The 1,096,222-nt window shown below is 45.4% G+C and overlaps 18 protein-coding genes, 3 long non-coding RNA genes and 1 other non-coding gene across 42 annotated transcripts; 12 read left to right on the top strand and 10 right to left on the bottom strand.

Annotated features, from left to right (window-relative positions):
- Window positions 1–59,780: 59,780 nt before the first annotated feature.
- Window positions 59,781–64,001, bottom strand: TYW3 (tRNA-yW synthesizing protein 3 homolog). The gene is made up of 6 exons (XM_051798589.1): window positions 63,785–64,001; window positions 63,410–63,490; window positions 62,316–62,414; window positions 61,456–61,527; window positions 61,055–61,188; window positions 59,781–60,874 (listed from the first exon to the last, which is right to left on the bottom strand). The coding sequence occupies exons 1-6, from the start codon at window positions 63,941–63,943 to the stop codon at window positions 60,670–60,672; spliced, it is 750 nt and encodes a 249-aa protein (XP_051654549.1). The 5' UTR covers window positions 63,944–64,001; the 3' UTR covers window positions 59,781–60,669.
- Window positions 64,002–71,077, top strand: CRYZ (crystallin zeta). The gene is made up of 9 exons (XM_051798390.1): window positions 64,002–64,076; window positions 64,666–64,790; window positions 65,133–65,285; window positions 66,501–66,664; window positions 67,315–67,366; window positions 68,596–68,745; window positions 69,131–69,232; window positions 69,376–69,471; window positions 69,733–71,077. The coding sequence occupies exons 2-9, from the start codon at window positions 64,680–64,682 to the stop codon at window positions 69,892–69,894; spliced, it is 990 nt and encodes a 329-aa protein (XP_051654350.1). The 5' UTR covers window positions 64,002–64,076; window positions 64,666–64,679; the 3' UTR covers window positions 69,895–71,077.
- Window positions 71,078–71,631: 554 nt separating this feature from the next.
- Window positions 71,632–72,944, bottom strand: LOC127476190 (uncharacterized). Its single transcript, XR_007906503.1, has 3 exons — window positions 72,910–72,944; window positions 72,400–72,547; window positions 71,632–72,000 (listed from the first exon to the last, which is right to left on the bottom strand). It is a non-coding gene; the product is annotated as an uncharacterized LOC127476190 (long non-coding RNA).
- On the top strand, window positions 72,579–98,702 carry ERICH3 (glutamate rich 3). Of its 2 annotated transcripts, none has more exons than XM_051797756.1 (16): window positions 72,579–73,176; window positions 76,242–76,335; window positions 76,932–77,057; window positions 77,679–77,750; window positions 79,502–79,630; window positions 80,234–80,317; window positions 80,798–80,947; window positions 82,145–82,363; window positions 82,950–83,124; window positions 83,878–84,064; window positions 86,435–86,730; window positions 88,349–88,570; window positions 89,852–90,313; window positions 90,624–90,770; window positions 91,589–93,777; window positions 94,223–98,702. In XM_051797756.1, the coding sequence occupies exons 1-16, from the start codon at window positions 73,157–73,159 to the stop codon at window positions 94,292–94,294; spliced, it is 4,644 nt and encodes a 1,547-aa protein (XP_051653716.1). In that variant the 5' UTR covers window positions 72,579–73,156; the 3' UTR covers window positions 94,295–98,702. The 2 variants fall into 2 exon arrangements, with proteins under 2 accessions (XP_051653716.1, XP_051653707.1); XM_051797747.1 differs by lacking the exon at window positions 72,579–73,176 and adding an exon at window positions 73,665–75,894.
- A 193-nt stretch (window positions 98,703–98,895) lies between these two features.
- On the bottom strand, window positions 98,896–132,120 carry TNNI3K (TNNI3 interacting kinase). Its single transcript, XM_051798722.1, has 25 exons — window positions 132,033–132,120; window positions 131,330–131,438; window positions 129,284–129,369; window positions 127,701–127,798; window positions 127,099–127,209; window positions 121,159–121,257; window positions 119,588–119,726; window positions 115,143–115,287; window positions 114,950–115,054; window positions 114,214–114,308; window positions 113,446–113,595; window positions 112,673–112,759; window positions 111,599–111,655; window positions 110,495–110,587; window positions 110,352–110,409; window positions 110,032–110,226; window positions 109,582–109,686; window positions 104,974–105,026; window positions 104,756–104,808; window positions 103,325–103,457; window positions 102,504–102,613; window positions 100,984–101,043; window positions 100,598–100,767; window positions 99,942–100,021; window positions 98,896–99,817 (listed from the first exon to the last, which is right to left on the bottom strand). Exons 1-25 carry the CDS (start codon window positions 132,070–132,072, stop codon window positions 99,741–99,743), a joined length of 2,508 nt encoding a protein of 835 aa, XP_051654682.1. The 5' UTR covers window positions 132,073–132,120; the 3' UTR covers window positions 98,896–99,740.
- Window positions 132,121–138,111: 5,991 nt separating this feature from the next.
- Window positions 138,112–144,956, bottom strand: FPGT (fucose-1-phosphate guanylyltransferase). Its single transcript, XM_051797580.1, has 5 exons — window positions 144,912–144,956; window positions 141,942–142,377; window positions 141,665–141,832; window positions 140,527–140,619; window positions 138,112–139,681 (listed from the first exon to the last, which is right to left on the bottom strand). The coding sequence occupies exons 1-5, from the start codon at window positions 144,954–144,956 to the stop codon at window positions 138,231–138,233; spliced, it is 2,193 nt and encodes a 730-aa protein (XP_051653540.1). The 3' UTR covers window positions 138,112–138,230.
- Window positions 144,957–401,880: 256,924 nt separating this feature from the next.
- Window positions 401,881–633,951, top strand: NEGR1 (neuronal growth regulator 1). The gene is given in 9 exon segments (XM_051798485.1): window positions 401,881–402,204; window positions 499,961–500,151; window positions 500,154–500,192; window positions 523,503–523,628; window positions 538,449–538,580; window positions 561,408–561,528; window positions 566,624–566,775; window positions 586,602–586,643; window positions 612,446–633,951. Coding segments are annotated over 9 exon segments (1,098 nt in total). The 5' UTR covers window positions 401,881–402,034; the 3' UTR covers window positions 612,571–633,951.
- LOC127476208 (uncharacterized) lies at window positions 589,599–591,566 on the bottom strand. Its single transcript, XR_007906516.1, has 3 exons — window positions 591,479–591,566; window positions 590,408–590,569; window positions 589,599–589,978 (listed from the first exon to the last, which is right to left on the bottom strand). It is a non-coding gene; the product is annotated as an uncharacterized LOC127476208 (long non-coding RNA).
- On the bottom strand, window positions 597,863–970,675 carry LRRC7 (leucine rich repeat containing 7). 13 transcript variants are annotated; one of them, XR_007906308.1, is made up of 26 exons: window positions 914,701–914,740; window positions 859,069–859,271; window positions 855,803–855,920; window positions 854,886–854,964; window positions 854,027–854,116; window positions 852,555–852,611; window positions 841,902–841,965; window positions 839,005–839,079; window positions 838,183–838,327; window positions 837,200–837,272; window positions 834,508–834,637; window positions 834,021–834,136; window positions 827,633–827,702; window positions 825,931–826,030; window positions 825,147–825,271; window positions 822,846–823,046; window positions 817,392–817,503; window positions 816,967–817,147; window positions 813,749–815,426; window positions 812,004–812,153; window positions 808,251–808,370; window positions 805,221–805,439; window positions 803,854–803,946; window positions 801,369–801,443; window positions 797,702–800,155; window positions 597,863–597,913 (listed from the first exon to the last, which is right to left on the bottom strand). XR_007906308.1 is itself a non-coding variant. In XM_051797788.1 (26 exons), exons 3-26 carry the CDS (start codon window positions 859,255–859,257, stop codon window positions 800,048–800,050), a joined length of 4,368 nt encoding a protein of 1,455 aa, XP_051653748.1. In that variant the 5' UTR covers window positions 859,258–859,271; window positions 947,968–948,945; window positions 970,582–970,675; the 3' UTR covers window positions 795,564–800,047. The 13 variants fall into 13 exon arrangements, 8 of the variants coding, with proteins under 8 accessions (XP_051653748.1, XP_051653757.1, XP_051653741.1 ...); XR_007906304.1 differs by lacking the exon at window positions 597,863–597,913 and adding an exon at window positions 603,499–603,611; XR_007906305.1 differs by lacking the exon at window positions 597,863–597,913 and adding an exon at window positions 640,554–640,611.
- Window positions 659,670–671,015, top strand: ZRANB2 (zinc finger RANBP2-type containing 2). Its single transcript, XM_051798531.1, has 10 exons — window positions 659,670–659,802; window positions 660,329–660,381; window positions 660,498–660,606; window positions 661,963–662,045; window positions 663,479–663,555; window positions 663,894–664,031; window positions 665,000–665,172; window positions 666,965–667,051; window positions 668,652–668,816; window positions 669,330–671,015. The coding sequence occupies exons 1-10, from the start codon at window positions 659,747–659,749 to the stop codon at window positions 669,391–669,393; spliced, it is 1,005 nt and encodes a 334-aa protein (XP_051654491.1). The 5' UTR covers window positions 659,670–659,746; the 3' UTR covers window positions 669,394–671,015.
- Window positions 671,905–680,755, top strand: PTGER3 (prostaglandin E receptor 3). Its single transcript, XM_051798473.1, has 2 exons — window positions 671,905–673,053; window positions 677,586–680,755. Exons 1-2 carry the CDS (start codon window positions 672,220–672,222, stop codon window positions 677,868–677,870), a joined length of 1,119 nt encoding a protein of 372 aa, XP_051654433.1. The 5' UTR covers window positions 671,905–672,219; the 3' UTR covers window positions 677,871–680,755.
- TRNAL-AAG (transfer RNA leucine (anticodon AAG)) lies at window positions 711,782–711,863 on the bottom strand. Its single transcript has one exon. It is a non-coding gene; the product is annotated as a tRNA-Leu (tRNA).
- Window positions 721,329–734,116, bottom strand: CTH (cystathionine gamma-lyase). The gene is made up of 12 exons (XM_051798458.1): window positions 733,881–734,116; window positions 732,131–732,212; window positions 731,515–731,610; window positions 729,780–729,889; window positions 729,091–729,222; window positions 727,279–727,336; window positions 726,543–726,620; window positions 725,719–725,871; window positions 725,289–725,410; window positions 723,824–723,876; window positions 722,606–722,744; window positions 721,329–721,948 (listed from the first exon to the last, which is right to left on the bottom strand). Exons 1-12 carry the CDS (start codon window positions 734,028–734,030, stop codon window positions 721,940–721,942), a joined length of 1,182 nt encoding a protein of 393 aa, XP_051654418.1. The 5' UTR covers window positions 734,031–734,116; the 3' UTR covers window positions 721,329–721,939.
- On the top strand, window positions 738,865–762,379 carry ANKRD13C (ankyrin repeat domain 13C). Of its 2 annotated transcripts, XM_051798157.1 has the most exons (14): window positions 738,865–739,301; window positions 743,401–743,442; window positions 745,481–745,585; window positions 746,644–746,729; window positions 747,778–747,823; window positions 749,540–749,606; window positions 750,881–751,025; window positions 751,695–751,826; window positions 752,592–752,753; window positions 753,442–753,521; window positions 755,365–755,463; window positions 756,081–756,181; window positions 757,144–757,292; window positions 761,350–762,379. In XM_051798157.1, exons 1-13 carry the CDS (start codon window positions 738,995–738,997, stop codon window positions 757,272–757,274), a joined length of 1,503 nt encoding a protein of 500 aa, XP_051654117.1. In that variant the 5' UTR covers window positions 738,865–738,994; the 3' UTR covers window positions 757,275–757,292; window positions 761,350–762,379. The 2 variants fall into 2 exon arrangements, with proteins under 2 accessions (XP_051654117.1, XP_051654114.1); XM_051798154.1 differs by lacking the exon at window positions 761,350–762,379 and having other exon boundaries at window positions 757,144–761,348.
- SRSF11 (serine and arginine rich splicing factor 11) lies at window positions 762,515–780,194 on the bottom strand. 5 transcript variants are annotated; one of them, XM_051798340.1, is made up of 13 exons: window positions 780,146–780,194; window positions 779,869–780,021; window positions 775,177–775,310; window positions 771,195–771,304; window positions 769,642–769,734; window positions 768,363–768,412; window positions 767,663–767,790; window positions 766,637–766,718; window positions 766,171–766,302; window positions 765,141–765,230; window positions 764,504–764,599; window positions 763,741–763,879; window positions 762,515–763,638 (listed from the first exon to the last, which is right to left on the bottom strand). In XM_051798340.1, exons 2-13 carry the CDS (start codon window positions 779,994–779,996, stop codon window positions 763,441–763,443), a joined length of 1,380 nt encoding a protein of 459 aa, XP_051654300.1. In that variant the 5' UTR covers window positions 779,997–780,021; window positions 780,146–780,194; the 3' UTR covers window positions 762,515–763,440. The 5 variants fall into 5 exon arrangements, with proteins under 5 accessions (XP_051654300.1, XP_051654309.1, XP_051654318.1 ...); XM_051798349.1 differs by lacking the exon at window positions 780,146–780,194 and having other exon boundaries at window positions 762,515–763,635; window positions 779,869–780,103; XM_051798358.1 differs by lacking the exons at window positions 779,869–780,021; window positions 780,146–780,194 and having other exon boundaries at window positions 771,195–774,343; window positions 775,177–775,263.
- On the top strand, window positions 782,050–794,341 carry LRRC40 (leucine rich repeat containing 40). Its single transcript, XM_051798188.1, has 15 exons — window positions 782,050–782,203; window positions 782,739–782,920; window positions 783,855–783,928; window positions 784,632–784,761; window positions 785,133–785,256; window positions 785,519–785,661; window positions 786,679–786,851; window positions 787,601–787,691; window positions 788,006–788,051; window positions 789,341–789,449; window positions 790,432–790,539; window positions 791,740–791,850; window positions 792,637–792,714; window positions 792,909–793,094; window positions 793,759–794,341. Exons 1-15 carry the CDS (start codon window positions 782,050–782,052, stop codon window positions 793,862–793,864), a joined length of 1,815 nt encoding a protein of 604 aa, XP_051654148.1. The 3' UTR covers window positions 793,865–794,341.
- A 31,539-nt stretch (window positions 970,676–1,002,214) lies between the features above and the next one.
- DEPDC1 (DEP domain containing 1) lies at window positions 1,002,215–1,012,014 on the top strand. The gene is made up of 12 exons (XM_051797980.1): window positions 1,002,215–1,002,250; window positions 1,002,747–1,003,012; window positions 1,003,727–1,003,871; window positions 1,004,478–1,004,596; window positions 1,004,989–1,005,119; window positions 1,005,751–1,005,798; window positions 1,005,930–1,006,070; window positions 1,006,542–1,007,408; window positions 1,008,007–1,008,179; window positions 1,008,913–1,009,089; window positions 1,009,307–1,009,492; window positions 1,011,190–1,012,014. The coding sequence occupies exons 1-12, from the start codon at window positions 1,002,215–1,002,217 to the stop codon at window positions 1,011,328–1,011,330; spliced, it is 2,430 nt and encodes an 809-aa protein (XP_051653940.1). The 3' UTR covers window positions 1,011,331–1,012,014.
- A 1,543-nt stretch (window positions 1,012,015–1,013,557) lies between these two features.
- On the top strand, window positions 1,013,558–1,021,212 carry RPE65 (retinoid isomerohydrolase RPE65). Of its 2 annotated transcripts, XM_051798235.1 has the most exons (14): window positions 1,013,558–1,014,283; window positions 1,014,982–1,015,064; window positions 1,015,416–1,015,566; window positions 1,015,859–1,015,966; window positions 1,016,056–1,016,197; window positions 1,016,856–1,017,003; window positions 1,017,265–1,017,346; window positions 1,017,534–1,017,666; window positions 1,017,789–1,017,928; window positions 1,018,820–1,018,949; window positions 1,019,802–1,019,916; window positions 1,020,013–1,020,107; window positions 1,020,196–1,020,307; window positions 1,020,994–1,021,212. In XM_051798235.1, exons 1-14 carry the CDS (start codon window positions 1,014,273–1,014,275, stop codon window positions 1,021,143–1,021,145), a joined length of 1,602 nt encoding a protein of 533 aa, XP_051654195.1. In that variant the 5' UTR covers window positions 1,013,558–1,014,272; the 3' UTR covers window positions 1,021,146–1,021,212. The 2 variants fall into 2 exon arrangements, with proteins under 2 accessions (XP_051654195.1, XP_051654187.1); XM_051798227.1 differs by having other exon boundaries at window positions 1,019,802–1,020,107; window positions 1,020,994–1,021,145.
- LOC127475914 (biotin-dependent 3-methylcrotonyl-coenzyme A carboxylase beta1 subunit-like) lies at window positions 1,020,694–1,033,541 on the bottom strand. Its single transcript, XM_051798109.1, has 13 exons — window positions 1,033,223–1,033,541; window positions 1,032,377–1,032,656; window positions 1,030,176–1,030,372; window positions 1,029,116–1,029,294; window positions 1,028,332–1,028,412; window positions 1,027,204–1,027,382; window positions 1,026,285–1,026,477; window positions 1,025,197–1,025,288; window positions 1,024,853–1,025,009; window positions 1,024,001–1,024,123; window positions 1,023,450–1,023,595; window positions 1,023,080–1,023,161; window positions 1,020,694–1,022,150 (listed from the first exon to the last, which is right to left on the bottom strand). The coding sequence occupies exons 1-13, from the start codon at window positions 1,033,524–1,033,526 to the stop codon at window positions 1,022,067–1,022,069; spliced, it is 2,097 nt and encodes a 698-aa protein (XP_051654069.1). The 5' UTR covers window positions 1,033,527–1,033,541; the 3' UTR covers window positions 1,020,694–1,022,066.
- On the top strand, window positions 1,032,704–1,043,521 carry LOC127476176 (uncharacterized). The gene is made up of 6 exons (XR_007906500.1): window positions 1,032,704–1,032,942; window positions 1,036,738–1,036,829; window positions 1,037,403–1,037,470; window positions 1,038,497–1,038,709; window positions 1,041,494–1,041,757; window positions 1,043,192–1,043,521. It is a non-coding gene; the product is annotated as an uncharacterized LOC127476176 (long non-coding RNA).
- Window positions 1,043,522–1,056,496: 12,975 nt separating this feature from the next.
- Window positions 1,056,497–1,084,389, top strand: WLS (Wnt ligand secretion mediator). The gene is made up of 12 exons (XM_051798248.1): window positions 1,056,497–1,056,705; window positions 1,068,028–1,068,300; window positions 1,074,804–1,074,928; window positions 1,075,422–1,075,583; window positions 1,076,257–1,076,393; window positions 1,076,743–1,076,911; window positions 1,077,089–1,077,186; window positions 1,077,687–1,077,750; window positions 1,078,038–1,078,181; window positions 1,079,473–1,079,556; window positions 1,080,966–1,081,119; window positions 1,082,199–1,084,389. The coding sequence occupies exons 1-12, from the start codon at window positions 1,056,600–1,056,602 to the stop codon at window positions 1,082,306–1,082,308; spliced, it is 1,626 nt and encodes a 541-aa protein (XP_051654208.1). The 5' UTR covers window positions 1,056,497–1,056,599; the 3' UTR covers window positions 1,082,309–1,084,389.
- Window positions 1,084,390–1,088,853: 4,464 nt separating this feature from the next.
- On the top strand, window positions 1,088,854–1,091,363 carry DIRAS3 (DIRAS family GTPase 3). 2 transcript variants are annotated; one of them, XM_051798629.1, is made up of 2 exons: window positions 1,088,854–1,089,795; window positions 1,090,247–1,091,363. In XM_051798629.1, the coding sequence occupies exon 2, from the start codon at window positions 1,090,332–1,090,334 to the stop codon at window positions 1,090,926–1,090,928; it is 597 nt and encodes a 198-aa protein (XP_051654589.1). In that variant the 5' UTR covers window positions 1,088,854–1,089,795; window positions 1,090,247–1,090,331; the 3' UTR covers window positions 1,090,929–1,091,363. The 2 variants fall into 2 exon arrangements, with proteins under 2 accessions (XP_051654589.1, XP_051654598.1); XM_051798638.1 differs by having other exon boundaries at window positions 1,088,854–1,090,007.
- The last annotated feature ends 4,859 nt before the right edge of the window (window positions 1,091,364–1,096,222 follow it).

Genomic DNA, 1,096,222 nt, shown 5'->3' with positions numbered 1-1,096,222 from the left:
ACTAAAGCAGCAGCTTGTCCGTCACAAATGAGGTAAATAACCGGGTGTCTGCTCCTCGGCACGTATTTAACAAGCCAGCTGCTTTTAATTAAACTTATCGTTATGTTTCCATCTTCCCCCTTACCTCTTTGTTTCAGCCCCGCCTGACCATGGATGCAGAAACGCGTCGTTGAGTCTCGGTAAAGCGATCTGAGAGAATTGCCCGTACGTTTACAAACACGATGGGCTTGATAAAAGGGAATTCTCCTTTTGAGGAGCTGTGTGAAAGGAGAAGTCCCCTATTTTTCTCCCTCTAAAAAAGATGATCGTTGTTTGAAATCCCCGGGCTCGATCCTGCAGGACCATAAGTGAACGAGCAGCTGTGCCGAGTCACGGTAATGCCAGGATGTCCCGTCAATCACTCGTTTGTCCAGCGCTTTTAACCGATCGAACCCTGGCAGAATCTCACAGACATTCGCTCTCGCTGTCCCCGACACCGCTACCTCAGCGAGGCAAGTAGGGCTCTGGAGTTTGTTCTGGCCGCGACGTGGCTTAGTGCACGGCGACCGACGCTCGGCGCGGCGGCCGGAGCCCCGAGTGGCGGCGGGGAATATGGACACTGCCGGCCCCTGGGAGTCCCGGCCCGGCCCCGGCCCGCCCCCATGCTGGCCCGGAGCCGGTTTTCGGGCGTCTCCCCGGATGGCCCGGGGCTGCTCGCGCAATCCTCAGCTCGGACCTGGTCGAGCGAACTCGCGGGGTCAGGTCCCGCGGCCCCCAGGCCCGGCCCGACCACCCGCTCCGCAGGCGATGGGCTGCGGCCCCGCAGAGCGCCCGGAATCCGCCCCTCGCGGCGCGTTCTGGGGCCCCCACGCAGCGGGGTTCCCCTCGGGCTCTGCTCCCCGTCCGCGGCGGGGCTGGTCGGGGCGCCACCAGCCGAGTGCTCGGGCAGCCCCGCGGGTCGCGGCGGGGCGGAGCGCTCGGCTCGGAGCCGCTCCAGCGCGGATCCCACCGGGCTCCCATCCTGCCCTCCGCGCGGATCTCCCCGTCCGTGAATGAGAGAGGCACGACAGCAACCGCTATCGTCTGTCGCGGACGGCACGACAGAAAATGAGCACCTGACGGGGAGCTCCGAGGGATGCATCGTGCAGGAGCCGGGCCACCGTGATGAGAGCCTGTGGTGAGCCCGGGCGCGGCGGGACGGGCACGGCCGGGAGCAGAGTCGAAGTTATTGCTTGTCGGTCGTTTTCCTGCGCCGTCAACGAGTTAATTCACGAGGTTGGTGTGCGCTCCGCGGAGAGCTGAGGGTTAGATTTCTATGAAATAACTCCCTTCCTGTGTACCTTTTCTCTCTGGAAATACTGCGGTAGGAGCCTACAAAGTCAGTCTCCGCGTTGTGCCCCGCGACGATCGTGACATTACGAGCAGCGGTAATTCATACTGCGGTGTTGGAGGAAAAGCAGTGTGCGGGAAATCTCCGTGTTTTGTACCGTGTCCGGCGCCGGCTCCACCAGGAGACGAGCGGGTGCGGCTCCACTGGCCGCCCCGGTCTCCTCGTCCGCCCCCAGGCTCCGGGGCAGCCCCGCACAGTGCGAGGGTCTCCGCGGAGGCGGGGCAGTGGGACGCGCTGCGGGGGTGCGGTGCTTGTCGGGGCTCACCTGGGGCCTCCCCAAGGGCTGCGCAGGCTGGGTCAGCGGCCCCGGGGCGCGGGAGGTGCGAGGAGTCGAGAGGAAAACGCGTCCAGAGAACAGTCCGGCAGCAGAGCCGGGTTATTGCTATGGCCGGAGGGGCTTCGCGAGAGGCTAGCGGTTTTGCCGAGCTAATTAAGGAGAGGCGTTATTTCCGAGAAGAAACGCGATAACGTCTACAAGGTGGACGTGGAAAGTGCATGGGCTTACTTATCCAGGATTCACCCGTGCATCGCCCGTGCACTTATATCACCCATCTCTCCGAAGACCAATCTAAACTTCATCGCTTAAATTACACGCCCTCGATATTTTAGTGAATATTTCCTGCATCGTTTTCTGAAGAGATGTAAACAGGCGGACACGCAGTCTTTAGGGAATTCCCGACTCTGCGATCCCTGCTCTCCCGCTGCCGTCTCCATGCACATCGGAGGGATGTGCCCCCTTTTGGGGCGCCGGGTAAGACCCCGCGGGGAGTCGTCGCAGTCTCGGAAGAGGAACCTGCCGAGGGACGGGCAGGGTGGCCCCGGTCTGGTCCTGCCGAGGCCGAGAGCGGAGCGAGAGACTCCAGCGGGACCCTCCGACGGGGACTGCGTCTGGTTCAAATACCTCCCTCTCAACAGTAAAGCCAAGGATGTGTGTGGGTGGGAGCGCTCGCCACTCACACACAGGAGAGATCTTTTAAATGTTTGACGGTGCACACAGCACGACGAAAATACCGAACGCGGAGAATTAGGGCTGTTTTAACGAGAGAGTGTTGGCATACGGACTCCTTCATCAGAGACTGCACCGAACGCAAGTGCATGTGGCTGGGTGCTTCTCTCTGGAGTCTGTTCTCCCGCTAAAACAAGTCCTGTGAGACATTAATACTGCCACTGTGGTCAGCTTGTGATAAACGGGCACCGAGACCAGGGCCGCGGTGAGCCGGCCGCCCACTCCCGGCCGGTCCCGCCGGGCACGGCGCGGTCGGTGCTCGGGCGGCGCATCCTAGCGCGGCGGGTCCCTCCGCGCTGCCCGCGGGACGCGGCGGGGCGGGCGCGGCGCTGCGGGACCTCGCAGGGCCGTGGGGACAGCGGGGATGCGCGATTCCCGCAGCACGCTGCCCCGCGCCCGCTCACACTCCCTCCCTCCCCCCCCAGCTGCTGGCAGGAGAGAGCAGGAGGGAGGGACGGCTGGGAGAGGGAAGCCCCGCACCCGTACGGGACGAGGTTCACTTCCTAGCAAGACCTCCTGTCTTGTCTCAGTCATCTCCTTACACTACTTGGGTGTCTGCACACCTGCAAGTATCCAGAGATTTTCCATCTGTAGATCTCCGTTGTCTTGGGCTGTGGGGCCTGTGTGGGTTGGGGAAGAAGGAACCGAATCAGTGCCCTCAGGCTTGCTCTCTCTTGAGTTTGCATCCCCAGAGGCTCCAGCCACTGGGAAAAGTTGCAGGGTTTGGACTAGCCCTGAATTCTTGGTCCTGAGCTGGTTTAACGAAAACCAAACGAATTTAGTCTCTTACCAATTACTTGTTTTCCAAATCAATGCAATGCACTTTCCTTGGGCCAGGCTGTCTGTCTCCGGTTTGTGGGTCCAGGATCTTCCAGAGCTACAGACATGCGGCTTTTGTTCACGGCTTTTCCAGTGTGGAGCTCTGTGTTGCTTAATCTTGAGCGACGAGATCAGTCTAAGGGCAAAATTTCTCTTTCTTAACTGGATTCCTGAGCCAGTGGTTCCTGTACCAACACCCAGAACTTGATGCATTTTGTTGGTTCTTTTTTAGTCTTTTGTTTGTTTTGTTTTGTTGTTTTGTTTTTTTTTCTTTTGTTCGTGTTTTTTTTTCTTTTTCTTTTTTTTTTTTTAAATTATTTCTTCCCTTCAGAAAGAAAACCTAGGGGACAGGGAGCACAGAAAGCAAGAAAGGAGTCAGTGGGATGCAGCCCTACATCTTTTTACAGCGCTGGCTCTTGCACTGCGGGGGGAAGCGCAGGGAGTAATTGTGGCATCCCAGTGTGTAACTGCAATATTTTTTTCTTCATTTATTCAAATCTACTTATTTCCCCTTTTGGTCGCTGTACTCTGAACACGTTATCTGGATGAAACCCGTATGTGTTCAAATCAAGTGTTGCATGTCTGCGTTCCTGAAATCGCGGTGAACACTTCGTCTAGAAGTTGACTTTTTAGGCGTCTGCTAATTATGTCACGCTGTCACTCAGGGAAAGTGCTGGGGACAGAGGAAATTAGAACAGTGATCATATTATGTAAAAGAGCATTTGCCTTAATGGAAGGCAAAGTCAAGCTGGAAACCATGGCGAGTTGTTTATAAATAGTCACAACGTTGTAAGGATGTCCTGGTTTCGGTGAGCACGGTAACTCCATGCTGGAGGACCCGTAAGGTTCCCCCGAGCTATTGGATCTGCCCACCTGATTCCTTTCGCTTCTGTTTATGCGATGAATAAACACTTTCTGACAGGAGACCCGGGACCGCCTGTGCCGGGGGAGTCGGGGGGCCGCGGGGTCGCAGTAGGCTCGGAAGGTTTTCAGCTCCTTCGCCCACCGTCGATGGGGACAAGGGACCTCGCGAGCGGGTTGGGGGCACTGCAGGAACTCCCGCCCTGGACGGGCTTCGCAAAACACCGGAGTGCGGCAGCAGGAGGGCTTCCCCGGGACTGATCTCTGAGCCCAGTGGGCTATCCAGCTGCTCCGATCCCTGCTCCGCCCGGGCCGGGCCTGGTTGGGGTCGGTGCCACCGACGGCCGGGCGCACCGGTGGCTCCCCGCAGCTCGCTCCACAGGACGCAGCGCGGCCCTTAGCAGGGGGTGCTGCGCCGGGACCCGAGCAGGTTTATTATGAGAACCCTCTATCCTCCCAGCTCCCCCGTGGAGGCCGTTTTCGGTGGGTTCGGGGTCCCGCCCGGCGGCGGCGCGGACACCCTGTCCGCGGGGCTGGGCGTGCGCTCCTCCCGGCACCGTGAGCGGCACACACCGCCCACTCCCCGGGGCTCACAGGGCCCCGCTCCGGTCCCGCCCCGGCTCTCGTACAAGCCTGCTCCGGCCCCGCGGGCCGCGATCGCTGCCGGGGCTGCAGCGCTGGAAGGACGGAGGCTGCGGGAAACAACGCACAGAAGAGGGGGTGGCTTGAGGCGCGACAGCGGCCGGCGACAGAGAGTGGCCGGCGGGCGGTGCTGGGCGGGATGGGCCGGGTCGGCCCGGGATCCTCCGTGGCCCCGGGAACGGCTCGACGGGCGCCCGGTCCGGGCAGAGCCGGGGCTGCAGCCTGTTCCTGGCCGCACTGGCGATTGCCCCGCATAGGGCAAAGGCGAGTGGCAGCCGAGCAGCGCCACCGGCTGCGGGTCCCCTCGGAGGAGGCTGCCTCGGGCTCCACGGTATTCTCCCGGGTGTGAGCCGTGCTCCAAGGGCCGGACACAGCCCGCCGTGGGGGCCCAGGCAGTCACCGCTTGTGAGGAACTACAGCTCCCCTCCTCACAGAACGGCAAATGCTTTTCAGAGAAAAATAGTATTTTCTACCTCGGGATCAAATCCCGCCTCTTTCTCGCGTCCAGGGTTGTGCGCTGCTAAGCCGGTTGCAGGATGCAGTCCTACGTCTTCTCCCCTCACGCAAACACCGTGCACTGAGCGTGCCACAGCCTTTGAAATGTGCTTTGCTTTTGCTTTACACTTATCCAGGGATTTCTAAGTCGTTGGATTTCAGTTTTTCAGAGCCTAGTTGCAGACGAGTTCAAGGGACTTCTCCTCAAGTAGTGCTTAGCTTGGTAAAAACGGGGAATCGAGGTGGTTTGCTACCCCTGATACTTGAATGTTACTGTCTCCCTAAGCACGGGCCACCGTTGGAAATTTGGGCTGTTCCACAGCGATATGAACGGCTTTGGTTGTTTTACGACAGTGACACTGCGCAGAGCATGTTGCAATGAGCACCTCACTGCACCCTCAGTGCACCTTTCGGCGTATCAGTATGACTGACTGTTCTTGGCAATGTGAGTTCAAGGGCAGATTCAACTTTCAAAGTCTTCCCAGCTAATTTATGACTTTACATGTTGATAAAGTGTTCAGTGTGTGTATGAAAATGAAAATGTCTGTTAAAAACCGAGTGCATTTGGGACTAACTAGCTAGAGATGTTTTGTTTAGTAAGTGAGCAAATTGGGAAGGGAGCTCATGAAAAAAGGTGATTCATTCATACCAGGTCTGAAAAACACAGTGAGCCTCCAGAAACAAGATCCCGGTTTGCTGCCCACAGGTTACAATTGCTGAAATGTTTGCATGTGGCTACAAGTAAATCAAGATTTACAGTTTCATGACTGGCGTGTACAAAGTGCTACTGTAATGCTCTGAAATAAAATACATTTCTTTGGAAAGTGCAGAGGCTGCAGGTGTTTAGTGCAGTGTTTTAAGTAGAAACAAGAAATCTTATTCCTCTTGGTGTTTATAATTTTTACACTGACATGGTTACATTAACTCTTGACTGACACTCACAAAACTATCTGGGAGAATTTTACCTGGTACCAGAGTGATGTTGCTCTGGAGGAGAATGAAGTGCCTGAACAGCATGTGTTTCTGCCCAGACATATTTTATCTTTTTTTTTTTTTTTTTTTTTGATTTTAGTGTTTGAAAGCAGTCCAGTGCTTCTGGGCAGGGGAAAGATGGGAGAAATGTCATGTTAAGTTTAACACAACTCTCTTCGTTAACCTGCTTGTTTTGAGCTGTTTTCTGAGTTTAACTAACCTGTTCACACAGGAAAACACACTGGTCATGATTTAAGATGCATCTGTGAGCACATGCTGGCTTTAGGAAAAATCATTTTTCTGTGGTACCTTGGTTATAATTGTTGGACATCTGGATCCAGTGTTGCTGCCATCAGCAGCTATCATGCCTTTGCTTTTGAAGGACAGCAAGGAAATATTTCACTAGGCCCATGTTAAAAAAAGAAATAAAAAAGTAACAGAAGAGGCTGATTACTTGAGGAGCATATTAAATTTCCTGGTTGCACATATAGGAGCAATCTTGTTCACCTCACTGCTCTCCGCGAAACTACTCATCCCTTTTGTGGGGCCCAGGTGCCTCCATGCTCTCAGTATGAACTCTCAGTACCTTTTGTACTCCACAACAAAAGTCTGACAGAAAATGAATTTTTTTTACTGGTGATCTAAGATAATATTCTGTTCATTGCTTCAGGTTGAGATTGCAGAAGGAGAAGAGAGTGATAGAGGGAATCACTGGAGGTTTTAAAGGCAACTGCTTGTTTTAATATGTGCAAACACTGAAAGATGAGTCAGCTCTGGCTGATTACCTGGAAAAAGCCTTACATAAAGAAGCACTTCATCATTTAATGTTTTGCTGTGCCTTGGTACTATCTGAATGTCGGTGCTTGAGCAAGAGAAGAATTATTTCTCTAACTCTCTGGGAGAGAAGGTCTGATGGATGAAAGAAAACTTAGAATTCAGCAAAGCACTGACTTGCCATCAGGGTTATACAGACTATAATATTGGCGGTATTCTACCTCTCCGTTATAAATATCCAAATATTCACATCCTCATCAATCAGCCCCTGATGGCTTTGAGAGGCAGGTTTACAAAACAAAGTATGCAGTGGTCCCATGCTTGGCTTGCTGAGCCAGAGCACCATAAAAATGCAGCCCTTGCACTTCCCTGTCCTGCTCACTGAAAGGCTCACAATGTGTGGAGCCCTCTTGGGCTAGAGCCCAGGATTTTGGCAAACGGAAAGACAACTTTCTGAATGCCTGCCTGCCTTGAGCCTGCCACAGCAGCAGCTGTGAGGTCATCAGAGTCTGTCTCGTTTTGCCTTCTATGTGGCTGCAAGCAGAGTGGGAGACAGGGCCCCTCTCTGCCTTATTTCCTGCTTATATACACTGCAGTAATTTTTGTTGTTTCTACTGTGGGAATCTTTACTTTCTTGTGAGACAAAATCATAGAGAGTTCAGAAATGGAAATTATGTTAATCCCACCTTCACTGCATTCCACTTGGTGTATCTGCAGTTCATACCAGTGTTTTGGGGTATTTTCATACTGATGGTTGATCACACCCTGTGTTCCCATGATGCTGCTTCACGTCTGAATATTGGTGTAAAATAGGATATGCATAGCAAGTATGGGAATCCTATAGCAAGTATTTCAGACAGCTAAATCTCTGCAGGGGGACAAGAGGAGAACATATGGATTCTATTCAGAGCTAGAAGCTTTAAGTGTGCTATTCAGTTATCATTCGTATGAGTAGATGAGATATGCAAGAAGAATGGAGTCTGACCAGACAGCTGTTACATCTAAAGACCAAGGAAGGTGTTGGTAAAACAGACCCCTTCCTATATCAAATGAAAGTGAATGTAGGTTCAGAATGTTTATTGGTGCATCAGAGACATGAAATTATCAAATGTGCAGTGCCTGTCTAACCACAAATGAATCTTGTACAGCAGGCAAAGGCACTAGCTAGGACTCATCCCTGCAGTAAGATGGTGACTGGTCTGTTCTGTGATGACACTTTTTGACAGGACATAGTTCGCTGATATGCTTGCCAAACTGACAGACAAGGTACCTTTCTCACTGCCTGCTGCCCTGGGAGTAGGTAAGAGCTCTCTCTGCAATTTTTCATTTATGCTGTTGTTTGCCATCTGGAGAATTTGTGGCTAACATTGTGGCTAATATCTTTGGTGCATTCCAGGGGAGCAACGCTTTTTCTCTGGTGCTCAGACTGGCTGAACATTAACAGCTATGTGGCAGACCCCCTTTCTTGGACTTCTTGTTTGTGCTGCATGCAGCCTCAGGCTCTGGCTCCAGTCAAGCTCCAGAAGCAACCTGGCAGTGCAAGTTCACATTTGCCTTCTGGTAGAGGCTCGTCCGCCCATGCAGAGAGAGAAGTCTGGACACCACTTGTAGAAAAAGGAGATGAGAGACTCATGAACTGCATTAAGGTGGTGGGAGAGCATCTAGACCATCGAGAAAATCACTGGCTTCCTGTTATGTTTCTTTTCTGCTTTGTGGCAGGGTTACGACTTCTAGGCCAGGACTTATGTCTTGACTCTCAATGGGTACAGGTGGAACATATACATCAGTGGGCAGGGAGTTACAGTGTCTGCGTGTGTGTGAAGGTGGGCTAATTTGGAAGACCTAAAAGGGATTAATAACTCCTGGACCTCTAGTTGTCACGTTCACGTGATATGGCGTGTGATGGGAAGAGATGTGCCAAAGCTCAGCCCTCTGGTGCTGTCACATTGTGGGCAGCTCAGCGCGTCCCTCCTGTGTGTCCACGCGCGGTGCAGTCCCGGCCCCCCCTGCACGGCCAGAGCCCCTCCCTGCCGCTGTGCTGGGCACCAGCCCCGGCCCCGCAGCACAGCCGCTGCTCTGATCACAGCAGTGCTCATGTCTGGCTTTGGCTGGTGTCTTCCGAGTGAGTGCTTTGACCCTCAAATGGGATCTGTGGGCCCCGTGTCTGATTGCTGCCGGGGCATGTGCAATGCCTTAGATAGAGATGTAAGTCTGGGTTCCATGTGGGTGCTTAAAAATGAACAAAGTAGACTGCCTGGGGGTGAGGTGCCTTGCAGAAGTGTCAACACCAAACACGAGGGAGGTGTCAGGTCAACAGAACATTTCTGTCTTTCTCTTTTTTTAGCAAATGTCAGACCTTCCCCATCCTTAGGCTAATGTCTTTCTGTATATTGTACGTTGTAGTTAAAGCTTTCTTGCACTAATTATTCTAAGTAGCATATCTTGTGTAATCATCTTTGCACAGTCCTGAAATTACTGAGCAGGTTCCTAGCCAGAAATCCTAAGAAGCAGTGGAAGAATTTACCTTGGAATCAGTGGGGACCGTGCACCCTACACCTTTCTCAGCTCATACAAAATAAAAATAACCTTTGTTTTGTTTTGATTTTATCTAGACTTAGCAATTTATGATTAGGATTTAAAGAGAGGACTTAAAATTACTTAATTGTGTTTTGTGTACTTATTTAACACTGCAAGCAAAATAAATTAGAACGGGATTAATTCATTTTAATTTGCTGTTGTTACTAATTATATAATTAAGACCTCAAATCCAGTAACACTTTTATTTAAGTAGAAAAAATATGTTTTAAAATAGGTATGTAAGAGAAATAGAATTTATTTTCAGGGTCAGTCTTAAGAAATCACACTACCTATATTCTGGATCCTGCTTTCTCTGCAGTTCATATCACTAAAGAAGTTCTGCTCAGTGCAGCAGGAGCATCCCTTCTTTCTAGCTCTGCTGTCTTTTCTTAGGGTTTGTAGAGACTGTATTTTTACTATAAATGAAAATTAAGAACCAAGTATGTTTTCACCAGTTTGGTTTGGCAAATGGACTTGTTTTTGCCCACTGCATTTTGATACCAAGAGTTGTTAGTGTAGTGCAACCTGCTCTGCAAGTGCATCTTTGCTGTTTCATTGGCCACAACATCTCTCACTTTGTCACAGGGCATGAGGCAAGTCATTCCTTCTGCCTCACTTTCAGAGAATAGTTATACAGTTTCTGACAACAGAAAGTTCATAATTCATTTCAGATCAGTTGAGATCAGCTGCTCCCACAAAGTGTATTTATCAGGGTTTGTGCCAGTCTTTAGCCAGGTGCACATTAAGGCCAGGAGGCTCCTTCTAGCTTGGTCCAGCAGACAGAAGAACTCTCACTTTTTCCAGGGTCACCTGAAGCGCTGTCCTCCTATGCTGAGAGCCTGTGGGTCACAGTGGTGCAGGATTTGTCTGTTTATGACCCTCTTTCTGTTGTTTTAGATGTGAGGTAATATCTGGGCAAAAGGACAGGCTCTGGATCTGATGCAAAGGACTTGAAAGTCCGTGGTCAGGAATGAAGAAGGAAACAGAATTAGACCAACTCAGTGCACAGAAGTGATGGTATAAATATGTTCTGGGCTACATACCTATGCTTCTTTCCATTTAAGTTCCCAAATAAACCCAGTTATTTTAGGGAAGCCTTGAAAGACTAATGGATGCAGTTATAGGTGTAATATCTTCCTCTGCAATTGGCATGCTGGAGGCAGGGGTTATTTTAAGGTTATAGACGTGCAGTTTGCAACACTAATAAACAGTCATGGGGATAGATGATATAAAGACACGTGCATTGAAGAGCAGGTTTGGCACTCCATTTCTCACTGTCTGTTCAGAGCTCTGCCCTGCAATCTGAAACCACGAGGCCCAGCAATAGTGTCTGTATACCTTGTGCAAGAGTTCAGCAATCTGCCATGCGCATCTGAAAAAGGATAATCTAGTCCCTGCTGGCCCCACATGTGGCTTGTCTTGCTCAGGGTGAAGACAATGAGCCTATTTGACAGGGATGGGCTGGGCATGCTGCCATCAGCACAGGACATCATCTATGCGTGGGCAGCTCATGGTGCTTCTAATGAAGGTTTCTGCCGTGTCAGTCACTTACCTGCTAGGTGGGTATTTGAAGATGGGATGTTTAGCACAATATCCTGTTCCACAGTTCTGAATGGAAAATGTGCTCTAATACCCAGGGCATGTTGCAGTGGCCTGGCTGAGGTGATCCACACTGTCCTGCCTGTGTGCTGGTGAGATCCACGCCTATGCCCATGGCAGGCTGGGACAGGACGGGGTGGGAGGGGGCCTGGGGGAGGCTGGAGCTGAGGGTGCCAGCCCCCAGGGGCTACTTGTGTGCACAGAGCAGCACGAGCCATCGTGTGGCCTGGGGGAGCGGCTCCATTCATGGAGAGAAAGGGGGGTGTGACACTGCACCACAGGGCTGCATAGCTGCTGCCCTCAGTGTGTGTTAGTCCTGTTCTGCAGAGAAACCATCACTGGTTTAGTTGGCTGTGCAGAACTTGTCCTCTGGGATACTTCGAGGCTTTTTGACTTTCTCTGCACAGAGCAGACCAATTTTGGGTAAAACCACCCCTCCCAGACTGGAGGCACAGTCATTCAATTTATTGCATTTTCAGATAGTTCAGACTCCTCTTAATTTCATTTCTGAGAAAGGCCTCAGACAAATGGTTTAGTTCATATAATGTGTTACAGTTTTGGATGCAAAAGCTACTTTTGTGTTTAGTGATGACAAGTGTAGAAGGTCTGTGTTTAAAAAGCAGATTCCAGCCCTGTTCCTGTAACAATCCCATGATCCTCACTGTGTCAAAGTGCCTGCTGCCTTCAGCCTGAGTAATGACCGCAGGATTGGGTTTCTCTCTGCAGATTTCAGGTTTCTCGTGGAAGTATGCATGTACTCAGATGAAATACATATGTTTGTCTGCTAAGATATGGTTATGCTGACATTTTAGATATGCTGAGTGAAAGAGTATAAGAGCACAGCCCGAACTGGGTGGCTCTTGGCAGCCAATCAGGCGAGCAAGGGGTGTTGCCAGGACCATTTGTGGGTGATTTAAACAGCTCTAGGGAGCGTGAGTGACCCAGAGCTCAACGAACAAGGGCATTGGCACAGCACTTTGTGCAGGAAGGGCACAGCCACTCTCCCAGCTCCTGGTGGTGGGTTATGTGTTAGATGTGGCTGTGGTGGGGTTTTTTTGTGTTTTTTTCCCCCCCAATTTGACTAGATCCTCAATGGTTTACAAATGCTCAAAAGGCATTGCTGCTGCTGCTAGCAGGAGTGTGGTGACCCAGACAGAACTCCCCAAGAAGCATGAAACTGTCCAGGTCACTGGCTGCAGGGAGTGTCTGAGCCTCGTGTTAGTACCCGTGTCGTGGTGCCCCCTCCTGCCTGTGCCACAAGGGACTTACTCCAGACCTGTGGATTCATGAGGAGAGCTGTGTGCTAAAATCTGTGCTGCCTCAGGTGCCTTGCAAGGGATGTGTCTCAGTGCTTGTTTTTGTCAGATGCTGCTGCCCTTCAGTCTCAGCTTCAAGGCATTATCAGTCTTGATTCAAATCCTTAACGGCCTCTGGAGCAAGTACTTATGGAAATATAGGATCATGCTTGACACAAGAGTGCCAATGAAGAGAAGTTGTTCAAATGCCTCTAAATTACTAGCTTTCGAGCATCAATCTGCCATCTCCCTTTGGTTGTTTTTGTTTTCCCTTAGGGGGCTGCTTTTTGGAAGGAGGGGTGAGTTTTGACTCAAAAGTGAAAACCTAGGCTTTAAGGCTGACACATCGCAAAGAGGGGTATTTGAAATCCCCAAGAGCTTTCCATCTGTGTGCTATGAGAGATGCTCCCCCACTCAGACAAACCCAGCCTATGGTCCTCTGTTCTGCAGAAAGAGCCCCTCACCATGTTCCCCGCAGACCTTAATGAGTTTAGTCTGCAGGATTTCCTCTTCCGGTGACATTATCAGAAGAAATTGCCCTGTACCATTACCTGTGGCCAATGAAGGCTGACAGGCCTCTCCCGGACTGTGTTCCACCCCTGAGACAGGAGAGTATTGTGTGGACTTAACCCTTTGAAGCTTCCCTCACCTCCACCTAGCAGCTGCTGCCGTGGCAGTGCTGGGGTCCCTGCCCTGCGTGCTTGGGAGCTGTGGGTGCTGATGGCTTCACTTTACATCTTTTGGCTATGTCCGCAGCCAGGTGCTGTCCAGCCTATGCTGTGTGACTCAGAATAGTGTTGGTTTACACACACTGACTCATTTTGTATCTCCAGTATAATTACTACACACAGAAGTTCAGGCCACTGTTGGTACCACTAGAGAAAGCAATAAACCTCTGTGCATGAGCTCCAAGGGTACTGTGAGTGCCACAGCCTTGACTAAAACCAAAACTACCTAGCAAAAGATGAGGAAACCTTTTTGCAAGGTGGTGTGCTTCAGTTCTTGTCTGATAATTCTGGGTAACAAAAAATGATGTTCTGCGGCATCAGCCTAGGGAGGGTGAAACAAGGTTCAGGAAAGCATTCACATTTTGTACCCCATGGCTTCAGTGATGGGTTCACAGGGTCTGCAGGGAGGACACCCAAGAAAAAGGAATTGTTGGTCTGCTTGGAGGGTACCGAGGAGAAACAATGTTCTTCCCCATCTCAACTTCACCCCACTTTGCTCACCCTCTGAGGGGATGCATTCTGCAGAGAAGGATTTATCATGGGTGTCAGCAGCAGTAAGTTCTGCTGCTGATTTCCTTTCTGGCCAAAACACTGGATTGCCGGGCAGCTTTCTGTGCCCTGTTGGGAAAGCACCACATCCTCTGAACCCCTCCGCAGGGAGGTAACCTGGCACATCTCCTGAGCTGTAATGGGGACAGGGGAGGATGCAAGGGGGATTACTGCTTCTTGTGGAGCATTTCTGTCTGTGGCTGCCGTCTCTCCTGGGGAACAAAGGGCCTTTCCTGCTCCCAGGTGAGGCAGCAAGTGTTAAACCCTGCCTGGGGGCCCCGCTAAGTGTTTGCATTTCTATCGCTGCTTCTGGGGTTTCATTAGCCCCGTCATTTGATTCACTGCTTGGAGAATTAGTCCGGTTTTCTGTAACTGCGAGGCCTTCATGTAAAGCTTGCTCTTGGTGTAATTCTCAGCCAGTTTGGTAATATTATTGGGCCTCAAAGTATTCAGTGGCTGGAGGAAATGCTCTGTGTAAAACTCACAGCTTCATCTGGTAGTGATTTGTCATTTACCAGGCTTTGGGCTTGGTGCCAGCTCAGCTGTTGCCAAATAAAAGGAAGACAAGGGAATAAAATGATTATCAGGAAAGGGCTTAGAAATATTGTACATGAAACAAACTAAGAATAGCTTAAAACTAAGATGAGGATATATATAATCAATCACGGAAATCACAGGGGCAGGGAGCAAGGGAGTTCAGGTTTCCCCTAGACTAGAGTCCTTTCACACCAAGAACATTTCACTGTTATCCCTCAAATATATGAGATCTAGTGGACCACCCAAAACAAAATTTCCTGTGAACCTGTGAAAACGGGCTTGTCTCTACTTTGTGTCCCTCACCTACAGAACATGTGGAAGTCCGTGTACAAATGGACTGCCTAAATCCATAACCACTTTGAAAGAGAGTCCTGAGTTTTAGTTAATGAAAGTTTTGGGTTGAAGGATGGAGCACAACAGGTGAAAAATTAGTGTTACATATATCAATTTCAATGATCATATTTAATTTGTATAAGGAGTTGTTCCTTTACACTCCCATTACTGGATTTTGATTTAATATGCACATTTAGGCAGAAGTTGTAACTTTGATGTTGGGAAAAAATAAAAGGTCAAAAGATAGGGGTCATTCAACAAATACTTTATCCAAATAACAGCACTTCTAGAGCTTATAAATTTTTTAAGAGACAGCTCTGGCAGAAAACAGCTGTGAAAGGAATTCCCCACAACTTTTAATATACTCTTAATTTAATAATTTTTCTTCCCAGCTCTGCGAGGTCAGTCAGTAAAATTTAATGGAGGAAGAAACAGAGATGTAGGGTGATTAAAGACTTGCCTAAGGTCCTACAGGACTGGGATCTACTAGCATGGTGCCGCCCCAGCAGCATGTGATGCTGTGGGTGCACACGGGTGGGATGGGGTGAGGATGCTCTTGGTAGCTGGGAACCATGGTGCTGAACTCAGGTGAGGCAGGAAGGGGGTGGGGCTGTGTGGAAGGGGCTGTGCCAAGCATGGGTGAGAGAGGCAGAGGGACAGCCAGGAAAACATCCTCACCTGGGCTGGGTTCAGGGACAGGCATGCTGGGGCAGAAGCAGCTCCTGTTTATTTCCACTCATGCAGCACTCAGAGTTGGGTGATGAAGTTGGTGCACAGCAAGAGCAGCAGCACTGCAATCCTACTGCAAGGTACCTGACATGCAGATGTTGGCTTCTTACAGGCTTTTCACCTATTGGTAGAAAACCACTGAACAAAGCAGAAGCTGTTCTGGTAAACTTGCACTTCTCCAGGCTCCAATTCTGCTTGTCATGTCCCAGTTTTCTCAGTCCAGATATCCTATACACTAACAAACTGCAAGGACTGAATCGGCTCCTCTTTAGCCACTGCCCTTGTCATGGTTATCCTTTCCATGGTTACTGCTGCTGCTTTCATCTGCTACTCTCCCTTCCAAAGCCACTCTTCCTCTTCCTGCCTTTAATTTTTCTCCTGCTTTGAGATGCATATTGCCTGAGCTACTTTTCCCCTGCTGTGCTAAATTGGCCCTTGAGGAAGGCAGTGCCTTCCATCATCACGTATCATTGCTGATTTTCCCTTACAGAGAGAAATGGCTGCTGTCGAGGGGGTCCTGGCCGTAACGATAGGTGGCTTGATGTCTGTTATGGTTGTAGTCTTCAAATACATGAGCAGCAGAAATTTCCTTCTCTTGTTGTCTTTTTGTTCTTTCTTGAAGGTGCATTGAGAATAAGGAACTTAAATTGAGCTGGCAGTGTGTTCTTTGTGATAGCAGCACACTGGAATACATTGCTGTCTAGTTCAGAGGGCAGAATGCTGCTGCTCTTGATGTGGGATGCACCCCTGCCTGTCATGTGCTCCCGCCCAGAGCATCAGCTGATGTTCGCTACTTGTGTGATTTTAATGATGCTGAACAAGTGAGGCTCTATCTCCTTGATAGAGCTAAAGAAGCTATTAAATAGTGAGCCGAATGGAGGACTAAGATCAAGGAAATGTTGTTTTATTCCAACCTTTCAGGTGGATTTCCTTGGTACTGTTAGCAGAGCTATGTACAAACCTAACTTCAGAAGTGTTAATGTGAACTGATACCTGCAGGGACACCACACTTAAACAAATATCTATTTATTGTGCCTCAGCTGTTGCTTAGTGAAAGACAGGATCCATTTAGAGAAGGAGATGGGTAAAGGAAGACTGCTGAATAGCCATAAATAGCCTAAATAGCCATAGGAAGGCAACGATAATTTAGACATGGATTTATATTCTGTGTCTGTAGAATAGTGACATATATAGTTTTTGGTATTTGCGAAACGTGAATTTCTTTTTCATGCCGTCTTCTAATAAAAGCATGGATCCAGTTTTCCTGCCATGAAAATATAGATGGTCATCATGGTGAAAATTCTTACAAGATTTGGTCACCTGTTATCCTATTTCCAGTTATTTGAGATAATTTGAATTAAGAGAAGTCTGGAAATGTGATACACTTGTAGCAACAGTTTGAGCAATTTGGAAGATGTGGATTTTGGTCTCTGAAAAGAATTTTGGTAGGTCTTAATGCATTTTTTGAGGCTGTATAAGAAGCAAAAAAATTATTACGGCCCATCCTGATTTGTTCTACACTGGGGTCCATCATGATTGCTGTGGTTTAATCTCTGTAGCAGCCAAGCCCCCACAGCCGCTTGCTCATCCCCTGCAGAGGGGGAGAGAATCCAAAGGGTGAAGGTATGAAAACATGTGAGCTGAGATAAAGACAGTTTAATAGGTAAAGGAAGGCCACGTGCACAAGCAAAGCAAAACAAAGAACTCATTCCCCATTTCCCATGGGCAGGCAGGCATTCAACAACCCCCAGGACAACAGGGCTTCATCATGCATAGCAGTTACTTGGGAAGACAAACTCCATAACTCCAAATGTCTCCTTCCTCCTTCTGCCAGCTATTACTGCTGAGCATGACACCGTATGGTGTGAGATACCCCTGGGGTCAGCTGGGGTCAGCCATCCTGGCCATGTCCCCTCCCAGCTCCTCAAGTATCCCCAGCCTGCTCGCTGGCATGGCAGGGTGAGGAACAGAACAGCCCTTGGTGCTGTGCAAGTGCTGCTCAGCAGGAGCTACAACATGGCTGTGTTATCTGCACTGTCTTGCTCACAAATCCAAAATATAGGACAGCACAAGCTTCTCTGAAGAAAACTAACTCTAGTCCATCCAAAACCAGTACAATGATGCACCAAAGGTCAAAGTTGAAGAGTTGATAGGAAGTCAAGAGACCAGAAGGAAAAGATATGTAGTGATCAGGTCCATAAATACTGTCTGCACCTTACTGAGAACCTGAGGTGTTCTCACTGTGCCCCCACAGGGGCTGGCTAGTCAGCAGCTGATACTAGTTGTTAATGGGAATGTGTATTTACCTCTTGTTAGGTTTATTACTGACATTTTGTGTAGATGTGAGTCACAGAGGTTCAGGTAGCAGCTTTGTGAGGACGATTGAGCAGTGCAGGTAAATGATGTGATGGCTGCTGCAATCCTTGGAGACAGTCAAACCTGCTTTGAAGTGTCCCTGCTTTGAGTATAGGTCACTAGATCACCTTCTAAGGTTCCTTCCAATCAAAATTATTTTATGATTTGTGATAAGAGGAATTTAAAAAAAAAATCTGACATTAATTTATCCTGTCTAGGTATTTCTTCAGCATATCCTTGCTTCCTACTGCATTTCTCTGAGAATACCCCCTTTTGGTTAACTGTCTGGAAATTAAATTTAATGACATGCTTATTATCACTAACTCATGGTCTCTCCAGATGAGTGAGTCAAATTCCAGGCTGGGCGACTGGCTATGAGTTATGCAGCCAATCTGAAAATTGAGTTGCATTCATTTTCTTAATCTGAACCACAGGTTCTATCTAATATTTTTGTTTTCTCAAAACCAACGATAATGCCATTTCTAAGTCTGCTAATATGCCTTGGAAACAGGAAAACCAGAAAGAAAATATTTACATTTCTAAACAAAATATCTATCCAAGCAGGTAATCGCTCTGAGAAGGCTGGAGAGAATGTCTCGAGTCTGGCAGCAGCAGGAGACAACACCAGCATAAGAACAGCAGGGGAGGGTGACAGCTGTGTGTCTGTATCCAAACTGAGAGTGTATAGCGTAATGTTCTTCACTGCACTGTAAGTAGTTAATAGAATAAGTGCAAATTAAATGGGAATCCAGAAAGACTTCCTAGGCACATCAGAGTTTTTTTACACTAATGAACAATCTTGCTGCTATTTTCACAGAATCAGAGGATAGCTGTGGTTGAGAGGGGCATGGGGACTGCCCCTCTCATTGAGAAACAGTCCGCTCTGATCAGTCAGCTGCACCAGGCTGAGGTTTGAGCATCTCCACAGGCCTCTCCAGGCAATGTACCCCAATGCAGAAGATGCAACAAACTTTCTCCTTTAAGATGACTTCCAGTGGTTCCTCAGATGTGTCAACCTCATTGAAATTGGGTTTGTGAGGGCCCAGGGCAGTTTTAGAAGGCCCACAGTGCCCAGCTACGTCCACTGCCATCAGCTAACCCGCTCACCTGTGCTCCAGCTGCAGGGCAGGAGCTGGGGTTCTGGCACAGCCCTGGCAGGGGCAAGTGGCTGGGGGGGATCTCCACTTTGGGGATATTTCTGGACAGAGCTCTTTGCCAAGCTCCAGCTGGTCTGGTTTCTCCACTGCTGCCAGCCAGCAGAATTGCCCAGTTCAGCTGCCTTGGATGTGTTCAGCATACATGAGGTTTGAAACTTCAGATTTCTAAGTTTGATAGTCCCAGGGATGCTGTTCCAGACTGCAGCCCAGGATATGATCCCCTTGGTATAGTGAACTGGAAGGGGAGTTGGCTGAGATCAATCAGTACATGGGGCATCTGTGGACATATGGGTTATCTCTGTGGATAAAACCACTTTCAAATTAAAACTGATTAGAAAAAAGAAGAGCCACAAAAATGAAGCTGTTTCTGGTGACAGGATCAACTTCTATTAAGCTATCTGCAGTTTAGAGTTCACTACCTTAAGATGCAAAAAGCAATCTTGATTTAAAACAAACAAATAAATCTCCCTTTTTTCCTGTTTTCTTATGCCACTATTCTCACTATGTAGTCTAAGCATAAAGAAAAGTCCACTGCTGAACTTTCTGAAGCCTTCATTTAGCATTTACATGAAAAACTTTAAAAGAAATAATACAAACAAGTTGAATGTATATAAGGAGCCTTGGAAGATTGTATCATAGATAAGGAAAATGCTTAGGATTTTCTTTTTGTGTGTGTAATGCCTTTGCAACCTACTCGCAACATTATTCCCTGCATGAGGGCCCCCTAATTATTTCATCATGCAGCAGGAAATTCTGGTAGGTCATATATAAACAGCCCGAGGCAGAGACCTCTTCATCAGATAGAGCATGACATCTGACATGTGTGCAGGCTGCTGCTCGCATGACACAACCAGCCAGGCAGCCCCGAACGCAGGGGCAACTGGGAGCATGGGGCTGCCTGGAGGTGGCAAAGGGCTCCTCTAATTCAAAACTGAACCTTCACCCTGTCCCTTTCCGATGGCCACGTCCCACCTCTCACCTGGCTGAGCCTGCAGCAGGCGCGGTCAGGGTGCGGTGCCAGGCGGTTCGGGGGTGGGATCCTGACCCTGCTGTGCACAGAGCTTCTCCCTGAGGATGGGGTAGTGCATGTGCCCCTTGTCCCAGCGTGTCCCTGGGCGTGAGCCGGGTCCCGCAGTGGCAGTGGCACCGCCAGGCTGCACGTCCCGGCTTCAGCTGGGGCTTCATCCGTCTCGGAGCACCTCTGGCACCAGTGCACCAAGGAACGGCACCAGCTCCCGATGCTGCCTCTGAGAGCCTGAGATGCCATGGTGAGGAGTGGCTGGAGCTTGGAGACAGCTCAACCCCAGGTGACTGTGACAGATTGGGGCTCTGTGTCAGACATGGTACGTGACTGCCTTCCCCCCCCCCCCCCCCCAATTGCCCTTATTTTTATGGTTACCAACAAAAAGGCAGATTATTTTCCCTTAAATAAGTAATGGTCAGTGGTGTTTCCTTGCTACAGAAAACGGTTTCTTAGGGAAATTGTTGGAAGTAGCAGGCTGGGGAGGAGTTTGAACAGTGTAGGGAAAGCACGTGCCAGCAGTCCCCACACCACCCTGCAGGATTTCTGATCTGAAATTCCTTGTGGCCCCACACTGGATTGCCCAGGCCATGCTTTGTGTGCAGAACAGCACTGCTTGCTCTGACACTTTGTGAGCTTGTCTCTGTCTTGGATGAGAGAAATAGACCACGTGAAAAGCAAAGGGAAATTCTCCGAAGGAATGTTTTAGAGAAGCAGAAGCTCCCTATTGTGACATGTATTTTCCCCTCCAGTGTATATTTCCACTGTCTTAAAATACACAACTCTACTTCATTAATATTGTTATTGTTTAGACTATTGGATTCTACTCTTATGTGTCTTGGCTGTTTTGAATCAAATAAGAAAATTTTTAATGTATTTTTTTACTTTGACTTTAACCTTAAGCCCAGTCCCAGAAAACCCTGTGTTCAGCAGTTTTCCAAACTCTGTCCAAATCCGTTTACACAGGAAAATGTTCCTTCCATTGCTGCATCTAAGGCCATGATAAATTCCACAAGTTTTAAGAAACTGAGGACAGTGACAGAATTTGAAGACAGACTTTTGATCTTAATACCAGACTACTGAGGCTTGAGCTCTGCTCAATCTCCCACTACAAAATCTCCTTCAGACAAACAGTTCATAATCATTTTTTTCAAATATCAGTCATTCAGTAATGCTACGTATTTCCTGAAAAATCGAGCTTTTTCCCTTGGGTAAGTGACTGAATCAGGTAGTTTGCAGGAATCAGCTATTTTTAAATCAAAGCGTGCCACAGACTGAAATTGTTCCCTGTTTTCTTCTGATGTATTTTTTACATTACTTACATTTGTAATTAGATAATTCCTCATTAACCCTTTTTTCTAATCTACCGTTGCATCATCGTACACCTCAGCATGCACCCATTCACTTTAAATTTGAAGACTAACATTTAACATTTTTTTGCAGTTAGTAGAAGTTTAAAATTTAATCTCTGAAATGGACTTTCTACAACCTCCATGTACCTCCTTAAGATTCTTGGGTTAGGGACCTTGTGTACCTGCGTTCATTCCTACCTCGGGTGATACTTCTTAGCATCTCTTTGTTTCAGGGTGAATAAAATGAAGTGTCTACCCTTAAGACTTTCAGTATTTCTGACAAATATAAATGCTGTTTAAAACTGCCTTTGTCCTTATGGGTGATTTTAATTTCCCAGATGTCAAGCCTGATTTGTTAGAAAACAGAGCTGAATCTAGGTTGATTTTTTTCTGAGTAACTCTGCAGAGAGAACACTTTCCATTTCATGGTGTGGGAGAAATTCAGGAGAGATGACCAATGCTAAAAATATTTTTCTGTGCCTGATGTTTCAGGTTCTGCCAGGTGCCTTTAAAAAAACAGGTCATACATTTGTACCTGCTTGGTACCTGAGAGACTTCCCCACAAAATGGAACAGACTTTTGGTGGTCTGGAGGGAGAAACAGACCTCTGGCTATAGCTAAGCAAAAACATGCAACTTGATGTAAGGGAAATGCAGACCTGGGCTAGATGTGAACACAGCAAACTTTGAGGGTGAGGCTGTTGCTGGTCTGAGGTATCAGTGGAGAAGAAAAGGATACCAAGGTAGATGATGAAGAGTGCAGGGAGACTGGTGCCTTTGACCTGACATGCTGAGAGAATCTCTGTGTGCAGCTGCCCTTGCTGGGTGGGATGTTTGAGACCCTGGAGGTGCGCATCACCGTGTCTGAATTAGCCGCACTGTCAGTGCTGAACACAGCTCCCAGAAGATGTTATAAAGCCAGAGCGAGTGTGTTTGCTGTGTGACAGCAGTGTAAGCAGGTCCACACAGCTGTGCAGGATATCCTTGTCAGCCATAGAATCATAGAATCAACCTGGTTGTAAAAGACCTCCGAGATCATCAAGTCCAACCCTTTATACAGACTCATGACTCTCACAGTCATCAGATCAGTGGTCTTCCTCAAAGCAGAACATTTTTTGCAATTTTTTGCCTTCTTTTACCTCACTTGATATACAGCTTGGTGTCTGAAATCTGCTGTGTAAGTCTCTTGTATTAATGTGCTGCCAATGTTGAAGTGTCAGGCACAGGTAGCTTGGTCTCCTTGTTTCCCTGTTAGTAACGTTTGGTTCTGGTTGTGAAACAAGAGAGAAGCACATGGCTTAAATGAAGCCTTGGCTGATGTTATAACACACATGGACAGTACATTTTTTGGCAGTGATATGATGGAGTAAAAGTATGATTATTTGTCACTCTGTCTCTGATCTCTATGAACCTCTTAAATCCAGCATTCTATGAAACCTATGACACCCAGTGTCAAAGCAGTGGAGTGGGTGGAGGTGAAATTCAGTGTCACAGCATCTGGGTCGTGAAGATCTCACTCTGGATCTGATGCTGCTTACCTGTGCCTTTAAAAATCTTTCACTAATAAATGTTAAAATTTAATCATTAGTAATTATGTCATCAGCTCCATCTGTTGGAAATAGCTGAGACTCAAGATACTGAAGATTTTTATGTAATTTTGCCCTTCTGCACCAGAAAGTGTGTGCAATGAATACCTCCTGTTGTCTTAAAGATCTTTATGTTCTCTTAATATTTCTTCTCCATCTCTGCACCAAAGTCCTATAAGTATTGCTACAGAGGAATGAGAATTGTCTGCTCTTTAATAGACTTTACCTGAATTTATGCATAGAGACAACTGTATTCCTATTTAAAAGATCTAAAGAAACATAAGTTGAAAGTAAATCCTAAAATAAAAATCCTTGATATGGATGGAAATTTCATGAATGAATTTCTTTTCCTTTTTCCCTCTTCTTTAATGAAGAACACAAGTAAAATTGCAGATTCAAACACTTTTGAGTACTGAGGCAGGCAGGGGGTTGATTAGGGTTCTCTAATTATAACTAATGACAGAAATAACATAGGCTCCTGTTTTGCCTGGATGATATAGGAATTGAGCCACTCATACAAATACAGCATATCTCCCCTTATTTTCTTATGGCAGATGACACAAAACTGGCTCAGTAAACAACGCTGCTGTTTGAGGTTCTCAGGAACCAGGACCTCAGTCTGCTCCCAGCTCTGTTCACTGGGTTCCTGGTGGAATGGCATCCAACAGGGATGGAACAGCAGGTACTGCACATCACAGCTCTTCTGCTGTACTTGCTCTCATTCCAGCTACAGCCTCTTACTGGGCTGAGACCAACATCTTGTTTAGGGCTCCAGTTACTCTGACTTGGGCATTGTGGTGCTTCCATATGTTGGGCTGTGTTAGCAGTGGAATTCCTCTGACTGGAATTGGAAGTGATGCTGCTGTGGTGTTATGTTGAGAATCCTGGTGTGTGTTTCAATATTTACTCAAACACCAGTCTGTGTGCAATTCCCTAGGAAGGACAGGCCAGGAAAAATTGCCTTTTGCTTAAACATAATCAGAATAAGATACTTAGAAATGCATTCATTGCCCCTCACCTGCCTCAATAAGCTCTTGCCAAGGTTCATTTGGTCCTCCTGTGCAGGACACCAGTGGTACTGGGAGCAGGAAGCCAGGCACTGCCTCCACTTTCCCCTGAGCAGGGATGGTGTTCTGCTCAGAGAATCCTTGTGCCTGGGTGTCAGCATGATGCAGGGACAGTTTCTAAATCAGGGCATGCATCACAGATCCTTTTTAAAAACATATCTTCTAATCCTGTTTGTTTTGTCTACTAATGAGCAGATTCACTGAAACAGGCACCTCATGCCCTGAAGCAAAATACCAGTGCTGGGGGAAACAAAAATGACAAATATTTTTTTTAGGTATCTTTCTCTGTCAATATTTATACAATCCAATTCCCCAGGTAGCTGTGGGTGAAATTACAGAGGAGAAAAAGAATTTTTGAGCCTCTACCTGACTCCAAGGACACCAGCTCATGTACCCTTGCAGCAAGAGGCAGAGAAGGATGAAGCCGAGCAGTGAGAGCAGCTGAGAAGACATGAGAGTGGAGGGCTCAAGTGCTCTGCCTGTCGTGGCTGTTCCTGCACTGTTATCAAACCCTGCCTGGTGTGGAGGGGCTGCTGGGGCAGAGCTCACCCTGGCTCCCACCCTGGCCCACTGCCCCGCCAAGCCGTGGGGGCACAGTCCTGGGCAGGAGGGCTGGGGCTCCTGCTCCTCTCTGTGCCCTTGGCTGTGCTGGCTGGGTGTGGGGCACTCCGTGGGGCACCCGTGGGGCACGGCTGCTGAGCAGTGCCCAGCCTTCTCCCCATGTTACCCTGTGGTGCTGCCTCTGTGGGAGCTGCTGAGGCCACTGGGAGCCATGGCCCTGCAGCTGCAGAGAGGTGCAGAGGGGCTGCAGGTTTATCTGAGTAAACATTGTGGGAATGGTGAGGTGGAGTAACAGGGCAGAAGTACAGAAACAATCTGGCATGCAGACCACAATGACTCCTCTCTTTTTTAATTTTTAATTTCCCCAGGGAATCATATGTTTATTAAAATGTTAGAATCTATTGTCTCACACTTCCTTCAGGCTAATCCCAGAATTTGCTAGAAAAATCCCTTCTTGTAGAGCATACATTGTAAATCTGTTTTGTTTAAATAGAGTTCATAGAAGAACTTTGTGAAAGTCAACATTTGAGCTTAGCATTTGTGTGTCTGTATAAATAGCATGGCTTTGCTCAAAATGAGAGTATCCATGCACACACGCTGCGTAGTTCCTTAAAGCTCAAGAGAGAATGAGCATGTGCAATACATGTGGTTAAGTGTAACTGTGGAAGTAGCCCATAAAATTGTTTTACAAAACATGGATTTATATATGTTTTACTCTGGGACACAAAGAGGCAGAATCAATGTTTTGCTTGGCATTGCTGCAAAAGAACAATTAGAATCTCCTCACATAACTGAAATATGTGCCATGCAAGTGTTTTTCTTGTTTTCAGACTTCTACACTTTGAAGTCCAGTCTGACCTTTGCTGTCTGTAGAGCTCTGGGCTCCAAGGTATGGGGTCTGGGCACCAGGAGGGCCCTTGTTGTGGTTCTGCCCAAGGCACAGCAGCCTCTGGGCACAGGAGCAGAAGTGAACTCTTGGAATGTCTCCTGCCAGCAGGACCCTATTGCCTGAAGAGCACAGGTTTTTGGCCAGGAAAGCACAGGGAAAGAAAAGTATGGGAGGATGTGTCCGGTCGGTGTGGGTCCTGTGCTAAGTGCTTTTCCAGGAATAATTGTGTATACCTCTCCTTCATTGACAGTGATTGCTACTTAATCTTGCCATTTGGCAGAGTAAATTACAGGGCATAGAAGTTATGGTGTGGCCTGATGGCTGGTTAAAGATGACATCCTGTAAAAAACTGTAGTTACTGGAGTGGTCTCATTTAAGAGGGTATTAAAGCAACAGTGAGGGCAGTCCAGGTAGAGGACATACTGACAGTAGAGAGGGCAACTGAATTTTAGAAGAGTTTGATTCCTGCATGAAGCTTAGAACATGAAATATGCCTTCAATTTAATTCTTCAATCTCTTTCACATTAAGACAACACAGAATCAGCTCACTCATTATAGTCAAAGCATTTGAACTCCATACCCTTCCTGGGCTTGTCTTCCTTATGCTGGAAGTCCATATGATTTAGATAATAAGGGCTGTGAAATGGCTCTTGTATTCTGTGAAATAGTTGTTTTTTTAAAATATCCTGGTTAGAGTCTCAAGATGGGATAAACTGCATTTCTGCTTCTGTGGTCAGAGGAACCTCAAATGCATGCATCTTCATTAAAAATTATGTATTTATTACCTCTTTATCAAACAGGAATCTATTTGTTTACAAATTATATTTATAATTTTTATTTATTTATTTATATGACATTTATGACTTAATTATAATAGACCAGTCTATCAAATAGACTAGCGTTCCTTTGAGTTTTCTTGCAGTGTAAAATATACATCAGTGATGCTGGAGATGTGACACATTTCACTCCTGATGCAATCCCTGCAATTTAAATAAATGATGCAGTGGATGCATCTGGTCCAAAATATTTCTATTTGCTGCCAATGAAACAATGCATATCTTCAATGCTTTCACCATCAGCATTTTCTTTCATTTCCATATTATAATTCTTTCATGGCTCCTGTCTGCGCATGTCAAAACACAGTAGAATATTTCCTGAACAGGGGAACTTTGTAAAGAGAGATGACCCAGGCAAAAAACCTCTGCTAAACACTGAAGAGATCCCAGTCCTGCTCACAGGTCCCCTATGTAGGGCCCTTGAGTGTTTTCCATAGCTGAGATTCGGCCAGCAGTGGCATTGCAGTGCCAGCGGGTGGAAAGCACCAGCTTGGGCATGGGACCCTCTTGTTCTTTCACTCCTTGTGTTCTCTCCTGGACCGTGGTCTTGGAGTCAGTGGTTTCCAGTGGTTGGGAGAGCAGCAGATGGACGCAGGAGCTGTTGGCATGGGGTGATGTGGTAGCAGGTTCTCATCCCAGGGAGTGTGTGTGCATTCGCTTATGGGGACAGACTGCACACAAATGGCCTGGTCACGAGGGCTCATGTGGACAGAAACCAGGGCCAATCTGAGCCAAAATCATTTGGAGAAAGGATGGTACGAGGGGCTTCAGTGGGGTAGTGCCAAGTGTCTACTGTAGACACTTAGATCCGGATTTGGAAGTGGAGAGAGATCAAATTTTTGGGTTTTTTTGGGAAATATCTTTCTTCCAATTTTTTCCCTGCTGAATTGCAAATTTGCACAGGGAATAGTCACAATTAAGTTCTGGGGATGTTATCACTGAGTGGAAAACGATTTCTCAAATGGTTGAAAGATGGAGTGTCTTTTAACCTTAGGTATTTAAAAGAAAATCCTAAAACTATTGAAGAAAAATGGTCAAAAACAATGAAAACATTGTCACTTTTGTCATTCCACCCCCCCACCCGGGAATGCAAACAGCCCCTGGGTAGCAATGGGACCCTGCTCTGGCACAAAGTTGCCAGCTCTTCCGGGGAGCGCAGCCTTGAGCAGCACATTGTCCAAACTGTCCAAAACCAGATGGTGGCATTGGAGCTGAAATGACTCACAACTGAAACACTTTAGTCCTAAATTCCTCCCTGATGTTGCTCCATCAAAGCCAATTACTCTGGCCTCCTGAGCCAGCGTTCTAAACTTTGCCAAACCTCTTCGGCTTGTTCCTGTTGCTTGCAAATGGTTTTTAAACAAGTTGTCTTCCCATCCCATGGTCAGAGAGCGTGGTCAGTGGGCAAAGGCATGTTATTAGGAAAAGAGCTGTCCCTGCCTACAGATTTGCACTTGACCTGAAGATATTTTGTATTATGTATTAACAGTGGGTCTGATAAAGCTGGAAAGTTTTTAGATTTTGCTATTTATTGCTTGCATCAAATTATGCTACCTGTTATGAATGCTCTCTTCTCTGGAGACTGTGAAATAATGCAATGTAAAAAACTAAATATCACACTCACATCCACAAACACTTAGCAGCAAAGCTGCTGCTCAGCTTAAGAAGCACATGGTTGACTCAGCAGACAACAGCCTGACAAGGTCCCTTCTTTCCCAGTCACTAGTTCAGATCCAGAGCAAGTCAGTAACCCCCAGCTGCCCTCCCTGGAGAATGTGGTGGAGCTGCCCAATGTGAGCCAAGGGCTGCTGGAGAATGTGTGGCCCTCCCACTCCAGCCTCCCCTGCTGCTATGCTGGTCTTCAGCCTCCAAGGTTAGGCTGTGGGCTGGAAAGCAAGTGGGCTGAGAAAAACGTGGGGAGGGTGAGGCACTGTCAGAGGGGCTGGAAGCTCTCCCAGCCAGTATCACACTTTGAGTTTGTTATTTACTTGTAGATGTTTGCTAAGGGCCAGTGTCCCATGGACAGTGTGCTGTGCTGTCTTACAGGCAAGGGCAGGTACACAGAAACTGGTTTTCCCCTCTTTCTTACTTCCCACCCAGAAGTAAGTCAAGAGAATTTCCTGGAGTTACTCCAGCTAAAAAAATAAAAAAATAAGAGAGTGTGTTTAACACAGTTCTTCAGAAATGACATTTCCCGTGGCTTGTGTAGCTTCACAGTGCCACATGGATCGCGGTGCAATGCTGTATCACTGCAATGGTTGGGAATGTTTCTAGCATTGCAGTGCTAAAATCACAGTGAAGTGGAAGAGAACATGAATGGCTGGACATTCAGTGTGGTCAGGTATGTGTGGGGTGGGGGTGTTTGTCCTTGAGCCTAAAGCTTCTTTCCACAGGCTTCACTTTGATTGTATTTAGGATTTAAAGGGCTGCAGTTCCCTGCCAGGCGTTTCAGGTGCTTTTTCCCTGTGTTCCATGAAGGAATACAAACTCACAGCACCAGTGCTGAAGCAAATAGTGGACCAAAATGTTTTGGCAGTGTTTTTCCCTTGGGAGAGCCAGGGCTCCCGGTGGGGGGCCAGGTCTCTGCTGGCCGTGGTGCCCCTCATGCTGATCTGTAATGCAATGCTGCATTTCCCCTGCGGAGGGAGGAAAGCTGCTACATCTGGTAATGATGTTATTCTTATTGCATTCGTGTGTTGCACTGCTGTACCGACCTTGGAAACACAGCCAGCCATCTGATCCAGCTTTTGCTTGACTCTACGCATTCACTTACTCCTCAGCTCTGAGGCATATTGACTTAATTCCCTCTGTTTTCTAATGCTGTGTGTGGTTTAATCACATCCCCAGGAAGAGGTGTAATTATTAAACCACAGGAAAGTTAATGACTGGTATTTGCTCTTCAGCATAACCCATTTTGGTGTCTGGAGTTTGGCATGTCATCCAATGGGAAAACCAGCTCAGAGACATAATCCTCAAAGCACACATGATTTTCCAGTGATTTATACATCTTTTTTCACATAACAGTTAGAACAATAGTTTTGCTGGTTATTTTAGAAACCTGTGTTTTCTCGATCAAGCTGTGCAGTGCTTAGTGTGCTGAAAATTCTTCCCTGGAATTAAATGGGGGATGGGTATTGCACTATATGCAAACTATATTTTACATGAAATTTGCATACATGTATAAATGTTGCCTACAGTACTTGTCCTTATACAAATGCATAATTCAGGGTTTTTTGTTAAATCAAGAGCTCCTAATGTACTTTGCTTATTATGTATAAAATCCCTAGGAAATTGGCTAACAGTTGCTCAACATTTTCTTTACTGGAGGGATTTCCTAGCAATCTCTCAATAGCAGTTGGTTATTAGTAGCTCTTCATATGTCTAATGAATTCTGTTTATCTAATGATCCTCTAAACTATATCAAATTTTATATTAGTCAGAAGGAAGGGAATAGAACCCATTAGAAAACAGCATTTCTACATTTGGTTGGCATTTTATTTAGGAAATTATGATCTGGAATCAAATCTCTGCTTTTTTTTTTTGTCTATGAAGTTCATTAAAAGATAAAAATAATAAAAAAAGTTTAGAAACAGGGCCAGTTTAATCATCTTTGTTAGTCTCTAGACAAAGTTTGCAAACCAAACAAGAAATTTGTCAGCCCATGGCAGTGGTGGAGTTCTCAACCCTGGAGGGATTTAAAAGCTGTGTAGATGTGGCACTTGAGGACACGGATTAGTGGTGGCCTTGGCAGTGCTGGGGAATGGCTAGACTTCATCTTAGAGTCCTTTTCCAAACCAAATGATTCTGTGATTACCTTCAGAGCTGCTACACACATCCCATACCCCTGCCTTTGCTCTGTTATCCAGCCACATCTATAAATCAGACACCAGAGAGACTTTATTATGGACTTTATTAGGGAACAGTTGGAGTTTGGTCTAGGGATGAAGGAGACTGGTGCAGTGGTTGTGCTTTGTTTATTATGTTTGAAGTTCTAAGGTGAAGTGGGAAGGGCATATCAGTGATGGATAGCTAGTTCAGGGGATAATTGTGTGATATTGGGGAAAACACCCATGGAATAGAGTGCTATTTTGTGTGAGCAGAGGTATCAGAACTGCAATGAGTAAATGTGAAATAACCTTGTCTGCTTAAAGAGAGATTGGTTAATAGCTCTGGAAATGAAGGACCAGCAATATTTTCTGGAGTGGAGATAACCATGATTTGCTTTCTGTTTCACAGAGCTGAACAAACCAGAATTGAAACTTACTCAATTGCACATTGATAGTTCTGCTTTCTGAGCATTTGAGAGACTTCTGCTCTTACCATGCAGGAAATTCACTTTCCCCCCTTTTTAGATGTTTAGTCTGAACTTTATTTGGGACTGCTTTTAAAAACTGCTGAAACCCTAGAGGGCTGGCTCTGGGTTCATGCACAAACTCAACGCTAGTGGTATTTTACTACATTCGTTGTAAAGACTGTTTCTGATTTTATATATTTCAAGTTCAAGAATGTCAGGATTCTTGATTTAAACTATCCTTGAGGTTAAAACCAGACTTTAATGTTTTGCTTAGGAATTCATGGTGATTTTGTGCACTGAAGGGACGTAAAGCCCTTCACAGCACAGCAGCACACTCTGCATGGGTGTAAGGGTTGTGCATGGTCTACACCTGAAAATCAAGCTTTGGGGTAGAAATTCATCCTCCCTCAGCCCGAATGCTTTGTCCATGTCCTCATCCTGACAGCTTATTGAGGACAGGCAGAGTGTCTCCTTCATCAACAAAATTTCCCTACCCTGTAGGTGCAGGTGAGTTGCACCAGTGAAGGTGACCCTCAGAGAAGGTCCTTCTGCACATCCTTGTTGGGACTGGTGTGGCAGGCACTGGCTGAGAGGGCTGGCACATGGGGAGGCTGCCTGCCTGCTGCCAGAGCTATGAGGCTATGCAGAATCATAACTGGAGAAAATGACATGATTTCTTGATGAAAATGCCCATGGCATGAGAATTACTTTCATGCCATGGAAAAAGCAGAAATCTAAGAACATGCTTTGGTTCTTTTGTTTTTGTGCAAGTGAGTCTCAAAACAAAACAATGTCACTGGGGAGCAGGGAGGCAGTTTTTCAGTTAGAAAGTTTGAAACTTGTTTTTGAAGCAAGAGAACATATTGCATTTTTTTCCCCACTCTATAAATAACTCTTGGCAGGCAGAAACAACCTTGATTGCATGAGATGAAGTAGAGCAACCAGCAGGCTCTACAGCAGAATAAATGGCACTGTGCCAAGAGCTTCATCAAATGAATAATAGCTTCCACTTGACAATCAGTAAAGTGCCTCTTCTCCTGTGGATTTAGTTTTTAATGATGATTAGAGAGGATGGGCCCCTAAAATTTCTCTGGTAGAAATGACCTCCTATTAATTTCTGTTACTTGAAATGCTGAATTTCAAAGCTATTTTACAGCTGCAAAACCAAAGGCACTGACATAAAGGAACTATTATCTTTGTAATTGTAGCAACAAGTACTAAATTTGTCATTGATTAAGAGTGACTTTTTAACTTTTACGATCCTTCTGTAGGCAATGTCCCTTACATGATATTCTGGGCTTTCCAGATTGCTGTCCTTTGGAAGTAAAATGTTTGTTAGAGCGTGGAAGTGTATCTTCTGGACTGGGAACCCTTTCAATAGTACTGCCTTTGTCTAATTTATTTTGTTCACATGGTTTTTTCTAGCATTTGTTACCGATGGTTGTGGGAAGCCAAGGATGTGTTTCAGTATGTGGAGTATGGGAGAGCCCTTCCCAGGTGTGTGGTTGGGGCGGGAGGAGTGCTTTGGCAGTGGGGTGCCTCACAGACACCAAGAACAAATAAGTAAATCCCATTTGTCATTTTCCCCATGAACAGGGGGATTTTTCCTGCTGTGCTGAGCAAAGAAACCTGGGGATTTTAATGCAGAAGGAGTTTAATTGTCTTGAAAACCTGGACCTGCAACACATATCCCATGTGTCCTTCACTTGTTTGGATTTTTTTTGTTTGGGTTTGGTATTTTGCTTGTTTCTTTTGATATTATTTAAAATAAAATTGTAGAAAGAAACTTTCATGAATGCTGTTAGACCCTCCATGGTGCTGTTTTAGTGGGGAGTTACAAGAAAGTCTGGTTAGGACTGACTGACTTCTTGATTAAAATTTAGAAGTAAATGACAGTATAGTCTAGGCTTCTGTACTTGGGCTGCTGCTGCTGGTGGCTTGGGACAACACACATCACAGAGTGTTTTATAACGCAGTGTAATTTTATGAAGCTGTAATGGCTTTGTATGATCAGCTCCGTGATGAATGTCCGGGAGGTGCCCTCTCCCTGCTGGTGAGCCCGGACGGGCTCTGTGCTGACGGGTGCCGGGTGCCCACTGCCTTTGCCCCGGGGAGTACTGCGGTGGCACAGAGCCCCTTCCCAGCCTGCTACCGGCTCTCAGTGGCCACAGCCACTGCAGGAGCCACCCCAGGAGGGACAGGCTTCCTGGGCAGCCTGGCTGGTCCTCTGTGCTCCCTGCATGAAGGAGGGAAAGGATAGAGGATAGGAATAGAGACAGAATTCATTGGCACGAGGCTGCTACTGAGCGAACAAAGTGAGTGCCTGAGGGAGGTAAAATAAACTCATTTTAAGATCCAAAGGAGGTTTCAGAGGTCTGTGTGCCATGCTGTGATGGAGCATTAGCAGAGGACGAGTTAAGGAGAGTTGTAATGGGAAATGTGTGTCCGTGCAGGTCCTCAGCCCTCTTACAGGGCTGTGGCTGCCTCGGTGTGTTGGGCTCGACCCTCTGCACTGTGAACCCTCTGCACCGGTTTGAATCATGCTGGTAGGAAGCTCTGGCAGCCATGGACAATACTCAGAGGGGTGCTGTAGGGAAAAAATAATTAGGAAAAGACTTAAGACCACTATCCATAGTATTAGATATACTGTTAGGATGTGAGGCAGAATTGAAAATAAAAAAATTAAGGCAGTCAGTTGTAACTTCTTGCTTAGAATATTTTAAAATATTTTGTTCTGAATTTAATTTTTTTGGCTTCGTATTAAATTTTTTTAAATTTATGAAAAAGTGATCACTTTTCTTAGTGAAAAACTGACTTTGAATAAAGAGTTGGAACATTTAATTTAGAATATTGAAACTGGATTTTGAATTGGATATTGAAAGTGGCAATTTCTCATAACTGACCTTTTTCCCTACATATAAAATCACTGTTGATGAATCAGCACATTTTTTAGTATAAACATTTCTGTGAAAAGAATTGGCAGGCCATATAAGTATAGAGAGCATGCACACAGAGATAGAAATTTGTTTCTGGACCTAGTCGCTCTCTATGTGCACCATGGGAGTTGGGATTTTCTTCAGTTTAACCATGAGTGAAAATTATTTTGCAAATATTTTCTGTAGATACTTGTTTTGGCTGCCTTACTGTGTTGCGTGATATTGTGGTTTCTTTGCTATGCGAACAAAAACTGAAATGAGCATTTTGGAGTAAGACCTTTGTGTGTGCAGGTTCAGGTGTTGGGTGCTGTGACCCTCCAATGCTGGCACAGGAGTTGCTGTGTCTGTGCTCCTGGCTGATGTGGAATTACACAGTGTGTTGGTGGAACTTTGGCTGGAGAGCACAGCAAGAGAAGGGTGAGGTGCTGGTCCCCCTGCAAGGGGAGCCTCTGGGGGATTCTGGCCCTTGCTGGTTTTTCTCCTTTAGCTATGGGAATCTGCACTAAACACTTGCACAGTCATATTTTATGATTATTGGCAGGAGTTGGCTGTCATTTAGCAAGGAGTGCCCTATCACTTAATCTAGGGTTCTTTTACAAATGATGTGTGATCAGCTAGCAGTGTTTAAATTACATTTCTCTGCTATCAGACTGAAACTCTTGGAGCTATTTTCAAGGTTTGAAGGATAAAATAGAGTATCCAATGCTGACAACACTGAATTGCTTTTCTGAGATGCCACAACACTTCAAAAATTGTTTCCTGATTTAAGTGTGGGGGACTGTGGCACTGTTTTGGACACTGCTGTGTAGTAATTGTTAGAGAATACTTCTACCACAATGACCTGTGTGTGACCAGGATAACACCAGACAGCACTGAGCCAGGAATGTAACCTTGGCTTGTGGTTTAGGGACTGGGGAGGCAAAGGGGTGTCCAAAACATCAACTAATACTGCAAGAAGGACTCATTTTCTTCTGAGGCAGAGACTGTGGACTATACCCTATAGACCTACAAAGTTCATACTCACACAAGATGGTAGTGAGAAGGGTGCTTTTGCAAGATCTCTCTTACTGCCTTTTCATAGTCACACATCTTCCAGAAAATCCAGCGTTTAGCAATTCATGACGCATTTACCCTTTCTTTTTGCACCTTTCTCCATCACACAAGGACATCCTAGTGTTTACTGTGGGGTTTCAGTGTAAGTGCTGACACTGTTGGGATGCTCTTGGTAAGGCTGTGGCAGCCTAATGTTTGTACTTCAGTGTAAAATTAAATATATCTGGACTATCTCAAGGGCACAAGAGTTGTCTATGAAGCTCTAAGTCATTGTATGTCTGTGAAAGCCAAAAAGGGTTGTGGAAAACAGCCTACCTTGGTAATACCCTACCTGGGTAATTCCCTACCGGGGATGCTGCCAGGACTCTGATTCAGATTCAACCCAAATATGTTAAATTTTATTGTTTCAAGTTAATGGGTATAGCTTTAACTCAAGACAAAGACAAGAGCTGAAACCAGGTGAATGTGCCTTTAAACCACACAAGAATTTCCCTGGTGATTTTTTTTTCTCTTTAAACTTAGATGAATAAAATAATCAAAATACTTCATAAGAATGTTTAACTGTAAGGTGTTTTATTCCAGTAGTGTGGCTTGGATAGTTTGTGGCAGCTTGGAACATAGAAAGTGGTAAAAATTATTTATTGAAAGAAATAAGAAATAAAAATGAGCTTTAGAAGCCAACCCCTTGAGAAATTCTTCTGATCTAATCTTGTAGAAACTAATCGGACTCCTCTGGAAGGCTTTGTCACAAACACAGATGTATTTTGTAGGTGATCAAGTTTTAGCAGGAATTAATACTCTTCTGAGGCTTCCCATGACAATCCTCTGACAGTTGCCACAGCTGGGAGCAGTGATGCTCACAAGTCTTGTACTGCTACGAGCAGTGAGCTGCTACCTGTGCTGCAAAAAAAGAATTCTAGTCCTGAGGTTCATTCATTTCTTAGCCATAGCTGATTTTCCTGTTCTCTCATACAGATGTCATGGTCCTCTTTTATTAACTGGAAGTCAGACCACAGAAATTTCAGAAAATCTGAATGGAAGTGGAATCAAATCTACTGCTTTATTATTTTGGACTTAGCATATTTTGTACAGGTTTTATATGTCTGAGCTATATTTAGCCACCAAAGTGAGTGACTTTCTTCTCAGGGAATGAAATATTTGTTAATGAATCACAAGAAAATGCTCCAGTAGAGTCTCTGTGAGGTGCTGATAGACTGCTTGATAATTTCCAAAGCTGGACATTGGTCTACCCTTAATAGGCAGATTTTTGCCTTTGCAATAGGCACAAGATCTTGAAATTAAGACAAATTCAACCAAGTAAACCTAAAGACAGAAATGTAAAGGGAGGGCCAGATTTTTGGATGATGTTAACTAGCTTATTTCACTGACCTTGGGGCAGCTCTTGAGCTGAAGGAGGTGGGCTTTAGTGTACCTACAGCCCAGAGTGCCCACATGTGCCCAGGAATTAGTCAGCAATCTTAACAGAAATGAAAGCCAAATTATTTATGCATCTGCTTTGGCATAGCACCTCCATATCACTGTGCCAGAAGCATTTCCAATGTGAACTAGAACCCTGGAGCACTGCCTTAGTGCCTGAGGTGGATGTGCCCTAAATTCACAGTGTCTGCTCCCCCCGAGTAGCTGGAGGTGAATCCTGCTCTTGCTGCTGCAAAAATGATGAAGATTTGGCTCCATTAACTAAATGGCAGCAAAGTCTTTATTCACTTCCAATAGGCTTTTACTGGTGATGCAAATGCTTCTTTTACAACATTGCTCACGAATCTTGGCTTCTCCAACATGATGTTCCTGTAAAAGTGCCTAAAAAGACGCTTAGACCCCATTGAAGATGGAGTTTAATCCTTGCTGTTCACAAGTGATTACTTCTTGCTAGAGGAAAATTGACTGAAATATCCTAATAGTTTCCTGAAGTCAGTATGAATTTGGCGTGAGCTGGTGAACTGCAGAGCTGTAGTATCTAGCAAGTGGGATGGAACAATAGCTATTCCAATATTCCCATGGAGCTCGGGGTAACAAATGAACATGTTCAGGGATCTGCTTTGTTAATATGGGATTAATAATAGATGTGCATTGTGAAATTTAAGATCAGAATTTGCTGCCCTTGCTCTTGCTGTGGTAATCAAAATTGTTATATTTCCCTGGTATCATCATACTGATCTTCCAAAATGCGAAGGCAGAACATGATGCAGCTCAGTGACTCATCCCAAAGAAAACAATGCTTAATTATCTTTAATAAAAGCTTCATTTTCCAAGAAATTTAAGCCCCAGAACAGCCATATTGAGGCAATCTGGTATTTATCAGTGAACACGGCCCCTCATGGGGTGTGTAAGCCTTGCCACAATGTATGGGGAAGAACTGATTGATCCTTGAGTGTCTGCAGAGGTGGGTGGATTTGTCTCTGGAGGGTGCTCAGCCCTGGCCCACCCCAGTGCTGTAGGTCCCTGGTTTATTCCCTGTTCTCGCCCATGTTTCATTACACGTCAGTGAGAGGACAGCAACGAGCTGTTAGAAACTCCTGCTCACTGCAGAAAGCTGCAACCACTTAAGACCTACCAAAATTTAGGCTAATTATTTGCTAACCAGTTAGATGGCAGAGGTATATTTGAGGAAAAAATGCCCAACCACAACCAGCAGGGCAGTAATGAGATGAATTCAGCTGGTTGTGCCTGTGATGTGCAAGCATCTCTCTGAAATGCTGGTATGAGACCTGCCTGTCACTGTAACCAGTTCTACAGATGCCCAGACCTCTCAGAGAGCCCAGCTCAGTCACACCTGGGATTTGTTTGGTAGCAGCAATACTTTACCTCTTTCTGCTACAAAGCTGGTGTCTCCTGCTCACCAGACACAGCCAACCCCTCTTGCTCTTTGGGCTGCCTTTTGCCCCTTCCCGTGTGGCACCGTCACCTTGCTCAGTAATGAGCTCCCTGAGTGAAAGATACAGTAAAAACATAGTTTTTACAATTAACAGAGAAGAAACTCCAATCATAGAAATATAGAGTTGTTAAGGTTGGAAAAGACCTCTAGAAGGTCACCAAGTCCAACAATCAACTCAGCACTGCCTCCATGTTCACCACTGAATCATGTCCTCAAGTGCCACATCCACATATTTTTTGAACCCTTCCAGGAATGGTGACTCCACCAGTGCCCCAGGCATCTTGTGCCAGGGCTTTACAACCCTCTCCATGAAGAACTTTTTCCCAGTATCTAATTGAAACATCCTCTGGTACAACTTGAGGTCATTTCCTCTCATCTTAATGGTTCTTGCAGGTTAAGTTCACTGGGAATAATATGTCCCCAGTCATCAAGCAGCATGTGGTCCTTGTCCCTGAGCATTTTCAAGCTCCACCCAAGGCTTCCTGGGCTGATGCATTTTGTGATAAAAGCACAAAACCAGCAATGAGGCACTGAGGTGATGCCAATGGTGCTGCTCACAAAGGACGGTTAGGTGGGTTCTAGTTCCCCCTTTGTGCTGGCAGCGGCACGTACCCTTGCTGTCCCAGAGGGTGGCCAGGTACTACCTCTGGGGCTCCTGGGATGAGAGCACAGAGCTTGGAGCATGTTCCCTTCCCTTCTGGGGAGTCAGCCAGTGCTCGTGTCTCTGTGCAAGGGAGGGAAGAGCAAAACCACAACATTGTTTCCCAAACCACTGAAATCATTCTCCTTGCTTTGGCAGTGATTCCTAAGCTTCTCTCTTTGCTATGGGGCTTTAGTATGTGTTTAAGGTTAAGCACATTCTTAAGTTGTTTCCTGGATTAGGAACCATTGAAAACAGATAAAGTGTCTTGTGTAAGGGTGTGCAAGACAAAAGGATGGTTGGCATGGCAACGGCTGAAAGATTTCCCTGGTGCAAGAAGCCAGAGTACAGTGAGCAGAGGAATGTTTGTCCCCCCTTGTCTGTCTATCTGATGGCTGCCAGGAGGCCTAGCCAGCCTCTGGATCCTCCCAGCCACTCAAAGGTGGTCGGCCTTCACACCTTGCTCAGGGCTGGGTAATGGGTAGAAATATCTTCTTTTTGGTCAGTTTGCTCATCACTACACTGTATTTATGTAATCTCCAAATGTAGCCTTCACTCAGGATATTTTTGTGTAATTGTTCCTGACTCTTAAGTTAAAAATATGTATTTGACCATGGCTTTATCTCCAGCCATAGAAATATCCAGTGCAGCCCCCACAGGTTCTGAAGACCCTGTATGTCCTTCTAAACTAACACGTTTGCATGACTTTTAAACATATTGCCATGGATACTTTTGTCTTTACCCAACAATATGCATACAATCATGGAATATCCTGAGCTGGAAGGTACCCGTGAGGACCCTTGTGTTCAACTCCTGACTCCATACGGGACAACTGGGAAGTTAAACCATATATCTAAGAACATTGTCCAAAGAGTTCTTAAATATTGTCAGGCTTGGGGCCAACTAATAAAATTATTACTTTTTGTTACTGTAAGTAGCCAGTACACAATGTTCCATGTTGGTATTTAGGCAACTATGTTATATGCAAGGTTGCAGCACTCAGGAGTGTATGGCCTAATTCCAGGGTGCTAGAACCTCTGTAATTAGTGGTGATGAGGATGACTCTTTTGTTCAGCTGTTAGCATTAACTTTTAATAGTGAAAAGCAAATAGTGGCCTGGTAGTCAAAAATGCTGAATAAATTGAATTTTACAGGAGATGCCATGATGAACAATGCTATTGTGACCTTGCTGTTTACTGGGCTGGGTTTGCAATACCACAGTGTTTTGAAAAAATCATTTCCATATGAGCAGTGGTGTGAGATTTTTGTTTCTGAACATACCTTCCTCAGCTTGTCATGGTTTTCACTGCCATGGAGCTGTGAGCAGGAACCTATCTGTTTTCAATTGGTTGCCAGAACACTCACATACTTAGACTGTACAGTTAAAACTGATTTATTTTGTGGATATGAAGTTGCAGTTACAAACTTTTATTGAATAGTCATCATTGGTAAAGAAAAAGCTCAGACATGATGCAGAGAGATGAAATACCTCTGAACCCATGGGCTTTCATCTGAGTGGTGAAGTAGAGGGCCATCTGCTATCATTCCGAGGGATGAGAAGGGCCTGGGACACTCCATTGTCAGGCTGCTGGGAGATCTCAATTTGATACTGAGTGTTATGTTCTATGTGGTAATAGATATTGGAAGGAAAATCCAGAATAAGGTCAAACTTCCCTTTGCTTTTCTTGCCGTAGTCCTGCTTCAGAGGGAGCTCTGTTCACTGGGCTGACACCACCACACTGGGCACCAGGGCAGCCTGAGCTGGGCTACGGGTGGTTACAGCTGGAGCGGGACTTTAAACATCTCACGCCTCTGCTTTTCTGCTGTTTCTTGCTGGACAGCACTTGCCTTTGGGCACGGACTGGGTGTGGAGAGAGCGCTCGTGTTTGGCATAGAAGCCAAAGACGCTGGACATCAAAGTTTGGTCTCCTGCTGTGGCGTGACATCTGTGTGCATTCAGGTCAGTTGTTCAGTCACTTGCTAGGCCTCAATTCATTTTCTGCAAAACGGTGCACAGCCACATTTCTTAGGGGTTTTACAAGGAAAAACATACCAGAGATGGGGAGTTGAGCAACTTCTGCCTGAGTCTTGGAACTACATCAGGTATCCCTGGGTTCCCTGAGCATTCCACTTCTGCTGATCATGATGGGAGTCCATGGTCCCTCAGCACAGAGGAAAGGTTCAGATTAACAACTATATATTCCTTATGCTCACATTCATCTGTCAGCTTTGCTCAGTCTCCCAGCATGATTAAGTCATCCAGGAGTGAGTTGAAAGGGCTGGGTTTGTAATTAAAATGGGAACACATGGCTGAGTTTCCTTTTACCTGTTGCAGAACATGGAGCTGGGGCACGTAAGACATGAGCTGGATGTAAACTTCCAAGAGGAACTGGGTAATCATCTCGGCAATACTGCCTGGGGCTCACTGGTTGCTTTTGATGCAGCTATAGGGTTACCAGAGGATTGCTCACATCTCTGTGACTATTGGAATCCTGGGATTTTGATGACATTTCCTTTCACTGTCTATATCTCTTCTATTCATTTGTAAGAGAGCATAAGTTTTTAATTTGGTTAAAGGAGTCCTAGTCATGTTTTTCCCTCAGATTCTTTCTCAAGGAATCAAAACTGAAAAGAACAGTCTTGACAAAATTTTGGCTCTAGTCTTTGGCAGGTATTGAGTCAAAATGCAGTGTGAAAAGTATAAGCTCACACTGTTTCCATTTGCAGTGAGTCACTATAATAATGGATCGCAGTGTTCGGTTTAAGTGTCGGCTGCCTTTGCAGCTCAAACCCCAGAGTTTACAAGTGTCTGGCTGGGAGTTTCTCTGGGGTTGGTTCTGCCCACAGATGCATAGGTCTGTGTCAAGGGGCTCCCAGCTGGCACCCATGGGGCTCCATCACACCGCTGACACCCAGGCACCCGCGGCACAGGCTGAGACAAGACTGTAATTTGGACAGGCTTTGGAAGAGCTCAGCCTTTCTCAAAGACCCTCTTGAGAAGCTTCAGTGGCTGGTGCTTGCAGAGCAGCCACTCAAGGCTCTGCTCTGGATTCACCTTCCCAGAGCATTGGGCAGCGAGAAAACCAGATGAGGCAAATGTGTCTGGTGCTGTTAGTTATCAGCAAGTGCTTTACCTGCTGCTTTGGGCATATCACAGTCACCTTCTGAGGTTAAAGCTCATGTCAAACTGTGGTTTACTGGTTGAAAGATGGGCAAAATACAGCACCCAAAACTGGGCTATATATTTAAGTCACACAGACAATCTACAGGAAATCGAAAGATAGAAATTAATTCTCCCAAGTCTGGGGCCTCAGCTACAATCACAAAGTTTTTTACTTTCATTTACTTATACTATCATCAGGAACTGATTTTGTTAAATCTCTAAAGGTCGCAGTGCTTCCTATAGCAAGAATGAGACAGCGCAGTGGCCCATTGCCTGCTACACTTACCATGATAAAACCACTTGTGTTAATTTATATACCCAGGAAACTCTTCTTGGAGTTTACTTTTGCTTGCTCCAGTTGTACATTCTCCACCAAATAACTAAATCTTTATATCCCACTGAAAACCATGATGTATCCTCAATTTGCTTGGAGACTGACCTAAACAGGAGTGTTTTGATGCCAGACCCTGACTCATGGAAGAGTACTTCACTCTGGATTTAGGACTGCAACTCTGTAAACCAGGCAAGTATGCTGTGTCATGGTTGTGTGTTGGTTGTTTGTGGTATACAAGTTTAAGCTGCTAATGTGATGGAAGAATTCAGAGCCATCCTTGTAACTGTCAGACGAAAGGTCACTAAAGTTTGGGAACAAAAGGAATACTTGTTTGTGAAATTTTCTCTTTTGGTTTTGCTCTTAATCCTTTTTCTGACCCAGGTCCAGGGGTGGCATCAGCCAGTGCTGGGAGGTCTGAGGTCCCCGGGTCTCCTCAGCAGCCACTTTGCACAGGTGGGAGCTCTCCTGTGTCACGGGTGGAGATTGATGTGATGCTCCTTGGGACACCCTGGGCCTTCACTGTCTGACACCATTGTCACCTTGGCTGGGGCCAACACTGGAGGAGCAGGAAGGGGACAGAAGGGCTTGTGCTCTGAAATGAAGAGAACTGAAATTATTTGGCTGAGCACTTTTCACTCAGCTCCAATTTTAATATTTTAAAATTGTATTAAAATGCAAACTGATGAACAAACACTTCTGGAGTGCCTCATGCACAGCTATGAAGAAGATTTTCATCTTTTCCACAGAGAGGTAGTATTGTTGTGCCTGTCACTTTAGATTTGACTTCTGGTCTTTTAAAATGCATTTTTCCAGTTGATTTGTGTGTTATTTTAATTTTCTATTCTCTGCAAACAAACAAGTAATGACAATTCCAAACAATTATTATAGTAATGGCATGAAAAGCTGATGGGTACTATCAGTTGTAGGAAGAATCTGAGGTATGTCTGATAGGAAACTCACTGAAAATAACATGACTTTATATGATAACCAAGTGGCAACTTGGGATTCAGGTATTTGAGTAAGAACCTATGTTCAATTTCTTGTAATTTTTAATTTTCATACACCTCATTTTACATTTACTTTGTGAAAAATTAATTTCCTAATTTTATTTTCATCCTTGCTACTTGTTTTTTGCTATTTGACTCTGCAGGAGACCAGCTTTTCACTTGACTGTTCCTCCAGACTGTGCTGCCAGTGGAGGGAAGGGTCCAAGGAGGGGTCTGAGTCTGCCTGGGGACTGCTCAGGTTGCTATTTTTCATTCACTCCAACCTTCAAGGACAGTGATTTTTTTTTTTGTTTGTTCTGTTTTATAATTGTTTTCTCCCTAACAGGGCTGAGCATCAGTTCATCATGACAGTTTCCCTGCCCATTCCTGTGTCTCTTGCTGCTGTTCCAAGCACAGGAGAAGCACTGTGGGGTTGGGAACAGTGCTTCCAGCCCTGGGAAGCTCTCAGACTCTGCCTCTCCCTTCTCATTTTTTTAATGTGGAATAGTTATACTTCCCAGAGTCACTGTGCTGCTGCCAGGATCACTGATTTCCTTGACATCATTTCTACCCAGCGTTAATAATATTGCACTTTTTTTGTTGACAACTACTAAAAGCATTCTCAGAGTGCACTGTGACTTTGATATCTGAATTACAATGTTAGCTGCAGATAGCGAAGACAGAGAATTATAATCATCAAGCTGATTTTCTTTCTTTCCAACCACTAATTTCTGTCAATATTAAGAATTTTGGGGATGGCGCTGAGACCCCTTTGCTGTGCAGTGGTAGAGCTGCCTGGCATGTTTCAGGCACAGCTGGGATGTTTGCTCTTCTTTAGCGCAGTTTTGGAGACAGGTTTTATATCTTCATATGCCACTGTGACTGATTTATGTTTATTATTTTTCTCTAAATTTTTTAAAAAACTTTTCAACTTAACCACTTTCTGACCATGATAAAAACATGTGCTAGAAATTGTGTATGACAGAAAGGTCAAGCTCAGTCCAAAGATTTCTTGGAAAGTGGCTGAGGAAGCAGGTTTTACCATGTGCTCTGAGGATCAGCAGACCTGGATCCCCATCAGTCAGTGACAGAAGGTAACTCCAGAGCCAGGGGGCTGAAACCTTCATCTTCTTTCCCAGAATACTTAAATTAAATGGCAATGAACAATTGGATGGTGTGGAAATCCTAGAATCTCTCAATGCTTGCACTACGTAACCCCCTAATTAGATTAAAATGAAGGGAGGGATGAAGGAAGATGTGTAGGAAATCAGGCTGCCATGAGCCTGCTATTGACAGACTTATTCAAAGAATCTGTGCTGTTTGGCTTCAGTGAATTATAACCTTAGCTGAGAGATTTATAAAGATATATAAGAACATGTTTGGCACTTTAGGCTGTTTGAAATTTCTACCCTGAATTTTTTATTGGTTCCAGCTCTAAAATAGTGCAAGCCATTTCTGTAACTCTCTGAACACTCTTGATATGGACTAGTTATATATCCTATCCCTGAATAACTGTGCATGAATAATGTTTTCTATTTGATTCTGCACAGGTTGGAGGACTCCACAATGACCCTTGAAAATTAACAAAACTGGGAAAAGAAAGGCAATGCAAAAGTAAATCACAGATTTAAGGGGAGTGAACTCAAGTAGTAAATCCAGAATTATTGAATGAGGGTTCATTACTGTGTGCTGTGAGCGCTGTGTGATTAAAGAATTGGGCCAGATTTCCTGTGGGACACTGGTAAAATCACAGGGGTTTTGTCACAGCCACATCAATATACTGCAAAGAAAAATGTGAAGCTAGAGATGTTTATGATTAGGCATCAGCAACTCAAAGGAAACAATCAAATTATGTGGTTGCCAATGACACAATGCTCCCTGTGAAGTCAGCAATTAAAGCTGGTGTGTCACTCCCAGGAATAATTTCTGTGGATGGAGTGTCAGGACCGGTGAGGGCTGCTCAAGGTGCCTTGTTCTGTCATGCTGCTCAGGCATCAGGTCCCTGCTCCCACCCTGACAGAGTGTTACCTGATAACAGCTCGGGATTCGGTCCTTCAGGTGCTGCTGAAGAGTGAACATCCAAGCAAGTTATTCCCAGTGGTTCTCCAAGTTCTTGGCAGCATCCAAGCAGCTTTCCTGGCAGTCACAAGTCCTGAGAACTCAGTTCTCAGCCATGTCTGTGCTCTTCTATCAGAGTACAAACTTGCAACAGACTGACCAGCACTTCAGCAAATTTTTACATTAAATTGGATGATAATGAACTACAGAATTTTACGACATGGCCATGTGCATGCCCTGTTTTTCTAGCAACATGCCTCCATATTTCCCGTTCCACTAGTTTTACTGGAATTTTATCAGTGGGCTTTTAGTGATACTGGTAAATCCCTGTGACTGTAGGAAGCCGGGTGAACAATAACATGATATGCAGTTGTAGACCCCTGTGACTGATCACTGATGTCACAAGGACATGGTCCTTTACTATATTACTTTCTCAGCCCTAAGTAGGCTATAGGGGCACTTGGGCAGTGTTTTTGGGAGTTGGCTTTAGTTAGCACTGTAAAGGTTTGCTCACAAAGTAATCTGTGACCATTACAAGGAGTTTTCAGTCTTAGTTGCTGCCTGTTCTTTTGCTTTCACCTATTTCTGGCTTGACACTTTATTGGCTATTTGGAGACCTGTTTACCAACAGGAATTGTGGATGCTACCAAAAGAGTTGGAGTATTTGAAGGCACATGCCAACAGTCTCATGCTTTGCCAGCTCTGGGCAGTGCCAAAGTCAAGATTTCACATCAAAGGGAAACACACTCTGGGCTGTTTTCACATCTTACTTATTAATAGAAACTAGAAATGATCAATACATTCAGTGGTACAAAATATGGGACTAAACTCTGTTCTTGTTTAAGACTGGTTGAAAACAGCTCAAGGACAAACCAAGAGAGGACCACTGTCCTGATTCTCTGGGGGGCTGGAGGTGATGTTCTGGTATGAGGACTGGCTGGGGTCACTTGGTCTGTTCAACCTGGAGAAGAGGAGACTGAGGGGAGACTCATTGCACTTACAACTTCCTTGGGAGGGGCAGAGGAGGGGGAGGCACTGATCTCTGCTCTGTGGGGACCAGGGACAGGTCCCAAAGGAATGGGATCTGCTGTGTAAAGGGAGGTTTAGGTTGGATATTAAAAAGAGCTTCTTCCCCCATAGGGTGGTTGGGCACTGAACAGGCTCCCCAGGGCAGTGGTCACAGCACCAAGGCTGACAGAGCTCAAGGAGTGTTTGGATGATCCTCTGGGGCACCTGGTGTGACTCTTGGGGATGGGCCTGGGCAGGACTAAGGATTGGACTCGATGATCCCTGTGGGTCCCTTCCAACTTGACATATTCTGTGATTCTTGTTGCAGTCAGGTCTTTAAATCCCACAGCTTCACTTAACTTGCTTAAACCACGGAAAACACTGATAAAAATCAGATAATATATAAATAATACTTTTAATAGGGTGATTTTTTCTCCCCTCCTCTGGGCTGGATTGATGCAAACAGAATCCCCTCTGATGGGCACCTTTCTGGGTATCTCCTTTGGGAGTAGAAAGCTGTCTAGGGATCTGTTTCCAGTGTCCCATATATGCTATATGCTGCCTCCTGCAGAATATAAAAGTTTTCTTGAAGCCAGACCCATGAAGCAAAGATGTGGGGTTTTCCCTGAAGTCAGAGTTTGCTGGACCTGCCTTGTCCTCTTACCTGGGGCTGTGTCCAGCACAGTGTCAGCAGTGTGTTGTGCATTAAATAGAGGTTTGTACTCTATGCCAGGCTGTAAAATATCTGTGTGATGTGAGTCATCCCACCAGAAACAGACCCCAAATGATCAACAGCTTGTTGCATTGTGTCAGAAACAGTTTGGACAGGAAACGGGGTTTTTTGGCTTCAGTACACAAAGTGAACCCCTTGTGAAAAGAATTTGAAATTTCAAGTGGAAAATGTGGAAGGAGGGAAGAATGTATGAACACTGCCAAGAAACAGACTCACTTCTTTGGCACAAAATGTGAAGAAGTTTTTCCAGCTGGTGGGGGGGGGACCCAAAAGCAATGTGGTGGTAAAAAGTGAATAAACTAAGTTGTCTTTTTATTCTCATTAGTATGAGTCATTTTCAAGTAAGTTGATAATATACAGTATGTTGAAAAATCCCTTTTGGGTGACAAGAGCAAGAACAAAAAGCAGATTCTGTGTTTGTCAGACCCATACATCCATGTTTCACTGGTGAAAACAAGCAGAGCAGGCAGTGCCTTTGAAAGGGGCTATAGGTGTATACAATGAGCTCATCTGGGTCCAGGTGCAGCCGGCAAGGAAACATCTGATATTGCCGAGTTCCTTAAACTTCAAATGCTGGTACTTCTAAAAAGTGAGTTATTTAATGTAAGTGTTAATACCAGACAAGAAAGAGAACTGTTTTTTATAGCCTAAGAAGTCATGTGCTTTCTCAATAAAAATACAATTAACTATTTCATACCTTTGCACACCAGAAGAGGATTCTGATGATGTAGAACCTGTGACATTATCCCTCTATACTCTGCTGAAACAAGAAACTATGACAACATTGCCTGCCTGTAGTTTTACCAAAAACCGCACTGAGCTGTCCTCTGACTGCAAAACAGGCCCTCCCACACACAGTTTGGAGGCTGTTCCCAGCTGCTCTTTGTAGAACTTATCTCGATTTTCCTGACTTCATATCTCTAGGCTCTCTTGTAGAGCCAACCTAAAGGGTGTCCAGCCCATGCCATGTTGGAGCAGAACTGGAGCTGCCCTCCTGCCCAGGGTGGATGGGTCCTGACCACTGTGGGGGCTGGGAACAGCTTGTTTCCACCAGCTGGTGGGTGTCTGTGTGTGCACCTGGTGTAAGAAAAGGTGACGGTTTGTGTTCATGGATGTGTTGAGAACTGGTCTTGGGAAAGGAAATTGATTCAGGCTAAGCAAAACATTAATTGAGTATTAATAAGGGAGAATAGGACTCCTACTGCACTCCAAATTAATTTTTTTCTACATTGTAAAGCAGGAATTAATTTTTTTTTCCACTGTTTTACCTCCTTTTAAAAATTGTTTACAATTTTAAGCAGCCTTTAAAGTTGGTAAAGAATTAAGGCAGTAAATGATCTCCTTTCTAGTGCTGTTAAGTTTTGGGGGCATCAGCGTAGTTTAACACATTTGGGAGGGAATTAAATAACAGTTTGTTGACAAAACTTTAGACCAAGTTCCACTGTCTGCACATGTTTATCTTCTTTAATGCAGACACCAAATCTCTTCAGATTTTAAAGGCTGTTTTACACTTGTTTCTCAGTTTCCAGTGCTAAAGAAAACTCCTCACAAATATCGTCTAAAATTCTTACATTCCGGCCTTTGCTGGCGTATTTAGATCCTGAAATGCATCGTTCGTCCCTCTTGAGTCCCTTTGTGCAGGACTAGAAATAAATTACCCTGGGTCAAGTTCTGTTTATACAGTGGACTGCTCTTGCAGAATTACCTTCTTGACTTAATAGCTTCCTTTTGGATGACATTTCTGCCAGAAAGAAGACAAATTGGCTGAGGTCAGCACGCGGATCAGCTCAGTGTGTAGGAGGAAATTGTAGTGGATCAGCTAAATTGCAGCGGGTCTGGGGCAGCACTGGGCAGCGTCGGCCTGCGCCGGCACCGTGAGCTCTGCACCAGGGTCGTGCTGTAGTGTGGCCAATTCCAGCCATTCCAGAGTCTGAGGAATTCAGCTGGTGCAGTGACTATGAATTAGACCAGCAGAGTGATTCTTCTGGCCTAACGCTGACGTGTGCAGTGGTCCTCCAGACTCCTTGTGTTAAACCCAGCATTACCTGGCCATATCCAAAGTGCTCGCAGGTCTCTGCAGATGTCGCACAGTGTGATGTTACTGCACCTTCCTCTCACCCATTCCTGTGATCTTCTTTGAAATCGTTGTCTTACAAGTAGCTGGGAGCTGAAATCTCACAGCTGGGCTTGTTCTCATCATCCACAATGGCGAGGGGGGGATGCTGAATTTGCTTCCTGATGTGTGACATCAGGGCACAGGACTGAAGGCCCTGTAAGATCCCATAATACTACTCCTGATGACCTTGGTCCTGTTCTGTGTACATCTGTATGTTCTACAGAACACATTGTGTTATGTTATACAGAACACATTATATATTTATTACATATTTAGCATATTTCTTTTACTTATATGTATAAACTCAAGAAAATCTGAATTGCTGGGGAATAGTTCTGCTGAAGTCACTGGCTTTATATTTTATGGAACTGGTGGCAAGAGAGCAGTTGGGGCTATAGGCACTGGTCAGAGTGGCACCAGAACTTTTGCAGAGCCGTTGCAGAGGAGCTTGGAAAGCTGAGCTGCCCCTCAGCACCGTGCCCATCTCACATGGTACCCCATTCCCTGTGGCAGGGGCAGCCTTGGCCACTGTTGCAGTGATGTTGCTGCACCTCAGCCCCATGCAAAGTGCACCCCCACAGCCTGTGCACGAGGAGAAAAGCCTAAAGCCCAAATGCATCATGTTTAAAATGATGGAGTTACCTTTTCCCTTTGCAAATTCTTCTATTTATTCTGTGTTCGACAACAGAAGAAATATAGAAGTCTCCTTTTAATTAAGCTCTTTATCCTTTGAAGTTATTTTGGATTTTTTTTCCATGTTGGTGATGTAATTTATGTAAATAATCATCTATCTATGAAAGGAGTGTGTCTGTCAAAAGCTAAAATAAAAAACATCCGTCATTTTGAAGTGATTAACATTCTCCAGATGTTTAAATCATCAGATTTCAGGAGTTTCCCTTTGTTGTGATAATGATATAGTATCCAGAACAAGAATGTTTACTTTTTTGTAGAGGTCAAACACAGATTTTTCACAATCCTATTAAAGCATGCAGTTTATTGTAATTGTATGTGTAGATGAAAGCATATGCAGTTATTATTATTTCCCTTAATTGTAAACTGCTGCTGGTAATTTTACTGTAAAGCTGAAACAAAAGGAGCATAGTTGAAAGGACCACCACTGCCCACTTATGTAATCAATTTATAGATGTCAAGTTTGTACCAAGATGGTTATCCCTTTCCCTCAAAGCCCCGGTGACAGGCTACCACCCTGCAGCACACCCGGGGCTACAGAAGATGTAGCTGATAATGTTAAGTGACAGCTCTGAACGACTGCAGTCCAACGTGCTCAGCTTCAGGCTGCAGGGAAGAAGGAGACACACATTCCTCCCTGCTGCTGGACCTGTGGCTGACCAAGAAAACTTTACCTGTCCTCCACTGGCCAGCTTGCCGTAGTCCTTGCAGAGCAACACCCTTCAAATCATAAAACTGGACAATGCACAAGACATGTGTGGATCCAGCAAGTCACCCCATTGGCAAACTGCTCAGAGCTGACAAAATACACCCAGAGAGGGTTTGAGGGGGCTCATGGGTGATGGCAACTGGCTAACCATTTTCAGTGTTTGTTTTTAACAAAACCTCTCCTGAAATACGAATTTAGAGAACAATTCTCTAGAAAAGTACTAGATAGTTGTACCAGCCAAATAACCACTGTTTCTGCCCCAAGATTTCATTTGAGCTGAGATGTTACCTAAGGATTAGTAATGTAACATTAGAGATGTAACAGTTTTTCAGTTGATGGAAGGTTCTTGTCAGATGAACGCATACACCCTGTGGGAACATACCAAAGGCAGGGGCGGGCTGGGGCTGTGACCATCACTGTTCCCTGTCCCCAGTTCCCCCTCAGGGCTGGTTTTGGCACCTGTGCCCCCTGTGGCTCCAAATGAATGTTCTTAGAAAGAGTCACAACCTACTGGAGCAATTTCTTCCCTGTCCCACCCAGAACTCTTTTCTCTAAAGCTGCCTTTGGATGGAGTCAACAAGGGGAAATTCCAGCAGTGTGCCAGGCTCCAGTGCATGCTGGGAGGAATGTGCCTCTTCCCAAATGTTGCCTCATCCCCTTGCTGTCCTTTCCACCATGGGAAAAAGGCAGGTAAGTGAAAACTGTGTTTTGTGGAAGAAGAGAATTTCACTCCTCTCCAGGGATCCTTACAATACCACACATGATTAGGTCTCTAAAATGTTAGTCTATTTTTTTTTTCTGGCTTCTTGAATGTCATCTTGCCTCAGGAAATATGAATGAGAAAGCTCGCTGCAGTAAAGCTTTGTGAGTCTAAGCCGTCCTGAAGTAAGTTTTCTGTGGCAAGCAACCTTTACAGCATCATATATGGACTTATTTAGGATGACCAAAATAACTAATTAAGAACTTTTAAGATTTATGTGCAAATAAACCAGCAAATTCCACCAGAGACTTGCTGGATCTGAGCCAGACCAGCTGAGGGGCTGGGGTGCATGGGGAGAGAGAAAATACACATGTGGGTGCAGCTCTGAGTGCTGATCCCATGGTGGCTGGGGAGGCAAAGGGGCACGGCAGGTACATGGGCACAGGGCACAGGACATGGGAGTGGGACATGGTATGGGAGGGTAGGGGGATGGTGCAGATGGAAGGGTTGTTGGTGGCTACATGTCAATATTTTGATTGCTCTTGTGAGACTTTTGTCACACCAAACTTGCTTGTACTTTTCCTTACCTCAGACAGGAGAGATGGACAAGGACAACTATGCGGGGTCACGTTTTGTATAATTTTGCATCTTTTTCTCTTCTGCAGTTCCATTGGCCTGATTGTAATAGATACATTAGCACAACTTACAAAGCTGGTAATAAGTGGTCAGAGCTCATTGCAGGTTTCCTGAGCCCTCACCCATAGACGTGATGAGCTGTGTGGGGTCTGGTTCTCCATTTCTAGAGCTTCTGTGGCACTCAGCTGCTCCACCAGCTTTGTGGGCACAAATACCTCACTGGTAAGTGTGGACATGAGGATGGGGTCAAACGCCTCACTCCATCCTCCCTAGAAACCAGTGCACCTCAGAATAGATGTAATTAATTATGCAAATGCTCCCATTACAGATGAGGCGAGCTGCTCGGATGGGCAAGTGCAACGAGGCACATTTGTTTAAGTAGAAGGAAAGTAGTGGATGGGTTTGGTTTCTCAGCCCTGGGATCAATGGGAATAAAATGGTTCTCAGCTGAAAAGTGATGTTAGTAATATCCAGTGTAAGTGATGAATTAAAGTCAAAGGCTCTCTTCTGTCTTTGTCCCACCTCAGCATTGCACAACAGCCTTGTGCAGTTCCTTTGGACTCTTTGTGCTTATTGAAGAGGTAGATACAGTGCAGCACAGCTTTCTGAGTTTGTGCTTTGGGTTTAGGGCTGGTTTCTTAATTGCTTGTGATGTCCTGGCAGAAATGTGCCTTTTATCATCACCCCGAGTGCCTTTCGCAGAGCTGGTTCTCCCATTTGTTCCCGAGGGCATGTAGCACTGTGTCCTGGTGCTGCCTTCAGAGAACAGTCCATGTAGGTGCTCTGTAAGAACATACCACAAATACAGGTTTAAGAAAGCAAATAATATTTGCAAACATTTTGGCTTTGCTGTGCATTCTCTCTGAGCCTGCCTAAAGTGGGGTTTTCCTGGTTAATGCTGAAACAGATTCTTCCCTTTTCTGAAGTAATTTCTCTTTGAGAGTCTTCCATTCCCTCATTCACACTGGCTTGCTAATTGGCCTAGGAGACGAGCTGGTGGTATGGCTGATGTTCTCCTTGATGTACTAGACCCTCCAAACTGATGCTTCGAAAAACAAATGGCTGCAAAACAGGTGAGTTACAGACCTGTACTAAATACCTGTTCTGCTGCATTTGCAGTCTCCAGCACCAGGAAATATTAGTTCTGTTATTTTTACACCTCCTGTTTTTGCACACAGTTGTCAGCATCGCCTTACATCACGTTATATGGCATTACATGGTATTACATCACTTTACCTGGCATTACATGGCACAACCCGGTCCCTGCACTCCCAGGGCCTGTCACACCATTGCAGTTGAGGATTTGGTGCATTTCCACTCACCATGGTTTTAGGGATGTTCCAGTGGCCCATGGAGGTGTGCTTTATTGGATTAGCTGACACAGTTCCTGCCTGCAGATGGAGTATGAGGCAAAACTCAGCTATTTCAGAGCAGAAGTGATTAAAGAAATGAGATTGATGTCTGTGGCTTCCTGCAGATGTGCTGATGTGCTCCTGACCCTGAGGTGCTGGCAGGGTCTGTGGTTGGACTGGAGCAGAGTGGCCTACTGTAGCTCTGTTGCCTTTTCTACACTGGCCTCACTGGCCGCTCCTGGGTGTGGGCTGGGGGCCGGGGTGAGCCCCATGGTCTGCCAGGCACCAGGCCCTCAGCTGTGCTGCTAGAGCCAATTTGGGAGGAGCTCTAAAGTAGAATATGCCAGCTAAACAGATGAGTTCTGGAAAGAAATGATATAAATACAAGTTCTTGGCTCGAATCTGGTTTTCAGGCAAACAAAACTCTAAACTCCAGCGCCCAGAAACCCATCAGAGCTTCTGGCTGACTTCAGCCCTTTGAACAAGTCACTTCATCCCTGTTTCTCAAGTAACTACAGATCTGATATGTGTGTGGAGCCAGATGACAACCTGCCAGCCTCAGCTGCCTTCTTTCAACTTCATACTTGGAACTAAACTTCACACAATATTTTCACAGACATTCATCCCCCCCACTCTGAAAGAATAAAAAAAAAGCAAAAGGAGAAAAAAAAGGAAAGAAAAAGCATGAGGAAGGAAAGGCGTGGGAGGAGAAAAGACAAACACAAAATGCAGTTCACTTAAAAATATCTCTGCTTGATGGAGGCTAAAAGGTGGCAGCTGTGCCAAAGTAGTGGACCCTAAATCGCTGAGCAAAAAAGAGCAGGGAAAGCTCTGATTGCTCCCAGTACTGTGGTGAATGTGTGCTCTCAGCCGCAAATCAAGCAAGCTTAAAAAAAAAAAGAGAAAAAAAAAAGACTCAATCAAGGCAATAATGGCCTCCACTTCACAATCAGACAAGTGCTTCTACTTCAGAAATCCTACCATTTAAGGCTGATTGCTAACCCTGGCCTCATTTCTAATCTAAAGGGCGAGTAATAATTTGGAAAAGGAATTATAACAACTTCCCAACCATTTGGTAAATCGTCATTATTTTAAAGGGGTGTTGGAAGGCTGTTGCTGTTTGTCAGGTATTTTTTTCCTGCTGCTGCTCTCCCACTTTCACCACCCCTTTTCTCCCCGATCTTGTACTGGAAGGGAAGTGATATATGATGAAAATATGTAAGAAAGAAAAGTCCAAAGGGGTCCTCTAACCGCAGGGCTATGGTGTGTAGAAGATTACATGAAGCAGAGAGATGAAATGGCCCTTCCCTTTGCTACTGTAGAGTGCCCAGAGCTTTGTGCTGGGATCAGCAGCTGTGCTGAGCAGGGACGCCGTTCTCAGCCCAGGGGCTTCTACGTGATCTCTCCCTGGAGTGGGAAATCTTCTGCTTTAGGAACTTCCCAAAGGAAAGGATAAGGAGTACCCATGCAGGTGGATGGGTGATGTTGGGATGCTGGTGCAGTGAAGGGCTGCTGCCCACCCAGCCCCACAACTGAGCCACTATGGCCCTTGGCCTCTCCTCGTCAGGGGCCACCCAGCCAATGGAATGAACTGGTGCTCTGCTGCCCAAATCCTGCCTGGACTGCCTGGGGTAGGCAGAGAAACATTAACCATTTAACCCATAAGTTTTCCTGATAGGAAGTGCCAAGTGTATTAGTCTGGAACCCTGGTAGCTGAGCTGTGTTTATTGTACTTGCTTTCCTGGTTCAAGCAGGGAGAACTGCATCTATAAATATTTCAGTATTTATGTGAATATTTATTCCATCATCTTCTGTAAGTTTGTTGTGATTTTCACACACACATCACAGTCAATCTTAGAGGTCTTTCCAACCAAAATGATTCTATGATTCTAGGGTTTTCTACTGAGAAAACTGAAACAAGAGGACTCAGACAATGTGCCTTCCAGCCGTGACCTGAGAGGACCACAGCTGCCCTGGGCAGAACCCAGGGCTTTGTCTGGTGCTGCTGTTCTCAATGACAGAGCATTTAAAAACAGATGCAACATGACACAGAGCAAAAGAGCCAGGGGGGACCTGTGCTGGGGGGACCTGTGCACAGCTTCACCTGGGTTATCTAATCCTGTGGAAATCTTGATGGTATTTTGATAATAGCAGATATTAGTGATCAAAATACCTCTTATTTCAGTGATTCAAGGACAAAATGGGATGCCATTGTCTCCCTGGATGAATGTGAGGTGTTTTGTGAAAGGGACGATCACTGTGTTTGGAGGATGACAAAATTTCCTTCTCTGCCTCTGGAGGTAATGGCAGCATCGGCTGTAATGCAGCACTGTGTCCCTTACTCCTGCTTTGTGCTGTGAAGGGATCTGTGCCACAGTTATTTACATCTGTATTTTAAATATGATTTGAAAAGAGACTGATTCAAAAATTTTCAATGACCCAGTGAAATCTGAACTACTTATTGCAAGACAAGAAGTATAATGCTTCAATCAAAATAGCAACTTGGAATGTGTTTTATTAAACAGAGTTCATTTAATATTACCCCAGAGTGCTGTGGATGTGAAAACACATTCTTGAATTTGGACTTTCATATTTAGGTAATAGGAACAAGGAAAAAATGGTAATTTCTAATATTGCACATTTTGGGCCAAATTCTGATCCCATATAGAACTACCCATGGCATTCCTGCATGTTTTCCAAAAGCAGCGTGTCCCTGGGTCCTGTCTGTCACTACGAGGTAAAAATGTTACAGAAAAAACAAGTAGACCCTGCACAGAGCTCTGCATAAAATCCTGCTGGATTTTACTTTCCCATCACTGTCTGCAGAATTTCTGAGGTGAGTGTTTGCAGTGAGAGAAAACAAAACCAAGCTCAGGCTCTGTGCAATCGAAGAAAATTCTGAAATAATTTGCATGGAGAGATGCAAAATAATGGAAAAACGTGGATTATATGCATAAATTCTGTGTGCATTTCACTTCTAAATATTCCTTGATTTTTGTCAGCAATGTTATGCAAAAATATTTAAATGAGCAGATTATATGCTGCCCGTGTAATATCGATGCAGAATCGATCGGGGACGGGCAGCTGGGAAGCGATGGGGCCATTTATATCTCCATTAGCGGAGAATTGCTGGTCATCTCAAGGAAAACGGGTTTTTGCTTGCCGGCAGTTCGATATTTCGGGTTGGCTCCTGCTGCCAACCCGAGTGTGACTGCGGAGAGCCGCTGATCTCTCGCACGGACCCTGGGGTGAGCTCACCGGCCCCGAGCGCACCGGGGCGGGGAGCGGGACCGGCGGCCGCGGGGGCCCCGCCGCTCGCTCGGTTCCATCGCTCGGTGTCCCCGCTGGCCCCGTCCCCCGCTCCGGGTCCCGCCGCTGCCCGACACCCACCAGGGGGTCAAGCTCCGGAGGGACCGGCGGGCCGGGGCAGGCGCGGACAGCTGCAGTCCCCGTGCGGTGTTAAAATACGGTAAAACGGAATTTATTAGGTGCTTATTTAGAGAAACGAAAAATCCTACTCTGTTACAGACGGAGCGAACTCCGGTGCCTGTATTAATTGTCGCCCGCCGTCAGCACGGGTTGTGCCGACACCTTCCTCCCCTGCCCGAATCCCTGAGGCAGAGCGGGGATGTCACCTGCGCACGGAGGGGATGTACCGAGCGGCGCTGCGCCCGCCGCCCGGTGCGGCTGCGGGAGAGCCCGGCGGTGCCGCCGGGACGGAGCGGGTGTCTGCTCCTGCGCGGGTATCTGCTCCATGCAACCACCGGGCTCTGAGCTGTCAGAATTCCTTTGCAAAAAACCCAATTACGGTGACTATAAAACTTGGTTTTGAGAAAAAAATATTTCTCTTTTCACGGGATCCTGCAGAAAATGAAAACAAAATAAGATTTTTTTCCTTTCAGTATAAAATTGACCAAAATAGTGTATCTGCTCAGATACCATAAATACACTGCACCCAGAAAGCAAAATAAAAGCTTTTGTGTAATTTGGGTGGTGTTTTCTGATTTAAAAAAAGAGCTGAGGATTCTCTGACCTTGACACCAGGTAGCTGCCTGCTGCCACACCACAGCTGGCATGTTTGACAGCAATTCTTACAGGCTTTACTTTCTCTTGATATGAAGAAATTAAGTGGGCAGCTCAGGAAATTTAGGCATGTGATTATCTAATTTTTTTGGAGGCACAATTTTTTTTTCAAAGGCTCTTTCACAAAACCCCCAACATGCTGCACCGAGGCAATTTCAGCTATGGGTAGAGCAGAATTAAAACATTTCCCCTAATATCCCATTACGTAAAATCGAATTGACAGCGTGTTGCAAAGTAGTTGTGTATTTTCAGTAACCAAAAGTACCAAAGAGCTGCTAAGCCCCCAGTGCACAGTACCTTTAACACGATAAAGCAATTTTAAAAACTTGAAACCGAATTTCATACAATTGTATGTTGTTGTTAAATGTGTGAACTTGGGCAAATTCAAATCAAGCCCTGGTAGGAGTGGAGGATGAGAGCTGAGAAGCTGCCCCGTCCACAGAGGTTTAACCCCACATGAAAACACCGATTTCAGTGCACTCTGTAGCTGTTACTGTCATCCTCTTGTAAACTGATTTAAGTACTTGAGTTTCAGAGGAAGAAGCTATTTCAAGCGAATACTTGTGTGTATGACATCTGTGATTTGCATGTACAGAATTATCCTGGTGAATCAGTCAAGTGACTTTGTGCCCAAGTGCCTGGATGCACTGGGGAGCACAACGGGCATGGAACCTGCGGATCAACCAGCTGGGAACACTGTGGCTCTGATTTGAGTGGTTTCCTGGTGTGGATGCAAAATGCTATGGATGAGAAAAGACTAGCAGTTGCTGGAGTGAATGAACCCATCTACCTCCCTCGAAACAACTGAGTGCACAGGGAATGAAATTGTAATTTTAAAAAATTTAACACAGCAAGAGCAAATATGAAAATTGAGATGAAAATACCTTTTAGGTTAATTAAGTGGCTAAGCACACTTACAAATGGTAAAGATTTGCCAGTTTTAGAAGTCTTGTTGCTTATCAGTGGATTTTCCTTTGGCCGTGACCCCCAGAGTCACCTTTTCAGTGGTGCTGCCTCCCACTGCCTGTGGCTGCTCTGCCTGCTGGCTGCCTGCACTCTGCAGCTGCAGATGGCATTTACAGCCCAACAGAATTGCTTAGAGCAGCTGGAAACGAAATACAACTTGACAAAATTAACTTCAAAAAGAACAGGTGTAACTTGGGTGAGCCTGGGATAAGGTGTGGTGATCCCCAGTGTACGGGCAGGGAAGGGCTGGGAAGGGCAGTGGTGCACAGAGGAGGTGGTGCTGGGGCTGTGCTCCTTCCTGGAGTGGCTGCAGGGTGTTGAAACCACCTCAGCATTGCCCTCTGCAACCCTGGATGCAGTGTAAAAAAATCAGACAATCCTTGTAAAAACTGTTCTACATTTTAAGCAGTGAAGTAATGAAATTCCCTGATCTTTCCCTGAGAATCATGAGACTGTTTATTTTTCTTGTTGTGGAGTCTTGTTTTGGATTTTTTGTATGAGGTCGCCACCGTCTTCAACCGTTGGAGATGATGGGAATAAAGTAACAAGATGTCAACAGTTAGGGTAACATTTCTAGGTTAAGACTGCCAAAAACATCTTCATGAATTTTGTATCATTTTTCAGAGGAATGTGGGATTGTATCACATGTCAGTTTCTGACAAACTGTATTTCTAAGAATGTAAATCCTGTGCTGCTATTACACAGTGCAAGGGTTTGGGATGTTATTGTAGTGTTGGGAAGAAAAAGCTAAAAAGAAGCTTCCCAAAAAATTTACTTGCACTGAATACCCTTTCCTACCAATACACAACCCTACTCTGCCCTCAAAGGCACACCAAGGTCCTGGTTTACACACACTATTAGCATCTGTGATCCCTCTCCCACCTTGCACAGGTGACTGTACACATTGGGAATTAACCTGCTCTGGATTCGGGAACAGGCCTCTCTATCCCAGGAATGTGGGTTCTGTGGGCTGGGCTTGAAGTCTGATATGGTTTCTTTGCACTTCTGCTTTTTCAGTGTTGAATTTTCCCTTCCCCTGTGTGATGAGACCTGACAGCTTGGCAACGTCTGTGGGCACTGCTTGTGGTTGGTGCTGGTGCTGCCAGTCCCTTGAGCCACGTCCAACAGACCAGAGCCAGGCCTTTAGGAAACGTCACATGCAGAGGAGGGTTCAGACTGTTCCGAACAAACTCCTTAAAATCCACAAGCAACAGCCTCCTCCTCTGTGCACAGGAGCTGCCCCCGGGTAGTGAGGAGGGACCTGCCAGAATGGTGGGATCCCCACCAGTGGCGATGGGGACAGGGACAGCCTGTGGCTTCACAGCACTTGGCTGAGGCAGCAGGCTGGGAAGGCCCCTCTGCACAGAGGCAGATGTTGCTGAAACCCTGGGGCTTCAGTTCAGCCCAGAGGCGGCTGAGCCTCAGAACGGAGAGAGGAAGGTCTGTAAGCATGGTGACTGCAAAGGTCTGACACGAGCCTCCGCCCTAACACCGCTCCAGCAACACCTGTGGCAGAAGCCATGTCACCACACTTGAGGAGCTGTTGTCCCTTGCCCTGCTGTGGGACCCATGCCTGCTCTCACCATCTGGCTGCTGCCCCACAGGCTAAGGGACTTGGGCTTTGCTCACCCACCTCCTGGCCAGCAGCTCTGCAATGTCAGAAATGCCCCCCCCGTGTTCAGTCAGAATGGAACCATGGTTACTTCTCCCAAATGCACATGAGGTCTGAGACCAGTGCACACAGTGATGCTTTGGAAGGCTTCTGTCGAATTTCCACCTCACATATTGGCTATCTCACAAGCCAATGGCCTTCAGTATTTGTCGCCAGCATCTCTCCTTCTCTGAAGGAGAAACCAGCAGCACCCGTGTGTTCTGTGACATGCTGTTCGTGCTGGCAAGCACCTCAACTGGACGTAGCAGCAAACTTACAAGGACAGAAGGGCACTGGCCTTTCCCCTTCCCATGCCCCAGCCACATGCTGAGGTGTTTCAAGTGCCCAGAAGGAGAATATCTGAGCTTGAAGTCAGCAAGACAAATACACAAGAGGCTCCAGTTCCTTTCTTCTGGTGCACCTGTGACTGGAAACAGCCCAACGGGTCTTTCAGAATCTACTCAGTGCCCCAATTACTCTTCCCTGAGGCTGCCACGGAGTATGTTCAGTTTTTGCAGTGGAGTTAAAATGCCCCCAAAGACAGAAGTTCATGTAATAGAAACAGTGACGTCCCTCTCTGCATGGCCTGGGAGTTCCTGCACAAATAAACCACCTCCTTCAGTAAGGGTCTGGCTCTGCAGTGTAAGCTATTACTCAGTCAACAAGACAGCTTGGAAGGTTTACAAATTCAGCATTTTTCTAAAAAATACACGAGCATGGAGTGCCTTTACCAGTGGCACAACAAGGAATGCACACAGTGCTGCACTGTTTGTATATAACAGTTCCTGTAGTCAGTGGTTCTCAGCCCAGTCCAGCCCAGCCCTTGGGGTGACTTTGGCCGGGTGCTGGCTGCAGAGTGCAGGGGCTCTGTGAGGGGAAGGGGCCATCAGCACACAGAGCTGGCTAAAGGGGCAAGGAAAAATGGTACTGAGTGGCCAGTGGTTATGGGAATTGGAGTGCACACAGTAGGGCTGGAGCCCGAGACACAGCAAAGAGCAGGGAAACAGCAGCTGCTAGTGCAGCAGCCAGGAGGGATCTGGATGCACCTGGCTGAGGCTGGTACAGAGCAGTACCCAACTCATGCTTTTCTGTCCTAACCTCTGCCCCAGGTATACTCTGCAGGTGACTAACAGCTGGCCCTGTGCTGCCAGGAAGGGCCAGCCATGCTGGTGCATGCTGCTCTGCAGAGGTCCTGCAGGGAGTAACAACCTTTGGGGAAAACAACTCAGTTTTTAGAGTTTCTCTGCTCTGCAAAAACAAAGTTGGAAGTGAAATGCTGCCACAGAGAACATGGCCAAAGGCTGCAGCAAACCTGTTATTCTGGGATAACTGGCAAATGGAGTAGAAGTCTGTTAATTCAACAGTACAGTTAAAAAAACCCCAACACATTCTAAGGCTTTGTTCTCTGTGCCCAGTAGCATTACACCTGCTCGCCATTCTGTTAATTACCTTTTTTCTGGTCAATGTCCATGGGAGTGTTACTACTGAGAGCACAACAGTATATAAACCTCTTACAAAGAGCATACAGCCAGTTTGCCATTTGCTTTCGAATGCCTTAGTCTATATCATGATTTCGGCAAACAGATCCAGACTGCTTTCAGTATCATCCTGGGGCTCCAGCTCTCTGCTGGGATCGGCCTGTTCCCGAATGGTCTGTCTCTTTCTCCTGTGCACATACACAGAGCGGCTCTTCTCTGGCCCCTTGGGAGCCAAGGTGTCTGTAGGGACAGCAGTCTCCAGAGCCAACTCCAAGCCCTTGTAGAATCTAGAAAGAAAAAATTTTGTATTTACTATTTTGTAGGTTTGCTACAAAACTCCTCTGAGAAACTAATGCTTTTGGAATGTAATCAAGATGTGCAAGGAGAAGAAAAGTAGTTTTAGCTGATACTGAAGAAAAACTCAAGGTCATGATCATTACATCATTACATGGTATAATCTTACAAACCTCTCAATCCTCCTTATGTTTTCTTCCATTTTCTGATTGGCTACATGTACCAGAAATTCAATATATTCGTCAGAGACCATCAATCTCCCCTTGTGGCTCAATGGAACTTCTAAGCAGTGAGTGCTCCGGACAGCCTGAAAAAGCACACAGGACTTATCTGGAACAAAGTTTTTTTACTTTATGAAGGTTATTTAAATAATATAGGGAGTTCGTTGCAGGAAAAAAACCTGCTTATCCATAAAATTGGTTAGTTTGCTCTCACCTAAAGCAGAAAGCTATTTCTTTGCTACAGCATGCCCTGTGACAGCTGTTCAGCACAAGTCAGATCTCGTCTGGTAAAAAGCCAAGGTTAACATAATGATATGACTTTGTTACATCCCTTACAGTAGCAGAGTCCTTACCATAGTAATTTTTCCTCCTCTGCCAACTGTAATACCAGAGTTCCTGAATCCAGAATCAACAGCCACTGAATGCTGCAGAACAAATAAGTGTTTAAACAGGTCTTGTACACTTTCACAGCAAAAAATAATTATGAATGGGTTGCAATGCAACTTGCAATCTTGGTTTTGCAAAACACTTACTCAAAACCATCTCCACAGACTGACAAAAAATAGTTAAATTAAAATGTTTTAAGATCAAGCCCATAAACTGTGGGTGATTTTCAGAGACCCATGGTGCATCCTGTTTGTCTGAATTCATCAGTGCAGATGGGACACAATGTCTCTCTGAGCACTGAGTTGCTTTATCCCAACGAGCTGGAAGCACACACAGTTGTGCCACATGTCTATAGCTGTGAGGGCAGCAGCACTGTACACTGAGCTCATCAGCTCTCCTGTGCTAATGAGGGAATGAGCCTGGCACAGCACACACTGCTCTTTGGTCATGCTGGAGAAGCAGAACACAAAGGTGCCACTCAATTCATTGCAAATGGAGACAAATGGCCTGGATGGTAGCAAAGTAATGCCTAAAATCCATCCCTTTCAGCCAGTGAGAGAATCTCAGGCTCCCTGAGAAATGTTTTATGGGCGGCCCTCTTCAGCTCAAAGGTGAGTCATTTTGCTTTCTATGCACAGCAAAATCTCCACCAAGTTTAAAGATCTGTTTTCCTCATCAGCTTATTTTACTATCTCAGTTGTTAAACACACAGCACATCTGGGACTATTCCTAAGTGTTACAGCTTAACCAGGAGCCAATCCTTTTACTTTTACAGGCAGGAATGTAACAGAGCAACAATGTCACATTGTGCTTGACGTGGTTTTACCAGCAGCTGTGCATCCTGCAGCTCCCGACACAGCACGTGAAGAACAAATGGTTCAAACTTGAACACAACGTCTCCAGTGGACTTCTCTAGTGCTGTCATCTGGAAAATACACCAAAACATTTATATTAACACTGCAAGTGTGTACTGTTATTGCAAAAAAAAAAAAAAAGGCAAAAAAGAAAAAGCTAGTCTGTGTATGAAACAAGCACCAAAAATGCAGCAAATGAGTCCCAAGCAGTCAGCTTTGATCAGCTGCTTTTAAGTTTTCATTGCTCACAATACACAGAAACTCCATGGATTTCCCTGATTCTGTTTGCTAAACTTACCAGGTTTGATAGAAATTCATGGCAAAACAGACATTAAAAACTGTGCTTCATCCTTCTTGTTTTTCCTTTGTACATCCAAACATCGACACCATCAGTCCAGCAAGGGACAATGACTGTTCTGCTGCAATCAGGTGATTGAGCAGGGATTTTTTTTAACTGATTTAGATGCTGAAGTACATTCCTCAACATTCTGGGTTTCAGCAGACTAAATCCATGGCCTAACATACTCAACCACACTTTAATCCTTTCTCAAATACCAGTGTGTAGCCTAATATATGAGAGTTATAAAGACAAATTCAGAGGTTGAAATTAGAGGCATAAATCCACAAGACTAGAAAAAAAAGAAGTAACTTTATAATCATAAATTGAAGATATCCCCTTCAGACCCCTCAGTTCTGCCAGAAGACAGAGATGCTAGTGGCAGATTTTCCTGGATCTGTGGGTGTGCAGACAGCTCTCTGACATCCTGCACAGCTCACAAAGACAGTTCATCTGCTTTTCTCTGCTGTGCAGAGAAACCTTGAGGGCTGGTAATATTTTCTTCTATTCAGAAATGTCACTTTGAGACAGAAAAGCTTGAGCTTAAAAACATTCTCTTCAAAACGGGTCTGAAGAATTTATTAAGCAACACCCCTAAAGAAAATTTAATTTTGAAAGAGTGGCAATTCATCTCAGCATTAGGAATAAAAACTCTTTCACGTGTTTTCCATGACACCACGAGCACTGCAAATGAATAAATACAAAAGCTGTATCCTACTCTGCTCTTACCACATCGCCTTTGGCACATGGGTCATGTGTTACCAGGAGCCAAGTGCAGTTCTTCTTCTGGATCCCGCCGCCGTCCGTGTCCTGATGGACAGAAACCAGGGAATGGGCTCTGCGGGTCGGTGATGTTTCATCCGGCTCTTCCGAGCCAGGAGCGTCGCTTTGCCCGCAGAGCCCATTCACAGGAACACTGCTCGGGCTGGCTGTGCCCGGGCACCGGCCGGGTTTCTGTGTCCCGGCCACTGATACTCAGCTGAGCACGGACAGGGAAGCACCGGCAACAGCGGGACCCGATCTCGCGGCATGCCGGCCCCGCCCCATCATCCCGGCCCGCCCCCCCGGTACCCCTGCCGGTATCCCGGTATCCCGGTATCCCACCGCCAGCAGGACCCTCCCGTCGCACGAGCTGGTGGTGCAGAACCGCTCGTGCGCGTTCAGGAGCCGCGCGAGCTCCGCGGCGCGCGCGTCCAGCGCGCGCTTCCGGCTAGGGTCGGGCCGCGCGAGCCGCTGCGCCTTGCGCCGCGCGAACGCCGCCATGGCGCGGGGACGGCGGCCCGCGGGGGACAAACTTCTGCGCGCGGCCGACTGCCGGGGCGGGGCGCGGGATGGCCCCGCCCCCCGCCCTCCGCCCGGGCCCACGCTTCGGCGCGGGGGCTGCGGCGCTCCGCAGGTAGGCGGGGGGCGCGGAGCTCCCGGTGCTCCCCGGGGGGACGGGACGGGGCGGCGGCGGCCCCCCGCTGCCCGCGTCGGGCTCCGCAGCCGCGGCGGCCACGCCCGGGCCTCTAGCGGCGACGGCCGTGGGGCGGCTCAAAGGGGCGGGGCCTGACCGCGAGAGGCCTCGGGGGGCGGGGCTTGGAGGCGAGAGGCGCGCCAGGGGCGGGGCCCGGCAGAGGGGGCGTGTCGGGGGCGGGCCCGGAGCGGGAGGGGGCGGGGCCGCGATGCCGCCCGGGTCGGGTCGGGCCTGGGCCAGCGGTCCCTGTTCCGCGGCTGTGCCCCGCGGGAGACGGACTCGTGCTGTGCTTCCCGTCCGCACCATGCCCGGCTCCCGGAAGCTGCTCTGAGCGGGAGACCCTGGGCACCTCGGGCCCCTCCCCTCCTCCCCCTCCCTCTGGATCGGTTCATTATCACGAGGCCGAGCCGCCCTTTGGCCCGTGGGCTGTGCCGTGTCCCGGGCGGTGTCCGCAGGGCACGTCCTGGGGACTCAGGCTCTCCCTGACCTGAGCACGAACCAGGGATATTACTGTCGTGTTTTTCCCCAGATCCTCTAGTTGCCATGGCAGCCACCAGCAGAGTGATGAGAGCGATCAGAGTGTTTGAATTTGGTGGCCCTGAAGTACTTAAACTCCAGTCGGATGTGTTAATTCCTGTTCCAAAAGAAAACCAGGTATATGTGTGCTCTGTGAAGGGAAATAAATAGCAGTAATGAATGGTAACAGGTGCCCGCAGGACAGAATGAGGGATGCAACCCAGAACTCTTCATCTGGAGTACATGGGGTTAGATCAGTTTGTTCGTACTCCCTGAGACATCATGCTTGACAAATGTGGGCTCTTTACTGTTCTGTGGGCTACATATTCCACACCAAGGGTTTCCTGAAAGTAGCTCCAGTTCGACACTGGGTTGTCGCAGAGGCTGTTTGAGAATTCAGTTAAAGTGCCATGATGCTGTGCTGTGAATTAAACGGCTAAATCTTTCTGCTTGCTGCTTAAGAAGCATCTTTTCTTGTAGGTGTTAATTAAAGTCCATGCCTGTGGGGTAAATCCTGTTGAGACATATATTCGTTCTGGGACTTACGCCAGGAAACCGGCTTTGCCCTACACCCCAGGCTCGGATGTGTCTGGGGTGATCGAGAGTGTTGGGGAACACGTGACTGCATTCAAGGTATTTACACACTGAGCTTTAATTCCCTATTGTTTATTGTATCCTCTTTGGGTGATTGCTGTGCTACTGTGCCTGGTTCTTTTGCTTATGATCATGTAATCTCTTCAAGGGGGGAATCCCCTTCATGGACTGGTAAAAGCACGCAGTGGGATCCCATTGGCAAGCCAGTCTGCAGGTGGGACTGTGAGGAATGCTGTGACCTCTGGGAGCTCAAAGGTCTCAGAAGAGGCAGCTGCTGTCTGTCTCCTTAAAGGAGTGACATCAGGTGTACAAAAGTTGGGTTTCTGCACTGCAGAAGTAGTTGAGATTGGATGCTTCCTGCTGGGGATAATAATTTCATGCAGAACTGAAAAATTTTCTGTGAAGTTTTTTGGGAAATGGAAATTGCTTACTTGTAAAGCCCCATTAAGTATTTGTTGTTAAAACTGTTCAAATACTGCATTGCTCCAGTGTAGTAATTTTACTTGGATTTCTATGGAGGAAAGTCTTGTGACAGGAGAAGGCAAATATCAGTTTGCTAAAAGGTATCTATGACATTTGTATAGTTTCCAAATCTGTTCTCCTGTTCAAGTCACTAGATGGTTGATCCCAACCAAACATAATCGTAGTTAGAATTGTGCTGGAATTTCCTGATTTGGGATGTATGTAACAATTTTGGGAGACCTCGGTGATTTGGTTATCTAGAGAGAAGGATCATCTTTATTCATATTTTCTTATCAACAGTCTGCTGTATCTGCTATGTGTGTTTTTTGCTTCCTATGGCAGTCGTGATGCTCCTGGCTTGAATGAGAGAGAAATGTCTTTGGGTATATTAAGAATATATGTTTTTCCACATTAAAATTAAATAATTTAGAAACATTTCTTTTATGTTCATGAAGGCTTTTGAGGTTTTGCATTTGAAATCTGTGGATGGAATTCCTGAGTGTTCAAGTTCATTAAGGTTCATATTAATGAGACTGTAGGTTTGTGTGTTACACTGCAGAGCAGGGTTATAATTATGACACTTTAAATTAAGTATATGGAATTATATGGTTTGTGTTGCATTGATGGTATGTATCAGCATTTATAAAAATTTCTATGACAAATATAACTGGTTATTTTTAATAGGAGAGCTGTTAGTAATAGCCTAAAACTCTGTGAATTGGTTCATAATGTTTGTTAAGGAAAGAGGAAGGGAAATGATTGATTTCTCTATATTCTCTCCCTCTGTTCTAGAAAGGGGACAGGGTTTTCACCCTTGAAACGGTTTCTGGAGGATATGCAGAGTATGCAGTTGCTACAGCCAACAGAGTCTTTCCTTTGCCAGACAAGCTGGACTTCAGGCAGGGAGCAGCGCTCGGAGTCCCCTACTTCACTGCCTACCGGGCCCTCTTCCAGAAGTAAGGCACCAAATCCAAGTTTGTGCACTTTAATTTTTAATATTTAAAATACCAAAATTCATATTTTCATTGTCCTGTAAAATGGGGAAATTGATGAGTGGGAAATGTTCAAGACACTTGAATTCATTACGCTGATGGAATTGTCAGATGATTGTGACCTAGAAGCCTGTGACTGTCTTTTCCTGTTAAGTGTTTCTTCTTAAGAAAACAGACTTGGAAAGGCTTCATGTAATAAAACATATGGCTGCTTTTCAGTACTCACTGGTATTTTAGCCAGGGAAGAAAAGCAGGAATAGTTCTAATTTCCTAATAAAGCAGCCAGGTACTGTGGAGCAGAACCACCACTTTCCTGGGACAGAGGAAGGTTCCAGGCTGAGGCTCAGTACTGGGCTGTCACTGGCTGCTGGCTGCATGTTGCTTCATGTCATCAATCACAGGGTTTATTTTGCCTCCTTGTTCTCCTTAAAAGGCTTATGATACCTGTTTAGCCATAAATTGGAGCATAGTTTGGAATATAAATTGGAACATAAATTGGAAATGCTGTGTGAACGATGAGGTTTGATCAGTGTCTGCATTGGTCAGAATCTGCACCCTGGTACTCAGTGTGTACTGCACTCACAACACCAATATGTCCTGTGTTCTTCACCCAGAGGCTGTGCCAAAGCTGGGGAAAGTGTGCTGGTGCATGGGGCCAGTGGCGGGGTAAGTGTTGCAAGGAGGCAGGTGATAGGGAATGCTGCTCTCTGTCCTTGCATCTGCTTGGGGTATGAGTTATGGTCACATTTAGATCAATAAAGGGATTAGCAGATTAGGTGTTTATTTCAGACACTCTGGGATACACTTGCTTAGAGCAAACTCTGTTATTCACAATAACTGTGAAACTGTACAAGTGCTGGTGTGAGGTCCCCAATCAGAGGGTCACACGCTGAACAGATGGAAGTTGATGTGGAAGCTTTGTAGTAGGTCTAACTCAGGCAAAACTGATAGCAGAAAGCTGTAATTTTCCAAAATGTACCAGTTGTTCTGAGTCCTCTGAGAGGGAATCAGCGGTGCAGGGCAACTGTGCATTTCTAGGATGTTTCTACCTGTGAGCTGACAGCCAACTGCACAGGGAGAGGCACTGGAATGGATAAAGCTGTGACTGAATACTATGTGAAATTGCACTTCTAATTTTCTTTAGTTTTACATGACAGGCTAATTTTAGATCTTTCTCACATAACATTCTAGTTTAATTTATCTCCCACACTGTGCCCTTTCTTGCTTGGTTTCTCCTGATGCACCAAACAGCTGCTATGAATGGGCAAAGTTTCAAAGTTTCTTTAAATATTTGTTAGACAACAAAAAGATAAATTCAGATCCTATTCTGAGATACTAGAATGGCATTCAGCATCATTGCCTCTTTTTATTTTCATGAACTAAATGTGGTGCTTCTGTTCTTACTGGAGTGCAAAGCTGGTAGAAGACACTGAGAATTTGCTTTAGAAAGAGATAATTTGTTTGTGAAAAGTGCAGAAGTGGTTTTAATAAAATTTGTGCCTGCAGATTTTCTTTGCAATGTATAATGCTGGTATCAATAGCAGATGATTCTGTGAAGAGAAGAATTTCCCTGGCTTTGTATCAAAAATGTATGGCCCAGCTTTGACAGATAGACAACATTCTACATTGATTTATATCAAATGCTGATAACTGTTAAAAAGGATCAAAACTTTACCATGCTTCTGTAAATCTTTGTCATTTTTAAAAGACTATTTTTCTGTCTTTAAGATCCAAATTACTTATTATGGTTAAAACACATGTTACCAAACCAACTTTTTAAATGGGGAAGTTCCAATTTGCTGGTAGAATAATTAAAATTTAAACTGCTAAATGGGTAAAATAGTTTTCTTTTTTAGTTTTCTTTTTGTCTCTTTTGTTTTTTTCTCTCTCCTCAGGTGGGACTAGCAGCATGTCAGATTGCCAGAGCTTGTGGTTTGAAGGTTTTGGGTACAGCAGGAACTGAGGAGGGCATGAACGTGATCCTGAGAAACGGCGCTCACCAAGCCTTTAATCACAGAGACCCTAATTACATTGAGAGAATTAAGGTAGGCGTGATGTCAAGGCTAGAGGATGCAGGTACTAACAAACAAGCAGTTGTTTGCTGAAGATTTTAAAGGGGATTTATGTAGGAGCAATAGTGTACTGCCTTTTCAATTTCTACACAAGATAAAACTTTCCCAGACTGGAAAAGCTGGGAGCTTTCCTCACAGGCAGTGTCATTTAGAACTAACATTCAGCAAATTCCAGTGTGGGAGCACACCATAAGTCAGCACAGCAAAATGTGCTACAGTTCAGCTCATTAGCTGTCAGCTGTAGAACAGAGGCTGTATTGAAAATTTAAACAATAGCCTGTAAAATGGATGTTTCCTGTAGTGTATGAAATAAACAGTGGTACCTGAGCACTAAAATAACATCCTGTGTCTTGTACAGGAGTGCACAGGGCCGGGGGGAGTGGATATCATCATAGAAATGCTCTCCAATGTCAACCTGGATGCCGACTTGCAGCTGCTGGCCCATGCAGGGAGGGTGATGGTGAGTGTGTCCCTGCCCAGAGGGTGATGGTGAGTGTTTGTGTCCCTGAGCAGGGAGGTGATGGTGGGTGTTGGAGTCACTGCCTTAGTCTGTGCATTCTGCATCACAATTGTACAGCTCTTATTTTGGACTCGTTTGGGCAGGTTGTGGGCTGCAGAGGACGCATTGAGATAAACCCAAGAGACACTATGAGCAAGGAGTCAAGCATAATTGGAGTGAGTCTGTTTCTTGCAACTGAGGTGAGAAACATTTCTGTTTTAAAGTATGCTTTGTTGGCTTGTTCCAGCACTCCTCTATTTCAAGTTAAAATCCTTTGTAGGGATGAAAGCATAATTTCACTTTAACTAACTTGTTCGTTCATTTCTTTATGTTTTGATTCAATCTCAGAACATAGTAAAATATTTTTGGGTTGTGGAATTTGGTTTAACGCTTGAATAAATTGTCAATGCAACTCTAAAATGCAAAGACTTTGTTGTGAATGCTGTGTTTATTACATGCAGGAGGAGAGGCATGAATGTGCCACGGCACTCCTTGATGGCATAGAAGCTGGCTGGCTGAAACCCGTTGTGGGCTCGGAATATCCCCTGGAGAAAGTAGCCAAGGCTCATGAAGACATTATTTGTAGCAGTGGTGCCCGAGGGAAGATGGTGCTCCTTCTATAAAGGAGAACCTTTTTCCATTTATTTTGTAGCTGCTTTAACTGCACCTTTGCTTACATGGTTCATTGAATGTATGTTATAAGCATACTTTTGATCAGGTTTGACAGTAGAAAATGCTCACTTACATGAATTAATTAACAAGCTGATTCTTTTTGTAATGAGCAGAGTTTCATTTACTGTAAAGTAATTTTGGTAGCTTTTTTGACTGATGTGTAAATAATAAATTTTCCCTGCTGGCATGGCATGGTGCTGCAAGGGAAGGCAGAGTTTGGTATCATGTTCTGTGTGAAGGCAGAGTTAGGCCACTCTAAGTAGTGCAGAATGAAACTGCTTTTTACAGATACACAAAATTAAATAACTTGCTGTGTGTGTTAATTAGAACTGTAAATTCTTTTAACCACAAAATCGGTCTTAAATTTTGTCACACAATTTACTTGAAATAAAAGCTTTTACTGACAAAATAGTTCATTTTCCAGCTCAAAAGATGGGTAGAATCTCTCAAACATGAACTGTTTGGAGCAGAGGTACTTTCACTTGGCTGTGCCTGCCTCAGGGTCTGAGGTGACAGTGTCCTGGCTCATCCACAGGGACTGTCACTCTGCAGATCCATATTGGTATTCCTCTCTGGAACTGATGATAGTTATTCCTGGATGGTAAATGGCTGGTTGTGAGGATTTCAGTTCTTGCTGTGACCATTATTAAAGTCTCCTGGGTCCCTGGCTGCATGGAGAGCAGGGCTGCATGGCTCTTGTGGCATGGAGACTTCCTGTGAAATTCCTGAGCCTCATTCTCTGGAGTGGGCAGACTGTGCCATTACACTGAGTCATTGTCTCTTGTTCTCACAAACCTTAAATCCATTGCCTGGGTGCAGTGGGATCCTTCCTCCCTCCAGGCTGCCCCAGGGGAACAGAGTTAGTTTCCTTGTTTGTTGCACTTCCCCACAGGAGTAGGGAGCTGCCTTTCTATGTGAAGGTTTAAGAGTGATTCACGTGGTGTAAGTGATGTGAGTAGGTAGTTTCTCAGCTGCTTACCCAGGTGAAAGGTGCTGACTGTTCCTGTTCCTGTTCACTGGGGCAGAATGCAGCCTGAGCAGTGATGATGTGTTGGGAACCTGCTTGATAATGTTGTTAGAGAAAATAAAACATCTTTTAATATCGAAATACTAAATAGAGGTTAAAAATAATGGTTAATGATTGATCATGTGCATGTAAAAGTATATATTTTCCTTATACTCTGTATGTGTTTGTTTAAATATTATTTTTGATTCAGCTTTTTAATTTAGTCGAGGTATTACATGAGTGGGAGGTGATGGTTTTGCCCAAAACAAATGCTGCCTACGCTTTCTAGTCGTTAAAAATGCCATCCCTTCTCCCTTGTAATTTTCCCCTGTATCTGTTCCTGCAAAGATGTTTAGTGCTGCTTCTGCATTGTGGCTGACGTTTAGAAGTGAAATTCAGAACAGTTCTCAGGTCTGTCCTCATTGCTGCTGTCTCCAAGGGCTGTGTTTGTCACAGGGTTTGTCACCAGAAGGTGTCAGAGCAGTTCTGTGTTATCACATTGCTGCTGCTCTTTGCCAGGTGATCTGGCAGAATGGCACAGTAGGACTGAGACAGACTTGTGAAGGAACGTCATGTAATGTTTATTCTTCTGTCCATTTGTGATGTACTGTACCAATGGAAGGGGTTGTTTTAATTTTGGGAAAAGTAGTGTGAATAGAACTAATGAAGTAGGACTGAGGTGTGTCTGATCTGTGCAAGCCACCCATCTAGAGAATGTCAGCCTGGAGAGTGCTTGGTTTGGCTCTCTTTTTGGGACATACTGCCCCTTGGCAATGCAGAAAAGGATGGAGGAAGAGGATGGGGATCTCAGACAATTGAATTGGGCAGAATAATTCAGTCAGGTTGTTGAGTAGCTTCTCCTGTTTGATTGGATGGATTTTGGAGGCAGTGGTTCCCAGTGGCAGGCTGCTTGGTGCTGCTGTGGGTGGTTGGAAAGGTTGCACAGGCTCTTCTGTTTGTGCTGGCCTTGGCATCTGTAGGAGAGGTTTGGGGTTCAAAGCAAGGAGTTGCATACAATGCCAGAGTCTGGAAACTGCTGTTCTATGTGTTTCTGAAACAGAAAAGAGTGGAATTGTTCTGAAAAGCAGCTGCTCTTGGTTAATCTCAATGTACCCAAAACAAATGCTGCCTATGCTTTCTAGTCGTTAAAAATGCCATCCCCTCTCCCTTGTAATTTTCCCCTGTATCTGTTCCTGACTTCTTCCTGTGGTGCAGGATGGTACAAAAAATTAATGAGACTTCAATTATAGGGCTGGAAAGATAAAATATGAAAAGAATATTGATGTTCTTAATAGTTGCTCCCTTTACAGAAGGCAGATCAATATTGAGTGTGGGTGGATCATGCCACAGAAGGCCTGAGGGTGCATCATAAGGGAAGGTTGTCCCTGGTCTTCCTCATCATGGGGATCTCCACTCAGATCAGTTGCTCTGTGGCCCCTGGAAACATCACCTGTGAGTTTGTGCTTCAGCTGGGATTCATCCCCCTTGCCAGCCTGGGTCTGTGCCAGGGCCTGTGCCCGGCGGTGTCTTGTGTCCCCGAGGCGGTGACAGAGTGGCACATCGGCCACATCTGGAGTGCTGTGTCCAGTTCTGGGCTCCTCAGGACAAGAAAGACAACAGTTATTGGAGAGGGTCCAGTGGAGGCCACAAAGATGATGAGGGGTCTGGAGCATCTCTAATGAGGAGAGACTGCGGGAGCTGGGCCTGGGAAGGCTGAGAAGGGATTTCATCGACCTCTACGAATACATCCAAGGTGGGTGCGAAGAGGATGGTGCCAGACTCTTCTCAGCAACAGGATGCAGAGGAGCAATGGCCATAAACCAAAACACAAGAAGTTCTACCTCAACACGAGGAAAAACTTTCCATGGAGGTGGCAGACCCTGGAACAGCTGCTCAGGGTGGGTGTGGAGTCTCCCTCTCTAGAGACATTCCAACCCCCCTGGACATGTTCCTGTGTTACCTGCTCCAGGTGACCCTTCCTGGGTAGGGGGGTTGGACTGGGTGATCTCCAGAGGTCCCTTCCACGCCCAACTATTCTGTGATTCTGTGACGCCAAGGGGCAGCGGGGGTGGCGGGCGGAGCGCCGGCTCCCTTCTTCCCTCCCTCCTTCTCCCTGTCTCCCTCCCTCTCCTTGTCTCCCTCCCGCCCTCCCTCCCGCCGTCTCCTGGCGACGCCCGGGACGCGGCGGCAGCGCCGGTCCGCCCGCCATGAGCGCCCCGCAGCCCCGGTGAGTGGGGCGGGGGCGCGGGGGGCGCGGGGTCCGCGGGTCCGTGCCGTCCCGGTGCCCGGGCAGCTCCGGGTGCGCCCGCAGTCGCTCTCGGCCTGTCAGCTCTGCGGGGATAGTGACAGGGCCGGGGCCACCAGCGGCGCATCCCTGCAGCCCGCGCCGGCCGTGGGCTGGGGGTAAGGGGGTGTGGATGCCCCGACCTGCCCCACACACCCTGGGGTCCCGGAGCGAGCGCCCGGGCCCCCGACTCTGCCGTCCAGGTAACGCCTCCCCCAGCGCAGGGGTGATGGAGCCGCGGGAGCCGCGCCGGGGGCTGCAGGTCATTCCCTCGTTGGCCGTCTCCAGACCTGCAGGTCGTGAGTTCAGAGAATCCAGACTTGCCCGAGCTGATATCAAGGACAAATAGTGAGAAATGGAGAATCTCTGCAGGTCTCCATGACAAAATTTGGCACATCCTGGTGTATTGGGCAATGCTCTGAGTGAAGAAGCAATGATAGAACTTGCTCATGTCCACACGAGAAATCAGTAGCAGGACAGGTGTCCCTTTGCTCCGAGTTCCATGTCTGGTTGTGTGGCTGGGCTTCCTTAGGGAGGGAATGGCAGACAGGTGCCAGGTAGAGAGCACAGGGGCCACGATCCCCTGTGACTCTGCCAATCAATAACTGATGCCTTGGTCCTCTCTCAGATCATTTATTTGGTGATTTAATTGCACTGTGAAATATTAACTGTGAAGATGTGCTTTGCAAAACATGTAGGATGCCTGCTGTGGCTTTGCCTTCTTATCCTTCCAACCAAGGAATAGTGGTCTTAAAAATTGTTGTGATACACAGTGCTTCGGGTAAGATGCCAGGTGAGAACAAAGATACTGTTAATAATAATAATAATGGCAATGATCATAGCATCATAGAATTCTAAATAACTGTAAATATAAAATTACTGACCTGACAGTGACACGTTGTCACTGGCTGTGATGCCAGACAAACAAACGTGACACTCATCTTGAGAAGAGCTTCAGATCTACTCATGGAAACTACAGATCAGTCAGTCTAGGTTCTGTGCCAGGAAAATTGCCTGTAATTCTAATAAAACCCCAGCATTTTGGAGAGAAGAATGGACTGGATAAACGGGCAGAGAAAAAGGAGTCTCAGGAGTACCCAGAAAAGGGATGTGATGACTGTGACACACAGGCTATATAGAGCTGGCTAAGGCTGGTGCTTTCCCTTTGCTGTGTGTTTTCTTAAAATGGATTTTGTCAGTTCTGCACTTCTGCCTGCTGGAGAGGTTTTAGAGGTGACATTTTTGTGTGGTTCTTAAATATTGGAGTCTGGGAGAAAACTTCTCAGACAAGAACTTTTGTTCCCCTTTTGTTGATACCACATGCAGAAGCAGAGACCAAATGGGACAAGTGTTCACTTTGCTGGAGTGTCCCTGCCTGTTCCCGAGGCGCTGTCTGTGACGGTGTTTGTGGCCACAGAGGGTTCTGGGGCTGGTGCGAAGGCTCCTCCAGGCAGCATGGCATGGCCAAACCCTTGTGAATTCACTTGCTTTCTTTCCAGTGCTTCAATTGGCTTTGGTTCAGGCCCAACATATTTCCTTATTTCTCCAGTGTCCCTTTTGAACTCTGAATTTAATTCAGCATTTTTGAGGACCAGCCTGTTTATAATTCAAATGAGAAAATACCTGTACAGAGACATCCGTGCAACAGAAGCTGCCACATCACTGTGCTCACGTGGGAGCTGCATTTTAACTTAGTTGTATGGTCCAGGGATTCTTAGATGCAAGGCAGTGAATGAAAAGGAATTGGACTGAGTTTCTCTTCTGCCTTGACATGCAGTTGCTGGGTGATACCACAAATCGGTACTTATCACAATTGGTGGAATCTGGTGGTTTCAAATGCAAACTCTGGATTAAAAAAGTAACATAGAACAGTTGCTATAGTACCAGTGCTTAATCAACAGGCATAACAGGATAAGCTACATTGCTTGTTTGTTTAAAGTTTAATTTATTGTTGGCAGCTACCTGCGAGGTTGTTGTGAAACCCCACATAAAGTTCCTATAAATGCATGATCTCTTTAAAAAAAAAATTGTTCTTTCTTTCCTTGAGTATGTTTTTGTGTGTGGCAGCTCAGCCTGGCAATAGACATTTGACTGAATTATCCAACTGAAAGGGATATAATAGAGGTACAGTGGCATTTAAATCTACAGCTAAAGAAAACAAAAGATATTAGTCTCTTGTTGTGTAACTAAAGCACAACCTGCCCAGAGAGCCCAAAGGTCAGGCTGAATGTATTATGCAAGATAAACCTGAGTGTGTAAATTGTACAAATGTAAATGGACTTAGAGTATTATGAACTGCAGCCTACTGTCACTGACTTCGTTATTTGTCCTGTTTTACTGAGGGGAAAGTAAGATACAGTTGTGTTAAGAACTGTTTAAAAATATATCTGTTAATTATGGATGCTTCAGTTTCTGTGTTCAGCTCTCACATCTGACGTTCAGTTTTTGGAAAGTTTGATCTTTGGTAGCTGTGATGATTGTGGTGAGGCCCTGGCACAGGTTGCCCAGAGAAGCTGTGGCTGCCCCATCCCTGGAAGTGTCCAAGGCCAGGTTGGAAGGAGCTTGGAGCAACTTGGTCTATGGAAAGTGTCCCTGCCACCAACAGGGCATCAGGCAGAGTGGCTGGGGAGCTGGGTCTGTGCAGCTGGAATCCAGCTCCAGGTACTGTGTGGAACTGCCATGCCCAAGGTCAGGGTGTATCATCCCAGGGGGCTGCTGTGGGAGCTGGGGGTGGTGGAGGCTCTCTGGGCTGGGCCTGTCAGCCTGTGAGTGGTTCCACACTGAGCTTCTTGGCCTTACGTAAAACTCACTTGTTTCTGACACGAATTTTCTGGAGACCAAAAAATGTTGCTTTCACATAATCTAATGGACATATATCTTACCAAATAGGGCATAATTCGCCAAGGCAGGATTTTGTGCAGCAAATTATTGACTAGTTCTGTTTAACTTAAACTGTAATAATTTGTCAGCCAAGGGGATTATAAATATCTGTATTGATTTTATTGCAGATTTCTTGCAACCTACAACAGCCTTACAGACAAACACCTGGTTGGATATTTCAGCAATGCCAGGATAAGACAACACCTTCAGAGATCAGGACTGGTGAGACTGAAAATTTTCCCTGAATTCAACATTTAATTCAGAATGTTTTAATCCTTTTGTTCCGTATTTATTTTTGCTCATTGGAGTTTCCCTCTGCAAAATCTTTCAGTTTGCAAAAATACAGCATCATGTTGATTCACTCAGGGCTTTCACACTGAAATATCTTTGACTTGACTGGTTGTTTAAATAGCTTCAGTGTTATTTTTCAAAAGTGTTTAATGGAAAACTGAAGGATTTGCTAAAGATGAATGTGCTGAACATTTTAAAAAACGCCAGTGCACTCCTAGGTGAGACTGCTTCACGCAGAAAGGCAGGTGCAGCCCTTAGCAGTAGGAAGGTGAGTGTTTAACTCCCTGTACCCCCTTGGGCAGTGGCCCATGAGAAGTAAGGCTGAGCCCTTGTCTATTAGAAATGTGGCTGCTGCTCCCTCCGTTTGGCTACTGGGGCCCATGGGATCAAAGTCCTGTGACCATGCCAGGGGCAGAGGTGGTAGCTAAGCAGGAGGAGAAAGTGGTCTTCCTGGGAAATTGCACTGTTTCAAAACATACTTTATTCCATCTTCTCCTTTTCAGTAACATTACATTTGTGTATGGCAGATCTCAAGAAGTGGAAGAATAATACCTGAGAAAGAATACCGGCTCAATGCCATGAGGAGGGACCACCAGAGATACGTCCAGGAGTGCCTGGCTCATGCCATATTTCATAAGGTCCTTGACATGGAGGTATGCCCTTACTGGGGGTGTGTGAGCCTTCTCAGGTGCTTCCCCGCTGACAGCCAGGGTCTGTTAACTTGTACTGAACTGTTTTCCGTATGTGCCCTCATGCTCCCCTGGAAGGCTCTCTTCTGCTGGGAAAAGGGACAGTCTCTGCTTGACATTCTCTACAGAATTACCTACACAGGCCTCTCATTGTCAAACCCTGCTGTCACGAGAGCAGGCACTGTCTTGGCTCCCTCACTGCTCTTTGGCAGCCCTCAGATTATGGGATGATATTCACGGGACTAGTTTGCTTAAAAAAATCCTAATAAAACCAAAACTGTTTGAATACATTTATATTTATCATCTGAGTACAAAGTTTGGGCACATTTCTGCGGCATATCAAGAGTGGAGTTGGTCCCTACAACTTTACCAACTTTAGCAGTGCTCAGTTGTTCCCTTGGCTGTGTGTATATACACAGGTGAAATGCAAATGGATTCAATCCATAGTAGTTTTACTACCAGGCTCAACGAGAGTAACAGCCAGGGAGAAGGCACAGGACAAGCAGGATAGAACCAAATGTTGTTGCATTCACTGACATCTCATAATGCCCATTAATGTGATTTCTCTTCCTCTTACATTGATAGCGTCATCATCAGCTGGAAATAAAACGGAAACTTGAATATTCTGCAAAGAAGGAGAGGGTGCGGAAAATCAAGGTAAGGCTTGAGTGCTGCTGGGTGCTGATGGCTCCTGGCAGCTTAGCCTGGCAAGTAACAGCCACAAGCCTGGCTAGAGATTCTTTGAGCCAAGTGCTCTTTCTCTGACATTTATGGAAAAGATAAGAAACAGGCAAGTAGAGGGTGATCCTGCCCCAGGTTACGTCTACTTCTTCCTCTGTCTAGAAGTTCAGGAACTTCCATTCATGCATCTAATTCCTTCTGAATCTAGTTATTCTTCTGGTTCTACAGTGTTCTTCTTCATGGGGGGATTTAATAATGAGTTGTGTGATATGGTACCTCCTTGCATTTCTGCACAGTAATTAATGCTGTCTGATATCTCAGTTTGATGCTCCATTGGTATTGGTATGAAAAAGTTAATAACTGTTCTCTATTTCCAAAGCATCTGTAGTTTTACACACCTTCTTTGTATTTCTTCTCAGTTTTCCAAGCTGAAGACCCTCAGTCTGAATCTTTCTTAGCTGAGCCATTCCAAGCTTCTCACTACCGTTGCTATTGTTTTACTTTTTCTAGTTCTACTATTTCTGTTTTGAAATAGGGAACCAGAACAGGATGAATAATTCAAGACCTGTTCTCCTCACAGTAATTCTAGACCCTCTGTGCTTTTGGCTGCTGCTGAGCACTGAGCTCATGTGTTCAGTCGTTTGCCTCTCCACAGGATTTGGGCAGAACTGGCATCTAAGTAATGAAAAGAGGTTTCAGGAGCCCTCACTTTGCTGTCATGTAGGTTGAGCTTGATTCTGTAGTTAGAGTCATGGAAATCCCACAGAAGTCAATGGTCCTCCCCATGAAGTCACTTGGATTCATATGGGAAAAGTTGTTCGGCAGAAACTTGCTCTGCCTTTTTTTTTTCTGTATTAGGAGCCAGAATGCTTTGAGGAGAGTGCCATGAGAAGCTGGCTGCTGCTTTGAGCAGCTGGGGAACATTGTCATATCTGTTAAATTGTAAATAATACATCTATAGGCAGCTCTTCAGGTAAAGAAAGGAGATTTTCCTAAAAGATACTGGTCACTATGGGAATTGAAGAGGCGTTGTTTGCTGACAAAACTCCTGTGGTAGGAAGTCACTCTGTGAAAGCAGCAACTTCAGCACCCTATGAGGGATCCTGGGCTTGGGTAATTTTGAAACATATACCAGAACTGCTTCCTTCAGCAAGACACCTGCAGATACCTGATCTGTATGTGCTGTGCTGGGCTGCAGGAGCCTGGCTGGAGCCAGTGGTGTAACTTAATTCTCACCTCATATGTTCAGTGAATTCGACCAAGTTGCTCATCTGAAAGGAAAGGAGGAAGGCAGATTCCTGAGCGAGGGAGGCTGAGATACAGAGCTGTCTGTTTCCAGTGGGACAGTTATCCCCAGTGGAGGGTTGGTGAGGAGAGAAAGGGGAGATGGGCCGCAGTCAGAGCAGGGAAGAGGCAGGTGCACTCAAATTTAAAGAGACCTTCAAAAAACCAGGAACTGGGAGATACACAGAAATAGGCAGATGAATTGAATCTGGGGGGGTGAGCAGCTGGAGACAGCTGCAGGAGAATGAATCAGAGCTGGTGACAAGTCTTTTCACTTGTCTTTTCACATTCTCCCATGATTTCCTTTCCTTCCTTAACTAGGTGTTCCATCAGGTCCAGATGAGCTGATAATCACAGCTGTCCAGTGAAAGAGATGTAATGAGGCTCAGGCATCACCATTGGAATATTTGGTGCCTCAGAGACATATATTTCTGTTCTTTTAGGAGGAACAATTCAGAAGATCAGTGGAAGATGCGATCCCCATGCATTCTCCACATCCACCACTTTGTCCAAGGAACCATGATGGGCTTCATCCTTTAGTGACTGGAGATCGAGCTGGTCGCTCACAATGGGTGAGTTTTGACAACTTCTCCATTGCCTATCATGGAAGCATGGATAGCTGGAAGTGTGCACATGGACCTGTGACATCTGTACTTAGGACAGAGCACTGACTACCTGGATCATTCTGGATTAGGGCCTCATCCTGTTTGCAGAGTCCTGTCATTAAAGAGGAATCTTCAGAAGACAGTGTTGCAGCAATGGCACGTCAGAACTTAGAAAAAAACCAAACAAAACCTTTGCTCTCTGATAAATCTGCTTCAGTCTTTCCCTTTTAGCTGCCTCATGAGATGAGTTGGTATCAGTGCTTTGAGCATTGTCAGTGAATGCCAGAGCTGTAGAAGGGGTTACACATGTTGTGAAGTCCTGAAAGCAGTGGAGGTCTTTTAGAAAACAGAGTTGAAAGAGAGCTCTGAAATGAGTTCTGGAGCTCTGGCTCTTACTCTCTGTTAACAGCAAAGAAACAATGTTATACCCTGGAAATATAATGATAGTAAAGCCTAAGGTCAAAGGCCAAATATATAGTTCAGTTTTAATTAGTTCTCTACAACAATAATGATAATTGGTACAGATGGAAGAGAGACTTTCAAGTCCTGAATGACCTTCTCTCCATACAGAGGGCACCTGGTCTTGTAGTTGATTATGGTGGTGGGCATTCTTCCCATCAGCATCGACCCAAGGAGCCTGCACGCTGTGAGGTGGTGAGTTACCTCAGTTAAACAGTGCTGTTAGGCTGTAACTTTTTAACTTGGTATTCTGAAGGGTATACAAGGACAAGAGGAAATAAAAAAGTCAGAAAAAAAGCTGAGTATTGAAGAAAAATAGGCATGTTTTTGTTGCGCATTCTCTCAATGTCCATGTGCTGAAGTCCATAGTGCACTGCTGCAGTTCCTGTGAGTTCATCATGTTTGCTTCAAGGCTGCACGGTGAAGAGACCGTAGCAAAACCTGTATTTATGGCCAAGAGTTGTCTTGGATGATGAAGTTTTGCATGTTCAGTTAGAGGTGCCTAAAGGGGGCTGACTCTTTGGAGAACTAGAAAATGTCCTGTCCTGGAGGTACCTGAAATCACTCGCTGCTTCCAGATATTTTCATCAGTGCTATTTTTTTCCTTTATGGTGCTGCTCTGCTCTGGAAGTTATGCACTGAGATTTTGTTGCTGTTTTCTTTTCCCTTTTGTAGAGTTCCTGGCGACCAAATACAGCTCCAGGAAATGTGCAGCAACCGTTTCGCCTCCAGCCCCTTCGCGGCCGGGCTGCAGCAGGGTCGCTACCAAAGGGTTCCCAACAGAAGTGCCATGTACTGGAATGGAATCAGCAGTTTGCCCGTGGGGTGAGGCTGTATTTCATTCTGAAAATAATAGCATTTTAGGGACAGTTTTATAATACTGCTTTAGTACTGTAGTTCCCAGAACTGTGTAGTGCAGGGACAATGCCTTTCAAATGGCATCAGCTTTTATTTGAACTCTCCTTTTTCACTTCCCCTTAATTTTCAAGATGTTGTCTTACTGGTCCAGTTCTTGAGGAAAAATGTGGTGACTAATCTTTCTTAGTATAAAATCTCTCTGCATACAAAATTTCCTCCCTCTATGTAAATTTTCTGTTATGCAGAGAGGGAAGCAAACATCTGGTTAAGACCAGTGGGTTCAGAGAATGAGAGTCAAACATGATCTCAATATGTTCACCATCACTTTCAAGTGATATTTGGAGTTGTCTTCTGTTCTAGAAAAATATAATGTAATTGGCTTTGTGATATGAGTTCCATGGAAGATTTTGGAGTGGGACTGTGACCTGCTACTGCTGTATGAATACAGACACTGAATGAATAGCTCCCTTCTGCTCTGCATTTGCTCTGTGTTGGGATGATCACAATCCTTTGTCCAAGAATTTACTGGTATTGTTTATGTATATTCAAATTATGGGTGACTTAATGGTTTCTTCAATGCTCTCAACTGACGAAACAGCTAAATCAGGTGTCAGGTATGAGAACGTGATGCAGAGCTCAGAGCCAGAGCATGCAGCATTTACAGGACTGGCTGTGTCTTGCTCTTCAGGACCCTGGTCCTCTGTTTGCATTTCATTCTGAAAGAGGACTAAACCTCCACTCAGGTGGGGAAGCAGCATTTTGAACCTCATTTTGTGTAACAGATACCAAGTGATGTTCCTGTTGGACAACTCTGGCTGCTTTGGAATGTGTTTTCCAGCTGTGAGAGCAGCACTGCTGCGGGGCTTTGCAGCGTTCTGTCTGAGATCAGAGTTCTGCTGGGCTGCAGGCAGGGCTTGGTTTGCAGTGCTGTCTGTATCTCTGAGGGTGACATTTTCAAGCAATCCGCATGTTGTCTTGCTAATTAAAAGAAAGGGATTTAGCACAGAAATGTTTTAATGAACAAATTACAGGCCCCATGTTAAGGAACTGTTCCAGAAGGATGTGTGCTGCTAAATGTACCAAACAGTCAGACCATGGCCAGTTCCGTATGCTCAGGAGCTGGTTCTGCAAAACCTATGTCACCTGGTTAAAATGTTTTTGCAGGGGGAGAGAAGTGAGTTAAGGCTTCTGAATTCAGTGGAGTACGTGACTGGTGTATCCCCATATCAGCTGCCTGTCATTAACCCTTGTGTGGTGCCAGTGCCACCACCTCGCCGGCACAGAGGGGACAGGGGTGTCCCTGCAGGGAGAAGTGGGATGCCCACAGGGAGACGGTTTCGTCCCACCACTGCATCGAATGACACAAGGCAACTTTTAACAAAGGTAAGTTATCTCTGTCTGTGTACAACTGTATTACCTTCCTCATTGGTCTATTTGCCTAATGCTGAAAGGTTTGCATAAAGAAAATATATAACTATTAAAATATATAACTGCTGTACGTGCCTCTGTAAACTAAAGCATTTGGTGTTTTTCATCAACTGGGGAGAAAACAGGTGCTGAACAAAAACTCATAGGACCTTCCACTTCAGTTAATCTGATCCCGTCTCTGGCCATAGCTGGCACCAGAGCTCCAGGGATTTTTGAAATGCCTGAAGTGTATGAACACTGCATGGGTTATACTCTGTCTCCAGCCAGGTTTGACTCCTGTAAATAAAACTGTAGGAACCCAGGATTGGGAGGGACAATATGGGTCATGAGACATGGTCCCTGCAACTTGGTGCTATTCAATTAAATGGGTTTTCAGTTTGAAATATTTCCCTGCCGCCTGCATGTTACAAACATTTCCCAATTTAATCAGCCCAGCACCTGTCGTAAAAACCTCAAGCGTGTGCTGCACAGCCATGAGCTTTTTGTTCCCCTCCTGTTGGAGCTGGAAACTGAAGGCATTTCTGTGTGTTTCCTGCTGCAGAATTCTGGAGGGTTCCCCAAATCCCCATTATGCAGCAATGCTGTTGTCACCATGGCCTACATAGGAAAGAGTTTGCCTTTGTCTCATGATGATTACAGGGATGAAATCAAAGTCTATCAGCAGCACTGTGGAGGAGAAAACCTTTGTGTCTACAGCGGCAAGCTTTTGGAAGGAGGTAAGGATAGAGTCAAAGAGCTCGTATTGATTCTGGCAACATCTTTTTTGGTTAAAGCTTTGCTGTGACACCAATGATTTCAGCTGAACTCAGTCGAGATACCTGCATTCAGGGATTTTTATACCATCTGCCTCCACACTAAATCTGGATCTACTGTTCCGTGATTGAAAGTGAAGTTAGAATTACTTTTTCAAATTATGGTAGAGGGAATTTAGAGAGCTAATTTAACAAAATACTGTAGCTTAGATTAATTTTCTATAGAGATGTATGGTTAATGGAGTGGTTGTAGCAGTAAGCTGGACTTAAATAGGATTTATCTGAGTAGCTAAAATACATCAATGCGTGTTGCTTATTATTCCAGAAGGAAAAGTACATAGTGGGAGCCCAGTTCTCATCTCTTTTATGTGAGTGCAATTCCATCACACCAGTAAAAGGTGAATTGTGTTCTGGGAAGCTGGGCACATGAAATGGCTGGGAGGCTCTTGCCTCTCTTCTGCTGTGGCCATGAGTGGCCAAACTGACAGTGTGCTCACCTGTCCTAGCTGTGCCCACCTTGGATCCTGGGGATGGCGAGAGCCAGGGCTGTGTGTGTGTAGGGGTAGAGTGTGGCCAACTGATGAACAGAGCTGAGAACCCCAGTGGCTGGCACAGAGGGCTGAGTGCTGTGCTGATGCCGGTGAGATACAGCAATTGCCCCAGGCTGACAGGGAACTGTAATGTTTTTCTTTGAACCTTTTCTTTCTATGATTGCAGAGACCTTCCAGTTCATCTCCAAGAGGCACCATGGCTTCCCGTTCAGCCTCACCTTTTTTCTCAACGGGATGCAAGTCCACAGGCTGAGCTGTTGCTGTGAGTACAAACATCAGAGGCGCTCCCGGCTGCGAAGCAGAAACAGATACTTCAGGTTTCTCAATGTGGAGGGAGCATCTCCTTGCTACAGGTACGGAGACGAGTACACTTTGCTCACAGATACTTGGTTTTTAGGGAGTTTCTCACTTGTTCCTGTTTCATCTCTCTGGCTCCCCACAGCTCTGTAGAACCTGCTCTGTTTCTCAGTGCCCCTTGGACTGCAGTTACCTGTCAGGGTCTCACCTCCAAGGGTGCCAGCACAGCCGTTTTCCTGTGCCTGCTCAGTCTCCCTGTGTTGTGTGCATGGCACGGACAGTGTTGGTGCTGGCTCTGTCGGAGTGTTAGAGGTGGCTGAGCATGGGGTAGTGGCTGTGGGGTGTGGTTCATGTGCCATCCATGTGTCTCTGGCCCAAGTGGCAGTGAAACAAATATCAGGCTGTGGTTTTCAGAGGCTTTTTTGTGTATAATTTATTTTTAAACAGCTCTACCTCTGAGGTGGGATTCTGCTGTGATACCCCTGACTGCAGAATAAGGCAGCACTGAATGTTGGCCATGGTTCAGAAAGCAAATCTGTGCAGAAGGGTCTCGGGTTTGGGTGAAAGTCAGTGCTGTGACCAACAACTGTGGTTCTGCCAAAACGCTTTATTTGTCATAAACCTTCCTTTTCTGTGATTGTTAATTCAGGCCAGACAAGTAAACTTCTGGATATGTGGATAATTAAAAAACTTTCATGTTCTTTTAAGAAATAATTTTTAAAAGAGCAGCAAGCAGTTGGAACAAGAGACTGTCCACAAAGCTGTACCCGGTTCCTTCAGATAAGGACTGAATTCTAAGAAATATTGTACCATATTTTTTTATTCCAGTCTAACAATGAACATGATTTATGTAAATGTGTTATCTAGCATGTTCAAAGAATTGAATAGCTTCTGAATTCAGAATGGATATATTGGCTATAGAATTTAGGAAGTGCTCAAATCTCGGCTTTGTGTGATTTCTAGAAAGATTTGAAGTGAATTTTCTGAATTTAATACAGTATTCAAAAATTGGTTAATTCCTTCCTGAATCAGCCCTGCTTTCTGTCCCCCTTCCCCTCTTATTCATAGTGATTTCCGTTTTCCTGCCTCTTGTCAGTCCAGCTGACCTTATCTGGTGACTTAAAGCCCATCTCTATTGACCTGATTTTCCCCGTAAATGACAATTAGTTTCACATCCCTTCAAGTCAGGTGCAATTGTGTTTGTTTCCTGCTCTGTGACACACATTGAATACCTACTCTGGTTCCCAACATGGTAGGTCAGGGCTTTGGCTCACGATGAGGTGATGCAGTGATTTCTGTACCATGTCTGAGCCTTGCTCTGAGAGTTTTCTGCTGTCTGAGATTCAGCATTTCTGTACAGCAGAAGTGCTTCAATATCCCGAAGGTCCCTGAAGAAAACACAAGGAACAAAGCATTAAGGGGTAGGACTCTTCAGAAATGGTCATGTTTATTTTTTATGCCCACAAAATGAAAAGATTTCTGGCCTGAATGACTGTGGGATACTTCACAGTAGTTTGGAGACAGTTGAAATGTGAGGGGAATTGCAATCAAGCCTTACATTAAAAGAACGGTTTGGGGGGAAGAAGACATTTTAAGACATGGTTGTCCTTGAAGAAAAAATGTTTTTCCAGAGGGATTTAGGAGTAGTTAAAGTGAAAGTTCCAGTTTCAGTTTCACCCTCTACTTGCAGATTTGACCCCACGTACTATCCACAGCATGGTGTCCTGGCCCTTGTGGTGGGTGCAGGGTGGTGTAGGGTGGCTCTTGGTGTCAGTTAATGTTACATCAGAAGTAGGAACTCTGGTCTCTTGTGTGGGCCTCCTGACCACATGTCACTCCATTTTATACAAGAGGAGCCATCTCAACAACTCATTCAAAATGCTTTGTTTTCCAACTACTTGGGTTTCTTTTAGATAGGAAAACAGAACAGAAGATGAAAATGATTCACTTTCAATCTCCCTCATCCCCCACAGTTATGAGATCCAGCAGACAAATTCAGAAACCCCCAGTCTTATGCACAAACCCTGAGTTACCACTTTACTGGATTTTACAGCAGGATCTGGATCCAGCCCACGTGTGACTTGGAGCTTGTCCGCCTTTCTCAGAGGTTCTGTCTTCAAAGCCAATGCAGGCCGTGCAGGTTCTAATGAAGTGTCACTTGTAATAATTTTGTTTTTAATTTGTTTATATGTCAATTGTCACCTGTAAGTGCAGACAGCGTTACTCTCCTTCAAGGAAGAACTTCTTCTGTGTTAGGGGACCTCTCTGGGGTTTTGGGGTGCTTCTCAGCGTAAGTCACTGTGACAGTGCAGAGACAGATGGGTACCTGGTTTCCCTGCTGATAATGAGCTGAACTTGCTGTCTGCTGCCTTCCATTGTTCACAGGAAGAAAAATGTGATATTTCCTAATCTGTGTTATTTTATAGGTGCATTATTGCGATGGGCCTGGACAAAAAGCTATCCCCTCCCAAGAGGAAGATAGAGTACCGTGTGGAGAAGCATGTGGATTCCTGGGAATGTGCTCTGCACAGTGAGCCAAGTAACAGCAGTGTTGAGCAGAAATCAGTGAAAAATTCAATGTTAGTCGTCTTACCATCTCATGAAGCAAGTGTGGAAACTGTTGAGGAAAAAGCGGAGACTGCAGAGGAGTACGGAGAAGAAGAAATGACAAACCAATCTAGTCATGAGAGTGAAGATAGTCAGGAAGACATCAGTAAAAATGGTACAGTATTCCCAAACATGAGTGGGGGATGAGAAATGGGAGAGGATGATTCTGGAGAAGGTATGGGATTATGGACCTCTCACTTTGCCTGGGTCTTGAGAAATATGGTGATGCCTGTGGCCGGGCAATAGAATTAGTGGGGCTCCTTTCAGCCATCCAACAGGATGAGATGGTTTGCAAGAGCCAAGAAAGTGAGTAAGGAAGGGTGGTGAGGCTCTGGCACAGGTTGCCCAGAGAAACTGTGGCTGTCCCATCCTTGGAAGCATCCAAGGTCAGGTTGGAGGGGGCTTGGGGCAACCCGATCTTGTGGAAGATGTTCTCTTCCATGGAGGAGGCATTGAGCTCAGCCTCTCCCTTTACTTCCTTATTGTAGTCTTCTTCAGAGGCAGTCACATTTAGAGAGAGATTTTGACTCCTACTTCTTATTCCTATTTTTCCTTTCACAGTTCTGCGGTGTGACTGCTCAGATGCCTTGTTAGTCCCTCCAGATGTGTGTTTGGGATTAATCAGGCCTTTTTCCTTCAGGAGGAGCTGCCCTTCTGAGAGTTACCTGAGTCCTCACTGCCAACACTGCAATTGGAATATCGATTGATTTTTAATACAGAAAATAAATCTCCTTATTCCCTTAGTTGTCATTGTCTGGGTAATTGTTTATTTGCCTAATTAGTTCTGCATCAGGAACTCTTCATTTCTGCCCTTGGCATTCTGTCCCTTCAGTATATGAAAAGCCCTGATGTAAAGAAAGGAGGTGAGGAATGACGAGCATGAGGGACAGCTAGTGTGGCAGCAGTGGCAGTCACCTGCACAGGGCAGGTGTCTTCCCTCGCTGCTGCGGGTGCAGGGAGCCTCTGATAGCAGCGGAATGACTGGATTTTAGGTGGGAATCACCGACATCTCTTGTGCTGGTACCTGGGATGTGCACAGTGCAGCTTTGGCATGGAAGGGGAGTGTTCTTTAATGCATCTTTATGTACAGATCTGAGCAAAGTTATCTGTCAAATGTCACAGCTTGTCGGGCGAGTGTCTGGCTGAAATTCAGACTTGTGGATGTAAGAGTGGTAATTCTGTGCAATCTTCATTTGTACTGGGATTTCCCCTGGGCCTGAAGGAGCATTTCAGAGCAGTGTTATAAAAGTGTGCCTCTGCAGTGCCCTTTGGCTGGGTTTAATTAGATTCATTGAGTTTGTAAGACACTTCTTAGCTATTTATCATACTTTGCACTTTTCTCCAGCTTTCTTGATCACTTGTAGTTTTTTTCGTCACAACCAGTTTTTCTCCTGTAATAAGAGACTTTTGCATTTAATTTCTGAGTTTGCCCACCTTTTAATTTTTCTAGTCCTTTCCATGGCTAATGATTTTGTTTGGTTTTGTTTTAATATATTAATCATGCTCGGTGCATCAGTCAGTAGTTTTGCTGCATTTTTGCAACTCTATGAGGAACATGATGCTTTTTTATGATAATGTGCTCTTACGATTCCTATCTGTGGTCTTAGATTCTCTCATGGCTTTAAATATAAGGGCAAAAGGAGATTAATGAAGTTAACGTCTGTCTGCTTAAAAAGAATGTTATTAGTTGTGAATTCTGTTTTCTGTGTCACAGTGCCATTCTTCTATTTTAGGGTATGATGAAGATTTTGAAGCAGATGAAGAAGTTAATGAAGAGGGACAGACTGCTGATCAAACAAATGGAATGTCAGAGTCATCCTCAGATGATAAAAACCATAATTTAGACTATGGAAAGGAGAGTGGAACCTCATCACAGAAGGCACGCCAGGCCTCTGAGAGTGAGAAAGATGAAAGTGATGGATATTCTGACAGGGACTCTGAGAATAATCAACAAGGTTAGTTTTGTTTGTAATGAGGCTTAGAGAAGCTGACCTGGTGCATGTTTTACAGTTTGTGTGTCCAGTATGTATGGTGAGTCTGCATGGAGAAACCCATGCCATTCCTACTGACAAAGTAAAAGACAGCTGTTTTATTTGTTATTAATTTTACATCTGCCACTGAACCGCAGGCAGCCCCCTGGAAGTGGGAGCGTGGGCTTTTTGCTGAGCTGTTTAGGTGCTGGAATGGAGATGGAGGCAGGCAGCAGGTTTGCAGGGCAGCCCTCCATGTCAGTGGGACTCACACCTCAAGAAGCTGTGACCCCTTTCACCTTATGAAGGGTCCCAGGAAACCTGACAGACCAGCCTGGGTTTTATAAATACTGTCTTTAGTGGCCCTGAATATGGCCCTAATGTATCTGTCTGTGCCAAAGATCCAGAAACCAATAGATTGTCTGAGGGGAAAGGTCTGGAGAGGAACAACCTTGGATTTTCTCATGGTAGAGGAGTAGTATTCTGAGTGGGAGTCTTTAAACTGTGGCTGTAAGGTTTCTTGGTACAATATGTTTTTCTGAGCATGCAGTTCTGCATGGATGACAGTTCTGGCACTTCTACTTATTCAGCCTGACTGGATTTTTCTGCCTTGAGTTTCACCAATCTCTTCTTGAACCTGTGTGGACTATGGGCAGCAGCAAGGCTGTGCAGCGGTCAGCTCTGCTGGTCAGCTCAGTGTTAGATGAAGGATTACTGCCTTTTTTCCCCTCAAACTTTCCATTTTTGAATTTAAATGATGATGTGATGTCTGTATGTTTTTCTAGAGAAGACAGTGAACTTCATCTCCAGTTTGACCTGAATAGTTTACACATGGTTTTGGAGATCTTTCTAATATTCAGTGAGTTAACAGGAGTGCACTAAAGGATTGTTGCTATGGTTGAAGTATTTTATCAAACAGAGCTCAAGAATCTATGCTAAACCCTGTCTGAGTGACACTTAAAGGTGCATTTGGAGGTATATTTCTGTGTGACTGATAGAAGTTAATTTCCATTATCAGAGGGCTAATTTCCATTAGAGGTTAATTTTCATTATCAGAAAAAAACCCCAAAAACATTAAATGGATTTAAACATTGATACATCTGGCCAATATTCTTTTGTTTACACTCACTGGAATTTTGTCATGATATCCTCAGATGGTGTAATTCAGAGATTGCTGTTGGTTGAAATTCTGTCCTTTGTGAGTGCCCAGTGAATGCAGATGCTTAGTGATAAATACTAAACCAAAGTACTGTTTGCTGTTTCCAGAGAGGAGACCTGCAGACTCTCTCTCATCCCTCAGCACTCAGTGCAGCACTGAGGGTGACTCTCATGCTGAAACAGTGATGGACGATGGCAAAGAGGAGTGTGATATCAAAAAGGCATCTGATAGCACAGCACATGCACAGTATGGAAATGGGAATGGGGAGAATAAACTGCTCAGAAGGGAGGAGAATCAGGAGACTTCTGCACTGGAAAACAAAGGAATAGACGAAGCAGGAAAGGCAAAACCAGAAGATCTAGCAGCAAGGGAAGATACTGGAATTTTTCATGAAAATATAATGGCAATGCAGCATCAAAGTCCTGAAGTTAACGGGGAACTCAGACAGGCTGGGTCAGGAGAAAGTAGCATGAATGATGATGATGAATATCTTCCAGTGCCTTGGGAAACCGGGATGTTGAATGTGGAGGATGGCAATGAAGAGTCTCCTCAGAGTGAGGAAGGAGGGGGTGAGTACAGCCCTCTGCATAGCTCTGAGTGACTGGTGCATGTCACCATGCTCTCAGTCATGGTGCAGCACAGGGAGTTGCTGGACTGTTTTCAGGGTGCTGGAACACTCTGTGCTGCTGTGAGCCCAATAACCACTCAGAACGTAACCTTGTCTTGGTGTTTCTCTGCTAGTATTTCCAGTATTTCCAGGCTCTGCCCAAACATGGATTTTAAACCATTTTAAACCAGGCTGAGGGGGCTGGATGGCTTCTACTCCCCTTTTGCTCTTTAATGGTTTCTCTTTCTTACTTCCTGTTTTCTTTGTGATAGTTTTTGAAGATTGCAAACCAGATGAGGAGGAAATGGCAAAGGCAACTGGAAATGATCATCCTGTGAATTCTGACCCTGAACCTGGTGATTTCCGTGCTGGTGAGGAAGCAGAGAATGCAGCAAGTATAGAGCATAATGCCAGTGAAGGTGAGGTTGACTGCCAGTCAGGGAGAAGGATTAAATCTTATTAATCTGAAGTCTTTTTACATAAGTGTTTGCCGTTTCCCTTTCCTTTGGCTGTTAACTCTCCTTGTGCTTTTTTCTTTCCTAACTTGTATAGAACTGGGTGATGACTAGCTGGTTTCTGTAGTTATGTATAATTAATGCTTTTTTGGCATTTAAGTGGTTCTAGGCAAAGACCCCAGACCATGGTAAACTGGCTGTGAGTCAGGAAAATAGCCATGGAAAGCAGAAACATAGTGAGGTTTCCTGTGCTTCCAGGTAGTGTGGGGCATCCTCGGGAAGCACTTTGGTTCCCAGGGGCAGGAATCAACCCTGTGTTATTCCCCAGTGTAATTAAAGAATCCACGGGAAGCAATTACCCATTTTATACAGCTGAGTGTTCTTCCTCCCGTGTGTGCGTATTTTACATGAGCAATTTGCCACCTATTTCTGACTTTCTGAGTGTCACTGTCAAGGTTACGGGTGTTTCACATGCACACCTGAGCTCCCTGCAGGCAGGAAGGGAGGGAGGCAGAGCAGGCAGGGCAGGCAAGATTGGCAGAGATGAAAGCTGGCCTTGCATCAACATTTTTTCTTACATTCATTATGCCAGATGCTAGGACAGCAGCACTAGAGATGTAGTCAGAGCCCAGGGGTGTGATGAGAAGAAGCACAGCAAGTTTTCTTCTGGTCCCCATGTCCCTCATTGCTGGGCAGAGACGGTACCTTTAACACCAACTCTGTAAAACATGTAACATTGACCCAGTGCTGAGTAAAACCAATGTTTTATTTTTCCCTAACAGCACCAGATGGAAGTTTCTCGGCAGAAGGGAGGAGAAGCCTTGATGTGCAGGAGGCAGCAGGACAAGAAGTACAAGAAGGGCAGGTGGCAGGGCAGAGACAAACCCTGGAGCAGGATGGTGCTGCCACGGGAAGAGATGCTGGCAGCAAAGAGTCTGGAGGAGAAGGGATACGGGAGAGGGATTTACTGCCCCAGGAAGAGACAAGGTCTGCACTGGAGGAATCCACACCTGAGGAAGGCACTGTGGCAGAGGAACAGCCAAAAGGGAAGGGGACAGAAGAGAGAGTGGAGTCGAGCACAGAGGTGTCACCTGGGGAGCAGGAGGTGCTGGTGGAGGGGACGGAGATCAAGGCAGCACTAGGAGAGCCGGCACCTGGGGGAGAGGGGCCAGCTGGGGAACTGCCAGGCTGGGAGGCAGACAGAGCCGTGTCTGAGGGGCAGGAGGGGGATGGAGGGGTCACTGAGGAGGAGGCTGTGGAGAAAGGCCCCGAGGGAGTGGCAGGGCCACCAGCAGAGGAGGAGGTAGGTGAGGCAGTGCCAGAGGCAGGGGAGTCGCTGTGGGAGGGAGGGTCCACAGGGAAAGGTGCTGTGGTCGGTGCTGTGGCAGATGGAGAGGAGGCTGTGGAGGATGCCGACCTGGCAGGAAAAGGTATTGCCGGGGTTGTTTGCCCTGAAGGAGAAGGGGCTGTTGAGGAAGAGAGTTCTGAAGGGCAGGAGGCAGTGGAGAAGCCTGGGGCTCTCCTGGAAGCATTAGGGGATATGGAAACAGGAGAAGCAATGCCTGGAGGGGAAGGGTTTGTAAAGCCAAATAAGTTTTCCCAGCTGAAAGCATTAGAGGAAGAGTGGATGGAGATGGGGAAGGCTGCCACAGGAGCAGCAGCATCTGAACGTGGCCAGGTATGCAGGGTAGGAGGGAACGTTCTCCAAAGAGTGGAGGACATGATGGAGGTGTCAGTGGAGCCTGGCAAAGGTACTGTGCTGGAAGTGGCACCTGGGTTAGGGCCACTGGGGGGTGCTGGGGACGATCCCATCAGTGAAGGGTCATCTCAGGTAGAGGAGACCCCGGCAGTGCAGGAGGAGGAGGGTGCAGTGGAAGCACTTTGGAGTGGAAACCCATCTGTGGGCAGCAAAGCAGAGACAGAGAGAGTCATGGAAGGAAAACCCAATGGAGGGGTGGCGGGAGGGTCTGCAGAGGCGTCCACCCAGGGGTTGGGAGGTGGAGAGGAGCCCACAGGTGGAGCAGCAGGTCCAAGGGAGCCAACAACTGGGATGGAGGGGTGGCTGAGGTATGGAAAAGAGAGAGGAAAGGGGAGGCCTTCTGGGGAGGGGGTGGTGGGTGATGCAGCAGTGCCAGCCCTGGGGTTGGACATGAGCCGGGCAGGGGAGCCCGGGCTGGTGGCCATCGCTGTGATGGGTGGCCAAGCTGGGCGAGGGGCTCTGGCCGAGGAACTGGCAAGGGAGCCGGTGCTGGCCGAGGGGGTAGCAGTGGCTGGGGATGGCAGGGTGGGCAGAGGGACAGTGGCACAGGAGGGGGTGACAGGAGGAGTGCTGGGGGCACAGAGTGGGACAGGGGTGGCAGTGGCAAAGGGGATGTCAGCCAAGGGAAGGTGGGCAGCCAGAGAGTCTGGGAGGGACAGGGCAGGGGTGGCTGATGGAGCTGTGGCTGGTGAGCGAGGGATGAACCAGGAGGCAGCACTGGGGTGCGAGGCAAGTGGGCCAGAGCCAGTGGGGGCCGAGGGCCAGGGGGAGGCAGAGTGGGAGTGGGTCACAATGCATATGGTGTCCTCAGGGCATGAAGAAGCCCGTAGAGCAACATCCCCTGGGGAACAGCTGACTGCGGAAACCTCCCCAAGCACCCCTGCCCATGGGGATGGGGGAATGGAGCTGATGGGAAGAGAGTCTGCAGGCGGCGAGGGGCTGTGCTTGGGCACCCAGCCACAGCTGGCAGTTCCTGGGACAGGGGCAGTGGAGGGCAAGGACGGGCAGCAGGAGGGGATGGAGCAGGCGGGAGTGAAAACAGAGGGAGAACAGCAGGGTCCTTGTGAAAACACGAGAGAGAGTGAGGTAGTGGCTGTCTTGGCAAGTGCAGAGAACTCTGCTGGGGCCGGGCAACAGAGGAAGGACAGTCCCGTCGTCGGAGGGAGCCCAGGAGCTGCTGATGTGGGTGAGAGGAGCCCCAAACCCCGTCAGGTGAGTCCTGCGTGGATTGGTCACTGCCCCCAGGCTGATCCCTGTCAGAGGCAGAAGATGCACCATTCCTTAATGCACCATTGCTTAATTATCTGCTGCTGGTAGCTGGAACAAGGGATGATAAATCCTTTTGGGTGGCGGCTGCCTGCGTTCTTTCCTGTTCCCAAAATCCTGAGTAAATCCCTTTGCTGTGGCATTAATTTTCACAGCCCCTCCGCCCTCTCTCCCCTCTAGCCATGTAGAGCAGCTAACCCCACCCAGCTTGCCGCAGCTCTGGTGGCACTGGGTGAGCCCTGGCAGCATCTGGGGGCTCTGGAACACCAGGTCAGCATCAGCACTTGGTTTCGCTGTTACTCTGGCCTCTGCTTGTTGGAGATGTCACAGCAATACCTCAGTAGCTCCAAGTTCAGAACGTTTTCTGTAACATTTACTCATTGTTCCGTAGGACAGTGTAAACCCAGACCCAGTCATCGTATCCGCAGAACAGTCCCATGATGGGGAAGAAACTCTGCTCTGAGCTTTTTCAGCAGCTCCTCAATGCTGTGTCCTGTAACATTCACACAATTAGCTGTGGGTTTGTGCCAGCTGGGATGTCACTCCTCTGTTGACTGCGCGAGTACCACAACCACCTGTCACATTTCACCATAGCAGCTCCTCAGTGTGCAGCAGACAACTGAAACGAGCCTGTGTTTGCCAGCCCAGGAAACAGTGCTGCTTCAGAATTATGAAGACAGTAATCACCAGGATTGTTCCACAGCTGTCATGCTTGTTTTTCCCAAAACCAGAGGAATACTGGACTGGCTGAACTTTCCCTCCTCCCCCATGCATCGCTCCTGCAGGCAGGCAGGAGGATGAGGGCAGATGTGCTGTGTGTGTTTGTCTGTACAGGGTGCCCATGTCTGAGTGTATCTGTCATTTTTTGGGGTGTCTTTGCCTTTCTGAGCTGCAGCCTTTTGTCAGTCAGGCTGTGTCCTCACTGCTGTGCATGGGGCACTTGTGCATGCCATTGTTTGATTCTGGTAAGATCATCCAGGGACGTTCAGCAGAGATGCAATGGCAGGATCGGGGGTGAAGGAGGCCTCACACGAGGGTTTTAGCCTGGGGACTTCCCCACCCCAAATTAGGGGAGGATAGCTCTCCTGCATGCAGAGTGCCTCCTGTGCTGGGGGGCATGAGGGGCTTCTGTCTCAGGGATCCACACTTGCTGTTGGCCACAGTTCAGGGCATGCTTGGCACTTTGAAATGTTGAGAGTTGTTAAATCAGAACAATTCTAACAAGTATTTGTAAATGCATAAAGCCTGGCCTTTTGCTTTTGCTAGTGTCAGTCAGAAGTGACTTCCTGGCCCATGGAGCCTGGGCTGAGGCTGCAAGAGGGTGGTCAGTGTAGAGCTGTCTCAGCCTGGCAGTGGCTGCCCTTCTCTACTGCCTGAGGCTCTTCTCAGCTCTCCTGCACCTCTATGGGCCCACCAAGACCTTTCTGAGCTGGGCACCTGGGGCTGGGTGTGCAGCAGCCTCTGGGCACTGTTTGGTAGGCACAGGAGACTCAGCCCCACACAGAAGGGACTGTAATTGCATTTCAAGTAGGAAAATGAGGCTGAAATGAGTAGGATTTTGAGTGGATTGGTTCTCTGAGTCACTTCAGATCAATATACATGGGAGTGGAAACTCAAATGTGATCAAGTGGTTGCTGTGTTCCCTCTATTAGAGGCAGTTGCATTTGTACGTGCAGTCTGTGCACATTCCTGCTAAGGACCATCTCAGAAGGTTGTGTTTTCTGTATACATATCAGACCTGCACATTCACTTGGGTCTATTAAACACCTGTACCAGTCTGTGCAGCTCCTTCAATTTTTGCCAGCGGTTTAACTGTAGGAATAACCCCTGCCTGTGCAGCAGGGCCAGCACTGTGGTGTCTGTCTCAGTTTGCCAAGGACTGACTGATGTTGTGCTGAGTGTTTGTGCTGCTAAAGCTGCCTTGGGCAGGTACTCACACAAAGCTCATGCCTGGGGCTGTGGCATGGCTGCACCTGAGCGTTTGGACACATGGGTGGCAATTCAAGGTGAGCAAATGCAGATGGGGGTGCAGGGATTCCTGGGAGCCCCTTTGAGGCTGCAGGAGACCCAGGGCATCTGAGAAGGCCTTGGTGAACAGAGCAGTGTGATTGTAAGGAACTGGAATGCTGACAGTTCATTATTTAACATTCTTGAAATACTTATAAATGGCACTTGTGCATGTGGTTGTAACAACTGGGGGAAGGAATCCTGTGGTTACGAACATGTATGTGTGTATGTGGACTTTCAAAACATTAGTGTCCCTGTCATCTGAGCAGGCAGAAATTTGGTAATAAGCGAAACCGTGGAAAAGGATAATTGTATAGGTTTGGAAGTGTTTCCCTTGGTCCTTTCTGTTCTCCTATCTGGTGCAAATTAGTAATTAACTTCTAAGTGAAAAGTAGGTGGTACTTGGGGCAAAACAAGATGTGCAGCAGAAAAAACCCTCCGATTAATTATTAAAGTGAGCATATGTGAGCAAAGCAAACTATCAAACAGTTGCCACTGGCATAACTCATTCTTGGCTCATCAGGAAGGCTTTTGGAACTCCCTGAACTGTCAGATGTCCTCAATTGCCTGTCACTGGCTGCTGATGGTTGTGCCTCAGATGTGTCTCGCACAGCTGGAGCCTGGTGACATCCCACAGACCGAAGAGATGCATTTCACCAGTTCAAACCCACGCCAGCTGTGCAATGTGGATACAGCATGGGAAGGTTTGAAGTCCCACTCCTGGAACTGGGCACCAAGCCCTGGCATCGCTGAAAGGGATGTGGGATGGTGGCTCACAGACACTGCCTGGGATGCTGGTGGTGGGCAGCACCTGGTGGGCAGCACCGTATGGGCGGTGCATCTGTCTGTCTGAAACAAGGGCTGCAAGGTAACTTTCCTGGCTGGGAATTGCCTGAGGGGTTTTGGGGTTCAGCCGTGCAAACCAGGCATGACCAATCCCTTGGCCTGCCTGGTAGGGCTGTGCCAGCCCAGCCTCTGAGGGAGCCAGCCATGCCATGCTGGCTGTCCTGTGCCATGCTGTGCTGGCTGTCCTGTGCCATGCTGTGTTGGCTGTCCTGTGCCATGCCGTGCTGCCTGTCCTGTCCTGTGCTGTGTTGGCTGTCCTGTCCTGTCCTGTGCCGTGCTGGTGGACATGTGCTGCAGGAATGCCAGGTTCACTCCTGCCTGCAGTCCAAGCCCTTGTCTGGTTGGACTCCATATTATTTTAATTATTTTAATCTAGATCATCTATTTTAATCTATTGCTGATGTGTTAATTTAAAATATCACTACAGTTGCCAGGCACTGGCAGGTCTCCAAAGCAGGGTAAGAATCCTCGGACTGTCTCATTCTTGGTAAATATTTTGATGTGCTGGGGTCCTTGGGCTTCTCTGGGAACAGCACAGACTACTTGCAGTCCCACAAACAGCTTCAGAGCATGTTCTACTCAGTAATTAACATTTTTCAGAGTTTTTGTTTGTATTACTGATCACTCCTATGAAACATGTTTTTCCCCTAAGCCTGATGTTTCTTCTATAGAGACCAATTATCTACGACATTGTTTTCTTCAAGGAACCAGTAATTTTAATTACTAGTAAAATTATTTGCAAGCAGGTGGCTTTGTAAAGGGCTTGTTAAACTATAGAAGGTTTGCTTTCTGGAATTTTTTTGTTGTTTTCATGTGACATGTTCCGAGGAGGTACTCAGGGATGACACAGTAGCTCAGGTATCTGTGAGTACACTGAGGTATTAGTGCACATGAAGTGAGGTATTAGTGCACATGAAGTCTGCTCCCTTGCTCCATTTTTAGTTCTCTAACACAGTTTAGTTTCTGATTTTCAGGCCCAGTTGCCAAGTCACTAAATGCAGAGTCACTGCATGGTTGCTTTAAGCAAGGGAAAAAGACAGAGTGCAGAGATATTTGGAAGAAAAAAAATTCCTGTTAAAAAAGAGACTTAGAGCTGGAACTGAGATTTCAGATATGACAATGGATTCTTTCTGCCCTGTTGGTGTTTCTGGCCAGTATGAAAACCAAGGACTGAGACCTAATGTCTGTTCACCCTCCTTCATCAGCTTGTGCTTCTGTGGCTTTGCCATATAGAACATCTGGGCAATTAGGGTCAGGTAGGGAATATTTATCAGCATCCTAGATGCACCTTCTCCCTTCTGCTCTGCACCTCTTCCCTCACAGAATGCCAACTGCTAACACTGCTTGTACTTCTAGAGAGAATACAGCAGATTTCCTCCAGCTGCAGACAAATCTGGATGTTGTTTTGTTGTGGTTTACTGAGAGGGACCTTTAAAGCTCCTCTTGTTCCAACCCCCTCCATGGAAATATCCCAACTTATGGGGGCTGGGAAGATTGCAGACAGGGTCCAGCAGGTCCCCTTGTGAGCCCCATCCCAGGCTTTGCTGTGTGTTTATCCTGACACTTCATTATCCCAGCAGCTGGTGGTGTAAATGGAACTGCACCTGGGACATGAGCCCAGCGGAGCAGAGGTTACCACTGGCTGGTACCAGGGGCCAGTGGTGGGAGAGCTGTAACAGAGCTGCACTTAGAGCTTGGTTTTCCTTTCCCCCCATTCAAGTTTTCAGCAAGTGAAACACAACAAATGAAAAACCACCTCTTCCCCAGTTTTATTGCTTCAGGACTGTGGAAATAATGGCAGGCATGGCAGCAGAGCATTAGCAGAGCCCACCATGCAGTCACAGCTCGTGTCTGTCGCACTGCTCGAGGCCTCATCGCAGACCTGCATTGGGGATCGTGGTTGTAGGAACACAACATCCTCAATAACACCCACAGAGCTCTGCCCAGCAATGGTGAGTTCTGACTCCCACTCTGCCTTGGCATACATACAGGACTACAGATACAGTTTGCTAATTTTAAAAAAGACTCCAGAAAATAACAGCACAATTAACTCTGTAATTGCTTGTAGAGGAATAGTTTAATTTCTCCTGCCCTACCTCTATTCTCTTTTTTAATTCCCTGTGCTCAGTCACTGCTGCAGGGCCTTTTTGTGGCACTGGCTGCCCATTGCAATGGCACCTGACACAGGTTTGCTTCAAGTCAAAAATGCCACTTTGTACTGTGTTAATGTTATCAAGTTTGTGACACAATTTTACACAACTTCCTTCTCATTTAAAGTTTGTTTTGGAGTTCCTATGTTGCTTTTTGTAAGCAAACAACTGAAGGAAAGCTTACACTTCTCAGGGAAAAACAATCCCTCAAACCAAACCAAGTGGATAACAAAACATGGATGTCTGGAGGAGTTGATGGAAGATGGACACCCAGATATGTCCATGTTCTCAGCATGCAGGAGAGCACCCAAGGGTCAGAGCCCTGACAAACTGCAGCTGGGGCTGCTGTGCTGGGGAGTTGGGCCAACCTATGGAGTGGGGAATGGGACACGGGATGTGTCTGGGGCTGTGGAGAAATCTAAACCAGGTCTGGTTCAGAAGCCGGGACCAGGAACAACCAAGCTTCCATGGTGGGTGGAGGGAGGTGAGGGTGACAGGCTGCTCCTTATCTAGATGGGGATGGGGATGGCGATTCCTGGGCACCTCCCAGCCAGGGTGGGCTGACAGCCCCCTGCCTCAGGACCATCCAAGCTGAGAGCAATCTGCCTCAAAGCTCTGGAATATAACTGATGTTTCTTTACTTTCATCTCATCGTGTTATCAGTGCCCAAGATGAAAGTGCAGCATTCCTTGTGGGCATTCCTGTGTTATAGAACAGCATCACACCACCAAAACCCAGCCCTCGGGCAGGTCAGCAGAGGGGGATGCTAAAGCAGAACGCAGGATGGGGATATTTGCCATCAACACTAAAGCTGTTCAGGGATCTCGGTGTGACACTTGGGGTTTGGTGGTGCAGCGAGAGCTGCGGGTCGATGGCCAGGCTGGCAGCAGGCGAACGGTCCCTCCCTCAGCTGCTCTCCTCGAAGCTGCCGCTGCTGCCGCAGGAGTGGAACCTCATGGTGCTTAAGGGGTCTGACACGTACCCTGCAAGGTGCAGAGAGAGGGTCAACTGTAGCTCTGCACAGCAGTGGTGCTCCCGTCCCCCCTCCCTGCAGTGCCGATGGCAGCAGAACAACTTGTGGCAGAGAACCCCTCAGCATTAACTCACCGTTTTTGTCAACTGGGGGGTACTGGAAGTTCCTTCTCATGTCATCCAGAGACAGGCCCTGAGAAGGGGGTTGCCCAGTGCTGCAAATTAAACAAGAGATGTCAGTTTAGGTGAGACTGATGAAGGCTACAGGAGCTTTTCTCCAGAGTGGGAGGAAAGGACAGTACTACAAGACATCAGTGTGGGGGTGGACCACAGCAGTTCAAGTAAACAAAAAGCAAGAAGAAGTCATGAAGCAAGAGCAGGACCCACAGGCACACTGCCACTCAGTTACCATTCTCAGAGTAACTGCCCTCAAATACCCCATTTGGGGCTTCACAATTATATCTGCATTGTCATCTTGGAAGCAATTCCAGGCATCAATCCAGGATCATTGCCATGTATTTTATGTGTCACTGCTAAAAGGGTCCTGCAAATAAGTTTCTCTGGTGAGGAAGATGGTGGAATTATCTTCCAGTCATGAACCAAAACCCACTGTCCTGCTGGCAGGTAGTTTATCCCTGATCTCTGTAATGGGCACAGGTGACAGCACAGGTCTGGCAGAGCTCTCTCCTGGTCCTGCCACACCACCTTGCAGGAGCATGGCCTCCTTCCCTTAGTCACCTCAGCCTAAGCCTTTCAGAGGCTCTCTCCCTCCCCGGGTGGCTCATACGCACCCCTGTGACCAGACAGCGTAGGCTCGAGCGTTCAGGGCGTATTCCAACTCGAACCGACTGCGCAGCGCGGCGACGTGGCTGCGGCCGGGACCTCCCCGGGCCACGAGGCAGTCCGAGGAGGAGGAGGGAGACAGGGACCCGCTGCTGTTGCTGGAGGCTGGAGACATTAACTGGATTTTAAAAAAAAAGGTACTGTTATTGCATATTTACAAGTCCTTCCTCATGTCTCTCATAAGTTGTCCCGCACTTTTCCTTGGACTTTTCCAGCAGCTCCAAAGCCACTGCTGTCCTCAGCTGCTGGCACTGTCCCTGTCCCCACTTGTACTCCTATCTGCTTGTACACACACAGAACCAGGTCCTTACCATGCTGGGAACCAGGTCCTTACCTCAATATTGCACAGACACTCCTCTAACTTTGTGACAACTTCTGAGAACTCTGGTCTCCCCTGGGAACACAATAAAAAAAGCAGAGCTGGGTTAAAAATGGAAAGGGGCAGATCTGCTGTGAATAGACTGACACACAAGGATAGGATTTCTCTGAATTTCATGGCATTGCTGTCAGTCTGTTTGGGAATCTGATGAGAACTGCAAGTTCAGTGCTGAGTTACGAAACGAAGAGGTGTGTGTAGAACAACTTCAACTGCAATTAATCTCTTTTTCTGTAACAATTACATTTGAGCTAATAATGACTAGATCATAAGATTACAAAAATGCTATTAATAAATGCTTGGCTCTGCTCTTTAGGTTGGCTTCCACTTTGCCCATGAACAGGACTTTGGACACAGTAACAGCAGTGACGAGCAGCAGATAAGCTGCCTTTGTGGCTGTCCTCCTCCTCCCCTTGTCCCTGTACCTGCACCCCCCCACAGCTGCTTCCCACTGCCTGCCCAACCCATTCCTGGACAAGTGTGTCCATCTTTGTGTGCTTCAAGCGGCACAGAGGTTTGTGGAGGCCACACTCGGGACAGGATCAGGCAAGTGAGGGGAATGACAAGTAGCCCTCCATTATTGCCTATCCGTGTTCTGTCCCAGCTCACAGCTCAGCCTTCCCGGGAAGTTCAGGCGTGACTGAAGCAGTACCTGAGCACTGTTTAACAATGGAGGGCTGGGAATACTTTAATGAGGTAACTGCTAAATAAGCTACTCATTCCCATCACCACCCTGTCCTCAATAGAACCACCTGCAAGAGGTAGGCTCTACTTAAGGGCTTTGGGCCAAAGCCCTGCAGCCCTCCTAGCAGCCCTCCAGTTCAGGACTGACAGCAGCCCTGCTATCCATGAAGGAAAGTTTAATAAAGAACAGAAGCAAAACACCTTGCAAGATAATTTTAACAACTTTTTGCTCACATCTTGTGCAAAGTACTGACCATCCATGGGGTGACTGTGCTATCAATTTCTTTATAATTCTGTCATGAAACTCTAAAACACTGGCAAGATGAAGTGATGTTGGAGTGTCACTGATGGGTAACAAAGTGCACTGGGACTCTGAAAAGATGGTTTTGGGGCTAAGTGGGCTGTGGAAATGCTGACAAGACACAGGGACTGCATCCATCTCTGTGTTTGCTTAGGTCAACACTTTAATATGACATCTTATTAATAAATTTAAACTTAATGTGTGTTACATGCTGTCATTAGCAGTTATATACAGAAGTCTGAGAGCAGCAAGGAGTTTTCTACTCACACTATAACTCAAGTCATAATCAAAACTACATGATTAATTAGGTTTCATTGAATGGCTAAATGTCAGTTTACTTTCCTCCTCAATTCACCAACTCTCCTGTATTTCCTGACACACCCCGTTATCTGTCTGGGGGCTTTCTGCAGTGACCCTTCCCATGGAAACCGGTATTCTGGGGAGGGTCAGCCAGAGCAGACATGCCTGTTTTCCCACTGCCAGGGGCACTCACCTCGGGACAGGCGTTCCAGCCCCTCATCAGCAGGGCAGAGATGGGCTTGGGGATGGAGTAGCCGATGGGTGGGCGGATGTGGTGATAGGCCATGTCTGCTGCTGCTGCCGCTGCAAGGGACAGCCCACAGAGACCCGTTAGTGCCCGCACTCACACAGATCCTGGGAACACACCTGCTCACTGCTGAGACACCGGGCAGGCACAGGAACACTGAGCCATCCAACCTGCGGATAAAGGCACGGAGGTTAAAGGAGGCTTTTCCAGTCAGACTGAGAGCAGAGTGAGCTGCCCATCCCCATGGCCTTGGGCCCACCTCCAGCCACAGGACAGATGGCAGTGGGGGTCTCATTGGCAGAAGGGTCTGAGCCCTCCCTCCTTACCTGTGCTGGCTCTGACCACGTCCTACAGCACTCTTGACCTCTAATACTTCCTTTCAGACATCTGGGGGTCAGAATATCAGGAGTGCCAAGTGCAGCCCTGGAAAGGCCACCCCCCCATAGTTTTTGGGTGTTCTCTTGAGACACATGAGGACAAGTACCAAGGAATGGCTTTGAAATCCCAACACCCATGTGAGAGAGACAAAAAAGCCTGCAGTCAGAATGACTTGTTCCTAATTCTAGACCTGGATAAGGAATTGTAGGTTATGCAGATCTGCAGGGAGTAATATACATGATTTTAATGGGATATTTCTGTGCTTTTCACCAAATGCTGTATCTCAGCACTTAATAACATACTTCAGTAAACTACTGGTTAAAATTACACAGTGTAGCTACTTCTCCAGTCCAGAAAAATTTAAAATACTAATTCATTGAGCATCTTACCTGGTTTCAGGTGAGCAAATGGAATTTCTCCTGTTAACAGCTCCCAGAGGCACAGAGCGTAGCTGAAGACGTCAGCTTTGATGGTGTACCTCGTGCACTGGGTGAACACCTCGGGGGCCATCCAGCGCAGGTTCTGCGCACCAGGGAACAGCAGTCACACATTAGCAGTGTTTGCCTCCTCACACATGCACCTATTCCTGCCTTCGTATGTTTGTTTTCCTTTGTTTTCTTATTTCCTGCCTCCGTCACTCCATAAAATAACTGGTAATTTGCCAGGAAAAATTTTCACCTGGCTTGCAAAAGCTAATCAATGTTTGTTACTGCACATGATATGTAACTGCATTAGCTTGGTGCTGTCTCAGCCCTGTACAGCCAGGCTGAGCAGACTTTAAACATGAGAGTAGGGTGAGAATAAAAGAAGAAACCCAGCCTCCAGGCCTGCAGATCACATCATCAGGTCTGATATATATATATATATATATGAATATATGCCATATGATAGGAATTATATGATTCAGCTGGGAGAAGTAAAAGCTGATCACAGCTGTACTGGGCTGGGCCTGCTCTCTAGGGGTCTTGCCACTGCCTGCAGACCCCTAATTCTGAGGCTGCTTCACAAGGAACTGGCCTCTCCCTGGGGTGATTTTCAGATTCCTTGTGCCTTGGTTCCTTTACTCTGCATCCTTTACAGGACAGGACAGTCCTCCTTAGGTCAGCCTTTCTCAGGACAGCCCTTCTCAGGACAGCCCTTCTCAGGACAGCCCTTCTCAAGACAGATCTTCTCAGTGGGATGTCACCAAGGCCTGGCAGGACCTGGGTCTAAACAGCAACCTTTACTCCTCACACAGTGAGTGCCATTACAGGGATTTAAAGTGCTGATTAAAAGCCCTGGTGTAGTTATTACCCATCCTTTGGCATCACCCGTCCCACCTCACATTAGTAGTTAGGATGATGTGAATATTCCTGGCCATGGAGTGACACATGGGATGCATCTGGACTCAAAGACAACAACAACTGTCTTGTAAATCTGACTGTGAGCAACAGGCTATTATGGAGAAAAGAACTGTGAAATAAGGGAATCAGTGTCGAGGAACTGATTTTCTGCTAGGAAAAAGAATCACCCGCCAACAAATGTGTGTGTGAGTCAGGAAGAGTGGATTAAAATTCACTCTTTAGAAAGGAATTTGGGCAATAGAGCTCCCAAGACAACCTTATAAAACATTGTTTTCTATTGAAGATGTTATATATTTCCTCATCTCTGCTAGTAAAGACACTTCAAGGAAAAAAAATAAGCCAAAACAGAGAAACATTGAAGAGATGAAATACTACAGCAGTCCACCTTTTACAATAAACATATTTCTAATGTCAATTTCTCCTAAACAGGGTTTGCCTGTATATTTGATATTATGTGGAACAAAACAAGAAACAAACCCCAGGTTGTTTTGTCATGTTGTCTTCATCCAGGGATTGCAGAAATCGAGATTCTGAAACAGAACAAGAAAAATAATTACTGTCAGGACAATACTGACATGCACCTTGTTATACAAAAGCCCTGTATTCAGTGCAATCCTACAGGATTGTCTCAGCCAGCACGTTTAGTTTTAGAGAATTTGGGGTTAATTTATAAATGTTTCACAAAAACTCCTTACCTCCAAAATCAGCAACTACAGCATGACCATCCTCATACAGGAGAATATTGTGACTGGGGAAAAAAAAAATAGGTAATTGTTTGATAGTGTCTTAAAAATGGTGAAAATGTTACAGTTTTTGGGTCATAGATACACTCTCGAGGAGTTCAAATTACCTGCATAGGTAGTCAAATGTCTATAGCTACATCTTCTATTTATTGTTAGAAAGTGCACGTTAACTCTGAAAGGCAAACCCAAAGCTTCAGCTTTTAATCAATACCAGAGCAAAACAGCTTCTGTAATTAGTTACAGACCAAGTCTAATAGTTTTATTAAATAAGTGCACTTAATCTCAGTGATGAAGATGATATTTGAATATAAGCACAGTGATGGCCTTCAAATAAAACTACATGGACTGATTCTTTTCTCTTCTAAGGCTTAGGTAGGTGTAAATTCATGGTGGTAATCCCAAATTTATGACGGTGTATAGAAGGGAAGGAGCAGATCCAAAGAGTCCATAAAGAATGGACCATGCACACAAAATATCTTCTGCCTATTGCAAAACATCATTTAGCAGGGAAAGTGTATATAGAATCTATTGCAAATTGATTTACTGATTCAAGAACGTTACAGCAACTTATTTAATTTTCAGCAAAGAACACACATGAGGAAGTAGAAAAAAGCCTATTTCATAAAACCATAGAATAATAGAATCATTAAGATTGGAGAAGACCTCCAAGATCACAGAGCCAAACTTTCGACCAAATAATCCAACATTTGACCAAGGCTTTTAGAAATCAGCAACACAAACACAGGTTTTCAGACAAAGTGGGAACATGAGGAAAGACTCACAAGATGCCTTAGCTAGGTCACAAGCTTCCAGTACCTCTTGGGATGAAGGTTTCCCTACCCCAGTCACTACACCTTCAGGGCCTAGGGCATTGGTCACAGTACCAAGCCTGACAGTTCAAGAAGCGTTTGGATGATACTCTAAGGCACATGGTGAGACTCTTGAGGATGGTCCTGTGCAGGGCCAGGAGCTGGACTTGATGATCCTTGTGGGTCCCTTCCAACTCAGCATATTCTGTGATTCTGCTTTGGAAGGGCTGAGCAAATCACAACATAAAAGTGCAGGAATGTGGACACAATGCTGCTGACAGGATATTTATCAAATGCTGACTGATTCAAGTAAATTCAGAAGCGTGAAAAGTGTATGTAAAAACAAATGAAAAATCTGGCCAGGGCTTACATGGGGAGAAAAAAATGAAAGTGATATTGATGGTCTCAACAAAAAGCACAACTTGCTCATATTAGAGCTGCAGACAGACACAAGAACAGTCAAGTGAGGAACACAAATTTCACCAGATAACAGTTTTAGGACAGAAAAAATTTAAGCTCTCCCAAGCAGGACTTCACAAATCACTGTCTTTAAGATTTCTAGTTTCACCTAAAACCAACACGTGGGATGATAAATTTAATCATAAAAATGTAATTGTGACTCTTTTGATTTATATTCAATCTAATTTTAGCTCCCATACATACTCTCCATCAACATAGTGAAGTGATTTGAGTATGACATGGGGAATTGTTTTTGAGATCCCCACCAGATGCCAAATGAAAATATGAATCAAACACAAAGCTGAACTAGAGAGACTCTTGAAGGCTGCACCCTGGGCTGAGTGTAGGTACACAAGACATAGAAAGCTACAGACTTTGCTGTGGTCTTCAATCAAATTTGGCCTCTGTCAGTAGGGACAAAAAATATCCCAAGTCTCAATGTGAATAAACTGCATTGAGCCCTAGTTTCAACTTCAGTCTTCTCCAGGATTGTGTAGACCTTGAATAAATACGACTTGACAAGTCAAGGCATAATCAAGACCTGGACTGAAAGTTTTTATTGAGAAGCTGAGAAATCAATTGACAGGCCCTTTCTCCTCATGGCATGCAACAGCCTTTCATAGACTCACAGAATCATTAAGGTTGGAAAAGATGGCCAGGACCATCAAGTCCAACCTGTGACCCACCACCACCTCATCAACTAGACTAGAGCACTGAGTGCCACATCCAGTCATTCCTTGAACACTTCCAGGGATGGGGACTCCACCACCTCCTTGGGCAGCCCATTCCAGTACTTGACAGTTATTTCCATGAAGAAATTCTCCCTGATGTCCAACCTGAACCTCCCCTGGCCTAGAATATGACAAACAATGCTGAAAGGCTCATTCTGGTGTTGAGCACATGGATGGACATATCTGAGGGCAGGACACAGGCTCTGGAGGGTTTTGTCAGTCTGTTACTTCCAGTGAATGCTATAGTTACTGATTTTTCTTTTCTATAGTAAAAAATACAGCTCACAGAAACAGGGCTTGGAAGGTACAGCTCAAAAATGCTGTTATTGCCTCAATGGCACTTGCAAATTTGAAAATCTTGGATGAGAAAGGAACTCTTAAGCCTCTGTTTTGAGAAATACAGAAGACAAAACTGAGCTGAGCTGAGCAGGCAGAAGGTTAATAATGAGTTCAGCAGAATCAGAAATTAATTGTCTTCTGTTAAGATCACACAGAGATTGCAATGGTGAGAGCAAGCATCATTCTCTTCACGAAACCATGGAAGGAAGAAAATGAGAGAAGAATGAGTAATGTGCAATCATCCTGCCTTTGTGAAAGGATGTGGTTCTTGGGTCTGCCAGCCATGGAGGCTTCTCCCTCCCATGGCAAGTGACAGGCACAGCATGTCCTTTTCCCAGAGATCAGGGCCATGAAAAGATCCTTCTGCCTTTAACATGCTGTGGGTTTAATGAAAAGCAACAGCTATTTTAAGATTTCACAAGGGATGTTTGAACAAAGAGGAGTCGCAGACTATCCCCATTACCACCAGGCTGCCATCCTCTCTTTCATCTCTCTCACCAAGCAGCTCTCAGAACTGTTCATGGATAGTTAGAGCCATCAAATGCAGGTCAGTTGCTCAAAGGCTTGCTCCAGCCATGTTCAGCTGTTATGGCTTAAATTAAATTGATACTAAAATGGTCTCTTTTTTATTAAAGTGCTATAATCATTGTGGCTGTCATCCCTCACCATGGTGTAAGTAGTAATAAGCTGATACGTGTCACCATTGCGGATAGCTGTCAGAAGTGAAAAGCAAAATAAAACTCCCAATTATTCTCCAAATGGAAGGATAACCCCTTTTCCAGGGTACAGTACATGAAAGATTCATTTCTTTCTCTATTCTGTCAAGCCATATTGCCGATTTATTTAATGCATTATGTGTGGTGCATTAGATTTCAGAACTCACAAAGGGGGTTACAAGCTATGTGAAAATTTAAGGTAAAAAATATGAGACTCCTGTGAAGCCAGTGGCAAAACTTAACACAATTTCACTCTTGGTCTTTCTCTTAAATTGTTGCAAAGATTTTCATCTGGTAATTGTGCCTGTGGGCTGGCTGGGACTCATGCTGCAAACACAACTCCTGCTTTTGCACTGAAGTTGAGCTGCTCTCATCAGCACACATCAATGACAGCAGTGTCCCTACAGCAAATTATCTTCTGACCCTCACAAATATGATCTGTAAAAATTCTGTGGGGCAATTACATGCTTTCCAACTTTCTAGGAAGATACTGGTTTGGGTTTTCGTTTGTGGAAAATGTTATTTAAAATCCTCCTTCTAAGAGCCACCACAGCCTGGAGCTGAGCTGTGAGGCCCGAGCCATGGAGCTGAGCTAAGTCTTGGCTGCCCTAGTCTGAGCCTTGGCTGCCCCAGAGCAGTCCCACAGGCTGCAGTGGTCAGGCACAGGGCTCTCGGCTTGCATCACAGCCAAGGCAAGAGCTGCAGCCTTGAAAACAAGGCTCTCCCTCGGAGACCATGGGTTGTGGCCCGAAAGGAACCTGTGCAGTGATGCAGGGATGTGAAGGAGACTCAGAGGGAAAGTGGGGGATGCCACCCCAGTGTGCCTGTTGCTCTCAAGGGCTGACAGAGCTTTTGCCACAGCAAAAGGATCATTTTCATCTCCAATCTTGCAGTCAATGCAGTTTAGGTATTTCACCCCCTGTTGCTGAAACATGCACATCACGAGACTGTTCTCATAACTAGAACAGCAAGAATGGGCTTCTTCCTGTAGACACCGAGGACTCAGTGCTCCTACTCAGATACCACCAAAGAGAGGGATGAGTGCCTGGTCCTGTGTGAGACCTCAGCTCTCGGAGGAGAGCAGTCAGAGCTGCTTTTAGCTGTAACAAACCAGCCAAGCAAATCAAGAAACACATGAACTTGTAACTACAGGGAAATACTTAGAGTAAAAGAGACAAAACAAAGGAAGAAGATGAAGTGACAAGGGAAAGTAACAAAGTTCTCTTTGACAGCAGGTGCTGGGCTAAAATACATGGAGAATTCAGAAATGGAAATTCAGAAAAACCCAAACAAACAGATGCAAGAAAATGCTCTTTTTCAGCGACTGCCGCCTTCAAGGACAATGACAGTTTGGCAATTGCAACTTGTAGGGGTTTGTGTAACACTTCTGAGATTACTTCAGCTCAGAGCTAATGAGACCTGATGTGGTTACAGGAGTCTGTGGAGGTCCCTGTGTCTTTGAGCCGTCATGTTCTCTGAATATTTAGGTTAAAGACAGAAACTGACCTGTTCAAATCCCGATGTATGATGGGCTGTGTGAGATTGTGGAGGTACTCCATGCCTTTGGCCACATCTACAGCAATGATTAATTTAGACTGCAGATCAAGAGTTCTGTATTTTGGGGGAAAAAAAAAATTACTCAAAGTTAATAAACAGTCAAAAACTGTCTGTAAATTATTCTTATGTGTAAATCATGCAACCTTCAAAATTGTTTTACATACAAAATAATGTTATATAATCTATGTAATGTAAATCTATATATTGTAAAATAATGACAATAACAATTTTGTGATTACCAGTTTCCCTTGTACACCAAATTAACTGAACCAAAGATCAGCTTTTTCTAGTGTGCTCCTTTTTCTGTTCCTTATACTGAAATGCATATTTACATCAGCATAGATTCCCTACTCTTCCAAATTCTGTGCAGAAAGTCTGAGTGGAGGACAAGGGGAATACCTCTTCTGTTCATGGAGCAGGGAAAAGAGCGATCCCCCGGAGATGTACTGGGTGACGATGGCAAACTGGCTGGGGTCATCCAGGCACGCTCCCACAAACTGGATGACACACGGATGGTTCAGTCGGCAGAGAATGGAAACCTCCCGGCAGAACATGTCCACGTCAGACTTGGAGCAGTAGGTGTTGGCTCGATAGCTTAGGATTGACACGAGAGAAAACAGAAAGGCAAAAAAATTATAAAATACCATAAAATATGGGCTTTCTTAATACTTCAAACTAGGCCATTGTCCAAACAGGATGGAAAAGCCTGACAAACGTACCGTTTGATTGCAACGATTTTATTTCTGCATCGTCCCTTGTAGACTTTTCCAAAAGACCCTAAAATGATTTAAAATAAATGAGCACAGAGATGTTTGTTATGAACATCACACATTTCACGAGGATGCACTTTCCATTCTGGTACCTGAGCCAATAATCTCATGAAACTCTATCTCGGAGAGCTGAAGGTGGAAGTGCGATGGCAAACCAGCGCGGAGGAGGAGAACGTCAGCCTTCTCTGCAAAAGAAACACTCATCCTGTTTGCAAAACATGGGTCAGGGGAGGACAGAACATAAAGCACTGAACTTCAGAACCCTTGCACTGAGAAAGTTGACTTTCCCCTGTTAATTGAGTGCTAATCCTGTTCCCTTTCTTCCATTACCAAAGCAAACCCCAGTGACAGACAAATCCTTGCAATGCCACAGTTGCCTTGGCATTCCTGGCTTTAGCACCACATCAGCCATGAGCACTTTCCCTCATCCCCAAACTCTGCCTGTGCCATGGCATGGTTGCACAAAATTCCTTACATGGAGAATCAGTTTCTTTTTTTCTCTGCATGCAGTGATGATTGCTGTTGCTGGAGATGCTATTCCAGAGCCAGATCCTAGTGACATGTGGAATCTAAATTTTGCAACTAAATTTAGTTGTCAAATCTCTCTATCTTGTTGACTTTTTTGGTTTATTGCTATGAAGTTTATCATAATATTTCTAAATGGAACAATTGGATGGTGCTGTGTACAGGATGTAAGGATCTGAATATATACAGTGAACATTTAAAGAGGAAAATTGAAAGCACCACAAAATAAAAAATGAGGAAATATTTCAAAATACAAGTATTTCTCTGAATATTTTATCTGTGTTTGTTTAGAGCAACATCAGATATTTTTGAACAGAATTTTTCTTGTAAAGATAATCCAGTCATTTTATAGTGGGATTCAACATGGTATTTATTTTCATTCATGGATAAGTGGGTATTTCATTAATGCTAATTCACAAAACAGTCTTTTCTCAAAGAAATAAAAATAAATACATTCTTCAAAGTAAATGAAAATAACATAAATACAAGAATTGTCATTATGCTGAGTAGTAAAGCTAAGTATGCTGTTTCATAAAATTATCCCAGGGAAATGGAACGATGAACAATGAAAATTTCAGGAATAATGAATCTTGTGCAAGATATTCAGGCTGACAAACATGGTGGGTAAAATGACCACAAAAGTTCAAGTTTTCCCTCGCCATTGCAAATACCTTTTGTCATGCTTTTAATCTTCCCCAGAGGGGACGGCACTGACACGTAGGAACCATCTGAAATAAAGAACAGAGTGAAATCTATGGAGTTAAATGACAGCATAAGTGTCTGTGCTGATAAATTAATGAGGCAATGATGGCTGAAAGAATGACTAATAAAGGATGAGAATTCAAATAAATACACAAACGCATCTGATATGAGCTGGTTTGGGCTGGGATACAGTTAATTTTCTCCACAGTGAGGGGTACAGCACATCGGGGTGTTGTATTGCTTTGTTGTTGTCCTTTTAATAATCAGCATTACAAAATCTCCCTGGGTGTGCTTATTGCTTGCCAAAATAATTTCCAATGTACACATAACCTTAGTCTAATAAAGAGTTACGTACACTTGAGCTATGCTACACCTAAACCTGGAACAGGCCAAACGATGCAGGGAGCAGGTTGATGCTGCTGCTGGTTGTAGGTTTCTCCTGTTTACATACCTGGAGCACTACATGACCCAGTCAAACCCCAGGGTACAGCATCCTCATCTTCCCTGAGGCAGTGCTCCAACACACAGCCAAAGGTTTTGTTTAATTCCTCTTCCTGGCTTTTGTCATTTAGGTACCAATGCAAATGAGTCTTTTTGTAGTAAAAAGGGTAATTAATTATTTCCAAGGGGGAAACAGATATCAAAAAATATTAAAAAATATGAGGGGGGCTGAGTACAGAAGGAAAAAATATCAACCACCAAAGAAACATCAGAACTAAATAGCACAAAGAGAACAGCTACGCAAGGCATTCAGGATGAGGAAAGGTGTGAGCAGTGGTTGACAGGGACTGATCTTCAGCTCACAGCTTTGGGCTCCTCTTTCCAGGAGTAACATGAGCTGACAACTCCAATTCAAGATAACGGAAGACTTCTGACATAAATTAAGGGTACCTGGAAAATGGCAAGTCCCATAACACTGATTTTATTTGTGCCAGGCAGAACTGACCCAGAGCTCCCTGACATGGGTGGATCATTTCCAGAGACTTCAGCATTCTCTGGATCAGGCCTTTGGTTAGAGAATAAAGTGATTGCTCAGCCCATACCTCCTCCAGGCTGGGAGTATTCATTGCAGGGGGATTCATCCTGAGGTCTCTTGTAATGTTTCAGGAGGGTCACAATGGCATCATGACCTAGGAAAGAAGGAGGAAATATAAGGACTTGCAGGTATCTCAGTAGTCTTTTTTGGTTTTGTTGTTTCTGTTTTGTTTTGTTTTTTTGTTTTTAATTGATTGATTTATACAAAATCAAGGGATTTTTTTTTTAAAAATGTACAACATGCCTATAAAATATGCAAACAAAGACATGGTGGTGCTAATCTGAAACCTACTGTGATTCTTAACTGCAGAAATATGGGAAATTCCTGCCAGTAAAAACAAGCATGTTATCTTCATGAGTCCACCTACTCCTAAAATGTGAGATATGGCAAAGGAAAAACCTGCTGCAGAAATCCTGCAATGGAAGTTGACAACAGTCTTCAGCAGACCTGACAGGGAAACCAGTGCCTGAAAAATTTGTTTTGGAATCCTAACCCGGACAAATTTTGTCACTTATTGCTGCAGACAACTGTTTTAGCACCACAGAAACACACTTCTCCTGAAGTTTGTGCTGGATTAAGCTGACATTTAACAGAGATCTGAGAAGAATCAAAGGGCTGAGGTTTATAGTGCTTTGTGCCAGGACCTGGAGAGCAGGTGGTGAGAACTCCGTCTGCAGGCACTGAAGAGTTATTCTGCAGGGTTATCTCCTTCCCATGCTGCCCTCTCCTTGCTGCACGGCTCCTATGGATTTTGTAGCAGAAATTAGAAAGTTGAAATACCTTTCTCATAAGCCCACATCAAACAGGTCTGCTCATCCTTTTCTCCACTGGACCTGCTGGGATCACATGCTACCAGATTCATATCAGCTCCGTTATCCAGCAGGAACTGCACAAGGCGAATGTGGCCATGGTAGCAAGCGCAGTGCAATCCTGGAACACCAGAGAAGCGTGGGGAGCACAAGTCTCACAACATGGCAATATCACTGCAGCAATAACTGTAAAGTACAGATTGATTTCCTCGATAAAGGAATATATTGTCAAAAAATACCCGAGGCAAGAGGTGGAAATTAAACATTAAGGCTACAAGAACCAATCTATTGCCTCTGCATGATGTGTCAGCATTTCCTCTGCCACCTGCAAACCACATTTAATGACTCTGCACGTGGGAAAAGCAAGTAGAAATAAAGGCAGCTCTTTGTAGTAGGGACAGGGGTGTGTGCAGCTCTTCAGACACTATACCCTAGAAGCCTAGCTCCTTGCAGAATAATTCCTAACACTACTTAGAAGCCTCGCTATAGGATGAACAGTTCAGGCCAGGTTTTGTTACTCATATACATGCTAACAAGCCTGACACATCCTCACTGCAGTCTTATCACTTTTATGCCTGCCTGCAAAAATATTTCAAAAACTTGTGCTTTGTCTGAAAGGTACTCGGATGCTGGTCATCCAATTACCTTGGGATTACCCTGGAAATCCTGATGGTGTATGGCTTCCTGATATTTTAGTGCTGGTATATGCCCTCATACACAATCAGGATGGTGATGTTACCTGTGTGCCCATCTCTTCCCTGGTGATTGATGCTTACAACATTCTGGTCAAGAAGAAACTTGACAAGTTCTATGTTCTTTCCATAGGTGCAAGCGCTGCAGAAGTAAAGGGAGTGGTGAATGCTATAGTCTATAAAAGAAGTGCCTTGGGTAGCAAAAAATTTACAAAGAATAACAGGGAGATAAAAATGCAGTAATAAAGGATCTTTAGAAATGTGCAAATGCACGATTAATCCACCAAAGCATGTTCCTTTTTATTGTTTCAGAAACATTCTAATTATTGCTGAATAAATTAATTTTGCACAGCTGTGCAAACAGTCTGTGTTGCAAAGTGTCTCTTAAATAGCCCTTTACAAAGTTCCAGCATCCTGACCAAACTGTGCTCTGCCACCTGGTTTCTCATTCCGAGTACTTGCCTCCAGCAGGCATACAGGTGGAACAGGGGCTGGGCTCAGCTCCCAGACTGGACAAGGAGAGGAATCATTGTCCATCCAGGTGTTGGTGAACCTGGTGCCTTTCCTACCTTCCTCGCTCTCACTTGCTCTCTCCTCACTCTGGTTCTGTCTCTCACTTCATGCCCTCTCCTGTATCTCACGACAGAAACTCACCCTCCCCGTTGAGCTCTCTGCTTGCTCTGTCCCTCACCTGGCAGCTGCTGAGACATTGGTAATTTTGGACGCTGTGTTGCAGGTGTGTGTTAGTGGAGCTCTATTGATAATGGCATTTGAACACCTCACCTGTGAAAAGCTGTTTCACTGAATATATTTTCTTTAGTGAGACTTTCTGTTCCTGAGAGCTGAATTATTTCTTTGACAACTTCAAACTTCCCATTGTAACAGGCACTGAAGAGGAAGCCAGTACAGAGCTGTTAGCAATGCCAGCCTTCCCACTAGCCCCAAACCCACTCAACAGCTGCTCTGGGGCACTCACAGGTGTAGGGGTGTGTCTCCGTAGATATTCACCACGTGAGGCTGCACTTCGAAGCTGCTCTGCAGTAAGAACTTCACAATTTCATGGTGCCCAAATCGAGAGCAGAAGTGCAGAGGAACATGATCTTCATTGTCTTGAGCATTCACTGCCAGTTGACCCAGAAAGAGACCACAGAAAGGATTTTATACTTAACACACAATATTTAGTAAAGCTTTATGTGTTGTGCTTATACATATAGCTGCTGCTAAAATATTTATGGACCTATTTGTTTAAAATTGAAATTTCTGTGGTCTTTCATACTGCTCTGTGCCATCTGCAGTGCAGTGTCAAGGCGACCTTCTGGACTTGAAACATAATTGCTTTCTTCCAGCAGCAGACTTATTGAATGCTTTGAGGAAGTTTTCCATGAATGAATCACAAGTTATAAATGACCCTTACAAAGAGCAATTGTGAAGTAAAAGGACGATAACAACATCAACATGACTGGGAACCTCCAGGCAGCACAGAACCACTGGCATAGCAAATATTAGCAAACTATTCTCAGTGTGGTTGCATGGAGCGGCCCCAGAGGATCCTTGATCTGCAGGTGGGAATTGTGCGAGACTTCCAGCTATCTTTGGCTACATCCATGCCAGGGAGCCTTCTGCCTGTTTATGGGGTGGGCAATTGCATTCCAGCACCAGAAATGGGTATCGAGGTACATTACATGGCTCTTCCTTCATCTATCCTGTAGAGAGTGAAGAAGAGACTGGACAAGGCTCTAGGTAGAGTTCTCCATTGTTACAGACACCTACAAATACTGTTTTCATTATCTGAAAAAGGTCTTTACTCAGCTTGAAAGACAGCATGTATTTCTGTGATTCTCAGTGTATTCTTCCTGTGTTTAAAGACAGAACAACCATAACTAGTTGATTTTGTAACTGATAGAAATGACAAACCCAGTCTACTTTGTGTGACTTTTAGTTCAGCCTTTGCACCAAAGGCATCAGGTCTTTTAGGCAGTTTACAAAAAATGAAGAGACTACTGTCCATTAGAGGTGTTCTAACCTGCACTCCCAGGCTTTTACACTGACAAACTTATAACTCTGACAAACATCCCTCAGGAACATCTTTCCTACAGCTAAGCCTCCTCGGTACAGAGATGAAACCAACCACATTCTGAGAGTTTGTCTTCTCTTTGATTTTCTGTGAGCATTAAGAGCAATGAAAATTAAAATAAATCACCGTTTTAAAACCTTTCTGAAATAATGATGAATGCTCACAGTTCAGTCCCTTGAAATGCTGGATTCTGTTTCAGGCCAAAAAAAAGAAAAAGTAATGCCTATAACTGTAATTAATCTTGTGGCCCACAAACATCATTAACTGCTCCTGCTAAACTTCCTAGCAGTCTTGTATATAAGAAGTAAAGAAAAGCAAACACTTTTTCTTCTCTATTCTAAAATAATTCTTCACTTTATAGATTCATGTGACATGCTGGTCTTTATTTTTTATTATGATGTGGTACCAGGCATTCTGGTACCATTTTGCCAGATACATTCCGAAGTGCAATAAATAAGAGGGGAATAAATATCAAAATTTTATAATGATAAATGCCAGCATTTTACAGTATGTCCCCACAGAATGTCCTGAAGGACATCAAGGGCTTCAGTCTACAACACAACAAGGTGCAAGGTGGAACAAGAATATATATCTCCTTTATATATCCAGTTGGAACTGATGTCAAATGCCTGCAAACCATTTCCTTTGGCTCTAGAAGGATCTGTAACTACACAGTGGGATGACTGGTTTTGTTTCAATTGATAGTTTTTTGATTTCTAAATGAAGCACACCAGGTACACTGGAATAGTTTAAAAGGAGAAGTTTACATTCAAAACAAAAGATAATTGGTCAAAAACACCTTTGAAGAGTATTATGGAGAAAAAGTACATCATATTGATTCAGGAATTACTAAAGAAGAGTATAGGAGAGTTCTTAAAATTGAGATTTTTTTATTAAATTGAGGATGGAGAGTATAACTATCATGGCAGTCAGGGACTGAAAACTGAGGTTGCCTTACAAGTAAATAGTAAAACTGAGCAAATGCCAAGTTCTTGCCTGTGAAAAAAAAAGGAATTCTGTAGAAATTATTCTTAGCACTGAGACATGACATTGGTAGAAAGTAACAGGTGAAACCATGACCATAAGTGAAAGGATGAAAAACGGACAGTGCAAGAAATGTGCTTGAAAGAGCTTATGGGATTTCTGAAAATACAGAGTTTCTTAGTCCTTCCCCAGAGTGTTTATGCTAAAACAAATGATGGGATTGGCATGTGGAGAACTGGCAGCACTTGTAACATTGGCTTATATGTGGGCCATGTGTAAAACATGGACATTTGCCATGACACACATAGGCAGCACTTTTCTTTTATATTTTTTTCTCCTAATTTGTGGTTGTTCTGAAGAAGAACTTTGGCCATTGTTAGGCTGCAAATGTTCTTTATTTCAGCAGCATTCTGACCTTTTCAGCCTGATTTGGTGGTCACTGCTTGTCTTCAGTCACAGTGGTTTTGGAGCTGACTAACGAGTCAGGTTATGTTAAAAGAGATAGTTCAAGTTTGTGACCCCAATTACTGGTCTGCACTGAACACTGTCAAATTTATTCAGGTTCTTTCCCCAGTTCCTTTCATTCCTAAGCATTGAAGACTTGTTCCTCTGCTGCTGCATTTATAGCAAGTTTCAAAGTGTGCTGCTTTGAGAGCAAAAGACTTCCCGCTTCCAGTCTCCCTTTTCTTTTTCCTGTGCTGAAGATTCTGATTTTAAAGAAAAGGACCTGAAATAGTGCCCCAGATTCTTTCCTTTTGGAATAAACTCTCTAGCAGAGAGCAAACCTCCCACTGCCTTGTTATGGTGGGTGAATGTCTCTTCTTTCCCCTCTTTTTTATAATTATATCAGCTCAGTGCACACACATTGAGGCAGCAACACCCTGAGCTCGTACTGACAACAGCTCGTACAGACCTGACTGTGCTGCTTCCCTCCATGTTTTTTACTGCGTGAGGAGGACGTGTGACTGCAGGCAGGATGCACAGAGAACATCATAAATTGATGTACTATAGAGCAGTACTTTTCTGAGTAATGTACTGTTCCTTTCAAAAAAAATTTCTGTCTCTTGCTCTGAGGATAAGAAATTAGTTTCCAAATATTTTTAATATTGCTCAGTATTTCACAGAATCATAGAATGGCCTGGGTTGGAAAAGACCATAAAGACCATCCAGTTCCAACCCCATGCCATGGGCAAGGACACGTTCCACTCAACGAGGCTGCTCAGAGCTTCATCCACCCTGGCCTTGAACACTTCCAGGGATGGGGCAGCCACAGCTTCTCTGGGCAACCTGTGCCAAGGCCTCACCATCCTCACATACCACAGGATATTTTTTCCTAATATCCAATCTAAACCTACTCTCTGTTAGGTTGAAGCCATTCTTCCTCGTTCTATCACTCCAGGCCCTTGTAAATAGTCTCTCTCCATCCTTCTTGCAGGCTCCCTTCAGGTACAGATTAGAATCTCCACAGTAATAATCATAATATGCATAAAATGCGACCTCTAAGTTTTAACATTTATATGGCTTTGTAGAATATGTCACCACTGTGTGTGACACAGATGTCACAGGAATAGAAGAGCAAGACTGGAGTGTGGCACATTTTGTGCCTTCAATGCTACTGAAACAGCAAAAGCAGAGGGCACCAGCTGCACACTGACATCAGTCACAAGTGAAAATATTTCAGATTGCAACACACGCAAAATATACAGCAATGAGATGTAATGTCACAGACTGACATCGCTGTGAGGCCACCTGGACAAAGAACATGCAGACTCCTGACCCTCACAGAACACCCAAGATGGGCTGAAAGACTTTTGTATCTGTCCAGCCCATCACGTCTCCACATAGGCACTCTCTCTGACAGCAAATACCCCACAGTGAAGAGTATGAAATTTGTGCAGCATAATAAAGCATGTGCTAAAAAGATCTCATTTTCTGTGGAACTTCAACTTCCATATGAATTATTTTACATTACTTGCTTCATAATTTTGACTTAAACCCCTCCATCTGTATCTCATTCACTAGTTCCCTGTGCACTGAAGTCACTTTGACTGCAGATCCCCACTCCATGGCCACATGTTCCCTGCTTGATGATTGCCTCAGGAGTGAGCCATCTCTGTATATTAATCTTAATTTTTTTTTTCTGCTCCTCTTTTTCACCTCTAACTTATTACTGGAAACAGAGTACATGTGAGATGACAAACAAACAAAATTAAATGAGAAAAACTCTCCAACCGCTGGTTTTTTTTTCAGTTGCCCAAAGATGATACACACACACACACACACATACACAGAGCAAGTGTTAGGAAATGAAGACTGTCTATAAAACACAATGTTAGAGCTGATTTTTAAATATCTTTTCTTACCATCAGCTTTACTTCCCTCTTCCATCAAGAGCTTTGTGATGTTGAGAAAGCCTTTGGCAGCAGCCAGATGGAGAGGTCTGTCCCCAACTTCACCACTTGCATTCACATCAGCTCCGAACTTCAGTAAGAGGTGGGTTACCTAAATATTTGATAAAGGTTACTTAAAATATCACATGAAAATAAAACTTTGAGAAAATTAGATACAGTATTGTGTTGGGTAATACTGCATGTGGGCATCTCTATAAAGTTAAAACAAGGAGAGGAGATTCAATAGAAGATTAGTATTTAAGTTACACATTTATAAAAATATTAAAATTCTCAAAAGCAAGCGCTCATTCATTCTCTAAAATGTCCTCTATGGTGAATGGACACCAAACACATTTGTTTGAATGACTCGTCAGCATAATAAAGGAAATGCCCTCAAAGTCCCCAGAAGCCAGAGCTGTGGTTCCTGCCTGATTGGTCTCTTATCCCAGAGCCCCTTGAGCTTTCAGGATAATCTCACAGGACTGTGACTGTTCTGCAGTGGCTTGTGGCACACAAGCAAACTAATCTCAGCCCACACAGGAGGAGTTTCTTCTGGATCATGAGATACACAGATATGAAAGCAGCACCTTGGGAACATGCCCATGGCTCACTCACACCCCTGTCTCACCCAGCACAGAGCAGAGTGTTCCAAACATCAGTGCATCTGCACCCTCTGCTTTCAAAAGCTTTTCCTAGACAACTCCTCAATGCACTCAAAGTAACACCTCACTGGAATGGAAAAGATGCTCTGCCTAGAGGTCATCCATTGAAACTTTAGAACACCCCAGAACACAAGGTTTTTAGCCAAAGCAAGGCACAGGGAATGACTTGTATAAGCCAAACAGACCCATTACCACAGTTCATATGAAAAAGCTGTTCAGGGTTGTGGATTAGCCATGTGTCAATTGTACTGCCCAAATATACAGAAGAAAGAGAGCTGAGGGTGTCAATGCCAGATTTGGTCAGAACTCTAGACTGTGTTTCAGTAAGTCTGTCATCTGTGTGAATGGAGCAAGCTCAGCTGCACTGATCATGTGCACAGCACCTCAGGGAAAATCATGCTCTCTAATGACTATTTTTTTCCACTAATTTAACAGTTTGTGAGTTCCAAGGAAAATTGATAGAATTGCCATTTAATTATTTCAGGGAAGTGATATTCACTTCCTTGGAGAGGTTCAGAAAGCACAGTCAAGATTCCTTAAGCAATCTCTGATACACGGGGTGAATGAACAGCAGATGAAAAGTGCCACCGGGCACAAGCCTGCCCATCAAAGCTTGCTAGAGAATGCTCTGTTTCGAGGTCTCAGGGGCAAAACACCAGTTTTTGCTGGGGTCCGGAACAGAAGATGGACGTGCAGAAATTTCTTGTTGATATTCAGACTTGCAGGGCAACCAGAAATGTTTACTTATGCAGAGTGCAACTTCAGTGTCTGAGGTCTTTGCATGGAACGACCCTCTGGAATGTAAAGCAGAAACATCTAGCACTAAACCTATGGATGCCTCGGTGTTCCCCTGCTCAAGTGTCCGAATCCCGCCTTAGTTACCTGCTCGTGGCCATAATAAGCAGCAATGTGCAGGGGGGTGAAGAACACAGCATCCTGCACATTCACATAGGCCCCGTGCTGCAGGAGAATATCCACAGCCTGCAAGGAGACAAATAGAAAATTCCAATTAGAACAAATATATACATATATATATATATACACACACACACACACACACACACACACACACACACACACGTGTGGTCAGCTGGTAAAACAGGACTTTGAAACCTCATGTCACCAGTTTAAAAAAAGTCAAAAAGCTCCAAACAAGCATATATAAAGGTGCAGGGCTGCATACTGCATGTAAAAGTGATTAACTTACAGTACTTCAACTGAACACTGAATGTCACTGATGCTTTACAAATAAACCTGAAAATCGGTGTGCCAGTAAAAATACTGATTTATGAAGTAAGAGACACAGAAATGACTGTCTGGATTTTCAATGTTTAATTTTCTTTTAACCATTATGAACAAAGAGCTGTAAACACATCAGAGTTTTTAGACGTGAAAATGTCCCACAAAATGAAACATCCTTTTAAATTTAAGTGTGTGAAAGTAAATCCTCAAACATAATTCCCTAAGCGTGTAAAGATTACTTTGTATTTTAGAAGAAAATAGCTCTTTGGCTTCAATAAATAACCCTAAGTGTTTTCTTTCAAATTTCTCCCTTTCTGGTCCTTCAGGAGGCCCATGTTTTCCTAGACATCTATGAACTCTCAAGTATTGCCTTGCTGCACAGCTGCCAAAATAGAAGCCCGAGTGAAACCACTTTGGGCTCTTCACTGAAGCCTGAATGAAACCACTTTGGGCTCTTCACTGGAGCCTGAGGACTGTTCGTTTTAATGAAGCATGAGGGAGTCTTTGGGCACACGAAGGGCTTGTGCCAGGGATTATTTCAAAAGTTCTACATATCGTTTTGAAGAATGCTAAGTTTTGAGTCTAATGATTATGAAAAATGCTGGACCACGAGTCACCCACAGTACAGCGAGGAATTGGGATCCACCTCTGCCCTGATAGGAAGGACTGACAAGGATGGGGAAGTGGCTAACTCCTGTGTCACACTGTGTGTAGCTGTACCTGTCCACAGAGACCCCCCTGAAGATGCCCAGAAATGCCAGCTGTGGTGATGCACAGGTCTGTCACCTGCTCTCTAGATTGAGACCCCCAAACCATGTCACACATGCAGCAACAGGGCTAGTAATTTCAATCCACATCACTCCCAAGTGCTCAGAGAACACAAACTGTTTCCAAGCAACATCAGTGTACAGGGATTGTTCCTTTGCACAATTTAAATCAAAATAATTTTTTCCATGTGACTGTCTGAATACATTTGCTGCATAAGGTCTGTCCCCCAACATATTTAAATATGTCCATTTCCCATTAGTTTTAATCATCTCTCCACAGCATCAGCTGTAACCCTCCCTGGAGACAGCACTGCAGGGCCAGGTCTGATTATTCCCAAGGACGGAGGTTCTGCATCCTCCTAGGAATGCTCTCCGTGTTGCACCACTCTCATTGTGATCCCCTTGCCCCTTTTATATACAGTCAGAATTTCCCTTGCTAAATCTCATGTGCATTGACATCCTCTTGCCGTGGATCTTAAAGAGGAGTGTAACTGCGTAATGAAAATCTTACGAAAGATCCATGGAGATCTTTGGAGAAGCTGCTGGCCCTTCTCTCAGCTGAAGGACAGCTCAGCAACAGGCACTCACTGGATGGGTGTGAGTGTGTTCAGGTAGTAAATAAAGAACACCCTCAGTTATTTGGTTAACACAAGTGGTCAGTTAACACAAGTAACTTCCCCTACTGGGCTTCCCATGGGCAGTCAATTTTCAATATCCTGGTAGCTTGGTGGGCCAGAGGTGGGAACATAGACCCAGTTAGCCTAGAATTTAATGGTTTAGTGGCTTTCAAGTGATTAATTTCAGACATTTTTCAGAAAATTAACATCATAAAACTGAAGTTGTAGCTGTTGGCTCTGAAAAGAGACGTTTGGACCTGTAGCTTTTACATGAATATGGTTGAAACTTCTTTGGATGAGTTTGATTTTAATTTAGCCATGAACTGTGAGGCTCTAACACACACACGGATGTGATCACAACTCCAGTTCTCCTTATTCGCTTTGGAAGTTGGAATTCAAAATTTAGATTCCTCTACGAGCTTCAAGGTGGATCTTTAAGATGAAAAAACTGTGTTGAGTGATGTGAATCCACCTCTGATGATGAACATAAAACCAGATGAATTTTGACACATTTTCCAGGCTGTAGCAATGGCAGCCGTGCTTGCTGCTTTGTGATCTCCTGAGAAATGGAATTTTGTGTGCTGCATTAAGCAAACTCCACTCAAGTGTAAATGATGAGAGGGGTACAGAGGCAGGCTTGATAGTCTCTCAGACAAGATATCTTTCTAGGAAAGAAAAAAGGAGTCTTAGAAAGCACTGAAAGCTGTCATAGGCATCACAGGTAGGGGGGGATGATGGGGGATGTGCAAGGATAGAAATACTTCAGAAACTAAGGGGAAAATTTCTGATGCAAAAAAAGCTTTGAATTCTTGCAGAAGGACCAAAAAAAAAAAAAAAGATTTTTCTCCTCAGGAGACAGACTGTGAGTGAAGGTGCAGCTCATAAACCAGGGGACATTCCCAAGCTGCATAGAAAGAAGCTGGATGGGCTGGTCATGAAGGCAGCTGGCAGTGTCCTGGTTGGATTCACTGCGGCACAGGTTGAAGAACCAGGGGAACAAGCACTCCCCTTTCCCTCGCACAATTAATCTTCAATTCAAAATGATACTTTGACTTTTACTTCATAATTTTTCTTAAAGTTCTCTTATGAAAGGTTTATTCAGATGCTTTTTGAACGTTCAAGTCAATGACGTTCACTTCAAAGACAGTTAATTAAGCCACTCTGAAGGTTAGAAGGAGTCAACATATTAAAACATGAGACAGACATAAGGACTTTGTGTTTTGGACAAGGGCAAGGGATAAGAACTCCTCTAAGAAAACAAGAACAGTGATGACTGACTTTTTAGAAGACAATTTCAGCAATTAAGGCCTTTGCACAGTGCTAGCCTCTGTACAGCCATACACTGAAATATCTACAGAAACCCTGAGAAGGGATTCACTCCCTTTTCCCCAACAGGTCCTTGGCACACACACACTCACAGCCCAGGTCCTCAGGTGTGCAGATACAGAAATGGAGTGGCACTAGTTCATCCTGCCTGTGACCCTTCGTTCAGCCCCCACATCTGCAGGTCTTGCAGTCTCAGAATGACAACTGTGATTTACAACATGCAATAGGCAGTGGCCTTGGCTTTCCAAGGTGCTAACATTGGACAACACATAAATGTGGATGAGGCACATGCATTATTTATTTAGCAGTGACCTCACTGGGCTTGAAACATTTAATATTTTCAAAATAACAGACTTAATGAGAGATTTATGGAACTTATTTGCCAACGTTTCTAATATGGTCACCCATTTCTTTTCTAATTTTTCATTAATTTTTAATTCTTCCCATTGAGAACTGCAATTTTCATTAACAGGTAAAATCAGCAGACAACATATTTTTGGTGAAGTAAAATACAGCCCTAAGTCAAAGAACATGAAATATTTAATACACCACACTGGCTCAAATGAGATACAACATCCCATTGACACCAATGCCTTGTCCCAGAGAACTGATCCCTTCAGTGGTTTCAAGTCTGGTGATGAAGCAGAAGCTATAGACTGACTCTTCAAGGAAATGGGGAAAAAAGAAGTTTTTTACTCAGTTTTCTTTATTTTTGTCCTAAATATAAGTCAGTTGTCTCCTGTAGTAAAAATCTATGTTGCATGGATTGAGGCATATACCTCTGCTATTTATTTAATGGTATAAATAATGATTTACCTTATTTAAATTAAGAAGACAACCAAAAATTGATTCCCTTTTTCTTAAATTTATTCTAGTTATTAGGGGGGGTTGAAATAATTATTCCATATTTCCATGAATATTAATGAAATTGTGAACAAAACAAGCTACTTAATCTAGCAGAGGAGCTTCTAAACTGAGTGGAAATTTCACAGCTATATAAAGAAGGAAAGCAAGAGCTTGCACTTGGACCATAAATCCTCAGTCCTCAGAGCAGCAGATGAACCAAATGAGTTATACAGAGTCCCACTTCATTTATGGAGATGCTTCTGATACAGGTCTGATCATTCCCAAGGAAGAAGTAAGGGACATTTCAAAACCACTCATACTTTATTTCTTATGAATTTAATGAGCTTATCCTTGTAAGGTTCTGAGCACCCTTATTTCTCCATAACCTCAGCAGAAACTCAGGACATGGGATCAATAGCAGACCTGCCTTTGGCATTTGCAGGAAAAAGCCCAAACATTTTAAAAATTACTTGAAACCGTGGATCAGAGAAGAGCACGTTGTACTGCCCACAGAGGAGACAGTAAATACCCGTGAACAAGACCATCCCAGAGTTAACAGCTCCACCATCATTCCACACAGAACTATTAGAATCAAAGAATCATTAAGGTTGGAAAAGACCTCCAAGATCATCAAGTCCAGCCTCTGATGTGGTGGCTATGGAGGTTCCTTACCTGTGTTTTAGTAAGGGGACACAGAAGGAAGGATGTGCGTTAGGCCAACAAGAGCTGTGTGTGCACTGGAAGGGAATGGTGGGATGTCCATGGGCTTGGGGGTGTGATGCTACAGCACAACCCCACTGTTCCACTCTCTCCCCAGCCTCACTGGTGGGCCAACATACCATCAGCCTCCCCCCTGTGTCTGGGGAGCTGACCTTCCCAACATGAGTGGTAACCCTGCCCTGCCAGCACATTCCCTCATCACCAGCTGGAACTGATGCTACAGATTGATTTGTTCGATCCAAAAGTTACTGGCTTTTTAATGGAGTTCCTCACCATGACCACTCATAAATTGTCCTGGCCTTCCTTCAGCTTGACCTTCCTCAGACACACAGACTCCTGGCTAACCAGGACCATCACTGACGGTGACTCTGCTCACCCCTGTGAGCTGGGAAGCGCAAAAAGACCTACTGGATTTAAATAATTTTGGAACTGCTTTGAAGGCTGCAAGGTTAAGCCAAATTTACCAGTATCCTCAGTTCCAGTACTTAAAAATAAATTCTCAGTATTTATTTTTAAAAATGAATAAATTATACTGAGGGAGCTGTCGCTAGAGTGACAGAAATGAGATGGTGTGTGAAATGCCTGAACTGAGGTGGTAAATGATAAGAGAACTGATACATGACTGACAGCATGTCTAGAAAGGGAAGGGCCTGATTACAGGCACCTGGGGAACCTCATCCTCTCTTCCTTTCTCTGCTCCTCATAGTGAGAAGTCTCCAACCCATAGAAGACTTATCAATATGGATGTCTAAGATTCATGCCATACTCACCCTGGCAACAGCTTTCTCTGCACTAATCCAAAGCATAAAATAGATCTAAAACAAGAACCTCACCCCTTTCTGAAGTGGCAATCACAGAGCTGTGAAGCAGAGCCTGTGACACCTGGAAGAGAGAGTAAAACTCTTTTACTCTGATTCCTTCACACTCAGAAAGACAGTATTTGGAAGACTCTCTCCATATCCAGGTTCAGAAACCCTGACATGTATGAGTGAGTGTTTCATCACGTATCTCTTGGTTAACACTTCTGATATTTAGAAAACAGCACTATCTATTCCCAAGACTTTAAAGACATTTATCAAAAGGCAAGAGATGTACAAACAGATCTGTGTTCTTTGTACGTGTTTGTTCAATGCAAAAATATACACACAGATGTGGTTTTCCCAAAATGCAGAAAAAGTTAAATAAAATCCATCTGTACTTAAACAGCTCTGAGTTTTGTTTTGAAAGGCATCAGTGTAAAACAGAATGACCTGCTAATATTAGCACTCACCTGTATAAGTCCTGTACAGCAAAGAGAGACGTACCTTGTGGTGGCCGGCGATGGTGGCAACGTGCAGGGCCGTGAGCGCTCCGTACCCGACCTGCTGGATGTCAGCCCCGCCGTGCAGCAGTGCTGTGAGCAGCTCCACGTTGTCCTAAACGCCACAGATTTAACCCACATCATTTCTGGGGCACAGCTCTCACAGCTGAATTGAGCAGGACCAACCTCGGCTTCCCTGGCTGTGACACTGCTGGCCGTGATGGCCAGGGGGCCAGGGGCTTGGGGAGCATGGAGAGGGGGAGAAGGTTTGTCCCACCACCAGACGTCTCTCCTGCTATACTAAAACCTGTATCTTAAAAATGCCTTGATCCTGATTTTATGGTGGCACTGGACAACTCCTCTATCCCGAGTTGCATTGCATGATTGAATCAGTAATTCCAAAGCAGTTTCCCACCCCATGGATGACATTGCAAAAGCACATGCTAATTCCTGTGCACGGGCTCTTTATAGGGCATTTTCCTATGCACCATAAATGTGAAATTTATATTTTCACCAGAAGTAAACAACTACTGAGCTCAGACAGTTCAGACAAATCAGCTGCTCAGTTCTGATTTCCTGTCATCAATTTCACTCAAAATAATTAACCTTATAAGCTGCCAAGTGCAGAGCTGTAAATCCATTTCTTGTCAGCCTGGATGGGCGCAGCCCTTTCAGCATCAGAGTTCTGATATGCGATTTGTTGCCTTTAGAGAGAAAAGTGGAAAACAAAGCCAGTTACAGGAAAGAAAGTGCAGATGAGGTAAGAAGCTCCTGTGTGAGTTTGAAAGCAGAGAATCGAGTAGTGTGACTTTTGACCTGAGGCAAGTCATAAAATATATCCTGTGAATCCTTGAAATGAGGTTGATGGAAACATTTCCCTGTTGTCCAGGACAGCTGTGGGTCTGGCCATGTAGTGGCTGCTTGTTCACACTTTAACAAGGATTTGGTAAGGGTAGTTGAACTTCTAGAGAAACAGTTCCTCCTCTAATGTCTAGACCATGCTTCAAAAAGCTCCATGGACCAGGAGGTGCTTCCAGAATCTCTAGTTCCTCAGACACTGAGCTCCTTTGCCCTCTCAGAATCAGAGCACTGCTGTCCCTACACACCATCCTTACAGGGACAGTCATTTTGGGTCAACATGGCAAGTAGCTTTGCTCTGACCTCTTGGATGCACAGTGATCATTTCAATAAATGCATCTGCCTTCTGAATCCTTGAAACAGTAACCAAAGACAATGTTGGATCTAGTAGCTCCTCACCCTCCTCCAAGTGCTCATACAACTAATTAATACTGTGTGTTTTCCTAAACTTCCTCTCAGCAACCCCACCAACTGATGTGATCCTTGGACAGGATCTTGTACTCTGAAATGATGAGTAAAGACCCACTCAGTTTTCAGCGGTGCAAAATCAAGTTTATCCTCATGGTAAAATCTAACTAAGACTGAGTAAATCACTTATACATGTCGTTAGTCAGTACTTTGCAGCGCTGAAACCTCAGGGTTAAATTCTCTTTGCCTCTCTCAGACAATTTCTGCTAAAAATGGTATAACAGGAGTAAAGTATGTGCATGAACTAATGACTCGCTGTGGATAACAGAGCAGCTGTGTGGATCCAAGAGGAAAATCCCACCATTAGTGTGTTTTTATGAACATCCCAGAAGAAATCTTGCCCTCTTTTCTTATGTACTCTGATCTTCTATCTGCCAAAGCCCTATAAGCTGATATTTGTCACTAAAGCATTTGAGTTATTCTTCTTTTAATCTTTGTGAAATAAAATACAGGTATTTTCATTACACTAGAAAAACTGGTGGTGTAAGTATGGCATAGTGTTGCTACAACAAGGTCACTGTCCTGGAGTTTGTGCCATGCACAGAACCCAGAAAGGGGAGCCATGCTCTGTGATGGGTGTGGATTAACAAATGCATTTAGAAGCAGTTTTGACTGAGGTGAACACCTGTAGTAAAACATGCTGCATCATCAACCAGAACTTTCCTTAGACTGAAGAATCAGCTGTAACAGGGCTCAGTGTAACTCAATTCAACCCCCTGGCAATGCAGCTCAGAGTGATGCTGAGAGATTCTCCTCCAGCTGAGAAATTCTCATAAAATACAGTCCTCCTGACAGCTATCAGCCATAAAAAAATCAGTAATCATCCAAATAAACTATTTAACCATCCTGTTTCAGATACCTACCCCCACATCCACAGCACAGATGGAGCAGCGAGAGCCCGTTCTCAGTGCGGTAATTTAAATTGACTTTGCAGAAGGCTTCATCAGAGCTGAAAAAGGGATTTTACAGATGATTACTGCTCTCATCCTTCACCACAGCTTCTTGCATTTAAGAAACATTTAAAAGATAAATCTCAAAATAATTTTTTTGAGACACAAGCCTGAATTTATGCCCAGTTCACAGTTGTTTCAGTTTGTTTTCTTAATGATATTCAATTTTAATCATTAGAGTTCCTACAAACCGGTAACATTTTCATGTTTTTGTGGGAAAATATGGCAATGAAAGTTTTATATATTCAAAGCTGCAATTAAAAGGCCTGTATTGAAAATAAGAACTAGTTCGAATGACTGTGATGAGGGCCCAGCTTTATCCAGGTCTCCTCCTAAATCCTTCCTTTAGACTGCATTGCTTCATTGTGTTTTAAGGAAAAGAAATTCTGATAGTTTATTATTAGGGTGGCCTTAGTGAACCGTTGCACGAACAGCTGTGAGACACAGGCACAGAGTAGGGACACCTTTTACCCAACAAGTGCCAGTGCCATGCTACTGATGTGTTGACTCTCCACTATTTGAACTGTTTTATTTCTGTGGCACTGGACAATTCCCTCTGACCTGTACATGTGTCCCCTGAGTACAAATGGGAAGCTGACAACTTGTTCTTTGGCCAGGGTTTGTCACTTCTGTAAGGTTTGCCTTCAGAGCAGGGACTTTACCAGCAACTTGTTTCATTTCTATCAGGGAAATGACCTTCCTTGACTCATTGCCCAACTACCATCCAGTTTCTCAGTCCTGAATTTTTTAAATATAAGGATTAATGAGAAGTTTTCCAAAATCAACCACTGCTGCTGTAGAAGAGTTTTTCCTATAGACAAGAGGCCATATTTGGATTTTAGATATTCAGAAGACCGGAGTGACCTCATTCCCCATGGGTGAGGGCAGCTTTTGGAAATTAAATCACTGACTGATTCCTCAAACCTGACTTAAAAAGAAAAGCCTTTCCACTACAATGTCATCAGGATCATTAATTCTCACTCCTTTGGTGAGAGGAGCAGGGCTCTGTAGCTAAGGAGAAGAGTTTGGCTGACACTGAGACTTACCTGGGCCCGACTGAGCTGAGCTACCAGAGCTCTCCTAACCTTGAAAGGAGTTTTTAATTTATTCTTATGCCTAATTCAGTATTTAGCATTTCCACCATATACTCCCTTGTCTTGCTTATCTAAAATAAAGAGTACTCTGATTCCAGTTTGTTAAAATGATCACTTTTACTACTAAACAGGGGTAAAACGAGGTAACTATTTAACTAGAGCATAGCCAAAGTGGTCAGCACACTGCAGAGAAAGCCCAGTGGTTCAAACTGTGATAGCTGTGGCAGCTGAAACTGAGCACAAGGAATAATTTATATTGCTAGGTTGGTTTTTTGAGCTTATGATTTATTTCTGATTAGAATCCCCTGTTTTCTCAGCTGGTTTTGATGTCTGAAATGATTTGTCTGATCATTTTCTCAACTTATTCCCAGTCTGTGAGCTGGATGTTTGTTGCACTGGAGCTCTGCAGATAATGAACACACCAGTGTGTTACTTGGTTGGGTGAACCTGGTTGTGAGCACGTCTATCCTGAGAAAACCATTCCAATTCTGAATTTGAATCCACTGGTTTTGTACTTGTTTACAGAGTGAAACTTCAGCAATATTCCTGGCTGCAGAAACACATTAGCAAAACTGAAAAGTGCACAGCAAAGTCAGACATCCCACTAAAGCTAACTAATTTCAAAAGCATATAGGTGTTTATTGTAAAACACTGGCATTAACAGTCAGTAGCCACTAATTTTGGTACTCTGCTGTGGGGCTCTGCCCAGCATTGTGATGATGTATTCCCAAAAATAGAAATAAGGAGCATGCATTCCATACATGAGAAACTCCGTCCATAAAAAAACACCTGAAACCGAAAATACTGTTTGATAGCAAATACTTATTTGAAAGAAATTAATAAACAGGTTCACAGAATATTTTACCTAAAAACATGCTTCAACTCTGCCAACTCCTTTTCTTTGATTTGCAGGTCGTCCTCCAACCTCTCTGTGACTGTGACATAGGATTCACTGACTTTCTTCTTCCATTCATCTACAACAAAAACTCCGGATTGACAAAACACTTCAAAACACACAAAACCCAGAAACTCATATCATAACGTTCCAGTAACCAAACCACTTGATTTTTAAGCATCCAGTTGCACAGTTTCATATATATTTCTATTAAATTTGAAATATTACAGCTATTAAACTGTTCCTGCTGAGCCAATGCAGACACATACACACGGATTTCAGAGACAGCTCATATGTATGAATCCTTACAAGAAATATTTTAATATTAAATAATATTTAAGAGAAAACTTAAAGCTCAGGTTGCATTTGTTAGCTTTTATTTCCTAAATAGACACACAGCAGAAAATAATTGGAAATGTAAAGGTTTTCTTAATGAAGCATGAGTTAAATCAACATAATAATCTAAGTTAATATGATCTTATATAATTTCTCAAAGAAATTTAGTTTAGTAGCTTTTTTCCTTCTTTCATAGTCTGTATCTGAGTTAAGTCAAGAACAATACCTGAGCCTTGAACTCAAGAGTAAAGCAGCAATGAGTTATCTCCTGAAATACTATTTGCTCCTTGCCGAGGGATGGGTGGCACATTGCCTGTAAAAAAGTGACATTAGTTACCCGTGCAAGTCTGGGTTGGTCTAGATTTATAATTTCCCATTTGTCCAATATATCTTCTTTGTTTCAGCAAAGTTCTTGCAGTAATATGATTCCTTGTTCAGGAGCAGTGACAGTCCTGCTGAAAAATACTTGTGATAGTCTCTGGCTAAAAATAAACCCTGTGCCAAGAGGAATGTCATGCAACAATGGCACAGAGTGATACAGCCCATGCTGTCCACTGGGCTAAAATAATAGAAACACCTACTCAGCTTGCTTAAAAATCTCTTGTCTATTCCCACACAAACACCTGCCTTCATTTGTTGAATGGATGAAATTAACAGTTAAAACTGGTGGGAAGTGGTAATTTGGTAGCTTGTAACTCATTTTGTGGAGAAAAGGGAATTTAGGCAGCTAATCCCAGGTGTGCTGTGAGGATATCCAAGGAGTGCTGGGGGTCCCCAGCTCAGAGAGGCCAGGGATGATCTCAGCTCACAATGTATCCTGACACAAGGGGTGGCATTGGAGTATCTGGGTATGGTCTTTAGGAATGCAATATATAAGAAAAGTGAAATGTAAATATACACACCTATATTTATATATTTTAATATATATTTATATATATACATTTAAAGTGTTTTGATTGACTTTGGCAGCTGTTCTGTGTGTGATTTTTCAGTTTTCTCTGAACGATTTCAGGCATGCAGGTATGTTAATAGAACACACATCTATAAAACCTCCTGTGCGCTGCATCCCACTGTAACAACCTCAACAGCTCCTGGCACTACCAGCTCATCCCTTTACTCACACAAATTTGCACATGAATCCAAAGATCTATTTCAGAAGAGTCTGAACTGCTGTGACAATGTGCTCTGTGACATTTGACCAAATATTTACAGAAAGGCACCAGCCTGGCAACTGATCCCCACATACAGTTGCCAAACAACTGGGAGAGCTGGGGATATGTTCCCAGGCTCTCAGGGTGTCCCCTTTCCCACGGTGTCCCCTCTGCCATGGGATCCCCTCTTCCCTGGGACCCCTCTCCTGAAGGACTTTCCTCCCATCCAGACCAAGCCAGCTGTGACAGGAGCAGGACAAACCCCAGAGCCCCAGAAATGCCCTGTTCATTCTGCACAGAAAACGCAGTTTAACACAACAATTTTATAAAGTGTGAAATTTCCATGAAGAGACAGATGAAATGATTTTTTTTACAAGAAGTAAATACCTTGCATAGCACTTGTATTCTTATACCATTTCATTTATGAAAATATACCAAAAAACAGTCATCAGTTTCCATATCATATTTTTACTCACTCTTTGCAGACCTTTGTGTGGGTGAAGATTCATTCGTGGGGACGCTTGGGGAAGGACCCTGGGAAGGGCTGATCCCATCAGTTGGCCCTGCCAACACAGCAGCTTTGCTCACACTGGCAGCAGGTGAATTCCTGGAGCATTCAGATCCTCGGCTGTGTGAAGCAGCTGCAGAATAATTGAAACTGGGGGTGTGGGGGGAATAAAAAAGAATAGTAATTGCAGAGCCTGTTTGCAAACAGAGAAGATTGAGAAACTGTGCTGTTTGTGAGGGCAGTTTGAATAAACATCTCCACAAGAAGCACTAAAACATCATGAGCAATGTTTGTAAGCAAGTAAATTCTTCAGATGTGATGTTTACAGAATACTGAGCTGTACAAATTTCTTTGATTAATTTTTATAAGTTTTATTGCAGTTTCATGTTTGGAATGTGTAGCTGTCATGGCCAATCTTACAGCAGAAATGTGTACATAATTCTTTTCCTGTTTCTGGTTTTAAATGTCCTTCCCAGGGAGGCTTTACAGAACAAGTCTTTTGAAATGATCTTTATTTCAAATCAGTTAGAACATATCCACAATTAGAACATTTCCATACCTATCCTTTACTTGGAGAGGCTCTACATTGCTCCCATAAATTTCAATGCCATACTGGTGACATTCAGATACATCACAGGAAATGAAAAGGGCACTAAAAGAAAATACATATTTATAATTCATATTTCCATTATGAAGGAACACTGTAGCCCTTGTAAGGGAGCAGGTGTTTGCAGTGGCTCCTCCATGGCAGCAGATGAACAGAGTGTACAGCATAACAGCTCTGCTATTTTTGCTCTCACAACACCACAGAGGCCTTTGCACGGGGACTCATGTTCCACATGTGCAGAGAGCAGAAAATGAAGCTCTTGCATTCGAGACATAGGAACGAGAAGAGGCTGGAAGCACTGAACTCCAGCACAAACACCCTGACAAGGCATGAACATTGTCTGCAGATCCAGCTGATCCTTGGAGCTTACTTCCTTTCGTCAGCTCCCCAAATCCTTCTGGCACAGATTCCTTTCAGCTGTTCATTTTTATTTCAGCTGCCTTCCCTTATGCCCTTTTTTAAGTGCCCAGTTTCTCAGATTTCAGTTTCCTGCCCCAAAGGTCACTGAAATAACCCTTCAGATTTCAGACAGCAGGGCCAAATCTTTGCTCACCACGGCGCGTGCTCAAAGCATTCAGGGAAATTACTGCAACATTGTTCATTATGAGCCCTATTATTGCACTACACAGAAAATCTAATTAAATAAAGCAAGCTGACATGAATAAAATCATTAACAACTCATCTTGCTTTGTTTGAGACTGTAGAAGGCTGAGCTGAATTTCGGGATAGATGGAGCCAGGCAATGATCTAGGGGATATAACAACACTGCATCCATCTGGGAAACTCAATGAGGCTTAATCAAAATCAAGCTCCAGGTTTCAGTAGATGAATCCTGTCCTCAGAAGGTCCTGCCTACCTAGCACTGTCAGCGCTGCATCCTTCATTACTCAGACTGGAGGAAAATCATGGGCCAGGATGCCGTTATGGTCTTGTTTCCAAAACCCAGTAGTGGAAAACAGCAACCAAAAATTACTGTGATCTTGCTGTCAAGGTTTACTGGGTGGCCTTGCACAAGTCTCTCAATTTCCTTGGGACATGTTTATCCCAGTTGGTCGCATGAGAAAATTGTTGTCATCTACATTAACAGCAGACTGTGGAATACAAACATTACCTGGAGTTGTAAATACAATATGGATAAAATACATATATGGATTTAGTACGTCAGACACAGATTATTATTGTCAGGAAGGGTCTGGTCTGCAAGCTTTTTGACTTTAATAAGAGTTTGATCACACTACAACACAGTCCTTGCTGTAAGTACTGCAATTTGTTACATGTAAAAACGTACGCACTTCATAGAGAGCTACAAAGAATCGCAGGATCACAGAATCATTTGGGCTGGAAAAGCCCTCTGAGACCACCGAGTCCAACCATTCCCCCAGCACTACCAAGGCCATCACTAACCCATGTCCCCAAGTGTCACATCCAAATGGCTTTTAAATCCCTCCAGGAATGGGGACATACAGGAAAGAGTTCCATTAAGCAGGGGATTCATTCAGGCTCTTGGATTTTGGTATGAGGCTGATACAGGAAACTCAACAGAACCAGCTGCTCTCCGTAGCATTTCCTCCAAATAGTTCCATAAATTTTCTAATCTCCAACTCCACAATGATCATTTTATTGGGAATAAGAAAGACCACCAAGGATGACAGATGCATTAGAAATGTAATGGGCAAATATACGCTACCTGTGGCTCAGTAGAAATTACTGGAAGCTGATATATGTAAAAGTGTTTTATTGTCAAGTGTGGAGTCCAAGAATGTGTGTGAACATGCACAGACAGAGCCCTGTGTGAGACAAAAACACATGGAAAAATAATTAATATAGCTCTGTATAAATAAAATATAATTTGTAATGATTTTCATATTTTATGTTACACTTAATTGCAGTTTAAAAATGAAAAATGGTACAAATTCAGATATTTCAATACCTGTGGAGTAAATCCATTAAGCCTGCTGACATTATCCAGGTCTAATATTGATCAAAATGCACCTTCTAAATTTCAGGCAAAAATATTCACTGTAAGAGGAAAGTATGAGGTGGCATAAAGACTTAAAGCAGTGCAACATTTCTTACCTGGTAAATTTTTAAAACCTTTGCCTTGAGATCTGAATGTTTCATTTCCCAACAGGTGATTCCCGATACCCTGCTCTGAGCTGTTCTTGGGGCTGGACATCACTTGCTTCACAGCTTTGCACAAAAAGCTCAGCTCACCAGGAGAGGAGACCTGAAACAATCCGAGTGGTGCCTCTCCCCTGTGCCCTCAGTGGGCTGGCAGAGCCTGGGACACCCACTGGCCCCAGGGCCAGCTGTGCTAGTCGACAGCTACCACCAGGAGAAGATTCCTGTGCTTTTTTTTATCTTGGAATGCACACTGCTCCCTAAACCACAGCAGCTGCTGCTGGCCCAACCTAACTCAACCTTTTCCAAAAGCTGTTCAGTCACTGTGATTTTCCTCATTCGCTTTTCCCAATGCTTATGTGCCAGAAGCAAATCCATTTCCTATTTATATCCAGATTGCTTTCGCTAATGAAATCAATGCACGGTGCTTAGGGAATTCAGAACAAATGCAGCTGTAACAGTTAAAGTGGATAATAGCGTTAAAAGGATGCATTTTGCTGTTACTAAAAACCCAGAGAGCTCTCCTGGCAGCGCAGCACAACCCTCAGGGAAGCCTGTGCAGAGCAAAGTTGTTCTCCAACTCAAGGTGCAATGTCTGTGTCAAACATTTGTTTCTCCTAAAATGTTTTGTGTAACAACAGATGAATAGATCATGCAAACAGATGACATGCAAACCACAATTCCATGCTCTATGACTATTTTTACTTTGTGACTTTATGCATTTATCTTAGACCCGAGTGTTCCCAAGCCTACTGCTGTTTCCATTGTTTCCATATTTCATAATGACTTTTAGAACCTCTGTTTGCTCAAAAGTTCTCCTTATTTCTTTGAAGTCAACCCCAGCAGTTCCCAACCTCTACATCTAGCTCCTTTGCCCATCTAGCTTCTTGCCCAGAAGAAATCCTCAGGAAAAATACTGTGTCTCTTGGGAGGTTTCTTTATCAACGTGGAAGAAACCTGGTGCAGGTTAAAGCAGGGTGGGTAATGCTCAGGAGATGTTAACACTGCTGCCTTGTAGATGGCATAAAAAAGGTGCCATTTGGGAATTCAGTCAGCAGGGACATAAACACTGACATCATGAAACATTAAATAAAATATGAAAACCCACAGATAAATGCAAGAGAAAAAGATGCATCGTGTTTGCAGTCAAATCACACTTATACCGCACAGCATATTTTTAAAAATAGCAGATTTATCTGTTTGGAGCTGGATCTTGGGCACCTAAACTAGAAACAAAAGGACTTTATTACTATCTTTATTAGCAGAGAGTGGAGAAGGGGAAGAGGGAACAGACACTGTGTGTTTCTCTGAGGACACAATGCTCACAAATGTGAACCTGTCCCATGTCTGCTCCACCGCCCTGCAGGAGGGTCAACCCTCACTCCAAGGCCTCTCACAGTTCAGTCTAGAGAAATATAAAACCCAGGTTTTCATGTGGCACACATCAGTCAATCTGTGGTAACAAAAAGCTGGCAGCTGTCCAACCCCACTGCCAGCATCCAAACAACTACCAGTAAAAAAAATAAATCAGTATGTCTTGATGACAGGTGCTGACCCAGTAATATGAGTCAGTAGAGAGAGAATGATCTCTCATGCCAATCTTTTTCCTCTGATGAAAAACAGGAAAAGATAAAAAAAATTACAAAATAAAAGAGAAAAAAATATTAATACTTAAGACGAGATGTCTTGAACTAAAAGCATTTTTAATAATTTTTATCTCTACCTAATTGAAATTGTATTGCAAAAAGGCAGCACAAAAAGAGAGAAACATAAGTTATTGTTGTATTATTCCATTTTGCTGGAGCTAATATTCTACCCTTTAAAAGCTTTTAAAGCAGCTTTCAGTCAAATTTCTAATTAATTTGTTCTGTATCATATTCCTACTGACAAAAACTACAAGACATAGTAACATGTACTCCACAAAAGTCACCAATTAGTGCTTTCAGATCTGAAATATTTCACTACTTTCATCAAAAGAACACTTTATCTGCGTTTGCTGCATTATTAATGTTATGCTACAACACCACCGTTAATGTAATTTCTTTATTATTACTTCAATGAGATCAGAGAAAAGATCTGTGTACTTTTTCCTCAGGATTCTTATAAGCTGTGAAGTAATCAATCACCCACAAATGAAAACAGATTTGTTCAAGTACAGTTCATTCTACAATCAGACTTCTCTTTTTGCCTTTGTAGACAGACTTCATCATAAATTTGCTTCCTAAACTTCAGCATGCCTTCTACATCTTTGTAGGCAAGCATTTCTTCAATAGACAAGAGCCGAAAGCCACTCAGTTTGAAAGGTGACATGTGCTGCACAGAATTCAACATCTTCAGCGACATCCTAACAGATTCACTTAGAGTAGAACAAACAGGAAAAATCCTCACAGTCCACAGCCCCAAACGCGTGTTCCCACTGGAGAAGAGCTGGTCCGAAGCCTCTACGCTCCAGAGGTCCAGGCATTTTGCTAAGCTGGCTCCAAAAAACTGGAGCGAGCGTATATCCGACAGCAATTTCACAGTCTTCTTCAAGTCGTCTCCTACACCAAACACCATGGTGACATACTCAATTTGATCATTAATTTTCACAGTTACTGAACTCAGGAAGCAGCGTGAGGGTATGTCTACACTGAAACTTATGTAGGACCCACTAACAATGCTGCTCTTCCCTACCGAGACCTCAGGCCCAATCCTGGAGTATTCAATGACAGACCCAGGCCCTATCACACATCTGGGCTCAAGGATGCTCTGGATGATGCTTGACTGATCTGAGGTCTTGGCTGTGTCAGGAAAGATGCTAAAAGCCACAGGCAGCAAGTCAAGCTCAAATCTCAGTTTGCTCTCAGCAGTAAAATGAAATAAATACTCCTGAGTAGTTCCAATGTGGTAGAACTGGGAGTTGTTGAGGACTATGACATTGAGGGCAGTTCCTTGCAGGAGGGAGTATAACTGCTGACGCACTTCCACCAACCCCAAGTCCTCCTTGGTGACATTACTCATGTTTTTGGTATAATCTGGAGTGGCTCCGGGTCCCAGGGCCTGGAGGAAGTCACCATATGCATCTATTTCATAGCAAAGTGTGCCCATCTGCTTATAGAACATCAGTAGCTGCTTTGCAGTGAGGTGATCCATGTAGAATATGCTGTCTGTGTACACACACTCCGAGGCCATTCCTGAGTCACCGTGGTTCCCAGAGGAGCAATGCCCCCTCACGCACACTGCACCGCTCTGACGCATCATCTCCATGTCAGGCTTGTGCAGGAAACGATGGCAAGATGCATATTCCACTCCTCCTTTTCCTGAAAAACTGGACGGATCTAAGACAAACACCCCGTGAGTGGTCCCGACTGCCAAATCTGAGGGGTGAGCCAATGCGGTAAACCCAGGTTTGTCCAACGCGATGGTTTCTGTCACTTCAGTGCTGTACAGCTCTATGTCATCCGAACACGTGACGAGGATTCCTGGTTTCATGTGACGGGGGAAGTCGATGTACATGGCCAGCTTCAGCTCCAGCATCTGGTAAACGGGATCGCCGAACGGCAGGGCCGTGAAGATCTTCCCCAGGGCACTTGCACTTGGCAAACGCTGGCTGTAACCACCTGGAAGAGAAAGAGAATTTTAGCTACACAGAGACACTGTATGCAAGTAAGCAAAAAAAAAACCTAAACCTATACAGCTATTTCACAGGTACACATAGGCATTAAAAAACCCTCTGCTTGGTCACATACCAAGTATTCCTTAAAGAATGACAGATGTGAAGAAATCAATCATTCTTCTTCAAACGTTTCCCAAAGCAGATTTGACCTTATGTCCAAAACCCAGCCTGCCTTAAATAGCTCATATTAAAATTGTTGTTGATTTTGTTATCTTTAGTTTGTTTCAGAGCTGCCTGTTGCTGAAGTGTTGAAAGCAAATGACACTCATTTTTTGGTTGGAAAAGAGGAGGACCCCAACACTTCTGATGGGAATTTTAGTCCATCTCAACTCAGTTGAGTCAAACAAGTAGAGTTTTGGTCAGGAAACTTATCACCTGGTTTCTTTCTCCTCTAAGAACTGATGTTCTTCCACTTCTGGAAGTGTCCTGACTCACTGGATAAGAAGGCAAGTACTCAGCCTGGCCAAAGCTATAAGGAGCCTGAGGTCCCCTCCACCCTGAGAGGGCCACATTCCTTAAACGGGTATTTCAAGGCAGGAACTTAAATCACACTCCGAAATACACCTCCTTCTCACTGTCTGATTGAACAACTTGAGTGCTGAGAAAAAATGCTGAAGTGACAGTAACATCTCCTAAGCACCAACCTAACTTCAAATGATCACACGCATTGGGGTGACTTTTCTGAGGGAACTATATTTCGGAACTCTGACTCCTCTGTCATCATATCGTTTTAAGGAAGGGAAAAAAAAGGGTACAGTTTTAGAGTGAGAAATGTAAAACTGAATTTACCAGAATGGATTAGCAGCACAGTGAAGGAAGCCCACTGATCACCATACAGATCTTCCAAGTACTGAAGAACATGAAGAGCTGATCCACCATTTCCTAAAGAAAAAGTATTTTAGTATCTGTAAGAAGAGCTTCAATAACACCTGCTCTGACAGGTGAGGTGTACTGGTGTCCAGCTGAAAAAACCTCCCACACCAGCACCGATGGGACAGTCTTTCTACCCTATTGTGGTTGTTAAGATCATGCACAGAAGCTGATGGACAGTTCCTCCAGAAGCCTGTGCTCTCCCAGGGCAGAGCATCCTGAGCAGACAGCTCTTGGGAAAACTGTTTTTCTCTCCCAGTCACCTCTGCACAGGCCAAACATTTGAAACATTTAATCAATTGAACAGGACATAACCCGGCCATAAAAACCAGCTCCTGTAGGAAACAGGTCACACAAAAGCTCATTAGTGGCTTCAAGGCAGTGTTCAGAAGTACTTCTGACATTTACAGTAAGGAAGTAAGGAAGGTGTGCGATACGAGGAAATGGTTTGGGATATTTCTTATGCTCTTACAAGTTAAAGCTGCCAGATTTCTGAGAATTAATCTCTGCCTATTACTCTACACTGCAAATAATACTGATATTAGTTACTTTGTACATCAAAGGGAACAGGAACGAAGAATTACAGGATGGCATTACGGGCAGTCAGGCTAGTTTCTTCTAGAGTTTTGCTGCCCACTGGGTAATATATTAAAATATAATCAAACCGTTTAAGCAATCAGATTAAGTACGAATTTCTAAAACACACGAGACAGTGCTATTCTGTATTCATCGGACACACTTTGAGGAGCTGTACAGTATCACCAACACGCCCATTCACAAGCACCACGATGGAGCCCCAGGTTGGCTCCTGCCACGGCCCCTCCTGCCCGTTACGGCCGCACCGAACCCTGCCCGAGCCCCCCGAGCCCTGCCCGGACCCCCCGAGCCCTGCCCGAGCACCCCGAGCCCTGCCCGAGCACCCCGAGCTCTTCCCGGACCCGATCCCTTTCCCTGCCCGCCCCCCCGCGAGGCGGAGCCGCGGGGAGATGAGGAGCGGCGCGGCCGGCGCTCGGAGCCCTCTCCCCCGCGGCCCCGGCCCCGGGCCAGCCGCACGCACCGATCCTGGGCCCCGGCGGGTCGGGGCACACGTGGTATCGGACGCCCCTGGGCAGCTCCCCCCGGCGCAGCTTCTCCGCCAGCTGTTCCCGGAACGCGCCCGCCTGCGCCGCGTCCGCCGCCGTCAGCACCACCACGTCCCAGAGCTCGCCGGGCCGGGCGGCCGCGCCTGCGGGAGCGGCCCCGCTCAGACAGCGCCGGGGCACGGCCGCGCCCCGGCCCCGAGCGCTCGGCAGCCCCGCGGGCCGGACCCGCCGCCCCCCGCCCGCCCATCCCACCTCGCAGCGCCGCGAACCGCGCCAGCCGCCGGCCCGTGTCCTCCCGCCGCGCCGCGCTGCGCCCGCCCATCGCCGGCACTGCCGGGCCGGGAACCAGCGCTGCCGCCGCCGCAACGCGACCCGGATGCGCCGGCGGGGCGGGGGCGGCGCGGAGCCCTCGGGCCCGCCCGGCCGGGCGGGGAGAGGCGGCTCTGCCGCGCTCCGGGCGGGGGTTGCGGCGCTGCGGCCCCGGGAGCGCTCCGAGCGCTCTCGAGGAGCAGGAGGAGGTGGATGCCTGGGTTGTTAATCTAAGTAGGAGCAGAATCCTAATCGCGCACGAACCCGTCCGCTTAACTCTGTCCTGCCCGCTTAACTCTGCCCTGCCCGCAGCCGCTGGTTGGTGCCTCCTCGGCCCCACCTGGAGCACCCGGGGCGCACTGGTGAGCGCGGAGCAGGGCTACGATTTGGTAAACGGACCTCAGCCGCACTGATCGCAGGCATCACCGTGTGTTTTATCTGCTAGCAGCTTGTAGGAGTCACGCAGCTGATGGTTTTTCCGGCTGCGGTTCCTTGCCCTGGATATTGTGGGTTTTTTATCTGCGGATTCCATCTGAATTCAGAGTTTGCTGGGATTACAGATACCAAATACAAAGAGATGGGAATGAAAGGAGGGTTCGCCTTTATAAGATCTCATTATACACAAATCTTACAATAAAAAGTAAAAGCGCTATAGAAGCTAGCGGAGGAAAGAAAAAGAGTTTATGAAGTTAGAAAAAAAGTTACAACAAATCCGTAGTTTTTCATGATTGTAAACTGCTGACAGAGAAGATTAAGAAAAAAAAAGTTGAAAGCTTAGCTGTGCTTTCTCGGTGTGAGACTTTGCTGTGATGCAGGTGATAATAGCCCTAATCAGAGCAATGCACACCACAAAGATCTGTTTTATCCTTACTTGCACTCTTGACTCACTCCAATAAGGACTATGATCTGTTCTGTTGAAACTACACCTGTGCTCTTTTGCACTGAGTTTTCATTGCTTACAGCATCTGAGATATGTTAAATAAGCTTTGAAGAGTTTAAGTAGGGATTTCTTAAATTTTCTAAAATTTCAGACTAGATATTTCAGTAATGTTAAACGTTTGCACATGGCGGTTCACTTAGTTACAGCTGCAACAAAAAGATTTAACTCCCTTCATTACTATTCTGCGCACTGCCTACTTCTGTTATCCTGTGCAATAGTCACAGAGGCAGTGGTTACAGCAGAATTCCTTTACCTGAACGTGAAGATGTTATGTCAGAGACGAGGATAAAGGAATTAACAGTCAAAGCACAGCTCTAATCTGTGATAGGAAATACTCCCTGTGCCATACTGTTAAACCGGAACATGACACCAAGGGGGAGCACCACTCGGCTGAAACCAGGGAGTGCACCAGGCAGAACAATCCTTTCTAAGAAAAAAGAACTCTGTAAACAGAGGAACGAACCCTTCTGAGAATTCTGGGAAAGTCTGATAAAAACAGAGACTACATGTAGGAGATTGTCACAGAGGTACAGACTGATTGAGGTTGGAGGGGACTGCTGGAGGTCACCTGGACCAGTCCCCTGCTCAGGTAGGGCCACCCAGAGCCATGTCCAGGTGGGTTTTGAGTATCTCTGAGGGCAGAGACTCCATCACCTCCCTGTGGTACTCGGTCACCTCACAGTGAAAAAGTGTCTCCTGGTGTTGAAGGGAACCCTCCTGTGTGCCCGTGTGTACTTGTGGCCTCTGCTCCTGGCCCTGGGCACCACTGGAAGAGCTTGGCTCCGTCTCCTTGGCTCTCTCCTGCCGGTACCTGTACACGTCGGTGAGATCCCCTGAGCCTGCTCTGCTCCAGCACAGCAGTCCTGGCTCTCCCAGCCTCTCTTCAGAGCAGAGGTGCTCCAGTCCCTTCATCTTCGGGGCCCCTTGCTGGGTTGTGCAGTATGTCCCTCTCTCTCTTTACTGGGGAGCTGGACCAAGCACCCCCAGGGCCCCCCCCTCCACCCACTGTCAGTGCTGCTCCCAACACAGCCCTCACAGCACTGGCACCTCATTGTTGTGATCACACAGGACACAATCCAAGCTAGATTTATCCCTAAGCAGGTATCCCTTCACTCCCTGCTTTACTAGATTAATGCAGTAATAAAACAAGCACAGGTATTTGTTTCTGAGCACAGTTATTCCATCAAATCCCATCAAATTGTGTGTCTCTCCCAGGAAGAGGTTTCCCACACCTGGGGTATGAGCAGCAGTGACCTGTGCTGCCAGTGGAGAGCCTGAGTTCTGGCACCTCAGATGGAGCATGCTCAGGCTCTGAATATTTATGGAAGTGCTGAGATTTGATGTCACTTTTGTAATCTGAACTGAGCTCTCACAGAGGAGCAATGAGAAACCACTTGTTCTCAGCAGTGATGGATCTGTAACACCAGACGTGCTGCTCAGCTTAGCCTGGCTAAAACAGCAACAAAAAACAATTACTGTAGCGTAGTCTCTGGTTTAGCTCAGATTTTCCATAATCCCACACAGAACAGTAAATATCTGGTATTTCAGGATGAATCAAATGCGTTGATGAGTACTGCAAATCTGTACCCTTACTGGGCCTTTTTCTTAGAACTGGATTTTAAATGCTTAATAAAAGTGGGAGGACATGCCTACATGGTTTAGTTTGCAAAATATGAATAGGTGTTGTTCTGGGCTGCACCGTGCAGGAAGAATTTCTTCATGGAAGGAGTTGTCAATCATTGGACAGGGCTGCCCAGGGAGGTGGGTGGAGTCCCCATTCCTAGAGGTGTTCAAAGAATAACTGGATGTACTTTGGTCTAGTTGACAAGTAGTGATGGGTCAAAGGTAGGACTCAATGGTCCTGGGGAACTTTTTCAACCTAAATGATTCTGGGATTCTGTGCCCAGGATTGGCAGTGCCTGGCCCTGCCCCATTCCCACGGATGTGTTCTCCCCTCCCCTCTGTCCCCACACCTGGCACAGCCGTTGTTCCTGGCTGCCAACCCTCATTAGCGCCATCTCTACTTAATTAGTTTTCTGGTTCTCACACATGCTTTGGGTGTATTTTGCATAAATTATCTGTGTATCTGTGTCACTGCATGCTGGTGGCAAGGACACAGGAACCCTCCTCCAGGCCCCAGGTCAGCTCAGGGAAAGATAACTTATATGTGTTGTTATTAGTATAGTACCAGATATTGGTATATATATTGTTATACAGGTGGTATTATAAAAAAAGGGAATACAGCTCAGAATATTTGCCTGTAAACAGCCTCCCCCCCCCTCCCCTAAAATTAGTCTTTCTGAATGGAATAAATTAATTTTTTTAGCAATACACAATTTGGTAAAAAAGCTTTCACAAAAATAGAGATAAAACATTTTCTAAAAAAATAAGACAAATGTTAAGTATTTTCCAGGCACATCAGCTGTGCCTGGAGCTCCTGCGCTGGTCTTAGTTATCCATCGAAGGTAATATCTGCAATTTATTGGAGATAAAGCAATTGAAATGCTCAGCACAAGATAAATGGTCTTTTTAGCTAGAGTATAGAGTCCATAATTACAGTGGGAACAGATTAGGAAAAATAGCATTCCATCATTTCTCCTGTTCGACATTTACAGAAGTTCTGAGTATTTATTTAATATTTAAACAGCCCATCTCAGGAATGTTTTCATTGTTTGATGTGGTCGAGCACTTCCCTGACACCCTTCATCATTCACCCAGACTATTTTTGTAGGCATACATACAATATTTAAAAATTCTGTCTTTTTATCTGCCATGTGTTTATACCCATGCAGTTTGTTAAACTGCTAATGAGTCCCATGGGACAGTATGTTTGAATTAAACAGACATTGATACCTGCTAGAAATATATAAAATAAGCCCAGGAAAAAAAGTGTACATATATATATTTATTTATTTATATAAAACAGCCTGAAGATAAGCTGAGCTGTTTTATCATAGGTTGGGTGTCAGGCTCCCTTCCCCCTTCTTTGGGGTGGGTGAGCTGGCCAGGGGGTCAGCCTGGTGGGGTTTAGGGAGTGAAACTGGCTGAGGGGTCAGTTCTAGGGGGCTCGGAGAGTGGAGCTGGGTGGGGGCTATGGTGGGTTGGTCTGATGGGCTTCGGGAAGTGGAGCACCAGCTCTTAGGGGATTTTGTGGCTTTTGGAGGGGCAGGGTGCAGCTGGGTGGGCACATCTACTACCTCTGTACCCCTAAGTCCACAGCCTGACCTGCTGCCTGTGGGAACTGGACTGGGCTAGAATCCCCCTGAGCAGCTATATCTGTGAGTATGAATTCACTTACAGCTTCCCGAAGGACAGGCTCAGCTAATTTTCAGTGAAAAACAGTCATAACCATAAGTTGGCTTTTTCACTCCTACAGTTTGATCGTGTCAGCCACTAAAGCCTTTCCCTGTGCATACTGCATCTGGCCCCTTGGCATGTTGGGGCTGGTCCTTAGCTTGGACTTCTCACTGATGACAGACACAGGGTGGTGACAAACATGGGGTCCTGCCAGCACAGCAGGCAAGAGATGGCGATTCTGGTGAGTGCCATGGTTCCGTCGGAACAGCTGGAGACTGTGCTCCCCTCAGAGGGGAGGTTTGGGCAGTGAGGGATGGTCCTCCAGGGCAGCACTCTCATGGATATATGGGAGGATTTGGGTTGTCCTTCCCATTGCCAGTGAAGGGCCAGGACAGCACAGCGTGCTGAGGGCTGAGCTATCCAGAACCCTTCGTGCTCAGAGGTAATCAATCTCTGTACTTTGCCTTTTAATAGCTACTTGCTCATGATGGTTTTCTTCGTCATATTTTTCCTTGAATTGTCCAGACCAGAGTTTATCTTCATCTTCCCAGTAAATCAAGTTACCTGGTAATGATATTTTAAAGCTAAATCATGTCTAGTGTGTCCCAGCTGTCCAATGCTGCAGAGATAATTCCCTTTTTAAAGAGCATTCGGCCAAATATTTGTCCAGACCTTTCTCTCATCAGTCCATATTCTCTCTCTGCATGTTGCTCTTCTGCAGCATAAGAGGATTTGTTCCTAAAGCTTGCTTTGGAATTCCCTTGCTTCTAGTCCCAGTCTCCATGTGGAATTGAACGGGGTGGTGCTTTCCCACTGTGCACCTCATGGTGAGACCCCCTTGGCATTCTTCCTGCTGGGCATTGCCATTACTTTACCACGTACTGGTCTCTTGGTGCCCCTTCTGCTGTCATGCTGGTCTGGACACTGAACATTCCTAGATTCTGCCAAAGCAAATCTTTCACAGATACTTTGACCTGAATTCTCTTTGTAACCACCTGGCTGTGGTTGCCAACAATGAATATTCCAGTCAAGGACTCCTTTTACTTCCCTTTGTACTTTTCCATCTTTGTGCCTCAACCTCTACTGTTTCCTTCCTCAATTTCTATGACAGAGAGGATTATTTCTCCCCCAGTGCTGTCCTTTCAGACATGTTGAGCTTGCAGAGGCAGCTGTAGGCAACTCTGCTTTCTGTAAGCACTTTTTACTACATCAAACCTTGTGCTTTTATTAGTGCTGGTCAGTTCTAGACCCTGTTGGCACGTCTGTCATGTGCTCCATGTAGTCTCTAGTTGTAGTAAACAGAGTTTTTTTCCAGTGTGAAAAAGCTGCATTTTTTCAACTGGAAAGGCTGGGTGGGTGCTCCAGGTCTGGGCACCCTTCTGGCACTGCAGGGCTGCTGGAGCACTGTGCCCAAGTCTGGGATCCACAGCACAGGAAGGACGTGGAGCTGCTGCAGCAGGAGGCCAAGGCGATGCTCCAAGGGTTCAAACACCTCTGCTCTGGAGGCAACCTGGGAGAGCCGGGAGAGCTGGGGGTCTTAAGCCTGGAGAAGAGAAAGCTCTGGGGAGACCTTAGAGCCCCTTACAGTGCCTAAAGAGAAGGAGAGTGAATTTTTAGATTTACAGATAGTGATAGAACAAGGGGGAATGGTTTTAAACTGAAAGGGAAGTAATTTACATGGAATGTTAGGAAAAAATTCTTCCTTATGAGGGCAGTGAGGCCCTGGCTCTGGTTGCCCAGAGAAGCTGTGGCTGCCCCATCCCTGGAAGTGTTCAAGGCCAGGTTGGATGGGGCTTGGAGCAACCTGGGATAGTGGAAGGTGTCCCTGCCCGTGGCAGGGGTGGAACGAGATGAGCTTTAAGATCTCTTCCAACTCAGCCTAGTCTGGGATTCCATGAACTGTAAGAAAGTAAAGTCAATCCCCTCTCCAGGTTTTTTGGGAAGAACACTTAACTATTGGTGGATTAAATTGTACTGTCCAGGAGATGGCACCATACATTCAGTCTTTCTTAAAAAGCCCAATCAAACCCCAACCAAAGTAGAATCTTCAGAAAGTATTAAGGAAACGCTTGCAGAAGACCAGCGTATGATCCTTAAAAGGTTGTGTACCTTGTTTCTATTTTTTTTATAATCACCAAATATTTGATAACTGTTAGTCCTAATGTTAGTCAGTCCTTCAAAAAATGGACGGTGAGAAGCAGAATCGAGGAGTTCAGTAGAAAGACTCCAGTGGAGTGTGCAGTGAGTGGGAGAAAATCTCTGTTTCTGACCGTAGGGTATTTTTTGGGCCTGAAACACAAAAGAGCAAGACAGGGATGTGGGGCTGGTTCGTTCCCACAGGAACTTGAAGGTTTGTGACCCAGGATTTACTCTAAAAATGATGATACAGATAGGATTGGATCTAAGTTCCTTGGAAGCAAATGCATCTGAGAAACATTTGGTTTTTGTTGTTGTTTGTTTGTTTGTGTGGTTTTCTTCTCTTGTTATTTTTTTTTAAAATGTTTGGGATTTTTTTGGTGGCTATTTAAAGCCACCTGAGGATCCCCCCTTGGGTTGCTGTGCCGAGTGCAGGGGGTTCAGGCTGTGGCTCAGCCCCAGGGCTCACCTTGGCCCTGACCTGCAGGGACCCTGACACTGACTCCTGGCACCCACTAAGGCCTGACCTTGTAGCTTTGTACTTGTATGGAAACAAGAGATTTGTAACAAAACTGGTGTGCTTTGCATTCTCCAGGTGTGCTCCCTGAACAGTGATGAAGATGCAGGAAGACAGGGATGATTATTTTGTACTGCTCTTGGCAGCAGCTTCAATATTCTTATTTTCTGTTCATTGCCAGCACTTTCCCTTTTCAATACTGCACTTCTTTTCTTTAATATGCCACTTTTGTTTCTGTTGCACTTATTTGTTATAAATATATTATTGTCTACTGGTTGCACAAATGTCTTTGGGGAATTCTTTCCTTCAAAGACAGAGAAGGAAAAAGGGAAAGAAGAGAGTTTTTCTGCTGCTTTTGGGGCTCTTTGGTGCTCCCAGTTAACCAGGGAGCCAATTGCTGCCCCTTCATGCTGTTTACACAGAGAGTGGCTTGGAGACACCTCGGGGCAGCCTGAATACCAGGTGATGCTTGTGCTCTTCACCAGTGCTGTTTTCCTGAGAATCTCTCATGGATAAGGTGAGGTGTATTTCACGTCTGCTTAGAGGGGATGTCGGTCTGGTGCTGCCATGGCTCCCACTGTTGGTCCATAGCCGTGGGGCTCCTTCAGCTGGCAGGGCCCACGTGCAGCATCCTGAACGGGATAGATAAGCCCAGGGCTCGCTGAGCCCTTCTCGAGCAATTTCCCTAATGCATTAGGCATAAGCGATCTTTCTTTCAGAATCAGGCATGCATGTCTCATCCTAATTGTGTTTTCTCCCCTCTAACCCGTTTTTGTTCAAGTTGTTGCCACAAGCGGTGGTGATAATGTTCTCCTTCCATTGTTACTGTAGAGAGGGGACCTGCTATAATTATTGCCTAAACTGAGTTTTTCTTAATTGAAAATATTAAAATATCTATGGTTGCATGATAATGGGTTCATACAGTGACCAAATGTACCGTTTTCAGGACAGGCTGAGAGGCTCCTTCTGTCCTCTGGTCATCCTGGTGTTGAAGGTGTGCAGGACAGGCTCCAGGGGTGCAGGCAGGAGGGAGACACGAGGCACAGAGCTGCCCATTTCAAACTTTTTGCTGAATCTCTTATTTATTTGAAAAAAAAAATTAATCTTACTTTTGTATGACCAACAGAGATGAGTAAGGTCCATGTTGGTGGGCAGATAGGTGGAAATACTTTCACGGCATCTACTTTTCCCTTTAAAATTAGGAAAAAGTAAAAAGAATTATGAATAATTCTCTCTTTTCCCAGTCCTGTCCTTAATAGAAGTCTAATAAAGTTGTGTTGAAATGGGTGAATAAGTGTTAGATATCTAATTAAACCTCCTTGTGTAATCCAGGACACTGCAAGTTTGAATGAACGATGAGGTTTCCCTTCTGGATATATGACCTTACCAAAAGCTGTCAATATTTTTTACCAAGAAAGAATAAAGGATGTGTGTTTTTCAAAGAATGGGAAGTTGTAGGCTAAAAATCTGCCTAATATTGGCTCTGAAAGAAAAAAAGCAAAGTCTACAAAAAGCTATTGTTGGTTTATGGACACCCGGGAGCTGACGAGGCCGGGAGCTGCCAGGGTACAGAGCAGCTTCAGTGCTGTGTTGCTGTTCTGAGACCCTTGTTTACAAGTTCATTGCCAAGATTTTGTCCTGTAATGTTTTCTGGTTAATAAAAAGATGAAGAACGTGATCAATTACATTTTAGATGCAAACAATGGATGCTTGATTTTTCTTCTTTATCACATCCTTAAGGGAAGAAGAAAGAGGCATGAGGAGCCCTTGGCAGCCAGGGAAGGAAATGAGCCTCCAGGAAGGCTTTTTAATGTGGCTCTAAAGAGAGTCCAGACACTGCAAAAGAGCAAAGCACCTTTTAAAGTGCAGGGGAAAATAAATATTTTTAAAGGACTTTATCATATTTAACATAAAAAGTGTCGATTTATAAGAGTCTAATTATTACAATCATTAAAAGACCATGATTATCATTAAAAGGCTATTATCAGAAATGAAATGCTAAAAACAAATGGTATATATTAAATAAGATCATACATATTTCATAGAATATATTATACTGCAAAATAAGTTGTCATGTAGCCATGGCAATGACTTTTAAGTTACCCTTTTTGATGCCTTAATGCACTGCTCTGCATGTTTTAGTGTCAAGCCTCTGAACATGCCCAGCACTCAAAAGCTCCAGCTGAGAGTGAATATAAAGTGGCAGTTACATAGCTAACCGGTCACTTGTGTGGATAAATGGGGTTTGCAGGCACAGGCCATGTCCCTGGGAGCTGGAGGTGTTGGACAGGAGCTGGCAGGTGACACTCTGGCCCTGTGCCTGCACTGGTGTGTGCTGGGGAAGGCAGTGCTGAACTCACGCTCAGAGTTAACTCCTGACACAGCTGCAGAAAGAAAAAAGTTAATTTTCTTGACCTCTGCTGGTCAGAATTCAATGATTTGATGCCTTACAATCTTTGCTTCCAGTGTTGGGTTGTCTGTAGCATTCCCAGCACAAGGCGTTGAAACATCAGTATATGCCCAGATCTCACAGATCACAGGAAAATGGTTTTTTTTAGGTCAGAAATTGTTAACACTTCTAAATGCCCCTGAGACTTAAGTGCCCATATCCCTTCTAAACGTCCCTACCTAAGAAACTTTTCAGAGTGTAATTAAAACACCAAGACCAATATTGACTCCCCAGTTGAATTCAAGGCCAGGGGAGGTAGCAATGGGTTTGTGGCAGGCCATGGGGCTTCTCCTGATGATCTTTGTTCTGAACTGGAAGTCTCTCTGCAACAACTTTTTATTTTAAAAAAGAAAGGGGATTCTAGAATATATTTGTGCATTTAAAGTTCATAGTATTTTATAGATAACCTCTTCCTCTCTCATAGTATGTCTGTCTACTTTTATTTTGAGTATTTTCTTTGATTCTGTGTCAAAGAGCTGATAGGTACAGCATGGCTGATAAGATCCAGCTGAGATTAAAATGACTTTGGGTTTGTGGTAGAGAAGAGAACAGTTTTTACATATTGGATCTCATAAAAGCAGAAGGGATGGATGCGTGGTGGGTGCTGAACTCTCATTTACCCTCTCATTGTATTGCCTGAAATGAGGGCTGGTCTTGGTCTAGATGCTGCAGAGGCCATTGAAGGCTTTTATTGCAGCCTTGCAATGCTGGGCTCTTTTTCTGAGGAGTCAGGGATGGAATTACCCACATGAAGTCCATGCTGATGGTGTGGAATTCCTTGTGAACAGCCTCTCCTTGTCACACCAGGTGTTTGCTGCTGTCTGGGCTTTCCTTGTTTCCCCCTGGCCGGGACTGGCATTGGGGTTCCGTGGCTGTAGCCAGTGGGCAGACCTGTGGGTGTGAGGAGAGGGGGTTCCCCAGAGGAGGGTTCCAGGGCAAGGAGCTGTCACCCAAATCCACCTTGAAACATGGCTGGGTATCTGGCCTGGAAGAGAGCTCAGAAGGCTTGGAGTGACAGGAATGGCTTCCCACTGCCAGAGGGCAGGGTTAGATGGCATATTGGGAAGGAGTTCTTCCCTGTGAGGGTGGGAAGGCCCTGGCACAGGTTACCAGAGAAGCTGTGGTTGCCCCATCCCTGGAAGTGTCCAAGGCCAGGTTGAATGGGGCTTGGAGCAACCTGGGATAGTGGAAGGTGTCTGTGCCCATGATACGGGGTGGAACAGAATGAGCTTTAAGGCCCCTTTCAACCCAAACCAGTCTTGGATTCTGGGGTTCTATGTTTGTTTGGCTTCTAAATTGCCTCTGTAGGAGAATAACCCAGCTTGTGCCCTCATTCTTTAGGGGGATGTTAATTAACATGTTTGAGGCCAGAATTCATGTCTTCACCCTTGGCTGTTGGCTTTGTGACATGGTAGGTGAGACAGCCTTAAGCCTCTGCAGTGATCGTGTGGTCTGCCTGCACCCAAACAGCCCACCCTGCACAGGCAAGCCTGCGATCATGTCATCAGAGTGCCTTAAACAACCTCCAAAGTGACACCTCAGTCACTCAGAAATTACACAGATATGGCAGAGGGTGACATTCTTGTCATCCTGACACAATGGTGACATTAGCATCTAATTATCTTGTAGTCAATTTAACATCAGTCACATCCTGTAGATCACATATTGTACCACCTTGACTAATTGAATCTCCCAGGGACATTAAATAAGTTTGGATCCCCAAGAATTCAGGTGATCGAGGAAGCGTTCCATGGATTCAATAGGCATGGTGGTGCTAAGCCATGTTTGGAATGGTGGTTTGCTGCTGTGAGCTCAGGCTAAACAGGGATGCGATGTTGAAAAAGAATGGAAAGGAAAATGAGAAGTTTGGACTGGAAAACCAGGCAGGAATAGCATTACACCGGGGCCTGGTTCCTGTGGGATGTGGCGGCAGCCCTGCCTGTGCAAGGCACAGGACCAGGCTCAGGGAGCACAACAGAACCCCAGCTTTGCTGGGAGGAGCCTGGTGATTAGCCCAGTGCAATTATAGCTGACTTGACTTAAATCTGATCAGCTTCTTCCTGTTGCCAGGGTCACCCTGATTTCTCATTAGGCCCAACTGCAGCCAGGGCTGTCAGGGATTGTTGTGTGGACTGGTGGAATGTAGCCTGGCAGACCAGGGGACAGGGTGATCATTGCTGTCATTACTGGAGACTGATGGTTTCATCCAGACATCTGAGACAACACTGAGGACGGTTAAGTAACTGATAAAAACAGTGAGTTATATATTCCACAGACACTCCAAACATTCCAACGTGAGTGAGAGAAACAATCCCTGTTAAATGATTCGGCCAGTTATGCAGCCCGAAGTCTCCAAATTCTGCTCCCCTTGGAGATGCTCTCCCAAGGGGTGAATGTTACTGCATCCCACTGAGCTCCTCTGGAACGGCACACGCGCTGCTCGAACACAACACGGCTTCTCTTGCTAATGAGCACTTCTGAACAACAACTGTGATGGGTTCTGGGAGTCCAGCCACCGGGATGCTTTCCTCTGTTTAATTAGATAACAGTCAACATATTTTAGAAATAATGTCTCTCCTTTAAGAATCATTTGTTGTAGGCGTTGAGTTTTATGTTTCTCAATTATCCCTTTTTCAGAAAGCATTTCTGATTTTGATTAATCCTTAGTTGTTATTAATGCCTTCCTGGCTGTTTTATCGAGAAATGAGAACTATAAATTCATATCTCTGGATGTAATCACACCTTTATTACAGCCCATCATAGAACACACAAGAAAAAATGAATGCAGCTTTACATGTCAGTATTATTCAAATGAATTCTGATTTGTTTTTTTTTTTTTTGTGGATGACCTGGTTTGGGGATAGTTTTATGCATGTTTATTTAATCACACCTACACATTACCTTCTTGCTTAGCACTTGAGGTCACTTAAGGTAATTGCAAAGTTTAGTTTTAATGACATGGCTAGTAATGAATTGCATTGGCCACCCAGAGCACTTGTCCTTATGTTATCAGTCACTGCTTAGGTATTCATGAGGGAAATCTTGTCGTTATTCACAGAGACAGAGAAACAAACGTTAAATTTAATTGTGCGACTGAGCACCAGAGTCATAATCTTTACATGACAGTTAATGCTTTCACTACTTATCACAATTCACTTATTATGTTACTCTTTGAAAAACGAAGTGTTGAACAAATAAATAGATCTTTCTCTTCTATATATGTAAAGACAGAATGTGATTGAGTAAGCATACTGAAAATTTGATTTTATATGAATAGTTTTACTAATTCCTGATGGCATCTCTATCTCATTAAATTTCCCTTTCAAATTTAGGAAAAAGTTTTCATATATTTTGTGTGGGCCACATCTCAGCTGAGCCCATGATACCTTGTTAGGCTGCCGTAGCTCCTGCAGCACATCCTTGGTCAGAGCATCCTTAGGAGCAGGCCTGATCTGAACAGCTGGGAGTTAATGTGTTGCTCTGATCCAGTAGGGTTCCTGCACATGGGATTGACATGACATACATGAGCAATCCCATGTGTGTCAGCTGTGCTTTGCACACCGAAAATTATTTGTGCCCCTCAGTCCCCTCCTGACTGCTTCCCTTAAATGCACTTTGTTAAATGCCTGTTTAAATGTTTGGAAGAATAAAATCTATAAGAGAATCAAGGAGCAGCACATAAGTCACAAACTCAGATTGAAATTTTGGTGTTACTTTGATGAATTTCCTGAGGTTTTTCCGTGCATTTCTTTTATGTAGGACCAAGCCATAGTGACCATTCCTAACTAGTACTATTAAAGAGCTGCTGATGTCTGATATGTTTAATTGCCAACCTACAACAGATAACAAAACCAGCCTGAGGCTGACCCATCTGTGTGGACCCCCTGTAGTGACTGTTGTGGGGCACATGGTGAGCAGCCTGGTACCTGGGATTGTGGTGTTCATATGCTGCAGGCAGGAAAAGGAGGTGCCTTCAATGCAGTCTTACTTCTTGCTGAGTGCCTGAAAATTTTCTTTTGGATTCCTGGAAAAAAAATTAGATTGGCCATATTTTTTATCAACCATTTGGCTATGTGTGACTGGTAGAGGCAAATACAAACAAAAACAGACCCTCCTACTGAGCTGCCTGCACAATGCTGGGGGACATGGGGCACGCTGAGCCTCTCTATGTTGTGCTGGCATGAAAAAAGCTATATCAAAATTTTCACCTTTAATTAAATCAGGGGGTTAATCTGTCCCCTGAAATGGCATTGGAGGTATATCCACCAGCAGCACAGAGCACGCTGGCTTCCTTCCTGTTCAGTAACTCTTGGTGTGTTTCTGTACTTCAGCTCTGAAACCAAAAGTCTTCAGCAGTCTCAGGCTTTAGCTTATATTTATATGATTGTAGTGTTGGCAATAAAGCTTTCATGTGGAGCAAGAAGGAGATGAACAGTAAAATAGGTTAAGTGGCCCAGTAATTGAACCTGATAACAAATGGGGGGAAGCCCTCTTTGTAATAATTTCTTTGCTTTGCATAATGTGTGAGTCTACAGCAAACAGGGTTTTCCGTGGGCTGTTGATGTGTGTGTACTCAATGTGCCATGTTAATAATGCACACAGAAATTGAGGAATCGGCAGGTTGTCCTCTCAGCACACAGATTGCTATTACCCAGAGTGCAGCGAATGAGGAGTTCAATAATTCATCCAGGGCTGTGTGCTCAGCAGAACGAAGAGAGGGAGGGTAATCCTGCCTTAGAGCGTGGGATCACCCCAAGTAAAGCCCTTTGGGAAGTGCAAACCTTCATAAACAAGCAGTGTCTGAGCTGCTGCTCTGTGTGTTTCAGACAGGCAGCTCCTCAGTTATTGCTTTCTGGGCTCATCGGATCGTTACAGCTGTATTGCTCTGCAGTCCCAACATCCTTCCGGCCTGCCAGGATTTTGTCCTTTTGTTCCCTTTTGCTGTGCTCCTGCTGCCCTTGGCAGGCACTGGGTGCTCTGCTCCCTGGCCCCAAGGTGCTGTGCAGGTGATGATTCTGACCACCTCTGTTTATGAGCTCCTCGTGCCCCTTGGTCCAGGGGGACACAGTGCATTTAGAGAGGTGATGCACCGGTTTGAGGATGGCTCAGAGTTGTTCCTCCAAGAGCAGCAGTGGAGCTCAGGATGGATCCCTATGGGGATGTGGCTTCCTCAGGATGCCCACTGCCCACTACCCTCTACTGTTTGTCGGCTACCTGCTGCCAGCTGCCCGGGGACCCTGTGCCACCTTACCTTGACTTCCTGCCCTGCTGCCACTGTCAGGACCTTGCTCCAACTGTCAGGACCCTGCTCCAACACACACTGCAGCCACATAACCATTTCCCTCTGATTTCTGTTCCTGTGGATTATTGAGCAGTGTTGTGGCTTCTCAGTGTCTCTGTGTTGCTGTTTCCTTCCTCCTCATTACTCTCTGCAGGTGCTGAGATGCACAAACACCTCAGTGAAATCCCTCTCTCAGAGCAGGACCCAAAGCGTTTCTGTCATTTTTAATACAGCACCCAATTTACAACCCTCAGCATGCTGCCAGAGCAGCAAAAAGATAACAAATTACCAACCTCGTTTATTTTGTTGCATAGTTTGTTTTGTAATTACGGGAAGAGGGCAGTGGTGGATGGCAGGGCTCCTCTTGGTCTCCGGTGGGTGTGTGTCTGTCTCAGGAGCGGAGAAAGATTCAAACGTCGTGCTGAGTGCTTGGTCACCCTTGGAGGACGGCTGGCACAGCTGCTTGGATAGCTCTGGTTTACAGACTCATAGAATCAGAGACTGGCTTGGATTGGAAGGGACATTAGAGGTCATTTTGCTCCACCCCCCTGCCACAGGCAGGGACACCTTTCTACTAGAGCAAGTTGCTCCAAGGCCCGTCCAACCTGGCCTTGACCACTGGATGGAAGAAGGACTGGACATACTGCTTCGTTCTGTGCTGCTTCAGGTGAATTCCCTACCTGCCAAGTGCAGAACTCAGCCTCAAGGATTTAAACTGGTTTTTAAATCGTCAGTGCAGCTGGGACCTTTCCAGCAGCATGAATGGGGCAGAATTTCCTCCCGATGTGGTTCCCAGTGCTGCTGAGGCAATGTGATGTGACACACCAGCACTACAAATTGTGAATCTGCTTCTCATCTACAGAATTTAAATGTAGATGTCTTCATTGTGTATAGGATCTATGAATGCACTGGGAATATGCATGGCTGGGAGGGGTTCCAAAATAGTAAAATGTAAATTCCTGAGCTCTTCTGAAGTGTGCAAAATACTGATCTGTAGATCTATTGGTTTCCTACCAAAAGCCAACTAGCCTTGGGATACTGATCCCCCACTGGGGTGGGACACTGAGGGAAAATGTCCAAAGTAGCAGTTAAGATAGATTTTTTTTAATGCAAAAACTACCCTAGGCAGCACTAATGTGGCTTTTCTCTGCCCCAGACAGCCCTTTTCCAGGCTCCGTTTCAATCCTCCTCAGGTTTGCTCAGAAAGCAAATCCGAGAGAAGCTGGCTGCCCACAGCACTGTGCAGCTCTGCGGCGCTTGGCTCCATCACCCCAACAGCTCTTGGGTGCTCCCAAATCCTAAGACGGTTGAAAGCTCCCACTTTACTGTCATACAATTTGTAAGAGAATTAAGTTTAAGGCAAATGGGAATTTTACTTCTGAATAAGGGTGTCGCCACACAGACACAACGTCTCAGTAATCTCCTGTAGATTCACAACTCATGTTCATTTAGATCAGTTTTTGCTGAGCGCCACATTGAGGATGAGCGTGTTGGTGCAGGGAGGGGTGAGGTTGCTCATGTTTTGTCCACAGTGTTGAGTTTTTTTTGTGTTTTGCCCACAGGGCATTTGCTGCCAGGAAGTTTTCAGCACTGAATGTGGCAGTTGGAAATATCTCTGCATGTCTGATCATGGTGCTGGTGCTCCCCTCCCTTCCTGGCATTGCCCTTTCAGACTAGGTGGGGAATGGAGGAGGGAGTTTCTGATGTGGGACTGCCAGCTTGCCAGCAGGTGCCTGTTAAATAAACTCTTGCAAGGGGAACTGGTTGGACCCCCCAACACCCTTGTCTACTCACTGACTTGCTGGGTTCATAACACCACACAGACAGACACACCCCCCACCCCTGCCAGGACACAGTTGCCAACCCCAGGGCTGCAGGCTCTGTATCCATGGTGGGGGACAGGTAACTGAGCAGGTAGAACATGGGCTCAGAGTCACATGGAGCTGCCCAGGGAGGTCCTCCCTCTCTGACCAAGGCAGACCATGAGAGAGCCGGAGGGATCTGATGCCACTCGCCAGGAGAGAGGCAGGAACCAGGGAGAAGGGGACCCAGCCTGCCAGTCAAATGGGAAATGCAGGAGGAAAAAAGTCACATGTCTCATTAGTAACTATCACATTTTTAAAATGAGTGTTAATATTGGATTCTTCAGCAAAATGCCTCCCTGTCCTTAATGAAGTTCCAGCCTGGCCATGGTTTCAGTCTGGTTTGTGAGTGATGCTAAAGACTTTGAGGTTCAACAGTTGCCACATCCTGTGTATTGCCAGTGATAACTGGAGATAATGAAAATACCACCAATCCCTGTATTAATCAGCAAATTAATTTGCTCTCCTGTGCTAATATTGATTTTTTCCTCCAGTTTTGCAAATCCTGGCTAATGAATTTCCTGGCAGGAGTGCTTGCCAAAAAAAGAAAAATTTGGTCAAATGTAGAATTTTGATGGCATATGAAATGAGGGTGTAGCTCCCCGAGTATATTTGTTAGAACCCAGTCCTGAAGTTCATCTTGCCAAGAAAAATATGAAATATTATCTAACTTGCTTGCAAGCAGGCAGCAGACGAAATTACTTCCAGGATGTATTCAGGGAATGGTTTAGAGCTCCATAAAAGAATGGTGGTTTCCGAGGCGAAGGATGTTGAGGACTTAGAACAGCTACTCACTATATTTTATTTTCCCAGCTTGCAGTGCATGCTGTGACTGCTGAAATGTCCCAGCTGAACACTACTCAGGAGCTCTGGCTGCAATATTTGGTTCTTAAAGGCAAGCTAAAGAAAATTGTGTTTAACTCAGCAGCATCAGGGTCTGTCTCCTCTGTGGCTGAGCCACGGGAAGGCAGCATGGTCAGTGCATGTCCAGCGGGGATGTGTTAGCTGGTCATGTACCCTCTACTCCCCTCCGTCCCTAGGAGGTCCTAGGAATAGTTATTGCAGCTCTTGTCTCCACAGCTGGGAGCAGCAGGAGCAGGGGATTTTGTCCCTCTTTCCAGCACTTTCCAGCAGCACCTCTGGAGTGTCACAGGGCAGTCCAGCAATGTTATCCCTATCTGTTCCAGGATGAAGGAACAGAGACACAGCCAGGGGCTGAAAGAGCCTCTGTTGCATTTGGTATCATTTGAGCTATTTTAATTTTAAGCTAATTTTTTGTGTTGTCAGACTCAATATCATCAGCGCCACCCCCGTGCCTCTGCAGCACGGCCACTGCTGCTGCCATCACTGTGGCCAGAGTGTCACTGCTGATAACTTCAGTCTGACATTAGAGAGATTAATTTACTATGAAAATGACCCTCAGGAGAGTAGTGCAGATGCAGGATGAATCATATTTGAAAAATTGGATGTCTCATTGTTTCAGAAGTTCTAATTAACTTTTTCTAGCCATCAAAAGTACTGGATATGGACACAGCATGTCTACCCCATCATTCCAATGGGATGGCTCATGGAGCCAAAACCGCTTTTACTATTCCGTGGGAGGTGAAATGGCTGCTGTGCTGTGCTGGAGCTGAATCAGGTTGTTTCCATCTTGGGCATTTTCACTGTGGAGGCAAAGGAATATGTCTTGGATAAGTGTAAAGCTAAGTTTTTTCCATCTTTTCCTGGAAAACTTAACAATCGAATATTTCAAATAATTGAGCAGAGACCCTGTTTGTGACCCGTGCGTCTGGAGAACAGGAGAAATTAAACCAAACTTACATTTTAAATCTATTTGGCTCAGTTTTCTGATCATTAATCTGCTTTTCTTTTTTTCTGAGGTTATTCTCATTTTCCTTACTATTTCTCCTGTTTTCTGCTTTATCCAGTATTCTATACAATACGATAATACAAAACTCTCCAGACATGGAGGCTGCAATAAGACCCGTCAGAGACTTCAACTAGGGAATTTCTGCCATTTAAGTGATTTTGTCTTACTATTTTGCCCTGTTTGATATGCCCAAGCAGCTTCCAACTGGAGGAAATTGTGTGTCTCAGCTGTGCAGTCAATCTGGGATGTTGCTGAGACGTGTTTGAGGTGAGTGAATACACCTGCTCACACCTGGGAGGAGGACAAAGAGGAGGAGGATATGACACAACAGCAGCATGAATTCAGTCTGTACTCCGCTGGTGGTAGATCAAAAGAAAAGGAAAAGGTGTTTCTCTCTTTGTTGTCTGAACTCCTGTTGGTGAGTGGGGCCACGCAGTGCCTCTGGAACACCTTTCCTGGTCTATTTTCAGCCTGAGATTTGGTTACTCAGAGCACTTTGCAGCAGAGCTCCAGGGTTTACCCTGCCTGTCTCTGCAGGAAGCCACGTCCCTACACCCTCACTCATCATTTCCCCCACCATCATCTGGACATCAGGGATGGATTCTGAGCGAACCTCCAGAGCAGCAGTAGAACTGGGATAAACCCCCATTTCCCAGCGCTTTCCATCTCCGTTCTCCCAGGAAAGGGTGGGGTGAGCTCAGCTCATGGTTTGATCAACAGCCTGAAGGTGTGTTTGCATGAGACTGCTGGGGATTTTCTTGGCTTGGATTGCTGGGATGGGTTGGCAAAAGCTGAGACTGGTTTTGGGAATCATTCTCCTCTGAATTGCTGTGTTTGTTGAGCAAACACAGTAACTGAAGACAGTACTTTCTGGGCTTAGATTCGAAGGTCCTGGAAGCAGTTCCTTCCATTAGGAGGGAAATTCCTAGTCTGTGAAATCCGTAGTCTGAGAAGCAGCACGGGGATGGGGCTGTGCCAGCCACTGTGACCAGTGTTATCTGCTCCTGGTTAACTCCAGGATGTGCAATTAGAGGGAGCTCTGATCGTGCTCCTCTCAGGACAGCTCCCCCCACCTTGCTGCTTTCTTGCTGCACAGCTGCAGCCCGGGCTTCGGGCTCCTGCTCTTCCCCACAGCTCTCCTAAGCAGCGAGGCGGTGCTGTGCCAGCGCTGTCGGCCGTGCCCACAGCCTCCCCTCTCTCTGCTGGGCTGGAGCAGCGCTGGGATTTCTGTTTCATTTCATATGTAAAAGCTCTGTTTTGAGCATATAGGGTTGAAAGCTTCCTGATGGCTCTTGCTTGGGAACTTGGCACCCATGAAGTTGGAGGACAGACAACTCATGCATTAGATTTCATAGAGCAGCTTTCTTGCTTGAAAAGGAAAAAAAAACCCAACAAAAACCTAAATCTACAAAAAAGTGTTCAGTAGCATGTGTCAGATCCATCTGCACACGTAAAACATGGAAGGGAGAGGAAAACTGTTATTAAGATGTAAATGCCAGAATTCTATATTGGATGGGAGATTCGAATGACCTCGTTTTAGCCATAACTAAACATAAGATTCCCAGTTTGCCAGTCTGTGAGTATGATAAGTTCATCCCATTTGGCAGAGGGGAGCTCTGGCTGGATTTCTGGGTCACTGCACTCAATGCCTGGGCTGCTCACCCCCACTGCTCTGGACTGGACTGCGGGCCAAGTGGTCTCAGCCATCTTCCAGGTCCATTGGCTGGTATTTACTAAAGCCACTCAGCTTTGAATGTGGATTTTCTCTGGCCATCTTCTGTGGAATTTTATCTGGGCTTTTGTACCAGTGTTTTAAGGAGAGGCAGACGGTTCTTGTTACTGAGAGAGATGATGTAAAAGGTGACAGCCTCCTGAAGGGCAGCCACTGGGATTTTCTCAAGGCTTATTTTTCTGGAAATATGTTTAATTCTTATTAATATCAGTGTTTTCATCAACTTTCTTTTAAGCTGGGCATCTATCTAGTTTGAAAATCTGAGGGGTTATGGGCAAGGGTTATACCCCAACCCCCTCAGAAGCCAGGTTTTTACATGCAGCTGTGATGGATGACAGTGGTGAGTTCCCAGGTGGATTGTTCATCCCTCAGTGGAGGCTTGGCCCTGACCAGCTGCCTGAGCTGGCTCTGTACACCATGTTTGGAGCTGGGAGAGAAGCAGCACTGCCGTGTGGGGAAGGAGAGTTGCTGGGAGTCTGGAGCTTGGTGGGGGCTGCAGAAGTTCCTCCTGGGCTGGGAAACATTGTTCATGTTGCTGTCTGCTGAACAGAGAATCTCTTGCAGAAGGTCTCTGATCTTGGTGCATGTTTGAGTCTCTTACTGTCAGAATAGCTGTTGCCCTGAGGCGTGTTGGACCCGGTGCTGCACAGCCGCGGCAGTGCAGGTATGGGGAGCAAAGGTATTAGTGGGCAAAGTAATCAGTGAGCAAACAAATGAACACCCCAGGCCATTCCTCATGAGCCAGCTCTGTGGGCAGAGCTCTCCTGCAGCTCCCTTAGAGAGAGAAACAGCTCCATGACAACTTGTCTTTCAGTGTCAAGGAGATTCTCTAATTCACTGACATCTGGAGACAGCTGCCTCCAAGGGAAGGTGGTCCATGGTGATGTGCCGGGGCACCAGCCAGCACACAGAGCGGGATGGTAGTGCTGAGGCTGGGGAAGAACCTTACCCGGTACATGTAGTGCTGAACATACCTTGTTTGAAATGCCTCCGAGGTCTGCCCAGATGGTGAGCTGCAGCCAGCTCTCTGAGGTACCAATTAGCACTTGAGCAGTGCTGATGGTGCCTTGTGCTTCCTTACTGGGTTTGGTATTGGGATTTTGCTGTTTTCCTTCAAAAAAATCATTGGCTGCTGCTGGCCAGCAGGCGAGTGCCAACTGCAGCACCTGCCTGGCTGCTGCTGCCCAAGTGAGGAGCAGCCCAGGGCTGCCAGGCCATCTGCAGTGCAGCAGCACTAGGGTGGAGAGGGAAGGCTTCCCTGGAGAAAAGGAGCATGGCACTGGGATACAGCTCCCTACCCACCATGGTTTAAGGTTCCATGCCCTGACATCTCTCTCTGGTTCTGACCTGAGAGAACCATGTGCTGGTGCAGCTCCACAGACCTGCCCAGAGATGACAGGCAGTGCCAGGCAAGGAAGGTGTTTGGTGTCTGCAAGTGCTCAAGTGAACGTGTTCAGGTGGGGAGAAGAGCGTTTCAGTTTGTGGTCCCCTTTGATCAAAGGGCTGTCAGGAAGGTGGACTCAAAGGTTCAACACGATCCAATGGTTGTGCTCTGAGGGACTGGAACACGTCCAGAGAAGGGCAATGGGGCCAGGGAAGGGTGTGGTTTCATAAGTCTGCTGAGGAGCAGCTGAGGGAGCTGGGAGGGGCTCAGCCTGGAGAAAAGCAGGTGTGGGGGTACTTTTCTCTGTACAACTCTCTGACAGGATGGTGGAGCCAGGGGGAGATCAAGCTCTGCTCCCAGGGAACAAGGGATGGGATGAGAGGAGACGGCCTCAGGCTGTACCAATGGAGGTTTAGGTTGGATATTGGGGAAAATTTCTTCCCTGAAAGGTTTGTCCAGCCCTGGCATGGACTACTCAGGGAGATGGTGGAGTCCTCACCCCTGCAAGGATCTAAAGACTGTGGATGTGGCACTTGGGGACATGAGTTAGTGGTGACCTTGGCAGTGCTAGGCTAGCAGTTGGACTTGATGGGCTCAGAGGGCTTTTCCCACCTAAATTATTCTATGATTCCAAGATGGTGTGAAGGGATGGGAATGTGCTGCAAAGTTGTTTTGGATTGGCAATTCATGACAGCATGTTTATAGGTACAGTTGGGAGAAAAATGAACCACAAAGGAAACTCGGTTGTATTTGTCATTAGTTCTGAGTTGCTTCAACAGATGTTTGCTGGGAGCTGCTTTAACCTGCTTAATTTGTCTCTGAGTAAAGGGAAACAGATAGCCTCAATTAAGAGACTGATTAGCAAGTTCTTTAATGACTTTCAGTAGTTTTAATCATTATTGCTGATACAGGATGCTGAATCTTGGGACCTGCGATTTAGATATTACATAAAAGCTGGAACACATTGCAGCTGTGAGCGTATTGGGAATTTGCTCCTTGTCTGTCTCCCTCCTAGCTGTGTGGGAAGTTGTCAGGTCTTTGTTACAATCCCTCAGTCACTGACTACAGCCCCTGCCCCAGCCAGGGCTGCCCAGCAGTGTCAGTGGCACTGCCAGCAGTGTGGGACTCCACGCTGTAGGTCACTGTGCAGTGTGATCTCCAGTCATTGACTTTCACATTGTGAACGAAGTCTGTTTATTTAACCTTTTAATGCTGTGTTGCGAAGTGCAGGGACAGCACATGTTATCCTGCTGGATGAGGTGGGCTTTGGCCCATCACAGTGGTTACAGAGGTTTCTTCCTTTTAATTTTCTCTTTCTTTTTTTTGGTTTATTTTTGGCAAGGGATGGTGCCGTGGTGTGTCCATCATTAACATGTTCAACTCTAATCCATTAATGGCATCCCTGGCTGTGCTCCCAGCAGACATATCATCTCAAAGGTGCATATTCCAGCCTCCCACAAACATTCCCTGCTTCTCTGCATGCACAGTGCAGGTGCTAGGATGAACTTCTCTCCTGGCAGCTTATCTTTGGCGGCACAGCTGCTTGGCTTTTCCCTCTGTGCCATTTTGCTCCCCCACCCCACACACCAGCTGAAGGCTGTTCTCTGCCACTGTTCTGAGCTCAGGCTGAGGGGCTGTTTTACCTGTGTTACCTGGCTACAGGCTTGGAGCCACAGAGAGATCTGACTGGGAAGGGTTGGTCCAGCCAAACACTCAATGTAACTGCTGTGGTGCTCAAAAATTAGTGGAGTCAAACGCTGGGTTGGTGCTGCATTTCGCCTGGGCACAAACTGCTGAGGGATGATTTCAATTTAATCAGGTGCAAGAGCTCATGCTGTCCTTGCTCCTTCCTGCCTGTACTCATGGGCACAGCTTTTCCTTGCACCTGCAGAGCGTGTTTTGGAACACCCTGATCCCGCAGTCCCTGGGACAGGAGTGTTGCGAGCACGGTGCCTCCAGACCCAGACACAGTGATCCTCTCCATCCCCTGTGAAAGGCCAGGTGGGCAAATTCTACCCTAAAAGGTGACAATAAGTAACATTTACAACTCCTGTCTCTGTTCTCAGGTAAGAGCTGTATATATTTTTTTCCAGGTATACAAGAAATCAATTATTCCTTGACTTACTGAAATCCATTCCTCATCCCTGAGTATCTGTCCTCCTTGTGCATCCTTTTGCCAGTGTGACTGCCACACCAGCACTGGTGGCAGTGACTGGGCAGGTCCGTGGCGGTCTTTCACTGTGGCCTGGATGCCAAAGAACGTGTTGGTTCTCAGCTCCACTGTGTCTGAGCCTATCCTTTGCTTTATGTTAAGGCTTATGTTAAACACTTGCTCATGTTCCATATTTAGTGGAAATGCTGCTTGCACAAAGATGGCAGCCAATTTTTTTTGAAAGAAATGATTATTTTGATGGCCACCATTTCAAAACAAACAAACGAAACCAAAACATACTGAGAAATGACATGCTGAAAAAGTTGCAAGCTGACCACAAAAAGCAGCCAGTCATTTCTGCAAATCTTGGCCAGCAATATTTTGGCCCATTTTGACCCTTGTTTGGCCCCGTTGAGCTTACACATCTCAGTGCTGTGTCCTGAAGCCAGTGTGTGCTTTGGTCACTGAGAATTGTCAATAAATGAATGCAGAGAACTCAGCCAAGGGGAAAAAATCAGTCCTTACAGCACCATGGAAAGGTGTTATTTATTTATTTGTTTCTATTGTCACTCAGAGGACATTTCCACAATCACTTTGAAAATAATGAACAATTTGTGGCTTCAAATTGCATTTTTGGTATGTGAGGCCAGTTTTTCTGCCAAAAAAGAAAAACAAAGGAAACAGAGGAAAGAAAATTTGGGAGAAAGAGCCATGGGAAGTCAGTAAATGTGCAAAACAGAAGAGTGAAGTGCACTGACCAAATCATCTTGTTGAAGACTGATGGTGAGCAGTAGTTTAGCCCTGATGAGACAAGGCACTCAGTCTGTAGCTGACTTTGCTGGTGTTTAATAGTTCTCATCTGGCTGCAAGATGAGACCTTAATGATCTTAGTGTGTAGCTAAAAATTCACTTTGGTGATCTGTTCCCAAGCCTCTTTCTGCCTGGGAAACTCTAGAGGAAAGTTGTGCTGAGGTGAGGGGAGGGTCTTTGGAGGCCCTGCTCTGGGATGGTCCAAGCTGTGGTGTTCAGCTCTGCAGCCCTTGGTACTGCAAACATGGAGTGACAGTAATCCCACCTAATAACCTGACAGTGCTATTAAACTGTGCCACTGCCTTCAGAACAGCATGGGAGCAGGCTAGATTTAATCCAGGAAATGTTTATAGGATATCCAAACCTTGTTTCAGTTGCATTTTAATGCATGAAGCTCTTCCCTCTATGTTGGTGAGCATAACTCCTTGAGTTTTGCAGATCTGCAACATGGACATAATAATCTCTGAAAATGTGTTTTGAGTAAATTATTATTTTCAAGGATGAGAGAAGAAACCAAACCTTCAGTTCTGGTTAGGATTTTGGTTTCACCAGTTAAAGCTCCTCTTCTTCTAGAACATTAGAAACAATCTGTTCAACTGTAGAAGGGCCTGTCAAGAGACAACTGTGAAGACATGAGGTAACGAGTAGCACACAGGGGCTGTCCCTCAGGCTGATCTCATTAAAAGGCATCAATGTGTACAGTACAGGTTTTTGATGGAGAAGTTTTATTTGTAATTGTTACATCAACACCTATGATCATTACAGCGGAAGAGAGACCCAGAGGATTGATTTCTTCTGAAGGTTTTGAGCCTCTTTATTTTGAGCAGTTAGCACTGTGAGTTTTCTGTCTTTCTGTCTCTTTGATCAGGCTGTTGCTGTGCCTCACTCACTCTGAGTTCCTCCCTGAGTTCAGCATCCATGACAAGGGCTAAGAGGTTGGACAAGGGCTCTGCTGGTCTGGAGCCACATGTAGTGTTCCTTCAGTTTTTAAAGATAATGTTACAGGGAAGGTGGAAGTTATTTTTTTCAGTAGGGAAATGGGATGATAAGGCAATGAAAGCTGTGAATGAGACCTGATATGAATCATGGTGTACCGTGTACATGAAATAACCTCATCTAAACATGCCATAGTTGGTTTTTCTGAGAGGAGGCTGAAGGTTAGGAATATACTTCAAACCAGTCAGCTCTTCGGGGTACAGACCTGAGTCCTGGCTAGCCCTCCAGACCACCCTTCATCTGGTGATGCTGGTACGGACTGAGGTGAAGCCCCACCCCTGGAGTGGCATCTGGACCTGGATAAGAGCTGCGTGTCAGGCATGGGTGGTTGGAGGAGTCAGCACAAGGCTGAACAGGAGAGGTAACGTCAGAAAGCAGAAGGAGATGCCAGCATAACTTGTCACCAGCTTTACAATTGTTCTAAAACCCCTTTTTTTTTTATTTGGGCAAAATTACAAGGATTATTTGTAACAACTGAATGGCAGCCTGATCATTCCATTTGGATTTGCTCTGGAAGGAGCCTTCATGAGGACACATTAGCGATGGGAAGCCCTTAAACCACATGTGTTTGTGTGTGTACAGATTCATGCCAAGAGCTGGGCCTGTGCTCATGCTGCCTGCAAGGCACCAGGTACCTGTGTGGGTTCTGGGGGTCCCCAGCCCTCATGTCCCCCTGTGTGGCCCTACCAGCCCTGAGTGTGTGGGGATGGGCTGTCAGGGGTCTCTGCACAGTGTCACCCCCGTGAAGGAACCGGGTCTGGAACAGGATGCTGGGGAGTGCTGCAGCTCCCCGCTATTTTTGCTTGTTTATCTGGTCAGTGGCAGCCTGTTGTGTGGGCAGCTTGTGCTTGTCTCAAGGTATTTGGAGTGGATAATCTGATCATTGCCAGCCCGTTCTTGGCTTCTCTGTCCACCTGCTGACTCCCTTGTGTCACCTTTCTGGTGCTCTGTCCATCTGTTAAGAATTTACTTACAAAATGCATTAAAATAAAGCACTGTGATTTTATGTGCACAGGAATTCTGTTTCCAGTGTCTCAAACCCCAATAAATACCCGTGTCTGTAGTAACAGTGTTGTAAAGTCCTGTACTTCAGCACTAGAGATTTACAGAAATGCCATGATGCATGGGAAATAACCTTTTAACATTCAGATTTGGTGGTTTTCAGGGTTCATTTTATACCTTGTTGTTGGGAAATACAGATTTTTAGACCAGGTGCATGTGCTGAGCACTGTTATCAAAGAAATACATTCAGGTACAAAGCACAGCAGCTTCCATTGAATTGTTGCCTGACTGAAGAGTATCACAGCTAAGACCTGGGACTACAGTAACTCTACAGATTCAGGCATTTATTAGTTTCTGGACTATTGATTTTCCATGGGGGAGAATGAGGTAACCCTGCAAGGAGAGGGTTGGCTGACCCAGGGATTAAGATCTTTAAATGTTATGTCCCAGATAGTGAGCAATGTGATACAAAAAGATTCTAATGCATTCAGCACAGCCCAACACAGCAAGGCCTGAACAACCCCCTGAGGACTCCAAGACAGCCAACCTAAAATATAGGTCAGCGTTTTCAAATTCAGTTTAACTTCTTTTTGCCTAATTAATCTATATCTACCAATATGTTAATGAGAGGGAGAGGCAGAAAACTGACTGGTGCTGAAAGGTCCCCGAGGCTGAAAGAAAACACTTCTAGTTTGTGGCTAATTATTTTTTTCCTTAAAATTTATTACTCTGGAAGATAAGCAAACGTGATGTTTATTTGACCTGTGCACCTTGTACCAGTCTCTCTTTCCAAACACTGTGCTTTAAAACAGCAATTAAAATGTTAGAAAAAGTGAAGAAAAAGCTGCTGGAAATGCAGCAGCACAGTGAGGAGGGAAGGGGTGAACATGGCCTGAAATCACAGCCGTCTGAATCGAGGTGTTCATTGCCCATGGCCATAACCCTCCGACACCTGGGCTGAGCTTCCAGCCTTGCTGATTCTCCTCATGGGTCTCATGACATCTGCTGTTTCCATCCTGAGAAGCCAAGCCTGGAAGTGTGTAGCTAAAGGAGCTGTCTGTGCCCTGTTTTCCACGGCAGTCAGCCACGGCCGTGGGACCCCAGGGAGGTCTGCAGGCACAGGGGGCTGGTACCAGGTGCTGTGGTTGCCCCTGTCTCATTCAGAGATCTCTATCCCTTCCCAAGGTGAGCTGTAATCCTCGGGGAGCTATCAGGATATCTGATTTATGCAAGAGTCTGTAATAAACTGGCAACAGTTATTTCTGTAGCTAATGGGAATGTAAATTTTCAGATAACATATGTTAATAATGATAAGCAAAACCTCTGATAAGAACAACCCCTAGCAGAGAGAAAAACTGCTCTGCTCTGCCTGCTGTAGTGCCACTGCCCCACACTGTTAGAGCTTCCCTGAAGGATAAATTTGTGGGATAAAAGTAGGCTATTGAGACCGAAAGTGTCTGTCTTAACACAGACCTTGTTCTTCCCAAGTTGGTTGTGCCTGTGCATGGTGACTCTGTTTAGCCTGGGATGAGGCAAAGAAGAGGCCTTTCTGATAATCATTCTGTTACATCTCTGGGAAACAAATCTAAAACTGTGATGCCCAGGCCATGCTCCCAGCGCTGATGGTGGGATCTGTGGCACACGGCTGCTCCCACCAGTGAGGGACTGGGGTCCAAGGGCTCTCGTGGGGCTTTGATCATCTTTTGATGGTTCTGAAATGCACAGATTTCCTCTCTCTGTCCTAATGGCTTTATAAGGACAATGGCTTCAATTCATGACCTCACTCTTCTGAGTGAGGTTAAGATGTGGCTGACTGTGCTGCTGAGCAAATGGCTGTGCTTCGTGGTGTTTCTACTAGGCTTGAAAGCAAGTATCAGTGCTGACCTAAGAAGAGGTTTATATTTCATGTAATAGAGGCTATACATCCTGATGTGTGTGTGTCTGTAATACACTGGTGGAATTTATCCTAGGAATATCTAGACCTCTTAAACACAAACCAAATTTAACTTTAAAGCACTGCTAATTCAGGGGGAAAAACCAGTGTGCATCATCTGTCGTCAATCTGATAGTCTGATATGTGTAACCAATTGTTCTTATTTACATTAATTTGCATTGTGAAAAGCAATTTTACAGTTTCAGTCAGACTTAATAAGCAATTTACAGCTTGCTGCCTAATGGCACAGTTACTTAAGCCTGCCCTGGGGTGCTTTCAAGACCTGAGAGGGGACTAAACCTTTTAAATGTTCAATTGAACAGCTTAAAAAGTCAGGAAGCCCTCAGCTATTAGACCCAGTTCCTGCCTGCCTTGTCATATTTGACATTGTTGCTGCAGATGCCCTTTGATTCAGATATATTTTGCCCTAGACAGCCAAAACAGTGATCTGACTCTACAGAACATCGTGGTGTGAGTGGCTCCCAGCCTGCAGAGGCACCATGCCCGAGGAAGGTGAAGGTAAGAGGGTCCCACAAGCCTCATGCCATGGCATTTGTGGGTCAGTGGATCTGCTACCTGCATTTAATAACTGACTTTCCACTAAGGCATCTCACCTCAATGACCCATTTCTGCATTTACAGATGCATGAACCACCTCGGATAGGTGTGATAAAGTAGAATTCTACAAGATGACTAAATGAAAGCCCTTAATTTGCAGCAATTTTTCTTCATGTTGGATGTTTAGGGGCAAACTGTAAAACAAACTTACCCACATTTAGGTGAGCAGCAGAGGCTCTAATGATTTCAACATTCTCTAGCAGTGCCTTAGAAAGGGTCTTGGCCCCCTTCCAGGAGATCATCATTCTTCTAAAAGTTGGTTTGATCATGTCAGAGGTGCTTTGGGAAAGCAGTAAGCAGTCCTGTGGGGAAGGTGTTGCAGATGAGGGAGGAAGTAGCAAAAACTTTCTCAAAAGTTGGAGCTCCACTTACATCCTTACTCTGGTAACAACTGAAGGTCACAGGATGTTTGAAGTTATGTATTGCATGAAGAATACAAAACACATGAGACAGAAGCAGGCTGCTGATGGTGGTCATTGATCATGACCATGGTTGTTTCTCTGGCCTTTGTGCCCAGTTGGAGAATCACAAAATCATCAATGTTGGAAAAGACCTTCAAGATCATCTAATCCAAATGACAACCCAGAACCACCATAATCACCACTAAACCATATCCCCTAGTGCCACTTGGCAGCTCAAATGGGACCGAGTTTTGTAAGAATTACACAAAAGGTTGTTCTTTGGTCATCCTTGTGCAATGGACAATGGAGACTGGGATACCCACACACCCACATGACAATATTGACATGTTTGAAATCACGGTGACTGAATGACTGGGGTATTGCTGTAGTATGACAGTGATCCTCTGCCACATTCAGCAGTGTTTGTTCCCAACACACTTCCAGATGTTGAGATGTTGGTTTCTTACCCATGCTGATGTCACATAAACATGTGGTCCACTGAAGTAATGCAGTGCCGCCATCCTGCTTCTTTAGGAGCTTGCTTTATTCCTGCAAGAGGGGTTTGCTTCAAAAGATGTTGTAATTCCCTTCACAGGAGTGTACTAGAAAGATTCCAGAGCACTGCTACAGCTGTGTGCTCATGGGCAGATCTGGTGTTTGCAGTATTGTGCTGAGTGTGGAGAGATAGTCAAGGGAAGTTCCCGATCAAATCACCCCGTGTTCTCATGCACCAAGTCCCTTATCTACAATGAGCTCAAAGGGTTTGAGGCTGTGAATATCCCTGCCAGTTTAGTGAGGAATAGCTAAAGTAGAGTTATGCTTTTATAATGTTTTTCAACTAGATCTGGCTAGTCTGAGGCCATCTGAGCTTTGTGATGCATGGAGGTGGTGTAGGTAGCCGAGGCAATCTGGCACTGTCTATATTTGTACTTTAGAATAGCAGAGATCCAACCGATTTTCAGCTTTAAACCTTTTTTTTAAGATAGCCTTTGCTGTTCTCTCACTGCTACATAATTAAAAAGCACATATTTACAGCACTAGCATGAGTCTTTATTGCCTTTTGGAGGTTCACTTGTAACACCGTTGATATTTTTAGCTTTTTATGGAAATAGTGACAATTGCAGCCACACATGATGTGACCTGTGTTCCATGGCTGAGGGCAGTGTCAGACCCGGGGCAGGAAGATGGTTGGAGCTCCTCTTCCTCTGCCCAGACCCTGGACAGCCTTGGTCAAGGTCTGACATTCCCCATCGGTGCCTTGCTGCAGCCCAGGGCTCTCCCAGGTGACTTTGCTGCTGTCGTCTGACACCAGCTCCTTCAGCAATCCTGCTGCAGGGTTTGCCATAAAACCCACTACGAATAATGTTTTCTTTAACCTGCTCTGGATTCTTTTCCTGCACTGACCAAGAAGTCCCTACCTAGAGGCAAAAGCTATCACCTGACACAGCCACCCACAACTAAGGTTTGGTTTGCTGCCCCCCCCTCCCCCCCGGGGTGTTCACTCGTGGTCCCAAGAGTGTTGGGAGCAGTTGCTGCTGTGGCCACATGTTTTAGAAGCAGGATCAGGTGGAGCTGCCCTGCAGTGTGTGTTCTGCTTCTCGGACACCCAGACCTCTGCACGGCTCTGTAAGTCAGCCGAGTTTCGTGTTTTGAAGTCTGTAGTCTCCAAAATGCAGAGGCAGTGTTTAAGGAAAAAAAAAATCACAATAGTGTAGGGTTTGGGTATAGTTGTGCTCTTTTACCTTTAAATCAATGACTGACAGGGACAATTTCTAGTTTGCAGCACAGTGCAGACACAAAGCTGTTCTGTGCTGTTTGTTAATGTTTAATAACAGCAGTCTTCACACATAGGATGGTACGTTATGGAGTCGTACTGCTGTTGCTGTGAAGATGACACTGCATCTCACCCTTCTGGTAATGGACACTGGGCTTTTCATCTTTCATTGATTTTTGAAGATGGGTTTCATCAGCTGAGCTGCAAACCCTCTGGTTCATGCTGAACACTGAGTACATTCATTAAAGCGTAGAGGAGAGCTCAGGAAAGACATTAGTCCATTAATCACTCACTCGTGTAACGACCTTCATGCCTGTCTGTGGCTGGGGCCGGCCGTGGCAGCCTGTGTGGTGACACCAAAGCGTGTTTGTTCCCAGCCTGGGTGAGAAGCAGACACCCGCTCTCCGAAAGTGGGCACAGGAGGAACAGCGCCCATGAGGAATGGGATGGGTGAGCACCCCAGAATGTAGAGTAGGACCAGAAGCAAAGAGCTGTAAAAGTGGGGCCAGTCTCAGCAGACCCCAGCAGGTGGGTGCTGGGAGAGGGCAGCCCCCGCCACCATCTGTGTCCATCCCTGCCCTCACTGGCCCTGCCCTCGCTGCAGGAGCTGTGGATGCTGTGGGGTAATGCAGCACTGAGAGCTGGGCACCAACTGGAGAAGGGGATGTTGTTCTTTAAAACAGTGGTACACAGAGAGGAGTCTGGCATTTTGATGTACTGAAATTAATCGTATACAGATTGCTCAGAACGGATCTTCATAGACTGTTCTGTGTCCAGAGTCCTTTCCAGTGGCTAGGAATGATCATTAAGGCAAATTGGAAATCAAATGAGCAGGCATGTTGTATTTCAGTGATTATGCCAGTGTTTTAAAGCTGCGGTTACAAAATAAAACAAGGCAGAACATATTCCTTTAAAAGGAGTAATGTGCAAAAGTTTGAAGTCTTTTCTGCAGCTATTGAGACAACCAAGTGCAAGGACTGTCTGCAGGGACTAACAACCCTTAAAGGATGTTTCACCTGAGGTAACTTTGTGGTTCCCTCATCCTCCACTGCTGCGGTAGGGGGTGGCTTCTGATACTGTGGGACCTTGTGAAGAAGAGACTGTGGCCCATCATAACTGCTGAAACCAGCATCCATGTAACCTCAGAGACTCAGCATTTGATGTTAAACAGCAATTTGATCCCCTGCTGGACTTTGTCTCTTAGAGTGAGATCAAACCTTAGTGTTTGACACAATCTTCTGCCTTCTCTCCCCTTTTTTGGTGAGTTTCCTTCTCCTTTTCCCCTGCCATGATGCTGTGGTGAAGTGAAAGTTGTGATACCAATGCATGTCCCCAAGTGAACACAGGATCAGTCACCTTGTGTCAAGGGCTGCTCTTGTCAGTGGAGGTCCCACTGTGAGCCAGGCATGGCAGGGAGAAATGAGGGAAACTTCACAAAATGCTGACCTGGCACTGTGCCCAAAAGGTACTGCCACAGTCGTGTCCCAAGTGACCCATGGAAGGCACAGCAGTACCCTGGGCATGCTCAGGGCTCCAGGCAGGGGCACCAATGAGCAGGAGGGCATGGACAATACCTGTGTACTATAATAAGCATGGCCTTGAGCACTGGAACACTGTGGGATGGGGCTGGCTGTGGCTGGATCATTTGTTTCCCTCTTGAGTAGGAATGCATCAAGGTGATGCTGTGCTACAGCCTGTGGGCTGTGTAGTGATATAAAAACACTGATGAACTTACCTTGAAAGGGTTCTGATACACTGAGATCCTGGTCACACTGGCTGCCTTGGATTTACTTTACCATCCATGGTGCTGCATCCTTCCCAGATAATTCCAGTGTCTAATTCACCAATTATTTGTTTTCCTCTTTGTTTGTTCCCTGCTAGACTTTGAAACAAAGAGACTCCTCCATCAGCTTCCTTGGCAAGGCTCCTTGCCTGTCCTTGGAACACCCACACCAAGCAGCTTGTCTGTGGGCTTTCAGTGAAGTGCTAGGGAAGCTGTTTTGTGACAAAAGTATGATTAATGATTGCTTTTCCATGTTTCTTATAAATGAGGTACTCTGTCACTAAATAAATACACAAATAAATGGTCTGGGTGTAAAAGAACATGTTTTTCACCAAAAATGACATCCTTAGTTGTAAATTTTAACAGATGCCATGAAACCAAAGATATTATAATCTATTACAAAAAGCCTTTGAAGTTCTATTTTAATTAACTTGCAAAGCCATCAGGACTCTTGGAGAGAAAATAATATGTGAAGTGTATCTCAGGAATCGCTTGAATATGATCAGGAGGATGTGATTGGCAAGGCTGGAGGATAAAATAGAAAAAAAGAGCAAGCACTGCTGCCACAAAGCAGAGCTGGTATTTAGCAAAAGGACATTGGCATGGAAAGCAACTGAGAAAAAATTGCTACCACTCCCTTAAAAACACTTTGCATTCCTATGAATATTGTGAATTATGTGAAATTTTTAATGGGAGACCTCTCAGATGAATTTTGCCGCAGCAGGAGTTGGAGTCTCCTGCATGTCACACAGGGAGCCAGAGTCTCTGCAGTCATCAGGGGTGTGGGGTCAGGGACTCCCCAGGAGCAGAAGGGGCTGCCCCTGTTTGCTCTGTGTTATTGAGAACACCTTAGTGGGAAATTCCATTATTTCTGACCTTTCTGCCTAGATCGTAGCACAACTGTTGCTGTCTGAGACAACATAAAGTTCCTCAGAGTGTTCTGTAGTGAGCAGACCCTTCTAGCATCAGCACCAGTTAGCTGGCATGAAGATGAACACTTTGGGGCAATTCTGAGCAAGAATTCCTTCAACATCATTTTCTTTTCCAGAATTTTGATGCCAAATGTGAATTTCCATTTATTATACTGAGCAGGAAAATCCATTTCTCAGGGTTTTGTTTCTGTCTTCCAAGAACCCAGAGAAGAGTATATTTTTGTGAGCCTATGATTTATTGGTGTAATGGCCAAGAATTAAAGACTTAAGATGACTGGCAACATCAAGCCTTTTTGATCTTTAAAAAATCACCCTCTTTTAAGATTACTTGGTACATACTTTGCTGTATCCAACAGACGTAATTTGTGTCTCAGTTAACCTGCTGTTTAGGTCAAAGGGGACAACAGGAAAATTAAAAGAGTTTGATCAGAGAGAAATAATTGTTTCTTATAACATGGATGAAAGGAAGCAAGAGCTGCAGCTCTGGCATCAAAGTGGAGACTTTAAGAGACTTTGGAAACTGTGGCCCTCGCACAATCATACCTGCTGGGTCATTGGGGAAAACCCTACATCGTTCCTGCCACCAGGAAATGCCAGGAGAGAACCTGCCACTACGAAACACTGGGAGAGACTGTGACTCTGGGAAATGTCAGGGGAGACATGTTCCTGCTGCCAGGCAATGCTGTCAGTGAGCACCTCCAGCCCCTGCTGCTGCTGTGCTGAGGAGGAGGTGCAGGGCAGCCCACCAGCACCGCGTGCCTTTGCCCCGCTGCCCTGCCTGGGCTTCCTCAGGCTCCATGTTTCCAACTGCATATTCCAATTACTGTCCCTGTCTGACTTGGATATTCGGAATGATGCCTTCAATACGTTTTACTTTTAATGTTTCCCCCTCCTGTTAGAAAATATACTGTTTAGAGATGATCCTATCCTCTGAATGACTGTGTCAGCTGCTTAGGCAGGAAGTGAAACGCCTGGAAATATGTGCTTCTGCAGCCTTGCAGGGGAATGATGGCAAGTCCTTCCCTGCCGGATGAGGCTGCTCTCAAAACCACACAGGTTTTAGCCCTGGATTTATCTCAACAGCACAAGGTCATTCTGAAAGCTTCTCGAGCTGTTAGTACTTGCAAGGAACATTTCTAATGCAACTTCAGAGCACCCAAAGTAAACACATTGAGCTTGGCAGGTGGCTTGGAGAAATCTGCTCAGTTCAATTATTAGGTCAGGCTGAATAAATTTCTACCTTCTGCAAAGAAAATTGTGAGTGAATTGATTTTAACTTCCCTGGCAGGAAAGCTTTAGTTACATCAAACAAAAACGAGCAGTTGAAAGATGTAATTTTGGTTATAAAAGGGGTGCATTCAAAGACAAAATAATTCTTAGTATTCACTGCACCATAATATTTAAGTATTTATGGTATTAAATATTAGTAAAACTTATTTCTAGAGTCAGCTGATGATTCTGAAACTTAGTCCCCACTCAGTCTGTCAGATTCTTGAGTTCCCAAGGAAGAACTGTGCAGGAAACCACGCTCTCCAGCGGAGCTGTCACCGTGTTCCGGAGCTGTAAGTGGCAGTAAATGGAGCTTCGGTGACAGGGAGGTCGCTGCAGGGCATTTGGAAATGAAAGGACTACTTTGTGTCTGTTTAGAGACTTCTCTTTATTTATTGGTGTGTGTTACCCAGAGGCCGGGTAATGAGCCTCAGAAAAAAGTGTTGTTTAAAGAAAATAGCAGTGGCTTTGGGAGGGGAATAACTGCATCAGAAGTTCTGAGAAGCCACAGCCGTTTCTCAGGCAGTGAAATGTATCTGCTGCTAAGAGCAAAGCAATTTTTTCTAATTCCAAAATCCCAGTTTGCAAGATGCTAAATCGTCCTCGGGCTTAACACAACAGTCTCTTGGCAACTGCAGATGCTTATCTTGAAAGATTCACTTTAACAACAGATTGAATTCTCAGAAAAGAGGCCAAACATAAAGATGTTAGAAATCAAAGTGAAAATCCAAAAGGATTTTGAGGCTTGATTTGGTTAAGCATCCAAATGTTTGGATATTTATTTGAAACTTATTCAAGCAGCTTAAATCTAAAACTGGGTAATAGGCTCTATCCCCCTGCTTGGTGACGGGAGTCTTGGCACATACAGTTCCAAATTGCATTGACCTTTTGGGCTGCCAAATTCTATTGCATTTTCATTTCTAATTTACCGTCCAACCCAGCCCCAAGGTCTCCAGCTTTACTGCTTTTCTGGGTTCCCATTTCCTATCCAATATGTGCTTTCCCCCCTTGCTTAATAGGTTCCATTTTTTCCCAGTTAAGTCTCATCTTATTACTCAAAAGTTTAGGGAGTGATACAGGAGATCAGACTGATGATCCATCCCTTTGTTATTCTTTATTCCATAATTTACCAGGCTCAGATGCTTCAGAAGGCACAGAAATACACAGAAATGAATCATCATGGAAACCTTTGTCCATAGGAAAAATCCTTGGTGTGTTTCTGTGCTATTGCAGAGGGGTTTATATCCTGTTCCATCAAACTCAGCTGAAATAAGTGTTTCTCTTTGGCATCGATCTACATATCCATGTTTTTTTGAATCCTGTTAAATGTTTGGTCTCAGCAATACCCATTAGCAGTAAGTTCCACAGGTTTATTCTGGAAATTTTTTGGGTCACTGTGCCCACATTGGTACTTCCTCTGATGATACTGATATGATTTATCTGCTTTACTGGTTTGCTAATTTCCCAAAGTGGTGTCACTTGTGATTGCCATTCATGTGGTGTCAGTTCCTTTCGAGTGCCAGGAGGACGCTGTCCAGTATGAATTACAGTGCACATCCTCCCTTGGATTTTAAATTGTATTTGTATAAGTACATTTGAAAATGTATTTTAAAGTCTACTGTAAAGGACATGGACCTTGAGTGGCTCCTTCCTAGGGGGGCACGACCTGGGATGGGGTCCCCTGCACCACTGAGCCATTCACCCAGCACAGTGCTGGTAGGTGCCATGGGCGACTGGTCCTGGTGGCTGTGCAAGGACTGGGCTGGGGACAGCAGCACTGGGGGTTCACGCCAGAGTCAGACTCCACAGCCAGAGTTACCTGGCACATTCTCTGTTCCTTCTATTTGTTTCCTTGTTTCAGCCTTCAAGCCTTGTCAGCCTTGCTGGGCTGCTGGGGCCTTTGCAAATCTTCCTGGCAGCACTTCCCAGCTCCCACTCACTTCCTTTCTCTGTCTTGGGTGCTTTTGATCCGTGCTTGGGATTTACCAGTTTAATTAATCTAATCTCTGCAGTATCATCCATGCTAACTGAAATAATTCCCGACAATGTTTTGTTGATCCCTGTGACTGCCGAATGCCAACGAAGAGATGTGGCAGCATATGGCAGGATTTCTTATCTGTGATGGCTCAGTTTAGCATTTTAGAGGTTTTTTTGAAGTCCTTTTCCTTTTAATCAGAGTTGTATACTTGCTTAGAGATTAGGCTGGTTTTGTGTGTTTCTTCTTTGATAAAACTATGGGATTTAATGTTCTGTGAAATCCTGTTGTTTACAGGAGCAAACTTCACACACTAAATCACTGGTTGTTGCTGCAATGAAATGCAGAATGCTGGGGTGCACAGGTTTGTTTTGCACTATTAAAAGTTGATGTTTATTTTTAAATGTTTGCAGAAAAGACAATGCTCTTTAAGTAAGTACCTGGCTGGATTAATCCAGGACTGCTCCCACCAATGGCACTGCCATGGTTTCAGCCCCTCGGTGGTTACACCAGCAATGATGCTGTGTCGGTGGTTACTCACTGCCGGTGAGGTGGAAGCTGCAGTGATGATCCTGCCTTTCATGGATGGGCTGAAGCATTTGGATCCCAGTGACTGGTTTCTATAGGAGATTTTTATGGTACAGATTCAGCAGTTTGCAGTTTGATGAATTGGTTTAGAGTAATTAGCATAACACTGGGCTGAATCCACGAGTCTGTTCAAGCTGTTCTACTTCAGGTCTATCGAACTTCAAATCATCTGCAATGCAAACATTGATTCTGTTTGGGTTATTTCACCTGTTCTTCCAGATCTACTGAAACTCATTGGCTGCACCATCCCAGTCCTGTTTGTCCCTTTGACTCCTGCCCCAAGGGCTGGCCCCATCCCACACGGAGCCCAAGACAGAGTCCTCGGCCTCTGAGTCGATGATTGTCCTGGCCCTGCTGACAGTGATTCTCCCCTGAGCCCAGCAGCCCATAGTGTGGTACCTGGTGCTGCAATGGAGATCTGCGTGGGGGCTGTTGTGATTTGTTGTGCTGCACCTGCAGACCCATGACTTTGCTTCCCGTTGTCCTCGTTCTGGGGTAGTTGTGTTGGCTGCAAAAGACCCAGTCAAAAATTTACTGATTTATTTTTCATTGCAAAGTAGACACTCAGTCTGCATGTTTTTAATACCACTTTTTCCCTGGGCCGGATGAGTTTTATCCTGCATCTCCTCTCTGGGATGCACAGAGAGCCCCACAATGCTATTTGAGACACAATGTGGCAGAAACTGCCTCAAGAGAATTTTCTTTCATGTTTTATCCCCAAATGCTTATATGTCTGTTCAGGGCTCTTCCTTCAGTTATTAAAAGAAGCTTGTGCCCATTTGGTGTCCTGTGAGTGTGACTTGATGCACAGACCTACTGGCAAATTCACTGGGGTAAAGCAGATTGCTGCCCTGGAGAAGATCCTGACTGCCTGGGGGTGGCATTTTGGTTTGTTGTCCATAGAAATATAATTACTGAGAAGTAAATTAACCATTGGATACTGGCCACCCCTTTTGGCAGCTTGTTCATTTGAAATCCCAGTCAGATTGCACAAGGAGGGGGTTAGGTTGCAGCTCCTGGTCCTTGTTTCCTGTTAAATTTAATTTTTTTCTGGACATCACCAGAAATTATGTTGCTTGTGCTCACTAATTCCTTAATTTTTACAGGAAAGATAACTCAGAATAGCTGAGCCACCTCTTTTATCTTGGATGTGGTCCACACAGACAGTCACGTTCTCCCCTCCTCCATAAGCAGCTGGGGCCAACCTCAGCTGTTTTGGTTACCGTGGTTTTTAAGTGATGGACCAAATACCAAGACAGTGCTTTGCTTTGGATCATTAACCTGTGACCACTTTTTTCTGGTGGGTGCCATGAGCTTATACTGGTACCTTTGTCTGTATATAAGCTGGAGTAGTTTAGGAGTCCAATAGTAGTTGAACTCGATGATCCTTGGGGGCCCCTTCCAACTCAGGATATTCTGTGTATCTGTGATTCTAGTTTTGAATCAGACAAATTCAAAGTCCTTCTAAAATTAACATCTTGTTTTCTTGTCACTAGTAGAACTGGCCAGAAAATAGTGGAAAAGTGCTAGCTGAGGCTGCAGCTGTGTCCTGCTGGCCTGGGTTCTGAGTGCTGGGTCCTGGATGAGCAGGAGAGGGAGGAACGAGGTTTGTGCTGGTGCTGGAGGAGTGATCAGCATGACAGGGGCGTGTCCAGGGCTGGGAGCACATCACTGATCCTGGGCACAACAACAGATGACCTGATATGAGACTTGATTAATGAGTAATTAATTAGAATGCATTCTCATTAGTGTCCATCAGCTTGCAGGTATGGAGAATAGGACCAGTACATAAGATTGACTTTTTTCTTAAAGAGATGACAAATGCAGAAGGAGAGGAGAGCGTTGATGTACCGACCGTCTGTGTGGCATTGGGAGACTCCAAGGGGTCAGTCTGCTGAGCTCAGGAATGGGACGGGCAAGGATGGTTTGATCTGTGGGTACGAGCACAGGTAGCAGATTTTTGCCAGCAGAGAGCTGTTCAACTAAGTGGACAGGGATATAAGGAGATCTAAAACTGAAATCTGTGATAAGTGCACATTTTGGATATGGTGAGGGTCATTTGGGAGCTGGAGCATCCCGCTGGAGCTGCTGGTTGGCTCCTCATCTCCGAAGTGTCTCAATGGAGCTCGATATGGGGTTTCTGAAAGGGTGCTCTACTTGGAAAGGAACTAATCTTGAAAAGTTTTATGTCCAAGCCACAAAGGATGCTCACAGCAGCCCATCCTGGCTATGGACCCATGATTATCCTCTCCAGTTAGTTTTTCTGGAAGCAGGATGAGGCCCTGACCCTGCAGAGGGTTGCAGAGCGTCACCAGCCATTGATGCTGCCATGGCACTGCAGCTCAGGGCGAGCGTCACCAGTGTCTGCAGCTCTGCAGCTCATCAACACGTCAGCTAAAGTGGATTGGATTTTGAGAAGTCTTATGGACCCCAATAAAGATCAGTAATCATTAAAATTAACCACATGCTGATTTAATCAACATATAGCTTTGTTAATTACCAGCTCTTTCTTCGTGTCCATCTGTTTTAAAGATTTTAGTGAACCTGCAGCAGATGTTCCTGTAAATATAATAAGCTGGTTGCCATGTAAATATAAAATTTTCAGGAGTGTTTTTATTTCACACACCCAATTTATTTGTGCTGTTGTCAGGATCATGTCTTCAGTGGCTTAGACACAAATCTGATGACTTTGTTAAAATCCACTTTGGAACCAGTGTCTGCTGCTGGGCTATCCCCAATCCTGGCCTTGCTTTGAGCTGGGATTCCTGTTCCATGGCTGGGCCCTGCATTCCAGCATTCCAGAGCTGCCCTGTGAACTGACACCCAAGAATGAAATAGGACCCATCTATTCATGCTCCCTTCCAGGGCATAAACAGTAATTCCTGCACTTGTGAACACCATCAGTGGGGTAGGGGAGAGCAAGTCCTGTGCTGAGCGTCATGGGTACAGTCAGAGTTCCGGGGTTAGTCACCATTCCCTGGGCAGCAGCAGCTCTGCAATGTGGACAAGGGTCTCCCAGCACCATGCTGGTGAGAGTGAGGGAGGGTGCCAGCCCAGCCTGAGGCACAGATTTGTCCACGGTTTGGTGTTACCATCCCAATAGAGCATCTTCATCCTGGTGCTCATCTCTGTCTGTGTCTGTCTGTCTGTCTGTCTCTCTCTCTCTCTCTTGCATGGACTTACCTTTGTAAGGCATTATCCAGAGGCTGATCCCATAGGCTGGCTGGAGGTGACCTGAAGAAGACAGTGTATGTTTTGGTGCTGGCCCAGGGGAGCAGAGGGAAAGGTGGATCTTAACTGCTGGTGTCCTGCAGAGAGCTGGAGTCATCGCTCCTTTACACTCCTGCACTTGAAAACAGCTCCACCCTCCGATTTCTGCTTTCATTTTTTAGCTTCTAAGGGTTCTGGTTTCATTGAGCTCCACATTGACAGTGACTCCAGGAGCCTGAGAAGTGGGTGAGCAAGGGGAGACAGATCACTGAACAGGTCCCTTGGGTGCCTCTTGCTCTCTGCAATCCTTGCCCTCAGATTGGCCAGACAGACCACTGCTGGCAGGGAATTCCACTTGTGGGAGAGGCTTTACAGCCCTTCAGGGAAGGAAGCGCAAAAACCAGATACCTGTGAGTGACCAGAACATCCTCAGAGCAAAGGCTGTAGCCCCAAACCAGGCACAAGGGAGGGGAGAGGAGCAGCATGATGGGGTGGGCACAAACTCAGCATCTCAGCAGGGGCAGATCCATGTCCGCAACAAAAAAAGGATTTGAAGATGAGAGAAAAAAGTAAAAATAGTCAGCAATGTGAATGGAAGTTCATCTAACGCAAGATCATTAATTTTTTTATATAAAGCCATATTTCTACAATTTCTCGTAATCTTTGTATAATATTTGCTAATATTTCTACTAAATACATGTCCTTTACTGAACACAGAAGATGGTAGTGAAGATTCTATTTTCCACCACAATTGAGACTTACTATGTCAAATCTTTAGATTTCAGATGACAGTGGGAATTAATAGCAAGAATAAAGTCTTATAATTGAAACTGAAATGAAACTAAATCTTACAGCTGGGAAAGTGGCTCGGACTTCAGTCTGAGTGCCTAAGGAATCACTGCGTGTTCTTTAATTCCTTGACTCTTCTCCATAAATGTTTTGACGTGCTCAGAAATTTATCTTCGTGATTAAGGCTGCTGATCATCACAGACTGATGAGTCCAAAGTCAAAATTTTTACATAGCATTTATACAGGAATAAATTTCCAACTGGAAATTTACAGTGAGGACTTACTGCTCCCATAAGTCACATGAGGCAATGCTTTGCTTCATGCTGTGGTGCAGCCCATGACTGGGCCTGGGGTGCTCAGTGCCTGCTGAGGCTGGGAGCATCCCAAATCCTGTGGGTGCTCAGAGAGCAATCCCAGTTCCTACTGGGCTCAGTGCCTTTCATTTTTACTATTCAGTAAGCTACTTGATAAGAATAAGACACTCCTATAACATACATTCACTCCTATAACATATATTCTCCTGCCTAGAAGCCTTGGTATCTGTTCTTTTCAAAAGAAATACTTATATTTTAGACCATATTTGTATGTAATTAATAGATTCAAGACCTTCCCTTCTGCATCTGTTTCTCTTCAACCCTGTGCTTATAGATGTTGTATTTCCCTTGTGTGCATAATAGAAGGTGGCCTTAAACATGTAGGAAATGAGAGGCCATGAAACTGAGGAGGATGAGGAAGAGGAGGAGGAGGAGCACCTTGAATTTTGGGCCTTTCTCCACAATGGTTTTGTGGATTTAGAAAAGAGGCTCTCACTGGTGTGAGTTTTTGTTTCTGGTGCGGGGGTCCCAGCTGGGCAGGTGCTGAGCCAGTGCTGGTGAACCATCCCTCCATCCATCCCTCCCTCCATCCATCCCTCCCTCCCTCCCTTCCTCACTCCCTTCCTCCTCCCTTCCTGGCTCAGCCACCAGCCCAAGGGCAATGGAACTTTGCCAGGCTAGGGTTTGGTTTTTGAGGGCTAGGCCCTGGCCCCAGTTCAGTGCTCCCTATAAACATTCCACAGTGATTTGTTGGGATCATGCTAAGCCTCTTGCCTTTGGAGAGGAATTAAAGTAATTGTGGAACATAATGAACAAAAGATCCGTTAGTATTCCTTCTTTATAATTCATATATCTATAATATGCGTTAATTTCCTCTAAGCTTCTTATGTGCCTGTGAAACCAAAGAGGTGAGATCCTTCTCACACTGTTTATTACTGAGGTGTGAATCATTCCCAGGAATGGTCCGTGGAGCCCCTGGTGTCCCTCTTGGACCAGCTGTGCTGATGGCGGGGCTGGGCAGGATTGTTTCTCTGTCGTTGCTGAGTGTAGGAGAAGACTCAATATTTGTATTTATTTGTGCTGCAAATTAGCATTAATTTCCCAAAGAACAAAATTTACTGGCTTTGTTCCTTCATTTGAATAATTACTCCCAATGACTATCTCAATAAGCTGCCATTTACAAAGTCATTTTCATAAAAATTAATGGCCAGATTCTTTGCACTTACAAACTTCCACACACAGGGTGTGCAAGGCAGCAGCCAGCACGGCCCCTGGGGCTTCGCAGCTTTCACATCACCCTCTCCCTATTTACAGTGTCAGGAACTGACCAGTCCTGCTCAGGGTGCTACTGCAATTATTGCTCTGCAATATCATGGGGCAGAACCAGCAAGCCCATGTCCCTCACCACGAGACCTGCTTCTGGAAAGGGCCAAAATATGGGATTTTGGGAAAGCAGCTCCCAGTGAGTGCCTGGATGCTGCTGCCTGGGCAGGCACGTGCAGGACAAGCAGTGTGTCTTCTTCCCTGGCTGGGAACAGGGAGGGACAGAGAGTCCATCGAGGATCCAGGCAAGGAAATGAACCCAAACCAAACACCCCAACTTCATTTGGTGATCTTTGCTTTTTCTGCCACATCTGCTACAATCAATGTTTGGTTCTATTTGCTCCTGGAAATGTTTGGTTATTTTTGCTACTTGAAGTGTTTGTTATTTTTGCTATTGGTTATTTTTGCTTTTTAAAGTATTTGGTTATTTTGCTTTTGGAATGTTTGGTTATTTTGCTTTTTGAAGTGTTCGATCTACAGGAAGCAGCACCAGACTCTCCTCTCTTAGTTCAAGGAACAGACCAGAGCAGGACGTTTCCTCACTTTCTCCCTAATTGCCACCAAATAGCTTTTCAATTGCCCGGAGAAAGCCCATTCCTTTGTTTTGCCTGAGGAAAATATCTTTATCCCTCGTTACTCCAAGGAAAGAACTTCCATAACAAGAGGCTATCAGAGATCCTTTCAGACTTCCAGACCATCCCAGAGGTCACAGAAGAAAAGGAAAAAAAGTAAAAAAATTAAAAAGCAGTAGCTGGTGTAGCACCGTCACATCACTGGGGGGCTGTTGCTGTAGTGAATGGGGAGCACAACTGACCTCCAACACAGCCCTTTGGAAAGTCTGTGAGGCTGGTTGAGGCTCTTATGGTCCCAGACATTCATTCACTCCATTCCTTCTGCAGTTGGCCAATCTATTGGGATTTATAGTACAGGAATGGTGATAGATGTTGGGTTTGACCTATAAAACCCTGGAGCAATGATGAGTAAACCCTCAGCAGCACGTGAGCACATTAATGCAATACTTGTGGAGCCATTCCAATGCTTTGTTTTATTTATTTTATTATTTTATTTTATCATTTTAGTTTTTAGATTAAAGATGCCTCCAATCTGGAGCAGAGAAGCACGGGTTGTTTGCACCAGGAGCTACCGCGTGCTGGTTTAGGGTAACACCTGTCCAGGTTTCTGCTTTCTCCAAGCTTCCATGGGTTTGAACACTCCTCCACTCTGTCTCTTCCCTCTCTACTGTTCACCCCTTTTCTAACCAGAGCTTTCGCTGTCCATCTGTCTGTCTGTGATAGAGGTGCTGGGGCTGAGCACCTGCTCAGCTGGGGCCGAGCTGGGGCAGGGGCACTGCCTGGCCAGGGGCTGTCCTGCAAGTGGGACAAAGAAACAGCCATAGGTTTCAAATGCAAATATAAACCTGGTTCTCAAAAGAACTTGCTATTTCCATCTGCTGGCACAGGAAATAAATCTGGTCAGAACAGCAAGAAACACGTTCCTGCATTTGATCTGGAAAACAGCATTTGCCAGGCTCAGAGATGAGCCAGGGTCAATGGTCTCTGGTTGAATTAAAATAACCAGTGGGCACAGCCAAACCTAGTGCTTGCTGTCTGGAACATGCAGAGAATTCCCAATATGAAACACAGGGAATTACTATAAACCAGACTGCAGTAACTGTAGAAAGAAGATGCTGAATCTACACAGAAATGTCTGTTCAGATGCAAGTGAGGTAAGAAACTATAAACCTGATGTAAAATTAAAATGAAGGAGCTTCCAATTCTGCTCATTAGGAATTGGATCATCATCAACTCCATCCTACCACCCTCAGAAAAATGCTCTAAAAGAAGCTCATTTGGAGCCTAAGGGGACACCAGCATTCCTGAGCCAGGGGAATTTTCCCTGGCTGAGGGAAGACTCCCCATGGCTGGATTTAGGCCAAGGCTGTCAAAAAGTCTGGCTTTGGCAAACAGCAATGGAGCTCTTGCACTGCAATAGCTGAGTAAGGTTGAAGCTGTATTACACCCTGACATTTTAAGGGAGTAAAATAAATAAAAACTTACTCACTGTTTCAGCACTGCCTGATCAGAGACTGCACAGCTCCTGAAGCTCAGGAATACCAGTCACCGAGTACAGGGGAAGCTGTTACAGGTGAGTCAGCTGGGAAATAAATGTAAAAGTCAAGGTAAGTAGCAAAATATTGGATCTGTTTGAAAACGAGCCCACTGTGAGGGTCTGTTTCTGCAAGAGGAGGTTAATTATAACTGACATCATGGGGCCTTACAGCCACAAAAGCTCTGGCTTTCAGGGAGTTTCCATCCTTGTGGCACTGAACCGTGTCAGCACTCATGTCCCCATGTCCATGAGCACTGGGTGAGAACTCTCCTCATCCCCCTGCAGCCAGGCCCGTGGAGTGAGATGCACTATCGTGGTTCTCTCTCCTCTTGTCATCCTTTACTGCAATATTTCCTCCTCAAAGAGCAGATCACTTACCTGAGTGTGTTTTAGTTCATTACAGAAATAAAGGAGTGCATGAAAAATGATTACATGCTATGGAATCCCAGCAGAATTTCTGATAAAGTCAGTGTTTCTATTAGATTTTTCTTTTTTTTTTCTCACATCTTTAGATGGTGACAGATGCACATAACAAAGAAAATAGAGGAACATGTACTGCATCTCTCCGTGTCTGTATTTTGATAAGATTGTGAATGTCATTAAGCTCAAACACCCCAAATCTTGAGCTGCAGTAGAGGCTGAGATCAGCTGCTTTTGAAATCATAAATCTGAAAAGTACAGCTGGGGAAGCAGCATTTGAAATTGGAAAATATTGTGCCTGTAAGACTAATTATGCTTTTGCAAATTTTATCAAAGCATTGCTGCTTATTCACAGTTAGCAACACAAGAACATGGTAATGGATGGTGATGGCTCTGACTTGTGCACACAAACACCCGTTTTCTGGAGAAAGGGACAATTAAGGGCTTCTCATGGATTTTGGTTGTTCCAGTCTCTCTGCCAGGACGATGTAGAATTTGAGACACCGTAAGCATGAAGGATGCTGGAATCCTGTTCCCCAAATTCACTGGACCCCTCTCTAGTTCCTCTGGGGTGCGCTGAGGGTTGGCTCACTGCGCAGAGTTTTTTGGGAACTCTGGAAATGGGATACTGCTTCTACAACTTTATCCGAGGGAGGGGAATCAGAAGTGCACATCTCATAAGTTCCCCTTCCTTCAGCCCTGGTAGGGAAAAACCCCAACCAAACATGTAAGGTTTTCCTTGGGCATGTGCAGAAGTGCTGGTGCCTCTCATATCAGGTTCTCACTAGAGGGTAAAATACTGGAATTATTCAAACTGCTGTGTCAAGGCAGAACAACACAAAGAGAAAAATGTCACAGTTCAGCCCAGCAGTCCCTTCAAAGGAAACCTACATTTGGAGCTATTTTTCTTGCCTAATAAAGGTAAAGATGTAATAAAAGCTTTTTACTGTCTCCTTGTCCGTGTCTCTGATCTCAGCCAGTGTGATCAGCCTGCAGCGAGGGGTCCAGATCCTGTTTCAATAGGAATAATCTGGGATTTATTGATGCTCTTGTAATTTACTTCAGTTTTTTGTTGGTGAGATTTCTCTTCAAAGCCTTCTTGATCCCTTTTACCTCATCTTTTTTACATTCAGGGAGTTTTTCCCTGTGTCTGTGGATAAACCACCCTGGGATAGATCATGGCTAGGTTGTTCCTAGCCAACAGGATTATTTTCAAATGCAGGGGAAGCTCCTCCCTACCCAAGGCATGGGTGTTGCCGTGGGGAGGCTGCAGGGAGCCCAGCATGGGGAGCTTGGCTGCCGGGGCTCTGTGACCCCTGCAGTGTTGGGGAGGTCACCCCTCAGCTGTGACAGGCTCTTCCTCTTGGTGCTTCCAAACCACTATTCCACCCCAGATGGGATTTGGGTCGGAAACGCTGGGTCAGCTGCAGCTGCAGGGTCCCCCCCTCCCCCTTCTCCAGACTGGTTCCCATGCCAAGGCTGCTTTGGCAAATGGTGTCCAGAAAACTGAGAGGAAGAAAACAGGTTTTTATTTGTACATTCACAAGCGTATTGCGTTGTGATTTGACACTACTCAGATGGAGGTCACAAGCTGTGCCCAGCTGAAGTGAGAAAACTGTGCTGGCAAGTGCTTTAAAAAGCTCCAAACTATTAAATTAGGGACACAAGATCCTCGAGAGAGGACGATAATATCTTTATTATTTTCTCACTTAACCATTTTGTTGCCTCTTCCACAGATATGGCTACAAATGAACTCTCACAGCTTTCAAGGTTTTGGAAGTTTTTTTAATTAGAAGCATCTTTCATCATGTTATGATATCAGATTACTTCAGCCAGTGTTATGTGTAAGTATGAAAAGAAACCTCTCAGTAAGAGGGAGTCAGGGGTGCCTGGACAGCTGGGCAGCATTGTGGGTACTCCTGTCCCCGCAGGAGAAGGCTTGGGCTCTGCACTGCTCACACATGCCCACGCCCAGCCCAGAGCATGGGGCAGCTCTTGCAGGAGACCCAGGAGGCATCAGGAGGCTGAGCTGATCTTCCAGTTAATTTACCAATTAATTTAACAATCTTCCAATTAATTTACCACCACGGTGCTGCTTGGTCACAGGTGCCATCTCATAAGAGAAGGCTGTACCAGAAGAGGTGAGACAGATCTTGTCAGGACAGGTGCCATTTACCATTGGGCTGCAGTTTTAGGGGAGAGATGAAGTGATGTACTTTTTTGGGGAGCTTTCAAAGCACCTGAACATTGAGAAAAGCCCCGGAGCAGGTGTTTGGGGGGGTTGCCTGCTGTCCTCTGGGGCACAGCATCAGCTGCAGCAGCATCAGTTTTGCCTGTGTCTCCAGTGCCTGGAGCTGTCTTCTGAGGATATGAACCAGAACAAGAGGATTCATGAGTCATAAACTGGAGCAGTTATGCACTAGAACCACCCACTGCGGGTGGTGTGTTTGCCTGCTCCCTACCCTCCCTTGGAGAGGAGCAGAAATGAACTCAGGTCTGAAGCAGTGACAGGATGAGCCAAATGCAGTCACAGCCACTCTCTCACACGGAAATGTTATGATTGGACTGATCTTGGAGGTCTTTTCCAAACTTAACAATTCTGTGCTTTAAGGAGCCTATTACAATTGTAACTTAGGATGTAAAAGGGGTGTTCTGATGAGGGGCGTTCTGCAAGAGGATGGCACAGAAGGGAAGAGCTGTTTGCTGTGCGCTGAAAGTTTGCTGAGGGGACAACAGGGAAGAATGTGACCTAGGGATGCTGAGAATGTGCCATATTTTACTGGAAGTTACATTGTGTGAAAATACCCCTGCTCTGAGCTTCAGAGTCAGGAAACGATGCACAATAGAATCTCTGTCCTGTGGATGGGAATAATTACAGGAATGGAGAAGGCAGCAGACAAACATCCATGAGTGGTCTCTGGAGAAAAAGAGGGGACGAATGAGAAAATTAAAGATTTTGCAGAGTGGAGGGAATGTTCTGTGATGTTCCTTCTGCTCCTTCCCCTGGCTCTGGAGCGGTCGATAAGAGTACATCCCTGGGCTCCAGCACTAGCTCTTTCTGCTTTGGAAGCAGCTGAAGTACTGCAGGTACTGCAGGCAGGTGCAATCTTATTCTTAGTAATGTCAACAAAGAGCATCATTAAAATCAGTTCACCTGGGAGCAATACATTTCATTTTGTATGTGTGTAACTCTGGGATTCAGACAGATGTTACTCCCAACAAGTGCTGTGCAATCCTGGTTTTATTGGAGAGGGGAAGAGGAAGGAGAGGAGCTCAGATTGCACTCTGTAAAGCTGATTACATCATACAAGTCTGCCAATCCATCCCAGGGACAGACAGAGTCCTGGTACCTTTTTATCTGCACAATTAATTTCAAAAATTGGATGCTCCCATGGGGAGCAGAGGGGGTGTTTGTGAGCATTGATACAGCTCCTTCAAACTGCCCTGGTCTGGCACTGCAATTGTTCTATTACATGTGCAGCTGCAGTGAGTTGCAGAGTTGGAGACATCTCCAAGTTCAAAGCAGATGTCCTGAGTGGAGGATGTGACAAAGTTTAAGTAGAAAACTGATCCCCTCAGCAGGAGCTCAGAGATGCATCTTGATACATGCAAGGCCGTGTAGGACACAGGATTTGGTCTTGTGCTTTAAATCGATATCCTGATGCTGAATCTGGGCCAGCTGCACTTAAAGTCCTTCTCTTTAATGCCATCTCATGTTTAATTATTGAGCTTAACACACAATGGTGTGAGTCTCTTTGAAGTGCAGCCGCTGGCTGTGGACTCTGCAAACAGGGCTGCGTTGGAGAATCAGGCTAAGGAAAATCCCGGTGGAAAATGGATAAAACATCTGTTCTTTCTATAGACAATAAGAACACTGCTGTGTACACAGTGATCCATACACTGCTGGAGACGGCTGGAGCAACTCGAGGGGATGGGAATGTCCTCACCCCTGCAGAAGTCCTGGGTACAGAGCTGGATATAGGAACCTCAGCATTTATCCTCACAGATCTCTCTTGCAACCTGTGGACAGTGCACTGCAAATGTATCCTAGGCAGTGAGGGAGTGATAAATCAGGAGCAAGCCCAGGAAATGGAGGCTGGAAAGAGCTTGTGCTGCAGTGAGGATATGTGCCAGATATCTCCCCTTCCTGGTGTGGGGGAATTAGAATGTATTTCTCTGTTTATGGACACAGGGGTTTATGATTATAACTGTATAAAACCAATCTCTTTCGCACTTTGGGGGCTCAGCCTGAGAACATTATTCATAAAACATCCAGTTCATAAAATCTCAACTCAATTCCTATGCAGCAACGGCTTTCAGTGACAGGCCCTGCAAGAGGCCGGGCTCCATCCAAAGGCTTCTGCACATAATGGAAAAACTCCTATTTATTTCCATAGGCTTTGGATCAGGTCCTTAGAAAGCAATTTGGGCAGTGAGGTGAGAAATTTGGGATGACCAGCGTATCAATAACACAAGCATTGAGCTTCACTCTTTTCACTTCAGTTCACAGACAAAATTCCAATCTGAGAGCTGAGCAGTTGACCACCTGTGCACTGCCAAGGCAGATGCAGGTACCAAAAGGTGTGTTTGTAAATGAGTCTTTTCAATTCATCTCTCTAGTGTGTATTTTTGTATATTTATTCTTAATTTTGTTGCAGATTCCAGTTTTTAGTTGCTGTGCTGAGATGATGCTCTGACTGTATCAACATCTGTTAGACACAAATTTTAATGTGATTTAGATGGGCAGTTTCTGCTCTGCTGACCTAGTCTTGTGTTTGCTGGGAGAAGGAAAACAGCCACATTTCCTTGGAGCAACACTGATGTGTCCCAGGAACTTCATGAAAGGGCCTTGTGACAGTAGGATCCTAGTTCCTTTCTTCCTTCCAGTATTTATTTCTGGAGCTCAACATTCATGGAGAAAGCACTGGCCACTGTAGAGCAGCAGTGCCCCTTCTGATGGACACTGGGGATGAATGCTACATTCCTGGCAGAGCAAACCCATCACAGCTGGCAGAGGCACTGGCTGAAGCCAAGTACATTACTTGAGCCCATCCATACCAACACCAGCCTCTCTTTGGTGGTAGAACTTGAGGAGAAGACACGTCTTACTGAGGACATCAATAGCTTCATGCTTCACATATTGTTGGCATGGTTTTCCTATGAAATGCTGGTTGGGTAAAATGGCATTTTGGGCAAAATCACCAAAACTTGCATTCAACATGAATGCTCCTGAGAGAGCGAAGAATTGTAGAATCATAGAATCCTAACATGGTTTAGGTTTGAAGGGACCTTAAAGATTATTTCTAAGATTTTTATAGTTGGTCAGAAATTTTGTCATGCAGAAAAGTCTTGCTCTTATCATGGCCTTGGAACTCAGTAAACAGAACAGGACGATGCCCCCAGTCAGATGTGATTGCTGCTCAGGGAGTGCTTGATGTGGCCATGGGACAAATGAGAAGAATCTGAATATCAGTTACAGAAAGGGATGGTACTGGATTCCCGTGGCAATTTCCTATAGTAATAAGCACCTAGGAGGATATTAAAAATGTCATTTGTGCTTTAAAAGTAATAATAATTGAAATGGATTCTGGCATCTTTTATAACAAGAGAGCCAACAATTATTACTGGGGACATTTTAAAGGAAAACAAACACATTCAATAATTAGTTAATTGAATTGCCAATATGCTGATGCTGCTGAAATTAATCTGAAAAATATGAGCTTAGCAGTGTGGTTTTGCACAATTATAGTTGGAGATAACATTAAGAGGAAGACTGGGATGTGTTTGGCTGGAAAGCAGACTGTGAGCCCAGTCTGTGGAGCTGGGTCCTTGGGACCCTGGTGCCCGGGGCCCCTTCCCCAAAGAGAACTTGGGAAAGGGGCTGAAGTGGTTTCTCCTGCTGGCTGGGAGCTGTGAGAGCTCCTGCCATGGGCACAATGAGCAGAGCTGGTGCTGCCATCACGATCAGAGAGCTGAGCTCCACCACTGGGCCCTGAGCTTGCCTGACATCTGCCTCTGTGGGCAATGTCCTTTTTACTCAGAGTAGTAAAGTTACTACTCCAGAAGCAAGCTAAGCTATGGATTTATTATAATTCCTGTTTTTACAATTATAGAGGTAAAATTTAATGTATATTTTGAAGAATTATCTCCTTGTATGGGAATAGGACAAATGAGAGCCAGGAGGCCACATTTAGCCAGGAGCCTCTGATCTGAGCCTGCAGAATCCTGTTTTGGGGTCAGGTTTTTACTGGGACCAATAACTCAGAGATAAGTCCTTTCTTTCCCCACAAACAGGCAGGAAAGCCAGTCCATGACCATACAGGACATGTGGGGCAAGCCCAGCACCAACCAAGCTGTGCTGTTGGGCGGGTTCTCACACAAAAAAAGTTTGATGAAAACTTGTTCTGCCCCACTTGCCTGGCTCTGAATATGTCTGTAAGAGCACAGAGACCTGAGATCATATCCATCCCAAAGCACCATCCTGTGTGTGGTCCTACCAGGTAATGCCTCTTATGTGTGGTCCTAGCTTGAAAAGAAATACACATATTTTGAAATGGATGCTTCTTGCCACAGCTTTGATGACTCCTGTGTCAGCATTGCTCTTCAGCTCTTCCCTTCCATGAAACAGAACATTCTCCTGAGTGTTAGCAGTGAAACTGAACCTTTAGGTGTATGAAATCCTGCCCACATGTCCAACAGCACTGTGTGAGAGGCACTGGGACATGCCTGGGGAAGCACAAGGACTCGAGAATCATCAGTGTCTGTGGGAGCAACATCTCCGTGAGGAGCCCTGGGGGGGAAGGTCCCCAAACACTGAATATGGATTGACTGTGGGAACTACAGGACTCCAGGAGATGAAGCTCTTGGAAGGGCAGCAAGTCAGAGTGTGCTGGTGCTCTGGTCCCACAGGTTTGCCTTTCTCTCTGTGGTTATTCCATTAACTTCTCTACCTGCAGTTCACAAACCACTGTAAGGCAAATATTCTGATCTTGTGATGTGGTGAGAGAAAAAAGTCAATTTCTGGAACCGATGACATTTCACCTGGGCAGCCCAGGTGAACGCAGTCACAAGGAACATGACTTTTTTATGTTGCTACTCTTATCCTGCTTGCTCTTTCCCCTGGGTTAAATAAAGCATCGACACACTCAGAGCCTGGCAGCAGAGTTTTCCCAGGCACCATTGTGCTCCTAATCGTGTTGTTTGTTTTTTTTAATTCATCATCAGCAAGTCTGTCTCAAGAGAGTTTTACCTTTTACTCTTTTTCCCAGTGTTTTCCCTCACACCCATTTCCAAGAATAACTCACTAACATGGCCAGATTTGTGCTGAATGGCTCATTCCCACTGCCATCTCCAGGCAGGCCTCACCACATACTGCTGCTCTCCCCTTTATACAAATAATGAGACGTATCAAGCCCATTTGCTGTTGTAAGTCCAAAGACATAACCATCAGTTCTGCCTGGCATTCAGAGCAGACAAAATGTCTTTATTGAGACTTATCCAGCCATGCCACTTATCAATTTTATGAGTTTTTAAAATAACATCTAATGTTAACTTGACAATGAATCTGTCTTAAGACACAAATCCCACTCATGTTTTATTTCCTCCATGAAAGGAAATGATGTATGAAATCTACAGCAAAGCATGGATCAAACCTTTTAGTATCCCCTAGAGTACAAAGAAACGGGAGCAAGAGGAACCAAAGGCCAGGGCAATGCCAGGAACGTGTTCCTCTGGGCTACAGCAACCAATAGGTATTTTATCTTGATCCAGCTGCACAGTAAATGAGAACCAACACCCCACTGTGGAGAGCTTTTCTGTTTGGTTTCACCACGTTTATAGAGAACAGGGATTGCTCACCTTAAAAGGCAGCTTTAGGTCAGGTGGTTATGCTTTAACATTTATGTGATTTTTGGAGCTTTATTGCACTCTTAGAACCTGATTCATGGGTGACCTTCATGCATGAACCCAACTTAAGGCATATAAATAGTCCCATTGATCTGAATTTTAACATTGATTACAGTGGGGTGAGGTGGAAGTCAGTGTGACTAAAAGCAATATGCAGTGTGCCCCCATCGCTCTCAGAACACAATAGTGGAATTCCAATCACCTCTTGCTGGAAAACTTGTTGTGACATGATACGGATATTAACCACTCATGAATATAGTGAAGTTCAGTGGATTTATTTTCTCCCTACTTACAAATCCACAAAAAAAAATGTATTCTTTCATTTCTAGAGTAGAGAATGTCAGTGGTTCAGCTTAATTCTCTCCTTGAAAACCAGATTTCTGGAGTGGGTTCAACACCCACTCCTGATGATTTTTCTCCCTGTAGCTGCACACGTTGTCATTCACATCAACGACGCGTTTAACCTCTCACTTCAGAAGAGATTCTTGTGTAACATGGAGTCTGATTAGTTGTGACACAAACTATGTTATCTATATAATGAAGTGCCCTCATGGGTTAGCCGTGTTGGGAAGATGTTGTGACCCTTAATGAGGAGAACAGATGAGCCTGGCCCAAGGGGGAGGTGAAGTCTCTCGTGTCTGCCTGGTTTGATCCACTGGAAGATAACAACAGTGTAGAGGAATTTACCTTTTCCAAAGTGCTCAGAAAACACTAATTATTCCCACAGCCCCTCAGCAAGGTGTGCATTGTGAGGTGTCATGCTGTTCCTGTCCAGGTTGACTGAGATGTGGTGGACTGATCCTAACCCAAAACCTTAAAGCTCATCTCATTCCGCCCCCCTGCCATGGGCAGGGACACCTTTTACAGGTCCTGTCCAACCTGGACTTGAGCTTGGTCACTCCTCTGAAGTCTGAATAGTGAGTCTTTCTGTGACCAGGGGGGTCAGCACTGCTGGGGCAGTGCTGGGACACTGCTGTGAACTTCTGGGACATTGCTGGGGCACCGCTGAGATAGTGCTGGGACATTGCTGGGGCAGTGCTGAGACAGTGCTGGGGCACTGCTGGGACACTGCTGTGCATGAAACCGGGGAGGAGATCATGGTTTTCAACACTGCTTCAGCCTTGAGTCATATTTGTGAGGCTTTCATACACGAGTGTTTGGAGGACACGAGTACAAAAATAGGGTAAACACAGCTGAAGCAAATTCATTAAACATAAATGCAAATATTTGTAGAGATTTTGGTTCGCAGCCTTTACAGATTTCCAGAATTACAGTAATGGAACATGGGCACGTGTTCAGCTGGCAGTGATAAGATGAAGAAAACCAGCTAGTGCACCAAAGGGACAGAGGAGGGTGGCAGGAGGTGATTCCAGAGGTCACTATGGACAAATTGTCCTGCTCCTCCTGGGGGAAAAGACCTCCAACAATGTGTCACCCCTCCTCAACCCTCAGCTTCTTGTTCACTGCAAATGGGAGACCATCCCTGGGAGCAGCCCAGGAGCAACTTGCCACTTTAGAAGTTCATCTGTTGGAGCTTGAAAAGGAAGCTGTGTGGTGGAAGGAGAACTGAAGCAGGCTCTGACAGGCAGGGAGATGGTGAGGCTCCAGTGGAGCAGGAGCCCTGGACCCCCTTCTCTGTGGGACAGAGAGAGCTGGTGGATGGGGAGAGGCAGGAAAGTGAGAGGGGAATGGTACAGGGAAAAGAGGAATGAAGAAAGAGAAAATTTACTGAAAATACACAGGTAAGTATACATTTATTTGCCTAACCTTTAGGCAATGGATCAGTTTGGAATCAGCTGCTCCATCATTTCAGTCAGCAGTTGGTCAGATGATTTTATTTCTGCTCTGATGGGAGGACTGAAACATCTGAAGCAGAAGAATGATGGCCAACATTAACCCAAAGGTTTTGCTGTTTTTTTCCCTCAGCTCCTAATTGCTGGGTTTGAAAACATTTGCAGGAATATTCAGATTATCTCAAAATCTTGAGTAAGAGGTGGGGAGGGGGAAGTATCATACCATGACTCACCAAAATACCACCAGGGCAAAGAATGATTTTACATTTTTTTCCACAAGCCTGTGCCAAATTTGGGTGAACAACCATAAATGCTGCAGAGGTGGAAAAAAATTTAAACCCAGGCCCTGCACACCTCCCATTGTTTGTCTCCTTGCCACCATACACGGTTGTAGGACCAGTCTTGGCATTACAAGAGATCAATCTCAACACCATTACAAGGTGGCCTTTGCATCAGAGCAAGCAATGCCTGTCTGTAAGGAGGACTCTTAAGTGTCATAATTCTGCCATGTTACTCATTTTTTTAAAATATATATTCATTCTTGGAGCACCTTCCAGTGCCTAAAGGGGTTCCAAGAGAGCTGGAAAGGGACTTTGAACAAGGGCATGGAGTGACAGGACAGGAGGAATGGCTTCCCACTGCCAGAGGGCAGGGCTAGATGGGACACTGGGGAGAAATTCTTCCTTGTGAGGGTGGTGAGGCCCTGACACAGGTTGTCCAGAGAAGCTGTGGCTGCCCCATCCCTGGAAGTGTTCAAGGCAGGGTTGGATGGGCCTTGGAGCAACCTGGTCTAGTGGAAGGTGTCCATGAGTGGCAGGGGGTGGGATTGGATAAGCTTGAGATGTATTTTGGTCCCTTCATCTGCAGCCTGGATCTTTCCTGTTGCTCTTTGTTCAATGTGTAGCTTTTGCCAGGCCATGTGGAAATAAAGCTGTTTCTAACACTGTACTCCTGGCTGGGGAGAGAGGCTCGACTCCCTTGGCCTGCACAACCAGGGAGTGTGATGGGAACTAACAGAACTCACTTGAGCGTGTTAGGGAGGGATGTTCTCAGAGCCTGTGATCAGATGTTTCCCAAGTAAATCACACAAGACCAGATTTATGTATTCTATGACTCTATGTTTCTAAGAGAGATGCAAATTGAGACATAAGACTTTTCTCTGTAATATACAATAAAAATTCAATGGTTGGCAGTTGATACAAAGCTTATAAATATGTTTTCAAATAAGTACAACAGCCATGAAATCAGGAATCAGTAAGTCATAATGCATTTCAGCACAACACTGATGAACCCATTTTTCTGGCACATGTGAAATAACGAGCTCATTTTAATTCTTTATAGATAACAGATAACAGCTTGAGAGGCATGTGCTGTGCCATTCACTTTTATGGCTCCGCCTCCTCCACACTTGATGCTCCCATGACATTGGGGTCGGGAGCAGAGGGTGGGTTATGCATTCTTGCTTGCTTTCCTCCTCCTGGCTGTTTTACAATGTGGCTATCATTTAAAACCCAACAAAACAAAGCAGCAATTTAGTGCATCAGAGCAGCAGCTGACTGATGTGGCCACAGATTATTTTGTTAGTAACTTTTCTGAAATTTATTTCATTTGTCTCTGCTTAATATCTCTGCTGTTGCTCTCTAATCATCACTCCCACAAGGCATTGTGTTTCTATTGAGGCAGCAGCTAAATGAGCTGAGAATTAGATCTATATTACATCAGCAGTGGGCATTGCAGTTATTACCAACACATTAAAAGTGAAATTCAAATGAAACAAACAGGAACATGTTCTTTCCTATTCCAGAAATTGATCCTGATTCCACAGCCGAGCAGCGTTCAGGAGGAAGAGATGTGCTTTGTTACAAACAAGCTGTTATATGAGATCATTCACTGCAATAGCATTACTGCCACTCTGTAATCTCATTTTTCTTTGTCCTTAGAAAATTGACTAGGCTGGGAAAGGATGGATGCTTCAGTGGGGCAGCACTTGAAGGCTCTAAACTGTAGAAGTCTTGGTTGTTCAGTGATCATACTTTTGCACATAAGGCAGGCCAGCAAACCCAGAGCTTCTCCAGAGCTGATGTAGGCAGCTCCTGTTCTCTTCTCAGGCCACGTGTGCCCTGGTCATTTGAGAGGAAATCTGGGAGCAGGCCATCTGCTCCTGCCTCCCAAAGGTACTTATTGGGGGAGTTACCAGAGCAGCTGCAGCCTCTGCTCAGCCCCACTACTCCTCAGCAATCCTGAAAGAAATGTTTGGATTTTGAGGAATTATGTTTCTTCTGATGGGCGATATTAAAGCTACCCTGGGTTAAGTGTCCTATAATTTGATTTGAAGGTTAATTCTGCTCATTGCTTGAAATCTAAATAAACCTTGGAGAAGAGGTAAATTGGATAACCAGTCAAAATGTGCTTTATTTGAGCGGTCAGGTATGCAAGGGGTTGCACAGTCTTCCTGCAGCTCTGATGGTAAGAGTCCTGCTCATGAGGTTTGGGACTTCACATCACTGTATCCTTTCAGAAAGACATGGTAATCCTGTGGACTCAGCTGCGAATGTCCAAATTAGAATTAATGTGGAGGGCCAAATCCTCACTGCACAGTGGTGAGGGAAATCAGCTTCACTGGGGACAGCTGAGCGTGTAAGATTTCAGACCTAGTATATTCCGAAGTCCAGCTGGCTGTACTGGCTTTAATCAGTATAAATCACTCAAATCAGCCCACTTCCAACTAGGAATCTGAGGGGTAATGTTAGCTCTGGATCTCACCTTGCACAGGAAGATGAGACGGAGAAAATCCTGGTGTACACCAGAACTGCAGAGGGTCAGAGGAGCAGGCCCTGGGCAGGCTCTTGTCAGCTGTGTAATATCACTCTGCTCTGCTGGGATATGCAACATACTCGAGCAAAAATGTCTGGAGAAAAAATGCTTTTATACAAACTGTTTCCATATTGTAAGAAAAATTATACTCAAAAGAAATTTAACATTCAAAGTCTTCTCTTACACTTGCTCTTTATTTGTGCAAGTGTTCACCTTGCTTGCTTCAGCCTCTGTATTTCTTTCCCCTCTGCTGAAATAGCTGTACCCTACCTGGGGAAAGGGATGGTATATCCAGGTGCACAAGTGCTCCACTCTCTTACCTTGGTTTTATACTGAGAAACAATAAAAAAAAAAAAAAGTGAACATGGTCACTACTCCCCTTACGAAAGAGGTCCCACTTGACCGGAGTTTGGAAATGTGATGCCCATCCACAAGAAGGGTCAGAAGGAGGATCCAGGGAACTGCACTTGGTTCACAACTACCCCAGGCAGTGCTCCAAATTTGGGGCAGAGAGGATGGAAGGCTCCTGGTGGAAAAGGACCTGGGAGTGCTGGTCTACAGCAGCTCAACATGAGTTAGTGCTGGGTTGGTAGTGGGACTCAAGGATCTTAGAAGTCTTTTCCAACCTAATTATTCTATGATTCTATGATTCTACTTCCCCTTGATATATAAAGAAGCTAATGGATCAGATCCTGCCATTGTTTTATGCTGTGGCTGACTCTGGTTTCAGAGATTTAACAACTTCTCCTGGTAATCAGAATGACTCCTGAAATCAAAAGGAAGGGAAGTATTCACCTTTCTCTTGGTAGAGTAATAAATGCAAAGATCCAGAGAGGATCAGACACAAGTTTCTGTCTCATAAAAGTGGTGGCACCTAACTTAAAACCACTTTACATCAAGAATGAATACCTATTGAATTCACTCCTGGAAACTGTCATCTGCGTCATTATCAGCCTTCAACATTCACAATAAATACTAAGGATTTTGAAATAGCTGTGGAAAATATGGAAAATATTTAATAATATTTAAAATTATTAGATAGAAGCTTCAGAGCATAAATTATCATGTCATGACAGTAGCTTTATTGTGCATTTTTGATTTGTTAACTGTCAGCTGAGGGGATTTATCCCCTTCCATACTATCTCTGATGTTGGACACTTCAGGAAACAAGTGCTGGAGCAGATGCATTAGTTTTGCCTATCCAGCATGGAAATTCGGATGGCCCTGTACAGATAAACTCATGAAAAATAAAGTGACTAAGTTACACATGAAATAGAGAATCTCCACTTACTTTTACAGTCTGACATAAATGCCTTCAAAATTCATTTTAGGGTGAGTTAAGAATGGGAAAATGCACTGTATAGGTTCACATTATTTACATGTAATTCTCTAGCTTCATATATAGCATCCTTGAGGAAAATACCCCCCAGAGAGCAATATGAGGAGAAATCACCATAAAAATGCCTCAAAAGGGACAGTTTCCTTTCCCCCGTGTCCCTATACATTTGGATCTGTCCATCTGGTCTCTCACCAGTGGAAGCTCTAGCCTCTCCTTTGCTTCCACAGTGTGAGGTGGGGCCCAAATTTCCTGATTTTGTCAGGATCCTCTGCAGAGGGTACCATCTGAGGGTCAGTGTTGGTGTAGATTACAATATAACACTGTGATCGTTCAGTGTTGTGACAGTTCTGTGTTGTGACCAGCACTGCACTGAGTAAAAATTCCAGAAGAAATAATTTCATTTGGAACCCCTTAACAGGCTGGATTAAAGTAGCAATAAAGAAATAGCTGTGACACAAGAAACTTTACAAGATGGCACTCACACCTGCAGACACTGAGAGGGGGCAACGTGCCTTGTCATGACTCAGCCATATCAAAATGTCCTGCAGGCTGAATGCTCTACAGGTAAACCCAAGTCCATGTCCAGCAGGAGACCCTGTTCAGCAGCAGCCTGCCCGGACAGGCAGTGAGTGCCCTGCACAGGAGTGATGCCTCGTGCCTGAGCTGCTGTTAGCACCACGCAGCATGGCTCTGACATGGCTCTGACATGGCTCTGACATGGCTCTGACATGGCTCTGACATGGCTCCAACTCCATCGGGACTGGGCAGTCCCTCACTCGCCTTGCGGGACCCATCCTTCCCACCTGCTCTTACCGTGACTAGAGAAGCCATCTCTGCTTTGAGGTGACACAATTTTGGGGATGCCGAGTCCAGACCATGGGGCAGTATTCTGTGCCTGGTCATCCTGGTGTGAGCACAGATGGAGGTGTCCCTGCCAGCAGAGTGACTCTGGATTAACACACATTACAACACTGTGGTGCGCTTGGATTTCAACGCCAGCACAGAGCACGGTTTGCTGGGCTGGGGCAGGAACAAGGACTGCTGGCAGAAGAGCAGTCAGCAGATGTGGGATCCCCCTTTCCCTGTGCTGTGATGAACTATCTGGGCTGACACTGGGTGGGGAGTTTCCACGCCTGGGCTCGCTACTCGCTGCACTGTGGGGTCACATTGGCACTGCAGAGCTGCCATGAAAAATGTAAACCCAGTACTTACACAAAGCATTAGAGCAGTGCCAGTAGTGAAGAGGTGAGAGGTGACCATTGTGAAAAAGTGCCAGGCTTTTTTCCAGCTCTGGTGGCTGACAGTGAGAGGTGGTTGTCCAAGGTACTGGGAATGTTTCAGGCTTTACTGGCTGTCCTTTCCCTTTGGACAACTGTTATTTCTAGTAGGACAAATCCAAGATGTTCTATCTCGCCCTTGAATCTCCACTTTTGAACTACAACAAAACCATAATTTTGTTTATATTTACTGACTTGGCAGCCAGGAAATCCTGAGAGTAGGAGCATGTCTTGATAAGCTTAAATAGCATCCTCTATAGAGACTGCACATTTAATTCAGTTTTGGTGTGAATTCAGTAATGGTGTACAATAAATCTGACCTGAATGTGACAGAAAGTAAGAGAATTCTGTATTAATGCTTTATAATAGGTTTATAGTTAAGTAAATTTTGTGAAAGCATAGGGGTCTCATTGTTACCCAGCCAGCTTTCCCCATAGCAATATTTTCCCATGATTAAGTTGGAGATCAGATAACCACCTTGTGCAGTATATACCCAATAGCAATTTAAAAAATTCAATATCAGCTGTATTATTCTAAAGACTCATTCCATTTTCAATGCAAAATAAGTACAAAATAAAGAGATAAACTACATATAAAATGTAAAACATGGGAAAATTTATCACTTGCAAACATAAAAGCCAAAAGGATAAAAAAAGAGAACAAAAGCAAATGGAGGCTATAAAAGAATACAGAAAAAAAAGATAAATCTGCAACATTACCTTTTCTATATGCATTTGGCTGGGGTTTATTAAGGTGCATTCACTCTAGTACAGAACATAATCACCTCTGTAATGCACTTTACTGCTGCAGGCTAAATTAATTTATTCCACGCTGGAAATGTTCAGCCCCGCTGGATCCGAAAGGACAGGAAGTGCCAGTCAGGCAGCACAGCCATTGAGCTGGAGGGTCCCTCCTGCTGTGGAGGGCCAAGCAAGGAAGTATGTGGGAGAGGAGATGGTAGGATGGAGTGGGGTCAGGGCTGGGGATCACGCTGGGGCAGCTGGGGGCAACACAAAGCGTCTCATCCTGCAGACCAGTGGGTTTCACTGGGGCCATGTTGGAGCTGGTGTTTATTGTGCTACTGGGCAGGAGTCGGGAGGAAAATCCCACTGGCAGTCACTTCAGTCAGGAAAGTGGTTGTGGGCACTCAGTAAATCTTCACCCATCCTGTGGCAGAGGGGAGTGTGCAGGTACTGGGACATCCTTCCAGCCCAAGGGCCCCATATCCAGCCTGCAGTGTGGAGACGCGAAAACATCCGTGACGAGGAAGAGAACTGAGCTGCGGCTCCCTGCCCACGGTCCAAGCAAACAGTCATGTCCCTGCCTTCCCTCTTCCCCGTGGGAGCACTCATCCCATGGGGCTGCAGTTGGGCTGCTCCCCTCCCCAGGATGGGACTGTGGGGGTCCCAGCCCAGCTCTGCCCTTGGATCATGGTCCCCACCCTTGGAGCACTGGCTCTTCCACCCCTCCAGCTGTTGACAGGCAGCTGGTGTTAATATCCTCGTCCTTTTGACTCTGGAGAGCCAGCACAGACCCTTCTGTCCTTAATCCATCGTAGCAAACACCTAATGGCTTCTTCCTATCACTGTAGTTAAGGTTGTGCCAACGACTCCATTATGAACATGTTCTCAGTTATAATTACTGTATTTTCTCTGTAAAAAGTTGCCCTGAGCTGACATTTTGCAGACGTGGTTCCACCCAGGCATGGACAGTTTGTTTCTGTCCTTTTGCTAAATTGCTATTCATGTCACAAGCTCCAGCCCATTGTACAGTTCATAAACACAACAACAGATTTTCCAACGGGCACTCTGGGTTCACACAGCCTTTTTCTCAGGAAATAAAAAAGCTATTTGTGGGAATAATAACCCCACCAAAACCCAGAAAACATTTCAGAGAGAAACTGGACTCATGCATTATCCAGTGACCCTCGTTTCAAAGAACATCATCATTTCTGTCCCAAAGTCATCCATTTCCTACTCACTTTTTCTCTTGAGAATTTACTATGTCTGAAATAAAGAGTCATGAAACTGAGGCAATGGAATGAAGCATTTATCCTAAAAATAAATGGCAGGATTGTAAAGTTTCTCATGTGAATAACAGTCTGAAAGGGGAGACTTCCTTGGAGAAATTATTACTTCCAGTGTCATGCAAAGGTTTGTATTATCATGGTTACACCTGAAGAGGTCCCTTAGCACTCATGAATATGGGCACATTAGAAGTGGGAAAGGTCAGTGGAACCACAGAGCAAACCCCAGGAAAGCAACATTGGGACATTTTTCAGGGTCTTTTTTCCTTCTCTCTGATTCCTACAGTAAAGCTCATTGTGAGCTCTCAGGTTTATGGGATCTAAATTTGAAGGATTGCTGAGGTTCTGCCATGGCTGCATTAATCCAGAGGTGACTAACTCATTTTGTTGTTGGCAAGCACCAGTGGGATAGGAAGGAGCTGAATTTGGTGAGAACTGTCAAGGGAGAGTCAGCCGTCACTCATGGGACTGGCCAACACCAACCTCAAAGGGAACCTTCCTCCTTTCCATGCTGCTTGGAGAGCAGTGGGTCTTGTGGGGGGCTACCCTGAATTTTCCAATTGTTCTTTCCTTTGCCATCAGTTTAAGGCAGTTCTGAACTGGTGCTGATTGATATGGTAGATTTCCATGAATCAGAAAGATGACACTGGAGGCAAGGCAGGAGAACAGGTCTAAGAGGAGTTTGGTTTTCCATTGATCCCATTTCCTTCTCAGCACATCACAGGGTTTATTTCCCACCAGGGATATCACCCCACCAGCCTGGATCTGTGCCAAGAAGCCCCCCTGTCCCCTGTTCACCTGGGGTCTGGCAGGTGCCTCTGCCACATAACTTTGGCTGTGCTTGAGCCAGTGTGGCAGCTCAGGGCTGGCACAGGGAAAGGGAGAAGCACCTGCAGGAGCTGCCGGTGTCCTCCATGGGCAGGACACCTGCAGAGGGGACATGGGCAGGACTGGCAGGTCATTTGGGACCAGACCTGACTTAAGGTGCTGGTCAGCCCCATGTGCTGCTTCCTGCAGCCCCGACTCACTGGACAGCCCAAGGCCAGTGTGGCACCACCTCCACTCCTCCCTCCCCTTGCTGTGGATGCCGGGGATGTGGAGCCCCACTGGCACCCTCACAGCTGGGTCCAGCTGCCAACCAACTGTCCCAGGCTGCCCATGGAGCTGGGGGGCCAGAGCTGCCCCCTCTGCAGCGAGCCAGGGGCTTCTGCCTCCTAACAAATTCCAAAACACACCAAACACCAATACACCTAATTGGGAATAGGTAATAAACTTAATGTGTGTGAAAATATGCATGAAAAGCTCTGCCCTCAACAGTACCAAGCTTTTTAAAATTTCCATAATGCTAAGCAGTGTCTTGCTCACATACCCACGGATCGCAGTGGTTTTGTTGTCATGGATACCAGTACATACCTTGTTTTCTTTCAGAGATCTATCAAAAATGTGCATTTGGATGTTTGCTAGATTTGCCTGAATGTCCTAAGCAGATTTTTACACTAGTAAATAATATTAAGCAACTGTGTAATTTATGCTGGAAGACTGAACACACTCCAACTCGGTATTTTAACACCCTTTTTTCACCCTTGAGATTTCCAATCCAAACACCCTGCCTGATGCTATTCTCGTTGAGACAGAGCATGACTTGCAAGAAACTGTGTTCTTTCTGTAGGGTTTTACTATGAAGGACCCCTCCATGTGCTAACTACTCCCAACCCACCCACAGGCAGGGAAAGGAGTCACCAGCCTGATTTTCAAGCATGAACTGATTCTTTCCAAGATAATGTTTCAAAATATACTCCTGGTCTAAAAAAAAAATTATCAGCAGATTTCTGTGTTGCATCTGCTTAATCTTTCTAGTGGAGCAATGAGAATACTGCAGGCTACAGGCACTGTGGGGAAGTCTTGGAAGCAAGTTACCCATCTCTCCCCTCTGGAAAACCTGGTGTTACAGCCAAAAGCAGTGTGCACATGAAACAGAAGTTTTAAGTCCCAGCAACTGCAGAAAATCCAAACTTGTCCTTTTTGCCTCAATACCTATTCATTAGTCCACAGTAACCTTTGTGACACCTTTGGGTTTGACAACAGGAAGCAGAAGATCTCATTAACAATGAGTCCCAAAAGTGTTCATTGTGTGATGCAGTGAAAGGGCTTCATTAATGCCATAAATAATATGCCAGAGCTGAAGACTTCATATCATGGGTCTGGAGCTGGTAAAATAAACAAGAAGAGACCTTAGTCTCTGTCTGCTGAGTCAGCAACTAAGTGTGCACTCCCTTGTTTCCTGCCTAGTGCCTTTACACCAACAAGTACAACTCAAGTAGCTCAGGCTGGGTAATGGGCTTGTGCCTATGGTTTACAGTATTAAATTCAATTAAGTTTCATTTATCAGCAGCAAAGAAGATGTTGAAATAATGACAAGGGAATGATAATATTCTTAGTAAGGAAGTAAAATTTGTCATGATTAAAGAACAAAATTGCAATAGAGTCAATTCCCTTATCTGCAGTTTGTGAAGTTGGAAATATATCAAATAAATATTTGAGATATACTGGCACAGACCCCTGCCTCTGAGAGAAAACATTTACCTTCGTACAGTGACTCATTACATGCTTCAGATTTGCTTTTAAATTGCACCCGAGGCTGAGACCCTGAGTGTGCTTCTCATCCTGTGGCAAATAGCTGGCGTAAAGCCATGGCCCAAAACATGAAACCAGAGAGTCTTAAACAACAGGGGATGACCAAAGTGACTTGGTAACCAGGGGTTGGTTCCTGAAGAAGACCAGATTAAACGAGGGGCAATTCACAAATCTCTCTGAATGGTGAGATTTTGTAGTTTTATTTTCTCTTCCAAGGTGGCAGAAATACCAACTTTGCAAACTATCAGGAGACTGGAAATAATGAAGTTTCCATAAGCAAGAAATCTGTCCAGAAAACTTGAGTGCCAGCTCACGGCTGCCCCCTGCCCACAACTGCCCATGCCTGTAGCTGCCCTCTGCCCAAAGCACTGAACCCCTGGCTGACTGCATGGTGACTGTGGGAATGTATGACGGGAGAGACGCAGGTTCCCTTGCTGCTAAAGCCTGCCTGCTGTAGGCAAACAGTGCTTACATTAAGAGACACCAGTGGGTCTCTCTCAATATATGGTATTGGCTTTTGGATGAATTGATTGGCTTGGCTTTGCACTGTGACTTGCAGACTGAGCAAGAGCCACCCCTGACAGTTCTTGGCGGATGTAAAGTACACAAAATGCAGAAATGCCTCAGTCTGGGCTGCCACATGGAGCAAAGGGAGAACAAAGAAGCCAATAATCAATCTTTCCCTACTCACACTCCCAGCACTTCTTGGAGCCTCATCCTGACGGGCCTCTGCTGCATGAGAAAGCACCAGATCAGCCCAGCCAGAGCAGGAACCAATAGGACACACAAAGTTCTTTGTAGAGAACAGCGGGTGTCAACTCTGCTCACTGGCAAGGTGCTGATCAGGTGTGGTGTGGGCAATCATAGCAGCTCATCCTTCTGAGCCACCAACTCTTCTTCAGTGTCTCATGGCTGAGCAGACACTCCTGCCTGCTGTCCACAGTGGAGTGTGCAGGTGTGAGCTCAGGGCATGTCTGCCTGTTCACTGCCCACACCAGGATGTATGGGTGTGAATGTGGGGCACATCTGTCCACCCATAGCAGGGTGTGCAGGTGTGAGCTCAGGGCACCTCTGTGGGCACCTCTCCAGCTGAACCAATGCCTGGGATGCACCTCCATAAGGTGTCAAGTTTGGACTCTGCTACCTTAACGAGGTCCTTGATGAGCAAATTTCAAAGAGGATCAAAACCTGAGCAAAACTCTGATACTCAAAGGAGGCCGGTGTCTCCTCTTTCCTTTGTACCAAAAAAAAAAGAAAAAGAGAAAAGGGAAATGTAATTCTGTTTCATTTGCGTGTGCATGAGCAAATTAGTTTCAGAAGCAATTTTACAGTAATTATGACCATCTCCAATGGATTAGATATTCAGAAATATTCACTCTAATGTCATGATGAGAACTCTCACATCCTGATTTTTTTATTTGATGTTCTAGCAATTTAAGGGTTCCAATAATTCATGTGCATGACTAGACTAGAACAAAAACACATTTACAACTTCTGAGTTTTGTGACACTGAAAATTTTATGGTGAAGTGATTTTGACCTTTGGAGGATATAAAAATTTCAATGGTAACATGATCTTTATCTCTCAGCACGGCATGTTGATATAGTCTGTAGTTTCAACTCCTATTCCCTGATAAAGAGGTGTGTTTGATCTTTTATTCCTCATAATACTGTAAGTGTATCATAATTATAAATTTATTTGGTAATCACTGTGATGGTGCTAATACAAGAATCCATTTAGCATTTCTATGTCTGTGGTACTTCCTTCCACTGGGGATACACTGTGAATCCATGGAAGTAAAGTACACAGCTTTCTAAGCTTCTTTATATGAAATTTAAGGTAAATAAACTTCAGGGAGGTTTGGTGATCTTTGAGGAACTCTGTATGAAAGATATCTAGTGCCCTTTTTAACAGTTTCTTTGTCCAGTTTGAAGGGCTTTTGTGGCCAATCATCAGTGCCAGCCAGTCGGAACTGCAGCTTCCTGGGATGAAACTTCATGCCTTTGTTTGGAGAGCAGCCAAATCAACAATTATAAATGATCCATTTCGTGTTCTGTGTGATATCATCCATCACTAGACACTGCTAAGTGGGTCTGGTAGCGTTAAACCCATGTTTAATAAAGCCAACATTTCAATACCATTTATGATAGGGTCAGCTGTTGCCCAATGCAATTAATCACTTGTTTACTAAGGGAATGAAGGGATTGCAGAGCAAAAGAAAACAACAGAAGAGAAAGAGCAAGCACATAAAATAAAACATAATACTTATACAAATCATAGAATCATAGAATAAAGACCATTTACCTCTGGTTGCTTCTCCTCAAATATTTCCTGAAGGTTTTCAGGACTGTCTTGCAGGATAACACACGTAGATTGCAAAGATGAGGCCTAGGGGTGTAAAGAGGATATTTTCCCAAGAAAAAGAAGTGCTGTAACTTCACATCATAAAAAATGGGAATATACCTGTCAGGTCTCCTTCCCAAAACTGGAGAAGGAAAATGGTCAGGAAGACAGAGACAGATGGGTGAGGTGTTCTCCTGAAGATCATTCCAAAGCCTTTCTGTATCAATGGATGGGCACCATGACCGTGTGCATGTGTGTGTTTGTGTGCACATGTGTGTCCAAGGGTGCATTAGCGGGACTCAGTGGCTTCTGTAGGATTTCCCTCAGCCCTATGGTATTCCTGTGCCAGGAACACATCTATTGCCTGCTCTGAGCTGAATTGCCAATGATTAATAACCCAATTTCTGGTTATTTGTGGTGTGACAAGAAACAAAAGGCTTTTGTGGGGGGGAAGCAGCCCCTCTGCTGAACCCCCGACTGGCAGGGGGGTGAAGGCTCCTGTGCAAAAACCGCAGCGCCTGTTTGGCTGACACTGAGCAGAGCGAAGCCCTCTCCTCGCTGTGCCTCACTCCAATGCTGGCAGAGCAATAAGAGCCTCCCTGGCTGCCGAAGGCAGCTCAGGAGTCAGACTCAAGACTGTATCAAAGGCTGCTGAGACATCTGGACTGAGGTGACTCGGAACAGAGAGAGTTTTTTAATTCACGGGCTGTTAAATCTGAAGTATGCAGCCAGTCTGTGTGAGAAGTTCTGCCTTGCAGGGGCTGTGCTTGGTGGGTCTTCAAGCAGCCTCCACAGCCAGGCTCATCCATGAACGGATAAACATTCCAGCATATCCCAGGAATACTTTAATTTATATGCATCTGATAACCCAGCAAAGGGAAAATGGGAATGAGTTGGCAGGTGGCCTTTCAAATGAAAGGGCACATGGTAAACTGTTTGCTGCTGTCGCACCCTGGAATACAAAAGGCGTCACACTGTATGCATATTCCTTTATATTTTCCTGCTGTTCTGTCCTTTTTTGTTGTTCATATTCCAAAATTAAATATAATTTCAAAAGACATAGATGAGTAAGATGCGTTTCGGCTGGTTTATGGCATTTGCAGATGTAAGTTCTGCTTTTGTCCTAATGGTCCATAGCAAAACACCAGGAGGATTGCAGCCTTAGACTTCACAGCTTTGTAAAACATACAAATTAGACTAAGTCTTTATTCTCTAAGCAGGGTAGGAAAACAAAATTAGTGCTATGTCTTGACACAATTATCTCCAGGTACTGTCTCTTCCTAATCACAAGAAAGCTGATTCCTTTAAATTTAAACATACCTGCTGATCTTACGAGCAGCCGTGCCCAGACATGAAAAAGCATTAGGCATCAACATTCATGTTTTAACAATTAATTGTTTAGTTATCAACTCAAAGCAAAGCCAGCACACAGGGACTTCAGTTGTCTGCACTCCTCAGGCTTGCAGCCATGTCTGCAGGTGGTGTCTTCTGGGGGAAAAAGCCCTGAGGTTCTCATGGGTTTGCCCTGCACCAGCTCCCAGCAGGTTGGTTCTTATGGGGAAATTAGGTGCTGAACCTTGTTAATAGCCTCTGCCCAGACCCTCTGTGGACTTTAGCACACATAATAAGGCCAAAATACAGCAAAATCTTCATTTTCTTTGGCATCTAGTTGCTCTGTACATGCATCCAATGGCTCCCACCACTGAACTCAGCAAATTGCTCCAATTTGTCTCTTTGAATTTGTGGTACTTATGACAAATTGTAACTGTTCAGTTTGAAATGTTCTCAGTCTCCACCTTGTACTAAACATTTTCTGCGTTTCATCAGAAACAGACAAATCTTTGTAAAGAAGTGCACACGCATATACTGAACATGCAATTAGGCTAAATTAGTGACCAGCTGGCTGTGGATCATCACCATGCTGGAAGTGAACTGGGACAACAGCTGAAATCGGTGGGATTGTTTCATATTTCAGTAACATAGAATAGATGTGAATTGAACTCTGTATTTTTTGATGTCTGGAGTATTTGTGAACTCTGGGTGATTACTGCTCGTGACCCCAAAGTCAGTGGGCAGCTGCTCAGAGCTGGAAATGATGGAGCTGAGCTGCAGCAAGGAGTAGATAAGAAATGGCAGAAATGACATCATGAATGGTGGGCATGAACGGTTGATATTCATTTGCTAATCAGGTCTCTGGGAGCAGGGGGAGCTCGTTGTGGGGGAGAAATTGGATCATGAGTGTGGGGTCAGTGAGGGAGAAACAAAATATTGGTCCTGACCACTCTGAAGCTGTGATTGCAGCAGCAGTTCTGTGGTCAGTGAAAGAAAACATGATGAGCTCAGTGTCCACTTGCTGCAGCAGCTGTACAGGGAGGAAGATGGCTCTGTTTGGACTTGGTGCAGTTACAGGCTGCTGGTAACTCAGGCAAAGGCCTCATTTGTTAAAGTGGTTTGCTTCTTGCTTCCACCAGAGTACAGAAAGTTTAGTTAGAACAGGCACCCTGTGGGAAGCTGTTGTCTTGGCTTTGTTGTCTTGGCTCACGATGATCATAGAATCATAGAATGGTTTGGGTTGGAAGGGACCTTTAAGGGTCATCTACTCCAAAATCCCTGCGACAAGCAGGGAACCTTCCCACTAGACCAGGTTGCTCAGAGACTGTTGGACCAATGCCTTCTCCAGAGCAACCTTGTGCACTGCTTTTTCTGAATGGTAATTTTTCTGACCTGAGATGTTGGCCTTTGAGAGTTATCTTTATTTTGGCATGACTGGGATATATTTCCTTCTTTAATTCTTGGAAGTTTTTGCTTATTAAATAACAGAAATGAGCTTCTGGAAGAATCTGAAGGGGAGCCTCTTACTTTCTTACTTTCATCCTTGTTCTTGAGCCAGTCCCACCACAGTGCACCCACCTGGGGTTTGAGAGGCAGGTGCTGGCCAAGGTGACCTTTCCAAGAGGATGTGCACCAGGCTGTGCTGCCAGTGGGGAGAAATATTTGTACATGTGTTGTCTGCTGAGTAAATACATTTCAAGAGTGGATTTACAGCATGTAGCATTGTTGTACTCAGACTTTGGAAGAGTAAGCCAAAATAGCTGTTAATTTGTGGTCACCTTGAAGGCACACAGGCTCAGGAACCTTGACGATGCATTTAGAAAAAGTAACAATAACCACGAGCACAGGGTAACGACCATGGGTTTTACTGGCAGATCATTTAAACATTCTGAGCAAAAAGATGGCAGGAGAACATTGTTAGTGAGCTCATTAGTCATCTGAAACTGCCAAGCAAAGCCATTAATGGGGAGAATCAGATTTGATAAGAACGGGATTTGCAAAGGCAGTTTTTGAGGACATGGAAAATGTGAGCATTTAGCTGGGGTTGGTTTCCCTAGCTGGCTGTAAAACCTGGACAGAGGATCCCTCGACCTCAGCTGGTGTGTGCTTCCCAGACACCTGTGTGGTTGTCACCAGATGAGCTCTGCAAGGTGTTAGCATTTCCTTGGATATCTCTTTTGCAGGTCAGCGGTGAATGAGGCACTCAACAGAAATAAATAAATAAATGCTGATTTGTGCCTCTCTTTCCTCCCACTATTTATTTTCCATCCTGTTTTTATTAACCTTATTCTCTAAATTTCCCTGGGCCCATACTGGCTGGGTGTGATAAAATTTTTGCAGCTACTTCTGTCACCTCATTCTTCACTTTTACAGGCTGTCGTACTGCAGAAGTCTCCCTCCTCCACTGCAATTCAGCTTTTAGTGGGTGTTGCATGGGCTGTGCTGGGTCCTTCATGTGAAGATCAAGGGACATTCCAGAAACTCTTTGTAAGGAACCTGAAACCGCAGTTCATACGAAGAACACAAAGCCAAGAACAGGAGCAAGGTGCAAATGATTTGGTGTGGGTGTAGGGGGCATCTTGTTCCAATAAATACAGCCTTACAGTGAGGTATCGCATGTCTGGGGACTCACAGGGCACTCACAGCCAGTGGCTGAGTCTGTGACACAGCCTAGCCTTTGTGGGGAAGCAGCTCCAGAGCAGGGGCATGTGTAGAGCCCTCCCTTTATGACAAACACATTATGATATGATGCACACAATAAACACCAAGAAGTCTTAGTTACCCTGGGAAGGAAAAAAAAGATGGGCAAAGCAAATAAAATTTTATGGTTCATTTTCCTTTTCCCAATGTTGTAGTTCCTTTTACATTCCATAAACAAAGCACTGTGGCCTTTTGTTCTACCAGAAAAATGCACCCTGGCAGGTAAGGAGGAGTTCAGCTTGGAAGTAATATGTTTAGCCCTGAAAGCAAGAGGCTTAAATAATCTCCAGCATTTAATATTTGCTGTATTTGCACAGTGCCAGTGTTACTAATGTTAGGTGTGATCAAGTGTGAAAGTAATGAGTAAAATGATGTTATGAGCAATATGGTGATAAAAGATTGCATATCTAATGCTGGACTGAGGGCCCCAGACACAGGGGAAAATGGTCACCTTTATTTATTTATTTGTGGTCACTTTTATTTGTCTTTTTATGGTAAAAGTGGCTGTTTCTCTTTCACGGCACAGGAATTACCATCCCCCTTCTGCCCAGCCTAGACCCTGCTTTTTCTTTTAAAACTGAACTACTTTGTGCTTAATTTCTTCACCAACAAAGCTGCTGGCTCTGGCCTCTGCTGTGGCACTGTGCAGCCTTGGTGTAGGGATGCTGCACATCTGGCAGTGCCTGGCTCTGCACATCTCACTGCTGCAATCCATAGTCCCTGTGCCGCCGCACACCCTGTGCCCAGTGGCAAAACAGAAACGTCTGCAGTTCACACAGTCAGTACTGTGTGTTTGAGGATGTCAAGGGGCTGTACAACACCAGTTCCAGGTGGACCACATGCTCTTGGGTCTCATCCAGACAAATTGCAGAAGTTAAGCCACAAACCTTTAAAAGTGCTGGTTTGAAACACAATTTTGCACTGATCCCAAAGCAAAGGGCGGGTGCAGACACTGCCGTGAGCCACTGTCTGTGTTTCTGCACACATGCACAAGCACCTGCTATCGCTATCAACTGGTGCAAAAGGCTTTTGGCATCTGCTCTTCAGATGGGGAAGCACGGCAATGCTGAGTGATGAACTGCAGAGCACACCCATATCAGCCTGTGGTTGGATTTCAGGTTTGGGAGGTCAGAGACAGCAACTGCCTTAGGAAAAACAGCTCTGGCTGTTTTCACATCGGGGGAGTGAAAGGTGGTGCATTCTCTGCCTTAGTTGCTGGGGGGATTTCATACCAGGGTGTAATGAGCCCATATAACTACAACGTGCCTCTCCCAGGACACAGCTGCATATGCTGCTCACAATCACATCTGTGACTGTGCTTTGCAAAGCGCCTCTGAGGGGCTTCTGTGGGTGCTTCCTCCTCCACAGTCCCAGGGTGATTGTCAGGCAAAAGGGGTCCCATCCCCAGCATCCACCAGATGATCACACTTTCCCCCCTGGGACTTTAAAACATTCTGCAACATTAGTTTCACATCCCACACCCTAATTCAAGTATAATAAAATAAGATGCTAAAATTAAAAGTCTAAAATGTTAAAAATAAATGTGTTAATTCCAGTTGGAATATTGAAGTTCTGACTTTACATATTTCCCCTCTGTCCCGGGAATTGGAGAGGGGAGAGAAACTTGAGGGTCCTGGTTTGTGGCAGCCCTTTGCATCCCTCCTGTCCCTGCTCCAGCCTGCGCTCTGCCTGATGCCTCTTCTCAGGGCTCAGCGATCACAGTGGCTGCGTGATGAGACTGGGAGCTTTGCTCCTGGAATTATCAGTGCTCAGCCAGAGCTGGGAGTCGTACTGAGCTCTGTGACCTCATGGCATTATCGTAAAATAATCTTTATGCAGGATACATCCACCTCAGCAGTTCCCACAGGTTGTCATACTCCAAATATCTGGAGGTTTGCTGTTGCTTATAACTATTTTCACTTTAACTCTTGCAAATTTGGTGTAGTTTTTGCTTCTGGATTGAAGTCAGATTTGGGTGGAAACTCAGCTGCATTGAGTTTTTTTTCAGATTTTTTTCAGTGCTTCCAGAGGAGCCCAAGGGGAGGGTCTCCCTGACAGCTGAACCCCTCTCTCATTACAATATTGGGTATGATCCTGCCCTTCTGAAGCTTCCTGGTGGTCCCCAGCCTCTGGGAGCTTGGAGACTCCCACCAGTAGCGACTGCCCACAGGGCTGGAAAGCACCCCAGTATGAGCAGCCTCAGACACCTCAGGAAGCATGTCCATGATGAGGGTGAGCAGATCCCCTGCAGTGAGCCCCCCATCCCTGTCCTCTCCACCTTCCTGCTGGTGTGGTGCTGCTGGAGCACTGGTCAGGATCACCACAGCCAGAGGTGTGGGTGAGAACTGATGGATAGAGAAGTGCTCAAGTGAGTTGTGTTTGGTTTGTTTTTCTTTCAAAAGTGTAGAGAAAGAAGGTCGAGTGACAACCACCACAGTGTGACACTGCAGACCGGAATGTGGCTCTAGAAGCCTCTGACCTCTGCAGAAGTGAGATCAGATCAGATCGAGGGTTAGCAGCCCCATGGCTGCACCAGGGCAGTGACTTCCCTGCAGGGTATGGTCTGCAACCAAACCCACTTTGGCATGTGCTGGGCTTTGCTGTGCCAGTCCTGTCCCAGCGCTGGAGCCCTGGGGAGCCCCTGGGAGCCCCTGCCTGGGGAAGCCCTGGAGCAGGCTCACCCCTCCCTGCAGCTGTGCCGATGGCACCAGGGCACATGTTGGGCGGCTGCAGGGTGAGCAGTGTCTGGGATAATCTAGGGCTGGGATAATCCACTGCTGGGATAACCTACTGCTTAACTCAGCTTAACCCACTGCTGGGATAACCCAGAGCTGAGTTAACCCACTGTTGGGATAACCCACACTGATAGAAAGTAGATTTAGATTATGTATTAGGAAAGAGTTCTTCCCTGTGAGGGTGGTGAGACAGTGGAACAGGTTGCCCAGAGAAGCTATAGCTGCCCCATCTCTGGAAGTGTCCTAGGCCAGGCTGGACAGGGCTTGGAGCAACCTGGTCTAGTGGAAGGGGTGGAACTGGATGAGCTTTAAGGTCCCTCCCAACCCTCTCAGCCCAGGCCATTCTATGACTCTGTCATACACACACATGCACACACCCCCACACACGCACACCCAGGCAGTGTGAGGAGCCCAGTGGACCTTCTCCCACCCCCTCTCTGTGACCGCCCCACACCATTTAAAAGCTGAGAAGTTGTGAGCATATCAGGCATTGAGTTTTCACAGCCCCAAGTTGGCAGAGCTGCTTCTGTAACTGATAAAGTGGGAAACTTCACAGCACCGAGTGGTCCTCAGATTCACACCCCCACATGTGTCACAGTCTGGTGTTAATGTACTTTGAGCAATAACATAAAACATGGGAGAGCATTGGCTGGGCAACACAACATGCCAGTTTTCCCCATGCTGGCCATGCTGTTTGCTTGCCTTGGGATTCTCACCTTACTGACAGGGATGAGGCTATTTGTAATGACAGAGAGTGAAAGCTGGCCGTGCTCTGCTTCAGCACCAGCACCCCTGTTACCAGCCCCTTAGTCCAGTGCATGTAAGGCTTACGCTCCTTCCTTCCTTCCTTCCCTCCTTCCTTCCTTCCCTCCTTCCTTCCTTCCCTCCTTCCTTCCCTCCCTCCCTCCCTTCTTCCTTCCTTCCTGAAGCTGGGCACATAGGGGGAGCAGGACACCCTTGGTGCAATGGTCTCCAGACTTCCAACGGCTGTGGCTGGAGCATCCTCTGGTACAGCAACATGTTTGGGAAAGAGCCCAGTGGATGCTGGTGTTCAGGGCAGCTGCCAAACCTGCTATGGTGGGAGTGTGGGGGCAGGGTGCTCACAGCAGCCACCTTGGGAACCCAATCACACTGGGGTGTCCTGGGAAAATAAATATTTATGAGGAAAAGCCACAAACTGCCAAGTTATTCTGCAAATTATCAGAGAACTGGAACATATTGTGTAAGGAAAAGGTATTTTCTGAAAAGACCTTTCAAGCACAATGCCTCATTCTCTGCAATGTTCATCTTCAAAAACCAAGAATGGGGAAGGATTAATGGTCCAGGACCCTGCGAATTCGCACTTCCCAGAACAAAGAACTAAGATGTAAAGCCTGTCTTCAAATGTCCCTGTTTTCTACAAAGGAATATAATTTTGCTTCTGTCATCATTTCAAGAAATACTTTCTCCACAATGATTTCTCTTCCAAAGTCGAAGAGTTGAAATCTTACAAAAAAAAAAAAAAAGGAAGAAAAAACCCTTGCTTTTTCTGAAAGAAAAAAAAAAAGAGACACAGCAACACAGGCTCTTATTTTGCTGGCAGAGGCAGAAATCACTTGAAACAAGAAGAAAGAAGGAGAAGCTGAGCATGTTTCAATTAAAAAAACATTATTAGCTCACAGAGGAAGAGATAAAAAAGGCTTTGCTCTTCAGGAGAGTGATGGGACTGCCAGTGGTGTGCTCTCAGAGGGGCTGGAGAGGCAATGATGCCCAATGCCTGCCAGGACACAGCTGCCTTGGCACTGGGGATACTCCAGGCTCTGTCCTAGCCCTTCCTCGACATCCCTCCCTGTTCATCCAGGCTAGGGAAGGGAAGTAGCATGTGGAGCCTGGGCTGCCCTGATACTCTTCCTTTCCTTGGTCACTACTGAGCCCTTGTGGCACCAAACCTGCCACCGGCTGTGGCCCAACATGCTGCTCGACTGGAAATGAAATTGTCAGTTGATCTGTATTTGGAGTTTGATTCCAAACACCTTTTGCTTGCCAGAGGCCAGAGGTCTGGAAATGGGCTGTGGTGTTCCTCAGGCAGCTGCGGACAGGACACTGAGGGGTGGCCTTGGTGGCTCCACTGCCGCCATGCTGGTTGAGCCTCATCGTGGGGAGGGGCAGAGGAGTAAAACACTCCTTAAGTGTGCAGAGGTGGATGAACCTTGAACCCGTGTGGCTTTGAACCTTGAACCCGTGTGGCTTCGATGTGTGGACAAAACCGGGTCTTGCTGCCAGGCAGAGCCCCTCTCAATCACTTGGTGCTTGTTCAGAAGCACAATTATTGGGACTGAAAGGAAATTCAGATAAATCACAAAAAAGTTTGTAAGAAATAAATCCAAATCATGTTTACTGCTCACACTAGGAGCAAACATGACACAAGGAAGATGGTCTGGCAGCATCATGCAGTTGACGGTCACGAGAGATCTCATTTTTGTGAATATCTCTTAATTTCCAGTCACTTGTTGTGGGCACATAAATAAATTATAACATCTCATCTGGAAACAGACACTTAGCAAGGAGCATTTCTCAGGCTGTAACATTGCTATGCAGAAATCACACTCTGAGGGCAACAGCCTGACAAGTTAAACGCCTGGCGATGCCCGTGGCTGTCCTGGCTGCCCATGAACTCCATGGCTTTTGGACTTTATTTATTATGGATGAAAAAATGAGCCTGACTGTTCCTGAACAGCGAGGTACTGCTGTACATAATGAGCACCAGTGTGTCTAACCGGGGTGACCTACTTGACTACCGAACTGTCGCTGTTTAGGCGTTTTCCATACAAGAGCCGCCATGTTAATCCATCATTTTGGACAGTGGCACTTTCAGGGATGACACTGTCATGGTGTCATACAACATTAATTAGCTGTCACTGTCACATTACTCTTGGAGTTGTCATCTCATGGACGTGGCACATCCAGGAGGATGTGAGGAGGAAGCAGTCACAGCTCCCTTGTTCTCAGGGAGGTCTGGGTTGGTGCTGATGTGCAGGAGCACCTAAAGAGGCTCGAGAGGAACGCCTCATTTCTGCTCATTTACCAGTGACATGTTGGGCTGCAAAAGATGAGAAGCTGTGTGCCTTGTTACCTTTTAGCTGCCTTCCTCCCCAGAGCACCTTCTCCTCCACTGTCACCTGTAGGGCTGTTCCATCCTGTGTGATTCACAAGTCCAAACACCACGTGTCCTCCATGGATGACCATGTCTGGCTAAGGAATGAGTGATGGGTGGCTGCTGACTGGTGTGAGCCACAGAACCTGGCATTGGTGGCATTCTCCTTGTCTGTCTGTAGAGGACTTAGGGGGAGACTGGGCAGGAATTGTGGCTCTTGGTATAATAAACACAATTTTAATTCTCCTTTCCCTGTCCCTATGCAATGAGAAATCTCCTGGATTTTTTTCCCAAACAATGTTTTAACCATGGCTCTACATATTTTCTCTGTTGTGCCTCAATACAACTATTAAGATTTTCCTTGTTTTGGGATTGTGAAAGAGTCACTGTGAATTTATTTCTCAAACTATAAGATAAATATATGATTACATATCCTACACCTCCCTCTCTCCCTGCCTCCTATAACTGCCCTGGCAGGTTCATTTTAATGCTCTTTCTGAAAAATTAGTGATGGGTCTCACTCAAGGTTCAGAAATGGCAATGTTCTTCAGGGCAATAAAGGTGGAACTGTCCCCTGTCTAGACGATAAACAGGACTTTTTGTCTGCTGTCCCAGTACCTGGGCATAAATTAATCATCAGCCGGCAATGCTGGAAATGTTCCCATTTGCGTGAGAGCGGAGGGATTCAACTTCTGCTTCATGAATTCTTTATCGCTAAATCTTATATATCATGTAAAGGCTGCAGCTTACTAACGAGACTGGTGCAGGATTTCATGGTCAGTTCTCACACCTCTGAGAGCCTATGAGCAACAGCCAGGTAAGGAAATTCAGACACTTTTTGCAATTTCAGTTTGGATCACTTGTTCCTCCTGAAGCTTCTCTGGAATTTCATCCAGTTGTGACCTGTTCAGACTTTTTGCGTCAGTTTCTTCTGTGGAACCAGATGGTTCTGAGTGTGGGAATGGCTGGGAAGGTGATTGGGCAGGTTCCAGGTTGAGCTGGAATATTGGATGGAGCTCAGGCAGAACCAAGACCTCCATCCTGGGCTGAAGGGGGCTCTTAGGCCCCGGATGGGGGAGGCATGGAGGTGAATTGGGGCCATTATGGTCTATTTGTTGTGCTCTTGGGGTCTTGAGATTTTGGGGTACAGAATGGGGTGACACATCACAGCATCCCAGACTAGCTGAGGTTGGCAGAACCTCTGGTTGGTCCCTGAGCTGCTTGGAGAGTTGGCTGTTCACGCAGAAGAGCACATTCTAAACCATTGCCTCACTGAAATATGGCAAGTGGAGTGCTGTGTGCACTTACAGCATTAGGTCTGTATGACATTAGAAAGTCAGAAACACTTACATACACTGACAAGCAAAATATTTAAGTGGTAAAAGCCATGAGAAGTGGCAAAACTGCCCTCTATTTGGCTCCCTTCTTGAGGTGGATATGCAGGTACCTGCTGTGTACATCATTGGATTCGATGAAATTAATAAATTGCCTTTTCAGGCAAATACCTCTCCAAGATATGGTCTGCTGAGTGCCCAGGTGTGAGGCTGTTGGGAGGTGTGGAACAGAATTCAGCTTCATGAAGTCTTGGGGAGTTTGTTGACGCAGAGAGAGAACTCTGCCTTCTGGCTTGCTGCTAACCCACTGATCCTGCAGATCCACCTCTCACCCTCTGGTGGGCATCAACATTTGCTCTGTGTACGGTGTTTTAATGCACCTGAGGGGAACAGTTTTGAACTAAAGGAGGGGAGATTTAGATTAGGGATTAGGAAGAAATTCTTCCCTGTGAGGGTGGTGAGGCCCTGGCACAGGTTGCCCAGAGAAGCTGTGGCTGCCCCATCCCTGGACTGTCCAAGGTCAGGTTGGATGGGGCTTGGAGCAACCTGGGATAGTGGAAGGTGTCCCTGCCCATGCAAGGGGGTGGGATGAGTTGAGCCTTAAGGGGCCTCCCAACCCAAACCAGTCTGTGACTTTATGATCAGGCATTTTGCCATCTTCTCAAAACCTCATCTCTATGTTGCAGCTCCCCAAGTTTGGATTCAGCTCCAGCTCTGTAGTAGGAGGACAGCTTCAAGGATGCAGATAATAATCTCCCTCCTTTTCTCTCTTGCTTATTGTTGTTTTTTTTTTAACCACCAACTCCATCTCCTCTCTGTACAGATAATTTTTATACAATAAGCCTCATGGAGCAGCTTCAAGTGTTCAATGTAATGACGAGAGCACTGAGGCAGCTAGGTAGATAACTTATTTGATTTCAAAATGCTGCACATTTATACATGGAAAACTTTAAAGAAAATTAAACTCATCAAAAACCCCCACATAAATTGTTTTTGCAACAAAGCAATTAAGAAATCTCGCCTCTCCAGCACGGTGAACAACATTCTAAATAAAATAAAGCCCAAATTACCTTTTACTGGAAACAAAGTAAAAGCTATCTCTTGTGACTTAATAAGAAATGGGGGGTTTAGAATTAATACAAAGATTTAGCAGCTTCCTTCTGTATGTGTTGCTAAGCATTTTGCTGAAATTGCCTCAGAAAAAAGTGCAGAAGGATCACATCCATGCAAGGGTTTGGGTTTTTTTCCCCAACTAAATTATGAAGCTTTACAGAACGCAGAAAAAGAAGTCAAGGATTTTATTTTATTCCCCCAACACATGTGTGTACAGAGGTTTGCCAGGGTTCTGTTTGGGTTTATTTTCATTGTTTTAGCTCCACACTACTCCTCAAAGCTCTCCCCCACCCCATTTCTATGGGAACAAAGAAATAATGCTGAATTAATGGACTGCAAAATATGGGGCCTGTCCTATAAATCCTGGGGAGCAGATTTTACTTATCCCAGTGGTCCCTCTGAAAGCTGAAACATCTCCCATAGGTAAAGGCTTTCAGGACAGGCCAAAACATGAGAGAGTGACACTGTGGCTGTGCCTGATGTCTCTGAGCTGTGCATGCATGGGAGAGGGAGGAGATACCGGGAGTGGCAGGGTGGGATGCTGGTAGCCAGGGAGTGTCCCCTGCCCATGTGCCTCCCTGGGGTTCAGGGTCACCTCCTTCTGCTCCTTCCTGAGGGGTATGCTGGGAGCAGAGGGGGCTCTGCTATGATGCACCTCGGGATGGGTCACAGAATCACAGAATAATTCAGGTTGGAAAAGTCCTCTAAGGTCATCGAGTCCAACCACTAACCCAGCACTGCCAAGCCCACTACTAACCCATGTCCCTAGGGTTGTTCCCATCCCCTCTCTTGTCCTGGGGCTGGGTGCTGTGGAAGGCCGGGGTGTCACTGCCCAGCATGGTTGCACCCCAGTGTCTGGGGGACAGTGTCATCACGGGACCGCTGGATGCTCCATGCAGCACTGGAGCTCTGCAGACCTGATTCATGCAGAAAAGCCCTTAGTTTGGCTCTGTGTGACAAGGAAAACAGCTCCACAGGACAGGGTATCCGGCTGTGGAGCATGAAGCCGTGCAGCCCGGGCTGTGCAAGCCTTTGGAAGATGGCCAGTCCTGTAGGTCCCTCCCGAGCCTACTTAATTGTATGAAATAAGATGAAAAGACAGGCTAATGAGAAACCCCATCTGCCAGCCAGCTAAAATTAAGGCTGCCTTCTTTAGTGAAATGTGCTCAGATATCTGTATTCCTTTAATATCTCTTCAGATGGCCAAGCAGGTTTCAGACACGGAGCAGTGCTGCTCTCAGCTCTGATTTTTTCCTTAGTTTTCCTAGTTTGCCCCTGAACAGCAGGGGAAGTTGGAAAAAATTGGCTGAAGGATTCTGTTTCAGCATGAACTTATTTAAGAGAGCATCAGCTCATAAAGCTGCCGTCCAACCTGCTCATTATTACATTATATTACGTGATTCAATGATTCATGGTATCAAATTGGTTACGGATGGATATAGCAGGTGGTCTCAGGGCACTTTTGAACTTGCTAGAAAAAACTGGGACAGAAATTCAAAAGAAGAGAATTTTCAGAACAACCCTGAGGGTATTTGTGTAGGGAAAGGAGATACATAGGGAAAGGTCTTTAATTTCACCTGTTCTGCCTGATGCTCCCATGCAACATCTGTGCCTCGAAGTAGCTGATTTGTTTATTTTTCCTCACTAATCGCTCTCCCAATGTTCAAAGGAAGATTTTTCTTGCTGCAAAGGATTGACTAACAAGTGCCCACACCCTGAAGGATTGGTGGGAGAGGGTCAAGCTGCAGAGGGGGCACAGCACAGTGGGTCCATAGGCAAATCGTGTCCCTCTGCAATGTTAACACCAAAAAGAGCAGCAGCAAAAGGCTGAGTAGAGGGGTAGGACCTCGGTGCATCATCTGCAAGAAAGATTCAACTCTTTCTGCTAAAGCCTGACACATGCCCAGCCTAGCCACCTACAGTTGGATATGGGTGTAGTTTGGAATCATTACTGTGCACACATATTCCCTCTTCTTACTGAACCCCAAACCAGCTGATGAATGAAGGAGCACCTTCACTTCCCTTTAACCACCCAGTGCTGTAAATCACGAACCACTCAGCAAGCTGGCAAAAGTTCCAGCAATGTGAAGTCATGGACAAGAATGGAGAATCCATCAAAACCTAAAACAAATAATTACCAAACGACTCGTAGTACTGAAGACCACACAAGGACAAGTTCTTAAAGCAAATTGCGCACATCTTTGGAAAACACATATTGATTTCTACCATGCCAATTGAGAAATAAATGTCTAATCACTGTTTCATGGATTAAGACCGAGGGAAAATGTATTTTTTCTCTCTCCGCAACCTATTGTTCAAGCAAAGTAGTATCAGTTAATCAATCTTGTGATAATAGCTTTCAGAGTAACTGTGTGATTGAAATTCATCTTTCTTTATTTTCCATACAGCAATGTAAAAAGAGCCTGGTAGGCAAGAACACAATTACAGCAATCTATATTGAAATGGCAATTATTTTTGGGCCAAGGTTTTGGAGGTTTTGGTTTTTCTCTTTCAGAATACAGACTTTCTGACACCTGAAAAGGTGTCTTTGAAAGTGATTTAGCCCAGTTATCCACTGCAGCCCTGATGTCAAAGGTTCTGCCAGCTCTGGTGACTGAAGTGATGAATGGGTGTGTACTGGTGAGTAGGGAATGACGTGTCTGCCTGCCCAAGCAGTGGAAATTGACCTTACACATTTGATTCTACTTTGTCTTGAAGTTGGATCAGGAGCAGGGAGGGACTTGAAGTCAGGGGCAAACTGCTGAGTTGCCAGACTTTTCCTGGGCTAATGCATTTGTGTCCTTCCCTTTGCCCCAGGATGGACCATGCAAATGAAGCCTCCTCTGCTCACCAAAGGAAGCCACCCCTTGGAGGGGCTGGGCACATGGGAGAAAGAAGACTTGGCCCTGCAGATAGAGAGAAATGCTGGGGGAAAAAAAATCCACTTATAAATGAAAGCTGAGGTTAAAGCGAAGAACACTGGTAGAGCTGAGAGAGCCTGCACGATATGATAAGAGCATGTTTTTAAGGAGTTCTCATTTTGGTGAAAATTAGTTTTGGATCCTCATCAGTGTATTCAGGAGGAAAATATGACTGTAATGTCTATAGAAGAGAGATAAAAAGCAGATCTGCTGAAGGAGAAGTAATGAATTTACACTTCCAACATCCATTCTGAGGTGCAGAAGATACATTACTCTACATTATGCCTATATTAGACTTAAATAAATTTCATTATGAAAACAAGATTAGAGGAGAACAGTGCAATTTGAAAACAGCCAGTAATTATACGATTGCTTAAAATAAAGAGCTTTCAGGGTCATAATAAATGTACTTTTGGATAACCATATATAAAATACATATTAAAATGATGTAAAGGAACAGCATTAAATATACCACAGTGTAGGGCTCGGGGCTGCCTTTAACCCCTCCTGTCCCTCTGTTCTGGACACAGCCCAGCTTGCCTCATGGGAAACAACAAAGATGAATCCCATTTTTTGGAGGAACAAAGTGATACACAGGGAAACATTTAGCACAGTGACAGATGTTGTGCTTGCAAACTGCCACCATGAGAGGATCGTGGTGCTGTGGCTCCATGCTCCGTGCTCTGACAGTGCTCACACTGTGCTGAGAGCTTGTACCCTGCCCATCAATAACTGTTATTACACCGAGGCCCCTCCACCCACAGCAACGAAGCTTCTGCAGTCAAAATAACGAGCAGCCGCGACTGTTTCCGCACAGATAATCTCATCATGTGGATCCACCAGCCATCTTCTTCTCCGAAATGTGTTGCCTTGCAGAATTAATTCACGTTCTTATTATGCAAAGTCCCTTGGTACCAATGTTGCACAGCGCTGTCTGCTTTCCAGCTGAGATCCTTGCTTACTAAAAAATAACCGGAATCATATGGTAGAACGTCTTCTGTAGGACGTGCACTTGTTAGTAATGCATGGGGAACTTTTTAGCTCATTTTTAGTCATCATTTTATGCAACCTGTGCGTATAAGCAGGATGGAAAATGCAACCTGTTGATTCTTAAAATATTGCTTCTGGAGCGTTACAAATCCTGCCTCATTAGTGAAATGGACTGGCAGCCATTGCTTAAACACTGGGAAAGGAGGAGGGCGGGAGCTGGGCTGGACCAGGGAGGGACCCAAAAGTGACAGGATAGGGGCTGCCCTGCCATTGGGGATGGGGACAGGAGTCCCAGCATGGAGGGTCCCAGCTGCGGGGAGGGGGATGAGAGGGTCCACAGCACTGGATCCATCAGACTCCCCTGTCCTGGGGACCTGCCAGACTCCTGCAGAAAACCTTTCTGCCGAGAATCTGTGAGGAGTTGTCACAGATGAGCCTGATCAGCCTCTGTAATTAACGTGCTTTTACAAGATCCGAGTACAACTCCAAACATTTAAGTTTACATGTGTGCATCTTCAAAGTGCCTGAACTTCGGCATGCTGAAGCTGGACCTTCTTTAATTAAATGCAAATTCTTACTTCCTCTGTTTTTATTCAGGGAAATCTCGGTTAGGTTCAGCAAAATTTACTACTTCAGATGCTCAGAAAATAATTTAGAAAAAAGAAATAAAAATTAATTGTGCTTTAATTAAAAGTAAGGAACCTTCTGTCTGAGTAGATCCAAAGGAGCTACAGGTTTGCATTAGGTTCTGAACTGCCTCAGGACCATGAGGAGACTGACCCTGCATGAGGTGGGCACGCTTCAAAGGGATGTGTTCCAAGCATCCTCCTTTGTATCACTTGAAAGTTTATAAATGCAGTTTATCACTCAGTATTTTTCTACACGAGAAGTTTCGAAACAAGTTTTTACTTTGCTAATATTTTTACTTTTCCTCCTTGACTCCTCTTGCTCCCCTTGCCTGAAGATGAGTACAGGTGTGACAACATGATGCTGGAGAAAAACGCCAGTGCAATATTACCTGAGCTCATCTGGCACAGGAGTTCTGATCAAGGCCTTTAAAAATAATTTTATTGGGAAGGTCTCTAATAAAATTTGCAGGCTGAGATCGAGGCATCTCATGGGAGCAAAGCTGTGCCCTGGCAGGACGGGAGCGCGGTGGTGCCGCCGGAAGGGTGCACGACGTGACACTGGGTGGGTTCTGCCGTGACCTACTTACAGCTCCTCGGGTGCGATGCTTGGTGCTCGAGCTGTGACATGCCAAGGAGTCAGATGACATGACAGCAGTAGATCTTCAGCTCTCACTGAATAATTTAGCTCTGAAAAAATGAAATCAAACTTCCTCCCCTGGAAGTGTACAGTGGAAAGAGAGAGCACTGCAAGGGAGAGGGAGGGGAAAAACTGAGGTTTGAGAAAACCCAAGACACTCTTTGAGGAACTTGAAGTACGTAGAAAGTTATTTTTGTAGTCTATTTAAATTTCCAGAATTGTTCAGTCAATCACTGATACACTGATGTTTTCAGAACAAGAAAACTTCAAACATGACTTTTTAACAATTTTGACTACACCAGACTGAGGTATTTTTTTCTCCCTGCCAGCTCCAAAAAGAGGTCCAAGAGACAACAGGTACCACTCTGAGTGCAGCATCATCAGAAAAATAATTTTGGTATTTAAGGAGTCAAAGTCAGCTCATTCCTTCCTTTCTATGCCAGATGGAATGTGGACATCTTTATATACAGATGAAGGTACAAAGGGAAAAGACTTTGTCTGAAGAGAGCACATCAGAGAGACCAATGGAATGTTCTGAGTATTGAACATGCGTGGCTTGGTGCAAGTGGCTTACTAGAAATACAAACTGCTTTCAATCTGACATGGACTGGCCACTGATGGCATGGGGAAAGCCTGGGGGCCTGACACTCCTCCAGACACTAGTCTGAGAGAACCCTGCCTTGAGATGGAAAACTCCCACAGGCTGGGAAACCACATTATGATTCAAAGTGTCTCATAGCCCTCCAGACTCAATGCTGCTGCAGCCACCCAGCACAGCCCCTCTTTCCAACCCAGTCCAAGGAGCATCCTGCTCCCCAACAGCAGGGCTGAGCAAGGCTCTACCACAAGGGGAAGGAACATCCAGCAGCACTGGGCTTGGGCATGGACAGCAACCCAACTCTAATAGCTCTGGGGCTTCCTAACACTTGAGTGAGGTCTTAGATTAGACTTGGGCTAATAGAGGGTTTTTCCAGTCTGTGTCCTCTGTGAGCCAGGACAAATGTGGGTGACCAGCAGGGAAATCTAGTAGAAAATTCCATTTATTCTTTGGGATACTTGATACAAAATGCTGGTACAGAGCATATTTCCCCAAAAGGCACTTACAAAACAGATTCATACCACGATGAACAAACACAGAAGATGATAAAAATCACCCGAATGTGCGAAACTTATGAAAGTCCCAAAGAAATGAAGGGAAGATCTGACTGCAATAATGCTTCAGTCAGCTCTGGTAAGTGCAGTGCCTGTGGCAAAGAGGCACTTGCCAATATTTATGTTATTGCTCTCTCTCATTCTCCTAGGTAAGCCTACCCATCACTCCAGACTGACACCAGCAGTAAAGCCCCCAAATCTGTGTGAAACTGAGAATCACTGTAGCCAGCTCTATTTATTACCACTGGCTGTTAACAAATCACCTGCTCGATGCTTTGATTCACTGTCTTTGTAGGCACAGAATGTGGATTGACTGGTTTGCTATTCCCCTGGCCCCGCTTTTTTAAAAATAAATACTCCTGTTCCTTTTCCAGTCCGCTGGGACACGCGAGAGCTCTTGAAGATAATCAGGAACGTAAGTGATTGCTTCCCCGAGTTCCCAAGGTTTGCCTGGGTAAATGTCACAAGCCTTCCTGCCTTTGATTAACATCTCATTTAATTTAAATATTTATTGATCTTCTACCTCCCTGTTTTGACACGGGTTCTTGCTGCCTTGCTGCAGAGACATGAGCGACCAGCAGCAGAGCAAGTGGCCAAGGTCACATGGAGCCACATGTGTATCAACAAATCCTCCTGGCATCTCCAAAATTCATTCTTTTGCAAGACAAGTAGGTGCTACGATTTTTTGATGAGAGATAAGGAGGTCATCAATAGCATGACAGTTCAGCTCAATTACATTTTTAGTTCCCTGAATGTTACAAATAATCTTTTATATTTTCAACAACTCTTCAATTAAACATAAAAGATCTTCTGGGCTTTCCAAGCATTCAAATGTGGCTCTAATTTCATTCCAGCTACCCCATCCATGAAGTGAGGCAGAAATCATGTCCAGTAGTGTCTTTAGAGGAAGTTTCCAGACCGTTTTCCCCCTCACATTCCACACTAGCTTAGGAAGTTACTGTGTGCAGTGAATAGTTTGTTTTTACTTAATTTTAATGAAGAAGTGGATTTAGTAGACTTTGGTATTTAGGTAAGGATTATTTAACAAGCAAAAGAATTTTGATTTCTATGCAGGCTTTTGGACCTTGCCTTTTGGAGAGCTAAGTGGGAAGTATCTGGCAGGAAGAGGACCTAGGGGAGGGATTGCCACTGAGGTTTTGCCTCTATGACTTTATCTTCTTTTGGTTCAAGAAAAGCCTTCAGACAAACTACAGATTCCAGGACTGTCCAGAATGTGCACGGACACTATACGTGTGCTCAGCTTGAGCTGTGTGAGAAGCTGGGTGGTGTTTACCAGCTCAGGTGTCTCTGAATTCCTTCTGCTGTAGCTTGAAAGTGCACTTGGCCCTTGGTTCTTAAGGCAGAAATGGAGGAATCTCACAGCCAAATCCTGAGGTTAATTGCACACGTTTGGACAATGAATCTTCCTATGCAGTGTTCATTGAAATCTAAAGACATTTTTAACTAATAAGGATTTTTAACAAGGCTTTTTATGCCTATAATTTCAGATCTATGAAAATACCTGCTTGTATATGAAGCAAGATCAGAATTAAGAAGAGATCTTGACCTGGACTTCAATTGCCAAGGTACTGTGAGATGAAAATCATGGAATCACAGAATTTTTTGGGTTGGAAGGGACCTTAAAGACCATCTCATTCCACCCTCCTGAGCTATCCTAAGACTGAATGTACAATTAGGACATAGCACCATGTCCTTTTGCTCCATACTCATTAATTATCAAGGATCACTAATGTGAGCTCTGCTTGAATGAGGTCAGTGTTGTGGTCCTTGGGTCTGCAGATAATTTTTCTTAACCTTGACATTATCTATGAGACTGGAAATGGCCACAACTCCAGGTCAAAGCAGTGTAAAATGCATTTCTCTTTCCTCTCTCTGAGAATCAAAAATATAAGAACATTTGATTTTTCCCTTTAAGAGTGTGAGAACAGGCACTGCCCCTCTCTGCTCCCTCCCCTGGGTGATCACACACCTGCAGACCTGACACCTCGAGGGGTCCACCCGCAGAGCATGTCCAGGGGTCATAGGTGACCCTGCTTGCCTCTGCACTGGGGCCAGCCCTGGTGGAGAATGTCCCCAGCAGCTACAAAGTGTTGACACTTAAACCATTTTTATTTTGATGTAGCAAAATTACCTCTTTCCTCCATTCTGATGCTCTAATGCAGAGCAGGACCAGGTTGCCCAGTGGTGCTGCACAAACGCTGCCCTCGCCGAAGGCCAGAGCCCCCCAGAGGCAGCCCCCAGGCCCAGGTCTGGCAGGACCCCCCTGAATGGAGGTTGGGCTGGGGACCCCCAGACACCCTGTCCCACCTGAGCTCTGCTGTGACTGTGCCTGCACAGCCTCCAGCTCTGGGGCCATGGATGGTGGACGTGTGGTTGGCCAAGGAGATGTTATGGCTCCCTGCAAGGAAGGACTTCTCCAGCCCAGAAGAATCTGCTTATGTCAAAGAAGGAAAGAATAAGGCATAAGTGTGGGACAAAACTGACCCATGTCAGTTTGGGGTGACAGACCCAATTTTCTGCCTTGGTACAGCACCATGGGCACTAGGCCTTCCTTGCAGCTCCCATTTCCTGAGGTGCAGGAAATCTGAAAGAAATTATCACAAATGGAACTTAATTTGTACTTAGATGGGCACCATATGTCTTATTGATTTGATAGTGGAGCTGTTTCCAATAAATTGCATTTATTCAGACAAAAATAAATGTCAATAGCTGTAAGTGGGAGTGCTGGCAGGGAGAAACAAAACTGGAAAGGGCACAGGCCAGACCATGAGTGAATCTGACCCAAAAATGGAGGGGCAGCGCAGTGCCCTTGTCGGGCTCCTCTGAACACTGTGACAGCAACAGGCAGTGATTGTTTTTGGCATTTTCCTGCATAAAGATCTATTGGTGGTAAGACATGTAAGTAAACTAGAGATGCTCTCTTTTTTTTTGGCAGAGATTGTTGAAGTACGGAGGAGCTTTTTCTAATTTTCCTTCAAAAGGACAAACCAAAGCGATAACAGACCATGGCTTTTCAAATAGGGAGTGTATTCACGGCTTATTTCACCAGTACAGAACCAGGATCATGTACAGTGATTTCCATGACACTTAAAGGATCATAGTTTAGAAAATAGGCCACAGATAACAACAGGAATATGGAAAAGAAAACCACGACCACCAAAAAAATTATCATTAGCCACCCTCTAGCAAAGGGCAGTGAGCAAGTGGGTATCTTAATCACCCTGCATTGAGGTTTGCACCAATTAGCACTAACCATTTCTCATCTCCTCTGTCCAATTGGTTCTCCAGTGCATGGATCCTCATTACTCTAATCTGGAGTCTCTTGCCTTGATCTCTCATGTCCAAAGATGTGTAATTTTCAATGGAGTTAATCTGGATTTATGATCCTGTATCTGAAAAGTAAATAGATGGTTGATTTTATTTACTATGGAAAGTACAGTAGAATCTCTTGAGATGAAAAAAGATAAATAGCCAACAACTCTAACATGAGAGCTGTACTTGCATCAGAAATCCAACTGAAAGAGCACTTTCCATGCAGTCAAATTGCGTAGAGATCCAATGCAGTTTTATATCTGCAAACTGTGAACATCAACCTCCCAGATAGAGATTAACTATAAAATTTCATTTGAAAAATGAAAAAAATGAGCCAAATGATTCAGAAAATGATTTCCAAAGGATCATTGTGTTCAAGAGATGTGACCCTAGACAATATATAAAGCAAAAAGAGGTGAAAGTCATTGATTATATGACTCACTGTGAATTATCCACACATACCCTGTGCTAAAAAAAATGACAGCTTTTATCCAATTTAAGACTTAAAGAGGATGATAGCAGCTTTTCCTTGTCACAGTCCACGGAGTTTCAGCCAGGACACTTCTGCACATGGTTTGGATGTGTAATGTTTTACATGTGATCTGACACCGAGTGCTGGAGGTTTGATAGAGCCCTGCACGTTCTCCAGACACAGAATCATAAGGGTGATTTTCAGTGCTAGCCCTTATTAGATTCATTTGCTGGCCTTGTGCTGATTTTCTTTTGCGTGGATTTCTCATACACATTTGCTGTTGAATAGGTAGTTACTCCAAATGACATCTGAAGGGGACTGCAGGAGCACAGAACTCCACTGGCAAATTTTCTAAGCTTTGCTTGAAGCAACCAAATTGGGCAATGCAAATTTACTTAGGTACTGGACTTGACAGTAAAATTTTAAATGTGGCCAACACTAGTTTGGGATATCACTTGTTTTTCTTCATCATCTTGTTACTGCTTCAAAAGTGACAGTAACTGGGCACCTGTCTGTGCTGTTCCATTCACTGTCTCTCCCAGCATGCAAAACATTAAACCAAACTCAGCAAAAAAAAAATAAATCCCTCAAACCTCTAAACATTGACTGGGAGCAATATTGCTCTGTTTGCTGGGAGACCACAGCAGATTTCTTTCCATTAAAACCCTTGCAACAACTCCCTTTGACCGAACCCGAGGGGAGGGGAAGCCCCGCAGCTCATCCTGTTTGGTTGCCCAAGCGTTAAACCCTTGGAACCAGAGGAGCTGCTGCTCCAGCACACAGGTTTCCCCACGATGCTAGTGTGTTTCCAACCAGAGCAGAACTCAGCTTCCCCAGATCCCAGAGCACCACAGGGTCGGTATCCTGCCAGGTGCAGAAAAATCCTGCCCCAGAGTGGCAAATGTAGGGATCTACCATGGTAAAAAACACAGACTTCTTTTTCTTTTAAATTCTTGTAAAACTATTACTGCATTTTAATAAAATCCCACTGAATATTGTTGTATTAGACCCCACAGTTCCCAGGTACGTATTTCTGAGTTCAGCTGAGTCAAAATATAAAATAACAATCCAAGCCAAGCATGCCCCCAGCCCCAAAGCCCGGAATGTCAAGCTTCAGAGAAGGTAATTTAAAATGATGGCAGTTCTCCACCTAGACAGACTCATTTTCTAATTCAGACCAACAAAAGACTCTTTCTTGGTTTGTTTAGAAGCTGTAATTGCAGAAGTCACCGGCAAATCAAGCGTAAAAGTGCAGAGGTGTGAGGAGAAGTCTTTCTATTGGAGAAACCCCGTGATAAGTGATCTACTTGCAGCTCAGCCTGGGGTTTTTTTATTAGAATATTTACCATTAGCTCTATCCCTAGTGGCCAATTACTTTCCTTTTTATGTCTTTTTATTGTGAGACTCAGAGAACACTCTGCAAACAAACCCCTTCTGATATTCCTCAGCAATTATTCTTGTGTTTGCCGTGTCTGCAGAGCCCCACAGAACTCTGTAGGACCCCACTGCTCCCTAAGGCATTCCAGCCCCTGCTCCAGCCCCAGTCCCAACCTCTGACTCTGCTCCAACCTCAACCTCAGCCCCAGCCTCTCTAGCCCCAGCACCTCCCTCTGGCCCCACTGTTACCCCAATGTGTACTGGAGGTAGTGGGGGAGCTCCTTGGGCATCCTGGAATCAGCTCTGCTCAGCATCGACCTTATCCTGAATCATTTCCACTAGATCAGCCCAACCTGAACTTGGTCCACCTGGAGCATGTTCAGCTCACCCCCCCCCCCCCCCCCGCCCCCCGCCCCCCGCCCCCCCCCCCCCTCCCCCGCAGGTCTTTGGGTGCTTCCCTACCTCCAGCTGAGAGAAGTTCCTGGATTTGGCTATAAAAGTGTTTTTCACCAGTTTCCTTTCCCCTGATATTGTCACCCGTGGCTGGGACAGCTGGAAGTTCAAGGTATGTGGCACATCCTCTTCTCTAGATCAGTTGCCATTAACTTAGTGGTGGGTGTTACTGGAGAAGTAAGGGCTAAACAAAACTTTTGGATATTAGTTACAATGCACTGTGGAGAAAGGAAACTCTGTAAGACTTTTAAAAACTTGTCTGATACATATTTGATTAAAAAAAAAAATCCTTTTACTTGGTGCTAGCCTGACCTTTCTGCTTGGCTAAATGCTGTTTGAATCTCTGTTGCTATTTCTGTGAGCATCTGGGTGCACAGTGTTCTGAAACAGGGCTGGTGCCCTCATCTGAGACAGTCCACAGTGTCCTTGAGCAGGTGTTGGGCTGCAGAGAGCTGAGCCATGGGATGTTAGAGGGAAGGAAACAAAAGCCAAGGGTGGTATCAGCAGAGATATTCACCTTGGAGGCACTGTGTATGTGCACCAGGTAACCGGATACTATGTGTCAGTAGTTGTTGCATTACAAACCCTCACAGCAGCTTCGTTGTTGCTGTTTATTTTGCTGATTGCACATTACTGTCTCTGTTCGACCACCAGGGTGTCTGGGTGCTCGCTTATCCTGTTGGGATGAGCTGTGGGCGGGAGGGAAGTGGGCCAGGTCCTCAGCGTGGGTTCCTGACCATGACGGACGTGTTCAATAAAGCGGCTCAGCTGCTGCAATGACCTCTTTACCCGGTCCCAGCTCATAATGATGTTCAGGCACATCACATCTACATTTAGGAAATTGTTTTGTGGGAACATGTTGCTGTTTCCCTCCTGCCTGGGCTCCTCTCCACACCAGGGCATGTAGCCGGAGGAGGCATCACTCAGGATGGTGATCACTGTTATCAGAGGGACGTCTCATTTCCAGCAGTGCAGCCCGTGCAATCCCCAAAGGCTGAACAAAAAATGAGCCACTCAGGCCTGTGAGATGGGTGTGTTGGAGAACATTTATCTAAAATTTGTGTTCTTGTACAAAGCTAAACTGCAAAGCACAGGAGAGCAGCAGGAGAACACCCTGCTCTCAGGGATGGGGCTTAAATATTCATGTTAAAGAGCTGCTTTGGCAGATCCACTCTGACCTCATTCTGGTCTATATTCATGCATGTTATTTTTGGGTTCCAAATTTTGACCTTGGTGGTGGCAAGTCACGCAGAAATACTTTTGTAAAGACAAATGCATATACATGAAGACAAATATAATGTACTACAGCTGTTTGTCAGGCTGCTCTGGCTTTGATACAGTGTCTATTAACTGCTATCCTTATCTTTTTATTTGTATTATCTTAGCAAAAAGTATTTGTATATTGACAAGGACTCCCACATAGATAAAAAAGACAGCGTCCAGCCTAAATCCCCACCCTCAATCCCATAAAAATCTCCAAACCCACAAAAAATCCCACCCTTGCATATCACCATAGTTACCTGACAAAAACCCCACCATGTACTCAGGGACTCAGTTACTGGTGAGGAGGTGACAATATACTGAGGTACAATGTGGATTTAATGTGCACTTATGAACTATTCATGTTCAAAACAAAATATATGAAGAACGATATAAAATATATACCCCAAAGCATTTTCTGTTATGAAGTATCCAGCATTGCACTGCACCTGTAATGTCTGTACTCCCAGACTGCAGGTCTATTATTTACAATTGCAAATGGAATCTAAAAAAACATTCCAGAAGGAAATGTGCCTTTTCAGTGTATTGTTTTAAAATGATAAATTACTAATCTGCATTTCAAGTCTGTGAGTTTATTTATTGTTGTCTTCAAAAGCTCTTGAAGAGGGACCAGGAAAAGAACTCTGGTGTCTGCACCCCTAGAGTGACTTTGCTGAAGTACAAATAGTATCAAAAATAGTGGGGCCAGCAGGACCAGGGAAGTGATTGTGCCCCTGTGCTGGGAATTGCTGAGGCACTTCGAATCCTGAGGTCAGTTTTGGGCAGAAAGACATTGAGGGGCTGGAACGTGTCCAGAGCTGGGGCAGGGACCAGAGCACAGGTCTGATGAGGAGCAGCTGAGGGAGCAGAGAGGACATGGCCTCAAGCTGTGCTGGTGAGGTTCAGGTTGGACATCAGGAGGAATTTCTTCCTGGAAGGGGTGGTCAGGCATTGGAAGGGGCTGCCCAGGGAGGTGGTGGAGTCCCCATCCCTGGAGGTGTCCAAGGAACGACTGGACATGGCACTCAGTGCTCTGGGCTGGGTGACAAGGTGGGGTTTTGGCACAGGTTGGACACAATCATCTTGGAGGGCTTTTCCAACCTCTCTCTCTAGGAGTGCAGACCTGGGGTGGTCTCTGCTGGCATCAGCACTGCTCATGGCTTTAGTGGTCACATGAGCACCCAGCATCCTCATGGTCCTGCTTTCAGCCTCCTGGGGCAGGGACAGGGTGCTGGTGCTGCTGTGACCCAGAGCTGTGGTGGTGCTGGTGGGCCAGCAACCATCCCAGGGTTGTCTCCTCAGTGCCACTGCATGCCTGTCACTTGGTGTGCCAGCTCCAAGCATTTCCTAAGGTCCTTGCTGCAAGCCCTGTCCCCTTCCTCCAGACCCTGCGCTGGAACATTTGCTGTGTAAGGTACAGGCAGCTCTGACACTGTACCGCACCTCATGCAGGTGTTTCACAGGAATTGGTTTGAAGTTTACCTTTGAAGTGCAGCCATGTAATAATGCTGTGCTCTGATTTCATATCACAGCCTTGCTGCAAACTTGGGGCCTTATCTCAGCTTAGCAAAAACGTAAACAGCAGCAAGTCAACATATCTCTAACAAAACTGAATTCTCCTGAGCTGAACCTGAAATCCCAGTGCTGGAGCAGATTGTTTCTGAAGTGTCTGACATGTGAGGGAAGGTCTGAACCTGAAATCCCAGTGCTGAAGCAGATTGTTTTCCAAAGTGTCTAACATGTGAGGAAAGGCTTTTAAAGATGAGCAGAACCAGAATTTCACTTCAAGGTAAATCATTTTGGAGGGGTGTAACTTGCATCCCCTTGTGGGGATGTTTTCTGGGACCACAGACCAACAGAGAGGATGTTCAGGTGGAAGGGAAGACCACGAAGCAAATTGTCCTTGAAGGATACTGTGTGAGTACCTGGAATCACAGCAGTTCCCGGATCCCTGGCTGAGAAATTCTGTGTATGGTAACTGTAAAGGAAAAGGATTCTGCTTGTCCTTACAGACATAAGTACAGAATTGGTCCTGCTGGAGAGCTTGTACAGACAAAAAAGAAACCATTCACGATTGAAGTGTTTTCAGAACGATCCCTCCTGAGCCAGGGAGGCAGCAGGAGCTGCAGTGTCTCATCCTTGCGATGCTCCTGAGGACTTGTACCACGAACTCGTCTGCTAAAGATCAGATTTTATTTCCCGGCAAAAGACGTCCCATCTGCCACATCAAATTTTCCTAGCGGCGCTATCATGACTGCGAGCATTGCTCTACATGCCCAGAATCCTGTTGTGAACTTCTCTTGCTTGATCTCTGGGCACGAGAGGATTCGCTGCCTCTTTGGTCTCTGTCGCAGCCGTGCTGGGGCTCCCTGGGCGCCGGGATGGTGCGTGGCCCCGATCGGGGCTGGGGACTGTGGGACTGTGCTGCCTTTGTTCCTGCCATGGCTGTGAAGCCATGAAAGTGCTTGTGGTTCCTGAGTGCACATCTAAACCTGGGGGGAAGGGGAAATGCCCATCCCTTACATAGTTTTGATTCCAGGCACTCGGTGTCTGACTTGAATCTCACAGTTTTCCTTCTTGGGTCTTGCCCTAAAGCCCCTGATGTGAGCTGGAGCAGGATGAGGGTGTGTTTTGACTTTTTGCTTATTTTTATTAATTGCTGTGTTCCTGCCCTGGAAAAATAAAGCTTTTCTGAAGGGTTCCTTACCCAGTTGTGGGATTGGGCAGCATAGCTTGACCTCTTACAGTGGAAAATCCAAGAACTGTGTGGTCAGGGATGGGAGGTGACCCTGACCTGAATTCCCTCCATCAAGCCTCTCTGGGCACCCCATGGCCTGCTGAGTGCTGCCTTGCAGGTCATGGACGTCTGTAGGTTGAAAACAAACATACAGAAGGGCAGGGAGGGAATTCCTCAGCTGTGCTGGAGTCCCTCCTGATGCTCCCCACACTGTGGGACCAGCCCAACATCCCCAGGTACTCCCCCAGCTTGGGGCAGAAATCAGCAAATAGTTGGTGGGTCCATTTCTTTGCTGAACTGGGGGAATTGAGGACTGCTGCTGGGATGGCCCTTTGCTGCTGTTCACAGCCTTTCCTCTCCTGGGAGAGGCTCACAGGGATGAGGGAGAACCTCACCTTCCAGGCACTATTTTATGTGCCAGTGGGCTCAGGCAGGACCTGGGTGAGGAGCGCTGGGGCTGGGTGGTGGGGCTGCTGCGTGTCAGGAAGGGACAGGAGGGAGTAGGGAACTGAGGGAAATGGTGTGGGGTCAGCGCTCCCACAGGAGCATCTCGGGGTTCCCAAGGAACCCCACTGGCCCCAGCCCCCAGGGTGCTGCTCCCCACAACACCCGGCCCCTGTGTGACCACAGCTCCCCAACGCACCTCTGCGTTTACATTGAATCACCAGTGCCTGAGAACCTCTTATACCTTTGCTGATGCAAAAGGTAATTAGCAATGGGAGGCCAGTTTTAGTTATTGGAATTAAAACTAAAAGCCACCTGAAATGTCTAAATATTGACTCTGCTTTCTTCCAGTGACATTGGGAAGCCTTTTCTCCATCTCTGAGCTGAGGACTGTGCTTTCAGACGTGGATACAGCATAGCTCTGGTAATTAAAAATGGTATTCCTGCTAGAGCTCTTGTAACTGAGAAGTACTTAAAAGGAGCTAAAAATCAGACTGAAGCTGTTCCATTATTTTTCTTCTCATGTTAATACTGAAAATCTGGCAAACCATTAAAGGTAACAGGATGTTGCAGCAAAAGCAGTATCTATTGCTAGTTGAATCTATTGAAAAATAAAGTGTATATTAAATAGTTTTAGCTTTATCTTAGAAAAAAATGTTCTTTTTCTTTTTTGGCAGTGTGAAAAAAATGTTCCTGGCTCAACTGCAGCCTTTCATCTTTTCCTGTTTTACTTAACCAGCACTGCAATAGCTGCTGGTAGCAGAACTGCCCTGTACAGCGAAAGAGGAATATGCAAATCCCCCACTGATCAATACTTTTACTGGAACAAAAATCTTTAAAGCTTACAATCAATTTAAAACATAATCCAATCCTTTTAATTTGATAAAGAGCCCTTTTCCCCATCCTTCATGCAGGTACCTGTTCTTGTGTTCCAGTAAGGATTAATCAGCTCTAGGCAACTCCACGCTGGGTAACGCTTCCCAGAAAGGCCCCACCTGCTGTGGGTGAGGTGCTTTCCACACACTACCCCACAGTCTGCAGATTTTAAATGAAAGCACTAATGACACTGAAGTAGGTGCATGGCTTCAAGGCTCTGCCTGTCTGTTCTGTTTGGATGCTCCAAGACAGGTCTCTGAGGACTTTCCCATCCCTGGCGCAGTGGTGTCACCTGGGTAGCGTTTGCCTGGCTCAGGTAGGAGAACATCTTCCTCAAGGCACAGCTACTCCTCTCCACAAGGTCTCTCACTGTGCCTCAGAGAAACATGAGAGTGAATTGACATGAAATGTCTTACAAATTGATGTTGACTTTTTGTTTTCCCTTTGTTTCCTTGCGAGGAGATACAGTTTGTTCACTTGTTTATTTTGGTATTTTCCTGTAAACTGGAGTTGAGTTCCTGCAGGTTGTGGCTCTTCTGGTGACCCTTTATGCCTGTGCAAGACTGCTTTCCCAAAGAAAGTACAAGAGGGCAATTAAATCTCAGCCCGAGTCAGGGTGTCTTAACATCTCACCTCCTGCTCTTGCTGACTGATGGTCACAGTGAGTAGGAAGGGAAGTTTTCTGTAATTTTCTACTTCCTATCATTCTGAGAATCAAAAGCTGATGAGACCAAATGGCTTCTCTTACAAAACACTAGATTAAGAGTCAAGAAAGTCAGAAATATTTACTTCAGATGAGTGGAGATGTGAAAGAAATGTAAGAATGATCTTGGCAAAGTTGGGCTTGTGAACTGAATCCAGCAGAAACACATTTCTGCAAAACAGGCAACAAAAAACAAGTTGAAAACTCTCCTGCCCTGTTATAGCACAGCATGTGCCCGGAGTAGCCTGGGAATAGTCTGAGGATAAGGGAGGGGGGAGCATTTTAATGCAAATCCCAGAAAATCCAAGGTCAAATTCAGGCTGTATTTCAATTTCCATCTCGCTTTCAGTTTGAATAAACCTAAATACTAGAATTTCAGAATGCTCTTTGCTCCTGCAGACTTTGTCAGTGTGTCCCACAGGAGCAGGAGAGTTGCTGGAGGCTTCCCTGGGGATCACACCCTCCCTCGTGCCTGCTGTGTCCACCATGGACACGAGGCCAGGGAATAGTGGTGGTGTTGGACACCATGAGGAGGTGGGAGAGGGGAAGTTTGAGTGCTGAATGCCCAGTGTGCCCTGCCAGCAGTGCCCTGGTTAGAGCAGGCATTGGGGTTGGAGGGGAACCCCGAGGGGAGCCGGAACAGTCCTTCCCCAGGGAGCCTGGTCCCATCCCCCCAGTTCTGCAGTGTTTGATGTCACCCCTCCTGCTCCGTAGCCCAAGGTCTGTCAAAACCCACATCCACGTCTACCACAATGTTTGGCCTAGGTTTTTTCTGTGGAGAAGCCTTGGAAGCCAAGTGAGATGCTGTTCCCACATGTGCTGAAGGCAGCAGGTGGCAGGGGCTACTGGACCCCAAGGCTCTGTGGGGCACACAAGTGGCTTGTCCATATAGCCCTCGGTGTCTCTGAGTCTGCTGTAAGAAATTGCTTGTCTGAGACCTGGATGGGGTCTTAGTCTGGAGAGCTGCTCTGATCACTTCTCTCTTCCAGAGCCCCCACAGGCCCCTCCTCCTCCTCAGCCCCCTCCTGCTGAGGGAGAGAATTACACAGCCCTGTGCAAATGCTCCTGAAAGCATCACACATAGGAAATTCAGCTCATTAATCAACTACATAAACATTGGTGTACACAACACTCTGGCTGCAGATCGCCTTCTGTGCCTTTGGAGGTGCAGAAAAATGTGTAATAAGTATCAAATCTGTTTCCAAACAAGTACTGGGAGAATGAAACTTCAGTGTGCTCTCAACAGGTTTATAGAAAAGTTGGTGTGTTATGAATGTTAAAAGCTACAAGAACATTGATTTGCATCTCTGTACATTCCATGATCTGCATCCACATAGGCAATACACGGACTGGGATCTTCTCTGGAGCACGTGCAAATAACGGATGCTTGATCCCTTAGCTTCCCTGAAGAGTTGTGCATGACAGTGGTTTGCTGTTCCCTCTTGAAACTCAATTAGATGTGCTGGGAATGAGGTTAACGGGGTGTATTTGTGTGTCTGCATCCGGGCATTCCCGGCCGATTGAATCCCAGCATTTCCTGAATGTTTTGTAAGTGAGAAAAACCTTCACTGTGTAATGCATAAGACGACAGATTCGAGTGTCCTTGCCTGTCCTGTAATTCTTTCCTCTCTCTAATAATGGCGACATATTTAAGAGCCCTGAAAAGACTTAACTAAAATTGCATTTTTTGTTGATAGGCACTTAAATAGCTTCTTTTTTTTCCTTTTTAACATGAAGCTATATGGAAGAATTATACTTGAGTTGCAATCAATAGTGCTGGAGAAAATCTATATTAGCTTTTGAGTCCACGGTTTATTATCTGGACTCAGGAAAGAGGTTGTATCCTCAGTGTAAAGAACCTACGCAGAGAAGATGCAGGATCCCACCTCCCTGATTCATAAGTTGCTTCAAGAATGTGGTGATAGGTTTCCTCATGTGCACAGGCTGAGCACGTTAATTCCCAGTGCTCAGGTTTTTGCCAGATCAGTGTTTGCTGCCCACCACTTCCAGTGCTCAGGTTTTTGCCAGATCAGTGTTTGCTGCCCTGTACTTCGGCCACAGCTGCAGAGATGACATTCTGTGTACAGCTGTCGGGAAAATGTAATGTCACAGTGGGAAAGCAGAGACAAATATATAGGTATATAAGAATCATAGAATCCCAGGCTGGTTTGGGCTGGGAGGGACCTCAAAGCTCATCTCACTCCACCCCCTGCCATGGGCAGGGACACCTTCCACTATCCCAGGTTGCTCCGAGCCCCTCCAAACCTGGCCTTGGACACTTCCAGGGATGGGGCAGCCACGGCTTCTCTGGGCAACCTGTGCCAGGTCCTGACCACCCTAACAGAGAAGCATTTCTTCCTAATATCTTATCTAAATCTGCTTAAGGCCATGAAGCTTTCATTCAACTCCTATTTATTAATTCAAAGAGCTTGGTTCCTTCCCCAGTGCAGCAAACAGACTGCTCTGGTTATTTACAGCTCTGGCTGTGCAGTGTGACCCTCGTGGGTGAACCTTGTCCCTGCTTTGCTCCATAGAAGCCCCCACTGCCTGGGCTGGGAGCCCTTCTAGCACAAACACGTCTGTCGGAGAACTGAAATACATCTTTAGTCGTGCTGGGGCGTGTGACTAGCAAATCTGCTTGCTGTTAATATTTTCACAGCAAGAGCTGACCTATAGATCATAAGAAGAAGAAACAAAAGAGATGCAAATATGGCCTCACTTATTTACAAATGTGATTAATTATCTGCAAGCAAATTTTGTTGTCACAGATCTGATTTCTGCTTCTCCCCAGACATGCTGAGCCTTTTTGTGTTCGCACGGGCAAACACAGAAACCCTCCAGTCAGATGACATGTGTCACTTAAACCTACCCCAGATCTGGATTTGATATGTGTCAACACATTTAAAGTTGTTAAATGTAAAAGGAGTTTCTCTGCGGCGCCTCCGTTGCCAAGGGAATGCAGAGGGTGTCATTGACTTTTAAAGCCCAACCCAAACACCGCCGGGTTATCCATCTGATGGCACAAACACACCGGAATATTTATTTGACGTGTGTTCACAGGCTGATATTGATATTTTAGCAAATGTTCTGTGACTGGGAGGGGGGGTTAGAGAGCTGTGGAGGCAAAGTCCCTGCACTGGCCCTTGGAGCAGTACCTGTGCCCCTTGGGTGCCTCCTGCCACCTTTGTCCTCAGCACCCACAGCCAGGTTCCAGCATTCCTGAGCATTTTGGGCTGAGGTGAGTGGGTCCCTTCACGCTCCATCCCCTGTGAGTGCCTGTTGCAAGGACATCTGTGCCTTGGGCTGGGTCCCATATGAGCTGGGAAGCTGGGAAGGGCCATTGAGCTCTACCTTCTCCCAGAGGGGCCAGGGCTGCTCCTGCCTCCAGCTGAGATAAGAACCACCATCAGCAGGGCACAGGGGTGTCCCTGATTGAGAGGGAGAAGGGACATACAGAGAGGAGGGAGTGAATTTTGTGGGTGGTGCCCTTTCTCTTCACAAAGCCAATGAAATCTGTGGTTTTGACATTATCTTTTAGTTTATAACGCTACATTTAGGGCAGATTAGAGCAAAGTGCTTGCAATCTGCCACTAATTTTGGAAGAGAGAGGGACAACTCCAAGGAGGGTAAGCCAGAAAGCCTCGCTCTGAGCAGAGCTTACAGGACTTCCAGGCAGAGAGACTGGCAGATCCTGCCTTGAGACACTCACTGGGATCGAGGACTGGAAGGTTGATCCTCTCCTTCCCTACTCTGTCCTACCATTTTCCGGTAAACGCTGAGCTCTGAACAGCTCTGCAGGCTGTTGCTGTAACTCGGCCACAGTTATGTTTTAGGTTCAGGGGAAGAGGAACAGAGTATCCTGCATGTACCAAACCCCTAACCAAAAGCCATCTGTGGGAAGGAAATGATGAAGTTAGATTAAATTATTAGTGAAAATAAACCTTTCCCAAGTCAGAACCTCCTCTGCTGCTGACAACATTCCACAGAACCAGAGTCCACATCAGCAGGAATAATGCACAAAAATGTGCCTTCATTGCCACTTCAGAGGGCAATAAGGAACTTTTCAGTCAAAACACCACTTCAACTGCCTGTTTGCCATCCAGGCTGGGAGAGCTGGGGGTGTTCAGCCTGGAGAAGAGAAGGCTCCAGGGAGACCTTAGAGCCCCTTCCAGTGCCTAAAGGGGCTCTAAGAGAGCTGGAGAGGGACTTTGGACAAGGGCCTGGAGGGACAGGACAAGGGGAATGGCTTCCCACTGCCAGAGGGCAGGGTTAGATGGCATATTGGGAAAAAATTTTCCCTGTGAGGGTGGTGAGGCCCTGGCACAGGTTGCCCAGAGAAGCTGCGGCTGCCCCACCCCAGAAGTGTCCAAGGCGAGGTTGGGCGGGGCTTGGAGCAACTCAGGATAGTGGAAGGTGTCCCTGCCCAGGCAGGGGGTGGAGTGAGATGAGCTTTAAGGTCCCTTCCAACCCAAACCAGTCTGGGATTCTGATTCTGTATATGATATAGAATAAAGGGTAGTTGGGCTGCACCAAACCATAAAAGCCTTTAATAGAAGCAGTAGGACTGGAGCGGATCGGCTCTGTTTCTTTTTCCCACTATCTCACTGCACCCACATGGACCTACTGTGTTGGACATTGGACTTCAATTGGGGAGGTTAAACACTCATAAAATCTATCTATCTATCTATCTATCTATAGCTTCTTAGCTGTCAGTAAATGATCATAACTGTTTTCAGGTGTTCCTCATAAGAAATAGGTTAAAATGAAATCCAGCTGAGATAGTTGCTCTTCCCAGTGGAGCTGTTTACACTAGCTTTAGCCTCTCCTGAGCATCTGCAGGGTTGGAGGAGCTTCGTGTTTTAGGTATTGAGGATGATCTTCCATTTGAAGTTCCAGTATTAATATTAATGCATGGGGATATGATAATTTTTCTTCAAGTTTTTTTTTTTCCTTATTTCTTCAAATATATTTGATTTGCTGTATTTTCAAGAATTAAATCTTTAAGCCTGAAAGCCTGTCAGGGTCATTCCTCCTCCTCCTAATTTTCACTGGGAAAAGGCAGAACTGGAGACCCAGTGGGGTTGCAGGGATGGACAGGCAAAGACTTTTTCTTTGGGTGCAGAAGGATATACTGACTCATGATTTACACGTCGGAGATTTCTGACCTCCTGGCCTATATTTTACTATTGCTTGTGCTTGGGTTTGCTTTTGTTTCAATCTATACTTCCAAAAGAGAACCATGAAAACTAAATGAAGAAGAGGAAGACATCAGGGCCATGTTGTGACTGAGATTTTACACACATAAAAGCCCTTAAGCACTGCTGTGTAAAACTCATTGGTTTCACTTCACAGGGGCTGTGACAAGATTTGCTCCGGCTTTTGATCCCCGTCAGCCTGTCCCCTCCCAGTGTTCTTGGAGATTCAGGACTGAACTCAGTCACTTCCTCAAGGCCAAATTTAATCAGGTTCAGTCAGTTCAGACACGTCTGTCATCAGCTGTCCCTCAGACTGCCCTTCTCACAGGTTTTCTTCACAAAATCACGTTTCTTTCAGTGATAACAACAACTAATTTCTAGAGATTTTATGGGCCTTAATTTAAAGAATTTTGAATTTATAGCAAAAGATAAAGGACGTTTGCATGACACCATTGCTAATATTTCAGTCTGCTGTGAGGGCAGTTTAGTCACAAGAGTATGTTTGTGCACAACAAGCAAGTGCTGCTCTCTGGATCAGCTGATTCCTGGAAAATCAAGCCAAAATAACCATGGAAATTTCTGGATTTCCTGATTATGAGTACGTGATATAACCTCTAATGTTATATTTATATATAGGGTATCAGTTGGTAGGTTGTGCACTGCTGGGCATGTAAATCCTGTATGGTTTTCTCCCTGTTCCCTCCTTCTCTGCCTGAGGAATGGTTGTGCTGCTGGGCTGAAGGGTCTAGAGCGGCAGGACACGGGGGAATGGCTTTCCACTTCCAGAGGGCGGGGTTAGATGGCATACTGGGAAGAAATTTTTCCCTGTGAAGGTGGTGAGGTGCTGGCACTGGTTGCACACAGAAGCTGTGGCTGCCCCACCTCTGGAAGTATCCAAGGTGAGGTTGGGTGGGGCTTGGAGCAACCTGGGCTAGTGGAAGTTGTCCCTGCCCATGGCAGGGGGTGGAGGAGATGATCTTTAAAGTCCCTTCCATTCCAAGCCAGTCTGTGATTGTACACAACTGCCATGGCAGGTGACAAGTCAGTGCCATGACCTCTCCGTTCTCTCTTCCATTTGCCAGCCTAATCCAGCTCTGGTCTGTTTTGCACTCACTGGTGAGGCACAACTCAAACCACATAAGCATCGTGGTGGGACGTGGGGTGTAGGATTGCCCAGGATCTTGCTCTGTGTTACGCTGCCATCTCCTCCTGAGAGTCTGGCAGAGATGGACTGATGAGAATCACACCTGGAAAGTTGCCAACTCATTACCTGGCCTCTAGTCTGACTGTGAGAAAAGGTGATGCTGAAGAAAAACTGCTAGAAAACAATAAAAAAGTTTTTGAGTTGAAGATGTCAAAGGAGAAAGAAGAGATTCACAGGCAGCACCTGGGTGTTTTCCAGCTGGGATAACCTCGTGGCGCTCAGCAGGCAGCCAGAGTGCAGCTTTTAATGAAAAATTCATATTGTTTTCCAGAGAAAATTGTTTTTCTTTCTTCTGAGTTTTTGTTTGCTTTCTGAGATATTATCTACAGATATACTTAATCACCTTTCCAGTAAAAGGCACTGTCAAGGCACCGAGTTGTAGTGCTGCTCCAGCCCCTCTCCTCCTGGGAAAAGCAGAGATGCGGAGGGGTAAACACGGCGCATATGCTCAGCCATGGCTGAGACACAACACAGCTGAGCACGGAGAATTAAGGCTTCAAGACACATAAGAAGAGGAAGAGCCTCAGAACACAGACAACAATTCTGTGCTTTCGGAAATAGCAAGAAAGCTTCAGCAATTACACTGCAAAAAACTTGGCTTCTATTTTATTGAAATGGGAGACTGTTTGGGAAAACAAGGAGAGAGTGGCAACAGAGGGCAAGACAGGAGGGCAGTTGGCACCATGTGCTGATCAGCCACAAGAAACCAGGAGGAAAGGGCTGGAAATGCTGTCCTTGTGCCCAACAGAGACATCAGTGAAGGTACAGACAGCAAGATGGAAAGCAAGCAATGCTGATGGGCCCTTAGGGAATGGAAAAGAGTATGAGAGCTAAAGATACTGAAGATGCCAGTTGGTAAAATTAAGAACAAAGGAAGAAATTATCTGCATGTCTCAGTAACAATCAAAATCCTGTCATCCCTACTTAGGGCCAGTGGCACTCAGAAGCACTCACAGTGACATGATCGGGTGGCTTCTACGTAGTGGAATTAAATTAACTTAGTTGAATACTCCAAGCCATTAATAATAATTTTTAACAAACCCTGGAACAATGGGTCAATTCCTAAGGAGGAGAAATTAGATTACTGCCTGTGCTTAGAAAGTTCTCGTACCAATGAGCAGTTGTCATGCCCAGAAATAATGGAAAAATCATGTGAGAAATCTTCAGTAACAAATTCTTCAGTTCCATAGTGCAATTAATGCCAAGCAAAGTGGTTTTATGGTGCATAAGCCTTATAGACATTTGCCATAGGAGATGATAACTTTGCTGACTGAAGGTAACTCCCACAAAACAGGTTTTCTAAAATCATTTGATTCACTGCCTCAGGAACTTTGAAAAATTGCCTTATACCGAGTAATGCCTCAGAGATTAAATGGATTAAAATCAGTTAAATGATCAAAAAATGTAATCAAACCTAGGAGGCCATCACTCTTGGGCGTGTTCTGAGCAAGTTGCCATAGGGATCTCTCCATAACACAATCCTGCCTTGCAGAGGACATATATCAGTGAGTGCTAATAGTTGGGGTGGCCACAGCTCAGCCACAGGGATTAGCCATGGAGGGAATCATGTGGAGCTCAACCCATGGTATAAGTGTGGGAATGATGAGGAATGTTCCAATAGTAAGAAAGCAATGTCCAGGAACACAGCAGGATTGAGAATTTATAAGAAGGGCATAAGGAAGACCCAGAAAATTACAAACTTGTGAGTCTGACCCCAGCACCTGCGAATACGATAAAGTGCTACTCCAGAAAAGCACTGGATACTGCTGGATGATGTTTAAGGGGCTATGCAGTTATCAGGCACAGGAAAGTCCTCCAGGGGTGTCTGAGAGGCAACAGGGCAGCACTGGTGCTAAAAGCCAAGAGCAACAAACTCATAGCAGGAAGAAGAATATTCTGCTTACTCAAAGCAATTAGTGGCTAGAAGAGTTAACCCTGGGACCTGGGAACAGCATACCACGAAGCTCCTCCAAACAAAATCCAAGGAATTGTCTGGAAGCAGTGCTGAAGCTGGAATGAGTAGTCATGTGTTGTGAAGAAATTAGCAGAGGAAGTGCAGATCACATTTTGATTATCCTAATGGTCCCTTCTGGGTATGAATCTAATGAAAGAATATGTGGGGTTTATTCCTTTATTAAAAATAACAGATTCATCCAATTTGATTAATATTCACCATCTTTTGCACTTGACACAAGGCAGCTCTGTGCCAAAGGACACGAGCAGAGCCTCGCTGTCTTCAGCCCCAGGCAGAGGGCCTCATCCTGCTCATCCTGTGGCTACGGCTGAGTGAAGAGCTGCATCTCTTCTCCCTCACATCTGAGGTTCCAGAAGGAAAGAAAATTCCCCATGTGAGGAGGGTGAAGATGGTGGAGGTGGAGGCAGCCTCTGTGGTGCCAGATGAGACACTGTGCTGCTCTCCAACTGCATCAAGCCCATTGGGGGGGTGATGGGATGGGGTCCATCTTGTACCCCATGTGCTGTACATTCCTACTCCACTTAGTACCCTGAGCCCTGGCCAAAACCAGCACCAAGGCACTGCCACAATGGTTATTATTTACACTAAACTGGGAGTTGCTGGGGGCTTGGAGCAACCTGGTGTAGTGGAAGGTGTCCCTGTCCATGGCAGGGGCACTGGAACAATATGAGCTTTAAGGTCTCTTCCAAGCCAAACCAGTCTGGGATTCTGTGATGACTCTCTGATCTGGCTCTGCAGAGGAGTTTCTATTGCTGTCACTAAATTATCCTTTTATATTTTGGCTGTCATATTGGGTTTATTTTCACAAGTTTCTTCCAGTTGCAATAAAAAATTATCTTTCCTCTGATGTTTAAAATGCTTAACCCCAACCCTATGGATTTATGATTATTACCGAAGGAAATTATAAACATCAGCTTAAAGGTTAGATTTCATTTCATGGTTACATAGCCAATGGTTAGATGATGTCATCTGGGAGAAGATGCTGAAATGAACAATGTGCTTTATGCAAGGTTGGAGAGAGAAAACCAAAAGCAGTGAACACTGGCCATGTATTGCAGAGGTGTTGGTAAATGCAGGCTCGCAGGGCAGGTGATGGCACAGCAGCTTGGGGACATGCCAGCCACCAAGGCCAGAGCCAATGCTGGAGGTGCCCCGTGGGGAGGGGTCTGGGTACTGTGACATGGCTGAGGGCAGAGGGACCCTCCCATTGCCCACCATGCTTCTGCAATCTTGGATCAGTCTTCACCACCCCATGAACCCCACCTCGGGAACTTCAGCTCCAGAGCTGCCCAGCAGCTGCCTGCATAGTGGAAGTCCCTGCTGAGGAGCTGAGCAGTGATAGATTACCCTGACCTCGTCACACTCCCATGTCACCGCATGATGAATGGCCTCTGTCTGCTAATTAGGCAACAGGGACAATGCAGGGCATTCGTTTCCTTGTGAGCACCAAATTAGGAGCGCTGTCAAATACAGGGAGCTCTGACAATTTAGAGTTATTTACCCAACAATAACATTAATGGAGGCATCACTGATACATTCCATGAATCTTGCAAGAAGTCGTCTACATCTGGTCTGCTGAGTGCAGTTTGTTATTGGTCACTCAGTGTCCTCTGACAGCAGGACTGAGGGGCAGGAACAGTGCCCTTTCCTCCTGCTCCCAGCATCTCCCCTCTCCCACAAGGTCCAGACCTGATGTCCCTCTATGCCATCTTTGGCCACATTCATTAGTGATGTGCCCATTTCTCACTCCCTCCCAGCTCTCCTCTGGGACCAACAGTTTTGCTGTCTGATTTTATTTTTTTAGTTTCTTTTCCTTTTTTTTTTCTTCTTTAATTTTTTTCAAAATAAAATATCTTATTCAAACGGGAAAAGGAAACCGGAAGAGAATCTTCTTTTTTCTTTTCTTCTGTGCTCACTCACGCTTTTCATCTGTAATTATTTTCTCACCCTGGAATAAATTCACACTGGATTCATGTGAAACAGCCTCCTCAACCACAAAGAAAGCAATAATGGCTGAAGGTCAGAAGAGCAAAAGGTTCAGCCTGGGACACACTGTCACTGAGAAGGCCCAGTTCTCTCTGACCACAGTAACAGCAATTTACAGACTCCTGGTCTCAACAAACCTGTCTAACAGGGCCACAGAGGAGATTCCTGCCAAAGCAAACGAATTCTGTCTGAAAAAAACAAGCAGAAAAGAAACTTTTAATAAAAACTACCAATGAACATTTTTGTGTTGAAGGCTAGATGGGGATTGCTCAGGCTGCATCTGCCCCGGTCGATTTGATGTCCCCAGGGCAGGCAGCCCAATCCTGTTGGTGCTGCTCTGCCAGTGCTGGTGAAGTGGGCTGACCACAGCCATGGAAAAACTGAAAGATGGAAGTTACTGATTAATATTATCCTGCTGAAGGCAGCTCCTTGGCCAACAAGTCCTGCTATTCAGTGGTTGACCCAGCTACTCCAGGGTGAAAGAGCCTCAAGAAGGAGTTTTGTGGGTCACATGTGGCCTTTTGGAAATGACCTTCAGAGTTTTTCATTGCCACTCATACACACTCAAATAAAGTGTATTTTGTTTGTTTAAAGTTTCAGTCATTTGAATTTTGAAAATATTATTCCAAAAATTTTTCCAAGCCAGATTTCTTTTGACAATTATATCAAGAAGATTCTGCTGGTGCCAAGTTTTGGGTTTTTGTAGCTAATTCTCAATTGTGCTTCGCAGGCATTGGTTTGCTGACAACCATCTGTTTCAACCCAGCATTCTTGCTTAAAGTCAGCCCAAGAGAAATTAAAATATCAAAAGGAAATATTTCAGAGGGAGTGGGAAGGAAGCAAAAAACCAAGGATGCTGGAGCTGTAAACAGCTTTTGAATTTCAGTTTAACTTAAGTCAGTTTTTGCAGCTGATTTGCTGGGGGACGAGCTGGAGACAGCTTAGCCTGGAGCATCTCCTGCTCCACCAGCCTCGCGGCTGGAGCAGCTCCCAGTGGGCACAGACGTTTAGCAAGAGTTGTGCAAACCCTGCCTGGATTTCCCACAAGTCTTCCCCAGGGCTTGGGGAGGCTCATTTTGTCTCAAATGGCTTTTTAGGGTGTCCAGGTGTCACATCCTGCCCCAGAACCCTGGTGCAAAGTGCTGCTGCAGACAGTGTAGGTGAGACCCGCAGGCAGAGGAGCCTTGTGGTGGGAGGAGACCCCAGCACAGCTGTGCAAGCTCTGGCCTCTTCCTGTCTGTGATCAACTTACCCCGTGACTAAATTAACCATTTAAAATTAAAGTGGTGCTAAAAAGCAGATGGGAAATATTAATTAAATGTTACAGTTGGCTTACTGTAGCCTTTTGCTATGGAGTTCTGAGCTGAATACATAAATTAGATAAAGGAAAAGGCATTTTTACAGACTTCACCACACCTCTAGTCCGAGGTGCTGGAGAACTTGCTCATGCTGGCAATGGGATGGATGGGTCTGTCTGCTATGGGCACAGCACTATGCAGGTGAGAGGCACAGAGCTGACTGCCATTGCTCCTGCCCCATCCCAAGTGAGCTGGGCACCACTCTGCCCCAGCCCAGGTGAGCTGGGCATGCAGCCAGCTGCCACCGCTCCTGTCACAGCCCAGGTGAGCTCCACAGTCTCCTGCCGTGCCTTTTGGCCCCATCATCAGGGGTGAGCAGGAACCAGGGCACAAGGACATGCCCCAGCCTCTTCACTGCAGCTTTGGTAGTGCTTTGGCTTTGAAACTGATAAATCACTTGGCTCAGACCTTTCGCTAAGGAAAAAAGTTAGAAGTAAGAGAAATGAAATTCATTCACCAAGCATGATTTTACCACAGCTGCTGTGTCTCTCTTTGAAAAAGTCAGAATTCCTGTCGTTTGTGTCGAAGCATAATATCCCCCGTTAAAACAAGGTGCGGTATGCCCCATCTTTGTGGAACAACAAATCAGAATTAAAGGTTTATTTATATATATCTATATATGTAACCACTGATTGTCACTGCTGCTGGAACATATTTGTGTGAGCAGACGTGACTCCTGCACCATGAGGAGAAGGAAGTAGTTTGGGTGCTGGGTTGGAGCAGGGGGGCTGTGGGTCCTGGCGGGAGCTGCCCAATGCCTGGGGTGGGATGTGTGGTGGGGCACCATGCCCATTGCTGGGCAGACCCCTGCCCACCTGCTCAGCTGCCCACACCCTCCCCAGGGCTTTCATCAGGAAACATGGCACTTCTGTCACCTTTCAAGATAAACCTTTTCAGCTTTATTAACACACACTGTGAAAAATCTGTGAGAATATGGATTCAGATGAAAAAAGGAATGATGGAAATATCGGCTAAACTTTCACTTGCCAGAAATACATTGTTGTAGGCACTAAGACTTGCTAGTATCCACTCAAGCCAGGTAATAGTCTGACTCAGATAGCTCTGAAAATTTATTATATTTCCTTTTCCTGTGGCCTCCCAGTGGTCCAGTGCAGCCAAGTGCTGTGTAACAGCGACAGGGCCTTTTCCATGGGGGCTTTGATTCACCATCTTCTACAGGGCTCAGAAATGCCTTCGTTAACACACCAGCATTAATACCCTGATCTGGTTTTATCTGAGTTTATTTTAGCAACAGCAGTCTCGAGGCAGGGTCCCCCCAGTTCCCCCTGGCCAGGAGAGCCCCCAGCCTCCATCAGCACTGCCAGACATGGCTCAATGTGGGGAACCAACATGTGGGGAACGGGCCCCACAAACAGCCCATCCAATGTCTCCCTCCACTGCAAGGGATGCTCAAGGCTCTCAGTGCACAAACACTGTGTGTGCGAACAAACCATTACACAAACAGACCAATCTGGTCTTAAAGTAAAATTCCCAAAGTACCATCCCCCTTGCACTCAACATTGTAATTTAATATTCTTTATATCCCTAATGTAATTTTACTACCATGGATTGGATTTTTCTTTTTTTTTTTCAGTGGAGACAATCTATCAATACATAACAATAATAAAACCAAACAGCAAACACTTCATCATCAATAAAGTGCAACAAAGAATCTTGTGCTCTGTGTAAGAAGAATAAAATGATGGTTTGGAATTTAGAGTCACAAAAATGAGACTGTGAGAGAAAAGCTGTTTGGAGGCACATCATAGGAGGATGAAGGAGAGAGACCCCTGCAAATGGAGGGCGACCTCCTGGCATATAAAGCTGGAGCCTTTGTCAGCAGCCCCATGACAAAGCTGAACCTCATTGTCTACACTTTGCAGCTGCACTTAGAAAAACAAAAGCAAGGCAAGATGAACAAGGATGCCTCTAATCAGTGTGAAACTGTGAATTTTAATTGAATTATAGCAAACTTCAACTGAAACAGAGAAGACCCAATCCTGCAATGCTTTAATTTTTTTTCTAATATTTTTCTAATATTCCCAAACACTGAGTTGCTTACACTGTTTAATCAATTTCATGATGAATTTGTGGAACTTTGATAGTGTTTTGTTGTTTTTAAACAAATAAGCAGATTTCAATTCCAAAAGATCACTGTAAGGGCAGGGGCTGGTCCATGCAGCCCCACTCTGCCTGGGAGGGCTGTTTGTGATCATGACGGGGGACATCCAATGTGCTGATGAGATGTTAAACCCTCACAAACCCCCCTGCTTTATCCTGTACTCTGTGCTGCCAGCACAGCCACAGGGCAGCCTGGGCGAACCAGAGCACACCAAAATGTCTTCAGTGGTCCCAACCCCACACTCCTGTCCTCAGGAATGCCCAGCTGGGGTCTGGGCATGTCCTACTTGAGTCTAAGCATGTACTAATGGGGTCCATGCATGAGTTACTGGGGGCTGATTACACACTACTGGGAGCTGAGGAGGTGTTACTGGAGGCCAGCAGGTGCTACTGGAGTCCTAGTACACATTACTGGGAACTAAGCAGGTATTCTGGGGACCTGTAGGCATTGCTGGCGGTCTGCAGGCATTGCTGGGGGCCAGCAGGCAATACTGGGGTCTGGGCAAGCATTGCTATAAGTTGGTATTGCATCTCCATCCTTAATAGATGGATGAGTTTCTGTTCCTTTTCAGTCAGCCCACAAGTGGCCTCTGAGCCCACAGTCATTCTAAACCAAACCACTCCATGCTCTAGCAGTTGTTTCTCCTTTTTCAGATCTTGGATGGATGTTGTGGTGAGTCCTTTTCCAGCACCCTCTGCAGCAGGATCACAGCCACAGCCACACTGTAAAACGCACACACCTCCCCAGTTGCTCTCCCACAGAGCAGTTTGGGAATGCTCTGTCACCCCATTACCAGCACCCTCAGCTGTTGCTTCCCTCGGTGGGTCCCTCCCTGTTCATCATTCCCCCCTTCCAGTCGAATGCATCAGGTGCTCCCCATTCCTCATCCCCCGGGATCCTGAAATGAGAGTGAACGTCTTTACTGCTCACTTTGCCTCAGTGATGCTCCCATGGGCACAGGGGGAACAAGGGGAAGAGCTGCAGGTCCACATTTCCCTTCCCCAGCTGCTCATCCATGTGTCACCTTAGTGAGGCTGGACCTGCTGAGAGTCATTTCCTAGACTTTCTTTCCAAACCATCTGTATGAGCAATGCCCTCACATAGCACCCAGAGAAGGCAGCAGAGCAGGTGAGCTCTGGCCAGTCTAATTGTGACAATTCACAGTCAAGCTGATGGCTGAGTATTTTGAGAAGATTTTTCCAGTACATCTGGGCATGGGACAAATACGAGGGAATGCATCCTTCCTTTCCAAAAGCCTCCACCAGAGTAAGATGCTAAATTTAGGGACTAAATTATTAATGATGTGATTTTCTCTTGATCTTAATCTTTGACTCTCCTATGCCAGGCAGCAGAACATGCGCTGGAAAACATTTTTCAAGGCTGCTTCTACTGCACACAAAAACTTAACTGCAGAGGCAGCCCAAGGTGGGAGATTCCTGCTTGGTTAAAGGAGCTGGGGGGGCTCAGCCTGGAGAAGAGGAGGCTCAGGGGTGACCTTCTTGTTCTCTGCAACTCCCTGACAGGAGGGTGGAGCCAGGTGGGGGTCGGGCTCTGCTCCCAGGGAACAAGGGACAGGACAAGAGGAAATGGCCTCAAGCTGCACCAGGGGAGGTTTAGCTTGGGTAGGGCTCCAGCTGTAGTTGAGGATCTGTGCTGGCTGTTGCTTGGTGTCCATCATGTGGTGTCCCCTCAGGCAGCCTCCCCCTGGCACACCCCACAGCTGGAGCACTGGGACTGCATTTGCAACTGCAGGTTGATTTATGGACAGCATTTCCCCATTCTCAACATTAGGAGTCACAGGCTGGCAACCAGCAGGGACAAGAATGTTCCAAAACGCACTCGAGCATGTCTTGTTAGGAATGAGCTTGTGCTGGGAGAGCCCATAACACATCTGCTCAGGCATCGTCATGGGCTCTGCTTTCTGACAGGTGGAAGTTTATCTCTGAGAAGCTGGCTACCTACAGAGGGAGAAGGTTCATTTTATGCAACACAGTGAGAAATCGGAGCATGCATCCAGAACTGATGCTTTTACAGAGCCGACACCTCTCATCTCGAGGCAGCTCATCGCCTGTTCTGCTGCAGCCCAAAGATCTGGCATTTCCTGTGACATCCTGCCTGTAACACAACCAGTTTTGTTGAGTTCTGTTTGTTTGTTTGCTTATTTTCATGCTAAAAGCCTTGAAAGAACTCTGAGGAATGTCTGTGCATTCCTGTTATACCACTATCTAATTATTTGGGATGTGGCACAATTTCTCGGGTAATATGGAAATCATGTCATGTTTAGTAAATTGAGGGTTTAGTTGTGTGAGTCAACAGATTTAATTTCTTGGGTAATAAAGTGCTCTGCAATGATTTCTGACTCATCCCTTTCTTGCTTCAGAAGATGCATAAGGACCGCAGGGAACCCAGGTTAGTGTGGATCCTGCACTGGGCGTGGAGGGACACCCACTGTATCCATCTGTGTGCCCCAAAGCAGCTGCTGTCACTCATCCTTGGGGACAAGAGGTATTCACAGATGTTGGTCACCTGCCTGAGGTGGGTCTTCATGAAGTCAGAGCAGCTGAAACCTGGGGTCAGATTTATTCACCCCTCACCTGGGGTCTGTTTAATTCTGTCAGTGACTCCAGGTCTTTGTGCCTTGTTTAACTTCTCCTGGTCTTTCAGGCCTTCTAGTGGCCCCTCTTTCAGTTTGCTGCAGCAAGCAAACATTCCCTATGGCCCAGGAAACGCATCCATCTGTGGGTCAGTGTACAGTGCCCCTTGGAGGTCGGTACAGGACTGTCCTGCCCAGGCTACACATGGGACAGTGCCATGTGGAGCTTTCCAAGCAGAAGTGAGAAAGCCATGACAGACAAGTAACATTTTTAACACATTGCTCTAATATCCCGAGCTTTTCTTTCTCTTCCTGTTTTTAGTTTGGGTTGTTTCTGCTCCATTTTCTACCTGCTTGAAAAAAAAAGTGTTTTTCATTCAAGGCAGCTGTGCCACCTTCCTGCCAGGTCAAGGCTGGCTTGGATGCAGACACCAGAGATGGAGGCTCACTCCTGACTTCCTGAGGATGACACAAATTCTTCCAAAAGTTCCATTTGAAATCCAAGCTGTCAGCTCATTTTCACAGGTTTTGCTTTTCCCTGCCTTTCTTTCTGCTTCTCTCTCTGCTCTGGAAATGTGTGCACACACTGTGCAGGTACTAATATGGTTTCATCATTGGCTTCAAACTGCACTGTGCTGCTTTTTTCAGCCTACCTGTGTTCTCCATTCAAGACGGTTTTTGGTACAAGAGGAAGAAGAAACACCTCCATGAACATGCAAAGAGAATTTGAACAGAAAACTGATTCTGAGGCACATCCATCTCCCACCTGCCCCTGACAAAGAGCCAACACCTTGCAGGGTCTGACCTGGAATCAGAAACTTTCCATCTCAAGGTTCTTTAAATTGATAAGACTGTAAAAGCATTAGGAGCACATTCATCATCTCATATTTTCTCTCCTACCTTCACAGACACTCCAGACTCCCAGTGACCTGGAGTTATTGATGGTTGGTGTGACCACCAGCTGAGTATGCATGTGTAACATATAGTATCTGCTCTGGGACTGGAACTCATTCCAATTATCCATCATTGCTCTATTTACAGCACTGACACTTTTTAATATTGCCACTTCTTATTAATCTTTGCTAAATTTACAGTAGTGACAGATTTTAATATTGTAACTTCTTTTCCTGCAACAGGCATTTACAGATCTCTGTCTGACTGAGACGAAACTCTTTAGGAGTGGTGAAAAAAGCTCAGCTCAGTCCACCAACAGAGAGATCTCCATGCAAGGAGCTTCCCAGGGCAGATAATGAAGAAATATGGGCCTCTTTGGGTATGCAGCTGCACCAGCATAGATGACTCACTCTTAGATCAAGAGTCATTTGAAGTAAGGAGCGGCCTTTAAATGAAGCAAACTATCAATGTAAATTAAAACAGGAAAAACAGCATACCATGTTGGTCCCAGACCTCCTATTGACTCCACTAAGAATAAGATCAGACTCATTATGTACCCAATTAACCAGCCCCAGCACCAGGAGCCAGTGCAAGGTAGAGGGTGGTGGCAGGAGAGCAGGCGCTGGGTGACTGCTCCCACTGTGGCTCACCAAGGTTTCCCATGGCCTCTGGCGAAAGGCTTTCCCCAAACTTACTTTCACCTGTCATCTGAGAGCAAGATTAACCTTCATCCGAATTTTAAATGCGCAGAGGATTAATTTAACCATAATTCAGTCTAACACAATGTATGGAGAGGTTGATGGGCAATGACGTCCAGAGCACAAGAGGTGAGAAAGAGGAAGGGTGATGGTTGCACAGATCAACCATCTGCTCAAATTCCTTTTTGAATCCTGAATGCTGAAACATCCTCCTCTCAGACATGCACCTCACACACTCCTCTGCCCATGTCCTTCTGCTTTCCTGATCAAATTTAACCAAGAAGTTACGATTATGGAATTATCCTGTAGAGCTCATTTCCAGCACAGCACCCAAAATTGGGAGGGCTGAGGTGACTTCTTTGTCCCTTGTGGATTTGCCATTTTGGTTTTAAATCAGCAGCACAGAAACATAGTTGTAGGAATAATTTTAAGACAAGAATTGCACTAAGGTCTCTTGCAAACCAGCACCAGAATGGGGAGCGGGTTCTTGCCAGCAGAACTGTCCCAAACAAGGGCTTTGGTGCCATGGGTTATTGCCAGCACCAGAGAGGGGCAAGTCTCTTACCATCATCCTCATTTTTTCATTCCTAATGGGTTCTGAAAACTTGAGAAGTGATAACAGTTACATAACAATAGAGATAGTTTATAGATAAATAGGTCTGAAACTCCTAAGGGGAAAAAGAGAGAACATGCTCTGTGCTGGCCTGATCTCAAAATTCCTGAAGCCGTCCTGAATTCTTCTCTCTTTGATTAGCTTTGAATAAAAAAGGAACACTCCAGAACAAACCTCAATATTTGGGAATTATATTTATTCATAAAAGTCCAAGCGATAAATATCTTGTCAATTAATCTCAGATGTATGAGGGCACACAAGGAAGTGACTGATGGTTGAGTATCAAACACACTGGTGTTATCAGCCTCTGTCTCATGCAGTGATAAATGAAGGGATGCGAATGGGTGAGATATCATCACATTTTTATTTATTGTTTGGTCCCGTGTCCTGTCCTGGTAATGGAGGTTTAAACAGATTGCAGCTTGTTCATCGGCATGGCTGATGAGGAGCAGGCCCAGTGCCCATCCAGGCTGGAGGGAGGAGGGAGCCTGGATGGCAGTGGGTAGGAGGGACTAACAGCAGGGGGTGAACAGAGATACAGCTCAGCCCCCTCCACTCACCTGCCAATCTACTGTTTTCTGGCTCCAGATTTGCATTTTGCCATGGCATGAAACAAACCCTCTTCTACTTTCACCAGACGTTTTTGGTTTATTTCTGCCAGCACATTTCTGAGAGCCTGGATGGTCAGAAACTCAGAAAGTACCATAGAGGTTCAAATAAAAGGATTTAAGAAAATGGTGGGCAATGCTGGGAACCTTCTTTAAGGGTAAAACTGCTAAAGGTTAACAAGAGGGAAGAAATTTGCCAGGACTTGATCCTGTGTCATGGTCCTGGGGGAGAGCTCCAGCTCCAGTGTCAGTCTTAGCAGGGAATTCTATTGGAAATTTCATTCTCTGGTGAAAAAAAGTTGTCGCAACAACTACATCAGCACTGACAAACCGGTAAACTCCCAACAGGAGGGTGGAGCCAGGTGAGGGTTGGGCTCTGCTCCCAGGGAACAAGAACAGGACCAGAGGAAACAGCCTCAAGTTGTGCCCAGCGAGGTTTAGGTTGGAGATAGAGAAAATTTCTACGTCTGTGTAACCATAGGCAGCACAAGGGGCACGAAGCTGGGCACCAGCTGCTGTCTCCCATCCCCACCTCCCCTCTCCACTCTTCTCATGGGCATGTCCATGTCTCCGTGTGTGCATCATGTCCACACAAAATGAACACAGCAGCCAGGTCCTGGAAGGGAAAATGTGCTTGGAAAGCCGAGGATTAGATTATTTACAATGTCCTGTATTTTAATGTCAAAAAGACATCCCCAGCATGGCAGTGGGGAATTTCTGAGGGATTTGGGACACTAACAGATATGTAATGCTGATCGAGATGAATGACCCAGACTGATGAAATATTTTTTAAAAGCCCTTCTCAAGAACCATAGTTGGGAAACCGGAAATAAATCGGGTGCTCTGGCAGAAGTGATTTCTATGCAAAATACAGTGAACAAATAGAAGAGGTTACCAGAAAAAAAAAGTGAATTAAATAATTTTTTTTGTTCAGGATGCCAAAGAGGTATTCTCAAATATCCAGTCTAAGACACAAATGCTAAAAATATCCAGAAATATCAAATGAAGTAAACTGGAAGGTTTAAAAAAAAAAATTTATGAATTCTGTTGTGCTAATGGAAGTACCACCAGGTAAATGCATTCAGCTCAGGCACTTGAGATCTTCAAGGACAAGTTCAGGTTGAGTTTATGGAGGTTTTGTTTTGAATTTAATATAGCTAATTATTTTAATAATTAAAAATGTTCTGCTAAAGCAGGTTGTAATTAGCTAATTATTTGCTCTGTTTATGTTTCCTGCTTACTTATGCATTTTTATTATTCACTAAACTTGAAGAGAAACTCTTCAGAAGTGTTGGTGTCTCCATCTCGAGGTGTCTGGTGGGGAGGGCTTGGCACACCCACACTTTCTCTTTTGGGGACTGAGTCCTATCCTACCACTGGAGACACTACACAGCCCCAGCCACAGCCAAAGCTCTTGCTCCCAGCACGGCAGGTCTGCACATGGTTCCTGACCCCAGTGAGTCTTCAGCTGGAGCCACAGGAGGGGCCAGTCCTGCTTCCAGTCAGCCATTACCACCACAGCTCTATGAAGTTATGTGGCTCCTCCTTTATCTGGGATAAAAATAAACACACTGAACACTGGCACAGCTTGCCCAGAGAAGCTGTGACTGTCCCATCTGTGGAAGTGTCCAAGGCCAGGCTGGACTAGGCCTGGAGCAACCTGGGATAGTGGAAGGTGTCCCTGCCCATGGCAGGGCGTGGAACAAGATGGGCTTTAAGGTCCTTTCCATCCCAAACCATTTTGTGATTCTATGATTTTCTTCCAGTGGGCACTTTCCCTGATCAGGGCAGGAGACATTTCCTTATGGAATGTGCTGTTCCCTTCCAGCCCTGCAGAAAAGTCTCCCTGGTGTTATCTGTCCCACACAGCTTTTAATGTTTTTTTTTCCTCCCTCTGTGCCAGAAAACTGGACATTGCCTTGATAAAGGAGATAACAGAGAAAAAGCAACTCTCTGGTTTTCCTCCTTATCTCCATCCCTGCTGATGCTGCTCCCACAGCAAATTGCAGCAGTTCCTGGGAGCAGGGATGCTGGGAGGAGGGACACTCCCAGCCCCACTGCCTGTGGGACCCACAGGCTGGGACATGGCATGGCCGCTGTGACCTGCTCCTCAGGCAAGGAGAGAGGAGGTGCTCCAGCTCAGCCCACTCTGTCCTTTTGTCCTGGTGTAAGAGCTGCAGAAAGGTTGGGGCACAGGGAAATCACAGCTCCCTGTCCATGCTAAACCCTCAAGGAAGGAAGTGTTCGATGAAGCTGTGGGTCCCTTCTCAAGACACTGCAGACCTCCCACAGTCCCTCTCCCAGTCAGAGACCAGAGAAGGAAGACTGGAAAAAAAGAGTATGTGAATGAATTCTGGAGAAAACAATATGAAATAATTAGGAGAAACGTCTCCATATACAGGAAGCCTTAGGACATTTATTGCTAATATATAACAAAGACAGTCAAACATAGATAAATGACAGCTTTGAAGAGCCTTTATTGCACAATTCTTTGCGCCTCATTAAATATGAAGAATAAAAGAGGAGTAGAGGACTCCAAAGGCAAATCTGCAGACACCGCTAATGAATGACGAGGAATCTGAAGGCAAAGGACAGGTTTGGACACATCTGAGTCACCGCTGTCATAACAAGCATTTGTGCCTCATGGGAGGTGAGCACAAATGTGAAAGAGGAAGAAGTACAGGCAGGAGGGGAGTTTTCTTGTCATTGCTTGGGGGAAGGGAGTCCAGTTGGTACTTAAATTCGTTATGGGGCAAAATCAGACACAGGCACCTTCCAGCACCGGAGGAGAAAAAACCACCTTATTGTTATAATTCTCCTAAGTCGTGATTGCCTTGTGCTCCTCAGTGTTCAGCCCAATGCTGGGTCTCATCTGCACTGTAATGAGAGAGACTGTAAAGAGAAGGACAAGTCAGGAGTAGGCAGATAAAAGGGAAGGGCTGCCTTTCACTGCCACTGCATCCCCTCAGAGCTGGTTCTGTCTTCCTCATGGTGCCTGTGTCAGGTTGATCAGCGCGTTCACTCCAAGGCTGGGAGCAGCTCACTGCATGTGCCATGTCTGAGCTGTACATCAGGGACCCCACAAGTGACAGAGCTGCCTGTGACACTGCACTGTGGCACTGGCACAGGTTGTGGCCATCGCAGCGCCTCCCGCTCTGATTCCCGGCTGGAGGGCAGCCAGGTAATCGGGATGTTTTCCACCTTCAGTTGGACAGCAGGGGAATGCTCCATTTCCCTTGCAGTTGCCAGGACTGCTTCTGCCAGGGGATGCTCAGCACAAACCCTCTGCACCAGGGCTCACTAGAGGTGGTGCCATGGTGGGGAACCCCAGGAGCCAGGGGGCTGGTGCAGGGGCAGGATCGGAGGTGCCAGGTCAGCCCAGGCACGGTGATGGAACCAGCAGTACAGGAGATTCCTGGGGCATGGTGCAGGAGGGCTGGCTCATAGCACCTACCTGGCATATGTGAGTGGGGAGACCTTTCACTGCCTCTCTGATTTCATGGAATTACAGAATGGTTTGAGTTCTAAAGGATCTTAAATCTCACCTTGTTCCACTTCCCTGCCATGGGCAGGGACACATTCCAGAAGATCAGGTTGCTCCAAGCCCCGTCCAACCTGGTCTTGAACTCTTCCAGGGGTGGGGCGTCCCTTTGCACCCCTTCCCAAGGGAACAGTCCCCATTATCACCACCGCAGGATATTTTACCTTCCCCAGTGCAGCCTCTCCAGCTGCACCTCAAGGACTTTATTTTTAATGCAGGATTTTTATTTTTTTTTCTACATGTGGAGTTCATCTGTTTATTTGCTTGAGGAGATTAGAAAAGTCCCAAAGGAGTGTGTGTTCCTACTCATCCCCATTTCCTACCTCGAATTACATTACCAACACTTTCTGTAGCCTTCCTGGGGTTTAAAATTAAACCAGAACATGAATATTGATACCAGTACTCTTCTCCTTAGTGCACAGACAGGACATACTGTCACTGAGGGGATGAGGAGGAGGAGGAAGGCAGCCCAGCTGAGCCAATCATGGCAAGCTGTGTCTTCCCTGCTGTGTCCATGCATGGGCTGTGCCACGGCCCAACAAGAGTTGTCAGTTGTCTATGCTGTGTCAGTCCCCTTTGCATCCAGACCCACTTTTCCTCAGCCCCAGCACGTGCTTGTGCCCATCCCAGAGAGGTTCACAAGTGAAGGTTGGATCATCTGAAAAGGAGAGAGTGCCTGGCAGGCGAAGGGATGGCAGGACTCCTGGTTCTCTCCCTGGTTGATGCTGCTGTCCCTGACACTGTGGTTTCCATCCATACTCTGACATCCCTGACGAATGAGTGGAGTGGCTGGTATGCCCAGCACTCCCCAAAAAGTCCAAGCAGAGAGCCTGGCTAAGCTACCCAAGACTTCAGTGATAAATTAAGAAGGGGAAGGGAGGGACTAATGACAGAGATACAAGAAATTGTAATTGCTGCTCCACACACGACTGGAACAATGCAGCTATCTAGAAGCAAAGCACGTGCTCAGCCCTGTCCTCTGGCAGCTCATGTTGAGGACACACTATACAGGAAAACATGCCACGAGCCTGTGGCTGCACTTCAGTGCAGCAACGTTGATGTTTTTCAGGAGAAAAGAAATCCCCTTTGGAGTGCTGCTCCTTTGGAGGACCTGTGGCAGTGTATTATCTCTGCATCTGCCTGCATGGAGTCAGGGCTGCAGTGTCACCCTGAGCTCATCTGGATCTACCTGTCACTGACAGTAATGACAGGGCTATGTAGTGAGGCTGTTTGAAATGAACTGAGGCTGCTCTGGAAAATCCCAAAGTCGGTGGTGAGAACCTGCTGGAGTGGGTGTCTGTCTCTTTGCAGTGAGGGGAGATCAGCCAGTGCTGAAGTGTCTGGCAGGGCCCAGCTGCTCACACCACGAGGTAGGGGTCAGCCCACTGCTGTGATGCAGGAGCAGGGAAGTGCCCCTGGTCCAGGGTCTGAACAGGGATGGGGCTTTGGGATGGTGCGCACCCATGGCAGCCAGAGCCAGGCAGCCACGGGCAGTGCCATCACTGGCAGGGATACAGCCACTGTCAGAGAAATGCTCCCACACTGCCCTGTGTCCCCCCACTCCCTGGGCAGTATTGGCACACTGAGACGGGAATGATGCTTCAGCCCAGCAGGAACCTTCCTGAAGGATCAGTGGGTGGGAAAGGAGGGAAAACCTGGACACAGTCAGAAGCTGTCACCATTCACAGAAGACACGATTTCCTGCGATGCCTCTGGGAGTTTCTATGGCCTTTCCACAGCCCTGCCCCAGTGGCTCACCAGCCACTGTCCAGCTGCTGGTGTGGGAGGGGGTGCTGGTGTGAGCAGGGGATGCTGGTATGGGCAGGAGTGCTGCTGTGGACAGGAGTGCTGGTGGGGACAGGAGTGCTGGTGTGGGGGTGGATGCTGGCATGGGGGTGGATGCTGGTGTGGATGTGGATGCTGTTGTCAGTGGGGTTGCTGGTGTGGGTGTGAGTTGGCCTCAGTGGCTGTGCCAGTCTCCTGTGCCTCACCCATCCCATCCCGCCAAAGGGGTTTTGCCCCAAGAGTGCTGCCAGGGCTGGTTTGTCTTTGTAAATGAGAGCCCAATCATAGGCTTTTTCAGTTCCCTCGAGGTTTCAGCGTTTGTTCTTGTTCCTAATTACTCAGGGACTCCTGTTCACACGCAGCTCCCTGGCCCTGCAGCTCCAGCCTGGCAAAGGCGTGGGGTGCTGAAGCCTTGCCTGATTAAAGCCACATTCTCACCACTGGTTCCGCACATCCCAGTACACGTTGTGTTTTTCTCCTGTTCCCGCTGCAGTTCATCACTTCCTTCCCCACCAGTTCTATCCTTTACCTTAACCCTCGCGATCCCTCCGGCACCACTTGGGCTGCACACATGGCAAACATCTCCCTTGGGACACCACTGTGGAGCCTCCCAGTCTCCCGCTGGAGGCCAGCATGGTGGGACGCCAACCTGTGGAATCCCCACCTCTTCCTTCTGCCTTCCCTTCCTCGGTATCCTGCCCCATGGGCCCAGCACGTTGCTGAATCCTGCTGCAGGGCCCTCAAGGTAAGGAATTATCTCCTGCAATTATTTTCTCTCCTCTGACAGCACTGCTGTAACAATGAGCTGCCTATGAATCGCTTTTGCAGATAAATAGACCCGGCCAGTTCCTGAGGCAAGGAAATCATTGTACACACCTAAATAGGTGCTTCCCCCTTTATCTCCAGTGCTCACTGCCTTCCCTCAGCTATCTGATGGACTTTCCATTGCTCATTTCACACTCCTCCTCCTCCTCCTCCTCCTCCTCCTCCTCCTCTTCCTCCTCCTCCGCATCCTGTTATCCAAGTTTGTTTTGCTCATTCTTCAGATAATCCAGTGAAGTCCTCTCTACAAGGGAGGGAAGAAAGGAACTCCTGATTTTCCACAACCTAATGTGGGCTCTGAAGCCATTAAGATAATTCTGCTCACTGAGGCTCTGCCTTTGTTCTCAAAACAGCTGAATAAGGATTAGATTCCCCAAACACAGAGCTCTTCCAGGAGGACAGGAAGCACCATCCACAGGGTTGATGGCTTGGCGATGGGGAACAGATATGGAAAACATGTAAATTCATCAGGCAATTGGGGGTATCCCAACTAATTATCTCCCTGGGGTAAGACACATGTTAGACCTTCCAGTACCGAGTGCAGAGCTGTGGCCTCCTCAGAGTTAAAGCTTCTGCCATAAACCCTGGGATGAATCTTTGCGTGAGCCTTACTCCGGCCAAGCTTTCCATGCTCCGAGTGGGGCTGTGCTGAAGCCAAACACCTGAGTTTACCTGACCACACCACCTGCCAGCATCCACAGATCCTGGGGGCATCTGGAGAGAGGATGGATTCTTCTAGAAGCTGTGGCAGAAGTGTTTGAATTTTTTAGAAGGATGGAATCATTTGTCCCGGGAGTTTTCTCCTGATCCCTGGTGATCAGTCACTGCCCCCACATAACAACCTGCTGCTCCATTTCCACTGCCCTGGGCAGCCTTTTCCAGGGTCTGACAACCCGTTCAGGGAAGGTATTGTTCCTAATATCCAATCTAAACCACCCCTGGCACAATTTGAGGCCATTTCTTCTTGTCCATCATGTGGTGTACCCCCATCTTTGTGCTGCTTCAATTAAGTAGGGATACAGATACAGATAAAATTCAGTGGGAGCTGGAGATGCTGATTCAGGCTGGAAAAGCCTGAGCACTCATTAAAGAAAAAGTAACACCAACAATATGTTTCTCCTCCAAAGGATGCCAGTCAGTTAATACTGTTGAGGACTAAATGTTCATCACACACATCACAAATACATCAAATTGCTGCTCTCTCTACTCGGGTTTGCCTCTGCAGTGTAAGTGCATACAGTGTTCAGAGGAGCATCGGTGCAGCATTCCCACTCCTCCCGCTAAAGGAACAGCTGATGGGAGGCTACAAAATGACACTGGAATTCAATTGCTGGCACATTAGGTTTTTTGACATTAAGAGTTGCACTATATATTCCAATTCTGTATTCTGTCAGTAAGTAACAAATGCTGAATTATCTCCTGCCTTAGACATACACCACTGGAATCTATTTCAACTGCTAAATGATGTATTAATAAAGCCTGATTTTCCAGCCGCGTTTCTGAACTCCAGCCACCGGCACCAGGACAAGCACTGCCAATCAAAGGAGAGTGTCCTCGCTCCTTGGCAAGGAAAGGTTAATTGGATGTACAGCATGAAAGGATCCGGAGCGTGAGGCATCTGTGGCAGGTTTGTTCTGGCTTGAAAGTCGGATATTCCACCCCCTTTCCCGCATACACTGCTCGGATGCTGCCGGCAGCTCTGGTGCCTGTTTTCATGGACACTGCCGGGTGTGTGCGTTCTTCACATCACTTGTGATCTTTGAAAAAGTTCACAGACAAACTATTTAATAAATTCAGCACTCCTGCGACCTACTGATTTCTACAGTGAGCAGGGATCTGAAGGAATTCTCGTCTTTAATTATTTCCCTACAAGACCACTACAAGAACAGCTGTGCTGAGGGCTAGTGAGCTCTGAGTCAGAGGTGTCAGATGTACCAGGAGGGGTGACAGTCCCCTCCCAGCTGTACCGGGGGCGGGGGAAGAGGGGGGGCAGAGTGGCGGTCCCTTACCAGCTCTATTGGGGACTGATAGTCCCTTTCCAGCCGCGGCACCTAACTCGTGCCTTGGTGGGGCTCAAAGTACACCCCTCCACCACAGAGCACCTCGTGCTGTGAAGCCATGGCAGCTTCCCAGGATTGCTTCTTCTTCCTCCAGAACTCCAAGAGCAGGGAGCCCCCACGGTAGGGTCAGTGCTCTGTGGTGTGGCAGTGCCTGTATTGTGACCATGAGAGGCTCCTTGTGCCCCTGCTGCCCAGCACATCCCACCGCTCAGCACTGCATCCCACCACCCAGCACCACATCCCACCACCCAGCTGCATCCCACCACCCAGCTGCATCCCACCACCCAGCTGCATTCCACCACCCAGCACCACATCCCACCACCCAGCATCACTTCCGCCTGCCCAGCACTGCATCCCACCTCCCAGTACCACTTCTTACTGCCTGGCACCACATCCCACCATCCAGCATTGCTTCCCACTTCCCAGTGAGATGGGCCATAGGGTACCCACCTTGCCAAGCCATCCAGGGACAGCTCAGGTGGCTCTCCAAGGACCCTGTTAAAAAGCATAAGTGGCCTGATAAGCACAACCCCATATTTACATTAAAAAATGTGCAGTGCAGCATGAGCTGGAGCTTCATCTCTGTGCACCAGGGATTTTATCATGGAAAAAGCCCATTGTGCTTTTCAAAGTCCTTTAATGTATCCTAAGTGCCTTCTCTCCTTCAGAGGCCTCTTCCAAACTCCTTTTGTTTAGTCTTTTGTTGCTAATTAACCCTCCTGAGCTGTTTGCTCCCTGCTCTGCTCCAGAGGCCTGACCTTTCATTGAAGACATCTGATATTTTAAAACTCTGATTAAAATATTTCCATTATGTGCTTTTTCAATGAACAAAAGGCTTTTGGCATGAACAAAAATGTATTATCTGAAATATTGGGGTTTGTCAATATGTATCAATTTGCCACAACATTTTATTAACTGCATGAGCAAAAAATATTTTTGATTAAAAAAATTAGTTACTCCACAGCATTAAATATTTTAGGTTTTCCCTGCTTATTCGTTCATTTGAAATCCATCAGAAATAACAGAAATTTAAAAAATACAACTGAATTAATTAATACAACTGTAGGACACAAACATTGGAGTTGGACTTGATGATCCTTGTGGGTCCCTTCCACTTCAACATATTCTATGACTGGTTCTCAGCATCGTTACAGTTTGGTCACACCCTTCAAAGGAGTCACTGTGGCAGGTCCGTGGTGGGTGCCATCTGCCACAACTCCCTTTCCTGTTGGGACTTTTGCCCTTAACTCTGAGAGTTTGGCTGGCGAACGAGGACGCAGAACCTTCTCACTTCTGGTTTCAAGTGGGCATTTACTGGACTGCTCTGCAGCTATAATGAACTCATTTTCAGTAAAAGTAAGGCCTTGAAAGATGATTGCTTGATGCCAAAACATTTCCAATTTGATGGCATCGTAGTGTGATATCATTAACCACACTGAGCAAAGGTCTGATGATGGAACAAACCCAAAGCATCTCCATAAACAAAGGAAAAGGAGAAACAGAGCCACTGGTCTCCACAGTGGATGACCCAGTGCAGGTGTGCAGGGCTGTTGGGCACTGACAGTTCACCATCAGGGCATCAACGAGATGAAACAAACCTGCCTGGGAAGCTTCCAGCTGAGTTTCTTGGGTTTCCAGAGATCGTGAGTACCACACAACTGCACGGGTTGAGCACATAATCACCAGTCATTCACTGGAGGTACTTTGACCATATTTCAAAGGGTTTTCAAGTCACCTGTTACTTTTCCCCTAATATTTTGGGGATTCCATAGTGATGGATATATTTCAGGGATGCATGTGGAGCTGAGATGTCAGCACAGCATGGTATTGGTGAGGCACCCACCCTATGTTGTTTACCAAAAGCTTCCTCCTGCATCACCATTTTTCTCCATCTGGAAGTTTCCCTGCCCCTAGCCCTGCCAGGTTCATATCCATGTGCACTGCCCTGGGAATTCTGCAGCATTTAGAAGTGTGTCTGTATTTAGAATTCTGGCTGCTCCTTGGGACAGCAGAAGAGCCTGCATGTGTTGGGGGTTCGGGGCCAAAGGCCCCTCAGTGAGAAAAGGGCTTGTTCAAAGAAGAACAAAGATTTCTGTCAGCTTTGGCAACCAAGAAATGTCTTTGGCAGCAGAGGTGACGCTCTGCTCTGCACCTGTGCCACCCATTCTGTGTCCCTCAGCTATTATCTGTGTTATTTTTCGTTTTACTTACAGAAACACTTGTGTCTGCTTCTGTATGTAACTACATTTTTGTTTTCTTCCTCATGCTTTAAATTTTTTTTGTTGTTGTTTTGGTTTGGTTTTTTTTGTTTTATACATTACTGAAAATGCCTTCAGGCATGAAGTTCTTCCATTTTTTTTTTGCAACAGTTTCCCAGCCAGCCATAATTATTTCAAAACAATCTATCAAAAACCACTCAGCTCCACCTGGAGAGGTGCCCAGAGTCCCTGCAGAGGCCATCCCCATGCCAGGCAGGGCAGAAACCTTTAGGTCTGTTAACCCCTCAAGACAGACGTCTCACTAAACAGCCTCAAGTTGCACCAAGAAAGGTTTAGATTAGATATTAGGAAATATCTTTTCATGGAAAGGGTTGTAAAGAATTGGAACAGGCTGCCCAGGGCAGTGGTGGAGTCATCATCCCTCAAAGGGTTCAAAAAACCTGTGGATGTGGCACTTGAGGATATGGTTTATTGGTGAACATTGTGGTGGTGCTGGTTTGGTTGGACTCAATGACCTCAGAGGGCTTTTCTTAACACAATCTTAACAACCATGTGATTCCATGATTCTATGAAATATTTGAGCAGCCCTGCCCTGCCCTCCCTGATTACAGTGAATCCAGTGCAAATGGGTACCATCACCAGAGCAAATCCATGGGCCATGGGGAGCTCTGACTCTGAGCAGTGACCATGGCACATGGGGTGTTTAGGGAGTTGTCAGAATAAGTGAGTATCTGCCTCCTTTCCCCATCACAGAGAGCAGCACCATGGTGGAGAGGCACAGGGTACAGGTCCTGGGGCTGGAGTGTGCTCCCCATCATGACACGTGCTGTGCCACACACTCCACCAGCACTGCACCAGCGGCTGCTTCCCTGTGAGCTCCCAGAGACAGCAAGAGACATTAAATCCTCCAGCCATGCTGGGAATGAAAAGGAGATAAGAGTCAAGTAGAGTGGAGATGTTTTCCCCTAACACAGACTGTTTGGAAGCTGAAAAATTGACTTTCATTTCATCCATTTTAATTCTGAAGGGCAGGCAAGCCACGGCCTGGCTCTCCACTGCCAGTGCTTTGTCATCCCGACACTGCAATTTTGGAATAGATGATGGGAAAGTCCTGTGGATGCCAGACCCTGGGGGAGATTTTGAGGGCACAAAGCTTGCAGGGTTGGGAGCAGAGGTCCAGGGCATCCCCTCCCCGCTCCCCCCCAATGGCAGGGCAGCAATAGCAAAGGATATTCTGGTGCGAGTGGTTAATTTAATGCTGAGAAACCCACCAGACTGGGGAACTGGCTCTTTTTGTAAACAAAGGCAAGTTCCCTCCACTTTCCATTCCCAGCCAAATGGCTGAGCACAGGAAAAGAAAACCTGAGTAAGAAAAACCCAGCATAAGTTTTCCTTTAATGGTTTTCCAGCTTTCCTACAAGAAGATACAATTCTTGTTTAGTTCAAAACCTGCCATACCATAGAACTCCATCCAAGGAGGTTGCAGAGCAGCACCCACAGGGTTTGAGGCAGAAATGGCCCTCCAGCATCCCAGCCTGGCCTGACATGTCCCTCTGACCATGGATATGATGGGAGCTTCAAAGGCTCTGTGTGGGAGTAAGGAGGGAATTCTGCTGCTCTCCTTGCACAAGACATTAAGGTGCTTCTGATGCGCTGAGCTCCCTTCCCCTCTCCCTCAGATGAGGGCAATCCTTCTCAGAAGAGCATGTCAGTATGATCGTGTTATCCCACTCTATGATTTCCCCGGTTTAACTTTACTTATATAATATCATATCTCTATGTATCTCTTTTTCAGCATATGGCAGCACAAGCAACAGGTAAGTCGGTGAAATTCTTTCTGGTTTTCCCTATGATTAAAGTCCCGCTATTCCAGGGAACATAAAGCCCAGTCACAGAGTGTCAGCTACTCCTTAACCATCATTTTGTGATCATAATGCTGTCATTAGAAGCGTGTTTCAAGTGTGTGTTTAACAGCCCAGGGACTGTCACCTGTAACAAATTCCTGGCTGGGACTTGTCTAAATCTAACAACCTGCCTTCCTAGATTATATTGGATCAGTGAGTGCACACTACTCCTTGGAATTAGGTTTGTATAAAGAAAGATTAGCCTTGTATAACATAATGTTACATTTTGTTGTTCTGAGCTATACTAAATGTAAATCATGTCTCAGACACAATAATAATTCAAACGGGAAATGCAAAAGGAAAGACATAATATGAAAAAGGAAGATAGGCTGTATAGGAACACAGTGCATTTGGAACAGGTTTTGAAAGTCAAATACACACCTTTATTTTGCAATGCTCTGGTACTGTTCAGTTACCCAATGAATTTCTGTGAAATAATGTCATATCTGCGCCTTTATGAATGGCACAGCTGGAGGAGAATGTGAGTGAGGCAGCAGTGACTCGGAGCTGGCAGAGGAACAACCTCAAAAGCAGCATTACCTCTGCCTCTTCCAGTTGGACAGAAACATGGAAATCTGGAATATTATATAAGTTCCCTTTGATGAAAGGACTGAAGGAAGCACTTCCTAACATCTCAGAAACAAATAAAGCAACTCTGTGTTTAAATAGTTCTTTATAAAAACTGAATTAAAGTGGAATTAAGATAGAACACAGGGACAGAATGCTTTGCCTCATTATCTGCAATGGAGAGGCAAGGTCTTCAGGCACAGGGTGCTTTCTTCAAGAGGAAATCTTACCTGTGCTGTGAGGACACAGACAGTCTACCTACCTGGGGGTGGATAAGGAGAGCACCCATGGGCTCTACTCCGAGCAAAGAAAGGAGCTTCTCCCAAGAGCAAAGCTGAGTGGAGCAGCCTGGCTTGGGCCAGCTGTGGGGAATCAGCCTGTTTCCTCCAGGGGGCTGTAAAAGGGGTGTGGGCAGGAGGTGCTGGGCAGGGTGGGTTGTGGGTACTCTGTGTGGTCACAAAGTGAACAGGGGGATGTGGGATTTGGGTAGCTGCATGGCCTCAGTTCAACTTGAATTAAGCTATTCTCCATTCTCCTTCAAAATGTGCTTTAGCTACTGTGAGGATATTTTCAGTTCACCCAGGAAGGTTCTCACTGTGTTTCTTCTTGCTGCTGCTGCTTGTCCTGAGCAGATCTGTTGTGTGTTGAGGCTGGTACCATGACCTATATGGCACTAGAAGAGCTCTCTGCTAAGGCTGCGGCAGAGCTTCAACTTCCAGAGAGCTCTGTAATGGAGGAGCTGGAGATGTTCCCAGCAGGACATGGGAAGCAGAAAGAGCAGCTCCCTGCAGGGAGCATGGAATTATCATGGAGCAGCACTCCGGTCACTTGCTTGGTCTGCAGTGGCACAGAAACGGTTTATCACCAAGGTTAGCCTGTCCTTCTGGGCCATGTTGTGACCTTTAGTGGAAGTGTCATCCCTCTTTTCCTTGGAGTGCCCTGGGCAGCCCCTCCCTCACTGGCAGCAAGGGATTCTGCAGTGGTCTCCCCACTGCTGGGATCCATCTGCTCCCACGCAGCCCTCAGCCCTTGTCTTTCACGAGCTTTGTTTGTGGAGTGTACAGCTTCTGTGCTCCCAGAAAACTGTAATAAAACCAGGAGCACAAAGGCCTGGAGCAGGTCAGTGAGGCTGCTGGAGGAGTCTTTATCAAGAACAAAGATTGACTCCAGCCCCTGCTCTGAGGAAGGGCCAAGCACTGCATTTTCCCTTGTAACGCAAATTACTCCCCAATGATGCACAGTTTGGGTCAGTGAGGGCACAAGCCAGCTCTGCCGTGCCTCGGGCACATCAGCAGTTCCCTCTCCAAGCAGCAGCTTGTACAGACGTGTAAATAGAAAATGTCGGTTTGCTTCTTGAGGGATCTATTGTTTGGTGGAACAACAGTAACAGTTCCCCAATGCCCTTCCCCAGTAAAGAGTATGTATTCCTGCAGAGATCAGCTCTGCTTACTGGAACACAAAACCTCCCAGTAATTACCAGGAAAAGCTGACTCACTCTGTACAGCTTCTCTGTAAGAGCTGGGATGGAGCTCGGCAGGTCTCAGGCTGAGAAAGCAGCTCTGATGCCGCCTCATTACTGATGGGGCTTTCTAGATCCCTGAAATCATCCTGGCATTCTCCTTTAATATTTCATGGCATGCTCTGAGTACTCCCATGTAATGCTGGGAGGAGACAGTGCTTAGGGCTGGGTTTTACAGGAATAATGGGGAAGGTCAGCAAAATGGGAAGATAGAAATGTTTGTATGCACTCAGGAATCTGAGATGTGGAACTGATTTATGAGATTAATATGGTGCTGGAGGAGTTGTGTGGGGTGTAGGGCGTTAAAACCAAGGCCGTTTAGGCTTGGAAAGGAGTTAGTCCTGCAACAAAGCTGACAGCATTCTTCTCGTGATAATTTTAATTTCCAGCATTGCAGCTTGTATGACTTGGGTGTGTAGTCAGGGTTTGAACCAGCTGGGGCATGTGTTGAACTTTCTCTTCATCTCTGAGCCAGAGCTGGTGGGATGGGGGTGGAGGTGTCCACTGGTGAAGCTGCTTCTGCAGTGCTTGTCCAAGAGACGAAAATACTAAAACAGCTTAATGCCACCTCTAGCTGGGAAATGATGGGAAAGAAGGGAACTGCAGTCAGTTTCTGAAGTTGGTAACTTTTGACTGTGTTTGGGAAAGTTTAAACCTCAAATTTATTACTCCTTTATTGGATATACTGTGCTCTCTGAAATGAAGCTAAAACTTCAAGGGCCTTGTTTATTTGGGATATGGCTGGAGTAGGTCATACAAACCCTTCCTAGCAACACCCATGTTGTCCTGTGTTCCCTGGGATGGCCTGACCTCTCAGCAAGCAGAACACCTGCTGTGCTGGGACACAAACACCTGGGTAGGTACTGAGAGCATCACTGTGTGTGTGGTCACTGTGGCTGCAGCTCTCTGGCTGCCGTCCCACAGTGTCTTGTTGAATTTCAGTGAAGCTGCTGTGCCTACAGGCTCTGACTGTGTCCATTTTGCTCATTGTATTCTTGAGGGCTAAAACCCATCTCCATTGACTCATGGTTTCATGGTGCTTCCAGAGCCCTCTTTTGGAGATTGCTTTCAAAGGAGGCTGGGATGGCTCTTCCCTACATGGATAAATTCATGCATGGTCATGCACAAGCAAGGAAACACCTACTTTCTGTATTTCCCACAGGGTGCTCATCCCATTCTGGAACATGGCGCCAGAGTCTCATCCTGTCTCCATTGCCATGAGATGTGGTCAGGAGACTCTGGAGGTGAAATCTTTCTGTATTGGAGTAGAGCACCTTCAACCCTCCATGAGATCTGGCCAACCCTGCCTCTATATCAGACCTAAAACCAAGTCCATTCTTTAGGATTCGAAAGAAGCTGATTGTTTTCCTGCAGCTTGAAACAAAGGCATGGAGTGGTATTCCCATGTTTGCAGACCAAATCTTTCTGAGCAGATGGCAGAGCAATAGGGGAGGCTTTGGGCAGCTGCTGCTCCCCCGTAAACCGGAGGGACAGACAGAAGGTGGGCGTCCGGAGAGCAAAGCCTGCACAGGACTCTGGGGTGGTAATAAATTAGAGGCAAGAGTTGGAACAAGGCCATGAATGAGAATTTAATTGCACACTTCTTGTGTTTCCTGACACTGAACCATACTGGCTAGGAGTGATTCTGAAGGAAATGAGAAGCTGATACCTGATGAAATGCTGGGGTGAGAAACTGCATACAATGAGTCCTGGATTGAACAAACTGCGTCATTAATGGGGGTACAACGTCTGAATCCACCTTCTGCAACTTGGATGTGTCGAGTATTGGCTCAGCAATAATTTATCACTTGAGGAGCACTGCACAGACCAAGCGTGGTCAGACTGTGACCATCTCCTCCTCCTGCTGATTAATGGAAGATGAAGTAGGCAGGGGGTGATCAAGAATAGCTAGCCCAGGTGGCCCAGAGGATATTAGGAGGTTTGTTGTGTTTGACCTCCATGAAGTTAACAACAGACAGAGGAGACAACCTGTTCAGTCTGCTAAGCGCTGCAGACCCATAACCCACACTCCTCAATAACCAGCCCACTCCAGGATCTGTGTGGAGGTGAGATGTGAGTTCACTCCAAAACATCAGGGGTTCTCAGACCTCAGTGTGTTTTGGCAATGTTTGTCAAAGATCTGCATTTTCTGGCTTTACAGGAGTCAGAAAACAGAGGGACTTATGGAAATAACTTGTCAGTGCTAAGAAGAGTTGGATACTTGATTAAAAGAACCCTCTTCATTGGTAGACAGAGTAAAGAAAACATAAAACATTGGATATATCTTACTGGTTGGCTCAGGAGTCCACTGGTACTTGGGAGAAAGCCAGCAGCAACAAATGTCTGCCATTTGTGTCGATGCTCTCATAAGGTCTCACAGAAACATCGTGTTATCCTTTTCAGCAGACTTGGCTAAGCATTTCAGACCATCTTAAATTCTGTTTTATTTTGAACGATTAAAGCAAGTCAGAACTTCTGTTCAGGATGCATGGGAATTTTTAGGGAACTGTGAAATAAGATATGTGTAAGGAGGCTTTTTGTAATACACCAGAGAAAAATATTCATATTAAAAAATGAGATGAATAAATGTGAATTCAAATCCAAGGTTGAGGAGTTGTTTTTTTGTTGGGGTTTTTTTGTTGGTTTTTTTTAACATCAACTTTTGAAGGTGATCCAAACAGACAAGCATTATCTTCTGCTGCAGTATATCTCCACTGTGCCTACCCTTGACTGGCTAATGCAAAAAGCAAACCAGTTGCAGGAATCAAATAACAACTGTTGTCCAGGGAAAACAGCCATGTACAATTCCAGCTGCTGCTGAACATCAACAAAAACGTGCTGTGAGTAGTGGTGCTGTGGCAGCCCATGAGGCAATGGTGATTGGAGGTCACCATCACATGAGGAGGGTTTGGTGCTCTCCTGACCTGTGGGAAGGTGCCCCTCTGGGGCTGGATCCCCCCTGCTGGCTCTTCGGTTTGCTTGTTTCCTCTGGTTTCTGGGCAAGTTTTCAATGATTGTGTTCTGAGACTGGGAAGGGGGAAATACTTTTATCAGAACAAAGAACATGGCTTTGGGAAAAGGCCATGGTGACAGTGGTTGGTGACTAGTGCTGAGCATAGAGATGGAGGCCTCAATGAGGAAAACAACAAGGATTTAGGGGCAAGGAAATGATACTTAACAAAAAGGGGTGAAGCCTTGGGTTGAGAAGGGGAATACTTGGTTCCCAACAGACCAATTGCCCTGTGCCAGTGTTTTCAGCTGGGAATGGCTTCTCATGTCTGTGCTGAGGACCTAGTCTGAAACAGGCACAGAGAACTTCCTCCTGGAGGGGAGGGCTTGCAGACCATACCAGCCTGCACTACCCTGGGTTGACTTCTCAGCACATTGAGCAAGTTGTTTTAATTGGTCTGATGGAAGGTGTCTCTGCCTATGGGAGGAGGGTGGAACAAGATGGTCTGTAAGGTCCCTTCCAACCCAAACCTATGATACCAACTTCCTTCTCTCTAACAAGGACCAGGACACATTGTCTGAATTTCAGAGTTAGTCACTGTAAGATCAGAAGAGACCAAATCATCTCCAACATGTGATATATCCAGGATCATTAAGTGCCATGCAGCCTCTTCATGTACCACCACCAGTGCTCATCCTCACCTCTTGCTTCATGTGGATTTCAAGAGGCTGAGGGGACTCAGAGGTTCCTCCAAGACTTTGTTCCAATCATTTCCCCACTGCTGAATAGGGAACAACAGCTAGTTTTTCTAGGCCTTTCTCTCCAGCAATTTCTTTTGCCATGTTTTTTACAGGTAGACTAAGAGGCACTGTGTTACCCAATACTTTTCCTTGAAAGCTTTTGAATGCTGTAATTTGTCGCTTCTCTAATTGGAGGCCCAGAGCCCACCCAGTTCTTCAGATCCATGGCTGTGCTGCATTTTCTCCACCTCTCAGGTTACTTCTGCAGCTGTCTTTGCTTTGTCTCCACTCCTGGTGAAGAGGCTCTTTGCCTTGAGGCTTGTTGAGACAACCTAAGGAAGCAGAGCCATCATAGTGCCATGGCCAAACATAGAGACCTGGGGTCATGGTGGGTAGCTGTGTCCCCTTGGTGCCAGGCTGCTCCCAGGGACTTCTGCCAGCACGTCTTTCCACTCCCAGGCTGTTAATGGAAACTTCAAATAGCATCAAACCAGGGTCACTGGGGAACCTTGGAAATAACCTTCCCCTCCCTCAATCATATTCACTGTCAAAACCTATTTTTGGGGAGTATCTCATCTATAAAGGTCTTCATCCAAAGCACTTTCATAATAAAATGAAGTATATACCAGTTTTGTGGTTTTTTTCCATCCAGACACAGAATATCAAATGTAATCAGGGCTGTTTAACCTCAAAAGTGGTGCTGATCAGCATTAAGTGTATTTTTACCTTTTTAGCACTTTGAATTTAATTATGTAGCAGCATTGCACACGCTGTCCAAGTTTGATGCCAACTGATTCGAGTCATTTGGCTGGACCACATGAAATGCTGGTTTGATTCTGGAGCTATTGCAACCACTGACATCTGCCTGGTATTTTAAAACATATAAAAAAATACTTTTTTTTTGGCTTTTCTCACCAGGCCTTTAGAGGTTTGAAATTCTAGCTATTAGGACCAGCTCAGCATCTCTTCCTCTGAACTTGATTTTCAGGCAGGGTGATGGGACCCCCAGTGCCTCCCTCTGTGTGGGGAGGATGGGTCCCTGCAAGGGGTGCCAGGCTCTGGCCTTGGCCATTGTCAGACTGAGAATGAGGGGACACCTTCTCCTTCACCCCTAAGGCAGCAGAGCTGTCACCAACCTGATGCAAACAGATTTCTGGATGTTACAGGTGAAAACATCAGTGGATTCGCTTAGAAGAGCTATTTGTGTGAATTTTAATCCTTAATTGAGTTTAGTTGTAAAACCTTCATATGACCTTTTTATGAATTAGGTGCAGACAAGTAGGAAATGTTTTGCATTATCACTTAAAAGTCCCCTTCCTGCTGTACCTTACTCTCGCAAATAATTAGAGAGGAAAGTGGTAATTATATGAATCAGTTGATAGCAGTATTTGGCTCAGACAATGTTAGAAAGAAACTATAATTTAAGCTTAACGTGTACTATAAAGTTGACGAAGAAAATGGAAATTTATGTAAATTCCAACAGTCAATTTATAAAGTTACTGGCTACGTGGGATGCACATGTTTGTGACTGTTCTTTAGGTTCAGCTAGTTAGGGCAGCTTTCCAAACTAAAAAAGTGCTTTCCTTTGGATGCCATCCTCTGAAAATTTAAAAGCTTTTCAATGTGAAGAGGGTAAAACCAGTTGCTTGTGATTTGATTGAAACTTCCCACTTCTTCCACTACTTACCCCAGGAAGAGGGGACATGCTCCCTGGGGTGCTTTGTGAACATGTAGTGGCCAGGACAGGAGTTTCACAGGTTCCTGCTTCATCTTGTCTTTCCTGATAGTCATTTTGCTTTGAGAGGCTGGAGGTGTTGAGCAGTTACTGATATGCTACAAAATGTATTATTATTGTTATTATTTGAGTCATTTGCATAATTAAACACTAGGAACCTTAACAGAAGCCAGAGCAGTTCCTAACAGTCAGGGTACCCAATATGCTCTGCTCCCAAAACACACATTTCTTCTCTTGCAGGCTCGCAGTTGATGTCCCCTATAATTTTGGGTGTCAGACTGACACTGATGAAGAACAAAGCCCACTCTGAGGGCACAGATACTGGGGAGGCTGGTGGAAGGCTCAGACCTGCAGGGAAGAGCTGGTGGGGCCAGGCTAGGGTGGGGGTGCTGGTTATGCTGTGCTGGTCCCAGGGGTGAGGAACTGGACAGGAACCTGGGCTGGGTATGAGTTATTGGATTTACCTCCGTGTGCGAAGCTGAAAGCTCCTCTGATCGTTTATTCACTGTTATCACTTATTCTCAAATGCGAGAGTGAAGCTTTTGGAAAATAAGGTGAAAACCAGCAAGTCGCCTCCTGAAACACGTTCCGTTCCTTTGTGTTTTCAGCTGCACCTGCTGACTTCAGCAGAAAACATCGGCTTTTACTTGAATTTGTTCTTTTCAGGAGCAGCAGAAGCCTATGGAGGAGTGGGTGGGCTCTATTTTGTGTACAGCAACCTTAGTCTAATTCACACTCTAATTCACTCGCTGAAAACTCCCACACATTTGAGGACTGGATGATCAGGCTGCAAATTCCCAGTGTGGAAGCGGCTTTTGCCTGTTTACATCACTGTCTTGAGACCAAGGCAGAATTTAGCTCTGAGAAGCCTAAATATTGGGTTGAACAGAAGCAGAAAAACATCACCTGCATTTTGAACCCAGCTTAAATTTTAATGTTGGTAACAAAAAAAAGAACTCTTAAAGCTGTGTTTGAGAATTGCTGACCATCACTAACCATTGCTTACTTTATATTTACATTTGTAATCAATTTATAGAATATGATTGTGAATTCAGAAAAATCCTGGTCCAAATTAGGATTTTAGTCTGGAGAACCAGACTTTGGCCCTTTAAGGGGTGATAGGAAAACTAAGTTCATGTGTTTTTAAAATAACTTCATGAAACTCATTCTTTAATCTGCCAATTTCCATTTCCATAAAAGTCTTTTCTCCACAGCTATTAAACATCTTTAAAATATAATTTAAAAAATGTAATAACCTTTGTCATCTGTTCTACAGCTTGCCTTCAGCCAGTGCACTACTTGTGAATACAGAATTTCAAATTAAATTTACTAATCGCATGGAAAAAGGACACTAGAAAATATTGCATTCAGTTTATACTGCCACAGCAAGCTAAGAACAACTAATTCTATCAAGTAACAAAATAAATTATACATTGCCTCTCCTGGTTGAGCTGAAATATTGCACAGAATTATTGAAAAGCTTTTCATGTAAAACCGGAGAAAAATACCAATTATCGCCCCGTTCCTGGCGGCAGGTGGAGGGGGCTGGAGGTGAGTGTTCTGCTCTTGTGGTAGTGGGACACACGTGAGCTGTTCCTCAGCAGATGGGCCTGTCCTTAGGCAGTCCAGAGGCGCAGGAGGAGATCTTCCACCTCTCAGTGGATGCTGTAGGTGCAGGTCTGCCCTGTCCTTCCCCTTGGCACAGCCACACACAGGCAGGAGCCCAGGGAGCCATGTCCTCCTGGGACAGTGGGAAGGCCTGGGCCACGCAGGGCTCCCAAGCTGGTACCACGAGCGCTGCTGAGGTGCACAAGGCTGTTACTGGACCCCAAACCCCTCCCATTTCCAACACTCAGTGGTCATTCACAGGTCACAGGTCCATTAAGGCTCTTCCTGCAGAAAGGCTGCTACACATGCTTTTTTCATACCCATGTCTTTATGTGTGTATAAAACATCTGTGCTTCTTGCATGCTGCAAACTGACAAATTGTATGTTTGCCCCAAGCAGGTGTGAGTTCAAGACAAAGCCATTTTACAGAATCACAGAATATGCCCAGTTGGAAGGGACCCACAAGGATCATTGAGTCCAACTCCTGGCCCTGCACAGGACCATCCCCAAGAGTCACACCAGGTGCCTGAGAGTATCATCCAAACACTTCTTGAGCTCTGGCAGCCTTGCTGCTTGGAATGCACTGTGACCAAAGGGACTGTCTACCTCCCTCAGAGACTTAAAGAATTCCAGTGACTCTGAAATCGAGGTGTCAAACCAGAGAAGTTCAAGTCTTCTATAAGATCAGTTCTTCTGATTTTTTTTTTCCTGCTGCATAAAGGTGCAATTATGTAAAATGTAAAGAAGTGCCCAAACCTGCCAGGACATGCTCCTCCCTACAGCTCCTGTTGGTGTGTTGTGGGACGTCTGAGGCCAACTGGAGCACAGCATCCACATCCCTACCAACACATCCCCTGGACAGAGGGCAAATGGTGCTCCTGGGAACTGCAGTCTTTCATTACAGCTCCTGTTACTGTCAAAGAGTTCTCCCAGGGACATCCCAGAATCTCCCTTTAGTCTCATAAAAATCCCCAAATATTGCAGGAGAAGTTAGTCCAAGAGATTATGGCCACTAGAGCAATGACAGGAGGGGTCTGGTAGTGTCTGATGTAGAAAAGGGGTGAAATGCTGATTCTAATGTATGAATGAGGAACAGGAACTTCAGGAATTCATTTCTGTCTCAAAAGAGAAATTCAGAAAGGTGGGTTCAGGACAATAAGTAACACCTTCCTTCCTCCTTGCTCTCTTCTCTCTGGGTGGGGGTGGAGTTGACTTTTCAAGGTAATGCTCACACTCTATGCCGCCCTGGAAATCTGCAGTGCCCAGCTTGGACTCTCCACCCTGAACACAACCTTTGCAAAGTGGAGTTTTAGGTGGTTTTCTCCTATAAAACTGGGGTAGTGTTTTGAGTTTCTACCAAATCTATGCAGGAATACAGTGGAGAAATTTATTTTTGCTACAATGTGGTTTAACAAAAATGCGAATCATTTGGCACATATTGTCAGTATAATAGGAAAGAAATGGAGCTCTCCCTGCAAAAGCCATTTCTAGGAATAAGTCAGAAAGCACAACCCAGCAGCTGTTCCAACAGCTCCATTTGGACATGGCTGTCTTTCTGTCCGTGCCCCGAGTAAATTGCTCAGAAACCAGCCAGAAATAAATGGGGAGGAATTGGTGCGCTGACAACAGTGTGCTTTGATTTGTCTTCTCATCCAACCACCACCTGTCTGGCCCCGGGAGCTGACCTTTATTTAATTGGGACAAGGCTGGAAGGATCACTAGAAAGCAGCAGGTCCCTGTGTTTGTTCCCCCACCTATTTGTGAGGAGAGGATGGTCCAGGGGGTAGAGCTGTGGTCCACTGAAGCAGTTGCCTGCTCCTGTCTGGACTCTCAGAGAAGCTTCAGAAGAGGGTGAAATAAAGCTTTCTCACTCCCAGGAAGCTGCACGGTGCTGCTCACCAAGGGGGAATGAGGAATGCAATCCTCAGGTGCTCTGCTCCACAGGAGGAGGTTTGTTAGAGGCAATTTCCTCACTCAGAGCCCTTTCTTTTCTTGCTCAGAGCCCTGTCTCTCAAGCTGCCTCTGCAGCACGCCAAGAGAGGTTTTGTTAAGGGAAGGAGGGAGGGTCCTGCAACACACGGGTGTTAAACACCAGCAAGTGGCTCTTTGGACAAATGCTCCGGGGCTGGGTGTTGGCGCTGCTCTGACTGTGGGTTGGGGATACACTGGGGTGGAGGTTTCACCTCCCTCAAGCACAATGGGGGACACCTTTTCAAAATCAGCCTCTTTTGTGCCTCCCTGCTGTGACTGCTGCACTCACAGAAGGGATTTCTAATTTTTTTTTTTTCAGAAAAGGTGCTTGAAAAAATGTTTTTTAATGAAATGCTTTGGGGTGTGTAATCAGAATTTTTTTAATGATTCATGTCATAAGTGCAAAGAATTTTGGCTAAAGTTGAAGGTAAGGGTTTTTTTTAATCAGCAATATGCTCATTATTCACTTCCCACTCTCAGCCAAGACAAAAAAAACAGCAGCTTTCTGATGAAAAGAAGAGGATCCATCAGGTCCCACTCACTTTTCATGAACTAAGAACTGATGTCAGTGACTGTCAGATTCAAGTGATTTTCCCCATAAATCTCCTTTTTACTGGCAAAAAGGAATCATTGTTCCCTAACACTGCACAAGGTTTTTGTTCGGGTTTGCTGTGTATAAAATTTAATGAGAACAGGCACAGAACACATCAAGAGCTGAGCATGTGTCAGTTACAAACCGTGTGTTTGAAAACCTTTTCCTATAATTATCTCCATTTCCAGTCCCCTACTCAGGGAGGATAAGGGAAGGGGGCTGTGTGCTCTTGGTAACAATGCCTTCCCAAAACAGCAGGAGAAGTGCCTGATTGATGGAATTGGATGTGGCTGGAGGAAAGGGAGAGAGGAGAAGGAGCTCAGATGAGTCCAAAGTGGGGTGTCCCTGAGGCCCTACCTTCTGTGGCTGTTCTTCAGTTTAAGGAGGTTGGGTGGTTTTATTGACTGACTGGGCTGGTTGTGATAATCTTGTCTGTTGTCTGTTGGTCACCCCATCTGCTCTATCTCAATTTATGCTCTGGCCCTGTCCCAGGCACATGTTTTTGGTCCATCCCTGTCCTGGGAAGGTGGTTATGATCCATCTTTCCATCAGCATGTAGAGTACGCAACACCGTGGATGGGCTGGGACACTGAGGACTGGTGCAGGAGGAATGATGGTCCTGGTGAGGCCTGGGAAACCAGTGACATCCCCTGGCATGCTCACAGACAAAGCTGATCCTGTGTTAATGCACACACACAGCAGAGTAACGGTGGCCTCATGCACCCATGCCCTTGTCACCCTGTGCCCTTACAAACACAACCTGTCTCAGTTTTCCCCAAACAGTCTGTGATAAACTCCAGTTGCAGGGAGGAAACAGTGATACTGATGGACAGCCTGCACTGTCCTGAGGCTCACTGCTCTGGGTCACAGCGGGTATTTTTGGGAACCCTGTTTGACCTGCATAGATTGAGGTCTCTATGTTGGCTGCAACTCACCAGCCTGTGCAGACTTCGAATCGGTGCTGCCCTGAGAGGAGGAACACAAACTTAGGTTTTGCCTTCATTTTGTGACAAAAATAACTGCCTTGGCTCTCTTACTTCTAAGCAGAAATGTATTTTTTTTCTTTAGGGACATTTCTTTTCTAAAAACAATAGTAGCCAGGCTTTTGGGTCACTGGAGGGAGGGATGCAGCCAGGCTGGAAGCTGTTCCCACCATCCACCACTCTGTGTGAGTGGGCAAAGCTGGAACTAAGAGGTCCTAGGTGCCAGAGTCAAGCAGCACTGTCATGGGAAGAATGGAAGCTTCATCCAAATTTGTCAGAGATGCCCTCCTGTTGAGCCATGAGGTGCAGAAAGGACCCCCTGGCTTCCCAAACCCCTCCTCAGAAAGGAGTCTGGGTGTGGCTGGATCCAATTCTAGTCCCAGATTTGATCTGGGACTGGAATGTCTAAAGATTAGATTTTAGATTAGAATGGATTATACAAATGTAACTGAGCCCCTCTACAACTTTGTCCCGCAGAATTAAGGATGGCAAACCAAATATATGCAAAATTAATTACTTTCTTCAATTGATGATTATAATGATTAGAATAAAGCATCTTAATCAGAATTATCTGCTACACAATATAGGAAGTTATAAATTCAATTATAGTGCACTACTTATTAAATCAATAATTTCAAATCCATCTTACTAATTATCAAGTAGAGATTGAAGTTACACCAGTGTCTGGGGGTAAATATCTTTGGCTCAGCCCTGAGAAGTGACCTTGAGGGGTGTCACCACTCCAGGGGTGAATCTCCATGCACAGTTCTAGGAGGGGTATGTTAGAACACACTGTCATCCATCCCTTTCCCTGGAAGTGTCCAAGGCCAGCTTGGACAGGGCTTGGAGCAACCTGTGGAACGTGTCCCTGCCATGGCAGGGGGTGGAATGACATGGGCTTTAAGGTCCCTTCCAACCCATACTACTCTGGGATTCTAAATGTTCTTTCAATGGTTCTAGGTGAGTGTTGCCCTCACACAGGTATTTTACAACTATTAAATTCAGCTTCTGTGATGCTGTGATTCATCATCTTAACTCTTATGAGTATTCTCTTAAAAATGTCAAGATTTGTCATTTTAAAAGGCAAAAATCAATCAGTAAGTGAAAACAAGCACAAGGATGTATTGTAATTTTTTAATGACTTTTTGAGGCAATTAGAGGTTCATCTAACTCCTTGCTTCTACAAAACCCTTGTCCTAGAAAGTTATTGGGGGAAATGAGAATTCCCATCTACTTGAAAGCTTTTCCTCAAACTCCAGGGGCTTGGACAGTGCTAGAGACAGAGGTGGTGTTGTCTTTTGTACAGGGTAGAAATTCAGCCTTCTTTGTATAATGACCATCCAGAAATACATAGTGATTTTTGAATGGAAATGATGGGAAGGAACCATGAGAGTGAAGTGTTTTCTTTCCCATCTCCAGTCTCTAAAAAAGAACAGTAAATATTTCATCTTGTTTGTGATTGTCTGCCACAATCTAGCAGTTTAGCAGGTACCTTAATAAATGTATGAAATGTGACCTCAGTACAACTGAACACCAAACATGGGGTTGACATGAACCACATGGACCCCGAGAGGTGCAGTGGCCATTTGCTTTCTCAGCTCCTACTTTGCACAGCCCGCCCAGTGTTGGTGCTGGAGTGACTTCAGAAATGTTTACCAGGACTGTGCTTTAAGCTCAGCATGCAATTAATAAAAAGAGAAGGAGGTCGTGCCCATAATTTGTGTTTGGCATTGGAGAACTTGCAGGTTGTCAATAGCATTTTATTTTTTTCTTTGCAGTCTATTAAAGGTGTTTAATTTCATTTTAACCTTAAACAGTTAGGGCCTGTAGTAGCCATCAACACTAAATTAATACAGCTGTTTGCAGGCATTAATTGCCATGTCTGAATGGTAACAGTGCCTCGACAAAGTAAATGCTTGATTTGACCATCTCCCAGGGAGCATATCCAAAGCACTGGGTTATGGAGCTGCAAGACATCTTCTGCGGTTAGGACTGAGTGATCCTTATTAATTGCCCTGTGCCCTGAGAGGCACAGCCTGTGTCCTTCTTGGGTCGTGATTAACTGCCCTTCATTCATTGAGCATGTACATCAAAGCAGAGGTAATTTCCCATAATGGGGTGGGGTGTGAGTACAATGAAGCCCAGACAGTAAATAACTACAACTGCTTGGAGATGCTTTTGTACAGTAGCATCTTATTGATGTTTCTTCCTGATCACTCTTCATTGAGTGCAAGAAAAATAAACCGGAGTAGGAAATGCCTTGGAAACCACTTTGGAGAGATGATCTGAATGGTTCTGTCTTTTGTACCTTTGACAGCAGTGAGCGTGCAAGGAAAGTTGCCTCCAAAGGGAAGGCATGGCAGTAAATGATGCAAATTGGCAGGATTACAGAATGTAATGAATTCAAAGAAGATTTAAAAATATAATTGGAAAAGGTGTCAAAGGAAAAAATGGTTAGTGTGTTTTATCTGTTACTGGGACTTGAGCTCACATCCTATTAAGAAATTTGCCCATGCCAAGGAAAGAGATGAAATGTCTCACTGACTCCTGTGAGCACTGTTAGCATGCAGTAACTGTGTGCAGGGGTGAGTGCAGAGCTGCTGTCATGGGTTCTTTTATTGTTCTTTAATTCCTAAGGGAAGAGAAAATCTGTTTCTTAGAAAATTCTTCTCTGCGTTTTGATTTCTCCTCTGTTTCCTTATGCTAATCAGGCTCATGTGATGGGAACCATGATTATGGAATGGGAATTAACCATTTCAAGCTGACATGTCTTCTGCCTGCAGCAGCAACTGCTGATGAGCATCACTGTGTGCTGGGGCTGTCTGGCCCGGAGTAGGGAGCCCAGCACCTCTCCTTGGGGCAGGCTGGGATGGGACTTGGGGCACAGCAGTGTGACCATCAGCATCTCGTTCTGACCAGGGAATAACACGTTGTCTCTGCCCGTTGGTAGAGATGTCCCATTTGCTATGGATTACAGGAGCCGAGGCTGCCGAGAGCTTCAGGAATCATCATAGTAACTGATGCTGTGCTGCAGAAATTAGCCAAAGTGTCTATTTTCCATAGCAGACAGACCCTTTGCCAGCTGGCAAAGCTTCTCTTCAACTTACATCCTGGGAAGTGAGGATAAAACCAATTTCTAAGATCATCTCTGCTGAAGAAAGAGACCCCACATCGATGCGTTTGAAAGGAGAAGAGAAAAATCATTTTCTTCTAACATGGTAAAGGGTGACTAAAAGGAAAAGCTGAAGGCACTTAAATAGTAAAATGAAAATGAAGGTTAAAAATGTGTCTTGGAGGTTTGTGTACTGAATCACTCAGGTGCAGGCACTGTGTGTTGCTTCTTGTAGCACAGAGCATTTTCACTGATTAACATGCTCTGGTGATTTCTTTAACCACATTGTTCTTTAGCTCAGGTCAGTTCTGCGATCTTGGCAGAAAAGAGGTGATAAATATGCAGGTTTTTCCAGCTAGGACTAGTACAGTGTGCTGGGCTGGTGTAGGAAAACTCTTAAGTAATTCAAATAGGGTTTCATTGGTGGCCAGAGACAGCAGCAGTTCCTCAGGACACAAACTCGGGTGCCTCATTCCCAGTTGGTTTGGGTGCTCCTACACATGCCATAGGTGCTGATGGCACTGTAATCCCTGTGGCAGGGCTGTCCCTGCTCTGGCATGGGCATGGCATTCCCCAGGGATCATCCCCTCTGTTTCTAGAAGTGCTGCCACCACGGCACTCCTACACTCTGGGCTTTGAATATTTTATTGAAGTCCATTCCCATTGGGAAATCTGGCTGAGACTGAGACTTATTTCATTAGGAAAATACAAATGGAAATGAGGTAAATCTTTAGAATGTGGATCTAAGGGAGAGTGGAAGCACGTTGTGGTGGTTGTGCTGGGCGCAGCTATGACTTGTGGGGTTTATTCTGGGTTCTCATGGTACATAATTCCTCTTCCTTTCCAGGAAAAGTCTTGGGAGAAAGAAAGAGGAGAGGAATTAGGAGTTTTGGAAACTTGTCTGCAATATTTCTGCTATTTGGAGCAAAGCTGATTGTGCACCCTGTAAAAAGGAGGATTTTGTTGATGTTCGTTTGCTTTGGGGAACATCAGACATTTTGAGGAACAAAATAGAATCCCAGAATCACTGATGTTGGAAAAGCCCTCCCAGACCATCGAGTCCAGCCTGTGCCTGATCCCCACCTTGTCACCCAGCCCAGAGCACTGAGTGCCATGTCCAGTTGCTCCTTGGACACCTCCAGGGATGGGGACTCCACCACCTCCCCAGGCAGCCCCTTCCAATGTCTGACCACCCTTTCCAGGAAGAAATTCCTCCTGATGTCCAACCTGAACCTCCACTGGTGGGAAGTTTATCAATAGTATTGATAAATGGACAAATTTAAATGGTAACAATATTTATTCCTTCTGTTCTGATTTCTAAAGCACCTGTAGCTGCAGGGGTGTAACTTGCCTTTGCGTGGGACCATTTCTGCAGAGCACAGGAACCCCTCAGCCCATGACCTTCTCTGTACCTGCTGTGTTGGAAAAGGAAAAGCACCAGCAAATCTTGTTGCTCTTTTTTGGGCTGACCTGAGAAAAATGATGTGACCTGGTTCAGCCAACTACCAGAACCTCTCCGGGGCTGTCAGGCCATGCCACAGAACATGGGAGAGCACGCTTGGAATTAGCTTTGAATTGATAATCCAGATGATCTTCAAGGTCTTTTGATGATGCAGATGATCCTTAAGGTCCCTTACAAACCTATGATTCTATGATTTTATATTTTACTATTAAATCCCTGAGATCAGAATAGTAATAGTCTTGATATGCCATTAAATAATGATAAATAAAGCAATTGAAAACAAAACCCAAACAAAAGATGGAGATTAATGTTTGATCATCGGGGCAAAATGTACCAAGTACAATTTCAAAATTAAATTCCAAATAGCATTTTTAGAATCTGTGTTGCTCCCAGCCTTCCCTCTCCTCTCTTACCCAGCAGCAGGGCTGAGAGTGCCAAACTGGGCTTTAATGGGCTGTTTATGCAGGGGACAATGAGCAGCAGATGCCCATTGATAATGGTAATGTGGATGCAGACATGGGGTTGAAAATGTTTCTAAAGTTGCTGAAGAAGCAGAAAAAAAATGTATGTTTCTTATTTGAATGAGTTTTACCTTTTTATTGAGAGACGGCTGAGGAGTCTCTCTGAAATGCCAGGAGCCTGAGCAGCACCACAAACAGATACCTGAATCAAATGGAAATTAAGCTTTCTGCTACATTTCTGCAATAATCCATCCAAAGAGGAGCAGAAGCTAAAAACCATAATAACAATGGGAGAAATTATACAGCCCCACGGTTTTTCCAGCACTGCTGTTAGCAGAACACTGGATTGATGTTGTACCTATTTTTATTTTTGCTGCTGGAACAGCCTTTGTCACAGAGAGAAGGCACACAAATTTCAATAGCTCCTACATTTTGTGAAATATATGGAGTGCTGGACTCATCTGACCTTTTCAGAATTTTTCATTTCAATTGCCTGGTCACCCCAGTCCTTTGCAACAGGTTGGGCTCCCCTTTAATGGGAAGAGGAGGAGTGCAATGGTCAACCATTCAAAATGCTGAATATTAAAAAGGTCAACAGAGTATGGCATGGCAATGTGAAAATGAGACAATACAACCCCAGATACCTCCTTGCAGTGACAAAAATTGTAGCAAGGAGAGAAAATGTCACAACACAAATCCATTTCCAGAAGGGATGGGATTGTGGTGTGCAATGAGTCTGTCCTTGCTGCAAAAATTCAGGCGGTTCCCTGCAGCCTGTCCAAACCCCAGGGAATGCAGCTGTGTCCCTGTCCTCACCCCAGGGAATGGGGCCATGTCTCTGCAGCCTGTCCAAACCCCAGGGAATGGGGCTGTATGGCTGACAGGCAAAGGTATGTAGAGTCAGAGTTACAGAATCATGGAATGGCATCAGCAACAGGTGAACACTGGGCTCCAGCCTTTATTCCTCCCACCAGTTTGGATGCTGAAGTGCTGAGACCTGAAGTGCTCTTGGTCATGGCTTTAAACTAGTACAGCTCCAGAGAAATGATTAGAGAAAGCCCAAACCAGATATGAAACAGCCCATGTCTGCCCTCACTCACGTGTAAAATACTTGGGGTGGGACATACATGTCCTGCCTGATGGGGCTGTGGAACAGTGTGGGAAGAGAGGCACTTCTTGCTGTTACAGCCCACATTGGATCAGTTCAGGTGCTTTTATATTAAATACACTCCCCATGGGCCAGGGATTTCCCAACAGGGTATTGACAAGTACCATAAAATCCCCAAAGCAATAAAATGATGACTGACAGAGGAACTTGGCTCATCGCCTCCTGCCATCTCTCTCCCGAGGGATGCAGGAGGCACCCTGTGTGCCCTCCTCATGGGGCTGAGCTGGGAAAATCTCCTCACCTAAATCTCTTTGGGCTATTTGGGGTTTATGGGACGTAACCAACACTTCAGGCTCCATTTGCAAACTAATGTTCAGGAAATGCACGTCCCGCTCTCTGCCAGGCTGAGTGAGGAGTCCCCCCTCGAGGCAGAGCCAGCCTGGGAGGGTAATGGCCCAAGAGGTCTGAAATAAGTCTTGAGAATACAAACCAGAAAGGTTCACACCCAAAATTGTGTATATATAGGAGCTGAGTGTCTCTCTGCCCATAGTGTGTCACACAACTAGCTCCTCCCCTCTGTCTCTGACAGCAGAACGCGAGGCACATGCTGAATTATGAGGATCTTCATTTATTCTTTAAAGATCTTTTACTGTCCCAGGTGCCCCTTGATCCATTTCAATCCTGTTTTCCAGACTCGGGACTGGTGTTAACCAACGACTGTTATTTCAAAAACACAATTCCATTACTGACTCATCCTTAATTTCTTGTCAAAATTATTTTAATACTCATTTTCTCCACAATAAATGTTACATGTGGGGTTTTTTTCTCTCCCACATAATTCTGGTTGCTTATTTATTTTTTAACTATTCACCTCCCCTGGGAGCATGGATCAGTTCAAGGAGCTTTAAGCAAATGGAGGAGAATAAGAAAAACCATAGGTGTCCCTGGGGAGGAAAGATGTCTGGGAGGAGGAAACCAGGTGGCTGCAGAATAGAGGGGCTGCCTGGGGCCCTACCTGGGAGGCTGCCAGAGCATGGCTGGGACTCCTGGTCTCACACAGCCCCTGGCACAAGGGGGACTGGCTGTCCCTGGGGTACCATCTCCCTGACCTTCTACCAGATAATTGTAGAATCATAGAATGGTTGGGGTTAGAAGGGACCTTAGAGCTCATCTCATTGTACCCCCTGCCATGAGCAGGGACACCTTTCACTAGACCAGGTTGCTCCAAGCCCCATCCAACCTGGCCCTGGACACTTCCAGGGATGGGGCAGCCACAGGGCAATCTGTGCCAGTGCCTCACCACCCTTGCAGGGAAGACTTTCTTCCCAATATGCCATCTAACCCTGCCCTCTGTCAGTGGAAAGCCATTCCCCCTTGTCCTGTCACTAGTTCCTGATGAAGAGTCCCTCTCTTCATCTCCCTCTGGCTTCCTTGTAGGCCCCCTTCAGATACTAGAAGAAATCTGAATTATGGGAGATTGGTTCAAGCTTCTCACAACTCACTTGGTTTTGAAGTAAAATTCACAGTGGGTATAGCAGGAGTGGGAAGTGCCATCACCTCTGCAGGACGTGGCTGTAGGACCTCAGGTGTAGGAAGCCAATTTGAAAGGGGCACCTGGGCTGTGGTGCCAACTTTTACCTTAATTATCAGCAAAAACTCCATGAAATGTTGCAGTCCAGCTCTGTCTTACCAAAACAAGGGTTGTTGTCAGCAGTGACACCAAAGCACAGGGCACGTGAGCTGGCAATGACCTGGCAGGACCCCAGCACTGGTGGGGCCCTACTGATCCTCTGCTCTACCCCCCTCTGCCCTGACTCCCCTTCTGTGGGAATTCTGCTGGGCAGGCGTTTCCTCCTTGTATTTTGGGTGTTCCAAATAGGGGAAGGGAGGGGAGGGAAAAGGAGAGAAAGAGAGGGGAGGGAAGGGGAGACCCTTCCTAGTCCCTTGAGGAGACTTCAGATCAGGTCTTTTTAAACTGTTCCCCCACTTCTCTGCTGTGTGTTAATTATTACAGCTTGCAACTCAGGAATTTTGTTCTCAGTCATATCCTGGTTTTATTCTCAGTGCATCTGAATGGCAAATTATTCATTTGCTCTAATCACAGTGGGGTTAGGATCTTCGGTATGCCAGTGACAATATTAATTGCCTAGTGAGTGTTCTTCTGAAGAACGGAAGTTAGAAAGAATGATTCCACACCCCAAGTCATTAGGAGAAAAGCTCAATTCATTATCTGGGTGTTATTATTACTAATGACATAGTAATAGACTCCATACTAACAATAAATATCTTTTTATCAGCTCAGTGTTTTACTTAATAGCCCTTTTAACTCGCAGCTGAAGGTTTGTGCCACCCTCAGCTGACACACACTGTGCTGCCTCTCACTGGGAGCTGCCTCCTGCGCAGCTCTGGTGTGAATCCTTTCTTTTGCAGGTGCTCATAGGGCCGTGCACAGGTGTGAGGCTACGCTGGTGATCTTTGGTCTTTTCCGTGTGTTTTGGGAAGTGGTGTGTGCTGAGGCCCAGGGAGGACAGGGAGACAAGGCAGCTCAGAACAGGTTGGGGGGCTGCCCTCCCCACATCCTGTCTGCTGTTCACCTGGGGAATGAAGACACACTCAGACATACCTGTACCTGTAGGGAGAAACCCCATCCAGCCTTCTTCCATGTCTCCAGGAGCAAGACCTTGTGAATACATTCAAGGCCAGGTTGGATGGGGCTTGGAGCAACCTGGTCTAGTGGAAGGTGTCCCTGCCCATGGCACGGGAGTTGGAACCAGATGAGCTCTAAGGTCCTTCCCAACCCAAACCAGTCTGTGATTCTGTGAATACATTTCTGTATAAACACAAAAATCAGATCTCAAGACTGTCTATGAGAAATCTCTTCTGAAATGACCCCGAACTCTGCACTGCCCCAAGAGACCTGAAAATACCGGGGCATGAAGCAGAATTGTTGGGGTATTTTTTGCACCAGGCATGGTTTTCCTCCATAAAAAAAGGGCTGTGCCTCCCTCCAGGTCACCTCACAAAGCAAAGATGGGGCTTTTTTCTCCAGCAGGAAAGCTAAAACTAGACTTTATGTAGTGGGCAGTGGTGGATGGATTTGGGTAGGCTTTGAGCCATTCGAGGCCAGTACATGCCCTCCCCATCTTCCCAACAAAATCCTCAGAGCCCAGGAGCTCTGGAGACTTGCACTTCTCCTTTCCAGTTGATGCTGTTTTCCAGGGATCTGGACACGAGATCCTGGTGAAGTTTCCGAACTGCCCCTCAGCTCTGCACTCCTGCATTGAAAGGAGAGGGAGGACAGAAGCACCGCCGAGATGTGGGGAGAGGGTGAGGTCTATTTGTTTCTTTACCTTTCAGCATTTGAAAGTGTTTCATGGGGTGAGAACCTCTGGTGCTGCTCTGTCACTGGGGATCCCACCCGTGCCCAGGGGAGAGGGCGCTATCCAGCTGCTGAGGCATTGATAGAGAAAAGACAGCTGGATTCCAGATCCCTGTTCCCATCCTAGAGGGAATCTGCTCTTGGAAAAACACTATTAAGAGACATCCCAGCACTGTATCCTTTTACTTCCTGTCACAGGTGTACCAAGACAATTCTGGTGGCGCAGTGGAATACAAAATTATTTACTAATGACAGGAAAATCTGCACCCTTGGATATATCCTAAAGCAAGTTTGGAGTTATTGGCAGGGTCATTACCAGCCGCTCTATTAGCAAGGCCAGGAAAATAGATATTTTATCTTTAATTGAATTTCATATAAGTTGCAACCTAGCCTTTAACAGAGAGGCTTCACTTGAATTTATCACCAATCCGAGCATTGGCTTTAGGCTCTTGGATTTCGTCTCCAGTGCTGCTGAAAACATTTTTCCCCAATTGCATTCTGGCTTTGAATGCAGAAACCTTAACTAGAAAATCAGCAGTTTTGCTTTGGTGTTTTCTAATTTAGCTAAACCCATGTCCATCACGGACCAGAAGTCTGACATTTTTTGCTTGAAGTAGTTTAAGTGGTCCAGCAGCTCAGTGGGTTGAATTGGCTGTTCAATGCCTGATGCAGGAACCCCCTCCTGCCCTCTGGGCCCTGGAGCTGGGATGGATCCTTACCCCACATCAGCACCAGCTCCTGCTCTGCCCAGCCCTGGGCTCCTCTGGTGCCCAGCATTCTCACCAGCTAAAGGAGGAGAAAGACTTGGTTCAAGCTGGAATCACATGGGAATTACAGGAGCTGACCATGCATTTTTTAGTAACAAAATTATACCATAGAAAAGCAAGTTAATATTTTAAACATAGTGGAACTGTTTGTAATTTGTTTGTAAAACAAATATCTACTTGGTATGACATTACATTGTTGAATTACTTATTTACAACTCCGAATACCTGTGTTATTTGTGCTGCCTGCTATTGCAAACACAAATTAATGTTCATTTATTTTTCCACTTAGGTTGTGGAGAATGTATCATGACTTCATCAATTGGCTTTGTTTTTCAAAGAAACTTATTTCAATCCAATTCCTTATGTCATGTTACAGATAAATGAAAGCCAAGGCCCCCCATATTGCAGGTGAAATCTGTAATACCGTGGCTCCGGAGTGATGCCTTAAACAATCAAGCTAAATATGTCAAGGGACTTTTTAATACGCTGCACTGATGAAGCAAGAGTATTAAATTTATTCAACCATGAAGAAGGCTTTGATTATCGTACACCTCGGCTGTGCCGGTATGTGTTGACCATGAGAAAAAAAACAGGAGAAAATGAAATGTGATTAGTTCCTGATGGGATGAAATTCCTTTAATATGCGTAACAGGGAGAGAATTCATATTAACAGCTTCCATCAAGAATTTATTTTTTTCGTATCTACTCCACAACACAATGAATCAGTGTCTCCAAAGGCTGATAATGTTCTTATCAATACCTGAATGGGAACAGGTGGGATGGCGCAATTATTGCTGGTTTATTGTCTGCATTGTACACCATTCCCAAGCCCTGGAAATGCTCCCCCAGTTTCACTCCTGAAAACAGAAATGACAGTTGCTTTTGATCATTTTTTTGTCAGTAGATTTGATTGCGCAGATTTGGAAAACTGATCAAGTTACAAGATTTTAAAAATTTGTTTTTGAGCTGAAGCTTAACAAAAGCCTATTTTTAAGAACTTACTAAAAAAAAGATCTAATTCATTGAGTGAGACACAATTATAATATGCAAAAGGCACTGTCAGCAGATGGAAAAATGACGAGGAAGTTTAAAGCTAATTATTAATCATCTGGCTTTGGTGGCACTACAGAGTTCATCTCTGTGTCCCAGGCGGGTGCTGGATTTGCAGAGCTGCAAATGGTGGTTTATCTGTATTATTTTTAGGAAAGGCTCTAGTGCCCACATGCACAGTGCTAATGTTTACAACTGAATTATTACAACTCCATGTTTTACTCCTCCACTGCCTCTGCAGTGATTTCCCACCTGCTTGTTGTCAGTGACAGAGCACAGGAATTTTAACAGAACCCACAAAGAAGTGAGAAATTGAGTTTCAAATGTTCAGCATTGTTAATTTGTGTGCATCATTTGTGAAGAGAAAAGTGGTGTGATCACAGGTGGAACTTGGAGCGAGAAGGGAAAATACAATTGCATTGGTGGAGACCATCCTGATGTCTGGGCTGCCCCCACTGCCCCTGCTCTGCCCAGGCCCCAGTACCGGCACAGGGGCACCATGGCCTCCTGTAAGCAAGGAATCCCAGACTGCTTTCAGATGGAAGGGACCTTAAAGCTCATCTCATTGCACCCCCTGTCATGAGCAGAGACACCTTTCACTATCCCAGGTTGCTCCAAGCCCCGTCCAACCTGGCCTTGGACACTTCCAGGGATGGGGCAGCCACAGCTTCTCTGGGCAACCTGTGCCAGGGCCTCACCACCCTCAACACCCTCACAGGGAAGACTTTCTTCCTAATATCCCATCTAACCTGCCCTCTGTCAGTGGGAAGGCATTCTCCCTGGTCTTGTCACTACATGCTCTTGTAAGCAGTCTCTCTATGAAAATGTGGAAGTTCAGCTGGACAGATGCTGGGTTTTATGCAAATCCTGGAATACCAACTGGCTGCTCCCTCTGATCCCCAGTTTGACAGATGAGAGAGCTTGAGAGCCGGAGTATTTCAGTGGCACTCATGCTGAAGATGATAAATGCTGTCTTCATCTGGCAACTTCAAGGTTCACTTTTTTATATTTGAAGGGGACATGCAGATGGTTAAAAACACAACATTAATAATCCTTCCCAGCAAGCAAGATTGATACACACAGCATAAATCCTCATGCAGCTGATGTGGCTTCTGGTAGACACGGAGTGGTGCTTTTGCCATCAATATTTGGGCTGAAGATTGAAGTCCAAGTGAAGGGTTTTTTTCCTTCTCCTTTTCAGAGCAATGTGCTCCAGAGCTGTTATCCCACCTGCACTCTGTTGATGGCTGCAGGCACTGGGCAGCCCTGTCTGACAAGCAGAGCAGCCTGTGAGAGCTGTGTCACAGGTTTCAACACTGCAGGAATGAACTGGGGTACAAACTGTCTTCGCAGCACTTGAGTCCACATGGAATTCAGAGGGCCTGGGGTTTCATCAGCAACAGTCCCACCGGCCCAGGCCTCTGCACACAAGTGATGTGGTCCAGTGGAGGGCAGGAGAGGAGGATTTTTCAGGACTGACTTTGTCAGACTGACTTTGTCAGTACTTGATTTTCCAACAGTAACAAAAACTTTTTTCCTTGTGTTCATGAGGATGTTGTTTAGGGTTTAATGAGGCTGCTGACCAAGCAGAGGGGTCCTAACCAGCAGGGTCAGCCGGCACTCCCTGTCTCTCTCCTGCCTCCAGGTCTCACTGTACGTGGTGTTATCCAATCTGCAGGTCATGGCTACCTCAGCTTTGGTGCTGAGGGCAGGGGAGAGAGGTGTGGGAGCAGAAATCTCCAGCCCCAGAGCTGTGTTGTCCTGCACCATCCCACTCTGATCTCCCCCAGACTGGGAGATACATCCAGGGAAGCCTGTACAAACAATCCTGACATGATGATCATCCCCCTGCCCCGCTGGGGAATGAGATATTTGGCCTTTACTATGCAAGAGACCTTTTTATCTCCCAATTTCTATGAGAAGTTGGGAGTATAGAGCTGGAAAAACACGGCCCCATCCACATCAATCTCAAATGGAAGCCAAGTCATTGCTGAGCATGTGAAATAAATTTGGGGTATTGCAAGGAAAGTGGGAAAAGACAAGACATGCTGAGCATCAGACAGAAAAATGAACAAAGGCTGGAAATGCAGCCTTGATGGAAACCTCTGAGGTCTCTGTGCTCTCCGAGGTGAGTGCTGGCTGAAAGAGGGCTGGAGCTGCAAGCAAATAAATGTTCTCTTGTTATTTGGTTTCTCCTGTGTTCATGGAAACAAAAATTGCATTAAGAAATACCTGACTTCACTATCAATTTTTATTCCCAGTGGAACCCCAGACAGGGCTCTTGGCTTTGGCCTCACTGTTTAGTGCTCTGTAAAACATTCCACAGCCTGTTGGCTCCTTTTCCTCCTCACTCAGACATTGGATATCAGGTAAAAAACAGGACTCTTTAATTTCCATTGCTGTTCATGAGGTTCTTCCTCTTTTCTGAAGGGTTTTTAAGTGAGGAAGAGTGTCATCCTCAGTGACATTATGAAGATAAAAACAGATGCAAAGGAAACACAAATCATAAACATGGGAATATCCGTAGTGGTTCCCACCAAGCTCCTCTGGCTTGGGACCTGCAGAGATGCGGAGAGCAGAGATGGCTGTGCTGCCTTGGCATGAACTGCCCACGCATGAGGAGTCTGTAGCACCAAGGCCTTGTGTCTCCTTTGTCAAACACACCTAATTCCTTTTCTCCAAATGGTGTCATTGCTCCTGGAGGTCCCACAGCCTGTTGGCCTCCTCCTTGCTCTGTGGCTGTGAGTTGTACTGTTGTCTCTGACCACATTGCCCTCCCTCCTGTTAATTTCCAAATGAAACAGAAATACATTTTTAAACCTGTTTTGATTTAATTCAGTTTTTTTCCAACTACATTTAAGACTTAGTCTTTTATCTTCAGCTTTGTTACAACATGAGAAGAGGCAGAGATGGTTCTGGGGACATTGTTCTGGGTGTTTATCTCTTTGAGGATGATTCAAACAAATGCTTTGAAGGACACCTTTGCAGAGGGTCCCTATGTGGAGCTGGGTGGCCGTGGTACTCGAGAAAGGGACCTCTGCTCAGGGAGCACACAGCGTTATTTGCTTTGCCGTGCAGAGCCCCGGTTGTGGGGAGCTCTCTGCTTGGGAAGAGGTCAAGTAGATCACATGACTGGGGAAAACACTGGTGAAAAGAGGCTCAGCAGGAAACAACCTCCAAGCAAAGGCTCAAGGACCGTTGTGCTACTGTTCCCTATGGAGCAAGTTTTACATATGCGGTAGAACTCTTGAATCTCTTGATTCACAAGAGAGAAACTTCTGTAATGTTTTCTCCCAGTGCAATGGTAATTAAAGTGTGGTGAAGACAGGATGGCTGTTTTGGAAAACCTCCCAATGCCAGGAAGGGTTGGTGCCTCTGGTGTCCTCCATGTGGGCAGTGGCTGTTCCCTGCAGTCCCTTGGAATCGTATCAACAGTGATGTGCTGAGCAGACTCTGGATCTCATGTCAGCTCTAAGGAACCCCATTAATATTTCAGTAGTATCCAGACAAAAGCAGAAATGAAAAAATGAGAGATTCACAGTGTCATGGAAGAATATTTGCTGATTGAGAGGCAGGCAGCTTTTTTAAAAACTATGGGGGACATCATTTGCAACTCGTTCCTGAGAAGAGAGAAGTCCCATGACAGATTTCAAATCTTTGGCACAGCTTTGTAACTTTATCAAAGAGAAGCATCAAAGTGAGAACTTTGTTCTGAAAAAAATAAAAGCAGAAAAATAATCTATAGAAAACACAACAAAATATAAGATCAGGATAATCATGTTGTACCATCAAAAAGGTGCCATTTTTGTGCTTTTTGTGATGTTTTCTTTGTGACAGTTGGGTCTCAATGGCACAGTGAAAATAACTTGCTTGCCTTGTGATTGACAGGAAATTTAAATGCTTGCAAGCAAATGCCAGCAGGAAAACAATCTCAGCCCACATATTGCACACCTTAATGCAATATTGGATTTAACCGGCCTCCTTGTGAGTTATTGGGTAATTGGACCCATATGGCACCCAAAAAAAGTGCAAATTTGGGTTTTCAGTATGAGGAGAAGTCACCTGGGAAACTGTCTACATTTAGTTACTTATCAATATTCACTGCAATTGCCAAGATAAGATAAAAGCATAAGATGGAAACTTGAGAGCTTGGATGGAAATAGAGACCGAGAAATGCAGCAAGAGAGAATCTAAAGGCAACAGTTTCTCCTCATATTGACCTGACCATACTGATATAAATAAATGTCAACTGTTTTCTATAGTAACAGCACTGAATAGTCCAGGGATGAACAGTATTGACGCTGTTGCCCTTTTCAGTCTTTTTTTTCCTCTCTACATGTTTGATTCAAAAACTTGTAAGTATTTTTCTCTCCCCTTTTTTTCTTTATTTTTTATTTTGTAATCACCATTCTATCAGTTATCTCTGGGTGGATTGTCAGTGAAGGAGCAAGTCCATCTTGGATGCTGCAGGGAGTTCAGCTGGAGATGTCTGATACCATAAAGCCAGCAAAAATGACAGATGGGCAGCTCTTCCTGCCTCAAGGGTCATAGCTCCAAGGAAACATCTGAGAACTAGAAATGTCTGCTTGGAAACCAGCATGTGACCCAAGTGCTGTGTAGAGAGCACTGCTGGACCAGCAAGGACCAAGCCAATGATCTTCAATCCCTAACACAGGTCTTGCTCCAAAGCAAGGGGCAATGCTGCTGTGGAATCATATGAAGACAGGATCAGCCATTATCCTTTGTTTCCTTCACATGAGAAGGAAATAGAAAAGGAATGAAGCTGGAGTCATGGTAATTGTTGGCTGGTTGTCACCACTGAGCTTGGCATTGACTACTGTGGCATGCCTGGAGTAACAGCAGACCAGATACATTCCAACAGAGTGTGCACTTATCCTGATTTCCTGAACTATCACAGAATCATTGAGGTTGGAAAAGGCCCCTCTGACCACCAAGTGCAACTGTTTCCCCAGCACTGCCTTATGTCCCCAAGCACTACACATTTTCTGTGGTGGGGAATTGCTCTCGGGGAGCAAATTCCCTCCCTGCCAGGCAGAATCCTCTCCCTCTGATCCTCAGGGAAGGTTAATCCTCAGGAAGGTGTCTCATGCTGTCCACTTCTCACTGCTAACACTGGAATGTTTTCTTCAGCTGCATCCTCTGTTTTCAAAGTCGCATAACCTTGACAAAAAGGTAAAGAAGAAATGTATTTATTTTATTTTACTTTGAGACAGGTCTGTCCAGGCACAGCGGCCCCAGTTGTAACTGATATTACTGCAATTTCCCTTAACTTCTCCAGCAAATATGAAGCAGTGCTGCACCTCAAGCACCTGAGAAGGAACCTGCTCTGAAAACCTTATCATTCCAATTTTATACACATTCTTTTTGTGGGTGTATGTTTGGTATTTCACTCTTATCTCATCTCCCAGCCTGCTGCAATAAACCAGTATTTCTTAAGGAGAAACACTCTCAGTCTCAGACCTAATAAAAAGTTTGTCTCACACAAGGAGGCTGTTGGCCCTTTGTTGATCAAAGTTGTTATTGTTTTGCAGGTAAAGCAAACAGAGAGTGGGTTCGCCCATGCTCTAGTCACAGTCTGTCACTAATGAGGGGCTTGTGCCAGCACACACAAGCAGCACATCAAAGCATACACAAGAAAACAATGGTTTTCCTCTCCTTTAGAGGTCTGTCTACCCCAGAGCAGGACCCCATGGATGCACATCATTAACTCAGCGGTGGGGCACGATCTGGCCTCAAAGGCGCATTTGGTCACCTCTGCAGCTGGAAAGGAGCGTCTGGCCCCACTTGTCTACAGCATGACATTGGCACTGACTGCCCAGGGCAGTGCTGGAGTCACCATCTCCGGGAAGGGTTCAAAACACATGTGGATGTGGCAGCTGGGGACATAGTTTAATGATAAACATGTTGGTGGTGCTGCGTTGATGGTTGGACTTAATGATCTCAGTGATTCTGTGATTCCATAATTATACTCAGACAGAAGCGCCAAATGAAGGCCCCACAGCCCTGGCACCACACGGAGGTTATTTCTCAGTGTCTCTTGGAGCAAACATTTGGTGAGCTGTAAGTACTTCAACCAGTTGTGATGTTGAACTCCCCAGCCCTGTGTGATGGTTTTCTTCCAAACCCTTCATTGCAACTCTCACCTGAACCTTAAACATTGACACTGCAGGAGGGCTGGGTCAGGACACACACAGGTTATTCCTACAAACACACACCTGTATGGGATTGCAAAACTGAGTGGAACTGAGGCATTCCACACAGAAAAAATACTACATGGAACGCCTTCCCTAAATAATGTTGGGTTTCTTTAAAGTGACAGCAGTACAAACGTTTAATGCACACACACATATGTTGTCGGGAGGGTTTTGCTGTTCACACTCAGCTATGATGTACATGCCAGGAGCTGTTATGTTAAAAAACCTGTATCTCAGTTCCCCTTATGTCAAGACCCAGTTTTAGATAGAGTTCTAAAAAATAATGTCATTTCTCTACTCATTTATTTTAGCAAATAATTTTAGGGATGACTGAATTCTTTGCAGAACATGCTGTTACTATATAATGGGACTAATTTAGAGATTTCAGATCTAAAAAGTGTTCAAACACATTACAAGACCAACTTTGAGCATGCACATGATTTCATGGAGAATTTTCTTCTCCTTTGCAGGTACTCAAGGCAACTCTTCTGCAGAACTGCCTTCCCTCAACAGGGAAAAAGCAAATCCTGGAGTGTTCCAAAGAGGAGGGTTGAAGTTTCTGCACTGATGGCAAGGATAGGAGTTTAATAAGAACAGTAATTCTCCCTCACTCCTTTTGCCTGTGATGAGAAAGCCCAGTCCCTTGGATAGGTGTCACTTATTTTGCTCTATGTAGCCAGGAGTCCTCTGCATTGCTGACAGATTCCAGGCTCTATTTGTGTCCCAGCTACAGCTAATTCTGAGGATTCGGGTACTTCAAAGCTCTCTGTTGATTATTTTCTCCATGTTAGTTACATTTGAAAGTCAAATGATTTTTCAATGCAAAATTCTATTGTCATTTAAATCAGGTTAGTTTTAAAACATCAAATAAAGTTCAATAAAATTTTGGTTTTAGACCACTGAAATCAAGTATTTCAGACAAGCGACACATCTTGTTTCAACAGTTTAAAAGAAATGTTTTTGATCTTCTGTTTCCAAAGAGCTTGTCCAAATGAAGCCATTAGTGCTTACACTTACAAAAATTAAGACTTCTGAAGATTAGCATCATGACAACATTTCAATTTCAGTAATGCAAAATATTTTTACTAATTCAAAATAACTTTAAAATGTGTTAGAAATTTTGATTTCTTTCAATCCCAACTTGAAGATGGAAAATTAATGCATTGAAAAAAAAAAACACAGATCCCTCACAGATACATTGGAATTATCATTTGTTAAGCCCAAAGCAAATTTAGCTTGAAAGTTAGGGATAATTCAAAATATTGGCATTAATTAGAGTAAAACCTAGGGATCTAAAGAAGCTATGCCCAAATAATTTCATTTACGATATTACTAAAATCATTAACCTGACGATAAATGGGAACCCAATGGGCATCAAGTGGGAGCAGGGAAAGGATATTCTTTGGATTTGAATAAATGCTTGTAGGAAGGGTCCTTCCTGTTTTAGGGCATTGCCTGTGCCCAGGTGTGAACTCTGGGTCTTTATCAAAGAGACATCTGCAGAAGGTCAGACCGTGACAGAGGGACAGAGCTGCTCTGCTCCCATATGGGGGCTCGGGCAGGGACCCTGCTCCACGAGAATGGAGCTGTGTAAAGCCAGGGACTGGGAATAACGGCCCCTCATATCTACTTGCAGCTGTAATTAACAAGGATGGTGAAGCAGTCTGGGATGAGTAAAGTCCTTTCTCAATCCATATTCACTGATTCAAAAGCCAAACTCTCCTTTTCCTTAGATTTCTGCACTGTACTCTGTAAACTTAATTTAAATATGTATTTTCAAGAAACCCCATAGTGGAAAGGGACATACCTCCAACTAAAGTGCTCACACTGCCAGTGTCTGCAATCAGCCAACTGTCCTTTAAGTCTTTACCTTTAAGTAAAGACCATGAACCAGTCCATGACCAGTCTGGTCCTTTGTGCAGGGAGGGCTCCCCCTGTCCAACAGCTTTTCCTGGTCTGCTCCACGAGGGATCTCTCCCTAAGACCAGTATTGTATAAGAAGTTTTGTGTGCCCTCAGGGAAGCACAACTGTCAGCACAGTGCACAGTCATCCCAGGGCCAGGAGATATTCCCAGTGACTGAAATAGTTCCAGCAATACAGTAAGCACAACCTTGCTTTATTTGATCTTCAAAGTCTTGCAGATGCTTGATTAATAAAAAATTATTTAAAAATATTATGTTTCATATCTTTAACCCGAAGTTCCCAGTATATGCTTTTCTCAGTGACTGCCCTGTGGGCTTTGTGGTTCAGATGCTCTCTAAGGGTTATTGACAAAGATGGGCTGTAAAAATTCTATCAAGGGTTCGTCTATGAAGGGACTGACTCCCTGAAACAAAACAGCAGACAGTGTTTATTAATCTGAAATGCTTTACAACATTTTTGTTTGAAAAGACAGCAAACAGTTTCTCCAGGATTGTTTTTTCTACTGAAATGCTGATAATGATTTTTTTTTTCCTTTTTTTCAGAATCCCATTTTCCCCACAAGGGGAATGTAGTCTTTTAAATGTATGTTGCGTTCCTGTTAAATACATTTCGGGAAGAGTGTATGCACATGAAAGGGCTCCTCTGCACTGATATGTGTCACTTGTTATATCCAAGGACAGGCAAGAGTCTCCAAAGTGCTACAGCTGGCAACTTCAGTCCCTGATTCTCCGTATTCCAGTGCACATCCTGGCATGCCCAGTACCAGGGGAGACACACCTGTGTAACTTGTTGTTCTATCTGCAGAAGGAAGATGTTCTCATGCACAAAATGGGGTTGGACGGTGACGGTGTCGCGGTGCTGCCTGGAACAACCACGGGAGGCCACAGCTCCCCATCACTCACCAAGGAGCTGCACCTGCACCAGGCTCAGCAGAACTGCTCCTTGGGGTCAGGATGATCCTGGAAATAGACCCCCAGCTTTCCATCAAGGCATTTGTGTCACTCTGGAGCATCCTAATGTAATTAATGGCTTGAACTGTGAGTTCTTGGAACCTCATTGATTTGGGAAAATGGTCCTCATGATCTGCAGAACACAAATCACACCCGGCAGCAGTTTATGAGCCCTCTGGAACCTTACAGTGCTCTTTATGCTGTGGAAGGACTGGGAGTGATGTGAGTACGTCTGGGCTGAGGGGTGGGGAAGAGCAGAGATTTGGGTAGCAGAGGTGGTGCCTGACCTTCCTCCCACACTCGCTGTGCTTAGACAGTCCATGTCTCCCACAGGGATGGAGATGCTGGAGGACCAGGCCTGCCTCTGACAGCAGCTCACTGCTTTTCCTGCCCAGCTGGTTTGAAAATAATAACAGTCCTCTCAAACACAGTCCAGATGAGCAGTGTCCAAAATGATGGCTGGTTGGGCTCTCAGAAAGCCTGAAAGATGCGTGGTCTGTTCCCACCCATCCTCATGAATAAGGCACTGCAGAGGCCTTGAGATCCTGATGTTCCCATAAATGCTTGTAAAGGCTGTGGAACAGGTCCAATTTGTGAGGAAAGCGGCAGAGACCTGCACAAGCAGCAGTGGGAGCATCACCATTTCCCACACGTTTTATCGCATTGTTATTTCCTGGCTCCCAGTGCCCCGTCTGCATTTTCCCCCTGCTGTTCTGGGCACCTCTGCCCACCTGGACCAGTCAGGAGCACTGACATTATGGCACATTATCACAACTATTCCAGCATTAGATTTCCAGCTTAACCTTTGCTCACTCTTGGCTTCTGCTCCTTCAGTTGGTTTTCTTCACCAACCATGAATCTTACTAATTGAGCAAGAACAAAGAGCCCTTTAGCCAACACCTTATTGACAAAAGACAAATTTCACAATATTCTGGTTTTTAACATTATCCAGAAGATCCTTTCTGGCCATCCCAGGTGATCTCTCACTGATGGGACGGAGCACAAGGCAGGTGCCATCTCAAAGGCTCAGGTGAGGGCACAACTGGTCCTCCCTGCCCTGATGGATCCATAAACCACTCATTTCCTTCAAACACCTGTGACTGATGTTAAGAGATAATTCTTCCCTTACCCTTTAAATCCTTATACCTACAGAAAGTGACAGCTGCTGATGAAATGACCATCTGAGCCAACCAATGAGGGTTGCGGGCTGCCAGCTGGGATAACGGGAGGGCTCGGAAGGTTTAATGTCTATTTGAAATTATTTTATATGGGAAAACTGTGAGCAATAGGGTTATAACAGCAGCTGACAAATGTGACCACATCACTTCATGCTTCCTTCTCATTAACTAACTCCTCGTCTTTCTTCCTTTCAATGTCACACACATTGCTGGAGTCATGTTTCAGTTTAGATTTTTCAAATCCCTGGAGAAGAGGTGCTTACAATGTTTCTCTTCTGCAGAGTCACAAACCCCAAAGGCCACCAGCTGACATTGTTCTCTGCAACTTGATTTAAGGTCTGAGAAAACAGGTAAGTAGAATCACTCAACACAATGGCAAATACATCCAGATGTGGTGTGGCTGGAATTGCCAGAGGATAGAAGTGCACCAGGCTGGGCATCACCACCAGAAATCCTATATTTACTTTTTGAAGTTCAGTGAAGTGGAATTTTATTATGTTCCATTCAGGTGTCTGGAGATGCTGCTGGAAATCAGCAAGGGCCACTGCAGCACTTGGTATTGGTCCTGGCAAAGCAGCTTGGCCCTGCTGGGACTGCCGGTGAGGGAGAGGCTGTGCTCGCTCCTCCTGGGGCTCAGAAGGGGCTCAGCAGGACACTTGGCCAGCACGGCACAGAGTCCCCTTCCATTGGCCACAGCTCCATGTCTGCAACCACATCTGACTCCAAGAAAGTTAAGAGAAAGGGAGAGAGGGAGGGAGCCAGGCAGGCAGGCAGGCAGGCAGGAAGGCATGGACAGGGGCACCTTCCACTAGACCAAGTTGCTCCAAGCCCCATCCAACCTGGCCTTAAACAATTCCAGGGATGGGGCAGCCACAGTTTCTCTGCGGGGTTCTATATCCAGTTTCTTCAATTTTCAAAGAGGAGGATTTTGATTATACAGTAATCTGAGCTAAGGAGCTTTGGAAATGAGCAGCACTTGAGCCTTCACTGTATTTCCTTTTCTTAGAGTGCCCATTCCTTTTTTTTCCACTCATCGTTCCTTAGCTAACACGATGTTAATTGTGATTGGAAAATGATTGAGCCTGTGAATTGTGAGACTGTTCTCTCTTCACAACGTAGCAAGTACTGCTCTGATTAGAGTTCTCTCTCCTTTCATTGCTGAACAACTTTAAGCTTAAAAAGAATTTAGAAGTGAATAATATTTGTGCTGAGAGACTCTTTCCTGCATACAAGTGGATACATGTCCAAAAGACAAACCTGCTTACACAAACCTGCTCTTACAGTGTCCAGAGCAGAGCAATGAAGCTGGTGAAGGGTCTGACTTTTATTCCTTGAAAAGCAATCACAGAGGAATCACAGAATCATGGAATTATTGAGGTTGGAAAAGCTCTCTCGGACCATCGAGACCAACCTGTGCCTGATCCCTACCTTGTCACCCAGCCCAGAGCACTGAGTGCCACATCCAGTCATTCCTTGGACACCTTCAGGGATGGGGACTCCACCAGGCAACCCATTCCAATGCCTGACCACCCTTTCCATGAAGAAATTCTTCCTGATGTCCAACCTGAATTCCCTCTGGCACAGCTTGAGGCCATTTCCCCTTTTCCTGTCCCTTGCTCCCTGGGAACAGAGCCTGACCCCCACTTGGCTCCACTCTCCTGTCAGGGAGTTGCAGAGAGTGAGAAGGTCCCCCCTGAGCCTCCTTTTCTCCAGGCTGAGCAACACCCCCCCCCCGCTCCCTCAGCAGCTCCTGGTGCTCCAGACCCTTTCCTAGCTCTGTTCCCTTCCCTGGACATGCTCCAGCACCTCTGCATGTTGCAGAGAAGGGTATTAGCTATTTTTAAACTAATTAATGTTAGATGAGCACAATAATTTTCTCTCCAGAGGATGAAAACCAGTAAAGCTGCACTTCACTGCAGAGCACTACGTCAATATACATCAGGTGACCAGGCAGTGCATTGCAGGGATATGAATTTGATTTTTTAAAAACATTTTTTATTGGTGATAACAATGTCAGGAAGGGAGACTCTTCAGGGGAGGACTTTCCTCTGAAGAACTGTTGCGTTACCACCTCGGTTTCCAGTGCATCATGTAGGCCAGAGACTGCTTTTAAGAATAAGATGCATAATTGTGCCTTGTCCTTAATTTGTTGAAGAATCTTTGTAATCCTGCAGAGTTCATAACTGGAGACCTACAGCTCAGGTGTGCTATGGCTGTGCATTCCAAGAAGGGTGGAGCAGGAGGCTGGATGGGGTCATTCTGTTCGAAGCCAACTCAGTGCTTCCACTTGGTGCTTAAAATGGAAATAATTAAAAATTATTGTTTCTCATGGTAAAACTGAGAGTCCTTGTGAAAATTTGTGACTATTTGCTTAGTGGACCTTCTGGAAAATGAGTCTACACAGCTCTTCAGAGTATCTCCCTACTGAAGGTCAGATTTGCAAGGCTAATTCAAAAATAGATCATGATCTGGGCTTGGATGATTTTCCAAAAGCAAAAGAGCAGGGACACTTCATAGATAGTGAAGTAGATGCACCACGTGAACAAACAACCTGTGTATCCACCTCCAGGAATGTGACTCAGCATCCTGAAGTCTCTTCTTGTCCAGCCCCCAGAGTCTGACAGCTGTGACCAGGTGGTTCCCATCAGAAAAAAAGAGCATGCCAAGGACTGGAGCACAACTTCCTAGGCAAATTAGCAGCGAATCCGAGTCTGGGGCAACATACAGAGAAATTAAAAATACATTTCCAAACAATAAGAAAAATATTAATATTAATACGACAACAAACCGCTTTCATTTAAATTCACTTATAGATAAGGTAGTAAGTGAAGAAGCTCATTAAAAATCAAATAATAGCCAATTATTTGGATAATTCCAATTAAAATCTGTTTTCATATAAAATCTTAGCTCTGGTCCAAAACAAACTCTCTAGCTTTCTCTGGAAAGCCAACACATAAATACAGAACCAACTGCTTCTGTACCATCACTTGATTAATTGCAAATTAAGGAAAACCCATCAAATACGACATTGCTATTAATTCCTCCATTTGGTGTTCCCTGCTGAAATCTGTCTCCAGAGCCTGGAGATGCCCAGGTGGTGCTTAAAGGAGTGATTGCTGCTCATCCAAATTCACTTGGCTGATTGGGAACACTCGGCAAGAAAGAGGCAGCAGTGGGAAACTGTGGCAGTGGGGGGCATACCATGGGCTGGAGAACCCAGGGATGAGGCAGGACAAACCCAGATGGGCAGGGCATACCTGTGTGGGTCAGGACAAACACACATGTCACTGGTGTGTGCTGCATCCAGGACCACCGTGGTGCTCCCAGCAATGAGCTGGACTCAAACTAAGTTGGTCCTGTTTTGCTTAGTAGCCCCAGGCACATGGTTGCCCATAAGCTGTTAGGAATTCATAAATTTTGTCATTCACCCCAACACTGCGCCCTTAACAAACACCCAAAAGGCTCAAAATGGGGTCTTAACTCATGGGGGGACCCTTAAAAACTCTTCCCTGATGGGGTCAAAGCCCAGGTTGGGCAATGTCTGTCTGAGCAGATCTGTAGCTGCTGCAGTGGGGATTGTCAGGGATTGTCCTAAAACACTTTGCTTAGAAAAATTAATAACTTGCTTTTTAAGTCCTCTTTCTAGAGCCTGCACAACTGCAATTGAAATGATAATTTTAAGAATTTAAATACAGCAGAGAAACAGCAACGACATTATCAAATTATAAGTAAAGAGCACGTGTTTTGCTTCAACTTTATAGTGAAAATTATTTTCATACTGAAAAAAATCAAAGAGCTAGTACTCTTTTCCTGGGTTTTTAAAGAAGTAATGAGCAGTAAACTCCAGCAATTATTCTTATACATTATTAAATGTCACTGTTAAACAACTGCACACTATGAAAAGGGAGAGACATCGATTCATGGAGGAAACTTAGGCTGATTTCATAGTCCTTCCATGTGATGCCTGGATAATTTTATGCACAGCATCACAAATAAAAGTAGAGTTTTCTTGATACCTATTTGACTATCAGTTTAATTGAAAAGCTTTAATACCATCTTGTGTGTTAATTCAAGCAGCAAAACCCCCTTTTGTGCTCCTAAAAGATATGAAATCAGATCTACTATCACATTTCAAACATGATATAAACTGACATGAAAGGATTTGTGTTGCTTTTACCCATTCACTACCTCAGAGTTCTCTGCCATCTTTATACCCAGCAACAATTACTCCACCAAGGGCAGCTTTAGTGTAATGTCACACTTTAAACCCAAAACCAAGGTCAAATATCCAAGGTGGAACTGCCCAGATCCTTTGGAGAGGAGAAAAGGCAGCTTTGCTGTTTTCTGTCAAGTGCTTTATTATTTCTGATAAGACCTAAAGGATAATCACAGTGGCAACATGTTCTATTTATTATATTTACATCTGAGTTAGGGTATTGTTATTCCTACTTACAATTTGACTTGTTAAACACTGCACTAGCAGGAAACCAAAAATGCACTAAATTGTAATCCAGTACAAAATCTTAGAAATTAACAGAAATCCTATTTTTTTCTAATAAAAAGATAGTGTTTATTTTACTCCTAATTCCTACTTTTCAGCTATTTCAAATCCATCTGTGCACAAGGAGGCCAACTGTCCTCACCCTGCAAGTTCAAAGCCAGACAGCTGTGGGAGTTACTGGGGGAACCTCAGGAAATCCAGTTGGTTCATAGGTACCTGACAGGGATTTCGCAGTAACTAAGGAGAAAAATGGTTCCAGAGGCGAGCAAGCTCCATCACAGCACTGACATAAAAAGCCCCCCTAAAATGAAGTAAGTTTTATAAAATTAATAGTCCACAGTCTGTGGGTGCATCAGGTCCATTGGCCAGTAAAAGGATTCAGATGGAGGAGTTGGAACTCCCAGTGCTGGCACAATTTTGGGCAGTGTGAACTCCTCCAAGCAGAGGAGGGAGTTTTCCAAGTAACACAGGAACAGTTTGTATCAGGCTTCATTTATCAATTAAGGAGAAATTTATAACACCACCAGAACTGGGTGGTAGCTTAGATTCAGGCTATCACAGCCTGCTTGTGATAACAGATGTTGTTAAGTTGAAGTCCAGGCTTCATAATGTAAACAAATCATTAAAATTGTGAAAACAGTTATAATCCATTTTATGAAAACATCCTGAAGTCCTGCAAAGGTCATTCACTCTATAGTATGATCAGAAAAGGAAGTGATACCTCGTAAAAAATACCAGCCAAAGAATCTTCAACTGAACTACAGGAAAATTGTAGAGATTTGTATGGAAAGTAAATGGGATATAGAAAAATGAACAGTAATGAATATGCATGAGAGGTAGAAACTCAGAATAATATTAAGGAAAATGAAGAACAGAAGAGAAGTCAGTATCTAGCAGGAATCAGACCAGTAAAAACTACTTTTCTAATGAATAAAAATAATTCCAGTGATGGGATTGGACAGGGCTTGGAGCAACCTAGTCTGGCAGAAGGTGGCCCTGTCCATGGCAGGGGGTGGAACAAGATAGGCTTTAGGGTCCTTCCCAACACAAACCATTCTAATGATCCTATGATTCTACAATTCTATGATATTTTAAAAGATTTGACCTTGAGACTCTCTGGACCCCCTGTATTCCCTCAGCACTGGCATAGCTCGAGTCATGTCAGCACACCAAGGGCACACGACCCAGCACTGGCAGCGGGGGGCTGCCAGACAGTGCTGGGAAAAGCAATTGGACGGCTGATAAGGGACTCAATTAATAAATTGAGGAAGGATAATGTAAATAATGCCAGTCAGGGAGGGTGTATTAGAAATAGATCCTGTCAAGCCGAATTGACATCTTCTTTTAATGAGATGATGCGCTTGGTTGATAAAGGTAATAGTGTTGTGGCAATGGGTGTCTGTACAGCATCTGAATAGTACCATATCACATTTTAATTAAGAAAGCAGAACAATATAAAGCACAGATAATAAACAGGCCGAGCATTAACAACGAGCCCGTGGTTGGCTCTCGCCGTGGCTGTGGGAGGCCCAAACACCCTCACTCCAGACTCTCCTGCTGGGTCAGTACAGCAGGTCACATTAGCTGCTGTATATGGTCCTTTCCAGCCTTCTGCTCCCCGTGTCACAGCATTTGCACAGTGTTTTTAAACTCCAGACACTTGGAAAAATGCTGTACTGTGCTCTCGCCATCTCAGATGCCATTATTGTTCAGAGCTTTTCTTTTCTTTCTGCTTCTGGTTGTTTAAACCACATTTGTGATGTTTATGCCCTGTTGATTTTAACAGCAAAGGATCCACTCTTTTATTCCTCAGATATTTGCTCTGCAGATCATTCCATGTCACAGTCATACAAACTGGACCTCTGGACCATTGGATGGTGGTGTGGAAGTGGAAACGGGATCCTGGGAGGAGACGGGTACATCAGGACAGAGAATGTCAGCACTGCACTCTGGGACTGTTTTTCTGATCTGCCCCCAGCAGATCAGAACATGTCTCCATGTTTTCTTTGATCTTGGTGTTTACCACCTATCCTAACACCTGTACTGTTTTTCTCTGAACTCTTGCAGACTGGAGTCTTCAGCATCTCAGTGTTCAGCATCTCAATGCTCTCTGACATCTGTGATTTCCTCTTCGGTCAGGATCCAGGAGCTCCCATCTCCTCTCCCATCCTGCAGAACTCTTCATGGGGCCTTCTGTGAGGGAGGATAGCTGGGGCAGGTCTGTTAGTATTGATTTGGATCCCAGTGCTGTAGGTTTGGGATGGGCAGCTTCCCACAACGCAACGATTGGGATAATTGCTGGGCACCAGAACATCCCTGGCAAACCCAGAGATTCCAGCTTGGCTGCAGTGGTGGCTGTAGCCCTCAGCTTACTTTGGAAGTATGAGATGGAAATCAGCGCTGAGCAGAGCTCAGGTTCTGCTGCATGCTGAGAAAGGCAGGGAAAGGCATGTCATATTCTTTTCCTCAGAAGAAAAATCTAGTGCAGAATATAAGGAGAAAACAAGAGAGGAATGTGTGGGAAACATGTTGTGGCTAATTTTTCCCTCCTTGTTTTGTTTTGTTTAGTTTTGTTGTAGGCAGTGACCCTCATCTCACAGCACTGCTCTGCCCATGGAAGGCACTGAACGCAGACAGTGCTCACATGGTGATTTTGATAGTCTACAATACCCTTAATAACATATTCATTTAGTGTTTGATTGATGTAAAGTTATTTCATCTTCTGGCTGGCTGTTTTCAGATGATGAGTATGAATCAGTATCTATTATTATGGCAGTCCATTAAACAGACCCCAGCCTTCTGTCTCTCCTGTTCTGAAGGATTTTTTAACACACACATGGGTGTAAATACACGTAGAGCCCTGCACACAAGCACTGCTGTCAATGTGGTGCTGGAGCAGCCCTGCAGACTTCCAGAGAAACACATAAGCAACAAAATTCAGGGCACAACAATCTCTTTTTTCTCCATCTAATGCAATGTATCAAACAGGCAGGGATATGCGAGGGAGGGGATTGTCTCCCTCTGCTCTGTGCTGGGGCACCCTCACCTTGAGTGCTGGGGCAGGTTGGGCACCACAATATAAAAAAAGGTACAAAGCTATTAGAGAATGTCCAAAGGAGTCCACAAGAATGGTGAAGGGTCTTGAGGGGAAGACTTGGGTCTTCAAGGCTGAGGGCATTTGGCTTGTTCAGCTGGAGCAGGAGCTGTGCCAGGGGAAGTTTAGGTTTGATACTAGAAAAAGGTTCTTCCCCTAGAGGGTGGTCAGGCACTGAACAGGCTCCCCAGGGCAGTGGTCCCGGCCCAAAGGATGCCAGAGCTCAAGGAGCATTTGGACAACACTATCAGGGACAGGATGGGATTGTTGGGATGTCCTGTGCAGGGCCAGGGGTTGGACTGGATGATCCTTGGGGGCCCCTTCCAAATCAGGATATTCTGTGATTCTGCGATTCTATGTATAAAATAAAAGTGCTGTCACTTAAAAGTGCTGTAAAAAGTGGGTATGAAACTGAGACATTCATGGCTGTAAAACACAGGCCACACCTGCCCTTTGCACCAAAATGCAATTTACAATCTTTTGCTGCAATGAAAATAATCAGCCTGGGATTTCTAAGAGACGAGCAGTAATTCCACCTCGGTGTTCGAGTGCCCAGCTCGAAGCTCCTTTACGGTGGCTGATCTGCAGAGATGTGTCTGGAAACCTGGCAGCATTCCAAGCTCGGCATCTAAAAGCTGGAACACCCCAAACTACAGCTGATCTTGGTAAACACTGGTCCTTAAGGACTCTGGCAAAAATTAGGAATAGTGTGAAGGTCTAATTTTCTGAATGACAGAGTAAATCATAACTGGAGGCAGTTGCTTAATTAAGGTTGTGCAACTAAATGACTTCTCAATGTTCTGGCAGTTCCAAGAAATCCAGAAGTCATTTCAGGTCAAACAAAATGGTTCATTTAACCCTTTGATACTCTTTTATAGATCTTGTTGCAGTTTTAAGAAATCCTTAAGCATTTACCCTTAAAACAAGATGATGTATTAAAAGACATTTCTTCATCAAAATAATGAAAATACAAGCTGAAATTATTTATTAATAATAAATATTTAAATATAGATAGATATTTAAAGTAAACTAAGTAAATATTTCAATAAATAAAATTATCAATAATTTTTACAATTTTTACAATTATTAAAATTGTGAACACCCCATCCCTGGAAGTGTCCAAGGCCAGGTTGGACAGGGCTTGGAGCAACCTGGTCTAGTGGAAGGTGTCCCTGCCCATGGCAGGGGGTGGAATGAGATGAGCTTTAAGATCCTTTCCAACGCAAACCATTCCATGAAACTGGGAAAACACAAATATTTCATTGGTGACTCTGAAAATTAAGTTTTGAAGTTTCAGTCTGACTTTATCATTTCCTACTCTCAAAATTCAGAAAAGCCAGAGCAAGTTCATGACCATTCATGACCACCAAGTTGTTTTTCTCTATCAGAACCCCAAATATTCCCAATTCAATGACAGCTAAGGGGATGAGGGTGAACCAGAGTCAAGATAAACCAGTTTCTGCCACACACTTGCAAAAAGGGAGGTCATGAGGCTCTTACTGGGCAAACAGATAAGGAGAAATAAGTAATGACTTAATTCTTGTTAAGAAATAATTATTGATGACTTTTTAAGAAGAAATGGCTTTCTAGGAAGGAAAGTGTGCAAGGGTTTCTACTTGAAATATTGAAAGTAATTAAAGAAATAACTGGCAATAAAGTTTGGAATACCTTAAAGCGTTGGTGATGTGGTTGGCTCTTGCACACATCCACCTGCCACCCCTCCATCCTCCATCTCTGCCAGCCTGACAGCAAATAACTGCAACCAAAAGTGGTGTTTGATCTGCTCAGTAATGGCTTTATCATGAAAAAATGTTGATATAAAACATGTTCTTTGAGTTTGAAACTGATTGGCAACTCCCTGCACCTGATGCAGAGAGTGTGGGAAGGGGGAATGAGGTCTCAGTGCTGCCCTTGCCTGGCAGATGGGACAAGGACACCCCAGTCTGTGCTTTGACCCTCCTGGGGTGCCCTGTCTCTCAGAGCCTAGACTTGCCTTTCAAACCTTGGCTCCTCGTGGAAGTGCATTTCCGCTGGTGTCAACGCTCTCTTTGGGCTATAAAGAATAAAATGGAAACCAGGCAGATTGTTGCATCAAAAAGCTCAGATGGGGAACCTATATTTAGACAACAAACAAATAAAAAGGGTGGAGAGGTGCTCACATGTGAAAGGAGAGATTTTTGTGATGTCTGGCTTAGCAGTGCTCTTCATTCCGGGGCAAATGCAGTGGACGGCGAATGTCAATTGCCTACTCCGGATAAAATCTGATCTGGAGATAAATGGAAAATCCTACACATTCCAGCGACAGCAATAACACTTCTGGAGAGAGGCCAAAACTGAGCAGACTCATGTGTGACCCCAATAAACATCTTGTGATGAAAATGTTGCTTCAGAGCTGCCCCATTTCCAGGCTCAGTTGAACATTCTGCTGCCGCTCGGCTTCCCGATAAGCTGGAGGAGGCAGGAGGAATTCCCAAATAACCCCCTGTTCATGTCTCCCTGATACGGCAGGGTGGTGTTTAGTAATCTATCAATCTCCTACTACAGAGCATTATTCCATTCCCACCCCGCCTGTTATTCCAAGTGGACCCCTGTCCTCTGCCTCTCATTCAGTGGCTCCAGAGGAGCGGCTGCTCTATATTTAGAACCAGCCGCCTCTCAGCACCATCTTCACACATGAAAGCACAGTATGATTGGAAGAAAAGTGTTTTCATTTTAAACAGTTTCAAAATCCCAGTTCCCAGAACGAGCTCCCATTTTCCACTCCAACAGCAGCTCCAGCGGATGTTGGAGTTCACACCCCCAAGGGGCGTGTTGAAGGCTCCTCCACACAGAACTGCTGCTAAACTGAAAGTAAGGGAGAGAGAAAGAAAACCAGAATTAGAGAACCAAGCAGTGCCCTGCCTGGGGAGAATTCCCAATTCCGCACCCCCTTTCTGTTAATTGCCCAGGATTATTGCATATTTTTCCCATCAGTGATGTAGTTGGATTGACCTCACCTCCAAGAAACTGCTCCCTCAGAAAAGCAGACACCTTGTCATTGACTTAAAATAACTCTGAATGCTGTATGAAAATGGCATGTGTTGCTATAAATAGAGCTCACACCTTTCTAACAGTCAAAGGCTCCATTTCTAAGAGCTTTACTTTTTTTTCCTCCAAAAATCAGTGATCCCAAGGTCAATTTTAATTTCCTGTGCACATCAAATGAACTCATCCCCTATCAACCAGCTCACTTGTGGCTGCAGGGTGGACCAACATAATTCTATTTTCACCCTAATTCAGCAAACTTATTTTTCATGAGCTTAAGTCTCATTGACATCACTGGACACTGAGCATTACCTTAAATTATTAATGCACTTAAGTCATAGATCAAAATGAAACCCTGCTCAGGAATATTGAGAGGCACCTGCATGAACCCTTCAGTTATGGAAGAATTGGTGCAAATTGTGGATGTCATGGAAACAGAATTTTTTGCTCAGGTTGTTTTACAGGGGTGGAGACTTTTGTTCCATTTGGAAAGAGAAGTACAGAGAAAAGCAAAAGGGGTCTGAAGGATCAGGGCACAAGGTTAATTTATGAGCTAGTCAACCCCTTTGGCAGAACAAAGAACTTCGAACAAAAATTAAATGTACAGCCAGGAAACGGCCAAAAAGCTGAATTTGTGGTACGTGACAGGAATGTGATTTCTCAGTAAAAGGATAAATAAAATTTTAGAATATTTCAGCATTTCTTAAATGTATCATTATCAACTACATGCATTCCAGGTTTTCTGGAATCACGTGTTGAATGCATACACTCCAAGAGCTCACGCACAAACAGTTCCTTACTCTCTTCTTTTTTATGTACTCACATGATAGCACTGAAATATAATTTCAAATTCACATTTCTTTACTACATCAAACTTGAAACTGCACCTAAAGGATGACTGTGACAGATTAATGGCACCAGCACTTGTGGTGAGGATATGAAAAGAGATATTCTTGCCTATATCCCATGTGCATATTTATATGGAGAGCGCCATAAATATCCCTTAGAGACGCTGGTTTGTCTGCAGGGCTGCTTTTCCCAGGCCACACAAAAAGGATTCACGTCACATCCCAGTCGTTTCCTCTCCCCCATTCCGTGCAACCAACGCTGATGAGCCCCAGAGCCTGTGTGGCTGCTCCCCACTCCCAAAGGCCTCTGAGAGTTTTCATTGTTTTTACCTTTCACATGAAAAAAGAAATGCGCTGCTCAGCACAAGGCAGGTGAGACCCTCAGTTTTGGGTCAGGACCTCTTCTGGTCTTATGTTCACTTCTCAAGCAGCAGCGTTTTGTCACAAACTCATTTTTCAAAGCGCTCCCTATATATTAGTCTCTAAATTGAACCTGTTGAATCTGGTTTACCAGAGTAATTTGATAAAATTAAGGAGCTGTAAAAAAAAGAAGCAGGAAGAAAAACAACTTCAAGGGGTGTGTGAGTTAACCTGAGCCATCTCCCACTTTAACTTAAAGCCTCATTTAGCTCCTAGACATGTCACATCAATTTGACCTCAATTAAACCCACTTATTCCTCTTACACGTCCCCTCTGCATTTGGCTCTTTGTTTTACAATGCAAGCTGAGATAGTAAAAGAATAATTCCAATTATTCCCTGTATGTGCTGACGGATTAAGGATGACATATGGTCTGGTGGAGGGTGTTTGGAGGAAAAGGGCCAGATATCTGGAAAAGCTCTTGCTGTTGTTAAGCACCACTGCTGGTGCCAAGTTCAGAGCCTGGGCTGCTGCGCTGATTTTAAATGAGGGGAGCGACACCACAAACTCCAGAGCTGAGAGACAGAGTTGGGATATTCAGCATGGGGGGACACATCTGCCAAGCCTCTTGCCTTCAGCTGGTGGCAGTTTCAGACCTGCATTAGGCAGGATGTACTCAGTGCTCTTGTTCTAACTGATACTGAACACTCAGAGCTCTCCAGGGCTGTGATGCTCTAATGTATCCCACGTCAATCTACTCTCACAAACTGACAGTAGAACAGTTTCAGCCTCTTTGCCTATGAAAAGAATAAATTCAGTGTCTGTCAGCAGCATCAGACACACAGAACACACTCCACGATATTTAATTTTTAAATAGGTTTTCCATGTAAAAACATTTTACTTCTAATACTGTACTTTCACCCTGATTTCCTCATTAGGTCTGCTGAAAAACAGCAGCTCTGACACTGCCCTAGTATAGAAGATATTGCAATGACACAAGTGAATGTTAAAGGCTTTTGAATGCCACCCCAAAGAAGCTTCTTTCAATATAAAGCAGCACAGACCCACCAGGAGAGTCACCATGATTTATGCCGCCTGCAATTCTGGCCCACACTATTTAATGGCTTTTATTAAATATTTAATTATCCTTTTGAATACTTTCCTTGATCTCTGCCCTTTTCTCCTGGGACAGGTTCCCAGGCAGACAGCATTGACACCACTTCTGTGAGAATATTAAATGTTTATAGTGATTTTTATATGGGATGATCTCAAAGTGCTTAACACAGTGAGAGGGTTAGTCACCTCACCTTTGGAATGGAGTACATCCTCCATGCTGCTTGGAAAACATTCTGTACTGCAAGTTTTTCAGGAGACAACTAAGAATAAGGGGGAAATGTATACCCAGAGCCAGAGGTTAATCATTCAAGTGTGAATCTGGCCAGGACAGTAAGGTCAACCTCTCTACTCACTGTAGGGAAGATGTCACTCCATCCTTAAGTACAGTCTGCAACTTACCCCAGCTGCTGTTGTAGCCCTCTGCTAAAGAAGGTCCAATCATCATAGAGTCATAGAATATTCTGAGTTGAAAGGGACCCACATGGACCATCAAGTCCAACTCCTGGACCCAGGTCCAGGTCATTTTCATCATTATGGGTTGGACTCAGTCTGAGGCTAAACAATGTGATGTCCTAAATGTGAGTTTTTCCTCCTCCTTTTTCAGCTGTAATTTATTGCTTTGAGTTTCATTCAGTGAGAAGCTTTATTTTTCTTTTATACAAGCCAACATCTTCGAACAGCATCCAATTAAAAGAAGAAATATTATTCTACAGGAAGAATACAGGTGCTGTTGACTTCAGTATCTGTAACAAGTTTCTCTCACCAATGGTCCTTCTGGCTGTGGAGGGGACACAGCCTGATGCCCCTCGGCAAATAACCTGAGGTGTTTCTGATGATGGCCCAGGCCTGAAGCTATGAGTCAGGAGGGCAGTTTTGCATATGCTGTACTTCAATATACATGAACTGAGAGGTCTCGTGTTAGAATAGTCATTTACTCTTATCACAGAATCATGGAGTGGCTGGGTTGGGTTGGAAAGGACCCTAACGATCATCTAGTTCCAACCCCACTGCCACAGGCAGTTCCTGGCTTGCCCTGGTTTTCCATAGAGTGTTCCAGCAACCCCAGGAGTCTCTTTAGGAGCTGAAATGCAATTTGGCTCCTGGAATGTCATATTTTATTTAAACAACAAAGTGCATCTTAGTTTTTGATATGTACAATCCATATTGATAGGCTGGAATGCTGAGAAGAAATTGCTTTCTGTTTTTCAGCAAGGAGACCTGTGGGTCGGGAGTTTGTGTGGTTGGGCCTATGTGGGAACTTCAGACTGAGCACAAAACCCTCCCACAGCTATTGGGTAGGAACACTTATTCCTGGTGCCATTGCCAGGCCACCAGAAGTACAGGGCCAGCCCCTCACACTGGCATGGTCAGGGCACTGAAACCACCATGGTCACTTGTCCTTGTCCTTTGACACCTCTAGAACACGTCACCACTAAATGTCATAGAATCATAGAGTCATTAAGGTTGGAAAAGACCTCCAAGATCTTCAAGTCCAATCTTTGACCAAATACCCCCATGCCCAGTAAACTGTATCACAAAGTGCAACATCTACTTGTTTTTTGAACACTTCAGGGATGGTGACTCCACTACTACTCAATGCTTGACCATTCTTTCAGTGAAAGAATCACAAGCTCTTGCTTCGAAAATGCTGTTGTTTTAATTAATAAATGTAATTTGCAGCAGAAGGGTGAAATCCCAGCTGAGTTGGAGTTTAACAGCACGTGTCTGTCTGGATGGAGCCCCACCATCAGTTACCATGACATTGCACACTGACAAGAAGAAATCAATCCTGACAAATGACTCGCTTCCCTAAACCTGCAGCAGTTTAACATTAAAAACGTGGGGAGACAACACGTGACGTCAGACACAGAGCCTGACCAGGGGGAATCCGACCAGCCACTGCTTTCTGCTCAGGAGCAAACCCATGCTGAACAGAGCAAGTGGGTTTTACTCCAGAGAGAAAATGCTGAAGGAATAAAAATCAGAGCTGCACAGTGAAGATCAATTGAAATACACTTATTTCCTTCCACACAGCTGTGAGCTTTGACTCTGTGTACAGACACAAACATGTATTTATGGCACTGAATAAACTCAAATTATTCTTTAACTGCAAGAAACTATTAGATGTGAAATTACAGAAAAGTTCTTAAATGGGGCTGGCCAATGTTTACAGAAGGGGTGGAATGTTCCAAAGCCTATGATGTAACAATACAGAACATATTGATATTTGGGAATCATACCAAAAAACTTTTATGTGGAGGCAGGCGGCTGCAGTATTGGATGGAAGAATGCCAGATAAACTTCACTCCAGCTTCCTTGAAAGGGGCTGATAGGCCTTTAATCACTAACCACACTGAGCAGGCCGATGACCCAGGGCTCTGTCCACCCCCTCAGGTCCCTCCACCCCCTCAGTTAAACTTGTTAGAATTTACACAGGAAATTCGATTCAGTTTTCCCAAACCATTTGTGATTCTGTGATCATAGAATCATTTAGGTCGGAAAGGACCTCTGAGCTCTTCGAGTCCAATCATTAACCCATCACTGCCAAAATGACCCATTCAAGTCTATATTATTCCAAGAGAAGTTTCGCTAAGTTATTTTTAAAACTGAGACTCTCCCTCCCATGCATGTACATGTTCCACAGCTCTTGGGCTCAGCCAGGCAGGGAAAATGCAGTTCAGTCAAGGACATGTTCCTGTGTTTCAACATCTCTCATTTTCCCAATTCCCAGCCTGTCCTCATGTTCTTTCTAATCTTTTTCCAACTCTCATGCCTTTCACTTTCAGGAAAGACTCACTTAGCTCAGGAACACTCTTGTCAAATGAGGGAGGGGGAAGATGAAACAGCCAGTCATAAAGGTGGAATTGCACACGTCCAATTTGTAATGACTATACTTAAGATGCACTCAAAGACAATGGCAGCACCTTCATTGCTGTGTTATTGCTTCTTACAGCAACTTGCCCCATTATTGAAAAATAAATCCCAGAATCCCACTGTATAATGATTGTGGTTTTTCTTTCATGAATATCACAAAAAATACCCTAAAAAACTATGAAAAAATTTGACCAAAACTGCGAATAGTAAAGAAATTCTAGTTACTAGAAATAGCAAAGACTAGTAACTTGTTCTTCTTGGAAATATGAAAAGATCTTGAAAGCTTTTAACCAACACTGGAGTGTTTGTCACAGGACAGGGATTTAGCAAGGGAGCAGTGCCTTAAGCATTGAGCATTTTCCTTTGATCTGTTCCAATTCACCCCATCTCTTATTTCAGTTTCTTGTTCATTTTTAATTTAAATGTGTGCTTGACAGAAATGTTAAAATGTTATAGAAATAAATTGTTGCTGATTAATTTTTAAATTTATGTTTGCTTTAGAAGAGCTGTTGATAGGCTCAGAAATGTTCTAACACCCACGAAATCCATCGGTGATTGCAGGGACAAGTTGGGACCTTCCACATTGTCAGGTATTAGCCTGTAGCTGATAAAAGGAAGAAATCCTTCCCTGTGAGGATGGTGAGCCCCAGGACAGGTTGCCCAGAGAAGCTGTGGCTGCCCCATCCCTAGAAGTGTCCAAGGCCAGGTTGGACAGGGCTTGGAGCAACCTGGGATAGTGGAAGTTGTCCCTGCCCATGGCAGGAATGCAACAAGATGAGCTTTGAGGTTCCTTCCAACCCAAACTGTTCCATGATTCTGTGATTCCATAAATGAAACTCAAGAGGAAGGTCTGTCCTTCCCAGGATGTCTGTGCTTCCAAATACAATATTCCTCATTGAATTTGCTCACTCCCTTTCTGGACAAAACCTGTCACAACAGAATCCTGCAGTGACTTGAAATCTACCCCGAATACCAGGGGGACTCATAGTAAAAGTGCTGGGAGAATAATTTAGATGTTGTGCACGTGCAGTATCTAAAAGACTCAAGAACTTCACAGGTCTTGGTGACAGTAGGAATTGTAAAGCTCAGGTTACCCCTTGAGATTCCCAGCTTGGCAGTAAGGCACGGGGACTGACCAAGGGCTGAGTATGTCTTCTCTGGGGAGATCCCAGGGGTTCCTGCCCCCATTCCTATGGGGTATGTTGCTGATAGCACTGGGACAGCACTGGGGCACACTCTGATGATTAACCATCCACAGTCTCTTCTCTCTTTTGCCCTCTGACATCACCTCACTCACTGACCACTAATCTTCCATGATAGTTTGCAGATTCCAAAGGCAATTTGATATTAAAAAAGCTGAAAAGAGCAAGAAGGAAACAGCACAACAGCGCAGCACAGGAATGATGATATTTACACTGTGGTGGATGAAATGAATTTCATTGCAAGTAGCTGGACATGTGGACTATAATTGGGGAACTTTGAAGCAGAGATCTCAGCTCTATCTCACCCCGACAGTGAGTGTAGCTGAAATCCCTGACAAATGAAAAATAGCATTGCTTCCCACACCTCGAGGTCACCAGCAAGGGATAGTCTGAACACATTTACATATATTCTTTAGTTCTCAGTGAAGAATGTATCAATACAGAGGTGGGCCCTAGGTGGGACAGTATTTCACGGGCTTAAAAGGTGAGTGTGTTCAGACATGAAGTCATAAGCAGTATATGCACCCTTGTTCACACGGCAATGACTCCACCCTTGCCAGGGGGATGGGCTTTTTCTCTATCCCCCACACAGGCAGGACGTCCCTGTCAGCATCTGCATACTTAACCAAGGACTTAACCAAGGCCATATGAGAAACAAAGCAAGCTTGTCAGCTCTTGGCAAATGTCCTAAAATCTAGTTCTGAACACGTACACAGGGAATAGTCTGTCTGAAGTTCACGTGATTCTGGTAGGCAGGGCTCTCATGAGCCATGATTTCGGGTACACTCTGTGGTGGGACCAGCTCCGCAAGTGCTCCCTCCCAGCCCCTCCCCTTTGGACAGTGATCCTATCAAAATCCCCTCAAATCTACAGGTTCAGATATGAGATCCTTGTTGTTTGCTTGGGATCATGAATGTGATACCTCCCTGAGGTGCAGAAGGACACAGGCATTTTGAAAGGTGGCTTGATAAAGAATTTTGAAAGCATTTGTATTCCTAAATTCATAAAGTATCACGGGAAACCACTGCCACAGTCTTTATCCAAACACTTTTTTAGCCCGAAACATAATGAAAAGAAAGGAAATGAGAAAATGTGAGGAGTGTGATTTGCCTATTGCTGTGTAGCTCATATCTACAAATTGCTTAGCACAATCCTGTTAGTTACTCCAGAAATGTGAGCGTGCATGAGTTTTGCCTGGTTATTATTATTTCTAGCAGAAGTCAGCCCTGCCACATGCAGAGCCTGTGAGTCCCAGGTGATCATCATTAGTAGATCAAATCCCAGCACTATGAGGAGCATATTAACACCACAATTTTCAGGTACATCTTTAATAACACTTTCTGACAGACACAGCATTCACAGAGCCATAAAGTGCTGCTGCTTACGCCCAGATAAACTGCTTCCCAAAGTGTTTTATGGAATATTCATCACTCTGTGGAAATAATGCAGCTCTCAGAATATTATTATCCACCTTTTCATTTGATCTTCTCCAGGCAGTGGGGTTTGTTCTCACCAGTTGGATCTCCGAGCACCACTATTGACCAGAGAGCAGCCGACCAGTCCGTGCAGCACTCAGTGTGTCAACAGGGCGGTGCAGCTGAGCTTCAGGGCCTGCAGCTCAGTCAAAGGATATCAGTTAAATGGCACCATTCAGTATCTGAACAGAGCTGCACAGACAGTACCCCAAAAATGGAGCAAAAGAACACAGCAAGGTGGACAGAGGTGATGAAACAGGCTGTATGAGACATATCCAGCTGGAAGCTGCTGAAGTCAGATTTCTCCCTGTGTTATCACAGAATCCCAGGCTGGTTTGGGTTGGAAGGGACCTCAAAACTCATTTCATTGCCACGGGTAGGGACACTTTCCACTAGCCCAGGTTGCTCCAAGCCCCATCGAAGCTGACATTGAACACTTCTAGGGATGGGCCATCCCTTGCTGGAGAAGGGAGAGGTTTCCACCCCTTCATGGCTGCCAGCTGCTCTCTCATTTCAAAATCTCTCCCTGGGGAGAGATTTTGTGGGGATGCAGATTTCCTCTCCAGCTAAGAAGGCTCACACAGTGCCACAAGACATCCTCACACTGTCACACTTTTCTTGGTGCCACAGCTTGGCGTCCTGTCAGCTCTCACACACCCACCACATTCCTTGTGCTCTGCCTGGCCATTAAGCTGCATGAGGGACCTTTGCCACTCACCGCCAGCCATTGCACTTCTGATTTGCTTTCCCTTGAACTTCATTGCCTTTAAAAGTTCCATTTCCTGGCCACTCTTTCGGCTCCTGCAGATTTATGCTGTGGGTGGATATAGTGGCAGCAGCAGAGCCCTCCACGCTCCCATGCACATGGCAGGCCATGGGCAGGGGCCAGGAGGCTTCCCGTGTCCTTGAGGGGATGGAGCCGTCACACATCGTGGTTTGGCTTCCTCGGACCTCCGGTGCAGGGCTGGCAATTGCACCGGTAGTGCCAAGTGCTGCTGGAGGATGTGCGTCTAACCTGAACAAAGGAGATGGATAAGCCATCAGATGAATGAATATTCATTTGCAATCAAGATCCAGAGCAGAACCCCCCTCTTCAGAGACAATGAGCGACTGTCCACAGGCACTGTGGTATCCAGCCTCTGTCACTTGGTAATTAATATCATTCAGCTGTCATCAATTACTTGGTGCTAAATTTATGTCAATAATTTCCATTCCATATCTTCCATCCAAATCCAGCAACCTGCCACCGTGCATTTCTATTCTCACCCCCATTGATGTGAGTGCTGGCAGGGAGGGATGACTGACAGCTGTCCATCAAAGGCATTGCCTGCAATTTGTCTGTTGCAGTGAATGGCCCATCCTAGAGTTCTCTAGAGATTTCCATAATGTATGAAAGGATTTTAATCTTCCTAGGTTACTTTTATGCGTCTGTGGGAATAGCACTCTGAAGACATGATAAGTCAGAACTGAAATAATTCCTGCCTTGAATAAAATCTGTGAAAATTTTGATTATTTCTCTCTGAAGTCCTGGCAGTACACTGCTGAAAGCAGCAATGCTTACAATGTGGTCAACAACTCCAGCCCCTCGTTGGAGGGGGAGTTGAGTTTTCTTGCAGCACTGGCTGTTAGCTGAAGGGAAATAGTCCACAATTCTCTGATTCTTGTTAAACAGCAACTGAAAAGTGACATCTTTGTGAGAATCAGAGTTTTTCTTGAGCTGATGGACATGTGAAGGGCTTTCCTATCAAGCAGGATCAGGTGGCTGTTTGCAGAGGTGCACAATAGCATGGCACTATGGAAAACATCACGAGTAGGTTTGTCAGGGTGTGTAATGTTTTAGATATTATGTACAATCAGAGAGAGATTTATACATGGTACCTGCATATCTGGAGTGACAACTGGAGGATGGATGCTCCGACCAGCTGGGTTTTTACCTTACCATTCCCACTGATGTTTTCAGAGTTTCAGGACATGCCACTAAGTGGACTTTGCTTGACTTGTTGAACAAAAATCAGATTTGATGGGAAACCTCATATGAAAGGAAAGCTGGCACAGCAGTAGTGTATTTGATCTCCATAAATATTTGGAAACCCAAGAAATATTAATATAGAGGTGCTTTGAATTGTCGCCTTTGTTTTCTCTGGGTGCTGAGGCAAAAAATTTAAATAGCAAATGTTTGAGTTCACCACAGAACAATAAATCTACATGTTAGAGGAAACTTCCCTTTCTTCCCAAAAGCTGCAGTAGAGCATTTTGTGTGCTTAACACATCACTAGATGATGCCTTGTTCACAAGGATGTGGCATTAGGCAATACATATTGGCATTTATTTACCCCTATTTCCCTTGGTGCCAAGTTACCTAAGAGCCTTCACATAAAGCCTTGATCATGACTTAGGTAAGAAAACAAAGGGACAGGTCTGGAGGAGTTTTGCTGGGAGCCTTGGGGAACTGCTGGCCCCAGAGCAGGGAGGGGACTCCTCGTTGCAATTCTCCCCTGCCTGGGCAGCTGAGAGATCAAACAGCAAACCAAGAGGTCAAACATCAAATGGTGGGGCAGTGGAAGGAGGTTGGCCAAGGCCAAGATGAAATTGGGTTGAGGTAAAAGAGGAAGATGAAAAGGTGTGTGCAGGGTATGTGGCAGAGGATGGCATTCCTGAGTGCTCTAGGGCTCCAGGGAGGTGGGAGGCCATGGTACAGGGCATAGAGGCCACCTTGGCACTATGTAAAGCACTGGCAATGCTAAAGTGACCTTTGTGCCCCGACTGGGCATCCTTCCCTGGTGATTGGTGAGCCCATAACTCAGTTCTGGGCCATTTCGGCTGCTCATTCTCGGATCGTAACACAGATGATTTGAATGCTCATCCAGTCAGTGCCGTTATATAAATTATTATCCAATATTATGCCAGACAAAAATACAGCAGCATATAAGGAAAAGTGGATACTTTGTACGAGAGGGTCATGATAGATAAAAATGATAATGGGCACTGTAGTGCCATAATCAAAGTCTAATTGTCTCATTAATTAAGAGCAATATTCGGTTATGTATTGGGTCCTGGAGTGATTATGACTCAAATGCCTACTAGAACTCATGGATTTATCCTCTGGCTTGCAGTTTGCAGTCAGGCAAAGCATTTGGTGGAGGTCAAACAGTTGAATTGCTGCTTCAAAATGTAGCTGAACTTTAGACATGAAAAATCCTGGCTGTGGGGCTCGGCCCACGGCCCTTGGATGCCATTGCCATTGCATTCAGCAGGCACATCCCAGCACCCAACTGCCAAAAACCTGGGCATGAGCAAGTGAGGCACCTTGGAGGGTCCCAGACCACTCACTGTTCATTTTCCACCCTCCACAGCGCAAACACACAAATGTTTCCTTCCCCCTCCCAGTTTTGACACCAATCAGGCTAATTTTCACAAGTTTCCTGCCAAATATGAACCACTGGTAACAGTGGCTGTTCTGGGGTAATTAGATCAAGATTCAAGCAATTTGCTGTCAGGCCCGAACTCAGACCATCCTTCACATGTCTCTCTGCTAGATCTATCTTTAAATTATATTATAATGAGCTTGGCAGCACTATTAATAATCCAGCAAATCATGGAAGAGTGTGGTTTGATTTCATTTCATTGCTACAACATCTACAATCAAAGGTAAAGTAGGTGACTGCCACAAGTTTCTGCCCTTTTTAATCATAAAAATCAAATATTAGGATACATGAGCTTCTAAGAATAAAAAATACTTGAGCTCCTTTACAGTAATAAAATGGATTTAACACAAGAAGTGTAACAATTTATTGCAAGGTGGTATGATTCATTTAAATATCATTAGGGTCCTACCTCTGGGGGTTATTTTATTTAAATGTTGTAGTTTCTGGTTTTAATAAATAAACATTTGTCTCCCTTCAGGTAGGTGAGCTGGGTCCAGTGCCTCTCACAACAGGCAGGAAAAAGGGTTTGATTTCCACCTCCTGTGTTTCTGGGAGGTTTCCCCCACTACAGGGTAACAGGAGGGAGGAGGGGCAAAGAGAATAAAACCTCTGCTCTGTGATTTTGGGACTATCTCTACACTTCCTGTCATTAGTACCTGAAAGGAGTGCAGAGTTTGCATTTGTTGTGTATGGCTATGCAGATGGATATACAGAGAAAGGGCTGGGCAGGATGGGGAGGATGGAGCTGGGACCACTGTTAATGAGAGAGGACGTGTGCCAGGCTGTGGAAAGCTATCAGGGACCTTCCTCGGTGCTCTTTAATGAGACTTCTTTAAAATTTTGATTAATGAGTTGGGCAGAGAAAGAGGGAAATTTGCTGTCAATGCAGGAGGGGGCTAGACCACTGCACAAGATTAACAGGATGACCATAAGCACTGGATAACATAACTGGGATGAAGCCCCACAGTAGGTAAGGCAGGAATGCACACCAGGCCCTGAGAAAACAGGAGAAGGGGAGCAGACCAGCCCTTCCAGGATCTTGGTGCCCTCGAGGACCAGCATCACTCATACCTTGTGCTGGCCCAGGCTGCAGGAGCATGGGGATGCAGAGCTTTAATGGGAATAAGGGGCTGTAGTGGGAAGAGAACAGGATGAAGGAACATTGCTTCATTAGTGGCGACTGGCTGACTAATGATGTGGGTACAGTCCTGGTGATCAACTGCAGATCCTGAAGAGATTCCCATTAGTGTCGTGGCTCTTGTTTCACATGTTATATTCTATAGGTGGAAACTTAAATGACATTGATTCTTCTTTTCTTATTTTACTTTCATTTAAAAATTAAAAAGGTGAGAAGTTTCATTGAATTTCAACTTTCTGGGGCTGCTGAGCAGACAGCACCATTTCACAAGCTGTTTCTGTCAGCCTGTATCCACACTGCTGCTGGAGACTGAATGCTGCTTCCCAGTCCTTTTGGAGCACATCCATTTTCATTGCTTTTCTTCTAATAAAAATGTCCAAAAGAGAAATAGAACATAAGCATAAATGTTCTTGGTTTTACCTCTGTACAGAACAAATGTAAATTAAAAAAATCAGGTATTTGGAGGCCATGGAAGACAGCAATCCCAGCTGGAGGTTAGTGGGGAGCAGTGGCTTTGGATTGGGTAATGTGAACTGGGAGAGCCTGAGAGGAGGAGCTGCCATTAGGTCAGTGAGGCTGGTCTGAATTTTGAATCAGCAGCTGAAGAGAGAGGCTGATGGTGACTGATTAATCCTGTGTTTCCAGTGATCTCCAGTGAGGGTCACTTCCAAGGCTGAGTGTCAGCCTTCCAAACATGTCCTTTGGTATTTCATGTTTTGCAATCCAAAACATCATCCTCAGTAGCTGGAACGACATAAACACCAGCGTAAGAGATCTTGTTGTTTCCCTTTTCTCACATACAGGGATAAATATATATTCAGTGAAGGTGAGAGACAGTAAATTAAAATTCTAAACCAAAATGTTTCTTTGCAAGTTGGGCTGCTCATTGTGATGAGAAAACACTGAGAGCTTCCAGCAGCAGAGCGAGGATACTGGCCCAGGCACACATGGGAGCAGTTTGGGAGCCAGGGTTCTTTGGGAAACAGAAAAGCTTCTCACACCTAAGACCCAGTTCTGGGCCAAAGCAGGTGATACCCATCAGGGTCCCTCCCCTCAAGGGGTGAGGGGTTTGGGCCAGGCCACAGGTCCAGCCAGCATCGCTCTGAGAGTACACGGCACTAGGGGGGGATTCAGCAGAGCTGTGTCCTAACACACACACAGGGCAGCTTTCAGCTCCCTCCCTGCTCTGCTTTTATCTTACCTTTCATCATACAGTCAGTAAAAAGATAACTTGGTCTTTCACAGCTTGACCTGAATCTGCAAGACTGGCAGAAGTAAACATCTTCTGCTTCCCACCCCGAACAATTTGATATGCAGCTCTGAGAGAGGCTAAAAAAAGAATCCTTTCATCTTCCTTTCCTGAAGTCATTTTTTTATCATATTCTAAATTCATAGATAAAACCTCAGGCAATTTTATTGGATTAAGAATGACCACAAACATCACAGAGTGTCTCCCCATGACATTATTATGCTCGTAATTGATATATTCGCTCTATTTTCCTCCTGAGGTTGAGATCACTGTCGTTACCCTGACTAAGGACTATCTCCTTAGATCTCCCTACACATATATGGGCTCAGGTATGTGTTTATCTCCAGTGGCAAAATCCAGCAGAACAGTAAATTATGCAGCTTACTCAGGAACAAATCTGCCCACAGTGGTGTGTTCTCTGATTGCTTTCCTGGAAAAGCAAAACGTGGCCCAAACCCAAGTCACCAAGAGGGTGTGAGACACCCAGTTCCATGAAGTGTTGGCTGAGCAGTGCCCCCACCACGTTCCACAGCTGGTACTGGCTGCAGTGCACGTGCTGAAATCCTGCTGGGTGGTTTCAGTGCTAATCCAAATATTCCTATTAACTCATACTGTTAACTGCAGCCCAGCTGCAGGAGATGTCTGTCTGCTCAATTTTGAAAAATCAACTGCTACACTTAATTAAAAGAGAAACTAACCTATAACACTGCTTCTTGATATGTTTTTACTTACTTTGAGAAAGCCCTGATGCACTTTTCTGACAGTACCAGACTCCTTGTCTACCCAAAATGGTCCTGAGCAGCCAGTGATAACCTGCCCAACTAAAAGTCTCATGTCCAGCTCTCTCAGAATAAATAAATTACCTATCTGAGGGAAAAGTAACGCTCTGGATAAAAGTGAAAGTATGATAAAAAGGAGGAAAGTGATAAAAAGAGTATGATAAAAAAAGTATGATAAAGTCAGGATAAAAAGTTCTTAATTCAACTCTGCCAGGCAGGAGGCGGATCTAATCTTCACTTTAAATAGACTCTGGCTCCAGTTTTTATTCTGCTATTTAAGAACAAGAATAATTACTGTAGGAACCTATAGTAAGTCTAATACTACTCACTATTTGCACAAGGACTAACCCTGCAACTGGCTCTGGACAGGCTGGATCAATGGGCTGAGGCCAGTGGTGTGAGGGTCAACAGGGCCAAGTGCCAGGTCCTGCTTTTGGGTGACCAAAACCTGTGGAACACTCCAAGCTTGGAGAAGAGCAGCTGGAAAGCTGGAAAAGGCCCTGGGGTGCTGGTTGACAGGGGCTGAACATGAGCCAGGTGTGCCCAGGTGGGCAAGTGACCGATGGCACCTGGCCTGTACCAGCAGTAGTGTGGCAGCAGGACCAGGGCAGCGCCCGTCCCCTGTGCTGGGCACTGCTGAGGCACCTCCAGTCCTGGGAGCAGGTTTGGGCCCCTCACATCAAGGACACTGAGGAGCTGAAGTGTGTCCAGAGAAGGGAACGGAGCTGGGGAAGGGTCTGGAGCATAAGTCTGGATCCAGAGTTCCTTGGAGTGGACAGAAACATTGACTACAAGGAGGTTTTGGGTCCTCTCATTCTTCCTGCTGAGGGAAGGATTTGGGTATTAATCACAGTGCCCTCCCTTGCTTGTCAGCTGTGGAAACAAGGCCTGAGAGGAGGGAAGAGCTCCTTTCTGACCTTTGCTGGTAATTAATCATGGAGTGTGAGAATTTGTTTGCCCACAGCCTTGAACAGGGATTGAAAATGATCACCCAGAGACAGGCTCAGGGGTTGGGGTTTTGTTATTTTTTTGCTCAGTAGTAATTTTCCTGCCTGGCTCTCTCAGCTGAAATTACATTTGACTTGATCTTCTTGGATCTTCACAGCGCTGAAAACCAAAGAAAATTAAAGGACAGTGATTTTTGCATAATTTCACTCATACTAAGAATTTCCAATTACGAAGGCATAAATTGATCCTCTTTGCTTTAATATCTTGGGCTTTTTCCCTCTGCACACAGATAACAGCTGAGTTTTAATTCATTTTAATTCTATTACCATCCCTAACTTCATGCACTGTGATAAGTATCTCTCCTGTACACAAATGCCTCTGAGAACTACCCATCAAATACTTATTTAACCTCATTGTTGAGGGGAATAATGGCATTTCCTGTATGTGTTTATGTTGCCTCATTTATAGAGCAGATTAACTTTTTTACACAAACACACTGGTATTTCTTTTTCTATTGACATTGTTCCCAGTGAGGCTCCACTTTTTGGGTTGCATTCCCTAAAGGTTCCCACATCTCTGTTAGTGCTCCACTCAGCACACGTAACCAGATTTTTATTCTCAGCATTATTATTAAATATCATTACAACGTGACACAAGTTTTACTGAGGTGGGTGGGATCAAATTCTTACAGGAAATGCAGCATATATAAATTATGATGTGGATGAAAATTCTGCCTTTTCTAAAGAAAAGAAATACCAAGTTGCTACACAGAAACATGTGTGCTGCATTATATTTGCTGCATAGTGCTAGAGAGAATAAAAGATCTTTTTATTGTTGTTACCCAACTCCTTATGACAGCCTTTGAAGGAAAAATTATGTAAGCTAGTCCAAAGTACTCTAACAAATCCTCCGCTGTGATGGATATTTTATACTATGGAAATAAAACTGCTGCAGTCAATTGTAATTACAGGCGATTGATAAAAACAAGACCAAATTTCTCAGGGTAGAGGGCACTGTGACATGCACTTGGAATTCATCAGGAGGATAGTACCCAAAGGTGGACAACTGTGAGTGACACTATTCCTCATGTCTAAAGGTAAAGAATGGTCCTGAGCAGTGCCAGAGGTTGCGGGGTCCTGCTGGGGCTCCTGGCACTGACTAGCTGTGGTTACTGAAGGGGCTCACCACACTCATCCCCTTGAGGCGCTGCCACATCCACTTGGGACCAGAGAGAATCAGGAGTCTGAGCAGCACTGGAGCATCAGATGATGTCCAGTCACCCGCAGGGATGAGCATTGTCCAGCCCTGCCAGGAAGGTGTGAGCCTGGGGAGAAGGAAAGTCCTTCTGAGTCTTTCCAACCAGGTGACAATTGTCAAGATGCTCCTCCATCTGCCTTACAACAGTCACTCCTCCTCGTTGCTTTTCAGGTGAGGCTACTCCCATCTTGGAAGTCCCAGCCTGTTTCCTGCAGGCGGGAAGGATGACACCATCCCAGAGCCCTGCACTGTGCAGCATTTGGGAAGGGAACACCCTTTAGAAGAAGACACTGATTTCATTTTTAACGCATTCCACTCACACCCAGTTCGTGTTGGTGTTCACCCAATCTGTGTGATTAATATCTTGCAATAACAGCACTGGCCTTTCCTACCTGATGAGAGCAAATTAGTTAATTATAGGCCTAATTAAAATATTAATATCTTCCTTATTGGTAGTGGATGCAGTTGTGTTCTATCTGCCCCATTATTGCCCCTGAGCCATGTGCAGCCCCCACATACTTCAGCCCCTTGGAGGTCATGGCTGAAGGGCTCAGACAGAGATACCCTGTAAATGGACAGTGGTTTATACCTTTGGGAAAGGGCATTTTCCCCACAGAGCTGGAATTTGCAGTTTGGGTGGTAAGATGAAAAAATCACCTCTGGGATTTGGGCTATAATGGGAGAAGTCTTAACAAATAACAGGAGATTCTCTTTGTACCCAAAATAACACCTATAAACACTTAAATTCAGCTGAAGAAAAGCAGCATGAGAGCAACTGCCGAGAGCAGGTATGTACCCACCCACTGGGGACAGAACCCAACTGGCATCTTCTGAACATGGAAATGGGAGAACTTGTGGAAATGGGAGAGACTGGGCAATCTGAGAGTGTTCATTTTTGGAGACTAAACTCTTAGCTTTTGCCTTGGCACATAGTGGGATTGTTGGGGCATCCTGTGCAGGGCCAGGAGCTGGACTCCATGAACCTTGTGGGTCCTTCCAACTCAGGATATTCCATGATTCTGTGATTCTATGGGGGTGTAACTTTTCCTCAGCTTTTTCTCTGTATTGTCACCAAGGGAAGTGACTGGCAGGTAGGAAAGAATAAACTTCACGGTTCCTGTAATGTGTGTTCTCACCTCTTTTGTTTTCCTGCTTCTCAAACTAAGTGGTTTTTTCCTCTTTCCATTTAAAATGTAAAAGTTTGAGAAGTTATTTTTCTGCAAATAATTAATCATGTTCATGCATTCCTAGGTCTTCACCTCTTGTCACAGAAAAAACAAAATGGAAAATATAACCATATGGAGGAGGCAGTAATAACAGGATAAAATACTGCTGACCTCTTCGCGCCTTCACTTGAAATTAGCATTTATTTTTTTCCTTGTTTGATGCTCTGTCATTACAGGGTATGTGTGTGTTTTAGTTTTTTTATTAATAAACATGGTAATTTAACAAGCGGGTTAATGGCAGTTTTAATGAGAAAGAATATTAATTGGACAGGCTGGAGGATCTTGGGGTGGTTGCAGTTATTTCCTTCAAATCTTATTCACCCCATCTTCTAAAATCCCCAGCATATGTGCCAAGGGTTGGGGGTTTGTTTCCATGTTGACAGTTAATGCCCACAGCTTGTACTATTCTGTTAGGTTTCACAGAGCCTTTTGCACAACCATGGTTTCGGCTGCCCCAGCCTGGGATTTGCACATTGCCAAATCTTCAAAGGTTTGTATAAACAGGCGCCTTGCTCTGGGTAAGACAGACAATGTGACCATCTGCCTTTCTTCTGCAGCCAAAGGAAAATGACAGAAAGTATGGGGCTTGTCATTTAAAACCGAGTAATTGCCCAGCTCTTGTGAGCATTACTTTAAGCTCTGGTGCTGCAGCACAGGCAGTGGGTCTGTGGCATGGGCACACCTAGCCCTGGGTGCCCCAGCTGTCCTGGGAGAAGGGCACAAACAAAGGGTTGTCCCTTCCCTTCCTCTCTCCTTCCCTCCCCTCCCCTCCAAATCAGGGCACAGTGTGGGATGGCAACCCTTTGGAGCACGTGCTTGGCTAAAGGCTGAAGGTCGGGCTCTATCTGTTCCCGTCCTTCATCCTCCTGCTCCATAGACCCTTCTCTGCCCATTGGCCATTGTGCTCAGCATGTGCTGAGGGCTCTGGCTGCTGCTCTGAGCAGGTCGGTGAGGCTGGTCTCCAGAAGGGACAACCCCCACCTTGCTTTCTGCCAACTCACCCCAGAAATCTCTACATTCAAATGGTAAATTAAAACAAACAAACAACACCCCCTCCCCTCAGCAGATTTATGAGGCTGTTTGTTCTCAAGATGCTGAGCAGACAGCGGCAAGTCAGATTTACATGGAGATACTCTGGCAGAAAACAGGTTTTCTCCAGTGGAACAGGAAATCACCAGCTCTTTAAACCTGTTCGCAAAATGAGCAGATTTATAGTGATTGTGTGATAACAACCCACAGTTTATACTGTACAGCAGTTTTACAATATTGTCTTAATGCTGCCATCAGAGCGTCACAGCCCATGATGGCGGTTTCAGGCTCTCCATAAATCTCCCAGGGCTAATAAAGCTGAGACTGGAAATGCACCACACATGCAGCAATTCCAAGGGCTCCTCTGAGCTTGAGAAGGACTGGGTTATTATCCAAGTATTTCTGTGCATGTGAAATACAAAGGACTTGTGTGCAAACTTCCTGTCATCGCACAGGGGACATGGAATAGCCATTCTCCTCCTTCTCCTCCTCCTCCTCCTCCTCCTCCTCCTCTCCCTCATCATTATCTGGTCAAAACATTTTAGTGTGCAACTGCAGGAGGTGCACCCAAACACTAACTGCACCATTGCCAAGACATCAGGACTCTTCAAACAATAACAATATTAATAATAGTAATAGTAATAACAACAACTACTTTCTACAGGTCCTCTCTCATTCAGACTCACATCAGTGCTAGGTGTGAGTCTAATCCCACATGCATCAAGTACATGCAGCCCCTGTGTATTTAGGGAGAGTTCCACAGTCTCAGAGGCAAAACTCCACAGAATTATTGTTATGTCCAATTGCTTTCCCGTGCTCCCCTGCATGTGTCACAGCTCTGGCTGTGGCCCTGTGGGTAGCCCCAGCAAGGGGAGTAAGCAGCAGACGTCTCCGCTGCTGAGCCATCTCCCATGACAGCAGCACGAGGCTTTGACACCGTGTGTCACCAGACCCTCCCCTCAGACACTGATTTATACCTTTAAAACAGCTTCCAACAGTTTGCCAACTTCTTCTGTCTCACAAAGCAAACATCGCTCACAGTTTATATCTCACAGGCGGCCACTTGGTGATTTATTTGTGTGTCAGCTCCTTTGGTTGTGTTACTCATGGAGAAAAGGTCCTTATCCTTGACTCTGTGCCCTGCAGACACCAGGCACTGCCCTTTGTTGCTTGCTGCAGCAAGTCCCACCAGCCTTGGGATAGACAGAGAGTTTCTACAGTACTGGCACAGGTTGCCCAGAGAAGCTGCGGCTGCCCCATCTCTCCAAGTGTTCCAGGCCAGGTTGGACAGGGCACAGAGCAACCTGGCCTAATGAGAGGTGTCCCTGCCCATGGCTGGGGGTGAATTGATATGGACTTTGACGTCCCTTCCAATCCAAACCATTCCAAGATTCTATGAAAGATTCTTCCCATGCAAAGGAGCTCTCAACTGCAGCAGAAGGAGATTTTCCTTCAATCAAGTCGTCTACCAGGGCTTGTCTTACAAGGGAATCTTTCTTTTACATCACTGAAGTTCTTTGCTGACTTTTTGCTGGGAAATAAAGCAAGAGAAAATGATTTAGTTAAACAGTAAATAATACAAAGTCTTCCGAATTCATCCAAAGTGAAGCAGATCTGTTTCACTTCAACCTAACTCAGATTTTCTCATTTGGTTACAGAGCTGAAAAAAACCTACTGTTTGCTCCAAACTCTTTTAAATCTATTTCTGTTTCCCACCTCTGTTGAAGGAGGCCTCCGTAGCACCCTAGACATCTCCCGGGCAACCCAACCATCCTAAAGGAAATATGGAGACAGAAACTTGCTTCTCTAGGACACATTTACACTAGTTCACAAATAAGTGACTCCTTTTCTTCTTCCAGGTAGCGCTCCCACACTCAGCATCTGGCATGTTTGCCTAGGCAGAGCTTCCCCAGGCAACCCAGACACGGACAATCCGCTGGTGACCTCCTGACCGTGCAAACAGACCCACGGCTCCAGCAGGAGCCCCAGGAGATGCTCGAGCATGTCACCAGCAGAAGCACCAGAAATCTTCACAGCAACAGAAAGTCTTCTGGAGACATAGAACTGACACGAGAAGAAAAGGCAACTGTCAAAAAGAAGTTGGTTTTCTTTTGAGCAGGTTCAAATGGGACTTTGTCAGAAATTCGCATTTTAATCTAAGAGAGGATCCCCTTCAAAGCTTGGCTTTCTCTTGAGCTCTGGTATCAAAGCAAACTCACAATTTCAGCTGATCAGAAGGCAAGGAAGAAGCTTGAAGGGAAATGCCCAGAAAATTAGATTAATCAGAGTTGATAAGAATCAAGTGAGACAATTCTGCAGTGTGAATCCAACTGAAAATTGTACAATAACTGATAAAGTATTCCAATGACAATATCTGATTAAAATAAACAAGTTATTATTTTCACAATAATTTGTTTGGTGGTGTCACACCATGCTCTGAATGAGGAAAGACAAAAGCAGCTTTGTGATCTAATTACTTTAAAAAAACCTATTAACACAACAATTTGATCCAACTGTTTCAGAGGTGTCCCTGTTTAGAGCACTCATTCCTATGACAAGAGAACCTTTTCCTAAATGTTTCAATTATTTTGGGACAGCACATCTTTTGAAGGTGATGTGCCGCTACGGTGTGCACAAATATCAGGAATAAATTAGGAGAAAAATAAAGTTCAGAAAATCCTCTAAAAATGGCTCTAAACCTGGAAGAAAAATGCACAAAATTCCTTCAAGTCTCAGTTACAAAATACGATACCATGAGGTCCCAAAAAGTCTAGTTTTAGCAAAATTTCAGGTGGAAATGTGGTTTTGGGCACTGCCTGGTAGTAAATAATTCTTTATTTCTGAAGTACATGCTAATTAAAGATGGCTAAGATTTTCTATTCTTACCATTTTTCACTTAACACTTCCATGGATAGATATTACATTGGAAATCTACAACATGATGTTTTAACACTTTATTTTGAGGATCTCTGAAGTAAAAGTTCAATTTTCAGCTAAAGATTAATCATGTCAATGCTTTTTTCCCCAGAAAGACAGGAGAAAAGGCCAAAGCAACAAAATGCAATTTCCAGCCCTTTAAATACAAATCCTAAAGCTCGTCCGCTCCGCAAAGAGGGGCTATAAAATACCAGAGAATCACAGAATCGTTAAGTTGGAAAAGACCTTTAAGGTCACTGAGTCCAGCAGTTCCTCCAGCACTGCCAAAGCCACTGAGTCCTCAAGTGCCATATCCACATGGCTTTTAAATCCCCTCAGGAATGGGACTCCCCTCCTGCCCTGGGCAGCTGTGCCAGGGCAGGACCTGGAAGTGCTGCTGAGGAGCGAGAGCCACAAACCCCAACATCAAAATTTTATTCCTGAGCAGTCACTTTCCTAATTGCAAAGATGATCATAATGTACATTGTTCCTGTGAGACGTCTTTCTTCTCCTCATGACCTTTTCCACAAATCAGCTCTCATTAGTTGCCCTGAGCTATGATGTGATATGATCATTATTTGCTGTGTTTGGGTTCCTGCGGCTTATTTATTGTCTGCTCTGTTTTACCAACTAACAGCAAAGGACAGTGGAGCTGCTCACAGTCGAGCTGGTGTAGCACAGGTTGTGAGAGGGAAGAGATGCAGAGAAGTCAAGCACCTTGCCACCCTCGGTTTTGCATTCAGATTGGGAGACTATATCCATATAAATTAAAAATAAAAATGTTTCATTTGTTCTTCAAAGCAGAGAAACCTTTTGCGAAGAAACACCATAAAATGAACTGTGAAAATGCCTGTAAAATGACTGGGGAAATCCCAGGACCTATTAGGGAGAATGCATCAAGGAGATAAATTAATCTTTGTGAGCATGTCAGGATGTGCTCTTTTTATTGTGTGGATTTAGGAGTGATTTTGTAGCTGTATTTGGAAATAGAAAGTTAGAAGCTGTCAGTGACTGAACCCTTCTACCATGGGAACCTGAAGTGAAAGGGCAGAGCCTGCTGCCAGGTCTGTGGGGTCGCAGCTGGGCATCGTCTCAGCTCGGAGGGAGAACCAGGCTGCTCTCCTGACGTGGTTCTCAGCTTTAATTGCAGTTTGACCAGACCCCATCTGTGACTGCTGTTGGGCTCCTCTCACATCTCCTGTGTTCTGAACTGCTTCACTTGGAGAGTGGTGAGTCTTTCCCACCTCATGCATGGGCCTGTGGCTTTCATGGCATCTCTCTGCTTCTGTTTTCTGAATAATTCATAAAGAATTCCCCAAAATGTCACATTCAAATGCAGGAAAGGATGTTGTTACTCAGAAGAGGCTCTTAGAGGCAAATGTCTGTTTGCCCAGGATGAATCTGAAATAATGCAAAAACAGTTTCTCAGGTTCTTATGGAAGTTCACATTCCCTGAGCACACAGCTGTGGGCTGTGAGCATAGATGGAAAACTGAAGGGAGAAGGGACACTTGTTTGGTGCAAGGTGCTCTGGCCATGGGAGCTGCTCTGGCCACGGGATGAGGAGCAGGAGTCCAGTGGGCTTCACATGGGCCTGGAATTCACATGGAATCACCAGAACTTCCCCTGTGGGGCCAGAGGCGTGGCTCTGGGACATGAGCAAAACATGGGCAGAGTGACAGGGGCCAGGGGCCAGTCGCGTCCCTGAACCTCCTGTGTGAGCACTGCACACCCTGAACAAGCACCCAGGAGCTGCAGCATCTGCATTCCTCCCTCTCCGCCTTCTCTTGATGAGCATATCTAAAATCCTGCTGATTTCACTGGGGTTTTGGGAGATGAACCCGAGTGAATCCCTGTTGCAGTTTAAGGACCAGCTCGATGTATTCACTTTTGCCAGATTAGTTTGATTTACAATGTGCTTTAATGAAGTGGGTTGCTATGGTGAGGCTGTTTTCAAGGGTGTCTGTTAAAAAAAAAGCAGCAGACGAGTAAATTGTCCAAATCAGATCAATGAGAAACCAGTTTCCAGCACTGGACCATTTTTTTGGCAGTTTTGGTTCAGCTGAATGGGGAACAGCCCAAGTTGGGGGAGCAGAGAAAGCCCTTCATGGTCCCAGTGTTTGTGCACTGGAGGTTCAGTGATGGAGCAAGGTCAAATGGCAACAGAATGTGAAATTAGGAAATATTAAGCGATGAGGACCCTCCTTTGTTACTTTTCATCCACCGTCACCCCCAAGTCCTTCTCATCAGGTCTTCTCTCAATCTGTTCATCCCCAAGCCTGTGCTGGTACTGAGGGCCTTGTTAAACCTCATGGGGCCACTTTTCAAACTTCCCAGGTCCCTCTGGATGGCCCCATCCTTCAGGTGTGTCACTGCATCTCTTGGGTTCGTGTCATCTGCACACGTGATGAGGGTGCCCTTGATCCCTTGTCTGTGTCATGGATGAAGACACTGAATAACACCAGCCCCAGTACAGACCCCTCAGAGACACCACTGGCACATCAGTCCATTGGGACTCTGACCCTCTGAATGAGACCATCCAGCCAATTCCTTATCCACCAAATAGCACCCCCATCAAATCCATCTTTCTCCAGACAGAAGGATGTTCTGGACGACTGTGCTAAAGGCCCTACAGAAGTTCAGGCAGATCACATCTGTAGCCTTCCCTTGTCCACTGATGGAGTCATTCCACCTCAGAAGGCCACTGGGTCCAGGGCACCCTAATTAACTTTTCTACTGTGTCCCTTGATTAGATTACTTTCCTGCCTCTAGGCTACTTCTACTCCACAACCTCCTTAAAATGCAGTTGGAAATCTTATGCTAATTCTCCTAGCACAATGAAAATTAGTTTTAACAGTTTCTTTCAAGCTTTATAACACCTCCCTCACTCTACCTGATGTAAGCAGAGGCAAAACAAGACCAATTTGTAGTCGTGTCTTGCAGTGACGAGACACTCTCCCTCACACCTTTGTGGGCAGGAATGTGTGCTCCCAGAAAGGTGGGCTCAGCACCTGCAGTCAGAGGAGCCAGGATGGGATGGGTAACAGGATCAATCCCACCCCACTGTCCCCCCCTCCTCTGAATGCTGTAGCTCTTGTGTTACCTGCACTCCAGAGCAGATCTGCTGCTTCAGGTACATTTATGTGACAAGGTGCAGAAAGGGGGAACAAGGAAGTGATTGATCACTGTGGTTACACAGAGCATCAGACTCCCGGAGCCAGCACACAGCCCTCAGCCTGCATTCGACCAACTCCTCATAGGAGTGGAGGTTTCTTTGTCCCACATCCAAATCATCCCTTCCTGCTCTTTCTCACAGAGCTGTTGCTCAGTTTTCTCAAGCCAGGAAAGACTGTTCCTGTCTATAGGTTTTGGTCAAAATATAAATGCTCTCAACTACTGTTTGTTCTGGAGGAGGAAGAGGAGGAAGATGAGGAAGAGGAGGTGAGGAAGGCTCTTACCCTCTGTACCAGTCAGTAGCTCCTGGTTCCCCTCTGAGGAATCCAGCCTGAAGGAGCTGAGGAAGAGGCACCTCCAAGTTGATTGGTGAAGTTCAACTTCACAGTGCAAAGAAAGCAAAGCAGGGAGCAGTGAGGTGGCTCCCTGCCATGGCCCAAATCAACTTAATTAAAAAAAAAAAATCTTTGATTCAGTGTTCAAACTTCCAATAGAACTTTGTCACGTGATCAAACTAATTATAAAGGTTAGGGCATTTGCAACCTAAAAGAGCAAATATAAAGGTCCTTTTATTGCCGTCACCGCTGTGAAGGCAGAGGTCACAGGCTGCTGCCAGAAGGATGCTGAGATGTCAGTGACAGTGACACAGTGTTGACACAGTGGGGCTGGGTTGGCTTCCCAGAGCATTGGGGAGGGAGGGAGGGAGGAAGGGAGGGAGAGAAGAAGGGAAAGAGGAAGCAAGGAAGCAAGGAAGGGAGTCCCCCAGTGCCCTGAATGGTCTCCCTGATGGCTTTGGCTGTGTCTCAGACTGCCTCTCCACTCCCCATGAATAACCAGGCTAACCCACGCAGGGAGCAGCATCCATCATCATGCCAGGGTATTTCTGTTAACAACACTCACTCCTTCTACTGTTCTTGAGCATTCAGCAACAGTCATATCCTTGACCAATTAATTGGGCAAGGTCAAGCCCAAACTCCAAAGCACTCCTTAGGATTTTATTGGCTGTACACAGAGAGCAAAGCCCAGCACAAAGTTCAAGAACTTCCTGTGCCCGTGAGCATTCACATGCTGCAGCCCAGCCAGCCCCTCTCCTGGAGGTACTTGTTCTCTCCCAGCAACGTCTGGAATTCCATCAGGTGCAATTGAAAATCCCACTGAGGCATTTGCTACCTCGACAATATAATTTCTCGCCTTTTGGTCACAAATTCTGTCTAATTCTCTCTGGCTCATGATGACAGACAGCACACTGGGGCAGGGGCTGTTTCTAGGTATGCCCTTAATGCTTTTTCCTGTGCCTCAAAGAGACGCAGTTTTGGCATATTCCCTCTCATGCCTTCTTGCATAGAGGAACCATTAAAATGGGAAGATCTGCCCTGAGCTGTCCCTGGGGCTCCAGGTGCAGTTGGGACACTTCTCCAGGTTCTCAGCCCTTCACACACGGGCTTTTCTTCAGCAGGTGGCAGTTTCACAAGGCATTCCCAGCTCCTGGAGCAGGATCCCCCTCAGGTGCCTTCCTGATACCCCTGCAATGCTCTCACACTTCCCTGTGGAGATCCCACTCACTACCTGCTCCAATTGTCACCAATTCCCTCCTGACAGAGCATCATACTGCTGTACAGGTACCCCATCCCTGGGTACCTCATCCCTGGGCACCTCATCCCAGCCCTGCACATCCCTCGTTGTCCATCTGTACTCAGCACTGGTGAGCTCACACATCCAGTCCTGGAAGTGTAACATGGAGCATTCCATAGTCTATAAAGTGAGCACAACAAAGGAACAACAGTTTAAAATTATAAACCTCAAAAATGAATATTTATTCATAATGATAAAACAACAGCTACAGAATGAAGCAAGATCAGGAGCACAGCTGAGAGCAGGAGCTGCTTCAGAAAACCAGTATTGGATAGGAAATTAATGGAGTGAAAATCTGAAAACTACAGATTTGGGACAACAAATCTCAGGTTCAGTAAGAGATCTGGGTTTTCATTAAGCACTGTTATTCCTCCACTTAAGGACACTAATTTACATTGTTCTTGGAAAGCAGGATGTCAGCAGCACAAACCAAATCATAGCCCTCTCTTATGCAGCGAGGGGATAATGGCTCCCAAGACAAAAGGAGTATTTTATTTATCATAAAACACTCTCGGGAGTCAGGCAGTCACCTGGTGTTTAATGCAGACATTGCAGACCCAAAGGAATTTTGCTTGAGTGTGACAGGGAGTAGGAAAGGTTTCTGTCTCATGAAAATTCATTGGAAATTACATTAGTGCTGCTGGGAAGGCAATAGCATCCAGCAGGAGTAGATGCACTGCCTCATCCATATGGATCCCATTTGCTAAAGTCTCAGTCCGTACCCTGCTAATGGTCCTGTCCAAATGACCATGGTCCATGGAGGAATCAGTGACCAGGAACAGCCCCACGTGGGCCGGAGCACTGCTGAGCACCCTGGTGACTGAGGGATGGACTGATCCTGATGGAGGAGCCTGCAGCAGCTCCCATTGCCACCAGCACTTACATTGCCTGCCTGACGAGGAGGATACATGGTCTCTTGTGAACATCTTGTTGTTTGGCAGTAGGGAGGATAGATAGGGTTGTTTTCTCCTAGGAAAATCCCATAAGGGCTCTGCGGGTGCTTCTCCTCAGATGTGCCCAGTGGGACAGCTGGGGACCCAGCAGCTGAAGGGACAGAGGATTCTCATGCTGCCTGGTCTTCCCTAACAGCATTAGCTCCAAATAAACAGCAGCTTGATCTATTCACAGTGGAGCGTGGGTGCCTTTCACAACACCATCCTGACAAACACCCACACCAGTGTGTCCCAGGGACTTGCAGTTGATAGTGTGGGGTGACAGTAGGAAGACTCAGAGAGCAGATAATCAATATTAATAAATCAGTATGGAAAAATAGCATACACATGCTCAACTCATTTCATAGACCAATGAGTTTAATTTTTAAAATGCCCAGAGTGTTTGATTTGCTGTATTTTCAGGACAACAGGCAGGAGACCCCTCAAGAGCTCCAGAGCCTGGAGAACGGAGCCTTTCCTTGCCTCCCTCCTGTGGTTCATGGCTGCTGCTCACTGTGCTCTGCCTGACCCGTGTTTACAGTGACCCACAGGCTTCCCGTCCTCCTGAGCCGCAGGCACTCCCGGTGTTCTGCAGCCCTACCCACGGAGCTGCCATCCATCACTTGGTACTGCAAAGAGAGAAGAAAAATCTTCCCGGCGTTCAGGGCTCTGTGAAAGTACAGTGGGGGTCAATGTCCTTTCAAAGCACTCCCCACCTCCTTTCATCCCAGCCCTTGCCAAGCCCCCGCTCGCAAGCGGAGGTGAAGAGCTTCCCTTTCTTTGCAGGAAGGAGCCTCAGACAAAGCCCGCAGACACACATTAAACTGCAATTCATCCCCATCAGGATGGAGGTTATTCTGCACAGAGATAAGGGATTCAGGAACACTCCTTCTTTTTTGTTGGTTTTTTTTTTTCTTTTTTTTCCCCTGCATTTCTTCACCAAAAACCTGTTTATACCTGACTTTGCTGATCAGATACAGAAAACAATAATCTATTATTAACCTATTAATCTGAACTGGTATTTACAGATCAGATGAATAATCACTGGCTTTTTGCCTACCTTAAAAGAAATCCAAACACCATCTGTGTACTTAAAACACAAGCCAGGCAGCACTGCCATCACACACCAGCACTGGTGACCACTGGTGACCACTGGGGATTGGCAGCAGTTCCTTCCCTCACCGCAGGGCTGGGAAAGCAGCAGGACTGGCCTGCGTGGCCTTGGTCCTGGGCTTAGTGTCACTGCTGGTGTCTCCCACTCTGTGTCACCCAGAAAGGGGTCACTCGCCCTTTCTAATCTCCCCACTGGAACACAGTGACAGTGAGCAATAGGGGAACAAAATCAGCCTTTTAGAGGTAATTTTTTTTAACTCTTGAGAGTAATACCATGTGTAAGAAGTAAGGATGTCTGCCAAAGCTGTCTGTGCATCTCCCCACCTCACACTGTCCCCAAGTAGGTTTATTTTTTCCTATCTTCTTAAACAAAAAAAAATTGGCAGATTCTATTATATGAAATTGGTAAATATATATATATATTTATATAAAGGAACACAAAATATCAAGGGGCTGCACTGCAGATGTCAAGTAAAACCAATCACTAAGTTAAATGCCCCCCAAAAGTGTAGTGACAGATGGTGATAAGCACCAGCATCGTCTAATTTCACGATAAACGAGGCCAATCTCCAGGAGTGGAGGTTCTCAGAGCAGTGGGTTTGCCCAGCTGTGCAGCAGCTGGAGACAGCCCCAGCTGGGTGCCCAGGTGCACCATCCCCACCCAAACTTTCCTCTTGACATACGAATACCAGGGATGGTCAATACATCCTGACCAACATGGATTGGCAAGAAGTTGGAGGGATTTCTCAGCACTGATGCCTGGACTGTATTTATTCTGTTGATAAAGATGATTCCTCATCCCCCAGGACTTTCCTTTGACATCTCTCATGTCTACAAGAAGCTTCTTCCCTCAGTACTGCAATAACAAGCAGTGTTAGAATTGACTTCAGGGGGGTCAGCTCACCCCACACCCGCTCACAGAACAAAGGGTTGAAAAGAGGAGAGATGACCTCCATTTATTCTCCAAACTTTTCCCATTACTCTCCACTGCTCGAGTCCTCTTTTTCCAGAGAACACCCTGAATTTAGAATTCATGGTGTGTGTACAGGCAATGAACCCACCAACCCTTTCAATGGCAAAAATCAACAAATACTATCATGCTTTATCAAACTAAAGATTAGAAATTGAAATGTTTCTTGTAAAGTATGATCCTCTCCTTGATCGGTGCATTTAGAAAAATCAATAAAATAACGTGCAACAACCATGGAAGGCTTCTTTTAATGACTTGCGTCTTCATAAATACCATATTCATTACAGACCTCCATCAAAATATATTATCTCCACTTGCCCACACTGCCATTCCTTGATTGGAAAGCTTCACCTTGCTAAGGCATGAAAAATGGATAAGAATGGAATGGAATACAAAAGGGCCACTTATTATTTGTCAGCTGGCAGGGTTTGCCCTTTCAAAGCAGATATCAAAATTTTAAATGTGATCTTATAATAGCAGCAGATTTCTCCCAGAGCTGCCTGTGACAGGTGCCAGGGAACTGCGGAATACTCAGACGCTGCTGTATCAATTCAGAAATGCTGTGTCCGTCTCTAGGCTGAGCAGCAGCTGTGCTGCTGGCTCAAGGAAGACATCAAGGAACATGGTTGCAGGAGCTAATGGCAAGAAGGGTAATTAATGCCTTTCTCAGCTCTTTAAAGGTGCAGGCAACAAATCCCTTGGAATTACAAACTCTGCACATTTGCTTCTGCCCTTGGAGAGAATGATGACAACACAGCAGCTTTGATCTGAGAGGTGGGCTGGGAGGGCCGAGGTTGTCAAAGGTCACTGAGGACCCCATCCTGAGATCCTGTTAAATCTCATCCTTGGGAATCCTGTGAACTTGACTGAAGAACTCATAGGAGTTAAAATGCCTCATGGCCAGATCCTGTGCACGTGCCTCAGCTCCCTGTGCCCCAGGCCCAGATCCTGTGTCCACTGCCAGCACACCCGCATGGCACAAGGAGCACACCTGTCCAGGCACAGGGATTGCTCTGGGAGTCAGTGCCCCAGTGAGGAGTTTGACAGTGCTGTCCCTCTGTGCCTCAATGAGGAAGGTGATGGTGCTGTGCCCCCATGTCCCAGTGAGGAGGGTGATGGTGCTGTTCCCAGTAAGGGCTCCCTCCCCACCATGCCATGGCTTTGATCCAGCACCTTTGCACAGGCTGATGATAAATCTCCAGGTCTGTGTTTTCACACTGTGCACAAGGTGTTTCTGCTGGTTCCCGCGCAGCTCCAGGTACCTGGGAATAATCCATGTGTCCGTGGCTTCTGCTGATACTGGTTTATTTGTCTGTAGGTAGCACTCTATCCACGACCTGAAATAACAAACTCTCCCTGTTTACTTACCTGGAAACCATCTGACTCCATCTTTCTCTCCTTGATCCGTGAGCACAAACATTAGGAGACCTAATTTCTCCAAGATATTTACCAAAAGATTTAATAATGATTGGATTGGGTTTACTGAAGAAAGAGACAGCATTTTTTATCTCAAACGGTACCGAGCCCCTTCTCCCCAGCTGCCTAAACCAATTGATCCGATATTAAATTCCATAAAATGAGCAAACTGCCAATATCACTGTGTACAAAACCCCAACTGCCCTCACAAAATATTAGCAGCTAATTAAAATTAAACATTATTGCTACCCACGTAGCATTACTGCCTTTGTAAGGAAGGTCTTTTGGGTAGATTCCTCTCCTCTCTGCTCAGGGGATGGCTCATTTTTTCTTGAGGAGGAAAACACCCAATTTACTATTTGATATCTAGTAACCGTGTGGCAGCTGAGCCCTGACAAAGCCTCGGCTGCTGCTGCCTTGACCTTGACTTTTGCACTGTGCCCCCTCCAGGGATGGGGTCTCTCCCCATGAGACAAGCTTAGCTGAAATTCCTTGAGAAGCCACAAAATGCTGTTTCCTCTGATAGCTCATCCCAGGAAGAATTTAAGTGAACAAATAAGCAGAATATCCATATTTCAATGAGAGTGTAAAGCTGGGAATTTGCAAGGAGTGGTGTGCAAATTCAGCAGAAAATGCCAAATTTAACCTTCAGCCTGGTTCTTTCTTTGAGCCAATGACCCCTTCCATGGGCAGATCCCTGCTGATCCCTTCTGTGGGCACATCACCACTGATCCCTTCCATGGGTAGATTCCTGCTGACCCCTTCCATGGGTAGGTCTCTGCTCCCAAGCAGACACAGCTGCAGGAGCAGGATAGGCAGCAGATTCTGTGCTGCAGATCTACATATGTGCCTTCAACCTTCTCTAAAGTAGTTCTGAGACATCTGAAGAAGGCTCCAAAAAGGAAAATGCAAATAAACAGACCTTTCTTTCCAAGGCTGTGAAGTGAATTAGTGTAAGTCCCACCCTCTCTGCTCCAATTTGCATCCTGCGATCCGACAGCACTTGACTCTGAAATCATTCCAGTAAAGCGGAAAATTAATATTCTAATATGCCTGTTTCTCCAGCAGCTACAAATAAGTAAAGTGGAAGTAGTAAAGAAAATGTTTTAGTATTAACTCTGCATATGAATATTTATTGTCACTTGCCCTCAGATACCTGCCTGTCGTGTCCCTGCTCACTAACATGTGCTGTGGGACCCTGTGGGAGCATCAGCAGCAATTCCTTATATATTGTTTATCAAGAGGGGAACTATGTTTATCAAAGAGGGGAACTATTAATTTCTGATAGGCTCTTGATTAGCTTTTACCAGGAGGTTTTGCTCAGGTATCCAGCACACCTGGCCAAAGGCACAGTGGTACTCACACAGGCACTCACACACCTTGGCTGCCCCAGAGCACGTGGCTGCAGGGCTGGGACCCCCCAAAGCTCCACTTGGACAGAGTAGGGGGTTCACAGGCACAGAGGTGAGTCAGTTTAGAGACTAGGGAAAAATTCTGTATTGGGAGGGTGGTGAAATAACTCATGCAGCTCATCAGCTAAAGCTGACTCCACATAAATGCCTCAGCACAGCTCACCTGGGTCCATATTTCAGTGTTTAGAAAGAACTTTGGGACTAAAGAACATGAAGATTCAGATAGGTTTGCCATCCAAGGTGTGAGATGAGTGGCAGCAAGTAACTGGAGTCCCAGGTGGCCCCGCAGCCACCTTCGGAGCCACTCTCTGTTATTTGCAATATTAAAGTCGCTGAGGTGTAAAATTGTAGGTGCAATGTGGAGCACGATGGATTCTTTCTGTGCTCAGAAAATCCCAAATCCACTGGGTGTGCCAAGGCGTCCATGGGTTTGTCTTCTTTCTGCTGAAGCAGACACAGGGCCAGCAGCACCTCACCTGCCCTGAACCAGCATAGGGTGTAGCTCACCTGTATCTGTATTTTTGTTTGTTTACAGAGAGAATTTGTAAGTAAAGAACCGAGGATTCAAAGACTGTGTCTTGAGGGTCACCCTCAGGGTGCTGCCTCTGGGCCCACCCCAGCACCAACCTGAAGGCAGATATTTTCATTACAGGACAAAAGGAGATATTCCAAAGTTACAGAAAGAAAAAGAATTTTACCAGATTAGAAAATGCTGAAATCTCCAAATGTTTGGTTCCAGGACCAGACTGGGCCAATAGGCAAGAGAGGAACTTTTCCTACTCTTTTCCTTCCCTGGAGGAGGTGTGGGATGGTGGGAGCAGGGCAGCAGTGTCTCTCCTGGCTCCTGTCCCCACATCGGTGCCAGCAGGGTGGGGCCCCCAAAAAACCCCTCCAGTGCCGCTGGAGCTGAGCGGGCACGGAGAGCCTGGAGTCAGGAGATCTTGGTCCTGCAAGACTCCAGGGAACAACTGCACTGCCCAGGCTGCTCAGCCTTGCCTGGCACCAGGGAATCCATCACAGTCCCCGAGAGAGCTGTGACCCACTTCAGGCAGCAGCAAAGCTCCCTCAGGGTGAGCTGGCACCAGGTACTGCCTGTTCTGAAGTAAACTGGCTCGTTTATGAACTCAGGACATAAAATTTGCGCTCTAAGGTACGTTATAATTAAAATACAATCTAAAAAATTCTAATGTTACTATGCCATCAAATAATTATGGCTTATTCCCATTTTTTTCCCATATTTTAGTGTCTGCACTCTGCGATGACTGAATATACAAGAGGAGTGAATCACTCATTTCCAAGTATAAAACTTGCATATTGCAAGGCTGAATTATTCATATTATTCCTGGTTGGCCCTATTGCTATTTACATTCTTGATACTGAAACATATCCTTCAAAGATGAATTTTTAGCAATTAAAATTTAAAGATGGAGTTTGACAATGCTCATTATTAAATTGTCACAACCAGGACAGTAAAAATTAAGAATGTGACTGGCGTCAGCCGGCAAGGATGCTGTGAGGGTTTCCAAGTGGGTCACAGTTTTCCCAAGTAGATTTAATACAAAGTTTAGTGCTTTTTTGGCCTTTTTATTTTATTTTTCAGTGTATATTACTGAGCTGGAGGTCAAGCTGCTCACTATGCACCACATCCTGTCCCTGCTGTGCCTACATCCCCTGCCCTCCAGGCCCACTCTGGAGCTGCTGCGAGTATGGCCAGTGCTCCTTCCTGGCACTTCTTCCCTACTCATTTACCCCTGGTTTTACTGTCCATTCATATATGTGCTGTGCAGGCATTTTCTCTTTGTTTACAAACACAGGGCATTGCAGCAGAGTAATCATGTCCTCCTTGCTCACATAATTTCTTACTTTGCCTGAAATAATCATAGAATCATGGGATGGTTTGGGTTGGAACGCACTTTAATGATCAGCCGGTTCCAAGCTCTTGCCATGGGCAGGGACACCTTCCACTAGACCAGGTTGCTCCAAGCCCTGTCCAACCAGGCCTTGGACACTTCCAGGGATAGGGCAACTACAGCTTCTCTGGGCAACCTGTGCCAGGGCCTCACAACCCTCACAGCCAAGAATTTCTTCCCAATACCCCATCTAACCCTGCCCTCTGTCCATGGCAAGCCATTCTCCTTGTCCTGTCACTCCAGGCCCTTGTAAAGAGTCTCTCTCCATCTCTCCTGTAGGCTCCCTTCAATACTGGAAGGAGGCAACTGCCTGTAGGTAGGTAAGTATACAATACAGTCGTATATATATGTATATATATATATGGAGTTAATTACTCTTCTCTTTAAAAACATTCTTCATTGTCATGGTTAACCCTATCAACCTTTTCAGTTGCTGTGAGGTGCACATATTTCTACAAGGACAGGTTCAGACCAGGAGGGTATATGAGATTTTGGCAGCTCCCCGGATGACAGAGCTCACAGCCCTGGATGCTGCAAGTGGGATGCTGCAAACATGTCCCTGGGGTTTCCTACTCTCCTCCTTTTCTCACCCAAACAGACTCCTCTGCCTGTTCTACCCACTTATTAGCAGCAGGTATTTGCTGCTAATGCTTTTTTACATCTCTATCATAATGTTAAGAGATACTGAAATCTCTCTATTTAAATTGCTCTGGTGAAGTATAATACATTAATCATAAATAATTTATATGAATCTGTCCTTTTTTTTGGCACATCTCAGCAGTGTCATAGTAACATCCTTTCCATAGAACATTACTCTGTCTTCTCTCACAAAAACAAAAGGAAGGGGAAAAAAAGGAAGAGAAAATCAGGTGAGTGTTTCTTCCCTCTCTCCCACTTGATGGGAACAATCCCCAGGAGATTTCCCCAAGCCAGTGTTTTAATTTTAGGTGAAGTCGGGAGAGCTGCTGTAGCGCTGGCAGCTGTCACAGCACTGCCATGGGAGGGGAGAGCCTGGCTTCTGCTGCTCAGCTCTCGGGAATAATGACAGCAAATGCTCCCCTGCTCCTGAGCACCACACGGCTCCCACAGAGCGCTCACTCCATTTCACGGAAACAGCCAGGTGTCATTTCAATTCATTTGCTGCCGTTATATCTTTTCTGCTTGTTTGTTTACAATTCACCACTTCCCTCTATCTGCTCTGGCTGCTTGTGCCACACACCACCCCTTGGGAATGGTTTGGTCAAGCCAAGGAAGAGCACTATCACCTCTAAGATGATTTCCCACTATGTCAACCCCCATTGGCTCGGCATGCCATGTTAAACCCCTCATAGCAAGGTCATGGACAGCGTTTTATGTCCCGTCAGGGCACGGCAGAGATGTCCATCCCTGGGAACAGCATCATTCCCAGGGAGCAGCATCCATCCCTGAGAGCAGTGAGGCTGCACACACCAGGCTGGAGCAGGACTGGCTCCATCTGCTGGGGCAGAGCTCCTTCCACCCCAGTACCCAGAGACAGACACTCCCTGGCCTGGGAAAATGTCACTTGTAACCCCCACACTCCCCAAAACAACCATGAAACATTCCCTTTGCCTCAAACGCCATCAGGGGGGTTATTTTGGTGTGGGACATTTTCATGGAGTGAGGACATTTCCAAAAGCCAAGCCCTTCCTTCCCAGAAAATAATCCAGGTTTTGGCATGCTGCGACTGCAGAGCAGCCACTGCCTTTATCCACAAAGCCTTTGGGGACAACGAGCTCCTGTGGAGGAGTCGGGGATAGAAATTTCCAGCAGAGCTGTGGGAAAAGATGGTTTTTTTGTGCTTGTGACTTTCAGAGGCTCTTTGACAGACCCTAAGTTGGAGAGCTGAACTTTGTTTCTTTTTTATACTACCCACAGGAAAAGAAAAAAAAAAAGTAAAACAAAAAAATCCAGTCTTCAAATCTTCAGAACTATTTCTTTACCAGCAACAGTGGGAGTCATGTATTGAGGTGAAGAATAGGGGATGATCTTACAGTACATTTTAAATAGCTTCAGAGACATAGGCAACCCTAATTAACATTCTTGTGGTAGTGAAATTACAGCAAGAAAAACAATTTAATCTGTAAAACTCTATTTGTCAGGATGATGATGATAAACAGAGGGAGAAAACATTAAGGGGAAAACAGAAGAAGGAATGGAGAAGAAAGAAGGGTGGAGGAGATGCATCTCCAAGAGTTATTAGGAGGCTAATAAAAATATTTTTGGAGAATGATGAAGACCAAATAAAACCAGCTGAGCAATGCCTGAAGCCAGGCAACTGGGGAATTCCTCATTCTCCAAGCCCTTCTCTCCCCTAATCTTCACATAAACTGAAACAGAGACGGGAACAATAAAGCTGTGATGCAAGGAAAGGAAACCAACTCTAATCCTCCTCCTCGCCTCAGTAATGAACAACTCTGTGTATCAGTTTATTGAGTCACAGAGTTCACAGCAAAGATTTCCTTTATTGGTTTTGAGCAGCTTCAAGGACACGGTTGGCACTCAAAAACCAGGGAACTGTATCTAAGTAATGATCATTTCTTCCAGCCTCCCTCAGGGTGGGCTCCAGCCAGAGCCCTGAGGAGGGTGCACTGGACAGCAGCAAACTGAGGGAGGCTCAGGCCATTGGAGATCAATTTTTCAACCCCAAGAGGCAGGAATTATGCTATTTAAACAAATTTCCTTTTTTTTTTTCCTTTTCCCCTGAACATAACTTCAATTCCTTTTGCTCTCAGGCTTCTCTGTTCTGAACTTTTTCTCACCTGACGGCTAAACTGCAAAAGGAGAAGTAGGGATTTTTACACAGATTTTGGGACATTTCTTTTCATCTCAGTTGTAAAGATATACTGAAATAAGGTACTGCCTTGGCAGCTTTGCAACACCTGATGTGGAAAAGCAAAGAGCTATTGCAGAGCTTTATTTCAGGGGGGTCAAAATGTAGTGGGCACGTGGCACGTGGCACCTGAAACAGGGGGGGCTTGTCTTACAGTTTGTTGATTTTATGGGTACACAGACTGGATACAAATTTCTGAAAGTTTCAATTCCTATTGCACCATCACTGTCAGCATGTGATGTTGTCAGTGAATTGGAGGGATTTGCAGGTCTCGGAGTTCCAGTGCAAAGGAGAAAAGCTGTAATTGCACCCACAGGGCCCCAACTGCTGCACTCTCCCCAGTGCCCAGTGAGCTCCTCTGCAGAGCCCCACGCACGGGCTCAGGGCCTCTTTGGGGTGGGGACCAGGCTTGCATCCCCCAAATTCTTCACCATCCTTTGATTTCACCATCTTTGGGCAGTTTGTAGCAAAACCATTTCCCGTCTGTGCTCCAGGCAGAGCACAGCCACACAGAGGTGGATGGCTTTGCTTGGCTTCTCTTTTTATTTCCCATGGATCTCATTCTGCTCTCTGGAGAAGCTCCACAGTGTCAGCTCAGCTGCGTGCTCCCTGGCTGTCAGGAGTGCTGTGCCTGGGGTCAGGAGGCCTTCCCCATCCATGGGAATGTCTCTCTGGAGTAATGGCTCTGTGTTTACAGAGGGTCTTATTTCCTTACCTGGTCTCAATTTGTGTTTTATGCATCAAGGGATTCTGCTGCACTAATGCTGCTCCCAAGGGATCTGTGTGCAGGTCTCAGCAGCATCCCGGCAGCCCCAAGAGTGTTTCCAGCAGAAGTTTTCACCACTTGCTGATATTGATCTTCTACCCACCCTTATTTATTTCTGATTCACCTGGAAGGGGTGAAGACAGCTGTAGAGGGACTTTGGATGAGGGCTTGGAGTGACAGAACAAGGGGGAATGGCTTCCCATGGACAGAGGGCAGGGTTAGATGGGAAACTGGGAAGGAATTCTTGGCTGCCAGGGTGGTGAGGCCCTGGTACAGGTTGCCCAGAGAAGCTGTGGCTGCCCCACCCCTGGAAGTGTCCAAGGTCAGGTTGGACAGGGCTTGGAGCAACCTGGTCTAGTGGAAGGTGTCCCTGCCCATGGCAGGGGGTGGAATGAGATGAGCTTTAAGGTCCCTCCCAATCCAAACCATTCTGGGATTCTTTCTGATGGAAACACACAGATGTAAATGTCCCGATATTTATTTTTAAGCTCAATGCTCCCCAGAGGGGTTTGTGATTAGCAGGAGCACCTAGCCAGAGGCATCACTCATGCCCCGGAATGCAGACAAATGATGGCTCACAGATGCCAACGCGGTGTTTATTCCAGAGGTGTCTCTGTGCTCCATGCATCATCTCCAGCTAGAAAACTATATGACTCTTCAATAAATATTTTGCCTCTAATGTCTTAGTGTGAGGAGATTTATGTGCTGATTAGTTCTTTCATCTTGTTTGTTTAAGGAGCTCTTGTTTACAGGATGGAGCTGCAGGCATGGCAAACTGTGCAGGGCTTGTATCTCCAGCAGCCACCACGTGTCTCTGCTCTGGTCCCACAGCATCCTCCCAGTGCCATGGGACACCTCCTCAGGTCCAGGGTGGGAATGGAGAGGGGGCCCTTCCCCGTAATTATCACAGAAATGTTTTAACATGTTACTCCTTGTTATATCCTGGGTTTGTCAACAGTGGAGCAGCTATTGCATTTTCTATTTTAGATATAATTAAATAGCAAATGCTACACCTTGTTAGGGAACATGAAGCAGAGGCTGGACTTATGACACAGTGTGAAAGATAAAATAATTTATTATCAATATTTTTAAATGCACTGTCACATTTAGACAATTTTTTCAATCCCAAATATTAAAAATAGTTTCAAGTTCCAGCAAAAAGACAATGGAGACAATACAATACTCGAACTATAGGGACCCCAATGAAGAAAAATCAGTTTGTTTTCCCTCTTTTCTCCTCTGCCCATTCCCTTGTGGGAGAGACATCCCTCCCTGCTCAGGCAGGGTGGTGCTGGCAATGTGGGCTCAGGGATGGGTGGGAGCAGCTCTGCTGTGAAGTGATGAGGAGGAAGAAATTCCCTTTGTTGTTCCCCCCTTTACATCTTTGCTGCCTGGTGGGACCCGTGTTCCCTGTCACTCCCAAAAGGGAACACCACAGTCAGGTGGATGTTTGGGAGAGGCTGTTTTGACAAGCCCCCAAAGTGCTGTTCAGCCAGCAGGATGCTGGGGGGTCTGGGGTCCCATTCAAGCAAAGGCCCAGCTCCTCCTGCACACTGTGGCACTTCCCACACATCCCAGGGGAGACGGGGCTCCCAGCTTCCCGAGGCTCAGGAACACCCAGGGTCTGCATCCCTCATCTTCAGACATTTCCTCATGTGGCATCCCTGGGGCCCAGGATACCTCTGGGCTGGGCACACTGAGGATGCTGCACAAAGGGTCATCCCCATGGATGGGGCAGTGGGAGGTGGGGAGTGGTCAGTGCTTGCCCTTGGCTTGATTTTCCTCCCCATGCCGCTTATTCCAAAGTGACTTTTGTTTCTAGGAGCAGTTTCAGAGTGGGAACAGGGGGTCATGGTGCCCTTTTTTGTGGGAGCAGAGAGTTGTGGCACATTTTTTATGGGACAAAACCAACAGAGTAAATCCCGTGCGTTTACCACCTGGGAGCGGCAGCTCAGCCCTGGCTTACACCGAGCTCTCCTCTGAAGTGCAGGGGCTGCCACAGCCACTCTGATAAGGAAAATAACCCTTCCCTGCTGTGCAGGCTGTGTGCCTGATAAGGAACAGACGATGTGGCCTCAGATCCAGCGGCAAAGCTGCTCCTGCTTCACTGTCTCTACATGTTCACAGCAGAATGGGACTGTGAGGCTCATGCTTTGAAAAACACCAACAAATTTAAGTGCCCATTGCTAAAGGAACATTTTGTCTCAAAAAGCCCCTCATTAGTTTGATAGTGCATCATGGGATATGGTTTAGTGCTCTGTGGGTTAATTACTGAGAATCTCAGCAACCATTGATTTTTCTTTCTCATTTACATCTATAGAACAATGTTTGTCAGTGTAAAGTTAAAAGAAAAAATGAAAAATTGGAGGTATTTTTAGTTTGGCTAACAAGGCACCATGGGTGTGATGAGAGCTCTAAATACGCGAGTAATCGCAGGTTAATGATCTCATTCTCACCGTTGGGTTTATCATACAGACAAATGGCAAGGCAAATCCTGGAATATTTATTCACTTGTGGACTAGCGGAAGAGAGACAGACTTGGCTTTCCAGAATGCTGTGTACAAAATAAAACCTACCATTGAGGTGCCTTTGGCTTGGGTTTTTGTGTTTCATATTTTACTGTAGAATCGGTATCTTAAAAGATTCTTATTTATTGTTTTGTTAGTTGGAAATTAATTTACATCTATTACTGCAAAGAAGTCCCCTTTGGTGAGGCACTTGCTAGGAAAAGGTTATTTGTAATGACCAAATTTGTCACTGTTTGGGATCTCATAAAGGTCACAATGGAAGGTTTTCTCTTGCTTTAAATAAAATTCTGTATTTTAAAAAGAAATGTGCTTAACTTTCATTTCATAGAAATATCAAACCTGTTTGCACTATAATTTACTTTTTGAGCTCTTGACATTTACCCAGCTGCCTGTCTTTGGAGAACAATCTCTTGATTTGGCTGGAAAGTGCTCCCAAGAAAACTGTCAATGAGGAATTGGGGGTCGATGCCACGCAAGCACCCGGGAAGCGCTCGCCTGCCCTAAGCTGGGGCTTCTCTCTGCCACAGGGACACCTGTCTGGGGCACACACGGGGTCCTGATGGTGGGCACTGCCCTCCCGGGAATTGAACGTGCCAAAGAGCTGAACGGAATAAGTGCTCATTCCACAACGAGCGCTCATCTGCTTCCACTGAGCAGATGGAAAAGGTGTGTAAGCGGGTGAAAAGCCTGGAAAACCTCCAGGCTGCATTTCACACAGGGAACAGCAGCTTCTATTCATCTACTTCTAGATGATCTACTATAGGGCTTCTGTAGAAGAAATAGCTTCTTCTGTAGATCATCAGATCTTTAGCTCATCATCTCCTTCTTCCACACCTACATCCCCCTTGTGCCTGAGGAACATCAACATTCTTGGGAGAGACACCAGCCACCATCATTTCCCAGTAGCCTGGGAAGTCATTGGCCCATGGGAGCTTTTTAAATTTGTATTTTCTTTTCCTGGCAAACACACAACAACAATGCATTTTATACCTTGTACCACGCGGAGCTCAATTTGCTACAAGTCATCAGCTTTTGAGACCTGCTATTTGCTCCTTTCATTATCCAGCTGTTAAGGTCCAGTACAAATTACAGCCTTTTGGGATAACAGGGGAGTTTACAGCAGATTAAGCATTTTAGTTAGCTGCCATCTCTATTTAATGGGACACCCACACCCTTTGATGGGCCCTTGCTGCTGGAACTCTTGGTAGCAGAGCCAGGTGTCTCAGGGAGGGGACAGCACCAGCATCCCACAGAGGGGACTCCAACTGCTCCACAGCTGGATTTCTCTGTTGCAAAGGATTCCTCTTCCTCTGTTGATGGAATTATTTTTCAAGTAACCTGAGCCTTTCAAATTGCCTGTCAGGGTATGGGAGGTGCACACGTGAGGGCTTAAATTGCATTATTGATAATTAATATTGATATTGATGTGTCCAGGGAGGCACTCACAGTGCAGTCAGTGCTGTGTAGGAGTAACAGCATTTACAAGTCCAGCACCAGGATAAGGAAGCAGCTGAGTTATCGTGAGACTTATTTAAACTGCATAAGCAACTGAAAGAATGAGATCAGTCTAATTAATTCCAGAAATACACCTGTGTAACATTTCCATCAGCTAACGAGGGAGAAGACAGAAGTGTTATGTCACCACCCTGCACCTTCAGTGCCAAAATAACAATTATTTTCCCAGGGTACATATTGGACCAGCAGCTGCTGATTAACTCTTCCCGGGTTACTCCAGTCCAGATTGACTCCTTGTTCCTGCCATGTTCTCCAAAGACATGCTGAACTGCTGCTGCCTGGACAGGCCTTTGCCCTTCCTCCTCTTCCTACTCCTCCTCCTCCCAACAGCAAAGCTGATAACCCAGAGCTCCCATTCAATGTTCTGGCTCCTGCACTTGGTCATGGCATCACCTCATCATCACTCCTGCGTTCTCTCTGTGGCCCTGTCTGCAAGGGCTGCCCCAGGAATGTCTGGAAAGGGCAGTACAACATGGTCACAGGTTGTCACATGCCCTGTCCCGGCCATGGCCAGCAGAATGTGGACATGGGCTATGACCTGTCCTGACCATGACCAGCAGAATGTGGACATGGGCTGTGACATGTCCTGTCCTGACCATGGCCAGCAGCCAGTCAGGCCACCCTGCCCCAAGCTCTGCTTTTGGCCCTGGCTCAGCGAGCAGGTGAGGGCTGCCCCAGGGCCAGAGGCCAACCCAGGGGAAGCCCTGCAGGCTCAGATGAAGGCCCTCACCCCCCGGCGTGAAGCCGTGCACCCCCAGCTGCTGTGCATCAACAGAATGGGGGGCAGCCCTTCCCCAGAGCTTTGTTCTATTCCTTCAGCTCTTTACCCCCAATGAGAATCAGCTGTGGGTCATTAACAGTGATTCAAAGTGCAATAAATTGGGGCGTTTGTGGCCAAACCGAATGGTGACGGTGGAAGTGAAGGGTGTGAGGTCTGCTCCGGACTTCTGGAGGGTGAGTGCTGTGTGTTTTTATTTGCTTTTCTATTGTTAGAGTGGTCTGGGGGTTTAGATGGATTCTAACTAATGAATAATGTTCAAATTGCTTTTTCCTCGCCTAAAAAGAAGCTTTTTTTGCTGTGGATGCAAAATATCAGTAAAATGGAAATTATCATCTGTGGCTGTGTTTTAGAATATAGTTGCATTATACGAATGTCTGGGGGAGGCGTGTGCTGGCTGAGATGTGTTTTGCCTTGCTGGGAAGTTTATAAAACACTTGGTGTGCTCCCCTCCTGCTCTAACCATGTGAGAGATGTGTTGGTTGGAATTTAGGTGATGGATAGTTAGGGAATCGTGTACATGTTTGTTATAATCTCAATTTAGTCATTACTGGGAACGTGTCCCAAAGGATAAATAATGATCGCCGAGCAGATGTACTGGGCATTGAGTGCAGAAGGGATCGTCCAGCCTCTTATTAGCAGTTGCTGATGGATCCCAGGGCAAAACAGGGTGGGACTGTGGAGTTAGAATTAAAAATGCGGCCAAGGGGCGATTTTGTGCTTATACCTCCGTTGCTGCAAATTATGTTTTATGTTCTTTGATAAAAAAAGAAAATATTTCTTAAATTTATTAATACAAGTAAAATGTGGGCAACTCTCCTGAAGAATTTTCGTGTGAGAGTGAGGTGGTGCTGGGATGCTCTCACACACCGGGGCAGCTGTAACCCCCCACCAGGAGCAGGGAACCGTCCCATTGTCCCGTGGGGGAAGCCAGGGAACAATCTCTCGGCTATTAACGAGTTGTTGGTGCCTGGGGCGGTGTGCTGGCAGTAGCATTTGCAGTCTCTGACTGCCATCCCGTTGGGGTGGATGGTGCGTTGTGCTCCTTGTCCTTTCACCGAGGGAACAAAGGGAGCGCGGCTCCGGCTCTGCCCCGCGCTTCCCATCCAACCCGGGCTTTGCAACCTCTGCTGCAGAGAAGCTTTTCTCAAATGCTCCTTACTTGACTCTTGAAATGTTTTGGAGCTCGGTGCATGGGCACTAGGGAGGTGCACGAAGGGCTCCTGGGGCTCAGATGACTGGGATAGGACAGGGCTATGCTGGTGTCCTGCTTTGCCAAGCATTTGGAAGGGCATTGCAGGGGGATGCAGCAACCCTCAGACAGAAAAAATAAAATCTAAAGTTTAGAGTAAACTATTCAAAAACTATAAGGAAAAAAAGTCCGAACCCCGTTCCTCAGCAAGTGGCTCCGCAAATGAGCGATGTATTTCCACTTGGGAGATAGGATCTGCATCTCAGGAGGCTCCCAGCGGCCTGTTGAACGCTCTAATTAGCTCATTCTTCTCCCTGAAGTGCTTGGGCTGGGAGCGATGCACTGACATCTCGCAGGCTGTTGGCTGGTTCTGGGCGGTACCTGACTGCTGCAGATGGTTGGTTCGGGGAAAAGGTTCCCTTGCCTTGGCGGGGGGGTCACTGGATTCTCTCCCGGCTCGGGTGTCCTGGCTCTCGGGAGGGGCCGCACCAGCCGTTCCCTGCGCTCCAGGCAGGGCTGACCTCCCAGCTGTTGAATCCATGGAGAGAGGAAAGGGAATTGTTGGCTCAACTTGTTGCTTTTAGGTGAGTTTCTTTATAAACTTTCACTTGCCGGAAAGAACCTACTGCGATGTGTGTTTCGATGTGCGAGAGATGTTGCAAAACCTTAAGGAACGCTTTGAGAGGAAGGGAACTTCTCTGGCCCCCGGACTTCGGGTGTATGTTTTCCTTTCGTGTTCATGTTTTTTTCCTGCCGTGCCCGGGAGAGGCTCTGAGGAGTTGGATCTAATACAGCACCTAAAGATTTCTTTTACAGGCGTTACCTCTGCAGCATTGGCTTAAAAAAATATGCAAGTGTGTATATATAATGTACATCTCATGTGTTTGTGTGGATTAAAATCATGGCCTTGAAGCTTTTCAGGCCCTTGGGAATTTCAATATAAATATTTATCAGGAACTTCTTCACTTAAAACATAAGATGATTCCTGCTGCATCCTACCTTACAGGCACTGTTATTTTATATGAGCTGTTGAGTATTATTTTGCATATATAGCTCTGGAAAATCGTTTCAAAAGATGGAGAGGCTATGTACAAGAGCATGGAGTGATAGGACTAGGGAAAATTGCTTCAAACTGCCAGAGGGCAGGGTTAGATCAGTTATTGGGAAGAAATTCTCTGCTGCGAGGGTGGTGAGGCCCTGGCACAGGTTGCCCAGAGCAGCTGTAGCAGCTCCATCCCAGAAAGTGTCCAAGGCTAGGTTGGATGGGGCTTGGAGCAACCTGGGATAGCGGGTGTCCCTGCTCATGGGAGGGATGGAATGAAGATGAGCTTTAAGGTCCCTTCTGACCCAAACCAGTCTAGGATTCTATACAAGGAAAACCCTTTTGGAGAAGGTGTGATTGCTCATTTGATGGCAAACAGGTCCTTCGTTCACCTTAATGCTCAGCAGAAGCAAAAGCAGTCTGGCTGTGAGCAGAGAAGACAGCGAGACTTTTTTCCCTTGGATTTGCTGCTGTACACCCTGTGCTAAGGAATGGGGAGGGAGAACAGAGCCCAAACCCCACTGAGTCACCAGATTCAGTGCCGTTCCTCCCTGGAGTCCCCTCAATCCCTATAACAGCATTTTTAATAAGATGCAATGGGCTGCTACAGGGCCATCAAATGCAGAGTGGATTTTTTTGCTTTCCAAATTGATGTGAAAATCTAGTTGGTTTATAACTACCAAAATACAACTACAGAAGTACTGACAAGTTTGTAATGACATTCTTAATCTAACAATTGCAGAAAAAAGCCAATAAAGAAGAACTTGTCATTGTTTTGAACAACATAAATTTAATATATTGGGAAATAAAGTTTGAGCTTAACGAGGAAAAGCAATTTAGATGTAAACAACTGGTCTGAGTCAAAAACCTGGGGATTTCAACAGGCCATTATCCAGTACAGAGTGCTTTTAAACCCGGCTGAGCTGTGAGAAGGCTTTACAGCAGCTCCCGAAGTGCCCAAACCCATTTGCTTTAGCTGTGTGCACCTCAGCATGGGGAGGTGGAGCTCAGCCTCTGCAAAGGACCCCATGTCCTTTGCTCTCTGGGCTGTCACCTGGTTAGCTTCAGAGATCGCTGTCATTAGCATAACTAATATGCAATATATAGAGGTATAAAAGTTCCTGACAAAACAAGTGTAATGGGCTGCTATAGCTATGGTTCCCCCTTATCTTTAAGGAGATTGTATTGGCTGGTAATTCATGAGCAGCTCCACTTCCATCTCGCCTCACAGTGAGGCTGCCTGTACTGCAGGACTGGCTGGAGAGGGATGTGGAGGGAAACCTGGCTTTTCCCATGGAACCCAAAGAACCCCAGTAGCAAGATGAAAAGGTCAATATCCTGTGCTTGATTCCTTTGGGATGGCATGGAGCTTGTGCAGAGCCAATGGGAGATAATGACTGTTCCTGATGTCCAGTGTCTCTGCTGTTGCATTCCAAAGGTACCATGGGAGCAGCAGTTCCCTCCACTTTGGAACAGCCCAGGAGTCTGCCTTGGTTTGCTGGTTGATGGGAGCATGGCAGGCTTAAACTAAGCAATTCCAGGCCCCTGTGGTGGAAACCACTGCTGTGAGCCTCCTAAATTCCTGGTCCACAAGTGCTGGACAGCCAGCAATCTGACCAAGGTTGTTCAGGAGCTCTTTGCTATCCACTCTCTCAGTCCACTAGTTTTTTTTTTCTTCTCTGTATCTCATTATTTTAGAACAGGAAGTTTAGAGCAAATTATATGCTAACTATAGCTCTGCTTCACATCTACGTCTTCAGACTGTTACACTCAGGAATAAAAGTGTCAATTATGTTGAGAAATGAGAATGTGTCACAGGAAAAGAGCTCTCGTACATGTTTTAAATAAAATGTGTATCTTCTAAGTCATCATTTAGGCTAAGAAACTGATTCTTTAAAGTTTTACCATAAGGAAAAATAGGTGAAGGTTTAAGGTTGAAGCCATTAACAAAAACCTGGATGCCAGGCTTGGATACTGGTTTCATCCAGTGCAATTCCCTGCTGCAGAAAGGAAGACATGAAAACATTGTGTTAGGAGTTAAATGGCTCAAGCTGAGCCCATGATCAGCCATGGATTCTTCTCCTGGTTCCATATGGTCATAATTATTGAGGTCAGGGGAGTCTGATGGTTCCTGGATGATGAGATTTTTATTCTTTGGTACAAAGATTGTTTTCTTCCTGTCTAGTCAATTGGTTTTTAAATTAGAAGGGAATCCAGGGAAGAGTTTCTTAAAATTGAGAGAATTTATCTTCAGAAGAACTTTAACTTCTTTTTTTAAAGTGTTTGGACACTACTGTGAAGCACAGAAAGGAGAAAGTCTCGTGGAAGGTGTCCCTGCCTGTGGTGTGGGGGGTGGAATAAGATGAGTTTTATGGTCCCTCCTAACTCAAACCATTGTATGAATTGACTGAAGTTCAGAGTTGCTCATCTTTGGGGTGTCAGTGACCACTTGTGCCTATGGCTGGCAGCTGTCCTGGCAGGGAGCATGTGTTGGCCCAAGGCAGGTACTGGGACAGCTGTGTTTGTGCCTGGATGGTGACCAGCTCCTCATCCTGCACTTGAGTCTGTTCCATGGGAAAGAGTCTACCTGGGGACTGTTAAATGTCACATTTGGGTAATGGATGTGCTGGTGGGGTGGAACTTCATAGCATGGCTTGGGCTGGAAGGGGCCCTAAAGATCATCCAACTCCACCCTCTGCTGTGGGCAAGGACACCTTCCACTAGACCAGGTTGCTCCAAGCCCTGTCTAACCTGGCCTTGGGCAACCTGTGCCAGAACCTCCCCACCTGGCATCCCCTCAGTCCATAACAGAGGTGGTACCCTTTGGAACGAGGCTGGGGAGAGCAGCACCAGCTCACCTGTGTATTGATCCTGTAGGATTGGCTGATCCTCTGCCTTGACCTGGAGAAGGAGGTGCAGCTTTGAGTGGGTCTCAACACATAGGACTCTGGGAACTCAGTTTGCCTTCTCAGGCAGGACACAGCTGAAATTCCTTTGTTTGTGCTGCTGTTCTACACCCAAACCCCAGAAACTGATAGCAGAACATGTTGTGCCTTTGCAAATATTGTCTGTGCTAAAGGATAACATCCAGGGAAAGGCGCAGCACTGCCTAGGAGCTCTGACTGGGAGAGCTTCCTCCAGTTCAGGCACTTTGACCCTGAGAACAGGGCATGGTTCAGCTTTGCACCTGCTAAATGCTGTGATGTCAAACCTGTTTGCACATTTTTAGCTGGATTATGGACTTCTGAGTACAAGGACTTTATTTCCAGTGCGCTCTGATCCCTGTCTGAGGCGCTACACTGAGCAGTACTGGAAAACTGGGAAGGTGAAGCTGGGCCAAATATCTCAGCTTCTGTGGGCTAAAACTTGTGACTTCAGATGAAAGCCTGCCAGTTGTTTTAAACTGTAATGGAGTTTATTTTATTCTTGTTATAAAATGTGTGTGTGTATAATTCCTGCTCTTGCAAACTGAGCACTTGACCATGAGTGGGTCAGATCCTCTAAATTTCTGCTCATGTTAATGAGACAATATTATTGGATTGCATAAGCTTTACATAATAAGCACTAAAAATGAGCCTGGAGTCATCTAGTTTTGCCCTAAGGCATGATCAAATATAATGAAGCTGTTGTGGAGTGATGTCTCTTTAAAAGTCTCCAGACACTGTACAAATTCCTTCAGTTCTCCTGATCCTTGCAATTTATGCTTTTTAAGGGGACTTTGCAAAGGCGGGTATATGATTAGACATTTTTATGTACTTCCAGGGCTGTTTTTGTAAATATTTCTTTGGTATAAAACACTTAACTTGGACCCATTATCAGTATTTTCTATAAATCCATATATGCTATTCATCTCTGCTGGGGTAATTCCCACCAGTGCTGCAGGAAGTGGAGGCTTTCAATTCCCATTTTTATGTTTATGGATTGGTATATGGCTTTCCAGCCATATGTTTTTATGAAGTAGAATAAATATGTACAGATGAAAGCTCTAAATGCTTGAAAGGCTGAAATATCTGACTTTGCTCTCTAAGAGTAGTTTCTCTCTGAAAATGCATTTTGAGGCCATGTCATCCTCGTTGTTGACTCTCTTCGTGGCAGAGGAAGACGAGGGTTAACACCCCTGGTTGCTGCTGCATAATGTGTCTGGGAGCTCACTTAGGATATGTGTGGGCTTTCTTTCTAAGGTAAAGTGCTGCAAAAGGCTTTTATGACTCAATCCCTGGTTCAGCAACCTCATCGTGCACTTTATATTAGTTTACAGGCTCCAGGTAGTAAGTGCTGGAGGCAAAACAAACAGGAGCTGCATTAGGGCAGGTGGGAGGGAGCAGAGCCCAAACCACTCTCTGAACTTGAAAGCCCCTGAGCGCTGCCCTGAACCCAGCACAGCCCCACACCCCAACCCTGGGAGCTCATCTGCTGCTGGGGGATGAAATGAAGGATATCTCTGAGCAATTCCCCTCTTCTAGGTGAATTTAAAATGCGGAAGGGTCTGGAGGGGCTGTACAAAGAACAGCTGAGGGCACTTCCCTCCTTCAGCTGGAGCGGAGACTGAGGGCAGAGCTCATCGGGGCAGCAGCTCCCATCTCTGCTCTGTGTGAGCAGTGACAGGACCCGGGGGAACAGCTGGAGCTGTGCCAGAGGAGGGTTAGGTTGGATATTAGGAGAAGGTTCTTCCCCCAGAGGGTGGTTGGGCACTGAACAGGCTCCCCAGGGCAGTGGGCACAGCACCAAGGCTGACAGAGCTCAAGGAGCATTTGGACAATGTTCCCACGACAGGGTGGGATTGTTAGAGTGTCCTGGGAAGGGCTAAGAGTTGGACTGATGATCCTTGTGGGTCCCTCCAACTAAGGATGTTCTATGAAAAGATGTTTTCTATCAGTTTCATTGCATCTGGTGATAATAGAGAAACTTATTCAAATCAGTTCCAGGGAATAATTGCAGCAATAATAATTTCTTATGTTGTAAGATGGGGTTTTGGCACATGCAGATATTTAGTTTTAGTTCTCTTGGTCTTTAGCCAGACAGAAAAGGATCTTGCACAAATCTCATGCACATACCAGTCAAAGGGGTGCTGAATAAACAACCCCCACCCCTCCAAAGAGGGACTGGTTGTCTGGGGCTGCTCTGGCCCCAGGAGGCTGTGGTTGTGGGGGTGCTCTGTGACCCCCATCCTTCATCTCCAGCAGTGCCACTGAGCAGGATGCTAAGCCTAGGGGATTCTGAGTCCATCAAACTTACTAATACTCTGCATCCTGCCACAAAACAAGGAGTAAGGGGTGAGTTTACGGTGCTAAATTGTGCATCTGCCTTTTCAGCCCTGATGTGCCCTGTGAGTTTTGCCATGGTCTGTTTAACTTCCTAAAAACCCAGTTTTGGTTAGTTTAGGCTGTAGTAATCTTCAGCCATTGGGCAGAGAACTAATGTGGTATCAGCTCCTTTTCCTGAGAGGTGCTAAAGTACTTTTTAGCCTTTTAACTAAATAAACTCCTTCTGTCCTGAGTTGTGCCTGGTACAGATTCCAGCTTGCACACCTGTTCCTCAGCTCCCAAGCTTGAAATTCATCAAATGTTATTCCAAGCAGAAACTTTATATGCAAATAAGTGTGTGTATGTGCTTCTACATAGTCTTTTCAGGCTGTGATGGGCTCCAGGGGCAGACAAGGGCTGTGACTGCAGCCGCTGGGGAGGGAGAGGGCAATGCTGGGAGAGAGTGAGAACAATACTGGCCATTCCCCACAGAGCTTGTGCAGCCTGGGAAGAGGGATGTGGGTGGATAATGCTGCTCTTCCTTCCACATGAGTGCATCACTCCTCATGTTTCTCATGTCCAGGACTGCAGAAAATTTGGGAATGTGGCCCAAAAAGAGATGTGCTGTCTGGTGGCACCCTGGAGCACCCCAACTGTGGCTGGTAGGCTTCCCTTGGCTTGGAGCAATCTCCATCTGCATCACCAAACACTGACCCTGCAGTAAAGGTTAAAACACAGCCCAACACTCAGCAAACAACAAAACATACAGACTAAAACCTTGGGAAAACCGATCCACTTGGAGCTGTTTGCCGAATTCCTCTGGCTCTGTTCACAGATGGCTTTATTTAGCTCTGTGAGTTAGTGCAAAGTGATAAAAGAGAAACACTTGCTGGATAAATCATAGCACCAGAGCTGGGACTGTGTGAACTCTCCAATTAAACTTGACAACTCCTTAAAAAATTGAATCCCACAGATGCAATATGACAATTCCCAAAGCGCCACATGAACGTGGTGTGTCACATTCAGCTGTTTTGCCATAGGACTGCTGAGTTGGCATTGTGCTTGAACAGGAGAAGGTGGAGAGAACTCAGGCAACATGTTGACACCATATGTGAAAGCCTGGTTGTGTCACTGGGGTGCAAATAAAAATAATTTGGGACTCGAATGTTTACCAGTGGGTTTTATTCTCCTTTCATTTTCCTCCTCAATAAGGAGGCTGGACTCAAAGCCTTACAGAAGCTGACAGACTTCTCTTATCAGAAACTGTAAAGAAAAACACAGGAAAAGCCAGGAGATGAGTTGTTACCTGTCACTGGACAACTGCCACTGGTTTTTCAAGTACTCTTTAATTTCTCTCAAGTGCTTAAATTAAAATTTGCTGTAGTGGTGGGTTTGCATCTCCCCAGGTACTGGGGATGCTCAGTACTGTGATTAATCAGGCAGGTGTTGCTGCTTGTGTTTGGAGCCCACTTGAGAGTGAGAAATGAATTGTGCCAGAAGGGTTTGGTCTGTTTTTATTGATGGAGCAGATGAGATGGATCATGAAAACAACCTTCTAATTTGTAGGAGTCAATCCCCTCTCTGGCTCAGCAAAAGCTGTGCCTGATGAACTTGGACCCCTGAAGCACAGTGCCCCCAGGGCTGCTCCCAGCAGTGGTCAGGGATGGGAGTGGTGCTAATTTTAGTTCACTTCTACTACACTGGGAAAAAGATGGGAAGAGGAACAAAACACCTCTGTGATTACAACATTTATATGATAAAAACACTTCTGTTCCTGTCAGTGTTTTAGTACAATTTCTGTGGGAAAGCTTTTTACTCTGCATAATACTTGAATACATGTAAAAAGAACTTTACTGGTCTTGCCCCCTCCTCCATCCTGTGTCTGAAGGTTTTGCTCAGTGGAGGGGAGATGAAACAAAGTGTTTTTAAAAAATTAATTGGGGAGAGGGGGAAGAGTTTCCTGTCATCCAAACATTATTGATGGGAAGGCATTTGCCTCCTTCATTAGAGCTGTTCCAGATGTCTGAAAAAGGCCACCATGTGAAGGACTCAACTCTTTTCTGAGCTGAAAAGTGATGCCAAAGGTGGGGAAAAGGACTATAGTTTGGGTTTTAATTTATTTTTCAATGGTCAAGCTGCTTCATCTGAAATTTGAGTATGACAAAATCCTTCAAATCATTAAATAGGCAACCCCTCATTTTTCTTGTTACATCTTCTCTTCTGCAATCATGCACTGACTTGGACTTAAATCTAACTCTTTTCCACCTGTCTGGAGAATGGTGTGAGGTCAAGCACAGAGGAGCACAGCAAGCAGCTCAAATCTGTGCTCAGGTTAACATTCAATTTACAACTAGAAGTTGTATGAAATACCTGCAGTTCCACATCTTTTTTTATATGTTTATTTTAAATCTAATTTGTGTTAAATGATAAGGCTGTGCTTGCTCCTGAAGGTCAAGCATAGCAGCTGAGACCTAAAATAATAAAGGTTTTGTACAGTACTGCAAAAACAGAAATAGCAGCTGGATGCATTTCACAGTGTGCCCCTCGTGTTTTCAGAAGCAGCCACTGCTCTGTATGGTAAATCTGTGTAACTTGGAGAGTATTAGCTTATTCATCCATCTCCTTGTTATCATTTAATTGATGTAGCAATGTTTTACATATCTTAGATTTAATGACTTAGTAGTAATCAGGATAATTTACATATTTGGCATAGAGAAATGAAACTGGAGAACTTTTTATTAAAGCCAGGATATATTAAAAGTTGTGTACTTGAAGTGTTTGTGGGCCCCCTTTCTGCTGCAAGCAGAGCCTGCCTACTGGTCTTCCAGCTGCAGGTTGGGTTGTGATTTAAATGAGCCAGATATTGTCTGCATTTGGCAGGATCACACTTGGTAGAATCCTGGACCTGTTTGGGTTGGAAGAGACCTTTAAAGTTCATCTTGTTTCACTCCCTGCCATGGGCAGGGATACCTTCCACTATCCCAGGTTGCTCCATGCCCTGTCCAACCTGGCCTTGGACATTTCCAGGGATGGGGCAGCTACAGCTTCTCTGGGCAATCTGTGCAAGGGCCCCACCACCCTCACAGGGAAGAATTTCTCCCCAGTATCCAATCTAACCCTGCCCTCTGGCAGTGGAAAGCCATTCCCCCTTGTCCTGTCACTTCTGGCCCTTATAAATAGTTTCTCTTCATCTTTCTTGTCAGCTCCCTTCAGGTACTGGAAGGCCCCAGTTAGGTTACCCCAAGCCTCCTCTTCTCCAGGCTGAACAATCCCAACTCTCTCAACCTTTCCATGGGGCTGGCTCAGAGACTCCCCTAAAGCAGGGCTTTGTCTGGTGTAACTCCTGTGGTGTGCTGAACTTCTCTGGGGCATGAAATCCTCGCTGCTATTGCACTTTCTGTGGTTTCCTGAGACTAAACTTCTGTCAGAGAAGACCTGTAATTTGGGATGGTTTCAGGAATGGGATACTATCCTCTGGCAAGATAAAATGTTTGTTGTAACCAACACCATGTGTAAAATTGGGCCATGAATCAATAAATTGCATTAATGTGAGATTGTTATGACACTTAAAAATGCCCTGTAATTACTCATGCTTATTAATGAACTGCAAGAAGTGTACTTTTGCAATTAGTTAGTTATCAGCACTTGCCAACCCTTTCAAACACCACCCAGGGAGTCGTTTCCATTGGAGTGGGGTCAGATGAGCTGCAGCCACATGGCATCAGGAGGCAGCATGAGCTGGGTGGGACAGGGCTCTGGTGCAGGTGACATGGACCCCACCTCCCCCAAAGGGCTGGAGAGAGTTCCCTCCGGTGTTGGCAGGAGCTGGTGGTGTTTTGTGGGGTGTCTTTGTGTGTATGCAAGAGCAGTGTTGTGTAAGAATGAGCTCAGGTACTACTGTGTCCAGCGTGGGGTCGCTCCTTGTTACCCATTTGAGTATTTGGAAGGCATTTGGAGGGACTGCTGCCTTTCCTCTTCACTGATGGCAAAAGGGCAGGGGTTTATGAAAAATAAGCCTTTTCTGTGGGTTAGTATACTGTTCAGTTGGAAATCATAATGAAAAATGGGATAATAAAAACAAATGCTTGTCTTCTCTCTTGAATCAGAGTGTTCTAACTTCTTGCATAACTGCTTTCATAAAATCCAAGAAAGGTTTGAGTGGGAAAGGCCTTTAAAGCACATCTCGTCCCACCCCCTGCCATGGGCTGGGACACCTTCCACTAGACCAGGTTGCTCCAAGCCCTGTCCAACCTGGCCTTGAGCACCACCCCCAGAAGCCCATTGTACAAAGGGCTGCAGGCCCAGGGCTGCACCAGAACAGGTGAGTGACTCAGCCCCAGGTGGGACAGGGCTTCAGTGTGGTCTGTGTGTTTAGTAATGATGGATGATTAAAAAGTAGAAATAAAAAATGAAGGGGACCAGAGATGCCAGGTGGGTGTTAGACCTTGTTGGGGGAGCTCCCAAGGAGAAAAACCAATTCCATGAGCAGCTATCTCAAGCACTTGCTGAAGTTGCTGGAAGGCTCTGAGGCTTTGACGTCTGGGTGGGGGATTGTCTGCAGGGGGCTGGTGGGACAGGCGTGGTGTTTGGTAGATGCTGAGCTTGACCTCTTGCAGTGGCTGGTTTTCCTCACTGTGTGTGTGTCTTGTGCCCCTCAAGGAGGGCACTCAACCCTCACATGACAGTGACATTGTACCTAATTTCTAGTGTTTAAGTCCGAATGTGAGACTCCACACTGACCTTGCTTTGAGCTGTCCCTATGTGAGGATGGTGCTGACACACTCTGTCACTGGGACACTTTTATGTCTGCACTTGGTGATTAATTGCTCTAACCTACACTTTCAAAATGCAAAGGCAATTAAATAAATCTTTTTATGTTCGCTCCTTTTCATATGACCCAATAGATGTGTCTCTAAAGCCTTATTTATCTTGCATTAAATCAGCTGTAATTGTAAAAATATTCCACAGCATCTGTGATCTAAACAGTGTTGCTGGTTTGATGCTTTCCAGTTGCTGTTGGGGTGCAAGGCTCTGTCAGGCACAACTCTAATTTTCAGGATCTTTCTGGCTGTGCAGCTTTGTTGGCTGTGAACATAACCATTAGACAAAAAAAAACTAGAATGGGAGAGAGGAAAGCGTGAAATGTGCTTCCTATTTTGCATTTTTAAGACTTCATTAAATTAAATCAACAATCCAAACAAATTTAAGTTTTGAGCCTTGTTTCTAGGTTCTTCTGTTTTTGTTATCCACCTGCCTTGAGCATCATGAGGACAGTGTTGTCCCCAAAACAGATGTAAGAGGATCCAATCACAGAACCATTAAGGTTGGAAAAGTCCTCTCAGACCATGGAGTCCAACTGTTCCCCTAGCACTGCTAAGGCCACTACTAACCCATGTCCCCAAGTGTCCCATTCCATAAGACTTTTGAACACTTCCAGGAGTACTGGTTCCACTATGGCTGGTCATGGCTACTTAATGAACTTGGATGTAGGAGATACAGGTTTCTTTTCTTTGGAACAATACCTTAATGTAAAGTACCTTTAAATGGATTTAGTCTGACCCAACATGACAAACCTTGGGGAAATAGGCCGCAACAAGCCCTGCTTGACTCCCCATCCCTGTTTCTATGGAGGGGCTGGGTTTAGAGATAAGCACAGCAGTATTGACTCTTATTGCTGAGGACTCCCTGGTGGTGTTCATCAGGAACCAGCGGGGGTTTCCAAACCAGCTGATTAACTCCTGGCCTCCTTCCAAAGCTGAGTGCTGCTCTGACCTGTCTCCAGCTTTCCAGGGTCTGCCTTTCTCCACCCCTCAATCACAGATATTTTTGTCTTTCAGTCCTTTGTGACCTTCCTTGTCCTTTGCAGTTGTTTGTCTACTTTGTGACCCCGAGTGAATGTCTTCAGACTCCCAAGGCATGCTTAGTGTGTTTCAAACTTCATTTACCAAATCTGGGCTGGAGGCTGGACCTCTGCAAGTAAATGATTTGCATTATGCACCTGGTCATGGTCCACAATTCTTTTATGAAGAGTTACATTAAAAAAGTACAGGTTGCTTTAACCCTCGCTGAGCCAAATTGCAGGAAAGAGTGGACCTACATTTTGCTTCATCTTTGTTTTCCAAGATGTTCACAGTTCCAAAGTTAGTAATTTTAGGCACCAGAAGCAAAACAGCCTCAGTTACCTGCAGCTCAGTAGGAGGTAATGTACTTCCCTTTGCAGGCACCCTGCTCAGGGGTGGTGCTGCTTACATACCCTGCTGTTGTGAAGAGGCACCAAATAGCACTAACATGCTTATTTTAAGGGAAAAATATTCTAGGGTAGAAAATGCCAAGACTTAGGTAGTGCTGTGTAATGATTGACTTCCTCATATGACACCTACAAATTGAAGCATTAAAGATTTTATGAAGATGGGACACAAATAAGAGCCTTGAGAAGAAAACTGATGGGTTTATTTTATAGAATGCTTTCAAATTGAAATTTGTTTACATCTGCCTGCTCCCAGCAAGTATTTTGAGGCAGGAGGTTTGGGCTTTTGCTGGGTTTCAGAGCAGAAGCTGGTGGTTAGGAGTAGATATACGCATTTTAATATATATAGTCAATAGCTTGAAATATTATAGGAATGATATATTGCTTTTGCATCTCTGCTAATGATGTTCTCCCAATGAAGGCATGTTGGGAGCTTAGTGAAGGAATTATATAAAAACCTGTAGAATTTATGTGGGTTGATTCATCAAATGCTTTGTATCTTCACTAGCAAAACCACTTTGTTTTCATGAAAAAGAATCCCCATCCACCTCAACCAAGAGGTCTAAGTGGCTTTGTATTAAGCAATTAATGAGCAAGTATTTAATGGTTAATGATTTACTCAATTCCAGATGAATAAGTGATAGTAGTGGAATTTAAACACCCCTTTGAACTGATGAAAGTTATTCAAATCCTTCCTACAAGTGACTATGCATCTGGCAGGTGAGGAGTCGGCCTCGTTGTGGGAAAATACTGGGTATTTTTTTCCTTTTAATTTAAATAGAGCCATCTGGAAATAAAAGTCAGGAGAGAGCAGAGTGGCCATGGCTCCTGCACTCACAGGGGACACCACTTGCTTGATAAGGTGCCATTTTGGGCTCATGGTCTGAGCTTATGCGATGGGGGCTAAAACTCATAAACCCAGATGGGGAAAATCGCATGAGCAGGACTCGTGCTGCCTTCCTCCCTCCTTGAGGGAGGACCCTCATGATGATGGGACAAAGCCAGTTGGGGAAATCAGTCTGGGATATCCTGGATGTTGCTGCAGAGCTGCCCAAGCTTTCCTGCAGCTGATAACACAGAAACTTGCCTGGGTTGCCCTGCTGTGATGAGGAGTCACTGCATGAAAGATAACTGCTCACAGAGTGCTTTTAAATAGCTCTTCCATGTTGCTGTAATGCTTTGATAAATAATTCTTTTTTTTTTTATTATGAAATTGTGTGATGACTTTGTATTTCTGGCCTTTAAATCCTAACAGAGTGGGCTGTGAATTCTGAAGCTTATTGAAATGGTGTTGACAAGCAAGACCCAGACAAGTGTTACAGTCTGAGTGGGTGCATTTACTCCATGATGAGATGTTGTCTTACAGCTTTAGGAGTAACGTTGGAGCAAGAGTACTGAGCTGTAGCAGTAGGAATGTCCTGAGCAATTTTCCCCTGCCACATTTGCATGAAGGTGTGATAAGACTATATATTATTTGGACATGACTCTTCAATAGACAGAATTTAGATCATGAATTCAGCAAGAAACCCAGAAAGGGCTGGTTTCTTTCAAGTCCCTTGAAAGCTTGAACTGTGCTTTACATTCTCACCTGCAGTTGTGTAATTGAGGCAGCTCAGTTTGTGCTCCCAACTTACAGCAAAAATCCTTTGAGTCTGAAATGGGAATGACAGAAGTATCAGTGTCTTAAAAAAAGCTCCTTATGTCTGGCCTTTTCTGTCCTGGATCGCAAGCAGGCTTGTGGCAGCAGGAGAGAGTACAGGGATAATGTGTTCCCTGTGGCCCTCCCCTCTGTTGTGAACACACCTGGGCTGAACAGTACCTGTCTGAATTTCTTCAGTTTATTGGGGATTCTCAAAAATCCTGCTGGATTTCAGCCCCGGAGTCCTCCCCCTACATGGAAATAAGCATTCCCAGGGCAGGATGTTGCTCTCCAATGTTTAGTGAAGTGCTGGGTTTGCCTACTGTGAGTGAAAGGATTTGTATCTGTAATCCTCATTTCATCTTCCCAGCTAATAAAATTCCAGTTGGTTTTCCCATGGAGTGACCGATACCTGTGCTAATCATGTGCCTTCACACGTTGAAAAAAAATTGCATGTCTGACTTTAAGGAAAAACAAAAGTAGTGGGAAGTGTTATAGTTTTCCCCAAATTTGTTCTTTAATCTGTAGAGTCTCTTCTGTACTGATGGCTGTGTTACATCATCTTGTTCTAACAATTTATGGAAGTGTGCCAGGATTGAAATTGTTGCCTTACAGTGGCAGGATAATTTTACTGTATTTCCCTGATTGCATGTCATTCTGTATCTCCTGGAGTATCTTTGTTTGATCTCTTGAATGATAATTGCTATCACTTCTTCGTGTGTTCATCATTCATATGTGTTTCTTCAAATCTGCTTCAGGTTGCTGAAGGAAAAGTTTTTTCCCTCCAAAGCTGATGTGAACTAAAAAGCCTAATTTAGCTGTCTAAGGCTAAATTACATTTTGTGAACCAGTTAAAATCTTTTTTCTCTTTAAACCAATTTTGAGAAATAATACTTCTCTATTGCAAGGTATTTTTTTAATGTAAACTTGCGAGTTTGCTGCTTTTAGATGTATTTCCCCGAAAATTCTGGAGGATGCTCTGTTGACTCTGCTGATGTTAAACACTCCTGTTAAAAGCTCACTTGGTGTTACCGAAGTGAAAATGAAGTTACCTCCATTTCCTATTACCCTGTTTATGAGATTATCTTGCATTTTACTGAAATACTATACAACTCCCCCAAACAGTAGAAGAAACAACTGCTTGTGTTTGAAGAATTGGTTCTTTTCAACCCCTTTGATTCCAAGCCATGAGGTTAAACCTGGAGGACTTGGATTATCCCTTTAGCAAGAGGTGCCACAGTGTGCTGAGGGTGTTCCCCCTCCCCTGCTAAAAGCCCTGCGCGTGTTCCTGGAGGATGAGGGTGCAGGTGTCCCATCCTGGGCTCTGCCTTTTGCCAGCCCCACTCTGCAAACTGAAACCCAAATGTATAATTTCCCTTGAAGTGCTGAAGCTGAACTGAGCAGGTACAAACTGTTTCTGTGCTCTGGGTAAACAAGCCCACAATTGGCAGTGAAGTGCCTCTTTCTCCCCATTCATGGTGGGCACGCTGCAGGTGATGGATGAAGCAGGTCCAGACCCAATGCAGTGCTTGTGGTCTGGGTGTAGCACAGTTCGTGCTCAGCTCTGTGGGTACAGCCTGGTTTATCAGAGGACAAGGTGGTGGTAAATCTGGCAGAGCTGTCACAGCACTAGAGCTGTCACAGCACTGAATCTGTTCTGCATTTGGTAAAATACATCCAACTCCACCCACCTTTCCAGGGCTCGGTGCAGTGCTGTGTCCATCACTGGCTGGCTTTGTGTGTTCTGAGGGCACCTGCTGCCCCATGGCCCTGTGCTGCCTCGAGCTGTTCTTTAGGTGCTTGGCAGCAGCCAGGGCTGTGTTCCCTGGGTGGGTACTGCCTTTGGTTCTGTCCATTCACCGGTCTGATGTAAAACACACCGGCTTTAAGGTAGGGTCTTCTGGGCACTTGTATTGTTTTTAGCCACAGCTCAATCCAGTGCATAGAAGAGGAGACTTAACTGCAGTGAGGTCTTCCCTCAGTCTTGTCTCTTCCAGGCTGAACAGACCAAGATCTGTATGAAGTGGGGTCATCATCTGCCTCTTACTCTACTTTCTGTAGACTCTGCCTTTCTACAAGCCCTGTCAAAAAATGGCCCTGGGGGTGTTTCCCAACCCTGCTGTGGAGGAATCCTTGGTATAGGGAATCACAATGGGAGTGTGTGATTCCTTTTAAAGATCTGTATTAGTCATTGAGCAAACCTGTGTAGGATCAGGAGAAAACAAAAGCAGGTTTGTACCTGCCAAGATAAATGTAGGTCATTACAAATGCGTTGCCTTGTTTTTCCCCACATGGATGAAGAACAACAGGAACGCTGAGCAATAAATCAGGGAGTAAATCCTTCATTTACTCCTCTCAAAATAGGTTTTATTAAAAATGGATTTTAATATTTGCTTTTGATAAGCAAAAGTAATAGTAGCAGTATGTGATGTCTGCTGCTCAAAATCCAGACTTGGGGGGGAGGAGACTGCAGGGTAAAGTCTTATATTTTCAGTCCAAGATTTCCCTTGCTGCCATTAAAAAATCAAGCCAAATTACAACCTCCACCAGCTGAAAGAATACTCTGAAGAGTGCAAGTTTCTCTGCTCTGTATCACTTATTGGGCTTTATTTTAACCCCTCAGAGCACACCTGTGGAAAGCTCACTCTGTTTTCTCCTGCAAGTCATTGAGTCATTCTTAGTCTCCTTTTTCTGAAGATTTTGTATAAAACCATGCTTATCAATTTTAACCTCTCTTCTCCCTAAGATTTTGTAGGGCAGCATTTAGACCTCAAATATGAATAGGTGAATGATGTGAATTAGAGAGCACTCTTGTACTCAGGCACTGTAGGAAAGCAGACTGTCCTCAGCTGAATAATATTCAAACTTACATATATTTAAATGTTTGTTTTTATCTAGCATGTTAATTTTCTGTGGCCATAGACAAGTTTTATGTTATAATGGATCTTTTGCTTGAGCTATTCCTTGCCCATTTTTGGTCAGTAACTGCTCTTGGGGTCTGTCAGTACTGACCTGTTTGGGGTTTTTTAAATATACACTGTAAGGTGGGTTGTCATATCTGTGCCAGGGCTCCCTGGTAGCCTTTGTGATTATTTGTTAGGAAGTATTAAACATTAAGATTTATGTGAAGCCACCCCCAAAGGCTCCCAGCGAGGCAGAGCTGCTGCAGCAGCCACAGTGTGACCAAACCTGCTGAGCTCAGCAGCAGCTCTGCAGGTGCTTCAGGCACAAGGAAGGGACACAGCAATTTCTTTTCAAAGAGATTTGGTTTATTTCCCCCCTAATTAAAGTAATTAAATGGTATTTAATTGCAAGGCTTCATCTGAGTCTTTGTTACATCTCATTACCTGATTTATTTGGATTATCACATTTATTTCCACCTTGCGTAGCGGGAGCAGACCTGGCTCCTGAATTTCAGTGTGTGGTGTCTGGTTGTGCACACCAAGAAGCTGCTGAGCAAAAGCAGTAGCATGATAATAAATGCAAATATAGGTGGTATTTTCCAGTGCTCACTATATAACCCTGCCCCATGTGTAGAACCCACGTACTTCTTACCTCTTCGGTTTGTGTCTGAGCTATATTCAGTAATTTACAAATGTCTGTATTTATAAATGTCACTTTAAGTTTTACATTCAAATGGTTTTGGGCACACAGATGTTTTCAGCTCCAGCTGTGTGCTAAGGAATAGCGTGTATTTCCTCTCCTTAGAGTCTTGGTCTCCACGTGCTCACAAGTTTTCACACTACTGCAAATGTTCCTTTTGTAGAAAATCAAGACCTTGCTACTATCTGAGTCTGAGAGGTTCATAGGTAAGTGCGAGGTTTAGATTGGGTATCAGGCAAATTTTTTTTTCTGAAAATTGTGGTCAGACATTGGAAGGAGCTGCCCAGGACACCGGTGGAGTCTCTATCCCTGCAAATGTTCAAAAAACATGTGGATGTGGCTCTTGGGGATATGGTGAACATGGTATTGGGTTAATGGTTGGACAGAATGATCTTAGATAGTTTTTTCCAACCTTAATGATTGTGTGATTCTAAATATATGAGCAGGCCAGCCCAGAAGTCTCCAAGTGCTCATTTTTCTAAGGCTGAGTTGTTTTTCAAAGCTTCCTTGCCCCCATCAGTGTTTGCCAGTGTCTCCTTTGAGCTTCCCATTTCCCTCATAGTTCCCCTCCTGTGCTGTGAGCAATGCTGAGAGCTAGCTCATCCTTTGAGATGTATCACCATCTCCCTGTATGCGTGACTTTTCAGGATGGAAATCAGGGATAAAGGAGAAAGAACTATGGACATAAATGCAGGCATGGGGTTTTTCTTGTCTCCTGGAGCAGGGATTTTTCAGGACTCATGTTGTGTTTTGGGATGAGGCTGAAGTGCCTTCTGAAGGTTCAGAAGGAATTGAGGACTCACAGCAAGCCTGCCAGGATTAAGAATAGCTTAAATGATGGAGTCAGGGTTAGAGACAGAGAAAATTTTCCATGTGCTCTGTCCAAGTTCTTTGCAGGAAGCCTCAAAATAGACAATTTTAGGTTTTCATCTCCCTGGTTGATTGGCTGTTACTCCTGGAAAAAATTCTGGCACAGCATTACTGTGGCTTATTTGCTCCCCAGGACCCAGAGGCTCAAGTTTTTGGATGGTTATTTTACATATATCCTGCACCTTTGCTACACCTTTCTGTTGTGCTTTGAGCACCTTTATCCAAGATGAATTTAAAGGATTATTGGTGGAGCTCTGATGACCTTTGCTGGTGTTTGGTTGAGAAAAGGAGTTCAGTATTTGACTTCCCCCACCTCTTCCCCTGTGAATTAGAGAATCATGGAGTTATTTGGGTTGGAAGGGTCCTTAAAGCTCATCCAGTCCCAGCCCCACACCTTCTGCTTAGACCAGGTTGCTCCAAGCCCTATCTAACCTGGCCTTGAATACCTCCAGGGATGGGGCACCCACAACTTCTCTGGGCAACTTACACACATGGAAATACATAAATCAAATTTTACAAAACTATTTGAGATGGATAATGAGTAAAGGCTGCTCACAAAAGGACATGTTTTAGTCCCTTAAGTCTCTTAGCGGTCAGAGTTCACCCAGCAAGAAGTAGTGGAAAGATCAGTGTCCCAGGAGAAGTGTAATGACAGTCAAGGCTTTAAATGATCAAAGGCTCCCTTGAAAAGCCTGTTGTTAACTCTTGATGTTGCATCACAACTCTTTGTCAGTCCTGAAGGAAAAACAAAACATGGATGATTTTTGGAGATACAAGCAAAATCATCCAAATATGGAAGATAGAAACACAGCTGTTTGTTAGGAGGGTGGTGTTTTGTTTTTTTTCCCCTAAACTATGTCTTTTAACTATCTAGGTCCAGTGTTGTGGCTGCAGGCAAAGTGGAATCTGCGCATATTGCTGTGCCTCTGGCAGGCAAATGTTTCTGGGGTATGTAACACTTGAAGCAGGTAGCACAGAATGAGGCTGCAAGTCAATCTGGCTACAACTAATCAATTATTCACAACAGACTTCTAGCAAAATAATTTAAAGGAAAAGTCACCTGCCAGTCATTAATAGGCATGCAGACAAATTAAAGAAGTGATGCTTACAGCAAAAATAAGAGGCTTACAGTGTGATCTCTAATAAAAAAAATCAAACCTTGCTTGCTAAATGGAACTCTAGTCCATGCACCTGCTTGCTAAAAAATACCTCAATTGAATATATTTTTAATAAGGTGACAGATTTGATGACTCAGAGCTATGGTTTGTAAAGAGTTTTAGTTTCAGCTGACCCAGACTCTGCTTACCTGGAGTTTAGTCCAGGAAAGCAGTTTGCTGCATGTTGTCTTATTTTGCTATTTGCAGAATGGGCTTGGGAAAAATGCTGCTCCTGTTGAGGGCTGGAAGATTTTCATAAGAAAATCTTTAACAAATATACTTTTGCCTGAGGGCTGAGCCCTTTCTAGACTCAGTGGTTTGAGTTGGAAGGCACCTTAAAGCTCACCTTTCCCCCCCCTGCCATGGGCAGGTCCCTTCCAACCCAAACCATTTCACGGTTCTCTGATCTGGGTGTCACAATACAGACATGGTGTAGTGTCACCAAGTACGTTTCTATGATCCTTTATTAACAACCTTTCTTTTCCCAGTAAACGAAAAAGTTTAAACCATCATTAGTTACAATTTACAGACACTATTGCCAGTACAAATCTGGCTGTTATGTGTAGTCAGTCCCTTGCCAAGAGATCATCTCTTTCCCCCAGTGCCTCCAGTACAGATAAGATGTTTGTTGCCTCGTTGCCTTCTGAAAGATGGTATTGCTTACAAAGAAGTGTGTTGTGAAATGCTCCACCTGACACAGATTTGTTGATCAATAAAAGCCAACAAACCAGACTTGAATTTTATGGAAATAATTTCCAACAGCTGCTATTAACTGTGCTACCAGATCAGGTCCCAGCTTGACTGTTCTGACTCCATCCAAGCTGCTTCTGTGGAAAACAATCTGTGACACTGTTGTGATCTTATCTTACTTATCTATATGTTATTAATGGTTCTTTTTACTCTCTTTTCTACATTGTTTTCTCTGGTGTGGCTCCAGAATTTATTGCTTTGCATGGATTCTTCAAAGATTCTTTCTATATTCCGCAAAGAAATGTGATCACTGCAGCGTTCCTTGGAAGGGCTCTCCTTTTAGCGTTGAAAATATCAAAATGCAACAAGGTGGTTTGCTCAAGGCAGCCAAGATTAGTGTTGGAATGTAACCACTGAAGGATCTCTACCCCATAGTATTTATTTCTGGAGTTAGAAACGCAGTACATTGTACTGAGAATCCAGGGGTTTGCCTTTTCCTTCTGGGACTGTTTGGGGCTGTGCCAGGGCTCCCTGGTAGGAAGAGATATTCAAGTGCCTCCTGTCTATCCTGTGCTCTGCCCCAGGATTGGTGCTGCTGCTTTTCTACCAGATCAGCCTGGAAAAGGACACAGGAGGCAGGACCTAATCCATCCCAATAAGAGACACTTGGCCATGGTTACATTCCCACTGTTGTGAGGACACTTTGGGAATTTTGGCCTGGATCCCACCTGTCCCAGGAGGGATGTGCCATGTACCTGGTGCTGAGCAGAGGATATGGCCACCTGCAAAGGCATATTCATCTTCACAAAAGTGATTCTTTCAAAACAAAAATAAAGATATAATTACAGGTCCATAATTCAGCTACAATTACAAAAAAGTTATATAATTCCAGCTCCTTTTGCTTTATTTCTTGGATGTCCTGCAGCGAAAATACCATCAAAGTGCTGAACTGAATATAGTATTTGGCTTAATTCCCCTGGTTTCAGTTTTGTCTCACTGGGATACTTCCTAAGTGAGGTGGTTCAGTGCTTTACTGAAAAGTCACTCCAGATCTTTCATCGCTTTTCTAGAAATGACCAAAATCACTGGATCAGATTCCTTGTCTTTTTTGGAGAATGCTTTTCCATCAAAAGAAAGGAAATAACTTGTCACTTAGCTTAATAAATGATGGATTTTTAGAATAGGTTTTACCACTTATTCATGTTTGAAATACATATTGATGCCAAAGATCAAAATCTTTCTGGAATTTGAGGGGGAGGGAAATCCATTTTGAACTTAACCTGTCAGACATTCCTACCTTGTGAGATCTCAGACTTATGAATTTTAATTTGATTTTAACCTAAATGGCATCTGGGAGAGGCAGGAACAACCTCTGCTGACTCCCAGAGGCATTTGGGCATTGATCCTTCTGGATTTTGAGCTGTGGAATTTTTCCTAGGTATACTGTATCACAATCTTGATGCCCAAAGGGATATTCAAAAGGATGATTGTTATGCTTCAGACAGGAAACACATTTCACCTGTTCTGGAACAGTAAAATGTTTTCTTGATGTCAATCCCAAACTAATCAAAGTGAGAAGACAATTTGAGCAAGATTAAAAAAAAAATAGGTTTTTTTTTTTTTCTGTTTAGACACCTCATGCACAAAGACAAATACAACTGATGGAATGTAAAGCCAAGAAGAAGATAATGTTGGCTGTATGGAAGAAAACCCCATTCACAGGTTTATAATACAGCTCATAAATGAGATTGCAGCCAAATAAATACCATTCAGGATCTGAATAAAGTTAAAAAAAATATTCAGTATTTATGCTGAAAGTTGCTAACCTGCAGCAAATTAAATTGGTCAGTGGAAATCACAATGCATTGAACAAGGTGAAGTTCCATCCACAGCTGGGGCCATGTCCCCAGAGTGTGACAAAGGGACAAGATGGCCTTGCCTGCACAGGGCATGATCAGCTGTTTAGAACAACTACTCAAGAAGTTTTTTTTACAAAATTATTACTATTTTTCTCTGTGTGCCACTAAAATTTGGAACAGTCTTCATCAAAATGCCAATTTTTGTTAAGACATTTTCCATAAAAGGGCAAGGCACCTCTATTTTATGTTGGAACTGCTTTTTGCTCATGTAAATCATTCCTATTGATTTACCTTTGTTCTCCTTGGAAGAGAGATTTTATTTCTTGGATGTGTGACCATGGATGCCGGTCATCATGGGTGGTTTTATATTTCATAAATATATTGCAGGGTTTATACTGTGCTAAGGGTCAGCTACATATCCACAAATGGCAGATTTAAATGCCTTAAATATGGTTGAGATTTATCCAGCTGAAATATTAAACAGATAAATTTCAGCTTTTAACTGGAATAATGGGAAAAATCAGAGGCCTGGGTTTTTGCTGGCCATAAAAGTCAGTTTGACCTCTCTTCTTGTTTCCTGTTGCTTTGCTTTGGTATTTATATTTGCCTTTTTTAAAGTAGTTCAACACCCTATATTAAGGGTTGACAACTTAATTATATGTGATTGATCTGCTTATTTTGAATGAGTCGTTACCAGAATGTAAAAGGCAAATGTTATTCTTGCTTTGTATTTACCAGTTGTGAGTAGAGGCACGGAAGGGAGGTGCTCCAGCTCTAGAGCATCCAACAGGTTCCTGCAGGGAAAAACCAAGATGGGGTTGTCCTGCAGCAATGCCAGAAATGTCACTGCTGAGAATCAGAATCCTTGAGGTTGGAAAAGCCCTCCCAGACCATCAAGTCCAACCTGTGCCCGATCCCCACCTTGTCACCCAGCCCACAGCACTGAGTGCCACATCCAGCTGTTCCTTGGACACCTCCAGGGATGAGGACTCCACCCCCTCCATAAGCAGCCCATTCCAATACCTGACCACCCTTTCCAGGAAGAAATTCCTCCTGATGTCCAACCTGACCCTCCCCTGGCACAGCTTTGAGGCCATTTCTGCTTGTCCTGTCTTTTTTTCCCTGGGAGCAGAGCCTGACTCCCACCTGGCTCCACCATCCTGTCAGGGAGTTGCAGAGAGTGAAAAGGTCCCCCTGAGCCTCCTTTTCTCCAGGCTGAGCCCCCCAACTCCCTCAGCTGCTCCTGGTGCTCCAGACCCTTCCCTAGCATTGTTTTGTTCTCTGGACATGCTCCAGCTCCTCAATGTCCTTCTTGCAGTTCCAGAACTGGAACTGGGACTTGAGGTGCCTCACCAGTGCCCAGTACAGAAATGGTGTTCCTGGAAACCTCCTCATCCCAGAGAGTCTGAGCATTCCAGTTCTTAGGAGTGGAAGTCAGTTGGCCTCCTAGACATTGCTATGGAAATTGGGCAGTAGGGATTTGTTGCTTTCCCTAGAAACACTGGCAGATGCAAACCAGAGGGAAGGACCATCTGGAGTGTTGGTCACATTGATCCTCTGGCAGGATCCGGAAGCATCTTGCTGCTTTCTGAAACATAAGCTTAACCCAGCCTGGAATCCTCCACCCCCAGAGGAACTACACAGCAAGGGCCAACAGCCCCAAACAGCTAAAGCCACAAAAGTGGTCAGTGACTGTCTTCCAGTTTCAGCTGTCTGAGGTGTCACTCAAATGTGTTTAACTTCTGCCTTTCTATAAATTCATGCTGCCTGCCCTGATTGGCACAGAAGCTCCTAAATTTATTGGATGAGATTTGTCAGCAGAGGGGCCCCCTGTGGAGATTTTCCTCACCCAGCTGGAATGTGGTCACTAAGGACAAGGACAATGCTTTGGCTGGAAGAGAAATGGCCCTTCAGAGGAGAGTTGCAATGTAATTCTGTGCCCAGCTGTGCCACATCCTCAGAGCTTCTCTTCATGTTCTTTTTCAAAATGTTGAACAGTCTGGAGAGGGATTGAACTTCCTGGTTTCTTTAAGCTTTGCTCACATCTACTTTAAAATTCTGCATGAAATGTGTGTAGTGGTTGTGTGGCAGAGTCACAGGGATGAGCTTTGGTTTTGAGGTTGATTTAAATGCTCAGTCCTCTCCGAAGGAACATCGCTCCTTATCCATCTGATGCCACATGTAAGATAATGTTTGTGACATGGGCTTTATCCTCTCCTGGAAGCAGAGTAGCTAATGCTGAAGTTTTAGGCATCATTCTTTCTAATAAATGAAGTAGTCCATAAAAAATTAAGTAACTAAACTGTCAAGACTTTCATGTTGTCAGAGGCTTTCAAAAGGCTTGGAACAAATTTTGGAGGTCTGTTTGATCTTCCTTCTACTGTCACAAACACAAGAATGAAACATGTGCCTTTCTCAATAATTCAGGGCAGGAAGATTGTTTCTCACCGAAGATGTTCACTGAGGTGCAGAGCTGCTGCAGTGGGAAGGGTCACACAACTCCCAAGACCAAAGGGTTTGTGTTTCCAGGAAAAAAACCAGGATACTGAAAGCTGTCACTGTAGGTGTTAGGGCTTAAATCTGATTTAAAATTTCTTGTGAAATAGTTTTTGCACTAAGGAGTGTTTTGAATAATGTCTCTCTTCTAACAAAAGCAACTCAAGCACTTGGTAAGAAGAAATAACTCCTTGACCGAAACTGCTCAGTTATCAAGTGATGCCTTGGATTTCTTTTACAAGAACATTTGCTTTTCATAAACACCAGTGTGTATAAAATCAGGACTTCTCTGCTTCAACCTGTTTGGACTCTCTTCTCTCAGGTAATGAGTGACAGGATGAGAGAAAATAGACTCAAGCTGTACCAAGAGAGATTTAGGTTGGGTGTTAGGGATTTTCTTCCTAAAAAGGGCTGTCCCACCCTGGCACAGCTGCCCAGGGAAGTGGTGGAGTCCTCATCCCTGGACGTGTTTAGAAAACCATGTGGACATGGCACTTGAGGACATGGTTTAGTGGTGAACATGGTTGTGCTGGGTTGAAGGTTGGACTTGTTAATCTCATTTGTCTTTTCGAACCTTAATGATTCTGTGTTTCTATAACTGAAATCAGTAACAGTATACTGATTTCCAGCCCTGGAGAACCGTGTGCAGGCAGGATGCTGCTGCTAGAGTTCACACTCTGTGTGTTCTTTGTACTCACTGATGCCAGCTTCGTTTAGGAGGCGTGTGCTTCACTTGTCTGATTCCTCTGTGTTCCTTTACGCAACCCAGCTCCCAGTGTCCTTACTTGCAGTGGGATTAGTGCCAGTGAGGGAGGAGCTTTCCTCTTGGCATTCTCTGTCCCTCAACAAGCAGAAGTGAGATGCTTCCTTAGATTCAGAGGTTAATTTGTTCTAGGGCTAAGTGAGCAGGAATTTCTGTTGGATCGGTTTTTAGTCCTTGCCTGACTGATGGCCACTGACTAGTTGGAGGATGCTGGAATATTAACCTGGATTCCTTTCCCTGCTCAGCTCTCAGCTGTATGCCAAACCAGAGCTATTTTTACCTGTGCTGTTTAAACTCTCTGTGAAGATGAAATAGCCCTTCCATGTGTTTACTCACTGGGAGGTTTAAAGCACTGACTGGGCAAAGTCTCAGCAGTTCAATGTAAGAAAATACACTGACTGTGCAGCTACAAGGACATTCTTCTCTCTGGTTTGTTTGTTTCCCCAAATTAATTCTATTTTAAGTTTCAGAAGTAATTGGAATTGAGTTTGAGGGGATAAAAATAATGTTTTCTTGAAGCAGCATATACTGAAATTACTGAAAACGTGTATTTTGGACTTGGGGCTGTTTTAGAGTCTGTTCTCCTGAGATGTGCCTCCATAGACCCAGCTCTAGTGACAAAGGCTTTGGAAGGAGCACTGGATTAGAGTTTCCTTGATGTCTTCCTGATTTCCACACACTGTGAATGTTTCCCATTCAATATTACTTACCTGATTAAGACAGTAGAAATTAAAGGAGTGTTGTCTTCTTGAAATACATGTAAAAATAAAAGCCAAGGTAAATGCATGCCAGGGAGGAGGGGAGAAGAATGTAATCAGATAATAAAATTTCCTAATAGCTGAAAGAAAACCATAAATATATGCTGAAAACTGGTGTTAGTGAAACTTTTCTATATTAATGACTATGTAGGTCTGAAATAATTTTCTCAAGGTAGTTTTCTATGAAAATGCAGCTTTTTTTTTTTCTTTTTGGATTTTGATTTCATTAAACGCTAAAGACACAGTCATACAGGAATCCATGTATCATCCATAAGCTAAAAGGGTTTATTTTCTTTCCTGGGTGTCCCAGTGTATTTTAAATTGGGAAGTGCTGCTTTATTCCTTTCCTGGTTTGTCTGCTCGCCCTTGAGGATAATGGGCAGTGGGGCATATAAACGTGACCCTACTGTTGAGCAAAGGAAGCAACAGGTTACCCAGAGAAGCTGTGGCTACCCCATCCCTGGAAATGTCCAAGGCCAGGTTGGGGGCTTGGAGCAACCGGGGGCAGTGGAAGGTGTCCCTGCCCATAGTAGGGGATGTGGAACAAGATGGGCATTGAGGTCCCTTCCAACCCAAACCATTTTCAGATTCCAGGAAATGTTCAACTGATGTCTTTCAACACCTGGCTCCAAGGAGGGACCCCCATTCTCAGGGTACATGGGGTGCTCCTCATGACCCCTAGTTGGAGAGGTTATTGATGGAAAACAGCTCTGGGCACAAGCAAACTTGTGCAGCTGCAAGGTTGTGTTCCTGGAAAGGCCTGGTGCTCTGTGCCTGTCCATCATGGAAGGAGCCAATGAACCAAGACTTCTCATCCTGACTCTCTGAAAGTCTGGCACAAGGCTGGAGAGCGCCCTGGGGTGCAGTGGTGTTTCTTGCACAGACAATGAGAAGGGAAATGAGGAGGGAGCTGGTCTCTCCTGGCCCATGTGGTGTGGGATGGTGCTGCTCTGGCTGATTATATGGGAATACCAAATCTGCTGCCAGTGGACCATTCTAGACTGGCCACAGCTGGACTGGGAAGGCTGCTAAATGGGATGTATAATGTCAAAAAATATCCAAGCCTTCAGCAAAGAGGGAAGAGATCAGTTCCTGTCTCCAGGGAGGCTACTATCCTCTGCTTTGCTTCTCCTACCGTCCGAGAGGAGACCGTGGCTGCTGTGCCTGGCCTTGAGGTAAGGAGCCTGATTTACCTTCTTATTGACTCAGTATTTCAGAAACATTTTGCCACACACAACAGGAACCTCGTTGAGTTTGGCGCTGCTGGTGCTTTCAGGAAACACTTTTCCATCTGTGTCCTACTCATAGGAAAACCTCTCAGGGCTGTATGGCTGCTGAAAAGCCATTGCTGTGTCATTGAGCCTCTCTGGGCTCTGCTGAAGCCACAGCTCTGGGGAGCTCCAGTCCAGCCCAGGCTGTGGTGCAGTGGTTTCACACTGACCCCTGGTGCAGAGCAGTGCTGTGTTCCATGCACTGCTCTCCTGGGATGGTCAGGAGCTGCTCCACCCTTTGCTGGTCTACTGAAAATACACCCTGAGGAGAGGTTGTATAGCTCCTTGATAGTCATGTAGAATGGAGATCCTGGATAGCATGTCATGCAAAATAAACAATCCCTTTGCATGAGTGGAAAGGTGATGGTGTGGTTATATGAGGCCTTTTCTACAGAAAAATGAAATTTATATTTTAAGAAAATCACATTTTTTTTAATCTTTTAAAAACTGAGGGAAAACCTGACTCATAACAGAGCTTTTAGAAAGGTCCAAATACGCAGACAACTGGTGTACTTTCATAGGATGAATGAATGAGGGTTTGGTTTTGTTTTGTTTTTTTTCTGAAATTGCAAGAAGGATTCTGTGTTTTCATTGAAATATGGGTGTGGTGGGAAATCCCAGCCACAAGTTCTTTGACTGCAATCACATCCAAGCCTGGTGCATTTGTGAGAGCTTGTAACACACAACAGTTTGTGTATTATTGTGTTTCTTTGAGGAAGGGAAATCTTTTGTGTCCCTATTTTGCGTTGCTGTGTGTTGAGCCGGGAGATTGCAATCTCTGGGCTTTATTGACAGGAACAGTGAACTTCTTTGTGCATTTCCATTGTTGAAAGCAGTTATTTCCTGGGTTTTGTAAGTTAAATCTTTTTGGTAGCATTATTTAGCAGCATGGCATATTTATTCCAGTATCTAACACTCCTATTTGGACATTCTTCACTATCCCCCAAAGTTTTGTACTTCGTTTCCTTCCTGTCCTTTGTCCTCCAGCTGGTGCACCCAAGTATTTTACCTCTAGATGTTCTGATTATTCATTACTATGAAAATTTTCATCCATAAGAGGAGTAATTTTTTTTTCTAGCTGCTGAGTCAGTTATTTCATTAATATGGCTGCACTCTTTCAGTGTGCAAATTTTCTGCAGTCCTGGGTTTGGTTTTGTTGCGCTGACTTCATTTGATCCAGCACTTTATTAAGTGGAAATGAGCACTCTGATGGAAGATAGAGTAATTTGGGGCTGTTTCTCTGCCTGTCCTTGCTGAGCTGCAGAGTGTCAGTAAAGCCTTCAGCCACAGAGAAGCCAGGTCTGGGCCAATCGTCTCCTCTGGCTTCTGTGGTTTTCCTTGCCATGTGCCTTAATTTCTCCACCAGCACAACAGTTTGTTTTTAGTTAGTGATATGGTGCTGTCTACTGCAATTTCACTAATAAACATTCCTAATTTCCTACCAGCACATCAGGATTCCTGTACTTGTGGAACCTCTGGGAAGTATGTGAGTGACACATCATTAGTCTTGTACAAGACGTGTTGTTTCAAACAGCTATGACTAATTACCAACAAATGATGAGAATTTGAACATCAATTTCCAGTCTTTGCTCTAGGCAAACCCACTTTTCATCACTCTTCTGTGGTTTGTTTCCTGGAGGGGGTCAGACGCTGCTGGCAATTGTAGTTGCTCATTCTTTTGTCTTTTTGCAATCAGTTTTGGGGTTTCAATTAAGGATTGAAATCATGTCCCAGATTATTTAAAGTAATATTTTTTGCATTCTTTAAAATGGTTCTTTCCTTGCTGATGTCAGACACAAACATTACAACTTTATGCACGTACACACAAGCAGAATGTCTCTGCCTGCAGACCCAAAAATTACATTTCTATTTAGAGTTTACCATTATCATAATTGCATGTGTTTTATTCTTGACTCAAGTTATACTAGATTCTCGACTTACTTCACCTGCATATTAGAGTTTACTCTTTGTGCTGTAAGATCCTATTATGGTGCTTCCCAAAAGCTCTCACTGTGAAAGCCAATAACTTTTCCTTAGAGCCAAACAGGTGAAGTGAATGCTGAGTTTGAACATCCTTCCTAATTTAAATTCACAAATCTCTGAAAGAAAAGCAGGTTGTTGCTGTTTTGGTACATGAAGGCAGCCATTCTTTGGATGTCCATGTGGGAAACATGAAGCACCAAGAGGTGATGCAGCAGTGTTGTGATGGTTGGTACAGTTTGGAATGCTGGGCCATGGGGTAGGGTTGTGTACTTGAAAGTAGATACAGAAAATTGGAAACATATAAAAAAATGGTGACAAAGAGTAGTTCAAGGTCTGAAAAACATGCCTTTGCAATAACAAGGTTAGAGGTGAAGAGTTGATTATTGCCCACCAGGACCTACCTGGCAAGATTTCTGCAGGCATCGTGATTCCTTATGGAAAGGCCTGCCAGAAGACTGCCAGCAGCAAAGACATCTCAGAAAATTCTGGGACTGTTTGACATTTCCCATGTAACTGACCTACCCAGGGATATCTTAGATTCTCAGACATAACAGTTTTAAAATCTATTTTAAATCCAGATTTAATTTCTGTGTTGGCAAGTCCCATGTCCTGTTACTCAGCATTACGGGATGGAATTCTTGGGGCTAATAAAACGACAAACTCGTGTTGCAAGATTTCTCCCCAGTGGGGCACTAATAGAACATCTCTGGTTACTTAATTTCATAATGTTGGTAGGAGCGTATTATCATTTAGACCTTTGTCTGTGTGACAAACATGATTGAAATCACTCAGCCGGTTGCAAAGCTCGTCACAGTGGGTTGGGCACACAAATACAAATGGAGCTGGGGACATCAGCCTCCTTTGCTTAAAGGAAAAAGAAAAGATAAAAATATGCGGAAACCTAATAAGTAGGTTTATGCTTGATGTAAAACATTCTGTGTTGTTGTGATCAGGTACCTTTATTGATATTCAATTTGAAAAATTAATAATTAAAAAAAATTTAAATAATTCAACAGACATTCACTTCTGGGGCAAGAATATCTGACTGACTCACTTAAAGTTCCTCTGGTTTGGAATTTAGATTTACTATTTAAAAATGTGCAAATGAGTTGTTTCACTGGTGGGTGTTATAGAGCTGATCTTTGAGGGGGTTTTGGAATACCTAAAAATTATTTTAAATTGATGTTGAAAAGTTTCTCTTCAAAATGTAGCCTATGAAGCAGATCACTTTATCTCTGCCACCTTTAGTCGTGGTCTCTGTTGCATTGGAAGGAAATTTGTTAAGATTGTGTCTTTTGAATCTCCCTGTGTGCAGCGGAATGTATGCATAGGCCTGCATGTGCAGATAATTCATGTCTGAGAAATCAGGAGTGTGTACAGGGCAAGGTGTACTTTTTTGATGAATTAAGCTTATTTTGTAAGTCTATCATCTCCCAGCAGATTGTGGTTTGTTTCTTGCTGTTATTCAATTTCTCTGACAGATGCAGTCTCTTTTTCAAATGCCACTCTGAGGATGGAGTGTGAATATTCAAACCCTGAGCTGTAATGCTGGCCTGAGATTGGGGAGATTACCTGTGTTTCCTGGTGGTTAGTTTGGGGCTGTTTGTTCTGCTCTTACACCTCCTCTCACACAAAACTCTTCTGTATTCAGAAGGATAATTGGTCTCTGTGACCATGAAATTCCGTTTCTATTCTTGACCATGAGCATGGCTAAAGTTGGCTTTATTTTCATTTATTAATGTGTTTTCACTAATAATGTCCGAAGTCAGCAATAATTTCTTCACAGAAAGGGTGTTCAGGCACTGGAAGGGGCTGCTCAGGGAGGTGGTGGAGTCCCCACCCCTGGAGATGTCCAAGGAATGACTGGACATGACACTCAGTGCTCTGGGCTGGGTGACAAGGTGGGGATTGGTCACAAATTGGACTCAGTGGTTTGGGAGGGCTTTTCCAACCTCAGTGATTTTTGGGATTCTGTGGTTCTAACTCAGTTGTTGTTACTGACTTGAAGCGGAGCAGGTGCCTTTTCCCTTGCCAGCCCTGTGAGAAGCAGAGATTGATTTTTAGGAACAGTGATCAACCTTTCTGATGGTTGCTTTCTATCCACCTCTTGCAGTTTCCAAACCCCTGTTGTTAGTCAAAAGAAATGAGTGATATGCAAATACTGTTTTCCATAGACTCCAGCGGTGCCGTGATTCCAGCATCAATTATGGAAGCGCTATAAGGCACGGCTTTGTAGCATTGCTCAGAGATTTACAAAGGCACTATCTGGAGATTCCTCAGGTTTTTAATCTTAACACCCTAGGAGAAAACATGCAGTCCACACAGTCTCCCAATCTGATATTTTATTAATGAGATTAAATGAGTAAGTAAATTATACATGTAAATCAAACAAAACAGAGTGGGATAACATGAAGTCAGCACATTAATCAATTTATCAGGTTAGTTTATTTGACGTGCTGTGATCAGCAATCTTCACATCCTCCATCCACTGTGCTGCATACCAAAAATGAAGAGTAAAAAACCTACTCCCCCCTTTAAAAACTTATTTCATGTTGTATCATCTTTTAAATCCCGCCACAGATGGGGACTCTGCCTGGGCAGTCATGCCAGGACTGGACAACCCTTTCTGTGAAGACATTTTCTTTAATATCCAACCTAAACCTCCCCTGACTCAGGGGACCCTTTCCAGGGTGTCTGGTACCACTAGATGAATCTGGAGTTGGACCAAGTTGCTCAGGGCTTGTGGTTGTCTCAGTGATGCAGTAAGACATACCCAGAGAGCCCAGGCCGTCAGGGACAATGAGCACTGCCAAAAGCCAGGGATGGTCCAGAAGACATCAACAAGGGTGATTGGTGGGTTGAGTATAGGTGGGAAGAGTTTGTTTTGATTGACCTAAAGAAAAAAACTCTTAGATGAGCAGTTTCTATAGGCTGAGGGAGCTGGGGCTGTTCAGCCTCGAAGACTCTGAGAGGGGACCTCATCCATGTCTGTCAGTGTCTGCAGGGAGGGGTCAGGGGATGGACCAGACTCTGCTCAGGGGTACCCAGCATTGGGATGAGGAATGGGCAGGAACTGATGTCCAGGAAGTTCCATGTGAACACGAGGAAGAACTTCTTTGCTGTGCAGTGACTGAACATTGAACAGGCTGCCCAGAGAGGGTGCGGATATCCCTCACTGGGGATATTCCAGAACCATCTGGATGCAATCCTGCGCTCTGGGGATGATTCTACTTGAGCAGGGAGGTGGGATCAGATAAGCCACTGTGGTCCCTTCCAGCCTTACCCATTCTGGGATTCCATGACTTGAATGTGACAAGGTCTCCAATTTCCAGACAACTCATGTACTCTTTAGAGAGCTTTAAAAAGAAAAAAAATGAAGATCCCATAATATTATGCTGGAGGTGACTTTGTCCCAAAGGAACATGCGTGAGTCACCTTGGGACACAAAAAAACTTTTTTTTCTTTTTTTCCCCTCCTTCATTTGTTTTGTTGGTCATAAAATAGCGGGTGGGGTCCCTCATGGCAATAGTAAGGGTAACGTTTATTTATGTGATAGCAGGAGAGGCTTTTTTCCCCAGTTATCAGGTCCATGTTAAGACAGAGCCGGAGCTTGTCCTGGCTTTTTTGATCCCTGACCCTCTGCATGGGCAGTCTGGGCCCTTCCATCCTCCAGGCACAGGAGCACATGGGGCTTTTCTCCCAAGGCCGGAATGTTTTTGTGTGAGATGTTGGAGGTTGTTCAGACAAATTGCTCCCTGATGAATGAATGAAATCCTGGAGCAGAGAAATGATCTGGACTGCTGAGCGCAGAGTCACACATTGTCCACACTTGACAAGTTTTGACACAACGCATCCTGTCTTGTTTGAATTGTAAACTCTGACTGCAGTGAGGGACCCCATCCAAGCCACTGTAAAGCAGGAATGTCTGTCAGGAAAAAATTTAAAATCCATCACTTTTGGTAGTGACTTTTCTGCGCATCTCCAGGCCAAAAAATACCAAAGGAACAACTGTGGTTTGTTTTGTAAGTTTGAGATACCCTGCGTTTTTAATCCTTAGGCTCTGTAATGGCCTTATATGTGCTGCAAGGATCCTTGGAGAGGTGTTTGTGCACTTCCTTAATGTTCAAAAAGCACTTTGTTTATAAGCACTACACCACACCATCAAAGGACATGTTTTGACTTGTCTTGAGTGTGGAAAGTTGTAAATTGTTGCACTGTGAATTCCAGATTTCCTTCCTCTGCTCCTCTCCCAGACCCAACAAGGAGGATGTTTCCTCGTTACAGAACAGCAGTGACAAGATTATGCCATTTCTAGGACAGCAGGATGCTTTTGTGTTGTCACCTATTGCTTTTTTTCCCTGGGACTTGTTTAAAGCCAACTCTTGACCAGGGCAGCAGTTGTCCCTCTGTGCTGTGCCCTGGTGAGGCAACTGGGCATGGCACTCAGTGCTCTGGGCTGGGTGACAAGGTGGGGATTGAGCACAGGTTGGACTCTACAGTCCAGGAGGGCTTTACCAACCTAAAAGACTCTGTGATTCTTTGTACAGCAAATTCTGCCCTTTTGTGAATCAAAGAGTTCTGAACAATTGAACACCCCAACACTTTCTGTGAATGTGGGGATTCTGTGTAGAGTTCCACAGCCTGAAGCTTCTGGTGGATGTTTTCAAACTGCACTCACTTACATCCTAAAATAGGGTGCAGTGGGCTGGGCTGACAGCATTGTCTGTGGATTTGGCACCAATATTAGAGAGCTGCTGCCACTTGGCAATTATTTTCATTGTGCACCATATGGTGAAGAAAATGTTTTCATTCACCCACATACAACTCAAGTTTTGCTGAGAACCTCATGCTGTGTGCAGCTCTCTCCCTCTGAGGACTGGTTAAGCCAACCATGACCCCAAAGACACACAAGCACTTCTGTTGGGCAGAAGGGTCAGATTTTAGAAGGAATATCTTGTATAAGCACAGCATTTCCATGCTACTCCTGGGTTAAAAAGGCTTGTTTATGAAGGGCTGGGACAGCATTGCTCTCCCTCATGTCTCTGTAGATGCTTAAGAAGGAATTGTTCTACTGCTTTTTCACTTCTTCATGGAAAGGGTTGTTAAACATTAGGACAGGCTGCCTAGGGAAGTGGTGGAGTCCCCATCCCTGGAGATGTTCAAGGGACAATTGGACATGGCACTCAGTGCTTTGGGCTGGGTGACAATGTGGGGATTGATCACAGGTTGGACTTGATGGTCTTGGAAGTCTTTTCCAACCTCAATAATTCTGTGATTTTTTTGGTTTTTTTTCCTGCCCTGTTGAGTTTTCCTGCTCAAATGCAACTGGCTGCCCGGGACAGTGGTGGCGTCCCTATCCCTGGAGGGATTTAAAAGCTGTGTGGATGTGGCTCTTGGGTACATGGGTCAGTGGTGGCCTTGGCAGTGCTGGCAATGGGTGGACTCAATGGTCTGAGAGGGCTTTTCCAACTGGAATGGTTCTGTGAATGAGGAGCATAAGATGGAAACGGCTCTTGCCTCGTGGCTTTCCGTGTGCACCTCTGCTCCTGCAGCACGTCTGTGTTCCCACTGTGGTGGGGATGTTAAGTCTTCTCATACAGGAGAGAATCCAGTGCAGTGATGTCCCGAGTGCCTCGTGTCTGGGAATGGTATAATTGGAGCCTGTGTTTTATAAATAGGCAGCTCTGGATTCGCTCCTCCTTTGAGGATTCCTTGTTATCTGTGTTTTCTGCTCTCTGATACGGGCTGAGCGTGTTCTGCAGCCTTGTTCTGTCAATTCAAAACTTCAAATCCGATGACGACTCAAACCTATGGAAATCAGGACTTCATTCATCCCTGTGCTAAGAGAATTCCTGGCTTACAGGTGGTAGGTGCCAGCTTAGATGGTATTGCACCAGGATTCTCCCAGGTTTTGAAGTATAAGAAATGATTTCATATTTTACTGCACAATTGTCTACATAGTCATGCCATAGAGTATGCAGAAAGTGGAAAATGTGTTTTATGGAGATTCTGGTGTTTGCTTTTAATCTTATTAACAAAAAACCCTACCTTCATGTCCGGAATTCTGGAGTCATCTGGGACAGAGACACACTCAGTTAAAAGGAAATTTCTGTTCATTCTGATGCTTGATAAAATCACTATTTTCATGTTTTGTGTGTGAGAGATTTAAATAATAAAAAGCAGGTATTGGAAAGGAGCCTGACAAAAATGTCTGTTTTAAAATGTCAGAGTGCTGGGTCTGCGTTTTCTGAGGTTTATCCCTCGACTTATCTGCACCTCAACCCCTTTTCTGAGAGAAATTTTCAGGGAATGCCTTTTGCAAAGTCTTTTCATGCTGTAACTGATGATCCAGTGGGATTTTGACCTGGATGAGCTCATTTACATAATTCCTGCAGAACCATCAGAAATTGCTCTTTGAAAACTAAAGCTGACAAATTATTTGGGTGCACTGGGTTATTTGTTCAAATTTTAGGCAGTTTGAGACACTGTTTAAGAACACTGAGCAGTGTCTGGATGCTCTTTGGAAGGGTTTGTGCTGCAGCACAGGAATAAGGTGTTGCCGTTATTTTTGTGATTTTTCTGATATAAAAGAGAAGAGCAAAATGCAGATATATTAGAGATTATTACCTGAGAATTCCTAACCTAAGAGGAATTATTACTTTTTTTCCTCTTAAAGGTATTAAAATCTAAAATCTAGTTTTATCTCTGGGAGCACTTTGTTCATTACATCTATAATTCTACTGTTTTTTGGCCAGGGTAAAAATGTTTAAAAGTAACAAATTTTGTGATTTTGGATGTAAAACATGGGTCTTAAAATTCTATGTGTTGTGATTTTTTTTTTTTTTGTTCTTTTGTTGTTGTGTCCTATCCTTGTCCTGTTGTCTTATGTGTCACGTGTGTTGTTTCCCCCAGTCTTATTCTGAGGGACAGTCTCGTGCCAAACCTCAGATTACCCTTCAGATCCCGTGGGCGATGCCAACCAAAGTGATTTGGCAACTAGACGGGAATGCTGGAACACTTTCAGAAATATGTATCTCAAAAGCAAACTGTTGCATCTGTGGAAATTACCCATTTCATTCTCAGAGCTGTGTGAAAAAATTTTAATTGGAACCATTACCAAAACACCAGGGCAGGATGTTGTCTGTCCCCACAGTGGGATTGAGTTCAAGGATGAAACATAGAATACCAGAAATATTTGGGTTGGAAAGGACCTTAAAACTCATCTCCTTCCACCCCTGCCGTGGGCAGGGACACCTTCCACTATCCCAGGTTGCTCCAAACCCAGTCCAACCTGGCCTTGGATGCTTCAAGGGATAGGGCAGCCACAACTTCTCCAGGCAACCTGTGCCAGGGCCTCACCACCCTCACAGGGAACAATTCCATCCCAATATTCCATCTAACCCTGCCCTCTGGCAGTGGGAAACCATTCCCCCTTGTCCTGTCCTTCCTGGCCTTTGTCCCAAGTACCTCTCCAGCTCTCTTGGAGCCCCTTTAGGCACTGGAAGGGACTCTAAGGTCTCCCTGGAGCCTTCTCTTCTCCAGGTGAACACCCCCAGCTCTCCCAGCCTGTCTCCAGCGCAGAGGGGCTCCAGCCCTTGGAGCATCTCTGTGGCCTCCTCTGCACTCGCTCCAGCATACCTTGGGAATGTGGCTGTCCTGGATGTTGGGAACGCAAAATAGGACATGCATGTTGGCTGCAGATGTTAAAATATGTGGAAATGGAGCCCATTCCTTGACCGATGCTTATGTAGGGGCAAGGTGGCTGTCCAGAGTACACAGAAAAATCATGGAATCATCTAGGTTGGAAAAGACCTTGAACCCATAAAAAAAACCCAAAAGAAGCTACTGGAAATCAACATGACAAGGAATTAAAAGGAACATGGGAAAAACTGAAGGGTTCAATGAAAACCAGCAATTGATACGAACCATTGTGTTACAGAGAGGGGTTGCTTTGAACAGATTATTCCACTGGTATCCTGTGCTTGGATACAGACAGGAAGGGCACTGTGCCCCAGTGTTCTGCCTATAGGTGACTACCAACCCATGGATACCCTGCTTCCATTGCCTGTGACCTCTTTCCATGTGGAATTCTGGCTCTGTGATGCAGGCCAAAAGCATCAGTTCCTTTGGAGATTATTTCAGTTGTTCAACTTCCATCTTTTGTCACTAGAGGGAAGGAACGGGTGCAGGAGAGTTAAACGCACAGAAGGAAACGAAGCAAAAAGCCAAGTGTGAAGTCTGGGAATCAGTCTTGAGTATTTGTGCAAACTGTTGAAGGAATACTTGCAAACAACAACTAAATTTAGCTTTTTGAAATGATTCTAAACAAAAATATGCAGCGGAATAACAAGGATTTCAAGAAGACTTCTGTCAAGAAATTCTTGTCAAGACAAGAAGATTTGTCTTCTCTCCATGGGAAGTGCGCACTCACTAGTGTGTGCCCAGGTGGCCAAGAAGGGCAATGACATCATGGCCTGTAGCAGGACCAGGGAAGTGACTGTCCCCCTGTACTGGGCACTGGTGAGGCCACACCTCAAGTCCTATGTCCAGTTTTGGGCTCCTCGCAACAAGAAAGACATTGGGGGGCTGGAGCATATCCACGGAAGGGAACCGTGCTGGGGAAGGGTCTGGAGCAGCATGAGTGGCTGAGGGAGCTGGGGGGGCTCAACTCATTGTCTCCCTGAGAGCTTCCTGGACTTGGCAGGTGCGGGAGATCCAGATGAAAGGATTCAGTCCCTAGAGCAACCTTGACTACCGTAACTGCTATTGACTTTTGACCTGCTTGTTTTTCCATTGATCTGCAAATAGCCTGAAAGGCAGGGATATGAATCTAAAAACGAACAAAACAAAATAAAAAACTTCATCTTAGCTATTGTTGATTGAGATTTATCTGATCTTTTGCAAAATTAATAGAATGGTGCTGGGGACATGTCTTTTGTTCTTCTTGTTCAAAGAAGAGCAAGTTATTTGATTGTTTGTTAAGGTCAAGTAAGAGCAACATCATGCGACTCATTAAAGGTTACAGAGCTCTCCCTAAAATTAGATCTTGACTATTATATCTCATCTCTCTGTGGATGATCTGAGCACTGAATGTACCAGAACATTCAAAGAGCCTCTGACATGCGACAGCCCTGTGAAGTTTTTCACATCTGAAAACTGACTCCCATGTGGTTCCATGTTGCCTTCCTCTTAATGCCAAGACAAGAGACCCTCTCCAGCCTTCTTTAGGGACTGGACATTTACATTTCCAGGTGTTTGGCATGGGATGTGCTTTGGTTGCTGACTCAGGAGCTGGAAAGGCCCTGTGGGAGGCTATTGCACATCTGTGAACATGGGGAGGTGGCAGCATGTGTGTGGGACAGCTCCACCTGCCAGTAACAACTCCCTGTTAGTGAGAGCTCCCGTGTCCTGTGCCCAGCCCATTCCCAAGGGCACAGTGCTGCCTCAGAAGCATTCCTAACAATGTTTTGGATACTACATGTTTCAGTTATACTTGCAGGAGGCTCCTGCTGCCATGGTCGATGGCTGGGCACTACGGGCTGCGGCAGCTGTGTGTGTGTGACACAGGGATTGTGTCACTGTGCAGTTGTGCTTAACATGAAAAAGGCATCACTGTGTTCCAGCGATAATAATGCCAGAGAGGCCTCCTTAGCCACCATGTGAGAGCCAATCTCTCTCTTCCCCTTTCTCTTTCCTTATCAAGGAAACTCTGTAGTATCGTTTGCCACAGAAGAAGAGGAAGAATTCCCTTTTGTGTACACTACAATTTCTTTTGGCAGCTGGGAAGATCTCTTGGAATGCAGTAATGAAGGGTAGAGCTTACAGGAGTGGGGATCTGGCTTTACTGACAGAGCACGCAGTGGAAGCATCGTGACTATTAAAGATTTTTTTTTTTTTACTTGGAGTGTTCTACTCCCAAATCCTTCTGATGCAAATTGTGGGTAGGGGAAAATGGTGCACCAGAAAAATCTGTACCCTGGCAGTGGAAGAAAGGGAGAGAACTGTGGGGAAATGGCACACATGGGGTGGCAGAGCTGCTGCGAGGGACAATCCTGACATTGTGTGGGCCAGATGTGCATGAATTAGTGTGGGAATGCTCAGAACTGCCCGAATGGAGCACTCATGCAATTCCTGTGCCACAGCAGCGCAGTGCTTACACAACTTCTCTCGATCAGCAGAGGAGCGTCGTTCCTGTAGGTATTCAGACTGATCCCAGTGAGGTGCAGCCTGGGCTCTGGTGCTGAATAAACCTGGGAAGTGGGTGTTTGGTAAACAAATGGAGCAACCACAACTCCCTGCTCAGTGTTTGCCAGAGGCTGGGAATGATGTGTGTGTGTGTGTGTGTGTTGGAGAAGACCACAGGAGGAAGGAAGTTCCTTATTCTTGGGTGTCTACAGGGAATCAATCTGTAGGGGATTTTTTTGCTTCTCATTGAAGATCTCCAGTAGAATTTTAGGAAATCCTTGGTGAAACCCTCTACATATCCTGGTTGAATTTTGGGAAATAATCTGTCAGTGGATTTTTGCTTGTTAGCGAGGGTCTCCAGATGCCCTGGTAGAATTTTGAGAAATAATAAATGAGTGGTTTTTAGCTCCTCACTGAAGATCTCTAGTTGTCCTGGTAGAATTTTGGGCAATAATAGGTCAGTGAACATTTAGCTCCTCAGTGAAGATCTCTAAATGTATGTCCTGGTAGAATTTTAGGAAATCATCTGTTGGTGATTTTTTTTTTTCCTCCTTGATGAAGGTTTTCAGCTTTCCTGGTAGAATTTTGGGAAATAATCTGTCAGTAGATTTTGTCCCTTGGAAATGATCTCTAAATGTCCTGGTAGAATTTTAAGATATAATCTGTGAGTGGATTTTTGCTTTTGGGTGAAGATCTCTAGATATCCTGGTAGATAGAATTCTGGGAAATAATCTGTCAGTGGTTTTTTTGCTCTTTGGCGAAGATCTCTATCTGGAATAATTTTTCTAGTAATAATTTTAGGAAATGGAAGTATCAGAGTGGCCGACCCTTTTTCCAGAAAGGTCTGGATTGTTTGTTTGGAAATTGCAGCAGCTCCCAGGGGACTCTCACCGCGGAGCCGCGGGTGCCGTTTCCAGCACTGCCGCCTCAGCACAGGCTGTGACTTGCTGGCTTTTGGCAAAGTGACCAATTTTTCTGAAATATTCTGTGTGGAGAGGGCCGGAGGAGCGGGCCGGGTGGGATGTGGCACAGCAGTAGGCTGGGAAAGCGGGGGTGGGGGGGTCCGTGGTGCCTGTGGGAAGAGGCGGGGGGTGGGTTCACGAGCCGGGATGTCGAGGAGGGCGGAGCGGGAAGCCCGGGATAAGGGGGCCGAGCATCCCTCCGCCGCCGGGCCGGTTGCCAAGGCGACGGCTGCGTGGCAACGGGCTGGCAGCGGGGACCGCCCGCCGCCGCCGCGGAGCTGCCGCGCAGAGCGGGCGCGCTGCCCTCCTCGCTGGATGCTGCGGCGGCCGCCCGGGAGCAGCCGCGCTCCGCTCCCGGTCCCCCACTGCCGGTGCCGACCAGGGGCCGAGCTCGCCGGGAGCAGCAGCGCTCGGTCTCCGCTGCCGGGACCAGCGCGGCGCGGAGATGGTGCCGCTGGTGCGGAGCGCCGGGGGCTCCCACCAGTGGCTGGCGATCGCTTTCCTCGGCCTTTGCTCGTTCCTTCCTCCTGGGAGACTCGCTGCGCCGGGCGGAGACTTCCCCGGGGCTGCCGTGGACAATCTGGTGGTCAGGAAAGGGGACACGGCGGTGCTTAGGTAGGAGGCGATCGCGGGCGGGAGGGATGCAGGGACGGAGCGTCCCCGCCGCCGCAGCATCCCCGAGATGCCCAAGGCTCCGCCGGGAGCCTCCGACCCCTCTCGGGGACGATGCGGCGGCGGGAATTTCCCCCGGGGATGCTTGTGGGGTTCCCCGGTGATGCGGGAAGTTATCCCTGTTACCACCCTGTACCCGCATCCCCAGAGCTCCGGGCTGCTCGCCCGCTCCCGGGGTGGTTTCGTTCCGCGGTTTCTTCTGTTTTAACTCTATTTAGGAAGCCAAGTCTGTTGCTAGAAGTTTGGAAACGGGTTGTTGGGGTGAAATGATGCAGTTTTGGCTTCTGGCAGCAGTTTGGGAGCTCTGCAGAGTGAGCAGTGCTGGACTGTGGCAGGGAGAGGACGATTACACCCTGCCAGAAGCATTAACATTGATATTATTATTTATTTTGAGATATATTTCTGTATTTCTCAATGAGAAATACCATGCTTTATGCCATGAGGAGATTATGTTCCTGTTTCTCCTAATGGATCTTGTGCTCCTGTATTTCCTCATTACTTGTCTGGAGCAAAATTTGTTTACCAGCAGTCGGACACCATAGTTAATCTACTCGAGTCCTTCCTTCTGGTTTGTGTTCATTAATCCTCTGCTTGACTTGATTATTCCCCCAGCCCCTCAGACTCTAACTTTTTATTTGTGTACTTTTGCCATGATCTTTCTGTAGTTCCAAAACCCCACATTTTCTTCTTCTCTAGAATATGGTTGCAGTGGGTTGCATCTCCTCACTGGTGATAAATCTCTGATTTTTAATTAGCAGCACTTCTCAGCTATGTATTATTTTTGTTGGACTATCACTGAAATCTCCAGGTTGCAATGTGTTTTATCCATAAGCATTCTCAATGATCCTACAGCCTGCTGTAAAATGCTGCATGAAGCATTTTCAGTAGAGATTTGGAAGCGTTTTCAGGCTGCTCCTGGTGTAGTAGCTCCTGAAAATACAGTAGATGTCTATGTAGGGCAGCTGACAAGTGGTTTTTATGTGTACCTCAATTATACTCTGTATTTTGAGACGTGCTCAGGTCCTTGTGCTTTCTGTCAGCACAATTGGAGGATCAAAGGAAATAATAATTCTAAAAAGTGGTTTATTTATACTGCTTCAGGCTCACAGGTTGCAGAGAAGGTAACTTCTTATGGGTTCACAAGCAGTTAGACAGTCAGTACTAAATGCTATTAGGATATAAATGTGTTTAAAACTATAGCATTAAAAACAGGTGTGATTGCTCTCAGTGTTACCTACCGATGGGGTTCTGCTGGAGCATATCCAGCTTTCCGGGCCTAAGGTTGTGTTTGGAACTCGGTGTCGATGCAGCTGGATAGGTTACATAAATGAAATGGGAGCTTTAGGCTGCAAACATCACTTCGGTCTCACTAGGAAGGGTGTGTGTGTGTTTTGTAAAGAGGTGCTGCTACAGGAAACGTTCACCTCGCTGCTGAGCTCTGAGATAGAGGGATGAGGTGCTGGAATTTTTAATGTTACGTTTGGATTTCATTCTTCATGCCCTGTGATTAACTTCTCTCATTTCCTGTGCCTTCAGCAGGCTTGCTTTAAATCAGGGCTTATTTTGTTTTAGGCTAGTGTTGTAACTTGGAAGGGGCAGTGCAGGATCGCTGTGGGAGCAAACACTTTTAGAAGAGCATGCAGCAGCTGGGCAGAGCCTGTTATCCCAAGTCTCCCACTGCCTAGTGTCTCAACTCCTCTGGGAGTGTTCTTCACTGGATATTTGTATCATAAACTAATTTTAATATTCGGTAAAATAATTGCTATTAGTATCCTAAGTATTGGAAGCTGACTCTTTATTTAAATACAAATTCCAGCGAGCTGGATAAAACCATTTGGGTGCTGGAAAAGGAGTTTGTTCCTTCCAGCTCTGTATCCATCTGAATTCAGCTTCCCAGTGACTGCCTCGCAGCGTCCAAAGTTGGCTGCGCTCCGGAGTTCCCAGCCTCTCATAGCAAGATGACCATGGACTCCCTGTGGCCAGCATGTGTTGATTCCCCCCTCAGCACCACCTTCTCTGCTTTAGCAGTCTTGAGAGGGCTTCAAACGTTGCCTCCTCCCCTCGGAACCGAGGCAACACCGTGCCGAGAGCATCCTGCTTTAATAATTAAAGCTGGAGTATGGGCGGCACTCCCATGGCTTTGAGTCAGCATTTTCATGGCTGTCAGAAGATGAGAGTGATTTATGGGATGTGTGTTGAGGTGGAGCCGGCCCCCAGCAAGGGGCGTTGCGGGTGCCCTTGCTTGGGCACGGACCCTGCGTGGGGCTGAGGACCTTGGACAGCTGGATTGCACATCACCCCATGTTCTGAGCTCCCCAGGAGAGTGAATAAATGGGGTTACCCGTGTTGAACTGAGGAGAAACTTTTACTCACAAATCTCATTTTGAGCTAATATATCAGAGAGGAAAGCACGTAGCCTGTTTGAATGAGTATGGGGCAGGTGGGCCAGGTGCCAGCTCCAGTTCTCACGTGAAGTTTTCATTGTCTTTGCTGAAGACGAGCAATAAAGGCTCCTGGAACTGCTGAGGTTTTCCAGTAAAATCCTCCGTGTGTTAACACGGAGTAAAATAAATAAGTTTGGCTCCCTCATTTTGAAACAGTTAACTCATTTAACAGTGTAATTAGTCAATTTAGTATCAAACACACACAGCATTTATTTAGTGCTGCAGAAGCAGCACAGTGAGTATCACCCCCTGTCCTGGTGCTCTTGGAGCATCGCTCTCTGCCCAGTGCTCTGGGAACATCTCTCCTTGCCTGGTGCTCTGGGAACATCGCTCCTGTCTGCTGCTCTTGCTCATCCAGATGCCTTCCCTCCTCACCCTCACGGCACCCCTGGGGTGAATGCCCTCTCCAGCCCCGCTGCCAGGACCAGGACCATCGTGGGACTGGGTCCTGCTTTGCTGTGCCCAGGTGGTACTGGGATGCTGGGATTCTCCCATGGCCTCCCTGGCCAGCAGTTCCCAATGCTGGCAGAAGCACAGTTCCCACGTGACCCTACATGAAGGACTGACAGAAGAGCAGGTTTGCCAAGAATGTCACTGGACACCTGCTTTGGTACAGAAACACCCTCAGCAAGGGGATTTTACAGAAAAGCCCTTGTTAACTGAGGAGTTCTGTCTGTGATGAGTTATTTCTGTAGCCTCAGTAATTAAACCCAGGTCCCTTTTGTTTGATTTCAATTGGCGATTGATCCCTGCAGTCCCAACACTATTTGTATTTATTTAAGTTATAAGAAATCACATCAGTAATGCGGTTGTTCTTCATGGCAGAATAATGTTGGGAAGCTGCTCATTTTCAGTAGTATTATTCCATCCTGTGTTCTTCCCAGGCAGCCTGTTAAGATTTCATGAGAACACATGAGGAAGGAGAGAGTAACTTATAAACCCATGATTTTATTAAAAGAATATATTGCTTCACTGTGGACTGCTAGAAATGCAGGGAACAAGCTGTATATTCAGAGCTGGGTTTCTCCCATGACCCTTTCCAAGACCTTCTGTAAGGAGTGGGATCACTGTGTGTTCCAGCATATCCATCTCACTGACAACAGAAGTGGAGATTTCAGGAGGGAGTGTTTTAGGAGAGGTAACAAATGCAGAGCACTTGACAGGACGCAGGCACAGCCAGAGTCGGGAGCAGGGCTGGCGTTCCAGGGCTGGATGCCCAGGGGGTATGAGACACCTCCACTTGAGAAGGGCTTCCTCCCCTTCCAGGTGATGTGGGGAGGACAGTGGAGAGCTCACATTGGGATGGCAGCAAGAGGCATTTCTGCTTCTGTGAGAAATAAAAGAATTCCTCTTTGCCTTCCTGTGGTGATGCTGATCCTGGTTACGGCCGATATGTGTGTGTGGCCCCCATGGCTTTAGATAACACAGGAAATAGGGATGTTGTCTTAGCAGTCCCCATGTACCTCACCTGCCATTTGGAGCCCAGGTCCCCATGGGTATCAGAATGTGCGAAATGTGCTGAAGATGATCAAAAGGGCTTTGTCTAGCAAGCAAATGTTTTTATCCTGCATTTTGTTTTTCTCAAAGCTCATGGATAATGAAGGCAACTCTACCTGGTAGCATCTTTATAGTACCTTTACGTTCTGTCATCGCAGCAAATTGAGCTTCAGAAGTTGTCATGGTTTTAAAAAAAGCAGAAGATCTTTTTACCAGTATATGATTATAGAGGAATTTAGGTAACATGGGTTCTGCAGTCTGTAAAATACTGTGAATTACTCGCTTCAAAGAGTTAAAGCTCAGGCTGGGATCTGTGATGTTCCCAAAGGCTGGCAGGAGGAGCTGGAAAGCAGATATCTGTGTCCAGCTGTGATCACAGAGCAGATGTGGGTTCTTGTCAAACCTGGCTGGGAAATCTGGGGATCACTTTTAGGCCAACCATGTGAGCAGGTCAATGACCTGATCCACGTGTTTGCCCACAGTTGTCCCTTTTGACCATCCCATGAATGTTGTCTAAGGTTTGAGCAGCTGACGGTCACCTAAGGAGGGTGATTATAGAGAATGTCTCTTTTTGGTCACAGCTCAGGAGATTTGGGGCTTTTTAGTTTGTTTGCTGAATTGGAAATTCTTCGTGTGCAGCCTGGCTGCTTCTCACTACACCTTGGAGACTTTTAGGTCTGTGTTGTGTCCACTCTCCCCTGCTGTGGGGACCTGGAGCAGTCACCAGACGTTGTGGATAAGCTCCTGGCAAGGCAGGACGGGCTGTGGGGATCTGGAGCTGTCCCCAAACACTCCAGGTGAGCCCCTGGCGAGGCAGGATGGGCTGTGCCTGCAAAGGAGCTCTGCCGAGGGCTGTGTCTTATTGGTTTTTTTCACTGGTGTTGAAAGGTTTGGGCACGTCCTTGGCAGCTGATCTGAAACTATTTGTCTCTTTTGCTGGCTACTCTTAGAGCTTCTCAGCTTGTTCTTTTCCATAAGATTTTCTGCTAGTGGAAGCAGTTGCCATCTAGGGAATGGGAGGAGAAGCTCTCTGTGCCTGTTGGTGTCTGGGAGTGCTATTGCCCCAAACGCAGTGTGTGGGAATTCTGTCCCCCTCAGGAGGGACAGAGCTTCCTGACTGTGATGGTGGGGGTGCCCAATGGTGCCTAATTAATATTTAAATTGCTGGGGTGCCAGTGACTTTTGGGGATTGGGATTTACCAGTTTTGCCTTCTATTCCAAAAGAGCTACCCTTTACAGCTGAGAGTCTTTGCCCAGGAAGTGACAGTGTCATGGAAAACTGGTGGTGCATCTACCAAACATTCCCCATCTGTTACCATTCCTGTTACTGAGAACTGGGCATTTGGAAAGGAAGTTTTGCAGTAGGAAGAACAGGTGGATAACAAGTTTATACAGTATATTGGAATTTTGAGATACTCTATGCATCCCAGAATCCCAGTCCCTCCAGTGCATGTCCAGTGCTGGGTGCAGCCGTGAATACCTGCAGATGTGTTTATGGAGAGTGTAATAAATATAAATATTTTCTTCTTTCCTTTATGGTTTTCAAAGGTTCAGTTCTTAAGGCCCATACTTTTGGTACTGTGGGGCAATTCAAGGTCACAAATTCTTTGTCTATGTGAAGTTTCATTCCTGAAACGTGACCTGGTATGTGCAGACTCGTGTGCACACCCCCTGGAAAATGAAGTTGTTTGCTTAAGGCTTTCCTATTCTCAATCCCTACCAATTATTAAACAGCGCATTATGGTACTTGCCTCTTGTCTGTGCAACAATAATAAATAAATTCAGCGTAAATTAAAATAATTTATCATTTTAAGTGATGGTGAATGTTTCAGCTGTTATGTAGAGGAGCTAACAAAACAAGGAGTCAATAAGGAATGAAAACCAGGATTTGTTCCAAAGGGCTGTTCTGATGAACAGACAACAGAGACTTAAATGACTTTCTTCTTGTCACCACGTGTAAGAGCTGAGTGTAGCCGATGTCTCAGGGGGCTGACTGCGAGGGCAGGAAGGTCCCACTTGGACCCTGCTGGGCAGCTCTGGTCTGTGCATCTTCTGATCATAGAATCCCAGACTGGTTTGGGTTGGAAGGAACCTTAAAGATCATCTCGTTTTAGTCCCCTGCCATGGGCAGGGGCACCTTCCACCAGAACGCTTGCTGAACACTAAAACGATGCTGGAATGAGGTTTCTCCATCTCTTGCTCTTCTGAAAGCTCTTGGTAGCAATGAGTAAATAGTTGAACTCACTGTTATTGAGCAGGTTTCAATATGTAACTCACTTAGCAACATTTCTGTTACTCCTTTTCTACCCATGATAACAGAGCAGGTTTTAATGGGGGATTTGGATCAGACAAACTAAATTAGTTAAAAATTGAGCACAACCGGATATGAAGGTCTCAGAAAGGGCTTACATTATTAAATTGGTGTATTTTGGGATCTGTGCTTACGAAGCACTGAGTTAGTTGTGTACTCTAACAGATGTGATGAAAAATCTCATACCAGTGGGAGTTAAAGATACAGGAGTTCTGCAGGTATTATGTTACTTAGGGAATAAAATAATACATAATAATTCAATAATTAAAACATTTATCTGTATAATCATGCTAAATACTTTTGTTTATAAATTTAATATAGTGCAATATAATATTTACAAATTTTGGTTAATTCATTAAAAATATGTATGCATTTATCTCAATGTGTTATGTCATAATTATCTTGAATTAATGATAGGAATTAAATCAAGAAACTGGCGAAATCATGTCCCTTAAATGTGTTGTACACAGAGAAGTGTGGAAGTGTTTCACTGTCCAGCTGCTGCTTTAGGTCATGTGGATATAAGTTAAATTGCATCTCAGCACTTCAGGCACGGCTTTGGTGATTGGACTCACCAGGCCCCTCCTAACTCCTCATCACACTCCCACTCCAGCAGTGGAGTTCTTTTATAATTCTTGGTCAGACAGTTATTAAGTAAATCTGAAATTAAATATTGAGAATGTCATTGAAGTGCTAATATAAACAGTGGGAGGAAAAAACTGACAAGTCTAAGGTTCTGTTTCAGGTATTTCTGTGATGCATAAAACCTTGTGGCTAAAAAACCACTGTGTTTTTTCCAATCTTATAGAACCATGGAATGGTTTGGGTTGGAAAGGACTTTAAAGCCTATCCAGTTCCACCCCCTGCCATGGGCAGGGACACCTTCCACTATCCCAGACTGCTCCAAGCTCCCTCCAACCTGGCCTTGGACACTTCCAGGGATGGGGCAGCCACAGCATCTCTGGGCAACCTGTGCCAGGGCCTCACAACCCTTCCAGGGAGTCACACAGGGATCATCTGAGAGAATCCTTGGGATTGGAGAACTCTGTTTGCTCTCTGCAGTGTTCATGAGGAGATAGTTTGGTGTAGATATTATGGGTTTATTCCCTCTCCTCACCAAGCTTTGCCCCACCCCAAAGCTTGGATGTGTCCTGGGGCTTCCCACCTGGACACAGGGCACCATCCCAGGTCACCTAGGGAAGCCCCCCTGGAAAATTTACAGATTCCATGGTCACAAAGCCAAATATTCTCTGGTAGATTTTTCTTGCAGTTTGTTAACTTTACCCCTCTGTCCCTGACCTGTGACCATGAGCGTAGGGGATCAAAATCTGGAGAGGAGGGAAGATGATGAGGGAACAACCAGAGAGGAGGGAATAGGTCACCAATTTCCAGGTGTGGAGCCTTGGTCACAACCACAGGAGGTCGGGGGAGGAGGAAATCTGTTATGAAAGTGGCCTAATTACGACGAGCAGTTTTCCCCTGCCTGGAACAAGTGGACTAGAAAATTGTACTAGACCTTTCATTCAGAGACTATTAAAGAGCAAGAGAAGAGAGAACAAATATAGCTTTTGTCACAGCTCTTTATCTTTATTTTTTTTTAGTATTGAGTCCTGCACGTTGCCTGAAATCAGTTTAAAATTAATTTAATTCATTGTATTTAATTTGTGACTTTTTTTTAACCTGTGTAAACCTTTTTTATATTATGTTCCTGGTAGTGTGAAGGTGCATGGGCTAAAGATATACACAGCCTGCAAATTCAGTGTGGATGCCAGGGTCATTTGGGGTGACTGCAGCTTGTGGCAGCCCCAGGCTGGGGGGACTCAGCCTGGGCTGAGCCTTCCTGGGACATTGCAGGGAGCTGTGAGTGAAAATCCCTCTTCCAGCCCAGCTATAAGAGGAAATGGTGGATTAGCACAAGGCAAAAGGGGGAGAAGTTTGGCCTGTTCTCCCCTGTAAGAGGCAAAATGGTCAGTGCTACCAGCAGTGGGTGTGAGGATGTGAAGGGACAAGGGTGGAGGAAGATGGGATGACAGGACATCCTGTGTCCTACAGGAATAGGGAGAATGGCTTTAAGGTGAAAGAGGGTAGATTTAGATTGGATATTTAGGAAGAAATTCTTCAACCCAAAGCAGTGTGTGATTCTTTGGATTTCAGATGTACTTGCATTTAGTGACCTTCTGCACTTTATACAGATGTTTTGTTTGGTGGTTGGGTTTGACCTCTGCTCTTACAATTCCAAACACTACACCTCCAAAATATTTATCCCAAGCTGTAACTTAGTGAGGTGGTGGATTCTCCTCATGATTTATTGTACCTGTACTGAGCAGATCAACTAATTATACATTTGCCATCAAAATACCATCAGGGCTCCATGGGCAACTGTGTGAGTGACTCTTCCCCACCATCAGTACTGGAGTCTTGGCTCCTGGGCTGACCTGGCTCTTTCATTAGTTACCACAACCTCAATTCACAGAGATAAATTCTCTGACTCATCCTTAACATTCTCTTCCATTTTTTTATTTTCACTAATACTTCAAAACAATATTCCTTCTGATCCTTCACTCAGTTAATCTTGTAAAAGGAAAATAGATTTGGATGTGTATAAAATATGAAAAATCACAGAGTCAAAGAGTTGATGAAATTCACAGAAATCAAGCTTTTCAAGGCAGTCAGCCCAGAAGTATTACCCTGGAATTAAAAATAATTTTTGTTACAGCAAATCTTTTCCTTCACTGTTCCCTTTGCCTGGTTAGTATAAAAGAGAGCAGGAAGCAGCACAGTCCATTGGAAATGGAATATTCAAGAGTTATTTAAATTAAGTCCCAAGTACATACACAGTGTTCAGGTTTATTGCTATTTTGCCCAGCAGAATGATGTGTTGCCAGGGCAGGAATTGCTTCACTGCAGTAAACTCAGTTAATGCTGAGAGAGATGGGAGGGCGGAAAGGTGAACTGCTGGGGAGAGAAGGCCAGAGGTACAGGGAAAACCAACCTGCAGGTAGTGAAGCTCCTCCAGCATCCCAGGGACATATATTTAGAGAGACCAGGCATCCTGAGATATCATTTATTTATATTGCCACTTAAGGAGTATTGGCGTTATCAAAGCAAACACAGGAACTGGGAACATTCACACAAAATTACTGCAGTCAGTGGGGTGAACAGCACAGGAAGAGGGTTTACACCTCCCAAACCAAGACACGTTTCCAGTCCAGTATGTGGTGATCAGATCACTGTCAGTGGATCACAGACGTGTTACTGATCAGAGGCAAAAACATAACAAAGCAATCACTATCAGATATGTGGATATAACACATGAAGGAGGATGAGAGGATGCAGAAACAACTCTGCCATCTGTAAGGAATACTGCAGCACCAGAGGTCCAGGTCACTGGACATCACTCACACAGGACTGGGCTGTGCCAGATTGCCCAGCTTGGTTCCTGCAAGCCCAACTCTGGCCACGCTCTTGGGAAAGCTGCATATTCTCTAATCTCCTGATGAGAACATGCAGCTCTAAATGAAAGAAATCTCAAAATTCAGCTAGCATATCTATTCTAAAGACTCAGGGATCATTACTCCATGCCTGTTCTCCAAATGTAATTTTAAATTTTGAACAGTTTTTGGCAATTCACACTCAGGTAAAGGCTCTGGGGTGCTTGTGATACCTCACCTCCTCTTCCTGAAATCACAGAATCCCACATTGGTTTGGGTTGGGAGGGAACCTTAAAGCCCATCTTGTTCCATCCCCTACCATGGGCACAGACACCTTCCACTATCCCAGGTTGCTCCAAGCCCTGTCTAACCTGGCCTTGAACACTTCCAGAGATGGGGCAGCCACAGCTGCTCTGGGCAACCTGTGCCAGGGCCTCACCACCCTGGCAACCAAGAATTCCTTCCCAAAATCCCATCTAACCCTGCCCTCTGGCAGTGGGAAGCCATTACCCTTTGTCCTGGCTCTCAAGGCCTTGTCCAAAGCCTCTCAATTCCTGTGACTTTTTTGGGAAGCAGAATAAGCTTTAAGTCTTACTATTGTTTGCAAACCTTTTGAATTCTCAGGTGGAAGATCAGACAATGTCATAGGACAAAGTCGCATTATTTCTGTAGTCGCAAACACTGTGCAGTGTTTGCTCTTGATCAAAGATTGTGTCACCTGGAATGCAGTTTCTGTGCAGATTTTTGTTGTGTTTGGAGAGCACTTGACATGTTATTCATAAATTAGAAGCAGATAAATTACAAAACCTAAAGCACATCTCCTAGTAAAGAGTGTGGGTGAGGAAGATAAATTCTTGGCTGCCAGGGTGGTGAGGCCCTGGCACAGGTTGCCCAGAGAAGCTGTAGCTGCCCATCCCTGGAAGTGTCCAAGGCCAGGTTGGACAGGGCTTGGAGCAACCTGGGATAGTGGAAGGTGCCCTTGCCCATGGCAAGGGGTGTGAAATGAGATGGGCTTTAAGGTCCCTTCCAACCCAAACCATCCTGTGATACTTTTCCTGTAAGAAACCTGTGTTTATATAATTTTTTTGTTTGCTTTGGGTTTTGTTGGAGTTTTTTGTTTGTTTGTTTGTTTCTTTGCTTTTTCCTTTCCTTCCTTTTTTTCTTTTTTGGCTGTTTGTTTTGTTCTGGCAGCTGTTTGTAACATCACAGATTAACAGTGAGTGTTGAGAATATTGACTCAGTCTCCCCTGCCCCCTCTGCCCCATGTGGCCTTTCCCTCTCTAGCAAAGCTTTGCAGTATTGACATTCTGACCCTGGTTTGGGGGAGCTGTGCTTTTTAGCATTCCTCAGCCTTAACAAAACAGAGACTGTTCCTGTAATGGTTCCAAAACCATTTTCACTAGCAAAGAGTTCTTTAAATAGCACTCACCGAATGTAGCTGCTAATTTGCATGACAGCTTGATTAAATGTAACCTGCTTCCACACTTAATTTATTTTGAAACTGCCCAACATTTTCATTCCATCCCATTAATTCTAAATTAGTAGACTAGCTTGATTATTTAAGATGTGAGGTAATTTCATCATCTTCGTTTGTGTAAGCTCAAATCCATACTGTAAAATCCTCTGAAAGTGGTTATAAATAACAAAAGGGTTTGCGCCACATCAAGATCTGTTGGACCTGGTGGTGTGATGCAGAATGAAGTGAAGAATTAGGTGATTTAATGATCATCTTTGACTTCAGCAGCTATTGGGCTGTAAATTTGGCTCCACATTGCAAGACAAATTCCTGAGTATGTGGATTTGGGGAGAAATGAACTTGGAAAGGTAATATTTAAGGGTGATTTTACACAGGTGCTCCATTTTCCAACAGGAAGTGATCTCTTTTGCAAAATAGAGTCTCAGGTACTCTTTCAGAGGTACTTCCCTTTGGCAGTGCATCTGTTAGGGAACTGGGCCACAGCTCTTTGCTTTCCATGATGCTGGAGCTGGAATGAACCATTTTTGTGCCAAGCCTGCATAAAAGGGACCAGGAAAGATCTTTTAAAATTTTTTTCTACACTCATTTAATCAGCTTCTCTTTCCAGGGAAAGACTTGTTCAGCAGTTAACAGAATATTTCAGATTTCTTGGAAAGCTGGACCCAATAATTTATTTAGGTTATCGACCATCTGTTCCCAGAGGATGGTTTCACAAATGTGGCTGTGAATGCATTTCTTAGGTAAAGCTTATAGATCTTCTGTTTTTTAAAAAAAATTTTTTTTCCTTTTGAAAAGTCCTATTATTCCACACTTTTGCTATGAAAGCAGGCTCTGGATCCCCTCAGTTACTCACTCATTTCTTATCTCTCTGCTCTTGCACATTTAACTTGGGATCTTTGTGAAGGTGGTGCACAGACGTGTTTCCATTTCAGATTTTCATCCTGGATTTGGGAACTGAAACTGTTTTATCTTCTGAAATCTCCTTGTAGGTACCTACTAAGGAGCACTAAAATTGAAATTTAAATTATATTGAACTTAAAAAAAAAGGTAAAAAAATCTCATATCTGGCAGTTCTGCCTGTCCCCAGTAAATGCCTTTTCCACTCACCATCCTGCTGTCAATTGGCAGCCTGGTCCCCTCTCCTGGCTCTTCTGTCCATCCTCATTCCAAACCTTGCTGATTCTTTCCATGTAATATCCCTGTGAAATGAAAATTCCTTCTTGGAAAGGGCTGTCCAGCCCTGGCGTAGGCTTCCCAGGGCAGTGTTGGAGTCCTCATCCCTGGAGGGATTTAAAAACCATGTGGATGTGGCACTTGGGGACATGGATCAGTGGTGGCCTTGGCAGTGCTGGGAAACAGTTGGACTCTATGGGCTCAGAGGCTTTTTCAACATAAGTGACTCTAATTCTATGAAAATTCCTAAGTGGGCTTTTTAATCTTGATCAATGAACTATGTTTTCTTCTGATTTTAAAAGACACCACTTTGCTTTCTGACATTGCTTTGGACCTTGGTGACAAATGTTTTTTCAGCCCATCCTCTTTGTGTCCTAGTTCAGAGTATCCTCTGCTTCCAGCTTCTCCAGCTCATCAGGAATAATGCATTTGTCTTACCATGCAGATTATCAGGTAGTAATAACCAGCCATGAAAATGAATGTCTTTAATTTGACCATTGCCCCAGTGTGACAGTGACAAAGGCAGCTCATTGCCCAGGCTGGGATGGAACACTCCAACTCCTTGTTTGCAGCTCTGGCTGCAAAGTTTGGCATCATGGGATGGAAAACAAAGAAGACAGAGAGGAGAAGGTTTTACATTTGACTGAGAGGACTAAGACATGTGACCTAAATATATTTCTAAATCATAATTTATTTCCTAAATCACTTTATTTTTGAATTTGAATAGCAGTTATGGATGAACCCTCCCTGCATTTCATCGGGAGGTGAGTGTTGAAGAAAACACTCTGGGTGTGCTGGTAAATATTTATTTGTGATAGATGTGCATAAGTGAAAGGATGCAGCATTCACTAGGACTGAATCCATCCCATAATGTAATTTACAATTTCCACATGTATGAATATATGTATGACTGGCTGAGTGCAGACTCTGCCATGAGTCCTGACAGGTGAAGGTCATGTCAGATGTCACTGGAAAGCTCATTTTCCTGGTGTATGTAATAAGGTTTCTCATTTGATCTTTATGTAGCAGAAGCAATCTGTGAGTCTATGATTCTCACAGACCTAAGAAAAATCAACAATGTGGAATCAACACTGAGTGGGGTGGAAAGGGTGTTTCAGGAGGGTTCTTCAGCAGAGAGCAAGGAGGGAGGGCAACTCTGGTGTTTGCAGGAATATGTTGAAACTGGATATAAAAGTATGGATGACATTTGAAAATTGCACAATCGTTGAGGTGGGAAAAGCCCTCTCAGACCATCAAGTCCAACCTGAGCCTGATCCCCACCTTGGACATTGCTTGGATACCTGCAGGGATGGGGACTGCACCACCTTCTTGTGCAACCCCTTCCAATGCCTGACCATCCTTTCCAGGAACAAATTCTTCCTGACACAAGGATGAGTGGAATAGGAGATAATGAAGGTGGAAAAGCTGCTCAAAGGGGGCTGGATCCATTCTAAAAATAGTTTGAGTTGGACCCTAATATAACACTGTGGCAAATCCCCCAGGGCCAGGGTCCAGAGGTGTGCACAGCTGGGCACGAACAGGAATACAAATGCTTTACTGCTACGGGCAGGGAAACATGATGAGTAGTTCTGGGGCATGTTTTCTCAAAGCTGCTGACAGAGCAGGAAGGGGCAGAGGAGAGAAAAATATTGTCTGGGAAATAAAAATATTTACGGGGGGAAGCTTGAGGAACTCTGGCTAATTAGTTTAGCAGAATAGCAACAGGCAACCTCATTGTGCTGAAGAACGTTTTAATGTCAAAAAACTCAGAAAATCCAATCTTGGCAAAAAACCCATAATACAAACTAATGACTAAAAGCTGAAAGTGAGCAATTTCAACATAAATGTGAAGCGAGTGTTTTAGAGGCAATTAACTGCTGGAATCAGCTATCAAAGAAGTGCAGGACTGGTTATCTCTTGTGGCTGGTTGCCTCTCCACAAGATACATTTAGGCCCTTTGTTGAGCTGAATAATGTCAGAAAGGTGGTTCTTCGACAGAGTTCTGGCAGAAATTTCCTTTTACCCAGGCCAAAGGGGGCACAGGGCTCTGCTGAGCCCCAGCCCCCCCCACCAGCGCCACGGTGTCAGAGCAGAGAACAACCATTTGCTCATTTGAAGGTTTCCTCACCCAAACCTTTTTTTCAGTGTATTACTGAGTGTTTCTGTGTAATTAACTCTGTTCTTTAACATATATTAAATCATTATTCAATTTTAATGTAAAAAATCGTGATTTTTTTTAATGACTTAAATGAAATCAGTTGTGTGTAGGAATGTCACTAAGAATTTTTAATGTAGGATGGAGGTATGGAAAAAAATACAAAACATGTTCAAGAGATGCTTCACCTTTGCCTTGTTGTGGTCACCCCCTGGTACAGGGCTGCAAAGGGCAATGGTGCTGATTTGAGCTACTTGTGGAGACAAACTAGCTAACTCAAAGCATTTCTGTGCCTTCCCCCCCCAGTTATTTAGCAAACAATTTACTCCTGTGTCCTCTGCTCATAAACTCATAAATCTGTGCTATAAGTAAACAGTTCAATTTAATAGTCAGTTTTATCTGTACATTGTGAAAGTCAGTACTTTTGAGAACCAGTGATTTCTGTCAACAACAAAAAAATGATGCCTTTCTACTCCCGAGTGATGGTTCCTGCCTCATTCCAGCAAACCTGGCAGCATCACCAGGTCCCTGCTAATTGGAGGGGACTGCACTGGTGGCAATTAGGAGGTAGAACAGCGGAGCAGATCGATATCCTTGAGAGCCGACTTGCTGTCCTTTGGGAATCCGTGCCAGAGCAGGGCTGCGTCTCACAGAGATTGGGATGCAGCCACTGCTAGTGGGAATTAATTTATTTTAACTTAAATAACTCTTGAGTATCAGCTCATATAATAAATACTAGAAATAGAAATATCTAAATAGAAAACAGGTACAGTTCATACAATAAACTACATTAAAGATTCAAGTACCAAGTGCCCAGAGAAGCTGTGGGTGTCCCATCCGTGAAAGCATCCAAGGCCAGGTTGGATGGGGCTAGGAGCAATCTGGAAAAGTGGAAGGTGTCCCCAGAGACTGCAGGAACACACAGCTCTGCTGACTCCAGTGTTCTGGAGTCATGGCCCTTGGGGTTGCCAGAGGTGTATAAAATTCTGCTTTTACTGATCTGCTGGTGTTACAATAGAATCATAGAATCATGGAATGGTTTGGCTTGGAAGGAACATTAAAGCCCATCTCATTCCACCCCTGCCACGGGCAGGGAGGGACACCTTCCACTAGACCAGGTTGCTCCAAGCCCTATCCAACCTGGCCTTGGATGCTTCCAGGGAGGGTGCAGCCACAGCTTCTCTGGGCAACCTGGGCCAGGGCCTTACCACCCTCACAGGAAGGGATTTCTCTCCCAGTATTCCATCTAACCTTGCCCTCTGGCAGTGAAGCCATTCCCCTTTGTCCTATCACTACAATTCCTGGTGAATGGAAATGCAGGTGGAGAAGGGTTTCCTGACTGGCTGCTGGGAGGATGAACTGCTGGAGAGCACATTCTCACCCTGCTCATCATGGGTCAAGTCAGGGAAAACAGGCTTGAAGATTTCTCCATATTTTCAGAGTTAAAAATGTTGCTAAGAGTCCTCAAAAGGTTTCAGGCAATACACGAGGAGGTCTGGGGGGAGTGATGGATCAGTGTGGGGTCCTGACAGGCCCCACAGGGGTATTTCTGGGGTGATGGGAATCTGCCTGTGTAACCATTCCTAGCATGGCCCAAGTTTAATGAAGACTCCCATAATCTTGAGGATCCAATTTACTGACTGTCACTGGTAATGAAATCTCTGGAAGTAAAACTCCACATTTGACATTCTCACGGACACAGACAGAATCCATTTCAGGTGAGCACAAAAACTCAGCCTGTGAGGTACCTGTGACTGTCACAGGTGAAAATATTTGCTAATGAAGTGTATGTTAGTGTGAGACAGGTAGAGAACTCCCTCAGTCTCTTAATTTACTTTGAATAATTCATTAGCTTGCACTCCTCACCCATGGCAGTCGTAGGTAAATCCCACACTGGAGCTGCTAATTAAAGTTGCAAGATGAAGGGAAGCTACTAATGAGATGTGAGACAAGTACTCCAACAATACAGAGGCAGTTGTTGGCACATTAAGTTTTATTGTTGGTTTTTACACAAGGATAAGGAAATGCTGAGGAATTTACACTTGTTACAGCCAATGATTAGAGGTGGTGGGACTGTGGATGCCAGGTTGGGTGATGGACCTTCTCCTGCTCTAGGACTCCCTGACAGGTTGGGCTCTGCTTCCAGGGAACAAGGGACAGGGCAAGAGGAAATGGCCTCAAGCTGTGCCAGGGGAGGTTCAGGTTGGACATCAGGAGGAATTTCTTCCTGGAAAGGGTGGTCAGGTGTTGGAAGGGGCTGCCCATGGAGGTGGTGGAGTCCCCATCCCTGGAGGTGTCCAAGGAATGACTGGGCGTGGCACTCGGTGTCTTGGGCTGGGTGACAAGGTGGGGATCAGGCACAGGCTGGACTCAGTGGTGTGGGAGGGTTTTTCCAGCCTCAAGGATTCTGGGATTCTTTGCATAGGAGGTACCTGCAGCACTGAGATGAGTCCTTAGGGGTTATCCGACATTCTGAGATGAAAAATTTATCAATATTTCACATTTATCTTATACGTATTAAAAAAAGATAAACAATAAATCTATGTGGATTTTATCAGACAGTTTTATGGATAAATATATTGCTAAAGTATGACCTGTTTTACAGGTCATATCTTATAGGTGCTAGCACAATCTTCTTACCCACATGATGATCTGGGTGTGCCATTTTGTCAAGTGGACCGGGCTAGTGATTTTCATTTTACAGAATGAAAAGTATAGATACAGTTTTGGATAGTAGAAATAAATATTTGTTGTGTTTTCTTCTACAATGTGAAATTCAGCAAATGAATGTTGTATTGCAGAGTTGTTGCCTCTGTGTTGTTCGTACGGTTCATGGCCTGGCTTATTCACTACAGAAACGTTTGATGTTGCCACACATTTAAATATGTTTTCTGCTGCTGAGGAATGAGATGCGTAGAGATCTATGTGGGGATATGGAGGAGGATAAAAATACACTTTTAATGATTATTTTCAATGTACAAATTGCAACATGCTACTCAGACAAAATCAGACAAGTTAAAGCACCTTTATCTTATTAAAGAAAACATCTCGTAGGGAAATCTGCACAGCAGATCTTCACTGAACATGAGAAAAGTGGGTGTGTGGAGGGTCTGGTGTAAAAGGAAAATGAATATGGTCAGTTAGACTTGATTTCTGATGTTGCTTGTTGTCTGGGCGGAGCAGCGGCTCTGGGGCGGGCGGTCAGGGAGCCTCTGCACCAGCTCGTTTCAGTCACTGCAGAGCCAGGTACTGGGTGGTACCTGGGTTTTAACCCCACGAGACAATGTCTCTGACAGCAAAACCTACCAGAGATGAGGCTGGTCCCTTTTACTGCTTTTCACCCCTCACAGCCTGTGCAGCCTGTGATGGTGTGAACTGGGAGCTGCTGGTTTGGGAGAACTAGCAAACACTTCCTGCAGTGCTCTCCCAGCATATTACTCTGTGATCCTCATAAATGCATATGGTGTTTGGAAATCCAGCCTCAGCCAGGGCAGCACCTGAACACAGTCCTGCTCTCGCACAAACTCCCTGGCTTCAACTGCACTCTGGCTCCACTGTGACCCCGTCATTGCTGAAGGGATGAACAGAGAATTAGAGAAACAACCAGTTTAGAAAGAGCCTGGCAGGGGGGAATAGCCTTAAACTGCCAGAAGGCAGGGCTGGGTTAGATATTAGGGAGAAATTCCTCCCTGTGAGGGTGGAGAGGCCCTGGCACAGGTTGCCCAGAGAAGCTGTGGCTGCCCCTGGATCCCTGGAAGTGTCCAAGGGCAGGTTGGACAGGGCTTGGAGCAACCTGGTCTGGAAGGTGTCCCTGCTCATGGCAGGGGGTGGGACTGGATGGGCTTTAAGGTCTCTTCCAACTCAAACCATCCTGTTCGTTTGCAGTGCTAACTCACCAGTTCAAACCCTGCTGTCCCCCTGCAGACAGGGCTTGGGGTGACAAACTCTGGGAAAGATTATCTTGAATAGCTGATTTCCTGTGAAAATTAACACTGCAACTTTATAATAAAGTACATTGAGATGGAAATGAAACACACACAGTTGTGATTTAAAATGCAAGCAGCTCAATGCAGCAAATCAATACAAGGTCTATAAAAAGGGTTCAAAATGATAATGCAAATTAATCCTGGGAGGAATATTCCTCCAGTCGTGACACACTGACCTCTGCCAGTCACAGCCTGGTGGTGTCTGCAGTAATGTTTATGGCACTCTGGATAAATCCATGAGTGGAAGATAACACTCCCAATTTGAACCAAGTACAGCTTTGAAAAAGCCTTAAGACCAAGAAAGCCAAAGCAAACCCCATGCTTTGCCTTTGCTCTCAATTCCGGTTTGGGGATGAGAGTTTTCCAGGGCTCAGCTCAGCAGTGACTGTGCTCCAGCAGCATGCTCAGCAAATCTGTCTGGTTGTGGGAGGGCTGGACTTCCAGCTCTGCCTCCCCCACAGCTTTCAGCCTCTCCTGACCTTGGTGATCCATTCTCGGCTGCTGCAGCTTCCCAGCAGTGTATTAAAGTATAAGAAAGTCAATAGTTGGAGCTGTCGATGGGAGGGCACTCCAGGGCAGGAGAAGAGCAGGCTCCTCTGGCAGCAGCCTCGGCTGGGACGGGGCAGAAGGAGGGTGTGGTATCCCAGGGAGCCAGTGGCATCCCCGGAGAGGGGGGGGGGGCGGGTGGCAGCTCTGTTGGAGGGACCAGACGGGCTGTGGATCAGCTGCCAGAGCACTTTTGGTTTTACGTCTCCAGAGCTACACAAGGTGTTTTCAGCAATAACCTGTGATGGCAACTTCTTGACCTGGGGCTGATCTGAACTGAAACCTCTCTTCAGGACTCTGAAATCCACTGCCCCGGAAAGAGGGGCTAAATCCAGGATTCACTGCAAAACATGTGCCTATCCAGTACCTGTACAAAACTCAACCCTTGGTGAATATTTTATATCACATTCCTATTCAGTCACATCCTTCTGGATTTTGTTACTTCCCTGTTACTGCAAGCTCCATCGAGCCCTGTGCTGACCCCACCTCCTGATTCTGGGAATTTTGCTTTATCTAGATGTCAGTGCATGGATGTGGTAGATTCTGGCTGGCTTTGGCTGTGGGGGGCAGGATGCTCCATGGCCCAGCACCTGGTCCAGGGACTGCAGGACATCCTGCTCCTCAGGGCAAGTCATCCCCATGCCGAGGGTGACACTGGGACCCCTCTCCTGGACTGAGCAGGTGGGGCTGTGCTCCTTCTGCCAAGGAGGTGACAAGGGCTGGGACACATAGGGTGCAGTGTCCGTGCAAAAGGAAGGCTGGGAAGCAGCTTCCCGTCTGTAGATGCTACTGATGGCTTTGAAAAGATGAAGTCGGTACCGTCTCCTCTTTCGTCTATTCTTCTTCCTAATCCTAGGATTTTAATTTTGTTGATTCATAGGTTATCTAAATATGAATAGGTTCACATCAATCAGCACTGCCAGTGCCACAGAATGAATATAAATGGTGTCTTCAGTACTTCCTAAGAGAATGGATGTGTCTGAAGTGTAAATCTGCATTCGAAGGCTTTGCTGTGGCTCCTTGAAACCAAATTCTTTAGTTGTTCCTTTTAAAACATTAATCAACTATTTTGCTCTAGACTTGGAAATGGGTTGGGAAGAATTTATGTTCTCTGTTCTGTTCATTTCCAGCAAACGGTGAAAACCAAGAATTACCCAAAGCACAACAGTTAGAACTGAGAGTTGTTTGCTCATCCAGCCGGATGAACATTGGGAATGCACACAGGCAGTTGGGATTTTCTGTTTATTCAGGGACCAGGCTTTAAACTGCACACAGAAATTACTCAGTGTTCCTTGTACTGAGGATGTTCTGGAGTGCAGAGGGAAAATTATGGTGCACTCTGGATAGTTCTAGAAAACAAACTGGAACCAGATCCAGATCCAAAGCTGTTCTGCACCATGTGAACGTTCCAGGGGCAAACAGTGCTGGTGCATATACCTAAAATAGCATGTTGCTTTGTAGCAGCCACTGCTGTCATTAAGGTCTAGAGGAGACCACCAAGATGATCAGAGGGATGGACCCCCTCTCCTACAAGGAAAGGCTGAGAGAGCTGGGAGTCATCCTGGAGAAGAGAAGCTTCAGGGTGACCTTATTGTCCCTTCCAGTACTTGAAGCCAACGGGAGAGATGGAGAGAGACTATTTACAAGGGCCTGGAGTCACCCACCCTTGCTGGTGTGTCACTGGGAGATTTCCCTTGGTGACCAGCTGAGGCACAATCCCATCCTTTGTCATTTCCAGCTTTGGTTTGCAGGTCACACACGTGTCCCTGATGCTGCTCTGGGGCAGGCTGACCCCACCTGCCTCAGTAGAAGCCTGGCCTAGATTTCCTCCCACCCCTCCCGGGGCTCCCTGTGTGTGGCATTGTGCCAGGAGAGCTGGTGGAAACCACCCTGCTGCAGCAGCTTGTTTAGTTTTTGCAACATTTTAACAAAATTTGTATTTAGAGCTTCCTCATTAAACCCAGTGACAAATAATATGCACAACGACTCATTAGCAGAAAATGCAATTATTGCATCTTGCATTGAAAATTATTTAAAACAATTCTTGACAAACAAAGCGACTGACCCTTGATTAAAAGAGATGATGGGTGTGAGTAATTAAAGACACACTAAATATAATTCATCTTCAAAGCATCCCTGTGTAATTTGTCTTTTCTTGTGTCTTTTGAAAGCCTTTCTTGCTTGTTTGAGGTTGCTTCTCTAAGGATTCTGAGTAATATTTTCTTATTTAATGAATTGGAAAATAATTTTCTAACCTTAATCATAAAGTTCCGAGAGATACCTGGGCTTCTTGACAGAGGGAGAAATTCACTTTGTGGTAGAACTTTTGTCATTGTAAAGAAATCTCTTCCCTAGATGTTGTTAGAAAGCAAAGTGAGTGTAGGTGGTGTTCTAGATGTCCCAGAGCTGAGGCACTGAACTTCCATCACTGCAAAAAAGGGAATTTTCAGCTTTTTTTGAGCTGTCTCTTCTCCCCAGGACACAGCAGGCATATCCTGTATGTGAGCAAGTGAACAACATGATGGTACTGCTGCAGAAATCCCTGTTTCCAATCCAAGGAAAAGGAACTAAGGCTGAAAAATCTGGGAGCAGTCCAGGGCAGGAGCTGGTACTGTGGCTGCAAGGCTGTTTGCTCATTATAGCCCAAAAGCTGTCATGTATTTTTAATCAAATAGGCCTTTGAAAATCTAGAGAGTTTTGACTTTCACTTGCAAAGGAGGGAAAGCCACTATGAAGCTTTTGCTTTTACAATATTTGTATTTCACATAGTAAGGAAACTTATTTTTCCCATTAGGAATTTAAAATTTTATAGGTAACTGAACCATTGGAAGACACTTCTTTTAGTGATCCTTAAATGGTTCTGTTGTTTAAATCAGATACATTTAAATGTGTTTGTATTCATTAATTGATTTCTATCACAGGCTTGTGACAGTGACATAAAATCAGTGTTTCATAATCAAAGTCTTCTCCCTTTCTGAAGTTTGAAATGGTGAAATCTTGATGCCATAGAATTCAGAGGGCACAGGATTCTGTTTTCAGATTTTATAAGCTGTAGAAGTCTTTGTTACTCAGATTAGAAACTCATGGGCTTTCAGTCTTTAAAGAAAAACAAAAATGGAAGCTTTTCCGTCCTGCTTGTCATCCATGAATGCCCAGGAGCTGTATATAATGTATATGCATTATACAACAAAAAATACCAAATTTAGAATCACAGAATCACAGAAACTCCTGAGTTGGACAGGAACCACAAGAATCATCAAACCTCTTCCTGCTTTCTCCAAGAAAAAACAAGAATAAAGGGATACAACATCAATGCAGAGCCATAATTTTCCTTATAAGTGAAAGAACAGAATGTTTCTTTTGGCTGCCTGAAATTCCTGCCTCAGCAGCTTTCCCTGCTCTGATGCTCAGGACAGGAACATAGGCAGTGATGACGCGGTGTCCTGCAGGCAATCGCTGCAGTTCTGGGACAGCTTTCTAGGAGTTTGGTGACACTCCTCTTGTCTCCATGGTGGGCAGGGCATGGTCAGGTGTCTGCTGATGTGTCCGTCACCTCTGGACATGTTCAGTAACCAGGGCCTGAGCCATAACTCCAGCTTTTTAGGGCTCTTCAACTCCTCTGCCCTTCACAGATGGTGGCGCATGTCCGGTAGTGTCCTCCATCCTCCTTTCTGCCTTTACTTTCACACCAAAACAGGACAAGAGGAAACAACCTCAAGTTATACCAGAGGAGGTTTAGGTTGGATATTGGGAAGAGTTCTTCCTGGAAAGGGCTGTCTAGCCCTGGCACAGGGCAGGGGTGGAGTCCCCATCAAATTTAAAAGCCATGTGGATGTGATGTGGCACTTTGGTACATGGGTTAGTGGTGGCCTTGGCAGTGCTGGGGAATGGTTGGAGTTGATGATCTCAGAGGGCTTTTCCAACCTGAACGATTCTGTGATTCTCATTGTTCTGGGCTTTGATTTAGTCAATGTGAAGGGGAGGATGGACTCCATGGCTTTCTGAGGTCCCTTCCAACCTGAATTATTCAGTGGTCCTAATCCATACAGTTTTCTTTTCCAGCAAACTACTGAATTTCCTTTTCATGCAGCAGATGCTTATCAAGGTGTAAGAGGTATGAATTTGTACCCTGTTTTCATGATGATGTCACAGAATCCCAGGCTTGTTTGGGTTGGAAGGGGCCTTAAATCTCATCTCGTTCCATCCCTGTCACGGGCAGGGAACCCTTCCACTAGAGTGTCATGTCCAGGCCTGCTCGTGGCCAGTCACAGCAGCTGCACCACGTTTTATCAGTTGAGACTGAATGCTGTTGCTGTCCTTGGTTAAGTGTTAAAACTCGTTGTGCTTTTTTCCAAGAAACGTCCAGAAGTGCTGTGTGTGCTCTGCCTCTGTGGAAGGGGCCAGACCTTGCCCTGGGCAGTGGGATTGCTCCAGCTGGTGCCAGCAGAGCCAGGGTCAGTTCTTGCAGTTACTGTCAGCGGAAATATGAATCGTGTCAAGAGCAGGAAGAAAAACTTGTTTTATAACCACAGTCAAAACAGTGCAATAAATTATTGAGGAGACTGTGGAAGTTCAGTCATGGAGGGCTGAAGAGAGCTAACCCACCTTTCCAGGTTGCTTTATGGGTGGGTTTGGTCTTGAATGGGAAAAGAGATCTGATTTCCCTCTTGCATTTTTCTGATGAGTTCTCACTTATTCTATGCATTAATGGCAAAACAAGACATGGTGAACACCCTGTGTTATGAGTGGCTTTCTATACACTGAGAGTGATTTTATAGCCCTTGAGCTACACCTGTTCGAGCCCTGGCTCTCACTGACTTTCCCTTCTCTGCTCCTGCACACAGAAGTGGCCAGAGTTTATTTCAGTGCCTAAAGATGAAGTCAGACACCTTTTTCTTTTTCTAAGAGTTGTCTGAGTGACTAGTTTGTGCTATTTCAATGATAATTTAGTCAATATTGCTGAGTAGCCACTTCTTAAATTCCTTTTTTTTTCTTTAGGCCCTCCAGGTGTCATTTTTATTCTGGCCATTAATGTACTCTGCACAGAAAAAAATGTCAGCAGTGAGGCTGGCTCTGAAATTTGTCCTTGTTTTCCTTGCCACCTGAATTTTCCATTTCCTCCATCCAAATGTGAATTTTGGTAATTTAAGTGGAAATTTTGACTTGTATCAGAATTAAAGAGAACAGATTCAGCTGATTCTTATCATCTGAGCCCAAAAGCAGACCCTGTATTGCGTGGCATCAGTGAACCAGCACATCTGACTTTATATTTGCTTGGATTAATTCCACAAGCAATACTTGAAAGTCTGGCACTTTTTATTTAAGGTGGGAGCTTCTGACGTGCCCATAAACACTCAGCAAAGCCCTCGCTCAGTCTGGTGATTGCACTGAGTGAGGAACAGTGACTGAATAAATATGAAGAGAAAGACTGAGGGAGCTTACTAAAGCTTCACTGATGTCAATGAAATGAGGGCCATTTCAGTGGTTTAGAGGGGACAATAAGTCTAAAATGTAAAATACTGATATGGAGGCACCCACAAAAATCAGTCAGTATAAATTCTATTCAGGAAGATCCTGCCTTGCTGTGTTACCACAGCTCAGTCGGGTGCCTGTGTGTTGAGCGTTGCAAGGTGAAACTTGTGTGTACCAGTTCCTGAGCAACTCAACCAGAAATAAGCAGGTCCTTGGGCTTTCTGTGAGCGGATGGGAGGAGAAGGTACTTGAGATGGAGTGAGGGAATTTGGTGTGCAGAGCAGAGATGCTCATCACTCAGGCTCTGCTGACAATGTGGGACAAGCTGGAGGAAGAGATAGATGTGCATTGCAGCTCGGGGGTCTGGCATCACAAATTCACCACCTACACACTCATTTTATTTTTGTATAATGTGTTTTTTAATACCACCATTTGAATTTGCCACATTTTAAACCGTGTTATCTGCATATAAATGCCTGGATTGTGGCTGAGATGAAGAGTCCTCAAAGGTGTTCCTGAGTCCGAGAAAAGACAGTTTTATTATTGCCTGTTAATAACACAGACTGATTTGGGTTGGGAGGGATCTTAAAGCCCATCCAGTTCCACCCTCTACCACGGGCAGGGACACCTTCCACTAGACTAGGATGCTCCAAGCCCTGTCCAACCTGGCCTTGGACACTTCCAGGGATGGGGCAGCCACAGCTTCTCTGGGCAACCTATGTCAGGGCCTCACCACCCTCACAGGGAAGAATTTCTTCCTTGTGTGCTTAATTGTGAAATTTATCAGTCAAGCACCACTAGATGTTTTTATCACCTTTATCTGCTTCTCAGCTGAATCTAGAGAAGAACTTTTAGTTTTAATAATTTAGGTTCTTCTATGTTTAACAGCTAATACAGAGCACTGATGATCTGTGGGCCTTTTCCTGTAACTCTAAACCACCTGAAAATACCCAAATTCTGTTGAGGTCCTGTCCACCTTCCCTCTTGGAACAGCCTCTCCCGCGGGCACAGCTCCTGGGGTAGATGCTGCAAGGACTCTCCATCATGACTTGGTGGGAACATGGAGCATTCCTGCTGTGCAAATTCAACTCCTTCCTGAATAGAATCTGATCAGGAAAGGAAAATGTCATGTTTTGCTGCAGCACAAAGGCTGCATTGACTGGCATTTACAAAACAGCTCAGAACTGAGGAATAACTGTTAATTTTGGGTGAGGAGCTGCACTTGTATGGCCTCGTGAACACACCAGGGAAACAAATCCCTCAGTGAGTGCCTGAGCACTGAATTTTCTGCAGTGAAGGCTTCCTCCAAGGATTTTGGGAGATCTTGCATTTGTTTTCTTCGTTAGTTTTTCCCTCCTCCATCACAAACACTTATGATGAGGAAAGGGGGGAGAGCAGGTGACAGCGAGACTGTTAATGAGGAAACAGATTTGTTTCCGTAACTCTGGCAGGAAAGGATGGAAACAGAGCAGAGGGGCCACGGGCAGGGCTGAGGGGGAACCACCTCACACCTGCATGAGGAAGGGCGGTGGGAGGCCCTGGGGGAGGGTCTCTTGGTCTGTCTGGAGAGTTGGCACGTCTTCCAAAATGCCCTGACACACCCCCACACAGCACAGGAGTGGCTGGAAGTCTGTGCAGGTGCAGGGCTGTGGCTTCACTGGGAACACAGGGATGTGGTTGTTGTCACCATGGAGATCCTTCCCCTCCACCCAGCACTGGTGGAGCTGCACTGGGAATGCTGGGTCAGTGCTGGGCTCCCCAGTACAAGAGAGGTGCAGTCATATTGGAGAGAGCCCAGTGAAGGGCACCAAGATCCTGAAGGGGCTGGAGCATCATCTCCAATGAGGAAAATAAAAGATGCTAGAAAATGTCTGTCTTCACTTGCATTGCAACCAGTGAAGCTGCAGAAGGTTAGAAGACACATTTTTGCTTATATAGCTGGATTTTGTTTATCCAGAGCACAAAGACATGCATTCTGTGTTACACCAGGGCAAAGCATCCTCCACCTGGGTAGAAATAAATGCGGTGAGAAATACATCCATGTGGAAGGTGTGCAGTGGGAATCTTGGAGCATGAATGAATCCCTGCCTGTGGCAGGGCGCTGAAATGAAATGACCTTTAAGGTCCCTTCCAACTGAGGCCATTCTGTGATTCTCTGAATGGTGTTTCTGGTTGTAGGAAAATCCTGGTTTTCCTCCGTCTTTGCTCTCTGCCTCTTGCAACTTCTGTGTTTTCCTATCACACAATGTTTGCAGGGATTGTGAGGTCAGGTGGTGGAACATGCTGTGAGCCAGCCCCAGTCCTTGTGTTTTGCAGCTGGCTGGAACAGGAACGTGCTTCAGAGCAAATGTTTCAACTCCTTTTTGTGCTTTCAGACCTTCCCCCACCTGATCCCTACGGATTTGTAGTGGTGCCCATTAGCAGGGGGATGCCAGTGGGAGCATTGTGCATGGGCAGGCAGGATGGGCACCCCGGCATCAGGTTTTTGGCTGGCACAATGCTTCTTCCACTGTATCATTGCACCTTTTCTTCATGGGCATGATTAGGAGATTTCCCAGAGCCTTTCAGATTATCAACATGGTTTGGATTGTTTTCTGCTACTGATTGTCAGTATTATTTTTCGTACCTCCTACTTTGATCCAGGTTTTCCCTCATTGCCTAATCACGATTAAGGGATGACAACAAGAATATCTTGTGTTATCTTCCTGCTCTCAGCGTGAGCTCTCTTTAGTTTTGAAGCATTATATAAAACGTAAGATAAGTTTGTAATTGGGAATCTTTCCTTTATGTGAGAACTTTTCTTCTCTTAACGAGATTTACTCAGCAGTTATTGGGCATTTCTAGATATTTTCCAGTTGAATTGGTGATGTTTTCTAATAGGAACCTTTGGATAACAAAGCTGCCTGCATCCTCCTGGGACAGTGCTCTCAGGCACATGGTGGGATTGTTGGGGTGTCCTGTGTAGGGCCAGGAGTTGGACTCCATGGTCCCTGTGGGTCCCTTCCAGCTCAGGATATCCTGTGATTCTATGGCATCACTTCTGGAATCAAGGTGAAAGGCAGAACTTCAAGATCTCAGAACTTGTCAGTATTACTAACATACTTTAAAATCCCCTGAAGTTGAATTCTCTTCTATCAACATCCAGTATTGCTTTGGGACTGTGAACTTCCATAAGAAATGGTGGAACTAAGGCTGCTGGATAGGGTGAGGTAGAATGCAGGTGGCAGTGACCTAAGAGCAGGTAGAATAACCTCTGAGAAGTGGGGTCCTTGTCCAGAAGAAATCTAAATGAATCTAAGACAGAGTCCCTGTTCTAGAAGGTTTTCAGCACAAAGAAAGACAATGAGGGGCTGGAACATGTCCAGAGAAGGGAACAGAGCTGGGAGAGGGTCTGGAGCACCAGGAGCAGCTGAGGGAGCTGGAGAGGCTCAGCTTGGAGAAAAGGAGGCTCAGGGGGGACCTTCTCACTCTCTGCAACTCCCTGAGAGGAGGGTGAAGCCGGGGGGGGGGGGGGGGTTGGGTTCTCCTCCCAGGGAACAAGGGACAGGATGAGAGGACAGCATCTTAAGAGGTTTAGGTTGGACATTTTGAAGAATTTCTTCCTGGAAAGTGTGGTCAGGCATTGAAAGGGGCTGCCCAGGGAGGTGGTGGAGTCCCCATCCCTGGAGGTGTCCGAGAAACAACTGGATGTGGCCCTCAGTGCTCTGGGCTGGGTGACAAGGTGGGGATTGGGCGCAGGTTGGACTTGATGGGCTGGGAGGGCTTTTCCGATGGAAAAATGAATCTGTGATTCTGTGAAAGAGAAAACAGGGAGAGAGCAGAGGTGAGTGGGGGAAAGAGTGGCATGGGGAGTGAAGTCATTGCTCACTGTGATCAGCAATGGGAGCAGATCCCACGCAGTGGCTGTGGGTGGTGGGGGGCTGTGTGCTGCCCACAGCAGCAGTGGGGACAGGGCATTTCCAAGGGACTGAGTTGGGCTGCAGACGGTGATCGCAGCGCTTGGATTCCCTGTTGTCCCAGGATTCCCAGGTTGTCACGCTGCTCGGTTGGCGCGATGCAGCGCTCCCGAGCTGCTCATTCAATGAGAGCTCAGCGGGCAAATTCCTGGGAAGAGCCGGGGGTCGGATGCAGCAAAAGCCTCCTCTCCCAGCGCCGGCAGACAGGGCACAAGGACACTGGTTATGTACAAATCTGTGTATTTAACTGCAATTTCCAGCTGCTTCCAGCAATGGGATCAGTGGGGAAGGCATGAGCAAGGACGTTATTTGCTCTCCACAGCGTAAATAAATCCCTTTTGTGTTGGGGGCAGCAGGGGAAAGTTTGTGTGTGCATTGCACTTCAGCAGCGCTCACATCCTGGATGCTGCTGGATCGCCTCTAATTGCCTCGGAGATGCCTCGGCTCCTCTCACTCCTGCCAGCTCCTGTTTCCATGGGAGACGGTGACTTCTGATCCCGAGAACTTGAGCTGAGACATACTAATGGTGTTTGGGTAGCGGGCGGCAGCTCCATTAACTCCAGCCCGGGGACACCTCTGGCCACCCACGGGGAGCTCGTGGGGACCCCCTTACCCTGGGACAGTCCCGGCTGTTGTTTCAGGTGGGAGCTCTTAGAGGCACATAAACATTACCCAGAGACCTCCCTTGCTCTGAGGGGATCACAGAATCACAGAATATGTGAGTTGGAAGGGACCCACAAGGATCATCGAGTCCAACCCTCAGCCCTGCACAGGGGTATACCCAAGTCATACCAGGTGCCCTACAAATTTATCCAAACACTCCTTGAGCTCTGGCAGCCTTGGTGCTGTGACCACTGCCCTGAGGAGCCTGTTCAGTGACCAGTCACCCTCTGGGAGAAAAGCCTTTTTCTGAGATCCAACCTAAACCTGCCCTGACATAACTGAATGAGGAACATCTGGTGAATAAACACAGATGGATGGTGCTGGGATGGTGCTGCACTGGGAGATCTACGGTGGGGAAGGGAATATGTGCTCTGGGAGAGCTGGGTAGCAGCATTTTTTTTGAAAAATAATATATGGTTTTGTTTAATTTTATAAACAGTTTAAAATCGCTCAATACTTTCTCTGACCCTTTCCATAGTTACCCTGGGATCAGCTGTTTTCCTGACAGTAGATCCAAAACACCACCAGTGTAGTGTTCCTACATTAGTAGCTGTGTTTTGTTTCTAGCACACTCTTAAATAAACCTTATTCTTCAAAGTTATTGGCCCAGCAAGGAGGTCTGCAGCTCTCTGGCTGCAGGGATGTTTTGGATTTGCTGAGTTTTAATGCATTGAAATTTAGGATTACAAAGCACTGATAGATCAGCTTTCTGGATTTTTTTTTCCTCAACTAAATTGAAATTTATTTTTTTCTGTATTTTTTATTTTCTTCTTTGCTTGAGGCATGATTTTTTAAAAAAGAAAAATAATTTTCCTACCCCTTTTCTTTTTTATTTTTAAAGGCATATAAAAGAGATGTATTTGAGCTTTTATTATCTGGGAAAGCAAAGCTCCTCATTTTTGTGCATATTTAACCAGTATCCTCCTTCATAAGGAATGTGAGCAACTTCTCTCTAACTGTTCCACTATAAGTAAAATAAAGAAATCAAGGAAGAAAGAAAACAAATCCCGTGCAGTATTTTATGGAGGAGCTGTAGGAGCAGAAATCCTATGGCCATCCCAGTGCTACACAAATCCTTGGTCTCTGTGGGGCTCTCAGGGTGTTTGATACCTGGGGTGGATGTCAGGCTTCAGAAACGGACCAGGGAAAGAGAATTTGTCTTTCTCTTTCCCATTACAGATGAAAACCAAGTTATCCCATATGCAGTGCTGATGTTGGGGATAAAATTACTTGTTCTGTTTCTATTAGCAGGAATTACATTTTTGTCCTGGCTGTGTGAGATTCCAGCACAGCTGAGGGAGGATGGGGAACAGCCACAGAAGGGCTTGAGAAAGGCCAATGTGTTTCTTGATGGCTTTTTGGATCCTTCCCTCCCTTGTCTTGCTGCCCACCAAGAGAAACCCCAAACAGATGCTCACGGCCTTCACCATCCTGTGTTTGCTGTTCATCACCAGACATAATCATTTCTAGGCAAAACCTGCTCCTACCACTCGTGGTGCAGTTGGATTTGGTCTGGTTACCAACTTTACCCAGTGAAAAACTTCAGTCAAGGTTGAACTTCCCCAGCCAGGCTGGAGACCCCCCAGGGCAACTGGGGCTTGCAGTTCACCTGGGTAAGGTCAGGTGTGTTTTGGTGCTTAGGACTGTGTTCTACTTTGGGAGCCAGAATTCAATGAAGTCTGAATAATGGTCTAAAACCCCCAGTGAGAAGTGTCTGTGTGAACCCCTTGGGCACCAGAGCAGAGGCACTGGCACATCTGCTGAGCCGTTGACACCCAGGGCCACTCTGGGGATGAGCAGGAGATGTTTGGTTGGTGTGTTTGCCCTTAGATACACACAGCAGGGAGGCATTTATCGGATAAAGGCTGTACAAGCAAGATCAGAGATATCCGGTAAATGAACTCCCAGTTGTCTGAAAGCTAAACATGTCCCTGAGCTTTTCCATATGGTTCTTTTCTTCCACAAATCCAGTATTTCATTGTCACCAAGAGGTGCTGCACTGCAGCCTCATTTTTAAATCATCACCACTCCCTGTCTCAGTTCCAAAAGTATTTCCAAATCTCTTATGAAAACTCAGTGAAGAACCATTGAGCCCGATTTGCTCTTGGACGTGCTGATGTTACAGAGCCCAGTTCCAGACATATCCACTGTGCCCTGGGGACTGAAGCCCGTGGGAATGCTGCAACTATTATCACTTGTGCTTTACACCATAGGGACATGGTTTCTCAGTCCCAAACCCCCAGGGGAAGGTCTGTGCTGGTGCCATCCAGCCTTGGCCTCAAGTCACACGGTTCCCTGGCTCCATACACCCCTCAGATTAATTACAGCTCTCCAAAAACCGTCATGGAGGGAAGGCAAGCAAGAAAAAGATTTCTTTCTCTGCTCTTCTTCTCAAAATACAATTTTTTTTGTTTAACATCCTTTCCCAGCTGAACACTTTCAGGAATTTAAAAGTATTTTTGATACGGCTTTATAGCGACCAAAGTTATCAGCAAATGGCCTGTTCTTTTAGCAGCAATCTCATTCCTGCATCAAGCACCTGCCCCTGCAGCCATGGGAGCAGCTGTTTGAGTTGAGCACAGAAATGAAACCTGGATGGTTTCACACCCTGCGTGGTTGTGCGTTGCACCGACACAGCCAGCGTCATCTCCTCGGCCCCAGGGGCAGCTCCAAGTGCTGGGGACCTTCCAGAGATGGGATGGAGAGTGTTTGGGAGGCCTCTGAGCTGCTTTTGCTTAGAAAGAGCAAAGAAAGCTGATTTTTGTGTGAATAATTCAGTGTAAAATTTCTCTGAAAGGAATGAACTGTGAAGCTGCAGTGAGATGATCTTGTGTCCTGGGCTCATCCCGCAGCATGGACATAAGGACCAGGGATGGGATTGTTGCCCTCTGCTCCCCTCTGGAGAGAACCCCTCTGCAATGCTGCCTCCAGCTCTGGGGTCCCCAGCACAGGAAGGATGTGGAGCTGCTGAAACAAGTTCAGAGGAGGCCATGGAGATGCTCCAAGGGCTGGAGCCCCTCTGCTCCGGAGACAGGCTGGGAGAGTTGGGGGTGTTCGCCTGGAGATGAGAAGGCTCCAGGGACAACTTAGAACCCCTTCCAGTGCCTAAAGGGGCTCCAAGAGAGCTGGAGAGGGACTTTGGACAAGGGCCTGGAGGGACAGAACAGCGGGGAATGGCTTCCCATTGTCAGAGGGCAGGGTTAGATGGGATACTGGGAAGGAATTCTTGGCTGTGTTGGTGGTAAGGCCCTGGCACAGGTTGCCCAGAGAAGCTGTGGCTGCCCCATCCCTGAAAGTGTCCAAGGACAGGTTGGACAGGGCTTGGAGCAGTCTGGGATAGTGGAAGGTGTCCCTGCCCATGGCAGAGGGTGGAACAGGATGAGCTTTAAGGTCCCTCCCAACCCAAACCAGCCTAGGATTCCCTCATTCTGTGACTGTCACAGAGGGTCCCATATGGGGGGCTAGACAGGCAGCACGTGCTGGGGGGTTTTGCCTTCCTGCTCCACAAGATGAATTATGAGCTCAGATCCTTGAGCTGCAATGCCAATCCAAACCCATTCCATCCCTGTACTTAACCAGGTGCTGTTGTTACCACCAAAGTGCAGTTAAACACTCCCCTGAACGGCTCTACAGCTTTGTTTTCACTCCTAAAACCTCTCAGATTTATTCTGAAAGACTCTGATATACACAGATGTAGCCAAAGTGATTTTTCCTCATTAGGGTGATGGCTCATTCCTTCTCTGTTGCTTTTCATCCTAGCTTTTATAGCTTGCTTTGAGAAGAATCAGTTGTTTCATTCCTGCTACATTAAAAAATAAAACACTGGTGCAAGCTAAATGTTAGTTTGAAAAATAAGGTGTGAGGAATTGTCTGTGATTGCACAGTGTTGAAAAAACTTCCTATTTTATTGGAAAAATAATAAGTATGGATGAGTTCTGCTGTAAGGAGCAAGCTGGTCTTATTAGAGCAATCTAAGTACCTATAGCAAAAAGGAAAATATTTGTTGAAATGCTGCAGAGGAACTGGGGTTACACCGCCCGTTGCTGGAAGTGTCTGATTTTTAATCTTAATCTAAATTCTCCTTCTCTCTCTGAAAAGTGTTTAGTATTCCTTGGAGGCTCTATTGATCAGGGAACTCTAAGTAGAGTTGAGACCGTCTGAGCTGTTTTTACAGACGAGTTCAGTGAATGAGAGATGGGGTTGGGTTGGTAGCTCCTGCCACGGCCCCTTTAAGGATTTTCCTTTGTTTCTGCATTTGCTCATTTATTCTCCTTTGCTGGGCTGGGGGAGGGATGGACAAAATAAATGGTGGTATTTGGTAGAGTATCATTTTTTTCTGAGTATAGCAAGGAATCATATCTAGTTTGCTGACATAGGCTGTGATTTTTTTTTTGTTGTGACAAAGATTTTTGCACTGCTGAGACACCTTGAGTCCTGTGTCCAGTTCTGGGCCCCTCAGGACAAGAAAGACTTGGAGGGGCTGGAGTGTGTCCAGAGAAGGGAACAGAGCTGGGAGAGGGTCTGGAGCACCAGGAGTGGCTGAGGGAGCTGGGGGGGCTCAGCCTGGAGAAAAGGAGGCTCAGGGGGGACCTTCTCACTCTCTGCAACTCCCTGACAGGAGGGTGAAGCCAGTGGGGGTTGGGCTCTTCTCCCAGGGAACAAGGGACAGGGGAAGAGGAAGCTTGGGGGGGTAGAGGTGTCAACAGTGGGGCCAGCGGGGGGGGGGTCGGCCAGGGGGGTCAGTGGTGGGGGTCAGCCAGAAAGGTGTATTTCTGTTTGAGGCAGTCCTGACAGTTTGCGTAATTCAAGATAAAATATGTGTTTTAAAATCTAGAGTATTTACCAAGTGTTAAGTATTAAAAATGAAATAGAACGGTCTTTGCATTATTGACTGAGCCACCAAGTACTGATTTTGTTGCTCTTGAAACAGTGTCCTTTAAATAAATGATGGGTTGGGTGTACTCAATAAAATATTGTCCTGTATTGAAAGCTACTTTTAATCTTCTGTCACCATTTAAATAGCAGAATTTACAATGAGCCATTCTTGGTATTTAAGATATTGTTCACTGATTTAAATCTGAGAGCAGGATTTTTTGCTGTGAATACCCAATGTATGTATTTATCAATATTTTAGTAGTACGTGGCATTGAAAAAAAAAAAAAAAAAGCTCATTGCTGCATGTCCTTCATGTATCCTCCACAAATCCAAGACTTAGTATTTTGGAATTTTGGTCATTTTAAATTTTGGCCATTGGTATTTTGCAATTAAGGTTGTTAAGAATTAAGTTGTTAGAAATTTGAGAGAAATAGAGAACACGGAGAGAAAATGAGCCCCTGAGAGCATGTTACTTTGAGAATCTGTGGAAGGGAAAGAGAAGTTTGACAGGGAGGAGTAAGATTTCTTAGGCCAATAATAAAAGGAATGAAGAAATGCTCTTTGGCACAGGGAAGTGTCTGAGGTGTGGAAGAGATCATCAGGTGCAAAGACTCAAGGTGCCAAGCATTGGAGATGGGATTAAGGTATTGCCTGTACGAAAGTGGAAACAGTGTGGTGCTAAACCTGGAGAGCTGCAAGGTGGCTTCTGGATCCTCTTCAAACTGTATTCAGGGCTTAGATTTGTCTTAATATGGAATGTTTTCTCCTTTCAGTTTATAACCTCTGCTTGTGTAAGGCACTTGGGCTTTGTCTGTTTTTGCTGCACTTGATACTGTCCTTGCCTGTGCAAAACGTGAGTAACCTGCTCCAGCTCCCTGTGTATTACCTGGGAGAAGGACATGGAGCTGCTCACTCAGACTAGTCTGCAATTCAGAAACGGTGTCACAGTGCCGAAACAGGGGTCACAGTGCCAGCAAGGAGAGAGTTAAACTATTTTGCTGTGTTGAGGGGAATCACTTTATTGGCTCTGCATGGCTTGTAACTATTTTTAGTGGAGTTGCTGATGTGCTGCATTTCAGGGTTTGGCCCTCTATAAGTTTGATTATGGCACTAAGATTATAACAATTAAAATACAATGCTCCAGTCCTTTAGTGTAGAAGATTAAAAGATTTTTTAAAACAGCAATGAGTTTCTTGCTAGGCCATATGTTTCGCGCAAAGTAACTTTTTAATGTTTCCAGACTGTATTTTTTAAAATATCAGATTCCTGAGGAAGTTGAATTCTGGTGTTGATTGTGTGTCAGTACTTAATGACACTTCAGACACCTTGTAGGACATGGGCTGAACGGAACCAGATTATCTCAGAGCCAATTTTTACTTTACATCTTGACCAAAGTTGTTTGACCAAAGGTTCTTCCCAAAAGTCCACTGAATTTCTCATGGAAGACTAAAATACAATGTATATTCTTTGAAGTATTACACTTGACATCAGAAAAAGAAATTCTGGACTGGGAAATTTGCAGTGACCAAGAAACTCATTCAAATGTGACCTAAAATTTGCCTCATATGGTCTCCGGAAATTCTGTCCTTTTACTCAAGCTCCTTTTGTCTGCAATTACCATAAACATGGTTAGTGTAAAGATTTCCTATTCCAATCACTTACCCAGCAGCATTAATGGAGAAAGCTCATCCGGAAATGTTTATTCATTATGCATTCCTTAAAAAAAAACAAAACCCAAACCCACAGCTAAATAGCTTTTTCTTCCCAAGTCCAAGTGTGTCAGTTCCAAATTCATGGGATCTTTCCAGGTTGAAAGGCTTGTTCTTCCTGACAGCTGTCAGGTTCACTGGTGATGCAAATTAATATTAAAGGACAACAAATGAATGACAGAGGAAATCTTGAAAATCTTCTCAGCCCAAGACACTCAGTTTCAGACTTTTAATGCCTACAAAATGTGAATTGCAAGTAGGCAAATTACTGGAGGATTCAGAGCGTTGATATGTGAAGGGAACAAGCAGATGCAGCTGACAGGCTCAGAGAAGACAGAGTAAAGCATTTTAGATGCCACCTGGACAAACAAACAGCTTCCAGACACAAGTGGGACTTGGGTAGTTCAGTGTAAGAAGTAAAATTTCAGTCATTATTATTCAGTTATTACTTGTTACTCTCCACAACTAAATGATTTTACAAACATGGATCTCTCCTCTTTGAGGAGAGGACGCAGCCTCAAGGTGCACCAGGGGAGGTTCAGGTTGGACATCAGGAAGAATTTCTCCCTGGAGAAGGTTGTCAGGCACTGGAAGGGGCTGCCCAGGGAGGTGGTGGAGTCCCCATCCCTGGAGGTGTCCAAGGAATGACTGGACGTGGCCCTCAGTGCTCTGGGCTGCGTGACAAGATGGGGATCGGGCACAGGTTGGACTCAGTGGTCTGGGAGAGCCTTTCCAGCCTCAGTGTTTCTGGAATTCTGTGTGTGAGAATGGCTGTGAGACAGAGGAAGGTGCTCCTTGTATCATTGCTGGCTGTTATTGCACACCCTGAATCGCTGAGCTCTTGTTTATATTTTCTGAAATGTCTTTCCAAGGTATGTGAGGGCAGGAGCCATCCCTGTGTATGTGGTACTGTGTACCTGGATCGGGGGAGCAGATCCACAGGACTCCAGGTCTCTGTGTGGGGTGTCATGCAGGGAAATGAGGGAAGTGATTCAAGAGCTCCCACTGATCCAGGAGCGGGTCCAGCAGAGGGAATCAAAGAAGGTCCTGGAGATGTCTGGTACAGGGACATGCTGTGGGAGCTGGGCCTGCTCAGCCTCAAAAAGAGTCTGGCTCTGTGGTTCCTTAATGCAGAGGTGCTTTAAAAGAGGGCTCTGTGCCTCTTACAAAGATGTCTGTCCAAACCCACTCACAGATGCAGTTGTTGCAGAGTCTTTATGTCGATTCATCCTTTCTTTATGAGACATCAGCTTTTTTATGGTCCCATTCACCCTTCTTTTTTTCTGTTGTGAATGTTTAATTATTACCCCAGTGTCACTGGGAAAAGCTGCAGTTGTCTGAGTATCGGTTATAAAGATTTACTTCTGTGGTGCTTTACTGCTATAAAATTCAGGATTGTAGAACAGCACAGGAAAATGTAGATTGAGTAATTTTTGGGAATCAATAAGTGCACACGTGAGTGCAGCTGCAGATGGGGCTGAAGGTTTACGGATCTCATCTATCATTTATACTGGAATCAGTCCGAGATACAGAGCTTTGTCATCTCGGCTTGCGTTGTGGGGACAGCACTGCTCTTGCTTACGGCAAATAAATTTATTGACATCTTAGTCTGGATCGATTAAAGCACAGCTATTCCTTGGGCAGGCATTTTCCTGTCTTTTAACAAGAAAATGTTGTGGATGGAAACCTGGAACAGTGTAGAGATTTATGTAATTGACAGCTCTGGGCACCTGGCAAATCCATAGGTGCATAGTTAGCACACCTGAGGGGTTTCATTTAACTCACACTATGTGGGAGAGACCAAGAAATATTAAATAATAAATAATGGGAAAGGTCCCTGCCCAGGGCTATTCCCATACTCTTCCCAAACACCAGCCCCTGTCTCAGTGCAGCCCCGTGGGACTGGCAAGCAGGATAATAGGTTGGGGCATATATTTCTGCTTCTATTCTCTGAAAGTGATCAATTTTCAAGAAGCCAGTTTTCCACAGGATTCCAGGAGTGTTCTGTTTAGTTTTTCCTGATATGTTTTTAATGGTGTAACTCTTGAATTGCTTCTGGTCAACAACCCCTTCTCATTGCTGATTATCTTTCATTATAACAGATTATAACGGGAAAAACAATCTGCTAGAATACAGTTGCTGCATGTTTGTCAAACTTATCTATTTAGTGAGACAAAATTAAATAAAGTGAAATCTAATAGAACGCAAAATCAGACCTCCCTGAGGGGAGTGCTTTGTTTCCTTGGAAGTTCAATAGAAATATGTGCATGGGTAATCCCAAGTGTTAAGATATAAATAAAATTATTGCTGCTTCTATTGGAATGGGCTTCTCAGGGCAGTGGGAGAGTCACCATCCCTAAAAGTGATTCAAAAATGTGTGAATGTGGCAGTTCATTATCTGGTTATTGGCCATGGTGTTATTCAGTTGAAGGTTGGACTTGATTGGATTAAGGTCTTTTCCAGCCTTAGTGATTCCATGATTCTGTGGTTCATTTTTCTGCTTGGGTCGGTCTGGGTAAAATTTGGGATATATTCAGAGTACTTCCAGGTATGCGGAAGTGTAGTCTGGAATGTGTGTTTGATGCCCATAGAGCAAGCAGAGATGTGGCTCAGGAAGGTTACAAAAGATACAGAATCATTAAGGCTGGAAAAGACCTCCAAGATCATCAAACCCAAGCTTTGATCAGGTACAACCATCCACACTAAGCATCTTTGCTCTGCCTCTTTATGACACCTCCTGGCACACAAATGAATTGTCTTCTCATCCTTTTGTATTAAACACACACAATTTAAAAATCTCGAGATAAGAATCGTGACAGGTGAGAGATTGGGGTATTTTATCTTATAAACCATGTTTCTTCAGCAGTGAACTGGTTTTTATCCTATAATTCCAGGCAGGACAGTGAACCTATCATGGAAATGTTTGCATGGTTCCTGTCCAGGCTTCCAAGAAATGTCTGGTCTCCCCAGCTTTCTCTTGGGCTCTTTTCTGAGCACTGGATTCCTGATAAACTTTGAGAAGCTGAGAACCTGGTGGTCATTCCCTTCCACTGAAATCCTTTTGGGAAGGGATGGCCTCAGACTTCATTACATATGCAAATCAGATCATTATGTGGTGGTGTCCAATTGCATGCACATTTTTGCATGGTGTTAAATGTTCATGTTTTTCCACACATGCCACTCAGTCATTTAGTTTAATGCATTTTTTCCCTTAAAAATCTGTGTGTGCCTCGAGAGAACAGAAAAATTCCACCCATTGGAAGTCCAGGGCTGTGTTAGATTGCAATTTCCTGTGGGAGGGAAGAAGACTTCTCTTTATTTTCGCTCCATAGTTTCTTTTATAATAGGAATAAGCTCTTGGTAGAATATTTGCAATAAAAAAGCTTTGAAATTGATTAAATGCCTAAGGTTCCTCTTGGCCATTAACCAAACTTGGCAGCCATTTATTGCTTTGAACCGTGCAAGGCAGCAGAGATAATCCGTTAAACATAATAAGTCCCTTCAATATAATGAAGTATAAACAGTAATGTGGTGAGGGGAAAGTTCTGTCTTTTAGGAATGATGTAGGAAGTATGGATCACCAGCCATAGATGCTCTTGATTTCTACATTTCTGAGGAGCAGAAATTATTTGCTGTGTTTGTGCCAGCAATTTTTGTTCAAAAGAGATCTTCCCTTTTACTCCTAGATAGTATAAAAAATAAAACAAAAAGGAAGGAAAAAATTATTGGATAAAAGGAAAGAGGAAAGGTTTAATCTGCCAGTATGAGGTCACTCTCCCCACTCCCCAGGTCAGCGCTGTCATTCAGATCCCTGCAAAGCTCCTTCTGACTTTGTTCCTTCTCCAGTGTTGGAGAACATCCCTTTGTTTTGAATACGGGGATTAGTCACGATTTCCTTTCCGAGGGCAGAACTGCAGCTCAGCAGCTGATGGATTCTGGCCCTTTGGTCATGGCAAGACCTTCAGTCACACCATCAAATATGCTAAGAATTCAGTGAGTGGGAGGACCAGCAGAGCTCCCCAAGTGCTGGGGGGGTATATTTCATAGAATCATAGAATGGTTTGGATTGGAAGGAACCTTAAAGCTCATCCCATTCCACCCCTGCCATGGGCAGGGACACCTTCCACTAGACCAGGTTGCTCCAAGCCCTGTCCAGCTTGGCCTTGGACACTTCCAGGGATCCAGGGGCAGCCACAGCTTCTCTGGGCAACCTGTGCCAGGGCCTCACCACCCTTACAAGGAAGAATTTCTCCCCAGTATCCCACCTAACCCTGCCCTCTGGCAGTGGACATTCCCCCTTGTCCTGTCCCTCCAGGCTCTTGTCCAGACTCCCTCTCCAGCTCTCTTGGAGCCCCTTTAGGCACTAGAGCCTTCTTTTCTCCAAGCTGAACACCCTCAGCTCTCTCAGCCTGTCTCCACAGGAGAATAAAACACATATTTTGGGTTACGTTCTATTGCATTACAGCAGAATGCTACCAAATATTTAAAGGTGTGTGAGTCTGCACAACAAACAAATTGAAATGCAAATACCCCCAGAAGTTTCTCCTGCAGCAGTAGGACACTGGCCCAGTCTCTGGTCTCCCCAGATACCTGTGCAGCATCACATCAACCCCAAACTGTCCGATTCCTTTCCAAATGCGGACAAGAAAGCACTTTCTGGAACATGTACCACAGTTCATTTTTCACTAGAGCTTTGCTTTTTCTAGGCCACTTGCTTACCCTAAATATTTTCCCTTTCTTGTCTCTGCCTGTTTACCCATAGACCCAATTAGTCAGATCTCAATCAGCCGAGCTCCAGCCCCCAAGTTTAATGAGGGCTCTCTTCAAAGCTGCAATGGCTCAGACACAGACAGACAGTGTGCTCCCTCCTTGGGAGAGCTGGTCCAATGCTTTGTACCACTCTTTGTTCTCTGTTGGGCTTTGTTTGCCGTCCAAAGGGTCCTGCTTCTTGTCCAAGGCATTGGAGTCTTGGCATGGGAGGTCAGACCCTCCAGTGGTGTTTGGAGCAAGGGGAAGGTGGTTATTACATGGAGATTTTCCATGACAGAGACTTATTTGGCCTCTGAATACCAAGAGTACTCCCAGAGCCGCACCTCCCAGTGTGAGCCCCGGCTCTACAAGAGCCTGTGGTGAGCTCTGAGAGGCATCTTGGCTGCTGATGGAGATCTGTGGCACCTCAGGCCACATGGGCTTCTGCAGCAGGGACTGTGGGATGGCTCTGGCTGTGCAGGAGGTGACCAGGCTGACAAAAACAATTTTAAGGGACATGGTGTTCCCCTTCTGCAGCTCCACATCCCTGGCTGGAGATTGGAGCAGAGCTGCAGTTTCTGGGCCCAGCCATGCCTATCTCTGCTCCAGTTCCTGGGCCCAGCCATGCCTGGATTGTCTCGGGCTCCTGAGTAAGGTCATTTGGTTTAGGCCCAGTGTAAAACCCTTAATGTAATATTGAGATGGATAATCTGCCTAGCTCGAGGGATTATTTCCATTAACTGCCTCTGCCCCTGCAGCAAAGGGGATGCCTGACCAAGCACTGCTGGTGAGATCCTTGCATCAGCATGGCGAGGGCTGTACCTCTTGTGCTGTTCCTCACTGACCTCTTAGTTTATTTTACCATCACTGTGGGTCACCTACACCTGGGCTGGTGCCACATCCCAGCCCCAGCGGTGCACCTGGCACTGCTGTGGTGCCACCAGTGAGCACTGGCTGCCTCCCCGGGCACATCACCTCCTGCCCAAAACACACCCTTTCCCCTTCCTGTGTGTCATTTGTGGTGCTTTGGCTCGTGGCTCCGTCCATGTTTTCATGTTAATATTTAATTTTGTCTTGACTCTTAAGGACCAAAACAACCCTGATTATTTCTGGCAGCAGAGCGAGTGTCAGAGCTGAATGTTTGACAAGTGCAGCAGTTTCAGTGCAGACACATCCATGCTCTGTACAGAGACACTTTTCCACATTTAACAAAACTTCCTTTAGATATTTGTAATGGAACCAATGAAACTCAAGTGTGAATCATAATAATTAAGCTGGAAAAAAAATCATAGTTCTGTGGCAGAGATAAATTTACCTGTCTTGAACTAAACTTGAAAAGCAAGATTTATCAGTGTGATATTTTCTGTCTCTGCAGTTCTGTGTTGGCAGTGGTTGAAATCCTGGGTGAAATTTCATGTGTAGCAGTTTAGTTTCACATATGTCAGCCTGGGTTCCTCCCTGAAGCTGCTTGTATGCAGGGTTTCCCCTTTCCCCTTGTTTTCTTATCTAAGGTCTAACCTGGGAATAACCTGTCCAGTTTTAAATAGTTTTCATAATGAAAATTTTAACTGAACGTTTCACGTGTCAAATACACCATTCCCTTCAAAACAGTTGTGGCCACTGACTGGAACCACAGATATAATTTTGAAACTTTAGAGATAGAAAATGTGTTGGTTTCAGGTCCAGCAAATCCATGGGAAACCTTAGAAGTTATTTGTCTGAGAAATTAGTCATCAGTTGAAAAGGACAATATTTACAGTATCTCTCTAGTTTCATTTCACAGCTTCAGTGTAAATCCTTACTTCCACATAAATTTATTATTTACCTTTGTCGCTGGAGACCTTGTCTGGTGTTATTTATCATATATATTGTGTGTGATTATATTTCAACTTCAAATTATTACTGGCAGACATGACTATTTCTTGGCATCTCTCTTTATTACACCTTGTGCTCAGCAATTCATTTTGCCTGATCGAGTCAGGGTGTCAGACAGGCAGGTTTCATGATTTATTGCTGTGCTTCCATACTTTTTGTCTCGAGCATCCACCTGTTCCTCAGCTGTTATTTTAGCATGTGTCTTACTTTCTGAAGGTTTTAGCTGTGCTGTAAAAGCTCTAATGCAATTCATCTCCGTAATCCCAGGCGATTATGTGGTGCACTGTAATCATTACTGGTAATCTTCTTGCTCTTCTGTTATGTTCTGGATGTGTGTGTAACCTCCAGCAAACTGCAAATGTTTCTTCCTGTACTTAGTTGGAACATTAAAGAAGGCTCTAATTTAAGTACAGGTAGCTCAGAGGTCAAAACAATCAGTACTTAAGTGGATAGTAAACAGAGAGCAATGGCATTACAGAGTCATAGGATGGTTTGGGTCGGGAGGGACCTTAAAGCTCATCTTGTTCCATCCCCTGCCATGGGCACAGACACCTTCCATTAGACCAGGCTGCTCCAAGCCCCATCCAGCCTGACCTTGGACACTTCCAGGAATGGGGCAGCCACAACATTATGTCCAGCATGGGAGGATGACACTATACAGAGCACTGATGCCTGTAGAGGGTTAATAGCAGCTGTTTAAAGACATATTGACAGTTACAAGCACGATGAGATACGTTTATTTAAGTACATTGACTTAATTTGGGGTATAATTTTAAAACTGGAGTGTATTTTTAGTTGTTCATCCTAATTCAACCTGTGATATGGTCAAAGAAATTCTTCTATAAGAGGAAGGGTATTTTTCCCCTCTCAAAGTGTTTCATAATTCTGATTACATTATTTCACATACAGCCAAACCCTGCCTAATTTGTGCCTTCAGTGAAAACATTGCATCAAACTAATGGCACATGTCAGGTTTTCTGCCATATCTGATTCAAGAGCTGATTTAGTTTTCTCCAGGGGCTTTCTGTTATTTGTCTGTGCGATGTTGTGGTGGGGTGTATTCAGGACAGGGGGATGACTTTACGCAACAAAAGAAATCTTTTGCAATGAGGATTCTTGAATATCCCAAGTTGCAGTAACTTGTAGTGATTTTGGTATTTGGGTTACATGAGTGCCTGGAGAATGAAAGGATTGGAACAAGATGATCTTTAAGTTCCCTTCCAATTCTATCCTTCCTTCTAATTCCTTCCTTCATTCTATCTGTGATTTATGTAAAGTTCTCTCTTCATTGTCACAATTTCATAACAATGATGTTAATTATTTTCAACCACGCAGTCTTTAAACAAACAAAGAGAGGTTTCCTAGAAGGTTTTGTGTCCTATTGTGCAGCAGTGGGGTTGCAGTGGTGCCTGGCCAGGCAGGGGCTGCTCCAGCTTTGGGGGCTCATTTTTTTGAGGATCCTGCCCTGAACGTGGGGTTGGTGGAGATATGAGCTGAACTGAGCCTAAGCCCTTCTCAGTTAACCTCGAGGTAGCTATAGTGGCTTCACTTACATTTGGGAAATGGGCTCAAATGCAAATTTCGAGCCCATTTCTGTTCGAAATTTGCACGTAAAAAATTACATTTTCCACCTGGCAGTAAATGTGATCGGGTCCCTTTTTGTGTGTCACACAGAGTACTTTGTGTTTAACAAAGGTGTCTCCTGCAGGAGTTGGGTGAAGTTCCATCGTTCTTTTCAAATGTTTTCTTTAGAATTGTTACTGTCGCCAGGTTTTATTTCTACAACGAGTGTGAAAAGGAATTCCCGGGAAGGCCGGCGCGGGGGGGTGAGCGGGATGAGCGCTGCCCTGCCGGGGTGGATTTTGGGGGAAAACACGGATAAATCGCATCTGGCACTGCCTGAGGATCTGAGCCACCGAGGCTGCTCTCGGAAGAGTCAGAGCTCCCTCTGCTTGCAGGCAATTAGGGATGGCGTTAATTACATTCGTATTAACATGCAAAGGCGTTCCCGGTGGAATATGTTTAGATCTGTATCTCTTTTAAAGACAGAAACTCTGAAGAATAGCAACAGCAGGGAGAAACCAGAATGTACGTGATAGTTAGAACGGGATGTAAGCGTTCAAATATATATTAAGATTTCCAGTAAATTTGAAAAAAATAGAGGACAGTCCCCTTCCTTATGTGTCATCTCTTCATGCCTCTCCTTATCTTTTAGTAATAGAAATTATATTACTGAAATATTATTTATTATTTTATATATATGCACATATAAAAATGTATTTTAAAGTAGTAATTCAGTAATGTAAATAATATTCTATAAATAAAATAGTAATGTATTACTTTGGTCAATTTAAATTAGGAGATGGAGCAAATTTAATTAGTATTTAATTCATGGCTTTGGTGATGCGATGCTTAATACCAGCTCAGGGTACTGCCCAAAATTTCCTAAATTGGGGATTTTTTCTTTGTCTCAAAGGAGAAGAGAAAAATATCATGTGGAAACAATCTTGTTGTACCAGATTGGAACTGACTCGTGCATTAAACTTATAAGAGGAGCTGTTTTGGGGCTTTAATTTCATGAAGCCGATGTGGACGCAGTGCTGTCACTTTGTGTTGGGTGCAGGGACTGGATTGCTATTCCAGTAAATCGGAAGTAATTGAGCAGGGTTTATCCCTGGCAGTGGAAACATAGCCATTCCCTTTGTTAGACCAGCTCTACAAAGGCTTTTTTTTTTAATAAGCATGAAGTTTGTTCCAAGGGCTGGGCCTGGGATCCACAGCCAATGCTCAAGCCATGGGTTCTGTGTGTGCATGCAAAGGCCAGTCCTTAAAAACAGGGTCCCCAGGGGTCCTCAGCTGGAAAGGGAGGGTTCTGTACATTCTCCAGCGCTGAGAAGTCCTATTTTCCAGTGCTATGAGACCACTGTGTTATGGATGAGAACAGCCCAGAGCTGAGGTTCCTCTTGTCTGGGAACAGCTGAACTCAGCATGTTCTGAGAGGGCGGGAGGCAAACATGGTGCAGGGAGGAATCCTGCTTTAGTTACTCCTTTCTTCCTGAGGTTGGGCAGAGGAGAATTGGCTCTGTAGTTCAGCCAAGGCAAATGCAGAGTCCTGCACCCAGAGAGGAACAACCAGCACATGCTGGGGATGACCTGCTGGAGCAGCTCTGCAGAGAAGGACCTGAGGAGGCTGGTAGACAACAAACTGTCCCTGACCAGCAGTGTGTCCTGGGGGCCAAGAAGGCCAGTGGGATCCTGAATTGCATTAGGAAGAGCATTGGCAGCAGGTCAGGGAGGGGATCCTTCCCCTCTGCTCAGCCCTGTGAGGCGCATCTGCAGTGCTATGTCCAGTTCTGGGCTCCTCAGGACAGGGGGGACATGGATCTCCTGGAGCAGGTCCAGCAGAGGCTGCAGAGATGATGAGGGGACTGGAGCATCTCCCTTATAAAGAAAGGCTGAGGGAACTGTGGCTGTTCAGCCTCAAGAGGAGACACTGAGAGGGGGCCTCATCCATGTCTGTCAGTGCCTGCAGGGAGGAGTCAGAGGATGGACGATGCTCTGCTCCGGGGTGCCCAGCAATGGGGCAAGAGGAATTGGCAGGAATTGATGTCCAGGAAGTTCCACCTGAACATGAGGAAGAACTACTTTGCTGTGCAGTGACTGAGCACTGAACAGGCTGCCCAGAGAGGATGTGGGTTCTCCTCACTGGAGATATTCCAGAACTCTCTGGACACAATGCTGTGCCATGTGTTCTGGGATGACCCTGCTGGAGCAGGGAGGTGGGACCAGGTGACCCACTGTGGTCCCTTCCAGCCTCACCCATTCTTGGGATTCTGAAGAGAGATTAGTAAATGTGTTCTTGCTTTGCAGAAACTCATCAAAGTTGAATTTTGAAAGGCTTTTCTGGGGGTGTGTGGCAGCTGCAGGAAGTTCCCGAAGGAGCTGCACCTGTGAGCACAACAAGCAGCTACTCGCTATTTTGGGAGAGATGACATCAAATCTATGTAATTATATCATTCTGTACTTCCCCATGCTAGGACTGTTTGGGGGTGGCAGCGTCTCCAAAGATGTAGGTCTGTAGAACATGAGTAGTTCACTGTGAGAAAAAACATTGTTATTACAAAAAACCCAAACACAACAAAGAACACAAACACATAAAAAACCCCAGCAAAAATCAACAAACAGAGAAACAAACAAACAATATAAAACCAACTAAACAAAAAATAAAGGGGGAGAGAGAGAGAGTGGGAAAAAGGCTTCCAGGTGCGTTGTCAGGGGGAGGGGGATGCAGCTCCCGTCTGCTCCCTGCCATGGATTCTGCCTTCCCATGGCTTCTCTCCAAGAGGGGACCATGGCTCTGCCATGGGATGGGCCATGTTAATTTAAATTAGGATCAGCTGAATCCTTATTTCACAGTATTACAATGTTCTGAGAAGTCTTTCAAACAGCACACGGTACATCATTTAGAGGATACCGTGGGGAATTGGGAAGGAAAATTGGATTGAACCGTAGGTGAACTGTTGTCTCGGGGGTAGATCTCTTGGGCTTGTGGCAGTCTGGGAGGCAAAGGGCTCCATGTGCAGCAAGGAAAGGAGCTGCAGTGAATAAATGAAATATTACTTGTACGGGGAAATTCCAGGCAAATTCCTATTTTCAGGCTTAAGAAATAAACAGCGTTGAATTCAATGTATCCTTGATTTTCAAAAGACACAGCAAGACTATAAAATAGGGACGTGGGGTTCTGTGAGACGTGTGTGACCTGAATAGGTATTTCCTGGGACAGCTGAGCCCAGCAGGCACTGGCACTGAGCCGAAGGGCAATGCTGGGAAGTGCTGGGAGCCAGCGCTTCCCTTTCCCATTGGAATTCAGGTCAGGACTCTGCAAAATAACAGGAATGAGGCATGGTCCAGCACTGCCAAGCCCCACGGGGTGGGAGAGCTGCTCCCCGCTGGCAAAGGAGGAAGAGGGACTGTCTCCAGCTCACACCAAAACGTGCAGTGCAATTTATAGCCATATTTATAATGGTTATCAAATACCCGGTTTATAACCAAATTTACCAAACCTCAGTGGAGTGGTCAGTTGATAATCAGGTTACAACTGCTCTGCACTGAGAGAGATTAAAATGGGTGAGACATGGAGGGAAAAAAAAGAAATTACCAGAAATACAATTCTTGCAGATGTTGTTTTCCATAAATATTTGAATATTCAGGTTAATATTCAGCTGTTGTGCAGCCAAGGTGAGCAAGGGCTGGGAGGGAATGCTCAGAGGAGCAGCAGTACCTTAATGCAAATAAACCTCCAAAAAAGGACAGACTTCCCAAATCATTCCAGTTAAAAACAGATACTTACATCTGTAAAATAAATGAATTAAATTCCAATATTTGAGGTAAAATGATTCCTCTCCGTTAATTCCCTGGATTTGCAGATGTCCCTGAGCAGGCCCCACATGTGCTGCTTTGCATCTTCTCTGGGCAACCTGGGCCAGTGCCTCACCTTCCTCACAGGGAAGAATTTCTTTCTAATATCTAATCTAAACCTACTCTCTGCCAGTGTGAAAGTCACCCCTTCTTGTATCTGGTATTGTTTTTCCTACTCTTAATGTGTGCATAGCAATGTCTGCTGGTATTTGCTGCACAAGCAAAAATTCCTGGGAAGTTTTAAAAAATGTCATCAATGGGCATCCCTGAGCTTTCAGAGGAGAAAAAAAATCCTATTTTCACAATAGTTTAATTGTTCACAAACGGGTTGTCTGTGAAGAGGTAATTCAGCACCAGGGATGACGAACGCGGGCACCTCGTGCTGAGCACAGAGCAGCTCTTTGCCATGGTTACCCCGGGCTGTGAATGAAGGGACAATTATTCTGAGAGGTACTGGAGATCCTGTTTCCTCTTCAGTCTCACCATTCTTCAAATATGCTTTCTCCCCATCTTTGTACAAACAAACAAACAAAGAACCAATTAGGTGTATTTATCCAATTTTATTGCTCAGTGTCTGTAATTACAGAGCTCACTGCTGGCCTGGGCAGGGTGGGAGGGGGTGTTGGTGGCTGATGTGGTATCCCAGGGGAAACCTGTGTGCTCCTGGGTCCAGGTCTGAGGGAATGCTCTTCTGCTTTCATCCCGTGTGTTCTGCCAAACCCAGGAGGACACAGGTTCTGATTGGGTATCACAATCTTTGTTCTCATACTGGTCTGTTGGTTCCCCCAAAACTCTGGGTATTTCAGTGGTGAGGGAACCTTTGGAGGGTTGGGCTGAGAGATGAATGGCTGCTTGGGAGGAAAAACATATGCACATCTTAATACACAGAAAAATAGGGACAGAGGTTAGTGGTGGGCTTGGCAGTGCTGGGGGAATGGTTGGACTCCGTGGTCTGAGAGAGCTTTTCCAACATATACAATTTTGTGATTCTGTATTTTTTTCTTGGACATTTTCTCAAGTTATTCTCAGGTTTTGAGAACCACAGCACCAGTTCTTGTATGTTTTCAGGTCTCCCTTTTTGTATCTAGCTCTTCCACATAGATTTATATTGTCTTCTGCTGTAACGAGTGGCATTTCTGTTCCTCATACCTCCAGCTTGGTGATGACTGGCACCCTGGTATTTCTCCTCTCTTTTGTCTGCCTCTCCCTTTCTGTTCTCTCTCCCTCCCCATTCTCTCTCACTTCCCCTTCCCATTCCCTGTACCATTAAAATCTGCAGCCACCTCCCCGGTGCTCCTGGTGGAGAGCAGTCTCCCAGCTCCTGGGTGCTCCTGGCTGTGATGACAGAGGCTCATAGGATTCAATAATCCATAAAAGCTCTCCTGGGTGACCTACGTATTTGTTGCCATTGAACGTAGAGCCTTCATTTTGGGCAAAGGCTTCAAAGAATTTAACCTTCTCTTGTCTTGCACCCTCGTTTAGTAGACATGGCTTTGATCAGGGTCACTACACATACAGAAATAAAAAGAGCTTTTTCCCCTGGAAGAGAAAAAAAATAATTCATTGTATGGAGCAGGTTAGCGGCAGGATTTCAGAGGAGCTGCTCTCTTTGGTGAACTTTCATGATTGTCTTGAGCATGTTATAGTCAGCCAACAGAGAAAAGGAAGATGAATTTGTCAAGCAAATATGAATTATTGGGTTCTGTGTTCTCCTCAGTCACCAGGAACTTGATGGTTAATGCTGTAATTAAGTGCTGTTCTTATCCTTTGATTTTGCCCAAGCGCCCAGGCCGTTTCTGTTACAAAATATTTTGAGGCAGAACCAAGTGAAATATTAGAATGGGTGGTGACTTTTGCTTGGCTTTTATCTTTTAGAAGTTTTGTTTTAATATTTAACACTATTTTAATATTTAATATAACCAGAGTTTTTATATCAGCTTGTTGTTCTGGCCCCTCTGGTGTGCTGCTAAGGAGCTGCCCAGCTAATGGCATTATTAAAATGCTTGATATGTTGTTGTTTGGCTGGTTACTGATGCAGATGTCTGTGAGCAAAGCCAGGTGGACACAAACAGGTGTGTGAAGCTCCTGCTTCCCAAAGTTCCGTCCTCAGCCATCCTTTGAAAAGTTTGGCCTTTTGACAAGATGTGTTCAGCTGTTGTTGTAAATAAAGATGGGGATATTCTGTTCTTGTTTATCAAAGGTCAGTATAAAAACCACCCCCCAGTGTCCCTGGAAAAACTATTGATATGTGCGGGGATATTGCTTGCCTGGAAAATTATGAAATCACAGACTGATTTGGGTTGGGAGGGACCTTAAATCCCACCCAGTGTCATGCCCTGCCATGGGGCAGGGACATATTCCATTAGACCAGGTTGCTCCAGGTCTTGTCAAACCTGGCCTTGGACACTTCCAGGGATGGGGCAGCCACAGCTTCTCTGGGCAACCTGTGCCAGGGCCTCACCACCCTCAGAGCCAAGAACTTCTTCCCAATATCCCACGTAACCCTGCCCTCTGGCTGTGGGAAGCCATTGCCCCTTGTACTAGTGACGAGTACTTGTTCTTCCAGATATTTCCTGAGACATATTTCTTCCTGTGCAGAAGACCTGCATATGGAGTTCTACCAGCTTTTCCTCCTTAGGAAAAAAACCCAAGCCACTCCTCCAAATCCCCAAATTTCTGTTACAGGAATAGATGAACTATCAGTAGTTTTATAGCCATGATACTCAGGGTGTGTGTGGAGTCCTCAGTTGCAGTTCTGTGGTGCCAAAGTACACTCGGCTTAGGAGAAGCTGCTCTTCAGCTGCTGGTGGTGAATTCATGGATGAAAGTAACCATGCATGCAAGAAATGGAGTGTAATGGAAACCTTCTTGGCTTTGTAGGTGTAACATCTTCTCTCTGGTGTGTTCTCACTGACAGGCTGGTTTGGGGAGTTGTGGGGCTCTTTGCAAGCTGCAATTTTACACTTTGACCAACTGCATTTCCCCATCCTAAAGCTGGGGGTGTTTGTAAGTCTGTGCAGACACAATGAGAGAAAAATATCTGAAATAAAAACAAATAACAAACTCAACCCAGTTGTTGTGCGGGATCAGTCGTTTCACAGGTCTCACATTTTCATGCCCCTGAGGTATTTCAGATCACTGAGGTGTTGACTGTGCCTTCAGCTCTACATTTGAAGGACAGGGCATCTTGGCAGGATGTAGGTTTAGTATCTGTATTCTCTGCTGTTCTGTCACCCAGATTATGAGCCAAGAAAATTTGGGATACTCCTCACCTGCAGGGTGCAGGATATGAAGAGGGAACTTGTTTTTTGTGCCTTTACACACTCCCAGGTATTTCACTCCTTCCCCAGAGGATTTTCCTGATCTCCTGTCCTGGCTGCTCCACTGACCCCCTGTTCCTTTCTCCTGTTTTGCTGATGGAAGCTGCAGGGAGGAGAGAGGGATCATTCCTTCTGAGACAGACTTGCTAAAAATGTCACCTTTTGGATTTCAAGCACATTTTTGGTCCTATTATTTCATGTTTGGTGGAAGCAAAAGATAAAGGAGCCAGTGGGATCATATATTAAATAAGTGTATATGAGGACATGTCCCACCTCCAGAAGCTGCTGAGGGATTGCAGAAGGAGATGTTCCCACTGGATGTGGCTGCATCACTGCTTGCTCCAGCTGAATTGGAGTGGCTGAGCACATTCTGCTATTTACAGTGACAGAGTGCAACTTTGGGAAATATGGGATATCAAAGGCTTCAAACTTGCTACCATTGTATAAAAGATACATTTCTCACCCGTGACAGGCCATCATGGATCTCTCTCAGCCTTTCTCAGCAGTGTTATTTTGCCCTATTAATTTAGAGCTGGTGGGATTCATTCTCTGAAGTGCTGTTGGTCCTCATGCTGCTCCAGACTGGAATTAGCAAAGCCATGAGCCATTTAAATATCATTTACTATGAGAAACTCCAAGACTCATGTCCATCTGATATTCGCAGGCTTAACTAATTCCAAACAGTTTAAGCCTACATTTTGTTACCCAGATATGGAAAATAGAACTAATTTCAAGCAGTTTAAGCATCTATTTTAATTCCCCAGGTGTGGAAAAGAGAAAAAAATACAAACAGCTGTTATTTAAAAGGCAATTGAAAATAAAGATGAAAGAATAATAATAATGTTCACTCTTTGTAGGGATTATGTGCATAGCAGCAAAATAAATTTCCAATTTTAGAAAGTTTGCTCTAATTTTGTGACCTAATATTATTGTGTTTTGGGGGAATAATACAGACATGTCTTGAAATAACACAACCATGCACAATGAACAGATAAGTGGATAGGAGAGCATATAAAACCACACACACATATGTGAGTATATGTAAGATACAGGTTTTAAAAGGAAATAATCTGATCCTGTTTAAGCACAGAGGAGTGTTTTCCATCATACCTGTGTGCAGGTTGTCTCTAGGGAAGATGTAGCAGAAACTCCCCTGGGCTGAGGCTGATCCAGCTCAGAAGCTGCAGGTGGAGCTCAGCCAGGGCTGGGTTTATTTTCTAGGCAGCAGTAACGGAGTTTTCTGTGAAAATCACAATTATTAATGGCTCTCCTACATCAACATCAGATACAGACCAACAGTGGCTCCACCCCAGCGTTTCTCACTCCAGACTCCCTTTGCTTCTCATCTCCCAAATATCAAATGATTTTCCTTCTTGCCTTGTAACAAGCCATTCTTAAATCTCCCTTCTAGTCAATTAAATTCACTAATTAAAAGCAGATAAAGATCAGTGAGTAAAGGCTGAGCTAATATACGCTTAATGTATTGTTGTATCATGCTTTGTCAAACATACCAGTAATTGCTCATTTAATTTATTCAGCATTACTGATTTAAATATCTTTCTGGACATTTTGGAGTCAGTTGTCATTTCCTTAATGTCTGCTGGTTGCATATCAAAATGTCACTTTATTATGTTCAATACATTATCTATGACTTGGGTTTCCTTAAACCCTCTAATTGCTGTGACAGTGCTCCCAGAAATACAGTCCTGATCTGAGAATTATTTCAACCTTAATATGAAAAGGCAGCTCCTCTTGCCTTGAGGTTTTATTTATATGTCACCTTTGCATAATTGCAATGTCATGGGGACTCTTCCTCTCTCAGCTACTTCACTTACCAAAGTGCTGTTGGAGACAGTCTCAGTCCTTCTGGGGGCAGGTTGGGAAGTCCTTTAGGTTACTTCTCCTGGCATGTCCTGTCAGGTCATCTGCTGCCTTGGCTCATTGTTTGTGTGCAGGGGAACGTGAGTGACCATCCTGCACCACAACCTGGGCATTGCCAACAGCTTCTGCATGCAAAGCAACTCATAAATCTCAAAGATTATGGAGGTTTGGCCATGGGAGAGAGAAATCAAAAGTTTTATGAGTGATTTGAATCCTCATGAAACCTGAAAGCAAAGAGAATTGAACTGGCAACCACTGCCTAGTAATGATTTGAAAAGCTTTAATTAAATATATAAATTGGGGAAGTATTGTACTAGAAGAGTTATAGAATCACAGACTGAGTTGGGTTGGAAGGACCTCACAGCTCCTCTTGTTCCACTTCCTGCCATGGGCACAGACACCTTCCACTATCCCAGGTTGCTCCAAGCCCCATTCAACCTGGCCTTGGACATTTCCAGGGATGGGACAGCCACAGATTCCCTGGGCAACCTTTGCCATGGCCTCCTCACCCTCAAAGGGTGAATTTGTTTCTAATATCCCGTCTAACCCCGATCTCCTTCAGTTTGAAGCCATTCCCCTTTGTCCTGTCACTCCAGGATCTTGTAAAGAAGAAAATGGGCTACTCAACAAAGAATGAGCTCAAATGCCACATCTCATCCCAGCTTTAGAAAACGTCCAGGAAAAGCCTAATCCACAACAAAAGACTTTACATCAAATGTTAAAACAATTATTTTTGCAGGAGAAAAAAGGCAAAAAAAGACAAAATATTTGATAAAATGTCAATTTTTAAAGGTCTTCAGACAAATCGATGGTTGGAGCCCAGTGAGTTCAGTGTAGGAGCCAATGGTGAGGAGAGTCAGAGAGAGGGTTTATAACTAGAGTCAATCTAAATTACATATTTTCTCATAAGGTTTTCATAAAAGGATTTGATTATAAACTCCATCAATAGGTTGTGGAAAATGTGCATGTGTATGTACACGTATAATAGATACGCAAATTGTATTTTCATCCTTTCTTGTATAGTCTGTCTCTATTGCTTTGCATTGTGATTTAGACACTGATTTTAGCCTATAAATTTCCTGTCTGGTGTTTTTGTAGAGCTCTATGAAGCTCTATGAATATGTGGTATTTGGTTGTAAGGCACAGTGAAATATTTTAATAATTGGAACTAATTAAGTATTGAACAAGGGGTTTTCTGACAGTGAATGGTCGTGGTTTATTCATTCTCAAATTTTTTAGGATATTTTTTTCAAAGTGCCAAACAAATGTAGATAAAACAGTCCCCCAATAAAGGCACAGGAACAGTTTGGATGACTGTCAGTTCTGATGAAATGCCATATGCCCAGTCGGCTGTTCTGTGTAATCCTCTCTGGCTTTCTCTCATCAAACATTATTGGAGCTGAGCTATCTGGGTGTGGATATTTACTGAGAAACAGCCTTGGCTCTGTTCGCAACTGGCCACAGGAGCAGTTGGGAGTGGAGTGATGGCCTGGTGCTGAAGATGCTGTCCCAAAATAAGTGTTATGTCACAAATATTTATGGCTGGAAGAGAAGGAGAAAACCAGTATCTTGCAGCAGTAGGAATAGAGGAATACAGGGTAACAATCAAGTGTTACCAGGAACTTTGATGTTAGAGGAGAGCCTGTGTAGTGATGGAATTGATCAGCAAAATTCCTAAAATTACTTCTGGTTTTACTGTTTCTTGTGATATATTCAGGTTATGGATAAAGGCAAAACTTATCCAAATGGCTAAAATTTTGTATGAAATCTGAGAGAAAAGTTAGGAAGGGAACACAGGTGTCTAGAACTAGATTGTCCCATGATTCCTGTGGTTGGACCCCATTAACCTCAGCAGTTTTAATTTTTTTCTTTGAAATATTCAATTCACTTCTAAGCTTTTGATCAGCAACTATAGGCTTTTTAAAGAAGGAAACAATAAAACCAGTGTAAGTGCTCTGAATAACAGTGGTAAGAGGAGTGTAATGAGTTTTGAAAAAGCAGAGGGTAGAAATAAGGGATCACCATAAACCACAGAAGGACATTCCGAGGTAAAGCGCTGGGTCCCAGCTGGAGTCTTCCCTTCCACAGAGTGCACATCCAATTGCAGGGCTGGAGCTCAGGTTAGTAACGAGGCTGTTCCTGCCAAGGTCATGGAGATTTTGCTCTGAATGTCAGCCTGTGATTTATCTTTCCCTATAATGTGGGTTGAACCTGGGATGTAAACAGTAATTACATCCCTGCTCTGGCTGAGGTGTGGAGCTCTCACATGTCAGGGGCTCACAGATCCCACAGCCAGGTCTGATCCACTTCCAGTGCTTTCCAGAGTTGTTTTGTCCTAAAAATGATTGATACACTACCTTTGCACCTTTTTTTTTGATTTTTATGTCTTGGAGATGGGTTACATTCAAGGTCACCCTCGCACTGAAGGGTTCCTTCAGAGGAGATTTTCTTTTTCTCTTTTACCTTTGATCGTCTTAACCTGTTTTCTATTAAACCAAACCATGCTGCCTCCATTGCTGGATTTTTTCCCTTTGGAATAGATATTAAACTACCACTGGATAAACAGGAACATTCAAATATCAACTTGGAAGCGTGAACACTTTGTTCTCTCAGCTGCAAACACAATATTTGTGTTATTTTTGTTTTAATTCTCACTTCACTCCTATTAAGGAACAATTTCAGCACATTCGCTTGATGTTGTTGCCAATTTTCCTGGCATTTTAAAAAACAACAAACAGGTGCAAACCTTGCAGGAGCCATCGTAGTTGGCTCGTGGTGTAAATTGGCTACATGGAGCTTGACACCTTTCTGGGAATTTTGCTGGAAGCCTTTGGAGCTTGGAGAGTCATCCTTCCAACACATGGGGCGCCTCTCCACTGCAGAGTTGTGTTTCTGCTGTGATTGGCATCACTGGGTTTGAGCTGACAGTGGATGTGTGAGGAGCTCATTTTCTGATACTAAATTTGTAGTGAGCGGCAAATGAGACTTTCCCACCTCTTACCCATTTCAGGGGTGCATTTTACCACCTGAGGCTGATTTCATGCGAGGTGGGTCCTGTGTTCTCTGCTCCTATTTTCCCTACCCATTGAAACACTCTCAATTTCTTCGTGATTGTCCTCATCCCCCTTTCCATGAAACTGAGGGGAGATGCTGGGGTCAGGAGATGCTGGATTCAGGAGTGCTGGGACTAGGAGATGCTGGAACCATAAGATGCTGGCCTCAGGAGGTGCTGGGGTCAAGAGAAGCTGGGATCAGAGGGTGCTGGGGTCAAGAGAAGCTGGGATCAGAGGGTGCTGGGATCCAGAGATGCAGGATCTGGAGCTGCTGGGACCAGGAGGTGCTGGGACCAGGCTGGAGCTGCTCACCTGCTCTGTGTTTTCAGAACACCTGACTGTGTTGGCAGCTGGACACCCTCTGTCTGCAGGAGATGCCAAAAGCTGAGTGGCTCCTGCCTTTTGCAGTTTGGAAGCATTGAAAGGGCCTCTTTCCTCCTTTCCATGGAGTTCCTTTCATTGCACCTCCTGTCCTTCTGGTGGATTTGATGCAAATGGGCCAGTGGGCTCCCAGGTAGCTGAGAGGGCCAGGCAGGTGGGTACAGCAGTGACCTGCACCTGGGTTGGCAGGAAGGGAGGTGAAAGGATTGCTACAGTTTATGTCAACACTGAAAATAAATCAGTTTCTGTGGAAGTTGGGACAGTTGCAGCATTTCCTTTGGGTTTCAGAAAGCTCTTAATTTTTGTTGCAAATGCTTCTGCTGCAGGATCATGCTCTTCCTTGGTCTACCTTTGTACTCAGTGGGATTTGTGCCAGGTCACAGGAAGAAGAAACACGGGTCTGGCAGTCAGTAGATTTGGCTTCTGTCCAAAGCCAAGCCATGGGGCCTTCCACTTTTATTCCTTAAAACAGGGAAAAATAGGGATTCTCACCTCAACAAGAAGCAGTAACACTCTCAGAAGCCGAGATGTTCTGCTAACCTGCACCAATTGCTGTAATTACTGCTCTTCAGATTCATTTACTGATAGAGGATTTCTCAGACAGATTGTCTTTGGTCCCTGGAATGAATTGCAAAGTGATGCCAACGCCTTTTGAAAACGATGTGAGGTTACTAATTATATTTATCCAGTGAATTGAAATTACTGGAGTATCTGCTTGGGACCATTTTGGCAAGTTGCTGATTTGTAAGTAATGAGAAATGTGTGTTGCTGGAATTTTTCTTTCAAATTATTCCATTACAAAGAGAAGTTGTTATAGGATGAAGTTGTTGTGTAGGGAAAGAATGAACATGACAGCAGTGCTGCAAGCTCAGTGATCGGTGTGGATTCGGAGAGATGATAAATGATAGGATGCAGAGCAGCAATTCAAACATTTGACAGTGTTTATAATAAAAAGGCAGTTCATCTTGTATCGAAAAAACATTCAGAGGTTCTGGAAGGAAGCCAAGCGATGTCCTTAAAAAGGAGTGAAGCATTTGATTCATTTGGGTGAGGGCAGTCATGAAATAAAAGGTGGATGCTGAAAGGTCTGGGACATCACCACTGCAGGTGACACTTCTGTAACGCAAGCACAGGGTGTACTGGCTGTGATAGACCTGGATGTGATGGACCTGGATGTGGATTGATGGGAACAGGGTGCACTGCTCAGAGATGCAGGCTGCATGTCAGGGATATTTTAATTCCCACTAAAATTACTCTTGGCTGGTTTGGGCCCATGCCCTGCCATGGAGGCCACCATGGCCATACAATCCATCATGTCCTGCTGCAGCACAGGTCTGTGAGCTCCTGGTGGTTGGGTGTGCTCCTGGGAGGAGCAGTTCTGTTCTCACTGCTCCAGCTGCTCCTGCTGCTCCCACTGCTCCCCTCAGAGGAGATGGGTGACTTTCACTGACCTCTCTCCCCTGGGTTTCTCCGTCAGCCATAAAACCATGTCACGAACTAGAGAAGGAGATGGGATTTATTAAGTGGAGAAAGAGGCATCTCAGCCAACCTCGAGCTGGTGCCAGTGGGACTGCGGGACCATCAGCCTGGAGACAGCGGGCACTGGGCTGGCACAGCCTGGCACATCCTAGCACAACCTGGCACAGCCTCTGGCACAGCCTAGCACAACCTCTGGCATGGCCTGGTTCAGTCTGGCTCAGCCTGGCACAGCCCTTGGCACAGCCTGACTCAGCACCTTCCTGTGCTCAGCTCCTGGCCCAGCCCTGTGGCATGGAGCTGGGTGAGACCATGAGCAGGAGGGGTCTGGAGCAGCAGGAGTTTCAGGAACTAGTTAAGGCACAAGTGATTAATGAGGCTGGAATGAGGACATGGAAAGGGCCAGTAGGGATTTGGTCTTACTCTGCTTTTCTGGATAAGTGAGTGTTTGGGATTAGGACCAAAACACTGTCAGTACTTTCCTTGTTGTTTCTGTACTGGAAGAAAAGTATTATGTAAGTGCAAAAACATCCTTCCATAAATCATAGCATGACTTCCATAGATATTTTGGTGATGTGTTTGGATTAGGCCATCCAGACCTAACAAATTACAACCTGATGTGAAATCACAGAATTGTTGAGGTTGGAAAAACCCTCCCAGGCCACCAAGTCCAACCTGTGACTTATCCCACCTTGTTACCCAGCCCAGAGCACTGAGTACCACATCCAGTCATTCCTTGGACACATATGACTAGTGATTAATATTTCACATAGAAAAGTCCATCTGCAATCGATGGGGTTAAGTCATTATGCCTAGGACGTGAGCAGATTGCAGCCTTTTACACATTACAACCTGCTTCTGGATCATTCATAACCATAAAATAATTGTGGAACCCATTCTCTGCTGTGAAACATTTCCTGGATAGCCACAGAGAAGTTTGGTATTTCAGATTAAATCACAAGGAAGAATTAAAGATTTAATCCAAATATGAAAACTGACATTTATTTTGCAGACTGGTTTTCAGTATAATTGGCTAAATGGCTTTTTGTGGCATTTCATGGGGTCAAATGCTGCATTAAGTGCTTCAAAATCCTCATTTTTAAATTAATTACTCTTGATTGAAAATGTGCCTTTTCTGCGTGTTGCACTAAAACAACAAGACACTGTGTGAGTCTGGCTAATGGGGAGCAAAGTCTGGAGTCATCAAAGCCCTTCCTTCTGGAATTCCTGGTTCTAGTATTCTGTTATCCCCTCCGAGAACAAAAGTGTCCTAGTGTCTGACCTGCCTGGAAATCAAACAGTGGTGACCCTTGATGAGGGGAGTTACTGATGCTGGGGGTAGATCACTCTGTCAGCCCTTCAGAGAGCCAACAGAGGCTTAACAAGTTCATCTTTATGTCCTTCTCAAAGGGTGTCCAAATCCTTTCCTTTTGTCTTTGAACTGCATTTAGAGATCTGATGATTCAAAAATAGATGAAATTTCTTTCTTCCAGAGGCACAAGGCTTTTAGGTTTTTATGTCCTCAGCAGATCCCTTCAAAACTGTCATTCCCACCTTGCAGAGGTGCAACCAATGGCATATATGTCTCAATTTGGGAAGTAATCCTCAAAAAAAGGAGAAGGGAGATGAAAAAAATGAGCTTATCATGGACTTGCACAGGTCTCTTTGCAAAAGCAAATCCCTGGTTTGATTTTACTCCAAGCACGCCTTTAGTCTCAAAGATGGAAACATGCAGAGGGATTGTTGGTGGATGGGCAGAAGTCCATGGGATGGTGAGAGCCCAGGATTTAAATGAAAAGTAATGGACATGCAATAGTACAGCTCCTGGCAGAGGAATCCTGTGAGACACTGGAAGAGGCTTAGGGGCAAGCCAACTGGAAAAGAGGGCTTAAATATTATTTGGCGACTGTTCTTTCCAGGAAAAAAAAAAAAACACAAAACCAAAGAGAACCAACCCCAAACCAGTGAGAGGACTAGGAATAGGTGCAATAGGAAACCATATCCCCCAGATTTGTATGTGTTTGTGTGGGACCTGTGCCGTTACTTTTTCCAACCCTGCAATGTGCTGCTTTAAACCCCCAAATCCTGGGAACACCAGGGTGTGATTCATCATCAACCAGGTAAATTTAGTGTGATTGCCTTGGTTTCATTTCCGTGATCAAACATGCTTGGACGTGGCCCAAAGCAGGGCAATTATGCTAATGACATACGTGAGAAACTAATTTAAAACATAAATAATGTATTATTGACCGTAAGATTACGCTCAAGCTTAGATTTGATTCCGTCTTCATCATTTTGCTGCCAAGGCAAATTAGCCTTGTGGGAGGATTCATTTGGGTCCCTTTGGGATGCTGGATTCTGTCAGGAATGAGTCAGTGCCACCTTCCCATGAACTCTAGGATAATTGGAGGGACATAAAGTTTTGCACAAATGCCTTGCCCTGCCTCTGCTCTCAGTGCTGAAGTAGATCGAGTTCTGTGAGTAACTGCAGAGCTGCAGAGCTCCAGCTGGGCCGTGGTGTGTCCACACTTCCATAGTGAAATGGGTGCTTCTGAGCTGGGTTCTGTGAAAGCCAGCCCTGAACCCCCATGCTCCAAGTCTGGGCCCCCAAGGCTGTGGCAGGTGAAACTGGGGACGACTCTGGACTGCAAAGTTAGAATGGATCCACTATCCAGAGTTTTGAGAACACAAGGTCTTGGAGTCAGAGCATGGAGTTTGTAGATTTAAGTTGCCTGAGAGCCTTGTAAGGAGTTTGTTCATTCCCAGAGGTTCAGTCACTTCCAGCCTGGCCTTTACCTATCCAGGAGATATTCTACTTTCTCTTCTTTTCCTCTTGCTACCAAAGTCAAGTTCCCACTTTTCTCTGGCTGAAGAGTGTTAAAACAGTACCAGAAATGAACAGGGCCACTGTACTCAGCACCCGGCAACTGGAAATGGTTTGCTCTGGGCCAAGCAGAATGTGTCTTTTCCATGTAGGAATTCTCTTTCTAATTAACTGGGAGAGGATAAGGTACATGCACACACCCCCACTGTGGTTTTGTTGTGTATAAAGATGTTTATTGGGTTGTATTTCAGTGTTTTCTGTGAGTTGCCTCATGATACAAAATTAATGTTCCCTCCCCAGTCAGCATTTATTCATTCCTATCGATTCCCTGCTGTAAATGAGATGATTAATTTGCTGCTCTGGCCCTGCAGCACAATGCGAGAAAGCACATGAGGGGCTTTAGTCTGCCATGACAGGAAATTTTAGTGTCCACTGTGCAGAGTGAAAAGTTTGGAAATACAATGGTGCGTTCCTCAGTTTTGGGGAACTGGGGAATTAAAACGTGTTTGTGCTGTGTGCAGTGCTTACCCCTCAATCGTGCTGCAGGGTCTGCACACCAGCAGCTCTTAGCAACACCACGGCTGGTAAATTTGGGTAGTATTTTAGGTAAAGATAATAAATTAGGCTTTATTTTTGATTTCAGGAGTGAGGAACAGCCAGTTAATGGGCAGGATTGTCCGTGCTATCCTCTCAGGACTGGGGCTTTGTTAGTTACAGGCTGATGAACACAAAGTACATCCCTGCTGCAATGTTTGGGTTATTAGGATTATATTTTTTTTTTTTTGCTAATAATTGTAATTGCAGAAATGCACAGACAATGAACTAATTACTTCAGACCATCAGCCAGAGAGAAATAGCTCAGGGCTGGGTTCCCCATTCCAACAGCCTCTGCAATTCCATCCTATTCCATGAAGTGCCTCATGGAACATGTGAGGGTGCAGCACCACGTTAAAGAGCACAGTGCTAAGGGATGCTTAGAACTTAGTCCTGGCTCAGACACCTTGAATTAATGGAGTCTGCTGAAGAAGAAAGACCATTATGTCTCATTGTATCTAATTGGGCTCCACAGGCTCCACCAGCTTCTCCCACTCCCCTGCCCTGAGAACCAACTCTGTTGACATTGACCAGGTCATCACGTTGTCACTGCTGAGTCTTGTTAATCACAGAATCATGGAATCACCTTAGTTGGGAGGGACCCACAAGGACCATCAGTCCAGCTCCTGGCCCTGCCCAGGACACTCCAACAATCCTACCCTGTTCCTGAAAGCGTTGTCCAAACGCTCCTTGAGCTCTGGCAGCCTTGGTGCTGTGACCACTCCCCTGGGGAGCCTCTTCAGTTCCCAACCACCCTCTGGGAGAGAACCTCTTTCTAAACCCTTGGTTAAACCCACCATGACACTGAACAATCCACCAGGAGCATTGGAAATACAAACTGCTTTGTTTCAGAAGGACAGGATCAATCCAGGCTGTTGTCATTTCTGCCACAGTCAGGAATGGAATGCTCTCGTTGTATTCACGCTCTGCTTTAGAGCAGAACTCACAGGATTTCTTTCAGGGACTCTCTTGGAACAAGGATTCAGGTTTATGTGTCACATTTCTGCCTCTGAGGAGTATTTCACCTTGTCTTGATTTTCTGAAACTTCTGCTAATAATTTGGAAAGACTTTTGCCAGTCTTTTAAAATGATTTGGTAATTTCTCCCCACTTACTGGTTGCTGACGGCATGACCAGATTAAATTGCACCAAGATAATTTCCAAAGGTGGTGATAATTTACCTCGTCTCTCCCAGGTCTGGCAGGGAATTGGTCTGTCAGGCCCAGGCTCTAAAGCTCATGGGCTGGAATCTGTGGATTTGAAATCAAAGCTTCGCAGTGCTAGAAATGTCATTCTGAACTCTTTTTTTGATATTTTCTTTAGGAAAGAATTCCATTCAAACAGAAATGTTCCAGAGAACAAAAATGAAATGTCATCTTTTATATCTCTTAAAGCGCTATTTTGCGAGGTCGTCTTACAGCCAGTACAACCCTTCAGACCCAGAAAGTTTCTGCACCTCAGAATTGTGCCATGGAACATTGTATATTGTCTTCCCTAAATGTCACCCTTTGTGCATTCTGGCTGGATTGGAGTGGAATTGGAACGGGCCTGAAAACGCCAGCATATTAATATTTCATTTGATGTTTGTGGTAATTATAACCAAGATTAATTCATTCAGTCTGAGAGCAGATACTGTGCCTTGTGGGAATTCTAAATTATTGATTTGGGAGTGGTAGAATGGACATAGCAGTGCCAATTTGCTCCAGGAGAGTCCAGGAGGGGTGTGGGAGGAGGAAGGACATCTCTCGTGCCAGGATGAGGAAGTCATGGAACCACAGAATCCCAGAATGGCTTGAGTTGGGAGGGACCTTAGAAATCATCCCATTCCACCCTCTGCCATGGGCAGGGACACCTTCCACTAGACCAGGTTGCTCCAAGCCCTGTCCAACCTGTCCTTGGACACTTCCAGGGATGGGGCAGCCACAGCTGCTCTGGAAAATCCATTCCAATGCCTCCCCATCGTCACAGGGAAGAATTTCTTCTTAATCTTTAATCTAAATCAACCCTTCTCCAGTTTAAGGCCACTCCCCCTTGTCCTGTCAGGGCAGATCCTAGTACTGGGCCGATGCTCAGTTCTAGTGCCATTTCCCAGCACAGCATCCATCCTCCTCCTCCCACCCTCTGTTGTTTATTAGAGCAGTTTGGACCTCCCTAACTCTTCCAGCCATTCCCAGCTCCCAGGACTGTCTCCGGCCACAAGGGAGAGTGCACAGACAGTGAAATGAGTATAGCCACCCCTGCAGGAAAAGGAGGAGCCTGGGAAACTGCTTTGGCTCTCTAGAAAATTCCCTTTTCCATTGATTAACTAACAGAGACTGGCCTCCAGCCTGGGCACACAACTGCAGGTGTCTAAAAGGTTACAAGAACATTTTCTTAGTGGAGCAGCACTTTGGAAAGAAATTAGGAAAATACTGTATTGCCCTAAACCTTTTCTGCTTCAGTCACAGCTGATGGGCTGCAGCTTCATGGCCTCCTGTGGGTGTCTTGGGAAAAAAGGAAAGGTGGAATTTGAAATACAGCCATTACAGAAGAAATTTCAATTTTGTCAGGGCTAGAAAGCAGCATTAAGCTATAATTAAAAAGTTATTGGAAAACTCCACAAGGCTCCAATTCAATTTAATTAATGCAGCTCTCCCTCCATCAGCCAGGCAGCAAATGTTACAGTGCATTTCAGAGGGGCACAGATCTGGATTGTACCTATTTTGAATGCTGGATGTAATTATAATTTTTGCATATCCATCCCAGAAGTTAAAATTCTACAAAACTGGAATTTTTATGTATTATGCACCTAAGTTCCTCTGCTTCTAACCAGGAGATGACCCAACTTGTGCAGGCCTGAAGATTAATTAAAAAAAAAAACAAATGGGCTGTTGAAGCCAAGAATTAAACCCACTGTTGCTCAGCTGCACAGTGAGCAGTCAGTGTGTGTTAGTCTTCTGTCAGTTTTTTCTGTACAGCCTTTCAGAGACTTTCCCAATTAGAAGAGCAAAGATGGAAAGTTTTGAAGTCTGTGGACAGAAGCTCTGTAGCTTTTTTGTTGCATGATCTTCTCACGTTCCTCTGCAGGCTGTGAATCCCAAAGTGGTCCTTGAGCAAACTCAGCAGCTTCTTTGTGCTTGAGTAGAGTGGTTTTTGGGGGGAGTGTGTGACATCCAGGAGGGTGGCAGAGGTCAGTCCAGAAGGGTAGGAGGATCTCCCTTTTGGACATCATAGGGTGGTTTGGGTTGGAAGGGACCTTTAAAGACCATCTAAGCCAAACCAATAAGGTTAAACAGCAAGGTTTTGTGTCTGTTTTGTAATGACACAAAGGTGGATTCTCATCATACCACAGGCTGAAAATGGAGAGCACATCTCGAACAAAAGCAGGCAGGGCTGGCTTTGATTTTGAGCCCTTTGTACCACTGAGTGATTAAGGTTGAAAAAGCCCTCCCAGACCATCAAGTCCAACCTGTGACCAATCCCAACCTTGTCACCCAGCTCAAAGCACCTGAGTGCCATGTCCAGTCATTCCTTGGACACCTCCAGGGATGGGGACTCCACCACCTCCCTGGGCAGCCCCTTCCAATGCCTGACCACCCTTTCCAGGAAGAAATTCCTCCTGAATCATCTTCAGCAATTCTTCCTGAAGGATGGAAAGCTGCAGTTCTCTCTACAGCCCCAGCCCCTGAATCATTTTATGCTGGATCCCAGTTTTTCCCAGTATTACCATAAGGAACCTCTCTGGCTGCCCCAGTTCCTCCTGAGCGGAGGACATTCCTTCTTCCTGTGGTTTTTCCAGTGATCTCTTTGCAAATCACTTGATTTTAACTGGGTTTATCCAGATTGTACAGAAGTTACTCAGATCTGGGTCTTACGCAGTTTGTGGTTTGTACTTTTTATGTTTTTCAAATCAATAATATTTTCAATTCAAACAATGTCCATAATTAGGTGACTTTTTAGTAGAATAGATATTACCTAAGACCAGCAAACTGATTAAATGAATTCTCTCTCAGCTTAGGAAGTGTTTGACCTTGCTAGGGAAGGGCGGCATAGATTCATGTACATGGAATATAGTGAGAGCATTTTTTATTTATCTCTAATCAACACTGCATTGATGTTAGGAAAAAAACCTATCAAAAATTTTTACATTCCAGGTCTATAAAAAATAATTTTCACTTTCCAACATTAAATTATATTTGTATATAATATAAAATCAATGTAACTCTTTAGAAAATCAGATGTAGTATAGTGAGAACAAAAAACTTAATCAGAAACATAAACTTTTGTTTAGTTGAAATTGTGGGTAAGTCTTAGAGGATAAAGTTGTTGGGCTTGGTTTTGCATTTGTGTTTTCTATAAACCCAGAAGACCTTATGGCTCTTGAAAGTGCGAATTCCACGCTGTCTTCCCATTGTGATGCCATGCAGAAATTCCCTTGTTTAATAAGAAATAGAAAGAGCATTTATTGTTACCGCATAAAAGAATACCAATCAGCAGCCCTTGGGTTATACCTCCTAGTGTAATAAAGGTGGATATATCTCCTTGGCTGCCTCCAGCTGCTGGAATAGACTTTCCTGGTGGCCAGCCTGAACTACAGGCAGTTCTATACCTGCCTGAAAGGAGGTTGGAACCAGGTGGGTGTTGGCTTCTTTTCCCAAGGAACAAGCTACAGGAGAGGAGGAAACAGCCTCAAGTTGTGCCAGGGGAGGTTCAGGTTGGATATTGGGGGAAATTTATTCCTCAAAAGGGCTGTCCAACCCTTGCAGGGATTTAAAAGCCATGTGGATATGGCACTTGGGGACATGGATTAGTGATGGCCTTGGCAGTACTGGGGGACCGTTGGACTCGATGGTCTGAGAGGGCTTTTCTAACCTAAAGTATTCTGTGATTCTGTCACTCAAGTGAAGTTCTTAACAGTCATCGAAGTTTTCATTTTTTTTTTCCCAGTATTGATGATTTCCAAGCAGGTATTTCCAGTATTTTTTATGAGTGTGCATCATTAATTTAGAAGTACTTTGTACTTCAGTGGTAAAACCTGACTATCCACCAGCTCCAGGTGTCTGTTCAGTGGTTTGGAGGGGACTCCCATTCCCCACACTGGGCTGCAGGGGCAGAAGAGGTGCTGGGAAATGCCATTTTAAATGTAACCACAGTAAGACAGAAGTGCTGCATGGCTGATGCTGTAGGTTGTGTCAATAGTCCTATCCATGTCTTTTTGTTCAATAGGCTTTGATGGACTTTTCTTCCATTAATTTGTCTAATTGCTTTTCAAATCCATTTGTGTGTCTGGCTCCCACGGCATCCTGTGGTAATGAGTTCTACACTTTAATTATGCACTATGTGAAAAATTACTTTATTTTCTTTATTTTGCACCTACTGTCTCATTATTTTCTGACAATCCTTTGTTCTTGCATTTTGAGTAACAACAAATAATTGTTTGCCATTTTGTGCTTTTGCTGCCATTTGGATTTTCTTTGGGTCTGCTCCACTGACTCTTCCCCAAACTGGATAGTGCTGGGTTTTATCTTCATTGGAGTAGAACCTCAGCCTGTTCTCCCCTGTGAGGGTGGTAAGGCCCTGGCACAGGTTGCCCAGAGAGGCTGTGGCTGCCCCATCCCTGGAAGTGTCCAAGGTCAGGTTGGACAGGGCTTGGAGCAACCTGGGATAGTGGAAGGTGTCCCCCCTGCCCATGGCAGGGGTGGAACTGAGTGAGCTTTAAGGTCCCTTTCAACCCAAACCAGTCAGGGATTCTAGGATTCTATTCATCATTCTTGTCACATTTTTCATACCTTTTGTAGGTCTCCCAAACCTTTTTAGAGACAGGATGCCAGATATGCAAACTCTGACTCCAAAAGCCACCTCTGCTGGATGAGATCCCAACCCTTCAGTTACAGGACTCTTCAGCGGGGGGGGGAAACTCTCATGTTTGTTTGCAGAAAACACTACCTTGTATCCCAGGGAAACAGATGATGAGAGTGATCACAGAACAAACACTGTCCATGTTGTATCTGTACATACAGAGATACCCAGGCAGATGAAATAATAGCTGTCTGCTCTAAGAAATAGAAGTAATGTAAAAGCTGTAACAGGAATTAATTCTTTCAGATGACAAAGAAATTAAGCTCAGGTCACCTAAATTGATGGGATTCCTGCCAAAGCCCTTTCTATGCAGGGGATTGTCCCTGTTCAGAGACAGGGTCAGCATGGGGCTCTTGGGCAGTGAGTGCTCAGAGGTAAGAGATGCCTCTTACAGCTGATAAGTATTGAAATTATTGTAATGAAATTCATAATGAAATAATTGGCAGTTTTATTCTTTCCTGTCACTGCTGAAGCAAAAAGTGCTTTGTAGATTCTGTTTCTTAGGTCTACAGGATGGGGAACCAACCCTAAAGGCTCAAAATATGGGCTCTGACACTGCATCCAGTTAAAATGCTTCAGCACAATGGACTTTGGAGTATTTCTTTCTATTTTTCAGTCAATGTCAACATTTCCATATATGCTGGAAACAAATTCCTTTTTTAATATTATGAACTTCCTGCGTAATGATTAGGGTGAATTTGGTTGAAAAGTCTGCAATTTCAGAAGGACATTTGAGATTGTTAAGGCTCACAAAGTAAAAAATAATTATTATTCTATATTCTAATCAATATTAAGGCCTTTCCACTCTATACCTGCAGAGGGATAGGGTTTCCTTCTGCACTGCTCCTAATCTCTGCTTTGATCCTTTGCTCCACTTTGATCCTAATGAGATTAGAGATTTAAATGTTGCAGTATTGCACTGTTTAACACACAAGGCAAGTTCTGTAACCATGGTTTCATTCTCGTGCCGTTTCATGAGAGGAGGGGCTTCTTTTTCAACAGGGATAAATATATTTGCCAGGAGATTCGGATAATGCCTGGATCTCATCTTGTTTACATCAGTATAAACCCAACATAAGCCCATTAACAAACCCCACAGACCTTTTGTAGCCCAGTGTCACTCCAAGAGCTGTTTGGTCTGTGACAGAGGCGGAGCAGCATTTTCAGAGGTTGTTACCAAAATGGATTTCCACTGTCACTGGGGCGTTTAGAGATTCAGTGTCATTTTTCAGGACAATGAGGTGGTGTGTGGAGGTGTGGTGAGCTTTGGTAATGTTGCATCACTAGTTGCAAGCCTTGAGTATCAAAGGCAGGGGAGGGCAAGAGTGTGTCTTTGGCAGGGTGATGGTCGGAAGCTGCTCTTCAGTGATTAAAGTGGCTTAAAATTCAAATAGGTGGGTTTGACCCAGGGTGTAAAGGTGAACAGAAGCATCCAAAAGGGAAGAACACAGTTGTCAAAAAGTCCCATTGATTTAAAAGGTACATTTTCAGGCATCAGTGCCTGAAAATTCTCTCTGTCAGGGCAGGATAAGTAGCAAGCCTTGTGCTCTGGGTGTGAGTCAGCTCCAGGTGCCTGTGCAGCTCCACACTCCTGGGCATCAATGCCATCACAAGCTTTCATAGGAATGGTATATGCATTTCATCTTACATTCCTCTGTGCTCATTGAATTGCCATTTTCCCATTTAATGAGTATTTTTACAACCAGAAAAGCTCTTCTGGTTGTTTGAGAATAACTTTATTTAGCTTTGCTATCGCAGAGAAGAAAACCATTGCAGCCTCTTCCCTCCTAAATTTAAGTCATAGTGAAATTGTCTTTTATATTGTCCTCAGCTGTTAACATACAACCCATATCCCAGAAAAGCCTGTTTATGGGCTGGGGGAGTGGGAGGAGGAACACAGAACACATTTGTCTTGCAGAATTTAGACAAACAAACTGAAGAAGCCTTTTCAGCCATTCAGGAGAAGGTCTAAAAGCAGTGAAGAGACAGGTGAGCCATTATTTTCTATACAGGCAGAAGGACTTCATCCCATCAGATTCCATAAGACAAGCAGAGCCTGCCATGGGTTTGTAGCAGCTCAGCTCAGCTTGTTAAGGGCCAGGAGAGCACAGAGCACATTTGCCAAAATCTTAAGTAACTGTGTTTGGACCCTGCACAGCCTGGTGACCACAGCACTGAGCAGCAGTTCCTGCAGCGCTGGGACAAGCAAAGGGTGCCCCATGCTGTGACCTTCATCAGCCACCACACCACTGCCCCTCCTCAGGCTGACCACAGTCATCTCAGTGTGGTACATTTTCTTTCCCTCTTGCTGAAGGAAACACCAAATTTCCTGTAGATGGAGACCTGTGGCCATGGTTCTGCCGTGGCCCCTCGTTGGAGACGTTGTCTCTCAGAGGCAATGTCAGGAGGCCTCATTGTTTTGCGCCTCGTTACCCTCAGAGCTCACAGGGTGATGCTTGGTACTCTGGGAAGCTTAAAAAGCTTTATGTGTGCATTCTCTAATTTTCTCCACTTCTCTCATTTCATCTTTTATTTTTCTCTAGGAAACAAAATTCCCTTTGGCTCAGCTACAATCCCCTTTCTTACCCAGGTTGTTGTCCTACTATGGCTTCACTTCACTCAATTATTGTTTCTCTGTAAAAGACTTTTAAAATGGCTTTTAGTCTCCAGCAACTGCACTTAAAAGCTATTAAAGACTAATCTCCCTGGAAATTTCTGGGCTCCCAACTCCTGTTGGCTCGTGGCTCTACACATGAAGTGTTTATTTCTTTGCAGTGCAGCATAATTTAGGAACAACAACAGATTCTGAACGAGGTACATGTAGACATTTTCTGAAGATGAGAATGGTTAACAAAGACTGATCATCCTGTATCTGACATCTTCCCATTCCTGAAGCGTGTGTTAGAGCAGGAGAGCATGGTGGCTCTGGCCAGAGCTGTCAGATCCTGTAGTCTTCATTAATGAATTTTTCATGGCTGACATGTCAGCCAAACATTAAGACTGCATTTCTGACATAATTATTGCAGTAGCTCCCTGGTGCACTTCAGGATATTCTCTGTGTTCTCCTTGTCATTTTGGGCCCTGCTGCTCTCCTACCTACACCAGGTGCTCAGAGCTTGTGCCAGCCCACCCCATCCTGCTCTCAGGGCTCCCTGGGGTTATTGAGGTCCTTGGCTGCCTTAGCAGATCCTGGGACATGTAAGAGACGGGCTGGGAGCAGAGCAGCTTGTCCAAAGGACCTGGCATCCATAGCATGTCTTCCAGCTGCTGCTTTAGGTGGCTGTGGTCATTCCCACGTGCTCGTGCCCACTGGCTGATGGAGGGCAGTGCAGGCCATCTTCAAGCATCTTTGAATTATTAAGGTTGGAAAAGACCTCCAAGACCATCAAGTCCAACCTTCAAAATCATCAAGTCCTGCCTGGCCCAGTTTAGTTTCTTCTGGAAGCAGCCATGGTGCTCCGTGACTTCTTTTGGTGTGAAACAAGAGGTGATAAAGAGGCAGTTTCCAGGAGATCCTCTGGAGTTCACACCTGATCCAAGCTAGACGTCTAATGTAAAATGTACCACAAACTATTGTCATGGAGCTGATTTCCAGATTTTCAGCCTTGAAGAAAGCATTAATGATCATCTATTTTGATGTACTCTAACTGTGTAATTATTGTATCCAGTCACAGTTTCTTTTTCAGCTAAAACACACCTCTTAGAAAAGAAACCCCTCTTTAGCTGAAGACCTACAGGTGCCACAGGAAACCTGGGATGACCTCTTCCAGTGTTAATTTAAACTGGATCTGTTTTGAAATGTCAGGCACTGGATCTCTGTGTATTTGGGTACTTTGAAGAGTCATCTCCTTTCAGAAATATTTTCCCTCAAATTAGTAGGTCAAGTTGTATCAACTCATCTCATGTCAGGTTGAGTAGAATCTGACATATCCATTTGAGACAGGGGATGGTAGGAGTAGTCTTATCAGTGTGATGTCACCTCAGCTTAGTAGTCTATCCAAATACACCCAATAACTGTGTGCTGTCACAATATTCTTATCTGTGCACTTGAAAAGAAAGAAAAAACAAGGATTAACCGAAGAAAAGTTTAGATAGAGCAAAAATTTATTAATAATAAACTAGAAGATCTAAAGTTCTTTGACTTCATATTTAGCCTGAAACAAAACAAAATTAAAAATAACTGTCCTGGCGTGTTGACAGTCCTGACCGGTACAAGCTGTTCAGCTGTGTCCAGCTGTCCAGAAGCTGTGGCTGCCCCATCCCTAGAAGTGTTCAAGGCCAGGCTAGATGGGACTTGGAGCAACATGGGATAATGGAAGGTGTCCCTGCCCGTGGCAGGGGGTAGGACAAGATAAGCTTTAATGTCCCTCTCAGTCCCAACCATTCCATCATTCTCTGAAAACTCAGTCAGTCTTTTGCGGATGTGTTGTGTGAGCTCTTCCCAAAGTTGTTTTGGGCTCCCCGAGGGACACAGTCTGTAATGGAAGGGGCTGTACAATGTAGAGGATGAGGGAAGCACAGAGAGCAGGCAGGGAGTCTGTGTGTGTTGGGCTTTGTTCAGAGTTGGTGGTTCCGTTGGGGTCACTTCTATTCCCTGAGAAGTTTCCTGCAGAGCTGGAAGCAGAGACTTGAGGACACCGAGTGCTCTAGGGACCAAACTCCCACCACTGGAGGAGATGAATTTGGTTACCACATGCTGGGACTGTTGGGGTGTCCTATGCAGGGCCAGGAGTTGCACTCCATAATCCTTGTGGGTCCCTTCCAGCTCACCTAATCTAATCAAGTTGTTTGCGTAACTACCTAATTTCTATTATTCTGATTGCATTACAAATACACGTAAATAACAAATCGTGTTCAGATAAAATGAAGCCAGTAACTATTCCTTCCCAGTGTTCAAAACCAATTAAAATTTGGTTAAATGTATGTCTGTTTTTCCATACAAGAACTACCTAAAATACCTTCAAAATCTATTTCACTTCCAGCTCATGTATTATACTAGTTCATTATAAAGCCTTTTAGTTAATTCACTTTATCCTTAAAGGCTTAAAATTCTAATTAAATTTCATATCTTACACCACATTCATTAATATATTTCTTTAAAAGCATTTATAATTCATTGTCTTTATCACTTTTACAATTAAAAATGTTACTGTAGTTTGTATCTCAGTAACAAACAGCAGCTGCCTCTCCAAGAAATGCTAAAAAGGCACAGAAAAACCTTATCTCAACATTTCTTTTTCCTACTCGTACCCTAATTCCTGCTTCCAGAATTGTCAGTGACCCAACAAAAGAGTCTCTTCCTGACAGGCAGCATCCCTGACCTTCCCAGTTCTCCTCTTCCCCCATGCCGTGGTACAGTGACAAATCCGTGAGTGGGCATGTGGCAATGGGAGGGTCACAGATTTTCCAAGCAAATAAATTATTTAGAGGATTATTTTAAAAAATCTTCTCTTTTCCGGACTATCCTTGAACTGGGTACATTCCCAGGAAGCTCTGCCCTCTTTGGCTCTACAGCTGCTCAGGTCCTGACTATGACTCTATTTGCATTATTAATGTGTTTTTAACAAATGATGTGTAAGGAGCAAGCTGTGAGTATTAAGCACAATTACCACTGAAATGAGAGTTATAATATTTCAGCATCTGGTGGTATTGCCAGTGGCCAACTAATGGCCTCCCACCAAGGCAAATCTGTGCAGCAACCAGAATTCCTTGCGTGGAAAATTAAGTAGAAAAGAAAGGAAGGACATGCAAGTCTTATGCTGTAAGAAACAAATTTATAGGTAAATTTAAACACCGAAGGCCCTGAAGCTAGATGAAAATATTCTGGGTTTAATTCAGAATTTCAGGTTCAAAGAAACAAGGAAACCAACCCAGTTATTTAGTTTGTCTAAGGGGTGTATAAAATCTTTGTACACATGCAAAATGTGCTCCCAGTAGATCATTTATGCCAAGACAGAAAGACTGGTTGATGTCTTTGGAAAATAAAGGAAATATGAACTCCAGAACACAATTAATGCCTCCAAACCCTATTTGGGACTGCCTCTGTGTGCCAGTTCTATGGAGGGGGTATGGAGTGGGAACTTCCAAGTGAAAGAGGTGGTCATGGTCAGTGTCATGGGAGGGTTCTCACTGCTGGGGGAGGACTGGCACAGAGAGCACAAGGTTTGAGGCATCACTGCTTGAATTTGCCATCAGAAGCACAATCAAGGCATCGGCACCCATGTCCCTGTATTGGAGAGATGAGGAAGATGGGTTTCCCATCTGGATCTGGGCTGTGCCTCTTCCCTGGCAGACTCTGCTCCTAAGGGCTCTGACAGCTCCACAGGAGCCTCTCCAGTGGGTTCCTCATCCTCCCAGGATTCCGTGTGGAGCAGGGACCCCAATCCCTGCCTGGGGATGTAACTCCCCCCACTCCACCCAGCCAGCACTCCCTGTCCCCACAGCAGGATCTTCCCTTGGCCTTTCCTCTCCCACTGGTTTGTTTGTGATAGTCTGGGTTGAGCTTCTGTATGAACAGGTGGGGGGTAAACCTGAGTAATTTGAATGTCTCTCATGATGTGTGAAACCTCCTGACCCCACTCCACTTCTGGCTGTGCTGAAGGCACCAATCCAGGCATTGCTGGGCTGGCAGTGGCTCTCCCCGGACTGTGCCTGGCTGCAGAGCCAAGGACGTGGGCTCAGTGGATGGTACTTTGGTGATAGGAAACTGAGGCAGAGGAGTGCATGGTTCTCCAATGTCCCTGTTAAAACAGATGGAGCAAACAGAACTGTTTTAAGGCAGTGCTTTTTAAAAAAGATTAATTTTATTGTCTCCTCTGATGATCTCGGCATCCAAACAAATGTTGATGCCGCGTTAGACACACACACTGCCTTGGGTTGCTGAAAGCCTAAGAAGATAATTGAATTCCAACAGTGGCATCAATCTGATCAGTGCTCGAAATGGACATTCAAATTAGCATCTTTCCTAACATAGAATAATTATGCCAGAAATTAGAGGCGAGATGCTGGCACATATTTGCATCACATTTACAGCCTAAAGGGCAGAGCTTTTCTGATGCTAATACCAACCTTGTAGGGTTTGTAAAGGGTTGGTTCTTACAGATTTTGGCTATCAATGCCCACAAAGCCCAGCTGGGAATGTTCTGCAGGTCCCAGCTGAGCATGGAGGAGCAGTACCAACTCCACTGGAAGGTTTATACCTTTTCTTGTTTTCTTACATTTCCACTGAATCTTTTATTTCTCAAAGCCACAACAACTTTATAAGATGTTTTATTCCATGGATCTATCTTAGTAACACTTTCATCACTGCACTTTACAACATAATTTCTTCCTATCATAGAACCTCAGAATGGTTTGAGTTGGAAGGGACCTCAATGCTCATCCCATTCCACCCCCTGCCATGGGCAGGGACACCTTCCACTAGACTAGGTCTAATCATACATAAGCATTTCCATATTTATTCTTATTCCTCCCTGGGCATGTGTCCCAGCCAGCTGAGGTGTTACCTGGCCAGCAGTGATGGGTGGCCTGGCCACTGCTGAGCAGACTGGGAGTGGGAACCAACACACTGGGTATGACCAAACCTCACCTTTGCTACCAGAGTGAACCACACTGGAGAATCCTTTTCTAAGACAGGTCACATTTCCATGTTTTTCCCTTGTCCACAAGGAGAGGAAGAACTTTACTCCCTGCACTGGCTGGATAGGACCAAGGGAAATGGATGCAAGTTGTGCCAGGGGAGATTCAGGTTGGACATCAGCGAAAATTTCTTCCCTGAAAACGTGGTCAGGCATTGGAAGGGTCTCCCAGGGCAGTGGTGGAGTTGCCATCCCTGGCAATGTTCAAAGGACAAGTAGAAGTGGCACTTAGTGGGATGGTTTAGTGGATTTAACTCTCATGAAGCCCCAGCTCTATCACCCTTTTCCCCAGTCTTTTTTGTTATTTTCTCCTTTGCTGCATTAAGATGCAATTATGCACTTCAGCTAATTGCTAGTTACTTAGTGTCAAAATGCATAATGTGTCTGAAATGTCCTCGACTTTTCTGTGTCAAAATCATGTGTAGCACAGGAAAAAAAACACAAGCTATTAGTCTTGTCAAGAATCTACCTTAAAAGCTCCCTTTTTCCCCTGATATATCATATTTTGAGCACAGTGTTGTGATAATAAGCATTTAAAATATATAAACTTTCTGTTACATATTATTAGTTCTTGAGGGAGTTTATGTGTAGGACTTATTTACTCAGAATTATAAATTCACATTTGGTTTGGCATAGACTTGGGGGCTGATAAGTGTAGAAACATTTTTACAGATTAATGTAACTGGACAGCAGCAAGTGCCAAAAAGCATTAGGAAAATGGAAATCTGTTCCACTGCTGAATTTACCCTTTTATTAGACACTGAATGTATTTGAATATTTTATTTCAAATATGCGTGAGGTAGCTGGAAAAAGGTTTAAATTCTAAAAATGGCATAATTAATGGCAGATCTAATAATGGCACACCTGGTTGAGGTATGTTTTCTTCTAAAAAAAGGAGCTTTTATCAATTCACTTTGGAAGACTTGTATTTTTATTTAAGAGCTCTTAAGTCACATCATTTTTGGCACATAAAAATTATTCTTAAAGAAAACTAGGAAAGATATAGAGTCAGGTGAGGGAATGCTTAAAGAGTGGGCCTGGAGCAGTTTGATGTGAACTGTTGTGCCAAGAACACATAAAGAATAGTTTTGAGCTTATCTGGAACAGTATTAGTCTTTCTTTAAATAAACGCTGTTTCATGGGTTGGATTTCAGTAACTTGTGGGACTTTGGAAAACAGGAGAATTCCCATTTTTGGCAGCTTTCTTTCTACGAGTTGTAAAATCTGAGTCTCCGAAAGGCTGTAGGGCTTCAACAGGCAGGTTTTTTTCTGTTCTTGGACTTAGTTACTCTGAAGAAAGAATAGTTCCTCAGAGCAAATCTGTTTAATTCTGTGGTTGAATCAAAATTACAGGAAGTCTTCAGAATTTGGCATTCCATAGCGTTTTCCATCTGAATTGCCAGTTCATGAAAAGTTTAATGAGCAACGTACCTAACAACATAAACCAAATTAAAAGCACGCAGGGAGTAATTGTGCCTCAAACCTCTCTCACGACAGCTGTACAATAGTTGCTAATTTTGATGATGTTTGGCATGAGAAAATAATAATAAAATGTAGTTTTGCCTGTTATAGCCATTTTGGAGAGGAATTATTGAAAATACAACTAAGAAGAAACATGAGAGGAAATACTAATAATATCCATAGATCCGAACTTTGCCTCCTTCCCTGGGCTACCTCTCCTGAATCAGGAGGATTTTTCTCTAGTTTCCTGATCCCTAACCAAGAGAGAAGTCATCCATGTGCATATGACCAGTCTGGGCTGTAGGGGCACATTTCAAGGCCAGGGTGTGGGAATGGTGCAGCACCTTCCTGCCTGTCAGGGGTTCAGGAGGTCCTGGGACCTCTTGAGCCTCCCTGAGAAGCACCCACTCCACCGCAGGGCAGGGTCACTTTGGGCTCCTGTCCTGACCCCTTCTCTTTAATTCTCACTTTGTACAGCGAGACATTGGCCATTTGGCTTGCACTGGAGCCACGTCTGGGCCAAATTTGGGAAGGCTTGGATGATCCTTGTGGGTGCCTTCCAACTCAGGAGATTCTCTGAGTCTACGAAGATGACTCCTCCATATCCAGTGGAATAAAGGGCAACCATAAAATAAATCCTTCATGACACCAATTTCTTCAACTCTGTGGGAATTTTTAGTCCCACAGAATCACAAAGTGTTACTTAGTGAGACCAATGTGGGCACTTTGTCATGGACAGGCAAATATAGTGAAAATAACCAAAAAATGAGAAAGCTCAACAGTCCGCTCCAGTCCTGGTGGCTCTCCCTGCCATTCTTTGCTTTCTCTATCTTATCTACTTCTCTGCCAGGCTTGGCATGTCCCCAGCATGTGTTTGCAGCTTCTCTGCCCACCTTTCCTCCATTTCACTCAAGTTCCCCTCTCCCTCATGTCTGATTTTCTCTTCCCAAGCTCTTTTTTTACTTGTCTGTTCTACTTTCTCATTAAGCTTGTCTTGGCTCTCTGCAGACTGACCCGTGTTTGGCTGGCAGGGTACATTTCACTGGCTGCTTCTCATCTCCTCCAAGTACAAAAATATTGATATTTACGGAGCTTGTTGTAAAAATCGATATTGCAGGAGGCAGAGCAGAACGGCTGCTGTGTGTGATCTGGTCCTGTCAGACTCCACCACAGAGAGGGCTCCAGGAAATTGGGAGGAGTGATTACGAGTTTGGTCTGAGAGCACTGGGGTAGAATGATGCCATTTCTTGTCTTGCTTGTGAAAAGATACATTTATTATGAAAATAACCCAATCTATCAGCATCATTTCTGGCTCATGAGGGAGCACTGGCGAACGTCACCTTCCGTTCAAATTCCCCAATGTATATTTCTTTGAAATCATGGAAAGGCTGAGAGAATTGGGATTGTTCAATTTGGAGAAGAGAAGGCTCTCTGAGGTGACTTTATTGCAGCCTTCCAGTGCCTAAAGGGCCTCCAGGAGAATGGAGAGGGACTCTGGGGCTTGGAGCAATGGAATGGAAGTCCATGGAAGATGTCCCTGCCCATGGAATGAGATGGACTTTAAGGTCCCTCCCAGCCCAAACCATTCTGGGATTTTGTGATTCTAGGATATCAGATGTCTGGTGTTCACACAGGACACCAACAGTGGGTGAGCTCAGAGTCCCAGCAGCAGGAGTTCTATATACCTGTTCCTGACTGCAGAGATAGGGATTTCTCCACTGTGTTTTAACAAAAGGCTTTAGAACAGGAGCTGAGAATATATGTGGACAACGATTCATCTATTTTTCATCCCTATGGGAAAAGATTAATTACTGAGGAAACAGGCTTTTTTCCCCATTTGTATCCTAGAATTTAGAGGGGGAGCAAGAGCCTGGGCTCTGAGCAAATCCTCAGTAATTACCAGTACCACAGTATGTGTAAAATTCAACCTTCATAATTTTGCTAAATAATTCCATATTTCTGCATTTGAAGCTGCCTTAGGGAAGCTTGAACTAAGACATCATTTTTTCCTTAATTCTTCTGAAATATCTCTATTCAGGGGTAGGAGCTTCTTGCTCATCTGAGTTACTTCATGAAAATGAGATGAAAGTGCTCCAGCCACACTTCCCAGCCTGCATTATGCAAATATGATTTATATAGAACCATTCCCTTAGGAATCAAATCTTTCAAGTCCTTAAAGTAATAGAAACTTTTTCAGCACTTCACTTTTCCAGCCATGCCATCACCTGGTGGTTGAATTTTGTCAGTGCAGGAGCCTCTCAGATATTCTCCTAATTCCCTTGATTAGTCTCTATAAAATTTGTTTGCAATTGTCAAATACTTGCTGCAAACTCTCAAAGCACTTCAACACCTGTTAAATATTCACTAGTATGTGCTCCCTTATTCCCTAGGGAGCCTCCACAACTGGGATTTTTAAATCCTGAAGCACTTTGGATGTCTAAATTCTGATTCATTTCTCTATACCCGAGGGGTGCACTCAGCAGTGGCAGGTTGCTGTCAAGGAGCAACGGGTTTGGTGCTTCAAAGCAAGATTTGTGCTGTCCTTAGCCAGACTTCCAAAAGGAAGTGGTGACAGCAAGGCCTGACGAGCTTGGAAGTGCTGCAGGAACCACCAACTCCATCCAGAAATGCCAGGGTAGGGCAGGCCAGAGTGGGATGAGCTCCCACACAGCACAGGGGTTTTGTTTGGAGCACTGACAGAGGCAGCGGCTCTTCCCAGTTTGGAGCATTGGGAGCAGCTGCCTGAGGAGTTGGGTGGGTCTCAACCAAGGAGCTGCCAAACCTTGTGGGACCAGGGACTTGCTTTCAAAACCAGTTTAAATTGTGAACTGGCAGAGCTCTCCACAGAAAACTCCTGGAAGTGGAGAATCCATTACCCCCTTTGCCTTGATAGGGCATTTAATTTGTGAGCAAGGCAGTAAGAGTTGCTTTAGCAGAAATGAGAGACAGGAGGGAATAAAGTTGTATGACAGCTCAGGTGAAGGACTTTGACATTTGTGAGGTTTTATGCAGAGGAAGGTTTTTTTATGTGCTGGTGCTCCTTGAGAATTTGGGGAATTGCATTTTTAATTATTTGTCAAGGGCAGCCAAAATCTTGGAAATGTATTATCTTATGTTTTATAGGTTGCAATTGAAATAAATAAATGGGGCTGAGAGCTCAAATGACTCTGCACAGTGTGCAACAGCACTTAAACTGCTTTGGAGCATTGGAAGGATGGAATATATTCCAGCAACATATTTAACAATGGGACAGCTCATCTGGAGCCATGTAGCCAATTCTGTTTGCCTACCCTAAGCTATAATTAAGATTGACAAGGTTATCCATAGAAGGAGAATAAATATTGTAGGAATTTTAGAGATGTTGACACATGACTAAAGAACTGCAAGAAATTAAATTTCTGGACAGAAAATATGAACATAATTAAGCAAGGTTACTTGAGAAAATGTAGGGAATATTAGTGAGGGAATACTTGGGCTGGGAGCTCGACAGCTGATTTAGTGCCATTTTCACAGAGTCACAGACTGGTTGGGATTGGAAGGGACCTTAAAGCTTATCCAGTCCCTCACTCTGTTATGGGCAGGAACACATTCCATTATCCCAGGCTGCTCCAAGCCCCATCCAACCTGGCCTTGGTCACTTCCAGGGATGGGGCAGCCACAGCTTCTCTGGGCAACCTGTGCCATGGCCTCCTCACCCTCACAAGGAGAATTTTTTCCCAATATTCCATCTAACCCTGCCCTGGTAGTGGGAAGCCATTCCCCCTTGCCCTGTCCCTCCAGGCCCTTGTCCAAAGTCCCTTTCCACCTTTCCTGTAGGCTCCCTTCAGGTCCTGGAGGCCACAATTAGGTCACCTCAAAGCTTCTCTTCTCCTTTCTCCTCAAAGGGGCCTTTGTTGTGCTGGTTCAGAGCCCCCAGTGCAGATTCCAGTAGTGGCAATAATGCAGCTGGTGTCATCTGGGATGGGAGAGCAGAGAGACAAGTGCTGTGAGCAGGTTGTGGAAGGGCTGGATTTTTTTATTGGCTCCTTTCAAAGAGAAAGAACATTTTTTGGTCAGAAATACAACTCTTATAGACATGGCTATTGTAAATCTCGCAGCTGTTTGGGGCTGCCCACCTCTCTGGCAGGTTCTGGCAGCTCTGTGTGTGTCAGGCCATGTCCCAGTGCCCGTTGTCCATCCCCCTGGCACTGCAGCCCTGCAGGGCCCTGAGGGACTGTGGTGCTATAAGGTTCTCCAGCTGCAGCAATTCCAGTCTCTGCTCCTCCTGACACTCTCTCAGCACTGCAACATATTCTTTATTAACTATTATTTTCTGCATTAGCCCCCTCTGCAGCCATGCTGGGTGTTTCCCACCCCTCTGTGCAGCTATTCCCAGGTGGACACAGGTGGGACGATACTCAGCCCTTAAGCAGCAGCCAGCACTGATCAGATGGATGGGAGATGCACTCCCATATAACTCCAGTTTTCCTCTTCCCCATCTGCTACTTGTACCTGCAACTCATCTGTTGCTTTTTTCCCTTGAACACAACCAGATCATGGACTAAATCTTTCATTGCTCTTCTCCTCAGGGCTCTCTACCTACATCCTATTTTAAGATCTCTTTTCAGCTCTCTCTGGCAATTAACATGTGATATTGCAGAAAAACCCGTGCAGCAAAATTATTAGATCATTTCCCTGAGACGTCCATTCTGGATAAATGTGTAATCAGGCATCTGTGGTGGTACAGGAAGTCGTGTTTCCATCACTCTCCAGTGCGTCGATGGACATCAACACCCCAACAGAATCTGTATTAAAGATACACAAAATAATGAAGTCCAGTTTTTCCCTGCACACAAACCCAGGGCCGTCACAAGAGTTAATTGGAGCTGAGTGTGTGCAGCACTGAAAAGCTGGGCCGTAATTTTTTACAATGCTCTGCAAATATGTAATTTATGGGCAATTATGTGCATAAATTCTGGATCTTCTACGAACAAAACCAGCAAAGGCCAAACACTATTAAAAATTATGTGGATCCAATACTCTCTCTTTCCATGAGTGATTCCATCCCTTGGAATTGAGAATGGAACTCTGCCTGATCAGCCCCAGCCACTGGAGTCCCACAATATGTGTCAGTTTACTGTCAGCATCCCACCAACACCCACACCTTCCTCCCTTCCAGCACGTGGGTTTGGAGGGGTTGTTGGGCTGATAGGGACAGTGGGAAGATGATAGATTTTGTATATGGTAGAAATAAGTGGGTCTGGTCCATTTTCTTGGTATTTTCTTATTCTTTTAGAAATGAAATGTTCCACAGTTTGGGTTTGACTGCCTGCATTTGTCAGTCTTGCAGGAGTTTGAACATAATTGTGGCAGCTTCTAAAGCTTCAGCTTTTTAAACAGAGGTGGCAGGTGGGCTGGGGGAGCTTGGAGCTCAGCACAGGCAAACTCACCCTGTTTGGGAAAAAAAGGGATGATTTTCCCCAGGGAATGGTGCAGTGCCATGCCCAGCACAGCCTCTGTCTCTGGTTTACATCTCCCTGGGTGCCCTGACACCCGTCAGCTCTGGGGCAGTGTCAGAGACCTCTCCCCACTTGCTACTCTGATCCTTCACTCCTGCTAAGCCAGTAAATTCCAGCTAATTATCCCTCCCATGCTATAAATCAGAGTAAATGACTGATCTTGCCTCTTTGGCTTGCAAAGGAAGTTGTATTTTACAATGTGTGATGAAGAGGGGATTTTAAGATAGGGAAAAGCGGTGACTGCTTGTGTGTGTTCTCTCTGGGAATGGTTTTTATTTTAGAGTTGCAGACACTGCTTAGGAGGACAAGCTGATTAATCTCAGTTGTACATGGCTCTCACAGATTAATAACCTTGCTCCGATTTGTTCTATTTATGGGGAGGTTCAAATGCTTGGGTTTTTTTAAATACTGAAATATGTATAGCAAATGTTTCCCAGCCATCCCAGCCCAGCTCCTGAATTGACTATATTCCACCTGTTCTTGGAATAATTGCTTAAAACCGGTTATTGATTTCTGGTGCTCTCAGCAGCAGTTCCACTCACAGTGCCAGGGCACAGGGAGACGTGCTATTGCCGGCAGGAATCCATCTGTTTTCTCTGTTTTTTTATTTTATGGCCAGAGTAAGGTCTTTGACCTCCTTCGTATAGAAAAGTAAAGCATTATTACTGGCACAGGTTTCCCAGAGAAGCTGTGGCTGCCCCATCCCTGGAAGTGTCCAAGACCAGGTTGGATGGTGCTTGGAGCAACCTGGGATAGTGGAAAGTATCCCTGCCCATGGCAGGGGGATGGAATGGGATGAGCTTTAAGCTCAACTCAAACCATTCCATGATTCTGTGATAATATATTGCTTATAAAATCTTTGTTCCTATTCGGTTCCAGTCAAAGCAAAATCATGAGCTGATGCAAGGCTGGTAGAGGTTGAATTGTGATGTGGGAATAATGTTGGTGCTTCTCCTACAGCCATGTGTGCCCCAGGACACAAATTCCTCAATGGCTCTGTCTCAGTGTTCCTGTCTCATCTCTCCCGGCTCTGCCTGAATGAAACCAAGAAAAAAAAGGAGACCCAGAAATCTAAAAACGGCTCAAAGCGGGTGAGCAGCTGGAACACCGCTAAGCTCCTGGCAAGAGCATTTGGAGTATTTGTCTGGGAGGGAGCAGGAAAGGTGGATTAGCAATCCTGGGGAACGGAGTAGGTTTTAATGAAGTCACTCTTTGCAAATGTCACGATGAGGTTCCACCTGCAGTTTCAATTATTTCTGCTTAAAACATGGTCAGGTTTGGGGTTGGTTTGTTTGATTTCTCATCTCTCCCAGCACTCTAGATTCAGCTTCCCTCTGGGAATCAGTGGAATTCTTCCAGTTCCATTTACTAAAGGGAACAGGACCTGGTTCTGTGCTTGGCAGGGCTGGGACGCCCTGGCACTGAGCAAAACTGAGGGTGCAGCCCAGCTCTGCCTGCTAAGGGAATTGGAGAGGGAAGCATATTTTTCCATTAATTTAAATAAACACTGATAAATAGCTAGGTCTGGACATGTGGAATGAATAATTAAACAAGATGGTGTTGCTGTACAATTCTTTTCAGAGCAATATTCTCATTTCTCCTCCGAGATGTTCCAGCTCAGCAGGAACAGAGCAGGTCGGGGGGGCTGGAATACAGCAGGGACAGGAGGTGAGAGGAGAGCAGGAATAGAGCAGAGTGGGGGATTAGAGGCCAGCAGGAAGAGGAGGTGAGAGGCCAGCAGGAACACAGGTTGGAGGACAGTAGGAACAGTGATAGGAGCCATCAGGGACAGGGGTCAGAGAACAGCAGGGACAGAGCAGGGTGGGGGGTTAGAGGCCAGCAAGCTTTGCAAACACAAAATCCCGATTACCAACTGCCTTCCCTTCCAGCCTGACCTGGTTTTGCTGGCTGCTCCCTCGCTGACAGTCAGTGTGCACAGCACAGCGTGTGGCTGCTGAGCCGCTCAGGGCCGCAAGGCTGGAGCAGGGCGATAATTCCCCGTGGGATTTCCCTAGGGAAAGCATTGAGTGATGCTGGTGGTGGGGAGGGAAGGCACAGCCTGGGGCATCAAACACACCCCGTCACTACCCTTGTGAGTGTTCAGTAAGTGCTTCCCCATCTTCCACAAGATATTCCTGTACTTGGCTGTACGTGGTTTTAGCCTTAATTTAAACACCTTTCTGGGCAGGGGTATGAGTCACTCTGTTTCTATATAATGGTTTTATAGTGATGGATGTACAGAACACACAGTGACAGAGTTGCAGGGTTAGTTATTACTTTATACACACCCCCCCCCATAATGATTGGGATTTATAAAGCAGTGACACAGCAACATAGAGCAGATCATTTTGTGTTGTTTGGCATCACGCTGTCTGGAGGGAAGTGGGTAGAACCGGAGGTGCAATTATCCAGCCATCCGTTCTGATTATTTATTGTGGATTTTCCCTGTACAATCCAAGCACATCCCAATACTGGGAAATGCAAATGCTCACATCACCTGGGAGGGACCAGCTCTCATCCTCCATGGGAGAAAAATGCCCGGTGGGATTATAAACACTTTCAATACTATTAATTTAGCTATTTATACAATAAATATGTGCTCATTCATTCTCTGGCCAACAATTGTTTTAGTTGTCAAAACTACAGAGTAAAACATTGTTACTGGCACAGGTTGCCCAGAGCAGCTGTGGCTGCCCCATCCCTGGAAGTGTCCAAGGCGAGGTTGGACAGGGCTTGGAGCAACCTGGGATAGTGGAAGATGTCCTTGCCCATGGCAGAGGGTGGAACGAGATGAGCCTTAAGGTCCCTCCCAATCCAAACCATTCTGTGATTTAATCTAAAATCATACAAAGTTGTGGATATTCTCCCTAAGTATGAATTTTAATGTATGTTGTGTGTTTTCCAGTGTGATTCCAGTGCATTATTCCCACCCGTTGTTACCAAACTCAGCTTCTTAATACACCTCATACAGAGGTAATCAATAATTGATAGAGTTTATAAAACTCTATCAATTTGTTCTGATGGGAAATTGTTAACTTTCAAAGATGTGCTTCTATCTTTCCTTTTCTTTTACAAGTAAAATGAACAGCCAACGTATTTTGGACACAAATAAGGAGGCTGGATATGTTTTCTTCAAAGGGAAAACATAAAGGGAAAAGAAAAAAAGAATTCCCACTAGTTGTTACTATTAAAAAGCTGTTTATAGGTGATATGTTAAAGGAAATGTCTGCAGAGCAGTTCCCTGGTGCACATGGGTTATGCAAATGTTGTCAGGTTACATCAAACTGTGCCTTGGAGCAGTCGAGGAAGGGAAGTCTCTGGGAGGAGACTCAAGAGGCTCAGATGGATTTCCCAGGAATTATAAAAATAGTTACACACAGGCAGTCAATGGAAGTTTGTTTGGGCAGTCAGTGAGTGTTTATTGGGCAGTCAATGGGTGTTTGTTGGGAGGTCAGTGAGGGTTTGTGTAGGTGCTCAGTGAGGGTTTGTGTATGTGGTCAGTCACTGACTGACTGGGAAGGTAATCAGTAAAAGTTTGGGCAATCAGTGAAAGTTTGTTTGGGCAGTCAGGGAATGTTTACTTGGGAAAGCAATCAGTCAGTATTTGTTTGGATAGTCAGTCAGGGAGTGTTTGTTTGGGTTGTTTTGGGTTGTTTATCCTTCCTCTCAGCTGGTTTCTCCCAAAAACCTGTGCTGAGAAATGCCATTTTTGTCACCCAACAACAGATACATTTAATTCCAGAGGGAATTGAAATTCCCCAAGTTCCCTTTTCCACAAAAGGCTGGACCAAGTGACCTCTTGAGATTCCTGCCAGTGTGGGCTGTTGTGTGGTTTATGAAGTGATTTAAGCTGGTCCAGGACTGTCTGTGCTGTAAGACACAGGCACCACCGACCCCAGGACCTGACCCTGCATGTTGGCATTGGGCACTGACTGCTCAGATGGGGTTTCACTCTCTGTAGCCGAGGTTGTTGTGGATCTGGGGTGAAATCCTGTCTTGCTGAAGTGTTCCATGAGCTGTGCACTCTTCTCCTAAGGCACAGCTCGTTTTCTGGCTGCACCAGCCCTGTCCAAGCAGCGTGAGAAGTTCTGGCAGGGGAAGGATGGCACCAGCCTCCCGTGACCCCTCTTCCGTGCTGCACTGGTGGGGTGCCCTGAGGGGCTCCTTCACACCCAGAGATCTCCCCCCAGGGAGATGTGCAATAGTATTATTAATAATGTATTAATATGGAGCAAACAGCTGTGGGGTTCATCCAAAAATCTGGCTGGTGCTGGCAAACACAACCTGAGCCATCTGTGCCAAGTCCCTGTATTTACATCATCCATCCACAACCAGCTCTTCATCCTGTAAATCGAGAGATCATTGTGATTCTGCTGAATGATTCATTATAGCAGAGGACTGCAGCACAATTAAATTTGCCTTCTTTTATTATTTATCCCTAATATTCCAAATAGTGGTATATCAACAAAGTAAATGTTCCAGAAGATAAACACATGATAAATGAATCAGCCCTGGTAGAAGTGAGACGAATCGAGTCATTTAGTCACTCGTTTGGGTGGAGAATTCTATTTCCTAGAAGCCTTTGGTATGTTGAAATTTTGTTTTCGTTCCACAGAGGGATGAAGATTGTTTCTGAAATATTTTGACAAAAATGGAATTGTTGAAATGGCCTTGTCTGCCAGCAGCACTTTCTGAAATACATTATTATATACTGCCTGCTTTGGGGGACACTTCTGTGGAATCTGTTCTGCCTGACAAAGAGCAAAGATCTGTCGTAGATCATTCTGGGTCTCGAGCAGGAACTAAATCTGGGTCTGAGGTAATGGCAGAAACTTCAAGGAAATGGGATGCTTCTCATGATCTGCCTTTTGGCTTGTTTTCATTGTGTTGGAAAAACAGCAGAACTGGTCACACACCTCACACTGCTGGGCTGAGGAACTGCTGCAAGGAAATGTGGTATTTGTAAAAAACACCAACATGGGTAACAGAATTCCAGAATGTTTTCATTTTGCTTGTTTTATATACATTTTAACATAATTTCTCAATTTAAAAAAGCAAGAGAGTACTCAAATTCTTTCAAATGCAGCAATGCTAACCCATGGCACTGACCTGCTGCCCTGGTGGGTCCAAGTCAGCAGCTCCAGGACTAGATATTCCCCCAGAGGGTGGTTGGGCACTGAACAGGCTCCCCAGGGCAGTGGTCACAGCACCAAGGCTGGCAGAGCTCAAGGAGTGCTTGGACAACGCTCTCAGGGACCGGGTGGGATTGTTGGGGTGTCCTGGGCAGGGCCAGGAGTTGGACTCATGATCCTTGTGGGTCTCTTCCAACTCAGGATATTCCATGATTCTGTGTCTGAAGGGAAATCACACTGACATCAGCCTGTGCAGAGCCCTCAGTGACCCTGGTGACATCAGTGTCCCAGGACAAAGGGGGCCCGGGGGGTCTGAGCGGTGCAGCCTGTGCTCGGGCCCAGCCCTGGCCCCCCATCCTTGCTGCCCCTTGACTGAGGAGTGTTTGCTTTGTGCTCCCCAGTCAAAAATCATTTTTAGTTGATTTTCACCTTTTCAACATCTGGGGCTCAGAGCAATCGCTTTTCATGGAACACTTCTACAGGGAGCAGGAGGCTGCACCTGGATGGCCTCTGGTGCCATCACTGAGAACACTCATCACACCAGCAAGGGCAGGTCTGGCCGTTCTCCATCGGTGCTGTCATCCCCAGTGGTTACTGGTTTGTGCTGGGTGGCTGTGGGGGGAGAGGAGCACCCCAAAACAGGGCTCATGGAGCTCCCACAGTGCTGTCAGTACCACCTTTGCTCCTCTGCCATCAGTCCTCCTACCCTGGGGAGGAAGGAGACGTCCCAGGGGGATATTGCTAGGTTTTGTTGGCAAATAAAAGCATTTCCTGATAGTGAGCATTGCAGAGAAGGACAGGATTTAAAATTACAGTTTGAACAGAGTTTTGCTGGGTTTGCCCCCAAATCCAGCATAGCCCTTCCCTAGCACTGCCCAGGGCAGGGTCATGGCAGGGCTGGACAGCCTTGGGTGGACCTGCTGGGATGCTTTTCCATGAGAAACCATGCAGAAGTTCGGATTTCTGTTGAGAAGGCTCCAGCAGCACATCCTTTGTGCTGGCACACCAGTGTGTGACACCCATTGATGCAGGAGTTTGGGTGGAGTTTTTACTCTTTTGGTTTGTTTTCCCCCAGCTTTGAAGCCTTTCTGCACCAGAGACTGGTGAAGCTGCAGGCTGAGGATGGGGCTGTGTTGGTCAGACATGTGGGTACCTCTGTGGCCCATTATTTATTTATAAATGAGCTGTCTCTGCTATAAAAAGCTTTGCAATAGCCCAATAATAAATGCATTCATCACCACATCTGCTGTAATCACTGCAGCTCCTGAGCTGTTATTTGACTCTCATTAGCTGCAACTCCCATTCACCTATAATTTATGAGAAGCATACAATTATGTGTTATCACTACTTCAAGTGATTACTACACTGTATGTTTTTAAGATAATGGCATGGAACACTCGGTGATGAATTACACCTCTCCAGGTAGTTCTGCTTCTGTCATTAACTCTATTATTTTACTTAAACCAACCTGGGGGGCAGGGTTACCTGCCCAGGGAAGAGTCCCAGGTCAATGCTGATCCCATAAAGGACATGGCACAGCATGTAGTTATCTCCCACCCTGTGTCCTCCCCACTCACAGTGTAGATATTATTATGAGGAAATTGTAAACCCCAACCTGTTTTCACTTGGAACAGGTTTTTTTCATTAAGCTTTGATAGGGAAAAAAGCCTTATCAGGGAGAAAATGTGAAAGAGCAGGAATATTGAGAAATTCCTGGAGCTCAGGGGGCAGCAGCCTCTGTCACTGCATTGCCTGGAGGAGGAGGTGGTGAAGGTTCTTTCTCTCCCAGTGTTTTGTCCTGGTTTCTTTCCGTCATGTCCTGTGTCTCATCTGCAGCCAGGTGCGTCCCTGGCAGCTACGGAGCAGGAAATCTGAGTGCTCCTGGTTAATGAACTCTACACCAGTTCTCTAGAGGGGTGGAGGTGGTAGAGGAGCAGAGCAGGGAGGTTAATTATGCTAATTACTCATGCAAACTCAGGTAGCACATTGCCCCATTTGTTTCAGGCAGTTTGCCAGATAAAAAGCTCATCCTGTTGTCTACTCCTTTTGGAAAAGTCCATGGATCAGCAAATATTTATAGAATTATCCTGTGTTTTCCCTAAACTTGCAGACCTCCGTTCTGAGCTGCTGTTTCACAAAGGAGTGTAATGGGCAGCTGAGAGTCTTGTGGAATCGAGGGTAGTTAGTGTGGAAGAATGTCTTTATTTAGAGGAGGGAATTACGAGTTAGTGCATTGATATGGTGTTAAATCAGCTATGGTGTTAAATGAGTTCTTTGATGGAAACACTGGGCAAGATGTCCCAGGCATGTCCTGTCTGTTCAGCTTGAAAGGGAAGGTCCTGTTGCATCTTAGCCCCTTGGCTCTCAGAGCCAGGGAAGGTTTAAGTTGGATATTAAGGAAAATTTCTTCACAGAAAAGGTTCTCCAGCCCTGGCACAGGCTGCCCAGGGCAGTGGTGGAGTCCCCATCCCTGGAAGCGTTCAAAAAACCTGTGTCTGTGGCACTTGAGAACAGGGGTTAGTGGTGAACATAGCTGTGGTGCTGGTTTGAGTGTTGTACTTGATGGTCCTTGAGGTTTTTTCCAGATTCAATGATTCTGTGAGTAGATTGCTCTTTGCCTGAAGATGCCTTGGAGCAGAGGCTGTGACGGGACAAGGTGAGGCTGGAAGCCTGGTCATGTTCTCACAAGGTGCTGGTAAGAACAAAGAAGGTTCTCCTGGAGGAATCCTCTCTGGGTGGCTTTCCAATGCCACAACAGCAGCACAGGGACTGGTCTCCTGTGGCATCTTGATGATCTTGGAAGTCTTCTCCAACCTTAATGATTCCATGTTTCTATGATCTTCTTCCTGATGCTTGGCAGGAGCCAGGCTTTGGAGCCTCGCCATCCTCCATAGGGGAGATGCTGCATCTTTTGAACCTGATGAGAAAACTTACTCTAAAAAGAGATTTGGTACCAATTACGGTTCTTGGTGCTTAAAAAACAGAAGGACATGGAGCAGAGAACAAAGGAACCAGGCTCGTCTGTGCTGGGAACACCTCAGTGTTTGATCAGAGCTCTGCCCACTACTGACAGGGAAATAGAGAGAATAATGGAGACGTTGGGTCTTGCAAGAAGGAAAACTGAGACCAGGGTGGGAGGAAGGAGGAAGGGTTTGGTGCCAGGCATGTGCAGGGGTGGTGGGAGCAGGTACTGGGGTGAATACGGTGGGGTGATGGGGCCAGGACAGGCACAGAGGTGGCAGGACAAGGGGGCTCAGAGGGGACAAAAGCAGAGCCCATGGTGTTTTCAGGACTTCAGAGTTCAGGGATATTTACTCTCAGCCAGTGCCTGCATGGACAGAGAGCTTTGAAATCCATACTGGATCCATTAGCGCCACTTCTCCTTAATACCCACTCGCCTGGTGCCATTTCAGACATGCAGAAGAACAGAATTCCCAGTGGGTTTCATATTTCTGGAAGCAGGAGAGGGCAAGTGGAGCTGGAAAAGTGTACACTCGTAAAGAAACCTCTCCCCATCTCAGTCAAGTGCTGCCACCATCCTCTGAGCAGAAGACATTTTAAAGGGAGATCTGAGGACTTGGGCATACAGTGGGAATTCCAGGCAAAGCAAAGCTGATTATTTATTTTTGGTCTGTTTTGGCTGCTGTGAGACAGAGCTTGGGGTTCTGCTTTTACGCTCTGCTGTAGAACATCAGCTTGTCTTCCCCATTTCACATAACTCCTTTTTTCCAGCCTTTCCAGAGAGTGCCTGTGTGGGTTTTGGATTTCAGTCCCACTCAGGAGGGAACAGTCTCCCTCTCTCCCTCGGCAAGAAAATGTGACATTTGCATATCACCAATAAATAGTGTTACTTCTTGGGGAGGAAAAACCCCATCTTCCTAAGACTTAAGATTTTGAAACTCTTTAGTCCCAGGTCTCTCGCCTTCCATTCTTCCTGGAGTGACTCCTCTGCCATGTTCAATACTTCTTCACTTCAGGGATTGTTTCATGCCAGCGGCTGCAGCCAAGCACTGGTCAAGTCTCCTCCCCAAGTGACCTCCCAGTCCATGTGTCCACTCTTTCAGGCCTGGCAGTGAAGAGCACAGGTTAAATTACCTGAGGAAAAGGTGAGATTGGAGCTGCAGCAGCTTTACACTCTGGATACCCTGAGCTGGGGGTGCAGCTGTGCTGGGGGCACCTTGAGCTTGGGGTGTGGATGCAGCTGGGGCTCAGTGGGCACCAATCCCGACCTCGGCCATCGATGCATCAGCTCCCTGATGGACTGGACTGTTCTGTAAATAAAGTTAAAACTGTGATGGTAATGAGCAGCTGTGCAGGTTTCTGTGAAGAGTTCCAGGCTTTGACCTACAGCAGACATGGAAAAGCTGATTTTGATCACAGAAGTAAAAGGGTCACAAAAATAAGTGTCTTTAAGCTGAAGGAGGGCAGGGTAAGATTGGAGATTAGGGACAAATGCTTCCCTGTGAGGGTGATGAGGCCCTGGCACAGGTTGCCCAGAGAAGCTGTGGCTGCCTCCTCCGTGGAAGTGTGCATGACCAGGTTGGGCAGGGCTTGGAGCGACCTGGGATAGTGGAAGGTGTCCCTGCCCATGGCAGAGGGACTGGATGAGCTTTAAGATCCCTCCCAACCCATACCATTCCAGGATTCTGTGATCAACTATAATCACACCTATTTTTAATGTTTAGGGAAATTCCTTTGGCATAACAAACTTCTAAGATAGGATTTGTAAGAGTCTGTGGAAAACATGGAGAAACATTTATCGGATGATCCATAAAAAAACTTTTGCAAAGGTTCTTAGCAGATTTCTGGTGTGATTTTCTGGTTCTGGGGCTTGGATGTCTCATTTTATGTTCTGAGCTTGGGGATGTTTTTCTAGGCAGGCCCCAACCCTTGTGTTTCTCTCTTCTCTCACTGCTCAGCTCAAAGACAGTCTCCTTTAAAGCAGAAGGAATTCACTATTTTTTGCACAGATTTTCCATGTTCTGGGGGAAGCAGCTATAACTCAATGCCAAATCCAATTTTGCTGGATAAAAAAAAAAAAAGCTGCTGTAGTAAGCAATAAAAACTCTTCACATCTGCTTTGGTGAACAGTCATCCACTGCAGGGTGATGAAGGGGGCTGCTGCCATCCCTCGTGGGCGTCAGGCAGCTCCTCCAGCACCCAGAGCACCCATTACATAAAACCAGACACGTTTCCAAGTCAAATTCCTCCGGCTTCCAGGAAGAAGAAAGGATTCCAGGATTTGTGTAAATGAGATGGAACTTTTAACCTGAACTGCAATAGCATTGCTGGTTTTAGAGACACAGCCTTCACAGAAATGAGTCATGTTCCCACCTGGAATACATGTTCTGACATTGAGGGGATGTGATTTATGGAGGAGGCATCTCACAGAATGTCACTGGTGTGTCCTCTCAGCCAGAGAGGTATTTTGAAGGATTCTGCAGCTGGGCAGTGCAATGGCTCCTGGTATTTCCTGGCCATTTCCCACAGCTCCTGGTGTTCCTACATCCCACCTAGGGAGGGAGCACCAAATGGAGGCCCCTGGGACTTGTGGGTGAAATGAGAGGGTTGTGTGAGTTGAATTTGCCTACAGATTTATGAGACAGTTTTTAACTTAATTATCCTTTTAGCTTGGCAATCCAGGTCAAGTAAGGAATTGCACAAGGAGTGAATAAAATGGGTGAGGAAAATGGCAGCATTTGGTCCTCTTGAGTGAAAGATTTACAAGGGCTTGGAGGGACAGGACAAGGGAGAATGGCTTCCCACTGCCAGAGGGCAGGGTTAGATATTGGAATATTGGGAAGAAATTCTTTCCTGTGAGGGTGGGGAGGCCCTGGCACAGGTTACCCAGAGAGGCTGTGGCTGCCCCATCCCTGGAAGTGTCCAAGGCCAGGTTGGACGGGGCTTGGAGCAACCTGGGATAGTGGAAGGTGTCCCTGCCCATGGCAGGGGGTGGAACTGGGTGAGCTTTAGGGTTCTTCCCAACCCAAACCACTCTGGGATTCTAAGATTATTTTTCTGTTAAACACTGCCCAAGCACTATCCAGAAGCACTATCCTTAAACCAGAGGGAATCAAAGGCTATTTGGAGATGGACAAGTGTCCCATATTCCTCTGCTCTATGAAATGTGGGAAGGCTCCACATGCATTCCCATGCATTGTCCTTCAGGGGCAACCAGCTGGGAGCCCCTGCCTTGGTGCACTGCGAAGGCTTCTGGAGACAGAGCCCATGTGCTGCTTTAATTAAGCAACTGCAAAGAACTGTTTTTTACAGAGATTAATAGGTCTCTGTTTTAATTATGGGGGAATAATAGACTAGAGAGCTGGGAAAGAGGGAGGTGTAAAAAAAAAAAGCGAATTAAAAACTCGAAGGAAGCTGGGTGAGACTCAATTTTTCTGTACTTACAAATTACAGATCATCCCCATTAATAATGATTGGAAAAATAATAAAGTACCCTCAGCCATGTATGACAGTTAACATTAAAATCTATTTTTTATGCTTGTTGAGTAGGGAATTTCTGATTACAATCATCAGTTAAAAAATAAATTGTATTTTTTTCCAATCTTCCAAGTTTAAAAATAGAAGAATTCTCTTCTGAGTTCAGCTCTGGTTTCATCAATAGTTTTCCAAACCATGTAAAGGTAAAAAGAGCAAAAGTTAGTTTTATTTAATGATTGTTATGCTTACTTTAATTGTGCTAGAGTATAATTATTAACTGCTAAAAATAATTAGTCCTATGCATAGATTTCAAAAATTACTTTGCAGGAAATGCTGTCATGAGTTTAAAAACAAACAGAATTTAAGGAAAGAGAGAAAAGAGGGAAGAGAGGGAAAGGGAGAAAAGAGGGAAAGGGAGAAGAGAGGGAGGGCCACTGATATTTGCTTTTAAATAAGTTATTTCCCATAGATTACCAGAGGAAATGTTTTAATCTTGGACTTTATTAAACCTCAGCATTCTTTGGCTTGAGTTGTCTCCCAGTGATAGGCAGTGATGTTCCCCAGGTCCCACAGTCCTGGTCCTGTCGCTCTGGGCCTTCAGTGCTGGGATCCCACAGACTTTGTGTGTGCCTTGGTCTGGGGTCATTATTAATGTATTTATGGCACTCCCAACCAGGAGGTGGAGTTGGGCTCTTGGCTTGAGGCTCAGCCTCATCCCAGGGGATTGCACTGGAAGGCTGCCAGCTCCTCAGAGCTCCCCATGAAATCGAAGCTCTGCTCAGCCTCATGTCTCGTGTTGGCTGAAAACTCATGTTTGAGCTCCCTGAGGGTTTTGGAAGATTAAATGGGCAAATTGTTCCAGAGCACAAACCCAAATTTGAGGGGTTTATTAAATCTTCACTTGGCTATTCCTGTTTTAGGGTTTGTAACACCTTTTGCTCAGCTTTCCTGCTGCTCCCTTAAGGAACTAGAGGTTCTCAGGGAGGACTTTGGGCAGCGCTGTGCAGCTGCACTCCAGGCACTGAATGTGGGCATCTCACTGCCCAGGCTGCACAGCAAGGTGCAGTCAGGATCCACACAGCTGGGGGCTCTGAACTCCTCACTGGGTTGCTCTGAAGGGTCCTTGCCTCTTCACAGCTGCCTTTCCTCCCCAGTCCTCACTCATGAGGAGGTTGTCACCAAATGTGCTCTGATCCCCCAGTCCAAGGGGCCTGGACACGGACAGTGTGTCTGTACAGCAGGCAGATCATAGAATCCCATAATGGTTTGGGTCAGAAGGGACCATAATCTCATCTCATTCCAACCCCCTGCCATGGGCAGGGACACCTTCCACTAGACCAGGTTGCTCCACGCCCCATCTTCTTGTAGGAGCTGCACCATTGCAGGGTTTCAGTCAGAAGAGCCTATGTATTTCCAGATATCATAGAATTATGGAATATCCTGACTTGGAAGAGACCCACAGGGATAATTCTGTCCAGCTCCTCACCCTGCCCAGGACACCCCAACAATCCCTGTCTCTGAGAGCATTGTCCAAACACTCCTTGAGCTCTGTCAGCCTTGATGCTATGACCACTGCCCTGGGGAGCCTGTTCAGTGCCCAGCTACCCTCGAGGGAAAGAACCTTTTGCTGATATTCAGCTTAGACCTCTTCTGAAACAGGTCCATGCCATGTTCATGTTGGTACACAGAAAATAATACAGAGTTATCATTTCTTATCTGCAGCTTAAAAAATAGCGTAAACCCCAGTGTTCTTAGTTAAAATGAAACCATTTGTCCAGTGGCGAACCCTGTGAGCAATGAGGAGCACAGAGACAGGCAGATCTTAGGTATGAAGGTGGCTGGGGTATCACAGAGTCCATGTGTGCTGCTCAGATCCCATGGAATTGCCTGGGGTTGGTGTTTTTATTGATCTCAGTGTTTATTCTTTGCAATTGTTCATCCACATCCACATGTCACACAAACCATATGTGAAAGGCTGCTCTTTCACAGGAAATTGTAAAGGTATGGGGGTGAAGAGCCAAACCATCATTTAAAGGGGGTAAATCCTTAGTTGTTCTTATTTCTGTTCTGCAGCAGTAACTACAGTGTGACCTCTGCTGGCCAGGGATTCACATGGGGGGACGTGGTCTCAGAGCTGCCTGTGGAACAGTTTTAGGGAATAACTGTGTTTTCAGAACTGAAAAGTGATTTGCAAACTGCAAGGGATTAAATTTGTTAGATTAGAAAACATTTCTGAGATGAATCATTTGATTGCCGCTTCCATGGAGTAAATATGCACTTTATCCATCGCATCCCACGTGCATGGTGGGAAAATACAGCACATTGGCTGCTGCTGGATCTGAAAGCCATCCTGTGCAAAACATTCCAAGCCAAATTCTGCAGCATTTCCAAATCACTTCACTCCCACAGCCTGAGGGAACGCGGATGGGGCTTGAGTAAGTGAAGAGAGGAGAGCTTTGGGCTGTTGAAGGAGCCTGTCTGAGGTGAAATATTTAATCTGTTTGCAAAGCACCTTATTTGGAGATAATGTTTAGTTTGAAACAGATGTTCTCACATACCACCACCACATGCTTCATCAGGACCTGGACAATCACGGAATCATAGAAAGACCCGGATTGGAAAGGACCTTACAGATCATCCCATTGCACCCCCTGCCATGGGCAGGGACACCTTCCACCAGCCCAGGTTGTCAGACTTGCTGTAATTGACTGGATCCAGCTCTGCAGAGACAGCAGCAGAAAAGAAACACGATATAGAAAAACATCAGTGAATTAGAGCTTTCTCTGCTTCTCCCCATTCTGCTGTTGATTAGAATCGACTTGAAAATGTTCATAAGACTTTGAAAGTGGCTCCTTGCATTCTCTGGATGGGACCAGACCCTACAGAATTCCTCCTGCAGGGATTCAGAGGTGTCTGCTGTGCTCTTCAACCTCAAAGTGACACTCACCAGTGACATCCCAATTCTCTGCTATACAAATGGGGATTTTTTATCCCATGTTGTATCTTCTTTTAGAACCCTTTCAGATTTAATGTTGAGATCATTAATTAAATAAATGGTTATTCTTATGATTCATTTCTGAAGAATTTCAGCCTCATGTTTCTAGTTTCTTATTCCTAAAAGGAATGTCATTTTCCCCTTAAACAATACTGCCACATGCTTAAGCCACAAAGTCACCATTTTCCCCCTCCCAGTTTCTATAGTTGTGCTATTTTAATGTTTCATCAAAGAGATGAGCTCCATTGCATTCCTTTCTTCTGCTGGATTTCCTTTATGTGAAAACCTCTTTATCAAATAAAATGTCCCATTAGTCTGTTGCACTTTGTATTACCTTCCTTATTACCTTCCTTCAGCCTTTAAAGTCATTTTAAAGCCTGCATTCCCAATGTGGGCATGATGGTGAGCCTAAAATCTGCCTCATTCATTCTCCATAGTTCCTTAAATCTATGAAAAGAAATACAGATTTCCCAATCCTACAGCATCACTCTCAGATTACTCCTGGATTTGCAGATTCCTGCTTTAAATCCCGAGTCCATCAGGATTTTTCTCTGCCATTACTCCATCTCTGCCTTTTCCCACATGCTGGATGCCACCTTCTTCATGGAAACCTGGAGTACAGTGTGCAGTGGGTGTTGATTCCTCATTAAATATCCTTAACCTTGCTGCAGACTGGCTCAGTCTCTCCATCAACTCAGGAAATAAAGCTCTTCCCACATGTTCTCCCTGTCCTTTTATCCCGTCCCTTTCCAGCTACTGCTGGGCTTTGCTGGTTTTCAGAGAATCATATCCCAGACTGGTTTGGGTTGGGAGGGACAACAGTTCCACATCCCTGGAATGTTCAAGGCCAGGTTGGATGGGGCTTGGAGCAACCTGGTGTAGTGGAAGGTGTCCCTAACCATGGCAGGGGGTGGAACTGGGTGAGCTTTAAGGCTCCTTCAATCCAAACAATTCCCTGATTCTGTGATTCCATGAACTCTCTGAAAAGAGAAAAAAAAATGATTTGGATTCTACAGTGTCCTTATATATTTTGGTGGAATAAATCTCTTGGTTCCTTCACTAAGCAAACAGGAGGTAGTTGTGCCTTAGGAACAGGGCAGTATTTTTCATGGGAGCACATGGTGCTTCTGATCCTCACGGGCCAGGACTGGAGGAGAAAGGGCTGATCCAGCCCAGTCAGAAATAACTGAGACTTTCTTGCTACTGCTCCACTAACCTTTCCCAGCAGGAAAACCAGAAAGAAAGAACAGAAAAATATGTGTGTGTTTATTGTGTTGTAAGATGGGCTTTTGGATTTAGGATGGTTTTGAATTTACAATCGATCCATAGTTTGAGGTTCAACTCTGATATTTGTGTTCAGTCTAAAAATCAATAGCGGTGCATGGGACTTTACAGCTCCTACATTTTCATCCTGATGGTTTCACTTTTTTCCCAGGTGTTACTTGGAAGATGGAGCCTCTAAAGGTGCCTGGCTGAACCGGTCGAGCATTATCTTTGCTGGCAGTGACAAGTGGTCAGTGGATCCCCGGGTTTCCATCGCCACAGCCAACAGGAGGGAGTACAGCCTGCAGATTCAGGACGTGGATGTGACCGACGATGGGCCCTACACTTGCTCCGTGCAGACCCAGCACACCCCAGGACCATGCAGGTGCACCTAACTGTGCAAGGTATGTGTGCGAGCCAATTCCACATCCTTGCGGGAGGTGGAGGAGAAAAAGATCTGGTGTATAGATGGGAACCATCATCTTTTTCCTTTCCTTTCCTTTCCTTTCCTTTCCTTTCCTTTCCTTTCCTTTCCTTTCCTTTCCTTTCCTTTCCTTTCCTTTCCTTTCCTTTCCTTTCCTTTCCTTTCCTTTCCTTTCCTTTCCTTTCCTTTCCTTTCCTTTCCTTTCCTTTCCTTTCCTTTCCCTTTCCCTTTCCCTTTCCCTTTCCCTTTCCCTTTCCCTTTCCCTTTCCCTTTCCCTTTCCCTTTCCCTTTCCCTTTCCCTTTCCCTTTCCCTTTCCCTTTCCCTTTCCCTTTCCCTTTCCCTTTCCCTTTCCCTTTCCCTTTCCCTTTCCCTTTCCTTCTCCTTCTCCTTCTCCTTCTCCTTCTCCTTCTCCTTCTCCTTCTCCTTCTCCTTCTCTTTCCTTCTTCCTTCTTCCTTCTTTCTCCTTCTTTCTTTCTTTCTTTCTTTCTTTCTTTCTTTCTTTCTTTCTTTCTTTCTTTCTTTCTTTCTTTCTTTCTTTCTTTCTTTCTTTCTTTCTTTCTTTCTTTCTTTCTTTCTTTCTTTCTTTCTTTCTTTCTTTCTTTCTTTCTTTCTTTCTTTCTTTCTTTCTTTCTTTCTTTCTTTCTCTTCCTTTCTTTCTTTCTCTTCCTTTCTTTCTTTCTCTTCCTTTCTTTCTTTCTCTTCCTTTCTTCCTTTCTTCCTTTTCTTTATTTCCTTTATTTCTTTCTTTTTCTCTCTCTCTCTCCCTATCCCTCCCATTCTTCCTTCTTGTTTCTTCCAGAGCACTTATCCCACAGAAATACCCAGATCCCAGTATTCCTGATAAGAACAGTCTATTTATTTCAGTGACAGTTCTCTGCTAGAAGGACTTCAGAACAGCAGTGTCAGTTTTACACATGTGGGTTTAATATTTATTGTGTTGTTCCAAGGTGAACAATTTTCGGCTTTGATTGTCTTCATAATAATTAATGCCCTCGTGCAAGGGCTAAAAAACCAAGTCGGAAATTAATTGCATGTATAAAATATATCAACAGGAGCTTAAAATTAATTAGGCTAACTACAAGCATATAGAGAAATAATAACTCAATAGTTAAAAATATGCATAATTATTAAGCAATTGCATTTATATCTTCAGAAATGCAAAGTATAACCTAAGGCTTTAACTTATTAGTCTTTGGTGCAATCATCATTAACATTTTCTTTTGCATTTTTATGAGTAATAAGGCAATGAATATAAAAGAGAAGGATCGAAATGGCAATCCCTATTAATCCATATGGCACACAGAAATCCCTTACAAAGAACGGGTGTGAAACCATTCCCAAACTAATTATCCTTATCCACGGGATCTTTAGAACCCACTGGTTTGTAGGAATGTTGGGCTGGAGCTCTGAGCTAAGTGTAGTTATTGCTTAAAGAACATTATTTTATCAGTATTGCCAAAAAGCCACCACTGAGTCATTTTTATGACTTTCCATGAAGGTGTCAAGACCTGTCACCATGTGGTTTATGGGGGGGATGTTCAGAGATTGCAGAAGTGTTTTGTATTTCCCATGTCTGGAGAAGGGAACAGAGCTGGGGAAGGGTCTGGAGCACCAGGAGCAGCTGAGGGAGTGGGGGGGCTCATCCTGGAGAAAAAGAGGCTCAGGGGGAACCTTTTCACTCTCTGCAACTCCCTGACTGGAGGGTGGAGCCAGGTGGGAGTTGGGCTCTGCTCTCAAAGGACAAGGGACAGGAGAAGAGGAAATGTCTTCAAGCTGTACCATGGGTGGTTCAAGTTGGACATCAGGAGGAATTTCTTCCTGGAAAGGATGGTCAGGCATCAGAAGGGGCTGCCTATGGAGGTGATGGAGTCCCTATCCCTGGAGGTGTCCAAGGAATGACTGGATGTGCTCTGGGCTGGGTGACAAGGTGGGGATTGGGCGCAGTTTGGACTTAATCGTATGAGAGGGCTTTTCCAACCAGAACCTCAGTGTCTCTGTGCTGAAAATCTCCTGGAACAGGGACTCTGTCTTAGGTTCATTTATTTTTCCTGTGGGAAGACGAGCCCACATTTCAGAGGCCTGTTCTGCCTGATCTTAGATCACCTCCACCTTCACCATTCCCCAGCTCCGTTCCCTTCCCTGGACACGTTCCAGCCCCTCAGTGTCTTTCTTGTCATGAGGGGTCCAGAACTATGGGAGTTGAGGTGAGTCCTCAGCAGTGCCCAATACAGAGGGAAGATCATTTCCCTAAATCCTTCTGATCATACTATTTTTGACACAAGCCAGGTGTCATTGGCCTTTTTGGCCACCTGGGCACACCTAGACCTATGTTCATCTCTTCATCCTCCATGTGCTGAGACTGTAGGTGAGGACACCACGTTCAGGCCTCCTTTGAGGTGGAGACTGACCTGTCTGAAAGTACCTGAGATTGTAAAGAAAACCACAAAGTGCTGGTTGGTGTGAAGAGCTGAAATAGCCTTTTCTGCCCAATAGGGTTTGTAGGGATGATACAATCAGATTTCATGGGAGCACCTTTGTCTTTCCCTGTAATATCCTTCATGACTTTGTATTTTGAGAATAGAAACAATTTCTGCTACTGGGGATAAATGCCAAAGCAAAACCGTTCTGTCAAAGGGCTGAGCCTCCTTTAACATTGTGAATAAAGCTCAGCACAGACCCAGAGCAGCACAGGAAATCACAGCAGAAAAGGATCATTTGAGAGCAGAGTCTCAGTCCCTTCACACCGCTCTACCCTCCAGGCTGTGTTCTATGTTCTATGGAGGAACAGTGGAAGAAGATGTTCTCCTGCTGGAAACAGTGGAGCTGGAGGAGCCAGGGGGATGTGTGTCACACATTTGTGTCACAAATGAGATGAGGAAAGGCTTATGTCAGATCATAAGCTCCCAAATAGCTTCAGACTCCAGATAGGAAAATGATTTGCTGTGAAGCTCCACGTTAGAAGCTGTGCAAACCCAACTCCCTCTTTTTTCCTTTGACTTGGTGTGTGCGTCAGTCTTTCTACACACAGGGAGCCAGGAGCTGTCATGTTGAATATCCTCTTCTCTGCTTCTTGGGCTGACAATTTCATATTCATAGAAGTAAATAAATACATTTTAATAGTTTAAAGATGCCTTAATTTCTGTGAGTAAGACACAGACGAGCACCATGATGAATGAACAAGGGAAGCAGCAGCCTCTCCATTGCTGTCCCATCCAAGACCCAGGGGCACTCGGCCACTTCCCATCAGGAACAACTGGCAGAGCTGGAGGTTGAGTTTCAGTCTCCCAAATCCCTCCTCAAATCCCTGTGCCAAACCCAGCACAGGACCTTAAGGAGACCACCGGGTCAGGTCTTGGTCACTGTTTCCTGTTACAGTTACTCCTATTTGTACCAAGGAAATCAATGAAGATGATAGTTAATGAAAAAGAAAACAGAAAATATGTCTTTAGCCCACATTTACATCTGTGAAAGAAAAACCACATGAAAGAGAGTAACATCATCTAGTTAACTTTATTACAGTGACCTTATTAAAAAGAAGTGAGAATTATGAAGTAATTAATTGAAAGTTTAGATGATAGGAGCTTGTAATCAACGCAGTCTACCTCAGTGGCAGATGCTTGATCCGCAAAGTCATGAGCTTCAGATGATTTAAACATCAGCTGTTTGTTACAGTAAAAGAGAAAAATTAAATCCCTATTTCCACACTCTACTGCTCATAATTTTTCTCCAAAAGGTTGCAATTTCTGCCATTTCTAATCTGACATTTATTCTACCAAACTCTAAATTGCATCGTCCAAGCTATGTTTTTCTTTCAATTGGGAAAAATATTAAGACATGTTTACCACTGTCCTTGAGAATGAATTGATCCCCGGGGCAGAGCAAGGGGTCCCAGCCCCAGGGACCCTTTCTCCCCAGGGCAGGATATGGTGAGGATGCTCTTGGACTGTGGGGGTAAAGGGCAGGTCAGGAGTTGTGTTTGGGACTCCAGGGACACAGAGACCACAGTAGGGTGTCAAAGGGACCTCAGTCACCAAGGGAGGGCCACCAGGATGATTAGGAGAATAAGGAACTCCTCTGAAAGAGATTGTTCTCTTGAATGCAGTGAAATAAGAGCTTGGGGAGGATTTTGTTCTGCTTTAATAATGCACTTGCATGGATCCCAGGGAAGAAGAACAAACACCAGCTTAGGGAGCACTTCTACAAGACTGTCACAGAATCCCAGACTGGTTTGGGTTGGAAGGGACCTTAAAGATCATCCTGTTCCACCTGCTGCCATGGGCAAACTGTCAACACTAGTGTATCAGTGACACAAAAACTTTCTCCCATCAGTTACTTGCTGTCTTAGTTTTTATTTTAATCCAGCCCATGCTGGACACATGTGGGACACCGCTGGGGACAGACCCTGTGCGTGTGAGACCTGGCTCTTACTCCTGTCCTGCCCTCCCTGCATTGTCTCGTTTCTGTACAAGATCAGCACTCGACTCCTGCCTGTGAAGAGTTCAGTTGTCTGAGGAAATGCCATTTATAGATTCAGTCAGAAACCACAACCTCGGGATTTTATTTAAACACGTTCCCAAAGTAATACTCAAGGCCCTTTTTCTGTTTAATAAACCCCCTTAATATCCCCTAAATATTAATGTATTGATTTAGTCTTTGCAATGTTTGCAAAGTCTAATTTGTTTCCTCAGCCAGGCCAAGAGGGACTTGCATTTGGAGCTAACGAGATAAATCTTCCCCAAATTTATTTAAAGTGGGACAAAATAAATATGCAAAAGACTTCTAAAATCATCTAACAACCAGTTTCCAGCTGAAAGTGACAATCTATTACTCTTTTAAATCGTTGGCACTCGAGTAGGGTGTCAGTTCTTTATAAAATTAACTTGCTGGTGCCAGCCACTGTTATCATCTTGTCCCTGCTCAGCACAGGAAGAAAAAGACTTGGAAAAATAGTTCTAGAGGGGGAAGCAACCATGAGAGGTTTGCTCCCTGGGAGAGGCCCCCAGAGAACCACCCTCTCCAGCAAGGAACATCCTTGAAGCTACCATTCCCCAAGGCTGCACCCACAGTCATTAATGCGTCATTAATGACTGATCCCAATGTTTGCTCCAGGATTTGTAGTTTTTATCCATTCATTAAATTCCTCCCACATCTGTACCTCTCGTGGCATTCAGATGAGCTGCGGGGGATCTCTGGCTCTGAAATATGGATGAATGGCTTTTCTCCCTCCGTAACAGCTCAAACCATGGGAAATGTTTGCGTTAGTAGGTGAGCTCATTTCCAGGGATGTAAATCAGGGATATTTTATCTGAACTAGAGTAGGGCTGTACTCATCTGAAACTCGTAATTCTGCCATGTTGGAGGTGCTTTAGTCATGGCTGCAACTGAATTTCTATTATGAGTCTGAAATTTCCATCTTCTGAAATCTGCAGGCAAAGGATAATCTACAGAAAATGATAATTTCCTCTTGGCTCTCAAGTGCATTAGTTCTGTTACATTTGAATTAAGGGGAATGAGATGTTCTGTGACACATGAGAGTCTTGCAAAAGGTGCCTTCAGCACAGTCCAAGGTGTCTTTCAGCAACTTCTTGTGTTATATGGACAGGCCTTTGAGCAACCTGGTCTAGTGGAAGGTGTCCCTGCCCATGGCAGGGAGTGGAACTGGTTGATTTTTCAGGTCCCTCCCAACTCTAACCATTGCATGAGTCTATGATTCCATAATAATGAAAAACAAAATGACAACAATACAGAGCAGTATTTTGGGGGGATTTGTTCTTAATGCTTTGCTATTCATTTTTCTGTGTCAGTCTCTTCCCACGCTTCTTTTTCTCTTTGAAGAAACACCAGTGGTAGGAGTGAAAGTAGGCCAAGCACACGTAGGAAGGAAGTTGGAGTTCCAAGCAGAGCAAGTAGTAAAACTTGGGAGGACTTTGATAGAATATTTGCAGTAAAAGGAACTCCACGCTTCATGCTCCATTTCCATATTTAATGCTGGAGAAGCTGATAGCACAGAGGGTTTGTTTTGTCTTTTATTTCCTTCTGTGATGCAGAACTCTGGGATCTGCAATGTGTGTTGCTGCTGTGCTTCCCCTCACAGGCTGCTCCGAGGGATCATGAAGGGAGCTTGTACATGCCTGCTTTTAAATTCCTGTCAGCCCTGAGAGATGGCACCATCACCCAGAACAGTGCAAAGGGCCCTGCTTTATAGCCTTTGTAGCCAGCTCTACTTCAGCAAAAGCTGCTGCACGATCTCCTGGCAGGCCAGACCCCTTCCTAGAACTGAATTATACATAGGCAAGAATATCCCACCTCCAGTGGGGAACCCCTTAATAAAATCCCAAACAGGATTGAGGTGGAAAGATCTCAATAGGAAAAGCCAAAGAAAGAGGAAAAGTGCACAAACCTGAAGGACTTGAACAATTGGAGACTTTGTTAGAGAAACTGAATATTTGGTCTTTTCCCTATGCCTAGAAGCAGCCAGAGGTCGTACTGGAAAATATACAGCAGTGTTCTGGAACTGCACAGGACTCCCAGTCCAGTCTCTTTTGTAGTTTAGCAATTGATAAACACGGGCTGGAGCATGTTCAGGGAAGGGAATGGAGCTGGGGAAGGGTCTGGAGCACCAGGAGTGGCTGAGGGAGCTGGAGGCTCAACCTGGAGAAAAGGAGGCTCAGGGGGGACCTTCTGGCTCTCTGCAACTCCCTGACAGGAGGGTGGAGCCAGGTGGGGGTCAGGCTCTGCTCCCAGGGAACAAGGGACAGGACAAGAGAAAACAGCCTCAAGGTGTGCCAGGGGAGGTTCAGGTTGAATATTGGGAATATTTCTTTCTGGAAAGTGTTGTCCAGCCCTGGCACATCTGCTCAGGGAGGTGGTGGAGTCCCCATCCCTGGAAGTGCTCAAAAGGTGCTTGGATGTTGCACTTAAGAACATGGGTTAGTGATGAACATGGTGGTGGTCCAGAGCTGATGGTTGGAGTTGATGATCTTAAAGGTCTTTTCCCATCTTAATGATTCCATGATTCCTTAAGGATTTTCCTGTGGCTGGGGACTGTCTCCTGTTGGTATATCTACTACTGAGCTATGGCAAATTTTATCTGCACTGCATTTAATTAAATTTAAAATAATAACAGTGTGTTATCTCTTTAATCCCCACCTCCGGTGTATGGAGATGTGATTCTTCTGTTGGAATTTACTTGATGGTACATCTTGTCTTGGTTTTATGAGCTGGGAACTCGCAAAAGAAAAATATTTTGTACTATGAGCTATGTTGGGTTCATGGTTATGGGAGAAACACCAAGAGTGAACAAGGGTGGGGATGGATCTGTTAAAGCAGCTCCTTCTCCTGTACTACATATGAGTAGTATATTTTCATACTCTGCATATACTCACATGCTGTGCAGTTCCTTCTTTATTTTTAAAACTCTACAGTTTAATTTTGATTTTATAGCTTAAGAAAGGGTAAAGAGAGGATGATGACAATATCTGATATTTGCAAGCAGCCAAATCCACCAGTTGGAAAGAGCAAAACCAAATGCCTGTCTTTAAAAAGAACTTATGGAGCTAATTTAGGAAAATTTCTGGAAAGGACTGAAAAAACAAGTGAGAAGTAAAGAGGCAGATTTGTACAGTAGTATTGAATTGTAAGGAATTTGAAAGGAAGCTTTAAAGGGTATGGATTGAATGTTTCCTGCCTGGAAAATCTCCATTTGAAGAAGTTAATCTTTGACTGTACAGCTTTCCAAGAGATGTAAAGGAAACTTTTCAGTTGTGTATCAAAAGATTGCAGGGCAGCAAATACTGAGGTTCCTAAACCTTAGACATCTGTCAGGGATGCAGGGACACATCCTCTATTGGGAAATAATGCTGTTGATCCCTCTTTGAGCACCGTGTCCAACCTGTGCCCAATCCCCACCTTGTCACCCAGCCTGGAGCACTGAGTGCCATGTCCAGTTGTTCCTTGGACACCGCCAGGGATGGGGACTCCACCACCTCCCTGGGCAGCCCCTGACCACTCTTTCCATGAAGAATTTCTTCCTGATGTCCAATCCGAACCTCTTTTTTCTATGTGATGACTGCAGTGATGATTCAGATTTTAGGTACTTTAACTAAGGCAACATATGTGGGTTTCCTGTCAGGTTATGCCAAAGGTCCGTACATCTAAGCCTTCACCTGGTGCCCGGTATGGAGTCCACTCTACAGAAAACATACCCTACCTTACAAAGGAACTGAATGAACAAATTTCAGAGCAGCTCCATGAACCCCAAACATCCTCTCAGTGGAACACAGCTGCAGACTCACAAAGAAACTAAATTAGAACCGTGTTTGCAGCAAACAGCAAATGGAGGCCCTCCTTGAGGCAATTAGCAAAGCAGAGCTCTCTTTTGGAGGTATGAAAACAGCATTCAGCAACAGTTTTCAAGTGCTTCATTTTACAACTTTGTTCAGTATCTTCCAGTTTGTTCAAAAGACAGCAGAGTTGAACATCAATAATGAGTTCTGGGAGGAGGTGGTGGTGGTGTGGGTTTTTCTGGGAATGTTCATCCCACCTCTACCAGAATGTTTTCAGTAACGGCAGCAATGAATGAGAATTACTAAAATCACCCCCACTTCTGGGGGAGTCATATTTGCAGCTTTTTGGATTCCACCTTGCTCTGGTGGACAGTGATGATGACAAGTGGAAATCACCCTGAGGAGTGGGGAGGAAGTGCCAGCAGGGAATAACAGGGGGAAAGGCAGAAGGATAAAACCAGGGATTTCATCCAGATCAGAAGTATATTTGTGGTACTTGCTTACAATTAAAATACCCAGCAAAATTCCTGGTTGCAAAGCAAAAATTCCGTGTCTTTTCCTTAAGTTATGGTTCACGTGTCCGTCCCTCAGCACTTCAGTAGAATTTATTGATTTTTAAAAAACTGGTCTTTACATTTATGTTTGTGTCAGACAGTGCTTGGGGTTTGAATATGCTGGAGTATCAGGACAGGTGAGGGAGCTGGGGGTGCTCAACCTGGAGAAAAGGAGGCTCAGGAGGGACGTTCTGGCTCTCTCCCACTCCCTGACAGGAGGGTGAAGCCAGGTGGGGGTCAAGCTCTGCTCCCAGGGAACAAGGGACAAGACAAGAGGAAACAACCTCAAGCTGTGCCAGGGGAGGTTCGTGTTGGATATCGGGGAAAATTTCTTCCTGGAAAGGGCTGTCCAGCCCTGGCACATCTGCCCAGGGCAGTGTTGGAGTCCCCATCCCTGGAGGGATTTAAAAGCCATGTGGATGTGGCACCTGAGGACATGGGTTAGTGGTGGCCTTGGCAGTGCTCAGAATAGTGGGACTTAATGGTCGAGAGGGCTTTTCCAACCTGAACGACTCTGTGATTTCACGATTTTCTCTTCTACCTAAGGGAGATGTTGTTTCCTTTAAAACCCAGTCATGTAACACTTACTGTTCATTTATAGGAGCAGATCTTGCACAGAAGTGTTCTGAAGAGTTTCCTTACAGGAACCACACAATGAAAACACTGTGACTGAAACTACCAGGGCTGTAGTTCTGGCATATTATAACTTGTGAAGCAGTAACAAGGATAATAAATGGTACAAGATCTTTAGCTCCATATGAGAAAACTACAGCAAAATGAAACCTTATAGCACTGATTCTTATGCAATCCTATAATATGACTCTAACTTCTATTATACCTACTTATCACAGGTCTTTTATCCCAGCTATTCTGGTAAAAGCTCAGGAATTTTTGCAAACAGAACAGCACAGCCCCATGGGTAAATTTGGAATGCTGTGCTCAAGGAGATGCACACACAAAATCTGTTCTTTTACAGCAGTTTTTGACATTCTTTATTTTAAATTTTTTTTCCCATGTGGTGTTTTGAACATTTATCCCTTCAGGTGAATATGTTCATTTATAAGGAAAAGATCAAATAAAAATCTCACAAGAGAGACGTGAACTTGAATGTGAGTGCCCAGATTTGAATGGATAAAAAGGCACTTCAGGAGCTGGATAAAACCAGCACCTTCCTAAGCCTATGATTTCAGAGCTGCCTCAAGGCCAAAGGAGCTGAAGACATTCCAGATAAAATAAATAGCTGAATTTCTACTTACTTATACAGCTTTATAATACTGAAGGCTCAAGTACAGAATTGTGAGAGAGTTATTCGATTGACCCCAGTGGATTACTCGTTTTGTTGTCTTTAGGATTCAGAAATGTTCTTATTTTATTTAGACTGAAATTTTAATCATCCCCACTTTGCATTTAAAATATGATATTATTTCCCTTTCTATCATCTTTAGGAGAAAATAGGAAAATTTCCTTAATAGTTGGCAGATTGGCTTTGTTATGTAAAATAGATCCGTGGCAAAAGAAATTATAATTAACACAACCGTTCCATTACACAATAAAAGGGTTGTTTAATAAAAAACCCCCTTCTGTTAGAAACACTTCAAAGCAAAGACATTGTTGTGTTTTCACAGTGAATTGGATGTAGTTAACATGCTGAAATATTTTGCCCATAAATATTCCCAAATCTCTCTGTGTGATAACAGCAATCTCTCAGTGTAGCGTTCCACGCCCCAGGTTTGGGAATTTCAAAGTCTTTGCCCTGAGTCTCCTCCTGCATCTCCCCTCAGATGACCACCTCTCTTTAATCACAGCATTCTCTGCACAGACACTTCTGCACCACTGAAATATAGACTTCCCATTAAATGATGGCTCTGCCTTTGGACTCCTCTCTGGTTTCTAGCAAACAGATGCAAAATTCTTTAATTTTGTACCAGAATTTCTGGGACCATTCTTCTCAAGGCGTTTCCAGGTGTGCAGGTATCAAAGGCCTCTGCTTTGCGCTCGATGGGAGTTTGGCCTCTTTGCTGGAGGAGTTGCCCTGTGTCTGATCATCTCCCTGAAATGCATCTGTTCAGTTCCTCTCATCCCACTCTCCTTGTTTAATTTCCATCTCTAACAGCGATGGAGGTGCCCCAGGAGGTCTGTGCCCTGCACATGCTGCATTTCACCTGTATTTGAACACTCCCGGAGCAAGCCCAGGAACACACTGGGCTTTAGTGCTTCATTTTCCAGGCTCCTTTCAATCCCAGCCCAGAGTTCATGAGCTGTGGGGAATTATTTCCTTCAGAACTCTGCTTAGAGCAGATACAGAGTCTGTCAGGGACAAAGAGTCCTTTCTTGTTCAAAGTTTCCAATAATTTATGTAAAAGAGCTGTTACTTTATGACAAGAAACAACCAGCAATAGGCACCTTGGACTCCGTGAGATCTTGTGAAAGGATTATTTATGTGCTGCAAGATATTGGTTTCTTCATAGAGGCATTTTGATTGGCTTTATTGTTTAGGGGGATCTTTTGTGAATAATGTGACATGACATGAATTCCCTGTGAGGGTGGGGAGGCCCTGGCACAGGTTGCCCAGAGAAGCTGTGGCTGCCCTGTCCCTGGAAGTGTCCAAAGCCAGGTTGGATGGGCTTTGAAGCAACCTGGGATAGTGGAAGGTGTCCCTGCCCATGACAAAGAGTGAAATGAGATGGGCTTTAAGGTCCCTCTCAACCCAAACCAGGGTGAGATTCCATGACTCTGGGATTTCTATGGAGGTGTGTGATGCAGCTGATCAGTATTCCCATCCCAAATGGCTCTCAGGGCTATTTTTTGGCTCTCTCCTTGTGGAAACACACTGATGTCTTGATGGAATTACAGACCAAACTGGATAACAAAGGACAGCCATGGAATTTCACCATGTCTACTGATGCTTCTGCCATTCTACCCCTGTGCCTTGTCCCAAAGGGAATCCTTGCCCTCATCACTGGCTGCACCAACAGAACATGCTCAGTCTTTTTTAACTTCAAGTCCTCTATATTAATCCAGATGCTTGTTTCCACTGAGAGCTGGTTATTTATTTATGACGGTGAGGCCCGTTGTTACAGATATTGTTACCCAGCACAGAGGAGCCAGTGCTGTAATTCTCCCCTCAGATGGCAAGGGATGCTCTGCAGTATCAAAGCAGAGTCATTAGCTGGGCGTTTAAATGCCAATTAAACAGGGTGTGAGTGCTCAGCTCCAGCCTATTGCACTGCAGCAAGTGCCTGCTCTGACTGGGTGTGATCCTTATGCGCAGCAGCACAGATTTGATTTATTCCTTGTTATGGGAGTCTTTAATAATCAGTGTAATTTACAGGGACAAGCGCATAGAACCCGTGTCCATTTCTCATTTCCATTGATTTCTGTGAGCAGAGCCACAGAGCCATTCCATGGGAATCGTGCCATGTAACAGGGTGTATCTGTCACCGTAACAGCGAGAGCACAAATTGAATCTATTGCTGTGATTCCAAGGTTGAAATTATGGTAAAATTTTCTCTTGGACCTTTCTTAGTCAAATGAAGTGCCCTAAGAGGGAACTGGTGCTCAGTCAGTGCTCAGACACTCACTGTCCCGGAGATTGTGCTTGAGGCATCACTGGAGGGCTTTAACACGTTAGAAATCCCATTATTAGGACAATGCTCTGTTCAAAGTGCTGTTTCTGTTAATGAAAAGGCACAGAGTGATCCTGGCAGTGTCTCAAGGCTGAAGAAGCTAAAAACCCTCTGCGTTTTTCCCCCGAGAAATCTCCTGGTTGGGGGGTGATGCAGCAAAGGGTAGAACTGGATTCTGGCAGAAGATGTTGCACTGTCTCTGCTCAGGTATCTAAAACTGTTGGGCAGGTAGAAGTTTGATTTTAATTTGATGTTAACTGTCTGTAAAATATGAATATTAATAACCCCATTAATCCCCATTAATACAAACACTTCTCATGTCATTGGAACCTCATGAAGATTAAATCACATTTCCGGGCGATGGGGGCAGTTCTGCAGGAGCTTGAGAGAAGAAATTAATAATGTGGAAAGCAATTCCAAGTTTAAATGTTAGATAATCATTACTAATTTCTGGGCTACATAGTGAGAACAAAAATAAATACTGAATAAATACTGAATAAATTCCTACCAACTGACTTAATTCAGGGAATGAGCCTTTGGATTGAGTCAATTCATTTGAAATTTGCTCAGTATGTATTTGTGTTCAGCGTAACTAGAGAACCATTTTCCTCAGTAAAATAGTATATGGTGGGATAACAAGAGGATATCAGACTGATGCTCACACTTCAGTCCTGGATCTCTTTTCCAAGAATCAAGGACAGACAGCCCAGACCTAATTGCTGTCAGGTGGGTCCATAGCTTGTTCAAAATATTACTGAGGGAATGACTGTCAGTAATTCACTGTCCATAGAGAAGAACGTGTTGGATGGGTCTGTCATGATTCCAGAAGGATTTCAGAGGGATTTCAATAGATGAATGAAGTGATAAACTAGAGAATACATCTGTATAATTTGCCAGTGACATCAAAATGCAAGTGCTTGTGACAACAGGCTTCGAACTCCGAATGATGGATTTCAGAAGTGCTCTGGAATCAATAAGATGAAATTCAATAAGGACAGAACAAGACAGGAGTCTCAGGGAGAAATCAAATACACAAATGAGTGAAAACTACCCAGACAGCAGCACTTCAGGAGAGGGAGAGTGGCCAGGGATTAAGTCCAGGACACCAGAACAAATCCTGCAGGAAAAAGACAGCTGGCATCTGGAAATGCAATGCCTGGTTTGGAAATAGTTTGTACTTACTGCCCTCTCTTGTCCTGCCAAACAAGAAAGTGGAACATTTCATTCCTGTAGACAGGGAATTCTCACAAGTAAAACAACTGCTACAGTGTGGAAATCACATCAGGGGCCCAAGAGTCATGGGGAGAGTCCTTTCCCTGGGGGTTCTCCGGTGTGGAGGGAAGGGTGAATGAAGGGACAGGGAACATGATGAGGTCCAAGGAGGTAGTTGTGGATACAACTGAGCCACACAGTCATAAAATCCCAGACTGGTTTGAGTTGGAATGGGCCTTAAAGTCCATTCAGTTCCACCCCATGCCATGGGCAGGGACACCTCCCATTAGACTGGGCTGCTCCAAGCCCTGTCCAACCTGGCCCTGGACACTTCCAGGGATGGGGGAGCCCCAGCTTCTCTGGGCAACCTGTGCCAGGGCCTCACCACCCTCCCAGGGAACAATTCCTTCCCAATATCCCAATATCTAACCCTGCCCTCTGGCAATGGGAAGCCGTTCCCCCTTATCCTGTCCCTCCAGGGCCTTGTCCCAAGTCCATCTCCAGCTCTTAGAGTCCCTTCAGGTACTGGAAGGGATTCTAAGGTTTCTCTGGAGACTTCTCTTCTCCAGGCTGAACATTCCCAGCTCTTCCAGCCTAGCTCCATGGCAGGGGTGCTCCAGGCCTGGGATTGGTGTTCAGGTTGTAACAGGTGGGACCAGACATGTCCTGAGGAGTAAAGGATGAGAAATTGTTTTTCAGATCAAAGCAAGATACTTAAAATGCAAAATAAGCAGAGACATATGGTTGGGATACAGAGAAGGGGGAGTGATGCAGCCAGAGAACTGTCAAGGGAAATGATTTTAATAACTATATTGGGAATACGATATAAATCTGTCATTCATCCTCACTGGAGAGAGATTGAACCTGTAGAATTCTCCAAAAGGAAAAATGCAGAGTTACAAGAAAGCACCGCAAATCATTACAGATCTTTTATTTAGTTCCTGTGACAGCAAGAGTAGCAACAGGAATATCAGTGTTTATCTGTCAAAACCCTTTAATATTCTCATTTTGCCTGGAAGAACCAGTGATGAGGTTTTACCTCTAATTTTCTTGTCTATATTTTTTTCTTGGTACTTCTGAGTTGCATAAATACTGCAGTGAAAAGCCCTTGGCCACCTAAGTTTGAATTTGTCTTGAAAAAGTGTCCACACATATATGTGTGTACAACCTTCTCCTGAGGGGCGGCTCTGATCTCTGCTCCCTGTGAGCAAGGACATGACCCGAGGGAACAGCTGGAGCTGTGTCATGGGAGGTTTAGGTTGGATCTTAGGAAAAGGTTTCTCACCCAGAGGGTGGATGGGCACTGAGCAGGCTCCCCAGGGCAATGGTCACAGCCCAAAGGCTACCAGAGCTCAAGAAGTGTTTGATCGTTAGGGTGTCCTGTGCGGGGCCAGGAGTTGGACTCATGATCCTTGTGGGTCCCTCCCAGATCAAGATATTCCATGATTCTGTGATTTTATTATTCTAACTGTACCCAGCCTCTTCAGCAGCATCCACACCCTGGGTGGGCTCTTGGAAGGATATAGAAAGGGAAGTAAAGTTTACTTTGAATTATTACATTATATTGCTTCTCTGGCTGGAGCAAACAGTGGTTTTCTCTCTGCTGGTTTTAAATCAAACCTTGTAGGATTGAACTTGTGGTCTGGAAAGAGAAAGAGTGGGGTTTGAAGGAATAATATCTGTGTGTCCTTGTATAATAACCAGCAGCTTATTGACACCTTCTGGAGGAACAGGGACAGTGTAGCCTAGGGCTGATGGCACAGGAAGAAAGAAGGAGTTTGGGATATTTCTGGCAGACTGGGGAAGGTGGGGGTGTTTGCTGGTGCATCACAGATGGAAGAGATTTGTCTGCAAGGTTATTTATACAGTTTTGCTTGGATATTATTGTCCTCTTCCAGTCTGTGTCTGCTTAATCACCGAGATCTGCAGACATTTCCTGGGACCACGAGGGTTTTGAGATGTTCTGACTGGTTTATGCAGATTTATTCAGGCTGTGTTTTAACTGACAAATGTTTATCCTGTTCCACCCAGGTGCTCCTTTCTTACCCTGTATAAACTATTTTCTTCTTGTCTTTTCTTAGCAATCGCTCTGCTGGCATAAAAATTAATGCAGGGGAGAATTTTTTTTAAATTATATAAAATATTGTATTATTTTAACCTTTGGCTATTTTCATATTCTTAATAATTCATCTTTTTGGGAGTACCTATTTTCTATAACAACATACCGTTAAAACCACATTATACTGCAGTTGAGGATATACTAAATGTTTAAATTCACTAAACTGGAAAGGATTTTTCAAGAATAACCTCTGTGTATTTTTTATATTTATAAATTTAATGAATTAGAATGACTTCATTAATCAAACAATATCCCTGCTGCTGCATGTAAGACTTTGGCATTGATTATCTGAGCTAATGCTTCCCGGAATCCCTCTTCAGATTATATTTAGCTCTTGCACAGAAGCAGTTCATAGCCATGACACAAGTCTCCAGTGTCAGACTGAGGGTTGGGGGTGTTGGGATCTGAGACAGAGAAGAATCCCTTGTAGAATCACAATGAAATTTGATATAATTCTGTAGAGTCACAGAATCATGGAGTGGTTTGGATTGAAAGGGACCTTAAAGTCCATCTTGTCCCACCCCCTACTGTTGGCAGGGACACCTTCCAAGAGACCAGGTTGCTCCAAGCCCCGTCCAGCCTGGCCCTGGACGCTTCCAGAGATGGGGCAGCCAAAGCTTCTCTGGACAACCTGTGCCAGGGCCTAGGAAATAATTAAATAAATCAGATATTTAATGATCTGACAGATAACACAGAAAAGAATCCCTGATTTTTCTGAGCCCTTCCCTATCCGTGTGTGTTAATTAGTTGAACAATATGACTAAAGCAGAGCTTGTCTGGGCTCAGGCCTTGTGCTCAGCCAGCAATCAGAGCCCAGCTGGGACAGCTTTGGGTTTAGCCAGCAGGTTATTGCTCTTCTTTAGTATTTTTGCCCATTATAACTTTTTGTCTCCATTTCCATGATTAAACCATTAGCAGCAGGTTGATTGCAGAGCTCTGCTCACTGAAAGTGGCTCATGGAATGTCTGAGAGCCCACAGATCTCACCCCCAATTGCACAGGAATAATTTCCAAATAGAATCATTCTTTTTCTATCCATATCCTGATAATCTCTATTCTGAATGAGGAATTCTCTCTGTAGTCAGCCAAAATCAGCCTTGCATGGACTGTGCCATTCCACCAGTCCTTGGGAGAAGAGGAATGAGGAGGGAGCTGCTGCTCCTGTAGCACTGGAGGATGGAGTTGGTACCTCTGCTCATCTCCCCCAGCCCAAACAAGGCTCATCCCTTAGGTCCAAGAGCAGGATGGGGTTTTGTGGTTGACCTAAAGCCCAAAGTTATGTTGGGAGGGAGGAGGATGGAGCCCAAAGCTTCACATACCTACCAGCTCCTGCTCCTCAGGGCAGGAGGAGGCTCCGAGCGAAGGCTGCTGCTCAGTATTCCCTGGGATGCTCAAAATTCTTTAGGAGGACATTTGCCTTTCCCCAAGAAATTCCAAAGATCTGCATCTCTTACCCCCAGTTATTTTGTCAGGCAGCAACAGACTCTCTGCATGTAATCACTGCTCAGTTTCTGATGCCATAGATTCTCCTTGTTTTCTGTGCCTCCTACTGTCCACTTGGAAAATGCAAGGAGAAGGGGAAGGACGAGCCCTTGCTCTCTCTGCAGCACTTTCATCACTCTCCTGCATTTTTTCATTACTGTACTCAATTTATCACTGAGGAAACACAGGAATAGCAAAGCTGAATTCTTAGTCTCGTGGTGGGTTTGTTCTCAGCAGCTCCCTGATGCTTTGGAAGGCAGAAGAAATGTAGAAAATAAAATTGCCATGTCTGTTAATTGATTTGCAAAGATGGAGCTGCAAATCAGAACAACCTCACTGAACTAAAAATCAAGCAATATTGTTTTTTAAGGCTTTCCATCTTTTTCCCTTAAGTGGAAAGTCATTCTCAGGGATTCTGATTGTCTCAAGTATAAAGAAACTTTTTATTCAATTCCCATATTCAATGCTCACTTTAGGTTGGTTTTGATGTCCTTCAGAATTTAGCATGGATTCAGGAATGACAGTCATTTAAGAAGATTTAGGAAGATTGATTAAGGAAGATTTAGGAATGATAATGATTTAGGAAGGTTAGAATGATTTAGGATTGATTTAGGAATGGCAAATGACTTAGGAAAAATCTTTCAGAAGGGATTCCAGGTGCGTGGACCTTTATCCAGCCAGTGTCCACTTGCAGGAAACCTTCCTCTCCTGTGACTTTAGGACACTGGTGATACAAATTCAATAGTTCCAACAGGTAAAATACTTGCTTACACATTTTTAATTCAATTTTTAATTCCAATTCTGCATTATCACATTCCTGTGGCAATGTGGGTCTTTTTTCTAGAATTTAATATTCAAGTTGGTCTAAAATAAACTGATCCCTGATCACAGATAACAGGTGAAAATAAAGTTCTACTGAAAACATAAATGATATTACTTTAATTTATACGGATTATGGTTATACTGCTACTCATATAAAAGAGGGAAGAGGAAGAGATTAATCAAAACCTTATGTGAGTGCTGCTTTTATGAGGTTTTTGTCAGGCTTTGGTGTTGACAGGAATTGGAAATAAATGAAGACTCAAGGCCCAACCATTTATCTTCCCAGCCCACCCATAATTTATTTTTTCAGCCCCACTTTGCCAAAGCTGACAAAGTACGTTTAATAAGGAGGGGGTGGGACCTTTAGGCAATGCTCCTCAATCAAACTGTGCCAAGGAACTAATCAGGAAAATGCAAAATACAAAAGATTCTTGGTTTTCCCAGTTGGAGACTGATTGTCACGTAAATGAAGATTTGTGCCCCATTTGCACAGGCTGGTGGTTCTACTTTATTTTATTTGCTCCCCTGATTTAAAACCTGTATTAACTATATGCTCAAAATCATGTGTGATTTGAGGGTATTTTACAACTCAGTAAATATTCAGTGCATCTGATTACGAAACAAAAAAATACTATGAAAAGTATAAAAATGAAGCACTTTTTAAATAAAAAGTTGATAAATTATTTTACTGCTCTAAAAAGCACAGTTATCTTTTTTATGATCAGTAATGTGATATGTTCAACTACACAAATGATTTTGTTAGGTGAGGGTGGTGAGGCCCTGGCACAGGTTGCCCAGAGAAGCTGTGGCTGCCCCATCCCTGGAAGTGTCCGAGGCCAGGTTGGACAGGGCTTGGAGCAACCTGGGATAGTGGAAGGTGTCCCTGCCCGTGGCAGGGGGTGGGACTGGATGGGCACTAGTGTCCATTCCAACACAAACTATTCCATGATTATATGATGCTATTATATAAATAATTTTAAAACCTTAACAGAATTAAGACTGTTTTCAAACAGTTCCTTATTCCTGGGAGCATTCGAAGCAGCTGATTTATGATAACTTATGAATTTGCTTTCTGCACTGTGACTTTGGTTCACCAACCTCTGCACTGATGGCAATTCCTGCAGAGTCCAGGCTTTAAGGGGGCTCTGCAATCCTGCCATTTTTAGTTTGGGGTCAGCAAGATTTGGCATGCCCTGCATAAAGCACTGGCTGGATGGTATCTTCTCCCAAACCACATGGAAGCAAGACTAGGACTGGATCTGCAGCTGGGCTGGGGTCAGGAGCAGGTGGTAGAGCTGCCCACACCTCCCTGGCTCATTAGTGGGGGACTGGATTAGCAGCTCTCACTGCTGTGTGGGACAGCAGCCAGTGAAATCTCCTGGAAATAAGTGACATCTGTTTTGGGGGATGAACACACCTCGGGTGCTGTGTTTGGCAGTGTTCACACCTCGGTGGGGCTTGGAGATGGTTCTTGATGAGCTCTGCAGATGGTCCTGTGGCCCCTTGCAGACTCTGTAGCTGTCAATGCTTCACCCTCTTCTCATTCCCAAATGATTCAGGTATAGTAACTATTCCTAATAACCACATTTCAACCTGGTTTGGGTTGAGTTTTTTCTTTAAATCTTTCCTTTGATTAACTGTCCTGTTTTTCTCTTCCCCCCCTCCCATATTGATGGTTGGAGTTGATGATCTTAGAGGTCTTTTCTGACCTTAATGATTCCATAATTCTATGATTTGAGTGTTCTGGCTGTGTCTAGTTATTCAGCCACAAGTTGCTTCGTTGTCCTGACTAAAATGTGAAGAATAGGAGAAGGAAAGAACTGGAATTTAGGGGTTTCTTACAAGAAATCTTCACACAAGTGCAGCACTAAAATTCATGAAAATTTCAGGAAAACAGGCTTATTTGTAACAGGAAGGTTTCCCAGAGACCGGGGGATGTGGTGATTGCAAACTGAGAAGTCATAGAGGTTCTCAATTAGTGGCAAATGGAGTTCAAACCTGCTTTTAATAACCCTCATAAGCACATTCTAATTTTTCTATGTATTTGTCATAAAAACTAATTATTATGTCCAAGCCATAAAAAGAAGAATAAGATTCTATTTCCTGTGTCATGTCAGTGATTTTGAGATATTCCACAAGTTAATGAAATCAATCTGCATATTAGGAAAGCAAAATTATGCATTATTGTGTCTGCAGAGAGAAATCAATGCTTCATCTGATTTTTTCAGTCTTTACAGCAGAGGGCTCAGGCCATGAAGGTCCCTGATGTGTCATTACAGCAGGGTGGGTCAGAGATGCAGGTGATGATCTCGCCCTGGGAAAGGCAGCTTTCCTGTGTGCTGTGGACAGGCTGTCCATTGCCACGGGGTGAGAAGACTTTTAGGGCTGTACCACTGGCCCTGACTACCTTGGCCACTTCAGAGGAACCACTTCTTGTACCAGCATGTCTGTCCCATGCCCCCATCGCTGCCACACCCAGGAGCAAATGGGGACTGAGCAGGGACCTGCTCCATCTGTCTGTGGGATGAATTGCTGGAGATTGTTAGCCCAGGTCGAGACCTGATGAGTCACATCACTGATAAACATCTCAAAAAAGCCCCGCCAACAACATATTTTGCATTTTCACAGCTATATTTAGATATATTTAAATGAGATTTGGTTTTGAAATTTGAAAAGGCAGATGCACAGAAAATATTACAGAACCTGTGTGTATGTGGAAAAAAATCATGTATTCAAAGATGATCTGGAGAAGCTCTTCAGAGATCTGGAGATGGTCAGGAGTTCTTAGTGCACAGCACCTAGGGGTGGGCAGTGTGTGGTGGGAGGAGGACTCTGGTGTCTCCACCACCTTTCACTGAGGACACACTGCCCACGTTGCCTTTATGTTCAGCTCCCTGTAGTTGTTACTGGGGGAGGTGCTGAGACCTTGGCACAGGTTAGAGGAGCTGTGGCTGCCCCATCCTTGGAAGTGTCCAAGGCCAGGTTGGAAGGGGCTTATGTGGCTCAGTGGGCATGGGGGTATTTGGTCGAAGATTGGATGTGATGATCCTGGAGGGCTTTTCCCACCTTAATGATTCTGTGGCTGATGGTTTCTACTGTGACATGTTTTCCTCTTGTGTTCTTGTTACCTCTCACCTTTTCCATATGACTCCTGTAAGAAGGGAGTCTCCATGTTCTCCTCAGCTACCCTGGAAATACTGTGACAAGGTGACAAGGTCTCTCTTTTCTCATGGCTGAATGACCCCAGTTCTCTCAGCCTTCCCTCTCACAGTAGCTTCCCAGGCCTTTGCTTACACACCTTGTCTGAAATGGAAAGGTTCTCATTTAAAAACATTAAAAAGAGAAGTCAGATTACTGCAAAGTACTTTTCATGTTGAACCCCTGCACAAAATTTACTTGGGAGTTTAATTCCTTTTTCATCCTTGTTTATTATCTCATTTCTTCTACCTCTCGTTAATCCATTTACTGAATAAATGTTTATTCGCTGCTATATTTAATTTTTTTCTGACCTTCTCAGCTGCCACGTGAGATGGGTGGAAGGCTGTAGTTGTTGAAATGTAGAGGAGCTCTGTGATGGGTTTAATCTGCACTTGAGGCTTGGCAGAGCAGATATGAAATGCTAAATCTGCTCATAGATCAGAGTCTTTAGAGGTATCAGAAGAAATATGTATGCAAAATAAACATTTCTTAATTCTTAATAAATATTAACATTCCATTGTGTTCATGCATATATATTTAAGTCATAATTACTAAATTCCACAGATCTGAGTGATCTGAATGTAATGATCCCTATCAGTCAGTAAATAGCAGAAAAATTAGCAGCATACTGATATACCAGAAATCCTGATTTGTCTCACACTGTGAGGTTCCAGAAATACTGTGGAAGCCAATTTCTATCATGGGAAAGAAAATCTTCCTGGGAAGTCATTGATAATAATAACATCAACAATTCTCCACGAGTACCAGATCATATTGTGTCATTTATGTAATTTACAGAATTACATTATACAGCAGGGCTACATGTTTGTGTTTATTTATATGTTATTTTAATTGATGTACATCTCTTATTAATTTCTTTTCTAATTCTATTTTGGAAATGAATGAATGAATGATGTGACCTGCTCAGTGTCATTGTAATGACACTACTAGGTTTTATTTCATTTCCTTGCTGTAAAACCAAGATTAAAGAGGAGCCCAGTCAATTAGGAAATGAACAAAGCACGTACTTAAGAGAAAATCACTTAATCTGTACTTTGTAAGTCTGGAAAACTCTTCACCTTCAACCATGTCATGGGTCCAATCTTCCCTTAGAAAGACTGTAAAATTCCGGAGGATCAACCTCAAACCCAAACAAAAGCCTGCACATTTCTCCTGCATCAGACCTTCTTGGCTTCAGGAAAGTCTGGAGAGGGTTTTTTCTTTAGAGAGATTCACACCGAAAGCCAGAATTCTTGCTTTCATTGCTGGGACCCCGAGTTCCCTTTCTCCCTTTGTAACATTACAAGTAAAGCATTCCCTTAAGGACAGGCCATTTAATGCTTTCCATCACTTTTCATCCACATGGAACTCTGTTCTCTGATGCCCAGGTGTATAAATAGTGCAGAAAATGGGGTTAGTGAAGAATTCTGCTGATGAAATCAAAGAAAAAAAAATCCAGCTTATTTTTTTCTTAGCCCTGGTGCTGCTGGGGGCCTCAAAGCAATATGAGGCAACAGAAATAAATGTATTTTAGTCTTCTGCAGAAGATACAACTCTCCAAGTACACACAGGCAGGATGTAACAGGCATCTTGATTTTTAAAAGTACAAGAACAATTTCATTTTCTCTTCTTTACACACTGTCACGAGCAAGCACAGCCTTTCAACAAGAGCATCCATCTTTCCTGGGAAATCGAGAGCAACCCCTGCTTTGCACAAAACAGAGAGAAGTGCTGCTTTCTCAGTTGCAGCATTTAGAATCCAAGGCTGAGCTCTGCAAACCTGATGAAAATAGTTGTGCTCACACCTCACTGAGGGTTTGCACAGTTGCATTTCAACACCTGCCTGTAATTTTATCCCAAAGGTGTTCCAGCTATCCCAGCTCTCCCAGCAGATCCAGGTATCCCAGCTCTCCCAGCTAGCTCTCTGTGCTCTGCTGGGATTGTACTGAGTCAGAAGCTTTCCTTGACCCCTTTCTCCTTGTTTCATTCCAGTGTCTCCCAAGATATTCCGCATCTCCAGTGACATCACTGTGAATGAAGGCAGCAACGTGACCCTGGTGTGTCTGGCCACAGGGAAGCCGGAGCCTTCCATCTCCTGGAGGCACATCTCCCCATCTGGTGAGTGTGGAGCTGCCACCCCAACGGGGTTAGTGTTTTGGGGAGTCACAAGTGGGACGAGTGGCAGCATTTTTGCCTTAAAAAGTGCTTGTCTAATGGGACCTTTAGAAAAGAATCTTCTTCAGATTTTGGGTGAGATCAGGGAAATCTGGGATACTACTGTAACACACAAATGAAGACATAAGGACCTCTTAAATATGAATAAGTATGTTTTAACAGGCTGCAGACATGGACCACACAATTCCAATTAAAATCCAAGCAAGGACATAATCAGGAACACACAGCACTCTCTAGAAATGGGAATGAAAGTTAAACATATGAACACATCATGTAATAGATTTAATTTACTGTCATTTATTTTACTGTAACTACAGATGCAGGGTGGGATTTTTGGGGTGTCCTGTGCAGAGCCTGAAGCTGGACTCAGTGATCCTCATGGGTCCCTTCCAATTCAGGATATTCTAGGATTCTATACCATTGAACCATTCCTTGATGCAGCACAGCTTATTGGAATGGTTTTAATGAATGAAGTAAATGACATTTAGGAAAAATTGCAAACAAAATGTCAGCTAAAGGTATCACTTCTATCTGATATTTCCATTTATACTTTTGATTCCTCATAACATATTTAAAGAAAAGTTCTGGCTAATGTTGTAGGCATCTCTCCACTGTTGGCTTGGTGTAGAGCCACCAAAGCTGCTCCCTGGGAGCAAAGCAGGGTCTGTGGGGAGATCTCCACTCCCTATCTCTGGAAATTAGGATGGATTTGGTGTTCCTGGGAGGAGCTGCTCCCTGCTCCCAGCTGGCTGGACTGGCATTGCGCTGGTTCTTTTACAGGGACTCTACAGTCATGATTGATTTTGCAATGAAAGGCTTTCTTTGCTCCCACAACTTTTATAAAATCCGTGTAATTGTAGGGAAGGAGGCTTTCATGGACTGTCACAGCCTCTCATAATCCTGAGGAACAGTTTGCTTTACAAAGCAAGATCTGGAAAAAAAAGGTCACTTTTGACCTTTAAGACAATGACAATGAATTTGGCTTGGAGTGTCCATCAAGGGACTCGAGGAAAAATTCAGTTGTAGCAGAAAATGGATTTTAACTAAATGTCAAATAAAATTTTATTAGAAGCCATGGTGATACTTTAGAGTAATAGCTTAAAGCATTGAGTGGCTGCAGAAAGGAGCTCTTATAATGTTCCTGGAGAGGGATAAAGCAGAAAAGGAGAATTAGTGCACTCAGGCTGCAGGAGAGGCTGAGGAATAGGCAGTCTCCTCCTCTTGAATTCAGGCAAAATGAAAATCTGGTACCTGGGGACATGGGTGAGTGATGGCCTTGGCAGTGCTGGGGCGATGGTTGGACACTCGATGAGCTTACAGGGTTTTTCAACCTTAATAAAAATTAATGCAGGTAATCAGAAGGGCTTCCAGTGAGCCCCTGGCTCTGTATCTTGACAAAAGGGCTGCGAATGACGAAAGGTGTGCTCATCCATTACCACAGTGAGAACTGAAAATGGAATTTGAGGCAAACACTCTTGGAAGATCTTGTGGAACGGGGAGAGACAATGGAGGTGCTCAGGGTGCTCCTACCAAGCGCCCAGCACAGCAAACTGTGGGTACACAGGAGGTATTCCCAGAGGAGCTGTTCCCACAACTTAAAGTCTAAGGGCAGGCAGGTATAGCCTCTCTTTGTTTTCCCTTTAGGTGTCAAATTCTTGCTTCACTCTGCCTTCTCACCGCTTCTTGGAAGTGGATATGATTAGAATCCCAGAATCTCAGACTGGTTTGGACCTTAAAACTCATCCAGTCCCACCCCCTGCCACGGGCAGGGACACCTTCCACTATCCCACGTTGCTCCAAGCCCTGTCCAACCTGGCCTTGGACACTTCCAGAGATGGGGCAGCCACAGCTTCTCTGGGCAACGTCTGCCAGGGCATCACCACCCTCACAGCCAAGAAATTATTCCCAATCTCTAATCTAAATCTCTCCTCTTTTAGTTTATAGTGCCCATGGGAGACAAAAAAGAGGCAAAGGTACCACAGACTAGGCAGGGACGCCTCTGAGAGGAGGGAGGGTTCCCAGGCTGACGCAGCACATCAGGACAGCCCAGGCAGAGATGCCCTGATGAGCCTCAGTGCTGAGGTCTGGCAAATTCATTGCAGATGCCATGTCACAGACCTGCATCCCCACAAATCCTCCTTTTCCAAGTGATGGGCAACAAGGGGGAGCACTGGGACCTGGCACTCAGTGCTCTGCTCTGGGTGACAATGTGGGGATTGGTCACACCTTGGACTTGATGACCTTGGAGCTCTTTTCCAGCCTCAGTGATTCTGAGATTCTGTGCCTTGAGACGTGCCTTGGGTGTCCCCTGTTTGATTAATGGACACAGCTCGATCTGGAATGGGAGAACACAGGATCCAAATAACTTCTTGCGCAAAAATCTTGTAAAATGTGATGGAAACAAAGGTACAATTTCCAGCACATGTTCTGCTAGTGCAACAAATAAAGAAGACTTCTTCCATTCCAGTAACACTTCTGTGCTCAGGTGCATGTTCCGGGTGCAGACAGTTACAAATGGCTCTCATAGCCCAGGGAACATCAGCCTGGCAAACACAAAGCCTGGATTTATTAGAAAAGAAAATGCAAGAGAGTTGCAAACATCAGGTCTCTGTAATGGTTTATATTCTGTGTGCAGCACCTCACCTCTCTCTAAACATCAGCTTCATCTGCACTTTCTAATTTCTCCCAGTTTTCCCCTGTAATTCCCAGTGGCACTAATGAGGCTCACAGGGAAGCGTCGCATCTCCAATCCAGCACTAAATTATATTAACCAAGCATATTTAGAATATTCTCAAATTGTTTGTCAAAGCTGCTGCTAAAAGATAAGGAACTGAAATCTCTGAATACAAATGACTCAATGTAGACTAATTCCAGGATATGATCATGATTTACATCAACGCAGCCTTGACTTGCACGAGGTTGGATTCAATTTTTTGGAACACAAGATAAATTGAACCTTTCATAGGAATAAAAATAAAATACATTTTGAGGTGATTTTTAAGCTCAGTCTGTAAATCACTGGCCTGGAATCTTTATTGTGCATGTTTAACTTGCAGTCATTATGTAAATGCTTTCATTATATAAATATTCATTACACAGCCCCATTATGTAAATGCAGCAAATCTCCACACTCAGCGGAACGCTCAGGCTGCAGTTTGTAATCTGGAAATCTGTATTGTTGAAATGTCACCCGAATAAATTGCAGGTATTACTTATTTTGTTCTGACATTTCAGAGCAAAGTGCATCATCGATAGTTTAAGAATGAAACCAGAATGCTAAAGAATTCAACTCTGACAGAACTCCAGCTTTAGCACTTGTATGTCCAACCTGTGTGTGTGAGTTACACTGAGAGTTTGGCTAAGCTCTGTCGGCAGCAAAACTAGCAAAAGACATTCAGAAATCTTTTGATAAAATGTTTCTGCTTTCCAAAGTTCAGGTGCTGTTATGTCAAAATTCTTTTCCACTTTCATTTTGACAAGTTTCCAAAGGGGAGGTTCTCCAGCTGCAGAGGGATTGGCATGCTCAGAGGGTGCAGTGACAGGACAAGGGGGAACAGCTTTAGGCTGAAGGAGGGGAGATTTAGATGGGATATTGGGAAGGAATTCTCAGCTGTGAGGGTGGTGAGGCCCTGGCACAGGTTGCCCAGAGAAGCTGTGGCTGCCCCATCCCTGGAAGTGTCCAAGACCAGGTTGGATGAGGCTTGGAGCAACCTGGGATAGTGGAAGGTGTCCCTGCCCATGGCAGGGGGAGGAACAAGGTGGGCTGTAGGGTTCCTTCCAACCTGAATCAGTCCAGGATTCTATGATCCCTGGTTACTTCCAGTTCCGTATTTTCCAGTTCTTCCCTCCTCTCTTGCTCCTTTTCTCACGGTTATATCTCCATTGTTCCCAGTCCAGCTTTCAGTTAATTTCCCAAACAGGATGATGATCTGGATGCAGGGATGCATTTGGAAGAATAGATTTTCAGAAACTGTGAATTTAGCTGAATTGAGTGGAAGGCAGATTCTGGCACCAGAACACCCATTGTTCATTCTGTCCGGGTTCCAGGGAATGATGACACAGAAACATTTCCAGTATAACCCAACAAACCACCAAAAGCCCTGTAAGAACTGTTTAGCATGTGCAAAATAACAGATTTTTCTCCAACACTGAGGAAACCAGTGGTAGTGCTCACTAAGCAGAAATTAGGCTGAGTTTAGACTTGAACATGCCCATATGATGGCTCCTCTCCCTCCTCTCCCTCTCCCTTTTCCCTCTTCCATTTGCCACGTGTGCAGGATGTGATAGGACTGAAGGCACTCTAATGCCCCTCCTGCTGCTCCTGGACAGCCCTAAAGCTGTGGAGATATATTGCATTAATGTATCATCACAGCCTGACCATGTATTAGTGCAATTCATCTTCAGAGCTCTGCAATTACCAGGCTGGGCTGGTGGGGAAGGAGCTTCGGAGCCGATTCCATTGCGGACAAAAGGCGCTGCCAGTCCCTGGGCTACAGGACCCTTCCTCAATCCCACTGCTGCACAACACTGAGGTCCTTCTCTGAGGGAGAAGCAAAGAGGGTTTTTAAAAACTCTCCCTAAATGCTGAGAAACAAACAAAGCTTGACCTGAGCCAGCCAATGTCAAAGATTCTGTTCCACTTGCCCTTCTGCTGCAGAGCCACTGCCTCTCAGATGTGTGCACACGTGACAGAAATGAGAAGTGTTTTGTTCAAGTACAAGTACTTCACACTTGGATTTTCAGGCTGAAAATACTTAACTGACATGGATTATTATCAGATTCCAAGGGCTTTGTGTGTGTACGAATGGTGAAATCTTTTAAAATCCTCCATCCCTCACTTAAAAATAGGTTTTAAAGTGAAAGTTTTAGAAACATGAGTTTCTATCTTGTTTCTCTTTTTCTTACTAAGTTCTAAACATGGAGCAGATATTGCTGGTGAGGTCATTTCACACCAGTTTCCCCTCATGCCAGTGTAATTGTGCATTGTGTAATTTGTGATCAGTGAGAAGCTGGTCTCCTCCAGCCTCCCCTTGGCTGCTGCATGTGCACAGTGAAGCTGCTCTCAGCACCGACCACGTCATATGAAGGATTTTGCTGTCGAACTGCATTTCCCAACTTTGGAATTCCAAATTCAATTAGCAGTGTGTCAAACAGCCTGGCAATCCTGCTGGCTGGAACAACCTCTTTTCTCAAGCTTTGTCACAGATAGCTCAAAACCAGTGATTATTTTCTCCTGGTTCACTGAATCCTGGAATGGTTTGGGTTGGAGGGAACCTTAAAGCTCATCTCCTTCCAACCCCCCCTGCCATGGGCAGGCACTCTTTCCACTATCCCAGGTTCCTCCAAGCCCCATCCAACCTGGCCTTGGACACTTCAGGGATGGGACAGCCACAGCTTCTCTGGGCAACCTGTGCCAGGACCCCACTTTCAGTGGGAAGAATTTCTTCCTTATATCCAGTCTAAACCTATTCTTTGCCAGTTTGAAACCATTCCTTGTCCTGTCACTCCAGGCTTCTGTGATTAGAATGGTTCAAGTTGAAAAGGACCTTAAAGATTATCTTGTTTCAACTCTCCTCTATCAAAGAATTCTTTTTCAACCACCTTTTTTACTGTTCATGGGTTTGGGTTTTCAGTGCCTGGAGCTGCTGTTCCCAGTCACTTTGTCAGCTGCTGGGGAACAGCCCTAAAGCCAGTCAGGGGCTTTCTCTTATGGAACTTTCCCTTCATTGAGGTGACGTCTTGCAGTAGATGGTCTTTTGAGGCTGGAGACAAAGGGCTCACAGGCTGGGGGATGAAGTGGGATCCTGTCCCAGTGAAGACAATGCCACGCAGTCACCTTCCTAAAGGGAGGAGATTTATTGCTGCATTAGGTCCAAAGCAAAGCTGGTTCCTTTTAGGCGCCTGAGCAGCAGAATGTGAAATGATTCAGTGATTTGACCTGATGAGCGCTGACAGAGCTACGCCTCCCTCGTGCCATCATTACTCATCTTGCAGGGAACAGCTCCATCCCAGCGCTGGTGCAGTGCTCCCAGGTCAGGTGAAGCATTACCGGCCTGAACACAAACATCTGTTCCCGCAACTGAGCTGAAAGTGTTTGGAGAAGAGCCAGGGAACCTTCAGTGACAGACCAAGGCAGGGAGGATCAGCAGAGACAGGCTAAGACTGTCCCAGACCAGGGAGGGTTTACCTGTGCCACGGGAGAGGGGCCAGGCAGGAGATGCCTGTCCAGAACCGTCAGCTCTGCTACCACTCACGCACCCCTGGGATCTGCCAGCATTCTCCAGGACGACTTTGGGAGGGAGGAAGGACAGGGATGTGGTCTCCAGAGAAACCTCTACGTGGCCTCTTGGCACCAGCTGGTTTCAGAGAACCTGGAACCTCCCAGCCTGAGTTGGGAGAGGCCGTAAAGCCCATCTCATTCCACCCACAGCTTCTCTGCCACAACCTGTGCCAGGGCCTTACCACTCTCAAAGGGAAGAATTCCTTCCCAATATCCCATCTAACCCTGCCCTCTGGCAGTGGGAAGCCATTCCCACTTGTCCTGTCCCCGGTTCCAGCAGGAACCTCAATGCCAGCATTGAGGCATGCCTGACAAAGATCAGATTAATTTAGAGCTCAGATTCCTTGGGGCTTTACCAAACCTTTGTGTCCTGCTACTGAATGACTTAATAGGGAACATCCGTCCTTTTCCTGCCGTGTTGTAAACTTCTCTTTCTGTGCCCTCTGAGGAAGCAGCTTGAGGTTTACTGCTCTGTGGTGGGTGGTTTACACAAAACCATAGCTTTGGATTTTTACCTTGAACAGGGATTCCTGCTTCTCCCAACTATCAGTGGTGTACAGGACCCCCAGGAGTCAGGGAATCTCCCAGCCTGGAGGCTTGGCACAGTGCCCTGTTGACACCAAAGGCACAGCACCAGGGCTTGGGCTGTGGCAGCACCTCCCACCGCTCCCTTCTACCCAAGTGCTTCCTTGGTTGCATCCTGGGCATGGATGAGCATGTTCCTGGAAAACACCTAAAACATGCATCCCCTGGGACTCATGCTCAGGAGGCACTCGGGGTGTTCTGTCAGGTCTTACGTGAGGAACATGATGTGCATGGGGCAGCTGAACATGCCAGCAATGGGCACGTGGGAATTGCGTGAATAAGGAGCGGGGTCAGGCCATCCTACAACCCCTCAGGGACTTAAAGATTTGTGATTAATATTTTATAGGCATTTAATGGCCTGGCTCGTGATCCTGGAGGGCCATTTCTCTGTTGATAAAGGCTTGGCATGTCAGTAAATCAATGGTTCCCTCATATCAAACACAGGGCTGGCAGCTTCCCAAGAGCTCCAGGGAACAGTGTGGAGCTCAGCACAGAGTAATGAGGGATTAATTAACAGTTTAAAGACTGCACAGCAAACACAGCACCCAGGATAAACTGCTGGGTGGGTTTCTTCCCTTTGCTTTTGTACAAGCAATAAAGTGACTTCCAAAATCACAGGTCTCCCTTAGAAAAGAAGGTGCCTTCTGGTTTTAGGTTATGGGAATTTTGGCCTTTTCTTTTTAACGAGACTTGTAAGTACCGTTCTTGGGAGATTTAGCATTAGGATCCAATTAAGTGACATTTAGTACCACAAGCCATTACTCTGGGGTGAGGTGGCATTGCACTGTGGTCAGGGCATTTCTGAGGAAGACTTCTCAGAAAAATGTCATTTTAATCAGGACTGTTCCAGAAGTTTGGCCATCCCTGCAGGAACAATTAAAGGTATTCCCAGGAATCCTCAGATCTTCTTAAAATCTTTAAAAGAATATTCTTGTTAAAGTACAGTTGTCAGAAGAATATTCAGTTTAAGATAGTCAAATAATTGGGGGCTTGTGAAGGAACAGAGAAACAAGAGCACAATTACAATTTGGTGAAATACAAACTAAAACTGTCCAAAATCATTGCACAGAAAAAAGTATGATTATTTTTTTGACAATTTTATAACAAATGGAAAGTATTTTTTACTTTTCAATAAAAGTAGATGAACTCATTAATAACTCATAAAATGCAATGAGAATGAGAATTTTAATACAGGCTGAGCTTATTCCCACAGATATTAGTTCATTTTTATGTGAGAAATATTGCACTTTTGAGTGAGCAGTGTATGACTCTCAGGAGATATTTCAATGAAACAAAGTCTTTAATGTTCAGAACCAAACCAACTTTTCACTCTCTTTTTACTTCCTTTGTACAACATCCCTCATGTTTTTTTGGGAGATCCTGGTCTTTTGAACCAAGCATGACAAATCTGGGGCTTGCACAAAGTTTTTTAGAGAAACGTAACAGATAATCTTAAAAATGCATCAAGATGCTCTTATTTTCACTCTGGGGACATCTGCTCCTCCTTCATATTCAGCTGGAATTTCCTGGGCATCAGTTTCTGCCCATTGCCTCTTGTGCTATTACTTGGTACCACAAGTGTTTACTGTGGTCATCCCAACCATACCTGCAGTTCCTCCTGCTTTAATTCCCAGAATCGTTTCTTCTGGGCATTTTTATTAATAAATCATATTTTAAACATACTAATAGTGCTTTTTTAAATGCATATTTTACAAAAAACATGGCGTAGCTTTTGAGTGATACGAAACAATATGGAAAAAAAAATTCATTAGTGATTCATTTAGCTTTAGTTATGCTTCCAGTTTCAACAAACTGCCAACAAGAGAATTGTATCAAATGGGAGCCGTCAACAAATGTATTTGAGCCAAACAGATAATCAGTACATAAATAGTCGGTCATCATTTTCAGAACATCATTTTGATATAGGAAGAGGAGGAAGGAATGTTATAAAACTGTCAGACCACCTGAGACCAGAGTCCTTTACCCCAGGGCGAACATCCATGTGGCCCCGTTGAGACTCCTCCTGCCCCATCCCACCTGCTCCCCATCCTTCCTGCTCCCTATTCCTCCTGTTCCCCATCCCTCCTGCTCCCCATACCCGGAGTGCCCTCAGCCTCCATCTGACTGACAGACCAAGGCTCTTCCAAAAGCCACCGTAGGCACTGGCCTTTATTGGGAATAATTAGCCCCTTCCCAAGAGCCAAATGCCCACATTAAGTCCTATGAATTATAAATAGCTCAAGTGAGATTTAATCACGTAGCTTTCTTATTAAAAAGATCATTGCCCAGTTCTTCCTTACACAGTTTTAATTTAGTCTTTTTTAATTTTCTGTGGTCATCACGGAGTTTTGAACAGATCCACAAAGATCAGAGTGAGGTCTGATATACAGGAAGATCAATATCCACATATGACATGCAGGTCAAACCTATCTCAAGAGAGGTTACTTTTTTCTTTCAAAGTAACATCTAGTTTACTGGATCTTAAATTCACAGAATCCCAGACTGCTTTGTGTTGGAAGGGACCTCAAAGTCCATCCAGTTCCACACCCTGCCATGGGCAGGGACACCTTCCACTAGACCAGGTTGCTCCAAGCCCTGTCCAACCTGGCCTTAAACACTTTCAGGGATGGGGAGTCCACAGCCTCTCTGAGCAACATCGGGTATTAAAATGGAGCTGGTTCTCCTTTACGTTAATTCTCAGCTGCTAAGGAGGAAAGGTCAGTCCATATTCTGGAGTATGAGCCAACCATGTGTTCCTTGGCATGAAGTCAGCAAAGAAAGGAATTAAACTTGCTCCAAGCCATACTAAGTCCATGATCTCAGACTCTAGGGCAGCCTGGCAATGGCTCTGTACAGGGACAGAATCTGGTGTAACTGTAGAGAATGGGGAAAACTGAAATGACTCCTTTTGTAGGACCAACTCCACCTTCTCCACACCATGCTCTGGATAACTGGCTGAGATTTACATTGCTCACACTGGGAGAACACACAGCTCTCCAAACGCCAGCCTCTGAACCCACTCCAGCCCCTGGAACTTTCAGCTTCGTTATTCTCTGTTCCCATCTCTTGTCTTTTATCTCCTTACAAAATTGTTCCACCTGTTTTACAGTTCATAAACTGGGACTATGTTGCAATTATATAATATCCTAGTGAATAAAGAAAAAATAAAAATAAATCCCCCTTGGTTCAGCTGAAGTCCTCAGCCATTTTTGGAGCTTCTCTGGACTTGCACCAGATTTTTGATTGGACTGACTCATGTTTAACACCAGGGAGGCAAGTGCTGCCCTTGCAGAACTCCTCCATCCAAGGCTGTGAGAATGGGTCCATATGGCCATGCGTGTGTGTGTGTGCTGCACCTGTGCCAGAAACCACAGGTGTGGTGAGAAAACACGGATATAATCGTATGTTCTCCTGAGGAATAAAAGTGTAAGGATTTATCAGACGTCAGATCACACGTCACTGGCAGAAAATAGACATTCAAGCTTAGTTTCACAGGCATTTCCCTTCCTGGAGAACCTAGTCTCCTTACCTGTGCTGTCCAGACGTGATTACTTAGGTATCTGTATGTGTATCAATAATCTAGTTAAGAGATCTTCTGAAAATCCCATCAGGAATGGCCTTGGATGTGAGGCACCCGCATGTTTATGTTCCTTTTACTTCAACCAATGTTTTTTTCTCATCTTTCATCAAAGTTCTTGGCTGACATGACTTCAGGCTGAGGGACTGCTGCTAATGAACCTTCAGATTTCCTTTTCTCAGGTACAAAGCCTGAGGAGTATTTTGGCTTGATGGCCAGAAAAGGCAGCCAGAAGTCTATGAAATGCTTGTGGGCTGCAGAAGAGCAGAACAAGGGTTGGTTACTCAGGACTGTAAGAGATCACAGGAAAAAACAGTGAGAAAACTGAGATATCTCCTGAAACTCATCTTCTTTCCCCAATGTCTTCATCCACAGTTTATTCTCCTGCTGCTTATGGATCCCCTTGCCTCAGCTGGATGTTCATGTGATGCAGCATAAATACACATACATATACTTATGCACAGATCCCTCCCACAGCTCAGTGCATGTGCTCTCACATGATCCACGTGCTCCCACACAGCCCTGGGAGATCTCTGGAACTAAGAACAGGCTGAGGAAGGGGCATCACAGGGCAGGCGAATGGGGGAAATGAAACAGGGTATCAGTGTATTCCTTAAGAGTGTTCATCTCTCGTATTTACTAAGAGTTTGCTTATGTGAGCTGGATGTAACATTTCAGAGGACATGAGGGTTTAAAATGCCTTAATTTGAAGATTTTGGAATGTGTGTGTGAGTTGCATAAAATCACGGATCTACCCAGCACTGTCAAAATACAAGAGCATTTGCAGCATAAATGAGAGTCAGAGCTCAGCATAGATCTGTATAAATACAAGGGTCATGGAAAGGACTCGTGCATTTTTGGGAATCATTCTAACAGGAATGGTGGTTTATTAAGTGGTGAATGGCTTGTGAGGAATCTAAACCAATGAAATGGTGGGTAGATGGAGGGAGGGGATTCTGCCCCTCTGCCCTGCTCAGGTGGGACCCCACTTGCAGAGCTGCCTCCACCTCTGGGGTCCCAGCACAGGAGGGACATGGAGCTGTTGGAGCGAGTCCAGAGGAGGTATCAAGATGATCAGAGGGATGGAGCAGCTCTGCTGTGAGGGAAGGCTGAGAAAATTGGGATTGTTCAGCCTGGAGAACAGAAGGCATCGGGGTGACCTAATTGCAGTCTTCCAGGACATGAAGGAGCTACAAGAAAGATGGAGAGAGACTACTTACAAGGGCCTGGAGTGGCAGAACAAGGGGGAATGCTTTAAACTGCCAGAGGGCAGGGTCAGATGGGATACTGGGGAGGAATTCCTCCCTGTGAGAGTGGGGAGGCTCTGGCACAGGTTGCCCAGAGAAGCTGTGGCTGTCCCATCCCTGAAAGTGTCCAAGGCCAGGTTGGATGGAGCTCTGAGAAACCTGGTCTAGTGGAAGGTGTCCCTGCCCACAGCAGGAGAGATTGGAACTGGATGATCTTTAAGGTCCCTCCCAAATCAGGCCATTCTGTGGTGTGTTGACATTTAACCAGAAGTTTAGAGCAGAGAATATTTGGTTTTACCTCAACTCCAAAACACAATTAAGGTTTAATAAAATTCCAAGTAGTTGGAGATGTATTTTGTTTCTTTTTCTCCGAGGGATACATCATAAATTTATCTCAGGGTTCAGTGTACTGGGCTACCCAGGTAGGTGGTGGAATCCCCATCCCTGGTGGTGTCCAAGGAACAACTGGACGTGGCACTCAGTACTCTGGGCTGGGTGACACTGTCGTTGTCGGGACGGACACCACACTGGGATTTCACACAGAAAAGCCTTTATTTCATACAAACATGGACAATTTATAGTCTCCCCTAGCCAGCATGTTTCACCACCATTGGTGCCCTTACTACATACACATCTTAAGATTGGCTGCTCTGTAGCTTCTGCAACTCAGGGTCGCTCAGCAAACAGTCCAGGCTCTCTGGCTATCACAGCTGCCCCGCAGCTCTGTCCTCCCTGTCCACCTTCTCATCTTCGTTGTTTACATTCCTTCACAACTTCACAGCTGCAACCACTCAAATTCAGGGCCCAAGCTGTCCACAGCTCAGTTGCCTCCCACATGACACGTTGGGGAATGGGCACAGGTTGGACTCAATGGTCTGGGAGGGCTTTTCCGACCTCAGTGATTCTGGGATGCTGTACAATGTTTTGGTGCCTACCATATATCCAGGGAAGCACTGGCATTGGAGAGCATTACACTTGCATCATTTTTAGTTATTTTTAACCTGACACAAGAGAGAATTTTGCATTTTATATAATTTTCACAGCATTTGAACCAAAGTGGAATTGCTGGAAGGTCTTTCCTCTCTGTGGGCCAATGCCCCTGTGCAGGAGGGACTTTGCATCCCTCTCTGCTGCTCAAAGCGAGAGGAAATACAGTTTTCCTGGGAATTGCTTCAGCCTGGCCAAAGCAGAGCAGGATGGGACCTTGCTGCACCTGCATGGGAACAGCAACACCTGCTTTGTTTGGGGAAGGGGTTCTTTATCATTTATTCCATGAACATGGAAGAGAAAAAAAAATCATGCAATTAAAAATCCTTATGCAATTCCTCATGTCCCATAAACTATTTCACTGCATGTTATGAATATTCACTTCAATCCACACTAATTTTCGTATTTCAGTCTTATCTTTCTACTTCCCACCACCAGTGCTCACTTGGGCTCCTCCCCGTGACAGACACATCGTCATGTGCGTGTTAATGAGCTGCCGTGCTGAACGATGTGATAATTGATGTTCTGAACCTTGTACACTTTAAAACATTAATTCATGAGCAGATAAGCAAATTAATTCACCACCATGATGGACATGACATAACCAAGCTCCTGCTTGGTCCTCACTGCCCACTCTGGGTTTTTTTCAGTGCTCCACAAGCCACACAGTTATTAACAGTCAATTAAAGGCTTGTCTGGGTGGGAAAACACTTACAGCAAGTCTTTTAAACCTTTAGACCTATAATTTCCAGCATCTGTGGTCATGGCTGTTGTGATATACTGTGTTAAAATAATAATTATATTTAACACTTTTTTGTTTATTATGTGGTGGGTGCTTTGTGAGGAATCTAAACCAATTACTTGGCCATCACGTGGAGAGCTCTGCTTAAAAGACATGGAGAGATGAACTTGGAAGCAAGGAGCAGTTTTCATCTGAGGGATATCAGAGCACTCCCTGCAAGGTGGAAACCACAGCAGGGAAGCACTAGCAGTTACTGGGATTTCGGGAGCTCCAGAAATGCCTATATCTACTCTGTCAGGTGGAGTTAAAGGAGCTCTTGAATGGTGTCATTATCACTGGTCTCTGAAACAATCTGTGTGTGCATTACAGGGCACTGAGGTTTTATGGACACAAACATTCTCTTTGATTTCCTGTTGTTTCCCAGCAGACAGACTTTGGCCTGTGCTCAGAATTGCTCACTCAGACTGTCCTTATTTCTGTGTAACAAGGCAAACACTGAGGATCCCCTTTCCTGGGTTTGGTTCCTTTGGGAAAGGAGAACTCTTCAGCAATTTTTGACTAATATGATGAAATTTTTATTAGGGCACAACATGTAAGCACTGAATGGGTGGTGAGCAAGCCTGGAAGAGCTTTTTCTTTGGAGGTAGGAAGGGTGATGTCCCATTTTGCACCCATTGACCCCCATCACAGGTGATCAGCTGGTTCCCTCCAGGACATGCCTGGCTCTGGCAGCCGTGGGGGTTCACCATCCAGCTTCATGCTCTGCTGGTTGATATAGCAAGGACGAATGGTCCCTGACCAGCGAAGGCAGCTGGGATGGGCAGTGGATGCTGCAACAGATCAGCTGCTCCAGGAATTGCTCATGGTCTCTTCAGAGGCTGGGCTCTGCCCAAGTGCAAACCATCAGCCCTAATGGATGCTGAAGCTTTTAAGGCAGGAATACCAGATTGCTTTGAGTTGGAAGGGATTTAAAGTACACCTAATTTTATAACCTCCCATGGGCAGGGACACCTTCCACTAGACCAGGTTGCTCCAAGCGCTGTCCAGCCTGGTCTTGGACACTTCCTGGGGTGGGGCAGCTACAACTTCTCTATTCTGTGAAGCCCATCAGGTGCAAATTACTCATGTATCTGAATGTGTCTGAGCATCACTGTGGGGTTGGGGCAGGAGAGAACCTTTGCTCAGCTCCAGGAGCTTGAGGGGGTTTTCAGCTCACCTCAGAGTGGGGTTTCTGGGTGAAAGCTGCAGCAGCTCCCGGCTCGCCTTGGATGTGTGTTAAATCCTCCAAATGCTGGTCAGGTGTTGAAGCTTCCAGTAATTTCTTTCTGTTATTGTTTCATTTCAGCTAAGCCCTTCGAGAGCGGGCAGTACTTGGACATCTATGGAATTACAAGAGACCAGGCGGGGGAATATGAATGCAGCGCAGAAAATGATGTCTCAGTCCCAGATGTGAAAAAAGTAAAAGTCACAGTAAACTGTAAGTCATGTTGCTTCTTATTCCCTAAATCTGGTGGAGAAGCGGCGGAGAAGGAAAGTCTGGTGCAGTGGTGAAACTGTAGTGTTGGGGTTTGTGTCACAGTGGCAAAGGGAGCTGTGCTGTGTCATGACTGGGTTGATGTCACCAAGGAGGTTGAGGTGCAAACCCTCTGTTGTGAGTCATTTTCTGAGTAGGTGCTGGTGGCTGCTGAGGTTGTTGGGCTGAGATTTTCCTGATTTAACTTGCCATGGTGTGCAATACTGTAAGGAGATAAGAAACTCTGTTTGGGTGATTGGATGAGGATCAGTCTCTAAGGAAATTTGAAATATTCCCAGGAGAGACAGCAGGTTGTTCATGTGGTTGCCCTCTGAAGGAAGAAGAACTTTACTGGCGTGTGGCTCTGCTGTGGGGATCCTGAGGGCGGTGGGGGACACCAGGAGCTTCCAAGGCCACCTGGTACCTGTCCCTGCAGCCTGTCAGGTTGGACCGCCTCAGACTTCCACGCCAAGGTGTTCTCAGCTTGGAGCTGAATGTGATTTAGCACTTGGTATGACGTGAAACATTCTTTTTCCCTCCAACATGTAAAGAAAATTGAGGAAAGAAAATGTGCCTAATTTCTCTTGTTCATTCTAACAGTTAATATTGTTTGATTAAGTTCAATTATCAAGCTTGTCATTTGTAACAGTTTCTGGCTTTAGAATTGCTGTGGCAGCTTTATTGGTCGCAAATGTCAGCATCGTGTCTCCTGCACAGACACTATCCTTGTTGATATGGGCAGCAAAGCCCCTGGTCCCCTGGTCACTGCTGGGGCCAGTTGTGTCATCAGGGCATTCAGGGGGCATCCATTCATGACCAGACTGTCCTCATTTATGTGACACCAAGGCTCTTGTAGTTCATGCTGTCCAGAAACATGGTGGATCAAGGCACTTACAGAACAGCTTGATGGTGTACTGGGTCACACAGGCTGCCGGATGACACTGCCCCGAGTTTGTGCTGCCTGGTGACACTGCCTGCAGGTCCTGAGGCTCAGGTGTGATGGGATGTGATCATCAGTCACAAGGACAGACTTGAACTGCAGAGCAGCTTGAGGAGCCTCACTCAGAGTCCATCGCTGTTGCTGCTTCTTTGCCCTCATTGATCTGTTTCCACCTACCTCAGCTTTGCTGCATTTCCAAAAACAGGCAGTGCTCTAAAAATCAGAGGCTCTGTGGGAGGGAAAACCACAGTGGATAGTGTCTGATGGAACAAGTGACCTTTACTTTCTGTGCAGTGAGTTGCTACTGGAAGACTCTCAGTAAGAGAACCTGTGCAGACATTTGCTCAGGCCTGCCCTCAGTGTTATAGGTGACACCTTCAACAAACTGCTTTCCAAAATGGTTTGTGGCCATAACTCGCAGTAGGGAGCAAAAAGATGGTGAGCTCAGCCTGGTTTTAGCAAAACAAATATTGCGTCTGTGTTATTTCATATGATGGGGATTTCAATTAGGGTGAGACCAGCTGTGTCATGTTCAGAGAACAGGAGAAGCTACCAAAGCTGCTCAGTGGTTGCTTTCGTATTTGGGTTTTTTTAAGTAAGAAAAAGAGCACAATGGATGTGATAAACTCACTGAACTTTTCTTACATTCCAAGTCAAGATCTAGACATACGTGAGTCCTAGTTTGGATAAAAGCACTAGCTTAGCTGGCCAGAGCCAAAACTGCAGTTTAAATGCAACACACAGCTGATGCCCTGGTTGGTGTGTGCCCTGTGCCCCAAGTCGTGCCTGAGCTGGAACTATTCCTGACCTCAGATCACTGTTTCCTTAACAGGGGTTTTGAGTCTGCCAGATGGCTTTGTGATGAGAACAATTGACTCTGACAGTGCCAGGAAGGTAAAGCTGAGCAGTGGTGGCTCATTCCTGTACCAGCCACCCCAGGTCTCTCTGTGGGAGCGATGATTGTGCCCAGGGGTGCAGGCGGGATGGAGTTTGCTCTCCCTGAACAGTGAACCAAGGGAGCAATGGCAGAAAGTGTGTGTGTTGAAGGATGTGCAGGTTCAGGAGGTCCCATTCCTCTTTGGTATGTGCCACAAGCAAGGAGTGCTCAGGTCCAACTGCAGCACATGGTGTAAGGGACCTCTGTCTGCAGGGAGAAACATGTCCAGGCTGCTCCATCAACCAACAAACTCGGAAAATAATAAGTACAAAGAATAAAATAATAAACCTGCTCTTTGTCTCAGTTCAGACACTGGGCTAAGCTGGAGTGTCCTTGGCCATAGTGTGGATCACATGGCATTATGTGGGATTCAGGCACACTTCTGAGCCTGCACTGGGGATATGCAGAGTATTTTATTTTTCTAATAGTTCTTATAACTAAATGTAGTGGATTTCTGTGGCTGGGTTTTGGTAGCAAGTTGGGGCTACAGGGGTGGCTTCTGTTAAAAGCTGCTAGAAGCTTCCCCTGTCTGGTGGAGCCAAAGCCAGCTGGCTCCAGGACGGACTTCCTGCCACTGGCCAAGGCCAAGCCAATTAGGAGCAATAGTAATGCCTCTGTGATAATGTATTTAAGAACACAAGGTTGTTGCACAGGAAGAATTCCAGACAGGGAAGAGCAGAGTGAGAACATGGGAACAACAAGGTAGACACTGAGGTCAGTGCAGAAGGAGGGGCAGGAGGTGCTCCAGGCACTGGAGCTGAGGCCCTGCAGCCCCTGGTGCAGCCCATGGTGGGGCAGCTGTGCCCCTGCAGCCCATGGGGGAGCATCGGGGTGCAGAGACCCACCTGCAGCCCATGGAGGAGCCCATGCTGGAGCAGGTGGATGCATGAAGGAGGCTGCGACCCCATGGGAGGCCCAGGATGGAGCAGAGTCCTGCTGGAGATCTGTGGCCTGTGGAGAGGGAAGCCCACACTGGAGCAGGTTTTTCCTGGGTAGGACTTGTGCCCCCTGTGGGGGACCCACACTGGTACAGCTCATTCATGAAGGACTGCACCCCATGGAGAAGTGACCCATGGGACAGCAGTGGAAAGAGCTCTGGAAAGAGCTGCTGCCCAAGGGATGGACTCATGTTGGACAGGGCCATCAAGGACTGTCTCCCGTGGGAGGGACCCCACGGGAGCAGGGGAAGGAGTCTTCTCCCTGAGCAGCAGCAGAAACAACAACTGACTGTAACCCCCATTCCCTGTCCCCCTGCACCACTGGGGGTGGGATGGGGAGGGAGAACATGTAAGGAAGGAGGGGTGGGGGGAAGGTGTTTTTAAGATTGTTTTATTTCTCACTCTTTGGCTCTTATTCTGTTAGTGATAAATTTAAGTAATATCCCCACTTTGAGTCTGTTTTGCCTGTGAAGGTAATCAGTAAGTGACCTTTGCCAGCTCTTATCTCAACTCATGAATCCTTAGGTGTTTTTTTCTCTCCTCTGTCCAGTTGCAGAGGAGATTGAGAGTGGCTTTAGTGGGTACCTGGCATCCAGCCGGGGTCAATGCACTACACTAAACAAGGAGGGAACAGGGATAAAATGGAAGCAATGTAGAAGTAGGATGTCGCTACAGCATGAAGCAGTTTGTACACCTGAGTGATCAGCCAGAGTCAGCTGATTGCTGACACTGCCCTGGCTGGGTTTTAGTGTTCCCCAGCCAGCTGAGCCCAGTGCAGGAGCTCTTACAACATCTGTTCCCTGCTGCTGATCCTCGTCCATCCTAACCAGGCAGAAAAACAGCTTGTTGCACCTGGGAGACGGTTGTGCCAGGGGTGGGGGTGCTGGCAGAGCTCATGTGCTGTGATCAGCCCCATGGGCACATTGCTCCAGGCAGGTGGGGCATGAGGGGGTGACTTTCTCTGCCCAGGGCAGCCTAGGTGGGCAACCCTGTTCAATGGGAATGTCGTGCCTGCCACCAAATCAATGGAATGATGCCCTTTTGCTGTTGAGCTGGCCTGGCAGGACAGCTTCCATCAATGAAAGTGAGATGTTTCATTTAGGAGAGATGTACTTTGCCTACTGGTCACTATTTGTAAGAAATTTATATCAAATTTATTTTCAGGTTTAAATCTGCAAAGTTCTTAAAAAAAGAAATATAAAAGAGAGGAAGTCTTCAGCTCCTCTGATTGTCCTGATTGGGCAGTTTCCTTTGTTAAATGTCCTTCCACCCTGTTTCTTCTTTAAAGGTATCTGTTAACTTCTCTGACAAACTGAGAAGAACAAGGCTTTTTCCCTCCATTCTTTTCCATTCCATTCTTTTCCTTTGTGCCTGAGGACATGGGTTAATGGTGGCCTTGGCAGTTCTGGGGGATGGTTGGACTCAATGCTCCTAGAGCGTTTTTCCAATCTAAACTATTCTGTAATTTTTCTCTGCTGCTGCTCTTACCCACCCCCATGTCATTCCATGATTGTACTCCTGGTGCAGGGATATTCTGCCCATCTGCCAGGTCCCTCCATGTGCTTTTAATTCCATTTACTCATGACTCCGTTCCTTGGTGGGCAACACTTAAACTGTGATCAACACACCCAACTCTCCTCCTTTAGTCTCACAGGGATCCTGGAATTTCACAAATGTCCACCACCTTTCCCACCTGGAGTGCTTATGATAGAAAATACTCTTGGAAGTAACATGTGTGGCTTATGCTCCAGATCTGAACAGGTTGGAGCAACCTGGTCTAGTGGAAGTGTCCCTGCCCAAGGCACGGCATGGGACGAGATGGTCCATTCCAACCCAAACCAGTCTGGGATTTCATGATTCCTACTTTTGCAACCTGAATGACCTGATGGGGTCTGGTCAGTCATATTCTACAGAAGCATCACTTCATCTCAGAGTGCGGGCAATCCCTGTTCCATCTCTGTGTCCCCCCACCGTGTGTTGTGCCATATCCTGCCACACCTCCCACCCCCCAGCACACAGAGCCACGTTTGTGTGAATATCGTCACTTAACTACCTCTGACAACTTCTCATACGTTTCCCTGTTGTGAAAGGGAACGTTCTCTCCCATAGCCCTGATAACTGGAAATAAATCAAGGCTTTATTGTGCCCAGTTAATAGAATGTATCAATGAGCCCAGAGTGGTTCCTGTGGATAGAAGCATAATTCTGAACACGGATATTCATCGATACAGCGGGTGTTCAGTCACCCGAGCGTGGACAAGAAAATTACCAGGTTTAAATTACTTTCTGAAATTCAAGTTTCTTGGCTGGGCAGCTTCCCACCCTACATAAACAATGAGCTCAGGCACACATGTTATAGCTCTAATGACTTTACAGGAGTTTTTCATTATACTGCTTGATATTGCATAATCTACATTCTCTACTTGATTTATGTCTGTCCCCCCTAATTTCCCTTTGAGAAATGGTGGCCTGAGGTTATGCCTGAATTCTGAGAGGACAGGGCGGGGAAGGAGAGGAGAAAAGCCATTGAAGCTGCTGGCTGATGACGAAGGAATATGGTACCAAATCAAGTTCAGATAGATAAGACGTGATCCAATTTCATTGCTCCAGTAAATCCTATTAGCATTTTCCATTACATTTTGTAAGGCAAATACTGATTTATAGATTATAATATTGAACCCTGCTTTGAATGAACCAGTACCTGGATTTAATATGTCATCTGAAAACTGGTCTGAAACTCTCTATGTGCTACTGTCACTCCACTGATTCTCTTCTGCTCTATTAGTGCCATGCTTAAAAATATTGAAGGCAGCTGCTAAATCCTGGAATTTCCAGAAGAGCTGAGGCCGTGCTAGGAGACTGAAGGATGGAATGTGTGCATCAGAAAACTGGCATTTATTTTAATTCATTTAAAACTGTCAGCTATCTAAACAAATAGCAAACGTGGGTTTTAAAGTGGAGTGTATCGCAGGATTCCTTTTTTTAAAGATCATTTATGCTAAGGGTTGGCTTTCCTGTAATTGTTCCTTGGACACCTCTGTTAGAGCTGCATCTTTCATTAGAGTTCCCGTGCTGAGGGAGCCCAACTGCTGCCGGGAACACCAGAGAGCTCTGGGCCTGTTGGGTCTGTTGGTTTGGGTCCCTGTTCTTGGTAGCACAGGAGGGAGGACAGGGCTTCATTTTGGGGCCAGAATTCCCAAGCAGTTTTTTGGCATGAGTTGCTTTGAGGGAAATCATGTCTGCTGCGGCCTGGGTTCAACCTGCAGCAGTTCTGCCTCCCATGTGCCATGAAGAGAAAGCTTATCTGAAACATTTTGCAGGCAGTAAGTACAAAGAATACAAAGAAAACTCAAAATATTCCAAATATTGAACCTTGTCTGCTTGTAGCAGCATCTCTTTGCATGGGTATTTTCCATTAAGCCTTGAAAATATTGAGAAAAGGAAGTGGATATACGGTATGATAACCTGTATTACCCTTGTGAGCTGTGCCACTGAATCCACAGTCCCAGTAGGTGTTTGCCCAGTCCCTCCATAAGGCACCTCCAGTGATGGCAGCAAACTCTCCTCAGTCACAGTCCTTAATTGGACATTTGTCACAGTGTCTAATGTGACTCTGTCTCGCAAAATCACAGCCCCATTCCTCACCTGTCCCCTGGAGAATGGAGATCAGTCTCTCCTTCAGTCTCTTCTCAGCCAGTGAACCTGTACCCCCCTTGTTCACCTTCCTGTGTTCACCATGTCTTTAAATCTTGAACTAACACACCAGGTTAGATGTTGTGTTGCTGAGGATGGGGAAGGATATTTTTTGCTGCCTGTTTGTATGGCCTCAAGCTGTACCAGGGGAGCTTCAGGTTGGACATCAGGAGGAATTTCTTCCTGGAAAGGGTGGTCAAGCCTTGGAAGGGGCTGCCCAGGGAGGTGGTGGAGTCCCCATCCCTGGAGGTGTCCAAGGAATGACTGGACGTGGCACTCAGTGCTCTGGGCTGGGTGACAAGGTTGGGATCGGGCACAGGTTGGACTCGGGCACAGGTTGGACTCGATGATCTGGGAGGGCTTTTCCAACCTCAGTGATTCTGTGATTCCATATACCTGGCTCTAGGCACTTGTCTTCCCTGTGACAGCAGGACCCTTGGGGGAGAAGGGGCTTACCCCCAGCAGCCCAAATCACCCTCTGCAGAATGTCCATCTCACCCCCTCACTGGATATATGAGTGTTTAACTCGTTCCTTTTTGGTTTTGTTTGGTTTTCAGACCACTTCTTCAATTTATCTGAATTATTTCAGAGTTCTCATCTCTGATAATGATGTTAACAGACCCACCCCCTCCTCCAGCAGCAGGCCCAGGACTGGTGCCCAGCTGAGCAGATGGGACAGCAGAGCCCTGAGCACAGTCTTACAGACAAAGGGTCCTCACCTAAGGCAGCTTTCAGCCAAGTCCAGCTTGTTTGTGCATAGGGGCCGTGGTCAAACAGTATCTGCTGCCATTCCCTGCTCTGAGCAGGATCTGCTGACCCAACACAAACTATTCTTAACCAGCCAGTTGGCAATTGCTCGTCTCCTCGTTATCTTCCAGGTGCTCTCACACCTTCGATTGCTTGACCAGCATTTTTATGGGCATTGGAGAGAAATGGGCTAGAGTGCAATTCCCTGGCTCTTGGTGTGCTCTCCTTGCCTCATAACAGTTCACCAAAGCTGTGTTAGGTGCTCACCCCACACCTCAGGAATGACATTGCAGCTCTGCATTTGCTTAATCCAGCTTTTGGATAAGTTTCTGAACCTCATTAGGCCAATTGGGTGTATACCAGTTTGATTTATTCAAGTACTTGCTGCATTATTCTTTCCTTGTCTTAACCTGAAATATAAACCTGTGAATTGTGGTCATTTGATTGGTCTCATTTTGTGTTTGCAATGATTCTGTCTCATTTACCCTTTCCTTTTTGTGCATGTGTTTTGTGTTCTTTAGTAAATCATCTAAATTTGGGGTTTGGGGGCTTTTTTCCTAATTTCATCAAGTTTTCCTCTGCCTCTGGACCTCGTGTCTGTGTGCTCAGAGCAAGTCCCTCATCCCCTAGGTTGTGGTGGTCCCCCTCAAGTCCAGAGCAGAGGGACCCTGGACAACCCTGTTCTGCCACTGGTTTTCAGCCGAAGCAGTGTCAGTCCTGTGGGACTGGGTTTCTGGGGAGCAGTGAGGCTGTTCCAGAGGTGCCTCCTGTACGGATCCTGTGCCCCTTCCTGCTGTGATGGTTTGATAAGGTATTTTACACTGGGGAATTTTTCTAACAAAAATGTGTGAGTTTCTTGTAGTGAATTTGAAGTGCTGTGTTTGTTTTCGCTTGGCCAGGTTGGGGCTGTGCAGAACAGCTCAGCTCATTAACATTTCTTAGAAGTCGCCTTCCTGTTGCTATGGCACTTGGCATAACATTATGTGTAATATTCTGATTTTACTTGGAAATCACACATACTGTACAAGCCACTCTGTCCTCATTAGATCTGTAACTTTAAACCTACTGGGGAGAACCATTCTTGGACTTCAGTGCTTGTTGGGGCTCCTCAGATCTGGACACGTTGCTGTGACTTTGTTTTCCCAGTAAGTGTCTTGCTATGAACTGTTCCTGACGTAGGAAAAACATTTTCTTGGCAAGGTTTTGGGTTTGGATTCAAGAAAGAAAATTGCCTCAGTTAAATTATGAAACTATTACATATAAAGGCAATGCCCACATATTTTCTGAAGGTCTCTGTCCTCCTCTGCTTTGGCACCAAATCTAAAATTGCTCAGAGCAATTTAGTTTTAATTTCCACTTTCTTCTAATATAAAGAGCGGAGGGAGGAGGGCTTCTCTTGAAGCATAAATCAATAACTCTGATTTCTTTCAATTTTTAATAGCCACAGATGTGCAGCTCCATATTTATATCCTTGACTAAATTTGGGACTGGGGGGTTATGGTCAGCATTGGCTTTGGGAGCCCAGGAGTAATTTTTGTTAAGAAATCAGTGAATCTACATATATTTATTTTTGTTCATAAGTGCAACACCTTTTTTTTTCTTAAAACAACACGGAAAATGTATGGAACAGTTGTAGGTGTTTCTGTGGCTCCTTGTTTTTGCCATGTTGGTTGTTAACCAGCCTGGGAAGAACATGGGCCACCTTGGCTGCTCCACCAGAAGTTCCTAATTGTGACTGTGGTTGGCATGCTGCATCTCACAGCCTCAGAGGACTGAAATTTAATCCCAAATGTTTTATGTTGGTGGGAAAACAGCATCATATAGATCAGTCTCTCTTTAATCAAGATGTATTTCCCAATATTGTAACTACAGAGAGCAATTTGCAGGTACTGACTGAGCAGCCCCAATTCCCACTGGCTGTTTGCAGAGGTCTGTGTGGAGTCTAGAAAGACTGAACTTGGCAATGGCCTTCTGAAGTGCCAAAATCACCCTTTGAAAAGCTAAAAGTCCTCCAGCGTGTGGTTTCACTGCCTTTGGGGAAACATGTTTTCCTAAAGCTTATGTTTATCTCAGGTTACCTTTCAAAATGAGATTTTTGGCTTCCAAGTCACACTGGGGACTCCTATAAATCTGAGTCCTGGTTCCTATTTGGTTCTGTTACTGGGTCAGTAGGGTTTAGTGCAATGTGAGCTCTCCAGAATGTGGTTCTGCTCTGTGTGAGCTGCCTTGGTCTGGGATGTGTGGGCGAGGGGATGCTGGTGCACACCAAGGACTTGCATCCTGGGGCAGAGGCTTCAGGCGCAAGAGGTGACCTGGCCTGTCTAAGCTGTGCCCAAGGCATGACTTCAGCTTGCTCTGTTTGCCACAAATTTCCTGGTTTTCTTTGGGAAGGTACTATGAGGATTGGTCCCCTTTCAGTTTGGGTTTCCATTCCCCAGGTCCACCTACTGCAGACCTGGAGAAGGAAGTGTGTCTTACCTTCACTCCTTTTGATCTGAAAACTGTTGCAAAAGATCAAACTCAGAGTTGTGTGCGTCCTTTCCAACTCAGAATATTCTGTGATTTCGAGCAGGGGAATAGTCCTGTTCCCCAGTGTGCTGTTGGGGGACTATGGCCTGACTTCTCAAAGGATGCACTGACAGTCTGCAATACAGGCAGATCAGGAAGGAGGGGGGTGTGGAGGTTTGTGTATCAGCCCAGCAAGACTCTCTCTTGTCTGTTTTTTCCTGTTATTGTTCAATATTAACCTAATTCTAACAATGGAATTCTCTGTTGTACAGATGTTCAGGCTCAGCAGTTATAACTTTTACATTTGAAATACTACTGCAATTAAAAACTTGTAGGAAGGCTGCCAGGGAATGATGGAGGGACCTGTTTTCCTGCAGCACATTTCACACAGCTGGGAGGGGAGAAATAACACTGGAATTAGTTTCTGTGTTGGTGGGTTGAGTGTTTGAGAACACAGAGCCCACTCAGGTAAAGGAGATGAGGTGTTTGCACAGCCCATATGAGAACTTTGATCAGGATTTAAGACAGTAACAGCAGAGTTGAGTTTGGGTCCAGCCATCCAGTCCAGGGACTGCCAACCAAATATTTCAGGTGAAAGCAATGCAAATTAACAGCCGGGGTTTTGCATAAGATAAAGATCTTTGTAGAATTTCTGCTGTCCTGTAAAATGGAGGTTTTGCTCATGCACAAAATAATTAACCAGGGTTTACTTTGGAGGGTGTTGTTATTTTTGGTCAACATTAGGATTGAATTCTTATTTACTTAATTTGCAAGGTATTATTATCACCAAGACCACTCATAGGAGTCATGATGTCCTATCTCATGGCAACACTTAAAGAAAAACAACTTATACCAATTCAATAAAAACTGGTCTTATATTTGAAGCCACCTTAGTTGGTTGGGTGGGGAAAGGATGTAGTTGGTTTGAAGAAAATATTTCCTTTGCTGGTGGGGAGAGAAGCCTCTTGTAAATGTAATGTTCATCATGCTATATCCTTCAGGTATTTTTATTAACATTTCAGAAGTCAGATTAAAACAATATAGTTCAAGTTTGTGACTCAAGTGCAATTTGGCTCCTAAATTAATATTGATTTCTTTTGGGGGTGTGATGGTTTGTGCTGAGGTTCTGAAAACTGCTGTGTGGTTACTGCATATTTCTGAAAAATGCTGCTCATATTGAAGCATGACAGAATTGATTATACTGTTCCTCCACATTGGTGGCATTTGTGCCAACACAGCAGATCATCGGGGACTTTGGCAGCACAGAACGAGGGCTCGTGTTTGAAGGAGTTGGAGCATTAGTACTCAAGATCTCTCTCCAACAGATAAGGAGCATGTTTTTCATCTTCTCAAAGAAATTCTCTGCTTAACTGTGCCAAGTGATTTGAATTGCGAGGGAGTGGCGGGGCTGCACATCCCGTGCTTGCCGTGGTGCAGGGCAGGTGTGCTGGGACTGCAGCCAGGCAAGGGAGTGGCTTCTGCCCTCCAGCAGCACCTCAGGTTGGCCAGTGGCAGCTGAGGCTGCAGGACAGGGAGGCAGCTTCAGTCCATCTGTGGGAGAAGAGATGGTACTCCAGCATAACACCAGCATTGCTGCTGCAAAGGCAAATTAAGAGTTTAAACCACAAAAACCACCTCAAGTTCTCCCTTCGCTATGTTAGAGTGTCTCCAGCACTGCTCTCTGAACCACAGTAAGAAGAGCTCAAGCTTTGCCAAGGAGGTTTAGACTGGACATCAGGAGGAATTTCTTCCTGGAAAGGGTGTTCAGGCATTGGAAGGGGCTGCCCAGGGAGGTCGTGGAGTCCCCTTCCCTGGGGGTGTCCAAGAAATGACTGGACATGGCACTCAGTGCTCTGGGCTGGGTGACAAGATGGGGATCAGGCACAGGTTGGACTTGATGATCCTAGAGGTCTTTTTCAATCTCACTGTGATGCTGTGAAATAATAATAACCCATGACATGCTCTCTAAAATCAGTGAAAAATATTGTCATCAACATATTGTTGATGGTTTTTATGAAGACACTGGTGTGAAGCTTTCAGACCATTGTTGGTGAAAGTGTGGGACCAGCTCATGAATAAGTGGACAGAAAAATTAATGAAAGGGGGTTTTAATAGTTTTTATCTTTTCTACTCTTGATTCATGTTAAGGCCAAAATAAGGTTACAATAATATTGTGGACACCCCTGTGTATCCATCTCTAGTGAAGCTGCCTTTCTTGTAGCTCCTTCTGCTGGCCCCAGTAGGAGCAGGAGCATGCTCCTCTCCATGGGTATGGCTCCCCAAAGGGTCAGCATGCAGGTCCTGTCATCTTCAGAGGTGCTGGAATTTCACACCTGCAGGTGGATGTTAACCCCCAACCCCACGGGATGCAAAGCCAGGGAGTGACTGAGGAAAAGCCCTCCTGGGAAGCCGATCCTGCCTGGGGCGGATGCTTTCTCCCACTGCCAGCTTCTCCAGGCGATCCCACTCTGAACACCAGCTAAAATACAGTTTGGGAAAACTGAAGTTTTAATAGAAGATGAGTCATCTCTAAAGAGCTCCTGTGTTTCAAGAAGCAATTTGGAGTGTTCAGCAGACTGTGTGAGACTCCAGGCTGTGTGAGACTCCAGGCAGAAGCCAAAATTAATGGAGAGCTCTCCAGCTTCCATGAGTGTTCACTTGCCCAGATCACTCTTCAGCAAAAACAATTACTTAAAATATTTCTCCTAGCTTTACACACTGTAAAGCAATATTTCTCCCAATAATTGTATTATTCCTTATTGCTGTTGGGCCAAGACTGAGTCTCCCTCGTCTCTTGAAGTGCCTTTGAGGTGACAGTCAAAAGGGTTCCAAGAGAGCAGGTGACACCAAGCGGGATCATGGGAAGACAGGTCTGAACAGTGGGTCAGTCTTGTGAAACTCTCCATCCCTTGATTATTTTTTAATATTTTTTTTACCAGTAATTGCAGTTTGAAATGGTTGTGCAGAAGGAATGTGCTTTGCACAACTTGTAAGTGTGTGGGCACAGTGTGACCCCACGTGGGACAGTCCCTGTTGGCTCCTACCCCGGCTACATTTGGCATCCAGCAGGACACCCAATACCTGCTAAGGCTGTAAGGATGTTGGTACAACCTGGTTTTCCATGCTGACATGGCTAAATGAGATCTAATATCTCCTGAGGGAGTTGGCTGGTGTTAGCAAGTGTGTGGTGGAGGCAACAGGTTGGAGCTAAGGCAGCTTGAGAAGCTTTACTTTGCTTTTCTAGTTTCAAACAAAATGGTGCTGTTGACACAAAGAAAGGAAAAATTTCCAACATCACTTTTCAGGCTTTATAATTCATAAAGCTGGTTCTCTTCATGTTTTCTACTTCTTCTCAAACAAAAACAAACTGTTTTGAGGCTGAAGTGACATTTTCTGGACCTTAGAGCTGCAGAGCAAACACGAGGTTCTGTGATGGAAGTTTGTGCCTCATAGGCACAGCCAGACTCTGAGACACTTCCCAAAGACAGGGAACATCATGGACTGTGTTGATTTGACACCTGTTGCACAAAGATCACGATAGTCAGTGCTAGACTAAAGAATTCAGTTTACAAACTTTGAAAAACTCACTTAAAATGCACCATCTCCAGTGTATTTGGAAAAAATTCTGTGTAATATCAGATGTATCAAAATCCAGGTGTTCAGCTGCTTCTGCACCTGGTGGGACTGATGGCAAAAAGAGAGTCTGGAGAAAGAGAACAAATCAGGAATTATTTTTCAAAGCAGCAGTTTTCTTAAGTGAGGAATTCCCAGTATTCCAGGTTTCCCATGTAAAGCATCTGCATCTGAGTGTTGACTTGGAATCTATTGTCCCTTTTTGAAGAATGCGTGACATTCTTTGGAAACAAGGAATTGTCACAAGAACATTAAACAATCCACTGGGACAAACTGGGAAGCCCTGGGTGTTTCTGGTGTTCGGCAGTGGCTCAGTTTTTGGCTCTGTTTTCCCCCAGCTCGGCATCACGTGTGTGCTTTGTTTTAAGCCCTGATCTCAGAATAGAAGGTGACCTCAATGCCTCCATTGTACCCAATTCATTGGCTTTTACCTGTTTCAATACCACAAAACAGAGGAGCAAGAAATTACTTTATATGGACAATCTTATAAATGAATACAGATTGGAGAGAGGGGGAGAAGGATAGACCCTTGAGATGCATTTGCTTCAATAAAATGCTTCTTTTCCCACAGCCAGATGATTTTTTTGGTGCCACAAGGGTGCAGGTCATGTGTTTAAGGAGAAGTCCAAAGCAGGCAGCTCTGTTTGAGCCAAGATGCCCAAGGAAACCTCATGTGTTCCTTGGCCATGCAGCGATGGAGGGTTTGCACAGGTATTTTGGGTGTGCTGCAGGATGCAGAAGCCACCTCTCCCTGTCCCATGGAGCTGCCAACTGAAACCATGGACACAGATGGAACCTCTAAGAGAAAAGTAAATGTCACTCAGAGTAAACAAGTTTCTTTTTAAATTAATATGGCTGTATCTACTCTCCCCTTTGGACTTGCAGGAGGTCTGGGAAGCCCTTGTCAGTTACACTGGGTTGAAATTTTATGATTTTAATTCTCAAACTTGTTTTCAATGACATGAACTTTTCTGAGAGCGTTTGAAAGCAGCCAGGATTTCTGGGGCTTTATTGCTTTTAGTTAGAACCTCCCGTGGAAGTGACTAGTCTTTGTCACCTCTCGGTGTCCGTGGTCCTGTTTCCATCAGCTCACATCTGTCACGGTTACTGGGGGAGGGGGGAACCAAACCCTCCCTTTATGTAAACTTCACTTCTTTTTAATCCAGAGCAATAGCTTGGAGACCTTTCATGGCTCGTTCTCATTCTTCATGAGCTACATATGTACATGAGCTCCAACACACTGTCAGCGAACAGGGGTTTTCAATCAAAAAGCCTGTCAGGAAAGCTGATTCACTAACAAGAAAGCTGTCAAGCTGTGACAGCTGCTGTCTTTGCAACCCCAAACAATCTGTTCAGTGCTAACTCTGACTTATGCTTCCATTTATTATACAGCAGTAATGAGTTCTGGCCTTGGAAACAGCATTTTGGGGAGCTCACCTGGCTGTTTTGGTATGGATGTGGATATAGCAAATCAGAGCCCAGGTGGACGGGATAAGTTTGCTGCAAAAAAGTTCTACTTCTGTCTTTGGAGTTGTTTTTTTAAAGTCCAGATCCAGTCCTTACTTCAATTTTTGTAGTTAAGCATTGGCCTGGAGATTTCATTACTGTTGTAACATAAGAAGATTAGCATTTCTTATTTTCCCTATTGTGTTGAAAAATGGCTTATAACCCTAAAGACAACACCAGGATCCACAGGAATTGGTTCTGATGTTTAATTATCCCAGGATCTCAGAGCCCACTAAAATTCCACCTGCAGAAGGAACTGAGGAGTCAGGCTGGTGCTGCTGTCCAGATCCAGTATGCAAGTTGTCAGCCTTTTGTTTTAAAATAAAAAGAAAAGGGAAAGAGCACCTTGACAGTCTCCTTAAGTAACTTCTTCCTGCAGTATCTTACCAGCTCTAAATCTTGCTTCAGTTGTGACTGATTATTGCTTGCCTGGCCCATAAGGGAGAAGGGAAGAGCTGATCCCTTTTTCCTCCTGTCTTGCACATTTAGTGCTGCAATATATCCCTAATAAATCACCTTTTCCAGCTCTACTAATCCCAGTTCCTTCTATTTTCCTGAACTTTTGGCACTCCAGTTGAACGCACAGTAGTGCCTGGCCATAAAGCAGTGGTTTGTTCTAGATAACACATCTGTCGTGCATTTCTGGGCTAATTGTCATCTTAAGTCATCAGATGAGGACAATAAACTTCATCAAATATCTACATGAAGCAAATGAAGATGAAACTGTTATTTTTTGAGACCACAGAAAGGTTGGTCAGGGTCCTGACAGTGAGCCCCCGGTGTCTGATGTTCAAAGGGGACTGACTGGCATATCCCCAGTCCTCAGACATGTGTGAGAGCTGTAGCAAGATGTAGTTGTACCTGGGGGAGACCCTGAGGAGGGTAACAGCCACCATGAGTTCATCAACAACCCTTCACACTGTGTCACTAATTCCCATTTATCACAGGGGAAGGCAGAAGATGTCACATGTCACAAGTTTTTGGTGTGTGGTGCTTACAGCTGCAAGTGGGCGAAACATGGATGAGAAAAAATGTCCCTGGGGAGGATGTTGAATTAGTTAGAAAGTTGTCCCCCAAAGGCTCCTTGTCAGGGACGTGGGTCCCCAGAGCTGAGTCCGGTGCTCTGGTGTGTGAGTGGTGACCTGGTGGTTCCTGGTGGGGCCGAGCTGCAGGTGGTGGCACAGAAAGGCACCACTGTGGGCAGCTGAGGCTCTGGGCACCAGTCAGGGGGAACTGAGCACAGCGTTTTCTGGAGTGGTTTCTCCCTCCTTTTGGTGTTTCCATCCTGCCACACCTGCTCTTGTGCTTTGGCTCCTCTGTGCTCTGCTAGGACTGGAGCAGGTCCCTGCCTGCATTTCTGACCTATTGTGAGGGATTTTGCATTTTTGTTGCAAACTTTCTTTCCTTGGAAAACTACCAGCTTCCTTTAACTCATTTTCCCCTCAGCTTTACTGCCAAAAGATCTGCTTAGTAATTCTTGGAATTTGTTGAAGTCCATTGCTTTTATCTTCCTTGGAGGGAGAGAAATAGCAAAGCAAAAGCGCTCGTATTTGTTCACACCCAGGCTCCCGGCCAGCTCTTCCTTCTGGATTGGCACCAGCTGTATGACAGCATCTCCCTCCCTCCTCCTTGCTCCTCAGTACCACTCCAGGATATGGATTCTCATTTTTCCCCTTTACTCCCCATGCACACGTTGGCATTACCACTCACCCTCCCCTGACACAGCCGAAGGGAGCAGGGGAGCATCTCCCCCACAGGGGCCAGGGGCTGCTTCCAGACAGGTCTGTGGCCAAAGGGGTGCAATGTGTCAACGCTCACACACAAATATTTGTCCATATAATGCGCGCAGGGATCCCAGGTCGCCTGAGGAACGTGCCAGTTCATGGCTGGAGCTGCTCACCCATCCTTGGATGCTGCTCAAGGAAAGGGTTTGTGTTCCCACGCTAGAGCAACTCCTTTAATAGGGGATAAAAATACATTTACAGAGCTGCATTCAAGGGAATATGAGGAGAAAAACGCTTTGTTGGAAAATAGAAGGATTAAATAGATGAAGCAGTGAGATAAAACCCAATGGACAGAGAAACAAAGCAGTTCTAACTTGCCTTTTTTCTCCAGCTCCCTTGAGGTCTTTGTTTGCTTTGCTGGTTTTGGGAGGTTTCATTAAGTTTCTTTCTCTTCTTTTTTTATCCCTTAAATACCTGTAAAACATGTTGTTAAGACTTCCTGTCTGCCAGGCTATTATTTATTAAGTATTATTTTATGTTGCTGATTTTTATGTTTTCCTCCCACATAACAATTACTCATGGATTTTAAGTTTTCTCTCAACACCAGGAGGTTTTATATTCCAACCCATAAATTGCACAGCAGCTGGGGATTTGGATGGTTATAATGCAATCCATTAGATGGAGCTGAGGGAGGAACATGTTTTGGGAAATTTATATGCCCTGCAACAAGGCAGATCCCACACAGAGAGTACTGGAGAATCCACTCGATTCCCAACAGTGCAAGGTATTTACACAATTGTTTAACTGACATCTAGAGTATAGTGCTTATAAAGGGAAATCCTAAATGGGAAAGGGAAAGCTGAAAAAGAGAGAGATTTGGATCTGAGATTGGGAAGAAATCCTTTCCTGTGAGGGTGGTGAGGCCCTGGCTCTGGTTGCCCAGAGAAGCTGTGGCTGCCCCATCCCTGGAAGTGTCCAAGGCCAGGTTTGACGGGGCTTGGAGCAACCTGGGATAGTGGAAGGTGTCCCTGCCCATGGCAGGAGATAGAACTAGATGAGCTTTAAGGTTCTTTCCAACCCAAACCATTCCAGGATTCCATGAAAAGCACATAAGAGATGCTGGGTTACATATAGAACTGCATTCTCACCGATATCTCATACATTTGCATATAAAATTTATGTGCATGTAGAAGTCAAGATCCCACTGAATCTGTGTGTTTTGATAAGTCGTCAAGAAAAGATGGAATAAATAAGCTTGTTAGTTGCTGAGCCCAGTGGTTGTTACAGGCATGTCTCTCAAATGTTTCTGCACAGCACAGAAGTTTCTGACGTGAAGAGCCATTTATTAAACCATTCCATTATTTTGGGAATAGGTAGGACTGATGCTCGGAATAAATTAGCAAAATTAAACAATCTAGATTGTCAAAAGCCCATCTTAATTATCTAAAGCACAAGTAATACTGTTTCTCTTGTAAAGACTTGTTACTGTATCGACAAAACACTATGTGTGTACATATATCTAAATGAATATATTTGACTATTGCTGATATCTGGTTTTCTGAGCAGCAAAACAGATCTCAAAACCCATTCTCTTACCTAAGTTTTTATCTTAACACCCTGGAAAGCAATTTCACTAACAAAAGCTGACATTAGGATACCAAATTAAAAGCTGATGAAAACTAGGAAAATAAAAGACTTTCTTTTTTTTGACATTTACAAATAATGCCACAAAAATGTTAGATTAATCAGACAATATGGGTGCTTACAAAGGTGAAATTGAAAGTTACCAGCCCTGAATGCTCGCGTAAAAGTTAATAAATTCATCTCGTAATCATTATGCACATGCTAGTTATAATAATTTACTGTCCATACCAAATCTTTACAAGCATTGTAATTAAATATAAAATGCACATTAGAATTATAATGAGTAATTAGGGCAACATAACTAATGTGCATAAAAGTCCCAATGCTCATTAAAATGTAAAAAGGGGAAACCTGCTCTAGCTGGAGTTTTAGCGTGTTCCCTGTGCCTGTGTATGATAGGGATTGTTTTAACTGTTGCCTTAGGCATTTAAAAGCAAAATGAAACTACCTGGAAGGAGACCAGATTCAGCAGGACTTTGAGTCATTTCTGGATGAAACTTAAGTTGTAAAATTCAGTTTTCCAGCACAAACGCCTGAGTCACGCGAAGGTGTTGGGGGACAAAGATGTGCAGAATCAGAATCATAGAAAGGTTTGGGTTGGGAGGTACCTTGAAGCTCATCTCGTTCCACCCCCTGCCATGGGCAGGGACACCTTCCACTAGACCAAATTGCTCCAAGTGCTGTCCAGCCTGGCCTTGCACACTGGGCTTTGTAGGGTGAGACCTGCACAGGCCCCACGCAATGACACCGAACCCCAGGCGAGCCTGGGGACATCTGGCATCGCCTCCAGTGCCTGTTGGGTCCGACTCTCCTCACTCACACACTTCTGACAGATCTCTCATGTGGGGATACATAAATATGTATTTCTGGGGAATAATAAATATGTATTTTGGCTCAAGCCCAGCCTTCCCTCCTGAGCCACCTCAACAGGGACAGACGTGAAGGGTGTTGGTGAAGCTCCAGTGAAGCCACGGCTCTGACACCCTCTCCAAATAACCTTTCCCAGCAAAGCACTCACACAGATTTGAGAAATGGATATTAAATAAGTTCCAGTAATGTATTTCCAAGTCAGAAATTAGGCATTTGTTTTAAGAACCTTTCTCTGCAGGGCTGAACCATGGGAGAGGATTAAACAAGGATCCACTGAGGGAGACTAAACCTACAAACATGAGTCACAGAAGCCCAGTGCTGCTGACAGATTTATAGCAATCATATTCTTTTCTCTATTATTTTATATAACCATTATTTAGGAGATATAAAAATGACAAATACCTTTAAAATTATTAGTCTTGAGGTTTTCTTGTTAACATCACTGTTCAATTTGACTGCAGTATCTCTGTCAGCCCCCTGACTTGTCTGGGATAATCCCCACCTTGGGAACTCAGCAAGGGTTTCACCCCCTTCCCTCTTTCTGCAGCCTCTGCCAGGTTTCCCTCTCTCCTGGTGCTCTGTACCTTTGAGACAAGGTGTTACTTTCTTGCTGGCTTGTTTATTATTATTTATAGTGAAGGGCTCAGGCACAAGGCTGTGTCTGCAACACAACGGGAATCTCTTCCCACAGAACTCGTGGAGGGGAAACCCAGTGAAGGTATTAGTTGTAGGAGTTTGAGGGAAGACTGCAGCTGGAGCCTCACCTGTCTCACACCTCAGAGGATGCCAACAGCTGCAGCTTGACTGACAGCAATAAAATCAGCTCCCAAATATCTCCTCAAAAATGAGTCTTTTTGACTGCGTAAAAAAAACTACATTAAAATATATATATATATATATATATATATATATATATATATATAATAGTGATGATCTGAGAATCTCTCCCAGGAGTTTGCCTCTTCTCTTTCCAAAGCAGGCCTTGGCAGTGAGAGCAGCAGGTTTTAGGTGTGATTTCAGCTGGAATATCTCGGTCTTCCACCCCCATGGCAGCAGGTGGGGGATGGAATCTGGTGGATTTTTGGCTCAGCTCATTACTAATCAGTGCTCCAGGAACACACCTGCATCAGACTAAAAACAATAAAGTAACCTGACAGTGATAAATCCAAGAGAATGGTGGCTCCAAGCGATCCCTGGGTTGTGTTTCCATACCTGTATTAACCAGGGATTTCCTGGAGCAGGGAACATTGGTTTTAATTCTAATTCTGAAGAAACAGAATCTGAAATCCTTCTGAAAGGGAGATCTAAGAAAACTCCCTCTTCAGAAATTTTCCAGTAGTTTCCAAGCAGAAACCTCACCAGATAACAAAGCCTGGAATCGTTGCGTATGGCTGGGATGCAGCTGTAATCCCTTCCCAGCTGCAATGGGAGCACGGGCCCTGAGGCTCCTGCCTGAAGAAGGAGCAGCAAGCTGTACATTTTTATGCATCGTTTCATTTTAAAACATATTGTCAGTGATGTTCTGCATTATGTAAAAAGCATCCAAAGCAAAAAAATCCCTAAAAACGACACAAAACACCAAGCAAAAGGTGAATAGACCCCAGAGGTAACATGAAAGTGGTACGTTTTAGAAAAAAAACCTTTGTACACGACTCAGGCCTTTTCTTGTCTCTTATTCACTCTTCCAGTGGTCACATCTTTCGTACAACTTGAGTGAAGGAGTGGGAACGCTTTACGTGTCCCTGTTATTTTTATGGATTAACAAAACCAATGTGTTTTTTTCTATGCACGTTATGCAGAAGTAGTCCTGCAAATTGCTTAAACACTTATTATCTCCTGGAAATTTGAATGTTACCAGTTGAAAGTTAATGAGTTTCTGGGTTGGTTTGTTGTAATCATCAAGTGTGTGATGAGGGAACCTGCCTATCACTGTTTTGTCATAGACCTGATGCTTCTTTAGTGGCAGGTTTGTGTAAAATATTCAGATCTCTTAAATTGTTTCAGAAATGAGGGGTTTGGCTGTCTAAAGAAACACCATCAAAGGTATTGGCGAAAGCAGGCTTAATTTGAATTTGTGAAAATGTGACTTTACAGAATTGGGTGTCAAGAGTTGCTCTGTTACTGCCCATGCTGAAGCACACACAGGAAGATCAGATCAGAAGCCGTTTGGAATGACTAACACAGAAGCTGGGAATGCAAAAGGGAGTGCAAAGGGTGCAAAGATAACATTGCCAAAGGGTTTAGCAGCACTGAATCACTGAGCACTTTAACATTTACAAAGCGATTTTATAGGTTTGCTGTAGTTATAAAAATGCCTTAACTCTGGATTTGGGACAGGAACATTCATCCCAGAATCAATTCCCATGCATGTGGTTAAAGCCCTGTGTGCTCCTGTTTCCAGGTGTGTAAAGGGACGTGTTGAAAATTCCCCTGTGTTGGTTCTGACTGTTCCCACCTGTACCATGTATGAGCTCCTGGTGGGATCAGGGAGTGTCTCAGGCTCCACTGGGACAGTCACGGGATGTTTCAGCACTCAGATGATTCTGTCAAGGTTTATCAGGAGCTTCTGAGGTCAGGTCAAGATGGGGTGGGGGTGCACCACGACAGCACAGACAATGAACAATGGGTGAGATGGTGCCGAAAGCAGACATGAGGCAGTCAGAGCTCCACATGAACATAAACACCTTGAAGCAACATCTGGAAAACTGCTTGGGAAAAAGTAAACAGATTTTTATTTATAAGTTCTGTGGTTTGGTTTTTATAGTGTTTTGATGATGCACATAAATTATTGTATCAAACTAGAAAACATAAAAGAAATTCCAGGGGGGAGGCAGTTGTTCCCTTTGATAATCTCTTTCCTGAGGAATTTGCTGTGTTTTATTTTCAGCTCACTGTTGCTTTTTGCTGGCAACTGGAAAACCTGACAATGGCTTTTTATCTTTATTTGTATCTGTGGTTCTAAGCTCAAAATGTTCATTACTATTTACAGTGTTTACTATTTAAAAAGACAAAATACATTTACTAAAACAACACTATATCCAGTGCAATGCTGGGAAAGTCACTGTTCTGTGAGATTGATGGGTGTCTCATCATCTTGAAGGTTTATTTCTTAAATATGCAAAACAAGAACTCAAAGGCCACCTGAGCTCTGGGGTTTATGTGCTGTTTGCAGGTGCCATGATGCAGGAGGTAAGAGGTGCTGGAACTGGGGACCCTGTGGCCTGGGCACTGCCTCGGCATTGCTGTACCCTCCCAATGCCAGGGGTCCTCGGCTGAGCCCAGTGGGAGCCTCTCAGTGCACCAGTGTTGGGGTTTCATGTGCTTCTTTCCAATTCCCAGGATTTACGTGCATCTTGTATGACACTAATGCTTACAGTTGTGGTTTACGCCGAGTAACTGTTGGACAACCAGCTTTTTTTCAGGATTGGATTGATCTCGCTCCATGTCTCAGTTGTGTTTTTACACCAAACATATAGGACAGATCTCAGAATCTGCAGTGTGGGGTAATTTTGACTCTTCTGGAAGCAAACGTGGTTGAATGTGAACCAAGCTGGAGACCACTCGCGCCAGGCCGAGCGTGCCGAGGAGCAGCGGTGCTGAATGATCTGCGTGTCCAGATGCCAACATCCATTTTACAATTCTTTTCTTTCAGTTGCCCCCACAATTCAGGAACTTAAATCCAGCGGTGTGGTGCTTGGAGGGAACGGCCTGATACGGTGCGAAGGTGCAGGAGTTCCTGCCCCGAACTTTGAGTGGTACAAAGGAGAGAGGAAGTAAGTAGCCGGTGCTGCCGGGGCTGTCGCCTGCCCGTGGGGACCAGGGTGGAAGAGAAAGGAGCCGCCAGGCTGGGGTTGTCCCCATGGTGACAAGTCCAGCAGCTCGGCCTGCAATCAAGGCCGAGCTCCAGCAGCGGGTACCTGGAAGCGTTGGCTGTGCAGTTCTGGGGGAGCAGCTCAGTCTCCTCGTGGTTGTATTTCCTGCTCTGGACACAGGCTGTGCTGGGCTCTGAGACTGATAATTGCAATAACAAGCCTAACATTCAAATGTGCTTTAGTAATTACAGCCTCTTAAGTATAATAAAAAAAAGCACTGAAAAAGCTACTAAAAGGATTTTTTTTTTCAATTCATCTTCCCAGGTTTCCTGCTGCGGGTTTTGGGGTGGAGAGGTTGTTTCATGAGCAAGACTTTCAACCAAATCTTCCTGTGTATGCATTTTCACCCAGTTGTGCCACTGGTGGTCTAGACCATGGGTCTGTATTCCACAGAGCTCTGCAGGTCACTGCATCCAAGAGTGGGTCCAGGGAGTGCTCCTTGCTTGAACCCTAGAAATTGATTCTGTGCTTTGGGTTTGTTTGCAGCCAGCTTCACTTCCAGGTCATTAGTGTTATGGAATGGTAACAGGAATCTCTGTAGAGTCAGCTTTATTTTAAAACCAGCTCATTAAACAGGTAGATATTTTCCATTTTTAATAGGACATTGGGTTTTTCAGCTCTTGGCTTGTCTAAGAGCTTATTTCTGGTAGGTTCTCATGTCAGTGCAAAAGCAAGTGGATATTGTCCCTTGTAACTTAGTGTCAAGCTTTTGGAACTTCCGAGCTTCCAAGTTAGGTTTCTCAGCTCAAACATCCCCCTAAACCTGGGAGCTGGAAGGAGAATATTAATGACCCTTTTTCACAGAAAGCCATCTGTCAGCTCGTTTCTCAGCTGCTCCCCTCCCTCAGCAGGAGCTGCTCCTCCTCCCTCTTCACTTTGCTGAGCAGTCACAGCTTTGCACTTCACCCTATCCTAAAACATTCTCTAAAACCTGACCTTTATGGGACAGAAACTGGTTTTCCTCTGTTGGTGAAATTCAGCTGCATCCTGTTTGCAGAGATGCCCGTTGTGCTGTACCTATCCTGGGGGGAGTTGCAGCAGGAATTTATTTTGTGTAGAAAATATTTCAGCGCAGTTTTAGCACTCTGGATTCAACCAGCCCTTTCCAGCGTGCTAATCACCTTTCTATTTATAATACTGACCAAATTCCTTTCCCTTGAGTGCACTCAGTGCCAAGGCAGCAGCAGGAAAAATGAAGCAGAGCATTTCAGGACACCAGAGTTGTGCTTCTGTCTCAGTTTCAGTTGGTGTTTCACCTCAGCAAGAACAGTACTGTCCTGTTGTGTTTTGCTGTTCAAATGTTGTGTTAAATCTCACACTCCATCCTTTTTAGGAGTTGGACTTTTGTGATTCTTGTGGGTCCCTTCCAACTCAGGATATTCCATGAACTGTTGTTGGCAGATGACTGCAAAGGTGCTGGGGATCTCTGAACCCCCTTCACTTGCAGGAAGGAAGGAAATCCATACATGCTGTTTTTTCCTTCAGTATATCCCCTTTCCCTCTGGATGATGGGCAGCCACCACAAGATGAGCCTTGGGCAGCTCAGTCATTGGTTTAATGCAAAGCTCTCAGAGGTAGCTCAGAGTAGCATCTACATTATCAGGCAGATAATTTGCAGCGGTACTCCAAGACTACATTTATCCCCTGGGAATATACACCCTACTGGATTTTCTGTTAACAGAATAGAGAGAATCCCATTTGCTTCAGATACTCTTGGGCTGGGACTTGTGTTTTTGGACATCTGAAACCCTAAGTGTATGTTCAGTGTCTGAAACAAGCCTTTTGGGCCTGTAAACTGTATTGTTGTTACTTAGATTAATGTAAATCCAAACCCACCATTTTCGGACTCAAGGGATCATCTTATCATAAAAGAACCATTAAAGCTAAGCATAAAGGCTGTAAGAGACTACATTAAGTTAAAAATATTAGTCTTTGAGGCAGAGAGGCTAATTCTGCCTAGTCACTGAGTTCCCAAGGGCTGCTGTTTGATAACTTTCTATAGGTGCTGGTGCCCAAGGTGGGGTGAGCTGGGAAGAGACAGAAAGTCTGGGGGAGAAGTTAGTAAAATCATCTTAAAATTGTCATTGGTTTGGGTTGGAAGGGATCTTAAACCCATTCAGTCCCACCCTCGCCATGGGCAGGGGCACTTTCCACTATCCCAGGTTGCTCCAAGCCCTGTCCAACCTGGCCTTGGACACTTCGAGGGATGGGGCACCTCCAGGGATGGGGCTTTATAAATGTGTGTGGCTTCTAAAATTGTAGCAGGATTCCCTGTAGAGAGGAGAATGACTTCACTATGCCAACTCCAAAATCCACGTCTGTTCAGTGTGTTGCGTTTAGGGTTACACAGAAATTAGATCTCAGACATTAAACAGCCACAGGGAAGAAGCCCAAAAGTCACCTAAATAAAATATTAAAATATTAATTCCCTTTTCCTTCTCAAAGCAAACAAGACACACATTTGAAATAACAAAACTCATTATAGGGGCTTAATATATTATAATAAGGTGAAAGTATTCAAATTTGAAACCAAAGGCAGGTACCCCCTGGGGGCTGGCACTGATGCATGAGCTCTGGATGTGCAGGAGTAATCTCTGGAATAAAAAGGAAATCACTCTTCCCTTTCTAACTGGTGCAAAGCAGAAAGGTGAAGAAACACATGGGGTGGCTGCATACAACTTAAAATGCCATTCCAGGCTGGGAAAGAACTTGGTGAAACCCAGACGAGTGATAAATGTGTGTTCAGTCAATAAACGAAGCTGAGCAGCACACGGGAGCAATTAATTTAAAAGTAAAAGCATCTGCTTCTCACAACTGCAAATGGAAACCCTCGGAACTGCTGAGTTTATGCAAACTAATGCCAGCTCCTCGCTCCATTAATTGCCTGGCTTATTGATATGCACATCTACTCAGTTCCATTTGCTCCACAACCTCCAGTCCTGGCCACCAGCATCAGCCACTTCCAGCAGGGATGTGCAGGGATGCTAATGTGGGAGCAGTGGGAGAGGAAGGAGGGGCAGGAGTAAGAGGAAAAGGGTTCTGAGCCGGCACCCACAGATCTCATCCTCCTGGCAGCCTGGGGAGGCAGCAGGTCACAACAAGCAGACACAGTTATTTTTTGAGGCAAATGTCACCCCTGACAGGGTATGGGGACAGCAAAATTCCCACCCCTGCAATGTTTTCTGGACAATGAGTTAAACCTTACAACTATAAAACAGAGATGCTGTAGCTCAAATTGTGGTTATGGGCCAAAGGGGTGGAGGTGGCTTGGAAAGAGCAGGTAGGAACCATGGAATCTCAGACTGGTTTGGGTTGGGAGGGACCTTAAAACTCATCCCACCCCCTGCCATGGGCAGGGACACCTTCCACTAGATCAGGTTGCTCTAAGCCCCATCCAACCTGGCCTTGGACACTTCCAGGGATGGGGCAGCCACAGTTTCTCTGGGAAACTTGTGCCAGGGCCTCACCACCCTCCCAACAAAGAACAAGCCATAGGTGGACAAGGAGCTGTGATTCCAGTACCCCAAGTTTCCCTGGGAGAGGGGCAGGGATCAAACCCTGAAAGGCAGCAGGAAGGGATGGTGGCCATGGCTGCAGCTCCTGCCCTCCCACTGTCACTGTGTGTGAACCACGATGTGATGGGTGGGTTTGGGAGTGAAGGAGGCCCTTGAGATTGTCTGCATGAGAGGCAGGAAGCAAAGGGACATTGGTGGGTTTAGAAGAACATCCATGTGTGTAGGCTGAATGGACAAACTTCTGCCTTGCAGAGGAAGAGATGAATCTTCCAACTGCAGTGCTCACCTCCAACCAGGCACTTCAATCCCATTTCTTTTACATTTCATGCAAAACCCTGTGTGTCCATGGGATGTACCACATCCTCTCCCCAACCATGGGCTGGAGGAGCAGTGTCCTCTACACCAACACAAGCTGCACAGGGAAAAGAAGTCCCCATGAGTGAGCAGCCTGTAGTGATCCAGTGGGAAGAGAGGCACTCATGTAATGATGAGTGTTCAACCCACAACATGCCAAAGTGCAATTAATGACAGATTTGTGGAGGTTTTTAGACAGAAAGGTAGAAGATTGCCTTAATTCCCAGGATATACCATTATATCTTCCAATATAGCAGACAAAAATTGTATTCTTAATCTAAAACTCTGCTCATGATGGGAAATATAAGGAATTAGGAGTAATAACCACAGCGAGTTTTTTAATAACATGGTTACCCTTTTCATCTCCTTGTTTGATCAGACGTGGTTTGCCTACAACAACACCATTTAAGTTGGTCATCTGGCTTTGCCTCGGTGCACCAGCGATGATTCTGACATGGCTTTGGGAGCAATACCAAAACACCTGCACAGTTCCTGTTAAATTTGGGGTAGGAAGCTTGAAGTTGAGTGAAAAGAGCCCTGATTTGGCTTTTTCCTGCACTTGGTTCCCTGGTTCCTGCCCAGGTTGCTGACTCAGCACATGTTCCTAGTTGCAAGTCTGATTTGCAGCCCTGTAAAACGAACTGTGGTCACAGTCCCACAGTCACATTTCTGGCTCCTAATCCTCACCTGCCATCAGCTGGTGGTGAGAAAGGAGACAACAAACTCCGGAGTCCGAAAAACACACTTTGAAGGACTTACCGTAATACTTCTCTGCCCCAAAGAGGGTATTTCAATTTCCAGTTGGATTTTCCCAATTCACAATCTAGGCTCTCCATCTAAGAGTTTCTATCCCACCCTCTGGCAAGGCACGAGGGGGTGTGGGTCTTTATTTTCTTTCAGCTATAGGACACACAGGGAGCAACTCTTAGCCTCAATACCCCCAGCTCCAGCGTTGCATGTGGCCTCTCTGATGTGGGAGTTTTGCTCAGCAGATGACACTGGCAGCTTGCAAAGAGCTGATGGTGATGTCAGTGGTGTCTGTAAAACAAGAAAAATAAAGAGATTAAAAAAAAAGAAAATCTTGGTTATGGTATATGAGTTATAGACATTTTCTTTTTGCCTTCTAGACTGATCAATGGTCAACAAGGAATCACTATTAAAAATTATAGTACAAGATCACTTCTTACTGTTACCAATGTGACAGAAGAACACTTTGGCAACTATACATGTGTCGCTGCCAACAAGCTAGGGACGACCAATGCCAGCCTGCCTCTCAACCGTAAGTAACGTGGACATGTGGCCAGTGTTCATGGGTGTTTGTTACACAGACATGGATTCAAAAGCCAAAAAGTAGCTGTGTGTTTTTCTCCCCTCTAAATACCATTGCGTTCCTCAGTACTGGAAATGATGCACCTGGTTGATTATCCCGTGCCGCAGGAGGGTTTCTGCTCTGAAAGTGGTGGCACGTTTTGGGGATATCGATGAGTTATGGATCTACCAAAAAACCCACAGCTAAACCCAACCCGCCATCGTGGGGTAGAGGCAGAATTGGCACAGCAACATCTTTCTGCTCAGAAGAGCAATGCCAGATCCCTAAGGTACCACTGTAAACAAAGGTTAGAACATTCCACAAGGATTTCCAACAAGGAATATCCTGAACTGAAGAACTGGGATGTGCTGGAGCTCTGCTCACACCTCAGTTTGTTGGTCATTGGCCTCTGGTACAGGAAAGTCTCAGAGGACTTGAGGTGAAATCTTTGGAAAAGACAATAAGCACTGTAAGAGGCAAAGCATTGGGATTTTCAGCATGGAGGTTGCCTAAAATGGGTCTCAGATGTCCTGTTTGGAAGGTATTTTTATCTGTGAATTGGTAGTGTTTCACTTTGTTGAATATTTAGCCTTCTGCTAATGGCATCCAAAGATGTTCAGAGTTGAACTCTTGGTGCTGAACTATCTGTTCTGATAGTGAATAAAACTGAAACACAAAACTCAGGATATATCCTACATGTTTTTCTCCACATAAAGATACTCCTAACTGAGCAAAAATGTACATTTTCAGTTGCTTAAATCCTACAGTTATTGCCTTCTAGCCATGAAACTTCCTTCTGAACATATTCCCTGTATGATGTGTATTGTCAGGTTATTCTAAATTTCTGCAGAAGAGCTGTAATAGGCAGAAAACAGCACAGAGCCTTGGCTGCCATATATTTAATATTTGAGGAATCATTAACAAAGGGGGAACGACATTGCACTTACTTGAAACAGAAAATGCAAGTGAAAACAAAGGAATATTATGCCAGAAGGAGATGGAATTTGGTGTATTTGCAATTCAGAAAGGGAAAATGAAGGTCTGGCTTCATTTGAACAGAGCAGAGCCAAATCTGTCTCTGAGCTGCTGCCAGGATATTATCAGTCTTGTATTGTGAGGGGCCATCCTTAAAAAACACTTTGGGATGCAGAGGTTGAAAAGTCATATAAGTACCAAGTACCTTGTTGCAAATCATAAAAATAGATGTTCTCCATCATGAAAGAGATGGGACGTGTGAAGCAGAATGGTCTGAGAGAAAACGCTGAAATCTGGGTCTCATCCTGACCTCAAGAAGGAAATGGGGGATGATGTTGGCTCAGAGGTTTGACTGAAAGACCAAGATGAAATGTCTTATTTTATACTATGATTTTTTTGTAATATAGTCAAAAAAAGGAGAGATTTCTGAAAGTGGTGATCTACATTTGGTTGGGAATTAAAATCATTTGGTGGAGTTTTTTCGTTGCTGATAATTTACATTAATCTTATCTAGGAATATTATAACTACAAAAAAAAATCACAGGGTAGCAACTTGTTAAATGTGAATTCCTTAATCCTTCAGAGAGAATTTTCTTATGTGAAGCTCTACTTACATTTAATTTTTTTGGCAACGGTAGCAGAACATATGTGCTGGTTCAGGTATGTGCGAAGGAACTGGGAGCAGTTCCTGGCTGGTTGCAACATTCAGTAGTGAAATGTAGGGTTAAATGTAATTTGATCATCGTGTTACTTGAAAAAAGTGTTAAAAATTAGAGTTTATGACTTTGTGTGTGTTTTTAGTCTGTAATTGCATTGGGGAGATACAGTCTGAGGTGCAGTTTTGGGCACCACAATATAAGAAAGATATGAAGTCATTAGAGAGTGTCCAGAGGAGGGCAGTGGAGATGGGGAAGGGCCCTGAGGGGAAGCCGTGTGAGGAGCAGCTGGGGGCACTTGGTCTGTTCAGCTGGAGGAGACTGAGGGGAGACCTCATTGCAGTTGCATCTTGCTCGAACAGGCACTGATGTCTGCTCTATGGGCACCAATGGCAGAGCTCAAGGGAATGTCCTGAAGTTGTGTCAGGGGAGGTTTAAGTTGGCTCTTAGGAAAAGACTCTTCCCCCAGAGGGTGGTTGGGCACTGAACAGGCTCTCCAGGGCAGTGGTCACAGCACCAAGGCTACCAGAGCTCAAGGAGTGTTTGGACGATCCTCTGGGGCACATGGTGTGACTCTCCAGGATGGTCCTGTGCAGGGCTAAGGATTGGACTCGATGATCCTTGTGAGTCCCTTCCAACTCCTGTATTCTGTGGTTCTGTGATTTTATGTGGAATGGTTGGAATAACATCACTGATGCAGTGATTTGGGACCTCCACCACACATCTTGCTGCTGTCCCATGGAAAACCACCACAGATGTGCAAAGACATGGGAGAGGTTGTCACAACCCTACAGCTGGAGCACTTGAACCCTTGAGTGTGGATACCTGAGCTTCGACCCTGAGCACAGAGCACCCCTCTGGTATCATGGTATCAGCAAGGTCTGGTATCAGCACCTTGTCCAGCATCGCTGGGAATTTGCCAATTGGCTGCTTCTTTCTGCTCTTAGGTTGGGGTTTTTAATAATAATGTGTGTAGCAGAGTTAGAAAATCTGTATTTTTTTCTTTGCACATCCCCCTGTAATACATAAATGACACAGAAGCTGTGCACGGATGGGGACCTTTCTCAGGGACAGGACTAAGCCCCTTCTCCATTACTGGTGTCTGAATTCAATGCAGATATAAAAATCCAGGATACCAGAACAAGGATTATTTCGTCTACTGTGGAGAGGCTCTGGATTTCTGTGATCCATCAAGGCAACCTTGAGCTAACAGAAAGTCATGAAGCAGATCAGGGGGTGTCAGGACAAGGTACAAGCTGACTTTGTGTGGCTAGGACATGGACTGAACCAAGGAGATGGGAGGTTAATGAAGCTGTCCCAGATGGTGCCTGTGGGGTGATGAGGCAGGAGGAGAACATGTCTGGGGTTTGGCTAGTCCCCAGGGCCAGAAGACACCCAGCAGGGACACTCAGAGCTGCTTCTGTCCTGGGGACAGGCAGCCAGATCAGTTTGCAGAAGAACCTTGTGTCTGGGGAGTTATGAATATCCCAGATCCCAGGAACATACCGGAATTTATCATCTCCCTAACTGAGGACTTGTTGGCCATGTCTAAGATCCAGCTATTAATAATAAATGCAGCAGCTGTAAAAGAGAAAGTCGGAGCCTTGCGGGGAAAATGCAGAGAAGCAGTGGTTCCAAAAAGTGAATAATGAATGGCAATTTGCTAATTATTCATGGCTGAGTCCTCTGGATCATCCAACTGCATTGGGTTTTGTGGGGAAGCGTTTGAAGTGCATGATCCCCCCAGAGCATCCATGGGAGGTGTGTTTGGACAGTCCCACACTGGCATCTCTGGGCCTAATTGATCAGATATTTAGCACTGCCAACGCTGGCTGTTCCCAGAATTTCTGATACTTAAGAAGAAGAAAAATGTAATCCTTTCCTGTAAATAAAATTTGAATTTGCTGATTCATTAAACCCAGGAGATGAGGCTTTACAGCACAGACCCGGGGCAAGAGGTTCCCTCTCCAGGGGCGAGGAGGCAGCGGGGAGTGATGGAATAGCCCTTTTTAATTAAGTACATTTGGCTTTTAAATTAGTGCAATCTTAACTTGAGACAAAAGGCATTTTCCTACAGACAGATTTGCAAGGCCATTGTGAGGAGAGAAATTGTCATTAACCATTGGCAACCAAAGGAGGTTTATTCTGGCGTTTTTCTCAAGCAGCCAAAACTGAGATGGGTCTATTGCTGCTAAAGCAGCCACATCCTTCCACAGGTGTCTCCTGTCCTTGTGCTCTCCTGACTGGAGGCCGCAGCTGGTGGTGGATTTCCTTTCTCTTACCCCAGCTGAGTTGTGGCAGAAGGTTTTTCCTCCCTTTCTGTGATGAGGATGAAGGTGGACCTCAGCCCCTGCTCCCCACAGTGGGATGTGGGGTGAGATGCTGCCACCACAAGCACCTGTGAATAGTGGAGATCCCAGGCCAGGCATGGCACAGGGTTCAGCTCAGCTCCGCAGCATCGGAGTTCCAGTCTGATCCAGGTTCTAGGGTGCAACAGTTTGGTATCCTGGTTCTGTCAGGGGTGCAGTGCCGCTCCACACCTCTGCAGGCCTGGCAGATGGAGGGCATTAAATCTGTAGATTTAATCTGTACATCTACAGAAACTATAAACCTACATTAGAGAGTTCATAGGGGCCTTAAATTCACTGTGACATGTGGTCTCTGTGTGTCCCCTGAAGACACATTACCCACAAGTCTGGGTTCACCTTGCAGAAGATTAAAATAATCATTACTCCTCTATTAGATCTGTGTATTCTTAAGTAAAGGTATTATTTTTATGTTCTAGAGAGCATCTTCCCTAATGTTTTTAAGAATCCTACAAATAATTTGACTGGTAAGGGGCACATTTCCTAAGAAAACTTGCAATTCAGAGGAAACATCCATGTCCATTACTAATAGCTGCCAAAGGAATTACTTCTTTCCATGGCTGGTTGTATAATGCAAAGATATTACTCATGTCTAGGTTTATACAGAAATCTGAGATATGTTGCCAGTAATTGTGCAAAAAATGTAAATAATGGGGAATAGCTGCCCAAAAGTTCAGGAGGGACATTTGGAAGGAGAAGGAGCCTGGCAAGGTGTGCAAGAGATGTGGTAGTATTTTCTGTACTCATTTAATCACTGCAGCTGAACACAGCTGTTTTACTGAGGAAGGATCCGACTGTGAGCTCATGGTTGGTGCAACACACTTATAATCTTGTCTCCAACATTTCTACGTGCTGGGAGCGCCAGACCATGCCCTCAGTTTACGTGCTGATTGCCTTGTGTACTGGTTCCTACACAGAGATTCCTAATTAAACTGCTGGATTTGTATTTTTAATACATCGGGTTTCATATCAGAAATGTAAATAAAATTAATATTCTTCCAAAAATTTAAATGAACTCATTAGGAATTGCACACAACCTCTGATAGTATGCACATTCCTCCGTGGCACTGCGAACAGTTGGTGTGGCATTGGCTGTGTCTGCTGGAACATCAGCGATGCAGAGGGATCGAGGGGCTCTGCAAAGGGGTGTCATGGCCTTGCAATGACACATCTCCTAAATAAGGGGACAGGCAACAATTTCCCATGGGTGATTTCCAGTAGTGCCTCCTGCTGTGCCTGGTCCTGACAATCAGTGACAGACTAGACTTAAGGGGATTTCAGAGATCTCGGTCATGGACACAATTATCTTAGAGGTCTTTTCCAACCTTAATGATTCTGGCTGAACAGTCATGATGCTGCTCCTCACTCCTGGCAGTTGTTGAACTTGCTTCCTGTGAACCATAGCGACCCTCCACTATTGTGGTCATATTATAAATAAGCTTTTTCCCTCCTTTGGTAACTTTTTCTTTATATTTAAACCAAATATTTTCTGACTCGATTCTCATGGGTCCCTTCCAACTCAGCATATTCTGTGATTCTTTGATTCTACCTGGAATAAGTCTCCTGATGCAGACAAAGTTTGGGCTCCATCCCTGGCCATGCTCCCCTCTCCTAGCACTGACCTCTGGACTCCTGTGGGAGTTTTCCAGTGTTATCCAGGCTGTGTGTGGGCAGGTTTATCAGTAATTTATATAGATTTAATTACAGTGCTTGAGTCATCTCTATTCGTATATTTCAGTATCATCATTAAACTGAGCAGTTTCATTTATTGACTGAGAAATCAGGTTTTAGTGTATTTGGATACATGACAGGTTTCCGCTCAGTTTAGCTCAATAGGTTTGCTTCTCCCACCAAATCTGACATTTCAAGAAGAAATATTATCTCCAGGGGAATTCCCTTTGTGTCCACAGTTTCAGCTGTTGTCCAATTACCTAAGTAAGATTTTACTATTTTGTCTCTCAAGTACCAGCCTTCAAAGCAAATCAAACTTCAATTTGCATAGTTCTGTCTCAGCCAGGCAGGCTGGTCTGCATCAAAAAAAATTATTTTAAAACTATATATATATATATATACACACAAAAATTTAAATGAAAATTCCTATGCTCATTAAGAGCCCACTCAAAGCCTGCTGCAGTCACTCAAAAGACAGTTATTGATTTAATAAGGTCTGGATCAAGCCCAAAGTCTCCTGTAGACATCACTGTGCAGAGAACTGGGGCCACAGACCTAATTTCTCTTTGTAGCCCTTTCAGTCCTTCCCTCAGAGATGCAGTCATTGTCCTGATCTCATCCAGCTCCTGCTGAGCCTGATGGGAAGGTCTCTCTCTCCACATCTCTGGAGGGATAATGGACAGGGAACAGATGTGAAATCCATTCTAGGAAATTCCGAGTACTTTGTGAAGGGGTGGTCACACATTGGAGCCATCAATCTTTCTTCTGGTGTCTGATCGGTGTCATGGGACACCCAGGACACACCTGTGGGGTTTCTTGTGCACCCTTCATAAAGCCAAGCCACATCTTTGTCTGGTGCATTGTCCCATCTAGAAGCTGAGGAGGTTCCTGGTTTCCTTCTTCCCTTATAATCTGAAAGGTTTTTTCCTCTTCCTTCCCTCTGTGTGGGCTTTGTCTTCACTGGTGGTATTTCTGGTCTTAGGCCTTGGCTTTACTTTCCACATCCAGGTTGGACTGATAGGACCAGCTGCTGCAGAATAGGTGATCCATCATGGAAAGGACCTGTCCTGGATGGACACCAGCTCCTGAGCAGTGGGTTGAAATCCATGGCATTAGAGGAGCTGGGTTATAAATCTGGGAGTTGGTTCCTTGGGGACCCTTCTCAAAGATCAAGGTGTATTCATCTAGGGCATTTTAATTGGGTGGTCATGTTCCCAGTGGAAAACAACTCTGAAAACTTCCAACCATCCCCAATGGGATTCACAGGCAGAGTGAAAACCTTTTTTCTCTCCCTGCTCTCACACAGAGTGGAACAAAGGCATACGATGCAGCTGAGCAGCTCAGCCAAAGCAGGGAGCTTTCCTCACATCCCAAGTGCACCTGGGGGACTAATTTCATAACATATTGCTGAGACAAGGAGCCCAACAGAGTTAAAAACCCAGCACCTTAAATTCATATATTCACACAGAATAAGATAAATGGCCAAATCCTCCATTCATGTAAGACGTAATAATTCTGTTAAATGTTGGGTTTGAGATCCTTCCATATGGATGCCAACGGCTGCTCCAGGTAACAATTATGGAGAGTTATGAAGAAATTTTCTCTAAATCCCTTTTGCAGCTTGAGCTTTATTATGAATTATATGACAATAAGTGACTGAGATGGGATAAGGTAGAAATAACCCATTTGAGCAAGGCCAGTAACATGTTTCTCCTTGACATTTAGCAGAACATTTAAAGATCTGAGAGGGTATCCATGTTTGAGGGGGGAAAATCAAACGAAAACCCTGGGGATCTTTGCTCTGGATCCTTACTGAAGTTGCCTAATGTTCTGTTTTGTTACGTTTGTGCTTTTACTCTCGAATTTTTGCAATTATAACAACAGCCCACAAGGTTTAGACATATATTCTTACAAAACTGGATAAATCAGAGAGGTTGAAGCATATCCAAAGCTTCATCTCAAGTATCAGTCAGTCATCACAGAATCATGGAATCATAGAACATCCTGAGTTGGAAGGGACTCAGTATCATCAAAGTCCAACTGCTGCCCCTGCATAGGACACCTCAACAATCCCACCCTGTCCCTGCGAGCACTGTCCAAACAATGACTAAAACATTCAAGGTCATCATCCATGGAATTTAATTACCTGCCCCTGCCCCCATCGGGGGGGGGGAGCACCTGTGGTCAGAGCTCTCTTGAACTTGAGTTTCTTTTCACAGGGTAGAAAACTTTGAATTAACTTTTTAGCAAAATTGAAAATCCAAAGAATACCTTGTGTAACAAAGGGGATAGAAACCAGAAGTGCTAAAAATAACACTATAAATATATTTTACAACTCAGGGTGAAACACAGACTTCAGCCTTGGCCTCAAAACTTTGGCAGAATGGAGGGCAGAGGTTCCTAAAGGTGTGTTTGGAAATAAAGGATGAAGAAATTCCCAAGTCAAAAGATTAAAGATTATTACTATCTATCTTCTACAGGAAAAGAGGTTATTGAAATATTTTAGAGTGTAGAGAAGGTGTATTAGAAAGTTTTCTCATAAAACAAACCCAAGAGAGATTCACTTACACTGATCAGTGGCAAATTTTAAAGTTAATGCAAAGCACTTCTTCATTAAAAGATTATTAAGTGTAGAACTTATTTTTGTAACAAGTTGTTGAGACCAAAGCTCACGGGGCTTTAGAAAGGAATGAGCTATTGATCAAGGACATCCAGAGTTTCCAGGAAGATCAGACAATAGATTTTACACCTAAGACTTCAGCATTTAAGCAAATAGTCCAACAGGTTGGAAAATGCCACAATTGAGATAATTTATCAAATAAATTCTAGGTTAGTTAACAAAAGCACTTGTTTGAAACCTTTGTCTATGAAGTGTGTGTGCTCCTTTTGAGTCAAGTGCCTTCTAATATAGAGATTCACAAAAAATAGAGATGGTCTCGACAGCTCCCATTACATTTTCCTGAGAGCTGCTACATGTTCCTAGTCTGACAGTATGAGGTCTGGACAGTCTATGAGCTGAAGAAAAAGAGGAAGGGAAAAAAAATAATTAATTTTTGGCTACAAGAAAGCTAAAAATAGCCTCAGAGGTTTAAAAACAAGAGCTTTTCCAGTGAGCCTACACCATAAGCACTAATTAACCTCTGTACTGAACCACATGAGTAACAAAATGCTGAGGTATCTCAACAAGTCTCTAAAATCAAGAGCTCATTTAATGTTATCCTTAATTCCACCTCCAGGTTTATATGTTGAGATTTTGGCTGGATTTGTAATAATAAATTGAGTATAAAATCTTCCTCTTACCTGGGCTTTTCCAAACCTTCAGTGAAGAGAGTTACTGTCAGATATTCCTTGTGATATCAGAACTACTCAGAGAGAAAGGCCTATAATGAATTTTTCAGAAACTTACTTTTTCCCCCAGTATATTATCACAGGTATTAAAGCTGATTTCTTGACTTTTAAACTTTCTGCTATGAAGCACCTACAACAATACCCTAAATTTTACTGTGGGGCTGTTACTGTATAGAGCTTTACTTATAGATTGGCCTGTAAAAAGATATTCATATTTTAGATTTAGATTTACTAATTTTATTCAAAAATAAAACACAAACTCGAGAACTGGATCATTTAAATCCTGTTAATTTATTCACTTAAAATTAGATTCCAAGAAAAAGAAGAAAATATTTAAATTACTGGGGATGTGAGCAGAAAAGGAACAAATCTCATGGAGTAACTGCACCGTAGGCCAAGGCATATCCTTATGTAGGAGCTTTAAGTTAGTCAATAAAATGTCCATCAGTACCAGCCCCTTTTCTTTGCTGATGCTGTTGATTAGCTGTCCAGAGCGCTGCAAGAACATGGGAAAAGATCTGTCAGAAGGGAAAAATCAACTCCAGGGTCAGGATGCAACTGTAGTTTCATAAAATAACAAAATGCTTTCCCTTGATGCAGATTTCTAAATTAGGATGCCATGTGAACAAAAGGACGAAAGTTGCCCCGCACTGCTTGTCCCCATCCTGTCAGAATTGCAGTGTCCCCCACATCCAGCACACAGTGGTTCTCCTGCTCAAGAAATTTGGCAGCCAGACCATTTCTGTTTGTAAATGAAAGGCTGATTCTTGACCTTTCAGCGTTTACTCTCAACCAGCACTTGCTGAAGCTGCTCCAGGGCTCTGTAAATATTGTTTCCTCACTGGCTGTGCAGCCTGAGCAGATCATTGTGGTCAGAACACGCCGTGTCAATGTGAGTGAGAAGGTGGTTCAGCTCCTCATGGTCTTTGTCAACAGCTGCTATAAAAAATACCCAGAAAGCTTGCACTGCTTTAAATACAATTCCCAGGCCAAGGACTGAAACTATTGCTCCCCAATTTACATGAAACTTTTGCCTGGGACTTTTCTTGGGCATACAAATACTTCCTCTTAGCACATCTGCACCTCTGCTGTGGTGACAGGGTGGGAGAGTTTGGGGTGTTCAGCCTGGAGAAGAGAAGGCTCTGGAAAGATCTCAGAGCCCCTTCTGGTGCCTAAAGGGGCTCCAAGGAAGCTGGAGAGGGACTTTGGACAAAGGCTGGAGGGAAGGACAAGGAGGAATGGCTTACTGCTGCCAGAGGTCAAGTTAGATGGGATATTGGGAAGGAATTCTTCCTGTGAGGTTGGTGAGACCCTGGCACAGGGGCAAGCAGTCAAAATTATTTTGGCAATTAAACTTGGTGAGTTTATTGAAGGGATTTGTCCTCAGTGTCACAGAGATGGACCAAAAGTCACAGGTCTGCTCCACACACAAAAAAAAAGTCCCAGAAGAGGTAGCTCTCATGTAAAATTCCTTTTCTGCTGTTTCAGAGAACACCTTATTGCAAAGCTGGACGCTCTCCAGGAGCTCCATGTCCCTCCTGTCATGAGAAGCCCAGAACCAGACACAGCACTCCACATGTGCCTCACAGGGCTGAGCAGAGGGGCAGGATAATGTGGTCCTTCTTAAACTCTAACTCCATCTTAATTAATCTCCTTTTATGTGAATTGTAGACATTTTATGAATTTCACTGTGACATGGGCACATCTCACCATGTAATTTCTAGAGGCTTGTAATGATTCATTTGATAGGCATTGTCTGTGGATTTTGGTTCGTCAGGGATCAGCAGAGCTATAATTACACAGTAATTATTAAATAACTTACAAATTGCTGTGCCAGTGAAAGCAAATATCAGAGCAGTTGAAGAGCATCTTGTTCCTCTGGGCATATATTCTATACGTGCAAGGATGCAGGGATGGGCTGCTTGCTCTAAACATGATGGTAATGCATAGATCAGGTACTAAAGTCTGTAAATGAGAATGAGACTTTTATCCTATGCCTGTATTCCCAGAGCTGCAAGCAGCAGGAGAAGGCTTTCACCCTACTAGAGCTTAACCTGGAGGGGTTGGGTCAGGAACCCAGGTTCTCTTGGTCAGGGGGAGCATCTTCATGGGCTGTCCCAAGGTGTAATGGACCCACCAGCACAGGTATCATCTGTTGGGCTATAAATCCACTATGGATGTTACCACTTTGGTACCTGAAGATAGTCTGAAGTATTCCCAGACCTCTCCATGTGTCCAGTTTCTTGCTCTGTTGAAACTCAGGCAGATTCCACTGTTTTCTGATAAGTGGGGTGTTGGCATCCCACTGCCAGAGGGCAGGGTTAGATGGGATATTGGAAGGAATTCCTCCCTGTGAGGGTGGTGAGGCCCTGGCACAGGTTGCCCAGAGAAGCTGTGGCTGCCCCATCCCTGGAAGTGTCCAAGGCAAGGTTGGATAGGGAGCAACCTGGGATAGTGGAAGATGTCCCTGCCCATGGCAGGGGGTGGGACTGGATGAGCTTTAAGGTCCCTCCCAACCCAAACCAGTCTGGGATTCTCTGAGTTGCCTGTCCCACTGCTTCTGTTGTGATTTTTCCTGTGTCCCATGGGATGTGGGACTCCCAACCCCACATGCCTTCTCTGAGTTGTGAGAGGGGACCAGGCAGAAAGGTGTCTCTTGTGTACCAGAACTTGCACTTTCACAGGTGTCTCCCTATTGCATCTCTAAAGGATATTTTGCCTTATTTACTTCCAGAAATACAGCGACAGTTGTGCAGATTTGAAGAATGACCTCTGAGAACAAGAATATAATTACTGGGAGTCAGAGCAGTGCTAATCATATGTTCCTGAGCAGCAGAAATGCTCAGATTTCCAGAGCTGCATTATTCATGAGCTTCCTATTTATACATATGAATGAAAGACCAAGCTCAAAGGACACAGACGACTTTGTCACTTTTCTTCATTGAGCTATGGTCTCAACAGCTGTAAAAATCATTAAAGCAGAAGTTTTCTCTGAAAAAGTCTGAAATAGGGAAAAAGGACCAGTGAGCAAATATTGTATATGCCTTATAATACTATAACTTGAACAACTAAGTAAAAACATTATTTTTCATGTCACTTTGATGACGTAGACATACTTCAAATGTTGATTGAAAATAGAAATTCAGTGGATTTCTCAACTTGTTTCCCATGGTTTTGTTGCCCAAGGCACAGAGAGCCCACGGGTGACATGGCACCTGGAAAGGGGCAGAGTCAGGACCAGCCTCCTCAGACCTTTGCCATCGAGGAAGGTCGTGTCCAGCCCTGGCAGCTGGTGGTCTGTCCTGGCTATTCCTTTGTCCGTTCTGCTATTTGGTTGTGCAACTCTGATGTGTAAACTTGGTGTAGAAGAGCAGCAGGCTGGGAAGGGGTGATCAAGCCTTTAGAGATGACTTTCAGAAAACCTCTAAAATGTTCTTTTTTCTCTTCCATGAAACATTCCTTCTCTCTATTCATTTTAATTAAAAACATGCAATTTATTTTAATCTCAGAGTGGTTTGTGTTGGGAGGGATCTCAAAGCTCATCCAGTCCCACCCCCTGCCATGGGCAGGGACACCTTCCACTAGACAGGATTGCTCCAAGCCCTGTCCATCCTGGCCTTGAACACTTCCAGGGATGGGGCAGCCACAACTACAGGCTTTTTCTTTTACAAGAGTCTTCATTGCTGGTTCTTCTGTGTGGCTGGATCATCCCTGGACACTGGGGTGCTCTTTGCTCTGCAGAGAGCTTGGGAGTCACATAGTGTGGACCATGGCACATGCTTCCATGTATGGATGGATGGGCAAAGCACAACACACAAGCCAAAATGGGTGGTCAGGCAACACAGGGACAGCTTAGGGGGCAACAGGAAACTTTCAAAAGATTTTCCTTAACTGATGGTGGTTAAAACAATGTTGTCTTTGCTTTTGGGCAGATAGTCGACTGGGAGTCTGGCTGTAGCCACTCACTGAGGAATTGAGATGCTTCAGGTGTGCAGGGGAAGGGAATGTCATAAATCACATCCTCAGTGGTGCTTTTCTGACACTCATTATAGGAGAGATATTGTAAACCATGTGGAATGTTTCATAAACACAGGTCCTGACAGAGGCTGCAAATTGGTTGTGCCTTTTATTATCTTTTATTTTTGATAATACTCGACAGTTTCTTGTAACTGGATACACAGCATGGGGAGAAATGTTTTTGGATTTGATTTCAAACAAGCCCATTTGATGTTTCTTCTCAGAATGTGAAAATGTTGTTTGAGGTTGTCTTTGTTTGTGGAAGTTATTGTTATATCGTTATAGTTCATAAACTGCAACAAGTGTTCCTGGGAGGGAAACTGAGGGCGTTGGAAATCTGCATCTGAAAGGGCCTCAGTTTCTTTGGAAAAAATAATCCTTATGTGGCTTTATGTAGAGTAAGTCAGGTTCTTCATAAGCGGCAGCTCCGATCTCTGCTCCCTGTGAGCATGGACAGGACCCAAGGGAACAGCTGGAGCTGTGCCAGGGGAGGGTTAGGTTGGATATCAGGAAAAGGGTTCTTCCCTCAGAGAGTGGTCAAGCACTGAACACGCTCCCCAGGGCAGTGGTCACAGCACCAAGGCTGCCAGAGCTTGAGAAGCGTTTGGATGATACTCTCAGGGACAGGGTGGGATTTTTGGGGTGTCTTATGCAGAGACAGGGTTGGACTTGATGATCCTTGTGGGTCCCTTCCAACTTGGGATATTCCATGAAGCTGTGTGTCCCTGGACCCTTTGGATATGTGTGGTGCTCTGGAGGAAAGGCAGAGCTGCTCACTGCTACCACACATCACCTTCATATACTCAGACTACCCAAATCCACCGTTTCTTTGCAATTAATGAATTAATTCATTTTGCTCTCCTGATACAAGTCACCCTTCACATGGCTGGATTTATATTCTCCTCCTGTAATTGCTTGGCAGCAGTTTCTTCAAGCACATGTTGTGTGGGGTGGCAGGAGGCTGCAAGTGCTGAGGGTCCTTCTGAAATCTGTAAAGATTTCACTAGTCATGTTTATTTTTCAAATCTGAAAAAATTCACTATTAATTTATTAATTTTTTTTGCAATTTGTTGCACTGTTTCATTTTTTAATAGTTTAGTGTTTGTAAATACAAGTGCAAAGATGAGACCTCAAATTAGTGGATATGTTTTTGTGGTACTCAAAAAGTAGCCTTTAAATGAATGGGTACTTTTGCCAAAATCCCTTTGCTGAGGAAAAAATTCCCTGATTTATTCAAAATACAGGCAGTCCTGTAAAAGGTAAAGCCTTGAGCATATATCAATGTCTTAGAGATGGGAAATTGTTGGGAGAGTGGGGATGGAAACTGCAAACTCTTCCTGCCAAGAAAATCAAATGTGTGACCTTTAATTAAATATTATTTTGAATATTTTTAATGGAAATACAGATTTGCCTGTTGGTGGTTCACACACATACACACACCACCAACAATCCCCCACAATTAAATTAAATTAAATTAAAGTCAATTTTTTTCACACTCTAAAATAGTTCATCCTACATAAAACATGATGGTTCATCCTGGAACTTATTAAAAATAAATAAATAAATCAGTCTTTAGGAGACTCTGGAGTTAAAACAATATGTTTAGTACTTCTTTGCTTTTCACAGGAAAATCAAATTCCATTAGAATTTAAGTAAACCTTGCTCAAGTCTGGACTCCATAGAACTGACTTTCAGTGAGGGCTCTTAAAAATTACCTTCCATTGGACTTTTTTCACAAGAAGACAAAAAAAGGTGTCAATAATGTGGTTTTCTACAGGCTAAAAGATATTTGAATATTTTTTGAAAACCTGCTGTCAAGCAAAAGCAAACAGCTGCAGGTGGAGAGGGAGGATTGCCCAAGGAGGGAGGAAACTCCCCGGCAATTTCAGACCTCAAACTTCAAGCTAGGAATTACTACTTTTTAATGTCTCACAGGCATTGAGCTATTAAATATTTATCATCCTGTAATAAAAAAATAAACCATTTAAATAAAATAAACCATTACCAGGCAATTAAGGTGTAATAACTCAAACCTGTAGAAGAGCACTAATTGTAATTGCAAAATATTAAGGGTGAGGGAAAGACACAGAATAAATTAAGGTCACGTCTCTGCCCAATCCACTTAGTTTGCACCCTAAAGATTTTTTATTAAATATGTTCTTCCATTTGCCATGGTTCTCAAACAGGCTCTGGCTTCACTGGACTTAAAGACCTGTATTTCACAATAAATCATTAATCTTTAACAAAGCTGATGAAGCCTGGGGGAGATTAGCTTAAATAAGCTCTGTTAATTATCAAAGGTCATACATGGAAAGAGTTATGTGAGTTTTTTTAATTAACTAATGAGTTGGTATTTAACTGCCAGTTGTGTGTTGGTCCATTTATTGATTCCTCCAATACATGGGAAGGCAAAATATCAAAGTCAAACAATTTTACTGGTCCAGGCTGGAATGAAAGAAGCTTTTTGTATTCCCCTCTTGTGAATTGTTCTCCTTATGACAGTCTCAACAATCCCACCAATGCTCCTTGTTGTCCAAATGCTCCCTGAGCTCTGTCAGCCTTGGTGCTGTGACCACTGCCCTTGGGAGCCTGTTCAGTGCCCAGCCACCCTTTGGGGGAAGAACCTTTTCCTGATATCCAACTGAAACCTGCCCTGACAGATCCCTGAAGAATGGCAGGGGCTAATGGCACAAGGGCTACAGAAAACAATTAAAATGTTTCAGAGTTTCTGTTCATTATCCTTATTGTAAAACAGGTTGGACTTTCTGTCACCAAAATAGTGAAGAAATTCAGTATTACATTAAATCTCAACTGTGTATAGCATTGCTTTTTATTCCCCAAACCAGAATTGGAGTGTGGCACATGGCTTTACTCATAATAAAGCATATTTTGTCATTTTTAAAAACCTCTATCCCCTTAGCAGTATTAATTGCACCAAACCCAACAGTTTCATTTTGGACCAGCTGCGGGGTGATAAAATAAGGTACCATTGTAACAAAAAATTGGGTTCCTGGCTTTAGCTCAAGCCTTGTTCTGTCACAGTCCCAGCAAGGGGCTGGCACTGAGCTCGAGCTGAGAGGGGCTCCAGAAAACTGAAAAAGATCATTGTCTCTGTTGATGTTTGAGATGAAAAGACATGAGAACTCTCCAGTGTGCATTCCGGGGGCAGCTCCATGTCCATGCTGAGTGCTATGGGCTGGGACCTGGGAGAGGAGGTAGCTGGGGTTGGATGGTTTTTATCTGGGAGTCAGACACTCTTCTGGCTGGTTTGTTCAGGCTTAGCCTGAAACGAAGAGTTGTTTACTGTTGCTGAGTTTTCCGTGATCTCTTGGGTATAAAAAAAGCTCATTTTGCTCTGAAGAGGCTGGGCCTGGGAGGGCACCTGGGCATTGGATCTAATCCCCTCACACTGCAGGCTGCTCCCTGCAGAATTCCTTCCCTCGATTAATGGGATTTTCTCCTGAAGGAGTTGGTTTTCCTTTCCTGGGGTCCAGTGAGGAGCAGTGTGAGAACAGCAAGGCTGGAAAGCTGCAGCCCCACATTGCATTTCTGAACTCATCCACCCTCAGTTTGTACCCTCTGCTCATGCAAACAGGGGCTCATGAATTACTCTGTTCCATAATCATATACAGGGACATTTTCTAGGCAAATAATTACAAGTAATTGGCCTCTAGTAAACTGATAGCCAGTTTTATTTACCTGCTTATTTTTACCTGCCTATATCCTTTAATAGCTCGTATTTTCTGAGGCCCTGGATGCCACGAAGCTATAGCTGTAGGCCTTGCCCTCCTGGAACACGTCTGTAATTCTCAATCCTGTTGCCCCTGCTGTCCTCTCCTCCCCATGAATTTACTGTTGTTTTGACAATTTTATGTGCAAACATATTTAAATCCCTCTGACCTCAGCCTCCTGAGCTGATTGAATTTTGCTTTAACTCTGCTCTGGCATTTTCCGTTTCCATGTTGTTATGCAGAACTTCAGCCTTTAAGCTTGTGCTAAAACTGAGACAAAAATATTTTTAGGTCCTGCTTAATTTCTTTGTGAGCAGAAGGGCTCCCATTTTTCTGAGGTATCTCAACCCTTCATGTTATGGTTTAGTGGGAATAGTGGCATTCAGGATGATCTTGGAGGTCTTTTCCAGCCTCAAATATTCCATGATCTCTGGGGTCAGGGAATGTATACTGTGGCTTCCTTTCCAAGATGCTGTTCTGGTTTTCCCAGGCATTGCTTCTTTACAGCCAATTCCTTTTGCTCCCTGCAATTTGCCTCCTTTTGCTGTGGAGCCTTTCATGGGGTGGTTTCCCATTTTGTTAAGAGCTTTTCTCTGCCAGCTATTTTCTGCCTGGGATCAGAAAGGAATTTCTAGATACCATCTCTTCCCTTTGGTGAAAGGCAGCATTAAATGTCCGTGACATCAAACCTCACCTCCCCTGCCCAGGTGTCTTTAGGAGCTTATATTCTCTAAAGGTTTCCCTTTTGAGGATTAGAGCTGCAGTTACAAATCGGGGGGGCTTATTCTTCCACTTCATTTAAACTCACTCAGCCGCTGACTCTCAGGTCATTTCCAGCGCTCAGATCCAGCACACACACACCACCAACAACCAAAACCAATTTTGAAGAGAACATGACATTTTGCCTTTTCCCATGACAATGGGGTGGAGATTCCTGCATACATTTCTCCTGGGAATGGGATTACACTAGGGCCTGTAAGTGCATTTCTCTGTTGCACCAGGGCAGGTTTAAATTAGCTACTAGGGAAAATTTATTCACTGAATTTCTTCACTGGAAGAAATTCAGGCCGGATATGGACGGAAATCTCCTGTTTTCCATGTATGTGTAGCAGCCAGGAATGCCATACCAGTATCCCTATGCCCAGGATGTTCTTGTTTCTATCTCTTCGGTCCCAGCCTGAATTAAAGCTCTGCTTTAAACTGAGGAGATGGTTTTGGTTCACAGCTGCCTCCCCAGAATAGACAACTCTGGAGATAACACAAGGTCCTGCACACAGTCAGCCCCAAGTCTGTCAAGGGCAAACCAGGAGCTGCTGTGAACACGTTGCTGTTCCTCTGCTTTATAAAACAAATCCCAAAAGTTCAGCTCAAGGAGAATTCTCCACTGGAGTCACAAAAGTGGCACAGAATATCATGGTTTTCCATTATACTTGCAGATTTTTTTTCCACAATCACCCCTGAAAATCTGAGCAGTGCTGATACTATAGGACTGGGGTCCCAGGAAAATGAAGTAGAGCCAGTCCCACTCTTCCCCACACATCCCTGCCTCCCAGTGTTGCTAAGAAGTCATTAATATATTTTCATTTTAATGAACCAGCCGAGCGTGCTTATAGAAAACCAGCTGGTTTTGTTTTCTCTCTACAGACCTGAACATTTTCATGAATAAAGATTTGCAAAGAGTTTTAGAACTTGAAACTAGAAATAGATCCGTCTCACCAATTCCTTGATCTAATAATATATTTAAAAATGAGATTTTTTGCAAGAATAATACATGGATATTACCACCTTCACTTCCAGCCTCAATGATGCCATGAATATGTGACTTTATGCCACCTTAAGCACCTATAATTAAGTCTAGATCCAAAGAGGCACGATCGTAGTACAATCCCTGCTGGTTTGGGAATGGTATTTTGCTTTTTAATGAAATACTGTACTTAGTGAGTATGTTAATTTATTTGATTGTTTGAAAGAATGGTGTTATTCTGCAACAAGAGGAACTTTTGCCTTTGTAAAAAGCCATAGTCACAACTTTTTATTTGGGAAAATATTTGTCTGTTATTCCATTGGACTCACTTTTGCATCATATTAACCTGAAAAGTAATTGTAAGGGGAAAAAACCCCTCAAATTTGGCCAAGAGCGGTATGTGTGCTCAGCTATTCCCTGCGCAGCCCTGTAGTCAACTTGCTCACATTTTTTTTCATTAGTTTCTTGTTATAGCCAAGATATGGTCAATGATCTTTTGAGCTTGGTAATTTTGTTAAACCTTTTTTATGAAGAGTATTGAATTGCTGCATTGAGATGGGAGTTTGCTTCTGTGCAAGATTAATTGGGACTGGTATTTCATTTTGCATAGCACTATTCAAAGCTAATGAAAAGGCCCAGAATAATGAATTCTGAAGTCAAATTATAATGAAAAGCCACAGGTGATTGTTTCATTAGGCTGGATGCAGGAGAACTGTGTCTTCTCTTAACTTTGCCTGTTGTTTGCATTGGTTGCCCCGGGGGAAGTAAACAACTTCCAAATGGGTTTGATGTTTCTGAGAAATGTTTTCTTCTGGAAAGACTTCAGTAATTAAAAAGATGTGCCTTCTTAAAAGTTCACTGAAGCACAAAACTATTGCTTTAAAACATTCTTTGTTCAAAATTGTTACCTTGACTTATATTCATGGGAGGAAATTGCCTTTGATGAAGTGAGCAAACTGTTTTTTCCAGCCAGGTTTTAGAACCTCCCAGGAGAAATGGTTTGGAGCTCGAGAACTCCAAGGGCAAAAATATTTGCATATTGGGAGTGTGATGGTCCTGGTGCTGTTCACACAAGGTAGCTGGGCAAAGAGCAGCCCTGCTGTAGTTCATAGGCACAGGAGTCTGGTCGCCTGCAGGTTTGTCAGGGGCCGGTGGTGCCCAGCCCAACCTGGAAATAAAACTGTGCTGTCTGTTGCATGACTGTTTGCTGTCTCATTCTGTATTTGTCTTCCATGTGTGATTAACTCCCAAATGTTCTCTTTTTTTTTTTCCTTTTCCCTTTTTGTAGAAATTATTGAGCCTACTACCTCTAGTGCTGTCTCAAGCCCAGGTCAGTATCCACACACATTCCCACAGGATGTTGGGTACTCCTGAGGGACTCATCCCAATGCATTGCCATGTCAGTGACCGGAGCTGGTTACAGGCAGCTTGTTGTGGTAGTGCTGGACTGTCTCCTTCTGTCTTTGTGCTGTCATTGGTGTGTCTTCCCTCCAGGCTTCATTTCTTGTCCTCTTCTCTCCCGTTCTGAGCAGACCCCTCCCGCATCTCTGTTCCTGCCATTCGGTCTCTCCTGGCTAACGCCGCGCGGGCGATTCTGTGCTCTTGTGATGATCTGGCTCTTCCTGACTCTCCCCTGGTGTTGCTGTAAACATGAATGTTGGGTTGAGGCTGACAAATTTCTTGCTATCTCATCACTGAGTGACTTGTAGGATGGATCCAAGGGCCTGCTGTGAGCTCCTTCCCATTTACAGTGCCAGAAGGTGTTCATGGAGAGCTGAAACACCTGCCCTTGTGCTTGGCAGGTGGTTGACTGTTCATAGTACATTCCGATGTCCTTGGGGATTTCCTGTTGCTGCTCCTCAACAGGACACTCTCAGTGGAGCTTGTCTCAGAATCACAGACTGGTTTGGACTCAGAGGGACCTCAAAGCCCATCCAGTCCCACCCCCTGCCATGGGCAGGGACACTTTCCACTAGACCAGATTGCTCCAAGCCCTATCCAACCTGGCCTTGGACACTTCTAGGAATGGGGCAGCCACAGCTTCTCTCGGCAACCTGTGCCAGGGCCTCACCACCTTCACAGGGAAGAATTTCTTCCCAATATCCCTCTAACCCTGCCCTCTGGCTGTGGGAAGCCATTCCCCCTTGTCCTGTCTTTTCAGGCCCTTATACAAAGTCCTTCTCCATTTCCCTTGGAGCCCCTTTAGGCACTGGAACAGGCTCTAAGATCTCCCCAGAGCCTTCTCCAGGTGAACACCTCCAGCTCTCGCAGTCTGTCTCCAGAGCAGAGGGGCTCCAGCCCTCTGAGCATCTTTGTGGTCTCCTCTGGACTCAATCAGCCCAGCACAGGGTGTTGAACAGGAGCTGCCCAGCCCAGAGCTGGGTAAAAGATGTTTTCAGATCAGGTCAGCCTGTAACAAGGTTCCCACATGCTTCTCAAAGGGTTTGGAAGGGGCAGGCAGGAGTCTTACATACCATGGTCCAGCTTCTGTTGATCCACGTTAAACAGTTTCCCCGTGGTGCAGTTACAGTGTCAGACCCAGCAGGTTGATATTATTTCCATGTGCATGATGTAGTAAGATGTGCAATGCTCAGGTCTCCTCCAAGTAGGAGTCTGGGAAGCCAGATCAGGATTATCTGGGAGACAAACACAAGGAAAATTTTCCTCTGGCAAAACCTTCACCTAAACTGTAAATTTTATTTCCAAATTGAGATAAAATGATTGGAAAGACTGCACCAGAAAGGCACAACAATTGAGGTGATCCACTCATCAGTTAAAAAAAGCAGATTAAACCAAGAGTTGCAGGCAGCAGGAGGTTCCAACAGCTTCAGACTTACAGGAGTAGCAAGACAAGTGAATAAATCTTTGTAGCTTTTAATTAAAGGCTTAGGAAGGGCAATCCCTGGTGTCCTCTGTGGGGACACTCGGGGCACAGAGGTGTTGCCTCTCTGCCTTCTCCTGTGCCCTGAACAGCCCTGAGCTCCCTAAAGCACAGTGTCCTTTATGTGCAAGGAATCTCCTGTGGCTGACCACAAACAGCAGTAGAACCCTGAGCAATGTAGGACCGCCCCATTGCCAACCCAACAGCAGGAGGGGAGGGATGGACTTCACTGCAAAAAGCTGATAGTGCTTGCAATGAAAGCCCCTTTCCTTGTGATTTTCCATGGTTTGCTTTGGACTCCCAAGCAGTTGAAAATAAGCTAAGGAATTATTTTTAGAGTTAACAGAAGCTGAGAAGAAGAGTCATTGATATGTCGATCGTGCAAAGTGGTGATAGGAGACCTCAGTCTGTGTGTTAACACTGGGGTTTGTAATTCCTTAAAAAGTCCCCATAGCCTGATCTTATTCCAAGCTTTGTTCAGAGAGTGATGGTTTCTGCTGTATGGCTCTGGTTGGAATGGTCTCTAGTAACATTTTGGGGTTTAATTTCCATAAGTAAACACTACAACAAAGAGCACAGCTTTTCTCACTTTAAAAAAATGATGTTCAAGTAACACAGTTTTGAGGTGTGTTTGAATTCTTGCTGCTGTAGAAATTTTTGATGAATGAGCAAAATCATATGTATTTTTGGGAGCAGGGTGAAGATGGGGGAATGGAAATGAATAACATCCTTTTATAGTGATCTCTGTCTTAATTCTGAGGGCACAGTCCTAAATACAGAGGTATTTTGCCATATACAATATAAAATTGACAATATGAAAATGTTTGAATGCAACAGAGGGAAAATCTATAAGCTGTTAAAGTTGTAATAGTTTTGAAGCCACGCGAGCTAGTCCAACTTTAAATGACCGAGGGAAGGACTCTGAGATCAGTTTGCAGTTGAAAGATATCTGTTCCACTGAAAGATAACAGAAGGGGTGGGATTTTTCAAAGGAAGTTCTCCAAATGGTTGAAAATTTAGGATTGAGTCCTTCTTCCTGGAACTTAGCTCTGGTATCAGCAGTGGCATTGCCACTGAACTGTTCTATTGGCATTGCATAATGAAATAACACTGTCATAGTCCCTCTACTTGGCTAACTTTTATTTGGTAAATAGCTGGGTAATACCATCACTGTTGCTACCAACTTCTACAGCTGCAGAGGCAATTCAGAAGTTTCCATTGTCAGAAACAGAGTCCCTCATGTGCTGCAGCATTAGGCAGGAGGTTGGGGTGGGAAATGGGGACAGAAAACCCCAGTTATTCATCTGTAGCTGCTTTCAACAGTAAAATATGACAGTAAAACAAGATTTATCCTAGAGTCCTAGACTGGTTTGTGTTGAAAGGGACCTTAAGGATCATCTTGTTCCAACCCCTGCCATGGGCAGGGACAAAATTTCTGGCTTTGTTTAAGTCATCTCAGGAGGTTTTAGCCACAGAACTTGTTGGATCACTGTCTGTCTGTCCTGCTTCCCTCCTGCAGGAACACAAAATATGGATAATCTGTAGGAAATCATTTTTGTCTTGTGTCTTGCATTAGTCAGAACACAGATCATCAGCCTCCCCCCTGCTTAATCAAGGCTTTGCAGCTAATTGGTTAATTACCACCATCCTTTACCACTTTAGTGCAGCTCCACTGGATGTTTTTCCTGGAGAAGGTTTTGGTGCTGGAAGGACACAGATCCTTTGTAGGGTTTCAACATGGAGCCAAAGGTTTTGAAAACACCCCAAACTGAGTCAACATTTAACTGCAGGTAGAGGAGGGAGAGTTGCAGGTCAAGGATCTCCCAGAAATCAAAGTAAACAACTGGCAGGCTGTTCAAAATCACTTGTTGAATTTTCCAGGATCTTTCTCAAAGCCCAAACTAGGAAGTTACTTTTTGTAGGAACTGAGGAATCTGTAGGAATCCCGAAGGTCTTTAAGGATCCCTCACAGTTCCAAGTAGGAGACAAACCATCTCAGACATAATTTGCAAACCCACCCAGTGTTTGAGGGCCTGGTGATACACTTATGCATTTCTCTGCTGGAGCCCTTTTTTTTACATTTGGGGATTTGCTTTCCTAATTTGAAGTGGCAATGCTTAAAACATGTAGAATTAGCTACAAAAAGTTAAAAAAATTAAGGCCAGGGTTGGTATCTATTTTGTCAGGCAGCACCAGGAGCTGGAGGTACTTACAAACGTCTCCTCCTTCAGTGTAATTAGTTCACAGGTGGTGTCTTGAAAAGCCTTTGAAGATGCTGCTGAATTCTTAACGCTGACTAAACAAGTAACTGTGACAGGTCACAGAGAATAATTGAGGAATCTTCTTTAATTAATGATTTCACATCTGATGAGGCACTATTATAAAAATTGGAGTTGGAGAGAGAAGGACCTTAAGTTATTTAATTTTCTCAGGAACAAAAGCGTGTGTTTAAATGAGCACTCGGGCAGGTTGGACAACTCCTTGAACTTCAGTGGCTTGTCCCTGATCTGCCTTTCTGCATATCTAATATATTTAATAGGCCAGAATACCAAATCACACCTAATTTCAAGCAGGCTCTATTTGTCTCATGGGAAGCTTTCAGACCAGCTTTTTTTTTCTCTTCTTGTGCAGTTGCAAATCCCATTTTAATCAATAAATGATTTGCACACGGAATATCTACAGGGCTGGACTCTGAATCTTGGAATTTGTGGTGTTCTTTCTTGCCATTAATTTTGTCTTTGTACCTTCGAATGGAGATTTTTGCACATGGGCAGGAGAGCCATTGGTGCAGCAAACCCTGGACTGGGGACAAGCCCTGAGGCAGGAGAGGGTGACCAGCTGTGAGTCACAGCCGGTCGTGCTTCGGCAGCCAACACTCAAACTGTTCTTTCTTTCCCAGTTTGTGGAATTCCTTCCAAAACACTAAACAAGTATGAATAGATGATCCAGATTTAGGGTAACAGATCCTGGACCACTGCAAATTTAACTTCTAAATCATGTTAGGAACAGATGTCTGTTTGTTCGAAGAGCTTTTGATGCTTGGTGGCCACTTCACTGCCTCCCAAATGACCCCACCCTGGGAAGGGAGGCAGAGTCTCCCAGGCTGCCCCATGTCCCCATGTATGCAGCTGATGGCTAAATCACCCTCCAGCACCCGGGAGAACCACACCAGAGCTTTTTTTGTCAAATATAACAAATATAAAACAGATATAGAGTTACCAAGTAGTTTTGTACCAAACTGGAGAACAGTCTCTAAAGAAAAAATACCAGTATATTAAACTTACTTGTTAATTAGATGAAAGCTTTACATTCATGGGCATTGCTGTTGCATTTCAGAACTCCAAGCAGATGTGAAATTCCAGCATAGTTCTCTCTGCTAGAAAGAAATTGTTTTGTGTTCCCCCAGCTCAGTGCACCTGCCCAGTGAATTCTGTGGTAACGTGTTCCTGTGGGAACACAGCGCTTAAACTAAGAACACTGGGAATTATACAGTGCCTGTGCTCTGGGAAATAGCTGTCTTTAAAGCATTACATACATCTGCTGTTACAAACAGGTGAACTCGATGTTTTTAAATCACTCTGTGAAAGCTCCATCCTCAAAGCAGAATCTATGGAATTAGGTAAATGTTTCTGTTTGAGCAGAATGCACGTCTCAGACAGCTCACAGGGTGTGCTCAGTGACATTCTGCAGTGGTTAGAGACTGCATCATTTCACCAGCCTGTTTGAACACAGTAAATCATATTATTCACTGCTTGCTGAAAAGATGCATTATTTAATATCAAAAGAGCTACTTTCTATCAGCTGAAAAATGGGATTAGAACTAGGTCATTTTTAGTCCATTGATTCCTACTCTCTAAACCAGAATGTAAAATACAAGAATGTTTTTATCCTAATAGTGTATTGCCTACAAGCCTTCTGTCATGGGGGATTTCAATGTTAATGAGTTTTCCCGCAAATATGAGAAGCCCACTTAGGAGGAGAAGCTGATGAATATTTTAGAATATAACACATTGACCAGTTTGCTGAAATGTCACATTTTAACCAAGAAGTGCTTTTGGGAAATGCCAGGAGAGCAGTGCCAGGGAAATGCCAGGGACAGGAGTGAAATGGCTTCTGTAGTTTGAGAGAAGGGCGCAGGATGTGGAAGGTGGGGAGATGCTCAGCTTACTGTTGCTGCTTCAGTGTTGAACCTTTCTCCTGTCTAAGTGTTTCCAATGCTGAGGGATGAGCCACATCTCATGAGCCCAATGTTCCTCTACATCTCTGAGTGATGCTCACCCCTCTGTGGAAGTTCTCAGCTCCAACGGATCAGTGTCCTTGGTGTTAGTTGTTTGACATTATGCAAATTCATTTATGTTATTGTAAATAGGATCAGCATTTGCATATATAAGTGCACTCAGTGTAGGAGCCCCAGCATGGGAACCAGCACACACTGGGGGCACAGAGGAGTCTCTTTTCAGCACAGCACTCACTTTGCACATTTAATAGATTTTTAAAACATCGATATCACAGAATCATAGAATATCCTGAGTTGGAAGGGACCCACAAGGATCCTGAGTCCAATTCCTGGCCCTGCACAGGACACCCCAAAAATCCCACCCTGTCCTTGAGAGTGTTGTCAAACACTGCTTGAGCTCTGTCAGCCTTGGTGCTGTGACCACTGCCCTGGGGAGCCTGTTCAGCGCTCAACCACCCTCTGGGGGAAAAACCTTTTCCTGACATCCAGCCTAAACCTCCCCTGACACAACTTCATGTCATTCCCTCTTTCTTTATAGGTGTGACATCAGTTTATTAATTGTTACTATAGATAAAAAACATTACCTCCTCAGTCCACACACTCAAGACATCTACCCATCTCAGTGAGATAGTGGTACCCATTCTATTCAGACCATGGGGGAAGCCTGGCATGGCATGGACTCCCTCAGATGGGCTGGAAACATCTGCTCTGAAGGCAGGCTGGGGGCAGAGATCCATATAGTTAAATTTTATTCTTCATCCACAGCCATGATTTAGGCCTGTGCTCCCAAACTATGCCAGGAAGTTGGGTGTTTGCACATTTAGCTCATGACACAGTAAATCCATGGAGGCTGATCTGGGTGGCCCAGTCATATGTTCCTGTGCTCTGTCCATGATCCTGCAACAAGAGAAGGAATATCTTGTAACCTGCAACACTGCAAGACATGGCACAGGAGCTCTGAAAGACTGTCCCTAGAACCATAGAATCATGACATGATAGAATCATAGAATCCTACATTGGTTTGGGTTGGAAGGGACCTTAAAATTCATCTCATTCCACCCCCTGCCATGAGCAGGGACATCTTCCACTAGACTAGGTTTCTCCAAGCCTTGTCCAGCCTGGCCTTGGACACTTCCAGGGATGGGGCAGCCACAGCTTCTCTGGGCATCCTGTGCCAGGGCCTCACCACCCTCACAGGGAAGAATTCCTTCCCAATATCCCATCTAAACCAGCACATAAAATCCCAGAATGGTTTGGTTGGAAGTGACCTTAAAGCCCATCTTGTTTCACCCCCCTCCACAGGCAAGGACACCTTCCACTAGATTGAGACACCTTTCAGTTCTGATTAAGAAAGGAGAAGCAGGAGATTCCAGAATGTGATTCAGCAGCAGGAAGAGAGCAGTCCTTGTTTTTATTTATCACAGAAGGGAATGTTTTATGTGAGGGTTTTATCAGCCAGAATTGGCTGACTACAGTAATTCGTACAGGAATAAATATGCATATATCCATCTCGATGAGATATGTGGCCATGTGCAGAGATTTACAATGTATATAGAACTGGGTATCTGTGACTTCAGGGAAGGTCCCAACTCTTAGTGGAATATAAAAGAGCCTCTAGCTACAGCTGGCTGGGAAGGAGCTGACAAACTTGGGTTGTTGAGGGAGGGAAGGCTTGGGGGATTAGGGGACTTGTCAGAAAAAGCCTATTTGAAATCTCCCTGAATATGTCAGTTTTAAAGAAATTCAAATAAAGGCTTGTTGAGTTTTGAGTGGAAAAAAAAATTGGCTTCTTTCCAAGCTACCCATCTCATTGCAAGCAACACTTCTGCTTTTTTTGTCTTTTCCCTGTCTGAATTTCGCACCACATGGAAATCTCCATTCCATGCCAGCTGCATTTAGAGTATCTATGCAACATGGACAATTTGATGCAGTTGCCAACAATATTTCCATCCAGGGATGAAAAACAACATCCTGAGATGATCCAGAATCCATTTCCTTGCTCTGAACCTTTAAATCTGTATCGCTCCATCTTTACCTTCGTCTTATTGCAAACCAGTTGCAAGACTCAGTCTACCAAAATGGCTTTTAAGCTGGTTTTGGCCCTTCTTTGAACTTTTCAGATGAGCTCTCAGGCAACCCAAGAAACACTGTAGGACGTGGGGTTTTTCCAATAATCTCTTCTAGGTTAAAGAAAACAGCACCAAAATTTGTAAGTAAAAACATGATGGTTGAACCAAGCCCATGTCCTTCCAAGCGTGTAGGAATAACAAGTTTGAACAGCAGCTCTAAACAGTTAAGCAAATATTTCTTTATCATGAGTTGTCAGCAATCCCAGGAGTGGTGCTGTCTTGGTTTTACCTGCCTTTGTTTTAGTCTACAATTATTAGAGACAGACCTTCCTCAGAGTAGGAACTGCTTGTGAAGGCACAAATACTCTGGTGAGGGCAGTGCAGAAGTCCCTGAACATCCAACAGGGCTCAAACGGACTTGGACTATGAGCAGGCTGAGGTTGTTTGCTGGTGGAGCTGAGAGTGCTGAGTAAAACAGAGATAGTTTGCAGAGAGCTGGATCAGAGCTCAAGTCTAGGCCATGTACTTTGTGTTATAGGCTCGAGCCTACCTTGTGTTATACGCTTGCACATTGCCCTGCTACACCATCATCTTTGCTTTTACTCCAGGCCCAGCTGCTGCTGAGGATTTATGACCTGAATACTAAAATTCAAAACTAAACAAGGACGCAGGTGATCCTCAAAGTGGGTGTGGCAAGCCCAGAGGTTTGTACCTCTGAGCAGCAGATGTTCATAGGAATCTCACACCCACCCAGGTGGAAGAAAACATTTTGAGAGCTCAGGCTCAGTTTAGTGTGTGTTGCTTCATCAATGTAAGGTTGACAAGGAAAATTCACTTTATAGTTGTTCCTGTGCTTTGGCACCTGTTCCTGTACATGATTTTCATTAAGTCCACAGTTTAACTGAGCCTCTGAATCCACAAAACACTGTGGAGCCATCTGGTTAAAATTTTAAAGGCTGTTTTCATCAAGATGGAAGTTTTGCAAAATATGTGACCATTTTCAGCTGCTTAGTCAGACATTTCTGTAAGAAAAAGATGTTGGCATCAGGGAGAGGAAGTTTAACTCAATGGATGAGTGGCAGCCTGTCCTCTCCTACCCACCCACCTCCATATAGCACCACGTTGGGTGATGTTGGATGACACTGGGACATTCAGTGATGATGAAATGATTGACCTTGACATCTTTTGTACATCCTTCTCATTGTTGAGGTACACAACTCAGCTTCGCATTTCTCCCTTGATCATCTTCCACAATGGCAGGTCTGCATCTCCATGAGAAAAAGAATTGATAGAACTTACCCTCCTTAATACCCCTGATTGCAGCCGAATGATTGCCGACCATTCAGCTCCTCATTCAACAACATGGTGTATAAAACCACTCTGAATAAGTTTGCTGCCAAAGTGAGGCAATTCAGGAAACAAATAGGTCTTGAAAGCTCAAGAGCATGTTCACTTGAACAAACAGGGTATGGATTTTGTAATGGGAAAACGGGGAGTCTTTTGAATAATCTGCAGTAAATTGTCAAAGCAAAGTACTCTGATTGTAGAGATGTGTCAGGAGTAAGCAATGTCTGCGTTGCTGTTTGTAAGGGTTCCAAACCCAAGCATACTATGTCTTACCCTCCCACATTGCACAGTCACATTTAGTGTTCAATTCTCATATGGAATATCCTGAGTTGGAAAGGACCCACAAGGATCATCAACTCCTAAATGAAGAAGGAGCTGTGTTTTACAAAGAGGTGGAAATCCCACCTGTTAAATGCAGATGATGACTATCCAAGTCCAAATCAGTCATCCAAAAAGTTCCTTTCATAGAAACTTGAAGGCTTTTAGTACTTAAGGTTTATACATGGTACAAACTAGGAAAAAAGTTAATTGGTTTTGAGGCAAAATGTGTCTTTCTCTGCTGTGTCCCCAAGACTATCAGAGTTGGTTTGAAGGCATCTAAAAGTCCATCTCTGTCTTCCCAAAAGCACTTTAGGCAGGTATGGCCTGGGATACACACTCAAAAGAAATCTCCCTTAATTCCCAGAGAGGATAGAAAAAAGGAAAGGTGAAAGGCTTTCAGTATCAACTGTGAGATTTACCTACTTTATTATAGAATATATCTCATTTCCCCTTCTGTTCCTGTTTTTTTAAGAATATGCCATCCATAACTACTCTGAGAGCTGCGCACATTCCTGCCAAGCACCACGTGCTGTTTTCTGTCTTGTCTTTCTAAATCCTTGTTTTGAGCCAAAATCAATGGCAGAAAGAAATTGCCCATTGCCTGGCTGGGAAACCTTCCTGGGAGTCCATGTGTCCCTCCAGAGCAGAAGGACATGCACCATGTCAAGTTCATCTGATTGCACCCCAAGAAGAGCTGAGCCATGGATCACCTACAAGGTGATCGATGATAATACAAAATAACCTTTTTTGGTGCTTTTTGTTTTCCGTTTCAAAGGACACTTTCATCAGGGAAGGGTTAGATTGGATATTAGGAAAAAGTTCTTCATGGAAAGGGTTGTCAAGCCCTGGCACAGGCTGCCTAGAGCAGTGGTGGAGTCTCCATCCCTGGAAGTGTTCAAAAATATGTGGATCTGGCATCTGGGGACATGGTTTAGTGCTGAACACGGAGTTGGTGGTGGGTTGACTGTTGAACTTGATGAACTTAAAGGTCTTTTCCAACTTTAAATTTCTGTGGTTCTATGATTAATTATGAAGAAGCCTCCCACAGAGGCACCAATGCTGGCTTTTGTGCTTTTTTTCTCTTTCCACTAAAATATTATACTAACTGGTAGAGATTTTCAAAGCCATGACTCTTAACAGAATCTTCATGCCTAAATCTCCCAATCAACTTTGAAAAATCTCAACTATTGGGGTTTTTTCCTCTCCTCTGTGTAATCACATATGCAAAGCTAAGCCATAATGTCTCCAAAATCCTCTGGATTAAGTTGAAAAGCAGGTGAGGAAAGGCTGACGCACAAAAGGCCTGCAATGCAAAATCCTCCAGCAGCAGTAAAAGCTGCAGAGGAGAAGCAGCATCAGCCAGGAGGGGTGAGGGGCTCTGGAAAGGGACTCCCACAGCTCAGGGACTTCCAGCAGAAAGACAACCCAAAATGGCTCGAGATGTGAAGGATTTCATCTGCCCTCTCACACACAGCTCCAAAAGTTCAGAGTCCTCCCAATGGCCATGTCAGCTCCTGCTGCAAGCCCAAATCATTCATCAGAGGGAACAGTGAATAAGGATAAATGGAATCATGGAATCACAGAATCACAGACTGGGTTGGCTTGGAAGGGACTTTAAAGTTTACCCAGTCCCACCCCCTGCCATGGGCAGGGACACCTTCCCCTAGATCAGGTTGCTCCAAGCCCCATCCTACCTGGCCTTGGACACTTCCAGGGATGGGGCAGCCACAGCTTCTCTGGGCAACCTGTGCCAGGGCCTCACCACTCTTGGTTAAAGAATGGAAATCTGAAAGTGCTTTGGGAAAAAGAAAATCTGCACATTCATGCAAAGCACAAAATACTTGACTCCATTATACACACTTTCTGTGTATTTTGCGGCTGGACTTTCCATGATGTTTTTTAATTTCCCTGAGCTCACAAATGGTGACCCCCACAATTGAAGCAACACCTTTAAATCAGCAGCTCATGTCCCTACACAACCAAGAGGCCCTTTGCCTCGAAGGATTAACCCTTGTTGCAGCCAGAGGAGGATGTCTATGAAATCCATGTGCTCGCCTCAGTGCTGTATAACATGCAGCTATTTAAATTCATTTAAATGAGGACTCCAGAGCTGGCAGAGAGGAGGGAAAGAGCTACACAGTCACAAAAAACAATTAAAAGCAGAGTCAGGCAACAGCTATATATGGTTTATAAGCTTCACTTTCTCTTGGAATCAACACCTTCCATATAAGGACAACTTTAGGCAGAGAAAGAGAACCTTGGACACACAAACTGTTAAGGAAATCATTATTCATTGTCTCTTCCAATCAGACAAAGAGTACATTAAATGAAACTAGCAAATGGCAGGTTGTTGTGGATTCCCAAAGCTAAATGAGTTCCAGAACTGACTAGGAAAAAAAAGAAAAAAAGGAATTCTGTGAGATACCACCTCTGGCTTAGCAGTTCCCAGAGCTACAACTATCTCAAGGCTGGCAGGAAAAAGACACTTGGGCAGCTACGTGTGAGATTTGCACAGGAAAAAGGAGAAAGTAAGTTGTTGGAAGGGAAAACAATGTTTTGCCAAGTGCTGCAGGGAAAAGGGGTTGGTGCACTCAGAATCACAAAATCACAGAATACGTGAGTTGGAAGGGACCCACAAGGATCATTGTGTCTAACTCCTGGCCCTGCATGGGCCAGGATCATGCCCATGAGCCTAAGAGGATCACCAAAACACTCCTTGAGCTCTGTCAGCCTTGGTGCTGTGACCACTGCCCTGGGGAGACTGTTCAGTGCCCAACCACCCTCTGGGGGAAGAACCGTTTCCTAATACCCAACCTAAACCTGCCCTGACACAACTTCAGGACATTCCCTCATGTCTTGTTTCTGGTCCCCACAGTGTCTGCTCCTCCTCTTCCCCTCCCAAGGAAGTTGTAACTGCAATGAGGTCTCCCCTCAGTCTCCTCCAGCTGAACAGACCAAGTGCCCTCGGCTGCTCCTCACACGGCTTCCCCTCAGAGCCCTTCACCTTCATTGCCCTGCTTTGGACACTTTATAATGGCTTCATATCTTCCTTATATTGTGGTGCCCCAATATTCCAGGTGAGGCTGCCCCAGTGCAGAGCAGAGCAGGACAATCCCCTCCCTGGCCCAGCCAGCGATGCTGGGCCTGATCCCCCCCGGACACAGTTGGCCCTCCTGGCTGCTGGGACACTGCTGACTCATGGCCAACTGGCCACTGACAGGACCTCCAGGGACCTTTCCTGGCACTGCTTTCCAGCAGAAAGTTAAACGCATGTGGATGACAAAAGAGGAAATTGTGTTTTTATGATTGGTGGGCTGGACTCGCTCGTGGAAGTGGCTCATGTCGCACGGACCCTCCTGCTGTGCCATGGCTACATCCCCCTAATGGAAGGCAGGTGACAGGAGAGATGGATGCCCTCCCTTGAGTCAGTCCCCGAGAGAGGCACATCACTCAGCTGCAGGATGACAAACTATATGCTCAAAGTGACAAATCATTTAATTAAAATTTACAAGTGGTTAAATACTGTGTGACCCAAATGGAGGCCGTGATCATGAATCAGTGTGGGAGGAGGAACTCAACTCTCAGCAAATCAATAGTTCACAGCTGCAGTACCTGCACACTCTCTGCATTCCTCATGTGTGGGGAGCCCATTGCTGGCTGCTGCAGAGGATAGCTCAGAGAAGATCTCAATCAAGTTGAAAAGTAGTAACAATTTTACTTAGGCAGTGTTTGAACACTCTTGAGTTTCATGAATAGTTAATGTCACGTCAAGTGTTCAAGAAAAACGCTCTTGTATCTTAAGAGCAAATAGCTCAGCTTTTGATGAGTTATGTTTTTTCCTTGAGTACACAGCCCGGTGGAAATTGCAATCATCCTTCATGAAAAGGCTCAGCAGATTTTACTATAGGAGAGGAAGGGTGGCCACTGCATTTACTAACTAATGTAGGAAATGTAAAACTGCCAGGTAACCCGCTCTTTTATTGATGCTGTTGAGTACATAATTTGCTGGTAGTTCTGTAAAAATGTGTGTTAGAGGGATTTCACGTGCCAGCAAGATGTGCATTGCTTTTACGTGGATAACTTACCCTGTGTCCTTCAATGTAAGATGTACTCCATGAAAAAGGACAGGATTGAGCATTATTGACAGACAAGACAGACCCAAGAGATAACACCAGCCTAGTCAGCTCACAAGATCACAGAATCAATCACAAAATCACTGAATCACAGGGTCACTGAGGTTGAAAAAGCCCTCCAGGATCACTGAGTCCAACCTGTGTCCAATCTCCATCTTGTCACCAAGCCCAGAGCACTAAATGCCACATCCAGTCGTTCCTTGGACACCTCCAGGGATGGGGACTCCACCACCTCCCTGGGCAGCCCCTTCCAATGATTGACCACCCTTTCTAGGAAGAAATTCTTCCTGCTGTCCAACCTGAACCTTCCCTGGAACAGCTTGAGAGGTGTTATGATTCAAGGTGCCACTAAACCTTCTGAAATCAGTAAACAGTTGGACTTTGTTATTTATTTCATCCATCACCTTATTGTAATCAAAGCACTATTGATGATTAATTCCTTGGCTCTTAGCAAGGTTCAGCAGTGAACTTGGATGGATTATGGGGTTTTTAATATATCTATAAAACAAGAACAATATATATACTATGCAGAAATATGACCAAGAGAAACCTCTAAGAAATGCATAAGGAAATCAACAGCAGAGCTGAATAAACCCCACATCTTAGAAATCATCTGACAAGCAGTGGAAGATTTGTTTAAAGGTGTCAGCTCCTTCAGCAAAAAATTTCCTTCCGCATACACAGTCACCAAAAACTGTGAGAAATCATGTCCTAACTTGCTTAACTCAACATCCTATGTCAAGAGCAGAAGAATGATGTTGAAACCATCCAGTAACTGGGAAGTTCAGTGTAAAAAATTATCATTCACAATGCATATGACATTGCCTCAACGTAGCAGAACCAACAGAGTCCTTATGATATATGAGAACTATCAAAGGTTGCCACTGAACACAGAGATTTAATGTGCTGCTTAATTCTAGAGCTTATTTACAATGTCACACGTCACTTGGAGAAAAATTGTTCTGACAACCAATCATTAAAAATATAGGAAGAATGTTTAACAAAAGGTCAGAAGTACAAATATTTTACATATTAACAACTAATAAATTCATTTCCTTTAAAAGTTAGAAGGATCAGCAAATGTCTTCAAAGCCATTTGCAATATTTGTGCATGAGACCCAACCTCTAATTACCAATGGAAGTTGTAAATAATTGTCAACTATGCAGATGAGCCAAAAATTCTCTCAAATTAAAGTAATTAGCTCCCAAGTCGAATTTTTCTGTCACATTAAAATGCTTTTCCTTTTCTCCAATGTGACACTTACAAATGAGGGCCACATTGTCAGGGAAGCAGTTATTGTAGGCTGCCAAAATTAGGTGCGTAAGGACCTGAAAACACTTCACTTTCAAAACAACCTGTGGTTCTCAGCAACAGACTTTGTCACTCCGTAGTTTTGCTGCAGCATCAAACTTCTGAAGTGGGGAAATTTATCCAGCTTGGACCTTTTCGGTTGACTCAGAAATTTCTGTACCCCTTGGTATGGGACTGTCTCTCATGGAGAGCCTCAGTCCTTGGCTCTTCTTGGTTCTCCTTCACTGAAGAACTTTTTCAGCCTCCCTGGTCTGGGTTACAGATGAGAACTGGGCTACACACCACAGCTCATGGATGGGGAATGGGAATAGGCAGCTCTTGCTTCTCCCAATGCTTTTTCTGGTACTTTTCTAGTCTTATTCTCAATGTCTTCTTAACCAAAGCTGTGTTTACCATGTCCAGTGGAAGATCATTACCCTTTCTCCTGTTTAATTTTGGACTTCTATGCAGAACCAGCATCAGGCTTGTTTTCTATTTCAAGCTAATCAAGGTTGGGTTTGCTGATTGCTGCAGATGATCACAAAATCAGGGCCGGAGGAGTATCATAGATATGTGGGTAAGGAGGTGGTCCCAACCTTGAACAAATCACATCCAAAACCAGTCATGTGATCAGAAAACTGCACAGTAGCATGAAATAATACATTATTTATTTGTGCTGAGCTTACAAGTTTCCTTTCAAATGATCCCTTCTAATTGTTATCCCCCTCTACCTCAACAGTTGTTGCTATTCCACATCTTCCAGACAAGACAAAAGGGTTTAGGCTCATAAACCAAAGCTGGATTTGTGGTTTCCTTTGCCCTGACTGTTCCAAAAGCAATGACTTGGAGGATTCTTACAGGGTGAGGGATTGGTTGAACCTTACTCTGGCATCTCATCCATTTAGGCTGGATATCAGGAAAAGATTATTCCTGCAGAGGGTGGTTGGGCACTGAACAGGCTCCCCAAGGCAGTGGTCATAGCACCAAGGCTGCCAGAGCTCAAGGAGCATTTGGACAATGCTCTCAGGGACAGGGTAGGATTGTTGGGGTGTCTGTGCAGGGCCAGGAGTTGGACTGGGTATTCTCTGTGGGCTCCTCCAACTCAGGATATTCTGTGGATCTCTGATATGCTGGTAAGACCTCATCACATTAACAAGCACATCTGCCTGCCAAGAACTTCTGCAAAATGAGCAAGAATCTTTTTACCTTTGACTAATGAAAACTGTATATTTACAACAAATTTAACACAGGTTTTCAAATCTAAATTAGTTTAAAGAAATTGAAAGCTTAAAACAGAAAGCCTGTAAGCCACATCAACAAAAGAGTCCATATATGCGCTCCAGAACCAGTGTGTTCATCACTCTGCAGACACTCCAGAAGTCACCTTTCTGAAGCAAAGCTTTGGAAGATGATTGTGATGCTCATATTTAGTCACCATAGTGTAGCCCCAGGGTGAGGCAACCTAACTGCCTGCTAGGCTGAGACTTCCCATGAATAATAGCAATTAGGTTTGATATCAGTTATAAAGCATCATTTTAAAGAAATAGAGGTTTCAGTTGCTGCGTCATTTAGAAAAGTCTCTAAAATTGATTTCAGGGTTCATTCTAAAGAAAGAGTTTCTTTCCTGCTCCTGACAAATTTTTAGTTTTTCCAGACATAAACTCAGAAAAAAGTGGGTTTCTCACCAAATCTGGGGCAAGAAAAACAGTTTGAGAGTTGTACATTTCTCTTGTGGATTACAGCTTAAAATATCTGAAAATTAATAGTTCAAATTCTGTATCTATTCAGAACTTGTCTCTGAGTCCGTATTTCTCAGAACTAGGACACCTTTATACTCACATCTTGGGAAATATCACAGAATCCCAGACTGGCTTTGGTTTGGAAGGACCTTAAAGCCCATCCAGTTCTACCCCTGCCATGGGAAGGGACACCTTCCACTATCCTAAGTTGCTCCAAGCCCCATCCAACCTGGCCTTGGACACTTCCAGGGATGGGGCAGCCACAGCTTCTCTGGGCAACCTGTGCCTTATTGAAGTGAATTATTTCTTTTCTGGCCAAAACATTTCCCTTAGTTTAGTTTGAATTTTCCTCTGTGCCCTGGAATTCATGCAGTTCCTTCCCACTGTGGCACATCCAGCTTTGAGGTTCTTCATTAAATCCCAGCTCAGGGACAGTTCTTGTGTTGTTGGTCGGTGGCAGAGGACCTGGGGAGATGACGTGGGGCTGTGGGTGACCAGGTGCAGGCTGTGTCTGGAGAGCTGTGTTCAGGCTGCTCAGAGCCAGTGATTCCAGGCCCCGCTTGGCTGATTTCTTCTGTCTCCTTTGGTTAAACTGGATCAGGTGGTGATCCAGTTAAACACAGGTTCATTCCAGGACTGGGACTGGTATCTTCTCTGTCTGTTAAAAGTCGTCCCATTCCTCCAAAACTGGTTCACATCCACCACTCTGAAGTTCCTAAAAGATGTTTCGTTTTCCCAACATAACTGAGCATCTCAACCACACAAAGAAATGGAACATGACTTGAGTAAAAAGGATGATATGTAAAGCCAGATTTTATTCTGTTCCCTCACAGTACTTTTCCTCATAAATACTTCTCTGGATTATGAAATATTCCTTGCAGCAGGAACCAAGTCCATCAAGGCTGTACTATTTCATCCTGTTAAACATCGAGACACCCCATGTTCAGTACCTGCTTCATTTATCCCATCAGTGCATGAGAAGGATTCTTTTCCTTTGCAGTATTTCATGGAAGGGGTTTTTATTTTATATGATCAAGTTTATCTCTGTCTAAATGAAATTCTATTAAAGATACACCATAGAGTAGTGTGTAAGGGTTTAAAATTGGGTTTGTTTTGGGGCTGTGACTAATGTCCTACAGTGTGGGAATGATTGGAGTGAGGCGGCTCTTTCTGAGCCACCCCAGACCTCTGAGTCTGTGGTACTCAGAGACATTTCATAGAATCCCAGACTGGGTTGGGTTGGAATGAGCCTTTAAGTCCATCCCATTCCACCCCCTGCCATGGACAGGGACACCTTCCACTATCCCAGGTTGCTCCAAGCCCCATCCAACCTGGCCTTGGCCATTTCCAGGGATGGGGCAGCCACAGCTTCTCTGGGCATCCTGTGCCAGGGCCTCACCACCGTCACAGCCAACAATTCTTTCCTAATATTCTGTCTATCCCTGCCCTCTGCAATAGGAAGTCATTCCTCCTTGTCGTGTCACTCCATCCCTTGTCCCACGTCCCTCTCCAGCTCTTTTGGAGCCCATTAGGCACTGGAAGGGGCTCTGAGGTCTCCCCAGATGCTTCTCTTCTCCATCACTGAGCAGGTACAACAGCAAGGCCATACAGTCAGAAGGACCAGGACCCACAGGGAGTTTTAGGAACCATTGAGTGAATAATTCCCCATAAATGGGAACTTCTCTTTAGGCAGCTATACATTAAAATTCAAAATGTGAGTTCAGAAACAAATCACAGTTGGGTAATAAAGTTACACTAATTCCTCTTCATTGCGAAAACAGTGGCAGTATAAAGTGCTTTTTGGAATGTATTCCAGTGCAGCAGCAGCAGATTTGTAACAACTCAAGGGTGTACTACACTGAATAGAAAATGGGAATAACTCCTGTAGGTCTCTTAACTATGGGATCACTAATAATTCCATGCTGAACTCCTTGAAAAAGCACACATTGATGCTGAGAACCACAGCAATTACTTTGCCATGTGAACAGAAAATGTCCGAAGTCAAGGTTTGTGAGTTGTCACATATTGTGGCTCATTATAAACTATCCCATGTGCCTCCTTTTTTTCCAGTATCTTAAATACTCTTCAACAAGAGCATCCCTTTAATTAGAATGAAAAGGTTATATTGCCCTCTTTCAGTTGTTACCCAAATTTTCCAATCAGTCTGTAACTTTACATATCATCACATTATCATGATTTTTTAAAGTATAAATTAGATGCAAAATATACCCACAATTTATAAGTTTTATTTACTCAACCATTTATAAGTTTGAAAAATTAGACATGTTTGCTTCTCTAAAATAACACACCTATTTTTTTTTCAATTAAATGTTTGGCTCTGAACAATAACAACCAGATTTAAACCTGAGTTTGTATGAGAAAAGTCAAATTTATGTGGAAAATAAATGAGACTTTGGAAGCTGGCAGGAAGGAGGAATGAACTTTTGGGGGGAAAATTCCCTACAATTTCAGGGTTCCATTTATTAGCACAGTTTTTGAAAGTAAGGGAGAGGCTGCTGAGGGTTGGTTGTCCCAGGCAGATCTCAAGGCAGTGAAATGTGTGAAAAGGAAACAGGAGACAGTGAAAATCCAACAGGTGACCTGACCCAATGTCCTCTTGGCACCACCCCCCCCCTTGGAGTGGGGCTGCTCCTTGCTGCTGCCCTCCAGTGCTCTTCCCAGCCCCAGGATCATGTTTCCAAAGTGTTGTCTAGATCTGGAACTGCTCCCCTCTCCATCCCAAGCGTGGGATGGTCTCCTTGGAACAGGGAGAATTCCGACTGCAAGAAACATATTGCTGATGACTCAGCCCAGGGGGGTCAGAGGTGCTTCGTATCCATCTGTAGATATTAAGGTGCCCCCACTCAGTATTTTGAGAGGTTGCTGACTTTGGAAATGCTTTGTTCCAGAGAGTTGTTTTAGAACAGGAATTAAGACACTTAAACTGTTTTCCCTGTAGTTCGCAGCACCATCAGTTCCGGCTCCGCTGTCTCTCCAAGCCTAAGGAAACACAGCTGTTTAATGTTCATTAAGTAGGTCTGGTTGGAACAACTGCAGGATATGTCTGGCAGGTCCCATCACACCCAGAACCCAGAAAAATGATCTGACTTTATAATTTCCATTGCTGGGTGTATTTTTAGCTGGTTTTCAATGAGTTTGTTGCTGTTTACAATATTTAACTGCAGTTATTTCTCAGTAGATGGAATGGGAAGGGTGACTCCAACTATTGTGGAAGGCAGGGAGGGAAACGTGTGTCTCCTGCTGCCTCCTCACCCAAGTATTTCCACAATTAGGAGATTACAGAGCTGGTGGCTATGGTTACCATGTTTTGATTGCTTGACTTTCATTTTCATCCTGTAAATACCTTATTTTTTGTTTTAACTCAGTCAAAATCAGTATCAAGAACCAGTTTTAAATTAGATACAGGGCATGTCCCAAGTGGAGTCTTCATGAGAAATGCTTCTGTCTTATTTTCTTTGTATACACAGAGCTACACACACGCATACACTGGGATAATATTTCACTTTAAAACATTGCTGGTGGCACATCTCAAGTGTTTAAAGTACTTAGCTTTAATATTTTAGCACAACAAATAGTAGATTTTTGCTTCTGCAGTTCTAGCAATAATTTTTTATTCTCTGTTTTCCTATGTTAAGAGTCAGAAAATGCCATTTTATTCCTTTAAATTAGAAATACGGACAAATCAGCATCTCATTTTACAGTTCCTGCCCGTGAGAGCAGCCCTGTGTGGACACCAAAGATCAGGGCCTGACAATACCCTTCTCTTATCATTAACATCATTCTCCTGGGGACTCTTCTTAGAAATCTTCCTGCCAGCACTCCCATCTCAGAAAAGGATAAAGCCACTGTTAAGAACCTGGCACTTCTCAGTTTTATCCTCTCCAGCTCTGGCTTATCCACCGGGTAGAGTTGCTCTTGGACAAACTTCTGCAGTATTTCCTGTGTCCTTTCTCAAGGATTTTCAGATGGATTTGTCTCAGGAGTGATGAGCTCTTCTGGATGGAAAATATACCAAAGCAAGATTCTACCCAAAATGACATCCACGCAACACAGGGAATGGCTGCCCAGGCATTACCTGAGCCAAATTTGGCTATTCCCTGGGCTGAAATATTTGATGTAGGTCATGCTGTGGCTCATGTCCAGTGTGTTGAGCATCCTCATCCAACGGTTCCTTATACTCAGTGAGAAAGTTTTCCGGTGCCCCATGAGCCATCACAGACATGTTTCACTTTTTGGGAAGTGCTGGTTTCCTCGCTTAACTTTCTTTGCTGGGATACAGAAACAATTTGACTGTAGATCCCTTATAAAATAATCTCTGACAAACCTATAGATTTATTTCAAATATAGGATCATTGTGCATTTCACACTTGCTCTGGGGAAGTTGACCTGGGCAGTGCTGCACACTCCTCTCGCATTAAAAAGAATTTCAGGGATTCACAGAAACACAGAATTGTTCAGTTTGGAAAAGCCTTCTGAGATCGAGTCCAACCATTCCCCCAGCACTGCCAAGGCCACCACTGACCCATGTCACCAAGTGTCACATCCACACAGTTTTTCAGTCCCTCCAGGGATGGGGACTCCACCACTGCCCTGGGCAGCTGTGCCAGGGCTGGACGGCCCTTTCCAGGAAGAAATTCCTCCTGATGTACAACCTGAGCCTTCTCTGGTGCAACTTGAGGCCATTTCCTCTCATCCTGTCCCTTGTTCCCTGGGAGCAGAGCCCAACCCCGACCTGGCTCCACCCTCCTGTCAGGGAGTTGCAGAGAGCAAGAAGGTCCCCCTGAGCTTCCTTTTTTCCAGGCTGAGGCCACTCCCAGCTCCATCAGCCACTCCTGGTGCTCCAGACCTTTCCCCAGCTCTGTTCCCTTCTCTGGACACATTCCAGCCCCTCAATGTCTTTCTTGTCCTTAGCAGCCCAAATCTGACCCCAGGATTCAAGGTGTAGCCTCAACAGGGGTAATTTTTTAAAAAAAAAAACAATGCCAGTAACAGAGGAACATGAGACTGGAGAGGACCTTCTCATTCTCCACATCCACCTCTCAGCCACTACAGCCGTGGTCCAACAGCATTTCAACATTACTAAAATCCTCAGCATTTTCCAGTGTTATTATCATGGTCAAAGCCCTGTTTAATCACAGCCTCCATCTGGCACACACTTCAAAAGGGCCTCCTCCTTTGGATTTATCTCTTTAACTTCACTGGTGAATTTTCCATCACAGTGAATTTCCTGTCTCTCAGCCTGGAGGATGATTGCATTTGCATAAGACTAAACAAATCGGTGTCTTCACGGAGTCATTTTTAGACAAGACTTTAAGGTTTTGTTCTCCCAAGGTCAAGCTTTCTCCAACCCTCCCTGGCCTCTGAGGCACAGGGCGATGTTTCTCATCTTGACAAGCTCCCCTTTGGTCAGAGCCCTCTGGAGCCTGTTCTGGAGCTCTCCAGGCTGATTATCTCCTCTATCACCCATTCCTTTCCAATAGATCTTTCAGAGGCTGTCGACCTTCTCCTGCACAGCCATAAATCCTCAACTAACTTCAAGTGTAACAATATGTAGAGATGTTATCCCAGGACTCGGCTGAGCCTTCCGAGGCCCATTATCTCACAATCTTTTCTTTTAAAAGAACATTTTTTGACAACCCAGTCGTTTTCATCTTTTTTTTCTTCCCACTTTGACCTTGAGTTAGTTTATTCCTTCCTTTGCTGGATATTTTAAATGTTGCATGAAAAAATCCAATTTATTAAGGCTTTCCTATAGTAAATGATTAACCTGAATATAGTTAAATGAAATGCTTATTAACATCTCCCTGCATAATCCATTTAACAGAATTAGTCTTGCTTATTCAGACAACCTAAAGGGGTCTGTGCTTTTGTCTACACGGCATCAGCATTAAAGCTTATAATTATTTCTGGTTAATGCAGCCCTTGGTGTTAGGAAATGCTGGTTTGTGTGTTCCAGCACAGCACTTCTCCTAATCTCTTGTATTAATTAGAGATACTGATATAATATTACTTTGTTCCTTTCTATTCAGCACCAGGAGAGATGTCTGAATATAATCCTATCTGTGCTAAGGGTGTCTTAAATATTTTCACAATGGCTGGCTGGTATAAAACATTAGGATTATGTAGAATAATCACTAAATTAGAAGAAAAGCGAGCTTGATAAGAGCACGTGGGCATCCTAGATGTGCACCTGGGACTTTGGGGTCAGTCGTGGGATTTTTCCTTCCAAAGGGCTGACCCGCCATGTAAATGATGAGATGGCATTTCAGGTCCCTTCCAACCCAAACCAGCCTGTGAATCCATGATCTCTTCCCAGTTCTTCAGTGGTGCTGCTCTGTGTGTGGCTCAGCTGGATGTTACTCCCTCACCCACAGGGATGCAGCTGCTCGGGCTCTAAGGAACATTTAATGACTTATCCATTAGCAGGAAAGGAAATTATTGTCCGTCCATGACTGAAGCTGACATTTTAAACTTATTACATCTTCTAAATCCTGGGTCATTTTATATTTCAGACATCAGATTTTTTTATCGAGCTCTTTTTAATCTTCTTCTAGGTGGAAATTCACTGTCTTTTGAGGTATTTTAAAGTATCACTACCAGGGCTCTGAACTGAATTTGCTCATCACCAACTCATAAAATCACAGTATCACTGAGGTTGGAAAAACCCTTCCAGACCATCGAGTCCAACCGTTCCCCAGCACTGCCAAGGCCACCACTGACCCGTGTCCCCAAGTGCCACATCCACATGGCTTTTCAATCCCTCCAGGGATGGGGACTCCACCACTGCCCTGGGCAGCTGTGCCAGGGCTGGACAGCCCTTTCCAGGAAGAAATTCCTCCTGATGTACAACCTGAACCTTCCCTGGCATAGCTTGAGGCTGTTTCCTCTCTCCCTGTCCCTTGTTCCCTGGGAGCAGAGCCTGACACCCCCCTCCCTGGCTCCACCCTCCTGTCAGGGAGTTGCAGAGAGCAAGAAGGTCCCCCTGAGCCTCCTTTTCTCCAGGCTGAGCTCCCTCAGCCACTCGTGGTGCTCCAGACCCTTCACAAGGGTTAGCACAAGGGGAACCAGACCGTTTGACCTCGGTTTCTATTAAGAGTCACCAAGGTGGTGTTCTAGAGGAGAATCCTTAACTCTCTGAAGGCCAACCACTTTTCCTTCCCCTCTTCATACACCATAAGCTTCACAGGCTGTAAAATCAGTTATAAATGTCATGCTCTATTGTAATGGTGGTGACAGGGATTATGTAAAAGCCCAGGATAGCTGTGGATGTAATCACAGACTCAAATAATTCCAGCTTTATTTAATGCCTGATCACACATACCTGCACCATTATCTTCCTACATGAATATTAAGACTGTGACTGTGTGTGTGTGTGTGTGTGTGTGAAACAATGACAGGGGAAGATTTCAAAGGGGGGGGAAAGCAGATGTTTTATGCTATTTTCAAATGTTTAAACCTTTTCATTTATTCCTAAACTAAGGGCTTAGTCTGACACAGCACCATGAAAATTAACAATCCAAGAACAAAGTTCCCTTGCATAGTATTGCACAGCAAATGCTCATGGAAGCAAGGACTGCTTATTACTTACCAAAATAATTACTCCTTGTAGGTAAAGGACTGAGCAGACCATACTAAGAACCTTTAAATTTGTAAATTGTAAAACTTTCTTTACTTTTTCAAGTTTGTGAAACACCACAAAAAAATCTATAGGATTTTATTAAGTTAGGAACAGGAAAGTATTCAGGGAGCCACAGGAAAAGTAATTCAATACTCTGAGGTGGAAAAGGACTGCAGAAGCTTATTAATTTTAAAGACCTTTTAAGAGCCAAGCACAATATTTTAAGCTGTATGTCATGCAGTAGGCTTACTGTGACATCATAATTGATAATTAAACTTCTCCATATTTGCTTCTCCTTCAGGTTTCTCTCCCATCAAATTCCCCTGGCTAGGCAGCTCTGGGAACCATAACTCTTCTCTATTATCTGCCCAAGTCAGTGTATTTTTCCCTCATTAACTCACCTTGTACCTTTGTGCTGAAACAATCCAGGTATGATTTAATAAGCCTTAGAAAGACAGTACCGGTTCATATGCAGGAAATCAGATTTACATAATTTTTCCGCTGGCTTTTATAGCCACCATAGTTCAAATTATCTTTAAGTTGAGGAAACTCTTTGAATACCGTAAAATGAAACAGCACCTGTGCTTTGCTCCAGCAGCCTCGCCTGGGTCTGGTAATAAATTAAAGGTTGATTTGTCACACTGACTTCGCCCAGAAAGCCCCTTTTTAATGAGAGGAGAGTGCCCTGTCCCACAGTTAGTCACGGTTATCAGTCACTAAACTAAGCTGCAAAATCAAGTTTAATCTTGTTTTGTTTTGGTTTTATTACCTGAACCTTTCTGCGTGGGGGGAAGCCAAATAGATTTTGGTTGTATCACATACTCTTCACCAAATAAAATGTCATACATTAACAGCAGATCTCATAGCACTGGGTTCTGTACAGATGGAAAAGGGGTGCTTCTATTCCAGTGTTTGGACTGATCAAGACTTGGAATTCAGGATTATACTTTTCTTGTATTTTCCCTCTCTTTGCATGCAGTTAGTGTGTATTTACTCAGGAATTTGAGGAAGCCTTCATGGTAAACAAATAAATACAATTTCTTTAAAGAGGCCAGAAATACATGGGAATGTCTTTGGCTGAGCAAAATTGTCAAACTTTGGCTTTTAGACTTAGGCAGTAAATGAGTTGCTTTCCAACAGAATTAAATCTAGTCCCCTCTTATTGCTTTCACTGTAGATCTTAATGCTCAGTAACTTAGAAACAGATCAGTTATTCAGATGGTTAAAAATGAAACATTCATCTGACACTAAGTACTCCCAAGTTTTAAATGCTTGCCTTAAAAACAATTTATCCTCTTTAAACAAACAGGAATATTCCCTGAGCAGGGTGACAGGAGGGTTGGGCTGCTTTTCCAGTGTTTTCTCTGGTTTTCAGGAGAATGCTTCTGTTGCCCTAAGTATTATCTTAGAAGAATTAATGAAAACTAAGAATTTGGTGGGAATTTTCACTGAACCCCTTTTCCTTCTCTCTGCAGCTCCCAGCACAGCCCAGTATGGGATCACCGGTGACGCCGAAGTCCTCTTCTCCTGCTGGTACCTTGTGTTGACACTGTCCTCCCTCAGTAGCATATTCTACCTGAAGAACATCATTCTGCACTAAATGTAAAGACCATAAAAGGCTTTTAAGGATTCCCTGAGAGTGCTGATGACTGGCTCCAATCTGGTAGAGTTTGTTAAAAGCAGCGTGGGATATAATCAGCCGTGCTTACATGGGGATGATCGCCTTCTGTAGAATTGCTCATTATGTAAATACTTTAATTCCCCTCCTTTTTTTTTGATTAGCTGCATTACCTTGTGAAGCAGTACACATTGTCCTTTTTTAAGACGTGAGAACTCTGAAATTACTTTTAGAGGATATTAATTGTGATTTCATGTTTGTAATCGACAAGTTTTCAAAAGCATTCAGTCATGGTCTGCTGAGTTGCAGACTGTAGTTTACAAAAGAAAAAAGGATATTGCAGTAAAAATGTGCTTCTTTAAGGCTGCAATACAAACATTCAGTTCCCTTCTCAACCACCATTCTCTCCACATTTACACAGAAGCATTTGTTCTTTTTTGAGTAAAAAAAAAATCAAATAATATTGCCTTCAAAGTACTTCTTCAGAATATTACACATATCTAGATTTTCTTCTAGCATGATATTCAGGTTTCAAGAATGAGCCTTGTATTATAACTGCATTGTGCAGTACTGCTTTTGTTCTCTACCCTTTTTCCTGCAAATTCAGCATGGTTGTGCCTTCATAAAACACGACTTTCCTCTTCCTCTCCAACAAATCTGGAATGTGTTTTGGGAAATGCTAAAGCATCCTTTTGAGCATAAGAAATCTCTAGCTGAGGATGAAGGTGCTACAGGCTACAAGGAAAACCTCCTCTGCCATCTCCAGGGGGTCCAGAAGCTGCTCCAGACACAGGGTTTAGGTCAAGGGTAGCACCAAGTCCTTTTTGTTTTTACCTCCACCACAACTAACCAGTAGGTGATCTCTGTAAAAATTAGTTTTCCCATTACAAAACAGAACACAAATTATTTTGAGGCATCTTTTGAATGTAGGAAGGTTTCCTATACTCATCCTAAATCCAAATTCCTACATGACTGTAAATGGCAGAAGCTGAATCGTCCCCTTTTGTATTACTGGCAAAACTGATGGGAATTGGTATTTTTCTTGCACTTAATTTTGTACTGGTTTGGCTAATTTAGCAATGATAAAGGATGCTTTTAAATATTAGATATCTGAAAATACATGAAGTATCAGCAGAATTTTATATATATACATATATCTATTAAAAGGAAGTTGCTCCAGTAATGGTACTGAAGTGCATGTTGCCGTCCACGGTAGGATCATCCTTCCAGGCAGGACTTGTACTCACACTGTGCAGGTCCCTCCCCCAGCAGGGCAGTCCCCACACACCATTTCCTAATCCTGCAGCCCATGAGGATCAAGTTTCAAAACAGTGTATAATGTTGCTTTTATTTTTTAACCCCCCTGGACAGTGTTAATGTGAAATGTGCTCACAGTTTACACCTGATTTCAAACTGCCATCTGTGGGACTTGCTGGGGCATGACTGTGGCCAACAGTCCTTGAATCTCAGATCCCCTGGCGACCCCAAGAGATTTTGACTTGCTCTCAAACAACTGTTGATGACACAAATAACAAAACCATTATCCCAGAATCCCAGGCTGGTTTGGGTTGGGAGGGACCTTAAAGCTCATTCAGTCCCAACCCCCTACCATGGGCAGGGACACCTTCCACTAGACCAGGTTGCTCTAAGCCCTGTCCAACCTGGCCTTGGACACTTCCAGGGGTGGGGCAGCCCCCACTTTTCACCATGATCATTCCCATGTTCTGTGTATGAGCTCCAGTAGCTGACACAAACATTACAGTACAACATTAATTCTCCTCACAGCAGGTTTTGGCAGAGAGCAGCACCAGCTGAGTCCTGGGTGTACTCAGCAGTCCCAAACTCAGCACAGATACCCCATTTTTCTGACAAGGAGGACTCTGAGTTTTGCTACACTCAATATCTACTGTCCCAATGTGCAGCCAGAATATGCAGTGAGTCTGTTGTAGTTGCTGATAAAGGGCATAAACAGAGGTATGTTGACTCCAAAGAGATGTCCCAGGTCACTTTGCATGTTCAGTGACAGACCGAACTGTGTCTCATTATTTGCAGCCATGTGCTAAGCAGTTACTATTTTCAGAAATGTGGCATTTTTTAAAACCTGGAATAACATGACAAAATCCATTCTGTAAGGAAAGGGTAAAAATTCAGCTCAAATTATATTGTACACAACCCTGATATTCTGATCTATCTTGTATTGCAGCTTTAAAGTGCTCTATTTTAGAATCCATTCACTAGAAACAGTGGTGCTGCAGGAAGAATTGTGGCAGTACAGTTTGATGAAGGAAAAACCAAGGATAGGGATAACCCAACCCATATGCCTCATCTCGTGTGGAATTGAGAGGTGGTTCTATGCTGTGGCTGGATCAGATCCTGCATTTTGGTGATATATTGCATTCCAGGGATCCCTGATATCTGGAACCTGATCTTTCCAGTAACAGAACAGAATGAACAGCAGATTTATTAAATATGGAAAGATAATATGTAGTTAAGTGTTGACTGTTTGCATTCAGACCAGGTAGAGCCACTGGATGACAGGTACAAGATTTTTAGTCCTATGTTTGAATTTTCATTTTGGGGGGACATAATTATTGTCAAGTCCAAAAAGAAGAAAAAAGAAATCCAGCCAAATTCCCAAATATCTCTAAGTGCCAATGGCATTCCTTAGGTGACACAGGGATTGCTGTCTGTGGCAGCTGTGTGCTCAGCAGTGACCTGGGGGTGGGTGAGGCCACGAGGATGGTTGTCCTCGGGGTCTGTAGAGTTTGGTCTCCTGAAGGTGCTCTGAGACTCTGCAACCCCAATTTTGGCAGGATTGGAGCTGGAGGCAGAGTGGATCAAATAAAGACACTTGGTTCTTGGTGAATCCATGCTGTGCAGTGACCTGGTGATTGTACAGGCTGGGACTTACTGGGGTGTTCTCCAAAAATGGGCCATGCTGCAAATTGAACACAACATTTCACATTTTAGGAACTGTAGAATGAGAGAATGGATTGAAAGGGGCCTTAAAGCCCATCTCGTTCCAACCCTGTAATTTGTGGGGTGCACTTTAGCCAACTGTTTGGGTGTATGTTCTTCAAAGTTCTGACCCATAATGTTCATATCTGTCGGGGAAATCTTATTATATTTATTACCACCTTTCAAATGCAAAAAATAAATGGCTTAGCTGAACATTTATATCAAGGTTGTTGTCCACATGGGAACCCCCGAACTCTGGAAGTTCCTCCTTGTGCAGTAACACAGGGCTGCCACCCCCATGGCTCCAGGGCCACACGGAGCAGTGGCGCTGCTGGTCGGGAATATGATCCTAATACTCAATGAAAGGATGTCTCACAACTTCTGCAACAAATGCAGTTTGTTTCTCAAGGGTTTAGAACTTGGCAGGATCTGTCAGAGCTAGACAGCTTTTTTTAAAACTGTTCAATAGATTTTTTTTTTCGAGTCATTGCTGTTTTTAAGACACAGGAGTGTTAAAACCCATCATAGTGACAGCTGCTTTTTTGCACATTTTCTGAGCAAGTGTTCTAGATAGACAATGGCAAATGTTCTGCTACCAAAACCTCCACCGAGTCCACAGAACTGTGTTATGAAGAATGTGTATACCAAAATATGTATTTACATGGATAAACAATATGCCTTAAAGACTAAATATGCATTTACTTCTAAGGCTGGATAAAACTTATGCCCAGTCTGGAGGTAAATAATCCATATTTCACAGCTGCCATGGAAGGCTTTGTTTCTTTGGAGAAAAAAGGGGGGAGAAAAAACATTTCTTTTAAAAGAATCTTAAATAATTTTAAAATTCTTGCATAAACTGATATATGTGAGAAAGTTTAGGAAAGTATGGAGTTTAGCCTGACACTTCAGCACTGGCAATGCAGGGCTTGCCGTGGGGGCTGTAGTGCCACTCAAAACCTGGCACGACCCATTTGATGTCCCCTTGTACACTCAGCTCTCTCAAGTGGCCCTGAGCTGGGGCAGAGTGAGGGGCCTGGGTGGCCCCCCATCCCACAGCACTGCGGGAATGGGGCCACCTCCCCACCCCATGCTACTACTGGCAACACAAAATCCTTTCAAACAAGAAAATCTTACAAAAAAATAGAATTTAAAAAAAAACAGGAATTAAAAATTCTCCACTCAGCCTTAATATTGAGAGCAGAGAAATCAGTATTGGTGTGGGAGGGAAGAATTTGCTTTGAATTTGACCAGCCATGAGCATGGCCATGGCAGGGGCAGGCCTGTATTTGGTTGGGTTTGGTCCTTATTTGTGTTCCTCTGTTGAGCTTTGAGGGCAAGGGAGGGGATTTATTCTGTAATCAGTAAAGTCTATAATCTAACCGGAAACGACCAGGCCAAGGCACTGGCACAGGGTCTGAGAATGGTTTGGGAGGGATTCTCAGTAAATCCTGCTCCAAGAGTTCTGTCTGAGCAAGGGCAGGGGAGGTTTTACAGGGGCACCTTCAGCGCTGAGCACAGACGTGTTTGTTCCTATACCCTTATGCCTAATTCATGAAGAGCTCCAAGGTTCCTTTTTATTAGATAATTCTCATGTTAAAAAATGCAGAGATCAGCACATTTGCCACTTCTCATAAGCTTAGTTTTCAGTCATTCATATTTTAGGGCATATTAAGCTTCCCCATCACTGGGTAGGATGAAAATCTGCATTACAGGATGGGGTGGGGGAGTGAGGGGGGTGATTCCCACCCGCTCTGGCTGCTCTGCCTTTGTCTGGGAAGGAGCTCCGTGAGGCTGTGGGGTCTCTGAGGGGGGCCTACAAGGGGTACACATCAGTCCCCAGCCACTCTGCAGCCATTGCACAGTTGCTCCACAACTCCTGACTGCCAGAGTTATCCCTGAAGTTTTAAGTCAATTTATGCCTAGAGCCATCTCGGTGATGGGAGAAATGCAGGAGGGACCTTCTCCTTGGCTCCCTCCCTGCACAGCGCTGGGTTCTCCCACACAGTGAACTTTGAACCACTCACAAGCAGCAATGAAAACCAGCACAGTTAACAGGGATTTCCTTGCAGTGCCTCAGTGCCTCAGCCCCAGGCAGTGGGAGGCAGGTACACCTTGGCCCCCAGTAGCAGAATAAATTACACTTCTGCAGCAGCCAGAATTTAAGGACAGGGAGGAGGGGACAGCACATTGCTGCTCCAGCCCCAACAGCCGCAGGACTTTCCCCTCTTATCAGTCAAATATTAGAGTCCTCATTATTCCTACCCTCTTCCTATGCTGCCAGATAACAAACTGCCTGTAATGATGATGAATATTCTCCTCAGTATCTAGAGGGGGAAATCTGTTCTCTCCTAATGCTCATTCATCCCTCTCTTTATTATTTTTCAGCCCAAACCAAAACACAATTCGCACATTACACACCACGATTTATGTGCAATAACATCAGTTTTCCCACTTCTCAGCCCCATTAGAGTCAGAAGCACATCACTCCCATTAACCTCCACGACAGCGACTTAAATGTGAACCACAAGTGAGAATAACCCTCCAAGATGAGCTGGAACAGCAGCAGCCTTGATTTCTGGTGGGTGGCTGAGGATGAGATGGCAGGGCCAGGCTTCCCTCCCTCCATTCTGTATATATGCATCCAGATTTTTTTATATGAAACAGACTTCCCTCTCCTTCAGGGTGGTTAATTCTGGCTGGGAGGTGCAGCCATTCAGATGTGTTTGATATTTTGGATGTGTCAGTCCAGGTGGAGCCGTGGCACAGGCGGGAGAGCGAAAGGCAGTGGGAGCTGCAGGACAGGCTGGCTGTGCCACTTGAGCCTAATGAGACAGTTCCTGGCAGGAATTTGGGCTCGGCAGAAACTGTGGGAGGCAGCTCAGTTCATTAGGCTGTGAAAGCTTTAAAACCTTCAAGAAACTGGTTCTCCTCTCCCATTTAAGTGAATTGCTAAAAGCGCTGAGTTGCTCTTCCATAGAACTTCGAATTCACTGTTTCCTTCATTATCCTTGACCTTTTTACATGTATTACCATAAGGAAAAACCAAGTTAACTTTGGAGGAAACTACTGCAAATTCACACCCCCCCCCCAACCTTTTAAAAACAGAGAGCCTGGGGGGCTGGACCAGGGGAGCAATGGATCTCATTTGCCACTATATTCTGTAAAAAGAGGATTTAATGTCTGCTTGCTAAAAATTACAGATCATAAGTCCCTGTGACTCATTTCTAAATGACTTTTAGCAAGACAGGTGCACAAATCCTCCTCAGCTTTGTGTTATGAGTAGCAGAAAGACAAATGGTGTGATGGTACAAGACGCCTTCCCATGTGCTGCTCCCAAAGCCTTGGTCCCTGTGTCTTGATCCTCATCTCTTGGTTCCCTTCTCTTGGCCCCCATTTCTTCGTCCCCATCTTTTGGTCCCTGTGTCTTGGTGCTTGTCTTGGTGCTTATCTCATGGTTCCCATCTCTTAGTCTCCATCTCTTGGCCCCTTCTCTTGATCCCCATCTTTTGGTCCTCATCGCTTCATCCCTGTCTCTTGGTCCCCAACACTCGGTGCCCTTCTCTCCCCAACCACAGAGAAGGGGAAGGTAGGAGAGCAGGAGGAGGAGGCTGCAGCTCTCAGACTGAGCTCCCAACCTATAATATGGAGCTTAAAACCAGGCATCGGGCAGTCACCAAAGACAACAGGTTGTCCTTCCTTGTGCACTGAGGTCTGAGCTCTCACCCTCTCTAACAAGAAGGGCTCTGAGTTCAACCCAAACAAACCCGAAAGCTCCGTGAGGTCCTTCTGACTCAGCCAAACTTCCCTCCCCAAGCTGGACACATCCACTCTGCCACCCTCAAGGGTGGGGTGGCGAGACAGTGTCCTTCCATCAGCTGCAGCAGGGCAGGGATGGCTGATGAGACACGGTGTGGAAAAGACACCTGAGTTTTTCCAGTCTATCGATTTTTGTCATGGGAGCTTCAATAAGTATCTCAGTCTCTGTTTCAATGCCTTAAGCACCTTTTTGCAAAAGGCCACGATGTAAGAGAGTACATTTAAGAAATTAATTTCCCAAAGTTAATCATGCTCAGTGACTCGGCTCCGGCACAGCTGCTCCCCCCCAGCAGCTGTGGCTCCTCAGGAAGTGCGACGGCGGCAGCGCAGTCAAGAGGCTTTGAGGAGTCTCCTGGCGTGGTATTTCTCTCCAGAATATTGCAGATAAGACACTTAATTCTCCTGAAAAAAAATCAGCCGAGGGCTTTGACCTTCTGTCTGAATGCAGAATTAGCACTCCGGGAAAGGTTAATGAACAGAAGGGAGTAGGGAAATTTGCACTGAAATACTCCTGAAATGGGTTTAAACACGTGCAGGTCTCTGGGCAGGTCTGTGGCAGGAGGAACTGCTCCCCTTGTCCCCCGTGGCCACCAGGACAACCTTCTCAGAAGGGGGGAAAGGGAAAAGAAGGAGGAGAATTTCCTACCAGAGGGTGGGAAGGGACAGGGTTTCACTGCAGGTCTTGCCCCCATGGGAGACTTGTCTAGGTTCTCAGCTGAGACCCCCACAGAGAACACAAGACCTTCCTCTGGGCATTCAAAATGTGTTTGTTTTCCTGACAAACTGATCTTGAATTACAATTCATTTCTTTGCTTCCCTGTGAAGCTGATGCTCATTCAAAGTAATTATTTTGCCATATGGTGAAAGGTGAAAAAATTGCTGTCAGGCCTCTCATACTTGGCATCGCAGCCCCTTTAGCAAGGATCTCTTTCATGAGTGTTGATTTGGCCAATTCAGGTAAAAAAACAACCCAACCTTCCCCCCCCACCTCCAGACTTTCTCAATTTCTAATTCCTCTTCCTCCCAAAAATCATGGCACCACTGCTGTAAATGACAAATCATAATGGTAAATACTGGGATGAGTCCTCAAAGGAATGGCAAGAACTAAGGCCGCTATAGTTTAATAATCACTTTATTGTGTTCATGACTTGTGTCATCAGAGGTATTTTACCTTCATTTAATGCTCATGCTTTTAGGAAAACCTGGGAGTTTTGACAAGTGCTTTAATATACCAATAGATTACAAATATTGTGGGAAGAAATTCCTTCCACAGGCTGAGGCAGAAAAGCAAAACCAAAACACACCCCAGTGGGTCGTGAAGCAGGTACTGCTCAGTACCAGGCCAGCAACTTCCTCATGGAATCACAGACTGGTTTGGGTGGGAAGGAACCTCAAAGATCATCTAGTGATGATCCAGTGCCTTTGGAAGGGTTAATAAGAATAAAACAAGTATTAGGAAAAAAAACCCACATTTGTCATTTGTTAAATGTCGAGACACCATCTGAAGACAAAAGCTAAGGCTTGGAGGGAGCGAGCCAAGTCTGTGTGTAATTATCCCTTGAATATTCAAAATATTGTTATTAAAACATCTCAGCTCCAATTCCAGTGCAGTAATCACACCCAGTGTAGAGACATGTAAAGAATATATATTTGCTCTATAGCAGGATGTGTTTGCGCTCCCAGTGTGGTAATGGCAGCTTCTCTGGCACCAGGCTGGGGGACACCAGTCATCCTGCAATCTCAAATCCCTCAAACCCTTAAAATCCCTCCAAATTTTCTGCAAACCTCAAACCCCAAGGTTCAAGTTGGTGACTAAGGGACAAAGAGCAACTCATATCAAAAATGAGCCTTAGGCAAGATTCTGGGAAGGGTTGGGATTGCTCTCAGCTCCTGTCCGCCACCTTTTCAACTGGGGCATCTTCCCCTTTTTTCCCTGCTCCAGGATAAATTCCTGGAAATAACAGAAATAGCATTCTGTTAGAGGGAACATCCTATAAAGGCATAACATCCTGAGTAGGAAATAACATCCAAATGTCAAATTCACATTCAAGGATGGGTATCCCATTCCACTGGAGACTGGAAATAGACCTGCTGAGGTGTCCCTCAGTGATGGTGGAGCCCACCCACGCTCTGCCCACACAGGGCTCTGTGGCAGCAGAGAAAACCCATCCCAGTGTCCCCGCAAACCCATCCCAGTGTCTCTGCAAACAGCCCCTGCCTTGTCCCACCTCCCCCAGAGGAGGGTGATGCTCTCAAAGACACAGCACCCAACTCTTATCAATAAGTTATGCAAATGCGCTTAGCAAAGTGCTCCCGCAGATGTTCTTAATTAAACCAGCCCAGCCCAAGCCCACATGAAGCAATAACCCCCAAAATGCCTCCCTGCTCTCATATGTTCTGAACCACCGCTGCAGGATACTCCAGGAATATTATTTTTGTAAGAGTAAAGCATTTGCTAAATAAGCCACCTGTTAAATAAACACTCCCACTCTCCAAATATTGTTATTTTGTTTTCCAGACTATGCACAATCTGGATTTATTTTAGATGAAAAAAGGTAATCACTAAAGCAGGAAAAGCCCCAAAAAACAGTATTTTGACTATTTACAACTATCCGTCTTGTGTGCACATCTGCTCCTTTGCAAGCTGGCAGAGCTCTTCCATTAAAAGAGATTCACAGTTCCTTATTCAGCTGGGGGCTAATGAATTTCTTTCATCAGGCCTCGTCACTCTTCCTTTTTCTTTAACTTCTTCAAGCCTTGAATTGCTCCTCATTCCCCCGAGTTCCCGTTCTGTATCTTCTCATAGGGACAAATCCCCATCCAAGATCACTTTAGCAAAGTTGCCACGGGAGTAAGGACAGAGTTTGTCTCCTGTTCCATCATGCTTTAAAAGCCAAGTTCACCCTTATCCCACCTCAAACCTGTCTGTACAGAAACATCCTGCTGCACCACAGCCCCTGGAAACCTTCAAATTAGTTTGACAGTATGGATGGCCACTCAAAAAAAAAAGCCCCAAAAAGATGAATGGAATAGAATAGAATAGAATAGAATAGAATAGAATAGAATAGAATAGAATAGAATAGACTGCAGTTGGAAGGGACCCTACAACAATGATTTAGCTCAAGTACAGGATGTTAAAAGCCAACACTGCCCTTAGAGCTGATCCCTGGCCCCTTCTCTCCATTGTGATGAATAAGCTAGGTCAGACAGAATTGTGGAATTGTTTAGGTTGGAAAAGCTCTCTGAGCCCATCGAGTCCAACTGTTCTCCAGCACTGCCAAGGCCACCACTAATGCATGTCCCCAAGTGCCACATCCACACAGTTTTTAAATCCCTCCAGTTATGGGGACTCCACCCCCGCCCTGGGAAGCCTGTGCCAGTGCCTGACCACTCTTTCCATGAAGAAATTTTCCCTCATCCAAACTAAACCTCCCCTCACACAGCTTGAGGCCATTTCCTCTTGTGCTGCCCCTTGTTCCCTGGGAACAAGAGCCCGACCCCCACCTGGCTCCACCCTCCAAGGAGCCACTAGCACCTTCTGAGTAGTGTGTGCAGACATTTACCAGGGATTTTAAATTACTTCAGGGATTTTCTGTCCTCATATCTGACAATTACATCTTATTGTCTCAAATAATTACTCAGCTCAGGCAGAGGTTTGGAGATCCCTGGGGACATCCTGCTCCTGCTGTACCTGCACAGAAAGCCTGGCTGACGAGGGGAGAGACTGTGCAGGCTCTTATCCTGTGGGAATAATGGCACATGAGATCAGCCCCATGGAAATCTGACTGATTGGCAGTAAAAGCTGGGAAGGTGATCATCTAAGTGTATAAAATGTGGCCATAAAGACACTCAGGCATTATGAGCTCAGGAAATTGCAGGCACAGAACTGGCCCGAACTGCTTTTCCCAATCAGCCCCATTATCCATCCCCTGGTCTCTCTCACAAAGAGCCTTTGTGAGCACAGTTTTTTGGGGCTGTTTTACATGTTCACATATATTTTCCTGCTCTTTGACACTCACCACCCAGCAGCTTGGCTCCATAACCTGTAGTGGATATTTTTCCTGTGCCTTCTGAATGAGGCAGTGGCAAAATCCTCCAGGCAAGTCTCACGCTGACCTTAACAAGAACCCTTTCTTCACCCAGTTTTCACCCAGCTACAGGTTTACCTGGATCTCTTAAACACTAAACCCCATCAGCTCATTATATTTTTCCAGTTGTTTTTATACATCTTGACTCTAATGGAGATTCTGAGCAAATTTCACAAAGCCTGTGTTACTCATTTCACCTCAAATGCAGTTCATGAATTAATGGTGTCTGTTAATTGGGCTGCTAATCCCTCTCCCAGAAAAAAAAACCAAACTAAAAAAATATCATAATACTTCTCATTTTTAGGTACCATGCTGTAATAAATGAGAGGCTTTAATTAGAGCAGAGCAAGCCCAGTATATTCACATACATATATATATACATGTGTAGGATAAAAGAAGAGAGAGTTGGACCCTTTTAAGACAGACCCTTTCCTCAACTCTCCATCTCAGCTTTTTCCACAAAGAAATCCAGGATTTGTTTCATTCAAAGGATAGACTTTAAATTTCTATACTCCTGTCAGGGCAGCATTAAATATTAAAGCCAGATATTAAAATTTCAAGGAACCTAAATTAAACCTGAGGTATTCAAAAATAAGTGTCCCTGAATATTTCATGGTAAAGATTTTGTAATTAGCTTCAGAAATCTCTCACATGAAGAAAGTGAGGAACTACCTAATAAAATGTGACCATCCCAGCGACCTTCCAGAGGGCTGCTCTCCATCCACCGAAGGATTTATATTTCTTGGGCTCCATGACATCTCTATGGCTTCCCAAGGAAGCCTTGCCAGCCCATTGTCTTCTCCAGGCTGGAAAACCCCCAGAGCATCCCAAGTGTCCCATCCCTCATGCAATAAACAGATTTGTGTGTGGAACCAAAGGGGCCAGGACTCATCAGAGCAGTTCACCAACTTTGGATTTAATGAGACAACAAGGAGATATTATTTATGGTTCCTTTAACTTTGAATGTCCTGTGAAAGACTCCTGGATTTACTAAGGAGGAGCAGCAAAACAACCCAAATCAGGATAGGGTTTGTAGCCTCTGTAAGTAGGATTTCCTCCATTATTCAGAAAGACAGGCTGACATCCAAGGAGCAATTGCCCATTAGTGTCCTCCAAAGATCTTCCAGCTGGACCACTCTCAGTTTCCCACCAGCATCAGATTGTTTACAGCTAACACTGATAACATCTGCTCCTGTCTGCACAGAAAGCTTTGGGAGAGACATCCATGCCAGCACAGAGCTGGCCCAATATTTCAGTGTCAGCATGGCAAAGCAGCTAAAAAATACCCCAGCAGATAATATAACAATTTAAATGAGGGTGTCTGTCTGAGCTTAGGAAATTAATGTGTACTAAAATGGTCCGAGAAGATGCAAAAAAATAGTAACCAGCTCTTAGTGCAGCAGCAGCAGCAGCATTATGGCATCTCTTCCTCCCTTCACCCGAGTTCTTGGGGCTGTGAAACAACCCTGTTTATAATGCACTTCCTAGAAATTCATTATATAAGAATTAAAATTCATTACTCTAAAGGCTGTTTATGTGCCTTTTTGTAAGAGGAAAGTTGCTTTAAACCAATGCTGTGCCAAATTTTTACCTCTCTTGGAGAATTTGAGTGAGTTCAGCAAATAAGGCCAGTGATGTGCAGCTCAGCTTGTACCCAGCCAGAAGGCCCTGGGTGCTGTCCTAGGTAGCCAGCTGACAGTCTGTGCGTGTTAAGGCTGTGGACTAAGCCTGAGCTACTGTCTAAAACTGCATAATTAACCATACATAATTAGCAATACCCTCAGAGAATCAGGTTCCTGGGATCACCAGTGCCATGTGCTGCCTCTGCTCAGCCCACATCTGCAGATAAGGGGGATCCTGCTATCGAAAGCTCTTATACCTGTGGAAATCTAATAGACATCAGTGTAAATAGAATATAAAAAGTAAGTCATTGCCTTCAATCACTGTGAAGAGGCTTAAATGCCTTCCCAAAGGAGAATATTGGTCTATGACAATGGGCAGAAGATAAAGAGCAGATTCAATGGTACAGGCTGTAATTTAATATTCACAGTTTGTCTAATCAAAGTAAACACACCCTTTCATAGGAACATGTAAAAGTCATTGAATTATTGTGGAAAAGGGAAAGAAAGTTGTCAACTTAGTCAGTGGTAAGACAAAATAACTACCAGCCTTCAGAAGTTAGAAAGGAGACTATTGGGGCTTGAAGCCATCTCTGGAGGAGATCAGCTCAAGGGACACCTGGGGACAGGGGACCACCTCTGCCCACCGTGGGGCCACCACTCCAGCAGTACCTTGAGGACATGAGACAATTTTAGTTATTGCTCCAGAACCTTCTCCAATGCACTTGTTCTCATAAAATGTCTTGTAGCTTCCTTAGGAAAGCATGAAATCATGGAATGGGTTGGGTTGGGAGGGACCTTAAAACCCATCCAGTTCCCCCCCTGCCATGGGCAGGGACACCTTCCACTATCCCAGGTTGCTCCAAGCCCAGTCCAACCTGGCCTTGGACACTTCCAGGGATGGGGCAGCCACAGATTCTCTGGGCAACCTTTCCCAGGGCCTCACCACCCTCCCAGGGAAGGATTTCTTCCCAATATCCCATCCAACCCTGCCCACCCTCAGTTAATGCCATTATCAGAAGATCAAGTAAACCAGGGACCCAGCAGGGGGTTGGTGACTCTTCCAGGTCATTCCAGTTTGTCCCCAGTGCCATCATGGGAGCCTTTGCTCCAGTGCAGTGATATTGTGGGAGTGTTACAGAACAGGGCAGGGCCCTGGCACGGACAGCAGAGCATGAGGGACAGCAGTGACTCTGATTTATATCTCGGGGGGAATTAATTCATCGTTCATGCAGGACTTACCACGGCAGCAATAAATCAGTTTGTCTGATAAAGGCAGCAGCACTAAAGAATTCTGGGATCTTTTGCGAGACTGGAAGATACAGCCTCTGTCTCCCTTCCCTCCTCAGCCCTGCTCAGTGTTCACAGTGCTGCCTTTGGAAAGGGTCAAGGGCAGAAAACAGAGCAGAGAAAATCCTTGAAGGCATCATGGAATAGAATCACAGAGTATCCTGAGTTGGAAGGAACCCAAAAGGATCATCAAAATCCAACTCCTGGACACCAGGGTCATGCCACACTGCAACAAGTAACTCAATATAATCCTTTATTTTCCTAAGATAGTTTCAAAACAGTGAGTTCAGAGTTTGCAAGCCATGTTTATGCCCTTTTTCCTTCATTCTCAGGTGGTGGGCAGCTGTGGTTTTATTTTGCACCAAGTTCTTTCTCTAATATTCATCCCCAATCATCAACAAAATAAGTTAATAGGTGTAGGCGACTGTAATGACAGTAAATGCTGTGTGGGAGGCACCATCCACGCTGCATTGTCAGTTCCTGCATGTGAAATTAAATACCCTATTCCAGGTAAATGCTAATATATTCCAGGAGCACTTTTCCACAAACAGATTTTTAAAAGGCAGTAGAATAAAAAGGTGATATTAATGATACATTGAAATAATCCAATGGGTGTGAGGTTAGGATCCTGGTTTTTTTCCGGAGGGTCTCTCTCTCTATTGGCATGAAATGATCTGAATGAAAGAAACGTCCAGGGTCACATAATTGCTGCCCAAAAATGGTACAGTGGCATCAACCTTCATTTGTGAACAGGATGTTCTCTTATAAATGAGCTTTGCTGTTGGAGTCAGAGTCATGTGACACATTACAGCCTGACTTCTGCTGAAAAATTAGGAGAAAGACAAAACATAAAATCATCTCAGAATACCAGACTGGGTTGGATTGGAAGGGACCTCAAAGCCCATCCCTTTCCACCACTGCCATGGGCACAGACACCTTCCACTAGCCCAGGTTGCTCCAAGCCCCGTCCAACCTGGCCTTGGGCACTTCCAGGGACGGGGCAGCCACAGCTTCTCTGGGCAACCTGTGCCAGGGCACCCTCCTAGGGAACAATTCCTTCCCATTATCCCATCTTAATCCCCTCTCCTTCAGCTCAAGGCCAGGGCTGGGCTCCTGCAGTGCAGTGCAGAGTGTTCCCCTTAGGTTTAACAAGCACTGCCTGTCTTTGAGAGATTGTAACTATTGATTATTCCTCTGCCCTGATGGACTTTGGATTTTTCTCTCCTGTTTTACACGTCAGCAATTGGGAAGCTGAGAATACAACAGCATATTGAGCCCTGAGCAAAAACACCTCAGGTTCTGGTGCATCTTGCTTATATTTTAATTACTCCACTAATACAGGGAGGATTTTGCAAAGCAGTGCCCTGCATAACACCTTGGTTTGGAGCCATATGTTCTTCATTCCACAAAATATCTTTCCTTGGTGATCCAGAGCACAAGGCTTAGCACATTAGCATATGATAAGACAATTTCAAAGAATAAATAAGCTCAGCATTAAGCAGCCAACATGACAATAACACCTGAGTGATGCAGCAGAGATTAGAGCTAAAAATAGCTCAGAAAACTAAAAATACTTGCAGACAAGTAATGAAAGTGTGGTTTTAAGGTGATTTATTAGGAATTATGAAGTAGTCCTGGCTTTGTGCTGAGCTGTGAACAGTGAAATTGGAATAAACAAAATAATCTTGCTGTGTTAATAACTTCCTCTAAACTCCCCATATGTATCACACTCTTTCTGGTTGCCAAGTGAGGACCATGACTTAAAGGAGAGATTCAGTTTAAAATCTTTATCTAACTAGAAAGAGAAATGAGTGAAGGTAGAGACACTGACCCTGCTCATGGGAATGGGGAAGAAGGTGCCAGGGGCTGCTCCAAGAGGTAATTCCACCCCTCCAAGGCAGGACTTGGCTGTTCTGGGTTGGAGAGGGACAAATGAGGCCATGGCATTCCTGGGGGTACCACAGCAGTGTCGTGGAAGGCACCTTTGTTTGATTCAGTCCTGTGCAGACTCATGAAAAACTATGTTAAAGCATCATCAAAGAGGGTTTTGCAAAATAGTTGCTCCTCAATTTTTTCAACAACAAAATCCAGTATTTTTGAGGATCTCCAGCATCTCAAGCACAGAATCACAGAATCAGAGAATTGTTAAAGTTGGAAAAGCCCTCCAGGATCATTTGAGTCCAACCTGTGACCGATCCCCACCTTGTCACCCAGCTCAGAGCACTGAGCACATCCAGTCGTTCCTTGGACACCTCCAGAGATGGGGACTCCACCACCTCCCTGGGCAGCCCGCTCATTCTGTGAAAAAACAGATTTAAATGTGTCACTGCAGCTGCTGCAGCTCCATTTGCCCTCTGTGAACCAGAGTCAAACAGCATCAGAAGGGGACAGGACAAGGACCAGTCCAGACATTTCCAATTAAAACTGGAGGAGCAAATTATTCAAAAAGATCTTAGTTATTGTTACCCATGCAAAACAAACAGTAGATGATGAGTTCTGTGAGAGACAGAGTAAAGCTCATTTCTAGGACAGGAAAAATTTATTATGAACATCAATGAACACAATAAAACTGCTACAACCTACAGCTTATATTTTCCTACCAATTGGGTCTATTATAGAATCACATAATTCCAGATTGTTTTGAATTGGAAGGGACCTTAAACTCCATCCAGTCCCACCCCTTGCTATGGGCAGGAACAACTTCCACTACCCCAGTTTGCTCCAAGTCCCGTCAAACCTTGCCTTGGACACTACCAGGGATGGGGCAGCCACAGCTTCTCTGGGCACATAACTGTGTTATGTTTTTTACTACACCCAGGGAGTGGAGCATTGTTGCATCTGTTAAACTTATTTGCATGAGGGGTGAGGATATGGAGCTGATATTCCCGACCTAATCTCCCTGTCAGCCTCTGAAAGCTTGAAAAGCTTGAGAGATAAACCCCAGTCTGAGCGATCACGCAGCAGCTCCCGATTACACGGCTCAAAACACCAGATCAAAGCACGTGTATGAGCAAAGTCACTGCACTGTTAATGCCTCCCTTTCAAAAAATTAATGCACCTGAGCATGGCACTGACACAGGTCACAGAGGCAGAGCCCATGTAAGCTCCAGGAGCTCCCACACAGCGCATCACTGCAAACTGTTTACTTCCATGGCAAGTGCTAAATCCTAAGGTACTGAATGGATATTGAATGTACAGTGGGCTTGGAGTTCCATCTCCCTGGTCCCTTCGTTTTGGCAGGTTTGATCTGGGTGACCTTTCCTCAGCAGGGGTTTGCTGTTTAATTACAAGCTGGAGGAGCTGGGCTGTGCAATGGAATCGCTCCGTAGCCAGTGTTCCATGTAACAGGGGCTGCCTGCTGGGAGCCAGGCAGGGATCACCCAGCAGGGCCTTCCTGAAATCACTCAGTGGAATTACAGCGCTGATGGCAAAGCTACTTACGGGCAAACAGGGTCAGGGAGGCATTAAGAGGCATGAAGGGGAGCCTGGCAATACCCACCCGCTGGGAACACAAAGCCTCCATGGCAGGGCTGGTGCTGAAAGCAAACATTTGTACAGCCCCTCACCCATGGAAATCCAATCAGTGCTGGGGAATTAGTGCTGGGGTGTAAGGGGGGATGAGGGGATGGCTGGGAGGGGTAGGATGAGCACCTGCCTGGGCAGCACTTCCCTTATGCTCCGGTGGTCTCACTGCTTCCCTGCTCAGGGCCGTGCAGGTTCTGGGGTCCCCTGTGCCCCCTCTGATCCCCTGCAGGCAAATCCCAGAGTGTCCTGGAGTTCCCATTTGACAGCCCATAGTGCCAGTCCCTGGCACTCTGACGGAGGGAAGAGTCACTTCCCGGTTAGTGCAGCACAGCCAGTGCAGCATTCCCAGGTGGAAGTGGCTGAGTAAATTGAAAGTGTTTATTAAAACGAGCTTCAAAAGAGAGAAAAGGAAGGACTCAGCAGGAATCTGACGCCTTGTTTTTTTTCTGGGACCCCATTCATAGAATCATTAAGAATAACAGAATCATTAAGGTTGGAAAAAGCCTCCAAGATCGAGTCCAACCATTCTATCATATTGCCTTGGAAATTCTAAAAGGGGGCTCATTTTACATATGGTTGGTGAATAAAAACAAATATTTTCCATTCATTTTAATCTCTTAAATGTTAAAAAAAACCCTTTTGCAGAAGACCAGTATTCTTTTTCTTGCAGAGTAAATGACTGAGGTGAATCCTCAAGTATAAAACAATTTTTTCCAGAAGAATATTCTAAATGGCACCTGCCAGGTTTTATATGCGTCATGTAAGAACTAACAACCCACAATAATAAAATGGTCTTATTAAAATAAATACAAAATCAGAGAGGTTTAATGAAACACAGCCAAGTGCCCTCAGTGGTTTAAACAAAGCAAACCCTGCCAGGATTTGTAACACAAAAAGAAAGGGTTGGCCCAGGGTGTTTGCTTATGAATCTCCATATTCATTCATGGTAAATATTGGACTTCCCTTCTTATTTCATACAGAAAGTGAGGTGGAACTGTTACATTAAAATATGTGAAAGAATAAAAATCAGCCTACAAATGGAGGAGTTTGACTGGTGTCCAGGGGCACAGTAAAATAGGCAAGTTAATACTGAGCAATTACAAAATGTTTCCACCAGTTGCCCTTACTGAGACACACCAGTGATCCAAATGAAGGAGGGAGGCACGACATGAATATAAACAACTACAGATATGCTCATTTCTATAAAGAATATCCCATACACGCACCTTACATGTAAAAGAAATAATTTTTATATACTTTCCCAAACCTCAGTTTAGTTAAATAAATTTATTCTAATTTTATTAATTATCAGACTGAAAAAACCTCAACCACAAGAGGAAACTTAACAGCTGACTTATAATGAATTTCTGAACTGTAAACATTTAGCTGAGGTATTGGCAAATGTCCCAAATAATGTTGTATTTTATTCCAGGACAAATTATGTAGCATCCAGATAAAAGCAAAGCCAACTCCTGCCCCTGTTTGAGCATGGGCAGTTTTCTCACAGGTGAATTGTTTCCTGAATTCATAGTAAATCCAAGAATAATCCCAGACTGGTTTGGGTTGGGAGGGACCTTAAAGCTCATCCAGTTCCACCCCTGCCATGGGCAGGGACGCCTTCCACTAGACCAGGTTGCTCCAAGCCCTGTCCAGCCTGGCCTTGGACACTTCCAGGAATGGGGCAGCCACAGCTTCTCTGGGCAGCCAAATTGGAAGTGTTTCTGTAGAATGTGCAATTCACACAATTTCAGAGCCATAATTTCACTCCATTCTGGGCAATACCCATCCCCCCTTTCTCTGCCAAAATTCCTGCCTCCAGCCCAATGTTCAGTACCTCTGTGGAAAGATCACATATTGTATGTGTTTGTTTTCTGGCTTGTTTAGAGCTGAGAACAGCACAAGCCAAGCGAATCCAAGAAAATCAAACCTGTGGCAGTCCCTGGTCACCCTTGCACTGCTGCAGGAATCTATTCCCGTGACTGGTGCGACTCCAACTGCATCAAATTCCGCTTAAACTCCATCAATCAGCAGCAGCCATGCAGGAAGCACGTTCCCAAAGCTCCTTGGGGGGTGATGGAGCATAGCCAGGCTCCCACCTTGGCTCCAGGGGCAACCAGGACTGGGCATTCCTCACCTACCCAGCCAAAGCCGAGGGCACATTCCTTGTGCAACCATCCTTCTCTTAGCCTGACAATCCACTGCGTGGTGCTCGCTCCCAGGAGGGATCTGACCCTCACTGCCAGGAAGGATCTGGTCCCATGGCAGTGATGTGGCTCCACAGGGGGAGGTGGGGTGTGCAGAATCTCTCCTCAAGGGACCCTGAGCCACCGAGAGGACAAAGCCATTTAACACAGTAAATGCACAATGGTTGAGTCACTTTTCCCTACATTCCCATTGCTCCTGTTGAGGATTGTATTTGATTACAGAATCAGGTTGCAGATTGTACATTGTGTTACGAGTAGCAAAGGATACTTATTTATATATATATATATTACTGTTTTTTATTCATTTCTAAATAAATCATCTCAGATGCCAGAATACGGTGAGGATTTTAGGTTTTAAAAAGTGGTTTACAGTAACTAAATTAAACAGATGCCTTATTTCTGAGGATTGCAGGATATTTTTAAAAAGAAACAAGCCCCTATCCTAAGGTCCCTGCAGGAATCCCAGCAGGAGATGAGCTGAGGTGGGGAGGGTGTTTCTGTGTAAAGCCAACATGGCACTGGGACAGGACCAATCTCTGCAAAAGGAGAAGTTGATGTCTGAAAGGAGCCTTGAGATCCCAGGCTTGGGTTGACATTCCCAAACCCGAGCATTAGCCCGACCCCTCCTAACCCTCAGGAAGTGGCTGGTGCCTTTTTGGGGAGTCTCAAGCCAAGAAAGACCATTCCAAGCAGAATTCTAAGGTACAGGGAGTGTCTGCCTCCATGCCCACACAGATCATCCTACTTGCAATTAAATATAAAAACTCTTTAAAACACATGGATATTTTTTTCCGGAGTCACTCACTGACTTCCCTGTCCCCTCACTGCTGCACAATAGGCAGGGACAAAACCACTTTTCCAGAACTCATTCCTTAGGGTAACAACAGAACTTCTCCCAGGATTAAAACACAGCAACACTTCCTTTTTCTACATTTCTTTAATTAGCTTAACCTGAAGTTGACAAAGTCCCTAATTCTTCCCAGATCTCAGCTACAGCCTGTAGGGATGAGTGTATTTATTTCTGCATCTGTTCCCCAAATTAACTCAGAAAATGATTATGGTTCTTGGTAGTGCCCGGGGAAGCTCTTCTGGAATGTTCCATCCCAGTGATCTGCCAGGGTCATTCCTCACACGACTGTTTCCTCTCCTTTTATGTTCTACTAATTGCAAGGGGAATATAACACCACTGCAGGGTTCAAATCTGTTCTGCTGGGAGTCCACGGTAAGACTTCCATTGACTCCAGTGGATGCAGAATTCCATGAGGTGTTTGTCATGCTGTCAGACAGAGTAGACCTTGTGGCTCCGGGGACAAACTCCCAAACCACCTGCTGTGATGTTATATTCCCAAATCCTCTGCTCTGGCATTGGGAACATCCTTGGAGGGGGTTTCATTGCAGATGTGAACCCAAGGAAGGGTTGGTGTGTCATCATAGTTAACACTCACCTCAAAGTACCCTCTGGAACCAGGATCCAATACCAACTTTATCCGATGTACAGCATTTTAGGATGCATGTAGTATCTTTAGTAGCCACAGATCTGCCATTTGGGGGCCGCAGCCCAGTAGGATGTCCCCGTGTCCCTCGCTTCGATGTACTCTTGTATGGGTTAGAGAAGATGGCCTCTGTCGTGCGTTGTTCGTGAGCTGTTTCTTATCCCAGAGAGGTGTACGATGTAAAATACGTCAGTGCAAAGTGTATATTTTATGTGAGAGGAAAATACATTTTAATAAAGGTAAAGCTTTGTTTAGCTGTAAAAAATGGCAACTGTTCAAGTGTACAGTAACTTCTTACTAATGTATGAAAATCTGTGATATTTTTGATTTGATTGTATTTGTATTGCCCAAATAAAACATTTTGGCTGTATTGTTCCTAACTCCTACCTTTTCTTTCTAAAGGGGAAGGTGTATTTATTCCACAATAATTTACTTTATTCAGGAGAAAAAAGAGGGATGATCAAATTTTCCATAGTTGCCCTGAGTGAATGTCCCTCTTGTATTGCAACCCCTAAAATGAATTTCTAAATGGATTTTCCTGCCCATTGCTATTTATTGGTATGGAAGAAACAATTCTTCAGCTCAGGCAGAGTTATTGGTGAGAGTCTTTGAAGGCTTCATGAGGGGAACCCTGCAGAGACAGGGCTTGGCTGAGCTGTGACATCTCGGGGGACGGTGGCATTTACGCCTTTTTCTTTTGCTTTTTATTCTTTAAGGGAAAATATAAATGAAAAAGACTCAACTAGAAGTCCAGGCAGCACAAGGCTGCTGTATCCAAAGCTAAAGCTGTGAAAATAGCCATGCCAGGGAAAAGAAGTAAAAAAATAGATATAGTACCATTATCTCATTAGTATTATTATCTCATTAGTATATATGGTGTGAAGAGATTTATATTTTTATATATACAATATTAGTATATAGGGCCACGGAGATGCTCCAAGGGCTGGAGCCCCTCTGCTCTGGAGCCAGGCTGGGAGAGCTGGGGGTGTTCACCTGGAAAAGAGAAGGCTCCAGGGAGAGCTTAGAGCCCCTTCCAGTGCCTAAAAGGGCTCCAAGAGAGCTGGAGAGGGACTTGGGACAAGGGCCTGGAGGAACATGACATGGGGCAATGGTTTCCCACTGCCAGAAGGCAGGGTTAGATGGGATACTGGAAAGGAATTTTTGGCTGTGAGCGTGGTGAGGCCCTGGCACAAGTTGCACAGAGAAGCTGTGGCTGCCCCATCCCAGGAAGTGTCCAAGACCAGGTTGGAGGGGGCTTGGAGCAACCTGGTCTGGGGGAAGGTGTCCCTGCCCATGGCAGGGGGTGGAATGAGATTAAATTTGAGGTCCCTTTCAACCCAACCCACTCTGGGATCCTGTGACACTCCCAAGCCAAGTGCTTTGCTGGTACGGGCTGGTCAGCCAGCAAACATGACTAATAAAAGCTCAGAGGAAAACCAGTTCCCCTGAGGCTTCCTGATCCATAAATCAATACAAGACAGCTCTGGGAGGCGGAGGAGGGATGGAGGCAGCACCCCAGGAAAAAACAGATGCTCTCCAAAGGAAATGGAGCTGATGAGGTGTCTCCTCTGTACCCACCAAACACAGCACTGCAATCACCCAACACAAAGATACCTTTTTAAAGCATCAACTACATCAACCACGTTTCCAAGGCAACCCTGTCAAGACAATGCTCCTGCTTTAAATGTTTCTGTGGAAGGAGAATAATAATATAATAATGGGTCTCATAAAGCCACTTCCATTTCCAAAGGGTCTAAAAACATCTCAGAAACATTTACACACTCCAGAATTGCTTCACCTGACGCTGAACTGCAGCTCCTGTGGGGTGGAACACTGGGAGTGGGGAGGAGCACACGGAGGCAGCTCAGGAGGTGGGATGAAGAATATCCCAATGATTGTGTGCTGCTGGAGCAGGAGCTGGTGGCAGGGATGGGGGAATGCGGCTGCACGCTGAGATCTGTAAGACCCCAGGAGATGTGGAGCAGCTGCATCCCAAATGAGCCTGCCTGGATAAATTGATAGTTCAGAGGGAGTTGAGGCAGGCTGAGTATAAAAACTCCGAGGAATGAGCACCACATCCTGATGCCACACGTTCCTGAGCAGCTGCCCCTTTGATAGCCCTCACAATATATCACAGCATTAATTATACCCAGGCAATGCTACACAAAACCTCTGAGCATCACTCCCTGCAGTCTCTGCTCTGCCCAGTGGGGCCGGGGGGTTCCTGCATCGTCTGGTAGCGGCACAGCCCCGAATCTGATGCCTCTCTGTCTTATCAAAAAACAAAGCTGGGTGAGATATTAATCATGGGGACGCCAGTGGGGGTTTCCTTGTAATTTTCTTCATCTGCCAAAAAGAATCTTCTCTTTATCAAAGAGATAACAAACCACTTGGTTTCTGCCCAAAGTCACCAGGTTAGAGGTGTATGAGTTTGGGTCATGTGCAACAGCCAAGGGTTAGTATTAGCCCACAATTTAGGTACCCACTGGCCTCTTGCTGACCTTCCCAGAATTCCTACTGGAGAAGCAAGAGCTCATTCCACCCCTGCTGATCATGGCCACTTCCACAAAGAGAAAATAGTCTAGAAAGTATAAAAAAAAAAATCCAGGGACACACATTCAAGGCGCAGGAGGAAGCCCCTGAAGGGCTGAGCTGCTGCTGGCACAGAAGCTGTAACCTGGTCTCCAAACCCCTTGGTCATGCTGCTCCCAGGGACCAAGGGCCCATCCCCGTGCCAGTGGGTCTGATTGGGGCAGTCTGCAAAGGACAATGTCCTACAGGACAAAACCCTCCTGGGCACCACAGCACCACCCTGAATTTGTGAGTCCTACACACAGATGTGTGAGTGCTGCTCCTCAGTCTCAGGGAGATGAATTTCAAGGAGTACTCATTGTGGAACACTCAGTAACATTACAGCCTTCCCAGGGAGTCATTTCTTCCTGTCTGAAGGTTAATGAGTTGAAAACAAAAAATATATGATCTCAGGCAGCAGCAACAACAATATTTATCTAAAGCATCCAATCTTTCCAATTGTTAGGTTTAACTCTTTACAATGCCAATGGGAAAAGTCAGGATGCTTGCTTAGGGAAAAGCACAAGTTTTTCCCGACACAACTGGGATGATGGCTTTGTTTAAATCCCTTTGGTTTTCCCAGAGTCACCCTCACCTGCTGAGCCGAGCCTTTTCCACTACAGAAAGGGGAAACAAACTGAATTTTAATCAGAGGGTTTCTATTCTGATCACTGCTGGTCTCCTTTGCCTTTATAGTTACCAATAAAACCTTAAAGAGACGATCACCAATGGATTCATTGTGATTGATTGCACCTGCCCACCCTCTTGCATTTTAAGGGGCCTCCTAACTGGATGTTCAAGAATTTAATTTCAGAGCATGTGTAATAAACCTTGTACTTGGCCACCTAATTGGTTCAGCCATTGCTTCTGTGCCTTGGCTGAAAAGCCAATAAAAGGAGCACAAAAAAGAAGAATATTAATAGTTCTGACTTTGTAAAGATAAGCTCAGCAGCCGAGTTATGTTTTAATTAATACATGGAGAGCAAAGAATACTGCCTTAAAAAGAGATTACTATCAGATTAAAGAATACCTTGCAATTACTTATATGTTTGTTCATTTTTGTATTCCACCCACCTTTAGCTCTGTGTCCCTCACAGATTCTTTACCTCTGAGCTCGAGAACCCTGAGAAAAAGACAACATTAAATTCTGTAGAGTGAAAAAAGCACAAGAACACTTTAATCATCACCTTTTACTAGAGGATCCTCTCTAATGATTCTCCTTACTAAAAATTAAATTTATTATTCAATTTCTCTCACCAAAGATATTTGAAAATGGATTAAAATTGGAGGCAGATGGGTTTGGATGCTCTGAAGCGTTAGTGGTGATAACTAAAATAGAGTAGCTCGAGTAGCTTGGTCTGCAGCGAGTTAAATGTGGATAATATACCCAAAAATATGACCAAGAATTTTGCTGCAAGATACTTTTAGGTATTTTTGCTTCTTGCATGTGGCAATTCCAATGAACACATGGTCTGGACTCAGCAGCTCTTCCTTCTGCTTCCCACACTGGGAATGCTGGTCTCAGTACCTGCTACCAGTCAGGAATAGTGCTTCACCTCACTGATTGTTGTCATGGAACAGAATTGAGAGAGAGATCATGTGGGATGGGCAGGAACCAGACCCCTGATCCTCCGGGACCGGCCGGGGACAGACACAGACCTGCCGCTCACACCTTCCCTTTTTTCCTAAGAAACAACTCCTCTGGAAAATGCATTGTCTTGCTTTTCCTACCTGCAAATGCCAACTAGGAATTTTAATGGGATATTTGACTTGCTTGAACAAATGCAGGGTTCATTAGTTGTTATTTTTTCCTGGTGATAGGCAGTGGTAAATCCCACACTAGACTTTTGTGACTGTGTTAATAAATGTTGCCTAGAGCCCTGGTGCTGTCTTTAATAAGCACAAATCTTGCTGCTATGCTGTTTGCTTGTTCTTTTTTCCAAAAAAGAAAGAGCTGCTGATGGCTTATGCTCCCCCCATCTTCCCTTTGTTGTCAGAAAGGCTCATTTTTTCCAAGACATGGGAGCTGAACAGATATTATTTTCTATGCTTTTAAAAAAAGGAACGAAAACAACACAAAAAAACCCCTTTGTCTTTATTTGCTGACTCTTTTCTTAAGATACCCTAATGACAGTAACAGTTTGTAATGGTGGTGTGGCTCAGAACCTGCTATCAGCACAATAGGCACAAAATGCTGCTTTGTGGTGCCTGTGGATCATTAAAGCTCCTCACATGCTGCAGGGTGGAAGTTACTGATGGTTCCTGTCTCCCTCCCAACGTCAGAGATCACCTCTTGAAAGCAGATTTCTTTCTCTAGTGCTTCATGGTTTTATGGACTGATACACTCCAGGAAAGCTCCAGAGGGCAAATCCACATCCCTGAACCACTTCCACCCTGACAACAACAACAATGTGCCTCTTACCCTTCCTGCCATGGGAGTGTCCTGAACAACGTGAGCTCCCAGAGCAGGTTTATAGACAAAGATGAGAAGGATGAAAGTTTTTACTCACTGCAAAATGGGTTTCTGGGCTTTTTTGCAAAGAATGTGAATTTTTTTTCATTCATTTACAACATTCCTCAGAACACAAGGGAGGAATAAAACTCTGGAAGAAAGTGGTGAGTCCTGTGTTTCAGGGCAGACAGTCCTCGTAGGACTGCCCGTGGCAGGGGTTTGGACTGAGATGAGCTTTAGAGTGTCTTCCAACCTCAACCATTCCATGACTCTATGAACATATGGAAGAAGGGAATGCATCCTCATGTTGGCTTTGATTATCTTGTATTCTCCCTGAACTTACTTTATGGTCTTTCTTGCTTTTTGTAAAATCTCCTTTGCCAAAACCCCAAAGTTCAAGGCCAAGGTCGCCCAAACAATTCCTTCTTTATGAGGGTGTTCACTGGACATGCCGCAGTAAAACCAATCTCCAGGAAAATCTAATTTAATCTATTAAAGGGGATCCATAAAACAAAGTCACGCATTGTGCAGGCAAAGTTCTTTATGGCACTGGAATCTTAATGATTACAACAATAAATAATACAAGATGTATCTCTGGGAAATAATATAAAAGCAGTTAATCCGCAGGAGCAACAAAGAAAATGGGAACGATTCTGCTGTGTCTGTGAATATCAGTGTGTGCAGTGAGGGTGGTGAGGCCCTGGCACAGGTTGCACAGAGAAGCTGTGGCTGCCCCATCCCAGGAAGTGTCCAAGGCCAGGTTGGACAGGGCTTGGAGCAACCTGGGATAGTGGAAAGTGTCCCTGCCCATGACATTGAGTGGAACTGGATGAGTTTTAAGGTCCCTTCCAACCTAAAGCCTTCCAGGAGAGTATGATTCCCCTAATGCAGGAACTTCCTAAGGGCAGCCTTCACAGTTCCACGTTTTAAAGCATTGAGATAATTTATTTGGTAATAATCTGGGAAAATTCTCTTCTGTTCTCCATCATGTGGGTGAAGCTGCCCTTGGTCGGTTCAGATCAGTAGCGTTAGGATTCTTCCGTAGTCCCACCATGGCACCAGCAAGATTTCAGCCTAATTCAGGTCCCACATCGGTCAGTACCAACTGCTCCAACCTCTGTGTCCTTTACACAGCCCAAGTGCCCCCTCAGTGCCCGAACCTGATGCAGGATGGAGAAAGCAAAACCCAGAGCTCCCTTCCCAGGATTGTTCTGCATCACACAGGAGCAAAGAAGGAGAGACATAACTGCTGTTGCTTAAACCAGATAAAATCAAACCCCTCTGGGCATTGCTGACCAGCTGAGGAATCCTCAGCAGCCGTTGGCTTTTTCCTGAAAGGGAGCAGAATCATGAAATATCCTGAGTTGGAAAGGATCCACAAGGATCAGTACCATGGAAAAGCCTTCCAAACCTGTCTTTGACAGGCTGTGCAATGTGCAGGTGAACAGTTCCCCCTGCTGCATCGAGCTGTGCCTCCCACAAAGAAACCCTTCTCCAGTTTAAGGGGCTATTCAGGGAAGCACAGGCCTGGGAATGTCTCTGCATTAACTTGAGGCAGATACAGTAGCACCTCCTGATCGTCTCAGAGATCACATCCTTGTGTTTACTCCCCTCAATCCTGCTTTGCTAGTCTAAGACTAAAAATGATCAGAATATAGTGTATCATGTGCTGATATACATGATACTGGTGTATATTGCCAGGAAAACATCACATTTCAGAAAATTCTCCAGTGTTTTAGGGAACTGTTCAGTGCACACACTGATTTCTAGAAGCTGTTTCCATGCTCACAACAGGTGAGAACACGGGGCTGGGGCAGGCTAGGCAGGGGCTGCAGGACCTGCCCAAACTCCAAGCAGTTCAGGAGCTCAAAAGTGCAGCATCCAATCTGGAAATACTTCAAACTGTCAAAATCAAAATAACAGGACAACTGTTCCCACCACTGGGGACTGTCCAACCTGGCCTTGGACACTTCCAGGGATGGGGCAGCCACAGCTTCTCTGGGCAACCTGGGCCAGGGCCTCACCACCTTCACAGGGAAGAATTCCTTCCCAATATCCCATCTAACCCTGCCCTCTGGCAGTTACATGGTTAAAGGTTGTCTGTGAAGTCAAAAAGGAAGTTCATTGTTACTGGAAAGAATTTCACGAGACATTCACGAGACAAACGCTGGATTCAGAGCTCACACACATCTGTAAGCCACTGCCAGTGATTAAAACCATCTCCAAGCTGTTTGTGGGAAGAGCAGAGATTCCTGTGATCAGGACAATGCTCACCCACAGCCCAGGGGGAGAGCAGAGCCTTGGCTGATCAAGGCTGTGACTGATTCTCCTCAGGAAACATCTCCCACTATTAAGAATGCATATTTTTCACCTTGTTCTTCACTTCGGAGCATCCTTTCAATCCATGGGTATATGCCCTTCCTCAAATGATATTTTTTTCTTTCTTCTTTTATCAATATCTTTTGCTTTAGCAATCTGAAATTCCTATTTTTATCTTTCAAAAACAGCCCTTCCGAGACGTGCAGGATTCTGAGTGAAACTGATAAATCCACAGAAATTCAGAGATAACGGTAAAATTTGCCTTATGTATTTTTATTCTTCTCCCCCTGCCAAGTTTGAAATGTAAATTGCAGAGACCTGCACAGTGTAGTGCTTAAAGCCAAACAAATGCAGCTTCAAGTCAAAAATCTCTTAAGAGCCAGAACACGCTACAAGGATTCCCAGGCTCAGGCTCAAGCTCAGAAATGCCACGGAAGGCACATTTCATCCAGAATGTGACATGTCAGGACAACCTATGCAGCAAATTAATTCCCATACTGGCTGTGTGACATTTATCTTAAGTGCCCAGTTCCCAGCTGGCACTGTTTCCCCCTTATTATTGTCCATATTCAGTGCTAATAAAATTCCCAATTTTTTTTATATTCTGTATCTCGTCTGATTTCAGTCACCAGTCTGGAGATTTCCATTAGTGATTGTTTACTGGAGATTCCGTGTGTCAAAGGGGTATAGGCGAAGTGGAAGCCATACCCTCCGTCTTCAAACCACATTCTCTGCTTCAGGAGGGGTAAGAGGAACTACCTGGGGGTGCTTCAGGGCAGGGGAGATGTGCCATGGTGTCACCTACTGTCATTCATTAACTACAGAAAACACACTGAGGGGCTGGAGAGTGTCCAAAGAAGGGAACAATGCTGGAGAAAGGTCTGGAGCACCAGGAGCTGCTGAGGGAGTGGGGGGGCTCAGCCTGGAGAAAAGGAGGCTCAAAGGGAACCTTCTCACTCTCTGCAACTCCCTGATAGGAGCCAGATGGGGGTCAGGCTCTGCTTCCAGGGAGCAAGAGACAGACAGGATGAGAGGAAACAGCTTCAAGCTACACCAGGGAAGGTTCAGGTTGGACATGAGGAGGAATTTCTTCCTGGAAAGGGTGGTCAGGCATTGGAAGAGGCTGGCCAGGTCGGTAGTGGAGTCCCCATCCCTGGAGGTGTCCAAGGAATGACTGGACGTGGCACTCAGTGCTCTGGGCTGGGTGACAAGGTGGGGATCGGGCACAGGCTGGACTCGATGGGCCGGGAGGGCTTTTCCATCCTCAGTGGCTCTGGGATTCCCTCTGTAACAGACAGACAGGGACTGGGGGTCCAGCCTCTCAGCACGGCTGCTCCCCTTGGAGGGGAGAACATTTAAGCTGCTGCCAGGGAACACAGGTCACATCAGACCAATGACAGGGTTTGAACAAAAATTTACCTCTGGCTTCTAATCCTGGATTCTGTTTCAAAACTGGGATGATATAAAGGTCAGAAGCCTCAGCTGTCATTTCCAGCAGCCTTCTGTGCTCCTTTGGAGATGGAACAGTTCAACCTTTAAGCTTATCCCACACCTATATAGCTCCATCTCCTTTTCTAAGGATACTTATATTCAATAAAAACAAATCCGATTTCTCTTTGCCTGCCTGTGACGTTCTGCTGCTTAGAAATGCTTAAGAAAGGAATCATAAAATATTGAATATATCACACAACAACTGTGTGTAGGACTCCAGTCACTCTCAAATAGACTTATTTTTTTCTCTCAAACAGAAACTCCTAGTAAGGTACCAGAACATAGAAGGAGTAATACCAGATAACACAGAGCTGAAAAATTGTTTCTCTGAATATTAGAAGAATGTACTTATGACAAATGATCCTTCCCTGGTATTGTCTGCCCCAGAAAAATGTACCAAAGGCTGTTAAGTTACATCTAAGATTTTTCTTACCCAGATTTTGCTCTAAAGCAGAGCTCCATGACGATATGGCTGGTCAGGTTGCTCCACATGCTGTGTGCACTGCAGGGTATCTGTGCTATGGTAGTGCCCCTATTTTAAGGTCCTTCAATCAAAATGCAGGATGGAAATACAGTACAGCTGTGGTTGCTACACTCGTGTGACACCTCTGCCCTCAGGCCCAGTGTTGTTGCCAGGCATTGACATGTGACAGACAAGATGTGGGGGGTTTCACAGGAGGAAGACACTCACACCTGTCCAGCACAATTGTTACAGCTCAGGGATATTCAGCAATCCACTAAATCCAATAGTGGGCCAACATGGAATCACAAAATTGTTCAGCTTGGAAAAGCCCTCTGAGCCCATCGTGTCCAACTATTCCCCAGCGCTGCCAAGGCCACCACTAACCCATGTCCCCAGGTGCCACATCCACATGGCTTTTAAATCCCTCCAGGGATGGGGACTCCACCACTGCCCTGGGGAGCTGTGCCAGGGCTGGACAACCCATTCCAGGAAGGACTCATCCCAGTGTCCAATCTGAACCTCCCCTGGCACAGCTTCAGGCCGTTTCCTCTTTTCCTGTCCCTTGTTCCCTGGGAGCAGAGCCCTACTGCCCCCAGCTCCACCCTCCTGTCAGGGAGTTGCAGAGAGCAAGAAGGTCCCCCCTCAGCCTCCTTTTCTCCAGGCTGAGCCCCCCCAGCTCCCTCAGCCACTCCTGGTGCTCCAGACCCTTACCTAGCTCCGTTCCCTTCTCTGGACACACTCTGGCCCCTCAATGTCTTGTTGTGAGGGGCCAGAGCCGAAAACAGTTAAACCACATCAACATCTCCTGGAGCAGCCCCAAAAGGCTTCGCTGGCACACTCTCTTCACAGGAGCAAAGATTTACACCTGGGGTTATCTACAGGTATTAGTTTTTTTCTCCAAGTACCTTTGACTCAGCTGTTGCTGCAAAGAGCTGAGGCAAAGCCTGAAGAAGAATTCCTGCATCCCCACAGCACCAACTGACCTGATACAGAGCCATCAGTGAACTGTCATTTGCTGTCCCTCACAACAGCCACCACTGATTTTGACTCTTGTGTGTCCATGTGCCTGTGTGTGTTTGGCACCCACATTCCCCCCTGGAGCAGGGACAGGCAGAGCCCGGCGCTGATCCCAATCTGGCTCCAGCCCAGCTGATTCCAGGGGAACACAGCACAGTCAGGCTCATGGAGCTCTTCACACCTCCATGATCTCACCCAAACTGAGGAGCAGTCTGAGAGTCTCCTCATCTCCAGGCCACGGTGCAAAAGAGACATTGCAGAGGTCACCGAGAAGTTGAGATTCTTCTCCAGCACCAACATGAGCCCAGGAGAAAAAAATGCATAAAACACAAGATGAAGAAAAAACAGTCCTAAAAAGATCAGACAATGTTTCCTTCTCTTCCTTTCCTTCTCTCCCTCCATAAATCATTTGGTTTATGTAATGGAGAACAATAAAGCAAGCCAGATTTAGAAAACATTTTTTCCTGTCAACGAGCAGAATGATTGATGCTGTGCAAAACCAGCATCTAAGTAGAAAAAAAAGCTTTCAGGGATGATTTACTGAAATCCACCATGCAATTGGATTTGGTTGCTGAAAAATACCAGCTCTTCAGACTAAATTAATTAATAAAATATTTGGATATGGCCTTGAATAGTTAGAACTGAACAGAAGGGGGGGAAATGGCATGAGATTGTCTTCAATTTCAACTCACTCTACGTATTATGAAAGAAATTATTTAAGAATAACAATGCAGCCCAAATATCTCAAGACAGAAGAGGAGCCTTGAACAGAGGAACCTTATCAGGCAGCCTTGGCTCCTGTATGACAATGTATTGGCACAGCACTGGAATAATAATTCTCTGCTGATTGTAACAAACCATTTCTCTGAGTCTTGTGTTCCTTTCTCTGCAGGAGATAAAGCCCCTGTGAAGTGCTGTGTAATGAGCATGTAGTGCCTGCAGTGTCTGACAGGATGGGGCTGCACAGGGCCCCTCACACCCAGCTGTGCCCAGGCAGTGCCTCCCTGCAGGATCAGACCCGGGGCTGGGGAGGTCTGTGTCCCCTGTCCTTCTGCACCAGGTCTGACACTGCAGCCTGAGAGCAGCTCAAGCTCTACTTCCATGAGGGAGCAAGTGCTGGGACAGGGACTGGGCAGCACTGCCAGCCCCAGAATGAGGGACGCATCTGGGAAATGCCTTCTCTCTTCACTGGGCATTGCTGAGGACATTTGTCACATCCTTCACCCAGCCACCTGTATCATAATGATTTAAACATGATCAATTAAATCCTGAACAGGTTTAGTGATGTTGTGATGGAGTGGAGGCTCTCCTTAAAGAGAAAAAAAAAAGGGAGGGAGAGTGGTATTTTTATTCTAAGTGCCGAGTCTGGTGCTCCCAGGTCTGTAGCTTCATGGGCTCCAAGGATGTGGAAGAGGCTGCCAGGAGACGCAGGGCAAAGACTGGCCTTCACTCAGCCAGCGAAGGGGAGAAGTGGTTCTGCCTGTCTTGGGATGGGTAGGAATGCTTATTAAACTGAGATATTTGTCCTTGTATCTATGAGAAACACGTGCCTTCCCACTTGGCTGGGAATATTCTGGGACCTGCTGAGCCCAAAATTACTTTTCTTTTCCATGCTCAGATTTAAAGCCTTGGCAACACACAAACACTATGTTTATTCCAGCTCTTTTCCACAGATCTTGCCTGGTTGAAAATATGTTTCATAGGTTAAAATGTATTTGAATTCAGAGTTGCCAGATCCCAGTTTGTTGTGACCCAAACCATCCTGTGATGTGGAAGATCATCAGATCCAGAGGCTCCCAGCAGGAACAATGCAAGGATGCACGATCAGCACATTACTGAAACTTTTGGCATTAAACCTCACATGTCCTGACTTGGAATTATCTCTCAGAGATCTTCAAACATGTCCTGCTTTGAATCCAGCCCCAGGGATGGAGGCATCTCCGTTGTGCTGTGCACAGAATGACTTCAGAAAGGCTGGGTGAGTCTCAGGGTGGTAAAGCACAAGGTTGTAAACATGTTTTCCATTTTTTTCTGTTGTAAATCATCACACTGAATCATAGAAACACACAATCACAGAATGGTTTGGTTTGGAAAACTCCCCTAAGATTATCAAATCCAACCATTCCCCAGCATTGCCAAGGCCACCACTAACCCATGTCCCCCAGTGCCATATCCACATGGACTTTAAATTCCCCAGGGATGGGAACTCCACCACTGACCTGGGCAGCGGTGCCAGGGCTGGACAGCGCATCCCAGGAAGAGATTTTCCCAGTATCCAAGCTAAACTTGCCCTGGCACAATCTGAGGCAGTTGGGGTCCCTGCCTGGGGCCTGGGTGATGCTGCACCTCCAGAGATACCATTTGTCACTCGGCTCCCCTGGGCCTGCAGGGCTTTTATCCCCATTAGTGTGTCTCTTAGAAAAGGATTATGTGCTGTTCTCCATGAGATTTATACCCAATCTCCATCTCTGCCAGGTAAAAAGAAATCACTTCACTTTGCCTACACCAGTCAAATGTGGATATTAATCTCCAGGAGTCTCCACACAGAGTTTATCACCTCCAGGTATCTGCCTTTAATACACAGAGCAGTGAATCATAAGTGGCTAAAATCAAAACACACTGAAAATAATCCTTTTTCCCTCCTCCTCCTCCCCTTTTCTCCCCAGCTCAGAGCCATGTAAGGTGTTAAATGTCCTGCCTTTGAGCAGGAATTTTGTTTCCTAAAGATCTCCAATTTTCAGATTCATGTCTCCTGATGTTGGTGAGAATGAAGTTTGAAATCCAAAGATTCCTTAAAGGCAGGATTTATATTATTTTAACTAAGACCCAAAGAACAATATCTACAGTTTCTTGAGGATAAATGATTTTGAACTTCAATACTTTGTCTGGCTACATTTGAAGAACATGAAACACTTCCAAAAAACCTATTCTTACAGATAACTGCCACCCCTAGCAGAAATCTTTGGATTTGCTGGAAACCATTCGTATTTCTACCCCACAGATGCCCAGGCAGCTGTGTGGAAAATCCAGCCATGGTTGAAGCCACTCAAACAGAACTGACAGTTCATCCTGTGGGCAAATGAAACAAAAAGAGCTAATCCTGGAATAAAGGGATGCAGATGATGTGCATTTTAATGGGAAAATACAGATCAAATGAAACAACAAGAATATAATACATGCAATGAGAATTAATCAACATTTTCAGAAGTCCAAAGCAACAGGTTTAGTCTGAGAAGTGGATTTAGAGTTTATTATTTGCTTCAGAGGTATTTTATTTGGTGAGATCACAGAATCCCAGACCGGTGTGGGGATGGAGGGACTTCAAAGCTCATCTTTTACTAGATCAGGTTGTTTCAAGCCCTGTCCAACCTGGCCCTGGACATCTCCAGGGATGGGGAAGCCACAGCTTCTCTGTGCCAGGGCATCGCCACCCTAACAGGGAAGAATCCCTTCCTAAGAAGTTTCTTCATGTATTTCTCACTCTTGTATTTGAATGCATACAGTTTATGATAAATTTCAACACACTAATTAAAAAAAAAATTCATTATTCATTTTACCTCCTTTCAACACATCCTGGGACTGTTTTTAATTAATCACTAAACCCCTTTCCCTGTACAACTGCAATTTGCTTGTGTTTGAAGCTAATTCAGAACACAATCAACTCAGAGCAGCTTGGTGTAAGCAGTTGCCACAAAGGAAGTGGCTTTTCTGCTGCTGTGTTTGAGGTAGGGCTGGGAATGATGAGTTAGACATGTTTTAGAAAATGAGAAAGCCTTGGCTGTGCAGGACCAGGGCAGGTCCCTCCTGACCTGTGCATTCCCACACACATGGTGCTGAAGCTCATCCCACACAGCCTTTATCAGCCAAACAGCTCATAAACTCTAAAATTTATTTATCAATTCCCACCAGTGATGCTTAGGATCTTCTGGAAACAACATTTATTTTCATTTTTCATTCATTTCTCAGCAATATAACATTTCCCAATGTTCACAGCACGAGTAGCAACTGCAAATGTTGGGAAGCAGCTGGCTTTCAACCTTTCTGTTTTAGCACATGGGATATATTTTCCTGTTCTCAGCCCTGACTCAGCCCATCATGGTCCTGACCAGAATCGAGGAGTTAATGGATTAGCAATGCAGGAACAGCTAATTACTGGAACAGCAACATTTTCATGCTTTGGGATATCAGAGGTCATAGAGAACATACAGAGAAATAGATGTGGTTTTAAATCAAGGCTTTGATGATGAGTTCATTTCAAAGAGTAATTATCAGTGTTAATGCACACCATACCAGGGAATTATCGTGTATGTGGGGTAAAACTTCGGTTCTGGGAGAAACTTCAGCCACACAGCACTTGGCTATTGCAATCAGGTGGTCTTTACAGAATCATGGAATCATTTAGTTTGGAAAAGCCCTTTCAGACCATTGAATCCAAACAATCCCCAGCACTGCCAAGGCCACCACTGACTCACATCCTCAAATACCACACCCACATGGTTTTTAAATCCCTCCAGGGATGGGACTCCACCACTGCCCTGGGCAGCTGTGCCAGGGCTGGACAACCCTTGCCATGAAGAAATTTTCCCAATATCCAACCTGGCACAGTTTGAGGCCACCATTCCCTCTTTCCTGTTTCTTGTCCCCTCATCTGAATATTGGAATATTACTATATAAATGTCAACATTCCTATGAACAGTAATCAGTGAGAAATAAGATGACCAGGGGGGTGGGGGGTTCTAAAGGCATTATGGGGAGATAAATGGAAATACCAGGCATTGCTTTCCATAAACTGTACTGTTGGAAGCTCAGTCTCTAACCTGGGAGCTGGTGAGGTACTTGGCTCATGTTGAGGTTTGACAGCACATCCCTATAACATGAAGAGCTGCTGTTGAAGCAGAAGGAGCTGTAGGAGCCGGGGGAGAAGAAGAGGGGAAATGGAAACAAAGGAAGAACAGGCCAAAAGAAAGAGAGTAATTGCAGGCAAGAATTTTCCCATTGGAAATGGAACATGAAGAACTGCACAGGACAAGATTTTTTGTTCTGAACGTACTCACATGAAACCTAAAATTACTCAAATCTTTACATTTTTATCAATGGTTTTAATACATTTTGCTTTTTAATTGTATAAAACCATCTTTTACAAGAGTATCTGTACTTTTTAAAATAAACTGTGGTTTTAAATTTAAAAACCCCTCAACATTACATAAAAAGCTACAGATGGAGGTTTTGTATGCAGTTGTTTGAGTCCTTCACCCACTAAGCACATCCTCACCAGAGACTTGCTGCACCTGCTGTTTTACATCTCTGAATATTTATGGTCCATCCCTGAGGCAGCACAGGCAGGGCTGGATGGGACCATCACAGCACAGAAATGCAACCTTCTGGAAGGGGTCACCAGCCCCCAGGCCCCACAACATCCCACCAGCAGCAACTGCATCCCACCTGCACAGGTACATGGGATAACAGCACCAGGAAGGAATTCCTCCCTGTGAGGGTATTGAGGCCCTGGCACAGGCTGCCCAGAGAAGCTGTGGCTGCCCCATCCCTGGAAGTGTTCAAAGGCAGGATGGACAGGGCTTGGAGCAACCTGGTCTAGTGGAAGGTGTCTCTGCCCAGGGCAGGGGGTGGAATGAGATGAGTTTTGAGTTTCTGTCCAACCCAAACCATTCCAGGATTCCATGATACCACCAAGACATGCTGCAGGTCCTTATAACCATTTCAATAGGTCTTTCTTTACTCACATCCCAAGTAATTAGAGCCACACTGACATCGTACGAAGGACACACAAGTTCCTGTTCTTCCAAGGCTGGAAGCTGAGGACAAAAATACCCTCAATTTAATAGCTTAAAGCCTCTTGTTTGCAGTAAGAAGGCATTTCCATGCCCAGGGAGACACCAGAGGCATCCCTTTGTCCCTCTGGAGGCTGCAGGAACAAACCCAGCTTTGTCTGGGGAGTGTGGGATCAGCAGAATCTGCAAGGCACAAAAAATGCCCTGAGACTCCCATTCCACAGGAATGACTTAGGGAATTGTTCTTCATCAATCAAAACAATTCAGGATTCCAAAAAGAAGTTTAAAAAAACCCCAAGAGTTGGAAGAACAGCTTAAAAAAGGAAAGAGAGTCATGGAATCATTAAGGTTGGAAAAGATTTCCAAGGTCACCAAATCCAATCCTGAACCAAGTACCACCATGCCCACTAAACCATAACACAAAGTGCCACATCCCTCATTCTTTGAACACTTCTAGGGAATGGTCAAGATTGGTCAAAGCTGAGAAGGAACTGGCCAAGAGCAGTGGGAATGGGAGTGAATATATACAGATGAATCCTTGAAAAATTCAAGATTTAGCCACTTTTAGAGCTGTCACTGGACTTACTCATTTTAGTCAGGAGACTTTAACCTTCAAGAAAGAAAAAACCCCTGTATTTTACCTCAGAAATAAATCAGATTTTCAAAGCCATCTGTGTGGTTTATTTTTGTCTGGAGTGTGTTGCTGTGCAACTTGGAGTGGCAGCACAAAACCTCCCTCCAATTCACTCCATTGTGTTATCCAGATGAATTTGACTGACCCCACACCCACCTGCCCACATCCTATTTAGTTCCCTGATTTAAACAGCCCAACTACACCATCTTGACCTTCCCTTTGCAGTCCCTTCTCCTCCGCAGGGCTGTTGGAGATGGGGAGACAGACGAGTCCTTAGGCTGGGTATTAAATCTCAAGAGCACTCTTGAGTCTAATTTTGCTGACACGGCGGCACCTTTCCACATAAAGGGTCCCATAGATTCTTGGGGAACAGAAATTGGTTTTCTGAGATGTTTGGATCCAACAAGCAGAATAAAAACACAGTAATTAAAAAAATATATCTGACAACATGCACTGCTAAATAAAAATATAACATTGAAATGGCTTGGGACAAGGCCTGGAGGGACAGGACCAGGGAAATGGTTTCCCGCTGCCAGAGGGCAGGGCTAGATGGGATAATGGGAAGGGATTCTTCTCTGTGAGGGTGGTAAGGCCCTGGCACAGGTTGCCCAGAGAAGCTGCCCCATCCCTGGAAGTGTCCAAGGCCATGTTGGACGGGGCTTGGAGCAATCTGGGATACTGAAAGATGTCCCTGCCCATGGAACAAGATGAGCCCAAACCGGTCTGTGATTTGATGATTCTTTGAAAGCCATTTCCTGCAGCTTTTGCTTTTTCTTCTTCTAATTCTTTTTTCTTTTAATATGAGATAAAATCCGAGTTAACTGTCTCTCTGCAATGTTTGTATGGGAGCAGAGTGGTTTTAGGGATGGTGGGCAGCCAAGTGAAGCCTGTCTACATGCATGGTGCAGCTGCTGAAAGGCCACTCAGACACGAGAATAAATCTCTGAGTTGTAATTTATTACAAATTCTAATGAAAATAGAGAGAGGAATTTTTATTTCTTCCTTCTCAGCATATGTAGAATTTTAACATGAGCATTTTATTAAAAAGCAGCCAGGATTATGAATCATTCATGGCCACCAAGTGACTCCCACTCGTTGGAAGAATGACCCACACTTGGCTTCTTCACTGGCAACAAATAACACAGCTCTTAATGAACCCAGACAGGTTATTCTGAAGGCACACAAGAAGCAAAATCAAGTGGATTTTTAGGATTCAAACAAAGTTATATATTTTGTCAGGATCTCACTGGTTTTTTTTCCCTTTTTTGAATAATGAATGGAGTTGTTTTAAGGCAGTGTTAATGCTGAGAGTGCTGGGTGAAGGGATTCAATTGAGAGCCTGTCACAGGCCTCTCTTGTTTCCCTGACAAGAGTTGTCATGTTCCTGTGACACCTGATGCACTGAGCACGGCTGATAAATGGCTTAAAGATGAAATTGTCAGTCTCCATTACCTAGCACAGCAATTACCCAGCACAGGGCCTGTGCTGGGCACCCTTGGGTGCCCCACGGGGAGAGGGAGGGTGGGAAGTGTGGTTGCAGCCCAATGGACCACGGGAGCCACTTCCCAGCCCAGTTCACAGGGTTAGTGTTGCCATGGCAGGGGGTGGAACTGTATGGGCTTTAAGGTCTCTTCCAACCCAAACCAATCTGTGATTCTGTGATTCCACGACACCTTTAGCTTTGATGGCACTTCCTGGGAGGTAATTTAAATTGAAAAGTTTCCAGCTGTCAGTGGATTTTAATTCCCCAGATCCCAGCAATGGCACTCCCTTGCTTTGCCACCTCCAATCCCACTGACAGCAAGAGGAACATCTGAAATCCCCATGATGCTGCGATTGCTTCCATAGTGTCCCTTGGATTTCTGGCATTTCGAGGGAGGCTCTGGGAATGGCTGTGCTGTAACCATAGCAATGTGGAGAGTTTGCACAGCACTCGGAATTCCTGTTGTTAACAAAAAGCAGAGTTGTAACACAATAAGGAATCAGAATCACAGACTGCTTTAGTTGGGAGGGACCTTGGACACCAGTGGGGTTCTATTTCTGGGGGGATGGGGATGTACTGGACTCTGCTGTAGGGTTTGGAGTCAGACACAGCCATGGATGGTCTGATTCCACGGACCTGCTTCAGGTGGAGACCTTCCAGAAACCCCTCCTGCCCACAGATATAAATCCATGCCTCTGCTTCAATCAGTGCCTGCATTGTCCACTGCCAGGAGTTTGTGTTGAACTCAGAATCTGATCCAACCTCATGGAAAAGTGTGATTAATACACCTCAGGAAGTTTTTTGGGAAAAAAGTTCTGTCTTGTGGAGGTGCTGAGCTGTCAGCTCACCGAAATCTCTCCACCTCCTGAGCAGGAGTCTTAGCCCCTCTCTGGAGTGAGCTCCAAGTCTGGATTCACTTGACTCTCTTTGGTTTGATTTGAGCCTGAAGTGAACTGAAGTTGCATTTGGAACTCCTTACTCTATTTATAATTGTAACTTAAAGAAAACAAAATTTACTCAGGAGTTTTCTCCTACACTAAAAGAAAGAAAAGGGGAAAAAAGCAGATTCTTCTCCTCGTTGGCCATTCATTTCTCTGGAAATAGGGCACTCTCACAATGACTGTATCTGACGTTAGTGTAATTGGGCATCCTGGAAAAAGGGAGACTGTCTTCACTAAAATGGGTGGATCTGAAGGAGAACTGGCTGTAAAAATGAGGACAAGAAATTGCTTTTGCATCCTGGTCAGTGGGAAAACTCTTGGTTCTCCTTGGACATCCCAAGGTTCAGGACACAGGGATGCATCTCTAGGAAGTGACCCAGCAAACCATGGAGGACCCTCTGGACTGTTCACTCTTTGGGGTTGTTCAGTTCTTTACCTAAACCAATCTCTTAAATTTATTTTTTTGTTTCATTTTGTTAAAACACAGTTTGGAGAAGAAGCAAAATATTCCATGTCAGTGAGATGCAAAAGTGAACTCCATTGGGAAGGAGACAGTTCAGCAACCAGAGGAGCCAAACTCTGACTTCCGAGTCCTAAACAGGTGCAATTCCATGGCCTTTAACAAGAACATGGCTCAGAACAGTAATACTCTAGTTAAAATTAGTACAAAAATTTGTCAGTATGGTTTCTTTTGGAATTGTTCCTTATCCTTTAAATGTGCAGCTGGCACATTTCCATCAACTGGGATCTGTGTGAACAGACCATATCACTTGTTTAGAGAGGCAGATTGCCAAAGGAAGAGATACTTTGGCAAATACATTTCATTTACATGTACAGAGTACAAAATTAAAATCGACTGATATGAAGGGGTTAATTATTTCTGGGACCAAGTTACACTTTTGTCGGCTTAACACCAAATTTCAAGGAGTAAACTTGAAATCTGTAGGAGTACCCTGATCTGCAAAGCCTTAAATGATGACTCCTTAAATGATGAACCTTTTCTAACCTGGCTTTAAAATACATATATATTAGATATTTTTACATTCCTCACCTTTATTCCTACATTAAACATGAATGTCCATTAAATGCTTTTGCTCCCAGAAATTTGTATTCAAAAGAAGCTTCTCTGAACCACAGTAATTAATGTCAATGGGGGCATGATTTATTCTGCATCTCACCTACACAGTGTCCAAATACACTTTTGAAAATGATAAATATTGGTTTATTTATGTATGCTTTTCTCAAACACATCACCGTTCTTTGGGCAGCAGGTTTGGAGAGCATTTCCTGCTTTTCCTGCTGGGAGTCTTGTTCCTTCAGTGCCAGAAGAGCAGAGGGAAAGGGATGATGCTCATCCCCCTCCAACATCATACACGTGTCATCTTTTGAACCAGTCCCTGCTTCCCTGCGCTGTCAGGTGGGAACATTGCAAATGCCTTTTGTGTTTTCCAAAGGTACCAGAGGAAGGAGGTTCCATGTCCTCACACAATGACCTGCAGGGATCATGGTGCACCAGAAACTAGCTGGAAAAGGACCAATTAATAAGTCTTTGGGGCTTTTTTCTTGTCTGACAGACTCCTCTGATTCTAGACAGGAACCCTGCAGTCCTTTCCTGAAAGACATGCCAGTGGGTCAGAAAAAAGAGGAGGAGACAGAGGAAAAAGTGAAAGAAAAACAGCAATGAGCAACCACAGAGCAGTTCATTGGATAACCATGGCATCAGACTGGGTTGGGTTGGGTTGGGAGGGCCCTCAAAGTTTGGTTACTTCTCCCGAACAATAAAGAAAACATGACTTTATTCCACATCTGCTCTGAAGGCTAAGTTTTAAAATCTAAACCAGTCCTGTGGCTCTAAAAGAAATTCCTCCCCTGAGCTGCCAATGTCAAGTAAATTGTGGGCAAATATATTTTTGGATCTTCCTGTCAGACAAGTGAAGTGTATCATGAGGCCTGATTTATTCCTGAGGAGGAGCACTAGAACTGAAAAACTGCCTGACAGGTAGAATTTGCTGGAGACAATAACACATCTGTATCAAATTGTGGTTGCAGGAAAGGCTGTTGTCAGCAATGGTTGGAGAATGTGTTGTACTGTTTGGGAGTAAACATTTAATTATGAAATATGATCCATCCCCATCATCCCTGCACATTTGACTACTGAAATTTCCTGTTATCCCTCTATCACACGCTGCTGGTGGATGTAAAGGCTCAGAGCAGAGCACGTGGGCAAGGTGTCAAGGCTTCTCCTTTTCAAAGCTGAAGTGGTTTCACACACTGCTCAGGTGAAGTATTTCCTGTTACTGCCTTACCAACGACATGCAAAATACTGAATAGCTGGCAGAACAGAAAACAACATAGTAGCCAAAAATAGAAGGTTTATGTAAATCAAGACTTGCAGATCCAAGGTAACTGGTTCTATGATTCTGTTCAACCTCCTTTCACTCCTTTCAGCATCTTCAGCAGGAGGAGGGAAACAGCCAAGAATGATCCACCCTCACTTGGGAAATGCCTGTTGCCTGGACTATGTGACATGTATATGACAGGAGTTAGAGGGAATTCAACCCAAATTGAGTCAGGGCTCACAGGGAGGGCCTGGTGGGGATTAAACCGGTGGTTGTTGTGGTTGGTTCCTTCACCTGAGCCTACCCTGAAGCCAGGCAGAGACTGAAACACCTCCACAAGACCCTTCTAGCCCCAGGCTTAGGGGATTTAGTGTCTATTTGCCAACTCTACTGTAACTAAAATATTTCAACTATTATTTCTAACATTTATTTTGTGATATTATGTCCTCTCAGCAAGCTTGAATCACCCTTTAATTATTAAATTACCAAATGACATGTAGTGTTTAACTCTTGGAAAAGTCACATATTGAAGGAAATCTTTCCTCCAAAAGTACAATCAGTGTGAGTGACATGGAATCATCACAGAATCCCAAACTGGTTGGGGTTGGGAAAGGCCTTAAAGCCCATCCAGTTTCACACCCTGCCATGGGCAGGGACACCTTCCACTAGACCAGGTTGCTCCAAGCCCTGTCCACCCTGCCCTTGGACACTTCCAGGGATGGGGCAGCCACAGTTTCTCTGGGCAACCTGTGCCAGGGCCTCACCACCCTCACAGCCAAGAATTTCTTCCCAATATCTGATCTAAATCTAAGCCTCATTATTTGCTTTAAAAACTCGATGATCAAACATCTGTCACACCTGAAAACTGAAACAAACTGTGGAAGACCAACTCTCCAGCTGCCCTGGTGCATCCTAAAACTTTCCAGCACAGCATTCCTTGGATTTCATGGTAAACTCCAAGCCCGGGAGTGTCCTGGGTGGTTTATACACCTGCACTTCCCAACACAGGCACTACATCTTCCCCATTCCTCATTTAAACAAGGATCTGTCATGTTGTGATGTTGAAATCCAAACAGTCAAGCCCCCCCCTGTTCCGTGTCATTCAGTGCCTGTGAAATTACAGCAACACAAATGGGGTCTCACAATAGTCACACTGCACCTGATGGAAGCACACTGCACTCCTTTAGCTCCAAGAACTCGAATTATTATTATTAGTGTGTCTTGGAAAGCATCAACGATGTATTAAGTGCTTTAAAGTGATGCTTAAAAACCTGGGAGCCCCGAGCTGCCGAGTAAAGAGCGTGTTATGAACACAGCACACAGGAAGGGATGGGAAGGGATGGAGGAACAGAAACTCTGTTTAATTACCTGACTTTGATCTCCCTGCCCTTTGTACCGTTTAGTTTTTCTTCAGGAAACTGATTTTCAGGGCTTGTTGGGAGGAATTGGCTGTCTAGAGCTGGGCCAATTAACCAGTTTTCTGCACATTGATTCATTCTCAGCTGCTCGGTTTCATTACGTTAAAATGATGGCTGATGTATTTCTCATTTACTGGGTTATTATCAATTCTTTATCCTTGTTTGAAGGCCAAATGTACTGTGATAGAAACAGGAATCCAATAAAAGTGTTCACAAGCTATTGGGAAACAGGGACCAGACATTGAAATAGAGCTTTGGATGAGAAACATGGGAAAAGAAGAGCAGCACAACAAAAATCTAGGATAAAGCTTGAACAGCAGATTGTGTCTGGTCACAGTGTCCCTCCACACTGAGGGACTCCAGGTCCTACCTTGTCCACTTGGGCCTTGTTTTAGTCATAAATTAAAAGTTTTGGTTATTTTTCAGTACCTTGTTGGTTTTTCAGCTTTTAATAGAAGCTGTGGCTGCCTCATCCTTCGAAGTGTCCAAGGTCAGGTTGGACAGGGCTTGGAGCAACCTGGGATAGTGAAACGTGTCCCTGCCCATGGCATGGGGTGGGGCAAGATTAAGGTCCCTCCCAACCCAAACTATTCTAGGATTGTATGACTATTTCTGGTTTGGAAATAAATTGAACAAACAGAGGTTACAAAACCACTCTCTTGGCACACACAGGGAAACACATCAAAATAACCAAGGATGCCCAGTCAGAGCCTCCCCGGGCAACTCCTCCAGCAGAAAACAAACACTACTAAATATTCTTATTGTGGTAACTTTCATAATATTTAAACCTGAAATTATTACCAGGTGAAAGGCAGCTTTGCTTGTGCTTGGTTTTAAATAAGGTCTATTCTGGTTCATTTCTTGGACTTGACGGTCTTCAAGGTCTATGACTCCTTGATTGTATGGTTTCATGAATCTATGATTCCATGATACTATGATTCCACGATTCTATGATTCCATGATTCCAAGCATATTGAAGTTCAATTCAACTCTCACTGAAGTCAACAGATACCAATTTTTCCTCCAACATTCCAGCTTTTTTGCTATACAGAAGGGCATCACAGAAGCAGCTCTTCCATCACTCATTAATTTATTCCCTAAGACCAGACAGTTTTGTGCCGCTGACATTACACTTTATGGCAGATATTCCCATTTTTGTGACAGGCTCTTCCCTGATGGCACGCAAGAATGAATCAACTGCTGGGGCCCACGTCGCAATTGTTCCCTCCCTCCACCCCTCCTGACATCAGCAGAGCCTCCCCCAGGAAACCACAGGAGCAGCTGGGTGGTGCCTGTTTGTCAGGAAGAGGCAGGGAATACTGGGAAAATCCTGATCAGAGGCACATCCTGGGTAGTCCTGGTACATCCCAACAGCTCCATATCCTGCGCCACGTGCAGCCCAAAACAATATTGTGCTCAGTTCCCAGTGCCAACCACACATGGGCACACCGAAGATATTTTTTTATTAAACTTACCAATATATTGGATTTAAAACATCTCCCCTGACTTCCATGAAAAAGCAGGGGGTTTTTTCATGGAAAACACATGTTCCTCAAGTGCCACCTGCTGTACTGACTGAAGCAGGACACGGCAGCAGTGAACTCTTCCAGCATTTTCACAGCCTTGTTCCAAAATCCAGCACTTCTCCAGCAGCAGGGAAACACAGGTTCTGTCCTTCCTGACTATTATGGACATTCCCTAAGTGGGAATTTGTTCCTAGCCCCTGTGGCACAGCAGATGCCTCAGCATGTTTTTCCACACTGGTTTATACTTCTATAAATAACCAGCAATAACACTGTCACCTTGCCTCATGATGTGATAAAAACCAGCTCCATACCCAGATTCCAGATTTTTTCACAGGATGTGGCTACAAGAAGAAGAGGGAATAAAAATTGCCAGAAAAGTAGCATTTGCTATAAATAAACATATTGCATGGATGTAATTAGGTAATGCTGGTCCACTTGAACACAGCAGATCCTGGCAGGTCATTCCCAGTCAAAAAAAACAGGGAAGAGGGATCAGAGGTGTTTTGGAAGGAGTTGCCAAGAGAGCACTGTGTCCTGCCCGGGCACACACAGGAAACAAGGAATGGTGCCCCACCACTGACACAAACCCACCAGCAAACCATGGGATGGGTCAAAATAAAAGAATATTTATTTAAATAATGAATTTCCTTGGACACTCTAACATCAATAGTCATCCCAATGTGTCATTCAAATATTGGGAAACGGTTCTTCCCTGAGGGTGGTTGGGCACTGAACAGGCTCCCCAGGGCAGTGGTCACAGCACCAAGGCTGACAGAGCTCAAGGAGTGTTTGGATGATCCTCTGGGGCTCCTGGTGTGACTCTTGTTACACTGTGGTCCTGTGCAGGGATGAGGGTTGGACTGGATGATCCGTGTGCGTCCCTTCAAGCTCAGGATGTTCCATGATTCTGTGATATTTGGAATGCTCTGTCTGTTCCTATGGGGATTTCACTGGGGCCACCACAGAGGGAAACCAGCCCCAACCTCATGTGTTCTCTGGGGGAAGAACCTTTTTCTGAGATCCAACCTAAACCTGCCCTGACACAACTTCAGGCCATTCCCTGGGGTCCTGTCCCTGGTCCCCACAGAGCAGAGATCAGTGCCTGCCCCTCCTCTTCCCCTCCCAAGGAAGTTGTAACTGCAATGAGGTCTCCCCTCAGTCTCCTCCAGCTGAACAGACCAAGTGCCCTCAGCTGCTCCTCACACGGCTTCCCCTCAGAGCCCTTCCCCATCTTCGCTGCCTTCCTTGGAATCCTGGAATGCTTTGGGTTGGGAGGGACCTTAAAGCCCATCCAGTCCCACCCCCTGCCATGGGCAGGGACACCTTCCACTATCCCAGGTTGCTCCAAGCCCCGTCCAACCTGGCCTTGGACACTTCCAGGCATGGGGCAGCCACAGCTTCTCTGGGCAACCTGTGCCAGGACTTCACTATCCTCTTCTCCTCAGTATCCCATCTGACCCTGCCCTCTGGCAGTGGAAGCCCTTCCCGGTGTCCCTGACCCCTGTTCCCAATTCCCTCTCGGAGACCCTTTGCTTTCCCCCTTCTCCCTCCGCCAGGGGGCGCTCGCGCTCCCACCTCCCTCTTCCCTGGTCTCAGGCGTCCGCGGCGCTGCCTGACAGAAACAGACGCGGTGTGGGCGCGGCGCGGGTGCAGGCGCGCCGCGGGCAGCCCGGCGGCGCAGGGCCCGGGTCCTTCGCTCGGCCCGGCCCCGCTCGGCCCGAGATGGCGGCGAAAAACTTCCGCGTGAGCGACGGGGACTGGATCTGTCCCGACAAGAAGTGAGGGAACGGGAATGGGAGTGAGAATGGGAACGGGGAATGGGAACGGGGACTGGATCTGTCCCGACAAGACGTGAGGGAACGGGAATGGAAACGAGAATGGGAACGGGAACGGGGACTGGGGAATGGGAACGGGGACTGGATCTGTCCCGATAAGAAGTGAGGGAACGGGAATAGGAATGAGAACGGGAACGGGGGATGGGAGGGGGGAATGAGGACTGGATTGGGGACGGGGAACAGGAACAGGACCAGGAACCGGGACGGAAACGGGACCGACCCACCGGGAATGGGGCAGAGGATGGGAACGAGACTGGGAATGGGGCAGGTAGTGGGAGCGGGGCAGGGGGAACCGCCGGCTCAGGGGTGTCACAGCCCCGACCAGGTAGGGACTGAGCAATTTCGCGTTGGGTTCGGAACAAATTGGGTTAAATTGGGCCACATTCGGGTTCGATCCAAGGGGTCCGAGTCCCCCGTGTGCCGTTCCCAGCGTTATTGATCCACTTCCTCGTGATCTGTCCCGTCCCAGGTGTGGGAATGTGAACTTCGCCAGGAGGACCAGCTGTAACAGATGCGGGAGAGGTGAGTGCCGGGACAGAGCCCGCCTCCCCCTGCACTGCCGCCCCCCTAAAACAGCGCTAAACCTTCCCCCTTAGCCCCTGACTGTCTGAGAGCCCTTTGTTCCCTTCCCTCCCCAGAGAAGACGACGGAGGCGAAGATGATGAAGGCGGGAGGGACAGAGATCGGGAAGACGCTGGCAGAGAAGAGCCGGGGGCTGTTCAGTGCCAACGACTGGCAGTGCAAAACGTATGGCCCAGACACCAAACACACCCTGGGGGGCTGTGAGTCCTTGTGCTGCTGATACCAGAGAGCAGACCCACAGCCGGGGGAAGCTGTGAGGGTGCCTCTCGTTGGCTGCACAGCACTTCAGTAATGTGGCAGCAAAAGGGTTTAAATGTCAGGACTGCACAGGTAACAGGACAAGTTTGTCCTTGATAAGCTGAGACACTTCCCAGGTTTGGAGGGAATGTGGAGATTGGAGTAACACCCCTGTTGCAGGACAAGGACCTGCCTTCTGCATGAGTGCGGTGAGGCCCTGGCACAGGTTGCCCAGAGAAACTGTGGCCGCCCCATCCCTGGAAATGTCCAAGGGCAGGGTGGACGGGGCTTGGAGCAACCTGGGATAGTGGGAGGTGTCCCTGCCCATGGCAGGGAGTGGGACTGGATGGGCTTTAATGTCCCCTCCAACCCAACCCAGTCTGAGATTCCATGAAGTTCCCTAAATATCTAATGAGCAGAGTTTATCACACAGGTGAAGACTTGGATGTTTTTCCAGGCCATCAATTGGAAAAATTAACGTCTGTGTTAGAGAATGACAGTCAAACATTATTTGAAAGGTGCCTTCTGGGTGCTGTAAGAGGGAAATGCAGAGGTGGAAGCAGAGAACTGCAGCTGTGCACTGGGGCATGACCACAGAGTGTGTCCAGAGAAGGGAACAGAGCTAGGGAAGGGTCTGGAGCACCAGGAGCAGCTGAGGGAGCTCCTTGGGCTCAGCCTGGAGAAAAGGAGGCTGAGGGGGGGCCTTCTCACTCTCTGCAACTCTGACAGAAGGGTGGAGCCGGTTGGGTTCGGGCTCTGCTCCCAGGGAACAAGGGACAGGAAAAGAGGAAACAGCTTCAAGCTGTGCCCGGGATGGTTCAGGTTGGAAATTGGGAAACTTTCTTCCTGGAAAGGGTTGTCCAGCCCTGGCACAACTGCCCAGGACAGTGGTGGAGTCCCCATCCCTGGAGGGATTTAAAAGCCATGTGGATGTGGCACTTGGCAACATGGGTTAGTGGTGGCCTTGGCAGTGCTGGGGAGTGGTTGGACTCCATGGGCTCGGAGGGCTTTTCTAACCCGAACTATTCTGTGATTCCATGACCATTATTCCTATGGTAGCATTTTTGTTAACTCATCTGAAGTGTGGAAATAACTAGAAATTTTAATGCTTTTTGTGTAATCTTGCCTCTGTCCATGTGCCTGCCCACTTGCCTGGTGATTGCACATCTTTCCCCTGATTTGTCCAGTACAGTCACCTTCCAAAGTGTCTCATCACTTCACCTTTTTATTTCCAATCTGAAACAAAATGTTTCTTACTCCTGTTTTGTTCCTTTTCCCCTGAAGGTGTGGCAACGTGAACTGGGCCAGGAGATCAGAGTGTAACATGTGCAACACCCCAAAGTACGCCAAGCTAGAGGAGAGGACAGGTGAGATCTGTGTGGATTAAATCCTGAAATTACCGTCAGAAAATAGCTTTGTAAATCAGAATGGAAGTTAAGTAATTTCACAGCTAGGTTCTTTGCCACGATAAGTTTTGTTGGTGTGTGAAGTGATGGTTTCATGTGGAAAATCAGGGAATATTCAGTTTAAACCGCTCCATGTTTGATTTTGATGCCAGGACATTTGGGAGCAATGTTTTATTCCTGTCCCAAAGGCCTGGGGTGTGTGTGGTATCCATGTGCAGAGGGCTGGGCTGTCCCAGGGCAGGTTTGAGGCTCTGCAGATAAGGCTGTTATCTCCCCAGGAGGGCTGGTCACACCAGGACTCAGTTTCAGCTCCTCCTGCACGAACATGAGCCCAGAGGTAACTGGAGCAGGATCTCCTTACAGCTCTCTGACACTGTTCCCTCTGCATGGGGGATCAGGCAGGGGATTCAATGCACAGAGTGGAACGCAAATGCATAGAAAAAAATAGAAGCCTGGAGAAGAGCCCAGAGCTCATTATTCAAAAGGAAAAACAATATTTTAATATTCTTATTTATTTTTGTAAAAATGGTAAATATTAAAGAATTAATGTAATTGTATTTCATATAATTATTGTGATGTGCAATTTATTAAAGTATTTATTAAATAATTTATTGAAGTGTTTAATAATTAAATTGATAAAATACTTCCAGTGGAAGTTGTCCCCGCCCAGGGCAGGGGGAAGGAATGAGAAGGGCTTTGGTCCCCCCCAGTCCAAACCAGTCTGGGATTCCCTGATACTTAGTATTTAATGAATTATTGGAGTTCTGCTGTCCTACAGAGGACATTTGCAGACACGTGCAGGACACCCAGCATGTTACACACTCTAGCAGTAAATTACAAAGTCAGCTGAAATGACAATGAGCCCTTGGAATTTTCCACTCCATTGTGAAAAGAAACAGGAAAGGAATAGAAATATTCTTAAGGCAAATTTTGGCAGTTGTACAACTCTGTGCAGCTGCATATACATATATATCTGTAAATATACACACGCACTCCCCTTGTGTTCCCCTCACTCCTTTCCCAAGTTGGCTGCTCTGAGGTGAGATTCCAGTTTTTGAGGATGGTGCCCTTTATTCCCAGCCCTTGGAGACACTGCAGAGCCCTTTGGGAAGCTGGTTGCTTATCACAGCTGTAATCCTGAAATAGTTTTTATTCTTTTTCCATTCCTTTAAACGTTGCTGCTGTGCTGGTTGTGTGTCTTAACCCATTTTCTCAATTAGGTTTCCGAGGAACTGTATTTAATAAACGTGTGTGGGAACAATTCATGTTCCTCCTGAGATCCTATTACGTCCTTGTGGTATATTTATAATTCCATGAAGGCTTCCAGAGCCTCTGTGGAAGTTTATGGGTTTGGTGCAGCTCAAGAGATTGTCCTGTTTTATCCCTTTTTAAAGGCTATGGAGGAGGATTTAATGAACGGGAGAATGTGGAATATATAGAACGGGAAGAATCCGATGGAGAGTATGATGAGGTAAGAGAAGGTGCAGGGATTACTCTGGAGAGACACGTGTTGTGCCAGATGTTCAGCAGTGTTTTCTAAGGATATTCCATAAAATTAAAATATAAAATGTTCAGATTTCCATTCATCTTCTCCGTTGATTCTAATTGTCCCAAAGACAAGCATCTCTCTCTCTCTTTCTAAAAAGTTTCTTGTTGCTAATTGATGTTTCATGATCCTCCCCTTTCCATTTGAGCAAGATCTTATTTTAAATTGATGTAAATTTTTTTCTCATCGAAGTTTTATCACAAAATGCAGTTGGTGATTATTTTTTGATTAAATCATATTCTGATGGCATTAAAATGTTGTAGTTTGGACGCAAAAAGAAAAAGTACCGAGGGAAACCAGTGGGTCCTGCGTCCATCCTGAAGGAAGTGGAAGATAAGGAATCTGAAGGGGAGGATGAGGAGGATGAGGATGAAGATCTCTCCAAATATAAATTGGATGAGGTAGGATGGTTATTTTTAAATTAATTACTTTTTAATTATTATTATATTGGGGAAGGTCTGGTCTGTATTTGTAGCTGTCTTTAGAGCAGCAGCCCTTGGAATAACAGTGCCCAAAGCTGCTGTGAAAGATGAGCACGAGCTCTACTTTGTTCTAAATACCTGCATCCAGAAATTTATAACTTCTTAAATCATAAATTGTAAGCTTATCTGAGATCAGAGTCCAAAATTCCAATGTCTTTATTTGGAACCTTTATGTGTGGTTACCATATATAGGGAATGCTCTTGAATTTTCTTCTTAGGCTTTTAAAAGCACGTCATTATAAAATGAAATAAAATATTCAGGGGTTTTTTTCATCTTTGCTGAAATATGTGAGCATCACTTATTGGGTTGTCCACGTCTTCAGACAAGAGTCCTGCAGAAACATGTGCATATGGCTGTGTTTTGTACATCAGTCACCAAATTTTGCATGTGAAACAAGTCTCTGCAGAATTGGCAGATTTGGTTAACTTTGGTTATAGATAAGTATAGATAAATACAAAATATACATATATAAATAAAAAATAGACATCTATAAATATAAAATATGCATGTGTAAATATAAAATAGGCATATATAAATAAAAAATATACACATAGATATATATATACAGTAATAGAAGTATATATATATCTTTGGTTATTGATTTTGAGTCTGAAAACTTTCAGGCACTCATTTAAAGTGGTAAAAATGTTTTTTCATTAACTTCATTAAATAACAAAAAATGTGATTTCATGTGGGGATTTTGCAGGGGTTTTATTACTTTGAAACACAAATTTTCAGTCACTCCTTAAAATTTGGAGATCTAAATAAATTCAATTTAATTTTCAAAGGTTGGAAGACACAAATAAACCATAGAATAAGTACAAACCACTAAGTGAAGAAAAAATAAAGCCATTCCTGAAGTGTTTCTTGTCTGTGCCTTTCCCAGGATGAGGATGAGGACGATGCTGACCTGTCCAAGTACAACCTGGATGCCAGTGAGGAGGAGGACAGCACGAAGAAGAAGAAGCCCACCCGGCGCAGCCGCTCCAAGTCCCGCTCGTCCCACTCCCGCTCCTCCTCGCGCTCATCCTCTCACTCGAGCTCAAGGTCCAGGTCCAGGTAAACGGGTACAGGTCCAGGGTAACGCCAGGCAAAATGTCAGTATCTAACTTCCTTCTTTACTTGTTTTTCTTGATTGCCTTACAGTTGTAGTTAATGATGTGAATGATTCTGTGTACAGGATTTATCAAGGGGGGACGATGCTCTCTGCCCTCTGGGGAGGCTTTGTGGGTCTTGTTGCTTGTTGTAGTGAATTTAAGTTGATGTTTGATGAAATCCTCCAAATAATTTTAAAAATAGAACTTATTTTTAGGTTTTTGAGGCTTGGTGGCTGTGTGTGGTTCAGTCGTTGAACAGAGGGTGGCACTGCTGGAGTGGGAGGATGTGGCAGAAGGGGGAGTGATGGTGCAGTCCAGGCAGATTCAGTGAAAGGATGGAATTCCTGGGAATAAAGACAAGAAACGTGAACTTACTTTGATGGCAAGTGACAAATCTTAAAGTACGGTGGTAATGTTGTGGAATTGTTCCAGGCCAGGTTGGATGGGGCGTGGAGCACCCTGGTTTAATGGAAGGTGTCCCTGCCCGTGGCAGGGGGTGGGACGGGATGAGATTTGAGTTCCCTCCCAACTCAAACCAATCTGGGATTCTCTAATAACACTGAAGGTTTATGTGGGACCACACAAAGCTCTGCTTAAGGCAGACTTAAGTTCTGTCATTACTCTTTACATTCAGTAATAAATGAACAGTTCAATCAGTGCTCTGTAAACATGTGATGGAAATCATGGTCTACCTTTTGAGCTGCCCTATAACTAATACAAGGAGAATCTGATAGGTTTAAGACCTAAAATATGTACTAGCTCACAGGGTTATACATAAAATTCATATATTTATAAAGTTCAAGTTTCTTCTAATCTTCCCAGGTTTTTAACTGCCCCTCTCTGCTCTCACTGCAAATGTGAAGTAAAAAGTAGTTTGTTAAGATTTCAACTTCCTGTTGAATATTTTGCTTTTGACTGCAGTTAATGGAAATATCAGTGCCATTTGTGGATACTCCTCTGTGGTTTTAAAAGGGTTTCAATGTATTTTCTAGTTAGCATGTGTTCACACTGCTGGTGTCCTGCCCAGTAAAGTGAGAAAGCCATGGTAACAGTATAAACTGAGAGATTAACAGCAAGTAGAATATGTTTTTCCTGAAAATACTATTAGAATTTGATTGCAAAGCCTCCTTTTACAATGATTGCTGTGAGTCCTCTGCCATTGTTACATATCTCTTGTGGTTTGTGCTTTAAAAAAAATCCATCAGTGAAAAATTGGAACGTGGTTTTACAAGTTTTACAAGTCATGTTAGATCTGGCTGTGTTTTAGCCCCAAATTAACTACTTAATTTTTAATGCAGGGGAAAATCTTTATGTAAATTAGAAGTTGATTACAAAATGCTTCTGAGAGCTGACTGGGGGAAAAATTGAGCTGGCCTTTCCTAATGCTCCTATCTGCTCTGCTTTTCAAAGAAACTGATGGTTTTCCAATTAAGGCACAAATTAAGGCACTGACTTCATGAAATAATTAATAGATAAGCAGTTATTTCTTTTTTCCAAGTAACTGCGATCCTGTTTAATTGTTGTGCTTTGTTTTAGGAAACACAATCTAAAGCTGACTTTATAAATATTTAATGCATCATCTTACTACGTTAAGGTGTCTGGTTTAAAATGTGCTGTGGTGATATGGAGGGGCAGGAAGAAATTGTCACCTTAGCAACTCAAACTGTGTTGCTGCATCGTGTCTCTGCTCAGAGAGCAGTTACTCTGCTAAATGCAAGTCAGACACTGGAAAAAAATCTTCCATGTTGTTGCAGGTCCCATTCAAGGAGTTCTTCCAGTTCCAGATCAAGATCTCGTTCCAGTTCCAGAGAACAGTCTAGATCTCGTGGGTCGAAATCCAGGTGAATGAGGTACCGCTCTGTCCTTGCAGAGAGGAAAGGGCAGAAGGACCAACCTTGTTGAGTTCATCGTAAAGTTGTGCCGGTCAGAGAAACATTAACTTGTTTTTATCTTGGAAGTCAGAATCCCTGGGGTCTCTGCACGAGGCTGTTGCCACCACAGATGTGTTTGTGGAGAAGGCGAGGTTTTGGTGGAAGAGGTTAAGTCTAGCCTAAGCCAGCCGAGCGGACGCCACAGATCTGCAGTGTGGAGGAAGAAGGATTTGAGTGCCTGGTCCTGCTCCAGGCATTTTGGGTGCTTTTATTGTTTCCACTTGGGCTGCTTGGTGTGGAAGAGAGTTAGAAATTGCACTGTACTTGTGGTGTTGTGTTTAGTGCTAATTCCATACCTTCCACGAGGCACTGCGGCCGTCATCCTTATAAACTTGGGGGTTGTGTGAAAGGGTTGATGGCAAATGCTGTGAGGAGCTGAGAGCAATTAGAGCTGAGTTCTGTAGAGCTGTCCCTGAGCTGTGCAGGGCAGAGTAACAGGAGCACACTGGAGGTATCCTTGCACATTGGCAGAACATTCCCTGTTGATGGATGAAGAACTGTCCCTTTTCCATGCACGCAGAGAGAGAATCCCAAAACTCTAAATAAGGAAGCTTGAGTTGGGAAGAAGGAGCACAAATGGTGCCACCACCCTTTGGTGGCAGGAGCGTGCTGTGGATTGTCACGTGAGGGTCAGCACAGGATGGAATCCGTGCTTTTGGGAAGAGGAGAAGGGTCCCTGTGCCCCCACTAGAGGCTGAAGGGGCTCCTCAGCTGAGCTGGGTTGTTTGAGGTGCCACATGGCCATTTACAGAGTGTCCCCAGCACATTAGCTTGGCATTTTAGGCATTTTATGTCATTTTGAAAGGACAGTTTAGGACTTTTTAGCTCTTACTTTTTCCACAAGTGGTTTTTTCCTTGGATTTTTTTTTTAGAAAGCCAAAGTGATTTTTGAGTGCTGTAAGTGAAGATGGTTCATTTTAATTTTTTTTATGTCAAAATTACTGTATTCTAAGACTTTTTTAAAAATATTTTTACTATATTCTAAAAGGCTTTTTACATTATTTTGGTGGAGGAAGATTTCAATCTCTACACAGATTTATTCTGAGATTTGTAAATATACTTTCTGAATTTTTTACTGTTTTAGCCAAATCTCCAGTGTGAAATATCCATTAGGATATGAAATGAAACAGGATTAAATGAGCTTTAGATCTCTGGGTTTTTTTTCGCTTTCTGAATTTAACTGCTGAGAAAGGTCCTTACAGAGGCAATTTCCTGGCCCAGTCTCCCAATGCTTTTTTTGTCAAAATGGGTCATTTTGGTGAATGCTGGGAAAAGCTTTCCAAACCATTGGTGGCCCATTTATCAAGAAACACTATTTAGCAAAATTTATTCAGGAAAGTACCTGGCAGAAGTTTTATTGGCAGAAGTAAGTATGGAAGCCCCCCTATTTGCTTTACAGAGCACTGGTGTAGAGTAGTGAATGTTCATGAAAACTGTCTCTGTCTGTTCTTTCTTTGTGCTTTCTCTGTGATACCAGAATTAAATCTGATTTATTTCTTAATCAATAAAGATCCAGCTCCAGGTCCTACAGGGGGTCTTCCACCCCAAGGAAAAGATCTTACTCAAGCTCTCGCTCCTCATCCTCCCCCGAGAGAGGCAAGAAGAGAAGCCGCTCTAGATCCTCTTCATCTGGTGATCGCAAAAAAAGACGATCGAGATCACGGTCACCCGAAAGGTTTGGGTTTATGTAGAATAAGAATGGGTGTATTGAAATGTGTGATTTTTTATTTTATTTATTCTGAAGGACTGAGATTCACTGGGAAGGAATTGAATCTGATCAGTTATTCTGAGAGTAAAAATAGTTTTCTCACTTCCCCTACTCTTACTTCTTGTTAAACCCTCTGTAATTGTTTTTTTTAATTATTTTCCCCCCCTCCAATGAAGTTCCTCCTGGAAGGAGCATGTTCCGTAGAAAGACCTGGCTCACCCTTCTTTCAGCGTGTGAAAGTGTTACTGTGTACATTATTGAATTATTTTCATAAGTAAATATTGTATTTAGAAATTGTATTCTACTCTCAGTATTAAACTTAGACTTTTAGTATTAAATTAGTAGCTTAAAGTTACTCAATAAGGCCCCTATCAGATATACTTGGCTTCCAGCTATTGTAGGATACAGACTGCTCAGAGTAGATGCCAAAATTCATTTCCACTTATTTCTTTGCATGCTTTCTCCATTTGTATCTTGCAGACGCCGCAGATCATCCTCCGGATCCTCCCATTCTGGTTCCCGTACAAGTTCTAAAAAGAAATAATGTATTAAAGCTCACATTTACAAAAAAACCCACCAAAATTCCAGTCAGTGCATGAGACATTTTTAAGAAGTTGGTGTCTTACTTGGTCAGAAGTGCTAAATCTGCTAGTAGAGGTGCATGTCTGTCCTTGCTTTCTGGCAAACTGCAGCTTTGTTCATCCATGACCCAAAACGTGAGGTAGCATTTTAAGCCATAAACTCCCCCGGCGGAGGCGGGAGGTTCTGTGGTGTGAGTGAGGGGAGGGTTATTATTTTTAAAGATCAGTTCCTCCATTTCTGGCTCCCTCAGATGTAGGAGCAGGTTGGGAATGTCCTGATCCCGCTCTGCTCCTGGACTAAAGCCGTGTGAGGAGGACCCCCTGAGCTTTGTTTAGCCACCTCTGGAGCGTGTGATGGAGCTCCCATGGGACCACAGCATAGGGTAGGGCTGGAGTCACCTGGGGACAGTGTGAGGGCTTAGGGCTAAGATTTGTTCTTGTTCCATGTTGAAGTACCAGTGTAGATGGACACCCCTCTCTAGCAATGCTCAGTGCAAAGCAGCTCTTAGACCCCCCAGTCCATCATGATTCCATAGAGGGAATTAGCCTTCATTCTTGGGAAGCGAGGATGTTGGAGATAGAAGTTCTTTGCTGCAGCCAGCAAAGGGCCTGTTGGCTGTGGTGGTTTCCTGACCCTGGACTCCATGATCCTTTTACAAACGGATCATTTAGGATCTGGTCCTGCCATGGAGGAGTTTGGAACTAGCTCCTTGGAATCAAGGGAAGCTTCCGCAGGCCGCATGTAAAATTCCCTTCGGGGCTGACTAAAATTTTCAAGGTATCTCAATTTTATTTTTCTTTCAAAAAATGCGAGTGAATAAACTGTGTAGAAGGTTCTGGCTTCTTAAATGTGTTCTTCATCAATCATTCTTTTTTCCTGCAACATAATTTATGGCTTAAAATGCTTTGTGGAATCCATTTTAGTATAAAACTTGGTCTCTCTTGAGCTCCGTTTGGTTAAGAAAGGTTTAAGTCTTCAGTGCCATCGCAAGGTAAGTATGGTGAGGAAAATTCGTTTTAAGCAAACAAAGAGCAATATATCTGCATTTATTTCAGTAGTAAAACTCCCAAACCCAGATTTGCTGCTTTTTTCAGTAAACTGCACAGAAACAAACGGAGCAACATTTAAAAACTCCATTCTACTCTTTTTTTCCTTTTTTTTTTTTTTGAGACATCTTTTGGACTGGTCTAGAAGCGAAATGTTTTTGGTGTAGAACTATTTTGGTAATCTTTTTGCAGAAAAAAAAATGCAGTTTCTTTAATGCTTTCTTTTCTCTCTAATTTCGATGCTAAATGTGTGTAGGTTGCACAAGAGCAGATTAGTCTGTAACTGTGCCTCTGACTTCAACGTCCAACTACTAAAGTGTACAACTCAGATCAAGTAGACGCTCTGTTGTTAGCATTGGGGTTTTCTTGTGCTTTGTATTCCAATTGTTGCTGTACTTAACAGATGAGGGGGGTTAAAGTTAGCAACTCATAGGCCACAGGCAAAGGAGAACAAATGGGTTCATTTGGCTTAGAGAATGTGTAAGGCAAAATGATGCTGTAGACAAGTGTAAATAAAACCTGTGAGTCAACTGTGCAACGAGTGCTTTGTCTTGGGGACACCCCCCCCCCCTCCTTGTCACCTGCACCAGCAGGGACTCCATGGCTGGAGTCCCACTTAGCTGGCCAATAGATCTGTTTTCAGATCAGTTCAGTTCTTTAAGTTCTGAAAATGTCTTTGGCTTTCAACAGCAGTGCATTCAAACTGAGCTTTTACAAAGCTTCAGGGTGTTTCCATAGGAACATGGAATATTCTGAGTTGGGAGGGACCCACAAGGATCATCCAATCCCACTCCTGGCCCTGCCCAGGACACCCCAGCAATCCCACCCTGTCCCTGTTGTCCAAACACTCCTTGAGCTCTGTCAGCCTTGGTGCTGTGACCACTGCCCTGGGGAGCCTGATCAGTGCCCAGCCACCCTCTGGGGGAAGAACCTTTTCCTGATATCTGGCCTAAATGGATGAAATGACAGAGTAAGGTTCAGTCTGTCCCTCACCCTGTAAGAATCCTATAAGTCACTGCTGCCCCATCCCTGAAAGCGTTCAAGGCCAGGTTGGACGGGGCTTGGAGCAACCTGGTCTAGTGAGCAGAACTGGCTGGGCTTTAAGGTCCTTCCCAACCCAAACCAGTCTGGGATTCTTGGATACCTGGTGTCCTTCACTCAGGTATCAGAAAAGCCTTCTTAAAAAGTAAATTTTGAAAATCAAGCACTGACTGATGGACTCCAGGATTCCCTGGACTCTGTGGGCTGTCAGGGGAGGGGATGAAAGTTCCATTCTCTGTAAGCGTCTTGCTTCAGCTTCCCCAATATCCAACCTGAACCTCCTCTGACACAGCTTGAGGCCGTTTCCCCCGTCCTGTCCCTTGTTCCCTGGGAGCAGAGCCCGACCCCCACTTGGCTCGACCCTCCTGTCGGAGTTGCAGAGAGTGAGAAGGTCCCCCCGAGCCTCCTTTTCTCCAGGCTGAGCCTCCCCAGCTCCCTCAGCAGCTCCCGGTGCTCCAGACCCTTCCCTAGCTCATTCCCTTCTCTGGACACGCTCCAGCCCCTCAGTGTGCGGTTTGTGGTGGGACTCGTTCCCTCCCGGGGCTGAGGCGGCTCGCTCGGAGGGGCGGGGCGGGACCGAGCGGTGCCGCCTCAGGGCGGGTCGAGCCACCTCCCCCTTATAAGGTGTCCGCCCGCGCTTCCGTCGGCTCCCGGCTCGCTGCCCAGCTCCATGCCCTGTGCCTCGGCTCCGCGGCGCCAGGATGAGCCCCTGGCAGCGGTGCGAGCCCGTTCCCAACGCCACCGAGCCCGGCGCCGTGGGGCAGCGAGGCAGCGGGATGGGGCGGGCGGCTGAGGGTTGCGGCACCGTGTCCGTGGCCATCCCGCTGACCATGATGATCACGGGCATGGTGGGCAATGCCCTGGCCATGCTGCTCGTGTCCCGCAGCTACCGCGCCAAGGGCAGCCGCAGGAAGAGATCGTTCCTGCTGTGCATCGGCTCCCTGGCGCTCACCGACATGCTGGGCCAGCTGCTCACCAGCCCCATCGTCATCTCCGTCTACCTGGCCAACCGCACCTGGGAGGCCGTGGACCCCTCGGGACACCTCTGCGTCTTCTTCGGCTTTAGCATGACGGTGTTCGGGCTGTGCCCGCTGCTCATCGCCAGCACCATGGCCGTGGAGCGGACGCTGGCCATCCGGGCACCGCACTGGTACGCCAGCCACATGAACCCGCGGCTCACCAAGGGCGGCCTGCTTGCCATCTGGGCTGCCGTGGTTGCCTTCGCCCTGCTGCCCGTGGCCGGGCTCGGACAGTACACCCTGCAGTGGCCCGGCACATGGTGCTTCATCAGCACCGGCGACGGCCGCCCCAACGGCAGCACCGTCTTCGCCGCCACCTTCGCCGTGCTGGGGCTGCTGTCCCTCGTGGTGACCGTGGCCTGTAACCTGGCCACCATCGAGGCGCTGGTGTCCCGCTGCCGCACCAAGGCCACCGAGGCACACTCCAGCAAGCAGTGGGGACGGATCACCACGGAGACGCTGATCCAGCTCCTCGGCATCATGTGTGTCCTCTCGGCCTGCTGGTCACCACTGCTGGTAGGTCCCTGTCTCACCACCATGGGGTGACCCAAATCCTCCTCCCTCCTTCCTTTGGGAAGGACAATGCGTGGCTGCCAGCTTGGGCAGGGTGGGAGGCACTGTGAATTCCTGTTCCTTGTGGACAGCGTGTCCATGAACAGCCTCTTGGAAGGAAAGCAGGGACAGGGACAGAGTCCAGGGGGTATCGGAGTGGGAAGCTAGTAGGAGAGAAGCTGGGAGAGGTCCAAGAGGACAGCAAAAGTGCAGCCTGTTTGGAAAAATCAGGTGAAGGAACTGGAGTCAAAAGAAGGAAAACAAGTCTTGTACAGAGGAGGGAAGCAGGACGTAAGGAGTGGGCTTGGGAGCAGGATACTGCAGTCGGCTATCATGTAGGATTTTTTATTTCCTTCCACCTTGTAGCAAAACTTAGCGTTTTATGAGAAAATGTGCCCCCAGCTCTGCGAGCACCTTCTGGCTTGCAGCCTGATTTGCAGCAGCCTCCTTGGCTTTTCATCTCTGTTTTTTAAGGACCTTTGTGTTTCCTTCCACTGCTTTGTTATTCCTTATTTATGAACCCCTCCTCATGATGTAGGAGAGGAGGAGGCAGAATCCGCGTTTCTCTGCCATGTGGGACAAGGGCACACCCGGGGGTCCAGAACCCCATCCCCAAAGGCTGGTTTACTCTGCTGTCTGGGAATAGAAAGTTTGTACTTGGTATCTCTAAGCAGAACCAGGCTGAAACTGGCTGTGGAATCACTGAGCTTACGTGAAAGGTTCTTTATGGCTGGAGAAGGATTTTCTTCCCTCTTGTCCTTGAGCCCTCGTGAGTGGGGCTGAGACAAGAGAAATGGCTGACAAAGCTGACGGTCAGTGAGGTGACAAGAGAAAACAATTCAATTTAGTAATGTTATCCTTGTAAATGAATTAAAATTCCATCAAATCCTCAAAATAACACTGCCCCAAAATCAGTCAGGAGTTTAAGTTAACTTTCTAGAGATCATTAACAGTGATGGAAGTAAAACATGAAACCACCGTGAAGGTTAGTGAGAACTTGGAATCAGAGAGTTATGTTCTGCTCCTCAAACCCCATGGAATGGCAGATTTGGTCAGTGAAAGCAGGAGCCTGTCTCTGGCTCTGTGTTCATGAGGTGGTTATTTGCAGTCCTGCACACCCTGACCTCCCTGGGGTCCATCCTGCTGGTGTTTTGTCCCGAGGGAGACACTAGAATTTCTTCATTTTCCAGAAGTTAACCGTTACCCTGATGGAAGAAGCCTGTTTCCCCCTCAGCCCTTGCTTTTGGGACAGTGGGACCCATCCTGCTCCCTCGACCATCCCGGGGCATGGAGCTGTTTCTCCCGAGGGTTTAACCAGCCTTGCAGCATCAAGAGAAGATCCGAGATGAGGGAACTCTTTCTCCTCCTTCATAACCAGAGTTCTCAGATAAATCAGTGAGGAAGCAGGGATTCCTTTTAGTGGTTTGATTCCCAGGGCATTTCTGTGGGTTTAGCAGGCAGAAGTCAACCCAGAACCCCAAGGGAATTCGTCAGCAGTTCCCTTCCCTCCATGGTAGCAACACTTGGAAGTGTGAAACTTTTTCTGTGGAGTTCTGCAGAACTTCTCTACCTGGTCAGTGTGTTCTCAGATGTTCATACTCTCAAAATCCAGAGTCATGACTGCAGGGGCATATTTGTACATACACCTCCATGTTTGTACATACCCTTCCATTTTTATACATACACCTTGACTGTTCTGTACAACCACAGAGTAAGGGTTAGGAATTAGATGCTGCATTTTTGGAGGAGTGACTGTGGAGAATGCAAGTGCATTTTCAGTGAAAGCGAGATTGTAGAAATCATTTATCGTGTAGCTGCATCACTCAGCAGTTGTAAGAAATTGAGTTGACACAGAAAACCAGGGATTTACAGAGGAGTTCTTCATGATTTTTTTTTTAAGACATCTGAGTTTTGTAACTGAGAACTAATGGATTCCGGCAGCTGTTGCTGTTAGGAAAACAGTGCCCTTGTACACGGACAGTATTTTTAGACTTGATCTGTTGATGTAAACAATAAACTCAAATGTGATTTAACTGCAGAGTGAAAGTTCTTACAGTCGTGGCTCTGCTCTGAAGGACTCCGTGAAGCTCATTCTGGCTCTGTGGTGGCTTGGGTAGAAGGGAGGAGACAGACAGTGCAGATATTGTCTCCTTTTTCTGTGCACTCACAGGATCTGGGGGAGTTCAGCATCAAGAACCTGGGAAAACACCTCACTCCAATAAGATTTATCCTAAGTGGTTTCCAGTTCACACTGATCTTCTGCTTATTTTGGAGCACGTACTGTCAGGACAAGGGGAATGGCTTCCCACTGCCAAAGGGCAGGGTTAGTTGGGATATTGGGAAGAAATCCTTCCCCGTGAGGGTGGTGAGGCCCTGGCACAGGTTGCCCAGAGAAGCTGTGGCTGCCCCATCCCTGTGAGTGTCAAAGGCCAGGTTGGACAGGGCTTGGAGCAACCTGGGATAGTGGAAGGTGTCCCTGCCCATGGAAGGGGGTGGAACAAGAGGAGCTTTGAGGTGCCTCCCAACCCAAACCAGTCTGGGATTCAGGGATAACTGCTGAGCTGGACTGGCAGCAGACAAATAACTCTTAAGTGGAAGTAGGGGAAGCTGTTCCATGATTGCACAGAAACACCTGTGCAGCACAAACTAGAATTCTCATAATAACTCTTTTGGAGCTCTAGGCTACAAAATTATTCCCTCCCAGAATTGTTTCAAGGTCATTTAAAGCCAAAATGCTCAGGAATTCTGCTGCATTTCCTGTTAAAATACTTCTGCTCCTTAAGGTTCCTGGCAGACAGAAATTAAAGACATATAAAACCACAGTCATGATAACAGTAAAGTTGAGGTACTCTAGTTGAATAAATACAATTATCAACTATATTACTATATGCATTTTGAGCCAAATTTTTTATTGGCATAAATTACACAGTTCCATTGCCTTTATTCCACCTGGTGTTGTTCCTCTGCCTTGTGCAGCCCTTATTTTAATTTATTTAGAAGACCAATACAGGCCATGATAAAATAAACAACCTCTAATGATATCAAACAAATAAAATTTCCAGTGGAGCAATTGTTGGTCCAACAAATATTCCAGTAAAGAAATATTATGTAATAGCCCCAAAAATAAGCAGTGGTTGTCTGCTTGGAAAATGTATTTTATAGCCTGATGTTTTTGTAGCTCCGTGGGTTCACCAACTAAAGAAAAGACAACATGGTCTGCAGAACCAGGGTCCTTGCAGAGTTCCCAGAGGAAGAGCTGATCTGAGAGAGAGTAATGTGAATCCTGGGAATGCTGAGTGCGGGGGGGTTCCCTTTGGCTGTGACGTGGGCACAGCATGTTTCCATCACACTGCTGCTCCTTACAGCATGGGAATGCTGCAAGAGCTGGGATGTGCTGGATGGGCAGGCGCAGGAGGCAGATGCTGTGACAGGAACAGGGACAGTGTCCTGAAGAGCTGGAGGTGGCCGAGGAAGTGGTGGGATTGTGGCTGTGTGGGTCTGGTGCACAAGTGGCTTGATGTGGTCTGGGTCTGGATCTGTCCAAGTTTTTACAAAGCTCTATCCGTGGTTTCTTTTGTAAATGAAATGTAGTGAATGGAATCCTCAAAAGCTTCTATTTAAAGAAAGAAAAACAGTTCTCCTTTGCTGTCTATGCTGCCCTACCTTCCAGACTCATCCAAGTCTTTCCAAGGTCAACACATGGTTTTTAATCTGGCACCCAGAATATCCTGCTGAATGGAAAAATCCTCCCCTGTAGCCTCTGCTTCTGGTCACTCTGGCTCTGGCTGTCCCAGTTTGTCGGGACAGCAGCAGCCCAGATGTGACCTTTGTGCTGACACTGCTCCCAAGAGGCTTTCTGTGGGAAAGCCATGGTGGGATCACTCCCCCTGTGTTGCCACTGCTGCAGGTTGTCCTGGTTCTTTCCAAGGACTGAAGCCAAGGAGTTGGACAGGGCTGTGAGTGATGGCCTATGAGCCTGTCCCTGGGCTGTTCCAGGGGTTTTCAGGACTGGCCAGTGTATTCAGAGGATGGGAGTGCTGAGCTCTGCCCAGACAGGGCAATGGAGGCGCCTCAGGGCCGTGCTGGGGGTGTCCATCTCCTTGACATTCCAAGCAGACACAGCACCATGGGCAGAGCTGCTGCCTGTCCATCCACAGTGATTTAGGCAGCACACTCACAGCCGGGGTGTCCAAGCTATACCCAGGAGAGACTTGCAACCAACAAAAGGACCTGCCAGGAAAAGTGGGGTGTTCAGTACCCCTGTCATAGAATCCCAGACTGGTTTGGGTTGGGAGGGACCTTAAAGCCCATCCAGTCCCACCCCCTGCCATGGGCAGGGACACCTTCCACTAGACCAAGTTGCTCCAAGTCCAGTCCAGCCTGGCCTAGAACACTTTCAGGGATGGGGAATCCACAGCCTCTCTGGGCACCATAAGATCTGTACACAGACAACATTCCCTTACCATTTATCCCTTTTCCCTCCTCGTTTCCCTCAGATCACAATGCTGAAGATGATCTGGGGCCACACATTTGAGCACTGCAAGGGTGTCCCCAGGGAGGCTCCAGGCTCCGAACTGCACCGGGAATGCAATTTCTTCCTGACGGCTGTACGCCTGGCCTCGCTCAACCAGATCCTGGACCCCTGGGTGTACCTGCTGCTCAGGAAGATCCTCCTCCAGAAGTTCTGCCAGGCGGCCAATGCCGTGTCCAAGTGCTCCAACACCGAGTGCAAGGAGAGGTCAATCACCTTGTCGGAGGAGATCCGACGGACAACGGCCTGAGGGAGCACTGGGCTTGGGAACTGCTGTTCCTGTGGGTACTTGGAAACCTTACTGTGAATCGGGGCATCTGTTCCATGTTCACATCCCCTGAATGGCTGAAATTGGTGTTACTGGTGGACTTCAGTGCCAAATTATTTATCCAGTGTGCCAAAACTGCTCAGACACAGCAAGACAGCCTGTCCTTATTGCCGCTCACAACTGAGCTGCAGAACATGGTGTTTTGTGTGCCTAAAACAGAGCCTGAAGGGAATTTTCTGTCATTAAGGTAGAAAAAATGTATTTTCTGTCAGAGAACAGATTCAACAGATGGAATTACTGGAGGGACACACTCCTGTGTATATTTTAATACTGAGATTATCTACTCAGAGAGTCCTTCTTCTTCCTTTTTTCTGGAGGGACAAGGGGAAAAAGGGGCAAAAAACACGGGAATTAAAGGAAAACAAAATTAGGAGACTTGATTGGATTTCAGTGGCTTAGAACTGAGCAGATTGTGTTGTGCCAGTGATGGTACATCCATCTCTTCCAAGAACTGAAAGTAACATGAGTCTCCTGACACATGAATTTGTCCTGATAAATACTCACCCATGTGGAAGCTGAAGGGAGCTCATCTGCTGAGGAGGATGTAGGGAGAAATCCATGATTTTTTTTTGTACTAGCAGCCTGTGGAATACCCAGGGCCAGTGGGAATTGCTGTTTGCACAACACACCATAAAGCTGCTGGGAGCAGATGGGAGAGGGTGATAAACAGGCTGTAAAAACAGTCCATGGCCTTCTCCCTGTAGATTAATGGCAAAGGTTCACACAGCCAAAACCACTGTTTCCATATGAGCTGCTTTATTGGGAAATGCACATGGCCAGGAGTAAAATGAGCAGCAAATAGTTTGAAAGTAAAAGGGGTGCCACTGAAAAGCTCCTTCATTCCTGAAATGTCCTTCAAAGGGGCCAAACCAGCACCCCAAATGCTTTATTTCTTCTTTCCCCCAAAGAGACAAATTGGAGAACTGTGGCAGCTTTGGGAATTTTTAAACTCAAGCACACTGGGAGTGTGTGAATTAGTCAGGTCTGTCCCCAAAGTAACTTTTCAGGTTTTATTTAAAAACTCAGCTCTAATACATTTGGGGTCACATCTGATGCTTGTTTTTTAATAAGCTAGATTTTTAACTCATTTTCTTCACCCGTTTGTAGCTTACAGTCTCTAGTGTCTCCTGTCTCCCAGCCTTTGGGATGATAGTAAATACAAATACAAAAAAATATGTTATGTCATGTGCCAGGTACTATGGAATTCAGAGGCCTTCCAGGCAAATGTAGTCCTGCATCTGGGAGGATTTCTTGCACAGAAATGTTATTGTTACTTTTCTTCCTTTGTTTAGAAAAGTAACTCCTCGAAAAAGAATCTGTCCACTCACTTTTGTTCTGCTGCCACATGGTCTGATTCCTTGTCCACACAAATCTCATTTTATCCAGATGACATCTGAGTGCAGCTAAAAGCTAAGGTCTAGGTTTAATTCAAGAGCCGGCCTAAACTGAATGGAATAAATGCCTTTTTCAGTATGAGTTGACCCACAGGACCCTGCTCTGTGCTGAGCTACTCCTGAGTGTAACAACTACAGGTACCTGCACCTTGGTTGGTGCTTTCAGGAACATGGTGGATAAAATTCTCCTTGAAGAAGTACCTTTTCAGAGCCTTTGGGTTTTTAATTATTTGGGGCTGTAAAAAGCCTGCTCTGTGCAGAGGATCCGTATTGTTCCCTCTGTGTACATTAGCTTTGGGAAAGAAATAAACACAGCCGGTCACTTGGGAGGTATGTTGGGATGACCTCAGCTGCCTGGATCAGCCCGGGCTGGCTTGGAGCAGCAGCGCTTGCAGAGGACACAGATTATCTGGGATCACGTGTGGGATGCAAAGGGAGAAGTTCTGCAAAGAAGAGGGAATCCATCCCAATTTCTCAGCTCCTTTTAATACCAGGAGGTGCTGTGTCTCCTGAACACTGTCGATCCAGTGCAGGGCACTGGGAGAGCAGCTCCCAGTGACATTGAGAAGGGCCCTCCACCAGTTTTAAGGCTACTGGTTCCTAAAGTCACGGGTGGTTTCACTTCAGGTCACTTAGAATTAAGCCTTTTTTAGTGAAATATTCACAATATATTTGGAAAAAGGCCTTTCTGTCCGTCCGTGGGTGCAGTAATATGAAGAAGCTACTTTAAATATCAAAATGGGAAGGAATGTCTGCTTTCCGTTCGTTTACAGAGGGGGAGGAGTGGGAACACTGTTCTCCAGCCACAGCTGTGTGATGGGATGTGGCTGGAGAAATGCACTTTCAAAAATGGATTTGAAGAGCCAAAGTGTAAATGGAAGCTTTTATTCCCATGTGCTTGGAGTGGGAAGGTGTTTGTGTCACATTTCTCTAGCAATGCCTTTCCCACTTGGTCTCGATGTGCTGTACCTTTGTCAAAGGTGTTATGGGACCTGGAGGGTACGGAAGAGCCACTTGGAGGACATGGTTTGCCTTCAACCCACTTGTTTGTGTACCAAATCCATGTGTGTTGTATCAGTCAGAATAAAAAATCTGAATAATCGCCTGGTTTCCTGGGTTTCTGCAGGAGCAGCACCTGCTGATGGGGTGTGCCCAGAACAGATTTTATCTGCCCACTCTTCCAGGCAGTGCCTGGTGCAACCCGCTGTGCTGCCAGGAAAGGCTGATCCTGCTGAAGGCAGTTCCCAGCTCAGGTATCCCGAATGCTAGCGGAGGACAGCACATGGGATCAGGACCCTGCACCTGCAAATCCCAAACCCAGACCCACAGCCCCTCTGCAGCATCTCTGGCCAAGGCTTGTTCCAATATTTTTATTGTATTATTCATGTTATTTTCCATTTTTTTTTTTACATTTTGTATCTTTGACACACACTTTTTTGAGTTCCTAAAGCACATTTACACAGGAGAGCAATGACTCTGTAGCATCACTGGGATGGGCAAACCCAGCCCAGCCCAGCAGAACTGGGCATGGTCCAGCCAGGGAAAGGTCACTGGGTATTTCTCCCAGTTAAATCACAGAATATGCCGAGTAGGACCCACAAGGATCATCAAGTCCAACCCTTAGCCTTGCAAAGGCCCATCCCCAAGAGTCACACCAGGTGCCCCAGAGGATCATCCAAATGCTCTGGCAGCCTTGGTGCTGCGACCACTGCCCTGGGGAGCCTGTTCAGTGCCCAGCCACCCTCTGGGGGAAGAATCTTTTCCTGATATCCAACCTAAATCTCCCCTCACACAACATGAGGCCACTCTCTTTGGTCCTGTCCCTGGTCCCCACAGAGCATAGATTAATGCCTGCCCCTCCTCTTCCCCTCCCAAGGAAGTTGTAACTGCAATGAGACCTCCAGCTGAACAGACCAAGTGCCCTCAGCTGTTCCTCACATGGCTTCCCCTCAGAACCCTTCCCCATCTCCTTTTTCCTCCTTTGGACACTCTCTAATGGCTTCATATCTTTCTTACATTGCCCTTTCTTAAATGACCTTGGGAGGAAGAACAGCAGGTGACTGGATGCAGTTTTCCCTCATTTCAATGCCCAGCAGTTGGTGCCCTGCACTGGCCCAGCTGCCCCAGTGCTCCCTGAGCCCTGCCAAGGTGGGTCCTGCCACTCCCAGAGCTGGAGCCAGGGGGCCCCCCGGGGATGTCCCCTGGGGTGTCTGCTGCCCTTGTCTTCAGCTTCCTCCTTGCAGGGGCCACCCTTCACCTCCACACCAAGCACCTGCTGCACTGAAGGCTTGGCCCAAGATGTTTATTTGCCAAACAAGCCCATAAAGGAGGCCAAATCTTCCACGTAAGTGAAGACTGGCTGTGTTTGCTGCAGAGGGGAGGATAAGGGAGGTGAACAGTGCTCAGAGATACAGCAGGAATTCACAGAATATTCTGGGTTAGAAGGGACCCACAAGGGTCATCAAGTCCAACTCTTAAGTGAATGGCCTGTAGAGGGATTGAACCCACAACCTTGCTGTTAACAGCACCAGGCTCCAACCAACTGAGCTAATCTCAGGGTTTCTTCTTAAAGTGAAAGGGAAATGGTTTTCCTGTCTTGAAAGATGTTTGGAATTTAAAAGGCCACTTACCCAAAAGAAAAAGTCAAAATCCCTAATGAAGTTTGGGGTCTGGGTTTGAGTTTCCCTTTATCAACTAATTTAATCTCAGTTAAAAAAAGAAAGCAACACAGAAACTATATTTTAAATAAGCAGATTGCAAGAGAGTGGTGAAGGCTGTGAAACAGAGATGGAAACACAAAAGGCAGATCTTTCTGATCTTAAACAGCAGCAGGAAGAGCAAGAGCTGATAGGTCTGGTTGCCCAGAGACAGCAGAAAGCTCCCCAAAACTGTGCTCTGTCAGGATAAACAGCTCCTTCAAGATGCACAAGCCTCTGGCCAGAGTTTCTGGAGCTTTGGTGTGATATCACAGAATCCCAGAAGAATCCCAGACTGGTTGGGGTTGGAAGGGACCTTAAAGCTCAGCCAGTTCCTCCCCTGGCCATGGGCAGGGACACCTTCCACTAGACCGGGTTGCTCCAAGCCCCATCCAACCTGGCCTTGGACACTTCCAGGGATGGGGCAGCCACAGCTTCTCTGGGCAACCTGTGCCAGGGCCTCACCACCCTCACAGGGAACAATTCCTTCCCAATATCCCATCTGACCCTGTGTTATATAAAGTGTGTTTTACAGGCTCACACCCTGCTCAGAGCAGTTTTCACCCACCCGTGAATCACTCCCCTGGTTGCTGGGATCCAGCATCCTTGGGACTGGGGGGTCTTTTCCAAAAACTATTGGCAAGGACAATGGGACCAGAAAGGTATTTCCAGGCTGGGCCCTACAGATCCCCACCAGTTTATGGGGGCAGGAATCCACAAGCAGCTCCCTGGCATTAATGTTGCAGAGATTCCTGCTCTGAGATGGCAGCTGAGCCCCAGCTCCTTCCTGTGCACCATTAATCCACACTTCACTGGAGAACAGAGGTTATAAATTAACTGACTGCTGCTCTTATGGTCCCAGTGTTCCTGGCTGGAAGCATGGGCACCGTGGTGGGCACTGGCTGGGGCATGCTGGGAAGGGTCCCAACTGGTCCTGGCTGCAGCAGCATCCCAGCACTGCATCCCACACACTGTGGGTGCTCCCTGAGGGGCCAGCTCAGCCTTTCCCATCCCCACTGCCATCCCCATGGAGCCTGTGCTGGGTACTCAGCCAGCTGCTGAACTCACACTGAGTGTCCTTGCCCAAGCCCCCATGCACTGTTTGCCTCCGTGTTTCCATCCTCCTGGGAAATACAGAAGTTTTCCATTCAGCTGCTGGTGGGCCTTTAGGAAGGGCCCCTCTGGGTGCCAGGGCCTCAGGCCAACATGGTGAAGAAAACGAGCCCAAGCACTGGGAAGGCTGGCAGGAGCTCCAGCCTTTCCCCAGCATTACTTCTGAAAGTATGGAGCACTGGCATCCTGTCCTGGGCATGTCTGAGCAGCCACGGAGCAGGACTTTGGGCTGGCCACGTGCAGCTCCCCGTGGCTCCGAGCCCTGCCTGGCTGACCCAGCCCCTGGCATCCTCTGGCCAGCTCCCGCCAGCTCTGGCTTCCCTCGGAGCAGTTCAGATGTTTCAGGGATGAAGTCAAAAGGAGGATTAATCCTGTGCTCAGCCAGGCCTGTCATAAAGCACAGAGCAGCCTGAGTGGCCTCAACACTGACAGGGGATGCAGGAACTGAGCCCCCCCTTCACTCCACAGCACAACATGAAAGAGTTGCTTTGAATATGAAATATGTCAAATATGCCCAAATGCATTTTGTTAAAGACAATGTATTTATATTTTGGGCTGCTTTGTTTTAATAACACATTGTGGCCAGGGATAGAAGCCCCAGTTATTATGACTTTTTGTAAACATGCTGGTTTGACAGGCCTTGCCCCTCCTCCCCACACAGACTGTTTGCTCTGAGGAGCCACAGTTCTTACATGCATCCATTAGGGAGAATAAATTCAGCATTTCTAAAGGCTTTGGGTCTTGGAGATGAAAGGAAGTGCACATCCCAATTTGGAATGACTTTACAGTGGGAAGATGCAGTTCCCAACACTTTGTGGTTTATGTGACAGGTTGGAGTCAGTTGGATTTTGCCTGATGTGTTTGCAATTTGCTGGCTCTGAATGTGAACAGACCTCAAAAGACAAAGACCAAAAACATGCCTGGAAACCCTTTGCCCACATTTGGGCAAGGTTTTGTCCCATCCTGACCTTGGGGGAAGGTTGGAGCCTGTCCCTGCCACCCTGAGAACTTCAACACCTCCAGTCCCACTCCAAGTCTGAATTCATGGTTGAGTCCTGTGCAACCCCTCTGTCAGACACTCAGACACCCAACAACTCCCACCAGTTTATCCACATGAATTTGTGGAAAACCCAAACCAAACAGGCCCTGGTTGCCAAGTGCCCAATGTCACTCTTTGTCTTCTCCCCATTCCCTCCCTCACTTTAAAAACGCAGATAACACCCCCCGCTTCTGGATTTGGCTCCATTCCCCTCTCTCCCAGACATGTTGACACAGCAGAATTGTCCCAGTTGTGGGAAATGAGGGGTTGGAGCAGCTCTGTCAATAAATTGTGTGATTACAGTAACAATAGCAGAGTTAATAATTCAGCCAGTGTTTCACCGGACCATGCAGGCACTGCCCGTGCTGAGGGGGTTTGTTTTAGTCAATCCATGACCCATTTACACCAAACACCCCAAAACAAAGGACACAGTGTTAGGGTCACTGCGGCTGGGCAGGCCTGGCCCCAGTGTCCCCAGTGTCCCCAGTGTCCCGAGTGTCCCCAGTGTCCCCAGCCATCCTGCTGGTATGGGAGCCAGCACAGAGCTCTTCCCCAAGGGCAGGTGCAGAGTGGCTGCTGTGGGACGCTAAGATGTCTTTTTCTTTGCATTTTTCACCCCAAATGAGAAAAAAATAGTAGATGACTGTAAAGCCTCTCGTGGCTCCAGCAGTGGCACTTTAGAGTAACATTATAGTAACTACAACCCCCCAGTGTGGTTGATCTGACGTTTTGAAATGCTCTGGAGAGCCAGTCCAAGGCAAGGTGCATGTGAGCACAGAGACCTGTGCAGTGCCTTGGGAAATGCTGGTTAATTATTGACAGAAGTTTCCCGGTGGCCCTGTATGAAGCTGGGTAGAAGGTGTCACTCTGGGAAGGGTCTGTGTCCCCATATGTCCCCTCTGTACTGCACTGGACCATGCTCTGGGCTTCACTAGGGCCACTGGGTTCACCCAACCCGGTTCCCTTTGCCATGAGGGCTTTTTAATTCAGGTTTCCCACTTGATCCAAAGGCTCCTGACCCACCTGGGCATCAGTTATCCTTGATTTATGCCACCTTGCAATACAATTCTGAAATGAAATCACTGACACGGCTCATGCTGGCTGATCCTGAGCTCCCAGAATTAAAAGCCATTTGTGCAAGTGGCCTCACACCCCACAGCAGAGTGGTGGGGGAAGCACAGGAGCTCCCAGCAAACCTAATAAATAAATAAGGAAAGGCAGCATTGATGCCTCTGAGAATAATGAGGATTTTTAGTGATTTAGTGACTATAAGTGGTTTTGAATGAGCCCCCAAGGAGTCATGACACACTTTGGGCTGTGAGTGGGTCATTGGGGGGGTTCAGGTGACACTTCTTAGGGAAGAAATCCTTCCCTGTGAGGGTGGGAAGGCCCTGGCACAAGTTGCTCAGAGAAGCTGTGTCTGCCCCGTCCCTGGAAGTGTCAAAGGCCAGGTTGCACAGGGCTTGGAGCAATCTGGGATAGTGGAAGGTGTCCCTGTCCATGGCAGGGGTGGAATGAGGTGGGCTTTAAGGTCCCTTCCAACCCCAACCAGTCTGGGATTCTATGATTTTCTCCAGTCCTATTTATAAACATCCAGGGGCCAAATCCCCCTCATTTTTACACAGAACATTAACAAATCATTTCAATTAGCATATTAAAATAAATACCTTAGTATCACCTTGTCATCTGGCTTCACCTGCATTTGCAATGCCTTTTCCCCATTCCTCAGCCTGGCATCTCCTGGGAAGGTAGGGGAAGATAAACCTAGGAGACCTCCTGGCTCCTTGTCCCCCTCCTTGCATCCAGGAGTGTCCAGGCAAGCACTGCACACTGTGGACAATTCCCTGCCTGCATCCAGACTTCCTTCCTGCCAGCAGATCTGAGCGTCACAGCCAGAGATGTTCCTCAGCTCTGGTATCCTGCTGTAAACTCAGAGCTCTGGTGGGTTTCGTGTAAAAACACAGTGGGAGCTACACAGCATGTGGAAAACCAACTGCTCCCACTGACAAAATAAACATTTAGCAATACCATGGCACCCTGATGTCCTTTTCCTTCCCAAAATAACTGGGGCAAGCAATAGCCCAGGAAATAAAAGCTGTTGTCCCACATCAGAGAGGTTTGTGCAAGCGCAACCTCGAGATTTCACAGCAGTGGCAGACGGGGTGAAGCTGCTCAGACTCCCCATTGGACATTCCCAATCTGCTTCCCGGCACTGCATCTCTGGAGACTCACCCTGGATTCACAGCAGGCATGACCTTTCCCAGACTGGGAGCTGCCACAGTTGGGAAAGAGTGGGTAGAGTGCAAGAGCTGATGTGCCAGGGGCTGGTGTTCCAAGGGTTGGTGTTCCCAAGGGATGGTGTACCTCCCTTGCATGGTCTCACTTGGCCCTGACCCCCCCACCAGAGCTCCAGAAATAGCCTGACACCCCAGAAACTGCACGTGGGAATTTGCTGGGTGAGACTCAACCGGGTACAATACCTGTCCCTATTGCATTCTGTCCCTGTTGTACAACTGAAACAGCAATTCCTATTTTCTGCTCTAAAATCCAGTGCCATTCACTGTATTGCAGCATGCTGGATGTCTTGGAAACTCCTCCTGCTTCCCTTTGGCACCAACATAGGGCTGTCGCAGCCTGGGACAAGCTGAGCAGGGGCTGCACCTTGGATTTCCCAGAAGGATCACTGAGCACCATAAATTAAGCACAAGAGCAACAATTTATTCCTTTTTTGGGAAGCTTTTTTGTCTCCTTCAAAACATCTCCACTGCAAATCCTCCCCCTCCAAAGGCAGAGGGGAACCCAACCCGCCAAGGCTGAGCCCAAGTCAGCAGAGAATTTGTTTGTACAATTTATTTATGGGCGGTTTAATTAAATTTTCTAATGTCACTTGATAATCAAGTACATTTCATTTTCTTAAGTTCTTAAGATATCCAAGGCAGAGCAGGCCAGTAGTTCCCAGTGTGACTTACAGTCACAAATCGCCGTTGTCTGACACATTGTGTGGCAGTGCTGAAAAAACATGTGAAAAAAGTCCTTTTTTTCCCAGTCTCACCTTCTTTGTTCCTTTTTCTTTCTCAGACTCACATGTCTATTAAGGGCTGTGTGAGCTCCTTACCCATGTCATTGCTGGAAGCAGAAAGCTGCTGATGGTGGAGAGGAGCAGCAGAAGGTTTCTCTCTTCCACAGTGTTCTATAGACTCAAAGCCACTCAGGAAACAAAACAACTCAAGAGGCTGATTAGGGAAGTTTAAGTACCTGGGAGTAGCGTTATCTGGCTGCAGCTCAGAGGCACTAAATCATTCAGCACTGGGTCCTTGTGTCAGAATACCTCGAGAGGCTGCAAAATCCAGCTGGGACTGGTTTGGGAAGAGGAAGGATGAGCACAGCCTAAAAAAAGAAAAAGAAACTAAAAATAAGATGTAAAAAAGCAGAAAATCCACTTATTTTGCAGCGTTGTCTAACTTCCTAGTCTACTTCCAGTCCCAACTTTTGTTTTACATCTGCCGAGTCATCAGAGAGGAAGAAATGCTGAGCCTTGGTGGGGTGTTTTCCAGGAAACCTGAGCAGGGAACCAGCCATTCCATGACAGATGGTGATTCACAATCACAGAATCATGAAATATGATGACTTGGAAGGGACCCACAAGACTCATTGAGTCCAACTCCTGGTCCTGCACAGGACCATCCCCAAGAGTCACACCGTGCGCCCCAGAGGATCATGTGAACACTCCTTGAGCTCTGTCAGCCTTGGTGCTGTGACCACTGCCCTGGGGAGCCTGTTCAGTGCCCAACCACCCTTCAGGTGTCATGAGGATTCCTGAGAAAGGCCACTCCAGCCTCTGCCTTCACCACCAGCCCACATGGAATGTGGGTTCTGCCTCAGACACTTCTTCCCACACATTTGAGTTGAGTTTGGTTCTGTGCCCCTTATCTGAGCATCCCCGGATTCTGCAGTTGTTGACATTTTATGGCTGTCTATTGTTTTTCTGGTCTTCAAAGACTTTTCTCCAGGGAGAGCTGAACTGGAGGGCCTGGGAAAAGCTGCTGGCTCCTCCCTAAGGGCAGCACTCAGAGTGGCCAGAGCCTCCAGCCCAGAGCCCAGGGTCACCCCCTTGGGACCACCTGTGGTGGGATGGACACTGGGATGCTCCAATGGACCCTGGGAGGACCCTGCCCTGCTCCTCCCAACCTCCCTTGGCAGAGAGAGGGCAGGCTGACCCACAGGAGGGAAAGAGATCAGCTATTACACTTCCATGCTTCCAATCAGGAAGGGCAGGGAAATCCAGACACTGCTCAGCTGAATTATTCCATTGGGCTTATTTTTACAGCCTGGAAGAACACAAATAGTACATTGAGCCCTATAAAGCCATTAATAATTCCAAAGGCAGGAATCTGAAAGGTGTTTCTTTTATTCTAAGCGTTTGCAGAGTTAAATTAAACTGCTATTATAAGCACCAAGGAAAGATAAATTAATAGTTTTCTTTTTGTTTTCACTTTCAAACATTGCATTAAATATTAACTGGAATGTATTTTACCAAACACATCTATTCATTTCCTATGAAGGCAGAAAGGAAGGGCAAGGGCCTTTAAAAGAGTTTTTATGCCCTTAATGGAACACTGCACTAAGAGCAGTTGAGCAGCACCATGTGGGGCCTCATGTGAGGTCAGAAGCTACCACGTCCACACTGACCCCGTCAGCACCTGGCATTGCCCCAGAGTTTCTCTCCTGCCTTTCTCAAAACCTCATTCCTTGGCTGACTTGCACCTGACATTAGGGGCTCAGGGGCTGAGACCTGTGTTTTTAGTCTCTCTAGACACGAGGGGCCCCTGAGCTGCTCCCTTTGCTCCTCAGACTCAGTCCCACGTGGGCAACCAACCCCACAAGCACCATCAGCTTCAACAACCACCATGTCATAGAACCACAGAATCACAAATGGTTTGGGCTGGGAGGGACCTCAAAGCTCCTTTTGTTCCCACCCTGCCATGAGCATGTGCTCCTGGCTGAGGGATTCCCCATGGGCTGCTGCTGTTTGCAAACACCATGATTGCTCCAGCAGGATCCCTCAGACTGCAGGAAAATGAGCTAAATTCCAAGATGAGGTGTCTGGATCCATCACTGCTCTGAGAACTGCAGCATCACATGGCCAGCACAGGGCAGGAGCTAGGCTGGTGGGAACCCACACACTTCACACAGGAAGAGCTGCCAGATAATCTCAGCACAGTCAGACTTGTTCTCTGTAACCCACAGCCACATTGGGCCAAGCCTGTTGCTGTTTCTGCACTTGGTTCCTCAGCTGAAGCTGTGCAAGAAGTAAAAGAGGAAACGAGCCTGGCCTTGATCCTTTGGGATGACTTTCTGAACTCTCGGGAGAAATTCAACTCCTGTGGCTGCCTGAAGGTGCAATGCGTCCTCCCAAACTGCAGCACACCCTCCAGTGCAGTGGATGTGTGGGAAACAGGGGAGAAATCATTTTTAGAGGAAGCAATAAGAAAAAGAATCTGCTAATTCACAGAATCACAGAATCACTAAGGTTGGAAAAGCCCTCAAGACCATCAAGTCTTGTGATGGGACAGATCCCCACCTTGTCAACCAGCCCAGAGCACTGAGTGCCATGTCCAGTGACCCATTCTTGTTCTGTTTGATATTTAGACTTTACTTGTACCCACATCTGTGAACATTTACACACCTACCTGTGAAATATCAGAGTTGGACTCGATGAACCCTGTGGGTCCCTTTCAACTCGGGAGATTCTGTGATTCTATGATTCTCCTTGGTTCCAGTTGTGCCATTTTCTTCTGTGCTGGATTATTAAACCAAAGCATGCTTAAAGTAATTTAGGCTTTTCCTTCAACCTTCTATAGGGTCATAGATTCATAGAACAGTTTGGGTTGGAAGGGACCTTTGGGGGTCATCTGATCCAATCCGCAAAATCAGTCAAAACAGGTTGAAGATCGGTTTCATTTCTCCATAAGACATGTGACTTGTCATTGACAAGAATGGGCACTTATTCTTTAAACTACTTTTCTTCCTACTAAAAAGCACTGACTCATAGTGTTCTTGAACAGGAAGTACCTTGAAAATTTCCTCTGTTTAAAATAGCCACTATTCTTTGAAAAAAACCAATCCCCAAACCACTTCCTTTCCCTGTTGTGTCAGGCAGCGCTTGTGGTGCTCAGAGGAATGTTCTGGAATCCTGCCCCTGCTCCTGCTCCTGCCTGTGACCCCCAAAACCCCTGGCTGTCCCTGGACACCTGGCAGAGGGTGCTGGGTCCTGGGAAACCCCGGGGGCTGCCAAGGTAGAGTCTGGTGTCATCCCCCCAAGCCCCAGTGATCCCACCAGCCCCAGGTTGTGGCCCCCCTGCAGTGGCACATTTCCAATCCAAATCCTCATAGGATTCCATGGCCTGCTCAGCAGGGAGCCCACAGCTCCTTTGAAAAGAGCTTCACAGAAGGTTGGAACATTCCTGTCAACATTCCTGTTAAATCAGCCAAATAAAAGAGGAGAGAGGTCGTTCCACCGCCAAGCGGAGCCTGAGCTACAGCTGCTGAATAAAAACCTGGAGTAACCAGGGATGCTCTGGGCACTGGGGAGAGAGGGGGCAGTGTTACTTGGGCTCTGACTTCATAGAATTCCAGACTGGTTTGGGCTGGGAGGGATCTCAAAGCTCATTCAGTCCCACCCCCGGCCATGGGCAGGGACATCTTCCACTATCCTAGGTTGCTCCAAGCCTCATCCAACCTGGCCTTGGACACTTCCAGGACTGGGACAACCATCTTCTTACCTTTCATTCCAATATCCAAAGTGATTAATAGAATTTAACACCATTTTATGATACTTTTTAAAGAATTTTTAGGAAATAGCCGTGATTATTTCCCTCAAGATCTCAGCTTTTAGCCCTGTGTTATTGCTGCAGACCCTGACCATCACTGTTTAAAATGATTTTCCTGAGCGTGATGAGTTATCCCAGTGCATTCCCCCCAATTCTCCCAAAACACCAGCATTCATGGTCACACCCGAGTGTGCACTCAGGATTCAAAATATCAAAGACTCTCAAAATCAGCTGTTGAGAGCAGTTGTGTGGCTTTATCAGCCAAACATCCATCCTTGCAGCTTCCACAGGCATGGAAATATGAGCAGATTTAACAAATTCCCTGCCACAATTACACTGCATGTTTGGTTTTAAGCAGTTTATTTATCTCTTTGCACAACAGCACTTTAACCGAGAGAGAACAGGCTCTAGTCCCCCTCCACCATGCCTCTGCCACTGTTTACATGCATGATATTGATTATTTGCAGCCAGCAGTTGCCATGGCACCAAACATCCCTGAGCCACGGGCAAGCCAGGGCCCTCTCCCGTGGTTCATAAATACCAATTATGGTGGAGGAGCTCAAGATTTTCCATCCAGATAATCTCAGCCAGTTTCTCCCCCATCTTCTCTCCAGAGGACGTTCTTTGCTTTCTATTCAAAATTTACCTTTTTAGGCCACCTTTATTTCCATTAGGCTCAGGCTCCCAAGGCTAGTACATGGACAGATGTGTGGCCATCCCATGGGCAATATCTCCAGCACCTCTGGCTGTGACAGGATGCAGAGCCAGGAGATCCCTTCAAGCTTTCAGCCAAGCCCTGATCCCACTAAGGACAGCAAGGGATTTGGGAGGGAAAGCAAGGGAATGGGGGTAGGAAGTGGAGCTGAAGCAGCATTACTTTCAAAAAGAGTAAATTACCCAGAAATTGTGGAATCCCAGAATCTGGTTGGGGTTGGGAGGAACCTTAAAGCTCATCTCATTCCACCCCCTGCCATAGGCAGGGACACCTTCCATAGACCAGGTTGCTCCAAGCCCCGTGCAACCTGGCCTTGGACACTTGTAGGGGTGGGGAAAATAGTGTTCCACAGGTTAAAACACTGCCAGCTGAACTGAGGTGCTGCACCCTGTGGTGTCAAGATGGCAGGAGTCTGTGCTGCCAATTTAAAACTAATAAAGCAATAAAAGAGACTAAAAGCATTAATAAGAGCACGAGTGATCTGCCTGGTGCTCCATTCACTGGACTTGGCACAGCCCAGCCCATCCTGAGGAGCCAGGGAGAGCTGGGGCTGCTGGTGGGGAAGGGTCACAGAACTGAAAGTTCCCCAAAAATGAGGACGCGAAACATTATGACTCTGGTTTAAACTAGAAAGACACTCCACATCACATGTTTTTCTTCTGAAATCTCAAAGCCCCACCCAATGTGCGAGATCAAACTGGGTTGAAGGAGCTGGTTGGTTCAGTGCCATGTCTTGGTGATCAGAGAGGTCAGGAGAAAGAGGAAAACAGACGGAAGACCATCTCCAGAATCCCAGGAGCACAAGGCCAGGCATGTGAGAGCACAAACAGAGCTGGAGGGAGGAGGGCAGAAGGCGAATTTGGGACATGAATGCCCAGCTGCCCATCAGCACATGCACTCAGAGCTTTGAGCACATCCAGAGCTCAGAGTTCATCAGCTGAGACACTAATGACAGTGTCTGGTGAGGATCAAGGCAGCTCCACAGCTCCAGCCATTGAGCTCGGTCTGTGTTTGCCTCAGCTCCTGCTCAAAGCAGAATGTCTGATGAACCTGAGTGGGGCCTGGATCACAGAGAGGGGGGATGGAAACTCAGTAAATAGATTTATAGATCAATAAATAAATCACTACCAACAGATGCAGCTGGGCTGTCATTCCCAAATTAACTTGGAATCATGGAATCACAGAATGCTTTGGGTTGGGAGAGACCTTAAAACTCATCCAGTCCCACTCCCTGCATGGGCAGAGAAACCTTCCACTAGACCGGGTTGCTCCAAGCCCCATCCAACCCAGCCTTGGATACTTCCAGGGATGGGGCAGCCACAGCTTCTCTGGGAAATCTGTGCCAGTGTTTCCTTTACTCCCAATTCCCTTCCACTTCCCCTCATGACACTGAAACCATTTCCCAGATGTGACTCCATCACCATGTCCCCAGGACTGGCACAGGGCAATTTTTCAGTGTAAGATTGTCGTTCAAGTTCTCTCAGCCACAGGAAGATGCTGAGATGGCAGATATCCTGCCTTCCTTCCTTCCCCAACACCAGAGCCTGAAAAACCATCAGTGAGTAATCACATCGACAGTGGTCTCCAACAACAGCATCTCCTGGAAGAACCCCTTATTCCTTTTCACCTCAAACCTCTAAGAAAGGTCTAATTTAAACTCAGTAACTTGATATATCCTGTAGTTTATTTCTCCACAGGCTGAAAGGTCGGTGCTTCTAATTTTACAAGATGCATGATGGAGGAGGTAATGTGGAGAGTCTGTTGACATGGGAATAGTTTAAAAGATATTCCAGAGCTGGTTCTGGGGAGGTTGGTGTATTCTTTAAGCACTTGAAGATTGTTTTTGTCCTTATAAATCAACAACAGACTATTTGGTTCAGCAGGATCTGTGTACTGGGGATGGAAAGCAGTGAAGAAAGTTGTTTAAAATAAATAAAAAAAATACAGGTTTTTCACAGTGGTAGCAAGCCAGGTTATGTTCTCCTAAATATCCTGCAAAGATACACAATATGTGACAGTCTCAGTTTGCAGAAATTCAGAAGACCCAGCAGTGCAGAGCCATGAGGACTGATGTGGGTGTTGTAGTGGGTCTCAACCCCCAAGATCTGGTGGGTCTCCATGGCACACTGGAAGCTCAGATGCCAGAAAGCCCCAGGCACAGCTGAGGGTCCCAGCAGGGTATCCCAGGGCTATTACCCTGTGCAGAAGGGGCTATTCTGCTCCTGCTCCTCCCCAGCTGAGCACTGGCTGGGACTGGGACAGCCATAGGGAAGCTGGGCCCAGCAGAAGTGTCTGCCAAGACCTATTGCTCCTGCACATTCCAGTGGTGTGAGAGGGGAGGTCAGGAGAGCCAATGTCTCCACAGGTCTGGTCCTCACCCAGGAGGAGCAGCAGAGCTGGAGCAGCACCAGTCCAACATGTTTGGAAGGGAAGCCACCCCCAGTTCCTGACCCATCCTTGTGCAAACCAGCTCTGCTCCTCTCTGATTCCAAGTTCAAGCCCTTGCTCCACCAGAAGAGGACAGAGAGGAGCTGAAGATTCACCAAGGGAAGGGTGTGTTTACTTACCAGAAGCAGTAGCAGCACCAGTTAAGCCCTCCCGGTTCATTTCAGTTTATTTAAATTATTCAGTTTATTTAGTATTCAATATTCTGGAGTCTGTGTGCCAATTTTCCTCCGTAAGGCACAGATTTTCCAGGAAATTTTCCATTCCCAGCTCTTTATGGAGGGTTCAGTACATCAAAACCAAAAGGTTAAAGTTGAGTGTTGGAGAGATAACACAATGTTCTCCCAACAAACTGCTCTGAACAAGAGGTTTTATAGAACTACAGAATTATAGAATAAAGTTGGAAAAGACCTTCAAGGTCACTGAGTCCCATCTTTGACTGAAGAAGGATGTATTTTGCTGAGCTTTGTGACCTGAACCAGTCAAGAGGTTGGCTGAGGGGGTAACGCTGCCCAGGGCCACCAAGCACTGGTGCCAGTGGTCCTGGCTTGCCCTGCCAGAGGCTTTTCTGAGGCACAGCAGGAAGAGGAAGCTGAATCTGCTTGGAAAATTCATCATCAGCAAAAAAAAGGTCCCCAGTAGTGATGGACAAACACACAGTTCCTGCAGCAGGGCAGGTCCCTGTGGAGCTGTTGTGTGGAGCTGTTTTACGGAGTTCCCTTGGAGAACCTGGAGAGCACTGGAACAGGCCCTGCCACAGGGTGCCCAGAGAAGCTGTAGCTGCCTCATCCCTGGAAGTGTCCAAGGCCAGTTGGACAGGGATGGACATGCTCCAGCATGCCCCCAGTGCTCCCCAGCTGAGGTGACATCACCAGCCAACAGCAAACTCATCCACATCCCTCTCCACAGCTCTACAACCTGGACAGTTCCAGAGATTTATTCCCTTGCTTTGCAATGGACCAGTAAGGAAAAATCACCTCCCCATTTGGAGATGAAATTTCCATGTGCACAATTTTTCCAGATAAAAAGCCCAGGATTTGCTAACATGTGTGTCCTAGTTAGGACAGCTGAGATCAGTTCATCATGGTGGGTGTAACCCAAAACTGTATTCTATAGCCTTCCATGTCATTTCCCAGAAACTAGACTATTGTTGTCAATAGACTATTCGCACCCTCTGCCCATAGAGCATGGTGGGTGTAACCCAAAACTGTATTCTATAGCCTCCCATGTCATTTCCCAGAAACTAGACTATTGTTGTCAATAGACTATTCGCACCCTCTGCCCATAGAGCATGGTGGGTGTAACCCAAAACTGTATTCTATAGCCTCCCATGTCATTTCCCAGAAACTAGACTATTGTTGTCAATAGACTATTCGCACCTTCTGCCCATAGAGCCTGACTCCTCAGGCTATAAACTAGGTGTTAAGAGGCCTGTGAGATAGGAAGATGTTTCTGTCCTCACACCCTTTGTGAACTCCCCGCCCTGAGGAGAGTACCAAGCATTCCTGCCTGAACTGGAGGATATATAATCTTGGAGTTTTGGAACATTTTTCAACCCACTCGTGGGATCCAGAGGACGGCTGCATCTCATCGCTCTCAACCAGACTTAGACCACCACTGGACTGCGATCACCAGTTCTGGCCAGACTGCAGCAGCTCTCCCACCAGCAGGTTCTTCCCCTCTCCCTTTACTTTGGACTCAAACAGGGCCCAAGGAACACCACTTTGTTCAGGCCCCAGGGCACTGGGTTATACATTTGGGTTTTTGTGGGTTGAGACCAATTGTTTGTTTGTATTATTGTACTTACTGTATTATTTTAATAAATTGTTATTCTGACTTATAATCTCTCCTTTGAGTTGAGTTCATTCCCCCTGCTGGTTAACTTTTAAACCAGCACATTTTGGCGCCCAAACGTCGGGCAGAGAGAGAGAAGTCAGAATCACAATTTCATTTTAAGCATTTGTCTATTTGAATATAGAAACTCCCTGATCACAATGTTGTCTGATGCACTCACATGGATGTTGTATTTGAGCCTGTTCATATTTCCACAGATGGGGTATTATTTGCCTGTTTTGATGCTCTCTTTAAGACCAGGGAGAGGGATCCAAATTGCTTTATTAGTATATTATGTTTATGTCATTCTAACATCAGAAGCAATGAGTTTCATTGTAAATGTGTATTCAGTCCTGTTTGCCTGTCCTGGTTTGGGTTGCTACCTCTGGGGCCTCATTAAAAATCGTACCCAGCTTTTTGGGGGAACAGGGGTGGATGGTTTCCAGCCTCCCACCTCCTTCTTCCCCTTCAGACCTGCTAAAACAGTTTTTGAAAATATTGAGTTCCCTTTTGATGTTAAGGACAGCATAATGTTATTGTTAGTGTTGCTCTGTCTGCTCTGTACTGTGTACACCATGTTTAGGGTCAGAAAAGTGCCTTTTAGGGAGGTTGGTTGGACACCTGCCCTGGGAGCAGATAATGCTGAGTGGCACGGGAAGTGGGAGGACATCAGCCAGTATTTGGAAAAGTTTTCTCCTCCAATGATCTGGAAATTCACCCCTGAACAACTGCAGGATCCTGTTAGCATGATAAGACTGGTGAAGGAAAAATGCTCTGGCAGCTCCAGAGATGGCCAGCTCACAGCAACCTGCTGGGCCCTGGCCACTGCCTACCGGGCACTGCTTGACATGATACAGCACTGTCAGGGCGAGGAGAGAAGGACCAAATCCGCAGACACCACGTCCACCCAAACCACAGCTGAGTCAGAGGGAGAAAGAAATGAACCAACCAGCACCGTGTCCACACAAACCATCGAGGAGCCAGAAGAACAAGCAAAACCAATAGCAGTCGCCCCTGTCCAGAAAAGGAAATCAAAGACTAAATCAGTTCGCATAGCAAATGATGACGAAGAGGCGGGACCTTCACATCCACCGGAGGAGACAGAGCCAGAAATAATCACTCGGTCCCTATCCCTGGGTGAGCTACGTGAGCTCCGGAGAGAGTTCACACGACAGGCGAACGAGTCCATTCTGACCTGGCTGCTCCGAATCTGGGATGCCGCAGCTAACGATACGATCCTAGATGGGAGTGAAGCCAGACAGCTGGGATCCCTGTCTCGAGATGTAGTCATTGATCAGGGGATTGGAAGGAGGCAGGAAACTCTCAGCCTCTGGCGGCGACTGTTGTCCAGTGTGAGGGAGAGATACCTTTGCAAGGAGGACCTCCACGTACAGCAAGGACAGTGGAACACGATGGAACAAGGTATCCGGTGCTTAAGGGAGTTAGCTGTACTGGAGATAATCTTTTCAGAGGATGAAAGATTCCCTAAGAGTCCAGATGGCGTACAGTGCACCTCCCAAATGTGGTTAAAGTTTGCACGACTCGGGCCAGAAATGTATTCCCGCTACTTAGCAACGCTGCAATGGAGGGAGGGAGAGGACAAGGTGGGAGCATTGGTTAGCAAACTCAGGATTTATGAAGACACTGTCACCGCCCCATTACGAGCCCACGTCTCATCTGTGGAAACCAAACTGGCTGAACACGTCCGAAGCCTAGAAGAGAAAATTGAAGAGGGACACCAGAAGCTAAGAGAAGAAATTAAGGAAGGGATTTTCCATATCTCGCCAGGACGAACAAGAGTCTCTGCTATCAGGAGCCAGCGTCCCCCAGCTAAGGAGAGAAGGTACACTCCACGTAGCGATCTATGGTTTTACCTCCGTGAGCATGAAGAAGATATGAGGAAGTGGGATGGGAAACCCACCTCTTCCTTAGCAGCCCGGGTACGTGAACTGAAAAGAGGAACAAATACCATAAAGAACTCTTCAAGGGTGAACGTTGCTCCAGTCTCTCGTGGGCAAGACTCCAGACGGTACAGGAATGATGATACGTCTGATCCTCTTGAAGGGACCTCCAGGTCATACCCACAAGAAGAGCACAATGAGTACCATGACCAGGACTAGGGGTGCCCTGCCTCTAGCCAGGTAGAGGAGAGGGACAATCGAGTCTATTGGACTGTGTGGATTCGGTGGCCTGGCACATCAGAGCCACAAAGATATAAGGCTTTAGTGGACACTGGCGCACAATGTACATTAATGCCATCAAGATACGTAGGGGCAGAATCCATCTCCATTTCTGGGGTGACAGGGGGATCCCAACAGCTGACTGTACTGGAAGCTGAAGTGAGCCTGACTGGGAAGGAATGGCACAGACACCCCATCGTGACTGGTCCAGAGGCCCCATGTATCCTTGGCATAGATTACCTGAGGAGTGGGTATTTCAAAGACCCAAAAGGACTTCGTTGGGCTTTTGGCATAGCTGCTGTGGAGACGGAGGAAATTAGACAGTTGAACACCTTGCCTGGTCTCTCAGAGGACCCCTCTGCTGTGGGACTGCTGAAGGTTGAAGAACAATTGGTACCGATAGCCACAGCAACAGTGCACCGTCGGCAATACCGCACCGACCGAGACTCTGTGACCCCTATACAAAAGATGATCCGTGAACTGGAGACCCAGGGGGTGGTCAGCAAGACTCGCTCACCCTTTAATAGCCCTATATGGCCAGTGCGTAAGTCCAGCGGAGAGTGGAGGCTGACGGTGGATTACCGTGGACTCAATGAAGTCACACCACCCCTGAGTGCTGCTGTGCCGGACATGCTGGAGCTCCAGTACGAGTTAGAGTCCAAGGAAGCCAAGTGGTATGCCACCATTGACATAGCCAATGCCTTTTTCTCCATTCCTTTGGCAGCGGAGTGCAGACCACAATTTGCTTTCACTTGGAGAGGTGTGCAGTACACCTGGAATCGACTGCCTCAGGGGTGGAAACACAGTCCCAGCATTTGCCATGGACTGATCCAGACTGCACTGGAAAAGGGTGAGGCTCCAGAGCACCTACAGTACATTGATGACATCATTGTATGGGGGAACACAGCGGGCGAAGTCTTCGAGAAAGGAGAGAAGATAATCCAGATTCTCCTAAGAGCCGGTTTTGCCATTAAACGGAGTAAGGTCAAGGGACCTGCTCAGGAAATTCAGTTCCTAGGAGTGAAGTGGCAAGATGGACGCCGTCTAATTCCAATGGAGGTGATTAACAAAATAGCAGCCATGTCCCCACCAACCAGCAAGAAGGAAACACAGGCTTTCCTAGGCGCTGTGGGCTTTTGGAGGATGCATATCCCCGAGTATAGTCAGATTGTAAGCCCTCTCTACCTTGTGACACGGAAGAAAAATGATTTCCAGTGGGGCCCCGAACAACAACAAGCCTTTGAACAAATTAAACAGGAGATTGCCCATGCGGTAGCCCTTGGGCCAGTAAGGACAGGACAGGACGTGAAGAACGTGCTCTACACCGCAGCCGGGGAGAATGGCCCCTCTTGGAGCCTCTGGCAGAAAGTGCCTGGGGAGACCCGAGGACGACCGCTGGGATTCTGGAGTCGGGGATACAAAGGATCTGAAGCCAGCTATACACCAACTGAGAAAGAGATCCTGGCTGCCTATGAAGGAGTTCGAGCTGCCTCAGAAGTAATCGGCACCGAAGCGCAGCTCCTCCTGGCACCCCGACTACCAGTGCTGGGCTGGATGTTCAAGGGAAGAGTTCCTTCCACACATCATGCCACCGATGCCACATGGAGTAAGTGGATGGCTCTGATCACGCAGCGAACCCGGATAGGGAATCCTAATCGCCCTGGGATTCTGGAAATTATCACCAATTGGCCTGAAGGTGAGAGTTTCGGACTATCCTCTGAAGAAGAGGAGGAGAAGGTGACACGGGCTGAGGAGGCCCCACCATATGACAAGTTACCAGCAGATGAAAGGCGATATGTGCTCTTCACGGATGGCTCCTGCCGCATTGTAGGGACAAACCGAAAATGGAAGGCAGCTGTATGGAGTCCCACACGGCGAGTTGCAGAAGCGACTGAAGGACAAGGTGGGTCAAGTCAGTTTGCAGAGCTTAAAGCCGTTCAGTTGGCTTTGGATATAGCTGAACGAGAGAAGTGGCCAAGACTCTATCTCTACACTGACTCATGGATGGTGGCCAATGCTCTGTGGGGATGGCTGGAGCGATGGAAAAAGGCCAACTGGCAGCGCCAAGGGAAACCCATCTGGGCGGCGGAGATGTGGCAGGACATCGCTGGCCGGGTAGAGAAGCTGAGTGTGAAGGTCCGTCACGTAGACGCTCATGTAGGCAAGAAACGGGCTAATGAGGAGCATCATAACAACGAGCAGGCGGACCGAGCTGCCAGGATTAAAGTCTCTCAGGTAGATCTGGATTGGCAGCACAAAGGAGAATTATTTCTGGCTCGATGGGCCCATGACGCCTCCGGTCACCAGGGGAGAGATGCAACATACAGATGGGCTCGTGACCGAGGGGTGGACTTAACCAAGGACATTGTCTCACAGGTCATCCATGACTGTGAGACATGTGCTGCCATCAAGCAGGCCAAGCGGGTGAAGCCTCTATGGTATGGTGGACGGTGGTCAAAGTACAGGTATGGGGAAGCCTGGCAAGTTGACTACATCACGCTCCCCAAAACCCGCCAAGGCAAGCACTACGTACTGACCATGGTAGAAGGAAGCACTGGATGGTTGGAGACATACCCCGTGCCTCATGCCACTGCCCGGAATACCATCCTGGGCCTTGAAAAACAAGTCCTGTGGCGACACGGCACCCCGGAGAGAATTGAGTCTGATAATGGGACCCATTTCAAGAATGGCCTTATAGACACCTGGGCCAAAGAGCACGGCATTGAGTGGGTGTATCATATCCCCTACCATGCACCAGCTGCTGGAAAAGTTGAGCGGTGCATCGGACTGCTGAAAACCACTCTGAAGGCACTGTGTGGGGAGACTCTCAAACACTGGGAGCTGCATTTAGCAAAGGCCACCTGGTTGGTCAACACCCGAGGTTCCATCAATCGAGCTGGCCCTGCCCAATCAGAACTTTTGCATACTGTAGATGGAGATAAAGTCCCCGTGGTACATATGAGAGGAATGTTAGGGAAGACTGTTTGGATTAGTCCCACCTCAAGCAAAGGCAAACCCATCCGAGGGATTGTTTTTGCTCAGGGACCTGGTTCCACCTGGTGGGTAATGCAAAAAGATGGGGAGACACGTTGTGTACCACAAGGGGACCTAATTTTGAGTGAGAATGGTCTGTAATGTTTCATTGTATATATATATATATAGATAGATAGATAGATAGATAGATGTATATAGTTTTAAAGGGATATAGTTTTTAAAGGGGGTTAATTTGGGCATGACATGGATGGCATAGAATAAGGGGTGGATAATGTCCTAGTTAGGACAGCTGAGATCAGTTCATCATGGTGGGTGTAACCCAAAACTGTATTCTATAGCCTTCCATGTCATTTCCCAGAAACTAGACTATTGTTGTCAATAGACTATTCGCACCCTCTGCCCATAGAGCATGGTGGGTGTAACCCAAAACTGTATTCTATAGCCTCCCATGTCATTTCCCAGAAACTAGACTATTGTTGTCAATAGACTATTCGCACCTTCTGCCCATAGAGCATGGTGGGTGTAACCCAAAACTGTATTCTATAGCCTTCCATGTCATTTCCCAGAAACTAGACTATTGTTGTCAATAGACTATTCGCACCTTCTGCCCATAGAGCCTGACTCCTCAGGCTATAAACTAGGTGTTAAGAGGCCTGTGAGATAGGAAGATGTTTCTGTCCTCACACCCTTTGTGAACTCCCCGCCCTGAGGAGAGTACCAAGCATTCCTGCCTGAACTGGAGGATATATAATCTTGGAGTTTTGGAACATTTTTCAACCCACTCGTGGGATCCAGAGGACGGCTGCATCTCATCGCTCTCAACCAGACTTAGACCACCACTGGACTGCGATCACCAGTTCTGGCCAGACTGCAGCAGCTCTCCCACCAGCAGGTTCTTCCCCTCTCCCTTTACTTTGGACTCAAACAGGGCCCAAGGAACACCACTTTGTTCAGGCCCCAGGGCACTGGGTTATACATTTGGGTTTTTGTGGGTTGAGACCAATTGTTTGTTTGTATTATTGTACTTACTGTATTATTTTAATAAATTGTTATTCTGACTTATAATCTCTCCTTTGAGTTGAGTTCATTCCCCCTGCTGGTTAACTTTTAAACCAGCACAATGTGTCACTTCTCTCTGTGGTTGTATTTCACAGAGGAAAATTTTCAAAACAACTTTGACTTTTATTAGAGGACACACGTAAAGAATTTTTTTAAAATAGATTTTTTTAAATGAATCAGCTGTTCCAACCTCCAGTCTGAGTCTATATCCTCAGAAGTATAAATCCTTCAGAAAATGACTTTGGGATCCAAAAACTGTGGATTGATTTGAAACAATCACTCGGGGGAAATTAAAATTCTGGGTGTTTAGGCCACTTCACATTGGAAAGGACCTCAGGGGGTCTCCAGCCCAACCACCCACTCAGAGTTGGGAGCTCTGTGATGCTCAGGACTTTCCCAGTCTGGTCTTGACAGCCTCCAAGGATGGACACTGAGTATCATCTCTGGGCAACCTGTGCCACTGCCCAAGGAACAAGGCTTTCCTTACATCCAGTCTGGAATTTTCTTGCACCATCTGCCCCCTGCCCGTGTCCTGCCATTCCTACACTCATGGCTGTGGACACCCCACTCCCTCCAGAAGGCTGCCAGGGGTCCCCAAAGCCACAAATTCCATGTTCTCATCCCTTCAGGATGCAGGGAGTGCTCCAACCCTGTTCCAGCCCCACTTGAGCCACTGGTGGTGTTGCAACATCTCCAGGAGGTTTTGGCATCAGCTCCAGTGTCAAATAGTGTGAACTCCAGGCTGAGACCTGGGCCCTGGAAAATCCCATAAATCCCACAGCCTGTGCTGATCCTGTTTGCTCCAACAGCTCTGCTTGGAGAAAACTTTCCCTGTAGTGATGGAGCCTGGAGCTGGGCTGCAGCCTGGAGCTGGGATATCAGAGAATTCCCTACCATTGCTTCTCTGCTGTACTTTCAGAAAATTCTTCTTCCCATCAATTTTGCATGAGCTCTTTCTCCCCCTTACTCTGTAATTCCAGGGGTGCTTCAGACTTTGGGGTTGACTTTTAACAGCAGAGGTGTTCCCAGAGCTCCAGCCCTTTTCCCAGGCACTCAGTCTCCCACCACCCCAATCCCGAGTCTGATTCCTGCAGTGGGAAATGTGCTCCTTCTCAAAGAAAAAAACATCCTGCTGGGCATCAGGAAAGTCTCTACACAAGGCTACAAAAGTACTCATTTATTTTACTTAAACAGCACATTAACCAAACCCACAGCCAGTCCTTTCTCATTTCATGCCAAACCCAGAATGAAGCTCCAGCTCTGCTGCTCTGGTCCCTCCAATCAGCTCTGTGCCACATCCTTCCTCACCCCATCCTTAAGGTGAATTATTTTTGCCCTTCAAAGGGCACCAGGAACAGAAATTCCCAGCACAGGGCTGGGGCACAGGGCTCCTGCTGCTGCCAGTGTTTGTGTCCCTCCTCCCAAACCTGTTTTTTCTGGATTCGCTTGTGTGTCAGATGTACAGTAAGGAAAGATGAAGATGACAAAAACACATTTCAGGACAATGTTATTCTCTCCTTTGTAAATAAAAATCAGAATCAAATTCTCTGTTTTCTTTTAATTATATTCATATTTTTGTTATATATATACATAAATGTGGTTGTTGTTATATGCATTTATCTATTTCTAGCAGCAATTTCATTTCGTTGGGTCCCCCCAGACCACCATCAGTGAGTAAATTCCTCATGACTCTACAAACTGGATATCTTTTGGAAATTCCAAATTTCATTTCCCCCCATTAGCAGCAACAAGCCCATTTTGTTACAAATGAAGAGCGTTTTTACTGCCACCTGTGCAAAATTATTCCCAGTCACATCAGATCCCTGCCAAGTTTGGGAGAAATGCAATTCCATCCATAATAACAGTGGAAGGAAAATGTTCTTTAGCAGCAAACAGGAGGAGGAAGGGAATGTGCCAGCCTGGGAGGGATCAAACAGCTGGCACAAGGGGTAAACAAGGAGCTGTGTCCCTGCCCCCCTGTACATTTTAACATGCAGGAGAACCTGAGCTGGCTCCAGCTGGAGGCAAAAGCTCCCGTGGCTGGAACGCTAGGATGCAGCGGGAGTGGAGCCCTACAGCCACCTCTGGCCTCCTGCCTCCTGTCAGTCCCCCAAACCCAGCTCAGGGTGTCACAGGGACCCTCAGGCTGTCCCTCAGCCCTGCCTCCAGCCCAGGTTCTCCATGCTCATTACCCGCCTCCCAGCTCTGCCACATCCCCAGCTTCCCAAAATTTTGGCCATGCCCAGCTGGGCACCCTGGGACCCCACAGCATCCCCTGTGCTCACCCCAAACATCACCTGTCCTGGCACAGAGGGTGGGACGGGAGTGGGTTTTCCCTGGCAGTGTGCCCTGCTTTTCCCAGCCCACAGAGGCCAAATTATCTCCAGTTAATCGCTCAGAGCTGGGCAGGGCTGCCTGGGCCAAGCTGGAGCAGGCAGAGGTGATCCTGTGCCACACCACAAACAACGGAGCACAGAGGGATCACAAAAGCCAGGGATTTGCTGAAAAACAGCTCTGAAAACAGTGGGGCTCTGATTTATTGTGTCTGCTTGGATTTCCCTGGAAACTTGGAATCATTGGATATGCTGAGTTGGAAGGGATCCATCAAGATCACTGGGTACAACTCCAGGCCCTGCACAAGACACTCCAAAAGTCCCACCGTGGGACTGAGGGATGGTCTGGCACAGGAGGGTTTGTTCTGCTCTGGGCACCCACAGGAGCTCTGACCCTATGCCCAGTTCAGCCCCCACTCCCAGTGCAGCCCAACAGCTCCTGCTCCTCCAAAGCCTGGAAAAATATCTGTGCCTCTGACCATGAGCCACAGCCTGAAAGTGCAGGTTATTAAATTGCATCTGTAATGACTAGGTCTGGATTTGTTTTGTTTTAAAGATCAAACCAGAGGGAAGACAAATTGCAGGGCTTTGCTTTAGTTTGGCAGGGAGGGAGCTGTGAGAGGGAAGCGAGTGATGGATCAGCAGATGTTCCTGTCGCTCGTGGTCAGTGGCCACAGGGGAGACAGGGGCAGCCCTGCACGGACCACACTCCCCAAGACTCTCAGAACCTCTCCCCAGCCCTGCCCTCTAGGCTCAGGAAACCACCTCCCCTCCACTCCAGCACCACCAAACCCCATCCCCACGTGTTCCTCGTTAGGACAATCAAGGATTACCTTTAATGAGGATCATGAGTCACAGCCAATGAGGCTCATTCAGGTTATTAAACAAATCCAGCTGAGGAGGTGCCAATATTTGCTCAATATTGATAAAATAAATGCTCTAAAGTGAAAAGTCCATTAATGCAATTGTTATATGGACATGTTTTAATGAAAAAAAATAAAAGCCAGCCCAGAGGAGGCCAGAGCCCCTCTGCTCTGGAGACAGGCTGGGAGAGCTGGGGGTGTTCAGCCTGAAGAAGAGAAGATTCCAGAGAGACCTGAGAGCCCCTTCCAGGGCCTAAAGGGGCTCCAGGAGAGATGGAGAGGGACTTGGGACAAGGGATGGGGGGACAGCACAAAGGAGAATGGCTTCCCACTGCCAGAGGGCAGGGTTAGATGGAATATTGGGAAGGAATTGTTCCCTGGGAGGGTGGTGAGGCCCTGGCACAGGTTGCCAAGAGAAGCTGTGGCTGCTCCATCCCTGGGACTGTCCAAGGCCAGGTTGGATAGGGATTGGAGCAACCTGGGATAGTGGAAGGTGTCCCTGCCCATGACAGGGGGTGGGACTGGATGAGCTGTAAGGGAGTAGTTTGCAGGGGAATGGAAATTATATAAATTAGAGAGTGAAACAGCTCTTTAAACGCAGAGAATTTGATGAGTAACAGCCCCTCGGAGGAGTGGAACAGCAGGAATTAATAGCAGAGCAAATTCCTGTGAAGGGGAGGTGGAGTCGGAGGTAACACAGGCAAAAACACAACATAAAACACTCTCAGGGACTGGGTAGGATTGTTGGGGTATCCTGTGCAGGGCCAGGAGTTGCACTCAGTGATCCCTGTGGGTCCCTCCCAACTCAGGAGATTCTGTGATAAAATACAGCCCAGCCACAGCACCCACCAGTGCAACCCCCCCCCCCCAAACTGCTCAGCACCTTTTCCCATGCCATTCCTAAAACCAGCCCCATGTGCCTCCCACCCGTGGTGCCCTGGGGTGGCAGGGATTCAATGCTGCATGATTAGGGTACATAGGATGACTCCTAGGATTTCAGAAGGACCATAGCAGGGAAACTCTTGCATTGCAATGTAATTACATGAATAGGCCTGGATCTGGAATATCCTGAGCAGGATAATACTTGAAAATCTCATTTTCTGATCATTTCCACTCAAACCAGGCCTTTCAAAGGTGTGTCTTAATGAATTGCTTTGCTTCATCAACCATGGGAGCCTTGAATTCTTCAGCACTTCCCACCAGTTCTGGTGCACATTCTGTCCCACATTTAATGACGTCATTTTAGCTGGAATGTGTGAAAACAAGGAGGCAGGCAGTAAATATCCATTATTGCTCCATGGAACAGATACATTTCTGGAGAATACACATGTGGCCTTTAGCAGGAGGCAGCACCACCCGTCTGAGGCCTGAAGGAATTCTTTTGTGCATGTCCAGGATCTCTCCCTTCGTTCCATCTATTTTTTCTTTCTGTTCTCTAAGGTCATTTGAAAATAGGAGCTTGTGTTAGAAACAAGAAGAATTTCCAACACAGCAACAAGGAAAGGTATAGGATAAACATACTGCCCCGTGGAGATTGAATGTGGAGGACTGTCTAGACAGCTGAATTCCTATGGATTTCAGCTATCAGGGCCATCGTGCCAAGAGCTTGTTTCCAAACAAAGTCCGGCAAAAGCAGATTGTGGTATCCATAATCTCAATATATTTAGACTTTTCAGCTAAGGAATCCTGGGAGAGGGGTTATGAAAACACCCTCTCCCAGCTCAGGGCATCCCCCCAGGTGACGGTGGGGTGGCACCATGTCACACACACACAGAAACATCCAACAACGGCACAAGAGCTGATCCCACCCTGATCCCACACATGGAGGGTTCTCCAGCTGCAAAGCAACACTGAGATACTGAAGCCCCCAGCTTGCCCTTTGGGGACCCTCAGCTGCCTCTGGGACGTGCAGCAGAGCAGGCACTGCGTGGTTTGGCACTCACATGGAGCAGGTTATGGCATCACAGCTTTAACTCCCTGCTTGATTCAGCACCAAAAACCCCAGGAAAATGTCAGCAAAATAAGGATTTGACTCTTATCTATTAAAAATCGTTGCTAGTCTTCAGTACTCAGATCAATCAGCAAATCCATAAAGAATTAGTAATAAATTAACTAGTTCATTGTTTGTCTGCGAGACAGGGATGTTTACAGGATGTGATGATTTATTGAGCCATGGCAGTGTCCCACCATCTTAATGAGCAGCTAATTATTCAGCCCTTATCTCTGCTTATAAAAGCAGGGAGAACAGGAGTACTGGGCACTACAAGACAAGTATTGCTGCTAGAATCCAGGGATGATCTTGGCATTTCCCTTCATATCCATGGGAGTCAATTTTAAAAGCTGAAGGAGCAAAGGAAAAGCCCCACTGTTGCTGCACTAAAAAATTTACTCACACAAAAAGCAAACAACAAAGAGAAGATTAATCATGGAATCATGGATTGGTTTGGGTTGCAAGGACCTTAAAGCCCATCCAGTCCCACCCCTGCCATGGGCAGGGACACTTCATAGACCAGGTTGCTCCAATAACATCTGTATTAATTACCCTGGAGTTTTTTGATGAAGCAAAGATGCAGAAAAGTGGAGTTAAATCATACTCTTCTAGAAAATCTGCCCAGAGCAGCAGGAATATCCTGTTTTCACTATTATGAGATAATAATGATATTAAACAGGACATAATTATGGCCTCATTAGTTATGGTCCTACACGTTTGTGGGATTAAATATTTCTATTCAAACCACAGACTTGACTGAGCCTCAAAAACCCAAAGGACAGTTTTCTCCACTGAAATTAAAAAGTTTTTCCCTCTAAGAAGTGCCAAAGAGTCAATAAAATCCACTGATAACCAAATAAGCCCAATTCCTGCTGGGATCTCAGGTGTGGCACAGTGGAGATGACTGGAACACGATGGCACTTTGCTCCTGGCCAGCTGTGGGGAGGGAGGATTACTGTACAATCATGGAATGGTTTGGGTTGGAAAGGACCTTTTAAAGGTCATCTAGTCCAACCCCCTGCCATGGGCAGGGAGACTTTCCACTGGACCAGGAGCAGTGGGTGAGGGCAGGAGCATCTGGAGATGGAGTCCCTCGTGAAGGAGGTCCCACCAGTGGTGTATCCCCAAAAGAAACACTCCAAGCATCCCCCAAACCTTCCTTGGCCCCACGCAGAGGGGTTTGTGTGGGATGCTGGGCTGTCCCTGGCAGAGGTGCCATCACCCCCTGCTCACATCCTGCCGGGCGGGTGCTTCCCAGGCTTCCCCGGACCCGCCTGCTCCATCTGCTGGACCTGCACCAGGAGGAAGAATTGGAGCCAAAAGGAGGAGAAAAACAACTGTCAGGGAGGATAAATCAAGACGCCAGAAGGTCTGACAGGGCCCTCAGCCTGAGCTCACCCTCGGCCTGGAGCTGGAAAGGGCTGATGGATGTGCAGCCACAGGGCTTGGGGCCAGGTAGGGTTGGGCTGCACATGGAACCACTGGCCTTACTCCCATTCTCCCCTGATGTTCCTTTTTATCTTCCTTAATCCCTCTGGGAGCACTGTGGGTGGGTGGCTCTGCTCAGCACTCCAAGTCCCTTCAGAGTCAACAGCAGATCATGTGCAGGGACCTGAAGTCACACCCCCCTGCAATGGCATCTCTCCCTTCAGAGCCTAAAATAAAAATGATAGTTATTTATGTTCTGATCTGGCTTGTTTTAATGGAGGAGGAAAAGCTTCACTACCTTCCTCCTCATTTATTGCAGGCATTAAGTTAAACATGGTTTCCTCTTAAACTCGACCTAATCCAATTAATATTAATATTGTCCTGAGCCAGGCTGATCTCATTAGTGTTGATATTTAATATATTTTCTGCAATTTGTGCTGAAAATGAGCTTCTTGCTTTTCATCGAGTCCGGAAAGAAGAAACAGCATTTTCTTCCAGTTCAAGAACCCATTTGGAATGGGAATAAGAAATGGCCTGGGGTGGTAAGTGCTGGCTGTAGTGGCTCCTCTCTGTCCCAGTGCTCCAGGAGCTGGGAGGGATTGGCTGCCCAGGCAGGATGGAAGGGTGTTCTTGGAAAGGTAACACAGGCCTGAGCGAGCTGGGGGGGGCGACACCCCCAGGACCCCCCTGGCTCCACACATGGACACAGTTGGTGTCCATGAGGACAGTTCTGATGGGATGAAGTGGGGGCAGCTCACAGCAAAGTGTTCCCCAGCTCCTTGATCCCTGGGAAATACAGTTCTGTGCAGTTTTATTTCATTAGTCATCAAATTTATTTCATTAGAATCATAGAAATATGGAATAGTTTAGGCTGGAAAAGCCCTCTCAGACCAATCCAACAATCCCCCAGCAATGCCAAGGCCATCACTGACCTATGTTCCCAGGTGCCACATCCACATGGCTTTTAAATCCCTCCAGGGATGGGAACTCCAACACCTCCCTGGGCAGTCCCTTCCAATGCCTGACCACCCTTGCCATGAGGAAATTCCTCCTGATGTCCAAACTGAACCTCCCCTGGCACAGCCTGAAGCCGTTTCCTCTCATGCTGTCCCTTGTTCCCTTGGAGCAGAGCCTGATCCTAATCTGGCTCCACCCTCCAATCAGGCTCACTCTCCCCATGCAGAGAGCCAGAAGATCTCCCCTGAGCTTCCTTTTCTCCAGGCTGAGCCCCCCCAGGCTCCCTCAGCCAAGGAACCTCTACAAGGGACTACCTTGATAAAGTACCTCCTCCTCCTCGTGGCATTCCCAGACATCAAGGAACACAGCAGGAGAAGCCAACTGGAGAGACTGATGAGGAAACCCAAGGTGTCCCTCCCCCCTGAGCCAGACAGGATGGCTCAATATCAACCACAAATCCATTGGATTTAGCTTTGTTAGTGTCAGCTGGTTGCAGAACTGCAGGGTCCACACGAGTTCCTGCACAGAGGTCATGCAGAAGTAAATAGAATAAATCCAGGATTTCTTCAGGCAGCTGTCATGGGGATCACAAATGGCTCAGCAGAAGCTATAAAAGGAGTTTCACCCTTGATTGCTGCCACAGAGCCACGGTCCACACATCAAACTGGACTTAAGAGGGATAAACCCACTGAGCTCTGACACCCTGGCTCGGCTGGGCAGGAGGAATCACTCCCTGGTTATATGGATGAGCAGCTGCCAGAAGTCAGGGAAAGATGTTTTAGAGCAGAATCTCAAATTAGAGATTATGTTCTGGTCAGGGAAAGGTGTTTAGAGCATAATCACACCAGATTTTGGTTGTAGAAATAGCAGCAAGGGAAACAAGATCCATGTTATCCAGAACATAATTCCCTTTTTGTTTTGGACCCAGCAGCAAATAATTTGGACCCAATCAGAGAATGGTTTGGGTTGGAAGGGACCTTAAAGCTCATCTTGATCTCTAAGATCACAAGGAGCTTTAAGGTTCTTTCCAAGTCAAACCATCCTATGATTTTATAAATAACCTCATGTCCTGTCCAGAGCCTGTAGAGATGATGCAGTGAAACTACACTGTTACCAGCCCCCAGTGCTCAATGTAAGGTGTATTCCTCCCCCCACATCACAAAATTAATGTTTTCTGGATATGACTTCACGGTTTTAGGCCAGACCGCTCTGACCCCTGTGGGTACCCACCACATCCTGGCTGGTGCCCAGGGACAGCACAGTGTGATCTCCGGAAGCAGCTTTATCAGCAGTGGCAGCTCTTGCAGGAGCACCAGCAGCTCTTACTTCATCCCTGCCCTGCCCCTCAACTCAGCTCTGCAAACCTTCACAGGGGAGAATTCCTTCCCAACATCCCATCTAACCCTGCCCTCTGGCAGTGGGAAGCCAATCTCCCTCATTCTGTCCCACCAGGCCTTTGTCCATAGTCCTCTCCAGCTCTCTTGGAGCCCCTTTAGGCACTGGAAGGGGCTCTAAGGTCTCCCTGGAGCCTTCTCTTCTCCAGGTGAACATTCCCAGCTCTCCCAGCCTAGCTCCAGAGCAGAGGTGTTCCAGCCCTTGGAGAATCTCCGTGGCCTCTTCTGGACTTCCTCCAGCAGCTCCACATCCTTTGGATGTTGGACCCCAGGGCTGGAGGCAGCTCTGCAGGTGGGGTCTCACCTGAGGGGGCAGAGGGGCAGAATCCCCCCTCCTTTGCTGCCCACACTGTGGGATCAGCACAGCACTCAGGGGGTTCTGGGCTGGGTCATGTCCAGCCTGTCACCCACCAACACCCCCAGGGCTGCTCTCAACCTGTTCATCCCCAGCCTGGATTGATCCCAGGGGTTGCCCCACCCAGGTGCAGCACCTGCACTTGGTCTGGTTAAAACTCACTCCTGGAGATTGTCCAGATCCCTCTGGATGGCCTCCAGGTGTTAAAACAGTTGTGGCAGCGGTGGGATTCGAACCCACGCCCCCGCAGAGACTGGAGCCTTAATCCAGCGCCTTAGACCGCTCGGCCACGCTACCCTGGGGAATAGGGCACCAGAAGCGGCATCAGAACCTGGGATCCAGGGAAACACTGACCTGGGCACAGTGCCTTGGACCACTGGACCATCCTGACTGTCCTCACCTCATGCAAATCCTGTTTTATTCTCATTTTCTTCATGAAAGCCCAGAGGAGAACCAAGCCCTGCCTGCAGAACACACACCCCCCCTCTGCTGCCCTTCCCACTGTTGAATGTACCTGTTCTGACATGTCCTCTCCTCTTATTCCCTTCCCATGGCAGCCTTGATTAATCCACAGGGAGTCTCTGCACTCCAACAGGGAGACCACCAGATCCACCAGATCTTTCCACACCAACTCCACACCCATCCCTGTGATGCTTTTCTCAATGACCAAGGGCAACCTCACCATCCTGTTGGGAATTAAGACCCAGGACCCAATTTTCCTGTCTGATTTGTCCCTTTGCCCCCTGTCCCTGTGCCCCCAGTGACTCAGAGAAATGCTCGGAGCAGGAGGTCAAGGGGATGAGGTCATGGATCTCCTGTTCAAGGTGACAAGGGAAGTGGCCAAGCTCCCTCTGCCTGCAGTGAGTGTGCAGCCAACAGAAGCTCCTGCCCACTTTGGTCTCAGGGAAGATGCCAAAATCTGCAGGAAACCTCCTGACAAGCTTTGGGATTCAGACACAGGGAAGCAGTGGAAGTTCTGGAGTTACATAAATATTTTTCTTCCACAGCTAAACACAAGCACTTTCTCCTTCCTCAGCACAGCGATAAAAGCACATTTAAATAAACAGGGTTTCAAAGGGATGTTTGGATTTAGCATGTTTTTCACCTTTTTCATTCATTGGAATAGATTCTGGCTGTAAGAACTACAGTGAGACCCCCCAGCTCCCTGAGCTACATCTGGAAACATGACATGTGCTTCCAAATCCTTCCATTCTGAGTCACTTTGTGATTCAAACCATAAAAATAACCATTGATAAAAAAGTAAGAAGACTAATTTCTTTCTCCATGGCTTTTTGGTCCACACTGCTCAAATCCTAGGAGTCCCTAGACCCAAATCCTAGAACAGATCCCAAGGATCCCACACACCGCCCACTGCAGCATCTCCTGCCATGGGCAAAGAGCCTTGACATCAACAGAGGTGATTGAATTACAGAGAATAAATTGGTTATTTGAGGAAATAGACTGTTTTTTCATTAAGGGGACATTCACAAGCCACCACAGATTTCTGAAAGTCTATTTATTTTTGCAGCAGCTGCCAAATAATTTGCAAACAAATTTCAGCCCATGTAGGTTTTGCAGCTCCATTTGTGTCAGGTGGGACTGTGTGGATCCAGTGGCACTGGGAGCTGCTCTGGTCAAATCTAATATTAATCCAGCCTAGGAGAGCTGGAAAAGAACAGGATTTAAGGCATTTTGTACCTTGTTGCATGGCAGGGAGCAGGAAAGGGCTGGAGTTGGGAAACCTCCACAATAAATGTGCTGCAGGGTTGAGGAGGTTTGGAATTAAAACCTAAATCATTTTAATAAATCCAATGAGATTATTTCAATTAAAAAGAAGTGATTATAACAGCCCTTATTTTCTTATTAGGGCATTTAAGCAGCTCCTATTAAAAGATTAGAAAATATTGAGCCTTTGTAGGGCTTCCCAAACATGCTGTTTGGAGTATATCTGGTTAAAATGATTTCTGTTTAAATACCTCTGTCTAAAAATTACATTAATAGTATTGGATATCCGTGCCCAAATTTGGGACCACAGGTTTGAAAAGCCCTGAGACCTCCCCCAAGGGATCCCCACCTCTGTTTGTAGAAAAAAAAACCCACCTGGGTTTGTAGAAAATGTTTTCATTCCCCTGAAGCAAAAAGAAGAAAAATCCCTTCAATATTCCTTGATCTGCTCACACTTGTCATCTCCAGCAGCCAAGCCCAAGCCCAAGAGCAAATAACACTGTTTCCATAGATTAGCAGATGAATCATTCCTGTTATTTTTAGCAGGTCATTAAGGGCTGGCAGCAAAATTTGCAAACTGACTTGTGGGGCTTTTGATTGGTGTTAGCATAACCTCTTAGAGAAAACATAAACTGGGATTCAGAACAAAGAAAATGGGAGGACTGGGAGTCATATCTCAAAGTTGGAAAGCAGCAGTGAGGGATGAAGATAAGTCGGGTTCGTGTGAGCCTGTGCCTGCCTCTCAGTGCTCTTGCTCAAAGGGGGCGGAGCTGGGCAAGCACAAATGAGAGGTTTTATGTAAAAGATGATGGGATAAGGATTTCTCCCCATCTCATGAATATTTATACACCCTGGGTAGGGATGCTGTGGGCACTGGGAAAAGCTGGGTCCCCATGGGCATTGGGATTGGATCAAGAGGAAGTTTTCTGGCTGGTTTGTGAGCAGGGAAGTTCCTCTGGGGTTCAGAGGAGCATCGGGGCACCTCATAGGAGTCACAGAATCCCAGACTGCTTTGGGTTTGAATGGACCTTAAAGACCATCTCATTCCCAGGTTGTTCCAAGTCCCATCCAACCTAGCCTTGAACACCTCAGGGATGGGGCAGCCACAGCTTCTCTGGGCAACCTGTGCCAGGGCCTCCCCACCTTCACAGGGAAGGATTTCTTCCTAACCTCTAGTCTAAATCTCTCCTTTTTCAGTTCAAAACCATTTCCAAGTAAAAGTCTCTTTCCTGGCACAGGAGCTGGTTTGCAGTAGGCTCTGTAGCACCTGGGGGCTGAAGAGCTTTTCACCCATCAGCCAAGCAAAGCTTCCCAAAATGTGTGTTTAATAAAGAAATAATAAAAAACATATTCAATAAAAAACATATGAACATAACAAAATATTAAATATTCATCTTTTAACAGCTAGTTCTCTTTTTAACAGCCCCGGTCTGAGCCAGGGCTGCACATACCTTCCCAAATGTGGAGGGACTGTTTGCAAACAGGATCTCCAACAAGACTCTGCTATCAGCCACCAGCTTTCCTACATTTCCCTGAAAAACTTGCTTAATCCAGAGCATCAACAGTGTGTTTGCCAGGCTGGGCTTTGCCAGCTGCAGAGAGATGTGCAGAGGCATCACCTCCAGCAAAGCCTCTTCCATCTCATGGAGCCTTATGGATGCACTCCATGAATACCTACAGAAATTCCACATGGAATCCATGAGCCACCCTCCATCCTCCACCATCCACCATGCATCCTCCATCTTCCACCATCCAGCATCCATCAGCAGTCAGAGCCACCTGCTCCTGCAGACCCAGGATGAGCAGTACACAATCAAGGAGAGGTGTCTCTGCTTGGGTCAGGGTTACCCCTGCACCCTCTGTCACCCCGCAGGGCCACCCCACTGCTGGCCTGGCCACCACTGGGACCAGGAAGGTGGCCTCAGGGTCAGGGGTCCTTTAAGCAGGAGCTGCTATTGCTGGATGGAAATACCACCAGGAAAACTGGAGCAGGCACAGGGCATCTGCAGAGGCTGCACCCCAGGAATTCACCTTTCAGGGAAAGAACAGCTGAGGGATCACAGGGGACATGAAACTCTTTCACTCCCTGCCTGGCTGCCCACTCTGCCCTTTCAGCAGCTCCAAAATGCTGCTGCCAAAGGACCCTCACTTCCACACAGGCTCAGCTGCTGCCAGAGCCCTGGAAGGACTAAATCTTGGCTCTAGCCTCATCAGCTCCCACGGAGATTGTCAAATTAAGGGGCTCTGGTTGAAGCCTCAAAGGCAGAAAGGCTCTGCAGTGGTGAGGGAAAGGATAGCATGGAGTGTGCAGGAGCTGAGGCTGGAGCAAATGGAATTAATGTCTTTTCTGAAGGGGCAAATTTGGTGTCAGAAAGGAATAAGGAGGTAAAAAGTGATGTACCTGAATAGGTGAGAGTGGAGAGCTGATGCCTCGTTATCTGCCACTGAATAGGAACCCCATTTCCTTTATTCCCAGGATAACAGGCTCATTTCTCACCAGGTAATGAACTGAAGGTTCCTGTCCACTCTCAGCAGTGCAGAGAATCATTGGGATCAGCTCTTGTCCCCCGCAAGTCCCCTCTGAGCTCATTGTGGGGCTCCCAGCACATGCACATCCATAGAACAAAGAGAATGGTTCTGCTCCCAGCAGCCAGGAAACATTCCCTGCCATAGGATCACAGAATCACAAAATCCCAGAATCACTAAGGTTGGAAAAGCCCTCCCAGACCATCGAGTCCAGCCTGTGCCCAATCCCCACCTTGTCACCAAGCCCAGAGCACTGAGTGCCACGTCCAGTCGTTCCTTGGACACCTCCAGGGGTGGGGACTCCACCACCGACCTGGACAGCCCCTTCCAGTGCCAGACCACCCTTGCCATGAGGAAATTCCTCCAGATGTCCAACCTGAACCTCCCCTGGTACAGACTGAGATTAGATTATTAGATTCAAGCTGGACAAACACCCACTTCAGTTGGGATGGCAGCAGATGTCCCTGTCCTGACCCTGTGGATGGGGAGAGGTGACATGCGCAGCAACAGCCACCTGTGCTGAAAGTCCTGCAGGGCTTTTGTTTGGATTTTTCTTTGAAGAATGGATTTAATACAGAGTAAATTGAGTTTAACCTTTGCTGCAAATGGAGGCATTTGTTTCTTGCAGTCTCAGGGGAGTTTTCATTAATTATTCTGGGCCTGATGGCCAAGTTGGAAAGAAATTTGTTTCCAAGGAAAAAGAAGCAAACCAAAGAGACACTGCAGGGGTGTTTCATGTACAATAGAAAAAAGTAACTTGCTTCAGGATTAGGGATCAACAATGAGTTTTGCCACCTGAAAGGGGTCTCTGAAAATTTTAGGTCACTTGGAAAGCTCCTGCAGAGACCTGAGGTGGGACCAAGCTCAGACGGGGACGGGCTGTTCCTGCACGGACCAGACTCAATTCACTCCTGCTCATGGTTCTTCCAGTCCCCAAAACCCACCACGCTGCAGAAGCCTTCCTCCTGGCAGATGTCCTGGAGCTCCCCTCCAGCCCAGGCCAGAGCCTGCGGAAGAAAAGCTCCTTTTCCAGATTTCTTTTTTCTCCCAAGCAGTGCTGAGGTCAAACTGAGTCCCACTGAGTGCTCCGTGTTCACCTTCTGGTTTGCTCCATCAAGGACTGGAGGTGTGAGGGTAGGGCTCTAGTGGCACTAGTATGATGGGAAACACAAGGACTTCTGCCAGAGATGTGCCTGGAGCTCCTGGGAAGAGTTTCAGGAGGAGCTGCTGGACATAGGCAGCAGTTCTGGGAACAGATCTGTGGCTGTTGGCAAAGGCATCACTTCAGCGAAAGCTTCTGTGAGTCACTGTCAGTGTCAAAGCCCTCATGAAAGATTTGGTGTTGGGAACCAAAGTGATTCCAAAATAATGTTGCCTTTCTTTGGAAAAGGCAACAGCAGTTTGGAAAGGAGGACACAGCACAGTGCTCTGAGTTCAGACATTCCTGTGAGAAAGGCAGGGAGGGAAGAGGAGAAGCTGTGGCTGCCCTGTTCCTGGAAGTGTCCAAGACCAGGCTGGACAGGGCTTGGAGCAACCTGGGATAGTGGAAGGTGTCCCTGTCCATGGCAGGGTGTGGAACTGGATGAGTTTTGAGGTTCCCTGTTATTACTGTTATTCCAGGGAAGTGGTGAAGGACAGAGGGTGTTACCACCAACCAAAGCCACCACAGACCTCAGGCTGCCAGGCAGAACATGCCCCTGTGGGAAACACAAAATTAGGCCCAGGAGACCACATCCTATCTGAAAAGCAACAAGATCAAATCAAGTTCAATGAATGGGGAATTTTTTCTTATTTATGTTATCTGATTAGTTTTGCTTTTACTTTTACTTGTTCTCTGCCTTTGCTTCTTTCCCTGTTCATTCTCTTTTCTGCTTTGACCACAAGCAGAAGCATCTTAATCTGATATCCTGGGGTGCTTCTCTCTTCAGACAAATATTTGTTGTGATATCTCTTGTTCCTAAATTTTAAACCCAAACTACCCATCTCCTCATCCAAAATGCCGCATGAACAAGCTGAGAACTGGCTGCTTGGATGGAATCCCTCCCCAAAAGCAGCAGCACCAATTTGACACTGATCCTGGGAACAGAAAACCCGACTTGGGGCTGGAACTGCTCTGTTTCTGCTCTTCCCCATGTGTCCAAGTGAGAGAATTCCTTTTACATTCATCTGTCCTCATGAAAGCCTTGAAGAGGAGAAAAGATAAATGATTAACATAATCTAAATATAGTTTCTTCATTCTTATAGCCTTTGTGACACACTCTCTTGGGAAATATTCCCAACTGAAATGGAATTCTGCTCTGTTCCTGCAGATCTCACACTGCTCTTCTGAAACACATGAAGCCTTTTAAAGTCATTAATTACAGTGTCAATAATTGTGCCATGGTGAGAACTCAACAAGCATCTTGGAAACACAGGCAGACATGGAAATACTGGAAAAAAAACACCTTAACTGTTAAACTTTCCTACCCAAATTCTGCAGCTGGTCTGGATGAAGGTCTGTCAGGGTGAGAGGTAGACATTGCCTGGCAGATGTTGACCTACAAATTGGTTGAAGACTCAGGCTTTGGGTTCAATAAAGCAGGAATATGAGAAAAGAGGTGAAAAATGTCGTTTGCAAGAGGGGGAAAATAAATTCTCAGTCATGCTTAAAGAGCTAGGAATGATGGCTGAAAACTTGGAGAGGAAACCATTTCCAAACCCCCACCCTGCTCTGACATTCCAGGGCCCAGCTGGTGGGATGGGGACTCCCTGCAGTGACCTGGGGGTGTGCAAAGACCAAGGTGCCCTCACCTCCGTGGGTGCCAGGGGAGGGAAGCTCTGTGGGCCCAGAGCTGGGTTTGGCCATGGTGAAGTCACATCTGTCACCCTGGCAGAGCTCAGGGAGTGTTTGAACAGCCCTCTCAGGGACAGGGTGGGATTGTTGGGGTGTGTTGTACAGGGCCAGGAGCTAGACTGGATGATTCCTGAGGGTCCCTTCCATGATTCTATGAGATTGGCAGAGTGAGAGCTGCATCTCCAACTCCATTTCCCAACATCCGGCTCTTCAGCAAGACATGAGAGAGTCAGTATTTTCCTGAAGGGAGATGATAAAAGGGAGGAATAAAAATTGCATTTGTAAGTCAGCTCCTGCACACAACAGAGATAAAAGAATTACAAAGCACTTACGAAGCTCAAGCTCATTTTGGTGATTCATGGAGACGTGAGTGCCGGGCTTGGGAAGCTGTGCTGGTACCAAAGGGCATCTGCTGGCTGGAGTTAATGCCTTTGAGCCCACTAAATCCATAAATATGCAGGATGTGAGCTGTCATTCCCAGCTTGTGCTCGGACATGGATCTTGCAGCAGTAGGATGAGTTGGAGCATCTTCATGATGTGTCCATCAAGGGGCAGCAGGAAAGCTGCCAAAGTGTGTGGCTGGCTCCAGGAACAGGAGTTTTGTGCGGGATCACCCAACATTTTCTGGGTAGACAAGTTTATCCACTGCTGACAAAGAGTGGACCTCAATTACAGCAACTTTCCTGTAAGTGAATGTTGAAGTTTCTAAGAACTCTTCTGACTAATGTGGTTCAGCTCTTGGCTGGAAAACACAGAGCACTTCATCAAATGGCTGTGACTGCGAGAAATGCCAAAAAAAGCTCAAATCCAGGGAATCTGAGGCTGGGAGTGCAAGCTGACCCCAGCATTGCTGCCACTCATAACCCTGGGGCTGGGAGCCAGCTCTGCTTCTGGTTTAACTGGTCTTATCTCCAGGCTTAGTGCTGTTCTACTGTTTTCCAGGAAAAAAATGTATCTTTAGCCAATACAAGGGATCTCAGGCTCAACATAAAAAAGAAATTCCCCTGAAAGTGCAATGAATCTGAATTCACAGCTGCAACATCAACCAGAGGATGAAATGTGCCTTTTAGCTTCACAAAGATGGGATATGGGAAATACAACCCAAATCTGGGGTCAGAGGGAATGGATTCAGGAAAGTCATGAACAGAGATATATAGAGAGATCCCAATGGATTATCTCCTGCTCAGATGTACAGAATCCTAGTCTCCTGAGTTGGAAGGGACCCACAAGGATTATCAAGTCCAACTCTTGGCCCTGCACAGGACACCCCAAAATCCCACCCTGTCCCTGAGAGTGTTGTCCAAATGCTCCTTGAGCTCTGTCAGGTTGGGGCCATGATATAAAATGTGAATAATCAGTGTATGATCAGCTGAGTGCATCTCCTACCACTGCAACCTCCCCATGAAGGGACCAGTTCCTGGCAGGTCCAACCTCAGAGGCAGCTTCAGGTCAATATTCTGTGTGTCAAGAAAATCATGGGACAATTCATTGAGAATTTCACCTCTGGCAGTTTTATCTTTCCCCAAACAAATGGGATAAGGGAAATTCCCGTCAGCAGCAGGACAAGCAAACACACAAGCTTTTCATTTCATGGGAGATGAGAGACTCTCCTGACAGAAACCAGACACTGCTGCCCTTCAGGAGCAGCCAAAGACCAACCAGCAGGTTCACGGCACTGGACAGAGGCTGCACTTCTCAGAAAAACACATGGATCTGAGGGACTTCCTGTGGATGGGCTTTATGAGGTGCTGACCTGGTATAACCAGTAACCCACCCTTAGGAGGGGCAAGGGAAAAACGGGGAATGGCTTCCCACTGCCAGAGGGCAGAGTTAGATGGAATATTGGGAAGGAATTCTGCCCTGGGAGGGTGGTGAGGCCCTGGCACAGGTTGCCCAGAGAAGCTGTGGCTGCTCCATCCCTGGGACTGTCCAAGGCCAGGTTGGACGGGCTTGGAGCAACCTGGGATAGTGGAAGGTGTCCCTGCCCATGGCAGGGGGTGGAACTGGATGAGCTTTGAGGTCCCTTCCAACCCAAACCAGTATGAAATGAGGTGGTTGGGGTGTGAATACCTTCACCTCAGTTTTCTCAGGATATCATCACTGTAGATAATGAAGGCTATTTTCTGTTTCTGTGGTGATACACAAACTGCCTTCCTGCCTCAGCTCCAGCCTTCTTTCCTCTCCTGCTCATGAGCTAGGCTGTCCCAGACCACAGTCTAAGGCAGCCTGGAATCAGCTGGTGAGTGAACATCACCCAACTCCCATTCCACGTCAGCTCTCAATCTGAGACACAAAGCAAAAAGACACCCCAGAAAGTCCAATTTCTACTTAGCTTAGGAAAGCCAAATGTTCCCCCCAAGAAGGATCTATGCAGTCAGTCTTGTAACAAAAACCTGCAGCACCTTGTGCTTCTTTGGTGGCTCTTCAGCAGAGTCACCTGGGGGGACGTGGGAGGGGACACTTTGTCCCACCCAGCCCCTCTGAGCATTCCCTGCCTGAACACTCAATTTGCAGGAGAAGTTGTTCTACAGCCAAATTTACATCTCTTTTTCCTGACAAAAGTAACACCATCAATGTCATCTTCCCATAGGAAAATCTGAACAGCTCCAGGGTCATTCTATCACCTGATTTTGAACCTAAGTAGCACATGGAAATGGAAGAACAAGGAAGACATCAAGGAAATTCGCAGCATATTTTAATTAAAGTTGTTTCAATCATTCTCATAATTAACAACTATTAGAAAGCTATTATTTACCATTTTCCAAGCTTCATTTTCAACACTGTATTAAAAAATCCAGAGGAGAAAAGCTTTAAAGCACATTTCCGACCTAATTAAAATAAATCTAAGGCCAATCAGGTTTTTAAGATGGGCTGTTGGGTTGGAAGAGAAGAGAAGAATGAACTGTGCATCCCAAGAGCAGCACCAGGAACCACCCCCTGTGACCTCAAACCATCAGAAGAAACACTGATCTCTGGGAGAACAGGGAGAACATTTCTGAGGGAGCCCATGGCTGCTCTCACACACAGTTACTGACTCCAGAAATCCCAACGGATTTCCCAACAACAGACCTTGACCCATGGGAGAGCCCAGGCTGTGCCACACACAGCCCGTGCACAGCCAGACAGCAGCAGAACCAACCCAACAGCACCAGGGAGACTCCCCAGGAATCCAGATTGAAATTCCCAAAGGCAAATCAAAGGCAAATCAAAGGAGCAATTTGATTTTCCATGTCCTCTTCCATAGTCTTTGGAACATCCAATTCCAAGTTCCTTCTTTAAGCCTCAAGGCTTATGCAAACTGCAAGAAGAAGGGAAAGGAGAGACAATTATGTTCTGCCCCTCATCAACCACACACTTTTCTTCTTCTTTTCATAAATAAGACACATTTTGGCATTAGATTAATTTCATGCCCTGTGCTGGCAAATAGAAATATGTGTAGTTACTGATGATAACTTTTCCTATCATTAAAAAAAAAAAATCAAACAAAAACCCCCTGAAAAACAAACAAACAAAAACCATTAAAAACCAACCCTACACACAAAAAAAAATCCACTGTCTGAAATCCAAACCTGTGGGAGAGAAGCATCAGGAGTGGAATGAAACAGCAGTACTCAAATATTGGACTTACTGTTTGAGAGAAGCTCTTAAAGCTCTTTAATATATTTCAACCCTGGCAGGAAAAATCTGAAGCACACACTGAGCCTTTCTAGGCCTGTGTGAGAGTCTCCCTGAGCCTGACTTTAGCAGGGACATTCCCATGACTCCAACATCTGTCGTACCTGAATCCATATCGGTTGAGACTGTGATTGACCAGGACACAAACCTTGTACAGGGAATCCTGACAGGGAGAGCTTTAAATCCAAGGTCTGCTTAGGAGTGGTTTAAAAAGGTAAGAATTCCCAGGAGTCAGTCAGTGAGAGAGGGAATGATTCTTAGGGGGTAAGAACCCACTCACCGCAGCCTTCAGGGCCTGGTCCAGGTCAGCCAGTAAATCCTCCTCATCCTCCAAACCCACAGAGAGACGAATCAACGTATCAGTGATGCCAAGAGCTTCCCTGTCCTCCTGGGGCACTGAGGCATGGGTCATGATGGCCCTGCAGGGACAAACACCAGCCTGTTTCCTAAGAACTTTGCACTTTCCTCAGTAAAGCCGAAACTAGCTGGTTTTCTGCCAGCACCCCCAAAGTTTCATGAGGTTTTACACCTTTTCCGTGCCACTTGCTGCTGAATCCACAGATGGAAAGAGCTCGTGGCAGTGACTGTAAATGATGTGAAGTCAGGGACTTTAGACTTTCAGGAAAGTACTTCTAAGCTACAAATTATAAATAAGAAGTGGTTACTTCAAAATCTGGAGCTAAAAATGGAGAAAATCCCATTCCTCTTCCTTCCAGAATTTTTTAGGGGTTTTTTTGCTCTAAAAGCTCTGCTCTGCATGTGGAGAAGCAGCTGCAGTGAACAGCCTCCAGTATAAAAACTCCTGTTTTCTATTAACTTCTGGTTTCTTCTTGTCAAACTGTACCAGATTACACTGAAGGGTTTACTCTCTGCAGGTTTGGATGATATGGGCAAGAAGGTATTTTCCCCTGTGCTCCACCAACCAACTCACAGTTTCTTCCAGCTGCTGGAGTGGTTTAAGATTTGCTGTTACACTAATGAATATCTGAAATGCTTTAGCACACAAAAAGCCATAAATTCCCATGTATCTTTTTGAAAAGCAAATTGGCTTTGGTAAAAGAATCTAATTCCATATAAATCCTCTTTTTAGCCTTTTAACCTTAACAGGAGCAGCCAAGTGTTACTAAAATTCCCACAAAAAGTCCTGACAGGGAAAACAAGGCAGTTGGGTGCACGTACTGACCACGCCCTCTTGTGTGACCAGGGAGCATGGCACAGCTCTTCCCTCCATCCCATCTGCTCCACAATTCCAACACACACGGATTTCTTGGATTGTTTTCAGAGCAACAAATTCCTAAATTCCAGTTTTCCAGTCAAAATTCCTCCATCACTGCACTCTCACATTCACAGAATTCACTCATTCCTGAAGCCTCTGCTAGGTTTGTGCTACACAACACACCATTCTTTCCATTACATGGAAAACATAATTAGTCCCCCCACTAATATTTTGGGGGACTCTGCAGCCTTTTTAGACTTTGAAGATAGAAGAATGACTTACGGGTGCTCTGCCAGGCTCTCGTAGCCCCCCAGACTCTCAGCCAGGGTAAACACCTACGGGAAAGATGGAACACAAATTAACAAGGGTGAAAGGGAAGTGTGAAAGAAAGAAGTTAACAAGTTTCCATGGATGCATGGAAAGAGATGTTAAAGAATCATGGAATATCCTGAGCTGGAAGGGACCCACAAGAATCATGAGTCCAACTCCTGGCCCTGCAGACACCCCAACAATCCCATCCTGACCCTGAGAGCGTTGTCCATATGCTCCTTGAGCTCTGGCAGCCTTGGAGCAATGACCACTTCAAGGACATTATGGAAAAAGAATGTTTAGGGGGCTTTTCCCCTAAGTTTTTCTATAATAAGTTTTATTTTATAAACGGTATTAGTGTAATTCAGGAATAAAGTGTACATTTAGCAAGTAAGAGCTACTAAGATTTAAAACAGACTCATCCTGCCCCATCCTTGGAAGTGTCCAAGGCCAGGTTGGATGGGACTTGGAGCAGTCTGGTATAGTGGAAGGTGTCCCTGCCCATGGCAGGGGGTAGTAGAAGATGGGCTTTAAGGTCCCTTCCAACCCAAACCAGTGTGGGATTCTATGATTCTTTGGAATGACTTTACTTTTGGACAAGCCTAGTGACAAACTGATGGTCATCCAAGTCAAAGGGCTTGGATAACTGTCAGGAACTACTTCTCCTGGGACACATTCCCTGATATTTCTTGTCAAAGCTGGCAGATCTCCTGTGCCAGGATTCAGTCCTTTCTCTCAGGTCAAAGGATATTTTGCAGGCCAACCGTATTTTTAGTAAATTGATTTTCAGTGGGTGACATCAGCTGGCAAGTGAGACAGGGGGCAGAAGGAAGTTCTAATTCACCTCTGCCAGTTCTTACTGATTGTTTTTTCCAAGAACAAAACAGCAAAACCAGTAGAGCAGGATGCAAATTAACCAGAGATCACGACTAGAAACACATCAAAGGGCACAGGCAGAATGAACACATGGCCAAACAGCAAAACCTGTTGTTTGGGTCAAATAAACAACCAACCATTCTTCAAACTGAGGGACTCCCTCTCAGCTTCATGATTCAGGTCTCTCCTCAATGTTTCATTCTCTTGATGAGCACTTTGAAATATTCCAGCAGTGTTACACCAGCCACAGCTCCTCTGCTTCCAACTCCTGCAGGTATTTTGGCAAAAGGCCCTTTGTCAGCAGCATTTCCTGGGCTAACCTGGACACACCTCACCTTGCTGTGCAAACAAACCCTTCCAAGGAGCTCAGGCATCTTTTTTTCCCTCTCATCAGCCTCACATTTACAAATTATCTATTATTTAGAGATGGTCACACCCAAAAGATTTGAGGAGCTTTGCAAGTACAGACAGACTCTTCCCTCACCAAGAAAAGCCACTTCCACCATCCCCCTCAGCAGGACAGTCCCAGATCCCTCTGAGGAGGTGCTTTATTGCCATTTACCTTTAGGCTCTTGAGGAAGGCAGTAGCATGTTTGAGGTTCCCCTTGATGTAGAAGGCGATCATGCCAGGACAGCCCGTGCACTGGCGCTTCATCAGCTCATGCTGAGGGTGGGAAGGCAGCCCTGGAATTTGGGGAGTCACTTGGAGTGAATGACCCTCCCTTAGAGGTGGAGCAGCTTCCCCCTCAGCCTCTGCCAAGGTGGACACCCAGCTCAAGTCACCCCTGGAATCTGGGGAGTGACTTGGAGTGAATTACCCTCCTTCAGAGGTGAAGCAGCTCCCCCTCAGCCCACTCCAAGGTGGACACCTTGGAGCTCCAAGGTGGACACCCTGCCCAAGTCACCACATGAAGGTGACGATGACATGGAGCATCACAGCACCCAAACCCACCCTCTGGGACATTTCCTGCTCAGAGGTCCTGCCAACCCACCTGGGAAAAGGACGTTCTCCACCCGGGAATGTGACTCCAGGAACTGGGCAACAGCCAGGGCGTTGTGGAAGTGCTGCTTCATGCGGATGGGCAGCGTCTTCAGCCCCCGGTTGCACAGGTAACAGTCAAAGGCAGATGGGATAGCCCCGAGAGCTGGGGAAGGGAGACAAAATTCCTCAGAGAAAAGGGGTTGGTTTGGGCTTTAGTACAACTGATACAGTCCTAATCTCCAACATTTCTAAAGTTAGAACGCGACAAGTGGGAAGACACCTGCTGCAATCTACCTTCCTCATCTCACACACGTGGGGAGCCAATTAATGAGGTGAATTAACAAGCTGAAGCCTCAGGGGTTCTATTTATTAGACATAATATACCTTTATTGTCTCTGCTGTAGGCAGAGAGCAGGCAGAACCCCATACAGAAATTTATTCCTGACAATTAAGAAGCAGTAAAATGCTCAAAATCAACATATACAAGAAAATTCTGATGTGTGAGTTTAAAAAACCCCTTTAACTGCAGGTGTGCACAAGGCAGAGACCCTGATGCTTCCAGGATGTGCCTCATCAGTTCTCTAGAAGCAGTTAAGAGTGGAGACCAGTGTAATTAATTTTATTAATTTTATTAAGTTTATTTTATTAATTTAAACATTATTTTAATTGTATTAAAATTTATTAAAATAAAAATTTACTTTATTATTCCCAGTTCTGCCCATTTGAGCTGTATCTCTAAGCAGAATTCCCACTTGTGTGCATCCCCATGCTCCCCAGCAGGAGCTGGTTTGTGACCAGGATTCATTTCCAGGTATTTCCTGTATTAGTACTCACAATTCTGCAGGAATTTGAGCCTCTCATAGAGATCATCCCGGTTCACTGAGACCAGCCCCATCACCACATCACTGTGCCCTACAAATGAAGACAAGAACAGGATCAGCCATTCCATCTGCTCCAGGGTTCTGCCTCAACCTCCCAGTTTCTCCATCCTGGTGTTACTAAAACCCCAGTTTTGCAAGGCCCTGGGTTGTTCCTGAAGCTCTAGCCTTTCTTCCTGTGCAGACAGAAATCACAAGGCAGATTTGGGCTGTTTCTAAAGCTCTGCTCAGCACTGTCTCCTGCACTGACACTTCCCAGGGCACCTCTGCCACCTGCCAGGACACTGCAGGGACCAGGAATGTCCTGGAGAGAAGTTCCAGGCTCCTGGCTCAGGGAGAGCAGCTCCCAACCTACCTTCTCCTGAAGGCACCTGCTTTGTTGTAGCCAAATTAAAGCCAGCATGGCTTTATAATAATAATAATATTCATGTTATCACAGAATCCCAGACTAGTTTGGGCTGGGAAGAACCTTAAACATCACATCCCACCCCCTGCCATGGGCAGGGACACCTTCCACTATACCAGACTGCTCCAAGTCCCATCCAACCTGGCCTTGGACGCTTCCAGGGATGGGGCAGCCACAACTTCTCTGAGCAACCTGTGCCAGGGCCTCACCACCCTCACAGGGAAGGATTCCTTCCCAATATTCCATCCAACCCTGCCCTAAGTAGGTGTTGAACTCCCACACTCACCGTTCAAGTACTTGGTCGCAGAACTCATACAAATATCAGCCCCCAGGGACAGAGGACACTGAAACAAAATTAAATTCACAGCTCTGATTAATGCCTGCATGCAGCCAGGTTCACTTCCAGCTATCCAAAAAGGCTTACACAGCAAAAAATAAGTGGAGAAACTAAAGAAAAACCCACAAAAACTTAACACTTTAAACACAAAAACCAGAGAATGATGATTGAATGTGTGATAAAACCAAAAGCACAGGGAGACACTCTGAATTCAAGATAAGCACACTCAAATGTGATTTAACAGCACTGGCCCAATTCCCACTGGCTTCAGGGAGAGAAATGGTTCAATCCATCTAACATAGAGTTCATATTTGGGAAAAGATAGTTCAATTGCTTAGCTGAGGCAAGAGAAATAATGGTATTTACTCTCTAAAGTGGATTTCCTTAGAAAATTAAGACCTCAACACAGTCTGAAAAGCAAAAAAATTGCATTGTTTTCCAAGTATTGGTGATATTACACTGAAAGAACTGAAAACATGAGGAAAGGAGGTTTTCTTTGCCAGTTGTTTTTCCTCCCCTCCCAGCTTTGTTCCCAGAAGCCTTTTGAAGGTGAGACAAAGCAAGGGGTTGATGGGCAAGAGGTCATGAACAACATAATTCTTTTAATTGGGCCTTGGCACATAATATAAACATATTCCAAAGAGCAAAGAGCATCAGCATGTTAAAAGGTAACAAAGCAAGCAGGTCTAAAGACTGCTGAGCCAGACTGAACATGGACATCCATCCAAGGAACATGGATAACACTCACTCCCAATGCACAGCCAGAATACCATGGAAAAATGCCTTTTACACTCAATATTGACACACAAATCTCTCTGAAATTCTCATTTGCTTAGCACCAGCAGAGGTCTAGAGGGGTTTAACAACACTACCTACTCCCCTCATCAAAATCAATCATTAGCACTGGCACCAGGCTGACCCAGACTCATTAACCAGCCCAGCTCACTTTGTGCCTTTCACACCCCATTTTCTGAAGTAAATTGTGAATTCTGAACTGAATAACACATTGCAGGGGGGAATCACCAAGCTTCTGGAATGTCCCAGACCAACTGCAGTGCTGCTGGAGCTTAGCATTAACACTTTGTGCAGAGCTCCCTAAATTCAGGAAGATCTCGGTACCCTGAACAAAACCAGACACTTTGCCTTTGCACTCTGCCAGAAGGGTGACTTTGGACCTAAAACACAAAGGATTGGCTTGGTCTCCTGAGAAATTTATATGTATATTTCCAGTCCATATTGAGATCAACAAAACTTGGAAGTTTATTATTCTGAAACACTTTCAGAATTTAAGAAAATCACTTCCTTTTATCAATATAGAAAAGTTATGTCGGTTCTTATAAACAAAGTTATAAACTTCTAACCCACATATTCACCAAAATATTGAAGAAATATTGAATGTCTCAAAGGAAGATTCAACAAAGTTTGCTTGTTTTAACTTTTTCTTCCACTACTTTTTCTAGACTATCAAGTGGTTCAGAATGGAGCTTAAACAGCATATACAAAAGAATTGCTATAAAAAGGCCAAAGTCAGAAAACAGGACACTTTCTAACAAGCCTGCTGTGATTTTCATCAGAAAGAACCAAAATCCATGATTTTTGAATGACAGATACACCTCCACTGATGCAACCAGCAGCATTAACCTGCAGCTAGAAACAGAGCAGATGATTTTACATGCAAAGATCAAACTGCAGTTCCTTGGTGCTTCCCGTTTGAAAATGTCTCTTGAACTACACTGAGTAATGGGATAATGGTGAACACACCTGGAAATAGGGAGACATGAAGGTGTTGTCCACTGCCAGGAGAACATCCCCGTGTTTATGTGCCACATCTGCACAGGCACGGATGTCGATGACCTTCATCATGGGGTTGGTGGGGGTCTCGATCCAAATCAGCTGCACAAATCCAACAGAAACCACCAGGTCAGAGATTTTCAGTGCTGCTGATGCCCCTTGGGTAAGTGAGAAGTGTTTTCAATGATAATTTATTGAGTGCCAGCTTCCCAGAGTGAAAACAAAGTTTCCCTGCTGGAGCAAAGGAAGGTTCTTTAGGAGAGGTGATTCCCCACAAACTCAACATGGGAAGCACAGTAAAGCTTTTGCAAATCCCACCTGGAGAAGGCCTGACAGAGCCAGAACAAAGTCATTATGCCCAAAGGTCTGAAACACTTCCCTGGAGCAAGGGATTATCCACCCCAGTGCCATGGAGCACCTCCAACTCTGAGCTCAGTGTTCCCTCTGCTCTTTTTTACCTTTTCCCTCCTCCTCTCTCTCTTCAGGGTGTTTCTTTGTCTTCTTAAAATGTTTTCCATGAGGCAACACAAACATTTCTATATGCCCTGGTAGGACCAGCAGTGCCCCAACCCCTGCAGCCCCTCAGATCAACACAGACACCAAATTCAACATGAGCAAGAATAAAACTATTTAACAATATTCATTTCCCTCTCCCCTACCTTGGTCTGTGGTGTAATTGCAGCTTCCAGGCATTTTGGTTTTGTGCAGTCAACAAAAACTACCTTCAAACCAATTTCTGAGGCGATTCTCCTGAAGTATCTGTTTGTGCCTAAAAAAAATCCCAAATCACAAAATGAAACAACTTCCTTTGACTTCCCTTCACTGCTCTCCAGTCTTTTGTATCACCCAGGGAAAGTCAGGAGGGCACAGTTTTGTGCTGCACGCAAATGACAAATGAGTATTGTTTTTATTTCCAAAAATGTTTAAAGATTGTTGTACTTTTAATTATCATGAAAAAGTAATAATGGGAATATGGGATCAGAGTGATTTGTGAAGTATTTGAAATCAATGGGGTTTTTTTTATCAGAAAATTAAACAGAGAAGTATCAAGGAGAAGACTCCAAAACTGTGTTTATTATCATTCCACTAAAAGTGATTCTTTCCTTCCTATCTGTCTTTGGAACCTTTCATTGAGAAGATTAAAAGAATCCAGCAGCAAACAGCTGATCAATAGATGTGCAACACACTACCTGGAAATACTGACTGGATTAAAAATCAATTTACTGGGTGTCTCTGCCAAGGTTATTCCACATGGACTCTCTTCTGTCCAACAGCAGTTTGCCATCAAAGCATGAAGGGATGGAATATGGATATTGGCACAACTGAGTGATTTGAGGGTTTAAGGAAACACTTATTTTATAACAAAAATACGAAAAAAAATCAGGGGAAAACCAATAAAATTATCTTTGCAAAAGCCACCCCAGGTCGAGGCTTTAAGGAGCAGGTGAACAAGTTTTGCTTGAAAAATACCCCCCAAGCCCTTCAGAAGTGAGGAACTGCCCATGTGCTCTGGTTAAATGACTGACTGAGTTGTGGTGAGAGAGCTGTGAGCTAAAGGAGCAGAGATTCCTGCTGTCTCCAGCTGCAGTTGGAGAATACTCTCTAGCATGACAGAACTTCAGTGTGAAAAGCAAACATGTGTGTGTTTGGATTTGATGTGCACAAGCACAGAGAACTGACTGGCAAACACTCAGCACTTCTAGGGGAAAGAAAAGTAGATTTCCAGGTTTTCCAGCTATTGATTGGGAAACCTGCCTCTAACCTTCCCTTGATAACACAGCAGGTTGGATCTCTCTGTGCCAAGGCCTTGGAAACTCCAGCCCTGCTGACCAATGGAACAGAGGTCACACACCAAGGAACATAATGTCTTACCAGCATGTTCCTCCTCAGGAATCCTGGGTGACCTAAACCTTCTGAAGGACTTGGCTAAGGTGGATATCTGCTTGGACTGGGAGTTGTTGATAAATATGATGCAAGATCAATACCTAAGAGTGGGCTGTGGCATCTCTGAAGTGTTCAGAAAGCACGGGGACAACAGAGGGAAGCTGTGCTTTGGGAGGAGATGATGGAACAGTTGTCTGGAACAGTCCAGACAAAATGCTGGTTGGTAAAGGGTCAAACCTAGGGAAAGAGGGTCCTGCTCTGCAAACAAACCTGTGCAGCACTAAGATGTTGCTACTTCCCCTCATGTATTTGTTGTTACATATTTTTAAACCTCCATGTTGTGCCAATGAAATGTTTCAGCACCTGAATTTCTAACACCCAAATCAGACAGGAGTGATCTGTGTTCTCACAAGGTGAAAAGGCTTCAAAGAAAAGGGGAATTTCAGAGAGTTCAGGTCCATTTTATCCTTTGCACAGTGAAGATCAAAGCTCCCATGGTGCTGTACATACCTCCATAGACATCATCCATGCAGATGATTGTGTCCCCTGTCTTCAACAGGTGACAGATGTTCAGAAGAGCTGCTAAGCCCGAAGAATAAGCTAAACCTGGAACAGAACAGAGTGGCAGAAAAGCTGTATTTGATGGGATACAACCTGGTTAGACCTGCCTTCACCTCCCTCACTTTGTCTCTCAAAGGATCCTGTTCTGTCACTCTCACTCTCCCTCACTTCGTGAGTGGAGCCAGTTAAAGCAGCAGCTTGATTTACACAGCTTGGGACCAGGATGGACACTGGTGCCAGACTGGGAACAGACTGGGACCAGGGGCTGCCTGCTTCCCCTCCCCACTGCATCCAGCGCTGCTGCACAGGGATGGATCAAGCTTAGCTCAGGCATCAAGCACAGCGAGGAAGTCCAGGGATTGAGCTGGACTTTCCAACAATAACTGCTGGACTCTGACACCATAAAGCAGCTCTTGCTGTGATCAGAGCTGTGATCATGGAATCATGGCATGGTTTGGGTTGGAGGGGACTTAAAGCTCACCCCGTTCCACTCCCTGCCATGGGCAGGGACACCTCCCACTAGTCCAGGTTGCCCCAAGCCCTCTCCAAGCCACGAATTACTCACTGTATTTGGCTCCATCAAGGGCGGCCACAGCCTTTTCCAGGCAATCCCGAGTTGGGTTCCCAGACCGGCTGTACTCATATCCCTGGGGTAGGAGTGAGAGACAATGTAAGAGAGAGCACTGGGAAAGCTTTAGACAATACTACTTCCAGGTTCCTTCAAGAGCCCTCACTGGGGGCATCCAGCTCCTCCCAGAACAGCAGGAGGGTTTCCTGGCACAACTGGGCATCTACACCAGCAAAAGCTGTCTGGGGGTGCACTGGGGGTGCAGCCACATTCTCCTACTTTTTCCTAAATATCTATCTGTGGTCACTGTTGGAGAAAGGGTCTTGGGCTGACACAATCCACTCACTCTCAGATCCCAAAATGGGTCAGGTTGGAAGGGACCACAGTGAGACATTTGCTCTCACCTCCCTGCTCAAGCAGGGCCATCCCAGAGCACATGGCACAGGATTGTGTCCAGAGTGTTCCTGAATATATCCAGGGAGGGAGACTCCACAACCTCTCTGGAGGGAATTATCAGGGAAAATTTTCCCATCTCTACCACACTCAGCCTGAGAGATGGCACAGGGCCAACTGTACCTGTCACTTCCGGAGAGCCCAAACGTGTCCCTGGCAAGTTCCACAACTCACTGCTCCAGCTTTTATGGGAATTCTGGGAAGATTTAATGGGGAAAACCACCCCTGCATGCTGGATGCAGCAGTTACAGAGAACCTGCTGAGCACCCTGGGATTTGCATTCTTTGAGGACTCCTGTTTAATGACAACTTCCTCATGCTCTGGAATCCCGAGGATTGCTCCCAATCCTCCGGCAAAGCTCCCGGCAGGAACACCAACAGCCTGTCATCAGGATTGTGGATACAGCAGCTGACTCCTTCTGAGGACTTCTCCAGTGCAGCTGCCTGCTCCCAGGCATTCCCAGCTGAATTCTGTGTGGAATCAGGGATCACAAGGCACATCCCTTCTGCCCAGCTGGCCCAGTTCAGCCTGTGGCTTTGGAGCAGATCCTGGTTTAGGAGGGGCAGATTTGTGCCATGGCCCATCAGAAACTTCAGGATAGGTCAGTGCAAACCTTCCCAGTAGTTCCTATGGGGCAGCCACAAAATCCTTATGAAATATTTCCTTCTGTTTGGAAGGAAAGCTAAAGCAGCCTCTCACACAACATGTGTGAAGGAGAACACAGATTCTGCCTGGGCCCTGCATCTGAAAAATGGGCAGGTAAAGCTTCCGAGAGTCCTGGCTCTGTGCAGCCCATGGAGTTGGGCAGCAGCATCCCTGCCCCTGCTCCCCTTCCTCCTCGTTTCACGTGGAAATCATTCCAAACTCTCTCAGTTCCCGGGAAAACACAATCACAGTCTGGGTCAGGCTGGAAGGGACCATAGTGGCTCACCTGGTCCCACCTCCCTGCTCCAGCAGAGTCATCCCAGAGCACATGGCACAGGATTGTGTCCACACAGGTCTAGAATATCTCCAGTGAGGGAGATTCCACCTGGGCGAAACCACCGCTTCTAGCGGGAAAAAGATGCTCTTTTTGTCCAGAAGCTGCCACGTGGGAAAACACTTCCATCGGGAGCTCCCTCCCCTTCCCAGGGGGAGCCGCTTCCCGGACCTCCCCACGCCGGACTTTCGGGGTCCCCCCGGTGTGCCCACTAGCTCAGTGCCCCCGTGGGTGTCTCAGTACCCCCGAGGACGGCTCGGTACCCCCGAAGGTGCCCCGGGGGTGACCCGATGCCGCGGTGGCGGCCGCACTCACCGCGTGCTCGCCGGGCGCCCGCTGCTTGAAGGTGGTGGAGAGCGAGATGGGCGGCACCACGGCCCCGGAGCGCCACTGCTCGGGGTCCTGCCCGGCGTGGATGGCGCGGGTGGCGAAGTGAGGGAAGGGTGGCAGGAAGCCGCTCTCCATGGCCGCGTATTCCGCGTGTCCCGCGTGTCTCGCGTGTCCCGGGAACTGCCGCAGCCGCCGCGGCACCGCCGGGGGCACGGCGAGGGCGGGGCCTCGTCGCGGCCTCCCATTGGCTGCGGCGCCGGGGGGCGGGGCCAGACCTGCAGTGGCAGCGCCCGCCCGCCGGGGGGAGCTCGAGAGCCGGGATCGCCCCGATCCTGGGGGATTGTCCCGATCCACGGGCGCCTTCCCTGGGAACGGAAAAGGGAGCAGCGCTGCCTGGATCACCTCAGCATCCGGGAAGAGGTAACCTCAGTACCAGCACACCCTGAAGTGACCTACGAGAGCAGAGCTGCGGAGAAGGATCTGGGAGTCCGAGTTGTCCCTGAGCCAGCCGTGTGTCCTGGAGCCAGGAGGGACAATGGGTTTCAGGGGTGCATCGGGAAGAGCATTGCCAGCAGGTCAGGGAGGGGATCCTGCCCCTCTTCTCAGCTCTGTCGAGTCACATCTGGAGTGCTATGTCCAGTTCTGGGCTCCTTGGGACACAAGGGACATGGAGCTCCTGGAGAGGATCCAGCAGAGGCCACAAAGATGATTTGGAGCCTGGAGCATCTCTGATGAGAAGAGACCTGCAGGAGCTGGGCCTGGTCAGCCTTGAAAAGAGACACTGAGAGGGGATCCCCTCAGTCCATACAAACATCTCCAAGGGGTGTCAGAGGATGGTCCCAGACTGTGCAGTGGTGCCCAGCAACAGGACAAGGAGCAATGGTCATAAACTAGAACACAAGAAGTTCCATCTCAACATGAGGAAGAATTTCTTTCCATGGAGGTGGCAGAGCACTGGAACAGCTGCCCAGGGAGCGTGTGGAATCTCCCTCTCTGGAGACATTCCAAACCCACCTGCTCCAAGTGACCCTGCCCTGACAGGGAAGGTTGAACTGGGTGATCTCCAGAGGTCCATTCCAAACCCAGCTATTCTGGGATTTTGTGAAATATCTTATTAATGTGTATAAATATCTAAAGGAGGGGTGTCAGAGGGTGGACCAGTCTCTGCTCCACAGTGCCCAGCAGTGGGACGAGGAACAGACAGGAACTGATGCCCAGGAAGTTCCACCTGAACATGAGGAAGAACTTCTTCCCTGTGCAGCAACCGAGCACTGGGACAGATTGCCCAGAGTGGAGTGGAGTGTCCTCACTGGAGATATTTCAGAACTCTCTGGACACAATCCTGAGCCATCTGGAATGATCCTGCTGGAGCAGGGAGGTGGGACCAGGTGAGCCACTGTGGTTCCTTCCAGCCTGACACATTCTGCGTTCTGGGATTAAAAATTAATTCATTGTGTCTCCCTGCCAAGGTTATTCCACATGGATTGACATCCACAGTACAGCAGTTTGCCTTCTGAGGGCAAAGGGCACACAGAGGTGGGTTCAGTGTGCTGAAGGATAAGTACAAAGGGGTTTTATATTATATTTTTTGAAGAAACATTTTCTTTACAACAAAAATACAAATAAAATACGAGCAAAACTGGATCTAAGCAGAGCAAAACCCCTGGGTGTGCACAGGGCAGTGTCTCAGCCTGAGCACACAGCAGGAACCTGAGATTTAGGAGGGAGGAATTTCACCCTGTGGTGACAAATCTGCTTCCTATGGGAAACAGATCCTATGGAAAATGTCCACACTAAGCTCAGGGGCGAAGCTTTGCTGTGGACCCACCGTCCTGCCGGGTCACAGCGTTTCAGGTACCACCAAATCCCATAACAAGTCTGTCTCCTTTTTATAAAATCCAGGACAGTCAAGCAGAGGCAAAAGGAAAATGGAATTATTTCCTTGGCATACAAAATTCCTTCCTCCTTTTTTCCATTGGTGACCTCCGCATATTCCTGGAGGAGGCTGGGCCTGTCCCTTGGTGCTCCTGCTCCTTTCATGGACACAGATCTCACCCAAATATCCCCAAACCTCCTGCTGAAACACTTCACTGAGCCAGGACAAAAAAAAATTTTAGTCCCATGGATCAGTCCAAGTGAAAAGCTTGTGGTTTTTCCTGTGTAATAAGGGCATATAAAAATTCCTGAAGTGCTTTGGGACAGCACGAACTGCAAGGAGAATCAACACTTCCACTTGATGTCTTGAAGTTCCTTATCTGCTTTTTCTTGTTAAGTTTCATTTCCTTAAATCCTTCCAGGAGGAATGCACCCATGAGAGATCACTCCTCCATTATTTATTTCCTGCTGGAGGAATTCCTTAAGTGAAGTTTCCACAGAGCCACAGCCCAGGAACTGTAGGAAATGGAGTTCTGGCACAATTCCTACTACTTTTATCCCAATTGTCTTTGAGACAGAGAAATTTTCAGTCATTTAAGAAAATGGAGAATATAAACAATGCAAAGTTCTGTTGGTAAATGGTCAAAAAAAACCCGGTTCTCAAGAATTTTTAGGTCCATAATTATTACAGTTGAGATTCATTGCAAACACCAGTTTTTCCCAGAGCCCTTCCCATGAGTAATGTCTTAGTTACATTTCTGTATTGAAAAAGGACTTCATAATAAGCTGGTAAACAGTGACTTCATGCCTTCAGTAATTAAAAATGTAACATGAAGCTTCCAACATCAGCTAAAGCCTGAGCTAATCCATCTATTCCACAAGACCAGCTGTGCTCCATGTGTGTTTCCAGCATAGCACCAGAGAACGGACAGAAGATATCGGACCTGCTGACAGTGCCAACATCTCACATCCTCCTTGTAAATGGGTTTTAATTTTCCCTAAAAACAAGAAAATCTGGTTGAAAAGACCAATGGAATATAGAGCAAAAGCAACTTTGGGGTTTTGTTTTCCCTAGAATTAATTAAAATTCTGTATTAGGACTGTAAAAACCTGTATGGGAAGTGGCTGGGCTGTCACAGAAACCATATTTCATAGTTCCTAAATCTCCCTATAACTCTTCTTGGACACTTGGGATGAGTGGAGAGGATGCCAACTGGGGAAAGACAGAGGTCACCCCGTCAGGCAGTTCTGTACTACAGCAGGTCTGATCTCCCTGACAACCTGGAGGTAGTTTCCCCTGGAAACATTAGTAAAATATCCAGTGTACCTGGAATTTGCCACATCATCACTTTTTTAATTATTCATTCCACTATTGGTAGCAGAAACTTGCAGAACTGGCACTGGAGCAGGAGCTGCTGTGAGAAATCAGGAAGCTCTGACCTGAACAGGTACTTTCTAAGCTGACAATGCACCTCAAAGGACTGACACCAGGACAGGGTGACTGTCCTCTCTTTCCCTTTTCCTGCACATGGTTTTGAGCAAGACAACTTGTCCAGGTCCTGTCGTTCCCCAGGGAACTTGTTTCACAGTCATGTATCACACTGGAGCTTTTCCTTCTATTCCCCTGTCCCTCAGGGAAGGAAATAGGCACCAAAATGAGGGAAGTGGGTGAGTAGTGAAGGGTCTGGGTGATGTTTTGTTCAGAGGAGCACTGGTGGCCTATTGCTTTTCCTTTTCTCACAAGGGGATTCATGGAAGGAGAGCCCTCCATGACACAGGAAACATCCCCGAGCTCGTGTTCTTTCTGGGATTTGGCTCATTTGTGTGTGGTTTGTTTACACCTCTGTGTAAATGCAGTGCATAGATACACGGGGTCATCTCTCCGTTGCGTCAGACCAACATGGATCAGGAGATTCACCCTGGCACTTTACACATCCCAGAGGAATCCGGAGGAGTCATCACAGTAGATTTTGGCAGTGGACTGAGGACCTCGGCCCTTCCCTCATGATGTACAGCACCAGAAATGGTGCTTCTTCCCCTCTGAGATGGGTGGGAGCAGTTCCTGACGACCAGATCCTGTGCTGGAGCAGCAGTGCTGCTCCAAGGAGATGGACACAGGCAGGCACATACCTCTGGGAAGGGCTGTCCCTCAGGAAGCAGGGACCTCGAGAGCTGCCTGGCCGCGGTGTATCCCCTCTCCTGGTACCCATGAGACAGCAGATGTATCAGTGCAGTGTCAGGAGCTGTTATTCCCATGTAGAAATGCCGGCTACATCTCCAGCTGTATGAAGTTTAACATGGGCAAGTGCTGGATTCTGCCCCTGGGATGGAGCAGCCCTGGATGTAGGGACAGACTGAGGAATGACAGGCTGGAAAACAGCACCGAGGAAGGGGATTGTCCCACTCTGCTCTGGGCTGGGGTGGCCTCACCTCGAGTTCTGGGGATGCGATTGGGCACCTCAATATAAAAAAGATCTAAAGGTGTTGGAGAACGTCCAAAGGAGGGACACAGGGATGGAGAAGGGTCTGGAGGGGCCACATGAGGAGCGGCTGAGGACACTTGGTTTGTTTCAGCCTGGAGGAGACTGGGCAAGACTCTAGGGATCTGCAGTTTCCTCCGGAGGAGCAGATCCAATTTCTGCTCCCCGAGACCAGTGACAGGACTCGAGGGAAGGGCTGGAGCTGTGCCAGGGCAGGTTTAGGTTGGATCTTAGAAAAAGGTTCTTCCCCAAGAGGGTGGTCGGGCACTGAACAGGCTCCCCAGGGCAGTGGTCACAGCACCAAGGCTGACAGAGCTCCAGGAGCGTTTGGACAGCGCCGTAAGGCCCATGGAGGGACTGAGGGGGGGTCTGGGCCGGATCTCCGCTCCCCAGGGTCTGTACAGGGGTGTCTGTACACAGGGCTGTCAGGGGCGGGTCCCCCATGCCGGCTGTCTGACCGGAGGTGCCGTGAGGAGCTGTGGGCGGTTCCCCCACCCCGGGCTGTCAGTACAGGGCTCTCAGTTCCCGGCTGTGGGTGGTTCCCCGCTCCCGGTCCGTCCCTCCCCTCCCGCCCCATTCCCTGACTCCCGTCCCGCGCTCACGGCCCACCCCGCGCAGTCTCGCGAGAGCAGTGGCCCAAGATGGCGGCGCGGAGCCGCGGCCCGTGAGGCGCGGGCGGAGCTGCGGCCGCTCCGGGGGCTCCGGGCGGTACCGGCCCCGGCGGCTCGGGCGGCACCGCCGGCCATGACCGGCGAGAAGCTCCGCTCGCTGCGCAGGGACCACAAGCCCAGCAAGGAGGACGGGGACCTGCTGGCGGCCGGCGAGGACGAGGCGGCCGCGGCGCCCGGCGGCGCGTTCACGGGCGGGAAGGGCGGGCGGGCCGGGGGGCACCGCGGACCCGGCAATCACCGGCACCGCCCGCCCGCCCGCGCCGCGACCGCCGGGCCCGAGCGCGGCCCCTTCCCCGTGCACGAGTGCGTGTTCAAGGGGGACGTGCGGCGGCTCTCGGCGCTCATCCGCACCCAGGGCATCGCCCAGAAGGACAGTCACGGTGAGCGGGACCCTGCGGGGCCGGGCACTGCGGGGGGAAGAGGGGATGGGGAGTGGGAATGGGGAACTCGGGGGAGCTTTCCAGAGATGTGCAAGTCCCCTTTAGAAGGGACTTTGGACAAGGGCCTGGAGGGACAGGACAAGGGGAATGGCTTCCCACTGCCAGAGGGCAGGGTTAGATGGGATATTGGGAAGGAATTGTTCCTTGGGAGAGTGGGGAAGCCCTGGCACAAGTTGCCCAGAGAAGCTGTGGCTGCCCCATCTCTGGAAGTGTCCAAGGCCGGGTTGGATGGGGCTTGGAGCAACCTGGTCTATTGGAAGGTGTCCTTGTCTGTGGGCACCAGGGTGGAATGAGATGAACTTTGAGGTCCCTTCCAATGCAAAGTATTCCAGGATTCCATGATTTTTGTAGTATGACTGAGGACAGTATCAGCTTCTCTACCTCCCAGTGCTGGCAGAGCTGCTTCTGACCTCATGTGTTGCTCTGTGTCCAAACCCCCACATTTAAAAAATACATTCTTTTTTGAAGTGTCCAAGCTGTCACCTGTTTACTCTGGGAGATGATGAGCAGTTCCTTTGGGTGTTGACAGAGCAATCTTTGATATTTCCCCAGGCTACAAAAACAAACCTTTTTCTCCCCTTTCTTTTTAAATGCTTTAATTCTGGGGTTTGAGAGAGCAAAATCTTGTTCCCTGCTCCTCTGCAAACTTGTTCTGTCCACAGAAGTGGTAGTGGCAGAGGTGGGAATCTGATCCTCGTGCTGCTCTGTAATGCCTAAATATTTAATGTCTTGCCAGGACATTTCAAAATGTGTTTATTTTGGGGAATATTTTATATTTTATATTGTTAAAAAAGAAATCAACCTGGCAGATCAGCTTAAGCTTCATTGTTAGTTTTAATCTCTATTTTGCCTACTTATTTCAAGAGTAACGTGGTCCCTTTCTGCTGGAGAATTCCAAGTTACACGTCTGTGGTGTCACAGATGTTGTGGCAAAGGGAACACTTGTGTTCTGTTTCTGATCGGGAGAGAAACGTTCCCTTGCTTTTTCTCAGTTGTGGTCTGTGAAGTCAAAAGCAACATGAAAGTAGAGCAGTCTTGGGACTGGCATGATGACAGGAATAATGGAATTGGGAATTAAAGGCATGTCCTTGGTAACATTGGGCATGGAAACACAGCTGGAGGTCCAGAGTAACCCAGGGCCCAGCTCCCAGGCAGGAGGGCAGGAGTGTTCCTTACAACTGGCACCACATTTTCCTCAGGACGTTGTTACAAATAGAGCTGCAGATATGTTTATCCTGCCACCTTCATTCCAAACCCTGCAGCAAATCCTGGTGGGATGAAAGCAGCAGACTTAGGGAGGATTTTTCCCACTCAATGTATTCCTGCTGCTTCTCCCCTGCTCCTCCTCTAGTTCCTCTTTAAGTAACTCAGCAGCAGCTCAAAATCTTTACTTTGAGGCACTTCCTGACCCCTTTTTGCTGCTCTATCACCCTCCAGGTGCATCTCATTGATTACATCCTTTTTTAATCCATATGTATCTTACACAAATGTCCCATTAACATCTCGCTGCTTTCTCAGCTCTGTTTACAGTTGGGACACTTTGGGGATCTCTGGCTCATCATCTTCCTCCAAGTTTTTACTTGAACTGTTCAAAAAAACCCCACAACAAACTTCTTGATGTCTTGACATTCCAAAGGCCTGACTAAGATTTCTGTGTTATTGTTTTCTTCCTGCCTGAGTCCATCTGTCACTGTTTGCATAGTTGAATTGGGAATTGTTTGGGGGAGAGAAATTGAGCTTGTGATTTGCTCAGAAATAAGCCAGAGGAATCCTAGGATGCGATAAGGAAGGGACAGAGGAGAGAGAAAACTCCTAGGAACAGTTATTGTCTATAATCCAGGTCCAGTTTTGGTGGTGGATCAGTGCAGGAAAGCCAAATCTTGTACGGTGGGAGACTCTTGGTATTCTGCTAAAACAATTTGAGTGTTGAGTGCAGCCTGTTGGGCTCCCTAAAATCAACCTCCTGCCCAGCGGAAGGCCAGTGCCCTTACTCCCAAAACAATGAGTTTCTTGTGAGAAACCTATATATACACCTATTGAATTACTTATATGTCTATTATAACATGCATTTAAGAGCTTAAATTGTGGAGTAGACAAATTCTTTTGCTGAATTACTGCTGGAAAACTGCCCTGGCTCCCTCATGGGTGTTGCAGGTGCCTTACCAGAGGTTAAAGGCTGTGCATGTTTGGGGGCAAGTGCCGTGTTTTGTGTGTGTTTTTATGCAAACAGTCCTTGTTGGCCTGCCTGGATGTGCCGTGCAGGATCCCAGGAACTGCTGGAGCACTGACTTCTTGAAATAGGAGTGTCTGTGCTGGGCACTGGTGAGGCCTCACCTTGAGAGTGTCCAGTTCTGGCCCCGCATGAGAAAGAAGAAATTGAGGGGTTGGAGTGTGTCCAGAGAAGGGAATGGAGCTGGGGAAGGGTCTGGAGCACCAGGAGCAGCTGAGGGGGCTCAGCCTGGAGAAAAGGAGGCTCAAGGGGAACATTTTCACTCTCTGCAACTCCCTGACAGGAGGGTGGAGCCAGGTGGGGGTCGGGCTCTGCTCCCAGGGAACAAGGGGCAGGACAAGAGGAAGTGGCCTCAAGCTGTGCCAGGGGATGCTCAGGTTGGACGTCTGGAGGAATTTCCTCATGGAAAAGGTGGTTAGGCATTGGAAGGGACTGCCCAGGGCAGTGGTGGAGTCCCCATCCCTGGAGGTGTCCAAGGAATGACTGGATGTGGCACTCAGTGCTCTGGGCTGGGTGACAAGGTGGGGATCAGGCTCAGGTTGGACTCAGTGGTCTTGGAGGGCTTTTCCAACCTCAGTGATTCTGTGATTCCATGATGTTATGAAAGTGTTTACCCCTGGCTCTCGTAATTTGCATTCCCTGAGCACACACTGTGGCTCATGCTCAGATCCTCAGGAACGTTATTTGCAGCACCTCACAAAGCCTGGCTGCATCCAGGATTCCAGGGGATGCATTGGCTCACAGATGTTGGAGCAGCTATTAATAGAAACAGGGAGGTTAGTGAGTCCTAATGAGCATAATGAGCTGGGATGGGCCTGCCTGGATGCTGCCAGTGACCCAAAAGATGATTTGCAGGACATGGAGAGCAGCTCACTTGGACATGCAGGGCAGAGTTTCCTTGTCCATCCAAGATTCCATGTGCTCCATGTGCTGGCATTTGTGTGGTTGCCTCTCACGTGTAGCACATCCTCTGCACAGAGCAGGTTCTTCCTGCTGACATGATCCTGTAAAATAACCCTAAACCAAGTGTGTTCATTATAATTGCCAAAGCAATTTGGTTTCCAGCATTTTGTTCTCTTAACTCCACTACGAAAATGTTTAGACATGTAAAATACAGTTAAATTGAAGAATTTTGCATCCCTAAGCTCCATAAATAAAATATGGCAGGAGCCTGGTAGCAGCATTAATCCAGAAAAACAGCTCTGGGGGCCTCACAAGGAATATTTAACAACAGAAATCCCACCTGTGTCATGAGCATCAACAAGAAAATGGGGCCAGGTTTGAGTGTCTGTTGATAATCTCCACAGCTTTCTTTGGAAACAAGGCATTAAAATAACCAAAAGGCAGCTTTGTAGAGAAGTTGCTGTTGCTTCTCAATCTATCCAGTGCTGGAGTAGTAAAAAATGTGTACTCAATCTTTGAAAAATTCATAAAATAGGCTCTTAAATTTTTAATCAGTATCATATCTCTGAGTAGCTTTTAACCCAGATCTGTCAGTCTGGGAAGGGATCATACCATGAGGAACAGAGAGGTTTGGTTTGTGTCTTTCTTGAAGACACAACTGGACTTCTTTGACTGGGGTAGGTTTGAAGATATCATTAAAAAACCTCTCTTGGCCCATGAAACGTGTCTCAAGATATATTTATTTTGACAAGTATAATCTAAGTGGTTACTTGGAAAAATGTCTCTGCTCTGGTGGGTTTTGGAGTTTTCCTTGGTTAGACCAGAAACTGAAGTTTCCTGAGGAGGAATTGCCATGGATTCTGGTACCTTGAATCTAATATCTTTTATTTCTATGATTTATTTTAGGAAACACTCCTTTACATCTTGCTGTGATGTTGGGACATAAAGGTAGGTAAATCCGTCTGTTTTGTTACCTCTTCAATGATCCTGAAGATTTGGGGGCAAGAGGAAAAAAGATTTTTCCGTTTTCCAGAAGGTGATCTTGTGTTCTAAGCTAGTTCTAAGTTGAGGTTTCCTGGAAAGAGGCTGCCATATGGATTTTGAAGAGAAAAGTGGGAAAAGAAATCAGAGCTGTTCTACAGACCAAAATCAATCACTGGGTAGTGACTGGGGTGGGGTGGGAGAGTTGTAGCAGTTGGACTCATGTGATGCCAGAACAAGAGCAGAGGGTGGACTCAGCTCCTCTCTACAAAAAGAGATAGAAGGAAACCAGGAGAGAGACCCTGACACAAGTTGCCCAGAGAAACTGTGGCTGCCCCCTCCCTGGAAGTGTCCAAGGCCAGGCTGGATTGGGTTGGTTTAGATTTCAGTTTGCAGTTCACCTCTTGCCTTCTTTCTAGTCAGTCATGTGTCAAGTATAAAGCCCTAAATCCTTTAGGATGCTCCTGGTGAGCCTTTGTCCGGCTTGCCTAGAGAAAGGTTATTTGTGCAAGATAGAGTTATATCATAGAATGGCCTGGATTGGAAGGGACCTTAAAGATCATCTCTATCCACCCCCTGCCATGGGCAGAGACACCTTCCACTAGCCCAGGTTACTCCAAGCCCCGTCCAACCTGGCCTTGGACACTTCCAGGGATGGGGCAGCCACAGCTTCTCTGGGCAACTTGTGCCAGGGCCTCCCCACCCTCCGAGGGAAGGATTTCTTCCCAATATCCCATCTAACCCTGCCCTCTGGCAGTGTGAAGCCATTTCCCCTTGTCCTGACTCTTCATCCCTTGTCCAAAGTCCCTTTCCAGCTCTTCTGGAGTCCCTTTAGGCACTGGAAGGGGCTCTAAGGTCTCCTCGGAGCCTTTATTTTCTCCAAATGAACACCCCCAGCTCTCCCAGCCTGTTTAAGTGGAAATGGAATCTGGCTGGTAATTCCAAGCTTATTTGCCTGCCCACTGCAGAGTGATGTTCTTGTCTCAGGCACTATATTTAAGGAACCATAAAAATACTTCAGTGTGTTTGCTGAGTTAGTCAGGGCTTTTGTTTATGTACCACAGGAGATAGTTTATTCACCAGGGAAGTATCTCTTCCTCCCCAGTCCCTGTGCTTGCAGTGACTCAGGGGTGTTGCATCTGGAATGACTAGTGCAGTTTCCTGTAACACCTGTGGTAGGAAAATAACCCAGCAAGTCCCTCTCTCAGGCCCATCCTTCGTGATGAGACATTCCCTGAGCCTCAGCTCCAGCTGCGTCCTGCTCCATCCCCTGCAGATGGGTCAGATGGTTTTAGTGATATGTGATCAGGAAACTTTCTGTGGTTGGAAACTGAAGAACCATTTCCAAGGATCACATGGAAACACTGAGGACTTCCTTCTCCCCTTGATTTTAAGGACTCTTTTTCATCACCCGTCACCTTTTACCCATGGAGAGAGAATGCAAGTGGAGCTGTGGTGTACAGGCTTTCCTGGGTCAGAGGTGCCTGTTTGCCCTCCTTAAATTCCATGTTTAAATTCCAGGATGTTACAGCCCAAAATCTGTGTCCCCATCATCAGTTGGACCCTTGGGCAGAGGGGGATGAAGAGAGAGGGGAAGGCCATGAGCTGTTTGTTTGTACAGGAGTTTGGGTGTGAAGCAGAGAGAGTTGATGTAATATCTTAAACATATTTCCTATATAGTTGTGCATTTACAGAACATGCAGAAATGCAGCTTTATAAAAAGCAAATTCTAAGAAGCAGAAGGGCCATGTCTTCAGTGTTATGTAATTGGTGGTTGATCACCAATTATTTTTAGTGCTAATATTGAACAGGGAAGTGCTGTAAGTACTTACATAAATGGGTTTGTTTGTTAACGTGAGTCAGAATCCAGATATGTATTTTGATAATCTGTTAATTATCTGATATTAATATCTACAGCTTTGGCTTTATTATAATTTCCTTTATTATGACTGACACTGCTGTATCCTGGCTGTTTACTGTTAATAACATGAATATTTTGTTCCAGAATGTGCCCACCTGCTTTTAGCCCATAATGCTCCAGTAAAGGTGAAAAACGCTCAGGGATGGAGCCCTCTGGCTGAAGCCATCAGCTATGGAGACAGACAGATGAGTAAGCACCTCTTCATTAACCCAAATTTGCCCAATTAATCCAAAATCGAGGCCTCATTCAGAACAGGAAAACAAAGCTCTTCAAGCTCTGTTATTTTATCATCCCCCTCTTTTAGTTCTCTCAACAGTTTCTCTTCAGCTGAACTTTTTTGTATCTCAGTGTGATCAGGCAGGTCCATTTCCTTGATAAGAAATTGCATTAGGTTACATAAGCAAAATCTTCCCCCTGCTCAGCATTTAATGATTGTGAAAGCTCTTCATGAGCCTTCTGTGTTTGGAATGGGAGTGACATGGGCAGGATGGATTTTAGCTGCGTGGGATCATCTAATTGGAGCTGCTCCCTGTGGTCACAGGGATGTTTGATACATCAGTTGGGATTGGGATATGGCTTTTAGTTTGCATCTCAACAGGCCAGTGGGGAAATGTTATTTTTTGTTTGTATATTTAAGTATTTTATTTATATATTTTAATATATTATCCAAATATTATTTATTCCCCTCAGATGTGGAGTAGTAAAGGGTAAATCATTCTACTGCCACTCACTAGTGGATGTCAATAATATTGGGTATTACCATGTGTAGTGGTACATTCCTATAGCAGAAAACTTAGTATGTATTATATTTGTAAATGTATTATTAATGTATTAATGCCCTGATTTATAATATACCAACAATATTCTCATGTCAGCTCCTCACTCCTAATTTTCTCAGAGGGAGTAGATGTTACACAGTCTGTAGACTCATGTTCAATAACATACATTTGCACCCACATATTTACTAATACCTGTGTAAAAAAACCCTCTTGACTATATGCTTTATTTAATAAACAACAATTTTATAAACAGTAAGTTAATAAAATTATTGGGCCTTTCTTCCTGCTGTGATCAGAGCAGACTGATGTTTAATTACTGTAACTCAAAATTAATTTCTCCACAGGCTGATGAAATATTAAATTGCATTGTTGTTGGGTTTTTTTAAGATGTTAAGTAAAACACCTGTCATTAAAAAACAGATAGATTACTAAACAAATAGATTGACCTTGGAGCTAATTCCTGTTCAGTTTCAGCACTCCTGAGGAAGCTCAAGCAGCAGTCCAGGGAAAGTGTTGAAGAAAAGCGACCTCGATTATTAAAAGCCCTGAAAGAGGTAAGTTGTGCTGTCAAAACTGATGTGATGGAAAGTAGTGACTGATTTTCAAAGAATAGACAATCTGGTAAACTGTAATAAAGTTTTACATGTTTTTACAAATCTCTTCTGCTCTGAAGAGCAATCTTGACTGACAGGATCCATTTTGAGGGGTCACAGAATTATGTTTATTTTAAGACAATATTTCCTTCTCCACTTCTAGAAATTCAAATAAAAGGTTTATGTAAGACAGTCCTGCTTGTCATCTTTGCAATCTAAAATGTAAAGAATCTGTATTTATTTTATTACACTTTTAAGGCTTTCTTAAATCTTTTGTTTTGATGAATAATTTACTGGTTTGTTGAGTCACCAGTCACAAATGACACTTGCTTTTCTTGCTTAGTAATGAAAGAGATTTTTGGTTTAATTCTCCATCTCCGTGCACAATGTATTCCTCTTGGACATAGTGAAATAATCCTCAGTTTAGGGAAAGCAATTTGTGGCAAATCAGCTATTTATCTAAAGTTAATTAAATTATCCCTCTGGAAATCGAGGTGATCCACCGTGGACACCCTCATGGTGGAGTTGCCTGACACGTGTTGGTGGAGGCAGAGGAAGTTTTACCTGATGACTTCAGCACATTTCCAGAAGGCCAATTGAAATTTGTGTCTGCAATACTCTGAGCTGAAACCTGACTCATTAATTATTATATAATTAATTATAATTCCATGCAGTTGCATGTGATCAATCAAAGCAAACATAAAACTCCAAAGATTTGGTTTTTTAAACACACATTAACAATAAATCTTCTGCAATCCACATCTTAATAGCTGTGTGAACTTTAATTTTCTAAAAGTAATTAAAAATGAGAGTCAAATTAAATACATGATTTTATTAGCATTGATTCTACTGTGGTTAAAGCTTCAGGAATGTTTAAGTCCAGTATAAATTCAATACAATATTGGAGAAAGTGTTCTTGTTTGAAAGACAGACTTCTGCCTGTCTTTCAGGAAATGTTATGGTTATTAAGCATTAAAAGCTTGGTAATATATTCTTCTTTTCTTCTCAGCTAGGTGACTTCTATCTAGAGCTTCACTGGGATTTTCAAAGTTGGGGTGAGTGGCTTGCATATTCCTTCCACAGGGAGATAATGGAATCAGCCTTCAGCACACTCGTGCTCTAAAGCTTCACTTCTCTCCTGCTTTGTGTGTTGGGAAGATCACAGTTCAGTTCTCAAGATCTGAGTCATAAAGAAAGGACAGACAGCTTTTCCTAGAATTATTTTTGCGTATTCGTTTTCTGAGCTAAATTCTATTTTAATCCAGTTGCACAAAAAGGGGGGAACAAGCTGTTTGCTTCAAAAACCTGATGATTAGAAGAGTAAAATATTAAAAGGGCTCTATGTGGCCCATTGCTGTCACTGAACAATTTGAACAATTTAGTTGAGCAACTGGATTCGGGGCACTTAATTTCCCCAATTTCAACCTGTTCTGAGTGGTGACTATGAGTTCAGTGCAGCTCTTTGGGAGGTGCTTTTGGTTCCACCTCAGAACTGCTCTACTGTGCTTGTGTCGCCTCCAGTGGTGCCTCCATTTCCACCTCCTCTTACCTGAAGAAGAAGAATGTAAATAAGTGAGTAAAAATACAATAACAATGATCAACATGTCTGAATCCTGTCAAAATACTTGGAGTGATTCTGCCCATAGCAGGGTGTTGGAACTGGATGAGCTCTAAGCTCCTTCCAACCCAAACCATTCCAGCATTCATTCTGTACCTTCTGCTACTGGTTGACATTTAAGTTAGTAATTTATAATACTTTATAGTAATATATAAGGAAGAAATCCTTCCTGTGAGGGTGGTGAGGCCCTGGCACAGGTTGCCCAGAGAAGCTGTGGCTGCCCCATCTGTGGGACTGTCCAAGACCAGGTTGGACGGGGCTTGGAGTAAGCTGGGATAGTGGGAGGTGTCCCTGCCCATGGCAGGGGGTGGAACTGGATGATCTTTAAGGTCCCTCCCAACCCAAACCAGTCTGGAATTCCATGATTTTTATATACTTCAGTATAGGCTTAGTCAAAATAAAGCCAACTTCCAGGAGTGCTCTGCTCCAGGAGTCCCACTGTGCTTCTCTTTATAGTATTTATTTACTTTAATATATTTCCTTTCTTGAAGGCAAAAGATGCTGTGGGCAGTACTTCTGTCCTAAATATTGGCTCTCTTAGCTAAGTCCATTTTTGGATGGTCTTAATTCTTTGCAGTTTTGAAGAGAATGTTGAAATGTTGCTCTGTGTCTTAGTTTTATTGTTATAAAGTAAATTCTTTTTAGAGTAAGGACAACTGCAGCCTTGTAGATCTCCATGTCATGGTACCACATGGCTTCACAGTTCCAATGGTGGTTTAACATTTGGTTGATGTTTTAAGCTTAGTGCTTTGGATTATATTTTCTGTTTGTGGCTGTTCTGCTTTAATTGTAACCAGGCTTTGAGTTGGTAAAATATATAAACTGTCAAATCACAGAATTAAAATTGTAAGCAGCTTGAAGACAAGTTAGGAGAATGTATAAATGATTTAGCTGTGACTGAATATAAATGGTGTCCTGATGTTGAAAGCAGGGGGTGCAGTTACAAATCAATTTTACAATTACAAATCAATTTTACAGTTACCAAATAGAAATAACCCTTGTATTAGTCTGTTGTATTTGATTTGAGATGATGATGGATAATGCTGTAATTGTATTAAAATACGCCCAGAGTCAAACTGATGGTCTGGTTTTATTAGAAGTAGTTTGCAGAGGGACCTCAAGATCCTAATTTCCTTCTCTCTCCCCTCTTTAGTGCCTTTACTTTCCCGAATTCTGCCTTCTGATGCATGTAAAATACACAAACAAGGTATAAATATCAGGTGAGTGCTGGGTTTGCACCCAAATATCTGCATGTCAGGGAAAAGCCTGGATTTCAGTGGGCCCAGAGAATTCCCTGAGGAGTCTGCACGTGTCTGTGACACACAGTGTGGCTGTGCATGTGCTGGGAACTTCAAGGTGGCTGGTTTTCTCTCTTCTGAATTTAAAGGAAATACAAAGCAAAAGCAGTTCAGCTGATAAAGCTTTGTCTACCAGACATGCCAGTGAAAACCAGGGGTTGGATATTTTTAACACAGTTTCAAATAATTGTATTAAATTCCAGTGTTTTGTAGAGAAATGTTGCTACTCCAGTCTGTAGATGAAAAAAAATCATGTGTTTTTTCTTTTTAGATGTGTAATGTGACAGATTCACAAACTCAGTGTTTTCAGTAGTCTTTCCAAGCTCAGCTCTTTAACTGGATTAGTTTGGGGGTTTGAATTCTTTTACTTTTTCTTTAGGTTCCAAAGCTTAAAACAAACAAAGAGGCATGAATGTGGTTCCTAAGATTAAATCCGTAGGAAGTTTTGCTCTAATAAAAGTGTAAAGGTGTGTAAAGTGACTTTTTAGGTGAAATTTGAGTCTGGGGCCATTATTTTCCTTCTCATTTCTGAGTGCTCTGCCTGTATGAGACTTGAACTGAGGGGAAATAGATAAATCCAGATTCTTTCTTGAAATCAGAGGCCATTATATGAAGGAGTATTTAAGTCTTCACCACTTAGTGCTGAAAGGGTCACTCAGTTGAAGTCCTTTAACCACCTTTGTTAAAGAAATAAATGTTCCGGCAATGATGGATATGAACTGTCCTTGGCTCCATCTTCTTCCAGTTATCCAGGGCAGCAGAAGCATTTCCTTTGTGTTGGTGAGGGGGAAAAATAGAAATAGCAATGAAAATAAGTCAAATAAAAAAAAAAGTCTCTTTCTTAGTCCTGTTCAGAATTTGGGTCATGTCCTAATATTGTTGCTCAAATCAGAGGCTGCCACGTGTGGAATAATGTGCTGAGGAGTTCTCAGTGTGCAGCACATCCTAACTGTGTAAATTCTGCACCTCCTCATGCTGGCAGTTTTCAATACAATCTTCTGAAGAAAACTTTATAGCAATTTTTGTGATCATTTCTGCATCCAGACTTCACTCCGAAATATTCACTGAAAACTCAGCCCTTCACATGTTTGACTGCGATTAAAAAATTCACATTTCTGCTTGAAAACTCAGTTTACTTGTGTGTTGGAGTGTTTATGGGTGTTTTTTTTTTTTAAAGTGTGGGTGTGTTTTCACAGGCTGGACACAACTCTGATAGACTTTACCGACATGAAGTGCCAACGAGGGGATCTGAGCTTCATTTTTAACGGTGACGCCGCACCCTCTGAATCTTTTGTAGTTTTAGACAATGAGCAAAAAGTTTACCAGCGAATACACCATGAGGTAAAGCTCGGGAAGGGGGGTGGGACTGTTTTTGAAAGTCTCACTTGCTGTATTAAGCAAAATGTGCCTCAAAACCACCCGAAGAACTGCAAAGCAAAGAATTTTTTTGCTCAGTTGGTACAACTTGAGCCGTGTAAGGGGACATCAAGTTTTGTGGTGAAAACCAGTGCTTGGGAATATTTTGAAAAAATATGGTTAAATTATGACATGTGCTACTTCTGATCTTTCCACTGGGCTTAATTTAGGTGTCATCAGGTGGGTTTTGAGACTTGTTCCCTCTCTCTGCATCCTTTTAGTCACTCCATGGCCAGTTTGGTTGATAACAGTGTGAGGGTCTGACGCACTGGACCCCTTGTAATTAGTGAAGTCTTTAATTACAGCTTTATCCCCCAATTACTTAAGCAGATGGATTATTGCCTGTGGAAAGGGTGTGGCTGCCGATCTGCTGGATAAATCCCATTGGGATGCTTTATTCACATTAATATTAAAGATTAAACTATTTGGAAACCATTTGGCCAGAGGTTTTATGAAACTGTTTGAAAATTCAGAAAATGCTGGTTCTGGGAAAAGTTCCAAAGGCTTATGGATTTGTATTTATTTGTTTATTTTTAGAAGAAGTGATCATTATTTTTTTAAGTTCTTTTCAGTATGTTGTGATTTTTCTCCCAGGAATCTGAAATGGAAACAGAAGAGGAGGTTGACATTTTGATGAGCAGTGACATTTACTCTGCAACGTTATCCACCAAATCCATCACCTTCACACGGGCCCAGACTGGGTGGCTCTTCCGGGAGGACAAAACTGTGAGTGTAGAGGGAACTGCACAGGGAGAACTGTTCAGAACCTGGTGGTGCTGTGACAGGGGAGGAAGGAGGATGAAAAAGCACTGGGAAGAGCATTGGAACAGGTTGCCCAGAGAAGCTGTGGCTGCCCCATCCCTGGAAGTGTCCAAGGCCAGGTTGGACAGGGCTTGGAGCAACCTGGGCTAGTGAAGGTGTCTCTGCCCATGGCAGGAGGTGGAACTGGATGATCTTTAAGGTCCCTCCCAACCCAAACCAGTCTGAGATTCCAAAAGAACAAGGTGTTCAGAGTGAAGGTAAAATGTCTGTCCTCGTATCCCCACAATTGTCACCATGTGGCAATTGGTTGGACCATGTGGAATCTCTCTGCTGGGTTGCCTTCATAAGGAAAAAATAGGAGGAAAGATGACAAACTGTAGCTGTTGGGCAGGGGGAGAACAGACTGTACTAAAAATTACTTTATTATAGGATTCTGTGGTCTCTGCAGGCTGATTCCAGCATGTGGTCCTATTGGAGAAATGCAGGGATGGGAGTGCTGTGGGAGGGGAATTCAGCCAGATTTCCCTTTCCTACTCCTAAATTCTTAAGTTTCCATTCATAGAAGTACCTGTTCCAGGTGGAGTTCTGGGATTGCCCCCTGACAGCTCATGTGGGTGGTTGGGTGAATTCCATTTCAATCCCCAGTTCCCCTTATTGCAATTATTTGGATACACAAGAATTTAAATGTATAATATAAGTATAATATTTTATCTTATTCCTTTCATGCAGGAAAGAGTAGGAAACTTTTTGGCAGATTTCTACCTGGTGAATGGACTTGTATTGGAATCAAGGAAAAGAAGGGAACACCTTAGTGAGGAGGACATCCTTCGGAATAAAGCGATCATGGAGAGCCTGAGCAAAGGGGGCAACTTAATGGAGCAAAATTTTGAGGTATAGTTGATAAACCCTTCACAGTATGTGAATTTTTGCATAGGAGAATAATCTTTCACACCAGTCATTGTGCAAAATATATAATGTCTTTATTTTGTCTTAATTTTAAAATGATAAACACAGCCTACAAGTATAATGGTGGTGAATTGTCCTGATTAGTGCAACACTGAGGGATTTCTGTGGTTGTATTGGGTATTTCAGGCTTAATTTGTCTCTTAAATGAGATGATGGGTTTGGCTGTGGCAAATCACTTTGACTTCTTTTAGACCAAATCTTTATTGTCTGGAATGAAAGGAAAACCAGAAAGGCAGTCGTGTTTCTCTTCAGTTTCATTACCATGGAGCAAAGCCTGTTATTAGCACAGGAAATCAAGAGCTCTTCAGAAGGAGCCAGACATCAGCTGGGAACACACATAGAGCATTTAAAGTGATTAATTGATTTCTGTGTTAGCTGGTGCTTGTGACTTGGCACTCAGACACTTGAATTAACTGATTACTGATGGAGGAAAACAGCCCAATTCTATAGAAAATGCACTTGGAGGCCAAATACCTCAGAGGAGACTGAGAGCAGGAGGTAGAAAAGCCCAGGGAAGACTGTTACTGTTCTCCAAAGCTGAAGGACAGTTGTAGGATTTGAATGGCAAATGTAAGGGAATGTGAGGATGGATAAGATGTGTTTCCCTGCACAGCCCGTGCGCCGGCAGTCCCTGACCCCGCCGTCCCCTAACACCATCACGTGGGAGGAGTACATCTCTGCTGAGAGTGGGAAGTAAGTGCTGCTGCCTCGTGGACACCTTTATGTGGTTGGGTTGGGAGTGTGAGGGGTTTGGTTGTTTTTTTTTTGTGTTCTCTACTTGGTGGATGTTTCTTATTTATGTTTTTCTGGGGGACAGAAGAAGGTTGGGTTTGGTGTCTCAAGTGTTTGATGTTCCTCAGTGGGCTGGGAAGGTGATATCTGTGCGTGTGAACAGTATTAGTGCACCTAACTAGAATTCCAGAAGCCTGGAATGGTTTGGGTTAGAAGGGACCTTAAAGGTTATCTCATCCCACCCCTTACCATGGGCAGGGACACCTTCCACTATCCCAGGTTTCTCCAAGCCCTGTCCAACCTGTCCTTGGACACTTCCGGGGATGGGGCAGCCACAGCTCCTCTGGGCAACTTGTGCCAGGGCCTCTCCCCCCTCACAGGGAACAATTTCTTCCCAATATCCCATCTAACCCTGCCCTCTGGCAGTGGGAAGCCATTCCCCCTTGTCCTGTCCCTCCAGGCCCTTGTCCACAGTCTCTCTCCAGCTCTCCTGGAGCCCCTTTAGGCACTGGAGGGGGCTTTAAGGTCTCCTGGAGCCTTCTCTTCTCCAGGCTGAGAGAAAATTATAGTGATAAAATACTGGATGAGCATCTGCCTGACTCCCTTGGCTTGAAATGGAAACATTTTTAAAATATCTACATTTAAAGTAGCTTTTTTTATTTTTAAGGAAGGTTTTCTGACAAATTCATTCCTGTAATTAATTTATCTGATGATAGTAATAAGCAATCCCATTCACTATGTTTAAAATAAAAGTGTATGATGCAATGAGACTCCAGTGGCAGTGTAAAGAAATGCCAACTTCTGGAATGCAGGGACAGAGGGATCTTCTTGTGATGGCTGAATCTTTTCAAGATGTCCTTCTCTAGGTGTGTAACTAAGGAGGGAACAGCTGTAACTTAAATGAATTTCCAGGAGCTTCATTTGTAAGAGATTCAAGCAGTTGAGTTTATTTTCTAGAAATACCTGCTGGCAGCAGGAAGGGCCGAAAAAGGAGTTAAGTATGTCACAGAAGTGACAAAAGTCCTTTCTCCAAAGGTATTAGACAATCCTATAGTTACCAGGGGATATGAAAATATTACAGCACAAGGTTATTAAAAGGGCACATGGATCTGTCTGGGTTCTTTTAACCTATTTAATTTTTAATGTATTTGAGAGAGAATGAATATTCAAAGTAGATAGTTTGTCTATTCAAGCTGAATAAGTAGGACAGAAATATGAATGTATATAAGGTTTTGCTTTATTTAATCTGATTCACTGGTGGGAGTTCAATAGGAAATCCAAGTTTCCAGCAAAAATAAAAGTAGAAGAAAAAGAAACTTTACATTATTTGTTACCTGCCTGTTCCTTTCCTGTAACAGAATTTGCTTACCTGGGCTTTCCAGTGTTGCCTTCCAGGGATAGCTGAGGAACTGAAAAAAATGAAGCTTTTTCTAGTTTAACTTGATACACTGTTCACATACAGACTATTTTAATTAACAGCTGAAATCAGCTGGACATATTCTGGGGAGTTGTTAATTAACACTTCCTGTAGTGCTTACTAATACAGTGGTTATGAGGAATTGTTTGAAGATTTTCTCCAAGTATTTTCCCTGTTTTTGTCTTGTCTCCTGGTTTAGCAGAACTCAGACCAATCTAAATTAAGATTTTTTTTTCACGTTTACTGTGCACAGTTTTTCCAATAAAGCAAATACTTTGAAAGTAGGGATTCTTTACTGATGTTTTCAGACTCAAGTCTGGTTTCCTTCCTTTAAAACCAGAGTTTCCCTGGGAAACACTCACTTTGCCTCTCCCCTCTCCCTCACAGAGCTCCTCATCTGGGCAGGGAGCTGGTCTGCAAGGAGAGCAAGAAAACCTTCAAAGCCACGATAGCCATGAGCCAGGAATTCCCCTTAGGAATTGAATCGTGAGTCCAAGTTACTGCCCATGGATGTTATTTGTGTGTAGGGAATGTTTTACTGTGTTTATGAGCTGCAGAATCCTCCATATCCTCAGGGTGGGAGCTGTCAGTGTAAAACCTAGGGGTGAAGTCAGGCAGTGAAGCAAGAAAACCCTTAAAATCGGGAATCTGGGAGCTGGTGTGGCTGATGTTGGAGGAGTGAGGCTCTTATCTGACTTAATAAAAGCAGAGCTTTGCTCCCTGATGCACCTGATTCTACAGAATTCTGAAATGTTTTTACACATAACAAGTTTTAGCACAAAATTGTGTCCTGGAAACCAATACAAACCCATGTCAGTTCCTTCTGTCCATGGAGAAGGGGGATGGTACCACATCCTTTAGTCTCCTGTGGAAAATGAGGATAAGAAATGAATATCCTGATGTTGTTTTGTTGCCTGTGGTCGTTATGGATCACTGAGAACTGGATGTGAGGGGGACACAAGCTCTGAGGAGATGGATGGAGAAGGATGCTGTCACTGTTCATCTCCTCTTTTCTTCGCTTGCCCCTTGGGTCATGTTTCTCCTGTTCTAGAAGGACAACCTGTGGAACAAGGATTTGTAATGAGCTTTGCTTTCCTTTGCAGATTGTTGAATGTCTTAGAAGTAATTGCACCCTTCAAGCACTTTAACAAACTTAGAGAATTTGTTCAAATGAAGCTTCCACCAGGCTTTCCTGTCAAATTAGGTAAGGACATAGCAACTCCTGTGGCTTTGTGTATACAAAAATCACAGAACCATTTGGGTTGGAAAAGATTGAGTCCAGCCATTCCCCAGCACTTCCAAGGCCACCACTGACCCACGTCCCCAAGTGCACATCCACATGGCTTTTAAATCCCTCCAGGTATGGGGACTCCAACACCTCCCTGGGCAGCCCCTTCCAATGCCTGACCACCCTTGCCATCAGGAAATTCCTCCTGATGTCCAAACTGAACCTCCCCTGGCACAGCCTGAAGCCAGTGCTGGACAGCCCTTTCCAGGAAGAAATTTTCCCTTATATCCTCTCCAGATCTAAACATGTGCACTTATTCCTGCAATATGAAAGGTCTGAGTTTTGGGAAAGAACTCTCGCCTACAGTGTTGCTGTAGTTTCAGGAGAACATAAATGTTGGAGCCTTACTCCAAGAGCAGTGGAATATGCTGGATTATTCTTACATTAGAAGATGATCTCAGTCAGGAGTGAAATATTTTGTAGAAATCTTGCATTTCCTTTTCCTCAAGGATTACTGGTAATGTGTCCCATTTACAAATACATAGAAAGCTATTGCATTTGTAACAGATGGAAATGGATAAGTCAACTTAACGGGATAAATGATCACAGCACAGGCTACCCACAAGGAATAGCACCTTTCCTAAGGGATAGACATCCTAAGGATGTCTGGCATTGCAGTGAGGTGTGTGAGCCTGACAGTCCAGGACAGGCTGTGTTCTACCAGGACAGGGTGGTCATGGAATCCCACACTGGTTTGGGTTGGGAGGGACCTCCAAGCTTATCCCACTCTACCCCCTGTCATGGGCAGGGACACCTTCCACTAGGCCAGGTAGCTCCAAGCCTCACCCAACGTGGCCTTGGACACTGCCAGGGATGGGGGTTGGTATCACTATTGGCATTTCTTTGCCCTTCATTGTCCTCTTTTCCTCCCTCTCCAGATATCCCTGTGTTTCCTACCATCACAGCCACTGTAACGTTCCAGGAGTTCCGTTACGACGAGTTTGACGACTCCATCTTCACGATTCCCGATGACTACAAGGAGGACCCCAGCCGCTTCCCAGACCTCTAGTAAACTGGAAGGCTCCTGGTGAATATCCACACCGGCGTCCCCAGGGAAAGGGAATGGATGCACCCACACTAGGGATAGAAACGTGGGGCACACAGGAAGGGATAAACTCCATAACCCCGGAGAAAAGGGAACAGGCATCAATGGCTGATGTACTGGCACTACAGTGGGCATCTCCTCCACTCCCGATTCCAGCAGTGTCCTGCTGCTGTTCCCTGTGGCACAGCCAGCCCTGACAGAGGCAGCTCCAGCCCTGGCAGGAGGACCTGCACTCCTTTTTAAATTTTTTATGCTGTTGGTGACACGCAAGGCCCTGCTGGACCGTCAGCACCGGAGCTGGGCTGTGGCTGGATGTGAGCCCTGACCCACCTGTCCATCCCGGGAGCCCTTCCCAGCCCTGCTCCCTGAGCTGCACAGCTCAGCCATGGAATGTTGCAGGAGGTATCCTCAAGGAATGCCTTGGCTGTAGATGAATGAACCAAAGGGCACCACTGGACACTTGGATTTCCTGCAATCCAGGGCAGAGCCAGCTGTGCCCTACAGGGAGGGAGGCCCAGCCTGGTGCTATCCCTGTCTGATCCCTTCGTTCCTGCTCCCAGCTATCCCTTCTCTCACTGCTGTGCTTTCTGGCGGGGGGGTCCCTGAGGGTGTGGGAGCACTCTGGACTTGGCTGGCCAGGAATGGCACCTTTTAATCCTTATTTTACCCTTCACTTGGGAGAGTTGCCCCAGAATGGCCGAGCACCACCAGGTCAGCTTGGGTGTGCTCTCAGCAGCCCCTGGAAACCTGGGATGCACAGAGGCACCAGGACAAGCTCAGGCATTAAACCTTCCTGCAGGAGGAGGTTCCCTGCAGTGGGGTTATTGTGGTGCTCATGGAGAGCTTTGGTTTGGGGCATTTCCACATTAATTTTCTGCCTCTTCATGTTTTAATCACAGAGATTCCCAGACTGGTTTGGGTTGGGAGGGATCTTAAAGCTCATCTTGTCCAACCCTCATCATGGGTGTTTCAGTACTCCAGCTCCTCAAGCTTATTCCCATTCCCAGTGGTTCCAGTCTCCTCATCTGACAATAATCCAGCTTCTTGGGGTTTGTTGGGCAGGATTTGTGCAAAAGGCTGATGGTGCTATTTGTTTGTATGAAGAAACTTAGATTCAAGTGCTGTGGTGTCATTGTACAAAAATGTAAATATTTTCCAAATTATATTCTTTGTGCACTGTAGGCAAAACTTTTTCTGGAATTCCATAGAGTTAAGGATCAAAGTTTATAATGAAGAGGATCATCGATGCTTAGTGGAGGGAACAGCTGTGCTGCCCACGAGGGATCAAGGGACGGGCTCAGCACAAGGCAAGGTGTCAGGTACACCTGTGATTCCAAACTGCTGGAATCTGATCCATCCCAAAGAGGCTGCTCTGGGGGAGAACAAGGAGGAGTCCCAGGGAATCATTGTCTGCAAAATCCATGTGCACTGGAGCGGGAGGGTGGGGTTGATCCTCTCCCAGCTGTGCTATAAACCTGCAGGGAACAGGGAGCACTGGGGCAGGGGAGAAGTGCAGCTTTGCAGCCTGGGATCGATACACTGGAGTTGTTAATTCAAATCAAATCCCAAATAGAACTGTAGGGAAACAAGCAAAGGGGCATGGCTCCTGCAGTACTGTGTTGGGGCAGGTGTGCAACATCCACTGGGAATAATGGAACTTGATCTCCCAAGTAATGACAAATTCCTGAAGTGTTTCACACCTCTGGGATGATCTGGCATCCACCTCCTGCTGCTCCTCGGGGCCAGCCAGGATCCTGGGATGGGTGTTGGTGGGGCCTGGCTGCCCTGGCCATTCCCAGTGCCCGTTCAGGACGGAACGTTTTGTGGAGCTGCCGGACCTGTGCCAGGAGCTGAAGCAGGTGCCACACAGGAGTATCCAGTTTCCTGGGAATTCCAGCACAAGGCAGGAGGTTTCCCTGAAGGTGAATGTCAGAAATCCCTTTCCTCAGCATTACAGGGAGGGATCCACAGGTTTGTGTTACTTTGCATTTCTAGTTATCCCAAATACTTCCATGGCTACATGGAAGGAGCATCACTGGGGCTGTGGGTCTTGGGCATTGCAGCCACTGCCAGGGATGGGGGTTGGGCTGGGAGAAGAACAGAAAAAGGGGTTCATGTGGCCTCATGTGGGACTGAGGGTCCTGTGGCTCCATCTGCCTCTGGAACATTCCCGACTGTGGCCATGAGGTCTCTACTCAAAGCCAGCAGTGGGTCCTGGAAGTGTTTCCTATGCTTCCCGTGGCCTCTGACTGCAGGTTTGGGGGATTGAACCCCCTGAGGACACAGCTGCTCCCCCAGACACCTGTAGGGTTTGCAGGAAGGTTTTGCAGTGAGTTGCTCTTGAGGCTTGTTCTGAGTTGGATTGTGGGAACAGCTTTGGGTGACTGCCCTTGTTCTGTATTATTCCAGTGAACACACCTGGCTGCTCCTCCTCCCTCCCCTCCCTGCCTGTGGAGCTGAGGGACAGGACTCCCGTGGGATTGGCCCCCCAGCTCCAGTTCTGGGGGCTCGCAGAGCTGCTCTTGGTACATTTTCCCCTGGCCCTTGGGATGTGTTTGCTGCCTGAAACATTCCTAAGGATGAGTTCTCACACTTAGGGCACAGTTTCCCAATGGATACATTGCAGGAATCCTCAGTGAGAGGGACATTGGGCTGAGCCCCTCCTGGGGACAGGCTGTCGCTGTGCTGCTGTGGTTCCCTAGGGATTGTCCACCCTGATATCCATGTTTTCTTCCCTGAAGCTGTTTTTTCTCACCAGGATTATATTGCACGGACACTTGGTGTGTTTGTGGGCTGGGAATGTCTCCCAGGAGCTCCAGCAGTGCCTGGGGAGGTGTTCCCCATCTGGAGGAAACCTTAGCCCCAGCCAGGGGTGGGCACGGGGTCCCTCCCCCTTCCCATCTCCTGGTCCTGTGTCTCTGGGAAATTAATTTTTCTGGCAGGATTGATGCAGCAGAGCTTCAGCTTGGCTTTTCCCCTTTTCCTCGAGGCCAGGCCAGGCGTTGGGAAGGTTTGGTCCCTGGGACCAGTGCTGTGCTCTGTGGAGTACAGATCCACCATCTTTGTACAGAGTCTTGTCTGTGTGTGGCAGCTCAAGCTCATCCCAGGGGCAGGAGGGACGTCCCTGCAGAGACTCCATGGCTTGGGAACGGCTGGGGGACCAGGAACGCTCCTCTGGACCTGCCAGCTGGGGGTGTCCAGGTGGGATGGAAAAGGGAGCAGGCATGGGCTGGGTGGGAATGGCCGTGTCCTGCTGCACTCGGACACCGCAGGGGCAGGTGGGGAGGAAAAACTGCCTGGAGCCTGCCCAGGGCTGTGCTCTAATCCCACCACAGCTTTCCTGAGGTTTTCTTGGCTGCTAAAAGACAACCACAAATTTTGCTAAACCGAATTCAGAAATGGTTGCGGGAGAATCCCATGGGTTGTTTCTGAACCCAACTGTTCCACTGGTCTTCCAACCTCCTGCTCTCACCTGTGGCACAGGGAAGGCGTTGGGTTTCCCCTCCAGGAGCTGCTGTCCAGCCACTGCACTCACCTCCCTGCGATTCCATTGTTACACAAACCTCCGGGCGTGTTTGTGCTGGAATCCCACCATGTTATGTTGATATTCCCACCCACCCTCTGTTCTTTTCATGTCTCTTCCTGAGTTGTAATTCCCGCCAGGAGAACTGCGTTATTTAATCCGGATTAACCAATTCCTGTAATGCTGCAGTTTCACTCTTTATTTTCCTGACAGTTTGTAACTCCCATGGAAACAAGTCACTTCTCTTGCGTTTTACTGTCGTCTGGTCCCTGTTTTTATCTTCTCTTCACTAATAGTCAGTTTTGGTTGTATCATTTGTTAGAATAAAGACCAAAATATGCTGTTTGATTCTGAAACTGCTCCACCTGTGCAATCCAGGCTTCTCTCTCCGAGACAGCTCTGCTGTGGCTGCGTCTCGGAGCAGGTTTGGAGGGGAGGGACAAGCTCATGCTGCTGAGTCCTGCAAGGGCATTTTCTTGGTCATTTTTTAAATAAAATCCTGCATTTTCATTACAGCCTGTGCTTGGCCCTCTGTGAATCCTAAGTTTTGGGGCGGAAGGACACAAAGAGCAGCTCCTGGCACTCGCCTTGAGCTGCGGGATCCAAGTTTGGAACACTGCCTGGAAAGGGGGGGGAAGGAGACCCAAGTTTGCTGAACCGTGTTCAGTAAGTACAGAGGTTTTACCTCCCAAATCCAGCAATGGGCTCACTTTGATCACAACATGGGCTCTTTTCTGACTTGAAGAGCAAAACCTGGAGTGTCTGTAGAGGTTTTATTCCTTCCAGACAGTTGGGTGGTTTTGGTTTGGGTTTTCTTGTGTTTTTTTTTCTTTTTCCCTTTTTTTTTTTTTTTGTTTGTTTTAGGAGGGTTTATTTGGGGTTTTTTGGGGGGTTTGCTGGAACCACTGGTGATCTGAGTGACAGCTGGAATGTGAGGCTACTGAATTTTGGGTTGCCATTATCTGCACGAAGCACTTATGGCTTCCTGCCTTCCTCAGTGGTGAGTGGTCATGCCAGTTTTGCAAATACTTTCCTTTTTAAAAATACTTATAGAATCCCAAACTTCGACAATTCCCTACCCTAAACCTAACCCTGCCTCTGGCAGTGGGAAGCCATTCCCCCTTGTCTTGTCCCTCCAGGCCCTTGTCCAAAGTCTCTCTCCAACTTTCTTGGAGCCTCTTTAGGCACTGGAAGGGGCTCTAAGGTCTCCCTGGAGCCTTTTCCAGGTGAACACCCCCAGCTCTCCCAGCCTGTCTCCAGAGCAGAGGGGCTCCAGCCCTGGAGCATCTCCGTGGCCTCTGGACTTGCTCCAGCAGCTCCACATCCTTCTGCTGTTGTTCCTCAGGGCTGGAGGCAGCTCTGCAGGTAGGGTCTCACCTGAGGGGCAGAGGGGCAGAATTCCCCCCTCCTCTGCTGCCCACACTGTGGGATCAGCACAGCCTCTCCCCCACCAGCACCCCCAAGTCCTTCTCTGCAGTCCCATAAAAACTCCAGATTCTTATTTAAACTCATTTCCCCCCAAGAGCAGAACAACTCATTCTTCAGTGTAACATATTCAACCGGGTTTTAAAGAGATTAACTTGTCAGGTCCTTTTAAAACAGGCAGATGGAATAAAAGTCCCCTCATTCCTTAGAGGTTAAGTTGGGTGGTAGAAATAAATACCAGAAGTTTTCTAGGAACAGGAGTTTAAGTTTCAGGGTTTTATTATCAAAGTTTTGTAAAACAATTTCCGAAACTGTACATCGACATGGCACAGACTGTCGCCTACTTTTGTCTCTTTACCTGCACAAAAGTAAAAGCTCTGGAGCTGCTGGAACTAAGGAACAGCTTGGCTAACTACTCTGCAAATTCCATGGGGTCATTGTGTGCGGGAGGGACGGGACACTGTGGGACAGGAACACAAACTCATTAGTTTATACAACTTGAGATCAAGTAAAAAGTACATTATCAGGTGGACTTGCTTTTAAAGCAAACCAAGGTCAGTTTAAAATGCACTCCCTGCTGCAGCGGGTGAGCTCCTGAGCAACCACACCTGGGATGAACTTCCCCCAACCCTCCATCACTGGGCAGGGCTTCCATTCCCTTCCGGGCAGGGAAACCCATCCCAGCTCGCCCCAGATGGCACTGAACGGACTGAGAGCCCTCAGGAAGGTCAGTGCATTTTAACTCTGGCCAAGCCAACAAAACCCACCAGAAAAACCAAACCAAACCAACCCCAGCACGTGGCTTAAAACCAAAACTAAACCAAAGAGGACAAAAAGCTGGTGGGATCCAAGGCTGACCCTGGTGTGAGGTCACGTGTCAGGCTCAGGGGCTGCCCCAGGTGTGCGTTGGTGCCACACTCCCCAGGCAGCCGGAGCATCCCTGCCCTGCTCCCGGGACACTACAGGGGGACAGGGGGGGTCACACACAGCCCATGCTGTGGGGGGGTCATGCAGCCTCAGCCCCAGCGAGTCCCCCCCACCCGGAGCACGGAGGTCCCTCTATCAAGCTTTGGGTGTGAGTTAGTACAGGATGGACAGACCATGGAGAGCTCGGAGCTGGATACATCTAAGATTGAGGATTAACAAGTACAGATAAAAGAATCACACGGGTGGCCGGGGGGCTCAGTCGCTCATGTCCATGTCCTCCTCGTGGTGGTCATCCCCGTTCACTTTGGATTCCCTGCCGAGGTCCCCACTGCCCTTCTCGGCCCCAGGCTCCTTCCCCTTTGGGGAAGAGGCCTCTGCCAGTTTCTTCTCCTCTTTCTTGTCCTTCTCGCTGTCATAGCCCTGCTCCTCCTCATCGTAGTCCCTTGTGACCTGCTTTGCCAGGGAAAGGGACACGTTAGCACAGCCCTGGGGCGCTGGGGGTGGGGCACACGGGGTGTGTGGGCAGGGGGGGCTCCAGGGGTTTATTAAACATACTTTCACGTCCTTGTCGCTCTCGGATTTCCGGTCTCGATCCTTCTCCTTGTCTTTGCTTTTCTTTTTCTTGCTTGTCGACCGCTCCCTCTCGTCTCTGCTCCTCTCCTTGTCCTTATCCTTCTTCTTCTCCTTTTTATGCCTGTGATGACACAGCAGAAGGATGAAACTCACCCTCACCCCAGGACTGGAACACATCCAGAGTGTCACCCACAGTTCACTACAAACCCAAGGGAAAATGGCAGCGAGCAATTTAGGGAACACCCAGCACATTCAGAAGACTCCCCAAAATCCCAATTTCTTAGCTCCAGATGTAGCACAACAACCACAAAGCCAAGGCTAAGAACATGGAACATCCCGAGTTGGAAGGGACCCACAAGAATCATGGAGTTCAACTCCTGCAGAGTAAGAACAGCAATGTGCCAGCATTCTACAAAGGAGCACCTTGAGCTCCCCGTTCTGGGAGAGGGTCACAAACACCCAGGGCCACCCCAAATCAGGTGACTGCTACTGTAATGAGCCAAAAGGAATGGGAATTCTGGCATCTCCTACTCCCACCACCCCAGGAACAGCTCACCCTTGGCATTCCCAGGCAACAACAGAGCAGCTCCAGCTTGGAGCTGATCAAATGACGCTAAAAGGGGTAACAGGCAGCAGAGATCCACCCAAACACACTCCATCCTCAACACAACACCCCAGGATCTTCCCTGTAGGTGACATTTTGGGAATTTTCCATCTAGACTCATTTTTTTAGTCACTCCCTGACCTTCTTGGAGACGGGGACCGGGACATTTTCCGTTTGGGAGATCTGGGCTTTTTGGGTGACCGTGTTCCACTCCGGCTCCTCCTGCGCCGTCTTTCTCTGTAGCAAAGACACAGAAGCTTTTTAATAATTTATGATTAAAGCTACAAATACATCTATTTCTCCAAACCCAGCCCTGTTCAAAGGGTACTAAACAGTTGCTGAAATTACAAGTTAAACTTGGAGGTTTTTTGAAACAGTAACCTTTTGCATATATTTATTCCCTAAATCAGGAAGAGTTCAGCAGTGACCTCAGTGTCACACTCTGATACAAAGCAAGGAGAAACTGTTAAAGCCCAAAGCATTTACCTCAAAAATAACAGTTTCAGGGGAAGAATAAAGTATCTTATAGACAGAGAGTACATGTCCTTTTGTGCCTGTACCAGATATATCCACAAAGAAATCATCACCCAATGGAATCCTGGAGTACCTTGGCTCGGGAAGGACCTCAAAGCCCATCTCATTCCACTCCCTGCCATGGGCAGGGACACCTTCCACTAGACCAGTTGCTCAACTGCAAGAACATTCTTCCTATTTAATATTAAAGTGGACCAAAATCATGCTGGAAAGAGAGACCAAGGAAAATCCCCTGTTCACATACCTGCTTGTGCTTCTGGATCGTCTGGTTGTGCTGTAGCTTTTGGGGGGAGTTTTAGAACGTTTCTTTTCTTTCTCTTCCTTCTTTTTATCCCTTTTAGTAAAAGAGAGATTGTCAGGTTAAGTCATTTTCAAACCATTTAAGCAGTTCCTAATATGCTACATAGGGAAAAAGAAGCCAGTGCTGGTAATGACAGGGTGGCACAATCTGGTCAGGATTTCTGAGGCCAGGCACATTATAATAATGGTAATGAATTATCTGAAGAAAAAATAAAAGCACAACTTTTACAGTTTCTCTGTACCAACAGCCCCAAATCTGCAAGTCTAGGTGCTCACATTTCCTGCTTTCCAAGGCAGCTGTTGAGTGATGTTACAAGACACTGTGACTTTAAAAAGAGCCACTGCTTCATTTTGTCCTGGGTTCTTTTTCTGTTTAAATCAAGCACCAAAATGTGGCAATTTAATTTCTAGCAAATAGTCTATCACAGAATCATAGAGTCACTGAGGTTGGAAAAGCCCTCCCAGCCCATCGAGTCCAACCTGTGCCCAATCCCAACCTTGTCACCCAGCCCAGAGCACTGAGTGCCACGTCCAGTCGTTCCTTGGACACCTCCAGGGAAGGGGACTGCACCACCTCCCTGGGCAGCCCCTTCCAATGCCTGATCATCCTCTCCAGAAAGGAATTCCTCCTGATATCCAACCTGAACCTCTCCTGGCACAGCTTGAAGCCGTTTCCTCTCATGCTGTCCCTTGTTCCCTGGGAGCAGAGCCCGACCCCCACCTGGCTCCACCCTCCTGTCAGGGAGTTGCAGAGAGCCAGAAGGTCCCCCCTGAGCCTCCTTTTCTCCAGGCTGAGCCTCCCCAGCTCCCTCAGCCACTCCTGGTGCTCCAGACCCTTCCCCATCCTTCCTGAACTGAGGGGCCCAGAACTGCCCCAGCACTGGAGGCACCTCAGCAGTGCCCAGCACACAGAGACAGGCACCCCACTGGTCAGGGTAATTTCCTGGTCAGGAGAGATTTCCTGAAGCCATTACCTGGTTTTGGATGTGCTCCTGGACCTCCTGCTTCTCTCTCTGGAATGAGATCTCCTTCGCCTGGGGCTTTTGGATCGCCTCCTACTTCTGGATTTGGAATGGGACCTTCTCCTTGATCTGCTTCTGGACCGTCTGCCAGGAACACACAACACAGGGTCAGACACAGGACATTCTGAGAGGCCTGTCACCATCAGGGAGTCAGTGGTAACAGCACTGCGAGGCACAACCAGATAGAAATGCAGAGAACTATACAGAACACAACGAAAAGTCTCAAATCAATCAGCCCTTACTAACCCACTGTACGGAATTATCAGTCATATTGCAGAGGAACTCTGGGAAGTCATGTTCAAATGAGAATAAATCTTCAGAACAGTAAACCAAATGAAAGGGGCCCTTTCAAGAAGTATTTTTGAAGGAATTCTTTCAGCTCTGGGAGGGTTTTTTAAAGCCCATGAGATACCTTTACCTGTGTCTGGATGAAGAAGGTGTCCTCCTCCTCCTCGAGCGTGACCTCGACCTTGAATGTCTTCTTTTTTCGTCTTTTTTGTCTGAAAAAGGAAAAAGACTCAAGCATTATTTTAGTATTTAAAAGGATTTTATAAAGGAAAGGACCAGGAGCTTCATGTAATACATATAAATAGATAAAGAAAATCTCATTTTGACATCTGAAATTAGGGCTTATCTACCATTTTCTTCACAAGAGGATAGAAAGAATGAACACAACAGAGACATCTGACATAAAATAACAGTGTTTTATGCAAAACTGAAGAAGTAAAAATTTAGAAAAGACTCAATTAAAGTCAGTTAAAAGCTGGTGGCTGCAGGCCTATGGAAAGTCTTGTGCAAATTCCAGAATCTGCCATTTTGTGAGAGGCTAAAGAACCTCTCAAATGATTGTTTTGAATTTCCCACAAAAAAGCAAAAGCAACCAGCACATTTTTTTCTGATATAAGACAAGAACAGGAGTTCTGTTTTTTCCCAAAAATCATCAGGAGGCTGAAAAATTGTATTTTCAGTGTTTCAAGCTACTGCCTCTCAGATTTGATAGTTCTGACATTTGTGGGAGAACTGCTGCAGCTTGTTCTAAATTAAAATCTGCTGCAAAAAAGCTACAAAAAAGAGAATTATTTACAAACCTGCACAGATTAGGAACTGAGATAAAAGAAACCATCCCTGAGAACAAGCATCACTGGGGTGTCAACTGGTGAGGCCACTGCTGTTCCCATGAAATCTCAGAGACAGCAACAGTAACTGGGCATTTTGCAATCTTCAAATAAGTGAATTTTGGGAAAAATAATAGTTTAATCCCAGCCCCATCCTGTAGGACACATGGAGCATCCACTGCAGGTCAATTAAAAACCCTGCCAGCTATAAATGCAGACAGTACAAAGCAGAAGCATTAAGCCAGTATTCTGCAGCCCATTAGCTTCTATCATGTACCACACCAAAGTGCATCCTGAAGGGAATGGCTCATCCTTGGGTCTGGAATTACCTGGCTCTATAGCAGCAGAGATTAAGGACTGTGCTTCTCGGACCCTCTTCATTGCTTCCTCTATTTCTTTACTGGAGGTATCTGATTTCAGACTCGGGGAGACAAGACCTGCAGCCACATGGTTCAACCTGGGGAACAGAGTTCCAGAAATTCATATTGATGAATTCAAGGGATACAGGTGTCCACTGTTTGAGCCTGTTCTTAGAATCAGGGAATCCCGGAATGGTTTGGGTTGGGAGGGACATTAAACCTCCCAGGTAACTATCAGTAAGATAAGAGGGCATGGTCTTAAGCTGTGCCAGGGGAGGTTTAGGTCAGATATTAGGAAGAAATTCTTTACAAAAAGGGTAATCAGGCATTGGAATGGGCTGCCCAGGGAAGCGGTTGATTCTCCGTCCCTGGAGGTTTTTAAGATGAGACTGGATGTGGCACTCAGTGCCATAGTCTGGTAACCATGGCAGTGTTGGATCAAGGGTTGGACCTGATGATCTCGGAGGTCTTTTCCAACTCAGCTGATTCTGTGATTCTCATTCCACCCCCTGCCATGGGCAGGGACACCTTCTACCAGACCAGGGTGCTCCAAACCCCATCCAAGCTCCCAGTTGCCTCCAGCAGAACAAGGATTGGACATTGAATTCCCATGGATATTCTCCAGATCCCATGCAGTGCAATATAAGTATTAGTGAACATTAATGCTTACTTTGGATCCACTGTGCTCATCAGTTTTAGGAGCTGATCTGCTGCAAGAGACTGTGAGGGGAAAAAAACCAACAAGTTAAAATCATGTGTACTCAGGACTATCTGCCTTGAACGTCCTCTCAGCAGTGGCTAAGGCAGGAATTCTTCACAGATGGAAAAATCAGACCAGAACACCCCCAGACAAAGAGGAAAAGGCACATTGATCTGGTTTAACTGGAGGATGGCGGGAAGGCGTGAACATCACACTGCAGTGGTGCTCAGGGGCTTTATTTTCCACAGCAGCCAAACACAGGCCCTGCCCTGGACAGAATCAGGGCATAAAACCAGAAATATATAAAAATACACTGCTGGTGTGCATATATATACACACACACACACATTTTAATAACCTGGTGTCCAGGGTATTTCTCTGTTAATTCAGGAGAACAGAGTCCTCAGAGAACAAAGCTTCCTGTCCGCTAAAGGCCTCAATGCCAATTTATGAACAGTAAACATCTAAAAATTCCATGAAAACATGTATTCTACAGCTCTTAGGAAAATCCAGGTGTTATTAGGATTAGTCACTTCCTGTACCAGTGAGGTATTAACAAAATGTTTAGTCCTCACTCATTTTCTTTTACATATATGTAACAGTTTGTTACATTCAGCTGGTTTAATGCACAGGAGACAATTCTCCATCACACCAACTTTAGATTTTTCTAATATGCATTTAAAATATTTATTTTTTCCATTTGTAATTTCATTTTCACCATGATTTGCTTTTCCTCCACATGGAATGCATAAAAAGAGTGCTAAATGCTGGATTTGTCAGCAGTGTATTTAATTATTGCTACTGTACAGTATTTGGTTCTTATATCTTAAAAATTCTATTTGTAAATATATGTATATGCTCACTATGTTAATATAGTTTTATATATTTATATAAATATATTCAATATTCTACTATTACTTAGTATGTAAAGTCTTTTTATCCAGCTTTAACAGACTAACAAAGTCTCCTGTTTTCTACACCTAAAAGATTAAAAAGTCAAACTATTTTTTTTACTCTAAGTACAAGACAGGCTCATGGCCTCATTATGACACATTTAAAATATTTCATTACTATTCCCAAATTATTTCTCAGGCCTTTCCAGCATTTAATTTCATATTCAAGCAGATACTCTTTATTCCAAAAAGGTTCTCACAGAAACCAATGACTGGAGTTTCCAGTCACTATATAAATGAAAATTACTTTTAAAATAGAAAAGAGGGGGGACAATGAAGGGTATTTTGGGCCATACCTGAGAGTTTAGGTTTGCTCCAGGAAGCCCGAGAGCAGCAAGGGCAGGATCAAGAGCAGGAGCTCCTAAAGCAGCTAAAGGGACAGCACCAATCTGGGACAGAGACAGCAATTAGAGTACAGTCATTAATAAAAACCTGGGTTAGCAAGGAGAAAATCAACATTCCCACACATGAGACATGTAGAAACCTGAGCTGGGATTTACTTCAGCTTCCAGCTACAGGAAACATTATACAAAGGTCAGAGAGAGTGTTTCAGGATTCCTTATTCAGGGATTCCAAAGCTTACTATATAAGAAAGTGGATGGAATTTTGCTTCCTCTGCATCCTGACAGGTGTGGGGGGGGGAAAGGCAAAAAAGTAAAGCATTCCACCAAATTTAAGGAATAGTTTAAAATGAAATGATTTTCCAGTGCTAAAATGAAAATTCCTTATAAGTTTCTGAGGCAACCACCTCATTTCTAATTCAATTTAGGATTGAAATGAATGTTTTATGTTAAAAGGCAATGTAACAGTATTACATCTTTGCAGATTTCTCAGATCTGGTTAAAACTGGCAAATGGGCTGAAAAGCTACTGGAAGAGCAAGTAGGATAATGACATAGGTCTGAATTCCTTAAATTCCTCCAGAAGCCTCATTAAAGCAGCTCATGTTTGGCCATTTAAATTGACTGAGATGATCAACAGACACTGAAACCAAACACACTTTCAAGATGTGTTTGAAAAAACTGACTTCACTGAATTCCCATCACATGGATGTGTTAAATACATTCCACCATTAAGTGCACTGGGACCAGGTTGGGATTCAGAGTGACAGAGCTAAAATTAACGTGGCTTAACCACCACTTTCAGGAATTCATATACACAGTTCTCAGTGAACGGAATCTTTCAGGCTGTATTTGGTTCTTCCAGCCCTTTCCTCGTTTCCAAGTTTAAATTCAGGATTTTCCCTCCACATTGGGTTAAAAGCTTCTGAGCAGCTCCATGGCAAGGGGATCCTTCAGCTAAGCTGAAGTAGGTTTGAGAACTGCAGAATTAATGAAGCTTTATTATTATTAATTTGCCTCTTGACTTTGATTCTCTGTTCCCTGGTAAGAGATGTGTGTTCCCACAATGTGTTACTCTCACTGTTCATCTTCCACACGAATTCTTGTGGGTTCAGATAACGAGGCTCCAATTTTCCCCTCAGCTGGAGTATTAATGAAAGGAATCTCCCAGCATGGCAGCTCCTTGGACTCCATGAATTTAAAACCTATGAGATCTCTACTGCTGGCAAATCTGCAAGTACAATGGATAAAAAGGGATGGGAGACAGAAACAAACAGGGCCCTGAGACACCAGAAGCATCATTTCAGGGAAATAAGAAGATCCCATTCATAGCAACTAATCACTGTTTTGCCCCAATTCGTATCGGAGCTGTAACAACCATCAGGCTTTGGAACTACTCTAGGAATTGGCATTAGCACATCAGGCCTGAAAAAAAGAGCAGGAATGAAGTGAGAACCCAGCAGAACACACCCAATGGTCTCCCCTGGCCCAGCCCAGGTGAGATCCTACCTGAGAGAGTGGGTTGGGAGTGGGCAGCAGTCCACCTCCGGGCAGCAGCCCAGCCACTGCATTAGCTGGTGCCAAGAGAGACAAAGCCTTAGTCTCATCAGGAATGACTCCTGCAGAGAAACAGCCTGGCATTAGAGTGCATCCCATCCCAGAGGCAGAAAATACACAAATACACCCAGCAAAGTCTCCCTGATACACCACCTGAGTTTGTTGAAAGTACTTATGTTGGCTAAAATACAAAGCTTGATGGCTATTAATATTTAGCATTAACTTTTTTGTCAGAATGCAACTTCAATGGGTGAAAATTTGACTGTTCCTTTTTCTCTACAAAAGGTTAAGTTTCTAGAGCAAAAAAATAGCACAATACACACTACTTTTTTGTTAACACTGCCAAGGTTTCATCACCTGTACTCGATTTTTAAGTCATGAACCAAACGTAAGCAAGCACAGTCGGTTCTCCAGGGGTGTGCTCTCAACTTTCAAAAGCTGTTTTATGAACAACGACTCGTGTCGGCTGCTTCACTACAAAGCACACAGAAAAATCAAGATACACAAGACAAAAAAAGTTTGATTTAGGGGTTAATAATATGGTACAGTTCACTATTGTTTTCTTTTACACCTACCATACAAATTTTGTCAAACTTAAAGAGAAAGGATGGATATTTGGGGTTGAATCAAGCGTAGGGCTTTTGCTGACGTGTCATATGGAAATGCAAGTCCCTGCAGGTCTCCAAGAAGGCTGTGTGTGTGTCTGGGGGTGGCTGGTGGATACAGGGAATGGTGGCACATTCCTTACCTGTGCAGTAAAATGCATTTGTTCCATTATGTGCCACGCTTAGTGTACCAAGAATGCTGCTACAAACTGCCATGGCAGGGGGGACTTCTGGCCCAAAATCTTGCAGCCAACTAAGACAAATGTCTTATTTCTCTGCCTGCTCTGCACAGGGAATTTTAAGGGCCCTACCAGGAAACAATTGTGTAGGTATTTTTACTCTATCCAACAGCAAAAGCCCTATACAGATGGATTAATTTGTTAATGTGCCCAAGCCCCCAAAATGAGAGTTCAATAAAACAATTTTACTATATATTTGCAAATACCAGTAGTGTTTCTGTAATACACATTAAGAAACTGCATCTCATCATAAAACATACAATATGTACAGGGCACTTAAGAGAAACTGGATAAGCTGCAGAAGAAAACTGTTGGGTGGTATTTTCAGCAGGGCCTGGTATATAGTTCAGGCTGAACCAGGGAAAAGAACTGTAAAACACAACAACAAAAAAGAAAAACCACTGTTAAATAAAGGTAATGGTTCCTCCCACCTATACTGAGAAGTGCCGATAATCTACATAAACGTACAATACACAGCACTGTTATCTGGCCCGTGGCACTGAGCTGGCAGCAATTTAGATACCCAAAGTTATGGAGGGACAGGGGGAAAAAGGTCATGGAGGCAAAGGGCAGTAATGCATAAATATATAAACATACCTACAGAGAGATTATGGGGTCATTTTGCATGCAAAATTATGTCTCAGAGGATATTTATCAATTATAGCTAAACATTTCAAATTAGTGCAACTACAACATTTCTGGCATCTAAATACAAATCCTCAGACTTAGCTCGAGACACCTCATAGAAGATCTGCATCCATTAAAAAAAAATCATGCATCTGATCCTCTAATCGTTTCTTTAAAAAGTATTTAAATAAACTACAATTGAAAAAAAGCAATGAGGCCCCTCACCAGTTAATTTTCATGCTTCAAGAGCTTTTTTTACTGCTGCTTTGTTAGAACCATGAAATACTGCATGAATGTGTAGAAATGAAAGAAAAAGAAACAGACAAAAGAAACAAACATTAACCAAAGAACCTAAACACCCCCCCCAGCCATCTTTAACCTTAAGAGTTCCTTCCAAATCCAGGAATAGCCCAGAGAAAATGACAAATACTAAACCTTACCGTAGCCTTTGTGTATAGTTCTATAACACAAAGCAACAGCCACCACCAAAGTGTCTGTGTGAGCTAAAACTTGGGACAGGGGGGGAATTATTTCACTGAACAGATAATAAACATTTGCTTTAGTGACAGGCAATATTGACACAGATTAATCAGCACAGTAAAAATCTGAGAGAGGAGGGCCCCGTTCACAGTAGTTCAGCACATGCCTGGCTTTAAGCACATGAGCAGTGTCACTGGGGTTTTAAACTTGCTGTTTGGTGCTCAGTTTGTTCAACTGGGACCCTGGCAGTCTGAATTTTAAGGGAAAACTGTTCTCCAGCTCAGGGATAGAACCATGGGATTACCAAACCAGGGGCAATACTTTATTGGCTGAACATATCTCTTGTGATATGCCAAAACCATCAAATTCCAAACTGCTCAAACACCACAAGGTACAGCCCACGAGGAACTCCTTGATTTAACAGGCCCATTACAATATTCTGCTTTAATAATTTGATTTTCTTTACACAATCTCAAGTAAAACTACTGGGCAGGTTTCTCTGTGTGCCAGATTTATCCACAGTGGACAAAGTGAGACTGACCAAGAGAAAAGTGGCTTTATCCTTGTAGGAAGAGTTAAACACTGACATTATTCACATGGGCCTTGGAGAATATTCCAGCACTAACTCAGCTGGACTGGTGCTGTATTTAACACACAGACAAGGACAAGATGCCTTTCAGCTCTGCTATTACACCTCAACTAGTGGCAGCAGGAGCAGTAACTCCATTGCAGGGGGGGTTCTGTACCCTCAGAAAGCAGCACAGCTCAAAGGCCACGCTGCACATTCCTACACTCCAGGGATTAAGTTTCATCTGTTAAGTTTAAATTTCATATCTTTTAAGATTCAGGAACACAAAGATAAGATAAGACAGCTCCCCAGGCTTTAAGAGACAGCTACAGCATTACAGTGTCTTGATTACAGGTCTGACCCCAGGTCATGTACCAAACTTAATCTGCAAGATTTTATTAAATTTAAGCTTTCCCAGAAGTAAATCAAGAAAAGTACAAGTACAATGGAAATCAGTTACTTCTAAAGCAAGTCTAGAAGAGTTTAATAAGACTTCTGTAAGAAGAGGTGTCTTCTCAGCACTTTGCTTTTAAGGTAAGTTCCAAAAACCCTGCTCATTGCCTTTCAAATTACTGTAACACCCTAAAATGTAAAAATAAAAAGAAGAAGAGAAAATGTAGTTAACAAGTGGTTACACCAGGAAAACACTTGGGGACTTGAGTGCTTGCTGGCCTTTAGTTAATGGCTAGAATCCCCTGTAGCTGCAGAGGACCCACTGTTTTTCAGTCATCTGGAAGGGCTTTGCATTTGCCTTCTCCACTACAAAAATCACACACACAAATAACAGAGAGAAGAGTTTATTATTTAGCAAAATTCTATTAAATATATCAAGGATGAACAAGAAAACTTGGAATAAAAAACTAGGACCAGTGCCCATGTGGCACCTCTTGGAAGATATCACTTTTGAATTAAACCATAATTATTCAAACCCTTGGTATATTGGACTCCACAAGGAGAGTGAGGGCCTTTTTGGGATGTTCCCAAATAAATGCAGTGACAGCATATCCCAGAGGAATGCTAGTTCCTCTCCCATGCACTCCAGGGAGGGACAAACCATTCTCATGAAGAGAGTGAAAGTAGTAAATGCTTAATTATTAAGGCAAAAGTTGCTTAAAATATTGACCTGTTTGCATTTAAGTCTGTTTGGGAAATGTCTCATTGAGACAGATACAGAGCAAAATTTGCAAACAATTCTGCCTAAAATGTTATTATTCTAAACTTTAAGACACACAAAACTTCCCACTTTCATGAGGTGAATGAAATCATTGAGCCCAGGGGCCAAAGGCAACATACCAAGGGTTTCAGGATGGAGATATTTGAGTGTTTGACATTGGACTAACGCTGGGTTTTTTGCACTAGACAGGAATGAAACCCCACCAAAGGTGGCTCCGTGGGCCATTAAACAAGTCACAAACCTTCTGCATAGGGCACCACTATGAGGGCTCTGTCCACGAACACGGTGTTTGTCAGGTGCTGCGCCACCACCGCCGAGTCGGGGTCGTGGAACTTCACAAAGCACACGCGCGACGACACCGGCAAGGGGGAGTCACTGTGGGAGAGAGACAGGGAACCAGTTACCAGGGGTTACACCACACCCAGCCAAAATTGCATAAATAACCTTTATTGCCTCACTTGAACTGGGCAGTAGTTGTCAAGCTCAATATATCCATGAGCAGGCACCTAAATGCAACTTAATTTTTGTCTGGGAGAAGGGAAAGAGGCAAAGGAAAATGCTGCTGAGAAAGATAAAAAGTTACCGACTATGTATCAGTTAAACCCAGGGGTTTTACACTCCCTGATCCAGGCCCCAAATTGGTGATGATTAAAAGATCACTGTGACTTGTGACAAGGGCAGTGTGGGGACAGGATGTGGGGTGATGGCTTTAAGCTGCCAGAGAGCGGGGTCAGATGGGATACTGGGAAGGAATTCTTCCCTGTGAGGGTGGTGGGGCCCTGGCACAGGTTGCCCAGAGAAGCTGTGTCTGCCCCATCCCTGGAAGCGTCCAAGGCCAGGTTGGACAGGACTTGGAGCAACCTGGGATAGTGGAAGGTGTCCCTGCCCATGGCAGGGGGTGAACTGGATGGGCCACCATTCTGTTTTATTCATCAACCCAATTTCATACAAGCTTCTAGACCAAACTTCACCATTCAGCCTCTCCCACGCACAGCAGTGCCATGTTCATCCTGAGGGGTGCACAGTGCTGAGCTTGTGCCTGTCCTTCAGTAGTGAAGAACAAAACACAAGTTCAAGAAACTCAGCCAGGCAATGCTACAGTTCACTCTACTGAGTGAAAAGCTCCTCAACACAGACCTCCCTCCCTACAAGGGAGGTCTGTACCTACTCCTCAGCTCAGAACCAGCCTATCTAAAAAAAATCCCAGACACTGAAAATCCAAAAGACAATGAAGACATTGAGTCATTTGAAAAAAAAAAAAAAACAAACAAAAAAACCCCCGCAGAAATATCTACTTCCTACAACAACCGGAAAGAATTGTACAACTACAACTGTGCCTTCCCTAAATGAAAACCATAACTAAACTCCCAAAAACTAGATGCAGAGTCAACTCAGTAAAGGTCCAGAATGGATTAAAATAGTCCCTATGTCCTGAAAGTGGTGCAGATTTCGCTTTAATTGGATGTATAAAGTAAAGGACAGCAAGTAAAATTATTCTGCAGACAGAGCTGTGCATCAGATGAGTTAAAAGCTGCCTCCAGAAGGCACAGGAAGCAGCAGCTAGTCCTGAAGCCCTTGTTCCTACCCCAGGCCAGGGCACAGTTGCTGTTTTTTCTGCCCTCAAGTATCAGGGGCACAGATCAGCCTGAAGAGCTCAGAAAACATTCACTGATTGCTGACAAGGATCTTCCTTTCCTTACCGGATTCCCAGACAATTCAAAGACAAGCTCTTCCAGTGCATCCCCCCGCCAGCACAGCTTTATTTGGGTTGCTGGAGGCTGATCAAGCCTTTCAGCACCTGGAGTTGTCAAAATTCAGGGGAACGACTCTGGCACACCCAGACAGAAATCCAGGGTCTATTTTGGTCTCTGCAAATGCCAAACCCTCTCTCACCTTCACTACCACCTCAGCCCAATGTGCACAACTCAACTACTGCCCACAACGTCCCTCAGATCACACTTTAATAACTTTAAATTTAACCTCAGCTGAGAAACTAGATTGGAGCCAGCACACTGCAGCTTTTAAAGCATTAAAATTAGTAACAGCCACTTGCTCCAACAGCTTGCAGATTGAATAAATTGGGAAGGAACTGTAGTGATAAACGGCCCAGAGATAGAAATATTGAAACTCTGAGCCCTTTTGGATGCAGGAATCCACAGCTGAAATAGTGCCTTTTTAATCCATAATAAGAAGTAATAAAATAATTATTAATAATTATTATTAATAAGAACAGATAAATAACTAAGAAATAAAAGTAAACATAATTAATAATAACCCCCCCAAATAATTAATAAAAATGTAAAACCAAAGAAGCAGGTGTTTAACAAAATCTCAGTAGTAAAATTGCAAAGAAAAGTAAATCAAGGAGTGATGGCAAAGTTGTAGGATTTACTCATCTAAGTTGTAAAAAAATTACACACCTCATTACATAAAAGTAGTACAACATTTTCAGGCATTCTTAAAATGTCTGTGATAACAAGGGAATGTTATCAAGGACACAGAGTAGACTCTATTGAGTCTTTAGCAGATCTTGTTTACAGCCAGGAGCACCACAAGGAATGCTTTGGGATAGCTGAGTTTTTCCTAAAACGAATATAACAAACAACTGACAGTGTTCGGCAATGCCTCTGCAGCCTGACATCTCATATGCATCTGTGTGCTGCACTTTTAAAAATGGCATTTCCAGTCACTCTAAAATCCAAGCTGAATGAAATCCATCAAGAACTGAATGTTCTCAACAGTTCCAAAAAAAGCCACCATCCATCATCATTGTAATTCAGCAGAGATTGATACACTCAGTAATCGTCTCTCAGCCTGGATGCATGAGGATTTTCTGGGGTTGAACAATGGGCCTCGAGTACAGGAGACTCAGGAATCCATTCCCTCCACTTTCCAGTTTGGATGAAGCTTTATGGAATACAATAAAGAAGAGAACCAGACCATGGAGCTGGGGGAAAGCAGGAGGAAGAGGGAAGTAGAGTTTGGGGAGGGAGAATGGAAGAAGTCACAAAGTTGGTTGTGGATTAAAGATAAATGTGAAATAGGTGATTAATAAACTGGAATAAGGGGATGGACAGGAGAGAGAAAGAGAAATGTAGAGAAGCTTGGGAAGTTATCTCTGATCTGGCAGCCCAGGAGAAAAAGGAAGTTCTAGAGAAGACAGCAGAGTCAGAGTGACACAGATCAAACAAGGAGGTGGAGCAAGGGAAGTGGGATTGTTACTCAGAAATGCTACAGGCAAGAAAGAATCCCAGCAGGATCCAGGACACAAAGGAATTCAGATGATGGAGAGAACTCACAGACAATAACTTGTATCCTGTACCCCCCCTAAACTGGATGAACACCATGGGCAGGGAAAAGTCAGGACCTGGAATTTAAAGGAGAAGGGAGAGAAAAAGGAACAGCAAAAGAACCTGTCACTATTAGAAAATGGGTGAAATGGAATTGGGGTCTCTGAAGCACCTTAAGAGCAGATCCCTGAGCATCCCAGGGGGTCCAGAGGTGCCAGAGCCCTTGGTACACAAAGGGAAGGACACCAAACCATACAAGGAATCTCTTAACAGATTAGTTAATGAGTATCTAAAGCTACAAAGTTTTACCATTCACCTCTAACAACCTTCCTGAAAAATGAGACCAAGTGTTAAAACCCAGAGCAGACATGAAACAACTGCACCTTTTACAGGTGAGTTCTCTCCCATCCCACTACAGTTATCCCAGCTAGGAATGAGAAAACTCATGGCTGGAACTGTCCCTGGATTTTGGGTACAGTTACATTCCAATTCCAACCCGAAACTGCCAAAATCCCACCCAAAGACACTGCAAGAATACCAGTGCACATCCAGCTGTCAGGATGGCTGGGTTTCCCTTGGTTTGTCCTAGCAGGGACTGAAGACTCAGTGAGACAAAAAAAAGAATATAATGTGATAGCTTTTTTTCTCTAAAATAAAAAATCCAAGTTACCTTTGGGCATTACAAATAATTGACTGAGTTCTTGGTTGATTATTCTCCAATCCTTTTTCATCATGGCAAAACCGAACCCATTAACTTACATAATGAATATGCAAAACAGCAACAGATAATGACATCAGATCTATAAATCAATCAAACAGACACAACCATCACCAATGTTAACACTGAAGCTCTATATTGCATCAGAAAGGATCCTGAAAGCCTTAGTGTCATCAGAATTAAATTGCAAGTGAAGACATAAAAACTAACTTAGATTTTTTTTTTGTTTGTGGATACTTCTACATTACTGAGGTACCTGAAACTTAATATTCAGATTATATACACATGATAAATACGTATTATTTGTATATTAGTGGTTACCTGACCATTTTGCACAGAATTCTCTGCAAGGAATGCATATATATGTATATAAATTTTAGTTTTATGGCCATAATCCACAAACTGCCACAGTTCTGGAGATGATCTAGACAGTAGAGGCTCTCTGGGCACAACCCCGGGCCAAACGGGCATTTCCTGGGAGGATCACACGTGTAACCACACGCCCTAAATTACCGCCGTCTCCCCGCAATTCCTGCAGAGAACTCAAACCCTTTAGGGTGCGCGGCGGCTCCGCCTGAGAACACCGGGGACCCCCGAGGGGGGAGCACAGATTCCCCAAGTGCTTCCGCAAGGGGGGGCCGCGGCCGGGCGGGACCCCCCGGGGGCCGTGGGGGCGGCCCAGGCCGGGATCCGCCGGGGGCCGTGGCGGGAGCGGGCTGGAATCCGCCGGGATCCCTCGGGAGCGGCGACGGCCCGAGAAGGGATCCCCCGGGATCCCCCGGGGCGACTCGGGCCGGGATCGCTCAGGATCCGCCGGGAGCGGGGGAGGCCCGGTGCGGGCTGGGCGGTGCAGGCGGGCGGAGGCGGCGCTGGGCCGCGGGGAGGACCGGGGGGAGGGGGGGCGGCGGGCCCGGGCCGCACTCACTCGGGGGGGAAGAGGCGCAGCTCCTCGATCTTGCCCAGGAAGCCGAAGAGGGTCCGCATCTGCTCCGAGCTGGCGCTGGGAGAGACGTTGGTGACCTGGATCACGTCGGTGCCGCTGCTGGAGGCCATCGCGCCGCCGCCCGCTCCGCCGGTGCTGCGGGGACACAACGGGGCGGATGAGGCGCGGCGCAGACCCCCGTTTCCCTGGCCCGGACCCCTCAGCCCCGGGCCCGTCCCGCTCCCCCCGTTCCCGTCCCGGCCCGGCCCCGCTCCCTCACCAGCCTGCCCGGGCCGCAGTGTCCCACAATGCACCGCGCCGCGCCTGCGCGCGCCGCCACAGCACGCGGCCCCGCGCGTGCGCCGCGCCGACACCGACGCGCACACACACCCGCGCGCGCGGGGGCGGCGCGTGCGCGGAAGGGGCGCCCCCCACAGGCCGCCGCCCGCCCCGAGCGCGCGCGCAGGAGAAGGAGCTGCGCGTGCGCGGAGTGCCGTGGGGCGCGGGTGGGGGCGGGACACGGGCCCTCCCGCGCGCGGGAAACCGCGTGTGAAGGGCCGCGAGGGGCTGTGAGGGGTCTGACAGGCTTTCGGGGGGCGTGGGGAACCGTGAGGGGTCTGGGGGGCTGTGCAGCGGCTGAGGGGTCCGTGAGGGATCTGAGGGGATTGTAAGGGCTCTGAGGGACTGTGAGGGGTTGGAGGGACCATGAGGAACCATCAGGGGCTGTGAGGGCTCTGAGGAGAGGTGAAGACACATGAGGGGGCCATGAAGGGTCTGAGGGGCTGTCCAGCGTCGGTGGGACCGTGAGGGGTGTGAGGGACCATGGCACACCATGAGGGTCTCCGAGGGACTGTGAGGGGCCGTTATTTCCTCCTTCTCACTTCATAATTTCAGAGACTAAACTGTCACACAGTTTACTGCCCAAGCAGTGTGAGGTTGGGGTGGGAATTTCTCTTTAATATTAGAGAGGAAAAAAAATTACTTGCAGTTAATATTATACAAACCATGCTATTTCCTGGTGAATTTGCTGTTTTTCTATAAATGTATTTCTCCATAAATGTTACTGCATGTAAACAACTTCAAACAAGCCTTATTTATTAATGAAGCTGAAATTCTGCCACATCTGATTCATAACACAGAACACATTCACTGTCCTCTCTTACTAGATAACTACATTTCCACTTAAGAAATACCACAGATGCAGTGTCTCATACTGAATTGCCACAAATGTACTTAAACTCCAAATTTTAATTTGTCAGCAATATCGTATGCTGAATTTACACTAATTTCCAAAAGAACAATGCACCTTAGATGAAACCAACCTACACTATTTTTATCAAGGCCCTGAGGGACAGAGCAATGGCCCTCTGAAGTCCTAAAAAGCCATTTTTAAGCACCACTGTTTTTTTAATATCAGTTGTTCCACTGAAAGAGCAGACCAAAAAAAAAGGGGGGGAGGGGGAATTAAAGAACACTGGTAAAAAATTAATGAGGCCAAAATCCTTAGTTGAGAGCAAGTGCCTGAAGTGCGAGTTTCCTGAATCACATACTTAACTAATGTACTTAAACCTTAACTAATTACTTTTAATTTAAATGGAACTACTCATAGAAGCATTTTTCAAAGAGGGGAGTGTTTGAAACACAAACCTGCTGTTTGAAAGGGAAAAGAGCTACAATTAAAAGTCGGACCTCGCTCTTTTTTCATCATTTCCCTCTCGGCAGGAGCAGCAGACAGCTCTGCCGGGGGTTAAGCAGCCCTAGCGGCGACTGGTCCCAGTGAATCTCATGTACTGGTGCTCAGGGTTTGTCATCTGGAATATTTTTATATATCACAGTTGGACGGGGCTTGGAGCAACCTGGGCTGGTGGAAGGTGTCCCAGCCCATGGCAGGGGGTGGAACGGGATGAGCTCCGAGATCCCTTCGAAGCCAGTCCTTTCTGGGATTCTGTCGAGGTTGGGTGTCAAAGCGCCTCTGTTTGCTGTTCCCGTGTGTCCGTGTCGAGCACCCCCGTTACCCGATCCGGCTCACGGCCGTGCCGGAGCTCCATTTCGGCTCCGCGGGGCGGGAAATGGCGGCGGGGCTGGGGCTGGGGCTGGGCCGGGCCCGCCCGAGGGGCCCGCTCGGCCCCGCCTGCGCGGCGGGCGGACCCAGCCCGGCTCGGGCCCCGCGCGGGGCTCAGGGCGATGGCGGCGGCGCGGCGGGCGCGGCCGGGCGGGCCCCGCGCGGGGCCGGGGTTCGGGCGGGCGGCCGAGCCGGAGCCCCCGGTGCCGCAGGGGCTGCTGCGGGCGGCGCGGCGCAGCGGGCAGCTCAACCTGGCGGGACGCGGCCTCCGCGACGGTGTGTGAGCCGGGCCGCACCGCCCGACCCCCGCACCGCCGGAGGGGCCGCCGGGGAGCCCCAACACCACCGGGAGGGGCAGGGCGGGGGCGGCACACGGGGAACGGCAGCGACCGGTATTCTGCCATCTGTCTGCAAGGAACTATTTTTTGTCTATTTCTGGCGCATTTCCATCAGCTTCTTGTTGTCCGCTCTGGAAACGTGTCTAGAACACCATTGACTATATAGATATGTATATACATCACTATCTGTCTAACTGTCTATCCATCTCTGTATGTGTCTATATCCACACATCTACATCTGTATAACTATATATTTTTATATATACATGTATCTTATCTGTATATCTAATTGTGTACATATGTGTGTACATACGTCTGTCTATATGTGGATATCGTACCCCATGACAGGAGGGTTGGAACTAAATGACCATTAAGGCCCCTTCCAACCCAAACCACTCTATGATTCTATATAAGAGGAGTTCGAGAACAGTTCCCTGAACAATCCAGCTGACCTGTGTATGTTTGTGTGGCAGTGCCTCCACATGTGTGGCGGATCAATGTGGACACTCCGGAGGAGGCCCAGCAGAACCTGTCCTTCGGAGCTGCAGATCGCTGGTGGGAGCAGACAGACCTCACCAAGCTCATCCTTGCCTCCAACAAGCTGCAGAGCCTCTCGGAGGATGTGCAGCTGCTGCCTGCCCTCACCGTGCTGGATGTGAGTACAAGGAGCCCTTGGTCAGATGCTACTTCCATGGAGGAGGTGGGAAAACTTGTCTTAGACTTTTGTTTTCCATTTCCCTGCAGAAGTGGTGCTGATGTGTTCTTTTCACAGGCAAGTAGAGATAGGACAAGGGGGAATAGCCTTATGCTGAAGGAGGGCAGGGTTAGATGAGATATTGGGAAGAAATCCTTCCCTGTGAGGGTGGGGAGGCCCTGGCACAGGTTGCCCAGAGAAGCTGTGGCTGCCCCATCCCTGGAAGTGTCCAAGGCCAGGTTGGATGGGGCTTGGAGCAACCTGGTCTAGTGGAAGGTGTCCGCTGCCCAGGGTGGGGGGTGGAATGGGATGGGCTTTAAGATCCCTTCCAACCCAAATCAATTTGGGGCTCCATGATTTTTGGAATACAAGTGAGCACGGTACCAGCTCCTGAACCAGCACAGTGCTGGCAGAGCTGCCTCTGACTGGGTGTCGCTCACGAACACACTGCCTTTAAAAAATACATTTATTTATTGTTTATACTATATATTATTTTGTAATTCTTTGATTCTCAGGATAAAGAAAAGATTGTTACAGGTCACTGACAATGTCTCTGTTCATACACTTGTAGTGTGTAATTATAGAATCATGAATGTCCTGGGCTGGAAGGGACCCACACGGATCAAGTCCAGCTCCAGGGTCCTGTCCTGTGGAAAGATCTGGGAAGTTCTGTTATGAACACTTTAGGAAGAGCTGTTACTGGGAGTGCAACTCCCTTTCCTGCATCTCTCAATGCCTCCTTCATCTCTAATCTCTGGGCATTGATGGCAGTTAAGGACAGTTTTGCAGTTCTATGTGTACAGAATTACTGTGTGGATCAAGTTGGCTTTTTTCTGGGGAAAAACCCTACAAGACACAAATTTTTAGTAACTGTATTCTAAAAACTATTTTCTAGGTGCATGATAATCAACTGACATCACTTCCTTCTGCTTTAGGACAACTAGAAAATCTCCAGAAACTTGATGTCAGGTAAGGATGTGTTACACGACAAACAAGAGAAATATTGCACTGACTTTCTTGTGTGAATGAGAGATTGCAGGATATCAAACTTTCTTTCAGAAAATTAATTCCAGATTACTAACTATAGAATACTATTATATTGAGAACTCTAAGTTTTGGATCACAACTGGTGATCTTGGGTTTGTTGGAATTGTTTTCACTGATATTCAAAGTCACGGTCTCTTGGAAGGTGAAAACAGTGATATTCTGAATAATCTCACAAAATAACATTCATTTGATTCAGTGTGGCAATTTTGAGGATAAAACACTTTCTGCCATGAATGATTCACATTGTAAGTAATTGTCGAGGTCTCGTTCATGCTGGAAAGTTCAGAATCTTCTGTTTGCTGGGGTAATTTTGTAAATTTGCGCTCAAGGAGAGGTTATGCTGCCACTGTGTGAACTGCATAAACAGAACAATTCACATCCAGATGGAATATTGTAAATTCAGATTAGGATTGAAACTATTCTTGAACAAATAAGCGAAGGTAATTAATTTTCCCAGGAAATTAATCCATTGTAGAGGCCTGAGACAGGTTTTCCTTACAGGTGGCCGTGTCCTGACCAGCAGGATGTGTACAGGCTGTGGAACATGAGTGTTCTGTGTGCATCCTATTCCTAAAAACTCCTTAGTGATTGTTCTTTCCCTTTGTGTCCCATGTTTTCCCACCAGCCACAACAAGCTGCAAAGCCTCCCTGAGGAGCTGCTGCAGCTGCCCAGGCTGAGGAGCCTCCTGCTGCAGCACAACGAGCTGAGCCACCTCCCCGAGGGTCTGGGGCAGCTCCTCAGCTTGGAGGAATTGGTAAATCAGCCTTTTCAACCGTATTTCTTTGTGCAGAAAGATTTATCCATGTTTTGCTACAGCTAATTAAAAATCACTGGCTTTGATGGCAGAACTTTGTGAGTATTCCAGTGACCATTCTAAAGTTGGTTATTACATGGTGGGTTTTTTGGTTGTTCTTGGTTTGACAAATATTTTAGGAAAACTCAAATCCCTTGTGATCTGTCAGTCATGGGAGACTTGTTTCTTGTGTCCCACTTCTGCCAGGGAGATCCTAAAGATGTCAGCCAACTAATTTTAATGTTCTGCCAGTAATTAACTTTGCACTAGCAGCACCCATGGGATAGTTTAAACATCTCTGTCTTAGTGTCTCACTTTTTTTCTATCTGCAGGATGTGTCCAATAACCACCTCACAGACATTCCAACAAGTTTTGCTTTGCTCGTTAACTTGGTGCGGCTCAATTTGGCCTGTAATCAGCTCAAGGACCTGCCTGCAGATCTCAGTGCCATGAAAAGTAACTCACTTTCCTCACACTATTAAATGCCAAACAGCCAGTTTTGTACTTATGTTCATATTAGTGCATATTAGTCAGGTTTTAAAATATATCCCTAAAATTAATGCATTCTCAAGAAAATCAGGTCAGAATTATTAGTTCTAAATTCTGTTTGGCAAAATGTTGTTGCATTTATTTTAAAACCCAGGATAATTATGCTTCTGTGGAGAGCTATTTTTATTTTCTCCTATTTCTGTTTGTCATTGCACATTTACTTCCATAGGCCTGAGGCAGCTGGATTGTACCAAAAACTACCTGGAAACTGTACCTTCTAAATTAGCAACTATGGCATCACTGGAGCAGCTTTACCTGAGGAAAAATAAACTGCGTTCCTTGCCAGAGTTTCCCTCTTGCAAGTTACTGAAGGTGAGCTTGGAATGGCTGCAATGTGGTAAACTTTTAAATAATGACAGTTAATTTAAACGCAAGTTTTTGTGAAGTGCTGTGATCAAAAATTAATGGTTGTGTGTTTAGAACTCTTATTTAATACACCCCCATTTGCAACTTCTCTTACTGTCCTCAGTATTCAACCTTAAGGTCACTTGGAAGACAAATGTGCAGCAGAACTTTCAGATTTGCAAAATAAATATTTAGAAGAGGAATGACTTAAAACTGGATCTAGTGTTGCCTATTTTTTCTCTGTGGAAACATTTTCTGGTTAAATTAACATTGTTCATTATCATTTTTTCTTTGTAACTACAGAAAAAACATACTGTTTTTCCTTTTGGCATAATTAGGTATTCCAGGTATTTTGTAGCCTTAATTCCTGATATATTTAAAATTGACAATCACCTGTTTCAGAACATCAGAATTTGTTACTCAACTGATAGAGAAATGATTGGGCCAAGGGAATGTCTCTATTACTGTAGTGTTTCCACTGACCAACTCTGAAGTCAGCAGTGAAAATTTCAAGCTATTTCCTCATTTTCTAACAAAATTCCTGTTGGTGTGTGAAGTTCAGTGTCTTGGTGAATCCAGCACATGGTCTTTGGGCTAAGGAATCATTCACTTTTTCCTTTATAAATTAAACATTTCCAACAGGGAGATGAGAGCTGCCTCTCAGCTTCCTCTAACTTTGAATTTCAGAAGCTTCTTGAGCAAAGGAGTTGTTGACAAGTTCTTGGCAAAAGTGGAACAAGTTTATTCCTGGCTGGGAAATGGGACTCGGAGCTGAGGGTTCTGTGGTGGGTTCAAAAAAGCTGAGTCAGTCCCATGTCTCTGGATCTTCGGAGGCTTTGATGTTTCGTAGGCAGAAGAAAGGGAATCAAGATCTATTTTTGTTCCACATCATCATACGTTTCTGCTGATGTCATGATTTAGGAGATGAGTTATAAAGCAATTTTACCAGAGTACCATAGTGGTAGGTGCTGTTTGTTCCCATAGGAATTACATGCTGGTGAGAATCAGATTGAAATCCTCAATGCAGAGAATCTGAAACACCTGAATTCCCTGTCTGTGCTGGAACTCAGGGACAACAAGATCAAATCAGTCCCCGAGGAGATCACTCTGCTGCAGAAGCTGGAGCGGCTTGACCTGGCCAACAATGACATCAGTAGGTAATAGAGAAAGCTGGGCTGGGGCTCGGGGGGGGACATGGTTGGTGGCAGCTCATTCCTGGTGGATCACACTGGGGGAGGTGCAATTAAGAAAGGACTTAATCATAAAATGAAGGAACCTTCTGTATTGTGTGAATGCTCTGATCAAACTGGGCCTTTCTTAAAAATTCTGCGTTCTGTCTGTCACTTACATTTGACTTGTAAGTGCTTTGGGGAGGGTCTGAGGGAGCTGGAGAAGGGTCTGGAGCACCAGGAGTGGCTGAGGGAGCTGGGGGGGGGGCTCAGCCTGGAGAAAAGGAAGCTCAGGGGGGACCTTCTGGCTCTCTGCAACTCCCTGAGAGGAGGGTGGAGCCAGAGGGGGTCGGGCTCTGCTCCCAGGGAACAAGGGACAGGAAGAGGGGAAATGACCTCAAGCTGTGCCAGGGGAGGGTCAGGTTGGACATCGGGAGGAATTTCTTCCTGGAAAGGATGGTCAGGCACTGGAAGGGGCTGCCCAGGGAGGTGGTGGAGTCCTCATCCCTGGAGGTGTCCAAGGAATGACTGGATGTGGCACTCAGTGCTCTGGGTTGGGTGACAAGGTGGGGATTGGGCACAGGTTGGACTCGATGGGCTGGGAGGGCTTTTCCAGGCTCAGTCATTCTGCATCTTTTTCTTTGAACCTGAGCTTCAGCATCCCATCTGACAAACCATTGCAGGTTTTTTAGCAGTTGGTTTGGAGCTGCTTTGGAATGAGTTGCTTCCATCTGCAGGTTGCCTTATACATTGGGGAACCTTCCTCAGCTGAAATTCCTGGCACTGGAGGGAAATCCTTTGAGAACCATCCGGAGAGACCTGCTGGAAGTAAGCACTGGAGTTTGGTTATGTTGCAGGTGAACATTTGCTGCATCCCCACAGTGTGGGCAGCAGGAGAAACATGAAAAGCTAAAAATGTGGAGCCCGAGGTTCAGATCAGAAATTTTGAGCTCGAATTGATAAAGTTATAAATAAGCAAGTTCCTAGGATGCTGTGAGGAGGGTTTTCCTGTGGGATTTTAGGTGGAATTTTTAGTCAGCAGTGCTTGGGCTCCACCTGTGTGACTGGAATTGTCCCTCTGCATTGTTTCACCAGCTGCATAAACCCTGCTTAGTGACTTGGTTTTTGTTTCTTTTTTAAAGAAAGGCACCCAGGAACTTCTGAAATATCTGAGAAGCAAAATCCAAGGTATGTTGCTTTATTCCATTTATTGCATTTAAAGAGATTCTAAGAAATCAAATCAGAACCTAGGGAGAGTGGTTGTTTAAATCCAGGCCCCTCCAGTTATCGTGAAATAGTAGAGATTTCTTTACTCAATGTTTGCTCTGATATTTCTGTTTCTTTTCCTTATTCTGTTAGATAATACTGAATAACAAACATGCCCTTATTGAGGATTATAATTTTAAAAATAATCTCAATATACTTCATCTTTGTACTTAAAAGGGACCTTGATTATAGATGCATCAGCTTTTCTTACCAGTGCTGTGTGACTGTTCCTTTTCCAGTGGCTGTCCCCACCTGCCAGAGGATGGCAGCATTAATTAGGCTTCTGCAGCAGAAAAAATTCCTTCCAAATGTCAGCTTCCATGCAAATCTGACATGTTAACTCCACAAAAATTAATGGAATCATGGAGTAAAAGCTCAGTCTAACAGATAATATAATTGTGATAACACAATTAGCTCATGTCTTGCATGTACAACAGTACTTACAGTTTTACTCTACCTCTTATGGAGCTAAACCAGTGGCAGTCCTGTTTCTGATGAGGTTTAAATTGGGAAAAGCCTCTTTTTTTAGCTTATTTCTCGCCCTTTTGCCCTTCTTTAACCAGAGAATAACTAGTTGTGGTTGGGCACAATTGTTGATAGACTTTAATTCATGAATGCTGCTGAACTTTCAGAGAGTTTTGTTGAATTTCTTGGAGTGGAAGTTGGATTTATGGTTATATTTGGACTCCTAGCTAAGTTTCATCCTACTCAGGTGGGTGGGAATCCCCATCTCAGATGTCCAAGAGCTTTTTCAAGTGGATTGTGGGGAGTAATCAGAAGGAGCTTCACAAAGACGGGTGTGCTGAATGTTTATAAATATTGTTTTAAGTGATAAATTGTGGTCAGGTTTGCTGGTGTGGATGTAGGTGCTCTAGATCATAACTTTCAGTCCAAATTCCCAGTTTCTCCCTGTTTCCAGCTCCTTTCCCCACAGAGGCAGAGCCTCACAGAGCAGCAGCCGCCAGCACATCTCACCTGCTTTTTCAAAATCCAAGTTAGCCCCTCTCCCTCCCACCCCCCTAAAAAACCCCAAAACAAATAAAGCAGAAACCCAGGACACCAAAAAAACTTCCTTAGAAAATTATTGGAATAATCTGAATTAGATGATGTTCAGTTGAGCCAGGAGTAAAGGGGGTGATGGAGGTGCCTGGGACACACCCCCGACTCCTGGATCCCTCAGAAGTGTGACTGGACCCCTCTGTTGTCCGTAGATGATGGACCTGGCCCCAGTGAAGAGCCTCCTGTGACAGCCATGACCCTTCCCAGCCAGGCAAGGGTGAACATGCATGCCATAACCTCACTGAAATTATTGGAGTACAGGTGTGTGTTTGGAAATATTACCTGTTCCTAAAGCTGCAAGAACACTCCCCTATTTTTTGGTTGTGGTTTTTTCCCCCTCCCTTTATTACATACCAAGCTGTTCACAAATCATGCTGTATTTGGGCATTTTCCCCTTTAGTTCCTGTGCTCAGGAATAGGCAGATTTGGATTGCAGGGGTTTACTTATTCATTTGTAATATCAAATATTTCACAGTAACTCGCTGAAGTGCTGAAAACCTTCAGATGCTTTTGGTACCTTTTAAGGTCTTTACAATTTTTAGTAAGTCTCAGAACATCTTGTAGTAAGTGAGTGTCTCCTCAATATTTTTTAACTGTACCTTGTTAAGCTGGGAATGGGAAAGAAAACTGTGAAGGACTTGGGGGTGTTGGTGGATGAGAAGCTGGGACAGGCTGGGAGAACTGAAAGGTTCATCCTGGAGGAGGCTCCAGGTAGACCTTAGAGCCCCTTCCAGTGCCTAAAGGGGCTCTAAGAGAGCTGGAGAGGGACTTTGGACAAGGGCCTGGAGGGACAGGACAAGGGGGAATGGCTTCCCACTGCCAGAAGGCAGGGTTAGATGGGATACTGGGAAGGAATTCTTGACTGTGAGGGTGAGGGTGAGGAGGCCCTGACACTGGCACAGAGAAGCTGTGGCTGCCTCATCCCTGGGAGTGTCCAAGGCCAGGTTGGATGGGGCTTGGAGCAACCTGGTCTAGTGGAAGGTGTCCCTGCTCAGGGCGAGGGATGGAGTAGATGAGCTTTAAGATCCCTTCCAACCCAGACTATTCCAGGATTCCAGAATTCTCTGATACTTGCTGACAGGGCAGTGGTTGGAGCTTTCTGATCAACAGGCCCATGCATTTCAAATTGTAGCTATTTACCTGTCTGTTCTACTGGCCATCCTCTCTAAAAGAAGGTGAAAATGCCTTGTTAATCACCAGAAATGATGAACTGGTGTCACTCAGCTCCTGTTTCTCCCCTCAGTGAGAAGCAGGCAGCAGAGATCCCCGAGGAGATGTTTGATGCCGTGGGCACCAACCCTGTGGCCACTGTCAACTTCAGCAAGAACCAGCTGAAAGAGGTGCCCCCAAGGTATTGTGTGAAGGTCGTTCCTCATCTATGACTTGCTTTTCTGCCTTTATTGTCAGCATCTTGTGTCTTTCCCGAAGCTGTTTGCACTTTGTTGCTGTGTATGTGCACACAAATCAAAGTACAAAGAAATACAGTGACACATTTGTGTGTCTCGTACAGGAGTGTGCAGGTGGGGCCTGGAGTCACTTGTGTCATCCAGAGTCATGGAAAATCTCTGGCACTGATGGCAATAATTAGTCTTTTTGCGTTAGGAGGAATGTTTTGTGTTAGGAGGAAGGTTTGCTGGATCTCTGGGAGCCCAAAAAAACAACCAACACTGATTTTTAAGGACACCACCACATTGTGGAATTGATCTATGCCCATTCTCGGACCCAAGTGTGCTTAATATTTCACCTTTAGCACATAGAGCTTGAAAAGGTGCAATCTCAGGGGAGAAAAAAATTCCATTTTCAGTACAAGCTCTAGAGACTGGATTTTGTGAGCTGGTGTTTGTTCTTCCTGTGCTTTGTCACTGTATCAGAGGCTGTTGCATTCCCTGGGATAGGTGTGAGTGGGTATGCAGCTGCCTCAGAATTCCATGCCAATCCAGGCAGGAGAGAGAAGTGTTTTCTCATTTAATTGCATTTTGGTTTTAGAGCTAAACCAGAGATTCTATTTGGGGGGTTCTACAATGAACTTCTCGGGCTGTTAAATAATTTACTCCAAAGCATCTCAATGTAACGACCTTCTACAAGCAGCAGCAAATGCTCCTGGAATTTGTAACAATGGAGCAGAAACAAAAGATGGGAAAAAATAGGAATTTCTTTCAGTTTGTTTGGCTGCAGAAGAAGGTGGATAAGAGTCAGTGTTAAAACATCTCCAGGTCAGGAGATGGCAGTGAAGGTCACCTGTCCTCTGGTCTCCGAAGTAGCTCTTGACTGCATTTACTGAGGAGGCTTTTGTAGTAAAATTTACTCTCCTAATCAGAGAGAGAAAACGTGATCTCCTAATCACTGCAGGTCAGTGAGCTTTGCCTTCATCAAGTGTAAGGTTTGAGGAGCAGCAGCTCTCACAGGTGATGTCTCATTATCTTCACAAAATTACTTCAGAATTGTCAAGAAACAAAATGTGTCCTTGATTTGTAGAAGAAAGCAGTTTTTAAATAACTTAGAATGCAAGCATGAGCTTCCGTAATTACAGTATCTCCTTTTTGGGTTTCAGGATTGTGGAGCTGAAAGACTCTGTTTGTGATGTCAACCTTGGCTTCAACAAAATCTCCTCCATTTCCCTGGAGCTGTGCAGGCTCCACAAATTGACACATTTGGATCTCAGGTTGGTGACGTGTGTTGAGTTCCTTCCCTGGGAACTTATTTTCCTGCCTCCCTAAACCAACCATCTGTTCCAGTGGGATTGCAACACTGGGATCAGTTTTCATTCCCAAAATGCCTCCGTGGTAGAGCTGAAATAGCCTAAATTTGAACCTTGGTTAAAGAAAACCCAAAAAACAAGTGGACCAGCTCTGAGACTTGCTGTGAGGAGAGAGATGGTGCTATTTGAAAACACGTCCATCGCCCTCCAAAAGAAACACACCAAAAATCCTGGGAATTAGGACAGTGAAGGTTCAGATCTTGTCACACTGCTGGAAACAGAAGCAGTGCATGGCAAGAGATGTTACTTATGTCATCTTACCTCCCCTGACTCCTGAGAAATGCTCCTTGCATTGTTCAGCATCTGGATTAGCTCAAACCATAGATTTTGGAGAGGTGTAGTGATTTACTTTGATTTACTTTGGCTCCAGGATCTTGGCAGTTTCCTAAGCTTTCCTCTGCAACCCAAGGAGCTGAATTTCCAGGCAGGTTTATGGGGTTGTTGGGTGCCTGGGAATACTTGGGAACCTTTAGAGGACAGGCTTTGAGTCTCCTCCTGGCAGAAATGTGAATCCAGCCTGGCTGGCATTAGCCAGGCAGCTGTACCTGGGCATGGTCTCGCCCCATTTCTGAGGCAGTGAATTGGCCACAGACAGTGTGGATGTGATCAATATGTTGTGTCCTGGGGATTCTCAGTAACTAAAACCTTGAGCAAGTGAATGATTATTGTTTGTCTTCCTTTGATACACAGAAACAACATTTTGACATCTTTACCCCAGGAAATGGAGGCACTGACAAGACTGCAGATAATCAATCTTGCTTTTAACAGGTGAGCAACACTCTAGATTTTTTTAATAAAATAATAATCAAAAGAACTGGGCTGAATTTGATATGATTTTCCTGTGATGTAAAAACAAGGAGACACTTGGCTGACAAGTTGTGGGCTTGAAACCCATGAAAGCCTTGTGTTTGTGTTGCCCTGTTTCTGACTTTCCCTGCTTTGCCTCCTTTCTTTTCCTGAAGATTTAAGGTGTTTCCCAGTGTCCTGTATCACCTCCCAGCCCTGGAGACCATCCTGCTCAGCAACAACCAGGTGGGGTCCATCGACCCGGTGCAGCTGAAGGGGATGGACAGGCTGGGAACGCTGGACCTGCAGAACAATGACCTCCTCCACGTGCCCCCAGAACTGGGGAACTGTGAAAACCTGAGGTGTGTGGTTTCAATGGGGACCTGTTTATACAATTATATTATGTCTGAGTTCTTCAGGGAGTGTTTTGTCAGAGGAAAAAGTGCTCCTTGGCAGGATGTTGTTTGTGGAGTGTCAGTGCCCCAAAAGGGTCTCTCTGACTATCTGTAAAACAAGGCAGTTTCTTCCATAATTTCTCGCTATTGTAGAGAATTGGAGGAGTTGTTTCATCATTTCAAACCACTGCCAAGGGTGTGTTGGTTTGTATGAAGCTCCTGGCAGAGCCTTGGTTATGTTGCCTGTCCAGTCACACTGTGGTGCAGCATGAACAGGCCAGGCTTAGCAGGGAGATTGGACCAGGTGAGCCCACTGTGGTCCCTTCCAGCCTGAATCGTCCTGGAATTCTGTTTCTGTATTCCAGAAGTTCTTTTCTCACTCCTGCTGGCAGAGGCTTGCTGCAGTAGTGGGGTATGTGCTGCAGTCATACACCCCCACTGATTTATTAGCATAAATTAAAATTCACATTATCTAAAGCCAAGCTGGTGTGAAGCAGGGAAACAGGAATTAAAACTTTTAGTAGAACAGAAGAGGGATTACTTAGGGATTCCAAAAGATTCAGCAGTCTGTATGCAGTGGAGTGTGTGCATACAAGAAGTCTTTATCTAAGTGCAGATCCCTGTTTTCCAGGACCCTGCTGTTGGAAGGGAACCCCTTCCGCACCCCCCGGGCTGCAATCCTGGCCAAGGGCACAGCTGCAGTGCTGGAATACCTGCGGAGCCGCATTCCCACCTGAGCCAGCTCCTGCCCTGGGCTAGCAGGGATCGCAGGACAAGGGGCTCCACTGCCTCCCTCCTCCTGCTCCTGCCCAGGCCAGAGCATCCGTGAGGCTGTTTGTATGTTAAGAAAGAACTGACCTGTAAAGCATTCCCTGGATGCATGTTCCAATGGGGATCTCAGCATCCCACACTCTGTTTACACTGTTTGTGATAAAGGAGCCATGGTGCTCTCTGCAGGCCAGCTGAGCTTTGAAGAGAGTTGTCAAATCAAAGCCTTTGGACGAAAGGGAATACTTTTGATTTTTGTATCCTTTTTTTGGTCTCTTTTCACTGCTCCCCAGAAACTTATTTCTGGTCTGTGTGTGGTAAATACTGGAGCTGTGAGGGGGTGACCAAGGCTGAGAAGTACCCCCAGCTTTGTGCATGGCTCACCTGAGGGCAAGAAAGTGGCTGGTGTTGGCAGCTGCACTGAGATAATAAATGTGTCCCTTGGATGTCTGGCTTGGGTTCTTTAAGCATGTGCTGTAATTAAGTTTTCTAGACAGTAACACTGAGATACTTTTCTTGTTTAAACAAGCTTCCATGTCCTGGAAGTGATGCCCTTAATGATAACGGTGCTGCAGTGTGGGTATTAATAACAAACAGAACCACAGAATCCCAGAATCACTGAGGTTGGAAAAGCCCTCCCAGCACATTGAGTGCAACCTGTGCCTGATCCCCACCTTGTCACCCAGCCCAGAGCACTGAGTGCCACATCCAGTCATTCCTTGGACACCTCTGGGGATGGGGACTCCACCACTTCCCTGGGCAGCCCCTTCCAATGCCTGACCATCCTTTCCAGAAAGGAATTCCTCCTGAGGCCCAACCTGACCCTCCCCTGGCACAGCTTGAGGCTGTTTCCTCTTGTCCTGTCTTGTTCTGCGGGAGCAGAGCCTGACCTCCCACCTGGCTCCACCCTCCTGTCAGGGAGTTGCAGAGCCAGAAAGTGACCCCTGAGCTTCCTTTTCTCCAGGCTGAGCTCCCCCAGCTCCCTCAGCTGCTCCTGGTGCTCCAGACCCTTCCCCAGCTCTGTTCCCTTCCCTGGACATGCTCCAGCCCCTCAATGTCCTGGTCATGAGGGCCCAGAACAGGATGCAGCGCTTGAGGTTCTGGATCACAGCAAAATTTAATACAGTTCAACACTAAACTTTCCAGGTTTTGAATGTGTCCAGAATGAACATAAAATACACTAAACTGCTCAGGTCTCCAGGTTTAAGAAGTACCTTTCAGCCAGAGCAGGGATGGCTGAGGGACGTCAGCCCCAGCTGCACCTCCCCATGGTCCTGGTGGAGGGGACCAGAACTGCCCAGGCTGGTGGGGAAATTCAGAGTATTGACCTCTGGGGAAAGACGGACTGGGAGGGGAGCAGGAAAGGGAAGGACAGGATGTTTCCTGTGGGAAATACATGATGGTAACTGTGTGTGGTGCTAAGCTCGAAGAGGGCTTTGGTGGAGCTCCACCATGGCCACGGGCAGCTCTGGGTGATGGATAGTGGATCCAGTTCCCTAGATGATGGAGCTGCTGTTGCTCTCAACCCCAGCCCTCTCGTTTCCATACATTTGTCTTTTCATACACCATTTGTCCCCAAAAATCAGTAAACACTGAGTTTTCTTCACTAGCTGCATCACTCCCATTCCTTATCTGATGTCCCACAGTAGCAAGGAGAGTTGCCCAATTTTCTAGGCCCACTTCCAGTGGGATGTGGGGAGCAACGACTCCTTCCTCTCCCTCCCAAACCTTCCATCCTTCCCGACAGCAAAGAAATGACCCAAAAGAATTACAATAAGGTGACGTTTTTATTATTTATACAATAAAGAGACTTTTTAATGTTATTCAAAACACTTTTTTTTTTTTAAATACTGAAAAATTTGGGTACACCAAAGCCGAAAATGGCTCTGCTAATACTGCACAGCGGCGGTTCAGTCCCTGGGCTCCCTATGGACAGAAGCATCTGCAAAATGCATCAACACCACACGCACGGGCCGGGGCCCCACAGGGCACGGGGAGGGGACAACCTGCATGTGCCAAGGGACGAGAGTTGATTGCACTCAATCAATAGATTTAAAATAGAATTTTTGAAGTACCTTTTTGCACATAAAATGAAGCAGCTTTCAAGTTCAGTAAGTCTTTATACTGCAAAAAACATGAAGTACATTCACAATCTATGTTAATAAAGTAGTAAATATTTCCTCATTCAGCTTTATTTACAGGAATACTGGAATTCAACTGAAAAGTACAGTCATCTGGAATATAGCAATCTTTGAACACATACAAAAATGACCATTTCTGTATATAATTTAAGCTCAAAATCACAATTATCTCAAAATATTAATTACAATACAGCCATCTCCATCATAATTAAACATGTCTTTTATAAAATGGTAAAATCTTTAATAAAGGAAGCTGTTGGTTCTGAACCGGATACAGTACTCACAGGTAGAAAACCGAAGTGATGAGCGAGTGCCCTGCCCGGGGAGGGGACACGAGGGGGGGACACGCGGGGGGGACATGAGCCACCGAGGCAGCCCAGAGACAAAGGCCCTGAGTGCCAGGGCTGGGGGTCCTCACACAATGCAATGGTGTCATTCAGTCACTTCCACAAAATCGGCTGGAATCATCCAGGAAGGGGATTGGCAAAACGTTTTTCTGGGGTTTTTTTAATTTCAATTCCATGATTTGAAAACGGTGCCTTTTGGGATTGGGTTGGCGGTGGCCCTGCAGGCTCCTGGAGTGGCCCACGGTGCCAACAGCCTTGTTCCCAAGCACCCAAACCCCCAGTGGATCCGTATCCCATCAAACTACTGCCCGGAAAGTTGTATCAGCATGGCCACAGGGAATGACCCAGGGCCTGAGTGCCTGGGAATGAGGGGATGAGGCCAGACGGCTTTGTGCGCTTCAAAAGGGAATTGTGGAGTCTGGAAGGGAGAGAAGGGAGGGGCCATGCCAGCCATGGGCAGGGAGCTCGGACTGCAGAGAGAATTCCCACCTTCCCCAATGTGGGATTTTTAACTGTGAAATCCCACCAGTTCACAGGATCACAGGATAGCTGAGGTTGGAAGGGACCTCTGGAGATCACCCAGTCCAACCCCCTGCCCAGGCAGGGTCATCTGGAGCAGGCGACAGAGGAATGTGTCCAGGTGGATTTGGGATGCCCTCCCTGGGCAGCTATTCCAGGCTCTGCCACCCTCCATGGAAAGAAGTTCTACCTCGTGTTGAGGTGGAAGTTCTTGTGTGTTTATGGCCAAATCCTGCCAAGGTGGGTGGTGACTCCACAGCCCTGTCACCTCCTGTGCCTGTGTGTGACCCATGTCCAACCCTGATCCTGTTGGACAGGGTCTGCCTGGCGGGGGGGACATGGAACACCTCCCCCCCCATGTCCTGAGCTGGACTGGGCAGCACAGCCCTGGCTCCGGCCCTTCTCCTGCCACAGACAATTCCCAGGAATAACCACCTTGATCCCCACTGATCCTGTACAGACCCCGGTCTGACACCGTGGCTTGTCTCAGCTGATCCAAATGTGTGCCTTTGTAATTTAATGCAGGGTTTGCATTTCCTGTTGCAAATCTCCCTATCAGATATATACACATCTATAAATAAGCATTTTTGATTGCGTAAGGTAATTAATGCTATATTACAGCAGAGAGGTTTCACAGAATCCCAGATTGGTTTGGGTTGGAAGAGACCTTAAAGCTCATCCAGTCCTACTCTCTGCCATGGGCAGGGACACCTTCCACTAGACCAGGTTGCTCCAAGCCCTGTCCAACCTGGCCTTGGACACTCCCAGGGATGGGGCAGCCACAGCTTGTCTGGGTAACCTGTGCCAGGGCCTCACCACCCTCGGAGCCAGGAATTTCTCCCCAACATCCCATCTAACCCTGCCCTCTGGCAGTGGGAAGTGATTCCCCCTTGTCCCGTCCCTCCAGGCTCTTGTCCAAAGTCCCTCTCCAGCTCTCTTGGAGTCCCTTTAGGCACTGGAAGGGGCTTTAACCAACATCTTTACACTCCAAGTGCTCACTAACAGCAGCAAACCAACATCCTGGACATCCCATACTCCTTTTTTCTTGGATTTTCCTTGGATTTCCTTGGCTCTGCTCTCAGCTGCCCCATTCACCCCCAGTATTGTCCTGCCTGGTCCCTGCTCAGAGCCACTGGCTGGGCACAGCCACCCCAGTTGGCATCTCCTGTCCCCTCCCAGGGGCTGGCACTGCCACCAAACACAGATGCAGACGTGGATGTGTTATAAAATGTCTCGAAAAGCAAGATTTGAAGATGTTAAATTGTTGCTGTTGGAACACCTGGCTGATAACTCCCGTAGTTTGTCATCACCTGGATATGAACTGTGAGCTGGCACTGGGAAAAGGGGGGTCTTAGAGGCTTCCTGGGGTCTGGGCTGGGCTTTTTCCTCAAAAAATTTAAAAAAAACATTCTGAAAGCAGCTTTTTTGCTTTCTTTTTCCTCCCCCACCATCGCCCTGTGCAGGACCCCCTGTGTAGGGGGACTCCTCAGCTCTCCAGGGCTTAGCTCTGTCCCTCTGCTCCCAGCAAAGCTCCAAAAGGTCCCACAGCCAGGGAGGGAAGGTTTAGGAATTCCTAGTGGCTCTTGGAGGCAGCGAAGTGGAATATTCCTGGCTGTGTCTGTGGGCTGTGACTGCACCCTTGGACGTGGGATTTTTGGGTGGGAATGAGCCCGGCCACAGACAAGCCCGGTGCCAGCTCTCCCTTGGCCCTTTCTAAGGGAAATGGGATCCCCTGAAAATACCTGAAGGGAGGTTTCCCTGTGTTTTTCCATCTTGCTATCAGGTATAACCATGCTGGAGCCCTGAACCACCAGCAGCTGTCAGGACTCTCTTCGTTGGGAGCAGCACCAGGACTTGGACCTGAGAGGTTGTCACACTGTGCCCTGAGCTGGGAACGCTCCTCCCAGGCTGGCTTGGTGTCACTCAGTGTCACCTGCTGCTCCCTGGGATGTGTCAGCTCTCAAACCTGCTCCCATTCCCTGTAAAGGACTCCTGATCAAATCAAGGATCACATAAATCCTCCCCGATGGGAATGTCCCAAGCAGGGCCCGGCCCAGCCTGGAGCCAGTGAAGATACACAACAATGTCCACGGGAATGGGGGATGTGAGTAAAGGGCCTCGAATTGGAAATTAAAAAAGTGAAATAATAAAATTAGCAGCAACAAAAGAAGTTTTACTGCCACCATCACAACCTTCCTCCATCTGTGCGCCAAACCTGCCTGTCCTCGGGGTTCTCCTGTAGTGTGTGCACATGGAATCCATGGGAAGTGCCAAACCAAAGGGATTAACCCATTCCAAAGGAAGTCAGAATCATAGAATCATAGAATGGTTTGGCTTGGAAGGGACCTTAGAGCTCATCCCATTCCATCCCCTGCCATGGGCAGAGACACCTTCCACTAGACCAGGTCACTCCAAGGTCCATCCAACCTGGCCCATTCCAAAGGAAGTTAACACATCCTAAAGAAGTTTTAACCCATTCCAAAGGAAGTTCACCCATTTCCATGTGGGTTTTTGTACCGAGGTCCCAGAGTTCAATTTCAGAAGTCTCTCACCCTGTATATGAATTGTTCCTGATCCCTACGGAGCCAACTATACACACGGCATATGTACAGGTATTTTCATAAGGCATAGAATATCTTTGCATTGAAAATAAATGAACATTATTAAATTTAATTTAATATATACTTTCTTTGAGGTGTTTATGAAAATATTTTTTTCTCTATACTTTTGTATGTGACATGATAGAAATATTTCATGGGAAGTACAGGTTAATATAGTTCATCTTTATAAAGGCATATACAACTCTGAGGCAGTGTTTCTGATGGACAGCAGAATTCCTAAAGGATTTGTATGTGCTTCTGTGTTCTGAAATCATATGAAATCGACTTTAAGAAGTAACTTGATTAAAAAAACGCACCAATGCACAGCCAGAGGCTGACAAGTAAAACTAATACGGAGCCACATGAACAATATATTTATATAGTTAATATATTTTTCCCGATGATTGGTACTAACATAGAGTATTATACATTTGGCACTACTGTTTGCCATTGGTCCAGCAATTGGCAAAAAATTGGTTTCCTATGTATAAATCTGTTTGAACATTAGATCTGGCTAGACATATTTACTATTTATAAAAAAATATTTAGACAGTAAGCTCACGTTGAATAACAAGGTCTACTGTGTTCTGGAAACTCTTCAGTAGAAGCACAGCCTTCTCATGTTCCATATGTACAAAGCTGTGTCCATTGGCCTGCAACAGGGACAAACACAGGAAAAAGCTCTATAGTGGCTTCATTTTGGGGGAACAAAGGGGTGGATGGAAATGAAAAGCTAAAATAAATAATGGACACATGAGGATCCCACAAACACCGAGCACACGTTTCTCTCGCCCTCCGTTGACTTCGAGGAGGGGCTGGACTGGAGGCTCCAGTGAATACTTCATTCCAACTGAAATGATCCTGTAACTTTGGGATAGTTTGTGTGTTTCCTGAGGAAGCATAACTCTGGGATGTAAGGTTTCCATATTCCAGGTGCCGTGCTGCATGCATGGGCAGGATGGGCTCCGTTTGGATACAGAGATAAAGAGGGAAGTATTTATAAGCTGTTCTGTCAATTAAATCTCACTATAATAATCTCTCTCTTGTCTGTTCCAAAATTATTTCAAAAGTCAAATGTTAAACATAATTACCCACAGTTCACTGACTGTGCTTAATAGGCCCAAGTAGAAGATCCACCATTCTCCAGGATAATGGACACAGTTCAGGAAGGGGATCAGGCCCCATGGCCACACCTGCTCCAGGTCCCCCCTGAGCCTCCTTCCCAGGCTGAGCCCCCCCAGCTCCCTCAGCTGCTCCTGATGCTCCAGACCCTTCCCCAGCTCCATTTCCTTCTCTGGACATGCCCCAGTCCCTCAATGTGTCTCTTGTCTGAGGGGCCCAGAACTGACCCCAGGACTGGAGGTACCTCAGCAGTGCCCAGTGCAGGGGGACATCAGTGCTCTGGGGCTGTGGCCACACTATTTTTGATACAAACCAGGTGTCACTGGCCTTCTTGGCCACCTGGACAAAAAGTTCTGCAAGTAACTCTGCTATAAATCAACATTAAACTATATATAATAGTTTATATAATAACAGAACTGTCAGTTAACTCACAGAATCACAGAATATCCTGAGTTGGAAGGGACCAATGAGGACCATTGAGTCCAACCCTCAGCCCTGCACAGGACCGTCCCCAAGACTCACACCACGTGCTCCAGAGGATCATGTGAACACTCCTTGAGCTCTGTCAGCCTTGGTGCTGTGACCACTGCCCTGGGGAGCCTGTTCAGTGCCCAACCACCCTCTGGGGGAAGAACCTTTTCCTGAGATCCAACCTGAACTTGCCCTGACACAACTTCAGGCCTGCACCAGCACCACTGCATTTCTGAGCTGCCCTCAGCCCCCCAGCAGTCCCTCCCCCTGTACCTGCAGGATCTTGTCCCCGGGCTGGAGCAGGCTGGACGCGGGGCCGTCAGGCTGAACCCTAGTAACAAAGATACCCTATAAGTCAAAGTAACACAGGTTAGGATGCCATCTCCGAGACCTACAGCCCAAAATACAGGTGCGTCCCTAACTGGGATCTGGGGGCTTTATAGACTTGGGTTAAACACCAAACTCCATTTTAATCTGTTTGTAATCAAACACTAGGTTGGGTTTCCAGCAGCGTCAGCTACTTCACCCAATAAATATAATAGTGGGTCATTTTTAACTAAGATTCCACCTCACAAAATATTGTCCAATATGAATAGAGTGGCAGGGTTATCAGGAGGGTAATTAAAATGGAGCAAGCATTAATTTATTAGAATAATCTGTACCATAATCTACACAGGAAAGAAAAAAGCTTAAAAAATGTCTAGAAAGCAGTTGATTATTCAGCCCTTGAGATCTTCAGTTCCACAGGCTGTGGGGCAGACCTTTAATCCGGTGTCTGAGCAGTGAAAAGGCTTTAAAAGAGGAAAGGTTATTAAAAATAAAGGATAGTTGTAGATTTGTTTTCAGAATTTCAGTAAAATCTGTTAATAAACCCCCAAATCAAAGCTTGGTTCCAGCTGATGAGCACATTAAACTCCCACACAGCTCATCAGCCCTGGCCCCTCAGTTCTGTGCTCTCCCTGCTCCAACGGGAATCCAAGACTAAATATGAACATTCCCATTGCTCCCAGGGACACCAGGGAAATCCCTGCTTGGCACCACCATCATGTGCATCCCTGAGGGATTTTACAGTCTCCTGAGCAAGGCCCTGCCCTGTATTCCCAGTATGAAACACGAGCTCCTTGGGAGCAGAGCCATGGGCTGCTGAAACCTTATCCCTGTGCCATGAACTTGTGGCAGGGTTCTGCTGTGCCAAAGGAACGGTGGCTTCTCCATGTCTTCTCCTGTCCTCTCATCCCAGTGACATCAGCATTTCATTTAAAATATGACAAATCTGGTATCACAGTGTGGGAAGTGATGGTTCAGAGTAACAATACAGAAAAACCCTTTAACTATTAATTCCCCTCCCATCACTCCCTAAGTTGCATTCCTGTGAGTGGGAAAACCAGTTCTATCTCCCGCTGTTCCTGCCCTGCTCCAGACACATTCAGAGTGGAACAGGGACCCTCCTTCAGTCACTTCAGCCAAGTGACAGCCAGGAAACTCCAGCTTAATTCTACCATCCCACCTTCAACTGTGCAAAACCAGGCCCTGATGTTATAAAGTGTAATTCCAGAGTGAAGTCTCCAAGGACACCCAAAATGAGAACGTTTTAAAGGACAGTAGTTAAAATTCCTGAGTTTTATGTACATTACATGGAACTACTCTGGAAGTTCAAAACAGGGATTATCAATTCCAGAATCCCAGACTGGTTTGGGTTGGGAGGGATCTTAAAAGCCCTCTTGTTCCACCCCCTGCAATGGGCAAGGACACCTTCCTTTGACCAGGAATTCAGACTGTGTCAGGTTGGTATTTCCAAGCCTATTTTACATTCCCAGTCAGTTTTCTGTTGTAATTCAGAAAGGTGGGGAATTGATTTCTTTAATTTGCAGGCAGATCTCAAAGTTTTGAAAAGAGATGAAAAGAGAGTTTTAAAAAACTTCATCATTTGCAAAACATTCTCCACACTTATAGAAGTTCTGACTGTCTCTGCAAACAGAATCCAGGATTATCAAAGGACATCAACTCTAGGAACGTGTTCAACAGAGAGGTGCCCAAAGTGCTCATTTTCCAACAAACTCCACTCAGTTTTATTGCACCAAACAGACAAATTCACAGGTCTAAGAGTCCATTTCCTAATCCTACAGCCCCTGGAGCTGGGAATCACCAGGTGGTGGAGTTTTTCTAGGCTTCCTTTTATCACACAGAGACCTATCTCAGACTTGCAATTCCCAGAATGAATCCTGAGTCTCCCTGACCACCGTGTTCCTCATGGAGACATTCTTAATTCCCAGTGCAGAAGATAACTGGTGCCATGGGGTCTGTAAGGATCCAGTGATCTCCAGTTTACAGGCCAGGCTGGTTTTATCTGACACAGCAGCTACAAATCCTGGCATTCCAGCTACTGGTACACTGGTTTGGTGTTAATTTAGTTAAAAGTTTAAATCAGGGCCAAAAGTGACTCTTAAAAGTGAGAGAGACAATTTTCCAAAAAACAGCCTGAAAAGTTCTTAGATATGGAATATGGGGCAGACACCCATGGGATTGATGTTTGATTCTCTCATTTTCATTAATTGGGAAAAGAAAGCAAACAACACACAAAAAAACCCAAAACAAAATAAAGCAAAAAAAAGCCAAGTGTGGGGAAAAGTCTTTCAATAATCACAACAGGACATAAACATCTCACTCATATTCTCCACATCTCCATAAACATCTCACTCATGTTCTCCACGTCTCCACTCTAAAATAAGGACCAGGTAGAGAGAAATTCCCAACGTACCTTATCGGAAGGTTTGAATGGATTTCCTTGTCCACTTATTCCACCACTGATACTAAACCCCAGGCCAGGATTCTTCTCTATCCTCACACAAAACTAGGTTAGAAAGACAGGGCAGGGTAAGTGGATGCCAACATTAAACCCTTCCTAAACCACAGCATCCTTCTTCCCACACATCCCGTTCACCATCAGCGGGATGAGATGAGCCCTGCACTGCACAACGTGGGGAAAGTCCATGAAACATTGCTATGAACTGGAAGTACTGGCATGATTTTAGCACACAGTGATACCATAATATTCCCTATAGTTCATAGATTTTTGCATGGATTTTAAAGTTTCGTTTTCAAGGAGGAAAAAAACCCTTTAGACCTGTGAGATGTTCACATTGGCCAAATTTTTCACTTAAATGTTGGGATAAACCTATCAGTGAGGCTTAATCTGTGCAATTTTATTTTTCCAGAAGGAGTCACATGTGCAGCACCCCTCAGACAAAGCAAGGGATAAATACTCAAAGCTCAGGGATCTTCAGAGCATTGCCAGGTCAGGGCACAGGCCCACAACCTGCACTGAACACCACCCACTTCTACCCCAGGAGACAGTGCTGAACCTTCTCTTTTAGTCAGGATGACTCTAAATAGCATTGGGTCATTGAATATAAAATAAAAATTACTTCAGAGAAGCTTAATGACTGTGCACTGCGCTGGGCTTAGCACATCCTCGAGCCACACCAGCAACTGGTTCTGAACATCAGGGATGTAATACAGGGAGCTGCTCACGTGGCTTGACCAGCACTTTACACAAGAGAAAGGTTTACTGATTGTTCTGCACCTCGTTCAGCAAAGTCAGGGGCCCCAAACAGGTATTTCAGTCATTAAGGTCAAATATAATGAGGACAGGACCACTTAATGAAGGAAATTCCCAGTGCTGGGGGCACTGGGGCTGCAGATGGCCTTTCACGAGGCAGATCTGAGCAGATTAGCATATTATAAAATAACCTGCCCTGTTGACACTGAACTGAGTTACTGGGGAACAGGCAGAAGCTGCAAATTAATTCAGTGTGACCCTGTGATGCCAGTTCTGCTCAGGGACTTCAATGGCAGATGGTGTTACTTGATCAGCCCAAGAGAAAATGGGTATTGATGGCTGGTGCTGGGGAAGGGTATGGATCCAGCCTGCCTTCAGCCCAACCAGAGCTCCCCCAGTCCATCCAGAGTTCCCCCAGTACAACCAGTGCTCTCCCAGATCAACCAGAGCTCCCTGGGCTGCCCAGCTCAGCTGCCCCATTCCTGCCCAAGGCTCCCTTGTCCCATGGACACCTTGGAAAACACAGGAACATCTCTGTCCTGAAGCTGCAGTGCAGCCCCTCTCACCTGCTCCTGGTAGGCGTCGGTGCTCCGCTGGCCCTTGGTCTGGATGAGGCACCGCCCAGTCTGCGGGGCTCGGGAGCTCTGGGCTGCCGGGATCTGGATGGGCAGGGGTGGCTGGTACTGCTGGATGGTGACCTTGTTCATGCTCCCCTCGTAGGGCTGCTCCCGGCTCCGGTGCTGCAGGCTCTGGGATCCCATGAGGGTCTGGATGTGGCTACCTGCCTGTGGGCAATGCAACCCGTTAAGCCACAAAGGCGGGAGGCTGAAAGGAAATGATTATTAAACTCACAGTTGGGGCCAAGCAAACCTGAGCCCCAGCAGAGGTTTGCCTTTGGAGCACAGCTGGGAAAACCAGGATTAAAAGCAGCAGGGACATGCCTATGGCACCGGGGACCTGGGAAGTTTGGGGAGAATCAGACATTTGATAAACATAAAGTATTTTTCTCCTCATGTCACATCCACATTTCTGCTCAGGGTGTTTTGTGAACTGAAAACATTTAATAAATCAAAGGAGGGTGAATAATTTATCACAGCCCACTATGAAGATACTGGAATGTTTGGTTTATCTGAGGATAATTTGGAATAAGATCTGTAACACAGACACAGACACTGACCAGGGTTATGCTCTGGGTATGGAGAGCACCAGCATTTAAAACCTGTGCCTTGTCCTGTGACCAAACGTGGCTTTTACCAAATGAAACCCATCAAATTTCTGTGATAACATTTCTGTGACAACATCTGCTGGTTTGAAGCTCCAATATTTGGTAGAGAAAAGTTAAATACTGCATTTACAACAACTTGGTCTTTTGCTAATACCAGCCAAGGAAGGATGGCTCCTGTCTTGTGTTTCTGTCTTGTGGACACAACAGTAAAAGTCATTTTCCAGGAAGCCTAAATACTGCAGGCTTTTAACGGTCTTTTAATAAATCAGTGGATTATTCAATTGCGAGATTAAAATATCCAATTTTGCCATAGGAGAACTAGCCCATAAATTATGGACTGGAGGTAAAATGGGCATTTAATCTGCATTATGAACAGCAAGAAGGATGGAAACAACCACCCACAGCCCAGCTAATGAAGTAGTGATGCCTGTGCAGCATTCCCAGCTCACTGACAGAAACAGCCATCACTACACACAGAGTAGGTCTGTGTGGGGGAAATTTGGGAATGTGTATTAGTGTCTATATACAGTTAGATAGATACCAGTTAATGACTGGACTCAATGATCTTGGAGATCTTTTCTAAGCTAAATGATCCCATGATTCTACATCAGCATAAGTACACAGTCCATCCATCTGCCATACACACCCTTCCCCTTGGAAAAACAACTCTCAACTCTTCTTACCACGATTTCCCAAGCACAGCTCTACCACACAGTGACTCAGCTCTGCAGGAGCCCAGTTAGTGGAAAACCAAAAAATATTACAATTTCTATTTGCACATTTAATTGTTTGCTATGTTGAACTTCAATTCTATAGAAGAGTTTCTGAACGACTTCAAATAGTTGCTGGATTTTAATCCCCAGATGCTGGAAAACCAAGACATTGGAGGTGACTTTGCTTGGAGAGATGAGTGTTGTCACACCAGCACATTACAAATCCCTCCTGAGGAAGGTGAGTAAACAGCTCTCAGAATTCATTTTCTCTCTGCTGTTAATAGACTTTGAGGAGATTGCTATCACTCCTGCTTGTGGATTCACACCATGGCTCTTCTGGAGGGGGATAAGCTGCTTCTCATGGAAATGGAAATTATTTCTTCTGCAGAAAAGATCTCTATTATGCAGACTGCTTCCCCAATTTCATCTGTATTCTTTACTTATCATCCAGCACAAAAGTTAATTATTTTCAGCTCGGTGTCCAATATTTACGGTACAGTTGGAGTAGCTGGCAGTGGGTGTAATGACAGATCTGCTGAGTGAAGCAATGTTTGTACTTATCCCATGGGAGCAGCCAGATACTGAAATATTCAGAACAAAAGAGAATCTGCAGTCGAATTTATTACAGTCCTGATGGTGCTCTGTTGATGGTGAACTGTTACAGCACTGACTGTGCACTGATGGTGCACAAATGTAAGACAACAACAGAGTCCGACTGGGAATGGACCTACACAGATTTTATCCCAAAATGCCAGTGAAGACAAGAAATGGCTTGTCTTACATTTCTCATCCTCATTTCTTGCATATCAGATGATAAATAACTTGGCTGTCAGAGCCAATTCCACCACACCCCGTCGGGGCCCCCCCCCTCCTCCTCCTCTTCCTCCTCCTCTTGGGCCTGGGAGGTGCAATTTCCATCTCCCATCTTCCAGCAATCCTCCTGTACACATGGACCTGTGGTTGCACCTCTCTGTGAAGCCAAGGGTTGCTGCTTCTGCCACTGCCTTGGATAAAAGCTGTGAAAGGAGGTCCTTCCTCATCAGCTGAGAGTTAATCACACAGCAGTTATCAGTGTACACACCATGACTTTCACTGGTGTTATTCACCCCTAGGACTTCACTCCAGGGATGAGCTGGTTGGATCTCTATGTAGACAACGACCACTGTAATTATCCCATGTGCAGCTCCACCTCCCAACACCGACTCCAAACACAGCCGAGTTTGTCAGGACCCTCCATTCTCCAGCTTTGCAATTAGAGCAGCCAAACCCAGCAGTTCCTGAGTGGATGAGCCAAGCTGGGGCTGGGAGGGAGCAGCCAATGTTTGCCCATGACCAGCTCAGCTCCAATTACTGGAATTCAACATCCACCACAAGGTACCAGAAATTAGACTCATTTTGTTATGATTGTCATTGAAATGAAACATTTGATGAGACTCTGCAGGCCAAAGGACAGGAATGCACCTGCCCAGCCCTCTGTGCCCACTGCACACACCAGAGATGGAACCACACAAACCACACAAAAACGGGCAAAACACGCCCTGAATTCCCAACAGTTATTGCTTTAAGCCTTGAAACAAAACCAGGGGTGTCCTCATACACCTCCTCTCCTCCTTGGAGAGGTGCTGGGAGCAGGATCCACTCCAGGATCCCTTCCTTACCTTCTTGGTGACAGTGTCGGGGGGCACGTCCCGCCGCCCCAGCGGGTACGGGTTCCACTGGCTGCCCACGGACACCTCGTCCTGCCCGTTGTCCAGGATGCTGCTCTGCTGCGACGGGGTCTGTTGCACAAATGTAGGGCAGCCTTTAGTCACCAAACAACCCCTCCTCAGCTTCAGTTCAGTCACTAACCCAGTTAAATAAACTGCACCGCGCTATTGCTACAACAGAAATCCTCCTAATTCCCCCAGTATTTCATTAATATGTGACCACATTGCTGGGGGACCCTCTGCAAGCAGGAGGGCTTGAAAGGCATAGGAGAGAAATCATGAGAATAATGAATGATGAGAGAAAAGAGAAAATTCATTTAACATGACTCAGAGAAACAAATTTGGTTGAAATCCCACATTTCAATGTGCAGTCTGCCATTACCAGTGAGTTAGAACTTTCTTGCTGCTCATTCAAGCAGCAAAGGCTTTTTTTACAAAGTATTTGTCACCAATACAAATTCGATGCTTTTATTTTCTGCAGAAAACATTCCCTGATGGCAAAGGTGAAGTTGTGATTCCTTGTCCCCCTCACTCAGCTCCACCTGAGGGTCCCAGACCTCTCTAGGATGGGCCTGGCTTATGTTAAGCCAACAGATATATGCACAATATTAACCAGTAATTAAATGGTTTCTTTTTTAATCTAAATGGCCATAACACACATTTAATGTTTCCTAAATATTATTATCTTTCCCTTTTCTCTCCTGTTATAAATATTTCTTCCTTGTCCTTTTTGCCCCTGGTTATTTTACTCCTGTTTTCAGGATTTTGGAGGGCATCTGTGCTTTTTTTGTCCCATCTTGATTTTCTGTTATCTGTCCCTCTATTTCTCTACCATCACTGGAAATTTTCCCAACATGGGGGTCAGACTTTCCAAAACTCCAACATTGTGCTACCACTGATAGCACCTGAATGATGTGGTGCTTATTGAGTTCTGATCAATGATAATCTACAAAGAAACAAAAAATAGCTATTTTTCCCCTCTGTCATTCAAGCAAATTCTTCTCCAGCTTAGATTAAAAAAAAATCAGGATACACTTCTTCAGATGGCTGAAGAATTGCATTTGCTTTGAAATATGAAAGCTGGGAACTTATCAATTAAAAACTATTTTTAACAGAAGTTTAAAAGTAAATAGAAGTAAACTGTGATTTAATCACACATCTCAGTGGCTAAATAAAAAAAATTTCAACTCTGATTTAAAATGAAAGAAAACTTTCATTATAATTCTTTCATCCTTCAAGTCTTCCAGAAAAATCATGAAAGTTGCTATTTTCCTTCTATTAAAAACCACTAGAAAAACATTTCCACTGCTGGAAGACCTCCTCGTCGAGCTTTCTTTACACCATTAAAATGGAAAATAAAGCCATCCCTTCCAGAGCTGCCCTGAGAATCCTCTCACATCCTGAGGGATCAGCTTCTGGGCCTCTCTGGGTGCCCTCCTCATGCAGAGAGGGGGTAGAGAGGTTCATTCCAAGGGGGACCTCTGCTTTTCTCCTGACTGACTATTATTTCCAAGGGAGGTGGCAACAGACACTTCTGGGAATGGATTCCACCAAACCATAAACTTTTAAACCACCTGAGAGATGGATCCCAAAAATGGAAAAGGTCTGGGTTGTTTCCCCACTGACTGATCTGCAGGAGGGAGTTTGCACTCGAGAGGGAAAAAGCAAAAATACAGAGGGCGTTTTCTGCTTTCTCAATAAACAGGAAAATTCTGTGGTTTCATTTTCTGCAGCAAAATGAATTTGGTCCCTTGCAGTACTGCTCATTTTCTGAGCTCGGACAGACTGAAAACAAACCCACATCTATTAAATCTGGGTAAACAACGAAAAGCAGCAGTTCAAACATTTTCTACAGTGAGCAGAATCAATGTTATAAACATTCTGAAAATAAGTTACTGGTAAACTTGATTTCCTGACCATCCACTGGACAACCAGACCTCACTCATTACTCTCTTGAATCCAGGCCACGGGAAAGAGGGAGGAGAAGGAGACAAACATTAAACTGCTGTGGCCTGGATTCATCAAGAAATGCAAATCCTTTAGAACATATGAAGGAATAGAATTAAACCATACTAAATATACACAATATTCATTCAACAATAATTTTCCCCTGCTTCCCAAACAGTACAATAAAAGAATAAGCCCCCTAATGCAGTTCAGCATCACAGTTTATATGGGTATGGAGCAGTGAAACGCTGGTGGAATAGAAAGCAGAATAATCCACATCAGAGCACACCCCAAAACATATCACTCTGAATAGATTCATTAGTTCCTCAGACATCCATCCATTAATATCCATATTCATTTACAGCCTCAAATCCTGGAAGTACCATAAAATACTGTATTCCTGATGTGTGTAGCAAACCAGCACTGTTATTTGGGGTTGATGGAAAATGGATTTTTCCAAGGACTTGTGACAAGACCTGGCATGTACTCAAGGAGACAAACAGGTTCTTTGGAAGCAGAGACAACACCGGAATGTCACCCGTGGCCAACACACACCTCTGGGGGGCCTCTCGGTGCCACCCACCCAACAACAGAGAAGCACAGAGAGCAGGGTGAGGGAACCCAGGGACAGCTGATGGCATGGGGGATGGAGGTGACAGTGTATGGAGAGTCAGTCCCAGCAGGAAAAGCCTGACACTGATCCATGTGTGATGTTATCCTGTCCCAGCTCTGCCCAAAACTCCAGCACAGAGTTTGTGCCGCATCAGGGAGCTGAGCAGAGCCGAGGTCTGTCCAACCCACACAACCTGCTCATGCTGCTGCCATTATATCACCCTATTCTTCTTACCAGCCTTGGATCTAAGCTCTGAAATGGGGTCTTGGAAGCCTCCTGTGGGAATCTCTGGCCAGGGCCGGTCCTGCCTGAGTAGGTGCAGAGGTGCTGGAGGCCAGCCCGGCAATCACCAGCACAGTTGATCCCATGGCAGTGCCTGGATCTGTGTTCTGCAGCCCTTTAATTACTCAGAGATGCTGCTATTGTGTCCCAACAGCTCCTGCTGCTAAAGCAGGGAGAGGCTGAGTGAGGCCTGTCCCTCCTACATTTCCCTGACCCTGGGAGTGTGGCCACATGGATGCACAGAAGGTCTCAGGATCTCCTCTTTGACACTGCAAATCCTGCAGCAATGTCCCTCTCTGGCTTGTCCTGTGTGCTTTTCCATTCAAACATTTGTTTGGGACGGTCTTGTATGTCTGTACTTGTTGGCAATATATGAGAATAGATGTAAAATAGTAAAAAATGAGGTTATTCTCTTTCTATAGGTGTTACTCAACCAAAGTTTAAAATGGGTTTGGGTGTGGTAGGTGTGCTCAAACCTCATCAGCTACTATGGCAGAGCCAGTTAATGCTCAAATATTAAAATCCTTGTCTCCTGGAGCCTATTTAAATGCATATTCAACATTTCTACCATCCTTTTTTTAAGCTCAAACAGTCCAAGAGCAAAGCACATTCCCCATTTATCTTCACAGATTGAGAAAATGATGGCACCGGTCTGGAGGACGAGAGCAGGAAGCAGGAATGACAGCCACGGGAAACCCAGAATCCAAAAAGCAAGACCACTCAGGAGGAAAACTGTACCATTGCCACCCTTGCTTTTTGGATTGGGTCTGTATAAGCATGAGTAGTAGGCAAAAGCTAAACCAGGAGGAAGCAAGGAGTTAATTTATTGGGAATGCCAGTGATGCTGGCTAGCCCATACTTACTTTCGGTAGAGGTAGCTCTTGAAGCATTTGGTTTTCAAATTTAGATTTAGTCTGCAAGTTTAAAGTCATGCTTCGGCCGGCATGCATTGCTGAAACCCCTCCAGAGTGCAGCATGCCAAGGCTAACTGTGTGGTGTTTGTAAGCAGCGGTCTGAGTAGAGGAAACAACCACGTGACAGATATGAACACACATGCTCATCGAATTAAGTATCACACATATATGGTTAAGTTCACAGAGTTTTAGTTTAAGCAAACAAACAGTCCCAAGAGATCAATAGCTCCCCGGGGCATGCACTGGGTCACACAAAGCAAGTACATTGCTCATTGTACATAAAATGGATACCAGAAACGACTTCCACGCTGACAGCAGATGAGGTGTGTTGGTATCTGGAGTTGTATCACATGGCACAAGTCTTTATTTTGCAAATATGGCCAAATTTAGGCTCGGCTGCACAACCACAGATAGGCCAGATATGTGTCTGGCACCAAGGAGCAAACCCTGGGGGAGAAGGCTCTGCTCCATCCCAGGAGCACCTGCTCCCTGCCCACTGCCACAGTCCTGCATAGACCCAACAGGCAGCAGCTTCTCCTGGAGCAGCTGCTCCATAGGAATGCCCAGGGCTTCTCACCAGCAAACCCTCCACCAGGCAGCTCAACTCCTGAGAGTTTTGTAACCAGCAGTAACCAGCTCACAGGGATTGCTGCCAACTCAGCAGAATCACCAGTGTCAGCTTTCTGTGAGTTCAGGTATTCCTTGATACACATTGTAACTTAAGCATGAATATATTTCTTAAACAAATCAGCAGCTGGGAAGTGTTTATTTCCACCAGAAATGGCTTGTTTGGGGTGCACTGGTTTCCCTGGGGAGTATTTTCCAATTGGTTTTACACAGCACATGGAAAAGAGCTGAAGGAAGGAAACACTTCAGCCTTTGAGCCCGTTTTTTAAATTTAACCCACTGGGCCCTAATGATATTTTAATAAGCATCACATCTGAGAAACTGGGAGGTGAGGAGTGTAGTAACACCAAACTCAGGAGGCTCTGGCATAAAGTAGGTAAATGGACACATTTGGCAACTACCTTCTTATGCATTTCATGACAGTAATTTTTCACAACCACTTCAGATCATGAAGTAAATGCGATTTATGAAGTAGGTCATTAAATAGGTAATGACTGAAATCATGCACTAAAGGACTTGTACTCTTCGAATAGAAGGCAAATCAGCACAACTTCCTACAGCTAAAAGGAGTAATGATCACATTCCTCATTCAAAACAGTGGCAATGGGTGCCCAGTGCTATTTCTCAGTCAAGAGACACCTTTAAACCCTCTCTGACAGTGATACGAAAGCTAAAATACATTATTTTACTTATTCTCAGTGATGTTTTTCTCTATTCACTTTTACTGTCAAGATGTGCCCAGAGCTCCCAGTTGTGCCTGACGTGGTGGGCTCCAGCAGCACATCCACATCCACAAGCAGGACAGAATCTTACGGGCTTTCATCCTTTTGGGGAGTGCTGCAGGAGCCACCACCTCAGTGACCAGAGTGGAGCCTCTGGGTTTACCCGGGACTCCTCACTCCAGCTGAGCACCCCTAGGGCCCTTCGCAGGCCAGCTCCTCTGACAACAAGGCAGGAATTGCATTGCATTACTGGGAATTCTGGTGGTCACCACTGCACGTGCAAATAGTTTGACATACCGAAACACACAACTAAAGGCATTAATTGCAGAGAAATGCCAAACATACCCTGTCTAACCTTCTAGCTTCTATATGTCTAAGTAGCTGTTGTCTCCAGTCAGCGGGCATTTTAGCACAGCTCTCATTTCCCTTCCCAGGGGGAGGCCTTGGCTTTATATCACTGTTATCGGAAGGCTTGTCGCCATAGTTACCCAAGTTATAGTCTGACGGAATCTTTTCCAGCAGCGCTGCCATTGTCGGCCTCGCTGAGACGGGCCGGGTTTGGGATGTGCCGTAGCTCTCTGTACTGTAGCTTCGTGCGGACAAGGGCCTCCTTTGCGTGAGGTTTTTAACTGGGAAGCTCCCAGTCTGGGCTTTCACCTCCTGGTAGGAAGGGAGCTCGTCTTCGTAGCGCCCGTTGCGCTTGAGGAACTGTGCCTCGGGCACGGCCATGCCGCTCTGGCGCTCGGCCGCCCCGCGGAACGGGGCCCGGCCGTACCTGTCGCCCGGGGGCAGCTCCTGGGGCTCACTGACCCTGCGGAACATGGACATCTCGGTGGAGCTGACCAGGGAATCCGCCCTGCGCAGGAAGCCTGGCCGTGTGCCCTGGTTGCCAAAGGGGGGCCCCACAGGCTCCTCGCTCACCGAGGGCTGCGAGAAGGAGAACATGGGCTCCACGGGTGCATACCCGCGGTACCCCCGCGGGCTCACCAGCTCCTGGGGCAGGTTTTTGGGTGGCTGGGGGATGTATTCGGGGTTGAGCTGGAAGGGCGGCAGGAGTCTCTTGTCGGCCGTGACCTCCACAGCACCCTGGGGGTTGAAGCTTTGGTCAAACTGGTAGACTTTCTTGGTGACAGACGATTTCTGCTGCGGCTGCACCTTGACGCTGCCATAGGTCAGCAGCTCGTCGTCCAGCATGGGCACAGACTGGCTGCGGGACATGCTCAGCATGCCATGCTCCGGGCCCAGCAGCTTGTCCACCCTCTCGTGAGGCCCTACAGTATCATTCCCGGATGCATAGTTTTCTAGGGGGATGTTGTACACCTTGTATGTACCAATGTCTATCTCATCGATACTCTGAGACTTCTTAAACTTGTTCGTTTTTAAATCCCTCATCATTGGGGAAAGCCGCTCTGTGCTTTTGCTGATGGAAATGACGTTTTTGGAAGGATCTGGGCGACAGTGAATATGGGAAAAGACGTTTGTGAGGCTTCTGTTAGCATTTGAGTCGTGATATTCCCATGCTATTCCTGGAGGGAAAGTACTTGTCATTTCAGGAGACTCTTTGATATGATCTTTCCGCTCGGGCAAAGGGCTGGTGGTGGGGGTGCTTTCCAGTTTGGAAGGAAAAGCTGTCCTGTCTTCAAAGGGACTAGGGGTTCTGGTCCAATTTTGCCAAGGATTGGGAGGAGGCACTTCAGATTCATGTGTGTTTCTGAGCGTTGGCTGCTCCAGCTCCAGAGGGATGCCAACTATCCTGTCCTGTCGGATCAGTGGCCTGCGCCCGTGTGCAGATGAGCTCCTCGATTTGGTGGTGAGCAGGGGGTTGGCGCTGGGGTTCTCCACCGCACTTTCCTCGGCCACAAACCCTGTGTTGTCGTAGTGGGAACTGTCGGTCCAGCCCTCGGTGAACGTGTCGCTCAGCGGGCGCCGTTCCGGCCGTGCCGGCAGGTTCCCGGCTGGAGCCGATTCCCGCTGGCTCAGCAATGGCTTGGTCTCCAGGGGTTGCGGGAACGACTGTGCCAGCCTGCAAAGACAAGAGAGAAGGGAACAAGATAAAATGCCCTCTATACCAGCACATAAACCATCACCAGAATGACAGCAGAATCACAGAGTCACAGAATATGCTGAGTAGGAAGGGGTCTATCGGGATCATTGAGTCCAACCCTTACTCCTGCACAGGACCATCCCCAAGAGTCACACCACGTGCCCCAGAGGATCATCCAAACACTCCTGGAGCTCTGGCAGCCTTGGTGCTGTGACCACTGCCCTGGGGAGCCTGTTCAGTGCCCAACCACCCTCTGGGGGAAGAACCTTTTTCTGAGATCCAACCTAAACCTGCCCTGACACAACTTCAGGCCATTCCCTGGGGTCCTGTCCCTGGTCCCTGCAGAGCAGAGATCAGTGCCTGCCCCTCCTCTTCCCCTCCCAAGGAAGCTGTAACTGCAATGAAATCTCCCCTCAGTCTCCTCCAGCCCTCAGCTGCTCCTCACATAGCTTCCCCTCAAGGACCTTCCCCATGTCCCTTGCCCTCCTCTGGACGCTCTCTATAAGCTTAAAACAATTCAGGACTCTCCCATCTATGCTCTGGCTTTGGGACTGTGCTTTGAGACATGAACCTCGTGCCACTGGCTTGGCACAAAGGTGTAAGCAGCTTTTTGCCCTGGAGCACAGATTGTGTCAGTACACACATGGAGAAACTAAGAAGTCAGTAACAGGCCCGGCTGGCTCCATGCCGTGTTCACAGAAATCCAGTTGAACATATTTACCTGCTGTAAAAATAATCTGTGAGTGAAACAGAAGGTTTTTCACACTTACATTACTTTATTTTTAAACAAAGATACCAGATGTAGTTTGTGTGTGTTCTCACCACCAAGATTTTATGCATCTCCCCTGAGCTGGCTGAGCCTCTCTTTAACAGGACACAGCCTGTGGATGGAACCACATAAAGTGGTTTATGGCAGGGACAGACAGGGCAGGGTGTTCCTGGTGTGGTACAAGGGTGTTCTCAGGCTGCTGATGGCTCATTAGAGCTTTCCAAGAGAAGTTTCCATGTTGTTCTTGGAATCCAGGGCAGAGGGAGGCTGGGACAGCAATAATGGGACAAAGACTGCAGCCAGCCTCCAGGAGCTTTAATGCCTGGTTATAGCCCAGAACTGACCCACCAGCTGTAGAATTACTGGTGCTTATAGAGTATGGATGGATGGCCAGCTCTGCACAGCCTGGGCTGTGATCAGCTACGCACAAATGAGAAAAAATGTGGACTTTTTAAACCAAATGCCTTAAGAGATCAATAAAGAATCCCACAATATGCTGAGTTGGAAGGGACCCATCAGGATCATCGAGTCCAATCCCTGGCCTGCACAGGCCCATCCCCAAGAGTCACACCACATGCCCTAGAATATCATCCAAACGCTCCTGGAGCTCTGTCAGCCTTGGTGCTGTGACAACTGCCCTGGGGAGCCTGTTCAGTGCCCAACCACCCTCTGGGGGAAGATACGGTCACTTTGAGTGCATATGAAAAGATAAAATGCCACCAGAAGCTGTGCTAAGAAAGATGGTCACACCTGTTCCCCCACAGAGAGTTATTCACTGCTTCTTTAGCCGTTGTCTGCAAGGAGCCCATTTTAACGTGCGCATTGGAGGACCCTGAGGAAGCCTGGGAAGGGGAATAGTCTGAGTAAGTGCCTGAGGAAACGCTGTTATTCAGACAATGGATCTTATCTGCTTCAGACTCATCTGTCGACTCTGAAACAAAACACAGCAAATGCTTTCAGAGTGTGGCATTTGAGAATTAAACTCCAGAAAAACACATTTTTAAACAGGAACTATGGACATATATATGTGTGTGTGTGTGTGTGTGTGTGTGTGCACAAATATGCATGGGATTTGTTTTAAAATCACAGTAAAAGGTAGAACATGTCCAGGAACATCTCTCCTTGCATATCACACAGGTTTTCATCTCAAAGGTTGTTGTAAACCAAGTCAGTACCTTTCTTGTCTTTACCCAGCAGAACGAGTTTGGGGGGGTACAACGGAGTCTCAGGCATGGAAGGACGGAGCTCCCCTATCCTCATCTCACTGGCAGGATGTCCAAAGGCATCCTGAGGAATATAAAAATGAACAATAAACACATGGATGTCCCAAGGCATCCTGACAAACATAATAACAAAGAGTAAACACAGGAGACAGATTCCACTTCAAACTGCAAGGCACAAACATTTCCCAGCCTTCTCCTCACAACACACTAACCCCACCATACGGGCAGTGTCTAATCATGCTGATTTGTCAGCTGAAAGTTCTAATTAGTCCTCCAGAAATACTCCTAAAAATTATGGTGACGTGCTCATTCTGGAAATGTAGACAAAACAGATGGAACTTGTGAGATACATCAAGGCCACGTAAACATTTTGGATGAAGTCAAGGTCACAAAAACAAGCTGCCAGCAGAAAAAAAAAAACACAAATTGGGAGTAAACAATTGTTATTTCAGGAGGAAATGTTCCTTGTTCAGTTATTCATGGCCCAAGTCCCTCCACAGATTCAGCTGTCCCTGTAGCTATATTTAATAAAATGGCTTTGTCTATAAAGGGTTTGTGGTTAAATTAAAATTATTCAGATTTAATAAACTTCTGAGAGTTCAGCACATCTTGACCTTCAAAGGGATATATACAGAACATAAAATGGAAAAATGTTGAAGGGAAGTGGGATGTAGTCTTAGAAAGAGGTATTTTAAATTAGGACATTTAGGCTCACAGGACACTTAGAAGGCAATGAAGTCACAAGGAGGAATTTTGGGGAGAAACTTCAGAGCTGAGGGGTGGGTGTCCTGAGGAGACAGGGAGGGGAGTGACAGGTACTGCAGGGATGACACTGGTACCCTGCCCTCAGGAAGGGACTGGAGGAAAGGGAGCCTGAAGGATGGGCAATCTGGGAAACCCACTTTATGGGTGGTGCCCAGCTCAGGAAAATGTCATGGAAAGAGAACTGGTGGAGACGGAAAGCTCAGCCAATGCCACCAGGATCCTTGTGAGAGGAGGAGCTGTCATTCTGTAAAGAGGATGGAGGTTGGAGAAGGAGAGTATGTACTAAAACAGAGGAAGTTTTGAAGGGATATTAGGGTAAAATCCATAATTAATAGTATAAATGAGGACAGAAACAGGAGAAATATATTTAGAAGGGAACTTATAGTAATGGGGGTCTCTGTGCCCTGACATGTTGCTGGTAAAGGTTCTCCAGTGAATTGGCAGAGTGAAGTTAATAAGGAGAGATGTAATAATTAAACAATTTAAACTGGAGTACCCAAACCAAACACACTTACTGAGTTCATATGTTTGTGTGGAAGGAGGTGTGGAAGAAGATAAGGATTTGAGCCATTGTTAAAATGTAAAATGCTCCAATATTTTTAATTTTTTTTTTTGCTTTTACTCATCAGGAGCAAACTTTCAGAGGTTTCCTCTACATTAACTACTTTTTGTAGTTACAGTGGAAACAGAGATTTGTAGAAACCTTTGCCATGCAATTTATCCTTGAAGAATATAATTATATTTACACAACAGTTATTTTAATCCTTCTGTACTAGGTGTTCTGCTGGAGGCAGGACCTTCCCAAACCAGCAAAAAACGGGCATCCCCAACTTAATTAAACTCCTCAGGACTAACATTTAGGGAAATAGTTACACAGCGTGATACAGCCAAGACTTTCCTTCCCCATGCAGAGACCCCAGGATGTCTGTGGTGTTCTGTAGGTGACAGAGTGATATCCACACAACTCAACAACAGTGCAACAGCCTTTCTCCAGTGGAGCACAACCAGTTACCAGTGCAGTGTGACAAACTTGTGCAAAACCGGGGGTTTTTTTGAGAAATAAGAGTGCCCAGCTCCCCTTGTGACACCCACGGTGCCTGTCACGGGTCTGGTTGTACCTCTGAACTCTTGGTGCCCTCGGCTTTCTCCTCCCTGTCTGAGGCTTCCAGAGGTGATTCCTGAGTGTTCTCTGTCTCAGACAGGGGATTCTTTGGGAATTCTTTATTTTCTTTATCTTGAACCTGGAATCCCAACATCATGCCATGAACCTTCCAAAAGTTGTAAGTTATAACCCCCCTTGCTGTAAGAACCAACAGTTCTATTTTTGACACCATGATGAACACAGGGTTTTATTTCAGATGCATGATTTTAGGAAGTTCTTTACCTTATACTATTTTCTTTTTAGCCCCTAATCCAGTTATTCCAACAAAAATCGATGCACTTTCGAAAGAACCAGTCTGGCATTTGTGAATATGCCATGAATGTGAAAGATGTTGTAAAAACCTCAAATCATATTCCATTTAATTCCTCTCTTTAAGAGGACCTTGTTCTTACAAGCTCAAGAACAAAAAGGTCACTAATAGGAAAAAAGTATTGTGAATAGCAGCAATTGCAAAAAGAAAGAGAAGAGATAAATCAAATTGTGTTATTCCTCAGGACTAACTGGAGAAGGATACAGGGAGAAGACAGAAAACTGTAGTAAGCTGTTTCCCAAGAGAAAACACATGGGAAAGACCATTAAAACAACTGAGAAAGAGAAATATCACCAAGAATTCAGGCTGAGAACACAAGAACATTAAATTATAATCTGAAGAGATCTTCCATAGAATCCCAGAATGGTTTGGGTTGAAAGGGACCTTAAAGCCCATCCAGTTCCACCCCCTGCCATGGGCAGGGACATCTTCCACTAACCCAGGTTGCTCCAAGCCCTGTCCAACCTGGTCTTGAACACTTCCAGGGATGGGGCAGCCACAGCTTCTCTGGGACACCTGAGAAGTTGGATATTCTTAGAATATTTTTGATATGAACTGTAAAGACCCAAATTGCTCATTTGTGGGATTCCTCACTGTTTCTCATGGAAAGGTGACACAAAATTATCCCAGCCTCCTACTTGCCCAAAACTCACATGTTTCAAAATGACCTAGAAAAATGAAGAGGTTTGTTATAATTGCTGACTAATCAAGACATTGGTTGCTTATTGTAAGTGAAAGCAGAGGACGGTGCAGGGGATTTGAAATGCAGCTTCTTAGTCATTTCAGATGCTCCCTTTAATTATTTAGGAACAGTTTGTGAAGAGACGTGTAAATTAATTGCAAGAAAACCCAAAAGAGATCAGAACAGAAACCACCTTATCTGGTCTCTGAGGATGAGAAGTGAGCATTGCACCTGAAATTAAATTACCTTGGTATTAGAAACTGCCTTCAGTCTTTAGCTCTATGAGAACACACCTGCAATTTCAAACTGTCTTTTAACTTGAGGCTCGAGATCGTGTCTCCTAATTATCTGAAAAGCAAATGGAGCTTAATTATGTTTTATTTAATGTGTTACAACCGAAATCAGGCCAATATTGTTCACAAAATTATTCACACTTTTTCTACAGTTTCCCCCATGTCTTTATCTTCCCGCAGGAAGCCAAAGAGAGAAAAATGTATTTACAACTCCCCGCTTGGAGCCAAAATGCCTTCCCGGTGTCAGTGTTGGGAGGAGGGACAAGAACACTCCTTTTCTTTTCCTTACCTGATGAAATAGTTGTGTTACTAGTCTTGACTATGTACCAGGGAAATTAAAATGTGAAAAAGTCCCCCCTCCTCACTATTGTAATAACAGAAGATGAAAAACCCTCTCCAGTGATCCATGGGAACAGTGGTGCACTCGGAGTAGCTGCTTGTGGGAGACAATTAAGGAGGAAATTGCACTCCCATTATTTAATTGCACTTCAGGAATTACCATGGGGTCTGTCTGCAGCAATTCAGCTGGTTTTGCAGAATGCTTTTTGTGAGACTTGTGCCACTGACAGCTCCTGTACCTCCACACAAAACCAGAGTATCTCATATTTTATGCTGTCACTGCCACTTACTCCTTCCTTACACCTCCCTAACGTAGGATCCCTGGGCTCTGCCTGCTCACAGGACCCTGTGGGACTCAGCTCACTGGGATTTTCATTAAAAAACTTCACATTTAATTGAACAAATGTTAACAAACCAGGACTGACTTCTGGAGGCTGCATCACCAACCACAGCCATGGGACCAAACACCTAAAGCCTCTGTCGGGCCCTATGGATCAAATTCCTGATGGATAATGCTTAGGGATAATTCAAACCCACTGAAAGCTGTCAGGAATATTCAAGTTCAAAACCTAGATAATACAAAATAAATTCTATGTATTCAGCAACAAAAGCAGAACATGTAAAGACTCCTGGCCCAAGTTGTTTAAAGCCCAGATTTACACAGTAAGAACTTAATAAACAAAAAAGAATAATGGTGGAATTTATGATTTCAGATTTAGATGAAAACATGAATGATTTAACTTAAATATATTAGTTTAAATGAAATATTTGACTGAAATATTTTAACGCTAATTGAAATTGTGCCTAGATTTGAAGGAAGTCTTCTGAAGCATCTCAAAGGGAAAACTTTTGTTGGTTATTTTGGTAGGAAATGAAAATGTTTAGCTGCAAATAAAACACACAGCACTGACAGAGCAGCTACAGTTGAGCATGTAAGAATAGCCCATTTGTGTTAAAGACATGGAAAATTTAGGAAGAACAATTCCTGCACACACAAGAAGCCAGAGACAAGGATATTTCAAGGACAATGAGTTTCTCATTAATGTTTAGACAACAAAGGAGTAAAAAAGAATGTGAGAATTTTTTTCCTCAGTTATTTCTTTTCAACATTAAGGCTTTGTAAAGATTTTCAGGAATGCTGATGTTCCTGTAGACCTATCCAATGTTATAAACCATTGGGGAAGAGAATTCCCTTATTTCTGAATGGTGCCTGCACACAGTCAGGGTGTCCATGGGTAGATGAGATCAAGCTCCTGCTATTTGGAACAGTAGGATTTAGGAATTTTGCTTCCTTAATGACTATATTTGTCTTGGAATAGAACTTTGCCCCTGTTTCTGCTGATCCACTGCAGGCAAACACTTTAAGAGCTGAATTCTGCAACTCACATGAAGTCAGTATTCAGGGATACCTGATCCAAAGCTCCCTGCAGTGGGAGAAGTTCTGCTGCCTTCATGAACTTTGGACAAGGTTAATTGGGTTTCTCCTAATAACAGAAACTGAGGGAGCAGGACCTCATGGCACAGTAGGGTCAGACACAACTAACTGGTCAGTCATTATCGCATCGGAGGCGGGAAATGAATGTACTGAAGGCTGAGGTGGAAATAAGCTTGGTCCTTCCTCCTGCTCCTGTGCAAGTCTCATATCATTAAAATTGTCTAAATCAACAGCAAAATTCAGATCTAGGTAGATTTCAACCCAAAAATTCAGCAGTATTGGGAAAAACAGCAACTCAATGTACAACTGAATGAACTTTACAGGTGAAAGGTGTGAGGTCAAACAGATGCAGCATTATCATTTGGAGAAGTTGTGTTCAAACCTGGGACTCTGGAGAGGAACAAGGAGCCTTTACATTACCTCCACTGAAATCTCCTTGGGTGTCATGGGCCATTTGTGCTCATACTTGTCTTTCACCCCTTGGTCACTGTTGGCAGCGGGTGCAGAGTTCTCGGGCCGCACTCCATGGCTGGGTTTGCCCACCAGGTTTTGGACTGATTTGACCATATTCTTTAAATCCTCCGGGTAGGGAGTGGGGTAACGTTTTAGATTTATTTCAACCTGAACATTCACAAAAAGAATTAAAGCACAAATGCAAAATGCAAACAGCATGCAAACTAACCCATTGTTACAGTACTGGGGCTCAGGGCACATCCCTTATGTTTGGGATAATTTGAGGTGTTACACAGAGATATTTGCATGGACTTTGGGACTGAAATGTGCTCAGTTACTCTATGTCAACCTATAACAGAATTCCAGTGACATAAAATAATGGATGGGAATGGCTCCCTACAATCTTTTACCCTGGGAGACTCTTGTATGTTAATCATGCACTTTGCTTGAGAGTGCTGACATATTCCATCCCACTTCTCCAAACAATGATGGTGTAAATGCAGAATTAATTTAGTTACTTTCTATGTACTCAATTAATCTGAATTATGGATGGCAGCTGAGAGCAGTAGCTGATCCCCTGGGAGCCATTTGCTCCTGGAGATGGATAATGTTCCTACTGGCACTCGAGTGCATCCTACTCTTCTCTCACACAGGAGAACAGACTCAAACCACCACAGACAGGACCCCCACAAGGCCTGAATGGTGCCTTAACTGACTGATAGACCCACAGATTTTCTATAAAACCCCACATTTTCAATTTCTAAGTTTCCCAGAGGGATCTGTGTGTGTCAGGATAACTGTGAAACACATTTACAATGTGGTAAAGTATTTGGAATCATTTACCACAAAGCAGCTTTTACCTCACTGTGGAAGTGAGGTAAGAAAAGGAGTATGTTTTAACAGCTCACTGTTACGGTGGGAAAAATTTAATTTTGGATTCAGATGAAAATGGTCTGTCAATAGGAATATTTCAGAGGCGGAAGAATGATTGGTTTGGAAAATAAAACTATATGAAATACTGGCATAGAGTTCTGAACCACAAGGGAATAAACATTACAGGGAGTAGACTCTAACATGACTTGAACAGAAAATGTCCAAATGTATGACTGGGATGTCATATGTTAATAAAGAATTCCAAAGGAAAAGATAAATTGAGGATGGAAAGTAGCAATAAAGCCCTGGGTGAGTTATAGTTGAAAGAAATCGTATTTAGAGCTGGCCTAATTAGGCAGTTGGTTTCTCCTAGAACTCAGACCATGGTTTAAGGGGAAGGTCTGAGACAGACATGGCCAAAAGCCAAGTCCCAGCAAATCCTCAGTAAAAACTAGTCAGGGAAAATTAACTGGAAGAGTTGGATGAGAGATACAAATCCTAGACATGGATTTCAGCAGAGTTTGCCATGACTGTGAGTTTTAATATTAAACAGCAGAACTCCTGGCTGCTGTGGAGGGTGAGAGCACTGGAATGCAGATATTTTCCTCACTGATCCAGAGCTTTCATCAGAGAGGAAATCTGTATTCCCTGTCAGTACTATTCCTGTGGGTTTAATGACACATCAAAAGCAGCCTGACACCGAAGAGAGAATTCTCAAAGTTCAAAATTCTCAATGGAAAAAGTTATTGAACAATTCCAATTACCAAATCTATCTTAACATATGTTTGGCTGAGAGTTCAGTTTTAACTCTGAAAGATAAAAAGTGAAATCTGTGTATAATCTATGCTGCTATAAATGCTGCAGTGTTGGTGGTTACTGCCTGTTGAGAATTTAAATTAACCTGCAAATTTCTCCCTTAAAGGTCTGGTGGAACTGCTAAAAATGTACATGTTGAAACCTCCCCATGAACTATTGCAACCCATGGCTGGAGGGACTCACTTGAAGTTCTTAGAAGGTTCCAGCAACGAGTTTTTAGCTCCTGTGTGGGCATCTATACAAATCCCATCTCATCCCACCCACTGCCATGGGCAGGGACACCTTCCACCAGCCCAGGTTGCTCCAAGCCCTGTCCAACCTGGCCTTGGATATATTTTAGTGTCAAACTCTTCCTCATGCTCTGCTGCCTCCTCACCTTCTAAAGAACTAGGACAATCATTCAAAGTCTCCCAACACTCTGTGTTAATTCTGGTTTTTGACAACACACCTGTCACAGCAGGAATCTGAATAGGAATAGGTTTCTGGATACTTAGAACACAAAAATAATTAAATTCAAGACCTGTATACTGGACCCTGTCCATAATATGTTAATACCAGAATAAACCAAACAGAACATACTTTAACTTTCCCTGGGTTTTCCTCCTCTTCCTTTTTGTCTTCAAACTCAAATGCCACAGTCATGCGCTGCTGCCTCTGCTCCTCCCACAGAGTGGGGTTAAAACTGTCACTGTCCGACTGGAAATCTGCAGAGAAAGGGTAAAGAGACAGGAACCAGCAGTTGGTGCACCCCAAGGATGGCAAGGGTCTAAAAAGGCTTTTCTTCGTTGATCACACAGTCTTGGGTTATTGTTTGAAAACTTGAGGGGGGCAATGACAGTGGGAACTGAGAAACCACGACAGAGTTGTTATAAAAACTGTGGTGAGAGTGATGGGAAGCAACAGGGTTTGAGGCACACCTGGAGCACAGGGGGAGTATGAAAACTCTATTTTAATGTTGCTTTGTAAGGAGCCAAACCCTGAATTTAGCCAGGCTGGGACCCCTGAACTCCCCTCCCTGTGGGTGGACACCCCCAGCTGCCAGATGGGGCCAGTCTCTGGCCAACAGAGCCCACAATTCCCTCCCGTGCACATTCAGATCCAGACCCAAACTGCTTTTACAAAGCCACTCTGGAAATGAAAGTGCTCTAGAAAATATAAATCTGATGGCCTGAGAATGACAGATTCCTCTGTGTGTGCCAAAATAGGGATGTCTGTGTGTCCCATGGGCTTGGTGTGAGGAGACACACACAGAGCCACGTCGGAACCCTCTCTCTGGATTTCCTCCTCTCTCTGGATCTCCTCCTCCCTCTGGATTTCCTCCAGCCTCTAAACAAACGCCATTCCTGCCTTGCTGGTGTTTTACCTTCATCACTGCGGGGCTGCTGGGGGAACATGTAGTTGGTCAGCACTCGCTGCTTGGTTTCAGGATGTGCCTCCGTCTGCAGCGGGATGAGAGCCTTGGACTGGAGAGGAAAACCAGAGCAGTTACCTCAGAGTGTGAGCTGAGATGGGATTCGGTTTCTGATAAATAGGGAATACAAGAATATCTACAATTCTGTGTGAAAAGAAACTCCCTGTGGACTAAAACAAGTGCTAAGCTGGTGGCAATACCTCCCCTCCCATTCCTCCCTTCTGCAATTCCTGCAATTCCCACCAGGATGGGCAAAACATCAGGCATACTGCGAGTGCTCTGGGCTGAGGAAGGAAAAAAGTCGGAGCACAGACCTGTCACTGCATGGTTAATCCACAGCAGAACTCAATGTCTCCAGTTACAGGAGTCAGAGAAAAATTCCCAGTTGGGAAAAATATTGAAAAGAAAAATCAAGAATTTCCAAGAAGATTTAAATGGACTGTTAAATAGCTATTAATCAGAGTACTGTTAGTTTTAAATTTAAAATATTATTTAAATCTCCTCAGATGATTTTGTATATTTTTTTTTTAACATTTTATGTAAAACACCCCCACTAGGGCTGTGATCTAGTTTAAGCCAGAGCTAACGAGGAGTTAATTAATGATGGAGGAGTAAATTCAGAGTAGTTGCCTGTTCTGAGAGTAAACCTGCTGCAAGATACTGGAGAACTTACATGGAGCCACTCTGAATGTTCAGATGTTATGCTTCACTTTAATTGATGAGATTTTATTATTGATTTATTCTAATGTAACACCAGGAGTGACTGTCATAGTCCACAGAATGGAAACTAATCCATCCTACACCAAAGAAAAGCCAAATGCTGGAAAACCTCGCATATTTAAAAGGAAGTGGCTGTTCTGTGCCTGGGCTGTGCAGCCATGGAATGTTAATTTTTTTTAAATGGAAATTAGAGCAAAAAAACCCAAGAATCCCAATTTAACACATTAAAATTTAATCATCATTTTCTATTACCCCTCCCTTCAGCTTTCCCATTTTTGGCTCAGTTATAAAAGCAAATGTACATTTAAGACTTATTTTAGTGCTCAGCTGCTGGTTGAACTGTTGCATTTCTCAGAGTTCATGTTACATAATTTGCTTTAAAATAGAACCTCAAAGAATCTCTAGTTAAAACCAAAACCCTCAGACAAAGAAAGGCACACTCAGATTTAAGAGGAACATAAATGAGTTTTCTCCAAACCAAGACTCAGAGTTCTTGCGCATCTTTGACATGTTTAGACGGCCCCTGAGTACAATGAAAATTAAAATATGCAGAAAGGGAAGAATAGACAGGAAAAGGGAAAAGGAAGACAAAAAAAGAGGTGTAGATGGAGCAAATGATGGGACAAACCACTAACAAGGTTGGTAGCAAAGCCTTATATACTGAATTTATTTTTAATAACTATTCTCTTGCTACTTTTACCCTTTATTTACTACTTTTGTAAGGACAGAGAAGCTTATCCAGGTGAAATAAATCCTGCAAAGGTGCTTTTTCCAAGTTACTAAAGGACAGCCAGCAGGATCTACACCTTGATATGAAAGTATAAAGCTGGGCTGGAGAAATTTTGATACAACCATGGATTAAATGACAGGTTTCATTTAAAGCCCTTCCAATGACCCCTTAAATAAGGAAAATATAAATACTGAAAGGCATTACCTGGTTGTCAGAAAGCCACAAAGCTGCAAGTTCTTTGAGCTTAGTAAAAGTGAAGGGTAAATTCTTCAGTCTGTAAATGATAATATTGGAACAACATGAATCCTTCATTTCCACAATAGTTTGTTTAAAGATTTGTCTGCAAAATGTTTGTCTTGATCATACTGAAATGGTTGTAATTTCATAGCTTTTTTTCTCGTTTTCTACTAAATCACAGTATTTTATTAAGGGCATTCCATGTTAAGAGAGCTATTTGGAATCTAAAATGCTGGCACCACACCCTAAGGTACTGAGGAGTTACTGATATTTTTCCTTGGCAAAATGTAGCCAGAATTACACTTATAACACAGAAAACAGAAAAATCTTCGTCCCAGGAAGACTTATAGGAAAGACCTCAGTGTAGCTCCCAGAACTCCTTTTATTGGACATTGGAGTTTTGTAACTGAATCGCTCTGAGATCATGGAAAATTCATTTTTGTTGAAACGTCAGACAAAGGATTAAAATAATATAAATATTCATAGGGAACCTAAATGACAAAATTAAACGAAGCAGCAAAAAATTAGCATTTTAATTAGACATTTAAACATATTTCCTAAAAGTGATCTGCATATGGGAATGGGAAATGATGACACAATGTTTGCAGAGAATTCATTCATGTTTTTCCCACTAACTCATCCTGAACGTGAATTTTTACTCCTCAGTCATTATGTAGTCCCAGAATGGTTTTGGTTGGGAGGGACCTTAAAAATGAGCCAGTTTCACCCCCTGCCATGGGCAGGGACACTTTCCACTATCCCAGACTACTCCAAGCCCCGACCAACCTGGCCTTGGACACTTCCAGGGATGGGGCAGCCGCAGCTTCTCTGGGCAACCTGTGCCAGGGCCCCACCACCCTCACAGGGAAGGATTCCTTCCCAATATCCCACCTAAACCTGCTCTGTACCAACACATGGCCTGTCCCAGCCATGGACTGATGTTCTCTCAGCTTTTGTCCAGAGTTTAAGGAGCTGGAGGACAGTGGGAAGGGATGTATCGACCAAAGGACCTTCGACAAAGACTAAACCTAAATGTGATTTGGCAAAAAGAAAAGAGGAGAAGCCCTTTTCTGAGAGTCAGACAACCCCACTCTGGGGAAACAAAGGCTCTCACAGACATATTGGCTCCAAGCTCAGTAAAACCAGGTAAGCCATTTCCAGGTGCTGCATCAGTGGGAAAACCCTCTGTCCCTGTACCAGCAACATTCCTACAGCCTCCTTCACACAAAAAATCTGTATTTCTGGGAGATGAGCTGCTCACAAGCATTTGTACCATTGTCTCTATGCAGCAAAGCTTTGGAATTGTCTCCCTTATGGAATTTGGATGTCTTTTTGCCACAAGCTCATTCCCATTAACACTGGGGCTTTTTTGGACCGCAGCGTGTCCGTAAGGCATTGGAATTGTTTTAATAAGGATGTATTAGACTAGAAATCAGTTTTCTCTAAAAGTGAAATATAAAAATGAATGTTTGCACACGCAGTTAAAACTCCAGTTAAATGCCTCTGGAGATTAGAGCAGCTTTCCATGTGTGCACACATTTAAACCCGGAATTAACAGCACAGGAGAAAGTAAGGAGAGCCTGACCTACCTGAAACTTAGTTTTCATTGCTGTCTTATCATAAAACAAATGGATTGCTTAATCTGAGGAGCTTTTCTAACTCGTGTGGGTGAATTCTGAGCCCAGGACAGAAGCAGTGCACACACAGAAAGGGGAGGGTTCTTTCAGCTCTTTCAAGAACAATCTAGAACTAAAAGAAAGGTTACTTACCAGTAACCGATGTCTTTGAGAAGTGTAGCCCAAATGTACATTCTAACAATTCTACCTCTCAATCACAGGGCTCAGACCTGGAAGGACTCTGAGGAGAGAGGAGAAGCAGATGGAAGACAGGTGTGTATGTGGACTACACATGGTGAGAACACCGGTTACTGGTAAGTCACACAGCTCTTTTCTCTGCATGAATCCCACGTGTACCCTGAGCCTCCCAGGGGCTCAGCACTGCTGGAGCTTTCACACCAGCAGCACCTGCACAGCCATTTCATCAAACTTCTCAGTTCTCCTGGACTAGAGTGTGCCTGGCAAAGGCAAGGATGGATCCCAAGGAGTCTGGAGTCAAACCTGTCCCGACTGACCACAGAGTGTGAAGCCATCTCAGCTGGCCAGCTGTACTCCAGCCCTCCTGAGACTCCACCTCAGCAATCAGGGTCCAACCCATCATGGCCTATCAGAGCCAACCGAATCCTGCACTTTCCAGAGCCTGTGGGAGGTTGGAAAGGTTTGGACCTGTAAAGATAAAAGGAGAGAGGACTCCCAGCTACGGAGATGAGAAGTTCAGATATCACTGGCGTGGGAAAGGAAAGCTGGAGCCTATTTCTCTGGTGAAAGGGGAATTCTAACATGGATATTTGAAGGAAGTCCTGAAACTAAAACAGCTTCTGGTCAGTTAAGATGAGCAAGGTCCATCTTACAGTGCTGAGAAGAAGACACAGAACAGAGTGAAAGTCTGTAGTAGCTGACACCACAGAACCAAACACTGACCCTCCTGCGTGCAAAATGTGTCACCTCACAGAAATGTGAGGTTCCCGTTAGCCAGGGGGGCAAAGAGGTCTGTGTCAGGTTTGCCTCCTCCCTCAAAGACATCCAGTCAGGATTTTAGACCAGATCTAAAATGTTCCTGACTATCACATCCAGACAAGCTCCAGAGAACACAAGGGAGGGAAAGCTCCTCTATTCATGGCTCCATGTGTGCATGGCCATTCCAGGAGCAGACTGCAGATCTTCCATGCACTCTGGCAAGGGAAGTGCAAAGCCACCAACATCCCTGTATCTACATCCCTCAAGGCAGACTATACCTCCCTGCCATGAGGAAAATGGCCAGAATGAACATTTTTGGTGGCAAAAGGGCATCTCAATAAACGTGTGAGTAGCCCAATTCCCACCAGAGTCACTGGGATAAAGGCAATAATGTCAGAGGTTAATGGATACACAAGTGCCCCATTTACAGTCATCATTGTAGGCACCAAAGGTGAAATTTGGCATATGGCAAAGGACAAGGAGATGGCCCTGAGGTATCACTCCCTGGGAGATCACCAGTGGAAGATGCTGTTCCCTCCGTAAAACTCCAGCTCCATGGTGATGGATCCATCATATGAACTGACAGTCACAGGGACAGTCTGTTCCCTTGGCAAGGAAATAACGTGCCAGGATGCACGAGCAACTGGACACTGGAATCCCTCTGGTGTCAGGAGAGAAAGTCACAAAGGGCTGACCAGCAAATTCTGATGGAATATGTATAATCCATCCTTGTTTGTTACTTGTGACTTGTTACTCACAGGGAGTGACAGCTGCTTCTCAAAATCTTTGTGCATTAGCAGTGCTTGGGTAAAGGATCCCTCTTAGAGGGTCCCAGGGTTCAGCAGGCCCCATAATAAGTTGAGAGGGAAGCGGCTGATGCACATCCCAGGATCCAGGAGCCCATCACAACAGGGTGAAGCTCAGGAGGCTCCAGAATCACCCATCTGCCCTGCTTCTGTCTCTGTCTCTGTCTCTTCTTCCAATGGCTTGAAGGGGTACCCAGGAAAAGAGTTGGTGTGCTCTACCTCCTGTGAGATCTGGAGAAGAGCAGAGGGGCAAAACTGCTGTGGGAACATGGGAAGGCTCCCAGCAGGAAGCAGAGCCCAGACGCCCTTCTCTTAAGCAGGTACATGTGGACTCATTCAAAGAAAGAACAGACATTGCCTGAATGATAATGAAAATGGGATGAGAGAAAAGTAAAAAAAAAAATCATTAAAAACTCCAGCATTAAGAAGGAATCTGAACTTTGTCCAAGCTCTTTGGTGCCAAAATGTGAAAACTTTTTAGTTTCATTGCAGTGGGAAGTTCCATGGCACAAGAATTATCACAACATCTCAGCAGAGCAACACTGAACCTCAGCCAGAGCTGACAGCAAGGAAGGAGGAAAGATTTACTGCCCAAACCACTCCAGAAAAGTACATGGGACAATTCAACCAGTTTTAAAGAAAATTCAGCTGAGTTTAAAGGTTGAATGTCTAGGGGGGGGGAGTCAGTTCCCATCTCTCCCAGTCCAGACCCCACTCTCCTAGTGGTTCCACAATGCTCACAGCTCACTGCACAGCTTTCCAGGAGGACTGGAGAAAAGAGCTTACCACCACCACATACCCCTGAAGGGGAGTGGGAAGGATAGTAGCTGCCACATCCCACCCCAAGGAACATCCCATCCCATCCCATCCTATCCCATCCCATGGAACATCCCATCACTGGGATGCTGGTCCCATAATTACCTTCCTCCCCAGTGGAAATCCCAATCCTGTCCTAGCTGGGCAGCTGGGGAAAAGGAACTGGGGCAGGACAGCTGTTTTGGTGGAATCCAGCTGCTGGGTCAGCCTAGCTGGGAAGCCCTGTCTGCTCCCACTCCCTCCCAGCCATGAGCTGCCCTTCCCTGTCTCACCTCAGCACTCATAGTCCCTCACCACACTGAAGTGATGGGACTGAAAACAGCAGCTGACCTGGCTGAAAAGTCACTGGGGAAAAAAATGGGAAACAAAATCCAAGTAAACCCCATTGGTTTCCTGTCCCTCACCTCAGACTCACGGGACAATCACAGGTTGGAAAAGGGGCAGTGACCCAGCTGAGAGCGGTTTCATGTGCCAGGGAAGGCACCTGTACCCTGAACTCCCAAGTGCCCAGAATTAGGGTTGTCCTCCTGCCTCCCCACTCCTGTGCCCACCTATGTCCCCTCCCAGGTGCCACCACAGCTGCTGGGCAGGAACCAGACACAGAAAGGTCCATCTGAAAATTCCCTGTATTTGACACGGGCTGCGTTCACCTGCATCACTTATGGATCCAGGATGACAGACATCTGGACAAAACCTCAGCAGGACAGGACAGGGCACATGGATGCAGGGACAGGAAGGGAAGCCAGCCTCTCTTTGTGGCAGGAATGGCAGCTGGAGTGGTTTGGAAGTGTTGTTTCAGACTCTGTCTGTACAGATAAAGGTACAAACACACACTGCTGCCACCAATATGCTGATGGGGGGCACGCCTGTCCCCGGGAAAGCATTGCAGTCTGGAACCCAAAATCAAGAGACCCACCATTTGATCACAGAGTTATAGATTCATGGAATTGTTTAAGTTGGAAAAGCCCTCTGAGACCATCAAGTCCAACCATTCCCCAGCATTGCCAAGGCCACTGCTAACTCATGTCCCCAAGTGCCACACCCATACAGCTTTTAAATCTCTCCAGGGATGGGGACTCCACCACTGCCAGGGCCAGACAAGCTCCTCCATGAGGAATTTTCCCTAATATCCAACCTAAACCTCCCCTGGTGCCACCTGAAGGCATTTCCTGATTCTGGGATTTGGACAGTCACAACACAAACTAGACTCAAGTTTAACTTTCCATTCTGGTCCAGCCATGATGGATTTTATGACACACAATTACAATGCAGAAAAGAATCAACTGAATTAAACAAGTAATTTTAAACAAATATATTAAAGGAGTTCTACATTACTTCATTTTATGGTTTATATTTTATGCTCAGCTGTAATCTCAACAATGAAACTGCTGACAGCAAATCTGACACAGGGGTGGGAAGCCCTTCTCCTGATTTTTACTGAGTGTGGAGGGTAATTACTGGAGAGAAAATGGAATTCACTCCCCATACGTGGCACTATCCAGGAAACCTGGATTTCTGTGTTTGTGCTGAAAATTACCATATTCTTGGCACACCCACATGGATAAAGCTCAAGGCAGGCAGTCTTTGGCAGCACAGGTATCAAGAAAGGCTCAGTTTAAGCATTTTGTTTCTCATCTAGGAGAGTCATGTGCATAAGAACACAAGAATCTGGGGATTTTGACAAAAAAACTCTACTGAAGGGAATGAAAAATATTCCTTGAATTTCAGTGGAGGCAGGATAACAAACTCCTGTGCTTGCACTTCATGGTTCCCTATAGATCAGCTTTTTCATCATTAAATATTACAAACCTATATAACCCAAATATCACATTTTTGCATGGAAACAGCAGGACATAAAAGAAGCAAATAGTTTTTAACCTATTAAAACACACCAAGACCCAGATCTTGGCCCCACTCAACTTCTTCTTTGGTATCAGTGGAACTAAGATCAAACCATAAAGATTAGAAAAAAAAAATCAAGATTCTTGCCTTATATTTTAAATAAAGTAAATAATAACCACGTTATTTTTAATATAATTCTAAATATATTTTTATAAAATATATTTTATATAAACGTATTTTTAAAAAATATAAAAAAACAGTTTAAATTTTTTTTTTAATAAATGCTTAAATTGGTGAAGGAAATGATGTGAACTGTACCTGTTATCACTCAGGTTTAACACTCTCAACTTCTGCATCTGCCCAATTTCATCAGGAAGAAATTCCAGCTTGTTGGAGCGCAGAGACATCACCGTAACGTTTTTACAGCTTCCAATCTGCGGAATGAAAAAGCCAAAGGTGATGGAATCCTGCCTCTGGCAACATTTATTATCACTCACTTTTCATGGCAGGAGGTGGCTGAATTGGGTTTCTGCTGGAAGTGACAAAGAGCAGAAAATACAGAATTTAATCAGAAAGTAACACCCTCAGGGTTCCTGGGGTTACTCACTCTGCTCTTCACAGGGATATTCCAAATTTAACAGGAATTTATTAATTTACTGCTCAGTTTTTCTACTGAGCACATAAGAAAGGTTTGGTCTCCCACATCATCCCACAAACAATTGCTTTAACAGATAATTTGTCTGGGCAAGGATGAAATCTTGGGCTCCCACAAAACATTTCAATCTGTAATTCCAAAGCCTCTCACTTCTCTGGGCAGCTCCGGGAGGAAATTCTCATCCACAGCCAAGGTCCTCAGGTTGTGGAGGTACCCGATGGTGGAGGGCAGGGACTCCAATTCATTGCAGCTGCAGTCAAATTCTTCTAACAAAGACAAACTGGAATTGTAAATACACTCGTTAGCAGCTGTGCAAGGGGTGGAGAACCACAGTTAACAACCTAAAATCTCTGGGAGTTCTAAAGCTTCACACAACTACAGACACAGCCCTGCGAGGAAATTTTAGAGCAGATTTCCTCCACAGACCAGGTTGCTCCAAGCTCCATCCAACCTGGTCTCTGACACTTCCAGGGATGGGGCAGCCACAGCTTCTCTGGGCAACCTGTGCCAGGGCCTCACCACCCTCACAGGGAAGAATTTCTCCCCATTAATCCCATCTAACCCTGCCCTCTGGCAGTGGAAAGCCATTCTGCCCTGTTCTACCACTTCATGCCCTTGTAAAAGCTGGGAATACAAGTTTACTTTGCCATTTGCAGCATGTGGTACAGACAGATGTGGCATGGACTGGACACAAAACACTCCTCTAACAGAACACACTGCACCCCTCTTTCGTGACTTCCCTCCTGGTACCTTCCCACCCACACAGGGCATTCCCTCAGGTCCTGCAGAGAACATCTCCAGCCTTTGGCTCTAATTTAGTAACTTAATCAGTAGGAATCACTGATTTTGTGTGGAATGTTTTATTACAATGGGTCTACTGCACAGGGCCACACTCTGAATGCCACCACAGGCTTGTCCTTTGAACAAGAGTTCCAAAAACGAGGGTGGTGGGTCCCCACCAGCACCAGAGTTGAAATGCTCTGCATCTCATGGAGAAATTGGTCCCTGGAGGGAGCATTCCCTCCTCCACATTGTTAATCCCTGTGTGACAGTAACAGGCTCTGTGGTAGGCACTGCCACCAGTATTTAGGAGAAAGAGACTCAGTAGAAAACTATCCAAAGGGATGAGTCAGAGAAAGCCAAGTTCCTTTTGATGTGGGAGACACTGTCCTTGTTAGAGAGGGAGCGCTTCATTGAAAAAGCACAACCAGTCGCTCTCAAATAACATTTAATATCAGATGATCAGCCTCTGCTCTGCATTTCCACCTTAGAGTAGCAGTTATGTCTTTAAAAATATAATTAAGGTTCCAAGACAAACAATACTGAACAGATATTAGGTTAAAAAACGGGGGTTCCTTCAATTTGAGCAATCCAGCAAAAAAGAAAAGTTTTAGAAGGTTTTAGAAACTGACCCCCAAAACTGTTAAAGTTAAACATTAGATCAACCTTTTTGCAGCATCCAGTAGAGCTTTGAGCCTTATGAGCTTTCACTGCTCATCAGAATGTACTGCAACACAATGATTTGAGTAGCAAAGATTTGTCCTTTAGTGATTCACATCAGCACCTTTTAATGCTCTCCATGAATATTCCATAAATCTGGAGACATTATAAAAACTACAGAAGGTTGAGCCAACCTGGGCTGTCAGTGGTTGCAGCTGAAATAGTTCACAAATTTGGCTTATTTTTCCCAAATGGCACAACAGCTAAGTTTTTATTGAAATAGCCAGGTTGGACAGGGCTTGGAGCAACCTGGGCTAGTGGAAGGTGTCCCTGCCCATGGCAGGGGGTGGGACAGGATGAGCTTTAAGGTCCCTCCAACCCAAACCAGTCTGGGATTCTACGAACTGGTTGCTATAAAGTGTGTGGCACAGTTGGCCTCCTGATGTCCAACCTGAACTTCCCCTGGCACAGCTTTGTCTCTGCTGCATCAACACTGGTGCCCTGGGGAGGATGCAAAGTCTGGTGCCACACCTGGAGAAGGCAGCCATGGACAAGGAACTCTGATTTTTTTTCCCAAATATCAGTTTATATAGAATTTCAGAAGCAAAATATGCAGAGGAAGAGGCACCCTATAAAAGTACCAATATTAAGGATATGTTCTGCCAGAAGGAATGTGGAGTGGGAACCCATACGAAGAATCCCCTGATTCCATCCTTAGGAACACAGTGGCATCACCCCAAGTTTGACAATAAATGGCAGATTTTGGTGATCAAAGAGGTCCAGGCCCTCAGCAGGATAAGCCAGGGAGCCGTGTCCTAGCTGAGCCCACGAGAGCTAAAGGGAACCATTAGTGCTTCTCACAACCAATTAACGACAGGATCCTGCCCCAGCTGCAGGAAATACTTCGATCCTGCCCCATCCCCATGAAATTTTCATGGCTGTTCCATTGGGACCACTGGAATATTTTAAGAAATCTCCACATGAACAAGGGTTGCAGCGTCTCCTTCCCACACCAGCCTCAGGCTGTTGCCATGGGAACAGACATATTTCCCCCAAATACTCCTATTTCTTCTACTTTTTCTGCTCTAATCATCTAAATTGCGAGTGATTCACACAGAAAAGTAGCCTTTTTCTTGGAAAATATAATATATTTTGCCTTTTTATCCCTCACACCAGTATAAACCCACAGAAGTAATAGTGGTACTCCAAATTTCAATGTTTTAAACTGGGTGTTAGGAGGCATTTTAAAATTATCTGCAAATTTATTTATAAAATTTGAATTATTTTATAATTCAGGATATCTTTGTCTTATTTTATATTTAAAACAAAAACAGAAGGGAAAAAAGCAGAAGAGAAAACACATTTTACTTAACGTTGAAAATCACATTAATCTCATACGCACTTTCCAATGGCATTGGGCAGAATTGTGAGCTGGTTGTCATCTACTTTCAGAGTTGTCAGCCTCTTCAACAGCCCTAGAGAACAGGTGGGGAAAAAGTAGTAGAAAAATATTTGACATTAATATTTTCTATAATCTCCCATGTGCTAAAACCCTAACAATTTCTAACACTGAATAACTCAGGTCTGGATTTTAGAGAATATCTGTGTATAGGACATGTTTTTTTAATCAAAATAAAGTCCTGATTAAAAGTTAAGCTGAATTGCAAGAGAAATATTAGGTGTATTTCTGTGGCCTTGAAAAATAATGTAAAAATAGATAATAATATAAATATTAATAAAACAATAATATCTTTATAAAAATATAAAGCAATAAAAATAATACTATCTTACCTATGCAGGAAGAGTAGATTTCTAATTATCTATTAATGTCTTAATAGATAATTTTCTTTATTAATAATTTTTTCTTTATTAATTAATCAAATGCCAGTCCTGTTTAACAGTTCAAAGGGAAGTTGAAAAGAAAATATGAGGGATCAACACTGAAATGAGAGATCCAGATGTGCCTACAAGCACTTGGCTTCCAGAATTTCTATATATCCTAAAAAAATCTGAAGTTCTATGCATGAAACAGTCAAAAAAAGATAATTAATAGTTTGAACTATTTCTTTTTTACTGCTGTAACTCAGAGCAGCAATTTCCCCCCATCACTCTCATACTTTGAAATTTAGATCACTTGTAGCCTTCTTCACTTATTTTCCTTAAAATAGCAAACTAGAAAAATCAATACTTTCTAGCCAGGGATTTTTGTTCCTGACTTTACCAAATGGTCTCTAGGGACTGTCCACACACAGATGTTTGTGCCTCCTTTAGGATTTAATGTCAGTTCTTGGGCCACGATTATAAAGTCTTATAATTACCAAAAAAATACATATAAATTAAATTTTCAGGTGGAAAAGTTTACAAGAATCCCTGAGCTTTTCTCACCAATGGAATCTGGCAGCTGCTGCAGCATGTTGGATGACAACAGGAGATCCTCAAGCCCTTCACATCCCGAGATGTCCAAATCCACAGTTTCTATCCTGTTTTTGGACACATCCAGGTACACGAGCTGTTTTAACTTCCCTATAGACTTAATAGCACGTGAGAAAGAGTTACTTGGACAGACACACACCAGTTGCTAAGTTAATTAGAGACAAACAAGAGTGATACAGGTTCTGTTCAATTATCTCGGCACCTTTACAAGGCAGGACCAAGGTGGTCCCAGCCTCCCCTTCAGGAGCTGCACCAAACACCCCAAACCAATTAGTGTGCTCCAGATTCATTAAATCTGATGCATATTTGAGTTCCTGACCATACAGTTGTATTATTTCTCCATCTGGACACAGATCCAAGGGATATTCACTGAAAATTTTCATCTGATGGAAGCTCCACCAAGGAAGTGAAGCTTGTCCATGTCGAACATTTAGACATTATCACTTAACTTTTACTGCTAATTAATGTGCTCCAGATTCATGAAATCTGCTGAAAAACTGAGTTCCTGGTGATATAGTTGTATTATTTCTCCATTTGGACATGGATTGAAGGGATATTCACTCAAAATTCCCATCTCATTTGCAGCCCCACCAAAGAGATGAAGATTTTCTGTGTTGAATATTTAGACATTATCATGTAACTTTTATTTCTGGGTTATAATTAAGGACTGTGCAGAAGGACTGTGCCCCCATGCAAGAAAATGCTCATTTACTGCCAGGTAAATAGGTCACTACATAACACGATAATTCAATTACAAAGAATAAATGTCCATACCCCAGGAAGCACTTGCAAAGAATTATTGTCCATCCACAGTTCCTTTAGATTCTGAATTTGTTCGAGAACCTCAGGCTGAGAAAAAAATATATAATTACGGACAGTTACATATAGCAGTGGTTTTTCAGTTAAATATAAATCAATTTTTGGTGTAAAAAGATTCCCTCTTCACTTTCCTTTGGTTTTTATAACACACATCAGCCTTTCAGATATTTAATGACAGGAACAGCTCACTCATTTAATTTAACCACTGATGTTCTTTTGCAAAACTCGTAAAATACAAGAATGCTTTGGAAAAGAACTGAATCCCAAGGAGAACTTGCTAGGAGAGTTGATGTCTGCAGTTGTCACACTCAGGAGTCACAATCATGGTGTGTCTTAAAATCGCAATATTAAATTTAATCTGTTTTACTCTTTTCAAAACTACAAGATCTTAATGAGAGAAGCTGAAATAGGCAATTCCCCAGATCATTTCTGACTCCTTAGAGCTGGGAAAACCAGGAATTATCAGGTCCCAAATACTCCCAGCTTTCAGCCTAAGCAGCGTTTTCCTTTCTGATGAAACACTTTCCACAGCAAATCAGGACTTCCAACTTGTTTTCCTTTATCAAGGTGTAGAGATATTTTTAAGACCAGAAACTGGTACTAAATATTCCATTTGGTCCTGACTAAACCAGGTTCAAGCATTTTAAAGGCCTGTGGTACAACTGCCCTGGAGTTATCTCAACACAGCCAGAACAAATACCTCTGCCCAGCACCACTAGACCTTTAAAGAGATCTCCAATTATCCCATGTGGTCTGAGTGTTTTGCAATGTTGTCACTCCCAAGAGAAATGTGATTTTTCACTTTTCCAGGCAGGAGAAGTGCCTGATGCCTCATCAGGTAACAATAAACCTGCTCAGCAGCGGAGCTCAATCGCTCAGTTTTCCACATTGCCACACGATGTGTTTCCATTAAAAAACTATTAGTTAACAATTTAAACATTATTTATTTTGCCTCTGCTAATTCTACTGAAATTCTGTTGTCCTTCTATGATTAAATCCATTTCTCATTTCCAGGCTAAATTGATTAATGGTTATTTTATACTATTTTTTCCTGTGCTGATTAATGTTTCTTTATTCCTCCAGAGTGTTCACTGACTCAGGTCATTATGGATAATCATAATTTTCCCTCTCAATTTCAATTTGCTTTTAAACTCCTCTCATTAACAGACACCTTTCTCAGAGGGAACAGCCTATTCCTGTGCTGGACATAGCACAGTTTGAGGTGAAATTCCTTGAGCATGGATTATAATTTACCATTATTATGGAATTTATGGTGTACCCTGGATTATGGCACTTTATGGTTCACCAGGACCCAGATGAGACGTTTTGATATTAAAAACTTATTTGTCTCTGTTAGAAATGCTTCAGTTGATGTCTTTTTGAAGAACATTTTCATTTTCCACATAGATTGCCGCAATTGGAATAGAGTAGAGAAGAGTGTGAATAGGAATGAATTGGAAGGGTCTTAATAAACTCAGCTGGAATGACCATCCACTCCTGACCGATTCAGTCTGACCAAAACTTTAATAATGGAATTCCCCAAATGCCCCTTAATCCCTGCCAGGCTTGGGGCATCAACCCCCTCTCTCCAGGAATCCTGTTTCAGGCTCTGACCACCCTCTTGGTACAGAAATGCTTCCCAGGATCAAGTCTGAATTAAAGACTGACATTAATCTTCAATTAAAAATATATTACATTTTATCCTCTTACATTTTCCTTTTCTCCCTACCTTTTCCTGTTTCCTTTCCAGCTGTCACTGCTGCTCATCATCTGCCTGGTGCCAGTTTTTGACCCTTCAAATGTCAAAAGAAGGGTCTAAAACCCCCTCAGATGTAAAAGCTATGTCCCATTCCTTGGGATTTACAGCTCCCAGAGCCCCAGGACATGAGTTGCCTCTTCCCTCCCTTGATTACATGAAGTCACCTGGATACAGCTGCTCTTCAGGAAGTGACAGTTTCTATTCCAGGAACCCCATGATTTGTGTCATCTTGTTTCCAGCAAAATGAATGAACAGAATTACTTCAGTTTTGAAGTTAACCCTGTGCCTGTGGCTCCAGTTTGGCTGCACAGGTTCTTCCAGGGCAAAACAGTCCCAGGATGTCAAAGAAATTAACCTCTCCCACACCACCACAGCTCCAGGGAACATTTTTCTCTCAAAAAAGGAAGTTTCTATTGAAATCCAAATCAGATTTTCAGAATCCATGAAAACAGGGCCTTTTTATCCTTTTGTTCATGTTTGATTTAAATTAGTACCACTTTTCCTATGGCATTCCTGCAAGGGTGAGATAACAGAACTACAGAGTGGTTTGGGCAGGGAGGGACCTTAATGATCATCCTGTCCCAGCCCCTGACATGGGCAGGAACACCTTCCACTATCCCAGGTTGCTCCAAGCCCTGTCCAATCTGGCCTTGGACATTTCCAGGGATGGGGCAGACACAGCTTCTCTAAAAATTGTTAATAGGAATTTCTAATAATTAGTAACAGCTATTTCTAATGTTTGATGTAAGATATCAATTATATAAGATATAATGATAGCTATTAAGAAATTAATACATAATTGATGCAAAAAATTGTTGAGATCCTCAATTCATGACTAGTGAAGTATCCCAGGAGTAACAATCTCCTCAGAGGGAGAATCCTCTGTGACCTTGACCTGAACTGCAGAAGCCTGATGGAGATGAAGCATATTCTGACATCAACATTCACCTCAGGAACCTTCTATTCCACAAGGACACGTGTCCCTCGCCTGTGGCCACAATCCAGCAAAGCCTTTCCACTAAAAGTTCAATGTCCCACCAACAGAGCATCCAAACCTCACAGGTTTTCTGTACAAAAATGCTGTGTTTCTTACCAGTTCAGAGAATTCATTATTGCCCAGATCAAGTCTCTCCAGCTGAGTCAGTTTGTGCATTGACCTGTAAGAGATTAGGAAATATCTAAAATGAGATTTTAACTTGCAAAATGTCAGTCAAATTTTGCTTGGATGAAGATAAAGCTGCAATGATACTGTTCTGGTAAAAAGAATTACACCAGTTTGATGCTGATGATGCAAATTTGAACAATATATTCCATCCTTGAACTAAAAAGCAACAGTTGTTTCAGTGTAAAAATAAACAGAATCTTGGTAGAATTTTGTATAGTTTCTCAAGGAAAATGACCCTTGTTAAGTTTATAAGTAATTGAAATGAAATACAATATAAAAAGTGGCTTTTTGATTCAGATTCATACATTTGTGATTAACTTTTTTATAACTAGAGAGTGGTTTGGCTCTTCATGGCCTGAGCTAGGCCCTCCACTGCTCTGAGGTTCAAATTTAATGGAGTTCAAAGTAAATATATCAATCACTGCCTTTGTTTCCATGAACAAAACTGGGACAGGGTTTTACCACTAGAGCAGAATTTCTCTTTTAAGCCCTGGTGGACCAAAGTGGTCTAAATATCACACTAGGTTTGGTAAAAAAAGAGGATAAAAATAATTAATTAAGTAATATAGCATTAACTGCAAGAGGCAGTTCAGGGGCCTTCTAAGGTAATCAAACATAATCAAAAAATTAGCATAGTCTTAACTGCTGTGCTCTAAAATATCAACCATTTCATCTCTGCAATTTGCACCAGAGGTAAAAATGATGATCAAAAATGCTGGGACTGGAAACCAGAGCCCGGTTTTAGCATCTAAATGATGGCAAAATGAGGCTGTGCTGTGGCTGCACAGGAGCTCTGCTGCATATTTATGGCAAGGCAACTTCATTTTTAGTATGTTACAACAGGGAAATAAACTCCACCGAACTAGAAAGGGCAGTCTGCAGGAGGAGAGGGAAGTGAGTCTTCGAAACACAACAAATACGGAATTTTTGCTGATCATTGGGTGGTTTGGAAACATCCAGAAACAGGCCCAGTTTTATTTCAGCACCATTTCATCTTCCTGCCCCAACAGCCACCCTGACACACATTAATTCCTGATAAATTTGCTGCTTAATGCTGATACTTGCCCTGCTCCACACTCAGTTCACTGATGGGTTAATTTTTCTTTTTCTTCTCCCACTCTTTTCCAATGTATTTCCCAACTTATTTGATCAATGCATAAACTAACATTGGTGTGGAGGCAGATTAATTTCCATTCATTGGGGTTCCATCAAAAGATGAAGCACTGCCAAGGTCCCCAGTGGAATATTAGCTGAGATTTTCCATCAGCTGCTGCTATTTTTAGCTCTTCCATGTAATTACTTTTATTTTTCTTAGGGAAAGCTTCATTATATTTTTTATGTGGGGTCATTTTATAAAGGTGGATAAGGAAAGGAGCAATTATGAGTAATGTTCAGTTAAATATTCATGATTTAAAAGATGTAATGGAATGGAATTAATGTGCTGATAAAATTGACCAAAGATTTCCCATAAATCTTTACTGGTATCACATTTGGAGCTATTTTTCCATTCATAAGTAGCTCCACTCAGGACTTACACAGAGAAGATCTGATTTCTGGCTCTTAGGATGGAAGTCTCATTAGGTTCAGAATAAGATGAATATTTAAATTATTTTTAAACACAATAATGGAACGTGCTAAAAAAATACAAAAGCATGAAAAACCAGCATAGAAACTAAGAACACTTAGTGAAAAATTAACATTGCTCACAACAGTTCTAAACCATAAATTATAACTCCCATGATACAATTCAGGGGTATTATTCCTGGTAATCACCTAAATTGCCTAATTTAACTTTCTTGCATGTTTGGTTTTGCTGCCTTATTTAGAAAATACTTATTTACACATTTTAAATACATTAAATATCCAGGAAAATGCCTCGGTTTAGACTTTCTGGCAAAACAAAGGACTTATTTTAATGGAATCATGGGATTCTCCTCAAAATCCTGTTTATTCCTGACAGGCAGGAGATAGTGATTGCATGAAACCTTCAACCACAAACTTCTGATCACATCCAAGTTATTCCCATGTGTGAAGAAAAGTAATCATAAATAACCAAAGGACTTCCAATTGGTAAAACTTCACAAGTCAGAGACATGATTGGATTTCCACAAAAAAAATGTCATTTATACAATGGAATAGGCAACATCAAACAGGAGCTTCTGCTACAGAGCTGGGACTGAGGAGGTTCTAAGGGTCACACACATTATTTCTTTGGGTAGCAACTCACAGAATTCCTTTTCCATTAGAATTTGTGACATTATTTTCTGAAGAAATAAAAAGTAAATGAGGCAAATCCATTGCCAGTGCTGGATTAGCTGCTGTGCTCATCTCAAATAATATTTTCTCACATTTTTGTTGTCCACAAAAACCTTTCTTCCCAAATTGTTGGAACAGAGGAGCCTCTTAGTTTCAGTATTTTAAACTTTGCAATGTAACTTTAAATTCATCAATTAGTTGGTTTGGAAGTACTTTGTAAAATTAATATTTAATAATTTACCTGTTGCAGAGGAGTTAAATCTTAACCAGGGCTAAAGCATCACATGATCCAAGCACAAAGAGCTGTTTATACATCATGCAACAGCTTAAAAAAAACCCCTCAGTTTTGAGTGAATCTCAAGATAATTTATATAACTTATAGAATATAAAGCAAGTATGATATAAAGCTAAGGACCAAGGGTATAAATTAATCTGTCATGAAGCAATGAATCTATTATCCAGCCTTCAAAATAACAGAGTGAATTTAAAAGCTGATTTTGAGGATACAAGAACTTACACAACTGAAATACCCAAGAGAGAAAATATCTAAAATAAAAAAATCATGAAATCGTTAAGGCTGGAAAAGACCTTTAAGATCATCAAGTCCAACCATCAAGCTGCCCCACCACCATGTTCATCACTAACCATGTCCTCAAGGGCCACATCCACCCATGTTTTGAACCCTTCCAGGGATGGGGAGTCCACCAGGTTATTAAATCAATACAAAATGACTTGGGTCATTTTACAGGACTTGGTATCTGTGTCCCCACCATCCTGAAGACCGAGAAAAAGTAGCCCAAGGTTTCCATACTAAAAGCTGACCAAAAATAATCAATGTTTCATCAGGATATACAATATATTATTCATATTTCTAAGGAATTCCGCACATGCTTTATGCTTTTATGGGCTCCTTTCACATGAAATGAACAAACATAAAGAGAGACCGAAAATGCAGTTTTAGCCCTTTTTTCCCACTTTCTTTGCCAGAGACCAGGACAAAGATCTAACTTAAGGTGCTGAATAATTAACAGGGATGAGCCAAGCTGAAACAGTGTTAAGGAATATCTGATGATTAAAAGTTGACAGAAACAGCCAAGCCAAAAAAACAAGAGTTAAAGAATTCTCCTCTCAACACAGGTTCCTTATTTCGCAGTCCTTTTGATTCTTCTTTTTTCTGAAACATGGCCTGAAGGCAGTGTGAACACACATCAAACCCAGGCTTATTTCTAAAGGAAAAGCCAGAGAGATAAATAGGGATGTGTTAGAAAAGGTAAGGAGGAATCTGAGATGAAAAATGTCCTGACTCAGTAACTATCTGCATCTTAATTGAGGAAGTGGGATGGGAGTGGTTGGAGAGAGCAAAGAGCACCTCGGAATGACAGAGCAGAAATATCTGTGTGTAGTTCTAGGCAGAAGGACGGTTGATTTCTTCTTCTCCAGGAGTAGTTCAGACTACAAGATGGGGAAGATCTCCACGGACAGGCTCTCAAGGAGAATTGCTCTACCACACCATCAACAAGGATTCCATGACTCCTATCGGACACGTGGCTTGGGAAGGGAAAAACCAAACTGCAGGGCCACAGTGTGATCTTTTGATCAGAGACCTGTTCCAGGCAGGCAGGGGGATGATGTTGAATTAGGAAATATCACAGATATGGGCAAGATTTGTTTCACAACCCAAGGCCAGGAAGGAACGTCAAAATGGAGCTTGTGAACTTTAATGGGACTGAAATGGGACAAACATGGAAAAGGTCTAAAATATGGCTACAAAGCATAAATACTGAAGATAACTAGTGAATATAACCTACACATGTATTTCAATAGGAAAAGCAAAGATTACTGGTTCATAAAAGAACTCACTGAGTAGGAAAATGCAATTGTGATGAAGAACTAATGATCACTGGCATTTACTCAGACACACGTAACACTCAGTTTTTCAGAAGCAATCATCCAGCAGGGTTTGGATGTGGAAGAATAAAGGCAGTTGAGAGTCATCAAGTTTTGCATGATTGTTTTTCTTTCCTGATGACATCAATAAAAGCCTTCCAGTACAGGGGATTTTTCATGGCTCAAGGGAAAGGGCAGAACAAGGTGACCTGTTGTACCCCATGGAACCGATCACTGGTTTAGGGCTCTCCACTTGCTGACTTTACAGACCTTCTGAGGGGTACACTGCAAGAACTTCACAGCATCACAGAGTCACAGAATCTGCTGAGTTGGAAGGGACCTACAAGGATCATCCAGTCCAACCCTCAGCCCTGCACAGGACCAAGAGTCACCCCAGGTGCCCCAGAGGATCATCCAAACACTCCTGGAGCTCTGGCAGCCTTGGTGCTGTGACCACTGCCCTGGGGAGCCTGTTCAGTGCCCAACCACCCTGTGGGGGAAGAACCTTTTTCTAAGATCCAACCTAAACCTGCCCTGACACAACTTCAGGCCATTCCCTGGGGTCCTGTCCCTGGTCCCCACAGAGCAGAGATCAGTGCCTGCCCCTCACGAGGAAGTTGTGACTGCAATGAAGTCTCCCCTCAGTCTCTCACCACAGAGGGACACAGGGCACACAGACACCAGCTAGGACAAAGAGAAGGTCTCTGATGGCCACGTAGGTAAAACCCACCCTGTTCCAAATGGTTCCCCTCAGCCACCTTCTCTCTATTGACTCCTCCTGCAGCTGGAATTGTGTGAAGGTGCTTTTACTCTGTAGATTTGGGTTTACTCAAATACAATGGAAATTATACTCTTAACTTTAGGTGTTTTGAATATAACAAGCCATTTTCTTGCACACCATAAACCAAACAGAGCACAGAGTCTAAGCACAAGCAAATCCAATCTCATTAGTAACAGGCAGAAGGAACTCTTTGTGTTTTTAGCTCCCGGTCATTCTGGGAGGAGCTCAAGGTTCTGTGATAATTAAGAACAAAATGAGTGGAAGGTGGCCTATGATGATTCTCCACGGTTATAAATGTTCTCCCCTCCCACTCCTTTGTGCCGTTAACTGAAATTTAGTGCCACTGATCAGATCTAAACTCTTCTGAAAAAGAAATCATAGAATCCCAGAATCTCAGACTGGTTTGGGTTGGAAGGGACCTCAAAGTTCATCTTGTTCCACCCCCTGCCATGGGCAGGCACACCTTCCACCAGACCAGGTTGCTCTGAGCAAGAAGAGCTTTAAGGTCCCTTCCAACCCAAACCAATCTGCGATTCCATGAAGAACAATTAAGGCAATTTTTCAGACAACCTTATATAAGTTGGAAAAGCATTTTTACAATAGGAAAGCAATATAACACATCTTTCAGCCTCTTCTCTGAGCAGCAAATATATTTATTTTAAAAAGCCTAAAGGGAAAATTCATAGTAGTAGTCACTTATCAAAATATTGCCAATATTTTAATAACGTCGTGCCAAGGTAGTAAAGCCTCCTGGAGTAGGAGTTATTAAACTCAGCCAGAGCTGCTATTTGAGGAAAACAGGTCACCAGGAACGATGCACACATTTGTAAAGTCAAAGTGTGCCAAACAGTTTCCATCCTGATCACAAACTTGGGAGAAAGTGGAACAGCAGTTCAAAAAATAGCAGGAGAAAGCAAAGCTTTCCCCCAGATTTAGATCCCCTGGACATGTTCTGAGCTGAGCTAAATTCCCTGTTCCACTGACTTCAACACACTTCAGACAACTTGTGATTTTTGCAAATTTACTTCCTAAAATGGGATTTGGGGAGTGGGAAGGACGTGAGGAATAGAAATGTTATGGCACTGATGTTTGTAAGTCACAACGAAGCTTTTTATCACTCGATTATCAGGTTAATGGAAATAATAATCACTTTTATCCAGCAAATTTCCCATCTGGAGGAAGGTAATGCATTGGGATATGTTTGATCTCTGAATATCTTTCTGGAATTTCTGTATTATTCTGTTTATTTTGTCAGTTTGGAATAAAGTCTAAGCTACAGAAGGGTATAAGAATTGTAATTCTACAGGTTTAAATACCTCCAATTCACAAATTTAACCTCTGCAAAACGCCCACTATTATTTGAGATTTATTCTGCCAAGGACGAATCTGGTCTAATTCACTTTATATTGTTTTAAAACCAAATCACCATGTCCTTTTTATGTAGGTTTTATGCTGCTGCTTGGAAACCTTCATCTGTTGAGTCTCATACACAGTCTCACCACTTTTAAAAAATAATCAACATAAATAAGATTTACAAATAATTTCAATAAATCTAGATTTATGATCATTACATCAAGAACAGGAAACTTCCCCCACTTTGCCTTGTTCCCATCTTATTTCTTTGTTAAATAACCTGTATCCTCCCCACCAGCATTTACTTTCTACATTTATATTTGTAAATTTGGGGGGAATAAAATAAATGGAAAGAAGTGGGAAGACATGGAAAAAAGAAATGGAAGAATGTCAGAGAAAAATGTCTTTTTTTTTTCACGTTATAGTTACAGAAAAAAATAAAAGTACACTTGAAATTCAAAAGATAGAAAAAGTCCCATTTCATGACATTTAATAAGAGTAAATTCTTCTGGGTGAAAAATGTGTTTTCCCCCCAAGCTTTTTTTGCAGTATATAATTGTGAAGCCAAACCAGATACTTTAATTATATCTGAAAAAAAATATTGTTTTCACACCTTAATTCATTATCCAGAAGGAAAAACTTAATGAAGGGCATCCTTCTTGTGTCCATCTCTCTTTCAAATAATTTTAATGGCAAACTTTAAATGAAACTGACCTGTGCTTTGGAATTATTAGAAGAAAACTCATCTAATGCCCTTTATCAAGGAAGATATTTGAGCATTGACAGTAAAATATTCTAGAAAATAGCAACATTTATTTTTCATAGACTTTTTGTGGCACTTGAATGCACAGAAATCCTGTTTTGACATAAATAGTGGCAGCAAAAGCTCAGAGATTCCTCACAATTGGAGGTGTTTGGAGAAAAAGGCAAAGTAGAAAATACTGATCTGATATTTTATTGCCTACAACAGGTAAGATCAGAGAATGATTGTCCAAGGAGAGTCTGCATTCTGACAGCAAAAATAATAAGCAGCAAGTCTCAGAAATAAAACTGTGTGGCTAAAACACAGCCTCTATTTTCACATGGTTTTGTTACAATCAGAACCTAAAAATGTGCAATCAAGAATTAAAAACATTGGTTTATATTTTAAGTCTGAAACCAGATCAAGATAAAATGGCTAATTTTAATGAAAGGAAAAAAACTCTCCACCTTTATCGCCATCATCATTATTATCATCATCATTTTCTTATCCATAAAGTCCTTTTCTTCCTGACTCAAATCAGGAGTAAAACCACAGGTATGAAATATTTTGGAAAGCAGGAAGGTTGCACCAAGACAAAGCAAACCAAGGGGACCCAGCTAATGGCAAAATCAGAATATTTCAGAAAAATGCTTATTTAAACCAACAAGAACAGAATGACACATGCAAATGCCTGCAAAGGAATGTCAAAGTGCTGAGCCACACAAAGAACCTCACAATGTAATTATGTAATTTCTGATAAAAACTTAACATTTCTGAATTATTTCATCCCATTTACCAGTTATTCATTATTATTTCATCCCATAACCAGTTTACCCAATAACTCTTTTATCCAATAACTAGTATACCCATTAACCATTTTACCCCAAAACCAGTTTACTCCATAACCTGATACATGGTCAGTGTGTGCAGAGACAAACACTGATATATCTCCCCTTGACTTCAGTTTTTTTCAGCTTAAGTAACACCATTTTTAATAAAATATATTAAATATATATATGAATATATTCCATATAACACTGCACATCCATTATTTTTCCTACCAGATTAGGACCTGCTTAACTCTTCCCCATCTCCATTCCATCTGGAGCTTTCCCAAATGACACCTCCCTCTTTTTTCTCCCATGTCCCAAGGGTTTCTTTGTCAGAGTGAAAACACTCTGATAAAGAGCATTTGGCCCTATTGAGGCTCTCCCAGATCAATGACTCAGACATTTTACATTCACATCTTTTTTTCCCAATCTGATTCCTGACTGAAGAACTCCTCATGTATCAAAAATCTCTGTTAGTCCCTCAGGACATGACCTTGTAACTGTGCTATTAAATTTCACCCACTTTTTAAATGCTTTCACCTTCAGAATTACTTAATTCTGCCAATTTTAGAGGCTGTACTTGAGATATTAAATTTTTACTCCTCACAAGCCAAATTAATTCTGAGCAGTAGCTGAAGACCAAGAGAAATCCTGGTTTTCCCTAACATCAGGTGCCAGGGACTCACACCTTTGGGAATGTCTCCATTGGACATCATTTCCTAACATGCAGAAAAAACAGAGCTGTAATTCCTACTGTCCAGAAAACCAGAGAGGAGCTGAGAAGCCACAGCTCCAGTTGGGCACCAGTGAGTCACCCAGCAAATACAGGTATTTTCTCACAATTACAGCCCCTCCAGGCTCTAAGACACTGGTGACTCACCAGCAACAAATGAGGTTCCTACAATTTTTCAATTTTCCAAATGTCTACTGAAAGAAATCCCCCAGAACCCTGCAAAGGTGTTTTCCTCTGCCCAAACAGCTCTAAGAGATGAGATCCAAGTGCTATAATGTCCTCAAAGATCTTTGAAACACTCTAAACCTGAAACAATCAACAGCACAGGGAGTTTCTGAGTTTGTCCTGAGATATGAAACACTCTTGATTGCTCTCAGGAGTTCAGCAACATCCAAAAACATTCAGTTTGGGAGTGGCGGGGTCTGCTGACATCTCTTGATGTGAAGAGCAATGAATGTTTATGACAGAGTCTGTTCTTAGAAAATACAAAATTCAAGCAAGTTAACAAGTTTCCTTAGGCCTGGAACCAGGTCAGGCTTAAACACAACTGTTGGATAGATTAAAAGCTTCTGTTGGAAATGTTCTTAGAACTTTCTTTTTCCAACTAAGACGTAAATTTAGCTACTAGATTTTGTTGAATAATTGGGGATTTAGTTCAATTACTGTAATAATTGACAAAACCACAGACCCTCCTCATGCCAGCAGGGACAACAAAGTTCATTAGCAGGGAACAGCTCTGAGCTTTGCTTATGGAATGCTCAGGAATGTTTGTCCACAAAAATTGGGAAAACTGGTAATTTCAGTCTGGGGTTGGGTTAATTCTGGACTAGGTTGAGTTTTACGAGCAGAAAGCCAGAGTGCACTTCTCCAAGGACAGGCTCTGCTACCAGCAGAGTGAGAGTCATCAAGCACATAACTTGGCCAGAATCTCCCAAAAGCTCTGAAGAGTTCAAGAGAAAAAAAATAAAATCTAATCTTGTTGTATAAATTAAAGCTTTACTAAAATACTACAAATTAATTGCAATATTGGCCAGACAGTTCCGAGTATTTCTAACTGCTCAGAAGATCCTGGAAACCGGCGTCAAGGATAATCTTTGATCAAACCACATAGAGGGGAAATAAATTACTGATTTTATGGAAGAGTATTAGGAAGATCTACAGGCTGAACATACAGATATTTTCAGTAGGTTAAAACTGTACATGCAGAAGTATTTTATGCAGAGAAAGTGGCGCTGGCAGAAAATGGGAACATCCAGAAGTGCATTGGAGTTCCAAACTGAGGCATTAAACTCCTTTCTAACAAGCTCCAAATCCATGGATATTTTTCCATTGGTGAGGATCCCTCTTCCAGAAAACAATTACATAATTCTAGTCTGGACAGAAAAGCAAAGTCCCTGTTTTATGCAGTGCAGCATGGGAGGGGTAGAGATTTATTGTTCAGTTCTTTACCATTTCCTTTTCAAAACCATTGAAATGTTGGTCAAATTCCAGCAACAAATTATAGAAACTTCCTTTCTTTTTTTGTAAACAGCACCAAGAAACACCAGCAAATTGATACTTCCTCCATATCCTGCCGATGCAGGCTTTTTAATTGTTCTGAAAAGCACCAAAACCATTTAAATTCTGTTCAAACCAGCATTCTATCAGGTTACACAGAGTGTTTTCAACATATCAGATTAATTACTGGAAAACAGTCATATCATCACTGACCAGGGTTCTCTCATTTGTTACTTTTCAATTTTATTTATTTATCTTAAAATGTCACATTGTAGATTTTGGCCATTGATTTACACTCAGTTAATGTACAGGATCCATCTTCCGCCATGTCACAGAATCACAGATCTTTGCTTTTTGCTAAAACCCTTCACTAAAATTTCTTTAAAACATGTAAAAAAAAATACACTCTTAACAGAAACTACACCATTGCATTGCTGCAAATACAAATATTTTGCACTTTTGGCAATTCCAGGTGAATAAATGTAAATATTCCATCACTTACTTTGGTAGAGTTTTCAAGTGGTTTTCTCTTAACTCCAAAATTCGCAATTTGACAAGCCTAGAAATAGGATAAAAAATAATGAGTTCATTCAGTGAATTAGTTCAGGCATCCATAGGAATGATTTAAAATTACTTATTTCAATAAAGGAAGAGTCTGTTTCATGCAGTACAGTCCAATGTCCAGTTCTTCTGGGGTACAAAATGTGTTCAGAACCAAATAATTTCATGTAAGGACAGACACACTCAGGCAGGACATTTCTGTCCTCAGCAGAACTCTTCTGAAAAGCTTTGACAGAATTCACCTAATAGCACAATGGAGTTTGGAAGGGCTGTTGTGTGTAGGTTCTAATTCATACCAACACTCAGCACATGTCCTACTTCTGCTAAAAATACTGTAAATTAAAAGGAGACCTGTGAGGGGTTGTAGAATTCGCAGAAAATTTCAAAGGAACTTGTGAACTGAAGAGCAGTTGTTTTTTATCCTTCAGTAAACCTGGAAATGCTTGAGAGAAATGAAATTTTACTCTGTTTACTTTGCTCAAGTCATTAATAAAATAGTTTAGAGTTACTGTGAAAAGCTGGTATATTCCAGCCAGGCTCAGCTCTGGGTCAGGGCCAGGTCTGTGCTAAAGCAGCACTTGATTTCCCCAGGTTTGAGCAGACCAACATCACTTACAGCCTTAGGATTAGTTTTAGAGTGCTGGGTTGGTGTTCCCACTTGAACCATAAAATATACAGGACGGATAAGTATAAAACTGGTATTAGGTGAATTCTGTAACAATGCCAAATATTTTCTCTGTTCATCTTTTGTCTTCTGAGCTCTGTGGCCAGGTGGACAGTCCAGGGGCAGAAAGGCCAACCATCACCTTCATCATGTGGAATAAACTCCCCATTTCTGTCACAGTTGGGCAGGGTAGGGATCCACCAGCTCCTCCTGCCCCCTTTTATGGCAAATTGGGTCAACTTTGAATTCCACCACCTCTGCTTTGTCCTTATCTAACATTTTTTGGCTCTGTTTCTGCTGCATTTATTTTTACCCTCATTCTCCAGCCCTTCTGCTCCACTGTCTTTTGAATCTTCTCTTGTTCTGGTTTCACATGTTGCCTTTCAGTCCTTTCTTTCTTCCCTTCTGACTCACAGCCTTTATCTTTCAGCCCATTTTTCAATGGCAGAACCCATATTGCTGTTTTCTGCCCTTGCCACAACTGAGTCACACTTTTGATGAAGGACAGTCCCCTCCAAGTTCTATTTCTTCTCACCTTTTCCCTCAAGTGCCGAACTGCATCACTTCATCACCACATTATTGCTGACACAACATTCCCTCTACAACAATCATTCATCAAAATTGTGCTGAAAAGCCAAAATCTCTGTTTTTTGTTTAGTTTTTCAGGAGAAGGCAGATTTAAACCAGACCCTTGGAGCCTAAGCCAGGTTCAAATGCACGATCACTGTGCTTTGATGACTCATCCTTACCTTCCAAAGTTAGCTGGAAGAAACTCCAAAAAGGCATCATTTAGATAGAGCTGGGTCAGATTTAGAAGTTGTGTGAAGCCATCTGGCAGCCTAAAAAACAGCAAAACCTTTAATGCTCACCTCAGCGTTGCCATGGAAATAAAACAATGTATATTTAGAAGAAGAAAGGTGACTTTCTCTCTCACCTTCTTTGTCTATCCAAATTCTCCAGAAGAACTTACTCATTATAGACAATTTTGTTCATTCTCATCTTCTCCACATTGCAATAACCACATTAAATAGCCTTTTCCTCCTTCCTAGGTAAGGGTTTAAGCCAAAGGTGTCTTTCTTTCTTTCCTTTCTTCCTTCCTTTCTTTCTTTCTTTTCTTTTTCTTTCTCTCTTTCTTTCTTTCTGTCTCTCTCTTCCTGTCTCTCTCTCTCTCCCTCTTTTTCACTCATTCTCTCACTCTTTCTCTCCCTCTTTCTCTCAATTTTTTTAAACTGAAGTAGTAAAATTTCATCCTTTTGCCTCCTTCATTCCATTTCATAACTCCTAGTTTTACAACCCAGATTTTTTGTTACTATTATTGCATCTTCTTGGAAGGGAGAAGTGTCACCAAAGCCCCAACCAAGAGGTTTTCAGTGGCCAAACACATGAAACCTCAGCCTCTGTGCTTTGCCAACTCTTTCTCTGCTAATTGGAAAGACCCCACATCCATTAACAGAGGACTCAGATCTTCCAATAGAGTCATCCCCTCTGGGTTTGAAACAATTAAAAAGAAAGTTAGATTAATCCTGCAAATGAACTTGACACAATTCCTTTAAATCTGAGCTTATTTTTCTGCACCTACAGAATGCAAATCCAGCTGCTGATACTCACTTGGACACGGGGTTCACACTGGCTTCGATAATCGTTAAACATTTACAACACTTGATATTTTCTGGAAAATCTTGAATTCCTAAAAAAACACGGAAAGAATTATTATTTACAAAAAAACCTGTTTATTTGTTTTGTTCATAAGTGAGTTCATTTGGTATTTTCAGATCAGACTTCCGCTCCAACAGGAGGGATACACACATTGAGTATTATAGCCTAAAAGTACTTAAACCCTAAATAAACACACCAGAACAGAATCTATGCCTTATACTATGGCTATTATGCTAATGCTTGATTTATATAATCTTCTAGAGTTAAATAGTGACATCATCTGTACTGGTATTTGTGCCTTTCATTTCTTCCCAAATGCCTTCTCTTTGTCTTTCCCGAGAACACACAGAATCCCGAGAGTCTCGAGGACTCCACTGATAAGAAATTTCCCAACATTTCCAGGAGTGCCAAAGCATCATTTTTAAAACAAAGACACTTGAGTTCAGGCTTGCAAAGGTTTTTAGGCAGCTAAATGTGTAAATGCATAACTGGGGATGCACATCAGCAAATTAATCTATATAAATCCTGGAATTCTTTACCCACAGCCCCATGTGCTTAAATCCTTCACACAAGAGCCTAGTGAGTTCTAAGCCACTTCGGGAAGTGGAACAGTTCATAAGTGCACTGAAAAGTGGCCTCACACTCCTCTTGCCAAAATTTTTTGGGCACATGTCATGTGATGCTAAACCAAAGTCTGATTTTTAAAAGAAAAATAAACAAGGTAGACCTTTATGGAACCTTAGTTCCATAGTTCCAAAGTGCCAGGCCATAATCCAGACCCAGAGCACGAGGTTCTTAACCATTAGGAATTAAAACTTCATTATTGCTCATATTCACCACAGTTCCTTAAGACACTTTGGGTGTCTCACCATTTTTACTGATATCAAGCTCTCTGAGGTTCACGAGGCTGGCGATGGTGGTGGGGAGGCTGGACAGGTCATTGTCAGGGATGCTCAGCTTCCGTAAAGCCTGACAGTTGAACAGTTGCTGCAATAAATAAAAAAAAAAGATGATTTACAGAGTTTCGGGGAAAACAAACAGTTTGAGATCATTATTTATACACAGAATGGTCCCGGGCAGGGCCAGGAGTTGGACTCGATGATCTTTGTGGGTCCCTTCCAACTCTGAATCTGTGAAATACCACAAAACTCCACTTGCTCCTGAAGAATTCAATCCTCAAAACATATTTTTTTCGAGAATACATTCTTACAGTCGGTAGGAATAACCCAAATTAGCAGTGGCAATGGTAAAGAAGAGCCTTCTGTCCAAAACTGCATAGTCATTGCAATCAATGTTGTGTAAGTATTTATATTATTACATCATATATAATAATTATACATTATTGATCCGTTTTACATGTTCTGACACTGTGTGAACACATCCAAGGCTTTGGAACTGCTGAAGGAAGAGGTCTAATAAGAAATATTCCCTCTGGAGTGATTTGAATGATGTACTGCTGTATCAGAAAGAATATAAGGGTGGGGAACGTAGGCCCAAAATTGCCCACTGGATGGGCAATTTTTTCCCCCACTGGATGTTCCAAAGGTGTTTTTCTGAGTTTCTGGAGCTTCCTGGCCTTGCCATCCTGATTTGGTTGGAATCATCACTCTGGAAATCCATACATGACTTAAATTCCTTTCAGAGTAAAACCCAAGAGGTGCTCATTGAGATTTAATTATAACAATGGACTTTTATTCTGAATATCTCAAGTCAGAAAGGCTTTGGCTGCTCCAAAGGTTCCTGGGGAGAATTTTCATCCCACTCCTGTTTTTCTGGATGTTGATTTCCAGTCACTCCACCTTCATTAAGATCAATATTCTTTTTTATTAGTCATCCATTCATTTGACTCACCCAAATAAGGGACATTTGTGCAGCAGCAGCTCATGATGATGAATTCAAAGGCAAAGAAAATAAAGACTTGGCAAGATTTAGGGGAAAATAGGGTAAGAATTATATAACAATCCTGCAAATCCTTCAAAGAAAAAAGAAATACAAAAATTACAAACTAAACCCTAATTTCTAATGAAGTAGCAGAAAAATCATAATTATGATATATCAAATGTAAGGTAAAACTGAAAATAAAGGCAGGCAGAATGAGCTGAATGCATCAGCTTAATGCAAAATAATTTATTGAGTTCTAGAGTATCACATAGCAGTGAAAGCAAGTAGGGTAGATTGGGACTTAACAGAGTTTTTAGCAGTGCTTCTATAATTTTTATAATTTTTGTAATTTTATCATTATATTTTTAAACATGATCAAGTTCAAGATGATAAGGAATTTCAAAAAAATGTTGTAATATCAGAGGCACAAAACATCTGGCAAAGAATGGAAAATTAACAAAAATGTCCTGTGGAAGAAGTTATTTGAAATTCTATTTACAGAGGGGTTAAAGTTCTGCCTGTGGTAGAATGCCACATGTAATACAAAGTTAATGATAAGTAATATAGTGCCATTTTCAGGAAAAAAATGCCATTTTCTCCCAAAGAATATTAATTAAACAGTGGAAAAACAGTTCAGAGCCATGGGGCAAAAATATCTGAAGCAGCAAATTTGATAAAGGAATTATTTGGGCTGTTTAATTCACAGTAATGATTAATAAAGGCTTAAGACAAAAATGATCACTAGTAAGAAAACAAATTAACTCTTATTAATCTCCTCTTACACACGGTCAAGACTGTGATAAATGCTGTGTTTACGATAAATTAAAACTAAAAACTATCACCTTCCTAATTTTTGCCTCCTTCCCTTTGGTCGTCAGTTTTCCCATATGGAATCATGGCATTATTCTATGCCCTGCTCTATTTGTCTTCCATCAGCCACTGCAGCTCAGTCTGAAAACCACTTTGATACTTCCAACCCAAAATACCTATACCAAATTATAAAGATCCAGCCCAAAAATACCCAAAATCCCTACCTAAATTAGACATTTCCAATATTCTTCTGTAGCACAATGAAACCATGACATAAAAGAGAGCTGGATCTCAGGGATCCATCAGCAGCAAATGGTCTCCACCAGGACCCGTTTCATGTTTATGGGAACAGAAAAAACTCCTGGTTCTCTGTTTTCTTCTCTAGGAGGGATCAGGCAGCTCATCACAGCCATTTTTCCCCATGAACTAAAGCTCCTGGAGCTGCCCTGCCTTCCCATCTGTGCAGAACTGGGGATGGAGTCAATGACCTCAAGCAATGACCCATCACATCCCAGTAAAGCAACTCCATGGAATAGGAAAAGCACATTTTCTACATTTGGAAATAGAATTTCTAGGAAGTCCCTGTGCAGCCTAACTGAGAAATGTGCTGTGAGATGATGGAGAGTGGATTACAGGGGACAGTGTTTAATTAAAGACTTGTGAGCACCTTTCATTATTGTGGAGAGAAATTCAATTAAGGGCTGGATTACATCCCTTCATGCTTCATTATGTAGCCAGCACCTGCCATTAATTGGTTTTTCCACCACCTTGCTCTCTTTTGTTTCCAGAACACTTAAGTTACAGTAACTTTTAATTCCTCCTAGTAAATATTAATCAGCAGAAGAAGAGATTGAAAGATTCCGTAAGAGGAATTTTACTCAGGAAGGTTAACTTAGGTGATCTCATTGCAGTTGTGAAACTCCTAATCAGCACTGGCACTTCCCAACAAAATCACAGAATATTCTGAGTTGGAAGGGTCCCACTGATATCCCAGAAGGATAAAGGGCTCATTCTGACAGATACCTTGCTTTGAAAAGCAGGGATAAAGAGGATTCAAATGTAGTGGCTCCTGATCAAGCTACCAAATGCCACAGGAATTACTTGTGCAGAACCATTTCTTTTGGACAGTTGTTCATTTCCCAGTTTAAGGCTCCACTGTCCGTGTTCCTCTGCTGGGAAGGAGTCATCGGTGCTCCTGCTCCACCCCATCCAGCATGGAGTGTAAGGATGAGGGTTTGGCTGCTTGGGCTGTTCGAGAAGGCAGGAGAAACTGTACAAAGTTGCCCTTGAACCCCCAGAGCCACAAGCCCCTCTTCCCCTCCCAAAGAAGTTGTAACTGCAATGAGGTCTCCCCTTAGTCTCCTCTTCTCCAGACTAAAGGAGCCATCCCTGTCCAACACACATTTTAGGACTCAACGTTGTCTTCCAGCAGAACATGGATTACCTTGGGTAGCTCTTCAATCTGGTTGGCATCAAGGTAAAGCTCCTCCAAGGTCCTCTCAAAATTAAAAACCTCCTTTGGCACCTGCTGCAGGCCACAGTGAGAGTAATCCAACACGGACACGATCTCTTCCTCCCCTCGGAAACACCGGCACGGCACCAGGCGGCCGATGATCTTCCTTTTGGTTGTCATCTCCAAGCAGCATACTGAAGAAAAAGGGGAGAAAACACAGGTTACTGAAACCAACAGCATTTTGGGGACTCTTATTTAGATTTATCATCAAGATTGCAGTCCATAAATACAGTTTTTCTGAGGGATCTCTGTAGTCTGCATTCTGCAGCTTTTGTTTTACCTTTCTCCAGAACATGGAGAAGTGTGATTTGCCAGTGGAACCACAAAATACAACCTCAACCCAGCAGCTTTTCCCTACACCAGGACAGAAGGAAACACTCCAAGCCCAGCCACAACCATTGCTTGGTTTAACAGTGAAAATAACTGTGTGGAGGCACAAGTACAAGCACGTTCATCAAAGCACAGAGGGACGTGCCAGTCCCTGGATCATGAGTCACAGTGGTGAATCAGGCAGAGGTTCTGATTCTCCCTGAGAAATTAGTGTTAATATCTGGTTCCTCTGACACTAGCAGAGTTCCTCAGCTTCCCACAGCCACTGCTGAGGCAATTCCACTGAGTCCTCAACCAGAGGAATAAAGAACACCAATTTCCCTGCTTACAGAACCAGAACAAACACACCCCCAGAGCAGGTGTTTGGGTCACCTGCCATTCCTGTTCCTCTTGTACCGCCTTGGGCTGCTGAAAACTCACAGAAAGGACTTTTTCTACAGTAAAATAGACGTCTAGGAAGTTTCCCCATTCCCAAACTTCTCCCATCCTCAATGCCAAGTGCTGCAGATGGTCCCTCAGTTTGTGTGAGCACCTCTAACTCCCTCGAGTGAGTTTACAAAACTGGGTCTTATTATTTGTCACTGGAACAAAACACTTTAACTCACCACTGCAGAATGGAGAGAGCAGTCAATAAGTAGATTTTATAATGTCAGGCAGTCCCTAAATCTGGAATAAATATTGACATCTTGAGAAGTTATTTTAACATTATAGATAAATCAGGCTGTCCTGGAACATGCTATCACAAAGGCAAGAAGGGCTAAACATTCAGCTCCCATTTTCTAAAACACTTACAAGGCTTTGAGTTACATTTAGGGAAAAAATGCACTAAATTAGTCCGAGTAAAGCAAAATAAGGCTCGCCATTCCCTCAACACCAATCTGTCCCTACTGATACCTGCACTGCACCTTTAGCTCCAGAAATCTTCCCAAATCATTCAGTTGAGTGCACAAGACCAAAACAGATGAAAACTGACAGAGCACTGGTCCTACAACATGTAATTCCCAATGAGAGCCACCTCTGGAGCTGCCCAACCTCTTGGGATTCACATCCAGGAAGCAACATAATTCAAACCCTGACAAAGTAAAAATAAATGCCCTTAGAATAGCAAATTATTTGTAGCTTTTCAAGCCATTGGAGGATAATGAACAACTGAGCAGTGACATGGACTTCAAAAACTCCTTGGCAAACCCTTCTTCCCACAGGAATTACAAAGCACTTTGCTGGGCTTTATTCTCCTCTGCTGTGGGCACAGGCATCAAACACACCATTTTAATAAAACCCTACAACAAAACCAGGACAAAAGACCAGCCAGAAAGTTTACAAATAGCCAAGTGATAGAACCACACTAAAAATAGCAATTACAGCAGCCAAACCAATTTTTAAAGGTTTTTTCTTTTGCTTATGCAAACAAAAGCATTTCCATTATTGCAGTTCATAAAAATAACTGTAATTTCTTCTTCAACAGAAAGTTGTTTTAAAAGCTAGAGGGAAAAAAGCAGATAAACAGAAGTGAGTTAATTACTCTGCCTTCCTCAAATGCTTTGGTAAGGCCTGACTGTCATGATAAAATTAGGTTTGTGGATTAATTGGATTATCTATTGGAAATGTCCTCTTCAGGAGACACAAACTAACTCAATCCCAGATGTGAGTTGGAGAGATGAACAAGTTGGATTTAAGAAGAGATTAATACTTGAATAGCAAAGGAACTTGAACCTGAATTGTGGTGCATTGCTAAGATCCTGTGAGAAATGAGTGTGAGGTGACTCCCCTGCAGAAACTGCTCCCAAGGGACTATTTGCTGCAGGAATGGCTACAGGAAAGGCTGAAATTTAATATATTTTGATAAGAAGTGGGTTTGCACATGCCTGTAATCTGCTCCATTATTTACCCTTGGTAAATAAAAAGAAAACACATAGAAATGCTGAAAAATCTATAAAAAAATCCCCTGGGAATTCTGCTGTTCTTTGCACCACAATGGAATTGAAGGGCCTGTGCTTGAAAGGAGTAACATTTCATGCTCTGTGGACTTGTGGTAATTAAACCTTTTATTCATTTCAGCATTATTAATTATTACCCTGGACTAATTCCAGCTTTAGTAATTACACTTTTCTTACCTACATTTTGTTCTATCCTAATTTTCAGGGCCTTTCTTTCCTGAGGAAAGAGGATCAGCCCAAGAGAGTCAGCAAAGAGCCACCCCCCAACTGCAGGAGCTGAGTCACATCAATGCTTCATCAGATTCCTTAATTCCTGCAAGGCTTCCCACCTCCTCATGGAAACACCAGTGCTCAGTGCTTTTCCCCATTTAAACCAGTGAAAGAACCGTAATTCTCCCTGGTGGGGATTAGAGGTCATTGCTCAACACGTCACACACGACACACTGAGATTATTCACTCCAAGAGAGCTCAAAAATCATATTATTTCTTGAATGAGATAAAGAAACTATGAAAGAAGCACAAATATAACCTGCTACTTATCAGCTTCAAGCAAGCATCTCATTATCAGCATCTGCAGTTTGTCCTCTTCTAAAGAAAATCCTTAATCTAAGCAAAACAGGAGTTTTATGTAAATTAATTACAACAAAATATCCTGTCTGAATTAATGGACCTTTTGTGAGGCAAAAACACTAATCCCTGTTTATAAGGAAGCACAAGAGAAGACATTCCTTCCCTGCTGGAAAGACAGAGGCAGAGAAAACTGTTGTATGTTCACAAAACTGATTTAAAGATGGGATGAAACAGCTTGACAAACTCCAAACCTCCAAGGATCTCAGAAGAATAGAAAAGCAGTAGGTTTTTTTCAGAATACAAGATAGAAGAATTTTCATCTCAGAAGTTTTTTCCTCTGTAATGGGTCTACATATGATGAAATGTACCCGGAGAGCAGAGTTAGATGGGATATTGGGAAGGAATTCTTCCTGTGAGGGTGGTGAGGCCCTGGCACAGGTTGCCCAGAGAAGCTGTGGCTGCCCCATCCCTGGAAGTGTCCAAGGCCAGGTTGGATGGGGCTTGGAGCAGTCTGGTCTAGTGGAAGGTGTCCCTGCCTATGGCAGGGTGTGGGACTGGATGGGTTTTAAGGTCCCTCCCAACCCAAACCAGCTTTGAATTCCGTGACATTCTTCTAAAGAGTCAGTAGGTATCTGAAAAAAAAGAGATAGTTAAAATGCTACTGCAAAAAAACCCAGAATTTGTCTATATATAATTGGTAGGATAAATCAATTTTTAATTTTCTGTTTTTCAGGATAGATTAATTATGGATTTAATTTTTCTACCAAACAAATTTTCCATGTAACGCTTCATTTAAGTGTTCTCATCTCAGGGAGGTCTTGGCTCCCTGTTGCACTGAATGAAAATTCAAAGAGGACAAAACCCAACAGCTATTGGGGGACCAGCTATGTGACAGGGTATCAAACATAAAATCCCTCACACTCTTGAAATTCCCTTCAGAAGACTCCAAGAAATCACTGTTTCAGTGATCTGGTAGTGCTAGAAGGTTACTCAGAAATCCTGAGAAATTAAAGAACTGAGAATTACTGAGAAAATAAAGAACTTGGAAGAGAGAATGGGAGCATTGCAAGGCTGAACTGAGCAATAATGGCAACATTTGCCAGAGGGTTCAGAAAATATTAATTATATTCAAAGCAGCAGAGAAGTCGCTTCAGTGACTCCTTTGTGCTACTTCACAGAGAAGTGATGATTTTTCTGTTCTTTCTTTCTTTCTCTTATTATCAGCACAATCAACAAAATCAATATGCAAGTATGTTGGCTCTTCTCAGCAAGTTACACGATCCAGCTTGGAAATCACAAACATATCAATCACTGAATTGATATCACTTTCCATCATCTCATTATGGTTCTCCCAGAGGTGTTTTACCACTCAAGAAAAGATGGAAGTACAGAGCAGCTTCTTTAGAGCCAGAGCACCCCCAAAAACCCGTCCCACCCAGAGTCTCCAAAGCGGAGACCCTCAGCTGATCCCAGCCAAGGTCACTCATCCCCCAGAGCTCAGAGCCAGACTGGACATGGACACAGTACCAGTTACTGACATGAGAGGAGGCTGAAACCCAAACTCCCAAGCTCTTTCTTTTCCTGGTATCACAGAACCAGGGAATGGTTTGGGTTAGAAGAGACCTTAAAGCTTATCCACTTCCATCCCCTGCCATGGGCAGGGACACCTTTCACTATCCCAGGTTGCTCCAAGCCCCGTCCAACCTGGCCTTGGACACTCCCAGGGATGGGGCAGCCACAGCTTCTCTGTGCCAGGGCCTCCCCACCCTCACAGCCAAGAATTCCTTCCCAATATCCCATCTAACCCTGCCTTCTGGCAGTGGGAAGCCATTCCCCCTTGTCCTGTCACTCCAGGCCCTTGTCCCAAGTCCCTCTCCAGCTCTCTTGGAGCCCCTTTAGGCACTGGAAGGGGCTCTAAGGTCTTCCTGGAGCCTTCTCTTTTCCAGGTGAACACCCCCAGGTCTCCCAGCCTGGCTCCAGAGCAGAGGGGCTCCAGCCCTTGGAGCATCTCCATGGCCCCTTTGGACTTGCTCCAGCAGCTCCATGTCCTTCCCTTGCTGGGGACCCCAGAGCTGGAGGCAGCTCTGCAGGTGGGGTGTCACCTGAGCTCGTAGAGGGGCAGAAAGCAGGACTGCAATCTCTGCTGCATCAATGTACCTTCCCACCCAGATATCTTCCTGGGAAAAAAAGAAAATCTTGAAGGAAGAGGGCTGCTGCTTTTCAAACAAAGAGTAAGCAGATTACATGTCATCAGAACTCCTTTTTGAATGGGAAAATGGTGAGAAAATGCAAACTACCAGCGAGGACTGATGTAAGAGTTATATAAGCACAGCTCTCCTGTCACAAGGACAGTGTTATGGCTACAGACAAAAGCCTTGGCTAGAATAAAGAATACAAAGTAGAGATGCTAAAGTTACACAACTGATTGAGCAATGAAACAAGTTAGTACAAACTCAGAGTTTCATACAAAACAGCCTTAAGATGGTGCCCACAAAGGTGCAGATCATAGAAGGGTGAGCAGCACATTTAAAAACTAACAGCTGGATGAAGAGGTAGAAGAGATGGAGAAAGATTCCATCTGCTCAGATCTGCAGAGAGAATATTCCTCCGCTTTTTTAAATCTCTAAATTATTAATAGGGTTGTGTTGCTAATTGAAATGTGGGGCTGGAAATTAAGATGACTCTGAGAGCTTTGAAGTTCCCTCATTATTTCAGTGACCCAGACTGGAAATGGCCACTATGTAAATCATCTAAGCAGCACACATAATTAATTAAAAGGGAAGAAAGGAAACAGAAGTGGATGTCTGGCCAGTGCCAGGAGAGTATCAGTGAGGAAAAGACTATGGGATGAAGGAAATGTAAGGGTTGTTTCATGTTTCTTTCTTTAATTCCAATTTTGCTCCATTTCTCAGCTTTGCTCCATTTCATATGTGTAGTCCCTGTTATCAACTCTATTTTGCAGAGAAAATATAACACAAATTCTGGCCTTTTGGAACAAACTGGGAAACTCCCAGTGCCTTCCCTAGGGCAGATGAGATTCTGTGATTCTCCATTGGAAACCACTACATATTTTATTTAATTTATACTTTTCCATACCCTGCTTAGAAGAAAGGATATTCACCCAAAACTCCCCCTTGGAGCCAGATGAGGGAATCAGGCAGGTCACTGTCATGTTCCAAAATCAGGAATTTAGATATTCCACATGTATAAGTCATTTGTAATAGTTTTCATTACTCTTCCTGAAAAGATTAAGAAACTATGGTTCTGAAGTCACAATAAGAGAATCATTAGTAAGCTTCCAAAGGGGAATTTGGCTTAACAAAAAGAGGGGTGTGAAATATTCTCTGAATTGTTTTCTTGCACAGATAACCAGCATATCTCACCCAGAAATGCCATTTAATGTAGGATAATTGAATTTCCTTCATTATATTCCTATTACAATAGTCTGCATTCAGGTTCATCTTCAGATTTTGCTAATCCTAAAATAAAATAACCAAGCATGAATAATCAGATTCAGCTTTACCTTTTGTCTCCCAAGAATATTAATGCTGGAAAGTTTCACTCTCTTTGCTATAAGTACCTTGAGATTTGGGACTTTTACAAAAAGTAAAATTCAAGACAGAAATATTTCTACAAAGTATCAGTTCTTACCTTACACCCCTCTTTGTGATATAACACCAAATCTTTATCTTTTCTGATAAGATATTCATTAATTCCAAGCTTTACTATTGGCCTTGCCTTGAAACTTCTAGACAGAAATTTTCTGACTAAATGACTTTTAGATAATCTTAATCATAGATGATGATCATACGAAGAACAAAGACATTTTAATGACAGCAAAAATAGTTGCTAGGGTTGGTTTTATTATTAAAAACCTGTATCCTGTTCTCCCTAAAGACAGTCTTTGCATAACCTCAAGGAAAACCCCAATTTTGTTCAGATTTTTAATAGAACCAACAGAGTTTCAGTAATTTGTTGCATATTAGTGGCACATGTTGAAAATTAATAATTATGCTCTTAATTGCTAGAAATTACAACCAGTTTGACAGCTCAGCCTGCAGACATTTAAGCAGAAGAGAATCCCAATAAATGTGAGAAATTTCTTCGGAAAGGGTGCTGTCTGGAAAGCAGGGAATTTACATTTCAACTTGGATCTTTGATGTGTTTCAGCTTTGATTTGAAGTAATCCTTTAGTTTAAAAGATTAGTTGGTATGAAATGTAGACCAAAATATACTTTATTTCTTGTTTTATGGTGCAATAGCTCTGCAAAGGAACAGCAGAGAAAACATTTACCTGCTAAATGCATCAACTAAACAAATTGGTATTTAAATAGGAGCAATATAACTTTCGTTAAGTCTGGCTTTCTTCCTCAGAGAGGGCCAGGATCCTACAGAACACCCAATTACTTTTCAGCACTTTACATCCCAATCCATCTGCATTATTCCTGACATATTAATCAGCTTAGCAGGAGCTTACTGCAGGAAAACTGGGGTTATTGTGCTGAGCTGGCAGAACGAGAGTTCCAGGGATGTTGATGTGCAGCTACAAACTGCTGCTGAAAAAGAAAGTTTTAATTAAAAGTGACAACTGTGACTCCCAATGAAAGTTGATCCTGTGGCAGAACCCAGGCACAGATGTGGAATCATGGAATCGTTAAGGTTGGAAAAGATCTTTAAAATCGTCAACTGTCAACCAGAACCACTATTAAACCATGTCCTCAAGAGCCACATCCACATGTTTTCTGAACAATTCCAGGTATGAGGACTCCATTCCTATGACAGGGCTGAACAGCCCTCTCCAGGAAGGAATTTTCCCAATATCCAACCTGAACCTCCTCTGGCACAGCTTGAGGCCATTTCCTTTCATCCTGTCCCTTGTTCCCTGGGAGCAGAGCCCAACTCCCTCTGGCTCCACCCTCCTGTCAGAGAGTTGCAGAGAGCCAGAAGGTCCCCCCTGAGCCTCCTTTTCTCCAGGTTGAGCCCCCCCAGCTCCCTCAGCCGCTCCTGGTGCTCCAGACCCTTCTCCAGCTCTGTTCCCTTCCCTGCACATGCTCCAGCTCCTCAGTATCTCATCATGAGGGACAAAGGACCTTTCTCCTCCTCCTTGTTACTGCTGCCTCGCTCAGGTGTGGATGGGACAGTCACTATATGACTGAAGTCCAAAATAGGAGGAGATCAAGTTCATTTTCAACGTGTCATAACACTTACTTGTTTAGTTATATATATTTCCAAAACATCTGAAATCCACACAAGAAGCTGCCTAGAAAATGTGTGTTGCTTGCTCCCCCATGGAAATGTTCACATCCAATCACAAAACTTTTTCAAAAGCCTTTTCCTCTCTGAAAAAATGGGGATTTTTTTTTTTATCATTAAAACATGCAGTTCTGACGCCATGCCAGGTTTTCTGCCAGCCTTCTCCACCACTCCAACTCTACCTGGAGTTTCTATCCCATAAGTCACCACTCCTGTGGATATTCCTACTATTTCCCAGCAGTCATCTACCTTCTTTAGTCTTTTCTGGTTTTCCAGATATTCACCAGCAATAACTTCTCATGTGCCCCGTCCTCTCCTTCCTTCCCCATCCTAACACTTCTTGATTCCACTCCTTCACACCCCAAGCACAGGTTTTCTGTCCAAACCCCTCTGCCCTTCAGCTCCCCAACACATCCATGTGTGGTTTTTAAGCTATGCACCACTACAGTTGTTTCCAAAAGTCAGGCTGCCTCTCTTTACTATATAACCATTCCCATCTTCTATGAGTCCCTACATAAACATTCAAGTTTTCCCACCAAACTGCACAAACACGTAATTTAGTTCTTCCCATTGTTCATCACAACCAAAAATTTTGCCCCCTTTATTCCACATTCTACATTTTGACAAGAAAAATATAAAACCTTTTAGTGTCCATCAGTTCCTCTTTCTTCTGTTATTCTGTCCCCCTTCCTGGCTGTGGATACAAGATTTTTCCAGGGCTCCCCATTTGTTTCACTGTCCCCGTTAATGCTGCACTGGAAGATGCTTCCGTATCTATCCATTAATCGGATTATGAGAATGCAAAAGCCTTTTCTATGTCTAGAGAGCAAAATGTCAGAACAAGTGAAATTTCAAAGGCTTAATTCCCAAAAGTAGCCATGAAAATTGGTTGCTGAATATGAGAACACAATTCTATATTAAAGCAGACATTGATCTGTATAAATACCTCATTGCCCCTGAATACATGAGTATTTCAATGTATATCATAGAATTATGGAATTATTCCATGATTCCATGATTCTGATTGCCTACACAGCCATCAGAGATCACAAGAATATTATAATGTAGTACTGGCAAGTGATTTCTTAAAATTTGATTTCTTTTCCCTAAGGAAATCTGTGGGCGGCACATTCTCACTTTCTCTCAGAAGCCCAGTTTTTAACACTTAAATGCATTCCCTGTTTGTGGTTTAAACATGTTTTGCCAGTGCTGGTTCCACCAATCATCTCAAGATGAATTCAGAGCAGTCTCTCTGTCTGAAATTAAATCATCTCCTTCCTTGGGGAACGGGGGTGGAGGGGGGGCCTTTCCCTGCAAACACCAAGCTCCCAACCCACAGCAGCACCAGTGCCACCAGCCCAGCCCACGGTGCCATCAGTGTCAGCCCTTGTACGAGAAACCAGCAGATTTAAGGGCACCTTCAGGACAGCTCCTCTCTCTTCCAAGGAAATGACTGTGCCAGGAAACCTTGGCTTTCTAAATCCAGAAAACAAAAAAAGCCCTACCAGAGCTCTGTCCTCAAAGAATAACAAACAAGCCCTGCACAGGGCCAGGAGCTGGACTGTGGTGATCCTTGTGGGTCCCTTCCAACTCACTATATTCTCTGATTCCAGGACTGGCTGACACAAACTCCGCTCCCATCTAATAAATTAAAAATGAATAAATAAATATTCACCAGTTTGTGGATATAAACTCCTTATCAAGGCCCAGGTTATCAGCTTAGGTCAGTCACTCTCAAAATGCTGCAGACAATGTCACACTATGTTTTAGCGACTGGAACACCTAAAAACTCAGGTTTAATGTGCAGTAGGTATAAGAACAAGTATGTTTAGGGGCATCGTGGAAAATAAAGATTTCTGCTTCTCCATCCTCCTCCAAAGCCTCTGACATCAATCCTGGCACTGACACGAGCTGGAAGGGGCTCACGTTTGATCAACAATGTTGGAAACCAAACCAAGAGAGGAGGTTTGATGGTTGGGGTGAAAGTACAAGCTGTTAGTAAATATTCTCTGTAGATTAATTTTCTAACTCACAGAATCACAGAATCACTGAGGTTGGAAAAGCCCTCCCAGCCCACCGAGTCCAACCTGTGCCCGATCCCCACCTTGTCCCCCAGCCCAGAGCACTGAGTGCCACATCCAGTTGTTCCTTGGGCACCTCCAGGGATGGGGACTCCACCACCTCCCTGGGCAGCCCCTTCCAATGTTTGACCACCCTTTCCAGGAAGGAATTCATCAGTAGAGGGCTCTAGAACTCCATTCTCTTAAGTATCCTGTTCTCTCCCATGATTAATCTGTCCCAGTTTTTTTTAGTCAATTAACATGCTGTTCTTATGGTACAAATGTTCTCTAAAAACCCTCTCACAGCTGAGCTGTCAAACACTGAAATTCGGTACATTGGAATGGCAGGTTTTTAACAAAGTCCCAGAGTTTGTAAAGTATAATCAGAACTTTAATGCCCAATTATGCAATCTTAGCAATGACTTTCTGAAGAGAATTTTATCACTTTCATTGTAAACGGGGCTCATCAAACAGAACTGCACCAAATTGTTCCTCTCTGGAAATACAAGGGCTTGATTCTTAATGGAAGGGTTCAGCAGATATTTGGAAATTGCAGGTGTGGATACAACAGTTCTGGAAGATTCAAACACTTTTCATTCAGCAACAAGTATTTGCTTTGGGGGTTTTTTTTGGTATTTCCCTTGTTTATCCTAAACATTCACTCTTATAAAACATAAGGACTTGCCTTGTCTCAGCTCATTTAGTTTAGCAGACACTCCAAGGGCTAAAACATCTCCAGAGCAAGCACACGGAATGCTAAATGTCCAGTGTCACAGCCTGGAGCAAGATTAAAAAACCATGGACAAAGAACTAGACAAAATTTGAGCATGAACCCACCTGCAGAATTAAGTCCTACCTGGATATGGGCAGGAGGAGCCCTCTGGCTCTGATTTTTTTGGCAGCAACTTATAAATAGACACAAAATTTCCATTGTACAATCTGTTCTGGTGACCAGAAAAGGAGCTCATACCTGGTCCACACAGAGTTATGAGCCAAGGGAAGGGACATATGGAATTTCCAGCCCTGGACTGAATTAGTACAATGATGGTATTTTAATGGACAGACTTTCTGTACCAGGTATCAAATATTTGAACATATCAAATTATTTAGACAACGCCAAACCAAAACAGACCCATCATTGCAGGAGGTACTACCCTAACACCAAATAAAACTGAGAAAGTATACCCAGATACGCCTGCATTACAGCTAGGCCACAATATTCATACCAATGCTTGGAAAGGTGTTCTAATGTACTCCAAATCCCAATTTAAAATGCTCAGGTTAATTGCCAATATTATAATCCCATCTGTTTCAGAGTACAACACTCAAGCAGGTGCATTTTATAAAGATTTAACTCATTTTTCTGAACTGCATCAATCCAGTATTTCATACACCTTTTTCCACAACCAAGCTGAATAATCCCTGTTTGTCAGTGTAAGCAAAAGAATCGAGGGTTTTCCTCAAGTTTTTACCATTTTATCCAGATACTTTATGATTTCATCAGTTTATTTCCATTCTAATTATTCCAGCACCATTTCTACTGATAACGCTGAAAACCACTTGTTGATAAATGTCCTCACATGGTCCCCAATATTCCAGTGCTCTTTGGCATTTGACAACTTTCTCTGACTCATCAAAACACTTTTATGCTCATTTATATTGAAATATTTATAACAGATTTGTAATTTAACAGTTGAAAGGTCCTTTGTCACTTTTCAGCCTATGTGGATTCTCTTTGTGAGACCCAGAGAAGGCAATTAAAGGGTTCCTGTAGGGATGTGGATGTTCCCCTCAAAAAACAATTTAAAAAAACCATATAAAAATACACCAAATGATGTACATTAAAGTTTTTAGTTTGGGTGACTATCAAACAACACTGCATTTATTAATTTACCACAGCTCTTATAACTTCGAGATGCATCTGCCAATATCTAATTACACACATCCTTTCTTTGACGTTCATGATGGTAAAATAAAAATTCAACTCCTCCATGGCCTAAAAAAGATAAACTCCAGATAAAACCAGGACTTAATTTAAAGGAAAGAAAGGAATTTACATAAAAAATATAATAATTTCATGCCATCTACTGTCTGGGAAATAGGAATCAATGAGAGAAGTTGTGCATGCACCAGTTCTGGAAGTGTTCAAGGTCAGGTTGGAACAACCAGGTCTGTGGAAGGTGTCCCTGTCCATGGCAGGGGGTAGGATGAGATGGGCTTTAAGGTCCCTTCCAACCTAGAACACTCTAGGATTTTGGGATTCATCTGACAGGATTTCAATTCCCAGAATTTCCAGCTGGTTTTGACAGCTTTCCACAGCGTTGTCAGGCAAAAGAGGCACTTGCAGAAAACTCTTCTGCGGGAGATTTTGCAAAAGCCAGGAAAAAGTCCCAAGAAGCTCTTCCAATTTCTCAGACTCAGCTTTTTGGTGAGATTCACCGGTTTAAAGGCGTCTAAATACAAACTGGAAAAAAGCAAATAAAAAAAGAATAGCATTGTGCTCAGCCTGTCAGCTGCCTGTTGAATAAAAATACAGGGCTAAAAAATGAGGACAGGCAAGAGAAGAAGAGCAGGACAACTGGCCACTATGGGAATGGAGGGAAACTAAAAAGAATTTGGAGTGGAACATGAAAGAATCCAGAAACACATGAAAAATCAGCAGTTTTCAAGATGATCACAGAGACATATAAGAGTAGATAGAGGTAGGACAGGGATGGAATAAAAGCTGGACAGAAGCTTAGGGGAAAGCATTTAGTCAATACCCAAGTGAGAAGAAACTGTAAATGCAGCAGAGGGAGACAGTGACAGCTCCATGATGAACCAGTGCCCTCTGATATCACAGGGACTCCCTCAGCCCTTTTTAAAGAGGTGATTATATATATTTAATATCCTAAAAGACATCCTAACTCTGGTTGTTTAAGTCTTTCTGTTCCATTTCTGGGAACATAACAATGTAGAAAGGACATTATTAAGTAAGCATATATAACGTAAATATATGAGCATAATAATGTAGAGATTTTTCACCTTTCAGAAGAAGTGGACATCTTTCAGGAAAAGCTTGACCCTTTTTAGAATAGCTTGCCCCAGCTTCCCTGGGTCAGGTGCCATCTGGATCACGATGCCCTGGGTGCAGGACTCCGAGTGCCACTGAACCGCACGAGGAGCTGAACATGAACATCTGAATCTCAGCCCCAACAAGGGAAAAACATTTGGAACAGCTTGGAGTGAATCCCATTTCTCCCGCCCACCAAGGAAAACAGATGGTATCAGAGAGATGAACAACATCCTAATGCTACTGTTCTGAGGGGATAAAAGCAGAGGCAGAGGAGAAGAGGATGGGGAGGAACTTTTCTGGTGAGTTATGACGCCCTATGATGACTTCAACTATGTCACCTCTTCCCAAGCCCTCCCAACCCCATCTCCAGACAGATGGTTTCCTGCTCCTGGCTGCTCCTCCTGGAATGTTCTTGCAGGACTTCATTTTTTTTTGGAGTTTCAGGCTACTATTAATAACTGGCCTAAATTAATTCAGAGGCTATTTATACCTCCTTACTCCTCTGCCAACATTGATAGGTATGAACTGGAGGGAACAGAGACAAGTCCAACAGAACATGGAAACTATAAAGCAGCACCAAAAACTGTTATGAAGTCATCAAAACCAGGTTCATCTGTGTAGAATCTTTCCTGACCTTATCTGGCTACATAAGGTACAAGCAAAACAAATGTTCTAAAACACTGATATTTTAATTACAATTTTTGTTTCTTTCACCCTAATTAAAAGGGAAATACAGCAATAAAGTGATGCATGAAATGGCTTCTCCATCAGCAAAATGTGATCACATGAAGCATTGCTGGATCCCCCCAAGCCAGACAGTGTAGTCAAGGGTCAGAAAAGGCACAAAGTGATTTAAGTGCTTGACTCTGTATGAGGGGTTGTGGAGAGGCCAGACTTCACCCCTTCTCAGCAGTGCACAGGAAAGGGCCAAGGAAACAGGAAAATCAGTAGCACAGGGAATTCTGACTAAATAGAAGAAAAAAAGTCTCCACAGTGACTCAACCACTGGAACAGAACCAGGGAGTCTGACGAAGCTTCACCTGGAGGCACTCAGGGGGACCAGCAGCTGAGGGAACATCAAAGCTGGTTTTGAGCAAGAGTTTGGCCACAATCCCCCTACTTCCCAACTTCCATAAGGTCCTAGGATTTTGTTTATTCACAGGTTTTTTCCCAGAAGTTCAGGTCATAGACTGAAATTCAATCTAAGACTGGAAAAGCTCATGTTAAGCTCTCCTTTCCATCAGGTGTCACTTGTATCACAGCATAGGAAGTGTGTTCTTGGAGTAAAAACATATTCCACCTTTTCCAAAAGGTGTAAAAAATATCTACATTATTGTGCTCAGCAGAAATGCAACAGAAAGACATTAGCAACCAGGTTATGGTGTCTTTTAGGACATTAAATATATATTTATTTGTATATATTAAATATATATATATAAAACCAGTATTTTAACAAGCTTGTTCCCTACTCACTGTCAGAAACCTGACAACTTTTTCCTTCAGATCTTGAATGTTTGGTTGGTTTAAACTCTATTTGTAGATAGATATTTACAACGCATTCTGTAGTTACTCTCTTTACTCTCCAAATTAAAGTTTGAAACAAAGAAAGAAAAAACGTACATCACAACTGTGTGCTCATTTTATATTTATTTACTCCCTAGTTGTGAAATTTAGTCCTATTGTTATGAAATTTAATTCTATTGGTTACAAAATTGGACCCGCTCTGTGGCTGATGCTCTCAAGATTCATCCTGCTCATCTGACAGTTAAATTTTTTAAAGAAAACACTTTGGGGTTCAAACTGTTGGTTACAGACAGCTGCCAAAATCAGGCTGGAACTGCTTTTACTTTAAAACTTTTGAAATTTGAGAAAACTTCTGAAAACTGGAAATATTTGGTAAGAATGATGATGATACCATACAGTCAAAAAAATTTCATTAAGTATTTATAAGTGACTTCGAATCTTCAATATATTCAATGATGTTTCATTTCATGAAATGCCTTAAGCAAATATCATTTATCCTAAATATAATAATGCCTTCAATTGTACTTCCAGCGCTGTTCTCAGCAAAACCATCTCTCCATCATATTTTGATGAAAGCTATTAAACAAAAATCAAATAAAATTCAAAACGAGACAGAATGTTTTACTTCAATTCTTTTTGTTCAACATAATCTCCAGCATGTCTCTCCTGGTTCAAGCCTCTCAAATCAGACACCACACATGTATTGGTCCTTCTTCAGGCTGAAATTCTCTACTGGGATGAAACCACAATGAAACTCAACATGTCCTTCCCTTTATCATCTCTCTGCCCAAATCCAGCTCTGAACGTTCTGTATAACCCAGAAATGATGCCAGTGAAGCTCCTCAGGCTCACACTGGCATTAAGGAAAAAGCAAATATAAGGATGTTAATTCTAATATTCTGAAAACTTTTGCCATATTCTACAAAACAGACATTTCTACTTGTAAAATCGGCCTTATTCCTTTACTTAGAATAAAAAAATAATTTAAAATAAGGTTTTTTCCCACATTTGTTTGCTGCAGAAGAGCAATCTAATAAAAATAACAGGTGAAACCTCATAGCTGTGCCAGCAGTTCCTGATAACCATGGAGACAAGTTGTTTTCTTCCCTAACTCTATATTCTGATATTTAAAAATTCAGGAACGAGATAAGTGTTCCAGCAAGGTTTCCCTGTTAGGACTGCCCTGTGCTCCTGGTAACTCTCAGAGGTCTCCATCAAATCCCATTCCCAAAGTTCTGTAATCCCACTTCACAGCCCAGACATGGAGAGGCAAAATTGGTAGGAACAAGATATCCCAGGAACACACTGGGACATGTTTCCACTGGCAAAAATGTTCAGCAGCTCCAAATCTGACACCTTCCTGGTTTTAAACAAACACTTTAAAGGTCTGAAAAAACCTGCCTAGTTATTTAAACTGGGCAAGTTGGCTGCTCACTGGGAATACAGTAGATAGGAAGGGATTTGGAAAAAAACAACCATTTTACAAACCATGGGCAGAAATTATTCTGTGGAAAGAGCTGGTCTGGAAGGATGGGGGGAAATATTTAACTGAAAAGTGAGGAATGGACCCTGGAAAACGAAATCCCACATGAGTTCCTTGCCCACAGTATTTTAAGCAGTGTTTGTCCCCACTTATTCACCAGGCTGAAGGAAACCTTGTGCCCAGGAGTGAAAGGAACCTGACAGCTCTCATTGAATCATGGAATGGTTTGGGATGGAAGGACCTTAAAGGTCATCTTGTTCCCCCCACCTCTGCTGTGGGCAGAGGCACCTTCCACCAGACCAGGTTGCTCCAAGACCTGTCCAATCTACTTCAACTTCAACCTCTCCTTCAATGCCACCCCGGCTCAACAGAGCAGATCAAAGTTTCTTGGTGTCAGAACTAGAGCTGCCCAGGGGCAAATCAGGGCTATTAAACTTTTACTTAGGGTTCAGTTGAGCAGCAAGCTGAGTCAGGAACTCGTACACATCAACATGCACCAAGACAGAAGCTTGTTAAGTTTCACAATATCTAGAGATGAGGGTGGAAGCTGCTGAGCCAGTGCTGGGAGATTCATGAGCATCAGTTTGGAACAGAGAATTATAAGGAAAGGATTTCACTTTGTCACTTTCCATGACAGAAAAAAAAAGGTATTATTTAGATGACAAAGAACCTGTCTTCGGGAATTAGGAGATGATTATAACAGATGTCAGTCTGCTGGAGAAAGAAGTTCCTCCTGGTTTAGAACAAGTTTGTTCTTGACATTTTCTTAAGTTACTTCTCTTTCAGGGAATTTTTCTTAAGAAAAACCATCAGTTTACAGACGTAGGTCTGAAACCTGGAAGCAAGATCTGCAGTGAGTCTTAAAAATGTACTTAAAGCCAGGCTGGATGGGGCTTGGAGCAACCTGGTCTAGAGGAATGTTCCCTGCCCTCGGTAGGAGGTGGAATGAGATGAGCTTTAAGGTCCCTCCCAACCCAAACCAGTCTGGGATTCCATGATTTTACAATTCTACTGTGACTCCCTTGCATTTTCACAAAAAAACAGGCACCAAATATTTTCCCTGGTTCATGTACATGGGCAGCAGCCAAATTGTAACCCACAATTTTATAATTTTCAAGGTACGAGGAGCTGCTCCAACGCTTTCCAAGGGATGTTGATGCACCTCTAAAAAAGTTCAGCTTGGCTTTTATTTCTAGAACAACCATGCCAGCCTGGCATGACACATTACCTCATGAGACTCAGATACCAAACAGTGCTCAGGGAGGAGGCAAACAGAATATATTCACTCCTTGCTCTCCTCTACTTCTGAGACACTCCATCAGTCAATAAAAAACCTAAATGGGTCCAACTCCCCCACCTCAGTGCACAGGGTTTGCCCTTTCAGATAGAAATGTCAGGCTCTGCTCTGACTAAAGATGACTCACAACCAAAATCCCAGTTCTGAACACTTCAATGAAACCAAGGCTAGAGTTTGGCAGGTAAACATTTCCTACCAGAAGTACATAAACATATACTTCTAACAGTTTAACCTATTCATATGTAACCATAAACATACAAATACAAGCTTTCCAAATCCTCTCCTCATATTTGGTCATGTTTAATTGATTTGATCTCCTTATTTGTGTAATTGGTGGATCACAACTTTTTCCCATGATACAGGAGGTAGTGTCTTCCCTCAGGACCGGGGAGGCACATCTGGAGTGCTGAGCCCAGTTCCAGGTTCCCAGTACAAGACAGACATGGATTTACTGAAGCTGACCCAGTGCAGGGCCAGCGAGGTGACCGAGGGACTGGAACATCTGCCCCACCAGAGATGAAATGTCACCTGAACACTGGAAAACACTTTGTTAGTTGGACTTTGTCTCCACAACCAGGAGAACCAGGAGACTCAATACCTGGAGAAGCTCCAACCCAGCTGGAGGTGGTCCTGGGCAAACAGGTGACTCTGCTTCAGCAAGGGTTGGACTCCATGATCTCAAGAGGTCCTGCCAACCCCAGCTGGTTGGGAATTCCACAATCCTAGCATTTTTTTTCTCTTTAAAACATGTTATATGGGAATGTCCAACATCGAGATGCAGCTGCTCTCTCATCTTTAAAGAAGCAGAAGTGAGAAGTTACACAAAACTTTTTGTCATAACTAAAAGGAAAGGTCTAAGACAAAGCCACCCATCACTGCAGGCTCAGTTTCAGGTTACAGGCAATTGGTCATTTATTATCAAGGAAAAGGGAAGTAAAACTTCCCATAATCTACTCTGAACTAATATTCCAACAATGGAATATCTACATATATTTTTGATCTATAATATATATTATAGAATATGTATTATTTTATATAAAATGTTAAATATATGATATATTTATAATATATAAAAGTATATCTTATACATTACATATTTATATAATATATTTTATATATTTATAATATATAAAATATATAATATAATATAATATAATATATAGATTATATTTATATATTTATATATTATTTATATATTATATTATTTTTATAATATGCTTATATAACCACTGATTAAAATATTATATACACATATGTAATATAAAAACATATAATATAATTATAAAGAAATAAATAAATGTCGGAAACATAACACTGTGCACAAAAATAAACCCAGATTAAGCATTAATTATACCTCAGATGCCTTTAAGTTCCATGCAAGTCACCACATAGAACATTAGATTTATCCCCTTTCAAACCTCCTTGTTTGAACACTTTGAACACATTGTTTGAGGCCACTGAAGCTCAGAATTCCTGTTGCAAAGCAGAGTTTCCAGAGCAGTGTCAAAATCCAGGCTTTGTCTAAAATGCATTTTCTACGATTGCCAGTGTTTCAGTTGTAAGAGAGCACAGCATGATGTGTCTGATCGGCCCAAGTCATGTAGAAAAATGAAATACTCAGTGAACTAATTAGAGGAACAGATGTTTTTAACACCCATGTGTGAGACTGCGATAACATTTCTGGCCTAATGAAAACAGCTCTTCCTCCCATTGACTCCCAAGGTGTCTCATATTTTCTGATTCAAACTGTCAAGATGTTTCATTATAACAAAACAGTAGAAATGTTGATGGGAAAAATAAGGCAAAATGTAGCAATTTATGCTGTTTAAAAATGAAATGGAATGAAATAAAGATAATATTTTGACTTTCCTATCAATGACATCCATATGTCATGTCAGATAATCTCAGCTGACATCAGATGTTATTATGAACTTCTAGTGACAAGTAATGAACTAATTGAGACAAATATCAATATATTTACAGAAAAATAAATTAAATTATGATATTTCCTAATAATAAATCTTCCTTTCAGAATTAGCTGTGAATCTTGAATTTTGAGAAGTTCAGGATTTTCCTCAGAAGTCTGAGGCAATTCTGTCTCTCTAAAACAGAGAGACTCTGGTCAGGAAGGGACCCAAATCCTACTGACTGTGAGACAGCAAAGGTGGGTTTGATTAGGTCGCTTTCCTATGGCGGAAATGCTTTTTTAATGGATTTTGTGGCTCTTGATGTAAAGACACAGATCTGAAATCACATAACACTTCCCAGAAACGGGGATGAGCATTTCTAAGCAGCCCTGACTGACGGCTTTCGTAATCTTGAGCATCTGCACATCAATTTCTGTGCTGTCAAAACTTTCTTGTTCTAGGAAGATATATTTTGCATCTCTACAGTATCAGGAATAAAGGAGTTGGAAGCCAAAGCAGCATCTACTTTGCGAGGTGGTGTCATGAAATTAAGTACAAGAGAGCAGAAGGTGAGGTGCTACTGGAAGAGGGCAGGGTTAGATGGGATATTGGGAAGGAATTCCTTCCTCCCTGTGAGGGTGGTGAGGCCCTTTCTATTCTCCAAATTATAATCTCAAGCCATCAAATGAAATATATTTTGTACTGTTAAAAGTAGTCACAGATATATAGTTCAGTATTGGATGTATTGTTGCAATATGATTTTGCTTTCAATTACAATATATACTTCTAATGGACTATATAAATCAGAGAATAAGTTTATACCCAAACTCTGACAAGATCCATGTGACAGATATCCAAATTTAATGATATCACTGGATAAAGCACATGCAGGTAGATTATTGTACCAGGCTCTGTGGTTGTGGAACAAAGGGTAAGTTGGTTTGAACAGCTTTGAATTTTTTGCATTATTCACTTTTTCCCTGGGAAAAAACAACACAGAGGAAGCACAAGAACTGGAAGGGTTTTACATCCCCTGGCCTCATCACAGGCAACTCACAACCTGGTTCATCACTGCACTGCCCAAGGATGAGGGTCATGGTGACCCTCAAGGTGGAACAGATGGGAAACTCCCTCACTGTCCTAGAAGCAGGACACAGGGAAAACCGCATTAATGCAACAGACATTTTCTCTGAGAAGGAGGTTTTTACATTCCATCCAGCTTAGTGCAAAAATCTGCTTCCTCAGCATGATCCAAGAAAAAAATTCCAGCCATAGCAGTCTAAGAACTGGTTTACTCTCAAATATTCCAGCAAATGCCTCATTCTGCAAGGATTACACAGCCTTAGCTCAAGTTTTTGGGCATAACGTGAGTTTCCTCTTTTCTGTAACACCAAAAATTTCTTAACTGAAGGTGAGGTAACATTTTCCACCTTGAGAGAATCTACTCTGTTCTTTAATACATATATAGTTAGAAGTCTATGCTAAAACCCCAAACAGTAAAAAATAGTAAATGATCAGTAGGAAACAGGTTTTGAATCCTGAAGAACAGTTAGCACAAGAAAATTATATCCTCCCAATGAGTAAAACAAGGTAAACCAGCAATTCTCAGCCCACATTTTGCCCTGGTATTTCCATCCATCCATTGCCCACATGGCAAAGCACAGACACAAGTTCAGGGTGTTCCAAGTGCTCCTCCCTCTGTGTGTGGCACATTTTGACATCTGTTGCTGGTTCTTTCCCTTTATCAAGTGTTTACACCAAAATCCAAGTGGATTTTCTCACATCACTTCCTTTGCCGAGTGGACCTGTCCCACATGGACCTGTTCCACAGACATTCACCAAAACTGTCTGGGCTGTTTCACAAATCTTAAATGTGGGGCCATCAATGTGATCAGAGGGATGGAGCCCCTCCGCTGTGAAGAAAGGCTGAGGGAATTGGGACTGTTCAGTCTGAAGAAGAGAAGCTTTGGGGTGACCTAACTGTGGCCTTCCAGTAACTGAAGGAGCTATCAAGAAATAGGAAGAGAGACTATTTCCAAGGGCCTGGAGGCACATGATGAGGCAGAATGGCTTCCCACTGCCAGAGGGCAGGGTTAGATGGGATATTGGGAAGAAATTGTTTCCTATGAGGGTGGTGAGGCCCTGGTACAGGTTGCCCAGAGAAGCTGTGGCTGCCCCATCCCTGGAAGTGTCCAAGGACAGGTTGGACGGGGCTTGGAGCAACCTGGGATAGTGGAAGGTGTCCCTGCTCATGGCAGGAGGTGGGACTGGATGAGCTTTAAGGTCCCTTCCAATCCAAACCATTCCATGATTCTGTGATTAGGAAAAGAAAATCTTTCAAAACAAAGCTCAAAAAAGCTTAAAGAAAACATCCACTTTCTACTGTTACAACTCCACCAGCAGATAGATTACATTTTTAAAGAACAAAGTTTCTTCCAAGCACCTGAGGCTCTTGAAAGGTTGTTCCAGCACTGCTACCTGCTGCTGAGTGCTCATTTTGTACCTTCCTAATTGGCTTTTGAATGCCTGCTTTGCAAACAAACTCATCTGCCTCCCTTCCAAATGCCACAACAATAACAGCCCTGCGACAGATGCAGATGCTGCTCATTGTTTGCCTGCATTTTAATTAACTGCAATACAACCTTTTCAAGGAGATTTAAAGCCTATTAAACAAGACAAACCCTTCCATTTTGAGATGGAAATAATTCAATGAACAGCAAGTTTTCATTAGCATTTCTAAGCTGATCCAGGACATGGATGACCTCGGAGACCTTGGGATTTCCCTCTCATCACCTGAGGGTGCCTCGAGATCACTGAGCTATTAAACGGGAATTATTGGGTGGCTGGGCCCTTCTCTCAGCTGCACTTGTGTAAATCTGTAAGAATTTATTCCAGCACATCTCATCTGACATAACTGAGAGTGACATTTGTTTTAAAATGAACGGGGAAGTCTTAAAAATACTTGGAATTTAGCACTTTCCAGGTGTTCTGTTCAGTACTAAGGGCTGCACTGGCAGTTAATTCATTCAAATCATTCTCAAAGGTTTCCTCCTTTTTGTTCAGAATGTAAATCACTGAGTGCTGCTGAGCACCCTTTCAGGATAACAAGTACATCGACTAAACAGCTCCAAATACAGGAATATAAAAATTTATTGAGGAAAAAGTGGAGCATCGACTTGGTCATTATTCCTGTAGCTCAGACTTGCAGGTAGTGACCCTTATGATTCACAAAGGTCTTTCATGTAGTGGGTTCCTTAAAAAAAAGAATAAATTTTAATTAACTACAGTTAAAAAAGACCCAATTTAAAGCAAGTAGGTCAGCACCTGCTTTGAAAAGCCTGCTTTGAATGAATTCACTGCAGCAATGCTTCTGCTCAGAGCTGGGGAGCTTTTCATTGCACTTTCTACCCTCAGCACAGGCCCAGCCTAAGCAGTTCATTTGAAAATGCAAGAAGCCAAGGAAAATAACTTAAAATTGAAAAAAAATAAAGTTTATCTTTCCAGCAGGCCAGTTCTGCTGTCTTGACACCACAAAGACAACAGGGAAACGTTGTTATCACAAATATTTTATACAATCATATCACAGAATCTCATAATAGTTTGAGTTCAGAGGACCTTAAAGATCATCTAATTCCACCCCCTGCCCTGGGCAGGGACACTTTCCATTAGACCAGGTTGCTCCAAGCCCTGTCCAACCTGGCCTTGGACACTTGTAGGGATGGGGCAGCCACAGCTTCTCTGGGCAACCTGTGCCAGGGCCTCACTACCATCACAGAGAACAATTTGTCCCCAGTATCTCATCTAACCCTGCCCTCTCTTATTTAGAAGCCATTCCCCCTTGTCCATTTGAGACTGAAAGATAAATTTCATTGATTTCCTTTTAGTGGAGCAACAGAAATATAGAAAGAAAAAACCTGCCATATATAAATTTGTCAATACCACTAATTAGGGTGAAACAAAATGCCAGAGAGAGAGGGGGAAGGAGTCATTCTGCATCTTAGGAGAAGTTCTCCAGTAATTTATATTTAGAAACTCTCTATATACTCTCCATCACAATTTAATATTAGCACAGCACAATGTCAAAGCAGTGCCAAGCATCAATCTCCATCCCCATCACTCAGCTTGTGAGCAGGTATGAAAATGCACATCATGAAGCTCAAGATATAAAAGAAAATCTCCTTTAACTCAGGTTCATGAGGCAAACAGAGCCCAACCTCTGGGAGTTTGACCTCGACAGATCAGAGCACTGGGCAATCACCAACCAAAGTTCAACATGGGAAAGTGCTGGATTCTGCACCTGGGATGGGGAAACCCTGGATATACAGACAGACTGGGAATGAGATGTTGGAAAGCAGTGTTGGGAAAGGGCCTGGGGGGTCCTGGTCAGTGGTCAGTTGGCCATGAGTCAGCAGTGTCCCAGCAGCCAGGAGCAAACCGTGTCCTGGGGAGCATCAGGCCCAGCATCGCCAGCTGGGCCAGGGAGGGGATTGTCCTGCTCTGCTCTGCACTGGGGCAGCCTCACCTGGAATATTGGGGCAGTTTGAGGCACTGCAATATAGGAAAGATATGAAGCCATTAGAGAGTGTCCAAAGAAGGGCAGTGAGGATAAAGAAGGGCTCTGAGGGGAAGCCGTGTGAGGAGCAGCTGAGGGCACTTGGTCTGTTCAGCTGGAGGAGACTGAGGGGAGACCTCATTGTAGTTACAACTTCCTTGGGAGGGGAAGAGGAGGGGCAGGCACTGATCTCTGCTCTGTGGGGACCAGGGACAGGACCCCGGGGAATGGCCTGAAGTTGTGTCAGGGCAGGTTTAGGTTGCATCTTAGAAAAAGACTCTTCCCCCAGAGGGTGGTCGGGCACTGAACAGGCTCCCCAGGGCAGTGGTCACAGCACCAAGGCTGCCAGAGCTCAAGGAGTGTTTGGATGATCCTTTGGGACACCTGGTGTGACTCTTGGGGATGGTTCTGTGCAGGGCAGAGGGTTGGACTCGATGATCCTGATGGGTCCCTTCCAACTCAGCATATCCTGTAATTCCTACCAAATGCACCCATCCAGCCCCAGCCCTGATAGAGTACATCCCCTCTGCAGCAGCCCTGAGAGCAGCAGAAGCATATCCACAACACCACTGCAAGATTTCCTGAGCCAAGTGGGAAATCTGCTTCCTGCCACAGCACATTATTGGTGTCCCTGGCTGGTGACAGCCCTGGAAGCTCCCTGCCACAGCCCAGCACCTCCAAGTGTCCCACATACCCTGGAGCACTCCAAGGAAGGGAGAGGGAGAGAAACCCTCCCAGCCACTGCAGTTTAAATACTTGTTCTCCTGTTCTCTACATGGCAGCTGTCAGGACAGAGCAGATCTCAAATTTTAGACACTAAAAACAAGGGAAGAAAGAGGCAACGCTCGCCAGCTGAAAAAATAACAGGAAAGTATTAAAAACAGTCACTGGACTGGCTTAAGCACGAACAGAAAGCCAAAAGCTGGGCTTAGAGAAACAAATAGAACCTCTTAAAAAATCTCAGCTAAACATTTTATCCACTGAGAAAACTATTCTGTCAAAAATGCAACTTGCCATCCAAACATTTTCCTGCAAGAGCTCTGTTTCCCAAGTTGGAGGTGTAAAAGTTTTCAATAAACTCAAAAAAAAGGCATTTTAACCTTTCAAGAACAAAATACAAAAAAACCCTCTTCATGCAAATGTTCTATATCCTCCACCAGACTCTGAATTAAGCACCTGCATTAGATGGAAGTCAAATGTCTCAACTGAGCACTTTCTGAGTCAGTTTGTAAGAAATTCTGCAGTTTTGCTCCAATCCAAAAGAAGAAAAAAAGGAAAAAAACCCAGAATTTCCCTTCAGAAATTCCCGTTTGCCCAGATGTAGTTTCCAGGCAACCAAATCTCTCCTCCAACTGGATGGAAGGCTGTGACTTGAATGCACCTTCCCCAGAGAAATGTAGAGTATTTAGCTATTTTATTAAATTTTTATTATTAAATATTACATTTCTATTCGATATTATATTTATTATTAAATATTTTATTAAATACAAAATATTTAGCTGTACTCCTGAGGAATACTCACAATCTTTTGGAGGAAAAAGAGGGATATGGGAACAACAAGGTATCTTGTGCTGCCACAAACACAGTGGGGACAACTGTGACTCTGAAAAAGATGGAACTGAAAGAAAAAGATAGAAATCTCCCCAAACTAAGCTTTACACTAAACAATGAGTCCTGTTCATTTATTGTCTTGCATGATTGAATCTCATCACTTGGCAGCTGCACGAGACACAAGTCAGTACCAGCCACCCAGAGCCCCAGTCAGATGTGACCCAGGACAAGGAAACCTCTCAGAGAGGGGGAAAAAGCACGTCAGAAATGGATTTATTCAGTATTTTTAGAATAAAGACAGCAAGGAAAGCAACATTATCTAAAAGCCTTGTATAAAGGCTGTCTACATTATACTCCAGAACACCATTGCTTTGGACAGTAGCCCCAGGGGAAAACTGCTTTCATAAAGACTTTTAAATAACATTTCTAGGGCCAGGAACAATAATATTTGAAAGCATTTGAAAATCAGCTTCAGAGCCCTGGGCTGCTCCCCTTCGCTCTGCTCCCACTGAGCACAGTACATATTGTGCTCCTGCAACATCCCCCCAAAAACTGCCACAAAAGGAGCTGGAAAATCAAGCACTTAAAAGTTAAGAACTGCCTAAAATAAGCTGACCTTACAACTTCAGTTTTACCCATTTTTCTGACCACAGTGTAACCCAGTCTTTAATTATCACTCTGGTGTGGTCTCTCTCAGTCAGGAGCGCTCTGAAACTCAAGGTGAAAGAGTAATAAAGTCCACCAAGTACACAAAGATCTGTGCATCACACAATTAAGAATTCTTCCTCAGAAATGTGGGAAGAGGAACAATTTAACCTCAGAATTACTCACTGCCAAACCTCCCCGATCTGCACCACGATGTTCAAAACTCCTCCAACAACACGTGAGAACAAGAAGTGATTTTTTCATTGGTCCACAAGAGATGTTCTAAGATGTATTAAAACTTGAAATTTTTAAAAAACCCACACAAATCAAGAGCAAAACAGATTATCCAGAAGCCTAGAAAAAAAAAATCAATCAATTGCTTCATCCAGACAATTTATAAACAACTCAAAGTGTGTGGATGTCCTGGAAATTATTCAGCTTAATTATGGATATTGATGCTGTTCTGTCTATAAAGCAGGGAGGAACAGATGTAGCACTAGAAATTCAGCCTCAGACAAGTAACCACCAGTTCAGTGTGACAGTAAAGCAGATCTCTTTGGAATTTAACTTTTCCTTAAGGTTTTAGGAGGGATAAAACAAGAAACAAGAAACCAGTCCAATCAATTTGCCTGCTAAAGGTGGGATAGTGGAATAAATGATATAGGGCCTCTTTCTGCAAGTAGCAGCTGTATTTAAATATAAAAGCCTGATTTCTAGCTATTTTCAGCTCTAAAAATGTCTGAACATGGTCTAAGACATTGATATTACCTCTCAAAGAGAGGGTTTCTACCCCCCTTACCCAGTTCAGCCTGTATCTCGCCAACCCACAAGAGCTTCACTGATTTCCACTTGGAAACTCATTAAGGCCACCATTATTTAGGTAAAATCCACCCTTTGGATATCACAAATGCATATTTGGAGAAAATAATTCCAATGGCATCATAACGAAGTCTCTTCATCAGAACATGAAACAGCTGGAGGGATGTACAGCCTGAAACATGCACGGCACCACTAGTTACTAACAGGGAACATGAATTTTGTTAGAAAAGACATTTCAAAGGGCCAAAGTCTTCAGCCACTTGAAAACATTTCTCCTCCAGAATAAATTGTTTGCTTTCTAAGGTCTAAGCTTGACTTAGAGCCTTTAAGACAAGCCAGACTGAGCAGGACAGGAATCATTTCCCCATGATACCGAGCCCTTCCCTTGCAGGCTGTGGCAGGGCTGGCTCTGGGTGCCCCTTCCTAGTGATTTCCAGAACACTTACAAAATGTTTTCTCCCTGCAAACCCATCTCCTATGGATGAAGTGAGAAGTACAGATGGGGTTCACTTGAGAGCATCAGGAATTGCTGCAGATTTAGAAGCGTGGCAGGGTCTCGTTCTTTCGTAACCAAGCACTTCTTACATAACTGCAGGACTAATAATAGTGAAACTCCTTTTCTCTCACTTCTTCATAGTCTTACTCACAACTTACAAATCATTTCTCCCCCAGAGCTGGAGTGCAGGGAGGAATTCAAGGACAGCCCCCAGTACTGTGGATCTGACCCTCCTGGGATGGTTCCATGAATGGATCTCACCACTGAACAAAACTCCAAACCTCCAAAACCTCCAGCTAAAACCACCTTTTGGAATGAACCTGCATGGAATGGACAAGCAGCTTCAAGGAAAAGGATATTCCTGCCTAAATTCCGATAGAACAGCCCTGCCAGGTACTCACACCTACACTGTGGAGTAATTATTTCTAATTATCAATAAAACTGTCAAAACATTCCAAACTGGAGAAGAGTCTGGATTTGCATTTCTGCTCTAGGTACTGCAGCTCACCACTCACACACTGTTTTACACCAGGTGAGGATCTGACTGTCACATATCCAGTTTGGAATATTCCCATTCCTGAAGGTTTTTTCCCTCAGCTCTCAGTCCTTCTCTTTTCCCCCCATGCTGTCCCCTGTTCTAGAAAACCAACTTTCTGACAACTTTCTTGTAGAACCAAGGGGTCAAATTTATTAAAGCACTCCAGCAATTGCCAGGTTGAATATTTACAAAGTATAAACCCCTATTTCATTATTTCACTGCTATTTTAGGCAAGAAACTTTGTATCCAAGAGAGCCAATCCCATTATTGGAACAGGATATTATTTCATCTAAGCATCAATGGGATGAATGTTCTATTTTAGGTATCTTGACTCTCCAAAAGGAGACAGAAAACTGTGTTTAATGTAACAAAATGGATTTCCCAGTAAATCAAACACAAACTGCTGGAAGGCCATTCTCAGAGTGGATATGTCACACTTCAGTTCCAACAGGAACACTTGAAATTTGGGGGAAATGTGAAGAATTTAGGGCATGTGGGGACATGTGTTAGTGGTGGCCTTGGCAGTGCTGAGAGAATGGCTGGACTTGATGGTCTTGGAGGGCTTTTCCAATCTAAACAATTCCATGATTCAAACCATAGCAAGGCACTGCAACCTCACATGACCCTGGAAACAACAAATACAAAGTGAACCCGACACCATTCTGTACCCAAGAGGTGGTATTTGTTTAATATATCATTTAATCTCAAAGATGAAAAACAGATGTATCTATAAAGAGTATCTGAGAGAGGATTCCAGCCTGGGGAACAGAACTTAGTTTATCCCTGAAAATCAGAAAGTGATTCCCAAATTTCCTCCATTACCAGAAGTTTCATTGCCATTTCCACACGATGAGTTTGGAGACTCATTATGTCAGACACAGAAATGGAATTTATCTACAAACAATCAACATCCCAGTGCAGCAGAACCAATTCCACTGTTTCACATGAACAGTTTGTTTTGCCACATTAAATAATAATAATTAAAAAAAGAAGACTTAGTGGTGATTATTATCTAAATTTCAAATGGAAGATGTAATTAAAGAAAAGACAAAGTTTAACATGATTGAGTGAAACTGAGTTTCCTATCAATGAGTCCCACTCTTCACAGGGTTCAGACTTGGAAAAATAACTAATTCCATGATTCTTAGTAATAGCAAAGCCTGATTTCCTTCAGATATTTGCTTTTTGTTACATTTCCTTCTGGCCAACTGAGGCTTATTCTGCAGTGGGAATATTTGGGATATTTCTAAAGCCTGTTTGCTTTGGGGCTCCAGGCTCTTTTGACCAATATATTAATTCAAGGTATTTAAAAGTTCAGAAAAGTTTGCAAAACCAGAACCCATTTGAAAACTCACACAAGCACCAGTTTCATGTCTAGAAGTGCATTTCAAAAACCTCAGGTATTTTTACCACAATCTGGATGTTCCTGAGATCATCTTCCTAAAATTCCTTTATGGCCCTACCAGGTTCACACTGGGAAATGAGAATCATGGTTAGTAACCTAAATATAGATTATTCATATTCCATATGAATCATACTGTGGGTTTATTTCTAGCAAATGTAAGCAAGGCTTGCACATCCCTAAAAAGGGGTTGGGAAGTAGCAATTCCAGCCACTCTCATGCACTCTTAGGAGGGGTTTAAGTTCCATGAGAAGGAATCTGGGATGGGACCTTCTGTAGAGGTCTCTCTGTGTCTCCTTGAAGCAGCAAGATTTACTTTCCAGCTGTTACACACCTGACCTATGTCACGTTTTCAGTAGATTTTATCATGCAATAGAAGTGTTTCATACAATCCCAGACTGGTTTGGGTTGAAAGGGATCTTTAGGATCTTCCAGTTCCACCCCCTGCCATGGGCAGGGACACCTTCCACTAGCCCAGGTTGCTCCAAGTCCCATCCAACCTGGCTTTGGACACTCCCAGGGGTGAGGCAGCCACAGCTTCTCTGGGCAACCTGTGCCAGGGCCTCACCGCACTCACAGGGAAGAATTCCTTCCCAATATCCCATCTAATCCTGCCCTCTGGCAGTGGGAAGCCATTTCCCCTTATCCTGTCCCTCCAGGCCCTTGTAAATAGTCTCTCTCCATCTCTTCTGTTCCTTCGGGTCCTGGAAGACCACGATTATGTCACCCCGAAGCTTCTCTTCTCCAGGCTGAACAATCCCAAATCTATTCAGTAGGTAAACCCCCCACAATTCACCCTTCACAGTCCAAATTCTATTGTTTTTCCAGCTGGTTTCCAACATTCTCATGGTGGTACAGAAAGGAAAAAAGATTTCCCTAAACACCAGTCACTGACTTTAAGGGCAGCTCAACATAAAACCACCAGTTGGGTGAATGCAGCGATACATTTAAGGACAGGAAACTGTCAACAGCACAAAAACCAGACTATAAATACATAAATTAACCAGAGAATATAAATGCATGATTATATGCCAGGGTTGAAATATATTTAAGAATTAAATTAAGCTTTTCTCACTGTTTTATCTTGCCACAGAATCTCTGTGTGATGGGAATGTGAGGGACAGTTCAATGTGGGAACCTCCCATTCCAAAGTTAGTGCCTCTGGATTTATGCATTGGCCATATTTCTGAAATAACTAAGGTGAAGTTGCTTTTATTCAGAGAGATCTTGCCTAAATATTAGGTCAGTATGAATTTTATGCACAATCCCATGAACAAAACAACACTGCCACTTTTTAGGCAAAACTTTCAACATCTTTGAAAGTCCCACAGTTGCTTTGAAGCACTAAAACAAGGAGTTAACTCATCTCCCCTCTAACACAACTCATCTGCCTATCCAGCTCATTAATATCATCATGAGAAACTCAGGTGCTCCCAAGTTCCCAGAAAACACACAAGCCCATTGCCCTGGAATCAAGGATTCTGGATCTTTTCTATCTGGAAATAAGTGCTGGAATCAATATCTTTCACCCCAAATCTCTGAGTGTCTTTCATTTAAAAGATCAGAAAATAGGGACTTCATATCAGTGAGAGTTCCAGGAACTGAAATAATTCAGTTATAATTCTGAAAGCTTTGTGCACAGCTCTAGGTTAGCCTGGACAGGCCTATGAAATCTGAGACAGATGTGTGTGATGGGGGGTAAAACAAGGGCATTTCTGCAGTTCACTGCCTTGCCCTGGCTTGGCTCCTTTCTCCTGAACACCTGGCAAAAATTCCTTTCAATTGATTTCCCATCCAGTTATTTTTAAGGCAAACAAGTCATTTCAGACTCTCTATCAATCTTGCAAATTGCTCTTTAGAATGAAGCCTTGCAAATTGTTCTCTAGGATGAACTCTTTCAACTTGCTATTTTTCTGTGCAGAAAACATTCTTTTCACTGGAGAAAGGGTGATTAAATTCCTAATTACCCAACTTGCATGTAAAAATGTCTTTCAGGAGAAGTAACTGTGGGTTTTATAGATAGAGGTTAAAGACCAGGTTGAAAATATGTCCCTCGATGTCTATTCAGTAGCTGCCAAGCTGCTAAAAACTGGGAAAATAGCACATACACACTTAAATAACATCAGGGATTCCCTCTGGATACTCAGTGAGGTGCATCAGGTCTCTGGATTTGCCAGCAAACCCAGCACAGTCAGAATGCAGTAGAATTCCACAGCCTGCACAGGCTCAGCCATGGGGAAAACCAGGGTCTCTGCTACCGGGAGAGGCACCTTTCTGTGCACCGGGCAAATCAGAATTAAACCAGCTTTAATGTCACATTGCAGCAAGTGCGAATGCAATTGTTCTCTAAAAAATTCTAATGAAATTGAGATGTTGCTCCTAAAAGGAATTCTAAAAAGGCATTTTTGTGTTAGTTCGTTCCACAGAATTTACTGTCAGAGGATGCTGCTGCAACGTGAAGTGATATAATGGAATCATGGAATGGTTTGGGTTGGGAGGGACATGAAAGCCAAGTGCAGGACACCTTCCACTATCTCAGGTTGCTCCAAGCCCCATCCAACCTGGTCTTGGACACTTCTAGGGCAGGAATTCTGCCTACCACTGTACGGACTGGATTAGCAGGAAAGAGGCCCAAAGAAATTCTCAGGGAATTCTGCTGCACTAACAGTATTTACCTTTCATGCTTAGCTTAGAAATCCAAGGCTGAACTTGACTGCCCATGCTCACTGCTTTGGGGAAGAATCCCAATCGTTGTAGGATCTGTATTCCAGCTATCTCACAGACTATCTTCTATTGGTGTATCACGACCAGTTACATTTCTCTCTGTCTTCACCTCAAGATACTCTCAGGGGCTTATTCTGTGTTAAGTAACCTAATTAAAAACCTGCAAAGTACAACTGTCTGTAGAAAACCAAATCTCACTGAAGGAAAGGGGAAAATACAGACCTCGAGTCATTACTAGACAGTCATTTTCTCTTTTTTTCTGCTCTCTTTTTAATTTTTTTTTTCTTCTTTCTTCCTAGAAAGCAAGAAAAACCCCTCTACTCTGACCAGCTCCTTTTTTTCATCATCCCAGTGCAGCTCTCCAGTGACTGTGTCCAACCTATGGTTAAGGGAGATATTTGTCACTGCAGAGATGGATGTGGCTTCCCCTGGAATCACTGTTCCATCTCGGTAATTCCACTTCATTACTCCCATTTCCAAAGCATAGACATTTTTCCCCACTGTACAGATGTTCCCACTGACACAGGAGATATATCATGGAATCATCACTCCAAGTCTAACAGTGCTGCCTTGTTTCTGCCACCAAATCCTCCCACAGGCTAATGAAGCCTGGTGGTATATTTTGTGTGTGGAGCTAAAACTTAGAGTTGTTTAAAAAGCATAGAGGGAAAAAGCCTAAGAAAACTATATTTAATAAAATCTGCCTTTCTTGTGCACTCCAAAAATGAGGGAATTAGCCTGAATGTGAATTATAAACTGACCATGCTTTGGGTGCATGAAATCACTGGAGCCCCATTTTAACCCTAAATATCACTGCTAATGACCAGAAAAAAAAACCAAAGAATAAACCATTCTGTCCTTGGGGAAGCTATTTCTTGTGACTTCCCAGTGAAAAGCTCTGGAATCTGTTTGTGCTTTTATTCCAGGGCTGTCCTTCAGCCCTGTCTGGGACCAGACCAGGGTTCCCAAGCAAGGGAGGAACAATCCAGTGCCACACCCAGGGACTTCACTCAGCCTCCAGCTCTACAGTTCCACTCTCCTTCTGATGCTCCTTCTCTCCTCAAAACTTAGCAGAAATTTAGAAGAAACACATACACACTCCAGGAGTCATTCACACATTCAATAATCCCAGGGAGTATCTGTGCTGGAAGCAAACCATGGACAGACTTATTCTTCCTGGTTTGCCCATTTGATTTTGATTCCATTATTTTCTTGGCCACCAATGCCCTGTCCCTACATTGCATCCCCAGTAAATGCAACAACCCTCTAGGTGTCAACAACAGCACCCTCGTGTTTATGGGCTCTCTGGTACCAGACTGGCTGAGATTCCACAGATCTGACCACACACTTCCCTCACAAACTTGGTGGGACCAGAAGAGCCTCTCCAGCAGCTAGGAACAGAGCATCCCACCTGCCTCCCAGTCCCACCTTCCAAATGCCAGGGAGGCCACCCTGAATCCCTCAGAGCTGGAATGATCATGTCAGATATCCCAGATCAGGAAAAGAGAGTTACTTTGTAGTCCACAGATGTCTGATTAAGTTTCTGTTATGAAATGACTACAATGATCTGTCCATACTTTCATATTTATTAGCAGTATATCACTTTGTAGCAGAATAAACCTCCTAATCACATAATCAGCCTGACTTCTTGTTCCTTTTTTATGTATTTTTAACTTACAGAATTATCTTCTGGCCCTTTCCATCTGCGGCACAATGGTAAAACAGCAATCCTTTTACATAGTTGTTTGTTTACATATTTAAATATCTCAGCTTATATTTTATATATTTATGTATGTTTGCATGCTTACATATGTAAATTACTCTGGATTTGATATATTAGTATATGTTTGCATGTTTACATATTTAAATTTATCTATTTTTGCATGTTTGCATGTTTCTACATTTATATGTCTATATTTATACTTATGAATTTCTGTATTTGTATTTATATGCTTGTATATGAGGTACTTATAAATGTCTGTTTATATTTATATACTTGTATATTACTTAATTATATTTACTTATTTAGATATAAATATTTAAAGAAATTCACATTGTAACCAGAGAAACATTGGAAAGAACAAAAAATATTTTTATAACTGAGTAAGTCCCTTAAGAATTAAAAGACATGGATAACTTTATATTCATTTTCATATTAAAGATGTTATTTTGAAGTTCTGCAATTTCTTTCCTGTGCATCCTCCATACTTAACTCCATACTAATAGTAGTGGGAATTATATGAGCCCTTTTTAAAGAGCAGAAAGAACCTCTTAGCTGTCAAACCTTTGGGTTTACTTGATGTTTTTAACCCCTGGTGACACCTGAAGGTAAGAGCTCTCATATCATGCAGGGACAGAAAAGTTGTCCCAAAAACAACTGCGTTTTTTCCTGTCTACTTCCACGCTACTGAGGATCTTATTTGCCCACAGAAATGTTGGGAACATTCTGGTAAGATAAACTGACAACCTTCTGGTTTTTACAGCAGTCAAGGATATTTTAATGGGATAAAAACGAGGGCAATTCAAGATGAAATTTCCTTGTCATCTATTGAAATTCTATTAAAAATGGATGTCAGGACCAACAGGCACCAGGAGGGATTTGATCTTAGAGATGTGGCAGCACAGCCTCAGCTCCCTGTCAGGTCTTACTGCCTCTGCTCCAGGCTGGCTGATCCCAGGGAGCTTCTTTAGGAGTGGACTGTCCAGTGGGGTCAAGTCAACCAACGGAACAAATCAGAATGTGCTGAGCTGGAAGGGATCCACAAGGATCATCCAGTCCAACCCTCAGCTGTGCACAGGACCATCCCCAAGAGTGTGCCATGTGCCTCAGAGGATCATGTGCTCCAGAGGATCATCCAAACGCTCCTGGAGCTCTGGCAGCCTTGGTGCTGTGACCACTGCCCTGGGGAGCCTGTTCAGTGCCCAACCACCCTCTGGGGGAAGAACCTTTTCCCTGATATTCAGCCTAAACCCAACACAACTTCAGTCCATTCCCTTGGGTCAGAGAATCACAGAACCACAGAATGTCCTGAGTTGGAAGGACCCACACAATCACTGAGTCCAACTTCCACCCGGGACAGGACACCCCAAAATCCCACCATGCCCCTGGTTGTCCAACCCCCAACACATCCAGCACAGATTCCCAGCGTACCCTGCGAGAAAATTCTGGATTCAATTCCCAGTTTCTAAGGGAAATTACTGACTATTGTATCAACCCTGCACAGCCCATTTTTAGTCACTGATGCGAAACACTGACTGAACATTAGTGCCTGCCTAAGGCTCTGCATGCCTGCATCCCCACATCTGCTCAGCAGCTCCATTCAGTGGCTCCTCCGACATGGAATAACGGCAGTTCCTTCTCTACATGCTCATCTGTGGTTTCTCCTTTTCCTTCCATCCCAGCAACAGATCACAAACCTGAGAAACTGCTTGTTCCAAATGCATTGGCCAATATTCTCCAACAAAAAGAATCCAACAAAACTTTCCCTTTCAATTCGAACAGTCAGTCAAAAAAAGATGGAGCTCCATGTTAAATATTAATGGTTCATTTTGCTTCCATTACAGGCAGTGGAGAGGCAGCAGCTCAAGGCTGGTTTAGAGCCCTCTGTGACTGGAAACAGGCCGAGGCTGTGGATGTGCACGTGGACCTGTCACAAGAGATTTCACTCCAACCTCCTGACATAGTCCTTACATAGATCACAGGCACCAACTACAATTTTTGGGTCAGATCCAAGAAGAGAATTACTTTACTCTCTCCTAATGTCGTTTCCCTCTCACAGCACTGATGAAACATTCAGTGGGTGTGTAAAGGATGTTTCTGGTTCTGAAGGGGAGGTGGGGGCATGAAACAGAGCTGGAGAAAGGGACGGGTGCCCAGCTAGGGGCTGGTTGTTCTCAGTCACTCTAAGAACCAGGATTTCCTCAAAAGAGCTCAACTCAGGTTCCCACTCAAGCCTGGGAGAACACACTGCCTGTGTCCTGCCAGCACTGAGCTGGCACAGAGGGACTGCCAGTGGCCTGGGGCAGCTGGCACAGGGACAGTTTTGCAGCTCCAAATCACCCTCTGCCTGGTGCAACTTCCCAGGATCTCCAGAGTGAGGCAATTCATTCCCACGTTACATTATTAAATACAAATTTAGCAGGAACACCTCAGCACAGTCCACGTTCACTGGGAGATATTTCCATAGCCTGAACAGCACTGGGGATTTCTCTTCCTTTCTTAAAATAGATTTCCTTACTTTGCAGATCTGGCAGTGGCTCAGGAGATAAGAAAGAGCCACCAGCAGCTGAGGAAATATGAATTCCCCACAGTGCAAGGCCAGCGTAGACAATCGGCCCCAAAAGCCACTTTAATTCATAGTCCTTCATATACAGAAAAATTATATTTTACAGTAATATTTCTCTGACAACTAAATCACCAACCAAAAAATTCTGGATTCAAATGGCAGCTCAGGAGCTGCTGCCCCTTCCTTTACTGCTGAGTTTTGAGGAATCATTTCTGTAAATAAGCAAACAGGATTCTGTAAATAAGCAAACACTGCCTGTTGAAATTTGCAAATAATGTTACTTTTTTTTACATGTTACCATGAAATATTATCCCTTTCACTACTCCTGGGTGAATCCTATCTCTATCCTGTCTTCTTTTCCAAAAAAACAGTCTTTAAGATTTTATCTGGATCTATCTTGAGCCTTTGCCTTGTGTTCTAAGGCTATCAATAAGTTGGCCACAGGTAGAATCACAATAACACTTTTGTGACATGTTGCACATCCTTGGTACAGCAAATTAGAAGGGACCAAGCAGCTGCTGCTCCAAATTAATGGAGTAAACAGGATAATCAGAATAGTTCCAAGCCTGTCAGCTTGACACTGATCCTGCACAGGGCAATGGAATCAGTAAAACACAACATTATTTAGAGAGAATTACAGCAGCTTAATCAAATTAATGCCAGCATACGTGTGTCTCAAAAACTGCAGCGTCAAACTGGGCTGACACATTCCTTCTGATGGGATTAGTGGGATTGTGGGGAACAGAATCACTAGGACAGCAACACATTCAGCAGGCACTGGATTTACCACTGCCCAGCTCTGACTGAGAGCTGAGGGTGCTTGAAATGGGTGTATTACACTAAAGAGCTTGGAAATCACAACAGGAAAGTTTAGGAAAGAAGCCTAATTGGGAGTGGGAACCACTATAGCCAGAGCAGAGCTTAATCCAGAGCCCAGCCTGGGACTTTTTGTCACTTAATCTCTTCTCCAAAGACTTAAGACATGAAATCATGTCTGTGCAAGTGATTTAAAATCTGCTAAACTGATAACAACAGAGAGTAAGTGATAGCCCTTGGTGCAGTGAGAGGGAACAGTAAACCAGGTCCATCCCTTCATGGCCATACAGTGTCCTACTGGAGGGCAAAGAATCCCAGTATCCACCTCAACCTGGCCCAGTAAGGGACTCCAGGGTGGGAAGCAGTGAGAAGGGCTGATACAGAGCCAGGGAGACTTCACAGTAAGGTGAAGGTCCTTAAAAAACCTTCAGTGCCTAAAGAGGCCCTAAGAGAGCTGAGGAGTTGGACAAGGGCCTGGAGGGACAGGACAAGGGGGAATGGCTTCTCACTGCCAGAGGGCAGGGTTGGATGGGATATTGGGAAGAAATTCTTGGCCATGAGGGTGGTGAGGCCCTGGCACAGGTTGCCCAGAGAAGTTGTGGCTGCCCCATCCCTGGAAGTGTCCAAGGCCAGGTTGGACAGGGCTTGGAGCAATCTGGGCTAGTGGAAGGTGTCCCTGCCCATGGCAGGAGGTGGGAGTGGATGGGCTTTGAGGTTCCTCTCTACCAAAGTTAAGTTAAAAACATCAGGCAGGAGTCCCTGGAGCGGTCCAGCTTCTCCCTGGACCAGTGTGCTGCAGAAGAATTCTGGGAGAGCAGGCAGCAATATCTGTTTGGGGTATTACAACATTTGGAATCAAAACAGAATATGAAATGAAGAGCCAACCCAGAAGCTGCTCTGTGTACAGTCACTGCAGTGACACATCTCCTGCAGGAAGCAGCTCCTCTCCTGACCTGCTGTGCAGGGGATTAACGAGACCAGCACTTGGAAGCACCAGCCCTGAATGGGCTCCTGCACTAGGAGAAGATCCAAAGATACATTTTCTACCACTCAGTTCCTGCAGAAGTTAATTTCTTCCTAATGAAGCTGCAAGATATTGAACCTCAAATGTGAGCCGTTAGACCTCAAATGTGAGCTGTTAGCAGGAAAAAAAGCAATCAGAGGGCAGGGACCAAAGGACAGCCAGCCAGGGCCTTCAAGTCACACCAGATGCTGGATAAGTCGATTAAAAGCACTGCAAGATGCTCAGTAGTGCTGACCAGGGCTGCAGGTTTCTCATTAATTGTGACTTTACGGAGGAAAAGACACATTCACTGAGCTGGAGAGGGAATTAGAATATTCAAAGGAGCTTCAGTGTCCCCCTAGGCTGATGATCACAGTGTGTCCCCTGATGAAGAGTCTCCTTTCAGGGAGCTCTTTGTCCAGGAGGATGAAGGGCACAGTTACTGATGTCTTCCCTTCCATGCAGCTCTTTTTAACCACATTTATTTTCCTCTCAGAGAGGCAGAGGAGATGCTGACGCATCTCCAACCTTTGTCTCAGAGATTCATCAGCTAAAATAGATCCTACATATATATGAATAGGAAGTTTAATTAATTCACACTCCTGTGATGTAACAAGTTAAATTAAAAACAGTGAACCCATAAGACTTGATAACAAGCCTTTTATGGTGATTTCACTTGTTCTACAAGAAAACTTCCTCCTTCCAAAACTGGGAAGTGTATTTTTAAAACCTGTGAAACTGGAAGCAATGTTGGAAATCATCCCAATGAACAAAGGCTTTTGGGAACAGTTATAGGCTGAGGATTAGTTTCGAGGTCATTTAAATTCTTATATTGACAAACGTTTGAGTTCATGACAACTCCATTATGAAGAATGTTACAGGTACCTTTATTCCATTGGTGAATTGTATCAGTCAACAAACTGGCATTTCCAGGGGGCTTAAATATCATATTGATAATTTTGGATCACTCCTCCTCCCTCTCTCCTGATTGCTGAGTTGCAGGAGAGAATCATAGGATGATTTAGGTTGGAAAAGTCCTCTCAGACCAGTGAGTCCATCTGTTCCCCCAGCACTGCCAAGGCCACCACTGGCCCATGTCCCCATGTGCCACATCCTCACGCCTTTGAAATCCCTCCAGGGATGGGGACTCCAACACTGCCCTGGGCAGCCCCTTCCAATCTTAACAACCCTTTCCATGAAAAAATCTTTCCTAATAGTCAACCTAAACCTCCCTGGCACAACTTGAGGTCATTTTCTCTCATCCTGTCCCTTGTTCCCTGGGAGTAGAGCCCAACCTCCACCCTCCTTTCACGGAGTTGCAGAAAGTGAGAAGGTCCCCCTGAGCCTCCTTTTCTCCAGGCTAAAACAAGAAGACAGAAGGTACAGCCATCATTGTAGACTGAAAGGTCTCAGAATACACAAAATAACCAGCCTTGGGTTCAATCTTAACCCTACAGCATCATCCACTTCACAGGACTAATAAAACTCTCACTCAACAATCAAGCACAAAGCAACATATATTCAACATACAACAAACAAAGGTCATTCTGACCAAACTGAAAAGGCTTCAATCAGTGGGTAGAATCCAAAATAATTTTATAGGAAAGAGCCTGCTGATGCCAATGAACATTAAAAAAAAAAAAACCAAACTCCAAACCCAAAAACCAGCTGCTGAAGGCACACGGGCTCCCATTTCTAAAATATTCAGTGCTTGCACTCCCAGATTTGAAATAAGTTCTGACTTCTGTGAGAGCTTAAGATGAGCTTTGGAAATGTGTGTCTTAATGCTGCTCCAGCACCTCAGCCGAGACAGACAGAAGTGCCAGCCTAGGCCGGGTTATGCAAACGAGCACGTACCAGGATGAGGAGCAGGGCTGAATTGCTAATCAAGGAGTGAAAACAACATTTGAAACACTGAAAAGCTTTAACTCCCATCTATTAAAATTTATTGGCAAAGCTTCAAGGGTTTTCCACGGCTGCCAGGTTCCTCATGGCTCACAGCACTTCCCTGCTGGAGATAAAAGGTCAGGGAATGGATATGAGCGTGCTTGGAGTGGGCACGGTGACAACTGTCACAGTCACAGAATGGGGTGAGCTGCAAGGGACCCACAAGGGCCCTCCACAGGACCATCCTCAAGAGTCCCACCGTGTGCCTGAGAGTATCAGACCCTGAGGCTGGCAAAGGCAGTACTGACCTTCCACAGGCTCTGGAATTCCTGGGCTTTACGATCTGCCTGCTGTTTCCAACATGGAAAGCCTTCTGAAACCGCTAAAATAATCTATCAAAGACTGGCAAAGGGTAAAGAATGAACACATCATGATGTTGGCTTGCCTGGCCTAGCTATGCCACCTTTATTTAATCACTTTCAGAAGTTGCTTATTATCTCATCCATAACGCTCTGCTGCTCCAGGAACCCCCCCTGGGCTCATCCAGGCACTGTCCCAGGTGAAATGAAGCTGCAAATTCAAGCAGCAGGAACCTTGGTTGGGTCTGAGCCATCATCTCACCCCAAGAGGGACCTGGCTCGAGTAGCCTGTGAACAATCTGTCTCTTAATCAGTATTAAAAGGGAAGTCAAAAGGAGGAGACAGGTCCCTCATGCAGACAGGCCACAAACATTTGCCACCTCATACCGAGGATCAACATTTGTCATTCCAAGGGAAAAGGGGACACGGTCTTATTGTCAGAGACTGCTCCAAACAAGGACTATCACGGCTGATCCCTGATCTTATGGACACTGTCTAATCCAAGGATTTCTGTGTAAAAGGATGCTTTTAATTTCCAGCTTCTATGGATGCCATACGTTAAAATTATGAGATTATAACTAAATTGTACAAATATGAATGTGTAAAAATAGGGGGTTTTACCTTTTACATGTTTGGCAAGACATTTTTCAGAAGCACAGAATCATGGAAGGGTTTGGCTTGGACTCCAGTGCTTTTTTTGGGGGGGATCCCCTTTTTTTTTTACACTTGGATTCCCACTTAGATTTCTTGGTGTGTTCTGCACAGGGCCAGAAGTTGATCCTGATGGGTCCCTTTCAACTCAACATATTTTATGGTTCTATGAAAGCCCATCTAGTTCCAACCCACAGCTCATTTATGAGCCTCAAAGCTCATCTACTTCCATCCATAATTCCATTAATTCTGTGCATTATAAACCATGGCTGAAGTTCCTTTATAACCATTGCACTTCATCAAATAAACATTGTTACAGGACCCTTAGAACTATTGCAAATAAATCTGCCTTTTGCTCATCTTGTTGACAAATAAATCACAAGTATACAGGACACTGAAATATCATCAAATCAAAAATGTTGCTCCAGAAAATCAATTACCAAATCACTACAGATGCTCCAGAAGACCTGGATTTCTTTCCTGGAGTGCTTTTCTTTCAGGATTGATGTTTATAAATGATTTTATAATATTGTAACCACTGACGCCACAGCCCTGCTCTGCCCTGAGTGTGTGGAGGAGAAGCTGCGAGGAGGCAGCACAGACCCTTCAGTCTGTTCTCTTCCCTGAGCAGAGCAGACACTGATCCTGACACAGGGTGGTTTTGGAGGGTGGGTGTTAAACCATCCAAAATGACTCCTTGAGCGCTGCTGGGCCAGAGCAGGCACAAGGCAGGGAAAACCAGGGGATAACAGACACTTCCAACGATAACAAGTCAAAGGAATGTGCCCAGGTGGCCAAGGGCAGCTGGCCTGTACCAGCCATGGTGTGGCCACAAGACCAGGGCAGTGATGTCCCCCTGTGCTGGCACTGCCGGTCCTGAGTCCAGTTCTGGGCCCCTCATGACAAGAAGGACATTGAGGGGCTGGAGTGTATCCAGGGAAGGGAACAGAGCTGGGAAAGGGTTTGGAGCACCAGGAGCAGCTGAGGAAGCTGGGGAGGCTCAGCCTGGAGAACAGGAGGCTCGGGGGGGGACCTTCTGGCTCTCTGCAACTGCCTGACAGGAAGGTGGAGGCAGGTGGAGTCTGTTCCCAGGGAACAAGGGACAGGACGAGAGGAAACTCTCTCAAGTTGTGCCAGAGGAGGGTTAGGTTGGATATTGGAAAAATTCCTTTCTGGAAAGGGTGGTCAGTCACTGGCACAGCTGCCCAGGGCAGTGGTGGAGTCCCATCCCTAGATTTCAAAGGCATGTGGATGTGGCACTTGGGGACACGGGTTAGTAATGGCCTTGGCAGTGCTGGGGAATGGCTGGACTCAATGGACTCAGAGGGCTTTTCCAACCTAAGCCACTCCATTACGCTGAATAAGAAAGACTGAAATATCCACACAAAACACACAAGAACAACTTGTAAAAGGAGGATGGAAGATTCAGAACAGCTCTGGTTTTCCTGGTAAAGCAGCAGTGACACAAGCATGGGGGGTTTGGTACAGGAGGTTGGATCCAGGTGTATCCAGGGCCCCCATGGAGAGCTGGGCCCTGGCACACAAACCATCTGCACACAAACCATCTGCACACAAACTTTAATTCAGAGCAGAATTTGTCCCACCACAGTTTGGAAAGATAAACAGAGCAGAAAAGTAGAGACACGAAAAGTGGGAAAATGACGCTAAATCATGTTTAGCTGTGGACTATCTTTGCTTTCAAAGCAATTTCAATAACAAACCCCTCATCTCCGGAGCAATGCCACAATGTAACTTGCTAATTAGCTTTTTTCACTCCCTAATTAATAATAAGCATTCATCTTATATATGCAGTTAAATGGCAGCAGGAGTCACTACTTTGTATTTGATTTCTATTTCAATTTAAAACTCCAGTTTTAATTCCATTAGTTGAGTCGTAGCTGCTCCAGCTGAAATGTTGGAAGCTCTTTAAAGACAAACATTGATGACTTTCTCACAGAGCATTCAATTCACTCAAATGCTCCCACCTTCACCTGAGCACCTCCCATCCCACACTGAGGTGCAATGAGTGCACTCATTTCTGCCTATGGAGCTCTCTTGACTCCAATTAAATTATAAAGATACAAGGGAGTTGAATTTGATCGCCTGGGTATATCCAAAGAGACAAAACAAGCTGTGTGATACCTCAGAGTCAAATCTCATGCATTTGGTCACAAACCCCTTCCCAGAGATGAATTAAATTAGCCCAAGTACGAGACATCAGAGCAAAATGCTTAATGTGTTTTGATGTCGAGATGAGCTCCACAGTATTTATTAGGAAACAAATAATCATAGTAAATTACAGTTCAGAGCTGAAAACAAGAAAAAGTGCCTTAATATTAATAGCTTTTTTCAGCACACAATTTCCAAGCACTCTCTGTGTTCCTCTCTGGATCATGGAGTGTTACTGCAACCCCCTTCCCACAGCAGCACATGGAAAACTGCTCAACCTCTGGACACTCAGGGGAAGCTCAGCACAAAACCTTCTGTAACAGAGTCCTCAACCTGGGATGGATGGTAACAGAGTTTGGAGCTGGTCCCTTTCTCTGTGGCCTGGTAAGAGCTTGAAAGCTGGAGAGGGGCTTTGAACAAGGGGTGGAGTGACAGGACAAGGGGGAATGGCTTCCCACTGCCAGAGGGCAGAGTTAGATGGGATATGGGGAAGGAATTCTTGGCCATGAGGGTGGTGAGGCCCTGGCACAGGTTGCTCAGAGAAACTGTGGCTGCCCCATCCCTGGAAGTGTCCAAGGCCAGGTTGGACGGGGCTTGGAGCAACCTGGGCTAGTGGAAGGTGTCCCTGCCCATGACAGGGGGTGGGACTGGATGAGCTTTGAAGTCCCTTCCAACTCAAACCAATCCAGGATTTTATGATGAAAAGACCTTACACCAAGCCTGATTTGCCCATTAATACCCAATTAGCAGATTAAAACTCAGGGCCACATGACTAAAAGGAAATACATGAGGCATTAAATGTGTTACAGAACTGCGATGTGTTTTAAAAGACAGTAACAGACTCTATATATGAAAAAAAATAATGCTCACATTCCCCATTTCCACACTGACAAGCCTGTGTTACAAGATGAGAACGGCAAATTGAGCTTTCCAGCAGCATGGAATGAAGGCTCTTCTGCACTAGGGTAGCTCTGCTGTGAGTCCTCATGACATCACCTTTAACCAGGCACTCTGCGCTAATTCCTCCCCGCCAGCTGTTCAGTGCTCACAGGGAGGCACCTTGTGCATAGCTATTCTTATCCTGCTTTCCTCATCCTTCCTCCAAGAGCAGTTTGAGGTACTGAGCACTATTTAAAGCCTCAGAACCAGAAGGACTCTCCCTCTGACTCCGGGTGTCTTGGCACAGCTGCCACACATCCTCCTCAGAAGTTGCTGTGCCAGCCCTTGTTCCCTTCCCCAAAACGTTCCTTACAACTCCTCATGAGGGGAAGACGAGGGACAGGCACTGATCTCTGCTCTGTGGGGACCAGGGACAGGACCTCAGGGAATGGCCTGAAGTTGTGTCAGGGTAGGTTTAGGTTGCATCTCAGAAAAAGGTTCTTCCCGCAGAGGGTGGTTGGGCACTGAACAGGCTCCCCAGGGCAGTGGTCACAGCACCAAGGCTGCCAGAGCTCCAGGAGCATTTGGATGATACACTGGGGCACCTGGTGTGACTCTTGGGGATGGTCCTGTGCAGGGCTGAGGGTTGGACTGGATGATCCTTATAGGTCCCTTCCAGTTCATATATTCTGTGGCTCTGTGGTTCTCCCTCCTGGGACACAGAGTAGCTTATGCTGAGCAGCCCACCCTTCCAGAGTGATGCAGCTCCTGAAATCCAAGGGCACTCCCCACTACAGGATGCACTGCATCTTCCAAAGGTTGGGATGCGGGTCAAATCCACCTGGATTCTCAGATGGTGCAAAAAAGGTCCACACTTTGGGGCCACCCCAAACCCAAGGGGGCTCTTCTGAAAGGCTGAGAACATTTCAAAGTGAAAGACATCCAAAGTTACTATCCCAGGAGGAGTATTTGGGGTTTCCCACTTTAGATTTAATAGGCCAGGTTGGACGGGGCTTGGAGCAACCTGGGATAGTGGAAGGTGTCCCTGTCCAGGGCAGGAGGTGGAATAAGATGATCCTAAAGGTCCCTTCCAACCCAAACTATTCTATGAAAATACTTATCAGGGAAGCAATTATAAACTGGAAAAAGTCATTTCAGGACCTAAAATCTCATGTGCCAGTTTTCCCATGAGGCTGAAGAAGCACAGAGCGAGCCTGGAAAAATCCTCATGTGCCTGAAGAAAACTACTTTTTTATGCAGTTGCTTAGAAATTCTGGGTAAACTTGAAAAGAAAAATGCCCAGCCCTGAGCAGCTTCCCAAAGAGCCAAGATCCACCTCTGCAGCTCTTCTTAGGGAACAGATGAGTATCCTGACCATTCCTAAACACACACACACATCCCCTGACACCCTCCCTGCTCATCCCACTTCCAGTTCAACCTATTCCAGTAGAAATTATTCTACTTCTCACCCTTGAGAGGGAACCAAGAAGCCCCAGGAGGTAAAAGTGAAGTCCCAGCATTCCACATGCTGAAGGTTTGGAAAAGTCATCAAACTCCTAAATGGTTTGTGTTTTACTTGTTGAAGGTTTTCCAGGTTATCTCCTCGTGTGAGGATGGAGCAATCTCTAGGATCAATTCAAAATTCTATGCATATATTCTTATAAATCTATACATATATATATATATACGCACATATTATATATACATTTATACAAGACAACACACAAACTGTGTGTTTAGGGTCAATAATATGTTTTATACTCAATCCTAAAGAGCTTTTTTCAAACCTCAAGGAAAGAAACAGCCAAGTTCTGTGTTGTAAAGGAGATGGAGGAAGAGGATGGAGAGAAATTAAGAGGTACTTTCTGTAGATGATTTAATATTCAGACATATCAGTTCGTTAGAGACAAAATGATCACTCGTTTTTCTCTTCTGTCAACTATGAACATTCCTTTAAAAAAGTGTTGAATTTTAGGTGTGCATTTATTAAGAACAAACTCATTGTATTCTGTTAATCTTATATTTCTGTTATAATAGAAAAAAACAGGTATGTTTTTCATGCTGTTCACTCGATGCTGCCAAAGTCAGTGATTAATGGACTAGAAAAATGCCAACTATTGCAGAAAGGACACCATTTCTTTGCTATAAGGTTTCTCAGAGCTATTCTAAAGCTATAGAACCCCATTCCCTCATTGAAATAAAAAGGAAGGACATACTGGGTATGGAAAATGCTCAAAATAGGATGAAAGGATGGGCAAAGGGATGGACTTCTCTGTGAAAGTCACTAAGTAGGTCAGTTTATAAAAGGGATGAGCTATGGGAAACAGGATAGATATCTACCCATCCCTAGGTGGCATGGAAAAGATGGATTGGGAGCTGCTTGTTACCATCTCCAGGGCAAAAACAAGAGCTCCAAATGGAGCTGGGATCAGAGACCGTCTCCTGATGGCGCCGGGCACCAATCCCACCTCTGCTTTTCTCTAAGTGACCACATAACTCATAAGGAGTTTGGGGTGACCAGTCAGGGTCAAATCTAGCAGAAGTAAGTAAGATTTACCCAATCCCAGGCTAATCTGACAGCTCACAACGATGGAGTCTTTTCTGCTTTCACCAACTCTGTGGATGATTTCCCAGTTGTAGGAGCTGCACAGAGGAGATGCAAGTCCTGAGAAACAGAATCACAGAACCACAGAATCCTTGAGGTTACAAAAGCCCTTCCAGACCATCAAGTCCAACCTGTGCCCAATCCCCACCTTGTCACCCAGCTCAGAGCACTGAGTGCCACATCCAGTTGTTCCTTGAGCACCTCCAGGGATGGGGACTCCAACACCTGCCTGGAATACCGGTCTCCTTATCCCTGTCCTAGTTTGGTTCCTAGTAGTGCCTGAGGAGGTGGAGGGGCTGGGGGACATCAGAGTGAAGAACAAAGATGACAACAGAAGAGTCTTTCTGCTGAGACACAGTATGCCACATTGGAAGGTGGGAAAACCACCACCAAACCCAAACACTGTGTGAGGGAATAAAGAAATCTCAGGAGTGCGTTATAGTACCGTACTCAGAACAGAGCTGTGGAGCTCAGTGTTTCTACAGACAGTGGTGGACCAGCTCCAAACCCGTCAACAGCGCAGGGAATCCCACTGAGCTCCACGGGCTGGAATCTGCCAGCAATTAACAACTCTAAGTTACTGCACCAAAAATACCCCCCACAAGAAGGTTCAGCACTTCACCGTCCTGGAAAATATTTTCTTTGTTGTATTTCATACGAAAGGACTTATATTAAAGAAAAACTGAGGAAGAAAACAAATTATTCAGCTACTTTGTGTCTGTTTTTTCCTGGCCCTCCCCATAGATGCAGAGTGACCTTGGTGATGAATTTTATACAAAGTCACCATTCCAAAAGGAAGATGTCTTGGACAAGGACTAAATAGAGTCCGACACTTTGCATCACACCTATTTATGCTAAATCTGTCTCCCCAAAAATAGCAGCTCTGATTAAAGACCTCTGATTGGCAGGTCCTGAAGCTCAATTTTTAGCTTGTCCAAGTTACCATATTGTTGCTGTTAAGAATGGAAATGATCACTGAGCAGTGGTAATGACATCCCATTAAAAGAGTGCCTTTCCCTGGCAGGATGAAGGCACAGACAGCCTTGGAAAATGCCCAGAAATCCTGGTTTTAAGGAGTTTCTGTGCCCAGGTTGGAGAGCTGATGTGCTCACACAGGCAAGCATCTCAGTGACAGTTTTTAGTGTGGCCTCTTGTATGGATACTTCTGCTGGAATCCTGAAAAATGGCTTTAGTAGGGAAAAAAATCCCTTAGAAAAAAACACTGCAGCATCTGCAACCATGGGACAACAAATAAAGAAAACTGCATTTTATGGTCCCAAGAAAAATTCCTATACAAATACACATGTAATAATGGGGTCTGTTCTCAAGATTTATGCAGACCATTGCTCCCCAAAATGGTACATTAGGAAGGAATCCCTAGTGGAGGGGGACCTGGGGGTTCTGGTGGACAACAAGCTATCCATGACCAGCAGTGTATCCTGGGGAGCAAGGAGGTCAATGGGATCCTGGGGGGCATCAGGAAGAGCATTGGCAGCAGGTCAGGGAGGGGATCCTGTCCCTGTGCTCAGCCCTGTGAGGTACATCTGCAGTGCTGTGTCCAGTTCTGGGCTCCTCAGGATGGGGGGGACATGGAGCTCCTGGAGCAGGTCCAGCAGAGGCTGCAGAGATGATGAGGGGACTGGAGCATCTCCCTTACAAGGAAAGGCTGACGGAGCTGGGGCTGTTCAGCCTCGAGAGGAGACACTGAGAGGGGGCCTCATCCATGTCTGTCAGTGCCTGCAGGGAGGAGTCAGAGGATGGACCAGGCTCTGCTCGGGGGTGCCCAGCAATGGGGCAAGAGGCAATGAGCACAAACTGGAACACAGGAAATTCCACATGAATATAAGGAAAAACTTCTTTACTGTGAGGGTGCCAGAGCACTGAACAGGCTGCCCAGGGAGGCCATGGAGTCTCCTTCTCTGGAGATATTCAAATCCCACCTGGGTGGGTTCCCGTGCAACCTGCTCTGGGTGAACTTCCTTTATCAGGGGAGGGTAGACTGGATGATCTCCAACCCCACCCATTCTATAGTTCTGTGACACTGGTCACCCATGGATAACAGCATCCATGCTCATGCCACTACTGTCCCCTTAGCTGGGTGCTCCTCCTTTGAGGTGGTGGCTCTCCAGGCTGGGTGACCCCACAGGCTGGGCACCAACACATTCCTCCATCGAGGGGCCTCCCAATGCTGATGGCACCATAACACATACTGGGCGACCACAGCAGCTCCACTGCAGCCTGTCCATCCTCCCCTCCAGCCTGTCCATCCTCCCCTCTGCCTCCAGCTTTCCCAGTAAGCACCATGGACAGAGCCTCACACCTCCTCCTCCTCCTCCTCTCATACATGACCAAAGCCTTCCTCTTACAAACCAAGAGGGTTTGGGGGCGTTATGCCACTGTGCAGGAATATCTAATGCAAAAATGAGTATGGAATAATACCACTGGAGGGTAAAAAGAGCTCTTCACTCTTTGCTTCATGTGTTCATGAGTCTGTAACCAGTCTCTCACCAACATGTCTTCAGGACACCATGAGGTGCTTGGGTAACTCATGTATTCCCCAAATGTCACTGCATGATGTGGAAAGATACCTCTGGCACAGGACTGGAGAGCACAGCACAGCATGAGGGAACACGTCACTGTGCCACGAGGGAATCGCAGAATCTGCTGAGGTGGAAGGGACCCACAAGGATCATCAAGTCCAACCTTTAGTCCTGCACAGGACCATCCCCAAGAGTCACACCACGTGCCCCAGAGGATCATCCAAACGCTCCTTGAGCTCTGGCAGCCTTGGTGCTGTGACCACTGCCCTGGGGAGCCTGTTCAGTGCCCAACCACTCTCTGGGGGAAGAGTCTTTTTCTGAGATTCAACCTAAACCTGCCTTGACACAACTTCAGGCCATTCCCTGGGGTCCTGTCCCTGGTCCCCACAGAACACAGATCAGTGCCTGCCCCTTCTCTTCCCCTCCCAAGGAAGTTGTAACTGCAATGAGGTCTCCCCTCAGTCTCCTCCAGCTGAACAGACCAAGTGCCCTCAGCTGCTCCTCACACGGCTTCCCCTCGGGGCCCTTCCCCATCTTCATGTCCCTCCTTTGGACACTCTCTAACTCATGTATTCCCCAAATCTCACTTGTGTGACATACCAAGATACCTCTGGCACAGGACAGGAGAGCACAGCACATCACTGTGGCACATGTCACTGTGCCACAGCACACAGACATCTCAGCTTTTTCTGCAGTCCTTGGCTGCCTGCAGGGCCAGGAGACTGCAACACTGCTGCCGACACAGCTGAGCACAACAAGGAGTGTGGGAACTCACAGGGAAAATGCAGAAGAGATGCATAACACCAGGAGACACAGCACCCTGGCTGCTCCCAGGAACCTATCAGCTTAGCAGTTCTACATTGACTAGATGTTGAAAATCATCAACCACTTCTAGAACCAGTTCCTGAATGGTTTATGAGGCAGAGCAGGTCACACCACAGGATACTTTTGCCAGGAAAAGAAGAAAGCCCATTTCGTATTTCTGGTTCCTAATCCATCCCCATCCCACAGAGCACCAGGAAGATCAAACTGCGTTATTACTGCAGGAGAGAGCTCTGATGGATTTAGGGAAAAAAAAATCCCTCACCATATAAGGGCTGTGAACATTTTCCCACTTAAGACAACGTGTGGGATCATATTCACAGACACAGAAATATGTTCTGTTCCCTGACACCCACAGTCCTAGAACACCGGGCTGAAGTGCTGGCAAGAATAAGAACCATTTGTTAAGAACAAAAAATGTCTCACATAATTAGAGAACTGCTGAAAGCCACCAATTTAGTGCTCAGGCTTGAAAATGTAAGAATATTTATTGTAACAACGCAAGAGCTTCAGCGTTGCCTCAAGGTGGGGACGCCGCACACACGCACCGGTGTGATCAGGGGATCAGATACCCGAGGCAGAGCCAAACACAAGGTGCAATGAGATTCCAACCCCACTCCAACACCTCCGTTAGTGCATTTCATGCTAATTACGAAGCCAAGCTGCCCACCAGGTACCCAGAGCACCTTCCACTGGGGTGAAGTGTCCCCTTCCTCAGCCTCATCCCTTCCACCCACAGCCTCCAGCCATCGCTCCCTAACCATTCCCTCCTGTCCAGCCCACCAAACTGCCCTTCTGTCAGGAGCAATGAGAACAATAAACATCTCCCAAAGGCTCTACAAGGGGTGGGGAGCCTCTGCCCCAAAAACTCTTCAAAGGTCAACACTGAGGAGGGCAACAGTGAAGAGATGGAACGTGACATTAAAAATAGAACATATGGTGTCTGAATGGAGCTGATTTTTACATATTGGAGAATAAAGTGATGCAAGAGAATGCTGAGAATAGGAGGGACAGGTGGGGTTTGACCTGAGAAGAGATGGAGACAGAGCTCCTGGGCCTGCCGGAGAGGAGCTCTGCCAGCCACAGTTTGGCTCCTCAGCCACCAAAGCCACTAAGGTCCCCCTGCCAACAGCTCCTCAGCCCCACAGCTCAGCTCCCACCAGGTTTGATCCCCTCCCACCCAGCCCAGTCCAGCACCTCTGCAGATGCGGGTCATGCGCCGCAGCAGGGCCAGGCAGCGCCGCCGCCGGCCCCGCACAGAGCTCCTGCTGTAACCCAGCGTGGGGGTAAATCCATTTCGGCAGCGGGATCCTCTCAGAACAGCCTCTGGAATGCCACCTTTGTCGTGCCACGCCATCCCTTCCTTCCACAAGCTTCTCTGCGGTGACCACAGCAAAAATTGAAAAAGCGCAAAAAAAGTCACCGATGAAGCGGGACTTTAAAGTCAGCAGGTGAAAACCAATCCAAGTCCAAACCAATCCAAGGCAAGCAAAGCTTTAAATTCCACTCCAGGGCAGCTCTCTGTGGGATGTGGAGCAGCAGCTCCGTGACTCCGGTGGCAGGGAGCAGATGGGATGCTCTGCCCGGCCCCTCACACAGCGTCAGCTCCCGAGCTCACCCAGGTGTGTGTGTTTGTCACAACGCTCCTTAATTCCGCATTTTATACCTGCCAAATTGCTCCATCCATTGTTCTATTTATAGTCCGTGCCAGAGCTCCCAGGCACCCAACTCCAGCAACACACCAAGCAGCAAAGATCTCACAAGGATGTCTTTACATCTCAAACACCCTTGAAAGCAGAGCAGTGACAGACAATTGACATCCCACAAAGCCAAGTGTTGGTTTCCCATCCATGGGAACATGCACAGCACTCACAGTCCCACTGTTTTGTTCCCACATCCCGACTGCTGCATCTGGACAAACGGTGCTGCTCTCCTGGACAGATTCAAACCAGTTCTGCCCACTGGCCACCAGCTCCTATGCTCAGAAATGGTTAAACTTGCTCTCCGCAGATTTTCTTTACTCCAACTCTCATTTGCAAATCCTTTCCCCAGCAAAATAGTTGGGGGAAAAAAAAAGGCAAAAAAAAGGCGTTTTCCTCCAATAAGCTTAAATTCCTGTAGCTATAAAGTCATTCACTCTGGATACAAGTGAACTAAAGGATGAAGAGTGTTCTCCTCCTTATAAGAAAAAAAGCCTTCTTGAGCTTACAGCTTCCTTTCTTCTTTATTCACCATAACTTGATCCATTAACATGGTATTTGCTCCCCCTTCCCAGAGCACTGGGATTTAACGCTCCTTTACTTCCCTAATTTCTCACTTAGCCACAGTCCTGCCAGCGGCAGCCTCTCCCCTGGGCTGTCAGACCTCTCTAGCCCGATTCCCAGCTCCTTCCAGCCATCCCTCCTCCCATCCATCACATCCCTCCACCTTCCGTTCTTCCATAACTTCTCCGTAGGTCACACCAAAAGGGGTGGCTCTGCCCAGTAGCACATGAAGGATTTCTCTGCCATCAACAAATTGCTGCATTCCCGAGAAAAAAAAAAAAAAAGCTCTGAGAAAAAGCTCAGTTCTGCAAGGCTCGTCCCAGGATTTGATGCAATCTGTCGTGCCGGCAAATTAAAGCCTCCAGAAACCACGCTAAAATTAGAGAGAGCTGAGATGAAAACCAAGCCATTTGAAAGCCATGGTGGCTCTTACAAATCTTTAAATAGGGCTTGGTACAACATCGAGGTGCTCTGCTTAGATCCACCAAGATCATTAATTTGGATTAAAGAGAGGCACTGGCTGTTCCTGGGACAATTTGCAGGGTGGTGGGTGTGGGTTCCCACACACCAAGCTGGTGTCCCAGTGGATTTTCAAAGTGCTGATGATCAGTCTGATGGATTCACACCCCTTTGCCGAAGGTGAGTGATTCCTCCTACACCCACTTCCAGAAGGTTTGACTCCCAGGTCACCAGCCCTGCCCAAGGGGGGTACCCAGGATTGGCTGTTCCAGACACAGCTGGGGCTCCTGCAGCTCCAGAGATGGAGCCTTCACTCCCCACCACCCTCCAGCAGGTCAAGGGAGTTGGGGTGGGAGCTGAATGTCCAGGAGGGTAAAATTCACTATTTCTGAAGCACTAGGAAACCCTTGCTGCACATCAATCCCCTTTCCTATCCCCAATCCCAGGCTCCTCCCAGCTGAGACCCCGACAGCACCACAGTGGTTGGGTGATGGCACTGGGAATGGTGTGAGCCAGGGGTGACTCAGTGGCCATGGGGCTCTGGGGTGCTCAAGAGGACTTTGGGGAGCTCTGGAGCTGCCACCACACAGCCACAGCCTGCCCTGCCCGGGCAGCAGCTCTGAGGTGGGTCCATCCCTGTTCCCTGGCTCTGGGATGAATCCCAAAGCTCTGCTGTATTTTGCATCCCTGCTTTTGCATCTCTGCTTTGAAATCAACGCTCACAGCAAAGCCTTGTACAGCTGCAAGTACCTCAGGGACAATTAATTCCTCTTTAATCCGAAGTTTGGTGGCTCTAACAGTGCACACGCTGCTTCCTTGAAATATTCCAGAGACAATGGGCAACCTCCCTTTTAAAATCCTATTTGTAAGCAGCTACAACTTCAAGAAATTTTTAATGAATTTTTAAGAAGCATTTATAAATTACTGCAGGCCCAAGGATGGGAAATTTGCTGCTGGCCAGGCACTGCTCCTCCTTCCCAGGGACTCCCACCAGTGGAGCCGTGACCGAGCAGCCGCCTCCAGCCCAGCGTTTGCTTCCGAGCTGCAGCTCCCTGAGCCTGCTCCAATCTATCAGGCACTCAGGAATGGCTCCTGTCACTCCAGCAACTGCCAAAATTGGTGTAATGTAAAACCCTTTTTTTAAGCATTTCACAAGATTTGTATAACTGAAGACACAGGGAAGCCCCTCCTCTGTGAGATAATTAAAAAATTAAAAAATGCCAGTTTATCAAAGGAAAAGTTTTACAGATCAAATCCAGGCAAAGGGTGAAGATCACAGAGGCACCAAGCTGACGTGACACATCAAGCTATTTCATTATAAGATCAGTAGTTTAATATGGCTTTGACATAAACCACAGTCATTAATATTGTTTGGAAAATGAAGAACCCTCCTTTCACTGCGGCTGCACAAAAAGAAAGATCCATGACCTCCTCAAAGGCCGATTCCCTTCCCACCCCCACACCTATGAACTGAAGCAATGTGAATATTCCCAAAAAGAGGCCACACTTTCCAAGATGTACAATTTATCCCTAATTCTGGGGGTTCTGAGATCAGCTGTTCCTATTTCTTTACCAAGTCCTACTACTTCCCAAAGTGGCTGCAATCTGTGCCGTGGAGGTTGCCATGGCAAGGATCCATCCTCCAAGAGGAGCTGAGTGAGCAGATGCGGAACAGCAAAATCCAACACATTAAGTCACTTCTCTTGTCATGGAATGATGAGGAAAATGCTTTGTATTTCACCTGTCCCTAAGGATTATGATCACTCAGAACAGCTCAGGTTAAAACCGTGAATGGCACGTGGCTGGAGTTTTGGGTTGAAAATCACAGATGTACAAGAGCAAAATGAAGGGATTTCACTGGAGTGACAGAAACAGCAAAAAGATCCATACGGATCATTTCTGTTTTCCAAAAATCAAGGAACTTTCACCAGGGCTCTCACAGGCGTGACCATTCCTGGTCCAGCCTCCCAGGAATAAGGAGGAAACCCAGCCGGTTCCTCGGTCCCCTCGGCAGACACGGAGATAGGTCCGGGGGGGGATGCAGGCCCTGAGCCCCCATGGCCCAGCCTCCTGCCCAGGTTCTCCCAAATCCCCCAGAACAGGGATGCGCTGGTCCCCATGGACTCATGGCTCCCCTTATCCTGGGCAACCAACTTCAGCACCCTTCAGCTGGCCTTCTCCAAAGCGGCCAGGCTGTGGGATCGTGCTGGCAGAGGGACACGGCACCAAAGCCACGCGGGACCGCGGAAGGCAGCGCTGTCCCCGCTCGGAGGCATCTCCAGCACCGCCGGTGCCTCGGGAGGGTGGCACCGGCGCTGGAACGGGCGCAGAATATTCCAGGAGCTGTGCTGAGCCCGATCGCCGTTCCAGGCAGATTAACGGGAACGCCCGCGGAGACGCGCCCGAAACGTCCCCGGGGTGCGGGGGCTGCGCGCAGGCGGCGGCACCGCACGGTCCGTGCCCGGAGCGCGCCGGGGGAGCCCCGGGAGCCCCGCACCGCCCCCGCTCCCGCTCCTGTCGCTCCTTTGTCCTCGGCAGAGGCTCCGCCGCGCCCGGCGCTCCCGCCCCGCGCCCCTCGCTCCCCGCCAGCCCCGCGCACCGGTGGGTGTGCGGCACGGGCATCCCTGTCACGGGCATCCCTGGGGGGGATCCCGAGCCCCCCCGGCCCCGCGGTACTCACGGTGCAGGCGGGAGCGCGCGTCCATGCGCGGCCGAGCCGCGGTGCGGGGGCGCGGACGCTGCGGGGGCGCCGCCGGGGGCTGCCCGCGGCCGTCCCGCCGCCCGCCCCGCCGCGCCGCGGAGCCCAGGGCCGGGCCCGCCTCCGCCTCCGCGGGCGGCGCCCAGACACAAAGCGGCGGCGGCGGCGGCGGCGGGGCGGGTCCGGTCCCGCTGCGCGCCCGCGCTGCGCTCCGCGGCGGCGCAGGGGCGGTGCGGGGGGCGGGACGCGGCCGTGCCCCCCCCGCGGGTGGTGCGGAGCGGGGCGATGCTGTGCGGAGCGGGGCGATGCTGTGCGGAGCGGTGCCGTGCGGTGCTGAGCGGTGCGAGGCGATGCGCGCACGCGGTGCCGCCCAGCCCCGCCCGTCCCCCCCGACGGAGCGCTCCGCGGCCAGAGCATCCCCGGCGGGGCCGCGGCAGCCCCGCGCTGCGAGGAGGGGGGAAGCCCCCGAAGCCCCGCTGTCTTAGAGCCCCCGCACGCCGTGTCCGTCCCCTTTCCCTAGGCAGGAGCCATTTCCCGCACTTTGGCCGAAGTGCGGAGCCGGGCAGCGGGAAGGGGTTCGCAGCCTCCCGGGAGCGGGGAAGCGACGGTGACAGCTCAGCGTCCCCCCCGAGGGCCTGGGGTGTCGCAGGCCACAGGATAAAACCTCGTGGGTGATGAGGAACAAACACCTCGCATGTCATCCTGCCCGTGGGTGCAGCTGTCCTGCCTCCCTCCATCACCCACTGCGAGAGAAACCGGGACACGTGCGGGGCTGTCCGGCCCCACTCCCGTCAGCCCACCTTGGCGTTTGTGTGTGACCTGAGGGTGATGCTGATGACCTCCTGGGGCTTCACAGAAACACACAATGGTTTGGAAAGGGACCTTAAAGCTCATCTCGTTCCACCCCCTGCCATGGGCAGGGACACCTTCCACTAGATCACTGCCCACAATATTGGGTTCCTGCAGCTTCTCCTGGTGTTCCACAGAGCAGCTGCTGCAGCAGCAGGTGCTGGTGCTGCTCAGTTCCTTGGTTCCCACTCTTTGTCTCCAAACACAGCAATCCCTCAGCTCTGGCCCCACCGTGTCCCATTCACTGTTCACCCTTCCCCGTGCAGAGCTGGGCTGGCTGGGGCAGCTACTGCCACACGCAGCCCTGGGCAGACCATGCCAATGCCATGTGACTTCCTCTGTGACACGGTGGCTTTACAGCTCTGTGCTGAGTAAGGTCATCACCTCACTCTTCCAGCACTGTGGAATCTGCCTGGCAGCAGAGACGGAAAGCATTTAGCAGGAGCTGGAAGAGGATCACAGACGGGTTTATGCCAGCAGTAAGTTCTCCAGCCCTGTTCCACATGGCTAATCCCTGAGCAGAGATGTGACCTCTCCTCATCACTGGTGCAGGAACACCAGTGCTGGGGACACTCCCAGACTCTCCTACTCTCACCATCTCCAAGTGGGAAATGAAATTTGGCCCAGGCAAGTTTTGCTTCACCAACATTTCTGTAGTGCTTGAAGTGGGCATTCTATGTTCTGATGTTGTCCAGAGAAGGTGTGGCCGCCCCATGCCTGGAAGTCTCCAAGGCCAGGTTGGACAGGACTTGAAGAAACCTGGTCTAGTGGAAGGTGTCCCTGCCCATAGCAGGGGTGGGACAAACCAGTCTGGGATTCTGTGATTTCAGGGATGACATGGAGGGGTGTCCAATGTCAGCCTCTCCCTGTCCAGCGCCGCGACCAGCGGCACCCACAGCCCCCCCAGCTCCTGGCACGGCACCTACCTCTGGCACCCTTGGGGCCTCCAGCAGGGAGTGACCAGGACATCAAATATTCTTTCAGTAGAAACATCAAAAGCAAGGAGAAGTCCTTGCTGTTACAGGCAGTTGCACGTAGAACTGGTGCTGCCCAAGGAATTTTTGTGTTGGGGGCTGTGCCCACTGGAGATGGGAAATTGCCATTGGCAGAGGAGCACTGGCATGGCAGGGACAGCTTCTAGGAGTCAGTAGATGGAAATTTGTCTCCCAGGAGATCCACTGTAGCATGAAATATGCCTTTTTTGTCACAGGGAGTTCTTCTCCCTTCATGTATGTTCCTGATAAACATCTCCAAGGTTTTGCAGGGCACTAAGACTTGCAACTTGAAAAACTCTGGATGAGTCAAGTCCTTACAGGCAGACCTTGCTCTCCAGGAAAGTGCGGAGTGGGAGAAATGCAGAGCTGTGCCGTCTGGGAGCTGGAGCCAGGGCCTGGGAAGGGGAAGGCTGGGACACATGGAACTTAAAACCCCAGTTCCCTTTGTCTTACACCAGTTTCATAGTGGTTTCACTGACTTCAGTGGAAATAGGAAAATCAAGGCAAACAAAGGGCAGGCCAGAATACTCACTCCCTGAAAAAATGTGGATCCCAGGCACATCCCTGAATGCTGCTCAATGCAAAACTCAAGTTGACCAGTCAAACAAGTCCTTAACCTGGGCTTCACCACATGGACTTCAGTATTTCCACTGATATTCCCACATAAACAACACCCTCTGTGCTGTGTTCTAGCCATTTGTAGGCCTGGCTAAGGAAAGTTTCAAAATCGTGAAATTCCTTCAGCAAATTTCATAGGAAAGCTGGATGTGTTCCCTAAGGGGGTTCTGCAAGTTTAGGCTCAGAAGTGTCTGTGGGACTCACACCAGCTGGGAAGATCATGGGGTAAATCCAAGCATCACATGCTTCAGACTGATAACCCTGAAATAAATTTATTTTTATTTTAAAAGTCTGGAATATATAGAGAAGGAACAGTTTTAAGGACACAGATCCCTCTATTTGATAAATTGTGGAGCTACACAGCTTCAAAAATGTTCCCTGTAGAATTCCCAATATATTTCCCCCCCTCTCTGGTTTTACTAAGTCTTCTCAAGTGCTACTTGATATATTCCCAGACAATGACGATCCCCATTTCTGGAGGCTTTAATTGTAAGATTGAGAAGAGCAGATGAGTCATGGCTGTGGTGTTATAGACTGAGGCTGATTTTTAGGTCATCCTCTAAGTAGGGCACAGGGGATGGTAACTGAGAGTCCAGCTGGGTGCTGGGAGAGGGTGATGGTGGCTCCAGGTGGGGTATGAGGGGACCCATCAGTTCAGGGCAGGAAGATCAGTGACTTTGGAAACAATGTGAATGATCAATAATGGGCCTTCTCCTTCGGAGGGTTGGAGGCTAAAAGCAAAACTAAGAGGGTAGAGACAGGACTGGGATTGTAACAAGATGATCCTTAAGGTCCCTTCCTACCCAAACTCTTCTAGGACTCTATGGAATGGAAAGGGTGGGAACATCCCTGCCCAGGTCAAAAGTCAGCACATCACTTCCCTGCCACTGCCACCACCACTGCCACCACCACTGCCCCCCTGATCCTGGCCTTCCCACTGTCCAGCATTTTGAAGGAAAAGGGTCTGAGATCTCTGTGCATGAAAAAACTGGCCGCAAAGTGCAGTGATAGTCGGGAGAAGCAGCTGGTCATTTCACCTAACTGTCCTTTCCACCCTCCTCATTGTAGCAGAATTTAGAAGACCATAAAGAGAGGTGAAAAACTAGGACTGGAAGGAAGAAAAATCTTCATGGAACCCCAAAAAGTCCCTGGTACCACCTTCCCTCCTCATCTCCAGTGTGTGGCTGATTGATAATTGTCATTATCTATGAGGTATTGCTGGAGCTCTTCCATCAGAAGACATGAAGAGTTCTTCCATCAGAGGATGTGCTCACGCCTTGTGAGCTTTCCTTCCTCACAGTGAGCTCTGAGAGTTGGAGAAGCTCATGGTTTACAGGAGATTTTAGCAAGGGTTGATGTTAAAAATGGAGAAGAAACACAGGACGATCAGCACTGAGGGGCTGGAGAACTCTCTGGAATAACTTGGGATATTTGCATCCCTGGGGCCTGTTGTGCGTCAAAGAATGGAAAGTATATTGGGAAAAAGTTAATTTTTCTGGAGTATCTGACATGGGCATCAAAAGTTATAACCCTTCTTCAAAATGGAACAACTTATTTCTGCTAGTTAATAGTGAAATTATTTAATCTATATCATCTGGAAGCACTTTAAAAACCTGTTATAAAATATAACCACCAGAGACCTTAAACTGCTCACTCTTGCCTTGCTCATCAGAAAGACAAAGGAATCCAGGAGAGGAGCTGGGACAAGCCTGATCTCCTCCTCCAGGACATAGCCTGTAGTCTAGCAGAAGGTGTCCCTGCCCATGGCAAGGGGGTGGAACAAGATGAGCTTTGAGGTCTTTTTAAAGCCAAACCATTCCAGGATTCCATGTGCTGGTTTAAATGAGGTGTTGGGAATAAATCCTTCCCTGTGAGGGTGGTGAGGCCCTGGCAGTTGCCCAGAGAAGCTGTGGCTGCCCCATCCCTGGAAGTTGTCCAAGGCCAGGTTGGACGGGGCTTGGAGCAACCTGGGATAGTGGAAGGTGTCCCTGCCCATGGCAGGGGCTGGAATGAGATGAGCTTTAAGGTCCCTTTCAACCCACACCAGTCTGGGATTCCATGATTCTGTGAATACCACACGTGACACATGAAGGCCACTGGGATGTTCAGTGCTGGCCCCAGGGGTCAGGACCATTGTCAGATGAATCCCTAATCCTCTCCCTTCCATTTTGTTTCCTCCCAGCCATGTTTCCTGCTCCCAAAAATCTGATGTTCTGGTGGTGCACAGAAACCTCCTCTCTTATTTAAATTCCTCCCTGGAGAAGCTGAGCTCTCTAGGTCTATCCAGTAAAAGAAGTATTTAAATATCTGCTTCGAACCCAATCCCAGCTGTCTCTCAAACACATAATTTCATCTGAATTCACCACAATTCATGCATGACTTTCCCTGTCAGAGCCGCCCGGATGAAGAGCAGATGAAGGTCATTCCTAACTCCGCTGCTGGCGTGGGGAAATTAGAATTGCTTTGATGCAGAGGCTCCCCACCAGTGTTTTCTGTCAGTGCTGGCAAAGTTGTTGGCTATTACATTTTTGCAGTCCCTCTCATCAAAGCACACACACGGTGCTCTCCACCGAGCGCAGAGGGAAGGAAATTCGCCTTCCCTCCTTTGCTGCAGTGGGCTGCACTCTGCAGCAACGTGTGTCAAAAATACATTGCAGACACTGCAGCACGAACAAATACTCTCCATGTGCTCCATTATATCCTCCCAGAAACAGGCTGTGTTTATTCCCTGTTTCATATCTCTCTGACCTTTAAGATACTTGAATTCTTTCTACCTCTAAAATTAAAATACAGGCATTGAGATGAAGGGGGGAGGGCCGAGACCTCTGGCAGCTGCTGCCCCACCATAGACAGGCTCCTGGTCATGGAGTGCTGCCAACCCCAAGGGTCAGGAAAAACTAGTGATAAATGATAATCCTGTGGCAGGTATGAACTGATGTGGCCATGGCAGGGGAGACAGGGCCGTGCTCTTCTCGGGGATGTTGGGGGTTTGTGCCGTGCACAAGCCAGGACCTGGTAATGGATTCGACGGGTCTTTAAGGAACTAAAGCAGTTTTAAGGTCCCTCCTAACTCAACCCATTCTGGGATTCCATGATGCTCAGCCACATGCTGGTGTGTGAAACAGCACATGTGTGTAAGGAGGAGGCAGAAAAGCTGCACTGAAAAAAATGTTACAAAGGAGAGTTCGATGGTGAGGTGGCCATGACGTGCGGAAATGTCCAAGAGCAAATATTTCACAGAATCACAGAACATGCTGAGCTGGAAGGGATCCACAAGGATCATCAAGTCCAACCCTCAGCCCTGCACAGGACCATCCTCAAGAGTCACACCACGTGCCCCAGAGGATCATCCAAACACTCCTTGAGCTCTGGCAGCCTTGGTGCTGTGACCACTGCCCTGGGGAGCCTGTTCAGTGCCCAACCACTCTCTGGGGGAAGAGCCTTTTCCTAATAGCCAACACAAACCTCACAGACATGAGCAATGTAAACCATCTATCAGGTGATCCAGCTTTATCCTCTGTCTTTTATGGTCCCTCTGGCTTTAAATGTCCTGGGAAACCGCAGTTTTCCCCCTCGGGACTCTTCCCATAACTCACCTTTCATCATTTTCTTTTTAAACACCTGTTTTTCTGACAGCTACCAAAACTGCTCTAAATCATTCCTGTGGTTCTGGGTGTTGGTACCTCACCCTGCTTTTCCCTCTGCACTGATTTTTGAGGAGTTGCCATGCTCAGGTTCCATGTCCCGCAAGACATGGCGCTGCCAGGGCCCCTCCGTGGGCAGGGCACAGGAGCTGGCAGCAGCTGCAGCCTGGCAGGGCTCCCACAGCAGCATCACTGGGAGATCTCAAAAATAAACCAGCCATCTCCATTCTGCTTTATGACTTTCTTGTGATGATCATTTTGCAGCAGGAGGAAGATCCGTGGCAATGGAATGTACATACAGTGAACAGCTTTGTGGTTACCAAACCCCTGAGCCTTGGTTTGGCATTTCATCGGACACCAATCCATGGATTTTTGGCATTTTGGCATACCTTATTCCTTATGGAAATAGATTAAAACCACAAGGATAGGCGATGGTGGCACAAGGCTTCAGGGACAACCTGTGAGCAGAAAGCCCAGTTCTTTATTAGCCCCGGGCTCTCCTTTGGCCAAGCACATTCATGTTCCTGAGGGATTTCCATGAGTTTACCTGCTGTATCCTCAAGAATCAATACTGATCACTAGACCTGGGCGGAGGGAAATCCGCTGCCGCTGCAAAGCCCAGGGAAGTGAATAAAATTTCATGACCTTCAGTGGATGGGCCACAGGGGTTGATCCAAAACAACTAATCCCATTCATCCTGATATTTTTGATGAGGAGAGATCCCATGGGCAGGAGGTGGCCACGACTGTCCCAGTGCAGCTCTGGGGCCAGACAGGGCTCAGGCAGCAGGATGCATAGGCAGTGCTCTCAAATCCACGTGGCTTGGAAAAGCTGTTTCCCAAATCAGATGCTCAGGAAGGCACTTTAGGAGGTTTGGATACTCCTAGAAATATATTTGCTTTAAGCTGAAGAAGGGTAGGTTCAGATAGGATATTGGGAAGAAATCCTTTCCTGTGAGAGTGGTGAGGCCCTGGCACAAGGCTGCCCCATCCCTGGAAGTGTCCAAGGCCAGGTTGGATGGGGCTTGGAGCAATCTGGGATAGTGAAAGGTGTCCCTCCCATGGCATGGAGTGGAACTGGGTGGTCTTTAAGGTCCCTTCCAATCTAAACCAGTCTGTAATTTCCATGATTCTATAATTTCTTTCCAAAGGGACATTGGAGTGGAGGCAGATCACCCAAGGAAGGAGGGTGATCTCCTTCCTGGTCCTGCTTCTCAAGTTCAGCTTCCTGCACCCACACTCTCCTTCCTCACCAGCCCACCTGTAGCTGCCCCAGGGAAGTCCCATCGCTCACACAGACAGGTTTTCCCTACCTGCTCCAGGAGGTCACCATGGGCTGACAGTACTCAGGACTGCACAGATTTTATTGATTTTTTATTTTTTTTAACACAGCTGGAGAAGTTGAAGGTTGTTGGAGGCAGATCCTGGCACCAACAACCTCTGGTGCACCAGCCCAGGGCTCACCACGCCCACAGCTCTCCCACACCCAGCCCAGCCCTCCCATCTCAAAGGCCACATCCCATTGAGTTTAACTCCCGTTAGATCAGAGACTGAGTAAACTCCCATTTTTTTGGTCTATTACCCTCTTAGCATTTAAAAATAGAGCTGTTACTAAGCAATGGCAGTAAGGAGAAAATGAAGCCTATTGAGGATCGTTTTGTGAACAGGTATTTTTCCCAGCCTAAGCACTGTAAACATTGTGGGCTGAGAAATTATGAATCAGAGCCCTCCCCCCTCCCCAGCCCCACTCTCCCATTATCCCTGAGAACAACAGCAGCAACATCAGGAGCTGTTTATTTTCACTCTGGCTTTGAACATCTTGGTTTGTGGGTCAGATTTTCAAGCCTTTCCACACATCTTAACAGCTTGGAAAACAGTAGTGGTGTAACCATGAGGGGCAAGAGCTGGAGAAGCATCCATGGACCTCAGGTTTGAAACTTCTGTGCTGTCTGTCCCACTAAGCATGTCCTGGCAGCCCCACCCAACTCCCTGGGATGGAACCCTCTTAGATGGAGGCAGGGAGCAGCAGGGAAGTGACTCCAGCTAGATTTGTCATTGTACAGGAATTCTAGAGTCTGCATTGAAGTTGAGGGTTGAGGAGAAGACAGAGCATCCCAGTTCCCAGGATGAGCTCACCAGGGGCAGGACAGGGGCTGATGGCAAACCCAGTGACAGCAGTAGGGCAGGAAGAGAAGTCATGTCATGAGTCCATCACTCCAAGAGTTCACAAACTCAGCTTAGCGCTTCTCATTGCTCTTTGATCTCTTTGTTCTGTTCCTGCTTTAAGGATATGAGATGGGTAGGGATATCCAGGAGAGGGTGGAGAAACAGCTGAGCAGTGCTCAGGGTGCGCCTTTGCAGCAGTTACTGTCCCACGTAGATCCCAAAGTAACCTCAGAGTGAAAACTGCATTTTCACAGAATCACAGAATCCTGGAATGGTTTGGGCTGGGAGAGACCCTAAAGATTGTCTTGTTCCACCACCTGCCACAGGCAGGGACACGTTCCATAGACCAGGTTGCTCCAAGTCCCATCTGACCTGCTCTTTTTTCTCCTTAAGGTTATTTACCTCATAACCTTGTATTATTTGTCTCAAGGGATTGTATTTGTTTCAGAATTGTTTCCATGAGAAGGTTGGTGACTCTGGGTCCACCTTTGGACATGGCAGGTGGCTGTGGGCACCACAGTGTGTGCTGGAGCCAAAAGTGGGCACAGAGATGCTCTGCCCTGGTGGGATGTGGTTGGGATGTGTTTTCTGAGGACGGATTCTGCTCTCAGCTTAAATTATGGAGACTAAAGTTCTCCTTACTGCTCTCAGCAGAGCTCTTTCAGTTGCAAGCTCTAACTCAGGGCAGTGCTTCGGGGCTGAAGTTTCCCAACATGTTGGAGATTACTCACCCTTGGCAGATGTTTTTGTTGGGCTCAGGTGGAGGAAAGTCTGATATGGAATCATTTAGGTTGGAAAAACCCTCTCAGACCATCGAGTCCAATTGTTCCCCAGCACTGCCAAGGCCACCACTAATCCATGTCCCCAGGTGCCACATCTACATGTCCTTTAGATCCAGTGTCACCTGCACAGCGATGTTGGCTAGCTTTGGAGGGCAGGAAGGCTCCGTGCAGGGCTGGGACCAGCAGCAGGACAGGGCAGAACTGGATTTAATTCCATACTGAACAAAGCATCAGCACCTTGGTGAGATGTCCAATTTTAACAAATGATTTACAGTTATTTTATTTCTTCCAGCGGGGAAAAATGATAAGATTCATTATTACATCTACTAATTACTTTGGTTAAGTGTCAAACCTGCACAATGCAATGCTGTGTTTTCATATATTAAAGACATTAATTGTCAGGAAGCAGTATGCCATGACTAATTCTTTTTTTTTTTTTAAACAAGAAGAAGAAATCAATATTCAGTATTTTGACTATTAGGAGCTGAAGCAGCACAACACATCTGCAGTCAATGTTTCCCCACTGAGCTGTGCTGGTAAAAGACTCAGGCTCAGCAATTGCATTATTGTTACCAAAAACTGTTATTGGCTCTGTGGATTCTGTCATTGTGAGGTGCCATGCATGGATTAGTATGACAAAGACACCCAGTGCTCAGGAGTGCACCTGGAGCTGCCTCAGGCCATGCTGGATCCCTGGACACCTGCCCAGGTGTTATTTTTATAGTAAAATGAAGTTTTTAGTCTACAACATCCTCATGAGGGGAAGAGAAGGGGCAGGCACTGATCTCTGCTCTGTGGGGACCAGGGACAGGACCTCAGGAAATGGCCTGAAGTTGTGTCAGGGCAGGTTTAGGTTGGATCTCAGGAAAAGGTTCTTCCCCCAGAGGGTGGTTGGGCACTGAACAGGCTCCCCAGGGCAGTGGTCACAGCACCAAGGCTGCCAGAGCTCCAGGAGTGTTTGGATGATCCTCTGGGGCACGTGGTGTGACTCTTGGGGATGGTCCTGTGCAGGGCTGAGGGTTGGACTTGATGATCCTTATGGGTCCCTTCCAGCTCAGCATGTTCTGTGACTCTTTTGCACTGGTGTGGTGACCTGGTCACTTTGGGGATTTAATCATATATTTCATGTGACTGTGAATTTCTAAACAACTCAAGTGAAAACTGATGGAAAGAAAACCAGACCTTGCCCTGGAAAGTCTCGGGATCAATGTGCCTGGCCCAAATCAACCCTTTGGCAGAGCCAAGGAATAACCCTGCTGGGATGGAGTTTGGATGAGATATTGGGAAGAAATTCTTCCCTGTGAAGGTAGTGAGGCCCTGGCACAGGTTGCCCAGAGAAGTTGTAGCTGCTCCATCCCTGGAAGTGTCCAAGACCAGGTTGGATGGGGCTTGGAGCAACCCGAGATAGTGGAAGGTGTCCCTGCCCAGGGTAGAAGGTGGGACTGGATGGGCTTTAAGGTCCCTCCCAGCCCAAATCAGTCTGAGATGCTGTGATAATATTATGTATTGAATATAATCACAGAGCTTCTCCAAGCCCATGCAAATCTGCTGGAGGAGCCTGGCAGACAGGAGGATGCTTTTCCTCTCCAGTGACACATAGGAGCTGGAGCTCTTTGCTGTTTTAGCAGTTCCCTCTTCACAGGTCTGGAATTTCCCCAGACTGGGGTAAATATCCAGTGACCACCAAGCTCCTTGTGCAAATAACTGCTTAATGATCATCTCCACTGAAGGCTGCAGTATGTCAGCAGCATTTCATACCCCATAAAATCACAGTCTCACTCCATTTAATAGTGTCAGTTTTTATAAGCCATAAACCACTGCACTTGCTGCAGACTCCCACAGCAGCCACATGCCACCCACATCTGCCCCATGGTCCCCTGGCACCCCCAGACAGGCAGCTCTGCAAAGGAGAGTCCTGGCACTGCAGTGGGTGGCATTTTTGAGGCACCATAAGCACATAAATGTCCTGGGAAGTGGTTGGGTTTAAGGCACTGAAGCGTTTTCGGAAACTTGTGGTACAGTCAGTTAGGAGAAACATCATCTCCGAAAGGATGTCAGTGGGAATGTACTTTAGAGAGTATTAAATATCCCAGGTCGGCACCGAAAGGGGCTCAGACGTGAAGGATTCCCATTCCACAACCAAAGGGGGACAACAATTTCTGTCTGAGGGCAGAATTTCTCTCCCTGTGCTCATTTCCCTTGCTTCTTCACTTTTTCATCTCCATACCCATTCTCTGCCAGTCAGATGGCAAAGGCCACTCAGATAAATGTACCAAAAAGAGTATATTTGAGGATAATCTTGTGCCTTGTCACCCTCTTTCATGATGATTGGGAGGGAGATTTGGACAGGATGCAGAGTGAGTTATTTCTACAGATGGAGACTAAAAACAATACCATGGGTGGACTTTCCTTTCCAGCATGATGGGAAGGTCATGGTTCTTCCAGGAAGGAGAAGGACCTGAAGGTCCTGAGGAGAACCTGACCAGGAAGGTCCCTGCTCAAATCCAATCACACATTTCCTGCTGCCTTAATTTTCTGCTACTGATTAAGCTCCCACATGGAGTCCAACCATCTGCCAGCACTGCCAAGGCCACCACTGCCCCAAGTCCCCAAGTGCCACATCCACACGGCTTTTAAATCCCTCCAGGAAGGGGATTCCAGCACTGCCCTGGGCTGCCCCTTCCAAAGCTTCACGACCCTTTCTTCAGAAATTCCTGATGTCCAACCTGAACCTCCCAGCCACAGTTTGAGGCTGTTTCCCCTTGTCCTTTCCCTTGTTCCCCGGGAGCAGAGCCTGACCCTCCCCAGCTCCACCCTCCTGTCAGGGAGCTGCAGAGAGCGAGAATGTCCCCCCTGAGCCTCCTTTTCTCCCACTTCCTCATCCACCGCTCAACTCATTTTCCTAAAACTGCAGGTAACATGAAAAAAAACCCTCTTTTTTCATCCTTGACTTGTATTTGGATTTTTTAGGAAGCTGACTCACCTTCCCAAACTTCCACCATCTAGAACCCAGATGTCTAATGAATTACCCCTCCAATAGAGAAACAAACACCTCTAAGGAACACATCCCAACCTAATCCAAGTGCCTGTTGTCTCCCAGGGTCCTGTTCCCATACAGGGCAGACTGGGGGGCCTGGGCAGCCTGCCTGACTCCAGCTCTTGCAGTCAGTGGAGCCAAACCTTCTCCCTGTCAGTGCTTTGAGTGTGGACCCACAGCACACAGTCCTCTGATGTAGCAGCTGTAAGAAGAGAAAGTGCTGCTTCCTCAGGGTCCTTTAACTTCCTGGGGCTCAATATCTCTGTAAGAAACCAAGAACAGCTCTGGCAGACATGTAAAACATATCAAACTAAAAACAAGAGTAAGAAATTGGGAAAATATCGGTATTTTTCTGACAAAGTATTAGATCTGTGAGAACTGAAGTTTAAATCCTTGTTAGCCTGAGTAGCTATCCTGAATCCCTTACTGATTTGCAGCAGCAGAGACTTTTGCAGTGTCTTTATGACTAGATTTAGAATAAAGTCTCTTCTTACAACAATCACTATCACAGCCAGGGTTAGAATAGGGGAGAAATTATCATCAAATATAATAACTGACATTTTCAATTAACCAAGAGGAAGAAAGCAGCTTAGAATTGATAGGTCTGCCAGAGAAAAAGGGGGGAAAGTACAGCTCATGGTGATAAAAAATTGGAAGATGCAGCTGGAGAAGCCCAGATATTAAAAATGACAGTCATACATTCAGATTATCAAAAGGAATGAGAGATTTGTCTGTACTCGGAGCTCTTTTGTGTCAAAATAATCAGAAATGCAGGAGTGGAAAGGCAGAGCTTTGCTTTCCCTGACATGCAGCCACAGTGGTGTGGAATTGTGTCTCAGCCCATCCCAACGGCTCTTTGGGAGCTGATAACTCCTCAGCCTCCTTTCTTTTTTAGCAGCAGGACTTTTAGCACTCTGGAAAATTGAGGTATTGGGATTTCACCGAACCACAGGATATGCCAAGGTGGAAGGGATCCACAAGGATCATCAAGTCCAACCTCTGCCCTGCACAGGACCATCCCCAAGAGTCACACCACGTGCCCCAGAGGATCATCCAAACACTCCTGGAGCTCTGGCAGCCTTGGTGCTGTGACCACTGCCCTGGGGAGCCTGTTCAGTGCCCAACCACCCTCTGGGGGAAGAACCTTTTTCTGAGATCCAACCTAAACCTACCCTGACACAACTTCAGGCCATTTCCTGAGGTCCTGTCCCTGGTCCCCACAGAGCAGAGATCAGTGCCTGCTCCTCCTCTTCCCCTCCCAAGGAAGCTGTAACTGCAATGAGGTCTCCCCTCAGTCTCCTCCAGTTGAACAGACCAAGTGCCCTCAGCTGCTCCTCACATGGCTCCCCCTCAGGGCCCTTCCTCATCTTCACTGCCCTCCTTTGGACACTCTCTAATGGCTTCTTCCCTATATTGCAGTGCCCCAAACTGCCCCAATATTCCAGGTGAGGCCACCCCAGTGCAGAGCAGAGCAGGACAATCCCCTCCCTGGCCCAGCTGGCGATGCTGGGCCTGATGCTCCCCAGGACACGGTTTGCTCCTGGCTGCTGGGACACTGCTGACTCATGGCCAACTGGCCACTGACAGGACCCCCAGGTCCCTTTCCCAACACTGCTTTCCAGCATCTCATTCCCCAGTCTGTCCAAACATCTGGGGTTTCCCCATCCTAGGTGCAGGATCCAGCACTTCCCGCTGTTGGCCATAATTAGGGGAATTCAGGAGCCATTTGTGGAGGGTTCTGTGCCAGCAAGGTGGAATTGCTCTGCTGTGTTCAAGGAGCAACACATAACTTGTACTGGGCCACTGAATTGCTAAATATAGTGCACTTGAACAGGTTAGGGCAGGTAAAGGAAAATGGGATGAGCAAATCAGTCACCAGTCAAATTCCTCCATCTCCATTTGAAAACCATACAGGGATGGGAGTTTTTTGGCAACTATGAACTCCTGAGTGCAACTTACAGGCTGTGAAAGTTATAGGGGATGGCATTAAAACTGTGAACCCTTCTGTTTGTTGCAAAGAGGTTAATAATTTGTGTACAGCAAAGGGGCTGGAGACACAGCAGGGATGAGCTCTTTGTCAAAACCATGTCACTTCCTGAGAAGTGGCTGAGGGATGACAGCCAGAGTCTTCTCCAGCTCCAGGGTGGCACAGGAGCCACAGGGAGCTTCATGGCCAAGCAGGGGACAGGAATACTCCATGTCCCACAGGGAGGAGTCCAAAGGTGTCCATCAGAACAACCAGTTCCCGGCTGGAGACCACCAAGCATAGCCTGTGCACAGAGCAGAGCTGGAACAAGCCATAGCTTTAAAGCAGACCTATTTTTCGTAAGAGCTGGGCTGTGATCTGCTCTCCTGGCAGTACCTTTTGATGGACTCCTCTTCAAGTAGAAAAATGAGCAATAAGAGAACTCAAAAGTTCCATTAAAATTTGCTGGATACATTCCTGAGCGTGGCAGCTCTCAGGGCACACGGGGGCACAGTGGATTTCACGTGCCCTACACAGCAGAACTTCTTTCTTCCAAATACAGCTTCCTCATGACAGGTGACATTTGTTCTAACACAGATCCCAAGTGCTGAAATGCTGGAAGAGTGTCTGTCTGTCCCAGGGACTCTGGTGTCAGCTAATGGACCACTCATCCCCCTTTAATCCCAGCACCCAGGAGGAGCTCACATTTGTTCAGGACTCAGGTTGCTGCTTTGAATTAAGGATGCTGTCTAGGTCTGTAGTTTCTCTATTTGGCCAAAGCAAAACCTTTCTAATTCCCCACAAAATGCATTTTCCCCTATTAATGCTCACAATTTCTTTTACATAGAAACTAAAATGGCTGAGTTGATTAAAAAGCTGGTGGAAGACAGTGCCTTCCTCTTCAGACTCATCTTGCAGTAGTTTCCAGAGCACAGCCCAATTAAGTGTTTCTGTGCTCAGATGCTGCTTTAATGGTTGGACTCCATGATCTTGGAGTTCTTTTCCAACCTAAATAATTCTGTGGTTCTGTAATTCTGCCTTTGCTGAATTTTTCATTGCCCTGACAAGCCTCAGAGCTGCTGTGATAGTTAGGGTTGGCTTGTGGAGATGTGGCTGTTCACTGCCTGGCCAGAGACCCACAGGCAGCTCTCCCCATGGTCAGGAGAAGGCTTTAGTGGCCTAGTGGGATGCCCATCTCCCTTGGCTCATCCCCATCCACTGAGGGTGCTGCTCTGTTCCTCTTCCTCAGGCTCCCTGTATTTTTCTTCCCCTCAAAAGAGGACACAGTCCTACATTATTTACAACTAACCTTTCTTGTCCATGCCCTAGGACAGACACTGCAAAAAAACTTTAAACATTTATTTTCTTCAGGAAAAAATAGCAAGTGAGTATGGCAAGAGATCTTGTCTTGCATTAGCTGCTCTGTGTTCCCAACCTGCCATGGGGGACACACTGTGCACGTACCCAAGCTCAGGCAGGGACGTGGTTGGGGAGCGCAAAGAGTGTGAAGCCTCACTTTTCATCTCCTTTGATGTTTATACAGTCTTCTTTACATAGTTCCATCCTGCAACCTCTGTTAAGTAAGGGACTAAATCCTCTGGTACCCCAGCAAGGCTCTCCCCATCCTGCCTTGGGAAGGAGGGAAGATCAAGCCTGGTCCCTTGGGGTGACCAAGAGCATTTTCAGTGCACACTACCAACAGTTTTTAGTTGAAAGGCACCAAGTTTTCCATCTCCTTCCTGCCACCAGCTTCTCCTGTGCTCTCCTGCCCTCCCACTCCATCACTGAGTAGAGCATAACCTTCACAACAGTGAAGGTGGGCTCCCAAAATTTCATTCCCACCCTAGATGTGACAGGTAGAATCATAGAATCATGAAATGGTGTTGGTAGGAGGGGCCTTAAAGCTCATCCCATTCCACCCCCTCCCATGGGCAGGGACACCTTCCACTATCCCAGGTTGCTCCAAGCCCCATCCAACCTGGCCTTGAACACTTCCAGGGATGAGGCAGCCACAGCTGCTCTGGACAATATGCAGCATCGTTGGTGTGCAGGTGCTGCAGTTACTCCTCCCTTCTACAGCTTTCCCAGACACAGCTCCATTTCATGAGGCAGAACTAGCACACCCTGTCCCCCCAGGCCAGGCAGCTGGCAGGAGCTTTGCAGTGTGTTTTGGAGCCATGAGGTCCCGGCTCTGCAGTGATCAGACACGTGTCCTGCCTGAGGGGTGTCAGCAGTGCCTCCAGATGTAAGATCCTGTGTCATCTGCAGGTGAGAAGCCACACGTCCTGTTAGTGTTCATGCTGAGCATCCCTTTGCTGTTCTCTCCTTGGCAGAGGTCTGATGTCTGTCTGAGGGCACAACTGCTCTCCCTGTTCTCATTTCCCTTCCTTCTGAATTTTATTTCTCCATACCCATTCTCTGCCAGTCATATGGTGAAGGCCAGTTAAATAAATGTCAGAAAAAGAGCACAGTTGAGGAAAATCTTGTGCCTTGTCACTCTCTTTCATGATGATTGGGATATTTGCTGTAGTTAATATTGCAAAATAGCCATGTTGGCAGCAGGCATGTGACCAGCAGTGAAATAACAAAGCAATTCACATGATGGGGAAGTTCATGATGAAGACAGGAACAGAGCTGAGCTGCAGCCCACCTGTGACCAGCCCCAGCATCCCAGGGGGTTCCACAGCTCCTGAACCTCAGACAGCCAGGGGCTGAATAAGGAGTTCACTCCTTAAAGCAAAAGCATTCAATTAATCAAAAAATGCAAAGTACAGCCATAGCATGAGGAAATAACACTAGAGTCTTGTTAGACAGTGAAACAGCCTGAAGGCACTTCCATGCAGATGTGACTGGAGTTATCACAGAATCCCAGATTATGCTAAGTTGAAAGGGACCCACAAGGATCATTGAGTCCAACCCTCAGCCCTGCACAGGACCATCCCCAAGAGTCACATCACGTGCTCCTTGAGCTCTGTCAGCCTTGGTGCTGTGACCACTGCCCTGGGGAACCTCTGCTCTCAACTGAGAGGTCTCAGGAACTGTTCCTCTCACCCACCGACACAAGTGTCCTGGAGCACCTGGACTAATCTTTGGGCTATTTTAAAAGCTGGGCTCCTGCCAACTCCTTATATTTCTGATCAAGGAAAGGAAACCTTGAAAATCCTCTGCTTGTACATATCAGGGACCTCAATCTGTTCCTGGCTTTGCATTCAGGCCTCTGGGGAGCCCAATGCTGTTCTGAGCTGCAACTCCTGAACTGAAATTAAAGCAAATCCCAATTTCAGGGGGAGCAGGTGCAGTGCCTCTTCCCAGCTCAGTGTGCCATGTCATTGACATGCCATCCCAGGCTCCCTGGGAAGTTCCCAACAGCCTCAGATCACGTGAAAATCAAAATGTCCCAACGAGACAACCCAAAACCCAGATCCCAAAAACTCGCACAGCAAAGGCCCTACGTACACCCCAGGCATGAGGACTCCAGCACAGGGTTTGCAAATGGAGCTCCTGCCAGCATCTCTCATGACCTGTTGGCCCCTTTGGGACAATTTGGGGGGAGACAAAAAGCACACAGCACACACACCCCCCCCGGCCCCAGTAGTGCACCTGCAGTGCCAAACCAGGGTGAGGAGCTGCTCCCTCATGCCATTCCCCAGGGCTGGTGTCAGCAATCACACCTCTGTCCCCTCACACATCCCACCAAGAGTTGCAGCAAAACCAGGGCTCCCCAAACCTCTTGTGTCCTTCAAGGCACTCTAACATTGTCTGGCTTACCATGGGCAAAAAGAGTACCTCTTCCTCCCGGGGAGAAGCCCCAAACACCTGCTCTCCTAACAGGAGAGCTTTGCAAGGAGCACCTGGGACAGACAAACTCCTCCAGCTGCCGAGAACTGAGCACAGCTTGAAGAGCTGCCTGGAAATGGTTGTGGTTCACAAACAGCTTCGATGGGGCTGTGAGAACCCGGCTCTGTATCCCCTGCCCTCCACTGGGAACACATGACAGATCTCAACATGAGCCAGCATACAAAAGTAAGCAGCTGACAACACTCCAGAGATCTCTGGTCTCCCTTAATTACAGTTCAAAAGTAAAATCGAGCAGACATCGAGCTCATGCTTGATTTAAACACAACATCAAAAGTGGAGAACAAAGGGAAGCGCTCTCTCCATTTATCATGTTTATCCCTCTATTGACAGCCTTCACATGCTCCTGTGTTTGCTTTGCCTTTGTATCAATGGTGACACATTCCTGCTCCTCCAGGATTGCAAATGGACACAACCCCCAGGATTCAAGGGGTGTTTTGCCCCTCTCACCTACCCCAGTGCCCCACACCAGGTGCCCATTGCCTGGGCTCACACCAAGGAGGCACATCCTGGGAATGATGGGGCCACTGGGATGGTTGGGTTGGGGGATTTGGGGGGTCCCTGTGGCACAGACTGGGCTGTGGTGGGTTGTGCTGTCCCAGTTGCTCTGGGAAACATGACCATGGGAACACGGCAGGTTTTGATGCCAGGCTTCACTTTACTGCTGCCCAGTCCTCTGCTGACACTCCAGGAACTGCCCTTCTCTGCTCCAAAGGCTCATCACTCTCTCAGCAAAATACCAGGTGGGAGGATACTGTAGTCCTGCATAGGGGGATGGACACATGGATACAACAGGATGGACAGGCAGGCACGGAGGGATGGACATGCAAAGCCTAAATCCTCTGTAGACACATTCTGAAGTTCCTGGAATCCTACACCCTCCTGGCTTTTGGCTGGCAGAGGCAATGCCCTGAAGTCCTCGAAGGAATGGGAAGGACTGGCAGAGAGGAAAGCAGCTGGACATGACAAATCAAGGCTTGAAACATAAACCAGCACCTGACAGCATCTCTGAGCAGAGATGGGAACGCCAGGATGTGCTGCTTGAGTTGCATTGGGAGCTTTAATGGGGTCCAACAGCAGAAGTGTGAGCATGAAGATGGGGTGAGGGAAGGAAAAGACCAGAGGAGGGGAAAGAGAAACCCAGGGAAAGAAGAAGAGAAGCAGCTATGGAAATGTGCAGCATGATGGGACACAGGAGTTGATAACTGAGGTCTGTATGGAAATTCTGAGAGGGCAGGGTTAGGATTTCAGGACAGTCCTTCACTCCAGATGTCCTGGAGTTCTATCACTCCTAAATTCATCTGAGCACAGCTGACCTTGACCATCATTCCACAGAGCTGGAGCTTCGGTATTCCCAGGGACACAGGAAAGCTCTTTTATAGGATGAGTCACTGCTATATCAAACAAACCTTCAGGTCTCCTCATGGAAGGGCCTGCTTCACAAGCCCAAGGGTGGGATGGGATGGGATGGGATGGGATGGGATGGGATGGGATGGGATGGGACGGGACGGGACGGGACGGGATGGGATGGGATGGGATGGGATGGGATGGGATGGGATGGGATGGGATGGGATGGGATGGGATGGGATGGGACAGGCAGCTCTCACCATCCTCAGGTGATTATTGTTGCAAAAAAGCTCCCTGAAAGGAAAGGAATATTTTCTTCACCTCTACCTAAATTTGGCTGCAAGTTTTAAAAGCAACAACGAGCCCAAGTAGATTCTTAATTTGTTATTTTGATGAGCAGGCTTGGTGCAGTTTCTCCTGAGGCTGTCAACCAGCTGGTGGGTACTGGTGCTTGAGATGCAGAATACTCTGGGTACAGAATTCATGGCCTATGGGGACAAGTCAGCCTATTCACCACAAATGTGGCTTCTGCTTCAAAAACTAGCTCTTCACTTTGTCATTGCTGAAAAATGAGAGATGTGAGCTCAGGTAAACGTATTCCTCAGAAACCCCACAGCTGGAGAGATGACAGTGTCCTCCAAAACTTGCTCCCTACCTCGGCAAACCACAGGGTCTGACTTCTAATTGCATTTGAATCCCTCTAATTGTTTTTTTTTCTTTAAATCTTACTTGGTTCCCTCTTAGGTAGGTTGCTGGATGGTAGCCACTGCCTTCCCACAGCAGTTAGACTTTCAAGGTTCTCAAAGAACAAAAAATTCCCAAAGCGAAGGGATCCAGGACACATTTGGATGGGAGGAGGAGTGTTTTCAAACACATGAAAGTGCAAAAAATGCCTTTTATACCCCCTTTTTTTTTTTTGCATTGAGAGAGCTGGAGTTGTCCACTCATTTGACCCCCAGATGATCTCTGTGAGTAGTTGAAGACCCGGAGATCCACACACCAGCAGCACCTTCATGACTCTGGGCAGTGGGGTGTGATTCGTTTTCAGGCTGAAACTCTCTGTTTATTTTTTGCCACTGGTGCTGAAGGAGCTGGCAGGAAAGTGGGTTTGTTAAAATTCAGCTCAGCTCATCCTCCCTGACAACTGAGGGAGACAATTTGGGCTGGAAAACCTCCATGATGCTGAATCAAATGGCTCCCAGCGGCACAAAGGGGGCTCTCCTGCAGGAGAGACTGATGTCCTTTAACTGAGCAGGAAAGGGACAGGACAAATCCCAAACATCCCTCACAGTAAATATCACAGCAACAGGAATAAGGTGTGAATTCCTGCCTGTTCCCTTTATAGGTCTCATTAAAGGCAGGTGACTGAAGCAAATTCCTCCCATTCTGGAAGGTGCTCAGTGTGAGCAGAGGCCAAGTGAACAGGCTGGGCACCAAACTCATGGAATGAACAACAGCACTAATTCCCTTCAAGAGACCATGGATGAGATGGATGGGATGGTCCATGGTGGAAAGGACCACAATGCACAGAAAAACAGGGATAAACATGAGTCCCTGACCTTGGTTACGTGGGTTGGCTCTGGCACAGGGGCCTCCAACTCCACATCCCTGGAAGTGTTCGAGGCCAGGTTGCACAGAGTTGGAGCAATTTTGTCTAGTGGAAGATGTCCCTTCCCATGGCAGGGGGTGGGACTGGATGAGCTTTAAAGTCCCTCCCAACCCAAACCAGGCTGGAATTCTGTGATCCCAACAGTGCAAACTCCAGCCCTCCTGGACGTCCTCCTGCTTGCCTTGCCTTGCATCCTTGCTGCTTTTCTGGCTTAGACATTCTTCTTCTTATTATTATGATTATTATTATTATTACACTTTCATTCTAAGCCTCATTTCAAGTTTTGTGCAACTTTCTAAGGTAATTATTTTGAAAGCTGGAATGTTTCACATATTCCATGTTGAATATTTGAAGGGTTCTTTAATTTCAGCTGGTTTGTTCTATGTGAACATCTAAAAAAAAGCCATGGCTGAGCGAACAAACATATGGAAAGAAGGTTTTGGAGAGGTTTTTCCTGTTAAATTGTATTTACTAGTTTTACTTTTTAGCCTATGTAGTTTCCTTACAGCTTCAAAAGGTGCTGATGAGGCAGAAAGCCTTGAGAAAGGAGCAGTGGAATGGACACAAGGTCTTCTTGTTTCTTCCTATAACAGGAAGGGTGAAGCTCCAGGGAGTGTGGACCAGGGCTGCTTTGCATCCCGAAGCTGTTAAAGACCAGGAATAGGATGAAATACCCGGCCCTTGGCTCTGTCACCCTTTGAGGGCTCAGTGTAAATCAATTATCTCACACTGGCCTAAAAATAAGCCCTGGAAATTATTCGGAGCTCTGCATAGAATTTTGCTTCCTCCTCACGCTTAGTCATAAACCTCTTTAATCAATATTAATGTTGGCAACCCATGCACGTTCCTGCCTTGTGCAAAGCAGTAGAGTGTGGACCTGATCTCCAGGGAAGGCAGCTCTGGTGGGATCCTGCCGCGGGCTGGAGGACGTGTGGGGCTGTTCCTTGCCTCAGTTGCCATGGAAAGAGCTCCTTTTTTCCCTCAGTTGCAGAGTAAGTTGGTTCTAACACCCCAATTATTTTCTGTCACACACTAAAAGGACCATGGACGGCCCCTCACCAGCCCCTGAGCTTGTGCAGAGAAGCCACTGAGTTCATTTTTAGACCAAGCTGGGAAGAGTTTGTTGAGATCTCTGGCCAGGTCTGGGGCTCCTACAAAGCACAATGTGGCTCCTGTAGGTGTGGTACCATGTAGGTGTAAAGTCAGATTTTAATGCAGCCATAAGATGTGCAGTAACCAGTCTATGTACTCATTCCTAATTTTCATTGTTTCCAGCTATAAATACCAAATTGTTACCTGCTCTGCAATACTGATACACAAGAAATAGCTTAATACCACTATAAATCATTATTAATTATTCATTCAGTGGCTGTGCATTTAAAAAAACTAATGGCCTGGGCCTGTCTGAGTGGTGGTGTTGGATTTACAGTGGTTATCTCCCAATTAATTGGAAGATGCTTTCGGTGCACAGAAGCGAAGACTGCAACCCATTAATTTTTGATAGAAAAACATACCACAGATCAATTTAACATTAATATTAAACTTGCTGTGAATAAACATTTCATTAAAAGGAAACTTGATTTTTCATATTAGCACATTCATTTACTTTCCTGCAGCCTATTAGAAAAAAACCATTGAAATCCAGCCATCACTGAACAGAGTTTCACTATGGACTTGCTGTGGAGCTGTGTTCCCTCATGTCAGGCTCCTGTAAATCCCTGCTCCAGTGGGGCTGCAGGGACAAATGGTATTGTTATCAGAGAGTTCTGGAATGGTTTGGGTTGGAAAAGACCTTGAAGACCATCTTGTTCCATGCCCTACCATGGGCAGGGACACCTTCTATTAGACCAGATTGAATTCACAGGGAAGAACTCCTTCCCAATATCCCATCTAACTCTGCCCTCTGGCAGTGGGAAGCCATTCCTCCTTGTCCTGTCACTCCAGGCCTTGTCCAAAGTCCCTCCCCAGCTCTCTTGGAGCCTCTTTAGGTACTGGAAGGGGCTCTAAGCTCTCTCTGGAGCCTTTCTTTCCCACCAGCAGAACCCGAACAGCTGCAGTTACAGCAATTTTAGTGATGGAAGGAGACACAGGAGACAGCCAGGGACATTCAGGACTCCAGGCACCACGCTGGGGATTTCGGTTAGGGAAAAAGAGCTGTTGACACAGTTCAACATGGGATGCTGATAAAGAAAACTTTATCTTTTCCTGAAGATCCAGACTAAACCTCCCCTGGTGCAACTTGAGGTCATTCCCTCTCATCCTGTCCCTTGTTCCCTGCAAGGAGAGCCCAGCCCCCACCTGGCTCCACCCTCCTGTCAGGAAGTTGAAGAAACACCCGTGGTTTGTGACTTTTTGGGGGTGCATATTGTGAATGATTTACTGAAGAACAGAGCAATCAGGAGAACGAGCAAAAAAGAAGCAATTAGTGTCCAGCCTGTTCCCTTGGCATTTCTGGGATCAACTGTAGGGCCTTCTGCATAGGATTGAGAAAATTAGAGCCAAGAGCTGCTCCAAAATAATTAAGCAATGAAGAGCAGCACAGGAGGGGGCAGGAGATGTTGATCGATAATCAGAAAGCACTGCAGGTGAAACCTGACCAGAAATGATAAACTGGTAAATGGGAGGGTGGGGGAGGAGAGAGAAATAGAGTAGAAAAGACTGAATAATAAGAAGAGAAGGTGTTGCTCATCCTCCTCTGCCCCATGGATCATGGATCATGGAGCAGCTGAATTGTGTCTAAATCATGATGATGAGTGAGACACCAAGTGCTGGGCTGGAGCCCATAGAGGAGACACGAGGTGGGAGGAGTTGGTACAATATGGATAAGGATTGATATTACATCAGAAGCCAGGAATAGCCTAAAATACTGGCTGTAGCAGGCAGGGAGGACTGGATTTGTGTAACAACCCTTGACACATCCCAATAACAAACAACAAGAAGCTTAAAAGCAAGGGGAGCATCAGGCCATGGGGTGGTGGCCAGAGCCTGTCAGAACTGGGGCTACTGGTGCCCCCTGACTGCTGGTGGTGCCAAGGCCCGGCACCAAGTGGGGGAGTCACATCCACAGCATCATAAAACCATGGAATGGTTTGGGTTGGAAGGGACCTTTAAGCTCATCTCATTCCAACCCCCATGCTATGAGCAGAACACCTTCCTAGGTGTCCAGCTTCTCTAGGCAACCTGTTCCAGTGCCTCAGCATCCCTCCCTCTGCATCCCAACTGGAATGCTTGTGGCTGGGGCACAGCTGAAAACTGGGAAGCCACCAGTCATTGCTTTGAATCAATGTGCAAAATGAACATAAAGGTAACTTCAGGCATTCCAAAGAAGCAAATCTGCATATATTCCCAATATGCAAGATGAGCTGATGAACAAAATCTATCCTTGGAAAGAGCAGCAGTAATGGCAGGGGTTAAAAAAATATTAATGGTGTGAAATGGAAAGTGGGTGCCCTGGATCAAAACATGATGTTATGGACAGAAATAGAAACTTTAGAGCTAAAAAATACCTTCATAGAGCTACAGAAAGGAATAAAAACCTGTGAATGAGGCAAGAGAGCAAAGGCCACAGTATCACTGACCCTCCCAGGGCTGAGTTCAGGGTGTTCCTGCAGCCTCCGAGAGCAAAGGGGCCGGAGGGCCGGAGGGGTCGGGGATGTTTCAGATGATCTGGATGAACTTCAGATGTGTAGAAGTTCTCGGAAGTAGGTTAAGACATCAAATAATGAAATGCCCAGGGAAGCAGGGTGAACCATGACCCTGCCTTCCCCAGGCCCCCAGGCTGCTGGAGAAAAGGAGCAAAAAAACCTAAGAAAATTCAGTCAAGTAGTCAAAAATCAGCTAAAATGCAGCAAACTGCATAAGCCATGGTTCACCAGGGTTTTATTAGGCAGAAGGAATATGTTACTCTGGAACTGCAGAGCTTTCAGAGTGCCTTGCAGGCTCCTTCTTCCCCCACAAAATTGACTGGAAAAGCAAGATTTCAAGATTTTCAGGGGAAAATGAGCTTGAAATAATGAAGATGCCATTGGCAAGGAGGGAAGTCTTTATACAGGACCGTTCCCAAACATCGACTGGGAAAGTGTTCCCCAGCACTTTGGAGGCAGTCACTGTGAAAACACAGTATCTCACCCTTTAGTCCCCCCTTTTAGAGATAATTTTTGCTGACATATTCTGACTTTTTCCTCCATTTTTTTTGCACTAAATTATTTTCCAGTCTTTATTTTTAAAACTGTGGCACCCACATAACTTGAACTTTTTATAATAACTTGCATTTTTATTATATATGTGTGTGTGTGTGTGTGTGTATGTGTATGTATATATATATATATATATATATATTCCTCTTTCTGTCTGGAAAGCCCTTTTGAACTCATTCCATGATCTACATTCCCTATTAGAGGGAATGAGCCTCATTCTTTATTCTATTCAAGAAAACTTAAATTAAGCTGAAAAAAATTGGAAGAAAACAGCTTCTATATTTATACAGAAACTAGAGGTGAAAACACGAGGCTGAAGCTTTGATGTTGCAAAACTGAGAATATATCTCTAATTTTATGAGCAGTCCAGCGAGTTTCCACAGGAATATTTCCTGTATGAGCTTGTGCCTAAAAACATCTCTGTGATCCACGCAGGGACGGGGAGTTGGTGCGTAGATGTCTGAAAATTGGCTACACACACTCAGTGTCCTCATTTTTCTCCAGCTCAGAGCTGCTCCCATCTCAGTAAGTTGTATTTTTGGGTCTTTTTGCATTCCTGAGTTGAAAGCGGCTGGTGCTGAGCCGGCGTTTCGGAATGTGCCATTTTGGGTGGGTTTTTCTCTCCCATTAATGTTTCCCAAAATCCCAGGACTGGCTGGAAGCAAGGGATGGCATCCAGGGGGATCTGGACAGGTTGCAGAAGTGAGTTCATGTGAACCTCCTAAGTTCAACAGGGCCAAGTGCAGGTTCTGCACATAGACTGGGGCAGTCCCAGCACGAACACAGGCTGGGCAGGAAGTGGATGAGGAACAGCTCTCCGGAGAAGGACTTGGTGTGTTGGTGGGTGAACCCCTTGTGTTCTGGGCTGACTCCACAGCAGGTGAGGGGGAATTCTGCCCCTCTGCCCCACTCAGGTGACACCCCACCTGCAGTGCTGCCTCAAACTCTGGGGAACAACATCAGAAAGATGTGGAGCTGCTGGAGTGAGTCCAGAGGAGGCCACGGAGATGTTTCAAGGGCTGGAGCCCCTCTGCTCTGGAGACAGGCTGGGAGAGCTGGGGGTGTTCACCTGGAGAAGAGAAGGCTCCAGGGAGAGCTTAGAGCCCCTTCCAGTGCCTAAAGGGGCTCCAAGAGAGCTGGAGAGGGACTTGGGACAAGGGTCTGCAGGGACAGAACAAGGGGATTGGCTTCCCACTGCCAGAGTGCAGGGTCAGATGGGATATTGGGAAGGAATTCTTGGCTGTGAGAGTGGTGAGGCCCTGGCACAAGTTGCCCAGAGAAGCTGTGGCTGCCCCATCCCTGGAAATGTCCAAGGCCAGGTTGGACGGGACCTGGAACAACCTGGGATAGTGGAAGGTGTCCCTGCCCATGGCAGGGAGTGGAAGTGGATAAGCTTTAATGTCCCTCCCAACTCAAGTTGTTCTGTGATCCCATGATGACTCTGTGATCACTCTGCTCTGTCCCACACACCAGCACAGGGAGGACACTCCTGTCTCCTGTCCCTGTTCCTCCTGCCTGCTCTGCCCTCACCAAGGCTGACACTTCCTCCTGCCCACATGCCACCAGAGATGCCCCTTGGTTCCCTCAGCTCCTCCACTCTCCAGTGGCCAAACTCTTCAAATGGGACATTTCACCCCCCCACACCCTCCCTGCAGCTGCAGGAGTCAGGTAGGGAGCAGGAGGAGCTGACAAGTTACAAAAAGCATCCATGCAGAAAGGAAGCACATTTGCTTATCTCAAAGATAGGAGACTTTTTACCATTGGAATTTATCAGAGCATGTGTTGTTTTGCAGTTGCCTCTCACACCAAGGAAAAATATGATGTTAAATGGGATGCTCTGACCTACATTTTATGTATATTATGTCTCTTATGCTGATAATGAGCAGAGAAACCTTGATATATTATCACTTACTAGGCAATATTTTTCCCCGCTTCCCACCTTAGGATGCTACAGAGCACTTCAGGAACAAGATGTATTTTCTTTAATTTCTGTGAAATATTGAACCTTCAACAAACATTAGCATTTTAAAAACTACCAGGAAACACTCTCTGATAGGAATCTTTCCCTTTTTTACTTTGAATTTGCAGACAAAAACCCAGATCAAAAAAATAACAGTGGGAGCCACTTTGTCCTTCAGGTTGTTTCTGTTCCAGCCCCAGGAGCCCCAGGACCAGGTGCCCCCAGGTCTCACATCCAACTGGATGTGACAGCTCCATCCAGTGTGGATTCCACCAGTGTCCTTACACAGCTACCCTTGGCTTCCTGCTGACCCTGGAGACCCACTGCTTCAGCACCTACCAGGATTTTCCCTCCTATTCCTGCTCCTGCCTTCTTCCACTGGAGGCTTTTCCTCCACCTCCTGTTATTTCTTGCACAGTGATCCACCAGGACTCAGAGACTGCAGGGAGGGTCCCAGCAGGTCTGGTCCTTTCCAGGCTGCACAACATCTCCTCCAAATTGCCTTTTCCTGAGATGTGAGGCATTTACAGGACAAGTCCTGTGTCAGATGGAGAGCATCAGCAGTGGGTTTGTACAGTGCTGTTTATTCCTGTCCAGATGCCTATTCCTGTCCATTCCCACTCCAGCAGAATTTTTAGTGGCGTATAATTATAAGCACTGTCCCAAACATCGACTCCTTATTCATTTCAGGATGGACCAAAACTGGTAACTCAGCATAAAAATGTGCATGTCCTAATGAAACTCTCTTTTTTCTGGGAATCACTTCTCAGGGACCCACAGATGTTGTCAGTGGAGAGTTTTTAAATCTGCCACTGAAACACCAGCTATTCCAAACCTAAGGGATAAATTCCCTGGAGACAAGAAGGTCCTCTGGCTGGTAAAGCCACTTTCTGTTCAAAACCCTCAGTGCTGTGAAGAGTCTTTGCATTTGAATTAGAAACAACTGTAATCTGACCATGCTTCTTCTCTTTTCACTCTGCTCTTGATGAGGGAACAAGGGAATATTTTTCAATGGATAAAACAGCATTCACATGCCGGAATTATGATATCTTTTTCCCAGAGGACTGATTATAAAAACTCTGTTATTCTCCCCACCACACCTTTGCCTGCTGGATAAATGTTAATTGATGCAAGAGGTTACGTAAAAGGAGCAGCACAGTTTAGAATAGCACCTTGGTGATTACACTTATTTCCCTGACAAAAGGGAAAGAGAAAGTACTTTGAAGAGTCAGAGCTAAGCATAAGGAGGCAATTTGCAGGGGCAGGATTGAGAAGTCCCTCCTGAAGCACCAGTGATCGCTGCCCCATCTGTAGCTCTCAGCATAAACAGCCCCATCGTGAGATATCACATCAGTTTCCACACTAAAAATAAAGGTGTATGAACACTCAGTCCCTGAAGTGCCTGGAAAGGCCCAAGGCTGGAGCAGAGAATGGACAGACCATGACATGTAACCAAGCCCCACAGTCACCACTGTTCACCCAGGGCTGTCATGGTGGCGGCAGAGGGATCACTAAAGGAGCTCTTCCAAGAGCTCAGGTCTTGGCTCCCTTTTCACTCAGCACTGGGATTTATGGTCTCCACAGCCAGAAGTGCTTGTGGATGGCTGAACACGGGCAGGATGCATCAACACAAGGGTGGGAGAACTCGGATGCCTTTAAGGGTAAATCATGCACTTCAGGATTAAAACAAGAAACAAAAATCAAGTAATCCTGCTTTAAGCACTGAATGCTGCATTTGGAAAGGCAGGAGAGATCCTCCCTGTTCTACCATGCCCTGCACCCGGAGACTGGGAACTGCTACTTCCAGCCAGCCTTTGCTGGGGTCAGGCAGTAAGTCTCCAGTTACCAGTACTGGGAGGGGCTGGTAAAAGCTCCCAGAACAAGGAAAAGAAAGAAAAGCTCCCAGAAACCTCTCCCACCTTTAAAAACCCATGAAATCTCCACTGTGTTTCTGCTTTGTTGACTTTCACTGTTTTACCAGTGAACTTTGTTAAGGCTAAAAAAGGACTGAAATTCACTTTTTCAGGGTTCACTTCACACACCTGGGTTATGTAAAGGGTTGAGCTCTTTCTTTCCTCTCCACTGGAGTAACTTTGCTCTAAAGTTGCCAAGAACTGTTCCTAAACAACTGGAGTAGACAGGGAGCTGCATCTACCCTTAGATTTCTGTAACAGTGACTCCTATCACTGAAACACTGTTCTCCATCCATTCATTAATGGGAAAAAGGCAGTTTTAGTTTTTAATTTAGTGGACCTGCTTAGAAAAAGTACTTTGGAGTTAAATTCATCACTTAACATTTAAACTCATCATTTTAAACAAGCAACAACTCCGAACTTTGAGGATGGGAAGATGAAACCAACTGCAATGGCCCTGGTTGGAGCAGTAGGTGCCCCTGCTCAGGGTGAGAGTCACCACGAGTAGTCCAAGCTCCCTCCTTCTCCCCTGCCCTTTTGCAATGAGGCTGCTCCCTAAACAAGCAATTTTTTATCACTACAAGTGAGTTTTCTCTCTTTTTTAAAAAAGAAAACATTTATCGAAATTTATAAAGAATAATTATAATTTCTTTAAAGTCGTTTCAAGTCTCCCAACTCTAATTATTTGTGGCCTGCTTAAACCAACTCATCGTTCCTTGGGGGTGTCACATGCCCTGGTTTGAGGATGCTGAGCTGCCTCAACAGAATTAGACCCTTTGCTTATTACCTACCCAAATTAATGAGACTGTAGCATAGGTGCAAGGCTGGCTTTAAATTCTGGAGGTTCTTGTTGGTTGTTTTTCTTTCTTTTATGAGAGGATGCTTGAGTTAAGGAAGGGCTGGACATCCTCTCCCCCCAGACCCCTGGAAGACCCTTTCTCTATTTTTACAGGACCTGTCACAGCACCCTCATCCCAAAGAAACTTCAAATGCTTCACATTACTCTGAAGTGATGTAAAAAAAGCTCAGTGTTTACTGAAACCTCCCAGTTGTTTTTGTCTCATCCTTTTCTTGAGCGACTTAAGCATCTATAACAAGAATTTCTTCAAGCCTCTTCTCCATCATGGGCTTAATCCCAAAGCAAGAGATGAAGAAGAGATTTGGGTCAAGCCCTGCCAGTATTACGCTCATTCAATCAGAGCACAAAGATCAGCAGCGTGGCACAGTTGAGCTAATTCATCCCTCACCAAAGCAGGAGAGGCTCTCTGGGAATTAACTATCAGATACATAAACTCCATAAAATAAACCTGAGCTGCAAAGCCTCACTCAGCTTAATTGAACAAACTCAAACAACAACACAGCTGAAGTCATCTCTCCCATCTCACAGGCAAGCCTTGAGTAGGAGAAGAAACCACATTTCACGCGTAGATTATTGGTTGTGAAACATTCCCTCCCTTTCATGCTGGAGCCTTTCCAGGGATTCAATTTAATTCTCACTGACGTCAGACAGAGCCTTTCCTCTCCTTCAGTGAGAGCTGACTCTGGCTCCCCCTCAGCTCAGGAATTGTGAAGAACAGCACTTGGATTGGTCCCTGGAGCCAAATCTGGAGCCTGGTGGGACGGTGGCATGGTGTCAGGGCACCCTCCACACCACTGCTCTTTGTCCTGATGCTTCCTGGGAACAATCCATTTTGACTATATCAGACCTACCTGGAGAGGTTTTTCTTGGTTTCCAGTAGAATCACAGCTTTAGGTATAGCATCATGGAATAGTTTAGGTTGGAAGGGACCTTAAAGCCCATCTCATTCCACTCACTCCCTGCCATGGGCAGGGACACCTTCCAGTATCCCAGGTTGTTCCAAGCCCTGTCCAACCTGGCTTTGAACACTTCCAGGGACAGGGCAGCCACAGCTTCTCTGGGCAACCTGTGCCAGGGCCTCCCCACCCTCACAGGGAACAATTCCTTTCCAGTATCTAATCTAAACCTGCCTCCAGCCAGTTTAAGAGGTTGAGAGAGATCATCCAGTCCAACCCCCTGCTCAAGCAGGGTCACCCAGAGCAGGTTGCACAGGATCATGTCCAAGTGGGTTTTGAATGTCTCTAGAGAAGGATTCTCCACACCCTCTCTCTACAGCCTGTTCCAATGCTCTGCCACCCTCACAGTAAAGAAGTTTTTTCTCACATTCAGACAGAACTGCCAGGGTTAAATCTCTGGCCCCAGTGCCCCAGTGCAGACTCAGCCTCTCCTACACACTTTGAGACTATAATCCTGCACAGACACACCCAGATCTTGGCTGGGGAGATGCCTGGAAACATACACACTTGCCCCTGGACAAAGAGAAGGCTGGAGAACTCTAAATCTTGGGGATTCACTGGTGATGTGCTTCCCTTAGCATTAGACCTTTTCCATTACACTCTTTCCCGAGGAGTCAGTCCCACCTCTGAGCCCCTCGAGCCTCAGAACACAGGACCATGTGCCCTGACAGTGGGAGGTCAAATATTGATCCCCCTGGTTCTCCCTTCTCGCAGCTGTATTTTTGGCTGTTTATTTTCTGCTTTTATCAGCTCCTGCTCTCGCGGCTCTGCGAGTGCTCTCCTGTTATTTACTGTCACAAGGAGAAGCAGAAAAAGCAAAGGAAGCAATTTTCACTCACTAATAACTTTCCCCCATCATGGACATAAGCCTTGACTTTTTTTTGACAAGTAGGGGCCAAATTATTGGCTGACACAGGATCATAAACTTCCACAGACTTCAGAGAAGTTGCAGCAATTCACACTGGCTGAAAATCTGCCTGGAAACCTTTGTAGATAATTTGGTGAAAAGCAGAGGTTTCGACAAGTGAGAAATGGCAGATGCTGCAAACCAAAGTTGTTATTGCCCTTTAGTACTGTTGGTCACCAAATCACAGATCTCTGCTTTCAGAAACCATTCAAAATTGGAGGGAAACAGTTCAAAGATTGATTCCAACCATTCCCCAGCACTGCCAATGCTACCACTGATACATGTCCCCAAGTGCCACATCCACATGCCTTTGAAATCCTTCCAGGGACTGGGACTCCAACACTGCCCTGGGCAGCTGTGCCAGGGTTGGATGGCCCTTTCCAAGAAGAAATTTTCCCAATATTCAACCTGTACCTCCCCTGGCACAACTTGAGGCTGTTTCCTTTCATCCTATCCCTTGTTCCCTTGGAGCAGAGCCTGACTCCCACCTGGCTCCACCCTCCTGCCAGGGAGTTGCAGAGAGGGAGAAGGTCCCCCCAGCCTCCTTTACTCCAGGCTGAGCCCACCCAGCTTCCTCAGCTGCTCCTCATCTGATGCCTAAATCATACCCTCTTCCCAATTCCATAAACAAACGAAACCAAACAAAGCCACAGTTTGCTTATTAGAACTGGTTTGTGGTGAGTAACCTCTAAGACAATTTAGAACACAACCCATTAGCAGAGGACTCAATTCCACCTAACAGAGTATCTAAACACAACAGAAGATGCTCAGAGTGCCAGTTTTTATCTCAGTAGTAGGAACACAAAGAAAGAAGACAAAGCAGTACAAGTTTCTTGCCACTTTCTGCTCTTGGCCTGCTGAGCAGAAGCAGCAAATAAGCTGCTGGCACTTCCAGTAGTGTTGGGGTCACCAGGAGTTCTCCCAAGAACCATCCAGCTCCCCTTGCTGATGTCATCACTCCTGACTGTGCAGCCTTGGTATCTTATAGTGCAGGTGAAAAAACAATGCACAAGTGATAGCTTTGCACCGAACACACAGAATCAGGGAATCACAGAATCGTTAAGGTTGGAAAAGACCTTTAAGATCATCAAGTCCAATCATCAACCAACATTCAGCCACATCACTGCCTGGTGCACGGTGTGAGGACACGGTGCTTGACACTGGTTTTGGGGCTGCTGGAAAGCTGTTGTGGTTCACACCTTTCCAAGGGGCCCCATGTGCTGTCCCCAGCTACCCAGCCAGCAGAGCCCCAGCAGAGCTGGGGGTGGGGAGATGGAAAGGCAGGAATGAGGCAGCACCTGTCATGGTGCATGAGTCACACCAGCCTCTTCCAGGAAGTAAGAGGAGTTTCCATGGCTGGCAGCTCAAAATAAATGCCTTCTTCACTGATGAAACAACAAATGTGTGCAGCAGCTACCTGGGACAAACATGGTCCTCCAGTGCTGCCCTGCAAAGCCCACTCTGGTACTCAAAACCCATTGAGAAACAACTCCACAAACCAGAATTCTGAGTTTCTGTTGTTGTTTCTTACTATAAAGAATTCAAACCACTCAAAAACTACTGCAGAGATCTACTAAGAGCAATGACTCACCAGCAGCTGCTCAGCAGTCGAGATTTTTGGGAGGTGAGAGGCTGCTCGAGTCCCTCCTGGATGGAGACCTTCAGCATCCAGCCTGGAGAAGCACTGTGGCTTCCAGGCTCAGCCCATCCATTGGATGCCTCACATATATTTGCTAAGCAGAGTCGTCTTCTCACAACCCACCAGGTCAAATTCCAGCTTTCCGTAGAAAGACAATGTTCCTTCACTCCATTTTTCTAAAGAATGACCAATAGGTCTCTTATTAGCCAGCCAAGGGGAAAGGTGACAAGGCAGGCTTGGAGACATCCATGTTCATACTACAGAATAAGGGAACTGCCAATTTAACCCCATGGGAATATTGATGCTAAAAAAAAAAAAGCACACATTTATTCTGTCCTAGTTGATGGAATGTCATTACTGAGGAATGACGGTAGCAAGCTGAGCAGGGGGAAGTGGGCAACGCTTTGTACCCACACAGCAACCTCCAAACTATCACCAAATGGCCAGAACTCAGGCATTCAGTCTGTCCTGGGGAGGAAAATTAAGTGCTGTCATGTAGCCTCTGCAGCTTTTGCCTCAGTCTAATACCTTAATCTTCTTTTCTGAAGACCAGCTCCTAATTTTTAATTATGTCTCCATTTTTTTGCCCTGATTTTTTCTGTCCCAAAGAGCCTCTTCACTGGGAGTGTTTGGGCGGTCTCAGCAGTGTGAGGTTCATGGAGGTCACAGGGCTCATCACAGGTCATCATTGTTCTCCCACAACCGATGTTGTGATGGGGAAAGCTCCTCAGATCCTCCAGCTGTGTTATCCCTCAGCCTCTCTGTCTCAAACTCCATTTTCTTCCCTGGCTGTACCAGTAAAAGGTGCTTTTTACATGAAACATCAGAAAGTCTCTCACGCCTGCTGCTTTCCACAGGTGTTCATATGGCCCCTCCACCACCTCAGCTTGACATCCATGTTGCTGATCCCTCCATTCTTCAGAACTGAATCTGCAATAAGAAAGAGCAACCTCAGCATTAAGGCACTAAATTGGCTCTCCAGTTTGTTCACAATACTGTTGTTTACAAGAGTAAAAGTAAAAATCCAAATAAACAAAGGAAGAAACCCAAGCAAGCAGAAGGAATGAATGACCCCTGGTTTCCCTGAGTTCTCCAGCCTCCATCAGAACCAAACTTCATCACCAATTAATAATTATTAACTATCTTCTTAATAATAGTTTCTAATTAATAATACTTATTAACTATCTTTGCTATTTTCAGGCTGCACACAATTCCTTGTTTGAGTTTTATTAAGGATGAAAGACCAACATGGGAACTGTTTTAGCATACAGAATATATGGCATCTTTCCATCCCTCATCAAGCAAATTAAGAGTTTGATGACAAATTCCCCAATTAAATGGGAGCAAATCAACTGACTTCAGTGAAGTTCCACTGCCTTACTCCTGCTAATTCCATTAAGCAGCCTTTGGATGACATTTATATAGACAGACTTCAGCCTCTCTCCTGTAATCTGGATATATCAGTGTCCCAAAAAGCCAGTATATAATTTCAGGGGGTAAATAATGCTGTCTTTCTCTCCTCAGCAAATTTGGCACCTTCTAAAGGCCACTGCTGTGCAGCAGCCAGGTCTACTCCTTATTTTAAACAGATTTTTTAACAGTAGAATACATGAACTTTGAGCTATCAAACAATATTTTTCTTAAAAAGAAAAAAGACAAGACTACACCTATTGCATTTCAAAGTAGATTTTTCAAGCTGTAAGGCTGGGACAATAGAATTTAAGTTATTTTCACTTCAAAACGAATCACCTCTGCTGTGGGAGGCAGTGTCCTGGTGTGGGATGCCTGGAGCAAGGTGGAGAATATTCCCAGCCTTGTCTGACCTTGCATCAGCAGCACAGACAAACCAGTGCACTGCATTTTTTGGGGTGTCTGGGCTGTTTTTCTCACTGTGCCACAGAGGCTTTTCCAGTTAAGCCATCAAGGCTCCACAGATACTCCCTGTTGGGATGGAGCTGGGAATTGTCCTCCTGGACACCCACCCCACCCATGGCTCCTCCTCAGCCCTTCGTCCTGAGAGAAATCCTGAACATTCAGGGTGAAACAGTGCACAGGATGGGTCCCCAGGGCCATGTGTGATGGGTCCCTGTGGCCAAAAGGGAGCCCAAAGTGCACAGGAACACTGGGAGCACCAGAAGCACCTGTGGCTGTGCTGTCGAGGAGGGTTTAAAGGAGCATTTGATGTTAGGGGATATATTTGGAGTATCAGAGATAACACTCATTTATTGATGTACACGGGTTTTCCAACTCCCTGGGCTGGTGGATAAGGCACAGACTCACTCCATTTCCATGTATTTCTTGCATATGTAATGTACCATAATTATATCTGTATTTATAAACATCCCTCAGAGTGGGTTTCTTTTGCTTTATGCCAGGACAGAGAAGTCCCAGTGCTGTTGGAGCTGGTGGTTCCCAGCACAAAACACCACTGAAATGCTTTTTGTCCATTCTTTGCTCCCACATGGATCCTGCTGGGGCTGGAACTCACAGCTCCCCACTGGCTGCCCCAGATAGCCTGGGAGTTCTGCTTGATAACCTAAAATCTGCCCTGCTTTCCCCTTCTACTGCAGCTGCTTCTTTCTAGCAACCTCCAAAGCAGAATAAATAGATTCGTTACTAATTTGCAATAAGACTTTTTCACTTCATTGAGCAGAAAATAAATTATGTGGGTTTCACTTGAAATCCATTGGATTAATCCATACAAGTTTAAGCCATTATAGAGTCATCCTAAAAATGACATTATTTGTAAAAATTACATTGAGATACCTCCAAATTCAGTGATGACCTAAACTGAACAAACTGATGGAAAACCTCATCCTGCTGTGGATGCAAAAACCAGCATCATCTCTAAAATCTGGAATTCTTACTGGAAGCTGAGCATCCCATGGACAAGAACCCAAGTCCAGCCTGAACCCACCTATGTACAGGGTGTATTTAAGGTCACTTAATCTCCTGGGTGTTTTGCAGTCCTGAGATCAAGAGTAAAGGAGCAGATCTGGGGGTGGGGGGGATGGGGCAGGCACCTTCTGCGTCACTGCTGCAGGGAAACACCAAGGGAACCTTAAAGGAAAAAAAAAACCTGCTCAGGAAAAAAAACCTCCCTCTCTTCCTCCATAACTTAATTCAGCCCATTTCCCAGCTGGGCAGTGGCAGCTCCCGGTTATGCTCACAGGGGCAGCTCCATCCTCCTCCTCCCCATGCCCAAACACACCGTCAGCATCACCCTGCTTGAGCAGTGAAGCTTCTCAGAGTTTGTCCTCAAGGACCAATAAATATCTTCACCCTGGTGGAGTGGCTGTGCAGAGCTGGGAGATGCTCCAGCCCAGCTCAAACATGTCATCGGGTGTATTCCCATGGATGTCCTTTCCAGCTGGCCCCTGCCTGAAGGAATTCCTCACTCCAGAGATGAATTTTCTCCTTAAAATGAGAGCAGTGAAGTGAACAGCAAATACACCCTAGGGGCTGCAAAGAACTCCCCCTCCACACATGCTGGGCAAAGCAAAGTTGCCCATAAATCACAGAAAAATCAGATCACAGAATAAAATGCAGCTTTTCTGGTTGTATTCAGCCAGCACAGTAAAGGGGTATTGGGATGGATAAACTACTTTTATTGCTTTTCTGTAATATTGGTTCAAACCTGGGACCAGGGAGAACAGGATCGATCCCAAGGTTGGCACAGGCAGCACTGGCCTCTGCAGGCAGTACACAAAGTAGAAGCCCAAAACCCCACAAGTATCCCCATGAAGAGCAGCAGACCTGAAGGGCCAGGTGATCCACTGATGCCATTCCTAATATCAGGAATCAGAGCAAGGGTAGATCCCCATGGCCCGGTTGCAGAGCCCAGGAGCTGCTCCTGGATCCCAGCTCCTCATCACCAACTTCATCCAACACTGACACCAGCTTGGATTCAGGGCAAGCAAAACATGTGGCCAGTTTAACTCCAAACCTCAAATGAAGATTTACATGGAAGAAATTCCGCTGTTATTAATAACTTTTTTTGCATACTGAAGAGGAAGCCTTGAAGACATGCTGTTTCCACAGAAACTGGAAGTGCTGGCAGGGGCTGGAGGTGGGATTCTCCCAAGCACAGGCACGACCTCAGGCAGCTCTGCTGAGAGACCTGAGCTGGCCCAAAAGCAATCTACCTTCTCCTTTTATATCAATAAACACAAATAGATTCATATCAGTCAAAACAGAGAGATGAAGAGGGTGGAATGAAGTGTTACCTACGCTGAAAAAAAGCCTTAAATGTTCTTCCTGTGTGTTTAAATACAGAGATTGCAGCTTCTAGCATCTCTGGGCTAAAAAAGGCTGATACCTGTGGGCTGCAGCTGGTGTCAGCATCTCACTAATTTCAGTTTTAACACTTCAGCTCTTCTGTTTCACTTTTATTTCCACACATATGTATCAACCCCATGAAGATGAGCAGTAGCAGCTCCTGTGCTGGGACCACATAGACCAAGATATGCAACTCCAAGGAGATCTGGATGTTTCCTCTCAATCCACACAGAGTTGCAGCATCCCAGGATGCTGAAGAATTTGGGAAAACCACACATGCTGGCACAAAGGAGCTCTTCTCCCTGGAAAAACACCCTATGGTCACCAAGGAGAAGGGACAGAGTCCCACAGGAGCCTGGCAGTGAGACAGGGATGGCACTGCATGGGAAGGACAGAGTGAAACCCTTTCAGAGACAGGAGAATGAGCCCTTGGGCGTTAATTTATTCAGGAAAGACTTCTGGAGCCTCCTGGTATATTGAAATTCAGTAAATGGTTAGCAGTATTGCTAATCACTTCCACCAGGAATTTAATTTAGTGCAGAGTGGAGACAATCTCTTTTTCCACGCTCTGCTCTGGCCACACTTGTCACCATATTTTATTTTTAAGCGGGTTTCATTTTTCTTATGTCCAAATTATCTAAGGAAAGATGAACAGAGAGAAGGGGGAGGGAAGGCTTTCCTCAAAATCCACTGAGGGAGCCCTGGTGCTAGGGTGGGAACACAGCAGAGGGAAGGAGGCAGGAGCAGGACCAGGCTCCTGCCCTGAACAGCATCACTGCACATGTGTACCCTGAGGGAAGATCATGAAATATTGATTTCCATCCACAGATCTTCCACATTCCTGGAATATTAAGTTTTACTAACAATTTTGGAAGCTACAAGCTTCTGGTTTATACCCGACAGCACAAAGGGCTTGTTCTATTTTAATTCCATGCAGAGAGGGCACAGAAAACTCATTTTAACAAACCACTGGCTGAAGCACCTCAGGACAAGGACAATGACATTCCTCCAGGGCATGTCTGAATCCTGCAGGACTTAGAAAGAGAGGAAGGTGCTGATGCATTCCCAATTCCTGGAACAGCTGTGAAGGTGTCACCCATGGACCCACTACCCTCCTCATGCTGGATTAACCAATCTGAAATCTCACATTTTCTGCTTTGTTTCACATAAATTTGCCACTTGTGCAAAGAGGATGAGAAGAAGTAAAACAGCTCAGGATTGACTTCTTGAATAACAGCAGATGTGAAAGCTATGACTACTAAAGCCTAATTTTTAAATTTAATTCCAATTTTAAAACAGACTCCAGCCATCCCTCTAGTTAGGAAGAGAGAGGACAAACAGCCCTGGCCCACATCCATTAAGCATCACTGTTCCCTGGGTGTAAATGAGTATGATCTGACTCTGCATCATCTCACACATTTCCCCTGAGATGCCAAAGCCAGGCCCTCAACATTTCTTTTAAATCAATGATTCTTTCAGCAAACAGTGTCATCTTTGTGACAGCTGAAGCAAATTCCAAGGAATTATTCAAAGGAGAAGGAGGCTCCTGCACTGTGAAGAACGCACGTGGAACGAGCCCCGACGGGGGCCCTCGGGAACACAGCTTGTCTTGCTGCAACATATGTTCCCCTGCTTTGTATTGTATTAGTGAATTTAAAAAGTCAAAATCATTTAAGAAAAATATTCAGAATTGTGGTGCTTTGACGTGAGGCTCTGGCTGCAGAACAGCTTTTCTTATTAAAGCAGGATCACAGAAAGTGGTTGTGCTTGGGCACCTGCTCCAGCACAACTGTCCTCCAGCTGTGGGAGACTTCTGGGGAAAAAAAAGAGTTGGTAAATCCATTTTGGGTCCTCCAGAGCTGCTGTGAGGAGCAGGGCAGGACTGCAATGAGGCAGCCTCTGCATCCCAATCTCCTGCTGGAAAAGCCCAGCAACCTGGTCTAGTGGAAGGTGTCCCTGCCCATGGCAGAGGGCGGAATGAGATTTGAAGTCCCTCCCGACCCAAACTAGTCTGGGATTCTGGGATTCCATGAAAACCTGATTTGTTGCTGTCACTGATCGTGCTGAGCAACCCCTCATCCAGCAGCTTTTACATCTTTTGTGTCAAATCCAGCTGGAAATACTTATACACCAGATGTAAAGGATGTTTGTCATACATTCAATTTCTCTGTCTGTATGTTGGCCAGAACCTCCAAGACATATTTTTATGAGCAGATATTTGTTGGATATTAGGAAATTTCCTTCACTGAGAGCGTGGTTAAGCACTGGAAGGGGCTGCACGGGGATGTGGTGGAGTCACCACTCCTGGAAGTGTTCAAAAAACAACTGGGCGTGGCACCTTGTGATATGGTTTAGTGGGTATGGGGGTGCTTGGTTGAAGGTTGGACTTGATCATCTTGGAGATCTTTTCCAACCTCAACGATTCTGTGATATCATATCACCCTTTGGGGAGGAAAGGACTCAAAACTCAAATTACTGTAAATTCTCCAGGTGGCTGAATGGAAGAGGAATCCTGTGGTCAGGACATGGACGGAGGTAAGAGTTTTGCATTTCATGCTTGACTCCAGCATAGACTGACTCAGAGCAGCACCAGAACCCATCCCCTCTCCATGACTGTCAAACAGGGATGGACATGTGCCCTCAGACAACCACTGTGTCACCAGAACAGGCCTCTCTCCACATAGATATTTATGTTTCAAACTCATTCATATTTTCAATGCCAGTGACCACACCAATACAATGTGATGCTTAAGGCTGGGCTTAGATGGGCTGGACTGCTTGTCTGGAGCACCCCTAGGCCTGGGCTACTGTCCCAGCAAACCACTGGTGATGGGAAGGAAAAAAACAATGCAGCACGAGCCCTTAGTCCTGCTGGGAGCATCCCCAGGAGGCATTTTCAGGGGATGGGAGAATTTCAGCTAAACTTTTATTACAGCAGGATGAATGTTCCTTCACAGAATTGGCCCTCATTATGCTAATTAAATTTGAAGAGTTCATTAGGTAAATGGTAATTGCAATAACCATGCTCTAAAGAAGTGATGAACTACAAAGCCTGAGCTCAGGAAAATCACTGATCCCCTTTCCCAGATAACCTTCAAGCAGCTGTGTCAGGATTAACACAAGGAAACAGCATTTCCAAAACATGAGCTTTCCAGACCAACTGCTCATTAACAATTAACACATTGCAGGTTTCTTTCCCACTTTGGATGGTTTACTTTCAGAGAATCATTGAATCATTGAGGTTGGAAAAGATCTTCAAGATCGTCAAGTCCAGCCTTTGATTGTACACCCCTATGCCCACTAAACCATAACACGAAGTGCCACATCTAGTTGTTTTTTTGAACACCCCCAGGGGTGGTGACTCCAGCACATCCCTGGGCAGCCCCTTCCAAGCTTAATCACTCTTTCAGTGAAGAAACTGTCCCTAATATACAACCTGAACCTCCTCTGGCAGATGCTAACTCAGCAACACTGAGTCCCAGCCCTCCTCCACCAGCACTACCACTGTACCAACACCAGCCGGCTTTGGGTTTATTATATTTCTTTCTGGAAAAATTAGCAGCAAAAAGGGGCTCTAAGTTCTTCTCAGCACTTTCTCTTCTCCAGGTGAACACCCCCAGCTCTCCCAGCCTGTCTCCAGAGCAGAGGGGCTCCAGCCCTGGGAGCATCTCCATGGCCTCCTCTGGACTTGCTCCAGCAGCTCCACGTCCTTCTACTGTTGGACCCCAGAGCTGGAGGCAGCACTGCAGGTGGGTCTCACCTGAGATCCCACCATTGCTGACATTTTTTCCCTCTAACTGTTGCCACACAAGTATGAAAACTGCATCCACCAAAACTATTTGGAGTTAGCCAAGGGCACAGGAATGTCAGGACTTGTGGCACAGTTGGATACATCTGAGCACGTAGCCAGGCAGGTAGAACAGCACTGGCATCATTGGCATCATTGGCCAGAAGCAAAAGACAATTCAAAGGTATAAAACCAATTATTAAGAATTAAGAATAAAACCAATTATTAAAAGACCTGAAACAAAACCTGATATTCTAAAAAAAAAAAAAAAAAAAAAAAAAAAAAGAACAAAAACCTGAGACAGGACAAGTTACAATAAAAACAGTTCAGGGGAAACATGTCTTTGGAACCACATCCTGCACATTGAGCCCTTAGAAAACATCAGGAATATTCACCTTGGTTACAAATAATTTGCAAGTTTAAAGACAAGGTTTCTTACTGTGAGCTCATCTTTTCTTCAGTGCTAAATGAGATAATTCTAAGCTCTAAAAGCTGGCAGAAAATAGGTATTAATGACTTTTCTCCTCTTTGCTTCACAAATACTCATGAAGGCGTAAAAGCAGTTTTGGAGCTGCCGTTACCTATTGTTTCCCTTGGCTGTGCACTCAGGGTTAATTAATTCCCAAATGGTTGCATCCCATAAGCACAGGCACCAAGTAGCTTGGTCACAAAGGTGCCATCTTTGTAAATTCAGTCAAAAATATAGTGGTGGTAAAAAGCCTATTCTGTTATTTTAACCTCTCTTGCGTAAGTTGCCATTTGCTGCCACCACACTTATGCAAAATGATTTCAGCTAATCAATATAATGGCTGTGCCAAGAATGAGTTGAATTTCCTGTAATGAAATTGCTGCTTTTCCAATCTCTCTGGAACGTGTGGGGTGGAAACAGTGCTGATTGTGGTGAAGTCCTCACGAGGAGCTCTGACAAGGAGCCCACTTCTTGTCCTAGTGCAGCAAACGCAGATTGAATGCAAATAAAAGAATAAATAAGAGCAATTTTCTGATCAAGGCAGTCTGGGGTTGTGTGGTGTGATGGTGATAGTGAGCAGCTCAATGGGTTCCAAACCCTTGTATGAGCTCCAGATGCCAACAAGGACAGGGTGGCCAAGATGGTTTGCTTGGTCAGGACACCTCACCTGGGATGTCATGAGTTAGTGGGACTCAGCTCCTGGCTGGGGCAAAGTGTAGAGGTAACCTCCACGTCTGGGACATGTCTCAGGACTCATTTTTCCATGGAAAAGGTGTTCAGGCATTGGAAGGGGCTGCCCAGGGAGGTGGTGGAGTCCCCATCCCTGGAGGTGTCCAAGGAACGACTGGAGGTGGCACTCAGTGGTCTGAGCTGGATGAGAAGGTGGGGATCAGGCACAGGTTGGACTCAACAGTCTGGGAGAGCTTTTCCAACAATAATGAGTCTGTGACACTGTGATGTTGCACAAGCGTCCCATCTGTGCCCTCTGTGTCACTGCTTTCCCTGCCATCAGCTACAGACTTTGCCATGAATCCATGACTGTTCCTTGATACAACAACTGCTTCCTACAGGGTTGGAGCCTGCAGCCAATCCCAGCCCCAGCCCCGTGGGGAAGGGGATCTGAGCCAGGCACAGCGACCTGCCTTCCCCTGCCCCTCTCTGCTCCCAGGGAGTCTGCACAGAGAAGGGAACACAAGGAAAAGCTCTCCTGTATTAAAAGCCACCGAGATTGATACAACAGATCTCTACATCAGGTACAGAAAGCTTTGAATTAAGGCTGAATCCATTGCCCAACTGCAGCTGCATTTAATTCATTTATTCAATTTAATTCCTCCCCTAACTGCAGCTGAATTCTGTTTTATTCCAGCTATTTCCTACAGCAGACAAAAAACAGTCCTGACCAGTAAAGACACAAAGCTAACTTGCTGGGGTGGTTTTCCTCTCACACACTCCTGCAAAGTTGACTCTTCCTATGAAGCCCCAGGAAGCACATGGCTGAGCCTGCTCCTGAGAGACTTTGGCTATTCTTAGCTGAGCGGAAGGAATAGCTCTGTCACAACATGGAATGGGGAATAAAAGAGCTAAAAAAGGAGCTGTGGATGACTTCACTCCCAGTTTGCTTAACAAGTTCATATTAATCTTGCAAAAATATTTATTTTCTTTCTTGGACTATCGATTCAAAAGAATTGAATCAATAACAAAAATAATCAAATAAAATTAAACTTAATCAACTATCTGGAATCCGGGAAAGTGGTATGTCAGGGAGGAGGGATGAAATCCATAGTTACTGGATTTTGCAGACTTGACATCCTACTGCAGACAGAGGTTTGCAAATCTGGACACGCAGAGATGTTTCTGTGTGATTTCCTTGGAGAGGCAGCATCACACAATGTGAGGACAGGGGAACTTTGGGACCACCAGATGCATCCCTCCTCCACCAGGACACCACCTCCACCCTGCCCTACTGACTGCAGCATTCCACGGGTGCATCCCAGGCTGATGTTTAATAGAATCACAGCATCCTCAAGGTTGGGAAAGACCTGTAAAACCATTAAGTCTGACCAGATTTGCTGATGTTTGTGCAAAACACAGAGCACAGACTTTCCTTGGTGTCCCCAGAAGCTGTGTCCTGCATGATCCCACACATCAGCCCTGGCACCCCCCACCCTGGCCATGACCAGAGCTCGAGATAAAACTCCTTAAAGCCTTGCTGGAGGCTGGATGTCACCCACCACATCCAGGTGCCTGCACCCAGCTCAGGGTAATGGATGTGTAGGAAACTGTGATTAACAGCGAGTTGTTCCTGTGACACCTCCAAGCAGAGCTGCAGGAGGTGCCTGGGCTGCCAGTTCTCATTCCTTTATTGGTGCTCCAGCCCGGTCAATAGTTGCTGTAGCTCCAGCCATCCTTCACCAGGAGATCGTTAAACACTTCTATTGATCTCCTCAAGATTTTCAACAAAATCTAAATCCTTCCCTAACTAGGGCATGGATGTCTCTGGCTGCCCATGTCCCCATGCAGTGGATTTTGAAGCACAAAACCAGCTGCAGGGTTTGAGCAGAGGAGCAGAAGTGGCACCGAGCTTCTCCCAGAGACAAAGCATGGGGGAAGCAGATCACCCCTTGCTTTTGGGGCACAGGGGCTGTTGTGAACAGCCCCCTCTTGTCCCAGGTTGCTCGAGCCCTTTGCTTGTAAAGAGAAAAGTTGCAATTAAAATAATCCAACCAATGTCTGAAGTCTTGAGCCACACTGACCTCAGGACCATTAGCACAGACATTGCAGAAGGCCCTGGTCTTACAACGGCACCAAGCACTGACCCCACCAACATCAAACTACAAGTGTCCCCCAGCTCTCCTCCCTAGGACAGCTTTGGTCAAGCTCCTCCCAAGGAGGAGCTTGCAGCTCTGCTGAATGTCCTGTTCCCAAATTTCCCCACATTTCATTTTCCAGTCCCAAACAGTGGAGCACAAAAATTCCCTCCAACTATTAATAAACCCACCAAACTATCATCACGAGCAGCAGTTAAAAATAGGCACTGCTGAAACAGAACTGGATAGACTGAGATTAACTAAAGCTCGAGGATCCATTCCTAACTAATTCTCACCCTCATTTTGAAACAGAGGAACGAGAAAAGGGTTATTTAACATGCAGGGTTCCCCAGGCAGCAGAGCTGTGGTGCTCTGTGGTTGCTCTGCAGGACATGTGCAGCCTCTGGAGGGGCCAGGGCAGCTTCAGCTCCTGGATGGGATGAGTTTGCTCGGTTGATTTGAGCCATGGACAACACACCAGGCCTGCAATTCTTCATCCTCTGACAGTTCTCAGTTCCTGTTAAGGTGACTGAAAGGGTTTTTACCCTTTGCCTGATGAGGTCAAATTGAGCTGCTGAACTCTTCACTACCAGTGCAGGTTGGGCTCTTCTAAGATTTCCCACCTCTACTTTCTATAGCACAATTAATGCCTTGGACAACTCCTGAGCATGATATGCAGGTTGAAAAAAGAGACACTGGAAAGAAAAATCACATCCATGACAGCACAAGGCTGATCATAGAATTATAGAACAGAATCACAGAGTTGTTTAGGTTGGAAAACATCTCCAAGATCATCGAGTCCAACCTGTGACCGATCCCCACCTTGTCAACTAGACCAGAGCACTAGTCCATTCATTCCTTGGATGATTCCCAAGGACATCCCTGCTGGGAGCTAGGCACTGCTGCCCACCTGCCTGGACATTCCACTCTCAGCAGAGAGTAATATGTGCACCAGCACATATGACTGAGCTCTTGTCTGGAGAATCTTTGCCCTTTGATTTCTGACTTGGAGGCTCCTTGTGGAGCTCACATTCCCTCAGCAGGTTTTGGATAATCCGCTCCAAGGGAAGCAGCTGCACGTGAGCAGCAGTGTAGGAGCAAGTGGTGATTGGCTCTGCCCTGAACCTCTGACCACCTTAGACATAGAAATTGTTAGTCTAACATGAATAATTAACAGAGAAGTGATTAAAGGAAAAGTAATTCTTATGGAAAACAACAGAAAAAAAAGACCCCAGCTGGACCCAGTAAGGATGAACATCTCAAAGACATTGAGACAATGGACAGACAGGAAAAGAGGTTTAGTAATTCCCACCTTGCAAATTTTCCAGCAAACAATACAAAAAGCTTCTCATGAGAACAGAGGAGGACAGAGAGACTCAACACCAGAGACTTCCTCAGCTTAACAGCTCTGTGAGATGAGTGAGAGATGCACCTACCCAAGAACCCCCCATTCCCCAACCCACTCCCCCCTTCCTTTACAAGAGACATAAACCAGTTACAGAAAAATCAGTTACAGAAGTCTGCAGCCAAAAGTTGAAATAAACCCAAACCAAATATTGGGGATAATAAAAAATCCCCCCTTAACTTTTCCTTCCTCCTCACACATCACATGTACCCTCTCACGTTGGTGACAGCTCTGCTCAAAACAGCCACTTCTCAAGGAGCAAAAATAGGCCACACTTGAAAATGTCTTAGTTAATAGCAATTTAAACATGATCTTGCTCCTGGTGCAAATGCAATTAAATACTGTCAAAAATATGTTAACTGGTGGTGAGCGACTCTGGGGAAGAGCTCACATTTCCAAACATAACCTATTTTCTGAGTCTAGACATGCCAGATGTGGCCTTTGGTTCCTCTTTGAGTTATTTTATGCTGTTCAGACATTGCAGTGATGTATTACAGCATCTGTGACAAGCTCCAATAGATGAGCTCAATGAAATTCCTGGACTCTCCACATGATTTATAAATATTAGCAAGGGTCTGTTAAGTGATTTACTCTCATCCAACCTGCCACTCACAGCTGATCTCTGCATCCCCAATGACCTGTTTTTTAGGGAAAAGGCTGCTCTCTCCATCCTGTGGATTGGCCCCACAGCACAGAATCATAGAATATCCTAAGCTGGAATGGATCCACAAGGATCATCAAAGTCCAACTCCAGCATCCCCCATTTTGACTAAGGCAGGCCAAAATTTTGAGGGAAAACTAATTTAAAAAAAAAAAAAATCTTTCACATGATTGCTGTTGCACAGGGCTTATCCTGAAACATGACCTTATCCAGGGAGTTCAGTGACCTTGGGGCAGCCCCAGGAATGCTCCCACTGTGCTGTGTTCCTGCAGCGCCTCACACAGTTTAGAAGTTACACAAACCCCAGAAAGAATCAAGCAAAAACCCTTCCGTTTTATTTTTCAGAGTGGAATAAGCAGATAGATCCTGCCCAGATAAACTTATATTTAATTACAGCTGTAGAAAATCATAAGTGAACCAGGATCCAGCTCAAGGCCTTAACACGACTCTCGCACTTTGGACACAGCAGGTCGGGACCTCATTTTCCTCTTTCTGTGATTACAAATAAATCCCCTTTTAAAAGACTGCTGGATCTGGTTTTGTTCTTCCTTTTTAATCATCCTTTTAATCTCCCCAAGTACCTCGGAGCCTCTTTGGTGCAGAGCTGGTGATAGAGGAGGACGCCACAAAAGCTGCAGCAGCAGCTCAGCTTAAGGCATGGAGGGACTCTCAGCCTCTCTGCAAATCTGGGTCCTTGATAAAGAGCAGATTTATCTGCATCTGGATAAAGGACAGACTCCCTGGATACAAATAATGCTTCCTCCACTTTTCCCCTGAATTTCCACTCAGGAGCAATAAGTACAGCACAACTCAGCTGCCAGGGGTGAGCTCCAGGAACAGAAGGGATGGGGTGAGCAGGGTTCCTGCCCTAAGCAGTCTCATGGGGGTACACAAGGCTCCCACAAACCCACTGCCCATGAATTTAGTACCCCAGTCAAAGTCTAAACCCAGCTGACCAGCATTTCCACCTCCATCTGCCGCAGGAGCCTGGTACCAGCCCAGCACCATCCTGAGAGCTCAAGGTGAAGGACACAAGCAAACAGGACCAGTCATCCTTAGAGCTAAGCAAGAACAAGGTGTGGGATGAAGACAAGAAAACAGCACCACAGTCACAGAGTGTAAACAAAAAGATTTCCTGTCCCTCCAAAAAAGTCTTTTTAGAGCTAAGACTGAAATATTTCTATTTGTTTTTCCATGCCTGTTCTGCAACAAGAAGGTTCCAAAAGGCAGGATCAGATCCACTCGTTTTTCCTGCTGGGTGCCCATGGTGAATCTGCTGAGGATAATCCAAGCAGGAGAGCAGCCAGGGCCAATTCTGAGCTGCAAAACACTACCAGGAGCTGGAAGGGAGAGACATCAACCCAATGGGATAAAAACTCATCCCACCACTGTCCCTTGCAGTGGCACAAGGCATACATGGCTCTGCATCCCACTGAGCCAACTGCTGCAAGGACAATGTTACAGGGGTTGCTCAAGGAAGGAAATTTCCCCAAAATGTTCCAAGCTCTCCAGCAAAACCCACATGAGGGGTTCCATGTGGGCTGATATTCCCAGTGCTGTCCATGGTATAACAGGGAGCTCTCCTTGGTGTTCCTTTGGCATTAATATTGCAGGACTACATGGATTAGGGAAAATATTGCCTGTGATACTGTCACATCCTCTCTCCTTGGAGTTCCTGAAAAAAAATCCTATTTGCTCATAAATTTATGATGTGATAGAGTTACAAAATAGGTCAGCCAGAAGGTTTGAAGATGCTGCCCAACCTCTCCTGCCTCTGAAACAAAACCAAGTGGATGAACCCCACTAGTACATGGTGTTCCTTTACCATCCTAGGAAGAGATGGGAATACAGCACAGCACTGTGCCTGCATGAAGATGTGGGCTTGGATATGGTGTCCCAGAAAAGCCCTGGTGGAGCAGAGACTGAGCAGTGTCCCAGGAAAGCCCTGGATGAGAAGTCTGAGCATTGAGTAAGAAATCCTCATCCTCACTCCTTGCCTTTTGATTTCCCTCAGTGGCGAGACGCAGACAGATTATAGATATGTATATATATATATTTATCATAAAACATCTTGCTGAGCATTAAGATAATGTGAAAGTCAAACACAAGAGTTTATACCATTTTCTACAAAGTCAGAGCCTGATCCTAAATTTGCGCAGGAATTACTTGGACTTACAGGATTAAAAGCAAACAGAGAAAATGGAGTTTTTACATTCAAGTGAAAACAGCCCATGCACACAAACATGCTCTCCCTCCACCACCTTGAAGGGAAGGTGGTGCTTTCTGCATGGACCTGCTGTGGAAAAAGGACCAGGAGTGGGTAATTACTGCCAGTGAGACAGAACCCCACATCCTTTTTATTTTATAAACCTGGAGGGGAAATGAAAGCCTGAGGATAGCTGGAAGAAATTTAAAATCCAGGTGATTCTTCCCTTCAGCCCAAAGCTACAATCAAATGCTCTCCCTTGGGATTAAAACCCATGCCTGGTGTTCCAGGGATTCACCACACAGGCAGCTCCGAGATGCTTTGCAGACTGAGCACCATCTCTGAAGGCAATGATCAAGCAATTTCTGCTTATTATCTGCAGCCTTGAAAAACCAGCTGTCAGGATTCAGTTGTGACACAAGGACTGTTATGCTGAGGGCAGACAGAGAACAGGGAGCAGTCTGGAGATCTGGAAAGCATTGGAATGAGGCACATGTTGGAGAGCACCTTCTCCAGCTGCCATGTGCAGACATGGGGTTTCTATGGAGCACTGGAAATGCTACAGAGATGACACTGCTTGATAGAGGAGAAGAGGAAAAACTCATTCTGAGATCAGCCCTGTACCTGCCCAACAGCCCTTTGGCTGCCTTACTGTAAGAAAACATTAATGGACAGGCAGAGAGAAATGGAATTTTATTTGAGCTGGAAGAAAAAGAAATAAGATAACAAGGTTAGAAAGGCTCACACAATAGTGGATATATGTGCAAAACCACGCTCTGACAACTCAGGGCTTTGTAGCAAATCCTATTCTTTACAAAGGGAGGAAGATGCTTCCAACTCACCCTCTTTTCACTTAATAAATGGTCTCATGCATGACCTGTATTTAACTTTGGAGAGATCTGTCAGGCAGAACCACAAAACAAGGCTGGGACATGGAACGAGACCAGGCAGGAGCTGCCAGACTGAAACATGAAGCATTTGTCCCACAAGGATTCAGTTTTCTGGGACAAATTCAGCATTTAATTGCTTTTAGTGAAAAGTAATTACACCTGAGAAGTTTTTTTTCTTCTATTCTTTCTCCCTTCCTGAGGCTGCTGTGAGCCCACTGCAGTTTATTCCCAGGACTGTGTAACACAGACAGGAATTTCAGGGATTTTTGGGAGAGATGATCTCACCAACCCAGCAATGGGTCAGACCTGCCTCAGGGATGTGCCCAAAGTCACTTTCTCCTTTTCCAGGACTCAAAGTCTGTTTTTAAAAGGGAATAATTTTATCCTAAATCCCTGACTGCCTTTTCTGAAGATCCTACACATATTTTCCAGCAAGCCCAGGCAAAATGAGGACTATTAGCAGGGCTCTGTGATGAGCTGAGGGAGTTCTTCCACCATGAATTCAGGTCCAAGTCTTCATGCTCAGATAAGTGTCTGAACACCCAAATGCTAGGGCTGCAAATTAAACACCACATGATGGAACAGCAGCTACAAATGGGGCTGAAGGGAACAAAAGCTGTGGGATGATAGATCAAGAGGTACTGGTTCCTTTTGTCCAGCTTCCAGAGGCTAACGCTATATAAAAGGCACTTAATTACCCCAGGGTTTCTTAGGCACCTGCTCTCTGCAGATGGAGATGTGAGGAGGAATAACTGTCTGACTAACTTCACTCAAAATATTTTGGAAAATGGACCATAGCATTCGTGGAATCCTGGACATGTCCCAGCAGCAGCCACCACTCCCCCTTTGGCATCACACCCGGAGCATGGTGTGATACAGGGTGTGCTGACAGAGACAGAGTGGCCTCGTCACTTCAGATGAAAAAAGTCATCAGATCCTCTTAGGAAGGAATGGAGAAAGGCTCATTTTAATTAGTCCTTGCTTTGCTACTGTTGACCTAAACACTGTTACTGCTGCTTTCTAGAGATATTTTTATTGAATTCCAACTCCAGTTACAGTATAACCCAGTTTTAGCGTTGTAGAGCAATATCCCTGTGGCTGATACTCTCCTGCATCCAACACCCTCCAGGAGAAGCATAAGCTGTGATTTGCTGCAGGTCTGAGCACTCTCTAAGCAGAGCAGGGTTTGTGTTTTGGGCCAGATGAGCATCTCCTGCCCACCACAGTGCAGGGGGACCTCTAGTCCTAAGGGCAGCCCACAAAGTATCTAGAGAGAGAAAATTTTGTAGTGATAGGACAAGGGAGAATGGTTTTTAATTGGCAAACCAGACTTGGTGTAAGGTCTTTTTATCATAGAATCCTGGAATGGTTTGGGTTGGAAAGGACCTCAAAGCCCATCTCATTTCACCCTCACAGGAAAGGATTCCTTACCAGTATCCCATCTAACCCAGCCCTCTGGCAGTGGGAAGCCATTTCCCCTTGTTCTGTCACTCCAGGCCCTTGTCCCAAGTCTGGCACCAGTCACTACAGAAATAGCAAAGGAGACTGTTCAAAACTGGGGGGGAAATAAAATCAGAATTTTCTCTAAACACCATATACCTGTGATATTCTGGAGCCAAGCAATCTAAGTTTTCCTCCAAACAGCCCAAAGCTCCTGTGGGGCAGCTGGGGCAGGGGCACTCTACAAACTCAGAAAGAAGTGAGTTTTTCCCCCTTTTTTATTTCATCCTGATTAAAATGATCATTCTCCCCTATGGCAACACATTGCAGCATGTGCTAATTCAGATAATTTTTAAGGAGGTTTTCAGGAGTCAATTTGGGCAGTTCCCTGATAAAAACCAGGCTCTGGTTCTCCTCTTGGACACACACATGTACTTGCTTCCCAGGGATCTGGATCACTCCTTTCCACAAGGCAAAATCTGCCACTTTTAGCTCCACAGAAACAAATATGGGTTTAAGCTTTGACCTTGCACACTGTGAAAAAACTCCCTGGGGGCTGCACTTGCTGCCTGAGGCTGTTATTCCTGATTGACACTGCTCTGCAACCACAAATAGCTCCAGGACCTGGATCTGCACAGTGAACTCCGTGCTGGGGCTTCCCTACATTTGCAACAAAACTGTCACTTGCTCCGGCTCCTACCAGGGATGTGGCTGGTGAAGAGGTGGAAGTGTGATGAGATATCTTCATTTTTCTTGGTCAGGTTCAAACAGAGAGAGAGCTGCTAGAAAAACTTGCTCTGCCTTTCAAAGCAGTGGGATGGGATGTGGAAATCACGGGATGAATAATTCCAGGACCCCGAGATGTCACCTTTACCACCACTCTGCTCTGGCTTCAGTTTGAAGGTCATGGTATTTCTGAATGTAAACTGGGGTTTTTTACACTTGGAGGCAGGGGCTCCATCTGCTGTGTCCACCCACCCACACAGGGACCAGGACCCTGAAGGGGGGGGGTCACCTCTGCTCCATCCCCCCCTACAGCACAGAGGGTGATGATTGCACAGGGGAGTGGGGAGAATTCAAACACCTTTACATGTGGATCTGCTGCTGGCTTGGGCCCTGCTGCAGGTTGGGCTCTGAGCCATGGGGACAGCCCAGGACATCCTCCCATGTGGATTTACATCCCAACACCCAGCAGAGCCTGCAATCCAAGTATCCCTTCCAGCAGCCAGGTCCACCATCACTCATTCCAAGGGTATTTCCAAGTGCAACCCCATTGATACCTTCCAAAAAAATGACACCTCCTGGTCCCCTGGGCCAGGGCCAGCCACCCCTCCCCTTATTCCACACATCCCTCTGCCCTCATGGATGCTGTGAATGAGGTTCCCATGGTTCAGATGGATCCCAGCTCTATTGCCATGCAATGCATTCCAACCAAAGTATCAAAGAGAATAAAATCCAGACCCCTTTAAAGGCAAAATTCTGAAGTTTTCTACAGGAGAGTTTTCAAAGTGGAGCAGCTTCCTTTTAAATTCTTTTTGTATGGAAGATTTTGTAAAGATTTTTTTTTGCCATGTTGAAACAAAATGTCCCAGATTTCCTCCTTTTGGGAAGTGCTAGAAAAAAAAATGAGATGGGCAAACCACAGGCCCTGACTGAAGGAGCTGTGATCTCTTCTGGCTGGGAGGCTACAGGAAAGTTGCTGAGAGAGCAGACATGGACCGTTCAGTGCTGGGGTTGATGCCAGGAAAGGAACCCTGAGGAACCCTCTATGTTCCACCTCAAGAAGCACATTCCACCCCCTCTTTAATATTGCCAGGTGTGTGCCCACCACAGGGACGCATTTGGGGTATAACTGAGGTATAATTCTGTCTTTGTGCCACTTCTCCACTCCAAAAAAAAGCCCAGCACTATGTTGGGGAAAGTTATATCCACTTTTCTTATAGACAGCCTGAACAAACCATCCCCTTGTCCAAGGCACGAGCACAGTGCAGACCTTTATTCCCAGCCCAACAGCTGGAAAATGGGAAGAATCAGTTAACCTGAAGAAAAGGCAGTGCTGCCTGCAAACCCTGCCCACCAAACACCTGGAGCTGGTGCCAGACTCTGGGAATGCAAAGGGTCTTCGCCAAACACAACATGAGCCTGGTACTAATTATTGCACTCCTTGCTTAAATCATCAGCTTTGCTTATTTGGCTTCCCGTGAAAAAATGTTATTTTCATGGGAACTGAAAGTAGCTCAGCACATTCCATATGTAACTCCAAGCAGGATGAGTGAGGGTCTGGGGAGGGGGCCAAGAAAGGCACGGACAGCTCCTTCTGTCCAGCCAGCAGTGTTCTCCAGCAGGTAATAAACATTGCTAACTAAAATATTTATAATTGTCTCTGAAAGGTTAAAAACATCAGAGCATGAAATTTGGACTTTTCTTGAATAAACTGTACTTTTCTCCCTGGTCTGTCTCCATAGCTACAGAGACTTGCTGGGCTGCCTCTGCCAGTTAATTGATTTTCAGGAATGATTAATAAAGAACAACAGAGTTTCCCTCTTTGGCAGGGCAGTTCCTCACAGCAGCCTTTTCTTTTCTTCCTGGTCTCCAGAGGCAAATCCAAGCTATGCCATAAATCCCACCCCCTATACACCCAAAGTCCAGCCCAGCTTGCAGTGACAAAATGGATGAGCATCCTTAACGCAGGATGGCCACTGCATTTGATAAGGGAATTATGGCTCCTATAAGAAAAGATTGGATCCATGCCATGCACTCTTCCCATTAATCTGACACACTTGCCTTGCCCTGGTTTCACTTGCATTCCTGGAAAGCCACCTGGGTGGCAAAGCAGCTCTGAGAGAAAATTATTGTTGTCTGGTTCCTCGCCAGGAGACTGGAGCCAGGCAGGGGTAGGGGAAAAAATGCACCCTTATCCTGCCATCCACCCCTAATCCTGCACTGGCACATGGCCATAGGGCACCTGCACATAGATTCTTGGGAGCTGCCCTTTCCAGCCACCTGTTACCCAGAAGGAGGAAGTATTTCCAAATCCCAATATTTTGTAGCTCCTTCCCTTGACCCTGCACTGGGATGTTGGACAACACTCCCCACATCCTCAGTTTATCTGGCAGTTTTCTCCTACTCCAGGTTATGGGGTTGGAGACAAATTTAACCTGGATTTCAGCACCCAGATCCTGTACATCTCACAGAGAAATGCAGAGAAAAACTTGGATGAAAATTCTATTGATGCCTGAGCCCTTCATGCAAAATTTAAAGTGTTCATGAATAGCTCTGAGAAAGATTAATTCCTGGCATTGCAACTGCACGTGCTGTCGCTTCATCTTTGCCCAGAGCTCCCACCGTAACTGTGTCTGCTTTGTGCCAACACTGCAAACACACACCACACCGAGTTTAAAAGGGGGGAAATTAGGTTTTCTGCACCAAAAACATCTCTGGAGTAACTGGAGATACAGTTATGTCCTTCTGGGTTCAACAGACAGATCCCGACTCTATGCCCTCACTCCCTTTCTATGGACCACTGTTGCTGCTGAATTCACTGGCAGAGAAGGTCACAAACCCAGTGTTTAGAGCATTGATCCTGCAAAAGAATTTGGCTTCCTACACCACCCCCCCCTCAAGTATCCCTGTGAGAATTACATTTAGGCAATTATTTATGGTCCTGGAATTAGTGTCGTCAGTGCCTTTCACATGCTTCATACAAAGCATATAAAGATATGTATGGAGAGAGAAAATAGATATATAATAAAGTATATAAGATATATACTTAAAAGTCTCATAGTACCCCAGTGATAGCAGAAGGACTTCAGAGTAAAGAGCAATGCCAGGCAAGAGCCCACCTGTATTGAAGGGGCAGCAGGACAGCACAGCTCACACACAGCCTGGATCTCTGCAGGACACCCATGGGAGGATCCTGAAAGTTCCCATATGCCCAAATTTGCTTTTCTTTTTTATCCTCAAGCCCTGAGCAAATCTCAGCCTTGGGCTCTTGGGTTCAGCTTGGCTTGTTCAAGCCAACTTGCACCAAGTATGGGCTCAGGCTCAGCCCCAGCCAGAGGATTTGCAACACAAGATCCACCTGGGATGCACTGGGGAGCAGCTGGACCCCATTCCTGCTGGGGGTGGGAGTCCTGTGACCTCCCCCCAGCTCCCCTGGGGACCAGCTCAGGAGGGGTTTTGGCATCTCCCAGGGATGCAGACACTGCTCTGTGTTGTAAGAGTGATCCTAGAGCTGGAGAATTCCTGACTTGGGCTCATTCTCCAAAACTGCCCATATTTACTATTCCCTCTCTAAGCGCTTCTGGCTAAACATGGAAGAGGCAGACACAGCTCATCCCTCTTCCAAGGGCACAGGGAGGAACCCAGGCAATACCAACAGTGCTATAAGGGAGCATCTCACTCCAACCTACCCACGTGCTGCTCAACAAACAGCACATTTCCACCTCATTCATCACACCCTGGTGTGACTCTGCTTCATTTATTGACAAATTCTTCATTTACAACAAGAATTCTATGGAGAACAAGGCGATCCAAGGCATTTGTACACAGCCAGGTGAAAGCCCACATGGCCATGACTCACTAGAACATTGTTTGTTAAAGCAAGTGAAAATATAACGGTACCTTTGGTTTGCTTTCCACATTGCTTTGGTGTTACTGGGTAATGTGAATTCAGATCAATCAGAATAAAAGATGAAGGAGCTCTGCCTCCGTGTATTGTGCCTCAGCCAAGAAAGTAGCTCACCAGGGAAGGAGAAACGGAGCATTATTTATGACACATCCTCAGCACTCCTTCAGTGGTTAAATAATTAGGGAGAGAAATTAAGAATTACTCCAAACAAGCTGAATTTTTAAGCACTTCCCCCCTCCCCTATCTATGCTGGCTGAGAGGACTTTTTGATCATGTATTTTTTTTTAAAGCTGGCAAAATTAAATGTGGCAGCACAATAAATATATACTTTTGCAATAGTGTTATAAACAAACCACATATGGCCTGGTTTGGGATGAGCAGTAGCTGGAGCTGTTGGAAATGAGCTGGTACCTCAACACAACTGGGAAGCAGAATAATTTTCTTAATACCTTTTGGTACTTTAATATTCCCCACAATTTTTCAACTACACCTTATAAATACCAGCAATGCCAAAATATGGAGTATCTCACAGTGAGGAACAAATTTCCTGAAAAAACTGAGCATTTCTGGATAAAATAGCTAATTTCCAACAGTCATTAGTGAGAAAGGGTCCCATGGGGAAGCTTCTGGGCTTGCAGGGTGTGTAGAGTTTGCAAATTATTAAGAAACAATGAATTACTTATAAGGAACTTCTGAAGGGCTGGATTGTGACAGAGCATTCCCAGAGCACATCCCATCCCCTGATCCCTGCTGCTGCTTACATGTTAAATGTACAAATTGACACTTTCATCACTTTTTCCTAAAAAAAGACCTTCTGGACCTCCTCCAAAATTTTTTTTTTTGCAGTTGGGCAACTTTTTTTCCAAATATTTTTATACATAACTCTATCTGTGAACTGCAAAAGCAACTCCAAAAGGAATAAAAGGAATATGATGTCCTTCCCAGACCTCCCAGTCACAGCCATTCCTCTCAGGATGGGGAATTTGATTTACTTCTTTAAAATCTCAAGTGTGTCCCAATGCCTTTTCACATCCAAAATGCCATCTCAGGCCAAGAAACAATTGAAGTGAAGTCAGAATAATAAGCAGTTTTCCCAGGGCATGTCTGGAGCTCCCCAGGCCCTGGCAGCAGGAGCTCTGAGCTTGTCCCACGCTCTCCCTCTCACAGTCAGGGTGTCTATTTGCATCTCTGCCTCACAAACACACCTCAAACACAGGCTGTCAGCCTGACTTACAGAAAACCTGTCAAACAACAAAAAACATGCAAGTGATGCCACCAAGGAGCCGAGTGAGTGACGGGCAGCAGTGGGTGGCACAGACCACGCTGCTGCAGGAGGGGCAGCACTGCTGAGCAACAGGCAAAGGTATGTTCTTGATAAAAACCTGGAATCTGCTATTTTCCATGCAAATGAAAAAGTCTGAGGAAGCCTCATTGCTATTTCATGGAAGATAAATACAGCTAATCACAGTCCTCTGATTTATTCGGGTCCCAAACATTCCTCCACACAAACTCAGTGTCTAGAACAGCATCATTACTACAAGGTAAACCTCTATTTATGATGCAATGGCATCTACTCTGAAATAGCTTTAAATTAAGGGGTTGGCATGGCAACAGCAGCTCCCACACTGCTGTGTCTGCCTCGTGCTGCCATTTTGCTCAGGATCCCTGGTGGCTTTGGTATTAAACGCCTACAGGAGCTCATTTGGACTAACGAAGCCAGTTCTGGCTGGAGCACCAAACAAACAGCTGAAGCCTGGGCTGGACTGGGTACTTCTTGTTACCCAGCTGCTCTGGAAATTTAAAACACCTTCCTGGGTTCAGGTTACTTTTTGTAGTTCCAGCTCCTCCTCGATGCATTGCCAAAGCACACCAAGGACCAGATCCTGGAGATCACCTCATTCAAAAAGTGTCATCCCTTTCTGTTTCCACATTGTCACAGCTCTCACTGTGCTGTCCAAGGTTGTTCCCTCAAGATCCAAGGAGTAATTCCATCCCCACAGATGATGTATCCCACCACTTTGCTCATCCTCGTGCGGGGGCTGATCTCACCATGTCTGAACAGCAGCATCACAGTGTCTGCAAGTGGTTTCTTGTGTTTAGTACTTCAGATTTAAAATACAGAAGCTTTCATAGACTTCTCCTCCAGATTTACACCCCTTCCTGCCAAAGGGAAGTGCAATTTCTTCTCAAAATGCCAAGCCATCTGACAACAAGGAGACAAACGGCCACTGTACACCAGTGGGGACACCAGCCCACCACACATAACAGCGCTGTGTCCCTGCTGGATGTCACCTCCCAGACTCTCAGGTCCAGAGGGCAGGACAGCTCCAACTGCCCCCCCAGCAAGCCAAGGTGGGGAAAAAGCTGCCCACAGTTAATTCTACTGAGTACCACCACAGCAAGGACCCCCACACCACCATTCCTCCTGACTCTGTTTTTCCAGCATAGGATCTCAGAGTGGTTTGGGTTGGGAGGGATCTTTAAGACTCTCTCATTCCATGCACCTTCCACTAGAGCAGGTTGCTCCAAGTGCTGATCAGCCAACTCAGGAGCTATCAGACATGCCAGCTGTATTCCATACAAATGCTGCACAGGTAAATTTTAACTGACTTATTTTCAAGGAGAAAACTTCAGCAGTAAAACTACATCAGCTGTGAAAAGTTGGCTGGAATTCTGGAAGCTGCAGGAAAGCCAGAGCAGACACAAAACGTAAATGAGATGCCTTCAAATGTACCAACATGACTGAGAAATAGAAAGGCAATGATTACATGGTTAATTAGGAAATTAAAAGCCTCATTTAAAAATAGTGCCATCTTGGAAGGAAAGGAATTAGGGAAGATATATTCTGTACAGCAAAAAACTGAATTGCAGCAAAGATTCTACTTACAGCAAGGAAATGGCCAAATCCATTTTCCAGAGCCATTGTACTACTCAGGGCTTGACAGCTCCTCAAGGCATCACACAAGCAGAAGTTCAGCTTCACACTTCATTCTTAAATTTAGCTCCTTTCCCAACCCTGTGTGTGGCACAGCTCTTCCCAGAGCCACCCTCACTCCAGCTCTTTGTTTCCGTGCAATCGCCCATTGTGTGCGTTTCAAAGATTACAGAACCCCAGAATCCTTGAGGTTGGAAAAACCCTCCCAGCCCATCGAGTCCAGCCTGTGCCTGATCCCCACCTTGTCACCCAGCCCAGAGCACTGAGTGCCACGCCCCGTCATTCCTTGGACACCTCCAGGGATGGGGACTCCACCACCTGCCTGGGCAGCCCCTTCCAGTGCCTGACCACCCTTTTCAGGAAGAAATTCTTCATATTCTATGATATGTAAATATTAAACAAAGGTTTTCTTGTTCCAACTCTTAACTGAGACTCACTGGGAACGTTCAGTTGTTTTACTCACACCGAGCCCCAAAGTGAGTCTGAAACACCAGGGCTGATGCCAGGGGTGTCCCTGGGATGATGTCCCCAATCCCAGGGTGGCAGTGTGGGCTCTTGCCGCAGGATGCTCTGCCTGGAATGAGGAAAACAACTCCAACGATGCCCTATTTGCAAAGTTATCAGTGGCAAATAAAGGGGAGTCAGACTGACTCATCAATCCCAAAGTGAAACATCCCCAGAGGGAGGGGAAGATGGGGCAGAGCTGGGAAAATACCCAGTAAAGGAACAAACAAGTGGCACCGCTCAGAACTTCTCCAAAGCTGCTGAGCTGGCACAGCCTGGACACCCCTGACTGACTGTCCAGCACTTTCTACCATAAAAGAGCAGTGCCAAATTTTAAGAGCAGGATCTTCTGAGATATCCCTTCCTGGGGGGGATGTGTGTGTGTGTGTGTTGAAGATTCCTCCCTGGAGCAGGGATGCCGCTCAAGGTCACTCTTCATGGCTGAGCTAAAGAGATTTGCCCATGGTAGTTGGTCTGGGTGAGTGACATCAATCTCTACTTAATAACTGGTTTTTCTTTAATACAATTGCTTTAATGCAATTACTTTAATACAGTTGCTTCGAAATTGCTTCCTAGTACACTATATTATAATAGTTATGGCTCCTATACTGTGTAATAAATAACTGATTTAGATCTTTTTGTCTAATCAAGATCACAATAAATCAAATATTTCTATAAGTATATCTGATTTGCCATCCTTGATCCTGCAGGACAAAGCTGTATAAAAGGTTAAATCACACCTGTATCATCCTTTACACATAAATAACTGACAAAGTCTGGGGCTTGGATTGGATCCAGCTTCCCCACTGCTCATTTGTCAATATTAATAACTCTAATTAGCTCTGCAATCCAGCAGGTTAAACCACAGGTACAAACTTCACAGATACAAATTTTGATTATCTTTTTTTTAAACTACTCTGAAACAAAGGAAAATTCCATGGGCATTTCCATGCAGAAAAGATCAAGATTTAACACTTCATCCAAACAAACAGCATCCTATTTTCAGGATCAGACAATGTTTATCCTTTTCTCCTGAGCTTCCCTCATCAGGAGTGGCAACCTTCAGGTGTCCTCCTGCACATCTTCCTACTGACACCGGTAACACTCCTTGGACACTACCAGACCTCTTTCCAAGACTAATCAGCTGTTTTATTGGAATTTGGGAGCCACTGGCTTTGCACAGCTGTCCCTGCAGAAAACTTGGCCCTTCTCCTGGATACCTGAGAGGAAGATCATCTGGTCACATTACACAACCTCAGCCAAGGTGACAGCACACCTTGAGTGTATCTGATATGGATTCAGTATATTCTGTCAAGACATTGATTACATCTGAATAACTCCTCAAGACACATTTATACATCAAAATCTGTTTCAGTCCTCACTGTAAGACAGGAAGGTGCAGCTCTGATGGCATCTTCAATTCTCAAATGTTTCCCCTGGACACATCATCTCTCAGGCTCAACCCATATTCAGCCAAAAACTCTTGCCCCAGCTTACTCTCTGCCCCTGTTCCACCATCTCTGGGCTTCCCTTTATATTTTCTCATAACCTGGGGGGTTTAAACGATTTTCTCCCACCCCCAAGTTCCTTGTCCAAGCCTAGGTAGCCTCCGATAACCCCCAATACCCTGATCATCTCTGGGAGAAGGTGGTGCTGGGGATGATACACTTCAGTTTAAGCACATCATCAGCCCAGAGGTTCTTTAACTACATCTCTCTAAATATTCTGCTGCAGCACACAAAGAACCACTGCCAAGGAAGTTCATCAGGATTAGGTATGAAAGCAGCAGCAACAGCTCTTTACTAAAGGGGCTCTTGCAGCCCACCCTGCCCTGGGGTGGAAAAGGGTCTCTCCAGTGGCTCAGGCTCTGCCAAGCATCAGGAAAGCAAAACCTAAACACTGAGACATTAAGCTGGGAACCTTGAACAGGCACAGCAGAGTATTTTTCCTTTAATTAGATTTTCTACAGCTCCAAGGACACTGGGGAGCCATTACCATCTCTGCTACAACACAAGAAAAACAAAGGTTGCAGTTTCACACTCACATCTCAATAATATAAGTGTAACAGCTTACAAACAGCAATTCACCCAAACACCGTCCACAGTCTGTGTGATACACTGGAGAAACGGACTGTTAAGCAGGAAGGGATATGGGCAATCCTAAATTGCCCCAATTCCAGATGCTCCAAAGCTTCATGGAAATGCCACACTGTACAAGCACCCAGGCACTGGCTTTTCATCACAGAAGTATTTAAAGGACACTTCAAATGGGTGCTGCTGATGTCTGAGATTTATTCAGTGAAAAAAAACAGGCATCACAGAATTCTTGAGGTTGGAAAAGTCCTCCCAGCCCATCAAGTCCAGCCTATGCCCGATCCCCACCTTGTCACCCAGCCCAGAGCACTGAGTGCCATGTCCAGTCTTTCCTTGGACACCTCCAGGGATGGGGACTCCACCACCTCCCTGGGCAGCCCCTTCCAATGCCTGACCACCCTTTCCAGGGAGAAATTCTTCCTGCAGCCACCAGGGAAACAAAACACCAAACACCTGGAAGAGATGGAAATGAGGCCTTCCAGGGGGTCCATGGGTGCCTAAAGAGAATCATAGAATTGAGTTGGAAGGGACCTTTTAAGGGTCATCTAGCCCAGTCTCCCTGCAATGAGCAGGGACACCTTCCACTATCCCAGGTTGCTCCAAGCGCCATCCAGCCTGGCCATGAACACTTCCAGGGATGGGGCAGCCAAAGCTGCTCTGGGCAAGAGTAGCTCCCACCAGACCCCATTTGATGGCTGTGGGGGTGAGCACAGGGGTCTGAGAAGGTGCCACAGGCAGGGTCCCCTCAGGTGCTTCCTGAGCTCTGCTGTATCCAACAGTGCCAAGTCCTTCAGGATGGCCCTTCAATTCCCAGAGCAATGTGGTGCCTTCAGATGGAGCTAAAGCCTCTGAGAAGGGAAGTGGTGAAGGTTGTCGCTATGAGAACCTTATTTATTCTGCTGCTCATTGCTAAGCAACCCTGTCTCTCACAGCCACAATGATGCAACAAGTGCTGGCAGCACTTCCCTTCTCCATTCCCTGAGCTGCCTCCTTGGAATGCTGCAGGTTAACTCCTGCAGGTCCAGTTCCCTGTTTTTCTTCTTCCTGATCCAACACCTCACTGTGGAGCTCCTCTCAGGGGACCCCCTGGAGCTGAAATCCTCATGGCATTGTCTGGATTCTCTAGGGGTAGGGGCGGATGGTTGTTTATTAAGCCAAATCCATCTGTTGTGCCAGTTGGTTTGGGGCCAGGGAAGCACAGGAACAAGCAGGGAAGGGCCAGGAGTGGCCCAAGCCCAGCACTCTGCAGCAACAGCCCTGGGCTCAAGAAAACCCCCAAGGGATGACACACAGCATCACCTGCCATGTCAAACACCAGCCAGGCCCCCTCAATGCCCTGTGCTCCTTCCAGAGAGCTTCCATGTTCCTGCAGAGCTGTTGACAGAGTGGACATGGAAAGCCCTTTGATGCTGCTCCTCTTCACTGCCTTTTATCTGAATCTGCCCTCAAGTTCTCTTTTGATGCTAAACCTAAAACCATTTCAGTCCAGATGACCTACAGTCCCCTCACCCAAGTGCTTCACAGCTTCATTACCCTGGGCTGGCAAAAGTGTCTGTAGTGCTTGAGTCAGACTTCCAACACTTCATTCCTTATCAGTGTCCTCCTCCTCACTCACTACACTCTAAATTCAACTATAGGAAAAGGAATCACAGAATCTCAGAATAGTTTGGGTTGGGAGGGACCTCAAAGCCCATCCTGTCCTACCCCTACCACAGGCAGGGACACCTTCCACTATCCCAGGTTGTTCCAAGCCCCGTCCAACCTGGCCTTGGACACTTCCAGGGATGGGGCAGCCACAGCTTCTCTGGGCAACCTGTGCCAGGGGCTCACCACCCTCACAGCCAAGAATTCCTTCCCAATATCCCATCTAATGCTGCCCTCTGGCAGTGGAAAGCCATTCCCCCTGTGTCCTGTCCCTTCAGGTCCTTGTCCAAAGTCTCTCTCCATCTCTATAGGTTCCCTCCAGGTCCTCAAAGGCCACAATTATGTCACCCCAAAGCTTCTCTTCTCCAACACTAACCCTTCCAGCAGTATGCACCTCCTCACACCACACACCATAGGGGCCTTTCCCAAGGAATGCAGCAGTTTGGAAGGCAGCAGCTCTCCCCTGCACTCAAACAGCTTCCAAAATCATTCTGGTTCTTGCATTTTTGCCTCTCGTCATGCTGGGAGTCCCATCGCATTTCACTTCTGTCTTTCTACTGCATATTTTCTTCTGGTTGAATTTCACCCTGAAGTTTGGATGTTCCTGAATTCTTGTATCTTCTCAAAACACACTTTTTCCTGAGGCTGTACCTGACTCAGCAGGTCTGCTCCCTGCACACCTTCAAAGTGCTCTCTGCTGACACCAGTGACAAAAATAAGTTCCACTGAGTTTTATTTCCCCAGACTCTGTGGTTTTCACAGAGTCAAGGCTGAAAGGTCTGCTCTGCCTAGAGGTCACCACAAAGCCACTGCTGCTGAAATTAAAGTGTCACAGGTTTTATTAATGGCTCGAGCTGGAGTTTGCTCCCAGAGCTCAGGGGGTATTCCCAGAGATAGCAGTAAGGAAAACATTCCTGCTGAAAGCCACTGATGCACCACCTCAAACCCCACCCCATTTTAAAAATACAACTTAAACACAGTGAATTCCCAATATTCCCCTAACCTAGAACTAGCTCACTCTGCACTTGTACATGTTATTGACCATTTGATACTTTTTCTTCTCATGAAGTGATTTGTCTTTAAGACAAAATCATGACTATTTATGGCATGATGCCTTTTTTATGGCACTGCTGTAAATCTTATATTAGCAAGTGTTTCTTCTTGAGACTTTCCTTTTTTGTCCTCCTAATTATTTTTGTCTTCTTACATATTCTTACCTTCTCAATTGTCTCTCATTTTCATCTAGTCCTAATTACAATCGTAACAATGTCAAAATGGTTTGCAAAGCATTCAAATAAAATAATACCAATGTAATAATGTTGGTTGTAAGACAAAAAAATAACTTTCCCTACTACAGACTTCAGAGACTGTTTTGATTCACACCATCAACAGGTTTATGCATTTACAGCATTAGCAGTGGGCTGGATTACACAAACTCAGGGTCAAGCATGGACAGGTGATCACACAAGGCATCCCAGTGCAGCCTTTCTGCACAAACAGAACAGGAAATATTTCACTGACACAGAAGGGGGTCACCACCTCTGGCTTCACCTTTGTGGGGAGCTTCCAGACACTGAGGACCTGGTGAAAATGCTTGAGATCCAAGTCTTGAGGCTCCAGTTACCCAAATCTTTCCAGGGAAGTGGCCACAGCACCAAGTCTGAGCTCACGAAGCATTTGGACAACACTCTCAGGGACGTGATGGGATTGTTGGGGTGTCCCGTGCAGGGCCAGGAGTTGGACTTGATGATCCTTGTGGGTCCCTCCTACCTCAGGATATTACATAATTCTGTGAGTAAATGTCTCAGAACTGAAAGAAACCTAAGCCTTAAAAATACAGAGGAAACTGAAAGGCTACAGAGAATCTCATGTTCCTCCACAGCCAGCAAGAAAACCTCCCTGTTCCTCCAGGGATTCCTCAGCTAAGTGTGTGTTACTAAAAGTTATAGGAAATTCTACAAAAACACATTTCCTGATCTGGTTACAGGGAGGATACAACAGGATTTGGCTGTTCCTGTCCTTGGCCTCCTGGGCTGTCAGAGCATCCCTGTGGATCCCAAACCAAGGCTCATTATGTGCATCCCCTGCCCAGCACATGCAGCCTCCCAAATCCCTCCCAGAGCCTGCTCAGACACAGAGCTGCTTCTCACATCCCAACAGCACCACATCCAACAGTACTTGCCTGTACAAGAGGAAGAAATCTAGGAAGAGCAGGAAGGGGAGGCAACAAGCTGCCCTACTTTAATGCTATTTTTGAGAGCTTTCTCTAAAATCTGAGACTGTGACATAGCACATCAGGCTCCCCCACATCAAACACACCACTAGCAGAGTTACTGACCCCTCAATGGTGCTGGTATTGTCTTGCTTTTAAACTACAAAAAACTACCTAATTTTAATATATTCAATGAGATACACAACTAAATTTCCAGAGCTCCCACGTACAAATATGCCAATTGAAGTGATACAAAGTTTTGCAATTCAAAAAGCATTTCTTCCTCAAATTCACTCTGGATATATTAACTATAAAACACAGTGGCCTCATCTATACAACACTGCATTTCAATGGATAAACAAAGTCCATTTTGAGTTAAATCAGTTACACACTAAGTCTTGATATTTTATCAACACATCCATTGAAAGGCAGCATCCAAATTAAACTAATTTGCTTCAGAATCATTATGAACAAACTCAAAGTGTGGTAAGGTTTGTTTCCTTTCAGGAGGCAGCATATCCAGTCAGTACCTGAATGGCAAACGAAGAGCATAACCTTGTTTCAGGAGGCTCCTTCTGCAGGTTTTAAATAGCCTGGCAGGAATGCAGCCCTGCAGCTCCTGCATACCAATGTACAGCTCTGTGCTCTTCCTCAGAGCTGGGGAAACACTCAGGACTCAACTTCTCCTCAAAACTAAAATCAGATTTAAAGGAAAAGTCACAGACCACTCAGATTTACCCATATTAATAAAATGTCTTGCCTGTTTTCTATTAGGTTTCAAAATTAAAGAAATCTATAGTTGCCCATAGTGATCCCAAGGAAAAGGCAGCCATACAGCAGAGCAACAGCCTCTTTGTAGCATATATGCTTTCCCAGTGTTACTATTTTCCTTGGTATAACTGAAAGATGGAATCCTGAAATGGTTTGGGTTGGGAGGGAGCTTAAAGTTCATCCCATTCCACTCTCTGCCATGGGCAGGGACACCTTCCACAAGACCAGGTTGCTCCAAGCCCCATCCAACCTGGCCTTGGTCCCTTCCAATTCAGAATATTCTGCGAATTCTGAACTTCCAGGGATGGGGCAGCCACAGCTTCTCTGTGAAAGCTGCTTTGAACAGAGGTGTGTTAGTGCTTGGGTTTGATTGATGGAGAACAAGACAACCCTTTACTGGGCAATTACAATTCAGTGTCCCTCTTTGTTCTGGGTTTTATTTTAAAGATTTCCTTTTACTCCATGATTTTTCTCTGAAAAATAAGAAAACCACACCTTTGTTATAGATGTCCAGATTCCCTCATCAATCCAGCCTCCAAGAGTACACTCTGCTCACATGATACCTGCCAGGGAGAGCAGGAGTGGGAGCCCAGCACCCAAACCCCGCTACTGGGGCCCCTGAACAACAACTGTAGCACTTCTGGCAAGGAAAGAAACTAAGGATCTTGAAATCCAGGAGTAAAGCAGAGAAACATCCTTCCAGGATGCAAATTCCTCTGCTTGAGGAACCAGCCACCCACGACAGACTTTCAGGTGCACACAGTGTTCCTGGACCAAGGCCAGAGACATGATCACTTCTTTTTGTGCTGATAAATAACATCTTGATTTTGCATGATTCAGGTGTGCTTAATACCTGCTTCTTAAATAAATGAAGCCTTTCAGTTCTAAGTAAACACCACAGCCCCGCAAAAAACATTCAAACACACCTGTAAATACAGCCTGGAGGAAATAAATCTTGTTCTTTTTAGCAGTGTCACAAAGTTTTAAAAATATAATTTACAATCTCCTTGAAAGCCCAGCAGCATTTAAGAGACACTGATCAACACCCACCATGTTAATCAAATAAAACCACACCATTTTACCAGTGAAAAATGGTCAGTCTCAGAATGGGAAAACCCCTAGCCAGCCAAGCCCTCCAGATCTATTGTTTGGGAGATAAACAAAATAATAATAATAATCCAAAGCAACAATTCAATTTTACATTTAATCTGCCCAGTCTTGCTCGCTCCAAGCCAGCCCTCAGTGCCTCCCCAGACAAACCATGCTTTTAATGGATGCTTAATATGTCAAAAGCATGGATTTTTAATTAAAACACAGGGTCTGACATCATGGGGAATTCGCAACCCCCACATCTGACTAATACACTGTCTCCAGACCAGCTGAAGAGATAAAACTCACAAAAATAATAAAAGCAGCTTGGTTTTTTAAATCCACACACAAAAGAGCTTTAGATAAAGCTGGACACTAAGCACCCATTATTGGTGTCTCCCACTGGGGCTTTTCTCATTAGCAAGGTGGCCTTTCCCAACCACAGATTGGAGAATAAAGAGATTTACAGAAACCAAGAGCATCAGAGTTGCCAGGCAGGGAAATCAGAGTTTGTGCTTCTCTCAGTACCTTCCTGGCACAAGCACTGCTTGAAATACAACATTGACATTCTGCCTGTAAAACTGGGGGAACTCAAGCCCAGTTTATTTTCTCTTCTCACAGTCTGAACTTTTCAAACCAGAATACAAGGCACAGATTAGGTGAGAAGATTCCTATTGAGCCACCAAACCCACCCCTTCTGATCCAGCAGATGCAAGAGCCACACAGTTTGTGTTAAGTTTTGCTCCTGTCTCAGGGCTACACTTTGGAATCTAAAGTCCTAAAATTCTGGAGAAATATAACTTGGTCCCATTTTTCCTCTGTATGTGCACAGGGAGAAGCTCCAGGACTTCCTCCAACACATTCATGAGGTACAGAAAAGGAAACCTGTGGGCAGGGGCAGGACAAAGGTGGGCAGGGAGCACCAAGGCTGTGGTGGGGCTCTTCCCACAGGAGACCCTCTGGCTGGGCCATTTGCCATGTTCCCACTGGAAGTCTCCACAGAGCTAAGGTCAAGGAGAATGAAGGGTTGGGTTTTGCTAAAGCAAAAAAAGAGTCTAATGAGGCTGGAGACAAGCATGGGCTGTAGGGCTGGTTTGCTAGCAGAGTAGAGGTTTGGATGCAGGGATGCAGGGCAGGAGCATCCAAACCCACAGAGGATGGAGGTCTAACCCTAGAGGGATAAAAGGCACAACAAATTTAGATCCAAATTGGGAGGGATGAGAGAAGGAAGATAGACAGATACATAGGAGAATTTCCATTGAAAGCATGACAAGGAAGGCTTAATAATCCATTTTTCTCAATTAATCAATGAGGTGGGCTGGACTTCTCAGCCAGCAGGGCAGTCTATGCTCCATTTCATCTGTAAAGTATTACCTGTGTTGTATTTACATCATAATATATGGCATTTCAGATTGTTTCCCTGACCTCTTTTATGTTCTATTCAATATCGTATTACACTGCCCTGCATACACAAGCAAAAATACACCCTAGACCAGCAGGAAAAAGGAATATATGCTCTTTAAACAGGTTTTTCTTTATTCAAATTCTGTTAAGGACTATGAATTGAACTTAAACATCTGCGTAAGTAATTCTGTAAACACGGAATTCTGTAAATACAGAATTAATACACCTAATTAAGAGCCAGGAGAGTATGTTAATGGATGAGCCTGGGCACAACAGAAGCAGTGAAAATAAAACCAGAGAAATACAAGATGCAAAAGGTCTAGTGGGAATTGCAAAGGACATGTGATGTGGCTGCTCATTCCCACCACCCCTTGGCACTGAAGAAACTCAGGGACACACCCAGGTCAGGACTGTCAGTGGGCAGCATTAGCAAGAGGAGGACACTTTATATCATCTGATTTCACACATTGCAAACATCTTTAAAGATCCCAGAATCACTGAGGTTGGAAAAGCCCTCCCAGACCATTGAGTCCAACCTGTGCCCAATCCCCACCTTATCACCCAGCTCAAAGCACTGAGTGCCATGTCCAGTCATTCCTTGGACACCTCCAGGGATGGGGACTCCACCACCTCCCTGGACAGCCCCTTCCAATGCCTGATCAGCCTTTCCAGGAAGAAATTCCTCCTGACATCCAACCTGAACCTCTCCTGGCACAGCTTGAGGTCATTTCCTCTTGCCCTGATGCATCAGTTTACTCCAAAATTGTCTTTAAAACTATCCCAAAGAGCTCATGATGTGTTTGAAGGCTTCCAGCTCTTACTCAAGAGTTGTAACCTCATTCCATGCCTGAACAGAAGCACAGAGGGAAGGAAAACCATAGCTACAAATGCAAAAAGCCCAGAGAACAGCCACCCCTTCCAGGGCAAGGGTTGGTGGGCACAGCCAGACTCTGCCCTGCAGGAGCCTCTTTCCTTCACAGACATCCCACTGCAGGGAGTACTGGTGTGATACATCAGAAATTATTTACTAACAGAAAAGAAGTCAGGGACAGATTTGTGCCAAAAGCTGCTGGGGAGGACATTTAAAACAAATTCTGCTCAGTACAAATGCATGGAGACAAAACACTCCCATCCCCACCAGGTGAGGTGAGGTTCACCCTAACTTCACTGCAGTGAGCAGGAGAGGCTCCAGAGATAACAAGAAGCAACATATAAATATTAAATGCAGGCTTCCTGTTCCAATCCTGTTAACTGAGAGACACTGTGGGAGCCTCACACAACTAGGTGGCCTTTGGATATGACCCATGGCTTCTCCCTGATGAGGCAGCAAAAGGAGACAGATGGAGCGAGGAAACAGAAGCAAAGCAGAAAAATAGCACAGAAAGGGCTGAATGGTTGAAATCCAGGGAGTATTTGGGTTAAGTGGGGTCAGGACATCAGGAATGATCCCAGACTCAGCACTGCTTTTAGGAGTTCACTTGAACTTTACAAAAACAGACACTCAATTCTGCTCTTTTCTTAGGAGTGGATTAGTGGGGAAAACAAAACTCAAAGCCATAGGTGAGTTCCTGCAGCTAAGCCAGCACACACAGCTTTCAATACAAAGTCCTTTATCCATCAGTGATTTCACCATCACAACCACAAGTAATCCTCATCTTGGTATTCCAGCTCCACTATGGCCTCCAAGAGCTTGGCCAAGACAGAGGCTCCTCCGAAGCCAGGTGCACGCCCACACCCTGGCCAAGCAGCACAGAGCTACAGCAGGAGCCAAAAAAAAAAAAAAAAAGAGGTTTGCCCTTGGCAGAAAGAGAAGGCAAAATTAAAATGTCTGTAAAGAAAGCTGGAAGCCAGAAATAGAGGACCAAAAATCATACTTGGACAACTAGGAAACAGAATTTTTCCCTCAATAAGTAGAAAAATGCCCTTTGTTTCAGCAGCAAAATACTTTTCAAATCCCATCTGGAAAAATATCAGGAGATACAATAAGAGGCAAAAAAACATGCCCAGAAGATGGAAATCCAGAACACACTCATGGATCTCTGTGCTGTCACAAGCAAAATTAATTTAGCGTCACGTTAGAAGTGCACTCCCAGCTGCCACATTAACATATGACTGAAAGTTTGAAAGGTCTTAGGGGTGAAATACCTTATTGGCTACAAAGGGAAAAACATTCTGCAGATAAGTGGTGATAAATGGTTTCTGAAGAGTTTCACATAAATAAGGTTCAAGTGGCAATTTTTCAGCAGTGCTGTCCGTCTCATACCAGAGGATGCCACTGGGTGTGGGATTTGTCTTCTGCAGGATTTTCATTGGAGATTTGTTTTGTTTTAGCAGCGAGACACAATGCAAAAAATAAATCTTGGGAAGATTACAGTGCCCAACTTAACAAAAAATAAATGTTCTCACTAAAGCAAGGAAAATGGGAAAACCATTAGTTAATTTTTTTCAAGACAATTCCTTTAGCCATTAAACAAAATAACTACTATTTCTGTGTCATATCACAAGGAAGTAAATAAAGACTGATGAATTGTCTAGTAAGATTTTTACTGATGACTAAATCAAGCAAATGTGATCTGGACAACAACAGAGTAGCTGATTTTTCTGCTGAAAACCATTTTAGGGTCATGAAGATGGTCCCAGGACTGGAGCCCCTCTGCTCTGGAGACAGGCTGGGAGAGCTGCGGGTGTTCACTTGGAGAAGAGAAGGCTCCAGGGAGAGCTTAGAGCCCCTTCCAGTGCCTAAAGGGGCTCCAAGAGAGCTGGAGAGGGACTTGGGACAAGGGTCTGCAGGGACAGGACACGGGGATTGGCTTCCCACTGCCAAAGGGCAGGGTTAGATGGGATATTGGGAAGGAATTGTTCCCTGTGAGGGTGGTGAGGCCCTGGCCCAGGTTGCCCAGAGAAGCTGTGGCTGCCCCATCCCTGGAAGCGTCCAAGGCCAGGTTGGACGGGGCCCAAGCACCAGGAAGTTGGTTTCTTTTCCTAAGTCAGACTTGGAGATGGTGGATTGCCCTCAGTCATTCCCAGATCCAAGGCCCAGGTTCTGCTCTGAGCCTGACCAATTTCATTCCATCTTCTGCCTCCAGACCTGCAACCACCACCTCCTGTTTTTTGTAGTCACCAGCTCATTGCAAAGGGACAAACTGTGGGTTCAGAGGCAATAAACTGAAATTTAACATAGTCAGTGTATTAAAGAATTCACTACTTTGAGCTGCCACCATTGTGTGCAGCAACTTGTGTGACCAGCAGTGGGGGAAGTCACTCCATAAATACTTGAATGGACCAACTACCTAGGACATCTCATTCAGAAAAATAAGGGAAAAGGACTGAAAGATGAGCTGCAAAGTATTTAAAAACACTTTTGCCTGAATCTGTTTCTTTATGCGGGGTTGAAAGACTGTCTAGAATGGCTTTGCTTGATTTCTTCTTTAGTTTGTCCTTAAAATATTTGGAATGCCAATATTAGCCTGTTTTTTGAGACTATTCTTGATTCCTTTTAAGGCAAGCCTTAAGGAAAGATGTTGGATTTTTAGCAAAGACTTCCTTTCTCTGAAATGTTAATTAGCATCTGAAGTGGAAAAATTAGGAAAAAAGGCAAAAAGCAGAAAACCTTGATATTTCCCTCTCAACTCTTCCCTTTCAAGCAGAGTTTTCACTCTCTTTCTTCTTGAAACTTTATCTGCACATATTTTCTCAGGTTTTTGTAGATCAGACACCTGAGAAGTTTAAAATAAATATAGAGCAGCCCCTTAAAGCCTTTTTCCAGCTGCCAATATCTAATCCATTACCTGGTCTAACTTAAGGGGGCAAACAGAGCCCTATTTAGGATATTTAGAAATTGAACAAGAGACTATAATTCTCAATTTTCCTGTGATTTGTCAGGGTAAACATCCATTCTCACAACCCTTTGCTTGTGTTGGAAATGTCTCATCAACTCTTGGGAAACCACCTTGGACTGACAGCATTTCAGGCTGTGATCTGTCCTTTCTAGTGCAAGGCAAGTGATAAGTTATTCAGCTAATTGGACAATTGGGTTCTAAAAACTCATTGTGTGACTGTCCCTTCACAACTTCCAGCCCTTCTCCCTTCCCAACAACAACACGAACAACAAAAACCAGCACCATGTTATAAAGAAGAGATGAAAGGAAGACAGAGGGGCTGACACAGCCCTTTCATCTGCAGGTCTTAAAAATATCTCTAGGACAAATAATTCTGATTCCTCCCAAAGCCTCCATAGCAGCTCCAGGCTAGAAACAAGAGCAGCAGCAGAGACCTTGAGGTACTTTAGGCTGGAGTTGGGAACAAGTTGCATCACCCTTGAAGACCTTTCTCTAGAGAAAGTTTTCTTCTGAAAAGCTTAAGTCAGGACGGGATTTACTTTGAGAGAGAAGACGCTGCTCTGGCGTAACTAACTCCAGCTAATCCAGGTTTATCCCAGCTGTTCCAGCACATCGTGCTGCCTGCCGAAAGGAAATGGCAAAGTGACAACTGGGCAGGCAGGACCCACCTAGAAATGAGAAAATAAAAGCCTGGCTGGAGCTCTCCCCATCCCCTAGCTCTGGACTCAGCTCTGCAGGGCTCACCCCTGGCTGTATCCCACAGGAATTTGAAACCACGATTTCACTACAACTTTGCGTCACAGAATCACAGAGCAGTAAGGGTTGGAAGTGACCTCTGGAAATCATCTGTCCACATGGGAACAGCTGGCAGGCCCCCAAACCCTACATCAGTGTCAAGTCCATAATTAGAAGACACTACTACCAGACATAACTTCTCCCGGTGCCCTTAGTAAAGTCCATTGGGCATTCCCAAGCATCAGGAAATGTTTCTTTTAACTTCAAGCACAAGTCCAGCAAACAGGCAAGTGGAGAGGATTGTGCTGCATGGGATGAGCACTGGTACTGATGGAGGAAGCATAGCTTCCCCCACAATCCACTCTGCAACACACAATTCCTTGCAACAGACACAGAGACCAGTTCCATTTGGGATCTACCTGTCCTCCGTCAGCTTCAGTGCCAGGATAAGAGGGAATGGCTTCCCACTGCCAGAGGGCAGCGTTAGATGGGATATTGGGGAAGAATTCCTCCCTGTGAGGGTGGTGAGGGACTGGGATGGAATTCCAGGAGAAGCTGTGGCTGCCCCACCTCAGAAATGTTCAAAGGTCAAGTTGAATGGGGCTTGGAGCAACCTGGGATAGTGGAAGGTGTCCCTGTCCATGGCAGCAGGTAGAACTGGATGAGCTTTGAGGTCCCTTCAAATCCAAACCCTTCCACAATTTCTACGATTCCATGATCTCAGAGCCATGGAGTAAATCCATCATTCTCTGCTTGATGCAGCATTTCAAACTCCCTTTTCTTCTGGGCTTCATCTCCAAGTTATGCTTGGTAGTAACATCTTCTAAGTACGGACTTAACATTCCTGTGGGGTTTGGGGAACTGTCAGCTATTGCCATGTGGGTAGATGATCTCCAGAGGTCCCTTCCAACCCTAACTAACCTTAAAACCTGAGCTTTCCACGCTCACCTGGGCTGGAGCTGCTTAGCCTGGGTCATGCCCCAGCAGCCACAATATCTGCACTGCTCACATAAAACCACCACTTTCACATCCCCACCCTAATTCCCCAATAAATAGGCCCTTTTTTGCAAATAAAGTCATTGCCAAGTAGGATCCTATCTGGCTCTGCTCTGTTTAACTGAATAATTTGCTGGGACTGAATTACTAGAGCCTGTATTAAATGTTGAGATTATTGAACATGTGCTTGTACTGAATTAATATTTCATGGCTCCTGGGGCCCGTGTGGGCTGGCTGTTCTCCTGGAGTGCTTCAGCACCATGGAAACCTTGGGAGATATTTTCTCTTAATTGCATGAATGGCTGACAGATACCAGTACAGTACCACGGAATTAAGCCCTGAGTGCTGAGGAATTTGGATGAGCTGCTGCACTGCTGCTGTTGTTTTAATTTTATTTTTAAACCTGGCAACATCTGCCCTTGTCCATTTTAATTTCAGAAGACTTTAATGTCAGCAGGTAATGTATCTGCGTGACAGGTAGTATAAATTTACCATAACTACAATTCCCAAGGGGAACCCTTTAAACTTAGGGAGAATTTAGGGAGTCAAGAAAGAAAATAAGAAATAAAAAAAAAACAAACCTCTTGAGTGATCAAAAACTAATGAAGTGTTTCTTTTAATTTAATTTGTACTTTTATGGCAAGTTAAATTCTCTAAATAACCACCCCTTGGCTTTAGAATTGTCAAGAAAAGTGTGTTTGAGCACTATTATCCAAAACTGTCAGCAAATACAGGCTGCTCATTATAAATCAGCTTTTTGTATTTCTCAAGTTAAAATTGTTCAATATCTTGTAGGACAGGGCCCTAGGAATCCCTGAGCATTATTAGATAATGAAGCAGGTTTGCAGAATGCCCTTTTTTTAAGCCTGGTTTGTGCTGCATGATTCACCCCACTGTAAGTGATTATGGGATGCAGATTATACCTGTTCCTTGAGACATCAGAAATCATGTCATGAATTTCACTGAACTGCAAAAAGTTTTTCCCATTTTATAAGAGCAGAGAATTAAATGTTATATCCCCAAAGCTGTAGCTGAGTCTTAGCCCCAAATTAAACACCAGCTTAAACCCATACTCTGAATCTAATCTGTAGCCACAGCTCCTCTAAAATTTTCTGGGCACTTTAAACATCACTAAAATACTTCCCTGATTTTAATTAGAGAACATATGGGGAAACTGAACTCTGTCTATAGGTGACAGACAGGTAAGTCTGGCAGGGATCCATGGATTTTTTTATTCATCCTGCCCATATCAGAGCAGAGAAATAGCACAGATGATAAAGGAGCAGGTTGGAGAGCTGGGAGATCATTTGGTTGTGAGCCCACTTGCTTCAGTCTCTGCCAGAACTCTCAAGGAGTCCTTATACAAGAAACCAAGTTACATTAATTCCATTTATGATTATCATCATCTGAAACTTCCAGTGAAACTTTTTTGGTTTGTTTTCTTTTTAAATAAGATGGATTTAAGCCCAATACAAAGTTGGAACTAAGGCATTTCTGAAATCCTGCAAAATTCCAAGTCGGTATTTGAATTTAGACCCAATTTTGTCTCTGTGCCCATTTTTAAATATGCAGCAGTAAAACCTGGATCTACTCAGGAGCTCAGATTTCCAGTGTTCAAAACCCAGGTTTGAGCTGGACTCCCCTGCTGCCACAGAGGGACAGGATCTAAACAAAGCCTTCGGGAAAAACAGACTATAGTTACCCCTATTTTAAAACACAATAAACTACCTTTAAAATGCTCATGTGCCAAGGGAGAGGGATTTTTTCATAAACAGCCCAACCAGAAAAGCTTTTTATCAGCCAAACAAGCAAGTGCTGGCATTAGTTAAACTATACTCGTTTATCCAGAGTTTACAGGATTGTAGGTAGCACCTATTTAAGAACTGCCACTCTGCTGGGGGGAAGCCTTCATGGAGTAGCTTCCTATTTTTAAAAAATTTATAGAATCCCAGACTGGCTTTGGTTGGGATGAACCTTAAAGCTCATCCTACCTCCTGCCATGGGCAGGAACACCTTCCACTACACCGGGTTGCTCCAAGCCCTCTCCAACCCAGCCTTGGACACTTCCAGGAATGGCGAGTCCATCCTGGGCTATATATTTCATCTATACAATCGGAAGGTTTTAGAAGCTGAAGTGCCCAAATTTCTAAGAAGAAAAGTTCAAAGTGTTGCCCAGAGTTTAATTCGCACTGAGATCAAGAGGAACTGAAGCCAAAGCCCTGCACGTGCTCTGAGAGTGCAGGATTAGCGTAAATTCTGGGTGGTTTTGTCTGATCTCAAGTTAGGAAGTGCTTAACACTCCATGGAGCTTCTCTTCAGCCCAAATTCAGATTATGGATTTAAGGAGCATTTTTGGCTCCTCCTCCACACAGCCCCCATTCACAGCAAAGTTAATGCCCTGCAAGCAAGCACGTTTATCACCAAATTCCAGAAGCACTGAGGTTGGAAAAGCCCTTCCATGACCATCGAGTCCAGCCTGTGCCCAATCCCCACCCTGTCACCCAGCCCAGAGCACTGAGTGCCACGTCCAGTCATTCCTTGGACACCTCCAGTGGTGTCTCAACCAGCTTCCTGGGCAGCCCTTTCCAATGCCTGAACACCCTTTCCAGAAAGGAATTTTTCCTAATATCAAATTTAAACCTCCCCTGGCACAGTTTGAGGCTGTTTCCCCCTGTCCTGTCCCTTGTTCCCTGGGAGCAGAGTCTGACCCCCACCTGGCTGCACCCTCCTGTCAGGGAGTTGCAGAGAGTGAGAAGGTCCCCCCTGAGCCACCTCAGCTCCCTCAGCCACTCCTGGTGCTCCAGACCCTTCCCCAGCATTGTTCCCTTCTCTGGACATGCTCTATCCCCTCAATATCTTTTTTGTCATGAGGGGCCCAGAGCTGCACCCAGCATTTGAGGTGTGGCCTCACGAGTGCCCGGCACAGGGACAGGCACTGCCCTGGGCCTGTGCCCCACTATGGCTGATCCAAGCCAGGCGCCATTGGCTTCTTGCCCACCTGGGCTCACACTCAGCCACTGTCACCAGCACTCCCAAGGCCTTTTCCAGCCCCTCTGGTCTAGCCTGGAGCATCCCATGGGGTTGTTGTGACCCAAGTGCAAGACCCAGCACTTGGCCTTGTTGATCCTCACCCTGTTGGTCTCAGCCCATGGATCCAGCCTGCAGAGCTTTCTGCCCTCCAGCAGACCAACATTCCCACCCAAAACATGACCAAACTGCTGTCCAAATTGAGAACTGGCCCCATTGGGTGAAAGCAGAGCTCAGTGTTGTGAGCAGCCCCTGGACACCTGTGACGGACACTGGGGCTGAAAATCCACCTAACTGGCAATGCTAATCCACCACTCCCCCAGATTTTACTGTGGCTCCAAGTGTGGGTAGTTGGGCATGTTTCCATCAGCATCAGTCACGTTTCCATCAAATCAGTCCTCAGCACATTACTACACTCTTGGCACTCCTCAATCTCCATACACAGACCCAGTCTAAAATTAGAGGTGTTGGAAGTGTGGTATTGAGGGGGGGTGGAAACTGGCTGAAAAGAATGGATGCCAAGCTAATTACAGATGGGGCTGGTTGGATTTCCTGTTGGTGAGATTGCTCAGCACTGGCTCTTTTGGAGGAGTCTCTCAGGAGAAAACCTTTGGTATTTCATTACTGTTCCCATTCTACTACAGGTAGAAAAGAGATTGCCTATAATTCTTAAATACAAGCCCAGAGGGGAAAAAAAAGCTTCATTTTCCTGAAGCAGCATTTAACCTGGAGTTCAGGCACTTGGATGAGATGGCTGAGAGCTCCTGGGTAGAGCGAGGACATGACCTCCCTCTACCATGATCCCTCTGCTATTAGCTATTCTGGACAGGATGTTTTATTGCTCATAAATATTCACCAGCCCAGAAACAGAAGCTGAAGAGAAGCCAGGGCATGAATATCTCAGCCTGGATGAACACAGAGAGTGAACAACAGAATTTTGAAAGGAAAAGATGCACTTGAGGCACATGTCTAAGGTGAGAGGAACCAGACTTCAGAGATAGACACAAAGGTTGGTATTAGGAAACACCATCAAGTGTGGTCCAACACAAGACTACGAGTTCTCTTGTTCTCTGGAGCAGTGCCCAGGTCCATCATTTTGGTCACTTTGATCTCTCCTTCCATCCTTCCCTGGCTCTCTGGTTACTCACAAGATTCTCCCCAACACAATTATTTACACAGAAAGGACCAAGCCCTTTGCCTCCTTCTTGGCTGCCCCAACAACTGGCACCAAACCTGGAGCAGTCCTGGAATTCCTTCCTGTTCCTAAGCTCACCAGCTCAGTAAATGGTCAAGCGATTCTCTCAGTCTCTCAAAATCTGCTCTGCTGAAATGACAAACTTATTTTTAAGCCTTCTATTTAAATAAAATAACCTACTATTGCACAAAGGTCATTTTTAACAACAAGCTCTAACAATTTTAGAATATCATCCCTTTCTCACTCAGTGAATATTTATTTTAAAAAACTGTTGGGTAGAAACTGAATTGTTGTAATCTGATAGAAAGGAGACCGGCTCATAATAGTGCATGGTGACCTAGAAAAAAAAATTAAAGTTACTGACATTTTTGTCCATACCTTACAAAAAAATTAAGGACAAAAACTGGAGAAAGTTTAACTCCACACAATTAATTCAAAGCCTATTCATAGTAAAATCCACTGTAGAATTGCTATGAGCCTGTGGTAAATACGCAAGAGTTGCACTGACAGAAGGCTCATGGAAAAATAGTGTCAGAAGTAGAGTGTGCACTGAGAGCAGTGCTGCCCCTGACCCCAAACACTGAAGTTCCACAGAACGGCCCTTTTTTTAATGCATATTGAAATTTTAAATTTCACGTTAATGCCACAGAATGCACATCAACAGCAGCATCAATTGCACAGTGCTTCATTCCAGCACAACAACTAACACATATGTCAGGAAGATCATGGAATGGGTTGGGATAGGAGGGACCTTAAAGCTCCTCCAGTCCCATACCCTGCCGTGGGCAGAGACACCTTCCACTAGAGGGGAAAATTCTGGGGAAAATTCTGGGGAAAATTCTGGGGAAAATTCTGGGGAAAATTCTGGGGAAAATTCTGGGGAAAATTCTGGGGAAAATTCTGGGGAAAATTCTGGGGAAAATTCTGGGGAAAATTCTGGGGAAAATTCTGGGGAAAATTCTGGGGAAAATTCTGGGGAAAATTCTGGGGAAAATTCTGGGGAAAATTCTGGGGAAAATATTAGCTGCAATGCCTAGGAAGCTGGCAACAGTAGCCTTGCTACTCTACACAAATATTGATGCCATGATATCATTACATCCTGACATGAAAATTGCATGAACATTTATCACAATCAACATGTTGTCATTCAGCTGCATTTAACAAATCAAGCTGTTCTTGTTTCTCCAGCTGGTCCTGGAAATAACTTCTCGGGATAACTTCGAGGAAAAATGCAACACCGCCACCGTGTGGAGCGATCAACCGCATGGCAGGGAGGGGAAGCAAGAGGTCAGAACTTGAATTCAGGAAAGCAAAGGCCTGTTTCTTATGACATCCGGCAGTAGATTCCCAAATTCCCCCTTGTCCTGTCACTGTCTGCCTGTACAAAAAGTCCCTTTCCCTCCTTTTTATAAGCCCCCGGGTGGTTTTGATATTGATCCCATTATTCCAAGCAGCCAGGTAGAAACAGGCTATTTTTAAAGCTTTCCTTCAAACAACATTCCATGAACAGGGTGGAAGCCACAGCTCACACCCAGGGAATAAGGAAACAGTTAGGAAATTATCTTCCCAGAAACCTTTGCAGAAATTCGTAGTATTTGAAAAGACCACAGACTATTCCCAACAACAATATGTGCTTTGTATTTTCTTGATATATATTTATCTTACTGGGTTTTTTTAAGCTGTTTGGGTCTTCCAAGCCTTTTTAGTAGGTCAGGAGAGAACCGTATTTAACATTTTTAGTTTAAACAGTGCAGCCTCAGCTGAAGGAAGCAGGACAGCAAACAGCAGCAGCAACAACCAGAACATGCAAAACCTGCTCACTCTGGCTGGAGTCATTTAGGCACTACAGAATATCCAGGAAAATCCTGGAACTATATCTTTGTAAATATTTAGCTGTATTTCCTAGTGAAAAAAAATCAGCTTTTTCCTTGGTTCCTGCAAACATTCCCAGTTTCCCAGGCCTACAGCTGCCACCTTCTATTGGAGGACCATCTGCATTTCAGAGACTTTCAGAGAACAAGTGAAGCACCAAGAACCGAGATAAATGCCTCAAATATGGACAATATTCACATTCCCTCACTGCTCCCAAGTAGCACCACAATGTAAACCCTCCTCTGGGCATTCTCCCCTTTTAATTCCCTTTGCCTAACAGCCAGGAGTTGAGAACACACATGGTAAGAGCTCCATCCTCCAATGTATCCCATCCTTTGAGCAAGTGCCTTCCAAATTACTGCACTCGAAGCACTTTAATGGATTTTGTACAGATGGTTACAACCAAATGAATGATTTAGTTACAAAATGTTTGGAGTAAACCAATTGAGTAAAGCTGGAAGGGCAAATGAAATCAGGCTGGATTTGAGCAGCAGCTGCTCCACATTTGTGGAATAGAGCTGGTGGACTCATTTGTGAGGTAACTGGGCACAGCTGTGCTCAGCTCACACTGAAAAATAACACATTGGGAGCAACCGCACAAAAGGATCATTTTTCAGCCCAGCTCCACTAAAACTGCATATAGGTGGGTCTGGGTTGTTTTTTTTTTTTAATTAACTAGTTTTGTGGACAAGGGAACAAGACAGAAAACACCTACATCTGAAGTAACTGCTTGTTAAAGGTTTGTGTTACAGAGTCAGAAAATTCATTTTCTTTCATAGTACAGGAGTAATTCAATCAGGTTCAGTCAAAACTGTATGAACAAGTAGACACATGGAAGGCAAATTTCACATTTTTTTCCAAAGAAATATCATAGTTCTAAACTCTTTACATAGCAAGTACAGATATTAAGTTACCACAGAAAGCTTTATTTTCCTGTTACACCCAATAGGAACCCACACTTTGCATCTTTCCTTCTAAAAACCATCTCAAGAGTGGAAGTCACAGAATACAGGAATCACAGGTCACATATTCTATTCATCCTAATTCCCTCCCAGAAAGCAAATCTGATTAAATCCCCAGGGAATTAGCTGGTTTCCCTCCATTTTCATCTATTTTACTTCACTCATAAAGTAAAAAGTTGTCCACCCTTCCTGTTGGATAATCTGAGGCACTGACAGTTTCCATCACATATTTTCCAAGCCTTCTTAGATTAGCACGAGCAAGAACAACAGGCACTGATAAGTCCATAAAACACCTAAATAATTGGTTTTATTATTATAGCTGTAACCAAAATTATTTAATAATTTTTTTTCCAGAGATAAGCTAAATCTCCAGAGGAATTTTCTCCTGTTTCAGGCTGGATCCCACACCATGGTAGGAAGTAGTACCATGGAGTGAGTGACTTCAGAATTCAGCCAAACCAGCAAGAAGCAAACTCAGCTGTTTCCCTTTACTAAATTATACTTAACATCCACTATTTAATTAAATCTTAAGCCAAATGACTCGGGGAGAAAAAGCACAAGTTAATTAACATATCATGACACAGGATATAAAAACCCTTTGACAGGCTAATAAATAATATACCAAAGGCAAAGTAAAAGGACTCTAATTTAGGATTGGCTCAAAAATACCTCCAGCTCACTCTGGCTGTATTAATTAAGCGTGTTTGAAGCTAGGACAGCTCATGTCTATACATGCAAAGGCTTTCCCTAAAGCCAGAGCTTCAGAAACTGAGTTAATACCAATACTTAATCTCAGGTATAGCAGCTGAAATCAGTATTTCCATGGCATTTTTCTACTTGGCATCTTTGAATCCTATTAAAAATGAAGCAGTTTTTCATTAAAGGCACAGCCTTCATCTACCAAGACTGTTTCAAGCACTAGCTTTTAATTATAGATTAAACATTCCTCCAAGACTTTGAAACTGTGCTTGAAACTAACCCAAATAAACTAAGCTCAGTGTTCCCAAATAGTTATAGATCACACGACTTCACCCATATTTTAATTGTTTGAATATATTTACCATCACAGGAATTTTCTCTTCCAAAATGCTCTTTGTGCACATCACCCTCTAGCAGGATAACGTTCATGTTACAACTATTCCTGCTACAGCTACATCTAGTTACACATCATCCTCTCATCCACTTGATAGTTTTCTCCCTCTTATAACTGTTAATAAGTAGAATGTTGTGAATTATTTCTACACTAACTGTTCCAAACTTTCCTTCTTGACATGTTTATTCAGCTCAAAATTTAGAGCTATTTACACTTTAAGAAATATTTACAACCTTGAAGTAATAATATACAAATTAAACTCCTACAAGGTTAAAGGATTGTGCAGCCAGAAGAAAAAAATTATATTATTCAAGATTTCAAGGCTTTCCTTTATAGCTTCTACAAAACTTCAGCACATTCACACATTTTTATAAGCTACTGGAAAAGAGCCACTCAGAACCTCATACTGGAGAAACAGGACTAAGAACAGTGAGGAAATAAAGCAACATTTTCCTACCAGATTTCAGGATAGATTCTTGCCTCAGGGACCACTCCCAGACCTCCAGATAGAAGAATTCTGTCGGGAGCACCCAAAAAGGTCCCTGACAGAAAACATACATCATAGTCTGGAGGTTATTTATATCAACCAACACCCTGGGGGGAGGTGACCTCACCCCTCAGCAGGTGGGTCCAAACTAATCAGCAGAGGGTGGGGCTGACGGGCAGATCCTGACCAGCTCAGGTTGCTCTTGTTAACTCATTAAGGCAGGAGGAGGTGGGAGCTGGGTAAATACATTCATTTACATAAAAACTGAGTGAGGAAAGGAGCAGGGTGTTCCTCACTGTGCCAGGTGCAGCAGGACAAGGTGCTGATGCATCATCACTCCAAAGGGAAAAAAAGTAAAGCAGTGCTCAGGTTGCTTGAGTTTAAAGGAGGAAGATGTACAGAATTCCTTAACTTTTGTGGGAGAAAGGAAAGTGCTTGGGCATCCTGAGTTACTGAGGAGGAGAGCAGGAGATCTCGGGTAATCATTCAAGGCTGAAGGACAACAGAGAATCATGGAATATCCTGAGTTGGAAGGACCCACAAGGATCATGAGTCCAGCTCCTGGCCCTGCCCAGGACACCCCAACAATTCCCCCCTGTCCCTGAGGGCACTGTCCAAATGCACCTTGAGCTCTGTCAGCCTTGGTGCTATGACCACTGCCTTGGGGAGCCTGGTCAGTGCCCAACCAGCCTCTGGGGGAAGAATTTTTTCCTGAGATCAAACCTAACCCTCCCCCAACACAGCTCCAGGTGTTCCCTCAGGCCCTACAGGATTTATCTTACTTATTTCATTTGTTTTTTCTACACCATTGCATAAAACCTCCCCTCTAAGTGGCTTTTTGTACAGACTACTGACTCTACAGGGGGTAAAGTTCAGCAGGAGTAGAAAAATATATGGTTCCAAACCAAGATTCTTCTTTTTTCTTAAATTCCCACACAATTTTCATGATCACCTTCATAGGCATTCGCCCCTGTTTTTGTTCCCACACCAATCCTTCTGAAAAGTGCCTGTGGAATGACAAGTACAGTCATTCCATCTCCAGAAAGCAGCAAATCAGCTGAAATGTTGAGAGCTGGAAGCTGTGAAATTCCACAGAATTGCTTTTCTAAGAAAAAAACTTCATTGCAATGAAATGGTGGCAATTGCTGCAGTTTGCCTCCGATGCACATTTTCCCCCAGTCACATCCAGCCCAGAATAGGTTCTTTGTCTACAAAATGTTGCTCTTTTACAGTCTGTATTAAGAAATTGAAAAAAGTAAAATCCAGCTCTCAGTTTTTAATATCCTCAAAAAATGATGCACAATGTTCTCAGGGGCAAAGAATTGCTTAAATGTTTCATCAATGTACAGCTGAGTTATCTCAATGAGATAACCTGGTTATCTCAATGAGAACTTTGTATTAAGGACTCACATATCTTTCAGCTCTTACACAGTTTTATGCTGTTTGTTTCATTGCACTAAATATCAGGCAATTTGTTTCGCCTACTCTGTATATAGAAGCAATGCCAGTCACAACTTAAAGAGATGTGCATAAAAGAGTAGCAGCAGCACAGTAACAAAGCCTGAAACCTCCACAGCACTTCACAGCACTGCTGGGCCCCACTCTTAGCTTTCCTACTCACTGTGCTTACACCAAAAATCCAAATATTTCAGTTTTCTGTCATTTGCTCCTGGTTGTCCCAGCAGCAGAACTGTCATAGCTGTTACTACAGTTGTATGTGCTTGGCCTTACTAGAGATCAAACCCAACACTTGGTTGTTGTAAAGAAACACAAAATCCCAGACTGGTTTGGGTTGGAAGAGACCTTAAAGCCCATCCGATTCCACTCCTGGCATGGGTAGGGACACCTTCCACTGTCCCAGGTTGCTCCAAGCCCCATCCAACCTGGAATTGGACACTTCCAGGGATGGGGCAGCCACAGCTTCCCCAGGGAACAGTCCATAATCTAAATTCCTTTATGTTTTTAAATCAGTCCCTATTTGAACTTAAGGCCAAGGATGTTAATTCAGCTGCACTAAACATCAGGAGATCAATATTAAGTGTTTCCAATTAGCTTTATTCCTATGTCTAAAGCCCACTAGAACAAAGACCTACAGCATGTTCAGCTCACACAGTGAAAAACAATCCAGAGGCACGGCCATAACATTGATATTCCAAATGAACTCTATTAATCTCTCTTTATTTGCCCTTCCACTGTTGCTGGTAGTAGACGCCATCAAATAATTATAAATGAGAAGCAGAAAATAAAGCTTTACTCTTCCCATTACTTCCCTTTCTGTGTTTTGCTGACCTTTGTATGGTAAGAGTCCCACTGATGCTCTCAGTGTGTATTGATACTCGGGTAGGTATTTGTAATTCTCTAATGAGAATAAAGGAAAGAAAAAGACTGAAGCATAAGGAAATCTCATTGTAAAGCCATAAAAACTGGCTCTAGGAATATTTTTAGTGACCTGAAGGTGCCTTCCAATCATTTTTAAGGCTGACTATATTTCCAGTTGATTGCATCTATTCATGAGTGTAGGGGGATAAAAATACACCACACTTTTACAGACATGTCCCTAAAATCTCTTTACTTGCTCTAAGAGATGAAGTTTTACAAAATGTATTACATCGTTTGTAAGCAGGAGGTTGGATGTAAATACATCAAGCATTACATTTTTAAATGACCTGAGAGAAGGAGTATGGGAAGTAATCCATTTAATCCATTGTAAAACAGTTGGAGTCATCACTTTCTGCAGGCTTTAGTCATGGGGGGATTTCCCTAAGATAATCACTAAATTGATTTATACCCTTGCATAGGTTCAGAGCCTGGGTTAGTGGGAAAATCAGCATTTGTGTCTTGGTTTGTTCTCAGTTTAATGAGAAAGGAAAACAGGAGGTGAGTGGTTGTAATGTAAGTGATGAAAAAGATCCCTGAAGTTTTTGAATTTAATAAGAGAATACAGATCTTTCTTATTCTAATCACTAATTAATACATCTTCACTGAGTTTTGAATGGTCTCCAGCAGGTGCCACAGCTCAAACACCTGAGAGAAGTTACCAGAAACCAGCTCTGAGTGGCACCTGCAAATCCTTTTGCAAGCACATAAAAGCAGCACAGCCAGCCCTTCTCTGTACTGGTTATATAGTTGGGAAACCAGTTTTCCCAGGGGTGTTTGAGCCCTGGTTATGCTGGGAGGTACCACTTAGATGTCTGTGTGTTTTGGATTTTTATTTCTATTATTTTCCCTGGACTGTAGCTTTGAGTCTGATACAGCCATCCATTGCTTCAGTCTATTTGTTATGCTGATGTGTTTTCTCACTGCAGTGATGGTTTTATTCTTTCTTATAAAAGTGTCTGAGGTATTTGTGTGTCTTTATTGACTATAAAAGAAGTTTAAGTGGTGTGACTAAAGCATCTGAGCAATGGATGGCTGCATCAAGGTGAAATAAAACACTCGTGGGGTATTTATATCTCCCAGGTTACAAATATATTTGGTCTAGAGGATCTGAGCTTAAAAGCCAAATGATGAAAGCCATGCTGTTGTAATACTTGTTGGGGTTGGTTTGGGGTTTTTTTGGGGAGAGTGGTCTCTAGAGTACCTGTATCTGTAGGAAATGCCCAGGATGAAGAGGGGAGCTGAAAGGACACATTTTTTAGAGCAGTTAATGTTGCGTGTAAGCTCTGTACTGATCCCATGGGATCTAAGAGGTGTGTCAGCCCAACCTGCCTCTCCGAGTGTTGTCTGGGAAGATGCTCTGAATCCTGGGCTGCATCCAAAGGAGTGTGCCACTAGGTTGGAGATGATTCTCCCCCTCTGCTCTGCTCTTGTGAGACCTGACCTGGGTCACTGGGTACAATTTTGGTGTCCCCAACACGGGAAGGATATGGAACTGTTGGCACAAGTCCAGAGAAAGTCATGAAGTTGATAAAAGGAGTGGAGCACCTTCCCTATGGAGAGAGTCTGGGGCTGGTCAGCCTGGAGAGGAGAGGGTTGCGTGGAGACCTCGGAGCCCCTTCTAGTGTCTGAAGGGGCTATAGGGAACTGGAGAGAGACTGTTCATCAGGAGCTGGAGTGGCAGGACAAGGAGTAATGTGTTCAAACTGGGAGAGGGGAAATTTAGTCTGGATATTAGGAAAAAATTCTCGTCTGTGAGGGTGGTGAGGCCCTGGCACAGGCTGTCCAGAGAAGCTGTGGCTGCCCCATCCCTGGAAGTGTCCAAGGTCAGGTTGGACGGGCTTGGAGCAACCTGGGCTAGTGGAAGGTGTCCCTGCCCATGGAAGGGGTGGGATAGGATGAGCTTTAAAGTCCTTCCCAACCCGAATCATTCTGGGATTCTATGCAAAAGGTAACATTTCACGGAGGTTTTTATCTCATTCTCCCCTGACAATGAGGACAAAGTTTCACAAACAGAACAAGTTTTATTGACATCCACTCATCCTCCTGAGGTGCTGCCAAGCCACACCTTCACCTCTGGAGCGGCTCGGACATGAGGTGGGGCCAGGTGTCACAGCACGGTAATTAATGTTAAGTAATTAGCTGGGATTAATTGATTACTGCTCATCGCCGTTAGGTAATTAACGCCTGTAACGCTGCTCAGCACCCGCTCGGGGCGGGAACCGAACTCGCGGCCACGCTGTCCCTCGGGCCGGCCCGCCCTGACGTCAAGCGTCACGTGCCCCATGGATCGCCCAATCCGCGGCCGCCGGCGGATTCGAACGGCAGCCGTTGGTGGTGTGTGGGCCGATAGGGGGCGCTGTGCGCGCCCCGGGCCGGCGGAGGGGCCACGATGGCGGGGCCGGGGCCGTACCGCGCCACCCGCCTGGTGAGCACCGGGGAGCGGGGCGCGGCGGGGGCTGCGCCGGGGGAGCGGGCGGCTGCCGGGGGGGCGGGCTGCCAGTGTCACCCGTGGAAGCGCTGTTGGACAGGAGGCGACTCTGCCCCTCCTAGGTGCTGTCGTGACACGTGGGTGCCCTGGGACCCCCTGCCCTTGTCGCGACATGTGGCTGCCCTGGGACACCCCCTGCCACGGCGTGTGGGTGCGCTGGTGTCGCATGCCCACTGTCACGACATGTGGGTGCCCAGGGACACTCTCCCCGTGCCTGCTATCACGATATATGGGTACCTTGCTACCTCCCATCCTGTGACTCCTGTCACGATATGTGGGTGCCTTAGGGCCACCCACCTGCTGTCGTGACATGTGGGTGCCCACTGTCACGATATGCGGGTGCGCTGGGCCCCCTACGCCGTGCCACTGATATTCGCAATGCTCAGCTTGAGGCTTTAATTTTCCAGTTTTGGCTGTTTTGTTTCCCGTGCAGTGGAACGAGATCACCAAGTACTTCCGAGCGGGAATGCCCCTGAGGAAACACAGGCAGCACTTCAGGAAGCACGGGAGCTGTTTCACTGCCTCGGAAGCTGTGGATTGGCTCCATGAGGTCCTCAGGAATAACAGCAACTTCGGCCCCGAGGTGACCAGGCAGCAAACGGTGCAGTTACTGAGGAAATTTCTCAAGAACCACGTCATTGAGGATATAAAAGGGAGGTGGGGAGCTGAAAACCTGGAAGACAATGGTGCCTTGTACAGGTATTGAGATGAAAATTATTTAATGGCTCTTCAGGTTGAGAATTTGATTTTAAAATACTCCAATTCAGGCTGAGCAGTTGGGCCAAAAATTTAATTATTAGCATTGTTTTGCTCCTTTCAGTGTTTTACTTTGTTCTGATTCTCAGTATAGACCATACATCTTATCTGCTCTGGGTTGTTTCCATGCTCTTGTCTATCCAAGCTTTTCACTGGAATACATTCTGCACTCCAGTGCTTTGAAGGGGAGCCAAGGAGTGGTTTGTAGTAGCTCCCTGATGTGCTTATTTCTCCTGTACCTTTTACAGAAAGTCTAAATGGGAAACGGAGCCAAAAAGCTCTAAAATGAAAGGTGGTAATGGCCTTCGCTTTTCAATTTCTGGGCTCAGTGCTCTGTAAACATCTGAGCATCTTCAGCGTGACTTTGGCATCATGAAAAATAGCCCAAAGTTAATCTATCATATGATAAAGAAAAAGAAAAATCAGTGTTTTCCTTCTTATTTTCCTGAATCTCTTCAGAATCTTAGAGTCACACTGGTATGGAGTCACAGGGTATTGTTTTGCTTAAGTAACTTATTTTATTTCTAATTTTAGCCACCAGCGCACTTGTGACAAACATGGGTAGAGACCTTTCCCAAATCTTCGTTCCCCAAGCCCAGCTATGACATTTCTAATCTATTCTGAATCTATTTCACTCATCTCTCCCACTCATTACAGATTTCCTTCAACATCTCCAGTTAAACCTCTACCAAGCCCACCAAGAGAGAACTTGGAAAACTTCCCTACAGACAAAGAAAAACTTTTTAAATTGCCCCATTTATCCAAGAGGACTTTGAAAAAACACGAGTTACTGCAGTCCCTGGTAATAACTTCTGTTTCTTACATCATTGTAGTTGTCTTGTGTTGGCTTTATTCTTCAAAAACATAAAACTAGAAGCAATCACCTTTTGGTGTCACTGTTCTGTTGTGGCGTCTGCCCTTTCAGCTTGAGAAGTAATTTGGTAGTTAAGAAATTGAGAAGTATTAAGAAATAAATTGGTATGGGAGGATTTTTGTTTGCTTCTGGAAGTATTGGGAGGGACAAATAAAAGACACAAATTATTTAACTGGTCAGCTTTTTGGAAAAGGTTGAATGTGTGTCCCTTTATTCATTTGAAATTTGTATATGTGCATAAATTCTGAATTTAGATTCCAATCCTAAAGGAGGATAAATCATTTACAAATACATTTGGATGTGAGATGTTTCTACCTTTTAAATTGCTGCTTTGGGGATTGATCAGGTCTTTTTTCAGTATCCTCTTTTGCTTTTTAGTTGTGTGTGCTTACATTTCAGTGCTAAAGCTGAAATACCATGTGGAATTTATCGTTCCACAGAATTCCCTATGCTTCTGATTCCAGTTTTTTAATTACTTAATTTTGAATTATCTTGAATCCCGTTTATCTTACATTATAAACCTCTCATTTTCAGGAAAACCTAGAAAAAACAAAGCCTGATGTGATAAAAGAGAACAAGGAAGACACACTACAGAGGAAGGAAATAAGCCAGCAATATGTGCAAGAAACTTGGAGAAATATCATTCTGATACAGTAAGGAATAAATCACAAATAGCACCTTCTCATGCAAGTGCTTTGGGTGTGAAATAGCCCATCAGCCTTTTTAAGTTGAAGATTTTTACTGACTATTCTCTACATAGGCTTCCTAGTGTGTTTATTAACATTGAGTTGTTGCATTTAAGGAATTCTTGATTATTTGCTGTTGCTGAAGTATATTTGAGTACCACAGATGCTCTTCCTTACTGGTTGTTGCTGTTTGTCCCAGAGAAGAGCACGTCCTCAAATTGTTCTCCTGAAAGTGAGAATTTATTAAGCAAACAGCAGATGAGCTTTTTAAGCACCTGGTTTTGAATAGATAGGGAAAGAACTGGTTTTTCCTTCATTGTTACAAACCTTCTAGACACCCATGCTCTCGCTCCCCACAGTTTGCAGACCATCCTGGGCCTCCCGTCGCTGGAGGAGGTTCTGCAGCCAGCACAGGTGGTCCCTGAGCACGTCATGTACAACATGAGCAACACCAGCAAACACGGGGTGGTGATTCTGCAGAACAAGTCAGGTAAGATGGATTTCCCTGGTTTTGCTTCAGGATTCTATGTGATGTAATTACAACAGTAATTAATATATTTCGTGGTCTGTCTTTTTACAGTTTTTTCCCAAACCACAGTGCAGTTCAGTATATTTTTCTAGAAGATTTGTAGGTATATTGCATTCACTCTTTATACAACAAGATAGTCACAGAATCCTGGAATATTTTGGATTAGGAGGAACCTTAAAGCTCATCCAGTCCCACCCCCTGCCTTGGTTTCTAACTCTCCCTGGGTGGGAAACGGAGGTAGGATAGTAGGACACTTTCCACTATCCCAAGTTGCTCCAAGCCCTGTCCAACCTGGCCTTCGATGCTTCCAGGGATGGGGCAGCCACAGCTTCTCTGGGCAACCTGTGCCAGGGCCTCACTGCCCTCACAGCCAAGAATTTCTCCCAAATATCTAATCTAAACCTGCCTTCCTTCAACTGAAAGCCATTCCCCCTTATCCTGTCAAAATTACATGTGTAGCAATATTTAAAATTAATTTTAAATCTGGTATTTTGTAATTGAAGTGTTATTTAATATGTGTGCCATTTTTTGTATTAGTCATTAAATCTTTGGGCTTATGTACAAATAATGTCATTGTTTGTTTATATTTTAGAAGACCTCCCTCACTGGGTGCTGTCAGCTATGAAGTGCCTCGCATACTGTAAGTCACTGAAGAGCTTTTAAGTTACAGAAACCTATTTTGAGTGTTGAAAGTAAATATTCATTATTATTTGTTTTATAATGCAGTTGTGAAATTTTTTGTGTGAATTTTCTTTCTTCACCTCTTTTCAGGGCCCAGAAACAATGACATGAGCCAAGCAACTTACAGTGGGTTTGAACGGGACGTGTTCAGAACAGTTGCTGATTATTTTCTCAGTCTCCCTGAGCCATTACTTACTTTTGAATACTATGAACTTTTTGTTAATATTTTAGGTAAGTATGAATTTAGAAAGGATCAGTAAAACTGTAAGTTCATATCAGCTGGGGAACAAATCTGTAAATCAAAGCAGACCTTGGTCCCTAATCTGTGTGGCAGCTTGAATCTGAGGAGGATCATCACTGTTCTCACTCTATTACAGTATTAATTGAAATGTAGTTCTGTGTTGTGATTTCTATTTAAATTGCTGTCTGAGCACACATTCTAAATATTCAGTAACTTAAAAATACAGCTCGTTCTGTCTGTCCTCACTACTGCAGTGCGTTACCTTTTTTATTCTTGCATGTTGATTGCAATTATCTTGTTAAATTGCTTTTGGACTGAGCTAAATTCTTCTTAGGTTTTACTAACAGTCAACTATAAATTAATATCTTCCCTTGGTTGTCTTCTCTGCTCAGGTAGCAGCTTTCAGAGCTGGTCCATTTTCATACCACTTGCATCTTAACTTCTATTTCATTTTCTGATAGTTATGTGTGGCTACATCACAATTCCAGATCTGTGCAGTGGAAAACGTTCTGTCCAAGATGAGAAATGTGACCCACAGCCTTCAAAAACTCTTCGCTTGAACTCTTTCAAATCAACTGAGTGTCTTCTCCTAAGTCTGATCCACAAAGAGCCTGACAAGAAAAAGAAAGATGAAGCTTCCAGGAGGTTTTCTTCAGAAGAGCTGACTGTCCAAAACCAACATACAAAGAAATGGCAGCAATATAAACTGAGACATCAGCAAGGTAGTGCTGGTAATCCGATAGGAGGAAGCTGTCAGAATCTTTCAGGTTTCAGGAACAAACAAGCTCCACCTGGAGCATTTAAGACAAGATGTTACTCCTTGGAAAGAATCGGAGCTCCTCCTTCAAGTGTGTGTAGTAAAGGAGGATGTGATTCCCTCAGAGAAGGTGGTGTGAACACTATCACAAGAAATGGAGACCAGTCACTGCTGTGTGAGCACAAAGCTAAATCTGTGTTGGAGGTGGGCTGTGATAACATCTGTCAAACACAAACCCAGGGCATCAAGAGAGTGTCTGCCTCAGCTCTTCAGGACGAGCTGTTGGATGACACTCACGGGTGGAAGCAGATGCGCCACTCTCTGAGTTCACTGGGCAGGAGGAACTGCAGAAGCTGCACAGTCATTAACAGACCAGTTGCTGAAATCACAGTAATGCCAAGGGCTCAGCTCTGGGGGCAAGGAAAACCAAATCCCCCTGGGGTGGCTGCTTCAGTGGACATCAGGACTGAGGATTCCGAAATCACCATCAAAAAGAGACTCTGCAGAAGCAGCACAGAACTCTCAGAAAGCTCTTTCACCCCCTCCCCTTGTGTGTTGACTGGCACGCAAAGTAAGATGGCTTTCTACAGCATGTTGTACTGCTTGTTGTATGGCCTGACTAATCTCTGCTTCCTCCACCTCTGGCACTGTTGCTAGGTTTGTTGAAATGCATAGAACATGGATTTGTGAGGGTTTTTTTTCAAAAATATGGTTGCTGAATAGCGTTTTTTAAATTGCTGTAGCTCTGCTAACAAATAGTAACATGTAGTGTCTTTTGAGTAAGAATTGGCGTGTCTGTGACTGACCTTTCTGCTCAGGTAAGTGATAAGAGATCCCATCCCAGACACTGAGAATGAGAATTAGCACAGACCTGTTTGTTGGAGATGATGTATTTTTATGGTCTTTGAATAACATTTTCTGGGAATAACATTAGTGTCATTCTTTAATTGTATTACGATCTTTATTGCCCCAGCAATTTCTCCTAATGAAGCAAGTTGAAGATGACCCCACCAACAAAGGTCCTTACCTTATCTACTGCGTTACAGCAGATTTCTCTGAAACATTGATAATCACCTTGGTAAAATAAGAGATTTCTGGTACTGTTGTAAAAAATACACTGAGAGTTGATTCAAATCTTAATGCCAGCTGTCTTTGCAATTGACTTGCAGATCTCCTGCAGCCTCACTTGGAAAGGATTGCTGTGGAAGCTCTGCAGATCTGCTGTTTGCTGCTCCCACCCCCAAACCGTAGGAGGCTCCAGCTCCTGATGCGGATGATCACCCGGATCAGTGGGAATGTTGACATGCCACGGCTGCACAATGCCATGGGCAACAGGTCCTTGGTAAGAGAGCCACAAGAGCAGTATGCCTGTTATTGTAAGAGTATCGCTGAAGTTATGCTCAGAATCACTGTTTAAAGCAGTGGGACAAGAACCTCAAGTTCAGCATGCTGCAAGTATTAACAGGCAGATTTTTCACCTCCAGAATATGCACAAAAATCTGACTTGAACAAGCACTTCCTTGTCTCCATCCTAAGAGACTTCAAATATTCACATTGCTTTTGTTTATGTTGGGGGGAGAAGAGAAATCACTTCTTAAAAGAATACTTTAGTTTGATTTCTCACCTGAGTGCCATTTAGAATTATAACATTGAAGAGGAGCTGTGGCTGCCCTATCCTTGGAAGTGTCCAAGGCCAGGTTGGATGGGGCGTGGAGCAACCTGGGATAGTGGAAGGTGTCCGTGGTCATGGCAGGGGGTGGAACTGGATGGGCTTTAAGGTCCCTCCCAACCCAAACCAGTCTGTGATTCTATTCTGTGATTCTATAGGTTCTTTATAATGTGTATTTCTTAATTGAAGGTGCTGTTCAGTTCAAGAAAAGTAGAAGTCTTAGGTTATAAGAAGTTACTTTAAAAAACCCTAAAATCAGTTTCCTTCCTTGCTTGACCAGTGGTGCAGGCAAGAAAAATTGCAGTGAAAATTGGTGTGAATAATTTATTGTGCCACTGTGTAGAGTGGAGAGAAGGCAAATAAATCCACAACTGTGTGTACTTACTGATGTACTGGACTCTCCCAGCTGATCCAGACGTTTTCCCGCTGCGTGCTGCGCTGTGCAGAGGAAGTGGACCTGGATGAGCTGCTTTCTACACGACTGGTTTCATTTCTGATGGACCATCAGCAGGAAATATTCCAGGTCCCAACTCACCTGCAGGTCGCTGTGCGAGACCACCTTGAATACGCGAGGGTGGCTCAGGTTGGTGGTACTAGGGGAGTTTAAATTCATTTGCTAATTGTTCTGAAGGTGGGATGGGAAAATGCAAATAAACCCAGTATGGTTTCAGGGTATAGATATTAATTATAATGTTTTGCAGCTGTGATGCCACTGTAAGTTAGTGGGTGTGGATGTTTGTGAGTTCTTACTGAAATAGTACAGAATCAGTCAAGTATTTACAGACCTCTTTTTCTTCCAGTGCAAATGTCCCAAGGAAGAAATTTGTGCCATATTGCCAACGTATTCCTACTGCAAACAAATCACTCCTCAGGAGTTTGAGGAACAAAAGGTTTCTACCTCTCAAGCTGCAGTGACAGAGCTCTTGGAGAACATTATCAAGGATAAAAACTTGTCTGTGAAGGACAAAAAGAAAAAGTTAAAGCAGGTGAGGAACTTTCACCTGCTTCTGAAATGCCTTTGTGAGGGAAGGGCTCAGTCAACAGAGCCTGGTGCAGAAGAGGGGGGGGAAGAGAGTGTTTGATGAGAAATACTTGCTCAGAAGAGCTGTTGGATGTTTTGTGTGCTCTGGTTGGGATTTTAAAGACAGTGTCTGATACTGGGAGGAATGGCTTCCCACTACCAGAGGGCAGGGATAGATGGGAAATTGGGAAGGAATTCTTCCCTGTGAGGGTGGTGAGGCCCTGGCACAGGTTGCCAGAGCAGCTGTGGCTGCCCCATCCTGGAAAGTGTCCAAGGCCAGGTTGGATGGGGCTTGGAGCAACCTGGGCTAGTGGAAGGTGTCCCCGTCTGTGGCAGAGGGTGGAACAAGGTCAGCTTTAAGGTCCTTCCCAACCCAAACCTTCCATGATAACATACAGCATTTGACACTGGCTGTAGGGGTGTTCAAATAATGGCTTAAAACCAGTATGAAGTTACTCTGAGATCCTGCTCTCCATTAAATAATACCTGATGGAATTAGTCTGGTTTCCTGTGGTGCACTGGCCAACAAGTCACCATTAATATGCCATAAGTGGGCTTAAAACCAATAGGTGTTAAAAGCAATAATTTTTTGCTTTAGGAGACCAACCTCTTATCTGTTCGCAGTCCTGAATCGTTCTTTTTGTGGCCTTGGCTTTGTGTTTTGTAACGTTTATATACCTCAAGATTATCTTGCACTTCTCTGGCCTACTAATATCTTGCCTAATACTAAAGCTAAAACAGCAGTTCTGGCAGGATTTAATCCTGGAGGGGTTTTTCTTTTGCGGAAAAACCTTTGGCAAGTTCTTCTGCCCAATGGAGTAGCTTTGTACTTGTCCTGGAATCTCCTAAGCAAATCTTGTGACTCAAATTTGAACAAGCAGCTTTTCAGAGCAGGAACTCTTTGGTGCCCCTCCTCCAGCTCCTGCCACACTGAGTTTCATGTGTGTTGTAGAAACTTTCTTGGACTGTAAAAGTGAGGCTGGACTTTGGTTCAAGATCATTAAAACTTCCTGCCTGTAAAAAAGAGTTAATTAGAGTTGATTAAAACTTGGAATAAGTGAGTGCTAAGATGTGATTCACAGCAACAGGTGAAAGAGGAGGAAGGAAATAAACTAAAATCTTTTAATAGTAAAACTTAAAGTACATACTTAAATTTTTGATGAATTCTCACAAAGTCCAAAAGCAGATTGTACTGTGAGAGCCACAAGTGAGCAAAGCTGACTTTTAAATTTCACAGAACCATATCATTAGAGTCCTGCCATTTGAGCTGGGATAGCCATGGTGTGATAAGTCACAACTTTTGCAGTGATTGTTCAGCTTTGGGTACTTGGGGTAGGTTGAATCCAGCAGTGGAAAGGTTTGGCTGATGTTCAGTTGTATTTACTGTATAGGTTATTTACAGTTAGTCATCTCTTCCCAAGGCCTGACACAGGGAATGGCCAAATGTCACAAATATGCCTCTGATTCCAGGTATTTTCCTTTAGCTGTGTATCTGCAGGAATTGAAATGAGATGGAATCAGAGTCGTAAGTAAGGTTTTCTGGGAGAACTGCTCCAGAGCAGGTGAATCTTGGCTCCCAGTTGGGTAAAACAGACTTTTTTTAGCTGGAGTTCTCTGGTGGAGTGTGGGATTTTATTGTGATTGCTGCTTGTGTATGCTCAGTTCCAGAGGGAATACCCCCAGATCTACCAGAGCAGGTTTCCAATGACGGAGAGCGAAGCGATGCTGCTGGAGAACAAACCCACCATCAAGCAGCCCATGCTCAGCCTGAGGAAACCCAGGTTTCGGAGCCTGAGGTATTAATGTCACCACACTTGAGGCATTTATTTCCTGGATGTGAGTCTGAATGATTCACCAGAGGAGTTGCTGCAGGAATTTGATGCTGGATCTGTGTAGAAGGAAGAAATGTTTACATGGATAAGGTGCTGAAATGTGCCAAAATACCCTTTTTTTATGCAGATACTTTTGAATAACTTCTAAGAGAGAAATATTTATCTGTTTACAAATTATTACAATATAACATATGTAGGAAAATGTGAAAATAAGCACAAAGCTGTTGTTAACCAAAAATTCATATATGGTTTTCTATGGGAAACTAATGACCTGCCTCTTGTAACCTTTTAATGTCTGGTCAGGAATTTGTGCCATTTATTGTAGTTTGTGTAGGTTTTAATGTCTGTGTATTGTGACTAAGTGCCTTCTCTATTCTCAAAATATTTGTCTTTAAACAAAAGAAGTTCTGTGAGTTCAGGACCAGGAGAGCCAAAAGTTCACCATGAATTATTATCTGCCTCCCTAAAATGCTTGTGTTTATCTCATCTGTAAAACTCTCATTAACTTTTCTATATTTATTTATATTAAAAGTCTTTAAGTATATTTCTGACATTTTCATGGAAAATTTATTTTGGATCTATTGGTGTGATTCTCAAAATGATAGGAGTGATGGATGATACAGCAAGTGGGTACACTTTTACATCTGTGACCATGAGGCTGGGCTTCAGTTTTCTCCCAAAATATATCCTTTTGCTCTTTTTTTGAAGGTTTTGTAAGTGAGAAATCCAAATTAGCCCCATTTAACCTATTTTAATGACGCTTCAATGTCCTGTAGATAACTTTCCACTTGCAGGGCAGGTGCAAGATGTTTCCCCCTTGTAACACCTGCAGTCAACTCCTTTTAACACTCCAGTACCTGCCTGAACTTGATTCCAACACTTCCCAACCTGTTCCCTGTTGTGTAAATGCTTTGTTTATGTGTTCCAGTTAAGTAACTGATTAGGTGAGCAGCTCACATTTTGCAGGATTTGGCTTTTAAAGGCCTGCCCTCATTTTTCCCAGTTCTTGATCCAGGTTATTTAATGTTCCCTTCTAAGTTTTTGACAGAGCTTAACAAAAATGGGAATAAATGGACAAATTGACTCACTGTGGGACAATAAAACATTACAAATCAATGACAAAAATTCCATATATGGAACTTAAGGCTACTCACACCTTCCTTTTTACAGCCTTTGAGTATTTTAATCCACTTGAAATGGACAGAGGTGAATAACTGTTCCCTCCTTTTCCTGCAGAGAAAAGCAGGCGGAGTTGCTGGTGCTTGTGCCTCAGAGCACATTTTTTGCTAATTAGCACCAGTAACTCCTTTCTAATGGTATTAATTGCAAGGAAGAACAGTTCTGTAATGAGTTTGTAGGTTATCTGCTGTCCTGTGCTGTTCTGGTGTCGATGTCACACCAGAAGAGTTGCCTGGTCAGGTAAGATTCAGGAGGAAAACTTGGCTGCTGGTGTGTGGGACCAGAGATGTTTTGGGATCTCTGCCTGGAGAAGGATGGGGCCTGGGAAGATGCTGTCACCATGGAAACATGGAATTTTCATGACATCAAACATTAAGATGCTGTTTTGAGTCCTGGAATTAATTAAAAGTCTCCACATGACTTGCAATGCTGAGAGGCCTTGAGTTTGCACTCAAGTTTATATTATTTATTGCCAGGAGACTTCCACTGAGAAATTACCATATAATTATGGTTATTAATCCAAAGAGTTAATGGGAGGCCTCAGTCACAGCTCCTGAAGGCTCAGTGCCTTCAGTGAGAAGCCTTAAATGAACCCTCAATCCAAATGGGAACACTGCCTTGAAAAGAGGGAGCAAACAAACAAAACCAGGGAAGGAAGCCAAGCTTCATGTGATGGTTGTGGCAGCAGATCAAACAGAGGGATGTTTAAAGTCTATTTTTCTCCTTTCACCCCAGCTTTGATCACTGTTTCCATCTATATGGGAGGAGCACCCAAATGTACATGGTATTATGGAACATCTTCATCCTCTGCCATGAGCTGCCTGTGAGGGGGCAGCACTAAACTCTCTGATTTCATTAATCTTTGAAATCACTCTTTACAGCACTATTGTTTTCATAAATGTTGACTCTTGCTACAGGTGGTTCCTGATGACGAGCCTGGAGAAGGAGTCTGAGAGAGACCTTGGGGTTTGCAGCTCCTCCTGAGGGGCAGCTCCGATCTCTGCTCTGGTGACCAGAGACAGGACCAGGGAATGGCTGGAGCTATGCCAGGGGATATGCAGTTTGGATATCACAAAAAGGTTCTTCCTGCAGAGGGTGGTCGGGCACTGAACAGGCTCCCCAGGGCAGTGATCACGGCCCCAAGGCTGCCAGAGCTCAAGCAGCGTTTGAACAACGCTCTCAGGGACGGGGGGGATTGTTGGGGTGTCCTGGGCAGGTCCAGAGATTGGACTCAATGATCCTTGTGGGACCCTTCCAACTCAGGATATTCCAGGATGTTTGACACTGGCATTTCCTTATCTCTGGATGTCTCTATGTCCTGTCACTCCAAGGGGAGACTCTGGAAGAGCCGTTCCGTGCTGCCCTGGGTCCATGTTGGATCCAGGCAGGTCTCCTGTGCCCTGTGGTGCCAGAGCAGGGCCCAGTGCCAGTGCCAACGCCTGGCATGGCTCCAGCACGCTCCGTTTCACTCCTTGGGATTTTTTTCTTTGTAATCACTTCTGCTTGGGAAGAATTTAGGTCTCACAAAAGCAGTCAAAGCCCTTTTTTGTGTGGAGGGCAGGACAAAAGCTCCCAAACCCGGGAGGATTTGGGTGGTGAAAGCCGGCTCTGTTCCCAGGGGGCTCTCACTGGCAGGGGCTTCCCTGGGCAGGGCTCAGCACCCCATAAATACCCTGCACAAGGCTCTGCTCTGAGCTTGGCTGCTGGAGGCTCAGGCCCTTCATCGGGGAGAGGATGTACAGCCAGTGAGTATTCCTGAAGCTCCTCTCTATGGGAGAGGATCATGGATCATGTTGATGGAGCATTGGCTGGGGCAGCTGTGAGGTCGGGGGTCAGTGTGGTTCAGGGGCAGGAGGAGAAGGGGGACGGTCTCCATGTGTCAGTGTGAATGCTGGTACTTCCCATTCCAAGGTGTGGTTCTGGGTTGGAAGGGACTTTAAATCCCATCTCGTTCCACTCCCTTTCCACTAGACCAGGTTGCTCCAAGCCCCGTTCCACCTGGCCTTGGACACTTCCAGGGATGGGGCAGCCACAGCTGCTCTGGGCAGAGCACACTGGTCTGTCTGCTGTGTCTTCATGGGCTTTGCAGTGATAAAATTTGAACCCAACAATTAATTCTTTGCTTAAAGAAAAAGAAAGAAAAAAGGCAAAAAAAATGCTTCTCCAAGACCTGGGAGATAAAAGCTGGATTCTGCTTCCTAATGATCTGGACTATCCTGGATTTATCAGTGGATGGGAGTGGCTGTGGTGTGGGCTTTCCCCTCAGTGTTCCCTCTCCCTCCACACACTCAGCCTTTCCCCCCATGCAGTTCTAGTGCTCTTCCCTCCTGATGTCTCAAGTTCTTTACAAGTCATGGCTCAGTGTGTCCAGAAGAACTGCCCCTCCCTGGCAGGGGCTTCCCAGCACTGCCCACCTCGGGCTAACCCAGCTTTGCCCTTCCAGAGTGGAGCATCCAGCCGGGGGCTACAAGAAGCTCTTTGAGACGGTGGAGGAACTGTCCTCTCCAGTGACCACCCACGTCACAGGTTGGTCTGGTCCCTGATCTCCTCCTGCCTGGCTTTGTTCTCAGAGCTCAGGGGCCTCCAGGGCTCGGAGACTTTACAAGGGCTGGAAGTAAAGGACCTCACAGGGCTAGGGATTTGGGGTGGAGGAAGGACAGATTGGATGGGAGAACCTTTAGATATTTCAGTACTAAATATCTTGGTCTACAGCAGGTGTGGAGGGGAAGAAAACAGTTTCAAGACCTCATGTGTGTTTAAATAAGAAGTTGCATAAGCCTTAAAAAAATTAATTCAAAGTTTTGTTCTTTTTGTTGTCACCATAAAAATTCCTTGGTCTGATTTGCCGTGTGCATCCCAACACTGCCTCTCCCACAGGCAGGATTCCCACCTGGCTGCGAGGAAGCCTCCTGAGGTGTGGTCCTGGCTTGTTCGAGGTGGGCTCGGAGCCCTATTACCACCTCTTCGATGGCCAGGCATTGCTCCACAAGTTTGACTTCAAGGAGGGGCACGTCACCTACCACAGAAGGTACGTGGTGGTTTTCCAAGAAACGAATAAATCAGGAAGCAGTTGCTTGACTGTGAGTGCTGGGGACAGGCTCTGGAAGGCACCGGTTATTTTTAGTCCATGGGATTATTGGAAGAGCTGTATCAGTGATATCATTAAACCAGCTCCAGATGAAACATGAGGCTGTGGGGACCCAGGGCTCTCATGAGCTTTATCACAGAAATATTCATATTTATTTGTATTTATTCATATTTAACTGCACAACCTGTTGTGGTTTTATGTGTAAGGGGATTTCTCCTCCTCACCCTCCCAGGTTTATCAGGACTGACTGTTATGTGCGAGCAATGACAGAGAAAAGGATTGTCATAACGGAGTTTGGCACCTACGCGTACCCAGACCCCTGCAAGAACATCTTCTCCAGGTACTGGGGTCCTGCAGCCACTGCTGCCATGTCCCACAGAGCTCCTGCTTCCCAGAGGCCCTGACTGCCTGTCCATTCTCTCTGCTCAGGTTCTTCTCCTACTTCAAAGGTGTGGAGGTCACGGACAATGCCCTGGTTAATGTCTACCCTGTGGGTGAGGATTACTATGCCTGCACTGAGACCAACTTCATAACCAGGATTAACCCAGACACCTTAGAGACAATTAAGCAGGTGGGTCTTTGTCCTGGGCTGAAAAAGTTATGGAGCAGTAAATTTAAAATGAAAATCAGGTAATCACATACTGGTTTGCGTTGAAAGGGACCTTAAAGCTCACCTCATTCAACCCCCTGCCATGGGCAGGGACACCTTCCACTAGCCCAGGTTGCTCCAAGCCCCATCCTACCTGGTCTTGGACACTTCCAGGGATGGGGCAGCCACAGCTTCTCTGGGAAACCTGGGCCAGGGCCTCACCACCCTCACAGCCAAGAATTCCTTCCCAATATCCCATCTGACCCTGCCCTCTGGCAGTGGGAAGCCATTCCTCCTTGTCCTGTCCCTCCAGATCCTTGTCCAAAGTCCCTCTCCAGCTCTCCTGGAGCCCCTTTAGGCACTGGAAGGGGCTCTAAGCTCTCCCTGGAGCCTTCTCTTCTCCAAGTGAACACCCCCAGCTCTCCCAGCCTGTCTCCAGAGCAGAAAAGCTCCAGCCCTTGGAGCTCCAGCTCCATGTTCGTGCTTGGCTGGAGTTTGCAAATTGGAGCTCAGTTGCAGCCTTAGAAAAGAACTTCTCACATCCAATGCAAGAATGTGTTGACTCATGACAAGTTGCAGAGCCAGTGACTCCCCATCTCCTGCCAGGGAAGCTCCTGATTGTCTCCATTTTGTTCTCCAGGTGGATCTCTGTAAATATGTGTCCATTAACGGGGTAACGGCTCATCCCCACATTGAGAATGATGGGACTGTTTACAACATTGGGAACTGCTTTGGAAAAAACTTTGCCCTGGCCTACAACATCATCCGGATTCCTCCACTGCAGGCAGGTCAGTCTATCCCGCCTCTGAGCCACCTGGGAAAATCTTAGGAATCACCTCTTTATTCTTTAAATGAGTTTTGCCATTAAGGGTTGGGGGTTTTTTTCAAGCTTCCTTAGATTTTATTTACTTTTTAAGTGTTGTATTTGAAACACTTTCAAGTGGTTTCTAAACCATGAATTTCCTTTGTGTTGAAGGCAGACATTTACTGGGTAAATAAGCACAGACTATGTGAGACCTTCTGTTAACCCCTCACCTGTCCCATTCCAGATAAGGAGGACCCAATCAACAAGTCACAGGTGGTGGTGCAGTTCCCTTGCAGTGACAGGTTTAAGCCGTCCTATGTCCACAGGTAACATTCCATGGGGTCAGCTGGAACCAGGGACTTGTTCTCACACATAATCAGCAACAAAAACTAGGTGATTTACCAAAATCAGGGTAATTGTAGGGGATGATCCATGTGAAAAGATGAAGCACTTCGTGGTTGTTGTCCAAACTAAGCTGGTGAGCCTGATGTGCCCCCCTGCATTTCTAAACAGCTTTGGGCTGACCCCAAACTACATCGTGTTTGTGGAAACACCAGTGAAAATCAACCTGCTCAAGTTCCTCTCCTCCTGGAGCCTCTGGGGAGCCAACTACATGGACTGCTTTGAGTCCAACGAAACAATGGGGGTAAGCAGAGTGTCGTCCCCAAATGGGCTGGCCTGGGCAGCCAGCCCGACACTGGGAGGTCCATGGTATTGGTTTCACCTTCATTTCCCTGAGCCTAAGCAAAGCTGCTGGTTGGTCCTCAGGTGTGGATCCACGTGGCTGAGAAGAAGAAGGGCCGGCTCCTCAACCTCAAGTACCGCACCTCGGCCTTCAACCTCTTCCACCACATCAACACCTACGAGGACAATGGGTTCCTGATCGTCGACCTTTGCACATGGAAGGGGTGAGTCCGAGGGGCCCTGGGCACCACAACTTCCCCTGCACGAGCTGGGGGGGGCAGTGGAGCCCTGCACAAGACACTGTTGGAATCACCTCTGGCACTTGGCACCGACCCATCTAAACACTAACACATGGGGACATGCAGACTACACAGCATGGAGTCATCCAGAGGTGCAAGGAGCCTATTTAACATTCATTTTCCAAGAGAAAAAATATTTCTATCTTTTATTTACTTTAACAAATGTCAGTGACTGCTGAAGGCTGATGCTATTTTGGCTGGGGCTGCACTGAGCAGGGTCTGGGTGAGATTTGAATGCTGCTCTTTGTGTAAACACAGAAATGTGGCACTGAAATGATGATGCCCAACCCTGTGTTGGCTGCATACCCAGGACACCTTGAGTTGAGCTGATCCTGGCATAAAATCATAGGATCCCAGAGTGGTTTGGGTTGGGAGGGACCTTAAAGTTCATCTCGTTCCACCCCCTGCCATGGACAGGGACACCTTCCACTAGACCAGGTTGCTCCAAGCCCCATCCTGTGCTTGTGCTGAGCACCAGAAATTGCTGGTTTTCCTCCCAGGGGAAATGGTGCACACACAGTTCAGCTCTGCCAAGGAGCTGGACTGGGACTCATGTTACTCTGTGTGCCCAGAGAAGCTGTGGCTGGCCCATCCCTGGAAGTGTCCAAGGCCAGGTTGGACAGGACTTGGAGCAACCTGAGCTAGCAGAAGGTGTCCCTGCCCATGGCAGGGGGTGGAACTGGATGAGCTTTTTAAGGTCCCTTCCAACCCAAACCATTCTATGAATCTACTGAATTTTAGGAAAAAAACATCTGCATTTCAACTCCCACTTGCAAACCCATCTCTGTTTCTCTCTGTGATGCTGTTTCCCTGCAGGTTTGAGTTTATTTACAATTACCTGTACTTGGTCAACCTCCGGGCAAACTGGGACGAGGTGAAGCGCCACGCAGAGAAGGCCCCACAGCCCGAGGCCCGCAGATATGTCCTGCCCCTCAACATCGACAAGGTACCCGCTCTGGGCCAGCACAGGGCTCTGCCTGGTTCAAATTCAACATTTTAATGAGAAGAGGAAATTTAAAGTAGGGGTCCTCAGAGAAACTTTATTTTTGCTTTAGCTCATCAGTGTTATTCTGGTTCATTCTCCACACAACTGCTGAGAGCGGTTGTGGCTGCCCCAGCCCTGCAAGTGTTCAAGTCCAGGTTGGATGGGGCTTGGAGCAACCCAGTCTAGTGGAAGGTGTCCCTGCCCATGGCAGGGGATGGAAAGAGATGGGCTTTGAGGTCCCTCCTAAACCAAACCCTTTGATGATTCCATACATTTCTGTTCATAGCAGAGGCTGTGGGGCAGCAGTTAATCCTGGAAGGTACTGCTCCTGGGAGCAGAGAAGGGGGCAGAGAAGGAACATGTGTGGTTCAGTCCTCTAGCTCTCGGTGTGAGGTCCCTGGAGCTGCCAGCCTGGCACAGAGCTCACTGGCTGGCAGCTGTTGGGTTCCTTTCCAGCTCTCTTGGTCCCTGGTGGGTGGGCCAGGGGCTGCCAGGGCTGTGCTCAGCTGAGCCGCCCATGGAGCTCATTGGGCTGCGGATCAAGTGAGAAGGGCAAGCCCACGTGGCAGTGCTTAATGAAAACCTCTGAATGCCCCAAGGAGGGGAAGAAAGTTGTGTTTACGAGCACAGTGATGGCTGAGGAGCAAGACAGTTCTGCACCACTGCCAAGAACACGGCAGCGGTTGCCTCCCTGCAGCTCCTGAGGCTCTGCTATATCCTGCTGCCTTCCCTGGTGGATGTTTGCAACAGATCTGTGCAAAGAGACTCAAAAATGTGTTCCTCCAATGTCCTGGGCGTTTCTCTTTGTGCCAGGCTGACACAGGGAAGAATCTGGTCACCCTGCCCTACACGACAGCCACAGCGACGCTGCACAGCGATGAGACAATCTGGCTGGAGCCTGAAGTGATTTTCTCGGGGCCACGTCACGGTACAAATGAGACCCCAAATCCCAACAGCACAAGTACTGCCTGCACTCCCTGTCCCACTGATCCTCATGCTTTTATATATTTATTTTTTATTGTAGCCTTTGAGTTCCCACAGATCAACTACAAGAAATACAGTGGGAAGCCATACACGTACACATATGGGCTGGGGCTGAATCACTTTGTCCCAGACAGGGTAACTGTCAAAGAATGGGTGATGGGTTCAGTTTGAGGACAACAAAGAATATTTCTGAGCTGGGGTTTTTGGTTTTCCCCTCCTTTAGCTTTGCAAGCTGAATGTTAAGACCAAGGAGACCTGGGTGTGGCAGGAGCCGGATTCGTACCCGTCGGAGCCCATCTTTGTTTCACATCCGGATGCTCTGGAGGAAGATGATGGTAATGCTCATGGGGTTTGTGTCCATGGCATTGGGAGTGGGAAGGTTTCTGTCAGCTGGCACCAAGCTGGCTGCAGGGCTGGGCCAGAGGTGGGCAGGGGCAGAGCCTGCAGGCAGCTCCTGGACCAGATGTGCCAGGTACTAACAGTGGTGGGAAGTTTCTGAGGAAATACAGGAAAATTAAGACTGAATGAAAACAGAGGAGAAAGACCTCAAGGTCTAGGTGAATTGTTGTTTTAATTTTTTAGCTTTTTGGCAGTTTTCTCACAGTTTTAAAAAGAATTATAGGAGTTGCTGTGCCACAGCACCACAGGCTGGCAAAGCCAGCAGTGTCAAGAGCCCAAATAGTATGAGAAATAAATATACAATCATAGAATCATGGAATGGTTTGGGTTGGAAGGGATCTTAACGATCATTTATTTCCAGCCCCCTGCCATGGACAGGGACACCTTCCACTATCCCAGGTTGCTCCAAGCCCTGTCCAACCTGGCCTTGGACACTTCCAGGGACAGGGCAGCCACAGCTTCTCTGGGCAACCTGAGCCAGCGTCACTCAGCACCATTGATCACACAATTCCAGTGGGATTTACGTTGTTCTGAGTGCAAGTGGCTGCTCTCCCATGCCCAGCCCCAGGGACAGACACTTCCCACACTCACCTGGGACATCCCCTTTGTGTTTTCACTGCAGGGGTTGTGCTGAGCATCGTGGTCAGCCCAGGCACGGGGCCCAAGCCCGCCTACCTGCTCATCCTCAGTGCCAAGGACATGAGCGAGGTGGCCCGGGCCGAGGTGGAGGTGAACATCCCTGTGACCTTCCATGGGTGCTTCAAGAGAGCATGACCCTGCCAGCCACGCCTCACGTGGGTCTGTTCCAGCTCCCAAAGGGGCAGTCTCCGTTTACAGCCACTCCAGTGACCTACAATCCTTTGACATCCCCTTTCGTTTCTGTGGCTGCTTCATTCACATTGAGCACTTCAATTTTGGCCATGATTCTTCAATATGCTTGATCAGGTATTTTTTAAATACAACCTTTGCCATAATTTCCAGTTAAAACACCACAAGTTTGGTGTGGTGGTGGTTCCATTTTTATAAATTTAATCCTTGTAGCTACAGCAGAGTGAAAGATGCCTGAAAGAGCAGAGTGTAACCTCAGCACTTGTACACGTGGTAACATTATGTATAACAGTCTCTGCTCCATTACATGTTTGAGAATTTTTAGCCTATACTGAAGTATTATGGATTTAAATCCCCTCCTGGTCACTGCTTTAGTATCCTCAGAGCAATCCAAGTGGAACCTTTCCACAGCTGCTTTGGGAACCTGAACTGGGTGGCCCAGGGCTGGTGGCAGGTAGAGTTTTGTTCCTCAGTAAGGCTGCAAACTGCACACACTCCCTTGTGTGTTTGCTCTTTCTCCTTTCTTTTGCCAAAGTGCATTTTCTTGATTTCTGTATTTCATGCTAAAACATGAACATGAAAAAAATCAAGCAATTGTTATCCCTTGGGCTGATTTTGCTTCCTTAGAGTGCTACAGATGCTCAGCTTTATCCTTCCTTCTCACAAAATAAACATTCAGCTGATGTTAAAAGAGGCTCTAGTTGAAAATAAAAATTTCCTGCTAATAGACTTAAAATCTGTCCTTCTTGTTTGTCTTCAATTGTTCAACATTTTTATTAATAGTATCAAAGAATTAAAAAATCCTTTACACTAAGAGTTCTGGCAGGTGGTGCTGGCTCTGCAGGGCTGCTGGTTTGAGGGTGAAGATTACATCCTGATGATGGGATAGCGACACGGAGACACAGCCTGGTACTTCTGCTGTTCCATGATGTCCAAGCACTGGGCAATCACCTAATTAAAAACAAAATAAAACCCAATATAAGCAATGAGCCTTAATAAAAAAAAATCAGTAAAACTTACCCGTTCTGCACTTATTTGTTCCTTCTTTTTGTGAAGCACTGAACATGCTAAAATGAACAGTTCAACTCTCACATATTTTCTTTTCATGTGTAGCTCCCAGAGAAGGGAATTTCAGGGCTCTAGCACTAAAAAACACTTCTTGGTGCTCCCTCATTATCAAAGTTCCCATAAACTCCACAAAAAATATTTTAAATCCACATAGTTCCATAAATATGTACCATACTTAGAAGGGTTGTGTTGTGGTTTAACCCCAGCTGAAACCAGGACAGATTGAGATCTTCAAGTATTTGTGATCTTCATGTGAACAAACTTCAGAAGTGCAAAGAACATTTTTATTGCTAATGAAGGAAAAATAGAAGAACAAAGGCAGTGGCTTTTAGAAAGAATGAAGAGATGTCTGCCAACTTCAAATAAATACAAAGCCAGGGGGGCATCCCAAATGGACACAGCAAATTACAAGAAAGAAGAGAAAGTTGCAAAAAACAACATCCTAGGACAAAAGAATGGAAACAATGGGGATGGTGAGGAGCCTGAACTTCAGAGAGTTGAAGATATGGGTGATTATATGAAAAAAAAAAGGATTCAGATACAGAATCAAAGGGTAAACTCAATGGAAATGCACAGTGAGGAAATGCTCTGGTCAAGTAACCAGAATTCAACAGAAACTTCGTGGATAAACTAATGGGAAAAAAGAAAGGATGAGAACTACAGAGCTAAATTCCACAATAACAGGAGTGAGCAGTGGGAGCCCCAGGTCTGGAATCAACATGCTGCTGATCTTGAGTGAGTCATGGGCTTATACATTTGCTGCCAGATCCTTGTGAGATCTGGGAAAAAGATATACTAAAAGGAAAACCCACCTTTCTAGTGTTTTGAGGTAGAATGATTCCATCATCCCAGAGTCTGGCAGAGGAGTAAAATGCACTGCTTTCTTCCTCGAGCCTGGAGAGGACAGAACAGGCTTAAAAGCATGATGAAAACATCAGGGCAGTGAAAAAGTCATAGGTGAAACAAGCAAATAGTTCCATGCAGTACTGCTGTTAAAATGAATCTGAATGCAGAAAACAACACAACAGATCTGATCATTCTGCAGCACAGACCAGCTTGAGAAGATCCTAACAGAGAGACATAAAATTACATGGAAATTTAAAATATTTTTCAGTAGGTTCAGGTTTGCTTTATTAGCTTGGGATATGGTGCTCTGTAAGATGAACAAGAGTGGGCAATTACTTTGTCTTCAGCTGCTTCACCTCTGATTCATCTGTAGAGTCACTGTCCCCAGCTTGTGGGACTGTGGAGAAATGTCTTGAATCCACAAGAGCAACTCTTGCATTAGGCCACAGGAACAGAAAGTTTGGACTGAACGATCTCCCACACTACAAAGAAAAAACAAAAGCACAGTGAAACTCACTGAAGTCAATCACAAAAGGTATCTGTGGGATGGCACAATGAAGATCAAGGCAGAATGGAACACACTTGGATTTGTAAAGCATTAATGACACAGCTCCTGTATCAGCACAGACACCCAGCGGTAGGAACCACCAAAAACCATCCCCACTGCCTTCAATATTGCTATTTTGGTATTTGAGTTTTAACTCCAAGGACCTACATGTTTCATTCTTACATGTTTAATTTTCAGTAATCATGTCCTGTGCTGCATTTCTGACTTAGAAAACAGGTGACAGATCGAGGTAACCGACTGTTTTAAACCTGCAGGGCTGTGAAGTTTTAGCACAGTGTGAAAGGTGTGTCCCAAGCCCTCGGGCTGATCCCACCCCTACCATGACGTAGCTGTCGCTCCCGTAACAGCCCCCGATGACGATGGTGATTTTGGGAACAGCAGCACAAGCAACAGCAGCCATCATGGAAGCCTGGGCTTTCAGCCTGTTGGAATGAGCCTCTGCCTGGAATAAAAAGAGACATTTTAGATCCTTTAAGACTTTATTCTAGATCCCCTTTGCTCCCACCAAACTCATATTTCTAAACATTTATTTATTATTTACAATTCTGTGTGATCGTTTCTTCCACACCAGAAATGCAGCATCATTAACTGACTCATATCATTAACTCATAAGCCCATTATGCACTTATTTTAATACTTAAATCAGTACAACAATTACAACCAGGTGCAAATGCCTCCAACGCTGAGCAACTCATTTGTGCCAGGCTTTGTCTAAGGGCTGGTGACCTTGGGAGGAACCGAGACTGCAGAAACAGATCCGGGAATCTAGTGGAGGTTTTACTATGAGGCTTCCCCCAGCTCAGGACAAAACCTGCTGTACTTTAATGTCTACACTTTTCTAAAAGAGAAATAGCTAATTTTCTGGAGTGCAGTGGTGTCAGAAGAATCAATAAACTGTATTTCAATGTAAAAAGCACTTTAAATTATAGGTTTTACAGCCTGCATTGCCAGCTGACCACTATAATTTTATATAGGCATACAGGCCTGCTTAAAATTCAAGAGAGAATGGAGAGATTTAAGAATAAAGTCATTATGAAGCTTCATGATTTAAACCATCAAAAGTGGTTTAAAAAAGAACAATTTTCCTAAGAATTAATAACTGTGAAAAGGTAACTTTAGGCACAAGAAGAACTAGGAATTGCTTAAGTATATGGAAGCAGACCTGCCATACCTGTGAGATGCTTGTTGGCTCTGCTGGCTGTGGAGCAGTATTTTGGAGGAAGAGGATGGGAATTCCCCGCTGGCCACAGAGCTGGACGAAGTGGCTGCCCTTGAGAGCAGCGTCGTGAGCCAGCTCCCCGTTGTTGGCCACAATCCCCACCAAGTGCCTACAGAACAAGACACATGGAGAGTTGGACTTGATCATCTTAGAGGTCTTTTCCAACCTTAACCATTCCATGATTTTCACTTTTGAACCCTAGAAATTATTGAAATATTGTAAAACTTGATGGTGATCCAAAAGCTATTCAGACACATGCCTCCATCCATTTTGATAGTGAATATTCACAGCCTTACCCTTCCACATGGCCAAATCCTGTTACTAATGTTGTTCCAAAATTAGCCTTGAATTCCTGGAATCTGCTTCCATCTACCACACGGCTCAGAATCTGCAAAGAAACACACAGATTTTACTTTACTACAGAAATTGAAGTGAAATGGGATAATTCTGCTAAAAGAAATGCTCTGTTCAAATAGTAGGAGACCTGTGTTGTGCAAGAAATCCACCTCAATGAACACAGAAGGTCTTTTGGTGTCTTGCTAAATACTCAATATGCAGAAAACATCCAATTTGTGTTTAGTTTAATTACTAACCATGTATTTTGAGCCAAGTCCAACTCAAAAATTATTTCAGTGTTTCAAAGCACAGTTGTTCATGTGCATAAAAATGTAAAAAACCCCAGCATGTGCAGTTACAGATTTTGTGCATAAGAAACACTCTGTTGCGTATTGCTCAGGCTTTTTTCCAATAAAATTAAAACCCGTTTCCAAAGCTACTCTGCTTTCTACAGTCAATCCCCTTAACTGCAAGAATTTACCACTGGAAAAGATACTGGATTCACATCCTTGGAGACTAAATCTCATCTAGAACACAATGAAAATAGCGTGGGCAGCTCTGCATTGTCTCTGCTTAAGTATTAGTGTCTGTCCCAACCTCAAACAAGTTTAATTCGAGCTGTGTTGTTTTTTCAGTCAGGCATTTCTGTTTCATGACAGTCTTGATTGCCTGGGGTAAAAAAAAAAAACAAACAAAAAACAGGAGGAGGGGAAAACCAGACTTTAAAGGGGTGCATGTTCTCAAGGCAGCCAACACAGTACAAGCCATGCTGACACAACAGCATCTCAACAGTGCATGGAAACAGATGGGGATCAGCTGGCATAATCTAGAACTATCTAGAATGTATCTTATCTCCAGCAGGATTTCAATTTAAATATTTTCTATAATTCTACAGAACTCTTGCCGTCCTGCTTTGTTGCAGACTCAAGACAGGCTGGCAATGGATGAGGTAAAAATACGTATTCTTCAAGAGAGAGCAGTCTGTAAATCTGGAGCTATGAGACAGAGCAGACAGAGGGATGAAGGAATGTAATCCCTGTCCCCTTACCAGTTTGACAGGAAGAGTACACCTATAGTCCTGTGGTGCCAGTCCCAAGAGCTCCTCAGAGCTGTACAGGGGACTGTCGTGCTCTGTGCCCTCCTCTGGCACTGGGTCATAGTTTAACGTAGAGATAACATTGCGAATACATTCATAGGCCTCCTTTTCTGAAGGTGCAAAATGGTCAGTACAGCCACTGACTCTAGGATAGAGAGCAACATTGATTAGCATTGAATGCATGAAATGTAAACTCTGACAGAAAGCCCAAACCAAAGGAAAAAACCTTAATCTGTACTGTGGCTCTCCAAACTCCCTGCAAATACTGTGTGATTTTGTTCTGGATGAATGAGTTGAAAGCAGTAGCTCAAGAAAATTTCCATGCAGTCTAACCCAAATTCACAGTAAGGAGAAGTTCTTCCCTGTGACTTTTGTGTTTATCTGGATTAAAGAAAGACCTTTGAATGTATTTTCATGAGGCTGTTGTTACAAACAATACTGAAAAGGGAAAATGGAAAACAAACATTAGGAACTGTTTCAAAATAAGCAGTTCCAGCCTGGATAAAAAGTACATAAGACATGTAGTTAATTAAATATATGTATCCTGGAAAACACTATGAAAACAGGTGATAGCATCTCTCTTCTGAGCTGGTCCCTCTGAGGCACAGAGGAACTGACTTGCCTGAAGTTGTTCAGGAAGTATGCGGAACAATGGGAATCCAAATCCAATTGGTCCAGTCTCTGCCTCACCCCATAACAACATGTAATTTTACTTCCATTTGGCTGATTTAACCAAAACCCCTGAATCTGAGAAGGAAAACCAGTGTAATCACAGGTTCCCCTTTTGGCCCTGCTCTGAAATGACAATGCCATGTTCCTGTAAAGCTGAGTATGCTGAATTCTCTACTATTTTTGAGAATATTCCACATACTGTGAGTGAAGTTTGGCTCCTCCAAGGTCCTCAGGAGACACATATTCTCCTGTAGCAGCTTTTACAAGTGGTGGGCCAGCCAGGAACAGTGTCCCAATTTTATCTATGATCACAGCTTCCTCGGCCATGGTGGGCACGTAGGCACCTCCAGCAACACAGGAGCCACACACCACAGCCACCTGAGGGCACAGAAACCATAACAGACAGTGCTGGAGAGGGGAGAGGAAAAGCCAAAGCCCAAAGTTGTTCCAGAAATGCTCAAGGTGCTAAACCACAGCTTGGGGAACAATGAACTGGAGATATAAAACCAGCAGGAACAACAATGCTGGTTTGGAGAGTTCAATGTTTACCCTGAAATAACCCAGTGATTTGATGTTTTTCCATCACAGTCAGTCAGGAAACAGAAGATCCTTAAGGCTGAAATGTTCCCTTATGTGAGACAATGTACCCAGCACTGGGGAGGCCCCACCTCCAGTCCTGTGTCCAGTTCTGAGCCCTTCTCCCCAAGAAAGACATTGAGGGGCTGGAGTGTGTCCAAGGAAGGGAACAGAGCTGGGGAAGGGTCTGGAGCACCAGGAGCAGCTGAGGGAGCTGGGGGGGCTCAGCCTGGGGAAAAAGAAGGCTCAGGAGGGACCTTCTTGCTCTCTGCAACTCCCTGACAGGAGGGTGGAGCCAGGTGGGGGTCGGGCTCTGCTCCCAGGGAACAAGGGACAGCACAAGAGGAAACGGCCTCAAGCTGCACCAGAGGAGGTTTAGATTGGATACTGGTGAAATGTTTTTCACAGAAAGGGTTTAAAGCATTGGAACAGACTTGTCAGGAAAGTGGTGGAGCCACCATCACTGGAAGTTTTCAAAAATCGTGGATATGACACTTGGGAACATGGTTTAGTGGTGAACATGGTGGTGGTGCTGGATTGATGGTTAGTCTTAGTGATCTTAGAGATCTTTTCCAACCTAAACAATTCCATGATTTGATACTATTTGAGTCTCCCTTCCCCACAAATAAATTTAGGAATTTTTCTGCACGTTTGAGAGTTGTTCTTAAAAATTGTATTGGAACAAATATTTTTTTCAGAACTCAACTGATCACACAGACCACCCTCACTTGCCCTCCCCAAGACATTGTACCTGAGGGATTCCCATGGCAGACATGACTGCTTCATTGTAGAAAATCCTGCCACCGTGCAGCTTGTCAGGAAACAGCTCTGACTGATGTACAGAGAAAAGAAAAAATGAATTTTAATATTAACTATAAAAGCTGGTGCCTCCTCTTCACTCCATTCATTCCCAAATATGTTGTAACTGAACCTGGGAAGGTCCTCACTCACAATCACACCTGAACCTTTCATATACAGTATGCACTATGGTATTTCTTCCATTGTGAAATCCCAAAAATACACCCATGTCTTACATGATTTTATGTGAAACTAATTTATTCTAAACAAACTGAAACTGTAAATATGGAGAAGTGGAGGCTCATGTTCCTACTTTATCTGTAAAATGCCTTCAGCAGTTTCCCTTTTTATTCAGTTTTTGATACAACTCCTTAAGTCAGGTAAAAGCTTTTGCTGCGTGCTTGCTTTCAGTGTGGAGAGGGAACAACCACAATCTCTGTGACAGGATGACCTTTTCCATTGGAAAGGAACCTGTGCAAATTCTCCTTTTGTATTAAGAATTCCAAAAATTGCACTTTTAAAGGCCATGGACATTGGTGCATTGCTAGCACAAACAAGGCAATAAAACAGAGAAAACTATAGATTCTGAAGCCTCTCACACTAGGTACTGGTTTATTAAAGACAAAAAAGCAGCTCTGCACACTCATTCAAGTTTCTAAACTGTGAGTAGATGCAAGATTAGCCAAAGGGATGAAATAACACAGATGTTTTCTCCTCTGCAATGATGCCAGCATTACCTGCAGTGGTAGGAATGCTCCCCCGCTGTCCACAAGGTGCACAGACAGCAGCCTGTTCTCCATGGCAATTTCTTGGGCTCTTAACTGTTTTTTCACTCCAATTGGGTAAATAGTTCCTCCTTTCACAGTGGCATCACTTGCCACGAAGACACACCAGATTCCACAGATCTTGCCAATTCCTGTAATTCAATTCAAATCAGTTCCACAGACACTTATCGTGACTCTTTAAAATAACACACAAAACAAGGGGGCCAAATTATAGCCAAGAGGTTTTTTTCAGTAATACTGTCTCAAGAAGATCCAAATCAACTTGAAAATACCACAAAGGAAAGAAATCTATCCCTCTTCTCTGGAATAACCATGACATTAAAAAAGTAATCCAAATGACAGAAGACAGAACTTCAAATAAATTTGCGTACTCCTGGTGACAATGAAAGAGAAAAACTTACAGACTTTGACTCCAACCCTTGAGATAAAAAAGGGGAGGCAATTAAAAATTACCCCTATAAAACCAAGAAAGGTAACAATCTGTGATAAAAGAAGGATTTCATACCCTGTTCTTTTAAGTTCTTTTCAAAAAGGAATTTTGAAGAGTGTTTTTTTCATTTTAAAATTAATTTTGAAGAGTGGTTCCAGTTTAAAAAGACAGTGTTTGCACAGACAATGCAATTGTCTACGATTTGAAAAACACTACAAAATAAACACCACAGCTCCTGTGTCTCACAGTTACTTTGTACCCTCTCCTTCAACAGGCAACAGCTGATTTGATACATCACCCTAAATTTTTTGAGACAAAAATCAATAACTGGTAAGTAGAATAAATTATTAAAACTGGAAGAAATAAAAGACTTTTTTAAAAAAGGTTTCTCTCAGATTTCCTCCCAAAAAATCACATAATAATAATACAGCAGGGCTGAACTCTTCCCTGTTGGGAGCTGCTCCTGGACAGAACTGATGTTCACCTTTCCTAGGAATGCACAGATACTAAAATATTCCATAAACCTTATGACATGCACCCTATTTCCTTTCCTTTTTCCTTTGCCATTCCATTTTCCATTACCAGTGAGGCATCCAGCAGCAGGGACATCCCCATAGGGCATGTTGAGCCCTGCCAGAGGGGACAGCTCCAGGAAAGACTCATCATCCAGCAGCAGCTTCAGGCGCTCCCGAACAAACAGCTTCTTATTGCGCTGAGTGTGGCGCAGGATGGCGTTTTCTCCCCCTCCTTTCCTCACCCTCTCCAACAATTCCAAGTATCTAATGGAAAAAACAAAGTTTCAGTTAATGGAAACAAAGCTGTGTGGTGCAGTCACGCTGGAGGGGAGGGACGGCATCCAGAGGTATCTCAACAGGCTGCAGATGGGCCTGGGGGAACTTCAACAAGGCCAAGTGCAGGTGCTGCCCCGGGTCTGGGCAATCCCGAGCACAAATCCAGGCTTGGCAAGGAATGGATTGGGAGCAGCCCTGGGGAGAAGACTTGGGGTGTTGGTGGATGAGAAGCTCAACATGTCCCATCTAGAGAAGGCCACGGAGATGCTTCCAGGGCTGGAGCCCCTCTGCTCTGGAGACAGGCTGGGAGAGCTGGGGGTGTTCATCTGGAGAAGAGAAGGCTCCAGGGAGAGCTTAGAGCTGCTTCCAGTGCCTAAAGGGGCTCCAAGAGAGCTGGAGAGGGACTTGGGACAAGGGCATGGAGTGCCAGGACAAGGGGGAATGGCTTCCCACTGACAAAGGGCGGGGTCAGATGGGATATTGGGAAGGAATTCTTGGCTGTGAGGGTGGTGAGGCCCTGGCACAGGTTGCCCAGAGCAGCTGTGGCTGCCCCATCCCTGGAAGTGTCCAAGGCCAGGTTGGACAGGGCTTGGAACAATCTGGGATAGTGCAAGGTGTCCCTGCAGGGGGTGGAACGGGATGGGATTTAAGATCACTCCCAACCCAAACCTTTTGATGACTCTATGATTCATTATAAGTTACCTTTTAGTAGACTGAACATAGTAAAATATATTGCACAGTTTTCATATAAATGGCAGGAGAAAGAAGATGAACTCACATTTTTGGATTATTTTTTCTTACAAAGTGTAATAAAAAGCGAAGATCTGTTATGTAAAGCAAGCATTTTACTTTCCTTATTCAAAAACTGTCTAATAAAGGCAATAATATAATATATAAAAATAAGTCTAACAATGTGCTTATCCTATCTCAGCATGAATCTCCATTTCTAACTACTCTAGGGAAGAAGCCAAACAAAGGCTTCCTCTGTCAACTCCCTTTAACTAGTTTATCTGACAAAAATCATTAACTGATAAGTAGAATAAATTACTAAATCTAGAAGAAAAGCACACTCTACTGCATGGAAGATACACTAACGGTAGTGAACACTGCAGTGGAAGGAAGTGATTACCAAATGTTATTGTCAGGGAAGCCTCAAGTTTAGATAAAGAACTGAATAAACTGTAAACAAATGTGGTATCTCAAATAATTTTGGTCTTAAATAAACCAGGTTTTTCCTTTATTTCAAGCACAACGTTTTTCCCCCAGATGCATGATCTTTAACTATAAATGCTGTTTGACACAACTACTCACACAGCACTCCGTGTGTGACTCCATTATCTTAGTGTGGCTCCCTGCAGACCGTGGAGGTTGGAAAAGCTCTGAAGGAAAAAGCTAAGGATTTTGTTAAAGTCCTAAATGCCACCACAGGAGGGCACAGTGTGTTTTCTGTAGCTTTCCTTCCAGCTCATGGATCACTCCCTGAACAAAGGCCTTTGCATTTTTGCCATCTGATCTTTCAGGACTAATACATAAAATGCATTTTCCTGCTTTTATCACTGAATCACGACTGACTGCAGTAACTGTCTCCTACTCTGTCAGGAGTGTGTGAGTCACCATTTATGTCTTTGCATTCAAAATCCAACACGAAACAAATGTTATGAAGGTCTAAAAAAAAATACTTCTTAGCAATATATGCAAAACAACACATGGCACTATGTTAAATACAGTTTGCACTTCGATTTGGGTATTTCAGTCAACATTCCACAAAAGGGTTAGGTTAGGAGGGACCTTAAAGATCATCCCATTCTAACCCCTGCCATGGGCAGGGACACCTTCCACTATCCCAGGTTGCTCCAAGCCCCGCCCAACCAGGCCTTGAACACTTCCAAGGATGGGGCAACCACTGTCCGTATGTTGAAGTGCCTGGAAGTAATTCTCACACTGTGCTACAAGCAGCAACACTTTTAATCCCCCCCAAAACCGGTTTATTACCTTTTAACCACAGCCTCGCTGTTCCTTAAATTCTGTTCGAACACATGTCGGTGCACAGCGAGGACACGTCCGTCCAGAACTGGATACGTTCGGGGGTGCCGCCTGTATTTTGACTTATTACTCACAAATCGGCGTGGGGGCAGGTGATGTGTCCTTTCCCAGCCCTGGCCATGCACCAGGAGCTCCCGATATTCCCTCTGGAGCAGGCGGGTCAGGGAGGGCCCGGGGCGGCTCCTGCCCAGGGCGCACAGAGGGGCCGTGCTCCACATGGTCCCGAGAGCTGGGAGACAACAGACAGCGCTTAGTGACGGGAATTACAGCGTGGATTCTCTCGGCTGAGGGGAAACGCGGCCCCCTCGCCTCGGGGGGGGCCGTGAGGGGACAGCCCCGGTGCCTGCCCTGCCATGTGGGCCCTGCGGGGACACCCCCTGATAGACGGGGACCGTGAAGGGACAGCCACTGTGCCCTCCCTTCTCCGAGGGTCGTGAGGGGACATCCTGACTCCAGTCGGTCGTGAGGGGGACACCCCTCTTTCCGCCCTTCCACGGGGGTCGTGAGGAGACACCGTAAGTTCCTGCCCCGCCAGGGGGGTCGTAAGGGGAGACCTCCTGTTCCCATGGAGGTCGTGAGGGGATGCCGCGGCTCCCCCTGCGCCCCCGGGCCGGGCGGGCCCCCCGGGCCTGCGGAACGCGGCGGGGCGGGGGCCGGGGCCGTGCCGGGCAGGGAGCGCGGGGCTGCGGCCCCTCCGGCGGGGCCCCCCGGCCTGGCCTGGCCCTCTGCCCGCCGCTGGCTCCGCTCCGCGCCCGCCGCGGCCCGGCCGTCTCCGTCCCACCGTCCCTGACTTACCCCGTCCTGTCCGGGCCCGCCTCACGGGGCGGCTCCGCGGAGCGGCCCGCCCCGGTGTCCCGTGCCCCGGGTGTCCTGTGCCGTGTGTGCCCTGTGCCCTTGGTATCCTCAGCCCCGAGTGTCCCGTGTGTCCTGTGCCACACGTGTCCCGACCCCTGGTTGTCCCATCCTTAGGTGTCCTGTCCCCTAGGTGTCCCTTGTCCCAAGAATCCTGTTCCCTGGGTTTCCTGTGCCATGTGTGTCGTGTGCCCTGCGTCCCAGGTGTCCTGTACTCAGATGTCCTGTGCCCGCTGTCCTGTGCCATGTGTGTGTCCTTTGCCCGGGTGTCCTGTGCCCCCAGTGTCCTGTTCCCTGGGTGTCCTCTCTCCAATTAAATTTATCATTAAAATATTAAAACTAGTTCGTTTTATTTTTCTCCTTCCATACCCCATCCCATCCCTGGGCTGCTTCAGTTTGCTACTGTCAGTCATGTCATAACCTTCTAGAAATTACTGTGTGTTGCCTTTCAGCGCCTTCATTAAAATGCATCCCTGCCAGAGAGCTCTTTATCCATATTATACATATTAATAAGGCTGGGTTGTGATAATTAAGTGATGACTAATATGTTCGTGAGTGAAAGTATCCAGCATAGCCTGGAATTTGTAGGTAAATAAGTTATATATGTTATTAAAAAATCTCGAGGATAATAATTAAGATTTGCTGAGCTATTCTAATTAAAAATATATTTTTTTGTCCTTCCACAGTTAGAGCAGACAGGACAGTCTGGTGTTGTGCTCCCTTGTATCAGAAACTCGATGCAGATGGAGCTGTGGGAAGTGACATCACTGCCTTGGGTGGCTTCAGCTGTCCCTTGGGAAGTGCCAGAGTCCCTCCTGCTGTCCCAAACCCTGTGACAGGGAGATGAAGGTCTGTGCTGGACCTGGGGAGAGCCCAGGGAGCATGGGGCAGAGATCCTCTGTCAGAGAAAATGTAGCACTCAAGGATAACATAGACACTGCAGAGGGTCAGGCTAAGTCTGAAGTGGCATGTCTGTACATGTAAATAATCTCTTTAAAAAAATAGGGTCCCAGATCTGATTTGCATTTTCTAAAATGCTCATTAATTCTGGACCAGTCAAAACGAGGCAAGTGGTGGGCATTTGTTACCGGTAATCACGGAATCCCAGACTGGTTTGTGTTGGAAGGGACCAGCGCACCTCATTCCACTCCCTGCCATGGGCAGGGACACCTTCCATTAGCCCAGGTTGCTCCAAGCCCCATCCTACCTGGCCTTGGACACTTCCAGGGATGGGGCAGCCACAGCTTCTCTGGGCAACTTGTGCCAGGGCCTCACCACCCTCACAGCCAAGAATTCCTTCCCAATATCCCATCTAACCCTGCCCTCTGGCAGTGGGAAGCCATTCCCCCTTGTCCTGCCCCTCCAGGCCCTTGTCCCAAGTCCCTCTCCAGCTCTCTTGAAGCCCCTTTAGGCACTGGAAGGGCTCTAAGGTCCCCCTGGAGCCTTCTCTTCTCCAAGTCAACACCCCCAGCTCTCCCAGCCTGGCTCCAGAGCAGAGGGGCTCCAGCCCTGAGAAAATCTCCGTGGCCTCCTCTCAACTGAATAATGAAACTATTAACAAGCACACTAATCTAGACACGTGTTGTGGCACTGATGCAGCCATGAGAAGTTCCTGATGGAACCCATGGATGAATTCAGCAGCTGCTGCATCATTTGGGCTGGTTTGGGGCATTTGTGCCTTGGGTTGTTGCTCATTTTAGTTCACATCTTCCCTCCTTCCCTGGTGTAGTCAGGACTCTTTTCTCTCAACAGTTTGAGAAACTTGTGAACAGCTGAAGAGGAGAGACAGAAGTAATTATGCAGATTTGCATAGATCTTGCATTTCCCATGGGATTTAATGTGAATTTTTGTGCTCTGTGTGGTGCAGGTGATAATGGGGAAGGAAAGAGTGGTGACAGAAATCCATGTAAAGCAGCAGAATACATTTGAGGAGGTGTGAATTTCAAAGAGGTGTTGGTAGCAGTGAAAACGCTGCAGTGTTCAGCTTGCTGGAGAAGGAATTGCAGGTGCAAATGCTTGGATATGTATTCCAAGTGAGATTTAGGCTTCCTGTTATTTCTGGGCTTTTTTTAAAAGCTGACCCATATATCATTTCATGAATTAGTAAGATTTTTTCCTACTCAGTTCTGTGGATGTATCAGTGACTCCTGTTCCATTACAATTTTCACAATTCTTATTTCATTTTCCATAATTAAGTATGTGGCTTCCATAAGAGACACTATCTCCAAACTGCTAGTGTTGTGTGGCAATTCCATCTCATGTGATTTTAATTTGAAGATTTTTTTTTAAATACTTCTTGCAGTTAATTTTTTATTGCTTATATTGTGATGGCCTTGGCAGTGCTGGGTTAACAGTTAGACTTGATGATCTCAAAGCTCTTTTCCAGCCTAAATGATTCTGTGATTCTTTATTATTGTACAGGTTTTCCAGTAGATAGAATCAGTGTTCACAGGCAGGATTTGCTGTATTTAACTCAGGTGCCTTTTACTCAGTCTGAGTAATTTAATTTCATTCTCATGAAAGCTGGATGCTCTTTGCACAGATTAAAGGATAAAGAAACGCTTTTCCCTGCATTTCAGCCCCCATATATATGTGAGTGGATGCTTATCACAGACAGAAGGTATCAGCCACCAGTTTGTACTGGGAGACAGCTTGGTATAAATAACAAATCCTCTAATTAAAAACCAACAGATCCTAATTGACTTATTTTAGTCCTTAAACTGGGATCAGCCTTTCTCTCTTGCTATGGCATGGAGCATCCTTTGTTTAACAAACACTAAGGGGGAATCGAGTGAGGGAGGAAAAAACAGCCCTTCTGAGAGGCTGCAGCCATGTGCAAGTGTTTGAAGTTGTTATTTTAGGAGCTTATTTTAGTGACTTTCGAGCTGAGCATTGAGAATATATAGAGCAGCATTTAGGGAAAATGCTAATGTGGTGGTGGCTTCCTTTACCATGAGCTGCAGCTCTGCCAGCAAAGCTGAAATGTGCCATTTAAGGAACACCGAAGCTTTGAGGGAAGTTTGAACTCAGCTGGATTTAGAAACTTGCTGGAGTGCACCGGATGCTGGGGGAAACCAGAACACACTTTCTGGATTGTCAGACCAAAGGCAGGAAAGTTCCCACAAAGCCCTCCTCCTTGTGGAGCTTCTGTTTCTTATTTAGATTTTGTTTTTTAATACCCAAAAAGCTTTTAGTGGTGTTCTGACAATGGGGACCTGGAAATTGGGCTAAATTAAAACAGGTTTTGTTTGTTTACTTAGAAGTGCTAACAGACTCAGACAGTCCCACTGCATTTTCAGGGCTTACATCATTCTAAAATAGATTTAATAGATTCAAAACAAATTTGATAATGAAGTAACTTCCACTTGGTGTGTTTGCATCTATTCCAAAGGAAAAGCTCAGCCTTGTGAGGTGTGCTGAACTGCATTTGATATGAAATAGTAAGAAGTTTATTTTAGTTGCAGGAAAATATAAGAGAACATGAGGAATTAAATGAACCAGTTGGAAGATGGGAGGTCAAATGCAAGAGAAGTTGGGAGCCTGATCCTCAGTAAGTAAATTTAATTTCCACTGAGGATGTATCAGATGCTTCCATACAATTTAGCTTCTTATTTTGGATGGCTTAAAGTTTTATAAATCGCCACATAGAGAGATGTGCAGAGCCAGGTAGGCCTTCGCAAACTGTGCCAAAAGATGAGGGTGAGCAGCTGAGTCATGGAAGTTTTCTGCACATTTCTTCAAGTACAGCTCTATGAGACAGCAGATGTATTACAACACCTATAAAAATACCTATTAAAAAACCCTTATCCACACTTATTTTTCACACCATTTAACATAGTATCACAGTATTTTTTACCTGTAGTTTAGCCTTCCCAGGTTCCCAGTCTGTTGCCACAAAGACCTGACAAACCCATGTATAATTGCATAATAATTCCAATTGTGGAAACACAGCTGATTTGGAGAAAACAAAGAGTGTACACTTGCTTACATTACTGAAAAATGGGAGTTTCTGGTTTGTCTTACTCCTGCAAAAAATGCACAGAACAAAAAGAGCAGAACTATCTTCTGGTTAAGAGGTAATTAATAGTGCATAATTAATAGTGTGTACAATTCCCTGTTGCAGGGCCAGAGTCTGTCCTGAATTGCACTGCTACAAGCTGAAGAGAACAGAATTCCATTCTAAGAATGCAGGTAACTGGTGATACCCAAATGAGAAAAAAAATAACTTCGGCTTTCCTGAGTTGAAGTGGCAGAGCCAGATCACCTGTTGGTTTTACCTGTACAGGTAGGTGCAATCACTGAGTGGCTGCTGAAAAACTTGTACAGCTGCAATATGCAACAACTGTGTGAAGATCTGTTTCTTCCTCTGTTTAAAAGGCCTAACCAAGAGTCTTCTGAAGTCATCAGAAAGCTTTTTTTAGGTTAGAGGAGCTGCAGATTCAGTTGCAAACCCTGGTGGATGATTCTAGGAAAGTGCTGATGGATTTATTCCTCTGTGTGAGCGCTTTGCACTGAGTGGTGACACCAAAGCCTCAGCCTGTGTCCGACTGTTTGGAGTGCCTTGAACATGGTTTTGTAAGGCCGTTGCTAGCTAGTAATTGGGGAGTGGATGTGGTCAGGGCAGTCAGATAAACACATGGAGGGAGGGGATGAATCACTGAGTAAATACACTATCGATGCTGTAGGAGCTGCTGTTACGCACAGCACGTTGGGGGGATGTGACTGTTTGTTTCCTGCTCTCAGGAAAATGTTACTTGAAAGAGGAATTGAGGCTAAATGTGTATTTCCAAATTTGCATCTCCACACCTTCCTCATGCCTATCTTGTCTCCTTTAGACTCTCAACCAGTTGCTAGTTTAACATACCCCCCTTCTTCTTACATATCCCCTTAGAATTGGATCCCCCACTCTGAGGTCATACCAGAAAATTTTCCTTTGCTGTAAATATCAGTGTAATTGCATCGTCAAAAGCCCCTAAAGCAGATGGTCTGGGTTAAAGCAAAAAGACATTTATGCCAGTGAAACAGTATTATAGTTATTAGTGCAGTGTGTTGGCAGTTTCTGTCAGCAATTTTTGCAACCATGTAATATATGAAAGGATAAAAACACTATTTACTGTGATTTGCTTGCCACATAAAGATGGCAGAGTGATATAGTACCAAAAACAGGAAGAAAAGCCCTGCAAGTAGTCTTTTGTCCTGTCTTTTGCACTTTTCCAGGTTCTTGGTGGATACACTAAATCGAAGAACCTTATGCTCCTTATGGGGACTCGGACACCTCCTTATCCAGCAGCCTCCAGGCAGCCTGAGCCATCCTGGATGATGATGATGATCTTCAAGATTCCTTCCAACCCAAGCCATCTTTGTGATCCTTGGGCATACAGAACCATCAGCTTTGTAAGGAGCTGGATGCCAACGGTTGTGTGCATCCAGGTAAAGGTCTATTCAGTCCTGTTTACAGTGTTGAAGATTTAACCATTAAAAAGGCCTAATTAGAAGACAAATTAGATCTTTAATCACCCTGTTGCAAGATAAAAAGCATGGAGATACATATATATATATGTGATGTGTATATATATGCCTATGTGCTGAAATGAATTCTCCAATCCTCTAGTGGTTTTTTTATTTATAATAAAAAACTCTTTGTTCAGAAGAAGGAAAGATCAACATTTGTTTCAGCAGTGGTCAGTACATTCTCTTCATGTACCCTGTGCACCTAATTCACCATTTCCAGCCCCCAGTTCCCAAATGCTTACTCCCTCTCTGCCATGGCAGAGTCCTCAGATGTGGATTGTTTTGAGATCATGGAACATGTGGAACACATTTTTGAAGACAAAAACCTCATTTCTGAGCTTGGAACTACATGAAATCTGCCATGATTTGTAGAATACCTCTACCTTGAGTTTTGGTGCCAAGTTTCAGCAAGGAACTGAGTATTAAGCAAAATACATAGAAAATCACAGACAAGATGCTGCAGTGATACCATAAAATCCTTCTCCAGTTCCTGCTTTCCTGATCCATTTGGCATAAAATGTCTTCTTGACTTCTACTTATTATTCTCATAAAAACCACAGGGGTTTCTTCTCGCTGCTACTTGTTGTGTCAAAGATCCAGTAATTGGTACCATGTGAATTAACACTTTGCAGTGACAGAACAGAGTGCACAAACCACACTGAGAAATGGGGTTCTGGAAAATCACTTCAGCATTTCAATCTCTGGCAAACATCAGGGCTGGAAATCCACATCAAGTAGCTTATGTTAGTCCTGCCGGTAACCACCTATATGAGTATTTACAGCTCAGATGTAATCATGATAAAAAATTAATAATTGTTATATTTTTGTGAAAATTCTGTCATATCTTTATACTGGAATTGTTTTATCCTTGGTTTGCATGTACTCCCTTGCAATATTATACACTTGTTATAATTTTAGTTATTGGTAACATGTTTCGCTTAGTTTGGTGCACTAAAAATTAAGTCTGTGGTTCATGATATTGACTGTGAAACAGTGAACAATTAGTGACAGCAGAAAAAGAATGAAAAAGAAAAATCAGTCACAACACCCTGCAAAGTCTTAAGTCTTTAAGAGACTGATGGAAGGGCTTGAATTCTCCAGCCTCCTGTGGGTTACCTCTACTCTCCAGGCTACTTGGATCATCTTCTCCCTGATGTCCTTGACTTAATTGAGCTGTAGTGTGAGAAACACTTGTTCAACAACTGCAGGCGCCGGCGCCGCAGGGGAGCCCTTCAGCTGGGCTGGAGAGGGAGGGCTCTGGGATTCTCCAGGCTGCTCAATCCAGCCCTCAACACACAGAGCTGGATAAAGCCTTCTTGAAACCCCTCAGGCACTGGGTAGGTCTTTTGATTCAAAATCTTTTTGAACTAGAGTCACCTATTGCAGCTCTCAGCCTCGCTGTTGCATAAAAGAGGCCTTCGAATTTCTCCCCTTCTGTCTGACAGGATCCTTTTTTCAGCAGTCAGCCTACATGGCCACAATTTAATCATTTAACGTGACAAAAAGACTGACAATGGGTTCTCAATTCTAATGGAGTCATTTTTAGCTGGTATTGTTAGAAATGAAGTAAAAAAAATGAACACAGGCTTTCAAACTGGAAGCAACCGGGTACTTTTAAGAAGCTGTTCTGGAAAACTGGCTAAGCAGTGCTAAAGAAAGGGAAGGAAATTTCAGTGTTGTCATGACAAGTTACTTTAATCCAGTAAAATCAGGACTGTGAGAACAAGAACTCTGTAGCTGGACATGGCAACTTGCTGGTGCCAGACCTGGCCCATCACTTAATCACCTCGTCTTGATTTCTGCTGGTTTTGGTGCTGGATGAGGAATATCTATGAGTAAGGCTGAATATATCCATGATATGGGAAAAACAAGATGGAACAACAGTTTTGCTGCTGGCAGGTGTCACTGAGAGCTTCCCGTGGCACTTGAGGCTGGGGCACTGACTGTGCAGTTCTCTTTGCCCTCCCAGTAAATCCAGCCCAAACTGGTGACCCAGGGAACAAACAGGGAACTTTGGAACATTCAAAGAGAGATGGTATAGAAAGCCCAGAAACCATGGCTGAGATAAGAATTTAGCAGAGGGAATTTTTCCACTAAAACCTCCAAGAGATTTCCAGTTGTCATGTTTTTAGCTTGGAAAATGTAATCCAACTCTCTCATTTTCAGGTCTCTGACCATTATCCTCTGGTCTCAGCAGAAGAGCAGAGATGTAATTAACAGGTTCATTAATGCCAGAGTAATAATTATGAACTGCAGGAGTGGCAGGAATGCTTATTGTAGGACTGAATTCTGATTTTACAGAACTCAGGAGAAACGTATGGAAAGGTAAAAAAATTCGTGAAAAATATTATTAAATCTGAATCTAAAAATACCAATATGTTTAAAAAAGAGGAAATGTAGCAGGTAGCTTACACAGTGTCTCTGTACATAAATTTCAGTTATAACAGTACTTAAAATGATGCATTTTTATTTCTTTCCTTGCCACAGCATGATCAGAACCTGTCTTCTACGAAGGGCACCAGGGCAGAGGTTTGGGGTGGCACCAGGGCTGCGGCTGGAAGAGCCCGTGGCCCTTCCCGTCCCTCCTGAGCTCACCTGTGTGAGAACAGCCCCGGGCAGCGGGTGGGAGGGCTCCGTGCCTGGCCCATCGCCTCACTGCGGCACTGCCGCTGCTTATTTGCTCTCTGTATCACTTCTCCCCAGGAGCTCAGAGGAATCAGCAAATCTCCTCCAGCAGAGCTACGAATCCCCAGTCCGGTTCATTCAGGCGCAGCGGGACCGCCGGGGAATTAATCCGAGGGGGAATGCTGTGAATTCCTGCGCTCTCTTTCTTTGCTGGGCGCAGCTGGTGGCGGGGCCACTGCCAGATGAAAGCAGGGCTGTCAGCTCCCAGCAGCCTGGCTCCAGCTGCATTCCAGGGCACGGACTGACCTCAGCTGGTCCTCGGGTGCCGCTTCCCTATGCCAGGTTAGACACAGGAGGAGTCCAAATTCCATACACCTCACTTTTCTAACTTTCAATCTGTTTTTTTGGAGTTACCAAATTCTCTGAGACAGAGCTAGAATCGAGCTGGTTTTGAATGCTAGGCCACAGCATCACAGACCCCAGGGATGGGAGTATTTATCGACAGCCCATCATCTTGCCACTTTGGAGTTGTTCTTTTTCTGATCTTCAGTTTTCTAACTGAGATTTCCATGATGTAACAGGGAAGCTATTCTTAAAGGGCTTTTCATAGGAAATTCTGTTTTTCTTTAGGATGTCAGTGCTCAGTTACTGGTACGCTGGCATGGGTTGCCCAGAGAAGCTGTGGTTGCTCCATCCCTGGAAATGTTCAAGGCCAGGTTGGATGGGGCTTGGAGCAGCCTGGGATAGTGGAAAGTGTCCCTGCCCATGGCAGGGGGTGGGACTGGATGGGCTTTAAGGTCCCCCCCTACCCAAACCATTCTATGAGTCTACAATTCTATACATTTGGGATTTGAAGATTTGTTTACATTTTAACATATGTAATTCCAAAATTATATTTCATCGCTATTTTGTCACTCTGCAGCTATTTTTTCTTTCTGTCTTTGATTTAAAAGGCCATTTCATGGTCCCTTCAGCACCAGTCTTTGCAGAACAGAACATTTACCACCCAGCCCCTTGTGCCAGGGTGGCACAAGGCTGGGGATGAGCAGCTGGAGATGTAAAGGTGTTGAACCCACTGCTGCCATTGAAAACTGTCCCATGAAACACAATCTGGGGGGAGGAAAAATGAGCATTGGGATGAGATGAATGACATGGGGGAAGAGATTTTTGAACCAGCATTGCCACTGGAAAAATCCTGGTTTTGTGCATTTCTGCTGTATCCTCAGTGTCCTGAGGCTCCTGAACTTTTTGGCTGGGAAGAACGGAACAGGCCTGTTTGCTATTCATTATCTTTTTGTGCTTTCTTCAGTGTTCCTGAATATATTTATCTTGTACATGCATATGTAAAAGCTTCTTATTCTAGTTATTTTTTACTTTCTGTCCTAAGGCTTGTGTTCCTACTAGTGAGGACATGCTGGAGACTAAGCAGGCATTGTTTAAACACTTCCCGTCTTGCTCCACGGGGACACTTCAATCTGTCTTGCTAAAGAGAAAAAAAGATTAATCATTCTTGGTTTTTGTTTTTTTAGAATACTTGATTCTAAGAGTGAAACAAATTTGTGTGGCTTAACTGTGCTGCAGACACTGTTGTTTGAGTCATACCATCTTATTTTATCCAAGTTCTTCGAAATAACTCTCTGAAAGGTCAATCTTACTTTAGTAGTTGGGATTTTGGGGGTTTGGTAGGAACAATCTAGTTTCAAATAATTAACCTGGACATGTTGTTCAAGGAAGGAAAAATACCTCCCCCATTTCTCTGCTTTCCTCTATGCACAGGTTACCAAGCCCTGGGGTCTCGGGGTGCAGGTGAACACTGCTCACCTGTTTACTCCTCTGGAGAGGTGAGGAATGATCAGAACATGCAACTCCTTCTGCACAGTGGAGGAATTATTTACTGCAGATACAGACTGACAATAAATTAGTACACCCCCAAGAGTCTGGAAGGAACAGAGGAGGAGCAGTGAGTCACTCCTGAGTCATAGAGCCTCCCTGGATTTATCCTGGGATGATGTACTGCACGCACCACTCCTTGATCTGGTCTGTCTCGAAAGGACAACCCTGAATATAATTGTGGAAAAATAAATGCTAGCAGCAATCATTCCTTGGCAGCAGCAGACTTTATTATGTTTTGTAAGAGCCTCCCTGTATCAGGTCAGTATTTTGATAAGAAATGGTGAAAAAAAAAACAGAGCAGGTTGGTTTGGCTGCTCAGCCAGTCTGCAGTCAGGGGCTGTCAGATCACCCCTCTGCAGCCCTTGGCATGAGTCTAGGGGGGCTGTTTGTGATGGTTTTGAGGAACAATCAGAGATTGATCCCTGCATTGTTAAAACCATGGGCAGAGGCAACACTTATTGTGCTTTTTCTTTCTCCTCCATTCCTCTAAAGGCTCTGCCTGCTGGGAGCATTTTCCCTAGTCAGCACTGCTTGATGCCTGAGGCCACATGGATCTCCCAGCCCGTGGTGTGCTGGGGACCTGCCCTGCTCAGGTCCCATTCCTGAGGGCAGGGGATGGAGGTTCCAGACCTCTGGCACAAACAAGGCGTCCTGTAATCGAAACCATCTGGGTTTTGCATAGGGTGGGAACCACCACTGGAGAATACCAATTGTGCCAGAAGCTTTCTCAGTCCAACAAAGCTCATGTAAGGCATTTGTGACAGTCCTGCACTGCTGGTTACAGGAGCAGAGGTATCCAGAAAACCCTGCAGTCTCTTGTGCCTCAGGCTTAAGTGTAATTCCAGCAGCCTCACACCCTTGTGTGGCACAGCACATAGGAATAGAAAAGCTGCTTTAAAGTCACGTTCCTGTTCTTTGCCAAAGCACAGGAAAAGAGGGGCTGAAAATGTGGAGTTTAGACTTTGTGATGTATTCTGAGGTGGGAGCAGTACAAATTCCTCATAACCTCATCAGGACTGCTCACAGTATGTTCCCATCCTAGAGCTGTGTCTTTGTCTGTCTTACAAGGGACCAAAATCAGGATTTGAACCCCTGTTTAAAGTATTTTGGTTGAAGGTGTTTTAAACTCTTTGCAGCACTGACTACCCTTAGCTGGCAGGAGAGCTGCATGTTGGATTAGATATTAGACAAAAATCCTTCCCTGTGAGGGTGGTGAGGCCCTGGCACAAGTTGCCCAGAGAAGCTGTGGCTGCCCCATCCCTGGAAGTGTCCAAGGCCGGGTTGGATGGGGCTTGGAGCAGCCTGGTCTGGTGGAAGGTGGCAAGGAGCTATTAGCTGTGTGAGATAAATGTGTGTTTTCTGCTTGGTTTGCAGCTGAAGGGGCCCAACAAGCATCAGAGCCAGCACATGATAAGCTTCAGGAATGTGTGGAGGAGGAGAAGCAATGGTTCCTCTCCCTGTAAGGATCAGATGTAACTGTAACTCTTGTAACTTCACCCTGAACCTCCCACCATGTTCCAAAATTGAACAAGCAGCAGGTCAGTTAAAACTGAACAGGCTTTCAAACTCAGGTGCTGGTGCAGGGTGAGGGACCAGCAAGCTGTAACAACCCCAGAAACATAACTGAGGGTGCAAATGGGCCAGGAGGTTCTGATTTCTCCTTGTCTGACAGACCTCTTATCGTATCTCTTTCCTTATGAAAGTTTTATGAATCTTAAGTACATTAAATATCAGCTATCTTGGCAGGGGTCTGTCTTAATGACAGTTCTCTTTTAAAGATGATGAACGTCCACTGTAGACATTCATCTTCCTTCTTCCTGTTGACCGAGAGGGGTATTGAAAACAGTCTCAGGAGAAGAAGCCTATGACTAAATGTCGTAGCATTAAAAATGTATCTAAAGAAACAAATACCCTTATTCCTATTTCTTTTGCACACATCACATGTGGTATAAATGAGAAGTTTGGGTTAAAGATTAGTGCTGAGTTTGATTTGAGAAGATTTGATGACACTGTGCTGAACCGTACAGTCTCACCAGGAGTGAATATAGCTGGACAGGAAAGCAAAATTCATTAGAACTGTCACTGCACAAGAAGGGACATTTTTTTCTGTGAATTTTCTATCATACGGAGTCCTGGTCCATGACCAGTTCTTACTTCCCACTGCACGAACAGCAGTTGTCAAAGAATCACAGAATCCTGGAATGGTTTGGGCTGGGAGGGACTTTAAAGCCCATCTCATTCCACCCCCTGCCATTGGCAGGGACACCTTCCACTAGACCAGGTTGCTCCAAGTCCCGTCCAAGCTGGCCTCGATCACTTCTCATTGCACATTCTAATCAACTGATCACTCTGTGGCAGTAACAAACTCTCAGAAACCATACAATGATGTAACTTGACTTTATATATACATATTCTAATAATTTGATTAAGCACGTGTAGGAAGTTTGGCTGCTGTTTTTCTAAATAACTGAATCCAAAATAAGTTGCTACATCTATAAAAATAGCAGTTCCAGACAGACTCCAGATCAGAACGTTATTCACAACATTAGACTTGTGATCAATAGCTGGGAGAGTGTTGCTAGAAATAGTCCTGCCATGGGAAATGTACATGGCATTCGCTTCCTGCTGGCTCAGAACAGGTCATGCCCCAGTCCTTCTGCAAAATTTCTGCTGGATTTATCTTCAAGTACACACAGAATAAGCAAAGCTTCTTGACTCAGTGGAGAGCTCTGTCTGAGTCCATCTGCCATACTGTCTGCAGGGCTGCTGAGGAGGGTGCGAGTCCTCAGCAATAGCTCTGGGAGAGGGGGACTGGGATTATTCTGTCTGGAGCAAACTGGCAAATTCTCACTTCACCTTCATCTTCTCAGCAACAGTGGGCCCCTTGAGGCAGGATGATCCCCACAGAAGGGTCACAGAATCATGGAATTGTTTAGGTTGGAAAAGCCCTCCCAGACCATTGAGTCCAACTGTTCCTCAGCACTGCCAAGGCCACTGACCCATGTCCCCAAGTGCCACATCCACACTGCTTTTAAATCCTTCCAGTGATGGGGACTCCACCACTGCCCTGGGCAGCCTGTTTCAATGCTTCAAAACCCTTTCCAGGAAGAAATTTTCCCAATATCCAACCTGAACCTTCCCTGGCACAATGTTTCCTCCTGTCCTGTCCCATGTTCCTGTATCAGTAAAACTATTTGTATAGCCGAGCTGTGAATCAGGTCAGAAGCACTAAAATCACGAACACCCTCTGTTTATTTTGAACAGGGATGAATTCCTCATCCAGTCCACTCCATTTGTACAAGAATTTGCACAGCCTCTTGATGAACCGGATGGGAGATCAATCCAGCTGGAAAAGCAAAAACCTACATCTCCATTCCTACAAAAAAAGGGATCTCCCTGCCAGATGATTCCTCAGTCTGTACTGTGCTGTGTGGAGACAGGACAAAGTGCTGTCTGAGTTATGCCTGAAGCAACACAGCCTGGGAATGCGAGACAGTCTGAGGCTACACCTGGAAACAATTTGCTCTCCATCCCTTTTCCCCCTCTCTCTCTCCCTGCAGCTGCCTTTTGCTTGGTTTCCCTATACAGCACAACAAGCACGGAGCAGGGATAATTCCTGTGCCCAGGGCTGGGGAGAGCTGGGGCTGCTGCCAAGGAAATGTCTTTGGAACTGGGGCCAACTAATCAGGTAAATGATTTCAGTCTGCCCATGCCAAGCACTGTCCTTTGCTATTCTCCAAATATTTATGTCTTTGCTAAACACATAAACATTTCAACAGTGGTCTCTTATTTCCAGCACTCCATGTGAAGTTGCTGTTTCCATGCTCCTAAACCTCCTTCAATATGACGAATTCACTCTGGGGGAGCTCCTGACTTGCCTCACCAGAGGCACAGAGCCCCAGACACAAACCCACCAAGAGGAGGGATGGGAAGTGGTGATGGGATGGCTGCACTGCTGCATGTTCCATACCTGCAGCTGAAGTTCCTTATTCCTCTTTTCCTTCCTTTTTTCCTCCCTCCCCCTTCTCCACATTGTTTAACATAAGAATTTGAGGTTTAAAAAGTGTTTGCCTCTGAACTTTCCAAAAGGAGTAAAAATGCAGAAGTTGGGAAAATTCATGTAAATCAGCTGGTTAATATAAATTTAGTCATTCAGTTAATGTAAATTCAGCTGGTATGTGAGAGCTTGGTGTTTCATCTACTGTTTACTAATAATTTACACACTTAGTAAATCTTGTCTTAAAATCCTGAACTCCCCAGTGATCTACACATAAGAATTTTCCCAGTTGGTTGAGTAATGAAGGAGCTGAATTAATCAGCATTGTGTGGTCTGTGGCAGACAGGAGATAAAATTCCCAAGTCCCCGTTACTTCATTTACTTTCTGCAAAAAGCCTTCTCGTGATATTTTTAGAGCTTAGAGGATGGCACTTACATAGCAAGTTACATCTAAATAACATGCTCTCCAAAGGTTTGCTATTTTCTTAATGTTCATGAATATTTCAGGAGCTCCTGCTAAGAGGTTTTGGTGCATTCCAGGACAATGATTCCAAGTTTCTCTTTTGCCTTAAGAGGAAATGTGGCTTGACTGTGACACACTCTGCATTATTCTTTTAGGGTTTATTGCTATTACAGAATCAGATCTCCTGAAAATATACCACCATCTTGAGTCCCTGATAGGAGATGGGCATCGTTTTGGCTGTTTTGAGAGCAAAAATCTCCCTAAAAATTCATTCATTCCCTTAAACCATGAGCAACACTGGATTTAAGGAAGAGAGTTTACTTTTCTCATCCTTTCAGCTCATAGTTTTCCATTGCTTGACCTGGTAAATACACTTGGATAAAAATTTGCAGTGACAGCAACACACAAGATCAGCTAATTAGTCTTTTCCAGCTGTGATTTATTGTAAAAAAACTACAGTGATTTGCACCAGCATGTGGTATAGCATTTGGGAAAGGTTAGCTTCATTGTGGCACAAGTTAATTTAAATATTTAAATAATTTCATTACTAATCTTCCTTTGCTTGTATTGATGCATTTTTAATATACTATATGACCTCTTAAAAATAATATTCTGTTTAACAGATACATCTGCTGCCTACAAAACTGAATGAATGCTTAAATAACATATAAAATCCGTGTCAGAGTTCACAACATGGGCTTATACTGATTGCTTTTCCTTTAAAGAAATGCCTGACAGCAAACTAAGGAAATGATTCAAATGTAAAAAGAGAGTGTGAGAGAAGCCAATAATAAAAAGTATCTGGGTCATTTCTTCATGCAGTGAGAGCAGAGCCATCACAGAAACTGAGAGACAAGCTTGAGTGAATTCCTCCATCAGAGTGTAACATGAACTTGCCCTACAGCTGGTGGAGGTGGGTTTGCACCAAAGTCATGGAATCATTTAGGCTGGAAAAGACCCCTAAATAGGGAGCTGTGACTTGGGGCAGCCGAGGTGGAGCCACTGTGCCAACTCTGCATTTGGGAGCAGCAAGGCAGAGGGTGAGTAATCACCGAACTGCTGGATAGGAATGTGAATAACTGCCTGGAGATTGGAGGCCACAGATTATCTCCCCCTAAATTGGACATCTGCCTCATTAACTCTTTCAGACTGAGTAAAATGAGGATGGCAAGATTCAGCAATGCAAAGTCCTTGCACCACTCTGTTTGCCTTATTTAGCTCAGTTAAATGGTGCTGGAATAGTCGGTGCCACAGGGACAGCAATTTACTGCTGCAGTTACAAGGCACCCAGGGACACAGAGTCATAGGAAATCCTAATTACAGGTGGATTAATCTGTGACAACAGAGGCACTTGCTCGTGCCAGCTGCACTCTTCTGCCACGGGTCACCTCCTCGAGGTTTGGGATCTGTCTGTGCTCCTTGGCCAGCTCCATGTACAGCCCAATGTTGTGATGCAATCTGAAATCAGGGAATTCAGGGAATCAGAACACAAATGTGCTGGGTGGGGAACTGGGACAGCTGAGGAGCAGGAGGCTCCTTGACTAGGATGTCAAGGGATGTAAACCTCCAAGGAACACAGCTCACAGCAATAATTGCTTTAGCCACCCCACCTCAAATCATCTGCTCTTCGAGTAAAAACCTACACTTGGATCAGAGGGAAAATATGATTAACAGGAAAACCATTTTTCTTTCTAATTTTTTTCCTTGTACTCAGACTTTTATTTAAGAGGACAAAACCCCTTAACTTGCTAATTTTAATTCAGTCCCCAGTCTGTGGGGCAGCTTGCCTTGATTACATCGTCCTAAATTACTCATCCTGGATAGATCCTTCTCTTTATTTTCTCTGGCAAGAGCCAAAATGCAGTATTGCTTGGCAAGAGGAGTGTGTATCTAAAATGTCAAATCACAGCTCATAACTATTACAGGATAGTTTTGGCGATAGCCCTTTGTGACTGTTCCAAAACAGATTTCTCTTTCTAGGAGACCCTTAAACCTAATCCATGCTTTATGTTTGGGTTTAGGTGGCACTTTGGGCATGTATCCCAACGAGAGCATATATTGCTTTGGTTTAACTTTAAATTTCTAATTTCTCAATAATTATGAGGCTTCAGATTGCATTAACTGATAATTCTGTGTGTACATACAGTGCAAATGTTGAGCCTTTCAAATAATTTCTTACCAAATCCAAAACACCGACCCACAAAATGCATGTTATTTAACATAACAGAGGAATAAAATGATAAAGCTGGTTCAAATTTTTCATCTGAACACAGACAAGACTGTTACCACTGGAATTTGATTAAATCTCTCGTGCCTGTGCCACCTTAATTAACTGATACCAGCCTTCACTAAAATTGAATTAGAGCATGTTGCTTGGTGTTACAATTCTAAAGCAGGTATCACCAGAGTCAACAGCCAACCCATGTGCATTTGTTCACTTCTTATGGGAATATGAAAAAATGGCACTTTTTAAATTTTTTTTTTAAATTTAGCATCTGCTAATTTGATTTTCAGTGCTAAATTTGGGATGGTTTGGATTCATGGGAATATAAAAGCTTAACAGAGAAATTATAGGAAGCTGTCAAACCCTGGAATTTGTTGTATTCTGAACACTGATAGGAGCAATTGAACCATGAAGATTTTGCTACAAACAATTGTACAATTCAGGCTTTAAAAGGAATTTACCTTTGCTAATCCTATTGTGCCAAGAAAGGATCTGGATATCATTTTTAATAATAAAGTCTCCATATCTGTTAGTAATACAGCCTTCTCTGCTTTCTTTTGAGGAGGTCACGCACCAGAAAAAGCAGCCTTCAGCCTGGATAGATGCTTGAAGCCATCTCAATATTCCATGCTTCCATGTGTGGTGCCTACTGGGATATTCAATGCCTTGGAGCCTCTTAATCCATCCGTGCTGTGTCTGAGCTGGTAACGGTGATATCCATCGCTGGAGGGGATGGAAACACAAACAAGTAGGTAGAGAAATGCCAGATAGGAATGGTGTTTGGAAAGGAAAGCCACGAGGGATGCAGATGCCAGACAAGGTTTGGGTCGGGTTTGATGTGGAGGTTCAACACGAGGCAAGAAGCCCTGTGAGAGGTGGGGTGACCATGGTAAAAGTCATCACAGAAGTTTGGTGCAAGGTGGGAGACTCAGTCTGAGGAGAGGCCCAGCTACAGTGACAGTCTGGATGGAAAACAAAAGAGCAGAGCTTCAAGCTTGCATTACCATGAGAACTGAGGAGAAGCAAATGGAAAAATGGTCCACAAAAAAGGTTGTGAGAGGCTGAGCACATCTTTGGCTGGTTGTACACTGATCACCCAAACCTAAACCTTTGATCTGGCACAAGTTTAGTCCAGGCCAACATGGAGCATTGTCAGCCCCGTCTGTGGATTAGCAAAACCTTCTGAGTCACCTGAGTTCTGTGGCTTTGGAGCTGTGGCTTTTTATAAATTGATTTTGTAGAGGTGGGAGGGAGCCATGGGAGGGTGGGGGCGGTTAGGAGTGGTTTTGGTGAGAGCAGTCTTTTGGGCCTCCAGATGATTACTCAATCAAATAGAAGGATTCAAGTAGAGCTGTTCTTACTGCCAGATAATCAGTATGTTACGGAAGAGGTTTGGATGGAAGAACTTGGAAATTTAGTGATTGATTAATGATGAATCTTCCCTGTAGTTGTCAGATATCCCATTGCAGGAACTCTGCCTGTTGATGATTGCAGTAATGGTTGAAAAAGACATCTTGGCAGACTTGAATAAAAGACTTCCACAGATTTGGAGGGGTTGAGCTATTTAACCACATGGTAATTGTAAAGACTATAAATAAAACTTTAAAATCTAGTTTGAACAGTCTTTAATAAATTATTTTAATGTGCTGTTATTGGGCTCTCCTTCAGGATATCACAAGTCTGCACTTTCAGACTGTCAGGCTGAAATGTGCTCTGTCAAATCATCAGTTTGCTTTTGTCTCACATACTGAGTGGAAGCCTTGATGCCTGTATTTGTAGATGTGGCACTTTGGGACATGGGTTAGTGGTGGCCTTGGCAGTGCTGGGGGAATGGTTGGAGTTGATGGTCTCACAGGTCCTTTCCAACTAAACTATTCTATGACTCTACTGAAGCTTCATCCTTATGTGAGAAAAGCTCATGTGCAGAATGACGGGGAGTGTGCGTTTGGGGAGTTCTATGTAGGTCTTCTGTTCTCAACTGTTTGTGGTCGTTGTGTGCTTTAAGATTAAAGATTCAGATTCTAGTGGAAGGTTCCCTGCCCATGGCAGGGGGCTGGAATGAGATGATCTTTAAGGTCACTTCTAACCCAAAGCAGTCTGTGATTCTATGATTAAAATCAGGGTGGCTGGGTAGTTCCCTTACAAAGTGTTCTTTTCTTTCTTGCCATATTGTTATCAAAGAAATTATGTGAGGAGTCTGTGACTCCTGGCAGAGATGGAGCTTTGGGCTGCATATTTAATGCCTGAAGAGCAGCATTAAATCTCAGACCTTGCAGGATGTGTGGCACTTCAGTGAAAGGTCTCATGTTGGGTAACAAGTGACAGGACAAGAGGACATGGCCTCAAGCTGCACCTGGGGAGGTTCACATTGGACTTCAGGAAGAATTTCTTCCTGGAAAGGGTGTTCAGGCACTGGAAGGGGCTGCCCAGGGAGGTGGTGGAGTCCCCACCCCTGGAGGTGTCCAAGGAATGACTGCACGTGGCACTCAGTGCTCTGGGCTGGGTGACAAGGTGGGGACCAGGCACAGGTTGGACTCGATGGTCTGGGAGGGCTTTTCCAACCTGAAGAATTCTGTGATTCTATGAAATATTAAGTCTAGCTCTGAGTTCCCAGATGTAGGAACAGTGGCAAAATTTAGCTTTCCTGGTTCCTAATCAGTGAATTAATGTTTGCCTTGAACTACAATGAGGCTTGGAAATCACTCACAATATTTGCACTCTAGAGTGGGGCTGCTTGAGATGAAACACTGCATTCCTGTCGATTTTCTTCCTAATCCCAACCACAGTGGGCACTTACAAGTTGTATATCTCTGCCCTCTCACCAATCTCAACCCCCACACACTGGTTTTGATCTGTTTGCACTAAGTTTTACATTTGGGTACCTTAATAAACCATGGAAAAGGCTTTTCTTACAAAGAGAAAATGTTCTTCACCATCCGTGTGCTGGAAATAACAAAAAACGCCCTTTTCCTGCTCGGTGAGAACATTTTCCATGTTATCAGTATTTGCAGGAGAACAGAACTAGGAATTTACCTTTAAAAGCAGTTAATACTGAGAAATAAACAGGGCTTTTGAACACTTTCAATAATTTTTAAACTGCACCTTATTTACTATTATGAGGAATTTTATAATGTTTCAGGTGTATCCCAAACCAAACAAGAACCTGCAGTTGTAGCATCAAGCAACACCCTGAAAACCAGAGTCCATATATCCTTTTACAGTTGTGTTTGGAAAAGATCGTTAATTTCTGACTTTTTTTCCCAAATTATTCCTATTAACCATCCAAGTGACATGGACAAGAGGAGAAGAAATAGCAAAACTTCGAGAGGCAGTTCTGTGTGCAAACTGAGCATCCAAAGAAAGTTTCCTCAGAAGTTCTCCAGTAACCTGTAGTACAGGCATGCAGCACCAAACCTTAGGAGCTTGTGGAAATCCCACTGAGCCCTTACCCACAGCTTTAGGCAGCAAAAGCCCTTTGAAAATCTGGGCTCTAGGCCCAGCCCTGCCAAGAGTTCTCTGTGAAAAGCTCCTCCTCCTGCCTGGGGCTGACCCTGGCACAGCTATTTTAAAAGCTGAGCTTTCCAAACAGCCTAAAGCAGGCAGGAAAAATAATGTCAGAAGCAGCAAGTGGATGAGTTCCCAGACGGTTGATTCTGGAGACCTTTCAGAGACAGGAATTCTGATTTGTGAACAGCTGGAAAGCATGGTTGGTTCCTCTCTGGTGCCATTCTGTGTGTGGTCACTTTGGAATGTGCTCTCTACGCCCCTTGAACACGTGTCAAAAGTCACATGTGATTAATGTCTCCAAACTTCGTAGTATTAAAGATGTAGGAAGGGAGTAGAAATGGAAAGTGCCTTATAAATGTGAAGAATTGTTTCCTGTGGTTTACTTATTTTGCTTTTTTCACTTTGGATTTTTTTTTCTGATGGCAGGATCTGAGCCCTACCTCTTACATTTTTGTCTCAGAAATAAATTGCTTAGAACAAACGGGACATTTCACAGAATATTGCCCCAGGTAACTTTTGTAGAGTCATTAAGGCAGATTGGATTTAGTGGCACTTGTGGCTCCAAAGATGCTGCCCAGAGAAGCTGTGGCTGCCCCATCCCTGGAAGTGTTCAAAGCCGGGTTGGGTGGGGCTTGGAACAACCTGGTCTAATGGAAGGTATCCCTGCCCATGGAATGAAATGAGTTTTAAGGTCTCTTCCAACCCAAACCATTCCATGATTCTATGTTTGGGGTCACACAGCTCCCTGCATTTGGATAACTGGGACCTCAAAGAGTGGCCTGGACTTGTATGACTCTCTCCTTGTAGGCAGGGGTTATAGACTGTGAGGGAACAAACATAATTCAAAAGCTTGTCCCATTCCCAACAGAGAAAATAGCAAAAATCATCACTCAGAATCAACACTGTGTTAGACAGGCATCCAAAAAATTATTATTAGATATTTCAAAAGAAGCCTTTATAATAGCAATTGTTCCATGTGGGATTTTTTTATTTTATTTCAGTATAAAGTATTTGGTATTTTAAGTCTTTAATTGTGTTGGCAAAAAGCCACTAAGAGGCTTTGATTTTTGGAAGCACGTCCATGTGACTGATCCGAGCGGGTTCATAATGGCTGCAAGGACTCGGCCATTAAGAGCTATTTTTAACAATGAAGTCAGAACAGTAATGTGAAAGTAAAGCTAAAACTAAACTAAAAAAAAAATTAAACTTGCAATACTCTAAGAGATTAAACTGTCCCTGCAGTTATCCCTGATGCCTTTATCCCAACTTATATTATTCCCAAACTTCTATCAACAAAACACCGAGCATGGACAGTTCTAGTGCTCCTATGTTGACTGGTCAAGGTCTGGTGGGGTCTCTCCCAAAAAGCCAAGCCCTGTGTCCTCTGTTTCCCCGCTCTTTCCTGAATTCCTATGTTCATTTTTGGTGCTGTTGGCCTGTGTCAGAGTGAGCACAAGGCTCCCATGAGGCTGGGCAAGGCAGGTCAGCCTTTCAGGAAAAACTGAACATGAAGCCTGGGAGTTTCAGCTACGGGGTCACCACACAGGGTTGCCAACACTGCTCCAATCTCACTGTGATGTCTGTTGGGGTTTTGCATTTGTTTCTTCTAAACTTTTTTTTTTTTTTTTGTTATTTGCTTCAGTTCATTAATGGTTTGTGATTCTTAATATTTGACCCCTCTTTTATTTTGATAATTCCTGTCCATATTTTTGTCACCAGTTGTTTCCTTTCATGGCTTATTTGTCCTCAAGGAGTGTTTTTGTCAACTCCCCATCTAGTTTCAGTCATACAGGATGATATTCTGCATCCATCATTCCACATGTAACTGTAAAGTGTAACATAGGTGTTTGTGGTATCCAGTAAATTGCTGGAAGGCATTAATGCTAAAACCCATAGAATCACAGAATGGTTTGGGTTGAAAGGGACCTCAAAGCTCATCCCATTCCACCCCCTGCCATGAGCAGGGACACCTTCCACTAGCCCAGGTTGCTCCAAGCCCTGTCCAACCTGGCCTTGGACACTTCCAAGGATGGGGCAGCCACAGCTTCTCTGGGCAACCTGTGCCAGGGCCCCACCACCCTCACTGTAAAAAACTCCCTTATATCTAATCTGGATGGAGCCTTCTTCAGTTTAAAACCATTTTCCCTTGTCCTGTTGCTACCAGGTGATAGCATGGGGTGGTGAGCTTGTTCTGGGTCATGTAGAGGAACATGTGAGTAAACAGAGCTCAGTGCAGGAGACCAGCATTTTCCAGAGGGTGGAATGGGTACACAGCATCCATGTCTGGGAGATGGGGATGACTGGAGGGGAGAAAAACTGAGTAAACTGCTTGGTGTGAACAACTGGGATGAATCCCAGTAATGCTGAAGGATTGATGAAGCATTGCTCAGAGCTACAGGGTGGAAGAAAATTGGAGAAAATGTGATAGTGTTTTTGGGTTGTTCAGCCTGGAGAAGAGAAGGTTCTGGGGAGACCCTAGAGCCCCTTCCAGTGCCTATAGAGGCTCCAAGAGAGCTGGAGAGGGACTTGGGACAAGGGCCTGGAGGGACAGAACAAGGAGGAATGGCTTCCCACTGCCAGAGGGCAGGGTTAGATGGGATATTGGGAAGGAATTCTTCCCTGAGAGGGTGGTGAGGGGCTGGGATGGAATTTCCGGAGAAGTTGTGGCTGCCCCATCCCGGGAAGTGTCCAAGGCCAGGTTGGACGGGGATAGTGGAAGGTGTCCGTGCCCATGGCAGGGGTGGCACTGTGAGATCTCTGAGCTCCCCCGGCGGGGCCGTTCCCGGCTCTGAGAGCGGCGGTCCCCGCGGTCCCGTTCCCGATCCCGGTCCCGCTCTCTCCCGTTCCCGGTGCCGGTGGCGGTCCCTCCGCCGTGCCCGGTGCTCTCCCGGTGCCGGTCCCTCTCCCGTTCCCGGTGCCGGGCGGGCCGAGGCCGCGGGGAGGGGCGGCGGTGCCACGTGACGCCGCAGCCCCTTTAAAGGGCCACCGGCGGCGGGCGGCGGCACAATCACGGCTGGGGCGGCGGAGCGGGGCCGCTGCCGCTGCCCGCGGCCCGGGCACAGCGCAGCACAGCCCGCCCCGGGCCCCCCGCCCCGCCAGCATGGCCGGGGCTATCATCGAGAACATGAGCACCCGCAAGCTCTGCATCGTCGGGGGCATCCTGCTCGTGTTCCAAGTCATCGCCTTCCTGGTGGGAGGGCTCATCGGTGAGTGCCGGGGGCCACTTTCCTTCCTCCTCGCTCCGCTCTTGTTTAGTGCTTGTTACAGTATCGCTGACTCGCGCCCATGATCTCATTACCCGCTTTTGTAGCGAAGCGATCCCGGCTCGGGGTCCTTTGTGCCCGTCCCGCGGGTGCTGCGGGGGGAGACGGGCAGGGAAAAGTTTTTGTGTTGGTTTCTCTTTTTTTTTTTTTTTTTTTTTTTTTTTTTTTTTTTTGGCTTGGTTTCAGCCCGCACTTAAAGAAAGAGGGAAGGGGGAAAGCTTCAGTATGGCGACGGATCGCGCAGGGAGCCTCGCGTTTCAAAGTTGTCTTCAAAAATAATAATAATAATTTATTTTTTAAAGGGTTTTTCCGCCGTTCTTGGCTCTGCCCCTCCCCGTGCCTCGGCCTCCGAACCGGCCGCGGGAGGAAACCTCCCCCTTGCCAGGAGGAGAACAAAAAATAATAATAAAAATTTAGAGGGAGAAAAAGGGAGGGGGGGGGAGAAGAAAAGAAAAAGAGGAATGACTGTGGGGGTTTTCCCGGCTCTGGGTCCCCCCGCGCCGCCGCTCCACGCGCGCTTTGTCCCGACTTGTTTCCCCTCTTTGCCCTCCGATCCTCGTCTAGGAGGGACACCCCCCTCGCTCCCCGATCCCTTTCCAAGAGGGACCCCCCGGCCACCCCCCGATCCTCTTCCAGAGGGATCCCCCCTTCGATCCCCTTCCCGGAGGAGCTCAAATCCTTGTAAGCTTGGCCTTGGTTTGTTCCTGCTCGCGGAAAACCCGCGTGGCTGCTGGGGGAGGGGGTTTATCCCTCCTTTCCACCCCCGACACCCCCGAGCTCCGTCCCCCCCGGAGCTTCGCTCCCGGGCACCCCCCGGCTCCGCACGCGAACCTCCGCGCCGGGAACTTTAAAGCCCAGATTGTGTTTATCCCTGAGCATTCCCGGAGGCAGGGATGTGAATTGGGACACAGCCCTGCGATGGGGGGCTGCCTCCGGGCGGGAGCTTTTCCTGAGGGATGGAGGAAGGAAAATGGAGGAGAGCGGGTTTGGGGCAGTCCTGGGGTTTGGGTTTTTTTCCTTTTTTTTTTTTTTTTTTTTTTTTACTAGAAAGCAGCTGAGTTGTGCGCCAGCTCCTTGTAACGATGGTTGTATGGATCTGGCTGCTTTGGCCATTTCCAGGGTGGGAATGTTGCCCTGCTCTGGCAGGGAAGGACTGTCCTGCGCTGCGGGGGATCCCCCACCCAAACCCCCACTTCCCGGAGCAGGGCCAGTTCCTCGGGATTCATCCCCTTCCCCCTATCTGTTGGGGTCTTGGGGAAGGACAGTGGATAGCCAGAGTCACATCACTCTGGAAATTTGTTGTGCTTCTTTGGGAGAATAAAGTTGGGCTATTTGAAAAAGATTGAAGGAATTCCTTCGGCCATTCCTCAGGAAGCAGACTCCGTGTTCCTGGTGCCTGTCAGTGCTTTGCCTTTGTGGCCTCTCTAATTATCAGCTTCTAATAACCACAGAAATTCCACTAAACGTAATTTTGGAAAACTTCAGTTTCCCTCATTCTCTTTCTTCTTTACCTTTATCCCAAAGGAATCTCTAGCACAAACTGAAAAAAAACCAGTTTTTCTGGTTTTGCAGGCCTGAACCTATATGAAGTTTATCAGGATTGGCTTTTTTCCTTTCTTTTTCTTTTTAAGAGCTGGTTCAAGAGCAGGTTACTGAACCCACCACTGATTCATGAGATAAAATGCCTTGGCCTGTGCTGTGCAGAAAAGCCAGACTTCATCTTTTCTAGTAGTTTCTCACTGCTAAGTTTAAAAAAGCTGCTTGTTCCAAAGGCAAGTGTGGATCAGAAAGCCCTGTTTGTGCTGGCATCTGGGGACAGATGTGATAAACTGATGTTTATAGTTGCCTTTTTAAGGAAAAAGACAAATGTTTCTGTTCAGGTGTGTAGGGATTCAAAGACTGAAGAATTTATATGCTGTTAGTTCAGTTTTCCATCTGGTTTATTCCCTGCCTTACTGGCTGCTGCTGCTGCTGGCCATCCACCTTGGGTTCCCCCATCATGGATGGGGGTCCCAGCTCATGCTGGAGCTGGAAAACTGCATGGACAGGTTGGCTGGGCTGGGGCCAAGGAGCTCTTCTGCCATCAGAGACAGTGATTTGGGCTGAGTTCAGTGTCCTGCACAAACTCAGGCACCTCATCCTGTTGGAATAAGTGCATCTTCTATTTGCTGCCATGTCCTAAGGAGTTACTGCAGGAGAAAGTTCTTTAATTACTGGAAATCCCAACTTCTGGTCTTCTATCAGATCAAACTGCTCTAATCAATCACCCAAACTGGTTTTTCCTCCACAGTATTTACCACTCCTGATGCATTCAAGGAGTTTAGAGCCTCCTCCCTCTCTTCAGGCTCCAACAGCTCCCAGCCAGCCCTCCTGGGAGCTGGAAGCCCAAGGATATTTGGTGCTTATGCAACACTAAGTTCTGTGTGTAAATTAGGTGTGGTTCCCAACATCTGGCAGGGTGAGACACAGCAAGGCATCGAAGCCTGGGGGTCTGCATGCAGCTCTTCCTAGGAAACCACCTTGGATCACATCTTGTTGGGCTCCCTGTATCCCTAGAAACTGATCCAGTGACTGACCCTGGGCTTGCAGCAGTGGGGTCCTGCCCCTTTAGTTAGTTCTGATCACGTAGTGTTTCCTAAGAGGCACCTGGTGAGGAGGGGCCAGTGGCCAATGTCTTGAGGGGAGCGAAGCCGGCTGGGAGAGCCCCAAGTGCCACCAGCTCCAGCAGCAGGGACATGGCGTGACCGCTCCAGAGGTGACACAGGGTGGGATGGGAGCAGAGGTGTCACTGAAATAATGTCCTGGTCTGGTTTGATCCACCGAACAGACACCAAAATCTACTTATTTTAGTTTGTTCAGGTCTAGACAAACCAAAATACGTACACGAGTGAGACAGGGCTGCAAAGCCTTTCCCTTCACAGGCACTTAGGTCATGTTTCAAAACAATGACTAAGTGCTCTATTTTAACAGATTACTAGTGCAAGTCCAAAATACCCAAATGCAGCATGTTGGTACCTGATAAAACAACCATGACAAAGCTTTGTTTGCCTGAAATCGGGGAGTTCTGCCGCTGGTGGTTCCCCAGCTTGTTTTTGAACAGTCACCTGCAAAATGCCAGTTTTAATACGACTTCCACATTTCCAACAGCTCTTTTATTTAGCAGCAGGAATCTTATCAGCTCTCATGTGGGTTTTGGTTAGAGCTGTCGGCAAAGCATGAGATGGATGTGTAAAGGAGTCATTCCCTTGGTGGGGTGAAGCTCCTCTGGCCTTCTAAGGGAGCTTTGCAAAGCCAGAGAGGGAGAAAAGACCTCAAAAGATCATTTTGTTGATTGTTTCTGTATTGTTGTGCTGTGGTAATGAGCTGTCGGCTCCAGACAAGTGGGGCCGTCACTGCTTCAAACCCCACAGAATTCCTCGTGTCTGCTCCGTTCGTGGAAAACATCTTGTTTGAAGGTCACGCTTCTGGGCTGCGTGTGATGTGTTCAGTTGGGATGTATCAGTAGGAGATAGAACATGATCCATAAAATTGTCATAATGCAGCCTTGTCTTCACTATCCTGCTATGAATAAAGGCATGCATAAATTACAGGGGACTGGGATCAACAGGAATGTTTCCTGTTATCATTTGTGAGAAATGAGGCTGATGCTGATTTACAGTCACAGTGTTCCCAGGAGCCCTCACGTGTTCTGCCTTCTCTGGGTATGGTGTGGCTGTTCCCGGGTGCCACCAGGCCTGGGAGCTGTGACAGCCTTGGACTCGGCATACGGACAAACCTTGAACCTCAAATCCTGGGGTCCGTTCTGGGCCCCTCACAACAAGAAAGACATTGAGAGGCTGGAGTGAGTCCAGAGAAGGGAATGGAGCTGGGGAAGGGTCTGGAGCACCAGGAGTACCTGAGGGAGCAGGGGGTGCTCAGTCTGGAGAAAAGGAGGCTCAGGGGGGACCTTCTTGCTCTCTGCAACTCCCTGACAGGAGGGTGGAGCCAGGTGGGGGTCAGGCTCTGCTCCCAGGGAACAAGGGACAGGAGAAGAGGAAACGGCCTCAAGTTGTTGCAGGGGAGGCTTAGATTGGATATTGGGAACATTTTTTCATGGACAAGTTGTCCAATCCTGGCACAGCTGCCCAGGGCAGGGGTGTAGTCCTCATCCCTGGAGGGATTTAAAAGCTGTGTGGATGTGGCACTTGGGGACATGGGTTAGTGGTGGCCTTGGCAGTGCTGGAGAATGGTTGAACTCAATGGTCTGAGAGGACTTTTCCAGCCTAAACAATTCCATGATTCCCACAGCTGGACCAGCTGCAGCATCCATCTGGCCGTGCTTGTTACTGGGGATTTTGACCAGTATGTTCCCATGGAGGTCACACCAGAACTGCTCCAGGCCAAAGCTGAGCTGGGACACCTGTGTCCTCCCTGTGTCCCCCCTGGCAGCTGGTGAGGTGGCGGAAGTTGTGTGTATGAAATCTGACTTGATTTAGTGTTGATCCTGGTTGTTTTGAAAGCAAAGCTTTTGATTACAAATTACCTTCCTCTGTGTATCTTCTGGAAGTATCTTTCTAATCCCTTTGCATCTTGGAATTCTTTTATATATACAGTATTTTAAAGAGGAAAAAAGCCCAGAGCTCTGTGCAGCAACATCCCTGCTTCAAAAATCTGGGTTTTTTTAATTGAAAAGGTGATTTTCAGTAATTTATTTTCTGTGAGTTATTTTCAAGGTGCTTTCCAACCCAAGCTGTTCTATGACTCCAAAGATGCCTCATCCCAAGTCAAAGATTATCTTGTTTTGGTTCAGACAAGCCCAGGGAGTGGAGAACTCTCTGTGATTAAAAGAGCTGAAAGTCTGGTGCCCAACTGTACACTTTAGAAATTTAACTGATTGGAAAAGTGGAGGTATTTATGTAGCACGAGTCCTCTGGGCCTAGGGGGATGCGTTTAAAAAAGTGCAGGTTCACTGCTCCCTTCCCTCGGCTTAGGCTTGAAAGACACAATTGTTGTGACTGGAGCAACTCAAACTTCCTTGTGTGTCTCGCCTGGAGAGATAATGAGTCATGTGTGGCCATGGCTGAGCAGCTCTCCACAATCCCAGCTCATTATCTAAATGTCTGATTTGGCTCCTGAGTGCCGAGTTTCCAGGATTTAATTTTCTTTCCTGGGATTTCATTACCTTCTTAGGGCTGAACTGATCTTTTGACAGGGGAGGCACTCGGATTTCCAAGGTATGTGGTGCAGCCTGCAAGGAAAGAGTGTCTGCAGACAGGGACAAAGAGCATTTTTGTGTGCCTGACTTCCTTTCATCCTGGGCCCCTCCAGGAGATGGTCGGTGCTGCTCCGTGGCCATGAATGCCAATAGATCCTCTGTATAGACACATTCCTGCAGTGCTACAGCCTTGGCAGAAGCACTGGGAGCTGAAGAAAAAGCAGACACGAAAGGTCATGTCTATTTAGTTTAGGTCTGCTCAATTCTTCTTTTTAAGAGCTGTAACTGTAGCTGAATGGGCAGAAGTGGTAGAAATGGAGAGTTCCCAGGCAGGAACCGTAGTGCCAGGGGCTTGAGGAGCTGGGAATCCTCTCAGGTGCTGTTTTTTATCTCTTCTTGCAGCTGCATCACTTCTAAACTAAGTCAACTTGGGAGAGATGCATTAGGGAACTCTGTGCCTTGTAGCTCAGGTGACAGGGACAGTCCTCCTTCTGCTTCTCTGTTGTGTTGATATGGGACTTAAACATGACCTGAGCACTTACCCTGCTGTCTCTCTGCCCTTTGCAAGGGAAAGCCATTAAACAGGAAGTCTTTTCCTTAGTAAATAACATTTATGGCCTTTGAAGTCCGGTTATAACTCTCTGATAGCCTGGGAAAGCCTTTGAAGGACACAAGGTGTCCCTGGGGAAGGGCCAGGACCTGGGCCTGCCTATTCACATGGAGATGGAATTCTTTACATATCTGAGTACTGGCTGTTTCCAAGGTGTCTTATCTGTAAACTTGGGGAGTTTCAGGCTCAGGAGAAAAACTGCTGGATAACAACAGCTCTTCCCGTTCTCCTAGACCTCTGTTTGCAGGGATTTCATACCTTGGCTGGGCGTTGCAGGAAGTGCATTTTATTCCAGTGGAAACCTGACACAGGACAATTTGGAAGAAGATGAGACTGTCTATTGCAATTAGTTCTACCTCCCTTTTTTTCTTCTTCTTTTAAATAAAATATTTTTGAATATGTATTTCTGCATTTAGGGAACTCCACTAGCACTCACTTCATTTGCTTTAGTTGCTGCTATTTCATATGTATGTGAATTATGGAGATCATTCAGTCAGTTCTCCCAGCAAATGTAATTGTGCCTCCTGGGATTTTCTAGCTTTGTGACTTGCCTGGGGCTGAGGGAATAATCCCTTATCTCCAGGATCAGGGCTGTTCCCCTAGAGCCCTTTAGCTGCTGTTGGGTGGCAGCAGCTTCACAGGGTGTTGGGACCCCCCTGCTCTAAAGGCTCTTGGCATGGCTGTTCCTGTGGCTCCTTGGGAACTGATTTTGGGGGGAAAATCTCCAGTTTGGGCTCCTCTGAAGGGTTTTTTTCTGATAGCACAGTTCAAAGCTGAAAAAGTAGCTTTGGAGAAGCATTGTCCTTGAGGAACAACACAACCGGCCACCCCTCTGACCATGATTGTGCACACAAGAATATGTGGCTGTGTGGTTATGGAGTCACAGAATCCTGGGATGGTTTGGGTTGGAAAGGACCTTAAATCCCATCTCATTCCACGCCCTGCCATGGGCAGGGACACCTTCCACCAGGTTGCTCTAAGCCCCATCCAAACTGGCCTTGAACACTTCCTGTCATGGGCATCCACGGTGTTTCTGGTCTGATCCAATGGAGTTGAGCTGGAAATCTCCCAAACTCTACTTTGACAGTTTGGACAGGTTCATTTTTATGGCCTGAAATGAAACAAGACAGAGAAACTTGTGTTGGAAAATCTATTGGAGACAACAGGAATGAGGGTGTTCAGCTGCAATAGGATGTCTGGGAACTCTCTCTGTAAATAACGATGGAATTGGTGCCCTGAGGCTATGAAAGTATTTTGGTCTGGATAAAACTTGAAGCTAAATGGTGACAAAGAAATAACATTCCAAAGGGGAGTGGGCCTCTAGTAGGCAGTGGGGGTTTTTTGTGGTTTATTTTTTTTAAAGATGAATTATTTAAATATACAGTAGCTCTGCATATAAAAGCTGCTGCAGTGTTCAGAAAAAGGCTATGTGAAACAGTAACTAGCAATAAAAAATAGCGATCTGTGTGCCACTCAAATATATTAAACTGATGGCACTGAGGTCAGGAAAGAGGGAGATGGAAAAGAGAAATTTCATGTTGCAGTAAATATATATATATATATAATAAGGATATAGTGATGCTATTCAGATTGTGCTTGTTTCAGTCGGCAAAGCCGGGTCTGCCCATGATAAATTAGCTTGTTTATTCCTACCCTGCAGTCGTTAGGGTAATGAAGCAGAAGCCCTTTGTGTGTGCTCGCTGGGAAGTGCTGGCTGGCGCGGAAGGGGGTAATTGAGTAGAAAAGCAGAATGCTCCCGGGGCCGGGAGAAGTTAAATCCCCCCGAGGTCAGGGGGATTCAGGCTTTAATCAATGTGGACACAATGCAATTGAGAGTTTCCAAAGGGCTTGTTTATGGGGCGGGAGCAAGGGTCGGTGGTTAATGGAAGTGCTGGAGGTGCTCGGGATGAGAAGGTGCAAAATGTGGATCACAGAGGTGTGGGCTGGGGGGGGGGGATATTTGCGTGTAACTTGTGTGCAGGAGGAAGGAATTATTTGAGGCCTCATCACAGGAGCTTTTGGGGGAGCTACTTAATTATTCAAATTAAAATACTGAGTGATGGTGGCTCTTACCCAATTGTAGGGGTATGTAATACTCTAAAACAAAAAGACTGAAAAATTGGGCTCATTTATAGACATTTTTTCTCTAAAGATTTAAGTCTAGAACTAGAGAAACAGTGTGTGGGTTTTTTTGTTTTGTTTTTGTTTTGTTTTGTTTGTTTGTTTTTGTTTTTTGCTCCTGAGTTAAGACCCTTGGGTCTTGTTTTCTGGTGACCTGGTGGGATCAGACCCTGAGTGCCTTGCTCTGAACTCCTGGCTGAATGGAAAATATGAAGTTCTGTGCAGGAGTTGCTTTAGTCTGTGAGACACTGCTCAGGTGGCTCTGACAGTCCATCAAAGCCCTCCCCTGGGCAGTGGTGGCCACACTGCTGAAGGTGTCTGGCTTTCCAGGTATTCCCTGGCTAAAACCATCACATGGAGCAGCATGATCAGCTGTCCCCCTGGAATTTGGGATATCCTGGGGCTTCTCCAGTGAGCAGAGCAACTCCACATGCTCTGCTGGAGACCATGCAGAGAGAGCTGCCCCGTTTCCCAGCAGCACATGCTGGTTGCCTCGTACCTTTAAGACAAATGTGTTTATACCATCCATGCTGGAGGGGGAAGCTGGAAAGGGGTTCTTTCTCAGGAACTGTAGTGATAGAGCAAGGAGTAATGGGCTTAAACTGAAAGAGGGGAAATTTAGGTCAGATATATTGGGAAGAAATTCCTCCCTGTGAGGGTGGTGAGGCCCTGGCACAGGTTGCCCAGAGAAGCTGTGGCTGCCCCACCCCTGGAAGTGTCCAAGGCCAGGTTGGATGGGGCTTGGAGCAACCTGGTCTAGTGGAAGGTGTCCCTGCCCATGGCAGGGGGTAGAATGAGATGGGATTTAAGAACCCTCCTGACCCAAACCATTCCAAACCTCTGGCAGTCCTGGCAGGTCCAGCAGCCTCCTGCCTACAGCTTTTGGCATCTGGCACTGCTAGTATTGAACGCCTTGGCATGAGGGGTCTCTGCCCCATGGCTGCTCCTGCCCTCTGGAGCCAGGACTCTTTCCTGGGGTCAGCATGGGCAGGCCTGGCTCGAAGGGCTGGTTCCCGGAGAGCTGCGCTCCTGACTGGCATCTCCCAAACCTCTGTGATGGCAGCCCTGCCCCTCGGTTACTTCAAGTGGTACCTGCATTCCCACAGCGAGCAGCTGGAACACGGGCTGAGGCTTCTCCACTGTATTATGCACCAAGAGCTATTTAATTATTTACAGGCTAACATATATCATGGAATACATGGAGCCTCCCCCAGCCAAAGGCAGCAGGGCTGGGAGCAGCCGCCTTGGCACCACTGCACAGCCCAAATCCCTCGGTGCGAGCTTTGTTTTGCATAGCACTTTGTAATACTGTTAGTTGACTTGGCTGCAGCTTCACAAAGCATTTTTTTTCCACTTGGTTCAACACTCACTCGAATTTAATGGGACAGGAGCCAAATCAGTGATGGAAGCCAAGTGCCGACGTTTGTTTGGTGCGCAGTTCCTGATGAGGAATATATATAGTAATTGTCTCTTGCTCCTCAAAGCTGTAACTTTGGCAGAGGGGAGGCTGGAGGGAGCACGCCAAGTGTTTAAAATCATAATCAGGCAGTGATGAAAACATGTATTTATGGCTATAATGAGTTGCATCAAAGCAAGAAACATTCGGCTTCTCTGTAGAAGGAACGATGTCTCTTAATTCAGAAATACCTACTTCGAAATCACACAGAATCTATCAGAGCTGAAAAGCTCAGAGCTTGGCTGGAATGTCTGCCTTATTTCACAACAAGATTCCTGATATTCCCTTCCAGCTGCAGTTTTAGCAGTGGTTGCTGTGTTCTGCATCGAGGCACAATGAAGGAATCAACATTTATTGCAGTGTTTTATGCACTATGGGCATGTCACAAAAGTGTTCTGTTACCCTGGACTTTAGCTTGATTTTTGTTTGTTTGTTGAATGCTTTGTTATATTCTATTTTATTCTATTTTGCTGTTTCTTTCTGACATCTCAATAACTTGGCTGGGGGGGCTGTTTTGATGTATGAGCATTGTGTGGTTCCTGGGGGACCACTGGATGCAACGAGAGCTTGGGATGCAGCACTGCAATGTATACACTGTGGGTTGAGATCAAGAGCAGGTATGAATGGGATAATTTAGGTTGGATTCCACAAGTATTCATGTAATCCTTTAGGTTGGAAAAGCACTCCAAGGTTGTTGAGCTCAACCATTAACCCAGCAATGCAAATCCCCTTGAGCCCACCCTTGTGTGGCATCACTGCGACTTTGCAGCTGAAACAGACTCAGTGCTGTCAAAAAAATGGAAAAAATGCAGTTTATAAACAAGGCTTTTGAATAACTTCCTGCAGCCCTCACTGAGTCACCTCCCCACCGTAGGAAGGAGCGCGGATGTCACCGTGTGATGAGGTGGCACTTGGGGAAGGTGCTCCACAGGGTTCCTGGCTGGGATCCCAACCAGCTCCAGAGCTGCTGGGATGATCTTGCTGTGTCCAAATTACACAGGAGCCAGGGCTGAATCATCTGGATGTAGCAGTGCATGCAGGGCCGGGAACCGAGGGCTGAGGGGTGGGAGAGCGATGCTCAGCTTGGGGGTGTTTCTCTCATTTGAATATTGGGATCTGCTTGGGAAGTCCTGGACCATCTGTCAGAACCTGGATGGTGACAACATGAAAATTACGTTCTGCAGGAGTTCCTGGCCTGGGCACCTTCTCCCCAGTTTCACATGAGCACCGTGGTGTCCTTTTTCTGAGGACTTTGACATCCAGTATCTCTTATTCTATACATTTGAATGTCCCTTATTCTGTGTGCTACTTCTCTTTTAATCCATAGTTTAGAGACACTCTAATGCTTATCACTCACATTAGAGCATGTTTTACTTTACTAGGTTAAATTTGCACCTAATTTTTGGAATTTCAAGCCTGGCTTTCATTTTAAAAAGAGCTGAACTTTCGGGAGGGAGGGGGGTTAATAAATTTCACTTCACAACTTTGTATTACATAGGATTAGTTTATCCATCCGGGTTTATCTGGGCACATGCTTTGCCTGTGGATTTGCTTGAGTGAGCACATGGAAGGGTGTTTGCATAGGAAAAGCTTTCAGTAACACAGGATGATTTTGGGTGATGAGGTATCTGGGGCTGAACTGGCAGATACTGGCTCTTCAACTAATCCTCATCTGATCCCACTACAAAGTCAGTAACATGTCTGTAGATGTAATAACCTTAATTACTTGACTGTGAGATCAAGGAGCTGTGAAGGAGCAGCATTGGGTGCATTTGTTTTAAATTGCCTTCAAAGACTTGAATGGGGAGCTGTGTATTTTGATGGGGGAAACCACTGTCTAAGATATCTGAAGATGCTACAGATGTGGTTCTCTTCCCTTCACAGCTCCCAGCCCCACTACAGCTGTTCCTTACATGTCAGTGAAGTGCATTGACGTAAGGAAGAACCACCACAAAACCAAGTGGCTGATGCCCTGGGGACCCAACCACTGCAAGAAGCTGAAGGACTTTGATGAGGCGGTGAGTCGGCAGATCGAGGCCAACGACATCGTGTTTGCTGTGCATGTCCCGCTGCCCACCAAGGAGATGAGCCCCTGGTTCCAGTTCATGCTCTTCATCATGCAGCTGGACATCGCCTTCAAGATGGACAATGACCTGAGTGAGTGGCTCTGTCCCCTGGGGTCTCATTTCCCATAGTGTTTCCCTTAAAGCTGCTTTTACCTTGGGCCACGTGTTGGCTGCTGGTGTCCTGCACAGTGAGGTAGTGCAGGAATGTTCTGAAGGTGGGAATAATAACCATGGAATGGTTTGGGTTGGGAAGGAACCCTAAAGCTCATCTCATTCCATCCCCTTGCCATGGGCACGGACACCTTCCATTATCCCAGGTTGCTCCAAGCCCCATCCAACCTGGCCTTGGACACTTCCAGGGGTGGGGCAGCCACAGCTTCTCTGGGCAACCTGTGCCAGGGCCTCACCACTTTCACAGGGAACAACTTCTTCTCAGTATCCTATCTTAACCTGCTCTCTTTCAGTTAGAAGCTATTGTATATATACAAAACAAATACACAAATAAAAATATACAAAATCCCCCACAACAGAAGAAAAAATACCAAACTCAAAAATAATGCTGCACTAAAATCTGCAAAATGATGTTGGGAGCAGCAAGGGCAGGACTGCTCTGCCCCTTCCTGGCAGAAGTTGTAGATGTGTGTGCATGTTTTAGTGTTTGGAGAAACAACAACCCTAACCTACACTGAATAAACAATTTGCTTTTCAGACTGGTTGAACTGGAGTGTCTGTAGCTCTTACCCTGGCTGCAGCCTGGTTGGGTTGGATCTGTGTGGTAGATCAGTTCAGGGAGTAAATCTGGTTTAGGAGCTGGGGATGTGGACCAGCAAATAGGAGCAGCGAGGTCACTGCTGATCTGCTGAGTTTCCATGCCAGCTTTGTTTCCTTCACTACTTGCTCCCTCAGCATGGACCTGTTCCTGCCAGCTATTTATCATGGAATCATAGAATCCCAGACTGGTTTGAGTTGGGAAGGACATTAAAGCCCATCCAGTTCCACCCCTGCCATGGCAGGGACACCTTCCACTAGACCAGGTTGTCCAAGCCCTGTCCAACCTGGCCTTGGACCCTTCCAGGTGTGGGGCGGGGATTACATTAATGCATCATCATTAAGTTAAAACTGAGACTGTAGAAAGCTGACATGTGTATTCTTATCCCTGTAATTATCTCTGAAATTCAGAGAGAGCAGCTTTGTGACTTTAAGGCCTCAACTTCTCAGTCTGAAATAGATGGTTGCATTAGGGAAACACCGCTTTGTTCTGAGGCTTTTCAAGTCGAACCACTGAGCTGGAGTCAGGAATGGCTGAGCACCTGGAGCAGGCTGCTGGAATGCTAAACAAGCTTCTGGCAGCATTTTTGCTGGAAGAGCAGAGCCTTTGCTTCAGGTCATTGTCTGCCCTTCAGTGACCGAGTCCTGCAAAGGTGGGAAGCTTTTTCGAGATCTAAAAGCAGAAAAGCTCATCTTGGGCCACCTCTTGGGTAGTAAAAGGGAGGTCTGGGGTGAGCTGTGTCACTGCTGTCACTGCTCAGGTCCTGCCATTTGGCGTTCAGGAGCTGCTGGTTTTCTTTATAAGAAGCATTTGAAGATGAGGGACATTAATACTTCTTATGGTGTGAGCTTGTTTGGCACATCCTGAAGGTTTTGTTTCATTGAAGAAATATTTTAAAAGCTGTTTTCCAATACTTTGTGCCAAGCTGAAGGCAGACATAAATTTAAGATCTAAGAAACTAGTGAGTAACACATTTCTTGCTTGCTAGACTGTGTTGTAACAGATCTTAAAGAAATAAGAACAAATCTCGCTAAGGTGAAATAATCGCATAATGTGTCTGTATCCTGCTGTTAACCTGGAACTAGTGTAAGAGCCCCATTTCATCAGGTGACTGGGATCAGCTCCTGTAAAGGGGATGGTGAGGATGTGAAATAACCTCATTTCTTTTAAAGCAACAATTCAAGTTTTTTCTCTCTCAAGCTCTGAGCCCTCAAGGCCAGCACTCTTGTGCTGTGGCTGATGCCAGCAGCGGCTGGTGCCAAACCAGGGACACTCCTGGAAGGCACCGTGGCTGGTGAAGCCTCCACTGGGCACTGTTGTAAGGACTGTCTTGGAGCTGCCTCAGATCATCCAGGAAAGCAGCACTGCCCGGCAACTGCACAGATGTTATCCTTCTGGAAAGCTGATGCCTGAGGAAACATCCTGCTCTCCCTGCTCCTGAAGCCCCACAGCATGGTCTGAAGGTGCTGTGCAGAGTCCTGGGCTCTGCTGAGTTCCCCTTCATCTTCAAGGGATGTTGCTGAGCCACATCAAACTGTCACCCTCTTTTGTCCCCAAGAGCACTTGGTCATTCTCTTCCTCTGCAATCCATAAGCAAGGCCAGCACACAGAATAAACTGGCATTTGGCTTTTCCAGGAGTGCTGAGTGCTGCAGCCCTGCTGGGAAAGGGATGCTCCAGGACAAGGGCAGTCAGGCTGTGCCTGTAAGGAGACATTGGTGACTCATGGCTGACTCCTCATCTCTGCAGAGCAGGAGTCATGCCTGTGTCAGCCCTGCTCAGCCAGCCAGCAAGGATTGTCCCAGGACAGAGGGGAGGGAGTCCCTGGTAAGGTGCCCCGGGAGAGCCTGGCAGGGGCTGAGCATCCTGGAATGCCCTGGGATCTGCACCAGCAACCAGCTCTAATCACTTCACCTTGGGAACTCGCTCTGGACTTTCACTGGTTTTGAAATACAGATGTTTTTGGAACGTAGATGTTTAAAACTGAGATACTTCCCTGTGTTTATCCTTCATAGAAAGCTGGAAGAGAATCAGACTGTTCCTCCAAGGAAGAGGCTATTTCTGTGCCCAAGCTGTCCTATCTTTTTTTGATGCATTGTGTACTTAATTATTAAAACCCCTTCCCAAAACTGGGAAAGGGAAAGGCCGGAATGAGATGGAGTTTCTTTGCAGTTGGAATGCAATTATGTACAGTCAGAGGGCCAAGTGCTGCAGCCTCCTGCTCTAATTCATCCAGCTCTGGGCTCCTTGGTAGGATTTGTAATTTTAGGGAGCTGGTGAAGCATGGAAGTGTAATGCGAATCATTCCAGCATTTCTGTGTGCCTGCCCTAGGCTTCTCTCCAGCCAGCTGTGTCAGTGTGCATCTGGCCCAGAGCCGCCTCCTGAAACAACTCTGCTATTTTTAGGCTATTGTAATGTGAGTGAAGATATCCTGGGCAAGGATCACACTAAAGTGAATCATGGAAAAGATCCCAGGCAGGAAAATGCCAATGGGAAGAATTTCCGTGAGTCCCTCGCTGTGGGGGAGTCACAGCTCTGACCAGCTTTGGAGCATCCCATAATCCAGGGAAGGGAGAATCAGGGAGAGGGCTCAAAGCTGGGATGCCCACAGGAGCATGTCTTTTCCTTGTTGGGCAGCCCTGGAATGAGTGATCCTCTGAATGACCCTGTGTTAGTGCTGTAGGGTTGTTAATACAGTCCTGTGGCAGAGTGAGGTCGGCACACAGTGCCACACAGCTGCTCCTCCCAAATGGATTTACCAGGCTCCAGATTAACCACACATCATCTACAAGACCTGTGGGAAGGTGTCTGGTGTGGTCCTTGTGACATAAGGGTCCCTGGCAGGGGTAACTTCATCTCTTGGTGCTGAATAAGACAAATTTCTGCCTTTAATTGTTGTGAAATTCTGGAGAGCCTTGATTAATATGAGTGGAAGAACTGAATAACTGGAAGGGACTGGGTTGGGAGGGACCTTAAAGCTCATCTCATTCCCACCCCCTGCCATGGGCAGGGACACCTTCCACTAGACCAGGTTGCTTCAAGCCCTGTCCAACCTGGCCTTGAACACTTCCAGGGGTGGGGCAGCCACAGCTTCTCTGGGCAACCTGTGCCAGGGCCTCACCACCCTCACATGGAAGAATTTCTTCCCAATATCCCATCTAATCCTACCCTCTGGCAGTGGGAAGCTGTTTAATGCTGTGCAGGAAAAGGACAATCCCCCCTCCCCAAAATTGTCTCTTCACCATCTGACATTTTGATAATTATGTGACTAAGGCACTAATCTTAAAATTCACTTTTGTGCTAGACAGTGTCAATGTCCTTACTTGTTCCTCAGGGACAGTGGGAGTTACTGGTGGAAAGCTGAGAGTGAGCTGGCATAGGACTATCAGGGAATCGTGGAATCATTTAGGTTGGAAAAGACCTTTAAGATTGAGTCCAACCACTAACCCAGCCCTGCCATCAGTCTGATGTGCTGAATACATGTGTACGTCTGTATGTATACTTATATATCTATATTTTATGTTGGCAGCCTTGAAGGGTCTTTGCACAAAACTCTTTTCTAATGGGAGGTGTCACCCCAATGCAGAGACTGATGGAAATCCAGAGGGAGCCTCTAATCCATTGGCCTGGGAAAGCACAAAGCAGTCATCTTCTGCCTTCTGGTTTTCATACGCGATGGCAGCAGCAACACTTGGACTGCGAAGATGAAATACTGAAAGCTGTTTTTGTTGGATTTAATCCCAAGCATTCCAGTTGGTTTTATGGCTTCTGAAATGGAGTTTGTAGTTCTTTTTAGCTGGGCCAAGTTCAACCTTATGTTCCCATTTATCTGTTTTGCTGGTCTCCTAAACAGCAGATCTGAGATGGCAAATTCATGTTTCATGGAAACCCAACTCGTGGCAGCTCTGGAAAGGAACTGGATATGGATCAGGATGGTGTAGATCACGTGTGCCAAAAAATGCTCAGAAAAATTTGATGCCCCCACATCAGATGCACAACCCATCCACCTCCAAGTGACATATAAATAGCAGCTCCCAACCACAGATCCCATCCACGCCCCTTCCCATCAGTTTGGATGAGTGTGCCACCACGTATTCCCAACAAAAATATAACTGATGGGTTGTGTAGCCATCTCCTACTTCTCCGTGGCAGATAGTTCCATAGCCATCTCCCAGCCCTTCTCCATGGCGGATGGTTCCGTAGCCATCTCCCAACACTTCATAGAATCAACTGGGCTGGAAAAGACCTCCCAGATCATCAAGTCCAACCCTTGATCCAACACTGCCACAGTTACTAGACCAGGGCACTAAGTGCCACATCCAGTCTCATCTTAAAAATCTCCAGGGATGGTGAATCCACCACCTCCCTTGCCAGCCCATTCCATTGTCTGATTAATCCCTCTGTAAAAAATTTCTTCCTGATATCCAACCTAAACCTCCCCTGGCAGAGCTTAAGATCATGTACTCTTCTCCTGCTATTGGTTGCCTGGGAGAAGAGACCAACCCCCACCTGGCTACAACCTCCTTTCAGGTAGTTGGAGAGAGTGATGAGGTCTCCCCTGAGCCTTCTCTTCTTCAGGCTAAACACCCCCAGCTCCCTCAGCCTCTCCTCATAGGACTTGTGCTCCAGTTCCTTCACCAAGCTCATTGCTCTTCTCTGGACCTGCTCTAGCACCTCAATATCCTTCCTGAACTGAGGGGCCCAGAACTGGACACAGCACTCAAGGTGTGGCCTCACCAGCGCTGAGAACAGGGGAGGAATTGCTGCCTTGGTCCTGCTGGCCACACTGTTCCTGATACAGGCCAGGATGCCATTGGCCTTCTTGGCCACCTGGGCACACTGCTGGCTTATGTTCAATTTCCTGTCAATTCAGACTCCCGGCTCCCTTTCTGCCTGGCTGCTCTCCAGCTACTCTGTCCCCAGCCTATAGTGCTGCATGGGGTTGTTGTGGCCAAAGTGCAGGACCTGGCACTTGGCCTTCTTGAACCTCATCCTATTGGAATCAGACTGTCTCTCCGGTTTGTCCAGGTCCCTCTGAAGAGCCCTCCTGCCTTCCAGCAGAACAACACTCCCCCCCAACTTCTCCATGGCAGATAGTTCTGTAGCCATCCTCTGTAGCTTTTACAACAGCTGTGGCTCTGAGAATTTGGTGCTCTATAAAAAGAGGCTGGGCTGTAACATGAACATGCTCATTTTGGACTGTGTTTCTCATTCAGAGCCTTCCCTGGGATCTGTTCCTGGTAAACAGGAGGATTTTACATCTGGTGGAGCTGGTACAGACTTGCTTCGGGTTTTTAAACATGTTGATGTGTTGCTCCTTGGCAGCTTCAGCTGCAACTCTTCATTTCATGAACATGCTCAGTTACAGCACCTAAATAAGCCTGTTCCAGCCTCATTTCCTCCTTGCAGCAATGACCTCCTTGCAGTGTCCTGGCAAGAGCACATTTACAAGCAGCTGTAGCCCATCCTCTCCCTTTGAACACGTCTGGGGGGGCTGATGCCCATCCTGAGGTGTGACCTTGCTGGGGTATGAGCTCCACCTGTGTGACTGACGGGCGAGTTGGGACGTCTGCAAAGGCACAGACAAGTCAGTGCAGGTGTGGGCAAGGAGGGGAGGGCTCCAAAAGTCTTCTGGAGAACAACTTAAGCCAAATCAGATGTATGAAAAACATCAATGCCATCATGTGTGTGGTTGTTTCTGAGGGTTTTTTCCAGCAAGGCCAGGATAGCTCAACTTCACCACCTTAATTTTCTTTATAAAGGAACATGGTGCTTTCTGGTTACTCTGGGAACATAACAAGCCTCATATTTCCTCCCTCTTACAGAGGAGAATGCAGAGATCACGCTGGATGTGTCGCTGGCCTATCGTGATGACACGTTCAGTGACTGGGAAGAAATAGCTCATGCCATAGAGAACAGGAAGCTGAAGTGCACCTTTGGCTCACCGAAAGTAAGGAGCTTGGACAATGCTGGCAGTGGGGATGGGTGGGAGTTGTCCTCTTCCTGTCATAGAATCATAGAATCACTCTTTCTGCGAAGAAATTTTCCCCAGTATCCAACCTAAACCTCCCCTGGCACAACCTGAGGCTGTTTCCTCTTGTCACTTGCTCTCTGGGAGAAGAGGCTGAATCCCATCTGGCTGCACCCTCCTGTCAGGGAGTTGTAAAAGGTTCATCTTGGAAGGCTCCCTTGACTTTAAGACTGTTAAAGAGCCTGAAATGTGAACCTCCTTGAGGTCAAACTTATTGATTCAATGACCCAAACCAATAAAAACATGAGGATAAATGTCCCCAAGCCACTGTCTCACACAGGCTCTCCCCAGGAACTGGCAAACAGGCTTTTGGTGCTCCCAGTTTGAGGGCTCTTGCAGACCCTCCCTGTGGGGGGGTGTGGTGGTCCCTGGGGACTGACAGCCATGGTTTTGCTCCCTGCCCTTTCTCCAGACTCTGGAGTCCGAGGGCCGGCACTACGACTGCGACTTCCTGCCCTTCATGGAGATCGGCAGCGTGGCACACAAGTACTACCTCATCAACATCCGCCTGCCTGTCAACGAGAGGAAGGGCATCAACGTGGGCATCGGTGAGATCAAGGACATCCGCCTCGTGGTGAGTGTCCGGCCCGCTTCCCACCAGGGTGGCTGCCTGTCCTACTTCCTGTCCTGAGCTCCTTTGGTCCCGCTCCAGCCTCACATGGGACTCTCCTCCTTCCCAAGGGATGCCCTCTTTGCTCTTCTGAGGAGCCCTCCCCAAGCCTCGAGCCCTGTGACCACCTCCAATGCTGGGCTCTTTCTGTGGCTCCGAGAATTCCCCTGTTCTCTCCCCTCCCCACCACAGTCTGGCTGGGATGCAGTCCTCCCTCTCATGGGTACGAGTTAAGGAGGAGCAGAACAGCAGGGAGCCAGGGCTGTGGTGGCTGCAGACAGTGGTGGGAGGGCGCATGACTGGAGAAACACGTTCATTTGGCCAGTGCTCTTCCCACTAGTGATGACTTGGCTCCATGAGTGTCCCCTTACTTGTCTGGGAGTAATTCTGTGAGCTTTTTCCATGCTGTGTCAGAATCCCCTCTCCTGCCTCGTGTCTGCTGGTATTTGTTTTCAGACCTTGTGGAACCTGCCTAGGTGGCCTGGGGGCTTAGTGGGCACCTGCTCCCTTTCTGGTGATTGCCAGCCCATGTCTTTGGGATGCACTGCCATGTCTGTGCCTCTCCTGCCACTCCTGTAAGCAGAATGATGACATTAAACCCTGTATAGCAGTCACCTTCCACCTTGGTTTTCCTTAGGGCATCCATCAAAACGGAGGCTTCACCAAGGTGTGGTTTGCCATGAAGACCTTCCTGACCCCCAGCATTCTGATTATCATGGTGTGGTACTGGAGGCGGATCACGCTGATGACACGTGCTCCCGTCCTGCTGGAGAAGTGAGTTTGGGCCCAGGTGACCCTCGAGCAAGGGGACTCCCTGAGGTGGTTGTTGCTCCCAGGCAGAGCCCATGGTTGGGGAGACAGGAATTGTCTCTTCTCCATCCCCTCCCTCCGCCCAGGCATACTGGGGGCAGGAGAGCTCCATAGCTTCTCTTTTCTTTCCCATTGAACTCATGGAGAATGAGGAACTACTTGGAGTCAATCAGTCCTAGAGGGTTTGGTGGCAGGAGGTGACACTTCCCAAAGAGCTGGATTTCCTTCTGTTGCATTCCATGCACAGCTTTGGATTTTGGGGCTCTGTTCTTCCCTTGAACACTGGAAAGAGATGGTGTATCTGCTTCTCCAGGGTCATCTTTGCTCTGGGAATTTCCATGACGTTCATTAACATCCCTGTAGAGTGGTTTTCCATCGGTTTTGACTGGACTTGGATGCTGCTCTTCGGAGACATTCGGCAAGGAATTTTCTATGCCATGCTGCTCTCGTTTTGGATCATCTTCTGTGGGGAGCACATGATGGTGGGTATCACACCAATGGGAAGGGGGTTTCCAGCTCTGATCCTAGCAATACCTGGCAGCTCCCTTGTACTTGTTGAGAGTTGGAAATGATGCTGTGGGGACTTGCACCAGGTGAGGGCACTTCAGGCTAAATTGCTTTCCCTTTTTCTCCTCCTCCAAACCTCTTGACCTGATTAGGACCAGAGCGAGCGGAATCGGCTCTCGGGATACTGGAAGCAAGTTGGACCCATAGCTGTGGGCTCCTTCTGCCTCTTCATCTTTGACATGTGCGAGAGGTGGGTGCAGCAATCCCAGGCTCCTGGTCACCTCCCCCAGCAGGGACCAGCAGTTTCAGCCCGTGGCTGGATGCACAGCCCCATCTCCTGGAGCCTGGAGAGGCTTCTGTGGATGCTCTGAAGTGTGCTGGAATGTCACAGCAGGGAAACACCTCCCACCTCACCTCTGCCTCACACACAGGGCAAAGCAGCGCAGCTGGCCATTCCCATGTGAAACCTTAGGGAAAGGTTCTACCCCCAGAAGGTGGTCAGGCACTGAGCAGACTCCCCAGGGCAGTGGTCATGACCCCAAGGCTGCCAGAGCTGCAGGAACATTTGAACAACACACAGGGTGGGACTGTTGGGGTGTCTGTGCAGTGCCATGAGTTGGACTCGTGATCCTTGTGGGTCCCTTCCAGCTCAGGATATTCTATGGTTCTGTGATTCCCAGGCTGCAGAGTGGATATGGGGCCCTCTGAGCTTGTTGGCCTCTGACAGTTGGTGTTTTCTGTCCTCTGCAGGGGGGTGCAACTCAAGAATCCCTTCTACAGCATCTGGACCACCGAGGTGGGCACGGAGCTGGCTGTATCCTTCCCCCGCCTCAGGCTGGGTCAGTAGGAGAGGGAGATGTTCCCCTCCTAGTATGGGGAAACTTCCACCCTGATTTTGGAAGGCCAGGGGCGGCTCAGGCACTGCAGATGCCAGTGTCCTTAGGAAGGAGCAGTCCTGGCAGGTTTGGAGCTGGACACCTCAGGGGACTGATGCTGTGTGAGGGGAAGTCACTGGGGAACGGAATATGTGAATCACCTGAATAATGTTTTCTGGTATTTCTTTTTAGTTTGTACAATTTTCCCTTAACTCTCTCTGCCCAGATGGCCTTTATTATAGTCGCAGGGATCTGCCTGTGCCTCTATTTTCTCTTCCTGTGTTTCATGGTCTTCCAAGTGTTCAGAAACATCAGTGGGAAGCAGTCAAGCCTCCCTGCCATGAGCAAGGCTCGTCGCCTTCACTATGAGGTAACTGCCCTCCTTGGAGCATGGATTCTTTATTTTTGGACCTCGGAGTCTGTGCTGAGACTCCTCTACCCATAATCTCCCCACACCTCCATTTTCCCACCTTTAAGAATAATTTTTGTGTTTAGTGGGAAGTGTTGCCGAGACCACCTGGTTTTCCATGGTGTAAATTCAGAATTTTGGTGTTGTCATTTCCTAAACAAGTTGCTAGAGGGAAACAGGGATCAAAACACAACACATTCAGCTCACTATCCCTGTTTTAGCCCATGATTTTGTACGTGTTCCTGTCCTACCTGCCTCTACCAACTGTCAAACTCAAGGAACTCGCTCTCAGTGCTTAAGCTGTTTCCACAGGGGTGTAAATATTTATCCTCAAAGTTGTTCTGTTAAACCATGGTCACTTCTGATTTACACAAGTCATGATCACCCACTGGGAATGCACAGAAAAAATTAGAAAATCAGACTTGGGAGAATTTGAAGCAGATATTGAGTGTTTTTCCCTCTAGCAGGAGGCACAGGCCTTCAGCTCGTGCTGCAGAGCTGCTGCTGCCACGCTTGACATCCAAACATCTGGTGAGCATGGATCTAGTGTGGAAGAGTTAAATTAATAGTCATCTGTTGTTGTGGTGTGGCACAGTCATTACACAGACACTGACATTTCCACCTAAATTCCAAAAACAGGTTAAAAACCCCAACACACTCACACAAAACCAAAAGCATTTGTAAATAAAAATGTAAAACTAGTGAAAGCAGGGACGGTGAGGAGTGGGATAGATCCTGAGCCTGAGGTTGTCTCGGGATCTCTGTTCTGTGGAGCCAGCGTGGGTTTGCCAGGCATTAGAATTGCTGCAGCTTCCTCCCAGCCAGGCTGAGGGTGAGGATGAGTGTGGTGGGACCAGAGCCCGTGCTGAGACACCGACTCCCCCCATGTTTGTTTTACAAGACCCATGAGCTGTCAGGCTGGGACCCAGCTCACACCGACCCGCCGCCTCTCCCACGTCAATTAACTCCTGGTCAATCAGTCACCAGAGCAAATGTCATGGAAAGGCAGCGCTGTCCAGACATCCCAGCCCGCGCGGAGCATCCGGAGCAGCGCAGACGTGTGGGGAGCGGAGGATATGGGCTGTGCTGAGCACGGCACAGGAGTGGGTGGAGGTTGTTTTGCTTTGGGGTTTCGTGGGTTGGACCCTTTTTTTCTCTTTCATTTTTTATACTCATGTCTTGTCTATCCTAAAACCAAAAAAGGGTTTTGTGGATTCTGTTAATGTGACCAGTGACATTTCTCTCTAAACAGGGGCTGATTTTTAGGTTCAAGTTCCTGATGCTCATCACCCTGGCCTGTGCAGCCATGACTGTCATCTTCTTCATTGTGAGCCAGGTGAGCCATAGGACTGGGCTTCCTGGGAAGCCACTTCCTGAGCCACTCCTGACGCCAGCTCTGGTCAGACAAGACAAGCTTGTTACAAGCACATTTGACAGCAAGTTGCTTTTTAAGAAGTTGTTTTCATTTGTTTGAAGCTCTGCCATGAAATGTCTCAGGCTGGAGCCGCACAAAAGCTGTTGGCTTCCAAAGCATTGGGGCTGTGCTGGGCAGAACATGGGCCAACACGGGTTAGTCATTTCTGAGAACTCAGCAAGGGGAAAACGTTCTGTTCACACTGAAACACTCTGGTGGCTTTGTGTGCCCACAGAGACATGACAGAATCCAGCCTTCCCTGGGCTGACTGTTCCCAGCAGTAGCTGTACCTGTTTAACCTGAGCTCTGACACTGTCTCTGTACTAATGAGCTTCTGTTGCTGCTGAAATCATGGAATCTCAGACTGGTTTGGGTTGGGAGGGACCCATCCCGTTCCACCTCCTGCTATGAGCAGGGATACCTTCCACTAGACCAGGTTGCTCCAAGCCCTCTCCAACCTGGCCTTGAACACTTCCAGGGATGGGGCAGCCACAGCTCCTCTGGGCAACCTGTGCCAGGGCCTCACCACCCTCACAGCCAAGAATTTCCTCTCAATATCCCATCTAACACTGCCCTCTGGCAGTGGGAAGCCATTCCCCCTTGTCCTGGCACTCCAGGCCCTTGTCCAAAGTCCCTCTCCAAGTCTCTTGGAGCCCCTTTAGGCGCTAAGGTCTCCCTGGAGCCTTCTCTTCTCCAGGCTGAACACCCCCAGCTCTCCCAGCCTGGCTCCAGAGCAGCCCTTGGAGCATCTCCATGGCTCTCTTTTTAAGCTAGTTTAGCTTTTTTCTTCCCTGTTATGTCTTTCTTTAACAGAAAGCAGTATTTCAGTATGAGCAGTCTGTGTATCTTCTAGTAACATTAACATTGATGGTATTTTCCTGGATGCTGACAAACCTCAGTGTGTCTCAGGCTGGTGCTGTCAGCCCCCCCTCTTCAGACAGCTGCAGGAGGCCATGCTCAGCACATCAGCTCTCATATTATCCACGCTGGTTTTCCTGCTATAAAAGTACTATTTTTAGCAGTCGGATGTTTGTGGATGTCACTGCTTGTCCTCACATATTGCCCTTTGTGTGCTGAGCACATGGTTGCAGCGGGTGTATCCAGAACAGAGCAGTTTGGTCACATTAAATGAGACATCAAAGCTAAAGAAATCCTGATGGAATCATTTTGTCAGGATCATTTTTTCCCTGCAGATTGAGGCTGAAGAGGAGAATCCCAGCCTGGCTTCTGCTTCACTGAACCTGTTCCACTCCATTTACTCCATCTTGTTGAATTGATGCTGTTCTCGCTGATTTACTCAAAGTACAGAATTTGCTCTTTCTCCTGGGCAGGTGACAGAAGGCCACTGGAAGTGGGGGGACATAACGATACAGGTGAACAGCGCCTTCTTCACGGGCATCTACGGGATGTGGAACCTCTACGTGTTTGCCCTCATGTTCCTGTACGCGCCGTCCCACAAGAACTACGGCGAGGACCAGTCCAATGGTGAGTGCCTCTGAGTGACCTAAGGGGGGAAAGAGATAGAAAGTGGGGGATGCCTTCTGCACATTTGCTTTTGGCTCAGCTGCATATTCAGCAGCTTGAAATGTTATGGAAATTATGGTTTAGTTTTCGAGGCAGGCTCGGTTGGACAGGTCTGAGTATGTAGCCAAGGCTGGCACGAACCTTCTAGGTGGTTTTTGTACATTTTAGCATTGCCCAGATGTAACTGCAGCTCAAAGGGAGGGATGAGGAATGGAGAAAATAGAATCCCTGATCTAGTGCATGGCATTCCAGCCCATGGCAGGGGGTTAGAACTGGGTGATATTTCAAGTCCCTTCCAACTCAAACCATTTTGGGCTTCTTTGAAGTCTGGGCAAGTAGGGAATGGCAGCACTGTTGGATTCTGTTATCAGTAGTCTTCAGTAGTACAGAAATCATTGTTTGCTGATACAGAATCATGGAATTGTTTATGTTGGAAAAGACCTTTAAGACTGTCAAGTCTAATCATTCCCCAGCACTGCCAAGGCCACCACTGACCCATGTCCCCAAGTGCCACATCCACACAGCTTTTAAATCCCTCCAGGGATGGGGACTACACCCCTGCCCTGGGCAGGTGTGTCAGGGCTGGACAACCCTTTTCGTGAAGAAATTTTTCCAATATCCAATTTAAACCTCCCCTGTCACACCTTGGGACCATTTCCCCTTGTCCTGTCCCTTGTTCCCTGGGAGCAGAGCCTGACCCCCACCTGGCTCCACCCTCCTGTCAGGGAATTGCAGAGAGTGAGAAGGTCCCCCCTGAGCCTCCTTCTCTCCAGGCTGAGCCACCCCAGCTCCCTCAGCCACTCCTGGTGCTCCAGATTCTTCTCCAGCTCCATTTCCTCCCCTGAACACACTCCAGCTTCTCAATGTCTCTCTTTTCTTTCTATTTAAATAACTGTAAATAAAAGCATTTATAGGATTGTTGCCTGGTCTGTAGCTCAGGCAGCTCCTGAAAGCCTGGAGAGAATAAACCGGATCTTTCACTTTCTAATTGTCCAGTATTTTCCTGTGAGACCCCCTAACAGAACAACTTTGTTTCTCAGGTGACCTGGGGGTGAACAGCGGGGAGGAGCTGCAGCTCACCACCACCATCACCCACGTGGACGGGCCCACGGAGGTTTACAAGCTGGCTCGGAAGGAGGCTCAGGAGTGACACAGAGGTGCCTCAGTGGGGCCCTGGCCTGGGGTGGGAGCAGAGGACACACAAGTCTCTCTGGCAGGAGACCTCTGCGGCCGAATTCGCTCCTTGAGCGCCCCGTCCCTGGTGTGTTCTCAGAGCAGTGACACCGAGCAGAACATTTGTAACTCTTTACTATGGTGTAGTTATTCCTGGGGGGAGGGATGTGTATATTGTGTTCCACTCGGGCACGTAAAACCCTGCTGGAAAGGCATTAGGGTTGCAAAGTCGTGCGTTTGGACGTCGGGACGGGGCAGAGCTGCCGTGGGGCTGGTTTTATTTGGCCGTGTGTGCTGGTGCATAAAAAGGTGCTGCAGGGAGCTCAGCTGGCAGCACATACTCAGTAGTCCAAGTTTTCTCCTGTGTGCAACTTATACAAGGTGCTGATGGGGAGAGGGACTAAATCCTCATTGTAAAAACATTTAATTCCACCATTTGTAACTGTATCAACCCAAGTTTGAGTCTTTAGTGCAGCCCTGCAGCCACCCTCTGTCCTTGAATGAAGCACAGCTGGGAGAGGAGTAGGCTGTTATAAGGTTTTTGTAGGAGCAGCAACGTGCATTCTCAGTAGGGTTTACAGCTGTTTGTTGAATACAGGGAATGTCCAACCTTGATGCTGAGCTGAGTTGCAGGAGAACAGAGCACTCCTGACACAGTTTCCAGGGGTGCTGATCCCACAGCCAGTTCCTGGGCTTTTGTAGCTTCCTCCATCTTTCCCTTTTGTTGTGGGGCATCCCTGTGAGCTGGGCAGTCCTGCTCCTCCATGCACTGCTGGGCTGGAGCACACTTGGTAGAGCTGGATTCCTCCAGGGATTATCAGACTTGAAAGAATCAGTTGGTCACGCACTAATGTGGATCTTCGATATTCACTTTTCCAGAGCAAACACAGGCACCGAGCTTGCTCAGCCCCACGCTGGGAGGCTGCTGGCACTGCAAGGGAAGTGGGAACTGATCGGGGTGGAGGCTTGAATTGGACTGTGCTGGGACCAGTTAAGAGCAGTGAATGGTGGGGGGGAAGAACTGTGGCCAGAAGGGTCTATGCTGCTCAGGACACACCTCCCAGGGCCTGGAGCATCCAGAGAGCCTTATAAGCTGGCAATAATAAATGTAGTAGTAGTAAATAAGCAGTGTTAACTGCTAGTAACATGTAATCCACCCTCCCAGTTTTGTCCCTAAAAGATCAGGGTCTGCTGCTGCTGTATGTGGCTGAAGGGTCAGAGATGAGGAAGAGAAGCTCCCAAAGCTGCTGCCAGGCTGTCAGCCCAGGTACCATCATGATTCCCACCCAAAATTTATTCCTATCCATTTATTAAAGCTCAACACTTGGTAAAAAGAGAGGGTGAATCAAAAGATCATCTTGCATCCTTTAGGTTGCTGGGCACCCCGAGCTGTACCTCTGGTTACAATGTGACACACTGAGCAGACCCCTTTGCCAAAGGGCTGCTTCCTTTGTATTGATTGGAGCTATTACAGGCTTTTCTTAAAAGGAAGTAATTCTGTTTGTTGTGTTCACCCTCTCCGAGATCCCGAGCTCCCCTGGCCCCTGGAGCATCCCAGCAGGGTCACAGCTGAGTAGGTGTTCCTGCTTGGAGTATTTATTCCATTGCAAAGTGAATTAAATCAATGCACATCAACGTAACTCCAGCACGTTCCTGGCTGAGCGCTCGACTTTGCAACTTTAACATCCCTTTTCCCTTGGGTCCTTACGTGATATTTATGTTGTTCCCATAGGTGTGTCCGTGGTTTCTTTTCCAGCTTAGTCTCTAGGATTCTGTTTTGTAAAGGCTCTTCGTGAACTGGGACCCACAGCTTTCAAACCAAATTCTGTGTCCAACACTAACAGTTTGTTTACGGGGCGTGTGGACGTGTGTGTGTGCGTGTGTGGGTTTTTTATTTTTTCATCCCTAAGCCCTACTCATATGTCTTGGAAATAGTCCGTGGGTCTTATTAAAGTATATCCTTTTTTTGTTTAGGTTGAGTTCAGTTTTTACAGAATGCTTTAAGCAACCTGGAAAACCTGTAGTTTTGTTAATTTAAATAAAATATACAATATTGTGGATTTGTTGTTGGCCATGGGAATTTGTTGTTGGAATTTCTCCATAATCTCACACTGCCCTCTGTCAGTGTGAACCCTTTCCCCCTTCTTGCTCTCTCCAACTCCCTGACAGGAGCAGGGAGCCAGGTGGGTGTCAGGCTCTGCTCCCAGGGAACAAGGGACAGGACAAGAGGAAACAGCTTCAAGTTGCACCAGGGGAGGTTCAGGTTGGATATTAAGGAAAAATTCTTCAGGTAAGGGTTGTCCAGCCCACAGGCTACCCAGGACAGAGGCTGATTTCCCATCCCTGGAGGGATTTAAAAGCCATGTGGATGTGACACCTGGGGACATGGGTTAGTGGTGGCCTTGGCAGTGCTGAGGAACGACTGGACTCGATGGGCTCAGGGGGCTTTTCCAACCTAAACAATTTCATGATTCTGTGACTTGCGCTTAAGGAGTAGTGGAAAATTTGATGAAAACAGATTAAGTTCAGTATCAAGAGCCTGAAGTCCCCTTGCAGGAAGGGCTGCCCGGATAAATCGGACCTGAGAGGGAATGGGAGCTGAGCTTTAGGCAGAGCCTGTGGCTCTATTCCCTCTGCAGCTCCAGCTACCCTGCACGGTGAGGAACTCGGGCTGCTCCCAGACAGACTGGAGGCAGTGCAGCACTGTGGGACCTAATGAACGGCAACAATGCAAATTAATGAATTCCCAACGACTGTAGAACCGCTGCCCCCTCCCACACACTCCTCTCCCGGGTGTCGCTGCCCAGGCGCGTCCTGCCCTGGCAGAGCTCTGCTGCCACCTGCTGCCACCAGAACCTGCTCCCGCTGGACTGAACACAAACCATCGATCCCTCATCTCTAAAGTGTGGGAAATTGGCTGATGTGCAGAAGCTCCCATTGCCAGAGAGGTGCTGCTCGGGGTCTGGGAGCTTTGTGTGTCTGTGCTGCTGTGCAGGGACACACTGAGAACTGGGAGGAATGGGAAAAGCCACCTGAGAGTAGCTTTAAAGTCTGGCTGGGGTGGCTGTTGAGCAACCAACATTAGCAAAGAGAAAATGGGTTGTGTAAGACTTTTCTGGGTGAGCTGGGGACCACAATTTCTGAGGTCAGAAAAGGGTCTTTGATTGGAACAATTTGTTTTCCTTATTGTATTGTTTTCTGCAGGGGCAGGAACTGAACTCAGTGGTCCTTGTGGGTCTCTTCCAATGCGGGAGTTTCCATGATTCTGTGTTTCCTTAGAAATCTGAGACTGGGAGGCACTGGGAGAACTGGGCTTGGACCCCGATGCCCATCCCCCTGAAAGGGAGGGAGCGTTACAGCCTGGAAATGCTCAGGGAAGGGTGATGTGAGTGAAGGCTCTGTGGCTGTGTCTCACCGTGTGCCTGCTGGATGGAGCCAGCCTGTGTGTCCCAGCTTAAAAATAGGAGACAACTTGTGACTGGGTGAGATCCCAGCAGGGATCCGAGATGGTGCCCAGGTCTGATGGTGCTGTTGGCACTGGATGAGGAGAGGGAGGTGCTAGCATTTCCTTGTTGTCCTCTTCAAAGCTGCTCTCAGCAGCCCGCAGACAATCAGAACATTGTGGGACACTGAAACATGTTCCCTTTCCCACCCCACATTCTGTAGCCCAAGGCTACAATACCCCAAGGCTATTTTCTGGATTTTGGTACGATGGAAATAAAGGATTGCTGGGGACAGAAGGGCAGGAGACGAGCTCTGGTTCCTGTTGTAATGACTCACTCCTGCCCTCAACGATGGCATAGTCAGTGCACTTTTTGGGGGGGTAAAATAAGCACTAAGCAGCGACAGGTTTATTTTTGGAACGTTTTGCTCTGTGGTGGGCACACAGACATGTCACGGGTCTGCTTCCCACTTAGCACCTGACACCGCATTGCACAAGAGCCGGTGGCTCTTGGGAGTTTTTCCCTCTATTATAGGAAATCAATCCGAGCTTCAGGCTTTAGGTGTAGAGGTTTAAATAAAATATGAGCTCTCCTCACGGTTATGATTACTGGCACCTTGTGCTTCTCCATCTCTGAAGTGTAAGTGTGGCAGGGGCAGAGGGCTGTCCATGCTGGTCCCTCCTCACTGCCATGCCAAGCACTGGGATATCAGAGCCCTGCTCCCCATGGAAGGCTGCAGGTTGGGCGTTTGTTTCTGGCTCAGCTGAACTGATGTGTGGTGGCTCCATGCAATGAATTCCTTGATGAAATGGTTTAAATAGTGTCCCATCCTTTAGCTATTTCATTATTTCACGCCAAGGGAAGTTTATATCCATTATAATAGGTGGAATTTGTGTTTTCTCCTATTTTTCTGTCCTCATTTTGTTGAGCTTAAAGCCCTCCAAGAAGGGCACTCTTCCAAGTACAGCCCTCATTCATGAGATGGATGTGATGGCTTAGCAATAGCTAAGCCACTCTGGTACATTTCCCAGTGAATATTGTACAGGCTGGACTGCACTCCCAAGTCTCAGCATTGCTGGGAAGAAACATCCTGTCTGGTAAGCAATATGCACCACTGACATACAGCCTCTGGTTTAATAATAATTTATGTAATTCCAGAGGAAAATCCTTTTTCTGTCTTCACCTGCTGCCTCATACCTTTCCACAAGAACTCGTGACATTCAAAGCAATATTAAGGAGATGGATGGAATGGCTGTGAAGATCCAGCTCCGTCTCCCACACGGAATAGAAATCCTCCAGAGGAAAAGCAGTGGAAATGGAGCCCAATGAAGACAGAGCAGGATGGGTGCCCATCCCTGAGTCTCCCTGCTGTACCCCCAGTCACTTGGATACCCCTCTGCCGAACCCTGGGAGCTTTTGGGGGCTGTTGGTGCTGTGCTGTGCCTCATTTCCTCAGGGAAATTACACAATCCCTGCAAGTCCCACGGGAGTCCTGACAGAACAGAAACAATCCCTGGCAAAGTCCCCACAGAAAAGAGATCTTGTTATTGTCAGCCATCCCTCCTGTAGGTCCCCAGTGCTGTCCAGCACCTCACAGCTCAAGGAATTTCCCAGACAATTTTCCAGAGCAGCAGCAGGAGCAGGCCTCAATCCCCGCTCCCTCTGTGCTCTGCTTCCCTGAGGGGCTCTCTCAGACAGCTGATTTCCATTTAACATTTCCTTTTGGAATTTTTCTGGCTGTTGTCAGCTCCATCCCAAGCAAATCCTGACCAACAGTGGGACACTGAGCCAGCATCTCATGGCTGTGTCCCTCCCAAGACAGAGATACTGTCTAGGACACGGCTCTCCATCCCTTCTTTAAGGAAGCCAGAGTAATTCTTTTACCTCTGTTAAGTTGACTCACAGCTTCTTTCCTGCTTTCTGACTGGAGGAGGGTCATGAATCCTTCCCTGAACACAGAAGCCTCTTGGCTTCTCATGTCACCTTACTTATGCAACAATTATCTCTTAGAAAGAGATATTATTTAAATACCTCTTAGAGACAAGTATTGGAAATCTTAGAAAATATCTGAAAATAGGTAACTGCCTTTGAGTAAACAGAGTGAATTAGCTAGTCATTCCTAGTTAGGATTTCATTGTGGCTAATAAATACCCCATAAACACCAAAAATGATAGTTTATAAATACCTCATAAACACCAGAAATGATGGTTTGTAAATCAGCTCTGAAAATCCACATTAATTATGGGATTCAGGCAAAGTGAATGACTTGCAGGTTATGAGTCTTGCCACAAACAAGTCATTCTGCCTGGAGAGACAGGAACAGTAAAGGTATGACATAATGATTAGACAAAAAAATCCACAGCAGTATGAAGTAGGTCTAAAGAGACACTTTTTGTTGGTCTAGGATAGGAGGGAAACATTACAAGGCTGATAGAAGTGGATTTAAAAAAGGTGGGAGAACACCACAGAGTCAGTGATGCAGCAAGGATTGGAGAAATTAAGACATGATAACCTGGAAAACCACAAATGGTTTGGGAAGAACGAGCTTGGGGAAGGACTGAGAAGTGTTTCCTCCACAAGTGCTTTGACTAGAGAAATTCCTTAACTCAGAGACAGAAACACAAACAGGAATGATAATGTCTACAAAAATTGTTTTTGTTGCCCGGTGTGCAACAAGCCAATAATGAGAGAAGAGACACTGGTGATTTATTTCAGAGTTGAGTGCCCAGTGTAATTTCACAAATCCAGCACCCCAACTATCAAAACTTTTTACTACTTATACATTTTAGGTCAGTGGGTTTCTTGTGTCACTGGTCACGATTTCCCCCTGCCAGAATCACCTTTTACCTCATCAGAGCTGATTTCAGCACAATTGCTGAGTTGGCTTTATTAGTTTCTTCCTTATCTTGGGAGTTCTGCCAAATGTCGCTGTGGCCTGTAAATTCTGCATTCTTTGCATCCGCTATCAGTGGAAATTCTTCTTCCTAAGCTTTGTTAACCTCAACCCAAGGTCTGAGATCACTGCAACATGTGGAGCCCTAAACCTTAACAAAGCAATTCTACCCACAAGTAATTTGTTTTTCTAACACCTGAACATCACTTAGAGCTCGTTAGTTGCTGGTTCATGGATTAAATCTCCCTTCTTGTTGATTAGGCTTGAAAGTATGCAAAGATTAAACAACAGAGAACATCAATTCTGAAGAAAATTTTACACATTGCACGTTTTGCAATATGACCAGGCTGTAAGAAAGCCACATATTGCCCCAACCATGAACAATTCATTAAATGCGTTAATTTTTGAGCGCCCTCCACAGGCGCCGGCGGCCATTTTGGGGCGTGAGGGCGGGCGGCGCCTGGGCGGGAACGGACCGTGAGGGAGAGCCGAGCCCATGGCGGGGCCCCGCGGGCAGGAAAGGGTCGTGAGAGGGAGCCGAGCCCATGGCGGCGGCTGTGGCGGAACGGGGCGAAGAGGAGCCGGGGGTGGCTCCCAGCCCACGGCCGCCTTCTCCTGTCAAGCACCGGGCTGTGCGTGCTGCACTCTGCCCGCAGAGAGAGCGTGCGGAGAGGCGGCGTTTGAGGAAATTCCTAATAAACCAGGAGACACGCGACTCGTGATTGTGATACACAACGACTCTGTTTTATACGTCAGTGTGAGGGAGACAAAGTCATGGAATCACAGAGTATTCCGAGTTGGAAGGGACTCCCGCGGACATGGAGTGGACCTTGCTGGCCATGGCCCCAGGGCTCGGTGATTTCCCCGGGGAGGGCTGAGGAGCCCTGTCAGGGCATCCCTGCCCTGCTTAATGACAGCGGGGGCGGAAAGCAGAGCTGTATTAAGTGTTTGAAAACACAATCAGACTTAAGCCGGGAGATGCTCAGGGTGACTTAAAGCCGGCAGAGCCTGTCAGTGCTTGGGCGTCTGCGGCGAGGGGGGCTGAGGAGACGCGCCTTTGTGCGTGGAGTGAGAGGGATGGAGCAGCACAACTCGGCTCCAGCGGCTGTAACTCAAGTGGTCGTGCTGGTAATTTATTTATTTTCATGGGGGTTTTGAGGGGAAGGCTGGATATATGGAGGCACGGAGCCTCCCCTCCCTTCCGCGGCGGCGGAGCTCCGGGCGGGGGGCGCCGCTTCCCTAAGGTTGGAACACACCTTCCCGGGGCTGGAATACCGCTTTCCCGGGGCTGGCAGGCGATTCCAGTCCGTTTCGCTGCTCAGTGGAGCTGATGGCTACAGGTGAATTCCTTTTCGCTTTCATGCGATATATGGCTGGGGGAGACGGAGGGATAGTGGCTTATTTCAAGGAAAAAGGATGGGAGAGGAGTGACTTATAATTGCTTATCTCAGTAACGTACCGTAACATTACCGGGATGGTATGAAGGGTTCATTTTTCTTTTTCTCTCCCCCCTTTTCCCCCTCCCTCTCCCTTTCCCCCTCCCTCTCCCCCTTTCCCCCCTCCCTCTCCCTCTCCACAGCCCACCTCTGCGTAGGGCTGTGTAAACTTGGAGGAACTCGGGTATTTTCAGTGCAGACCTTCACTCGCATCGCCGCGCAGCCAAGATGCCCGAGCAGAGCAACGATTACAGGGTGGTGGTGTTCGGAGCAGCCGGGGTTGGCAAAAGCTCCTTGGTCCTGCGTTTTGTAAGGGGGACTTTCCGGGAAACCTATATCCCCACCATCGAGGACACGTACCGGCAGGTGATCAACTGTGACAAGAGCATCTGCACGCTTCAGATCACGGACACCACGGGCAGCCACCAGTTCCCTGCTATGCAGCGCCTCTCTATATCCAAGGGGCATGCCTTCATCTTGGTGTACTCTGTCACCAACAGGCAGTCCATGGAAGATCTTCATCCCATCTTCGACCAGATATGCCAGATTAAAGGGGACATCCAAAAAATCCCCATAATGTTGGTGGGGAACAAAAGTGATGACACACAGAGGGAGCTGGATGCCAGCGAGGGGCAAGCTCTGGCCAGCAAGTGGAAGTGTGCTTTCATGGAGACATCGGCCAAAATGAACTACAACGTGCAGGAGCTGTTCCAGGAGCTCCTGAATCTGGAGCAGAGGAGAACTATCAGTCTCCAAGTGGATGGAAAGAAATCCAAGCAGCAGAAAAAGAAAGATAAACTGCAAGGCAAGTGCTCTGTTATGTGATTGCCTTTGGCTCTACTCGCTGCACAGTGTAGTCAGAGCGTGGATTCCCATGGAAAACACATTTCTGCCGGATGATTTGGAGGAATCCATGCCTTACAGAGCTGTTGCTTTTCTCTAAAACCCCCACTGGATTATTTTACATGTTGGTTTTAAAGAGGATGCCTTCTGCATGTTTATTTTTTTAAAACAATAAATGTTCCATGTTAACAATTACCTCTGACTAGAAGTTTTTAATGCAAGAAGTTTTACAGAGGAGAAAAATGTCTGTCAGAACAAACATCTCTATTCCTGTGAGTAAACACCAGTTTTTAAATATCTCCAGCCTCTTAGCTTGAAGGAAATAATCTTTAATGTGTACACTTCAAAAACTGTTTTCAGTAATCTGTTGACCAGAGAAAATCTCTAGCAAAGTGAGGCATCTGCACTAAAAATGAACATTTATGTGGCTCTGACTGCTTAAATTTTTGACTGACAGACCAAAGCTGCAATTTTTCCATGGTAGAAATTAGGATTTCCCATGTGCTGTGCAGTTCCTGAGACTCCTGCAGTTCTGGGAGTTACAGCTTTACCAGGTTATAATCAGGCTGTTTGCCTTTTTCTCCTACTGTTCTCTGACTTACCCTGTTCACTGAGGCAGGACATTCCACGTGCTCTGGCTCCAAATCCAGGGGTGATTCTTGGTGTCCTTAAGCAAGAGCTGCCTCCCTGCTGAAGGTAACTGTGTTGTAAATAACTAGACTGATGGTTGGGCAAGGATAGGGAATTACCAAGAAAACCATCTCTTGTTTTCAGTCCGAGGCTCCTTTTCTAGTCTTCCTGGAATTCTTAGATATTTGTTTTCCCCTCTTTATTCCATCCAAGTTACCCGGGTTTAGGTGAGACTTGAGACAAGTCAGTTCGGGTAACACTGCCTGGGGAAGAAACCTGGAAGGTGCATGTTTCAAGGAAACTCCTCTCTGATGGGAGCTTTTACCAGACATTTTCCACATATGAAAGGATTGGAGGCATGGGCTTAGTCCGTCTCTTATCTCACTCCCCCAGTCTGGGTTTTTTGGCTGTTGTTAAAAAGAGCTGAGCTTGATAAGTCTCATCTGCAGTGCATGGTTGAGAGTTCAAGAAAATAAATGCAAGTATTCGCTATCAGCCTCTGCCGTGGATCTTACTCCTTCCTGGAGAGGACTGTCCATCCTGGGTACAGCTGCCCAGGGCTGGAGTCCCCATCCCTGGAGGGATTTAAAAGCCACATGGATGTGGCACTTGGAAACAGGGATCAGTGGTGGCCTTGGCAGTGCTGGGGGAAAGCTTGCACTCAGTGGTCTGAGAGGGCTTCTCCAGCCTAAACCATTCCATAATTTTGTCTCCTACTTTGGGTGCATATTAGCCCTACTTTGGGTGTGTAGTAGCCTGAGAAGACTGTAAGACCTCAGCGTTGGTCTGTAAATTTCATTTTTACACAGCAAAAAGGGTCTTGATGCAGGAGACTGAGAAGAGAGGAATTGCATCTTTTTATAGCACTTTTCTAGTGAAGTGATTTTATTGTTGAAGATGAACACAGTATGGAACAGAAGGTGCTGAAGAGTGCACCCAGGGGTTTCAGGCCCTTAGTTTGAAAGTCTTCATGTCTAGTATGAGCCAAGGGGAGGCTGCAAGAAACATGGGGAGAGACTTTTTGCAAGGGCACGGAGTGCCAGGACAAGGGGGAATGACTTCCCACTGCCAGAGGGCAGGGTTAGATGGGATATTGGGAAGAAATTCTTGGCTGTGATGGTGGTGAGGCCCTGGCACAGATTGCCCAGAGAAGCTGTGGCTGCCCCTGGATCCCTGGAAGTGTCCAAGGCCAGGCTGGAGAGGGCTTGAAGCAACCTGGGCTAGTGCAAGGTGTCCCTGCCCATGGCAGGGGATGGAACTGGATGGGCTTTAATGTCCCTCCCAACTCAAACCATTCAGGGATTCTGTGATTCTATTAATCACTGCTGGGTTTCAGTGTAAGGTGATGGAGAAGGGCCTTTTCTCCCAGCTCTCATTTGTTCCTGTTGCAGACTAATGCACAAAGCCATGAAGTTTGTATCCATGTGAATATCTCACATACTTGAACAACTCTTAAAATTGGTGGTGGTGCCTGGTGCTCTCGTCTCCTGTGTCTGTTCCTGAGCTGCTTTTCCAGTCTCCTCAGGCTGTCTCTACACACATATAGGGTCAGTTGGCTCTGTGTGTGCCCAGGCAGTTTGTCCCAGTTCCAGCTGGAGCCCTCACACCATTTGAGTCAGCAGAAAATCTTATTCATTGTGATTTCAGAAAGCCACGGAAGTTCTGCAGAAGGGTTTGGAGCTGGCAGAAAGTTGAAGGTTGTGCTTACTTGCCAACATCGGCACAAAGGCTCTGCTTCTGATTTTCCCTATTGGAGAAGGCACCCTACAAGCTCCCAGTGCAGGACCTGTGGTTCTGGCAAAGTTATGCAAAGCTCCTTGTGAGTCGTTTTGCTATTATTACAAAAATGATTTCAGTTCCATTGCAGCCTTCGAACCCCCTCGAAGACATTTTCTGTCTAAGCCTTTTTAAAATGTCAGGAGACCTAATAATGTCTCTACAACTCCCACTGCCTTCATGGAGATGCCTGTGCTAAGGATCTGCAATTACTCACCGAGCCAGGATGTTCTGGAATGTGTCATTATCGCTGTGGTATTCCCTGTGCGGGGTGTGGAGATCTCCAAGGGCTGGGATCTGTCAGAGCAGAGGGACAGCTCATGGGAACAAAATAGGTTCAGTCCCACCTGCACCTGGGAGGAACTCTGAGGGAGCTGGGAGGGCTCAGCCTGGAGAAGAGGGGGCTCAGGGGGGACCTTCTGGCTGTCTGCAACTCCCTGACAGGAGGGTGGAGCCAGGGGTGGTTGGACACTGCTCCCAGGGAACAAGGGACAGGGCAAGAGGAAACAGCCTCAAGTTGTGCTAGGGGAGGTTTAGTTTTTATATTGGGGAAAATTCCTTCATGGAAAGGGTTGTCCAGCCGTGGCACACCTGACCAGGGCAGTGTTGGAGTCCTATCCCTGGGGGGATTTAAAAGCCATGTGGATGTGGCACTTGGGGACATGGGGCAGTGGTGGCCTTGGCAGTGCTGGGGGAACGGTCGGACTTGATGTTGGAGGGCTTTTCTAACCTGAATGATTCCATCGTTCAAAGCTGCCTTTGGTGGCCATGGGAGGAGGTTCCATAGGACATGTGGCCATGGAGAGGCCAGGGTGGAGGTGCTGGGGTGCTCCTGGGAGCATCCCAGTTTAGGAACCTAGACCAGATGGGGAACAAGTAACACCTGCTGTGGCTGCCCTTCATGCTCTATAAGTAAACCATGTCTTGGGTGTGCCAGCTCAATTTGATTGTAAATTAAAAGCATGTCAATAAATATGTAATTGTGTTTCGATATAAACCGAACCAGTCTGGGGTTGTGTGTGTGTCTGTGTGTGTGTAATCTCTTGTTCTTACAAGAAGGGAAATTTATTTTATTGGAGCGGATGCTGCTGGGATGCTGGGCTTTGTAGTGTGAGGAGTATATGTTGGAAGGAAATGCTCCCACCTTATTTGAATAAGTGCAGTTTAAAAAAGTGAACAGATTTTTGGTTTGTTTTTTTAAGTAGATTTGACGAAAGACATCGACGTGAAATCATCTGTCAGCAGTGAAGAAGCGGTTCTGCTCTCTGATGGAGCTGGTCTGGCCTTGCACTACAGGTGTTGGTCTTACTTACCACTTTCCAGCACTGTGCTTTTTCAGGAGCTGGTGATAACATCTTTTTTATGGAGCTATTTATGCATCCTGTAAACCCTTCAGCTTGCAGACATGCCCTGACACTGCTCGTGCCTGGTGAGCAGGACAGGAACTCACTAATTCTCAAGTTGTTTTTCCCCTTTTTTTCCCCCCCTCATTCAATCAAGTTTTGTTCAGCTCCAGACCTTGCTGGTTTTCTGAAAGGCTCTTCATGAGGTCAGATGTGGAGAGACAAGGTTATGGAAGATGCTGGCACAACTTGTTGAGTTGCTGTTAATGCCAAACATTTTGTATGTGTTTATCTACTATCAGCTATTGTATGATCATATGAATATTTAGATTAGAAGTTGTCAAATCAGAAGTATTCTAATGGACAAAAATAATAGCACTGCAGGCCTGATTTTTTTCTGAAGGAATAATAACACCTTTAATTTTAAAGCTGTTCCAAGACTTCCTCTCTGCAATCCTGAAGTTCAAATATTTCTCAATTAATACCTATTATTTCCATGCAGCACTTGTTGACTGGCTTGAGGCATCTTCCTTCCCAAGTCCAACCAAGAAAATCAGTGTCAAGAGAAAACACCGGGGAGGAGAATCACAAACAGCTCTTCTTGCAAGAGAAAAATGTGAGCAGTAGCTAGAGTGTCCACCCACATATCTATTTTAAAAACAAGAAGACAGAATATTGCTATATTCCAATTCCTCTTCCCAGAGCAAAGCAGGCATACGATTAATAGAACAAACAGCTCAGAATAATAAGCAATATTGCTTTATATGCAGGGTCCACAGCCTTGAGGTGCCCAGCATGCTCTGGAAGAGTAAAAGCTCATCTTAATCATTGCCTGTCATCCTGTGCAGTGTTCTGTGGCCTAAATTAGGGACATCAAAAGCTTCTAAGAGCTAATGAAAATTCTAAAGAGGCTCAAAATGAATGGCACGTAGCAGCCTCCTGGTTAATCATGCTGCTCCGTGCCAGGTTAGACCTGCCAGTCCTAATTGTTTCCTTTCTTTCCCCTTTGGGAAAAATGATGAGATGTAGACGAGTGGAGGAAGCAGGGGAAGGCCCCAGTGCCAGCCCTGCCATGGCTCACTTGGTTTTGTTCTGTGTGAGGCCTTTACTAAGGATGATAAAACACTGGCACAGGTTGCCCAGAGAAGCTGTGGCTGTCCCATCCCTGGAAGTGTCCAAGGCCAGGTTGGATGGGGCTTGGAGCAACCTGGGATAGCGGAAGGTGTCCCTGTCCATAGCAGGAGGTTGGAATGAGATGAGCTTTAAGGTCCCTCCCAATCCAAACCATTCCAAGACTCTATGATTTTATGTCTGTTGGAGCCCAACTCCTATTTGGCTCCAGTGAGAGTTAAGCACTTGGGACCTCCAAGAGCAGCTGCAGGCAGAAGTAGCCTCATTGCTGCTGTGAGTAAATACAGAGAAAAGTGTGTGTGTGTGTGTGTGTGTGTGTGTGTGCGTGTACCAAGTTGGGAAAAGTCTCCTACCAGAAGTTATTGGATCCATTATTAATGACTGAAATTTAAACTG

Source organism: Manacus candei, unplaced genomic scaffold, assembly GCF_025592945.1.
Source record: "Manacus candei isolate 608988 ecotype Guabito, Panama unplaced genomic scaffold, ASM2559294v1 h1tg000005l, whole genome shotgun sequence".
Lineage (NCBI taxonomy): Eukaryota > Metazoa > Chordata > Aves > Passeriformes > Pipridae > Manacus > Manacus candei.
This window is presented reverse-complemented; position numbering and strand designations above follow the sequence as displayed.

Bases quoted from the DNA above. Each gene is read 5' to 3' on its own strand.
- LOC127475914 (XM_051798109.1), bottom strand. From the start codon at position 1,033,526: ATGGCACAGGACAGCGGGCACAGGACATCTGAGTACAGGACACCTGGG. The intron at 1,023,596-1,024,000 runs GTAGGGGTGGGA...TTTTCTTTGTAG, and splicing joins GGAGCGACAGCTACGTCATG to TGTGGGAGATCGTTCAGTCC. The intron at 1,023,162-1,023,449 runs GTAATTGCCCAC...TGTCCTCTCCAG, and splicing joins GTGAAGCAGCTGAAGACAAA to GCTCGAGGAAGAAAGCAGTG.
- TYW3 (XM_051798589.1), bottom strand. From the start codon at position 63,943: ATGGCGGCGTTCGCGCGGCGCAAGGCGCAGCGGCTCGCGCGGCCCGAC. The intron at 62,415-63,409 runs GTAAGAGCAGAG...TGTATTTTCCAG, and splicing joins CATGTGCCAAAGGCGATGTG to ATGACAGCACTAGAGAAGTC. The intron at 60,875-61,054 runs GTTTGTAAGATT...TTTTCTTTCTAG, and splicing joins AACATAAGGAGGATTGAGAG to ATTCTACAAGGGCTTGGAGT.
- LRRC40 (XM_051798188.1), top strand. From the start codon at position 782,050: ATGGCGGCGGCGCGGCGGGCGCGGCCGGGCGGGCCCCGCGCGGGGCCG. The intron at 785,662-786,678 runs GTGAGCTTGGAA...TTGTTCCCATAG, and splicing joins CCTCTTGCAAGTTACTGAAG to GAATTACATGCTGGTGAGAA. The intron at 786,852-787,600 runs GTAATAGAGAAA...TTCCATCTGCAG, and splicing joins GCCAACAATGACATCAGTAG to GTTGCCTTATACATTGGGGA.
- ZRANB2 (XM_051798531.1), top strand. From the start codon at position 659,747: ATGGCGGCGAAAAACTTCCGCGTGAGCGACGGGGACTGGATCTGTCCC. The intron at 660,607-661,962 runs GTATGGCCCAGA...TTTCCCCTGAAG, and splicing joins AACGACTGGCAGTGCAAAAC to GTGTGGCAACGTGAACTGGG. The intron at 664,032-664,999 runs GTAGGATGGTTA...TGCCTTTCCCAG, and splicing joins CCAAATATAAATTGGATGAG to GATGAGGATGAGGACGATGC.
- ERICH3 (XM_051797747.1), top strand. From the start codon at position 75,707: ATGATTGTGGTGAGGCCCTGGCACAGGTTGCCCAGAGAAGCTGTGGCT. The intron at 75,895-76,241 runs GTACTGTGTGGA...ATTTTATTGCAG, and splicing joins CAGCTGGAATCCAGCTCCAG to ATTTCTTGCAACCTACAACA. The intron at 83,125-83,877 runs GTAAGGATAGAG...CTATGATTGCAG, and splicing joins CGGCAAGCTTTTGGAAGGAG to AGACCTTCCAGTTCATCTCC.
- LRRC7 (XM_051797760.1), bottom strand. From the start codon at position 914,725: ATGGACGCGCGCTCCCGCCTGCACC. The intron at 827,703-834,020 runs GTACAGTTCACA...TATCATTTACAG, and splicing joins TTAAACCTGAGTGATAACAG to ACTGAAGAATTTACCCTTCA. The intron at 801,444-803,853 runs GTACGTTGGGAA...TTTGACTTATAG, and splicing joins CATTCAAACCTTCCGATAAG to GGTATCTTTGTTACTAGGGT.
- PTGER3 (XM_051798473.1), top strand. From the start codon at position 672,220: ATGAGCCCCTGGCAGCGGTGCGAGCCCGTTCCCAACGCCACCGAGCCC. The intron at 673,054-677,585 runs GTAGGTCCCTGT...CGTTTCCCTCAG, and splicing joins CCTGCTGGTCACCACTGCTG to ATCACAATGCTGAAGATGAT.
- TNNI3K (XM_051798722.1), bottom strand. From the start codon at position 132,072: ATGGGAAATTATAAATCTAGACCAACCCAGACTTGCACGG. The intron at 127,799-129,283 runs GTAGGTATCTGA...TTCTCTCTAAAG, and splicing joins TCTGTGCTGTGGATGTGGGG to GCAACAAATCGCATATCAGA. The intron at 100,768-100,983 runs GTAAGGACCTGG...TTTAAAATCCAG, and splicing joins AGTGTCTGTGCAATATTGAG to TTAATGTCTCCAGCCTCCAG.
- WLS (XM_051798248.1), top strand. From the start codon at position 1,056,600: ATGGCCGGGGCTATCATCGAGAACATGAGCACCCGCAAGCTCTGCATC. The intron at 1,068,301-1,074,803 runs GTGAGTGGCTCT...TCCCTCTTACAG, and splicing joins CAAGATGGACAATGACCTGA to AGGAGAATGCAGAGATCACG. The intron at 1,077,187-1,077,686 runs GTGGGTGCAGCA...TGTCCTCTGCAG, and splicing joins ATCTTTGACATGTGCGAGAG to GGGGGTGCAACTCAAGAATC.
- CRYZ (XM_051798390.1), top strand. From the start codon at position 64,680: ATGGCAGCCACCAGCAGAGTGATGAGAGCGATCAGAGTGTTTGAATTT. The intron at 64,791-65,132 runs GTATATGTGTGC...CTTTTCTTGTAG, and splicing joins CTGTTCCAAAAGAAAACCAG to GTGTTAATTAAAGTCCATGC. The intron at 67,367-68,595 runs GTAAGTGTTGCA...CTCTCTCCTCAG, and splicing joins TGCATGGGGCCAGTGGCGGG to GTGGGACTAGCAGCATGTCA.
- ANKRD13C (XM_051798157.1), top strand. From the start codon at position 738,995: ATGACCGGCGAGAAGCTCCGCTCGCTGCGCAGGGACCACAAGCCCAGC. The intron at 752,754-753,441 runs GTATAGTTGATA...TTCCCTGCACAG, and splicing joins TAATGGAGCAAAATTTTGAG to CCCGTGCGCCGGCAGTCCCT. The intron at 753,522-755,364 runs GTAAGTGCTGCT...TCTCCCTCACAG, and splicing joins ATCTCTGCTGAGAGTGGGAA to AGCTCCTCATCTGGGCAGGG.
- FPGT (XM_051797580.1), bottom strand. From the start codon at position 144,956: ATGGCGCTAATGAGGGTTGGCAGCCAGGAACAACGGCTGTGCCAG. The intron at 142,378-144,911 runs GTGTGGGGACAG...ACCAAATCGTAG, and splicing joins AGGAACAACGGCTGTGCCAG to CCCTGCTCCGCGCTCACCAG. The intron at 141,833-141,941 runs GTGGGATGGGCG...CCGCTCCCGCAG, and splicing joins GCGGTTCGCGGCGCTGCGAG to GCGCGGCCGCCCGGCCCGGC.
- RPE65 (XM_051798227.1), top strand. The intron at 1,015,567-1,015,858 runs GTACGTGGTGGT...TCACCCTCCCAG, and splicing joins CACGTCACCTACCACAGAAG to GTTTATCAGGACTGACTGTT. The intron at 1,017,667-1,017,788 runs GTAAGCAGAGTG...GTTGGTCCTCAG, and splicing joins AGTCCAACGAAACAATGGGG to GTGTGGATCCACGTGGCTGA.
- CTH (XM_051798458.1), bottom strand. From the start codon at position 734,030: ATGGAGAGCGGCTTCCTGCCACCCTTCCCTCACTTCGCCACCCGCGCC. The intron at 729,890-731,514 runs GTATGTACAGCA...GATTTTTTTTAG, and splicing joins CATGGATGATGTCTATGGAG to GCACAAACAGATACTTCAGG. The intron at 726,621-727,278 runs GTGAGTGTGGGA...CTTCATTTGTAG, and splicing joins TGCGACCAAGTACTTGAACG to GGCACAGTGATGTGGTGATG.
- SRSF11 (XM_051798340.1), bottom strand. From the start codon at position 779,996: ATGGCCTCCAGCAGCGGCACCGACGTGATCCAGGTCACCAACGTCTCT. The intron at 766,719-767,662 runs GTAATTCCAGAC...TTCCTTTTTCAG, and splicing joins CTCTGCTGCTATAGAGCCAG to ACAAAAAAGACGAAAAAAGA. The intron at 766,303-766,636 runs GTAAAGGTATCT...TGTTCCTGGCAG, and splicing joins CCTTCTTCATCCAGACACAG to ACGGTCCAGAAGCAGATCAA.
- DEPDC1 (XM_051797980.1), top strand. From the start codon at position 1,002,215: ATGGCGGGGCCGGGGCCGTACCGCGCCACCCGCCTG. The intron at 1,005,799-1,005,929 runs GTAAGTCACTGA...ACCTCTTTTCAG, and splicing joins TATGAAGTGCCTCGCATACT to GGCCCAGAAACAATGACATG. The intron at 1,006,071-1,006,541 runs GTAAGTATGAAT...ATTTTCTGATAG, and splicing joins ACTTTTTGTTAATATTTTAG to TTATGTGTGGCTACATCACA.
- DIRAS3 (XM_051798629.1), top strand. From the start codon at position 1,090,332: ATGCCCGAGCAGAGCAACGATTACAGGGTGGTGGTGTTCGGAGCAGCC.